General features: G+C 48.0%; 327 protein-coding genes and 4 non-coding genes across 351 annotated transcripts; 168 read left to right on the top strand and 163 right to left on the bottom strand.

The window, feature by feature from the left end:
- Positions 1 to 2,470: 2,470 nt before the first annotated feature.
- ONS95_000623 (uncharacterized protein) lies at positions 2,471 to 4,371 on the bottom strand (the record flags this gene model as incomplete). Its single annotated transcript, XM_058493787.1, has 6 exons — positions 2,471 to 2,805; positions 2,866 to 3,288; positions 3,340 to 3,741; positions 3,797 to 3,963; positions 4,019 to 4,130; positions 4,185 to 4,371. 6 exons carry the CDS (start codon positions 4,369 to 4,371, stop codon positions 2,471 to 2,473), a joined length of 1,626 nt encoding a protein of 541 aa, XP_058363989.1.
- Positions 4,372 to 6,924: 2,553 nt separating this feature from the next.
- ONS95_000622 (uncharacterized protein) lies at positions 6,925 to 7,673 on the top strand (the record flags this gene model as incomplete). Its single annotated transcript, XM_058493786.1, has 2 exons — positions 6,925 to 6,931; positions 6,982 to 7,673. The coding sequence occupies 2 exons, from the start codon at positions 6,925 to 6,927 to the stop codon at positions 7,671 to 7,673; spliced, it is 699 nt and encodes a 232-aa protein (XP_058363988.1).
- Positions 7,674 to 8,827: 1,154 nt separating this feature from the next.
- Positions 8,828 to 10,717, bottom strand: ONS95_000621 (uncharacterized protein; the record flags this gene model as incomplete). The annotated part of the gene is made up of 5 exons (XM_058493785.1): positions 8,828 to 9,714; positions 9,767 to 9,824; positions 9,873 to 10,421; positions 10,474 to 10,484; positions 10,537 to 10,717. 5 exons carry the CDS (start codon positions 10,715 to 10,717, stop codon positions 8,828 to 8,830), a joined length of 1,686 nt encoding a protein of 561 aa, XP_058363987.1.
- Positions 10,718 to 11,749: 1,032 nt separating this feature from the next.
- On the bottom strand, positions 11,750 to 12,438 carry ONS95_015014 (uncharacterized protein). Its single transcript, XM_058508693.1, has one exon. The coding sequence runs from the start codon at positions 12,302 to 12,304 to the stop codon at positions 11,945 to 11,947; it is 360 nt and encodes a 119-aa protein (XP_058363986.1). The 5' UTR covers positions 12,305 to 12,438; the 3' UTR covers positions 11,750 to 11,944.
- ONS95_000620 (uncharacterized protein) lies at positions 12,439 to 18,095 on the bottom strand. Of its 3 annotated transcripts, XM_058493782.1 has the most exons (5): positions 17,327 to 18,095; positions 17,052 to 17,228; positions 15,533 to 17,004; positions 13,540 to 15,420; positions 12,439 to 13,487 (listed from the first exon to the last, which is right to left on the bottom strand). In XM_058493782.1, the coding sequence occupies exons 3-5, from the start codon at positions 16,713 to 16,715 to the stop codon at positions 13,402 to 13,404; spliced, it is 3,150 nt and encodes a 1,049-aa protein (XP_058363983.1). In that variant the 5' UTR covers positions 16,716 to 17,004; positions 17,052 to 17,228; positions 17,327 to 18,095; the 3' UTR covers positions 12,439 to 13,401. The 3 variants fall into 3 exon arrangements, with proteins under 3 accessions (XP_058363983.1, XP_058363985.1, XP_058363984.1); XM_058493784.1 differs by having other exon boundaries at positions 15,533 to 18,095; XM_058493783.1 differs by having other exon boundaries at positions 12,439 to 15,420; positions 15,533 to 16,936; positions 17,052 to 18,095.
- Positions 18,096 to 23,009: 4,914 nt separating this feature from the next.
- Positions 23,010 to 23,321, bottom strand: ONS95_000619 (uncharacterized protein; the record flags this gene model as incomplete). Its single annotated transcript, XM_058493781.1, has 1 exon — positions 23,010 to 23,321. The coding sequence occupies one exon, from the start codon at positions 23,319 to 23,321 to the stop codon at positions 23,010 to 23,012; it is 312 nt and encodes a 103-aa protein (XP_058363982.1).
- Positions 23,322 to 26,099: 2,778 nt separating this feature from the next.
- ONS95_000618 (uncharacterized protein) lies at positions 26,100 to 28,617 on the bottom strand. Its single transcript, XM_058493780.1, has 3 exons — positions 28,246 to 28,617; positions 26,553 to 28,187; positions 26,100 to 26,499 (listed from the first exon to the last, which is right to left on the bottom strand). Exons 1-3 carry the CDS (start codon positions 28,414 to 28,416, stop codon positions 26,377 to 26,379), a joined length of 1,929 nt encoding a protein of 642 aa, XP_058363981.1. The 5' UTR covers positions 28,417 to 28,617; the 3' UTR covers positions 26,100 to 26,376.
- A 155-nt stretch (positions 28,618 to 28,772) lies between these two features.
- On the top strand, positions 28,773 to 29,739 carry MRPL10 (YmL10; the record flags this gene model as incomplete). The annotated part of the gene is made up of 2 exons (XM_058493779.1): positions 28,773 to 29,095; positions 29,151 to 29,739. The coding sequence occupies exons 1-2, from the start codon at positions 28,791 to 28,793 to the stop codon at positions 29,737 to 29,739; spliced, it is 894 nt and encodes a 297-aa protein (XP_058363980.1). The 5' UTR covers positions 28,773 to 28,790.
- A 424-nt stretch (positions 29,740 to 30,163) lies between these two features.
- On the bottom strand, positions 30,164 to 30,915 carry ONS95_000616 (uncharacterized protein; the record flags this gene model as incomplete). The annotated part of the gene is made up of 2 exons (XM_058493778.1): positions 30,164 to 30,611; positions 30,671 to 30,915. The coding sequence occupies 2 exons, from the start codon at positions 30,913 to 30,915 to the stop codon at positions 30,164 to 30,166; spliced, it is 693 nt and encodes a 230-aa protein (XP_058363979.1).
- Positions 30,916 to 32,968: 2,053 nt separating this feature from the next.
- Positions 32,969 to 35,726, top strand: ONS95_000615 (uncharacterized protein; the record flags this gene model as incomplete). The annotated part of the gene is made up of 5 exons (XM_058493777.1): positions 32,969 to 33,135; positions 33,186 to 33,248; positions 33,306 to 33,631; positions 33,791 to 34,659; positions 35,379 to 35,726. 5 exons carry the CDS (start codon positions 32,969 to 32,971, stop codon positions 35,724 to 35,726), a joined length of 1,773 nt encoding a protein of 590 aa, XP_058363978.1.
- Positions 35,727 to 35,930: 204 nt separating this feature from the next.
- On the bottom strand, positions 35,931 to 37,294 carry TRS31 (TRAPP subunit trs31). Its single transcript, XM_058493776.1, has 2 exons — positions 36,618 to 37,294; positions 35,931 to 36,512 (listed from the first exon to the last, which is right to left on the bottom strand). The coding sequence occupies exons 1-2, from the start codon at positions 36,842 to 36,844 to the stop codon at positions 36,062 to 36,064; spliced, it is 678 nt and encodes a 225-aa protein (XP_058363977.1). The 5' UTR covers positions 36,845 to 37,294; the 3' UTR covers positions 35,931 to 36,061.
- Positions 37,111 to 39,055, bottom strand: ONS95_000613 (uncharacterized protein). Its single transcript, XM_058493775.1, has 3 exons — positions 38,655 to 39,055; positions 37,699 to 38,529; positions 37,111 to 37,651 (listed from the first exon to the last, which is right to left on the bottom strand). The coding sequence occupies exons 2-3, from the start codon at positions 38,486 to 38,488 to the stop codon at positions 37,242 to 37,244; spliced, it is 1,200 nt and encodes a 399-aa protein (XP_058363976.1). The 5' UTR covers positions 38,489 to 38,529; positions 38,655 to 39,055; the 3' UTR covers positions 37,111 to 37,241.
- Positions 39,056 to 40,836: 1,781 nt separating this feature from the next.
- MAS2 (Mitochondrial-processing peptidase subunit alpha) lies at positions 40,837 to 43,520 on the bottom strand. The gene has a single exon (XM_058493774.1). The coding sequence runs from the start codon at positions 43,129 to 43,131 to the stop codon at positions 41,671 to 41,673; it is 1,461 nt and encodes a 486-aa protein (XP_058363975.1). The 5' UTR covers positions 43,132 to 43,520; the 3' UTR covers positions 40,837 to 41,670.
- A 1,589-nt stretch (positions 43,521 to 45,109) lies between these two features.
- On the top strand, positions 45,110 to 47,325 carry ONS95_000611 (uncharacterized protein; the record flags this gene model as incomplete). The annotated part of the gene is made up of 3 exons (XM_058493773.1): positions 45,110 to 46,254; positions 46,304 to 46,403; positions 46,459 to 47,325. The coding sequence occupies 3 exons, from the start codon at positions 45,110 to 45,112 to the stop codon at positions 47,323 to 47,325; spliced, it is 2,112 nt and encodes a 703-aa protein (XP_058363974.1).
- A 732-nt stretch (positions 47,326 to 48,057) lies between these two features.
- ONS95_000610 (uncharacterized protein) lies at positions 48,058 to 51,164 on the bottom strand (the record flags this gene model as incomplete). The annotated part of the gene is made up of 7 exons (XM_058493772.1): positions 48,058 to 48,309; positions 48,373 to 48,454; positions 48,548 to 49,575; positions 49,625 to 49,833; positions 49,881 to 50,377; positions 50,430 to 50,694; positions 51,026 to 51,164. The coding sequence occupies 7 exons, from the start codon at positions 51,162 to 51,164 to the stop codon at positions 48,058 to 48,060; spliced, it is 2,472 nt and encodes an 823-aa protein (XP_058363973.1).
- A 179-nt stretch (positions 51,165 to 51,343) lies between these two features.
- ONS95_000609 (uncharacterized protein) lies at positions 51,344 to 52,939 on the top strand. Its single transcript, XM_058493771.1, has 4 exons — positions 51,344 to 51,589; positions 51,636 to 52,193; positions 52,244 to 52,398; positions 52,448 to 52,939. The coding sequence occupies exons 1-4, from the start codon at positions 51,446 to 51,448 to the stop codon at positions 52,671 to 52,673; spliced, it is 1,083 nt and encodes a 360-aa protein (XP_058363972.1). The 5' UTR covers positions 51,344 to 51,445; the 3' UTR covers positions 52,674 to 52,939.
- Positions 52,940 to 53,726: 787 nt separating this feature from the next.
- GDA1 (Guanosine-diphosphatase) lies at positions 53,727 to 55,475 on the bottom strand (the record flags this gene model as incomplete). Its single annotated transcript, XM_058493770.1, has 3 exons — positions 53,727 to 53,784; positions 53,841 to 55,188; positions 55,244 to 55,475. The coding sequence occupies 3 exons, from the start codon at positions 55,473 to 55,475 to the stop codon at positions 53,727 to 53,729; spliced, it is 1,638 nt and encodes a 545-aa protein (XP_058363971.1).
- A 402-nt stretch (positions 55,476 to 55,877) lies between these two features.
- Positions 55,878 to 58,254, top strand: ONS95_000607 (uncharacterized protein). Its single transcript, XM_058493769.1, has 2 exons — positions 55,878 to 56,345; positions 56,397 to 58,254. The coding sequence occupies exons 1-2, from the start codon at positions 56,073 to 56,075 to the stop codon at positions 57,852 to 57,854; spliced, it is 1,731 nt and encodes a 576-aa protein (XP_058363970.1). The 5' UTR covers positions 55,878 to 56,072; the 3' UTR covers positions 57,855 to 58,254.
- Positions 58,255 to 59,752: 1,498 nt separating this feature from the next.
- On the top strand, positions 59,753 to 62,109 carry ONS95_000606 (uncharacterized protein). The gene is made up of 6 exons (XM_058493768.1): positions 59,753 to 59,981; positions 60,091 to 60,128; positions 60,308 to 60,343; positions 60,666 to 60,722; positions 60,797 to 61,941; positions 61,997 to 62,109. Exons 1-5 carry the CDS (start codon positions 59,794 to 59,796, stop codon positions 61,837 to 61,839), a joined length of 1,362 nt encoding a protein of 453 aa, XP_058363969.1. The 5' UTR covers positions 59,753 to 59,793; the 3' UTR covers positions 61,840 to 61,941; positions 61,997 to 62,109.
- Positions 62,110 to 64,254: 2,145 nt separating this feature from the next.
- Positions 64,255 to 67,429, top strand: KLP7 (Kinesin; the record flags this gene model as incomplete). Its single annotated transcript, XM_058493767.1, has 2 exons — positions 64,255 to 65,749; positions 65,799 to 67,429. Exons 1-2 carry the CDS (start codon positions 65,455 to 65,457, stop codon positions 67,427 to 67,429), a joined length of 1,926 nt encoding a protein of 641 aa, XP_058363968.1. The 5' UTR covers positions 64,255 to 65,454.
- Positions 67,430 to 67,790: 361 nt separating this feature from the next.
- Positions 67,791 to 70,038, bottom strand: ONS95_000604 (uncharacterized protein). Its single transcript, XM_058493766.1, has 3 exons — positions 69,812 to 70,038; positions 69,042 to 69,749; positions 67,791 to 68,908 (listed from the first exon to the last, which is right to left on the bottom strand). Exons 2-3 carry the CDS (start codon positions 69,594 to 69,596, stop codon positions 67,919 to 67,921), a joined length of 1,545 nt encoding a protein of 514 aa, XP_058363967.1. The 5' UTR covers positions 69,597 to 69,749; positions 69,812 to 70,038; the 3' UTR covers positions 67,791 to 67,918.
- A 598-nt stretch (positions 70,039 to 70,636) lies between these two features.
- On the top strand, positions 70,637 to 71,461 carry ONS95_000603 (uncharacterized protein; the record flags this gene model as incomplete). Its single annotated transcript, XM_058493765.1, has 1 exon — positions 70,637 to 71,461. The coding sequence occupies one exon, from the start codon at positions 70,637 to 70,639 to the stop codon at positions 71,459 to 71,461; it is 825 nt and encodes a 274-aa protein (XP_058363966.1).
- A 398-nt stretch (positions 71,462 to 71,859) lies between these two features.
- ONS95_000602 (uncharacterized protein) lies at positions 71,860 to 72,685 on the bottom strand. Its single transcript, XM_058493764.1, has 3 exons — positions 72,367 to 72,685; positions 72,227 to 72,300; positions 71,860 to 72,153 (listed from the first exon to the last, which is right to left on the bottom strand). Exons 1-3 carry the CDS (start codon positions 72,416 to 72,418, stop codon positions 71,929 to 71,931), a joined length of 351 nt encoding a protein of 116 aa, XP_058363965.1. The 5' UTR covers positions 72,419 to 72,685; the 3' UTR covers positions 71,860 to 71,928.
- A 230-nt stretch (positions 72,686 to 72,915) lies between these two features.
- ONS95_000601 (uncharacterized protein) lies at positions 72,916 to 74,753 on the top strand. The gene is made up of 4 exons (XM_058493763.1): positions 72,916 to 73,097; positions 73,169 to 73,502; positions 73,560 to 73,685; positions 73,749 to 74,753. Exons 2-4 carry the CDS (start codon positions 73,257 to 73,259, stop codon positions 74,580 to 74,582), a joined length of 1,206 nt encoding a protein of 401 aa, XP_058363964.1. The 5' UTR covers positions 72,916 to 73,097; positions 73,169 to 73,256; the 3' UTR covers positions 74,583 to 74,753.
- Positions 74,754 to 74,923: 170 nt separating this feature from the next.
- Positions 74,924 to 77,869, top strand: ONS95_000600 (uncharacterized protein). The gene is made up of 2 exons (XM_058493762.1): positions 74,924 to 74,997; positions 75,061 to 77,869. Exon 2 carries the CDS (start codon positions 75,202 to 75,204, stop codon positions 77,269 to 77,271), a length of 2,070 nt encoding a protein of 689 aa, XP_058363963.1. The 5' UTR covers positions 74,924 to 74,997; positions 75,061 to 75,201; the 3' UTR covers positions 77,272 to 77,869.
- Positions 77,870 to 77,999: 130 nt separating this feature from the next.
- On the bottom strand, positions 78,000 to 78,891 carry ONS95_000599 (uncharacterized protein; the record flags this gene model as incomplete). Its single annotated transcript, XM_058493761.1, has 4 exons — positions 78,000 to 78,128; positions 78,218 to 78,409; positions 78,478 to 78,627; positions 78,691 to 78,891. The coding sequence occupies 4 exons, from the start codon at positions 78,889 to 78,891 to the stop codon at positions 78,000 to 78,002; spliced, it is 672 nt and encodes a 223-aa protein (XP_058363962.1).
- A 156-nt stretch (positions 78,892 to 79,047) lies between these two features.
- On the bottom strand, positions 79,048 to 80,508 carry GLO2 (Cytoplasmic glyoxalase II; the record flags this gene model as incomplete). The annotated part of the gene is made up of 11 exons (XM_058493760.1): positions 79,048 to 79,072; positions 79,135 to 79,217; positions 79,266 to 79,292; positions 79,346 to 79,480; positions 79,528 to 79,619; positions 79,678 to 79,891; positions 79,943 to 79,976; positions 80,024 to 80,095; positions 80,150 to 80,237; positions 80,300 to 80,342; positions 80,395 to 80,508. The coding sequence occupies 11 exons, from the start codon at positions 80,506 to 80,508 to the stop codon at positions 79,048 to 79,050; spliced, it is 927 nt and encodes a 308-aa protein (XP_058363961.1).
- Positions 80,509 to 84,343: 3,835 nt separating this feature from the next.
- Positions 84,344 to 84,646, top strand: ONS95_000597 (uncharacterized protein; the record flags this gene model as incomplete). Its single annotated transcript, XM_058493759.1, has 1 exon — positions 84,344 to 84,646. The coding sequence occupies one exon, from the start codon at positions 84,344 to 84,346 to the stop codon at positions 84,644 to 84,646; it is 303 nt and encodes a 100-aa protein (XP_058363960.1).
- An 891-nt stretch (positions 84,647 to 85,537) lies between these two features.
- On the top strand, positions 85,538 to 86,572 carry ONS95_000596 (uncharacterized protein; the record flags this gene model as incomplete). The annotated part of the gene is made up of 1 exon (XM_058493758.1): positions 85,538 to 86,572. One exon carries the CDS (start codon positions 85,538 to 85,540, stop codon positions 86,570 to 86,572), a length of 1,035 nt encoding a protein of 344 aa, XP_058363959.1.
- Positions 86,573 to 87,680: 1,108 nt separating this feature from the next.
- GLD2_1 (Glycerol 2-dehydrogenase (NADP(+))) lies at positions 87,681 to 88,760 on the bottom strand (the record flags this gene model as incomplete). Its single annotated transcript, XM_058493757.1, has 3 exons — positions 87,681 to 88,241; positions 88,304 to 88,556; positions 88,606 to 88,760. The coding sequence occupies 3 exons, from the start codon at positions 88,758 to 88,760 to the stop codon at positions 87,681 to 87,683; spliced, it is 969 nt and encodes a 322-aa protein (XP_058363958.1).
- Positions 88,761 to 89,553: 793 nt separating this feature from the next.
- ONS95_000594 (uncharacterized protein) lies at positions 89,554 to 89,964 on the bottom strand (the record flags this gene model as incomplete). The annotated part of the gene is made up of 1 exon (XM_058493756.1): positions 89,554 to 89,964. One exon carries the CDS (start codon positions 89,962 to 89,964, stop codon positions 89,554 to 89,556), a length of 411 nt encoding a protein of 136 aa, XP_058363957.1.
- Positions 89,965 to 90,745: 781 nt separating this feature from the next.
- ONS95_000593 (uncharacterized protein) lies at positions 90,746 to 94,408 on the bottom strand (the record flags this gene model as incomplete). Its single annotated transcript, XM_058493755.1, has 3 exons — positions 90,746 to 93,600; positions 93,652 to 93,860; positions 93,927 to 94,408. The coding sequence occupies 3 exons, from the start codon at positions 94,406 to 94,408 to the stop codon at positions 90,746 to 90,748; spliced, it is 3,546 nt and encodes a 1,181-aa protein (XP_058363956.1).
- Positions 94,409 to 95,127: 719 nt separating this feature from the next.
- PAB1 (Protein phosphatase PP2A regulatory subunit B) lies at positions 95,128 to 98,512 on the top strand. 2 transcript variants are annotated; one of them, XM_058493753.1, is made up of 2 exons: positions 95,128 to 95,462; positions 95,574 to 98,512. In XM_058493753.1, the coding sequence occupies exon 2, from the start codon at positions 95,591 to 95,593 to the stop codon at positions 97,832 to 97,834; it is 2,244 nt and encodes a 747-aa protein (XP_058363954.1). In that variant the 5' UTR covers positions 95,128 to 95,462; positions 95,574 to 95,590; the 3' UTR covers positions 97,835 to 98,512. The 2 variants fall into 2 exon arrangements, with proteins under 2 accessions (XP_058363954.1, XP_058363955.1); XM_058493754.1 differs by having other exon boundaries at positions 95,128 to 97,830; positions 97,882 to 98,512.
- A 2,605-nt stretch (positions 98,513 to 101,117) lies between these two features.
- On the bottom strand, positions 101,118 to 102,349 carry ONS95_000591 (uncharacterized protein; the record flags this gene model as incomplete). The annotated part of the gene is made up of 3 exons (XM_058493752.1): positions 102,190 to 102,349; positions 101,305 to 102,116; positions 101,118 to 101,255 (listed from the first exon to the last, which is right to left on the bottom strand). The coding sequence occupies exons 1-3, from the start codon at positions 102,230 to 102,232 to the stop codon at positions 101,118 to 101,120; spliced, it is 993 nt and encodes a 330-aa protein (XP_058363953.1). The 5' UTR covers positions 102,233 to 102,349.
- A 2,771-nt stretch (positions 102,350 to 105,120) lies between these two features.
- On the top strand, positions 105,121 to 106,104 carry ONS95_000590 (uncharacterized protein). Its single transcript, XM_058493751.1, has 3 exons — positions 105,121 to 105,280; positions 105,329 to 105,388; positions 105,446 to 106,104. The coding sequence occupies exons 1-3, from the start codon at positions 105,226 to 105,228 to the stop codon at positions 105,619 to 105,621; spliced, it is 291 nt and encodes a 96-aa protein (XP_058363952.1). The 5' UTR covers positions 105,121 to 105,225; the 3' UTR covers positions 105,622 to 106,104.
- A 167-nt stretch (positions 106,105 to 106,271) lies between these two features.
- ONS95_000589 (uncharacterized protein) lies at positions 106,272 to 109,052 on the top strand. The gene is made up of 3 exons (XM_058493750.1): positions 106,272 to 106,530; positions 106,616 to 106,921; positions 107,028 to 109,052. Exons 1-3 carry the CDS (start codon positions 106,285 to 106,287, stop codon positions 107,472 to 107,474), a joined length of 999 nt encoding a protein of 332 aa, XP_058363951.1. The 5' UTR covers positions 106,272 to 106,284; the 3' UTR covers positions 107,475 to 109,052.
- A 76-nt stretch (positions 109,053 to 109,128) lies between these two features.
- ONS95_000588 (uncharacterized protein) lies at positions 109,129 to 113,516 on the top strand. Its single transcript, XM_058493749.1, has 3 exons — positions 109,129 to 111,255; positions 111,305 to 112,160; positions 112,236 to 113,516. The coding sequence occupies exons 1-3, from the start codon at positions 110,088 to 110,090 to the stop codon at positions 112,405 to 112,407; spliced, it is 2,196 nt and encodes a 731-aa protein (XP_058363950.1). The 5' UTR covers positions 109,129 to 110,087; the 3' UTR covers positions 112,408 to 113,516.
- Positions 113,517 to 113,522: 6 nt separating this feature from the next.
- Positions 113,523 to 118,210, bottom strand: ONS95_000587 (uncharacterized protein). 2 transcript variants are annotated; one of them, XM_058493747.1, is made up of 11 exons: positions 117,769 to 118,210; positions 115,906 to 117,700; positions 115,770 to 115,842; positions 115,665 to 115,708; positions 115,502 to 115,617; positions 115,306 to 115,399; positions 115,218 to 115,253; positions 114,779 to 115,122; positions 114,616 to 114,703; positions 114,346 to 114,523; positions 113,523 to 114,265 (listed from the first exon to the last, which is right to left on the bottom strand). In XM_058493747.1, exons 2-11 carry the CDS (start codon positions 116,280 to 116,282, stop codon positions 113,747 to 113,749), a joined length of 1,869 nt encoding a protein of 622 aa, XP_058363948.1. In that variant the 5' UTR covers positions 116,283 to 117,700; positions 117,769 to 118,210; the 3' UTR covers positions 113,523 to 113,746. The 2 variants fall into 2 exon arrangements, with proteins under 2 accessions (XP_058363948.1, XP_058363949.1); XM_058493748.1 differs by lacking the exons at positions 115,665 to 115,708; positions 115,770 to 115,842; positions 115,906 to 117,700; positions 117,769 to 118,210 and having other exon boundaries at positions 115,306 to 115,618.
- A 1,208-nt stretch (positions 118,211 to 119,418) lies between these two features.
- ONS95_000586 (uncharacterized protein) lies at positions 119,419 to 122,783 on the top strand. The gene is made up of 2 exons (XM_058493746.1): positions 119,419 to 120,723; positions 120,777 to 122,783. The coding sequence occupies exons 1-2, from the start codon at positions 119,652 to 119,654 to the stop codon at positions 122,531 to 122,533; spliced, it is 2,829 nt and encodes a 942-aa protein (XP_058363947.1). The 5' UTR covers positions 119,419 to 119,651; the 3' UTR covers positions 122,534 to 122,783.
- ONS95_000585 (uncharacterized protein) lies at positions 122,784 to 124,088 on the bottom strand. The gene has a single exon (XM_058493745.1). The coding sequence runs from the start codon at positions 123,985 to 123,987 to the stop codon at positions 123,382 to 123,384; it is 606 nt and encodes a 201-aa protein (XP_058363946.1). The 5' UTR covers positions 123,988 to 124,088; the 3' UTR covers positions 122,784 to 123,381.
- Positions 124,089 to 124,768: 680 nt separating this feature from the next.
- Positions 124,769 to 127,681, bottom strand: ONS95_000583 (uncharacterized protein). The gene is made up of 6 exons (XM_058493743.1): positions 127,239 to 127,681; positions 126,497 to 127,189; positions 126,078 to 126,416; positions 125,948 to 125,995; positions 125,595 to 125,896; positions 124,769 to 125,538 (listed from the first exon to the last, which is right to left on the bottom strand). Exons 1-6 carry the CDS (start codon positions 127,343 to 127,345, stop codon positions 125,486 to 125,488), a joined length of 1,542 nt encoding a protein of 513 aa, XP_058363944.1. The 5' UTR covers positions 127,346 to 127,681; the 3' UTR covers positions 124,769 to 125,485.
- On the top strand, positions 124,886 to 125,423 carry ONS95_000584 (uncharacterized protein; the record flags this gene model as incomplete). Its single annotated transcript, XM_058493744.1, has 2 exons — positions 124,886 to 124,972; positions 125,067 to 125,423. 2 exons carry the CDS (start codon positions 124,886 to 124,888, stop codon positions 125,421 to 125,423), a joined length of 444 nt encoding a protein of 147 aa, XP_058363945.1.
- Positions 127,682 to 127,770: 89 nt separating the features above from the next.
- On the top strand, positions 127,771 to 129,931 carry ERP38 (Protein disulfide-isomerase erp38). The gene is made up of 2 exons (XM_058493742.1): positions 127,771 to 128,468; positions 128,521 to 129,931. The coding sequence occupies exons 1-2, from the start codon at positions 127,925 to 127,927 to the stop codon at positions 129,108 to 129,110; spliced, it is 1,134 nt and encodes a 377-aa protein (XP_058363942.1). The 5' UTR covers positions 127,771 to 127,924; the 3' UTR covers positions 129,111 to 129,931.
- Positions 129,412 to 129,786, bottom strand: ONS95_000581 (uncharacterized protein; the record flags this gene model as incomplete). The annotated part of the gene is made up of 3 exons (XM_058493741.1): positions 129,412 to 129,503; positions 129,563 to 129,671; positions 129,730 to 129,786. The coding sequence occupies 3 exons, from the start codon at positions 129,784 to 129,786 to the stop codon at positions 129,412 to 129,414; spliced, it is 258 nt and encodes an 85-aa protein (XP_058363943.1).
- A 2,856-nt stretch (positions 129,932 to 132,787) lies between the features above and the next one.
- Positions 132,788 to 133,307, top strand: ONS95_000580 (uncharacterized protein; the record flags this gene model as incomplete). Its single annotated transcript, XM_058493740.1, has 2 exons — positions 132,788 to 132,948; positions 133,007 to 133,307. The coding sequence occupies 2 exons, from the start codon at positions 132,788 to 132,790 to the stop codon at positions 133,305 to 133,307; spliced, it is 462 nt and encodes a 153-aa protein (XP_058363941.1).
- Positions 133,308 to 134,421: 1,114 nt separating this feature from the next.
- Positions 134,422 to 135,252, top strand: ONS95_000579 (uncharacterized protein; the record flags this gene model as incomplete). The annotated part of the gene is made up of 1 exon (XM_058493739.1): positions 134,422 to 135,252. The coding sequence occupies one exon, from the start codon at positions 134,422 to 134,424 to the stop codon at positions 135,250 to 135,252; it is 831 nt and encodes a 276-aa protein (XP_058363940.1).
- An 869-nt stretch (positions 135,253 to 136,121) lies between these two features.
- ONS95_000578 (uncharacterized protein) lies at positions 136,122 to 136,825 on the top strand (the record flags this gene model as incomplete). Its single annotated transcript, XM_058493738.1, has 2 exons — positions 136,122 to 136,284; positions 136,344 to 136,825. 2 exons carry the CDS (start codon positions 136,122 to 136,124, stop codon positions 136,823 to 136,825), a joined length of 645 nt encoding a protein of 214 aa, XP_058363939.1.
- Positions 136,826 to 137,625: 800 nt separating this feature from the next.
- On the bottom strand, positions 137,626 to 138,472 carry ONS95_000577 (uncharacterized protein; the record flags this gene model as incomplete). The annotated part of the gene is made up of 3 exons (XM_058493737.1): positions 137,626 to 138,047; positions 138,129 to 138,228; positions 138,290 to 138,472. The coding sequence occupies 3 exons, from the start codon at positions 138,470 to 138,472 to the stop codon at positions 137,626 to 137,628; spliced, it is 705 nt and encodes a 234-aa protein (XP_058363938.1).
- A 429-nt stretch (positions 138,473 to 138,901) lies between these two features.
- ONS95_000576 (uncharacterized protein) lies at positions 138,902 to 140,602 on the top strand (the record flags this gene model as incomplete). The annotated part of the gene is made up of 1 exon (XM_058493736.1): positions 138,902 to 140,602. One exon carries the CDS (start codon positions 138,902 to 138,904, stop codon positions 140,600 to 140,602), a length of 1,701 nt encoding a protein of 566 aa, XP_058363937.1.
- Positions 140,603 to 142,267: 1,665 nt separating this feature from the next.
- On the top strand, positions 142,268 to 144,029 carry ONS95_000575 (uncharacterized protein; the record flags this gene model as incomplete). Its single annotated transcript, XM_058493735.1, has 4 exons — positions 142,268 to 142,522; positions 142,587 to 142,704; positions 142,755 to 143,293; positions 143,343 to 144,029. 4 exons carry the CDS (start codon positions 142,268 to 142,270, stop codon positions 144,027 to 144,029), a joined length of 1,599 nt encoding a protein of 532 aa, XP_058363936.1.
- A 358-nt stretch (positions 144,030 to 144,387) lies between these two features.
- On the bottom strand, positions 144,388 to 145,144 carry ONS95_000574 (uncharacterized protein; the record flags this gene model as incomplete). Its single annotated transcript, XM_058493734.1, has 3 exons — positions 145,016 to 145,144; positions 144,949 to 144,966; positions 144,388 to 144,886 (listed from the first exon to the last, which is right to left on the bottom strand). Exons 1-3 carry the CDS (start codon positions 145,108 to 145,110, stop codon positions 144,388 to 144,390), a joined length of 612 nt encoding a protein of 203 aa, XP_058363935.1. The 5' UTR covers positions 145,111 to 145,144.
- A 131-nt stretch (positions 145,145 to 145,275) lies between these two features.
- Positions 145,276 to 145,721, bottom strand: ONS95_000573 (uncharacterized protein; the record flags this gene model as incomplete). Its single annotated transcript, XM_058493733.1, has 2 exons — positions 145,276 to 145,477; positions 145,534 to 145,721. 2 exons carry the CDS (start codon positions 145,719 to 145,721, stop codon positions 145,276 to 145,278), a joined length of 390 nt encoding a protein of 129 aa, XP_058363934.1.
- Positions 145,722 to 146,783: 1,062 nt separating this feature from the next.
- ONS95_000572 (uncharacterized protein) lies at positions 146,784 to 148,579 on the top strand. The gene is made up of 3 exons (XM_058493732.1): positions 146,784 to 147,464; positions 147,516 to 148,259; positions 148,338 to 148,579. Exons 1-3 carry the CDS (start codon positions 147,197 to 147,199, stop codon positions 148,442 to 148,444), a joined length of 1,119 nt encoding a protein of 372 aa, XP_058363933.1. The 5' UTR covers positions 146,784 to 147,196; the 3' UTR covers positions 148,445 to 148,579.
- A 148-nt stretch (positions 148,580 to 148,727) lies between these two features.
- ONS95_000571 (uncharacterized protein) lies at positions 148,728 to 150,714 on the bottom strand. Its single transcript, XM_058493731.1, has 2 exons — positions 149,867 to 150,714; positions 148,728 to 149,770 (listed from the first exon to the last, which is right to left on the bottom strand). The coding sequence occupies exons 1-2, from the start codon at positions 150,140 to 150,142 to the stop codon at positions 148,979 to 148,981; spliced, it is 1,068 nt and encodes a 355-aa protein (XP_058363932.1). The 5' UTR covers positions 150,143 to 150,714; the 3' UTR covers positions 148,728 to 148,978.
- An 824-nt stretch (positions 150,715 to 151,538) lies between these two features.
- Positions 151,539 to 152,184, bottom strand: RPL32 (60S ribosomal protein L32; the record flags this gene model as incomplete). Its single annotated transcript, XM_058493730.1, has 4 exons — positions 151,539 to 151,647; positions 151,698 to 151,819; positions 151,941 to 152,065; positions 152,145 to 152,184. The coding sequence occupies 4 exons, from the start codon at positions 152,182 to 152,184 to the stop codon at positions 151,539 to 151,541; spliced, it is 396 nt and encodes a 131-aa protein (XP_058363931.1).
- A 519-nt stretch (positions 152,185 to 152,703) lies between these two features.
- On the bottom strand, positions 152,704 to 154,583 carry ONS95_000569 (uncharacterized protein). Its single transcript, XM_058493729.1, has 3 exons — positions 154,386 to 154,583; positions 153,130 to 154,336; positions 152,704 to 153,081 (listed from the first exon to the last, which is right to left on the bottom strand). The coding sequence occupies exons 2-3, from the start codon at positions 154,093 to 154,095 to the stop codon at positions 152,992 to 152,994; spliced, it is 1,056 nt and encodes a 351-aa protein (XP_058363930.1). The 5' UTR covers positions 154,096 to 154,336; positions 154,386 to 154,583; the 3' UTR covers positions 152,704 to 152,991.
- On the top strand, positions 154,584 to 158,245 carry MSE1 (Glutamate--tRNA ligase mitochondrial). Its single transcript, XM_058493728.1, has 5 exons — positions 154,584 to 155,044; positions 155,093 to 155,165; positions 155,216 to 155,253; positions 155,306 to 155,743; positions 155,794 to 158,245. Exons 1-5 carry the CDS (start codon positions 154,769 to 154,771, stop codon positions 156,838 to 156,840), a joined length of 1,872 nt encoding a protein of 623 aa, XP_058363929.1. The 5' UTR covers positions 154,584 to 154,768; the 3' UTR covers positions 156,841 to 158,245.
- On the bottom strand, positions 156,860 to 158,395 carry RRI1 (COP9 signalosome catalytic subunit rri1). Its single transcript, XM_058493727.1, has one exon. It carries the CDS (start codon positions 158,228 to 158,230, stop codon positions 157,190 to 157,192), a length of 1,041 nt encoding a protein of 346 aa, XP_058363928.1. The 5' UTR covers positions 158,231 to 158,395; the 3' UTR covers positions 156,860 to 157,189.
- A 113-nt stretch (positions 158,396 to 158,508) lies between these two features.
- On the top strand, positions 158,509 to 162,129 carry ONS95_000566 (uncharacterized protein). The gene is made up of 4 exons (XM_058493726.1): positions 158,509 to 159,028; positions 159,085 to 159,352; positions 159,404 to 160,323; positions 160,433 to 162,129. Exons 1-4 carry the CDS (start codon positions 158,915 to 158,917, stop codon positions 161,360 to 161,362), a joined length of 2,232 nt encoding a protein of 743 aa, XP_058363927.1. The 5' UTR covers positions 158,509 to 158,914; the 3' UTR covers positions 161,363 to 162,129.
- Positions 161,940 to 163,508, top strand: ONS95_000565 (uncharacterized protein). Its single transcript, XM_058493725.1, has 4 exons — positions 161,940 to 162,216; positions 162,298 to 162,442; positions 162,588 to 162,831; positions 162,962 to 163,508. The coding sequence occupies exons 1-4, from the start codon at positions 162,198 to 162,200 to the stop codon at positions 163,247 to 163,249; spliced, it is 696 nt and encodes a 231-aa protein (XP_058363926.1). The 5' UTR covers positions 161,940 to 162,197; the 3' UTR covers positions 163,250 to 163,508.
- ONS95_000564 (uncharacterized protein) lies at positions 163,509 to 168,989 on the bottom strand. The gene is made up of 8 exons (XM_058493724.1): positions 168,663 to 168,989; positions 168,039 to 168,578; positions 166,875 to 167,732; positions 165,699 to 166,825; positions 165,155 to 165,648; positions 164,457 to 165,101; positions 163,747 to 164,396; positions 163,509 to 163,687 (listed from the first exon to the last, which is right to left on the bottom strand). Exons 3-6 carry the CDS (start codon positions 167,257 to 167,259, stop codon positions 164,873 to 164,875), a joined length of 2,235 nt encoding a protein of 744 aa, XP_058363925.1. The 5' UTR covers positions 167,260 to 167,732; positions 168,039 to 168,578; positions 168,663 to 168,989; the 3' UTR covers positions 163,509 to 163,687; positions 163,747 to 164,396; positions 164,457 to 164,872.
- A 1,337-nt stretch (positions 168,990 to 170,326) lies between these two features.
- Positions 170,327 to 174,142, top strand: ONS95_000563 (uncharacterized protein). Of its 3 annotated transcripts, XM_058493721.1 has the most exons (4): positions 170,327 to 171,226; positions 171,302 to 171,578; positions 171,629 to 173,874; positions 173,930 to 174,142. In XM_058493721.1, the coding sequence occupies exons 1-3, from the start codon at positions 171,107 to 171,109 to the stop codon at positions 173,818 to 173,820; spliced, it is 2,589 nt and encodes an 862-aa protein (XP_058363922.1). In that variant the 5' UTR covers positions 170,327 to 171,106; the 3' UTR covers positions 173,821 to 173,874; positions 173,930 to 174,142. The 3 variants fall into 3 exon arrangements, with proteins under 3 accessions (XP_058363922.1, XP_058363924.1, XP_058363923.1); XM_058493723.1 differs by having other exon boundaries at positions 171,302 to 174,142; XM_058493722.1 differs by having other exon boundaries at positions 170,327 to 171,578; positions 171,629 to 174,142.
- A 705-nt stretch (positions 174,143 to 174,847) lies between these two features.
- ONS95_000562 (uncharacterized protein) lies at positions 174,848 to 175,768 on the bottom strand (the record flags this gene model as incomplete). The annotated part of the gene is made up of 2 exons (XM_058493720.1): positions 174,848 to 175,561; positions 175,643 to 175,768. 2 exons carry the CDS (start codon positions 175,766 to 175,768, stop codon positions 174,947 to 174,949), a joined length of 741 nt encoding a protein of 246 aa, XP_058363921.1. The 3' UTR covers positions 174,848 to 174,946.
- Positions 175,769 to 176,186: 418 nt separating this feature from the next.
- ONS95_000561 (uncharacterized protein) lies at positions 176,187 to 178,259 on the bottom strand. The gene is made up of 2 exons (XM_058493719.1): positions 177,497 to 178,259; positions 176,187 to 177,448 (listed from the first exon to the last, which is right to left on the bottom strand). The coding sequence occupies exons 1-2, from the start codon at positions 178,139 to 178,141 to the stop codon at positions 176,609 to 176,611; spliced, it is 1,485 nt and encodes a 494-aa protein (XP_058363920.1). The 5' UTR covers positions 178,142 to 178,259; the 3' UTR covers positions 176,187 to 176,608.
- A 347-nt stretch (positions 178,260 to 178,606) lies between these two features.
- Positions 178,607 to 181,841, top strand: ONS95_000560 (uncharacterized protein). Its single transcript, XM_058493718.1, has 5 exons — positions 178,607 to 179,369; positions 179,416 to 179,847; positions 179,900 to 180,275; positions 180,329 to 180,467; positions 180,523 to 181,841. The coding sequence occupies exons 1-5, from the start codon at positions 178,720 to 178,722 to the stop codon at positions 180,906 to 180,908; spliced, it is 1,983 nt and encodes a 660-aa protein (XP_058363919.1). The 5' UTR covers positions 178,607 to 178,719; the 3' UTR covers positions 180,909 to 181,841.
- A 1,204-nt stretch (positions 181,842 to 183,045) lies between these two features.
- Positions 183,046 to 183,896, bottom strand: ONS95_000559 (uncharacterized protein). The gene has a single exon (XM_058493717.1). The coding sequence runs from the start codon at positions 183,846 to 183,848 to the stop codon at positions 183,291 to 183,293; it is 558 nt and encodes a 185-aa protein (XP_058363918.1). The 5' UTR covers positions 183,849 to 183,896; the 3' UTR covers positions 183,046 to 183,290.
- Positions 183,897 to 185,213: 1,317 nt separating this feature from the next.
- ONS95_000558 (uncharacterized protein) lies at positions 185,214 to 188,739 on the top strand (the record flags this gene model as incomplete). The annotated part of the gene is made up of 6 exons (XM_058493716.1): positions 185,214 to 185,391; positions 185,450 to 185,857; positions 185,909 to 185,954; positions 186,005 to 186,301; positions 186,350 to 188,121; positions 188,182 to 188,739. The coding sequence occupies 6 exons, from the start codon at positions 185,214 to 185,216 to the stop codon at positions 188,478 to 188,480; spliced, it is 3,000 nt and encodes a 999-aa protein (XP_058363917.1). The 3' UTR covers positions 188,481 to 188,739.
- A 777-nt stretch (positions 188,740 to 189,516) lies between these two features.
- Positions 189,517 to 190,457, bottom strand: ONS95_000557 (uncharacterized protein; the record flags this gene model as incomplete). Its single annotated transcript, XM_058493715.1, has 2 exons — positions 189,517 to 189,765; positions 189,816 to 190,457. The coding sequence occupies 2 exons, from the start codon at positions 190,455 to 190,457 to the stop codon at positions 189,517 to 189,519; spliced, it is 891 nt and encodes a 296-aa protein (XP_058363916.1).
- Positions 190,458 to 193,257: 2,800 nt separating this feature from the next.
- Positions 193,258 to 194,596, bottom strand: GPB1 (guanine nucleotide-binding protein subunit beta 1; the record flags this gene model as incomplete). The annotated part of the gene is made up of 5 exons (XM_058493714.1): positions 193,258 to 193,278; positions 193,328 to 193,447; positions 193,514 to 193,603; positions 193,651 to 194,369; positions 194,479 to 194,596. The coding sequence occupies 5 exons, from the start codon at positions 194,594 to 194,596 to the stop codon at positions 193,258 to 193,260; spliced, it is 1,068 nt and encodes a 355-aa protein (XP_058363915.1).
- A 2,349-nt stretch (positions 194,597 to 196,945) lies between these two features.
- ONS95_000555 (uncharacterized protein) lies at positions 196,946 to 198,460 on the top strand (the record flags this gene model as incomplete). Its single annotated transcript, XM_058493713.1, has 4 exons — positions 196,946 to 197,008; positions 197,181 to 197,320; positions 197,527 to 198,190; positions 198,293 to 198,460. 4 exons carry the CDS (start codon positions 196,946 to 196,948, stop codon positions 198,458 to 198,460), a joined length of 1,035 nt encoding a protein of 344 aa, XP_058363914.1.
- Positions 198,461 to 198,520: 60 nt separating this feature from the next.
- CYP8 (Peptidyl-prolyl cis-trans isomerase cyp8) lies at positions 198,521 to 201,126 on the bottom strand. Its single transcript, XM_058493712.1, has 2 exons — positions 200,983 to 201,126; positions 198,521 to 200,919 (listed from the first exon to the last, which is right to left on the bottom strand). Exons 1-2 carry the CDS (start codon positions 200,990 to 200,992, stop codon positions 199,124 to 199,126), a joined length of 1,806 nt encoding a protein of 601 aa, XP_058363913.1. The 5' UTR covers positions 200,993 to 201,126; the 3' UTR covers positions 198,521 to 199,123.
- Positions 201,127 to 202,639: 1,513 nt separating this feature from the next.
- On the top strand, positions 202,640 to 205,063 carry ONS95_000553 (uncharacterized protein; the record flags this gene model as incomplete). Its single annotated transcript, XM_058493711.1, has 1 exon — positions 202,640 to 205,063. One exon carries the CDS (start codon positions 202,640 to 202,642, stop codon positions 204,797 to 204,799), a length of 2,160 nt encoding a protein of 719 aa, XP_058363912.1. The 3' UTR covers positions 204,800 to 205,063.
- Positions 205,064 to 205,954: 891 nt separating this feature from the next.
- On the top strand, positions 205,955 to 206,374 carry ONS95_000552 (uncharacterized protein; the record flags this gene model as incomplete). Its single annotated transcript, XM_058493710.1, has 1 exon — positions 205,955 to 206,374. One exon carries the CDS (start codon positions 205,955 to 205,957, stop codon positions 206,372 to 206,374), a length of 420 nt encoding a protein of 139 aa, XP_058363911.1.
- Positions 206,375 to 207,037: 663 nt separating this feature from the next.
- Positions 207,038 to 208,896, bottom strand: ONS95_000551 (uncharacterized protein). Its single transcript, XM_058493709.1, has 2 exons — positions 208,693 to 208,896; positions 207,038 to 208,583 (listed from the first exon to the last, which is right to left on the bottom strand). Exon 2 carries the CDS (start codon positions 208,146 to 208,148, stop codon positions 207,192 to 207,194), a length of 957 nt encoding a protein of 318 aa, XP_058363910.1. The 5' UTR covers positions 208,149 to 208,583; positions 208,693 to 208,896; the 3' UTR covers positions 207,038 to 207,191.
- Positions 208,897 to 209,067: 171 nt separating this feature from the next.
- ONS95_000550 (uncharacterized protein) lies at positions 209,068 to 211,738 on the top strand. The gene is made up of 4 exons (XM_058493708.1): positions 209,068 to 209,433; positions 209,611 to 210,039; positions 210,143 to 211,568; positions 211,622 to 211,738. The coding sequence occupies exons 1-3, from the start codon at positions 209,374 to 209,376 to the stop codon at positions 211,496 to 211,498; spliced, it is 1,845 nt and encodes a 614-aa protein (XP_058363909.1). The 5' UTR covers positions 209,068 to 209,373; the 3' UTR covers positions 211,499 to 211,568; positions 211,622 to 211,738.
- A 284-nt stretch (positions 211,739 to 212,022) lies between these two features.
- On the bottom strand, positions 212,023 to 213,840 carry ONS95_000549 (uncharacterized protein; the record flags this gene model as incomplete). The annotated part of the gene is made up of 6 exons (XM_058493707.1): positions 212,023 to 212,681; positions 212,741 to 212,983; positions 213,029 to 213,103; positions 213,153 to 213,193; positions 213,244 to 213,575; positions 213,625 to 213,840. The coding sequence occupies 6 exons, from the start codon at positions 213,838 to 213,840 to the stop codon at positions 212,023 to 212,025; spliced, it is 1,566 nt and encodes a 521-aa protein (XP_058363908.1).
- Positions 213,841 to 214,207: 367 nt separating this feature from the next.
- On the top strand, positions 214,208 to 215,398 carry NCS2 (cytoplasmic tRNA 2-thiolation protein 2; the record flags this gene model as incomplete). The annotated part of the gene is made up of 2 exons (XM_058493706.1): positions 214,208 to 214,314; positions 214,363 to 215,398. The coding sequence occupies 2 exons, from the start codon at positions 214,208 to 214,210 to the stop codon at positions 215,396 to 215,398; spliced, it is 1,143 nt and encodes a 380-aa protein (XP_058363907.1).
- A 153-nt stretch (positions 215,399 to 215,551) lies between these two features.
- OAC1_1 (Mitochondrial oxaloacetate carrier protein) lies at positions 215,552 to 216,636 on the bottom strand (the record flags this gene model as incomplete). The annotated part of the gene is made up of 4 exons (XM_058493705.1): positions 215,552 to 215,793; positions 215,843 to 216,444; positions 216,498 to 216,572; positions 216,620 to 216,636. 4 exons carry the CDS (start codon positions 216,634 to 216,636, stop codon positions 215,552 to 215,554), a joined length of 936 nt encoding a protein of 311 aa, XP_058363906.1.
- A 591-nt stretch (positions 216,637 to 217,227) lies between these two features.
- Positions 217,228 to 218,461, top strand: SWD2 (member of Set1p complex, histone methyl transferase; the record flags this gene model as incomplete). Its single annotated transcript, XM_058493704.1, has 3 exons — positions 217,228 to 217,347; positions 217,394 to 217,622; positions 217,674 to 218,461. 3 exons carry the CDS (start codon positions 217,228 to 217,230, stop codon positions 218,459 to 218,461), a joined length of 1,137 nt encoding a protein of 378 aa, XP_058363905.1.
- A 614-nt stretch (positions 218,462 to 219,075) lies between these two features.
- On the bottom strand, positions 219,076 to 221,197 carry ONS95_000545 (uncharacterized protein; the record flags this gene model as incomplete). Its single annotated transcript, XM_058493703.1, has 3 exons — positions 220,940 to 221,197; positions 220,422 to 220,887; positions 219,076 to 220,365 (listed from the first exon to the last, which is right to left on the bottom strand). The coding sequence occupies exons 2-3, from the start codon at positions 220,704 to 220,706 to the stop codon at positions 219,076 to 219,078; spliced, it is 1,575 nt and encodes a 524-aa protein (XP_058363904.1). The 5' UTR covers positions 220,707 to 220,887; positions 220,940 to 221,197.
- Positions 221,198 to 221,220: 23 nt separating this feature from the next.
- Positions 221,221 to 222,191, top strand: ONS95_000544 (uncharacterized protein). The gene is made up of 2 exons (XM_058493702.1): positions 221,221 to 221,462; positions 221,530 to 222,191. The coding sequence occupies exons 1-2, from the start codon at positions 221,391 to 221,393 to the stop codon at positions 221,947 to 221,949; spliced, it is 492 nt and encodes a 163-aa protein (XP_058363903.1). The 5' UTR covers positions 221,221 to 221,390; the 3' UTR covers positions 221,950 to 222,191.
- A 309-nt stretch (positions 222,192 to 222,500) lies between these two features.
- Positions 222,501 to 223,944, bottom strand: RNR2 (Ribonucleotide-diphosphate reductase (RNR), small subunit; the record flags this gene model as incomplete). Its single annotated transcript, XM_058493701.1, has 4 exons — positions 222,501 to 223,120; positions 223,171 to 223,504; positions 223,574 to 223,840; positions 223,915 to 223,944. 4 exons carry the CDS (start codon positions 223,942 to 223,944, stop codon positions 222,501 to 222,503), a joined length of 1,251 nt encoding a protein of 416 aa, XP_058363902.1.
- An 812-nt stretch (positions 223,945 to 224,756) lies between these two features.
- Positions 224,757 to 225,747, bottom strand: ONS95_000542 (uncharacterized protein; the record flags this gene model as incomplete). Its single annotated transcript, XM_058493700.1, has 3 exons — positions 224,757 to 225,294; positions 225,349 to 225,563; positions 225,673 to 225,747. 3 exons carry the CDS (start codon positions 225,745 to 225,747, stop codon positions 224,757 to 224,759), a joined length of 828 nt encoding a protein of 275 aa, XP_058363901.1.
- A 922-nt stretch (positions 225,748 to 226,669) lies between these two features.
- On the top strand, positions 226,670 to 229,431 carry DCP2 (mRNA-decapping enzyme subunit 2; the record flags this gene model as incomplete). The annotated part of the gene is made up of 2 exons (XM_058493699.1): positions 226,670 to 226,700; positions 226,832 to 229,431. The coding sequence occupies 2 exons, from the start codon at positions 226,670 to 226,672 to the stop codon at positions 229,429 to 229,431; spliced, it is 2,631 nt and encodes an 876-aa protein (XP_058363900.1).
- Positions 229,432 to 229,895: 464 nt separating this feature from the next.
- Positions 229,896 to 231,110, top strand: CAF17 (ccr4 associated factor; the record flags this gene model as incomplete). The annotated part of the gene is made up of 1 exon (XM_058493698.1): positions 229,896 to 231,110. One exon carries the CDS (start codon positions 229,896 to 229,898, stop codon positions 231,108 to 231,110), a length of 1,215 nt encoding a protein of 404 aa, XP_058363899.1.
- A 189-nt stretch (positions 231,111 to 231,299) lies between these two features.
- Positions 231,300 to 232,277, bottom strand: ONS95_000539 (uncharacterized protein; the record flags this gene model as incomplete). The annotated part of the gene is made up of 1 exon (XM_058493697.1): positions 231,300 to 232,277. The coding sequence occupies one exon, from the start codon at positions 232,275 to 232,277 to the stop codon at positions 231,300 to 231,302; it is 978 nt and encodes a 325-aa protein (XP_058363898.1).
- Positions 232,278 to 233,486: 1,209 nt separating this feature from the next.
- On the top strand, positions 233,487 to 234,030 carry ONS95_000538 (uncharacterized protein; the record flags this gene model as incomplete). Its single annotated transcript, XM_058493696.1, has 3 exons — positions 233,487 to 233,500; positions 233,579 to 233,748; positions 233,825 to 234,030. The coding sequence occupies 3 exons, from the start codon at positions 233,487 to 233,489 to the stop codon at positions 234,028 to 234,030; spliced, it is 390 nt and encodes a 129-aa protein (XP_058363897.1).
- Positions 234,031 to 234,449: 419 nt separating this feature from the next.
- On the top strand, positions 234,450 to 236,186 carry ONS95_000537 (uncharacterized protein; the record flags this gene model as incomplete). The annotated part of the gene is made up of 2 exons (XM_058493695.1): positions 234,450 to 235,131; positions 235,183 to 236,186. The coding sequence occupies 2 exons, from the start codon at positions 234,450 to 234,452 to the stop codon at positions 236,184 to 236,186; spliced, it is 1,686 nt and encodes a 561-aa protein (XP_058363896.1).
- A 153-nt stretch (positions 236,187 to 236,339) lies between these two features.
- On the bottom strand, positions 236,340 to 237,564 carry ONS95_000536 (uncharacterized protein; the record flags this gene model as incomplete). The annotated part of the gene is made up of 3 exons (XM_058493694.1): positions 236,340 to 237,203; positions 237,356 to 237,460; positions 237,517 to 237,564. 3 exons carry the CDS (start codon positions 237,562 to 237,564, stop codon positions 236,340 to 236,342), a joined length of 1,017 nt encoding a protein of 338 aa, XP_058363895.1.
- A 592-nt stretch (positions 237,565 to 238,156) lies between these two features.
- On the top strand, positions 238,157 to 240,459 carry ONS95_000535 (uncharacterized protein). The gene is made up of 2 exons (XM_058493693.1): positions 238,157 to 239,466; positions 239,520 to 240,459. Exon 1 carries the CDS (start codon positions 238,273 to 238,275, stop codon positions 239,368 to 239,370), a length of 1,098 nt encoding a protein of 365 aa, XP_058363894.1. The 5' UTR covers positions 238,157 to 238,272; the 3' UTR covers positions 239,371 to 239,466; positions 239,520 to 240,459.
- ONS95_000534 (uncharacterized protein) lies at positions 239,651 to 240,744 on the bottom strand (the record flags this gene model as incomplete). The annotated part of the gene is made up of 3 exons (XM_058493692.1): positions 239,651 to 239,990; positions 240,123 to 240,660; positions 240,726 to 240,744. 3 exons carry the CDS (start codon positions 240,742 to 240,744, stop codon positions 239,651 to 239,653), a joined length of 897 nt encoding a protein of 298 aa, XP_058363893.1.
- A 766-nt stretch (positions 240,745 to 241,510) lies between these two features.
- On the bottom strand, positions 241,511 to 242,781 carry ONS95_000533 (uncharacterized protein; the record flags this gene model as incomplete). Its single annotated transcript, XM_058493691.1, has 2 exons — positions 241,511 to 242,557; positions 242,635 to 242,781. The coding sequence occupies 2 exons, from the start codon at positions 242,779 to 242,781 to the stop codon at positions 241,511 to 241,513; spliced, it is 1,194 nt and encodes a 397-aa protein (XP_058363892.1).
- Positions 242,782 to 243,410: 629 nt separating this feature from the next.
- ONS95_000532 (uncharacterized protein) lies at positions 243,411 to 244,409 on the bottom strand (the record flags this gene model as incomplete). The annotated part of the gene is made up of 2 exons (XM_058493690.1): positions 243,411 to 243,890; positions 244,014 to 244,409. The coding sequence occupies 2 exons, from the start codon at positions 244,407 to 244,409 to the stop codon at positions 243,411 to 243,413; spliced, it is 876 nt and encodes a 291-aa protein (XP_058363891.1).
- Positions 244,410 to 249,875: 5,466 nt separating this feature from the next.
- On the top strand, positions 249,876 to 251,369 carry ONS95_000531 (uncharacterized protein; the record flags this gene model as incomplete). The annotated part of the gene is made up of 2 exons (XM_058493689.1): positions 249,876 to 250,395; positions 250,450 to 251,369. 2 exons carry the CDS (start codon positions 249,876 to 249,878, stop codon positions 251,367 to 251,369), a joined length of 1,440 nt encoding a protein of 479 aa, XP_058363890.1.
- A 1,963-nt stretch (positions 251,370 to 253,332) lies between these two features.
- Positions 253,333 to 254,088, top strand: ONS95_000530 (uncharacterized protein; the record flags this gene model as incomplete). Its single annotated transcript, XM_058493688.1, has 1 exon — positions 253,333 to 254,088. The coding sequence occupies one exon, from the start codon at positions 253,333 to 253,335 to the stop codon at positions 254,086 to 254,088; it is 756 nt and encodes a 251-aa protein (XP_058363889.1).
- A 1,507-nt stretch (positions 254,089 to 255,595) lies between these two features.
- Positions 255,596 to 256,492, top strand: ONS95_000529 (uncharacterized protein; the record flags this gene model as incomplete). Its single annotated transcript, XM_058493687.1, has 1 exon — positions 255,596 to 256,492. The coding sequence occupies one exon, from the start codon at positions 255,596 to 255,598 to the stop codon at positions 256,490 to 256,492; it is 897 nt and encodes a 298-aa protein (XP_058363888.1).
- A 967-nt stretch (positions 256,493 to 257,459) lies between these two features.
- Positions 257,460 to 258,730, bottom strand: ONS95_000528 (uncharacterized protein; the record flags this gene model as incomplete). The annotated part of the gene is made up of 10 exons (XM_058493686.1): positions 257,460 to 257,474; positions 257,533 to 257,661; positions 257,720 to 257,752; positions 257,811 to 257,817; positions 257,883 to 257,926; positions 257,972 to 258,057; positions 258,133 to 258,202; positions 258,267 to 258,422; positions 258,496 to 258,609; positions 258,674 to 258,730. The coding sequence occupies 10 exons, from the start codon at positions 258,728 to 258,730 to the stop codon at positions 257,460 to 257,462; spliced, it is 711 nt and encodes a 236-aa protein (XP_058363887.1).
- A 1,282-nt stretch (positions 258,731 to 260,012) lies between these two features.
- ONS95_000527 (uncharacterized protein) lies at positions 260,013 to 260,822 on the top strand (the record flags this gene model as incomplete). The annotated part of the gene is made up of 1 exon (XM_058493685.1): positions 260,013 to 260,822. One exon carries the CDS (start codon positions 260,013 to 260,015, stop codon positions 260,820 to 260,822), a length of 810 nt encoding a protein of 269 aa, XP_058363886.1.
- Positions 260,823 to 261,465: 643 nt separating this feature from the next.
- Positions 261,466 to 263,213, bottom strand: ONS95_000526 (uncharacterized protein). Of its 2 annotated transcripts, none has more exons than XM_058493684.1 (2): positions 262,312 to 263,213; positions 261,466 to 262,226 (listed from the first exon to the last, which is right to left on the bottom strand). In XM_058493684.1, the coding sequence occupies exons 1-2, from the start codon at positions 262,989 to 262,991 to the stop codon at positions 262,217 to 262,219; spliced, it is 690 nt and encodes a 229-aa protein (XP_058363885.1). In that variant the 5' UTR covers positions 262,992 to 263,213; the 3' UTR covers positions 261,466 to 262,216. The 2 variants fall into 2 exon arrangements, with proteins under 2 accessions (XP_058363885.1, XP_058363884.1); XM_058493683.1 differs by having other exon boundaries at positions 261,466 to 262,967; positions 263,038 to 263,213.
- Positions 263,214 to 263,429: 216 nt separating this feature from the next.
- RAD5 (DNA helicase rad5) lies at positions 263,430 to 269,041 on the bottom strand. The gene is made up of 2 exons (XM_058493682.1): positions 263,853 to 269,041; positions 263,430 to 263,805 (listed from the first exon to the last, which is right to left on the bottom strand). Exons 1-2 carry the CDS (start codon positions 267,230 to 267,232, stop codon positions 263,727 to 263,729), a joined length of 3,459 nt encoding a protein of 1,152 aa, XP_058363882.1. The 5' UTR covers positions 267,233 to 269,041; the 3' UTR covers positions 263,430 to 263,726.
- On the top strand, positions 267,393 to 268,995 carry ONS95_000524 (uncharacterized protein). The gene is made up of 2 exons (XM_058493681.1): positions 267,393 to 267,612; positions 267,661 to 268,995. Exons 1-2 carry the CDS (start codon positions 267,446 to 267,448, stop codon positions 268,655 to 268,657), a joined length of 1,164 nt encoding a protein of 387 aa, XP_058363883.1. The 5' UTR covers positions 267,393 to 267,445; the 3' UTR covers positions 268,658 to 268,995.
- A 5,102-nt stretch (positions 269,042 to 274,143) lies between the features above and the next one.
- ONS95_000523 (uncharacterized protein) lies at positions 274,144 to 275,142 on the bottom strand (the record flags this gene model as incomplete). The annotated part of the gene is made up of 2 exons (XM_058493680.1): positions 274,144 to 274,263; positions 274,321 to 275,142. The coding sequence occupies 2 exons, from the start codon at positions 275,140 to 275,142 to the stop codon at positions 274,144 to 274,146; spliced, it is 942 nt and encodes a 313-aa protein (XP_058363881.1).
- Positions 275,143 to 278,024: 2,882 nt separating this feature from the next.
- Positions 278,025 to 287,265, bottom strand: PRP8 (pre-mRNA-splicing factor 8). The gene is made up of 8 exons (XM_058493679.1): positions 283,109 to 287,265; positions 282,479 to 282,897; positions 282,388 to 282,423; positions 282,254 to 282,277; positions 282,138 to 282,202; positions 281,984 to 282,082; positions 281,502 to 281,926; positions 278,025 to 281,454 (listed from the first exon to the last, which is right to left on the bottom strand). Exons 1-8 carry the CDS (start codon positions 287,181 to 287,183, stop codon positions 279,500 to 279,502), a joined length of 7,098 nt encoding a protein of 2,365 aa, XP_058363880.1. The 5' UTR covers positions 287,184 to 287,265; the 3' UTR covers positions 278,025 to 279,499.
- A 230-nt stretch (positions 287,266 to 287,495) lies between these two features.
- Positions 287,496 to 288,258, top strand: RPL34 (60S ribosomal protein L34; the record flags this gene model as incomplete). The annotated part of the gene is made up of 4 exons (XM_058493678.1): positions 287,496 to 287,533; positions 287,652 to 287,727; positions 287,784 to 287,831; positions 288,076 to 288,258. The coding sequence occupies 4 exons, from the start codon at positions 287,496 to 287,498 to the stop codon at positions 288,256 to 288,258; spliced, it is 345 nt and encodes a 114-aa protein (XP_058363879.1).
- A 1,003-nt stretch (positions 288,259 to 289,261) lies between these two features.
- Positions 289,262 to 292,647, top strand: ONS95_000520 (uncharacterized protein). The gene is made up of 5 exons (XM_058493677.1): positions 289,262 to 289,775; positions 289,818 to 290,156; positions 290,206 to 290,718; positions 290,769 to 291,992; positions 292,087 to 292,647. Exons 1-4 carry the CDS (start codon positions 289,418 to 289,420, stop codon positions 291,308 to 291,310), a joined length of 1,752 nt encoding a protein of 583 aa, XP_058363878.1. The 5' UTR covers positions 289,262 to 289,417; the 3' UTR covers positions 291,311 to 291,992; positions 292,087 to 292,647.
- On the bottom strand, positions 292,648 to 294,321 carry ONS95_000519 (uncharacterized protein). Its single transcript, XM_058493676.1, has 2 exons — positions 293,180 to 294,321; positions 292,648 to 293,126 (listed from the first exon to the last, which is right to left on the bottom strand). The coding sequence occupies exons 1-2, from the start codon at positions 294,007 to 294,009 to the stop codon at positions 292,715 to 292,717; spliced, it is 1,242 nt and encodes a 413-aa protein (XP_058363877.1). The 5' UTR covers positions 294,010 to 294,321; the 3' UTR covers positions 292,648 to 292,714.
- ONS95_000518 (uncharacterized protein) lies at positions 294,322 to 296,148 on the top strand. The gene is made up of 2 exons (XM_058493675.1): positions 294,322 to 294,813; positions 294,909 to 296,148. The coding sequence occupies exons 1-2, from the start codon at positions 294,680 to 294,682 to the stop codon at positions 296,020 to 296,022; spliced, it is 1,248 nt and encodes a 415-aa protein (XP_058363876.1). The 5' UTR covers positions 294,322 to 294,679; the 3' UTR covers positions 296,023 to 296,148.
- Positions 296,149 to 296,445: 297 nt separating this feature from the next.
- Positions 296,446 to 299,239, bottom strand: ONS95_000517 (uncharacterized protein). The gene has a single exon (XM_058493674.1). The coding sequence runs from the start codon at positions 298,361 to 298,363 to the stop codon at positions 296,495 to 296,497; it is 1,869 nt and encodes a 622-aa protein (XP_058363875.1). The 5' UTR covers positions 298,364 to 299,239; the 3' UTR covers positions 296,446 to 296,494.
- Positions 299,240 to 302,223, bottom strand: ONS95_000516 (uncharacterized protein). Its single transcript, XM_058493673.1, has 2 exons — positions 301,079 to 302,223; positions 299,240 to 301,029 (listed from the first exon to the last, which is right to left on the bottom strand). The coding sequence occupies exons 1-2, from the start codon at positions 301,539 to 301,541 to the stop codon at positions 299,489 to 299,491; spliced, it is 2,004 nt and encodes a 667-aa protein (XP_058363874.1). The 5' UTR covers positions 301,542 to 302,223; the 3' UTR covers positions 299,240 to 299,488.
- An 803-nt stretch (positions 302,224 to 303,026) lies between these two features.
- On the top strand, positions 303,027 to 305,886 carry ONS95_015013 (uncharacterized protein). The gene is made up of 3 exons (XM_058508692.1): positions 303,027 to 304,172; positions 304,224 to 304,519; positions 304,572 to 305,886. The coding sequence occupies exons 1-3, from the start codon at positions 303,912 to 303,914 to the stop codon at positions 305,794 to 305,796; spliced, it is 1,782 nt and encodes a 593-aa protein (XP_058363873.1). The 5' UTR covers positions 303,027 to 303,911; the 3' UTR covers positions 305,797 to 305,886.
- Positions 305,887 to 306,135: 249 nt separating this feature from the next.
- Positions 306,136 to 307,900, bottom strand: ONS95_000515 (uncharacterized protein; the record flags this gene model as incomplete). Its single annotated transcript, XM_058493672.1, has 2 exons — positions 306,136 to 307,537; positions 307,628 to 307,900. 2 exons carry the CDS (start codon positions 307,898 to 307,900, stop codon positions 306,530 to 306,532), a joined length of 1,281 nt encoding a protein of 426 aa, XP_058363872.1. The 3' UTR covers positions 306,136 to 306,529.
- A 1,780-nt stretch (positions 307,901 to 309,680) lies between these two features.
- Positions 309,681 to 311,269, top strand: ONS95_000514 (uncharacterized protein; the record flags this gene model as incomplete). Its single annotated transcript, XM_058493671.1, has 2 exons — positions 309,681 to 309,872; positions 309,923 to 311,269. The coding sequence occupies 2 exons, from the start codon at positions 309,681 to 309,683 to the stop codon at positions 311,267 to 311,269; spliced, it is 1,539 nt and encodes a 512-aa protein (XP_058363871.1).
- Positions 311,270 to 311,488: 219 nt separating this feature from the next.
- On the bottom strand, positions 311,489 to 313,885 carry ONS95_000513 (uncharacterized protein; the record flags this gene model as incomplete). The annotated part of the gene is made up of 4 exons (XM_058493670.1): positions 313,130 to 313,885; positions 312,861 to 313,028; positions 312,394 to 312,759; positions 311,489 to 312,283 (listed from the first exon to the last, which is right to left on the bottom strand). The coding sequence occupies exons 1-4, from the start codon at positions 313,694 to 313,696 to the stop codon at positions 311,489 to 311,491; spliced, it is 1,896 nt and encodes a 631-aa protein (XP_058363870.1). The 5' UTR covers positions 313,697 to 313,885.
- Positions 313,886 to 314,628: 743 nt separating this feature from the next.
- Positions 314,629 to 316,330, top strand: ONS95_000512 (uncharacterized protein). 2 transcript variants are annotated; one of them, XM_058493668.1, is made up of 3 exons: positions 314,629 to 314,813; positions 315,023 to 315,544; positions 315,594 to 316,330. In XM_058493668.1, exons 2-3 carry the CDS (start codon positions 315,218 to 315,220, stop codon positions 315,915 to 315,917), a joined length of 651 nt encoding a protein of 216 aa, XP_058363868.1. In that variant the 5' UTR covers positions 314,629 to 314,813; positions 315,023 to 315,217; the 3' UTR covers positions 315,918 to 316,330. The 2 variants fall into 2 exon arrangements, with proteins under 2 accessions (XP_058363868.1, XP_058363869.1); XM_058493669.1 differs by having other exon boundaries at positions 314,629 to 315,210; positions 315,269 to 315,544.
- A 229-nt stretch (positions 316,331 to 316,559) lies between these two features.
- ONS95_000511 (uncharacterized protein) lies at positions 316,560 to 317,501 on the top strand (the record flags this gene model as incomplete). The annotated part of the gene is made up of 1 exon (XM_058493667.1): positions 316,560 to 317,501. One exon carries the CDS (start codon positions 316,560 to 316,562, stop codon positions 317,499 to 317,501), a length of 942 nt encoding a protein of 313 aa, XP_058363867.1.
- A 475-nt stretch (positions 317,502 to 317,976) lies between these two features.
- On the bottom strand, positions 317,977 to 319,244 carry ONS95_000510 (uncharacterized protein). The gene has a single exon (XM_058493666.1). It carries the CDS (start codon positions 319,130 to 319,132, stop codon positions 318,209 to 318,211), a length of 924 nt encoding a protein of 307 aa, XP_058363866.1. The 5' UTR covers positions 319,133 to 319,244; the 3' UTR covers positions 317,977 to 318,208.
- Positions 319,245 to 319,904: 660 nt separating this feature from the next.
- On the top strand, positions 319,905 to 321,186 carry ONS95_000509 (uncharacterized protein). Its single transcript, XM_058493665.1, has 2 exons — positions 319,905 to 320,399; positions 320,456 to 321,186. The coding sequence occupies exons 1-2, from the start codon at positions 320,020 to 320,022 to the stop codon at positions 320,964 to 320,966; spliced, it is 891 nt and encodes a 296-aa protein (XP_058363865.1). The 5' UTR covers positions 319,905 to 320,019; the 3' UTR covers positions 320,967 to 321,186.
- A 64-nt stretch (positions 321,187 to 321,250) lies between these two features.
- ONS95_000508 (uncharacterized protein) lies at positions 321,251 to 322,166 on the bottom strand. Its single transcript, XM_058493664.1, has one exon. It carries the CDS (start codon positions 322,018 to 322,020, stop codon positions 321,394 to 321,396), a length of 627 nt encoding a protein of 208 aa, XP_058363864.1. The 5' UTR covers positions 322,021 to 322,166; the 3' UTR covers positions 321,251 to 321,393.
- Positions 322,167 to 322,187: 21 nt separating this feature from the next.
- Positions 322,188 to 322,493, top strand: ONS95_000507 (uncharacterized protein; the record flags this gene model as incomplete). The annotated part of the gene is made up of 1 exon (XM_058493663.1): positions 322,188 to 322,493. One exon carries the CDS (start codon positions 322,188 to 322,190, stop codon positions 322,491 to 322,493), a length of 306 nt encoding a protein of 101 aa, XP_058363863.1.
- A 709-nt stretch (positions 322,494 to 323,202) lies between these two features.
- ONS95_000506 (uncharacterized protein) lies at positions 323,203 to 323,976 on the bottom strand. Its single transcript, XM_058493662.1, has 2 exons — positions 323,576 to 323,976; positions 323,203 to 323,523 (listed from the first exon to the last, which is right to left on the bottom strand). The coding sequence occupies exons 1-2, from the start codon at positions 323,949 to 323,951 to the stop codon at positions 323,369 to 323,371; spliced, it is 531 nt and encodes a 176-aa protein (XP_058363862.1). The 5' UTR covers positions 323,952 to 323,976; the 3' UTR covers positions 323,203 to 323,368.
- A 564-nt stretch (positions 323,977 to 324,540) lies between these two features.
- Positions 324,541 to 325,991, bottom strand: ONS95_000505 (uncharacterized protein; the record flags this gene model as incomplete). The annotated part of the gene is made up of 1 exon (XM_058493661.1): positions 324,541 to 325,991. The coding sequence occupies one exon, from the start codon at positions 325,989 to 325,991 to the stop codon at positions 324,957 to 324,959; it is 1,035 nt and encodes a 344-aa protein (XP_058363861.1). The 3' UTR covers positions 324,541 to 324,956.
- Positions 325,992 to 327,061: 1,070 nt separating this feature from the next.
- ONS95_000504 (uncharacterized protein) lies at positions 327,062 to 328,559 on the top strand. Its single transcript, XM_058493660.1, has 2 exons — positions 327,062 to 327,319; positions 327,433 to 328,559. The coding sequence occupies exons 1-2, from the start codon at positions 327,169 to 327,171 to the stop codon at positions 328,449 to 328,451; spliced, it is 1,170 nt and encodes a 389-aa protein (XP_058363860.1). The 5' UTR covers positions 327,062 to 327,168; the 3' UTR covers positions 328,452 to 328,559.
- An 85-nt stretch (positions 328,560 to 328,644) lies between these two features.
- ONS95_000503 (uncharacterized protein) lies at positions 328,645 to 329,085 on the bottom strand (the record flags this gene model as incomplete). The annotated part of the gene is made up of 1 exon (XM_058493659.1): positions 328,645 to 329,085. The coding sequence occupies one exon, from the start codon at positions 329,083 to 329,085 to the stop codon at positions 328,645 to 328,647; it is 441 nt and encodes a 146-aa protein (XP_058363859.1).
- Positions 329,086 to 329,964: 879 nt separating this feature from the next.
- On the top strand, positions 329,965 to 330,726 carry ONS95_000502 (uncharacterized protein; the record flags this gene model as incomplete). Its single annotated transcript, XM_058493658.1, has 1 exon — positions 329,965 to 330,726. One exon carries the CDS (start codon positions 329,965 to 329,967, stop codon positions 330,724 to 330,726), a length of 762 nt encoding a protein of 253 aa, XP_058363858.1.
- A 1,546-nt stretch (positions 330,727 to 332,272) lies between these two features.
- Positions 332,273 to 333,797, bottom strand: ONS95_000501 (uncharacterized protein). The gene is made up of 3 exons (XM_058493657.1): positions 333,560 to 333,797; positions 333,346 to 333,489; positions 332,273 to 333,297 (listed from the first exon to the last, which is right to left on the bottom strand). The coding sequence occupies exons 1-3, from the start codon at positions 333,620 to 333,622 to the stop codon at positions 332,431 to 332,433; spliced, it is 1,074 nt and encodes a 357-aa protein (XP_058363857.1). The 5' UTR covers positions 333,623 to 333,797; the 3' UTR covers positions 332,273 to 332,430.
- A 1,020-nt stretch (positions 333,798 to 334,817) lies between these two features.
- On the top strand, positions 334,818 to 337,826 carry ONS95_000500 (uncharacterized protein; the record flags this gene model as incomplete). Its single annotated transcript, XM_058493656.1, has 3 exons — positions 334,818 to 336,690; positions 336,753 to 337,400; positions 337,455 to 337,826. The coding sequence occupies exons 1-3, from the start codon at positions 336,655 to 336,657 to the stop codon at positions 337,824 to 337,826; spliced, it is 1,056 nt and encodes a 351-aa protein (XP_058363856.1). The 5' UTR covers positions 334,818 to 336,654.
- A 4,675-nt stretch (positions 337,827 to 342,501) lies between these two features.
- On the top strand, positions 342,502 to 345,365 carry EDC3 (enhancer of mRNA decapping). Its single transcript, XM_058493655.1, has 2 exons — positions 342,502 to 342,896; positions 342,951 to 345,365. Exons 1-2 carry the CDS (start codon positions 342,779 to 342,781, stop codon positions 344,978 to 344,980), a joined length of 2,148 nt encoding a protein of 715 aa, XP_058363855.1. The 5' UTR covers positions 342,502 to 342,778; the 3' UTR covers positions 344,981 to 345,365.
- Positions 345,366 to 345,414: 49 nt separating this feature from the next.
- On the top strand, positions 345,415 to 346,984 carry ONS95_000498 (uncharacterized protein; the record flags this gene model as incomplete). The annotated part of the gene is made up of 3 exons (XM_058493654.1): positions 345,415 to 345,979; positions 346,042 to 346,514; positions 346,588 to 346,984. Exons 1-3 carry the CDS (start codon positions 345,752 to 345,754, stop codon positions 346,982 to 346,984), a joined length of 1,098 nt encoding a protein of 365 aa, XP_058363854.1. The 5' UTR covers positions 345,415 to 345,751.
- ONS95_000497 (uncharacterized protein) lies at positions 346,963 to 348,544 on the bottom strand. The gene is made up of 4 exons (XM_058493653.1): positions 347,937 to 348,544; positions 347,503 to 347,822; positions 347,334 to 347,403; positions 346,963 to 347,266 (listed from the first exon to the last, which is right to left on the bottom strand). The coding sequence occupies exons 1-4, from the start codon at positions 348,221 to 348,223 to the stop codon at positions 347,116 to 347,118; spliced, it is 828 nt and encodes a 275-aa protein (XP_058363853.1). The 5' UTR covers positions 348,224 to 348,544; the 3' UTR covers positions 346,963 to 347,115.
- Positions 348,545 to 349,322: 778 nt separating this feature from the next.
- ONS95_000496 (uncharacterized protein) lies at positions 349,323 to 349,815 on the top strand (the record flags this gene model as incomplete). Its single annotated transcript, XM_058493652.1, has 2 exons — positions 349,323 to 349,350; positions 349,430 to 349,815. 2 exons carry the CDS (start codon positions 349,323 to 349,325, stop codon positions 349,813 to 349,815), a joined length of 414 nt encoding a protein of 137 aa, XP_058363852.1.
- A 105-nt stretch (positions 349,816 to 349,920) lies between these two features.
- ONS95_000495 (uncharacterized protein) lies at positions 349,921 to 350,727 on the top strand (the record flags this gene model as incomplete). The annotated part of the gene is made up of 1 exon (XM_058493651.1): positions 349,921 to 350,727. The coding sequence occupies one exon, from the start codon at positions 349,921 to 349,923 to the stop codon at positions 350,725 to 350,727; it is 807 nt and encodes a 268-aa protein (XP_058363851.1).
- A 261-nt stretch (positions 350,728 to 350,988) lies between these two features.
- ONS95_000494 (uncharacterized protein) lies at positions 350,989 to 351,948 on the top strand (the record flags this gene model as incomplete). Its single annotated transcript, XM_058493650.1, has 1 exon — positions 350,989 to 351,948. One exon carries the CDS (start codon positions 350,989 to 350,991, stop codon positions 351,946 to 351,948), a length of 960 nt encoding a protein of 319 aa, XP_058363850.1.
- A 160-nt stretch (positions 351,949 to 352,108) lies between these two features.
- Positions 352,109 to 353,906, bottom strand: ONS95_000493 (uncharacterized protein). Its single transcript, XM_058493649.1, has 2 exons — positions 353,357 to 353,906; positions 352,109 to 353,303 (listed from the first exon to the last, which is right to left on the bottom strand). Exons 1-2 carry the CDS (start codon positions 353,880 to 353,882, stop codon positions 352,549 to 352,551), a joined length of 1,281 nt encoding a protein of 426 aa, XP_058363849.1. The 5' UTR covers positions 353,883 to 353,906; the 3' UTR covers positions 352,109 to 352,548.
- An 89-nt stretch (positions 353,907 to 353,995) lies between these two features.
- YML6 (54S ribosomal protein, mitochondrial) lies at positions 353,996 to 356,324 on the top strand. Of its 2 annotated transcripts, XM_058493648.1 has the most exons (5): positions 353,996 to 354,124; positions 354,177 to 354,300; positions 354,348 to 355,438; positions 355,503 to 355,830; positions 355,969 to 356,324. In XM_058493648.1, exons 1-3 carry the CDS (start codon positions 354,041 to 354,043, stop codon positions 355,025 to 355,027), a joined length of 888 nt encoding a protein of 295 aa, XP_058363848.1. In that variant the 5' UTR covers positions 353,996 to 354,040; the 3' UTR covers positions 355,028 to 355,438; positions 355,503 to 355,830; positions 355,969 to 356,324. The 2 variants fall into 2 exon arrangements, with proteins under 2 accessions (XP_058363848.1, XP_058363847.1); XM_058493647.1 differs by lacking the exons at positions 355,503 to 355,830; positions 355,969 to 356,324 and having other exon boundaries at positions 354,177 to 355,128.
- ONS95_000491 (uncharacterized protein) lies at positions 356,108 to 356,452 on the bottom strand (the record flags this gene model as incomplete). The annotated part of the gene is made up of 1 exon (XM_058493646.1): positions 356,108 to 356,452. One exon carries the CDS (start codon positions 356,450 to 356,452, stop codon positions 356,108 to 356,110), a length of 345 nt encoding a protein of 114 aa, XP_058363846.1.
- Positions 356,453 to 358,000: 1,548 nt separating this feature from the next.
- Positions 358,001 to 360,244, top strand: ONS95_000490 (uncharacterized protein). The gene is made up of 4 exons (XM_058493645.1): positions 358,001 to 358,449; positions 358,514 to 358,712; positions 358,772 to 358,891; positions 359,029 to 360,244. The coding sequence occupies exons 1-4, from the start codon at positions 358,363 to 358,365 to the stop codon at positions 360,132 to 360,134; spliced, it is 1,512 nt and encodes a 503-aa protein (XP_058363845.1). The 5' UTR covers positions 358,001 to 358,362; the 3' UTR covers positions 360,135 to 360,244.
- A 4,348-nt stretch (positions 360,245 to 364,592) lies between these two features.
- Positions 364,593 to 367,905, bottom strand: ONS95_000489 (uncharacterized protein). The gene is made up of 2 exons (XM_058493644.1): positions 366,971 to 367,905; positions 364,593 to 366,886 (listed from the first exon to the last, which is right to left on the bottom strand). Exon 2 carries the CDS (start codon positions 366,441 to 366,443, stop codon positions 365,055 to 365,057), a length of 1,389 nt encoding a protein of 462 aa, XP_058363844.1. The 5' UTR covers positions 366,444 to 366,886; positions 366,971 to 367,905; the 3' UTR covers positions 364,593 to 365,054.
- A 2,191-nt stretch (positions 367,906 to 370,096) lies between these two features.
- Positions 370,097 to 370,555, top strand: ONS95_000488 (uncharacterized protein; the record flags this gene model as incomplete). Its single annotated transcript, XM_058493643.1, has 1 exon — positions 370,097 to 370,555. The coding sequence occupies one exon, from the start codon at positions 370,097 to 370,099 to the stop codon at positions 370,553 to 370,555; it is 459 nt and encodes a 152-aa protein (XP_058363843.1).
- A 1,208-nt stretch (positions 370,556 to 371,763) lies between these two features.
- On the bottom strand, positions 371,764 to 373,194 carry ONS95_000487 (uncharacterized protein). Of its 2 annotated transcripts, XM_058493642.1 has the most exons (2): positions 372,387 to 373,194; positions 371,764 to 372,226 (listed from the first exon to the last, which is right to left on the bottom strand). In XM_058493642.1, exons 1-2 carry the CDS (start codon positions 372,664 to 372,666, stop codon positions 372,117 to 372,119), a joined length of 390 nt encoding a protein of 129 aa, XP_058363842.1. In that variant the 5' UTR covers positions 372,667 to 373,194; the 3' UTR covers positions 371,764 to 372,116. The 2 variants fall into 2 exon arrangements, with proteins under 2 accessions (XP_058363842.1, XP_058363841.1); XM_058493641.1 differs by having other exon boundaries at positions 371,764 to 373,194.
- A 166-nt stretch (positions 373,195 to 373,360) lies between these two features.
- ONS95_000486 (uncharacterized protein) lies at positions 373,361 to 374,962 on the top strand (the record flags this gene model as incomplete). Its single annotated transcript, XM_058493640.1, has 2 exons — positions 373,361 to 374,214; positions 374,276 to 374,962. Exons 1-2 carry the CDS (start codon positions 373,663 to 373,665, stop codon positions 374,960 to 374,962), a joined length of 1,239 nt encoding a protein of 412 aa, XP_058363840.1. The 5' UTR covers positions 373,361 to 373,662.
- On the bottom strand, positions 373,388 to 376,385 carry RPS5 (ribosomal protein S5; the record flags this gene model as incomplete). Of its 2 annotated transcripts, XM_058493638.1 has the most annotated exons (5): positions 373,388 to 373,561; positions 373,681 to 375,750; positions 375,816 to 375,999; positions 376,140 to 376,189; positions 376,293 to 376,385. In XM_058493638.1, the coding sequence occupies 4 exons, from the start codon at positions 376,383 to 376,385 to the stop codon at positions 375,433 to 375,435; spliced, it is 645 nt and encodes a 214-aa protein (XP_058363838.1). In that variant the 3' UTR covers positions 373,388 to 373,561; positions 373,681 to 375,432. The 2 variants fall into 2 exon arrangements, with proteins under 2 accessions (XP_058363838.1, XP_058363839.1); XM_058493639.1 differs by having other exon boundaries at positions 373,388 to 375,750.
- Positions 376,386 to 376,452: 67 nt separating this feature from the next.
- On the top strand, positions 376,453 to 377,498 carry RPS25 (40S ribosomal protein S25). The gene is made up of 5 exons (XM_058493637.1): positions 376,453 to 376,639; positions 376,797 to 376,834; positions 376,941 to 376,956; positions 377,006 to 377,215; positions 377,306 to 377,498. Exons 1-5 carry the CDS (start codon positions 376,636 to 376,638, stop codon positions 377,329 to 377,331), a joined length of 294 nt encoding a protein of 97 aa, XP_058363837.1. The 5' UTR covers positions 376,453 to 376,635; the 3' UTR covers positions 377,332 to 377,498.
- Positions 377,499 to 378,106: 608 nt separating this feature from the next.
- On the top strand, positions 378,107 to 379,061 carry ONS95_000483 (uncharacterized protein; the record flags this gene model as incomplete). Its single annotated transcript, XM_058493636.1, has 3 exons — positions 378,107 to 378,361; positions 378,473 to 378,825; positions 378,911 to 379,061. The coding sequence occupies 3 exons, from the start codon at positions 378,107 to 378,109 to the stop codon at positions 379,059 to 379,061; spliced, it is 759 nt and encodes a 252-aa protein (XP_058363836.1).
- Positions 379,062 to 379,565: 504 nt separating this feature from the next.
- On the bottom strand, positions 379,566 to 379,986 carry ONS95_000482 (uncharacterized protein; the record flags this gene model as incomplete). Its single annotated transcript, XM_058493635.1, has 2 exons — positions 379,566 to 379,764; positions 379,850 to 379,986. The coding sequence occupies 2 exons, from the start codon at positions 379,984 to 379,986 to the stop codon at positions 379,566 to 379,568; spliced, it is 336 nt and encodes a 111-aa protein (XP_058363835.1).
- A 2,827-nt stretch (positions 379,987 to 382,813) lies between these two features.
- ONS95_000481 (uncharacterized protein) lies at positions 382,814 to 383,654 on the top strand (the record flags this gene model as incomplete). The annotated part of the gene is made up of 3 exons (XM_058493634.1): positions 382,814 to 382,865; positions 382,933 to 383,278; positions 383,363 to 383,654. 3 exons carry the CDS (start codon positions 382,814 to 382,816, stop codon positions 383,652 to 383,654), a joined length of 690 nt encoding a protein of 229 aa, XP_058363834.1.
- Positions 383,655 to 384,201: 547 nt separating this feature from the next.
- On the bottom strand, positions 384,202 to 385,474 carry ONS95_000480 (uncharacterized protein). Its single transcript, XM_058493633.1, has one exon. It carries the CDS (start codon positions 385,219 to 385,221, stop codon positions 384,499 to 384,501), a length of 723 nt encoding a protein of 240 aa, XP_058363833.1. The 5' UTR covers positions 385,222 to 385,474; the 3' UTR covers positions 384,202 to 384,498.
- Positions 385,475 to 385,967: 493 nt separating this feature from the next.
- On the bottom strand, positions 385,968 to 387,642 carry ONS95_000479 (uncharacterized protein; the record flags this gene model as incomplete). Its single annotated transcript, XM_058493632.1, has 2 exons — positions 385,968 to 387,227; positions 387,280 to 387,642. The coding sequence occupies 2 exons, from the start codon at positions 387,640 to 387,642 to the stop codon at positions 385,968 to 385,970; spliced, it is 1,623 nt and encodes a 540-aa protein (XP_058363832.1).
- Positions 387,643 to 389,059: 1,417 nt separating this feature from the next.
- Positions 389,060 to 391,067, top strand: ONS95_000478 (uncharacterized protein). Of its 3 annotated transcripts, none has more exons than XM_058493630.1 (3): positions 389,060 to 389,197; positions 389,459 to 390,129; positions 390,177 to 391,067. In XM_058493630.1, exons 2-3 carry the CDS (start codon positions 389,890 to 389,892, stop codon positions 390,726 to 390,728), a joined length of 792 nt encoding a protein of 263 aa, XP_058363830.1. In that variant the 5' UTR covers positions 389,060 to 389,197; positions 389,459 to 389,889; the 3' UTR covers positions 390,729 to 391,067. The 3 variants fall into 3 exon arrangements, with proteins under 3 accessions (XP_058363830.1, XP_058363831.1, XP_058363829.1); XM_058493631.1 differs by having other exon boundaries at positions 389,060 to 389,484; positions 389,605 to 390,129; XM_058493629.1 differs by having other exon boundaries at positions 389,060 to 389,681; positions 389,884 to 390,129.
- A 545-nt stretch (positions 391,068 to 391,612) lies between these two features.
- Positions 391,613 to 393,175, top strand: ONS95_000477 (uncharacterized protein; the record flags this gene model as incomplete). The annotated part of the gene is made up of 3 exons (XM_058493628.1): positions 391,613 to 392,086; positions 392,150 to 393,044; positions 393,102 to 393,175. 3 exons carry the CDS (start codon positions 391,613 to 391,615, stop codon positions 393,173 to 393,175), a joined length of 1,443 nt encoding a protein of 480 aa, XP_058363828.1.
- Positions 393,176 to 393,946: 771 nt separating this feature from the next.
- ONS95_000476 (uncharacterized protein) lies at positions 393,947 to 395,503 on the top strand (the record flags this gene model as incomplete). Its single annotated transcript, XM_058493627.1, has 1 exon — positions 393,947 to 395,503. One exon carries the CDS (start codon positions 393,947 to 393,949, stop codon positions 395,501 to 395,503), a length of 1,557 nt encoding a protein of 518 aa, XP_058363827.1.
- A 765-nt stretch (positions 395,504 to 396,268) lies between these two features.
- Positions 396,269 to 399,079, bottom strand: ONS95_000475 (uncharacterized protein). Its single transcript, XM_058493626.1, has 2 exons — positions 398,695 to 399,079; positions 396,269 to 398,426 (listed from the first exon to the last, which is right to left on the bottom strand). The coding sequence occupies exon 2, from the start codon at positions 397,801 to 397,803 to the stop codon at positions 396,457 to 396,459; it is 1,347 nt and encodes a 448-aa protein (XP_058363826.1). The 5' UTR covers positions 397,804 to 398,426; positions 398,695 to 399,079; the 3' UTR covers positions 396,269 to 396,456.
- A 407-nt stretch (positions 399,080 to 399,486) lies between these two features.
- ONS95_000474 (uncharacterized protein) lies at positions 399,487 to 402,122 on the top strand. Its single transcript, XM_058493625.1, has 5 exons — positions 399,487 to 399,960; positions 400,019 to 400,832; positions 400,884 to 401,252; positions 401,306 to 401,376; positions 401,424 to 402,122. Exons 1-5 carry the CDS (start codon positions 399,783 to 399,785, stop codon positions 401,816 to 401,818), a joined length of 1,827 nt encoding a protein of 608 aa, XP_058363825.1. The 5' UTR covers positions 399,487 to 399,782; the 3' UTR covers positions 401,819 to 402,122.
- A 667-nt stretch (positions 402,123 to 402,789) lies between these two features.
- Positions 402,790 to 409,427, bottom strand: ONS95_000472 (uncharacterized protein). The gene is made up of 9 exons (XM_058493623.1): positions 408,815 to 409,427; positions 408,643 to 408,730; positions 407,958 to 408,404; positions 407,196 to 407,910; positions 406,942 to 407,129; positions 406,540 to 406,881; positions 405,636 to 406,483; positions 405,445 to 405,585; positions 402,790 to 405,373 (listed from the first exon to the last, which is right to left on the bottom strand). The coding sequence occupies exons 2-9, from the start codon at positions 408,663 to 408,665 to the stop codon at positions 404,211 to 404,213; spliced, it is 3,867 nt and encodes a 1,288-aa protein (XP_058363823.1). The 5' UTR covers positions 408,666 to 408,730; positions 408,815 to 409,427; the 3' UTR covers positions 402,790 to 404,210.
- On the top strand, positions 402,866 to 403,810 carry ONS95_000473 (uncharacterized protein; the record flags this gene model as incomplete). Its single annotated transcript, XM_058493624.1, has 1 exon — positions 402,866 to 403,810. The coding sequence occupies one exon, from the start codon at positions 402,866 to 402,868 to the stop codon at positions 403,808 to 403,810; it is 945 nt and encodes a 314-aa protein (XP_058363824.1).
- A 2,392-nt stretch (positions 409,428 to 411,819) lies between the features above and the next one.
- Positions 411,820 to 412,194, bottom strand: ONS95_000471 (uncharacterized protein; the record flags this gene model as incomplete). Its single annotated transcript, XM_058493622.1, has 1 exon — positions 411,820 to 412,194. The coding sequence occupies one exon, from the start codon at positions 412,192 to 412,194 to the stop codon at positions 411,820 to 411,822; it is 375 nt and encodes a 124-aa protein (XP_058363822.1).
- Positions 412,195 to 413,614: 1,420 nt separating this feature from the next.
- Positions 413,615 to 418,749, top strand: ONS95_000470 (uncharacterized protein; the record flags this gene model as incomplete). The annotated part of the gene is made up of 6 exons (XM_058493621.1): positions 413,615 to 413,783; positions 413,839 to 414,336; positions 414,392 to 414,499; positions 414,562 to 415,104; positions 415,157 to 417,562; positions 417,611 to 418,749. The coding sequence occupies exons 1-6, from the start codon at positions 413,690 to 413,692 to the stop codon at positions 418,747 to 418,749; spliced, it is 4,788 nt and encodes a 1,595-aa protein (XP_058363821.1). The 5' UTR covers positions 413,615 to 413,689.
- ONS95_000469 (uncharacterized protein) lies at positions 416,115 to 421,906 on the bottom strand. The gene is made up of 4 exons (XM_058493620.1): positions 421,408 to 421,906; positions 420,619 to 421,354; positions 420,324 to 420,569; positions 416,115 to 420,236 (listed from the first exon to the last, which is right to left on the bottom strand). The coding sequence occupies exons 2-4, from the start codon at positions 421,102 to 421,104 to the stop codon at positions 419,172 to 419,174; spliced, it is 1,797 nt and encodes a 598-aa protein (XP_058363820.1). The 5' UTR covers positions 421,105 to 421,354; positions 421,408 to 421,906; the 3' UTR covers positions 416,115 to 419,171.
- A 299-nt stretch (positions 421,907 to 422,205) lies between these two features.
- On the top strand, positions 422,206 to 424,021 carry ONS95_000468 (uncharacterized protein; the record flags this gene model as incomplete). The annotated part of the gene is made up of 5 exons (XM_058493619.1): positions 422,206 to 422,237; positions 422,289 to 422,639; positions 422,690 to 422,887; positions 423,002 to 423,069; positions 423,114 to 424,021. The coding sequence occupies 5 exons, from the start codon at positions 422,206 to 422,208 to the stop codon at positions 424,019 to 424,021; spliced, it is 1,557 nt and encodes a 518-aa protein (XP_058363819.1).
- A 162-nt stretch (positions 424,022 to 424,183) lies between these two features.
- Positions 424,184 to 424,856, bottom strand: ONS95_000467 (uncharacterized protein; the record flags this gene model as incomplete). The annotated part of the gene is made up of 3 exons (XM_058493618.1): positions 424,184 to 424,336; positions 424,388 to 424,699; positions 424,761 to 424,856. 3 exons carry the CDS (start codon positions 424,854 to 424,856, stop codon positions 424,184 to 424,186), a joined length of 561 nt encoding a protein of 186 aa, XP_058363818.1.
- Positions 424,857 to 425,387: 531 nt separating this feature from the next.
- ONS95_000466 (uncharacterized protein) lies at positions 425,388 to 426,963 on the top strand (the record flags this gene model as incomplete). Its single annotated transcript, XM_058493617.1, has 3 exons — positions 425,388 to 425,757; positions 425,808 to 426,019; positions 426,070 to 426,963. The coding sequence occupies 3 exons, from the start codon at positions 425,388 to 425,390 to the stop codon at positions 426,961 to 426,963; spliced, it is 1,476 nt and encodes a 491-aa protein (XP_058363817.1).
- A 2,947-nt stretch (positions 426,964 to 429,910) lies between these two features.
- Positions 429,911 to 430,913, top strand: ONS95_000465 (uncharacterized protein; the record flags this gene model as incomplete). The annotated part of the gene is made up of 3 exons (XM_058493616.1): positions 429,911 to 430,060; positions 430,117 to 430,393; positions 430,465 to 430,913. 3 exons carry the CDS (start codon positions 429,911 to 429,913, stop codon positions 430,911 to 430,913), a joined length of 876 nt encoding a protein of 291 aa, XP_058363816.1.
- An 802-nt stretch (positions 430,914 to 431,715) lies between these two features.
- Positions 431,716 to 433,188, top strand: ONS95_000464 (uncharacterized protein; the record flags this gene model as incomplete). Its single annotated transcript, XM_058493615.1, has 4 exons — positions 431,716 to 431,722; positions 431,869 to 432,457; positions 432,511 to 433,016; positions 433,067 to 433,188. 4 exons carry the CDS (start codon positions 431,716 to 431,718, stop codon positions 433,186 to 433,188), a joined length of 1,224 nt encoding a protein of 407 aa, XP_058363815.1.
- A 55-nt stretch (positions 433,189 to 433,243) lies between these two features.
- Positions 433,244 to 434,039, top strand: ONS95_000463 (uncharacterized protein; the record flags this gene model as incomplete). Its single annotated transcript, XM_058493614.1, has 5 exons — positions 433,244 to 433,321; positions 433,369 to 433,680; positions 433,791 to 433,808; positions 433,858 to 433,938; positions 433,989 to 434,039. 5 exons carry the CDS (start codon positions 433,244 to 433,246, stop codon positions 434,037 to 434,039), a joined length of 540 nt encoding a protein of 179 aa, XP_058363814.1.
- Positions 434,040 to 434,380: 341 nt separating this feature from the next.
- On the top strand, positions 434,381 to 436,514 carry ONS95_000462 (uncharacterized protein; the record flags this gene model as incomplete). Its single annotated transcript, XM_058493613.1, has 10 exons — positions 434,381 to 434,709; positions 434,770 to 434,809; positions 434,862 to 434,943; positions 434,999 to 435,189; positions 435,236 to 435,604; positions 435,650 to 435,786; positions 435,846 to 435,869; positions 435,922 to 436,025; positions 436,076 to 436,168; positions 436,218 to 436,514. The coding sequence occupies 10 exons, from the start codon at positions 434,381 to 434,383 to the stop codon at positions 436,388 to 436,390; spliced, it is 1,542 nt and encodes a 513-aa protein (XP_058363813.1). The 3' UTR covers positions 436,391 to 436,514.
- Positions 436,515 to 437,086: 572 nt separating this feature from the next.
- Positions 437,087 to 441,524, bottom strand: ONS95_000461 (uncharacterized protein; the record flags this gene model as incomplete). The annotated part of the gene is made up of 2 exons (XM_058493612.1): positions 438,905 to 441,524; positions 437,087 to 438,853 (listed from the first exon to the last, which is right to left on the bottom strand). Exons 1-2 carry the CDS (start codon positions 439,412 to 439,414, stop codon positions 437,087 to 437,089), a joined length of 2,277 nt encoding a protein of 758 aa, XP_058363812.1. The 5' UTR covers positions 439,415 to 441,524.
- Positions 441,525 to 444,877, bottom strand: LHS1 (lumenal Hsp70 protein). The gene has a single exon (XM_058493611.1). It carries the CDS (start codon positions 444,678 to 444,680, stop codon positions 441,597 to 441,599), a length of 3,084 nt encoding a protein of 1,027 aa, XP_058363811.1. The 5' UTR covers positions 444,681 to 444,877; the 3' UTR covers positions 441,525 to 441,596.
- Positions 444,878 to 445,012: 135 nt separating this feature from the next.
- Positions 445,013 to 446,532, top strand: ONS95_000459 (uncharacterized protein). The gene is made up of 3 exons (XM_058493610.1): positions 445,013 to 445,151; positions 445,214 to 445,669; positions 445,766 to 446,532. Exons 2-3 carry the CDS (start codon positions 445,470 to 445,472, stop codon positions 446,391 to 446,393), a joined length of 828 nt encoding a protein of 275 aa, XP_058363810.1. The 5' UTR covers positions 445,013 to 445,151; positions 445,214 to 445,469; the 3' UTR covers positions 446,394 to 446,532.
- A 156-nt stretch (positions 446,533 to 446,688) lies between these two features.
- Positions 446,689 to 450,789, bottom strand: DCW1_3 (hydrolase 76 protein). The gene is made up of 4 exons (XM_058493609.1): positions 448,939 to 450,789; positions 448,489 to 448,839; positions 448,030 to 448,391; positions 446,689 to 447,955 (listed from the first exon to the last, which is right to left on the bottom strand). Exons 1-4 carry the CDS (start codon positions 449,024 to 449,026, stop codon positions 447,017 to 447,019), a joined length of 1,740 nt encoding a protein of 579 aa, XP_058363809.1. The 5' UTR covers positions 449,027 to 450,789; the 3' UTR covers positions 446,689 to 447,016.
- A 1,733-nt stretch (positions 450,790 to 452,522) lies between these two features.
- On the bottom strand, positions 452,523 to 453,894 carry ONS95_000457 (uncharacterized protein; the record flags this gene model as incomplete). Its single annotated transcript, XM_058493608.1, has 1 exon — positions 452,523 to 453,894. The coding sequence occupies exon 1, from the start codon at positions 453,684 to 453,686 to the stop codon at positions 452,523 to 452,525; it is 1,164 nt and encodes a 387-aa protein (XP_058363808.1). The 5' UTR covers positions 453,687 to 453,894.
- Positions 453,895 to 454,144: 250 nt separating this feature from the next.
- ONS95_000456 (uncharacterized protein) lies at positions 454,145 to 456,319 on the bottom strand (the record flags this gene model as incomplete). The annotated part of the gene is made up of 4 exons (XM_058493607.1): positions 454,145 to 455,104; positions 455,160 to 455,235; positions 455,289 to 456,127; positions 456,197 to 456,319. The coding sequence occupies 4 exons, from the start codon at positions 456,317 to 456,319 to the stop codon at positions 454,145 to 454,147; spliced, it is 1,998 nt and encodes a 665-aa protein (XP_058363807.1).
- A 978-nt stretch (positions 456,320 to 457,297) lies between these two features.
- ONS95_000455 (uncharacterized protein) lies at positions 457,298 to 457,690 on the bottom strand (the record flags this gene model as incomplete). The annotated part of the gene is made up of 1 exon (XM_058493606.1): positions 457,298 to 457,690. The coding sequence occupies one exon, from the start codon at positions 457,688 to 457,690 to the stop codon at positions 457,298 to 457,300; it is 393 nt and encodes a 130-aa protein (XP_058363806.1).
- A 441-nt stretch (positions 457,691 to 458,131) lies between these two features.
- ONS95_000454 (uncharacterized protein) lies at positions 458,132 to 459,007 on the top strand. The gene is made up of 2 exons (XM_058493605.1): positions 458,132 to 458,484; positions 458,654 to 459,007. The coding sequence occupies exons 1-2, from the start codon at positions 458,232 to 458,234 to the stop codon at positions 458,722 to 458,724; spliced, it is 324 nt and encodes a 107-aa protein (XP_058363805.1). The 5' UTR covers positions 458,132 to 458,231; the 3' UTR covers positions 458,725 to 459,007.
- Positions 459,008 to 459,332: 325 nt separating this feature from the next.
- ONS95_000453 (uncharacterized protein) lies at positions 459,333 to 463,598 on the bottom strand (the record flags this gene model as incomplete). Its single annotated transcript, XM_058493604.1, has 3 exons — positions 459,333 to 460,681; positions 460,734 to 463,412; positions 463,475 to 463,598. The coding sequence occupies 3 exons, from the start codon at positions 463,596 to 463,598 to the stop codon at positions 459,333 to 459,335; spliced, it is 4,152 nt and encodes a 1,383-aa protein (XP_058363804.1).
- Positions 463,599 to 464,078: 480 nt separating this feature from the next.
- On the bottom strand, positions 464,079 to 466,233 carry ONS95_000452 (uncharacterized protein). Its single transcript, XM_058493603.1, has one exon. The coding sequence runs from the start codon at positions 465,798 to 465,800 to the stop codon at positions 464,382 to 464,384; it is 1,419 nt and encodes a 472-aa protein (XP_058363803.1). The 5' UTR covers positions 465,801 to 466,233; the 3' UTR covers positions 464,079 to 464,381.
- Positions 466,234 to 466,262: 29 nt separating this feature from the next.
- On the top strand, positions 466,263 to 466,957 carry SMD2 (mRNA splicing protein; the record flags this gene model as incomplete). Its single annotated transcript, XM_058493602.1, has 4 exons — positions 466,263 to 466,282; positions 466,330 to 466,362; positions 466,465 to 466,722; positions 466,915 to 466,957. The coding sequence occupies 4 exons, from the start codon at positions 466,263 to 466,265 to the stop codon at positions 466,955 to 466,957; spliced, it is 354 nt and encodes a 117-aa protein (XP_058363802.1).
- A 475-nt stretch (positions 466,958 to 467,432) lies between these two features.
- Positions 467,433 to 469,262, bottom strand: ONS95_000450 (uncharacterized protein; the record flags this gene model as incomplete). Its single annotated transcript, XM_058493601.1, has 2 exons — positions 467,433 to 467,932; positions 467,987 to 469,262. 2 exons carry the CDS (start codon positions 469,260 to 469,262, stop codon positions 467,433 to 467,435), a joined length of 1,776 nt encoding a protein of 591 aa, XP_058363801.1.
- A 479-nt stretch (positions 469,263 to 469,741) lies between these two features.
- Positions 469,742 to 470,758, top strand: CSL4 (exosome 3'->5 exonuclease subunit ski4 (Csl4)). The gene is made up of 2 exons (XM_058493600.1): positions 469,742 to 470,245; positions 470,295 to 470,758. The coding sequence occupies exons 1-2, from the start codon at positions 469,766 to 469,768 to the stop codon at positions 470,463 to 470,465; spliced, it is 651 nt and encodes a 216-aa protein (XP_058363800.1). The 5' UTR covers positions 469,742 to 469,765; the 3' UTR covers positions 470,466 to 470,758.
- Positions 470,759 to 471,193: 435 nt separating this feature from the next.
- ONS95_000448 (uncharacterized protein) lies at positions 471,194 to 472,474 on the top strand (the record flags this gene model as incomplete). Its single annotated transcript, XM_058493599.1, has 1 exon — positions 471,194 to 472,474. The coding sequence occupies one exon, from the start codon at positions 471,194 to 471,196 to the stop codon at positions 472,472 to 472,474; it is 1,281 nt and encodes a 426-aa protein (XP_058363799.1).
- Positions 472,475 to 473,455: 981 nt separating this feature from the next.
- Positions 473,456 to 475,023, top strand: ONS95_000447 (uncharacterized protein; the record flags this gene model as incomplete). The annotated part of the gene is made up of 1 exon (XM_058493598.1): positions 473,456 to 475,023. The coding sequence occupies exon 1, from the start codon at positions 473,512 to 473,514 to the stop codon at positions 475,021 to 475,023; it is 1,512 nt and encodes a 503-aa protein (XP_058363798.1). The 5' UTR covers positions 473,456 to 473,511.
- Positions 475,024 to 475,178: 155 nt separating this feature from the next.
- Positions 475,179 to 477,408, bottom strand: ONS95_000446 (uncharacterized protein; the record flags this gene model as incomplete). The annotated part of the gene is made up of 2 exons (XM_058493597.1): positions 475,179 to 477,152; positions 477,211 to 477,408. 2 exons carry the CDS (start codon positions 477,406 to 477,408, stop codon positions 475,179 to 475,181), a joined length of 2,172 nt encoding a protein of 723 aa, XP_058363797.1.
- A 303-nt stretch (positions 477,409 to 477,711) lies between these two features.
- ONS95_000445 (uncharacterized protein) lies at positions 477,712 to 478,046 on the top strand (the record flags this gene model as incomplete). The annotated part of the gene is made up of 2 exons (XM_058493596.1): positions 477,712 to 477,745; positions 477,823 to 478,046. The coding sequence occupies 2 exons, from the start codon at positions 477,712 to 477,714 to the stop codon at positions 478,044 to 478,046; spliced, it is 258 nt and encodes an 85-aa protein (XP_058363796.1).
- Positions 478,047 to 478,337: 291 nt separating this feature from the next.
- On the bottom strand, positions 478,338 to 479,820 carry ONS95_000444 (uncharacterized protein; the record flags this gene model as incomplete). Its single annotated transcript, XM_058493595.1, has 2 exons — positions 478,338 to 479,201; positions 479,251 to 479,820. 2 exons carry the CDS (start codon positions 479,818 to 479,820, stop codon positions 478,338 to 478,340), a joined length of 1,434 nt encoding a protein of 477 aa, XP_058363795.1.
- A 1,021-nt stretch (positions 479,821 to 480,841) lies between these two features.
- On the bottom strand, positions 480,842 to 481,204 carry ONS95_000443 (uncharacterized protein; the record flags this gene model as incomplete). Its single annotated transcript, XM_058493594.1, has 2 exons — positions 480,842 to 480,944; positions 481,005 to 481,204. The coding sequence occupies 2 exons, from the start codon at positions 481,202 to 481,204 to the stop codon at positions 480,842 to 480,844; spliced, it is 303 nt and encodes a 100-aa protein (XP_058363794.1).
- Positions 481,205 to 481,716: 512 nt separating this feature from the next.
- Positions 481,717 to 483,751, top strand: ONS95_000442 (uncharacterized protein). Its single transcript, XM_058493593.1, has 5 exons — positions 481,717 to 481,731; positions 481,804 to 482,365; positions 482,426 to 482,694; positions 482,771 to 482,988; positions 483,046 to 483,751. Exons 2-5 carry the CDS (start codon positions 482,073 to 482,075, stop codon positions 483,391 to 483,393), a joined length of 1,128 nt encoding a protein of 375 aa, XP_058363793.1. The 5' UTR covers positions 481,717 to 481,731; positions 481,804 to 482,072; the 3' UTR covers positions 483,394 to 483,751.
- A 357-nt stretch (positions 483,752 to 484,108) lies between these two features.
- ONS95_000441 (uncharacterized protein) lies at positions 484,109 to 485,201 on the top strand (the record flags this gene model as incomplete). The annotated part of the gene is made up of 4 exons (XM_058493592.1): positions 484,109 to 484,313; positions 484,377 to 484,707; positions 484,764 to 484,809; positions 484,869 to 485,201. 4 exons carry the CDS (start codon positions 484,109 to 484,111, stop codon positions 485,199 to 485,201), a joined length of 915 nt encoding a protein of 304 aa, XP_058363792.1.
- Positions 485,202 to 485,505: 304 nt separating this feature from the next.
- On the bottom strand, positions 485,506 to 486,405 carry ONS95_000440 (uncharacterized protein; the record flags this gene model as incomplete). The annotated part of the gene is made up of 1 exon (XM_058493591.1): positions 485,506 to 486,405. One exon carries the CDS (start codon positions 486,403 to 486,405, stop codon positions 485,506 to 485,508), a length of 900 nt encoding a protein of 299 aa, XP_058363791.1.
- A 278-nt stretch (positions 486,406 to 486,683) lies between these two features.
- On the top strand, positions 486,684 to 487,325 carry ONS95_000439 (uncharacterized protein; the record flags this gene model as incomplete). The annotated part of the gene is made up of 2 exons (XM_058493590.1): positions 486,684 to 487,022; positions 487,158 to 487,325. The coding sequence occupies 2 exons, from the start codon at positions 486,684 to 486,686 to the stop codon at positions 487,323 to 487,325; spliced, it is 507 nt and encodes a 168-aa protein (XP_058363790.1).
- Positions 487,326 to 487,472: 147 nt separating this feature from the next.
- VAC8 (Vacuolar protein 8) lies at positions 487,473 to 490,296 on the bottom strand. The gene is made up of 7 exons (XM_058493589.1): positions 489,800 to 490,296; positions 489,659 to 489,744; positions 489,490 to 489,610; positions 489,239 to 489,352; positions 488,946 to 489,191; positions 488,149 to 488,898; positions 487,473 to 488,098 (listed from the first exon to the last, which is right to left on the bottom strand). Exons 1-7 carry the CDS (start codon positions 489,828 to 489,830, stop codon positions 487,770 to 487,772), a joined length of 1,677 nt encoding a protein of 558 aa, XP_058363789.1. The 5' UTR covers positions 489,831 to 490,296; the 3' UTR covers positions 487,473 to 487,769.
- Positions 490,297 to 491,519: 1,223 nt separating this feature from the next.
- Positions 491,520 to 492,899, top strand: SNF4 (AMP-activated serine/threonine-protein kinase regulatory subunit; the record flags this gene model as incomplete). Its single annotated transcript, XM_058493588.1, has 4 exons — positions 491,520 to 491,696; positions 491,879 to 492,002; positions 492,051 to 492,200; positions 492,253 to 492,899. 4 exons carry the CDS (start codon positions 491,520 to 491,522, stop codon positions 492,897 to 492,899), a joined length of 1,098 nt encoding a protein of 365 aa, XP_058363788.1.
- A 438-nt stretch (positions 492,900 to 493,337) lies between these two features.
- Positions 493,338 to 499,305, top strand: ONS95_000436 (uncharacterized protein; the record flags this gene model as incomplete). Its single annotated transcript, XM_058493587.1, has 5 exons — positions 493,338 to 493,691; positions 493,741 to 493,785; positions 493,834 to 494,134; positions 494,180 to 495,085; positions 495,137 to 499,305. 5 exons carry the CDS (start codon positions 493,338 to 493,340, stop codon positions 499,303 to 499,305), a joined length of 5,775 nt encoding a protein of 1,924 aa, XP_058363787.1.
- A 211-nt stretch (positions 499,306 to 499,516) lies between these two features.
- ONS95_000435 (uncharacterized protein) lies at positions 499,517 to 500,733 on the top strand (the record flags this gene model as incomplete). The annotated part of the gene is made up of 3 exons (XM_058493586.1): positions 499,517 to 499,940; positions 500,033 to 500,331; positions 500,455 to 500,733. Exons 1-3 carry the CDS (start codon positions 499,811 to 499,813, stop codon positions 500,731 to 500,733), a joined length of 708 nt encoding a protein of 235 aa, XP_058363786.1. The 5' UTR covers positions 499,517 to 499,810.
- Positions 500,734 to 501,845: 1,112 nt separating this feature from the next.
- Positions 501,846 to 502,415, top strand: ONS95_000434 (uncharacterized protein; the record flags this gene model as incomplete). The annotated part of the gene is made up of 1 exon (XM_058493585.1): positions 501,846 to 502,415. The coding sequence occupies one exon, from the start codon at positions 501,846 to 501,848 to the stop codon at positions 502,413 to 502,415; it is 570 nt and encodes a 189-aa protein (XP_058363785.1).
- Positions 502,416 to 504,216: 1,801 nt separating this feature from the next.
- Positions 504,217 to 504,755, top strand: ONS95_000433 (uncharacterized protein; the record flags this gene model as incomplete). Its single annotated transcript, XM_058493584.1, has 1 exon — positions 504,217 to 504,755. Exon 1 carries the CDS (start codon positions 504,477 to 504,479, stop codon positions 504,753 to 504,755), a length of 279 nt encoding a protein of 92 aa, XP_058363784.1. The 5' UTR covers positions 504,217 to 504,476.
- Positions 504,756 to 505,012: 257 nt separating this feature from the next.
- ONS95_000432 (uncharacterized protein) lies at positions 505,013 to 506,152 on the bottom strand (the record flags this gene model as incomplete). Its single annotated transcript, XM_058493583.1, has 3 exons — positions 505,013 to 505,524; positions 505,576 to 505,872; positions 505,930 to 506,152. 3 exons carry the CDS (start codon positions 506,150 to 506,152, stop codon positions 505,013 to 505,015), a joined length of 1,032 nt encoding a protein of 343 aa, XP_058363783.1.
- Positions 506,153 to 507,926: 1,774 nt separating this feature from the next.
- On the bottom strand, positions 507,927 to 510,200 carry ONS95_000431 (uncharacterized protein; the record flags this gene model as incomplete). Its single annotated transcript, XM_058493582.1, has 1 exon — positions 507,927 to 510,200. One exon carries the CDS (start codon positions 510,198 to 510,200, stop codon positions 507,927 to 507,929), a length of 2,274 nt encoding a protein of 757 aa, XP_058363782.1.
- Positions 510,201 to 510,320: 120 nt separating this feature from the next.
- ONS95_000430 (uncharacterized protein) lies at positions 510,321 to 510,929 on the top strand (the record flags this gene model as incomplete). Its single annotated transcript, XM_058493581.1, has 2 exons — positions 510,321 to 510,354; positions 510,409 to 510,929. 2 exons carry the CDS (start codon positions 510,321 to 510,323, stop codon positions 510,927 to 510,929), a joined length of 555 nt encoding a protein of 184 aa, XP_058363781.1.
- Positions 510,930 to 511,449: 520 nt separating this feature from the next.
- ONS95_000429 (uncharacterized protein) lies at positions 511,450 to 512,844 on the top strand (the record flags this gene model as incomplete). Its single annotated transcript, XM_058493580.1, has 1 exon — positions 511,450 to 512,844. One exon carries the CDS (start codon positions 511,450 to 511,452, stop codon positions 512,842 to 512,844), a length of 1,395 nt encoding a protein of 464 aa, XP_058363780.1.
- Positions 512,845 to 512,983: 139 nt separating this feature from the next.
- POL12 (DNA-directed DNA polymerase alpha subunit pol12) lies at positions 512,984 to 515,117 on the bottom strand (the record flags this gene model as incomplete). The annotated part of the gene is made up of 4 exons (XM_058493579.1): positions 512,984 to 513,157; positions 513,213 to 514,533; positions 514,583 to 514,750; positions 514,795 to 515,117. 4 exons carry the CDS (start codon positions 515,115 to 515,117, stop codon positions 512,984 to 512,986), a joined length of 1,986 nt encoding a protein of 661 aa, XP_058363779.1.
- A 560-nt stretch (positions 515,118 to 515,677) lies between these two features.
- On the bottom strand, positions 515,678 to 516,229 carry ONS95_000427 (uncharacterized protein; the record flags this gene model as incomplete). The annotated part of the gene is made up of 1 exon (XM_058493578.1): positions 515,678 to 516,229. The coding sequence occupies one exon, from the start codon at positions 516,227 to 516,229 to the stop codon at positions 515,678 to 515,680; it is 552 nt and encodes a 183-aa protein (XP_058363778.1).
- Positions 516,230 to 516,247: 18 nt separating this feature from the next.
- On the bottom strand, positions 516,248 to 517,150 carry ONS95_000426 (uncharacterized protein; the record flags this gene model as incomplete). The annotated part of the gene is made up of 3 exons (XM_058493577.1): positions 516,248 to 516,463; positions 516,509 to 516,719; positions 516,774 to 517,150. The coding sequence occupies 3 exons, from the start codon at positions 517,148 to 517,150 to the stop codon at positions 516,248 to 516,250; spliced, it is 804 nt and encodes a 267-aa protein (XP_058363777.1).
- Positions 517,151 to 517,903: 753 nt separating this feature from the next.
- Positions 517,904 to 519,426, bottom strand: ONS95_000425 (uncharacterized protein; the record flags this gene model as incomplete). Its single annotated transcript, XM_058493576.1, has 2 exons — positions 517,904 to 518,920; positions 519,028 to 519,426. 2 exons carry the CDS (start codon positions 519,424 to 519,426, stop codon positions 517,904 to 517,906), a joined length of 1,416 nt encoding a protein of 471 aa, XP_058363776.1.
- Positions 519,427 to 520,516: 1,090 nt separating this feature from the next.
- ONS95_000424 (uncharacterized protein) lies at positions 520,517 to 522,060 on the bottom strand. The gene is made up of 4 exons (XM_058493575.1): positions 521,652 to 522,060; positions 521,260 to 521,539; positions 520,870 to 521,190; positions 520,517 to 520,723 (listed from the first exon to the last, which is right to left on the bottom strand). Exons 1-3 carry the CDS (start codon positions 521,826 to 521,828, stop codon positions 521,054 to 521,056), a joined length of 594 nt encoding a protein of 197 aa, XP_058363775.1. The 5' UTR covers positions 521,829 to 522,060; the 3' UTR covers positions 520,517 to 520,723; positions 520,870 to 521,053.
- Positions 522,061 to 522,226: 166 nt separating this feature from the next.
- Positions 522,227 to 527,809, bottom strand: ONS95_000423 (uncharacterized protein). Its single transcript, XM_058493574.1, has 3 exons — positions 527,581 to 527,809; positions 524,528 to 527,219; positions 522,227 to 524,477 (listed from the first exon to the last, which is right to left on the bottom strand). Exons 2-3 carry the CDS (start codon positions 526,682 to 526,684, stop codon positions 523,419 to 523,421), a joined length of 3,216 nt encoding a protein of 1,071 aa, XP_058363774.1. The 5' UTR covers positions 526,685 to 527,219; positions 527,581 to 527,809; the 3' UTR covers positions 522,227 to 523,418.
- A 593-nt stretch (positions 527,810 to 528,402) lies between these two features.
- ONS95_000422 (uncharacterized protein) lies at positions 528,403 to 531,098 on the top strand (the record flags this gene model as incomplete). The annotated part of the gene is made up of 2 exons (XM_058493573.1): positions 528,403 to 528,464; positions 528,660 to 531,098. 2 exons carry the CDS (start codon positions 528,403 to 528,405, stop codon positions 530,413 to 530,415), a joined length of 1,818 nt encoding a protein of 605 aa, XP_058363773.1. The 3' UTR covers positions 530,416 to 531,098.
- Positions 531,099 to 532,677: 1,579 nt separating this feature from the next.
- ONS95_000421 (uncharacterized protein) lies at positions 532,678 to 533,634 on the top strand (the record flags this gene model as incomplete). Its single annotated transcript, XM_058493572.1, has 1 exon — positions 532,678 to 533,634. One exon carries the CDS (start codon positions 532,678 to 532,680, stop codon positions 533,632 to 533,634), a length of 957 nt encoding a protein of 318 aa, XP_058363772.1.
- A 342-nt stretch (positions 533,635 to 533,976) lies between these two features.
- On the bottom strand, positions 533,977 to 534,988 carry ONS95_000420 (uncharacterized protein). Its single transcript, XM_058493571.1, has 2 exons — positions 534,362 to 534,988; positions 533,977 to 534,103 (listed from the first exon to the last, which is right to left on the bottom strand). Exon 1 carries the CDS (start codon positions 534,930 to 534,932, stop codon positions 534,369 to 534,371), a length of 564 nt encoding a protein of 187 aa, XP_058363771.1. The 5' UTR covers positions 534,933 to 534,988; the 3' UTR covers positions 533,977 to 534,103; positions 534,362 to 534,368.
- A 1,736-nt stretch (positions 534,989 to 536,724) lies between these two features.
- ONS95_000419 (uncharacterized protein) lies at positions 536,725 to 538,965 on the bottom strand. 2 transcript variants are annotated; one of them, XM_058493569.1, is made up of 3 exons: positions 538,589 to 538,965; positions 537,337 to 538,447; positions 536,725 to 537,283 (listed from the first exon to the last, which is right to left on the bottom strand). In XM_058493569.1, exons 1-3 carry the CDS (start codon positions 538,589 to 538,591, stop codon positions 536,931 to 536,933), a joined length of 1,467 nt encoding a protein of 488 aa, XP_058363769.1. In that variant the 5' UTR covers positions 538,592 to 538,965; the 3' UTR covers positions 536,725 to 536,930. The 2 variants fall into 2 exon arrangements, with proteins under 2 accessions (XP_058363769.1, XP_058363770.1); XM_058493570.1 differs by having other exon boundaries at positions 537,337 to 538,389.
- Positions 538,966 to 540,449: 1,484 nt separating this feature from the next.
- On the bottom strand, positions 540,450 to 542,726 carry GDE1_2 (Glycerophosphocholine phosphodiesterase; the record flags this gene model as incomplete). The annotated part of the gene is made up of 5 exons (XM_058493568.1): positions 541,837 to 542,726; positions 541,414 to 541,514; positions 541,044 to 541,347; positions 540,597 to 540,997; positions 540,450 to 540,527 (listed from the first exon to the last, which is right to left on the bottom strand). Exons 1-5 carry the CDS (start codon positions 542,552 to 542,554, stop codon positions 540,450 to 540,452), a joined length of 1,602 nt encoding a protein of 533 aa, XP_058363768.1. The 5' UTR covers positions 542,555 to 542,726.
- Positions 542,727 to 542,942: 216 nt separating this feature from the next.
- Positions 542,943 to 544,179, bottom strand: GDE1_1 (Glycerophosphocholine phosphodiesterase; the record flags this gene model as incomplete). The annotated part of the gene is made up of 2 exons (XM_058493567.1): positions 542,943 to 543,970; positions 544,041 to 544,179. The coding sequence occupies 2 exons, from the start codon at positions 544,177 to 544,179 to the stop codon at positions 542,943 to 542,945; spliced, it is 1,167 nt and encodes a 388-aa protein (XP_058363767.1).
- A 1,694-nt stretch (positions 544,180 to 545,873) lies between these two features.
- On the top strand, positions 545,874 to 547,597 carry ONS95_000416 (uncharacterized protein; the record flags this gene model as incomplete). The annotated part of the gene is made up of 3 exons (XM_058493566.1): positions 545,874 to 546,289; positions 546,343 to 546,413; positions 546,475 to 547,597. Exons 1-3 carry the CDS (start codon positions 545,951 to 545,953, stop codon positions 547,595 to 547,597), a joined length of 1,533 nt encoding a protein of 510 aa, XP_058363766.1. The 5' UTR covers positions 545,874 to 545,950.
- A 624-nt stretch (positions 547,598 to 548,221) lies between these two features.
- On the bottom strand, positions 548,222 to 551,427 carry ONS95_000415 (uncharacterized protein). The gene is made up of 2 exons (XM_058493565.1): positions 548,698 to 551,427; positions 548,222 to 548,645 (listed from the first exon to the last, which is right to left on the bottom strand). Exons 1-2 carry the CDS (start codon positions 551,401 to 551,403, stop codon positions 548,463 to 548,465), a joined length of 2,889 nt encoding a protein of 962 aa, XP_058363765.1. The 5' UTR covers positions 551,404 to 551,427; the 3' UTR covers positions 548,222 to 548,462.
- A 151-nt stretch (positions 551,428 to 551,578) lies between these two features.
- ONS95_000414 (uncharacterized protein) lies at positions 551,579 to 551,946 on the top strand (the record flags this gene model as incomplete). The annotated part of the gene is made up of 2 exons (XM_058493564.1): positions 551,579 to 551,767; positions 551,824 to 551,946. 2 exons carry the CDS (start codon positions 551,579 to 551,581, stop codon positions 551,944 to 551,946), a joined length of 312 nt encoding a protein of 103 aa, XP_058363764.1.
- Positions 551,947 to 552,676: 730 nt separating this feature from the next.
- ONS95_000413 (uncharacterized protein) lies at positions 552,677 to 554,347 on the bottom strand (the record flags this gene model as incomplete). Its single annotated transcript, XM_058493563.1, has 1 exon — positions 552,677 to 554,347. Exon 1 carries the CDS (start codon positions 554,207 to 554,209, stop codon positions 552,677 to 552,679), a length of 1,533 nt encoding a protein of 510 aa, XP_058363763.1. The 5' UTR covers positions 554,210 to 554,347.
- Positions 554,348 to 555,401: 1,054 nt separating this feature from the next.
- On the bottom strand, positions 555,402 to 557,257 carry PTC1 (Protein phosphatase 2C 1; the record flags this gene model as incomplete). Its single annotated transcript, XM_058493562.1, has 2 exons — positions 555,402 to 555,908; positions 555,959 to 557,257. 2 exons carry the CDS (start codon positions 557,255 to 557,257, stop codon positions 555,402 to 555,404), a joined length of 1,806 nt encoding a protein of 601 aa, XP_058363762.1.
- Positions 557,258 to 558,843: 1,586 nt separating this feature from the next.
- DID4 (ESCRT-III subunit protein did4) lies at positions 558,844 to 559,670 on the bottom strand (the record flags this gene model as incomplete). Its single annotated transcript, XM_058493561.1, has 4 exons — positions 558,844 to 558,981; positions 559,034 to 559,291; positions 559,342 to 559,617; positions 559,665 to 559,670. 4 exons carry the CDS (start codon positions 559,668 to 559,670, stop codon positions 558,844 to 558,846), a joined length of 678 nt encoding a protein of 225 aa, XP_058363761.1.
- A 401-nt stretch (positions 559,671 to 560,071) lies between these two features.
- Positions 560,072 to 562,825, top strand: FZO1 (mitofusin; the record flags this gene model as incomplete). Its single annotated transcript, XM_058493560.1, has 1 exon — positions 560,072 to 562,825. The coding sequence occupies one exon, from the start codon at positions 560,072 to 560,074 to the stop codon at positions 562,823 to 562,825; it is 2,754 nt and encodes a 917-aa protein (XP_058363760.1).
- Positions 562,826 to 563,785: 960 nt separating this feature from the next.
- Positions 563,786 to 567,998, bottom strand: ONS95_000409 (uncharacterized protein; the record flags this gene model as incomplete). Its single annotated transcript, XM_058493559.1, has 4 exons — positions 563,786 to 564,232; positions 564,282 to 564,620; positions 564,669 to 567,705; positions 567,757 to 567,998. The coding sequence occupies 4 exons, from the start codon at positions 567,996 to 567,998 to the stop codon at positions 563,786 to 563,788; spliced, it is 4,065 nt and encodes a 1,354-aa protein (XP_058363759.1).
- A 388-nt stretch (positions 567,999 to 568,386) lies between these two features.
- Positions 568,387 to 569,623, top strand: ONS95_000408 (uncharacterized protein). The gene is made up of 4 exons (XM_058493558.1): positions 568,387 to 568,508; positions 568,560 to 568,750; positions 568,809 to 569,211; positions 569,258 to 569,623. The coding sequence occupies exons 2-4, from the start codon at positions 568,602 to 568,604 to the stop codon at positions 569,441 to 569,443; spliced, it is 738 nt and encodes a 245-aa protein (XP_058363758.1). The 5' UTR covers positions 568,387 to 568,508; positions 568,560 to 568,601; the 3' UTR covers positions 569,444 to 569,623.
- Positions 569,624 to 570,000: 377 nt separating this feature from the next.
- On the top strand, positions 570,001 to 572,667 carry ONS95_000407 (uncharacterized protein; the record flags this gene model as incomplete). Its single annotated transcript, XM_058493557.1, has 5 exons — positions 570,001 to 570,331; positions 570,449 to 570,627; positions 570,738 to 571,271; positions 571,403 to 571,838; positions 571,944 to 572,667. Exons 1-5 carry the CDS (start codon positions 570,072 to 570,074, stop codon positions 572,665 to 572,667), a joined length of 2,133 nt encoding a protein of 710 aa, XP_058363757.1. The 5' UTR covers positions 570,001 to 570,071.
- Positions 572,668 to 573,615: 948 nt separating this feature from the next.
- On the bottom strand, positions 573,616 to 574,678 carry SPG1 (septum-promoting GTP-binding protein 1; the record flags this gene model as incomplete). Its single annotated transcript, XM_058493556.1, has 3 exons — positions 573,616 to 573,714; positions 573,810 to 573,884; positions 573,938 to 574,678. The coding sequence occupies 3 exons, from the start codon at positions 574,676 to 574,678 to the stop codon at positions 573,616 to 573,618; spliced, it is 915 nt and encodes a 304-aa protein (XP_058363756.1).
- Positions 574,679 to 575,678: 1,000 nt separating this feature from the next.
- On the top strand, positions 575,679 to 576,265 carry ONS95_000405 (uncharacterized protein; the record flags this gene model as incomplete). The annotated part of the gene is made up of 2 exons (XM_058493555.1): positions 575,679 to 575,802; positions 575,868 to 576,265. 2 exons carry the CDS (start codon positions 575,679 to 575,681, stop codon positions 576,263 to 576,265), a joined length of 522 nt encoding a protein of 173 aa, XP_058363755.1.
- Positions 576,266 to 576,483: 218 nt separating this feature from the next.
- On the bottom strand, positions 576,484 to 577,539 carry HEM3 (porphobilinogen deaminase; the record flags this gene model as incomplete). The annotated part of the gene is made up of 1 exon (XM_058493554.1): positions 576,484 to 577,539. One exon carries the CDS (start codon positions 577,537 to 577,539, stop codon positions 576,484 to 576,486), a length of 1,056 nt encoding a protein of 351 aa, XP_058363754.1.
- A 1,199-nt stretch (positions 577,540 to 578,738) lies between these two features.
- ONS95_000403 (uncharacterized protein) lies at positions 578,739 to 580,856 on the top strand. Its single transcript, XM_058493553.1, has 6 exons — positions 578,739 to 578,891; positions 578,942 to 579,208; positions 579,267 to 579,456; positions 579,600 to 580,009; positions 580,135 to 580,485; positions 580,542 to 580,856. The coding sequence occupies exons 2-6, from the start codon at positions 579,015 to 579,017 to the stop codon at positions 580,834 to 580,836; spliced, it is 1,440 nt and encodes a 479-aa protein (XP_058363753.1). The 5' UTR covers positions 578,739 to 578,891; positions 578,942 to 579,014; the 3' UTR covers positions 580,837 to 580,856.
- Positions 580,857 to 581,147: 291 nt separating this feature from the next.
- Positions 581,148 to 582,750, bottom strand: ONS95_000402 (uncharacterized protein; the record flags this gene model as incomplete). Its single annotated transcript, XM_058493552.1, has 3 exons — positions 581,148 to 582,252; positions 582,379 to 582,531; positions 582,650 to 582,750. The coding sequence occupies 3 exons, from the start codon at positions 582,748 to 582,750 to the stop codon at positions 581,148 to 581,150; spliced, it is 1,359 nt and encodes a 452-aa protein (XP_058363752.1).
- A 946-nt stretch (positions 582,751 to 583,696) lies between these two features.
- Positions 583,697 to 584,039, top strand: ONS95_000401 (uncharacterized protein; the record flags this gene model as incomplete). The annotated part of the gene is made up of 2 exons (XM_058493551.1): positions 583,697 to 583,851; positions 583,904 to 584,039. The coding sequence occupies 2 exons, from the start codon at positions 583,697 to 583,699 to the stop codon at positions 584,037 to 584,039; spliced, it is 291 nt and encodes a 96-aa protein (XP_058363751.1).
- A 350-nt stretch (positions 584,040 to 584,389) lies between these two features.
- ONS95_000400 (uncharacterized protein) lies at positions 584,390 to 584,888 on the top strand (the record flags this gene model as incomplete). Its single annotated transcript, XM_058493550.1, has 2 exons — positions 584,390 to 584,464; positions 584,529 to 584,888. The coding sequence occupies 2 exons, from the start codon at positions 584,390 to 584,392 to the stop codon at positions 584,886 to 584,888; spliced, it is 435 nt and encodes a 144-aa protein (XP_058363750.1).
- A 1,287-nt stretch (positions 584,889 to 586,175) lies between these two features.
- ONS95_000399 (uncharacterized protein) lies at positions 586,176 to 589,066 on the top strand (the record flags this gene model as incomplete). Its single annotated transcript, XM_058493549.1, has 4 exons — positions 586,176 to 587,861; positions 587,911 to 588,149; positions 588,240 to 588,958; positions 589,050 to 589,066. 4 exons carry the CDS (start codon positions 586,176 to 586,178, stop codon positions 589,064 to 589,066), a joined length of 2,661 nt encoding a protein of 886 aa, XP_058363749.1.
- Positions 589,067 to 591,079: 2,013 nt separating this feature from the next.
- On the bottom strand, positions 591,080 to 591,471 carry ONS95_000398 (uncharacterized protein; the record flags this gene model as incomplete). Its single annotated transcript, XM_058493548.1, has 2 exons — positions 591,080 to 591,226; positions 591,280 to 591,471. 2 exons carry the CDS (start codon positions 591,469 to 591,471, stop codon positions 591,080 to 591,082), a joined length of 339 nt encoding a protein of 112 aa, XP_058363748.1.
- Positions 591,472 to 592,205: 734 nt separating this feature from the next.
- Positions 592,206 to 593,094, bottom strand: ONS95_000397 (uncharacterized protein; the record flags this gene model as incomplete). Its single annotated transcript, XM_058493547.1, has 2 exons — positions 592,206 to 592,688; positions 592,738 to 593,094. The coding sequence occupies 2 exons, from the start codon at positions 593,092 to 593,094 to the stop codon at positions 592,206 to 592,208; spliced, it is 840 nt and encodes a 279-aa protein (XP_058363747.1).
- Positions 593,095 to 593,286: 192 nt separating this feature from the next.
- On the top strand, positions 593,287 to 595,742 carry ONS95_000396 (uncharacterized protein; the record flags this gene model as incomplete). The annotated part of the gene is made up of 3 exons (XM_058493546.1): positions 593,287 to 593,956; positions 594,025 to 594,297; positions 594,357 to 595,742. The coding sequence occupies exons 1-3, from the start codon at positions 593,546 to 593,548 to the stop codon at positions 595,740 to 595,742; spliced, it is 2,070 nt and encodes a 689-aa protein (XP_058363746.1). The 5' UTR covers positions 593,287 to 593,545.
- Positions 595,743 to 595,935: 193 nt separating this feature from the next.
- ONS95_000395 (uncharacterized protein) lies at positions 595,936 to 596,612 on the bottom strand (the record flags this gene model as incomplete). The annotated part of the gene is made up of 2 exons (XM_058493545.1): positions 595,936 to 596,174; positions 596,231 to 596,612. 2 exons carry the CDS (start codon positions 596,610 to 596,612, stop codon positions 595,936 to 595,938), a joined length of 621 nt encoding a protein of 206 aa, XP_058363745.1.
- Positions 596,613 to 596,862: 250 nt separating this feature from the next.
- Positions 596,863 to 597,818, top strand: ONS95_000394 (uncharacterized protein; the record flags this gene model as incomplete). The annotated part of the gene is made up of 2 exons (XM_058493544.1): positions 596,863 to 596,877; positions 596,926 to 597,818. The coding sequence occupies 2 exons, from the start codon at positions 596,863 to 596,865 to the stop codon at positions 597,715 to 597,717; spliced, it is 807 nt and encodes a 268-aa protein (XP_058363744.1). The 3' UTR covers positions 597,718 to 597,818.
- Positions 597,819 to 598,042: 224 nt separating this feature from the next.
- Positions 598,043 to 599,603, bottom strand: ONS95_000393 (uncharacterized protein; the record flags this gene model as incomplete). Its single annotated transcript, XM_058493543.1, has 2 exons — positions 598,043 to 598,594; positions 598,641 to 599,603. 2 exons carry the CDS (start codon positions 599,601 to 599,603, stop codon positions 598,043 to 598,045), a joined length of 1,515 nt encoding a protein of 504 aa, XP_058363743.1.
- Positions 599,604 to 600,228: 625 nt separating this feature from the next.
- ONS95_000392 (uncharacterized protein) lies at positions 600,229 to 603,156 on the top strand (the record flags this gene model as incomplete). The annotated part of the gene is made up of 4 exons (XM_058493542.1): positions 600,229 to 600,482; positions 600,614 to 601,144; positions 601,244 to 601,968; positions 602,090 to 603,156. The coding sequence occupies 4 exons, from the start codon at positions 600,229 to 600,231 to the stop codon at positions 603,154 to 603,156; spliced, it is 2,577 nt and encodes an 858-aa protein (XP_058363742.1).
- A 426-nt stretch (positions 603,157 to 603,582) lies between these two features.
- On the bottom strand, positions 603,583 to 605,055 carry ONS95_000391 (uncharacterized protein; the record flags this gene model as incomplete). Its single annotated transcript, XM_058493541.1, has 4 exons — positions 603,583 to 603,651; positions 603,705 to 604,301; positions 604,351 to 604,584; positions 604,633 to 605,055. The coding sequence occupies 4 exons, from the start codon at positions 605,053 to 605,055 to the stop codon at positions 603,583 to 603,585; spliced, it is 1,323 nt and encodes a 440-aa protein (XP_058363741.1).
- A 2,593-nt stretch (positions 605,056 to 607,648) lies between these two features.
- On the bottom strand, positions 607,649 to 608,671 carry ONS95_000390 (uncharacterized protein; the record flags this gene model as incomplete). Its single annotated transcript, XM_058493540.1, has 2 exons — positions 607,649 to 608,460; positions 608,545 to 608,671. 2 exons carry the CDS (start codon positions 608,669 to 608,671, stop codon positions 607,649 to 607,651), a joined length of 939 nt encoding a protein of 312 aa, XP_058363740.1.
- Positions 608,672 to 609,264: 593 nt separating this feature from the next.
- On the bottom strand, positions 609,265 to 610,460 carry ONS95_000389 (uncharacterized protein). The gene is made up of 2 exons (XM_058493539.1): positions 610,208 to 610,460; positions 609,265 to 610,123 (listed from the first exon to the last, which is right to left on the bottom strand). The coding sequence occupies exons 1-2, from the start codon at positions 610,383 to 610,385 to the stop codon at positions 609,339 to 609,341; spliced, it is 963 nt and encodes a 320-aa protein (XP_058363739.1). The 5' UTR covers positions 610,386 to 610,460; the 3' UTR covers positions 609,265 to 609,338.
- Positions 610,461 to 611,204: 744 nt separating this feature from the next.
- RNY1_1 (ribonuclease T2-like) lies at positions 611,205 to 612,577 on the bottom strand (the record flags this gene model as incomplete). Its single annotated transcript, XM_058493538.1, has 5 exons — positions 611,205 to 611,339; positions 611,396 to 611,911; positions 611,965 to 612,211; positions 612,261 to 612,342; positions 612,391 to 612,577. 5 exons carry the CDS (start codon positions 612,575 to 612,577, stop codon positions 611,205 to 611,207), a joined length of 1,167 nt encoding a protein of 388 aa, XP_058363738.1.
- An 841-nt stretch (positions 612,578 to 613,418) lies between these two features.
- Positions 613,419 to 614,795, top strand: ONS95_000387 (uncharacterized protein; the record flags this gene model as incomplete). The annotated part of the gene is made up of 5 exons (XM_058493537.1): positions 613,419 to 613,460; positions 613,602 to 613,785; positions 613,921 to 614,088; positions 614,146 to 614,288; positions 614,466 to 614,795. The coding sequence occupies 5 exons, from the start codon at positions 613,419 to 613,421 to the stop codon at positions 614,793 to 614,795; spliced, it is 867 nt and encodes a 288-aa protein (XP_058363737.1).
- Positions 614,796 to 616,145: 1,350 nt separating this feature from the next.
- ONS95_000386 (uncharacterized protein) lies at positions 616,146 to 616,993 on the bottom strand (the record flags this gene model as incomplete). Its single annotated transcript, XM_058493536.1, has 2 exons — positions 616,146 to 616,315; positions 616,366 to 616,993. The coding sequence occupies 2 exons, from the start codon at positions 616,991 to 616,993 to the stop codon at positions 616,146 to 616,148; spliced, it is 798 nt and encodes a 265-aa protein (XP_058363736.1).
- Positions 616,994 to 618,816: 1,823 nt separating this feature from the next.
- Positions 618,817 to 619,758, bottom strand: ONS95_000385 (uncharacterized protein; the record flags this gene model as incomplete). Its single annotated transcript, XM_058493535.1, has 1 exon — positions 618,817 to 619,758. One exon carries the CDS (start codon positions 619,756 to 619,758, stop codon positions 618,817 to 618,819), a length of 942 nt encoding a protein of 313 aa, XP_058363735.1.
- Positions 619,759 to 623,601: 3,843 nt separating this feature from the next.
- ONS95_000384 (uncharacterized protein) lies at positions 623,602 to 626,163 on the top strand (the record flags this gene model as incomplete). Its single annotated transcript, XM_058493534.1, has 5 exons — positions 623,602 to 623,932; positions 624,030 to 625,344; positions 625,408 to 625,764; positions 625,825 to 625,977; positions 626,037 to 626,163. 5 exons carry the CDS (start codon positions 623,602 to 623,604, stop codon positions 626,161 to 626,163), a joined length of 2,283 nt encoding a protein of 760 aa, XP_058363734.1.
- Positions 626,164 to 627,553: 1,390 nt separating this feature from the next.
- On the top strand, positions 627,554 to 629,476 carry ONS95_000383 (uncharacterized protein; the record flags this gene model as incomplete). Its single annotated transcript, XM_058493533.1, has 3 exons — positions 627,554 to 627,589; positions 627,877 to 627,960; positions 628,054 to 629,476. 3 exons carry the CDS (start codon positions 627,554 to 627,556, stop codon positions 628,546 to 628,548), a joined length of 615 nt encoding a protein of 204 aa, XP_058363733.1. The 3' UTR covers positions 628,549 to 629,476.
- A 1,785-nt stretch (positions 629,477 to 631,261) lies between these two features.
- ONS95_000382 (uncharacterized protein) lies at positions 631,262 to 634,214 on the top strand (the record flags this gene model as incomplete). The annotated part of the gene is made up of 6 exons (XM_058493532.1): positions 631,262 to 631,352; positions 631,404 to 631,429; positions 631,486 to 631,813; positions 631,863 to 633,086; positions 633,136 to 633,587; positions 633,636 to 634,214. 6 exons carry the CDS (start codon positions 631,262 to 631,264, stop codon positions 634,212 to 634,214), a joined length of 2,700 nt encoding a protein of 899 aa, XP_058363732.1.
- An 847-nt stretch (positions 634,215 to 635,061) lies between these two features.
- TUF1 (translation elongation factor Tu) lies at positions 635,062 to 636,531 on the top strand (the record flags this gene model as incomplete). Its single annotated transcript, XM_058493531.1, has 3 exons — positions 635,062 to 635,245; positions 635,298 to 635,326; positions 635,398 to 636,531. The coding sequence occupies 3 exons, from the start codon at positions 635,062 to 635,064 to the stop codon at positions 636,529 to 636,531; spliced, it is 1,347 nt and encodes a 448-aa protein (XP_058363731.1).
- Positions 636,532 to 637,691: 1,160 nt separating this feature from the next.
- On the bottom strand, positions 637,692 to 640,156 carry ONS95_000380 (uncharacterized protein; the record flags this gene model as incomplete). The annotated part of the gene is made up of 8 exons (XM_058493530.1): positions 637,692 to 638,286; positions 638,420 to 638,530; positions 638,592 to 638,705; positions 638,817 to 639,433; positions 639,597 to 639,694; positions 639,747 to 639,790; positions 639,906 to 639,941; positions 640,074 to 640,156. The coding sequence occupies 8 exons, from the start codon at positions 640,154 to 640,156 to the stop codon at positions 637,692 to 637,694; spliced, it is 1,698 nt and encodes a 565-aa protein (XP_058363730.1).
- A 711-nt stretch (positions 640,157 to 640,867) lies between these two features.
- On the bottom strand, positions 640,868 to 641,428 carry TOM22 (mitochondrial import receptor protein; the record flags this gene model as incomplete). Its single annotated transcript, XM_058493529.1, has 3 exons — positions 640,868 to 640,939; positions 640,993 to 641,285; positions 641,341 to 641,428. The coding sequence occupies 3 exons, from the start codon at positions 641,426 to 641,428 to the stop codon at positions 640,868 to 640,870; spliced, it is 453 nt and encodes a 150-aa protein (XP_058363729.1).
- A 422-nt stretch (positions 641,429 to 641,850) lies between these two features.
- On the top strand, positions 641,851 to 643,491 carry ONS95_000378 (uncharacterized protein; the record flags this gene model as incomplete). The annotated part of the gene is made up of 2 exons (XM_058493528.1): positions 641,851 to 642,468; positions 642,538 to 643,491. The coding sequence occupies 2 exons, from the start codon at positions 641,851 to 641,853 to the stop codon at positions 643,489 to 643,491; spliced, it is 1,572 nt and encodes a 523-aa protein (XP_058363728.1).
- A 1,295-nt stretch (positions 643,492 to 644,786) lies between these two features.
- ONS95_000377 (uncharacterized protein) lies at positions 644,787 to 649,618 on the top strand. Its single transcript, XM_058493527.1, has 3 exons — positions 644,787 to 644,905; positions 644,968 to 645,155; positions 645,215 to 649,618. The coding sequence occupies exons 1-3, from the start codon at positions 644,832 to 644,834 to the stop codon at positions 648,775 to 648,777; spliced, it is 3,825 nt and encodes a 1,274-aa protein (XP_058363727.1). The 5' UTR covers positions 644,787 to 644,831; the 3' UTR covers positions 648,778 to 649,618.
- Positions 649,619 to 649,904: 286 nt separating this feature from the next.
- ONS95_000376 (uncharacterized protein) lies at positions 649,905 to 651,579 on the bottom strand (the record flags this gene model as incomplete). The annotated part of the gene is made up of 5 exons (XM_058493526.1): positions 651,089 to 651,579; positions 650,970 to 651,032; positions 650,864 to 650,910; positions 650,574 to 650,742; positions 649,905 to 650,525 (listed from the first exon to the last, which is right to left on the bottom strand). The coding sequence occupies exons 1-5, from the start codon at positions 651,335 to 651,337 to the stop codon at positions 649,905 to 649,907; spliced, it is 1,149 nt and encodes a 382-aa protein (XP_058363726.1). The 5' UTR covers positions 651,338 to 651,579.
- Positions 651,580 to 653,863: 2,284 nt separating this feature from the next.
- On the top strand, positions 653,864 to 653,947 carry ONS95_000375. Its single transcript has one exon. It is a non-coding gene; the product is annotated as a tRNA-Asp (tRNA).
- Positions 653,948 to 654,753: 806 nt separating this feature from the next.
- ONS95_000374 lies at positions 654,754 to 654,835 on the bottom strand. The gene has a single exon. It is a non-coding gene; the product is annotated as a tRNA-Gly (tRNA).
- Positions 654,836 to 655,237: 402 nt separating this feature from the next.
- On the bottom strand, positions 655,238 to 657,355 carry ONS95_000373 (uncharacterized protein). The gene has a single exon (XM_058493525.1). It carries the CDS (start codon positions 657,325 to 657,327, stop codon positions 655,465 to 655,467), a length of 1,863 nt encoding a protein of 620 aa, XP_058363725.1. The 5' UTR covers positions 657,328 to 657,355; the 3' UTR covers positions 655,238 to 655,464.
- An 823-nt stretch (positions 657,356 to 658,178) lies between these two features.
- On the bottom strand, positions 658,179 to 660,135 carry AAH1 (adenine deaminase; the record flags this gene model as incomplete). Its single annotated transcript, XM_058493524.1, has 2 exons — positions 658,179 to 658,839; positions 658,897 to 660,135. The coding sequence occupies one exon, from the start codon at positions 660,133 to 660,135 to the stop codon at positions 659,068 to 659,070; it is 1,068 nt and encodes a 355-aa protein (XP_058363724.1). The 3' UTR covers positions 658,179 to 658,839; positions 658,897 to 659,067.
- Positions 660,136 to 666,590: 6,455 nt separating this feature from the next.
- Positions 666,591 to 669,137, top strand: ONS95_000371 (uncharacterized protein; the record flags this gene model as incomplete). Its single annotated transcript, XM_058493523.1, has 2 exons — positions 666,591 to 667,676; positions 667,821 to 669,137. 2 exons carry the CDS (start codon positions 666,591 to 666,593, stop codon positions 669,135 to 669,137), a joined length of 2,403 nt encoding a protein of 800 aa, XP_058363723.1.
- A 4,436-nt stretch (positions 669,138 to 673,573) lies between these two features.
- ONS95_000370 (uncharacterized protein) lies at positions 673,574 to 674,502 on the bottom strand (the record flags this gene model as incomplete). Its single annotated transcript, XM_058493522.1, has 3 exons — positions 673,574 to 673,677; positions 673,844 to 673,975; positions 674,220 to 674,502. The coding sequence occupies 3 exons, from the start codon at positions 674,500 to 674,502 to the stop codon at positions 673,574 to 673,576; spliced, it is 519 nt and encodes a 172-aa protein (XP_058363722.1).
- A 1,244-nt stretch (positions 674,503 to 675,746) lies between these two features.
- ONS95_000369 (uncharacterized protein) lies at positions 675,747 to 677,167 on the top strand (the record flags this gene model as incomplete). The annotated part of the gene is made up of 3 exons (XM_058493521.1): positions 675,747 to 676,136; positions 676,339 to 676,825; positions 676,963 to 677,167. Exons 1-3 carry the CDS (start codon positions 676,091 to 676,093, stop codon positions 677,165 to 677,167), a joined length of 738 nt encoding a protein of 245 aa, XP_058363721.1. The 5' UTR covers positions 675,747 to 676,090.
- Positions 677,168 to 677,310: 143 nt separating this feature from the next.
- On the bottom strand, positions 677,311 to 678,168 carry ONS95_000368 (uncharacterized protein; the record flags this gene model as incomplete). Its single annotated transcript, XM_058493520.1, has 1 exon — positions 677,311 to 678,168. The coding sequence occupies one exon, from the start codon at positions 678,166 to 678,168 to the stop codon at positions 677,311 to 677,313; it is 858 nt and encodes a 285-aa protein (XP_058363720.1).
- A 267-nt stretch (positions 678,169 to 678,435) lies between these two features.
- On the bottom strand, positions 678,436 to 679,371 carry ONS95_000367 (uncharacterized protein; the record flags this gene model as incomplete). Its single annotated transcript, XM_058493519.1, has 1 exon — positions 678,436 to 679,371. One exon carries the CDS (start codon positions 679,369 to 679,371, stop codon positions 678,436 to 678,438), a length of 936 nt encoding a protein of 311 aa, XP_058363719.1.
- Positions 679,372 to 683,134: 3,763 nt separating this feature from the next.
- ONS95_000366 (uncharacterized protein) lies at positions 683,135 to 685,813 on the top strand. Its single transcript, XM_058493518.1, has 2 exons — positions 683,135 to 684,546; positions 684,597 to 685,813. The coding sequence occupies exons 1-2, from the start codon at positions 683,610 to 683,612 to the stop codon at positions 685,397 to 685,399; spliced, it is 1,740 nt and encodes a 579-aa protein (XP_058363718.1). The 5' UTR covers positions 683,135 to 683,609; the 3' UTR covers positions 685,400 to 685,813.
- A 1,343-nt stretch (positions 685,814 to 687,156) lies between these two features.
- Positions 687,157 to 687,562, bottom strand: ONS95_000365 (uncharacterized protein; the record flags this gene model as incomplete). Its single annotated transcript, XM_058493517.1, has 2 exons — positions 687,157 to 687,401; positions 687,475 to 687,562. 2 exons carry the CDS (start codon positions 687,560 to 687,562, stop codon positions 687,157 to 687,159), a joined length of 333 nt encoding a protein of 110 aa, XP_058363717.1.
- A 1,474-nt stretch (positions 687,563 to 689,036) lies between these two features.
- On the top strand, positions 689,037 to 689,182 carry ONS95_000364. The gene has a single exon. It is a non-coding gene; the product is annotated as a tRNA-Glu (tRNA).
- An 849-nt stretch (positions 689,183 to 690,031) lies between these two features.
- On the top strand, positions 690,032 to 690,419 carry ONS95_000363 (uncharacterized protein; the record flags this gene model as incomplete). The annotated part of the gene is made up of 2 exons (XM_058493516.1): positions 690,032 to 690,299; positions 690,373 to 690,419. The coding sequence occupies 2 exons, from the start codon at positions 690,032 to 690,034 to the stop codon at positions 690,417 to 690,419; spliced, it is 315 nt and encodes a 104-aa protein (XP_058363716.1).
- Positions 690,420 to 691,887: 1,468 nt separating this feature from the next.
- ONS95_000362 (uncharacterized protein) lies at positions 691,888 to 692,669 on the bottom strand. Its single transcript, XM_058493515.1, has 2 exons — positions 692,367 to 692,669; positions 691,888 to 692,302 (listed from the first exon to the last, which is right to left on the bottom strand). The coding sequence occupies exons 1-2, from the start codon at positions 692,388 to 692,390 to the stop codon at positions 691,934 to 691,936; spliced, it is 393 nt and encodes a 130-aa protein (XP_058363715.1). The 5' UTR covers positions 692,391 to 692,669; the 3' UTR covers positions 691,888 to 691,933.
- A 4,723-nt stretch (positions 692,670 to 697,392) lies between these two features.
- Positions 697,393 to 698,117, top strand: ONS95_000361 (uncharacterized protein; the record flags this gene model as incomplete). The annotated part of the gene is made up of 2 exons (XM_058493514.1): positions 697,393 to 697,413; positions 697,462 to 698,117. The coding sequence occupies exon 2, from the start codon at positions 697,821 to 697,823 to the stop codon at positions 698,115 to 698,117; it is 297 nt and encodes a 98-aa protein (XP_058363714.1). The 5' UTR covers positions 697,393 to 697,413; positions 697,462 to 697,820.
- ONS95_000360 (uncharacterized protein) lies at positions 697,778 to 700,443 on the bottom strand. Its single transcript, XM_058493513.1, has 2 exons — positions 698,827 to 700,443; positions 697,778 to 698,771 (listed from the first exon to the last, which is right to left on the bottom strand). Exons 1-2 carry the CDS (start codon positions 700,340 to 700,342, stop codon positions 698,614 to 698,616), a joined length of 1,674 nt encoding a protein of 557 aa, XP_058363713.1. The 5' UTR covers positions 700,343 to 700,443; the 3' UTR covers positions 697,778 to 698,613.
- Positions 700,444 to 700,582: 139 nt separating this feature from the next.
- Positions 700,583 to 703,654, bottom strand: ONS95_000359 (uncharacterized protein). Its single transcript, XM_058493512.1, has 7 exons — positions 702,003 to 703,654; positions 701,861 to 701,907; positions 701,776 to 701,811; positions 701,673 to 701,727; positions 701,485 to 701,622; positions 701,266 to 701,433; positions 700,583 to 701,214 (listed from the first exon to the last, which is right to left on the bottom strand). Exons 1-7 carry the CDS (start codon positions 702,433 to 702,435, stop codon positions 700,886 to 700,888), a joined length of 1,206 nt encoding a protein of 401 aa, XP_058363712.1. The 5' UTR covers positions 702,436 to 703,654; the 3' UTR covers positions 700,583 to 700,885.
- A 1,097-nt stretch (positions 703,655 to 704,751) lies between these two features.
- ONS95_000358 (uncharacterized protein) lies at positions 704,752 to 705,327 on the top strand (the record flags this gene model as incomplete). Its single annotated transcript, XM_058493511.1, has 2 exons — positions 704,752 to 704,861; positions 704,916 to 705,327. The coding sequence occupies 2 exons, from the start codon at positions 704,752 to 704,754 to the stop codon at positions 705,325 to 705,327; spliced, it is 522 nt and encodes a 173-aa protein (XP_058363711.1).
- Positions 705,328 to 707,218: 1,891 nt separating this feature from the next.
- Positions 707,219 to 709,588, bottom strand: SDA1 (Severe Depolymerization of Actin; the record flags this gene model as incomplete). The annotated part of the gene is made up of 3 exons (XM_058493510.1): positions 707,219 to 709,403; positions 709,457 to 709,492; positions 709,542 to 709,588. The coding sequence occupies 3 exons, from the start codon at positions 709,586 to 709,588 to the stop codon at positions 707,219 to 707,221; spliced, it is 2,268 nt and encodes a 755-aa protein (XP_058363710.1).
- A 497-nt stretch (positions 709,589 to 710,085) lies between these two features.
- On the bottom strand, positions 710,086 to 710,835 carry ONS95_000356 (uncharacterized protein; the record flags this gene model as incomplete). The annotated part of the gene is made up of 2 exons (XM_058493509.1): positions 710,086 to 710,442; positions 710,497 to 710,835. 2 exons carry the CDS (start codon positions 710,833 to 710,835, stop codon positions 710,086 to 710,088), a joined length of 696 nt encoding a protein of 231 aa, XP_058363709.1.
- Positions 710,836 to 711,470: 635 nt separating this feature from the next.
- ONS95_000355 (uncharacterized protein) lies at positions 711,471 to 712,568 on the bottom strand (the record flags this gene model as incomplete). The annotated part of the gene is made up of 1 exon (XM_058493508.1): positions 711,471 to 712,568. One exon carries the CDS (start codon positions 712,566 to 712,568, stop codon positions 711,471 to 711,473), a length of 1,098 nt encoding a protein of 365 aa, XP_058363708.1.
- Positions 712,569 to 713,112: 544 nt separating this feature from the next.
- Positions 713,113 to 713,645, bottom strand: ONS95_000354 (uncharacterized protein). Its single transcript, XM_058493507.1, has one exon. It carries the CDS (start codon positions 713,456 to 713,458, stop codon positions 713,114 to 713,116), a length of 345 nt encoding a protein of 114 aa, XP_058363707.1. The 5' UTR covers positions 713,459 to 713,645; the 3' UTR covers position 713,113.
- Positions 713,646 to 714,301: 656 nt separating this feature from the next.
- On the bottom strand, positions 714,302 to 717,966 carry ONS95_000353 (uncharacterized protein). The gene is made up of 3 exons (XM_058493506.1): positions 717,355 to 717,966; positions 716,805 to 717,300; positions 714,302 to 716,727 (listed from the first exon to the last, which is right to left on the bottom strand). Exons 1-3 carry the CDS (start codon positions 717,771 to 717,773, stop codon positions 715,468 to 715,470), a joined length of 2,175 nt encoding a protein of 724 aa, XP_058363706.1. The 5' UTR covers positions 717,774 to 717,966; the 3' UTR covers positions 714,302 to 715,467.
- Positions 717,967 to 719,111: 1,145 nt separating this feature from the next.
- On the top strand, positions 719,112 to 721,415 carry ONS95_000352 (uncharacterized protein). Its single transcript, XM_058493505.1, has 4 exons — positions 719,112 to 719,145; positions 719,196 to 719,565; positions 719,622 to 719,818; positions 719,921 to 721,415. Exons 3-4 carry the CDS (start codon positions 719,724 to 719,726, stop codon positions 721,122 to 721,124), a joined length of 1,299 nt encoding a protein of 432 aa, XP_058363705.1. The 5' UTR covers positions 719,112 to 719,145; positions 719,196 to 719,565; positions 719,622 to 719,723; the 3' UTR covers positions 721,125 to 721,415.
- Positions 721,416 to 721,655: 240 nt separating this feature from the next.
- Positions 721,656 to 722,950, bottom strand: ONS95_000351 (uncharacterized protein). Its single transcript, XM_058493504.1, has 3 exons — positions 722,259 to 722,950; positions 722,012 to 722,193; positions 721,656 to 721,949 (listed from the first exon to the last, which is right to left on the bottom strand). Exons 1-3 carry the CDS (start codon positions 722,621 to 722,623, stop codon positions 721,885 to 721,887), a joined length of 612 nt encoding a protein of 203 aa, XP_058363704.1. The 5' UTR covers positions 722,624 to 722,950; the 3' UTR covers positions 721,656 to 721,884.
- Positions 722,951 to 724,008: 1,058 nt separating this feature from the next.
- On the bottom strand, positions 724,009 to 725,063 carry ONS95_000350 (uncharacterized protein; the record flags this gene model as incomplete). The annotated part of the gene is made up of 2 exons (XM_058493503.1): positions 724,009 to 724,404; positions 724,461 to 725,063. The coding sequence occupies 2 exons, from the start codon at positions 725,061 to 725,063 to the stop codon at positions 724,009 to 724,011; spliced, it is 999 nt and encodes a 332-aa protein (XP_058363703.1).
- A 762-nt stretch (positions 725,064 to 725,825) lies between these two features.
- On the bottom strand, positions 725,826 to 728,673 carry AOX1_1 (Alternative oxidase, mitochondrial precursor). Of its 3 annotated transcripts, none has more exons than XM_058493502.1 (10): positions 728,528 to 728,673; positions 728,385 to 728,476; positions 728,085 to 728,337; positions 727,857 to 728,031; positions 727,644 to 727,805; positions 727,383 to 727,590; positions 727,083 to 727,332; positions 726,477 to 727,037; positions 726,288 to 726,426; positions 725,826 to 726,234 (listed from the first exon to the last, which is right to left on the bottom strand). In XM_058493502.1, exons 1-8 carry the CDS (start codon positions 728,596 to 728,598, stop codon positions 726,797 to 726,799), a joined length of 1,452 nt encoding a protein of 483 aa, XP_058363702.1. In that variant the 5' UTR covers positions 728,599 to 728,673; the 3' UTR covers positions 725,826 to 726,234; positions 726,288 to 726,426; positions 726,477 to 726,796. The 3 variants fall into 3 exon arrangements, with proteins under 3 accessions (XP_058363702.1, XP_058363700.1, XP_058363701.1); XM_058493500.1 differs by having other exon boundaries at positions 726,288 to 726,796; positions 726,847 to 727,037; XM_058493501.1 differs by lacking the exons at positions 728,385 to 728,476; positions 728,528 to 728,673 and having other exon boundaries at positions 726,477 to 726,796; positions 726,847 to 727,037; positions 727,383 to 727,805.
- Positions 728,674 to 732,661: 3,988 nt separating this feature from the next.
- ONS95_000348 lies at positions 732,662 to 732,751 on the top strand. The gene has a single exon. It is a non-coding gene; the product is annotated as a tRNA-Thr (tRNA).
- A 1,742-nt stretch (positions 732,752 to 734,493) lies between these two features.
- Positions 734,494 to 736,242, top strand: ONS95_000347 (uncharacterized protein; the record flags this gene model as incomplete). Its single annotated transcript, XM_058493499.1, has 1 exon — positions 734,494 to 736,242. One exon carries the CDS (start codon positions 734,494 to 734,496, stop codon positions 736,240 to 736,242), a length of 1,749 nt encoding a protein of 582 aa, XP_058363699.1.
- Positions 736,243 to 736,668: 426 nt separating this feature from the next.
- On the bottom strand, positions 736,669 to 739,918 carry ONS95_000346 (uncharacterized protein). Its single transcript, XM_058493498.1, has 4 exons — positions 738,835 to 739,918; positions 738,476 to 738,780; positions 737,845 to 738,420; positions 736,669 to 737,777 (listed from the first exon to the last, which is right to left on the bottom strand). The coding sequence occupies exons 1-4, from the start codon at positions 739,528 to 739,530 to the stop codon at positions 736,931 to 736,933; spliced, it is 2,424 nt and encodes an 807-aa protein (XP_058363698.1). The 5' UTR covers positions 739,531 to 739,918; the 3' UTR covers positions 736,669 to 736,930.
- ONS95_000345 (uncharacterized protein) lies at positions 739,919 to 743,721 on the bottom strand. The gene has a single exon (XM_058493497.1). It carries the CDS (start codon positions 743,476 to 743,478, stop codon positions 740,809 to 740,811), a length of 2,670 nt encoding a protein of 889 aa, XP_058363697.1. The 5' UTR covers positions 743,479 to 743,721; the 3' UTR covers positions 739,919 to 740,808.
- A 349-nt stretch (positions 743,722 to 744,070) lies between these two features.
- On the top strand, positions 744,071 to 748,157 carry ONS95_000344 (uncharacterized protein; the record flags this gene model as incomplete). Its single annotated transcript, XM_058493496.1, has 3 exons — positions 744,071 to 744,155; positions 744,225 to 747,346; positions 747,393 to 748,157. 3 exons carry the CDS (start codon positions 744,071 to 744,073, stop codon positions 748,155 to 748,157), a joined length of 3,972 nt encoding a protein of 1,323 aa, XP_058363696.1.
- Positions 748,158 to 749,589: 1,432 nt separating this feature from the next.
- On the top strand, positions 749,590 to 749,925 carry ONS95_000343 (uncharacterized protein; the record flags this gene model as incomplete). Its single annotated transcript, XM_058493495.1, has 1 exon — positions 749,590 to 749,925. The coding sequence occupies one exon, from the start codon at positions 749,590 to 749,592 to the stop codon at positions 749,923 to 749,925; it is 336 nt and encodes a 111-aa protein (XP_058363695.1).
- A 1,651-nt stretch (positions 749,926 to 751,576) lies between these two features.
- On the top strand, positions 751,577 to 752,736 carry MIR1 (mitochondrial phosphate carrier protein; the record flags this gene model as incomplete). Its single annotated transcript, XM_058493494.1, has 4 exons — positions 751,577 to 751,746; positions 751,822 to 752,241; positions 752,293 to 752,602; positions 752,659 to 752,736. The coding sequence occupies 4 exons, from the start codon at positions 751,577 to 751,579 to the stop codon at positions 752,734 to 752,736; spliced, it is 978 nt and encodes a 325-aa protein (XP_058363694.1).
- Positions 752,737 to 753,986: 1,250 nt separating this feature from the next.
- ONS95_000341 (uncharacterized protein) lies at positions 753,987 to 756,717 on the top strand. Its single transcript, XM_058493493.1, has 4 exons — positions 753,987 to 754,781; positions 754,889 to 754,916; positions 754,997 to 755,613; positions 755,662 to 756,717. The coding sequence occupies exons 1-4, from the start codon at positions 754,540 to 754,542 to the stop codon at positions 756,323 to 756,325; spliced, it is 1,551 nt and encodes a 516-aa protein (XP_058363693.1). The 5' UTR covers positions 753,987 to 754,539; the 3' UTR covers positions 756,326 to 756,717.
- A 2,631-nt stretch (positions 756,718 to 759,348) lies between these two features.
- Positions 759,349 to 761,690, top strand: ONS95_000340 (uncharacterized protein). The gene is made up of 3 exons (XM_058493492.1): positions 759,349 to 759,631; positions 759,681 to 760,541; positions 760,594 to 761,690. Exons 1-3 carry the CDS (start codon positions 759,418 to 759,420, stop codon positions 761,628 to 761,630), a joined length of 2,112 nt encoding a protein of 703 aa, XP_058363692.1. The 5' UTR covers positions 759,349 to 759,417; the 3' UTR covers positions 761,631 to 761,690.
- Positions 761,685 to 767,462, bottom strand: ONS95_000339 (uncharacterized protein). Its single transcript, XM_058493491.1, has 12 exons — positions 766,833 to 767,462; positions 765,266 to 766,776; positions 764,764 to 765,206; positions 764,536 to 764,706; positions 764,421 to 764,465; positions 764,303 to 764,372; positions 763,970 to 764,252; positions 763,823 to 763,922; positions 763,672 to 763,775; positions 763,250 to 763,617; positions 762,328 to 763,193; positions 761,685 to 762,275 (listed from the first exon to the last, which is right to left on the bottom strand). The coding sequence occupies exons 1-11, from the start codon at positions 767,366 to 767,368 to the stop codon at positions 762,352 to 762,354; spliced, it is 4,473 nt and encodes a 1,490-aa protein (XP_058363691.1). The 5' UTR covers positions 767,369 to 767,462; the 3' UTR covers positions 761,685 to 762,275; positions 762,328 to 762,351.
- Positions 767,463 to 767,624: 162 nt separating this feature from the next.
- On the top strand, positions 767,625 to 772,354 carry ONS95_000338 (uncharacterized protein). Of its 2 annotated transcripts, none has more exons than XM_058493490.1 (6): positions 767,625 to 768,016; positions 768,084 to 768,309; positions 768,395 to 768,754; positions 768,832 to 769,023; positions 769,091 to 769,296; positions 769,354 to 772,354. In XM_058493490.1, the coding sequence occupies exons 1-6, from the start codon at positions 767,694 to 767,696 to the stop codon at positions 770,561 to 770,563; spliced, it is 2,517 nt and encodes an 838-aa protein (XP_058363690.1). In that variant the 5' UTR covers positions 767,625 to 767,693; the 3' UTR covers positions 770,564 to 772,354. The 2 variants fall into 2 exon arrangements, with proteins under 2 accessions (XP_058363690.1, XP_058363689.1); XM_058493489.1 differs by having other exon boundaries at positions 767,625 to 768,309; positions 769,354 to 770,937; positions 770,999 to 771,067.
- On the bottom strand, positions 771,167 to 772,354 carry ONS95_000337 (uncharacterized protein; the record flags this gene model as incomplete). The annotated part of the gene is made up of 2 exons (XM_058493488.1): positions 771,964 to 772,354; positions 771,167 to 771,877 (listed from the first exon to the last, which is right to left on the bottom strand). The coding sequence occupies exons 1-2, from the start codon at positions 772,147 to 772,149 to the stop codon at positions 771,167 to 771,169; spliced, it is 897 nt and encodes a 298-aa protein (XP_058363688.1). The 5' UTR covers positions 772,150 to 772,354.
- A 371-nt stretch (positions 772,355 to 772,725) lies between these two features.
- ONS95_000336 (uncharacterized protein) lies at positions 772,726 to 777,878 on the bottom strand. The gene is made up of 5 exons (XM_058493487.1): positions 777,390 to 777,878; positions 776,826 to 777,256; positions 776,630 to 776,776; positions 775,575 to 776,575; positions 772,726 to 775,526 (listed from the first exon to the last, which is right to left on the bottom strand). The coding sequence occupies exons 1-5, from the start codon at positions 777,545 to 777,547 to the stop codon at positions 774,204 to 774,206; spliced, it is 3,060 nt and encodes a 1,019-aa protein (XP_058363687.1). The 5' UTR covers positions 777,548 to 777,878; the 3' UTR covers positions 772,726 to 774,203.
- A 677-nt stretch (positions 777,879 to 778,555) lies between these two features.
- ONS95_000335 (uncharacterized protein) lies at positions 778,556 to 780,292 on the bottom strand (the record flags this gene model as incomplete). Its single annotated transcript, XM_058493486.1, has 5 exons — positions 778,556 to 778,583; positions 778,636 to 779,147; positions 779,193 to 779,863; positions 779,916 to 780,230; positions 780,280 to 780,292. 5 exons carry the CDS (start codon positions 780,290 to 780,292, stop codon positions 778,556 to 778,558), a joined length of 1,539 nt encoding a protein of 512 aa, XP_058363686.1.
- A 1,197-nt stretch (positions 780,293 to 781,489) lies between these two features.
- ONS95_000334 (uncharacterized protein) lies at positions 781,490 to 784,270 on the top strand (the record flags this gene model as incomplete). Its single annotated transcript, XM_058493485.1, has 1 exon — positions 781,490 to 784,270. One exon carries the CDS (start codon positions 781,490 to 781,492, stop codon positions 784,268 to 784,270), a length of 2,781 nt encoding a protein of 926 aa, XP_058363685.1.
- A 559-nt stretch (positions 784,271 to 784,829) lies between these two features.
- Positions 784,830 to 786,727, top strand: ONS95_000333 (uncharacterized protein). Its single transcript, XM_058493484.1, has 2 exons — positions 784,830 to 786,052; positions 786,146 to 786,727. Exons 1-2 carry the CDS (start codon positions 785,259 to 785,261, stop codon positions 786,321 to 786,323), a joined length of 972 nt encoding a protein of 323 aa, XP_058363684.1. The 5' UTR covers positions 784,830 to 785,258; the 3' UTR covers positions 786,324 to 786,727.
- Positions 786,728 to 788,955: 2,228 nt separating this feature from the next.
- ONS95_000332 (uncharacterized protein) lies at positions 788,956 to 789,536 on the top strand (the record flags this gene model as incomplete). The annotated part of the gene is made up of 2 exons (XM_058493483.1): positions 788,956 to 789,130; positions 789,184 to 789,536. The coding sequence occupies 2 exons, from the start codon at positions 788,956 to 788,958 to the stop codon at positions 789,534 to 789,536; spliced, it is 528 nt and encodes a 175-aa protein (XP_058363683.1).
- Positions 789,537 to 790,321: 785 nt separating this feature from the next.
- On the top strand, positions 790,322 to 790,884 carry ONS95_000331 (uncharacterized protein). The gene is made up of 4 exons (XM_058493482.1): positions 790,322 to 790,394; positions 790,449 to 790,535; positions 790,581 to 790,634; positions 790,686 to 790,884. The coding sequence occupies exons 1-4, from the start codon at positions 790,374 to 790,376 to the stop codon at positions 790,764 to 790,766; spliced, it is 243 nt and encodes an 80-aa protein (XP_058363682.1). The 5' UTR covers positions 790,322 to 790,373; the 3' UTR covers positions 790,767 to 790,884.
- A 1,000-nt stretch (positions 790,885 to 791,884) lies between these two features.
- Positions 791,885 to 793,101, top strand: ONS95_000330 (uncharacterized protein; the record flags this gene model as incomplete). The annotated part of the gene is made up of 3 exons (XM_058493481.1): positions 791,885 to 791,950; positions 792,027 to 792,368; positions 792,487 to 793,101. 3 exons carry the CDS (start codon positions 791,885 to 791,887, stop codon positions 793,099 to 793,101), a joined length of 1,023 nt encoding a protein of 340 aa, XP_058363681.1.
- A 1,006-nt stretch (positions 793,102 to 794,107) lies between these two features.
- Positions 794,108 to 795,069, top strand: ONS95_000329 (uncharacterized protein; the record flags this gene model as incomplete). The annotated part of the gene is made up of 2 exons (XM_058493480.1): positions 794,108 to 794,140; positions 794,197 to 795,069. The coding sequence occupies 2 exons, from the start codon at positions 794,108 to 794,110 to the stop codon at positions 795,067 to 795,069; spliced, it is 906 nt and encodes a 301-aa protein (XP_058363680.1).
- Positions 795,070 to 796,012: 943 nt separating this feature from the next.
- Positions 796,013 to 796,618, top strand: ONS95_000328 (uncharacterized protein; the record flags this gene model as incomplete). Its single annotated transcript, XM_058493479.1, has 1 exon — positions 796,013 to 796,618. One exon carries the CDS (start codon positions 796,013 to 796,015, stop codon positions 796,616 to 796,618), a length of 606 nt encoding a protein of 201 aa, XP_058363679.1.
- Positions 796,619 to 797,481: 863 nt separating this feature from the next.
- On the bottom strand, positions 797,482 to 798,621 carry ONS95_000327 (uncharacterized protein; the record flags this gene model as incomplete). The annotated part of the gene is made up of 1 exon (XM_058493478.1): positions 797,482 to 798,621. One exon carries the CDS (start codon positions 798,619 to 798,621, stop codon positions 797,656 to 797,658), a length of 966 nt encoding a protein of 321 aa, XP_058363678.1. The 3' UTR covers positions 797,482 to 797,655.
- Positions 798,622 to 798,950: 329 nt separating this feature from the next.
- On the bottom strand, positions 798,951 to 799,284 carry ONS95_000326 (uncharacterized protein; the record flags this gene model as incomplete). Its single annotated transcript, XM_058493477.1, has 2 exons — positions 798,951 to 799,118; positions 799,165 to 799,284. The coding sequence occupies 2 exons, from the start codon at positions 799,282 to 799,284 to the stop codon at positions 798,951 to 798,953; spliced, it is 288 nt and encodes a 95-aa protein (XP_058363677.1).
- A 4,299-nt stretch (positions 799,285 to 803,583) lies between these two features.
- Positions 803,584 to 805,873, top strand: ONS95_000325 (uncharacterized protein; the record flags this gene model as incomplete). The annotated part of the gene is made up of 4 exons (XM_058493476.1): positions 803,584 to 803,993; positions 804,042 to 804,873; positions 804,924 to 805,034; positions 805,082 to 805,873. Exons 2-4 carry the CDS (start codon positions 804,217 to 804,219, stop codon positions 805,871 to 805,873), a joined length of 1,560 nt encoding a protein of 519 aa, XP_058363676.1. The 5' UTR covers positions 803,584 to 803,993; positions 804,042 to 804,216.
- Positions 805,874 to 808,987: 3,114 nt separating this feature from the next.
- On the top strand, positions 808,988 to 811,036 carry ONS95_000324 (uncharacterized protein; the record flags this gene model as incomplete). Its single annotated transcript, XM_058493475.1, has 1 exon — positions 808,988 to 811,036. One exon carries the CDS (start codon positions 808,988 to 808,990, stop codon positions 811,034 to 811,036), a length of 2,049 nt encoding a protein of 682 aa, XP_058363675.1.
- A 508-nt stretch (positions 811,037 to 811,544) lies between these two features.
- On the top strand, positions 811,545 to 812,558 carry ONS95_000323 (uncharacterized protein; the record flags this gene model as incomplete). Its single annotated transcript, XM_058493474.1, has 2 exons — positions 811,545 to 811,593; positions 811,663 to 812,558. 2 exons carry the CDS (start codon positions 811,545 to 811,547, stop codon positions 812,556 to 812,558), a joined length of 945 nt encoding a protein of 314 aa, XP_058363674.1.
- A 2,352-nt stretch (positions 812,559 to 814,910) lies between these two features.
- On the top strand, positions 814,911 to 815,303 carry ONS95_000322 (uncharacterized protein; the record flags this gene model as incomplete). The annotated part of the gene is made up of 1 exon (XM_058493473.1): positions 814,911 to 815,303. One exon carries the CDS (start codon positions 814,911 to 814,913, stop codon positions 815,301 to 815,303), a length of 393 nt encoding a protein of 130 aa, XP_058363673.1.
- A 140-nt stretch (positions 815,304 to 815,443) lies between these two features.
- ONS95_000321 (uncharacterized protein) lies at positions 815,444 to 818,243 on the top strand (the record flags this gene model as incomplete). Of its 2 annotated transcripts, XM_058493471.1 has the most annotated exons (6): positions 815,444 to 815,496; positions 815,557 to 815,703; positions 815,757 to 816,056; positions 816,102 to 816,701; positions 816,755 to 817,211; positions 817,269 to 818,243. In XM_058493471.1, the coding sequence occupies 5 exons, from the start codon at positions 815,444 to 815,446 to the stop codon at positions 816,783 to 816,785; spliced, it is 1,131 nt and encodes a 376-aa protein (XP_058363671.1). In that variant the 3' UTR covers positions 816,786 to 817,211; positions 817,269 to 818,243. The 2 variants fall into 2 exon arrangements, with proteins under 2 accessions (XP_058363671.1, XP_058363672.1); XM_058493472.1 differs by having other exon boundaries at positions 816,102 to 817,211.
- A 579-nt stretch (positions 818,244 to 818,822) lies between these two features.
- Positions 818,823 to 820,265, bottom strand: ONS95_000320 (uncharacterized protein). The gene is made up of 3 exons (XM_058493470.1): positions 819,696 to 820,265; positions 819,211 to 819,646; positions 818,823 to 819,154 (listed from the first exon to the last, which is right to left on the bottom strand). Exons 1-2 carry the CDS (start codon positions 820,008 to 820,010, stop codon positions 819,218 to 819,220), a joined length of 744 nt encoding a protein of 247 aa, XP_058363670.1. The 5' UTR covers positions 820,011 to 820,265; the 3' UTR covers positions 818,823 to 819,154; positions 819,211 to 819,217.
- A 712-nt stretch (positions 820,266 to 820,977) lies between these two features.
- On the bottom strand, positions 820,978 to 823,425 carry ONS95_000319 (uncharacterized protein). Of its 3 annotated transcripts, XM_058493467.1 has the most exons (3): positions 823,026 to 823,425; positions 822,115 to 822,980; positions 820,978 to 822,039 (listed from the first exon to the last, which is right to left on the bottom strand). In XM_058493467.1, exons 1-3 carry the CDS (start codon positions 823,294 to 823,296, stop codon positions 821,308 to 821,310), a joined length of 1,869 nt encoding a protein of 622 aa, XP_058363667.1. In that variant the 5' UTR covers positions 823,297 to 823,425; the 3' UTR covers positions 820,978 to 821,307. The 3 variants fall into 3 exon arrangements, with proteins under 3 accessions (XP_058363667.1, XP_058363668.1, XP_058363669.1); XM_058493468.1 differs by having other exon boundaries at positions 822,115 to 823,425; XM_058493469.1 differs by having other exon boundaries at positions 820,978 to 822,980.
- Positions 823,426 to 824,521: 1,096 nt separating this feature from the next.
- Positions 824,522 to 825,542, top strand: ONS95_000318 (uncharacterized protein; the record flags this gene model as incomplete). Its single annotated transcript, XM_058493466.1, has 4 exons — positions 824,522 to 824,807; positions 824,890 to 824,940; positions 825,000 to 825,430; positions 825,486 to 825,542. The coding sequence occupies 4 exons, from the start codon at positions 824,522 to 824,524 to the stop codon at positions 825,540 to 825,542; spliced, it is 825 nt and encodes a 274-aa protein (XP_058363666.1).
- Positions 825,543 to 827,544: 2,002 nt separating this feature from the next.
- ONS95_000317 (uncharacterized protein) lies at positions 827,545 to 829,843 on the bottom strand. The gene is made up of 4 exons (XM_058493465.1): positions 828,801 to 829,843; positions 828,184 to 828,747; positions 827,888 to 828,127; positions 827,545 to 827,833 (listed from the first exon to the last, which is right to left on the bottom strand). The coding sequence occupies exons 1-4, from the start codon at positions 829,089 to 829,091 to the stop codon at positions 827,768 to 827,770; spliced, it is 1,161 nt and encodes a 386-aa protein (XP_058363665.1). The 5' UTR covers positions 829,092 to 829,843; the 3' UTR covers positions 827,545 to 827,767.
- A 180-nt stretch (positions 829,844 to 830,023) lies between these two features.
- ONS95_000316 (uncharacterized protein) lies at positions 830,024 to 832,630 on the bottom strand. Its single transcript, XM_058493464.1, has 6 exons — positions 832,402 to 832,630; positions 832,276 to 832,298; positions 831,972 to 832,195; positions 831,411 to 831,919; positions 830,507 to 831,347; positions 830,024 to 830,429 (listed from the first exon to the last, which is right to left on the bottom strand). The coding sequence occupies exons 3-6, from the start codon at positions 832,092 to 832,094 to the stop codon at positions 830,070 to 830,072; spliced, it is 1,833 nt and encodes a 610-aa protein (XP_058363664.1). The 5' UTR covers positions 832,095 to 832,195; positions 832,276 to 832,298; positions 832,402 to 832,630; the 3' UTR covers positions 830,024 to 830,069.
- A 1,723-nt stretch (positions 832,631 to 834,353) lies between these two features.
- Positions 834,354 to 836,022, top strand: ONS95_000315 (uncharacterized protein; the record flags this gene model as incomplete). Its single annotated transcript, XM_058493463.1, has 3 exons — positions 834,354 to 834,505; positions 834,557 to 834,611; positions 834,667 to 836,022. The coding sequence occupies 3 exons, from the start codon at positions 834,354 to 834,356 to the stop codon at positions 836,020 to 836,022; spliced, it is 1,563 nt and encodes a 520-aa protein (XP_058363663.1).
- Positions 836,023 to 836,764: 742 nt separating this feature from the next.
- On the top strand, positions 836,765 to 838,640 carry ONS95_000314 (uncharacterized protein; the record flags this gene model as incomplete). The annotated part of the gene is made up of 3 exons (XM_058493462.1): positions 836,765 to 837,006; positions 837,087 to 837,860; positions 837,917 to 838,640. The coding sequence occupies 3 exons, from the start codon at positions 836,765 to 836,767 to the stop codon at positions 838,638 to 838,640; spliced, it is 1,740 nt and encodes a 579-aa protein (XP_058363662.1).
- A 443-nt stretch (positions 838,641 to 839,083) lies between these two features.
- ONS95_000313 (uncharacterized protein) lies at positions 839,084 to 840,124 on the top strand (the record flags this gene model as incomplete). Its single annotated transcript, XM_058493461.1, has 1 exon — positions 839,084 to 840,124. The coding sequence occupies one exon, from the start codon at positions 839,084 to 839,086 to the stop codon at positions 840,122 to 840,124; it is 1,041 nt and encodes a 346-aa protein (XP_058363661.1).
- A 719-nt stretch (positions 840,125 to 840,843) lies between these two features.
- On the top strand, positions 840,844 to 841,443 carry ONS95_000312 (uncharacterized protein; the record flags this gene model as incomplete). Its single annotated transcript, XM_058493460.1, has 1 exon — positions 840,844 to 841,443. One exon carries the CDS (start codon positions 840,844 to 840,846, stop codon positions 841,441 to 841,443), a length of 600 nt encoding a protein of 199 aa, XP_058363660.1.
- A 1,441-nt stretch (positions 841,444 to 842,884) lies between these two features.
- ONS95_000311 (uncharacterized protein) lies at positions 842,885 to 843,946 on the top strand (the record flags this gene model as incomplete). Its single annotated transcript, XM_058493459.1, has 1 exon — positions 842,885 to 843,946. The coding sequence occupies one exon, from the start codon at positions 842,885 to 842,887 to the stop codon at positions 843,944 to 843,946; it is 1,062 nt and encodes a 353-aa protein (XP_058363659.1).
- A 1,746-nt stretch (positions 843,947 to 845,692) lies between these two features.
- ONS95_000310 (uncharacterized protein) lies at positions 845,693 to 849,628 on the bottom strand (the record flags this gene model as incomplete). The annotated part of the gene is made up of 1 exon (XM_058493458.1): positions 845,693 to 849,628. One exon carries the CDS (start codon positions 849,626 to 849,628, stop codon positions 845,693 to 845,695), a length of 3,936 nt encoding a protein of 1,311 aa, XP_058363658.1.
- A 20,967-nt stretch (positions 849,629 to 870,595) lies between these two features.
- On the bottom strand, positions 870,596 to 872,209 carry ONS95_000309 (uncharacterized protein). The gene has a single exon (XM_058493457.1). The coding sequence runs from the start codon at positions 871,954 to 871,956 to the stop codon at positions 870,838 to 870,840; it is 1,119 nt and encodes a 372-aa protein (XP_058363657.1). The 5' UTR covers positions 871,957 to 872,209; the 3' UTR covers positions 870,596 to 870,837.
- A 2,002-nt stretch (positions 872,210 to 874,211) lies between these two features.
- ONS95_000308 (uncharacterized protein) lies at positions 874,212 to 875,193 on the top strand. Its single transcript, XM_058493456.1, has 4 exons — positions 874,212 to 874,498; positions 874,549 to 874,733; positions 874,805 to 874,913; positions 874,966 to 875,193. The coding sequence occupies exons 1-4, from the start codon at positions 874,349 to 874,351 to the stop codon at positions 874,969 to 874,971; spliced, it is 450 nt and encodes a 149-aa protein (XP_058363656.1). The 5' UTR covers positions 874,212 to 874,348; the 3' UTR covers positions 874,972 to 875,193.
- A 453-nt stretch (positions 875,194 to 875,646) lies between these two features.
- ONS95_000307 (uncharacterized protein) lies at positions 875,647 to 876,108 on the top strand (the record flags this gene model as incomplete). Its single annotated transcript, XM_058493455.1, has 1 exon — positions 875,647 to 876,108. The coding sequence occupies one exon, from the start codon at positions 875,647 to 875,649 to the stop codon at positions 876,106 to 876,108; it is 462 nt and encodes a 153-aa protein (XP_058363655.1).
- Positions 876,109 to 877,977: 1,869 nt separating this feature from the next.
- On the bottom strand, positions 877,978 to 883,778 carry ONS95_000306 (uncharacterized protein). Its single transcript, XM_058493454.1, has 2 exons — positions 880,761 to 883,778; positions 877,978 to 880,715 (listed from the first exon to the last, which is right to left on the bottom strand). Exons 1-2 carry the CDS (start codon positions 882,247 to 882,249, stop codon positions 879,346 to 879,348), a joined length of 2,859 nt encoding a protein of 952 aa, XP_058363654.1. The 5' UTR covers positions 882,250 to 883,778; the 3' UTR covers positions 877,978 to 879,345.
- Positions 883,206 to 886,430, top strand: ONS95_000305 (uncharacterized protein; the record flags this gene model as incomplete). Its single annotated transcript, XM_058493453.1, has 3 exons — positions 883,206 to 884,116; positions 884,281 to 884,446; positions 885,778 to 886,430. The coding sequence occupies exons 1-3, from the start codon at positions 883,994 to 883,996 to the stop codon at positions 886,428 to 886,430; spliced, it is 942 nt and encodes a 313-aa protein (XP_058363653.1). The 5' UTR covers positions 883,206 to 883,993.
- A 10-nt stretch (positions 886,431 to 886,440) lies between these two features.
- On the bottom strand, positions 886,441 to 890,560 carry ONS95_000304 (uncharacterized protein). The gene is made up of 4 exons (XM_058493452.1): positions 888,519 to 890,560; positions 888,174 to 888,457; positions 887,836 to 888,121; positions 886,441 to 887,773 (listed from the first exon to the last, which is right to left on the bottom strand). The coding sequence occupies exons 2-4, from the start codon at positions 888,201 to 888,203 to the stop codon at positions 886,983 to 886,985; spliced, it is 1,107 nt and encodes a 368-aa protein (XP_058363652.1). The 5' UTR covers positions 888,204 to 888,457; positions 888,519 to 890,560; the 3' UTR covers positions 886,441 to 886,982.
- A 74-nt stretch (positions 890,561 to 890,634) lies between these two features.
- Positions 890,635 to 892,077, top strand: ONS95_000303 (uncharacterized protein). The gene is made up of 4 exons (XM_058493451.1): positions 890,635 to 891,006; positions 891,056 to 891,142; positions 891,208 to 891,334; positions 891,401 to 892,077. The coding sequence occupies exons 1-4, from the start codon at positions 890,770 to 890,772 to the stop codon at positions 892,006 to 892,008; spliced, it is 1,059 nt and encodes a 352-aa protein (XP_058363651.1). The 5' UTR covers positions 890,635 to 890,769; the 3' UTR covers positions 892,009 to 892,077.
- Positions 892,078 to 892,361: 284 nt separating this feature from the next.
- On the top strand, positions 892,362 to 892,735 carry ONS95_000302 (uncharacterized protein; the record flags this gene model as incomplete). Its single annotated transcript, XM_058493450.1, has 3 exons — positions 892,362 to 892,461; positions 892,507 to 892,538; positions 892,616 to 892,735. 3 exons carry the CDS (start codon positions 892,362 to 892,364, stop codon positions 892,733 to 892,735), a joined length of 252 nt encoding a protein of 83 aa, XP_058363650.1.
- An 18-nt stretch (positions 892,736 to 892,753) lies between these two features.
- On the top strand, positions 892,754 to 894,626 carry ONS95_000301 (uncharacterized protein; the record flags this gene model as incomplete). The annotated part of the gene is made up of 4 exons (XM_058493449.1): positions 892,754 to 893,002; positions 893,069 to 893,242; positions 893,299 to 893,610; positions 893,664 to 894,626. The coding sequence occupies 4 exons, from the start codon at positions 892,754 to 892,756 to the stop codon at positions 894,624 to 894,626; spliced, it is 1,698 nt and encodes a 565-aa protein (XP_058363649.1).
- Positions 894,627 to 895,579: 953 nt separating this feature from the next.
- On the top strand, positions 895,580 to 897,626 carry ONS95_000300 (uncharacterized protein; the record flags this gene model as incomplete). Its single annotated transcript, XM_058493448.1, has 3 exons — positions 895,580 to 896,484; positions 896,534 to 897,181; positions 897,279 to 897,626. Exons 1-3 carry the CDS (start codon positions 895,975 to 895,977, stop codon positions 897,624 to 897,626), a joined length of 1,506 nt encoding a protein of 501 aa, XP_058363648.1. The 5' UTR covers positions 895,580 to 895,974.
- A 413-nt stretch (positions 897,627 to 898,039) lies between these two features.
- Positions 898,040 to 899,773, top strand: SMYD3 (SET and MYND domain-containing protein 3; the record flags this gene model as incomplete). The annotated part of the gene is made up of 3 exons (XM_058493447.1): positions 898,040 to 898,222; positions 898,280 to 898,738; positions 898,787 to 899,773. The coding sequence occupies 3 exons, from the start codon at positions 898,040 to 898,042 to the stop codon at positions 899,771 to 899,773; spliced, it is 1,629 nt and encodes a 542-aa protein (XP_058363647.1).
- Positions 899,774 to 900,441: 668 nt separating this feature from the next.
- Positions 900,442 to 903,234, bottom strand: ONS95_000298 (uncharacterized protein; the record flags this gene model as incomplete). Its single annotated transcript, XM_058493446.1, has 4 exons — positions 900,442 to 900,871; positions 900,923 to 901,406; positions 901,485 to 903,038; positions 903,168 to 903,234. The coding sequence occupies 4 exons, from the start codon at positions 903,232 to 903,234 to the stop codon at positions 900,442 to 900,444; spliced, it is 2,535 nt and encodes an 844-aa protein (XP_058363646.1).
- A 1,570-nt stretch (positions 903,235 to 904,804) lies between these two features.
- On the bottom strand, positions 904,805 to 905,723 carry SEC65 (signal recognition particle subunit; the record flags this gene model as incomplete). The annotated part of the gene is made up of 2 exons (XM_058493445.1): positions 904,805 to 905,190; positions 905,243 to 905,723. 2 exons carry the CDS (start codon positions 905,721 to 905,723, stop codon positions 904,805 to 904,807), a joined length of 867 nt encoding a protein of 288 aa, XP_058363645.1.
- An 851-nt stretch (positions 905,724 to 906,574) lies between these two features.
- ONS95_000296 (uncharacterized protein) lies at positions 906,575 to 907,964 on the bottom strand (the record flags this gene model as incomplete). Its single annotated transcript, XM_058493444.1, has 3 exons — positions 906,575 to 906,980; positions 907,028 to 907,221; positions 907,269 to 907,964. The coding sequence occupies 3 exons, from the start codon at positions 907,962 to 907,964 to the stop codon at positions 906,575 to 906,577; spliced, it is 1,296 nt and encodes a 431-aa protein (XP_058363644.1).
- Positions 907,965 to 908,390: 426 nt separating this feature from the next.
- ONS95_000295 (uncharacterized protein) lies at positions 908,391 to 910,369 on the top strand (the record flags this gene model as incomplete). Its single annotated transcript, XM_058493443.1, has 3 exons — positions 908,391 to 908,571; positions 908,813 to 910,165; positions 910,236 to 910,369. The coding sequence occupies 3 exons, from the start codon at positions 908,391 to 908,393 to the stop codon at positions 910,367 to 910,369; spliced, it is 1,668 nt and encodes a 555-aa protein (XP_058363643.1).
- Between the last annotated feature and the right edge of the window lie 3,823 nt (positions 910,370 to 914,192).

Below are 914,192 nucleotides of genomic sequence, written 5' to 3'. Positions count from 1 at the left end.
TGGCGACCAACTGACATAAAAGCTGTAAATTAGAGTTTTCCACACTTTCATATACCTTCTTCTCTCGGACTCTGGGGACGACGGAAGCGAGGGATAGTCCGCCAAGCCTTCCCATAAGCCGTGTGCGATTCGCACACCTGTCACCCCTTTCCACATCAGCGATGGTGTCGGTCAAGATCACTCCTTTTCGAGGCTCGCAGCTCTCTCAGCTACATCTCTCTTCACATGCTGAATCTGCGAAATGCAACAAAAATATGTCGTTCTTTTTGATTCTCGCTTTCAGCCAAGTAGTTGCTTTTTTGAGGTGGATGGAGAGGTGATTCCCGGGACAGTGCGTTGGGGGGCTTTGACTGGCTGTTGTGAGGCGTTTCGTTTCCTGTCAGATGGGGTTCTGGAACGCTAAGTGGAATTAGTGAAAGTAGGTAAGTAAGAAGGCTTTGCTTTCAGTAGGCTGAACAGCTTCTTCTTGTTATGGTTATTTTGTATGTGGCTTTTGGTGATCTCACATGTTGGAGATGAGATTCGCAACAATTATACGGGATGAGTTTCAATCATAAAAGGGGTTAGATAGGTAGAGTGGCAGAGAGCACCGATATAGTTGCGCCTTCCAGACTTTGACTTTGTCGCTGTCTTGGTGTCTTGCTCATCTGCTCCTGCTTCGTTTGAAAAGTGAACTTGCATAACATGGAAACAGGAACTTCCCGGGCGAAGGATTGATATAATTGGATCCAAATAAAGTCATCTCAGCTATGACAGAAAGCAGCTGCTGTCCTTGCAGCTACCCAAAGAACGAGATATCGAGACTTTGAACTCTGTCTTTTCCCTTGCCGTGAGGCGTAGAATACAATCCGGTCGCTGAGAGGCCTAGATTAAGCTTAATCACTTGTTGTTTCCACGAACTGGATTGGAATCCAAGATTTCCAATTATATTTCACCTGATTTTTCGTTAGTTTTCGAATCATAACTTATTACTCCTTCTGTATTGTATGGAACAGTGCATCTATGAACCCGGTCTTTGTCGAGCTGATGTGGCATGGAATACAAGATGATCACCCTGCAACGAACCCTTGATTTGGTCAATCAGGAGCGATTGTTTACAAGAACTCAATTTGATTTCAAGACACCGATTGCGTTCCTCTTGTCCTTCTGTTTCTATACTCTTGCTGAAATTGAAAATAAACCTTTCGATTGCTTCCCTGGATTGTTTTGCCATTTAACTAGACCTTGGGAGAAATTTCCAAGCGCGATTCATGTCTTCAGAAAAAAGAAATTGAAATCCTGTCATTTGCTGAATTTTTAAAGGCAATTAAAAAGAATATAACTTCCTGTTTCAGTTGGCGCACTTTCCTGTGACCTCTTCCATAAGCTAATTTTTTTTACCGATTACTATTTCCCACTGAGTAGATCTTCTTCCCATGTAAACTAGACTACTCAAAACTGACCCTACAGGGCACTGTTTAAGTTAAGTTCAAAGCGCGTCGATACTAAATCTCAAATCCCTTGCGGTTTCTTCCGGATTCCCCAGCTGTCTCGTGATTGCCCGACTTCCTCTGATATAAGTTTCAACCGTCCTTGGGTCTTCACTCTTCTGCTCCTTGTATTTCGTGAAGGAATCTGACTCCGAGCAAGGTATATTTTTTGGATGAGGCGGGTTCTTTCAAGTGACAGAGAGGTCTACGACCCTTGAGACAAGGTGATTGTTCCTGATCAGGGAAAGTTCAAAGGGAAACACGATTGGGGCCAATACCTTCCGGACGAGATGTTTTTTCGATAATATCATATTCACATAATTGACTCTAACGCCATGACGATGTCTAATTTTTGGAGAATCAGAAGGAAATAGATACTGATATACTACCTAAGTGCTTGATATTCCTTGTGTTGGTCTCAGACTGACCATATTGGAAAGCACGGATCGACTTGGCATCGTAACCTACTATTAGATTGAATTCTCGCTTCTGAGATCAACTTCATGGAACTTCTGCCCAAATACGAATATCATGCATCTTGATAGTCTCCAATCCTCATCTGTGAAATTCGAGAGAAGATTGAGCACTCTGGGAGACTTTTGCTGCTACCCAGGTGACTCTTATGATACCAAGCCGGGTATTGTTTTTATGTGAATGCGAGCGTTTTAGGCGAGGAATGGTTGAATGGTCAGCGCTCTCCACGAAGTTGCATCACACTGCTTCATTCTGCATTGATGTTGATTTTAAGTAGGGTAGATTACATGATGATGATTGCAGATTTGGGTCGCCAACTAGCTGTGGGATAGAAATCGTATTTGAGTACAAGCAAGAAGATATGTCACATCAATCCTATGACGATTAAACACTTTCCTGTGGCGAAACATAAGTTTCGAAGGAAAAAATCTGAACCCAAAGGTTGGGCTCAGCTCAGTTGGTCAACCATCATTTTCCTCTTAACTCCTCTCTTATTTCACGGATTGCCACCAACTCAAGCCCGACTCTCAATTAACCTTCGTAGCATCACTTGCTCTCACAGCATCCTCTTCCTGGCTGATCTGTCTCCCAAACTTCTCCTCCGCATCCATCTCACCTCTCTCAAGCCTTCTCGTATGAGTATCGACATGAGTCTTCCACGCCGGGGTGCCCAGATACTTGATACTACCAGGCGTATTGTCGGCGAAGATCTCTTCCACTTCCTCGAGAGGCTTCTGGGCTGTCTCGGGGAATAGGAAGAAGACGTGGATGAACATCGATACGCAGAAGACACCAAAGACGATGTAGACTTTCCAGCGGATGTTCTCGAAAGCAGGGGGGACAAAGTAAGCGAGTGCAAAGTCTGAGGTGGAACTGGTTAGCATATGTGAAGAAAAATTTCCGCGGAAGACTTTTGACTTACTGAATGCCCAGTTTGCCGATGTACAGAGCGCCACTGCTTTCCCTCGCACGCGGAGAGGATAGAGCTCGGATGGATAGATCCATGAGGCAGGTCCCCACGTGGGAGCGAACGAAGCCACAAACAGGTATGTGCAAGCAATTACAGCCTTGGCCGGTGCTCCAACGATGGAGATTGACTCGGCTTTTGAAGTGAAACCTTGCTCTGGAGTTGGCTTGGTGCCATATGTTGCGAGAAGACCAGCATTAATGAACAGCCAGAGAGCCATGAAAAAAGCTCCAACGAGCATGGTTGGTCGACGGCCCCAGCGGTCGATGAACAGGATGGCGGGGACTGTCATAATGACGTTGATGATAAACTGGATGGAAGACGGCAGCAGAACATTGCTTCCGAGGCCAGCCATCGTAAATATGTAAGTAATGTAGTCTATATCTGGTCAGTCAAAACAACAAAGTACCTGCTTCTATGAATACTTACACATCATTACGTTCATGCCGGTGAGCTGCGACCAGATTTGAGTGAAGACACCGATATGCGTTCGATTGATCATATGCGGCTTCAACAACTCGAGATAAGAGACATCTGCATTGGCACGTTCAAACTCCACAACCTCGCGAATCTCAGACATCTCCTTAGCCACGAATGGAGAGGTCTGGTCGCCTTTCGCATGGACTAGAGCAAGGACTTGTACAGACTCGTCCCAGCGATCCTTCTTAGCGAGCCATCTGGGAGATTCAGGCAAGAACATCATGGCGCAGAAAAGGAATACCGCAGGGAGCATCTGCAGACCCCATGGAATTCGGAAAGCAGATGGGCCATCCACAAACGAACAACCGTATGATATGTAGAACATGATCAGAATTCCCCAAGTAATTGCCCCTGGATGTATTTGTTAGCGTGCGATGAAGATGGCGGTCCACTAGTATGTGCTTACACTGTTGACAAGCAACAAGTCTTCCACGCTTACTTGGCGGAGCTACCTCCGTGATGTAAACGGGGACTTGGGCTGAACAGATACCGACGGACAGGCCATTAATAATCCGTCCGACGACGAGCATTGGAATATTTTGTGAAGCACAAACGAGGATAGAACCAATGCACCTGTAATGAACTCAGCGAGAGGTTTAGGAAGTAGCGACTCTTTTCTACGACTTACCAAACAATGGAGCCGATCTGAATCGCTCTTTTCCTTCCCAGTATATCTGATAGGTAGCCTGAGATCAAAGCACCAAGCCACGATCCTCCAGGCATCGCAGCTGTTATGCCTCCTACATGATCATCAGTACCAGTGTGTGTTTGTTTCACAGGAACATTTAGCATACCTTGAACATCAGGATCTGGACCAGAACACTTTCCATCAGTATCCCAATAATACGGGCCTTGGTTGAAATAACAGAGATAGGCTTTCGTAGAGATGATAGCTGACATGGAACTGATATCGAATCCAAATAAAGCGCCCCCTACCACTGCCACAGCAGCAATAACGTAAACGTTCCCAACTTGATACATCTTAAGCGTGTATTTCAACAGATGACATTGATCTCTCTAGCTTTTATTGGTGATGGCCGTCCATCCGTAAGTGTCGAAACGTAAAGAAAAGAATTTTATCGTCTGGGGATCTTGGAGAGTTTTATATTTCCCCACGTCTCCCATCGAGTATCAGAAAGGCCGACAACAATCTGCACTTAACAAGGATTTCTCCAGAGCTCGGTCAGTCACCACTCACAAGAAGCTACGCTCTAATCCACCCCGCAACGGTTATTCGGATCTCTGCAGCGGCATTTTGCAGATCTATCCCTATGGATGTACGAGTTTCAGCATGATTCGCCCTGGTGAAGTTCCAGGTAGCAGGGACTTCGGCTGCATTGGGATGTCGTTGGTTCAAATATCGGCACCAATGAACTAGAAATGTCGATCTTTGAGGTGAGCCGGAGCTTCATTGTGGACCGTTGGTAACAGCCAGGAGTTAGTGTTGTACACAGGGATGATAAAGGTGGCTATCGTTGTCCAATCTTGTTGAAGTTCCTCGTGACATGTCATTGGAAGAAGTTGCGTTGGTATTAGTCAAACGTTCCTCCTGTGGATATGTAATCGAATCCTTGATGTGAGCCACTTGAGGAAAAGGCTATGCTATAGTAAAGTCCTGCCAGACCCATAATTTCGTGTCAGTAAAGTGACTGGTCTACTGCGAGAGTCGTTGTTGAGTGAAGGGCTGGAGTCTCAAAGACTTTGGATAGAGTAATTCTGGTAAGCTTCCAGACCTCGTTACTGGACCCAGGACTCTCTTCCGCACTCAGAACGCCAAACGTCATATTGATATGCAAATTGAATCCCAGACGTGCATAGCAGCCGTGTAATATTCCATTTCCCATGGCAGATGCTGCAATAAAGCTCCGAGGTGACGCTGGCGGCGTTAGGATGTTCACGCCACACCCATGCGCGCGCGACCGCCCCTGGACATGGATCCCATCGAAAAGAAGACCTCCACAAGATTTCTTGCGTCAAGGCTTGATTTCCCAAAACACGAGAGAACCATGTTCTTTGTGACGCCATGCCCATGCCATCTCAATCCAAACACGGTCTAGGTTTTCAACGTTGGTGTGGTGAGGGGTGGACGTAAGGCTCGGGGAGAACTGGACCGAATGGAAATGGTTGGAAGTTGGAACTCGCTTCGCTGGGAATGGGGAGGGATCGGTTGTTTTGATTTGAAGGTTTCTACGTAAGATCTTGATCTTACCTTCCATCCACACACACACACACACACACACACACACACACACACATACACATACATGCTTGTGATTCAAGACAGAGCAGAATAATGAATAAGAGTTGCGACTGTTATTATTCTGCTACGTCTGTACTCTGATAGTCTCTGGGAAGCATGGGAGGGAGTATTATAGAGCGATGCGATGCGAGGCAAAGAAGTCAACAAGCGTGCTTGCGGTCTTTGTTTTCATCCGTACAGTATCAGTGTCCAAATCCCAGAAGCGAGTCTGGCGATGGCAATCGAAGCTAGAAAAGCGATCAACATCGTGCATGAACCTGTGCCAGAAAACGGTCCGAATCTCAACAGGGAAAGATGTAACGTTGCCAACTTTGGATTCCCGTCCTCGTCGTCCCTGAAGCAATTCCCTACCTACCGGGGAAGAGAGAACGAGTCACCGTCATTACGCCATACGAGTGCCATAACGTAGCGAGCTACTTATACCTAGGTATCTCTGGATGCCATGCATGGTGCATCTCCTCACGTGGAGCTCGAGCTCTCGCGTGGACGTGGGGTCGTCAAAGTCCATCTCCCGCAAGCTGGCGCTGACTTTTTGACATGCTCGACATGGCACCCATCAATTTTATATAATATCTTTATTGATATTGTTGCTTGTTGCTTGTTGCTCGTTTGATGGTGATTCTCAGATGCCCTCTTGAATGCCCTATGCCTTCTGTCGTCATTCTGCGGCTTCCAATCCGGAGACATTTCCGACCTTGGCGAAAGCTTCAGCCATCTGAAATCTCCGCAACAGCATTATAAGTACAGTATAAGTATCCAACCATTCCCATTCCCATTCCACTCCTGCCCCGTTTGTTTCCATCTCGACCGTCTTTCGTTTCGCAACAGCAACCGCAACGGCAACCGCATCTGCGAGTGCAGAGATGTTGGTTGTACTTACGGTAGGTACGGACAGAGAGACAGATAGGCAGGCAGGTCCTATCGATCTTACTTTATCGATCTTACTCTCTTACTTTCTTAGACTGCAGGCTGCGCCTCGCTCGATTTGCCAATCGCTGTCGTTTCAGCTGTGTCGCGAGCTACACTCTGTGCTCTCACTTCACTGCATTCCTCCCAAATACCTCTCTTTTCCCAGACCTTCCTCGCGGACTCGAATACGATTCGATAAAATCAAACATCATTTCGAGGTTCGCACCCTGCTATTCCTTTGAGGCTCGGTTATCGACGATTCCTTCATTTCAATATCACTCACTCGTCCGTTTCCTATTCCTCGTGAATATCTGTCCTGCTACAGGAGCTTCCTTGATCAACTCCTCTCCTCTCCCTCCTCAGCAATGTCTTGTAAGCTATACATTTCCGACTCCATCCGCAGGTTACTGATAAGAAGCAAGTCCTCACAGCAACCACCGAAGTCAATACCAAAACAACCCTCGCTCCACACATAACGAAAGCACAGGCACTCTCCCTCCTCCACAATGACACTGGCATGCTCGACCTCAACCCCTCCAAGATAACATACACGCTCCTCCCAGCTTCAACCTCGACGCAGTTCTACTCCTCCGTCCCAGCAGCCCACAAGCCCCCCACCATCCCTGGAGACATCTCCACCCTCCCCGTTTTCCACGTCACCGAGCACCAAGGCACATCTTCGAGCGACGAAAACGAGGTACAAGGCGGACACTGGAAAGGCAGCTGGATCAAGCGGTTCGTGCCCAACGAGCTTACCTACCAGACAAGCGTACAGCACACCGCGGATGGCATGATAAGTATCACGCACGCGCCGATGGGCGTCCAGAGTGTGACTACGTGGGTGGTGCGAGATCCTGCTGCGGAAGGGGAGGGCTGCGTGCTGGAGAAAACTGGGAAGGTTTGGAGTAATAGGGCACTGATGGGATTTATCAAAGGGGGGCTACAAGCAAGCTATGAGAGGCTGGCAGCGGACTATGTGAGGGCTCTGGAGAAGATGGTAGCCGAGGAAGAGGAACAGAAACGGAAGACTGCTGATACGCAGGAGTCGAAGGCTGGTGAAGAGAAGAAGGCGGGTGAGGGAGCTGCGGATGTTGAGGTTGAGACGGTGTCATAGACTGACAGGAGCAAACATTGTACTAGAATCGACTGGAGTTACTTGGCGGGGTGTACTGGGATGATTGCATGGGTCAAAGTGTTATTCGGAGGTTCTTCGCGGTCCATCTTGTTAGATGATGGCGCGGTCATGGGTTTTGGGTAGAATGAATGGCTTTCCTTGATGCTATTCCCTTGTGGGAGAGTTGCTGCGCAGAGCTTGGTAACAGACATAGATTGCATTGCATATTAGAGCTAATCCTATCAATATCTTTATTCCTTCCCCTATTTTTCAATGCGTTATCCACGCTTTCGTCATGTATGCTACGAAGAAAATCGAGAGATAGTGTCAACAAGCATGCCTCTCAAACACTTGGCCCTACAACTTTAGGAACGATTAACTCTAAATCTGCTATGTACATATGGTTCGATATAGTACTCAAAGACCAAGTTTAACTACAAGGCATTCGAACCGAGTCCTTCTGTAGCCACACTTGTCTGTTGTCGTGCCTTCGTAAAATGATTAGTACCACTTTTTCCCAGCTATCACAATATAGATTTCCTAATGACACCTCATCATCACTCACGCCCAGCTATCGATGTTTGAAATATCTTTGCTCGTGCTCCTCTAAGCTTCCTAATATCCATGGCCGAAACGGATAGTTTCATGTCGAACTCACAGTGGTAATGTTCCGGCAAGTACAGTACATCGAACCAAGGTAGTTATGGAAGCATGGATATGGCTTGACCAAAGAGGTGCCTGCTGTATGGACTCAGCTCACACTCCGCGAGACTTGTTCATTAGAAGTTGTTCACTAACTTCAGGGCGTGGTGTGTGGTACAGGGCTCAACCTACCAATTTTTCGGTCTCTGGTTGCTCAAGAGATTGGAGGTAGGGTACCTAGAATTACAAAATAATTATAGGAACAGAGATCATTGACTAAACGTTGTATAGTACGGATTGGGAACAGAGGCCATGAGTTTCCATTCAATTTCTGGGTTACATTGCCTTCCGACCCTCCCACGTCCGAGAAGCAAGAAAATCGTGTAATCGCCCACTTTCTCCTCGCTTATTTCCATTACCCCATTCTTGAGCAAACAACACAAGTTCCGGACAAGCGAATCAAGATTGGAGCAAATCTCCCCTTTCTCTCCTGACCGCACCTAACAATTTGTTTACTTCACACCCACACTCCTCTTCAACAACCTAATCTCCGTCTTCCCAAGTCCATCTTCAGGTAAATCCCCCAGCCCGTCCTTCCCCTTCCAATACACACCCGCCGCTGATCCAGCAGGATCCTTAGCAGATTTAACAACAGATGGTTCTACCAAAGTAAAGTTCTTCAACCCAGGACTGTTGTAGAATTTCGCCTCCTCAGTATTGTCAGGATGGAAGCCAGCCGCCTTCTTAATCAGCGTGAACGCCTTCTCCAAGACTGTATCGTCAGTATTTTCTTCTGGTCCTTTCCCACCTCCATCGATACGCACGCGAACGCAGCGGTGGATACACTCGCCCGTTCCTTTCAATGGAATGCTGGTCTGCTTTCCGTCTTCGGTGCTGACACGGTGGTACCGGCCTGGGGTTCTGATGATGGGTTTCATGGCTTGTGCCATCGTGATAGCGTCGGTGACCATGGATGAGTCGTAGAGTTTGCCAAAGCCCCAAGGGCGAATGGCCTCTTTTTCTTTCTCGTAGAATTTGCTGTTGAGGTCTTGGATGAAGTCGAGGTAATCGGGATTGAAGGAGAGGATGCCTCCGTCGGTGTCTTCGAGCTGGGAAATCATCCAGGCAAGGGTAATGTTAGCAATACCAGCGTCTGGGTACGAGCCCCCGACGTTGCTGTGAGGACCGGGAAACCAGCATTGCTTTAGGACCTTGAGATTGACTGTCTGGCCTGACCCCTCGTTTGGCTGCTCCCAGAGGGTTGGAGTAAAGAGGTTACGGTGCTCATCAATAGCTAGAGCGTGAAATGCATGCTGGACAGCTCGTGCAACCTTGGTGTTGACGAATGAAAAAGGCTTGACATTCTTGCTGTTCCAGGGTAGAGGGATACCGAGTGCACCTGGTTGATGATCAGCATCTTTGTTCTCTGAGTAAATGCTTTACTACCATACCAACAGTATCCCACACACCCACAGCTCTGACGGGCATTCCCCATCTCGTCAAGCCAGCCTAATAATGTCAACTTCTGCTTCAATCAAGCCATGTCACGAAACTTACATTGATCAAGGTCTCCCTGTACTCCTTGTCGGTAAACCCTATTTTCTTCCCGTTTGCAGCTTGAAACTTCTTTGCAACCTCTGGATATGTCGCCAAAAACCATTTGCTCTGCTCGCCCTCCACATCCTGCTTCATCCAATCCCCAAAGATCGCCCAAAAGCTCTCCATCCCCATCTTCGTAAGAAGCCCTACATCACTGATCAACGAAGCGATGGCTCTAGCTGTATAGGCTCCACGTGAGAAACCCAAGACCACGATTTCGTCTCGAGGCTTGGTCTCATCATCGAGATCCTTTTGCGTTTCTGGGTTGAAGTTGTTGGCGAGGAACGCATAGGCTTCTCGGATATGTTCGCCAATGTCGTTCCCCGTGAGACCACCAACGAGTTTATCTTCGAGGTTGTCGGTACCGACTCCTCGTTGATAGAAGGCGATTTGCGTAATTCCTTTCTCGTCGTGGTGGTTGAGTGCTCTGACGATACGGGTTACGTTTGTGGGGATTTGAGTCTTGGGTGGTGAGAATGGTGAGGTATCAACTCCCATGTCACTGTTCTGTTCGTTCCATAAGCTCATGTTCAACGTATTCCACAAATGAGTTGCTTACCTGCCACGTTCCTGACCATTGTTAGTCTCAAAGTCATCATGATGTGAACCGTGGGTAACTAACCATCACAAGCAATCACAAATTTCCTGCCCACCGGCCTCTTTGATGACTTGGTAGAACTCATACCGAAGAATCGACGTACTACCGGACCAGCGCTTCGATTGATGGTGGTGGACACTTGGTACTCCGAAATGCAATTGGGGTGGATGAGTCGTAGACTGATGGTAGAAACTCGAGTGAGCATTTGAAAAACCTGATTAGATAAATAGGTAGGTAAAGAATGAATAAAGTGGAAGCAAGCTGCTGACCCTCTCTCTTAAGTCATCAACCGATCTCGGCTCTTGACCAAATCCAATCGAACGAATATCAAATAAAGTAGGTGAAGCTGTCGAAGTTTGACTTTCGAGGAAGGAGCTCTTGTCGGTCTGATCTTATATCTTTGTCCGAGATACACAACGTAGATTTCGCGCTTCTTTCCTAATCCACTCGAACCTCGAGATAACAGAAGAAATAGCAATTCGACTTTTGGCTCCAAAGGGCAAGCCACTCTCTATATAGATCACCACACCACCCACCCAACCATCCTCGCCTTGAGGAAACCAATAGTAAGCCCGTCTCCTGTGAAACAAGCCTTGTTTTCGTCTTACCTCGCCGTCCATCACTTTCAGCTGAGCTTACGCCCAGCGAACATGGAAGGCTGACGAGTGATTTTGCATCAAGGTAGGTAGTGTAACACAGTACAGCATGACATTCGCCAAAGCCGACACCTTACGCAAGCCATGCCCCTCCAACATCCACTCCAAAACCCTTTGCGCACTCAGCTGCCCCTCCTTTTTGAGCCATCCAACAACACACGCAAATGAATAGCAAGAAAAGCAAAAACAAGCTTCAAAGTCCTAGCCCTACAATAAGGCACGGCCGAGCTTTAGTGCATATCAAGTAAGCTTTCCGTGAAGCTGTGAACGAATTAAATAGTGCTTGTACTGGAATATCTTCCAATGATCTCAATGCCGAAATGGAAAGAAGAGAAAAGGAGCCTTAAAATGACCCCTCATTACTCGCTAATAGCCCAGCCAGCCACAAGGCGGGAATGCAGCAGCCTCTTCAGCCTTGCTGACAGTTCACCACCTCACCACATTTTCAGCAAGCCTCAAGAATATCAAGGCAAACTCTCGTTCCTTAGATCCTATTGAAACGCTTCATTTTATCTAGTACATGCATATACACGACAAAGGTGCTCTCACAAAACATGCCAAATACCTCAAATACCTTAGGTAGTGACGATGTAGAATTACAGAACGGTACTTCAGCTGAATGCTAGACATATATTAGGCTCAAGCCGTCTTCTCCAAGCAGCCTCTTGCAGCAAGGAATGGATGCAATGCCGCTCATGCTCATGGGTACCTATGCATATGTATGAAGGTAGACTAGACATGTACTCTACACATGCAGCCAACCTTTTCGAGGGCATCTAAAGCACTCTAATAACCCACTGCCGAATGAGATCTCCAAAAAAAATATAGCAGCCCATCCCCAATGTCTCGGAACTTCCCAGACGATCAAGTTGTTGCTTCTCGAGTCTTTCGCAAGCACGACGGGTGCTACTGCAGCATTCTGCTTGCTCTCTGTGATGCAGGTGCGCGGCGCAGGTATTCCGATGCACCGAAAGGTGTGTGATGTGGCTCAAGGTATGTATGCCGCATTTCATTTCCAGGGAAGAAGGTAGGTAGGCGTGGAATAAAGGCAAGCAAGCAAGGTGCAAGCCACAGAGTGACATTCGCTGCTCGGCTGTATCCTGCAATCGAAGCTGGGGAAAAGTGACGGCTCGCATGGAAGAATAGACTGGGAACGGCACATGACTGATGGCTGTTTTGGTGTCCTTTGAATTTTAACATTAAACGCATGGACATGCAGGTTGTATGCTACAACAGGCACGAATATCAGATCAGATCAGATGATGCTGGGATGGCAAATCGCGCCTGGTTGCGTTTTCATTTATTTACTGTACTGCTTGGGCAAGCTAAGTAGATAAAGTAGACCATGGCAAAGTACCTGGGTTCTTCCGACGTAACCCGCCATGTGGCCCGCTGGCCATTCATCCCAATTCGCGTCCATTCAAACAGCAAGTCAGGCAGGCAGGTGTTGAAGTCCTTGAGCCTTCAGCACGTCGCTTGCTTGCTTGCTTATGATTCATTTCCCGTAACTCTTCCATCCTCTGCTTTTTTCCCCCCACGGATTAAAGACGCTCAGCACACCACCCCATTTTTCGCCAACCCCATCTTGTTTCGTGATCATCATGACGTAGGCAGAAGCATCAGACAGCCCCCTACACGCCGTGTCGTGCCCTAAGATCCATCCACCCAACCCAAAGCAGTAACATTCAAAACTAAAACCAACTCAATCATTTGCAAGTAGCAGAGCTCCAGTAAAACCCCCGCAAAAATCCAGTGGGAAGAAGGCAATGTCCCTAGACCAATGATTGGCTTCGTCGTTGAGAAGTGAAGAAGTCTTTTAAGATAAACGACCGGATGTATGACATGGTATATTTTATGGGTAAACTATGGCTCTGTGGCCACTGAAAAGAAATGGTTGTCAATGCGATTAGGGTCGAATTTATGCGTGCTTCTGGTCGTGCAAAAAGAAAAGCGGTGGTGTCGTATCGAGGTTTCGTAAGTATCATGAGCGAATCGTAGACCGTAAGAACCTCGAAGTAGGGCAAGAGCCGCTACAAAAAAACCATGCCAGTTCAATGAACAGCTTTCCGCCCATATGTACTGTGAGAAGAAATGTTATAGAGAGAGCTTATGTGCCTCCTCCTTCCGAATGTCGTACTTTTTACAGAAAGATACTTTTTGGGTATACTTTTCCAGTCCCGTCTTCGTTTTTGTTGTGTCGTCGCTCCATAGGAGAGATGAAGGTTTGAAGCCCCTACTCACGTTGAGATACCGATTCCTCTGCTCGCACTCTCATGTGATTGGCTTGGGTCTCCAGACTGCGTGCCATGAGATGTGTAACTGTATTACAAATTAGCGACGTCCTGCAGTGCCCAAAAATCCTTCAACTTACCAGGCCAGATGGCGGCCCTGTCTAGCATGTAGGACGTCACCTTCAAGATCTTGCCTCCGTAGCCACAGTTGTCAGCACCTGGAAGTCTTTGCGGGACCGCTCCAACACTTGCAAGCTCGTAGTTCATCTTGATCTCAGCACTGTTGAGAACTTCTTGAACTTTGGTAAGTAGCTTGCAATCCTCTTCCTCCAGCAACATAATGCCAGGGACTTGGCCAAAGTCAATGTCGTCCTTTCCTAAAATGCCTAGATAGCGCCCAACACGCTCCTGAACCGTCGCTACCCACTCGGCGAGGACCTGGGCACAGTCAAATGCACACATGGCTGATTGCAATGGGAGCTCCCTGGATGTAAAATCGGCAAAGGTCACACCAAGTTTGTCAGACATTGAGAGTGAATCAGCGGCATAAAAAGCAGCTTTTCTGAGATGGCGTTCTCGCTTCGACGATGAGACAGGCTGCGAGGTTCCATGATTGCCATTGGTAGGAAGTCCGGTAGCTTTGAACTCTGGCGAGGAGGTCGAGGTGGGAGGAGAGTCGACGAAAATGGAACTAGTGGCGGAGTTATCTGATGGTTCTGTTGACTCCGAGTTAGACGCAGGAGAGTGCTGTGCATGTTGAATGATTTCGCTTCCACGTGATAATTCCTCTGCCATTCCATCCCAATCACGCTGCCAGAACTTCTCCTTCGACCGGGACAGATTTACAAACAGTCGGACATACGCAAGATCCAGAAGAGGGATGCTATCGGCAGAAAGAGGGCCAAATCCATAAGGATTAGGCCGCTCCAGGCTGTGGTGAGGATTACTGGCCCAAGCAGCTTGCCACGCTTTGAGCGCTGGTTCGATGTGCCGGTGCATCTTCTCAGTCTCCTCATTTGTCCAGATCTTGTTGTGATGTCTTTGGCGAGTCTCCCAAATATAATTATGAAGAGCGTTGATGAGTACAAGACAACCAAAGGTACTAGGCCGAAGCTCGCTGGTGACTTCAACATATCCTTGTCCATTAGCCATTTGTTGTTGTTGCTTTTCGCTGGAACGAAGAAGTTCACCTAAGGCTTCGTGAAATCTGACTTGATTGTGATCAGCCATCCGGGCACCACCCTTGGCATAGAAACTTTGGGCAGTTTCAGCAGTCCAAAATTCCTCGTCACATGGAAGATCCAACATGATTTCCGAGTTTGTCAGAGCTGGCGTGTGATTGTAAGCAGAGACCAACAGACTTGAAAGTATGAAGACTGCATAGAGAGTTCGCTTGCGCTCTTCCATGTTCTTCCAGTTGTACCAATCTTGTTGCTCGTCAGGCATTTCACTCTTGATACCAGTATTGTTCCACTCATCTGACATGCCCTCATCGCTCATGTGGACGTCTTGTTGATTTTGGCTCTGTGCGGGATGGGGCTTGAGCAATTCAGCAGCTCGCGCGAGACTGACCAGAGCGGCACAGTGGGTGCTTGCAATATCCCCGGCCGTCTTGTCTCCACAATTATGGCCATAGACGACATTCAGTAGCATAGCTTGGACGAGCCAGACTGGTGTGTGGACAGAGTTCTCAGCAAGTCTTGGGCCGTGATCAACACCAGCTTTCCGATGATCGGCCTTCCTCACATCGGCTTTCCGTCTTTCCTCGAGGTACAGTTGAATCATTTTCTTGGCTGAGTCGAAGAGATCTTTCGATTGCACCTGCTCCATCTCGTAGAGAGCTCCAATTGCTGCCATTGACAAGATGAGACATCCGCGACCTCCTACCAATCCAGGATTTCCACGACCATCGTTCGAATAAGCCGGGACATCAAATGAAAGAGTAGGGATATGGAGAAACGGGAGATGGGGGTGGAAATAACGAATATAGGACCCGATGTAACGTTGGAGATCGTGAGTGCCTTGAAAAGTCAGCAGGCGCCAGCACAAACTGAGAACTAAGTGGAGGAATTGGAGGGAGAAGACCAAATTTTGGTCTTCATAAGAAGAAACAAGGTGGAGATTTGAACTTACTAGGCAGATTCCGGCTGGTATCACTAATGCTGTTTGATCGGCCAGGGAAATGAGGAGACAATGGTGAACTGGTAGTTGCGGAGAAGATGTACTTCCGGCCGCCAAAAGGTGCGCACTGAGCAAGTGCGGCCAGGAGAGCTTGACGAGTAGAATCCGTGATCGAAGCAAGAGGAAGTATTGAATGCATACTACCACTCATGGAGATGGGTGTTTCTGGTCCAAGGTTCATTGGTGGATGGAAGCCCTGGGCTGTGATACCTGGCATGACAGAAGGGCTAAGTGAGCTCATTGAGGGTGGTGGGGTCGAGAAGTAGGCATCATTTGGCTTTTGGGAGAGGTTGTGAGGGGACATGGGGCCACCATTCAGTAAGTCATGGAAACCTTGGTTACCAAGATCCATGGCAAATGGGTTGGGAGTCATCAAAGGAGGTGCCATCATTGACTGTTGCCACATCGCCGCTGAGGATGTTGCAGGATTGTTAGATCCGTCCAACATGACTTCGCTGATGCCGCTTTGACTAGCCGTGCTAATGGCAGATGGTGATGATCCATCAATCGCATTCTCGTTTCCCTCGTGAAATGACATTTGGTGTTGGAAACCATTCATCCAGTCAAAGTTCTCCTCCAATGTTTGGCTAGCTGACATGTCTGGAAAGGCTTGATGATATGGCGATGCACCATCAATCGCCATTGACTGTGGAGAATCACTGTAGTGGAGTGCGTTTGGATTAATTGTTGAACCTGGTCCAAACAACAGCCCTTCAAAATCAAACTCGGGGTTAAATCCACCAACAGCCGGTGCCGTTCTCAGACCACCTCCGAAATCAATATTGTTGAAGCTGTGCGTTTCCAGTTTGGGTAATCCATGATTGATGCCTCGTTGACCAAGAGCCGTAGACATTCCACCGAAGTGATAGTCATTCTGCATTGGCAGGCCAGCGAGACTGGGGTGGCGGCTATGAGACGGCGCAATTCCACCACGGGCGACATTGACATTTGCAGCGGCCATTAATTGCATATGAGCTCCGTCAACGTGGCTGATGGTATTCGCTCTTGGTCTCATAGTGGTCGGCCCATGCCCGCTGTTGGCGACAGATCCTTTTCGTACTCTTCCCGGACCTGCGGTGCTGCTCGCAGCACTTTCTCTTCGATTTCTCGGTCTTGAGGAAGGAGTCGTTGTCATATGTAGTTTCTGCTGGTGTCGTAGTAACAGATCTCGCCGGGCAAAACATCTTGCACATTCAGGGCATTCGAATGGTTTTTCTTTTGTGTGGGAACGTTCATGGCGTTTGAGATGCTCTAATCGAGCGAAGGATCGTGAACAGGTACCGCATACGTGCGGTCTGGGTTTATCGGTCTTTGGTGGGGGAAAGTTGTTGGCAGTTTTGGAGGTTCCATTACTACCTGTGGAGCGAATTAGTACTAACACTGGGTGCGTAGGACAGTAAAATGGTAATGCCCTCGTCTCGATTCTGAAAAGTAAACTGTGAGGTCGAAGTGTGCGTCCTTGATCACATACCATTTTCTCCATTATTCAGCCCACTATTGGCTCCTGCACTGGCGGATGACGTTGCGGCGGGCATGACAAGAGGCTGTTGTTCTTGAATTGTTGCTTCATTCAGCATCGTCGAGTGAGGAAGTCGCGGAGGAGAGAGAGGAGTGTGCGAGCGAGGTCCACACGTTCCGAGTTGGCATACTATGTGAAGGTCTCTCAACAACTTCTTCTGGTGTTCCTGGCGTGGAAGCAGAGCGATCGTGGCAATAGTAGGGTGAGAATGGTCGGTTCACACTTACGGCTTTCCAATGGCCAACGACAGATGGATCCGTTACTGGGAACTTGCAGGCCGGGCTTGCAGCGACGAGGTGCAGGAGGGAATCCACAAGGTCTGATGCAACCACACAATTCAGTCAATCGCCTTTGCCAGCTTTAGCCGAATCAACTCCGATGCTCTTAGAAAGGTGGGAATTCCGCTCGATCGAGTGAGGCCGGCAAGGGCTGATCTGGAGAGTGATTTCGTTTAGGGCGTGGTTCGACTTGGAGCTGCTACAACCTGAAGCCGTCACAGAGGCTCGAGAGAAATTGGCAGGTCTGGTATTGTTGTTGATGTTGACCTTTGTCCAGGACGACGAGAGGTTGCACAAGAAGGCACGGCAAGAGAAAGGGCAGAAGAAAGACCAAGCAAACAGGTGTGGCTGTGGAGTCCAGTCAAGTCACTCAGGTCGACGAGAACGTTAACTTGTTAACGCCGTCGAAATGCAGTGGCAGCTAGTTGTGGCCGAAACTGGAGAGAGAGAGAGAGACGGACAGCTGTGAGCGCGAGAGAGGTCGGAGGACAGGACCTGGCGGTGGTGGGATGGAGCGGGCATGGATGGCATGGTTGGGGAAGAGAGATGAGAGGTGAGAGGTGACAGGTGAGAGGCCGGACTGGCGAGGCGAGTGAGGGCTGCTCGCTTTCAGTGCTGGCCTGACCCTGTCCCTGACCTTGTCCCTGTCCCTGTCGAGCCGCTACAGTAGCTAGGGGCGTTTGAATTTATGGGGAAGCGTGCAGGCCATCCCAGGACGAGAAAGGCGCGCAGCCCAGGCTCAGGCCGGAGACGCTTTTCTGACCAAGATACAGACGGCAGCTATGCACATCCCTCCACCGTTCGCCTCTGATTGGCACAGAAAGAGGGCTCACCAATCCTGAGACGCTCTTGAACAGGGGCACGCCGCGCACCTTGTCTGATACGGATTAGCAAAACCAGCAGTTGTGGATCGATCTCGCGACGGTGGATGAGAATGGGATAGAGTCAAGCTACGGCTGGGAATAATATGTTGACTACCTAGAACATGTGCACTTCTCTGCTTTGCGTATCTCGTGCAGGCGGGTAGCTAGCTAGTCAATGAATGCTCCCGTCTAGCCACAGGCAGAGCAGACGCAATACTGCAGGCAAGCAGGATTCGAGAGCCTGGTATGGAACAGGTACTAATTCCCTCATATGTTCGAGTGATTGACGCAAGAAACTTCTTACAACCCAAACCTATGGAGTTAGGCTTCTTCAAGGAAGCTGCTAGGCTTTAGCTGCAATAATCAGGGCTTGTGGAAGCTAGAACAGCTACACGGACAAGTAATGTAATTTATATCCAGCCTATGTATCCGGAATGTTCTCAGCATATCAGCTGGCTACAACGAAATACAGCATATCTGCACAACGCAACCTCGACAACTCAAATCGAGGAGGCTGGTTATTTGCAATTGCAGGGCACACTGTAGGACGACGAGCGTCGCTGGCCTGACCTGCAATCAAGCTCTGCAGCAGGAGTGAGGGTCAAACCAAAATCAAACCCATCGCTGCAGCGCAGTGCAGCCCAGCCAAACCTTCCCAGATGAGACGACATCCCGAGTGAAGAGGCAATTCAGGGAAGCCTCCGTGTATGGTGGGCACTCTATTTAAGAGTCCAAGAGAGACTGCCGCTGCTAAATCGGGCCCCGGCTCGAGCATTTTTATTAATATCTATCTACCGTACGCGTCGGCCTGTCCCACGCACTATCGGGAACGCTGTAGATTACTGTCTTGTACGAACCACCCGGACTGTATGTACGATGCAGCGCAGTTATACCGAGATGAAGGCTGGAGGGTCAAGCCCCATCGACTCTGCATGCATCCTGCAGAGCGGATTGCAATTGGCAATGGTTGCCGCATTGTACTGTAAGTTATGGTTCATAGGAAAGAATAATCCATCGGTCACGCTCGTCGCTCACTCGCCATCTCCGTTGTTCCGGTCACACAACGCTACCAACGGTTGTTTCCATCCTTTTTTCTCCTGCTTTTAAGAGCCTTCCTTCCTGGTTCCTGGTCTGGCAGGTATCGCGGCATATTTGGATGTCACTCTCGGGGAGTAAATCAGATTGTGCAGACCCAGGTAGCCAGGGTAGATTCCCTTGCGATGCATTTCCTACGAGTATGCTCCGAGTGCTGTATGTGAATGCTGCAGAGGTGGATAGCCAAGTCCGGCATCTCTCTCAAACGACCTCGTCAATTGGCTACAGCTCAGCCGACACGGTGCATCTAGAGTTCTCTCAAACGCTGGCTTCTGGCAGTGCAACTCTTGTATCCACCTCTTCCTGCACCATACCATGTATGTGGAAGGGTTCCGCAGAGCCGAAGTATCGATCTCGGTCTGGACACCTGACAAAACTCGCATCGTCAAGAAGAGTCACATCACAGAAAAGACCCGTAGATATCAGCTGGAGAAGTATCCACCTAGTACGAGTATCAAGGTTTGCCTATCCGTTTGACATCTGCACTGTCTAGGCGATCCGATCCACGCGCCAGTAGCAGGTCTCCTTTATATATTGTATTATTGCAGTCACAGTCAACGGAGGTAATCTCCTTTGGTTGCCCTTCTCCTGGAACTCTATCTCCGCACTGATTGTGTATGATCGTTATCCCCCGCGTGCTACAGTATCACTATCAGAGAGCACACAGCCAGGTCGTGGTCGTGGCCCACGCTTCTCTTTCAATCTCGATAGCCATCGGGGAGGGACCAGGGGGGAGCGATAAGAGAAACCTCGGCCAGAGCAGCTGCAGCTCCCGCCAGGGTCTTACACACTTGGCAAGCTCGAGAGTCGAGGCACAGCGGTACCTTACTTTATGACGACAATGATAAGAGGCATTTCTCAGCCATGCCTTCCAATTCGCTGTGAAGCAGTTTTTCCAGAATGGCCATGCAGCTGGGAGTGGAGTGGAATCTGTGCAGCAGGACAGGACAGGGCACGCAGTGCAGCGCTTGATTCGGCGCGCGATGCTTGCCAGACTCCGTCGGATCCGTTCGTGAAGAGTTCTGCTGTTCAGGTGATGTGCATTGCAAGGGCTCGGCAGGGATCGTTGGCGCCACCAAACAAAGTCAGGACCAGCCAAGAGACTGACTGAACTGACGGAGGCATCGAGCACACCCATGTCACCTCGTCAATTTTTCTGGGCAGAGGACGAGGAAACACTGCAACAGCGATGAGGCGACGAGATGGTGAGAGGACTGCGAAGGTGAGCAGAAATTGTTCTGCAGTGGGGGTACCTGAACGTACCTACTATAAGTTGCGATTTCCTCCCGACCTTACCTTGAAGTGTGAAGCCATCGAGCGAGTAGGGCTAGGTAGGTAAGGGCTAGGTAGGTAAGGGCAAGGTAAGGTAGGAGATAGGAGTAGGACAATTTAGCTGGGGCGTAGATTCGCTAAGCTTAGGGAGGCTGGCAAGGCTGGCATACTCGACTCGAGTAGGTCTAGAGAAGACAGTACTGTACCGTACACCTAGCAAATGCAAATAGGCCTCATACTTGTATCCACACGAACTGCATCATTATTGTTCTGCGGAAAAGCCTCATGCTCATTCATGGCTCAAGCTCAAGTCAAACTGCCTTTCGGCGCCCGGCCTAGCGCCTAGCGTGGCCAAGGCCGCCTCGACAACTCGGAAATAGCTGTACTGTACCAGTAGTAGGTACGAAAGGTACGAAGTAGTACTGTAGTAGCTGGCTGCAAGTGCGGTGCCAGCCCATTTTGACCCTGTCCATCGCCGATGCAGAAAACGTTTAGAGCTGCACGCTTTCCCCTGCACGCGCAAGCCTGCGGCCCTGTCCCAATAATAATCGCCCGTTGTCGGCATGCCCAATCAGGCTCGTGGTCAGAGAGCCAGATCCCGGGCGTCTGAGCCCTGGCCCCTGGCCCCTGCGTGCATCTTCTGAGCTCCAACCCTGTCATTTCCCCAGACTTTGGCAAGCCACCGTGCTCCGTGGTCTGTCCTTGAGGCGCGGATCTTTTCCACCTGGCATGCCGTGCTGCACCACATTCTTATTAACATTAGCATGGTGAGAAGCCGATCAGACTGCGTTTGTACTGTACTGTACTGCTGCTTCTCGACATCCTCGATGTTCTCGATGACGGCGTATAGACATCGCCTTCGCCTTCGCCCTCACCCTCACCCTCACCCTCACCCTCACCCTCACTTTTCCGCCAGGGCCCAGATGCTAGAGCTAGAGCCAGACCACATACCTAGACTGCCGTCCCATCTCGTCCACAGTATCTAAAATGACGTGGTTTTCTGTCCGTAGCGACGTCCATCAACCGTCCATCAACGTCCACCTGCATCGATTGACAGGACCAGGAGCCGAAGCGATTTCTCCTCTTCGTTTCGGCTGAAGGTTCATGGATCGAGATCTCTCGATAGATCCATCACATCTAAAGACACGAATATCATTTGGCCTGGACTTGAGCCTACGGAACGTGGCCCTGCTCTAGAACCACCAAAGAATCCATGGCCATGAGATAGACTTGTCAAGTGAAGCAGTGAATTTCTCACACGCTCGTTGTTGCCTGTTGACTTAGGTAATTTAAAGACAATCTGGCGATGTTGAATCAAGCTGCCAAAACATGCCGAACTTGGTTACCAAATTATTATCAATGCTTGGCATCCACTTGCACTGGACGAAGGATCAAAATTAGTCAAGATGCCGCTCCTGCTGTTTGTTGAAAGCTTCCAATTTCATATCGTCCAAAATATTTCAGCTCTGAGCTGGCTCAACATGTCAAACACTGCTGTGGTAAAGGCAATAAAGTTTACGGTCGCCCATGCTTTCTTCATAAAGCCCGGATCTGCGTGAAGCCCAAGCCAGTCTGCGGACATTATATCGAAGCAGGTTAAAGCAACCGGATGCCGGATATCAGCCAATTTAATTAGCCTCTTACCCCAGACTTATCAGAAGCAGTGTGGAGCTAACGAGTCCTCCTGACTTCGATTGTGGAGAAAGGGTACGGCCGGCGGATGCAAACCATACTCAGAATAGTCCAATCGTAAACCAATAGTTTTCCAAATCCATCTCAGATTCCCTCGCAGACCAGCTCTCCTTGACGCCCCCTTTTTCACATATCCACTCGTTCGCAGAGGACGCTCGTCATGTACAAGAAGGACCATCAGTTCCAATTACTCTCAAGCGGCGGAAGGATCGAACCCTCTTGCTTATGGTACGGCTTAGTACTTGGGAGGTACCGGTACCAGTACCATATAACAACTTTTCCTGGATCCCGACCCTGCCGATTTGCACTTCTGTGCTTCATCCCATCGCAAGAATCCAGCATCTGGCACAAATGGGCCATGGAAAGACGGTAGGGAACAACGTTGATCAAGCTCTGGAGTCTTAACACGAGGGTGGAAGGTCGACTTTAAGGAGTTTCGGGTAAGTGTTTGACCGTGGTTTCTGGAAGGATCACACTCCATCCATGAAACATGCTTTCTATTATCATACTGTACCATCGACCCATTCCTTTCATCTACGATCCATGCCCAAATCCTTGACATGTAATACGGATGACCTGCGATAGTACACAGGCTACGCAGTCCGGACCAGAGACTACTTACCACTTGGATTTAGAGACGCAGGCTCGGCAGGATTGCAGCACATGCACAGGAAAATCCTAATTCGACACTTAAGTCGGCAGCTAAAGCATCATGCTTCAATTGACGAAAAAGCGAGCAAGCCGTTCCGTTTCTCTTCGCTACAGTACCGTGCCGATCGCCTCTGGATCTGCCCCCCTTTACCCTCGCAACTCGTTTTACCGAGCCCGAACGAGTCCAAATAACATCCGATGCTCCCAGGAGTGCAGGCGAGAGAACCAGGTTCATCCATTCCCATCCTGCTTATGAAGAAAATACTCATCATAGCCAAACTGCAAGCCACAAACGTGGTGATCGGGATGGATTTCAATTTATTTCCGGTCAACTTCTCTCTGTGCCAATCTTCGTCGTCGTCATCATCCATTATTTTTGTTCTGTATTCATCAAGCAGAAATGTTTACACCCCGCCATACCCAACTTTCCTCCCGCAATCGTCTCGATCCTTTTATTGATTATCTCTAGATTTTTTCTCTAGCTAAAAAGAAATCCCCATCCCAGACTCCTACAAAGTAAAACGCATACTCGCCTGCCCGTTGCGTCGCCCGCCACGCACATCAGCGTCTAGCTAAACTCAAATCTCGAAACCCAAGCTGCAAACAACATAGCCAGGCAAGCAAGCTCTTGTCGCACTCCAAGCCAAGCAACCGAACATTCGCAAGACAGCCAAACAGCTGAGCGATGACGGCAAGCTCACGATCTAACAGATCAGGCTGGGTCATTCGCAAGCCATTTTATTTGGCGAGGGAAAATCTAGGGGACCAAAACACGCTGGTGGTGGGGGATCGGCGGCGACGGAACATGCAGCTTTACGAAATGGCGCATTCTCCAGAGCCGTATCGACGTATCCACCAACTGGAGGATGACGAACGCTGTAAGTTCCAGCGGCAAACCTCCTGCTTATGGCATGGCACGAGAATTTGTCTACTTACCTTTTATTTTTGCCTTCCTTCTTTCCTCTTTCGTCTTCGAATGTCACTTTTTCGCCTCCCTCTTTGTTGAGACGCAGTATGAAAACTCTTCCCCGGCTTCCCCATCTCCCCCAACTCCCCCATCTTCCACTTACTCTCCCGCTTCTACTATTGCGTTCCTGGGCTGAAGTCGGATCCCATCGGTGGGTACCGGGTGGTTTGTATCCATCCATCGTTTCAGTGCTTTGATCTTGAATTCCAGCCGTTGGATCGGCCGAAGGATGGTTTGAAAGTCCAACCTCGGGATCTAACCCTTAGTGGATCGATCAAAAAAAAATGTTTCTTCCTCGTTGCGAGACTGCGAGCATGTGTACAAGCCTGAGAATAATTGGTAGTTGGTAGATTATAGTCTGAGCTAAAGCTGTGTGGCATCTTACATTCTTGAACAGCCCAAAGTCTATCTGAGAGACCGGAAAGTATCTCCGCGTGTGTATTGTGAGCTTCTATTGGTTGTTTACTCGTCACGAGTTTGGGTCCCTTGAAAATTCTATCGTGGAAGAGGCTTCTGTCGTATGCTTGGATTACTCGAGTAGTTGCATATGGAACTGGTCTGTAAATGAGGCTGTGTCCTTGCTCGTACACAGCCGCATGTACTACTAACACGAGATAGACGTAAGAGAGAAAGAGGAATCATCTGCAAGCGCTCACCAAATTGCATTTCTCTACGGTGCCTGGGCGTCGAAACTGATATTCTCCGTACTTGCAAAATCGTTCCTCTGGCTTCTTCCCTACCGCGAGCTCTTCGTTAGAAGATCTTATTTTTGTAATGTGTTTCAAGACCGTTGCAGCAGATGTTCCTTATATAAAGTCCGGAGCGGCATTCGGGTGTTAGAGGTATATCAGACAACCCCTCCAGACTTCACAAGATGCCTCGACAGGCGGCTCTATTCAGCATATGTTGCCCTCAGTATACACAAATTCTGATCGACTAGAAGTAGCAAAGTCTAGTAACTTGAAAGTATACCAACCATCTCCTTAGACCACTTTGGAGTGGGTGGCGTACGGCACGTCAATAAAAGTACTGGTAACAGAGCAATGTACGATTCTGGATATCCTCAATTGAAGTCTTCTTCATGCCTATACATGACTTGACCTGCTTCTAAATGACTTCTCCGTACAACTTTTGCTAGCCTTCAAGTCTGCCTACTTTTACTATTACGATTCCCCATTATGTTGAATACAAACACACTGTCCATTTGCACATTCGCGCCTCTTGGCTCATGGTAAGGGTATTACTCGTGTCTTAAAACTACTCTTAATCGCCTGGTAGTGCACACTTGCATTTCTAGGAGCCATGTTGTGACGTTGGAATTTTGTCCTCACCTTGCTGCCAAACAGACACTCTCGCTTAATAAAAGGGGTACACAACAAACATATAACTGGGCAAACGGAATCGTACTACAATGCTACTAGAATACAGCCATTCCTAGTTTCTGGAAAAGGTCACAACAGTTATTCGACACCTTCAATTGTCTATGAGCAGATGTACCGACAAACATTTTCCCGTGACAATGATTTTCACGACAAATGCCAAGTTTCATATTCTTGGGGTTCGTTATATCATTTTATGCTTCCATCTACAGGGTTTCATCAACCGAAAAAAGGCATTAACCAGTGAGAAATAGATCCAAATTATTGACAAGGAGAATTACCAGTTAGCGTTCTGCCAGTTAAGCCAGGCCAAGCTGTCACAATGGCGTCTCAGGCAGACTTTCGCCGCTCTAGGTCCAAGCGAGACGCTAGGGACGATACATACCCATCAATGTTGATCGAGCCTTGTGCTTCATTGTCTTTGGAAATGAGTATGGGATGCAATTCTACTAATTTTTACCTTTGCTCCCTCTAGAGTTCGACATTCCTCGAGTTTTGTGTTGACTGTTGACATCTGACACTAAGCGAATCGCAGAATAAGATTGGGCCGAGCGACTCGGAAAGCGATGCCATACAGTCCGGACTGAACAGCCAGCGTAAGCGTGAATGTACAGTTCAAAAACAGTCAGTGGTGTTCAATTTCAGGTCAACCCTGGACTTGAGCGTTAGAGTGGAAGCTCGCCATCACGTCTCATTCATTATTGATCGCCATAAGTAGATGTTGCCAGCCTCAGCCCAGTGGTTCGAGAATTTCCTGCGGTCTTAAACAGAAGAGAGAATAGTCCACTAGTGAGAGGATGTATTCTGACATTGGAATGACCATGTAGCAAATTATGCTATGTTTTTCTGACAATCAAAGACTCTAGGGGTAGTACCGGCAAGGGAGAGCCTGAATGACCCCAATCTCCAGAAATTGTTTTTGGCGCAGTATGTTATGCAAGTTTAAGACAAGTACAGGCATTGTGTGTATTCCTTGATAGACAAAGAACCATTTTTGGTCGCCCCCAATACCACATATATTGACTGAAGTATTCCCCACACCCGTGCCTCAATCTGCGAGTAAGGATTCCTGAGCAATATTCAAGTAAAGGGGTGCTTCGTGTCAAATTTATCCAATTCACTGCCATCACCCGAGTACCCTAGCGCATGTCTATTGTCATCGATGACTCGGGCGTACTCGATTAGTAGACGAAAAGTATAGATCTTGGAGGTGGTATCAGAACTCTGAATTGTAGTGCTGTGATGGGAGAACTAACCTCAATATCCTCTCGTCTCAAAACCTTTTCTGCCCATTGTCGTCCTTGACGCCCAAGCTTACGAGCCTCAAAGTCATGCCTAGGAACGTATAGGTGCCCGTCTTGGAGAGCTTCAGATACAGATCCAATGCCAATGAAATAAGCTAAGATGCTGTATAACTCCTCGTATCCATTATCAAGAGGGACAAAGTGTCTCCAAGCGAAAAGTCTCGAGTCGTGCCATTCCCTGAAAATTGTACTCTTGATTCCCAGACTTTTGCTTTTCAGGAAGGCATGCCATCTACCGGAAAAGGAGTGCCCATCGACATCAATGAGAAACTTTGACAAGAATTGTTCCGCTAATGTCGTGACGTTTTTGAAGGAAATTAGAGTGTCGTAAAATGTGCAATCTGGTATACATGCGATAGCACCTGTAAATCCAACATCCGTATGTCTTGCGGAAAAGTCGCTTATATTGAAGTGGTTGAACATATGGTAAGCGCCTTTGAGATCAGGATCTTCGCTAAGAACCCGTGCTTCCTTATTGGCCATATAGGTGCCGTTGGTGAAGAGAACAAGACGCTGGCGATGCATACTCTGCCAATTTTCGGCAGTGTTCGTACCACCAGAAGTTACTCCTCTCCACATCAGGGTGTCTTTCTTGTCATCCCAATCATAGTCGAACTTAGGGTCATACAGGTATCTTTCATCGTCCATGTAATACATATTTGCGGGGAACAAGATGTCGCTGTTGATATTGACTTTGCACTCTCCGAAAATAGGAAGAAGTTGCTTGCTGACCATCATTGAACTCGGAGCAAACAAAAGTCCATGTTTGTGTTGAATATCGGGACCAACAACACAAAGATCAGAAGAACGATTGAAGTTAGTCACGAAGCCATAGTTGTCCCGGTACCCTGCTTCTCCGAGACTCACAGTCTGGTTCCTCGCTCGAGAATCCGGTGGGCAGGCTTCTCTAATGACTGGTATGAAACTCTTCCCAGCAGCATCAAAGAATTTCGGATCCACTTGCATATTGGAAGTTTCGTTTTCCTTGAGAAATCCTGTCATATTCTTGGACCATTGAGATGTAGCTTCTGGGAAAATTTGCCTACTCGCAGCTTCAAGTGATAACAGTTCTTGCATGTTGTCCCATGGAACTACCACCCGTGGCTGGTCGAGTCGATTTATTGAAATATCCATATCTGGCAGGAATTCCACGAATTGCTTCACAATTTTTGCAAACGTCTCTACTCGCCAGTTTGCGTTTGTCAATTTCCAGATCTTGTGTTCTCGTATGTGCAGTCCTGATATTCCGTTCCTTGGATCTTCGTGCATTATTCCAGCGGCTTTTCGTAGCATTGCCGGTTCGACTCCCCAGAACGGTCTCAAATCATCCATTATCTGCCCGAAGTCGTCGATGTTATGGACTCCTCGTTCGCGGGCGAACTTGTACCATTCCTTGAATCCAGGAGGAGGATTCCTTTTATAGCTTTTCCGATAGCTTTTTACGGTCTCTCTGAAAGTTTTCGATCGTCTACTGTCGTATAGTCTCCAAGCTTCATTGGCATCTCTCATAAGAGTGGATATTGGGTGATTGTCCTGGACTCCTGCGTGGTGCTCGAAATATTCTTTATCCTGGTGCCACTCAACAGTCTAGATAGCCTCATTAGCACGAGCAGTGTATCTAAACTGTGCTGATCTGCGATTTTACCTCATACCCATGAGCACTGCTTTGCCCTGGCCATCTGCTTGGAGTGATAGGACGTAGAGCTATGCTCTGGATTGTGGTTCGCAGGTCCGACCCAGAGATGAGAAGAAAGTTTGTAATGAGAAATGCAACTCCGACAAACGTCGAAAGTAGAAGGAGATTCCGTTTGTCCATACCGAACTGCGCACAGGAATTTACCACTGCTGGTTGGCTTCCAAAGGCTGTCCTGTAGTGGATGGCATGTCCAGCATAAAACTTGGCAAATGGTCGTTGGGTCACCTTTTTGGATAGAGGTTCAGAAACTTGGAGTCTCTCAGTACCAATCCAGGGATTTTGGGAGAAATATCCTTGCTCAAAGTTTTGCTTGCTGGAAAGTCAACAAAGGTGTAACGAAGGTCGCAGCCTCGCAGCCTCGCCAAGGAAGCGACCAGGGTCCAAATGCATTCACCAATCAGATCGCTCTTGCTTAGCTGTTAGCGGCATGCTTTCTGGACCTCAACTTGAGATGATAAAAATCCCCGAGATCGAGATCAACATCGACAAATACAATGCCTCCACGATTACCTGCGCTCTCGGCGTACTGTCGGGCAGCGCCCACCTCTGCGCAGCCCTTGTCGGCGTTTCTGCTGCCGTTCATGCAGGCACGAAATGCTTCTATTCTAGGCAGCCTGTCAGACAACCAAGGAGCATACAACAAGCGTATCCGCCGTGGTCGTGGTCCATCGTCAGGGAAGGGAAAAACCTCAGGAAGAGGTCATAAGGGTCAGAAGGCGCATGGAAAGGTGCCAGCACGATTTCAGGGTGGTCAGACGCCTCAGGAGATTGTCCAAGGAATCAGGGGCTTCGAGAACAGGTTCGTATTGAATTTGAAAATGGAAACGCAAGGAATGCTAAGTCAATGAATCTAGATTCTCTGTTGAGATGTCCCCGATCAATCTCAATAAGATACAAGAATGGATAGACCAAGGCCGCCTGGACCCGACCCAGCCCATTACCTTGAAGGAACTGGTTGAAACGCGTTGTTTACACGGTATTAAGGATGGAGTGAAGCTCCTAGCGAGAGGCAAGGAGGACCTGAAGACGCCAATCAACATTTTGGTATCACGAGCTTCAGCTGCGGCTATTGAAGCTGTCGAGGCAGCCGGAGGCAAGGTCACCACGAGATATTACACCAAACCCTCCATCAAAAGGATTTTAAGGGGCGAGTCGGAATCGAGCTTCACTCCTCTTGCCATGACACCTCCTCCCACTGAGGAAGAATCTCCAATTCTCTCTGCGGTTCGGTCCTCAGCTCCATTCTCGTATCGTCTCCCTGATCCAACGAGTCGAAAAGACTTGGAATACTACAGAGATTCGAACAAAAGAGGTTATCTGAGCCATCTGGTGGAAGAGGGACATGGCCCCAGTTTATTCTTCAAGACACCGGGTACCGGAACAAAGAGGAAGGCCAAGAAGGCCGGAAAGGCAGCAGTTGGTGGAGACAATAAGTTGTGGTAGAAATAGGAGGAATTGTATAATATATTTTGTACAAGTATGGACATGTATAAAACCATCCCATCTCGTGTACTCGACTTACGAGGGTTACGAACTGCTGAGGATTTCCTCTTGGCCATTGAATCTAGGGTGACGAGAGGTTTTAAGTTAGGCTCAACACGGTTTTCCTCAACATTCCTCAGGCATGTGTCATATCTCATGTTCCATGGTGCATCTTCTTGCGAGCATACAGGATATTCAAATTTAAACGGAAGGAAGATACCAGTTGGATTTTTGTCTAGTGCCATGTGCTCTATGGAAACAGAGAGTGGAATAAACGGAAGTGGCGCGAACAGTGCTTCATCTCAGACCGTTCTTCTCCTGAGAGCCTAGACGTTCCAGCTTTCAGCATTCAGGTAGCTGGCTGTAAATCTCAGAACTTCAATTGTCAATTCCGTGCTTGCTCAACTAGTAACTTCCTCATACCCCTCCAAGTAAAGGCGGCGGGTATTTCGTCCTCCCAGAACTCCAGCAAATGATCAACACTAGGCAGTAAGTCGAACCAATCCACTGGCATAAAATCCTGCAATCGGGAACTCTGACGAGCAGCAAGGAGGACAAAAGTGCTCCTCGTAACGCTCCTAATCATACCATATGTCCCATGATGTCTATGCTTAAAGCCTGGCTGATTAATCTCATTACGATCGGCAGCGATTTGGAGTCCCTTCTTAACGTAGTCATCACTTGCCAAGTCCCGTTGACCTCCATTTATTGCATGCTTCACGAAAGGCCAGTACATTAGCTCGTAACAATTCAGAAGATGTCCTTTGAGGATGAAGTTCAAGACGTCATCTTGATATCTTTCTAACTCGTTGGGAGAAGGCAACGACTGGATCCTGAAATTACGAGGATCAGCACTCGGCTTCTCTGGTGGCAACCAAAATTCGAGGCTTACCAGTCTTGTGCTTCTTGCTCGAATTCAGCAGCACTATCATACGCGATTTGTATTCCTCGAGGGGTACTCAAGTCTAAGCTTTTGGAGATGAATGCCATGATTCGATTGGCAAGCCTCCGAAGAGCAATTTCAGCAAGGTAGAAGAACCATGATCGATCCGTGTCTGGGATAGAATTGCGTGGAGGGTCTGGGAAACTTTCGAGGATTCCACAAGTCAATGGTACGAAATCCTGGAGGGCTAACATCTCAGTGACTCTCACTTCACGAAAGTTAGCCGTTGTTAGATGCATCTGAGTGGATGTGCCTACATTTCGGACTTCAAGCACGTCCAGTAAGTACTTTCCTCTGCCACGGTCACACCGTCCAACTCATATTCGGGAGGAGAGGACGATCTCACGTCCATGCCCGCTTCGGCGAGACAGCGGAACCTTTGACAAAATGACAGCGCCTGCAAAAACATAGACCAGGCTGCCTCTGGCTGCATCATTGTAGAAAAGTAAACGCCACAATAGAAGAAGCATTGCGCCTCCAATATACCTCTCTTCCCAAGACATACTCCAAGACGCTTCTGGGATGCAGCAAAATACGGCTGCGCTTGTGCAACCCTACGCTGATCGCTTGCCTTGAGATCGCGCTCCTCTACTTGGCCGGGTGAAGTTGGTCCAAAGTCTGTGGCCAATGTACCCAGAGCAAGAATTAAAAGCTTCGAGGCTTGTCAAAAACATTTCGCAGTACATGAGCTGTAATAAATACTGACCACAAGGCATGACTGGGCATCCCAGCTAATGCCATCTAGACACACTTGCTGCATGAGCCTTCTAATGTCCTCCTTGTTCAAAATAGGATTTTTGGAATGGACCCCTCTCCAGAAATTTTCTAATAAAGCGTTGCAAATACTCATACTGAATTCATCAGATAAGCTTCCAGGTTGCTGTTGGGAGGTAACTGGAGTGCAGACCATCTTGGATGGACGACTGAGTTGACTAGTTGCTGAATGGGTTCTCATTGCAAGACGGCTTCAAGTCGGACGTCGATGAGAGAGCTTTGGACGCAACCTAACCGACTCTCAATCTCTCGTTGTGTTGGGGATGGTACCGTTACTGTCTCAGGCGAAGTTTGCTGATCGGATGGAGATGTCCTGTCTTTTGAAAAGAGCAACGCCTCCAACCGGTCGAAGCGTTCTAGTATAGCAAGACTCGCAGGATCGAATCTGCAAATAGATTAGCCATACAATGGCAGGAGCGCGCCTGAGACTCAGAATCCCCTGATACATGAGTGAATGCAAGTAATTAATGTTGTAATGTACTCGATAGACTAAATAACATGACTGAGACGAATGCTCGAACCCCGAACTCGGGCACATACTACTGAACCAAAATACACAGAGAATGAAAACCTACGATGATAGATCCTAAGGAGACCAGGTACATGTCGTTCCAGCCTTCTCACAAAATCCACATTGCGGCCGCTTGTTGTCACATTTCGTTCTTCGGGCACGACACACTTGACAAGCTTTGTTCGCACGTTTCCGAGGGTATGCAGCAGTTCCGCGAGGAGCGGGACGTTTGCGAATTCCATCAGACGGCGATGCCGACATAAGTGATAAGAAGCCCGGATTATATGAGCAATTATTGAATCAAATGGTGTACGCGGAGTGTCGTCCTTGAGGCTGGGCTCGCGTGTTGGAGAGTGGCTATCGGGGAGACGAGAACGGACATGAATTGGCGCGGAGTCTCGTTCTTTAAGCTGCACGAACAATTCCTGACTTGAAGTCGGGTCAGGAGGTCGTGATCGTATAGTAACTAGCCAGGTCTGGGCAGCTCTCCAAAGAGACCCTGGCTAATGGTACAACTTTTGAGGACACCCCACACCTCGCGGAATATCGCTCGTACATATGTCCGCTGAGCCACATTCTGCACTGAGTGGCCAGGAACCGAACTTCTAGGCTTCGTTGGGGTATGGGGTTTGGGGTGTTTGGGTCCCCCATTTTCCCAAGTGACTGGGGAGTAGACTTTTCCCCAGATCTATCCTGCAGCTGGGACCTGTCAACCAGTTCTTGTTCGAACCATAACCCCGGGTATTGTGGCGTCTTCAGAGAAGCATCGGCTCATACCAAAGCAAAAATGAATATTGATTTCACGACGTGGTAAAGTATATATAGAGATGGACTGTCCACGAAGATGAAATTCTTACCCAGGTCCTCAAGAGCATCCAGACACTGCTTAACCGGCACTACTCATCCAGCTACAACATCAAGATCGAGAAGTCAGCACCGTTGACTCAATACACATTTTCGTCATGTCCTCCATCAACGAGAAGAAGCAAGATAATGCTTCTGTTCACCATGGGTATGCTAAGACGACGTCACCTGTAGAGCCGGCCACCATCTCAATTCGAGAGACAATTCAAGGCAACGGCGCTGTGCTCTGGTGGGCTTTCTTTTTTGCCATGAGTGTAATTGGCTGGTATGTAATACATATCGAATACAAGAATACTTGCTGACTTGACTGTCCAGGGGATTTGACGCCCAAGTAAACGGAGCCATGATATCTGTCCCAGCATTCCGTAGAGATTTTGGGTATAGTTCGATTGCGAGGTTCCGTTGTGACCAGAGCGTCAACTGACGTGTGTCTAGATACCTCTTCGAAGGCCAGTATGTCATACCTGCGGACTGGCAGAGTGCCTTTAACATCATCTCGGCTGTCGGGCAATTCGTTGGAGGGTTCGTTTTTGGATGGCTGTCTGATAGGCTGGGTCGCCGAGGTTCTTTGGCAACTGGTGTCTTGATTTGCAGTGGTGGCATCATTGGACAGCTATTCGCAGCTACGAGACCAGCTTTCCTGATCAGCAAATTGATTCTTGGTGTTGGCTTGGGAGCATACCTGACTGTTGGCCCTCTCTACTGCTCAGAAGTAAGCCCCGTTTCACTTCGTGGTATCACGACTGCAGGAATCAACTTGGGTATAGTTGTCGGGCAATTACTCTCAAATGCAGCGGTCAAAGGATTTGGAGAGCGTTCAGACAGGTGGGCATGTCGCGCTCCGTTTGCCTTACAACTCTTGTTCGTCGCTAGGTGGGCCACCTCGACTTCATATTGAGTGTTTCTGATGCGTTCTAAAGTTTTCCTTTTGGGTGGACTTCCCTTCGCTCCGGAATCACCCTGGTACTTGGTCCGACAGGGCAAGCTAGAAGCAGCAGCAAAGAGCTGTGCCAGACTCTATCCTCACGAGGCCGATATTGAAGCTAAAGTTGCATCCATCAAGCAGCTCGTGGACATCGAGATACAAGAAGACAAGGGAACCTGGATGGATTGCTTCCGTGGCACAGACTTGCTCCGCACTGGCATCTCTACTGGTGTCTTTGCTTGTCAGCATCTCGTTGGTATCATCTTCGTATTGGGATTCACCGGTTACTTCTTCCAACTTGCCGGTCCCTCTGTCTCGAAATCTTTCGATATGGGTGTCGGAGTCACGGCTTGCGGAGTACTTGGAAACTTCCTCTCTTGGTTCGCCGTCAACTACGGTCGCAGGAAGGTTTTCGTTCAAGGAATGGCTGTCTTGACGACAATTTTAATGCTCATGAGAATCATGGACGTCATTCCCACAGGTGGAGCAAAGTGGGCGCAGGCTGCACTCACAGTCATCTACGCTTTCGTTCACTTTATGACCATTGGGGCCATGGCTTTCGTGCTCTTGGGAGAAGTCTCAGCCCCTAGTCTCCGAGCGAAGACAATGGGTCTCGCAGCAGTAACACAATCCGTCTTTGGTATCGCGATGAACTTCGCCATCCCATATATGGTCAACCCAGATTCCGGAAACTTGAAAGGAAAAGTTGGATTTGTATTTGAGGGACTTGGTCGGATTGCCACGATTGGAAGCTACTTCTATGTTCCTGAACTAAAGGGTAAGACATTTGCAGCGATTGACTCGTTGTTCCAGGCTAAAGTAGCTCCACGAAAAATGGGTGATGTCAAGCCTGAACAAGAAGGCGTATGAAGAGAAGCTTTGAATTGCAGGAAATCAGGAAGACTGTGGGCCAATATATTAGCAGATGAAACAGGATCCGATCAGATAGACAGTTTATATTTATATTTCTGTTCAGAATATAGATACGCGTTCTCAGCACTCGCAACTTGTGCGTCTGAGTGAGCTGGGTATAACGTCATGTTACTCATCAGGAGAAGGAAGATATGTTAAGAGATAGGATTCTTACGAAGTAGAGAATCATTCAATTGCACCAAGTCCTTGCAAGAAAGTCGCATCCACGCAAATACCCGGTCCTAATATATCTTCAAATAATTGAAGCGGCCGTGCTAAGCCTCGAGCTGTCATATGAGACACTCCATGAATATCTATTGACACATCTTGCTCTGGAGCTCTATGATATGAGTCTAATCGTCAATGTAATCCTCTAGTGCAAAATAAAATCGCTGTCGTGGAAGTGGAAAGCAATAGAGTAAGTTCGAAGTGGAAGAGAAAAATTTGAATAAGAGAAGGTTGGCCGAAGCTGAGAAAAGGAATGATCGCGCCAGAGCTCGGCTCGCGTCAACCCATGCTGAATCCACAGCTGTTTGCCAGCCCTCGAATCAACAACCCCTCCGACCAAGACGAGTGAATGCAACTCCACCAGAACAAACGACAATGGTACTGCAATCCTCTCAGTTCATCGATTTGAATCATTTAGCTTGGCACAAGCTGACAACCTCCAGTCTAAAGACTCAAGCTATACCTACGTGCACTTTAACCGTCCTCGAGACGCTGACCTCTTTGAGGACTTCTGCAAAGACAAGCTCCCAGACGACGAGATCTACGTGCCCCCTCACAACCAACCCATCAATCCAGAGGATGAAGACGATGTAGTGCCCGATCAGCACGCGGCGTTTGGCATCCAGCGTGCAACGCAGAAGACAAAGGAGGCGGCTTGGAAGGATCTGGGACTTGCGGAATTGATGAGGAAAGGACCTGGCGCGAAGGGTGGGAGTGGGAGCACTGCTGGGGACAGTGCAACGAGAGACACAGGCGTGTTCAAGCCGGGAAGCAAGAGTTTGCCGAGGTGAGGAGAGTGGGATTCACGTCATGTTGGGTTATGGTGTTAAGAATACGGTTGTACTGGTAGGGCTTTGGGACTGCATGTTGATTGATACCCTGTTTGAGTGAGAATAAGCACGGCGTATGCGTATTGGTACTGGATTGCTTGGGATTTTGGTGTTGGATTCTACGAGATTGGAGCAAAAACACTGACAGCACAAATGCATCAATTCTGCCAGATATCAAAGCTTCAAGACCTCTAAATACATGTGCCCATCCCAGGTCTCCCATACTCCACTAATGCCCAATACGCCGCCCAAATGACCTATACTCCCGCCCAGACAGTTCTTCTGCATTTATTACTCTAGTTCTTTGCAAGATATGCCTCCCTCTCTACAACCTCTGGCTGGAATTTCACCAAGAACACAGTCTTCCCAGGCCACAACTCCCCCTCCTCCCCTTTACCCACGCTATGCGCCGTGACTCTCGCCGGGAAGCCAGCTCCATCACACACACCTTCCACAATACCCGCCACAAAAGCTGCGCAGTTCAGCTGGTTCATCTCCTTGGGTACGCTGATATACTGGTTGACGACCGGCTCGTTGTCAGAGATCATATATTCTTCAGGCGTTTCTGGATTAGAGGACTTCTCGAGCGCGTCTGCAGGTCGGGAGAATAGGTGCCGCCAGAGGACGGTGGTGATAAATTGGAGGAGGGCGATGATATTGAGGGGGCGGGTTTGCGTTCGTGGTGGTTCGCGGTAAAGGAGCATGTCAAGGAGTTTGAGGCCTATGGGATGTCCTTGAACATTTAACCTGAATCAATCATTCTCAATTAGCCCTAGTTCTCCAATGTGCAGTAAGGTGTAGACTGCTGCTCTGCGCGAACACCAGCGGCGCAACTGGAAGGGCATGACAAACCTCTTCTCCAGATCCTGAATCCCAGTGACACGCTTCTGCGCATAGCTCACCATCTCCCCAAACAGATACGCAAAGCTCGCCTGGCTGAGCTCTTGCGTCCGACTGCGGTTCAGCGGACGGTGATAGATGGTCTTTCCATTGGAAGGGTAGCGGAGGCCTGGGGGTGCGCCTCGTGCTTGTGAGTTCTGGCTTGCAAGCGGTGGCTTCACTGGTTGGGAGGATGCCATTCTGCTTGGTTTGGCGAAATTGTCATATGTGACATCGGTCCAAACAGTGACTATGTCTGTTGAGGCATGTAGTGATGAGGATTCGTAGGAGGTGTTGGGGGGTGAGCTTGGAGATTGAGAGAGCTTGTCTGAAGCGAGGTTCAAGGTCCTAGGGTCTAATGTTGGAGAGTTGAAAATGTTTGTTTACGGTCGTTTTTATTAGTCTTCAGAAATCATGCAGTCTATATTAACTCTACTTATTTAAACTCAAATTTTCCCAGAATACGCTCATTTATCTCTACAATTCTAAAAGACTGCGGTTCCAAATAATTCAGATCAGGTAGAAAAGTTACCTGCCTCTTCGATACATTGGGTTATTGTTCCATATCACAGTTTATGCTTCCTCCTTGGGCTTTGTCTAAGGTTCAGCAGTCTCTACCACAGGTTCTGGAGCTGGAGCTGGAGCTGGAGCTGGAGCTGGAGCTGGAGCTGGAGCTGGAACATCCTTTTCTTTAGCAGCCTCCGCGAGCTTCGTGCCGATACTTGCAGCATTACCACCTTTGATGTAATTCTCACTTTCCCCATAGTGCTTGCCTCCCTTTACCCAACGCTCAAGCTGCTCCTTATGCTTTTCTTCACAAAGCTTCAGGAGATTTGGCCAGTAAACTTCGTGATCATACTCAAACTCCAAGTCACCATGGAACTCGTTCCACAGCTGCTGAGGTGGAACATGCTGTCTCATATCATCGTTGAACTTGAGCTTCTGGCGAGTAAGAGGATCGATAAATGGAGTGATAAGTTTGAAGAAAGCGGTGACAACCCATGGGACTTTGTGTATGTTAGAAACTGCTCAGGATAGGGATGGTGGAACTTACTGTTGATGATCAAGGCCCTGCCAAGTCTCTCGGGGTAGTGGGTTTGAAGGATATTCAAGACTTCCTTGCCTTGACCAAGGCCTGGAGCCGTATTCGACCTGGTCTTGCTAGATTTGAAATTGATCAAGAGAGCCAATGTTTCCTGACCAGGAACCATAAGATTGACCACCCGTTCAACCATGAACACCAAATGCTGAACCTGTCTTGGACTTGGCTCGGTATTCTGCCGACCTGGGTTGAGATACAGACATGGTCGTGCTTCAATATCAAATCCAAATATAATTTGTTTGCCAGTCTCGTTCTCCGGTGAAATGTGATCCCCGGTAAGGTCCCCAACACCATACTCCCGTCTCCATGTCAGCGTGCCAAGCAGCCTCTTTGCGGCTTCAGCGGTGACCCATTTTGTCGCTCGCAGATATCTCAGAAGACACTCTCTCGTCAACCACATTATCTCATCCTCTGTAATTGGCCCCTCTTTGCCTTTTGTAGATGGGATATCCTTCCATGACTTCACAATCTCCAAGAGAGCTTCGTATTTCTCTTCTTGCTCTGGAGTAAGCGCTGTGGGAGTTGTTGGGATGGCAGACTCGACAGGATCAACAATTGGAGTTTTGAGGACGCCTTCTTGCTTTTCACGTAATGTTGCTGCAATGGAGGATTCTTTCGAGGGTTCGGGAGTGGCGTAAGTAGGTGGAGGGGTTTCTGTCTTATCGGCCTCGAGCTTGACGTCTTCAAGCTTCTTCTCGAGCTCTGGTGCTTCCCCTGATACAGTCGGCGCGGCTGTGGACATATTTGCGATAAATATCTCAAGATTGGACTATTCGTGAGGATCTGATATATACGCAAGACTACTTCAGCTTTGGCGGAGCAATTCAAGGAGATTTGAACGTAGCAGAGCTATTCAGTGGAAGATCGGGAAGTCTTTCTACATAAGAAATAAAATTGTGGTGGCTTACATCTTTCGTCAGCCTTGTCTTGGCGCTCTCCAATCTAAAAAGATTGTAGTATCCATAATTTACCAGCACTTTCAAGATCATCCGAGCTGCGTTTAATCAGGGTTTTGTTTACTTCTGATCTAAAATTGGGCTCTTCAACTTACAGGTTCTACAGAAAAGCGTTATTGAATATCACAAGGACTTGAAAATTAAGCTCCATGTTTTGCCAGCCGTCATGCATACATTTATCAATGCGATCCATCCGATCAGTTTCGTTAAAGGTAAGATACAATCTCTGTCGTCTCGCTCCTCTAGGTAGTGTGCTCGTGTGCTCTCTGGGAATGACTTATCGCAAGTACGGGAAGCCAAATGAATCACTTGTGCGAAATGTCTACTTTAATGTTTCCGAACAATCTTTCTCGCAAGGCAAGTCGCACTCATCCTTAGCGGTCTCAGCACTGCCAGTGCTCTGGGCGCTTCAAAGCACACAATGGCCACATTACCTGAGTCGATTCTCTAGCGTCTTCTGAGGACAGTGCTCTTCGAGTTTTTCGAGCTCATGCGTCCAGTTGAAAGATCTGGTGGTTAAATCAAGGTCTTCTGCCTTGATTTACTAATAAAACCTTGTAATTCTTGCTGAGCCGTACGAGTACCAATGTATCGTGGGTAATCGAACCGGGTGGGCAAACATAGCCTATCAAGCAAGCATCTTTGATCTACAGGATTACAGACCTTACTTTGGTTTGTTTCTGGAATTTTTCGCCGCTGTTGTAAGAAAGGGGAGGAATTGAACTTTATTTGTGTTTGCCATTGGTGGGTACAGATTCTCGCTAAAGAGTCAACAAAGAGAGCGATCAAAATATATGACACGACAGCTTGGAATTAAGGCTAGGAGAATAGTGATGGTTGCAAGGTCCAACAAAGATATCATTCGAGACTTTGAATTGCTGGAAAATATAACCACAAAACAGTGTCTTTGAGACGAGGTTTTGGATCAAAAAAAAAAAGAAATAAATGGCTCAGTTGGCTGTAAGCAATTCCCCACTGATTCTATACATCCTCTCTGCACGTAGTAGCAGAGAGAAAAGGTTTTAGGTCAGAACTGGCTTGATCTTCAGCCAAATTGTCCTTGAAAGTCTGGCTAGTGATTTAACAATGTTTGGTTTGTGGAACACCGAGTCCCCTCTCCAGGACCAGTCACAGTTCCGATGATGCTATTGAGAGTCTGAACAACTGGCAGTTGACTATGCGAAGAAACCGGGAGGGATGTGCAGAGAGGGTGGGTGAAGTTTATTACAATAATAGAACCGGATGAGAAGCTACTTAGAATTAATACTTACAGGGCATCTGTCTTCGATCTTGTGTCGTGGTTGCGGATAGGAAGTCATAGACGACAGTCGTTCGTGATTGTCCAATTACTTTAAAGTAAAGCTTATTTAGTTCATCTTTGAAGTTCGTTAAGAGGCATTGCTGTACCTATATGGTAATTTTTCGATCAATCTTTGCGGCTAAGAGCATGCCCTTTATGTACACTGATCTTTGTGCGATTCTCATCCCTATATCTACACCACAGCATCTCCCATTCTGGCGCAACCACCAGTCCTCCTTCTTCGAACAGGCTCTGGATTCATCAAAACACTATCAAGATCACAAAAAATACCTCTCACTTCATGAATCCACGAATCCAAAACTGCCACTGCCAACCATGCCAGCACTCCTCACACTTCTCCACTTCCTGCCAATTCTGCTCTTCCTACCCCCTCTACAATTGCAACTGCCACCACAACCAAACCGTCCACGATTCATACAGCAACCGACTTTACCCAGGCGCCCTTCACAATGTCACTACAACAATCACAGCCAGATTCCAGACCAGCAACAACAAGATCACTCCAGGAACAGAGACACCAACCGAAACAGGAACAATATCAATGACGATTCTGGTCCCCTGACCCGCGACCAGAATCACAATACCTCGCCCTTTTCGAGAGCCGCCACCGTCAAAAAGTCACGAGCACCAGCTCCACTTCTAGTGCCTCTAAGATCGAGCTCGAGATTCCGGAAACCTGAGCGAGAGCGTGAGCGTGAGCGTGAGCAATGGGAGAGATTTCCTCGCAGTCAGAGAAATGATGGGAGATCGAGAGTAAGATTCGAGCGAGATGAGCAAGTGTCAAGGAAAAGAGGAGATTATAGAGATCGAAATCCGAGTCTATCTCCAAGTCCGACTCCGAGGCCCGCCAGAAGCGGGAGAAGGTGGTTTGTTCATGGTGTTATCTTGCCGCCGTGGACGAGGAAGAGGAGGAGGAGGGTTGAGAGAAGGGAGAGAGCTGAGGGTTGGGAGGGAAGGGGTAGGATTGGGAGAGGCGACGGTGATGGTCATGGTGCCAGAGATAGGAGACGAGAAAGTATGTCTTGGGAGGCTGGGATCATTTGAGGACGATGAGGGTGAAGATGGGTATGGGTTTGAGTTTGGGTTCGATGATGATAATGATGAAGTGTATGGATATGCTGAGAGAGATGGTGGGAGAGGTAGCGAGGGAGAGAGAGAAGTTATGCATCGATTGACGGGTGGGTGTGGTCGAGGGCAGGGGATGAGTTGTAGAGGGACAAGGGAACGGGAGACGGCAAGGCCAAGGAGAAACAGAGGTGTTTGGTGGAGGGTTTGGAGGATTTGACAGTCTAAGAGGTGGTAATATGAGCGGGCTGGTAGTAATGTATGGAGTGGCCATCATCAGGAAATGATCTGGGCGTTGGGGGTGAGGAACGAATTCCTTATTGATATCAGGGGTTACCTGGCTTGTTTCCACTGCGGTTCGAGCCTCGTCCTGGTGAGAGTTCCGTAACGTTGATTGATGGGGCTTGCTGGATCTTGAAATGTGCTGAGAACTGTAGTGCTTTCAATATCTACAACCCCTCTCAAATACTTTTCTTCTGTTGTACACGGGTTTCCCTTTGAAATGGGGCTGTACATTATCATACAAGATTATCCATACATGACACAACCTTACGTCTATCCCAGAAGCATCCAAGCGCCTCATTATCTCCTGCCCAGCTGCCATCGATGGATTCTGTCCTGGATCTCAGCCCACTGGAAAGGCTTGCGAGTAATACCCTCCTCTTCACCTTCCTGTAAAACCACGGTCGGTGCACCGCTTCCCTGCCCTGGATTCTGGACCAATCCACGGACTACTATCCTCGCCACTCGCCTCAAATCATTGACTGTCAACTCATCGATTTTCTTACACATCTCCCTCACGCCAACCTTACGCCCGTGAACTTGCACCTGTCGGCCCAGGTCCTCAAGCTCTACCATCCTGCTTTCCAGATTCATGAGAAGGCTTGATCGTAATTGGTTCTTCGCTCTGTTTACTTCAGCGGTTTGTAAAGATGCGTAGCCCTTGTCGAGAGTCAGAGCTTGGAGTTCACGGCACATGACATCGAGCATGTTGACAACGTTTCCGGGAGAACAGCTTGAGGAGATGCCGAAGAGTCCGGAATCTGTGTAGGAGTGGTTGAAGGCGACACATGATTCGACCCAGCCGTGCTGGTTCAGAACATTGGTGTAGAGTCGCGAGTACATGCCTTTACCTGGACCTCCTGCTGAGAATGATCCTCCTCCACCAAGGAGTGTTTGAAGCGTGGCGAGAGCATAAATGTCGTCGGATGATATTGGGAGTGCCTCAAATGCGAGGTGGATATGTGTGAGGGGCGGCAGGGAAGCATTGATTGGTGGGGGGAGAGATGGTAGGGACAAGAAGCCTCCTGTATATTTAGATGGTTGTATGATATCGCTGGGCGTCGGCGCCAGATCTGATATTGATTGCACAGATGCATTATTTGTTGCTGTGGTGGAAAGGTTTTTAAAGAAAGGAATTCGTGATAGGAGTTTCGATGGATGCTGTGTTGGAGAGGGGGGTGACGAGGATCCAGACAATGAAGAGCCGTCACTGTCGCTCGCGGCGGATTCGAAGGAGGTCTCGGATCCGGTTGGCGATGTGACGGGTATTTCTGACGCTGGCATATCTCCAAAGTATTGCTCCGTCAGTCTCAGGGCTTCATCATGTTGAACTCCTGCAAATGCTACTACCATTCGCTCCGGTTTGAAGAATGTCGATCTGTATGCCTCCACGACGCTTTTGTTGATCAGAGATAGTCTATCCTGGGGACATAATAATGGGTTGCCCAATGTGTTGTCCTTAAATGCGGCTATGTGGACCAATTCCGGCAAGATCAACTCTGGCTTCGACCAGATTTCTCCAATTTCGTATGCAGCAGTTTCTAGTTGTTGCGAGACTTCTTCCTCTGTAATCAAAGGATCTCGAATGGTCTCCGCCAAAAGAGCAAGTGTGGTTGGTACGGCGGAGTTGAAGGTTGCGGATTGGTACATGAGGGATTCCCTCGAGGATGCGCAGTGTATATTTCCACCCAAGGTCTCCAGCGACTCCAGCATCTCATCACTTGTTCGATTCTTCGTAGATTTGAATGCAAGCCGGTCCATAATATGGCTTACGCCTCTGAGGTATTCGTTTTCATATCGAGATCCTGCATCAATAAATACGCCGACCCCGGAGAAGTGCCCGGGCAGGGCTTCTGTCGCAACTCGGATGCCATTTGATAGAGTGGTTATCTGGTCAAGCTCTGCTGGATCCTATCTTCAATGAGCACTGCGCGAAATTCTGAGGTCTATTGGAGAACATACCTTCTGAATAGGTTCCACGACCGTTGCTAGGCCTCTGGACCGAAAAGAAGGAGAGATAATGCTAGGGAATATTGGCCCCTTTGGAAATGCGCGCCTCAGCGCTCTTGAAGAGGAGCATTGCAACATGATGGACAGCAGTGGTGGAACAGGATGGGCTGTGTTGTGTTGTGTTGTGTTGTGTTGTGTTGGTGGAAGCCGACGCAAGTGAAGTCTCCTTCTTCCTCTTCTCCGTCTCTTGCTCTAGATCTGCTTGACAAATTGTTCAGTCAAAAATGTCGCCTCACGTCGCCTCACGTCGCCTCGCGTCGCCTCGCCTCGCCTCGAGGACCCGCTCGGTTCTTGCCGGGCTGGCTGTCAGGCTTCACCTCAGCCTTCCCTGCAGTCTGCCCTGCAGGTGAGGTGCTCTGCTCTGCCTGGGTGGGTAGTATACTAGTGGGTACAGTAGGGTGGTCCCGGCCATCTACCTTACCTTAGATAATTTACCTAAAAGTGCGATTCGCCTGCAGAAACCCAGACCCAGACCCAGACCCAGACCCATTTCCCCAATTTACTTTACCTTGTTAACCACCCGCAGAGGAGCCTCACTCAACCATGTCCATGTCCATAAGCAAGATCATAATCCGAATCGAGAAATTGGTAAATACAGTACAGTATAGTACAGTACAGTACAGTATACAAGATTGATTTGACCGCATTGAGCCTTTTTTTTTTTTTTTTCAAACGCCTCGCTCTGCTTCTCTGTTCTGCAAGTGCTACTTAGGCAGGCTGCAGGCCTCCGACGCCGATAACATAACGTCAAGTCCGTGGGAGTTTGCCGGCGAGCCGTGTCTTTCATGGCTCTGGCGCTGGACCTGGACCTGGACCGACAGCTGCATCAACTGACTGAGCCCGCCGGTGTTCTGGGCGTCTTGGGTGGGCAGTGGTTCTTGATTTGAAGAGCAGATACCTAACTATCTCAGGTAGGAAGGGAAGGAAAGGGAAAGGAAAGGAAAGGAAAGGAAAGGAAAGGAAAGGAAAGGAAAGGATCAGAGACCGATTAATTCAAGAACCCCAACGCCAACAAATAAACACATCTAACCTTCACTTCCTCTCCTCCACTTCCCTCCACCTCCTCCATCTAGGTACAATATAAGTAAATGCACACCTGCATCCATCTGCACCACCTGCACCTGCACCACCTGCACCTGCACCGCACCTGCACGGCAAGCCCGCCACTTCGAGGATCGACTGAGAATTGGACGACCTCGAATACTCGAGAGAGGAGCAGGAGTCCAGCCCGGTTACATGTCAAGCCCACCTTGCCTCTTGCCTTGCCTCCACCTCCACCTCCACGCCCGTAAATGACTTAAGCCTCGTCGTCTCCTCTCGTCTCCCCTACGCCATTGCCATCACCGTCTGTTGACTTTCTCTTCTCTTCTCTTCCCTTTAATCAAGATATCCGCTCTTGTACTCGCTCATATTTGTTTCAAGCGGCTCTGCTACATGCACTATATTTTTCGACGGGTTGACCTGACCTGACCTTCTTGACCAGCGCAGACTGTTACCCTGTGCAACACTGACTCGTTCCTCCATACCTTTTGTTTGAATGAGATGCAAAACACCCAGATCTGAGACGCCTCTCCTCTCCTCTCCACTCCTCTCCTCTGGTAGCGAGCAGCCTGCCCGCCCACCCGCCTGTCTTCGAGTACAATAGCCAATTCCTCTTGGATCTCCAAATCCAAACTTTGGCCAAATCTTCTTTTGCTGTTTCCTCCTTCCAGCAGCCACTCACAGCAAGATGTACTCGGTGCCCAGCCCACCACCACAGCAGTGGAATCCAGGCCCAGTGCCAGCCCTCGACAGAACTCGGACAGCGTCACCCCCTACCTCGCCAACCTCTCCATCTCGCACTGGCCGATTGAGGGGTTTAAGTTATCTGCGAAGTTATACACAAACTCATATCCTGTCGCGCGACAGCCACAGTCACAACAACAGCTCAACTTCTACTCCTACTCAGCGTCCGTCAACCCTGGCCCGCGCTACAAGCTACCCATCACCGACGTCAAGGGGATCTGCAGGACCATCTGCACCCAGCTCGCCTGCACTACCAAGCATCGTTCCTCAACAGGCTTCTACACTGCAATCCCCGACTGCCCAGCGAGCCCCTTCCGACATTCCCTTCGCAAGATCGAGCAATCCGGACAGTTTGGGAGGTACAAGTGGCTGGCTCCCGACCGTTGGTGGGCAGAGTGCTGTGTCGCGCATTGCTTCCGAACCGCAGTCAGTCAATACCGGGTCATCTTCTGCTGTTTTGTCAGGAAACAGCCCATCTGACGTGACCTCCGATCTCACTGCTTCTATGGCTCGCACAAGATCTGCCACGACGGGCACCGCTCCAGATATCCTGCCCGCTCAGGGTGGGGATACACAGTCTCGAACTGATCCCACGATGGTTAATGGAAATGGGGGAAACCAAGGCATGGCACATCAACTACCTTCAATACGATTTTCTGCCCATCAGGATCCCAGAGCACAACGACCGTCACTGGTTTTCCCTCCGATGTCTCGCATTCTGCCTACTGGAAAGGAGACAATCAAGGTGGGGCGATACTCGGAAAGAGACAATAATCCTACTCAAGCTGCAAACGTGCCTTCATCTGCACCAGTTGGTTTCAAGTCGAAAGTAGTCAGCAGACGGCACTGCGAATTCTGGTGCTCTGGAGGACGCTGGTTTATCAAGGATGTAAAAAGCTCTTCCGGCACTTTTCTGAATCACATCCGACTCAGTTCACCAGGTACTGAGTCAAGACCATTTCCCGTCAATGATGGTGATATAGTGCAACTTGGAATAGATTTTAAGGGAGGGGAGGAAATGATATTCAGATGTGTGAAAATCAGGGTTGAGTTGAATAAGGGCTGGCAAAACGGGCCAAGCAGCTTTAAGTCAGTCACTTTCTTCGTCACATTTACACAATACTAACCCAGTACCTAGCGTTCAATCACATAAACGTTTACGAGAACTGAACAGTCAAGGGAAGCCACCCGCAGCTGGCTCGTCACAGGACTGCTCCATTTGTCTGGGACCTATTGCTGTAAGCACTTATATATCCCATTGTGTTGACTTTTGCTCATATGTCTACTTTTCAGCCCTGCCAGTCTTTATTCGTGGCTCCATGTTCGCATACATGGCATTACAAATGCATTCGAGTTATAATAAACGGACCGCATTGGCCTCATTTCATATGCCCGAACTGCAGAAGTGTAGCAGACCTAGAGGCTGAACTAGACGACCCATATGCGAATGGTGAATGGGAGGAAATAGAAGCTGCAGATTCCGATTCCCCAGGAGAAGTTCCACGACAAGCCGAAACCGAACTTGCAACCGCAACCGCGACCGAACCTGCAGTTGAAACGCTGCATTTACCAAATCGAAACACTATTTTATCTGAGGATACCGGAGTTCTGGTTGAAGCAGAAGATCATTCGGAACCAAACCGCAATAATCATAACAACAGCCACAGTGATGTTGAGATTGCGGAGGCCAGTGATGACTCAGGTCCTGACCAGAGTGTCCAAGCAGCAGCTTCATCTTTGGGATACTTGACTATAAATCAGAATCAGTCTCCCTCTCCTTCCGAGTCAGTGTCGGATTCAAATCCCCAAGAAGAAGACCCGCACCAAGAAGAAGACTCGCAAGCTCAGCCTGTCTCCAACGCAACCTCAGCACCGGTCAACATTGTTCGAAAGGCTGTTGGCAGCGCCGGATCACGTCTGGAACAGCCAATCTCCCATCCAGAAAGGCACTTAACACGGACACCAAGCCCCAACGGCCTGGGTACGTCTCCCGCCGGTGTCGAGGGTCCAATGACGCCCAGGAACGACATTGGACCTTTTGTGTTCGATGGGAGCGCAGGCCGCGCAGCAGAACTGGCAACACAGAACCTCAATGCTGCCGCTGTCACGTCTACACCTACCAATCCGCCACCTCCTCCCCCGACATCCAACCCTGCTTGATCGAGACGGCGCCTCTGGCATTAATACATCCATTTAGCGAGTCTTACGGCACGGCATACTGGACTAGCATCGGTGTTCTTTACAAAGTCTATATCATCCTACTTTCCTACTGTTTGCATTCCTCAACATATCTTGTACAAATACCATAATATAAGAGCGGACTGGTGAATAGCACACTTCTGTGACTTCGTGGATGAGTAAATCAAGCGAACAAAATGATACGTAGGAACAGAACGTTTGGGGATGTGCAGGCTGATTGGTGTGTTGGGGAATCGAAATGAATATGGGAGAGTTGGCTTCTACGCGATGAATCATGACAGGCGTTCGGTTGAATTACCCAGGGAATTAAGGATCGGATCGGATTGGCCTTTGGTTTGGGATGGTTGTGGCGTAGATCAAATGTTGCTCTTTGCACCTGTCTGGAGTTTATGTTTGCGGCTTTACTCTCCTTCAGAGAACGAGAGACAACTGATGTGGGAAGGGGAGGAGAGGTCGAGCCATGGACAGACGAACGAGATCTTGATGTATTTGCATTTGCGTAGCATTAATCAGCCATCTGCTTCAACGTTCCTGCTTGAGCAATCGTTCCACGATATTCTACAGTTTTTCTATATTCATATATGGGACGAGAAGAATCATCAAGAAATCTGCAAATGAAGGAGGAAAATATTAGATGCAAATGGATTCCGAATCAACAAACTGTCACGCGAGGATAACCACCTTTACACCACCTCACCTCTTCAGTCCAGCCCCTAACCTCTCAATCTCCCTCCCCTCTACAGTCCCCATACCAGCCGCGTTCCTCAAACGATCCACCGCCTCGACATCCTTGATCTTAACAGCCTCCTCTGCGGCTTTCACCCGCATCCCGCATTTCTCGTACATGGGTATCGTCTCACCACTTTGCAGAGAAGGCGCTGCTTTCGGGATGAATATACTAGCTAGTTTGGGGTTGCCGGCTGATAGGATGAGCGTAAAGAAGGGCTGGTGAAGGGAAGGGTTAGTTGAGGTGCTCGTTTTTGGCTGGGAATAGCCGAGGGGACTTACCTCCCAACCGATAGGCGATCGTCTTGCTTTCGACCATTCCTCAAGTTCATTCCAGCCTCGTTTTGCCACGAGAGCTCGAAGTCTGCAACTCATTAGCAGTATACAGAACACTCAGATACCCCTCATACTATCATGGCAGCGATAGAAGGAGAAGGGGGTGGAGGATGAAGCATACCTGAGCCATGTAGCCGTTTTCTCCGGTACCTTGAACTCGCTCTGGACTTTCTTCGCTCTACTTGCATATCCCAAGCGAATCAGCTTGAAAATCGTCTCATTAACACTCAAACCCGTGAACGACTCCGTCAAGTCCCGATCAAATGCTTCCTGCATCTTCAGCAAAGTGCTCGCCTCTTGCAGCGCCTTCAACTCCAGCGAATTATCCTTGGAATCGGAGAGCAGTTTGCCGGCTAGTGCGAGCTTGTCGATCGCGGTGCGGGAGTCAGGTTGTTTCAAAGCTTCTCGCACGAAGACGTTGGCCCCGTCTATGCGGCGGTCATCTTGATAGTAGAGGTCTTTCAGGAGCTCGGCGTCGTCGTCTTGCGCGGAGGCTTCGATGAGAGAGGTTGCTACAGGGCGAGTGTTGATTACACGGAAGAACGATGCGAGAGGCAGTTTTTTCTTTAGATGTAAAAGGACGAAGAAGACGAGGTCGGAATCGCCACTTTCGATGGCTTTGTCGAGAGCAATTTCATCTTCTTCCATATTGAGAAGGAGCGGTACTTGCTTGCCTGCTCGTGGCTCGTGGTTGAGGAGCTCGGTTGCGAGGCGCCCCCGTCCCTCATCGTAGGCCGCTCGTGCAATTTCTTCAAAGGAGATGCCACGCTTGCCAGCGAGCTTCTCAACAATGAGACTACATATCGTGTCTTCGTCTTCGGAACCTATGCGGACCTTTTGAGACGCCCAGTGCACGTAGATTCTATCAGTGGGTAGGCGCAGGTAGGAGGAGATACGGAGAGCGAGGAGATATTCTCCGCGGTTGATGAGACGCTGAACCAGCTTCTCGGGTGTGAGGCGGAGGAACTGCTCGTACGAAAGTGGCAGACCGATTTCATAATACCGGACTGCATTGAGAACTCGTAGTGTTTCACACATGTCGACGAACTCATCACTGTTGTAGATATCGAGGACTGACTTTCCGAAGGATGCCGCTTTCAATAGCTGTTTCTGCCAGTGTATGCTGAATTCTTGACCGGCTGCTTTTACCTGGTATATGTTAGCTGCTATTTGTGTTATTCAAGAGGAAGAGACATACACATGTATCTACCGCTTCTACTAGATTTGGCCTGATCAGCTGGATATTATCGTCTGCTTTTGGTGACTGATTTTCTAGCTGCTCAACTGCATCAAGTAATATTGATGCTGACGATTCCGTGCCAAAACGAAAAACTTCATCAGTAACCTCTGGTACTTTCTGTAAGAAGTCGCAGACCTCATTCGTGATGAGACGGACTCCATCATGGTCTGTATAACGTAAGCTAAGGGCAATGTTCAGCAGCAGACATTCATACCTGCGATTAAGTGGACTCGTCCGTCATAAAAATACTTTGCTGCTGCATTATTTGGTCCAATTATATGTACCTCGTCCTCCCAAGCTATTACGACAGCATCGTTACCGCACCACTGAACATCCTTCGGAGGGATCTTAGACTTTGAATCGTGCTCGCTAAGTCTATTTTGGAAATCACTCGTAATGACATATGCCTTTCCGGTTTCGGTGTAGAGGGCAACAAATCGGCCATTGGGGGAGACACTAATGTGCGTGAAAGGACCTATATCTAGCATACGATCTTCTGACTCGGTTGCATCGACAACATAGATTGTTTGACCAATACTCAAGAGGACTTCTACTGATCGGGAAAGAGTATATGCTGGAGCAATGAGCGTCCAGGAATGTACATCGCCCTCTGGAGGCACAGCGAGTTCCTTTGGCCGGGGCTCATCCAACCGCGAGACCGCTATCAGATGGTTGTTTGATAGGAGTGCTACGAAGCCAGTGCCGTAGAACCTATATGAATGTCAAGAATTGTGCAAAGCAAATGCGATGATGAAATGCAAACCTGCAAGCCGCGACGCCATATTCCTCAGACCCATGCCCAAGAGAGAACTGGGAAAAGTCTCCTTGCAGATCATAACAACGCACAGTGCCATCTGCTGTCACTACTATGAGCTTCTCTTCTTCTGACCAGCCTAAACCTTTAATAGACCCCTTGTCCCAGTTGATTCGACGGATCAATTTCCCAGCACAGCTGTAGAGGTCTATGCTAGATTTTGAAGCTTGTGATCCTCGGAAAGAGTGGAGCTTAGTCTCATCTCGATGTAGAGCTATTTTGGATTCAGAGTCAGCATGTATCGAGAAAGTCGTTGACTGATGGTCACGTGACTGATATGTAGATCGAAAGAGCTTCTGTTGTTTGGTTATTTGTGGAATAAATCTGCAAAAGCAATAATGCTCGGAGATGGCCCAAACTCTCCAGGTGGGATTGTGAAACCAAGTCGAGGTGTGCTTGCTTCCCAAATAGAACTGATACTTTGGCCCTCTGGACTAAATCAAAGTCGTCTCATGGGGAGTGGCTCGTAGCATGTCCAAAGTAGCCCCAGTTCAAAGAGAGTAAACAAGGATTTGGCTGGATAGCCATTACGTTGCTTGACATACCTATGGCGCCTCCATAAGAGCATCCTGTCACAATATAGTTCTCAAGCTCCAGGTCCTGGTCGAATACGGCTGTGTAGAGTTGAATCTTGCGGTAGAATTTGCCTCCCACTCGCTCCCATTCCGCCGTTGGATTCGCCATATTTCGTCAAAGAGTTGTCACGTCATTCCGCTCCAGAGCAATTCCTGCAAGAGAGTTGTAAATGCCTGGTCGAGGAGCTTGAGTTGCTGGAGATGATGCAGCCGAAAATAAGGTGTGGCTTAAGCTTCAGGCTAGAACTTCCTTGGCGAGTCAGTCTCAAGGACCTCCACCTCACTGTCAAGCAGCCGCAACCCAACCACTGTTTCTGAGCGAAAGACTTTCTCCTTTGAGGATATTCCTCTGGAACTGGATATGGGGAAGCGATTTATACTTGTGGCCTAATGGCAGACGAAACGCTTCTCGAGAAAGTCCATGAGCTCAGCGACTTGGAACTCGCTGCCCTGATATGCCTCGTTACGCAGGAGCATTGTATCATTGATACGGAGCCGCATGCGATAGATGATCTGGCGCAAGAACTACAATTGGTAAAGCACTCCCGCGAATGCCTTAATATTTTCTAACCGGTTTCAGGTCGCCTCAAAGGTCTTTGGTCTCTCTAATGCTGTACTTGATTGCCACGAGCATACCAGTCTTGACGACTTCGCGCATGCCATATTATCCGTGGAGCATAGTCCAACTCGCTCGAACTCGCCTGTGGCAACTCGACAAGATTCATACTTCCTCCATCTGCCAGCATTCGGATCTGCCAATAGATCACCAGCCGCCGAGACTTTCAGCGACAACAAGACCATCGCCAACGTAATTATCGCAAAGAACCTGGATGAGGCTCCGAAGCAGGTACAGATACAGGCACTGGAACTTATGAGAACAAGGAGGATATACACAAGAACCTCAGTGCAGAATGCGCCCAAACGTTTCTTGTTCATTGCCTTGCTGGGTGGTGGAGAGGGACCCAGGTTGACGAAGCATTTGAATGACTACATGTTCATTTCGCATTTCCATGATCCAGAAGATGGGTTCCCGAACTTGGAAGAAATGTACGATGATGGGAACTCCGTATCGTCTGTGGTGAAGAAGAATCCGATCCCGGATATTGAGGGGTCGTTGTGGCCAATAATATCAGCGATTGTTCGTGTCTTGAGTTTTACATATATTGCAGCTTATTAACCATTCTACAGGATGTCGAGCACTTAATACGCCTCGCCAACGATGCGGCGGTCAGTATTGAAGTTAAGCGCTACCAACAGGATATTATATCCTTTTTACGGGTACATAGAGCTGTAGCAGGTGGTATATCTGCCGCTTCATCCAAACATCTCGACAAGCTTGCAAAGTACGTTCCCCAAACCTCCCAACGCCTAGCCACATTCTTATGTAACAAGATGCCTGGCTCCACTACATGGCCTAGCTTATGCTACACCATCACTCATTGGTCTCGCGGCCAGAAAGATCTATCTTCATCGCATCCACATTGTTCAACCTGAGAAAGAACGAAGTATGCAATGGGGTAGCGACCTAGACGCCATTTCGGCTTTATTGGAAGGCATTGGACCAGAAGATGTCATCGAAGAGGTCCTTGGGACTTCGGGGGCGGAAGCCCCTTTATAGAGCTACGATACCTGATTCAGGCTTTCGAACAGTACACCAGAGTATTCCGCTCGAACCCCAAGGCTTGGATACACCCTCATGCTCATCTCCGCAAGGGGGACAACATGAGGGAATTTGGAAAGGCGAAACCACGCGAGGGGCTAGTAGTCCTCGCAGCATCTCCTAGGCAGAGAAGCAGACCGTCATGCTACTCCACAGATAATACCCAATAGAACAATGAATAACAACAGTGAGCAACGAATACTAAATAGTCAAAAATACGGTCACCCTTAATCTCTTTATCCGTGATACTCTCACTGTCAAGTTGAGCTATGTATTGGTACTACACGGGAATACGCACTCCTTCATAAGTCCTTTCAAGAGACCTTCCGGAGTAGTAAGCTGAAGGCTCCAAAATACCAAGTGAACCAGGACCTCATCCAAAGATTATGATAGTCACACGCCCTAGCAAAATAGGGCAATACCAGCTGGCCGCCTTACAGTACTTGCACCCGCAAATTCGCACCCATTCCTGGACCTCCCCTCAAATGTCTCCAGTGCCCTTTTATCCCACCCCAACTCACATTTCACAGCAAAAACCCTTTACGCAATCCGAACTCAACTCGAGATACTTCACCAGCGAAATTGATCGCGACATCCACTATTTCCAGCGCCATGTCATAGGTGTTTGCGATAAGAAGGTAAAAAGCGGGTCACTGATGGACTTTCGGGAAAGCAGAAGCATGTTTTTCATCGCAGTAAGTATTGTGCTGAGCCGGAGAGTTATGTCTCCGAAGGCGAGGAGGAGGAAGTGAATGAAAGAGTGAATGCCTTGACTGTGGCCTTGAATGAGATATTTGCAGGGATACCAATACGCGAGACGGTAATTGTTAGGCTTCCAATCGAGAAGAATATTGTTGACACCTTTTTTGGAGGGTCCCAGGAAAGGTGACTAGGTACGTTCAGAGAAGACTATATACTTGTTTTTAGAATGGAAAGTCGTTGGTGGTCTATACCCTATTAAAACAAGTCCCTACTCGTGACGCCTGCAATGCTCCTAGTCCTGAAATCTGCCTATGAAACTTCTTTGATGCGGCAGGTCCATCCTGAACCGGCGCTCAAAAGAGGAAGACTGTGAGAAAGAATTAGTAATGGCGTTTGGTGATATTAATTGTGTGGAAGACTAACCTTGCACCAAGACACCATCCAAGCTCGTTACCCTTGATCTTCTTCGCAATCTTGATCTCTCTGTCGATGGGCATTTCGTATCCGGTATGGAGAAGTGCCAACATGAAGTTAAGATCAAGGCAGTGCTCAGGGCGATCCTGAAGCTCTTTGATCGCATCTGGCACGCTCTGGAACACATCCCAGTGAGGCTCTCCACCACATACTTGCTCGGTGAGGCGGTGAAGTTCCTTGAGAGTGAAAGACTCTGGCATGCCGAGAGGATCGGTACGATCGTAAAAGTAGGAGAAAGCGTAGACATCTTCTTGGGAGAATGTCTTCTCGAGGGATGGCTGATGGATACCATTAAAAGAGCAAGGTGCAAGACTGCACTCCTTCTCCTTGTAGAGAATCTTCTCGGCAAGCTTGCGACACTGCGCTGGAGCTGGGGATGATGGGCCGGTCATGTTCACGCTAACCGAACCTCCAAGAGGGTGACCATCTGGGAGCTTGACATCAACTGGACGAACCATGCCCGGAGCAATGCAAGGGTTGATGATCGGCTTTGAGGTCCAAGCAGGATCAATGGGGTTTGTTGATTGGATGTCCTCAATAAGGGTTCTGTGGATAGCTTCGCGGGCCGACATTAGGCCATATCCAAGATGAGAGTGCTGGTACAGCTCAAAGTTCCTTCCACCGAAGGTAAGCTTGTACTTGTGATCGCCTTCGGCCATTTTCTCAGGCACAGCGCCCTTGAAAGTAGGCTCAAAAACGATTTGAGTAGATCCACCACCAAGATCGAAAACAGCGGCAGTCCCGGTAGGATCGGGGCCTCCAATCTTTCCAAGGAGATAGTTGGTTGTAATCCAAGCGTAAACACCCTCGTCCTTGCCATCCATGATAACAACGCCATTATTCTCCTTAGAAACAACGGGGAACGGGTATTTCGTCTCCAATCGATTGCGCACGGCGTCCAAAATCTTCTGGCTCATTTCTGGGCCAAGCAGACGAAGTCCAGCAGTCGCTTTTACTGCAACGGGTGTGCAGCTCTTGTAGCTGTCCGGTACAGATGCCATTGCCGTGTCCATAAGGACATCCAAACTCTGAGCAGCGCCTTCAGCATCAGTCTTGAACGAACTCAATCCTGAACCTCCGGTCTTCTTCTCTGTCATCTTGAATACCTCATCCTCAAGCTCGGGTGTAGAGCCACAGTTGTTGAACTTGTACACGTGAATTCGCGAGCCAGTGCTGCCAGCATCAATCATGAGGGCATATTGGACCAGGGGCTTCGATTTATCGCTGGACTTCAAGCACTTTGTCGTCGCAGCTTTCGGATCGGATACCGTTTGTCCACCAACACTTATAGATGATACTGCGACAGTGTTAGCTCATGGTAAATTTCTGAACTGGAACGGCACGGCACGCACCTCCGCCATCTACTCCCGAGGAGAGGTAGTAGAACAGAAAGACGATGAAGAGGAGAAGACCCCCTGTCTTCAGGTATCTGGACCGCTGACTTTGCGTCATCCAGGCGGTTTTGATATTCTCCAGCTTGGCGGCGGCGCTGTTACTTGCGCCTCTAGTACTGTATCGAGCGGCCTTCTCGTGGGGATCGTGTGCTACGTTTCTCGTCGGCAGCGAGACCGATGTTCGTCTCATAAGGGAATGACTGGAAGACCAACGCTGGTTCAGCGCACAATCGCTTAACCGGAGAGAAACAGTATGCGGACGAAATGAGGGTTGGGAGAGGAGAAGTATAAAGGGGTGGGATCTGGAGAAAGGAGTGAGAAGATGGTAGCTGGAATTTTGGTAGATCAACGCCAACGACCCCTGATGGAGTAAAGTTTAAGATGTGGCGGCAGGGCAGGGCAGTTTAAAAAAGGACAGGAGGCGAGCCCAGGCTGCATGGGGTGCTGTGGCTGGTGGTAGAAGTCCCTGGTTAGAGACTAGAGTACTGTCCTGCGTGGTGTAGAAAAGGAGGGATCTGTGTGTCGGTTCGGCGATAAGAAAGAGCCAAAGCCAAAGCTGCGGATAAGAATCGCGTCACTCATCCTGCCTGCCCGGTGCATGCGACACCCTCGTTCCCTTCCATTGTCAATAGAATAGAATAGAATTGCCTCAACGCTGCCTTATACCTTTCGCTACCTCCCAGGATGATCTCGTTACTTTTGTGACCTCTACTGTCTACACTCCACTTCTTTCTTCTCTCCAAATTGCACAAACGAAATCAACAGGCACCCTTGAGATTGCCACAGCATGAAAGTACAGTTGTACGTCTACGACCTTTCCAATGGACTGGCGCGCCAACTGTCTGCCGCATTCATCGGCATCCAGATCGATGCCATATACCACACCTCGATTGTTATGGAAGGCATAGAATATGTCTATGATGGAGGTATCAGGACCGCAGATCCAGGTCGAACCCATCTGGGAGGTCCAATGCAAATATTAGAACTCGGAACGACTAACCTTCCGATGGATGTGATAATGGAGTATCTAGAGTCGTTACGGGAGATTTACACTGAGGGGGTACTTGAATAGTCTTTTTCGGCCTGGACCTGAACACTGACCTAGATGCAGGCTTATGACCTATGGTCTCACAATTGCAACAATTTCTCCAACGACTTCTCGACCTTCTTAATCGGCCATGGGATTCCTGAGCACATTGCCAATCTTCCCCAGACTGTTCTTAACACACCGCTTGGTCGGGTGATACAACCACAAATCAACGAGATGGTACGGCGTAGACAGAATAAGAATACCAATGGTGGACTTCTCGGCATACAAGACCAAGCAAACGTTCCTCAAACCCAGCAGCAACGAGCATCGACTGTGCGCGAAGCTCCCTCAATCGTCGCGCTAGATAAAATTCTCAAAGAAGCCGAGAACTCTTGCGCTGTGGTCTTCTTTACGTCTTCATCTTGCGCACCCTGCAAGAAATTATACCCAGTCTATGATGAGATGGCAGAGGAAGCAGCTCACAAGGCTGTTCTTATCAAGGTGGACGTATCGAAGGCATTTGATGTGGGTACAAAATACAACATCAGATCTACGCCGACGTTCATGACGTTCCTTCGCGGTAAGGAAGAGTATAGGTGGTCAGGCTCTAATCCTTCCGAATTAAAAGGCAACGTCAACATGCTCATGCAGATGGCTTGGCCTTCGCATCCACACGAATCTCTATCTCTACCAGCATTGCGTGGTGCTAGCACAAAATCGGTTCTATTCAGCAAGTTGCCTCCATTGGAGAAGCTGAAAGCGAAAATGGGACCGTCAGCGCAAGACCCGGGCATTGCTGGAGTGCTACGCTTCGTGGCTGCGCGCGCAGAGGATGGAGCAGCAGAAACCACTCTTCCAGATCTTGATGCATTCAGTCACTCCTTACGCTCGGCTTCCTCAACACTGCCTCCAGAAATTATGTTTACCATTGTCGATCTTGTGCGAACTGCCCTCGTCGACCCTCGATTCAGCGGCTACTACGCAGAAGAGAAAGACCATATGACTATCGCCCCTCTCATATCATATGTCAACTCCCTGAAAGATTGCCCTTACTCTCTCCGCCTCGTTGCGTTGCAAATGTCCTGCAATCTTTTCACGAGTCCACTCTACCCAACACATATTCTCAACTGTCCTACGATGACTGGCCCAATTGTACAACTCATCACCACGAGTCTGCTAGACGACAAACACCACAATGTCCGAGTCGCAGCTGCAAGTCTCGCCTTTAATATCGCGACAGCGAACAGCAAACTCCGCAGCGAAGAACACCTAGAATCACTCCCTGAAGGAGATCAGGTGGAGCTTGGCGCATCACTATTAGAGGCCATCAGTGCAGAAGAGGACTCTCCAGAAGCCATGAAAGGCTTTCTGCTTGCATTTGGATATCTTGTTTACTGCGCCCCGAAGAATGGTGAGCTGGAAGATTTACTAAAGAGCATGGATGCGCAAGGTACTGTACTCGGGAAGCAGAAGCTGTTTCCGAATGAGTCCCTCATAAAGGATATTGGCAGCGTGTTGCTTGGAAAGGGCTTTGCTTAGACTTCTTACCATAGATTAGAAGTGATAAATGCGTTGCAGTCGATGTTTCTGTATCCTCGTTGGTGAAACAATGCTCTATTTCATGACGGGGGCGCTGACTGGAATTTGTTTTCTTCGCTTACAAATCCTCGCTTAAATAGGGGGTGTTTGCACGTACCAAAGTTCAAAATTTAGAATTATTTGAAGGAATGGCCAGCCAGTGATGGGGATTTGTATTCGGGTACGTAAGAGCATTGGTCGAAGTTATTTGTGGGTAGTTGGCAATTAATGCAGATATGACGGGCAATGTGCCATTTTTGAAGGTATTTCAAATTTGCTGGCCAACGGAAGTCTAAGAGTCGATTCACTAGCATGAGGCTGAAGGGGCACAAGAAACCAAAGAAATTTAATCACTTCTGGTACATAATCACGGCTGTGTTGAGTCCATCGCTCGCCATTTGGTATCTCTTCAGTGTGGTGCTGTGGAGCTTCAAAATGACAGGTTTGCTAGCCCCATTCTCAAGACTCCAAGGCAGAGATAGGCTCGAGTAAAGTGGGTAAGAGGAGCTTATTAACTGCTATTATAGCTGAAATCAATCATATAAGACGGTCAAATCTGTTACTTCCAGAAGAAAGTCTGTGGCGCTGGGTGATAGATGCCTATGGAATGCGAAGACTGGAAATCGTGTGCTCTGCTGGTATTCTCAGAGTGAGCCTTATCGATTGAATGATGATCTGTTAGGTGCGATTATGGTTTCGCTGGCTGGTCTCATCTGGGCCGATGTGGCTGATGCCGACCGAGATCGGATGAGAGCAATTTCCAACATTTGGCATTTTGTCAAATTTGAAAGCCTCTCTGAGTCATAAACAAGTTGTGCAATCAGATTAAATAAATCCCGTATATCAAGGATCTCTCAGGTCGTGACTCGAGCAACGAGTGGCAGCAATCCCATTAACAATTGAAAGCTCAACTTGCGTTCTACGATCAGGTTGCAAGAGCCCAGGTACTTCCATTCAAGAGGACACAATGACGAATGGTCGATCTTGATCACTCTAAATTGTGACATTGAGCTGGCACTATTGAGCAGATGTCCTGCGTTCTGCGTCTGTATCCTGTATTAGGTCTTCTAGCCTTTTCTAGCCTCCCAATGGCAACTGCAAGTCACGCATTTCACGTGAAGCTGAAGACAATACCTATGACCCTGATGAATTCACTCAAAGACTTCTTCCGACGAGAGACAGGTACAAAATTTTTGTCGCGTAATGAGCAATTCGCTTCGTTGCTATTGGCTGATTGTTGTTTACACTGGCAACATCCAACCTCTCCAGGAAGAACGATAATCATCGACGAGAGGTGAAGACTTGGTTCAAGTGCATACTGAAGTTATAGTTCTCTCAATTGAACACGTAGCATTATTCTAGTTCAAGGATGACTCGTTGAGTAGGGTCGCAGCGAGATATCTGCAGAAATCTCTTGGCATCAAACCTTGAAAGGGACGAGCTGGACGACAATCCCTCACTGCTGCAGGAAATTTGGCAAGACTGACGAGCTAGACATCTATATTGGAGTTAGGGTGTATGTCAGGCCATCCAGTGGCGTGATTATTCTGAGCAGAAGGCCTTTCAGTCCTTTCCTAGTAGATGACCGTCCAGTGACCTAGGGAGGGACTTGGAGAATGATCGGAGGTACCTGCTCGTCTGAGCCTTTTGATCTTACTCCAATCGACTGTGCTGCTATCCTTTCTATCCAAAAATTTAGAGATATTTTGGGCAGGCATAGAAAAAAGACAGTTCCCAAGCTAGACTGTTGTTGATGAAGAAGGCTTCGGTATTGACAAGGAGATTAGAGTAGCTCTGAGACTTTACGAGGGACAAATTGCAGCTGGTTAGATGCTCCAAATTGAGCAATAATGAAAACTAGCTCTTATTTATGGTGTTTGCATAGTTCAAATTGCTCTACATGACTATGTGGCGGAGAAGGCGAAGAGTTTCCGTGGCTGGTAGCTCATACCCCTGTCACTCCCTTTGTATAAAAACACCCCAAGGCTTCGCCAACTCCAAAGGTTCACCCACAAACTTTTTCCAAATACTCACGCTCCTTCAGTTCACCTACCAACGCTCCTTAAACAGTTCATTCAGTCGTCAAGAGTGAGTCCATACCTCCCCAGAGCTGTCTCCGTCGCTGTCCCGTGCTTTGAAGGCGTCCTCCGCTTCCTATTGTCTCTGGTCAACAATAGCTGACCTCTTCCCACAATAGCATCGCAACCACATCACCAAATCAATCTAGCTTCTGCAGTGAGTACTCTCCCATCGATACCTCGCAGCTGTTTGTGAGAAGACGATGCCCTTCACACAAATTTCTCTTCCCTTCATCATCACTGTAAAAGTCCCAAGACTCAACAAGCCCCAGCAAGACCACTCCAGACCAGAGTTACTACCAAATGTACTGCCTTACTGACTTCACTGGTTTTCAGTAGCAAAGCAAGCTTGCCAGCTCTCAGTCGACACACGTACGTATCCTCTTATCTTGGTTCCTCGGTCGCAAATCCCCCACACCTTCACCTCGCAGCATTGCTTCTCCTCCCAGTACCCATCACTCCAATCTTCACAATAGCACACCAAATTCTCTCTCAAAGCAAACCCTACCCTTTTCCTACGGTACACCACTGCTTTAGCATCTCTTCCAGCTCCTCGATCTCCAATTGTCATTGTTTTAGCACCAGCCTCCATTTGTTCTTCACCACCTTCCTCTCCCAGTCGTCCACATAAACTCTAGCCCACTAGTGCTCCAGTAAATCACTTGTAAGATGCCTGAGCTGACTATATTTCGAGTCGTAATTTCACCAAGTGCAATCAGCCAAGGCTTTTCTTTCCTTCAATTCTCCGAAGGTAAATATCTCTCTCTGCCGAGCAGAAATCCCACCCATTCTGCGGTCATGTTCACAGACTAACGAATTTTGTAGCTCCCTATAATACCTTCACCTGGTGCACCAAAATGCTGTACTTCGGCTCCCCACTTGAGGCTGAGATATTCATCACCGAGAAGCTCAAGTACCTTGACTTGGCTTCTGGCCTTGAATCGAATGTCACCATCGGCCCCGAGCTCAAGTCCAACAACCTTCCTCTCGCAGTTGGCCGCCTCGATCTTTCTCTGCCCACCAATACAATCCTGGTTCCTCAAGGCCAGACCATGACCTTCAACAAGACAATCCTCAAGCTCAAGGGCTTCTGTGGCAAGTTTGTTCTTTTCCCAAATCTTCCCAATGAGATCAAGAGTGAGATTTTCGATCTTTGCTCGCTCCCGCCAAGACAGATCACCTTCATCGAGATGGAGGCCAATGGTGTCCACTACATGCAGAGCATCGGAGCTTCTCGCCCAGCAATCTTCGCTGCTAGTAAGCCTGCTCTTCTCGACGCCCTTGCTCGCAAGAGATACGTTCCACTTGCCACTATCGACAACAAGCGCAAGCCATACTTGGGAGTTGGGCGTGATGTAGTTCAACTTGGATCAATGACCACCACCAGTCCCCCAATTCTCGAGCTTGCGGATGTCTTGATCAACAAGTTTGACGTCTCCTATATCCAGACCATTCACGTGAGCTTGAACGACCTTGTCATGCTCTACATCTGGTGCGCAACCAACCTCGTATTCCTTCCCAACGTCAAGGTCTTGCACCTCACCGCAACCTTCTCCGATCCTGGTCGTGCTCAGCGTGGTCTTTATACCTTGTGGTTCAGAGAGATCTGGGGTAGCCGCAATGCCTTCATGCCAATGTGCAATACCCCTGCCGGAGATGAAGTTCAATGTCAAGCCGCTCGTGACTGCTTCGACACCTACATCTGCAGCCCCTTTGAGCAAGGCCGTATCGATGAGATCAACTACCAACTCAATTGTTGCCTCAACCGGGTTCCTAACTTTCCCTTGGAAGTTGCAGTCATCGTTGAGTATCTCCCATTGCCAGGGTTTCCTTTGGCTACGAGTCAACCTCGTATCCAACAGGTATAACCAGCTTTGGCTTCGCGTTGCTTCTCGCTCGTTCCACATTGGCTTTCCCCCTTGGATCAGCCATTTGGATCACCTCAGACGATAAATATGTTGGACATTTCAGTAAGTAGTCTTCTCTTCCCTGTGTTCTTGCTCTCAATTGACCAACCGTCCCTAGCCAGGAAATCGACAACTTTGCTTCGACGACGAGATGCCCTATATTCTGTGTCTTCCTTTCTCTTTCTCATCAAACAATTGCTCAACGGGATGAGCTACGGTCGTAACGTGGGGAGTTCGGGTTCCGTCCTTTGCTGCGGATGACTGCTCGTCTGTAGGCCTCCTCGGTGAAATCTCTATCTTCAAATCTTGCTACTTGCTCAGGCGTCTTCATGTACCATCTTTTGTGCTTCTAGGTACAAGGCTCATAGCTGACAGCCAAATTGCTCCATGTCGTTAATAAATAACAACACAACTTTCCAATACTTTTCACTTACCTGCATAATTGGCGGTGAGAACACAGAGTGCAGTGCACTTGCCGCCCTATTCTCCAACACAGTCAGTTCTACGGAGTGATATTTTATTGAAGGCGACCAAAGATCAAACCACAGCAGAAGCTTTGTGTCGCTCATTCATTGATAATACTGAGAGAAGATCAGACAACGGCCATGGTAGCAGTCAAAGGAGGATTCATCAACCAGCCGAAAGGTTCGTTTCCTGTATCCACTGTCAACAAACTGCATGTCTCTGTCCACGGCTGATTTACCACACTCAATCTTCCTCAGTCTTCCTCACTTCCGTTCACGCTTCTCACACTCCTTCTCTACATTATCCAATGTATATAGCAGAGCATCTCTTGAGTAAACGAAAGTTCGGTGCGACCTCAAAATTTCTCGGTCTACATCATCTCCCAATACTCGAATTGATTAAGACGCGTCGACCCCTGATGAGTAACTCGATCTTGTCATTCTATTTCAATAGTATCTGTATGGATTAGCTCATCAATTGTCTTGGGGTCCCAGGGTTCTGTCACGGCAGTTCCGTCTGCTGGTAGTATTATCAGTAGCTACTTAGCCCCTAGGAGAGGACTCACTTACTATGGTCAACTGACGCGTCTGCCAACGCAGTCTAACAAGTTATACCATCTTGCGACCATGGTAGCAAAAGGTTAAACTGGCATTCATTCTTCTGAGCCGTGCTGTTGAGCTGGTATTGTGGTTGCGATAGGTCTCCCTCTAATCTCGGCAATGCTTGGGGCCACTTGTGCGCTGTGTTTGCGGAAGGCATCCTCAGGGGAGAACGAACAGAGGTTGTATGAAGACTAGGAATTCAGTAGTGCTGTAATCATTACATGTGTTGTGCTGATATTATGATTATCAGGAGGTGGGTTTTTTGCTGTTGTTGCTCCACGAAAGGGGAAATGCGGGAGTGACGGACGACGGAAGTGAAGAGTTCATGGACTTATCAACGTTAGTGGCTCGTTAGAAACTTCGAAGTGAACATAACACTCCTGGTAGATTCTTCACGCTACCTTCTCTTGCCTTTACAGTTATTAAAGATGGACATAGCGAGGATTATTGTCTTCCGACGCTGCAATGCTGCGAGACGAGCACGAGGAGAGAAACTTCGAAGAGGATACTGTAGGCTGGTAGCTTATGGGACTTTCGAAAGAGACATAAACTCACGGCTACAGACACTTTCTGTTCTTTTCCATTGCCAAATTAGTATATAGTAGCTACGCTTGAGGGCTGCTGTCGTTGCTTGATAGTACAGAAAACACCTGAAGTGAGGTATAACTGGGCTGCAAGCTCGTCAGCAGGTATCCCTCAAAGAGAAATCCGATCACAATTCTGGCTTCTTTGACTTCCTCTCTCTTTTTCAGACTAAAGTACCAACATGTACTATCCTAAGAGCTTCGCATACTTTATACTGTCTTTGCGAAAGCATTGAGCAATTAACCGCAAAATGCTCTGAGAACCTGAGGTCTTTGGACTCGAATTGGTGGGCAGTACTTCTCGAGACAGGTTGGAGAACTTACATGCTATGTAACAGAGAACTTCTGAGAAGTTAAGCAGCTCATTCAAATTCAGTGGATAAGTTAAGTAAATAGTCACAAAGAAATGGAGCGGCAAGGAGGGGAGTATGCGTTGGTAGTCTTAGTTATCTAGGACAGGCTCGCATAAACCTGTAGGACAATCGACACTAAATCACATCACCAACAATGCAGCTATAAACAGATATGTGATTGCAGGATCTAGCATTCAGATGATTGTTTTCATCCGGTGCCGGATATCACTGTCTCGTTTCGGCTTTAGTCTCGAGCCACGTGGATTGATGGATAAAAGATGCTTGGGGGTCCATTCAGCCATTGTTTACACGGTTTGTAGCAATAAAAAGTCATGAACAAAGGCTCAGCTAGCAAATGCGACTGCTGATCTAGGTGCAGTATTTCCATTTGTTTCGCTACGCATCTTGGGAGCCTTGTGGTTGCGAAAATTGCCGTTCAGAAGCAAGAACACGACAGCGATCGCTAAGATCCTCCGATCCTTGGCTCAAGCAAGGCTAAATGTAAGAGAAGTTACAATCAGGTTGGAAGTGGCATAAAATCATCCCCAGAGACCCATTGTCTCTAGTTTGAGGAGCATCAGAACCTTTGAAGGGGGACTCCGGGTCGAATATAAGCCCCGTCCAGCGCATAATTCGTGACTTTACAAGAACAAGACATGCTGCTTTGACTTTCAACAGCAGCTGGCCAACAGCCAGATCGTCTTCTGCTTGAGTGAAATAAAGCGAAGCCATGAAGTCGCTTTGAGAGAACGAAAGTAATTACCAGGCCAATTAGACAATGAAATACCTCCACCTATGTCTTCTTGCCGGCTTCTCGGGATGAGAGGCCTTCAAAACCAGAAAGAATGTGGAGACTCAAATCCCAACGTGCTCTCCCGGACAACCTCTAGAGGGTGTATAAGAACAGAAAACATGACGCTTATGGAACGAAAGTCTGTTTCATATGTCAGTCTGACATGGAAGGCATAAGAAGTATGTAATGTGACGGGTATCACGTGTGCTCGAGGGACTCACGGTACTCTTTTCTGCCCCTTCAAGTGCTATCAGCTGTTTTCATCTGCCAAGGGTAAAAGCGAAGCTTACTTGAAGGGACGAGCCGAATTCTAACAGTATATTCATGGCAAATTACAATTCTCAAAAAGCCAAAAAGGCCTTCGCTTGTAGGACTTATCCTCATGGCAGAGAACGTGAATTTCTACTTCCGGTCAGTGTGCAAGGTCTGCAATGTGTACTAGACTTGGTGAGCAGAGGATATGAGTCTAGACAACACTATCGACTCATCGATAGTGTTATTATGTAATTTTCTCCAGTGAAAGCAGTGAGCTTGGTTGATCAATGCTTGGATCATGTGCATCACCAAACGCGACGAGCCCAAGGAAGCGTCCGGCTTCCCGCGTTGGTGGAAAACGGACCACGTGCTGTTGATGGGTAAACGGCGCGACAGAATCAACCTACATGTTGCATCCTGCTGGACTCATTGAATTTGCCCGACGAAGCACTCTTCAAATGACGCGAGGTTAACAGGCACACAATTGACGCGTTTCACAGCACTGTAGATCCGTCGATCCTTGCATGACCTGCACGTCACCCCGCCAACGTGTCGCGGAACATAAACACACCGAAGCTTTGATGTATCAATACCTTCAACAACGATTCAGCACAACGATTCAGGATATCAACGAAACATTGATTGGCATGGCTCTGGATCCACGATTAATGCCGGGAGTGGCTGCGGAAATGCGCACTGTGAGATCCTCTGCTTCGACTCCATCATTACGATCGCGGGGAAGCGATATGACAATGGGGAGAGATGCGCCAGGTGGAAATGTTCGGGTTGTGGTCAGGGTTAGAGCATTTCTTCCTAGAGGTATAATTTATTTCCGTATGTTTTGAAGCCCTACTAAAGATCTTATCAGAAATAGAAAGAGGGGCAGAATGCCTGATTGAGATGAATCCAAATACCCAAGCAACAAGCCTTCTCGTACCCAACGATACAGATCCTGCAAATACACGATCCAAGACGAGGAAAGTAATCGAGGAGAAGTCTTTTACATTTGACAATTCTTTCTGGAGTCACGACACGAAGGATGAGCATTATGCTCATCAGGAGGATGTCTACAACAGCCTGGGCGAGGAGTTCTTGGACCACAACTTCGAAGGATACCATACCTGCATATTTGCATATGGCCAGACGGGTTCTGGGAAGAGTTATACCATGATGGGAACTCCTGATCAGCCTGGTCTCATCCCGCGGACCTGCGAGGACCTCTTCCAGCGAATCGAGGCAGCCCATAATGAAACCCCCAATATATCATACAACGTCAGAGTTTCCTATTTCGAAGTTTACAACGAGCATGTCCGCGACTTGCTTGTACCAGTACATCCCAATCAACCTCCATATTATCTCAAGATCCGAGAGTCGCCCACGGAAGGACCGTATATCAAGGATCTCACTGATGCTCCTGTACGAAATATATCAGAAATCATGAAGTTTATGAAGATGGGAGACGCAAGTCGAACAACGGCAAGCACAAAGATGAACGATACCAGTAGTAGGAGTCATTCTGTCTTTACAATAATGCTAAAGCAAATCCACCACGACATGGACACGGATGAAACCACGGAGCGCACTGCTCGAATCCGGTTGGTGGATCTGGCAGGTAGTGAGCGAGCGAAGGCAACAGAAGCAACAGGCGCACGTCTGAGAGAAGGAAGCAATATCAACAAATCTCTGACTACTCTCGGTCGCGTAATCGCTGCCTTAGCAGACCCTAAACAACAACGACCAGGCAAGAGAAGCAAGGATGTAGTCCCGTACAGAGACTCAATTCTCACGTGGCTATTGAAAGATTCGCTTGGAGGAAACAGCAAAACCGCTATGATTGCATGTATAGCACCGTCTGACTACGATGAGACACTCTCCACTCTCAGATACGCAGACCAGGCCAAGAGAATCCGTACTAGAGCAGTTGTCAACCAAGATCACGTATCAGCTGCTGAGCGCGATGCGCAGATTGCTGCTATGGCGGAAGAGATCCGTATCCTTCAAATGAGCGTATCTGATAACCGACGCCGCGAGAAGGAAGACAAGGCACAGGAGGAGAAACTGGAGGAGTATCAGAACCGAGTCGTTGCCATGCAGCGTATGATGGAGGAGAAAAGTATGGTTGCCGATGGCAAGATCCGAAGCCTTCAGACGGAGAACGATGCCCTCAGACTACATCTTAAGCTCGCGCTCGACAGCTTGAAAAACCCAATCGATGTTCGAAGCGCCAGAAGCAGTATCCATGGACCTAGTAGGAAAGGCAGCATGTTTGAGGCTAGTGAGAGAGGCGATGAAAACAAAGAGAATGATGACATGACAGAGGTTCCAGAAGAAGAGTATGGTGATGAGGATGAGGGAATCGACGTCACGGCCCACGAGGAACGAGCCAATGAGGTTCAGGCTTTCATGAAGGAGCTTCTAAATGACCTGGGCATGTTCAAACGTAAGATTGGTGATGACAAGAGTCGTTTTGTCTCTCCACTGGGGGAGAGGGTGAATTGAGTATCCGTGTACTGGTTTGGTATAGTACGGGATAGGGGCGGATCGGACAGGACTTTGTTTTGGGGGTAGCGATGGTGTTTGGAGTAACTGTACTACGTTGTACCGTATTTGTAATGAATCATGATGTTATTGGTCTGTCACCGTCGACATATCCTACAACTATTGGACTGAGTGCAAGGCTGGGAGACTCCGCAAGGAAGAGGAATACAAAAGATGGTTGCGAAATCCTAAAGCTGCCCTCACTCAGGGCCGGTTCCGACGTAATTGCACAATTTTCGAAACACTTTCAATTCGTTGCCTACTCTCTGAGGAAAGCATCAAATTACTATTAGGAAAACTCAGAAGTGCTTCTTAATGCCTGTATTTATTCTTTACACGTGCTATCTCTATCATTAAACAGTATATAGCTATGACTTTTCCTCTTCGAATGCGGCATATCACGGTTCCATGAAACCCTCGGAAACCCTGACACCACAACCAAACAACTCATCAATACATTTCATAACGCCAGCCCAGATCTACCATCTCCTGGGTCACACCTCCCTTCATGACCTTTGCGATCTGAGTAGGGTCCTTAGAATCCAAGCGCCGGTTCTCACGCAGGACGAACCAGCGGTAAAAGGTAATCATACAAGCGAACAGGAAAGCACAACCCATGAGCGTACCCATTGCTGCGAAAAACTGAGGGGGGGCATAATACAGATAAGAGGCCCAGATATTGGCTGTCCCACCGATACAGTTGACCAGAGCAGTCGCAGCCGCTCTCTTGGCTGTCGGACGTGCCAAGTGCAAGTTGATAGTCTTGTAAAGGAGGATTTGAGGTCCGACTGAGGAGAAGGGTAGGACCATCATAGAGAAGTACCGAGCGCCGATGTTTGTCGTAGCCATCGGAATAATGTACATGGTACTCGCGATCCCGATACAGCACATGATAATTGGGTACACGGTGTTCTTACGATCTGAGTAAAAGGTGAGACCATAGTACACAAAGCCAGCGAGGATATATGGTGGCGCTGTCAATAATAGCGAGACAGTTCCGCTGTATCCAAGAGATTTGACGAGGGTGGGGAAGTAGTTGGCGATTGAACCCTGAGCCTGGGACATCATGTTACAGAAGATAAGCATGAGCAGCTTAGGATCCGCAAGAGCCTGCGTGAAGGATTTCAACACGCTGACCTCGCTCTCCGTCCCCTCAGCTGCGCCTGCCTCAGATTCGATTCGCCACACAGCAAGATCTCGCTCAAATTGGTTCAGCATGCGAGCGTTGTGTGGGTATTCAGGCATGAAGAAGATGCAGATCGATCCGATTCCAACTGTGGCACAACCTTCAACGATGAAAAGCCATCGCCAGCCAGCAATACCATGTGTACCGTCGAGCTGGAAGATTGCAGCTGCAAAGAGGCCACCGAAGGCATTACCGACTTGCTGCGCAATGTAGAGGCCGGCGAGACGCTTGCCAAGTTCTCCTTTAGTGTACCACTAGAAAAAGTCGGTATTAGCATTTCTTTCGTACGAAGAGATCTTGATACGCAGATGATATAGTAATCCCAAGGGAAGGGTAAGGGTCTAATCTTAATGAAAAGACCTGGATAGGACGAAGGAAAACACTCACAGTTGACAAGAAGTATACAGCACCAGGAAAGAAGACTGCTTCCACGATTCCAAGGATGACGCGAACCGCGAGTAGTTGAGCGTAAGTCTGAACAGCTGCCGTTGCACCCGAAATACCTCCCCAAATGACTGTCGCAGTACAGATATACATTCCAGGTCGAGGGATCCTGGTGATGAGAAGATTGGACGGGATCTGAAATGGCAAATAACCAACGAAGAGGATAGAAATGGAAGTCGCGAATTGCTGGGTGCTCATGTGAAGGTCGTCGGTGATGCCTTGCAACTTGGCGGCCGACAAATTCTGACGATCAATATAGTTGAGGATATACAGAATGCCGATGATAGGCAAGATGACCAAATCCATCTTGCGGACGAGTTTCTTGTTGAGGCGGGCCAGTTCCTCGGAACTTAGCTCGCGAAGTGACGCAGGCATGCGGTTGACATCGTTCATCTCCCCAGGAACGACTGAGTTGATGACCCCGAGATCAGTTGACTTGATATCTTTCTGCTGTTCATGGCTAGTAGCCGAAGCAGAGTCGGGGCGAGAGGACTCCATGTTTGTCTTCTGTGAGATGGAGGAGGAAAAGTTCCTGTCCGCTCGAGAGGTTGCTTACTGTCTCGACAAGGAGGTGGAATTTGAGGAGTGAGGCGATGGACTTCAATGTCTGGTCATGATACACCTCATGCCACCGGGAATGTAGTTATATACCTAGGTCGCTGTTGGAGTGTCTGTTCCTCGACTCTGCTGTATAGGGTACGCATGCCACTTACAGCAAGAAGATATATGCCTGAGCTATGATTGGCCAGTCTTCTCCCAAGCCACGAACTCATACTGATAGCTGATACGAAAGCAATCAAGAGGTAGGAGGAGCCCCCTATTTTCGTTTGGCATTTTGAATCATGCTGTGGATTTAAACTTCACTAGGGTTCACTAGGGTTCAGCGGAGAGATAAGGGAGGAGGGTGAAAGTTGGGGTGACTCGGGTGAGTCCTTGTTGCCTCGCGACCGCAGGGACATGGACTGGAGGAGAAAGGGGTAGCCCCGTGTGGTTAGAGTGGGAGGAGCCCCGCGCTCGCTTGGTGTGTTGCCGCCCGGCTTTTGACGGCTGTTGACATTCCCAGCCGGGCGGCGCGCTGAGCAGCTGATCTTCTTGGTCCCACTACTCCCCCATTCTTCCACTTTTGACTCCTTGTATTCAGCAACTACCCTTTCTAGAATATGAAAAGAGTGCCCACTGTCCACATTTAATTAATGTCGGGGCTCCAAGTGTCACTCCTCCTGCTCCTCCTCAAGTCGTGGAGGGGTTGGTAACCCATTATTGACCTGTGATGGACAAGATGAGCATCCCTGCTGGCAAAGCTGCATACTAAGGAAGCTGATTCCCCAATTCCTTTTAAGTTTTCCCATTCCAACTCTATCATTTTCGTCTCGTGTACACATTTTCTCAATTTAACTCCTTCGCCTTTGTCTCAAACATCTGTCAGCCAGTTCTCAATATTCCACTAAGCGGTTGTTGAAATTATTGCTCAAATAAGCATCTTCTCTTTAGACGTTCTCATCCCGTCTTCACACATTTCACACACAAGAACCGCCAAAATGACAGCCGTCAATGGTACTTCCACTACCTACGCTACTCCACTCACAACCAAAGTCCAAAATCCCCGTCTGCGGCTGCTCAACAAACTCCGTGATGGAGAGTACCCTCTGATGACCTTCATGGCCATTCCCTCTGTCCGCCAAGCGCAAATTGTTGCTTTGACAGGCCTTGACGGTATCATTATCGACTGCGAACACGGGCATATCTCTGACGATTCCATGCACAACTCTGTAGCAGCAATCTCGGCGCTCGGCGTTTCTCCCATCATCCGCATTCGTGGACCAGCACACGACATTCTCAAGCGTGCACTGGATACGGGAGCTCACGGCGTCATGGTCCCACAAGTCAACACTGCCGAGGAGGCAGCCGCAATCGTTGCATCGAGCAAATTCCCTCCCCAGGGTATACGAGGCCAGGGTTCTGCTTTTCCAGCCATCGGCCACGGATTGACAACCCCAGAGTATATGAAAAGCGCAAACGAGACGATCATCACAATGATCCAGATTGAGACGAGAGCGGGTGTGGAGAACGTCGATGCGATTGCAGCGGTTCCTGGGGTGGACATGGTGTTTATCGGTCCAAATGACTTGGCACAAGCACTTTTGGGTTACACTCCAGCGCGAGGTGATGAGCCTGAGTTTGTGGAGGCGATAGAGAAGATCGTTGCGGCGGCGAGGAAGCATGGAAAGTGGGCAGCGCGGATGGTAAATAATGGCGTTACAGCAAAGGAGGGAAAGAAGAAGTACGACACTGTGGCCATGACTGGTGATACAAAGGCAATTCAGAACTGGTATATTTCTGAGATTGAGGTTGCCAATTCATGAAGTTTCTAGAATCTCGAGTACTTGCTTCAAAAATTAGACTAAATAGATTTACACAAATATTATTTAACTTCCCCTTGCATACAATCTCTTGAATGGCTTGCGCCGTAATCGACGCTTTTGGAACATGGCGAACATGCTGAGCTAGACGTGGTAGTACGACTCTATTGAATGCCGAAGTATGTACTGTGGATATTAAATCCTATCTCATTCTCGGATTAGGAAGTTGCAGAATTCCTGTGCTGGATTCTTCGAGAATACATGCAAGATACCTCTGAAGAACCCAACGGCGTTGGCAGCAACTTGTTTTCATTATGACCTCAGACAACGATTTAATGAGTGCACTTCAAATTGGAAATAATCACATATCACTATTGAGAATCCGATTGACAAGGCAAGTGCTGAAAGAGAAATTTCTTGTCTCAATTATGTACAACATAAATCCAAATTTTGTTTATACCCATCCCAGATCATGCCTGCGCAATGCATTCAATCTCAATAACCGTCCCATTCCCAGGTGCCACAGCCTGTAAGCACGACCGTGCAGGCATTGGCTGAGGGAGAAAATCAATGTACACTTCATTCATGGCCGCGAAATCCTTCATGTCCGCCAGATATACATTGTATTTGACGACCTGCTCGAGCGACGACCCTGCCAATTCGAGAACTTCCTTCAGGTTTTGTAGCACGGTTCTCTGTTATACAGTCGTTAGCAAAGTTGTGCCGGGAGAGGGGTCATTGTTCGCAGGATGAGGAGGGGCAACTAACAGTTGCGGCTTTGATCTCGCCGGTAGCGGTCTGTCCTGCGCAGAAGACGAGTCCGGGGACTTTGACTGCTGGGCCTGAAAGCAGAGATCTGTTAGTTTCAAGCTCGCTTTGGTCTTATGTGTTTTGGAGGGAAAACGTACAGTTGTGTGGCTTGGTTGGGAACTTCTCGCTAGAAATGAGTTGACGAGACATTTTGCGTTTTGATTTGATAGCGATATGATAGAAGTTGATTGAAGTAAGGGTTGGGCCTTTTGGGTAAGCAAGAGATGGAGTTGAATGAGTTGCGTGAAATGTAGAAATAAGTTGTGAGGAAGCAAGAGTCGAGAAGCAAAGACGTGGTGTAGAAAACTTATGAACAACTCAAGAAGCTAGTAACACTGAGTACCATGCTAAACTCCCACTTCCAATCGCTATCAGCAGGATAGCCTACCTTGCCCGCCATTCTTCTTGAAAACTTTGCCCCGCTCAGATGGAGTCGGAGGAGCTCTTCTACTGTACATTCCAGGTTCTCCTGAGCTGCACCCAGCAGCCAATCTGCGAGTGCCCGTTGATCCTTGACAGGACTTGTTTAGCCCGCCTCCCCCGCCTGGACCCTTATCTCAGGTACAGGGACAAGCGCTGTGCATAACAGCGGGGCCGGGAGGAGCTCCTGCCAAGGATCCCGCCTCTCCAGGATCCCGCTCTTTCTCCAGAATTGCAGTACCAAGGAGTGGGAGAGCAAGGAGGGAGGAGGGAGGGGGAGGAGTTGATGAGCACGGCTAGCCAAAGTAGGAACCTGGAAGATGGAGGAGAGATCTTACCAGATTCATTCACGCATGGTCTGATGGGAGAAAGTCGCATCATTCCGCAACACCGTGGTTGCAAAGTTTAGGTAGGCATCTCAGTGTATAAGAAGAGACATTGTCTCTTCTATCCCTTATCATTACTTGCTTACAAGAACAGACACATCAAACCGGAATCATCGATTCTGTCACCTTATTTTCCCCAAAACTAGCATCTTCTCCATCCCGCCTAGACACATTAACACAAAATGCCGAAAGCCACTCCATTCAACCCTCCTTCAGCAGATCTACCTGGCAAACCATTCGTGCCAGAATGGATCCCACCACCAGTTACAAAACAGACACACAATTTTGCGACTCTGAAGTCTATTGACCTGTCGTTAATGGACTCGGAAGACCCTGCTGTGGTACAGAATCTAGTGGATCAGGTCAAGACTGCCATACGAGATGACGGTTTCCTATTCTTGGAGAACTACGGCATTTCACTTGAGCAGGTGTGTAGAGATCGCTTTAGACGCTGGGCACATAGAGAGTGCTAACTTCAAGTTTAGCTGCACCGGCAATTTGCCATTGCTCAGTATCTTTACCACAACCTCAGCGAAGAGGAAAAATCGCGTCTCCTATTTGACCCTGAGACTGGAAGATGGTCCGGTTACAAGCATCCATATGGGTTCAAGGTAAGTCGAACATGTCTTTATCACCGGGTGCATTGAACGGAGACTGATATTTGCTTTTTTCAGAAAACGCGAGCTATTCCAGACGGTATTGAACAATTCAACTGGTACAAGGATGATTGGGAAGATATCAATCGCACTCCAAACTGCCTGCGTCCTTTCATCGATGAGATCGAAGCCTTCTGCAACTACCTGACTGGTTCAGTTAATCGCCGATTACTCACCCTCTTCTCGAGAGTGCTCGAACTCCCAGACGACTACCTTTGGGACAATGTCCAGTCGCATGGCGGGCCAACTGGTGAGGGGTATTTTCGTCACGCGCTCTTCCGTCCTGTTGAGAAGACCACCGAAGAAGCCTCGAAGGGTCTCCGTATGCATGGGCACACCGACTTTGGCCTTACCACCTTGTTATTCTCGGTCCCTATCTCGTGCTTGCAGATCTGGGGGCGTGATGAGCAGTGGTACTATGTGCCCTATAAGCCTGGCGCGCTCGTCATCAACATCGGCGACACTCTTGAGATTGTTTCTGGTGGTCACTTCAAAGCCACACGCCATCGGGTCTTCAAGCCTCCCGTTGATCAGCTCCAGGAGGAGCGTCTCTCACTTGTGCTCTTCAACAGCTCCGTTGGTGATTTGAGCATGGCACCTGCGGCATCATCACCTCTGATCCAGCGGGAAGGGTGTATCGAGGAGCAAGGCGTGTACAAGGAATATGCGAAGCGGATGAGTGCCGGACAACCTGTGCCCACTAATCGACAATGGCGAGAGATGCAGATCGCTACAGCTACAGACCCGACGGACACTGTTCGCAATCGTATCGGTGCTGATCAAGTTCTGATCAATGGTAAGCTCATGCATCAGCGAGAGTATATGGGCCTCAAGGTTGTTCTGCCTGTTTAGTATCGCTACTAAGGTCGCGTTGGTGGTGGAAGGATGTAGCATTTCACACAGCGAGGCAAGGATTTTTATTTTGAATTTGAAAAGGCGTTAAAATTGGTAGATCTTGGGCTTTACAAGTCTATGTATATATTCCAGGACTTTGTAGTTATTCATTTCGATTGAGAAGCATGCCAACACACTCCATCTGTTCCCTTAGTGTCGGAAAAACCTGATTGCAAGTCTCGGCTGCAGCTTGTGGCTGCGCCAGTAACAGAAATTTACGTGGGAGGTCACCTGTGCCTAACCCCCACCTTAGAGAGTTTTAGAGTTAAAATGCAAAGTTTTGCAACCGTTACATGTAGCAAACGTCGAAAATTCTCGAAGGGCAGGTTTCAAGTGACCCTGGTCCCAGATGACTGTTTACATGCCGCAACGTGTAAGCGAGCTCTCTGGTTGGCTGGCTTCGAGATAAGACATCCCGGCTTACCCCATATTCTAGATAGCCGATGCCCCGCCCACTTTCACTACCTAACGATCAACCATCTCGCTGTTCTACGACCAACGTACCAAGCTACCTAGGAGCCTGTTGCGATAGTCCACCCACTCTCGTCCTGAGCACCTCTACCTAGGTAATTGCAATATGTCTGTCTCTGTCACAAGCGCAGAGGCGGCGGCACCGTCCACGCGGCTACAGCCCTATCAGTGCCAGACCTGTGGGAGTCGCTTCACTCGTTACGAGAATCTGAAGCGACATGCTACGGTGCATTCTCGCTCTGGAAGTGAAGCATCTCTCCCCTGCGGATATTGCCAGACCACCTTCTCACGCCGAGATCTGCGTTCTCGACATATCAAGAAGAAACATCCGGAGCAGCTAGAACGACGAGCTGGCAACTGTCGCGATGAGGATTCATTCAGAGATAACTCGCGGCTCCAAGAGAGCGGCCCCTCGTCTGCGTTACCCCAAGATATACCTTTTGGGCTGCAGGGGCAGTCTCAACATTCCTTCGTGAATGTGGATTCCGCGATGGGTGATTGGGTTGAGCCAGTACTCCTTCCACATGCGCAACCGTCGCTTGTCCACTATAACCAAGATTATCTCGGTCTCTCCCACGACATTAATGCTTCGACAAGCACACAAGCGCAAAGCCACGAACCTGTCCATGGTTTAGCTCAAACACTGTCAAGAAGCAACCCAAAAGACGTCGATCAAAATGGCTTCGAGCAAAATCTATCGTTTGAGCCATCCAGCATCAACTCCGCATATCTCTTCGACTCACAATCCCATACAAATTCACCTCCGGCATCCTACATCCCAGATGGATTGTCGCCAAAAGATGTAGGATACCTTATGGATGATTGGTTCCCATCGCCATCACAGTCTGCCCGTGGATATCAGCTATACTTCAGTAATGTTTCGCAGTTTGTACCCTTCCTTCACCGCCCAACCTTCGACGCCACGGAGACACCCCGCCACCTTGGTCTCAGTATGCTTTGTTTGGCCTATCAGTACGGTGAAGATCCAGATTGTGGCGAAGAAGCCGGTTCTGGCGAAAGACTGTCTCAACGCTGCTTCCACCGAGCTCGTGTCGTTGCTGCGGAAGAGGAAGAGAGAGTGGTCGGCCTAACTCAAACAATCGTCTTGGTTCAGGCATACTGGCTGCTCCAAGTTTATGTAATGATGTATCTTTGTGGTTCAGACTCAGCTTACGGCCACAAGATGCACTCTCGAATGATATCACTCACTCGATTTGGAGGTCTGACGCAACCAATGCCAGGGGAGTCTACAACAACTGAAGACCTGGACGATCTATGGCGGGAATTTATCAAAACCGAATCGCACAAGCGAACGGTTCTTGCTGTCCATCAAATTGACGCTCTGTGGTATCAGCTCTTTTCCATCCCACGATCGCTTTCGCATCTCGAAATCAAGCACGATTTGCCATGTCCAGAAGACTGCTGGACAGCGTTCTCCTCAGCTCTATGGGCACACAGACAACTGGCCGCTAGACAGTCAACTCCACTCGTACCATACTCGGATGCTATCAAATTGTTCTTATCTCCAACTCCCGACATCGAGTCTCTCCCAAAGTTTGATCTATACGGAGCTATCAATATTGCGCAATTCCTACTTTCTAGCGCTCGCGAGGTATCAGGATGGTCTACAATGACAGGGAGGCTTAGCATGGAGAGATTTGAGCCTCTACAGACATCGCTTTTTGCACTCGAACGTTTGATACGCCCACCGACAGAAACAGTACAGTCAACACATGCAATATCATGTGAGGCTACATGGGAGATGGCTATGCTTGAACTACTCCTCTGGTCCCCCCTGCACACATCTGGAGTCGTAGGAGGAAGTGTAGATACTTTTTTGACCCAGTCTACCTATCTTGCGTCCTCATGCCAGCTCTTGCACGAGACAGTCACAAAAACCGCAGCTCATCCCCATGTTGACTGGTTCCTCAGATACCTCGAGACTACACCAACTTTCGAGTTCGAACCTCCATGGCTGATTCTTTACGCGTACAAAGCCTTTTTAATTGCCTGGCAGCTTGTACGTGAAGGATTTCCTGGCGCGATGCTGATCGTTGGGGTGAATGATAGTGATGTTCGTGGTGCGGTTTTGTGGGCAAAGAGGGTTTTCCACCGAAAGTCTCGACAACGGCTCAGCAAACTCATCGACACATGTTTAGATAGTCTGGAAGAATGAAAACACTATTCTCCCAAAAAAAAACTTTCAGGGTCATCGGATTTTAACAGCTGTTTTTGCATTCGCGACGAGAGTGATAGCCTTGCGATGCAAGGCTGAAGAGAGTCGGCAGCCAAGACACTAGCGCAGCACTAGTGTATCGGGCCTTCAAAAAGAATTCTGCTCAGTAAAATTTCTGTTCATCTTCATCGACCATCATTATCTCCATCCTCGGCCAATGGCTGCAAATAACACCACACCGCTGCTGCACTCGAGAAGGAAGTATTTTTGACCAAGGATTCTCAATTCAATGGGCTAGTACATTTCCTGTCAAGCCTTGAATCGATGGAACAAGTTGCAGCAGCCAGTGACTTGGTGAGCATGACCAAGCCGACTAAGGAGGGGACTTGACATGGAGAAAGAGGAGGAAAACACACCAGCTTCAAAATTAAATGCTAGAGCCCGCCGTATCCATTCCAAGAACGAGCGAGTGTGGACAATGAAGCAAGAGGAATATCCGATCGAGATTTTGATTCTTCGAGACCTTCCTCAGGGTACACAATCTACTGGGCCACTTCGTGGGTCTGGTGCTTGGTACTGTTTGGAGACATACATAGCATCCCATTTACATTTAAACCACTCATATTCTTCAATCTAGAACAGTGCAGAGAGTTTCATACACCGCTTTGGTGTGCTTGTTTTCATACTCTGTGCCCGTGATCGCAGATTCGCAATGCGTTCTGGGTTTACTATGTTTTCCAACATTGATCCGCATCCCCATGAACCTCCACACCTTCAATGTCGTCCCTAACTCCCTTCTTTCTACTCGTTTCAATGCCGTATCTCTCGTCTCTGTCCTTGACCGTCTCCCACGGCACCTGTATTTCGAAGCCTTGTCAGTGTCAGGTAGAGCCTGGCCCACAAATATGGACGCCGGAGGACTATTGCTGGGGTGGATGCGGCATACCTGTTCATCTTTTGTAAAGCTCATCATCAGCTCAGGCTTCCCGAGTGGTAGCGTATGACCCCTATCCACTTGCCAAAAATGATAGGTCTTGCCATACAGGCCGATAATTTCCTTCATCTCCTCAGTTTCGGCCACTTCCCAAATCGCATCGGGCACGTTGGGATTTGGCATTATTAGAATACCGCTACGGACCTATTTATTGTTAGCTGGTTGCTTCAATTGCAACACTTGTGACTCTCGTTTTGTCGCAGTAGGGTTACTCGGGTCGGACTTCCCTCGTAGTCATGCGAATGCCACAACTTCCGCTCTTCAGAATCGAGCGTCTCATAGAATCTTGGCGTGATCATATACTCTACCCCGATAAGCCGAGCTGGATTCTTTGGAGCATCGTAGATTAAGCACTGCCTGACCTGGACGCAGGTAATTAGCATGATTGGTTTAGAAAAGGACCGACATGTGAGCGATAAATATACATCAGCGCTCAAGTGTGTGCAGTAATGGTTAGCTTCCACTGAGCGAGACGGATCTGAAGCATAGACATGGAATGCATTTAGGTGGGCGCAGATAGCTTTGACTGGTTCGAAGGACTGTGTAACAGAAGCTCCTGTCTCAAGAACAGTATCTTTGGTAGTTACTGGCGGTCCCGAGGCGCCGTGGGTGGTTAGCGATGTCATAATTGAAGCTGTTTGTCTCACTCGAAGAACAGTATTGTAATGAGTTGATGTTTGAGCACGATTGAGGAGAGTGAGGGCACAATGACAGCTGACGTCATAATATTCATCAGTTCGTGATTGTGATTTGTCACCACACGTTGGACATATTGGCATTTCTCATATTTTTGACTCAATCGGTGGCCTTTTCAAGGTCAGTAAATTATTTGCTGCACAGGAGATGGAACGACTTCAATACTTACTCACTTGAAGTTATTCTTCATCTCTCGAAGTTTGGCCATAACCTCCACGGGATCTTTCTTTCCCGTAGCCTTTTGTATCTCGGGATCCTGAAATTGTTAGGTTGCCCTCCTTTGTCAGGAGTCACGTAAACGTACATCCATTCTCATGAAGACATTGTGTTTCTACCAGTCACAATCAGCAACTGATTTCAAAGTATCAACCTCAAATCACCTACCTTCTCATCACCTATCGTAAATTTGCCTTGTGTCTCCTTGTTGTTTTCTGCAAACGCATGCAACTTCTTCACTGGCTCACTCTGCAGAACCGACATTGCGAATTTCACATTGGCTTTGGTATACTCATGGCCAGGCTGTTTCTCCGTTAGCCAATTGCTCGCCAGCGAGACAGAAAGCTTACATAGACTTTCGTATCGTCTGGAACTGCCGCAAGGGTCTTGTTCAATGCGGTGTTCATTTCCTCCGGAGTACCTTCAAAAAATCTGCCACAGCCTAGTAAAGTTTATCGAGTCAGCTCTGCATTGCAAAGCATTGAGTGACATTGACTCACCACCATGGAAAAGGGTATCTCCAGTGAAAACAACCTTTCCGGTGCTATCCTCCATAAACCAGCAGATGCTATCTTGTGTATGACATGGGGTGTAGAGAGCCTTGACTGCGATGTCCCCAATCTTGAAACCTTCGCCATTCTTTGGAGTCTGTGTTACACCCTCACAATCCTTGCCGCCGATAACAGGCTTGCCCTTGAACTCAGAATGGGCCATCTTGAACGAAGTGTTATTAGCACATCAGATGAAAGCTTGAGGGCTGTTTACCAGTTTCTTGTTCCCACCAGCATGGTCCCAATGACTAACTTTGTCAGACCTCCTTTTTTCACTCTCCAAAGGTGAACATACTGATGTGTGTTGACAATTGCCGTCAAGTTGATCTTCCCAGAACTGATTTGCTCTTTCAAGACTGGTGCCACCCTATATATGCGAATCAGTTCCCGTCCTTGCGTATTTGGTCTGCTTCGGACTAACTCGTCTGGATTGGCGGGGTCAATAATGACAGCATCTTTGCTCTTGTCGTCAATTACTAGGTAGGCGTAGTTGTCATTACTACCAGTCCCTTGATTTGATATTAGTAACTCTTCTTACATGTGGCCCTTGCCGCCTTGAGGGGTAGCTCACACATCGGAATCGACTGGATATGCATTGCGCGGATCAAAACAAACTGATGGAACGTCAATGATGGCTATATAAGCAACGGAAAAGGGGAAACATACACCAGCAGTTAGTGAACTTAAAGGACGAGGGATTATAGATCTCGAGAATCTTGACAGGCTCATTTGATTGTAACGGAGAATGTGGTGGTGAAGAGTCTCCTTTGAATTCGTCATTGGAGTTGCGGTAGAAGCTTCCCATTTAACCCCACCTTATCCCCTATCTCCTATCTCCATGTGATCGTAGGTCTGACCAATCACGCAGAGATTAGGTAAGTTAAATCTTCGCTCACAATCACGTTGGAGGTTCTCAACACAAGGGAGCAACATCTCCAGTAAACATGACTGAATTAAGGCTAATGCTACTCGAGACGGCAAAGAGAGAACATTGGACATAGCAGCAGAGTAAGTTGAACATCTGGCCCCGATTACAGGTCACATGAGGCTCATTCCTTCACTAGCACGTGCTTACACTTGTCGATTTCTTCGGAGCATAAAAGTCTGAAATCGCAGATCCGTCACATCCGCAGAGTATCAAGATCCTTACGCCACGATCGGGACTACTGCCACTGTGTCGTAGTCTTAGAGCCGCTGGTGTTCACCAACCGTGGGCTGGGAGTCCATAATAGCCTCTGGCTCGCACTCCTTCCCCATGTCTGTTGTCACAGGACTAGGACTGCACAATTGATCGTGATATCATATTTTCGTCCCAGTTCTGTAGCCCAGACTTTACGGATCCCTTCAAGTGCGGTTTTGATTTCAGCGTTTACTATCTATTGCGGCATTTATACACATGCGGACACCGAAGTTATGATACCGATGTTTGTACCACTCAAATGGTGCCACCTCATCTTGGCAGTCAGGAAAATTGATGCCACAAGAAGTCAACATTGAAGTGACTTTTGAGGCATGCGCAAGAGTACCCTTGTGATTTACATCGTTTGGGCTTGACAAGAAGCTTCCGTCGTCTCCAGTTGCTACGTTGTGGACAAGCAGATCAGTGTATCCAGACTCTGAAACTGCCAGTGCAGCACCGATGATTCTTTTCAGATCCACAAACACGGCCAGGCGTGCTTGAATAATTGTCATTTTACTGCCCATTGATTTGCTATCCTTGGCAAGCTCTGCTGCTGATTCTTCTTCTCTTGCGGAATCTTAATGCACAAAAAACTGGACTTATTGTGCAAGATCTCTGGCTATTCCAGCTCCCAAATCCCTATGCTTGGGCCAGACCCTGCTAAATGAAGGGAGACGAGAGCGGAATAAGTCCGAACCTGGTAGGGCCAGCTATGTTTGCCGCAAGATTTGTTTATCTACATTGCGTGTCATATCAAAATTCAGCTGATATGCCAGTTCTGCTATCGTGATATTCGCAAGGAATAGCGTCTCTTGAAAGTGGTGTTACCTCAACCTCAATTTTTAAGCTAGTTCCCAGTGCGCGTTAACCGCCAGAACCGCAAGCAAATAATTGGCCAATGGATGCAATTTATTTTCATCAACGGAACCCTGCTCCTTACTTCCCCCCTTAGGCGTGGGGTCACAACAAACGGGTCCAAGTCCATCATAAGTAGTGCACGGCATCCTTGAGTTCGATCATAGACCTTTAATTTTCTTTTCTCCTTTCATTTCTCATCACCAGAGGCCCGGGGTCCGCTTGAATAATTACTCGCTTTTTCCTTCGAGCTCGAATAGAGCGACCAAATATCCATCAGAAGAGCACCATGGCCTCCAAGTTTACGGCTAAGCCAGGGACAAATTACAAGACGACTTCTGCGTCTCTCTCTCTACAAGGACAAGTGATGCAACGATATCGTAACAATTGGACCAAGTCCAAATCGAAATTTTCTACGTCCTAAACACCTGAGCAACGAAGTACCACGCTGCGCCTTCTTGGCTTCAAGCTATGTTTGAGCTCGATTACTCTCTCCGATTATGGGATCACAAGGAGAGTACTCTAGAGCCTGACAGACACATAGCTAATCCACATCAACATGGCAGTATGTGGCTCCTGCTCTTGTCTCCGAGAAACAGATCTTCGGGTGTGTTCTGAGGCTCATATTTGATCTGTTCTTAGCCATTCAACGACCTTGTGCTACCTGTGGACTTCATAGTTGGGGAACCAAATGGATAGACTGCTTGCGATGCTACGATGCTGCTCTCCAGTCTAGGTTCCTGTGTCGGATGACAGGAGTGGATGCCGGTTTCAGGTCTTGGTTCCTTCCGACGCAGCCCTCGACAAACTTGATGGGAAAATCACAATTCTATGCGTGTTTTTCTGCTTCTGGAAGTCAGTACGATCAACAAATTGCAGCCATTGTTGGATGTTATTCGCCCAAATTTCTACTTTCTTGACAGGTACACTATTGACAGAAGATACGTTTTCTCTTGAAATCGACGACCGCTTCCCAATTCACCGGTAACAGTCGACGATATTACTGTACCCCGCTCTAGCTACTATGCTTCAACCCTTGTGAACGTTGGTTGGATGCGCTGCATGGAAATGGAACGGATTGGTAGCATTTTGTTACTCTGAAAGAGACATGGCCATCCACAACGCACCCTGTGGCTCAGTCGATCTATCTTTGCATTTCGGACATCGCCCCGGAGGATCAGCGAATACTTTTGGAGGTCGCTTACATTGTTCTTACAGTATTTTTGTCGGTACTACCTTGGGTGTTCTTTTGCGCTCGGTTCAGAGAAATGCGTCGATTTCAAAGATGTGATCAAGCGGCAGTAGCCCGTATCCTGGGAGTATTCCAAGGATATCACAAGACTTGGTACTGATGGTAATTAATCCCATCGCTTTTGGAAGGGCTGAGACGCTATCCCCAAATGACTAGTTGTCAACTGGCTGATTGGGCAGGACGAGCAGCCGCGCGTTATCAGATATTTGTCTCAAAGACAATCTGCTTAAACCATATATGGTCTTCCCATGACCTCTGTACACCTGACTTCAAGATGCGGTCATGCTCACTTTGAGAGTTGCTATGTTGCTGGAAACCACAACTTGCAAAGCCAATGAACATGCTGACGCGCTGCACAGCCAGGTCTGGGAATATGGATTATAGGCAGATTTCTCTAGTACTAGCCGTTTCTTATTTCGAGTTGTAATGCAACTACATATCTCAAGTGAGATGATGAGGTTGACTCCTGTTCAAAGCATGCCATGCGATCTGTTTACTTTCATTGTTTACTTTGTATCTTGAAATTCCATCTGGTGTCTGGGAAAGATACGCACCTGTACCATCTATAGCGTTCATAGGTTGAGTGTGCCCTTGAACCCCAGGACCTATTTTATTTTTATTTTTGCACTGCAGGGTATTGTGTCGTGCTTGAGGAGCCTCTCGAACCTCCCATATCATACAACACGACGTGCGAACGATGGGGCAGCCAACTGCCCTTGAAACCATGCCGGCACAATTTGAGATGGATTGCGCATCTATTGCAAATTTTTTTATCTGTTTCCCCCATCTTTCTTTTACTTTTTGCAAGCGTATATTACCGACTACCTTTTCCCTAATTTTCGGTACCCAATGGACTGCGACCCAGATTAAGATCAATTGCCTCGACGCGGGTCGATTCTTAGAAGCGCAATCGGCCACCTGTCATTGTTCGGAGCTGGGTCATGCAAGCCCCAGTTCTTTACAAAGTTCAGAAGCATTAGTTTTATCAAAGTCCTTGGTAGATTGGGTCCAAAATCTCGGCGCTTAGAACGACTTTCTGTCGAACGAAGGCACGCAGACTGTTCGGACGACCGACTCAGCGAGTCCCTCATTGGCCAATCTGAAAAAAAGCCATCGCCCATGGCTGTATGTAGACGGACTTCCGACCAAACAGTCAGAGACACCCATGCAGAATACAATCCTTCTTCGTCGTTCAAAGCCCATCGCCCTACCACAATTACACAACGATTTCCGCTAAGCGCGTTCGGCGCTTCAAAGTCCATTCGCAACAAACATGAACGATTCAGGCCATCACTCGCTTGGAACGAGTCGCAAAATGGAAATGAAACATGTATACGGATGGCGATCATGGGCCTCAAAACGAGAGAAGCTCTTGCAATTTCATTGACTCGCAAGATGCGCATCTAGGAACCGCAGCTCCTCTCAGCCTGCTCTGGAATCAGGCAGTGTCAAGTGTCTTCAGGATACGCCTCATCGCGATTGTTTCCAAAGGTTCAGGTGCAGGAATTCTAATTTGGTGTAGAGGTCGACGTTGTTGGGGCACATTCAAGGATACTCCTCTGAAGGACGAATCCGAAGGTGTCAAGACTATTATGGGAGAGCAGCGTCGACCTGATGCATGCGCACATTAGCGGAATCATGTTGGCAGGGATTGGGGCTGTCAGAATTGACTCTTGTCGAAGTTTTCGGTTCTCGGTATGCAGCGAACCGTGTCATATGCGCACTTCGAGTCCTGATAGACACACGCACGGGATCAACTTCAAACATGGAGGCCCGAGCCGGCCAGTCAACCCACCTCGCTCACCCCGTTCAATCAATCAATCAACCAGTGGCGACCCACCTCGACCATGATCAGCGCAGCGTCCTTCCTGGCTCTCTACAGTCCGCCGACTCATGGCGCAACAGAGTGCTTTACCCTATCTGATTGACCCCCGACAACGTCGCAAACCCGACGACGTCGGCTCCAGAATTGAGACAGCCACTACTCTCATCCAGAGTCGCTTCACCGACAAACGGAAGTCACTAGTCACTAACCTCTCAAGGAGGGGCGGTGGATGCATAACCGTTCGTTCCATCTCATGCCACGTTCTGTTTTCTGGAAGGCCTTCTTGCAGGGGTCCCCTCGAAAACGAGCCGCTATTTCAAGCTGCCCCCTGTTGTCGGTGTCATATCTTTGAGAATCATGTAATATACCCCTTCACCGCCATAGTGGGGTTGTCCACTGAAATAGAAGCTGGTCAAGCCAAATCCTGCGAGAAACCTAGTCACAGGATTAGAGCATTGGCTTGTACGTACTTATATCTCGTCCCTCAAGGCATTTCCAAGCACCATCAAAAGCAACCATCAAAAGCATTCATCAAAAGCATTCATCAAAAGCTTTCTTCAAAAGCATTCATCAAAAGCATTCATCAAAAGCAACCATCAAAAGCAACCATTAAAAGCAAATACATTGTTTACTCCAGTCTTTCAATCGGCTTTCCAGGCTTTCTGCATCTCTAGCTCTACATCAATACTCACTCATCATGGCTCCTAGTCGCATGGATCCTCAAGACGATTACGATGTCCCCGAACCAAAAGTCGTCTATGATATCAATGTCCCCTACAAGACGTCGTCTGATGAATACCAACGCCGGATTCAGGAAAGAACCGAGTTTCCCAGTTATCTGCCTCACTGGGAGCAAGGCCAATGGTTTGACGACTTCCCCATATTCGACCATGAAGACCCGGCACTTCGAGCAGACCCAAGGAAGCCCAATCTCTTTTCCGCTGGTGTGTCGGCTCAACCGGTTACTCCCCGGATGGGAACGATCTTGACTGGCGTCAAGATGGAAACACTCTCCCAAGCCGCTAAAGACGAACTGGCTCTTCTCATTTGTGAGAGGAAGTTTGTAGTTCTTAGAGAGCAACTCGATTTCCTTCATTCCGGTCCACAATTTCAGAAAGACTTCATGTCGTACTTTGGAAAGCTCAGCCGACAACCAGTAACGGGAGCTATCAAAGGCCACCCCGAGTTCCACATCATTCATCGAGATGGAAACGAGGAGGATATCGCCCGATTTTTCAAGCACAAAATGTCTACTACAATTTGGCACCACGATGTCAGTTATGAGAGGCAGCCACCCGGATATGTCATGCTCGGTATTCTTGCTTGTCCTGATATCGGAGGCGACACGGTCATTGCGGACATGACTATGGCATACAAACGTCTCTCACCACTGTTCCAGGGTATGATCGACCAGTTGAAAGCTGTCCATACCTCTCGACATTTGATTGCACACACCAAAGCGAGCAAGCAACTTGTCCGCTGCAACCCTGTTGACTCCATTCATCCAGTCGTCCGCGTTCATCCAGTTACTGGCGAAAAAGCTATATTTTACAACATGGAATTTCCAGACGAAGTCATCGGCTTGAAGGATCAAGAAGCAGAGGCGGTTATGAAATTTTTGATGGATTTTGTGAGAAACGGTCACGATTTCCAAGCACGAGTCCACTGGGAAAAGCACTCGGTTGTCATGTTTGACAATCGGACAACACTTCGTAAGTCTGCAATACAATGACTCTGGTAGTCGTTACTGACTTTGATTAATTCAAGACACTGGTACTGTTGACTACGATACGACTGTTCAAGCTAGGCATCTGTTCCGCCTTGCAGCTATGACAGAAGTGCCCATCTCGGTTGCAGACAGCACGAAGATTCGCGGTTGATTTTGACATGGTACAGCACACATTTACATTTTACTTGGCGTTCTCTTAGCATTTCGAGCGCCTTAGCGGTTTTTTACCTGTATTTACCTCATGTACCAAGTGTATAAAGTTATGATAAAAACCTGCGATGCTCCGAATCTTCAATCGGTCTATGTGCGATACATTGGTCTTCGACTATTCAAACAATGAGATGATTTGTCACACAGCACACCAGAACGAGCCCCGCTCAAGTTTTCACAAAGGTCCAAGGCGAGATCGGATGTACTCGATCCCAAAAGAACAGTAAGGCGAGTTTGGGATACAGAGCTTTCTCCGGAAGCCTGGCAAGGCATGTCGTGTGAGGCCATGCAAGAACAAGCGAAGCCTCGTAAACGATTGGTTCTCACCTCCACGATGAAAATCAACAACAATATCTATTGGTCTTATCTACAGCACATCTACGTCATCAAAATGAGACTCAGCCGCAAAAAAAGTATTACGAGTTGGCCTGTAGTCTGCACTTGCGCACCTATTCAGTATGGCTTGCTGAGTCTATGTCCACACAATTGCAGCGATACACGTCGGAGCTGAATATGAGAACGTGCTGCAACTTATCACATGGCGCGCTGGCCAAAAGAGTTGAGACGTTTAGGCAGGTATAATTGGACGGTCTCTCACACGGGATGATTGGCAATTGTTGCGATCGGTCGATGAAGGAATGACAGGTCAAAAACTTATACGGTCGTGCCTCAAACTTGCAGCTTCGGAGCGCCATTGTCGTTAATTGCGGAATTCTGTCAGAATTTCTCAAGAAACGCGCAAGCAGCAAAGCTCTGACTAACCCAGCTTTAATGTACCACGCCGCAATCGCACTGCTTGACAGGTCCCCTAGCTAACTCCTTTGTGCTTTCCCAGGTACGGTCAAGGGAAAGCAACCCCGCACATGCAGACACTCGTTGTCCATAAGCAGAATTTCAATAGCTACACCTGATTACTCTCCTCCGGCCACACATCATATCCAAACATACCCTTTGGGTTGACGAATCGAGTATGTCTCCCCTCGGCAACTTTGTTGACGACGGCATAATCCTTGTCACTCAACTCGACTAGCTGAAAGTTGCTCTTGATGCGTGCAGCATCGGAGCTCTTGGGCAACACGGCATATCCTCTCTTTAAGCCCCACGCAATTAAGATCTGAGCCAGTGTGACGCCATTGGCTTTAGCCAGAGCATTGAGTTCTGCGTTGGTCGTTACCTTTTCGCCTGTTGACGGGACCTGATGTTGTGATCCCAAAGGCGAGTAAGCCACCGGGAGAATATCTTGGGAGATGCAGTATTGGATCAGGCTGCTGTTTGGCAGAAAGGGATGAATCTCCACTTGGTTGATGTGCGGTTTGATCTCGGCATATCTCAACATCTCTTCCAAGCCGGATATCTTCCAATTGGAAACACCAATGGCTCTGGCTTTCCCGGCTCTATATGCTTTCTCCATAGCTCTCCAGATAGGCTTCGGATTTTCAGTAAGCTCCTTTTTAAGGATATACTTTTAATGCAAGTAAGCTTCCGTTACACTTTCTAGAAACCAGGGCCCGAAGATGACATTACCTTTCCATCAGCACCGAGTTTAACCTTGTTTTCCTCGGTCTTTTCAACGGCAAACGGCCAATGAATCAAGAAGGAGTCCACGTAATCCGTCCCAAGCATCTTCAGAGAATTGTTCAAGCTCCACTCGACGTCTTCGGGCTCAACGAGATGAGGCCAGACTTTGGTCGTGATAAAGATGTCTTTGCGCTGGACTGTGGGATTCTGTGCTAGCCATTCCTGTAGAGCACTTCCAACTTCGTCTTCGTTCAAGTAGCTATCCTCATGTGAGATGAATCAATTCTTGTGTTTGATTCCACACTTACTACCAGGCGCAGTCTAGATGTCTGTAGCCAGCATTCAGCGCAGCAAGGACAGCTGCATGCGTCTCCCCTGCGATCTCCTCCTTGGCATATGTTCCAAAGCCAAGAGCTGGAATCTCAACCCCATTGCTCAACTTGAGAATCGGGACTGGTGCCATTGTTGTTCGGCTTGATGGAAGAAAATAATATTCGTGGGCTATTCTTTTGATTGAAGAACAACTGGATAAAGACTCAGCTAAAGACTCAGCTAACGACTCAGCTGAGATCGCTGGCTACCTGATCCACCTGGTCTGTAAAGTGCGAAATTGCGGTCAAGATGTTGTAATCCTTATGTTGACTAAGTCCCGAAAAGTCCAGTGTGGCCCGTGGCACCAATAGAAACTTCCCGCAACACAGCAGATTCAACGGAAGCAGTTCTTATCCAAAACTTTCAGCGGTCCGGGAGTCTGGCAACAGAGCACTGAATCGAGAGATACTCCGCATCAAACGGTGCGGCAAGAGAATCCCGTCCCAGCCAGCTGTGCACCTGCTACTGCAGGCGCAGGGATACCGCATCGGGCACGACAGGCCAATTGTGAACCCCCGTCAACCTGTAACAATCCTTAATTTCTAAACAAGAGTAAGTTAAAAAGATCGGACGGGACCCGAGGTTTCGTGTACACAGTTTCAACCGTTGTGTCTTAGTTTGTTTGATAGTACAGTACAGTACATACCTGGGGAAATTCTCCCGGGATCTCGATTACATGACTCGGCCTATGTCCCGGAGATGCCCTCCTTTGTTCTTACATGGGTCAGCCTGCCGAGCTGATTGATAGAGACACGAACCTAACACCAGGTTGGCAGAACGCTGTCCCAGGACATGCAATCAACGGAACCGTGATGCGAGTGGTGGATCAAATTTTGACATGAAGAAAACCTTCAGCACAGCCCTATAGACAACAAATGCCTCCATCACCTCCTCTTCGTCTCCTGCTGAATCACCAAGTAGATGCCTCCTCCGGCGACTGCACCACTAGTCAGTGCAACCAGACCAATCCCGGCGATATTTGGCCTGAAGAGCCCCTTCTGCAACAACTTCAGCGACCGGTAGTACCTGATCGTTCCGTACGACAGACACCCTGTCCCTGATCCGACCAGAGCCGCAGACGGAATCTTCAAGTCGCCGTGATCAGGCTTTAGAGATGGAGAGAGGGCTTCTAGAGCGTCGAGCTTCGCCAGTGCGACACCAAGGGCGACGAATCCGAGACCAGTTCGCGTCCAGGAGAGAAACGTTCTTTCGTTTGCGAGATGATCGCGTGCTACTGAGCCGGTGTTGGCTATGGGTGCTGACATGAAGTACTTTAGGTAGCGTGACATGATCATGACTGTAATTAGGAAGAAGGAAGAATTTGTAAACAGAGGGTAATGAGGTTATGAACAGATGGGCCGGATCATTCAAGGAAGATCATTCGCTGGCTGTGGAGAGGACTGATCTGGCAACCGATATTCAATAGGGGCCTTAATGTCATTCGACGAAGTGAAAAGTCGGAACGTCAAAGTGGAAAATGAGACACCGTATACTAGATTCGAGGTTCTGTGTGGAACTCGAGACGAGTAACAGCAAGGCTCTGGTGCCTCAGCTGGAAGTGCTTTTCTGGTTTGGTCTCCTGATAAAGATTTCCAATTTTCCTTAGTCAGCTAAAGCTTCCTCAACTAAGGTGCCTCCCTACCTTATTAGGTGTTGAGGGCGCTTCAGCGCATATTGCATTTACGCTGAAAGTAATAGCGAAAACAACAAATACCAAGAAAGCCACCTCTACAATACAGGTAACTGTCACATGAAACTGCGAGGGTTACAGAATGTCAAGCAATGTTTGTTTTGATGTACGTAGCTGCTCCTGGACCTGGGTGAGAGGATTGGCTCCTGATACGGACGCTTGCTTACTTGAAGAGGTCTTGAGTGGATGCTCAAGTTCAAATTGGGATTGCTGAACCTGCATTTCAAAGAAGGGCTCTGAGCCATCCTCTGCATTTTATCTATGTTTATATTGAGCCTTATCTAGTCAGACCCACTCCCTTCCATTTATCAAGCGAAGTTCTCTCCAAGTAGCGCATAATGTTAGAATCCTCATATCGTTGCATATCATTCGTTTCGTCATTCCAACTAACTGAGGTCAAATCCGGCACCCGAATTGACCGCGTAGAGCAGTTTCTGCCGCAACGTGGCCTCTGTAGAATATCTAGGCAGCTTCAACAAGTTCACGCATGTACTCGTACTAGGTAGTCTCTCCTCATCACTCCCAGCGTCCCGAATACTGAAGCGTGGATTCAGCTGCGAGAAGCCCAGAAGAGGCGCTCTGGGTGTCGACGTAACGTATTTCAGAACCTTTCTGCGATCTGCATCGTCGAGCTCTTTCAAAACTTTCCAGAATAGCTTTACAGTATCGTGCTCCTGGCCATCGTCGCCGATTTGGTAAATTCCACCATACTGAGTGTTGCGTCGTAGATCCTCGACGTCGACCTCAGATGAGTCGCCGCCGATCAGGGTCTGCAGTTCAGATTGGTTGAACATGGATAGCCAGGTTGGGTTAATGATCTCGCTTAGACCTTTGAGGAAGGCTTGTGTTTGGCGGAATGGCTGGACTTGTAGACGATGGCGAGCGACGTAAGATACGTATAGTGGCCTATTTTCATTTGTGACACTAATGTTGGCGCCGTTCGGCACGAGCTCTCTGGTGATCGTGTTTTCGTTTTCGCCATTGGAAGATATCTTATCTGTGATAGTGAAGTCAAGCGAGAAGTCTTCAACATTTCCTGGATAATTTTTGAGCTTCAGGAGACCTTGGTATAGTCCTTCGTCCAGATCGCGAAGATCGTTAATATTTGCGCGATAGCCAGATTCTGTCCCAGAAGTGGCCCACTTGAGGAGAAAGAATCCAGCAAATCCAATATCAACGAGAATGCCTTCATATAAGCATTTCCCCACAACTCTACCGAGGAACTCATAACGCTTCGCCAAATCTGCCATGGTTTCCTTCCATTCAATAGAAGTCTCTCTCAACCCAGCAGCTTTGAGCAGTTCTCGTCGTTCATCAAACGTGCTGGGATTCGGATACAACAAATTCTGATCGTTTGCGATGAAATAACGGGGGCTGGTTTCGTCTGACAGGAAGGCCCCATGCGTAATGCTTGTGAGGAATTCCTTTGTCACACCGCCTCCATCAATACCTGCCTCGATTGTGTCAAATTGATCGACGAAGGTTATTTGAATCGGCTCCTTTAGACCCTCTCCGAGATCATAGAATTGATCATATGCATCTTCAAATATCTGGTCTCTCCTAATCTTTGCATGGTGTCGACCAAGTAGCTCATGTCCTGCTGTGCGAGAGTGGTGCGGGGACATCTGTGCTTGCTGGATGACAGACATACGCCAAATATCAGGATCCACGTTGCCGCCTCTTCTACGGGTCTGATCGAGGAGAACGAACTGCCGGAAAATCTGGACCCGAGTCTCAAACGGAATAACGAAAGGCATGTTTTGTAGAACCTCTAGTCTTGGCCCCACTGCTGCGAGAACCTTTTGTCGGGCAGTTCTCTGTTGCTGTCTCCGCAAGTTCTCAATTTGTTGAGCACGTCGAGGCCGGGACATACCAACAAGCCCGGTGTATTCTCTACTACGAGAAAATTGGGAATCTTCGTCATCTGCATCGTCGTCTTCTCCTTCCTCCCGGACTTGATGCTGTCTTTCTTCTTCCATGACTACAGCTGGGATTAAACCTTCCATCTCGAACCGAGAGGTCATAAGCCAGTGATCCTTGGACAAGAAACGTCGCCTAGAATCTCGTTCATAGAGCATACGCATAACACTTGCCACAATAGTTCTCACGTAGTCAAACGTCATGCCTGCAACTCCAGCAAAGGGTCGTCTCGCAATGCTCTTGGTAACTAACTCGGGTTCTGGGAGTTGGAATCTGGAGCTTGAGGCACTTGCACCGAAATAGTTTCCTATACTTCCTTCGGTAACGGAGTGACCATCATCAGCTAGTTCACCAGCATTGTAATACATTGTGAAAGCGAGATTCTTCAAGAAAATCGTAAGTCGCTTGACATCTTCGATAGGAAGTGCACTTTGGCGGATGCGAGAAAATGGTTCACTCGTCCGCCCAAATGCTGGAACATCGCCGCTCAGAAATTCCTCGTCGTCTGTGAACCTTAGCACAAAGGTGTAGAGTTCTAGGAAGAGAAGTATGGTTCGCCATTCCCGATCTCTTCCAGCATCACTTGAAGAGGCTTGTTGGCGCTGTATCTGTATCCGCAGCAATGTCAGTGCTCCCTTCGAGTCCGCCCTGATGATAGAAAAAGTTTTGGTCTGGCTCATGGCTTGCCAGAAAAACTTCAGTGCAGGAACTTCACGTCCATCCCACATCTTCATAGAGCCCAGATACAGCCATAGTCGAATATCGTCTCCCCTATGCGGGAAGATTCTGAGAAGTGTAAGTGCATAACTGGCAAGCAAACTGGCATCTTCCCCACCGGCGACAGAGGTCGAGACGTAATCAACGTTGAATTTTGCGAGCAAGCCAGTGATACTTTGCTCGTTAACCAAAGATAGTAGCTCATCCTTGACAAAGGCAGGTAAAGGCTGGGTAATTGTACCGTCGGTCTCAGCACCATCGAGAGGTTCTTCCGTAATGTCTGGGTCTCGAGCATCCATACGACCAATGATGTCCCCAGAGGAGTGAGATAATTGCAGCGACAAAGCTCTTAGAAATTCGGGATCCTGAGAGCTTCTTCGTTGAAGTCGATTGATAGATATGAAGTGGGCAAGCAGCCACAACCTCTGTTCATCCTGCATCGAATCCATAGAGGACGAGATAAGCTCCCGAACCAGTGCAGATGATAGAAATTCAACGCTGATACCAGTAGCCAGATCTTCAAAGCCACTGAGTAATTTTGCCAAGTCCGGAGTCGTGAGAAAGTCAAAAGCAAAAGCAATATGGGAACTCATGAGTATCTCGTCTAGCAAATAGTCAGCAATTGTAGCCAAGGCAATCAATCGTTAGATCTAACCACTGTTTTCCACACCCACATGCCGCCTTAAAGGTATATCTATTGCAGACAAAAAAAGTTCTCTGTGAATCTTCGAAGACTGGCCCTTTGAGACATAATCGGAGAGGAGGGCGTAGTATGCTCGAGATATTTTGGGAATCACATCTGGTCGAATGTTCAGTATTGATACAAGCAAGTTGAACAAGCCGCCTGTGATTTCTCCTTGGGATCTAGTACAATTAGTCTGCTGTAATTCTGTAGGGAAAACAGCGAGGTGTATCAAGAACTTTACATACAATTTCAAGCCTTCCAAAGTGACTTTGGCAAGACGCGCTAAATGGGGTTGGATCTCAGGGCATGGCAGAAATGCATCGTAATGCAAAATGTTTATGCCAGAATTCAGACTTGACAACCTAGCTAGATCGTCTTGTTGTCGTGGGTTGAAGAATGCCACCAAGAGCTGCACTTGTTGAATTAACCTCAACCATCTGGTGGAAACTTCTTCGCTCGCAGCTAGTTCGTCCCAAATCCGCCGCCGTGAGTCTGCTAGGTCTTTCCTAGTTTTATGCCCCCTCCATGTTCTTTGTATCCTCTTCGAAGCATTCAGACGCTCGCGTTCTTGTTGCCGCTGTAGCCTCTCTTGTTGAGCTTGTGCAACTGTTTTCTGGGCACCTGAGGCGGTAGGAGTTCTGGAGTTCTGAGCAAATGGATTTGTATTTTGGCCAGAGAGGTTCACTTGTCGAGGACGACGAGAGTTGCCACTGAATGTCTGGAACATATCGGAGGAGTCGGTGAGCTGTTCGCCGCTGTCATGAGCGTTGGTTATGTTCGAAGAGGCATGCCGCGGACAACGTCAAGACGACTTCTGCAAATCGGGCTAGATTGGTGTTTGGATAAAATGTCCCAAAAGTCAAGCCACAGTTTTTGGGGACTGGCAGCAGTGTGTTCTATCTTCGATGTGATTCTGTGGTTGCGCAGCCTGGTCTGGGTTGAGTTGGATTGGTGATTACAATGACTGCTGCCACTGAATGTTCCAGAGCGACAGCAGAGCTCGGACTTGGCCACAGCCTTCCGAAGCCTAGGGACATGCCGCCTAAGCCTCGCCTGCCTTGTGATTCACAGCAGTAGCCGGTCACAGCTAGCTTCACGCGTGAGGAGTACATCTTGGTATGAGTGTCATATGTATAGGTACCTATACTGCTCAGGGGATATTCACTGGCAGAGTAGTATTGAGATAAATTCTCAATGACACTGCATAAAACCGATACCTTTCTTGCCTCCCTAACCAGGCTTCAAAGCAATATCAATAATATCGTGCTCCTTCCGCTTTCCGCTTTCCGCCTTCTGCTTGGACTCGCATCCACCTGCGCCAAGACCACTCCACGGCGCGTGCACGTGATAAGAAAGCCGCTGCGCTAGCCCCAGTCAGGGAAGGAGCGGCCCACAGGCTCAAAATTATGTATGTCCTTTTCTGGTCGCGATCCTGAAATCTTTCCTTCTCCAACCCAAACTACACATCACAACATCTCGATCGCGGACCAAGTACGATCTTTCGTGCTTTTTTCGTTTCTCGCCTCCTTCCTCCAGAAAACCTCTAAAGAGACACAAAAAAACTTGAAAACCCCCCAAAAAAAGATCCCCAATCCTCCATCTCCAGTCCTTGCGCGACCGACTCTGTGGACCGCCCCCGGCTTCACCTTCCCTCGTACCCGCAACCTCTACCTGCATTCCACGACTCGGCTTTGATCTTTGCACATCACACCAGAATTAGTTTCTGTACGGCTCCATCAAAGGACCTTTACCTTCACTTCAAAGACATCTCGACGTAGTAGGTAAGCGGCTTTCCCTTTGTCGAGGCATCGCGCAGCTTGCACGCCTCTCCTTTGCCCTCCATTGCCTCTGGGCGCTATCCACTCACACAAAAGTAACTGACGTGTTTCCAGTCTCGTATTTACCCAAGATGTCTGCTGCTACCGCTAACGCTGCTGTCGACCAGCTCGCTTCCGACCTCAATAATGCTTCCTTGAACGGCGGCGATGCAAACGGCGCTCCTGCCATTAATACCGATGTCACCAACACTGGTTCTGAGGATCCCGACACTGCTGGACCTACCCCAAGCTCTGCGGCTCCTCACCCACAAGCATCTGCTTCCCTCTATGTTGGTGAGCTCGAGTCTTCGGTCACCGAGGCTATGCTCTTTGAGCTGTTCTCTCAGATCGGATCTGTTGCCTCCATCCGTGTTTGCCGTGACGCTGTCACCCGCCGGTCCCTCGGATATGCCTATGTCAACTACAACACTACGATCGATGGTGAGAAGGCTTTGGAGGAATTGAACTACACTCTCATCAAGGGCCGCCCATGTCGTATTATGTGGTCCCAGCGTGACCCTGCTCTTCGCAAGACCGGCCAGGGCAATGTCTTCATCAAGAACTTGGACACTGCCATCGACAACAAGGCTCTCCACGACACATTTGCTGCCTTTGGCAACATTCTCAGCTGCAAGGTCGCTCAAGATGAGACTGGAGCCTCGAAGGGTTACGGTTTCGTTCACTACGAGACCGATGAGGCTGCCAGCCAAGCTATTAAGCACGTCAACGGTATGCTTTTGAACGAGAAGAAGGTCTTCGTTGGCCACCACATTCCCAAGAAGGACCGCCAGTCCAAGTTCGAGGAGATGAAGGCAAATTTCACCAACATTTATGTCAAGAACATTCCTATTGAAGTCACCGACGACGAGTTCCGTGACCTTTTCGAGAAGTTCGGAGACGTCACTTCTGCTTCGCTTGCCCGTGACCAGGAGACCAACAAGAGCCGTGGATTTGGTTTTGTTAACTTCATCAACCATGAACATGCTGCCAAGGCTGTCGACGAGTTGAACGGAAAGGACTTTAAGGGCCAGGACCTCTATGTTGGCCGTGCCCAGAAGAAGCATGAGCGTGAGGAGGAGCTCCGCAAGTCATACGAGGCTGCACGCATCGAGAAGGCATCCAAATATCAAGGTGTCAACCTTTACGTTAAGAATCTCGACGACGAGGTTGATGACGAGAAGCTTCGTGAACTTTTTGCTCCTTTCGGATCCATCACTTCCGCCAAGGTCATGCGCGATACCCCGGCTGAGACCGCTGAGGCTGAGGAGAAGGAGAAGAAGGAGAGTGAGAAGAACAAGGAGAATGTCAAAGAGGGCGAGGCTGAGGCTGAGAAGACTGAGAAGACTGAGACTTCCGAGGAGAAGCCAGCTGCGAAGTCTGAGAAGCGTACTCTTGGCAAGAGCAAGGGATTTGGATTCGTTTGCTTTAACAACCCCGAGGAGGCTACCAAGGCTGTCACTGATATGAACCAACGCATGGTCAACAACAAGCCCTTGTACGTTGCCCTCGCTCAACGCAAGGATGTCCGCAAGAGCCAGCTCGAGGCGAGCATCCAAGCCCGCAACCAGATCCGCATGCAACAAGCTGCTGCTGCTGCCGGTATGCCCCAGCAATATATGCAAGCCCCAATGTTCTACCCACCTGGGCAGCAACCTGGTTTCATCCCACAAGCCGGACGTGGTATGGCTTATCCTCCCCAAGCTGGTATGCCCATCCCTGCCCAAGGTGGTCGTCCAGGACAATTCCCAGGTGGCTTCCCCCCTCAACAAGGTGGACGTGGTGGACCCGGTCCTCAGCAAATGCCACCCAACATGTACGGTCTTCCAGGCCAGTTCCCTCAGGGTGCTCCATACGGTGCTCAACAGGGTAATCCACAGTTCATTGCTGCCATGCAACAGGCCCAACAAGCTGCTGCTCTCGCTGGTGGCCGTGGTGGACCAGGTCGTGGCCCAGTTCAGGGTATCCCAGGCATGCCTCCCAACATGGCTGGTATGCCAGGTCAGCCACAAATGCTCGGTGGTTTCCCTCAAGGAGCTAGACAAGGTGGCCCAGCCGGTCGTGGAGCTCAAGGTGCTCGTCCAGGTCAATACCCAGGTGGTTTCCCTCCCCAAGCTGGCCGTGGTATGCCTCCCCAGATTCCAGGTATGCCCTTGACTGGCAATGAGTTGGTCGGTGGTGCTCTAGCTCAACAACTGTCCGCCGTCCCACCCGTCCAACAGAAGCAACTCCTCGGAGAGGCTCTCTTCCCCAAGATCCAAACTCTTCAACCTGAGCTGGCTGGTAAGATCACCGGTATGCTTTTGGAGATGGAAAACCAGGAGTTGGTCAATCTGTAAGTTCAATGTTTCCAACTTCTCAAGTTCATCTACTAATTGAGCCGCAGTATTGAGGATGATGCTGCTCTCCGAGCAAAGGTTGATGAGGCTCTTACCGTATACGATGAATATGTCAAGAACAATAAGGGCGAAGAGAATGCTGCTGAGTCTGGAGACGCCAAGGAGGAGAAGACCGAAGAGAAGGCTTAATTGCCCACTCTCTGCGACTCCCGCATTCTGCATTAACGATTCTCCTTCTCCATACCATATTCATTTCCTGCGTTGTCAATGTGCAGCGGCATCGGGCTGCCGGAAAAGTTTTGCGCTCTCTGTCTCTGGCGCCACAATCTCGAATTACGGCTTCTGTGTCACTATTGGTGCGGCTGGCTTCTCTTACATTTCCTTTAATCATTGAGGTTGCTCATCATGGCGGGATGAACTCCTCAATCATGTACTCATAGATCATTTCTGCGCATGGCTTCATCAGCTTTCCGCCGCAAAGTTCACTCACATGCATGCTATGTGGGCTGGGATGGTCACACAATATTCCCCAAGGTGTCATTAAGTTGCTTCTCGGCGAAGATGGGATGGATTTGATTTGGCTTGGTGCTCTTCTGCTCCTTGGTCTGTCTAGGCGGTCTGGTCTTTGCTGAGTACGGCGTATTTTAGACGTGGAATCAACACAAAAACATTGCAAACTAAATTATTTCTTGTGTGCTTCGTGATGCCTGTTTTTATGCTTCCCTGTTGGACCTGTGAGTGCAAACATTTTTGTGGGCCGCAAAACAGTTCTCGTATCCTTCAGGACATTATGCAATTCAATTCTGCATGCGCTTTCAAAGTTCCAAATCAACCCTAGCACTTCAAATGCTGCTTTAACCGCTCTGCGCTTCTCTGAAGTTCTCATTGATAGTAACCAGGAACAACATAATCACGTCCCTCAAATCATTCAAACTCTCTCATTGGCGGGAGATCTTGGCACCGTCCCCCTTCTTCCCCGCACGAAATTTCTCCAGGTATCCCCACACGAGCTCAGCAAACCCCCACCACTTCATCTAATATCCTCGGGTTGAAGGCTCGAAGCAAGCTTTCCACTTATATCTCCTCCGAAAGCTTGACGCGTGGTTGACTTCTCATTGGGTGGCAACAGGCTTGAAGACATGAATAATTATGATAAGCCTGAGAGGGGTAAGGGACCGTTCCTGAATACTGGCATGGGAGGGGTGGGAGAGTTTTTCCGATTTTGTGGGTAATAGGATGGAATATGCCATGGTAGGATTATGCATATCAAGTCATCATTTTACTTTTTCATTTATATGGTCTATGGTTTCTCTGGCTTCCCTTTCCACACTTTGTCTTATGCTACCTTGAGTCTCTCGCGAGTATTAGAAAGTGTCTAGAGTGTTTGGCCTCAATTTGGCCTGCAAAGGGGTTTACTGCAGATCACATCCAAGATGTACCGAATCCAAATCTCAAGTTTCCTGGTACTCGTATCTGCATTTCTCACCCTGGTTTCTGCAGGCTGGGATATTGGGAGCTCGAAAGATCGTCATGCGTGTCAGGCAAAGACGAGGAATCCACTTGATGGCTGTGATACCAGGAGGACATTGTACGTGGATCCTGTGAGCAGCAGCTCCAAGTACAAGACTGTGCAGTCTGGTGTGTATTTTTCTACCTTTGTGGCCTTTGATAACAGAGGACTAACAAATGGTTGCATTAGCTATGATGGCACTTCCGAATAGTACTGGTGAGCTCCAACTTTGGAAGATTCAAAGTATGGAAGAAATTTGAGGTTGACAGACGATAGATACTTATATCATTCTCATTGCCTCTGGGAATTACACAGAACAGGTAGGAGTTTACATTTTCTTACTACCACAAGTTTAGGCCTTATGATAATTTTGCCTTCTCTGCCTTCAAGTCAATATGCCAACATTCATAGGTCAATGTCACTCGATCCGGTCCAACCTACCTCCTCGGACAGACCTCCAACCCAACAAAGCAGTCCCTCAACACAGTACGATTGATCTGGAGCGCGCGCGCTGTCACGGGTCTCGATAATGCTTTCACCAGCACCCTGACCATTGCACCGAATCTTAACGCTTCGCTGACTGGAAGCGGTCCTACTGGTTTTGCTGTGCCTGCTGATACGCCGTTTGGATGTACGGATTTCAGAACGTATAATTTGGATGTCATCAACGATTTTGCACCTTATTGTAAGTGCGATGTGTTTTTGTGTCTCTCAATTCATTGAAGAAACTGGGAATTTTGTTTTCTGTCTGTTTGTCTACTTGACTTGTTGGGATGCTGGCACCAAATGTTCGACGGAATCTGAGAGGATCGTGACTGACCAAAACCACTTGACAGCCGCGAACCCAGCTCTTGCATTGAGTATCAGCTACGCTAATGGAGGATTCTACTATACCGGCTTCTACAGCTACCAAGACACTGTACGTACCAATTCTTTCAAAAGCCTTTATCGACTCATCTCATTAACTTCGTCTTCAGGTCTACGTAGGCAAACTAGGCAACGCATACATCGCCAAGAGTGAAATTGGCGGCCAAACTGACTTTATTTATGGCTTTGGGACATGCTGGATAACCCATTCGAGCTTGTCGTTGCGATCTTGCGGTGGAGGAATCACGGCTGTAGGTGACCACGATTTGCCCCAACGTTTCGCCGTATTTGCTGCTGACTTTGGTCCAATAGTGGAAAGGAACCAATACGACATTCGTCAATAAATACGGCGTCTATGTCGTAGATTCCAACGTCCATGCAGCTAATTCCAGTTTGAGTATTGTGGGCAAATGTCCGCTAGGAAGACCTTGGGTATGTTTACTTTTCTTCGCTTGTTAGTAATAAGCGAAGATGGACTGACAATTACCGAACAGAACGCCCAACACCGATCCATCTTCGCACGCACCTACCTTGATAACAGCATCCTCAGCACGGGCTACATAGACTGGAATCCGGCACGATACAGTAACTGGACGCTGCAGGCTGAGTATAAGAATTACGGGCCGGGATATAATGTTACTGGGCGGGAGATCGCAAAGTTTGATGTCCAGTTGACGGATAAGCAGTGGAGCGTGTATAGCAGTCCCAAGAAAGTCTTTCAGACGAGGGAAGGGAAGTTTGGGAACACGGAATGGATTGATTTCGAGGTCTGAGGGGAGATGAGTATGCTGAGGTATTCATTGAGAAACTAGCCAGTAGCATCAAACATACTAGCATGGGACCTTGTACAAGTCATTGTTGAGATGGTGAATAGGTAGTTGAGGTCGTCAATTTCCTAAAGTACAATCATAGTTTACTGGATGGCACGATCAGCGCTGACGCCTTATTCAACGTATCCTCCGCCTCACGCTCGATTCTCTTGACTAACTCGTCACATGTTGGGATGTCGTGGATAAGTCCAATGACTTGACCAGCAGTCCAGACCTAGGAGGCGTGAGTATTGATGTAACAAGGAGGGTATGAGGACACTTACGCCGTAATCTGGGTCTCCATTGATGAAGACTTCTCTTCCTCGCTTGCCACTGACATAAGGAGCAACCTCCTCAAACTTGCCAGTAGTACTCTCTCGCTCAATCTTCGTCGCTGCTTGTGAGACTTTATTCTTGTACAGCCGACTAGTGTTCTTCCACCTTCTTAGCACAAGCTCTGTATCCGTCTCTTGCGCTTTAACAATCTCCTCTTTGATCTTCAAATGGATGGGCGCCTCGACCGTGCACATAAATCTAGTTCCCATATTAATACCCTCAGCGCCCAAACTCAACGCAGCGGCAAGGCCTTGTCCGTCTGCGAAACCACCAGAAGCAATGAATGGTACTTCAAGTGACTGTCTCGCCCTACTCAGCAAAATAAAGTTCGTGATATCTGTTTCGCCCACGTGTCCGGCACACTCAAAGCCATCGATGCTCAAGAAATCAACACCGAGCTTGATTGCACTCTGCGCGTGTCTGATAGTTGTACATTTGTGTAGAATGATTACTCCGACCGCTTTTAACTGCTTGATGACAGGTCCAGGCGAGTTCCCCGCTGTTTCCACAACCTTGATGCCCTCGTCGATAGCGACCTGTGCGTATGCGCCGTAGTCAGGGGTATTCATCGAAGGGAGGAGTGTGATGTTCACGCCGAAGGGCTTGTCGGTCATGGTCTTGCATTTTCGGATCTCTTTGCGTAGGTCTTCGGGGGTTGGTTGTGTGAGGGCTGTGAGAATTCCGAGGCCACCTGCGTTGGAGACGGCGGATGCTAGTTCAGCGTAGCCCACCCATTGCATACCACCTTGCACTACGGGGACTGTGGACAATGTGTTAGCAACTCACTCTGCCCTGGTGGAAAGCAACTCGAGACCAAGCTCAGTTGGACTTACTCTTGATCCCTAGAGCCCGAGTGAGTTTGGTATTGAAAGGCATTTTGGCTCGTTCTTGTCCTTGTCCTTGTTCTTATTCTTATTCTTATTCTTCTAATGTCGCAGAAAGAAGTGCTGGTGGTGCTAAGACAAAGATTGAAAAGAGGTCTATTCTATCCTTCTGGTGATCTTCTAAGACTGGAGAAATGGAAGTTGTTGATTTTGGCAGCTGACGGACAATTTAGCTCTCCCCACGTTATGGGGGCAACCGAGGCCGAGGCACACTCTGCCGAAAACAGGCTCGGATGGACCTATGAGACGTTGGATTAGTAATCTATATGGGGGTTTCACAGGCCGAAGTATGGATCTGGTCAGCGATGGCATTGATGATGCCCTTGGGATGTGTGGAAAGTGTGATTTGATTTCAAGAGGAGTTGATCCTCGGAGAAGACTCGAGTCGAAGAGACGGAAATCTTTACTCATCATTTATGATGAAGTGGCCATTCCTCTCTTCTGTCCAAATTCCTTCTTATCTAGCGTTCATATCCTAGCCTTGGATGATGGGACAAGCCAAAGACGATGAAATCGGCAAAGAACAACGAGAACGAGTTGAGAGAGGTAGCTTTCTGAGGCAAAGAGCTGGGTAAATTTTTGAGGCTGTCAGAGTGGAGAAGACTCGGGCACATTTGACCATTAGGCTAGTGTAGCTCGTGCAGTCTTGCCTCACTTGACAATCAACCAATTGATACTCGAACTGGAGCATTGACTCCATTCCCAAGACACAACGCAACACCGGTGACCACGAACACACACGCACACACACAATCACGACCACAAAATCACGTACCACAGTGAACCCCCAACTGAGTACAGCCCCTGAAGTCTGACGACTACCCCTCGATATGTTGCATATGCAGTCCCACTACAGGCTCAACTCCGGCCAGCTCGACGCAACAGAGAGGATAGGTACTGTAAACAGGTATATCGTATCACCTAACCTTCCTCTTGGGCTTCTGGGCTGGGCAGCAATGCTGAGCTGCGATGCGTTGGTCAAGCAGGCAAGGCTGTAGTGCAGCACGGCCGAGAGAACAGCGCTGAGCAAGGCTGTATAAATAATATACTTGGCCCGCTCTGGAGTCGCCACGCAACAATTCTCCTAAATAGCCTTCAACCTCCCTGCTCCCACTGGAAGCATACGATACTCTGGAGCCTTCTCTAGAAGCTGTGTACCTTTGCCATTGCCATTGCCATTGCCAGCCCTCACCCGCCCACGCCCCGGCCTCCGTCTGTGGCTTCGACACAGCATCTGGCACTCTGTCCAACTTGAGTGGCTTGGCCATGACTTTACTGTCTCTGCTTCCACTCTTCACACTCCCCACCAGAAGACAGCGGACTCAGCAACATCAGCAGCCGGAACATTCTTCACTGTTCGATGCAATACAATTGCCAATGAAGTAGCCTGCAGGCGCCAGCAATGTCAAATCATACTCCCATCCACTCATTCCATTTATCTCACGGAGCTCTGACGGGAACGGCAATGCAACGACGCACCCACGTCTGCAAGAATGGCCGGGCATTTCTGAGCTCCCTCCGGGCCCGCTCTCACATTTCTTCTTCAACCACCCCATGCTCTCAGCGTACCAGTCTGTCGGGTTATCTGGTTCGATCTAGATTGACAAGCGGTGAAGCTCAAGTCCTTGTTCACGATAGATGCGATCTACCTAAGGCAGGTCATCATCTAGAGATGCGACGCTGATCAGGAGTTATCGCAACGATGAGATGCAACTGGCAGGGCTGATACTTGAAATTTCCGGTAACTACCCTCACCGTTCGCCAGACCATGGGTCTCTCCGCATTGTACCCTCGAATCAAGGAGCTTCCAGGGACGTTACGCAAAGTTCATCGTATCAAGCTCATGTAGCCACCCGTTCCTGCAGTGCTGCTCGATCGAATTCTACCTTCGGGCTCTACAGTAGTCGGGGAATACTAGATTGAGGATAGGTACACAGCTGCGTTCCAGGTCTTCTATCGAAGGACCGGATGACACCTCTCTAGTCTTGTTCAATCAAGCAGATTGGGCGACCGAGTCCAAGCTGATAATGAATTGATCACGTACGATTGCCTTCCTCTCTTCACAGGAGAAGTTTGAGAGGCTCTTCAAGTGTCCGCATTTTGCTTTCCTTGTTCTTCACGTAAAAAGCAATTTTTCGACATCTGGAATCCTTGCGAAAAAGTGAGGCAAGATGTCTAGGTTTTCGCCCTATAATTTGAGCTGCATCCAAGGCAAAGGACCCGGTCGAGGACCGGAAGTATTGGTACTCTGGCTTGTGCAACTCCATTGGCGTCTACGTGCAGCTGACATGCTGTTCTTAAATCTTAATTGGGCTCTCGCTATGAGATCAGACTGTCGCTTCCCCCAAGTCGGCTCGTCCCTCCAATGCCCCTCCAATCCACTTCTCTCCACTCCTTGTCTACTTCTGCTCAAATATCTCTACCCAAATCTGCCCTCTTTTTCTTATTGCCCCATGATGGTACCCACGGAGCTGCAGCAAGCTGGATGAGAGTGTAGCGCTGGCCCTGCATTTCCACTAAGATGTTTTTGTGTTAAGCTAGAATTGCTTTTGCAGCTTTACCGTTGGTCATTCGGCATGGTCGTACATGAGTGTGTTATCCCACCGATGGAGACAGCACACACGGCCCTATGTTCTTTTGGGTGATCGACGTTACTTCTTTTGAATAGTTTCTTTATCTGCTCAGATGCATTATGCCGAAACATACTTGAACCTAGTTGCCGTGTCGCAGTTGCAGCACGGAAGTGCAAACGCAGCTTTTCCTCATCTTCGCTGCCACCTCACCTGCTACACACCCAACTCCTTCCCATGGGATACAATTTTGGGAATCTTAAGCACCTATAAAGAACTCCATAAAACCACCATTTCTGCAAAGCATAACGCCTTATCCGCACTCCACTGTTTCGGCTCCACATCCCCAGCTATACACACATACATTTGCACATCACCTACGTCAACTTTCAAGAAGGTCATCCTTCCTTCACCAATGTCTTATTCGAGCTATAATTCTGGAGCTGCAACTTGGCAAGAGAGACTCGAAGGTATCTGGTTGCATTCTCAAATCAATTGACCCCGCTGACCGCATGTAGAGAAGTGCCGTGAGGCCAACTACCACCCTCCGGTATTCCAAATCATGTCTGACAGACGTGGTAAGCTCCCAAAGCTCCCGCAAAGCTCAGAAGCACACAATTGACTTGTTCACAAAGGTGGTCGAACCGCTTGGTCCAGCACAGTCACTGTGCAGGGCCAGAGCATCCCCGCGAGGTTCTGGTACGATGGAGATCATGTCAACAATGCGAAGGAGGACGCTGCAGAGGTAGCTTTGAAGCACATCAGTACCTCGAACCCAGGCTCCCCTACCCAGAGTCGCTCTGGATGGTGAAATTCCATCAAAGCAACGAACACCTCAGCACACTCGCTCGAATTGGCCTGTATGATAGGATGGTAATAAACAGTCTTCAATGTGGGAACAGCATGGGCCGGCGCAACACAAGGGCTTCTGGCGTCGGATATCGTTACGGTCAACAGGACGGGCGAGCGTTTTCGGGCAGTGGAGTTGACAGAGTTTACTGGCTATGAGATTCGTTATCTTTCCCTCTTTTCGGGCATGTGGATGGAAATGTTAGACTTGGATTGGACTTCTATCTTTGTTTTAAACCCACTTAAATTCCCAGTAGATATTGTTTCAAGAATCAAACTTGCTTCTTTTTTACTTCTTCTGTCAAGGGCCGAATTGAGTTTCGTGTAGTGTTGGTTTTGGTAGCGAACCACGTTATCGAGCGAGGTAAGGGACGATGTTGATGGAAGAAGAAAGTTGAACGTTGAAGGTGTCCACGGTCATACAAGATCCCAGCATCCCGGTTGATATGAATTGAGCAACGACAGGATGTCCCCTGGAGGAACGCGGCTGCGCGGTTCTTCTCGGACTGGCTGCCTTAACTTACATTCACTATGCCTTAATATTATGGCTTAAATAACCGATGCATTTTCGAGCTCGGTCATCACTTGGATCAGATGAGGATAAAGGCAATACAACACCATCGCCATGCCTCCACGATTGAATCTGTACGGCGCAAGCCGATCACTTGCTGTCCGTTCACGACCATCAATTGCTTCATATCAATCACGAGTTTCTCCGGTCATCTCAAGGAGAGCATTCGCTGACGAGAAAACCCCTCCCACTGGCCCGAATGAAGAAACCCTTGGACATGTCAGCGAGGAAGCTGCAGATATGAGCAAAATTACCGGAGAGACTGGACCAGATTTGGGACAAGGAACACCTGTGCAGGAGGTACGGCTTACAACTGCTATTTTGGCAGCATTGGCTACGATGACATCACCCCTTTGAACGATTTTTACTGACAATTGCTGCACAGATCATTGAGCGTGACCAAGAGAGTAAAGAGAAAGCGCCTGAGATTGTCAAAGAGGAGATTGAGAAGAGTAAAACCCAAGCCGATGCCGCAGACACAACATCTTTCGCCAATTTACTGGCACTGGGTCAATTGCAAAACGTAGCGACAGGAGGACATGCATCCGACCCAGTAAACCTAGGACACAAATTCGGCCTGCCAGACTTACCACTGCCATCAAATGGGAATCTTAAGTACAGATACGATCCCGTTGTATCGCAGGTCACGACGCTTCTCATGCAGCATGGCAAATTGAGCGCTGCCCAGAGGGTAGGGCCGTCAGTTCTCTACTTTCATTCTGCGGTCATTTGCTGCGCAGATTTTCCCAGGACTTTCCTTTGAAATGCATCTTGCTAATGTCTGCTCTGTAATATAGAACATGTCCCTCATCTTAAACCATCTCCGAACCGCCCCTCCCCCGACTACCAGCTCAGCTCACCCTCTCCTGCCAGGTACAGCTCCTCCTAACCACCTCCCGTTGAATCCCGTCGGCTATCTCACCGCTGCAATTGACTCTGTCGCGCCTCTCCTTCGAATCAAGTCCATAAGGGGTGCTGCTGGTGGAGGAGCCGCCTTGCAGATCCCCAAACCCCTTGGTCTGAGACAACGGAGACGGCAAGCTGTTCAATGGATACTAGACGCAGCCAACAAAAAGAAATCGAGAAGTAGCGGAAGAGGACAATTCGCTCAGCGGTTTGCAGATGAGATTATCAGCGTGGTGGAAGGGAAGAGTTCTGTTTGGGAGAAGCGGTTGATGGTTCACAGGACGGGGACGTCGGCAAGAGCAAATCTGATGAAAAAGACTTACAGGAAGAGGATGTAGCGGAGGGGTGTTTAAGGCAACATGTCTATGCTTGGGATGTATCATAGTGTATTCTGGCGAAAAGGAATGGATGGCATAGAGAGGCAAAGGAAAAAATGCTTGTGCCAATAACACATTATCTGTGGCTGGTGGTCTTGTGAAGATTGGCGGTGAGGACGGCACCTTGACGTCTCTTTCCGTCCCAGGAACAGCAATCTTCCGGAATTATTGCCGACGATCTAACATTGGTCAAAAAGAGACTACGCACCGCTGCTCTGCACAGAAGCCTGTCGATGTGCAATGGTACAGCGGCACGTGTAGTGTGTATTGGAGATTCACCAACTGCATTGATGCAGACGCTAGCGGTAAAGCAAGTGCTGCAGCTCGCCACGGTGCTTCTATCATATATCAAACTCTCTGTTCAATCTCTGTTTGAAGTTCTTGTCTCTGCTGCCGTCTCTGGTGTTGTTGTTGACATGATCCAGATCCGGTACCCGGATGCCAAGAGCGAGGGAGACGACGATAGAGGAACATACTAGGGAGATGGCCTAGATGTCTGCTGTTTCCACGTTGTTAGGTACGGGACTTAGTCGCGTTGTCTTCCTTCCGCATTATCCTAGCTGGGCTTGGAGACTGTATCCACATTCAAAGTGGCTCCATTCAGCTTCCGGATATCTTGGGAGAGCCTGGTAAGGGATGGAGTTGCAGATGCAAACGGCTCCTCACCCCACCATTCCCCCTCACATGTAATACCCACTTCGTGATGCTTGGGTGAGTACTATCCCACGAATTGGAATCTATCGCGGAAAGGAAGAGGGTCGTTTGGCCCAGTCATACTGTATTTCAGCTGGTCTAGGTCTGGGCCAAGCAGGATCTCTCTGCATGCTGGCTTGGAAGAGAGGGTAAGCTTCTGTGTGAGGCCGATGTGCCGCGAGATGGGGCCGGGTGAGAAGTGATATTGGATATTTGGTTGGCAATTCCGAGGGGGAGATAAGGAAGGAACTTGGCGGTGGTGCTGCGCCCGTCTTGACTTGCAGTTATCGCTTGCTTTTGATGTGATGCCAAGGGAGATGTGGGCATAGGTTTATGAAGAAAGTTTCGACAGGTGGATTGGGAATGCGGGCAGAACATACGAGGTACATAGCTTGCCGTATTATTGTATGTTTCGGCCTTCGGAATAGTACAGTATGGAAAGTCTAACTGTGATTCTTGAAAATGAGCACCTCTTCGGAAGATTCTGTGTTGCACTGCTTCTACGGTGAAGAACTCATTCATCACTACGAGTATAAGTACCTTTCTCGGTACCATGTCTGTCGGCTGTGGCAGCTCAAAGACAAGACGGAACGCCGCAACTTTGTGGGGTCGGGGAGGGGCATCTCTTGGCGCATGTGGTACTCGTACATAGGTACAGAATAGGTAGCTTCCATCCAGGTTGCATTAGGGGCTACCTAAGGTAGGGACAGTATCATGAATGCGATAATTGTGCTGAAAAGATGTCTTTCAGTGCTCGTTGGAGCTGCCACTACCAGCTCAGAGACATAACTTCTATCGATCTGGCGATTGCAGTGCCGGATAGTCTGGTGCATAAGTAAATTACCAACCGTAAAATGCAGTTTTCCAGGGTATTACTGTACACTTGCAGGCTTGCTTCACTTGCTTCCAAGGGAGAGACTGGCGGATAGCCATTATTTGCCTGTTTGCTTCCTTATTGAACTGCGCAGGCCGACATTCTCTTAAAGGTAGTCTTTATTATTCAGGATCTTGCTCTGACCCTGCATCCTGATTATTCAGACCTCTCCTGTTGTTGCGATTCATTGCCATCTTGCAGCCCCCCAGAACAATCCCTATCCCTATCCCGAGCACCGCAGCCCACTCGGCTTGGGCCGCCTCTCCCCCGCCTCCAAGGGACAGCGCTAAAAGCCATCCCATTGCCATAAGGAGACGATCATCACTTGTTTAAATCAGTCAACTCCTCACTCCTCCTCACTCGACTTGCCCCCGTGCTTCATTTTCTGCGCAAGCGCCGCTTCTCCCTCCCCTTTCAACCTTCACGATACCTTTCCCTATCATAAGAAGCAAGTCCCTTCAGCTGTCACAGCACGTCCCGTCTCAGCCGCCATTAGCAACAATCTAGAACCTCCATTTTACGAAGCACCGCGGGGGCAAAACGAACCATCTAACCACCTCTGTGCCTCCTTCTACCACCTCGGGATTCTGCTCGCCACGTGGCGCACACAACTCCTCTCCTTTACCAGCAGATATACTTGCTTCTTCCTTTTTGAGCCCTCTATCTCTGGCCGTTCGAAGCGCTTGCGTTCAAGCCTTCCCTGCGGCCCAAGTTACACCGGAACTCTCTCTCGACACAGGCAGCACGGCTGTAGCAATGACCTGAGCGCAACCCTGAAAAGACTGGAGCCTTTTACCACAATGCAGTATCTCGAATTTGTCTATCGACAACCACGAAAGTTCATTAATCGATAACGTTTACCCTTCACAGCGCCACCTTGTGGTGTTCCTGCTTTGTCGCCCAATTCACGGTCTCTCCGAGTTTTCTGCTGGAGAGCAACCTTTGCCTGGGCAAGCAACAAACACTTTCGGAATAATCTGGCAAGAACAACCTGAGGTTTGGTGAGGATGGCTACGCAGGAGATGTCCTTAGAACAGATATTGGATGAAGAGAGGAAGGATGTCCTTGCCTTACTCGAAAGCCCTCCCAAAACCCGCCATCGAGGTTCCACAGGATCCATGGGATCTGCAAGGACTTCACCCTTGACCACACAGGCACAGTCTCCCATAAGAAGCATGCTGGATGTTGATGAAGGCTCAGAGTCACCTAGGAAGACTTCATTGACTGGGACCAACGGAACTGGCCTCGCAATACCTCCGCGCAAGAGCTCGTCGCAGACGACTCGAAGTATGTTGGATATGTCCCCATCACCACAAACTTCTGCAGCACCACTTCAAAGTATGCTGGAGATAGGGGAAGGTACTGCGAGCAAGAGAAGGACATCTTCCTCTGCCTCGACGCAGAGTGCAGCATCCTCGCCCAGTGATGAGAGGACTACTCAGAAAACACAGCTGGCGAATAGCCTTCCCCACAGAAGCCTGTCGGATGCAGCAAGGAAGCCAGCATCCTTTGGACCCAGAGCGGCATCTACCGGTGGGAATCCCGAATCAGCCTACCAATTTGGCGGGTATGCGCCAAGTACCCCTGGTGGACCCGTAGCCCCGAAGCGGACTACCCTGGGTGGCAGGAAAACTTCCGCCATGGCAGAAGTGGTACGAGGAGGAACCATAAGTTTATTTGGAGACAAAGACCGAGACCGAGGAAGGAATACCTCGAATGCCACCACAGGTATCTCCACGAAATCGAGATCTCCAGTCCCTCGATCAATTCTACGTTCGAATTCTCCAAGTGTCAAGGCGGAAAGTTCGAAGCTTGTCCTGAACGATGGGAGGGTGGTAGATATGAACAGCGCGTACCGCAGGTTGTCAGATGCAAATCTAGCTCGGTCTGGAGGAGGGCTGTCATCGTTGGGTGGGAAGAAGCAGCGGAGTCGGACGAATAGCGATGGTGTGCCATTCGAGAATGGAGCCAGGTTGGAGAAGGACTATGTTGACAGCGAGGATGTGATCATTGATAGCAGTGATGATGACGACAGTATTTCGGACGATGATCAGCTGCGAGGCAGGAAGCATGAGAACCGGCCAGATCGAGCAAACTCTGATTCTGCCGTGGGAGGAAGCAGACCAAAAGTGGCCAGGCAAGCTCAGAGCTTGATGGCTGCTGCCGAGGAAGAGCGTGCGTATTTCACAATGCTCCTTATTTGTTCTTATTAACAAATCTGCAGGTGATCAAATAGCTGCCGCCGAACACGACAAATACAAGATACGCTCACTGCTGGACCCAGAGATCACAGTCACCGAACCTGGTGGAGATCGATATTTGAGACATGGAAAGGCTGTCGTACATCCGAATACAAGCTTCGACGAAGGAACGTCTGGGCTGAATACTCCAGTCGACTCAGATACAGAACAAGACGTCACCGATATCAAGCATGCCCAGAAGCTCTCGGTTAACATGACGCCTATACAATCAACCCCGGCAACCAGTCGTTCTGTGCGGACAATTTACCGTGGAGACTTCCTCAAGATGCAGCAGGAAGCCAAGGATCACCAGCGCCGGGTTCGGAAGTACCTTGTTGCTACCGATCTCAGTGACGAAGCCGCTCATGCATTGGAATGGACTGTTGGGACGGTTCTTCGAGATGGGGATACTCTTCTTGCCATCTACTGCGTGGACGAGGATGTAGGAATCGCCAACAACGATAGCGAAGATGATACTAGAATGAAGGAACAGCTTGCCGCCATTCAGGCATCTGCGAATCGTTCGGGATCGACTCCGCTCATGAGCCCTACCACCAACTTCCCGAGCCCTTTAGGACCAGGCTTCAGACTAGATCCTCACAGCGCCAGTGCGAGCCCAATGGGTAGGGAGAAAGGAAAGGCCGAGTATGAACGCTACAGAGCTGTTCAGGATATAACGGATCGAGTATCGAGACTTCTCCGAAAGACGAAACTCCAGGTCAAGGTCGTGATCGAAGTTATCCATTGCAAGAGCCCGAAGCATCTCATAACAGAAGTGATAGACTTCATTTCTCCTACAATGGTTATCCTAGGAAGCAGAGGGCAGAGTCAACTTAAAGGGTATGTCATTTCAGTTCCCTGCTATGCCAAAATCTTGGAAGTGTCGGTGAAAGGTCTCAGCTGACAGAAACACAGCGTCATTCTTGGCTCTTTCTCTAACTATCTCGTCACGAAATCCTCTGTTCCCGTGATGGTTGCACGAAAACGTCTTCGGAAGCACACGAAGTACAAACGTCCAGCCATCCGACTTGCAAACAATCTTTCCAATCCTGCTGTCAAAAGCTTGGCTTCTGCGAAGATTGATTGATCTTTCACTGACGCACCCATATTCTCCTCTCATACATATTCAGTGACCATACTCTTGGACTGGCTCATACAGAGCTACGGTGTTCTCCAGGTTTGGAGCATTCTGTTTGGTCTCCACTGCCAAACAGGAAGCAATATATCATCACCTCGTCACTTTGGGGACAGCTTCATGCAAGTCCCTAGGGTCGACCAGGATTATAAGATGAGTACTTGACTCCTCGGCAATTTCTCCTCTCGTCATCCAACACACGGCACACAAAAAATTTCACTTCGATATAAATATTCATAAAAATAAAAAATGGCAATGATTGCCACGTCTCTTCCGCGAGCAAGGGAATGGGGAAGCGAAGATAATTCGGTCCGCGAGAACTTCCATCTGGCAGAAAGATAAGCATGCTTGGAAAGGTGTGCCTCTCTTGACTTGGAAGTAGCAGTTGCAACTAGCACACTTGATCACCAGGGCGATGGTGACGCGGCGTTGACTTTCGATAATGTCTGGGTTGATGGAATGGGTTTTTTTGCTCATTAGCGGGATTTTGATTGTCTTCGGCGTATGGGGATAGGACTCTTTATTGCAATAATAGGCGAATGCCTATCCACTTAAATTTGGCTGCGCATTTGGGCTTCCGAGTCTGCTACAAGCATGCCGCATTGCATTGCATTGCATTGTATTGCTTTGCGTTGCGTTGGAGGGAGAGAAGATAGGGATGTGACGGCAACACGTCTCAATAATACACTCAGTCGTTTCTGGGCTGTTGAAAGAATTCGAGGGAATCAACGCCAAATGAAGATTTGAGATATTAAAGCTGGCTGACTACTGCATTGTATGGCATACATAGCATAGCACATATACCACCACTGCCACTCTTTTGAATTGAGTCATGTGTCCCGTTCAACGTACATCTAGTGAAATCCCCATCTGAAAATTCATCCTGATGTGGCCATCTCCCCTTTGCATTGCTTTGATGAGGCGTGTGTTTCTCCATGTCTCCATGTCTCCATTCTTTTTCGATGACTCCTGTTGTCGCTTGAGTAGCCGAGATTCCGACCAGAAGTAAACAAACGCACCTATAGGTGACGAGGGCGATATAGTGCATTTTAAAAATTGATGGATGGGTATCAATATCTTGAATTCGTAAAATTCTTATTACAAGGCTTATGCTAAGATACATGTGAATGCAGTAATAATTGTGTAAAGTACTCTGGACTGAGCAGAGAGTAGATCCTTATGGTACAGTGCAATAGCCAAAACACCCAGATATCTATCCATTCCTTCTCTTTTTTTTCTTCTTTGCGTTTCCGTTCCTTCGAAAACCCTCAGTTCTAGAATTTCTGAAATCCTAGACTTTCGTCTCATCCTTCTCCCTCACTACTTCCTCATCTTTGGTATCTTCAATCTTCCCCTCCTCCCCTTTCTTCTCCACATCCTCGCCCTCAGCCTCCTTCTCCTGCCCATGCCCATCCTTCACACTCCTCCACTCCAACCCCACACAACAGAAGAACGCCACAATCGCACACGCCGCGGTGATCCAGAACGTGCCCTTCAGCCCATCCACATACGCCCTCAACACATTCTCCAGCTCGTTCTCCTGGCCCAGCTCTCTCAAAAGCTCGCGAATCTGTGTCGCGCCGCTCTTCAGGAAGAGCTGTGCGGGGAGGGTAGGCGCGTATTTCTCGATGCCGGTCAGCAGGCCGTTTTGGAAGAGGGTTTGAGCGACGGCGATGAAGAGTGCGCCGCCAAGGGTTTGGAAGAAGGAGACGCAGGCGGTGGCGACGGGGACGTCGGCGAGGGGGAGGACGGTTTGCACTACGACTATGCCGCCTTGAAAGCCGACTCCTATGCCGGCGCCGGTGATGATCTGGAGGAGGAAGAAGGGTTAGTCTTGTGGTCCTTTGGAAAGGAGGGGGAATGTGTGAGGGAAGGAGAGCGGGGACGGACCTGGTAACCGAACCATTTTGCGAAGGGGGTGTGTGTGTCGAATGTTGTGATTAGACCGGCGCCGATGGCATATAGGACCATGCAGAAGAGCATTACGGGGACGTAATACCCGATGGCCGTGATGAGACCGCCTGTTACAATGGAGGAGACGACGGTGCTGATTAGGAGGGGGAGGAGTCTGAAGAGAGGACGAGATGTTAGTTTCGAGTATGAGATCACGAGTGAAAAAAGGAGATTATTCGGAGGTAAAGTTGGGAGAAGTCTACTTACTGAATGCCGGCCTTGGTTGCGCTGGAGCCTTTTACTGATTGGAAGTAGATGGCGAGGTAGAAGATGATGGCGAAGAATCCGGCACCAACTTTAACATTGACACATTAGTGTTTGACTCTCCCAGTGCATAGAATCGAATCCTTGAATCCTCGTCTCAACTTACAGAATAGAGCAAAAGCCAATGCAAACGCCACATTCCTGTTCTTGAACAGCCGCGGAGGTAAGGTTCCCCGATCACCAAGTCGGATCTGTGTATACACGAAAATGATGGTCAACAGCCCAAACCCAACGAACAGTCCGATAATGCGAGAGTTGTTCCAAGGGTAGGTGGAACCGCCCCATTGGAGGGCAAGGAGGAGACAGATCACGGCGGGGACGAGAATGGATGCGCCAATTAGATCGAGTTTGAGGACTCGTTGTTTGATGCTGAGGTTCTCGGGGTTGTTGTCTCGGGTGATACGCAGGAAGAAGTAGATTACAACTAAGGAGACGGCGCCGATTGGAAGGCTTGGGTGGTGTGTTAGTAAGTGTCTGAATCCGAGATTTTGGATTTCGGAGTTCAGGGCTAGTTCTGTTGTGACGATGGGAATGAAGAGGCTTACTTGATATAGAAACACCATCGCCATGAGATCTTATCGCTGTATGTTGTCAATATTTTTCGGTGGAAGCGCAGAATGTGGTGGAGCATACGTGAAAACACCCCCTAGAAGCGGACCAGCTACAGATGCAATTCCCCACATACCTCCAATTAGGCCAAATGCCGCCGGTCTCTTTCTGAGCGGTACTGAGAGTGTCAGTATTGCGTGCTACAAGACGTTCTAAGCGAGAAAGATAGAGTTGGCGAACTCGTGATACCATAAACTTAGTAAACGAAATCACAACATACAGCAGTAAGCTAGAATTACGACTGCTCCTGAGAACAGTCCACCAACACCCATACCAGCTACGGCTCTTCCCACAATTAAGGCATTGCTTGATGGTGCTGTTGCGCAGACGAGAGAGCTGTGTGTGGTAAGTAGATGTTCAAACACCCGAAGGACCTCGCTAACCCAATTTCAAAGATTATTATAGCGCTCATGAAAGTGTACTTGATCTGTAGAGCTTGTCAGACCTGCTGGTGTTCTAAAGTAGACGTTGCATCTGTCTGCTCTTACATCAAAAATTGTGTATATCCGTCCAAAAGTTGGCTGTAGTGCGGTTGCCGTGAGGAGATATGATGATCCATACCTTGGTACGTCAGTAGGATATTCGAAAGAGCCAAGTGCCAGTCTTCGCTTCAGTGTCGCTTACCATCCAATATCCTGAATACTCTTAAATCTATCCGTAATCTTTGGGATGGCTGTCGAGATGATAGTCTGGTCCAGCGCCACTAGGAACACTGCCAGACACAACGCGCCCAGGATAATCCAGAGCTTCAACCCATGTGGATATTGCAGATCTTCCTCTGCATCTTTCTTGGCTTGTGCTTCCTTCTCCGTCATTACCACTTCTTCCTTCTTATCTGTTTCTGTTGGCGCGCCAGATATATCTTGAGAGGTGTTTGGGGGCTTGGTGGCCCCAGTGGCATCTGCAGCTTCTCTCTTGGTGTCTTCCATTGTGGTCTCGGTCACTGTTGTTGACCTTGACTCGCTCAATTGCGGCTGCTGCTCTACCTGGGAATGCGCCATTATATTTCTGAGCACTTTGCTTTGTTTGGGTGCTCGTTTGTACGGACAGGGTAGAAGACGAGACGAGGGCAGGACTTCGTGCTGTGTACCTAGATATGCCAGTACACTACAGCGCGCACCAAGGAATGCGGTTGCCTTCAATGTGGAAGACGCTGGTAATGAGGACGACGACGACGCGCAAGGTCTGGGCTTTCCACAAATGCGAATGAAATCCGAGCAGTTGTGACTTAAGCTTTGGACTGTGGAGAGTGCTCGAGGCTTATATTCTTACTTTCCCCAGGTCTGGACTTTCTTCGACAATGGTTCGGCCGCCTTGTTGCTATTGGTACCCTTTCAAGATCATGCAAGGAATAGCTGTGTCGGGCCATCGCTTCATTGGTGCAGCAGGCAATCTAGTGCTGCGAATGGCAGGCGGACGGACTGCGATGTGCTCCCGATGTCCGATTCTTACAGGGCATGGGGTTGGGATGGAGATTTTCTGGGCTATATTTGACGCATTAATAATTCCCATACGTAAATCTACTTAATGTAGGCACTCGTATCTGGATTAACAATTGGGGGTTTGCGGTGTCTGCGGGTTTTGAGGGGTTTGAGGGGTTTGGACCGTTGGAGTACGAGTAGTGGGGACATAAAGGTAACTGAGAGCTCAGTCCGGGGATAAGGTTATAATATGACCAAGGGATGCTGCGGTGCGCGACGTCCGGGGAATTCCCACGCCAGGATGGTCAGGATGGCATGGGATGAGATCATTGGAAGGAGACCTCCAGACACCAAGGTACAGTAAGGTATAATAAGTAAGGTGAGAGAATAGAAATCCGCACCACATGTCAACCGAAATGTTGGCGATTGAAGCAGCACTTGCTTTAGGAAGAAGTCTTGGATAGATGGGATTTCTGAAGCTGATCCCTATGTCTGCCAACCTTGGAGAGATACGAGTAAGGTAAAGGTAAAGGTAGATAGATGTGGTGTGAAGGAAGGAAGTGCAGGCACTTGCAGTGCAGCGCAAGCAGCTGAAAGGAAGACCCGTATCCAGGCCACGTCAGGATTCAACAAGGCTCTCTTTGCTGAGTACAAGGCTCACTTTCAGTCCATTCAGCAGGAGCTCCAACATTTGGCACAGAGCTCTCAATACTCGCTCGGTGAGAGTATCAAGTCAGCCATAGCCATGGAGGAGAGGAGTCTCTCTACTCTACTGGTCAACCTCAGCCTGACCGCCTAGGAGGTCGACAGCCGTATTGCATGGGTTGGAAGCAAACAACGCTCGCAGCAAACGCCTCTTTCGTTTTCTCTTGCTTTCATTTTCATGTCGCAGCCCAGTCAGAAGACATGTTGGTTTCTGATCAAAATGGTCTGCAGACACAGAGAGGGGAAAAGCAAACAGGGTCCGACTCAACTCAGCTCACCGTGGCTCCTCTCCTCTCGTCACTGCGTCAGCATACATATCAGATCGTCAATAATTTGACGTAACACAGGCCAGGCCACTCACTGGTGGGCTGCTTCAGATGCGATGCTGTTGTGCCTCGTGTGCTTACTTTCAGGTTATCTGGCAGATCCTCGGCTGAGTTTGGGCTTGGGCGTGGGCGTGGGCGTGGGCTTCTGTTCCAAGGATCTTGGGCATTATTATTCCCAGCCACCTGGTAGCAGCTTCCAGTGTGCCTGCCTGCCTGTCTGCCTGCCTCGCCTGCCTCGCCCTGCAGTGCAGTGCAGTGCAGTTCCGTGCCCTTACCGGACACGTGAGAACGCGAAGCCTGGTTGGCGTTTCTGCAGGACGCTGCCAGGATACTCGTACTACTACTGCGGGGACAGCCATGGCCATGGTCCACCGCCTTTTTTTTGGGCCGTCAACCTTGACCCTGACCCTGACCCTGACCCTGATCCTGACCCTGACTCCACGGTGACTTTTGCTGGGCTTTGACCACCTCAACCTTCTTCACTTCCGAAAAGCAAACAGAACCTTTCTCCTCCTCTCCCCCTTTCTGTCACATCAACCGTTTCATACCGGCTTTCATTGTTCTCTTGGCAGTCAGCTGAACAGGTGAGTTTCCCGTGTCATCGTGTCCGTCGCCAAACAAAAGCCATGCCGGATCGCGTTCCGACCCTTGTGCGCCATGCTGCAGGCAGGGCAGGGCAGGGCAACCACATAAGTTTGTTTGTCTCTGCTTGACCGCTTCCTTCGTCTTTCTGCCAACAACCTGGACTTGCCAAAGAGCTGACCGGGAGAATTGCATATCAGTCTGATGGCTCCTCACTTCTAGTCCAACTCGTGCTTTTGCTGGTACTCCGAATTCACATTCCATTCCATTCCATTCCAGCCAAGCTTGCCTTGCTCTCCGAACTACCCTTCGTATTCGACATCAACTGGTATCAACAACCAAGAACCATCAACCATCAACCATTCAGAGTAAGTCAATCTCCAGCAAACGCCCCTCCTCCAATTCAATCTCCATTGATTCTGCTCTACAATCAATCCATTCGCAGCTCCTGCCCTCGTTCACTCCTTCGCACCTGCCTTCATTCCTGCACAAGTACTACTTAAAGCATCTACTTCTTCCCTTTTCTCCATTTCTACGACCTAACAACAAGGTACTACAACTCTTCCTCAAGAAGGACAAGGTGCTTCGTCTCCCACCTTCACCTATCCATTCCTTTACCACATTTGCATTCAATGGCCCTGTTCCAGCCCACTTCCCTCACAACTCACCTTGCGTTACCTTCGTCTCATACTAAAACTAGTTGAAGAGCCAACGACTAACACCATTCTTCTCCACAGTATCCCATCCTATAATATCCTCTCACACTTATCCACGCTTCGTCGTACAGCAGGTTGCCTCTTCCGGCATTCCTTTGTAGTCCTCTTGCCGCAGGCGAGGCTACAACACGCATACACATACATAAACACCTGGCATACTCTCGACTTCTGAAAGTGTCAGAATTTGACTTCACCTCCACGAGAACCACCTTTGGAATCTTTCACTGTGCCGTACTAGTACTTTGGAAGTCACCTTGCCAAGTACTTGTTAATCAGATGTCTGGACAAGGATATCGTGGTGGGCGAGGCGGAGGCGGCGGTCGAGGAGATTTTGGCGGTGGTAGAGGCGGTGGTGGAGGAGGTCGAGGGGACTACGGAGGTGGTAGAGGTGGCGGAGGAGGCTATCGTGGGGATCGAGGAGGGGGCGGTCGCGGTGGAGGTGACCGAGGTGGAGGAGGCGGAGGAAGAGGAGGTTTCTCGTCCGGACCTCCTGAAGTCAAAGTCTTCAAGTAAGTCCCCTAAAACAGTGCCATAACTGCTTCACTCACAAACTGTACAGAAATCCTGGCAATGATCCTATCGCCCCGGACACCCAGGTCATTACTACCGAGGACAATTATATGAAGAACAGCAAGGGCATCAATGCTCTAGCTAACCTCTCTACTACCTCCCGATTTCCCCCACGCCCAGGTCATGGAACTATGGGGAAGAAAATCATTGTTTACGCCAATTATTTCAAAATGATTGCACCACCCAACCTCAGCCTCACACGTTACAACGTCGAGGTCTCCCCTCCTGCCACAGGCAAGAAGTTGGGTAGGATTTTTGAGCTACTTCTTGAGCTGCCCGCATTTTCTGGAGTTGCAACCGAGTGGAAATCGATGATCATTTCTACCAGAAACCTCAACCTCCCGCCCGGTTACACCATCCAGATCCCATACAGAAAAGAGGGCGAGGACGAGCCCCTTACTCGTGCCATCACGTACAATGTGAGAGTGATCACGCCACTTACATACTTGGTGTCCGATCTCATCAATTTCCTGGCATCTCAAAATCCACAGCCGCCATACCCTCAAAAAGCTGAGGTGATTCAAATGATGAACGCTGTGTTCGGCTGCTATCCTCAGGCTCACCCTGGTATTAGCTCCATTGGACAAAATCGTCACTTCTCTCTGGATCGCAGCCAGGCTAATGCGCATAACGTCCATGTTCTCGGCGGTGGATTAGAATCCCTCCGCGGCTATTTCTTGAGTGTTCGACCAGCCACTGGAGGATTGCTACTTAACATCAACATCACGCATGGTGTTTTCTTCGAACCCGACCGGCTAGATACATTGTTCCCCAAGTTAGGTACTGGGAACAAGACCACTCTGGCGAAGAAGTTGAACAAGCTTCGTGTTCGTGTTACCCATTTACCGGGCAAGAAGAACAAGAAGAACCAGGACGTTCCCCGTATCAAGACCATATGTGGGCTGGCACTGATGACCGATGGCCGCTCGGAGGAGCATCCACCTAAGATCACTGCTAACCATGGTGGCCCGACGCAAGTCAGTTTCTGGTTGTCTGATACTCCTCCCGGGACAGCCGCTGCTGCACCAAGTACCTCTGGAAAAGGTAAGAAGTCTGGCGGATCTCAACCAGGCAGCCTTCCCACGAACCAGTACATTACCGTCTACAACTACTTCCAAAAGAGTATGTGTCTCTGTCTGTTTCCTAATCTCCTGCTATACTGATACTATGAACAGAGTACCCGCTTATTCAGATCAGTGATCGTAATCCTGTGGTCAACGTTGGCAACAAGGAGCATCCTATGTACCTGCCTGCTGAAGTCTGCGTTGTCTTACCTGGTCAGCCAATTGGCCGTCGTCTCAGTCCTGCCCAGACCCAAGAAATGATCACTTTTGCTTGTCGTAAGCCCTGGGAGAATGCCAATTCCATCGTTGGAGATGGCAGAGCTGTACTTGGACTCAACCCTACGGCCAACTCGATTGCTGGCGCTTTCGGTATTCAAGTCGGATCATCTCTAGTCACTGTGGCCGCCCGTGTCTTAGCACCTCCACAGATCAAGTACAAGAACGCACGTACGAAACAGGAGACTGTCATGGTGCCAAGATTTGGTTCGTGGAACATGGCCAATGTCCAGTTCCATACCGGCAGCAACCTGGGCAGGTGGACCTACATCTATTTCCGATCCAACAGACGCGGAGACAACTTCAGTGAAACAGACCTGCAGGCAAATGTCGCCAAGTTCAGAGCATTCTTGAATGATTCTGGTATTAATGCGAACGGATACATTCAGGTCCCGCCTCCACCTACTGTTAACCTGTACGACGGTGAAAATGCTCGCAACGACAGCATCATCCGTGACATATTCCGCAGGTTCCACACGGCATCGCCCGAGGTCAAACCGCGCTTTGTTTTCTGCGTGCTCCCATACAACGACGTGGCTCTTTACAACAGCATCAAGACTGTTGGTGACACTAAAGCTGGCATCCACACTGTCTGCGTTGTCGGTTCCAAATTTATGAAGCAGAACAGACAAGAGCAGTACTTTGGCAATGTATCGCTGAAGTTCAACTTGAAGGCTGGCGGCATCAACCACACTCTCGATGCTGGAAAACTTGGCATCATCAGCGAAGGAAAGACAATGGTGGTCGGCTTAGACGTAACTCATCCTTCCCCTGGGTCCAAGGAAGGTGCTCCCAGTGTTGCAGGCATCGTGGCAAGTGTTGACAGGTGGCTCGGTCAATGGCCAGCCGATTTCAACGTTCAGACCGGAAGGAAGGAGATGGTGGAGGCATTAGAGTCGATGATGATTTCCCGCCTCAAGCTCTGGAAGAAGCGGAATAACGATGCCCTTCCCGTTAATATCATCATCTATCGGGATGGTGTTTCCGAAGGACAGTATCAGTTGGTACTAGACGAGGAGCTTCCTCTCATCCGCAATGCTTGTCGCCAGATCTACCCAGCTGAAGCAACGAAAAAAGACTTCCCAAAGATTTCAATCATTGTCTGCGGAAAGCGACATCATACTCGATTCTATCCTACCGCTGAAAAGGATGCTGATCGGTCATCCAACTGTGAACCGGGTACAATCGTTGACCGTGGTGTTACTGAAGTCGGCGCTTGGGACTTTTTTCTTCAGGCTCACTGTTGTCTGCAAGGCACAGCTCGCTCAGCTCACTATTATGTGATTCTAGATGAGATTTTCAGAGGCATCAAGCCAGTTGGTCAGCACAAGAGTGCCGCGGATGCCTTGGAGGACCTGACGCATAACATGTCTCATCTCTTTGGCCGCGCAACTAAGGCAGTCAGCTTGTGCCCCCCGGCTTACTATGCTGATCTGCTGTGCACCCGCCTCAGATGTTATTTGTCTGACCAGTTCGATCCCCAGGAAACTTCAGCCACACCCAGTGTTGCAAGTGGTTCGACTGGAACAAAGGGCAAAGACGATCCAATTGCCATTGGTGATGCGCTTAAAGACTCAATGTTCTACATCTAGGAGGTCTTGATACTGAGCACGGAACGTGCTTGAGATGCTAATGCGATTTTCCTGCCTCTTCTTCATTTTTGCATTTCTGAGATACCGCTGTGTAGCAAGGGGTGCACTACAACACTCATTCATCGATACAACGAGCGGGAACCACTCTTTTCACAAGTGGGCGCAGCGGATGCGAATCAGCCATCCTTTATTTGCAAAATTTGGTGCAGGGTCCTATCGTAGGCAACAGGGCTGTGTCGAGCAGGGGACAACTTAACTGTTTTCTTCTGCGGTCTGTCTATATTCAACATCAGACAGATATTTCCGACAGCTTCTGCGGTTTGGATTCTGGGTTTTTGGGACGTGGAGGATGCGCACACAAGCGAACAAGTGTTATTTGATTCCAACTCTCTGTCTTGACCGGTTCGTGACATGATTAATGAAAATGCATTGATGTCTTGCTTTAAAAGTGCTCGCTTTGGAGGGCTGCGCTCATCTAGCATGGAGATCCAGAGAATCATCAATTGCAAGCCTTTAGCTAAGCGAACTTGCCCTGGACTTGCCTTGAACTTGTTACCTATACATGGCAGGGTAGAACACAACTTCTCCCCCCTTGAAGGAACATTTGCAAATAAAATGATTAAAATCTTCGCATAATAATTTCAAATGTATTAGTTTGTTGGTTTCGTCTTGCAAGTAAGTATACAAGAGCAGCTGAAGAAGATCTCTAGGATTTATTTATTTATGTCCATACTTTGCGGCATGTCACTGTCTTGAATTTCCCTAACGAGGATGGGCAAGAACATACACCAGAAAAGCTGTTGAAATATAATTTGTAGAGCAATGTCGTCAGCGTCTAATCTCAATTGTCAATACCAATAATTCTTCAATAGCCTGTCCTCCTCACCACTCCACCTGGCATACGCGGCCACAACCTTAACAAGCATATTCCCAAAACCCGCAACAAGCATGAAGCCCGGCCATCTCATATCTCCCAAATCAGCTATCAAACACAAATGTACAAAGCTTCTCGGCAGCCCCTTCTCATCACACTCTCCATCCCCCGCGAGCCCATAACAAATATACAAGCTCTTCTCAAACCCCTCATGCGCGGGAACCACCTTTCCCACGAACTCCACGTCATCCGACTCAGATGCATTGAAGAACCGGTGTTTCGTACCGATGGGTATCACGGCCATTTCGCCGGGCGTGAACGTGAGTGTTTTGTTGCCGATCACGCAGCTGAGGAGTCCGTTTGTGCAGGTCAAGTGCTCATCGTAGGAGCCGTGGTAGTGGAGGGGTGTTCCTCCGCCTGGGGCAACGGTTACGCGGACTTGGGTGTAGGCGCCGTTGGTTTCGGCGGAGTACTTTTCGATGTGCGCTTCGTCTTTAATGAGGTGGTTGGTGAGTTTTCTGCGGGATGGGTTGTGCATGCCGGCTGGGAGCTGTTGGGAAGGTGTGCTGTGGGACGGCATTGTTTATTTTGGATCGTGGCGCTGTACTTTAGCGAGTTTGAGGATTGACGATAGGCGATTGGGAAATCTTCGTTACAAACAACTCAATTTTAGTAGATGAGGATCTCAAGTGCTTCAAGAAGTATAGAAAATAAAAAGTGAAGCAGGAGAGATAACAGCTAGAAAAAGGTTGATGTACTTATGAGCAGACGGAATAACTGTTCCAGTGCCAGTAAAGCAAGGATCACGGCACATTACGAGATCCAACCTAGTGTTGATGCTTCACCATAAGCCTCACCCCAAGCTGCCGCCCTCGCATCCGCCCCATGAAGCTCGCTTAGCTGTAAAAGGTCTCGGGTTCGGTCTTGGTAAGCTTTGCTCTCTTTCCACAGCGTACCAAGTCAGCATCTTCACGAATAGTATTCTCGATGGATATGGTATAATGAGACCTAATTACTGGACTCTGACTGATGAAAACATATCCACTGCGAAATAAATTGGTCAGACTTGTTGCTGCGGTCCACTATAAAAGGGGAGAAAACCGCACACTGTATATTCCACTGCCAGAATCAACTACTTTGACCAAAACATAAATCCTCATTGAACTGAGCAAAGTCACCACTCAACCCACCATGGCAGACTCCACCAGAAAGAAAATCGCCATGCTAACAGGCAGCACTCGCGCCGTCCGCATTGGACCACAAGTCACCAAGTTCGTCCGGAATACCCTCGAAGGAGAGCTTTCGTAGCAAAAAGGACTAAGTAAACGCCTTTTTAAATAACATTTATTTAAATTCTTTATGTGTGATTTATCCTACAATCTCCTGGAGCGGTCAAGTTCACGCTTTCCGAAGTCGACATCGCTTCCTTCAAGCTCCCGGTGTTTGACGAAGAGGTCATCCCAGCCACTGTTCCGTTTATGGCGCAGTTCGCTCATGAGCATAGCAAAGCTTGGAGCGCTGGGATTGCCAAGTATGATGGATATGTACTTGTAACAGCGTGCTATGTAGGGCAAAATCTAATTTCCCTTCGTTTTCTTGATTGGAAGTTCTAGCTATTGATACTCCCGTTGCACATGTGCTGATCTCTGTTCCTTCCAGAATGCCGGCGCACCAGGAGCTGTCAAGAATGCAATCGACTATCTCTACAACGAGATCAAAGGGAAACCGTTCCTGATCATAAGCTATGGAATAATGGGAGGTGACAAGGCTAGCGATAGCTTGAAGATTACCCTGGAATCGATGTATGTCCATGTTGTTGAGACACGACCAATGCTGGCGTTTGCGAAAAATGAGCCTATTACTGGTGGCATGGCATGGGATATGGTGCAAGCTAGCCAAGGGAAGCTGGGTCAAGATAGCGTGAAGGAGTGGGCTGAGAAGAAGGACGAGGTTATCAAGGGTTTTGCAGAGCTCAAGGAGTTTCTGATCCGGCCTGCGGAGAAGGTGCCGGCCTGAGTGGAGTTGCTGTGTAATACTTTGGCTTCGATAATCGCCCTGAGCGCTGTGTTTTTGCAAGATTAGCCCATTCTTGCCGCTTCTTCTGCCCCTTCAATGTCTCGCAGGTAGTTGGCTGTCGGATATCGTTAGCCGCTATGAGGGTGATGAATAATCAGACATATCACTTGCCGTATAATTTGAACCTGGGCTCGAGGCCACAAAGGTAGAACTTCATAAGGTCGAGTCCTGATTGCCAGTCATCGTCTCGTTCTCCATATTTGATATGCATCATCGCAGTATCTGGTACGAGCCGATGTGACCAGTAGGCCAATCCATGGAAGTCGATAGGAGATCCAGTGTAGCCCACTCGTGTCATGCTGATGGATGTGCGGACCATGGATTGGATTGCTAATCTTGCACGCGAGGCACCGATCGTGTCCCCTGTTTTAGAGGCAAACTCGAATTCGTGGTCGTGAAAGTAGTATGCCATACTGACGTCGTGTTAGCATATTCAAATTAAGCAGTTGTGAAGATCAACTTGCCATGTGCGGATTCCGAAAGCACCGCAGTAACTGCCTTTTGCTTCTCCACTATTATTCACAAATCAGCTCCAGTCATGCTACTTATTGTATACCAAGCAGACATGTATCGCTGAGCTCACACAGTACTTACGCAGGCGGGATTAATGCACATAAATACGACTGAAGTGCACCCTCAAGTCGGGCCGCATCATTCTTCCTCGTGGGGGCATCTCGACTGTCATCTTGAACATGGCGAACGACAAGTCCAGCAAGATACGTAGACTGAACAGTGGCAGCAAATGATCCAAATTTGGTAAAATTTCGATTGAGAGGACCACTTGTCGACCATGCCACTTCTAAATCTTGTGGTAGAATGAGGTCCTCACGGAGCCGGTCTTCACCTGTGGGAGTCAGGGGTAGGAAGTCCTCAAGTTGTGGGGGGGCAGCTGCGCATGGAAGCTCGCTTTTCTTCCAGGCACTGTTAATATTCCTATGTGAGTGTCAGACAGATATCAGTAAGAATTACCCGTCCACCAGCGAGAGCTCGACTGGTATTATCTAAGCTTGTACCTTTCAACGATGACAATGGCCCACCATATACAGCGGTCAGTCTCTAGCATAGTAGGCGAGTCTGGATCTTTCGATAGTGGCTTACGAATCGACTCTTGCAAACCCAAGATCTGCGCCATTCGAACACAAGTCCCTATCGTGATCCAGGCTTCTTGAAAGAGCGCTTGGCAATACTCAAATGAACTTATCAGAATCCCAGCTTGAATGAGCTCATGTGAAACATTGCCCGTGGACTGTAAAAGAGAGTGGATGCTTTTCAGGGTAGGATATAGATCAAATCGGTGTTCATCCGAGTTCGATTGAGAGACCATTTGAGATATGAGATACATGGCCAAGACCAGGGCAGAGAAGTGAGAATCCGATGGCAAATTCTGGAGTTGCCAGTAGAATACTTCCTTGTTGAGAATTGGTAAGGCATGATGAAACTTTCCAAAGTAAATGTTGCAGAACTTGTTGATATCTCCGCTCTTTCGAGAGATGGCGTTGAGAAGCTTATGAGCTTGCAACGACACTTGCTTATCGGTCGTGAGAGCATGGCCAGCGTTGCCATGTGGATAGTCCCACGATCCCGGGAGACTTGCTGATACCACCAGTCCCGGAATTGAGTTACTGAGTATGTGCAAAGGCGGAAGTACAGACGGACGACCTGCAGCCACGGCACCTTGTCCAGAATAGGAGCATTTTGCAAATAACCTGAATGTTACTCAGCGCATTCAAGGGGATCAGTAAAAGGAAAATTCACCTGCTACATCTCGAGCAGCTTGGTAACGCTTTATTGCAACTCTTCTTGCGTTTCTTACATGGCTCACAGACTGTGAGACTGACGCCGATTTTGACGAGACTCATCATCTTCTTGGAGTAACGTGAACAGGAGCTGTGGGGAATTTCAAGAGTAAAGGCTACTTTTGTCTTCAAACGTATGTCCTAAAGGCTTATGAAGTTCTGAATTTGTTTTGATTTGTTACGTGAAACCTGTCAGCTTCATATCGAGGGTGGATCGTCGCCCCCAATTGCTGTGCCTCCCTCCTCCCTGCTCTTATTTGGCTTCCCATTATCGCGAGAGGCAAAGATTCTACGCATGTCGGATTTGGGTTGGAATGGGGTGTTAGTTCTATTAGTATAGATTGAGACCGATAGAAGAATTCCTTCTTGATGTGCACATCGGACATGAATCGTGAACCGGCCTGTCCTCGTTTCTGTGCGGAAGCATATCACGTGATGTCAACAGGGTCGTTTCAGGAACCTAGCTCCTTTGCCGCCATGGCTAAGCTTCGCCACCGTCTAGGGAGCTCCAGCTAACAAGTGTCCATATCCGAGGATTTGAAATCCAGTCAGTCTGAATAAAACCTCGAGACACCAGCAGATTACTTTACTTTCCTCCGCAGACATACCAAAAAATACACACCTTTCAAATAATACGCATTCAGCATGGTTCTCATTAAGAGCCTTGTCCTCGCAGGACTGGCGACTTTATCTTTTGCCAAAGGACCTGGCGCCCCCCCACCAACCTTCGATAACTCTGCCGTTCTCGACCTTATTCCCAGCAATTTCGATTCGATTGTGCTCAGCGGAAAGCCTGCTCTTGTCGAGTTCTTTGCGCCATGGTGCGGACATTGCAAGAACCTTGCTCCAGTCTACGAGCAATTAGCCCAGGATTTCTCTGGGGCCAAAGACAAGATTAGCATTGCAAAGGTCGACGCCGATGCTGAGAAATCATTGGGCAAGCGTTTTGGTATCCAGGGCTTTCCAACTATCAAATATTTTAACGGAAAAGATGAGACTCCAGAAGACTACAATGGTGGTAGAGATCTGGAGAGTCTGACAGAATTCATCAACAAGAAGACTGGTGCTAAGGCGAAGAAGGCAAGAGTCGCTCCAAGCGCTGTTGAAATGTTGAACGACAAGACATTCAAGGACAAGATTGGAGCCGATCAGGACGCCATTGTTGCTTTCACCGCTCCATGGTGTGGACGTAAGTACTCTCCTCGGTTACCTTTAACAATAGGCAATACTAACTCAAACAGACTGCAAGACTCTTGCACCAATTTGGGAGAAGGTTGCACAGGACTTTGCCAGTGAGGAGGGTGTTCTCATTGCGAAGGTCGATGCCGAAGCCGACAACGCAAAGGCAACTGCCAAAGATCAAGGCGTTTCCTCCTACCCAACCATCAAGTTCTTCCCCAAGGGCTCTACGACTCCAGAGGCATACAGTGGTGGACGCACAGAGGCAGATCTTGTCGCCTTCATGAACAGCAAGGCAGGAACACACCGAGCTCCAGGAGGCGGACTTGATGCTATCGCTGGTACCATCGAAGCTCTGGATGCCCTTGTAGCTAAGTTCACTAGCGGTTCAAGCATTGCTGAAGTCGCTAGTGAAGCTACCAAGGCTGCTGCTGACTTGAAGTCACAGGCCCAATACAAGTACGCAGAGTACTATGTTAAGGTCTTTGACAAGCTCTCCAAGAATGATAACTATGCTTCAAAGGAGTTGGCTCGATTGGACGGTATTCTCAAGAAGGGAGGTCTCGCGCCGGCGAAGCTCGATGAGTTCACTAGCAAGACCAACATCCTCCGAAAGTTCATTGAGAAGGTTTCTGGCAAGTCTGAGTTGTAGATACTCGGTTTGATACGGGCGGGATGGTATGTAACATCATCAGGAAAAATGACTTGGGGAAAAATGACTTGGGAACTGGCGTTTGATAGCAATTCAGAACCTTTTATTCTTCTATGCTCCGAACAGATGGTATTAAGAACCTTTAATGCCCTGAAAATTAGTCCAGCAGTATTATGACCGTGTATAGCCCACCAAAATAACCTGGAAACTCCCCAAACTCCCCAAACTCCTCCCACCTTCCCAAGAACGCCCCAAGTTTATGCTTCCCATCTAACATTTGCAGTCGAAGCCCGCCCAAATATCACTTTGTTGGACTGGACTTTCCATCACGCCCTTCATTATTGCTTTGCAGAGTAGCTTCGAGGTTATCCAATCGTCTCGACATCTCGTCCACTTGAGGAGTCTGTTAGTCTTCCTGTCTTCTTCGAATCTCACATGCACTGAGCACCTACTCTTTGCAAAGATCTCACTCGAAACACCCGCAAACTTGTTCGACAAGGAGTTCAGAAGCTCGTCAACAACCGCAGAGAGTTCCGCAGGAGCAGTGGCATCTCCACCTAGCTAAATATTGTCTATCAGCTCAGTCCAAAGTCCAGGGCTTCCAGAATAGGGAACGAACCGAATTGACAGAATTACGATTATTGTTTGGAGAGCTGGATGACTGGTTGGACGCCATAATCGACGTTTTTAGAGCCTGAACGCTGGGAAGAGATGCAAATCAATGAGGTAGAGACTGTAGTAGCACGAAATCAAGAACGAGGAGCAAGGCTCGAGGTTCGGCGTATTGTCAGAGAGGCTTGCTGCAGGGCTGGGAGGTGGACTGAATGAGGCACCTCGGAGCCTTGTTTTGCCGAGCCGACCGTCTCGTCTCTCAACTTCCGACTTCATTTGACTTCATAAACTTTTTACAACTTCTTCTCGGGGCCCTGTCTTAAACGGAGCAATTGTGTATTCACATTTCATGTAGAAAGTATAGGATATCTGGCTGAAGCTTAGACTTCTTTTACTGGGCGTGTCACCATTCACCAGATACTCATATTGAACCGCTGCTTTCGAGCGGACAATCTCATGAACCTCTTTCTCAATCTCTTCCAAGTATTATGTTGATTGGACAAGGAAAATTCGCTTCTGCGAAATGTTGCTTGTGTTAAAAGCTCACCGCCTGTCTTCCCTTCCTTTACTTCTTCTTCTCCGTAGTGCTGCTCTCCATGCTTCCTTATCGCATGCTCTTTTCGGGGGAAGTAGTGCAGTAACATCATCAGGGATCTCAAACTGGGAGACGACTGGGTAGTCGGTGAAACCCCACCAGCTGCTTGGATCACTCATCCACCTTTATTGGTTTGAATGGCGATCTCGACATCCACGCTACGATTGGCATAACAACGAGTCCGAGGAAGAGAAGTCCTGCCAACATTGCCGATGCTTGGAGAACATTAGGATTGGCATTCTGAATGCTCTGCGGTAATATTTGGATTGCGCTCCGCAGTTTGAGATCGGGAATTTTGCTGAGCTGATTAGGTAGATCCTAGGAAAATAACCCCATTCAACTGGCCATACTTGGTCCTATGTATCGCATCTTATGTGAATACAATAGAGCATAGCCACAGTATTCTTCATCCGAATCCGCAGCGGTTGACCGCTTTACACTCGAAGACCTATTACTGGCTTGCTCTCATGGCATTGTGCGGCCTCACAGCGCAGCACGGGAGTAAGCTAGGTTTGCGTCGCTGGGCACAAAGTTGCTCAATGCCACACATAAAATTCAGGAACAAGTATATCATTGTTTTGTTTGGCCAAGAGAGATGTGCCAGTAGCCTGCTCAGATACCTCTTCACCAGTTGCCCACTTCATTCAATGGTATTCACATCCAGAAAAGCCCCCAACCGAAATCACAAGTTTCCAAAGCCCATCTCCATCTAGGGTATTTGCTGTCCCAGTCACCACCTCTATCCTCTTTTTTGTCACTATAACTACTATTGCGGCTGAAAACCTTCTTCTCTGTCATAGCCATGAACGGACATGCCCCTATACCCACGCAAGGCCCTCTGGTTGTAGTTGTGATGTGTCTGTAATCGATACAACGGGTGTAGCCGACTGAAGGATTGCGCGGACACATTTCGAGGGATGGCACACGACAGCTGCAGGATGTATATGTGGTAGTGGCCAATGTGCACATTTCGGAATTAAGTGAGGGTCGACTTTATTGTCATAAGAGCGTTTGTTGAAGAGTCGAGATGATGGGGAGCGATTGTGTATCGTCTATTTGTTGGAGTATTGCTCCGTTGAACTTCTAAATAGAGGATTTGGTGTTCTGGGTATTTCTACAGTTCGTTACTATTTCGGAGGAGGTCGGGAGGAGTGAGGTTTTTAAAGGGCGCAAGTTAACTGCTTCTTCCGTGGCTTGGACATACTACGTGAGCTGCCGGTATAATATGATCCCAGAATGCGACAAGGCGGGTGCGAGTCAACACCAAGTTATTTGATTCACCGACCCTTATTTAAGCGAGGTCGACCAGCCAGCCCTCGCTTCTAGAACTGTAAACAATGGACGAAAGGCAGCATGGAACGATTATGGCTATTTCCAGAGAACACTTGCACCTCCAACTTATACCTCTTAGCCCTTTCACACAACAAGTCAACATATCCAGAGATATCAAAAGCAACAAATTTCCGGAACGCTGCAATTGGGTGGTTGAGTGTGAGAGTCTCGACGCGACAAATTGGGGTTTTGCACAGGGAATATACTGTGTGGCAGCGATACAGACTCCAGAATCAAACTTCACTATTCTTTCAGATCTATGTGCTTTGTCAACCCCAGATCTGCAGTACTGTTCTTGAGTGCAAGGCTGTGGTGGCTCCATTCACAGGCATGAGCCAAATCGGGCCAATCGCGGAGTCAGCCAATCAATTTCCACAAAACGGCCCCCGACATCCTGCTCACAAAGCCACACTCTGCACCCACTCCTACGCTTTTTTGAAGGTGGATCGGAGATAGGTTTCATTCGTGCAGATCGCGGATGTCATACTCGAATCAAGCTTCTTGGTCGGTCATTAGGTTCACGATTGAGGCGTGGTAGTCGTAATGCAAATGCAGGCTTGCACCCTCCATTTCTCGAGCCGCCGAAAAGTATATATCTCAGCCTCCTCTCCCTTTCAGACTTTTTTATAATGAGCGGCGTCAATTTTCTTCCTCTAATTGTGCTTCAAACATCGATCATCGAAGTTGAGTATGGACACCGAGTCATTATTAAATCGGCATAGGCGATCTGTCGTTCCGACGAGCACCTTCATTCCACGAAAACCAGGTCCGTCTTTACCCAGCTATGATTCTTCAAGACGACTCCTGTCATATGAAAAGTCGCAACCAATAACGTCCCAGCCCGAGTCCTTGTTCCCACAGCTAGCAACTGGACCAAAAGACTCCCTTGGTACCTCCCATACTCAATGTGGCGAGTGGAAAATCTTCTACGAAAACACAACAGCTATACAGCCGCTTCAAACCCCATCAAAATTGGTGGAAGTACGAGATTCTCGCTGCAATCGTTTCAACACTCTCCATCGCCGCTCTTGTTGGCCTCTTGTATCATCACAACGGGACGGTCGCCCGAAGATTAGGACATGTTATCACTCTGAATGGAGTCGTCGCTGTTCTTGCCACGGTTTGTAGAACGTGCTTGATGATACCTGTGGCTTCCGGCTTGAGCCGAGGGAAATGGTTGTGGTTTTCGGTCAAGAGAACACCCGAGCGTGGACGACGACTCGAGGTTCTGGAGGTTTTGGATAATGCGTCTCGGGGATCGTTGGGCAATTTGGAGTTATTGTGGACCTTGAGGGGAAAGTAGGTTTATTTTCAGGATCTTAACATGACCCTTAATGCTGAGATATGTTCTTCGTAGGGATATGCTGTCTCTCGGAGCTGTTATTACAGCCTTAGAGCTAGCATTCGACGCTTTCACTCAACAGGTCTTGACGACCCAGTACATTAACACCTTTTCTGTGGTGTTCTTGGTTGTCATTATTCTGAAGACGAGAAGTGTCGGTATGATGCCGTGGAAAGGGAGTGCCTTGGCTTGGCTATTCTTAAGTGTGGACGAGGAGCTGAAAAATCATTCCAGAGCTGCATTAGGTAAACCTGACGGTCTCTTGAAAGCTACGAGTGAGCCTAAGGTAGCGTTGAGGGAGAAGGATGGCTTCTAGGAGTTTGAAAACTCTGGTCACTGATACTATGATGTGCGAGCTTCAGTTCCTACCATGAATATACAAGGCTACTCCGGCCACTGGTGAGACATCGCCACACCGTAATCACTTTCAATTTATTTCGGCTTTCATGTATCGGAAGAAAACGCTTCAGGTGAGTTTTATGGCTGTATACTATCCAGTCATTGTTGGGCATCCGAGATCTTCGACTATGATATTTTGAATTTCGCCAAGTTCCGAGGAAAATGGACCAATATTGGTGTCTCTCTGCTACTCCTTCGAAAGTTGACCACTTTTTTCCTTGTCAAAAATCAGTACCCGAACAAAACGCCTAATTGTATACTCACGGCCTTGACCTTCAAAAGCTTTCACCACAGAAGTGAACTGAGGCCATTCCAATGCGGCATCGGAACACCATTATGATTTCGACCTAGTATAGTGGCTTTATGAGAGATAACTTTGCCAGCTTCCCCGGATAGGAACCGAAGACTGTGCAGGTCGGCAGCAACTGTCAGGGGATTTGGAAGGAACTTTTCAAACATCCTGGAGCTTGTCCCTGGTGAATTTGATCAAGCATGAATCACTACCCTCTGCATCATCCATGGCGATGCAGACATCAACCTGAGTTTAGGCTCCCGGATTTAGTTGCATGCCTACTGCAATAGTTTGTGCATGTCGTTCCTCAGTGGTTAATATGGCTCCAATGACTTGGCATTCAAGCCTTACTATCAACATTGTGGATTATGATATTCTGAAAAATCACATTGCAAGGTGTCAGAGTGACAGATCCAAAAAGTCTATCAGAAACTCTCATTGTTTACCCCTGAGTCATTAGGCGAGACACGCCACACCCCGCCATTTATCCCTTACTTCGATCCATACATCCTGATGCTCATGACAAGACAACACCAAAACCACAGATCTTCCCTTATTTTCGGCCAAGGAACTATGTCTCAATCATGGAATGGATTTACGTTTCCCTATCTGTCGCCTTCCCTCCCTCTCGCGTCATCGTCTCTATGTGCCTTTCTCACAGTGGAATCTCCTAACGTACCAATGCCTATTATATTTTCTTACCACCTCACAAAAACGTTAAAATTCGTAATTATCAATCATGAAGCTTCAACCACTATTGTTGGCTCTGATAGCAGCGTCCCTTACTCACGCTTGCATGGAGTTCAATGGCATCCTTCCCTTCTCGCACACCTCCCCATTTGAAGCCAGCATTATCGACAACGGCGTAACAACCTGCTGGATAAGCACCACCCTCAAAGAACACAGCACCATGCAGGAAGAGCTTTACTCGCACCAGCAATCCCAGAGGTCAAAATCAAAATCAAAGCTCAAGAAACGCTCCAACGGTCGCAAGATCTCGCTCACTGATCTGCCGGCATACGAAACAGCTGCGAGATCCAGTGAGCAACATTACAAGTCCCTTCCAGGGTCACCCTCTTCGCAATCCCGAATAGATGAGCAACACGTTGACCTACATGCCATCCCTCCTCCTCGTAACGGCCAACTACCCAAGACTCCAAAAATGGAAGAGCCAGAATGGGACGACATACCCGTGTGGCAACCCTGGAAGTTCGAATGCATCAGTGGCCATAAGGCGAGAGCAAATGTTGGGTTGAGAGGCTTTACGTATGCGGCGCACGGGCAGGACTTTTATTTTGTGCCAAAGATGAAAGAGAATCTCTGGGAAGAGAAGTGGGTGTATAGCTTGAAGCTGTGGTGTGGGGAGAAGGATAAGAAGGGGAAGGTTGTGGAGAGGCCAAAGCCAAAGGAGGTAGGGCAGGGGAAGAAGGAGGATGTGAAGAAGAGCGCTGCCGCTGCTGCTGCCTCTGGTAGTGGTGTTTCTGCTGGTGATGCTGTTAAGAAGGAAAGTAATGTAGGGAAGTCGAAAACGAGTGGGGGTGGTGTAGCGAAGGGTGGATTGAACGAATAGATACCATAGGAAGTAAAGAAATGTGTCTTGGGTATCTGCTTCAGTATCACTTGTGACACGAAGTCACCAGGGTAATTAATTCTGGGAGAGAAGTCAGAGACTTCAGGCCGACTCTTCACAAATTGCGTATCAAGGGTTGAACATAGGCCACTATCTATTTCTATATTTCAAGAAAGACTCCCAAGTAACACATTAACAAAAAGCAGTGAAAATAGAAAGCGAGAATAATGCCAGTCAGTCAAGTACAATGAGCCGATTGGAAACGACGAAAGGAAACAGACTCAATGCCTGAGCACGGAGATACTCCCATTTCTCAAGGCTGAGTTTCGGTGCAAGTCGTCAGTCAACACGAGTTGTGATGCTTCAGATGCTTGATAATGCAAGAATGAAATAGTAGATCTATCAGCCCACGCTGCTTCATCGACGCACTTATGTTCATGCTGCACGCTGATTAGAGCCAATGCATTGACGAAGACCCACGAGATGACGGTTTTAGCGGTCACGCATAAATTCCAGTGGATGGATTTAGCGATCTTCAGGGATCATTTGGCACTGACTGGCGCCGGCAAAGGAGATCTTTGTGGCGCAAGGAGGCCAAGCTAACCCAATGTGAGGACAATTCCGAGGAGCAGCACAGCACGGCGCAGCGCAGCGCAGACCAAGAGATTTGAACAAAACATCTTCGTCGCCCCTCACTCCTGTACTTCGATCGCTTTACGGGTATGCTATTCTACTTGAGAGTAAAAAAGCCTACGAAGTGACCGGCGGAAGACTACCTGCGAATACAGTCAGGGGACGACTTCACGACGGACCACTGACCACATATTCCCTGTCTCATGACCACAACACACGATACCATGTCAACGACAATGACATTGACGATGTCGCAGGCGCAAGGTGCAGCGGCATCTGCGTGTCCGAACTGCGGTATCGGTCTTCCTGATCACTCGGCCATAGCATTAGACGCACAGAAGCAAATCGAGGATCTCCAAGCCCAAGTCCGACTGCTAACACAGAAGGCCACAAATGCAGGTTTGTTCTCCAATCCATCACCCTCTCAGATGTAAATTCTGAGACTAAAAAGTGGACAGTCGACAGGTGGGCAGACTACGAAGACGAGATCCAAGAACTGAAGGCACAGAACGCTCGACATTCCGAGGAAGCAGCCCGCGCAGAAGCAAGCAGTCCAAACCGTTCCTCATACCTACCAGTTCAGAACCGTCTCTCCTCCTTCTTAGCACGCAAATCGACGCCGAATCTAAAGAGCCCCGCGCCGCCGAGTACGCCTTCAGCTACGGATCTGGCCGCTGCTTTGACGAGGGAGCAGGCATTAAGACAGGCCGCAGACAAAAAACTCGATGAGGCGAGCGGAGAGCTGGAGGAACTGAGCGCACAGCTTTTCATGCAGGCTAATGAGATGGTTGCGACGGAGCGAAAGGCACGCGCGAAACTGGAAGAACGAGTTGCGGTCTTGGAGAGTAGGGATGGGGAGAAGAGGAAGCGGTTGGAGAGGCTGGAGGGAGCGGTTGCGAGGATCGAGAGGGTTCGAGGATTGCTTGCGCCGGGGAGATGAAAGGGTGCGGCGCTTTGAGACCGATACTCTTACGAGCAGGCGGTGTGGCCATCTGCAGAAGATTGTTAAGTGTGCTGTGAGGAAATATGTTAGAATGCGCACTTCTGGAGGAGTATGGAAACGTGGACGAGGAAAAGGAGATATCGATAGGGTAGATACGAGCCACGATACAGCAGATTACCGACCGTCACGATTTCGGCAGAATGAGATATCACCAACCTTCGACGAACGACCCAGCATCACTTTGGAAGTTCCCGAATTCGAGCCCTGGATCAACGAGCTCTGGCACGATTTCCTGATAGAACCGACTCCGTACTTGGTAGCTTCGGCGATATCTTACCTGGGATTCGTACTACTTGTCGTACGGTACTACCGCGCTGTTTGGCAGCTTATATACTTTCTTTTTCGATTCGTGCCCTGGGATGAGGACCTTGGTTTGGGCTAGTTTGTTTCGTTATAATGTTCTATTCTGTACGAGTATTATGCATTAGTTTTGGAGTTATTGCCCTTGTATGGATAGGTACCTGGATAGGATTGGCATTGGAGGAATAAGCTTTGGGAAGGGAATGAACTGATGGACAGACGTGATACCCGGTTCTTGTATATAATACAGCACCAGCTTCAACGAATGATAGTGCATGATTTGGAGAGAACCAAAAAACAGCACATTCAATGCTACGGTATCAAGGGTGGTCTCGCTATTGAAAATCATCTACGTCTCAACGATCTAACTTGCGCCCAGAAAATGCACCAAAACACCATCAAGAAATTATCGCACCTTCAACTCTCAGCTACTAACTTTACTTCCCAATGGTCAGGAACAATCTATCTCCCACATCGCCCAAGCCAGGTTTAATCATTCCACGGTCGGTTATCTCACTATCCACACCAGCAGCCCAGATCTCAACTCCTTCCGGCCACTCATTCGCCGCCCTTTGCAGACCCGGTAAAGCACCGAGAATGGCAATTACGATCACTCTCTTAACACCCCATTCCTTGAGCGTTTGAATAGCAGCTGCACATGTGCCTCCCGTTGCGATGACAGGATCGAGCAGAATGGCTAGCTCGGAGGCGCCAGAGTTGGGGGAGTCGGACGGAGTGTTGGCTGCAGGACGGTGGTAGGGGAGGTTGTTGTAATATTCCACTGGTTCGAGGGTTGTGGGCTCGCGGAATAGTCCTAGGTGGTGGACTGGGGCTGGGTTCGGGAGGAGGGTTTGGATTGCTAAGTGTTTTAGCTTCGCGTTCTTTCAAAGACTGGACAAGGCATCCGGAAGTGACAAGAGCAGATGGAGAACTGCCTTACCATCTAACATTCCAAGACCAGATCGTAGGATAGGTACTACGGAGATGCTTCCTGGAGATACAGTGGTCGTGGTATATTCGTATCCCAGGTGAGTTTTTGCCTAGACGGTGAGCTGTCAATACTGGATTGCGGTGGCGGGGTAAGCTTGTCTATTGACTTACAGCCTCTCCTTTTTTAGTAGTAAGACCAGCAGCTGTAGCTTCGCAAGCAACAATCAAAGCAATCTCATGAACCAGCGCCTTTGTCTCCCTAGCGTTCGTTGTGCTCTGACGAAGTTGTGAGAGCTTGGCTTGAAGACATGGATGCGTGGAGATATGGACAGTTGGGGGTAGGTCGAAAGACATGTTGGTTGAATATCCAAAATGTAAACAAATATCTAGGCTGTGTCTCTAAAGTTATTTCTTTAAATTCTTGTGAGATAAACGTCAAGAAGATTCCAGTAAGGGCAGTGGTTCCTGAAGCGACTGGTGGGATGTTGTGAGCTACAAGTAGCTAACGAAGTGGATTCAAGCTCCCCTGAATCCAAACATCCGGGGTCGGAAGCGGGCGATAACCGCTTATCGACAAGCGGTCTCTGATTGGCTTGACTTTTTCGATAGCATTGGATTGTTGACGTCGGTCCTCGTGCAAAAGGTGGAGATCATTTTCCACAGTCAGCCGTTTGAAGTAATGGGAATTCCAGGAGGCGTTATGGGGTTTCGAGACATTGTCAACACTGGCACTGAGAAGTGTGCACAGACTGCCAGGCGCATATCCTATGCAGTCCTCGTCCTATGATGGAGATCTCGACATCGGGTCAGTTCGAAGGTGGTATCGCAGTGAAGCACAGCATTGCCAGCTCGATGGAATCGAAGGACAGTGAAAAAATTGCAACACAAGGGTCGCACGACGCTGCAGACCATAGCTCAAATGGTTACGAACACCATGAGAGATCAACACACCTTTCAAATCCGAAGGCCAGCTCTACAAGTCGAAAGGGTATAGAAAGCAAGGGCGACAGGAAATCTCCGGATGAAGCAGGTTGGCGGAGTTTTGATCCATCAGCATCCCATGCATTGCGCAATCCTCCACGAAAAGCACACGATGCTACTCGCTCCAGAGTGCGGGATGATTATGATGTGCCGGACGATTATGTCAATCTTGATGAATTGGTCGTTCCGTCGCCAGTTCAAAATCCGGACGAGGGACCAGTATATCGGCACATGTCTTTGGAAGATGCACGTAGTAGGGCACATACATATCAGAAGAGCGAGGAGATCAAAGAAAGGTCATCGACAGAACGCCCCGCAGAGGTCAAGAAAACGGAAGAAAAGGAGCTACACAGAGTCTCTAAACTTGCTACCCAGCTCTACGTTATTTCATACCTAATACTGTTCTCCCTTCTCGGTACGTTGGCACGACTTGGCCTACAAGCCATTACTTTCTATCCCGGGGCTCCTGTGGTATTCAGCGAGCTGTGGGCCAACTTTGGAGGAAGTCTTTTCATGGGTTTCTTGAGTGAAGATCGGATGCTGTTCAAGGAGGAATGGGGTAAGGCCACATACCATCAACAGATACAAAAGGCGAAAAAGAAAAAGCAGGACGAAGAGAGTGGCTTAGGTTCAGACCAATGTGTTGATTTACAAGCAGCCAAGAGAGCACATGCGGCAACGAAGAAAACAATTCCTCTGTATGTCGGGCTGGCCACTGGATTCTGTGGCTGCTTCACTTCATTCTCATCCTTCATTCGAGATGTGTTCCTGGCCTTGTCAAATAATTTGCCTACTCCTCTCAATCATCCTACTGACTATGGGCCTACCGCAACGACCGTGGAGTCAACAGTTCCCAGGAATGGGGGATATTCCGTTATTGCATTATTGGCAGTCATCATCATTACAATTGCACTTTGCATATCAGCCCTGACAATTGGAGCTCATATCGCCATTGCTTTGGAACCGTTCACGCCTAGTCTACCATACAAATTCTGTCGCAAAGTACTGGATCCGATAGCAGTTTTACTAGCTTGGGGATGTTGGCTAGGAGCCATTATTCTCGCTATCTTCCCACCTGACAGGAACTCGGCTCCTCCAGAAATATGGCGTGGCCGAGCAGTCTTTGCACTGGTCTTCGCTCCTCTTGGTTGCCTAGGACGTTTTTACGCCTCACTTTACCTCAATGGCAAGATTGCTTCGTTTCCAGTTGGAACGTTCGTCGTGAATATTTTGGGCACGGTAATCTTAGGGCTGAGTTATGATGTCCAACACGTACCTCTTGGAGGCGTTATTGGCTGTCAGGTCTTACAAGGTGTCGAAGACGGATTCTGTGGGTGCTTGACAACTGTCAGCACGTGGGTTGGCGAGTTGAGTTCTTTGCGCAGGAGACATTCCTATCAATATGGCGCAGCGAGCGTCATAGTGGCGTTGTGTTTCATGATTATCATTATGGGCAGCATGCGGTGGACGATAGGCTTCTCGGAATTGCAATGTGTAAAGTAGATGTCAGGTACGTCAATAATTTTAATTTCTAATCCCTGCGTCAAAAATAATAGAAGATTGCCCAGGTGCCTTTCTGTTGCATCCATGTGACTCTTGATGCTGTGCTGTGGGATCTGTGCTCTCACTGAGCAGATATGCAGACAGCCGCATATGCTGTATCCACTCGCCCAAAGATGGGAGAATGCCTTGCTTCGAATCCTGCAACCAAGTGGACCATCTGGGACGTTTCCAATCAAGCATTTGCTGGAAGCCACTCGTTGGAAGACAACGGCAGGATTCGTTGGCTTGGATTGCCAAACAGGCATCCTGACGACAGAGAACAACACTACCGAGCAAAAACCTTTGGTGTCGAGCTCTCGCGCGTCAGTCAACAAATGGCAGGTCCCAAAGTCGTACAGGCGAGACAGGTAGTGGTGTCGTGCAAGGCGATTCCGGTTACATGTAAAAGTGGGTTTCAACACTTTGCATTCATCCGAAGTCCAGATCTGCCGATAAGTCACAATACACTAACCGCAACTCTTGAACAATTAAGCAGATATACGAGTAAGATCTACTTCGTGCCTAACGTTCGATAGGAAAACATGTGTCAGTCCTAGATCACAAATCCAACCTTACAGACGTGCATCAGGCTGCTAGTCTGTTGCTTTGTCCCGTATCGAGTTATCAACATATCAAATAACTCCTCCCATCTTCGGCAATGAACGGTTCAGGTATTCAGGTGCTTTGCTCCGCCTCCTCCCGCCTTATCCTTCCTTAGCAAGAGGATCGTCTGTTGTTATCGGAGGCAAATATCACCGGAACTACCTGGATACGGCAGCTGGTCAGTTTAAACTCCTGCCATGCAACGACGACACCCCTGCGGCGCCACTCCCTTTCGCCCAACCACACGCTATCTCGGCGGACGCCATCTCAACCCCACAATTCCTATTTCCACCTTCCTCATGCGCGAGGCGACGCCGACATTCACTAACCTACTGTGCGGGAAAGCAAAGCTTACAAGAAACCTGGTCTCTCAATTTGCGTTATATGCTTAAGCTTACAGGAAACCCAGTATTGAGCTCTCAAGTTGCTTTGAGCATATTAAATATACAGTAGAGCGACGGGACGCTAAACCCCATCCCATGCAAGTGGCCGTGCAAGACTTTCTTGCTCCGAGCAGCATAGCATGTCGAGATCCAGTGTCCAGGTAAAAAACCAACAAACGACCAGTAGAATTCTGTTTCCACGCCCTTATCCAAGAGACAATGTCCATATGCCCCTCCAATGATTTATCAATTCCTTAACTTCCCTGTCAAGCAGACGGGCCTGCGAACTATCACTGGAGGTACCTGGACGGCTCCCACTCTCCTCTTATCGACTTGCCTCCTTGCGGCAGATCTGCATACCCCGGGTGAAGGCTCCCTGCATGAGCTGTGCCAACTACGGTAGGTGCTACTTGCTCCTCAACCCAGGTAATTTACTGCTCTATTTTGCAGGCATAACATGCATATGGGGCAGAGCAGCTTGATAAGAGAAGCTCACCCCGCCACTTGTGTCTGTCTCGTCCTCTCCAACCTCTCTCTGTCTGCTCATTCATTTGTTTGGAAGAAGAACACGCATCTGGTTGCTTGATTTAGAAAGAGCTGTAGCAATCGCTGTCTACAGTTGAGATCAAATCTTTTCACCATGAGGTCTTCTCTGGTCACTGCCCTCTCGGCATTGGCTTGCCTTGTTTCGGGAAACCAGTTCAAGAACTTGGGGAGACTGCTTCCTCCTCTCGAGGACGCCGATGTCCTCGCTGCGGATATTGCTGCCGCCCCAGTCAATACTACAGGCTCCGGGTTCTTTACCCAATTGCTTGATCATGACAATCCCAGCAAGGGTACCTTCCAGCAGAAGTACTGGTGGAATTCCGAATTTTGGGCGGGGCCAGGTTCACCTGTAAGTACCTAATCAGTTCCAATGAAACCAATGAATAAAAGTAGAGCTAAATCATTTATCTCAGGTTGTCTTTTTCACTCCAGGTGAAATTGCTGCTGGTGGGTATGGTGCATACCTCACCAATGTCACCATCACTGGTCTCTATGCTCAGGAGATCAAAGGTGCTGTGGTCATGGTCGAACGTGAGAATGCCCCGAGCGACCTCTATCCAACTGTGCTGATAACATTCTAGACCGTTACTGGGGCGAATCTTCTCCATACGACACTCTCAATGCTGAGACCTTGCAACTACTGACTTTGCACCAAGCCATTCTCGATTTCACCTATTTCGCCAAGACAGTTGCTCTCCCATTCGACACCGACCATAGCTCCAACGCTGATAAAGCACCATGGGTATTCTCTGGTGGGTCTTACTCCGGCGCTTTGGCAGCTTGGACCGAGAAGCTAGCCCCAGGCACTTTCTGGGCGTACCATGCATCCTCTGCGCCTGTTGAGGCAATCTATGATTACTGGCAGTACTTTACCCCGGTTCAAGAGGGTATGCCGAAGAATTGCAGCAAAGATATCACAGCAGTAGTCGAGTATATGGATGATGTCTTCATGCATGGCAAAGAGTCTGAGAAGCTGGCACTCAAAGCACAGTTCGGTCTTGAGTCACTTGATCACTACGACGATGTGATGGGCGTTCTTGAGTATGGCCCATGGTTGTGGCAATCCAACAGCTTCTACACCAACTACTCTGGCTTCTTCCGGTTCTGCGATGCTATTGAGGTAATTTTTGCTGCCATTGTCGAAGTCTCAACATACTAATTCTATCTAGAACGTCAAGGCTGGGGCAGCAGTCACTCCAGATGCAAACGGTGTAGGACTTGCGAAAGCCCTCCCAGCTTATGCCAAATGGGTAAACGAGACATTTATCCCTGGATTCTGTCAAGGTTACGGCTATGAGGATGAGCGTGAGACCAAGTGTATGGACACCTATGACCCAACCAACATTATCTTCACCAACCGAGCAGTCGACAACGACATTGACCTGCAATGGCAATGGATGCTTTGCAATGAGCCATTCGGCTACTGGCAAGATGGCGCTCCTCGTCACGAGGTTACTATCGTTTCCCGTCTCATCAATGGTGCATATTGGCAACGTCAATGCGACCTCTTTTTCCCCACGGTTAATGGCTTCACATACGGCTCCAACATCTCTCCCGATAACAATGTCCACCAAGTGAACAAACACACCGAGGGCTGGAGGCTTGAGAAAACTACTCGCCTCATCTGGACGAATGGCCAATACGATCCATGGAAGACATCGGGCATGAGTTCTGAGTTCAGACCTGGTGGGCCATTCCCAGGTACTGCAACTGCTCCTCTGCAGATTATTCCAGGAGGATTCCACTGCTCTGATCTGAGACTCAGGAATGGAATATTTAATGCTGGGGTACAGAAGGTCATCGATAATGAGGTTGCGCAGATAGTCAAGTGGGTTGAGCAGTACCCGAAGAAATAGGAGGGGTCGAGATGTGTCACATGAAATGTAATACGATAATGATCAACATGGCGAAATAATAAAAGTCTAAGCTGTAATAATTTATGGATCGTTGCGATAGATGTGAGGATAAGTGTTATTCTTGAGCACCTGGATGTGATGTTGAGTATTGGTACCAGTATGCATTTTGATGGAAGTCGGTTGAAGTGTTGTTTGTCAAGAGATAATTTAAGCGAGCTCTTCGGCATCACCTCATAAGCTCAGGCAGAACAGCACTTATTATTTTGCTGTACGAACCAGTGAGGATAGCTATGCAGAAAAACATAACAATGATATCTCAACCCCTCGTCATCTTCCATCACATAACGACCGCCACCTCTCACTCATAAACATAACAGAACGGCCCATCAACAATGCTCATCAGATCCTTCAATTGGTAAATCTTCGAAACCAACGGCGTCAAATCCACCGTATCGGTCAACTTCTGCATCGCCCCACCTCCAAACATCGACGTCCCTCCAGCGATAACCTGCATCCGATTCGGCAGATCTTGACTCTGCCAGATCGTCCAGGTCCGATCGATCATGCCATGATGCAACCAGAACGCAGGATCGTTAGGCGACGTGTAGAAGTCACCGCCGGGGTCGGCACCGATTGTAAAGTGCCCGGCCGTGTGTACGCCAGGTGAGGCTTGCATCGTGTCTTGGAATGGCCCGATGGATTTGGCATTGTTGATTAGTTGTGCGATGAGGGCTGGTGTGGCTTGGTTCTTGCAAAGGTAGGGACCAATATCTCGCCGAAGGCATCGTGGATTTGACCCATATCCGTCCGTTCGGGGATTGCGCGGTGGTGCTGGGTCAGCCATTGGGGACACAGGACTGTGGGTGTTAGCTTTCTGCTCCATTTCACTGAATACTGAGTCTGATGAGACAGAGCTTACCCCAAGTGAACGGTCATACTATATGAAGTCAGCATCTTGCATACTTGAAGGACTTTGAGCTACACACTTAGCGAAGGGACCTTTTTGAACGCAACCTCCTCCGTTTTGAGCCGGGCCAACACTCGTTGCTTTGTGACTAATCTTCTGTCCGTTTCCGCTCATGCTGGTATCTGAGCCGTCGAAGATTGGAGAGGCTTCTGGGTCATTAGACCATCTGCCCCAATCCCAGTATGGCTGAGTTCCATTGTAGCCACACTCATTTCGTAGAGTTTGCTCGTAAGCCCATGTGTAATACCTGTGCCACGATAGGAAGTTCCCCTGAAGTAATCAGCAAGCAGATTGATTGTGAGCTGGGGACCAACAGACGGTGCCGTGAATGTTCAGAGTTTGCTGCATATGAACAACGACGAAGTCCTCATAGCGGTTGGTGGCCCCAGGAAATTTTCCAGCTGGAAGTTTTGATGGACTACTCATCAAGCATAAGACAGCTTTGATATATGCTTTTCGGTCTGCAACTGAGACATCACCCCTAAGAACATCCGGTTAGCAGTAGCGGCTGTTTTAATCTGATAATAGAATACTTACCACTCTTTACGGACCATCAACTTCGATGCGCTACATGTTGTTGACTTTGCTAGCTGAGCGTTTATCTGAGTTCTGCCTTTCGTCTGCAAGTCCCCAACAACATCACCAGAGACCGAAGTAGAAAGAAGCAAGACCAGTGGGCCAAGATAGCACAGTAGCCTGCAAAGAAGTCCAAGACTTGTCACCATATTGCTAGGCAGGAGCCTCCGAAGTCAATACCCTTTTGAGAATGAGAGACTGGTCAAGTACCTCTGAGCATACCAAGAATTTACAACCACTCTCCCCGAGATCTTATAGCAAACCCATCAAAATTTGATGAGCCCTACGAAGCTTGGCGGATATTACCCCATGGATAAAGGGCACGTATAAACGGATCAGCCGTCACACAACTTTCTAATGGAAGGAAGCTGGACCGTCGTTGACAATGTGACTCGGGGTCAGGCGATTCAGATGATACGGAACAGAGCCGTAAACATGAATGATCTCCGAGTACGCATTCCTGTCCATGTTCTCAATTTGGGACTCGACATAAAGTTGCTGCAAATTTGGTCAAAAATAATATTGGAAGAACCAGAAAAAAACAAACACTTGAGTGGACTGGGATAAACAGATCCGGGAATCTCCTCTTTTGATGTGGGGAAAGACCTTGTCAACGAGGAAATGCTTATCATTTTGCAATTTATATTGAGATTATCCGGCACCTCGTGCCATGTGTTTTCACATCAGGATCTGATTGCCAATCCATGCCATGCATATTGATCATCCAGAAGGAAGGAGACTAATACCCTTCCGGAATCCCATCGCGGCAGTTGAAATCTAGACAAGGAAAACAAAAGTTCGCTTATGATCACTCCATCACGGAAAATTTCGCCTTGCGTAAATCTAGAAATTTACTTGGTACCTCAATCTACTACAGATGCCAAAGGATCTTCAGCCTTGCAAATGAGATCTGGAAAGAGCTGGTGCAGAGATGAGTTAAACTTGGCAATGAAACATAAATATCTCGCAGGACATTACCCAGTTTGTCTCCAATGGCAACACGTTGCAAACGTACACGGCCATTCGTACACGGCCATTGGGGTAGATATAAGATACAACAGGTTAAGATAAGGTTGGGACGACCCAAACAAGAATTTTCTAGGTAGGAGGCCAAGAAGGAAACAAGGAGATGTCAGCGTGGTGGCTTAGTCAGCTTACCGTCCTTATTAACATAACAACACCCATATTGCATTCGGCTGGTGCTTTTGAAATGCAACTTTCCTGCTTGGCAGGATAAAGTCATTTCTTCCTTATCACCCCTCTTTTCTTTATGCATCCAGAATGTCTCATGGCTTTTCTTAATTAGCCCCCGGATATCCCCCTAGCCTCTTTCTAATGCCGAACTTGTGATGGCTGTTGTGTTACTCTTCACTACTTTTCTGGGGAAATCCCCCGCAGCAGGCGATCTCTGGGCTAACAGAAGAAATAGCCTGTTCGGCTCTTGAAGTGCTCATGGGATATGTTGTGTATCTGTCTTGGCGATTCGCAATGATTGAGCATGCCGGCAATGGGGCAGCTGGCAGGTTGTTTCTTACTATATGATATTTGACGGTTTATCACTCCCCAGCTTTCTTTGCCCCCAGGTGTCCCTTTCTTTATTATTCGCATCACTCAGCTTTGCAAGATGGCTGTCATTTCGAAATTTCTCGCTGTTACGGCCCTGTGCCTATCTTCTCTCATTTCCATGGCTGCGGCGCATCCAGGCGAGCACCATGATAACCTCGAAATTATTAGAGAGATCAAGGCGAGGAGTATTGAGTTTGAGAACCAGCAGAGAGAACTTCAGTCCGCTTGCGAGAACAGTGAAGAAGCACAGGCGAGGAAAGAACGTGCGTATGCTCGTCGTGCTGTCACAGTTCAGCGATTGCGGAAGGAGCGAGGTCTTGAAGATGGTGAGTTTTCGTAAGCAATTGTCTGGTAGACTACCCTAAATATTAGTATAGAGCCAATCTTGCACCGACGTACTCTTGCTCAGTTCAAAAATTGGCAGTCAAAGGGCCACGACAGGACTGCAACGCACAAGTACAACATGTCAACCCCAACTTCCGTTCTCTTTGGGTCCAACACTAGCTGTATCTTGACTCCAGATAATGCCAACGGTCCATACTACGTACTTGGCGAGCATATCCGTACAGATGTTAGAGAAAGCCAACCAGGCATCCCGCTCCACCTTGAGATGCAATTCACCGAGGTATCTAATTGCAAGCCTGCGGTGCCACTTGTTGTTGACATCTGGTCTTGTAATGCGTCTGGAATCTACAGTGGAGTTAGTGGAGCTGGTCAAGGTGGTTTGAAGACGACATTCCTACGTGGAGTTCAGGAGACCGATGCAGATGGTGTTGTGTCCTTCGACACGATCTTCCCCGGTCACTATAGCGGACGCGCAAGCCATGAGCACATTCTTACTCACTCCGGCGCAACGATATTGCCAAACAAGACGTTCAGCGGAGGTCATGTCTCTCATCTGTCACAACTCTTCTTCGACCCAGCCCTCATCGATGCAGTGGAAGCTACAGACCCGTACAATAAGAATCGAATTACAAGAACCTCCAACGACGCAGATGGCTACACTGGCTATGCAGCGACCTCCGCTTATGATCCATTCGCGGAGTACATCATGCTGGGAAGTAAACTTTCGGATGGTTTATTCATGTGGGCTGACCTTGGCATAAAATCTACGAACAACTGTAAGCGAGTCTCTGTTAGTTGCATCACCGCAAAAACACGAAGCGACGTTGTCCACTAAATGCTAATTATTATCTCAGGGGACACCTATGGTACTCATGCAGCAGTACTAGGCGCTGATGGTGGGAAGGATAACCCGAAGTTCAATATGGGCATTGTTGGCACTCCTCCAAACACACACGGATAAAATGGTTTTAACTTTAAGCCTTTTCGAAATGTACATAAGTTTTGTGCTACTGGAATCTATCTCCAACTTAGATTTCTCAAGTACGCTGTCTAAAGAGTACTATGTACATAGCTGTTGGTCTGTTCAATACACGGGTTGACTAAGTGCTGTGAGCATTCGTCCCATAAAAATCACCAATCGCTGTGCACTTGATCACGAGTCACTCCAGGCATGTGTGTATCTTGGTTATGACAGGATTTATCAACGAGATGTTGAAGTATATTGATGGAAGTGTGGTTTGGGTCAATAATGAAACTAGGTATTGCTCATGCTTGATGTTGTTATTGAATGTGCCAAGGAAATTGCGTGACATCGAAACATGTCAGAACAAGAACCATACTAAATCATCTAACAGTCTGTAAATAGGTCCAATATCCCAAAAGCCTTGTCTTATCCTCTATTCTCAATGGCGCAGCAAAGCATTCTCAATCATCGAAACCTCGCACTTTTCCATCTGCCGAGACCCGTTCAAAGGAACCATCAATCTTTTCAAAATCAAATGTCCATAGTAGGCATATCCAAGTATCTCAACAGCGCCGCATAATCGACGTCATCGTCACCCACTATGAAATTTCCGTGCCTCTCGGCCAACATATGCCCACTCTCCTCAACCTCCTGCACTGTCTGACGTCTCGGAAGTCCCAGCTCATCATCGATCATATCTAACTTAAACAGAAACTCTCCACCCCTATACGGAGTCTTACGCTTCCCATTTCCGATAACCCAAGAGACCCCGTCATCTAATACAAACAACTCTCTCTGTACAGTCTTTCCGCAATGTCTCATATCCGTCTCCATACATGTAACTGATTTACACATCGGAGCACTCATGGTCCTGGCCTTTACTTCGGAACTGAACATCCAGCGACCAAGGATGTTGTTATGTTCCACCAGGAGTGGTCTGGCGAGAAAGCGATAACCATTAAGGTCTATTTGACCGATTTTGGTCCTTGCTGATCGGATTGGTGACTGTGATTGTCGCTTGTAGCGATGGCAGTCTTTCCCGAATGGTGATTTCTGGTGAGGTAACACGCCAGTATTGTTCATGACGAAGTCTTTGCTGTTGACGGACTTGTCGCATGAAACTATTGGATTTTTACTACAGGTTGAATAGCTCGACTCGGTGTATGTGCTGTACTGGATTTCCGACTTGTGCGTGCTAGTGCGGCTTCTTGTTGAGGTAGTGCTAGAAGGACTGACAGCTCTTGGCAGTTCCGTAACTGTAACCTGAACGATAGTTTTGGCTCTTTCGTTGTATAGCTCTGTTGATTGGATATATTCGGTAGTCTACAGCGTTGTGAGTCACTCTCATCTTCTGGTACCGAGTTGAGGGTTTAGGGTTGACGGCGACGTTGATTAGATTCATGACAGGCTCGCACTTACCATTGTGTTGGAAGCAACATGTGACTTAGCGAGGTCGCGCTTGCCGCCCACTGAGTTATTTCTCGTCGTCTGAAATATGCCATCCACATCTGGTTTCCGCTTCGGTCTGATGGCGACTAGGTATCGATTTCCTTTTGAAGAGACTGCGTAGATTCCGGTAATTGGCTCTCTACCAAAATACAGATGGGGCCTGTCCGGACTCGAATTCGATTCAGATGAGCACCATTTCCAGGGGCTGACCGCCTTTTTTGCGAGGAGGAAGAGATTGGGCGCCATTTTGAGCAACCGCTTGTTGATGTTGGTTTAGGTACAGGAGTGATGAGTGGCGGCTGGGATATTGAAGAGATATTGACAGATTTCAAGAGCTTGAAGCCAGAGAGAGGTCGTGGGAAGATAAAGGTGTGTTGGGAGAGAATGACAATGAGAAGGGCATGGAGCAAGAACTTATACAGAGAGATTGCCATTTCGACTGATGAGAACTTGGTACGCTATCGTGAGGCTATTCAAGCGCGAACGATGATGGAAAAAGTAATAATTGTGCGGAAGCGCTAGATTTCTTGCGTTGATGCTCTAGCTTCAGGACTAGATGATGTTTTAGGACGGAGACGGATGTGGTAAGCTATTATGAAGCTATTCTAGAGAATTTTGATAGTCATAATGACCGAAATATGGCCTATCATGTGACACCTGGAAGTAAAAGAAGCCTACTACACCCGTGACTTCAGCGATAAGTGTAGCATACTTTTACTGTAGAAGATCCGAAAGCACTAGAAGGAAAGTGATCTCTTTCTTGAGGGAGGAGGTAATTGCATAACTACATCAGTGTAATTAGGCCGGAGCATTTGCGTCTCAGCGAACGGATCTCAAACATCAAGCTCATGACTATCTTAGGCGAAAAAAGAACACCACGCCTGTCATCTGTGACAGAAGCGAATTGCTCATGAAAGTGCCTGAGAGCGCCAGTGCCGAACGAGAAACTGGGGTGCAAGATGAAGACACATATATAGCACAGGTACTCCTCACTCGGATTAGACGAAGAAACATGTCTTAGGAAGGCACGATGAAGAGAGCTAAAACATAGGATACAAGGGGAAGGAAGCAAATGCACCTATACTCCCGGTACCCAGAAAGAAAATGTAAGAAAACTACAAACAAACCTGCTAGAACCAAAGAGATCGCGCAAAGTCGCAGAAAAGAGTGAGACAATGGGGTGACACGTTGTGGTGACAAACTGCTTAACAGCACCAAATGATGGAATTAAGGGGGGAAATAACCTTATTTGGCCTTCGACATTTCCTACCATTTGGTTAGAAAGGTTCCAGATATCAACTATGTTCAGAGGCCTGAAAGAAATTTATATATTGGCATCTAGAATCGTGGTTGGCTGAGAGATTGAAAGTGTGATTTATCGACGCTTTCTAAGTGGCATGTTGGTTTTGCGACTTGGTCTGAGGTTGATAATCCGGACGAGAAGGTGTACCACCATCATGGATGAAGGCCGTACAATCCGAATGAACGTCACTGTCACTAGAATACCGATCGACCTTGGTACAAAGTAGTTGCTGAAAATTCGTTGACGGAGGAGCATGTGCTACATTTTTGTAATGCTCGCGCTCATGATAACCCGTAATCCCGTGCCCCATGCAAAGTGCCCAAACGAAAAATCACCAACTTAAACCTCGACTGTGACTCTGGCCTTGGGGTTGGTAACCTTAACACCGAGTTCCTTCGCGCGTGCAACGATCTCAATTCTCTTTCTCGACGAAACGGCGTGCGAAATCCTGTGTCTCATTAGTCCTGCGGGCCTTGGGGCTTCATCCGGAAAACGTACTCGGCAGCGAAGGTCTTGTTGTGCATGAGGAGAAGGTCGACATCACGGACGTTGTTGACGAGGAATGCCTTGTGTCCGGATGGCATCATGTGGCGGGTCTTCTTGTTGGATCCAAAACCAATCTAATAATTTCATCAGCCCTTGTCCTTCTTGTGCTGAGCCAGAGGTTCATGGCCGTCCAGAATCTCGCCATCCCCAGGACGAGCCTGTCCGCCATGAACCTCAACTATCCCTTTCACGTACCGATGGCATAACCATTTGTCCCTTGAAGCGTCTTCGGACACGATTGTCAATACCCTTAGGCTTTCTCCAGCTGGCGTCGAGGCATTTGTAAGTGTCTGACTGGTGCCTATGAAATCTTTTTGTGCCTGTATATCTAATCGTCAGCCCATATCCTTCATCTCCAAGCTCGTCGAGGCGCAAATTTCGGTTTGAAGGTGAACATACGCTTCTTCACGATAGGAACGTGCTTGGCGGCGGAAACCATCTGGATTAAATGTCAGCGATCTGATTGAGGTCCGCGAGTGTTTGCGAGGTTTCGCAGAGTCGTGGACGTACCTTGTCGTCGGTTTCGGTGGGTGGTTGTCGATGGAGGTTGAAAAGTTCGCGATCTCCAAGTTTTCGCAATTGGGGGCTCGCTGTGTGCCTTCCGTTTTCGAAGCGAGCCAATCACGTGCTGGGCCCACAAGGCTTTGGCTGGGATGACTAAGCCGAATTATCTTTCTTTCTTAACCTCATGAAATGGATTGTCCCAATTTCTTCTGGTTATAATATCCTGGATGACGAGAGAACAAAATCCAATGTCAAAAGATTTATTTACAACATATTAGGTGGGTATGGGAGACATACTCAGTCGAATCCTGGGTATGGGGCTCCTGTATCCGGATCAATGTTTCTTTGGATGACCCAGCCTGAGGACTTTTACAGGCATTGCTCTCGCTCTCCAAATGGTTCCTCTCAATGTCACAAAGGTAACTCGAACATTCAACTCGTCTCATATTAGCCACTTCAAAAAGATCGGGATGTCTGCCCGCATTTTTTGGCACGGGCTTTCCAATGCATCTGGTCTATGTTCTAATACTAGATGATGTCCACGATAGGGAAAGGATATGTTTTGACGTGATGGGAGACATGCCATTAATTCAAATTTTACGCCTGGTCTATGTACGGTAATTATCCATAAGAACCGCGGAAGACCAACCCTGATTCTCATCTATCATCATAAAAACCCTGTGATACACCGTCATGAAAAAAGCCGCCGAGATGCAAAGACAATCGTTATCATGAAAGACAATCACTGAGGTGCACATTGTGCTTGGCCCTCCTCCTCATCATCATCTTCCCAACCACCACCAGCGCGTGGATCTCCAGAATTGGCACCAAACTGTACATGTCAGCAAGAATCCAAGAAATTCGACCTGGGAAAACATACATCGTCAATCTCAGCATCAGAGTCATACTCCACTTCATCAATTTCAGTAGCTTCAATAGCTGGCGCAGGTTTGGGTAGAACTTTGTTCAGCTCGGCAAAAGCTGAAGCATCCTCGGTCCATCCATCCTCAGGGAACTCGACTTTAACGACCAAGTAGAGATCTCCCTTGGCATCACTCTTCTTCAGTGGCATTCCCTCTCCTGCAACCTTTAATATTTGACCGGGTCTGAGAACCTTTCCTTGAGGATGATTGAGGTGGATACCACGGCCGTCCAAGTGCTTCAAGACTACTCTTGAGAATCCAGTGAGAGCTTCCGCAAGGGTAACATTCAATTCCGCTGAGAGATCATCACCAGCTCTCTGGAAGATCTCATGATCCTCCTCAACAAGTGTGAAAACGATATCCCCAGGGATCTGATCCGGTACTTGATCTGCCTCGCCTTCCAGAACTATCCGTTCGCCCTCACGCGCTCCTCTCGGGATGTAAATCTCCAGTACCTTTTTTTCCGAGGTTGTCCGCTTTCCCTTACACTTCTTGCATCTATCCTTCTCCTTGAATATTTTTCCTGTACCCGAGCAAGTATCGCAGACCATTCTCTCCTGGGTAACCAGTCCTGGACCGACAGATCGAAGCCCAACTGTGACACCATTACCCTTACATCTCTCGCAGGTTGCTGGCTTAGATTTCTCCTTTCCGCCGGTGCCTTTACAGTGACTGCAAATGATGTTCTTTGTACTGGCAAACTTGACAGTCTTTCCTTTGTAGAGTTCCTCCAAAGTAACCCGGTACTTCTGTTCCTCGTCCCGTCCTCGTCTTTGTCGTTTTGGGCCACCCTCACCACCAAATCCTGGAGGCATACCACCGCCCATACCACCTCCCATACCGAACATTTGGGCCAGTATATCATCCAGATCTACCCCGCCAGGACCTCCAGGACCTCCTCGGCTGGGATCGAAGGCGGCCATGCCATGGGTGTCGTAGAGATGTCTCTTCTCCTCATCATATAAGATTTCGTATGCTTGGCTAACTGCCTTGAACTTCAATTCAGACTCTTCTCTCAATTCCTCTGCGACTTTGTCGGGGTGATGCTGTAAGGCAGCCTAGAACTTGTCAGCGTCGTCACTGCGAGGCTGCAGACAATACGCACCTTGTGATACGCCTTTTTGACTTCAGTTTTCGTGGCAGTCTTGGAGATCCCAAGGAGTTCTACGAGGGTCAGTAGGGTTCATGAGCACAGTCAAATAATTTGACTTACCATAGAGATCGATCTCCTCGCTTTCGGCTGTGCCGTTGGACGCCATGATGGAGGGGTTTGCGGGATTGATAGATTTGAAGGAGGATTCGGAGCGGTTTTTCGGGAGACTTCAGGCACAGATTTCTTTGCAAAATATGGCCTAAATATACGCCCTCGTAGTTGTTGTATTCACAAAGAAGAGGCGCAAAAATATGCGCAGGCCTTGTCAAATGGGAAAGTTTCGAACTCAACGATTGATTACCGCTAAAAAATGTCCTGGACAAGCGGGCACGGGCCAACCCGGCTGGCAAAATGTTCTGTATGGCAAGCGTCGGGATTGGACTGAATCAAAGTACAAAGAATGACTCGATTCTTCTCGAACTGTGTTGAAACTGATCGAAGTAATGCAGCCGTTATTGTCAAGTACAAGGAGGATACCGACATTTCGATGGATTTGTCATTCTTGCCGTGGCTTTACCAAGGAGGCAAAACCTAGAGAGTACACTTCTCTATCATCAGCCTCGCATGCACTCCGCAATGAAGGTCCGGCCAGGACCAGATTCGCCCCTTCACCAACCGGATATCTGCATTTAGGGTCATTAAGGACTGCTCTCTTCAACTATCTGGTGGCAAAAGCTACAGGAGGACAATTTCTCTTGCGGATCGAGGATACTGATCAGGTGATCCCATTTGAGCTACAAAGAACAAACATGTACTGACTGAAGAAGAAAAGGACAATACCTGATGCTGAAGCAAGGCTTTTTGAAGATCTTGAATGGGCGGGCATCGAATGGGATGAAGGTTAGAATCTGATCCATTTCTGCGAAGTCTATGTTACTGATCCAGCACAGGTCCCAAAATAGGGGGCCCATTTGGGCCTTATAACCAAGCAAGTTTATTCGCACATTCCAAAGAATGCTCTTAAGCTAACTCCAGTCCAGTCTCAAAGAACAGCATTGTACCGCGAACATGCGGAGAAGTTACTGGAATCTGGCAATGCGTATCGATGTTTCTGCACACCAGAGCGATTGTTTGCCTTGGCACAGCATCGGGCTAAGCTGGGTCTCCCACCAGATTATGATAGAGCATGTACACACGTTCCCAGAGAAGAATCAGATGACCGAGCATCTAAAGGAGAATCCCATGTTATCAGGCTGAAAGTTCCGGACAAGTATCCAGTATATAATGACTTAGTTTACGGTCTTGTCCGCCAGAGAGGCGACTTCACATCCATTCCTCGATCTCAGGGCAAGGGTCTTGGAGCTTTCGGGTCATATGACGATCCCATCCTACTGAAATCGGATGGTTTCCCTACATATCACCTTGCCAATGTTGTGGATGATCATCTCATGGAGATCACCCATGTTATCAGAGGCTCTGTAAGATACATTCTCCGCCGGGACATAACTGATACTGACATTACTTACAGGAATGGATGTCATCTACCCCAAAACATCTAGCAATGTACCAAGCATTCGGATGGGAACCTCCAGCATTCGCACACGTCGGCCTACTCCTCGACAAGAACAAACAGAAGCTCAGTAAAAGAACTGGCTCCATAGATATCTCCTCCTATCGTGAGCTCGGCATCTTTCCAGAAACGCTCACCAACTTTGTAGCTCTCCTCGGCTGGTCTCATAACGTAGGTCGAGATATCATGAGTATGAAGGATCTCATCAGGAACGCCAGCATGAAATACACTCGGGGCGACTCAATCGTCGGGTTCGAAAAACTCGACTTCCTCCAGAAACGCCACGCTGCTCGCTATGCTTCCATGCCCGAGGAATCAGATAATTTTCTTCATTCCCTAAGGCACCTGGCTGTGAAACCAATCGTCAAACTGCTGGACGAGCGTCTCACCAAGCAAGATCTCCCGGTATACAGCACCTATCCTGCAGGCGAAGCTCGTGAAGACTTCATCTCATCCATCCTCCACATCGACGCCCAGAACTACACCAATCCGAGTGATTACATCGAACGCAACACACATTTCTTCATCGCACCCACCCTTTCCGAAATTAGCGTCTCGATCCCCAGTTTCAAGCTTCACAAAGTCCCAGCCGGAATCCCGTATGTTCCTGAACCAGAAACGATGATGCTATTCCAAGGTATAGTGGAGATCACAGACGATGATTGGAGAAGCGAGGTCATTCGTGACAGAATATCGTGGATTATCAAGCAGGGTGCGGAATTCAGTCTTGCGGCTTTGAACGAGGAGCGTGGTAGTGAAGCGATAGGGATGACGGAGGAGCTGGATAAGGTCATGAGTAAGGCTTGGACGAAGCTGGTGCATGGTTATTTAAGATGGGCTGTTGCTGCTGGGAAACCTGGGCCCGATGGGGCGGAGATGATGAGTATTCTGGGGAGGAGAGAGACGGTCAGCAGGTTGCAGCTTGCGGAGGGGCTGATGATGAGGCAGTTTACGAAGGAGAAGGCTGGGGAGGAGGGACAGGAGGAAACAGCGAATTGGGTGTGAGGATGTGTTGTACAAATATGTGACTAGAAAATGTAGGTATAAGCTCAAGGCAGGAGCACTTCATTTGATGTATACTAGATTAGAGACAAGCATTTCTTGCTCCTACTGGATACATCTCGTGTGGTGACTATCACGTACTCGATGTTTTCAAAAAAGTTCCACATATTCGCTGCAGCCATGCTTCATTCCCACGTCAGATCTTTGGTCTAAGCTAGAAGCCACAATCATGATTCATCATACCCGCTTCAACGCCATTTTCAGTCAGTTCATACGCCCAGAAATGCTCATCAGAATCTAAGTCATCTCCAGCCGCCACATCTGAGATCTGCAAAAAATCATTAACTGCCCTCTACGACTCAGCCGCTGCAACCTTGGTTTCTGGAGCAGGCTCAACTTTCGCAACATGACCTAGCCCGTTGAAAAGTTTCGCCTTGACCTCTCCCGCCATCAGACCCGTGACTTCCTCCCCAGCAATCTTGTTGCTATCCCTAACCACCTTCTCCAGCTGCTGGTCCGTAGCCCTGTTCGGCATCGACGTCATTTGTCGGCCAGTTCTCGAAATGGCGGCGCCTGCCTGTCTGATCTTGGAACTCAGGTCAAGCATCTGCTTACTGCTATACTCGCGGTTGGTGAAGAGCGGGCTCTGGCTTAGCGTCTGTACCCAGTACTTGTTCCATAGAAGCTCCAATAGATGGGTATCCAGCGAACTCTTGAAATGCGAAACCTCCAACGAATAATATCTGCTTGCATGAGCACCGAAGTCTTCAGCCTTTGCCAGCGGGATGGTCTGGTATCCGTCATCTGCCCCCGAGCCGATCGGCTTGTAGTTCTCTGGGTATGTTCTGAAAGCACCGATTTCGACCTTCCCAGCGGAGATAGTTCGATCGGGATCAATGACCACGGCAAGGAAAGGGTCAGAAAAGGTCTGCTGAGTGGCTTGTGTGCTAACATCAATACCCGACAGCCAGCAGCCATAACCAGGGTGACTATGATACCATCCCACAGCGTTCTCCAGCTTGCCTTGATCCCGGCAAGCTTGAAGATATCCGACCATATATTCGTTTGCTTCGTCCTGGGCGTTAACTCTTGTTTCGGTGCCTTCAACCGGTAATCTGAAAGCATCTGTGACGATGATCGTATCTCCTGCAATCTTTCCTTGCATCAAGCCCATGACTTCGATACTACCCCCAGACCGTGCATGCATCACCATCTTCAGGAGAGCCACAGCTGAGATTCGGACATTCTTGAAGTGGTGGGGGTCGGTCTTCCATGGTTTGGCATCACCTAGGGCTTTCTGCTCGGCGGAATCATAGGTATAGAGGTTATCTCGATGGGGATCGACAAGTTCGACGTTGTTATCGAGCTCCCATGTTTTGCGCGCAGTATCCATGACGTAGATCAGGCAGTATTGGTGTTGTTGGTTTGGTTGAGGGGATAGGTGGTTGAGCTAAGGTCACCAAACGAAGTGGAATGGAAGCTCGAGCTTGATCGCGAGGTTAAGCTGCAGCCTTGTCGGTCTCGGGCGGGGCTGCAGCTCCAGTGGGTGCGACAGGGGGGTAGGTTTCATGTTGTAGCTTCAAGCGGTGCTTCTGGGGTCGGTTGCTATGGTGATTGCACAGTTTACTTTCCGTTAGCCCCCTCACGATTAGAATATACCCATACTCCACGCCGAACCCGTGGGCTCCTGAACGATAATCTCTACCTACAGAAGAACAAGATTGCACGTTTGTTCGCTATTGATGAGCTGTACGGCATCATTTTCGGAGGTCTCGCTGTCGCGATCACGTCTTGAGCATTGTTGACATTGATTTTCGATTCCTTACTACACCTACACCTGTCTCTCCCACCTCGCGGTCCAAATCTCGCGGCCAATCTTCGATATCCGCCACTACGTCAATCCCGACAGACACCTCTTTCTTTGTATTACTACAATAGATTTGGGAAAAGAACGAGACCTGAGCTCGACGCGCTTTATCCCTTGCGCAACAACGACGACTGAACACAACGCTCTCGGTCATCTTCAACCAACTATCAATCCGACGAAAGACCCGTCAGTCAGAGAAAACGAACTCGCATGATGGATACCAGTTACCTCTCTTCGCAGGTCTCGACAATCATTGGCCAGCTCCACGGTCTCTTTGATGAGATAGGAGTTCCCAACCATGAACGCGAAAGTCGAGAGTCGGAGGTAAGTTGCACAGACAGAACACGATCTTAGAACAAATAGGAGCTGACTTCAGACAGTTGTTTTCTGCACTCTCCGAGACTCTGCACAACCAAGTACGGCTGGTCGCTGCCGAGAAGAATGACTTGACAGAAGAAGCCCAACGTATCATAACCACAATCAAGCAGATGGAAGCTTCCCTTGACGATAATAAATCACGGCACGAGTACGAGGCTGAAGACGCGAATCTCAAGATCACCTATCCATTATTGCGATGTGTACAAGGATTGAAGGAGAAGCACCTCACGATTTCCAAGTTACACAGAGAGAGATTCGAACAAGTGAAGAGTAGGACAACTAATCTCACCCACAAGAATATCATATGCTAAAGATCCTTAGAACTTGTCCAAGCCCTCGAATCCTACTCGTCACACCTCGAACCATCCTTCATTAAAATTACGCTTCCTCCCACCTCTCCAAACTCTACAATCCCACCAACCTTCGACCTTTCCTCGATTTACGTAACCGCCCTCGATGATGAATTCACCCGAGTCTATGAGGAATATACGCGTCGAGTTGCAACAGTGAAGGCATTATCTGAGCACATCATCCAACTTTGGGCCGAGCTTGGCACACCCCAGGCACAGACAGATGGCACGATTGTTAAATACTACCGGGATTCTCCTGAGCAATTGGGTCTTCACGAGGATGACATTGCTAGACTGCGGTCGAAAAGAGATAAGCTCGCAGACGAGAAGAAATCACGTGAAAAGCGCCTAAAGGATCTGAAAGCGACTGTGGGAGGTCTTTGGGAGCGATTAGGTGTCGAGGAGCACGAGAGAAAGAAGTTCTGCAACAGCAATCGAGGATGTGGTGTTCGACAGATCAACGAGTTTGAAGACGAATTGTCCAGGCTGAATGAGCTCAAGAGACAAAATCTTCACCTATTTGTGGAAGACGCTCGGTACAAGCTCCAAGAGCTTTGGGATGGACTGTATTTTTCAGAAGAAGAGATGTTGGAATTTACGCCGGCATTTTCAGATGTGTATAGCGATGCCTTACTCGAGGCGCATGAACAGGAGATCGGAAGACTGGAAGCTTTGAAGGAACAACGTGCTCCAACACTGGCACTCATCGATAAGCACAGATCTCTTGTTAAGGATCGTGATGACCTGCAAGCTTCGAGTCAAGATGCATCTCGATTACTGGGCCGCGGTCAAAAGGGTGAGAAGAGAGACCCAACACGTCTACTGAGGGAAGAGAAGATGAGAAAGAGAATCGCGAAGGACTTACCGAAGATTGCTGTTGATTTGAGAAAGGTAAGCGAGCCCCTTTTATGACCAAATGGAGTTTCAGACCCACAAGGCTGCATTGAATATCTACGCTCAGATGAAATGACTTGCATGTGCATGCAGCTAATTTAACCAGGTCTTGGAGAAATGGGAGGATGAATACGGTCGACCCTTCTTGGTTTGTGGGGAAAGATATTTGGAAACACTCGAAGCTTCTGAACCAAAACCTCTGCCTGGCCCACGATCGAAAACACCCGCGGGACCGCCGCCAGCTGCTCCAAAGGCGCAAAAGTCGGCACCTCCAAGTCGCGCAAACAGTGTCATGAAAGCTCCTCCACCAAGAACTGGTGCGAAGACTCCAACCGCTGGTGGAACTCTTAGACGCAACCCGATGGCAGGCACTGGCGCCAAATCCCCGTCGAAAATTCCCGCAAGAGCACCACTTTCCAATCTCAACCATGGTGGCAATTCCCCCGAGCGCCGTGCCCAAGAGACGAGTACTCTTCGAGGAAAGATGGGACCACCACCAAGTAGAGCTCCTCCACCGAAGATGCGGGATCTTTTTGTACCACCAGCACCAACTCCAACACCGAATTCACTGTATCGTTCCGAGAGCGTAACCTCGAGTATCGGTAGCGTTCGTCACGTAACACCTGAGGATGCTTTCTACGATGACGGGTACTCCAAATCTCAGCGGAATACTCGACCCCCATCGTATCATGAATTAAAATCCTCCATGCGCCAGAACGAGAGAGACACACACCCATATCCACAGGCACCCCCAAGCCGACAAATCTCCAACACATCGAACAACACAACCGTTTCTGGTTCAGAGAATTGGCAAACAATTGAGGACGACTCGGAACCTGAACAAGACGCATCAGATGCATACTACGCAAAGCTCCGAGCTGCCCATGGAAAGCGCTTCTCTCCCGAAGATTATGGGCAGGGAGGACAGCCCAAGAAGCAGAAGGGATATCCTCCTTATGAGAGTCGAGCTGGTGTCACGGAAGCTCGTATCGTATCTGGAAGTGACGCAAATTGGACGGACGAAGACGCCTTCTAGATAAATTCTGGACCCTTGGCAGTTCACGATTGACTCATTGTAGTCTACAAATCTTGGCAGTGATATTATCGCTGCTGCTCGTTCTTGCAATAGATGTCATGAAGCTCACGACGAATGCTTTCGACGACATGACGGCCTGGATATTCAGCGACGAGCCAGTTTTACCTTTGACTTTTCAACACAAAAGTCGGTTCCCTTCTTGTATTTGATGTTGAAACCGATCTCTTTCTTTTTCTGTTCGATTACGTTACTTTGGAAAAGGGCCAGCATGGTCTGGTTCCTTTGCGATTACATTACTTGGTTTTGTGTTGGAGTAAAAGGATGGCCTGCAAAGGGAGGGGATGTACCATGGCGTTTTATGAATCAGGCATTTGATTGTTTGGGGTATTTAAGGTAGAATTGAATGCAGAAGCACCAGCATAGTCGTCTCACTTCTTTTCCCAAGAGTGTCGTTGAGATATTTATGTGACAAATCAGCGTATCGCGTCACCGAGCCGACTTCCATGCCAAGCGCACTTCAGAAAGGTGCAGCAGGCATTGGGTTCATAGTCATCTTGGTTTCCACGCATTTTCTCATCGATGATCTTATTGAAAGAGCATATGCTTACGGCGTGGCATAGCATGAGCAATTTTCGCTTGTTTTCTCTTTCGCCGTTCTCCAGCATTTGACTCATTTCCATCGCGGTAGTGGACTGTTAGAACGCTCGAGTCATCGCATCTCCACGCATAAAAGTTACCAAATCTGCCCACCTCCCATTGCCATTAATTCCATATTCAAAACCTCCTGTTACAAGTCGATTGACAAGTTCGAGTGGAGTCCATAGAGCCTTTCACCATGCCACCCACAACATTGAGTGAGTTTACACGCAACCCTTTTTAAACCCCACTTTGAGAATCTTGCATTTGAGTGTCAAATTTGACCAAGTGCAATGCAGACACGTCGTTAGACCAATCAATCAGACTGGACGTTCTAGTCGGAGAATACTTCCTCACAACCTATCGTGAAGACGATCTAGATGTCCTGTTCGAAGCTTTCCAGATTGAATCCCTGATAGACGAATTGATCAATGTGCCGAAACCGTAAGTCACCATTGTCACATGTCTATCCTATATTGCTCTTCTCGCATGCCCCTTATTTCCATGGCTTGAGAACAAAAACAAAGCCACATGGCACCAAGATCTTCGCCTTATTTTCAGTGACTGAGCGGAACTAATATTTACACAGCTACACGCGCGATGATGCCAAATTCTGGCTCGACAATCAACTCACCGCAACTCGCGCTCTCCTTCCTCTTCCCACGGTCAAAGAGCGCAATGAGATGTTCTTCGATGAGAAGAGTGATATGCCGATACGGCAGGTACCTTTACAGGTTATACGGCATAGAGAGAAATTGATTGGGTGTTGCTCTATCTCGCCTCATTCTTGCAATCCCCAGGTTGGTGAGGTGGGGTATTGGCTACATCCTGATGTAAGTGGTATCTCGCTTCAGACATTTCCTATGTGTTTCTAAGCTCTGGGAGTTTTATCGGGAAGGAATGCAGGCTTCTTACCTTCAAACACCTCATTTGTAGCTAACCAAGCTGATTAACTCTGCACAGCACCATGGCAAACGCATCATGCAAGCCGCAACTCGAGCACTGCTCCGGTATGCTGCGAATGAGTTCGGTGTACGGAAAGTTATTGGCCGTGCTGAAGGAGGGAACATCGCCAGTCAGAAGATCATCGCGAGGTTGGCGGAAGAAACTGGGGGTAAAGGTGTTGTCGAGCCAAAGAAAGGGACGGAGAAATGGCCAGAGAATAAGAAGGGTGGAGAAACCAGAGATTTGCTGAGTTGGGAGTGGAGTGTGAAGCCGGATAGGGAGTTTGAAGGGGAATTGAGCGATTAAATGTGAATCTGTAGAAAATCATTTCGTCAGAGCTATGGCGAAGTAGTTGGCTTGAGAAGTTCGAGTCATAATTTCTTCTTGATCTTTAACTAAGACCTGCTTCAGACTCAAGGTAACAACCGACGAGGATCGGTGGTCAATCCTTGGATGGTATGTATTTGGAACACATAACAAATCCTATATAACCACTCGGTGGTCGAAGTATCCACAATACCTTGATTTCCCTTGGTTTATCAGAATCTGCTTGATCCAATACGAGACCAAGACTTTCTATGCCTCCCATCTCTTCAGTCCAGTTCGATAAACTCGAAGTCAATTTTTGATATATAAAACAGGGAAGTGCTCCAGTAGGGGGGTATCCCAAGGGCGGCGAAGTAACAAGCTGGATTCAGGCAAAATGGATGAACGACTCTGGAGTTGGCAGTTTCTTTGATTTCCCTGATTACACGTCAGAGTCCCTGAAAATACATCAAGTCTCAAGAACCAGGGATATGTACCCAGGACGCAAAGAGGCTAATTTCAGTCCTTGGACCATAGGTCATGGCTGTTCAACCTCAGGCCTGGCAGGCAAGTAAGTAAACAAACAGGACGACCTGCAAACGCTGCAGTTCCAGAACCAAGTTCCTGTGGGGCTCTCAATACGAGCTCATAGAACTATCTCTAGGGTACAGCGATTTCAATTTCGAATTCAAATTTTGACCAACCGCCATAAGACATGGTCCCTGACAACGCTTCCCATTTCACGTGCTTACCCATCTCTTCAACATCCCATACATTAAAATCCATTTCTCCCAGCCCTACGAAGCAAGCACCTTGACTCAGTACTCTGAAATAAGCAAGGCGGTCTGTCTAAGTCTAAGCTACTCACTAGTGTGAGGTACGCAGTCCCCTTCTTTTGAGTCGGGAAATTTTCGAATCGTGATGCCCAATCGAAGGTGGCAGGGCGGAGGCGGTGTGGTCGCGTGTGTCGTCTATGGTTGACATTTTGGACTTGGGATTTTCTTATGACTCGGAATGCGGCCGAGCAGTGGAGCTGCTGTAGCTCGCGATGGATATCGGTAGTAGGGATGAAAGTCCATGGGGAATGGGTGATGGCTGTCACGGAGTATGACTGGACTCAGCACACGACGTGACCTCTCTTTTGCCACTGATATTAGGATCAGCTCAGCTCACTAAAGGCAACACTGGTTGGAAATTTGAACAGTACAATCAATAGTCATCGGATTTCCATTCTCGCCACTTTTGTACGCTGGAATTCATATACTCATACTCCCAAACATGCATAGCATGAATCATTCATTGCCCCAACGCCAGAAATCCCATGCTGAATACCGGTATATAAAAATAACGCCACTGCCTTCCCATTTATGCATTAAACCTAAGGATTTGTCCGTCACCAGTGCATGTAAACCAATCCAACCTCATCAGAATCCAAACACCCGTTTGTCCATGCTCCTATCAAACAAAGAGTAGCTCCGTGGCCGTGAAGACGGCCACCAATTCGTTCCAATCCCGTGGTATATCTCCTGACTATCATCGTCGACGCCCGCCTTTGTTGCTATGTACAGAGCAAATGCTATTTTCGGGTTTGAGTAAGAATATTGTTGTTTCAAAGTACTTTTATTAGTGGCTGGGAAGGGTGAGGTGGGGACCTGATGCTTCCGTTGGAGTCCTGGCACCGTCGATGGCGTTATTGGCGAGGGCAGCATTCATGAAATTACGGTCGATCTCCATGCTTCTAGCCAATCTCCCGCCAGGTGTGCGAGGATTTACGATATTGACACGGCCACGACTGGTAGCTCTATTCAACCCCTCATCGTCGTCTGAATCTGCATTCTCAAAGTAACTAAGACTATCAAGAAGATCAGCATGAAATATTCACACAGCTATGAGGCTGTCACTTACCGATCGAAATAATCTGCCAGTCCATCGTGACTGGGAGTGCCCACAACGTGATCATATAGTGGCGGTGGAGTGACCATTGGCGGCGGAGCCTCTTCGGCATCAAATGGCGGAGGGTTGAAACTCGGTGCCCGAATCAAATGGATGGGCCGTTGAACGCCCGCTGCAGCATTTGTCGCCAGGTGCGCCTGAGGCGGTCTGGCGAGATCTGGCAAAGCGTTCTCATTGCCCGGGAAAGTTCCACTGCCGTTGATTGGATTTTGACTTTCCAATCCGGACATCGCTGGAGGCGTTGCCAACTCTGAGTTCGGGCATCCACAAACGTGTTGCTGACTGAGAAGACTGCTATTCCCATCAGAATATGATGGCAGGGCAAGATTGGCTTGCGTTGCCCGACAATTGAGAAGTGAAATAGGAGAATCGATGGAGATCTCAAAATGGCGTCGTTTCTTCCCTGTTGGATCATCGGCATCTAGTCTCGAGATTCGCAGGACGATCTAGCGCTGGTCAGTCTGGTTATACAAAATAGAATGGGATGAACCATTACCTTAATCCAGTGGTGCACATCAACGTTTTTCCATGTGCAATCGTGGGTCAATTTCTTCGTTCTGTCCTTCGCCATCATTTCACAAGTGGGCAGCTGAACATCAATTTCCAACTCGGTGGCACCCAAAAGACTAGGCAATCCAAGGTCGATGTCGCCAAGTAAGTTATCAGTTGGCTCAGGAAGAGGTTCAGGTTCGACATTATTGCGTTGAGCTTCAATCCGTCTTCGGTTCTGCTCATACTCTCGGTTGTGCGATCGCTCTTCTGGAGCTTGCTCGCCACCTCGTGTGATTCTGACCTCTGACGGTTGATATTCTTTAGCAAGCGGTTTCCCAGCAGATTTCTCGAAAAGAAGAATTTTCCGTTGAGTTTCTCTTCTTGTAACCTTTCGGTTCTTTGCATAGTAGTCGATATTCTCGCTGATGTAAACCTTGATCTTATGTACTTGAACTTTCGCCAAGGGCATCAATTTGAACGCGATCGGGATCCTCGAGCCCAAAGGAAAGGATTTTCCGGAAATCATAATTTCATAGTAGAGCTGGTCCTCCCAGCGCCGACTGATGGAGATGGGTTCCACCAGCTCCAATGAGTCTTCCGAAGGCGATCGAATAACCGGAATTTCCTTGAATCCTTGAAGATTCTGCTTGAAAGTTCCAGCTCGCTCAACCAAAACTTCCAGCTGCCACTTAACCGAAGCCAATACCAATTTCAAACTCTCAGGACTGTTGTTGTCAATGGGCAACTCGAAATTGTACTCGTAAATTCCAGGATAGAACGTCTTGAAACCTTTCTGTTGTGGAGATGGTCCAAAGGGTGATTCTGATTTGGTGAAACTTCGAGACTGGTTACTCTGCAGAGAAAGCCTCTTCTGCTCCTTGGCTGAAAGCAGAGTGCTAGATCTGCTAGAGCGGTTGGTGATACCCGGAAGAGAAAATCCGCTGGCAGTCTCTGTATTTTCCAAGGCTAAGTTGGTTACAGAAGAATTTGCTGATTTATCGCCTCGCAACGCGTAATTACACATGGCACCGAATCCAGATTCCGAACCCTCATACAAAGCGTTGAAGAACGGGAGTACCTGTGTCCTGAGCGAATCTTCTTCATACAAAGTAGTCTTCTCGGGCGGGATACCTAAGTAAATGTCAATGACTGTACATGACACATCGCCCGCCGTTCTTACCTTCTGGCCACTCCGTCCTAGCACGTCCCGTGAATTTCATTGTCACGGCCTTTATTTTGACATTCTTGGTGACGTTCAAAATGAGCTTTCCACGCAAAATAGAGGTCGTGTTGGATCCCGAATCGCGAGTCGTACCATCATGGTCAAGACCTGTGAGAAAAATCACAGGCTCTGCAAGATTGATGTAGCACGCCACTCCATTTCCTGAGCACACTGGCTTCTCTGTCTCGACGGAACTTGCGGCTTTGTAAGATGGTGCTGCGCTGCCACTTCTTGACCTCGGTGCTCCACCAGCACTGAAACTAGCCCGTGGCGTATTTCCTCCTCCCAAGCTGTCTCTTGGAGTCGAGCCATTTGTTGTGTCCGACAAAGATGGGCGGGGCATTGTGACGGGCGGATTTGCAGGTAAATTACCTGCCGCTGCTGCCCTCCGCGCAAATATTGTGTTCGGATCCGATGGCCCTAAGGACAGTGATGCCCTGGGTGATGGACCCCCGAGTCCTGGACTCTCAGATCTTGTAGAACTGGCCGCTGAGGACGTAGCGGTTGAGGAATTCGAGGAGAATGGAGAGAAGACCGATCCTAGCACACGCTTTGCATTCTCCCTGGAAGCCAGCTTTCTTAATTCTAGGCGGAACCTGGAGGGCTGTTTTGGAGGTTTTGGTGGTGGTGCCGGCCGTAGGTCGAATGGTACGAATCCTGCTGGCAGACGAGTGATATGTATCGAGTGTGGTCGTCGTTGTCGGGGTCGACACGGAGGCGCCGGAAGTGTTGCTGGGGAAAGCTTGTGGGCGAAGAGGTTGGCGGGGGTATAATAAATGGTCCCTCGGTGGGAATAATATGATAATGTTACCGGCTCTGACATGATGGGTGTTATTATTATGTGTCTCGAGCAATGTCTTCCCTTTGCTTTTCAAAGAGTTGGAAAGAGCGGGTGATTAGAAGGAGGTCATAAAAAGGAAAGAGGCTCTGTTTTGATCTTCCTGGATGCACATCTCGCGCTGTTACCAGAGATCGCGGAGAAATATGGCAATCGACAATTGACATCCAGTAATATCATGCAATAGATTGGAGACAGGGTGATTACCGGTACAGCGTGGGGATATAAAAGCATGTTGCTATGCATTTAGGTGCGACTGACTGGATAGTAAAGGTGATACTCACAGTGCTAGTTTAGGATGAGGTTTGTTGTCGACACGGTGTGCAGGGAAGAAGGGTCGCTCGGTGCCAGCACATGAGAACAAACAAAAGGCGGACGGGGGGAGTCGTGCCCAAAGATCCCAAAGCCGGATTGTGAAGATTATGGACAGGGAAGTACGGTGTTGACGAGAAGGAGTCCGGTGGGATCCTGGCAGATGACGACTAGCGAGCGAGCAGGCCCTGAGTCGCGGTCGAGAGACTGCTGGGCCAGGCGAGCAAGATAAGAGGGCAAAGGTACACCGACCAGCTTAGAGTCTGGAGGAAGAGTTGAAGCGCAAACAGAGGTGAAGGTATATCCTGTGGGGGCTGGGTCGAGCTGGTTTGGTGCGAGTAGGGATCGAAGCGGTTTGCATGAGCTCTGAAGAGGGGAGAGAGATGTTGTTGTGCATGTGAGCGAGCAAAGGAGGGAGAAGAGTGAGGGACGTCCGGTAAGGCGGGCGGGGTGAGGAGACGAAAGGAGACTCTCTAGCGTTTGGCGTCTGGTCTTACAGCCTGTAAATTTACCTAGGTAACGTAAGAAGAGGAGGAAGAGGAGGAGGAGGAGGAGGAAGAAGGTTTTGAGTTTGACTGAAGTCTGGGCTTCCTTACCTACAGTACTAGCTGCCCTAATACTACTACTACTTACGAAGTTACTACCTATCTACGGTACGGTGCTCCCGAGTTCTGCTCCCCTCCATTACAGTATTATTCCCTCGCCTTGGTTCCGCACCGCAGTCAATATCAAGCCACTAGCGGCCTGGACGTGGACGTGGACGTGGGCTGGTTGCTGGTGCTGCCATGGCACCGTGGCACGTCCAATGACGACAATGCTGCAGGAGCCCGTACAATGAATGGTACGGGTACAGTACGAGAGTACCTTCGTACAAGTACCCACAGCCGCATCAACTGCAGCTTCAAAGAGACCAAAATATCTTAAGTCATCAGCAAATTTTCAGTTTCTCAGCGCAGTCTTCCGCTTGTCTCTTGCCGCTCGATCACAGGTGGGGTGGATGAATACTAGTAAATACCTAGTCAGTCATTGCGAGCGAGTCTCTCCATCAGACGTGCGGCCCGTAACAACACTTATTCGTCTCGAGCGATTCCGCCCTCCAATTTGGCAGTGCGACCAAGAAATGGGATCATGGAACAAACAACACGGTCAAGACGCCAATATCAGATACCAGACCATGCCAAACCAGTCGCAGCTGCTCCAGCCCAATCCTACCCAACTAGGAAGCCTTGGACGAGACTGAACAATCTCTTTATCCCGTCCTGCCCGGTTCAAGCCTCTACATATTTGCATCTTGCACGATGTTTCGCGCATCCCATCTTACAAGGGACTTTCCTTGAGCAGACGAAGACGCATGAAGTTTCAAGATGACTGTGATGTGCCGATTCCTAGTTGCCGTGCAGCGCCTTGGCTCATACAGGGGAAGCAAGTCCAGAGTCGGCAGAAGCCTTCTCTTTCTCGGATCTCTTCTCTCCCTTTTGTCGAATTTTTACCCCATGTCCAGTTAAGATTCTTACCTCCAGGCAATGATCGTGGATTATGGCTGTTTTCCGCCCGCGATACAAGAAAATATACTTTTATGACGACATATAATTTACTCTGCTCCATGATGAAGCAGCAATCCTTCAACAGCTTTAGGAAAGCGAGAAAGACAATCAATCGTTCGTCTGACTAAATCAAACCAAGCCCAAGGCAGCTTAAACCACCGGTCATTGCTGCACTTCGGACACCGCAACCAGGGCAGCAGTACTCTACCGTAGATCAAGAGGTACGAGTCTTCCGACAGATCCACCAGGATAGCCTTGTTTAGTGGAGTCAACCTCCCCGACAACGACGATGTGGCAAACCTTATGTACGCCCCCTTTTCTCAAATCATGGAAGCTTTTGAAACATATGTGCCAGGTTTTCCAGAAGAGATGGTTTGGACGTCCAAGCCCTCCATTTTGGGAAGGGTAAAAGAGTCAGGGCCAAGTTCAAATCCCCATTCCATCATCAAAGCTACACAAGAGCGTGCCATCAGAAGCGATACCGACCATTGGGTTCAACGCCTCTGTTGCACCGGAAGGCCGGAAAGCCCACAGGATGTTTCGGTTCTCTGGACCTTAAGTCAGCCACTAGCATCATCTCACCCCACTGAATGAGTGACTCTCAAACAGCACCATTATTATTCTAGACTTTGTACTGTAAGCCTATCAAATGGCGATTCACCGCTGCTTGTTCAAGACTCTCTCTGCACCTTGATGATACACGCGACAACCAGAGCCACGAATTTTCATAACTGAATGATGCCCACGCCGCTAAGCCATGCTCGACACGTAATAATTGCAGGCTTGTACTACTGTCATCAATCATTAACTGACTGTGCTCGTCAAGCTGCAGCTGACAATGGAATGTGAGAAACTGATGAGATGTTGCCACCGCACTCCATCAAACAACTGAGAAGAAAATCCGTAGAGACTTTGAATCCGAGTCAACAACAACATGCGACCAGCTTCCAGAATTGAGGGGTCGAGTGAGATCTGGATCTGGGAGAGATCTTGGCGGGCTTGCACACCTACAGTAGCGCTGATCATTCTGCTGTGGGGGAAAGCTTCTGGTGTCCCGGATTTGTCATCACCAGGGCGGAACACTGAGGCAGTGGGACTAATACCTTATTGTACAGAGCCCTAAGGTACTTACCTAGGTACGATAGGTACGGCAGAAAACCACCTGATGACCGAAAATGCACTTGTATCAGGGACTTTCACTCAAGGCTGAGTTCCACGTCGTTGCCCAAGAAACGAATGGTGATTCATGAATTGATTGCTCCAAGGCTTGGATTCGTTGGCAAGTGAGAAAAGCAAGTTTGGCTGAAATGATCGTCCAGGTGAGGTCAGGACAATCGGCACTGCCCACCGCCAAGAGAAATCCAGAGTCTTATCGCTCATGTGCCATACGATAAGGAACAACATTCGTCGCGGGATCGTGCGCGACGACGCGTTGAGTGAGAACGGGAAATCCAAGGACTGAGCACTTGCAAACAGTTCAGGACACCTCGACGAAAATGGCGGATGACGATGAGAATGTCTCTCGCCAGACAATTCCGTTGAATGGCACTGCCGATGTCCCTGCACCATTGTACGGCTGTGTGATATGCTGTACTTCAGTGCCAGATGAGAAGCGCGTAAGTTTAATCTGAACCTTGACATTTCCCCAGGTATCTTTCTAATACATTGCTAACGAAGTATGATACGTGCAGACTCAATTGGCGGAATACGCCAAACAGATGGGCGCCGTCCACACCTATGACTTGACTCTAGATGTCACTCACCTCATCGTTGGAGAATACGATACCCCGAAGTTTCAATATGTTGCAAAAAGGAGGCTGGATGTGCTGCCGATGATGATATCATGGATCGAAGCTGTCCGGGAACTGTGGATCAATGATCAGGAAATCGATTTGCCTCTGCTCGAGCAGCAATATAGGCTGCCAACATTTCACTCCTTACGATTCAGCATGACTGGTTGTGATGATCGTAAGTGATTTTGTCAATGTGCCCACCACATGGCTAACGTGCTTCTGAAGCAACGGAAAGATTAGAAATAGCTGCGCTAGTCAAGGCAAACGGAGCAACCTATGAAGGTGACTTAACAAAATCGATCACTCATCTGATATCCTTCCGAACCGAGGGTGCCAAATACAAAGCTGCTAGGAGCTGGAAATTGAAGATTGTGTCCATTGAGTGGGTTCGGGATAGTTTGGAGAGAGGGATGATTCTTGATGAGAGACTGTATGATCCAGCACTGCCGCCAGATGAACGAGGGAAAGATGCTTGGGATAAAACTGCACCCAAAAGGACTTCCCTGGGCAAACGATCGCGAGACGAGAGCACCACCAGCTTAGATGGAGGGAAGCGGAAGCTGAGGAGGACAGCAAGCACGAAGTTGAGCACCCAGAACGAGCAAATATGGGGGGATATAGTTGGAGGAGGAGCAAGGGGTAGCGTAACTCAGGTGAACAGAAGTGGGCAATGGGGAACGAATGAGGAAGAGATTACCAAGCCTAAAGCTCAGTCGACGAGTGTGGAAGTACAGAAATCAAATCAGCCCATGCAGCCCACAATCGAAAAACCGCAGCCAGCACAAGGGATATTTAGCGGCTGTCGATTCTACACATATGGATTTTCTCCAGAAAGGACACAGATTCTTCATGGGCACCTCTTTTCAAATGGTGGCGAAGTGGTACAAACGATCGAAGACCTCGTAAAAGAGTCTGGAAAATACCAACCGAATCGACTTTTCAGGATGTTGCCTCACGATCTACCGGTTTCCGATTTTCCCACGCTACCAGAATCTCAACTGCCAATTGAGACAGTCACTTTTTGGTGGCTGGAACGATGTCTTCACCACAAAAAGTTCTTAGATCCGAATGATCACGTCGTTGGTCGGCCATTTCCTGTCTTCCCTATCGAAGGATTTTCTGGCATGACGGTCTCATCATCTGCCTTCGCGGGGATAGATCTGCTTCACTTCCAAAGAGCCGTTGAATTACTCGGTGCAACCTATAGCGAGGATTTTACGCCAAAGTCTTCTGTGCTTGTAGTCAAAACCTTAGCCGGTTTGAGGAAGGATAAATACGATCACGCACAGGAGTGGAAGACCCCCATAATAGGAGCGGACTGGATATGGGAATCGATATCAGCAGGGACAAAACTCCCACCTTCTAAATATCGGTGCAGGTCTCAAAAGAGGTCAGACTCCTTACCAAACACAGGTGTTTCAAAATCTGCTTCGCGGCACAACAGAACCGGCAGCGAAATGTCGATAACTGAACCAAAGGCAAGCGGTCATTCCTCGAAATCGTCTATGAAACCGCCGCCGCCTAATGCAGGATTTGACAATACTGCATTTTCAACTGAAGATCGTCCTTCGAAGGCATCAATGAAGCCACCACCTAGTGTAGGACTTGACAACACGGCTTTCTCGAGAGGACATCCATCCGAGGAGCCTGCGGACCTGCCTGTGAAGCCATCGCGTAGATCAAAATTGGACAAGACTGCATTTTCCGAAGAAGAACTTGTAAAGGTTCCCATAGCAAATTATCCAGAAGGGGAAACTGCGCCAAGTGATACAGCCCTCAAGGAAGAATATCATACCCAAGGTTTCCCCTCGGTGCCTGACATATCCACCGCCGACTCCGAAGAGGTGTCCCAAGACCTCGCCTACAAAACCAAACCCCTTACTGAAATCGATGGCAACTCTCCAACTAGAACCGTATCCACTGCCCCAGCACCGACCGATCATCCCGCCCCCAGACATGACGAAGGCCTCACCAGCGCCATCTCCGCCCTCCTCGCCAAGGCCAAAACTGCACCGCTCCACGCCGCCCCCGAACCTCGCAAACGCGGTCGTATCATCGGGCGCGTCCCTAGCAACATGTCTACAGGCTCAAATCGCTCACGAGACACGTCCGTCGACTCAACAGCCACGCATGGCCATCCCGTCGAGTATCCCCCTTACAACGACTCCACGCCAAATGATCGCATCCAAATGCTTCTCAATGGCGATAAATCCACTGAGGATGTCGATAGCCAGCCGCCTGCTACACAATTGCAGTATGAGGACACGGAGAGTAAGGAGGCGAGGGAAGTGTTGATGGCGAAGATGAGGGGGGAGAAGATTGATAGGAAGGGGTTAAAGGAGAGGGTTGTTACGTTGGCGGATTTTGCGGACCAGCCTAGGAGTACGAGGAGGACGGGGAGAGGGGCTTTGAGGTGAGATTTTATGGGGTGAGATATGAGGGCGGAGAATGGGATACCTGGCTTGGTTATGGTATGGTATATATGTAGGGGTGAGATGGGTGGATCAGTAGATAACTTGGACATAGTTACACAAAATGTGCACATTACCCGGCTCCTACAAAGTTTCAGAGCCGTAGACTTGATGATAGAAGTGAGTACTTTCTATGGCTTCATTGGATTGCAGTTCTTTTGTGTGAATGTGTAGTTTCATCCCTGGGTATCTTTCTTTGACACTTGTGAACTGCCTAGGTACTTAGAGTACTGCCAAGATTATCCAACTTTTGTATGTTAGTCTGAACATGATTTCGTAAAATGCTCTTACCCTAAAATATCAGATTAATATCTGTCTGGCTTACATCACCAGAATTGCTTTTCGATCTCGATGCCTTGCAAGTTTTAGATTTCCCTGCAATGCCATGCATGCCTGCTTCACATTCGGTCTCGCTTAATTGTTGATATTCAATTCACAACACTGCGACAAAGCCGAACCCACCCGCAATCTCAACTTCTCTCAAATTGCACATCAGTTTTCCACCTACTTTATAGCTTACTTATATCAGTACACACGCATGATCACATTATGAAGACGTCAAATGATTCGCAAAATCAAAGGATCAATTCCTAGTCTCGGGTCATATAGTGCCCGGAAACCTCAGACCTAAAATGCCTAGCCCAAGAAACTCCCTCCCCGCCGTCGGGTATCCTTGGAATGTAGCCAATGAATGGAATCCTAAGGCCGGCAAGTGAATACACACGCCCACGTATCTGGCGGTTTCTTTGTTCGGGGAATCGGCGTTTCGGCATCTCTGCTGCTTGACACAGCAGTCTGCCTCATTCTGGGCCTGCTTGCACGGTAAAGCAGGCATATGAATGAATTTTATGGCCCATTATTCTCCATTTACTATTTTCACACGTACAGTTACAAGCCAATTGGTTCCACCTGTGCTTTTTCACGTTTGAATTGGTTTGTGTAGAAGAAACTTTAATATCCATTCTCACCAGCTATCACGACTAATTGTGAAGAAATAGAACTGCGAAGTCAATTAGAAATATAGGGCCTTGCTCAAACGTACTGGTGGAGCAGCCCTCAGATCGGATCTTCCTCACTCCTCTTCCTCATCTTCGTCCTCACTCTCCTCTTCTCCTTCGCTCTGCTCTTCCTGGTACTCATCCGCATCCGCCCTGACTTCCTCAACGGCAGTATTCTCCTCGTGATCATCCTGTCCATCTCCCCGGCCACCATCTCTCTCCTCTTCATCATCCGAATACTTCTCCACCCTACCCCACAACACCCGTTTCTTCTTCTTGACATGTCTGGTCTCCTCCTCCTCACCACTACCATCCTTCTTTACCTCTCCAATACTCTTACCCTCAGCAAGAGCCTTCCGAACCTCCTGCCCAATCCTATCAGACGACTTAATTGCCATGTTCTTCAGACCCTCGTAGATCTGGATGGAGACGCGGAACTCGTTATCGGCCTTGTCCATGTGGAGCGTGAGTTTCTTGATCTGTTTCTTGCTCTCGGTTTCAACCTTCGTGGCGTACATCTTGCGTGTAGCCAGATTCTCGGTGGAGTAAACAGAAAGGAGGTAGCAGGCGCAGAGGAAATGGTAGAGGGTTCGGTGGTCTTCGGCGGCGTTGTAGATTTCCTTGAGATAGCTGAGAACGAGGGCTCGGTCTTCATTGGGACAGTTTGGAGACTCGAGGACGACCTTGGCCTGAAATTGAGTTAATTTTGGGATGTGTAACGAGAGAAGGGGAAAGGGGTGGGGGGAGAAAGGAGGAGAAGATTAGCTTACATCTTCAAGGGTAGCTCTGTTCTGCTCGCTGATTGGCGATATGGCCACGAGAATTGGGTCAATTTTGACCTTCTTGGCATTCTTGATGGCTCTGGTGGTTTTGATGGTCTTGAAGGAAGGACGCATTGTGAGATTGTGGTTAATAGACAAAGAGAATTGTTTGTTGTTTTGTTGTGTTTCCTGATAACTGGTTTCTGTGACAAATTCTGGCAGCTGAAGCTGTATGATAGACTGCAATGCGCTTTGTGAAACTCGGTACTGGCAGAAACTTGTATGGTAGAGCATTATTGTAGGTTAAGAGCAGTGGTGTAAAAGACATCTGTGGCTGAAAAATGCTCGAAAGTGGGCCTGTGGCCTGAATCACTTCACATTTACAGAAGCGACATAAGGCTCGAGCTAGCGCGGCGCGCAAAGCAGAGCGTCAAACAAGCTAAAATCCTTGAGTTGAACCTGTTTTAACCTAATCAGGCATTCATGTGAGCCATCGTAAGGTAATACTTGAGTAATTATGAAGTGTTGGGAAGCGAAAGTTTAGCGAGATATCCCCTGAATCAACAAACTTCATTCTTCTGTGACCACAATAGCGACTGACCGAGTATGAAGAGCACTCCTGAGTCAAAATAATACGTCCTGCCTGTTTTCAGCTCAAAGGGGCTGCGGTGCTGCATTGGGACTTCTTAAAGCCTTCCCAAGAGACTTCCATGGCCTTGATCGACCACTGCTGCGTCAAAGACTTGAATGCCTTCATTTCAACTTGCCTCCAATCGTGTCCAAGCTTTGAAGGGTTTGAAAAGCCACTATTATATCAAAAACAAACTTCGTGGAGGAAGACTCAACAGTCAATATTCATAACGAGTAAGATTCCATGTCTTAGTCCGCCTTAGTCCGCCTCCATTGCCATTTGCCAGCTCCATTTGACTAAGCATTTCGCGATCAAAAGCAAAACGAGCCCTAAATTCAGCCAAGTCATCTATGTAAAGTCCCTGATGTACTTCTGAGAACTTCCTCGAAGATCTCCAATGCGGCTTCCAGCTCTTCATCGGTAATAGTGATGGGCGGCGCAATGCGGAACACCCCTCCAAACATCTTCGAGCCCAAAATATTGGCAGAAAGTCCAAGTTCCATCATACGGTCTCCCAAAGCAGCAGCCAGATCTAATCCCTGTTCTTTAGTTTCAACATCCTTTATGATCTCGACACCTGCCATGAGACCACGACCTCTCACATCTCCAATGCATCCATATCTCTGTTGAAGCTCCAGCAGTCCGGCGTGCAACTTTAATCCAGCTACTCGCGATCGTTCTACAAGGCCGTCACGGATGACTACCTCGAGGACTTTGAGACCCACGGCAGCAGGTAGAGGGTCGTTCACATGAGTCGTGAGGAATAAATATCCGCGATCGAAGCAAGTCTGCTCGATAAGATTCGAAGTGATTACCGCAGACAGCGGGAGACCATTTCCAAGGGTCTTGCTAAGAGTCAGGATGTCTGGGGTGACACCTTCATGCTCAATTGCGAACATAGATCCACATCTTCCAATACCAGTTTGGGCTTCGTCAACAATGAGTAGCATGCCACGTTTCTCGCAGTGTGCTTTCATTGCCTTGAGATAGCCGGCCGGCAGAACATGCATACCGCCAGAACTAAGGATTGGCTCGAGAATGACTGCTGCGAGGGATCCGACGGATTGAGTGTCGACGAGATTCCATCCATAGTTGAGTTCACTCTCCCAGTCATAAGATCCGTCGGGGTGTCTGAACATAGATCGGTATGCGTTTGGTGAGGGAAGGACAAGACTTCCCGGGACCTTGAGAAGTCAGTGGGTATCCACACACTCTCTGGAGATGAGGCTTACAAATGGACCATACCCCCTACGCCCGGAATGATACGTTGATGCGCTGGCAGCTCCTGTCATGCCATGCCATGAATTACCAAGAGCAACAATCTCGAACTTTCCTGTATACAGTTTTGCCATCTTTATCGCAGCTTCGTTCGATTCAGCCCCCGTACTCAGAAACATTGCCTTGTCAAGTCCAGGTGGAAGGAGGCTTGTAAGCTTCTCAGCCAACTGTACAACTGGTGGGCTTAGCATGCCACTGAATAGATGATCGAGATGAGTAGCATGTTGAGTGATTGTTTGAACGATTTCAGGATGTCCATGTCCAATGAGGCAAGACATTTGTCCAGATGTAAAGTCCAGGATTTTTCGGCCATCTGCCGTGAAAATGTAAACACCTTTTGCTCTAGTAATCAGGTTTGGCTCGAAGTTACCGCCGTACCGAGCAAGCGTTGAAACTGCAGTCTTCATCATCGCGTCGTTATCGATATTGGTGTACAAGCATCCGCATTTCGAGTTTGCCCTCTCTGTTGGGGCATTTTCGATTTGAGAAGGCATCTTTGGCGAAAAGCCACAGCGGTCCACAATGTCAAGCCTGAGAGTCTTCAAATGTGGTAAGAGTAGTATCAAACCAAGTGGATGATGAACAGGAGCGTGCACCATGGTGACATAGCTCGCGCACGACACTTATTTATGATATGGACGATTGGGGAACGAGCACTTCGCTCCGCACTACGATGCCGCCGCAAAAAATGGTCTCCGAAAGGATACATCTAGAGCAGAAACTACTGCGATTTTTACTTTCTGTGATAAGGGAATTACGGTCCTGTCTTGGAGCAAGATTCCATGGGGGAAGCTGTCGGTGCGGGAAACTTCTCGGGAAACTGCGCAGACGGGAAACTGAGTGGGAAACTCACATGCAGCTTCGCCGCCACAATGCTTGAGAGGTTGCATGGCCAAGAAGTGGTAGTCAAGATCTATAGATAGAAGTAATCGATACGAGTATCCGGAGAATTTCCTATGGACCCATCGGGAGATGAGAGTGAAGTGTTGTTGGTCAAAATAGAAAACATTTCCTGGGTTAGTCTTTTCCGAAAGTGGGGCCGGTCATCAACTTGCCTTCGACGTCCGTCTGACTTGACCACCTTCATCCCGATCACATATTTCGATGCTTTCCGCTATGCTGGCCCAAGGAGTGATTTCCTTCCCGCACCTGTCATCCTTTGTGTTTGGTGTACACCATGGCTGACGTTACCCATACCTCCCCGCAGTTGCCCGTGTCACGCCCCTACCGCTCCCACAAAATCAGAGCTTGTGATGCTTGTCGAAAAAGGAAAGTGCGATGCGACGTCTCATCCATAGGAGAAGATTGCCAGTTATGTCGTGAGCAAGGAAAGCGGTGTCAATATTCCGTGGAGGAAAGGCCAACTCGTCGGAGAGGACTGCCGCTGGCAGAGAGATTTACAAGCGAGCTCGAACACAACAACACCCCTGTATTGAAGCGAAGACACGCATTAATCGATGATTCGGAACCCATCCCAGGTCCAGATCTCCGAGCCCAGAACTGGGAGAGGTCTCATTCACGTACTGATGAGGATGCGAACGGTGCCTCGAACAGATCGAACAATGGAAGGCAATCGTTGCACATTGTCGGACCCGCAGTCTCATCGGATGCTCATGTCTTGGAGCAATACATGTCCCCTGGCTCGCCGGAAGGGAGAACGAGCGACAACCCATATAGCGTCTACTTCTCAGATCCCTCAAAGCCGATTCTTTACAAGAAGGTGCCAAGAGGGAGAGTCGGCTTATCAATAAATGATAATGCCGGTGTAAAGCAAAGAGAAATATTTGAGCAGATATTCTACCCAAACGGAGCTCAGATTCGCCAGCTGTAAGTTTTTTCCCCTCTAGTATACATACAGTACTGATATAACCAGATACCTCGCCAAGATCCACCCCGCCTTTCCCATTCTCGATGAGAAGTTGCTCACCGAGCCTTCAACAAGCCAGAGCAAAGGAGCTGCAGCGTTGCTGTGCGATGTCTACGCCAGCTCACTTGTATATTGGAACCAATCACCAATTTCATCAGGCAGATCTCGGCCAGACCAGCGTTATGCTTGGAACCTTGCAGTCCAAGCCTTGGCGGACGACTTCCTGGGCCCTGACCTATCAACACTTCAAGCTCAAGTTGTGGAGCTAAATGGCCGACCCGTATACTCAATCATCGGAAACACAGTTGGTAACGGGCGAGCGGTAGCTTTGTCGTACAGCTTAGGAGTAAACAGAAATCCGAGTCAGTGGAACATTCCCCAGCAGGAAAAAGGGCTGCGTATTAGACTTTGGTGGGGTGTCTTGATTCACGATCGATGGTAATGCTTTCTGACTTCTGTAAATGCAAAGTGCTTACCAAGTTTATTTTAGGGGTAGTTTTGCTCATGGGACCCCATCGAATATAAGCTCCAGGCATTATGATGTGCCAATTCCAACCTTGGAAATGTTGCTACCCGAAAGCTCTGTTTCAATGGATCATCGGAGGTCTTCTGAGAGTTTCATTGCCTTGTGTAAATTGACCGAGATTTTGGGGCAAGCACTACCTCTCGTATACGACCTCGAGGGGAATTCCCCAAAAGATACATCGAAAGTCATACGACGGATAGAAGTGGATTTAGACAAATGGGAGGACTCTCTGCCAGACTATTTGTCGAGCATTTCGAGTCGAGCAGGTGTCTCAGGGTCAAGCAGTCTCCACATCTGTTATTTATCTCTCAAGATGTTGATCTGCCGAATCTCACTGCATGTAAGTTCGTAGCTAAAAGCCCCCTTGAAGCTTTCTGACATGCTGTTATGTAGGCCATTTCCCAGCAGGGATCAACCGAAGCAATTGAAGCATATCGATTTCGGCAAGTTGAGTCCAGAAATGCAGCACAAGCAATAGTTGACTTCATTACCTCACTGAAGACTTTCCACCTCGCCGAATTCTGGCTTCCTTGTAAGTGCACGGGCTATATAAAAAGCCGATGTGTTACTGATAACCTCTACAATAGACACCACTTACTACCTCACATCGACAATTACCTTGTTGCTGCGCTTTGCCGTGGAGACAACCGAAGACTTAGTTGCTGAAATCTGCGTCTCCAGCGTGAAAATGTTCACATCATGGCTGCGACATGCTAGAGAAGTGAACGACTGGGACCTAGCGGAAGACTGCCTGAACAATTGTGAAGGTATCATAGCTAGGCTGACTGAAAACGGCCGACGTCCTCAACAGAAAGCTGTGTCAGATATACCTCCTATAAATCTCTTTGGCACGGAGCCACCGAATGATTGGTTAGATGCCACGTTACCTGTCTCTTACGGCCCAATGGATGGATCTGGGCAAGTCCGAGATTTGTGGGATATGTTCGGCTTCGATGAGCAGTTTCCTGTATGAATCTGAAAACACAAGCTGGAATGGACAATCGATCGATGCAGGAGCAGGCCATCCAAAGTATCCAAAACTCTGCCGTGGCCATGATGCAATGCCACAAAATCCGGTACGACTCTTAAACAAGTGCAATACTAAAGCCCAAGCATGGAGGTCTCGTCTTACTCAATCGTGCCGGAGCCCGGGCAATCTTATCACCCAGCCAGATCTGGCTTAATTTCTTTCAACAAGATATAACCCAATAAGCAGATTCCAGCATCTTTTCTAGCTGGGCAGAGTTGTACGGCGGAGGTATCTGGTCTAACCCCATCCACCTCCTGCAAGAACTAACATTACCTAACATGCCAATGCATCACTGTCTGCTAGATATACAAGATACCAAAGAAGGAATGAGACACAACTGCTGGAACATCCATCTGCTCTGCGAGCCAGTGGGTGTTCTGGGGACTTTAGCAGCGTGAAACAGAGCGGGAGGCGGGTGTGAACCAGACGTATAACCTATGGACGGACGTTATTCTCATAGATCACTTCGAAATAAAGGCTTCAAACTTTTGCTGTGTTGAACGGATTTTTTCTTTTGCTTTCTGCCATGTTGATTTTTGGCGAGATGTGTTTTTGTGGGGCTTCGTTATGGTTTAGCGAGGCGCGTGAGGTTGAAATGTTCCTACAGTCACGAGAGGGCGTTCGCCAGGCCACCCAAGGCCATGAAATCGCCACATTATAAGTGCCAAGCTAGTATATGGAAGTAATCTCAAATAGTCTCAGACAGAGAAACACCTAAGATCGGTGCTCAATTGAGAGGAATTCGAGAGGAGTAGAGTGAAAAGCTTCTTAAGCACTACCGCACATGCGAAGCTCTCTCTCGCTCTGTGTAGTTCTCATTCCATTCCTGCGAAAATTATACTTCACCTCGAGAATTTCGGGTTCCTCAAATCATGACAATAGCATAGCTGCAGACCAATCCCCTCTCAGACTATGCCCGGGTTCCATCACATTCAAACTCCACACTCAACGGCCTCAGAATCGCAGACCTTGGAAGCGGGTAAATTATAGATACGTTCGTGTCTTGGAGAAAAGATCTGCTGACTACGATGTGTGGAGTAAGGATATACGCTCTATTGAATGATTACATGTGCTCAACATCGATGTGGCGTCCTTACCTAAGAAGATCCCATGAACCTTCCCATCAAGTACCCAATCACTAAACCTCACATTAGTGAAACACAGCTGAACAGGCTGGGAAGTGACTCGGTGACATCTCTCAATTTCTGATCTTCAACACTGGTGTGCCGCCAATTTCCCCTTCAACAAGTCTCCTAATTCTTTGGATTTTGAGAAGTAGTGATAACAGGGCTTCGATAGTAGCGAGAGTAACAGATAGGATTGCGACCACGAATTTACCACTCTCAAGAGTCATAAGAGGTGACTAGGCTTTGCGTTCGTAGTGCAAGGTGAAGAGTTTATAGAAAAAGTGTATTCCCCACGCAGGCCATCCAAACAGTGCGCATGCAAAGTATATATATGCTAAGAGTGTTTGTATTTGGGATTTATGGATTTCCTAGATGTCATTATGACACTGTTGCGAGGTATAAACATTAGCTTGGGACGCCTTGAGACAATGGAAGTGGTCGCGGGCGACGGCCTTAGCTATAACGTCCTCGTTGACCTCGAAGTGTTTCTCCTGAACGGCCATAACTTTATGAGTGGACTGGTGCTTCTGTGCTGTTTGGTAGATGATTGGATCCTGACAACAGAGGTGCTTGAATGGGACTTGCTATTCGTGATGCGGGACGAGATGCGAGGAATGTGTCGTGAATTGGAAGTGACTTTGCCGAGCACCCTCGCTCTCAACTTGGAAGGAACCCAACGAAGAGGTACGAGGCGAGGCAGATGCTCACAAGTTTCTAACTAATAGATGATGCTTAAATAGCCGTGTGGTTTGAAATTTGTGGATTAGATACCCACCTACTCAGCCTTTAAAAATGTCACCTTTACCAATGTGATGCTATCAGGGATCTAGGAGAAATACAGTTGATTGGGGGGCCTACGACTCAGTGTAAAAGATCTATACTTAAGCTCCCTAATTGTTCAGTCACACGGTCGAGTCACTCCAACATATGCACATCTGTTGGCATTAACCCAGCCCGTGAATATTCTCTGATGCGCCATGAATATCTTTATTTACATGCCGGACCTGGAATCCAGCCATCAAATCCTTGGATTTATTCGTCATTCCAGATCTAACCCCATGGTATAGATTACCCACAAAGCAAATTTGCTTTTGTAACAATTGCTCAAGAGTTAGCTGCCCTATTGCACGACACAAAAGACTAAATCCATAAGTCAAAAGCGTTTTGAGTTTATACCTGAGGAAAGGGGACTGACTACCTAGCAAGTACAATTCCAGCCCTTAGCCATGATTCTCCCCAGCACTATAGCCACCAGAGTGACAATACCCACGACAGCTCCAAGATAGAATGGAAGAAGGACGGCAAGCACCTCGGCTGCTTTTTCATTCACCGTCCGATCCCTACCCTTCACCTTCCAGAAAGCCTTCCGGACTCTGAATCCCGTTCCAAGACCAAAACACAAGATCATCAATCCCTCCGTTATCAACAATCCCATGAAGAGTTTCCGCAGCTCACTCCTGTGTAGATCGCAGAGTTTGTTGTTTGCTTTGTCTTCTTGGAGTTGGTTGTGCAAGCGGGATAGGGCGAACGCTCCGATTATGACCAGAATGGCCGTACCAGGTATGGTTTCTCGAAGGGCCTGCTTGTACAATTTCTGCTCCGAGTCTGTCGGGGACTGGCTGTTGACATTTTGTTGGGCTTGTGGCTCAGAAGAAACTTTCTCGATGGGCAGATGACTGGAAGAGGGTTTTTCTTGACCTTGGAAGTGTGCAGGATGCTTGGGGTTGAGCTTCGAGAGGTATTGGTTGGGAGGCATGGTGACGAATTTCAGTTGCCGATCTGCTGATATTTGCTGTTCAAGATCAATTTAAGATCTGTTATTGTGGCCAGGAAGGAAGGAAGGCACGAAGGGGTGGGAGCTAGCCTAGCGCCGCAGAAAGTCAACAAAGGAGCGCTCGCTTCAAAAATAGAGTTGCTTTGACCAAGAATAAAGGTGGATTCAACGGCTTTGACCAAACCTCAGACAGCAGCACGAAAGTCACATGCAGAAGATAGAAGATTGAGAATTTTCAGTCACTGGCATGTGTTGTTTAAAGATTGTTGGAAGCAAGCCATGGGGCCCATGACATGGGCATCTGACTGCGAGACAGTCGCGATTACTAAATCAGTACTTCCAAAGCGAATATGGCAAAATTGTGAATTTTAATACCGTATTTCTACTCGTGCTTGTCAAAATTGGACTGACTTACTGCTTGATGCCACGATTTGCAGATGTGCAGCCGCAAAATGAGGCCATTACTGTCTCATGGCAAGATGAATTGTGCTGGACAGAGTCACAGTCCTTATTACAACGAGCCGCTACAACTGGTATGCTTCCTTTGTTGAAGAGGAATAAAGCTGCAGATACAGTGATCCAGGAAACGCTACGGAAGACATACTTATATGCCGTGAATGTCAGAAGACCTGCTCAGCATGAGTTTATACCCGAGAACGCTTCCTGTATTCTCTCCAGCTTTCAGTAAATACTTCTTCCCTAGACGTGACTTACCTCAGTATCCCTGACAAGGAGAATTCATGACTCTTTATTAAATTATATTCCCCGTGACTTTCAACTAGCTATGGGTATGGATTCTATTTTGGGCTGTGTGTTCATCCCCCATTCCAAGGCACATACTGTACAACCTAAATGAGGGTACTGAACTTCTCAGCAATCCTTAGATCAATCAAAACTCCATTCACATACCCCAAGAAATATTTCATCCATACCTCCAAGACGTTAGAGAGCAAACCTGCTCTCTTCCGAAGCCACAATTATTCTCAGAACTTCAGCCCAGTATTTGAGTTGGGAATGGTCGATGGTACGTACTTTCAGATCGGTGATTGGTTGGTCAGCATGTGACACCAACGGTAAATGCAGCCTCACCAAAACGGGCAGGCAGGTCAGGGCAGGCTGGTAGGCATGTCTTGATAAGAAGGCGCCTTCGGATTTCGAGTTGTGTACAACATCACACTCATCAGGTCGAATCTCTCGAAAGGGATGAGAGTAGTCTAGCTCGACTGGGCCACCACACCTTTGGTCGCATCCTGACCACCTGCATCCCTCCATCCTCCCCCAGATTGACCCCGCGAATTTTAAAGACGCCAAAAGCCGACTCAAACCGACACATCATCAGGGCACAGAATGGCTTCGACTTCATATCCACAGGCTGAGAGCTCGAATGGCAGTGGCTCTCCTCAGCAATCGCAGCAGCAGCCTCCTCCTCCTCAGCATAAGCGCGTTTACCAGGCGTGCATCCCGTGTCGCAGGAGGAAGGTGAAATGCGACCTGGGAAGTGTGGACAACCCCGGCGATCCGCCTTGTAAGTCGCAACCTCAATCCAAAACAATCGCAAGACAAGCACTAACTCCGCCGTGAAGGTGTGCGATGCAGAAGAGAGAGCAAGGAGTGTTTCTTCTCTGCGACGAGAAGAAAGAGGAAGCATGAGGATGGCAGACCCGACAGTCTCGACGGCTACGAGTACCAGGACGAGTACATCGTTCGCAATGGCCGGAAAATGGTACAAGGCTCGCCCCCAGCCTCGATACGACAATCGTCAATGGGCGCTCCGACGTCTGCTAGATCAGCAGTGCCCTACGGAGATGGTGCGCCTGTCCTTACCGGACCACCCTTAACTCCTGGAGGATCAATTGGTAGAACACAACCTTTGCGCCGGCCCACCGAGAACACAAGAGATAGCTCCCACCGAGATGATCGACACTCAGATGAATCGAATACACAATTGGAAAATCTTGAGGCGCAGGAAGTTATGCGAAGGGAGGTTTATGGTAGGTGTAGTTTTCGGTGAAGCTTGATTAGCAAGGCTAATGCGCGTCCAGGGCCCCATGATGCATTGGATTTACTGTATAAGGCCGCTACAGATAGGTATGTGATCCGATGAACAAGAGATGCCATAGAAGCTCATTTTTTTTTAGCCCAGGCCACAAGAGAAGTAATAGCCAGGTCTCATCCATGGTCAACAACAGCACATCCGGACATCAACCAATGGCCTCCCCTCTACAAACGATCAATCGACCCTTCCAGACTGATATGAGACCTCCCGAGGTGCGAAGAGACACCGCAATTGATCCTGCATTATCCTCAGAGGCTATGGATAGACCAGAGAGAACGCAAGATCAGGGCTACAAGGACGCAGTAAAGGCTTGGTCTCGATTTCGATTTGTCCGAGCTGGGTGGTTTACTCCAAGCGAAGCGATTGATTACATTGACTAGCACGTATCTTCACATCCTGTAGGATTGGCTTTACTGACTGATTGTAGCTACTATGAATACTTATCTCCACTGACGCCAATTTCTCCTCCGACATTCAGAGACCCAGGAACCCATCCTACACTCCTCATCGAGGAACCTATCTTGACCGTTACGCTTCTTACGATCGCTACCAGGTATCGACGAATACCTGGCCCTGGAGGTCACTGTAGATCACATGCAATCCATGAACAACTCTGGACTTACTTACGGGGAATGATTGAAAGATGTCTGTGGGGACAAGAAGCGTTCGGCGGTGGATTCTGCGGATCGGGAGCTGAATCTGAAGCACAGACGTCTAGCACGGCACCATGGCGTGGATTACGAAAGGGCAGTTTGAGAACACTGGGCACCATTGAGAGTTTGATGATATTGACGGAGTGGCATCCTCGAGCGCTCCACTTTCCCCCAGCCGAAGCCACGGATGAGCTAATGCTTCCATCTTATGATGCTTCGGATACGTACAGTACAGACGAAGAGGGCGTCGGTCGACTCCCACGAGGTGTTGGCGGCAAGAGAATCGAAAGTTGGTTGGAACCAGCTTGGAGAAGCGATCGAATGTGCTGGATGCTGCTGAGTACTGCAATGGGCTTGTCCTATGAACTTGGTGTTTTCGACGAGATCGAAGAGTTGTTAGCCGCTGGGGGAGAAATGACTCGGCCAGAATATGAAGACGAGGCATATCGTCTACGTGCAGCACGCATAAAGAGGCTCTTGCTGATATACGTCACGCAATTGGCTGGCCGCCTTGGATGGACAAATATGGTTCCTGAGAACTTAAGGGTCAGCGATCCTGCTTTCGCCCCACGGAAACGAAGACCATCAGTCGACGGAAAGACCCCCGAGACCAACACTACTGTCACCAATAGTTTCAACTATATTCCAGACTTGGAACTGGATGATCAGATTATCCACTGCTGGGCCGGGATCAGTAATGCTATGAGGATTGGCAATGAGAAACTTTTCCGGTCAAGGCAGTACACGACGAAGATCATCAACGATTCAACTTATGTGGAGCTTCTCAAAGACTTCCAACCTATGCTAAAAGCATGGAAAACGGAGTTCGAGAGGTTCAAACTCCCACAGTACATTAGCCACATACTTTCGATCGAATACCAGTATGTTCGAATCTATGTCAATTCTCTCTCCCTACAAGCCGTTGTGGAAAGATGCAGTACAGAGGCTGGAAATCGATTCAATGCGTCTGGCCATCCTGCCAACGGAATAGTGCCTGGTGCCATGTCAACTGAGAACCAACAGACATATTTCGGAAAGCTACCTCTCGCAACCTTTGGTAGCTACACAGCTGCTGATCAAGACTACGTGAAGGAGGTTGTGGATGGAAGTCGACAGCTCTTGAAAATAGTCGTAGATGGTCTGCTACCTGGAGGCTACCTGAAGCACGCCCCAGTACGGACCTATTTCAGGATTATCAGCGGCGCCATGTTTCTACTGAAAACATTTGCCCTGGGTGCATCGAAAAGCGATGTGGAGCAGAGTATCGGTCTTATGGACAGAGCCGTCGATGCCTTACGAAATTGCGTTGTTGATGATGTCCACCTAGGTATTCGCTTCGCTGATCTCCTAGAAACCTTGACGTCTCGACTTCGGGGCCGATTCATAAGTGCTCCGGGCCCTCATCCTCACGGCGACCCTATAAGCAGAGCCCGCAGTCCAGCCATGCATCACGAGCCCGACAACAAGCGACAAAAGATGGACCAGCGCGACCAAATCCGAGAATGGAGTGCCGCAACTCCAAATTATGGCATGGGCAACGGCGCAGGTAAGTGACACAAATACTTAAGTACCTTTCTCTCATGGAACCATACTCACCTCTTAACAGATCTCAACGTATCAGCCACACCGTTTGACCTCAACCAAGGATCTTTCGTCCCTGCTCCGGGGACACCCTACAACCAAGAACCTGGCTCAAGCTATGGCAACGATTTGCAAGATCCATTTAGCGACTGGAATACCAACAATGGCTCGGATTTCTGGTATCTGCCTCCTGGCACGGCGTTCTATCAGCATCTAGGTGACCAGGGCGTAACGCAAACGGCTGAGGGTGTTAATGTTGGTGGTATGGATTTACTGGATTTCATGGCGTTGGATGGCCCAAACTTTGTTGGCGAGGGGTTTTGACCGAGATTGCGGACGGTTTTCGGGGAGTTCGGCGAGCATTGGACGCGGTAGGTAAACAGTACATGTATGGCTTTGTGATGGAACTTTCGGGGTGTCAGAGTGTTAAGAACTTCGTAGCTGGATTTAGTAGCAAGATTGCAACAGAGCAAGGATTTATTGCCCGTAGCTTTCAAAAAGTGTCGCATTTTCCTTACTTTCATACCCGCACGAAAACCCAAAATGTATATCCAATACATACTAGAGATTCGACAAGGTATCTTACAGAATGAAGGGTATCTCGAAGGTTTGGGAGATCTGGGGGGTGAAACCTACCTTGCTCCTCGTCTGTACAAGTTCTTCGATCTCGCGTCACATCAGCAGATCTTCAAAGTCTTCTTGAAATACGCAAGAAAGAAAACAAAAACAATTCGGCATATTTCTAATTCCTCAATCCTGAAACTTCATGCGCAAGAGATGGCCAGATTTATGATTTCTTTTTTGAATAAGAATCTCCATGGGTATTATTTCGCAATGTATCTATCGTATCGTTGTGCATGGTAATCCACGCCATACCAAGTAACCCCTATGTAACTAGCCCTAGACTCCCCCTCAGCCCCCCTACCCCCCAAAAAGAAAAATTAAAGCAGAATGAGAAAAAAAATCGTGCTCGTTCGGTCCCCCGCCCGATTCTAATCCCTATTGTACAAGTCTTTTATCCTGACAGTAACGCCGCAATGTTGGCTTATAAGGCCTTCTGGGGAAAAGAGAAGGCGACGGTAGTGCACAGAGTATCGGAGGTTGTTGGGTATCCTGGAGGTGCGCGTTATATGAGGAGATGTAGAGCAATGTCTGCTAAAAAGCAGAGCAGTATGATGTGAACGCCAGCGCCAGGAAAAGAGATAACTCTATTGTAGCAAGCAAGCACTGAGCCTGGGAAGTGCGACCGAGATACCAGTTATCGAGGGAGCATCCAACGGAGCGCACAGCGAAGCGAAGTCTCCAATAAACAGGAGCTACCTATGTGGTGAAGCGAAGCGAGAATGAACATCGTGACCCCTCACAGCACTTTGTGCTTCCTGAGGATAGTCTCTAGCGCCCTGGTATCGAACAACGTATCATCTGGTATCTGATCGATGATGTACGTGAGGTTTGCGAAGAGGTCTCCCTGGTTCTTGTATGCCAGAATAGCGGGTACGCCTGCATTGTCGAACTCGATGTCCTCGTAGTGTACGCGGACGAAATGGATGGAGGGATTTTGGGGGACAAGAGGGGAGAGAGCGTCAGAGATGACTTGTGAGACTGCACACTGGGGAAGTGTTAGTACATGGTAAGGTTGAGAGGGTTAGAAGAGCATACCTCAGGATCATAGACAAAGACCACCACTACCGTTTCCCTCGTAACCTTCTCAATGGCATCCAAGTAACCCAACGCATCAACCTCATCAAAGCGTCCATACCGGCGAACACTAGGGCTTGTCCTCCGATTTCGAATGTCATTGCCCTCTCTCTTGAGCTCCTCACGTCTCTGCTCTCTCCAGCGCTCCACGAACTCCTCATCCTCACTCGCACTCCCCTCTCCCTCATCTATCAAGAACGTGCTCAACCGCTTATTCTCATCATTCCCACTGCCTATCCTCGACCCGCTGCTCGCTCTCGTAATCTTAGTCCTCCACCCATCCTTCGTCATACTCCGTCTTGCCTCCTCGAAACTCCGCGCATCAGCAATGACGCCCTTGACGCCTGTGGTCCGGCCATTGTCAAAGTCTCGGTGCGGCAGGAACATGGGTCCGCCGCGGGGGTCGAGAGATGGCATGCGCATATTGTTGTCGATCTGCTTCTGTAGGTAGGCTTGCTCTTCGTCTTGATCCTCTCCGCTCTCGTGTGCCTTGTCGTTCTTGTAGTCTTCGCCGTCGTCGCGGTGGTGTGTTGCTTTGCCGGAGGAAGATGCTTTAGCTATGATGGTATCAAATTCCTCTTGTGCAGCTGTTTTGGATGCCATTTCGAAAAAGAGTGCAGGGTGCACCGGAGGTCTTATTTATGGTCGAGGGTGAGGTTTCGAGGGAAGGAGACCGGGAGGGAAGACGTCAGGGAAGAACGTGGTCCGGCAGATCAAAGAGGGCTGAACTAAAGGAGAAATCGACGAGAAGGAGGAAGGGGGAGGGGCTCGGGGGTAGTGGCTGTACTGTAAGTGCAGTGCAGGGTACTGTCTGAAATTCTTCTGGAAGACACGGTAGAAGGTGTGGCCGGCTGATCATTGGTGAAATGCGGAAAGGCTCGCAAAGTGGATGTCACAACGTGTGACTCAAACCAGCCCCGTCGTTCCAGGGACGGGGGACGGCTGGTGAGTGGTCGGATATGAGCGTGCGGAGCCCTGGGAAAAAGGAGTTGCGTGATGTTGGAGCTGTTTCAGAGTTGCTGTCGTGAGGTTTTATGGCCTGCCATGGCTTTGCGTGAGCTTCAATATAATTAGCTGCCGTGCCGGGGTTGTCCCTCGAGTGAGGGTGATCGACCAACGTCATTTTTTCAGCTTTCGGGCTATTTTGAGCGCTGCACCTGCGGAACCCCTTTCGAGGGTTTGATAGACAGGGATATACATGCTACTCTGGTGCTTCATTGGCTTCATTGGTGCTGGCATTATCACGGTGATGGGTAAAAGCTGGCTGTTCTCTATAATAGAAATGGGCTTCTCGGCTGAGATGTATCTCACCAGTAAATGTAGAGAAATTGAGTAGAAAGCATCAGTCGGGTTTGTTAATCTAGAAGTTTAGCCTTACTAAAGAATGTCAGTATCACTATGGACTATGGACCGAATACTTGCAGAAACAAGCGTGCTGTCAACTGAAAAACACTGAAACTCTGCTGATTTATGTTTCCTTTTTTCCCATAAAGTTATCTTGCGAATAATATACAAGCATGTTCCTCCCCCAATGCCCATCTTCAGACTGCCGGAAGCTTCACGAGCGTCTCGATTAAACCCACCCTGCATCACTTCACTACCACTCTACTTGTCGTACTTCTGTAGTCCAAAGCAAAAGAAAATCTTCTTGTCGAATAGCTGAACCAAATGCAATAGCGAACAGACAACTATTTGCTGAAGGATTCCAACACATATGGCATGAAGCATCACCAAGGCTGGCCAAGAAGACAAGTCAGAGAGTAGTTCCTGGCATTACAGCCTATGCGGGCTCCAAGAGGAGCTGTTTTAGCGCAGGCGTTTCATATGCAGACATGGCAGCCCAATGCGGAGTGCGAAGCCACCAGCAGTCATGCCCCAAGTTCGCATTGGCTAGCTGGTATGGAGATCATCTTTAGGCGATGTTACTACACCAGAAGCCTACGGCTCAGCTAGCAGCCGTTTGCCTTCTTTTTTGGAATAGCAGAGTAGTAATCCAAGGTTCAATAAAGCCAGCTTTAGGGGAAAGTTGGAAATGCAACAAAAGCTTTTCTTGAAACCCATTTCATCAGCGAGTAACATGAAAATACAAAAGACATGTTGACAGGGATTGCAAGAAAAATGGACTGACTGGCTTGAGAAGCTTGTCGAGCCTCGTCAAGGACTAACCGAATGGACTCCTGCCTCACCCATCAAGTAGTCAGTCCACCAGGGAGGAAAGGGGTAAACTCTCAGTGGTCCAAACAGTGGTGTGGTTGCGTATTTTGGACCATATCATACTTCTCTGTAATGTATTTGGAACACCGAGTGTCCAAGATGACTCTCACGACCGAAAGCAGAAGCCCAGACAGACAGAGTCCATTTTCTGTATTTTCTCCTTTCGTATCCAAATATTATTTCCTCCGTAGTTAGATGCTTGTTTTTGTTCTAGTTTCCTTCATTAAGATCTTCTGGCAGGATTGTCAAGGAAGCTAGGTTGAATTGAGGCCCACCGCCGCGAACGCGTACATCGGCCACGCGAATATGTTGACAAGGACCGTTGTTTTGTATGCAATTATTCGGACTAATGTACAAGCATTGATTGATTGATGGAACCGACGACGCCAAGGCAGATGGGTGTGCTAGCGACGAACCAGTAGCAGCAACAGCAACAATAGCTTGATAAGAGTCCATCCATCCCCCATTCCTCCTTCCATCATATTCCCATTCCCCGTCGCTGCTTCATTCTCACAACCACATAATATATCTACACACATACCCAAAGACCAAGGGGACAGTTGTTCAATGAAAGTCGGCCTTCTTGCGTGATTTTCAAGACCGACAGACATAGACAGACAGAGAAAGCCTTCTCCATCACCCGCCCCAAAATTCACTACAGCAGACTCTCTCCCGCCGAGACAACCCCTCGAGAGCTTTTTAGTTTTGAGAAATTGAGCACAAGGAAAAACGACATGTAGAGAAGGAAGGAAACAGGGAAGTAGGCGATATGATGGCCTGGTACCAGATGTCTCGGCAGGATATCATCGCAGCAAACAGCCTTGGGCTAAATGACGCACCAGAAAAAGAGCAAGAGTAATGCACGCAAGACCGCCCATACGAAAAGAGAATAGTGGGAAAGAGAATTATTTGGCACAGTCTCGGAGATCGCGGCCAACTGTTGGATGAGTCTTCGCAAGAGCAGATCGACAGTTCAGCAACAACTCCTACTTGCCAAGGCATGGATTTGATATCGTAACTTCGTCCATTTATACGCCAAGTTGCAGAGATTAACGAGGCGGGGTATCGTGTATCGGTTGCGAGTGATTAGAGGTATTGGGGTGGTCGGATTTCGGGGGTTGATGAGCCTCGAGCTTCTCTGCACAACTCGATTGTGGAATACCGTCCGCAGTCATCGAATTTAGATCTCTCACATAGCCCAGATTTTGAGCTAGAAGAAGTTAGCTCTGCCTCGCAAGAACAATTGGTTTTTCGCATACCAGTGAGTCCCAAGATCCAGTGCACAAGCTCATGCCATCGTTGCTAACACCCAAACAACTGACCCGGTTGTCGTGGCCGACCAGCGATCCAACCTTCTCTCCGCGAGTGATATCCCAGACCTAGACAAGAGTTTAGCATTTCACGCAATTGAAGCAATGGCAGAGCGCCGTAGGTTTGTATCTCACCTTGCACTCGAAATCATCATAACCAGCAAATAGAAGTCTTCCAGATACTGACGTAGCAACCGAGGTGATACCGCAGAGAATTGCTTCGCTCTGGAAAAAGTTAGCAGATATCTCATCCGAATTTGCGAGACACATACTCCATATTGGTTGAGTTCTCTGTCAGCCCGAATGTCGAACAATCTACAGGTTGCATCATCGGAACCAGTGACAAATGAGTGTCCATCTGGGAAGAATTGAATGGCATTGATATCCGACTCATGTCCAGCGAAAGTTTGGACAGCCTTGCCAGCACGAATATCCCATAGTTTCGCAAATGCGTCGCAGGCGCCGGAAACGAAGGTGTTCTGGTTCGTTGGATTGATGCTGATGCTCATAACATCTCCAAGATGGTCCGCGAACTCTGTAACCTTCGATCCCGTTTCTACATCCCACTTCATACATGTCATGTCGCCGGAGGAGGTGAGGATACTTCGGTCGTTGATGAACCGACAGCAGGAAAGATATCCAGAGTGACCAGAAAGTTCCCGTGCAACACGGGTTGGACCGTCCCGATTTGAGTTGAGGTTATAAATTGAACAGATATTATCGAGACCACCGCAAGCAACGTAGTTTCCGCTGGGGGCGTAAGCGCAAGTCATGACCCAAGACGAGCGCAGAGGAATAGCGTGAACTTTGTTTGTTGTATACGCATCCCAAATGATGAGCTTTCCGTCTTGTGATGCCGAGACCAAATGTCTCCTGTCGGTGGACCAATGCATAGCGTAGATCTTCGCAAGATGTCCCTTCAAGGTCTTTCGGGTCTTCATCATTGTATTCTTCGGTAAAGCTTCCTGTTGACTCCGGGCAATGCCAGAGACTGCATGATAATCGTCAGCACACGCTCATAATAGCCACAAACCAAGGACGTCGCCAATTGGATGGTTGTGGACATGGAACTGTTGAGTTCAATGGCCTCATTGACTTACGCGTGCCATCGGCCAGCTCATCCTTCTTGCGCTTTATTCTGTCCTTCAGGTTCTCTGCCTCGCGACGGGCCTGCTGGATGCGCGCCTGCATCTGATCGGGCGACACTTCGTTCGACATGATGGCGATCGTAATGTAGAGCAGGAGGAGGTCGTGGTTGTTGTGATGTTGAAGTTCGTCGAAGATGAACCTGGGACGTCGGAGATCGAGATGAGGCGAGGTAGGGGGGGTTCGGGGTTGAGCCAAAAACGGAGGATAGCTCCCCGGGGCTATTGGCTGTCGGTGTCGCTGTCAGCTTGGTGACGTGCGGAGGAGCAGGACGAGATGCTTGATGGACGATCTGGGTCGGCGCAGCTGTGCGATAGATGGTCAATTGGAGGCAGGAGAACCGACGCGATGGGTGTCGAGCAAAGAGGGATCGGGGGTGAAGTGAGAGTGAGGTGTGAGTGAGGTTGCAGTTGGGGTTGGGCAGTTGGGGCTGGGCTGGGCTGGGCTGGGCTGGGAAAGGTAGGTCGGGGTCGGCCAGTTCCGTTAGGCACTCGTAGGCTGGTAGGGAGGGAGGAGGGAGGGAGGAGGGAGGAGGGAGGTAGGAGGTAGGTTAAGGTGAGTGAGTGAGTGAGTGGAAAGAGCAGGCGTGGAGTGGAGAACTGGCTGGATTGAATGGACTGACTGGACTGACTACTGGACTGACTACTGGACTGACTACTGGACTGAACTGAACTGAACTGAACTGGTCTCCTGGTGCCGGGCCTGCTTGCTTTTCGAGCGGGTTAGGCAAGGGAGCAGGAGCAGGGAGCGCAGGGGGGAGGCTAATAGCCGAAGCCGCCATTTTCTGCTTAGCAAGACCCAAGACCCAAGACCCAAGACCCAAGACCCAACACCCAACACCCAAGACCCAGCTCGGCTGCAATTGGTGATTTCCACGGTGGGGCCCCTCAAAAGGGGCACCTAGATGAGGCAGAGGAGATGAGATACAATACAATATAATATAATATAATATACTTGGTCGTGATGTGATGTGATGTGATGGGTCTGGCAGCACCTAGGGATGGAATGGACTGGTGAATACCAGCAGGACTGTACATGCAGCAGAGAGAAGTCAATGATATTAATATTCACGCAAACAAAGACTGCACAGCTGGTGCACTATCCAGAGCAGTCATTGCCTTGGAAATGGAATGGAGCATGATACTACAGGGAAACGTATCCTGTGGTACTGTGGTAGTGTAGAGAAGAGTACAGCGTGCACAGGTTTTCTTCTGTCCTCTTTCTCTCTACTACGGGTTCTGAGCCATTTACTGTGTCGAACATATTCGGTTCTTCATGGGAAATACCAAAAATCAGTTGTCAGGCTGCGTCACTGCAAGCCATCCGCTGTACAGCATCTCGATCGCCATCACTATCACGATCCGACGACTTCCGTGGGAGTCTCTTCGTTCCTACCGCCCAATATTAATTACATGTAAATTGCGAGGCTCACAAGATTGTCAAAGCACAGACTCAACTGTATGTTGTTCGGGTGCTGGACTACTGGCTTGGCGGCTTGTTTGGCTCTGCACATCTGTTTTACTTTTGCAGTACGCTTTTCTCCCAGCTCTCCATGCGCAAACAGCTTGCAATGATTGTTGCAAGGCATTTCTACAGATATTTCCTGGTCCCAAACTCCCAGCACACAGCTGTCCGAAGAATGCAACCAGATGGGTCCTCTAATTGCTCTTTGCCTGCTTGTGCAGCAACACTGCAGGTAAGCTAGGCCAGCCAACTGCATTGCATACGATCTCCAGGGGATCGTTGCTCGGCTCCCCCATGAAACACACACTTCTAATATCACTGTCCAGCCAAATATCGCAGGACTTTTCTCTCCTGTGATGCAACGTCTTGGAGTACATATAAAGGTAGGGCAGCATCGCGGCATTGAGACCTTTCCAGTCGACTTGTGTACTCTAGCTTCATATACTGTATCTCTGAAGGTTTGAAGGTTTGCTGTCGCCATCTCAGACCCCTCCTTCTCCTGTTCCACCCACATATTAAGGTACAGAACTGGCAGCTGCGGATCAACCACTAGCCACATATCTTGGAATCTATGCCCTTTTCGAACATTTTGTTCCAGATAAGCCAATCAGATGAACCCCTCCCCACTGCTACTGTCGCCGTGACCCAAAGCCGGACATTAAATTCTGTTTTTTCCACTCTCCCCCATCTTCGACGTCAATCATATCATGCACAATATTTTTCGTTTATACGAATTCCTTATTTTGACAGTTCTCAGTCATTTTCGTCAAACCTACGGGCCCAACAAGCTTTGCAATCAAGTATTGGCTTTGACTCTGGCTCTCCGTTCCCGCGACTTCCACACTTCTCTCGTCGGAAGATAAACTCTCTTCTACCCCAGAGGAAACTTGAATCCACTTTGCCGCCATAAGCTCACCAAAGGACCGCCTAACAGTTGGTCTCAGCGCCATAATTGCTATGTCTGAGGGACCCCAATCTTCAAGTCTCGGCATGGATTTCGTTGCGTTGCCGAAAGTAGAGGTAAGTCAGTTGGTGTCATTTAAGACATGTGGTTCCCGTTTGCGAGCAGCGAGCGTTACATCGAAGATGGGGCCGCCGTCAAAGGACGGATTAGGGAACATTTAGATATTCATCTCATCTCTTTATGCTTTGGAAATGTTTCGTTTCGTGGCTGAGATTTCACTCTTCATAGTTGCATGCCCATCTCAGCGGCAGTATCAGCCGGGAATGTCTTCATGATATATGGCTCCAAAAGAAGGCTCAAGGAGAAACTACCTTGGAGGACCCCTTAGTTGAGATGCCAGCTGGTAAGTTCGATTACGATTTGGAGACGTGAGTGGCATTTCTGTGTGTTCTGGTGTTTTGTGGTTTCTGTTCACTCAAGTAACTGCTTTCTTCGAGGCGTTGTCTCGGGAAAGGAATCAACATAATGACTATTTGATATATCAAGATTGTACCACAACTCGTTATACTAAAAAATGCTTCCATGTTTTGAAATTACTGCTATCTCCATATCTCAAAATCTCACACCCCACCAGCTTCTTCCCTCTCTTCTCCAAATACATCTACGAGCTCTGCAACGACCTCCCCTCCCTGATCCAAACCACCAACTCCGTCCTCTCATCCTTCTCCTCCGACGGCGTCGCCTACCTCGAGCTCCGCACAACTCCCCGAGCAATTCCATCCGCAAAAATCACCAAGGATGACTACATCCAAACGATCCTCTCCTGCATCGCCTCATCCAACTCTTCAGACAAGAGTATGAAAATAAACCTCATCCTCTCCATCGACCGCCGCAACACCCTCGCCACAGCCCTCGAAGTCGTCGCCCTAGCGCTGAAGTACCGCTCCCAAGGCGTCGTTGCCATTGATCTCTGTGGTGACCCAGCAGTCGGCGATGTCTCGATCTTCGCACCGGCGTTCAAAATGGCTCGAGATGCAAACCTACCTATCACCATCCACTTCGCGGAATCTCCTGCTTCGTCTACGCCTGAGGAGCTCTGGTGTTTGTTGGAATACATGCCGCAGCGGATCGGTCATGTGATCAATGTGCCAGATGATGTGAAAGAGGAGATTGTGAAGAGAAAGTTGGGACTGGAGCTTTGTTTGAGTTGTAATGTGCATGCGAAGATGATTACCGGGACGTATGGTGACCATCATTTTGGGTGGTGGAGGGAGAAGGGGTGTCCGATTGCATTGAGTGTATGACTTTCCATACCGCTTTCATTTTCTTCTCCCACTTGTTTGAGAGGTTGAGGATCAATTTAGCGAGTCTCTAAGGGATGAAACTGATAAATTAAACAGACAGATGACGTCGGTGTCTTTGGCAGCAGCCTGTCAAACGAGTACAGACTAGTCGCCGAGCACTTCAATCTCGACCGTACCGAAATATGCGAGCTCGCAAGAAGCGCAATTGACACGGTATTCGGGACTGAGGAGGACAAGCAGAGATTAAGAGAAGTGATGTGGTAATGCATCCTCTCAAGACCAAATATATTAGCTATCTAGATGAAGTACAGCGAAGAACAGAATATACTTCAATTGCTTAGGCTTAGGTCAGGACACAGACGCTCCTCCACGTTCCTCTCCTGTAACTTGTGTATATGCTCAGAATCCTCCGTTTAGAGTGATGGCAGACCTCTTCGGGGTTTGATGCTGGAGACATCTACAGGATAATGCCCGTCTTCGTACTCTCTTTAGCGTCATATTATTAGTTGTGATCACGAGGAACAGGACTCGGATCAGATGAAAATGCAAGACTTCATGTGAGATTGAATGCTCTGAAGGCTATGCTAGCTAGATGCCCATCAGAAACAAACCACATCAATAACATCAACCAAAATACCCTAGACTTAGATAGGGTCATGTTTCTATTCATCTCCAGCTTCCGCCGGACGGAACCTCTTACCTTGGCCTCCTCCAAATTCAACGGCGGCGGCCTTAGCCCTTGAAGGGAGGTGGTCATGGTCAGGTGTCAGTCGAGGAAAGCAAAGTCCAGTAATGAAGGATGGTTCTCAAACCAATTGCTGGACTATCGGGCAGGCTCTCGCACCCGTCTTGCTTTTTAATTGTTGACAAGATGTGGGCTTTCTTACGCACTCTGTTGCCGGCTCTGTTGTGTAATGAGCTGGGGGCTCACCAACTGTCGAAATTTCCGAATCCTCCCATCCTCATTTTCTTCTTGACGGGTTCAGCCTCAGCCTGTTCCTCCTCGGCGGCGAATTTGCTGTTGCCAATATCCTTGGCAGCATGCAGATATTTACCCACACCACCAGCTTGCTCGCTCTGGACAACGGTCCCATCGTTCCTGATGCGCTTGCCTGTCCAAGTAGTTTTGTCGTCCTCAGTGCCCCCTTGCTTCTTGATTTCTTCCTTTTCCTTCTCCAAGTCATCTTTCTCGCGTTTCTGTTTTTGGAATTCTTCGAATGGGTCAACAAAGACCACAACATTGTCCATGACGATGTCCTCCAAAGGCCTGTTTCCATCGTCACACGGGACATTCTCGAGCTTTTGTAACACATCCATGCCTCCAACCACCCGACCAAAGATGGTATGCTTCCGGTCTAGATGCTTTGCAGCCTTGTAAGTGATGAAGAATTGGCTGGAATTCGTGTTCTTTCCCTTGTTCGCCATGCTCATGACACCCCGTGCATCATGTGTTAAAGGCCCGTCAAATTCATCCTGGAAATTCTTGCCCCAGATACTTGTGCCTCCTTTGCCTGTACCTGTGGGGTCGCCACCTTGGATCATGAAATTTCGAATGTTTCGATGGAATTTCACACCATTGTAGTAGCCTTTCTTCGCCAGCTGAACAAAGTTCCAGACCGCTCGCGGTGCAGTTTCCGTTTGTAATTCGATGTTGAGCGAGCCCTTGGAAGTTTCGATTCGAGCATATCCCTTGATCTTTACTCTTTTTGGTCGAAGCATATACTCCTCGTCTGTGAGAAGTGCTCGCTCTCCACTTGTCTCGGGCGTCAGCCCAGTCGATGTGAAACTTGCAGCAGCTTTTCCCGTAGTATATTGCGCAGCATTGTAAGCCATCTTCTTCTCTTGCACCATCGACGGTCTGGGCGCAGCATTCTGTGTCCCGGTTTTGGTCAGAGCCTTCGAACGATTGATATCACCGCCTGCTTCGCGTTCCCTTCTTGCCTTCTCTACAGCTTCCTTCGCCCTTAAGACTTTCTCTCCAACCCTTCCCAGCGCATCAATGTTCACACTCCCCTTCTTTCTATCTTCCTCTTGTTCCTTGGTCAAGACCGTCTCGCCCTCTTTCACAAAGTTGAACTTGCTCAAATCTCTGCTTTCCAAGTTCTGTGGATCCTGGAGCGTGATGATGTCTGACCTGCCAAATTCGCGATCATCCACCAAGTCATTCCACATCTTGGCCTTGATATTCAGCCTCTCGACTGTCTCCCAGGCAAAAACATTCGCCTCGCTACCGTGCCTTATCGCCACGATATGTGTATTGTCTGTGAAGACCTTGAATGTGACCGGATCCACCATCTCCCCTTTCCCGTCTCCAGAACCCATGCCGCCATCATGGGCATCTGTATCACCATTCCGCGCGAAATTCAATTTGATCAAGTCCTTGTCCTTCATGGGCTTACCCGTGACTGGATTTGTTCCATGTTTCTCGAGCCACTGGCTGATAACCTCAACATCGAATATTGTTCCCTCTGCCGTACAGACAGGGTGTTTAAAGGGTTGTAGACTCGCCGCGCAAAAGTTGAATGGGAGGCGCTTGAAGTTTGCTCCATTCGGTGCTTTGAGATTCACATTAGAGCCAGCGCTGGCTGAGTATGCATCGGAGGACGACCATTCAGAATGGGTAATCTGTTGAAGGGTCAGCACAGGCTGTCGGGGACTCGCGACGATGTGCAGAGGCGCATGGGTTGGAACAGCTCGAATACGTACGTAGAGTTTATCTGTGCCTATTACCAAAGCCAATGATTAGCACGTACTCTTTTAGGACACTTGAGCAGATTGTTACTGACCTTTTCCCATCTTACTTGTCTGTAGAAATGGTGGTTGTTCAGATCGTTCAGGCGCAGACGACACCTGCCATTTCAGTGCTGATCAAAAGCTGCAACTTTGCCAAGCGTTGATCTAATCTTATCAATATCGGCTAGGGATCCATTCAACAACAACAACCTCTGCTCATCAGCAGCATCATCATCAAACACACAAGTGTGTTTATATTTTCAACACGTTTACTTTTTCACCAATACACTGGTAAACTACTGAAACCAATGTCTCTTGAGGCCATTCGTTTGCTATTCTTGGTCCCAGAAGAGACTTCTCACGCATATTGACTTTTTATTTTCACAACTTGCAGAGCCATCCAATGTGAGTCGGTTGTATGTACCGCATCTCCCAACCACTAGGCTACCTGTGCTGGAATTATAAAGACCAAAACCATGACTAGATCTGGTGTTCAGGGCATTCATAGTCATCATTCTCTTCGAGGCTGTAAATAAGCATATTCATACTCCCAGAAATCTGAAGCCCTCGGACTCTACCTTGAACGCAAGGCTGGTTGCTGGCAATCCCTCGAGGTGTACTTTAAGTATTTAGCTATTCACGGACACTTATGTAACAGTGGTGGTGGTGATTGTAGTTTGTTATTGATTTAAGAAGTGTCCCCAACTTCCCTCAAAGTGCCGTCCTTCTGTTTAAGGCAACGCTGTCATACAAGATATGAAGTAACAATTGATTTATTAAAAGCACCAGCAGAATATATTTATCTAGCATAAGATGCGACAGACATCTATTAACGCCATCTGAAGTTGAAGTGAGAATAATCATACACGACTGATTGATGGGCTACGATGTAGGCAGTCAAAACTTACTGTCACTCTTTTTCTCTGCGGACCGGATACTTCAATGAAAACATGGTGCCTCAGTGGTGGCATAACGCTACTCATAATCCGTCAAACTGTCTCTAGATGGCTGACATGTCTGAGATTATTTTAAGGTCGGCATTTGGTTGGTGTTGCACTCATGCACTTTTCCTGAGATTGGTCCCTCTGTTCATAACTATTTTTCTTATAAATAATGAACGTGACCCCATTGAAAATGACATATACTGAGCGGGGCGGTCTAGCCTGGAGGAGAAAGTAAACATAAACATCAACATCAACGTGGCGCGTTCATACGGCGGGTTACTCAAATCCTCCACTAAGTCGCTGTGATCCCTTGAGAATTTAGCTATTGATTTTCTCGATGACATCTTCGCATGTCTCCATATCGATCTCCGACCCGTCTGATGACGAATACTCGGACAGCTGGGAGATTCAATCGAGCCCTGCAGATGATGCAAAAGGCCAAAACAATTAGAATAATCGTCTCCAAATCCAGAAAATCAAGAAAAGCTTCAAATGCGATCCCACTGGTATGACTAATTATGTGGCTCTTTGTACACATCTAACTTGTTCAAAATTCGAAGTTCTCGCTTTGAGTGTTTTCCCTCTGCCGCTTGGCCCTGATGCTCACCTTACAACCCACGAAGGAGTGAATATAAAGTGCTGTAAAAACGCTTTTCGACTTCTGTTCAACTGCCAATTTAGCGATGATGTAAATGGTCTACACGAAGCTGGTTCTCTTCTCCGAGTTCTCGCCACAGAACCATCATCCCCCAAAGATCATTCTACAATGTCTTCAATGCTCTCCGACTTCCAGCAACAAGACATCCCAAACATTGCCTACGACAAACTCAGAGACCTGAACGATCCATTTATTAGCGTTCCGGTAATTGGTGATACGACTCACAGTCTTACTATTGGTACAGATGCTCCTAGCCACAATTCAGACCAGACAAATTGCCCTCCATACTCACCAGCTGTCGCCAATACCGTCGCCGTCTATCCCTCATCATACCTTAACATGGCCGAAGATTCGATTTTCAGTCACGGCAGTAGCTTTGGTCCTCCGAACCACATACCGCCAACAAAGCGAGTGTTCAGCTCACCATACATCGGCTCCAACACCTTGGTCACTTCAGAGCTCGATCATACACCATCTCCAAAGCGCCGTGCAGGTCTTCGTAGACCAAACAATGGGATCTTACGTCAAGAGATAGGTCAAGATCAAATCGAGAATGCTGGTCCTTTGAGACATGCAATTGCGACACAAAGGCCCAGACGACCCACGACAAGCACTGTCGCGCGATCTCCGAACTATACCAATAGCACATCTAATCTTGCTAGTCCAGATGAGCCACAGGACTATAGAAAATACTATCAATTCTTGGCCGAGAAGAACAACATCAAGGCTTACCAGATGCGCAATGGAGAAGGCGTTCAATCTCAAGTTTGTGTTTCTCCGTACAGGGCCGCCAACTCTGCTACAGGTAGCAATCAACAGCAAGTCACTCACAAAACTTCAGCTCCCAATGGCATCCCCCAGTCTGCTGCCAAAAGTTTGCCTCTAGATGACCAACCTGCACGTTGTGCTCAACCAGATCAACCAATCAGCCTCCCACAGCAAAGTACAAGTCTTAGCATGCGACCACTATATAATGGCATCGAAGAAAAGGCTCGTCGGCGCACAGAAGCTATACGAGACTTACAAAGGGCAAAGCTAGAGATTATGAAACAGCGCAGAGCCAATACATCTACTATCTTGGGTCAAGGACGCGTACGGTCTCTCACTGTCACAAATTCTACACCAAAAATGTGTAGACCGCACCAACCAACACAAGAAAACGTTTATCCAGATTATACGCAGAATGCTTCAGTTCTTCAGAACCTGTGTGGCAGAAACTCAAATATGGAAAATGGTCGACAGATTGGGGAGGGGCTGGGAAGGAGCTCTCTCAATCTCGCTCCTTTGGGCTTTTCGGCAGATTACAATGGTTATACAAGAGCATGCGATAAGTCTCTGGTTCCGCAAATTAATACTGATTCGTTTGTCGGTATGTCTAAATTTTTGGCTCCTGGACAGCCGCTGGATATAAATCCGGGCTCGGGGTTGTTTGAACTTGGACCTTCCGTACAGTACAGCATCGACGAGACACAGGAGGACGGTTTCAGCTTTACTCGCCCGTCAACTGCTTCAAACACCACAACTAAGACGACAACTCAAGCCAGACCTCGGACCGATATTAACAAAATCCTTCCAGCTTTCCGTCAAGATTATCAGTCTTATGAGGAGAACCTCATGAATGGTATCCAAACGCCAACCAACCTACCCCCATGGTTGGTAGTTAGAGCTAAGAAGAAGGCTGGACTCATGCCATCTGCATTGCCCGACAGTGACTCCGAGTCTGAAGATGATTGTTGTGTAGAGTTGTCACCGAAACTCCCTGCATACCAACGCATCGTAGCTACTGCCGATACAGGACCTCTACCGAATATCAATCAGCCATATACAGGTACCCTGAACCCCTCATCACCTTACTTGGCGGCACATCTCGCAGTCAACAAAACGGCCAAGACACGAACGCCTGTTCAGACCCAAGACAAGAAGGCTCCCACATCCAAGAAGAAGAGACCCACGCCTCGCAAGTCTCGAGCCAGGAAGCCCATTCAATCTGATGGTCAGGCCGTTACTCCAGCCGCCATCAATTTGAAAGCGCCAACCTACGACTTCTCTTCGCCAATGAATGGAAACCGCATCAATAGCTCGACATTGGAAAATATGATGGCCGGTAACTTTACACAGTTCTTCGGCAGTGCAGAAGAGGAGGCCAAGTGGAAGCAGGATGCTGTTGCTGAAGCTATGGCTGAGCGAGACGCCCCATCAAAGCGCCAGTTGAAGATGGCCGAGCGGGAAAGAAAGCAGTTAGAAAAGAACGCCAAGGCCAAGCAGTGAATGATATGGGTGAGTCCTTGACCATGGTCTTTGTTGTCCACCATCTCCTCATTTGGCAGTGGGCGGCAGATAAGTTATCAATCACCCTCTGACATTTCTTGTCCTGCTGTGTTACTATTTGTAAAATTAGTTGCAAATGTCCTCTTGTGAACATGGAACACAAGAAAACTGGTGTTGCGCGCATTGGAAAAAAAAAACTATTTCTGAATCATGCAAAATAAGGGTGTTTATGGGGCCAAGTCCATGGATCAGCGCCACTCTAGGATCAGTGCCACGATGGTCGGCGTTATTCTAGAATAATGAACTGCCTTCATCTTGTATCTCGTGGTCTTTTGAGTTCTCTATTGGTGCGAATTAGCCATTTGCTAGAGGAGACCTCTTCGGTGTCTAGTAATTGCTGGACGAAGATCATGTCAAGCTCTTTAAAGCTTCCATAAGTCATGTTTCGCTTTACTTGCTTGGGGTTCTGTTGGAGCCGATGGTATTCTGACACGTATGCACCCTTAATCAAATTCGTGAATATGATAAATATTGTGGCGTAGAGAGACTTTTGTCTCGTTTCTCTTCATGGCAGATATGATTCAGAGTCTGCTTCTCATTCACATGACTCACTTATGTGTGGGCTTTACCGCCCCATCGAACACATAACATTCACACCTCATTTTCTAACGCACGTTGCGTCTACCTGTAAATCCACCTCGAATTATTCCTTTCTCTCAGACTTCAAACCAAGTTCAAGCTCAGTCTATCATCAAATTGCCGAAGACCTTTTTGAATCTACCCCATCGATGTGTGCAGACTTTCCTGGACATGCACTAGACATGTAAAATACTGATGATCATGCCGAATCTAGTATGAGCAGTGAAAGCGGGCTGAGTTGTTCATCTAGTTCGTTGCATCATTGGAACAATCGTACACCATAAGAAGTCTGGTGAGCGCTCAACCGGCTGATATTGTAGAATTTCGGCTAGGTACGTGAACAGTGTTGACTTATATGATAGGCTGTCAACCTACACAGTAACACTGTTTATAGCACTTGCTCGTCTCATCCAGGACCGTGGTATTACTGCACGCTCAGACGATGGAGAAGAACCGATAATCGGAAAGAATCTCGATATCCAGAACAGGGACTCCCCCGATCTCCCGTTATTATTCATGTACTGGTGCGAAGTTTGCACCACTGGAGCTCTTTTCAAAGAACAAGGAGAGAGAACACCGGACGATGATATACCACAAGAATTCCGTGAAGTAAGGAGGAATGGCAAACGTGCATTGAGCTTCGCCCATTTCTCAAAGATGAGAAAGTCTGGTATTGATAGTCCTTGGATGCTGTTTAGTGGCAAGCAACTCCTCGATTTACTTTCCTTTGTGATCCAAAAACTGGACACCGGAATTCCAGAGGCTTGCGAGGAGACAGAAGGACACTGCTGTATTCCTGATATTGCGACAGAGTTGACTTCGTCCAGAAGCAAGCTTTCGCTGCTGCTCGGAATTTTTCGTGTCGGTTCAGGCAAGCAAAAAGCACATTCGGCTTGGTCACTTACAGAAAGCCCAGAGGGTATTGGAGAAGGCTAAGAAAATTGTAGACGACAGGCTTGATGATGGAGATGCGACGAAGCGTCTCAATGAAATCAAGGAAATGATCGATCCAGCTTTGGAAGAACCAGGTGTAAATTTGGTGGTCGAGTCAGGGCCAAACAGTGACGAAGACAGCCAGGACACTATAATGTTGTCTTCTCATCCGGAATCCTGATCATCAGTCTCTAGTCATAGCGTAGAAAATCCAAGACCTTCTAGAGTTTCGGTTCATAGAATGTAGTTGGTCGTAAGCGCTGTAAGTATCAGAAACATCCCTGAGTGTTTAGTGATGCAAACTGGTCAATAAGCTCGAGCTTTACAGATTGAGATCCTTTTTATGGGCCAAACATTATAATCCTACCAGTCTGCTCTGAGCACGGCTCTGCGGTCTTGGGGAAGTTGAGGCAAAGACAGGATGTTGCCAAAGCTCGCTTACCTCCTTCACAGATTGTTTTTTGGTCTCTCTGAACCCATGATTTTCGGAGAGTTCTAATTAATCGCATTGTCTCAATTGCCTAAAATGTGTTTTGAGTCAGGTGAAATTCTTTGACACACGTATTTTCAGGAGCGGCAAAGAGCTTGTTGGAGCTCCGAAGACAAGGCTCTAAAGGGAAGACTCATACTCACGTAAAAAAAGAGGTCAATCGCAATTGGAAGAGGGCGAAAAGTTCGAGTCTTAATATTGTACAGTCTATGTTGCGAAAATTCAAACAATGCAAATGTTCTCTACCCCATCAACGCCAGTGCTAATACCATAATATGCCTCCAAGAACCTTTTCCATTACCTCTACCCTCCACATTCTTGCTCAAGTCCTCACTTCGCCATAGGGTAATCTTTGCTCTGCATCTCCACATCATGCTTCTCACTGGGAACAAAAGCCATCACAATCCTCCCAATAATAGTCTTCTTGGCAAGGTTCAGTGCCATATCACCTTTCCCCTTCTTTTGCAGTGGCTGAGAGCTGTTAGAGCTGCTCGTCTGGTGCGAAGCCGTCTGACGCTCAACGTATGTTACCTTCTTCAAAGTCAAGCCTATGATTTCGAATGTAATGACGACAGGAAGTTCCATCAAGTATGCCATGCAAAGCAACACCGTCTCATTACCAGCGAGGAGGTTGAATTTCGGGTTTTGGGTGAAAGTGCTGAAGCAGGAGTAGACGAGTCGGACAAGGAGGAATGGAAGTGCGAAAGCAACAGCGTAGAGGAGCCGCTTTTCGCCGGCCTGAGCATGTGGCGTTGAGAATGAGATGGCAATCGTAAAGCTAGTAAGTGCGACGTAGGCGAGGATGAATAGAGCAGTGCCGACTTTGTTCAGAGTTTCTGGACGGTAGGCTGCTGTGCTGCCAGCGTGCAAAGCTTTGACGTAGGCATCGCTCGCATCAAGACCTCCGACGATACCGAGAATCAACCCAACCACGATGATCAGTTGAACGATCCTAAGAATCGCGGGATGAAGTCTGGTGTTGTGTGTCTCGCGGATATTTTCGAGGAGTCGTCCCAGAAGTCCCAGGGCAGCAAGCATGAGAGGTGAAAGGGCGACGTTGTTTAAGATGGCGTACCCGGTATAGAGATCTGTGTTTGTAGGATCGTTGATGGTTGCCAGCTCCATTGCTGGTCCAATAATTCGTGCGAGACAGAAGATGATGAGATACATCCAGCCAGCATTTCGGCGGAAACCATGCCTCAACGCAAGGAAAATGGCAACTGCAAGACAATAGGTGTATATTATGATTTGTCCTATGGAGACACCGTTGCGATAAGTGAGAACCATGCTGATGAAAGAGATCGCAGAACTTGTGAGATGGGGTTATTGCGCGAAGTCTGTCTTTGTGGAGAAGAATGGAGTTGTATGAATGAACAATACTTCAGCGGGGAGGAAATGATGGTTTATATATGAGAAACAGGATACTTGAATCTACTCTTCCACGCACTCGTCCTCCATTAGGTCACCAGCGCACACCCTCAAGGTGTTGTATTTAGGAGACCTCTTCGCACGCTAGGCCCAATAAAGTGGGCTTGATGTTCGCTTCGCTCAGCCTCGATGTTTATGCTGCTGACTGGCGGACTGACAGCGGAAGTCGTCGTTACACAGCCAATAGAAGATGACGCTGGTAAAAGCTTAAGCCACCCAACGCGGGAAGATTGAAGCTTGAATAATGGCTTGGCAGGGGCTCCGCCTCCTGCACAGTGTTAATCCACGTGCGAGCTCTTTTATGTTAGCTGCATGTAGTCCTGAGAGGGATGATGCAAGTGCTACAAGAATTTGACAACTTTGAGCTCACTACTTCGGGTTGAATCAAAATAGTGAGGCGTACGTTTGTTAGCTGGTTTTGTTGCCTGTATGTCAACAATACTTCGGCAGGACCGAAAGGTGATGCAGATGGAATTTCCGTGACGCGGATGGATGGCGCTGGGAGCTCCCATGGCAGAGGGAAATCCATCGCAAATTGCTAGCGAGAGGTACTTGAGACCTTGGTAAAGGGAAGCTTTCTGCGCATTCTTAAGGACGAGACGTTCAATCTATGATCCTGATGAAGTTCGGAACTTTTCCCTGGTCGGAATGATCAAGAGATACTGTAGTGCTGACTCAGCTCAGCTGCCCAGAATCATGCCTGCCATTTTGCCCCCTGACGAAACAAGCGAGCTACTCCCAAAAGGGTATACATTTCGCAAGACCCGTTGTTTCCAAGCTGCAATCTTCCCCGGACATCTCCTCGCACATACTGCACGAGAAGGTAGAAGGAGAGCAAGCAATTCCAGTGGCTCGCTCGTGGGCAAGAAAGTGGCACAGCTACAAGACACGCATGTCCTCTTTTCACCCCACAAGAGTGTAAAGGAACAGAAAGACGGCTGCCTGGAAGTTTTTTTTGTAGTGAACAGCTCTCGAGTCCTGTCATTTTGATCTTAAGAGGCCGTAGTAGTTGAGTGTGGAAAAAATCCATTCTCGAATATCATTCTGAGCACCCCCGCTATCGTTAGCTTTGGATCTGTCCATTATGGTGTACTGCGGGAAACCGTCGAAGGGGTGTGCGAACTGCAGAAAGAGAAGAATTCGAGTAAGTGGGAGTCCCCTCATATATATGTCTGCATGCGTACACGGAATGCGAGTATGTCAAGCTATTTATTGGTCCCATGCGGTGCAATTCTTCATTTGTCATCCTCTCGTTCTTCTGTCGTATCAAAATATGTTGATGATAGATAGCTTTGATAGCATCGACTAATGTGGATACCAGTGCGACCAAGCTTTGCCGTCATGCGGACAGTGTACAAAGATCAAGAAAGAATGTCCCGGCTATCGGGACATGCTAGACCTCTCTTTCAGACACGAATATAGCAGTGTAATTGAAAAGGTAAATGCAAGAAATGAACGAAAGACTGTTGAACGACAAAAACCACAGTCCACTGCATGGTACCCCAAAGACAACCCAAAGTCGAACGAGAGTGCATATGATCAACCTCCATCGCCTCCCAAAGTATTTGAATGGGATACTTTCAGTTTCAGACATGACGACTTCTCAGAAATTATGTGGAAAAATGGCTCCACCTCACCTACTAGACCCATGTCTACCTTCTCAATGTTTCCAACCATCGAGGATCGCGGAGTGGCGTTTTTCGCTGCGAACTTCGTGACACCTCCTGGCGGACCCACTCATGGCTCTTTTGTAAGTTATTAAGCGGTGATTCTACTTTCCTATAATATCTTGAGATGGTTGATGGCTTCGAAGACCAATTGAAGGGGATGTCACTAATACTTTTGTTCTTCAGACTAGTCTCTATGAGATTAAACAGTTCACAGGAAGTTTGGATGACCCCCTCGTGGCTGGTATTACCGCGACAGGTCTCGCTTGCTTCGCCAATACCACGAAGTCCGACGAGGTGATGCGGCATGCACGAAGGCAATATACCGTTGCTCTTCAGCTAATCAACAAAGCGCTCGGGTCGCCTGAAGATGCCTTAAAAGACAGTACTTTGCTTGCAGTTCTCGTTCTCGCGGTATTTGAAACGACCGCTGGATCAAAAAAGTGTATGTTTTATCGTCATGCTCTCAACAGCCACGGGACTAACCATCACTATATAGTATCCTTGAAAGAATGGAGGCATCACATGAATGGAACAGCAGCACTACTCAAACTTCGAGGCCGTCCTCAGCTGTGGACACCGATCGGATTCAAGCTCTTCATGCATGCTAGCACTCACGTAATGGTAGGCTGTCTTCATCGTGAGATCGCCATGCCACCGGAGCTCCTCGAGCTTCGGCAAGAAGCATTCCAGTGCGTCAATGAAGAACCGGTATGGCAATATCTGAAAGTAGCCGATGAGTTTACTATTTTCCGTGGTGCTGTACGGAATGGCACTCTCGCGAATCCCGAGGAAATCATCAGGGCTGCCCTGATAATAGACAGGAAATTGCATCAGATATTCACAGACGTATCACCTGGGTGGATCTACGAAACGGTTGTCTGCGAAGTCGAGCAGGATATTGTTTTCCAGAACCGGTATGATATTTACCATGACCATTGTATAGCGCAAACATGGAATGGCATGCGCACTGCTCGAATAATGCTAAACGAGACCATCTGCTTCCAACTCACGCGGCTCAGCGAGTCAACTACTGGATATGAGAGCCGGTGGGAACAGTCAACTCAGATATGCATCGAAATGAGCGACGCCATCCTCCGCAGTGTCCCACAGCACTTAGGTCACATCTCCCGTCGACCGTTCCAAGGAGATGGTACAACTTCCCATGTAACAGAGCCTTTGGAAAGGGACCCCTCGTATCCGTCACTGGGAAGCTGGTTCCTCCTGTGGCCTCTGTACATCGCAGGTACAACTCGGGTAGCCACCCCGGAAATGCGTGCCTACGCAGGGACAATACTAGAATACGTCGGCGAGACAGTAGGGATCAAGCAAGGTACCAACCTCGCGTCCTTTATAAGAGAACATGCTTTCCCGGGACATGAAGCTGCGGGAGCGGGTCTGGGAATGGCTGTTGATGAGAATGGGAAGAGGATCGGCGCCTTGAGAGTGATGATGGATCGGGAGGATGCAGAGATGGAAGAAGAGGGAAGGACGCTGGTGGATGACGGGTGGAAACAGACAGTAGATCGAGACGAAGGCTAAGGCGGAATCGAGGTTCACATCGATTGAAGAATACCCGAAGGACACCATGATGGATGATCTTCATTCGCAGGTGGGGAAAATTCGACTCTGGATATCTATCCCGCCAAGAGCTGAAAGTGATAGGTCATGAGACACCTTCATCCGGCTGCATGATAAAACGTCTGGGAAGTGATGGCAACTGGAGTATACAAGGTTGCATACAGCCGCTGAAGAGACGTGACTCGGAGTGCTAAGCGACGTGCAGCTCGACGATGTATATTTCAACATAAACACTAGGAGAACAGCTGGACCATTAGTGATCTTGAGTCGAACCAAAAATGGCCAGAGTATTGGGAGTTCTCGCTCCAAGCACACAAGGAGCTGGCCGTGAGCGACGATACTAGTGATTCAGGCTCGTGGTGAGCTGTAGAGATTTAAAAGTGATAATTGTATGAATACAGGGATCTAGAGCAAGTATAATCAAAACAAAAAGTTCCGTTTATCCATCCATCTAATGTTACATACAGCTCAAGCAGAAATCAAAATCAGGTATCCTTCGGATCTTTTGTGACTAACTTGCCCCTCTCCTCAGCGTCACTCCCATCGTCTGACCACCTATCGCCGTCTTCTCCAACTGCAAATATTGTTTCTCCGTCAAGGCTTTCTCTAGTGATCGGCTTTGGCGCATTAGCCGCTGGCGCGGGATCGTATCTGGGGCCTTCCTGCCCTGGCTGTGTTCTGTCACCCCTATGCGCAGCAGCATTTTCTGGATCCTCATCATCATCCTCCTCAGCTCCAAAGTCTGCGATCTCAAAGCCCTCATCGTCTTGAGCCAATTCGTCACTCATAGCAAACCTCCTGTTGTTTGCCGTAGGTCGCCATAGGTAAGCGATAAAAACAACGTCACCGAGATAGACAAGGTTGAGCCATCCATCCAGAATAAACCAACGGGTCTTCCAGTGAAATGGAACGAAGTCCGGGTCGGATGCCGAGGCAAAAGTGAAGGAGTTGAAGAAGAAGAATCCAAATATGACCATGATCGAGCCAAGGATTGCCCACCACAGTTTGCGGTACATTGAGAATTTTTGCGTTTGTTTGCGCTCCATGAGATCCCTCATGGTCATGTTGAGAGAGTTGAGTGTCCAAACATAGAAAGCTGTAAGAGTACCCGCCAATGGCAAAATGACGAAAAGTACAAGGGGTCCTGCTTTGGGTCAGAACTCGACATTTCAGAAGGCATTCATGATATCAAAGCAGACTTACCGGCAGTTTCGGGAGTGACCGTCAAACTGGCGATCGAGTAGATCAAACCAAATACAAAGTGGCCACCTGCGAGATACCGAACATAGATCATGGTTTTGCCTAAGCTGTGTTTGACAACACCGTATCCCATACACACAATCAGTAGAAGGAAGAATGAAAACGAGTTTCGTCCTGCATTCAAGATCGCAACTACAATCATGAGCACTTTGGAGCCTATGCTAGACCCATTGCGGTTCATGTAATCTAGGATCGTCAGTTGGCTCTGGCATGTTCGACGCAACGACTTACCATAGAACAGCCATGTCATCAACATTTCAACGATTAGAAACATGATGATTGCAGTGATATAGTTTTGCACAGGCACTGTGAGTATTGTAAGTATGTTAGCAGTGGGTTGGAAGAAGAGACTTACGTATATCATGCCTGTGCTGAGCATATAAGAACGCCCAAAAGCTGCGACATATCAGTAAACGGTGAGATATGAGAACGAGGTTCAAACATACGCCCCAATGACTGCATACACAATCGTAATTCCGCCGTAGAAAGGTAGTTTGGCAATCTGAGCAGCTGGAAGCTCTCCATAGGCATTTCGAAACTCCACTGTTGCGGTGTATTGAACATCTGCTGGAGAGAAAGCCGTGGTCCCAACACAGTAATATCCGGTCTTCTTGATTGCGTAGTTTATAGGAAGACCTGGGTCCTTCAGGTGTATCGCTTTCGTAAATAGCAAATTTTTCGAGATTTCCGTCGCGTTCTCAGCCATGATGAACTCTCCAGTCTGGTTGACATTACAAAAATTATTCTGAATCGATTCCGTATCGCAGATGTACTCCTTCTGGTGGATAGTTAGTACTCGCGTCTCCAAGTAGAAGGTCATCTTATACCGTAATTGAGTCTACTGTTGGAAAGACTCCAATCAGATCGTAGTCCTTCCATTCAAATATAACCAGAGACGTAATTGGATCCGAATCCCCTTCCGTCGTGTCCTTTATGAACTTGACAAGTATATGTGGTTCCACAGCACCTCCCCAAGCATCCCGACTGTACATTCCAGCGCACAGCTGTCTGTTCTCTTCCTTCTGATCCATCCTCATTTCCATTGCACTGGCTGCCACTGCAGACATCCCCAGCAGGCAGAGGCCATGGAGCCAGCTCCTCATCATTAAATTGAGGCCTCGAGGCTGATACTTCGGTGTTTGGGGGGTTTCAGCAGCTGGATAGTCGAATTATGATGGTATCTAAGTCGCAGATCTTACATCCATCCAGAAGTGCTCCGCGGCGTCCGGTATAGCGAGAGAGGCTCGGTGAATAGGTGCAGAGGCAAGTTTGCGAATGTTGCAGCTGTCATGTCTGAGGAAACGTAAGTCCAACGGCAGGGAAGCTAGCCCGGCCCACCAACGAGGCTTGGAGCCTTGTGCTTTTTCTCCATACAACCAACTCTCCCAAAAACCAGAATAAAGCCAAAATATGGAGGACCCAAGCAGCAAAATTGCCACGAATGGCGCAAGTACCATCTGCAAAAGATGCAACGAGGAACCTGCAACCCAGCAAATTCGATCGGAGAGAGTGTGCGGGTAGGTTTCCCACTAGCATGTTTAAGACTCATTTTGACCTGGATCCAGCAAATGTTTTACGCAGTACGTCGCAACGAAGGCGATCAAGCGTATGGAAACATACCGGATGAGAGGCTCTACGATCACACCCAGAAAGCTTCTGTTTCCTCTCTCCTTCGGTCCGTCCTCTGCGGCACTGTTACAAATTTTGGACCAACATCTTCAGGGTCAATTCGACCGGATGAATCGAGCTGCGTACGAACTACATGTGGTTCATATCGATCTATACTTAGAGGCTGCGGATCGAGAAGACTCAGCCAAACTGCTGGAGAAGTACAAGGCTCGTTTCCCAAGACACGCGTACTCTTCGTCTGGTCTGGAGGACGCGCTTCTACTGGACAACATAGATTGGAAAGCGTTAGGACTTCCTATCCCCACCGAACAGGAATCTCAAAGGCCTGGAACAGAGAGATTGCAAGCGCTTGTTGGCTCCATGCCTTCAGCGACCTCACGGAAGGATATTGCTACGACTTTACTTACTCGACTCCTAGTGGATGTTGCAAAGAGAAATGGTTGCGAATGCATTTTGTTTGGAGATTCTACTACAAGACTCGCCGAGAAGACGCTTACCGAGACCGCAAAGGGCCGTGGCTTCTCACTACCGTGGCAAGTGTCTGATGGCATGTCTTCTTATGGCGTTGGATTCAACTATCCCTTACGAGATCTTCTCAAGAAAGAGCTCGTGAATTTCTCTTCACTCACAACTCCCCCACTTGCGGATCTGATCATTTGTCAGAATGCGTCTTCTCACATATCTGCTTCTTCAAAGTTGACCACCATTGACGATCTAATGGTCCAGTATTTCGAGTCGGTGGAAGAGAATTATCCCAGCATTGTAGCCAATGTGGTACGGACATCTAGCAAGCTCAAGCCAATGAGCGGCGATGCTACGACGGCCTGCGGTCTTTGTAGACTGCCTGTCTCGGAAGGCACTGATGGGATCTATGGCTGGGGTGGTGATCAGAACTCAGATTCACGGCCGATCAAGCTGGAAAGTGATCATGGTATTCTATGCTACGGTTGTTCTAGATCTATCAATGGCTGAACGCGCGACGCTTTCTAGAAACCATCCAAACAGGTCTATTCAAAAGACCTTGGCCACTTGCAAGGACCCGAACTCCCGGAGATGCATGCAGATACAATATATACAGGATGGCAAGTTTAAAGAGCTTCCAACTGCTTTTTCTGGATGTACTATTCAAACTTGGTTCGTTTCCTCGATTGCAGGGAGGATCTTGTTCTCGAATTTCCGCATCAGCTTGTTGGTTTGCTCCGCCAGACTGAGGGTCAGGATAGTATGGGGTAATATTCTTGCCAGATGGGGCAGAAACCCTTTATAGATGGCGAGTATGCCCTCGGTCTTCACCGTCTTCGCTAGACAATCAAATACACCTTGGTATAGATTGCCGTTCTGGTTGTACATGCGAGACATGATGGTGTCTTTCCTGATGTCAGCAAAATCATCACTCTAAGTTGTGAGTCCACATACCAGGTGGATGCATCACGCAGCAAACCACAAATCCACTCGCAGTACTGCTTGCCAAATGCAGTGCAGGGCCTTCCTCCATCCCCAAATGTTTGACCAGCCGCCTCTTCGCAAAAAAGTATGTTGGCAACTGGACCGAGCTTCCGAAGCCGGTCCTCACCATAGCAGCTCCAACCCCTCGGTACAGCCCAGTGATCCCTTCGCCTTTATAAATCTGCCTCATACCATCCACGGCATTTTTGTAGCTGTGTTGTGTGCCCACTGGCGCAAAAGGCGAGAAACTCTGCAATCTCGTCTTGACCAAGAAGAATGGGCTCCCCGCCGCCGCGCCCAAGATTCCAGATGACGCGCCAGAGAAGATGTTGACCCCTAGACTTTGTGTCTTCGGATCCGTGTAGATGGCAGTCGTTATTGTATTTCGTATCGGTTCGTAAAACCCCAACCGACAACCGTTGAGGATCATCTGGTAGATGTACGCAGCTCCAATTCCCCGGTATATGCCCCGAAGCCCCTCATTCCGGACGATGACTGTGACGCCATGGAAAGGCCCTTTGTACAAGCGCGGTTGCAAAGCCTTCTCTTGTAGTTCTCCTTGCAGTTGCATGCTTTGCGCCTATAGTCAGCATAGTTCTTGAGGCCTGAAGGTGGGAGGGCTTACCGGATCTTCACCGTTTCAAAGGGATGAGTCGCTGTGACTGCTCCGCAAGCTGCTATGCCACCAGCAACGAAGGCCCTGTATACATTAGCATGTACGCATTCACCTACAGCTCGAGACCGTACCCTAAAGTTGTAGCCATGTCTGGCTCCTTCCTTCTGCCCTCAGAAGGGTTCTTGACAAAGTTAATTGAGCTACTACCATGAACTTCCAGGTTAAGTATGAAGAAGAAAAGGAAGCAAGTTGCCGGCTTATGTGTACCCAGAAGATGCGCTACGTGTATTCCTGGAAATTTGACTGTGTCGCCGGCGCAACAATTGCTTGACAGTGGCTCGGATCGGGTATAAAGTTGACAAACTCTCAGGACTTTTTTTGGTGGTTATGCTGCAGGTTGACTGGGCTTGTTTGCGAGGTCGGAACGCTGAAGCGCCCTCAGGGTTCGGCTTAATATCCAGCCAATCGGAAGGAGCATGATAGATGTCTTGGCGGATAGACCACTTGCAAAGTTGCAAGGCTCGATGTTCTCGCTTAGCCTTTACTTCTGGCTTGACCTGATTCAAGAGACAATACTAACTCACAAATACGCAATGTTAATAGGAGGACGACGTTATTGAGTTGGAAGCTGATCATAAGTCTTATAGACATGTTGTACCCCAAACCTTAAAGTTCTTTATCCTCAATTACGCCACAATCTAACCACATATCGAAACTGCGATCTCAGGAATCTTTCAACATGTCGACGACTCCAATGGCGCTCGATTCCCCTATGGGCAACGGCCTCACTGGCAAGCTCAATGGCGTTCAACCAACTGCCGTGCTCTCTGAAGTGATCTCTTTGTATCGGCCAACCAAAGTAATGCCCTAATATATCAGTCTTAAGAATATGCTGACACTGATAGCACTTTCGACGCGAGAAAAGCCCATCACAGCCAACCTCCATCGTCGCGCTCGACTTCGACGATGAAGGGGCTTATCTCCTCACCTCTGAATGTGATCACACTATGCAGATGTATAGTGTGAAAGAAGGCAAGCACCACAAGCCTCTTCTCAGTCACAAGTACGGAGTCAGCCATGCGATGTTCAGTCACGCACAGGGATGCATTATTCACGCAAGTACCAAGATCAACAGTAAGCTGCTTCAATCACAATTTGTTTAACCATTACTCATACCAAAGAAAGATACCATTCGTTACCTCTCAACCCACGACAATTCGTACATGCGGTACTTCGAAGGCCATGAAGACACCGTCACGTGCCTCTCCCTCCATCCAGGACAGGACAACTTCCTCTCCTGCAGCGAAGACAACACCCTCCGCATCTGGGACTCCTCCACCAAGAACGCCTGCGGTAAGCTAAATCTCAACGGCGCGTATCTCTCCGCCTGGGACCCCTCCGGCAACGTCTTCGCCGTCGCCTCTCCAACAGCATCTTCTGTCCTCCTCTACGACTTCAGGAACTACGACAAAGCACCATTCTCCACTTTCGACATGCTTCCTCATTCTCAGGAAATGCCAAAATTAACCAGCAAAGGCTGGAATAAACTCGAGTTCTCCAACGACGGCAAGCACATCCTCCTTGGCACGACAGGCCAGGGTCATTTCCTACTTGACGCCTTCGACGGCCATCTGAAAGCATCTCTGCGTCGAGAGCGTGGAGGCGTTAAGCGTCTTTGCGGCGGCGATCATAATACCGAGGGGATCAGCTCATCTTCTAGCGAGTATCTGTACCCGTCTTCTGGAGATGCCTGTTTCACTCCTGATGGCCGGTATGTGATTAGCGGCTCGAAAGGACAGAATGTCCTCGTTTGGGATACACTTTCTGGGGCGTCGGAGAGATTCCTTGCGCCTGTTCATGAGTTGGAGTATACGGGTGACTCGGCGGTCATTGCATTTAATCCGCGCTATAACTTCTTTGCTACGGCGGACAAGGAGGTTGTGTTCTGGGTTCCGGACCAGACTTTGGCGTAGATGGGTGGATGATGGATATGATTTGGCACGAGAGAGGATCATGGAAGAGTTGGAGGATTCTGCCTTTGCAAGCTGATGGCTTTTTACTTCATGGCTGGATACCCTAAAAGTGGTTTGAGGCATGGACGAACGTGGCGTTCCTGGCGTTGGCGGTAGAGCAGGCTGCTTGTAACCAGTGCCAGCGTATGAAGCTCCTTGGGCTTGAGAAATGCAGTATTGCCAGGCTCTTTGTACTAGATCCATTCGAGATGGATTGTGGCGAGCTATTCGGGCCAGATAAAGAGGGGAAACAGAGATTACAAATGCAAAGTCTCTTCGTCACCTAATTCCTCACTCTGAGCAATTTGGCAATTTGACTTGAGGTCGGCGCAAGAGACACTCATGTATCATGACACTTAATAGTATCAATGGCCACCATTCTGATGCACCGGGTGGCTTAGAAATGGCTTTATTTGCTTTAATGATTGTCTATGTGGTTGGTTTAATTAATAGATCAGGAGCTCGGCTTTCTTAAAGCATCTACTGAGTGTTCCGAACTTCGGTGAAGGCAAGGAAGGCATCTCTAAGTAAGCTAGAACGAGCCTTGTGGAGCCATAAGTCCAAAGTATATGATCTCAGATAGCATCTCCATTACTAGACATAAACTCGCTGCCCTCTTTCTCCGAATACCCTCTCCGCTGTTTCTCTTTCCCCACCAATGACCTCGACGAAGGCGAGAGCCACACATCAGGGCCTAGTGTCTTGTCATCTGTACGGTTCGCTTCGATCACGAACTCCATTCCTTTAGCCACACTTGCGTTACTACTTAGTGTAGTCAAATCATTCGCCCAGGCATACAAGAAGACAGATGCGTTGATCGGAGTAAGAATCTTGGCGACTTTCTCAGCCACAGGAGGCAGATTTGTCATGATTTCAGGAATGTCTACGTCCACGACTTGGATTGGCAGTGCCCATTCCTGAGGGACTGTATAGTCTGTCAGGGCCTGAAACTCCGCGAGAAGTTCTTCTCTGCTGCGAGGCGAGTCGAGATTCAGTAGGAGATCTGCCCGTTTCTTCTCATTCTCTGTACCGATCGTCTCAACAATCTCCTGCATTCTGACCGCAGCGTGACGTGTGCAGACCATCGCTTTAGAGCCACAAGCTGGCCATAGACTGCTCGGTAAGAGCTGGTCTTCCGCTTCCATTTCGATCTGGCGTGAGATAGCTTTATTGTGCCAGTCTTCTGACTCAACTCTCCCGTGAGATAAATCGCTTGCAAAGGCGAGCAGAATGGTACAATCCACATTCAGGACGTCGGAGAAACTTCCGAATCTCTCGGCGGCCATATTTCGGATAGCCTCAGAAAGTGGAGGTGGCTCAGTAATCATCTCTGATGTCTGAACGACGACGCCCAGATCTCTGATTTTACTCAGGATTTGGCCCACTTCTTTCGCATCCGGAGCTGCTTTGATTCGAGGCAAGATCAGCACAATTTTTGGATGTCGATTTCTGACGACATTTGCTTTCGAGGCTTTGATGAGAGCTTCCACCTGTTTCAGCAGACCTTCCGGCTCATCATCGTCATCTATAGGATCGAGGCCATCATCGCTCTCCTCGTCGGAGTCGACCCAGCCGGCTTTGGCCAAGTCCCATATGATTCGTTTCTCAGTGACTGAAGATACTTTGATCCATTGGAGACCATCTTGGCAAACGACATCAACAAGAGCATGTTTCTTTTTCCGTGTGGAAGTCTCTGCCACAGTACGTGGCTTATCGTCTTTGCTGGCGGGCCAATAAAACTTTTTGCCCAGTGCTATCACGCTTGTACATGTTTTGGCTGTGGACCAGACGGATGAGTAGAATAACAGGTTCGAGGATCGCAGGCCGTGTTTGGTTTTCGGTACGTCGGGATCTGCTTCTGCAAGCTATGCGCTTGTTAACCCGATGCTTGTTGTCCATTCAGATATCTCTCTCTTCATACCTTGTTCAAGCACCTCAACTCTGCGTGTATGTTGTTCTTGAAGATTTTGATCTCAACTTTTGTTTCCTTCTTCAATTCTCGGAGATGTGTTTGAAACTGCTTTAATTCTTCGAGCAGCGTTTGACATCTTCTCTGCATATCAAATGCCAATTCTTTCGTACCATCTGTGACCTCAATATCGAGGTCTGCCATCTTCTCGTCCAATTCACTAGTCTGAGGGGTATCAGCCTCGTGGGACTGCGCATCAGAGCTACCATCTTGTATTGAGGTATCTGTGGAGGCCATTGTGGATGTATGGTATGGAAGAAGCGTTACTGAGAAACGCTTCTTTCTATGCTATTGATCCATAAAAGGGGAGGTGAGTTAACTTTCTTGAAGGTCGCCTGTGTTGGGTCTTTTCGATTCTATTGAGTCAGTCTTGCATCGCTCACGCCGTCAAACCCCGCCAAAGTCTACCCTGTAGCGGCTTACATAATCAGTCATATGCGGATTCAGGAACCAGAACTCTTTGAACTTACCATTACCGCTGAATAAATGTGCATTGGTGGGTACTATAATGGCCCTGAGCAAACAGTCCTATGAATTTCCACGGTAGTCAATGTGATCAAGAAGAAATGCCAAGATAACCCCCCAGTATTGTAATTCAAATAGCGGATTAACTTGATGATTAGAGAATGGAATACAGTTTAATCCTACTTATGCAAGACCCTATTTGTTTAGGTTGTCTATCATCTACTTGGAAGGTCTTGTACTTTAGCAGATAATGTAAAGTCTCGTCTGAAATCATACTGAACGTAAACTCACGCCTCGCTTGACCAACGCCAACGCCAAGCTTTAGCCTCGCAGCTCCCCCACCAAACAACTCTAAATCCCAGGTGCAGCCTTCACATCACGAAGCTCTCCACACAACTTCGCAACGACCTCCGCTCCTCCACACTCCAGCCAGATTCCGGCAATCCAACCGCCACAATGCCATACCTCGACACAGCCCAGCAATGGCTCACACAATCATCTCTCCTGCTAAAAGCACGACCTGCGACTGTATATCTCCCTACCTCCCCGCCCTACCTCCCCGCCCTCTCAAGAACTAAGAGCTAATACACTCCAGACACGCATAACAAGCAAGTACACCATCTCACTCCCCTCCTCCACATCCTCAACACAAATACCCACCACAGCCTCAGCATCCAAACCCACGCCCGACCAGCCCGCCGCCCGCGCAACCCTAACCCTCAAAACGTACGATCCTCAAAGCGGCACCACGCTCAAATACAGCACGAATAAGGGCGCGGAAGTCAGTAGATTGATTCAGATTCTGGGGCGGCTGGCGAGGGGTATGGCGGGACTGGAGGAGAAGGAAGAGGAGGAAGTGAAGGAGGAGAAAGATGAGGGTGTGCCGGTTGCTGTGGGCGGAGGTGGTGCGAATGGGAACGGGAATGGGAAGGGTGGTGTACAGACTGGTCAGGGACAGCAGCAGCAACAGCAGCAGAGTGGGAAGGGCAAGGGCAAGAAGAAGGGGAAGAAATGAGGTGACGGTGATCTAGAGCTGGCTGAGATAGGTCGTTACCTTGCAATTGGAGATGCAGGAATTCGGAGGTGGTAACTGAATGGAAAGTGCTACCAATCCAGAGAATATGAGATGGGACATTGCTGGAGAGTCTCGATGGCACCTCGAGATGTGCATAACATGGCGTTCTGGTACTGGCCGGCATAGCATAGCATCTTTGAGAGAATGAACAGAAACAAGATCACAATGAGAATTGCCGCGTCACAGTTCAAAGCTTGGAGATTGTGTAGTGTTTAGACTTTTCATTCCTACTCGTCGTCCTGGTATCCTATCCTTCCTTATCCTGCCCATCCTTCCCCATCATCCCTCATCTCATCCATGATCCTTATCCAAACTCCACTAACGCCATCAATAAAAGTGTGTATATCCGCAACCAAGAGCAACACGTCTGCACCCGGCGACCGCGCCATCTATGCAAAAAACCCGTGAGAAGAGAAGAGTATGCAATGCACCCCATGTACAGAAAATGGAAAACGCCGATAGAACCCAATATTACAGATGCATGTAGACATCTAGAAGTCCTCATCGAAGTTGAAGTCACCACCGTTTTCTGCCTTGGCTTCGGTCTGTGCCTCAGTGTCCTCGTGCTTCTTTTGTGTGCCGGCCATAACACCAGCCTTTTGATAGTCACCGACACGCTTCTCGAAGAAGTTGGTCTTTCCGGCGAGAGAGATATTCTCCATGAAGTCGAAGGGGTTGGCCGACTTGTAGTACTTCTCGTTACCGAGAGCAACAAGGAGACGATCAGCGACGAACTCGATGTATTGCTTCATCAAGGCAGAGTTCATGCCGAGAAGAGCGCAAGGAAGAGCCTCAGTAAGGAACTCTTGCTCGATCTCAACAGCCTCGGTAATGACGTCTTGAACCGCTTGCTTGCTTGGGCGGTGATTCAAGTGGGAGAAGAGCAGACAGGCAAAGTCGGTATGGAGACCCTCGTCACGGGAGATGAGCTCATTGGAGAAAGTCAGACCAGCCATAAGACCACGCTTCTTCAACCAGAAGATCGATGCGAATGAACCAGAGAAGAAAATACCCTCAACAGCGGCGAATGCGACAAGACGTTGAGCAAAAGTAGAGTCCTTGTCTTGAATCCATCGAACAGCCCAATCGGCCTTCTTCTTGATGCAGGGAACTAAAGCGTGTTAGATTGTGGATGTAGAATGATGACGCGTTGTAACTTACTCGTCTCAATGGCATTGAAGAGATGTGTGCGTTGGGCCTGCTCCTTGATATATGTGTCGATCAAAAGCGAGTATGTCTCAGAGTGGATGTTCTCCATCATGATTTGGAAGCCATAGAAGCACCGGGCCTCTGGAACTTGGACTTCACCACTAAAGCGCTCGAGGAGGTTCTCGTTGACAATTCCGTCCGATGCAGCGAAAAATGCAAGGACATGGGACACAAAGTATCGCTCGTCGTCATTGAGTCTGTTATTCCAGTCGTGAAGATCCTTGGACAGATCGATCTCTTCAGCGGTCCAGAATGAAGCCTCTGCCTTCTTGTACATCTGCCAGATCTATTGTGAAAGATCATTAGCTATGCTCAAACCACCTAACGCGTGAGTTGACGCGTCGACGCGACTAACCTCGTGGTATTTAATGGGGAAGAGCACGAATCGTTGTGCGTTCTCGCGGAGGAGTGGCTCATCAGCTTCCTCTGGCTTGAAGCCTTTCGCAACCATCGCTTGGATCTCTGCCTTCTTGACATCCTCGACGACAGGCTTCTTGACCTCCACATCTTCGAAGACGGGCGCGTCGGTGTTGAGGGGCTCGTTCTCCTTGTTGGCAGCTCCGAAGTTGAGCTTCTTCGCAGGCGAGTCACCCATCTTGAGGGATTCGATGCCAGAGGCAGCCTATAGTAAACTTGAGTTAGCAATTGGGTTGACGCGACGAGGAGGGTGGGAGTGGCAAGGGCGGGCAGGCATACAGTCTTTGAAGGAGTGACTTGGGAAGTCATGTTGTTGCGTAGATATTAGAAGGTATTGAGTAGTCGGTATGAAGGTAATTGGAAGAAGTAGTCGAAGTAGAGAGGCTGTTGGTGTTTAGCAAGATGAGAGCAAGGAGGATGGAGCGAAAGCCCTTTAGTAGTTTTTGAACCGACGCGACAGGCGACCACGTGACGAAAATAGAAACTGACGCGAATCCTTGTACTCACGAGAAAATGGCATGGCTGGGAGACATTGGCCACTCATACCCCGGCATCTAATCTTGCTCGGCCTTTGCCTGCTTTATCAGATCTTAATCCTGGTTAATTTGAGGCAGGAATCTGCTGAGCTTGAGAAGAATGAGGAATGGTTTTGTTTTGGTGGATAGCTGTAGCCATGCTAATCAGGTTTGGTCTACTATGGGTGGACGACGAAATGGAATAAGACAAGATCGAATCTCGTAGCTCAAAAATCGTTTGATCTCGAAATTGAGTGCCGTCTGCCTAGAGCATGACACTTTCAATGGGCTGTTCATTCGACGCAAACGCTGCTACACGGACCTGGTGCTTCGGGCGGTTCTCCACAGCTTGGATGACCCCAGTCTCATGTATAATAACTGACGCGTTTTGGTGGCAGTACCCATTTTTCAACATCTTTACTTCCTTTCGGAACGCGATCACCATTAAGGTTAAAAATTCTGCAAGACTGGGAACATTTATTCCGTAAATATGATTTCATTATATCTGCCAGGTATTATCAAACGAAATACCAGAAAGTCGCTACAAAAACGATGCTGAAAGTACAAACGCGTAGCATTGCTGCATGAACATCTCAACCAAAACACTCATGGTCTATTCTTCTGCAAGGTCGATTGGTTTTTGCGAGGTTCATCGTACTCATTCCTCCTCAAGTCCTGTCCACGTTCTGGATCAGCAACTCTCTGTTTTTTGTTGCCGAACCATCCGCCGCGGCTTTGCTCCTCTGGCACTCTGCTGGTCTGTGCATGGTGTTCACCATTTCTTTGTGTGCCTTGTCGAGTAGGTGGCTGAGTAGCATAATGTGGAGGAGGGTCTTCGTTGTTTATTTCCGAGTCGAAAACATCGGGATCCGTAGGGTCGATTACAGGTGAGTTGTGACCAGCAGCCTTCAGTGCTTTCTGTCCCTTCTCTCGCAAGTGATTCTCGAGAACGACGGCGTTCTTGGTATTGGCGCGGAACAGAGCATCTGCAATGTCGCCTAAGAACGGGACAAGTCCAACCGCGAAGTCGATGACGATATTGAACATCATCTTCGACTTGACATCTGCTGGAAGACCCCCTTCAACCTTTGTGCATGAACGATAGACCATCATGGCCATGAAAGCATCGATGACGTCTCCAACTCTGGAGGTTTACTTAATTAGCTGTGCTACAATGCTCACGCGAATCGTAACTTACCCAGGTATTATGCCAATAACAGAACTCCAACCGAATCTGATACCCATGCAATTGAAAAGACTCATATCCAAGCGATAGGCCCGACGCTTAACCTTCGTGAGAACCTTTGCATCGTGGGCAGAGATCCCAGGAGGAAGAGCCTTGCGTCTCTTCTTGGTCTTCGAAGATGGTCTCCCATCGAGCCTTGTTGCTGGCACTGTCTCAAAATATGGATCCTAAACGAATTGTTAGCTAGGGTCCGTCATACGAAAGTATCGTCGTGGAGCGGAAAGGCTTCAAGAGGTTGACGTGTGGTGCAGCGTTGACTAAGGAGTTAATACTTACATCTTTACCGAAGTTATTTTCTAGAGTCTCCCCCAAAATCTTCTTGCTGATGATCTTTGCGATGAAACTTGCCATGGTTGCGGATTGTGTGGTGGGTGTTGTTGTTATTGAACGGGTTGGGAAGTGCGAAAGTCGTCCTTTATAGATGATCTCACGACAGAGCAATTCCAAACAGGTCAAACAGGGGCAGTCTTAGGCTTTTGCTTGCTTGGTTGGATCGCCGTCTGGGAATTCAGCGTGACTGGTATGCGTTGCTCAGTGTGTTGACTGTTGAAACGTTGTCGCGCGTACTATTTCGGGGAAAGGACTAATAAGCGCGGAGGACAATGAAGGTCGATAATCTGGTCAAGAGGGGCCCCCGTTCTTTATGGGAATTTTCCAGCTTGGGAATTTTGACTAGTTACCACGATTTGATTCAAAGCTTGCTTGAGCTACGGTAGATCAAAGCCACTGATAGTCAGTGGTGCATTTCACATTCAAGTTTTTGCGGCATTGTCTATGAGGCCCTGCCACAACACGTCATTTTGCTCCCTGGTGCAGCAACTTGGCATGAGAATCAGAGCCAGCGGAGTCGAGCCAGCCGCTTTAGCTCGGCATGGGGTGAGTGGCTGTGCTGGGCTGTGGCTGGTGCTGGTGCTGCCGAAGCATCGTAATCGTACCGGCACTTTGACCTTCACTTCACCTGCTGGTTAGGATACCACTGACTGACTCGGCTCAACCCAACCTCTTTCATTCTCTTACCCAACCCCAACCACTTCAGACCATCCCTTGGTTTCCGATCAGCTACAGTACGACTGTTCTCACCGTCTTTTGGCACTCTTCTTAATTCATCTCTGTCTTGCGCCCCACGGATTTGCCACATCTGTTCTGGGCCTCGGAAAGTCCTCGAGTTTCAGCTTCAGCTTCCTTTGCCGCCTCACTGGCCTGACTGCGCGTCTACCTGCCCGCGCCAGAACAACTACCCGAGTCGTGGATATGCTGAGAAGATCAAAACACCATGAACGAAAGAAGAATGCAACTGGACGATTGTAAGTTCCTTTTATCAAACAGCTATCAAGGTCGTCAAACCAAACTCGGCCTCTTGTTTTTATCTTCTATACAGCTCTACAATTCCAGCCTTGTCCAGTCTGAGATGTTAGAACTAACAATACTTCCCCAGGGCTGGACGATCTCTGCGCCCGGTTCATTTTGAATCTTCCATTAGCTGATCTCGGGTCGATCGAGCGAATATGCTTTCAAGTCGAAGAAGCACAATGGTTCTACGAGGACTTTATCCGGCCCCTCGACCCTGCCCTGCCTTCCATGAACCTTCGAAATTTCTCTGAACTCATATTTGCACATTGCCCCATACTCTCGGACTTCTCTAAAGGAAAGCATATGGCTGCTTTTGAGCAGTTCATGATGTACAAGAAACGAGTTCCTGTTCGCGGTGCCATAATGCTGAATGAGGCCATGGATGCGGCGGTTCTGGTCAAAGGCTGGAAGAAGGGTGCCAACTGGAGTTTCCCAAGAGGTAAAATCAACAAGGACGAAGACGACTTAGATTGTGCGGTCCGTGAAGTCTACGAAGAGACTGGATACCATCTTGGCGATGCCGGCCTTGTCCCCCAAGACCGGAGAGTAAAAAAGATTGAGGTCAACATGCGTGATCAACAGGTTCACTTGTTTGTTTTTCGAAACGTGCCTATGGATACACATTTTGCGCCACGAACGCGCAAGGAAATTAGCAAAATCGATTGGTGGCTCCTCTCTGATCTTCCTGCGTTCCGAAAGAAAGGCCAAGAACAGCATGAGCCTAGCCAGAGTGCCAGTAAATTCTATATGGTAGCTCCATTCCTAGTACCTCTTCGGAAGTGGGTATTGGAAGAGAAGAAGAGGGACGCAAAGAGACTCTCTAGCAACCAGTATCTCTCAGCGGGAGGCATTAGCAACGATGAAATGTTTACAGAAGACGACCCAGGAGCGGAATCGGCTGGGCCAGCACAGCGTCGAGGAGATCTTAATCATGGTATTCCGGATCGTGGCAGTCTAGAAGATGCGAGCGCAGCTCTCAATCGTCTCCTACAGATTCAACAGCCGCCACAAGAGTTACAAGCTGGCCCGACTTCCATGGCTCCTCCTGGTAACAAAGTAGGTGAGGCACTGCTAGCTATACTGCACAGTCATCCGGCACCTTCGAATCAATCACTCCCTCAGAATGCTCCACCTCACACACCACTTGACCATACACTTGGGCAACCTCAAATGCCACCAACCCCTCAACATTTTCCACCTAGACCATTTGTTGCTCACAACAAGATGCCACCTCCACCCGTGTTTCAGCCCACAACTTTCTCATACCAACAACCACAGCAACAAGTACATCACCAACAGCGACAGCAGGGACCTCCACATCAACAGCCATATCAGCAAGCACCTGCACATGCTCAATACCCACAGCATATGTACCAAGGAAACCAGCAACAACAACCACCAGCGCCTAGACGGAACGAGAATCCTCACAGCCATCAATCTCAGCATCTGATTCACCCGCAACCATTGCCTCCACATGTGCAGAGAGCTGTATTTACAGGCGGCCCTGTCCATGCCCCAATGGTTCCTCCACCACAGCAGACACAGCAGCCGCAGGTAAATCCATCAATCTCCATTGCTGCTACCAATCCGCAATTTCCTGGACTGCATTCAACAATGGTTCCCCCAGAGCCAAAGCAAACACCACCAAAGCTCACCAGTCATTCTCTCGCTCTTCTGAATGCCTTCAAGAGTCGAGATCAAGCCGTGGGTGAAACTCCTACTGGTAACGATCTCCCATTACCTCAGTTCGAGCAAGATTCTGTCCAAAATCACAAACATTTGCCCCAGGAACTTCCCGCGGATCCCTCTCAACAGCAAAGAGAGCCTCATCCCCAGAGTGCACAGAATTCAACTGGCAACATGGTAGCACCCCCTCCAGCATTAGCTGGAAGACAACCTATCAGTGAAACTCAACGTTCCACATTGCTTGGTCTATTCAAAAGTCCTACGATACCTGCAGCAATTCCAGCAAGACCACTTGCTGCGACAGCCCTTCCTCCGAGTGGAACTCCCTCGGCTGTTGAGCTGTCAGCGGTTGAACCTCTTTCTACAAACGCCGCATCAACATCGGCCCTTCTCAACGATAAACGAACTCCAGATCATGCTGCAAATATCGGTACCAAGATCCATCAGCCCGCAGGTGCTCAGTTACCCTTTCGGCCAGTTGGTATCTTGGCTCGTCCTGCAGAATCAAATGAGAAGGAGGTTTCCTCACGGAACGGCCCCACGCACAAAGTCCGATCCAGTGGGAAGAAACATGCAACTCCGCGTTCGAACGACCTAGAGCCGGTGCAGCACATTGAGAAGCCTTTCCAACCCCAAATCTTGAAGCGGCCTCAACCTGGGATGTCTATGTCTCCTGAAGGAATCACTCCCACACAATCGAGCTTCCCAGTGTCCACTCAGCCTCCACGAAACTCAGTCGATCATACACAAAATTTGCTTTCTATGTTCCGCAAGGGTCCTGCAGCCGGAACTTCATTTACGCAAGGTCCAACTGGAGAGCCTCTAATATCACTGCCACCTTCGGATCCGCCATTTGGCATATCTGCAAGATCCAGAGTCGGGAGTCTTGCATCTACTGAAGGAGGCCCCCGTCGTGGAAGCCAGACTCCAATTTCTCCTGCTGACAAGGGGTTCCTATTGAGCTACTTGGACGCAGTAGCGAACGGTGCTCAGCGTTAATCTGATGTATCAAAGGGTTTAACAATGGCGTATCAGCGATGGAGTTCAGAGCTTTGAAGGAATAGATGCATTTTTAGCGTGTATGGTTATGCGCAGCGACGGATATATGCATTCGAAGGTTATTTGCTTCTATGACAGTGATAGCACAGTTTGTAGGACTGCCTAGCATGGCGAATTAGCTACCCACATATGCTCTTGAAGCATCAAAGAATTTACAGCGCAAAGCTTTGCTTTGAAATGCACACTTCTTTAAGACGCATTCGTGAAGCCCTCAACAGGTGTAATTGCCGCAGAGTTTCTTTTTTCCCCATCGTCGTTATCCTTTCTAGCCCATATTACGACCTTGCTCTACGAGCGAATCTTGGCAAGGCTGAGAAATCGTCAGCCGCGGGAAGTTTCCGCCTCGAGCTTCAATCCCCATCTCTCCGAGCTCCAATTCTCTAACAAACACCAAACCGGTCAGAATGAAGTCTCCTATTCGAGTTCCCCGGCTCTCCTCTCAATCGCCATATATCTGCAACACTTGTCTCTCTCGCGTCCTCCCCACCGCTAGACTCGCCACCCACCGCTTTTCCTCCAGCTCCAGCAATCCTCCTTCCCCTCCCTCATCAGCCTACGCATACCTCCCCTCACGTCGCCTGATAGCTCTCACTGGCCCGGACTCAACCCACTACCTCCAAGGTGTCATATCCGCGAACGTTTCACCCTCCCCTCCACGCACAAGCGGTGGTTTCTACGCTGCCTTTCTGAATGCCGCTGGCCGTCTCCTCAACGATGTCTTCATCTACCCATACACCGAGCCTGGTAAAGAAGCCGGGAAAGGTGAAGGCTGGTTGATTGAGGTGGATGCGAAGGAGGCTGTGGTGCTGGCGAAGCATATTAAGAGGTACAAGTTGAGGGCGAAGTTTGATGTTAGGGTTTTGGATGTTGGAGAGAGGGGTGTGTGGAGTGTGTGGGAGGAGGGGGGCAAAGATGGGTGGACGATGCATTCTTTGGGTGGAGAGGAGTCAGAATCTGGTACGGCTCCAACATTGAGTTCAGTGGGAGGGAAGGAGGGAGTTATCTCCTGTCCTGATAAACGTGCGCCGGGCATGGGACGACGTCTTCTCCTCCCTGGCGGCTCGAAGCCAGAGGTCGACGTTCAGGAGACAACCGAGGATGTCTACCGAGTCAGAAGATATCTCAAGGGTGTAGCTGAGGGACAGGATGAGCTAGTCAGAGAACAGGCGTTGCCGCAGGAGAGTAATGTTGATTTCATGGGTGGTATCGATTACAAGAAGGGTTGTTACGTTGGGCAGGAGTTGACAATCCGGACGCATCATAGGGGTGTTGTTCGCAAGAGGATTTTGCCTGTTATACTGTATGGGATGGAAGAGAGTGAGCCGACTACCCTGGAATATCATGCTGAGAAGGTTCTGGGTGCGGAGGGTATCCCAAGAGAGACAGGCATTGCGAGATTCGAGAAGAGGGGGAGAAGTGCGGGCAAGTTTCTAGCCGGTGTAGGAAATGTTGGACTGGGACTTTGTAGGCTGGAGACTATGACAGATGTGCAGGTTCAGGGCGAGGCAGGTGGGTACAAAGTGGGTGATGAGTTCAAGGTCGAGTGGGAGGGAGAGAGTGGTGAGGTACAGAACTTGAAGATTAAGGCGTTTGTGCCGCCGTGGCATTTGAAGCAATAGAAACGAGGTGTGTATGATACCGATGAGAGCAGGCATGTACATGACCAGAATGAACAATTGTAGAATATGAAAACTCCATTTCAATGTATCTAGATTCTATTTCGATTCTCGGGGTATAGCAAATCAATTCCTCCAACGCCAATGCTAATTCATTTGCAACCCAGGCGTAACAATGTCACACGACCAAACTCACGCAGCCTCCGATTCCTGTCTCCTAATCTCATCTTCCATCCTCTGTTTCTCCGCAGCCTTGAGTCTCGCCATCGTAGCCGCGAAATCATTTCTCTTCGGCGTAGCCATGCTAGCTGTAGGCGAGAAGGAGAATTTTGGAGATGCTGCTGAAGACTGAGACTGAGAGTCAGCTTTCAATCCTCTGAAGATATCGGGACGTTTGATGGGTGTAGAAGTAACTGCCTCCTGATCTGGACCCGCTTCTGCCTGTATATTTCCACCTGCGGGAGAATCAGACTCGAGAGGTACGAAGGTGCCGCTTTTTCTGGCTTTCTTCTCGGCTTTGCGCTTTGCTTTTGCCGCTTCTGCTTCTCGGATTCGGCGCTCGAGACGCTCAATTTCGTCATCTTCTACTGATGTTCCTTTGTTTGACTCCTGAGCCGTAGTCGTCGTTGAAATTTTGGGAGTAGGTGTAGATGTAGTCGTCGATTGTGCCTGTGCTTGTTCAGGCTTCTGTGCATGCGCCGGTGCTGGTGACGAGGAAACATTCTCTGCCATCATCGACTGCCTCGCCGCCCTCCTCTTCCTCCCCTCCTCCGCCAATCTCTTTACCTCCTTATCCATCTCGCTCTCCTCTCTGCCCCTCTTCATCCCCGCACCCACGCCGCCTCTCTCTCTCGCCTCCAGATCTTCTTTCATGGCCCTCCTCTTCCCCTCGAATATCTCATTCGCCCGCTGCCGCTGTAACTTTGCGCTCCTGTGTCCATCATACTTGGCTTTCAGTTCTGGATCGCTCAGCACGCCGTTCGCAGCTTGAAATAACTCGTACTTCTCCGGATCGTAGTCTTTGCCGGCCTTATCGGGGTGGTACTGCAAGGCGGTCTTGCGGTACGCGCGCCGTAATTCTGAGGCAGAACAGGCTTCGATACTGATTCCCAGGAGGGCGTAGAAGTCTACGTCGCTGGTCACCCATTTTTGGAGGTCACTGTTCGACATTTTCACTGTGTGTGTGTTTGGAAGTGAGGGGAGATTGGAAGCTGGAGTTTGGTTCATGCAAGTAATTTACTAGCGGCTGCTGACTAAGCCATTCGTTCTCATCAACAGCTTGCTATCATATGTCTCCTCCACACAAGGCGAAGTGTGAGAAACAAGAAGGTTGATCTCTATCTTCGTAATTAATGTTATCTTTGCCTATTTTAAATGACTCACAGGTCACTCAATCCTGCACTTCCAAGACTAAAGGCCCCAAGTTGACAGATGTGAAGTTGGCCCGATGTCATGTTCGCAATCTGAGTTCTAATAAAGGACAGTACCTCTCTCCTATCTGTAGCTATTGATGCAAGAAAACAATTACACATAGAAGTTAGTCCAAGAAGACTGGTAAATCGGAACACGACTCGCCTCGTGCACGCTTCAGATGTATCTTCTTCCACCCGCCTCGCTTAATACCGAGTAATAAAAACAAAACAAAACACCAAAAGGAATAAAACGCACATAACATTTGGAAGCAAAACTCGGAAGACACTCTTTTCAGAATATCTTCGTAGAAACTCTCTCGAGAGGTTTTTGAAGATTTGTGTCGTATACCCTGTTCCGCCGAAAGCAAGTGTCTATTTCCGGTTTCCTTGTTAGTTGGTGTGTTTTTGTGTTGTCGTTGCCTTTCGGCAAGCGGAATTCGCACATTTCGTTATTTTTCAGTGATTGTAAATCTAGCCGAGATTTGGAATTCAGTACACTAGGCTGAACCTGGGCATATTGAGAAATCTGAGACTACGTTGTTCACCTAAAATCCGGGCCAATCACGAAGCCAAAGGCGAGAGGATGGGTATTATATTTTCTGTAATCATGAGTATATGATATTCCAGGCATTTATAACATTAAAATCAGTTTGCCAAATTTCTAATGGCAAATTATCGGTGGATTTTGCTTTCGCGAGTTGACTTTCAGTGTGATTTCTTTCCCCAGCCTTTGCCCACAGCTCCTAAGATGTGTCCCAGATCAGCCACACGAACCAAAAACACACCCACACCCATAAACCCATTGCAGTGAAGCTCTCATATCAAGTCTCCGCTTCTCGCTCGACGCTTCCCCTCCTCCTCTCTATGCCAACATTGAAGGGACAGCATCAAATATCTCCTTTTCCTGTAAAGAAATTTTCATTTCCTAACTGTTCGATCCATACTTCGCGCTCGAATACTTCGAGCCATGTCGTCGCCACCGTATCTCACTGTCTGGGAAGAGGACTGCTGTGACAACACGGTCCCATAATTTACTTCTATTCATACAGCTGCCACTAGATTATCAAGCACTTCGATTACTAGCAACAGCAACAACAAGAAGAAGCGAAGTGCAAGCTCAGATCTCAAGATCGAAACCGATGCAACAGAGCCCAACACCACAGTTTCCGACAAGAAGAGATCCAAGGGATATGCAAGATTCGCATATGAAGATATCGAGAAGATGAACCGTAAGTTTCTACATTCCAATTTTTTGCCCCATTGATAGCTAACTCCTACCAACATACTGACTTCTTCATCACCCAGTGGAGTTCAGGAGCGAGGACAACTACCAGGAAACCTTGCAGTGCTTCGCCCACATCTTGCTCGCGCTCTGCAACATTCTGGAACATGGTATAGTCATGGTTGTGTTCCCAGATGTGTATATGTTGGTCTTATCATCGTCCTTCGGTATGCTTGAGCTCCAAGACTTGGCGTTGGGTCACACAAGAGGTGTTCTCAGCTTCAAATGATCGAGGGAGGCTGGTGAGTCAGCTGCGTTGAGGTAAATTGTTCTTTCAGAGACATGTCGTAACGGTTGCAGGGGCAATACTGTGACTTTCGATCAGAATTCTTCTCATACGAAAGAGGTCAAGTGTGGAGTTGGAGTTTTTCGTGGCCCAGAAGAACAAGCCTGTGACGAATACATGGGCAATGTTGAGATGGAGATCACAGCATTGGAAATTATGGATCTGGAGAGGCGTTTCTTGGAGAGATAAGGGACTGCAAGTGAGGTCAGACGCGCTTGGCAGAGATGTAGCTGTAAACTTCAGCCGTACCTGCCTTCAACAGCCTTCATCGTGACTTCCCAAACGGGAGACCACAGCGTCCCACACCCTGCATCCAAACAATACGAAATCTCGCACCAAACCTCATTCTCATTCTTCCATCCATGTCGTTCGTTTCTACAATACATCGCAATGCCGTCGCCGTCTCTAATTGTAAAGCTGCCGCTCCCGAGGTCATTGCTTCAGCGACTGGATCCATCACAACTGGCCATCAGAGAAAAGAGGACCTCGGCCTCTGCACAATCGGCACCTGCCACGAAGATAACCGATCACTTCTCACAGAGTCAATTGTCGCTCGCTCTTGTCATTTCGAAATCCAAGCCAAAGGGACTCTCTATCGCCGGTATGTTGCCACGCGCCGGGTTTTTCTGTCCAGTGTTCCTGACCAAGTTCCAGAGTATTGTCAGCAGCTGCGGAAGCATATCAAAGAAGGAACATCAGTATCATTTGAGCACTTTCAATATATCGATACTAAACAGTACTGGAAGGACGAATGTAACAGGATCCATAAAGAAAAAGTGGCACTGGAGAGCAAACTCCGGTGCTTGGAAGAGGCGCAAAGAATCTTGAAGGACAAGTTTTGCAGCAAGGAATGTCAGGAGGCAGACGAAACTATCGCTACAGGAACCGTAATTTTCCGAGAAAATGAGATACATTCTGCGTGCGCAGAAGCCGGAGTCTCGAGAAAACGGCAAGCGCCTTCTCAAGATGTCCTCGTTGACCAAGATGATGAGCATCTGCTGTCGGCTCTGCACAACGACAAACACCTGCAACTTAGCGGACAGAGTAAGCATAGCCTTCGAAGATCTTACGGGATAATTGCTGATTTGTGAGCAGTTCTGCGACTCATCCGTCAGCGCACTGAACTTCAGAAAGCTGCCCAACATTTCAGTACGTTGGACCAGATCAACATCCTTACCACGAACGTCGTTAACACCATTGGCCTTCTCGAAAACTGCTTCTTCGACTGCTGTCTGCCACTGAAAAAGTTGAAAACAAACAGTGAAGACTCAAGAAGCTTGCTCCTGCTGCAGCAACTAATGCACCAGACCGCGCTTTCCTTCCTCTCTTGCTTCAGAGCTATGAATCAACTCTTCCTCACCATACCAGGACGAACGAAGCAAAGAGAAGTTGTAAGTCGGATGGTCATGTTCTTCAGCAAGGCTGTAGACTTTCTTCAGACGGTCAGCACTCTTCAATCAGAGGATGAGCAAATTCAACAGAGTCGGAACATGAGAAACAAGAGACCAAAGTTGGAGCCAGCCGAATATGCTGTCAACAAGTACTTGGCACATGTTTTAGTTTCGATTGCAGAAAGGCTGGAGTGGAAATCTGATCAAACAGGGCATAGCGATATTCTGGAAGGAATGTTATTGGTGGTTATCCAACATACCGGGCGGGTGATTTCGGACTGCGTATTCGGGGAGCATGTCGCGGCATCTGATAGACCTGGGAACATATCGAACAGCCCTGATGCACCTGTAAATGGATTTGTGAGGCCTGAATCGAGATACATGACTCGAATTCTTCATGCCACGCTTGGTGGGTTGGACAGAAGAGAGCTAGTTATTGACGTTCTGGCTCGTAGCGCCTCTGTTGGTAAATCTTCATTGAGTGGATCGGCAACAACCGGAGATATCCTACGTAAAGCGAAGAAGCTGCTTCAGAGTACATTGCTGAAGAGCACAATTGGTGGGCTTGAGCTGGAGAGCCTGAGAGTTCCGAGACTGCCCACCGAAATCAGTCTTGTCGACGATGCGACGACCAACGTACTGAAATATGGAAAGGAGTGGTTGTTGGAGACAGTTTGGGGTTTGATAGGCTGGGATATGGTGACATGATCTTGCATGTATTCGCTGTAGCAGTATTCGACCGAGCTACGATCTACGATGAGCTTTCATTTGCTTGATGTTGCGAGAAATACTTGCATATGTAGCTTCAATGAGATGAACAAGTCAAGGCTCAGGTCAGCCCTTTTGGTATCATTCCTCCTCTCAGTAAGTAGCAGCAAGCCTCTGAACCAAATATTCTCCAGAATTGATGCCCTCATACTTCTTCGGTCCCTTATCTCCACCGTATGTTCCCTCAATAGCTTCAATCTGACTCGAGTAGTTTGGGTTACAAAAATAAGCAATACTATACCTCGCCGGGTGAACATCTCCTTCCTCCGGCCCAGGCGGTTCCACAACCCTATGCAACGTACTCTTAATCGTATCATTACTCCACCTGGCCAGCAAATCACCCGCATTGACAACCACGGATCCAGGTATAGGAGTTGCATCCACAAAAGTTCCCTTGGGACTCTTCACCTGCAATCCACCTCTCATATCCTGGAACAAAAGCGTGATGCTCCCATAATCGGTATGCTCTCCAGCCCTGACCTGCAACTTATTACTCTTAAACACACTCTTCTGCACCTCCGGATAATGCAGTAATCTCAACGTGTTGTCCCCCACATCCGTATACTTATCAAAGTACCCCTCATCGAGCCCCATCCCCACAGCAATCGCCCGCATCACATTAATGTGCAACTCCTTCGCCAGATCATGAAACTTCAACATCGTCTCCTTGAAATGCACTGCTGCGTCATCGCCTGTAGGCCAGTTGTTGGGCAGACCTTCGGCACCTTCGCGCCCGATCTCCAGAGACTCTTTGAGATCTGGGGCGGCGGCTTTTGCGGCTGCGACATCAGCTTTAGATGTTAGGATAGAGACCTTTTCGCGGCCATGGGAGACGTAGCCGCGGTTTGCTTCGGGTGTGGTCCAGCCTAGGGCTTCTTTTTCCGGTTGGGGACGCTTGAAAAACTCAGCAGAGGTGGCAAAGGTGTGGGAAACGGTGTCGAGAGGGATAGAATGGTTCTAAATGAGGTAAGTCAGCTTGGTAGGGGCAGGTAGGATTGGAGGGCTGGATGTTTGGAATGGGAATTGATAGTTGTACAGTTGATGTATAGTTCGGAGTGGGTCCTTAGGGCTTATGTATACTTGAGAAATGATTTGAAAAGCACACTTACTGTCAGATATATGAATCCAGCGGACTGAAAGCCACTGAGGATAGATTTTGCCGCTTCATTCCGTTGCTCTGGTGTGCCATTGAGGAAGAGAGAGAAGTCAATGATCTACGTATTCCATCAGTTCTAATCCCTGCTCAGAAAACTTTCACAAAGAAACTCACAGGAATGAACAAATTGTCGGTATCAACAGCGCTGGCTTGAGGTGCCATCTTAATCCTTGAAGGTGGGGTTACTGCTTCGACTCAATTTCAGATGCGATAGTACTATCAAACTCTACCCTCACTAAGCAGGAATAATAAGTGTGAGGCTTAGAACAGAGCTTTGAACGATGAGTATATAACAAAATCGAACTTGATTGACCTGACTCACGGATTGAGGCGTCCTCCGGGCCCAGCTTGAGCGAAAGAAGATGTTGTCCAAAGAGGGAGGTCGGATATGTCTTGGCGGAGGGGCAGAGAGATAAGCTCTCGGTAGGTTGCGGTGAAGGAAAAGCGGCTCTGGAAGGGTCCCCAGTAGGACAAGAGTGTTCGATGGGGATGAGGTGAAAAGATCTCAGAAAGCTCAACATAGTCGTTAATAAGCTGCAAGAAGCTGCGAAAAGCTTCACGATTTTAAATGATTACTTCCAAAGCTTCATATGACTTTGAAATTCGCAAAAGGAAAGCAAAGTGCTCCGAATGGATTTGAAGATCAAGGGATATATTCGGTGCCGCTTTTCGTATCCACCATGGCGGGGTCAGATAAGCCGCGGGGTATTCTGAAGATAATTTCCTGGAGTCACACTTGTGAGTCCTTGTGCGGCTGCAAATCAACAGGGGCAAAACCGTCCCGTTTTGAAATATTCCGATCTTCTTTTTCTGCATCAAATTTCCCAAGGAACAGAGTAGGATCAAGAGAGGGAGAAAACGAAATTCAACATGTCAACCACCAAGTCTCCCATCGTGGATATCCACACCCACGTCTACCCACCATCCTACATAGCCCTCCTCAAGTCTCGCTCTAGCATCCCCTATATTCGCTCATTTCCACCATCTTCCTCTCTCCGCCTCGTCATATTACCAGCCGAAGACACAGAAAGCACATCAAGAGGCCGGCCTGTGGGAGCAGAGTACTATGACATCCAAGAGAAGATCAAGTTCATGGACTTGCACTCCATCGATATCTCGGTCATCTCTCTCGCAAACCCATGGCTAGACTGGGTGCCTCAATCTGAAGCTGCGAAAGCCGCCCAAGAAATCAACGACGAGGTGAACGAAGAATGTGGAAAGTTTCCTGGCAGGCTATTCGCCTTCGGTACCTTGCCGTTAAGTGGGGGAAAGGAAGTCATCGTTGAGGAAATCACGAGACTGAAAGACTTGAAGTATATGAGAGGTATTATTCTGGGTACGACGGGTCTGGGAAAGGGATTAGATGATCCGGAACTCTTACCGATTTTCAAGGCGCTACAGGATGCGAAGTTACCGATTTTCCTGCATCCACATTATGGCTTGCCAGGCTCGGTATGGGGAGAGAGGGCAAGCGATTATGGACATGTTTTGCCTCTTGCACTGGGATTCCCACTTGAGACTACCATTGCGGTCACGAGGATGATCCTCTCCGGAGTCTTTGAGAAGGTACCTGATTTGGAGATGATCCTGGCGCATTCTGGTGGAACTTTACCATTCCTTGCTGGCAGGATTGAGTCCTGTATAGAGCATGACGCACACCTAAAAGCAGAAGGGAAGCTTGGCAAGAGCAGGAAAACGGTGTGGAATGTGCTAAAGAAGAACATATACTTGGATGCAGTGGTGTACAGTGAGGTTGGGTTGAAGGCTGCAATTCAGGCCAGTGGAGAAGATAGAGTTATGTTTGGGACGGATCACCCGTTCTTTCCTCCACTGGAGGAGGAGGGTGCGAAGTGGGCGAGCGTGGAAACGAATTATGAGGCTATTAAGGGAGCATTGGGAAATGCTACCGCAGAGACAAAAGGTGCACTGGGAGGAAATGCTGTTAGGGTCTTGAATTTGTCGCTGTGAATGCAGAGAGAAAACTATATAAAAGTCAGTGTAAGGCCAGTATCAGGAGATTGTAGCCAAGAGCTTACGAGTCTAAGCGGTTTCGTCATGTGTCAAGTACACATCCCTTCGTTGCCAGTCCCAACCTTTCTCTTCTAACAAATGGACAGAATCATGTCCTATCTGTGCCTTACCCTCTCTCCAAACACAGTAACTTATAAGAACGCCTCCAAGCACGAGGCTCGACGGTATATCCATAGTCCACGCCGAATGGCTGTCCTATCATTCAAGATCGACAAAGCTAACGGTCAGGAATTGTGTGGTCCAACCTTCTTGTGAACTTGAAGCCTCCTTTCTTTCCCATACCCTGCAGAACGCGATACATTGTAATATCCACCAGTTGTCTATTTGAAACCTCAAGATCGCTCAGTCCATCAAGACCCTCCGGATTCTCTGCCACTCCACTAGAAATCATGGCGACTGTCTCGAGAGCAGGGAAATGTGTCTTGAAGAACTCCTCAACTGAGAGCTCGGGGTTGAGAATGTTGCACAGACCGAATCTTGAAAGCCATGACAGATAGCAGCTACGAAGTGTGAGGCGCTTGACGTACTTGCATAGCTCTGGATAGTGATAAATCGTGCTACAGAAGATCTTGTAGTCAGTAATTCCATTTCGACAAAGAGAACAAGTGTAAAGACAATCAAAGGCTGAGTGCGGTGTCTGACTGTGTGTTATGGATTACAAGAGGAAAGAGAACTAGGAGATCACTCACTACATCAACAAATTATTCTTCCACCGGAGTGGATACGTTGCCGCACGCGCCTTGTACAGATATGTGTCGGTGCACGAAGCTGATGGGTTTGGATTTATGAACTTTCCTCGAGCGCTCAAGTCGATAGTATCCTTCTCGAAGTCGATGATTGTAACAAAAGAGGGCATATAATTGATACTCTCGTGCTTCTGTCTCGTGTAGATACCCAGACCCATCTTGCGAGACTCGTAGCAGACCTGAAGCAGCGACGGAACCTTGACAAGAGGCGGGAGGATCGCCATCCTTCGACCTTTGAGATCAGCATACGCTTGGGCCCAGATCTTAAGGCGGAGCTCAGGAGCAAGCTTTGGGAATAAGGTGAACATTGTGAGGACACTCAGGGAGTCTGAGGAAGGGGATCCGTCGGAGAGAAAAGACTCCAGGTTGAAACCTTCCCAAGTGTCGCGTCCTTCAAGAGCCGTCATCAGAAGATCGTCGATGACGTGATTGAGAGGAGCGGACCATCTGGAATCGTTGGAGTCGCTGGAATTGCTGGCTGCTGAGAGGACCTATATTGAAATCAGCCTGTTGAAGTCAAGTTCAAAGGAATAGAAGTATTCTTACGCCATTTTTGAAGAGTCATTTTGTGTACCTACTGAAGATGAAAGGCGATTCTTGATGCTTCTAGACACGTATGCCAACGAGGAACTGCTGAATATTCCCTAAAGCGACGGTACACGTATCAGAGGCCTCGGTTTCAATATCTAGGCTCAATCACGATATTGATTGAGTCGAGACTTCGGGGTGCTGTGTGGCGTCTTGGTGGACAAAGAGCTCAAGGAGTCAACGAATTTGACGAGCGAAGTTGGAGTCTCCGTTGGAAAGTGCCTATCAGGGCAGTCAGTTGGACGAAGAGATAGGGAGAGCTTTGAAGTGAATTATGGCATCGTGATGCATGTACTAGCATTTTTCAGTCATAATAGGGAAACAACGCAAGCCAACGCAGTCATCAACGAATCAAATTTGGAGACAAGCAAAGCAAGATCACCCCCACTCCAAGATTCTGTTTTGAATTCCTGTGCATTGGAAGATTGATAGGCTTTGCGCGGAATATCATACACTGAGTGCGAGAAGCGACAACTTTAATGAACAGATTCTGTGACGGCGTTGCACGATTTGTTATTTTATGCTCCCGAAACTACATTAGATGTGACCTAGCCACCATATATATTGTCGAGAAGCTGAGGAAGAACAGCCCGAAGTTGAAACCAAACCTGGGGTGACGACACGCCTTCGTATTTTCTATTTTGGAAGACAGTATCCAAATAATCATACAGCAGCAGCAGAGCTTCTACTCTTGTGCAAACCGCAGATTCTAGAAAATGACGAATAACCGGGAGGTAATCCGTCTACTTCCTTGCTTTTACTGTGGGCTTGCCGCTGAACTTGCCAGAATTGTTCTTAGCCAACTTGCCATTACCAGCCTTCTGGAGCTTCGCAGGTAGCTTTGACGTCTCAGAAGCTTTCTTGTCCTTCTTCGCCCCACCGGATGAGCCTATGCCAGCACCTTCAGATCCAGTAGCGCCGCCTTCGAGTTGTGTAACAATTTGGTCGACCTCAGATACTCCATTAACCTTCATGTTCGCCTTCTTCCATGCCTCTGCAATGACAGCCCTTTCTTTCTTACTCTTGACCTTCGGTGCACTCTCATCAATAACCACCAATCTCATCTGCAACTCCGTCACAAGACCATAGTGCTTCTTCGCCTTCTTGAAGCTACCACTGATCTCCTCAATTGCTCTTTGTTTCGGTATATCAATCATCTCTTTGTAAACTTTAGCTGTCATGATCGGCTTGAAATCGAGCAAGAGACCATTGGTTGGCAAGTTATTAACGACGACTTTGAGCTCTTTCAGGTTAGGGCACCACTTGCTGAGCATCAACCAAATGGTATTCTTGCCACGATGATCACCAGACAAGTTGCGCACCTCCTTGAGATTCATAGCGAGTGTCTCGATAAGCTCCAGGAACTCAGGATAAATCGTGTGTGTGGATTGAAGAGGGCTCTGCTGACATTTTCCGCCTAGGAGGGTGAATGGGTGGTTGAGGTAGAGAATATCCTTTCGGTAGTCGATGAAGAATCGGAAGAACTTGCAGCGTTGCTTGCTGGCGCAGTAGTAGTAGTACTTTGTGCAAGCTTCGTGCGACTCCTTCCAGGCGTGGATGAGGCCCGGATGTTCGCGGTATTGAGGCTGGATAGCGAGGATTCGGGGCGAATAATCTTTAATGGCGATGACATAGATCATGCTGCGCAGCTCGAAGGGGAGCTTTGAGAAGTATTTGAATTCGGTGAGAGGGATCCAGGCGACGTTCCTATTTGCTGGGATCGGCGCGGAGTTGGAGGCGATCGGAGCATCTGGCGTTGGCTCGCTGGTAGCAGAGAGCTTTGGACCAGACTGTACGTCGAGGATTAGCATAATCTCAGTGACCTATAATCTCGGCGAACTCAAGTGTGAGGGAGCGTTGCGCATACAGTGAGAGATTCAACCTTGTCGTCTCCAACAAGTTCGAAGGGTTTTGCAACAATTCCAGCTTCCTCAACTGATGGACCAGAGACCTCGAGCTGAAGCGGCATGTTTTCTACCTCTCCAGTAGTAGCAGCTTGCATGATTTTATCCATGATTGCTGAGAGTTGAAGTACTGCTTGCAAGTGCGCTGAGGTTCGAGTTGCCAGAATAGTTGATAATTTAACAAGAGAAATAGAATCGGGAGGAAAAGCAAGTTTAGATAGTCGAATATGGGTAGCTTGCGAGACAATAGGAAGCATTGTCCAAGAACCCGTTGTATTGACAGCAGCGCTAGCGTATAATTAAGCGAGCCTGCCCTTTTCGCCTCTGCACAGTGAATGCCAGCGCAATCGGAAGTCGCATGTGTAGAGAAGACCATCCAAAAAATCAATCACTGTTCTCTGATTAAGAAACCAATAAAGCATCTTTATATACTTCATATACCACGCTGAAGAAGAAGTGGGCTCTCAAAGCCCACGCAAGATCCAGATGATTTCCCATCCTGCTCGGTCTTTCGCGCTGAAGGCACGCAAACCCCTTGATGTCGCAAACTCCCCAATGAAGAAGAAATGAGCCCTTAAATCCCACCAATAAAAGCAAATTCCCCATTGCCTTCTTCCACTGATTAGTACGTCGCAAATGACTCAGGCAAATGTCCTTTTATAATCGCAGGTAAAATGCCCCCAAAAAAATCATCCGAGAATGTCCCATCTCTGAGATTCAAATCGATTTGTCCTCCCTCTTAGTCCACCAAATCTGCCGGAACAACATTATAGGCGTCCATGAGTCTCAAGACCATATCTTGACGCACAACTTTTCGTATCTTTGCAGAATCCAAGCCCATGCGGAACTTGGCCCACAGAACATTCCACTCACACGGTCGATGCGGCTTGGACTGAGTATTAAACATTTTGTTTCCTGTTTCAAACTTCTCATAATCTACGAGAAATAAGAGGCGAAGCTCAGGGCAATGATTTCCGAGGATGTCCCAAAGCTCAGTAGTTCGACCGCGCAAATGTGGATTTTGACCCCAGGCCCGAGGCAACAGAAACAGGGTATCCTTCAAATTCAACGCGAGTTGTTTGACTGGCTTCAACCAATCATGGTAGACCAGTGTGGCTTCGATGAGTGAAGTAACGGTTGGAATCTTTGGGTTGAGGACAAAGCGGCGATTGAGGTACAAGAGGTCTTTTTGGTAGTTGATAGACATTGAGAAGTCGGACTGCAGTAAAGTTAGCACCAAAAAATTTGATCGGAATCCAGGTGAGCTCATTTTTATTCGCTGAAGATACCCAAAATATCGGTGGCTAGGAATAAAACCGAGAAAAAGTAGGAGCCCACTTACCATGCGGCCAGCTTGACGGCTATGGAGCATAGAATATTCCTCCAAGAACACAGCACGAGCTTCATGATTGACAGCAGCATCAGCAAAGTTGAATATGGCGTAGGGTTGGATGAGGACTGTTCGTGCCGGGAGAGCCTTGACAGCCCATCTCCAAATCTTCTTGCGGATATCAGGTGGGAGGTATACAAAGATGGGAAAATCTGTCAAGGCGACTGGAAGAGTATAGCAATTGCCTGAAATGCTGCTGCCCAGAGAGCGAGGTGTGAAAGTTGTGAAATCCAGAGGGCGTCGTCTGCTTGGGGTGACTGGAGGCGTGAGGCGAATTGAAAAGTTTAGTGAGGAGAAACTGATGCCATTCTTGTTGCAAGCACCTGGGAAGAGAATAAATTTGTCCATTGACTCTGTAAATTCTACTTTTTGATTAGTATTTCCTGAAAAAGGTTGCGGAGGATTGTGATATAACTACCTGTGACCGCGCCTTCCCGTTCGAGACCTGCTTGTTGATGCACAGCTTCTTCTCGAGGTGGGAGCCGAAAAGAAATTGAAGGCCTTGTACGCCTCTCAGTATTCTTTGATATCATCATAGATTGCATATTCACAGTTAGGAGAGAAGATATTCATTTTGGACGTCGTTCGATCTACCAACTATCTTGCAGGGCTCAAGCCACTGCAAGACGCTGATGGTAGTGATTTTTTACAGAAAGAGACTTGAATCTCTTATTCAAGTAAGCGCAAATTATAAATACAGACAAGGATCGCTCTGTTTTAGTGCTTGAATTTTTGGAGATGCATTGTTAAATGTCAATGGTTGTTTTTTACGAACAATCTTGCAGTGAGGTGTCCTCCAGCTTGCCGATGGACTACAATAAATTAGCTGCCTGATCTCAAGGAAGGAAAGCTTCACCTTCGAACTTCAATATCTAGTATGAATACCTGAATTGGCTGTATTCAATTCATGCTACAGATATGCCAACTTTTCCTTGGAACTTATAGGTATTATGTTAACTTTGGCAGGAAATGCGTTAGTCCAGGAACAACTACGTCCACTACAGGCAAAGCAATGCCTGCAACGAATCATTCCCGTCCAACCAGTTCAGGTCTACTCGCCGTAAGCATCTGCATTCAATCAAAGCTTATTATAGTTCTTGTGTCTAGAAGAGCTCTTGGTATCAACTTGCAAACCATTCTTGTTTTTTCGCGCATGTTGAGTAGACGACCATGACACACAGAAGACGTAGATCCTGAGCCCGTACAGAGATTACCTCGATTTCTGGTATTAAACTCCACGTCTTTGAGAAACAAGTAATAATATCAAGGACGAAACGCTAATAGTCATCTGAGTAGGTTCATGATACATCACTCATCGTCAGATCTTTCTGGTGAAAGGTGCCAAGGGAGAACAAATCCGCTTGGAGAGACGAGTTCCACGAAGAGCATATGGAGCTAATTGAATGATAATCTTCGTTTTACACAGTTCTATTGATGTCTATCGTGGAGGTTACACTTGTGGTGAGAATTAGATGTAGATTTTGCGACACAGGGTTGTTACAGGAAGGGAGGTGTCTTGATAGAGCAGTGCGTCTGAGCTAGAGAACCTGGAAATGGATAATGAATAAACCTGCTACTATATGCACACTTTCGGTGTATAAGAGATGTGTTGCATACCAAGCAGTTATATACTCAAGTTTGGAGACAGAGTCAAACGATCTTGCAAGAGTACTCCCAGCAACTGGCAAATGACACTTGCCAATTACACCGAAATAGCTGAGAGTCATCTACCAGGTTCAACATGTAACTACTCACAACAGACGAACCGTAATTCAGTCGCATCGCTAAACGGATTGCGGAAGAAATGTACAGAAGAAAGCATCCCATGTTTTGATTTCAAATGCCAAGCACGTGTTTTGCTTCGCTTCTGGTTGAACCCAACAACAAAGCCAAGAACTGAACATCCAGTTCGAAACCAAACGACAAAGTCCACAGGGAAGTCTCGAAAGACCGCTAAGGCACCCTCCATCCAGCAACGCAAGAACCGAAAAATTCCTTCATTCGAGAGTCATATCCCGAGCCGAGCCCGGAGGTCGGCCCGGTGGCATGACATGACTGTTCTGTACGGGATCCATGGATTCCGGCAAAGCAGCAGCCTTCAAGCAGTAGTACAGCAGTCCCCAAACGGCAATAGAACCCCGTCGGCTTTCGCTTACACATGATGAACGTCAACAGTAATGCTGCTGAGCCGCCTGCCTACATGCACGATGATGCTGTTTAGACTACGAATTTGCCTTGAAGAAGTACGAGTTTTCGTACTGAGGGATCGTGGAGGGATTTATGGCTAGAAAAGAATAAATCACAGAATAGGGGACTCGCAAGATGTGAAGAGTTGGAGGTGGCCGATACGCACTTCCCTCCGTCATCAGTTTAGTTAGTACCTTGGTTGATTCAGATGAAGCTAATATTTAACGCTTCGGGGAGGACTCGCTATTGTTGGCGCCTTGCACTGGAAGCCTGAGCACCTAAAGTGAGAACTGGTCTGAAAAATATATATCCAAGAATCCATCTATACTCCCAAGATGGAAAAAGCATTTCCCGATCGCCTCACCTTGAATGCTACATCGATCGCCCACCTGCCTGCCTGCCCGCCCGCCGACGGGCGCCCGTCAGATGGCGCCTACGGGGAAGTAAACGGCGCATTCCCAGTGGGGGTCACTAACAAACTTTAAAAATATCATAACCTTGAAGTCTTGAATTAATCATCATCCCCCCAATAATCCACGCAATGCACAGATCACATTACGAGCCACTCCTTCCATCAAGTGGATATTCCGAGAAAATCTTTTTCTCCCAGCTTCGAACTCCGTTTGGCCATGGCACCAATTTCTCAATGCCGTGACCAGGGAGAATGGTTAAGAGAGCCAATCGGGATATTTACCTGCTGCCAAGATCTTTTAATGGGGACGTGTGAGAGGAGGGCGCGAGCAGGGGTTGGCTCGGGTATCCATTTCATCTCCAGCGCAGGGCTGGAGGGGCGAGGGGGCGGGCTAGAAGGTTGGAAGTTCTAGAATTTCTTCACACGTGCATATTCTGTGGGCGGAGTGGATTCTATCGAGTAATTCTCGAGTAAGAGGTGCAAGGACGTGTGTGAAGGACGACGAAGTGTTGGATGATGAGAATTTCGTGGGGTGCTGGAAGGAAAATTCGTTGAACTTAACTACCTCAGCTGGCTGTTGTGAGAGTAAGGGGAGGAAAATTTAGCCCAGGTCGGAGGTGCATCACTCTTGAGAGATACTTTGGGATGACGGAGGGTCGGCATTATGTAATGAGGCTGTAGTTGTGAATGAAACGTGCTCCTACACGAATATGAGGCCATTTATTGACAGGTCAGCTATATTGAGAATGGGAAATGGTTGGGTTTTTCTATTACGGAATCAGATGCACGATTTTGGACGCATTGAGACACAAACCATGTCGTGCTTTGCTTTGCTTTATTTCTTTGCCCGGGAGGCTGATCCCATGGTGCGAAGCTCGAGGCATGTGGCTTGAAGTTTGGTTTGGTGAGAGCAGGCACATGACCCCTTCCTTCCGAGGAGATGCAAAGTCGAGTATCAAGTATCAAAAGCTTCATGCCGCAAATTGCGGGGTGCGTCGACGACGAGGACGCGAGGACGCGAGGACGCGAGGACGCCCAGCAGTGACGATCCGGTACTCCTGGCTGATGAATACTGTAGGACGCGTGGTACTCTTCCCCGCACTTTGAAATGCTACAGTAAAGTTATGAGCTACTGGACGCCACGTAAAGCGTTCCTTGATGAATCACTCCATTATTTGCTGGTCTGCATTATTTTCATTATTGGAGCTGGATGGTGTTGGCTGACCACTTGGTGGTGATGCCATAGAGGCTCGGGGTTAGATGCCGAGACCGGAGGGGCAGTCCGACAGTGTTCAATTGTTGCTGGAAGCTGGGGAAATTATAAGGTACCTTGGCACCGCACCGTACGAAGAGACAGCCTTCTGGTGGTTTGTACGGCCATTTATTGCATCTTTGAATACCGAGAATTCTAGATCCAGATCCGATTATCCGTGCTGCAGTTCGGGATTCGAACACATGATGCTTTAAGAAAGCATGACGACCAGTCAATTGTGGTGTGATCAGTACTTTGATACTTATTGAGTCCACTGATCACAATCCGTAGAGGCGCCGCACGTCGTGGATTCTAGAACAAGTCAGATCTCCGCAATGGCGAATCGAGCCAGAGTTTGACGAAGAGTGGGTTTCTGTTTGAGGAAATTTCGAAGTCTTTTTTCTTCGAGTACCCTCACCCACCATCGTGAGATCCACTTCAAAATGATGCGACCCTTGGCGGCGGGTACTCAAAAGTCAAAGTAAAAAAGGAAGTCTCTAGTGGAACAGTGAGCTGGCATGAGGTGAAATGGAATATGATGCGTTTAACACCCAAGCAGGAGTTTGCAGCATGGAAGTGAGTTGTTGGATATATAGCCAGCCAGTTGTTATCGTTTGTACCCAACAGTCATGTTGCTGTTGTTGACTGGACAGGCAAATTGGGCAATGATGATTTGTGATACCAATCGGATACTGAACCCGAATTGCCAACACTCACTGTCATGTCAGTCAGCCCAATTTCAAGTTGTAAGCTGGATCCTGGCTAGCTAGCGTTTGACGTGCGCACAGTAAGGAATTGTGCGAGTGCGTAAGCCAGATGGAATTGAGTTAGTGATGAGCAATAGCTGCTTCCCTTCTTCTCAGCAACATGCAGCTTTCAGCAGCCATGGAAGGGAAGCGGTGGAACTTTATGTCAGGCGACCTTGACCACGTAGAGTTTCCAAGAATGTTTCGAAAGACTGCGAAAGTCTTCACTCCAAAAGCCTCAGATGTTGCTTGCGGAGGTGGCACGACCAGCACTGTTGCCAGCTCCATCACAATGCTCAATATCTCCGTACTGAGTATGGTATGAGCTGCCCTGCTTTCTTCTCCTTTCTGCTCGCCTGTTCCTGAAAACAAAAGAGACGAGATGAGTCGAGACAGCAGACAGGCAAGGAGTCGTCGTACAGTAGAACAAGACCCATGACCACCAAACGTAATCGGAACCAGGGTTGAATGCAACAAATGCACTGCACTGCACTGCACTGCACTGGCCAACTGATCCACTTCCCATACAATTTTCCACTTAGACTACGAAGTATCAGCCGTTGCCATCTGGGGACTGATGACCTGAAGCCGGCCTCCAGCTGTTACCCAATGCCGTTTAGGCCGGCGAGAGCATGACCCCAGGCCCTGGCTACTTGTACGAAAGTAAATTTACAGCGAGAAAATTCAAATCGAGCGGCGGCGGGCTTGGTGGAGTCAACAGCCCTGCCCTGCCCTGTCCTGCCCTCAGATCAGATCAGCTTCCTCATGCCTGCGCCCAAGAGCTCAGCAACGAACACCAGTTGTTTGAGCACCAAACGCGCAGGACACGTTCTTGACTCTGTACCCGGCCTAGGCCTGTGTCTTGGAGCCGTCACCGCTCCCAAATGGTGACATCGTGACACATAATTGCAAGCCCGGGCGAAAAAATATAAGGCTCTGGTGCCCCGCATCGTGAGGAATGGCTCAAGTCCCAAACATAGGTACATTGCACTTTATGTCTGCAGGACAAAGAAGCCTCTTGCCCTCATATTCCTCCCAGCCCGACACTCGAACACCACTCCCTCTCACACAGAACTCAGAAATACTTTCAACACATTTTCCGTCCTTAACAAACGCCGAAACTTCGATTTCTTGCGCCAGGAAGGACTTTCCACACTCGTCATAGCTGCAAGGGCGTTCTCTCCGCATTTTGGCGTGCGTCTCGTTCTTTCTCCAGGATGCCGCACCGGGTTACCGCTGGAGTCGCAACCTTTTTTCGCTCCCACACCAACTCTTTCGATATCTCAACAGATCTGAAGAAAGGTCCAAAATCCTCCAAGCGGTCGAGTAGCAGACCTTCACTTTCAACCCGATCTCCTTCATCCTCAGGATCCTCGCTACATTCAGAGGACAACAGCGTTAAGATGCCGACTAAACGCCTCTCTTTGGGCCTTCACTCCCCAAAGACTTCTCTTACCAAGATTCCACAACATCACAATGCCTCTCTCGATGTTCTCATCGAATCCCCTCCTTTGGTGTTCTACGGTGCTGCAGCAGCGAGTTCCGGCGCATTACTTTCCGGCCAACTACTTCTGAACATCAATGAGGACTTTGTGTCGTTGGACGACTTTAAAATGAAGCTGGCAATCGAAGTCACAAGAAAGAAGCCCTTCCACGCTCACTGCGAAGAGTGTGCACACCAGAACACCGAATTGCAAAATTGGAAGTTTATGGAGGGACCAGCGACTCTGCGACGAGGTAAGTCGCCAAGAATAAACAAATCCCCATACGACCCTTGCTAACATTTGACAGGCGAACACACATTCCCATTCAGCTTTCTTTTGCCGGGGCACTTGCCAGCGACTATGAAAGGCTCCCTCTCTATAATCGACTATGTCCTCCGAGCAACGGTCACCCCCAAGAATGGCGAGCCGATCAACCTCAAGAAATCCCTCGATGTAAAGCGCGCGATCTGCCCCGCCGAGACACCCCGCAGATCCATCCGTATCTTCCCTCCAACGAACCTCACCGCGAACTGCGAGCTCCCGTCTGTCATCCACCCAATCGGCGAGACCACTGTATCAATGCGAATCGATGGATCCGTGAAGAGGAATGCAGACACAAAGACACAGACACAATGGAAGTTAAAGAGGCTGAACTGGCGGTTAGATGAGACACAGAAGGTTATCTCGCCTGCATGCCCAAAGCACGCTCTGAAGGCCGGCAACGACGAGTCAAAGAAGGGAATCGCACACCAGGATATCCGCACAATTGGACAGGAAGAATTGAAGACAGGATGGAAGGCAGACTACAGCACGCCAGACGGGTCGATTGAGCTGGAATTCCCCATGTCGGTTCGTGGTGACGCGAAGCCAATTTGTGATTTGAAGTCCGAAGATGGCACGGAAGTATCCCACGTACTAGTCGTCGAGATGATCGTAGCGGAGGAGTTTTGTCCTACGAACAAGCCGAATCAGATTACGCCTACTGGTGCAGCAAGAGTGCTGAGGATGCATTTCAATACTACACTTACACAACGAGCCGGTATGGGTATCTCGTGGGATGAGGAACAGCCCCCCTTGTACGAGAATGTCCCTGCTAGTCCTCCTGGTTATGGTGGAATGGTCGAGGAGTACATCGGGTCTCCGATCCCGGATTACGAGGACTTGGAACCACTCGATAACACTGCTGGCTCGTCTCTTACTGAGCAATACAACTCTCTTCGCCTCTGAGCGAACCCTACAATATCTTCGGAGCAGACACAACTCAACAACGCTATTTTTCTTTCTATCATTTTGGCTTGAAGCATTGACGGGCGGGCTATCATTTGGTTTATAACGCATCAGCAATGGGATGGTTTGCATGGAGGATATACCCCTGATCACAGCATTGGAAGAATTGGTCTTTTTACGTTTCAGGATGGCGTTACTTGGGAAGGCATTGGGAAAAGCGAATTCCCTGAAGGGATTGAAATTGGTCAGGGATATTGAATTCACTACACTCTCCTCCTATGGGTGTGAATTGAGCATGGCGTTAATGGGTATAATTGGGATTCGGATTGGAACACAGCACCGCAGAGCACAGCACCTTATGCATAGGATGCGATAGGGATGGAATAGCCTTGGGTTGTATCCCTGATAGTCAGTTAATTGAAAGCAGTAGAAGGAAGAAGAATATTTTTCGAAGGCCCCCGTTGCTGTTTCTGATGCAAGTGACTTAGAAACCGGTAGAGATATCCTGTAATATGGTTATCCGCAAGGTAAAATCTGATTCCGAACATCGTAAAGAAGCTCTATTAACTACGGGGCATTGCAGATTTCGGAGCACTTGTTCCAAAATTCACAACCAGAGGGGCGCTGGAGGGGTAGAATAGCAAACAAACGACCTCAGCTGATCCCAAACAGTGGCATCTGGGAGGCTTGTTGCGCCCTCTTTGGTATTCTGTGATGGAGGAGATCTGATATTTTGTCATTTGTACTTCTTTCTGTCGAATTTACTGCTACCTATTTTCCTTGATTGCAGAAAGAGAAATTCCGGCCCATAGCCAAGCCTAATTGATGGGACTAGGATGGGTAATCTTCTTCCGTCCTTGTGCTATTGAAGCATTGATATGGGTCTCAAACTTGGAAACCTCTGTCTTGTGTTTCGCATCAAAGTCGGTTGAATGCTCGGATATGTCTGTCATGTTCCTACCACTCTTTGAAAACCGGATGGTGCTGTTTCGTCTGGATCGGTCCCAATGATCCCAAGAGGTATTCAACTTGTCGTCTCGACCCTAGGTGCTCTCTAGCTGTTTAGTGTTTCTCAAACAGTGAATCCATTCCGGTCCGGTCCGGCGCGGTGCGGTGTGGTGATCCGGTGAGAGTCGTGGCTACCCGTTCTGTCCTTCGTGGCGCTAACGCCCACAGAAGCCTGCTTCTGAGTATACCTTTGTACACCCAACTTCAGCATCACCGACTTTCAATACCAAATACCTAGGGGCTGCAATCCTCCACAGCAATCAATCCTTCCTTCCACTCGACAAGACAGAGTCTGGAATCCTTCCTTCATTAGAAAAGTGACGGGCAGTACAGAGTCGCAGGTCACTTGGCGGTTTTCCTTCGATTCTCAAAGATTGGTCCCTTTGCTGCGGAGGACGCCAGCTCCCAAGGTCAAAGTATACCACGCGTGTCGACGCGCCGCCTTTCCTTCCTCAAGAAAACACGCGTATTCACTCTTATACCTTTCCGAAAACCCTCAAGTGCTATCTCACGGTACAGCTCCTCCGCCAGTCTTCTCCCGTCTGGAAATACGCAGATACCCAAGGATTTGCCCACAATAAGGTCCATCCCGAGCCAGTGTGAAGACTTCTGGATCGTTCACAAAGACACCTGTACTTAGCGGGCTCTTACTTGACTGAAAGTTTGTTCTATCTTTTGAGACAGATGACAGAAGCTCATGGTTTCTAGGCTTATACACTCTTTTTCCAGCCTTGAAACACGTTTCCTCCAATCAGGTACAGCAACTCAACGTTCAAAAGCTATTCAGTCTGATAGACTTGCTACTCCTTCATTGTTGTCCGTCGTTTTAGACCAGACCTCTGGCACTTTGGGTAAGCTTCTAGCCGCTGCCTGCGAAGCCCTGTCATTTTTGGGGTCCAGGCTTCAAAAACCCTTAAGAATACTCTGATATTTCTTAAGTATCCTCCACGACATCATGCCACCCTCAATCTCTGAAATTTCACTGCCTGTCGAGCCCCAGCTGTCGGCCAAGTCGAAGTTGCGTTGCAGGACCGAAATCATCCTGAGAGTCAACAGTGCTACGTCCGCTAAACTCGTCCATTTGACGCAGTTCACAATCTTCCCCAAGTTGCCTGGAGAGTTGCAATTTCTGGTCTGGCAGAACGCAATTTTTCCACGTGTCGTCACCCTCAAGCCAGGAAAACCACAACTTCCTGCGCTACTGCATGCCTGTCACGATTCTCGTAGAGAGTGCATTTTGGCAGGATATCAATTTTGGATCCGGGATATGAATACGGGCTTTGTCATATCTCCTTGGCAAGATATCCTGCTTCTCGACAAGACCTCATTCGCCGACTCGATGAGCTATCACACCCACTCGATCCATACTTTGAGATGCAAATCAATCAAGCGTTCTATGTTCAAATCGATTGAAAGACTGGCCTTTAGTGTTGACGAGATCGTACGAATCTGGAAGCTAGAATGTATTCACTGCTTCTTCGTTGGCACACTTCGGGACTGGTTCCCCCAAGTCGTGGAGGTCATTATTCTTCTCCGCCTTGGTCCTCTCGGCTCCACCTACGATGACTTGTACGAGGTCACTAACAGCACATCCAAGATTCTGGATAACCACATCCGTGACATCACAAAACAGTTCAAGCATGCTCAGGATTGTGGTTTTTGCAAGGGCGTTGAGTTGAAGTTCATGAGAAACGAGAAGTGGATCACCTAAAGGTGGTGGAAGTGGTGATTAGGACGGATATTGTCTTAATATGACCAGTCTGATGCCACTGTTGGCAACAAACGAGTTTCATTCTTTCCAGCTGGACTCTTTTATGGTGGGACTTGCATTTGGTGCTGCATTGGCTTTTCCAATATCGCGTTGACTTGCGGAGGATTCATGAAGGATGCCTGTCTGATTGTGTCCGGGATATGGTAGAGCACTTAGAATTGGCTTTGCATTAGCTTTATTACTTGCATTACTTTATGGGGGAACATGACGAAGAATGCTTGTCGGATTATGTATTGATATCTGCCAGAGTATCCACCTTTGAGTGGTCTTTGTTGAGCAATTGAATTCCCTAATTATTTGCAATGGACACTATGAACTATACTAAGCACCCTTTCCAGAGACATAATACTTATTTGGCTCTTTCAATGACTTCTCTGATTCATATCTGTGACTTTGTCTTATTTTCGCTGCTTTCCATTGAGACTCCCATCTTCTGTACCGCGTATGTAGCATCTGGAGGGGCGAACACAGAGATCGACGATATCATCAGGGAGCAAATACAGCACAGAGCTCGAATCCTGCTTCATCTGAGCTCGACTTGTCTCACTAGACCTACAGGTAATACCGCATGACTAATAAATTACCTGTAGCCGGGCTAATGTAGCGTGGCTAGCTTGGCTAGCACGGCTGGTTCGATCAAAAATAAAAATATCCTGTTTCCTCTAAGGGGTAAGCTCTTGAGATTCTCAGTAAAATGGCTGTCTATAGATACCCACTTGAAAAGTATGATTGATAGCTTTAGTTGTGTTTATCAGGTGTGCGGAATTCAAGAAGATGTGCAATGTTGTTACGTAGACATAAATCAAGGTTTCAGATCTGCGTTTGTGGCTTTTGAGAGAAAATCTTATGAATATGAATCAACAATAGAATGTTTAACAAAGCCTTTAAAAAATCTAGACGTGCTTCGGTGATTGTTTCTGATCTTCGGGCTGGTAAAAAAATGCCAAGGAAATTATCCGCATGGGGTACATTAAGCGAGGTCCTCTGCAGCACAAGTAAACAAAAACAGGCAGCGTGTAGATACTGATCCACGATACCGATTTCGCTATCTGCGATACTCAACTCGGATCTGTGTGTCAGCCTCTAACTCCTGCGGCAGTCAATTCACTGGTACGCGAAGCCTAATTTCCTGACAACAGGCGCGAATCAAAGCTGAGAAAAGCCCACAACATCCCCAGCACCTAGACCAGATCTACCTGTGGGTGTTTACTGTTCATAAGAAACATCTCCTCCATCAAAGTTTTTTGTTCTTTCAATTGTTCTGAGGCCTAGAATTGTCTCCAGATACAGAGGCTCAACCCCAGCATACGCTCTTCTCCGTTTGAAAGCCATCGCAATCGAGCAATCTGCCCACGGTCAAGGTACGTGCCCCTCTATGCCCACATCACTGAAATAACGAGTCTTAACTAATAACTTCTTGTAGATGTCAACATCCACCAACTTTACAATGCCTGACCCGGACGTACCTGAGGTCAGCGACGATGACGAACTCGAGTTCATGTTCTTCCCCAAGATGCCTCTCGAGCTCCGCGACAACGTCTGGAAGCATACCATCATTCCACGACTCGTCCATTGGCGTCCTGGTGGAGGAAAGGCCCTCGGCGTCTTCTCTGCCAACAAGGAATCCCGCAAAGCAACCCGCACCAAGTACATCCTGTGCCACGTCCCCTTTCATCGCCATGGTCAATACTCGATCTTCATCAACTTCAACATCGACACCGTCTACCGTCACCAGCAAGGCCTCCCCAACATGGTCCGCCAGTACAACTTCCCGTGCGAAGCTATTGATATCCCTAGTGGCCTCAACACTTCGAAGGTTATCAAGGCTGATCTCTTCTGGAATGTCCAACCCTGGATTCCTTTCATCAAAACCCTTACCATCGACCTCGAAGCCGCAGCAATGTCCAATCGTCGCGCTCACCCTCAAGTCTACGGCGCTACTCAACCTGTTGCTGCTGGTCAAAGCATCTGGGTCAAGATCAAGTGCATGTGTCCAGATCTCGAGGAGTTGAATATCTTGGTGGGCAAGTTGTTGGATAAGGGTGTCAAGTTGGAGGATTTAGCCGTGATACGGGATTTCGCAGAGCTGGAGGAGGAGGATGACGCTTTTCATGCTCGGAGCATGCGCGCTTTTGTCAAAGCCATTCGTGAAGAGTATCAGACACTTCAGGATAAAGGAGACTTCCTTGGTCTAAAGTTGGCTTTTGTAAAACAGATTCGTAGTGGCGAGGCTAAGAAGCAGGCAGCCACAGGAATTCTTACTGCTGACGATGCTCGTCCTGGTGCTACTGTCGAAGACTGGGACAATGCTGATGAACAGTTCGATGTTTCGGCGGGCGAGTAGTAGGCCCATAGATGCTTCTCTGAGATTTTCCTTTTGCAAGCTTGTTATCACAACTGGACAATGTAACTTGACAGAGTTCATGAAGGGTGTTGTGGTTGCATTCTATTACTGGTGAAGCTTTCTTTCTAGTGTGGTCTGAGAGCTGATATGTTTGGTCTCCTTCTCAAGGTTCTTCAGCATTGGATCGAGATCAAGTACGATAGGTTCATGAATAACGAAATGAATTCTCTTCTCAGCTTTGTTACTCATTTTGGCCGAATGACATTGTTGGCACAGATAATGATGGATAGCTGTGGTGCTTCCTGCAGTCTCACGGGTACGCTAAACACATAGCGCCAGACGAGATTATACCAGATGCAGACTTCATATCCATGCCTCGAACTTGCGAACAGTCCCCCCATTGAATACCCTAGAATGGGTGTCAAGCTATCAAAAAGGGCGTGTCACGATGTCGAATGTTTCATCATAGAGTTTTCAATCACTCTATTCAGATTCCGCTTGCCCAAGCTCCAAGAGCACTTCTGAGGGCCACCTTATTCCACAACCCTGAGAACCGAGATTCGCGATGATGAGCTGAGTTTACTCCTGAAGAGTTCCAGAATCACATATCCTGATGGTTTTAAGCTGCCTCCAGTAGTGCTGGCAGAGAGTCAAAATGTGAACCAGCTCTTTATCGCTCTACAAGTCACGGGGAAATTAAAGTTACGAAAAGAATTCATTCCATTGACCCGTCTCCGTGAGGACAGACGTGTATGAAAGAATAGTTAGGCAGCATCAGCTGTAACAAAAAGCTCAAAGAGTCTGAAATGTCCCGGATGGTGTTCGCAAAACTTGTGAATTCCACCAAGGTCATATCAGGAAAGAAAACCACTGTTCCGTGTGCTCGCCAAAATTATCTACCCTTTGAGAATATCCAAGTAAAGAGTCTTCATCCAGGAAATTCTTCTTGGGGAAATCAAGGCAGCGCTTAACAGTTGGACCACTTAGTAATAATTAGCTCGGAAGATACGGATTGAAGCGTGCGCCAGCTTTGTACTTACAGCAACGACGACATTGTATGCCTTGTTACCAGCCCATTGCTGTCCCTTCACATGGGGCCAAGTTAAGTGAGGAGTAGGGCTTTCACAGTTTTCGGTGTCATTCACAATGTCTTGGGCGAAGGTTGAAATCTACTGATGAGTTAGGTCTGTCCTTGCAGAAAGTTTCAGTACCAAATGAATATCTTACCCAATTGCAAGGTGCTGATAAACGATCTTCTTGCTGTTGAAAGTTAGATTAGGCTCTCATTAGATTAGCACAGATATAAGCTAGAACGTACATCGTTACTAGAGAAAATGCTCAGTTAGTTCCTTTCATTCTATCTGGGATAAAAGAGCAAGAGGGAACTTACCACAAGGTAATACCGGCGTGCCAAGAACAGCTGATACGGACGCACTTCAACCATTAGCAGATTTTCTTGTATGTTTTGACGCAATGTACCTGGTGAGCACTGGCGGTGCAGGCTGCAGTGACCTTGTTCAAGTAGTTGATGCCTTCCTGGATTCTACGCGTCTGGCAATAATCCCCTGGAACATGTCAGTCAGTGGCTTTGCTGAAGGAGTTTCCAATACATGTCTAGCTGTCTTTCCAGGATATCTTACACTTGTCGCACAGAGGACAGGCAGGGGTGGACTCGTTCGGAGTCTTCTTTCCTCCACAGTATCTCATGCCCTGTAGTATATTTTCAGTAAAGAAATTCTTGCAGTATAGGAATGTCGGAAGAGCAGGGACTTACCTTGCCATCAGCTGGACTACCAATGATCAACTGGGTATCGCGAGCAACAACACCGGGAGAGGCAAGAGCAAAAGTATCGAGGAGTGGAACGTCGTCACGGGCAGCAAGAGACTTGGTGATACCGGGATAGAGAGTTTCGGCGTGAGCAAGGACCTCCTACCAAAGGACATCTATTAGTCGCTCACTTGAAGAAAACATCACAAAAGAAGGATGCAAAAGGATTTCGAACCTCAATAGTACCATCGTAGGTGATCTCGTGACCATCAATCTCACCATGGAAACCCATGGTACCCCATGTGTATCCAGGTGGGAGCTCGTCAGCAACGAAGAGACCCGCATGAACCTGTTGGCCGGACTTGTTAGTAAGTGGTCAACGTGGAATACATATCGTGGAAGGTATGACGCACCATAGGAGTGGTAAGTGCGACGAGCATAATGCTCAAGAGCATCGTAAGAACTTGCATGATTACAGAGGTATCGAAGGAAGTTTCTGTTTGTCTGAAGAAGATTTGTTGAAGGAGTGGTGTGGACAGTGGTAGTCTTCAACGAGGAAGAGGTTGTTGAAGAAGGAGGAATTATGAAAAAGCAGGAAGAGGAGGGGGTTTTTATAGGAAAGTAGAGGAGGAGAGCTTGGTCGTGGTCTCATTAGCCTGGCAAGATTTTGGAATGCTCATTATTCAATTTGATCAATTCATCTCCTAAAACAGGAATCAATTTGCCTCAAATTTGAATTTGCAGACGGGATGGGAAAGAATAGCCATCGTGCTGTCTAACGACTTCAAAGGGACAGTCGGCGAGCCCGCTTTAAGACAACAATCTGCGTCAGAAATTTTCTAGGCTTATCACTGGTAGTTTCAACGTAACTATCTACACAAATGAAGTTTGGAAATCGACAATTCCAGCCGGTATTTTCATGTTCTCAGTGTCAACGCTAGCCCCATTAGGCAATAACAGCAGCAAATTTCACGCGTTGCATTAACTTGACACCAGGCAGTGAGCAATATTAAATGGCAGATTAAATTAAACAGCTGATCAGTCAAGTGTCATCATGAGGAAGCATGTTGGGTTGTGCTTCTTCAAAGACTGTTGGTGTGTGAGCGAGGCAAGGAATCCAATATCTTTCTATGTGTGTCATAAAGAACAGCAATATGCCACCTCCCGATAAGCTTGTGAAACATCTAGCTGTGACAAAGACATTCGTTATAACACATACTCTTAACTTCCCTTCCCGGACAGTACTCGTGGCTTGGCACCGCATTTCAGGATCGTGCTTGCCATGCGAATCCTTGCATGTCGCATTCCACTTCACCGATAGCCAACGTACAACATTCTCTTCATTGACATGTTCTGTGGCCAACTGTATACCCAATTTCAATATTAATCGGAACTAAATTGATTTCCACCCGATTCCGGTCATCGACTCAAGCGACATATTCAACTGGTAGAACAAATTTAGCTTGAAGAGGGACAACTAATTCTTGTCAGTAGCTTCCTGGAAGCTCAGATGCCATGACAGTCGATAAATAGGGTATGAGTGTGTCATATAGAGCATTCATTCCTGTAGAAACAGCACTGGCATCCATAGAAAGGCTGTGTTTTGGAGGCGTCAGTGAGCAGTGAGTTAAGTCCCATCCTACCTTGAGCAAGCTTTCCCTATGACAGCTTTAGTTACTGACAGCTTCAAAGTTATCCCCAATAACATCAACATATTTCGCAGATGAGATCGAACAGACTTAGAGACTCAACATGGCCACTATGTCAAGCCACTCTCTCGAAGAGCCTGTTAATACATCAACCTCGGATGCCCTAGCGGCAAAGCCACGAAGCGTAACCACCCCTCCAAAGACAAGCTGCAGTTCCTGCAGTTCTCCTCAAAACTATAAAGCAATCTCGGCACACCACCTTCCCTTGAAGGGGTTCTCACAAGATGCCAATATGTTCTCTAAGTTTACTCTGTTCCCAAAACTGCCACTGGAAGTACGATTGATGATCTGGAGGTACTCGATTCCAAGATTCGTTCGACAACCAACGAAGACCCGCTCCTATCCACCTCTATTCAATACCTTGAAGGAAGCATGCCGAGTAGCCAACTCGAAGCATGAAGCTGAAACGCTACTTTCGAAGCTCAACACAATCATCCACACTGTCGACATCCCATACTTCGATCTGTTGGATTTCTTAGTTGCAGGCAAGATTCGCAAAGCAAAAGAGGAATTCTCGGTATGGATGAGCACTACTGATACTGTTGCTTTGACCATCAATATGAAAAAGTACACCGAACTCCTGTCAAGTGGAATTCGAAGACGTCGGCTGATCGGAGACTCCGTCAACTCTGTGATCAGAGCTCTTCCGCTGAACGTGAAAATAATGTTGATTATCTTGGACTACAATGCGAGTGGCACGATAGGAAAAGAATCACCAATCAGTGACATTGATTCTGCTTGCGAGCCCCATTTGAAGCCTCTCCAAGCTATGATTTCCGAAGCGCTATCACTAGGAGTATTACTTCATAGATTTGTGGTCGAGTACAAAGCGGTTGGAAAAGAGAATCAGTGATTTCGCTCTAGGAATTTTCATGTGGTAAACATCCCATGTGCCCGGAGTGAGAGATCGAGTCGCTACGCACAGATTCAATGAAGAGATAGCCATGAAAGAACATAATTTTCGAATTATACAACTATTCTGAGACTTCTAGTACAAATTGCGCGTCACTCTCAGCGAAAATTCTAGTAAAGAACCCCAGAACCCCAGATTTGACAACATTTTATGAACATATCCTTGGTCAGGCCTGGCTCACCAGAAGAAGAATGATAAGTACACGCAAAGCAATCCAAGAAACCATCATAAGTGAAGTATGAGCAGTTGTACTGCGATAATCGTGCATTGCAGCCCATACAGACAGAATTGTTCAAGTAAGTAAGAAGTCGACTCGCTTACGCGACAGATTGTTTACTTCTAGAAGAGAAAGTTATTGCACATGCTACTGAATGGAAAGATGTAAAATGTTGGCATTAAGCACTGGTGGAGTTCATAGAAGCAAGGGGAGGAATTGTTGCGGGACAATAGACTTACACATTTCAATTCACGTAGAGCCATGTGTCGCTTGGAAGAGAATAGCGCCTGTACAAATCAGCTGTTACACTTCGAGGCGCTAGCGCCGCGAGTAAGCAAGAAGGCTTGTTTCGGCGAGTTTCGCTGTCTTGAGTAACCAAATCAGAAGGATGTGCTGCTGAGACTTTCGAAGTAGATTGACTAATGTAAGTCTCTTGACCTGAGATTCATAGTACCATCAAGCTTATGAGAGCCGTGCTTTGTATTTTATGTTCAGGAATGCTGGTGTTAGGTCTTTCTCTGAGAAGGGGGTTTGATGGTTCATTCTGTGAGGGGGGCACTCCGCATCAAGGCAGTTCATTAGGCAGACTTCTGCTTGAGCCTCACGACTTTACTATTTCTTTGTAAGACCGGAAGGTTCAGTCTCGAGCTCTAAGTCGACAACGGGCAAGCCTTGGAAGGATTTACCAATTAACGTTTTTTCCTGAAATCCACAATCAGTTTATCCGCTATTTAGTTACCTTCTCAAGATTTCGCAATCCTTCTAGCAAGAATGGCACTATCTTTGGTTAAGCTCTTGAAGTCATGGGCATCAAGACATGCCTGCCGACTCATGGCAACAGCCCAAGAAGCCCGTTCCCTCATTTCTGCCTCGGTGTAACCAATAGCTTCTTTCTGAGAAATATCTCCACTTTTGACTCTAGCCAAGTAACCACACAGCAGCTGTACGTCCGTGATGCCGTGATTTGCTGCTTCTCCTCGATACATTGTCATCGCATGGGCAGCATCCCCAAGTAAAGTAACTTTCCCGTCTGAGTTTGGCCATTCCAGACAAGGCCACTCTGCGAGTTTGACTTCGGTGACTTCCGTATCTTCGGGAATATTGTGTACAGCAACTCTTAACCTCTCCTAGAAGTCGTTAGCCAAGAACTTCATCCTCTTCAGCTTCTCCTCATTTGTGGCAGGGACTTCATCAGCTGGGCTGCGGACAGACCATGATATATTGAGCTGAGCAGAATAATACTGCTCAGCTCCTTGCGATTTGTTTACTTCGGGGGTGTCCAGAGTTGCAAACCACATGTAATTACCCGTCTCCGGGTGACATCCTTGGAATAGTAGTGGATCAATGGCTCGCAGAGGCTCCATATCTTTGGCAAGCAATTTCAAAGTTACTCCCAGGAAGCGAACAGGCAATTGGCTCAATGCACCAGTGTCTGGACAAAGGGTTCTTCGCACCCTCGATGTTGCTCCATCACACCCGATAAGCAGATTTCCTTCCACCTTTGATTCATCCTCGAATTTGACTACCACGAAATTCTCCCTGACCTCGAAATCGACAAACTTCTTACTCCATCGAACATCAATGCCGTCAAGGAGTAGCTTTCTGAATTTCTCCCTGTGAATACGGAGGCGGGGAGCTGGAGGGATCTGAAAGACCGGTTCTGCATTGGCGAGGTTCAAGAATAGGAACTGGCCAGTGTCGTTTCTTCCTTGTTCTGGATCTACTTGGATCGTTTTCAAACGATCGAAGAGCTCTGCTGGCAGGCACTTCTTAAGGGCAGGCAGGGCCCAATGAATCGTGATGCCCCACCCGTGACTACGAGATTCGATGTGCTCATCTCTGTCAAAGATAAGAAATTGAATACCTTCCTGGATGAGCTTCAGCTTCGTCATGCACACGCATAGTAAAGGCAGACGTGATGTAGGTAGTCCAGCTTACTCTCTTCAGCGCCTGTGCAAGGACGAGGCCAACAACACCCGCACCCACGATGACAATCGGAAGCCTCGACATTCTTGTGAGAGTGTATTGTGGTCAATCTGGCTTCGGATGGCTAACACGCCAAAGAACGGTGATGATGAGAAGCACTTCGAATGCACCAGTAATCTGACGCTGATCTGAAAACAATTGTTGTACGTCAAGCCAAGCGTCAGCATCGCTAGGAGCACACCATAACCCGGTAGGGAAAGAGGACTCATGCAGGCTGACTGAGCGGCCGGTGGATGGAAGACTTGCCTCCAATTCCGAATGCGATCAAAAGCTAGAATCAAAATCATCTAGAAGAAAATACAATCATTTGTATTCTATCTGAAACGTTAGAAGGTAGGGAGATGCCTTGGGTATCTCGTTTCCCTTGAACAAAGCCGACATTTAGCATTTGTAAATAGTGAAATTCAGTTTATGAAATGGAATACTGAAATGCGAGAATATGCGTCGCTTGGCTTCTTCAATGTTGAGCTGAGACGCATGTGTCCTTCCATTTGGCTGCTGAAATAACCTCTATGGTGCGTGTCGCACATAACCTGTGCCATAACTTCCCAAAGCTCCGTGAAAATGCAGCACACCCAAGCCTCCCATCCATCTTATGTACAGCCCACAATCCTCCAGCATAATACAACCATGCATCTGCATCAGCTGAGAAGTTCCTTGATATCCTCGATTCGCTGTAGCTTCTTCTCTTCGTCACTCATCATGCCTAAAGAACTCGCACTGTTCTTGTTAGCTCATACGATTTATGTCGAAGTTGGGGGACTCACATGAACTTCTTCCGGTCTTGTATCTTCAGCATCTTCTCTTCGATGCTTTCTTTGACAATGAACCTGCATACTTTTACTTCATCTGTCTGGCCCATGCGATGTACTCGGTCGATAGCTTGCGCTTCAACAGCGAAACTCCACCAAGGATCCATCATGTAGACCCTTTTCGCCATGGTCAAGTTTAGTCCAACACCACCCGCTCTCAGACTCAACAGAAGTACCATTCCCTTCTTACTGGCAGTAAATTCCTCAATGACTGCTTTTCGTGTTTTCTGTGCCATGGATCCATCGAATCGGACAAATGGTATGGAGGCTCGAGTGAGGGCAGGTTCGATAAGGGACAGGAACGAAGTAAACTGGCTGAAGACGACAGATTTAGTACCGGGCAGCTCACGTCTGAGGGTTTTGAGGCTGGTCATGAGCGCCCCAATCTTTGCGGACGAATTAGACCCTAATCGCTGCAAGCTAATCTTGGGCTTGCCAGCGAAGCTGTCGGGATGACTATCGTCCTTGATAACCTCAAATATGTCTCGAGTGTTGAGAACTTCTCTACAGTTGAAGCAGCGGGGCAGTTCGCCTTTGTCGGTTTGATGAGTAATGTAATCAAGGAGGCATTTCTTACATGCTGAATGCCAGCACCCAGTGACAGTCTGCTCGATCATCGGCTCTTCTGAGCAGATCGGGCACTCATTGTCGGCCTCATCACGGATTTGCTCAAGGACGTGGGCTCCGAAGACATTTGCATCCGCCGAATCATCTGTGGCAGCTGTGAAACGCTCAATGAGAGACTGGAGGTCCATGTCATCTGCTAATCCACTCGCAGCATCCGCAAGCTCAGCCGCCTCCTCCTCGTCTGCGACTAGGTTCTGATTCCTTGTCAAAATTGGGTGGCAGCAAGTTTGACGAAGACGTAAGATCTGGGCGAAGATGCTGGTGTAGGCTTTTAAGACCGTCCCAGCCTCTACATTCGCAGCGAATGTTCGCTTCGCTCGCGTGAAGATGTGATCATAAACTTCTCTCTCAGGCGTTGACAGCTCAATATCCACTATTTCAACTGTTTTCAATGGCAGGGGCACGAGAGCCTCACCAGTTGGTGTCTTCATGTCTTTGGTACGACGCAGAACCAACGGTTCAAGCACAGTCTGAACAACATCAAGAGCACGCATAAAGTCTTTCGACTCGAAAGGCACCGTGATGAATGTTTTCCAGAACGAAAAATTACTCCAAGGCTCCACTCTTAGGAATCGGACAAGACTAAACAGATCTTCCAGTCGATTGACGATCGGCGTACCCGTAAGCACCCACCGATGCTCGGCATCGATCTCGTAACATGCCTTGGCGGTTTTACTCTGGCGGTTCTTGATATGATGTGCTTCGTCTAGAATGACGCGGAAATACTTCAGAGAAAATAGTCCTCCGTGCGAACCACGATCTCCGTTTCTAGCGGCGACTTGATTGTATTCGGACAAAACCACACCATAGCTTGTAATGATGACATTCGGCGCAGTGGCAGCGTTGGCCTCGCAGCACAAGGTCTGCAGATTTGCCGACTTCTCGGCTCCATAGTATACCATACTCTTCATCGTACCCTCTTTGGAGGCATTCTCAGCCTCGCTTTGCCATTGTGCAAGAAGAGACATTGGTGCAACCACGAGGGTCGTACATGGAGCGGCTTCCACAGCAGACGAGTTTTCAGGAAGTCGTGGCAGGGCATTGACAGAAGAGAGACCACTCCGGATTCCTTGCAGCTTCATTGCAATGTCTGACTTATGAGAATGTATCAGACTCATCATCTCGATTGTCTTACCCAGACCCATTTCGTCCGCAAGAATACCACCCAAGCAGTGTTGTTCTTGGACTGGAAAGTTCAAAGAAAGTTCTCCAGAATATGGATTGACGTAGAACTTATCTTGACTGACAACCTGGGGAAGATCCTTATCGTCCATATCCTTGACCGGCCAGGCATATTCTTCCCACAACGGATGCATAGACTCTTCCCTGTTCTCATCCTTCTCGTCCCTCTCCTTTGACATCATCCAATGCAATGCTTGCTTTTGATATTGACGTAGATCCATGGCAAAAGTCTCGGCGGGTTCAGCCGCTGGAGCGTCAAAGTCAAAAGACTGAGCCTTCTTGTAAAGAGTGTCAAGCTGATCCTGCTCTAACTCCTTGCCGTCCTCTACCTCTTCAGATGGAGGAGATGATCCTCCATTTACTACCGAGTCATCCTTCTTGGCTTTCTGGTTTTCATATTGCTCTGCAACTTCGGCAGCTTGGAGCAATCCTTCACGCTTGTGTTTGGCCGTAGCTTCTGATGTCCTCGAAGGGAGCAACTTTACTTCCTCAAATAGTTTCACCAACGATACTTGACGTAATCGAAGCTCCTTTTCTTCCGGCGATTCTTTCTGTTCAAAAAGTCCAGTCTGGCGGTTCTCAGGCGGCTTGAAACCGCCATTGTCGAAGGCTGATCGAAGCAATGAGCACCTCAACTGTAGAAATACCGTGTCGTTGGTTCTTATCCTCTCTGGTGCATAGACACAACTCCCTTCGAAACGGCACACCTTCTGGTCCAACAGCGTTGAAACCCAGTTCGCAACATCTCTTGAGAGTCTTCCTATTTCCTCACCCCTCGAGTTGGTAAAACGTACAATGACATCCACTCGTTTGGCTGCTGCACTGCCTGGCTTCGGCGCTGCTTGAACCTGAGCTAGTCTGCCTCTGCCCTTTCCAACAGGCACTTTAGGTGGCAATATCTTCTGTCTCTCAATGCGTACAACCTCTCCATGCTTGACCAAGTTTGTTCCGCTCCGCGTTGCCCATCCCTCGACTCCAAAGGCACCCACGTATCGATATTCGGGCATAGCGTTTTTTAACTCATAATTGGAAAATGTTTGCTCAATCTTGGCTGGTGGCGTTTGCTTGTCTTTCAAGCCGCTGGAGTTAGATCTTGCAAACCCATTGATCGTCATCGTCCTCATGTGGGATGCGGTACTCGATACCGGCGCAGCAGTCTTCCATGATCCATCAAAGTACATATTGACAGCTCGTTCCATATCGTCCCCGGACGCCGCCCGCAACTGCTTCAGTATCCTAGCTGGTACTTTGTCTCCCACGAAGCTTTGAAAGGTTTCCTGGTCAAAGCCGATGGGACCATCGCTTCGAGTTGACTCATTGGAAGCAGCAGTCTTCTCTTCTCGGGGTTTTGGTGTGATAAAAGCTTGGGACTGATTTCCTGGGTCTTGGGGCAAGTCTGGGGAAAACGCGTCAACCTCGTCTGGTAAAAAGGCATCGTGGGCTAATGAGCCGTCAAGGATATCGGATTTTTCTGTAAAGAATCTCCTCTTCTTCGTAGGCGGACCTTCCGAATCTGCGAAACTCATATCGATGTTGTTTGTGCTGCTTAGTACATTTGGGTGATGAAGCTGAAATTAAGAAGACGCGCCGGAGTTTCTAGGCACCGCGAGACTCTCGCGTAAATGAGCTTTCACTGACGTCCTTGAACTTTGCTGGGATTTTGTGATTTCTCTCAATATCACTGCCTTGCCGCAACAGCACTGCCTCTCCTGTACTTGTACATCAATGTCTCTGTCTTAATGTCTTATGGATGGGCAGGCGTACGACTGGGGAGTCGGACTGGATTCAGAGTTGGCGCAAAGCGGACATATGCCACAACCTCGTACAGCACTCCAGCCCCCCATCCATCTCGAATAACAGATGCAGATGTTCATGCAGCTCGAACATACTGCGCAAATCTTTTGCAGTAAGCTTTTACCTCCCCATTGATGCAAACGATTCTGACAGGTATTAGGAAATTCGATTCGCCTTCATACACCCTCCAAACTTTTGTCCCTCCCTCTGCTCGAGATGCATACCTTTCAATTCGAGCCCTCAATATCGAGCTTGCTCGAATACCAGATCTAGTCTCAAATCCTACTGTTGGAGCTTTCCGCATGCAGTTTTGGCGCGATAACATCACTCGCACATTTGCCCAGACTCCTCCGAAAGAGCCTGTTGCCATACTACTCTATTATGCACTTCAATCGCTCCAAGAACGACATCCTGGCATCAGTACAAGTGTCATGAAGGGATGGTTCATGAAAGTCATCAATGCAAGAGAGCAGTATATGGATAATAGGCCATACACGAGCATGGAAGCCCTAGAAATATATGCAGAAAACACATACTCTACCTTAATGTATTTGACCTTGGCAGCTCTACCTCTGCATTCTTTAGCGGCAGACCATGTAGCAAGCCATATCGGGAAGGCAACAGGGATTACAGCGGTGCTCAGAGGCCTGCCATTACTGGCTTTCCCACCCCCTCCGAATCATCACAACAATAGTTCTGCACTCGGTGGTGGAGTTTCAGGAGCAAGGCAAGGTTCCGTTGTTTTACCTCTGGATATTATGGCACAAGCAGGAGTTAAGGAAGAAGAGATCTTCAGGCAAGGTGCCGAAGCTCCAGGATTGAAGGATGCCATATTTACTGTGGCCACTCGAGCAAATGATCATTTGATTACTGCTAGGGAAATGGTGAAGAATTTACAGCAAGGCAAAGATGCAGGCCACGATTTCGAACACGAAGGGGAAGAAGGGCATCAGTATCATGAGACAAGCTCTAAGGGTTCATCTCAAGCCGATGAGATTGAGCATGGCTTTGGAGTGCTTATGCCCGGACTTGCAACAAGGCTGTGGCTCGAGAAGCTCGAGAAGTATGATTTCGATATCTTCCGGCCAGAGCTACGATCGCGGGAGTGGCGTCTACCCTGGAAAGGATACTGGGCGTATTCCCAGAGATCAATATAATACTTGTTCCAGCACTCCACTTCTTTCTCGAATTCCTGGGATATAAACGTGCCTTGCTCAACTAATCGCTGGTGAAACTTGCCTCGAGGTCAGCGGCACATAATTTCCGCAGGAAAAGTGCCAGAACAAACTCAAGTTGCTGACCAAAGCACATGAGGAGCTTCACTCTTACAACCTGAGGATGCGCACAGACTTGCCTGCTCCACAGACATCAATGGCTGAGTAAATGAGTCCTATGGAGTTCTTCCTCTTAAGCTTTCCATGCTTATATCTAGCGGCTCTTGTTTTCCTTCATCTAGCCGCCCTTCATACCCTCAAGCTATACTCTCTACAAAATAAAGTAGACGTGATATACCTCTCGCTGAATTCTATTTGAACTTCCCTCTTTACATGTCTTATATGATCCCTTTACGTTTTAAGCAGTGTTCGCAGATTCAAGCAACGTCAGAAGTCCCTCAGCCGGAACCTCAACAACGGCGTGCAGTCGAATTGTTTCAAAGTGAACCGAGGCGAGAGCGGAGAGTGGTGTCATGGCACCATACTGCGGGTTCCAATGGTGTGTCTTGTCTTCTGGTCATCTCAATTGTGGTATTCCCAAGGAGGACTACCATCGGATGTCATCCATCCCTTCAAATCACTCGCTTAGCACCTATCCATCGTCGATATGCTGCCAGTTCTATCACCACTCCATCAGAAGCTTCTAATGACAGGGTATATTCTATTCGGAATGAGCTGATGATACAACTATTATTAGTGATTGGCAGACGATGGCCAGAAAGGCTCCGATACGCTAAAGAACGAAGTCGAATCTCTGTGACTAGTGTTTGTATACGTAGAAAAGTTTGACGATGACTTTTTTTTTTTTTTTTTTTTGCAAGCCTGCTGCTCGAGAATATCGAAGTTCGTGGCCGTTTGCTCCCGCCATCAGTCCCCATTTCGTGTATATTTTCCTTCCTCTAGGTTGTCGATGGAATCTCCATCACTTTCAACTTTTCCGCTCGTGTAATGTCTCTTTTCTTGTTCCATGCATCATTTGTGGTATCCAGCTTGCCAACTTCCTTGGACAAGAGCACCCAGCGTTCCATACGCCGATCAGTTGTCTGACAGCCTCATGCTATCCATCATTGTTCGAGAGCAATACCGGGCCCAACATCCTATAGCCCCCTTCATTCTCTTTTTGACTGACTGCTCGAGATTCGAGGCATTCATGGTTCGTCTTGCTTTGGATTCAACGTTTCCAACTTGAGCCGGTTCGCAGAAACTGCCCATATATTTTCTCAATCTGGTACTGGCGGCCGAGATATGTACTGATGATGTAGATGTCAAAGTTACTAGGCAGCTTGGCCTTTAAATGAAAAGATTGCGTCCCCGTCGTGATCGTTGGGGCTATAAAATTCATGATATAGCTTCGCGGTGGGTACTTCAAGGGCAGTATGGGTTACCCCGCGCACATCTGAACATCATAGCGAGGAAACGATATATTATATTCTGATTTCTGATAGATCTGACTCTTAGCATATCTATATGATCAGTGCTCGCCTGAGTATCTCTTATCAGGGCTACAGTCAAAGAATATCCAAGATCGCACTTTCGACTATACAGGCACACAACAGTTGCTCGAAAACCCGACCTACCACTACTCTCAACACTTAACAGATTTGACGCCATCGCAGACCCTACACCTGATATTTCTTGAACAAGCAAATCAAAAATCATTGTAGCTTGCGATCGTTCTCATATTCGTCCTGGAATCCACGGAGCTAAATCCAAGTGGCACAGATCCTCACTCCACGCTCCATAGCTAATTCCTCTTCATCACGTAGCGCTTAGAGTCTTATCACAAGAAATTACCGCCGTCTTCGATAATCATAGCATATAACGTATCAATATCGTAGTTTTTCTAATATCCCGCCCATATTATCAGCAATTTCTCTACGCGCTCTCCTCTCCCGTATCATCCTAGATATATTCTCCCATCCAAGAACACATCTTAATGCTTCGGAGTATCATCTCTTATTTCGGAGATAAGATCATAAATTTATCGCAAGAATACTATTATAACATCATATTAGCTATCTCCCAGCCTTAATGCCATCTCTAAACATTCACACCACTCTATTTACTCAGCCTCCTTGTACCGATTCTCGCTTATGGCATCAGAACACAACACAGCCACGAAGATACAAAGAGAAGTGGAGATTAGGTGAATCTCTCATTCCCATGCTTTCTATCCTTCTGTTCTACTTGTGATTAGTTTCGAAGTACAGCCTTTCCATGCCTCAAATCAAAGAAGTTAAACTACAAGGGAGCCAACAGTTCGCCTCGCCTTTCCCGAAATACAACGGTATTTTGATTTCTCCTCTTTCATCATGTCTCACTTCACCCCTCTACTGACCTTCTCACTTCATCTAATTTATTATGGACCAACAAAAGCTACAACAATACCCACCCGTGCATCTGAACCGAGAAGCAAAACCCTCTCCGACCGCCGAGACAATCCTCCACTCTCCTCTGCTCTTTCCCGTTCACAAGTAACCAACATTTATAACCCACCCACTGATCCTCTCCTCTCCTCCATCCCGTCTCTTCGGCCAACACTGCCCGAGACGCCCCATTCAAATGGCCCCTTGCAAATCCCAGAGTTGCTCCGTACGAACAAGCATCTCCATCTACCCCTCCGCCCATCCACACCACCCACATCAAAACGAAACATTCGCAACCTCTCATCCACTCATCACTCTGCAGCCCTGTGTCACTACCCGCCTCTCCCCTCGCATGACTGACTAACCACGTCCCAACTCCTCAAAGCTACATTCCTAACACGTCCAAGCTTTTTTCAATTCCAACACTAGGTAGCAGGTCCACCTACCTGTCATCCGATCCCATGACACCTACCTACGCGACGACCCCTCAGAGCGGGAGCGCGAAAGAGAGAGGAGGGGAAAAAAAGACAGTAAAGATCTTACGAAAGAAAAACTCAATTCCCAATTCCAAATCTCCAAATCATTGTACCGAGCCGAGCAAACAAATAAAAAGAATAGTCGTTTCAATCAGCTTTTGGGTCATTGACAGCCAATGATCCGCTCGCATGAAGGTCCTAAAACGGCGCTTTTTATGCATAAATTGGTGCTTGATATGCGTGCTGTGCAGGGGGTTAGGTAAAAAGGCGTAAGCGAGGTTGTGAAACTAGAGGGGAAAGAGTGAGTGAGCGAGCGTGCGAGCTTTGCCGTGAGAGGGAGGAGGGACGGGACAGGAAAGAAGGGGAGTTAGAGGGGGACACGTAAGAAGATAGATAGATAGATAGATAGATAGATAGATAGATAGATTAAGAGGCGGGAAGTAAGTCGTGAAAGATGGTGAAGTAGTGAGGTACGTGGTGAGATGGGGAATTTGGTTAGAAATCATCAGTCAGTCTCATACCCTGCTTTATGGGAAAGGCAAAATCACGCAATGCTATTTTTAAGAGATGAGAGCGACATAGAAAGAGCATTCGTAGCACAAGGTTCCATCAGAATGGTTCAATAGACTTTCTTTGAAGCTTCAATGACCGCGCGGCTCTGCTCTTCCCGCGCACTCTTTCTGCACGGAAGATCCGACGAGAGACTTTCTCTGATCATCACGGGGAAGTTAGTAATCCTGAACGTAGCGAGAATTGGTAGCAGAAGTAGAAGCACGACAGCAGGCAGTGATGATGAGTATATTCAGATTTCGCTTGCTCATCCTCTCTATCATTTGCATTGATAAGTCAGCCGCTGTAAAACGCAAAGAAAAGAAGCCTCTCAATACCTTAGAAGTGAGAAGTGTGATAACCAGAAAACTACTCGCTGGCAACTATCTTCCTTCCTTCCTTCCTTCCTGGCATATACTTCGCAGCCGCTGAAAGTTTTCAAAGTATATACCTCGTACTCCACTAGGGTCAAGAAATCTTGTTGTTGCCCAATCCGTAAGGTTCGCACAAACCCCTCGCATCTCGCGACACATAAAGCCTCACAAAGCCTCACCAGGGCCAGCTCCAGAAGTATGCAAATAAGGAGAAACCTTATTCCTCCATCCAACATTCGCATTACTAGACATTGTAATACACTTTTGCATTATACTTTTGAGCCTCATGCGAATCATGCGGATGCTTTGCCGAGCCGTGTTGTGCCGTGCCTCCTGCGTGTCGGTCGTGTGAATTGAAAGTCTTATTTGGAGAAGTGCTTTGACGTAGGTTGGGAAGAGGAGGAAAGGCGAGAAAACATGGGAAATACTTCCAGAACCGGGATGCGTGGAAACAAAGCAGAGGGAGGAGATGAAGCAGTTGAAGAGAAGCCAAACTAAGCTCAGGGAAGGGAGGAGTCACCTTCACAATGAAAAGAAACAGTTCTCTAAACGCAGTAGATTCTTTCATCCTGTTCTCCTATTCTTCTCGCACGTCTGATCTGATCTGATGCCCAACTGCGTCTCCTGTCCATCCTTCCTCACCTACCTATCGTGGGTATATAGTTTCGTAGCATTATGATATGATTGTCCCATCCATCCCCATGTATGCCAACCCATCCGCCTGTTCCATACCAGTATCCAATTCCATACCCGTACCGATCTCACCTCTTCTTCAACTTCCACAGTCAGATGAATCAGATGACATCATATCGCACCCGCAACCGAACAGAAAATCGCATCCAGATCTATCCGTCCTGTCCCTCCCTCAAGTGCGCCTTTCAATGCCTCCTGCCTGCCATGCCATGCTTGTTCCCCTACTCCGCATCCCACCCAGCCCACGCCTACTCCGGTGTATGATATTCCCACCATCTTTTCTTCTTCCTTTCATTCATTCCAAGCCTGCCATTTTCAGACAGGGCCAACCCTATATCCAACCAGCGGAGAAGAAAGCAAGGCATATATCCGTGTGCATCTCATTACATGTGTGTACCCCTCTCTCGCTCTTTCTTTTCCTTGACATGACATGACGATCGTAGACACTGAGAACAGGAAACAAGTCTATTTGGTAACTTCGCAAAAAGAAGCAGAGGCAAAATAATCCAAGCAAGAATCAAGATGACGGAATGAAGGAAGGGAATCAGGGACATTGAAGGGAAACAAGATATAAGGAAAATAAAAGGTGTACGGTGAATGTAATGGCGCGCTCCAGTCGCGTGAAGGAGTGTATACAGTGTGTAGTGAAGGTTGAAACTTAGAGTGTGTATCGTAATTTAAAATAAAATGTTGTATATGAGTGGTGACTGGTCGCGGTCGTACTTTTGATGTGTATGTGTACTATACAATATATTGACGAGTGGTCCTCATCCGGGTTGTCGTTTGTTCGTTCGTGGATGTGTAAGAGAGGCGGGACTTAGAAGTTGTGGAAGGCGGGTTTGAAGACGGCTGTCATTGCGAGGTCAAGACAGCTGAAGACATCTGAGATATCCTTGGGCTCATGACTTGAGCTAGTATTCGGTGTCCCCAAGATCAGAAGTGTGTTCGGCTTCTGCTGGAGACGCGCCCTGCTATAACTCTCTGGCTTTTTCCTTGCAAGCAGCCGATGTGAAGCCCGTGCCGACCTTTTGTGCCACAATGCGCCACTTTTCCTGTTCGTAGTCGTGGAGGGCCGTCCGAAGCTTTTGGATCTGGAAAGTCAACATTAGATTGCTCCTTGAATATCTGACGAGATCACAGGAACTTACTGTCTCATCTGTCCATTGCGTCGTTTTGGCCTTCAACTTTGTACAGTATCGAACCTGCAATGTGCCTGAGGACCGGCCCGGGAAAAACTCCGCGATTTGTTTCCAGGTCAACGACTTGTTCTCCTTGAGATCCACCAACAGCCCATCGTCTTCGGGAGTGAACTTTAACTTGGGTCCGCGGGGTCGCGGAGCTGGTTGTGGCATGCCCTCCAACCCAACTACACTCGGTGCACCTCCACTCGTGCCAACCATTGAATCTCCCTCGCTCATTCGTGGCATCTTCGATCGGTGGCCTTGATTGGGAAGAGGATGAGTGTGATATTGTATTGGTTGTTGTGCACTGTAACCCCCCACTCCTACCATGGACTGCGGCGGCATTTGTGAAGACATACCTCCCATTTCTCCCATATGCATTTGCTGCCCGGGAAGGCCGTCCATCTCGGATTCCAAGTCATCGGGTCTCGACCTTTTGGTGCCAGTCGGTTGTTGTAGTCGAGGAGGACCGTACATCAGCCCCTGCCCACCACCAAACTGAGGGGACTGGTGGTGGGCCATGGGGTGTTCGGCGTATACTTGATGCTGTTGATGGTGATGTTGTTGCTGTTGCTGATGCTGCTGTTGTTGATGCTGCTGTTGGTGATGATGCTGTTGCGCCGCCAGGTGTTGCTCGTGTAGGGAACTGAGGCCTTGAGCGCCACCGTGCTGCTGGATATCTGGGACATGGGGAACATATACGCGCTCTTCGGGATGAGGTTCGGGATGGGCAGCATACTCGATATAAGAATCGTGGCCTTGTTCGTGGCCTGGTCGATAGCCAGACATGCATGGATTCCGCCACAGCGAGCTGCTCTCGCAGGTCGCTGGGGGCAGTAGTACTACTTGCTGGATCACTGCTAGGCTGTCGCGGCGCGTTACTCACAGGCGACGGCGTTTCCAGAAGGCTGATGAATGCTGAGTCGCTTGTTTGTTTTGAGGTCTTGCGAGACGGAGATCGTTTCGATGGGTATATGCTCTCTGTATTATAGGTGACGCTGGATCATAAAGCCGACTAGGGCATAGGGCCGGTGAGACTCCAAACAAAGCAGCAGCACAGCAGAAGCAACGTTCTTCCGTGAGGCTTCCGTTGTCTGTAGTAGTGAGGAACACTGGCTGTCCGCAGGTACGCGGTAGGTTTTGCTGTTGACCGGGAATGAACGTGTCGAGATACCGTAGGGAGCGTATGGAGGGCATGCCTTTGCATTATATCTGTCGTCTGATCTTTGGGCTATTCAGGCATTGACAGACATGTCGTAGGGCAGTAATTAAAGGCGCGGACCCGTCTGGAAAGTTGTTCAAAGCACGCCAATGATTCGCCATGGACGAGACAGAGCGTGTAAGGTGGTTGACGCATGTGGGCAGATACTTGGGACCATCGATATTCGGATTATGCCCTAGGTCATCTCGAGCCAGATTGGGAAAACCAAGCAAAGAAGATCCCGAGCCGGCAGCAGCTGGGCAGGAGCATGGGCATCCAAAGCGTGTTGACAGGCAGGGACAACGAGGAAAGACGGGTTTGGCTTGTCAGGGATGGGATGGGATGGGATGGGATGGAGGGAGTGGGTGGGTCAGCACTTCCATGCGTTGAAGCTGGATGCGATGGAAGCTTCGTGGAAGGGACTTTTTGGGGGAGATGGAAGCATCTCAAACTGCCTGTGGTAGGGGTGCGGTACAGTACTGTAGAGGGAAAGAGGTGGATTCAGGGCGAGGGGGAAGGCCCGGGCGGCACTGAAACCCTACAAGCCCTACAAACCCCTCCATGATGAAGCCTGTCGAAGCCACTTCTCTGCTTCTGGCAGAGGCACTTGTGAGCTGGGAAAGAGGCTGACAGGGCCTGCTCGGCAGGACAGGGCCAGGCAAGCAGTGGGCGTGGGCGTGGGCAAGGTTCGGTTGTGGGCGAGGGGTGTGGTAGTGGGAGTGGGAGTGGGAGTGAGAGAGTAGTGGCCTCGGTGGAGGGGGATTCCAGTCTGTGGGCACTGGGCAGCGGGCGAGGGGAGGGGAGGCGAGGCGCGAGGGGACGTCGTATTGGCAGGGATAGGGATTGCAGTGTTGTCCAGGGGCCTTGCCCACTGAATAATCCACCCTCCAGTAGTGCCTCCAGTGCCTCCAGTGCCTCCACCCACTGCCAACCCTGCCACGGCGCTGTAGCTTGGATCGCTTCCAAGCATTTGCACCAGGCGCGAGATTTGGATCTTATGCGCAAGGATCCCTATATTAAATATAGACGTGCGGACCGCAATCGATAGGGCAGACGCACTCGCGACGGAGATGACGATATAATGCAGAACCCCGAAAGCAGCGTAGGAAGAAGAAACAGAAATAAATAAACACGATCGGAAATGCAATTGCCATGCGAAATAAGTAGACAAAGAAATGTTTCGTGCAGCACTGGCCACAGAGTGCCTTCCCTGGACATAGCGAGGCAGACTACTGATGGAACAAACGGCTCCTGAGCCATACGAATGAATGCGCGCTCCTGAGATTGCTTGGTTTTGCCTGCAACAGGGTGACATGACAGCTGGCTGTTGCGCCGGGGACTGCCCAGTTCGAACGGAACAGATACCAGACAAGACTTGACAGCGCACCGTTTGAAAGGACGGACGATCAGATGGACCGCGTTCCTGTGCGGCTTTGTGAACCGGCAACAGACCGAGAGGCGACGAGGCGAGGAGGAAGCTGCAGGCAAGCAAGTATTTGCAATACTCAACAATGCGTTCACTGATCGCGATGCTTGGCGGTCGCGAGCCCCTGACACACGACACTGATGGATCCTCGCTGGCTGGCTGGGTGCCCGGATGGATCTCAGCCTGCCATGCGAGCCTCAAGACGATCTGGAGGGATGGATAGGTAGATGGATGGATGCGATGCCATCATCTTTCCCCCCATGATCGCTGGCCAGATTCTGATCATCGTAGGCATCATGTCGCCTCCGTCCCTACTGCCCAGCAAGCCCATACGATTGATTCTCCTAGAACCCTATCCATATCCATGAACCTTGTTCGTATTATTACATTGGCATGATATTGCATTCAATGCTGCTGATGCGGGTGTGGGATGGGGGATGGTAGTTTAATCCCGAAGTTGCCAGACACGTCTCTTTCGCCTTTCTCTCCGAAAGAGACGCGCACAAAGTGGAAATGGAGTGGAAAGCAGAGCGCCAAAAAGGTCACACGTACCGTTTCCAAGGCATAAAGACCGATGGAGATCCCAGGGGTCGTTGGTGCAGTGTAGCATCTCCCGGACTCTATGCTTTTGTGGTAGCAAGTCAGAAGGCAAAGCCAGGGACGCATTTCATCCGAACAGGGGAGACAGCGGCGGTACTTCTTGGAAGAGCATCATTCGTCAGGCGTTATCCAGACCATGCGGTGAGCCATTGTGTGAATGAATGAATGAATGAATGAATGATTGAATGCATTGCAGATTCCACGATGCGGCGGCTGGCAAGTTTCGTGATGTTTGATACTGAACTGTCTGAGTTGGGGACGGCCCTGATAGTGGATGTAGATGAATGTGGATATGAAGTGGATGCCGGAGCATTTGTTTAGGAAAGCGACTCTTGTAAATAATGGAGAGCAGTGGATTGCGCTCTGGAGGACAGATGGATCAGGAACGCGAGAACAGACGTGTTCGGCGGAAACAATTTCAAACTTCAAACAAAAGCATCGACGTCAGCAGGGAAGGAAACAAAAGGGGGACCAGAGGGCCCGCCGATGCTTTAAAGGCAAATTTAACCAAAATAAGGTGCTTCTTAGGTTGTTCTAGCTTGGTCTTGGAAGCGGCAGAGAGGGATAAAGATAGACAAACATAGAGTGCGTTCCTGTACGAGGGTGGAGAAAGACCTTTTAGACGGAATTGAGGGGATGTTCGTAGGGCTCGTAGGGCTCGAAGGATCCAATGGAAGGGCCGAGGGTCGAGGGGTCGAGGGGTGAGGGGTGAGGGGTGAGGTGAGGTGAGGTGAGGTGAGGTGAGGATCATGGATGTCAAATCATGATGAGTGGTAAATTAGCAAACAGACTGCCTGATTATCCTGATATGATATGATATGATTTGATGTCTTGCTTGTCCGTCGCACAGCATGCTTGCGCGGGATGTGCGAGTACCTTCGTACCTGAGGTACCCCGGTACTGACCCATACATACCTATGGAGATCATGACTACGCATCCGTCGTCAGCTGCAGCTCAAATTAGTATCAATAATCCCGACTTACATCAAGCCATTCAGACGTCACAGTATTATACTGCAGTGGACTGACTGCACCGCACTGCACTGCACGTCGCCAAATACTGTCGTTCAAATCCAATCGGCCAAAGGAGGTGGTGCGGCGGTGGACGGATGCAGCAGGTGGTTGTTGGTTCTTGGTCGTTGGCTATTCGAATCGGTTCCTGCATAAGTCCCGGACCCGGGGTCTGTAGAATCAGTCCGGACGACCTGCATGATTCCGAACCGCTGACTGAGGAAATCTGATCATCATCGGATGCAATGCAATGCACAAGCAGCCGCAGCAGGCGCTTCGAGCAAAGATCCAACAGCCGGTTCTAGGGTGCTCTGCCTAGAGTGTGGTTACCTACTTTGGTCCATGGTCAGTTGGATCAACACGCTTGGTGTTGTGCGAGGTGGTGAACAATTGGAGCCGTGTTGGTTGCATGAGCGATGAGAGACAACCTATTTCATATTGTGTTGCAACGGAGATGCATTTGGATCTCCCGGATAGAACCAGTTCCTTGCCGAATCGTCAATCGGCCAATGCTGCATGTCGCCAGATCTTTGCCTGCCAGTAATCAGCCAGTCAGCCAGTCACGGTTACCAGGTAAGCTCAGCGTGAGACGGGATGCACCAGATGTAGATCATTCAGGCAGGCACGTGAGCCAAAAAGAACTCACGGGCCTACCTAGGTAGAGAAATATCTTCTGACTCGCTTTTTAACACCATGTGTGGTGCTTGGAATTTCATGCTTGTACATATGCTACATTATAATCGACGCCGCGCCTCCGATCAAACGCCCGTTACCAAGATCCCGTATGAGCAACCACGATCACCAATGCAGATATCTATTGCCTGCCTGGCTGACCACTTTGCCTTGTCCCACCCCAAACCTAGCGGCGATCATTGGCAACCTGAAAGCCACCACCACCCCAAATACATCTATGCAAAGTTATCGTCATGATCTGCCCAGAGGTCCTCCATCTCAGCGAAATTCTGGAAATGAAGTGGTCGGTGTTGGCCACTGTAGAATGGTAGCGGAGTGTCAATCTTGACATGCACCGGCTTCTTCTCGATTCCTCCAAAGGCACTTCCCATGAAGCTATAGTTCCATGAGTTATTCTCAGGCACCAGGAAGTAACCTCGGATCTTGTCACTCAGTAGCAGCTGGCACTTTTCTCCCATGCTCGTGCTGAATCCTTGAGGCTGATCGCTGCCCATATCCTTGTTCTCGGCACCCCATTTGTACCCTTGAGGAGTGAGAGCCCACGATGAGAGAGATACACTGCCAGGAGTGAAGGACACTGTCATACTGATGGTCTTCTTGTCCCATGAGCTGTGTGCATTCATCAAGCGAGCATGTTGAGTGACATCCATTGCTGTCATGTAAGGTGGCTCGTTTCCGGATACTGTATGAATGATTCCCAGAGGCTCAAGCTTCTCAAGGTATTCATGCTGTGGAAGTTGCTGGGGTAGTTGGATGTCGCGCGTGCTTCCGATTTGCGGGACCATGACAATGCATCGGATCTCCTTAACCTGATCATTATCGGGAGGTGACGATCCGTACAGGTAACCAGCGACCTGCACGCGTAAATCAGCGATCGTGATGAAGCGTTTGAGAACGTTCTTCGGCATGATATACGTGAAGTGATCGTCCTCCTTGATGTCGTCAGATGAGATGTAAATATTGTTGGCTCGAGTGCGGAGATTTGATGTTGCGATGGCCCGGGTTCTCCACTCAGTCTTTGATGCAAATGTCTGCTGTTCGAATTGGGACGTCGTTGTAACGATGATATCCTCACCGTGGACGTTTTGGGTCTTCGTAGTAACAGCGGTGAGTTGCTGCTGCTCTTGCTGCTGCTTTTCAATTTCGGCAGCCTGTTGACGTTGCATTGACGGGGCACTGATCTCCATTCCGAGAATAATATCTCGCACTTCACTGCTCGTCAAACTTGATGTGTTGACATTGTTCTTCTTGCCATAGTCGTTCAAGATGAGATCTCGTAATTGCGTTTCAACCTTGATCCAATCCTCATCCGAAAGTGTAGGCCAGATGTGATGCTCTTGGGTAATTACTGTCTTGTCCGGTCTCAGTAGCAGCTTGGTCTTGTCCTGGTTGACATGAAGAGCACGAAGGATCAAAATGAGACGCGAAAATGCTGTGTATGATGAGATTGACTTCAGCCACTCATCGTACAAGTTGAATAGCACCATTTGAGGCTCGGTGGCTCGAAGAATCATGTCACCAAGCTTCTCGACCTTCATGGCAGCCTGGAAAGGCAGCTGTAGTTCTGACGCACGGATAGAGATGTTCGGGAAGTCGAGCAAATGGACCTCGAGAGGATCCAGAAGACCCTTTCGAGTAACAATCAGCTGCTTCGGTTGTTCTTCGACGGGCAGAGATCGGATGAGAGCAGCCACTTCTTCCGCAGTTTTCCACTTCGCCAACTGTCCGAGACGCTTTTGACCAGCCCATACACTGGTGTGAATGATCTTGAGGAAGAGTTGCCCAGTACGTGGGTTGAAAATGAAGATGGCACCGTTGATTGGCTTGGTCGTCAAGTTACCCTCGAAGGTCTTGTGAATAGTGACCCGGTAGACGTTGGTGTCGTCAATGAACAATTGGATCTGGTTGCTGAAAAGTTCCGAGTAGTTCTGAGAGTTCAAGAACTCCTGGTTACTCTCGGATGCGTACAGCTGGAGACCTTTGCGAATACGCTCTCGAAGCACATACAGCGCAGGGTTAGCCTTGATTATCTTGGCCATGGCTTGTTGGACCAGGACCTTGAGGCCGGGAAAGTATTGACCGTATGCCGAATAGAGGTTGTAGGCGAGGTCGATTCCGATCATGAGGCCCGTTGCACTTGGATATATTGACATCGAGTCCGTCGTGTAATCTAGAAAATTTAGTAGCTGTTCCGAGAAGACATCGAACAGAACATACCAAGGTACTTTGCACGGACATATCTCTCGATATCATGAGAGTCATAGTCACCATAGCGGAGCTGAACATCGATCCAGAACTTATTTGATGCAACAGCTTCAATGACATCCTTGGTGTCGAACAGAATGGATGGCCGAGTGACGTTCCACTTATGGGAGGCAAAAAGTAATATGTCCGCACATGAACTGTTCATCTTATATGACTTTCTGGGATGAATGGTCTCTTTCTGAACGGTCTCGATGCCCAGTTGCTCGAGTTCTTGATCGAACACCTGACAAAGATCCATGACCACAGATTCGTGTATCTTCTGCCATAAATGGGCACGGAAGATCTGAATCAATGAAATCTTAAGAGTAGGGATTTTGCCATGAAGGAAGATACCGGTCAAGTCGAGTTGAACCTGGAAACCGACATACACGTTTGCCCTGTTGCCTCGTTAGTATATCAAAGTCCTGAATCTGGAATGTGACATTGGGGCCTACCTATTGATCGTGGGGGACCACCAGAGGGTGAACCGACGGTTGGGAATCTGGTTTAATCCGGATCTCTGCGCGTTGGTGAGCTTCTTAAATTTCATCGACCTGAAACTGGTTAGTGAATGTTCTGACAGAATCTTGTGACATTTGGTGGCCATACTCTTCGAATCCACTGGCTTTCTCCCAAAAGAGACCCTCCCATGATGGAAACGCTGTCGCTTTAAACTTATCGATAAGTTAGCAGGTGTTAGGGGTTGTAAGATCAAGATCACAAACCAGAGTATGCTCAAGAATTGTTTCCTATTAGAGGGATGAGTTAGCACCTTGTTGACTGTAGTTTATAGTGGGTCCAATTAAATCTGGGCCTGATGGACAATTGCCCGTAAATGAAGTGGAAAATGAGTACTTACGACTCCTCCAAGTGCTTGGATAACATCCGTGCGATACTGCAATGAATAGATTAGCACTTTGTAAACTACAGTTGGAGAAATTTGTACTTACTGCATTGAGATTCCATAGCTTCCCATCATGTCTCTGTGAAGTCCACCAGAAAGGATTTGACTTCATTAGCTGATATGTTTTGAACTCAGTTCGAGCTCGAAATCCCTTGTCAAAGCTGAGAGTACTCCTATCCTTCTGGAATAGAGTGTTGATTCGTGGCAGACCGCGGTCCCAACTGTCTTCAAGGTCTTCGAGGGTAAGGCGTCTATTTTGCTGGTTGGCTTCAAGGCGCTTCTGAGAGTACTCCGTCCAGACGCGCTGAGAATCGATGAACTCTGCCTCCCAAGGGATGATGTATCTGAATATATTGGGGATGAGGGTTTCTTCGTCATGGGACATTCCTGCTCGGTAGTGCGTTACGCCAGTCTCGGTCTGACTGCTCCAGCGCTTGTCAGAAGTTGGGATCAGAATGTGAGAGCCTGTCATTGAAAAGATTAGTGAAGGTTGAAGTAAGAGTGAGGAGAGAAGTAGGGTGTAGAAGTGTGGTGAGTGGAGAGGCGACGGTGAATGGCGAGGCAAAGGTGGCGCAAGTTTGAGTGAATAGAGATGCGAAGGTGAGTGGAAATGCAAAAGTGAGTGGAGATGCAAAGGTGAGTAGAGATGCAAAGGTGAGTGGAGAATTTGACGTACCTGAGATCATTCCCAATCCACCTAATTCTTTCGGAGTGTAGAAGACAGCTGGAGGAAAACGAGATGGCATCTTCGAATTCAAACCAATCTTCACGCGAGTTTGAATTTTGGTCTCGCATTTGACAATTGTGTCGAGGAGACTAACGGTTGAGACTGCTGCCTCGCGGTAATAGGTGAAGAGCGCAATCAGGCTGGTGTTCCATTTGTTCGCAATCTTTGTAAACGTTGTTGAACCACTTGACATGAGAATTTGTCGGATTCTGTTATTGAATTTCGCAATATCTTCCTCGGTGACTTGCAGGAATGCATGTGCCGTTCTCTCCTTGCTAGTATTGTCGACCAGCGACCAAACACTGTCCTTGACAGGGAATTCATCATTCTGGTTACGAATCTTAGGTAAGATTCGGACCTCAAATCCACACATGGAGAAGAGCAAGTTAGGATTGTCTCTGCTATAGACACTGGCGAAGGTATCATCCCACTCGATTGTCGTGACAGATCTTGGTAGTCTGTTCTTCATGTCCCAAAAAACTGCGCGGCCCAGATTGACATCGTGTCGCATTAGACGCATGCGTGAATCTCTTGGCCAGCACTTCTTGTTTCGGTAGCCAATGACATTCTCGAAATTTGGATCCGGCTGCTCGGTCAGGAAGCGTTGGATCAGATCTCGGGACTCGTCTGCTGTGAATCGGAAGAACACCCATATGCGATCAATGTATCTGGTGTAGAGTCTGATCGGGTGTCTTGTCTCGGTCTCGCGGTCTCGGAACTGGAGGAAGTCGTTGGGACTTTGTGGTGGTCCCGCAATCTCGCTTGCACGTTGAAGACCCAACAACAGGAGGTCGAGGACCAGTCCGTAGTACTGGAAGACAAAAGCTGAGAATTGAAGACCACGGATCATTCCGTAGCTGTTGACGTGGTTCATGTCCTTGTAGGTAAGCTGCACGTTGTTCTTCGAAGAGATGTAATCAGCAAGATTGTGATCCATAATCAATCGCAACAGGCGATTTAGTAGAGTCAAATCAATCTTCTCGTAGACCTTGGAAAGCTGAGTCTCAATCATCACGTTACATTCGCCGTCCGCAGATTCCCACACTTTGTCCAAGTTGTTAATACCTTGAGCCCACTTGTAGGTAAGCAAAGGAGGGACCTCGGAGTCTGATGGCTTGATCCATGCAGGAAACAAGTGACGCTGGTCTGCCTGATACCAGAGGTATTGATCGAGATATGCGTCACTGATCTTCTCGACCGGCTCAATATCGTAGACAGGATTGATCGTGCTGTAGTTGTCGTTCATGTCGATTCCAACCTCCTTGAAGGCTCTTTGGGTTAGGAGGAAACGTTTGATTCGCTCCAAAGTCGTTCCGGGACTGTCGTAAGCTTGCTCGATTAAAGCTAACTCTTCACGTTGGCTTTGGTTGAGTCTACCTTTGACCGAGTACGCTTCTCGCAGGCGTTCGAGGGCGAGAATCAGAATCTTCGTGTCGTGTTTGTAGGAGACACTCGGGAACGGGATTGGTGAGAATTTTCGAGACTCCAGCCAATGAACGGTGGTTGTGTAGATAGCAACTGCTTCTTCAGAAGACACATATGGACCGTCCTTCATGTAGTTGTGCTGACGCTCTTGCTCGGCCTTCAGCCAAAGGCGAGTGAGACGTCCCAAGTTCTTCTTGGCAACAGTTTTGTCAACTGTGGCACCACGACGGATACGCTCCCTATTGTAATGTGCTACAGAGATCCACCAATCCGCCTTGCTCTTCACGTAACGAAGAATGATGTTTTCGATGGGTGCTGGAAGACCAGGCACCTTCCACGGGATATTACTCTTCCAGCATCTCCAGGCTTCTGACAAGTGCTGCAAGACGGTGTTAACTTTGTTCTGCTTGATGCCCTCAGGCATCATGTCCATAAGATCAGCCATTACGGAAGCACGAAGCTCGAGATCGAAATGTGATTCGACTCGCTGCTTGGTAACCGTCTTCGCGACTCCCTTGCTATGTCTACCCTCGAATTGACGAGAAAGGAGATTGCCAAGCCATCTTTCAAGCAGTGGGATGATTCCACGCATGAAGAATAACCAAACTCTCCACGCAGGGGCCCAGAAACCACATCCAGGACCTTTTCCGACTGGCCCAGAGTTGAATCTATAATAGATCAAGTGCTTCAAATCCTTGCAGGACCGAATCTGGTGCATGAGTTTGTATTTGTAACGGTACATTCCGGTCAATTGTCCGACGTGGTTGAAAGCATACAAGATACCATCGGCAAGCTGGAAGGCATCGATGTTGCCAAGCCGATACTGAACTTGGGCGTCAACAATCAGTTTTGTCAATTTGAGAATCTCACGCATGAGATGGAAAGCGTTGCCGAATCTGGACTTTTTCCGCTCCTTGGTGGTCAGAGTCTTAACTGGCTTGAGGTTGAAATTATAGTCAAGATGCAGATAGGTTAAGTTTTTGCGATGGATCAAAAGGTTGAGCATGTTGAATCCTTGTCGGCAGACTTGAAGGCCAGCTTCAACCCAATCGATGGTGGTCTGTTGAAAGAATTTGGTCTGCTTGAGCGACTTCATTAAGCTTTGCTTGTTCTGAGCTTTTGGTTTCTTCTTGTGCAGCTCATTCAAGACAAATGTCTTCAGCAGTTTTTGATAGGACACCCGAACCTTGACGGGCTGCCGTTGTGGGCAATGCTCCAGATACCATTGTTTCACAAGCGGTACATCTTGTGCTCTAACCATACGACCTGATCTTCGATCAAATGGGAATGGTGCCCACCAAAGAGCGATGGCAGAGGCAGTTTCGCTTGTGTAAAGTTCCTCATCGACCAGGAAGGGCTCAACATCTTCCGGAAGCTCGAAAGCGTCCTCCTCGGGCTCCTCGTTGTTGCCATGACCAAATATCTCATCCTCGTGGCTAATCGTCAAGTTTTTGGGTGCCACTGATCTGGAGGAGATAGGATTGATCACAGGGTCGAAATAGAAAGCCGGTAGACTTGGATCCTCGGCACGGACGTACACTATTTGAGGATGGGAAAACCAGGAAATTTTAACGCTGCGTGGAAGGGAGTTGTACAAGAATGGAAATGCTACCCGGTATTCTGTTCGGATTGGCGCACGGAAGATGATTCGGTCAATTGCGTTGAACTCTCCAAAATCCTCGTCATTTGGATCAACGTCTTTATACAGAGGCTCAAACCGTGGACCTCCAGGTATAGCGACGTTGAGTGCTTTGGCTGTGAGAAAACTGTTGAGCTCGAACATGTGGAAATAGTTCTTGTCAACGAGATCACTCAAGAGCTGGTGACTTAGTCGATAGAGTGTCGCCATTTGTGGTAGTGTGAGGTTCCATTCCTTGTAACTGGGACCATTGACATGTGGGGTATCGAGAAGGGGGCGATTTTCGTAAAACCACTCAAAAACTGCACCATCTTCCTGCTCGTCCAGTTCCATCTGAATGGGTTCCAGTGGCTCGACATCTTCGATATTCTCGGACCAAGAAAGAGGCGGCTCTTCGTCATCAAAAGGTGGAAATCGCATGCGCTTGAAATGTCTTCTGTCGCTCTTTTCCCTCCGCATACACACCCACATAGTAGCCCATTGTGCGTGGAAGATCGGTTCGATCACTCGAGGGGTCTCGTTGACCAGCGTCAGGCATCCATTGACGTGGTAGAGAACCTTCACCTCTCTTGCAGACTCCCAAGGCATCGGCATGTTCTCCAGCAATTTCATAACCGCATGTGGCATATATTTCAGGGCTCCAAGATAACTGCGCTTGTCGCTGCTGAATTTCTTCTGTGAAACATCTCCAATATCCTTCACGATCTTTCGCAGATGCTCCGGGGGCATATCTGCTTTCTGGGTCTCCACAAATCCTCCTTTCCTCTTCTCCCCAAACCGATTCCGCTGAGTTCGCAACCATTCCTTCTTCTTCTGGGCGAACTTCGCTGTGCGAGCGTCTGTCGGTGGTCGATATCCTGGGGGCGCTGTTTGGCCAGGTGGACCTGGAGGCGCGCCTAGCATCGAGGGAGGACCAGAACCCCATCCAGGAGGAGGAGGTGGTGGAATGGACGACGACATGTTTTTACAAGTCGCGATGCCCTGTCTCCTTTGATGTTTTGTGACTTGCGTCGAGATGTTCAATCTCAGTTGCGATGATGCTGCGAACTTGGTGGAAGAGCCTCTCAAATTTCAGTCGCGCCTCTGAGAAATCGAGCTTCTGAGTTGATGCACGCTAAGTCGTAAAACGCTTAGTGGCTAGTCCTAGCTGCCCGCTTCGCCAGCCAATGGCAGATCGGCCGATCCCACACTCTTGCCGACTTTCAGAAAACTTCACAGAAAGATATCACGACAACCCAATCGACCAGCAAACTTTCGTTGACAAACGCAACGATGGCCTCCAACAGATTGACATACAGACGCCGCAACCCGTAAGTCCCTGTCAGAGTCAAATTCCTTCCAAGGACTCGCCCGCGTCGTCACTTCTCCCACATGATCCTCGCATCCTCAACAAGATGAAGGAACTTCTCTAACCGTCCTTTCTTGCAGATACAACACCAAGTCTAACAAGGTTCGCGTTGTCAAGACTCCCGGAGGAAGCTTGAGATATCTGCACATCAAGAAGGTCAACAATTACCCATCCGCGAAGCTTTGAAGGCCCGCGACTAACTTCATTTCCAGGCCGGCACAGCACCCAAGTGTGGTGATTGCGGTATCAAGTTGCCAGGTGTAAGTGGCCCCAGAATGCGCACATTCCGAAATGACAAGGTGGAATTGAGCTGGAAGCGAATTTGGGTTCAATGGGCATGGGAGCAAGCAGGCGATCACATTTGTCAAGATGATACATTGGGGCTCCTATGCTCCCTGCATGAAGACACAACAAATTGTCGTGCGACCACTGGCAGAAGAATATCGACCTGGAGCCATGAAAGTCAGCTGGAGGATACAAGAAGCTAACACATTTCCCATATAGATCCCAGCTCTACGACCCCGCGAATACTCCCAGATCTCCCGCCCAAAGAAGACCGTCCAGCGCGCCTACGGAGGATCGAGATGTGCCAACTGCGTCCGTGATCGTATCGTCCGAGCATTCTTGATTGAGGAGCAAAAGATCGTCAAGAAGGTCCTCAAGGAGTCTCAACAAAAGAAGCGTTAAGGATGGGATACTGATGGGTTGCTTTGGGTGTTCGATTGGGCAGGCTTGCATGGAATCAGCCGGTATTAGCTGAACCTCTCTCAGGACTTCCTCGAAATGGAGACTTGATTGCACGACATACAATATTTGTCTTTTATAAAGTTGTATTGCGTGAAAGGGAAAACTTGAAGCACAGAAGTGAGATGTGAGAACAAAGGAAGGCATTCAGATGTGAAGAGCGAGCGGACTTCCAGCCTCGAATATTCAATGGATCCTCGTTTTCTTTACATGACCCAAAGGCATATAGGCTTCCTTTGCAAGAGTCGTTTACAGGCCCTTCTCCTTCTACTGATTAGTGTACCGCCTCATCACCATAAGTATGCGTATAGGCTGGATTTTCAGATATTTGTGGACTTAAGGGCAAGTGTCAGACTACATTCTTTTTCTTCTTCTTCGGAAGACTTTGTTTTGGTGGACCCAAGTTGTACTTCATTTGCCGCCCACGCATCATCTCTTCTCACTCTTTCGGATCAGGATATCGAGCAAGGGACAGGATAGATGGCATCTGTTCTATGTTCTCTCGGCATCATGCTCTATCCCCTCAACTGCCAAACGAAACACACATCCCCAGGAATTGGGTAGCTCGAACCTACAACCTGTAATTAGGCAAGGAAGGCCTGAAATACGCACGTCATGGGCAACTTCAGTGACCTGCTTCGGCGTTGCCCCGTAGAGATGTGATTTCTCATCTGGCAAATAATACTTGTCCCAATACCTAGTACACGCAACTCGGTATGAGATTTGGTGAAAACCCTGGCCTGCATGCTAAATGGATCTCCTGAGTGTCTAAAAGTAAAGCCGTTGCAATTCAAGAGTATAATAACAAAATATTGATGGATCAATACTGATCCATAAACTGTGAGACGAGAATACTCGCCCGCTAATAGGACGAGGGGGTCTGCTGCTATCAACTCGTGACACTCTTATCAGTCTCCGATAGGTACCTAGGGTTCTTGGCGGTCATCCAGTGCGACGACTTATGTCAACAATGTAATACAGCAAGACCGATTCCTATAAACCGTTCCTTTTCAAGAAGATGAACTCGCATCTTTCACGTATTTTTCATTCTTAGATTTCATTATTACAGATCTGCTTCAGACTTAGCTACCCTACGTCGACGATGGCGCCTGCCGAACCTTTGTTTGCAAATAACAGAAGAGACTCTTCACTCCACTCCGAAGAACGAGCAGCCGATGAGGACACAGCACTCCTGGTTAGCGGGCAGAAGGACTCTGGTTCTCCTTTGCGGAGAGCCTCCTTTTGGAGAGAAGTAGGACTGTTTACATGGGCTTTAGTAGCGACTGCTGCTTGTATTGTCCTCGCAGTCTTCACACAGCACCAAGGACTCTCCCATGATTCTGGGGCTGATCATAACGCCCCGTCAAAACATACTGGAAAAAGGAACTTGGTGTTTATGGTATCAGATGGCATGGGTCCTGCGAGTCTGTCCATGACCCGCAGTTTTCGCCAGCTTCGCGGTATGTGACAACTCTGGTGTTTGAATTCGACTTACATTCCAGATGGCCTTCCTATCGATGAGACCCTCGTCCTCGACCAACACCTCATCGGCTCCTCGCGAACCAGATCAACGAGCAGTCTTGTCACTGATTCTGCGGCTGGCGCAACCGCATTTTCCTGCGGACTCAAGAGCTACAACGGAGCTATATCTATGCTGCCAGATCACACACCTTGTGGAACCGTTTTGGAAGCTGCGAAGAAAGCTGGCTACATGACTGGACTTGTCGTTACGACTGATATCACAGATGCAACGCCAGCATGCTTCGCTGCTCACGTAAACGTTAGACTGGAGGAAGATCTGATTGCACAGCAAGAGGTTGGAGAGCACCCTCTTGGACGCGGTACATGAGACAAATCTAAGTTCCAGAAACTTGTGCTAACAGACCATAGTTGTTGATATCATGCTCGGTGGAGGACGATGCCATTTTTTGCCCAATACTACAGAAGGTGGATGTAGAGCAGACGACAGAGACATCACGAAACTAGCCCAAGAAAAATTTGGCTGGAACTATGTCGATAGTCGAAAAGACTTTGATAGGTTGGAGCTTGGCAAAAATGTGAAGCTCCCATTGTTGGGACTCTTTGCGGAGAGAGATATTCCATTCGAGATTGATCGACGAAACCAGAACGATGTTTACCCTTCATTAAATGAAATGGCACAGACCGCATTGAAGGCGCTCGAAGATGCAACGGCGGATAGTGATAAGGGATTCTTCCTTATGATAGAAGGAAGCAGAATCGACCACGCTGGACATGGAAATGATCCTGCTGCACAGGTCAACGAAGTACTCGCTTACGATGACGCTTTTGCGTCCGTTATCGAATTCCTCGAACGATCAGATGATGAAGGCGTTTTGGTTGCAACATCAGACCATGAGACTGGCGGTCTGTCCGTTGCCCGACGTAGGTTATGTCCTTGTCCTTCAAATTGAAGCTGTCGCTGATTCTTGCAGAACTTCATCCCATGTATCCGCAATATAAATGGTTGCCCGAAGTTCTGGTCAATGCTTCAAGCTCAGCTGAACATTTGGCCGGCCGTCTTAATAACCATGTTACCCAGAATGGAAAGGGAGACAAGCTCGGAAAGTTCATCAGCGAAGAACTTGTCCGCAAAGGCTTAGGGATAACCGATGTGACCGAGCAAGAACTTCAACTTCTTATTGGCAACCCGCCACTGAGTGTTTATACTTTTGCAGACATGATTAGTCGGCGAGCTCAGATTGGTTGGTCTACTCACGGACATAGCGCTGTGGATGTCAACATCTATGGAACGACTGGTTCCGATGCCTTGCGTGGGAACCACGAGAATATCGAAATCGGTAAATTCCTCCGCAACTATCTCGATGTGGACGTCAAGGCTATCACGGATGAGTTGGTAGAGAAACTGGATACCTTCAGCATGTCAAACATTGCTACCAAAACCTGGACTGGACGGATACCAAGCGAAGAGGACTTGGAGTTGGCTTCGAATCATTACCAGCCGCACCATGGTTAACGTCCATGGGTAAGTGACAGTCTGATTGTCTCATAGACTGCGTTGGCCACCCTCACCTGTAATTCTAGAAATACCCGCATTGGCATTGCTCTTGAGAATTGCTTGCTATCGTCTTCAGAGCGAACGGAGCTGTTTCACGTGATTCTGGTCAAACGCTTCTCCAATGGTCACACAACGGAAGATCGTTTGTGGCAAACTCCTCTTCTCTCTCTCCTGTATTCTTTCAATCCCGCGTTTAGCCGCAAGGACCTGGCGATTCAGAGGCTTTCCTAACGCTGCAAATACACAAGCTTCAATCATACACGCGGTGGCTGGTGTTTGTCAACATCGAAACGGGCTTGCAAAATCACTCCATTGAGAGTAATCACCAGCCGCGAACAGCTGCTTTTGTTTTACACCTCAGCATACCCAATTCAGCAACTTCCTGACAATCAGTTCTGCAACAATCACAGTTCCGCGTATCATAGTCCCTCCCGCTGTCATGCCATCCTCGTGGAGGCAACCTGATATGGTCACAGCATTGATGTTAGAGTTTGGGACGTAGTCAGAGATCAGATGCAATAACGAAAGCTGGCCCGAAAAGCACCAACGCAGATTCTACTCATCGTACCAGTGGCATGGAAGTTTCCGAAAGGGGACGCGTGCCACGTCCTCAAATGACACTCTACTTCTATCCTCGATGGTGAGCTGGCTCTTGTACTTAGACTAAAACCCCTCCTTGAAGCCTGAACTTGGACAGGTAGGCGCTCTTACTCACATTTCTCTTGCTGCCTAAGTCAAGTCACCGTCGCAGCGGCAAAACCTTCCAAGTGTCCATCTTCACCTCACAGCCGATTACACCTACGACCGAGAATGTGCAATTACTGGAGCATCGAATCGCCATGCGGTCACCGAACTCTCCTTGCTGGCTCAAATTGCTATCTGATCTACACTCAGCTCCAGCGCATCAACGATCCCACTCAGCAAAGTCACAGCATCTTGCCATTCGAGATACCGCCAGGATGTATGCCGAACCAAAGCAATGTTCATCACCGATACACAGCCGATTTCTGCAGCTTTGAGTGCAGGAACAATGCACTGTATGGGGAGAGGTGTGGGACCAGGGATGCAAGGTATGGACCTGGGTCTGAGAGAATTGGTGTTGGATGGAGGTACTAAGCGATTATTGTGACAAGGGAGAGACGGATTCGCTGGCTTAGAGTCGTAGATCTTGGGCTAGGAGGAATGAATGACTTTGGGCGGCTGTATTTACCATCTGTTTGCCATATAAGCGAGCTTGGGAGGAAGTCTGAACTGAATAGGTGGATATCTGAGATTCCTACAGCATTTGGAAATTATTAATTTTGGTTTGGAACCTGACACTTATTGACTTTCAACCGTACTTTCATAGGCTATGCTTGCTGACTATGCTGTGCTGTGAAGAAACGGACATTTTCCTTCTTCTGAGTTCATCTCAACTTTCAGCCTTTGCCTGTCCGCTTCCATTTTCTCCTTTCCAAAATTCCTCAACGCATTTGGGCCCAGCTCACTCGCCACAAACCCTTGTGGGAAATACTTACCTCCCTCATCACCAGGTAGGATACCTCCCTTCAACCACGTCTTCCACGCTCCAAATCCCCAGCGGTTCTTGAGTGTTGGTTTGACATACCACGGCGAGATGGTATACTTCTTTGCTAACATCCGCCCAGAAGAAGTGGCTACAGGCAGACGCTTCTTTGGCTTACGTCGAGGAAGTGACAAGTGAAGAAGGAAAAGTTTCCGGACAGCGACAAAGCGACGAATGAACGTGAAGTAGCTCTGTGGGGGCGTGGAAATTCTGTGCAAATGTTAGTCTTCTCCTCGGATCTCAAAAAGCAGTGAGAATCCTACATCATCGCCTCTCGCAGCTTGTCCTCCAAAATGGCCGCCACGATCTTCTCTCCTACAGCCTTGAACCTGGATGGTAGCTTCCACACAATGTGATACAGTGTCGCATCAGCCACTTTCTTGTTCGAGACATTTGGTATCATGTGATTTTCTTGATACTTGCAACTCCAACGACCCAGATCATCCAGCCACTCGATGCCGTCCTTCCAGCCCGTTCTGCTCCCCGGAAGCAAATCGTAAGCAACCCCCAACGCCTCACCCAGACTTTTCCACAATGTTCCGACAGCACATCTCTCCAAGTCAGACAAATCTCGCCACTCGTACTTGGCAACCCATCTGGATGGCTCTAAAGCAAAAAGTGAAAGGGTGTACAGCATATCTGGATCGGTGATCTTGCCATTAGCTCGATGAGGAGAATGTAGATAGTTGATTCGGGAGAGAGCTTCAATGGCACGGGGCGAAGCAGGGGCGTTGAGAACAGATTCCAGAAGAAGGCATCCCGTATCAGCGTATCGTTTGTCCACGGTTTCCTTGGATGAGAACTGTCCTGTCACACACAGAAGTGACGAGATGCTCGGGATTCCATAGGCTTTGAACAGAGCGAACATTGTCGCGGCTGAGAATGTAGTCGGGAACTCGTATTCGATCAGGAAGTTGTGAATCTTCCATGCATCTTCCACCGTCATCCGGCAGTAGGTAGATCTATTTGTGTAGCCGAGCTTGGCTGGGAGACTGTTTGTTCCAGAAAATCGAAGTCTTTTGACAAAGTAGAGATATAGTATTGCACCTGGGACAAGAACAAGTCCGCCCCATGGGGGCAACCAAGCTGGCATGATGGTCTTGCGCTGTACTGTACTATGACGATCGTGTTGCTGTGGAGGGAGCAAGATCTATTTGAAGATACTGGACGAGCGAACTTGTCTCCACATTGAAGTAGTACGATAGACGGGAGGCTAAGCCACTGTCAAATGTCTCATCACCTCTACAATATGCAATTTTTCACTAAAGTGCGGCTGAGAAGGGGAACCTCGAAATAGAAACAAAGAAAAAAGTTCTCCAACCAAGAGAGCAGCCCCCAACTACACGTGATATGCACAATATACTACTGCCAAGTAATCTCGCTCTGGAACTGTCATCTTGATACAGCCTGAATCGACTACCCAATGACAATCCACCGAAGTCCAACAACCATTGGCTGGGGGCTTCGGAGACTTGTCAGCCTCCAGGCGGGAAGAGTTACATTCTTATCAAATGCATGCGCTTCGCCTCGAACCCGTTACCCGAGCACACCATAACAATTGCCGGCTGAGCGATAACCAACAGGAAAGCAGCTGAAGGGACATGACTTTCAATGTTGTGTTCAAAACTCTGGTAGAATGCAGTTTCGTGGTAAAGCCGCATGCTGACGGCATTAACATCAAGTGTGGTCTTTGAAGCTCCGAGATTCATATATGTCTTCTGAGTCTCCACAATGGCAACCCAGATGCAGCAACAGATCTCCTTATGGCGCCTATCCGTGCTTCGATATCCTGTAACGAGACTATAGGGCAAGGATGGGTATCGCAGCCAAATCAGAGAGGAACTTTGGACATTTTGTGGACTTGTATATCAACACTTTTCATCTGTCTTTGGGTACAGTAAGCAAGAAATCGCCTCTCCTCGCGGAATTCCAATCTCATCCATGATATTGTCTCCAAGATCAGCATCAAATGCTGACTGTTCAATCTTCCAGGCTTCATTTAAACTTGCCTGCTAGCCACGAAGGACTTCTTCGTCAGTCTTGGCGAAGATTCAGATGGCTTCTGCTCGGAGCACTGGTTCCAGAAGCTTTTCTTCTCTCTGCCGGCGGGCAATGGGCGTCAGCCAAAAGATCTCAAGCAGCTATGAAAGCTCTGGGACTGGAGAACTGGTCACTTGCTCACGGCTTCTATGCCGACAGCGGCGGTTTCCTTATCCACTCGCAAGACGCACCAGCATTCCCGGCAAACGCAAAGCAAATACACTACCTCGTCAAAAACAAATACATCCCCATGCCGGAAATCACTCAAAAGGAGATATTTGATAAGAGCAAGGGCGACAAGTTCACCAAAACAGTTGCGTGTTTCCAGACATTATGGTTCATGACCCAATGCACCGGCCGCATCATCCAAGGCCTACCAGTATCTCCACTTGAGTACCAAACCTGCGCCATCATCATATGCACTTTAACAACTTACTATTACTGGCTTCACAAGCCTCTTGACGTGCAAACTCCTACAATAATCAGAATGAAAACCCCAATGGCCGCGATACTCATCGCCGCAGGTCCCATAGCTAAAGAACCATACCGGTACACACCACTCGACTTTGTCGAAGCCCAAGCACACATCATGAGCCTCTTTCCTCGCTTCTGCCGCGATAATGGTCCCTACCGTAAGCCGTTCCGTCGAATTCCAAACGATCGGAATCCTCAGCTGCTTGACATTCGCCAACGCGCATTCCTAGGGATCAACGTCATCCTCTTCTCGACCCTCTCCTTCGCCGAATGGTACTTCGCCTTTCCCTCAGCCATAGAAAAGACCATGTGGCGTTGCGCGTGCGTGACAGCAGAGTCGTGTCTGTTCATCCACGCGCTTGCTGATGCGGTGGGTAATCGTCAGCGGAGGAAGAAGGGTGGGGAATATCAGTACATCGAAGGGTATAAACTACGGATGCCGGTTGGACTCATATTCTTCTGGATCCCGTTCTTTACGTACCTGGGAGCGAGACTTGTGATTATTGGTCTTGCGGTTTCGAGTCTGAGGAGGTTACCGATTGAGTGCTATACGACGGTGCCGTGGGCGAGTATGCTGCCTCATATTTCGTAAAGACGGTCACGAGTGGAGGGCTGCATCTCTATTGTTACTGTTCAGTTTCTTTCCGAAAACGATACAGTTGTAAATAGCTATAATCTCGAGTATCTTGTACAACACACAAAATTGCTTTCGGGACGTTCGAGTAAGATTGAAGTTTTATTCCATCTGCGTACGTAACAACCGAGACTCTCTGATCGTGTCGCTTACCTAGCCTACCCGATAGACTAAACTTCGTCCAGCTTCTCGAAAGAGATGTAAAGTGAACTTACAAGAGTAATTTCAGTCCCTCAGGAGAAATCTCCGCGTGAGAGTTATGTTATCATTCTTCCTTCTCCATCCATATAGCGAGCTGGGATCCCAATCGCCGTCAAGAGGTCTTTTCCTACTATGCAAAAAGTGCTGGAGAAGAATGAGTTTGAGATGAGAAATCTTAGTAAGCATTATTCTATATCGTGTATGATGAAATGAAATATCGAGGCCGTTATTAATCCGAATCTTCTCCTGATGAGCAAGCATCCTCAGAGCTCTCTTCCACCGAAGTCTCTCCTCCAGAACTCTCTCCTTCGAAGCTCTCTTCGTCAGAGCTCTCCTCGCAGCTATCTTCATCAGAGTCCTCCTCCTCATCTTCCTCAGAGTCCTCCTCTTCCAATTCAATCTGGACATTTTCACACCTCGGACAACTCCAAAAATCCCTTCCCACACTACCTTTCCCCTTTACCCTCATCTCCTCCTTCACAATCTCAAATCCACCAGCCTCCTTCTCCAAACCCTCTCTCATCCTCTCAATCATCCCCACAACCTCTCCCGCCAATCCCCAAATCCTCTTCCGATTCCTCAACCCTAAACACCCTTTCTCCATAACCCTCAATTGCTTGAATACCTCCAACCAATTAGCATCCATCGCCTTTCCTTCCATCCTTTCCTTCACAAATCTCAACCACTCACTCGGCATGACTCCCTCCAGCATAGCCAGCCCCTCGCTATCAAAACCAACACCCAGATCCGCCAACTGGTCCCTAAAAGCCTCTTTGTAGGCCTCCTCAACCTCCCTCCGAATGTCATCAATCTCCCAAAACCATGGCATCTCTTCCGCAATGAACGATTTGAAGATCTGCTTGGGAAGTTGTCGGAACGAGCGTGATGAGAGCCGGATGGCAGTTATCTCGCTCGGAGACAGATCGGCGAGGATCTTATTTTTGAGTTCAGGAGGAAGGACGAAGAAAGGATCAGTGGAGTTGCGATGTCTTCTGAAGACCTTCCCACTATTTCCCATTCTCCCTTTCAATTTCAAATTCAACTTGGTCTTTCCTCCAGATCCAGCTGCAATACCATACGAATCCCTCGTCCCAAACACCCCATCCCCTCTCGCCCCCTGCCCATAAACACCCTGCATCGCCAACTCAAAACCAGGAATAACCACCGGATTAGCAGCCAAGTACTCCGTTCCGACTCTATGCACCCAGAACCTCTCTTTCAGATCCCCAATCACAGGATCATGGTTCAATCCTTGGAACCCGCACCCTCCGCACGCTTTGCGGTACCAGAGGGCTGCGAAGCCGTCGAGGTCGATGCGTCCGAGTTGTTGGAGCGAGATACGCGAGAAAATAGAGAAGCAAGTGCTGTGGATGGGTATACCAATACTGTCCGGAGCAACGCTTATGGGAGGGAAGTTCCGTGGGGTGAAAGACGTAACTCCATACCTCTCCTCGGGCAACTTGACGTAGACATTCTCGCCCTCCAGAAACGGCCCTTCAATCTCCTCTGACACAAAGAACCTACTTCCCTCCTCGCACTCCCCCTCATCACCAGATTCCTCATCGTCAACAGCCCCTCGCTTCTTCGGCAAAACAAACCTCACTCCTCTCATCCCTCTCATTTCCCGCACTCCAATCCTCCACCCTGAATACCCACCTTCAAATGTACATCCTTCACCAGCAAGGTGCTGCAACCTACTTTCGGCATGGACATCGTGCGGTTTCTCAACAATGATGTTCTGGCAGCCAGATGAGGAGGAGTCGCGACTGCAGCGGGAAGAAGAGCCGTCGCGGAGGTGGTAGGGCGAGGAGGTTGTGGCGTCGAGGGACGAGGAAAGTGGTTCGTGGATTGTGCGGACGCGGCCGATGGTGAAGGGGATGCTGCAGAGCTGGCAGCTCAGGGGCTGGGTAGTATGGGAAGGCATTTCTATGTCTCTCTCTTTTACTTCAATGCGACCTTTTGCGTGCGTTTGAGAAAGGGAAAGATAGTTAGGCCGGGAGATGGGTGGGTAGATGTACTTCCTTAAGCTTCGTTCTGAGAATTGAGAGCTGGACTCGACAGAGTTAATAAACCCCTCTTTCAAACTCTTTCCCTGCATGAAGCGAGGCTTAGTAGCTGCCTAGTCCAATGCAGTATCCTCGTAGGAATCCATCCGATCCGCACCAGCAACGTGGGGTTGAAATGCAGTGTTTCGGTCGGGGCTCGCTAAGCGTCTGACATAAATAAAGGGTCGCCGCAAGCGAGAGTGAGACTCGCTAGGTGGGTTTCGGTGGGTTTTTAGTCAACGTCGGAGGTTGCAAAACGTACCGAATATCATTTAACCTCCATAATTCCCGGAATTGAAGTATGGTAGAAGAGAACTTCCTGCATGTGAGTGTTGAAATGTACGGGAAGGAAGCGTCCGGGATTGGGGTATACGAAGGATTCTAGATCCCGAGAGTTGCTGCGGCGGGGAGGGGATGATTCGCTCGGATATGTACGTTTCTGGATGGATGATTTTTCTTCGTACATATGAATATTATGTGCCCTTGATAGTCGGATTGGACCATAAGGTGCGTATTTGAAAGTATCCTACCATTTCGGATGGTGGGTACAGTACCGAGTATTTGAGATATTCTGGTCTGGCATTCTTGGCACTGCGTTGTCCGACACGAAGCAGCGGGATGTGGATGTTCTGGCTCCATAGGCGGACCAAGCTCCTATCATTGCCCATGGATAAGATAGCTGAAATACAGACAGATAGGTTCGTTCTTAAGCTAAAATAACACTGTATCGTTGCGTCGACCTCGAGAGATGACTAAGAGTTCACTCTTTGATAGAAGGTAGATGCTGAGCAGCATTTATTTAGGACCATAAAGCGAACTTCCAAACAACTTACAAACATATGGATGGACGTTTCTAGTCGCAACAACTGGATCCTCAATGGTTTTAGCATTGTATCCCTCTTCCAAGAGCATCGGGGCGAAGGAAAGGGGCCCCATCATAAATCCTGTGCATATATTGACATCCTGTTGTCCTCTTGTGTACAACACTAAATTCTCTTTATTCCCAAAATATTACATTCCCACAACTCCAGCCATTGTGCTATTGGTATTCGTACTTCTGCCTGTGTTAACCTCATATACCCATTTTCCGTCCACATTTTATATTTCATCGAGTGCATCCAGCACACTTTCCCAGTCTCCAGAAATTCCTTCATCTTCACTCCATATATGATGGATCATCAATCCCAAGTCTCACTAAACCTGCTATTCCTCCTCTGTACCGGCGTGCTAGGGCTCCAACTTCCTCCCTCACTCGGTCCACTGGGACTACTAGCCCTTGCATCGCTCCTGTTCCTCCCCATCACACTCGCAGACCAACGATCCGTATTCGGGCTCACAATATCATCTTCCTCACCTCTCTGCCTTGGTATCGCACTTCCCTCCCCCAGTCCTCTCTCCTGAACACCCAACTCCGCCATCGGAGTCTTCGTCTTCGTCTCCTTAATAGAATTCATCTTCCCAGCTCCCATCTCCGCCCCATTGCCCCTAGATCCCATAACACCAGGTACATCCGCCTCCAGCTCCTGCGGATGCATAATCGGATTTCCCCACTTCTCGACCCTCGAATCCTTGCCCGACACTTCACTAGTAAGCGCACTCGCCTGTGCAGTATATGCGCTCGTTGTTCCTGGATCAACACGTTTCCCACTGTCGATTTCATGGACGGGGCCTCTGTTCTCTTTTTCAGCTTTGGAGGCTGCGACGCGGCGTCGGCGTTTGAGTAGGAAGAATATGAGGAAGGCGAGAATGGCGATGCCGGCTAAAGCGCCAATCACGATGCCGGCTATGACGCCGCCGCCTAGTTTGGACTTGGAGGAGGGAGAGGATGGCGAATTGGGGGAGTTTGTTTTGGTGGGCGTGGTGGATGATGGTAGAGTAGCGGGAAGGGCCACGAGGGCAGGGGAGGCGTTGTCTGAGAAGACGGCTTGAGAGACGTTGAAAGTTCGGGAGTTGTAATGTGCGGTTACGTATGCTTCTTGCAGGAAAGCACGACCTAGTATGTACAGATTTTCGTCTGTAGTTTGTTTGAGTGGGAAGTAAAGACTTGAAGTGTTAGTGAGAAGTGGTGCGGTAACGTTCAGGTCGAACGCCGCGTAAGGGAGGACGATGTCTGTTGTTTCCCCGCCTGTTTTCTGGTTCGCGAGTGTGAATGTTATGGTTGGATTTAGAGACACCAGATTCTGGTGTGTGGTATTGGAAATTAGATATCGTCCGGATGTCTGGTCGAGAGTGAGGCCAAATGCCTTCTCGAACTGTTGGCACACCGATACCGGGAGGTAGAAGTCTGGGACTGCAGAATCGATGAAAGCAAATATGGGGTCGGACATCAGAGTGGTGTTTCCACCTGAAGTCGTAGATGTAATTGAGCGAACAGTGACAACTAGATCGCGGAGGTTGTCGCTTGCCATCGAGAACCGAATGGGATTTGGTGTGAATCTCGAGGCATCGTAGCCACCAAATATCAAACTCCCGAACACGCTTTTGAGCCGATAGAATGCTCCAGCTGTGTAGCTCCAGCTCATGCTCGATATTGTTCCATTTGTGTACAGTGTGTCTGCAAAGCTTGCCTGAGGAGTCTCGTAACCCGTAAAATTCGTAGGCTGGAATCCCAAACCTAGCATGCCGAACCACCAGTCATCGGAGACAATTTCTGACACGATTTGGTTTGGAAGAGTTGGACCTGTATCACTTCGAAAGCCAAGTCCGACTGTATCAAAACCTGCGATGCGTTAATTTGAGCTCATCAAAATTATGTACAGAAAATTTACCATATTGTCCAACTCCCTCATAGCCAAGCATCTCTTCCAGTTGCAGCTGGTACTGGTCACCTTGCTTCCAAGTCGATGATTTCGCACCATCAAAGAAACCGCCTCTATCTTCCTCACAATTCGCCTTCACTCCAACACTGACGTTGCAAACCTGCGCTGCCGCTCCGTACACTACCCACGTTTCCTGCCAAGAACTCGCCGGCAGCACACGATATATTGATACAGGCGTACTGACTCGGATCGTGAAAGTACTCCACGTGCCGTCAACGCCTTCCCTGATACCAGTCATTTTTGGATAAAATTGGTCAGGACTCGATGATACATACCATACCTGACTAGAAGCTGCAACCACCGGTATCATCAGTGTCGCATTGTCCCTCTTGTTCACCAGCACACTTGTGTCGCCACTCTGAGCCAACAATGTTGTCGCACTGAAAGCCAAACATATCAATAACGAGCGCATAGCAATAAAATACTTTGAGTAGCCAAACGAGACGGCAATGTGAGACAATACTTCGGCATGGGACAGTTCTAGCCAAGTCAAACGAACGACATGATGGTATTTAACAATTCGATGGCAAAAGGGAAAGGAGGTAAACGCCGTATGAGCTCATACAGCGAAGGCAAAATAGAAAGAGCGGTAGCGACTCGCGAGAAAGCCCAAAGGAGACAGGAATTGCTACTTCACCAGGTGCCTCGAGTCCACGATAGGTCGAGCCACAGCGATCGTCAAAGGATGTGCTGTGTTTGGGTGTTGAGGTTGCATGAATATGCAGGTGTTTTCAAGGCAGTCCAGATATGACGTTGGTGTGATTGACCCCCGTCCTCGTGGCCTGCACGGGGTGAACAGAGAACACGGACAGCCAGTGATTGCTGGCTTGGTCCACTGTCCAGTAATTTAACTAACCCCTGAGACTCCAAAAAGCGGAATTTATCCAATTGACCCAGAGCTGGCAACTTTGACAGCTCTTAGCCAGTATCGGATGTGTTTGCTAGGATGGGGATGGGGAAGCTCTCTACAGCGAGACATGGATAGCCAGCTACACGAGGAGGGAACGTGATCTGATGCCCCGAATTCCATCCATGGATCAGCGTAGAATTGTTATAAAAACAGCTCCAGTGATCAAGAGCTGCAACTGGAGCAACCTCACGATCAACCATCGTACCGATCTTTCCGATACCCGAGTCATGTAGGGCAGACTGTCACCCATTGATTGAGTGCTGTCAGAAGCGAGAGATTATCCACCTAGTGAAGCTTGCAAAGCAGTGAATCTGCTGCGACTTGCAACAAGAACGCCACGCAAGACCAGAACAGCGAATCAATGGAAGCATGAACGGAAGCACCATCACGTGGTGCGCAGCCACAGAAGGTTGATTGGCGGTGGAAAAGTGAATCTGGTGAGATGTGCAACAAAAGCTTGGCTGAGGGCTGCTTGGTGGCCAATGAGGACGGTTTCTGCTCCTTTGTCTTGTTAACAAAGGCTCGATGGCCATTGTATTGCCGGGCGGTGATAGTAATTAACTGTGTAGATCCGAGGGAATCGTACTGCTCTGATTCCCATGCTGAAATTGTTTTGCTCGTTTGGCCGGGATTGGGATCTTCATCTTGAGTGCTTGAGTCCTCTTCCTAAGCGACGGCAGGGTCCTCTCATCAGGTTGTGAATAGTTGTGAAGGTGGACTGTTGTGACCATGGCTCCATGTTTTGTTTTGTCGAAAGGAGATTGCCATGGAGATAACGATTGCGACTATTCTTAGCATCTGAAGCCGCCAGCCGGACAAACACAGTAGTGTTGACGGCATGCTCTTCAAGTCGGCCAATTCGGGAACGGGCTCAGGTCAAGTAGGTACAAGTACCTTAGGGACGAAGCTGTGAACCGGTCTCGATGGTCTCACTCTCAAGCTCCCACCGATATGGAGCTCCGCTACTTTTATTTGTGAGTCTCGACTCTCATGTCGGGAAAACAACTGTTCATGCAATGCCGAGCCGATACCGAACCAAAACAGTACAGTATCGAGATTACTCGTATCTTGCTCAGCACTACTTTCGCTCTCCATTCCCCATTCAATCTTTCATTTCTGGTGATGATGCATCATGCAGCAGAGCAGACCCAACTAGCAAGCCTGAGCCCGCTCGATCCCTGTGCATCCTCATCCTGTTCCTGTCATCCTCCATCCCTGCCTCGCATGGACCGAGGCAGCGAGGCTCTTCCCCGCGATTTTAATTTCTTGACACAGGCAGACAGGCACATCACATGCACATACACAATTTTCGTGCTCTGCCTCGCGTCCCCCAAATTCCAAGCGCTACCCGCTGCTCTGTCCTGGGGAAAATGGTTTCCCCTCTCCGCAACGCTCGTATCTCATCGATTTAGTCCTCGTTCGGGCCCAAGTCCGCTGCCGCCAAAGCTTATGAGGCTGGGAGCTCCGTGCTGCTGGGGCTGGGCTAGACTGCATTCGTGTCCACGAGCGAGGTCCCACGACCTACCCGATTATTATTCCAAGGCCGGGTTTTCGATGATGAAAAGATCCCATCCCATCCCAACCCATCCCATTTGGCTGCCAATGCTTGCCTGCACACCCGCACTCGACCTGCCTGCAAGAATGTGGAGAGCTGATCAGGAAGGTGGAGACGTAAGTAATTGACTTACCAATTGAGTTGGAAGTAAGTTAGTACACGTCAGGTAGGTGACTGCAAGTACAAGTATGTAGGTACGACCGTTACTTTCCTTCACTCTTTTACCCTTTCGATCTTTTCCTTCCTCCCTCCCCTCCTCTCGCCACTTCTACCTTCCTGCCTTCTCTTCTACGCGCTCGAGATAAGACGTCGCAGCTATGAAGTTATCATTGCTTGTTACCCTCGTGGCAGGACTCTGCGCCAGCGCTTTCAGCCTCGAACGCCGCCAAGCTGCCAATTGGACTGTCGGACAGACTGTACAGACGGAAAGCGGCCCAGTCAGTGGACACGCTGCAAAGAACAATTCCGAGGTCTCGGAATACCTGGGCATTCCTTACGGACAAGCCCCGGTTGGAGATCTGAGATTTGCTGCTCCTGTCAAGTTCACAGGGAACAGCTCGATCAATGGAACGTCTTTCGTAAGTCTCTACGCGACGAGGGATCGGTACGGGTGCTAATTGAGTTTTAAGGGTCCCAATTGCCCAGTCAAGAGATCCAATAGTAGCACGCCTTCTGTTCAGGCTCTCGACAAGGCCAATGTCACATCTGCTGGCATTTCCACCTTGTCAATCCTGAGTGCTACGGGACAATACAGTGAGGATTGTTTGTTCCTGAATGTCTGGACCAAGCCTCAAACTGGTGACACGAAGAAAGCTGTTTTGGTCTGGCTCTATGGAGGTGGATTCAGCAGCGGAGCAGCTTCGGTTCCTGGATACAATGGTGCAAACATTGCTGGACAGGAAGACGTTGTGGTAGTTTCTCTCAAGTATGTTCTCCTATCCGTTATATATGATTATAAGCTAAGGCGTAATTTACAGCTACCGATTGAGCATTCTTGGCTTCCCAGGAAACCCAAACTCAACAGCCAACCTCGCTATTCTCGACCAGCGACTCGCTGTAGAATGGGTCCGAGACAACATCGAGAACTTTGGAGGCGACCCATCAAGAATAACTCTCTTTGGACAATCTGCAGGCGCAGCTTCGGTCGACATCTACTCCTACGCTTGGACAAAGGATCCAATCGTCGCAGGACTCATTCCCGAGTCTGGTAATGTCATCGGCTGGGGCCTCCCCAACTCCAAGGAATTCGGCGCCGCAGCATGGTACAACGTCAGCGGAACTCTGGGTTGCGGAAACGCTTCTTCAGACTCTACCGCCGTCTTGGACTGCATGCGCAAGCAAAACTACACCGACATCCTCAACTCCATCCCCCCAGCGAGTGGAACAGCCGCAATCCTAGGCTACTTCGGCCCAACCGAAGACGACGTCGTAGTCTTCACCAACTACAGCTCCCGCGTCCCAGCAAAGATCCCTATGCTAATCGGCAACAACGACTACGAAGCCGGCCTCTTCCGCACCCAGTTCGCCCTCAACGACCTCTTCTACCCCGACAAATTCTGGAACGCCTTCAACCTCCAGGCTTTCACCTGCCCGACCGGCATCCGCGCCAACCTATCCATCGCAAACGACATCCCGACGTGGAGATATAGATATATGGGCGTGTTCCCCAACCTAGCAGTCTCCAGCGAAGCAGGAACATGGCACACCGCCGAAGTCCCCATGCTGTTCAACACCGCGCCGGCGTCTCCCCCCGCCACCGCAGAACAAGTCAGTATTGGCAACTATATGCGCGGCGCCTGGGCCACGTTCGCTAAAGATCCGCAACAAGGCCTCACGAACTACGGATGGCCCGTGTATAACAATAGCCAGGACTCGCTGGTGCGCCTGGGCTTTGAGAACAAGACGGGCCCAAACCTGATCAATCCATATCGATATGATGCCGATTGTGTGTTTGTCAATGTGAGTAGTACGGATAGTAGTGTAGAGATTCCGGATTTGCCGGATTTGGGGGCCAGCGTGACGCCTACTGCGAATGGGACGAGTCCAACGCCTACACCGACAGCAACAGGGACTGGATCTGGAAGTGGAAGTGGGAGCGGGACCACGTCGCCTAGTCCGACGAGTACGAATGCGGCGGAGAGCTTGAGGGTTGGTGGGATGGTGGGCCTAGTGGCTGTGATGGCTGTTGCGTTGGTGTTGTAGATATTTCGGTGAAATGAGTGAGATAAGATTAAAAGATTTGATAATAATCACATACACTGCTCCAAGCAGTAGAATATGAAAAAAGTTAACTTTTGCTTACGTATGCTTCTCTCTGTGACATGTCTGGGTCAAGCCTAAGAACACGCAAGCTAAAATGACAATTTCGTGAGACATCTCCTGTCCTGTCTTGTTCTGTTCTGTTGACACCTCGGCGTCTGTTTACTTTCAAGGCTTGCTCGGATGCTCGCTTACACGCAACTTACCAACTCGCTCCAATCCTTCACAAGGCGTCACGTCACGTCACGTCACATGAAGCCCAGAATCAACACTGAATACAGTAATAAAACATATTTTCTTCTGCCTTCTCAAGTTCCCCTGAGGGCTGCCTTCATGAGTGTACTAATTACAGTTACAGAATACCCCCCCCTTTTTTTTTTCCCGCCGTCATGAGTATCGTTAGACGTTTCGTGTCATTCGTTCATTGTTGATTTTGCCGTTTCGTTACGTTAGCCAAAAGACCGTATGCATTCGCCGAGTTCTTTCTCATACTCTCTCTTCTCCTTTTTCGATCTTTCTCATCTCCAGCGCTGTTCGATAACTTTAGGTACCTGTACAGTCGTAGCCCGGCCTATTCTAGACCAGCTAGCTTATCCAAAAACACATGAGGAAGGGAGGAAGTCGGTACATGTGTGCGTGAGAACCGCACCATGACTGATCATTCGTTCATAACCGGTCATGACCGCACAACACCCCTCCCCTTCCCCTCGCCATCCTTCCTCCTCGCCAGCAAGCTCTTCAAGGCACCCAAACTAGTATCCAAACTCTCCTCACCATGAGCACAAAACTTATAGCTCTTCTCCTCCGTAATAACCTGTAAGCAATGCCTCTTCGTCCGACTCAGCGGATCAATCTCTACAGCATTAATCACATTCGCCAATTGTATAATCAGTATAGGCGAGTATTCCGAGTCGTTCTTATACAGCGCGAACGTCCGCGGCCGGATGACGGCCCAGTAGTCTTTCCACTGGCGGACTCCCCGCGCGGATTTTAGGGACAGGATATAGCCCTGCCAGACGACGCGCTCGGGGTCTGCGGCTTCGATGTTGAAGCCTGACAGTTGTGAGACGTTGCGTGCGCCGAGCATAGGCCGATTAGGTGGTATAGGTGCCTTGACAGCCATGGGGTCTTCTGAGATAGAGAGGCTGGAGCCGCCCCGACAGCGCAGATCCGTATCTGACATGTCTGAGATCTCATTACCGGAGTATTCGATTGTGTGCGAGACTCTCCGCTGCGTTGTGAGGCCTAGAGCTTCGGTTCGCTGGGTGCGTGGTATGGGGATTTGGTCGCTGGGTTCGGGGGAGGAGGAGCCGAGTCTTTCGTCGTGGAGGAGTCGCTGCTCGCGTTGTTGCTGCATTGTGCGTTCGAAGCCTGAGTATGTGCCTGTGGCATTGCCGCCTGGACTGGCCAGCAGCATCTCCTCTTCCTCCTGCTCGATGCGCGCTTCTGTGCGGATTAGATCAACCCATTCTTCTGCGTCTTGCCTCGACTTGGCTTCGAGGTGGTAGTTGCGCGAGGGAGAGAAAAGCCCGAAGACATTCTGGCGTTTGTGCTTTGGGTCTTTGAGGAAAGCGACGGCGGTGAGGTCGGAAAGGTGGATTTTATGGCGGAGTTTAGCTTCATTGGCGTCTTTGTATATTGAGAGAGAGTTGGGCCGGAGGACGAGATAGATGGATTTCCAAGCCTGTAGATAACGGGATGTTGTGTCAGTGGGAATTCTCCGTAAGCTTGTTTGCTGAGCGTGATGTAACAAAGGCTTTCAACTACCACCTACCTTGGTCTTCCTCGTCCTCTTAGAAACAAGTCCGCTCTTCAGCACGCGGTCGAACTCGAAACTGCCATTCTGATTAACGGGCGAAAAGGTGTCGAGTGCGAGATGTGAGTTCCGAATCCGACTTGCAGACATGGACGGTGGTAGAGCGACTGTTGAGGGCGGGGGGATACGGATAGCTGAACGTGGAGGGATTGGCCGAGGATTGGCTGCTGTTGCTGCTGATGCAGCGTCGTGGTCGTGCATTGGAGGAGGATTCTGAACTTCGGCCATCATTATTATTGTGGCTATTGTAGCTTCTGTTGGTCGCTGTCGTATGTTAATGTCCCGACGTCACGACATCAATGACTGGAGTGTTTCTGCTCTGGAATCGACTATTGAGAGGGAATGGAAAAGCCAGATGTTGCTTGCTCCGCAATGCAATCGAGTTAATCGGCGTGGCGTCTGTCTAAAGCTTGGTGGCAGGGCAGCAGGGCAACCAAGGCGAGGCAGGGCGTTCCTTCGTCCGTCGTTAGGTTGTTGTTCGGTGAGTTCTCCCCTTCTTCGTTCAGCCACCTGATTTCTTGAACTAAATGTACTTCGGCGCCGGCCACTTTTCCAAGTTCAACAAAAGCCAAAGCCCAGTACTTCGAGTCAACTCGAGAAATAGTGTAGCTAGCTCGCACAGTCATGCATCCGACTCAACAGAGCAACACGTCGAAGAGCAAAGATCCAGATCATTCGAATCGCAGACGTTCTGGCCCGTGGTTCACATTATGTATGGACAAACCTGTGCTGTCTGAGAGTGTAGCGTGCGTGCCGCGGTATGGCATGGACAGGGCATGGTAAGATCGACAAGAGCTTAAATGACACAAAATCTAATCCCTCGAATGGAAAGGAAAATTCTCATCGGATCAATAGGCTCCAAATGAGGAGCGCACCGCGAACTTGAAACCCAGTATCGCCTCCTATCACCAAGGATGCCGTGGGGAAAAGGGAGCTCTGAGAAGCTCTGGACCAACGAGCGACTGCCGGTCGCTGAAGCGAAGGCCCTGAAACCCCGTCTGAAATAGAACCTGGATGCTTCTTGGCCGGTGCCACATTTCATGCCTTGTGGCACGGCATGATCCATTGGTGATGGATGATCTCGGAAGAAACCCAGAACTTGGGCTGTGGAGAACACCGTACACAACAATTTGAAGAGAGGCTTCTCGCGAGGCTTTCTTATCCAAAGTTGTTGGCTTGTCAGGTGAAAGGCACGTGGAACTTACTGTGTAAGTGTAAGGTAAAGACGAACATGGCATGAGTACCTTTCATATTTGCCATATACTCTAGTTATTTCTTTTGAGTCGGCATTCTCCCACATCCATCTAAATTTCTTGATTCCGCTCTCCGTAGCAAACATGGAAGTCAACAAAATTCAATCCACAAGCGAGCCCTCACCACCATAATCCTCAAAGACAAAAGCAAGCCTTTAATTCCTCTTCTAAACCTCCATAACGCAGGCAGACAAATTATAACATAAGGTAAGAAAGCCCCATCACTGTTGCATTTACAATTTAAGAAAATGCAAGTGCTTGTGTGCATGGAAATTAGTATACAATTCTTCCATTAGCGACTAGCTATCACAACCTAGCTTCCATTTACCAAAGACTTACCATGTCTGACCGATGCAATTCAGATCCATCACTTCGCGTGGAAAACCCATTATCAAACCTTCAGGCTACTGTAGCCTTGAGACCTCCATTTCTGGATAGCCTCGTACTCTGTTGAGACGAGAGGTATCCGACCTGCCAACCCAGAGTTTGCAACTTTTGGGTCAGAATAAGAGCTATGGATTTGAGCTTACTCGCTTTATCGCCTTCATTTTTTCTCAGGAGGGTGATCTCGGCTCTGCTTGAAGTCCAACCTATCAACTTCCGGACGATTTGACGAGCAGCCGGGTCCTTACATAAATATTACCCTCTCATCTGTGATTCGATTGATACTACCAACACACCTGATCACCACAAATCACACAACGATTGCTATCCCGACATTCAGTAACAACATTTGGATTAGTTTCCATAACACGAACATGGCCTCTATGCTCTTGATACCAATCGAGCTCCTTTCACGCATTTTTGAGAGCTGCGATGACTTCCCTCAGGTCATCGCACTTGCCTCAGCGTGCAAACAGACTCATGCGGCCTGGGAGAAGCATTCGGGGACAATCGTCCGGAGCGTGGGAAGAGCCCAGATTCGGTCATTTGACGACGCTTTCATGGCGGTAAAGACATTGAATCCTCTTGGTTTTCTGGAAGCTAAACATAGACTCAGGTACGAGCGACAGCGATTGTTCTCAAAGCCTACCAAAAGAAGACTTCCCAGCCAGTGATCAAGATCAACACGTTGAGCGGGGACTATAGGCTCCCAGAAGTCGCCGAACTCAAAGAAGTCCTCAACATGCGATATCTCGTCCAGTGTCTTGAATGGAAGTATTTCAATAGCGACACATTGAGCATAGATGACCATCTTTTCCATGACGTGGGGTATTATCGTTACCCCTCATCATATCGACAATTTCCAGGAAGTCCGAATGAAGAAATCCAAGGGCCTATCTCAGCAGGCTTCGATTCCATGCAGGGTATGTTCCGCAAAGCGATGAATCGGGTGCTGCGCAGTCCAGACGCCAGACGCCCAAGGATCGAGTGCTTTCGGGATGAATTCTATAGAGCCATGTATCGATTACTTCTTGCTGGCGCGGTTCTTGCTGCACCTTACATGGCGCCGATTTTTCAAGCCAAGGAGAACGGAGGAAAGGAGGGATTCTTCGCACGTCACGGCCACGAGGAATACAAGTACTTGTACATGGACTGGGATAATGCTTCGGAAGATGGACCTACCAGACCAGAGGACATCCCCTACCTTCGGCGATTCCCTGTTTACAATTTTGATGTCGATGATTGGAGCGAGATCGGGCAATGGCGGGATCGAGAGTACGAGACTTGCTTCGGCCCTTTCGCATCCTGGATCGTCGAAGATGGAAGGAAAAGGCAGCGGCAAAAGCCTCCACACCCAAACAATCCCGAGCCGGACGGGGCGGAACACCCTGAAGATGTTGGAGCGGTCAGAGAGTTAATGCTTCTGTTAGTGGCCTACGATCACTTTGACTCGATGCTTTCAAATCCCGAGTCACAAAGAAACTATGAAGCTGCCTATAAGAAAAAGCAAGGAAATAGAACGGTCTCTATTGTGAGATTTGGGGTCTTCCAGATTGAGCAAGTGACGATGCCTGCAGCATTCGAGGATTTAACGAGTCAATATTTGCTCACAAGTTTTCACCCAGCATTGAAAGGCTCACAGGGAGAGGCCATACCATATCAGCTTGATATCAAGATGAGAATCGCATGGGCACTTGAAGGACGAAGAAGATACAGTCGTCTTCCCATTAGGGAGTATCCAGGGCCTCCTGCGATGCTCGAGTTATGGCGATTCGCACTCAAACGTTACTTAAACTTAGGGTTTGGGTCGAAGACGTTTTGGATTCCTCGCAGAAATCCGAGGGAATCGCAGATTTTGTGGTGGAATGAAGTGGGTGGGGGAGAAATATTTCTCAATCCTAGTTGGGCTCCCGTGCAGAAATACAAATTTGGGGTCAACTCGTGGGAAGTCGAGGCACCTTGAGGAAAATCAAAACAAAACCGATGTCAGTTCTTGACATTGAAATAGTTCGCTCCTATGTCTCGAGATACAAAGTGTGTCCGATTTCTGGCTCGTCAAATTTAACACCGACTTTCTATGCAATGTTCGCTTACCGAAACCAAATAGCGCCGAAAAACAAAGCCAAGCCTAGGAATCAAAACAAGTCACCCCCCCATGATGAAGCCGAAATAGGAACCAGATTCAAAATTGTGTAATGATATCCGGAACATGAAGTTCAACACTCTCCTCCGTAAGAGCCACACCGTCCTTGACATCAAGCGGTGCCCTCCCAAATTCGCCTTGGATTAGCTCGCCTGTCTCCATCGACGTGAGTGGTCTCGAAGCAGTGATCTCACCTTCCCCGACATCAGTATCAACATCCATATCAATATCAAGCGAGTACGGATCCTCTTCTTGCTCCTTTTCTGACTCTGTTCCTGTTCCAGCTATGTATTCGGATATGTGCCCAGTTTGTCTGCGCACAACTCCAAGACTGCGTGATATACCTGCCATATTTGAGGACATGTTTGAGTATTGCTCGGAAGGTGTTGGAGGTGGAAGTGGAGTGACTGTAGCGAGCGTATGGATACGTTGCGCGGACTCTGAGTTTGAGGCTGATTGGGAGTATGGGTGACGTCTGTGGGGTATCTCCGAGGACGGGAGCGAAGAGAGATTTCCGAGCTCGAAAGAGCTGAGGATTGAGGTTGTGGAACATGGGAGGTTGATACCGGTTCCAGACTCAGTTGCAGATGAGGTGTTATTGGAGGGGAATTGTGGGAGGTTTGCGAATTTAGGCGTGCTGGGTAGGAGGGGGCTTGGTGGAGTTGGAGATGTATATGTGGGTAACGTCGATGGATGGGTGGCTTCCGAGGGGACGATTCCTAGACCGAGATAGGTTGGAAGACGCTTGACCTTCTTTCTACGCTTGGGTGACACTGTTGGACTGGGAGGCAGAGATTGGCTGTCGGCTGAGTCGTCTGGTCGGGGTGGGAGGCGCTGGATAATGTTAGCTATTTTTGGTACAAAGCCCAAGCAGCAGGCCACTAGAGCAATCATATACTACACAAGCATACAAGATTGAAGGGGCGAAAGAAAGGAAAACGTACAGGAGGAGGATTTGGTCTCAATCCCAGATTCTTAACGTGCTTGACCAATGCAACCGGTCTCTTCCTCTGCAAATGGAAACCGAAACCCGTGATCGTCGTAGCTGGGATATCACCATTCGCGATACCATTCAGGGAGAGGAAACTGCGCTCTTTCATGGATGGTCGGCAGAAGTGACAGCATTTGAATTGGCACTCGCCGCCTTGAAGAGGGAACCAGGGCTTAAGAAGACCTGTGTTGCTGGTTGGCAATCCTGCGGAAATGAGCAGACCAGGTGGTTGGCTTGGATATGGTGTCGGAAGGGGACGGTTGGAGAAGAATGATTCGGGGAAGTCTGTGTAGTCTGGTTGGGAAACTGTGTCGAGAAGCTGCGTGTGATGTCAGTCCCTCATTTTTAGAACAAAGACTTTATGGCTTGGATGAGGACACGCGTTGAGACGCGGCAGTGCGACACACTCCAAGAACTTACATGCGCTCTCTGGGCAAGAACAGTCTTCAATTGGTCTGGTGTATAGTGCTTCATAGCGTCATCGCTGATTTCAGTCAAGAAGCTCAGCTTGTCGAGTCTTGCCAACGCGCTCCGGGTGCGTGGAGAGATGGACCTAGGTAGGATGTCACAGAATTTGTCTAGTTTCTCCTGCAATCAAGAATCAAGATATCAGCCTTGAGATTCGATATTCAAAAGAAAGGACGCAAATTAAATCAAAGATCTGTGCAACCTAAATGATGAATACGAACCTCGCATCCGCGTTCAATGTCCTCCTCCAACAGCAGTTCTCGGTCTTGTGTACAGCGATACAGCCATCCAAACGAACCTAGATTGAGACATTGCGCGCAGCGGAAATCTTCAGTGTAAAGACGCGTCGTTGTGATATGGGTGCATTGGCCATTACCGCCATTCTTACGTGTACGGGGCGAAATTGCTGGAAAAGTCGAGATAGTGAAGCGGCGAGGAGAGGGAGGAACTTGGTCTGTCACAGCTGCCATAGGAGGAGTGACTACCGCTATGGGACGAGGAGCCTGCGTTGCAAGATTCATGTCCATCTCGTGCAGCCAGTACTCGAAGTTGTATTGTGGGGTCGAGAATCTGAAGGGCCTGCGGAGATTGTTGATATTTACAAGCGAGCACAGCTTTTTTGACGGTCGGCGGACTGTCGCCTTGAACGTGATATCCAGAACGGCTGCCAATGTTGAAAGCGAGTGTGTGACATGAGCAAGCGAATTGAGTGAGAGCCGCCTCTGACAATAAAAATCGCCTTCCACGGCCATGTCTTGAGACCCATTATCTGGGAGTCCATAAGCCATTATCGGTTCTATTTCAGACTATTGCATGCCACGGATAGAACAGCAAATAATGCTGACAGAGACCTCATGACGTTGAGGCTTCAGAACCGAGAAGCATGTATTCATTCCAATAGAGGGAATAAGTGTGTCCCAAATTCACCTTCAGCAATTGCGCTTTGGAGATTCTATTACGTCTTCTTCGACTAATTTTCTCTGTGTATTCCTGAAAATATTGTATAAACAACCTCAAAAACATTGAAAGAATTTAAAACGAGAGAAAACCGCTAAAGGAAAAACATGCAATCTAAGGCAAGTGCAGTGCAAAAAATGAGACTTGATTCGTTGAAAGTTTTTGGTGGACTCATTTCCGTTCAGTGATTCTGTACTCCTTCTCAATGGGACCGAATGTTCACGTCAGCTGAGAAATGGTGTTTGCCAAGCAGATTGATGAAGATATACCTTTACCATCAGCACTGTACATGGCTGGATAAAGTTCTTCAATCAGTGTTGATACCAGCAACAGGGTAAATCTGCTCAAGGACCTTCTCAATCAGATATCGAGAAAGTCTTCTCGCATATTGCTTTTTTGTGACAATGTTTCACCATTTGGCGGCTCCGGCCGGATTGCCAAGCTGAATAAGAGGGTTGGTCTGAGCTGGATGCATTGAAGTAGCACGAGTATGTATCACAAAAACAGTTCGCAAGTCAGCATTTTGATTGTCCAAGGCGAATTGTGTCGATACGGTCGAGCGGATAAGATCGTCACCAAGTACAGTAGTAGTAGTGCCATTGTTGCTCGAGTAAAGGTTGCGCTGCGCGGGTGTGGGCGTGGGCGTGGGCGTGTGGTGCTGGTTGTTTATTTCCCTTGGTCGTCTCCCGGCGGACAGCTCACCAAGCCACCCAGCTTGATCCCTGCTGAGTTCAACGCAGCCAGGCAGCGCTAATCAGCTAGCACCTCTCCTCGCCTTGCTCTCTCCGCATTATAATATCATCAACCTCTCCTCTCTGCACTCACAATTGCCACGGCTATCTACTCCTGGCGATAACCACAACCTCGCTCTCTCTCTACCACCCCTCAGAGTCAGAGTCAGAGTCAGAGTCATCGGCTGCGAGGATATCTGCAGGAACATCCCCAAAGGTCAGTCACCCTCAGTCCAGCGCTCTCCTTCCGTTCACTGGCTGCACAAGAAGCCTAGTCGCATCCCAGCTTGTGTCGCGCTACCTCGGCTTCACTTCAATCAGTAAACATTGGGCTGCGAGCTACCTTTCGCGCAACTGGCGCATCGGCGCATCCTGTCAGCTTCAGCTTATCATCGTCAGAACATATAGCTGACCCTCTGCTACAAGGACATTAGAACCACCCCCTAGTACTCGGCACGATGTCAGTCAAATTCGAGAAGGATACGATCAAGCAGACCGGCGGTGCTGCCGCCGCACTGCCCACCATGAAGTCGGCAAAGCACGAATTGGCGGATGAGATCGGTACAGCGTTGACCGGAGGAAAGAGCAGCGTTGGACAGAAGGGCTATTTGGCGGTATGTGATGGATAGATGCGATAGAGTTGATGGCAACGTTGCTGATGACCACCGTCAGGCATACCTCAAGCAGCTTCAGACGAATCCCCTCCGCACAAAGATGTTGACGTCCGGCACATTGTCTGCGTTGCAAGAACTCCTCGCATCCTGGATCGCGAAGGATATCACAAAGAGTGGGGGTTACTTCTCTTCCCGAGTGCCCAAGATGGCAGCATACGGAGCTTTCATCAGTGCACCATTGGGCCATGTCCTGATTAGCATACTCCAGAAGATCTTCGCCGGCCGGACGAGTTTGAAGGCGAAGATTCTCCAGATTGTGTGCAGCAATTTGCTCGTATGTATACGAATCTCCCATCATCGAAACATTTGCTAACAGAAATAAGATTGCACCAATCCAGAACAGTGTCTACCTGATCTCAATGGCCATTATTGCCGGCGCTAAGACTTTCCACCAAGTCCATGCGACCTGGAGAGCAGGTTTCATGCCTGTCATGAAAGTCAGCTGGGTCTCATCGCCATTGGCGTTGGCCTTTGCACAGAAATTCCTTCCTGAGCACACCTGGGTTCCCTTCTTCAACATTATTTCATTCTTCATCGGCACCTATGTCAACTCTGTTACCAAGAAAAAGCGCCTTGCCGCTCTTCGCAAGAGACATTTCGACGAGAACAGAAGACCGGATGAGGGGTATGGAGGACCAAAGTACTAGGATTGGAGTAAGACTGGATGGATTTATTCGAATACGCGGCAATTTTTCCAGGCCTTCCTAATGCAGCTACCCATCGGTGATCTAGGCTTCACTTGTACGACAAAGCTTGGATCGATCACAAAATGACAGGTTTCGTCCTCGAGGACCACCATCTGTGTCCAGGTGTTCTGCTTGTCCTAGAGGGGATACAATTGACACGAATATTGGAAAGGTTGCGGTTATCCTCTTCAGTGGTTATTTATTGGTTATATCATGTTACATATGCACTTTATACGGCCGCATGTTTGCCTTGTACGCGGACACGTGAGGTTACACCCTTCCCGACGTTGAGCTGTGCGTGCGCTTCCATTTCACACGAATGCGTGCAAGTGACAGCGGAAGGGATTCAACATGGTATCATTCTAGCAACAAAGTACTACGTTGTGTAGTATGTCATAGTGACAGTGCGTTCCCGGTTCGTGGATGAGAATTTATCTGAGGGGCTCAAATAGTTTTGACCCCAGTCGTCCCCAGTTTTCGTACTCAACGTCGTAACGTCCTCTACTCCGAATTTCTCCTCTGGCCTAGTACATTGTATTGATCTTCAGTCTCATCGTTTTCGACCTCCCGAGAAATTCTCTCTTAGCCAGTCCATACATCAACATGTCTTGGTTACCACACCAGCGGCAGTCGCCACTGCGCCGAGGGAATCCCAATCTGCCATACTACCCTGGGATAGGCATGCCAGGGCAAAGTCCCCTTACAGGCATGTCAAGCATGTCCGGCATTGTCCCCAATCCCATCCAACTGCAACTTGCCCGCAACTCTGGATTCCCCAGTCCTATGTTCCCAGGGCGCGCACCCCTTCTACCTAACGCCAGCGGTCCCTTCACCACCGCCCTCCAAAGACCTGGTGCTTTCTACCCTCCCCTTAACCCAAACTTAAGCCTCTCTCCCCTCCAAGCACCCCATGACCCTTACGCCCCCTACTACCCCTACACGGATCCACGCCACTCATGCTCCTCATCGTCATCCTGCTGCGACAGCGGCACCAACAGCAACTCAAAATCTGACTTCAAATTCAAAGTCAAAGACGTGACCGTCCGCGGCAAAGCGCGCTCCGTGCGCGCCTCGTACCTCCTCGAGGCGACCAAGTTCGAGTCCGATCTGGTCAAGTACATGGATAAGAAGAAGGAGGACGATGTCCCGGACAAGGTGGTCGATATGTTGATTTCGTGGATCAACCGCGAGAACTACTCAAATAACGATCCGTTTGATGAGGTCACGCTGAATATACTTGCGAGTAATGTAGGGTGTAAGTCTGTACTTGACCACAGTCTTGGGAGGCTGAAGAAGATGGAGAAAGATATTACCGAGGAGGAGTGGGCGAAGATTATTGGGACGGTGTATGTCAGCAGTAAGGTTGATGACGGGGTCAAGAAGTGGATGTGTAAGTATCTGAAGGAGGGTCATCGGTGGGAGAGAGTGGCATACCACTACACCTACAGGACCATGGTGGAGGAGAGGCCGGAGGTCCATACTGAGTTCTTGAGAGGCCTAGGGATACTGGCGCAACCGGACGACAAAGGGCTGAGGTCGCTGTGACGACTCTCGTGTTTGGTGGATGGTCCGCCCACGTTGGATTCCTGCATCTTGGATAGTGGCGGACTGTGTGCTGAGCGAAGAGTGATGAATACGTTGTGTGTCTGTCGTTCCGTCCTGTCTCGGGAGGCACTTTGTACTTAGTTCTTGTACACCGCACTGCTGGCAGGTTTCTGAGGTGTCTATCTTTTTTGCGTCAGCATCAGACTGGGAGGTGCGATTTATACAAAAGGATCACACAGTACTTGAGTCTGCGTGCAGCTGTTTATGTTATGTCCATTAGTGAGATTATTTATGAATGAATGCCATGAACAGAATGATAAATTCAGCATACGATGAGATCGAACGACGGCCTCCGAATGAGAATTAAGTTTTTGGCGCAAGTGAAGTGCTTTCCTAGTGTTAGCACTGCGTCTGGTCGTGTGGAACCTATCTCAGACGTTTTCTTGCTTGCCGGATATCATTTCCATAGAGATTACATGGTGAAACCTTCTATTGGCTGCGATCTGACTGTTTTTGAAAGATTCCAGCATAGTCTTATGCTCTGCCAAAGTATCTCCCATACGAGATGAATTAGAGAATGGCGGATCTGTCCTCTCCGCGGGATGCTCGAGATGTTTTCACATTGCACCAAAGCAAGCACAGCTAAATAATAATCACAAAGGGTATATTCCATTTCCAAACTTGAAATCCCGGCCTCATATCATTCATCAATTGATTCCGCTCAACCTCCACGCCTCCTTCAGCTTCGCTAACCCCGCCACACTCCCAAATAATCCAACCCAGAACTGACCCACAAGCCCCTTCTCCAAACTCCAATGTATCGTCAATGGTGCGTACGCCATATTGATCAACAGCTGCCTCTTCCACCGCTTCCAAAACTCCGCTTCCGCCCTCTCTGCCTCCTCCTCCCTCCCCTTCCACTTCACCATCTTCCTCTGTTCAGTCCTCTCCCTGCCCAATCTTACAAGATCCAACATCACATGTAGGGCCCAGAACCTCGAACTCCACACCCAAGCCTTACTCTGCTTCTCCGAACTCCAGCCCCATATCCCTTTCGAGCTGAGATATGCCATGTTCTCGAGGTACTGATAGAGGATATTCGAGACGACTTGGATAGCTGCTATACCCCGTACGACTTCATCCCCACGATCCTGATTCCAGACTTGTTTCCCCCAGCTATACAGCCCCAGTAATCCCCACAACCTCGCAAATATCCTTACATCGGATATCAGGCTCGACAGCGCTTTCAGCCGCGCAGATATGATGAGGAGTTTCGAGGGCGGGATGTTCGACGTCGAGATGTAGAGGGCTGTGTTTGGGGGGAGGGAGATGGCTTTTTCGATTACGGAGAGCGCTTTTGCGCGTAGACGGGAGAGGGATATAGAGGTTAAGATGTTGGAGGTGAGGAGGGAGGTGTAGCAGATTGTTAGGAGGACGGTATCTGTTCCTGTGGGTGTGGATAGGATTTGTGAGAGACGGGCGAGAGTGCGGTCGGTCTTGGAGAGGTAGAGGGGAAGCCAGGCGCGGAAATTTCGTATAGGTGGAGGGAGTCGAGGGGGTCGTGGGTGAGGGAGGGGGAGAGCTTTGTCGGGAGATGTCTCGGATGGTGGGAGGCCGCTGATTTCGGACATGTTTGTGATCGTATATCTTGTTTATGAGAAGAAAGAGAGGAAGTGTTGAGAGAGGTCGAAGCGAAGATTAAAAACTCATAAAAGGAAATTATCCAAACTTGCATGTGAGTATTGATGCTTGCTGGAGGTCCCCTCTGGTGGGACGCGATATGACGGGCTGCCGATGCCGAACCTCCGGGCCGAGGCTTAGGTGCAACAGGTGCAAGTTTCTGATTGGTGAGGTGGCAGGCGATCATCTCGTCTCCTTGTTTACTTTGGTGTCGCTTATTCAATTGTAAATGATTCTTCATTCAGAATCTTCTCTTAAATTATTCATCCGCCTGACTCCTGTATACTAGTAAACGTGATTCAATCACTGTCAGATGGCTCTATATTGAACTCTTGTTTGATTGCATAATCATTTTCTATGAGGATGCCTTATCAACAGTGCGCAGGTATAGATCAACTAACAGGTTTAAATTTCAACAAGAATCCTCCCTTAATCCTAATGACGAGTACCGGCTCGCCCTCCCGCTCTCGGGTGTACACAAATGCTCCCAGCAGAATTCATAGGGTCCAATACTATTACAGCTTTGTGCATCCTTTAAGCATGTAGCTTCTGAAGTCCATTACTAGCTACTCAAAAGAGGGATCTGACAAAACAAAAAGATTGCTTCTTTACACGATGCAATGCTTCCATTCTGCGACAGCTCCAGCTTCTCAAAATGAAGGATGAGTTGTGGAAATGAGAACTCCGAAGCCGCACAGATTTGGCGTTCCGCGCAAGTGATCCGTATGGTATGCCCAATTCTGCGGCTGAAGGTCACAGCTGAACACGCTAACCTCGCCTTTCCAACTCAGTCCTGCTCATTATAATTATTTGTCGGCAAAGACTACGATTGTACAGCATGGCTACTGCTACCAGCCTTGTAGTCCCACCAGAAACGAATCCTACAACGACAGTTACCTGTCTAGCAACCGCGACAATCACTTCATCCACCAACCTGGGACCGCTGACCACGCCTGTGGCATTCCCATCGATTTGTTCAAACCAGTTTGATTTCCACACTACCATTCTCGGGCAGAGTTCGTGGTCGTCGCTGCTGCTGGGGGGGTGTGCCCTCAGCCAGTGCTGCCCATCATCACGGTTTTATACCTCCGACAACGCGTGGTATAGTAGCTATTTCAGTCCAGGGGTGTGTCCACAGGGATATCAGACGTGTAATGGGCCAGCAGAAGTTGAGACAATACTGCCAGCAGGAGAGAGTGTGCGGTTTTGTTGTCCGCTGTAAGCAAGACTTCCTGTATTATCTATACGAATCGCAGGTAACAAACACTCGTTAGAGGATACACTTGCCCAATGTGGCCATGCTTCTCCATATGCGCTACTTTGCGAGCGTCCGCAACTACAGCTCTCGTGGTTGACAATATCGTACACCAGTCCATATACTCGACTGAAACTCTTTCGGCGCAGACCGGTGTGAGCACGGCGTACGACTATGCCTATCCAATTCAAATTCGCTGGAAGGATTCCGACTTTGCTGTACAAACGAGCTCTAGCGCCTCACCTGCTGGGACAAGTAGCGGATTCAAAAGTGGAATAGGAAACAAGAAACTATCAACCGGCACGATTGCAGCGATTGCAGTTGTAGTGGCAGTGTTGGCGCTCGCAAGTCTGATATTGGCTGTTTGGTGGTTCAGAAAAAGGGGAAAGGCAAAGGCAGGGCCAGTAGCTACGGAGATAAATGTGGCTGTGGGTGAGAAGCCGGAGATGGATGGTAGTGGGATGGCAGCTCGTGAGCTGGATACCAATCATCCAGTCTACGAGCTTGAAACTCGGAAAGCAGTAGGATGAAGCATCGCGACAAGCTTCGACAACCTAGATTCCAGGATGCTCTGTTACTTTTCAACTGAGTTATGACTTGTTTTACTTCCGTAAATTTAACAGCAAAATAGCTCACTACCTGAGGTCTTTGTCATATCTTGATTACGAGCATATTCTCCTACTCTGGTTGGGCAAGATAATATACACAAGTAGCAACGACTTTAAACCATCAAAAGTTCATATGCTTTACAAAACACAATAACAATCCTCCAAAATATCTCGCATAAACGAGTAAGCCAATACCTTCCAAGTTACGGGCACATACTCCGACAAAACATCTCACGCAAAACCAATGCAGTCCCGCGGCACGGAACATCAGTTCTCGCCACACTTCTAGCAAACAAATATTTCTTACAATCTCCTTACGCACTGATCGATCAATCCACACCCGCGTCTGTCAATAATCCAATGTCCCCTGCACGTTACTTTCTCCGCCAGAGCCAGAGCCCGATGGAGAAGATTCACCAGTCTGTACTTCACCACCCACGGATACAGGATAGCAACCTCTCATTGCCAAATTCGGCCTGAGCGTCATTCTGAAGAACTTGCAGTCATCTTTGCACTTTAGGTCCCACTTCTCAGCCTTCATCTTGAACGGCTCGCCTCTCGCAAACCACTGAATCAAACTGATCTCCACCCAGTCCTGGTCCAAATCTGGCGGGCACACGAAGTAACGATGTGAGTAGACTGGACCGAAATCATGGCGAGAAGTGACGTGAATGACGTACGGAGTTGTTGGAGTCAGTGGATTATTTTCCAAGGCCTCGAGAGAAAAGACGGGTGCAGGCTGTGGCTGGGGGATCGTGCCAGGCGTGGAGGTTGATGATTCAGGTTCAAACCCCATAATGAGCGAGAGAAGGTCTGCAGAATTTTGACGACGTACTGCAAAAGAGAGAAAGCTCTGGAAGATGGCTTCATGGAGGTCTCGGTTGGGGTCGTTGTGAAGTTTCATGACGGATGAGTCGTGGACTGGGATAGCGGAGCCGCAGCAGAAGATGGTGCTAACTACCGACGGAGTTGACATAATGAGTTGTTTCTGCCCAGGGCTGGAACCTGTCTTTGTCTTGAACTTTATGCAGTAAGTGTGGCGCGTGCTAGGTAATACTGTATGTGTTGTTGGTGGGAGGTGGGAGCAGAGGATGGTCCTACAAGATGATATTGGAAAGTGGGTGCTGAGAAACAGAGTTGTCGATGCAGCTGCAAGACTTTATATCCAGATTTGAAGACAAAGCTGTCGTGCTGTTCGTTGCCCGTCTGAATCATGATTCTCTCTCTGTTGAATCACAGAGGAACTGGCCAAATGAATCACGGAAATGTCCGGGCGAATGTGAATTATATCGGACCGATGTCCTCATTTTCAGATCAAGAGGTTTGAGGTATTCAATGCTGCTTGTGAATTCTTCAAGGAGGGCTTCCAAAACTGTTGAGAAGAGATATGGTGCTGATTCTGGGGCTCTAAAATCTTGCTTTGAATCGTTGGGCTATGAAAGCATTTAAAACCCAACTGAAATAATCTGTTACCCTGCCAAATGTGATTAAGAGGGAAAGATAACCAGATCTTGGAACTGGCGCGCACTCCTACAGCCGTCAACGATCTTCCTGGTACCCGGCTGCGAGCACCCGGCAATTCTTGGATCATACTGAGCTTTCTGCGTTATCTTTCTCAGACAACATGGTCTGCGTTGTGATAGCAAACCAAGAATTTTGAGTTCGGATTGACTTTATTGTTATTGTTATTGCTGTATATATGGCTCAAAGTCCTCTAAGTGATGGGCACTAGGAGGAAAACAAAACCTCGCTTAGCACTGGCACTAAGAATACACCTACTTACTCTTCAACAAGGACCTTATCTGGACTAATTCTTGAAGCATCAAATCCAAGAAGAAAATTGGAAGGTAGAAGGAAAACGAAGATCAGCTGCAGAGTCCTGGAAGCCGGTGATGATGTAGCTCATTCACAGGAGTCCTCTCGGGGTGCATCAGGCTATGGGGACTTCAAATTCCTTTTCTCATCATGGCTGTCAATACCTGTCAACTCCACTTATACTGAGTGTATATTAATACTTTGAATGCCCAAGATATCTTCCAGCCTGGACAAACAAAAAGATGTTGTCGGTCTCTGACTGACGTTAAGAGCAGCAAACCAAGTAGCAAATCGCCTAGCCCCGAGCAAGTCGACACTGCTGGACTGATTGATAGAATTGTGGTCTGGATAAATCATCTCGAAGCACAAGTATCAACTGTTTTCGGATCAAGCTTTCATTTCTCACTATTGTTGCGACTTTCCATCAAGGGAAGAGGAGGAGAAGCACCCATTCCACCGTCTCAAGACAGAGTTTTCCTCCTCTTTCCGAGCATGTTTACACCGAACATCTAGTTGACCTTGGCCTGCGATAACGAAGGGATGATACTCGCGCCATCTATGAATCCTCCTGCGACCTTGGTACGGCACAGAGACTTGCCACGCTCGATGATCGCAGCATCACAAGCTAGATTTGCAGTCGCAACACAGCTGAGAGATCCTCCACCTTTGACAAGTCAGTTGGGATTCTGGTGGCAAAACTCCAAGTGGGTACTCACAAGCATTCCCACCTGGGACACAACGTCCTGCTGCTCCAGTAGCCGTGGTGCAGGTGTCTTGCTTCACACTAGTGTTTGCGACACAGCATTCACCGGTAGGAACGACACGCCCACCATTTTGACGCTCGACTATCACGGAAGCTGTGGAGAAAGCGCTGAAGGTGAGGAGAAGGGCTATGACTGAGAATTGCATTTTGGCTATCTGGGACGGACTTGGCAAATCGTGGACAATTGAGAGGAGAAATTGGAGCAGGAAAATTAAAGGAAGTCCGACCGGCGGGAATGGGTATAAAAAGATCGAGTGAGGAGAAAGGATGATGAGGAGAAGGAGTATCCAAACAGCTGAGGAGCCTATGTCTATATATCCACACAACATAAAACCTTCCTTGGTTTTGTATAAGGTTGATACAGGCGCAGTCCATTTGGTTCTCGGCAACCAGGGTAACTTTGTGGAGACTGTTATAAGACTCCGTATATGATCCACGGCTCGTATCTGCATCTGGTGCGTGGGTCGATGCCATCAGACGAGTGTGTTTCAGTGTCGTCTGAAAGTGGCGCACGATCACCAGAACGCACCGAAAACTGACATTTTTCGAAGACGAGACAGTTTTAACTTTCGCTGATTCTTATTCTTGGGTAACATTTGCCAAGTGGTCGGGTAATGATACCTCGTTAGAGAATCATCTGATACCAATTGTGGGTTGTCTCCACAACAGGCATTGAGTTCTGAAGGAGCTGTCTAGAGACCGAACTCTGCCTCGGTGATCACTCTTACCCTCTACCTGCGCATCCTTCGTGTATCTCTAGACCTCAATAAACAATTCATTCTTCTGAAAAATAGAACGACTACACTGTAGTTGCTACGTATTCCAATTTACTTTTAGCCAAGATAAGAAGACAGTTGAACTTGACTCACTCTACTTTATTATTTACAGTTCGAAAGCTCTAAAAGAACTTGGTTGATACGTCATACCAGGTGTTTATTTGTCTCTGATCTCTTCCTAATGCTGAGCTTGCAAAAAGACACGCAGCATATAGGTGCCTCTAAAGATCTGTCCTTCACCTCAAATGGCTCCACCCCTTCAAATGGTCACCCCCACGCTCGAAATAGTCAGATAGCCCTCAAGGCTGAATATGACTTGCTCATACGGGCTCGAAAGATTTCCACTTCATATTGCCACTTAACGCCCAGACCCTCCATAACGCCGCCCATACCAAATTTCAAACGCACACTTTTCAACCTTGGAACTTCACTTCTCTCCTTCCCGAATATGGGTCAGCTCAACCCGACCGCGCTCAATCACACTTTTCCTTAAACAGCCAAAATTTCCGCTCCCATAGACTTCACTTCAGCCTCAGTATCTGCATCGGTATCTTCTTCCTACAAGACTGCCACCTCAATGTGTGTTCCTTTCTCCGAATCCTTGTCTCCCTCACTCGATGTCTCACTCTCGCCGCTGACAGATCCATAGCTCTTGACAATCTTGATCTCCTCATCCAGTCGGTAGTGCTGCACTTTCCGACGCATGATATTGCGCTTCTGGCGGGCGAGCTGCTGAAACGTGAGCTGGACTGGGTATGTGCCGTATCCGATTACATGGCCAGATTCGAGGGCATCGGTTTCGAGAACGGGATGTGCTTCAGGCCAGTTGACGAGCTTGAAGCCTTCACGAATGTAAGGACCAGTCGCAAGGACAATTCTCGAAGCTTTGCGTCTTCCGACGAGAGCGCTGACTGTTGATTTGGAAACAAGTCTCTGGTTCACGCGTATTGATTCTGGTACCGAGGTTGGACTTGCGGGAATTTGCTGACCTGTGACACCTCTGTGCTGCAAGTTGGATTCAGAAGATGTCAAAATATCAAGCTTGTTCGATGAGAATGTTTGTGGCGATGGGATCGGGGTAGGAGAGCTCCAGAATCGTCTCGGACGGATGCTGCCATCTTTGCCAGGGGTTGGTGGCTCGCTTATCGACTCTGTTGTTGACACCGACGAAGAAGGTGATAGAGGAGGAGCTTCAGAGGTAGTGTTGGAGTCGACATATCCGCTGAAGCCATGACCTTCATACGGATTCGACAGCTGCGCGTAGGAAGAGGGAGGGGTCGAAGGAGGAATATGTGGGGTCGCAGCTTCCTTGATCGAGGTCATGTGACTTGGCGGCGAGTACTCTATTACAACACTTGATAGGATCGGAGCGATCTTTTCTGCTTGGAAGTTTTTGTTGGTTGTAGAGTCACTGAAAATATCTTTAGCTCCATTTTGAGCAAGTTCGGAGGTTTTGTTCGAAGTTGTCGACGAATCGTGTTGGCGACAGTAGATCGAAAGCGTGGAAAGGGGGAGATGGAAAGTTCTTGTTGGTGTCGGTGTTTGAGGGGTAGCGAGACATTCGTAGAATACTTCCTCATCTAAATCTTCCATCTTGAAGTCGCTGGAAGCTATTCGTATTGTTGTCATTGGCGTTGTGTTTCGCATTGTTCTGCCTTCGTATTGTGATGTTTGGTGGTGTTGTTGTCTTTGACGAAGATGATTTCAGATTTCAAGATAATTCAACTCAGGCAGCAATCGTACACAGGTAAGAAGGTAGAAGTGAAGTCTTAAAATGAGATTAATTCATGGTGGGTTAGAAAAATAAGGCTGCAACTTACACCATGGCCGAATCTTGATATCGGCTTGGTTGTGATTTGCTATTAGACTGCCACATTTTCCGGTGTCAACCAGCCTGCACTTTTTGGACCATCATGTGTTTTTACTGCAATAATTTGAAGAAATCTTATGTGGCGAGTACTAGTTATAAGTAGAATTGGATAAGGCAGCTTCTGATATGTCACATATCATACACGGCAGCATCAAGGGAGCAAACATCTCATCAAGCCCATCTTCAGCAAAATGCGCTAAGAAGCTTGGACAAATCTGTAAAGCAGGGGTCCGATTAAAACTACAGCTTTGTTTCATTCCAATGTCATATGTTTCCAAGGGCTCTGTCGAGTGCCAATGGTTTCTTCTGTTGAGTGAGGAGGCGATGGAGAATACATCCAGGAGTGTCTGGGCTCTACGACGATTTATCGCAGTTCCAAAAGTATATGTATTTTCTAGAGTAATGCTTGCCATCATTTAGACAGGAGCGAATCCATTAAACAGAGTGCTGCCGATTACAACTGGCATGTTACAGCCCTGGAAACCAGTGGTGGGGGAATGCTCGAGAACGGGACTGGGAGCATGGGAGCAGCATGAGCGGCGGGAAGCCTAATGACCAAAGTTGGAGATTCGTACTTTATGGAAACTCAAATAGTACTGTAACAGCCTCCAATGCAGTTTTCAAGTAGAAATGACAAATCGATACAGACCTCTGCCTTAAAACTTGGAATGTTTACTACGCCGGTCGAGAACTCGGGTACCCCTGTACTGGGGGTGTACCATGGCGGGTGCACGCAGCAGCGGAATATCCCCGCACCACGTACAGTACTGTACACAATTTAGCCGCCATCCAGCTGTGCCGTACTGAAATGAATGTCAACATTCGAAGTTGCATCCATGAGATGTCCAGCTCACACCATGCCTCTCATTTAGCACCCGGGCCTCCGACTCCCTCTCAGCCATGGCGACATTCGCTCTTTTATGCTTCGTGCTGCTCAATCCCTGTTTGATCCCTAACGTTTCCGCCAAGGAAGGATCCAAGAGTGTTGTGAGATGGGACCCAACCAGGAGCCAGGTTGGCATCGGTCTTGCGACCCCTGATTTGTTCTACTGTACGTCTCCCCAAACTTTCGGCCTCAGACGACTCATGGATCTCTCATTATTTAGCTTACCTCCGTACTTCTCTTGCTTGTTGAACTGTCGCTGACTGGACACGGGGTGGAAGGGGACCAAGACAGCAGAGTCACAACGGACTACTATGGGGCGTTCATCTTCGACCTCAGGCTCACATCTGACAACCTCACCGTCCTCCTGAATGGGGAGCCTATCTTGCCCCGCGCGCGTGCATACGTGCCAGCTCGTCTCCGCGCCCCTCAAGTCGGGTTGGTCGAGGATAGTGGTAGATACCGACCCATAAATCTGGGAAATCGGACTGTGATGGACTTGGATTATTATATCGATTCACCGGATACAAGCTCTTCAACCTCCATATATAATACGAAATACAACCCACGTATCATAATAGATATTCTCCGCGTCCGCATACCCACTTTACCGGGCTACAGCGCGCCCCTGGCCTCTAATGCGCAGGAAAATATATGGATTTGGCTCGAGGATCTCTCTGAACACCCGCCGGGTACGCCATATGCCAATATACCCTTGAAAATCAGTCGAGTACAGGTCAACAAACGCTGGTTGAACCATGACTCAGAAGGTACTGATACATACAAAAGTCTGAAGAGCCTCAGAGGATGTTATATCTGGTCGTGGCTCTGTGCCGACGTTGATGAATATCCGTACTATGAGTATGTTTATCAGGAGAACTTCGATGAGTATGGGAAGAAAGGTTCGATGAGGCACTTCTTAACTAGGAGATGGGGAAATATGGTGATCTTGCTGGGGTACTGGCGCGCGGCTGTTTTGTTGGCTGTCTGTGGGAGCATGGTATTGTCACCATTTATTTATGCTGTGTACAGGGGTGTGAAGGATGTGTTTGACATATATAAGATGAGGATGAAAGAGGTGGACGATTGGGTTGCGGATGAGGACGTTGATGGGTGGTTGGAAAGTGACAGGCTCTTCGAGGATTTTGGATATGATGAGAAAGAGGGAGGTGCTCAGAAGAAGAAAAAGGAGGCTGCCAAAGAGAAGGAAAAGGAGGGCGAAAAAACCAATGTCGAGGAATTTCTCCCTTCACCACCTCCTTATCCTGAGGTAGAGGGCAAAGATCTCCTCGTAACATGATGAGCAATTATGTTTTGCGAGATACCCATTTCATTGCTGTAATTTTATAAAAGTTCGAATAGTTTCAATCCACTTTTTGAAGCCTGATGGAGAAAGTACGAACAAGACAAATTACATTTCTATAACCCTACGCGCACCTCAAAAATCAGGCTAACCATGTCTGTCATTCGGGACATACCACCAACAACAGCTATTAAGATGGAATTGCAAATCCAGGATACAGCTCCTGCATTGTCGCATGGCTCTTGTACGTCTGAAAAGAATGTGCCACTCTATGCGTCCTACAGAAAGTCATAACATGCGAATGGAGCGTCATCCCGCTCCTCAACGCCATCCACCTATCAGTCCCAATTTCGTACCACACCCCACTGACCTGATCCACCGCAAAATAGTAATACCGCGTAGTCTTGGACCGTTTGTCCAGAGCCCAGTAGTCTCGTTGGACTTCAATAATGGTAGCTGGTGGGGGCTGTAAGACTGGGTAGCCTGGGAATTGACGCATGACGCTATTGGAGGCTCCGGAGTTGATGAGGTGGTGGGTGTCTGGGGACATATGGAAAGTCATTGATGAGAGGAGAGATAGGAGGTAAGGACGGCAGCAAAACCAGTCGTCGTGGATGTCGCCGATACACATGGTGGAAGGATAATGTGGCTTGGACTAAGCGAGGATTTGTTGACTTTGAAGTAGGCTTGCCGTGACGGATGGTCTGCCTGAGAGAAACGATTGGTGAAGAGTTGAATTGTTACTGAAGATCTGATATCATTTAGAGGTCTAAAAACTACTTTATATCCCTCAAGTTACCTTCCCTGCACACACATACAGAGGCAGAGGCAGTTTGAGATTGTCATGCTTAGTATCTAACGACAGCAAAACTTGCATCAAAACTGAGTAGTAAAGATGTGTGGTATGTCAACACAGTACTAAACATCCTTCATAGTTTGATTGCTGACACTGTGTATGGCTGTAATGATTCTCAAGTCCGAGTATAGAGCGAGCCACACCATAACTTTGGAGTGATACATCTAATGGCAAACAACAATTCATAGCAACCATTACTATTGTGACGAGCGGCTATGACAGTATGACCAGCTATTCAGAGTCACAGAAAAAATAATATGCTTAGAGCATAGGAAATTGTCACCTATGCTAACAAAACTTCCTTTCAGTGCCACCGGATCCTTCATCGCTTTCAACACGTCGATACGATCTCGCCTGCTTCGTTAGCGTGATGCAACAATGTGACCTCTTCAAAGTTGAAATTCAAAAAATCGGCAATCACAATTCACATTTAGCTCCGGTTTTGCTTCCAACTCAAACACTCATTCCTTCCAGGCTTGACTGATTCACTCTGACATATTCTCCATGATAACGCCAGTCCAATTTGAGTCATTCACCCAAACATGTACTTGCGTTGTAGAGATTAAATGATCAAAAGCGTTTCTAAATACCTTACGTAGTACTGATTCTGGGTCTTGACGAAATGAAATAATATCACCAGCGCCATCCCACAAAATGCAATCTTCTTCCCAGCATATCATCCTCCCCTTCTGCTGCCCCTCAAGCCCCATCCCACAATCCAGTCAACCTTCAAAAGAACTATCCACATTCCTCGCTGCTCTCCACGTACTTCGAGATGCTCAACCATTGACGCCTGCATTACCCAGAATCGCCGCCTCCACATCCTCTTCCTCGATAACAACATCGGCTTCTCCAACCTCCTCATCATCTACTATAAATCCTAACAACAAAACTACCACCACGACCAAACCAACTCTTCTTCCTCTCTTCTCACCCTACCCAACCACCAATCCCCTGCCTAGAACTCTCATTCTCCTCCAGACCACACATCCTTCTCCAGGTCCAAACCAACAGCGTTCCTTAACACAGCAGTATTTCGCCCAGTTATCAGGAAAGGATTACTGGGCGCTACAGATGTGGCCACAGGAAGAATCTGGGAGTGTGAGTGAGAGGAGGATGGAGGCACTTTGGGCTAAGGGCGGGAATTGGGTTGGGAGAGAGAGTTTGGGGCCGTGGGGTGGAGGGGGAAGGGATGGGGATGGGAATAAAGGCGTGTTAGGGAGTGGGAGAGACAAGGATGAAAGAGAGGAAGGAAATGGACAGGGAGGTAACGGAGATAGGGTGGGTTGGAAGTGTGAGTGTGGACGGGAGTATTGGGTTAGGGTTGTTAGGTTTGTGGAGGAGGAGAGAGGGTCGGAAGATGGGGAAAAGGGAGGGAAAAGTTTGGGTGTTGGTGACTGGGAGCTTGTTGATTAACTTGAAGAAGTGAAATAATTTGGAGTCTTGCGGCGGTATAAACTGGTGGGGGAGTAAGGCATTTGGGGGTGATGGGAAAATGTCCTGCTAAGCGGAAAATGTCGACATTCATTTTCTCGGGGAGCTTGTGACTCAATAGGTTAGAAACAATCATATTTGCATTTCTAAATCCCATGTTACAGTTCACAGAAAACATGGAACGCAGATAATATTTTAGATCGTACGCTTTGTTTATGTATTGCTGCCCTCAGAAGACGTAAGCGATGCATAGTGCCCAGACCCAATATCATGGAATTGGCTTGCAACCTCTCTACGCAACTCGGATCTGTGACCCAATGCGCTGATCATCTAAGCCTTAACCAGCTTATGACTGAATGCTCGATCAAAATCTCAACTATAATCCAGAACCCACCGGGCCCTCCTCAAGCTAAACAGCTCCCTCCCTACCCCAAACCCTGAACTCAAACCACGCCCCATGGCCCTGACACCACAACCTCTCTACACACTTCAACTCCCGCCATTCCTCATTATCACCAATCACAATCACACTCCCCGGAAATCGCAAATTATCCATCGCCTCCAGCGTTTCAGTCTCGCGGAATCCGCGGCTGAAGACACGACTTGCTGGGTCAAGAGCGGAGAACTCGTTGCATTTCTCGAAAGGGTCGAAATAGCGCTCTGATGCAATGATACTAGGATTTAGACTGGGGGAACAGGAAGGTGAGGTTTACGCAGGGTGAGAGTGGGGTTTGATTGCTAGGGCTACTGGGGGATCGTGTTGCTTGGAGGCTGAGAGGACAGACGTGAGATGTTGACGAAGAAGCGGATGCGTGTGGCGGTCTAAAATTTCCTGGTCCTATTCCCCGATTTGCGTGGTCTAAGGGATGACTTCGTTTGCCTTGGATGATGGCATGAAAATTAGGTGAGCATCCATCTGAGGTGATACCCAGTATCGGTAGAACATTGGGACTGAGGTGGACGAGAAAGCTGGTGGGGAGCAGGATGGAGCTTTTGGCCTTTGAAAGGGGGGTGTGTATTGTGTGTTTAGGGATGAGGTACGAAAGGCAGCGGAAGGTGGATAGGATAGCTGAGGTGCAGAAGAACGGTCCGGATGACATTTCTGAGAGTGTTTCTTGGTAAAGAGTCGAGACGTGTGGGTTGGCTAGGCGGATTGCGATCTGATTTGATGGAGATTGGATTGAGAAAGATTGACAAGCTTGTTTATGAAACGGGCGTACAAGACAAGAATACAAGTCGTGATCAGGGCTTCTGGAAGGCTTAGGCAGTGAGTTGAATTCGAGAATAGACATTGGCTGTATTCATTACAGCGTGACCAAGCCAATGTGAACAGTGAAAAGGTCATCGAAAACAAGAATCGGAATAAGGACAAGAGCAAGACAAGCAGCAGTACAACACTAATTGTTTCAGTTTTGAAGTAGATGACTCGGATCGGAAGATGTGGCCGACTTGAGCCTGGCAAGGAGTGAACTGAGTATATGCTGAGAAATTTGTGGATGCGACCCTGTTGACAAAAAAACATAGAAATCTGGGTAGATGAGGTATATCCTACCCCAAAACGTGTCGTCAATTTGTTTATAGATTTTGGAATAGTAAGATCATTGCTAGGAAAGATACTCAGCGTACATTCCACGAAACGCTTAGTTGTCCACAAGATACTCTACATTTCAGATACTTCGTGTTAATTCAGTTCTCCTCCAATCCAAAGAAAGCATTGTCGAACTCTCCATGCTGCAATTCACCACCCCCACTCATACCCTCATCATCTCCTCCTCCAAAGAACATATCGTCAAAGACACTATCTTCTGCTCCAGCCATTCCCATATCCAAATCTAAATCCATGCCATCGCCTCCACCCACCATCGCAAACAGGTCGTCCCCCAATTTGTTCTGGTCACCTGTGCTCTGATTCTGGTTCTGACTCTGATCTGCATTCGCATTTGTATTTGTGTCACTCTGACCAGGATTCGAATTTCCAAAATTCGACAAGTCGAAGTCGTTATTCTGGGTCTGTGAAGTGTCCTCAATTTGCGTTGTTGTATCCAGAGAGAAGTCCATATCGTCAAAATTTAGGGCAGAGTCCCCATTCTCATTATCATCTGGCATATCGAATAGGGAATCAATAGCAGAATTCTGTGCGTCTCCTCCGTCCGCAGCTGGAGTTCCCTCGGTATTTATGCCTAATCCAATTGGTTTCGTATCTTGGCTTGTATCATTTGTAGAAGCTGGAGGGGTAGGACCCTGAGGAGGAACTTTCGTGTCCTCCGGGGACTGAGTGGCGGTCTCTTTTGAAGGCTCCGGTCTTGATGGTTGTGGCGGCTCATTTGACGTTTGCTTTTCCGGGCTACTCGTCCCCTTCTCCTCTTTGATGGTAGTCAATGGAGAAGTGTATAGTTCGTCCCCAAGCACAGTCTTGCTGTCCTCGTTCGATGTGTTTGTCTCCACAGCTTTTTTCTCCACAGCTTCTTCCAGTATTGGTACGGGGTTCTCTAATGCGATTCGCTTTGCGCGCAACTCGTCTAAGTCTCTCAACAGCACCGACTTCGCTCGAAGCTTTCTGTAAGTTAGCAATTGTCCTTCAGTATTACTCGTTGCTCTTACAATGTCACACTCGAGGTCATCGAGGGCGGTATGAAAGTTTTCAACTGCACTTGGGATGATTGTCCTTAGCCTGGTATTTACTGTTGTGGGGGTCCTGCCGCTGTCCTTATTCGAAGGTCGAAGGGCTTTGCCGGTCTCTATCAGCTTTGGAAATGTCAGTACCATGTCTGCAATGTAATTTCTATGGATGTTTGTTGAAGTAGACGGAACTCACGACAGCATTGATCATACTCTGGAGGACATCCAGTGCGGGCTTTGGTCTCCCTCCTTGCGCCATTGGGCCTGACAGAAGACACGAGAGGGATAAGACGGCTATAATTGATTTGAAAATAGGAGCCGGAATACCGTAAAACTCTAGTGATGTCTAGTTGCGGCTGGAAATGGGGAAGCTTGAGACTGTGGGACTGTGGGAATGTGGAATGCGGGAAGGCTGACACAATTTCAGAGTGAAGGCTGACAAGTTGACAACAGAGTCAGGACGGGAGTGGAGAGTGAAGCCGCCGCCGCGGCCGCCTGGCCGCTTCGCTTCGCTTCGCTTGGGCGATGACGTCCGTGCTCAGGATCAGATCCGGCCTCCGGCTCCGGCTGCCCCAGCGAGCCCACTGCCCAGTGCCCAGCCCAGCCCGGCCAGACTGTTGTGAACTTGAGCTTGTCAAACACAAGTTGGGACGTTGGAGACGCTACAGTACCGTAAATTTACCATGGTGAAAGGTTAAAATGCTCCTACTACTAAGTACTGTAGCTATGTTTAAGCTTTGCAACTAGGCAAGGCAAGCTAGAGATGTTGCTAATGATGAAGGGTATTCCTCGATTTGCATGGACTACGAGTTCTCGAGATATGTACTGCCATACCTACCTACCTTAGGTCGGTAAGTTACCTAGTGCAACAATCAAGTGACTTGCTGGAGAAAGGGTACCTTACGATCTACCTTGTGGTAAAAGCTGGATGGCTTCCAACCAAGTTTCAATCAAGATGCCCTTTCCTGTTACGTCTGAAATCAGGCTTAGGATTATGTCATACTAGTTATGTTGTACCGTATTACTTATATTCAGTGACCGTCTATCTATCAATGCGAGGAGAGAATACGAGTAGGTCACTCCAACAGCGGAAAGCTCCAACCTTATCTCCAGTCTCGGTCTTTCACTCCTCCATTTCCCAGGTCCGGCTTCAAATTATAATCTCCACAGATTTTGACTATCATGCAGGTACCCCTGGAATAGTGTCTCCTTCTCGCCTCGAAGCGGTTCATCTCATCCCCCTTGAAACCCCAGATAACCGCATGATCTTCGAGCACACATTAGCTCGCCTGTCAAGCTGTGCTTTGATGATCCGATTATTGTCCCAGAGCGAGCTGAGCTGGAGCTAAGGTAAGGCTACCAGACGACTCGTTGTGTGAGGACATAGAGACCAATCATCATATATGTACTGTAACTGCTTATACCATGATAATGGGGGGAGAACATTTCCCACATACCACAGACTGAAGTGGCCAAGTACTGCACTGCACTGCATTACACTGCACTTTCTGGCATTACCTTGGGGTCGGTCTCGGCATAATCCTACGTACTGTACAGACCTGGGTACCGAAGGTATCAACTACAACGCACACTTGCCGTGCTGCAGATGCCCCCACCAGGCTATGCAGCTCCATATTGGGCTTATGTCGCTTCTAGGGAAGCTTCATGGTGCAATCAGCGAAAGCACCGGTTGGCTCTGCAGCAGAGTGAGGAGTTTTTCTTGGGGTCTTTACAGTAGAACTGAGTACGGCAGCTGGCACGTAGCTGCTGCTTTCCTTTGGGCTCGATCCTGCGTGTTGCCGAAACACATCGAGATTTTCTTGCACCGGGGGTAAAATCACACAAAAACAATAACTCGCTCGTCCATACCATACATGCTCGTGCACGATTCGCTCCTCCGCATCCCTTTGGACATCGATGTCTTGAATACTTTCTGTGTCATCAGCATCGTGGTGCAGCGCGGATGCAGCTCACCAGCAGCAGCAGCTTGGCCAAGCCCAAGCAGCCCACTTCCACTGGCGCTAATCTCGCAGGCCCTGGACACTGGATAATCAACCTTCCACTCTCTTCCTCCATCCTCCTGTCCCTTTCTCTCCTCCCCTCCCAAAACATCTAATCCAGCAAGTTTCCTCCATCGACAGACGTCTAGGTTGCGAGTGGTTTTCTTCCTCTCTCTTCCTATCGTCCCTTTCTGCGATTTCTTTCTTCCATTCAAATCAAGTCAAGTCCTCATCGTCGTCCTCTCGTCGTCGTCGCCTTCTTAACTTTCACATTGGTCTGCTGTCCTCTCGCAGAGCTTCCCTCCGCTTTGTTGTCGTATCGCTCGTCTTCATCCTTTAAGCTTCATCGCGCAGTCAAGTAATAGCGATATTTCTTCCTCTCGACATTCACCTTTCGTCTTCGGTCTTTCTGCAGAGTACCGTCTATCGATTTTCGAATCTCAGCGCCGTTCTTATCGTTCGAGTCGCACAAGCACAAGGCATTTGGCAGAGCAGCAACAGAAAGAAGCTCAGCCGCCTTTCCATATCTCTCTGCTATCGGAGTTTTGGCTTGAAAGTACGTTCTGCGAAGTCGAGTCCTTGCTCTGACGCTGTAATACCACCATCGCATATCCGGCAGCGCAATTTCGATTCGAATTTTCTCTAGCATTTGATACCTCCAGCAATGGCAGATAACGGCCCCCCTCCCTCTGGCGCTCAGTTGCCTCCTCCACCACAGACGACTGCTGGTGCGCCAGGCTATGAAAATGGCCATGGTGGCCAGGCCAATACCCACATGCCACCACCACCTCTTCCACCGGTGATAATTCCGCAGAACACGAACCCTATTCCAACAGCTATTTCATCACCAATGGGAGAGAATGGAGGAATGATGTCTCCCGACAGTTCTGGTGGATTTGTGCGCCGTGCTGCACCTGAGCCCAATAAGCGCGCTTTGTACGTTGGAGGTCTTGATCCAAGAGTTACGGAAGATGTGCTTCGCCAGATCTTTGAGACCACTGGGCATGTTCAAAATGTCAAAATCATTCCAGACAAGAATGTAGGTGCCGTACGTATCAAATTTTTAAAGTCGAACTGTTGGAAAATTGTCGCGCGTTCGGGAGCATTCTGTTGTATTGAATTATTTATCCACGGAATCGTGCAGAACCTACGCCGGTTTGGTCAAAGGATTCACTATGACATATTTTTCTTGCTACAAAAGCTCGCGCCGCTAACTTCTCTCGTACTCTAGTCAAAAGGTTTCAACTACGGTTTTGTTGAATACGACGACCCCGGAGCAGCAGAACGCGCCATGCAGACCTTGAACGGCAGACGTGTGCACCAGGCGGTATGTGCTGGAGCTATTCTCACCTCCTGTTTGTCTGCGATACTAATAGTCTTCTCTTGCAGGAAATCCGTGTGAACTGGGCATACCAATCCAACACCTCGAACAAGGAAGATACCTCCAACCACTTCCATATCTTCGTCGGCGATCTCTCAAACGAAGTCAATGATGAAGTACTCCTCCAAGCATTCTCTGCCTTTGGCTCGGTCTCCGAAGCTCGCGTTATGTGGGACATGAAAACTGGTCGCTCTCGCGGATACGGCTTCGTTGCTTTCCGTGAGCGTCAAGATGCTGAGAAGGCACTGAGCTCTATGGATGGCGAATGGTTGGGCTCTCGCGCCATTCGATGCAACTGGGCCAACCAGAAGGGCCAGCCTTCGATTTCTCAGCAACAAGCTATGTCTGCCATGGGCATGACTCCTACCACTCCGTTTGGTCATCACCACTTCCCAACCCACGGTGTCCAAAGCTACGACATGATTGTTCAACAGACCCCTGCTTGGCAAACCACTGTCTACGTTGGCAATCTCACACCATACACCACCCAGAATGACCTTATCCCTCTCTTCCAGAACTTCGGCTACGTCGTTGAGACTCGCTTCCAAGCTGATCGTGGATTCGCCTTTGTTAAGATGGATACACACGAAAACGCAGCCATGGCCATTTGTCAATTGAGTGGTTATAATGTCAATGGCCGTCCTCTCAAGTGCAGTGTAAGTGAACACCACACCTATCTTTATCTGCTTAGGTGGCTAACTTGAATCTAGTGGGGTAAGGACAAGGCACCTAGTCAACCTGGCTTGGATGGAGCTCAAGCTGCCTGGAGCCCACAAGCACCCACACCTGGTGGTTATCCAGGAACTCCTTCGCAGTACTTCCCTCAATACGGTGGAATGCCTCAACCCCAAGGTCCCCAGTCAGCTGGCCCAATGCCTACTGGTCAGACTCCTGGCCAATTTCCACCCCAAGGTGGCTACGGTGGTCCAGCCCAGTCTCCCAGTCAATATGCCAACCCTCAAATGTATGGAGGATCTGCCAGCGCTGGTGGCTATGGACGTGGTCAGCCAACACCAAATGCCCAATGGAGTGCGCCTGCTGCCCAAAATTTTGGAAATGGCTTCGGTGGCTACCAAGGCTAATTCATCCACGGCTGCCTTCACATCGATGATTTCTTTTTGATCTTTTGCTGCTTTTTCTCGTGGTGGGGGATATGAACTTGAGATTGATTTCTTGCATCTGGTCTCCTCTTTTCATGCTGCTCTGCTAGCCCCAGGCTGTTCAGTATGGAATCTGCACAAGACCTTTTTTTTCTCATTTGAAGATGCTTTTCTCAATACAAATTCCTGTGTCTTATTTTTGGGATGGTGAGATCAAGCGTCGACTAAAAGTTGTTTTTCTAGGCTATCTCGTCGATTGACTTTTGGATACTTTCGGCATTTTGATTCTTGCCTTCTCATTCGCCTCTCTCGTCCTCATGAGTCCACGAATCTACTATTAGCGACTACCCAATTCCCTACGTCTCAACTTTGCTCTTGTTGTTTGTATTGAAAGTAGGATGGTAGTTACATGAGATTTGTAGCTAATGACACTAGGATTTGAAATGGATGTGTTGAGTGTGGTTGATAATAAAATTGACGATACTGAATCTGTGAGATGTGGTAGTCGAGCTGCACTGAAATATTGAAAGAGTGGAATATGTATCTACCCGGCTGTTGGGGATTCACAAGACTCTCCGTACACAAGAGAGCCATACCACTTCCCATCACTTGTCTACCAGCCTTTGGAACAAAAGGTAGAGTGAAATACTGCCGACAAAATGCTTTCATCGCAGGACTACTTGTGATTTCTATATACAACGATACGTTTTGACTTTTGCACTTGTACTTCTCGTGACATCGATCAAGCACCAAGACAATTGGAAGGCCAGCACTCCGGAGGCTGTTGTAGGCACACGTGACTAAAATACTAGCGCGACACGTCGACCGCGCTTTCTACGCGAAGGAGGCAAGCCACTTCGACAAAGAGCAGACGACGACGACAACATCGGACCGGAACCTGATCACTTCCATTCGCATCCAGTCTCCATGGATTGAACGCCTAACTCCAGTCATACCTCGACCGATTGTATGCCGGCTGGCTTGATCCGCTTTCCGGCTCTCTCACTGGCCCGTCGAGGACTGCTTGCGAGTTGCTGGAAAGCTCGGATTGCCCCTTATCTTTCAACAACTCTCGATGCGCCTGCCACCGCCTTCCCTTACTCTTCGATTGCAGCCGCCATGCTAGGAAAGGCAGTCAGAAGCCATGAGGCTTCGAAACCCAAGACCCCTCTCGAGAAACAACTTTTTCCGTCCAGCAGCCCCGCACAAAACGGAAATATCGAGGAGCAATTCAAGAAAGCTCGCCCGTCAACACAATCCATTGGCGGCTTCACAGGCTACAAAAATACCTTCGCAAAGCCAGCCCTTCCCTCGAAGTCGTCTAATTCCTCGAACCCTTTGCGCGCGAGGTCACCAAATATCAAACAACCCTTCAGCAGAACTCCAAGTATCTCGTCGGTTCCCGGCCTCTCATCCACTGCATCTTCTTTATCTTCAGTCTTCAGCAGTAAAGACTCCTTCCGGGATATGCCAGACACAATTGATCTCACCAGCGATACCTCGATTGTTTCGAAGCCTTCCATCCTCACCCACGCGGGGGTCGATTTTGATGAGAACGACTTCGACGATGATGCAGACATCGACTTAGATATGGACTATGAACTACCTATGTCTATGGCAGCACCCCCGAAGCCACTACAGACTAAATCTCAGCCAACACCTTCTCCAAATCTAACCCGGCAAGCTCCTGGGAAAAATCCAACGAGCAGCGCGCAGACATGGTCTTCTTCGCCGCCGTCACATAGACTGACACCGCCCGGTGCGCTGAAGAGACGACAACAAGAAGAGCATGCAGCTCAGGAATCATCAGTTACTAATGAAATATTCCCTGACCCTAACCCTCGAGAGGCGAAACGGAGAACATTGCCGTGGATCAAGAAGCGTGCGGAACAAGACGAGATCGCGGAATTACGAGGAGAGCAAGAGGATGCAGCGGCGTCAGTCGCATCGTCTGGATCGCAGAGCAACATATGCTTCCGGTGTAAAGAAACTGGACATTACGCCAATGAATGCTCCAACTTGAAGAAGGGCCAAGGGACTAACTGGGACTACACGCCAAAAGAGAAACGTATGCCATGGAACAATACTGGTAGTGCAATTGCTGAGGAGAAGAAGAAGTTCAAGGACAAGCAGAAGGCAAGAAAAACAGCAGATGATATGGTCGCCGAAGGAGGACGTCGCAAAGCTGTTGTGTCGCCAATCAGTCTCAGCCAGGAGCAGCAGAAAGTTCTTGATCTAGTCGTGAATCAGAGCAAAAGTGTTTTTTTCACTGGATCAGCGGGAACGGGAAAATCGGTATTGATGAGAGCCATCATCGCAGAATTGCGCAAGAAGTACTCGCGGGAGCCAGACCGCGTTGCAGTTACCGCCTCCACAGGTCTAGCTGCTTGCAATATTGGCGGTGTTACCCTCCACAGTTTTGGGGGCATTGGACTTGGCAAGGAGGACGTACCGGCGCTTGTGAAGAAGATCAAGCGGAATCAGAAAGCGAAGAATCGATGGATCCGAACCAAGATTCTAATTGTTGACGAGATCTCTATGGTGGATGGAGACTTGTTCGACAAGCTGGAAGGTATTGCGAGACTGATGAGGAACAATGGACGACCATTTGGTGGCATTCAGCTAGTCATCACTGGCGACTTCTTCCAATTACCACCCGTACCGGATTATGATAACAAAGCAAGAGCAGTCAAGTTTGCATTTGACGCCGGTACTTGGCCAACAGCGATCCATCATACAATCGGTCTTACAGAAGTTTTCCGTCAGAAGGATCCTGGTGAGTACCGCTATCTTGAGAAATTTATTACATCTACTGACCGGCTAGTTTTTGCAAATATGCTCAACGAGATGCGCTTGGGCAAGATTACAAACGAAACCATTGCTGCATTCAAGAAATTGAGCAGACCGATTCCGCATGAAAATGGTTTAGCCTCCACCGAACTGTACGATACCTCTATTATTTCTTCCACGATACGTTCATAGCTAATTGTAGTCTAGCTTTCCAACGAGAAATGAGGTTGAAAATTCGAACGCATTTAGAATGCGGAGCTTAGTGGGTAAGAGCTACAAATACGAAGCTCGAGATACTGGCACCATCACAGACATTGCCATGCGTGACAAACTTCTGTCTAATATGATGGCCCCGAAAGTTCTTGAGCTGAAGAAAGGCGCTCAAGTGATGTTGATCAAGAATATGGATGATGGCCTAGTTAATGGCTCATTGGGCAAGGTTTCCGCCTTCATGAGCGAAAAGACGTTTGAGATGTACGACAAAAGTCCAGATTTATTTGACGACGGAATTGACGACGAAGACTTGACTGAAGATGCGAGAGAAGAACGGTCCAAAATCAGAGCGACGTTTTCGTCCGCGAAGGAGTCAACAGCGGATGCAGGCCGACTATATCCACTGGTAAAGTTCTCAGCGGCCGACGGAACTATCAGAGCAATCCTAGTCCAGCCAGAAGAATGGAAGGTGGAATTGCCCAGTGGCGAGGTGCAAGCACAACGATCTCAGCTCCCACTTATCCTTGCTTGGGCACTATCCATTCACAAAGCGCAAGGACAAACTTTAGAGCGAGTCAAGATCGACCTTAAGAAGATTTTCGAGAAGGGACAAGCATATGTTGCTCTCAGTCGGGCTACCAGCCAAGCTGGACTCGAAGTACAGAATTTCGACAAAAATAAGGTCATGGCCCATCCACGGGTTGCTCAGTTCTATGACAGCTTGTACAGCGTAAACAAGGCTCTCAAACATCCGACAGTTGCGAAGCCACCCGCCACCACGAAGAAAGCTACCAGTTACGAAGAAGAATTCATGATGGCTGAGTTGGAGCAAACGAGAGGATATGAATTCGACGATGAAGAAGAAGCAGTTTTGGCAGCATACGGCTGAGGAGCCAAGAGCATGTCTTATTCGCTGTCTGTCTTGGAGAAGTATTATCATTGCTTGGCGTTACCTCGGAGTATGGTAGAAGGATGCTGCATGGGAAGGAGTAATCTGACATGTCACAAGTTCTTGTAACCGGGTGTTGGCGAAATATCCCATGTTAGATGTGGCTTGTCGGACTGGCTGTCCAGAAACGACGTTTGGACGTTTGCTGGGCCAGCTCAGGCTATTATGGAAGGAAGCTGAAGAAGAGATTTACCCTGCCTGCAATAGCACCTGTAGCAATCTTCAATAGAAAGTTATTGAGAGGACACATTTCAGGATAGCTGGTCTGGATGAGTAAGAGGTAAGAGATGGGATTAGTCCTATCCTTCTTGAGTAACTTGCAGAGGTTCCTCTGGAGGATACAACGATTCCAAACTACCTAATACGACGAGATCAATGGGGCTTAGTACGAAGTTCCCCATTTCGTACTAGAACTATCCTGTGTCTCTGTTCTGAACTAATAATAACAAGGTTAAATATACCGCTAAGTTCCAGTTTCTCTAGCATTTTTGGACCTTGAGAATAAGGCTTTGAATAATACTGAAAAAGGCCTAAATTAGCCAGAAACAGATAATGAATGGCCAACTTATAGATATGAAACAGAACAGTAGATTCTTTTAATCAACTTGGCTAAGGTTTCAAGTCGCAGATTCCGATGTAAAGTGAGCTTATGCGATAAAGTGAAGGGATGGAAATACTAGTTCCTTATCGATAAGCTAAGTGTACCTGTCGTAGGTAAGCAATGCCCGAAAATATACTTTTGTCTCACCCACGCGACTTCCTTCAACACTCCACACTCAACGGTACTCTACGTCTCAATCCTTCTTATCTACCAGAGTGACGACAGGTCTCTAGGTAGCCTTTGTATTGCCCCCAAGCAGAGCCTACGATATATCCGCGATCAGACGATTTCCAGCCGTGGGGTCACAAAGTCGCGAGCGCCAACCAGAGAACAAAATATCGAGGTGAAGGAACGTTGGAACACAGAACGGCGCCCGGCAGGATGTCTTACAGCTTCATTGGACTCACCATGCTGGTGACGCTCAGAGAGCCACCTGGAGCGCAAGTGAGGGGTGTGGTCAAGAATATCGAGCCTGGAATGGGCTTGACTCTCATGAATGGTATATTCGCTTCCTGCCTGTGCCTTATTTTTGCTAATATAAAGTCCTGCCTAGTCATTTGTACAGGAAATGGCAAATACGTCCCAGAGCTGTCACTCAAGGTTGCAGAGATTGCCAATCTTGAGCAAGCTACAAATGAGAACGCTGTTGTTAATAAGCCTCCTCCTCCTCAAGCATATCCTGTTGCCCAATACCCTTCGCCAGCTGTTAAGCCAAAACATTTCGAAGATCCAGCTATCCTGAGCATGGGGAAGAGACCAACGCCTGTAATCAATCACACACCTGCTCTACCTACACCGCAATGGAGTGCGACATCTATGGAACGGACAGACTCCACACAGACTGCGACAGGAAGGAACTCTCGGTCAATTCGAGATATCACTCCTGCTGCGACATTAGTGGAGCCCATGGAGAGCATGCGCGTCGTCGCTGAGGGTGGAAGTCGTGCAGCGAATGGTTCCACATTGGTAGAGGAGATGGACGGAGAGGCAGAAGTCCAACCAGAGCAACCGGCAGCCAAACAGAAGAAAGCGCGAAGATCGAGGAAAGGTCGCAAAACAGGAGAGGATGGCGCCGTAGATTCATTAGCCACGACAAAAAAGGATACTACGAACTCTAAAGGATGGAGACAGACACCTCTCCTGGAGCCGACGACTTCGTTCCAGCCGTTGGCGACGCTGAAGAAAAATAGGCGAAGGAATGGGAAAATAGAGGAGAATGGGTGGCAAACCGAGGATGCTACAGACGTACAGGAGATGGGCGACTTTGACTTTGTAGGAAGTCTGGCGAAATTCGACAAGCATACCGTATTCAACCAAATACAAGCTGAAGATAGTGTCGCGGATGAGGACCGACTTGTATCCCATAATAGGCTGCCTAAGGCGAAGCCGGGAACAGCTGGTGGAAAGAACTTACATTACACTGAAAACGTCCTCGATGTTCCCACTGGCCCAGCAAAAACAACGGCTTGGAAAAGTGAGGCAGGTGACAGTGACGACGAAGAGGCAAGAGGTAGCCAGCGTGGATCAGGAAGTGGTAGACGCTCGCGCCGAACCGAACGAGCTGAGAGCAAGTTGTCGCTGAACCGAAGACCAGTTTCTCGAAAGGGAAGCGCTGGTATACATCCTGCTCGAACCCTTTCAGTAAGGTTTTCAGATCATGCCAAGGCCTCAGATACTAACTGCCAAAAGATCCCATCACCCGCTGCCAAACCATCCTTCTTCCTGGTTCCGTCGGATCGGCGTTGCGAGACAATTTCAGCGTTACAGATGCTCAATCTTGAGAATATTGCAGACAACGAACTTGGCCTTGCAGAAGATATGATGACTGAGAATGCTGGCCGAGGCATTGCCGAAGTTGCCTTGTCTGCGCTCAACACCGGTGGCGGGCGAGGTTTAACTCAAGGGAAGAACAGCATAATACCTACAGTGGTTGTTTTAGCAGGAAACAACAAAAGTGGACTACGTGCGGTAGCTGCCGGTCGACATATTAGAAATCACGGTTTAAATGTTGTCATTTGCGTTCTTGGGCTGGAGCGAGAATCAGAACTACTTGTTGGCTTAAGACGGCAAATCAAAGTGTTTCGAGGCTTCGGAGGCAGAACAGTCACCAAAATTGAGCTTCTGGAGTACGTCAAGACCCTCGATGCACCTCTTGAGCTGATTATAGATGGTCTACTTGGTCTCACTATATCATTTGAAGAGCTGCGGACAGGCGACCAAGCTACAGCTTACGAGCTGATTGCATGGGCAAATCGGAGCAAAGCTCGCGTCTTGGCCATTGACGTTCCTACTGGTATTGATCCCACTAGTGGAAAGGTCAGCATTATCGATGGTCGCCAACTGTATATCCATGCCGAGTACGTGGTCGCAATGGGCGCACCAAAGAAAGGTCTCTTGGAGGCAATGACTCTTGGTGAAGGTATAGCCGATGAAGACGGCAAGGGCAAGGACTGGCAGCTATTTGTTGCAGACATCGGTTTAGGAGCTGCAGTTTGGAAGAAAGCTGGCACGAGAGTTAGACGTGGAGTGGAGTTTGATGGTAGCTGGGTCCTAGCCATGAGATTCCAAGGAGGTGCGGAGTAGATCCTACTTCTTAATTGCCGGACAGGAAGGGGAGTGTTTATGGGATGATGATTGCAGATTTGCTTCATGGTTTTTGCATAGCTTTAGCATGGCGTTTTTTCCGCATGGTTGAGCGGATGGGGAGATGATATTGTTTCAAAAGGTACGGGCTGGTTGGTTGCATTGCTGAGGGGTTTAAAGGGCACTGGTGATCAAAAGGGAATGGGAAGACTTTGACTTGTTTCTCTTAGCTTGCTTATGGACATGATATTAATGGAAGCTCAAGAATATTCATCCCTTCACTACTCTCAGGAACTGCTTCGACAAGACCTGTACGACGTCCTACATCAATAGTATGCAGGACTAGCATCTTTTGGGCTTAGGTTGCAGGATTCTTGGCGCCTCGTTGGAATCTGTTTCCGTTCCACAGCATTAAAAATAAGTTACAAGTGTGTCTCAGTCCATGGCTGGATTCGGCAGGTATGTCCTGTTGAGACCAATGCAACCGAAAAACTCAGTCTAAAGTAGATATCTGCTTCTCAGTCTCTCCTGCATTGAGCATGCAGATTGACCCGGCGTGACTCATTCATGATTGACCTCTTCAGTCCCTCCACCGTTTAATTTTACGGATTGTCGATCCTCACTGCAGTACTTAGCCCAGGGCCACTGCTTCCCCAAGGTGCTGAGTAGATGAAGTAAACAGTCTACTCTCCAACTCGCTAAGCTCTTCGTTTCACAACAAAGCCATTTATTTCACTTGATCGCCAAGAGCCTTCCTCTTAACTCAACACCATGGCAACAGAGGTTCACGATGAGATGATGCTTAAAGTCTCAAACAGTCTGAAGGATGGTCCATATGCATGCACATCGCTCACGAAGTTATCTGGTGGAACGGCCAATTTCGTGTACCGTGGAGTACTCGCAACTCCTCTCACAGATGGCGCGACGACGGTAGTCATCAAGCACACTGAGGGTTATGTAGCTCAAAGTCCCGGGTTCAAGATAACGACTACGAGATGCGTAAGTTAATCTCAATATCAAACTTGTAGTCTATATTCTGGCACGTTCTAACCAACAAGCAGGACTACGAACAAACAGTCCTCACAGCTCTCTCCACTCTCCCACCCTCAACACACAGCAACATCACCGTCCTGACGCCAACCATGCACCTCTTCTCCCCCACCACCAACACCCAAATCTACAGCGACCTCCCCTCCTCGCTAGACCTTAAAACCTACGTCCTCAAACATGCTTCCAGTCTCACTCACCTACAGTGCCAACGTCTAGGCCACGCACTCGGTCTCTGGACGCGGAATTTCCACTCCTGGGCTCAAGCTGATGAGCAGAAGGGCTTGGTGGAAGCTATGAAGGGGAATGTGGCTATGCGTGATTTGAAATTTACTATTAATTATGACACGCTTGTTGGCACTGTGGAGAGGTTTCCTCATCTTTTAGAGAGCAGCAGGGAGGTTTTTGAGAAGGTTAGGGAGGTGAGGAGGGAGGAGATGGAGAGTGAGGGGATAGTGCTAAATCATGGGGATTTTTGGAGTGGGAAGTGAGTTGTTCTGCCTGCTTCGGGGTGTAAAATTCTGGGTTGGACTATTAGCTAGACACTGATAACTTAACAGTGTGCTCCTCCCAGACAGACCTATACCGGACGACCCATCGCCAACAATAGTCTACATCACCGACTGGGAAATGAGCCAAATTGCCTCACCGGCCTACGATCTCGGTCAGATGTTTGCAGAGCTCTTTGAGCTTAAGCATTTCAAGGACATCGATGCAGGTGTCTGGCTCATTGAAGCGTTCATGCAGGGGTACGGGAACATTGACGAGGAAATGGCGTTTAAAACTGCGGTACATGTAGGTACGCACTTGATTTGTTGGGGCTCGAGAGTTCAGGGTTGGGGAACGGAGGAACAGGTTGAGGGTGTTGTGGAGAGGGGAAGGGATTGGATTGTTAAGGCTTGGGAGGGTGATAGGGGATTCTTTGAGGGAGGACCGCTAGGTTTTCTTTTCCATTGACGTTGAATTCTAGCAAGACCCGTGAACAAAAATACATAGAAACACGGACGTAAATACGCAACACAAGCCTCTAAGCTTCCAAATCCTCGAAGACTCCACAGCTAATGCTACGCTTGGTTCCCAGACAACCTTCAGATTACTCCCCAAGCCTTGTCAATTGGTAGCGCAACACCATTGATGGCTCTTGCACCGTCGCTAGCGAGGAATAAGATCACGTTCGCTACTTCAGTGGACGTAATACTTGGTGTTTCTCCTACTGGGTTGTGCAGCTCCCATATTGGACTTGTCAAGTTGTCAGTTTTTGTTTGGAAGAGATGATTTCAATATGAGAAGGCTTTTGTTATCTTACCGGAGCGCAGCGAAGCCAGCTTCATCGAAATGGTCGCTCTTCTCGAAAGCTTTGATATTCGTTTCCATTGCTAGACACATCTCGTCAGAATTTCGTCGCTTCGGATGTCCGGTGATGCGTGGACAGAGGAGGATTTAAGGAACGGCGGACTTAAGATGATAGAACTTACTTCCAGGCAATACAGCATTGCATCTAATCCCTTCATCTCTAAACCTCCACGCCGTATGCTTCGTCACGCCAAGCAGCCCATGCTTGGAAGTCGTGTAGGCCAATCCAGCTGCAGCACCTGAGACAGCTGCTTTGGAGGCTACGTTTATGATTGAACCATTCTTCTTCGCTTTCATGAACGGGATGACTGCGCGAATCATTCGTGTTGGCACTGTTAAGTTGACGCTCATGATGCGTGACCATTCTGCATCGCTGTAGATGTCGATTGCTTCGAATGCGTCCATGACTCCTGCTACATTTGCTAGGACGTCGATTTTCGGTCTATTGATGTTAGATTTCTGCTTTTGAAAGCCACAATGATATTAAGGAAACTTTATGGAATAATATAAGTGATTTGAAGTTATTAAGACAGGTCGGTCACAACGAAAGACCTACCCAAATTTCGCAACACATATCCTAACCACCTCATCACAACCCCCTTCTTCGATCAAATCACATCTATGGAAATGAAACCTGCCCTGATCTCGCTGGTCGATCTTCGAATACTCCATATCCATGATATCGACACCGAGGACTTCGTATTGGTGGCTGAGGAAGACTTGGGCTGTGGCCAAACCGACGCCTGATGCGCAGCCGGTTACGATGGCGACTTTCCCGAAGCCCACAACGTCGATGGTACGTTGAGGGAGGATGGTTGTCCCATTAGGGTAGTTAAATGACATGCTGGCTGGTTAGGTAGTGGACTGGATTGGGTGCAATGAGTAAATGAGGAAGTGCATGAAGTGGTGAACAAAACAGCAAGATGGTTGGCGAGATGGGGTGAGTGAGTGGCAAAATGACGAGAATCTGGGGAAAGTGGAGAAAGGATATGAAAGTACTAGGATCTCTGGTGAGCGAGGAGATAGTTATAAACCTTTGCCTTAGGGAATTGGCATGCTTTTTTCCTAATATTCTCCGACTTGTTCAGGGGAGAGCAGGGAAACTGAAGCGAAACCCGGGTGAGACCGCATCGTATGACTTTTGATTATCTCGCCATATCTAAGATACAGCCGGCTGAAAGCGCGGGGTGCCTTAAATTTGTGAAGAAAGGGTTCTTCGCCCTCATATTTGGCAATTTTTATTTTTACTTGTCTTTGACTGGTCGTGGATATTTTGATTGGGGCTCAGCTCGAAGTAGCGAGTTGGTGCCGATTTTGATTCTACATCGTTATGATTCACTCCAGAATTCATTAGTTTACGAGATTTTCTGCTACAAATGTTTTGAAAGCCTCAAAATGTAACTTTCATTCTATAGAAGAGGGAAGATGGTGATGTGTATGAATGTGATTTACTCTGTTCTTCTTGCTCCGACCCACTCATGCGCTGAATACCTTGAGTTTTATACCAGCCCTAAACTGTTCCTCGTCTCGTAGTATTCTGTTTATATGTATCTCTAGTACTTTGGGGGAGGAAGAAAGACAGGTCGGAAAGGTACCTTATCTTTCAATTCACCACCTACTATCACGCCCCTGGTCACGTGTTACACGAACATCTCGCTTTACTCTAAATGAAAGTGTTTAGGTTACGTTGCCTTGACTTTTGTGTATTTTGTATCAAAGATAAATATTTGGGGCAAGTTGCTCCAAAATGACAACATACACACTCGTCAGTGGCTTGGCTCCCAGCACAGCTCAGCGATGCATGGTGGATCGATTTATCAGCGCTAGATACGCAGCCTGCCAGGTTCCAACATTACATTCTCCATGATGTCCTCTTTTCTCCATCTCACTTGAATTCCACCTTATATTCGAAATTTGGAAGGGTTGTACCGACTAGAAGATCATGCTAGACAGTGAAGATGCACTGCCGGGTGAGTCTTATCCTTAGAATCAAATTCTCCAGCACAGAAGCTCCGTCAGACTCATCTCTCAGCACTAACGCGATCTCAGCAACCCATAAGCAGGTCTTGGCAGTACCTGTGGAGTCCCCAGTGACATGGCATGTCATTCTTTGGATCCTGCTTTGTCTTGCCATCAATTCTATGGCCCAACCTTCCTCCAGAATTTGCGGGGTACCAAGTCGTTACAGGATCTACCTCTCAAGCTCCCCGATCATGACGCTGGCTGATGCGATATCTGCGCTTATCCGAATGATCAGTCCACTTATTCATCTCCAGATTAGTATCGTATGCGCGAGTCAATTGGTTGTAATGTCAAGACTGGAAGCCAGAATCAGTGGAGGCCAAGACGCATCCCAGGCAGCATCAAGTCGGACATGGCCTCGATGGCTATTCTTCGTTATGGGTCCACTTCCAGCAGCTATTAAGCTTGCCTGATTTTCTGGTCTCTGGTGGACAAAGGCTTGGGGATTAATGTTCGCTGCGTCGTTCGTAGTGGTAGAGTTGATATCAGCCCCATCACGGTTAAACAAATCACGGCTAATGCGAGCCTCTGAGCTCCCTGGACTGGGCTTGCAAACAGTGCAGAATCTGGAGAATCAGAAATCCGATATATTGGCACTAAAGCTGGACAGGGTCGACCGAGTCGCGAGTGCTAGTGCGCTTCTTGTTCACCTAGGCCTTCTCATCTGGGCAATTGAGGTCTTGTGGTTGTGGTTAGCAGGTATCAACAAAATGGCAGAATCTGCTTTGGCCCGAAATATCTTGCGGTTCACAAGAACGCTTTTGGTTTCCATTTCGCTTACTGCAACTGTATCAGCCATGATCATTGGGCTGATCTGGCTGGGCCTGAAGTACACTGGACGCTTTCCCCAGCAGGATAAGCCAACACGGGTTCTTAATCTGCAATTCAAGGCAGCAGCAATGTTTTTGTTTCTGTCTGCTCTTGTGTCGGAAGGAAGAAGCGAGAACAAAGAAGCCTGTAATGATTGTCCCAAGCCATTCATCCCCCCTCCACCATTGTGGTTGCATAGAGGCAAAATTATGGCTGTTATTTGGTACTTCATCGCAGCCATATATTCGGGATTCTGGTTCTCGCTTTTATGGATCTGTCGCCGCTGGCCAGTCGTCGCAAGCGCCTTACTCATTGAACAGCCATCTGCAGACCCGGGTGAGGGGGGTCAGCACTCCGATCCTCCGATTCCGCAGCCATCTCTCATCGACTTTGAAGCTTGGGTGTCGCTGTGCTTCTTCCTGACGAATATTGTGGTTGTTGTCTTGTGGTATGCTTTCATATACGATTCCACAGGCACAGCGAATCCACCCTGGACAGATATTTTCGGGAAGTGAAAATTGCACCACTACAGATAATTGTCAGAAGGTGGGAACGCAATGAGGACATTCGTGTGGTTGGAGGCCATGTGGAATGATTACTAGAGAGGCAAGACGATATCACAGTCACGAACAGGCAGTCACTTCGCAGTTCAATGTTCGAAAGAAAACTGCCAATGATTCAACAACACAGCCCACTGCACTATTTCCTCCACCTTTGCATCTAAATAAGTGTTTATTTCTTCCTTCGCCCTATCCGCAAACCTCGAAATCTCAAATATGTCTTCCTTAAATCTCCATACTTCTATCCAGAAGCCAAACTCGCTGAGACCTGAACGGTCGGTAAACCTCAGGAAAAATCACCATTTCCCGAGTCAACCGCGACCCATCTCTCAAGAAACAACCTACACAGATCACACCTCTAGACGAGGATCCCTCGAATCAAATCCACCACATCTATCTCCTGGTGAGAGGCCACAAATAATGATCGCAACGCCTCCGAATCTCGGACCACAAGTGCCAACACCACCACCAAGTCCCCCACTTCTTGAGAGAAAAAGTGGATTCAAGAAGTGGATTTGTTTTGTTGCCGTGGGAGCTGCGAGTCTGATGGTTATTTTGATGCTCATTACCATTGTGCTGCTTGTTGCATTCGGCACGAAGAAACATTCTTCTACGATATATGTCCAAGCGACAGTTCCGGTATCAAACGGAACAGAAACAACCCTTTCAGTCGTTCCGGCACCGAGACTTGGCAAAAGAGGAGGCTGGATGTCGACCAAAAAAACAACGACACATAAACTGGCAGATATCGTCATTCCTGATCAACATACACTTGTACCAATATCGATATTAATGGTAAGTGATGGCGTTACTATAATGGCGACGTCAGAAATAGCTACGAGGGAGGCAGACTCTATGGTAACAGGAAAAGACGGTGATATCACGACCTCCACCACAAATATGCGCAGCACAGAAGCTGCTGCTTCAACTCTTCTCATGTCCCCTGCTTCTGTTGTTACACAAACCGTCACAGCTGCACCTAAACCAGAACCTACAGCTGCTCAAACTAGCCAACTTTCCACCACGGACCCACCACCAGCTTTGATAACTGTGAAACTGCAGTTCACGATCAAGGAGTCCAGAGAAGGACAGTCGGCAGGAAAACCAGCACTCATGAATATCTTGTCTACGGCTCTTATGGCGGGAATTATCACAGTGTGCCAAAGACTTTTTTGAAGTCTCGAGGAGGTGTTGGGATAAGATAGAGGAGGTACATCGATTTGGGATGAAAACTTTGCTGCCAATCTCGTGGAGCAAACGCACAGTTAGTCACAATCACACAAATACAATTTCTTTTCCGCTCTTCGTACAAAAACTTGCGTATCAACAGCGAATTGATGAGAGTCTCCCAAATTCTCAAGCTGTATCTTTCAATGTCAAGTTGGGGTATTGCAGGGCCATTTGTTGACCCTTAAGCGAGCTTGTTCAACAAGCTGCAGAAGCGTGGTGCTTGAGACTCCGGGCATGCTTCCGACAGACATTTTCGTTCTACTTCGCACTTGAAAAGGTGAACTTGCATGTACGGATGCTCATTGACAAACAAAGGTCATTTCGACTTATGGTGACTGAATGATTCACAATGCTCAGCTTCGAGGAGCAGAATCATAGCCAGAAGAAGAATTTTCAGCGCAGTATCGAGCCGTTCTCAATAGCAAAAGCGCATGCGCCAAAAGTCGGACAAATTGAGAGTTTAAAGTCTGAATTCGACAGGATAGCAGACACTTTCTGCTTTCATGGTACAATATGGTACAATTGGTATACTCTATACAAACATCATCACCTCTGGAGCGACAAATACTTTCCACCAGAGTGACGAGCCTCCCAGCCTCTGGCCTTCTGCTTTGGCTTAATCGCAATCACCTTCTTCCTCTTGAACTCGATATCCGCTCCTTCGATACCTGCTCGGCTCATCACACCAGCCGTTCCTTCGTCCCATAAGCTGCGGAAGATGCTCATCCCAATTGGCTTGATTTGGTGCTTGTCAATAAAGCTCTTCAGGAGGAACCTATCTCGCTTGACTGAATCCTTTAAGTCATTAACGTTCAGCGTTTGGCCTGGGTTTTGTTCGATAACGAAGACTGAGTATCGGTGATATGGGGATCCCTTTTGAGCAAAAGGTGGCAGCCAAGGCAAGACTAGCTGGGAGTCCGTGGCCTTCGAAAGAGGCACTGAGTTCTCTACAGGTGAGATTTGGATGTTGGTAGCCAAGTAATGGCATCGTGATATGAAATTATCTTTCTCCACAAGCGGCACATCGGAATCCACTACAACAACAGTGACAAGTCTTGCGCCTTTGTCAAAAACCTGTACTTTCAGTCGTGCTGGGACTTCGCTGACTCGAGAATCGATAAATTCGCCAGCTTGAACGTTTCGATCTCTGAATGCCATCTTGACATCTGCAGTCGGCTCGAAGAATGGTAAGACATCGGGAACGATTGCGAGTTGATTTATACGCTGGACTATGATCTTTCGTTGATATTCGCGCCACTTCCTGTCCGCGAGGTGTCGGTAGATGGGCTTGTTCATGTCTCCTGCGAATAGCATTAGCAAGTTTCCAATATTTTGATGGCAAAATTCCACATGCCTTCTCCATCCTCGAATCGTTTCTTGATCAACGGATCATTGATGTCTGCTTGGATCTTCAAGTATTCCAAGTGCCTCCTCATACTCTCCAGCCTCTTCTGCTTTGTCGCCTCTCCTCCCCGAAGACTAGACGCATCCATAGCTACCAAGTTCGAAATTCGCAGTCGTTCCGTTGCAATCAGCTTCAATTTCTCCTCGCGGTCTGCAGCCAGCACTTTTCGAGCTTCCTGGAAACATTGATACGGCAGTTGCTCGAATGGGATGTTATCCGAAGTCTTCAGGGCTGCACGACGTCTTCTGGATCCAATTGGAATTACGCCACTCTTCATCAGCTTCTTCTCGTGCCGTGGGTTTGTAACAGTTGCTGGATCAAACTTGGCCGTTAAGGGGACTGTTTCGGTGGTTGCTTCATCGTTCGTCCGGGCAGAGCTCGTAAAATTTCGAATGACTCTTGCAGATTGGCAGGAAGGTTGGTTGGCATGGAAGCATCTTGCCAATGGCCTTACGGCCTTTTGACAGGCTGACATTTTTGCTGTGATATGATGTTGTGGTTGTTTGCTGTCAATTTTGTCGAGAAGCCGGAGCTTGCCGGGGAAATATTCTTGCGCTCCGTGAGTTTTTGCCAAACCTTGCCTGTTGACTCCTGGTTCAAGATGCCATCACAATTGATCTGATCATATCAACGATGGCGTCTAAAGGCTTGCCGAGCTTTTCAAGGAGCTTTAGGAGTATAAGGACGTTTCCAACGGGTGTTAAAGATCCCCTTACAGTAAAGTACTCTCCTCAGAATGTAGCTGTAGCTTTACCAACTGAATCAACAGCAATGCCTGGCACCACGACTCTCACGGTCAATGGCAACAGAGACATCAATGCCAGCGAACCTCACACAAGAATTTAATCCTTCCTTCCTAGAGACTGCAACGGATCCGACATATTCACTCCCAGGTACGAGGTGGTCAACCAGAAGTGAGACCCCGTTCTAATGATCGCAGACCCAACCGTCCTCACAACCATCTACAAATTTCCCACGATGGAACCCGTACGATTCGAATCCTACGACAGTAAGCATCTGCATCTTCCGCTACGTCGAGATATCCTCCACCGGGCCGTGGTCTTTGAGGGCGATGCAACTCGTCAAGGAACAGCAAGTGTGAAGACCCGTTATGAAGTCCACGGATCGCACCGCAAGATCAGACCGCAGAAAGGAAGTGGAAGGGCCCGTTTAGGTACGGCGCAATCTCCTATGCTGAGGGGTGGAGGAAAGTCATTTGGACCGCATCCTCGCGATTTCGCTACAGGACTGCCCAGGAAGATGTATGATATAGCGTGGAGAACAGCTTTGAGCTGGCGCTACAGACGAGGGGAGCTTATAATATGTGAGGATGGGATGGACATTGAGTACCCGAAGACTCTATTCATCAAGCATATATTCTCGCACAATCACTGGGGCCGAGAGGACGGAAGGACACTTTTGATCACGAATAGCTTCAGGGAGAATCTGGCCACGGCTTTGGCGCCAGCCGGTGAGGAAGGAAGGGTCCAATTAGTGGAGGATGTGGATGTGAAAGATTTACTGGAGCTCGGAAGAGTGATTATTGAGAAAGGAGCACTGGAGCAGATCTTGAGTGAGCATCAGAGCGATCTGGTGCCCAGGATCAAAAGTGTACAATAGGTTCCGTATCTGAGAGCTCCATGGGCTGTGTATATCTCTTGTACAATCAAATTTCCTCAACAGCTAACCTTTGTTGACTGAATATGAAATCTAATCGAACGTTCTCCAATCGCTCCGAATTTGAATTCAGTGTGGTTTCAAAGTTGTCTGAAGTCTAGAGTTGATTGGCTTGAGACCTTCGCCGAGCGAAGGGAGCATGGAAGAGACTGCATTTAGCGACACTGTATTGATTTGCGACCCGGAGCTTTCCCTCCGTTCCCTTGACAATATTGAGGATTTATACACAGACGACCCCCCCCCCCCCCCACACGCCTCCCCCTGGTCAGACGAATCAAAAGCTTCAGAATCTCTAGCAATTGCGAAGGTACAATAGCTCAAACAGCAATAAAATCACATATCTCCCACGCTCCGGTTAGCAAACCCCCAGAGGGGACCCCGTGCTATACTTATGCTCTAACCCTAACTAACCTACTAGTACTATCCCCCCCCCTAAACAAACGTTAAAGGTGTACTTTTGTGGGCTAAACACCTGGAAGGCGTACTCTAACTGGTAGACGACCCTGGCGATACTCAGAGCACGAGCTAAATTCTGGTCAATCGTAAAAGCAAGGGTGGCTGTAGAAGGTTCGAGATGAAGTTGAAGCAGTGTTAGTATCCTTATTGGATAGACGCCCTGGCTAGCTACCCACACGAGGTCCAGTTTTCATGAGGTTTAACGTTTGTTTAGGGGGGGGGATAGTATTAACCCTAACTAACCCTAACTAACCCTAACCTTTAGGAATACACTCGAGAGTTGTACAGGCGTAAGTACTCAAAGTGCCCCGCAAGTAGCATTGATAGTACTTCCCTATTGGTTGCAAGGGGGGGGGCGTGTGGGGGGGGGGGGGGGGTCGTCTGTGTATAAATCCTCACAATATTACTGACAAGTGAGACTCATGTAGCAGCATCCGACTGACTTCTAATGCAATCGCATGACAGCTACTGGAAATGAGCTGCTGGAAATTGTTCAATACTGCAGCTACCCGTTTTCAGGTTACGTAGCCGTAGCCGTCCAAGAGAGTGCACATCGGCGCCTTATGTTCACAATCGCAGACCCGATTTAATGATATCCGACGCCTTTTCAGCAACCGCATAAATAAGGGTCTGCGTATTTCCTTGCAGTATTAATGGGAATACAGAAGCATCAACAATCCTCAAATCCGTCACACCAGAAACTTTCAGCTCGGTAACTACAACGCCTCCTCCTTGCAGTGGCAACATAGCACATGTACCTACGGCATGATATAAGGGTTTCGCCCATTTCTTGAGATGGTCTCTTGCTGCGTGAAAGCCGCTCTCCACATCATTACTCTTTGCAAACTTTCGCTCATATCCTGCAGCATGGTTGGACATCGGTGCTGTGTGGAGGGCTTGCTCGGCGTACATGAGAGAGCGAGCAAGAATATCTCGGTCTATGGCCTGCGAGAAGAGCCTGGATATAGTGAGTCTAGTAGTTTATAGTGAAATAGAGCTGGGTAGAGAGAGTTCCCAGGGGGGTCAAAAGATTGGTCAAAAGATGGGAATGAAGGTTAGCTATATTCCTGTTCAAAGTCCAGCCAAGTTTGAGGCTGTGAAGGAGTTCCAGAGGCTATTTCGATTTAATCGAACGATTTAATCGAAAAAGAGGGTAATAGTTCGAATATACAATGTCTCGCATCTCGCGCAAGTTGGTTTCCGCTCATCGCATTTGAGTTTGTAATGTCTAGCCACACGAAGTCAGACCTGGGCAGTGGGCTGTCTTCCAGATCGTACCGGGAGAGAGTTCCTTACATGCAAGTCAGACAACCCGTTTTTGTACGCGGAACCGACTTTCGGCTCTATTTGACTTCGGGCTTGTCCTTTTCGGTCGTGCATAGAGTAGGCATGGATTACTCCCGATAAAAAGGACATTGGGATATGTTGAGGTCGGCACTCGTAATACTTGTATCATTCGCTGGGCCTGTTGAAATATGGGAACCCCTGTCCGGTTGCGAGGTCCCGCTCCTGATTTGCTGGGAAGCGCCGTGAGCCTAGATCCGCTAATATGCATCATGCTTTCGAGATTTCTGAACGCTTTGAAGGATAGGACATCGACTGAACATGGTTCTCCATCCTGCAACATTTGCATTCAGGAAGATGGACTCTGGGCTGGTTTGATCAGATGCCCACCAAGCTGAGGAGGGGCAATAACTGCCGCCCGAAGTGCCGCTTTGCTTGCGTTCAGTGTGCACAGCCCAGTATCCGCCACGCTGCCATCAGGATTACCGTGGGTCCCGGGGCGTAATAACAGTTGTTCCGGAGGAACATCAAAAAGGTTCACCGTAGTATTAACATGAAAACAACCCTTATTTCCTACTGAGAATCGTAGTTTGACGATACAGGGCTTAGTTTATAAAATTTGAGGGATATTAACAGACAGCTTTTCCTGTTCTTGAAAGTACAGCTCTTGTATTAGCTAGAATTAGCCGAAGCGCGGTCCAGGGTAATCCTGATGGCAGCGTGGCGGATAAGTAAATAGAATCAGATTTCTAGGTTTTTCATAGTAAACATACTATCCCTCCCTAAATAAACGTTGAAGTTTACGCGATAGGATCATCTAGCCAGTTAACGATTAATCAGGGGGGTTAGGGGGGGGGGGGTTTCAGTAGAGAAGGTTTTTGAATTAAATTAGCATCTAATCCTGTGTATTACTGTACTATTCTTGCATCCTCCGGTCCCGAACAACCGTTAATTAATTAGCTAGTCCTACCGCGTAAACTTTGACGTTTGTCTAGGGGGGGAGAGAAGGTGAAAGCCTCGGAATTCCAACGTGCCGTAGGTGGAGTTTATGACAGAACAGGGTTGGTTGTCCTTCGTGGATTAGGTTCTCGCTTAATTGTATAAACCCTCTAAATTCTTTTGTTTACATTTCAGTGGAAACCGTCAACTGCCTACTCGCACTTGGAATGAACGGACTGACAATTCGCTATCACCGGGAGGTAAAATTTGTGAGTAATACGGAAGTAGTCAAGACGTGTATCGAGCGCCATCCGAAGCAGAAAGATGAAGTGGTGCAATCCCGGTGATCCGAGTCCTTGACACCAGATTAGACTCAAGGTTTTTTGAGAGATTGACCCAATTTTACGCACCGCCTATCCGACAACTCTGAGTTTGACCACATCATAAGTGGAAGAAATGAGGTGTTTAAGGGCCAATCAACTATAAAGACATTCGACCCGAGTATTTTCCCCGTTTCCTTCTGCATCCCTAATTATTGTTTTTCGGGAACAGTCACTCTTTTATCCACCCAATCCTAGGATCTGTCATTTTTTGCAGATATGAGATTCAAACAGTTCACATCGCCAGCTTTGGCCTTCTTGGTCGGCTCCGTTGCTGCACAGCCAACCACTTATGAAGATGACGGGGTAAGTACTTCCAACGCTCGTGTCCAAGGAACTTCCAATCGAGGAAGTGCTAACTTCTCCGAAGTGCCCAGCGCCTCCAATTGTCCCTTCCTCAACTCCATCATCGTTGAAGCCAGCACCAACATCAGCATCAAATCAAGTTGTCCTTGACGTCGACCTTGTCGTCATTGGTGGTGGTAGCGCTGGAATCCATGCTGCAATTCAGCTCAAGGACGCCGGCGCCAAAGTCGCAGTGATTGAGAAGAAGAAGCAGATTGGTGGCCGTACGTCTAATAATTGCTTAATTTGTTGCTGCAAGCCACTGACATGTTTGAATGAGCAGATGCTGAAACTTTCTACCCACCTAACAGCGCGCCTATCAATGTCGGGGTAGTGGTCTTCGAGAATAGAACTGCTGTCACCGACTACTTTGCTCGTCTTAATGTTAGCACTGCTGCCATCGGTTAGTATACCCACCCCTTTTTTGGTGATTTTTTAGACACTGTGAAGCAATATTAAGGGATCTACGTCTCGCGACTAGATTCTGATGGATTTTGGAGTTTAGAAGGACTGAAAGAGCCAGTACTGACATGTCAATAGACGTGGCCTCAGTGACACCTGCAACCCCCAACTATGACTTCGCATTGGGCTTCCCCATTCCTGCACAAAACGCGTCGGCCACCCAAGCGCAAAACCAAGCCATCGCAGCTGCAGCTCAGAGCTATACCACTAATGTGCTGGCGAAGTACCCTTGGATTGATGCCGGCTTCCTCGTCCCTGATCCAGTTCCGGAAGAGCTTCTCTTGCCTTTTGGGGAACTTGCAAAGAAGTACAGTTTTGAGGCCCTCCTCTCAATCATTTCGAGTTTCAATTGGTACACAGGCGATATCTCAACTATACCAGCATTGTACGGTATCAAGGGACTCGGTCCCGGACTTCTCCAAAGCGTCTTCGGTAAGTTCATCGTTGCAGCTTCAGGGGACACACGAACCCTGTATGAAGCTGCTGCGAAGCACTTAGGAGATGGTATATTGTTGGATTCGACAATATTATCAGTCAGACGAACAGAAAAGACTGGAAAGCCAGTTGTCATTCTTGTCAGCCAACCAGGCCAGCCACAAAAGCTCATCCGCGCCAAGAAGCTCCTCGTTGCCATCCCCCAGACACTGAGCAACATTGGCAAATTCGACATCTCAGGAGACGAGAGAGATATCTTCTCCAAGTTCTCTCCTTTGGGATACTGGGCTGCGGTTGCCACTGTCCCAAAGCTAAACAACACCGTCCGCAACGTTGGCGTCCAGACTCCCTATAACCAGCCCGTCATTCCGGGTCCAGCAGCCATCCAGGCAACAGTCGCACCTGGCTATTTCACCACTTTAATCGGTTACAACGACCTGAACTACACTGACGCATCCAGTGAAGCTTTGATCCGTAAGAATTTGGGGACACTTGCCGCTGTTGGAGGCGTTCCTCCTGGATCCGCAGAAGCGACAAAGTTCGTTTTTACTTCGGACCATGGACCTTACGCCTTACGTGTCTCGACGAAAGATATCAAGAATGGCTTCTACAAGAAGCTTCTTGCTGCTCAGGGAAAGAGAAACACTTACTGGTCTGGTGCTGCGTTTGCTGGACACAATAGTGCTTTGGTTTGGAACTTCAATCTTGGCACGATCGTGCCGGGGCTGAAGAAAGATCTTGGACTGTAGGTTCCAGAAGAACCTCGGATTGTGAGACGATTTGGAAAACGGAATTAGCATCCCCTCACGTCAAACTAGGACATCTCGTTAGTCTATTCTTCTTCAAGCTCTAATATTAGATGTAAATTTCTGTAACCTTTATGATTTATATATGTGACCCCATATTTCACGGTAACCAAGTCGTTGAGGTTTCATAATTCCTGGTTTTACTCGAATTTCTACTAGCTCTGATGGCCATGGTGAGGGTGGACAGAAAGGGGTGGATGAGAAGCTGAGAAGCTACTTGGTGAAGATCATTGATCCTCATGTGTGCTGAAACGTTTCGTATGACACGACGAATAGTCGTGCTACCAGCAGGTGCAAGTATCTTTTCTTCTCATGTGTCTGGAACAGCTCATTTTCATTCTGCAATCTGTCAGCAATGTCAACAATGTCTAAGTCTCGCGAATTCCTGAGCAAGTTCGACTGCGACAAAGTAAATATTCGTCAGGCACCCAGGAGAAAAACTCCTTGTGCAAAGTTTCGGATGCGTGAAGGAGAAAAGTTATACAATTTAAAAGAATTCAGAATGTAGTGAGATTACCAAGCTTCGAGGGATCTAACAGAGCTCTTGCCTCAGCAACAAATTCTTGCAAAGCCCGGACAAAGAACACTTCCACTTCAAACGATGGATATCGAGAGAGCTGATACTCGTGGGGGAAAAATAGCTCGAGTGTTTCGTTCAGTTGGTGATGATAATTCTTAAAGCTGAAAGTTGACCAATCATACGCCTTACTGTAACCGCCTGTGCGCAACATTTCCCCGTGGGGATCCCAATCCCTTGAATTCCTCTGAGACTGCCAACCTTCATAGATTTGAGCTTGGCGGCTATTTCAGCTCGTATAGTAGCATATTCCACCTACAGCCTCGAGCCAGGCCTGCTGTTCCTCCACCAATGATTACGAAATCATAAGCATGAGACAGGAAAGTATCGATGTCTACAATATTGATTTTCTCTCTAATGGTGGCTCAGCTGAGTTTGCCATTGCGAGTGGATTGTGGGCGAGATTGAAGAAAAGTGTCCATCGAACTGTCTCCTTAAATTTTCCTTGAGCAGACTGGTCTTTATATACCGTACAAATCTGTCTCCTATGACCGCCTGCGATGCTATGCGCGTCCATTGACTCCAGATAATTTTGCCTCCACCATCAGCTGTGGAGAAATCTCAGTATTCTCCAGTTTACTTACTTATGATTACAGATCACATATCAGACACCGGCCCTGGGTATTTTTCAGCTCATAGATCCTTCAACGCATACAGAGCCGATGGAACATAGCAATAGCCTAATACGAGGAATACTCTACTCTATTTTGTAATGAGGCCGTTAATCAAAAGGCAATTGACTGCAGCTTAACGGAGTCCTGATTGGTCATTGCTGTCAGCGTTCAGGACCGACAAGGCCATGACTATTAAGTCCGTGTCAATCATGGTCAACTGCATCTGACTCGCTTTATCTTATTTTTTAAGTGGAAATTGTTGTTGTGACCTGGACATAATCGCCCATTCGCCAAGAGCTGTTTTCGGCTTCCGTCTCCCTCTTCAAGGTCGGGAACAGACCGGGAGGTGGAACATGAAACTATTCCAAATGTCTCTATATCAGACGCAAAAGTTTCGGGGAGCTACGGTGGGATTCAATCGGTAGTTATCTTGCAGGTTTTCTCCCTTCCTTTCATGATTTCAGTTATACCAGATTTTGACAGAGGGCCGGCAATAATGGCAGGTTCGGATCGTCCCAGTTTTGTCGTTGCGAATTTCGTCATTGATCGACGGCGAAGTGGTATCCACCGTGCCCACCGCAAGATCCCACCAGGACAGAATTCCATCAGTACAAACCGAACATGATCCTCCTGGATCGATGGATGAGCTCCTCCTCAGGATCATCCCCTCGAGCAACTCAATCACCACACTGGACTGTCACCTCTGCAGGACGGAAGCACGCATTCAGCCAGCCAGCCAGCCATCGAGCAGGTCCCGGATTCTTCGACCCTCGCGAACAATCACGGCCTCCGCTCCTCTTTCTCGACATCTTCCTTCTCATCCATTGCATAACAACAAATCGATCTATTGCATCATACAAGGCCACCGTCAACATCAATACAGGAACAGGGAGACCAGCCCTTAGTTCCAGCAAACATACAATCTGACTTCAAACCCACTAGCCCAAAAACGTGTCCATCACATTCTATGGAAAGGAATATGAGCCGGAATTTCAATCCATTCAGCAAACCAGAGCATGAGCAACTTCCTTTCACATACCTTCCACTCCATTTAGCATGACCTCCCACTTCCAAGTTAGAAAGAAGTTTGTTGCACCGGGCCTCAAATCCGTTGCTCCTCTTTCTGCACCGGAGACAAGTCTTGGCTTGATCCGTATTTATTAACAGGTATGTTCCATTTGTACGGTTCTTTCATCCGCTCTTTGGAACAACTTTCCTCGTGCAACTTTTAAGCGAGAGCAAACATCTTACATCATCGTGTACTTCACCCCTGCCATTCCCTAATTGGGACGGTTTGAAACCTATCTTATTGGGGTCACGTCACGCGGTTGTTTATTCTTACGAATGATGTAGTAGCATTTGGTAAATTCTGTGTATGTCATACATGGCTTCGCCACAAACGCAATGCTGTGATTGGGGACGTGGTCCGGCGATCTTTGTTGCAAGCCTCTTATACTGGAACGTCCCCTCTTCCCTACAGCTTCTCGGAGATATCTCCACCGGAAACACCTCCGCTCTGGTTTCTACTCTCCATGGAATTCGACTTCGGTGACATTCAAAAACGTGCTCGGTTTTGGATATGGGTCATGTTCACTCGAAATGCTAAACATCCCATAGAGAGGAATATGAGGATCTCCGATATTTTCTTTCTACGAAACCATTTTCACGATGAGGAGATACAGACCTCGCCGAGTGTCGAAATAACTTGTTGCTCAATCGGCAACACCCATCCTACTCCTGCCCTGCCTACCACATCTCGACCACTTTCAGTCTTTCTAGGTCGATGACGAGACCAGCTTCATAGACTTTTCTGCAACATATCAGCAACTTCCAAACATGGAGGAACTTCGCCTACTTCACCTGCCCGACGTAAAAGGCAGCTTCCTACTCAGATACTAGATTAGACCAGTGCCTTGCGGCAAGTGAGTGTGGTGCCAACAAATTGTCATCCAATACCAAGTCAGCATCAGTTCTTCTCTTCTTTCGCTCATGAGCAATGAAGCTGACGACACTAGAATAGAGCAAAATATCAGACTCTTGGAATCCAGACGATCCTCAGGTTCACCGTTTCCCTCCAAGAAGTGGCAGCCAGTCTTACTGATAGCCAATTCTGTTCTGGGTTCGCGGCGTGACTGCGGTCTCCTCTATCTCCCGGAGAGGCTTGTCTCCTCGTCGTTATGTTGACTCGACGGGCAAAACATACCGGCGTATGAAGATCAGAGAGCAACATCGATGAACTCATGTATCTTTCAAAAAGTCAGACAACCTTTCTTCTTCTTCTCGGCCGCCATCCCAAACAAGAGACGTCAATACAACAGCTTTTCAGAATTTGAAGGAATAGGTATTCCCAGCCTTCTTCTCTTCCACCGACAACCAGTCGCTTCAGCAAGTGAAAGCAGCAGCAATACAACAACGGTGGAGGCGCCACAACACTGAAGGTACTGGATTCTAGCATCCAAGAAGACGTATAGGATAGGAACCTGCCGCCAGCAGCCAGTTCGGTCCAGATCCGTATGAGATATTCGAAAATCCCTCCAACCAACTTCCACCGATCAGCGAACTTGAGCAGAGTTTTGTGCATCCAAAATCTCTCGGATCTAAGTCCGAGCCCCATGAATCCTCAATCTCTCCAGTCTCCATCCTCTTCAGTGGCGCTGTCGCGGCACAGATACTAGACATCAACTCCCATCAACCCAACGGTCCATCCAAGCCGTTCATTCTATTCTCGATTTCCAGCCAGTACGCAACACCCATCCAACTCCAGGCCGACAATGCCGTCAAGCAACATCACCTAGACATCAGAGCCTGGCGAAACGAAACGTCCTCAGTATTGAAGAATGACAATAGCTGTCCCACAAGCAATGGATACTAAAGTGCGAGGAACAAAGCGCAAATGTGGTCATTCACAATTCCTGGAATTGGGACTGGAACAGATCCGCGGGTTCAGGTCATGTTATGTCATGTCATGTCGTCAAGACTCCCGTCTCACGGGGCCATCCCATCACGTCACGCATTTATGCCTCTCTCCTCGAGTTCGACTTTCGCACCGCCTGCATCAACATCGAGAATCACGCCTTTTACACTGTCAACTTAATCTTCTCTGTCCAGTGGAAAAGTTGAGGCAAGTTTCCGAGACTCTTTCTTATATTGGGGGGAATATGGCGCCGTATCGCATCGGAATGAAAATATTACTACAATACGACATGTCACCACCACGTCTGGTATCGAGTCTTGTTCATATGATATATTGCTACGAGCACACACAACGCAACACAGCAACTGCAACAGCTCTTGCATCCACACCTGTGTACAATACCCCACATTCTCGCCCTCGACTATTTATTATTTGGAGAGCATTCACATCTGTGTACAATACCCACATCTGTTCTCGCCCTCGATTATTTACTATTCGGAGAAAAAAAAAACGTACATTCCTAAAAGTACTTTTTGGGAACCAAGCGAGAGCTGTTCACTAGGCTAAGTATACATGATGATCAAGACCTGATCTGCTCTTGTTTTCACAGCGGAACCTTCACAACGGGTTTTTCGCCCGTTCGATCATTCATTCGGCACTTTTTAACCAAATTGCCAGCTCATCCACTGTTGTGGATCAGGAATTATGGTGTGGTATAAAAATCCTCTCGCAAGCACCGATCGAAATGGTCAACACGACTAACTGGCCAGATCTGGACCACCAAGCTCCAATTGAGAAAGAAATGTAAAGGAAAGGTCCGCATTGGTGGTTTCGAGCGAAGGCAGTGGTTCGTCCCTGCGATATTTTGGATTTCCAATGCCGTCATCCTCAATCGACATATCCTTCTTAGCACCTCCTGCAGGGCTGTTAAAGTCGATTGCAGAGTCTGCTTGCATGATAGAACCACTCGACCCGTTCCGGGACATATTGACACTGTTTGCAAAATCGGTGTTGATTCTGTTCCCGGATTGCGATATGTCGCCAGTCATGGGCCGACTCCTGGATCCACCGGTCGGTTGGTCACCGACGCTTGAAGTGGCGTATGAGTTGGATCTTCCGTGACCTGGAAGATATGTCGAGTTTTGTGGTGACATGGCTGGACTTTGACCGTCTTGGAGGGATTCTGGACCATCTTGCAGAGAATCCTGCTGCACATAACCGCCATAAGATCTTGTCATGACAAACCCTTGGCCAACATCCGCGCGCCGTTGGTTGCACATATCGATCTGCTCCTGTAGCTTTGCAGACAGCATCACAATCTTGTCCATGCTGGTTCTGGCCTGTCCTTTATGCTCATCGGAATTACAGCGACTGTCTACATCGGAGGCGAAGGTCTGAAAGGCGTCTAGCTCCTCCTCTAAGATGGCGACTTGGCTCCAAACGAAGTGGTTGTCCTGGCGCTCCTTGATCATCTGGTCTTTCTTTTCCGCTTCCGTCAGCTTCTTTTTTTGCCGGCATTTTTGCGCCGCGTCTCGATTCCGCTGCAAATGATTCTCTCTTTTAATCGCAAGTTCTTCCGCGGTTCGAACCTTCTTCCTGGCACCTCGGCGTCTCTTTGGTTTGGGTTCGGGGGCAACATCCGGGTTGGCACTGGGTACGGATGAACTGGCTCTTTTCTGGCCGGATGATTGAGTGTTTGTATCTTCAAGTGACGGTTTTGAACTGCGCTCTTGGACCTGCGAGTTGCCTTGTTGACCGCCATCCGCAGGTGGTAGCATACTCATTGGATTGTTGTTCTGTGAGGTGATCGCCAGAGCTGTTGGAGCTAGGGTATCTGCCGGAACCATGGTATTCGCTGGAGCCACAGTACTCACTGCAGCAGACGTTGGTAGGTAAGCGCTGGTTGGAAGATTTGGGAACGGATATTCAGATCCTCCAACGTAATCACCCGGCATGTTCGATGAGGTGGGTTGCAAGTTGCCTGCCATGTTAAGCATGGCATTTTGCGAGGTACCAGCAGGAGGGGTGAAGTTGAGCATGTTGCTGAAATCATAATCCGACCCATTGAAGAAGTTCGGGGTGAGTACTTCATTGTTCGTTGCCCCGTTCCATGGATTGCCGGCATAATCGAACAGACTGTAGTCCATTTCGGCGTTTGTTGGTTGACGCAGCAGAGCTCTCGGGATATCACAAGGACGGATGGAAGGCACAATTCGCAGATGTGCGTTGATTCTGCTTCTTACGGCCACCACGAGTCTAAATTCGAGGCGGAGACGCTACCTCGGTCCCAATTCACCTGGCCTGGCCCTAAATATTTCGAAGGGGTTGTACCGCCAACCGGTAAGCAGGAGTAGGTGGTTTTCGACGTTCTGTTCGCTCCTCTTTTCCGATTCTATGGGTATTGATTCGAAGTCTGAAGATGAGATTGATCTGGTAAGAGTACACGATCCAATGCTAAAGGTTGGCGCAATGTTCGCGGGGTTTTAGTTGGGGATGCTCGGTAAGCGCAAATGAAGGCAGGTGCAATTCTCGCGCACAAGTGTCGCTGAAGAGAAAGTACGGTTGATTGTTGAGCAGTAGAAGTAGAAGACTGGTGGTGCATCGTTTAGCCATAAGGGACTGTACTTTGCGCGAAGGTCGAAGACTGCGTCATTTGATGCGGGACTTTCCTTACCTTTGCCGTTCAATTAGAATCTTGGAGCAACTAATCGCGTACCATACGTATGTAGTAAGTCTGGCTCACAGGAAGTGGCGGAAGCTTTGTTGGGCTTTTCCGGACGAATTGGCACTTGACGATGGAATGCCACAGATATTGTTGTTGTGTGTTTGTAGTCCGTAGGAGAGGGCAAGAATGCGGGCCTGAACAAACACGTCGAAGGCCGGGTAGATATGGATGGCCAGGTACCAACGAATGCTTATTGATGTCTGTGTCTGCGGAGAAAAGCACTCTTCAAGCAGATGGGAAAGTTAGAGTTTGACGGCGCAGCGTGTTGACCGGAGGGGTATCCGCTGCTATTTCCTTCCAGGCTAGTCGTCCCCGCCCGCGTTGGCTAGGTGTACGGGATCGAGATCGGGCGGAATTGATGTGAATTGAATTGAATTGAATTGATTTGATTTGGTGAGTAGAAAGGTGATTGAAGTTGCGAATGATACAGAAGGCCGCCAGTGTGTAGTGAGGCTCGAGAGATGATGAGGAGAGGTTTTCTTGTCAGATTGCCAGGACCCCTAATCCCGAACGATCGGAGGAGATGGAGGAGATGGAGGAGATGGAGGAGATGGAGGAGCTTAGATGCATCTGATAGAAGCTGGCGATGGAGCTCTCAAGGAAATATGACGCTGCTCTACCGCACCGCACACAAATCTAGGATGGACGCATATGAGGTAGTCGAGTAGGGTAGGGTAGGGTAGGGTAGTGTTGGTGGATGCAGGTGCGGATCCTGGTACTGTAGGAGAGGGGGAGGTGAGAGGGGAGGGAGGAGGGGAAGTGCTTCAGGCCCCTTCATTGGCGGTGCAGGCATCCCGATTCCCTACCCACCATGCCCTTCCTAGGTAAGGTAGGTATGGGTATGGGTATGGGTATGGGTATGGGTATGGGTATGGATACAATGGCTAGGTGTGCTCTTTGTGGCAATCCAATCGCCACTGTGTGCCCGGCAGTTCAGTGTCTCGCATCTAGACGACTAAGAAATCCACATTATTCTTGCTCTTCTGGAAGATGCTACAGTAGGATAGAGCAGGGCCAGACGCCCATCTACGCCGAACATATCGCAGGATTATGTCCGAACAGACAGAGCTCCCGAGCTGACTATTGTAGGAAGCCTAGAGACCAGGCCAGGTATCCAGGTCCCATTCTCACAAGCAAAACGTGTCTTGTCGAGCTTGTCCTCCCCGGCGCGCCCCTGTCACCTCCCACCTCCACCTGGGGAGAGCAACCCTGGCGTACTGGCGAAAAGGACCAGGATCACCGCATGGAGGGTGGGGAATGCGCAACATGGGATTCTGAAAATTCCCATCCTCCTCCGTGGCGACCCAATGACTGGTGTGGTGACCGTGCTTTAGCGTTACCCGGAGTAACTGCTCCGGGCTCAGGAAGGCTTCCAAATCCGACTTTGTCTCGAATCTTTGATGTCGCTTGCTGCTTTGATGAAGAAGATGGAATAGAACAAAACAGAGCAGAATTATGGTTCTATGCGTTACCTTGTGCCAGTGGAGAATATCAATCCTGGAGGGAGCAGCTTGGTAAGGCAGGAGAGTGGATGCAAAGGATTCTCGGTGGCGACTCGAATTGCTGAACAGAGAGAGGATTTACATCCACGCCCAGGGTGCGCGGAGGCGGGCTCTCCTCCTAGGCTGTGTGCTAGATTGTAATGTAACGACATCAAGTTTCTCAAAACACAACCTCAGCGGTCTTTTCATTTTTCCTGGTTATACAGATTCAGACTTTTGTGTCAAATCGGATTCCTGGTCAAGGGTAGTGACGGAAATGCCTGTTCTCCCGGAGGTAGGTCTATTGCAACCAACCATGGACGATAAAAATCTCGACACTGGTACCACCGTAATCGTCAACTAAATGGCAATGGTGCGTCTGGAGAACCCCAATGATCTGATAAGAACCAGTAAATTGACAACAGAATAAATGCAGAATCCCAGCCAGCCATGTTACTTTAATCGCTTCGTCAACACATCAAATCGTGCTTGCGTAGACCTCGGATCCTTCCCCACCAATAATTGACTTGGCAATCGACCTGCCAGGTATCCCAGCTGTGAACATTTACAATATAAAATCCGAATGGACGCATCGCTATTCCGAGTTCTGAGATCTACAGAAACAAGACGGCAAACAAAGAGGGGACGTCGACTTTCCAGGATTGGAAAGTGATCGTAGATGCCTAAGATTGTATAACTATATAACTTGGTTTGTGGTGTTATTTTCAGGATTCGATCTGAGATTCAGACTTCGATCAAAACATGATCTGACATTGGAAAGTGTCTCGATGCCGACTGTTTCCCGGAGCCTCAACCATCGAAAGTTCTATGTGAAGCTGTGGATCAACCGATATCCGACTTACCGAGATGCTTGTCAACGAACGCCACTTCCTGTGCTGTCACGCCGTGTTGACATTTGCTTTACCATTCTACCCCGGTTGACCACCAACACTTCCAGTCTGCATCTACCGAGTTTTCGCCGTCGATTCCTCGCTCGAGAAGGCAATACAATGAAAAACTGCATGCTCTTCAAAACTGTCCAGTTGCAAGTCTAGTGGTTAATCTACTCGCCTAGATGCCCACCCCAAGGAGGTTTTCTCGCCATCTGGGGGAAAACAATACCTCCTCGGGGACTTCCACGATACGATCCACTCCACCGTCGCAATCTACATTTTGTTTATTGCAGTCATCAAATTATCAGAGCTTGGATCTCGAACGAAAGAAAGCACTTCCACTAGGAATTCCGGGGCGAAACATGGCTGCGACACCTGTCTACTCATACCTAGAGAGACATCGACATCGATATGGTTCCTTGACAGAGCTTGAGTTCTCCGTTCACGGTCTTGAACGAAGTGTGCCCCTCACTTTCGCGATTCAATTCTGTGGGGATTCGGAATAGAGCCTCTCTCAGAGTGCAGCAGTATTTGAGGGTCTCATCGACCTGATTGTGTGCAGCTACAGCAATTAAGCATTGCGGGCTAACAGATGCTTGCAGTTACTTCGAGCCTCCTCTGCATCCGTCGGCCATAGGACATAGTGAACGCCACCAAGCGTCTGCACAGTTCCTACCCTATCCCGCTCACACTAGAGCGCTATGAGATCGCCAGTCGCCAGCACCAGGCATACCGCAAACAATAAGCCAGGTCCAGCCGTCGCCGATCTCGACCCCTTAAGCCACCGTCTGTCCCCATCACGATCCAGCACGAACGTCCACGTCGCGGGTCGCGAGAGACAATATCCGGAAGAAATTATACTCAGCATGTCTCCAATGGCGGCTACCATCGCAAGTGTTCCTGAAGCCAGACCCTTGAAAACTTTCAAGAAGTTCAACCAACCTGAGTTCCTTCCTCGGGCTGACGGGTCCGATGAAAGTAGGGGTCTACAACCCTTCAAATTCAGAACAGTCACGATCGACTTCCAGAATCCTGTTCGCCACCCTGAAATATCTGTGCTGCTACCCAGCGGCCAACTACGCACCAGTAGGAGGATCGCATATAATACCAAGACGAACCCGAGACGCAACCGTGAAGGGTCCTCTCCACCCCTCTATTGAGGCAGTCATCTGGCCCATGCTCATGCAATTGGGACAAGGAATGCGCCGAGCAAAAGCGGCGGTCTTCTCCTCTATTCCCACATAAAAACGCCTCACGATGCACGACCGCCTTGGAAAAATATACGGGGTAGGGGCACACTTTCGTCATTGAATGGATGGGGATAGAAAGAAGTCTTACTGGTCAGCTCACTAGATTGTGCTGTGCTACTGTCAGGGCTTGGTGCTCGCTTTCTTCGTGGGACTGAACGCATCCACAGTGGGTTCACGAGAGAAGCTTGGTCGGCTGTCACCGTACCATTTACCCCCGAGCAGATTCATTTCTATGAACGAATCGAGCGTGGCTTATCTACTAACCTATGTGATTTGAGGTATTCAGCATGTGCAAAAATAGGTGCGGGCTTCACCCATCTTGGAACCGGTCACAGACTGGGCGAGCTGCTCCGGATGTGGAGGGTACACAATAGTCCCAGAGAAGGGTAGGGAAGGGAAGGTGAGATGTGATGAGATGTACGCGTTCCTGCCATCAACCAGGCATCGTACGATCCTCACAGCCGGACCTTAAAGCTCGCTAATCCCGCCCATCGTGAGTCCGTTTGCGTTTGAAACAAGTATTGTTCTCCTCTATCCCCTCTCCATAATTTGTCACAACACATTATCGTCAGATCATTTCCAATTTCTCTCTCTCCAGCTCTCGATCTGTGCGACCACAGCAGGGCTTCCTCATCGTTATCAAATTTTGTAAGTTGTTTTTCCGAGGAAAACATGGACGGGCGAGCATTGGCAGAAGCGGAGTGAAAAGTCCTTCCAATCCCGCTTGCTTGGACGGTTGGCTTTTTTTCTTTCTTTTCTGAGGTGCAGTGTTGGAAGAGAAAGAGAGGGAGGGGAAGGGAAGAGAAGTCTCTGCCTCAGTATGAGGACGGACGATGGTGATGGAATGCCGCGATCTGATTGCTGGGCGCGCAAGCGAGAGTAATCACGTGAGTAAATAATGTCATTGGAATGCTTGGACCTTTTGGTTGCACGCAGGAGGATGACAAGCTCTTTTTCACCATATGACTTAGACTTCGGGACACAATGTATGCTTTGCTCTGTATTTTGCAGTATCGGTTGCTGCGCAGTGATAGGCACGTGATATAAACATCTGAGTCTCTGCCACTAGGGGGCTTAACCGAACATTGCTGAGCCAGCCCTCAGAGACATTCGTATCACAACAAGTTCCATCCTGCTCATACTGCTCATTCCAGACAATTCCTAATCACATACCACGAGGCACTCCTCAGCTGTGTCTAGTATTGTACCGGTCTTCATCACTCGCCACTTGCATGCCATCCCCTTTCTCATCCCTTCCTCACCCATTCTCCATCCCTCAGCTCCTGAAAAATATACCATACGGTTTGATTTATCCTTATCATAAGACCGACACACTTCGATAGCGAACATAAGACAACACCTAGCTCCAGAGCTGAATCCCGGTATATATCACAACTTCTCTCTATAAAGCCCATGCATCTCTTTACTCCCAGGTTTTAGATTTTCCCATTACTGCTATTTTGAACAGAGACTAGGCTTCAACTTTCACTTTTGAAGGTTCAAGTTGAGTCCCAATTTTATGATGTGAGATGTTGGCATATTGCATTGGTGTTGGAGGTAAGAGACGAAGGCGTCCTGTACCTATTTCCCGTGAGCTTTTGTTCACTTATCAAGAGGGTGGGTAAAGTGTGCCGGGAAGGACGAGGGAAGGGGAGGGGAGAACTCGTGCTGGCAAGGCGACGTGTTCGGGATTTGGATGAGGAAGAGAAGGCAAAAGGGTGTTAGAAAAGGTAGGTATCACTTGGGTGCAGGGGTGGAGTGCTGTGAGGCTTTTCGTGTTGGGGGGTAGTTGTGTGCGCAGACGTTGAATGAGAGGAGGGGAGCGAAAGGCTAGAGAAGGAGAGTGAGAGGTGTTCGGTAGGGAATGTGTGGTGTGGTATTATTCGATCTGATTCGATCTGAGTAACAGTGCGAGGAAAGTTGGTGAGCGTGTACGCACTTGGCGGAGGTTGGACTGGCGGAGTCCATAATGAAGATATAAAAAGAAGGGTACTCGAAATGGGAAAATTTTGGGGGATCATAGGCTGGCTGGTGATAGAGGAAGATGTTGCCTTGAGATGTTTGCGGCTATAAATCCTACAGGCTAATACTATAAGGATTAGATCAATGGGGAAAGCTGCACAGTCGTCTTGGGAAGCATGTTGTTTTATGCTGGGGGCATGATTGCGCTGCGTTAGTTCGAGTGGTGTGACAGAATACAAGCCAGCTTTGGAAAAAGACGAAGTGAGCAAAGGTTCATTTTATCGCGGCTAGCTTAGATTCAGTGATTGATATTCGAGCTGATTTTAGACCCATATCATGCAAGTACCATTTTGTGTCGCTCCTGTGTGGGTTTGGCCCGCGCTGCTAGTGGCGCTCGATAAAGGCGGCTTTGTGGTTTACTTCCAAGCGAAAACCTCATTTGATCAGGAATTCTTGAGGCAGCAATTCAGAGCAAGCGGTTTGGATAGTCGAAAACTTATAATCTGTTTGGTAGCAGGAGTTCCAACGATGCGATGAACTGTGGCTCTGCGAATTTAAAGTCAGAAGCACATTCCGTAATGGACTACTATTCACAAAAGTTCGAATGGTATTCGGAATCTCACTCCATCTCAAAGCAATTGAATGTAAACTTTTAAGATGTTAGATGGCTATGCCTTCTGCGGCATTTGGATGAGTCCGAAGTCACACACAATGAACTCGGCATCGGGTCCTTCGAAGCCGATATAATCACATGCGCGATATAGCTGTTGATGTGGGAGTTTGCAAGTCTCCAATGTGCACAAACGCAGGGAAATAGACAAGAATTTATGAGTGAGTCTACCGCTTAAGGTCCAATTTGAAGGATTCGGACAGTTGCTTTCAAGCACTTCTATGGATTTTATTTGAGAAGCCTTAGGTGCTTCATGTTGTGAGAGATGCTCCTTCCCTGCGTGTGTAAGTAAGCGGACCTTCCGATTGTGGGATCATACGAAACTTCTCAGAGGCAGAGAAGGTGCGGAGGAGACGTCTCAAAGTTCAAAGTTCGACAAATCCAAATGCTAACTCTCGTTCATCACACATCAATTGCTTTCAAATATAGTACACAAACAGTTTCATATCATTCAATAGGCGACATGGCATCACCCTCAACACCAGCCCACGAAGGATATGAGACCAGATCTATGCCCCATACCATTGGTGAGGAGGGAGACGATGAGAGTAACCCGATGGTTATCTCCAGCGACCCCGTCCCAGAGCCAACTGCTCATGAGACACTGGAGAAGCCCCAGAGCAGAAAATCAAGCTTGGGAGACTTAATGGTGCAGTATTTACGAGCGCGTCTGGAATTAAGTCCACCCATCGCTATTCCAGCTGCTTCTGCCTTCAACACCGCGGACGTCATTGATGCCTCTGAAACAATCGACCAGTATATTTGTGCCTTCGAAATCAGCCAAGATACATACTTCCTAGATCAAGTCAGGAAAGTGATGGACATGGTAGCGAATGGAAATCCTTATGTCAACGGCCAGCGCCTCACAGAACTGTATAAATTTGCGTATAAACATGAAATTGACGAGGAAACAGTTACAGAAGTAATTCAATCAATTGTAAGCATCGCAAATCGAGTGTTGTAGAACATAGGGCAGAAAAACACTGATTCTTAATTAGGGTAGGTCTACGAAACTACAAGCTACTGGCAACGAGGTCAGACGGCTGCATGAATTGCTTCAGGAAGCACCAGTCTACCTATCTGTCACAAAAGTAAAGGCCTATATTGAAGAGGGCTGCTCTACCTTGAGACAGCCGCAACAAACGGAGCTCAGCAGCATAAATGACTTGATCAGAAGGCTAACCAAACCAGCGCTCTCGGAGAAAGGCTTACGGGTGACTTATGAGTACTTAAAAGTACTGAGAAATTGTCAAGAGCTAGGTTTTGATACTTGGGGACCGACTAAGCAGAGACCTGGGACCCGAACGCCAAAGTCGGAGTCTGGTGAAAATCTGCAAGCGAACCAAATTAACAAAGAACTTGACGCGGCAAGGGTTGGTTTCAATACGAGTTGGGGAAGGAAACGAAAGGATAAGAGCGATGCTTGTTTTGTGAGACGACTTCACTTGATGGGCGATTCAATCAGGACAAGTACCGAGACTCACCGGTGCCTTGAGCGAAGGAATGCTTGGGAGGACTTCTGGGACCGGATGGCAAAGTCCGATCCCACCGGAGAAATGCCCTTACTGAATAACGATAGTGGATATGGCACTCCAGAACGCTCAGAAGGTCCGACAGAAAATCAACATGGATTACCGGAGACAAGCAATAATGGCAAGATGACAGCATCAGGAATGGAAGAATGAAATAGAGAAAGCTGGAGCAATGGTGTTAATGGGTAATGGTACGACTGAAGACATATGTTCTAGCCATTCAAGGCACCACAGCACTCGACTGGCCCTTCCTTGATTCAAGAATCGACCCTTTAATAGTTGACATTCTTTAAGAGGAGTCTACGGAACAAACAACATAAAGAGCCTGTTCGTCTTGCTATGCTGTAACCGTTCTCCAGACAGTTAGGCAAGCGAAACAGCGCAGATACACAAGGTATCAGAAGCTTAGGAGACTTCTCCAATGCTTGGTGCCTCCCGAAATCGTTTCACTTTGGCTCACCCGAAACCAATAATCATTCACTTTGTCCAGATCCAAGTTGATTTCATGGGTGCTTAGCATTACTCCTTGCATCTATGTGACAAAGGATGCTGCCAAGTCGTGATCCCCCCAGCCGTAAGCAAATCGAAAAACCATCCCATGCCATGCAAAACACAAAAACCCTTTACCGATTGCTTTTGGCGACACGCTCCAACTCGTCCTTCTTCTTGATGGCGTATGAGTTGCTGCTTCCCTTTGCTGCGTTGATCAACTCCTCAGCCAAGCACTCAGCGACTGACTTGACGTTACGGAAGGCGGCCTCGCGAGCACCGATTGTGAGGAGAGCGATGGCTTGGTTGACACGACGGAGAGGGGAGACATCGACGGCTTGACGACGGACGGTACCAGCTGAACCGATACGGGTAGAGTCTTCGCGGGGTCCGCAGTTGACAATGGCGTCAACAGCGACTTGGATGGGGTTCTGGTCGGTCATGATGTGGATCTGCAGGTTGAAAGTATTAGTATTCCAGCTTCCCCCGCATTGTTTCATATGGGTTCAAGACGTACGATCTCGAAGGCGTGGGCGACAATGCGGACAGCCATGAGCTTCTTTCCGTTGTTGCGACCGTTCATCATCAAGGAGTTGGTGAGACGCTCGATGATTGGGCATTGTGCCTTTCTGAATCTCTTCTGGGCATATCGACCGGCGGAGTGGGAGATGTAGACTGGGGCACGGATTTGGATGTAGTCGCTGCAGAGTACCATGTTAGCCAGAACTTCGTATGTCCCATTTCTCTCCTCTCGCAGAATCTCGCGCCGATATTCCCTCAACACGCCCAATTCCTTCTCCTGGCTGGCCTTCCATTCGATTTTGGCTCTGGGACTCCTTACGTCAAAGAGATATCTCTGATCTCAACATCCTCGTAACTCCATCGGTTGAACTGTAGTGATCGGAAAGTTAGCTATTATCCAATTCCCTTATGAAGTACTCCTGAGATGCTCATTTGCGTGAGGGGGGAGAATGGTGCGGCCCGAACAACATACCAGCTTGATTGTGCCAATCTCAGCAGTGATCTCCTTGGGCAGAACCTGGTAGCCAGAGACGGCCTCGACCTCGATTTCCTCGTTGTCAGACATGTTGGCGACGGTGGTTGTGGTGTGAAATTTGTCGGGTTGCGTGTCGTCGAGGTGGGTTTGGATTGATCTTGAATTCTTCTCGCTTACGATTTGTGAATACGCTAAGCAAATATAGCCTAGTACCGAAAAGGGTTGGAAAGCCCTGTGAAAACTAGCGGCTGGTAAGCGAAAAGCAACCTCCACCTTGGGAGATTTCACGACAATTCCACGGTATTCGCATTTCAACGTCAACTACATCGAATCAGTCAACATGGGTATGTACCTCTATGTTATGTTCTCAATTACTTCTAGCGTATCGCGATACGATTTCTGCACATTCTGCGGCTTTCGCGGGGCATCCAGCCGACCATCAACCCCTCTCCACGAACTTCACTTCAGCCAGCGAATAACCATGAACTGACTGTTTTTCAGCGCCCGCGAACACCGGAGCAAAGAAGCAGAAGAAGAAGGTACGTTCTCCAGTTATATTTTTGGCCTGGAGTTGGATGATATCGAAATTTGGACATCCTCAACTTCACACCCAAATTCAAGAAATCGTGCTAATATCCGTCACAGTGGTCCAAGGGAAAGGGTCAGTACACCTTCGACTTCGAAATACGCAAATTTTAATCAGTATACAGTTAAGGACAAGGCCCAACACGCTGTCATTCTCGACAAGGCCACCTCAGACAAGCTCTACAAGGATGTCCAATCATACCGTCTTATCACAGTTGCCACTCTCGTCGACAGACTAAAGATCAACGGATCGCTCGCACGGAGATGTTTGGCGGATTTGGAGGAGAAGGGACAGATCAAGAAGGTTGTCGGACACAGCAAGTTGCAGATCTACAGTATGTCTCCCACGGGTCGACCTGGCAGGGAGGACACAGCCTGGAACCGTTATGGCTGTAATTTGGAAATGGATGCTAACAACGGAACAGCTCGTGCGGTCGCTGCTGCGGAATAGAGGATCTCCCTTTCTGTTTCTTCGATGTCATGACCAACCACCCTTCTTTCGATAACGAACCAAACATGGGCTAGAGCGAATGGGTATGGGTTGAGCATTTGCAATGGGCATGGGATTTGATTTTACGGTGTAGCATATCAAAATCGAACTGCTTCGCAACTGCAAACTGGGAAATGAGCATTTCGTTGATGTGACAATACATTTTACTGATGAACGCGGGCCGAGGCAACCGAAATGGACTATATTCGAAATCGACTTGAGATGACGAGTTGGGAACCAACCAGGAACGCAAGCTTTTGGCAGAGCAGATTATCTGAGCTGAGTGAATGAACGAAGAGACGAGAGCAGTTGCAGACTCTGTTTGATGTTGGACAGCCAGGTGAGCCGAACGAAGCAAGACAGCGCCCAGCCTGACCAGGATGGATCTACCTCAAACACATCCGATTCCCAACCAGGATTTTTATGCGCCAATTCGCAATCCATCGTAACGCTCTATCATTCATCATATTGTCCAAAGTGTGAACAGTCAGCCAAGGCATTCCTCAGGTAGAAAACTTAGCAATTCCGCACATCCAACTGGCTCCTCTTGACTCCTCTCAACCCCACACTCCGCGAGGCTAAGTGACGAGGCCGGCCGAGGCTAATGTAAATAACACCACCTAAACCATATCCCTTTCCAGCACCAACACACTACTCCTACTTCCCCTCTCTTCCTTCTCTCTCCCCCTTATTCAATTGAACCTCGACTCCCATAATCCACATTCCATCAGCCACGATGTCTTCCGCGGAAACAGTCCGGCAGCGCAAGAAGGACGCTCCTGTTGCCAAAGCTTCCGCGAGAGTCGAGGCAAACCTCGCAGCCCGCGCCAAAGCAGAAGACAGCGCTTTCAGCTTGACGGATGTTGCGCGTACAATCGTCTTCTTGTTGCTGGCTAGTAGTGCGTTGAGTTATTTCGTGACAAGGGAGAGCTTTACGTGGGGTGTTAAGAGACCGAGTTGGGCAACCGTTGGCGGAATCAAGAGTCTGATTGTGAGCTGTCTCTCTGACTGTTATTCGTACTTCTAGTCTGGTCTAATTAGGCCAATTAACTTCATGTCACTTCCTTTAACATGTAATGCTAATTGGAGATGTTCAATCTAGGCCGGCCAACAAGCCCTCACAGACTCCGACCTCAAAGCCTTCGATGGCAGCGACCCAACCAAGCCCATCTACCTCGCCATCAACGGCACTATCTACGATGTCTCAGCCGGTGCACGACACTACGGGCCTGGAGGAAGCTACCACTTCTTCGCGGGCAAAGACGCCAGCCGAGCCTTCATCACTAACTGCTTCGAGGAAGATGGGAATCCAGATGTTAGAGGTGTCGAGGAGATGTTCATGCCGCTTGATAATAAGGAGATTGATATGCAGTATACCAGTGGCCAGTTGAAGGCGCTGAAGGAGCAGGAGCGAAGACAGGCCAAGGTTGAGGCGTATAATGCATTGAAGCACTGGTGAGTCTGTTCTTGTTCTTGATGCTCTCCAACATGGCTGGCCTTGTGTTTTGAGATGAATTTGAGACTGACTTATTGGCTCTAGGGTCGATTTCTTTGCCAATAGCCCGAAATACCCTAAGATTGGGATGGTGAAGAGAGAGCCTGGCTGGGAGAAGAAGGGGCCGGTTAAGAAGCTGTGTAAGCGTGCTCAGGAGGGTAGACAGCCACGAAAGGCGCCTGCTGGGAAGCAGTAGATCTTCTTTGAACAGATAGAATTCTAAATGCATAGACTATTATGATTTGTTAGATGTATGGAGGAAAGGAATGGAGTTGGGTAAGGTAGTCGGGATCAAAGTTGGCTGAGTGCTTGCGCTTGCTGGGGTTGGAAAGGAGCCTGTGTATACTTAGATGGTAGATAGGAAAAAGGTCGGAGCTATGGATATCACTTTGCTGGAAGCAATGGCTTGACTTGTACTGGAAGAATACTTAATCCATGAAAACTCAGCGTTGGAGCAGTCAGGTGTGTCAACAAGCACATAAGCGACCTCGATGTCATGAAACCGATTGAGGGATAATTGACTAGTTCCTTCTCTGATACCTTTTGACTACAACGAACATACATCCAGTTCCCCTGAAACCTCAGTCGCCTACAGTATTTACACAACGATACCCATTTTGCGGTCAAGCTTTACCCCATCCTTTATCCCCCTCCCCCTCCATCACTTAATATTCTCATCCCAAGCTACCAACACATACACCTAAGCAACAGCAGTCAAAGTAATCCTGCCCGTCACTGTGCTAAGCGTCGTCGTAGGATATCCAAGGCCAGGCCCACCATCTCCTGGGATACAAGTCGTGTCGAGTTTCGAGGCCGGGATGCTGCCGACGCATTTTTTCCAGGCCGGGCTTTTGCCTTCGGCGAGAACGCAGATGGCTTGATTGTCGTAGTATTGGTACCTGGGTTAGGGTTTAGCTCAAGCAAAGTTTGAGTTCGAACGAATGGGACTGGGACTGGGACTAAGAGAGGAGAGTGAAGCTGTACCAGGTGCCAGATTGATAAAAACAGCAGCCTTTGGCGTATGTGACTTGATTCGCTGGACCTCCAGCTACGCAGGCATCTGCTGAGACCAATGGGAGGAGCAGGGCCGTGATTGAGAGGAGTGTTGAGAAGAACTGCATCTTGGATGTGGGTATCTTTACTGTTGATTCTAGAGAGCTGATGTATTTTGCATGAAGTTCAAACTACTGTAGTAGTATTACTTGCTGAGATGACTTCTTTGATTTGAAAGATTGACAAGAATAACAAGGAAGAAACAGACAGAAGGGGGTCCACACCCTCTTTATGAATCAGCTTCGGAGGCAACAACTTTGAATCCGCGGAAGCATATGAACGCAGGGAGGCAGACAAATAAAAATGCAGGAATGGGATATCAGGACAGAAGCAAAACTGGACAGATAACCTTCCCCTAAACTGGCTATATGCCAGCCATCGACCTACTTGACGCCTCTCACACTTGTATCTGACTTTCAGAGAGCAACCAATGTAATCTCCACTCGTATTCTCATCAGATGGTCACCCGAATCTAGACGCACCCAGACCCAAAGAGTCCTCTCCCCGCACCTATTTTCTTTCCTTGCCATGCCCCAAACTTGCAAGACTGGGGAAGACCAGGAAGCAGAGACGGAAATAGCATACTCTTGAAAGCTTCGGGCCTTCCAAATACCACTTTGCATCGACGATGCATCGCCTGATGCGCGTTGATCTCCACAACCTCAAGCAGCGTCGCATTCACAGTGGCGATTTTTAAGCCTTCCTAAAAAGACAAGTCCACAACATCCAATTCAGACCCAAAAAAGAAGAGCTTTCGGGTAACGGCCTCATTCGCTCCGATTGCATTGACTTGTCCATTGGCCGGGAAGTAAAGACAAATATATTGAGCTTCTCAAGATTTCCGGGAAGCAGAGGAAAGCGAGGATAGAATTGGATAAACAGCGAGATGGATATTAATTAAACGTATCGGCTGATAATCAGATTACAAGCAGTGGTGCAAAGGAAACGGGATGGGAGAATGTTTAATATATATCGGCTGTGGTCCATATCAGCCGGTTGGATGTTAGGCCTGCTTTCGGAATGTAACTCGCTTCACTCCCTCCTTGAGGGGAAAGGAACCGAACCCGGCAAGTAGGGAGGCGAGGTAAATAAACGTGCATGTGCGTGAACCCAATCCAGAGATCTGGAAGGTCGGGTTACTATGAATAGAAATGTGCAGGAAAGAAAGCTTGCAAGATTGTCTTCAAGGTTAGTAGATAAAGTAGAGTGTTTTGATGTGGGTGCGTAGGCTTTCTATTGACCTGCAGCTGGCTGGAACATAAGAGAGTTTGGACGACCAGATTTGAGATCTGGGGGAGAGACTTTGAGAGAATTTGATTGGAGATGGGATGAAGGAATGTCAGAATAAAGAACAAAAGCTTCCGAGATCTGTGCAGGGACTCACTCCTCCAGTCTTACCTATGCATTCATGAGATGGATTCGGAATGCTGCTGCCGTCTGGCGGAGGATATGGAAAGGCCAAGCTTTTGGATATATTAAAACACTTTGTGATGCTGTGACTACCGTTCACAAAGCCGTAGACTCTGGGGCCGAGGCGAACGAGGGGGATGATCTGGCACTTTCGCATGTTCACAACACACGAGAGCAGGAGAGCTCCTCGTCGGCATGGGCGTTTCCGAAATTGCAAATCCTCCTCTGCCCAGATGTTTCTGCAAGATTCTCCTCATCCGCCCAGGTCTCGCTGATCTGTTCTCAATTCCTTAAGCTTAATCCCAAGACCCAACTGCAAAACCGCCTGCGACAGATCAAAAGCTTCAACATCCTCCTCGTCGCCCATAAACAACAGCGGCCAAGCCTCAGAGGTGGATCGTTAATAACCCTATTTCTAAATTGGCCCGCCTCGCGCACCTTTTGCCAAGCCGAAACTTTCTTTGGACCTCACCACGCATCCGCCAGCACAACAAGCGGCTTCAAGTCTCGTCAAAACGGGACTGGGCTTGGGTGATTTTCACCCCATTTTTGGTCTTGACTCCTCCGATGTTGGGCCTGACATAATTTCGCAAAGCTAAATAGTGCTGTCCGCTGCCATCGGATGTTACAGTCACGGGGGTTGCAGCCCCAGTCGCTGAAACTCGGAAGGTTTTGCAGGTGTCACGACTGAGACGCTTCCGTGCTTCATCGTCCTCGCTTGGCCGCATCGAGGTCGTTCCGGTCAGGTCAGTGAGCGCATGCACGGCCAGTGAAGGAAATTTTGGTGGGGAGGTGAGTGCAGTGGTGCGGAAAATAATTATCATCGACTTCAATAAATCAAGTATTCATGTGGTATTTGAGAATACAGAAGAGACGATGCGAGTGCATCTCTTGTTTGCCTGATAGGCGAGTTTTCTGTATAGCTTCACCTTTTTTTGCGCGCTTCAACGACCGCCAAGAAGTCTGTTCAACATAGCACTGAATGCCATCCAATGTTCAAGGCTATCCAGGTAAGCGCTACAGGCCGTCTTCTGTTTGAGCCACGACCAAACACGTTTCGCCAGCCAGCCCAGTCCGACATCACCAAGGCTGGGACAAGCTGGCAAGACGGCTTCGATGCCTCACTTTACTCAGTTTCCTGGCCCGAGAGCTGGAACAGCAAGGGTCAGTCCCATCGGAGATCATTCAAGCGGATTGCGGGTTCTTTATTTATGCCTTGCGATGCCCCCGTCCCCAAAAAGCTCGGTCCTTTTTCTCGAGTACTTTCTTCACCATCTACCTCATTCCGTCCGCTCTTCATTCTGTTTTATTTTATTCTCTCATCTCTATTCTTTTAAATTTTTGTATTCCACCCCCATACACTCACTATCTTTAATTGTCGGCCAGTACGACACGAGCGCTAGACGCCTTTATTTTCTTCAGATCAAAATCATCAACAAACACACATTCGTTATTCAGAGATCAGGATCTTCTTAAATCGTCAATATGCAATTCACGACTTTCGCCCTTTCCGCCCTTAGCATCGGCTCAGCCCTTGGTTAGTCTCCCAGAGAAGAATAGCAAAAATTCAACTTCCAGGTCAGATGCTTACAACATATGTTCAGCTCAAGGAAATGCCGGTGTCACCGTCCATGTCGTCCGCGTCGGATCGATGAACGGCTCCCTAGCATACTACCCCAACAACATCAAGGCTGCAGTAGGAGATATGGTTCAGTTCCAATTTGCGCCAAACAACCACACCGTCACACAATCCACTTTCGACGTACCATGCCAGCCGATCGCCGCAAACTCCAACGTCACAGGTATCTACTCCGGCTTCATGCCCGTATCAGCCAGCTCGACCACCACCCCAACATACACCATTATGGTTAGAAACCAAAACCCAATGTGGTTGTACTGCTCGCAAGGAAAGCATTGCCAGAACGGAATGACCATGGTTATCAACGAGAAGTAAGTTTTCGCTCTTTTCGCTCCTTAACATCCCACTATCCCAAATACGTGGATTTGATAGAGCCAAAACTAACACCGAACCAGCACCGCCGCAAACTCCACACGTACACTCGCCGGCTACCAAGCTCTTGCCGCGAAGTCCACCGTCAACCTCCCCGGCAGCTCCATCTCAGGAGGCTCCTCCAACACCACCACAGGCACTGGATCCGGGTCAGGAACTGGCTCTGGCTCCGGCTCTGGAACCGAGACCGGCTCTCCATCAGGCACTTCCGCACCACAGGCCACAGCCACAGGCTCAGCTGCTCAGAACGTCCGCGCTGGCGATGCTATGGGTCTTGGTGCTCTGTTCGCCGTTGCCCTCGCGCTGTTCTTGTAGATATGATATGGTATCTCTGAGTGGCTTTACGCTTAGAGACATATATTTTTCTGTTTTATCTTCGCTTGGGTTGTGGAGTTGGAAAGGAGAGAAGGGGCCGTATATATGTTTGCGGCGTCAGGCTGCGACGATGATGTCTTAATTTGAGGGTGTGTTTGAGGTTGGGCATGAATGGCTGGGATGAGGAAAATATTTATGTATAGTGAAGCGCGATTCTTGATGACGCGGATAGGCACTCGGTTCGGTTCTAGGAATGATAAGAATCCAATAGATGATTATGCATATGACTTCTTCCATTGTTGTTTTGTTGATTCTCGCTTCCAGCCGCGGCACGGTGTGACTGACCCTTGACTTGGTAAATCTGAATGCCATGTCAACTTTGCACATATCGAGCCGAGTCAGGTTTCGAAACTTGAACACCACCAGCGACAACCACTCCTAGTGACGGATCACAGCTATACCAGGTCTCCTAAGGACAACTTGAGCTTGGTCGGAATCGAAACTTCCCAGGAGATTGAATATGCCCTGAGAAGCGTTAATCCTTCTGCTGATTGCTGTGTATCCGTAGCTTTCACATGCAGTGGGACATAAAGTATGACCTTTACTGTACGTACTCGACAGGCTACCAGGCAGACTAACTCTCAACGACCGATCGCAATTGACGTTTACCCCGATTTTTTATAAGATGAAAGGCCCCCAGTACACCAAATGATAAGTTTCAAAGTCATCTCAATCAAAAGTGACATATCCGACTAGACTACAAACACCCAAATTGCTTTGAACCTAGCCCAGTACCACCTCCATAAATTTCCCACTCGTACAACTCCACATTCCCGTATCTTCGTCAAAAGTCCAAAATCAACTGCGGCGCCAACCTCTCCAAATCTTCCACTTCAAGATACGCCCCATCCCCTCCTCCCACCTCTGTGCCATCCAAATATCCATTCACACCGCCCTCCTCCCAGCCATGCTTCTTCCAATAATCCGCCCTCGTCAAACCCTCCCTAACAAAAGTCTCAATATACCTTCCTACAGCCGCATTGGCATCTTTACTCATACGCGTATTATCATGCTGGAAGAAACCGTGCAGGAGGACATTGATGAGGTCGGGTGGGATGGAGGTTTGCCGATTAGATATTAGACCTGCGCCGGCTTCTTGCTGAGAATCGCCGTTTGCTTTTGAAGAGGACTTCCGACGTGCTGAAGCCGTGGCTGGTAATGGCTGGCTTGAGAATGGATCGTCGTCGTCTTCTGCTACATCTTCTCCATCGCCCATCTCTGTATCCTCTTCCTCATCGTCCTCGTCTTCGTCACTACTGGCTACATCAAACACCGTGCTTGCATTTGAGACACGCGGTCTCCCAAAACCGCTTGTCCCTTCTCTCTCCTTCTCTTTGGTAGTTGTTTTGGATTTGGATTTCGAGGGCTTCTCAAGCGTATTCGCAGACTTGCGTTTTGTTGTTGTGGAGGGGTTGTTCGTGGAGCCCTTCGGGCGGCCACGCGGTTTTGCGCCTGGTAAGGGGGCATTGGATGTTGGTCTTGGAGGATTGAAGGGCTTAGGTGGCATTGCTGCTGCTCTGGATCGTGGCTCGTAATCCGACGAGGATGCCCCTCAGTATGTCGATTGGAGAGGTCTGAATGACGACTTCCTTATTAGAAGAAGCCCGTCACTTGTAGTAGGAATAGGTTCCTCGGTAAGACGAGCTTGACCGGTATACGTATCGTTGCGTGAAGGAATATCGGAGCGTGGAGGAGTGCGTGGCTGTCTTGAAGTTTTCAGGAGGGGTGCTTGACGCGTTGCGGAAGAGACGCGAGGTTCATGGATGATATTCCGCGTTTCCACGTGATGGAAGTAAAATGAAAGAACCATGAGTTTTGTGCGGAGACAAAAGTATATGAAGGTCAGAAAGAGGAATCAACACGGTTTATAATGCTGGGTGGATCTATTGGAGGTAGTTCAGAGGTAACGGAAAGCACGATGCTGGCACAGTTCAGCTCAAGACATAGACGGACAATAAATCAACATTCTTCCTACACCTAATTACATTGAAAGTAGCCATGAGAACCCCAAACCCAGAAAACGAATTCAAGAGACAGCTAAACACCTGGCCTGGGTACCGTCCTAGTTTTGTTGAAGCAGAAACGCCAGGTGCGATGCTATGCTCCCCGCGAAAGAAACGCAACCGCCATCGATCATTCATATCCAACCCATCATCGATCGCTCGCTCGCTCGCTCACTCGAAACGAAACAAATACACCAAAGCTCGTCTATCCTGGGTCGCTGAATGTCTGAACTGATTGAATATACACATATTATGATCGAGCCTGGCTCCTGCCTCGGACTCCACCACTTCTGATTGCCGGCGCACTAATATCTCGTCTTGATCCCACACCATCTACCATCTGTTTCCTTGGTGTCATTGTTCCCTGCGCTAAACTTCTTGCGCGACCTCTACGCTCGCGGATTTGTGCTAGAGCTTCTTCGCGGGTCATAGTTGGACTCAAGGCTGAGTTTAGAGCTGCCGGGAGGATGTTCGGAGGAGTGAGGTCTGGTGGGTTGGCGAGTGGGATGCGTGTTGTGGTACTGATTGTGTGGAAGGTAGGTACCATTGAGTGCTTGACGGGGCTCTCTTCTTGGGTCTCGGGAACATCTTGAGATATTTGAGTTATGGTTGTGTCGTTCTCACCGTCTTCGGTGTGTGATGGGCTGTGAGGTGCGTCGAAAAGGGAGAGAAGGGAGGTTCTGGTGTCGGAGATGAGAGCTGCTGCAGGTGGCTCGCAAGAAGGAGTTCGTGCAAAGGATCGGGGTTCTTCGTGTATAGGCTCGTTGAATGTTTTCTTCGCTGGGGAAATCCATGGGGACTCTTCTGGTGCAGGAGATGTATTTCTGAAAATACCTTCAACTGGGACAAATATTGTGCCTGTTTGGCTAATCTGGATCTTCTCCTGGGTAGGTAAGGACGTAAGAGTTTCCTTCTCGGCAAGTTCTTTTTGTGCAGCTTTGGATATGCAGCAGTTCATGCGGCACTCCAGCTCCAGGAATTCCACTCGGTCGTGTGCCCGATTTGCTCTTTGTTGCTCCCACTCCATAAGCATACGCAAGTTGTCCAACTCTTCCTCGCTAGCAGCAGAAGAAGTAATTGTAATCATATCCAAGGATTTCCGCGCCTTTTTCGGGCTGGCGAATTCATCATCCTCTTTTAGTGTGGGCAACGGTATTCTGCCCTCAGCGGCAATTCTGGCAATCTCCTCGTTCTGCGCAATAGTCCTGAGAGCATCACGCTCTTGCTCCACTAGCTTCAGTTGCTCCTGAACCTGCGACACTTCTTCTTGGACTCCGACAAGCTGATATCTCGCAGCGAAAGCTTCCTGTTCGCGCTTCATACTGCGCTCCTTCTCTTGTTCTAGATCCGCTTGTGCCAGCTTCATCGCATTGCGCGCCGACTTCAGTTCCTCTTGTAGCTTCACGACCGCCGATTGTGACTTGAACGACTCTTTGCGCGCTCTCCGAATCTCCTTCTCCCACAAGGTCTGCGTATGCGCGTGGGTTTCTTTGGCGCGGCCATAATTTTCCTGCGAATAATCAGCAACAGCCCACAATGCGCCGTGAGCAACATAGACTTACCATAACATTCTCCAGTCTCTCGCCCACTCTACGTTCTCTCTCCTTGCCCTCTTCCACCTGCCGCCGTAGCGCTCGTGTTTCTTCTCTGTATCTCCTCATCTCACTCTCTGCCTCCTCCCGCCCTAACATCGCTCGCTTCAATGCCGCATCGTTTGCCTTCCTCTCCAGCTGCTTCCCTTGGAATGCTAGCGAGTTAAATGCAGCTACTTTTTCATGCACGCTGCTCTCCCTCGCATGTCGGTGTGGACTGCCCGCAGGCGACTCGTCAAAAATAGTCGAAGCTCGCTGCTGGTTGACCCGTTCTGGCGATACTTGGAAGAGAGGCGTCCCTGGCGATCCAGGGAACTTGTAATTCGGATCCATATCTGTTTGTATGGATATGTAAGGGAAAGGATGGGTATTTTGGAGTTTCGTAGGTTGTAGAGACTATTGGCGGTTCGGGTGTGGATGTGGATGTGGTCACTGCGGTTGTTTACCTCCGGGCTTACTAGCGCGGTTGCTATGGCGCCTGCGCAGTATCAAGATCTCGATAACGAATTGGGAATCAAAGATTGTTGCTATTCTCACATTGCCAGAAGAATTCCAGATTTTTCTTATGTACTAGATTCTTCTACTATTGATCTGCATAGATTTCTCTTGCATCAATGTTACATATCTCCATGTGCAGTCTTGATAACCCGACTCAAGCTCTTTATGCGAACATGATTCATGCAGGCATGCGATGGTACATGCGAGTCGAGCCGCATTTATCCTGTAGTGCCTCCATTGCAACATTTCTGGACATAATTCACACAAGACAAAGAGTATCAGAAGGATATGGACTCGTCCTGTTGGGTAGACAGCTTATAGTTGATGTGCTGGTATTGATTTTACCTAAATTCTGTAATCAGCAGAAAAGTCGGATTTTTCGGCTGTAGCTCGCAAGAGATGACAATGTAGAAGAATTTCCTCCAACTTCATCTAATATTTGCAGGCAATGTAAAATTTGGCAGAGCAGGTTCTAATTATGATGAATATAATATGAAAAGGCTATCGGTGAGGATAATAGCCATATCATACTGGCATGAAGCAACAACAGCTTCATATTCATAGTACTCATTCTTCAAAGCAAACTCAGCTGGCATGCTCGGTACTCGAGAACAAGTGATCTCCTTGCAGTTGTATGTACCTACTGTTACACTGTGCAATTGTCCATATGTTGTGTATATGTTGTCCATCCAGTGAGCACTCGCATGGGGAAGCTTCCCAATTCTTCAATCGACAATATCGTAGAAGATTGAAAGTTGAATAAAGGAACAATTGAAAGCAAGAAAAGAGACTTTTGAAGCATAAATATGTGAAGTGATTATGTAGAATCACAAGTAGAGATGGAGAGAATTTTCCCGTGTTTGTTTTGAATGTTTGTTCCCCTTTTCCGCTCACCCTTTCCAGCCAGGCAGGCCGGCCGAGAGATTTGGCCCGATCCACCAGCTGCAAGGACTGGCCGAAAGCAAGAGCTGAAGCAGTGCACGGAAATCAGAAACAACGCGAACAAAACGAGACCAATTCAAGTGAAGCTCAATATGCCTGTCATCTACTTAGATAATCTTTCAAAAATTGCATAGGACAAAAGAAACTGGAGAGAGGAATGCCCTCTTAGATATTTATCAACAGCTCGCCTCGCTTCCTCAGGCAGCATCGGCAAGTTACGGGTCGCAGCCAGACTAGCCCCGTCTCGCCTCTCTAATTTTTCAAGCTCTGTCCTCCTGGAACCCTTTCCCCGAACATAAATTCTCGAAGGTCAATCCTCCATCCACTTCCATCCTCTCATACCATTCTTTCCACTCCATCCAACATCTCCCCTCAGTCCTTTGATCACTCGATCTCCAGCCGTCATCATGAGCAACCTCCCCCCAAAGAAGGAGTCCGTTATGGGCGTGTAAGTTTAATCCTGTTCTCTCTTCCCCTTCGACATCAACGCCGGGTCAATTGGAAGCGCGACCATCAACCATCGAGACATCTTCTGCCATCACCGCTCGACCTCAATAGAGCTCAATTGGTGTCGGACAGTGGTTTAATGATGTGCTGGGTGGTTTGCTGGTGCCCTGGGAGCTTCGTTGTCGCTCAATGGCCTCGAGTCAAATTTTCGATTCAACGCCAATCATCATCTACGAGCCCAAGCTGACATTTCCTTCAACAGTCCTCCCTTCGTTATCGATTTCTTGAGTACGTTCACCTCTCCGAACCGGAATCATCATTATCGCCATTAATTTGATGGCCGATAATGGATTTACATGTGCTGGGTGGAATGGCTGTCTAAGGATATCAACTAATCCGCGATAACAGTGGGTGGTGTTTCCGCCGCCGTCTCGAAGACCGCTGCTGCTCCTATCGAGCGTGTTAAGCTGTTGATCCAGAACCAGGTACGTTCGCATTTTGTTATGATCTCCCAGCGCAAATATCTACATCCTTGCCGGGCATCCGTTTTGGGACGTGCAGAGACAGCGCCAAGAAATCGAACAGCGAATATTTTGCCATCGATCTCAGGATGCCTTTCTCAGCATAACTCTGCCCATTCAGGTATTTATCATGTAGCTACAGCGGTGACTAACTCGCTCTTTACAGGATGAGATGTTGAAGACTGGCCGTCTTGACCGCAAGTACGATGGTATCGCTGAGTGCTTCAGACGTACCACTGCACAGGAAGGTGTCGCTTCTCTCTGGAGAGGAAACACTGCCAACGTCATCCGTTATTTCCCAACACAAGCCCTCAACTTCGCGTTCCGTGACACCTACAAGTCTATGTTCGCTTTCAAGAAGGAGCGTGATGGATATGCTAAGTGGATGGCCGGTAACTTGGCCTCCGGTGGTGTAAGTTCTCTGCTCTGAGAGCGCCGCACAACCCTAACATATTATAGGCTGCTGGTGCCACTTCCCTCCTCTTCGTCTACTCTCTCGATTACGCCCGTACTCGTCTTGCCAACGATAACAAGAACGCCAAGACCGGTGGTGAGCGTCAATTCAACGGCCTGGTAGATGTCTACAAGAAGACCCTCGCTTCCGACGGTATCGCCGGTCTCTACCGTGGTTTCGGTCCTTCCGTCGCTGGTATCGTCGTTTACCGTGGTCTTTACTTCGGAATGTACGATTCCATCAAGCCTGTCCTTCTCGTCGGTCCTCTTGAGGGTAACTTCCTTGCCTCTTTCCTTCTCGGATGGACTGTCACCACTGGTGCCGGTATCGCTTCTTACCCTCTCGACACCATCCGTCGTCGTATGATGATGACATCTGGTGAGGCCGTCAAGTACAAGTCTTCCCTCGATGCTGGTCGCCAAATTATCGCCAAGGAGGGTTTCAAGTCTCTCTTCAAGGGTGCTGGTGCCAACATTCTCCGTGGTGTTGCCGGTGCCGGTGTCTTGTCCATCTACGATCAAATGCAGGTCCTGATGTTCGGAAAGGCCTTCAAGTAGAGGATGAATCATGTAGTATAGACTGGTTGGGGGGTGTGGTGGCAGTTGGTAATGGAGTGGAGGTTGTTTGATGGTTGGTCGATGTGAAGATGTTGCGGCAGGTGGAAGTTGTTACAGACATCCATTGCTATGGTGTTGAGCAACTCGCGGTGATCTGGGTTGGGTTACCCTAATTACCGCTGTACTTTATTACCAAGGCAATTTCCTCTGTTTTCCTCTGACTTGCTGCTGTTCATCTTCGTTGGGATCCTTCTTTCTTCATTGGTCTTTTACGCATGCATGGTCAATAGATTCTGAAGGTGGCAGGGTGGTCAAAACCGAATGAAAACATTCACTCTATCCTATCGTTTTTAATCGCAAGTGATTGATCGCTACAAAATGTCATGGCCTAAATGCTCAAGTGAGAAACCAATGATAGTTCAATGGTTACCAAGTTATCTTTTCCATTTCTCCTTCCGCCAAGTCGCTTACATGAGCAGAAGAGTTTTGGGGCGCTCGTTCAGCCCCGCTCAGCCACCGCCCACCCAACGAAGCAGCTCACATGAACTGACCGACAAGTAGTATTGAAGCTCACCCACCTCTGGTCTACTTTATTGCTCAAACACTTTGGCAATATGTTCACATGTCTTCTTGATCCTACAATCAATCCATTTGCCTTTGGACAATAACGAAAAAGCACGCCTGATCCATGTCGCTCAGCTTTTATGGAACCAATGTCTTTACACTTATCGACGCGTTCAACTACATAACCAATTGTGAGGTTGCTATGGCCTGGTTAGCTGGTGGTAGCTGGAACTCCACGACAAGAAATGTATCAATAGCAAGTTCAGTCGACGTTGCCTTCCTTCAATCCATTCTACCCCCGGCATATCTGAATACCAGCCATGGCGAGCTGGCGAGGTTCTATGAGGAAATCTCCCATCGCAAACACAGCGGTTTGGGTTGATCCTGCTGTACAAAAGATTCGGACAGAATGTTCTGCTCCTGAACTGGCGTCGAGACTGAAGGCCGCGGATCTCGATCTCACTCGAAACTGCAAGTCTACAGCGAAGCTCTTTGCCAACACGTTTTGTGCCTACAATGACGACCGAAACACTTTCCTCTATCATAAGGATGAATATCGATGGAACTCGACAAAGAACCCACCACCCATCGATCAGTCCTCTCTACTAGCTAGCATTCGGGACTCTTTGCCACCGACCTTTGGTGACATTTCGGATGTTGTCCTACTTACCTGGGATGATATTGTTATCGATACACTCGATGATGGTCAAATTTCTAAGATCTGCAAAGAGTGCATTGACGAGTTCTGTGCTGCTGCTGCCTTTACTGGCGAGCCTGATGTAGCTGGGCAAGGTGTAAGTGGCCTTTCATTTTCAGATACAAGATTTAGGTCAGCCCTCAATCTCACAGCTATCTAGGCAATTGTGTCTTATATTGTTGGCGTCACTCTAGTCGCAACCGGTGCCCTGGGTTGGTTGCTATCTTTTACAATCAGCTTCAAGCGGACATGTATGCGACCCCTATGGACTGCAGCATATTCTACTGGCCAAGTTCTACTTAGCTGTTCTGCTGGCCTTGCCGCATCACTCACGATAGCATGCCTCTTCTCATTGAAACGGACATTCTACCAACAGGTCATGACTCAAAATGCGACATTCCTATCTTTGAATATCTTTAGACTCCTCTCATACTTCCTCTATCAACTCGCCTCACCTGAAGGCCAGAAACCTACTGCTAAATGGCCCGTGAGTTATGGTATCCTTGTGATAGTCCAGCTCTCTATTGCATATACCTACCTGCAAAGCAAACAGGATCTTTTCCAGGACTCTGGCGACGGTCCATGCTTCCGCTCTCTAATGGGCCGCTCCGCTCTGAGCAACCCTCGTTTCTACGCCGCAGCTTTCCTCGTGCCAACTGCTCTAGCTGGTCTCCTCAATGTACTGGACTTGGTTTTGCTGATACCCCGCCTAGTCAGTCGTAGCAGACGAGGATACTTTCCGCTGCAATCAGTCGCCTATCAGATAGCGTTCAGTCCTTTCGAGCCTCCTTCCCGCAGCGAGCATCGGGTAGGGACATGGCCCATCTGGGGCATTATAGAGGACTACTTTGCCAGAATATGCGATACAGCTACGCCTGCTATCCTATTCTGCTTCGCACTTCTGATGTGCCTCGAAATGAGTTACCTGCTGAGGCTGAGGGCAGCTATGCAGATTCTTGCTGGGGATTGGTGGACCGAAGGCGAGCTTGGATTTGGTCAAATACTCGCTCTCTTGCTTTGGTTGCCTGTGCTTCTCGTCTTTTTCAACACTTTGAGTAAGATCTCACCCTTTGCTGATTGACTTTGGTGTGCTGACACATGTTATTTTCTAGTTACAGAGGAATGGAAGCTCGCCAGAAAACACTTTGAGCCATATTGGATGCGGTGGATAGATAAGCACAGGTAGACCCGACTGCTTCATGAAATGGCACAGAGTCCGAGAGAGTGTATGCCACTTGACCGTCTCCCATTAATGTCACCTCTCGATCGGTGGATGTACGGTTTTTTGCAATCGTCTACCCTGGAGCAAGTGTCATTTTCTAGAGTGAACGTCAAAGTCAGCCACTAAACCATCATCGTGTATGCCAGAAGTTGCACAAAGGCGGCTAAACTTTCAGTAGGCCAGTTGTAATTCATCTACCATCGTTCCTTCCCTTGGCCTACAGTAACTTGTTTAGCGATTGAATGCTCGCGCCGTTCGTTCTCTGCGAAGTATCATAAAAGTCGATCGGCTTTGTCTGCTCGACCATAGCCGTCTTCTATTCTCAACAGGCCCATTGTTCGATATCTATCTCTTTCGTTGACGACAACCAAGGAGAGCCATCTACATCCGCTTCTCTCCTTCGGTCAGCTCGCAATCTCGCTTCTCTCAAGTCCTCGAGCTCAACAAGGCATTGTTACATTTGAGTTGGCTTCACGTTCGAAAATATCTGGCAACTCTACATAGAAGTTACTGGACAGGTCATATTTTCAGCCTCATAAAAGACCTCGAACCAGCATCTCCTCACCTTCGTCAAAAAATTGCCATTCTACCTTCAAAATACTGCTTGTCGTATCTCCCACAGCTTGTGGTAAAATTAGGTCTGTGAAGACCGATCCAGCCCCACCCCTACAGACACTTTCGTTCTGGGCAGTTATTATATCGACTTTGCAACAATTTTAGAGAATTTTATCGACCATGGCATCTCACAAGCATCCCCGCCATAGTCTGAAAGCTGCCAAACCTGCTTCACAAATCAAGAAAATAGCCGTTAATCTTAATGGCTGGGCGGTGGAAGACGGCATGAAAAACAGAGGGAAACATGAGCTCATTACCGCCCGCGCACCAATACACGCGTCCTACAACACAGTCATCTCGAACAATGTTGGCCAACGTCATATTTTCAGAGAAAGCAAAGAATTCACTGCTGCTGAACTGGACCCTCCTTCTGATGGCAATCGCAGATATCTCATAGTGGGATATGCACCTCGCTCGATCCCGCATGATGAGTACAGCACGAAGAACAAAGCCTATGGAAAACATGGCCGCAAGACGATGGGAACTACCAGACCTGAAAATGTCATTTCTTGGGACGAAGACACAATACCAGTCCTCGTTGTTGCTGGACTCGACTGTAAGCCAGGCGAGGGGGTGAAGTTTTGGGCACTGCTGTGGCAGGTTGATGGGCTCTGCACTCCGTTTGCAATCAAGAATGATAGTATCTTCTTTCGATGGGAGTATCGAACTTTGGCTGTAAATCTGAAGGCTATGAAGGCTGCTTGGATTGAGAATGTTGCGAAGACCATCGACAAACTCAATAGAGCCGGTGATCCTGATGTACATACATCATTGGACGTGTGCAAGACTGAGCCAGTGTCACCAATCGCAAAGAATAAGGCTCGGAGATCTGGGGTTGCTTCTGGAAACCCTCGTAGCAATGAATCTCAAGGTGGATATCAGTCGAAAGCACCATCATCTAATAATGATTCTTCAAGGACATTCCCGGACTCGAGATTTCACAGCCAAGTGCTTCACACTCCAGCTCTGACATTCAACATGTCACCAGACGCACAGAAAACTTCACCAAAATCTCAAATACCTCGAGCCACCCACGAGCTCAGATCCCAAGCAAATATTAACCACGACGACGAGCTTATTGCCCCCGAAACCCTCCAAGCAGCCAAGGAACTTCAGCGCATCGCCCGGCAGTCCCTTCAAGCCGAGCGCTCAAAGCTCTCAGCAGACCAAGCATCCTTCACAGTCAAACAAGCCGCCATCGACAAATGGCGCGACTCCCTAACCGAAGAGAAGCGAGTCTTCGAACAAGGCCTCTCCTTCCAAGTAGCCAGACTCACCTCGCGAGAAAGAAACCTAGAGGCTGGCGAGCAGCGAGTCTACGAGCGCGAACAGCATGTAAAAGTTCGTGAGAACGATGTGAAGGGTAGAGAGGTACGAGCTGAGAAGTGGGAGGAGAGACTGAGAGCTTGGGATGCGAATCTGAGGGAAAGGAGCAGGATTTCGCTTGAGAGGGAGAATGTTTATCAGGATGATTTGGCTCGATTGAAGGCTGGTCAGGGAGAATTGATTGAGCGTGAGGAGGCGATCGGGGACGTCAAGAGGGCGCTGGATGAGAGTGTTGAGCAGGCGATGAAGGCTCTTGGGGCTGTTCAGCAGTCTTTAGGGAAAAGAAGTGTGGAGGGTGATAGGGAGGGAAGACGGAAATCGAAAAAGCAAAGGAATAGTGTTGGATGTTGAGAATTTAGGGATGGCTAGGAGTTTCTGGTTCTGCGGTGGTGCTATTTATGACCCTTTCTTTTTCGTGCTTTGGGACTGGGATAATGCTTATTCGAGGAGATCTGGTGGGGGGGGGGGGGGGGGGGGGGGTGGCTAACGATTTTGCGCATATTACCATACTGTCTTTGGACTACGACACCAATATTGCACAACTCACCAGCACGCGAAACAAATTATTTGCATTGGAAAATTTTCAGCGCTTTGTATTTGGTGAAATAAGATATCTATCGAAGGGTCCTGAGCACTTCAGTTAGATATAATTCTATATTGAGATGATTCTTAGTGAAATAGTTTAGCTCATAGCTAATAAGTGCAGCGGAAATCGGAAAATGTGATGCTTGACGTAGGTTTTGCCTCTCCTCGCGTCTCCCTATCTTGCCCAATGCCTTGCCCAATGAGAACTTCCTTGAAGATTCAAAGCCTGGCAAGATCAAATCGACTAATTCATGCGGATTGTTGCCGCAAAGATCATTTGTGTATAACGGAAGGTCACATACACACTGCAAATGCGCAAATCGCAACTTCGTGTAGGCAAGATTTGGGTTTGGTTGTGTTAAGCGAACCCCTGAATTACCAGTGGTAAACAATCTCGCTTCTTTTTCTCAAAGCAAATAGAGACTACAACCTTTTCCATGTGATTGTAGGAGAATTATTTGAATGCATTTCCTTCTCAGATTTTCTGCAATGAACCATTGATAGAAGGCTCCTTCGCATATTGCAACGCATCCGGCTCATCCTTATCTCTGGATGCGAAGTCCTCTCTGCTGTATGATACCCCGGAGAAATGCGACGTTATGCCCCCCAATGAACAGGCGGTACCTGTAAAAATATGAAAGCTCGAGATCGGAATATGTAGCAGCGTGAATCGAATTTCAATGCGCTCCGTACCAGACACTCTCGATCGTCGAGCCCATTCAACTTTGTGCGCTTTTCTGACCACTAAAGCACAGCCTTCGCACTTTCCGCTCCAACTCATCATCTCCCTCGCGGCGCCGCTTGACTCCTTTCGTGATAGTGTCATATATGGCTGCTTTCTCTCCGTCAAGAGCAGCTTGTATCTCCTCGATCAACCGGCTTTGTCGTTGATTGAGTGCCGTCTCAGAGGCTTCCAGCTTCGAATTTCGGGTATTGAGATCACTCTCAAGATTTTCCAGCTCGACCTGTCGCTTTTCAAGAGCGGTTTTAATTTTTTGGAGCTGAACGCTTCGGACTTCGAGATTGTGCTCTTTGACAGAAAATTCGCGCTGCCGTTGCTCGAATGCCCCTATTTCTCGTACAAGTCGCTGTAACTGGCTTGTGAGGCTTCCATCTTCGAGAACAGCTCCCGACACCTGGTCTCCACTCGCGAGGCTCTGGGCTTGACCTGTGCTCGATGTTTTCTGAAGATTTGCAATCGCACTTGTCTTGGAACTGTTTGCCACCGAAGAGTTATCTGCTGTTGGATTTGGGGGGAGTCCTACAAGCTGTGGAAATCCTCTGAATCGGGGAAATATGCCTGGAGGGTTAAGAGAAAACGGGCTTCTCTTTTGCTTATTTCCAATTGTCGCTTCTTCTTTTCCCTTCGCTTCCTCAACACTTCCCTCCTCCTTCGTGTTTGTGTTTGACTTAACTTTTGGCGCTAGTCCATCGGTATTCAGCTGAATGATAGTATCCCTGATAGCACTTTTCCAAGTTGATGAACTCGAATCTATAGTGTTCTTCACAGAACGAAACTCCGAGCGTATGAAGACATTCCCCATCGCAATAACATGAGGTGTGCAAAGACCATCTCTCGGATTGATCAGTGCGTAGAGTGTGGACCTAACTCCCAGTCCGTATGTCATTGGCGCCACGACGAGGACAGGCGGGGATCGATGGTCCCACGGAATGATGTTGTTGGGTCGGACAGTGCCAGTGGCAGCTCGTTCTTCGTTGGGCAGGTAAGCGGGGTTACTGCTCAGATGTTTCCACTCCATGAACCGTTTTGCATAGCCCACTATTAAATACGCTTGTGTGGTGTCACAAGGAGGTTTGAGCTCTGCTGTGGAGAATGATGTGTCTGGCTTGAAGACTACCGATGATGATTCGTTGAAGTCGTTAAAGACCCCGAAAACTGTGTCGTACGTGATGGAGGACGGGCTTCTTGCAGTGATGACTCGAACCTCCTTGTCCCCAGCTATGCCATCCTCCATAGCCCAGCCATGGAGATTATATGCGAGGTCTCGAATCTGAGGTGCTGTAGCTGCCTTTGATCGATGTGGCGCAAAACTTGGAGAAGACATCGCATACAGGCAAACGCTATGAACCTATCTGTCGAGACGAGCGAAAGAATTTGATTTAAATATGAAGAAAGCGATTTCCAAGGTCACCCACAAACACGGCAAGTCTAGTACAAGTGCAAAGACTTGATAGCCTGTGAGATCGCAGAGCAGTTGAGAGCTGACAGTGTGGACTTCACTTTCAGAAGACTCGCAACAAGCCGTTCCTGAATGGTGAACTGTGAGAATAGCCTCACTGCCCGCTAGTCGATTTTGAGAGGAGATTGTTGAGTGTTATCAGGCTTTCGTGACTGTCTTCAATATGGCGACATTCCGCTGTCTGGGCTTTACTGGGGTTGTCTGTTGTCGTCAGGCTTATGCACAACCTGGAGCTGAAGGTGACAGCTTGAGATCGAGCGATTATTTTATGTCAGAAAGGCACAAACGTGCGCAGGTGAGCTGTTACCTTTGCTATTTGAACGTCTAATTGTAGTTCCAGAACATTCGACGACGAATTATATACTCTATCGAGCTCTGTGAAGTGGAGTCGTGAAGGTGTGAAGGAGCTTCCGCGGTGGGGAAGAACTGAAATATTGAGTGGCTCAAAGCTGAAGTTACTACTGAAGTCTGAACTAGACAGTGTTCGCCTAAATATTGAGGTGATCAGTCGCATGCCTATCATCAGTTGTTCAATCAATCATTGAGGTGTAGGGTTGGTGAAGAGCAGCGAGAAATGTGATGCCAAAGAAGACACAGGTCTGGAAGTTGGGGAGCGCTCCTTCCTAAAGTGAGCCTGACTCAGTTGTTCTATACAAGTAGATGTAGATTGATAATTCTAGGTACTTAATTGCATATGATTAAGCAACCGCAGTCGGCCCTAAGTTGAATGAAAGATTTCCTGTCTTCAGGGCTTACATCAATCAACATTATCGTCGGGGCCATAAAAGTGAACCATCCAGAGGCGAATAAAAGGAGTTGTAAGCAAGACTTTACCATCCAGGTATACAAAGTAAAGTAATACAGAAAACAGATGAGAAGATATGCTGGTCAACGGCCTAGAGAAGAATCTGTGAGTCCCATGATATAGAGCGACAACAGAGATTGTACAATCAGACAATGCAGAGATGGAGGCTCGCTTAAGCCATATGCTGCGAAATTGATGCAAGAACAATTGAACACATAAAGCCCTTAGAAAAACGTGGAATAGATTGTTCTTGCTATTCTTACACGTATTTGTGATATGCCAAATATGACTCGAAGATGGCAGGCTTGAGAAGAGAGGTCAAAGGTCTGGATCGTTGTAAAAGAGGACGAGAATGATTCCTTGGCAGAAAGATCTCACTGGCCCTTGGGAACGAGCAATTAGAAAACCAGTTCACCATCCTTCAAGGATTTCAAGCTTGATTGTGACAGGCTGAAAATGAGATGATGGCCCCCAGTTTTCCAGTTTTGACGTAAAATACCTGGAGAGATTGCACAAGCGAAACAGGGGTCGTCTTGGAACAGGGGCAGCCAGGTCTGTCAGTGGTTGGATCGTGGGCTTCGAAGCAGGCTCAGGCATTAACCTGGGACTTGGGATGGGGCTTTGCGACTTATTTTCAGAGCACGCACGGTGAGTGGAGGGAATTATTATTGGGGGGGGAAAGAGCCTCAAGGTGCATTGGCAATTTGGCGGTGCCCGAGCCGCTTCCCGCAGACAACACCACCACGGGCTGGCACTGGCTGGCGCGGGAGCTTGTCGAGCTTGTTCAACGCTGAAGATTGACAAGCATATGCCCTGAAACAGGAAGGATGCTGCAGCAGTGCGGCACAGCTTGTCAGCACCAGTCCAAGTCCCAGTCCCAGTCCCAGTCCCAGTCCCAGGTGCTTTCTCGTGCAATTCCCTTTCTCACCCTGCTGTCGCTGACCGTGTCTTGCCCTCGTTCTCGCTGTCGCAGTATTTGTCTCTTCATATCTCCATTTTGACTGTCTTTTCTTACGTCACGGGTATATACTCGCCCTTCATGAGGGGTCTACTATCGTTAGGTCTTGTGTGGGCTTCATGCATCTCAAGTGTTGCAAGCGAGAGGATCGCCCTCACTGCGGTGCGAAATGAGCAACTCAAAGATGGGAGAATCGAAGAGAGACAGCAGCCAGGCGTCGTTGCTGCCAACATCTTTCTGCGAAGAGGGTATCATTCGTGTAAGAAATCTACAACTTCCTGGATATGTCAATTCGACATAATGCTAACGATATATAGCGGTCGTCGCGGGCAATTATGTATATATAGATGGAGGAGCGTTTTCTTACTTGCAAGGAGGATCTCTCCAAATCCTCCACTCGACGACAACTTTATCGATCGACATGTCTAAATCGTGGACGAATTCCTCCGTAGTCATCAACTCATTTTCGAAGCCGAACGGTGTTCCTTATCTGGACGACGGCACACTTTGGTACAACGAGAAGGAAAGTACACTCCAGATTGGTTTCACTGGGGCTGCTGCACGGTTCAACAATCCCGAGCAAGCAGGGTACCCATTAGGAATGTGGTCTTTCAAATTAGACGGTCAAGGTGGAGGAACATGGAGTCAAGATACTGCTGCCACTGATGCCATCACGAGCGCGGGGTTGACAAGACCTTACCAAGGATTGTCAGCGTTCGGCGGAGACACTGCGATCAGTATTGGAGGCTATGAGAACTCCAGGACAGTTCCGGAGAATGCGAATGTCACCGACCAAATACCAATCCCTGGAATCGTCCAGTACAATATGACGACCGGAACTTTCACAAATTCGAGCGCTGCTGGGTACAATTTCAACGGGACTGCCGAGCGTGGCACGGTTCATTATATCCCATTTTTTGGACCGAAAGGCGTTTACATCATCCTCAGTGGGGATATTTCTCGGCGCAATTTATATTCTGCTGCAGAGAACATCCAACCGTTCAGTACGTTGACTTTGTACGATCCAGCTACCGGAACATTCTTCAATCAAACTGCCAGCGGCAATATTCCCAATGGACGAATTGAGTTCTGCGCGACTGGCGCAAATTCAACAAACGGTACATATGAGATGTGAGTACCGGTTTCTCCAGAATAACTATCGCAATACTGACAGTGAACTAGCTTTGTGTACGCTGGTTGGGCAGGCCGCTTAGGAAATCAGGCCCTACCATATGACGAAATGTATATCCTTACATTACCAGCCTTTCAATGGATCAAGGTTCCTTACGCACCAGCAAAACCGCGACACGGTCTCACCTGCGAAACTGTTGGAAAGCGACAAATGTTGGTGATCGGAGGTGTTGATACACTGCAAGATGAAGCAACCAATGCGGCACGAACTTTGGACCTGGTGACTTTCTCCACAAGAGACCAATTCACGCAAGGCCTTGCCATCTTCGACATGACAACTTTGACCTGGTCTGAGCAGTACGATGCAAATGCCGCAGCCTATGAGCAATCCGACCCCGTGAAAAACTTCTATGCCTCAAAGTAAGTTTTCACACTCATACCGATCGGCGATGGTTCGCTAATGAAATGCTCAGTCCCCGCGAGCCATCCACCTGGGCATCACCAACTCTCAAGGACCTGTTTTCTGTTACCCATTTCACTAACAGTAAGTTCACAATGTACAATAGAAGAAGTCAAACTAACAATAAGTAGCCTCATCCCCATCCTCAACATCACCCGCCAATCCCACCGGCACCGGCACACCAGACCCCGATAAGAAAAGCTCCAACATCGGCGCGATTGTCGGCGGCGTCGTCGGTGGTCTCGCAGTTCTCGCTCTCATAATCGGTGTCTTCTTGTTTTTGCGCCGCCGTAAGCGCCGTGCCGCAGCCTCTGAACTCCCCTCCAATAACACCAACTACGTCGCAGGAGGCCAAAACGACACTGCGTACCAGGGCGAGTACAGAGGCGATCACAAACCGTACGCGGCGCTGATGTCTGAAGCTCCTGGCTCGGATGTTCATGGTAGAGAGGGGTATCCGCAGGAGTTGAATTCGCAGCCGCAGCACTATGAGATGGATGCTAGGCAGCGGCATGAACTGGCTTGATTTCGACTAGTGGAAATTGTGGTGGTTGTGGTTCTGAGAATGGTGGCAGTCTCTCTTTTGAATACCCTTGGTTTACGACATTTATTTGCATTTCTGGCATTTTGGTGGTCTGGGATGACATATAGCGGGAGTTCTTGGATATCTGATCAGATGAATGAAAATACAAGGTAGCATTGTATAGTTGTATTTAAATGGACGGTTGGTTTGTGATTAGTTTAAAGGCGGAGGAGATGGTAAAATTATTAATATCAGCATCTATCTCCCATTTCTCTACTTTACGACGATCAAATGAAGTATTATCAGCCCCTGGGTATTTGTTTACCTTTGATGCTGCGAGGCGAATTGATTTGCTGTGGGGAATGGAGGGGCACGTGAACGAATAAAAACTACAGTCGATGGAGCCACCAAGTGGGTGAAAATCAAATCCCCAAGAAGAGGCTGCCGGCGCTGAGAAATAGGCTTGATTCTCCAGTGGTCTTTCGCAGGGTTGATGATTTTCATCAAAAAATTGTCTGCGTGCGGGGTGACCTGAGGACATTTATTTACTCTCGCTTCCGCCGGGAGGAGAAAGGCTGAAGGGAGCTGATTGGCAGAATTGTACGGGGGAAAGAGAAATCATACAGATATATAAACACAACGAGGGAAGTCTCACCGTCGATGTCTCAACGTCAAAGTACGAAAGGCTGAGATTGCTTCTTGCTCGTGGAAGAATAGCCGGATGAAAGTGCAATGCATATGCACGCACGACAAGGTGGAGGGCCTTCAATCGATTTTGCCCTAACAGTCTCCAGTGAGTGCTTCATTGCCTGGTTACACTGGGTGAGTTACTGCCCTTTCACGCATCAAATCAAAACAACCTCGCTAGGTAAGTCAAGAGCAAAGAAAACACACGTGACTTTGTGAGTCACGCCGAATCAGGAAGCTGAATTGCTGGACATAAGGCTCGCTTAGAGGTGGCAGATCAGAAGATAGAGCTTCATTTGGTAAGGGGTTGAGTTGCACTATCCTTATTCGTTCAAAACACAATTTTCGAGAATGCCAACCACCATGAAACTGGTCAAGATCCGGTCCGACGACGTGGACTCCGATCCAGAAGCTTACAATAGCAACTTTCACACCGAACTCGAAGCTCCCGGTCTACCAATTACCTCAGAAACACCTCAATCATTCCTGCGCTGGCTCCCGCTCATAATCCGTTCTCAAGCCATCCCACCAGCATCCATACAACACATGACTCTCACACCACCACAAACACAACTCATCCTCGACGCCTCCCAAGCCTCATTACACACCCGAGAGCTCAACCGTCTCTACGCAGAAGAGCTTGCAACCTTCAAATCCGCATTTGAGACCCTCTCTTTCCCACCCGAAGGCTTCTTCCTCCGTCTAGACGAATGCTCGCCAAAAGATGGCGTCAAAGGCACAGCACCACTGAAATCAGCAGAGCAGATCATTCTTCGTTTGACAACTAGCCATCGCGCTACGAACGCCATGATTCGACAGAAAGAGAAGAATGGTGGATTCGTTGAACTGGTTTTCTTACCGTACAACGCAAAGATGGATACTGCGAAGGAGTTCCGTGTTTTCTGCGCGCCGCCTGATGGGAGAATTACGGTTGTGTCGCAGTATAAGTGGCATAAGGCGTCTTTTCTTAGCAGTAAAGTACCAGGAGAGATTGATGGGGTAGTGGGGGTGATTATGGAGGAGAGTCTGCGGATTCATGCTGAGATTATGGCAGATGTGGAGAAAGGTGGTGGAGGGGAAATGGATAAGTTGTTGCTGGAGCAAGGGTTCACGTTCGATGTCTTGTTTGATGAGGAGAGTCGGAGTTGTCCATTGATTGAGTTGAACTCTTTTGGTGCACGATCTGGTTGTGGGTCGTGTCTTTTCCATTGGTTGCGAGATAGAGATGTTTTGTATGGGAAACAACATGAGCAAGTTGGTGGTAGCGAGGGAGGAACAGGATATGTGGAGTTTCGTATCTCCATATAGTGAAACATTCAAGGTTTGCACCTTCTGCTGCTCATCAGACTTCACTGCTGTGGGGATATTTTAGAGACTTCGAATTCTCTTGGGATCCAGTTTCGGTCACCGACATAACGCAGTAGTGCGTGACACAAAACGCATTTTGATGCGAGAAATGGCACTCAAGAGAATACACGAACTGGGACAGAACAAGGGCACGGGAAACCAGCGCCTCAGTCCGTCTTATCTACGGCAATCAATTATAGACGATGAAGTGAAATTGCCATTCAAAGGAACATATCATTTGGCTTTTGCGTATACTCATTACATTTCATAAATACCTTCCGAATCCGAGCCACAATCCCAGTACAAAATCCTCAAGGAAATAGCCAAGTAAAATCATACATGCTCCAACAGTACTAACCAATCAATAATTGGTGCTAGAATTACCCGGCGCATTCGCAACCCCCGTATCACGATCAAGATCGCTCTTTCCCTGCTGCAGAAGACGTTCTCTCTCCGCTCCGCTAGCAGGAACATGAGCTCCCTTATCATCGCCCCCCGAGTATGCTTGAGCAGCAGGGTGGCTGGATGGAGGATCCTTGTGCAATCTGTTCCTGCCGCTGAGGTCGGAAGTCTTGGAGCCTGTCAGGCCTGAAGATCCTGTGTTTGTGTCGTGATGGTACCCGCTTGAACCTTGTCCGCTTGTCTCGTGGCCAGTTTGGTATCCTGAAGACATACCGGGTTGACGGTAGTCTTGTTGACCAGTGGAGCCGAGACCGCTGGTCTCGCGGCCAGGCTGATATGCTGAAGTGGTATCATGTTGACGATAATCTTGTTGACCGCTGGATCCGAGTCCTGTTGTGTTGTGGCCAGTTTGGTATCCTGACGTGTTACCATGTTGGCGGTAATCTTGTTGACCAGTAGAAGTACCTGTTTGGTGGCCTGGGTCGAGAACACTTTGATATCCACTTGACAACTGGTTTCCAGAGAGGCCAGACTGTCCTTGCGAGCCAGTCAAGCCAGACTGATGACCAGTAGCAGTGTCGTGCTTGCGGTATTCGTGTTCTCCAACAAGACCAGCACCTCCAAGAGCCGCGGCATTACGAGTGGTATGGTGGTCAGATTGGCCATGCGATGTGGTATGGATAGGAGCATTCTTGTCCGTGTACTCAGAGTCATGCTTGGAACGACCGAGGGGGAATTCGCGGCCAGTCTGCTGTGATCCATAGCCTGCCCCAGTGGTGCCGGATCCAATTGGACGACCGTCACGGTCAGTTGTAGCTTCAGAAACCGAATGTTGATGGCCAGTGGTACCGTCACCAAAACCTGGCTGATCTGGGAACCCAGTAGCACCAGTGACGCCTCGGTTTCGCTCAACACCGTGCAACATATCGCCAATATCCTTTCCAGCAGGTTTCAGTGGAAGTGGAGTTCCATGGGTCTGGTCATCGTGATGAATGCCAGAAGTGTGACCAGCTCCGGCTAGGGCATTTTGAGTACCCTCTCCTGTCCCAATACCATGATTGCCTGGAGCAGTTGGAAGAGACTTGTTAGTGTCGGCATCATGATGTTGGCCGGCAGCATAAGCTACTCTATATCAGCACCGGATTGATTCATTGTCTTGAAAATTATTGGGCACTATGAAAAAATAAACTTACCGCCTGCTCCAGCTCCGGCGACTGCTGCACCGCCTAGAGCTGCATTTCGGCCCGTGTGGGATTGAGACGCATGATGCTCACGTTCTTGGCGATCGAATTCGGCCTCCTCTTCAGCAGAATACTTCTTACTCTTGTCACGATCTGTTTCGATTAGCTTACGGTAGAAATACTTAGAGGTTATGAGAACTTACGGAGGAATGACAAAAAGCCACCCTTTTTCTTCTCATGATGCTTATCATCCTTCTCTGCATGCTTCACGTCATGTTTATGGTCCTTCTCAGCCTCCCTTTGTGCCTTGGCAAGCTCTTTCTCTCGGCTGTGCTTGTCTGCTTCATAGGTTGCACCTCCGATACCTGCAGCACCACCAGCTACAGTAGCATCTCGACCGTAGTGATGATCTTTGGAACGATCTGTGGTAGGGTCCACTGTCGATCGCTGAGTAGAACTTGTAGAGTAAGGGTCTTGAGAAGCTGTCGAGGCGCCGTGGGCTCTGCTTGAATCCGCACTTTCGCCCTGATTGTGATGTCTGCCAGCGGCGTACGCTGCTGTACCCGCTCCTCCTGTAATTGCAGCATCCCGACCGTAATGGTGGTCTTTGGAACGGTCCGCAGTCGGATCCAATGTTGAGCGCTGGCTAGAGTAAGGATCTTGAGATGTTGCTGAAGTGCCATGTACTCGACCCGGGTCAGTGCTTTCGCCCTGATGATGTCCTACAAAAGCTGATGTGGCTCCGCCAGCAAGCCCGGCGTCCCTACCATAATTATAATCTTTCTGATTTGAAGATGATGGCTGAGCAGCATAGCCGCCAGTGGCTGCATGAGACTTGTCACTCTGACTCAACACGGACTGAGCCTGAGGATTTCCTTGGGCAACAGTTGGATTCGCAGTGATGCGAGGGTCCAACTTGTTTAACATGTCCGAGGAATGTGGTCCCGCAGTATTTGGTGCTGGTCCAGATGTCAAGCCAGACGAAGTTTGATGAGCGCCTGTGGGGTTCGATGCTCCAGCATCTGTTCCTGCTTGATGCCTCTGGTACTGGCTATAGTGGTGTTAACCAGTGATACACGGAATTACAAACTGTCGGAGATTACGTACCTGCCTGCAAGACCTCCCGCTCCTACGGCGCCTGCCCCAATTGCCGCTTCTCGTCCATAGTGATGTCCGCTTGAATCAGAGGTGGGATGAGTTCCGGTCTGAGCCTGTGACGCTTGTTCAGCCGCATTGTTAGGATTGATTCTTGGATCAGCCACGTTTTGCCAGTCTTTTGAATGAGGCCCAACAGTATGTGGTGCTGGACCTGTACTGGACTGAGATACTCCTGTTGAGGCTCCAAGTCCCGTTCCTTGCGTTGATTCAAGCCCAGCAGAATGTCCAACACCTGAGCCTCCAGTTGCACCAACGCCAGTGCCGCGATCATGCTGATGTTGACCATACTGACTACAGAAAGAAATTAGCATTGAAATAATTGTTAAAGTCTGAATTCATAATAGGACTTACTGAGCTACTCCAACTGCTGCAGCGCTCCCGATACCAGCACCGATTGCAGTGTTTCGGCCATGGTGGTGATCGGCCTCTTCCGCACCACCTCCTTGGGTTGGGGAATGGTGATGAGCATCTTCATAACCACTCGTACCTCGTGTGTTTACGGATGGATCAAGAAGGTTGGCGGTATCAGTGGAATGAGGCTTTGCAAGTCAGTATATGAACAACAATGTGTCGAAAATATTCCATGACAAATAAAGAACACTTACTCCATGAGAACCGCTGGCGTGCTGGGTGGTCGTCTGACCAGAGCCAGTGTAACCAGGGCCAGTGTAAGCAGAGTCGCGGGTGCGATCTTGATGGCTATGAATACCAGTTCCTACAGCACCTGCACCTCCGATCAGAGCAGCATCTCTACCTAAATGATTATCCGCTGAATTACTCGTCCCTTGTTGAGATCCTGCGTAATCAACACCGTGACCGGTTTGAGAACCATGGGCCAAATTAGACGAACCAGTCGTGGAGGCAAGACCGCGGTCAGTGTCTCTCTGGCTATGAATCCCCGATCCAACGGCACCTGCTGTGCCCAGGGCTGCGGTATCTCGTCCTAAGTGACTGCCTGCTCCCGTGTTGGTATCTGATGCACCTGTTCCTGCATAACGAGACGTGTCAGTCTCGTCAATCCACTCGCCAGGAATGTGCCTAGGTGTCGAGCCAGATTGTGTAGGTCCCGATTGCTCAGCAGAACCAGTCGAACCTCCAGTCAGGCTGGAAAGGGCAGACTGACCAATTGAACTGGAACCCCCGCCGATCTGTGCATTGCCCAGTCCTCCCTGGGGTGTATTAGTTTGTGGGTTAGATTGGGTGGGATATCTTGAGTTATCCGAGTCGACTCGAGGGTCTGCACGGTTGGCTAGGTCAGATGTGTGAGGACCACTGGTCGTTCCATATGCGCCATGTCCAGATTGCTGTCCATGACTGTCACTGTAGACTGATTAGATAACATGCTGACTGAGAGGAGGAATACTTACTGCGCAAGTCCAATACCGCCAGCAGTAGCTCCAGCTAACCCCGCATCTCTCCCAGCGTGGGATTGATCGGCATGGAATTGGCCAGCGTGGGACTGGCCAGTATGGGTTTGTGTTGTAGTAGTGGTTGTGACTCCTGAGGTATGAGTTGGACCGCCTGAGGTGGCACTTGCTAGGTGGCTTCCTTGACCTGATTGTTGACCCAACTGACTTGTTTGACCACTAGTGTTTCCCAAAGCGGAGCCGCTGGTAACATTTTGACTCCCTAAGCCAGTAGATGTGTTTCCAACGCCCGTGTTGTGTTGACCGCTGGTTGAAATAGGGTTCGTCGTGCTAGAAGGGTTTGTTGTGCCTCCGAGATGACTTCCCTCGCCAGTAAGACCCCCAGTATGTTTTGTTGACTGTTCCGCACCATATAGAGCCTCATCGTCGTGAGATTTCCCAGGTTTGCTATAACGAAGAATTAGGTGTTAGTAATTGTATTTTCTGTTACCCTTAAAGCAATTGCCGTTGAACCAGTACATTTTCTCCACATGAGGCACATTACTGAACCGACCCGTGAAAAGAACAGAATAGGCCAGGGGCTTACGATCCCTTCTAGCAGCTTAGGAAAGCTATGGACAGTAATACAAGCACGCCAAGATGGTACTTTGATGGAACGTGAGAGACATGGAAAAGCTGCACATACAGAATGTTCTTGATCTTCTCCATGATGATTGCTTCTTGAGGACCAACAATTTAACGAGTCAAACGTTTCTTCGTATCAATTTCGAATTCTGTGTACCTGATAAAAATGAGAAAGCAGGTATGGTGTACGAGGAAACTGCAGTGGGGAGAAGGAAACTATATGAAATGCGTACACAACATAAAGAACAAAGAGCACTAGCTCATGAGGGGTAGCGGAGCAGCTATGATGTCGTTTGTGGCGTAAGCTTGAGTGGACAGCAAGCTCTCACTCCCTGTCAGCTGTTCCCTGAACCTCAAGAGCTCTTGAGTCTTGACCAGTCGAGCTAACCACCTTGGACAGCTCGATACTAGTATTCCAACATGATGCCGTAATGTTGCAGTAGTAAATGGCGCCATTGCTGTCAGAAAACGCACACATTGGGCCATGTTGTCCCTGACACGGTAGGCGATACGCTACTCTGTCAAAAATCGTCAAATGCCAGTCCTCTGAAGATGGAATTCACATGAAGGAGGGGGAAATGCTGGTTCCGACAGTCATGGGAGCTGATTTGTGGCCAGTGAGCAGCTTTGAGCTAAGCCAAGGGGGTAGTGATGCTCGATCACAGCGCCATCCCTGGGCAGATCCTCAGATCCCGCGAAAAGATGAGGCTGTAATATCGAGATCATGACATTCCGGATTGGCAGCAGTTGTTACCCCGCACTTGTGCAGGACATTACATAGGTACTTGGTTTGTTGGTGACGATGAAATGCGAGTTGGTGTTGCACAAAATGCTCGGAACTCGGTCATGTCATTGACTTTGAGGAGGTGGAGGTGGAGGTGGAGGTGGCTTCTCCTTGTTTCCCTGATTTCTTGGCTGCGCAGCACCAGCCACATCTCGCATGTGCAGATCCCCGAGAATGGATGACGCGGGGTGATGGAGGGGTAGGTCCACTTCAATAGGCCGGAAAACTTGTACGACGTTATTTCATTTCAGTTTCAGGCTGCGCTGTGTTTTCATTTAATGATTCTCTAGCACCTCTCTTGATCCAAAGATAAGGCATAACTCAATCAATGTAAGTCTGGAGGGAAAGTTTCCCGCAGTCTCCTTTGTTTGCAGTTACACTGTCGAGAAATTATCTCCAAGAGTTTCATTATGAACTGTTCAAAGCAGCCAGAATGAACGACATTTAATGTACTTTCTGATAAATCCATTTGCATTTAAAACACGCTGTATGAGGAAATGGAATTGGCCCTGGACAATTCTGTTCTGAAGAGTTCTTTTAGAATCCTGTTTCGTTCTCATCAACGATAATCTGAACAACTTGCCACTGTTGATCCGTATTCAACGCACTTAAATCGAGTGCATGTGGACCAGTAACGCAGTTATGAGAACAAGTTCAAGCCTTGAGGAAGACAAGGCAAAAGTGGTCAAAAAGCCGTGTATTCCGTTATTTCCACTCCCATTTGGATGCATTCAGTCTATCTTTTGTGTCTCGGACCATCACTTAGTCCACTGTTTGCAAAGTTTTGCATCCTGGTCTGCCAAAGAAGAACCAGATACCCCCACCCAAAACGACAAATTCATAACCCTACTCCCGTGAAAAATCAGAATAGCATAGAAGAGGGCCGAAGATTCATGCTTGATGTACTGCTCTTTCCCATGAACTACCAACGAGGAGTGCTTTGGTGAACCACCAGCTTGACCGGCCCGCTCCTGAGAATGCCAGTCCTGTCCGGCCCAGGCTATGTTGCATCACCGACACGGGGCTTTCTCAACAACGCCTTATACTTCACTACAGGTATGTGTTCGACTTTGGACTCATCACAAACTTTCTTTCCAGAGTGATCCTTGGCGCTTGCGTCCTTCCACTTCTTCTTGAAGCCATCGATATGCTCCTTGATTTATCTGCCGTCTGATTTTCCAGAATCTTCATGCAGGTTGATGGTATCATGCATCTACAGAGGATTCTCAAATCGTGGCTCGAACAGAAAACTGAGCTCATCGATGAATGATACCACTGCTGCAAGTTCATTAAGATTTATGCGGGTCAAAATAGTAAAAGCAGGATCCGATGATGTTCAGAGCCAGTAGTCTCACTCAGCCTCAGCGCTTTGTCTCTACGAACTTGAAGATGACTTTACCCGCAACGTAAAACATAGCATCAGTCCAACGATCACCCCAAGCCATCACGCACAGTCTAACCAAGACCCAATTGATATAGATCTTTGGCGCAAACTTCAAAGAGCAATCTCTCCTCTCGAGTCTCAAATTCCAAGCCCCGGTCGAGAATGTACCGCTTCAGGGCGTCTTTCCAAGATCTTTTGTTAACATATCGAACAGAGGCATTTTAGCTGCGTGAGAGGTAGGTGTCGACCCTAAAAGAACCACTTATACCAGGCGGCATCGTATCTGTTGAGTCGGTGCTGAAGACTATGCCATGATATTGGAGACCAATATAAACGTTTCTGGGTTGGAAACAGACAATCTTCCGCTTGTTTATCACAGAAGTTAGGACTAAGATGTAGTCATTCTGCCGTAGGGGAGTTACGATAACATCTCGGAGCTCTTAAGGTAGTCAATAAAGCATGTGAAGTGATCAAGTGGCGGGTTGCCGTACTTGACTTCTGCATCAGACGGAGTTGCAAGCGAGGCATTTCTTGAAGCCCCCGATATTCGCTGTGAGCCTGTGAGTACCATATGCATGATGAAGCGGCAACTGACTATCCAAACTCAATGATGCGATCATGATTGTGGTCAAAGTTGAATTTGATCAGAAGTACCAAGATGAAGAATGGTCATATTGCATGGACTCAGCATCACCCGGGCCCAAGAAGCACGACCATCGCGGAACTGCTAGAGCATGCGAGCATGCATTCGCTTACTGCTTTGAAAGTTTACAAGGGGCAGCAACAACAACATCCCAGGGCTTTGTTGACGAGGCAAAACATGAACCTCTGCTGCATTTCTGGACTCTTTCAAGATATTTAAATTGGTACCATTTACAAGTAAGACCTGGCATCACTTGTTTCTCAAAATATAAAAAGTTAGAGACACGACAATTCCTTTGATAAGTGTTCTATCGTGACCTAACCATTGGGTGCCTACCCAAACCTCCCGACTCCATGACGTTTCCATTCCTCATGCATATGTCCGTCCACCCCAACTCTCCCAATCTCCACGCAATTCAACCAACAGCTTAAAATCCAAGCGCCGAGTTGAAAAGAGCAGCAGTCGAAGCATCCTTTGTTCCGGCAGCAGCGACCTGTGCCTGGGCATCCTCACAAAGAGCAACAGCGGCATCGTTGGCGTTGCAAACGTTGGTGAGTTGATCGCAAACACGGTTGGTGATGATGTTGGGGTTCAGGGCATCTTGTTGACCCTTGGCGACGAGAGCGTCGGTGGGCAAGAAAGTACCCTCGGTAGCCTTGCGTCCGGCACGGCCAAGTTGGAAATCGATGGTAGGAGTGCAGTCACCGAAGTCGGCACCGGCTTGTCTGGCACTGACTGGAACAGTTGCAGCGGTAGCCGTGATGGCGGTGATGGTGAAGAGGAGGAGAGCCTTGAACTGCATTTTGGCGAGTGTTTGAAAGAGTGGGTTTGATGTTTAAGTGAGGGAGTTGTTTCTTTTCGAAGGTGATAATAGATAAAGACCGGCTCGCGGTATAAATAAAGAAGTATTTAAGAGAATGGAAAAAGTTCGCAGAACTTGTTTGTAGTGATTGAATGATATGGAATGGAACGAATATTGTAAAATGGTGGAGGACGGGACCTTACTTATGGAAGGCGATAAATGGATCCAAGAATGGATGATACTGCTAAATAAATGATCAGCCATGCTGTGACAGGCGATGACCTACTTCCAAGTCATGTTTTTGTGGATGAGACGAAGTTGATTCTGCCGGATATATCAGACTACCGGGATCTGTCGTGGGCAGGCTTAAGATCGCCGAATCTGTCATCCCATGTCTTGACTTTGTGGCCAGCACTTGATGGTGTTGGGACGAACGCATTGAACCTTGTGGCAAGTCTCTAACGCCAAGAATGCTGTTGAGACGGAGGCTGTATGATGGGCCAGGGTTTCAGAACATGACTCTCAACATCACATGACATTTTAGCCGAGCCCCTTTTCCTTGAGTGCTGCTGTCACGAGCTTTAGCGTTCTCGAAGCGAGAGAAGGGTGCATAAATATTGGCATCGCCCGTGTCAGCGTCCTTGTGGAGCTGAAAGCGCATTTTGGGACTTGGCGATGCTGGTCCCTTGCCGCGAACTTTGGAGATGATCAATTCATACGTGTCGAAACCTGTCTTAGTTTTTGCACCCACAATTGGTGAGGTCTAGGCTTTCACGTACGCGCGCAATGTTCAGTTGATTTAAGAAAGCTGTCCAATATCACCGTGGCCATCTTCCTTCCGGTGGTCGTTGCGGCTTAGTTGCTCCTGTCGCGTCCCGTTCCAGACTTGCAGATGTGTACTCGCGACTTGTCTTTCGCTTCCAAAGATCGTTGATATCGCTGGTGTACTCTAATTTCATACCTGCGTCGAAAAGTTGGGTTTTCATATCTATCATTTTCTCGTGGGCTGGACCGCGAAGACAATCTCAGCCTCAGAAGCCACAGTCAGGGGGAAGCGAGGTCACACCAATTGAGGAACGAGTGCCTCAATAATTGGCCGGGCCGTGGGATCCCAATGCGCGTGGGCGAAACAATCCCATCAGTGGTGTGAATGGTCGAAAGTACGGATCATGTCTGGATGTATCCCGACTGCATGGCAGCCTTCTACTTTGAGCCACGCTGATCTTGTATTGACCCAATTGAAGTGCCTGTCAGTTTCTCGAAAAGAAGCAAACTGAACAACTCGTGGGGCCTGAAAAGCCACAACAATTATTGCATGTCGACGAATTGTTACGACGTAAGCAGGAGACAGGAGGTGTAGTTTTGTTCAAAAGTGAAGTGTGCCATGCCACCGTGATTTTTCCTTCTCCAGCTTTGCACTCTTGTCACTCTCTTTGCAAGTGCAAATGCTCGGACTTCACTCACTTTCATAGAGGATTAATTACGACCACCAGCTATGAAGTTCCCAGTTATCTTTCTGGCAGCATGGGCTGCTTGCCCATTGCTTTTTGTTTTGGCAATGCACCCAACCGATTCGCTGATGGACGGAGGTATGTAAATTGAGACAGCCAATCGCGATCTCATACTGAGATACCTTGCTTCCAGATTCAGCGCAGTCTGGCTATCTGCCGAACCACAAGATGGACCCAAATGTTGTTACCGGAGGTGGATTTGGCCAGTTGTGGCAATACAAGGCTGCAATTCCAGCGGGAAGCCCCCAAGACCAGTTCTACGCCAAACCTTTGGTTTATACTCCGCGCGGAACCAGTCGCCAAATCGTTTTGACATTCTCTAAAGCCAATAGGATCTACTCACTCGATGCAGTTAACGGCACTTTGCTGAAGACTCGAGATTTGTCCTTGGAAGGTGAGATACCTTTCAAAGTGACTGATCTCAATCAGTGCAACGACGTTGGTCAGTATGTTGGAATCATTGGGACGCCGATCATCGATCCTGAGACCGACACTGTCTACTTCTGGGCGAAGAGTTATCTCGATGGTGGCCAAACTGGATGGATAAACGGTGCCTATCGGTTTCATGCAATTGATGCTGTTACTCTTGCAGAAAAACCTGGGTTCCCCACAAACATTCAAGGGATTACAGGTACACAAACTATTCCACGATGCAACCAATACTTGCTAATATCTCTGGCATCCAGCTGATAATGACCCTACCCGCATGTTTCATGGAGGTATCCACATGCAAAGACCTGCACTCAATATGGTAAACGGTGTGATATTTGCGGGCTTTGGTTCTCATTGCGACAGTAAGTTTGCACCAAGACTGTTCGGCATGTCATTGAAAAGAATTGGATTCTAAGTCGCATAGTGTACAACTACACCGGCTGGGTCGTTGGAATGAGCACCCAAGGGAAGTTCCTTTCAGCTTATTCCACGTCCGCTGGTCCTGGTTCACGACCGCAGGATGGTACTTGGACTGGTGGTGGTGGAGCGGCAGGGATTTGGATGGGAGGTGCTGCCCTCGCCTCTGATAACTCGGGACGACTTTTCTTTGCTACAGGAAATGGCAGGGCAGGTGGTGTCAACCAAGCTCTGCCTTCGTCGGGTCGTACGTACTTAAGTACTCTCTCGGAGTGCATGGTCAACCTTGCTGTCGGAGCAAATGGCTCTCTCACTCAACAAGACTACTTCGAACCGGCGACATATCTCTCCATGGATGGCGGAGACCGTGACTTGGGCTCTGGTGGTGTGGTCCTGCCAGATCCGTCTGTATTCTCTGGAGGTGGCGTCAACAGACTTGCTATCAGCTGTGGAAAGAATGGACAATGCTTCATAGCGAACGCGGACAACCTTGGCGGCTACAAGATGGCTTCAGGCGCGGATGCACTTGTGCAGACTTTGACACCACCAGGTATGGAACTAATGTCTCAACGTTCATTTGATCAGCCTCTGACAAGAACTAGGTGGCGGTGCAATCTTTGCAAATACCGGAACCTACCCACTCGAGGGTGGCTTTCTCTACGTAACGCCCGTCGGAAATCCTACATATGTCTATTCATTAGGCTTCGATACCAATGGCCGACCAAGCTTCACTCTTGTAGCGCAAACGGACGAAAACACAGCCGGTTCGGTGGGGACTGGCCCTCCAACTATCACAACATATGACAATCAACCTGGAACAGCGATTCTGTGGATCATGGATACCAATGGGGTCCGGGCTTATTATGCAGTTCCCGTTGATGGCAAGATGATCAGAATTCCGATCTCAGCAGCATATGGAATGACGAAATTCTCGCGAGTTTCCTTCGGTAATGGGCGATATTATGTCACTGGCTTCAATGGGCAAATAATGGGTTACGGAGCACCCGTTGCAGTCCCATTAAACTGCACATCACCAGTCGAGTTCGGCTCCGTTGCGATCGGAACCACGAAAACAATGACAATTTCTTGTACTTCGCTCATCGCCATTACAAAGATACAGGGGCTCACTATCGGAAAAACTATGTATACAGCGCTAAATTCTTCGCTACCTCAAGGAGCTCTGGCAGCCGGAGCAAGATTTTCATTCCCTGTCAGCTTCAATCTGAGCAGCTACGTCTTGACCAGTGGTAGCACTAGCTCTCCCACTGTATCTCCAGGAGTCTTGTCCTCTGCTATGTTTATCTACACCAAGAACGCGATTGCTGGATACTCAAGCCAGCAGTCAATTGGTTTGACCGGAACAATCGTCAGTCCAAATCCATGGCTGTCAATCAGCCCCCTTCAAGTAACGTTCAATGGCATTGTCATTGGCTCATCTGCTTCGGAAGGAGGCTCGTCATCTACATTCATCATCCAGAACACTGGTCAAGCAGAAATGACAATTTTGGGGTACGCATTCAGTGTGGACAGCAGTAGCACAGTTTACACTAACGTTACCTTGGGGTCTCCAACGAATCTGGACGCCAAAGGTTATTTCAACGCCCAAGGCCTTCCGGCACTAGGTGCTGTTTTCAATCCGGGCGAGTCGTTGACCGTTGGGATTACTTTTGACACAACAGCTACTGGAAGCTTTTACAGTATTCTGACTGTATTCACCACTGGTGGGACTAGATACATAATTCTTGCTGGCACAGCGTCAACTGTTCCAGTTGCGCTTCTGGAGCAATCAACCAACGAGGGTGGATGGATTACCGTCCCAAACTGCCCCATCCCTTCAGAAGGTTGTACTACTCAGGTGGACATTGGAACTCTCAGCACCGCTGGTACCATTCTTCAAACTGTTCGCTTCACCAACAATGGCGGCTCCAACCTTGAGATCACGAAGTCGAAGCCGCCTGAGGGCGTTATTCTGGGAGCTGCAAATCCTAATACAGATTTCTCTGAAGGTCTTACTATAGCCCCAGGGAAGAATTTGAGTGCTGTCGTTTACTTCAAGCCAAATTCAGGAGCGCTGAATGCAGATCCGATCACTTACTCTGCAGCATGGACCCTCAACACAAATGATCTTACATGGGGTGTGCACGTCGTCAATTTTACAGGCACTCTGGCTCCTGCCCGTGTTGGTCCACTTTTACCGGATGGTAGCTCACGATTCAGGTGGTTAGGATGTTTTGTTGATAATAATGCTGCTCGCATCGAGACCAAGATGATCAACAATGCAGCTAATACCAACGGGCTTTGTCAAGAACAAGCTTTGACGGCAGGCTCTCCATTCGCTGGAACAGAGTTCAAGACGCAGTGCTGGAGTGGAGCTGTCATTCCATCTGTCTCCCTTCAAGTGGCAGATCTCAAATGTGCCAATTATGCATGCCCTGGAGATTCGTCCCAATGGTGTGGTGGTAACGGAGGGTTCCTTGCCCTGTACTACGATTCTTTGAAGTTCGATCCAGCAACACGCCAGATGATTGGGTCTACAAGTTCTGCCTCCACAGTATCCGGCAGCACAAGTTCAGCATCAAGCTCCAGGACCGTTTCGTCATCAGTTCCGTCGGCTTCTTCAACCCTCACGAGCAAGACACAAACGCCAGCTACGTTGAGTTCATCTTCAGCGACTTCTTCTCTTGTATCAACTCAAACAACGACGAGCTCGGGGACCTCCAGCAGTTCTAGCGCCTTGTCGTCCCAAAGTAGTGGAAGCGGCACCGCAACTCCTACCTCCTCATCCTCCGACATATTCTCCAAGGCATCATCAGCCATACCAGTACCTACTGGTCCCTCTATTCCAGCAGTGATTGGAAGCTACACTTATAAGGACTGTCGGTCTGATAATACAACAATCCGAACCCTTGTAGGCATGAAGAAGTCGTCAACTAAGGATATGACTTTGGAGTTTTGTATGGGAAATTGTACTGGCTATAACTATTTCGGTGTCGAGTACGGTGCAGAGTGTAAGTAAATCTCTGATTTTCAGAAGATTCTCGCTAATGGTCATCCAGGTTATTGTGGCAATGTGCTGAGTTTTGGGAGTTTCGCCGCCACAGATGGTAGGTGTAAAATGCTTTGTCCGGGAAACAAGATGGAGATATGTGGAGGAAGCAGTGGTTTGACGCTTTACCAACTCACGGCGAACGTAATTTCAAGCGTTGTATCGTCTTCTTCGACTTCTGCACAATCGACAATCTCGTCTGATAGTACAAGCATCGCGACTCAGATAAGCTCTACAACATCAGTATCAACATCCACGTCCTCGAGTATAACTGAGATCTCAAATTCGACCACAGCGCAGGCTTCAAGCAGCTCAAGCTCAAGCTCAACCTCAGCAGTGGAGACAACGTCTCAATCTTCGAGCGTTTTATCATCATCGTCAAGCTCGTCGAGTTCCCTATCGGATCCAACACCTACTTCTTCCTCGAAGGAGCCCCTTGAGACCATGACTTTCTCGAGTACCGTTCGGGAAACTACATCAAGTTCAGCGTCATTATCTTCAACATCCTCAAGTGCTCCCTCAGTATCACCGACTTCTCTTGCGCAGCCTTGGGCTTATGCCGGATGCGCGAACGATACGAGTGCTACCCGCGCTCTAACGGGCATCCTACTCTACAACAGCACAATGGATGCATCCACCTGCCAAAGATATTGCTTTCAAAAACACTACGCACTTGCAGGTCTCGAAAACGGTAACCAATGTTTCTGTGGGCTTGCTCTCAGCAACGGGGCCACCCTTGGCCGTACGGGATGCACTGTCCCATGTGTAGGAAACTCAAGCGAAATCTGCGGAGGTCCATCACGCCTATCAATTTACAACCAAACAGACTTTGACTATCCAGGGTTTGTCCAAAATTCCGGTGCTTATTCACTGCAGGGCTGTCTGGTGGATGGGACGGGCACGGGAAGAATTCTTCAAGGCTATACCACAACTCTCAATTCTGCAATGACGGTAGAGAAATGTTCCACGACGTGTGCGGCTAAAGGATATTCGAAAGCTGGTGTCGAGTTTGGAACACAGTGTTATTGCGATAACGCTGTGACGACCACAACCATAGCGCCGCTCACGGATTGCTCGAAGATATTCTGCAGTGGGAACGCGACCCAGTTTTGTGGTGCTGCGAACCGTATTTTGATTTATTCTACATAAGACGTTCTCTTTGTTTCGTAATATCATTACATTCCGTGGAGTTGGAGAAGACTTGGCAACATAGACGTGGCTGGATATCAGGAGTTTAGGAAACTAAATAGAGGGGTCTGCTTCTGACAAGGAAAACATTGGCCAGCGCATTCTTGGTCCTTGGCATAATTATTCCAATTATCCTACGCGTTCAGTCATGCATTAGTCTGAGATAATATGCTGTAGATGTTGCGTTCACCATGTGGGAGACTTACATTTTCTCTCAACTCGACCGACGATGAAAGTCTGCCAAGTCGCGGAATTTCTCCGTTAGGCAAACAGCTGACTTGAAGTATCGTAATTATTACAATACATTTAGATATGCTAGTATGATGTCTATTACCGGGTTTCATTCATGATAAGAGCCTGCATGAAGTATGTCATATCTACCTCTATTCAACATGCACTGCCGTCACCTTCTCATCGACAACTCCGACATCCTGCAGCACCGGCTTCAAAAGATCAGCCGCACTCTGCGAGAATCCTCTAGCCCCAACGCCGTGCTCGAAGAGAAGATCAAGTTCGGAATAAGTAAGACCCTTAGGCTCAGGCAAGCGGAAGAATACCCAGACCAAGAACAAAGCATCAATTCCAGCCCAGAAGAATCCAGCTTTCGCTCCCCAGTTCCACGCATTAAGTCCCATCATTTGTGGCATCAATGCATTGTTGATGAAACCACCTGCATTGTACATTGCTCGTGCGAGGGCGACAGTCTTGATACGGAGACGAGTTGATGGGATCTCAGCAACGAGAGAATAGCAAGTGGGTCCGACGGATAGCTGGAACACGAAGAGGAAGACGAGGAGGAGTGAGCCGGCTGCCCATGCCGAGCCAGCATTGGGTTTGAGGCCGCAGAATCCGATGGCCATCAAGAGCACGAACATGGCAGTCAAACCCCACACGTACAGAGTTCGGCGTCCACATTTGGTCATCAACCACCACGCAATCAGACATCCAACCAATCCAAGAGCAGTCTGACCGATGTTCATGCTGTATGCATCCTCGTTGTTGAGGCCAGCGCGAAGGTAGAATTGTGTGCTGAAGCTCATGAACGGAATACCGCAGAACGCCTGAGTGAGCCAGACCATCATAGCAATCTCTGTACGGCGGCGATCTGTTCCTCGGAAGCAGTCCCAGTAGTGTGCACCAGAGCTGGACTCGATCTCGAACCGATTCGTGACTGCCATCATGGATACTTGGGCGTCGACGTCGAATTCGACGCCGGAGTTCCGAGTGGTGAGAGTAAGAAGAGCGCTCTTGGCCTCTTCATTACGACCTTTTCGTATGAGCCACCAGGGTGACTCTGGGGCAAGGAATGTCCCTATCATGATGGGAATTGGCCAGACCCATTGTACGGCGAAGGGAATTTTGTATCCCCACTCGTCTGTACGATTGAGAAGTCCTCGAAGCATGCCGGATGAAATCAATTGACCGATGACCCAGCACATGTTAATCCACTGAATAGCAAATAGTCAGTCATTGAAGCAGTCCTGAGGGAGAGAGTATCGGGTGTGTAAATCACGTGACAGTTCATGTTTACTTACTGAAGTCATATACGCTCGAAGTGACGTTGGACAAATGTCGGCAGCATATGTCACCGCTAGGGTCTGAAAAATACCCCAGGGCAGTCCTTGGAGAATTCCGGCGGCGACAAACATCTCCAGGCTCGTGGCAAAGAATGGGATGAAAATTGTACCAATGAGAGCTACCATGGAGTAGATCATAGTCATTCTGTACCCAAAACGTTCTGAGACGATACCATTGAGGAAAAGACCAAGGATAGACCCAACCTGGAAGTTCCATTAGTGAGTCCTATGTAGTTGATCGACTAATGCATACCTGGGTAGAGTTGCCGATGATTGTCTGCCACTTTGCCGAAACCAACATTCCGCCTTCGGGATCAACTTCATCGCCGAAGCGATTCTTGAATGACGGGTAAGGGTAGAAATTACCCATGAGATTGGTGTCGTAGCCTTCCATAATGACGGCAAGGGATATGACGAAGGAGAACATGATGGCTCTTGGGTAGAGCTTGAAAGTGTCTCTCAACGAGAGATCTCGCTCGAGTTGAATGGCATGAGTCGCTTCATTTGCCTGATTACCAGTGGATTCCACACCAATGGTTGCGGGGGAAGGAATCTTTGGCTCTGAGGAAGCTGGAGGAGAAGTCGTTGAGTCCATGATTGCGGTGCACGAAAAGATGCGCGAAAAGTGTTTGAGCCACCAATGCAACTTATTGAAAAACGATGGGCGAACCGGCTCCTTATATAAGTCCCCACAAAAGGCCAGTTCGAATGTCCATCGCCAGCCAAGTTCCTTTCTCATTGAGCCAAGAGTTCTTCATTGAGCAGGTTAGCATCTGCGGGGTGTACCGCGTGGCGACGTGATGGTGGAAAACATCTCCGCCCCACGGGGCGAAAACAAGCGCTAGTATTGAACTAAAGGCGGTATGGCTTCGTGGAGTCCTTGAAAAGTCGAATGACGGCCAAGCTTTCCTAAAGCAGACTTGTTAACCGTAGAAAGCAGTCGCAACATGGTGATGGTTGGAGACCAGAGCGCTACAGCCTCTCTGGAACTGTTTCAGACGTCATGTGAACATTTGTACGATTATTTAAGTGGGAGACTGACCCACTGCTCTCAATGGGTGGGTTACATTCAAGATTGCAAGCTGCTCGTAGAGACTTGAGGATGTGGTGTCTTCACACGGAGATCTATCAAAAGGGCTGAGGAAGCATGGCGTCGGGATTGATCTTTCTTCTTGATTGGCATTGTAATTACTCATAAGCTGTAACTAAACATGAGCCGCAAATTGGATCATCCATCGACACGTGGAGCTTTTTCATCACCAAAATACCAAGATTTACCAAGACGGTGTTGTATCAAGAAAAGACTGGGAAGCGAGAATTTCAGCTGTTGGTGGAGAAAGTCCGATGTTGACCCGATTCTTGGCGAGGGGCTGTTGGGCGGAGAAAAAGGTGGCCGATCGAGGCACTCAATTCCGTGAAATAAATCGTTACACCAGATGTACTGAAATAAAACTAGGACATAGATATGTCCATTAGCTATTTCTAAAGCTTGCTTCAAAACAGTGTTCCTTAACATAGTTGTAGATATAATAATAGAGTGTTTAATCGATTGGTTTTTGTGTTCTCAAGGCCATGTAAATCTTCGTCCAACAGAGGGGGCAGCGTTCTACAGTAGCGGCGGGCTTGATTTCCGCCTTTCCCCTCATCTGTCCCCATCACCACATCCTCGGATGTTAGCACAGCAACCTAGCCTCCACACCCCAGATCACAGCTCGATGCCTGTAAACTTTGGAGTGGAAAACTGTCGGAAAACTTTTCTATGACTCGAATTGGCAGTTGAGCCCTGGTTTATGCATATCTCTCCTTCTTCAAATGACCAGGGAGTAAGTATTCCGAAGCGATGAGGAAGCCAACAGCATGTGAAGCCTGCCGGTACGAAATCTTATTTGGAATCGAGATACGCATCTGACAGTCATTATTCAGGAACCGTCGACGTAAATGTAAGATTGTTGAAGGCCAACGGGATTGCTCCCATTGCATTGCTCGGCATATCAAATGCATCCAGAAACCCCCTGTGGGAGGTTACTATCATCAGTCTGCTCTGGTATCCGAGAGCCGTCAGCTTGAGAGTCGTCTTGATGCTCAAGATGGTGCTCAAGATGCGGATAGAGCGTATCCCCAACTTGCTCTGCGGCTAGAGCTGGTGCAGTTGTATTTTGATTATATTCACAACCAGTTCCATACTTTGTTCCATCCTCCCAGCTTCCTTGCTGCGGTGGCCGAAGATCGAGTAGAGAACGTTTTGTTGTATCCAATATTTGCACTCTCGGCGAGGTCTGTTGGGATTCTCCACTGTTTCACTGTATGCATATCTGACCCTCTAGATTTTCGACCGATCCATTTTTTGGTGGGAAGCCGCCAGCTGAACGAGGATCTGCGTTTATAGCAAAAGGAGAGAGTCTTCTGCAAATCAGTAGAGCATCGCTCACAACAATCCAAGCCTGTGTGCTTCTTGGAGCGGCGTACATCGCAGATGGGGATGATGTGACGGAAAATGTGTACTATGGCATTGGTTGTCGGATGTGAGTGCTTGAGATGCCCAAGTTCGTCGATCATCTGCAAGAATCTACGCTCAGACTTTGTTTCTATTCCTCGGATTATAGTTGTGTCAAAGCTGATGTCTTTTTGTGACCCAGGGCTCAACTCTTGGACCTCCCAAATCGCGTGGCATCCAGCCAGCTTGAACATGAGATCAATATCCGCGGTTCGTAGCTTTCTCATACCAAGTTTCGTTCGCTGACCTCGCAGTGCTATCATCTCTCTGTATGGTTGACGTCTGGTCATCAACAGCCGTCAAGCTTCCTAAACTCATGCCCAATCTCGATATTCCGCTACCAACAGACGAGTTACAATATCTTTCTCTTGGGAATGACATGCCACTCGTATCACCAGGTTCTGATCGATCATCACCTATTCTTGCTGAGATGATCAAATTGAATCGGATTTTACTTGCCATCAACAACTTCAATGAGAAATGCGTACAGGAACATCTGGAAGGTGTTCAGTTGGAAGACGCTGTTGAAGAATTGAGCAAACGACTAGATGACTGGTATGAGGCACTACCAGACATTATGAGAGATACACCAGAGAACTTCGCTTGGTTCGCATCCCATGGTCTTGGACGATATTTTGCTGCGGTCTATTTGGGTTATTATCATTTCGGACAGCTTCTGTTTTATCAATTTCTTCATGTTGAGCCCTACAGCTCGATCCCATCAGCCGACCTTTACGCAGAGAAATGCAAGCATCACGCTGCCCGGCTCTGCGAAATGATCTATCGCGCCTTCGAAACTCCTAACTCTGATGTGCTTTACACGATGGTGGCACATGTACTTGTCATTGCATCGACTGTACAGATCCACACCCTCCTCTTTTCGTCTGATGAGAATCGTATCGCCGTCTCACGCGCCAGGCTCGAACGCAATTTTGGCATTCTTCTTCACTTGAAGCAATACTGGTCCACGCTGAGTAGAGCTATGAACCGACTAAGAGCTTTCCACGATACATGTCGGAAGTCTATGGACACTAGTTTCGTACTTGATCGCTGGATGTTAAGATTTCTGGTCGAGTTTGCCAAAGAGGTGGAGGAAAAAGAACCTGATGTCCAAAGTCCCCTGTGGACTTTGGCAGGTCTCACTCAGGGTTTTGATCTTTAATGTCACGAATGAACTGGAGTACATTGCATAGTCTATAATTCTTCAATTCTGTACTGAACTTTTAACTGAACGCTTTGGACGATATAATTTTGGGGCTTCTCAGAAACAAGACTAGGAGTATTTACTACCTAGTGCTTGCTCTCTTGTGCTGAGCTTCAAGCTTCACCCCACCATTACCAGGTTCACAAAGATACCCCACACCAGGCCAGCCAAATTTCCAACCAAAATGCGTTGACTCGGAGGGACCAGGATCAGGTTTGTCAATGTCACCAGAGGCCAGAATCGATACGAGGACAGAACCATGGACCAAAAACCCTGAAAAACTTTAGAATAAAGGATAACTTTGCCAGGATATGTGAAGCTTACTGTCTTCACCTCATTCTCAATCTCCAACGCCCCTTTACCCTTCAAGAAGCCAAATAGCAGGAGGAACACCAGTGTATTGATCCAGCAACCGATTGTTTGGTCAAGAAAGAACTTTGCGACGGTATTCGATTTGCTTAGCCGAACTTCGCTGCTTTCAGTCGTATCATGTTTCTTCGTCAACTCTTTTGGGATTTCCTTCTTGGAGGGGAATTTTCTCTCGAGAAAGTTCTGCCATAAGAAATTTGGTGGGGTCACAACCGCTCCGAGAACTGCACAGCGGAGTATATCGACCACATCGAAACTGAAGAGCTTCTGCAAATTTCGCTGTCAGTTTTGAATGCCAAGACTTTACATTCGAGGTTCAATGCCGTACCTGTGATTCATATGCCGAGAAAGCTTGAGCGAGGACGTTGGACAGCGATCCAAGGACGACAGCTTGTGTCGTTGCTGTGATGAGAGGATCCGACATCCTTTGTCAAAATACTGGATCTTGAAGGCCTTCTTCTGAACTGACTTGGTCCAGTGCTTTAAATGAAATAGCTGTTTGACCTTCAGACAGTGTTCAGAACAATATTTGTATATGTCAACTAAAGATGACATCGCGTCAATTTTAAACCACCCGGCAAGGCGCTCTTCAATCCCGCTCCTACAGCTTTCGGCCATGCATTCTTGAGTCAAACCCCGCAAAACCGCCAGCAATTCTCCATTTTCACGAACGCCATGCAACAAGTCAACAAAAGTGGCGCTCCAAAATCCACCTCCTCCACAATTACTAGCGGCGGAAATCTCGCGGAAATGGAAAACGAGAGGTCATTCCCTCCACTCCGAGAGCCTAATGCAGGCTAGGGGCCGAACTCTTGGCTTTCCGCCTACAGATCCAGTATCTGACTTGGCGTGGACCCGTCTCAAGCGAGTGACGATCTCGTGGATGCAAAATATAAAAGTAAGAGGAAGCTTCCGATTCTGAGGATGAGAAAAGCAAAGAAGAAGCATCGTCAATATGGTTCGCTCAGCTTATGTCCTTGCTGCCGCCGTTTCGCTCTTTCACGTGGCTCAGGCCGTAAACAATGGTCTTGCCATTACCCCTCCAATGGGATGGAACAACTGGAATTCTCTCGCTTGCAATGTTTCCGAAGACTTGCTACTCAGTACATCGAAGAAGCTGATTGACTTGGGTCTTCAAGACCTGGGCTATGATCACGTGGTTTTGGATGATTGCTGGCAAGCTCCTCGTGGCGACGATGGCTATGTCACAGCCGACAAGGAGAAGTTCCCTCGTGGTATGAAGCACGTCTCAGACGAACTCCACAGTGTTGGATTCAAGTTTGGAATGTACTCAAGTGCGGGAGAGATGACCTGTGCAAGATTTGGTTAGTATTTCAGAAGCTCGAGTTGCTGCACTTCACTGACAACTCATCAGCTGGATCACTTGATCACGAAACGAAGGATGCCGAGAACTTCGCCAACTGGGGTGTTGATTTCTTGAAGTACGACAACTGCTACCACATGGGTCGTATGGGGACTCCACAGATCTCATTCAATCGCTTCAAGGTTATGGCCGATGCGCTGAACAAGACTGGCCGAAACATCGCCTTGAGCCTCTGTAATTGGGGAGAGGACTATGTCCACACAGTAAGTTCTCCCATGTGCCTCATGACAGATCATAAACTAATTCAGGATAGTGGGGAATGTCCATTGCAAACGCATGGCGCATGTCAGGAGATATCTACGACTCCTTCACACGCCCAGATGCTCTCTGCGCCTGCGATACGAACAACCCCGCGGATCCATTCTGCATTGCTCCAGGAACTCACTGTTCCGTTCTATTCATCCTCAACAAGGTTGCTCCATTCGCCGATCGCAGTATTCCAGGCGGCTGGAGTGATCTCGACATGCTCGAGGTCGGCCAAGGAGGCATGACTGACGAAGAGTACAAAGCCCATTTCGCACTCTGGGCTGCTCTCAAGTCACCACTCATGCTGGGGAATGATCTCAGAATCATGTCACCATCTGCGCTATCTATCGTTAATAACCCGGCCATCATTGCTCTTTCTCAAGACCCCCACGGTCGGTCCGCTACCAGAGTTGCTCGCAATACCAGCGTTCCCAAGGATGAGTACGGCATTGGCGAGACGCACATCTGGAGCGGGAAGCTCGCAAACGGCGACCAAGTCGTCATTCTCCTCAACGCTGCGAACGAAGACCTCGAGATGAGCGCTTCGCTTAAAGAGATCTTCACACCTTCTGGACCAGGTGGCTCTGCGCCTCAAGTCAAGGAAGCGTGGGAGGTCTGGGACTTGTGGGCTGATCGCATGAGCGATGCTCATGCGCAGGCTATCCTTGAGGCTGAGGATGATTCGAAGAGAAGTGCAGTTCTGAAGGAACAGAACTGGTATAAAGCGAGCGAGATTTCGTATAAGGAGGGTTTGGAAAAGGGCGATGAGAGGCTGTTCGGCAAGAAGGTTGGTGTTGTGGAACCTAAGGGCCAGTGGGATGTTGTTGTTGAGAGGCATTCGGCAAAGGTTTATCGATTCAGACAAGTAAAGGGTGAGAAAGGAGACCATGATGAATTGTAGGGTGATTTCGGGATTTGAAAAGCTCTCTATCTAGCTGGATGTACGGTTTTGGGACAAGGTTTCCTGCACACTCATAGGTTGGCGCACTATAGAATTGATTATTTTTCTTGCTCTCCATCAGAATATTGCGATGAAAACAGGTTTTTGGCCAATGATTAATCGTTCGTGTCAAATGCAACATAAATTCTTAATTGATCTTTCAAAATATGTCTGTGAGTCAAGTGCGCTGGGGGCCCTTGGGGCACCAGAGGTGCTGTGGCTTCTGGCTGTGCTGGACTTCAAGACCCAAACATCATCGAGTCGTGGTCTTCGCCTGCGCTGGAAAGAGCCCTAATATTCAGAATGTTACTATTATCCCCTCAATTGCCGAAGACACACATTTCCAGGGTACAGCCGTGAAGCGAGGTGCTAGGGCTGCCTGGACGACAACAAAGTATTTCAAATTTAGTGTTCTTCGCTTAACTTCGTAATTACAGGGTCTCGCTACAGGTGTGTTTGATACGGCAGATGAGGGGATAGCATCTTACTACAAGTGTGTTTAATACAGCAGTTAAGGGGATAAGTATGACAGTGGATTAGAGAGGCTTGAGGCCAAAAGAAAGGGTCTCACGAGAGAGATATGATGGTTGGTGTTTACTAACAAGCGAGGGCCAAATACCTGGGGTTAATAAGCGAGTAGCTACTGGGATCCTTGTTTACATGAGAGCTGAGAAATCTGGCGTTGATGACTCCTTCGCATCATTAGAACTTGTGATTCCTGAGCAGAAGATTCTGAGAATCAACAATCTTGTCAAACCCTTGGATCTGAAAACTTCTTACAATATGTGTTTCATTTGAGCACTAAGTACAGTTCAAGGGATTTAACTCTCCTCTAAGGATATTTTATACAGTTGATTCCTTAGACTAGGTATATAGACATTGAACAAGCAGTTAGCTGATTCCGATTATGTTAGTAAGGACATTATGAGAGCTATCTGCAGAATTTCATCTGTGGTGGTGGCCTTTAGCGAGTCTTAGGCACTGAAGGCATTCCAATGCCAGCCACGTGACATCTGATCCAGTAACACACGTCAGTAACAGATGGTAAAGTAAGAAGCTAGCTTTTCGGATGCCAGATAAGCTTGAACCACAAGGATGCTGGACCCTGCACTATTCCGAATATCCGTGCCAAGTGAAATAGGTTTGGTACTCACCAACGATATCCAGAAAAAATTCCCAGATAGTCTGTTCCAAGGGGCCTAGACTACCAAAACGTCTTACCTGAAACCGGAGCGAGTAAGTTTTCCAGATTCTACTAACCCTATGAAGACAAGCTCAAACTGTTTTGTTGAAGGTTTTCGCAACGGTCCGCTGCCATCCATTAGAGTTTCGCAGCTGTGGAGAACTCGATGCTTGTGACCGAGTTTTTCCCAGCACGGTGGATAGAGTGGTGCGTGCAATAGAGTATCTCCCGAAGAATGACCAAGATTACATGGTTCAGGTGAGAGTTTAACTTTAAGTCAATGACTGGCGGTTATGGCTGCACGTTTTTGAAATAAATGTGGGAATAGAAGCACTCGGTGCCGAACCTAAGTGCCTTCTTTTTCTTATTTTGTATCTCTGATAGGTCCAATCATTACCAGGAAGTACTCTACTCTCAAATCTGGGAGAAATGTTCTGAGGTCTGTTTTTACTGGTAAGGATTTGAGTATATGCCGAGTCAGGTTCATGAATGCTCACCGAAGATATGCCATGGCCTCAATCCCCAGAACTCATGAGTCTGCATAACCAACCAGTATACTGGTCAGAGCACTGATAGTCTTTTATAGCTATTTTTCTGAAGATGACGGTCTTGAAACATTAAATGGCAATGGCTATGTCATAAAATGTCCGTCTGTGCCACCCGTTGGATCTTATCTTTCTCCTCTAAGCCGCGCTATCGTGCAGCACGTTTGAGCTATCGCGGATAGTGAACACCCGCTGAAACTTTGGTTCTTACCAAGATCCAATAACCCGGAAATTTAGCTCTTCCCCTGAAGTGGAGAAGAAGCTTTTCTATCTGTGGTCCTCGAGTGGCAGTATCTTGAACTGACGTGATGCCATGGCTCATCACCATGTCTTACATATTGCGCAAACTTTCGTTCGTCCTTTTATTTCTTCCTTTTCACTCCTTGTGTCGAGGCGGTCATTCTTTTAGAGAGGCCGAGGAGGTATGTGGCCAATTGTCCTGTTATGTTTCTTACTTCAATGCTGCTGCATTGAAGGCAGTTCTGCCTCGGCGTTTATCTTCGAAAGAGAAACGGTTGCAGCCGCTCCAAACTGTTCGGTGAGTGCCAGAAATCCGACTTAACATTGGATCGAATGATCAACTGACCAGTACTTTAGCTTTCTTGCCTATCGGATTACATTCCCAAATTCTGCGGTTCCCCCTCCAACACGACCTGCATATGTACCAGTGTCGATTTGACAAGTGCAGTCTCATCATGTGCCTATTCAGCATGTAGCACGATTCCAGAACTACTCCAATTACAGAGATACTCAGCTACGTCATGCGGAGTCGAAAGAGACAAGACTCGTTTGAATAACGTTCTTATGATGGACTATATCGTCCCGTTCCTTACGGCCTGTTTTATCGTAGGTCGAATAGTCGCAAGAAATCTGTTGAATCTTGGGCTGGGGGCAGACGACTGGACAATAGTAGTTGCTGGTGTAGCCTATTTTGTTGACGGTAGGTACTCCCAATGTTCTCTTCGCCTCCTAGCAATGATTTGTCACTCCGCATCCCTGTCATCTTCACCAACCATATATTTGAATGTATTTATACAAACAACACTGATGGTGACACCACTTTATAGTTGGCACTTCGCTGGGTTTAGTCCTAAATGGCTTCGCTCAACATACATACTGGCTAAGTTCTGAGCAAATTATTGCAGGGAGGAAATTCTTTTATGTTGTGGAGATATTCTACATGATTACCATCACTCTGACGAAGCTGTCATTGTTGCTATTCTTCCTCCGAATTTTCCCTGATAAACGACTTCGTCAGGCAACATGGATTAGTGGACTTTTCGTTTTCTTGTCCAACTTCTCCATCTTGATGGCACTGGCGTTCCAATGTGTAAGACCAAAACTTCCTGACATGTGGCTTTCTGGCTGATGCTTTCCTTTACATAGGTTCCACTTCGAGCGTACTGGACCAACTGGATGTATAAAGTGGCTCCTGTTCAGTGCATCAATGGCTTTGCAACATTAGAGGCTGCAGCAGTCTTCAGCATTATTCAGAGTGTCATGATTCTGCTCATTCCGGTTCCGACCGTTTGGAACCTCAAACTTGCTTGGAAGAAGAAGGCGAATCTGATGATTATGTTCTCGGTTGGATCCATTGCACTTGTTTGCAGCTTCATGCGCCTGCCATCGCTGTTGAACCTAGATCGCTCGAACGATTTGTCATGTAGGCCAATTTTCAGAGTTGAACATTGTACTTCGAACAATGGAAGAACACTGACTGATTCGCACACTTAGATGATCAAGCTCCAGTTGTTGTCTACTCGCACTTAGAGATGAGCGTCGGGATAATTTGCGCGTGCCTACCAGCTTGCCGCTCCTTGCTTGAATACTTCTTTCCCTCCCTGAAGATGACCTTCGGAGAGACAAATGTAACAGGTACGCTAGCAGTGACAAATCGAACGCCATTTTCGCTTCCAAGGAGTCGAGTGGAGAAGAATAGTTCGACGAGGAGCTTGGTTGAATTAAGCGAGCGCCAAGGTGGAAACGAGAATGGGAGTGAGAGATTGAGCACGAGGACACTATCTTTTCACGATGACTTTGGTGTAAAATCTCATGACAGTGAGGACTTGGGAATTCACACGACTGTAGACACTGGGCCAAATGTTGGACTTGCAGTTGGAACGGATAGTCATAGGGTCTACATGACAAAGTCAGTGGAAATAGTCAGCGACAGATACGAATAAAGAACATTCTAATGTCTGATATTATCTCTTGGTTGTTAGCAACTCTTCGGCTGGCTGCCTGCTTTTACAGGGTTTCTCTCTTCCTGTGTCCGAGAAGTGACAGCAGGGGATGTAGGTGCAGGTGCGTCCTCCCAATGCGAGATACGGCTTGAAAATCGATAAAATTGAGGACTTGTTTGCGCTCACAGAAGTCTAACTTTCGTTCTCGTTTTCCATCAATTTCATTGATGCCAAGTTGATCCAAGCAAAGTCAACAAACCACAAGTCACGTGCTTGTCAACTCCAAGATGTCCGTTTTTGAAGGCAAAGCTGGATTTTGGGAATAGCTAGACGTGAAATCCAAGTACTGAAAGTGTTTTAGACAATAAGCAAAGGGGACCTAGGTACCTTGACAGTGCTTAAAATTCGTTGACGGTACGCGATTAGAATTTCAGGGAAGTACCTCTCCCTTCTCCCTCCTTCAGCAAAGGCAAACATGCGTTCTCCTTTAAGGTAGGTCCTGCCTCAAGTCATTCTATTACCCCACTTAGAGACAAATCTTCGTGTTGAGCTTCTTGAAGTTCCTTTCCTTCTTGGGTTTTTCTCGTTCCGTCCTATAAAACGTTCATTCACTCCACCGACCACCTCCGCCTCATCCAACCCCATCAACGATCTCTTTGTTCCACGAACTTCACACCACCACTCTGCTGCAAGTAACTTATCTTGTCTTTGAATATATCCCTCCTTCAAGTGGTCAGTAGAATCTGGTCGTCTTCTACAACGTCTTCATTTTTTCACACAACAACGCATTTGAGGTTCAGTCATGCTCAGTATGTTCGCCCTCACCTTTACTTATTTGACTATTTGACTTTCCAACAGTGTTTGTTGTTTGTCTCCTATCTATGCTGCAACAATTGCAGCAATCAACCCAAACTCTCACCTTGCGCTTCTCCATTGCGTACTAACTTCCCTCCAGTTGATCTAGGGAAGGCACGAGCCACAATGGATATCAACACAGAATCATCGCAAGACTCACCTACACCCATTCCTGAGCAGGAAGACCAACAAGAGAGAAGTATCGCTACAGCAGATTCCCGAGACTCCGATGAAGCTCAACGGCAGACAATGGATATCAGAATTGACAATTCGAAGGGAGATGACAGCCCTGGAAGTCCGTTAAACCTGCCTACTGATGTCGTTGGCGACAGCCTAGTAACCGCCTCAGAAATGACTATAATCAAAGCGGAGGATACAGTCAATGATGCACTCATATCCAATAGAATGCCCTGTCACAAGGTAGAATCTTTCGACCACAAGATTAAGCAGGAAGAAGAGTCTTGCGGATTTTCTCCCTCAACCACATTCTCCCTCGTTGACGCTCACGTATCATCAGTAGGTGGGTGCGAGTCTGGACTTCTGCCAGTTTCACAACATGTCGGCGAAATGGTACTGTACACAAAACATACGGATGACGCAGTGGTCAAGGAGGAAGAGGAATATCCTGGCTATGCTTTGACTCGCAAAAGAAAATTCCCTGATGATGAGTCTGAGAAACCCTTCAATGAGTAGCTTCACCCCTGTGTATGATTGCGTTCTATTTACTAACACACGTGGACAGCGAATTCTGGCAAAACTATACTCACCAGAACGGGCTTCAAAACCAAGCATCAGCATGTTCTACCACCGCATATGAGCATACATCTCAGCCACCATTCAAATTCCAGATCATTGGAAGATCAGGACAAAGCAGTTACACCAGCGGGTTCCCAATGCCTGAAGCCATCAGCCGTGTATCTTCAATTCGAAATCTGAGCCACATTTTGAATCAGAATCAGTCTGGCGACCGCGGAAACGATCCCGAAAACGAGTCCAGCTTCCTCAAGATATTGAAGGGCTTTAACCCACTGAAAGTTCGAGATCGAGAAGCAGGCAAGGACAAAGCACCCGCATTGAAGTCTGTGACAAAGGCCAAGCTATTGCAGGAGATACTTCGCAGTTGTCCAAAGACTAGTGACGCCAAACGAAACAAATCAGATCTTGAGGCACTCAAGGCAGCTGTTAACGTTTTCGGCAAAAAAATAAAACCGAAGGATGGGAAATGGTTGATGAATAATATGAACAGCGGTATTTAGCAGGCTCCTAACTCTGTGTTTATTTTTACTAATTCACAACAGCTCTCCTCAATCACCAAGCTATCGGGCTTGCCTGGATGTATCATAGGGAGAGGTCCGATGACCCATCAAAAGGTGGAATGCTTTGTGATTCAATGGCAAGATTTCCTACGTTTATGGTCTAGATTTGCAGCTAACACTAGATAGGGCTTGGGTAAGACAGTTCAAACCATTGCAACCATGGTAGCAAATCCTCCAATCAAATCCGAAAGGAAGAAGGACCAACGAGGAACATTGATCATTGCGGGGTCAACACTGGTAAGAAGGGTTGTGAAATGCCAGAGAGTTTACTGATCAAGAGGTAGCTTGCTCAATGGAAGTCAGAATTACGGAAGCACGCCGCTGAAAGATTATTCAAAAACGTCACAATATACCAGGCCAAGAAGAGAGAGGACCTTGGTTTCATAGCCCGTTGTGATGTTGTATTCGCGTCTTACGGTGAGGTGACCAACAGCTGCCCTTTTCCGGGCAAAGCAAAGCTTGCGAAGTTGAAACGAAAGGAAGGTGACTGCGGCAAGGGCCAGATGGTAGAACATGATGACTGCTCCCTGATCGAAGAATGGATTTCTCGACACACTGAGCTCTACGGGGACTTGCATCAAATTGACTGGTATCGTGTACGTCCAATTCTCAAGTCCACTATCAGATCACCTCAATACATCGACCATGCACAGCGTTATCCGTTTGTATACGTTGAAGATGCTCCAAAACTAACTTCTCGTAACAGATTGTGATCGATGAGTCTGTAAGTGAATTTAACGATAATTGCTGCTTGATCTGACACTATTGTGAAGCACAAAATCAAATCGCATGAAAGTCAGCTGTCTTATGCCGTAAACGCATTGCGAGGCAAACACAGATGGACACTAAGTGGGGTAAGTCTGAGTGGAGTCTCTTCCCGAACGGCGCTACTAACTGTCCATAGACACCCATAATGAACAATCCTGAAGGTGATTACCACCGTAGCTTCTTTTGAATTGAGCTCCACATAACACTGCACAGAATTCTACGCGTACTTTCGCTTCTTCAGAGAGCCAGGCGCCCAGAACTTTCCCATGTGAGTTCAAGTCAAGCTTGTTATGACCATTAATTGATTCCAATATTAAGGTTCAAATCAAATTTTGGTTCCATCAAAAAGGTAGGTAATACACTTCGTGAACAAAGTTTGGGAAAATTCTCTGACTTCTCAAACTAAACAGAAACCAGAGAGCCTGGAAAGACTTGATAGTGTTCTCTCCAGATTAATGCTTCGGTCTTTAATATTCAACACGCGGAAACGATGAATCAGCACTGACAAGAAGCTGCTATAGTCGATCGATGGATGAAGAGTTTCTGGGTCGGCCTATTGTTTACCTCCCGAACACTCATATCCGCGACCAGGGGTTGGTCTTCAGTCCACAGGAGGAGATCATCTACCGTGCAGTTGAAGCAAAGTACATCAAAGTCATGAATGAGCAATTGGAGGAAGATGGCAAAACCAAAACCGAGGACGACGACTCCGTTCAGAGCAAAGGCGGATGTGGGCAGGACAACTCAGATGATGACGACTCATCAGAAGATCATGACGACAATAGCTTATCAGAAATGCAGGATGATGAGGAGAACAACCTTGGAATGATGCTCGTGGGATTGAACCGCCTCCGGCAGTCAGTTTCAACCTGATAACTTTGCGAGATAATCAGCTCACGTGGCTGACTTGCTACTAGGATGACCGCACATCCGCTCTTGATTGAGAATGACATTAAGGTCTATTCTATCACGTGTTGATATTGAGAGAGTCTTGCTAACTGTATTCAAGGAAATATTCAACCTCGAAGAACTAGAGGCTATCCACAAGCGGCTCGTTGATCTTCAGGAGCCCCGAGACTTGATCTGTCGCCGTAAGTTAAAGGAGCCAAGAAAATATGATTACAGCATGAAATTGACTTTCATTAGGATTTGGAATCCTCGTCAAGCACAAGAAAGGTGGAAAGGTTGAGAACAATAACCAGGACTCAGATGGTTGCATCTGCTTGTTCTGTGGCGACTTTGCTGAGGATCCCCATTTTATCCCCGGATGTAGACACAAATTCTGCAAATCTTGCATCGAGAATGATGCTCATTGCGCTGTTTCTGAAGGAGAAGATGTCAGTCTTGTATCCAACAACTTCGTATTGTACTCACATTTCCCAGCTGCCACACTGTCCAGAATGCCACCGGGCATACGAAATTACATCTCTGAAACGTGTTGCATCCGGCAAGAAGTCCTCAAGCAAGTCCAAAAAGGCGAAAAAGGAATCGTCGAAGAAGCCAATACATAATGGAGAGGATTCGCTGGGAAACCTTCCACCACAAGTCCACATGCTTTGGCTCCATGAATATGATGCCGGACGCTCGAAGATGCCCCCAAGCACCAAACTTACGGCTCTCGAAAGTCAGATACGCACATGGATGGTCGAGGCGCCTGAAGACAAGCATATTATTTTCACGCAATGGAGAGGGTTCGCTGGAGTCATTGGCCGAGTTTTGAATGAAAGAAAAGTCGGCTTTGTATATTTCACAGTATGACACATCCAACAATTGAGGTTCTCGCTTAACGTATGGTAGGGCGACATGAGCTTAACTCGTCGTGAGAAAGCAACAGAGCAATTTGCATCCGATCCGTCCATCCAAATAATGGTTGCGACACTAAAGACAGCTGGAGAGGGATTGAACCTTGAGTCTGCAAATAGGGTTATTTCTCTGTATGTTCCCAAGCAATTCTGGTACTTGTGTTCACCCTGGTCGTACTTACGCATTCTAGTGATCCATGGTGGAATTACTGCTCGTATGTAAATTTTTTGGATTTCACCACTGAAGTCCGTGCTAAGGCTCCATAGCGAACGACAGGCATTCTGCCGAGTGTACAGGATAGGCCAGCAGAAGGAGACGTACTTCACCAGACTGATTATGGCCGACTCAGTCGATCAAAGAATTCTAGAGTGTGAGTAAAAATTCCCGTGAATCCTCTCCACGTGTCTTACATTTAGTTAGTGCAAGAAGAGAAGATCGCTATGATCGATGGAATGATGAAGTCAAAAATCACAAAGCTTGAGATGGCCAAGCTGTTTGGTCGGGTCTTCACCGGTTTGTTCCTACTCTCCAAGTGTATTGATTAACAGCTGAATTATTATAGACAAGAATGGACGAACGAAGATCGAATCTGTCAACAACAAGGAGACCAAGGAAGTCGAGACCAAAGAATCAGAATCAGAGTCAGCTGCCGAGGAGCACGACGAGCAGACCGAGGAGTCTGATCCCGAAGACGATACAGACGAAGAGGATTCAGACGGCGATGATTCTGATTGAAGGACACATATTTCTATTCGCCATGGGAGGGGAGTTTAAAATTTCAAGATTCAACATCGACATGGTTACACTTCAAGATAAATATTGCTACTTTACAAACATATTTAGGTTCATGCTGCCTGGGCGAGGGATTTGGTTCCTTTGAACGGACGGTTCTCCTCTGCCCAGCATACATGGCCACACATAAAAGTTAGACCTCCAATTTAAAGTACGTACAATATCATAATCAAATGAAGCCTCTCACTTGTGACTTTTACCAAGTAAGGGCCCTCTATTTTTCGAAGCCATGGTAATATTTGAGGACTTTATAATTCTATAATTTGTTTCTGGCTGGTCAGAGTTATGGATCTTGTTGGAAGAACAAGTTGCAACAAGCCACAAGGAATCCTGTGACATTCAGGCCCACCAAAGGCGCTGAAAGTAGCGTCCACGCCCTGGAACTTAGTTAGGTGCGGGGTAGTTTGCAGCCTGAGACGGACGCTCGTACAGCGCCAGATTCCTAAACTTTAGAGCCTGAATTAAGCGAGGGCACGATTTAATGAATGAAAACATTTGATCCCAGGTGTCGAGAATTTACATTCCCCAAGACTGGCGTAGACAGCAAGACATTTGAGCAGTATTGGATAATCGTTCTTATCATTAGGGAGTATTATATTTCTCATTATCTAAACATCACAACCACTCCTCTCATTTTCTTCACAAATAAAGCTTCCTCTTATCCAACTCAATCACCATCTCCTCATTCCCAATCCCCAGCGACCCAACACTGACCGCAACCCCCGTCCCAACCTCACACCCACCCTCCACATCCCCCAAGTCCCCCAGCTTGATCCTTAAATTCTGGCACAAGCGACTCCTCTCCAACCCATCCAGGCCTACTCCCCCAGCAGGAAACGAGACATACTGAGACTCGCGGCATAGACTCGATACGCCGCTGAGATAGTCGCGGGTGAGTGTTCGGCGCGAGAAGAATTCCGAGAAGAGCGCCGCGAGGAGCATGATGAGTGTGCTGAAGAGGAAGAGGGACGTCCAGACCCAAGAAATGCTCAAGACGGATGTGAGGGTGAGGAGTTTGGATGGGACGGTGAGGGTTGGAGCTAAGGCAGAGATCTGAGCGGAGAGAAGTGTGGATGTGTTTGCCGCTATAGACGCAGGGCCCACTGATATGTCGTGTTTGAGGTAGGAAGGGGCATTGGGGAGAGTACCTTGGATGAAAGTGTTAATTATTTGGCTAAGGCGGTGGCTGATGTTTTCGAGGGTAACTGATAGGAGGCGGCTTTCAGTTTCGTTTGCATTAGTGCTATTAGTGGAAAGAGAAGCTTGCGAGACACTTGGTGTGGATTGGATATAGGCGTTTGAAAAGGGGTTGATAAGGTAATTTTGCACAATGTCGATATTGTTTGCTGCCGGTGTTGACACGGGGAGCAGTGAAGTAAGATTCAGAAAAGTCGACAACATTGCGAAAGATGTCAGTGCTGTTGGCATGTGTGGTAGCAGAGATAGCCGTTGTGCTGCGACTGCACAATCGGCCTGTTTGCTAGCGGACGATTTGTCGCAGCGAATAGCTGACTCGACGTAGACTTGTGACGGAATACAGTAGACGGATGTGACATTCTGACGACCAGTGAAGTCTTGGTATAGGAAGAGACCCGGGAGAAATGTCTTTGAAGCTAGGTCGGAGGGCAGGCTGTCGAGACTTTGGATCGATGGGTTGGGGAGGAGTGAGGTAACGTCTTCTCCGACATATCCCATTGCCCATGTAGTATTAGCTGAAATGATCTGGCTCGAATTAAATGGACCACTAGAAGAAATAAGTCCCGGATCGGTGAAGACACTAGAGCCGCGAACGACCTGAGAAGTGATGTTGGAACAGTCAAGCTGCATATAAGTCGACTCCAGGTTGAGAGTCGTGTTTCCAACGGGCAATGTTGCAATTGGAATACCAAACAGAGAAGTGTACGCCGGAGTATAGTTGTTTCTAGGAATTTGTCGCCAGCCATTCTCATCTGGCCCGATGTTCGAAAGGCTGGCGAAAAGCGGTATTCTGACATTGCCCCAGATGTCCATCGAGCTGTTCTTTAATTGGTCTGGTGTGACTAATGCTGAACTAAACATAGCAGCAAAACCCGAGAATGAGGATGCAGTGCTGGCTCGACTCGCTTGCCTAGAATTGCTGTATGAAGTTTCCGCGTCGAGGGTGCTAGTTTTTGTTGACGTAGAAAGTATTCGTAGAATGGACTGTGATCCAAGGGGCGATAATAACCACAGCAGTACCAAGACAAAGCTTACGAGGGTGATGGAGCGCAGCCTGGCTTGCGTGATTATTGTTCCACCCACGGTTCGACTTCCCACTAGTCGCTCCAGAAGTCCAAGAGACGCTCCCTTTTCCAGATTCCAAGAAGCAAACTTGACCATAGCCCTCCCAACCACAACTGAGAAACAAAGGGGAAACAACGTTGCTGCCTGTCGAAGTTAGCCTCAAGCTGCAATGCTAATATCATTCATTATGCTTACTCCTTTGATACACTGCTCCAAAATATTCTTCTTGGCAGCCTCGGCTTCCTCTCCATTGAACCAAATCAAAGTTCCAGCAAGAGCAAAGAACGGAAATGAAGCTCCAACAGCCAAAACATCGACCGTGATACTCCTCCACCATTCCATCCTACTCTTTCTCAGCGTCTGCGGTACTCCGCTCCAAGCCGGACCACCTCTCACTCTAAAGCCACCTTTGATGCCACCTGCTCCTTCAAACTTCAGTTTTTCAATTGGTCTATCGAGTCGAAGATCCTTTGCCGTCGCCGAATACTGGGATAGTTTCTTCGGACTACTTGGGAGTAGATTTTGTGATTCAGAAAGGCCTGTCGAATGTAACTTCGAGTGCGTGCGGCTCTCTTGGATAGGAGATGGGGGTGCTGGCTGTATCTCTATGACATCCATAAAGAGTTCGTCCCGGTCATGTCCTCGGGCGGTGTCCATTGTCCTGTTGACAGCTCTGTCTCGTTCTCCTTCGCCTGTGTTGTCCATATTTGTGCATATACTAGTTTTTCAAATTATGCTTGAGCTTGAGCTTAAGCTCAAGCTTGACAGTCACTTGTAGCTATAGCTTGCCATATATGAGTTTCTCTCATGGGTTAATGATACAAAAGCGGAAAAATCAAAATATGAAATAAAGGAAATAGAGAGCTGCGGTAGAAAAACTAGTGCTGCATGATGTTCACGGATAAATGCACATGCCTAGCAAGCTTATATATGAACCGTAGAACTTCTTCATAAGGAAAGCTTGCATCAGAAGGTACGAAAGCGGGTATGTTGCTGTGCAGTAGGTGCCATGCAACAGGAGAAGGAATGCGTGGGATCGATGTTGAGGCATGCCATGCCGCTTCCTGCTCAGTAGCGGTTGGGTTGTCCGTGGAGCTGAAAATAGACAAGCCGCCTGCTTTTGATTTGCTTGTAAACACCCCTGTGAGTTGCTGAGTTGGTGTGGAGTGTCTGTGCGGATGAACTGCTGGGGTGGTGGCCTCCCCTGTGGATGTGCATGAACGAGAGCAAAGCTCCGCCTCGCTAAGCTGCCTCAATCCCAAACTCACAGCACTTGCAGTGTTCGAGCGTACCGCGATAGCAGGTGCCAAAAGACTTTGAAAGCTGGTAGTGTGGGGAGAACAACTACATGGTTCGGTAGCCTGTCTTGGTGATTTGAGGCTGTGAAGGGTCGACTGCCGGCCTCTTGCACAAAGACTTGGGTTCTTGGAAGCGAAAAAGCCTTGTGGCCTTTACCAACGATAAGCCTCGCCTCCGAAATGTTTGGCAATGGGCTTATCAGCCAACAGACCGATGCTTAATGTGTACGGCTCCGGTTTCGTCTGTTACTGTCTGTGCTTAGCTGTCTTTGGTTGGCAATTCAAAGTGTCGCATTGCTTGGTTGTGTCTTGACACCTCCACCAGATCTAATGACCATCACCAACAACTCTCATTCCGCGGGCTCCCTGCAAGGCTATCACCCTGAAAACGGAAAAACGACTCAACTGGCTGAAATTCCAGGCCTGTGAAACCCCAATCGACAGCCCAATCAGATACTGTAAGCGAGGTCTGGAAAATCGTTGATGCGAGGCAATCACAATCATGCAACATCCGTCCGCAAGTACAGTTCAGCCGTCCAGTATGGCTTCTGCATTATCGATAATATATGGTGATTGGTCTTCGAAGCCTGAATCTAGCATGGAGTAAGAGCTGTCAGGCGCAGGGCTTGCAGAATTTCTGCGTAGTGGCAGATAACGTGAGCTGAGTGTGATTCGCACGTCAGGATCGTGGCGATATTATTGGCTTCTCAGTCAGCCTTGCGGTATTACTGTGCTGGTATATCAAGCCCTGATTCTCCTTCTTCGCTTTCGGGTCGTGGTTCGAATACAGTTTTATGCTTATCCCGCTTTTTCTTCAGCCCTCGAAGTCTTTCTCGTGAGCCCATAGACGGGTGACTTTCCGGGACATGATGATGTCCTCGGAAAACTATTGGGTAATCTTTGGAACATATGAGATGATCATGCGGCTCCTCTCTGCTTGATTGCCAGCTTTAGGACAGCTGAGGAAGTGATGAGATGATATAGTGGATGAGTGCGGTGATTGGATAATGGAGAGATGAATGGCTTTCCCTGCTATGCGAGTCCATATCATCGTAACTCTACCTTTCAGCTTTGCAGGCAATATCCGAACGAAACGTGAAGTCGCAGTACCATTCCTTGATTTCATTTGGTTTCCCGTACTAATGGAACATACGATTCGTAGTATTGGCTTGCCAAACAACCGCTGCAGAAATCGATACTTGGGAAGCTCCCCGTTGTGGATGAAGTCTGGAATGCATATTCCCGATTTTTGAAGAGGGGGCTCGGGTAAACAAAACATGCATGTGCGGCATGACGGCATGAACGCCCCTGCATTCTATTGCCACGGAAACTTGTTGTGCGTTGACGATGCAGAATCGATCAACGCAGAGCAGTGGATAGTTTGTCGTTTCAGTGTAATGCAACAAGAAGTCGATGGGGACAACTGTATGCACGCTGGCGATCACTCCATCTGGTCATATCTTGCGAGGAAATGAAAATGTACAACTGCAGCGCAAACGTTGGAAAGGAGGAATGCAAATCAAAGTAGTGGGAAACGAGTTGTATTGTACAACGTTCGCTGCAAATGCTAAATACTCCAAAAGTCTATATCACAACTCATCATGCACCTTTTTCTCGTCGGTGTCCTCTTTTGTGGTGCCATCGGCTGCTTCTCTAGCAGCGTTCTCGGCTTGACTCTTTTTGATGAAGTCCATAATCTCCTCCTCGCTTGGTAACTCGCCATCTTCGCCGATCTTGAACGAGGGCTGGCCCTTCTCATTGAAGTCAAGCGTCTTTTCGGCCTTCTCAGCTGACCCAGTCTTTGTTCCGCTCTTCTTGGTCTTCTTCGCTTTTGGCTTCTTCGCCTTCTTTGGAGTCGGTCGGCTTGACTTGTAGGGTTGCTTCATGCTCTTCAGGATAAGCTCCACGTGGTTATCAGTGAGTTGCTTTGCCTTCGCAGTCAAGTCTTTGGAGAGAAGAATAGGGTCATCGGTGGGGCCAAGCTTCTCCTGCTGTGGCAGCTTCTCTGCCAACCATGCAGAGATGGTATCGTAAAGATCCTGTGGAACAATCAAATCCGCTTCCCGGTATGTAGGAGGGTCCAAGGTCTCTTCTTCAATAGGAGCAGAGGTCGTTGACGTGGACTCATCATCCTCGAGGTCGGCGAAGTCGTCCGCAACTGGGGATGGAGTAACCTTCGCCGACGCTGCGGCTAACTTGGATGAGCTGAAAGCTTCGTGGTTCTTAGTATCATTAGCGATTTGCTCAGAAATACCCTTGATGACCGTCTGCGTTTGATTGAGGGCATCTTGGAGTGCTTTTAGAGCTGCTGGTCGTGCAACAGCTTCTGACTTGCGGATCTCAATTGGAGTGACAATGTCTTTCATCTCCTTGAGCTTAGCCTTGAGCTCATCGCGGCTTGCCTCTGCACCGCCAGAATAGATCCAGTCACTTGCGGCTTTGGACTTCGCCTCCAGGCTCGCTCTCTCCTCGCTAGTAGAAGCCGCAATGAATTCTTCGTCCTCAAGGAGATCACGAGCCTTGTAGGTGAAGCCTTCAAGCTGGTTAAGAGATTCCTCTCGAAGTCCACGGGACCGATCCGAATCGGCAAATGAGGCTAGGCGCTCTTTCATTCGAGTAATCTCAGACGTGGGCAATTGTGGAAGACCTCCTCGGACTTTCGTATATTTCAACGGGATAACTTCCATTCGCTTGGTGATGGTTGGTTTGGCATCCTTCGCAGATGAAGATGCCGATGCGGAAGATGACGAAGCACTTGTGGATGTACTGCTTGAAGCATCGGCGGACTCGGACACACTGGAGCTGGATTCGGCAGCTTCCTCTTCCGCAGACAGTGGAGCCTGGTCTTTCTTGCCAAAGCCGAAGAGGCCCTTGACGCTATCAACCATGCTCTCCTTTTCTTCAGCACCATTCTGAACCTCACAATCGACAATAAGCTTGAGGACTTCAAGCTCACCGTTACTGGGAGACAGGCGAGTGCTCAACTTGACATTGATATCACCATCAGTGCAGCTGAACTTTTCCTTGAGTTGCGTTACCGACTCGGTCAAGTTTTGGGTTGTAAGAGTCAAAAGGACCTTCTCCGCACTGCCAGGTGAAACATTCTCGGCGGATCCGACATGCTGGTAAAACTCGAGAGTAAAAGGGTCGTGCTGGTTCTTGAATGAGTATTGCTTGACGGCTCCTTGGAAGGATGTTGGCTGCCAAAGTCTTTGGTGTTGCGGCTTTTCGTAGATGTTGGTCCATTTTACACCGGCGGCATAGGCAGCTCCTTCAGCGGCACGGATCTCCTTGACTCTGAAAGATGGGCTCAATCCAGCACCTCTAAATCCAGCACCAAAAACGGCTGCCTCGTCTGAGTTGACATTAGTGCGGATCTTGTCTGGGTTCCCGATAAATTTCTCGAGCTCCTTCTGGACGAATGGGGTTCGGATAGCTCCACCGTGGAGAATGACCGAGTCGATATCTTGGATCTCGAGCCCGGCCATGTCCAAGGCCTTTTGCATGGTTGCGCTGACACGCGCGGCATGAGACTCGGTCAACTTCTCGAAAGCTTCGCGAGTGATCTTGTATCGGAAATCAATATCCTCATAGAGACCCTCAAATCCTGATTGGGTGTTCTGGTTTGCGCTGAGAATCTGTCTTAATCTCTCGGCTTCCTTCCACAATTTTGCTGCTGCGCGGCCATGACCTTGGACTGCCTCGACGGTTGGCGCAATGCTCTTAGCTGCTGGTGAAGCAACAAATTGTGCAATCATATCATCCACAAGAACAGCATTGAGCGCATCACCACCAAGAGTTCTATCCCATCCACTGCCCACGACCTGAACCTCCTGAATTGTCTTGTTGAACTTTCCGACGTCCTTTACTGTTCGGCCTTGAAACTTCAAGATTGATGCCTTTGTTGATCCCGCACCCATATCAAAAACCATATGGTACTCTGCCTTTCCACCCTCATTTACACTTTTAAAGGTTCGGGATGTGGCATAGTTAACACCGACCGCCAGTCCGTCACTGATCAGCTCCAACACTCTGAGACCAGCTAAATCTGCTGCCAGAATCACAGCCCTCTTCTCCTCTGCCGAAAAGAATGGAGGAACTGTAATGACCAGATCTCTGACACTGCTTCCTTTTCCTGCTAAAGCTTCAGCGTTCTTCTGTACGCTCTGGAGCTCCATAGCCAGTATTTCCTCCACCGTCCATACTTCCTCGTCTGCTGTGAATGCGCCACTTCGAAAAGCAGCTGTTCCTCTCGTCTTATCCGCCTCCAACTTCAATGCAGGATGCCTTAAAGCATATTCCTGTACCACCGAATTGTCCGTAGCAAGACCCAAGAGTCTCTTGAGATTTGGGTATACATCGCCAGGAAATCGAGCAGCTAAAGCTACGGCGTCGGATCCATAGACTCGTTCAGGGAATTCCCCGCTCTTAATGTTCTTCGCAGGCTTAAATGCCACGGCAGATGTCTCTTTCCGTCGGGAGTCTTTCGTGAGGACAATGTCTAGAGGAATTCCTGGCTTAACAAGGGCGGCCTTGATGTATTCGGTGCCCAGATCCACCCCTAATACGGCAGACGCAGCCAGTGCGGTAGAGCTGAAGAGGTAGAACAGACATAATATTGAAAGTAAAGGCGAAGAAAGCATTCTATTTGAGGAAAGTCGTAACGAAACCATGGTGTGTGGTTCGAGGGGAGGTTTGGCGTCTTAAACTGCCAAATGAGTGAGAGCAGTAAACTGCCTTGAAAGGTGGAAGACAAAGGTTATATGGAAGTTAGGATATCCACATAGATCTGTCCACAACTTCCAAGCGCCAGATCGCAAAATTATTAGGAATTGGACTGATGCCAAAGCTATCCTTGCTCGAACAAAAAGGACACTTTGCGACTTGCTCCAATCCCGTGGGCCAAAATATATGGGCGCCGGAAATACAAGGCGACACGGGAGCTATTTTTTACTGTAAGGCTGGGATCTGTGGCTTGGCGGCGAAGACACCATGGCTCGATGTGGGGTGAATGAATACATCAGCTCGCCGCTCCATCCTCTCGCAATCGACGATCGACACTATCACGACCTCCTGTCATCTGCCACGCAATGAGTCGGTAAAATAACCAAACACATTGCTGCCATAGGTACAGGCAAGTCAAGGTAAAACGGACTATATTGCTACACAAATTAACAGGTCGAAGAATAACTAACTCAACTTGAAGTCAACCACAACTTTCAACCATCTTATCTAGAGATCGTGTCCTTCTTGTCAAATCTCTTTGCAGACACACATCCGAATACTTGAACAACAAAACTTGCGGCGTTAGAATTGACGGGGTATCATAATAGTGGAAACTAGAAGATTTCGAGACTTCTTCGGTCCAAACAGCAAACGAGACAACAGAACACCAGCACCTACATATCTCCTCAAGACAACACCACACATCGTTTTCCAATCTCCAGTCAATATCTGCTAAAATGGGCACACCATTCATAACCTTCCTCGGGCCTTCCAACCTCTCCGGCTACGACTCCAAGAACCGATCCTCCTCACAACCAGACAATATCCCCAAAACCTTCCTCGATGCCATGGAAGTTCGTGAACAAGTTTTCGTAGAAGAGCAAGGTGTCCCAATAGAGAACGAATTCGATTCAGACGATCACAGAGCATGCCATTGGTACACCTTCCTTTGCACTTTCTCGCTCCTGCTCTCCTCCTCCTCGTCGTCATCCTTTCCCCATGATCAAATACAGTCTACTAATTAGATTTCCAGGGTGATATATGCCTCCATCAACACAGTCACTGATCCTGAAGTCACCGACCCATCCGGCAACATAATAACTCGCAAAAAGAGCATCACACGCTCTACCCCCATCGGCACCATCCGCCTCGTCCCCTTCCCCCATCCCCCTCACCCAACCCCCGGCTCAAAATACACCGCCGACGCCCTCGAAACCGGCCCCAATCCCTCCTCCTCCACCACCACCGACCCAACCGACCCGCCCCCCTACATCAACGACCGCTCGACCACTTTCCACAACGGCATCGAACCCTACATCAAACTCGGGCGCCTCGCCCTCCTAAAAGAATTCCGCGGCTCAGGCATAGCAAAGATGCTTGTCAACGCGGCACTGACTTGGCTTCTCGAGAACCCGACGTTTTTCAACCCTTCTATCAAAGCCATGGGCATGGATAAGATAGCTGCTGAGATCACGGGCGAGGTGCCGGTTTGGAAGGGCCTGGTGTGTGTGCATGCTCAGGTGCAGGTTGAGAGGGTGTGGGCGAAGTGGGGGTTTGAAAGGGATGAGGGGATGGGGGAGTGGGAGGAGGAAGGGATTGGGCATGTGGGGATGTTCAGGAGGTTGGAACTTGTGGAGAGGAGGGGTAGTGATGGTTCGTGATGGAGGAAGGGAGATGCTCCTCTGGAGTTCTTGAGGAGCTGATAATGAGTTACGAGAGACGAAACCCCGAATTATTGCTAAACATGATATATATCTATAATCAACTTGCGTAGGGCATTACAGCTCTCATTGACACTTTCTCTTTCTTGAAAGTCGTTTACAATTTCTGTGACATTCGCCTCAACTTTTGCTAGAAAAATGCTCTGATCCATGTGTCAAAGTGCGATTTTCCACATGTGCCAAGTCTCGAAGCTCTTCTTTTTCGGCTTGCACAGCAAGAATACACAATTGGGAATTCGTCGACATTACTTCATTACTCGGCATTATTATCTGGACTTCGTCATCTTCTAGACGTGCCAAAACTATAGAGAACCCATTCTATATCGCCAGATCCGTCTATGCAGCAAAAGCTTTCTGCAACGTATGCCTGTCCTTAACTTTCAAGAACAATATTTTGGGTGTATTTCTTAAGTATTGACGTCCTCCTGATATCAAGGGCACCAGTCTGCCTTTCTGGCTATATGCCGCCTCTCACTTCGCCCAGGCCGAAAGGTTTGAGTTAGTTATGCAAAGAGCAGGCAGCCATGAAGCTATCTCTCATCAACTCTTTGTTGCCTTCTACCTCAAGTCTTCTCATCCCCACCCCTGTAAATCGGCAAGCTCGCCTTACTCTCCGCAAACACTTTTTGCTCCATAATTGGCGACAGTATGCCTTTACTCCCCTTCTTGCTCATAGGCGTGCCCTCTACGACAGACGTCGAGCTCAAATTCGGATTACTCGTCATCGTGTTTCGGCGACTCGGACTGTCCGTCATCGTACTCCTCCTGCTTCTATTGAGGTCGAGGACTTCTGTGACCGGGTCGACTTCCTCCTTCTCCTTTCCCTTTTCCTTGCCTTTGCCTCCCTTTCCTGCCATGCCGAACCAGAATCCCGTGCTGGGATTAGTTGCAGTAGTTGCTTTTTTGCCAGCCAGCGAACTGTCGCCCCATTCACCTAAGCTCGTGCTCATGAATATCCACATGCCAAGCACAGCGATGATCATCACAGCCGTCAGGAACCACGCACCGATCTTTTCTCCCTTAGTGGCTTGTGTATGGCGTAATCCGGGTGGGACAGCACTTTGATTGAAGCCTGCGTCTGGGTTTCCCTGGCTGGTACCGCCGCCAGCTGCAGTGACAGGTGCACCAACATGGCGGATCAATACACTCTGGATGGTTTCCAAGGCGCACATCTGTTGCCCTGGCCCATCTGTACCATCCCACGTGCCGTTCAACCACCACTTAATGCCGCACAATGTGCCATTCTCTCCACCAGTACACTGCTCAGCTGCCGCCTTGGCGGATGACAAGAGAAGAGGATAAGAGGTGTTGTAAGTGAAGGGCGCCATTTTTGTTGATGCCGCCATCCAGCGTGAGAGATAGGCTTTGAAAGACTTTTGGTCTGGGTTGCACACGACATTTTCCTCACAGATTTCTTTCATGATGCCTCCAGGGAAGAAATCGGATGCCAGGGAGTTGAGAAGGCCTTCTGTACGATTCTTCCAGAGTTCGGAGCCATCAGTCTAGATGTTGTTAGCATGCGTTCTGTACTCTTGGCCCTGAATAAGAATATCTAGGAGGACGCAGGGGTACGGACATAATTAAACATAGTTGCGGCACCCATGAGCATCGTGCCCGCATTATACGTCCACTGGTTCCTATCCAGCTCTGTACAATTCAATTTCGCAGCTTCCGCGTTGTCGAAAACATCGAAACTCTTGCTAATGAGTCCAATCCTCTCCATCCAGTCCCATATCTTGACCGCCCAATCCGCATATTTCTGATCTCCGGTATACCGCGCTAATCTTGCTGCAATGTTGAACAAACAGCCGTTTGATATCGTATTCTTGAGATCGTAGCCCGTGACTTCGTAGATCTGCCACCGAAGACCACCATTGCAAAGACTCGTATCCCAACGCCCAACTTGCTCATTGAAGACTGCTTGTACAAGGGACAACCCTAGTAGCGCAGGAAAGTCAGCATTTGCTTCACCAGCCATGGCTGAGATATCATGGGACATTCCAAAGAAGAAAGAATGGGCTGCCTTAATACGTACAGCCTGGTTGCTTTGGGTCCGGCGGATCGGGGAATTTGTTTTCAGCGGCAGACATAGCAGCCATAGCCCAGAAAGCCTGATCGTCATTTCCCAAGGAAGAGCGCTGTTCTGGCGGCATGAAATCGTTGTGAGGACCAACTTGCGACTGCAGGACTTTGATGACGAAGTCATTGAACGTCGTATCACCGGTATACACCCAATAATCCTGTAGTCCACCCATCATGGCCCCGGCCTCCCACCAGTAGTATGGTCGAGGAAGGAGAAGTACACCAATGGAGCCGTCTTCCTGTTCTCCAATGAAGTAGCGGACCATATCGGTTGCCATGATTTTGGCGGCTGCTTTGATGGAGTCTAGAGCGAGATACATTAGCAGATACTACATAACATGGGTGCTCCAAGTATTTGGGGTAGTCCAGTATGTCCCAAGCAGTTCATGGAGGGGTTCTATACCTGTACTCTCCCAATCGACCTGAATAGCCATGACGAGCTGGAGAAAGCAAGGCCATACTAAGGCCAAGCCTCTGAGTAGTCGAACCATGGCGATGCTTGCTGTCTAAATTGTGGTGTCGACGCATCCGGTCTGAGTGGAAGTCGCAGGGATTCACGGTCAATATTGACAAGCAGATAAACGAGTGTACTGTAGTGTAGTAGGTCGCTGGCGATAACGAATGCCTCCTCAACCAGAGCCAGACATCGGTGGCGCACGCTCTGTAATTCACATAACACCAGGCTCACGATGAATCTCAGCTCAAGTCCAGTGTGCCTAATACAACGAGCAGCGAGCGGACGGATAAATTGACCAGCAGACGATTGAATAACACGCGGCGCAGCATGCAGAGAAAGTCGCAGCACAGCAACAGATCAATTGCTCACGATAAGGGCATCATTATGTTGCCTGAGAACGAGAGACTCGAAAACACAAAACATGAAGCAAATACGAAAGGCTGGGCTGGACCTGGAACCTTATCAACCAAACCCACCTTCGACTTAAGGTTGAGGTCGGACAGGTGCCACGAGCCGCCTTAAGTGGTTAAAAGCAGGGCAGGGCAGGGCAGGGCAGGGACGCAGAGATAACAGCGCACTGCACCTGCATGTAGATGGCACAAAACACCTCGCTCTAGCCGCAGACAGATCCTTACGGCCTGTTGCGATTCGATACGAGCACTACTACTTGGCAGAACTGACAGCATCATTGTCGACCAATCACTCGGTACAGCCGCCCGTCTGGAAATTCTCCGATTCAGCCTGTGGCGCATGGTGTTTGTGTGACGGACAATATTGAATCGTGTCCTGGGATGGATGGGAATGTGCTCAGGTCACGTTCTGGTCCTGTGTCTGCCATTGAGGAGACTTCCGGCTGAGACAGAGGACTTCTGGCTGTTCTGAATAAATGGCACAGAAGAGCGGCGGAATTTTGGATACGAACGGCCTCGTCATAGTGAGTGAGCTATTTGATGGATGTTGAAAAGGATCGAATGAGACAGTTCGGGTATTGCATGACACCCGCTGTCGGGGAAGAAAGGCCAGACCAAGCTCAGAGGATTCGATCAAGGAATCGGCGTCTTGGGACGTCACACATTCATACGATGATTTTTTGGGGCTTTGACACAGCATCATCAGCATTCATGCATCGATGTGAAGATGATGATTGAAGCTGTGGGATGCTTGATATTAGGTTGTGGCGAAGGTGTTAGTGAGGGGTCGTGAACTTTTAGCGTTATGAAGGTGGACTTTAGGGATCAGTGCGCTGAGGACACAGGGACCAAATGGGATTCTAACTTTTTGGTCTTCTCCTGGCGGGCTTTGACGAGGCCCGTTTCGGTGCAATAATGTCTCGGTATGTCTGGGGGCAGTAATATGGACTTCAATCAGGAGATCCTGTTCCTGTGATCACATACTTGGATTGTGCGAGAATCCCGGGTGGTATTACAGAATAGCAGCTGTAGGCCTGAAAAAGGTTCACAGTAGGTGACTATGAGGTGGTGATGCTGGTAATTCCTGGGGCGGCATTGCTGTGGAAACATCTCTTTTAGTCTGAAAGTCTGTTGGATGTTGGTTTTCCCATCCTATCATTTATACTGGTAGGGCTCCATACATCTGGCTCTGAAATGGACGAATCAAAGATTCAGCCCCAAAGTACAGTACTTAATTAATTCGTACATCTATCTTGGTATTTAGATACGCGCTTACCGCAGCTTGTGTAAATGAACTGCGTCTATTGGGGAGAAGTTGCTGCGACATTGAGTGCAGCAGGGACAAAAAGATCCTGGGTCTGGAGAAGTGTATGCTCCCATGGAGGAGGGACAAAATAGAAGCTGCTCTTGTAACGTTTTTCTTCACTTCTTTATTGTTAGATACAAGATTGGCAGTTCTGAATGGAGAAGATGCCCAGTTTCGTGTCCATTTGTTGCCCTGTGGTTCGTGAATGCGCCTTGACCAACGACTGTTGGGGGGGGGTCAAGTATCATTGTACACATACTACAATTACATTTTTAAACTCTAGCTCCGTGAAATACACTCCAAACTCATCCTGGACTATCCTGCGGAGCATGTATGAATTTGCAGTGATATTCTAACCTTGCTATGGTGGACACTTTATGTTCGGGTTTCCAAGTTAGGTTTGTTGATCTCGCTTAACAAAAGTATTTTCAAACTATCTGCCTGAGATATTTCCGCCAATTCCTCTCAACAACACTCTTGTGATTTGGATATTTCTAGCTCCTTCTTTTGAAGGGATTAAAAATTAATGATTTGATGCTCGTTCGTTAATTAACTTGCAGGCTTTGAAGAATCTTGGAAGTTTCGTGGGCACTAGACGCGCTGCATGTGTTTACCATCAATAAGGCTGACTCCAAAGAGACCTCACTGAAGGACTTTTAATCTACCCGAAAAAAAAACAGCTTTAAAGATTATCCAAAATATTAGCAAAGATGTGCTTCGCTGAAACTTGAGAGACTTGAGAAACTTGAGAGCCCATGAGCTGTACCCATTGTGCCTGGGTGACTGGACTTAGCGACCTGGATGTCTGTCTCAACCAGCTGACCTTAGAGAATTCTCCAATGAATGTTCAAGTATTGTTTCCTGTTAGAGGATCTCTAAAAATTGCACTAGGCAAATGCGAGTGCTTAGACTCGTTTGCACGCTAGCGTAAAATTCCGTCTTCCTGAGTGACCACCGCGCTCTCGATTGCTCACTGTCGCTAGCACAGTCAAGCTAGCATGTCTTCCTTTGACGCACTACTTCTGTTTCTAAATGGTGCATCAAACACTGCATGCCTCTTTACTTAATATAATGACATCTAAAGTACCTTCGCAAGATCCCTTTGGTGACGCAGAACTGTTCAGTACAATCAATGGCAAGACAACCTTTGGAGTTGACTTGGAATCCAAACTTTCGACAATTCCCGATGCTGGTCGTGGCATCTTTGTCAAAGAGAACGTTAAAGCAGGAGACATGATTATGTTAATGGAACAGCCATTGCTGTGCATTGTAAGTACTCCTTCATTGTCATTTTTGCAGCTTCAGTCACGGATTCGTTCAGTGGCGGCAGGAGGCTCTTCCAATGACAGCAACCTCGCAAGAGCCTACAATATTGAAACACAGCGCATCTAGACCAAAGATACAAAGAAAAAGAAATACAGCGACTATCTGAGATTCCTAGCGAAAATTTGTGATAATTGCCACGCAACGCGGCGCGACGATGGTCGTTCAGGAACAATGAACGAAGAGAAGGTGCAATTGATGCCTTGCGAGAAATGCCAGGTTGTTTACTACTGTAACGAAATATCTCATTCTCTCTCTCTCTTACAGATCAGCTCAAGATGGGGCCTGTAGCAAGACTAACCAGTTTATGAATATACAGAAATGCAAGCAAGAAGCAGTATCTCATCACCACTCTAAAGACGAATGCAAAATAAACTTCACCGAAATACCTCATCACTTTTAATAAATTCAACTCTTTCGAAATGATAAGACTGAATTCACCCCAATCATATTATGCATACATACAACACTGGCTCTCAAGATAGAATTACCTATCCATTCCATCTTCCCAAGGCGTCCATATCAAGTGTAACACCAATAGGCACATGATCACTCCCTCCTCTCTCCAAAACACTCTCCCAAATATCCGCTCCCACCAACCCACCCCTCTCCACAAGACCCCTACTCACAATCCCCAAGTCCACTCTATCACAACTCCCCCCCCACTCCTCAGCCCTCTCTCCATGATACGAATACCCCCGCCTCTCCCCATGTACCTCTCTCCACGAGTCAACCCCTCGCATCCCATCTTCACACTCAAAGAACTTCTCATTAAAGTCTTTTCTGTTATGGAAATGTTCAGCACCAAGCCTGATACCAGGATATCCATCGTTAGGTGAGCGTGCGACATTCATGTCGCCAACCAGCACTATATGCCATCCCTTTCTCTCATACCTTTTAACTTCTTCAAGCATGAGAGAATGAAATTTTCGCTTCATATCATGTCTTGTTCCTTTCAAGACGCCAGTCTCACTATCTTTCCACGCATTCATCGTCCCGTTCGGCCAATACCCATTAATAATCACCAATTTCCAGTGCTCGAAATCCGTAGCTAGAACTCGACCTTCCTGATCCCACATCACCCCTTTCGTCTTAATATGTCCATAGCTCAAGTCCTGTAAATCATCTCGCACAAGCGTACACACTCCATAGACTTTCCCTCCCCAACCTCTCGCATTATACTTGTCCCTCGGCAACTCGAAATACGCTTTGTATCTTGGCCCCTCACCCTGATTCGCCGCTTTTTCAACCGCTCTTCGAGTAATCTCGTCTTTTGGTGCGATCTTGACTTCTTGGAGACAGAGCAGGGCTGGAAGTTCATGGCGTTCTAGGAAGGTACGAAGCGGTGACTTGCTAGATGTTTTGCCCTTCGAATCGGAATCTGACTGATGGGCTTGGTGTGAAGAAGGGGCGAAGATTGATTTGATGGACTTCTGTATTGGTGGGAGTAGGTGCGATATACCGTTTATATTCCAGCTGATGATATGTAGCTCCTTTGTAAAACGCGTTGGATTTGACACATGGGATCTTGAGAATGTATTTGAAGTGACGGTGGCAGAATCTGGTTGGAGTTTGCGACGGAGTGGTGGTGGACTTATGCTCCGATCTTTTACACGCCTTCGCTTCTTGCCAGAAACCAGATCTGAGTGTGGCATGCTGGCTCTGGATCAATGTTTTCGCTGGAGGTGCTTTTTTTGAGGATGGATTTCGATGACGTCGATGAGGCTGGAGGCGAGCCGAGGAACAAACGAGCTATTTGTTTGGTTCTGTATTTTCATTCCCCCTAACTTTCGACTATATTTATAGCAATTATATGTTGATACCCAGAAAGCAGAGAAGCATTAGAGTTGTGTTTGGCATCTCATATCTTGTCACATTTAAGAAATCATATTGTGTCATGAAAATATGGGAAGCAAATTCTATTCCCTTCCTTTTTAATGCTGGAATCGTAAAGCTCTACCATCGAGATGAGAGCGGGAAGTAAAACGATACAACTGTGTTATCTTGAAAAGATGACTACCGCAAACAAATATGTCATTTTGACTCATTATTGCACTTCATCGTCATGAACTAACTCATCAAACTTTCGAACATTCCCATTCTTCAATATGCTCTATTGCTCAAGCAACTTCTTGTTCTCTCCAGCCATGACCCATTCCGCACTAGGAGACGGAAGGCTAGTGACTGATCCATGCCTCTGTGCCTTCATCTTATGCCGCTCTAATCTTGCCTTTTCTGTTGCCTCCAACTCCTTTGCCAACACTTCACGTTTCCATTCTCCTTCCAATTCTTCCTGCTCATCTTTACCTTTCATGAAAAGTGCCGAAGACTCACACATACCAACACCAGGATGGATGCAAATTTCTTGCATCTGTGTCTCGACTTTAGAGGTCTCAAAACTTCCTGGGACATTGACAGTCGGCTCGGGAAAGGTAGCGACAGCTTTGGCCGTGATGTTAGGGAAGAGAGTGAAGATCTTGGGACAGGTTAATGACAAGACTGTGCGATCATTCGACTCATAGTCCGGATCAAAAAGTGCAGAACTCCATTCGGATCGGAAGGAGTGATCGAGATCCAATGAAGCTTGGATGTCTAAGAACTCATCATTTTGGACAGAGTCCCAGAGTGAAATCGCCGCCTTTGCCAAGTTGCGTAGAGCGTCTTCGAGTTTTGCATGTTGTGCCTGGGGTATCAAGAGGGAAAGTACAGGCTTTACGGACTCGAGAAAAGCGTCAGTACGTGAAGAAGGGGCAGCTGATACTGCCTGAAGTTGATTTGATGATCGAAGACCCCGAAGAGCGAGAGATCTGAGGACAGCAGCAGCTCGCCTGTTGCCTCCAAAATGTTCGAGACCGAGGGCAGCTTCTTCGAGAAGATTGGTAGCGTTTTTTCTTTCGGCCTGGAAAGTGCTGTCTGATGAAAATGGCCTGAATATAAGGGTACTAAGAGTGGAAGAGAGGATGCGCTCTGTGTGAGCAGTTCGAAGTAATTTTGAGTCCGAGCTGTCGGAGATTGGGACTATGGCAAAGCAGGAATCTATGTCTTTCAGCTTCCCATGGATTGATGCCCAGTCCTGTTCGTTAGAGCATCAGCAGGAGGACAGCTTATTGAGGATGGTGAGATCATACGTTTGGATTCAAACCTTGGCAGAACTTTGTGGAAATAACATGGATCTGTTTAGCGATGTCGCCAAATCTCTTCTGGCTGTGCGCAGTCAGTCTTTACATTTGCCATACGCGAAGAGGAGTTTTGCTTACAAAAAATCTGGAGGGTTGCTGACCAGTCCAAACTCCTCCTTCATCATCTGTAGCTCTTTATGACTTCTTATCGCTTCTTCCTTGGACATCTTCCTCAACTGTTCCATGTCTTCAAACTTTTCCTTCTCAAGTGCCAGTGTCTTGACATAGGAATCTTCCTGATTCTTGAGATCCTTAACCTGGTTTGAAAGACGCTTGTTCTCAGCCTCGAGGTCAGTCAATTTCTTTTTATTGTCTGCCTCACGTTGCTTCAGGTCTTTCTCAAGCTTGGCTTGGCGCTCTGTGAAGTTTTTCTCAAGGTTGGCAGTGTCTTTCTTCAACTTTGATTCTGCCTGTTTTGTGATCCGCTCCTCGAGTTCTCGTGCTCTGCTCTCGTCCTTCTGCTTGGATCGAAGGAAATCGCTCTTCATCTGCTCAAACTTCTCCTTCTCTTCATCGAGATGCGCTTTGTCATCCTCCAGAGCAACCTCTTTGTCTTCACTTCTCTTCAACATAACATCAAGAGCGGTGTTACATTGTTGGATTTCAGCGTCTTTATCTCTGCAGAGTGCTTTCAATTCATCAACCCTCTCCCGATTCTCAGTTGCCTCTAGAACATCATTCGCACATTGTCGGTAGAGCTCATCAACAGAAGCTATAGCATTCTGTGCTGAGCGCGTCGCACGAAGGAAATCTCCGATGACAGAGTGGACTTCGTTATTGTCTGCACGTTCTGGAGCATTATGAGGTGTGTTTCCGTTTCTTTTGATCTTGTAGCGACCTGCTGAACCTTGGCTACTGCCCGCTGGGCTGTCGCCGTCGCTTCCATTCTTTGGCTGTGGCATGTTGAAGAAAGATCTCTGTGCCATATGTCAACTGAGATCCACGCTTTGGTTGTAGTTTTAGTTTTGTATCTGTGGACGTCTTACCTTTGTCTCCTTTGAATTCTTAGCTAGACTCAGCCGTCTGGTGAGCGAGCCAAGAGTTGATTCAAATCTAGTGATTTCACGATTCTTCTCGACCGAAAACCTGTGATTTGGAAGCCCTCCCATGAAATGATGTTCTGCCGAATGGAATGATCGAGACGACGAGAGAATTGACGTGGAAGGACTTTGCCATGGGCCTTGCTCTATATCATCAAGCCTACTCGGCCTCCCTTTCACTGCTCTGCATGCCTCCCTCTGCTTCCGAATATCCTAGTCCCGCTCCCACGGCCCACGGCATCACAGCGACCTCAAAAACGTTTCTATCACATCGAGGCTTCCACCCCACTCGAGGAATATATGCACATACCCACACCGATCAAATTCTCTTGTTCCAACATTGACTCTGCATCATCCCATCAGACACCAAGCAGACTCACTAACTTTTCAACCGAATCAGTGACGAGACTTCATCCCACATCTAAGGGACGCCGCATTCATTATCCGGTCCAGTGGTCTGAGGGACTTGACAAATATCCGCCTCGCATGCGATGTAACAATGGCATAGTCCAGTTGTGGGGGACGGGATATGCGGGGGACTAGATTTAGGAAAGTGAGGCTTTATCTTCTCATGCTTTGGGCCAATTGAGGGCTGGGATTTCGTTTGCATCTTCTCCTTCTCGCTTATTGGGCTACGGCGAAGTCGAGCTCGAGACCTGGTATTGGTCAACTCTTTGAGCTTTCTCTGTAAAATTCAAGTTCAGCATTGTCGGATAACAGTGAGATGCGAGACTGGGGAGTGTGCATAATATCGAAAAGCAGGCAAAATTGACGATCGTGATGGGGACGAGCCAACCACAAGGGTGGCATGACAGTAATTGCAATAGCACAGAAGTTCAGGACTTTTACTTTCCCATTTCCATCCCGTCCAAAAACGCCTCGCTATGTCCTGATATGTACAATGTAGAGACAATGATTGAGCCTAAGATCGTATCGCACGCAACTAAAATCCACTCTTCATGAGCAACCTGGAACCAATCAATGAATACCCGCCTCGCTTCAAACAGTCTCACTCACAAACCGCACTTTTCGCATCCTGTTCTCTCCTCACTCCATCTCCTCATCCAACTTCACGCCTCCATCCTCACTCTCATCACCTGACGCAACCTCTGCTTTAGCGGGTACTGTCTTCTTCTCACTGACAGCTGCACCGCTCTCCTTCAACATGCTTTTGACCTTTCTCGCTGCCTTTCGACGTTCATTTCGTGCTGCGTTCTTGGCGATCTTGTTGGGTGCTGCTTTGACCGTTGGTTGTTGTATCTTTGGCTTTGGTTGCGGCTTGCGAGCGTCACGGAAGGCGGCTTCTTGGGACTTCATTTTTAGATGAAAGTTTAGGCTTGAGATTCTGAAGGGGGTGTTAGTATCGTATTCCCCGTTCTGAAGATATAGGTGATTGGAATTGGAAGACTGGACCTCTGAGATTGAGACTAAGTAGGTCATAAGTCCCTAAAAGAAGTAGAGCCGCACCATTGAAGTGGAAAATACTTACTGGCTTGAAGTACTCTTGTGACTTGATGTATCTCAAAATGGGGCTGGAATGAAGTTGCGTTGTGAAGTTCTCGATGACGGCCACTTGAGGGTGTAAATTTCTGATATCAGAATTTTAGTGGCTCGCCAGAACAAACTTACAAGTAGGTTGAGTGTTCTACCGTAGGTAGCTTACAGTGTCAATTAGATGTCGAATAGTACATATTCATATTTCATGAAGGACGACAAATAATCAAATAGCCCCATTTGGTCTAACAGAAGTATATAATTCTGCAGAATTTGAGATTGAACGTGATCAGCGTCCACGTGATGACACTCCCCCACCAACTCACCTGAGCACGCGTCGACGCGTTTTCGTGTCAAGAAACTCGGCCAGCAACCGCACATCCATCTTCTAGACAATCAGTCGCATCCACCCACAACAATAACCTTACGACGTCTTCCTCCACCTCCTTTTCTCGAAGTCCTCCACACACAGCACGATCCCAGAACAATGGCAGAATCCATCTCCACGCCGCGCATAACCTCGCAATACCTCGACTCCTTCACCAATCGCACCATCCGCATCGTCGGCAAAGTAACACAGCTGCGCGGCGAGCAAGCTACGATCGATAGCGATGGCCCAGTAACAGCACATCTGAATCGCGATGCGCATCTGACGGTTGGACATGCGGTGGAAATCGTGGGCAAGGTGAATCAGGATTTGAGTGTTAAGGTGTTGATGGCTGTTGACATGGGGAGGGAGTGTGAGTTTACCTTTCTGTTCTCTCCTTTGGGTAGCAATCTGTGGTGGTGGACTAGAGTTCGTTTGATTTCTGGGATTGGACCAGGATTTGCAGATGTGCAATTTGTGACGGAGAGACGACGTTCTAAGTATTTGGTAAAGCTTGTGCTGATATGAGTTACTCTTTCTAGTTGACTTCGGTGTCTATAAAGCCGTAGTTGATGCTACTCACCGGTATAAGGAGATTTTCTACTCCACATAGGGAACAGGACTTTGGACGGACGGCAGGGTTGGAAGTTCACGATTACGGTTACTTGGTTGAGATGTTACCAATAAGGAATGGCATGATATGATATGTTATGACTGATAGGACGGGCGGAGGAAAGGTGGATGGATTGATGATATCAACGACAACATGGGACGGAACAACATGAACTACGGTGAACCATGCGGGTGGGCAGTGGAGGCCGCGTCCTGAGGAAAGACTTCGAGGGGTGAGACGAGTATTAATTGGTAAAACAGCTATGAGTTTAATTCAAAGTAACATCTTGTCACGCAAGTTCCCTTACAATCTGGCACAAGTGAAACTCAAACATTATATTCATGGTATCATGATTCTGTAGTCTCGTTTCCGATACATAAACGAGCTCTCATCTCCCTAGCTATCTAGCCTTGTAGCGACGCACACAGCCCGAGCTCAAAATGCATGCTCCCCAAATGCTGATCAATGCTCCATGACCCAATGCAATGACCCGTGTCTCTGTATCCAGACAATCGTACCCTGAACACCAGCGCTGTGCAAAAACATACAAAGAAACGAACAAGATATCGACCCAACATAGATATGAAAATGCTTCAGTTTGCAATGCTTCATTCAGCATTCTTCTCCGTAACCTCCTTCTCCTTCGCTGGTAGCTTTGTCGGAGAATTTGCTGGCTCGTCCTTGATCTTGACTTCTTCATTCGCCGCGACCTTCTCGGAGGCAAATTTACCGAAATCACTCCAGTCAAGATTGTTCATATTTTGCATGGTCGTAATCGGATCTTCGTAAATCTGGTAATTTCCCATTCTGGGCGGCGAACTTGGCATTGGGACATCAGTGGAGAAGAAGTCTTCCAGGCTGAAATTCAAATCCCCATGACTGTGCCCATCACCAAGCTGAGGTAGCTCAGGCAGATTGCCGAAGTCAAGCTCCATACCATCAGCATCCCGGATGGGCGAGGTTTGGTTATTGGCCTCAGACATCATTTGGTTCAATGTGGCGGTGAAAGGTGACTCGAATACACCATGATCGTGTCGTGGTGACAACAGCCGCCGAAGCGCTGATGCAGGAGTTCGTGAGGGAGTTGGTGCGAATGTGAGGAGTTGGCTTGGAGACTTCGCAGATCGATTCGATCTAGCTGACCGAGCTGATCTTGTCACACTTCGAGTGATGGGCCGATGGCTAGGTGTCGGACGAGTGGGGGTCTTGAATGGATTTTGGGTCGGGGAGTTCCGGACTGGTGTCGATGGTCGCTGAATTTCACCGCTTTTAGAAATCTCCGCCTCGAAAAGCTGCAGGAACTCTGCATCCACATCATCTTCCCCAATCGCAGGCGGGTGGTTCTCCTTGTTTTGGCCTTCGATTTCGATTATGCTCTCCTTCGGCGACCGGAATTCCGTGGCAATCTGGACGACATTCGTAACGACTTCTCCGAGCACCTTGGGAGAGGTGTCTTTTCTAGGTGACGGAAAGAGTAGTCGTCGGGTTGAGCCCATATCCTCTTGCTCCTCCAGCTCAATCGGACTGTGCTGCGTACCGGCCCATCTAGCAGGACTGGACTGAATCGCCCGTCTCAAAGCCGCGGAAGCGGCATCAGACGTCATGGCATTCAGACGTTTCTTGGGCTGAGCACTGGTTGATCGCTGTCGCTGAGATTGTTCGGTGGATGCAGATGCCTGCTGCATCGCAGATATGTCACCCGGCGAAATGACCTCTGGAGGAGCGGGCGCTTCAGACATTGGAAAGTTGGCTTCAGAAGCAGGGAAGTTAGCATCTGATTGTGGAAAATTAGCCTCAGAAGTCGGTGGCATGGGATTCAATTCAGGCAGCTTTCTTGGCTTAGCCATGCGTTGAGTTGTTCGCTTCTTCTCTCCTCGAGGTCTCTCTAGTGGTCCATTATTATCCCATTTGTCCTCAGGGCGTTGGGTTTTGTATTTAGACATCCAGATGCCACAAGCTACAGTTATTAGTTCCAAAATACTCAAAACATCACACATGACATAACTTACGATTGCACAAGAGGAACTCATCATAGTCCTTTTGGTCTTCCTTCGGACCAAGAAACTTCTTGATGAGTTTGTGAGAAGTAGGCTTTCCATCAGCGTCACGAGTCAAAACGATGATCGTAGTGACAGCACCTGGATCGTCAGAGTATTCGTAATACCCTGGTACACCAGGCAGATCTTGAGACCAAGCTTTGCGCCAGGTCGGAGTGTCAATTGCCCCACAGTTGGCGCAATAAGGAGGCATCTCTCCGTTAGCAATGGCAAGTTCAAGCTTGTGCTTGATTGAAGCTTTCTTTGCCGTCATTGTCCGACCGTAAGATTGAGGTGGACGACTGTAATTCATTCCGGGAGGTTGCGTCATCTGCATTTGTCCATGCATATACATAGGTGGCATAGGAGCCTCAGAAGCTGCATGAGGTGCCTCCGACCATGTTTGAGATCGCTGCAAGCTGGAAGGGGGGAGAACCGGGTCACTGGCCGGAACTTGGGGAAGAGTGAGAGAACCCATAGAAGCTGTTCGTACTTTCATTCCAGATCTAGATGTTGGTCTTGAATGAGGAGCCGTAGTAGGGGCAGGCGGAGGTAGAGATGATGGCTCCTGCGAAGGGGCAGGAGATGGAGCTTGTGCAGTAGGCTGTGAGAATGAAGGAGTGGGTGTTGGAATACTAGCTGGCACATTTGGTGGACCAGAATTCGAAGACGGGCTTGGAACACTGACTGGAGGTTGTGACAATCTGTTTTGACTTGGCTGTCTGCTTTGACTTGGCTGTCGTATCTCGAGAGGAGGCTGGGATTGGGGATGCTGTTGAGACTGCTCCTCAAGTTGAGGGGGATGTATTTGGGGGGACTTGGGGCCAAGGGAAGACTTCTGGGACTGAAATTGCGTAGGTGTGATGTCCGATTGGCTCATGGTCCTCCGAAGTGGAGGTCGTTTATTGTTCTTCAGTGGAGGGAGAATTTGGCCATCTTCAGACATCACGCTTCCAGCACGGTTGATCGCTGCTCTAGCCCTAGCCTCGACCTGTGTTGGCAATTCAATAATCGGCATTCTGCTAGGCAACAGTTCTGGTGGACCCGGAATTTGAATGATGAAATCCCAGTCGCTTCCCTGATCGGGGGGGGATTGGGCTTGTCCAGCAGCTGGTCGAGGTCCGAATTGTTGATGTGAATTAAGATTACCAGCTTCATTGTTTGGAACCATTGAGTCATCGTCCTCTCCAAAGAGATCTTCCAGTGATCCACTCATGAATCCCGAATCTGTTCTAGGCATCTGCGGTAGCACAGGGCTGGAAGGACATGGCGGACTTGAGCGAATGACAGATGGTGGTCTGGTTCTCATGACTGGAGGCGAGGAGCCAATCTCAGGAGGCGTATCTGCAGGGCTAAAGTTTCGTTCGGGGGAAGGGTGGGCCGATTCGATGGAAGTTCTGACTTGGTCTTCTGGCTTCTGTAGTGGTGGGTAGGGAGATACGTGTTGCGGAGGCAGCTGGGGTAGTTCGGTCAAGGAGTCACGTCGAAGAGAGCTCGGAGGAGCCTGGTCTCGGTGCATATGCTGGTTTGGAAGATGAGGAACAGGTGTGGGTGCTCTAGGCCCATCCTGAAGATGATTTGATTCGGGGCCCCCCGCACCTGGGTAAGCAGCAATAGGTCGAAATAGACGCAGTGATCCTGAGGTCCCAGCAGCTACACGTAGAGAGTCTGGCGTCATTCCCAAGGTCGCATTACCATTCCAGTCGGTCTTTGTAACCTTAGCACGTTTCTTTGCAGTTGGTCCATCATCTCCATCGGTACCCTCCTCATAACCAGAAGTGTTGCCTCCTACAGAAGCAGCAGTTGCCCTGGGCTTGCGAGCTCTAGGTCTTTTGACAGACACCCGTGATGAAGGCCGTGAGGTCTTCTTAGCCTTCTCTGCCGCGGCGGGCGTAGCCCTGTTCTCATTCCCGGAATGCTCTGCATTCATGTTCAAGTTGCTCTGGTGGAAAGACGATTGGTTACTGTATGAGCCCTGATTAACTTGACTGGATTGATTGAACATGTCCTGCATCGGTGGCTGTTGGAGATGTGGGTTCAATAACTGATTCATAACCTCCATACTCATTCCATCTCGGAGGTTGTTATTCATCGTCGGTGCTGGAGAGAGTTTCTTTGCCATTTGTCCAAGGTTCGGATTTGATTGCATGAAGGAATTCCATTCGTTGGTGTCAAAACCAGTTGGTAAACCTTTGCTCATCTCTCTGTACTTCTCCATAGTATTGACATACTCTCCTTGCAGCATCGTAGGAACTGGCACAAGTCTCAGCTTGACCTCTAGAGTCTCCTTCACACCATTCGTGAAGATCCCCAGAATATTTTTGCAGACCCTGCCTGTAATAAGTTGTCTAGATTGATTCGCAGGGGCGTCTGGTGTTGGGGAAGCTGTAGAGAGCGCTCTTGATAGCATTCCTTGTCCGACAAGAGGGTTGTCGTATTCGGAGTAGTCGTAAGCATAGACGGTGTAATCCTGACCAAGTCTGGCAACGAGTTCGGGGCTGCACTGCACAATGGCGTCTATACATGTCTTTAGCTCAATAACTCCAATCGATGTCGCCTCGTCCATGGCAACGGTTTGTATTTGAAGGACGTGGGGCCATCGGGCCAGGCAATTGGTCTTGTTCTGGTCATCGAAGGTGTAGAGGACTTTGACTGTGCAGTAAAAACACCATCAGTATTTGCCTCTTCCTGCATTTACAACTTGCCACACTCACGTCTCATGGGTCTGATTGACACTCCATCTTCGATCTCTGTATTATTTGGGGCGGTTGGAGGTGTCTGTGCCTGTGAAGCTTGCCATGGAGCAAAACCCGGCGGCTGCCCAGTCGGTGTAGACATCGCGAAGGCTGGGTCCTCGCAATGCCCAGGCTGGAAGGTTTCTGGGGTCTAACTGTTCCAGATTTATGTTTATCGTAGTCGAAGACGCATGGAGAAGGTATGAAGTGGTCAAAATATATCGTATCAAGGAACAATTGCGGTGGCTAGGACCATACTCGCGTCAATCTCGCGAGGTATCCACGCGTGAAAGGATGTACCAAGACCAGAGGTGAAAATTAATAAATTCCTTTTTCAAACGTGATGTCATCAATATGGATACACACTCTATTCGGCCGTAAAATATGAAGTGATTTGGAATTGTGGAAGAGTATGGATGTGGTGTCGTGGTGTTAGGTTGTTCTTGTTGATTGAAGCTTTGATGAACCAATCGACGCGGGTCGAGCTTTCAGCGCTTGTACAACTCTAAGTGATGACAAAGCTTGCCTGAGGCTGCAATTCAAGATCAGGCCGCCACAAGTTATCTCAGGGCCAAATGAAATGCAACACACCAACTGGGAAAAAACATTTTGGTTTACGAGCGGGGTAAGGCTCCCTTTTATAACTTTCCCAAAAGAAGTTCTCGGATATACCACACCTGATTAATGACTCAAGCTCCACATAAGGCTCCTAGGCACCCCTTTCATGTCACATGATACTAAACAACATTTCGTCTCAACACTGTCTGATTTTGTTGTTCGCGACCGTCATCTATCAACAGTTGCCGCTTCATCCAGTATACCTTACATCCCGCACACAGATATCATACAAGACTGACACAATCGCCTCTATTTCCAAGCTTCCTTTTCAAGCCTCTCCAGCATTAGCGAGCCAGACAGCCTTATTGTTTGCATCAAGTTCTGTTTTTCTCAGCAGCACTTCCTCCACAATCTCCTTTACACCTTGCTTCCCCTTCCTTGCTTTGACAAACTGATTGACGATAGCTTTCCTTGAGGCCAGTGTCTTCCTTACAACCTCTTCGACTTCAGCATCCTGAGGAAGGCCTAATTCCCTGTGAGGGTATTCACGAAAGTCGCGAGCATTCAACAAGCCTATCGGTTCTGCACCCTCGACCTCGAAGAATGGCTCCGCAATGTTGTCCTCAGGCTTCACGTCCTCAAGCGATGCAGGCTGCCACACTGGCTTGTTGTCTTTCCGGATAAGTAGAGCACTCACACCCTCGGTGAAATCTGGGTGGCGCATAAATTTCCCTGCCATTTGGTGTTCTCGGCGGAAGGTTTCGATGATGGACCACCTGCGCCCGAGCTGCATTTGCCGAAGTGTGACATATACACTGGTAGGCGACCGCTGCTGAATGGTGGCGAGCGTCTTCTCGGCCCACTCCTTCATCTCTCCTTTTTGCTCGGCTTGAAGCGCAGCAATGATGTCAGGAACACTGGTCTTAGTGAAGACTCGATCGATCGCATCCCTCAGCTTTCCTTGAATAAGCATCGGCTCGTCGTATGGCAGACCAGTGCAGAATTCCTCTATGGTTGAATCAATTAACGCAATTCGTTCTCTCATGCCGTCGTAGTCCTTGAACCTGAGTTCGGCCAATCGACGTTCTAGAGCATGTAAAGATGTCGAGTGGATGTAGTGTGTGGCAATTCCAGCATAGAAAGCATTAACGCCCGTTAACCTCTCACTCGTAAGAGCAAGGTATATTCCCACACCACCTGGCATACGAGGTAAGAAGAACGAAGCTCCAACATCCGGGAAGAATCCAATCGTCGTCTCTGGCATAGCGAATACTGTCCTCTCAGTAGCTATCCTGAACGGTGCGTGTATGCTCAGCCCAACTCCTCCACCCATCGTAATGCCATCCATAAATGCCACATAGGGCTTCGAGTATGTCGCAATAAGGTGATCCAGCTTATATTCTAGGGCGAAGTAATCCGTCGACCGCTGCTGTCCATCTTCTCCTTTCATGTTCTCTTCTGCAAGATGCTTCACATCTCCACCAGCACAGAAAGCTTTCGGCCCAGACCCTTTAATGACAACTACATTTGCCATATCCGACTTCGCCCATTCCTGCAGTCGGGGTACGATCTTCCTAATCATCGATCCATTGAGAGAGTGCAGAGCTTTCGGCCTGTTAAGCTCAATTGTCCGCACGCCGAAGAGAGTATCGAAAAGAACATCTTCCGGCTGGTCCCCCGGCAATTCCTTGATGACCTCTATAGCTTGCGTTTCCGGCTGTTCTTGCCGTGATGGAAAAGTTGACATCTGCTACTCATTAACGCTCAATCTCAACAAGTCCCTCATCGCATCCTAACCTGTGCTCTTCCCGCAAATGCAGGATTCGTAATCTTCGCTCGCAGAGGCATAATGATCCGTGTCGAAGCAGAGCTACAGCATGCCGCCGTCCCAGCTCCTCTAGTAAAAGACCTCGCAAACATCAAGAAAGGAAAATCGACAAGTCCAAACGGAGAATAAAGAGGCACAAAAGATAGTGTACAAACTAAAGGAATGCGGAGTCGGTACAAGCTACATGCAGCAATCAATTCGACCTCGGGTTTACTTTTCCAGCTCGGCTTTGCACCTCTCCATTCATCCACCAGAATTAAAGTTCCCGCGCTAAGCCCAATCCGCTACAAGCGCAATTTTGAATTTCGAGCTTCCAACGACAGCAGAATCGCGAGGCAGCGCAAGCCTCCAAACCGTCTTATCGCAACGGAACCACACAACATGGCGGACGCAAAGATTCAGTGAGTTTGTTACCTGGTTTTACGATACAAAGCTAATCAAAACCCAGAGAACTGCTCGCCAAGCCGCGTCAAGAACTCACGTACGTCCCTCTCCTCCGCGCATCAACAATCCCACCCCTCCCTCATCCAATCACGTCCACATACCCATACTCAACCAAGTACTAACCCCTCTCTTCCTACAGCGAGTTCGAAATCGCACAACTCGAAGAACATGAATTCACCTCCGGTCCGCTCTCGATCCTCCAAACTGCCGTACGCTCGCACACCCAAGTCCTCATCTCGTGCCGCAACAACCGCAAGCTGCTGGCGCGTGTTAAGGCATTTGATAGGCATTGCAATATGGTGCTCGAGAATGTAAAGGAGATGTGGACGGAGACGCCGAGGAACAGTAGTGGGAAGAAAGGGAGACCGGTTAACAAGGATAGGTTTATTAGTAAGATGTGAGTATGGTCCTGTGGTTCTTGGGACTCTGTATGTGGGGGTTTTGGAGTTAAGGACAAAATATTGGACTTTGACATGGTTATTGGGACGTTGTGTGGATAATTGGGCACGAGAGGAGAACGGCTGACGGTCATGGGAGGGTTGAGACGGGCGACGCGAGAAGAATCCATGCTAACAATGTGATGTCACAGGTTCTTGAGAGGCGATTCCGTAATCCTCGTTCTTCTCAGTTGAGCGTTCTTCACTATTTCACTTCTTTACGACTGGATGGGCTGGCGGCTGGGTGTATGGACGGATCAGGACTCTTTTTCAGCAAGGCAGGCAGGAATGCAATCAAGCGGTGAGCATGAAATGGCGTCGAAAAGTGGTGGCTGAATGTGCCAAAAAGGAATGGACTAGACTAGCCTGCCTTGAATTTTGCTTGGATGACGGTATGGAAATGGTAGGGTTTTCGTGGTAGACGTGAGAATTGTCTACACCAAGAACTAAGATTCGCAGAATGAGCAACTTGGACAACATCAAGCATCATCCGATTTTATCCTACAGCCTTGCTTGAAGTGATTATGTGCGTGGAAATACTGCCAAGCAGCAACTGGTGCGTGAAGTTCTGGAACAAGGACAAGAAGCTGCAAGGAGGATATATTGTACGCATGCAGCCCGCACCAAACTTAACCAGCTTACTTCCATTACACTAACCCATTGATCCCCATCAAACCATCTCATAACCCTCCTCACCACCCTTAATGCCCGCAAGCCCAAGGAAGAACTCACTCAAGCCCCAAGCTCCCGGATCAGGAACCTGCTCGAAACCCGATCCACCAATATACACAGTACGTCCAAGACTAGCCTTCATACCCTTGGTACCCTCCGCACCCTTCCTTGAAGCCTCGGCTGCCTTCTTCAGATCCCCAGACGAAGCAAGTGTCTCAATGAACGGATGCAGTGCATCGACGAGGGTCCTGTCACCCGGTTGAGCCGGGGTGTATGTCCCAAGGGACTTCGAGGCGTCTTGCAGGGCTGTAGCCCAGACTTTTTCGTTGGCGGTGCCGGAGCCTTGTTGTCGGAGGGCGTGGACGAGAGAGTTGAGGAAGATGGCATAGAGGGCTCCTGAAGTGCCGTCCATGTTTGTCTCGACGACTTGGACAATTTTTGAGAGGTCTAGAACGGGATCGCCAGATAGTTTGTTGCTGGAGATTAGCTTCAGGACGGCTGACGTATGTTAGTAAATCATGTTTTCTTGATGGAAGGAATTATTTTGCTTACCTTCCGCACCACGCTTCAATCCAATGCCACAATCGCCATCTCCAACGACAGTATCGTATTTCGTTACATCAGGCTCAGCGGAAATCAATCTGTTAAGACCTGCAGTGAGAGTTGTCTTCGTCGTCTCCGGATCGAGCCTGAGTCCACTAGGCTTGGATTCTTCCGCTTTAGCATCAGCACCTTCTCTTGTCTGTGTCGACTTCGCTTCCCAAGTTTCCTTTCGGATAGGCGCCGTCCATCCCGCAGCTTCGCAAGGAGCATCAAGCAATTGAAGCATGCTTGGTCCGCCAATATCTGTGTTGACAACATTCAAGATAGATATACTGAACCCCAGACCATTCAGACTCGTCATGTAAGTTCCGGCTAGGATACGAACAGGTTTGATGTTGTATGACTTCTCTAATTGACCAACAACTTCAGCAGTAATGCCTCCCAACTCGAGCACACTGACACTTCCGAGGTTGTTGATCAGTAAAACGATCTCGTTAGAATTGACATTGAGGAACGCCCGGTCCTTATCTTTTGAGTCCAACATCTGCGCCAGCATCCTCTTGACCAGTTCAGGAAGATCGACTTTAGCTCTCTCGCTTCCAGCTTCATTGTGGATTCCCATTCCAATCTCAACTTCTTCGGCTGCCAAATTCTCCTTCGAGTTGGGGTCTGGAGCTGCTCTTCCGGGCACATGGACATGATCCAAGCTAGCTCCAACACTGACGAGATTGTCCGAAGTCAACTTCGCGACTTTGTAGACATCCTCCAGACTTGCACCTCTCGCAGCCAGAGCACCAGAGATCTTGTGGACAAGAACCGTGCCAGCAATACCTCGCCTGCCGACCTTTCCAGCAGCAGCTCGTCCAACACCGACATCATCTCCAACGACCAACATCTTTACGTTCAATCCTGCAGCTTTGGCCTTTTCAACTCCCATTCCAAAGTTAAGGACATCTCCCGTGTAGTTCATAACCGTAACCAAGATGCCTTTCTCTCCATCTACTCTTGACATAATAGCTTTCCTAATCTGCTCTGCACTGGGCGACGCAAAGATCGTGCCCGCAACACCAGCAGATAGCAGTCCCTCTCCAACGAAGCCTCCAAAACTTGGCTCATGGCCACTGCCTCCACCTGAAATTATAGAAACCTGTGGAGCATGGCCGGGACGACGATATATGATTTTGTTTTCAGCATCGAGGGCAATAGAAGGATTCGTGAGTGTAAGAGCGTGGAGAGCTGTGTTCACTAGGTGAGTTGGATCGTTGATGAAGTGCTTGGCAGACATGATTGCGATAAGAGGGCGATTGGAGTAGGGACAGAAGTTCGATCTCTGTTGATGCCGTAAGTACGAGAGCGAGACGCAACTCGGTGCTTGTGAGGGCACAAGCCTGGCAATTTATAGTCAGCCCATAGCTCCGGACCTTTCCTCCCCTCTTCTTGTGGCCTGTACAGGTGCTCCTCTTCGAGAGCGGGGCACTCGCGGGGTACAGCTTTCAATTGGGTTTACTGGTACTGGTATCGTCCAAAGCCATGACATGGGCCGGGGAGGACTGGATTCGGACAAACAGTTCAGGCGAGTGAGGGACGGAGGTCCAGTGAGAGATCCATTACTGTTCCAATGAGGGGTAAGGTTTTCGGTGGGGATCTGGTCGTCGGGTGCATTGCATCGATGGGGCTTGTGAGCTTGGGCTGCCGTGGCTGACAGCCCCACTCGGCTTACCTGCCGAAAATGTATTTTCTAACCTCAATTCAATACTCCAGCAAACAACACCCAGCCTGATATTCGTCATGGCCCAAACAATGTCCATCGCCGTACCTGGGCAGCTCCTAGGTCCAACGAGCGAGTATCTCCCAGGCCCAGGAATACACGTCCACAACTCCAACCTCTACGCCTCAATTCTGGGTCCCATCTCGAAGACTGCCCCTCCAAAGCCAACAGGTCCCCAAAAGCGCCTGACAAAGATTACACCCGCGGCACCTGTAGCTCTCCCAACACTTTCGATTGAGAGGAATATATCTGCGGCCGCTGGAGAGGGAGCAAAGAAAGGCAAGGCGGAGATCTTACCAGAGGTCAACAGCACAGTGCTCTGCAGAGTCACCAGGATTGCGCCGAGACAAGCTACGGTTGCGATATTGGTTGTTGGAGAGACGGTTTTAGATGGAGAGTGGCAGGGAGTAATCCGGGTGCAGGATGTTAGGGCGACGGAGAAGGACAAGGCCAAGATCTTTGAGAGTTTTAGACCTGGAGATATCGTCAGAGCTATCGTGGTATGTTGACTTGCTTGCATGCTCTAAATATAAGCTAACTTGGTATCAGATCTCGTTAGGTGATCAATCGAACTATTACCTCTCGACGGCGACGAACAATCTAGGTGTCATTATGGCTACGAGTGAGGCTGGTAATGCAATGTATCCGGTGAGCTGGAAGGAATACAAGGATCCCGAGACTGGTGCAAGTGAGAGCAGGAAAGTTGCCAAACCATTTTGAAAGAGCATTCACGGTCTGAGTTTCTGCGCAAAGCATAGCAACTGGAGTTAGGGAGTTTTCGACAGGAATACCATTGCCGTGTGCTGCATCAGCAGTATATATACACCAGAGTCAATAGATGCATGACTGTAAGGAAGAAGTCAATCAGCTGATGGAATTACTGCAATATCAATAGATAAAACAGTGTCCTTTCATGTGTCAATATACCCGGCTGTCTATGGCTACCACCTCGAGGATTATGTGTTAGTTTGTGTGCTTCGCGACATGATCAATCTCTTTTTCCTTCGCTTGCCAAGACCATTATCTACTTCTCTGTCGTGCCTGAGAGATCTGTACTCATTTGTGCTTCGTGCTTGAGCTTCCAATACTCAAAAAGGAACTTTGAGAAGCAGACTATTTTCAAATGATCATGCAATAATGAGGCTTATCTGTACTACTTTTAGTATAAGGATCTTCAGATTTCCCAGAAAGTAAGATGCCTTGCAATTCAAACCTTTTGAACACCTAGACAATATGTCTAGTATCGTCGCATTGTCCTTGGTAGGACTTCAGGGCGCTGTCAACAAACTCGCTTCCACAACAGGTTTAGTGCTTGGCATTCAGTCGCTTCTGAAGCGATGACGCTTGTATCATTGACAACGACAACAACTTCTCTTGTACCCCGTCCTCGCTGCAAACCATGATCAAGAAATGAGCATGCCCCTCGAGTCTCTCAGCTTCTCACACAGATGTCCCAACCCGGCCTCAAAACAGCTTACACTACCCTCCTCACCCGCCAACGCCTCACCCCAAATCCCAGCCAATTCTCCTTGGTAACCCGCCTCAACACCCTCCAAAATGACTTGTACAAGCACCATCTTTCAAAACAAAATTCAACTTCAAATTCATATGACCAAATCCCCATTAAAGGTCTTTACATTTACGGCTCAGTCGGCACCGGCAAATCCCGCATCGCCGATCTTTTCGCCTCAACCCTCCCGCCATGCATCACCCACAGACGCATGCACTTCTACGAATTCATGATGGACATCCACTCTCGTCTCCACACCGCACGCTCTTCTCCCACTTTTTCTGGTGATCCTCTACTGCAAATCGGACGTGATGTCCGGTCTGAAAGCCAAGTTTTATGTTTTGACGAGTTTCAAGTCACGGATATAGCCGATGCATTGATTTTGAAGAGACTATTTGGCGCGATTTGGGAGGCTGGTGGTGTGATGGTTAGCACGAGTAACCGGCCTCCGGAGGATCTGTATGAGAAGGGACTAAATAGAGACTTGTTTTTGCCGTTTGTGGGGGAGTTGAGGAAGAATTGTGAAGTTTGGGAAGTGGAGGGACGGGAGGACTATAGGATGAGTGGTGGGAGTGAGGGGCGAGTGGATGTTTTCTTCACTTCTCAGAAAGACTTTGAAGCGAGTTTAAACGAGGCAATTGGAGATATGGAATTGCGAGCGAAGGTTATTCCGGTCATGATGAGTAGGAAACTGACGGTCAGGGCTACGAAGTCGAGTGACTTGAAAGGCTTGGTAGTGAGCAGCACTTTTGAGGATCTATGTGAGAACTTCTTGGGGTCAGCAGATTACTATGCGCTGTGTAAGACAACGAACGTATTGTACCTCACAGGTCTCCGGAAATTCGCTTCTGATGAGCTCGATTTTGTCCGACGCTTCATTACGCTCGTAGATCTGGCTTACGAGACTAAGACTAGGATAATATGTCTGTCAAGCGCACCACTATTTGAAATATTCTCGAACATCGTACCGAAGAAATTGTTGGTTGAGGGACAGCTGAAAGAAGAGTTGGGTCGACAGATGTCAGTGAAAGGAGAGGGGGGCAGTAGCAGTAGCATGATGAGCACTTTCATTGGAGATATGGAATGGTCTGCTACGGGCTTAAGAGAAGCTTCGTTAGCAACTGGTGGAGCCGGCGAGACAGACGTGGGCTTTGCGGTTGGCCGAGCCGTGTCGAGACTTTATGAGATGGGATCGGGAGGCTATGGTGTTTCTGATTGAAGAAAACCTTCATAGAAATCGGTATATTTAGAGACCCCGCTTCACAGCAAGGGTGTATTACTCAGGTCTATCCATGCAGTCAAATCTCAACCCGAAATAAGCAATTCAGACGTTTAAGCTATTAGACTTTCAATTTCCAGACCCATTGATATACCTGTAATTCTCCACCGAAAATATTCAGGGGATACCCATAGACAGAACATATTCTATTTAAGCTGAAAATATCATGCTGCCACCGTTATGTCTCATGAAAATAAATTTGATTCCAAGAGCAAGTGCATTGTGAGAAACCCATACACAGACGCCGCTCTTCCCACAAAGAAGTCAGATTTCATCCAGTGCGTCACATTCAATGGCCCTTTACACCATACCAAGGTCTTAATGCCATATAGATTATTGTGTTAGACATCTGGAAAAGTGGGGTGGCGCTATACTGCCTAGTCCTGTCGCGAGGCCAAGTCAGGCACATCTCCTTTCTCAGAAATGCTCACAAGATTCTGCCAGTGCGCACAAATATGTAATTAACTGAAGTCTGAACATATTTCAAACAATGATAAGCATCTAGTATATCAATCGTTTCGCCAAAGATCTAATCCCAAACAATATTTTCTGCGAATCGGTGGGGAGCACTTCTCGCTTAGAAAAGGTGGGGGTATAAACATCTAAACCAGTGGTATTTTTGAAGGGGAAGGGAACTCTATGGCTTCAGAATAAAACATTATGATGCATTGTCTCATCATTACGAGAAATTTCCATCAACTGCCTTGCTGGGTTTCTATCTTGGAGCATTTGCTGAATTTATCGCGCTGGTGTCAAGTTCGCTACCTTAACTTTGGCCTAAATACGGTACCAAACTTGCCTATCGTCAGTTCAAAACCAGACCAGTATTGGTCACATCCCGCCAGTCCAAAATGAAATACACAAGTTATAACTTCAGAAATTCATTTTCAACCCACGTTCTGTTCTTACTCAAATTCCATATCCATTTATACCATTTATTCTCACCAAACTGTACATAGCATTTCGACTAAGCAACCATGGCCCCGTCAATCAGTACCTTGCCCAAGCGAGCACTCAATCTCTTCAAGAGGCCAAAATCTTCGGAGGCCAAGGATAAAAGATCATCGTCTCCATTATCTAAGCCACAAAGCCAATCATCATCAGAAGAGGGAAGAAACATCGCATCAGTCCAGGTGTCAATACAATCCAGTCCAACAAGTTCCCTCGCTTCAAATCCTCAGCAATCGGAGAAGGAGAAACGACAAGGAAAAACCAAGACAAAAGCCAATAACATATCAGCAATACCAGAGGATCACCAAAGTCGAGACGATGCTCCTCAGCCTTTTGAAGAAGCAACTTCTAGCGAGGAAAAGCCAATCTCGCTCATAGGCATGATAAGCGAGCTGTTTCCCAGCGTCCCAGATACAGAGCCAATTATCCTCCCACACGCCGGCTCAGAGCACACACATACATGCATCTTCCTACACGACTGGAACTCACACGGCAGTGACTTGGCCATAGACTTTCTCACAAACAACAAATCCCGCACAAACCAAACCCTGACCGACATTTTCCCGACTATGCGCTTCGTCTTCCCAACTGCTCGTCTCGCTTATTCGGATAGACGAATAGAAGAATTCGTACACAGTCCTCAAGCTGGAGTACTGCAAGGACGGGAAGTCATTCCTCAATGGTTCGATCACTACGATCTCGAAAATCCAATTTCAGAGGATGAGAAAAAGATTGATCTTGCTAGACTGGAAGACACTATCTGTGATATCGTGGAGATCATACTCAACGAAGCCAGCATCGTCGGATTGAAGAATATAGTTCTCGGCGGTATTGGCCCAGGCGCTGCGATTGCATTGTTGACGTTGCTGGCTGGTGCGCAGGATGTAGGAGCTTTTGTTGGTTGGGGAGGTTGGTTACCATTTCAAAAGGAGATTGCGAATGTTGCAGGGAAGTGCTTTGATAATAGGTTGAAAATTTCAAGGCAAGTGGAGGATATTCTGCGGATGAACGGGAGCGACGATGAGGATGAGAAGGATGGAATCGAGAAAGCAAAAGGGGAAGATGGTGGCAAGGAGTGGGTGCATGATGTTTGGAATGAGTCGTTCATGGCGAAGGAAAAGTCGCACAAGCCTCTTGCGATGACACCGATATTGCTTTGCCATACAGACGACGATGAGGTGGTGCCTTATCGGAGAGGGAGAGACATGAGTCGGACGTTGAACTCTCTAGGGTTTCAAGGACAATGGAACAAGTACAAAGGGGGGTTTGGAGGTGACGAGGGAGGATGCGTTGATGATATGGCAGATTTTTTGGAGGCAATGCTGACTATTCAAGGAAGAAGTTCAGTGTGGTACGACGATGAGGCTGATGAGTTAGAGGCAAGTGGTTTGCCTAGCAATTGGGAAAAGATATTAGAGGAGCAAAGGAAGCGAAGGGAGCAGATGGCGCGTGAACAGAAACGGAGCGAAAGACGCAAAATGAGGAAGGAGGATAAGAGGGACGAGAAAGAATCAAGAGAAGGAATCAAAAGAAGTTGACTAAGTCATACACCCATACGGGTTTCGCTATTTCAAGCTAAAGATAATGCGTGGGATACAATGTTTTTTCGTCTAGTAGACCAACTCCGTGATTGTGAGTACTGATCAAGCAGCAATATCGCATATCTGAACATATCGTACACACCCAGCGGACTTTACTCCCGCCTGGAAGACTCTCGTCTGCTACCACGACTGCGGCTACGGTCACTTCGCTTCCTATCTCGATCCCTTTCCCTGCTTCTAGATCGGTCTCGTCTCCTGTCCCGATCCCTATCACGACTTCGACTTCTATCCCTTCGCTCTCGCTTCGTGTAGGGGCTTCGACTTCTGGATCTAGCCCTCGTCCTATCCCTATCTCTGTCTCTATCACGACGACGGCTTCTGCTTCTTGATCGACTTCGTCTACGAGTCTTCTCGTCCTCCCTCGGTCGACGGGAATCTCTATCCTTGTCACGTTCTCTGTCCCGACTACGACTTCTCTCTCGCTTCGCAGTACTCTCACGACGCGTGCTTCTACTTCCTGCACCAGGGACATAACGATCAATGTTGACAGGACTTGTAGATCTCTCGATGCGGCTTCCACGTCTACCAACTGGTGACCTGGACCTACTTCTAGCACGGGAACTTCGATCGCGGTCTCTTTCACGAGAGCCGTCTCTCTTTCGGGCTGAAACAGGGCTAGCAACTCGATTGTCATCAGTGCGTCTTGATGGGGAACCATCTTCTCTCTTAGAGCGATCGGACCATCCGGGAACTGGTAGGCCATTCTTCCGGGCTTCTTCCTGGGCTATCTTGTATGCCTTGGCCTGTTCTTCACGCTTCTTGGCTTCAGCAACTTTCCATTTCTCCAGGTCTGAATCTCTTGGGGGAGGGCTAGCAGGTCTTACTCGGTCACGGCTTCGGTCACGATCGCGCTTCTCACGGTTCCGGCTATCATTTCGGTAGCTGCGGCGTCTGTCAGGTGAGTAACTTCGGTCTCTGGAACGTCTCCGTCTATCCTCTCGACTATCTCGACGGCGAGGCCGGGAATCCCTGTCTCTACTATCATGGCGTCGTCGACTCCGACTCCGGCTAGATCTCCTGGATCCTCGGTCACGGCTCCGGCTCCTCCTTCTATCGTCGGATCTGTCATGAGGTAGGTGTGGCGTCTTGAATGCATCCGCTTTCGGTCCAGTCGGGGGTGCTATTGACTTCTTGACATCGGATTTAACTGGCGAGTCTCGAGAGATAGGGTTGATAGCAGAGGCTGGTGTAGCTTTCTTTGGGGGCGGTGCCAGACTTTCGTCGATATCGACTTCCAGTTGATGCCTCGAACGTTGTGACAATCTTTTGCCTTCCTTCAAGAGGTCATTCAGCGCTTCTTGCTCAAGACGATCAATCTCCTCTTTCGACAACTCTGGGTTAGCGGATGATTCCTTGACCTCCCTGGTCGAATCTCGACGAACAAGAGGTTCGTCGTGTCGCTTGTATCGATCGTCTCGGTCTCGATCTCTATCTCGTCCACGATCCCTATCTCTGTCCCTGTCTCTGTCCCTGTCCCTGTCCCTGTCCCGATCCCGATCTCTATCTCTGTCCCTATCCCGCTCGCGTTCACGTTCGCGTTCACGTTCGCGATCACGCTCTCGTTCCCTCTCCTTTTCTTCTTCCCTTTCTCTCTCAGCCTTACGCCGGGCTTCTCTCTCTGCCCGCCTCCTCTCCTGTTCAGCCTCCTCTCTCTTCTCTTGCTCCTTTCTCTTAGCCCTTTCCTCTCTCCGCTTCTCGTCGATGATAGCCAGCTCCTTCGCCCGAGCCTCCTGTCTGACCTTCTCCCTAGCGTCTCTTCTGTTCGCTGCATCCTCAGCATACTGCTCATCAGTCTTGCCACCCCTGGCATGCTCTGCAGCAGCCACTTCCTCGCCAACATCTTCTCTTCTTAGCGCTCTGATTCCCGTTTCAATGTCCTCAATATGTGCATCGATCAAAGTATCGATTCGTGCTTCTGCGGTTTGGTAGACACCTGCTCGATCAACTGCACCCTCAATCAAAGCTGCTGCTTTGCCGCGCTCTAATTTAAGAAGTTGGGATGGGTTCTTTTCGATTTCGTCTTCAGCGACCTGAAGTAAAGATTCCGTGAACTCTTTCTCAAATTCCTGTGAACACATTGTGTTAGCAGCCACCGGACCAGTTCAAAGCTAGATAGCAACCCACTGTTTTTTCCAGATCTTCCCAAACCTGCTTACGCAAGGAATCGTAGCCTCCCTTCTTCTTAAACTTGTGTGCAAGCTCATCAATCGAAAGTCGCGTCGCAGAAGATAGAGGTATGTCTGAAGTCTTGAGCTTCTTCCTCACTGGTCCCGCACTGCTACTCGCCGCAGCATCTTTGCTGTAGGCCATCGCGGTTGCCATCGCCTAATACTAGATCGAGGATCTTGCGATTGGATTCATGTCGTGGAGTTAAGGTCCAATGGATCGCGTTGGTGTTCTGGTTGCAATAGAAGTCAAGCAAGGGTCGCGCTGGTCACGTGGAGATACCCCTGCATTTGCTTGCCTTAGCGGCTCTATTCGGGAGCTTCATCTCAACCTCACGATTGGATGCGAGTACGCAATTGAGCAGACAGCAACCCATCACACAGCTCACACGCCTCGGAATTCTCTCCAGCGGCTCTCTCGCAAACCAGTCCCATAACACACGAATAGAGAGCTCTCAAAATGGTCCACAAAGTCCTCTTCTGGGCTGGCTTCGGTACAGTCTGCCCTTTACGAACCTCTCCACTACCTGCATCTAATACGAGTCAAAACTAATTGCACGATTTTAAACAGGCCTCGCGACTCGATTCTGGCAACTTGGTCTCGAAATGCGTCCATTCTTCAATAAGGAGTCGTTGTGGGCGTACCCTGCTTTCGCGGGCGTTGGAGGAAGCTTCGGATGGTGGTTGACGGGCGTTGAGCAGAGACAACAAGCTATCCTAGGAGCGAGGAGGACAAGTCTTTTGGAGAAGAGAGCGCGGAGGGCAGAGAGGGAGGCGGCTGAGTCCGAGTCGTAGGATGCAAGATAAATGCTGTTTGAGGAGTTTGGGATGGAGAACCTGTACAAAGTCAAAGATGCAGCTACTGGGCATGGCCGTTCATCAGTGCCATTTGCTGAAATATGGCTTCATAACCAATGAAACCATTGAAACCAAGCAATCTATCACTCAAATTGCAAAAAGGCCAAGTAATTGGAGTATAAGAACCCTGTCTCGAGACAGTTGAGTTACACTATCCTACACGGAACCAGCCTCCCAAAATAGGCCAGCGACTTTTAATGTCCATATAAATGCTCCGAATCTCATTTCTTAGCCCTGGCTCTCATTGCCCAGCCTATGTAGCACCGGAACTGAAGTTGGCGGCACGTTCCCTGATTCTGTGACAATCATCTGAATATACTCGGCCGGAGTGACATCGTACATCGGATTGCAGAGTTGAAGCTTCTTCATGTCTTCCCACTTCTCAAGAGCTCCACCAGGTATCACGAGCTCGTCCGCTGGAGCTATCTCGTTGTGAACAATCGAGTCCAAAGCCACTCTTTCCGTAAATTTTATGGTTTCGCAAAGAACCAATACTGGCTTGTCTGCATCATTGGCTTCCATAGCCACAAGAGCGGTTCCCACCCTCGAAAACAAGCGGCCATTGCTTAGCATCGCATGAGCTCCCAGCATCACTTTCGTCACATCCTGTATGTTGTGACTAAGCCCATTGATCAGACAGTATTTGACTTCCAGCCCCAGAGTCACCAAAGACGCTGCCAAGTGCTTTCCCTCATGTAATGGTCGTGAGTCTACTACAATAACTCTGAATTTCTTCCCAGCATTATGTGCCTCAACCAGAGATCGCTGGACGATGCTGCTTTTTGCAAATGTCATGATCACATCCCCATCTCTAATTTTGTCCGCTGCGCTGGTAGCAATAACCTGATCGGCAAACGTGACTCGCTCCTGGATAAATCTGTCAATAGCGTCGCATAAATTTTCCTTCGCCTCGGAGTCTGGAGTACTAATATCGACCTTCGATACTTCAAGCTTCAACCAACGGATCGCGTTTCCCATAGATATTGACATTGGCCGGCACGACGACAGGTACTCAATCTGAGGTGAGAGAACGTGTGATGTAAGATGTCTCGTCAAGGATGTACCTCGAGGTGTAGTGTATGATTCAATAACCTAAATAGTCAGATTATCTCGCCTGTAACATCGATAGATGGGTACTCACTCTCTTGAAAGCTTGCAGTGTCGCGACAAGCCTAGCGCAACTCCCACAAATGGTATAATTGCTCATTTGCAGTCCCAGAGCTAACACCGCAGGATGCACTTCCTTACTCGCGCCTGCAATCGTACTTGTCCTCTGCTTATACAAATGCCTGAAAAATTCGACCGTCTTGTCTTCTTTTTTGGGCTGCGCAGGAATCGCAGGAACAGCTGGTGCCCCTCTGACGGGCAGACTCCTCACATCCACTGAAGTCGAAGCGCCTCTCTTATGCTGGCCTTTGCCGCCCTTTTGTTGCTCAGCTTTCTGCTGTGGACCTGGTACTGCTGAAATCGTGACCTGAGGTGCACCGCTTTGTTTCTCTGCGAGAGCTTGCTGCCGCCGAGCAGCTTTCTCTGCCTTCGCCTGCTTCTTCAACTCTGCATTGGACATTTTTGCATCTCCCGTCGCAGGCGCATCTTGTGCGTTTACCGGCTTCGTATCTCCATTCTTCCCTTGTGGCTTCCCTTGAGCTTGCGCTGCTGGAGAGTCTGACGGAGTGGTTTCGGCAATGGTTGGAGGATCGGAAGATGGCATACTTGCGATTGTTGAAGAAATTATGGGTGTCTTTATGGGGACGTCCCAAGGTATATTGTTGGCTTGAAGTCGGCCTGGTGCTTGTTTGGTACAATCTCTGGACAAGGCGTGGTTGCTTTTTGGAATAATTGTCGAAGCGCGACGTGGGGTTTGAGATTTGACGAAGTGACTCACGCAGAGCTGAGTCGATGGTATTTGGAGTGAAGCTCAGTATTCGGGATGATGATTTGAAAATGAAAATTGTAAGAGTAGTACTTATTGCAAAACAAAGTATCCGTTCGCAAGAATGCCTTTCAGTTTCTGGTCGCAATTGGGGATGTGAGTGAGGCTGAAAGATTTCCGGGTTGGGCTTCGGCGAATGAGCCCATGTCAGAAACACGTGCAGGTGGCTTATCTGGAAGCGACCTCATTCAGGGGCAGTCCATTGTCAACAATGTTGTCACGTCAAGCGAAGATAAGAACAAATTGGAAATCTGCATCGTATGAATAGAAGGACCTAAGCTGAACAGGCACCTCTCGTACTGGCATCATTCCCTTTTAAATTTTGTGGCATCTACTGGCCCGAAAATTCTCAATTGTCAATTTTTTGTCCATCTTTCAGTACCCTGTGCAGATTTTGGCTTTACCTCGCAACCTGAGTATGATGTCGTCTGGTCCACGGATATCTGAATTGAACCTTGTTTTCGTACTTAGTTCATGAAGCTCGTTGACTCCCATGAGGTCTTTCTGTGCCGTCAATGTGATGATTCCCTTGATTTCATGGGGAGAAATTTGATAACAAGGGTCAAACAACAACGGCCCAAAATTACCCATTTGGATATTGTAGCGAACCTTCATTTCCTACCAGCTACCAAAACCGGGTAAAACCTCCAACTATTCTTGGCTCAATCCATAAATGCCTTCATGATCCATCATTCTTATGCACGGCTAAGGGCCGAAAGAGCTAAAGTTCAAACTTCAGATACCAACATTTCAACGCCACCTGTTCCACCATATTGCACATAAAGCGACCCAAAAAATCTTAAACAGAAAAATGGCGTTTTCCCACAACCTTTCCAGCCGCATTCAACTCCACTGCAGTAAAATGTGTTCGATTATCGGAGTTGCTCTTATGTGGTGTCTCTCTGCAGTAACATTAGAAATTTTGCTTCAGATGCAAGGGAATCCAATGCAGAACAACATACTGGAGCGCCACTGCTGTGGTATCGGTTCGGAAAGAATCCATGTGCTGTTGAGCAGCGGCCGCGAACTGTTTCTGGACGCCGCTATCGATGAAGCTCCGGGTCCATATGTCCGTCTTTTCCACATAGCCCACTCCCACTGTCCTGATACCATCCGAGATCGTAGAAGTGAGTTTTGTCTTGAGGACCTTGGCGATAGACATTGTGAATAGAAAGTGAATATGTGAATAGTACTGATAAGAATGTTCAAGTACACGGAGCAAGGGTGACGAAGATGGACCTATGACAAGTATGTTGAGTAGAAAGAAGATTAAGAGATGGAGGAATGATCGACAATCTGATTGCTTGAATGATTGACTGCTTTGAATATTAGACGAACACTTCTGTCGTCGTTCTCTCTCTTCTTATACAACTGTGCCTGCCCAGCCTTAAGGTATAATGCAACCTGTATCCGGGCCCCGAGGAGACACCAACTTGCCATACAACATTCTGGCTGTGTTGCAAGCGCTGGCCCTCATCAGAAACAGCACATTATCCTGGCGGTAAGTGAACCACTCAGCTAGGTAAACATAAGCAGTGTGAAAGGATCGAGCGGCCTCACTCAGGGCTCAGTGCTAGTCCTGTCCTGGGCAGGCTCATCCTCCTGGCGCCGCAGCGGGTACCTGCGCAGCCGCGCGGTACACTGGGTTATCTAGGGGCTGGTCCTACTTGCCTCCGGATGGACAAAAAGGTATGGAAGAGCCTATATGCCTTCATAGTTGTTACTGCGACACTATAGCTGATATGTTGGGGATGGAAACAGGTTGGATGTCGGGCCTGTGACCCTGCATGACTAGGTACTGTACCTATGATACTAGGCTGCAAGGTACTCCAGCGCTTGGAAGCGCGTCACCTAGTGTCTCCGCCCCACCCCCAACCGCCAGGGACTATCAATACAGCACTTCCCTTCCGTCCCTTCCTGACCTCCCCGGCAGGGAAGCAAAAAGTGAGACCCAAGGCTCGCCAGAATATATCCACAAACTCGTATGATTGGATGCTTTGTCTGGCAATATCGTTTTGACTGGTTTCAGCATGCTCTGCCTTGCACGTGTCCCTCGAAGAGCCATATCATTAATATCACGGTTGCCCAGGACGCAGCATCATCTTGACGTCCAGTATCTGCAAAGACAGGCGCCGCAACGAAAACTCTTTCTGCCCCCTTCATATCGATTTATCTCCTCAGTTTCGTCGAGAGTTGTGAGCATGGCCCACGATGAGCCTCTTGTGCCAGGCGCAACCATACAAGGTTATTCAGGACGAATCTATACTATTGAGGAGACACTTGCGGAACGACGCAGTCCTCTGCTATGTGTGTACCGTGCAAGGTATAAACCCGAATGCAGCTTATTCAAGCCTATCTGCTGTGCATTGTTGACAAGATATAGCGCTGAGGGCAAGAAATTCGTCGTCAAAAACATGATTCCCGATGACTACGAGTACCAAAAAGATCTACAAGGATCAATCGCTTCCTGCCCACATCTCCGCACCATGGTCGATGGTGTTCCGGGGCCCGATTTGTTTATTTATCCATTTTTGAAAACAAATCTTCTTCAGTTCAGCCAGAACAAACTTTCCAATGCTACTCGAAAAGATATACTAAAAAGTGCTCTTACTGGCCTCGCTGCACTCCACGAGAAAAACATAATCCACAGTGGTAATTTAGAGCCTCTTTTGTATCTCAATTTCTTGGAACCAAGGATACAACGAACTCCGCTAACCAGAAGCAATAGATATCAAGCCAGACAACATTCTATTGGACTATGAACTCAAAGATGGAGCCTTTGACGTCACACGAGTTCAGATTGCAGACTTGGAAGATTCGGTGATTCTACCTATTGGTAAACACTTGAAGAATACGATTTGTGGTAATCAATTGTGGAGGAGCCCGGAGTCCTGGGCAAAAGCAGCTCAAGGCACACCATCCGACATCTTCTCCTTTGGAATTGTGGTAAGCAAGCCTAAAATGCCCATTTACTTTATGTAAGCAAGCTCAATCCATCTCTAGTCTATCTATGTTATGCTAAATGACATGGTTCTTCGAGCCAGCAACGAAGAGTTGGCGGCGAGCGACTCATGGCGATGGGTGCTCCGCAGACAGATCTCTTTCTTTGCAAAAGAAGAGGAATTCAAGGGCTTGCTGCAATGGATTGGTGAAGAAAACCCGTTCTTTGAACGTCTCATTGCTCTCGCTGGTAGCTTTGACCATTCGGAAAATCCTCGAAAGCCGTTCGAGTATTGGGAATTTGTTGACCCCTCATTCCGCGACTTAATTGGTAAGATGACAGCTTTGGATCCAGTACAGAGGATCACAGCTCAGGATGCATTAATACATCCATGGTTTATTGCCGATTGAGGGGGCCTTAGATGTGCAGAATGCTTCAAAAAAAAAAAAAGTCCAGCTCGCAATCGCTCGTCCAGGCGTCCTACAGACGCCTAGGTTGTAACCTAGAGCTACTATCCAAAGATCTCTGTGACTCTTTGTCTATTCCTCTCAAACTGAGATTATGGGGCATAATTCTCGGGTAGATGATTGGAAAATATTTGGTCACAGTCGAAGCAGCTACAGATTAGAATCAGTTCATTGTTTCCTAAAGCAGAAGCTGCCTTGTCGTTTCAGAACATTTGGATCATATTTCTTCTCGAACAGGCACGGTTTTACATATATGTATATATACATATATATTTCAGTGTTTGGCTGTTTTGACTCTCAACATTCCACACTCAAGATGCCAGTATCATCTACCAGAGACTCTGAAGTTGTCGAACGAACTAGTACATGTAGCCTCCTTCACCCCGCATCTCGCAAATCCCCCAACCCCTCATGTACCCCACCATCTTACTACTACTAGCAATGCAACAGCATCACTCTTAGGCCGCTTGATCCTTTGTCTATCACTGCGGAAATGTTCCTAGATCAAAACATTACGGCAGTAAGTACGGTAAGATCTCTGTTCAGGAGCTATATCAGTGAGCTACTTCTGTTCTACTTTCTCCAGCTACTCACATCCCCCCGTTCATACCCACCTACATTGCATATATACTGGTACTTTAACTGTAAACGATTTGCAATGGCAGCTCAACCCCTTCAAACTCATATCCACTCATCCTCTGAGAAGGGTCTTTCAAGTGTAACGACCCTAATCGTAGGGGCCAAATCCGCCATCCTAATTGACCCTCCGTTTCTCATCCCCGACGCCAACTCAGTGGTATCCTGGATTGAGGACACAACCGACCTCCCTCTCAATGCCGTCTTCGTAACTCATCACCATCCAGGTAAGCCTACGTCCTCTTCACAGAGTTCAGAACCCTCAAAATAACACAACCCCTCCCATCCAGACCACTATTTCTCAGCCAACCCCATCCTCGCCGCCCACCCCAACGCAAAATTCTACGCCGCACCCTACGTCCGCGCAGGAATTGATCGGGAGTATGACGAGAAAGTGAAGTTCTGGCCTACCGTCTTCGGCAAAGAAAACGTGCCCGAGAATCCACGAAAGCCGGACCCGTATCCCTACAGTTTCATCCTGCTAGATGGGAACGAGAGTAGTCCTATCATGTTGTTGGGACCTGTGCAGGGAGACTCTGTGGATCATACGTTGTTTTGGTTGCCGAGTGAGAGAACGATTGTCGTGGGTGATGCATTGTATGGGAGGAGTACGCATGTTTGGTGAGTTGGCGAGTGTTGTGGTTGCTAGGACTTCCTGAGTGATTGATACTGTATAGGGCCGAAGAAATCGAAACTCCTCAGATCCTCCACGCATGGCAAAATGTAAGTCTCCCCCCTTCCCACTAATCTCCCCCATCACGCACCACTAACCTCCCATTCAGACCCTCAACCTCGTCGAAAATCTGTCCCCTTCCAAAATCATAGTTGGCCATCTTGAAGCCGGATGGGAGCTTAACGCCGCCGCGGACCTGGCTCATAACAAAAAATATCTCTCTCTTTTCCAAGAGAAGATCCAGAACGCGAACATGAAACCACAGGTGAAAGAGATCTATGATACGTTTAAGGAAGCATTTCCCCAGGCAGATAAAAATCTCGACTTCTTTCTAGGACATCTGAGTAATCAGTTTGGTGAGGGAGGGAAGGTATGGGAGGAGAATAAACATCATGACATAGGGAGTAGGACGAAGGAGGGATTGGAGGGGTTTGTACTTTGATGGATTGTACTGATAAAAGGTTACAATCGTGTACTTGACCTGATTTGAGTATTGAACTGGGGTATAAGGATGAGCTTGAACCTTTAGGGAATTCGTATGGTAATCTTTCTGAAGAAGAATATCTTGGGATTGGATCCGGACTACCGGATTTGTACTCAAAGGTGTGTATTGGTATATCTTTATGTACATATCTTCCTCGATAACTCTAAGTAACCTACAATAGTCAAGTCTGAGACTTGCTATATCTCTGCACTCCTTCCCACCTCCAGTTGACACACTGATATACATCCGGACTCTTCAATTATCAATACCCAGCAGATGCAGCTCTCTGACCTTCAGCAAGGTCCTTACTAGCATCATTATCCGCTTCCACATTCTCCCCACCAACAGCCTCTTGAACACCTTCACTATTTCCCTTCGCCTCTCCATCCACCACAGGTCCAGCAGTGTCACTCTCACCCTTCTTCCCTTTCTTCCCCTGCTGCTTTCCCTCCAAATAAATCGTCAACGTCCCCAACACTCCCCCCTCCTCAGGTTTCATCTCCCTCCCGCCCACTTCCGCAAGCAGTCCCCTAATGGTCTTTAACAGGTCCCTCGCCTCCTCCTCACTCGCCTTCTTCCCCTTCTTCTTCCCCGCAATCACTACCTCAACCCTCCACCCCTTCTCCAACCACTGCTGCAACTTCCCCATCCTATGTCCCAAGTCGCCCTTCCCAATCGCCCAGTTCAGCTCCATCGTTTTCTGCGTGACGGCCGTGCCGCGCGCGGATTTCATTTTCGCTTTCTCAGCGGCGCGCATGGCTTGCTTGTTGAGGATTTTGCAGATAGGTGGCACGCCCTGGGAGCCGGGCACAACAACGACGAGGGATTCAGTTTTCCGGTCGATGCTGGAGAGGACGGAGGAGGTGGAGCGGGGGTCTGTCAGTTTCCCGTCGGCGTCGACGAGAGTTACGGACCAGGCTTTTATTTCGTCGTCGCGGGGGAAGCGGGCTTTCTCGGCGACGTGGAGGGAAACATGTCGCTTCTGCTGTGCGGATTGTACATTACATTGTCTTTGCGACTGTAGTTGCGATCGTAGTTGTGGTGTTGAAGTTGCAATCAAGGACAGTTGGCGAACTTGGAGTTTTGACTGAAGCTCAATTGGCGCAATGAAAACGCGATGGAGAGCCGTAGCCGAACTGAATACGCATCTCGAGCTTCGCATCTTGTCGTAATTGTAGCAGTGTAGTGCCTGCTTTTCATCGATGGGCAGAATTCAAGCTGTGGTTGAGAGGATGAGGTTATGACAAGCTTGCTCGGAGCTCGCAGCCGAGAAAAACATTTCGAAGTGCAAGCCCCGGCTTTCATCCGAGCTTCCTTCAGCCTCGTCTCGTGACAATGACAACAACACAACACTTCCTCTTTGCGACCATCATAATTCAGGTCTCCGCTCTACCAGAACTTTAATTTCCTAGGGGTCGGTATCGCAAAACGCAGGATGCCATGCCCTTCTTCACAACCCTCAAAACACGCTTCGCGGGCCATCCTCTCCGTCTCCTCTCCACAACCATCAAAACGATCTTCATAGCACACGTATTCGTCTCATATGGCTTTTCACTCGTGCCCACATCCGGAGCATCCATGCTACCCACTATCGAAGTCTTAGGAGATATCGTGTTGATCGATAAGCGATTCAGACGAGGACGTGGCGTGGTGGTGGGTGATGTGGTGAGCTTCGATTCGGTAGTTCAGCCGGGGGAGAGAGTGATCAAGAGGGTCATTGGTTTAGAGGGTGATTGCGTTGTTAGGGATACGCCGGGGGTGGGGGACGGAATGGTTGTGGTATGTGGCTTCGGTTTTCGAGCTTCTTGTTTCTTACTTCTGTTTCTCATCCTGTCTCAACGTTCTTACTTTCGAGCTCGGTGTGCCTAATTTTGTTTTCCTTCTTTGATAGATCATGGCTTACGAGATCAACAGGTTCCTGAAGGCCATTGTTGGGTAGTGGGAGACAACTTACCTTATTCTCGAGATTCGAGACATTTTGGTCCAATGCCTATGGCTTTAATCAAGGGAAAGGTAATAGCTAAGGTATTCCCATGGAGGGAGAGGAAGTGGATAGAAAATGGATTAGAGGCTGTACAGTAGCTACGTGCTCGTCTAGAAGGTACACTTGGATTTACAGGTTCAGCATTTACAGGAGCATGAATGGCGTTTAGGAATGTAGGACAAGTGTAAATTGCTACGTTGGAACAGTCAAACGTTTTAGAGGCCAACATCGAATGATACATTTTGAATTCGAAGCTGTAGTGGATATCATAAAAGTCCTATCTAATTACATGGAATAAGCCCCCAAGTCCTGTATGGACCACGACAAGTAGGAGTAAAAGCTCGAATAAAACGTGTGCGAAAAGGATGGCCGGATTGCCTCATTTTCCCATCGACCTGAAAAGAGCTTCGCCCTTTCTCTCGCCTCAGCTCCGTCAATGCTCGCTACTAAAGTATGCCCTCACTAAATGCGCCAAACACCTCGCCCTTCCAGCCAAAATGCAGAACAAAGCACAAATTCTATAACGGAACATTTGGTATGGGTCAACCTTCAATATGGGACGGTTTGTTTTGCCCAAGCAATTGTAGAGATCGTTGAGCAAGTTGCACAACCTCCCCTTCGCCATCCTCTTCGGCTTCATCGTCGGATTCGATCTGAGTATCGGCAATCGTCTTGATCATCTGTACAATCTCCTCGGACTTTCCAATGAGATTAATTAGTTTCTTATCCTCAGATTCCAGCAGTTGGAGAAGAGTCCAAATTGCAATGTGTTGGAAAGTGGCATCTCCACTGGCGAGGAAACGCTTTAGGTAACCATGGATACCTCCGTTTGGCTCTGTCCAGTCCTGGATGAAAATGGAATAATCACCCACTGTAAAAATCTTTAGCTAGTGTTGACAAGGCTACATATGGATCTTATACCTTTCGACGACAAGTTTCCCAGAGCTGCAGCACTGTTACCTTGCACTTCAATGCTTTGGGAGTCGGTCAACGGAATGAGCACATCGAATACACCTAGATTCAAAAGATGTGTCTTCAGCTCGTCACTGAGAGCCAGAACAGCGATGGCGGCTGTCATCTCAGACTGCACGCTAAGAGGGACGTCGAGCACAAGTTGCTTGCACTTCTGTACAGCACCAGCTTCCAAAACGAGGGCTTTATTCCGGTCAGAACTGGCGGCCAAATTTCTTAGAGTAGAAATCGCATGGCATTGAATTTCTTCATTGTCAGTGGATCCCAGCAGGTCGACCAACGGCTTCAAGAAGCCGGCATCTATGATAGGGGACTCGTTGAGTGGATGGATCGAGATGTTTCGTATACAGGCGACGGCGGACAAAATTAGAGGTAGGTATGAAGATTGCAACAATCGGAGTAATGGCGCAAGACCTCGAGCCCGCACAATCTCGAGCTGGTATTTCTCATCCGAAGCCAAATTTCGAAGAGCCAAAGCTGCCTGGCATTGAACCTTTGGCGAAGAAGAATCCATCAAGGCTACCAAGGACTGCACGAGTCTGTTCTCGTTTTGTGCCAGCTTCTTCCTGTTGTTTGCATCAACCGCGATGTTGCTGAGAGCTGTGGTGCAGTAGTATTGAACATCGACGTCTGTAGAGGAGAGGAGTTGAACGAGCACAGGAATAGCTCCAGCATTCACCAACTGTTGTCGATTCTCATCTACGAAAATCAGTTTTGGATATGCGGGAAGATAGACTGAGACCTACCAGAATGTGTCATGTTCAACAGGGCTCCAGTAGCATTTCTCTGTACGCGCATATCCTTAGATTTTGCCAAACGGGTGAGTGGACCTAATGCTCCAGACCGGGCAATCTTTGCCTTATTGTCCTCGTGAGTTGCCAAGTTTGTGATGCATCCAACCGCATTGCATTGAACCTCGACATTCGGCGACATCATTTGGCGAATAAGAGGGGTGAGGCCACCGAGGAGTACGATAGCGACTTTGTTCTCGGCTATACAGTGTTAAATGAGAACATAAGATTCTATGAGCGCCACTCACTATTGACAGCAAGATTTCCCAACGCAGCGCTGGCGGCTCTTTGAACTTCGATATCGGGGCTCTGAAGGAGGAATAGGATTGGCTCCAGGGTATCACGGTCAACTTCACGAACATCTGCGGTGTTGTTAGTTGTTGCTCTGGTCCAATGTGAAGAGCAGTAAAAGAGCTCTTCCAATCCTATGCGCTCATTCGGAAACCAAAAGCTTATCGCGGCCAGCAACGGGCGCCTTCTTCACTTATGCTCAACGTACCTCGCTCTGTAATTTCCGCAAAGGTTAAGCTTGCGCTCCGTTGTAGGTCTACATTATCAGAGAAGACCAAAGTACTCAAAGCTCGGAGAGGTTCGCCGGAAAAGAAGTCGGTCTCGCCACGCTAGGATTATCAGCAGCCGTTCTCATCATTGATAGGAGCGCGTCGTACGTTCTCTAGATACTGTAGGAGGTCTGCCACAGCCTCTCGTTCACTCTCGGCCAGGACTGGTTCATAGAGGCCATCGCGAGATTTGCCTGTGTACCGTCAGCACAAGGTCGAAACTTCCTCCGTACATCAGGGTCTGCATACTTCCGCAGCATGAAGATCCACAGGCACCCATCTCCAAAGCTCGGTCCCGCAGGACTGGTCGTGTATCTTAGTCGAGGTCAATTGTTTTGGTGGAAAGTGAGCTGGCTAGTGGGTGGACAAAGCAAAGTCAACAGGATGTGTCAGGTCGAAAGCGTGGGCTTGGTCCGAAGGGAGGCTCAAGGGGCCATTCACACGAACAAAATAAAAGGCTCGAGAAGTGGAAGGACTGAACGAGGCGATGAAGACGACTTGGATAGGAGAGGGTCGAGCTTGCCTGGGCCAGTCAGGTCCGGTTCTGATCTAGAGAGGTTTTGATCAGGTTGGAGATAGCAAGTAGCTCATTCCCTCACTCGGGTTCAGGTCAGGGTGCTACGTCGGCGCGGCAGGCGCCAAGGAGCCAGCACGAGCGTGGACCAGGCAGGTGAGCGACAGACCCAGCCTCACTCGCCTAACTTTCGAGCTCCAACCCTCCTCCTCTTCCTGCTCGTATCCCCTGCAGCCGTTACCACGCATCACATGCAAGCTTATATGATGTGTCAGAAGACCCCATATATCTCTTGTAACGGTCAAAAGACAGTCCTTTGCAACTTTGGATCTTGTAACGGTCTGTATGGTGGTGGTGTAAAAGCCATCAGCCACTTGTACCAAGGTACCCGCTGAGCGCTGGGCTTCAGCCTAGCGAGGGTTCGGCAAAGACAGTCAGAACTTTGTAAACATTCTCTAATTCTACGATGGTAACACCACTTTCGTTTGCTGTCTCACATCGCTCAGATGTGAGTTCGGGTTGACCATAGAGGAAAAATGGTTAATTCTTACATATGCCCGTATGTTCTTTGCTCAGTTCTCAAGAGTCACAGCAGTACATTTAGGCAGTCTCCATACGTGCTTCATCCTCCCTCAATGGAACTTTTGTGCTAGGCTCCTACTAAGAAATCCGAGTAGTTATATGGGCACTGACTATTTCAAAGAATACTTGAACCATGTTCTCTAGCTCGTCTGGCAGGATCCAGAGATAGGTGTTGGGGACTGCACTGTACCGAGACAGGCCACGCTGAACCCGCTCTCTCTGATTCAAAATTTCAAAAGTCAACAAACAAATTCATACAGTCCCACATGGACTGGAGATTGATGTGGGGTGCCACCGAAATTTTACAGAGATATCCATGCTCGCGGATAAACACATCAGATAAGAAGAAGTATTTACACCACCGAGGATTTGTCACAATCACAACCCATGATGTTCATTGTAAATATGAAAGTTTGGAAAAAAGACGGAACAAATACGCTTTATGTCAGCGACTCGTGGACTTGCAACAACACCAACAACAGTAACTCAAGATAATTCACTCCTAGTCTCGAGCTCCCAGTCCCATATATCGGGTGAAATGAACAAGTCGACTCGGTATGACCTGAAGTTTTCTGATGATCTCTCGGCCCGGGAGAACATATTAACGGAGCTAAACCTCTCGAAATCCGTCGTCCCACTCTCCCACGTGAAATTCAACCCCACGTCGATCCTCTCCCTCAACCCCATCCCATCGCTGCATCTCTCCAGGAAAATACCTCGCTTTCGATAAGGTAGACTGACTACTCACAATACTCAACCTCAAGTTCCACTCATTCCTTATTTTATAGCGGCCTCAATAATCTTCTTCCAGTGTTGAGGAAGACCTTCACAGTCGCAGCTTCCCACGCTTCTAGATGTCACCCACGATTATCCATGTCTGATACGGCTGAAGACACACGGCCGGCGGCTGCGCCAACAAACGTCGCTAGAATTGGTCACGAGCCAGCGCTGATTGCTCAACCTTCGACATTTCTTCTTCCCCGAGGCCAGAATCGCGCGATGCAGGATAAGCCGGTGACCGCTGTTGATCAGGACCAGCTGAAAGGATTGGTAGGTGCCCCTGCTTCCCGTCTTGTGCCTCGTTTCGTGAGCCCCAGAGCTGCGCGCCCGCATGGGAATGGGATGGGGAATTGGAGAGTTGGCGCGGGGTTTCTCTGCTTTTGGACCTGCGTGGATGGATGAAGAAATGAGCTGCGAAAGACTCTGCGAGGCTGACAGAACTGATATTACAGAATGCAATCCGGGAGTTCCTGAAGATTCGGACGAGTTATGATGTTCTACCTCTCTCCTTTCGCCTCATCATCCTCAACACAGACCTGCTGGTCAAGAAGAGTCTAACAATCCTCCTTCAAAATGGTCAGTCCTCTCTGGTTACCAAGTCGACCTCTACTGATAAGTCGAAAGGAATTGTCTCTGCCCCCCTCTGGGATTCCCACACCTCGACCTTCGCTGGTCTCCTCACGACTTCAGACTACATAAATGTTGTTCAATACTACTGGCAGAATCCAGATGCTCTCAGCCAGATAGACCAGTTCCGACTGAGCAGCTTGAGAGGTAAGGCAACAGACACATATATGATCTAAGCATCAGGCTAACAGGATCTCAGATATCGAGAAGGCTATCGGTGTGTCTCCTCTCGAGACGCTATCCGTTCACCCTGCTCGCCCTCTCTACGAAGCATGCCGACAGATGTTAAAGACTCGAGCCAGGAGGATTCCCCTAGTTGATATCGACGATGAAACTGGCCGAGAAATGGTAGTCAGTGTGATCACACAATACAGACTTCTGAAGTTCATAGCGGTCAATGTGGTTGAAACGGAATTCCTCAAGAAGAGTGTCTCGGAAATTGGTCTCGGCACATACGGTGACTTGCAGACGGCTACCATGGATACATCCGTCATTGACGTCATCCACATGATGGTGAAATACAGCATCTCCAGTGTCCCGATTGTGGACGAGAGTAGGCGTGTTCTCAACGTATTCGAAGCGGTTGATGTGATCACCATTATCAAAGGAGGCGCATATGATGAGCTCACAACAAGTGTCGGAGAGGCGTTATTGAAGAGAGCAGAGGACTTCGCTGGAATCTATACCTGTAGCGAAGAGGACAGGCTAGATTCGATTTTCGACACCATTCGGAAATCCAGAGTCCATCGGCTGGTTGTTATCGACGATGAAAATCGTCTGAAAGGAGTTATCTCTCTTTCAGATATCTTCAAGTACGTCTTACTTTATGGGGAGAACGATGAATGAAAGGCATATGGACCAGGTTTGGCAGGATCTCTGGGGAGGGGGCATGAATGGCGTTGCATAGCGAAAAGGCGTATGGGGGGTCAGATTTGGCACATTTTGATGCAAGGTTTTACTAGATTTCCTTGGTCCCTCTCGTCCATAATACCATTTTGTTTGCTCGATTTGAGTTTCCCATCTTGTCTTCAAGGGGACATCGGTACATTGTAATGGAAAGGGGAGAGCATGAAGAAATTTAAAGATTCACATCACTACTCGACCATGTTGGACTTGAGAATGACAGTCGTGGATTAGGAAGGAATGAAGTATCCAAGCGTGTTCTTCTAAAAGCCGCAGGTGCGTTCGACAACCACGAGTACCCTTTGTTGACAAACAGAACCCATAGATTCCGCTGCACATCCAAATTTACAGCTTATCAACGCAGCTCCTTCGCACACTACAATGCAATCGAATAACGTTGGTCTTATTTCTCGCTCATCATCAGCAGCATTATCAATGGCACAACAATCTACTATCTTCGACGACATGAACATTGCAGCCAGCTTGTTGACCGAGCCCAAAGATCCAAGACACCGTTCTTCCTTCACTGGCGTGTCCTTTGTAGGTCTGGATGGTTCTGATGATCAACAGCAGCGGTCGGATGCGCATGCAGATGGACATCCTGAAGGCAGGTCGCGGAGAGCGATGCGGACAAGCAACACTTGGACTTCATCGAGCGGAGACGTTCTATCCGACCAGGATGATGTTGATGACCGGACCCTATTTGTTCAGGAATACAATCGCTTGGCGAGAAAGGTAAAGGTTCCATGAGCATGCGGAGAAGCATATGCTAACAGCGGTACAGCACGGTGTGCGACAAGTGGACCCGCAAGAGTATGATGGTTTCACTGTGGGTTGTCTCAGTACAACAATCAACCATTGCTAATATGGCTGACAGGATGATTTGACCAACCCATCTACGAAACAAGGAAGTTGGTTCTCTCGGAAGATTTTAAGGAAGACCTCCTCATCTCAAAGCGTGAGACTCAAGCCCGAAAGACACATGAAGCACAGGCGTAGCATCAGTGATTTGTCATTACGATTGAAAGCAAAAAGGGACAAGCTGAAGGACAAAGACTTACAAGAACTGGTCCGACTTTGCGGTTCTAGTCTCCTGTATTTGCCGACTGAATATGCAGCTGGAAGTTTGGCAGTGCCAACATGTTTTCGGGCGACGGCGCAGCATCTTGTTCAACATGGTAGGTTCAGTATTCACGTTGTACAACACCTGCTAAATGTTGTAGCACCTTCTACCAGAGGAGTTTTTCGGGTGTCAGGGTCCCAGAACGTCGTCGCAGCTTTGTACAATCACTATGGGTCCATGGATGAGGATGGACAGGTCGTCTCAGGAACCGTACGATGTCCCACACTACCAGATCATATTAGATGTGATGTCCACGATGTCGCATCAGCATTCAAACGGTTCCTTTCAGGCCTGCCGGGCGGGATCTTGGGTTCGTTGCATCTCTTCAGTGTCTTCATCTCAATTCAAACCCAATTGCGCGGCGACCCGGAATTGACTAGGACGAAGCAAAGCAAGGTACGAGCGAGACTTATTGCTCTTTCAATCGCCACATTGAGGTCTGAATACCGGCGTGAGTTGATATGTGCGGTGTTTGGACTCCTCAGCATGATTGGACGTGCAGCAGAGATCGCACCTAGAGAGGATGAGCGAGGCCGACCACTACCTACAGCTGACCTCATGGGCTACGGACCACTGGGAATTGTCTTCGGGCCGCTTCTTGTAGGAGACTTATTGGAAGATTACACAATGCGCATTGCCAACCCTCAAGGAGGACTGGTCTTACTTCCAATTAGTCCACCCAAATCTCGCAAAGAAAAGCACAAGAAGAGCAGGACGGGAGACGAAGGCACTGCGTTCAATACCCATGTGGACAAAATCAAGGTTGCCAACAGCATCACTGAGATGCTCATTACCCATTGGCGCGATGTAGTTCGCCACATGAAGAATCTGAGTGCTCTGAAGGTCGTTGTCACTACCAAGAGCGTGGCTGTCAGAGGACCAAGACAACCAATGCTCAGACCGTCGGCATCCGAATCTTTTGCTCTTAGGAAACCTCCAGACTGGGACCAATTCAAATCTCCAATGCGGCGATTGGAAAGAAGTGTTTCTCCTACACCAACGCGACGTAAGCCTTCTCGCTAGAACTTATATAGCGACTATGAACTGACATGAGCAGGTACACACGGTCAAAATGATACCGAAGCTGGGCATTCGGCAGCTAACCATGGTGATATGCTGATAGTCAAGAAGCAGAGGTCAAAGAACAAGCCGCTATCAAGTCATCGACTATCAGGAGGTCGATCTTTGAGCATTCTGTCTCCAACTGCCGAAGAGAAACTCAAAGAAGAACAACCAGAATCGCCGATCAAAGTTAACAGAACGATTGAAGATCAAGATCAAGATCAAGCAGCAACTATTATATCAGTTTGTCCAAATCCTCCGTGCACATCGGGGTCGCTTCGGCTCACATCAAGTCCATTGAAAGATGATATGTACAGTCCTTCGAGCTCGTCGGATGATGGTACTTTCCCACCTAATATGATTCCACTTCCCAGCCTTCGAGAAGAACTGGTGGACTCTATGTCGTTGCAAAAAGAGAATAAGAATCCTCGACCGCTCGAACCAACGATTATACGAGCAGAATCACCGATGGATGACGGTCTTTTAGGTCACGACAGCAAGCAGCAGCTACATTTCATGTCTACCCCTACCTTTTCCAATTCTAACCCACCAAAAAGCTCGCGAAAGAAGGTCAGACACTCCAAGGAATCCTCCAGCTCAACTGGGAAAGGAAAGAGCGTGCGAAGTCCTGGAGGCCACTCAAAACTACAGAAACAGTCCCCAGCTTCTATTGAAAGAGGCAAATCAAAGCACCAGAGGACATCGAAACAGGAAGAACAGCCTCATAAAGTTGAAATGTCAAAACCTCGAGATCATGATGCTGAACTCAAAGAGTTTGTATCTGAGTGGACTGCGCTTGACACCAAGAGAAAGGTTCTTCAAGCTGAAAAGAGCAAAGATGAATTGCAAAACTTTACAGCAGTACTGGATGCCGAACAAGCAAATCTGGAAGCTCGATACGAAGAGATAAAGGCGGATAAAGCAGCATTCGAAAGAAACCTGGCATTACTGGAAGCCAAACGCGAAGCCACCAAGGTAGCAAATGCGGAAATCGAGAAGGTAAAACCACCAGCGAAGTCAGCTAAACCATTCGGACAGCCAATTTCTCTGCAAGATCATTCTCGACCTCAAGCAAATTCCTCTACCACAAGCCATAAGGTCATCGCCAAGAATAAACACTTTGCTAAAGCGGATATTGACACTCTCGAAGTCGCACTAAAAAGTTCAGATCAAGAGCGAGAAAATCTACGCACGGAAAGAATACAGCTTCTCTCGGATCAGAAAGAATTGTTAGCCAAACAGGAGACACAATCAGCAGAACTGGCCACTTGGGAAGAAGACACCAAATATGAAACAGAATGGGCGAAGCTTCATGATAGAAAGGAGAGTCTCGAAGCTTGTGAACAAGCTGTGAATGCCAATTCACATGCAATTGTGGTTAGATTGAGTACACTGGATGAATCCAGCCAAAGACATCCTAACCGAGAGCAATCTGTTCAAAGGACCGGGTCTGTAGCTCAAGATATCGAATTGAAGTCTGCGAGCTCTCAAGAGAGACCTAATTTTGAAGGGCTGATTCGAGATCCGATAGAGGGGGAAGCAGATCAATGGCACCCAGCCATCGAAATACACGAATCAATTTTTACAGAGCAACAGAATCATGATGCCTGTGGGATTTCTGAAGATACACAACGCTCTCCAGAAACCCTTCGTGCAGATCTTGCAGCTTTCAGGGCCGACGTTGCAATCTGGAAAGACAAATGGAAGTCGTATAACCAAGGCAAGAAAACCATCTCAAGCTCCGAGAAGAAGTTTTACGATGAGGAGAAAGACTTGCTCAATGATCGGTGGCATAACCTAAAAGTCAGAATGGATACCCAGAAGGATGCTAAGCAGGCCAAAGAGCAAGCACAGTCGTCTCCAATGCCCTTCAAGCATCTCGTCTTCGCAGAGCCAGAGTCGCATCCTTCTGTTCCATCTTCAGCAAAACCAGAGATCACTCTGTCAAGAGCATCTCCTCATGCTCCCGAGGATCCGTCAAGAATCCCACGCCGGATGGGAGGAAGTGATCCTGGACTTCAGCCACGAGGTCCCAGTCACTCTCCGCGTCGAGTATCGAGATCACTGTACGAAGATCCTAAGCGGAAACGAAACTTGCTTGATATTTCAAAAGTATCAAGAGACCCCTTGTCAAGAGTATCGAGGGAAGAAGACGATGCTTCTTTGGCTGTACTAGCTCAGGCTTTAGATGTACATACTGCAGATGACTTGTTGGAGAAGATGCCAAAACCGAATGGTGCTGAGAATGCTTCGAGTCCTGAAGGTGTAACTCATAGGGCTGCCCCCGTTCTAGTCATGGAGACCTCTACTACAGTCAAGAAGCTGGATGAGCCTCCCCAATGCAACGACACTGACAGTAAAGCCAGCACGAGTATCGAAACTACCAGCCAGGCAACTATCTTCAAAGTACCGATGCAAGAGGAGGCAGCGGAAAAAATTATGATACAAAAAAGTGAGGTGGCGGTCCTCGAACTCCGACCGGACTTGACAGCTTCAAGTGTTGGAACGGACCCAGTGAGCCCAGAGTCCGAGAAAGCAAAACTCCCGATCGAAGTTCCAGTCTCAAGTCAAAGAATGCAAGTTCCTGTGGAAAATGCTACATACCAACTCCGCAGATCTACGGTCCCTATGATGTCCAGACACGAACGGGTGTCCGGTCGGGATACGACGAGGACAGCGGGCAGCCCTAGCAAAATATCCGCTCTTGTAGCAAAATTCAATCAAGAAACGCCGCAATCTACCGTATCCATCTCACCTGCAGTGTGCCCAACCAAATCGCCTGCAAAGACTCCTAGCCGGCCGACTGCCGCGGGACAGGTTGATTTTGGAACTGCAAAGGATAGCATAGTTTCTCCATATACTACCAACCCTGCCTCACCAACCCGATCACAAAAGTCCGACAAGACTCCCCAATCGAGCCGAACCGCCATTCCTGGAGAGTGTCGTGCTCTTTTAGATCCAAAGTCTAGTCCCGTCAGAAAACCTACCCCCAAGCGAATCCTGAGAGATTCTCTCTACGACTCAACCCCCCTACGACCTGTGGTAAGAGGCGCCAAAAGTCCTCGATCAACTCCCTCACCAATCAAACCCCCCAACCCGTACGCTATCTCTCTCCGATCAGTCCAAAAGAATACAGATTGCTCACCAACACGGCTCTCGTCCGCAACTACCAAAAAGGCCTTCCAAGACAGCTGCGAGCTCGATGGGGCAGCAATTGGCAAGCGGAAAGTACCTGCACCGCAGGACATCGCTTCGACAGCAGCGTTGCCACCTCCGCGGTTCAATATTAATACTCTCTTGAAATCAGAAACTCATGTGCAAGAGTCATCTGCATCATCCTCCAACACAGTTCGACCTGTTCGTGGATCAGTTAAGGAATTTGCTGCGACGACTGATAAGGTTAATAGCGAGTTGGATCATGTACAACTCAAGTCAGTCGACGTGTCCCATAAACAGGAAGACGCCTTTGACTTACCAATCTTCGATGGCCCTGGAGGTCCTTCTAATATTGGACGAGTATTACCTCATCCAGATCCGCTTCCTGTAGCACACCATTTGAATCTGACACGCCCACCGACAATTGTCCATTCCGACTCTGAAGACACAGGTCTCGCTTCTGTCAGTCAGGTTGTAAATCCTCCTCCAGGCCGCAGCAGCTCTTTGCTATATAACCAAGTGAGAAACCTTCAGCGCCAGCTTTCCGAGAAAGTTGAGGAGATCCAGCATCTCAGACAGCAACTCAGTGCACGTGGGAACCTTGAAATTGGTACTCTCAGCGAAGAGTTGAGAGAAACCAAGCAGGACCTTCAAGCATGGAAGACTCGAGCCGAAGTAGCTGAAAAGCAGCTCGAGATCCTCACGAAAATGCCCTCCAGAAACAATTCGCTGAAGCACACCACCAGCACGTCATCAAAGCGCTCAGATCGGCTTCAGCGGTCCAGCATAGATTCGAGGAAAGAAGAGGGGACCATGGCTGAGAGGATCAGAAAAGCTTTGCATGGAATGGATGGAGCCGAGAGCCCACAGCGATGGGCTTCTGAAGAAAGTACTGATACTGTGATTCGAGGTCTCCAAGACATTGTCACAGGGTCTGAGTATAGCATGTGGGTGGAGCAGACGATGAATGCGATTGACTCTACAGACAATGGTGAAGGAATCAGGTGACACGGATTAGTTCGGAGTAGGTATGAAAGGATACTTGGGGCCATTGGATTAGGAAAAGGAAAGGAAGTATTAGAGTTGGTATCCTTATTTTGTCGTCTGCATTCTCGTTTATGGTTGAGTTTATGTCTTTTTGAGCACGCTTAGTCTATTGTGTATCATGTGCCATTAGAGTCAACGAATGAAGCCCTGTGTTGTCACCTTCTGCCTTTAGCCGCAGCTTTCGAGCCCAATAATCGCCAAGCTAACTTTATAGATGTCGACAAGTGAATTCCATTCCCAATTGAGTCTCTTAGCTGCTCCATAATGCTCTCCTTTTCTTCGTCTTTGCGCTGAATTGCTTTGCCTTTTTCTTTGCCACTTCATTCCTCTCCGAGCAAGGTCGTCTTGGTCTTGAGCGCGCAACACCGTAGCACAGCCTATTGCGGTCCAAAGCGCGAGCAATTCCGTTTCTATTCTCATCCCTGGATACAAGACGTCAACAAGCAGACTAGGGCAAGCTACAGCTATGGCGGCTCGAAAAGTCGACCTCGATCTTGAGCATCGCAACGATGGCACGATCGGAGCTGCTGCAATGCAGACAACTACATTCAAGAAGACAAGCTTCTTCAACTTTGAGAATCCGGGTTTCTTGTTGAGTATGTGATAACATCTCCTCTCTCTTCATGTCCTCTCCATTTTCGACGTCATCCTCCATCACCACAGAACAATCCCTTAACACACCCTCTAGTCATCTACAACTTCATCTTCGCCCTCCCACTCTCCTACGCTCTCACGCTCTTCAACAAATACATCATCTCCTACGTCGGCTACGAGAAGATCATGCGTTGTCCATCTGGGATATTCTTCTCGCGCCTTCTGTTCGTAGCGGTTAATATGTGGTTGGTTGTTGCATGGGGTATACAGTTGGAGCGAGAGGCGTGGCAGAGGAAGGGAAAGAGAGTTGAGGTGCTGAGAGGTATGGTGGGCTGGTGGGAAGAGGAGGTGAAGCGGTTGGAGGATGTTAGGGAGGAGGTCGAAGAGAATGCGGTGAGTTTCTTCTGCTTCATTTTGAGAACCCATTTTTGGTCATTTATTTAAGTACTTTGGTGGAGACATATGGGGATGAGTTAAGGTTAGATTTGGTCGAGCTGAGCTGATATTTCTGAACAGCAGCGACAAGTCGAGGACCAGATCCTCAGCGAAAGTCCTATTCCGGCCGGTGAATACGAAACCATGACGCCTGGCCATTACGGCCGTGGCCGTGACAAGTCAAGATTTGCTACTCCTGCTACTCCTCATTATCGGGCAAACGCGAAAGAAGCTGATGAACATGGATGTGAGGCTGGTGATGCTGAGGACGATGAGGACGACGAAGAGAGTGAGGAGAGTGAGGAGAGCAGCGAGGAGGATGATGATGAAGAGGACAGTGACTGGAACGGAGATGACTGAGTGGGTTTTGGATGGATTAGACATCGATAATGAGAATAGAAAGTTTGGTGCTGGGCTGGAGAGAACATACTGGGAATGCAGCAAACACTGAGCTATAAGAAGCGGACTTACAACCCTTGTTCTAGCGTTCAAGAAATAATCCAAGCAAGCTCAGCAGAGTCTAATCCTACGATGAGCTCAGAAACTCTCGATCAATTTTAGTGATCGATTTTGATGCGTGCTCTAGGAGTAGTGAGGCTTTTTCCTTCCTGAACCTAACTCATTACCCACCATGTCCTGCGTGATTTGTCAGAATGAGGGATACGAGGAGGACGGCCTCGTTAGCGTCGCTTAGAGTTACATGTCAGCAGGGCAGCGAAGACCAATGAAGCATGAGCACATCAAGTCTTTGTTGTTGTCAACTATGTTCAGTGCTTTTCACTGACTGTTCGGGGGCGCTCAATGGAGTTCAAACAAAGGCGATATGCCTGTCTTTGAAGTAGAGATGCTTGGCTTCGAGCATCCTTGTAAGCTGCTTCTGTGCTTATCCTTCGTCAATAGGTAATTGGTGATTTTCATTTAAGCGGAGAGCATACTTTTGTTCTTTGTTTTTCGTGTACAGATTAAGCACTACAGTCGAGAGTACTGGCTTTGAGCGACTGGAAATCTCCCTTGATTCAGTCCGTATCTCAAGCATGAGCAGACAAAATAATCACGCGCTCATTTACTATCTTATAGCAGCATTCCTTTTGCTGCCAAATGTTTAGCACCTTGTATCACAATTGAGTTTCATTTGGAAGGTCTCACTTACCCCGTCTACTCTCAGTGGTGAAACCAGCAAAAGCTGTACATGTCAGAGGGTCATGAATTTGGCTTCTCCAGGTAGTTGTTTCGGCCCAAACAGAATGTCTTGTTGTCCCTTGCGCAAAATAGCGAATATCAGGTGGAACAGTATGCTTGGGTTAGGTATAAGAGGTAGACATGATGCTCGAAACATTCGCTTCTTTGGACTTCATATCCTCATATCTCTAAGACCTTCAGTCTATATAGTCTCTCTCTCGATCTTTACAATGTCTCGAACCTCACGACTTTCACGAAGCCACTCACTCAATCCCCTTTTCCATCTATCAAAGATGGCTGTATTTCTTGACTTCTTTCGAAAGGACAAACGTACAATCCCAGATGAGTTTTTAGGTCCACAGGATTCACAACAGCAGAAATATGAGGCCGTGCCGTTGACTTACTCGGCCCAAGGTTCGGCACACACGCCCAAATCTCAGCTACGGGCTCCTGAGAGCTCAGTTCGCAAGAAGTCCCATAGAGAGATTTTAGATCGCGAGAAATCCTTCGCTGATGAGGCGTACATGCGAAACCATGCACGGTGGCGAGTTAGGCCATATACATCGGAGACATTAAGTTCACACTACATCACAGACCGTCGTAAGCACCCGAGACCTCGCAGACCTCGAGATCTTTTGGAGACAAATAGGTTGCGTCTGCAAGCAATAGCAACAAAGCAATTGAGAGGTGGAGTTTCCCACTCTCCGTCTTGTTCGGATATTCCTGAGGGAAGAACCGCGACACCCGTTGCCCCGGATGTCCATGTCCCAAATAGATTGGCAAGTGTGAGGCGCAAGAAGGGAGTGGATAATCTGAGAGAAGTGGCAGCTTATTTTGAGACTGCTGCTCGAGAGGCTGTTTAGGAGGCTGGTGATCGTTTAGATTAGGCGAGTTTCGGATGGTGGAATTCTAGAATTATGAGTGAATTACGTCTGAGACGACCAAAGCGCGCGTCCTAGAGAGTTCCTGGGAGAATTTCTCAGTGAGCCTTGAGAGAGTACTTTCGGAAATTACCTGAACAAAATCTGACCATTGCCAGCCATGGATCCGAGACAGACTGACCTCTGGTTTCCAAATAGCATGGTGGGATGAGATAGTCTGAGGGCAATACTAGTCACGCAAAAGACAAGGCATTGCTTCTCAAGGCTGAGTTTGAGTAGAGAATAATCCGACCATGTAGTTGACAGAATCAAACCAAATTAAATACAACAAAACACTTATAACAATACGTCAAAAATCATACTTTACATTCCATTTACTTACATTGTGTAGATGGTGATTTGAGTCAATCATATATCTCTTGAAAAATCCGAAATCATGTCGCCGATTTGTTAACACGAAACTGTTCCTTCTTCCACGGATGCTAGAACCGATTAGCATCAAAATCCCCTAGATATTACTGTTCAGGTTAGAAATCAGAAGAACTTAAAAGTGTCTCTGGCCGTGGTCTGCCCCACTTCTACCTCTCTGTTTACATGTTCTCGCTTAACCAAAGCCACGGAAACTGCTAACATTAGAAAATCACTACTTTAATCCTGGATTGCGCGACTTATCGAAGCATGAATTCATATAGATGAGCACCATAAAGTGTCTAAAAGTGCATGTTGCTGAGAAGAATGTATTCCAGTAGTATTTCGGTAATCCAAGAGCTCGCTAACTCATCCTCCCGAAACTTGTGGGAGGAATGAATTACCTTCTGGTTCGGTGTGCGAGCTAGAATCCAGTTAATTCCACCACAATCTGGATAAGAACAGACACCTGAGTGGGCACTTCCAAATGTCTCTACAGAATTTCAAATCTCTATTTGTCATACCAGATTATGTTCCACGGTACACATTCATAACAACCCAAATGCAAATTGAGGAATACTTTGCGTCCCTACTTCCCAGAAATAACATCCTCGCCAGTATACTCTAATACATCACAATGTCCACATTATTCAAGCTCACCTCATATTTCATCTTTTTTTTCTGCCTAGGCTGTACGGAAGAAGATCTCGCCATGTGTCATGGTCCGCAGAAGAAAACATTCAATTCAGCATCTCATATCCCCAGCACAAGAGTCTCCGAACGAAATTCAATAATACTTGAGGGAAACAGTGCTCAAATGAGTGCAGAAGAAGATGCGTTATCCCAGATCAGAGAGGTTTACAAGAACAGTGGGATCGAGGATTTCTGTGTGCCGGGAACGAGTGAAAGTGATGTTGAAGACAGAGACTCGCTAGCCAAGCAGGTGAAGGAGGAAGTCAAAATGGTAGTTTTGGGTTAATCGAAAGCCGACGGGTGAGATGGATGATGAGAGGGAGTGAGGGACGTTGCGTGTGGTGACTTTTGAGGAGGAGATAGCGGGTGTTGTTGTGCTTATTAAATGTGTCCGGGCGAATTTTTGGACTGATATCCCCATATGCTGGCTTAGAGAGGGATAATTACTGGAAGTTTTACAGTATTTCTAATTTGTGGAATGCTTTAAAAATATTTCCTTTTAGAAGAAGGATGGTTTCAAGGTCCCTGTTGTGCCTACAGGACTTGCTGATAGCCCCGGAAGACTAGGCTCTAGCCTTGAGCCGACCAATAAGTACTTAATCATTATTGAGATATAGTCTGCGTAGTAATCTATTATAAGAAATACATAAAAGTTGAAAATTTCAAAACTTCAAATTTATCATGCATCCACACCTCGCTATTCCAACCCTCTTCGATTGGAGACTTTCAAACTATTCCACACAAGCAGCAATGGCTCCTCCCCAAAATACCAGCCAAGCAGTTATGTAATCAGGAAAAATAATCTACGAGATCGTCATCCCAAACAAGCTCCTGATATCCATCGTCGGTGCAATAATTGTTGCTTTGGTAGTATTATTCTACTTCACACGTGACCGCGGTCGAAGACAAGGGCATATCGCTCTCTGGAGAACACTAAAAGGCATGGAGGAAGAGGAGATACTCGATGAGATCCGATATCTATGCTGGGAAAATAATGTCAAACTGGGGAGATTCCCTCGAACTTACCATACCAGAGGCGTGAGCGGAGGTCGCGAATTTGAGTCTGGGTATGAAAGGGAGAGTGATACGGAGGATGGTGGAGATGGGTATGAGTATGAGTTTGAGTATGAGTATGGGTATGATGGGTATGAGCGTGTACAGGAAGATGATTATGAGATGGAGAGTGAGGTTCTACTTGGAGATTATCCTGAATACGCCTGATCAGATATCGAACTTGTGTTTCAATTCCGATTGGGTATATATTATTAACATCCCTCACACCAATTTGTTGCTCCAGGCTGGGTATCAGGGGGGTTTGCCCCTCCTACAAAGCATGCCTTCCGTCCAAAACTTAGATCAAATCACACTCCGCTCAAACCGTATGCGAGTGATGCGCCCAACGCCGTCATTCCCAACCAACTCCTACAATGCATCGTGACATATAAATACATGAACATTCATACTGAGACTCGTGGTCGTCATCGCCACTCCTCGTGACCCAGTTCCCTTGACCGACGATCCAGCCGCCTTCCTCTATCGCCTAATTCAGCTGGCCTTGGTCTCGTCGGCTCGAGCATGCCCATCTCTGACGAAGGTTTCCTCCTATCATGCAAAAACTGATCCGAGCTCTCGCTCATCGACATTCTCTCCATTGGATTCCTGTGTCTTCGGCGGTAGAAGATGACGATGCCGATGACTAGGAGGGTGAGGACAATAGAGCCAACTGCTACGCCGATTTTGGCGGCGAGGGAGATGTTGGGGTGGGAAGGCGCGGGCCGGTAGGGTTCTTCTTGCTCGTCGGGGGTTGAGGCTGCTGGGAGGTTGGGGTCGACGGCCGTCACCACTGGGAGAGTCTCGCCCAGAGCGAGGAGTCTGAAGATGTTGGAGTAGGCGATTTCGTCTGATGAGTCATCTTTGAGTTGGAAGACGTAGTCATCTGATGGGATAGTGGCTGGTGGGGTCCAGACAAAGAAAGAAGCTTGGATGTCCGCTGTACCATAGGTCAGTGGTGATCTATACCATCAAGATAAAAGGCACTTACTAGCAATAGCATCTACATCGTGGATACTGTTCTCGGTTCCGTTTTGTAGGGTCAAGGTTGTCGAACCCGTGGCACCAGACCATGTGATGTTTATTGGCGAGCCGACATTGACACCCTCGAATGAGGGCAACGTGAAATGAAGTCCAGTAGTGGAAGAGGTTTTAGTTCCAGCGGGCATCATCGTGAATTGATCAGAGACGGCCGTCTGTCCTGATGTGTCTTCAAGACGAACCACATAGGATCCCGATGGCGTGAAGGCATATGGGCTCCATTCCAGAAAGGAGTCCGAAACGTCGGCTGAGATTTATGTTAATCGAGATGAAAATGTATACGTCCAAGAGAGACACAACTTACAAGCAATAACAACTACCATTTCGAGATCATTCGCCGTTCCATTTTGGAGTGTTACCGTGGTTGTTCCGGATGCGCCACTCCATGTGAGATTATATGGGGCACCGGCAGTCAGGCCTGCCAGCGAGGGATTTGTGAACGCTAGAGCAGCAGCCGATTTCTGGAATGCGAAAATTGATAGAAGGCATGTGTGCAACAGCGCCCTCCTCCAGTCACATAGTCCCATCTTGCGAATACTGGTTTGTCGTGAGTTGCTATTGGGATACGACGGAGACACAGCAGCGCAGGATCATAATTGCCACGAGAGAAAAAAACAGAGAGAGGTGATGGGGGTTGTTATGTCTATTGGAATGCCTGGGAGCGAGCACGCTGCGGCCGGCTTGCCGTGCTGGGCTTTTGCTTGGCCCTGGATGGGTTTCATAATTAGGACCGACAGGGTCTTGTTCCCATAGGACAAGAAGAGACCAGCGTCGCTTCGATTGGACAAAGCAGCAAGGCAAGCATTGGCATTTTTGGCAGACAGTCACGTATGCCTTGGATGCGGTCAGCCTCCTTGGGGCCTTGCCCATTGCCTTGCCCATCGCCTTGCTGGAGCACAACTCGCGACGGCCTGTTCGTCTCCCAGACTCCCAACACGCCCCCCCAAGTCCTTGGACCCCGAGGCTGCGAACAATGACAAGGCCGAACACCTGTCTGCACACAGTAAGCGCCTTGCCGCCCCCTTTGTGCTGCTGCGGTGCCCAGCCGCGATGCCGGAATGCAAAGGAATAAAGAGAATATGAAGCCCCCCTTGCCCCCGCCGATGACCATCCTCGCCATCGCACTCGTAGGCCGTGGCTCTGGGCAGACTCTCAAATCAAGACATCGCAAAGGCGTATTTCTTGTATACTTGTACTACTGGCTTGTGAAGTCGTGAAGTTTTGGGTTGTGAGTGGTGACACTTTCCCTAGATCCTTGGTGTTGTCTGGGCAGAGAGGGGTTGACTTTGGTTGACGAAATTACTCTTTTCTCGCTTCCCTTGGCGCGAAATGCCCGCCGCTTTATGGTCTGCATCTGCCGCCCTTCAAAGGCAATGGATAAACCAGCCGAATTCAGATTGCCTTCAAAATTGATCCTACTACAACAACAGATTATCATATCTCACAAGTCCGAGTCTGCGTCTAGAAGGTCCAATATTTCTCTTGCAGCCACTTTCGGCTCATCACAATCTCCTAGCTTACTTTTTTCTTCAGACGTTCTCTTGGCAACTGGTCTTTTGCAAACACGGCAAACTCAAAATTTGGCTTGGCATTGTCTTGTACAGCTCGTAAGTACCTAGGTAGTCAGTTCATTCAAGGTTGACTTTTTTTACGAGTGTTGCACTTTCCAAAATGGTCACGTAGGCATCTATGCATGATCGGCTTGTATCTCGTTCTACTGTATGAAACCCCTATGAAAGTTTATGAGCCACAAGAGCGATGCATTTGGAAAGCGTGTTTGGATCCAGTGGTAGCAGCTGATTGGGCATTGAAATTGAATGTCTTCTTTCATAAGACGCTAATATCCATTTCCTACAACACAAGATATTTGCGCTGGGTGTAACGCTGCGGACGGCAAGTTTGTTTGTGCCGGATGCCCAGGTCCCGCGAAGATTGCTCGTGCACCTCAATAAGAACTAGATTCTTTGATGAAAGTATACAGCGCCGAACGGAGAAAGTTGAAACTGTCCCCGACACCAGGGTTGTAATTACTGAAGTACACAAACTTTTGGGGTCTTACTAGCTGAAAACCATAGCATTTCACGGCAGAAAAGGATATCACTCGTTATGATGTACTGATGACCTGTCTAAAGATGATAAGGGCAACAAGTCCTAGGTCAGCCAATCTTGCAGCCAATTCGACAACCACAAAAGCTCGCCAGCCGGCGGCAACCAACACCAATTACCAGAACGCCTCGCTATGCATACAATCCGTCCAGCCAAACACCATGAATTAGTCCATATGTACCATTAACCAGATGCTCAGACCATGACGAGAGAACCTCCAGGAGATAGAATCTTCTGATCTCCATTTGTGGGGCTGTCACCCGCCTTTTTGATATAAGGCGGGACCACAATTGCCTTTGCAGGCTGATAGTCCTCAAGGTCTTGACCGGAGACGTCTTCCTCATCGTACTCTGAGACGCTTGTTGCAATGCTCTCCTCTCGAGTTGTGGGAAGGGAGTCCTGATCGTCGCTTTGAGAGAGATCTTCGTCGTCTGCTTCAGGTAAAGGGATCCCAGCTGCCGCAGATAAGTCCGGCAGAATTGGCACGTCTGTGACTCTGCTGCTTGAGATGATAGTTGCTGGTACTACCACATCATGGGCGACTTCACATTTCTCTGATATGTCGACTTCCGGTGCTTTGGTGGTGCCAGGCTCAATGCAGTCGTAGAACAACATGAAAACACCTCCTTGGCCGAGAACGGCATCCTCGCTCGCTTTCGTAACATCGTCATCACTCAGTCTCCACCACTGCTCTTTGTGTGGGGATTTCTCGTCATTCTGCGTGTCCGCCAAGTCCAAGACAGGTACCTTTTTGTAGCAAACATAGTGGCCATTCTCATGTCGTCCAAAATGCGTCACTACGGCTCGGAGCTCATAAGTGGGACCGTGCAGTCTCGATGGCCTTTTGGTGCTAGCGATCATAGGCTTGTCGGGGTTCAATAGCCATTCCTCGGTCGTCACGTCGTCAGTCAATCCTGAACTCCCAAGACACCAGGGCCCTAGATCCAAGACTCGGGGAAATTTGACATGTGAGAGATTCTTTTTCAACTCGCCTGTCATTTCGTCGAAGATACTTCGATTGAAGTGAACGACGAGTGACTTTGGAGGCCGCGCGATAACTGCCTGTCGTGATTTGGTAGAAGACACTCGGTTCTTGGAAATGATGTTGAGTTTCTTTGCCAGGGTTTTTTCTTCATAGTCGTCCTCTTCCAATGCAGTCTCAATACTTGCCAGCCTATCGACAACTTGCGTGTGAGTTTTCTCGTCAGACACAGGCGGTTTCTGCTTGTCGACGAGAATCCGGAGTAGTCTTTGGTATTTAAGTAGCGTACACTTGCCACATTCAACCCCTTCGATCTGCTCGAGTTTTGTATATTCGTCCAAACATTCCGAGACATCACACTCCCATGATCTTGTCAGAGGAACTGTCAAACAGTTGAAAGGGATCATGGAGAGCCCTTCTGAATACCCACACTTCATGCATCCCACTCGTTGTGCGATCAAGCCTTCAAGCGGATTCCGAAATGTGGATATTTGTGACGGCTCCTGGGTCTGTGAACCTGATCTTGTCGAGCCATCCGACTCCAATCCTTGGGAAGTCTGCATCAACTTCGCTACATTTCCCACCTCCTTGTCTATCTCATCGAGTACCTTGGAGAAATACTCTTGTGCGTCTTGCTGTTGCCAGCTGCTCATATTCTTCAGTGTGGCGGGTGTCCATATCCGCCTTCCATTATTCGAGGGGTCGTTCAGTGTCGCAATGAGCTCTCCCAAAGCTTCTGCCATCTTCATATCCGGTTTCTCCACTCCTTCTACCGGGTCCTCAATCGTAGGGTTTGTGAGATATCCTGATAATGTGTCCAGCGACGCCAGCCCTTGGAGGACGCTGTTCTGATAACAGGAGTTATCCCAATTTCCCAAACCCGCTGGTCTTCCATCTCCATGTGCGCTCAGGTTGAGTCCTGGGAGGGTAGACAGCCTTCGCCTCCCGGCTTGCGCAACAGACTCAATTATGCCCCCCGGTCTGTCCAAGCCAAGTACACGCCGCATTGTCTCACTCTTTTCTGCATGAGTCCTCGGGATATCCTTCAACGCTGGGTTCGTAACTCGGAGTGGGTTCTGGTAAGATTCAATCGCATCAAGTAGGCGTGACGGCGTGACGTAGACCAGTATATTCCACAAGAGCTCTGGGAGAGGTAGCACGTCGTAGTCGAGGATCGAAAGTATATGATAGATGATTGGAGCACAGCAGAGTATCAAGGATATGATGACTCCTATGCGGGTAGATGTTTGAATAACGCCTTGCTTGTAGTCCTGGTGGTAATCTTCATAGAGGTCCGGATCACCGTCGAACAGGTCCTGCAGTCGCGGGTCGTATGAATTCATGATAATGCATATGGACTCGATGCGAACATAGCAAAGGGAAGGGTTATCTCGGAGTGGTGGTTCTGGATCGTTGTGATTTTGAGTTTGTGAGGGAGAAGTTGGTAGATACAAAGAAGAGGTCTTGTGGAGCATGTAGAGGGTCATTTCGCAAGCGCAAGCATGTGAGGCGGGTCAGACGGGATGTGGTCAGGTCTAAATTTTGCCGAAATCTTGAGAATTTCCAGCATCGACCCCACACTCCAGAACAATCACTCCAAACAGACAATGGCAAAGACAGCGCCACCCAAGAAGAAGGGTGGTACGTATCTCACTATCTAAGATTTATCAGCGCGAGTTTCTGACAATGTTTTAGTCACTTCGGTGCATTCGCGTGCAGCCAAACGGGCATCCTCTCCAGGCATCGACCTCGACAAATCCCTGAAGGATCTCAAGCCTCCTCCAGCGACAAAGAATCAACGGGAGTCTGTTCTATCAATCCACCAAGGCGCCGGAATTTCAAAGAAGTCTAAGAATGGTCGGAAGTCCGTCCTGAGCGCAAAAGCGAAGCGGCGGCAAGAGAAAGGACTGGATCGTGCTGAAGCGGTGATTGACAAGAAGGAAATTAAGATTGAGAAGAGCAAGGATAGAGCAAGAACTGTTCAAGAGAGAGCCAAGAATTGGGAGGAGTTAAACAAGAAAATGCTTGCAAAGAAGGCGAGAGAAGATGCGCTAGCTTTAGAGAAGGAGAATGAGGGCTGGCAGAATGCTGAGGAGATGGATGAGGACGATCATGTCAGGACCGCCGCTGCCCCGGAGCATACGATTATGGAAGATGTCGAGACTGCGAAGTCGATACCTCTGCCCGCTGACGATGAGGAGGACGAAATTCTATGAGTGATGAGGGTATAATTTGCATCTGGGCGGCGTTCTGGCTTGGGGACTTCGAATCTCAGATATTACATTCGACTTTGATACCATACATAGACTCAGGCAACAATCTGGAAGGCGTATGGGCTCATACAAGGTTGCGGTAAATTGCGATTCATTTGCAAGGCACATTAAATAGATCTGAGTGATGGCACATTCTGATGGATGGGATTAAAACTTGATACAAACTTCAATCGCTGCTGCCTCCTGCCACTTTCAAAACTTGAGAAATCTTCAGAGAATCGGAAAGCACACTTCCAGAATACCATGGTGTGAACATAAACATATTCTGAATTTCGTCCACCTGCATCTAATGGCTCCGCCTCGTCCCAAAATTATATCGAATCCCTGCAAGTGAGCGGGAAGTCTAGCCTAAAGGGTCCTAGTCCTCAGCCTTGCCATTGACCTCCAAAATTTATGCCTCTTGAGCCTCGAGCAAGCTCCGCTAAACTTCCAATTCTCCTCCAAATCTATCTCACCCGTCATCATGCCACCCAAGCGCATGACCGCAAATCCCGTCCAGGCGCCTCGCCACAGACCAGGCAAGGTAGTGGAAGAAGCCGATTCCTCAGACTCCGACGCCAGCGAGGACGAGACCACCGCACCATCCAAGATCCCCGCGCCACCTAAAGCTTCCACAGCCGGTGGAATCACCAGCAATCTCAGCAAAGTCGACCTGAATGAGCGGCGGAAGATCGCCGCCGCGAAAGAAATTGCGCGAATAGAACAGGAGAAAGCTTTAAAGGCGAAAGAGGAAGAAGGCTTCGTTACGGAAGAGGAATCGGAAGGGAGTGAGGAGGGAAGTGAAGAGGAGAGTGGCAGTGAGGATGCTGAGAGTAGTGAGGAGGAGGCACCAAGGAGGGTGCTGATGCGGCCGACGTTCATCAAGAAGGACAAGCGGAATGCGATTGCGGGGAACAAACCTGTGGATATGAGAACGGAAGATGAGATTGCAGCAGAGGAGGAGAAGAGGAAGAAAGAAGCTGCGGATGAGATTGTGGAAGAACAGATCAGGAAGGACATTGCCGCGCGAGCAGCGGGCAAGAAGAATTGGGATGATGAAGAAGCGGACGATGAGGTTGACGACGAGGATGGGCTGGATCCAGATGCGGAATACGCGGCGTGGAAATTACGAGAGTTGAAGCGAATCAAGAGAGAAAGAGAAGCGATCGAAGAGCGAGAAAAGGAATTGGAAGAGGTAGAGCGGAGGAAGAACTTGACCGAGGAAGAGAGGAAACGAGAAGATGATGAGTTCATTGCCAAACAAAAAGAGGAGAAAGATGGGAAGGGCAAAATGGGATTCATGCAGAAATACTATCACAAAGGTGCTTTCTACCAGGACGATGCCGAAGCTCAGGGTCTGGGTCAGAGAGATATCATGGGTTCGCGATTTGCAGACGACGTAAATCGAGAACTATTACCTCAAGCGCTACAGATGCGAGACATGACGAAGCTGGGAAAGAAGGGAGCTACGAAATATAAAGACTTAAAGAGTGAAGATACGGGGAGATGGGGACAGTTCGATGATAGGCCGAGGAAAGGAGGTATGGACTTCAATGGAGATGAGCGATTCATGCCCGATCGAGATCGAGAGCGAGCTGGACCAGGTGCAAGTGGTGCGAATAGCATGCCGGTTGCTGATCGCAAGAAAGTCACTGGCGCGCCAGAGGGGCCGAGAGCGCTGCGCGATGGAGGTGAGCGTGAGCGTGAGCGGCCGAGAGATGTAGATACACACGGGCCAGGGAGACAGAGATCCAGATCTAGGTCGCGATCAAGATCGCCGAGACGAGATAGGGAGGATAGATATCGCAGGAAGCGCAGTACATCTAGGGATGGTGACCGATATGAAAGCGACAAACGCAGAAGAGTAGACTCGAGGTAGCACTGATATCTAACTCAAAGCGTTATATTCGCCAAACTATGTTCATCCTGTAATGCCTATTAGCCAGTCCCTACTCCTGAGCCCAACGCCGTGTCCAGAGACATAAACCAAGTCTTTAATTACATCACATTCGTCTAAATCATATCCTGATAATATCCACACGCGCCCTTTCAAACACTTTGTGAGCAAGTACCGACGAACCCCTATCCTCATTCGACAAAGAAGCAGGCAGAATAGTCATCTTCGTGTAAGTACCTGCCGCCTTGCGCTTCGACAAATATCCGGGATTAACAACAAGAACCCCTTCCACGACCTGTAATATTTAGTCTTCGGCATAAACCTCAAATCAGGGAGAACATTGATCTTACCTTTGCGAAAGGAGGCAATGCGCTGGGTACAATCAGAATATCAGGCCGTACGTTGATCATTTCTCCCAGCTTCAGATAACTGGTATCCAACATAGCACCAGCAGGGATGCCACCCGCCGTACCGGTCTTCGGCAAACTCTCTCTGTCAACAGGAGGGAAGAGCGGGAAGAAGTTCCTCTGCTCAATAAGATACGTTGGTAGCCGAGCTAGCACAGATGATTCCTTCGGCCTGCCTCCAATCACTTCAGACGATCTGAGTTCTGTGAGGATATCCTGTGAGGAAACACCAACTGCGATCTCGTTGAGGGAGAGCGTCATTGGGTTTCCGATAATCTTGACTGATTTTGGAAGCCCGAGATCCTTCTTTGGGAAGGGCTCTTGAGGCCAGGAAACGTGTTTGTTGATCACGTCTTTGACTGAAGGGATGAGCAGGATTGTGATATGTGGATTTGCGGCTACCAGTTGGATAAACGCGGGTGAGATTAGATATTTGAACACTGTTGACATGGTAGCGGTGTCTGGCTCAGTCATGGCTTCTTCTGGGAGGTCGAAATCTCCTGTGGCGATAAGAGGATGGTCGATATCTAGGAAAGGTCCCGTCAGGATAAGTGCATCTGCATAGGAATCAGCTGCTTGGCTACACAATGCGTGTAGTGGTTCGAAATCCAGATTGTCGTCTGCTGTATATGGTCCAGCTCCTAATATGATGCTCAGTGGTGCTGGATCAGAGTCGGAATCCATGGCATCCGGACCTCCTCTCAACCTCTGAATATGTGCTTCGAGTCCTGCTGGTGTTGAAGCAGCACCAGGCAATAATGGAGCTTCAAGAACTTCCCTGACGGCAAAGTTATCTCCTGAAGCATTGATTCCTTTCATCGCTACTATCTGACCAGGGAAGAACTGGTATCCAGGCAGGGAGTCGACTTTCAGGGGTATCCTTAAACCCGCTCCCATTCTTCGAGAGGTCTCTAACACCAAAGAGGAGGCATTGAGCTTTCCTGTCAATGAGTCCGAGGCTATTCTCCCTACCGCCACTATCTCGTTAGTACTTTGGCTTGCAGCACTTCCAAATTCAGAATCGTCCAAGTTATGGTGTGCCTGGATCAATTGCATGAACTCGTCTATTTTGTCGTCCAATATCTCGGATGCTTCTGAGGACTTCATGGCCATAGGTTTGTAGGAAAGCTTCTTCATATCGGAATTTGCAATGAGTTTGATTCGCGGTTCGGAGAAGGGTGCCATTGGAGGCTCTGGAATTTTAATGTGGTCGTTGAGAACTTCGACTGCTTGTCCTGCATTCTTTCGGTCGTGGAAAGAAACTCTGTTCAGGCATTAGTTTCAATTCACATCTCAGGGCATTCGGCACATACGCAGCACCTGCATGTTCTCCTGGCTTGTAAGGCGTCTTGAACTCTGGAGGGCTGCTGGCCGGCTCTGCCTTGACTCTTGACATCGAAGGAGTTTCGAATTTCCGTTTGGCAGCACTGCTTCTATTCGCAGATCCAGTTCGCGGAGTGTTTGGTACAAGGCCATCCAAGCTATAACCATCAGTCATGTCCAAGTGCAACAGGTATATCCTCACATTCCAAATACATCGCCATTGCTCGCAGCGGTTCGAGGGGTAGCAGCAGCCCGCTTGTTCGATTGAAGATGTTGCTTCGACCGGTTGTCGCGTTCCAATCCGTCTTGCACATCTTTCTTGAGGGCTCTCGCAGTCTCGATATTCAGCTTCATGTCATCCGAACCCATCTTCATGCTGTATGATTCCCATTTGTACCACAGTTCCTCAACGTCGATCGAATGCAGGCGCATGATCGATTGTAATTCGGCCAGAACATCTTCTTCCAACTTTCCACCTGCCGATTCAAATCGCTCCTGGATCTCGACATTACTTGGCTCAGTCATACTGGAAAATTTCGAGTATTTCGTGTTGAGAAGATTGCTGTTGCTGTGATTATTGAGATGGGCAAATTCAGTGAGACGCGTTGCGCGTAGAGAGATTTCTGGCACGCGTTTTGCCAAGACTTGATCCCACCAACTCGCTAAGAGATCCGAGTCGGCAGACTCAAGTCAACAATACCTTCGTACAAATACCACGAGAAACGAGTTCACTTCAGGGTATCTCAAGCCTCAAATCAAGTGGCATTGAATTCGGAGTAGAAAAGGTGTGGCATCAACTATATGAAGATGAATTCCGATGCTCGCTATACATTTTGGACATTTCTGCTATGCTCTTTATTTTCGCGACTTCGTGCCCTCGGTAAGCTACGGGCATTCTAAACCGCTGCCAGCTTCACCATCAACTTTGGCTTTTGCACAAAACCAAACACCTTCACCTCGTTCGCCCAAAATATACTCTCCTCTGCTAGCTCGAGATCAAATTTATAAATCAGCTTCGCAAGTATGAGTTGCATTTCCAGCAGAGCCAAGTTCTTCGCGATGCAGTTGCGTGGACCGATAGAAAACTATACACAAATCAGGCTGTGGCAAATAGAAAGACTACCAGGACTTACTGGCTGCATTGCAGAGCGGTTGTCAGACTGGAACTCCTCCGGGATTTTCGAAATCCATCGTTCAGGACGAAAATCTGTGGCTTTGTTGAAGTTGTGAGTTGAGTAGTTTGCGGCGAAGATGTGAACACCGACGCTGGTGTCACCAGGGACAAACTGTCCTCCAACCATACAACCCTCTGGTGGAGTTATTCGTCGAAGATTGCCTGGTAATGGTGGAAACATACGTAAAGCTTCCTTGATCACTGCAGACAAATACTTGAGTTTCTGCACAGTGTTTCCATTGATCTCATCCGCGGACTTGAACTGCGAACGAATCTCAGCCTTGAGTATTGAATGAGCACTTGAGTTACTCAGTAGGTAATAAAACATTCCAGAGACGACAGTTGCCATTGTTTCTGCACCCCCAACAAGCATAACTCTGCAAGACTCCAGAAGTTCGGCCGAAGCTATTTTGTCGTTCAACAAGAATTGATCCACGTTGGATATTCTGTCCATGTTAGCCATTTCGAAGCCTTAGTCACCTCAGAAGTGGATGACATACAAATCTACGTGGAAGGCATTTGTTGTTCTGAGGCGCTTCTCAAGTATTTCTTGCGTCATGATACGATGAGACACTTCAGCATCTCTCATATCCTTGGGCACGAGCCACTTGACAATACTAGTCAAGGGCCACAGTTTCTGACCCATGCTAAGCAAAGCTGCTCCAGCAACCCAATTGTAGAATATTTTGATCCATGGCTAGGCATAATTAGCAGGATATGAAAATGTGACAGAGTGACTAACACGAAAATCAGGCTTGTTCAGAGAGTCGAACGATTCGCTGAACATCAATTCTCCAGTGATGTCGAAGCAGACAAAGTTAAGCCATTTGCACATGTCAAGGGAATCAGTTGCATTTTCTTGCAGTTTGATGATCAGTTGGTCGACATATTTGAGGACGGTAGCTTCTTGATCTCGTAGGCTCTTATCTGAGAAGGCGTGCGAGAATACTCGTCTAAAGCAAGTTATGGCTTTAAGTAAGATATGTATAGAAAGCAGCTCAACATACCTGAGTCTACTGTGCTCAGTATCGTCCGTCTCAAAGATGATACCGCTTATGCCAGTGGAAGGCGGAAGGAAAGTGTGCTCTTTTTGAAGTTGTGGCTTTTTGGATGGTTTTCCGTAGATATCATTCCATGCATCTGCTGTGATGAACGATAGCTCATTTGGGGCGAGGCGGACAACCGGTCCATAACGGTTGTGAAGTTCAAGAATCTTGTATGGAAGACAACCCTTGAAAAGATAGTAAGCCTGAGGAAGTTGACTGATGGCCCAGAGAGTCGGTCCAGGGAATTTGGAGAGCTTGTGATAGAACATTCGGTAGATTACGACTCTCAAAATAGAGAGGGCAGCCAGGATGACGAGAACCAGGAAGAAAACCATCATGGTGTCTCTGGCGAAAATTCAGAGAATTTAAAAATTGAGTGTCTGAAGTGTGGTTTGATGAATTTGTTCTCCGAACGAGAAGTTACAGTCTTTTCTTTGGCCTCAATTGCTCTGGGCTACGTCCAAGATCTAATTGAACTGGGGGAACGATATCGCCGATATCGCCAAGGCTGGCAATAAAATCAACAACAATAGAAATTTTTGGTCTCACGATGCAAGGCAGTCACGAAAATAAACAGTATCAATGGAAGTGATAACCGAAGCCGCCGCTTCCATTAGCTTCTCACTCAAGTCGCCAGATCCCCAAAAATGTTCGAATCGTACCGCCTTGAATATTCCACCATGCAAGGACAGAATGAGCGGCTCGACCAGGCAGCTTCACTTTGGAAGGAGGGGCTACTTATGACTTCAAGGACTAAGGAAAGCCTGTATATATGATCCATTACCAGTCTAATTCCGACTTCGGTTCCAGGTCAAAGACGGAATTAGTGGTGAACCGTTCCAATCGGGAAAGAACCATCGTCAATTCCAAGAGCTGCTTTCCATCTTTGCCACTTTCTTGGTGAAATGCGGATATTTTCAGTGTCTTGTATTCCGATTGAGGCGCATCTTGGGCAGTGGGCATCCAGCGTTTCCTGGCAAGATCAGCACGTCGAATGTCGAGGCAATGTTATCAGACGGCAGAGATTTGGACCAGAGGACACATTGAATGATTGAAGTATTAAGTTCAGACATATGATAGTGTGGTACATTTCAAATCATGCCATGGAGATTATGCTTGCGATTATTTAGCGGTCCAGGAATCGACCTTGAAGGCGTCAAACTCGGTGAGAGATATGACGCTTCTTTGCCAACATCATCCAGCTTTCTATATTCCGTCGGTAAATCTCTTGCTTCCTTCTCATGTTCAATCTCATCGAATAACGACGACAATGCCTTCTTATCATCATCGGTTGCCTCATAAGTGACTGCCGGGCCGTGCAGATGTCCATAACTATCAAAATCTAATCCTACTATTCCAAAAGGATAGTAGTTATACCACTCCTCTGCACTCCATCCATCCTCAAAAGTTGACGTGACGGAGACACTCGCAGCTGAAAACGCATCGTGCGTTTGTCTCAGAACGTAAGCCCTACTCTGCGCACTCCGCATCTGCAACTTGCTAGACATTGGATTCAACGTCTTCATCCAAACATATCGTCTTTGAATGCGCTCATAATCCACGATAACATCAGTCTGACTGTTGTAAATCCTTCTGAGTTCGGATAAATAAGCCTGTATCTTCCCATCACCATCTGCAAACCACTTGCTGAATCGACGAAGACGCATCCTCCCCGCTGTCTGACCCTGTATCGCATCTAGCTCATCTTCGAAGAGTACGAATATCGTGTCTAGATGCCGCTGAATGAGTTCGTCACTCCATAGCGCCTCGCTCTTTGGCGAAGCAAACCCCTCTAATAAGTCAGACCGTTCGAGATAGACCTGAAGATTTTTGGGAACGGTAACGGAAGCTTCGTGGACATTATGCAAGCGATAGAATGGACGGAGGATGGCTACGTAGTCATAGTCATGGCTACGGGAACTGCTCAAGCTTTCCACCCTGGATGATACCAGCTCCAATAACTTTTGAGGCACGAATGACTCATGGTACTCTTTTGTTCCGTCGAATATGATTTCTGTGCACCACGACGATTTCTTTGTATCGACGAGAGATATATGGAGACAAGGAAGGTATGATTGATTTGAGAGTATTTTGGAGAGCTCAAGTGCCTAGTATAATTGTCAGAAATCGATTGCATCAAACTTCGAACGTGCAATACATCTCTTATACTCTCGATGAGGGAAGGCGAAAGGGATCTTGAGAGGTAGTGACATACCTTGTGGAAGAGACAAATGAGTTGACCCTGATCTTTGGCCTTCGGTGCTGAAATCTCCACCTTAATCTCTCTGAACCGAGAGAAGGGTATGGAGGCGAGTGCTTCGTTACCATCCATACAGTTCCATGTGAGTCCTTGGGATACTTCTAATGTAAACCAAGCTTTGCGATTGAAAGATGCGCTAAGCGTAATAGTAAGTGTCTTGTTGTTGTAGAGCAACGCAATGATCTCATTGTGGATTTGCTTGCAGGTCCGGAAAATAGCTGTTTTGTGCAATGGCCCAAAAGTAAGCCGTTTACTGTGGAGGAGAAGTCGCCATACTTCGTTTCGCAATTCTTGTGGGAGCAATCTGAGAGCACCTATGTTTTGCAGCGGATCAGGTGTCCTTGATATATCCATGATGTTCTCCTTGATTCAGGCGACTCGGTACTTGAGGGTTGCCCTTTGCCTTGCAGATCTAAAAGATGAAGACAAGAGTCGTGAGAAATGCTGTGGGCAAGATGATCCGAAGTGGTGAGACGACTATCAATATTTAGGTCTCTCTAAGAATATTTCTCATAACTATTTGGACTGGCTGGAACGTGGCGCTAGTCATCGGTCCCAAACTGGCAAGCGGGAGCGCGACTTGTGTAGCGCATCACCAGAGCCTCAATTTCCCTTCACGCTGAATACAAGTTCCCCAGCAAAAAACAGCTGTGCGTCGGGGCCAGACCGACTATTATAGAATAATCATTTTTTGCAAAAGTCACACAGCGACAACAGATGGCAGGAAAATTACCAATCCTCGCTTAGCACCATATCGTCAATATCCACAAAAACAATCCACGCGTCCCGTCTGGCATTTTCCACTGCAGCCGACAACCAGTGAACCCAATGAAAGATTAAAGAGATAAGAAAAAAGACAAAAGAACATCCTGCACAGGGTGCAGATAGAAAGAAACCCTCTCCGAACTGAGGATTTGCTTTTCGGACGAGGGATTGGCGACAGGCGGAGGTATGCGGGATTTTATCGTCGGGCGCCGGCTGTGTGAGTGCGAGTGAACGGAATGATCGAGGAGATCAAATTCAACTTACCAAGGACGTATGCAGGGTTGACGTGCTGAGTTTTTGAGTTATTTGGATATATCAACGGGTATGTTTTTCTCGGGCGGTTGGTTTGGCTACGTGAGGGAAGAGCAAGAAGCTGAGCCAATTGTTCATGCTTTAAAACGACATGAGAACTTTGATGGCAGTACATTCCTAACTAACCATGAACTGCATGGATTTAGAAGCCTTTGTCATACCAAGTTCGTGTAATATAAGATATGACATCGATGCTTCCCTGAGGCCTCCCTATGAATATAAGGGAATGGAGAGTCCTGGCATTGAAGCAGAGATCAGAGCCGCAGAAGGAAGAGTGATGTAGCTAAGACTTTTGTTACAGATATGCTGTAAAACCATTTCGTTTCCCCTTCTGCGTTGCCCCCACGTTACTGGTGCAGCTGCAACCCTCGGGGTCTTCTAATGTGATCTTGGGTGTCGAATGAAACGTAGTGGGTAGAATGCGAGAACACAAACCCAAACGGTTGCAATGATTGAACGAGCACTTTGATACGATCCCCACGATGGAAAAACATCGACGACATGTTAATGAAGTTCGCGCATATCAATCAGAATACGGGTTGGCTCGCTTAGCACAAAGCAAACAAAAATGGAGCTGCATGAATGTTGGCTTTTCGCTCCGAGAGTAGTAAAATGAGCGTTCATGCAAAGGTTACAGAACCAACAATAACTTGCTTCAAACACATTTGGGAGGCAATTGAAAGACAAGACAACAATTAGCTCCAAACCAGAAATACATACAAGGAATTATGTAATTCTGAAAACCCCCCCAGGTCTCCAACCGCATTATATCGTCATCATAGAACATTAACTCTGCCAAATCCCCTTAACACTCCAAGTAGAACGATATTATCGCCTTAATATTTTCGGTACCCCATGCGCAACACCCCCACCTTCCCCTTTTCCCTTTGCCCCTTTCCCAAATTTACAAGGCGAAGAATGCCAGGAACAGACCAGCGAGACCTCCAGCAGAGACAAGGATAGGTCCATTAGCAGAATTCGACGTGGTTGTTGGCGCCGCAGAACCAGAAGCAGAAGCATCCGATCCAGAAGTTTGCGATCCTAAAACTCTCATCAGTTCCACTCCACCATCTCCAGCATCCTCAATGCCTCATCAGGTCAAAGACTCACCAGTTGGCTGAGCACCAGAAGTACTTTGAGCTCCCGCACCACCAGTTGTCTGGCTACCGCTTGCCCCAGTACCAGTAGTCTGCGCACTCACGCTGGCCGAGCCGGTTCCAACGGGGACGGGCCCAACAGTGCTGCCGAGATAATGGGAGGTGATGCAGTTCGCAACGCAGGTGTTGTACTGGTCTGTTTGGGACTTGCTGCCGTCGCCTTTGGGACAGCTGGTGATGCACTCGTAGGTTTGGTTGACTTGGGCTGAGTTGGGGTGGGCTCCGCCGACGCACTTTGTTGATGGTTAGTTAGTAAAAGTCCAAATGTGTGTGATATCGCTTAGGCGGGGGATGTCGAGTCCTGGTGATTACTGGGACTCATGATGAAAGAAACTTTGTACTTACTCCTGCGCGGCAATTGACATCGGTGGGATTACATGCTGCAAGACAAGTGGCTTGTGGGGAGGTATCGACGCTGGTAATTGTCGCGGCAGGAGTCGTCGTAGAGTTTGCATCTTGACGGACGACGAGCTCAGCGGACGCAATGCTCATCAGAGCAAGGAGAATAGTGGAAGTCTTCATATTGACTAATTTAAAGAGTAAAGTATCTCTATAGGTAAGAAGTAAATAATATCTGCTATACAAAAGCGACAGGACGGGTTGATTGATAGGATATGCTGAACGAGCGTGACTGACACCAAAGACAGGTAGAGGAACTGAAGAGAGAAAGCTTGGGGGAACGTGAGAGAAAGAAAAGAGAATCCTCCTCGATCGTCCCAACGTTCAGGCCCTCGTACTTATTACTTTAATTTCGGGGGCACGCCGCCAAGGTGATGCACCGCAGGGACGCGACGAGAAATAGCGCGTACTTCCCAACCGGATCGCGCCACCATCGCCTCTTGGAACCTGGAATTCCCCCGTAGTTTGTGGGGTAATTTACTTTAAATAGTGTGGGCTCAGGCGCCGACTGAGCGCTGGGGCCGGCTTGCACTGTCCTCATCAGGTATGGTGGGAACAGTCTATTTTTTCAGAAGGAATTGTTGGTCATTTCAATCCCCATGGGCAGCTTCTTGGAGTTTTTGCTTTCCCTCGATTGGTTGGAGGAGGAGAGACTCCGCGTTACAGGTTGCGCGTGGCACATTCCGCTACACAGCATGTGAAGAGAGTAGTGACACTTGGGACTGTACTCGATGCTCGCGAGAAGAGATGGTTAAAGTACAATAAGGTTACCAGTCGGTGGGAAAGAGCTGTAACCTGAGCCTAATCCTTCCAATTCCCCGTGATTACATCGACGCTTCAACGAGCATGCGGTTCCATGAGGCCTGCCTGTCGTGACCATGCTATGAACTCGCAGAACGGAATTTCACGAGGAGAAATTCATCCTCGAAAATACTTTCATACGACCTACCTCAGAGGACGATGTGACAGTAGTGCCGAGTAATTTGTGCCGCCTCCAAATAAATGGCATAGCTCAATGATCCTTGACCATCTCTACCAGTCCAGCGACAGGGGCTTGCTAAGCGCCAGCTTTCATCGTCACCAAACGTCAAGCCCGCTCTAGATTTCAGATTTTGGCCTTTCAAGAGACCATTTCATGACCGACTTCCAACTTCAAATTCACAGCTTGCCAGCACTGGAAATCCTTACTTTCGACTACACTGGCGTCTTATCATCGCCCGAGCCAATATATTAGCAACAAGGCAAGGACGAACACGCAACCGAAAATGAGCGCGAGAGGCTTTCTCTCAGACCGCTCTTAGTTCTGCATAGGCTTGTATTCTACTGCACACCGAGTAGGATAGATAGGCTCGGCTCCAAAGAGAAAGCAGAGAAGATGAGTTATTGTTTATATTGTCATTGAACTGCACTACTGTAAGCAAGTTCATGTCACCATTGAATGGACCATGAACTTGAATTATCACCAGACAAACAAATCAAGAAGATAATAGATAGGAGGATAGGAGACAATCTAGTATCGTAGCATTTGTCCAAATTATTTACAAGAATCACACCAACACCAACACAAACATGTACTGTACTACCAACACCACGCAATGCAATACTATGCCATGCCATGCCATGCTACAAAGCTCGCTCGCTCTCGCAATTCAATACCAGTTTGCTCCACTCAAATATCACCTTCAAGCCTCATCAAAGAGGTAACTCAATCACTCACTTCTTGCCCCCTCTAACCGGACTCTGCGCAAATCTGATCCCCCTACTCCTCGCCACCGGCGGCGGCACTCTGGGCGTATCATCATCATCGCTATCCTCTCCCCTCGCCGCCCCTCTATCCAGGCCCAACGCAGCCTCTCTCCTCCTCCTCTCCGCCGCCGTCTCAACCTCTCCCCTCCCATTATCCTCCTCCTCCTCCTCAACCTCCTCACCCTCCTCCTCGTCATCACGCGAACGCTCTCTCCCCCTCTGCGCCGGCGTAACAGAATCCACGCCCTTCAAAGCTTGTTCTCTTCTCCGCCTCTCCGCTTGCGTCTCACCTATATCAGCAGCATGAGAAACGCGACGAGTGGTTTGCTGCTGGCTGGGTCTGCTGCCGCCTTGATCCGCGACAGATTTCGCGCGGCGCTTCTGGTGATCGAAGTCGCTCTCGCTACCAGATTCTCTCATCTCATCGTCCTCATCGATCGCGGCTCCGCGTCTACGTGCCATCTCAGCGCCTACTGACTTGGCAGTCGCTTTGCCCGAAGCCATCTGAGTGGATTTGGCGGTGAAGAGACGGCTGCTGCCGGGGCTGTCGGCGGAGGCGTCTTTGCGAGCGAGGTCTTTCATGGCGGCGGAGGCGTCGCTGCTGTCGACGATGGCGGCACGGGCTTTGGGATCGAGGGATTGGATTTCCTTGAGGAAGTCGTCTTTGGTCAGACGGCGGCCTGCACCACCGATGGTGAAGCGGATGTGTCGGTCATCATCATCGTCTTCGTTGCTATCTTGGCGTTTGGCTTTGTCTGGTCCTTCTTCAGTGTTGGTGTTAGGACCTTTGAAGCCCCAGTTGCCTAGTCTGCCGAGGACAGATTCACCGTGTGATAGTCCGGGTCGGGAGGATTCCTCGCCCTTGTGAGCGTCGCCTGGCTTCTTGGTGATACCGGTCCATGTACCCATGCGGTTGAGCTCTTTTCGGACGACACCACCAGAACTTCCTTCTCCGCCGGTCTTGGGTTTGCTTGATGGGATCTCGTAAGTCTTAACGACTTCTCCGTCTTCATCCTCAACAATAATCTAGATTGGCAGTTAGTACCAAATTATATCAGAAGAATGGGCCAACTTACAGTGTTCCCAAATTGATATGCCAATGCTGGACCTCTCTTCTTGGGTGGTGCCTTTGCACCCTTTGGTCCACCATCTTCTTCTTCTGGCTCATCTCTGTGCCTCCAAATACCTAACTTCTTTCTCAAATTCCTGTAACCGAGTCCAGAAGACTCGATTTCTTCTTTCGTTTCTTTTACAGTCTTTTCAACAGCTTGTTGTCTTTCCTTTCGTGTATGTGACTCAATCTTGCTATCAACAACCTCGCCATCTTCATCTTCGATAATGATGTCGGAACCTTCTCGATAGATCTCTCTTCTATTTGGTTCGTTTTCTGCTCGTGATCCGTGCCGTTGTCTTGTCTCATCAGAACCTCTGGACATGATCTTTTCCATCTCGGGATCATGCTGGACCTCGCCCAGGTCACGTTCGTTCTTTTCGTTCTCGATATCCTTCTCAGTATCTGGAGAGTTTCCACCTGGGGTCAAAGTATCGGAAGTGTTCTCACTCAGATGCTCACTCTGGCTGCGTCGGACAGGGTAAATTGCCGACTGGCTAATAGGCCCACCAGGGCCCAGGCCGTCATCCCACTTCTTCTTTCGTCGGCGAGGGATGAGAGAAGACGCTCGACCATTGTTCGGCGGGTTGTCTTCTTCTTTTTGGCGACGTAAGAATTCTCGTGGCATTCCAATGGGCGGTAGCACTCCGGGTGGGAAGTCGTCCATCTTCAACTCGTCGGCATCGGTTTCAGACACTGTAGACTTTGCTTGAGATCTTGATATGGTTGCAATACGAGGAAGTCTGTTCAGCCAGCCAGGACCATCCACATCTGTTGTGTAAGACATGGTCAGATGCAGTGTATTGATGTGCTTGCCGAGAGTGAAGACTGCGATGGAGGAGCCATGGACGATAATTGACGAAATAACAAGGAAGGTAGTGATGGGCCAAACAAGCGCGACAACCATATAATTATGGGCTTCGGGGTCGGGATAGGATGCCAATGGCGTGGTCGTTGTTGTCTCTAACTCCGCTCGAGCAAGAATGGCTACGAAGATTGCCCCGACACCAATCGGTCCAAAGTGGCCAGCGAAAAGAGCTTCTCGCCAGGTCTTGATATCTGGAATAAGTGGCTTCAGTGCCAACATGATCGGAATTCTGCGGAAGAAGATGACGAAGATAGCAATGACCACCAATCTCCAAGGGGTCAGTCCCAAAGCTGCGTTATTGTACTGCTCCCAAGGAATGATGGTCCCCAAGTAGACAAAGTAAGCCAAATTGATAAGCAAATCAATAACGTTGGAAACGTGCGACTCTTCAGTCTTTTGTGTGAACCAACCATCGTTAGAAAAGCCAACCCCCGCAGCAAAGCCGACAAGGAGATCATCCACTCCCAGGATACTACCAGAGCCAGCACAAAATAGCGCGAGCACAAAATAGAACACGAGAAAGCTCTCTCTGTCGACAAGGTCATGCTTCTCAGCATACTTGATCCCATGTCTGCCAATATAACCAATCATAAACCCATAAAATGCGCCAAATACACACTCGTAGAGGATGGAGATGACGATCCAATGAAATGCCACCTCCTTGGAATTTGGTCTGTACTCGACAAGGTAGAGAGCAAGGTATATGAACGGAAATGCCATTCCATCGTTGCATCCTGACTCGGCTGAGAGGAGATCTCGCAAATGCTTTGGCACACGCTTGGCAAACTTTCCCTTGCCGACCACGGAACTGGCCAGGACAGGATCTGTTGCAGTTACACAAGCCGCGCAGACCAGAGCCTCAAGCCATGTGAGTGGTAGAACCATCCACCAAATGAACAAACTAGTTATCAACCAGCCAAATGTCATAACCGGCAGTAGCAAGAACACCACACTCCTCCAATGCTTCTCCATGTAGTATTTGGGTAGTTCGACACCGACGGCGAAACATTGGACGACGAGGACGATTCGAGAGAACTCGAGGGTGATCTGATCGGTGTTTCCCCATGTTCCAGGGTCGATCAGGTTGGCAGCATGCGGGCCAAAAATAATTCCGCAGATTGTGGCGACAGTTGCTTCACCTATGTACAGCCGTTCTTTGATGAACGACGAACACAGCATGAACAGCGACGTGAAGCCGCCGAGGATGATGTAGACCAGATGCGGTCGATTGATCGAGAGATGATCCCACGCCATGGTGAGTCAAGAGCTTGGTCTCTCTTGGTGGTGAGCTTGAATTTCTTGTCTCCCAAGAAATTTGAGGCGACGGCGATAAGGTATGCTTCTGGAAATTTTTGACAGCAGATGTGGGTAGCAGGTGCTCACGGCAGATCCTGTATTGCGTGTCTGCTTCAACCCAGCTGTATGTCCTTCCCAATTCCCCAGTCTGTCGATTCGGTCAGAAGGATTGCGTGGTGTCGGAGCATTCAGAAGCTGGTCGCGCCCAGTCGCCGCTCCAATTCAACAAGATTCTTGGTGTCTTGGCCGACTCGACGGCTCGGTGCAACGAGTGCACTGCCAATTTAAATGATCGGAAGGTCCTCGTGAGGATAAGGATACTCGTAGGTTTTCGTAGGTAGTCGTGAGGAGAGGGAATGTAGGGGTTCTGCTCGTAAAGAGCGCGGGGGAGGTGGGGAGGAAAAGAAGGTCGAGATGGTTGAATTTCTCGTAGAAGGATGTGATGCCCTCGATTGGACTTTTGGCAGGTAGTTAGGTCGGGACTAACGCAATTCTTTATGGTCAGCGGGATTGTAGGCCAAGCCTGTGAACGGGTAAAGAAAAGTCGTGAAAGCCAAGCAAGCCGCCGAGAGAAATGCCCAGCTTTGAAAGACTTCCAAGAGTTTATGACAGAATATAATTGGGGAGCGAAGGTCGAGCTGCTGGGTTCTGGTTCTCGTCTGAAGAAACGAGTGTGGGCTCTACCAATGACGGCGCGCTGCGCTATGATTATGGCAATTGACGGTGCATGCAGCTACGCTTCTTGGTGTTCTTTGCATGACCTGGGCCAACTCTTGATGTTGTTCAAGAGATGGCAAGAGATTGATATGGCGGAGGTGGAGCTGGAATGGGAGATGGGAATAGTAGAAAAGTACCTGAACCCCGTGCACGATTATGATAGCTGCCTCTTCCAATAACTTATATGTTTGTCTTTTCCTTGGCTGCTGTACCGGACCTAGGTAGGCAATATTAAGTTTCGTTCTTCTCAACCATCCCAGGATCTCAGCCCAATGGTCTTGGATCATCTCACCTCGACAAAATTTCCTCTCCCTTTATTTGTTTCTGTCTGTCTGATATCAACGATTGCCGACCCTCCGAGACTTGTATCCCTGCTTATGCCGATATGATTTGCCACTCGATTGACTTTCTGCCAAGCCACACCACCGCAGGTCCGATAAGCAGAGCCCTGCAAAGGCGGTGAGAGGGAACAAAGATAGCGAACGCTGTGCTCCTGCGAGTCCAGCGAGTCCAGCTTCAGGTTGAGCCTGGGCCTGGGCTTGGTCGGCTGCAGTGCAAGTACTGTAACGAAGTAATGTCAAGCCCCATGCACGGCTGTGGTCCAGCTCCAATAATGGCCCATCAGCCTTCAGCGGCACTTCCACCACCACCACCACCACGTAGTTCTCTTCTCATACAACGTCCAAGTCTTCTTCTCCAGACAGTTCTCGGAACCTGCGTGGGGTGCATTGCGTCTGTTAGAAGCTGAGGCTCTCCTCGGTCACCTGCCCTACGAACATTGTAGTCTTGCATGATTACATCTCGTCCCCTCAGAATCACCTCCACGTCTCTCCATACCCATGCCGGCCTTGGCCCACGTTTTTGCGCCACTGTGCCAGCTCGTTCATGTACCTCTTCTCTTTAGGAGCTTCGACTTCCCGGGGCAGTGATCTATTGATCCCGGCTGTCGGCAGTACGGGATGCTGAAGCAAGGTAAACGGAAGTCGGCTCCAAAGTCTAGGAACGGCTGTTTGACGTGCAGGTACGTGATGTCAAACCTCATCTTGTGTTGTTCCACGCTATCGCGTGCTGTATCGCCGTATGGTTGGATGTCCCGCCGTACAATGCTCCATCTTGAATGTTGAGTTCAGTTACGGCATCTTGAGTACAACTGCGGGATGTAGCTGCTATGTTATGTAGGACATCGTGTGACTGACATGGGCAAACCATATTGCAGGGCCCGGAGAGTAAAATGTGACGAACGGGTTCCGGTTTGCACGTTGTGTTCCCGTATCCAGCGACCATGTGTCTGGAAACGAACACAACCAAACTCCCGACGTCCACTTCTGCCCCAGAAAACAGATCGGCTCTGTCAGGTTCAGCCTTCGGAAAGCCTGCGCTTCGTGAACCAGGATGAAGCCCTTTACTTCCGAGCGTACCAAGAAGAAGCATGTCTAGAATTATCTAGATACAATAAGTCTTCCGCCTGGAGTTACACTCTGCTTCAGGCATGTTACCATGAACCCTTCGTACTACGAGCTTTAGTGGCAATCGGAGCTTTCAACAAATCCATCAAACAAGGTTACTTTGCCACCGCTGGTCCAGCTTCTGAGAGGAAAGCCAACATGGAAATTGCAAACAGGCACCAAACCTTTGCTTTGGCATCTTACGATCGCGCAATAGTTGGTATGCAACAGATTGTGCCCGTCCCACAAGATCCATCGTCACTGAGGAACGCTCTGCTGGCATGTCTTGTCATTTACTGTATTGAGCTACTTCTGAAATCTCCCACAACAGCGCTCAATCAAGGTCAGAATGGGTACTCGCTTCTCCAGCAATGGTCGGAAAACAAAAGCGCGCTGAGTGCGGGGCTGTCATCCCCAAATCCCAGTGTGGTTGACGAAGAGATATTCCAGGAGTACGGACGTATCGAACTCTATCATGCAATCAGGTGGGGTGTCAAGGATTTACCCCGCCATATGAAACGACGACAAGAGGGGGCAGTCACAGTGAAAAATATGCCAATTCGGTTCAGCATCATGGAAGAGGCAAGAAGATTCCAGCAACTTATTATGAGACGTACGTTTCATCTGCTGGATGAGTCGTATGCTCGCAATATCATGCTCAAGCAGGACTTGAGGCATCCTTATACAGCGGATAGTCCAGGCGAGCTGATGGACCCATGTTACGTACCCACGATGCTTGTGGAGGAACGTAATCAGTACATCAAAGACATCAGAAGATGGATCAAAGCATTCGAGCCGGTCTTCGCCAAGGCTATGAAATCTACAGATCCACCTGCGCAATCAGAAGCAGCTCTTCTCCAAATCCAAGTTTTGGACGCCGAAATATCATTAGCGGGTGCTTTCTTCACTAAACAAACCGATCATGACCAATTCCTCCCCTCTTTCGCACAGATCGTCTCACTTTCTCGACATATAAACCATTCGAACATCAAGCTTTGGAACACCAAGTCCCCAGTCTTCAACTTTCCCGACAGTATCGAGAAGCCACTCTATGACACAGCCATATTCTGCCGTGACAAATCCATCCGACAAGAAGCACTCACCATTCTCCGTACCACCGCACATCGAGATCCAACAGGGCAACAAGCCCGACTAGCCACCCGAGCTTTCTTCATCGTGGATTTGGAGGAAGCAAACCGTTTACCAGATGGGACGATACCTGAAGACGGCCGATGGACAATTATCTGGATCTTACACCATTACAAGGAATCAGAAAATGACATGACCATCGTCTGCTGTAGGAAGATAGGACACCCGATGGGAGAGCAATACCCTGCGCAAAGAGAATGGAAGCGGATGACCTTCTCAGAAGATGAGGCAGAGACGATGGCAAGTCCTGCTTGGACCGAAGACATCCACTTCTCGCCTTGGGCACCGAAACGGAATTTCTTCAAGCCAGCGTGTATTGCGTGGAGGGAGGTACACGATGAGTTACTGGGGAAGAAAGATCGTTCGAGAATTGGCTGAAGTAGTAGTTACAGTGACTGGAGATCTTTTATCCTGGCGTTCAGAGATAGCCACCAGATATATCGTTCCGGCACAAAGCCATCTGATCCGAAATGCAGAGATATACGACGGCTTGTCACAACACCCAGATACCTGTTCAGCAATCCAGGACCCGGCTCCAAAACGCACAGACTCTCATGCACGCCATGCATATGTTCTTACTTTGCCCGCTACTCGATTTGCCCGGAACACATACACCTTTCTGCAAACATTTTGGGTATCTAAGCGATTAACAAACTTTCTGGAGATACTGTACCATACGCTGGGGTGTCCAATACCCCATTCGCTGGAAACGGGGTTTCGGGAATATTCGGACAGAACTTGAGTGTGCTCTCATGATGCATGTGCAAGCTCACGTGCTCGTGTCAAATGCGAGCCTTTTTGGGAAGGAACGAGGAAGATGCGAATACGAATATACTTCTACTGGCATCAAATTGTATAATGAATATAATATGTAATCGAGTCTGAGCCCCTGGCTCCAGAAATACCTACAGGCTATTTATCCCCAAACGTCACAGCATGTCACTGGTTAGATTGCTCGACCGTGCCGTGTCGTACATACTTGCCCAAGATTAGGATCATTAGGTCATCACTTCACCAGTTCTATTTCTCACATTTAATGAAATGGATACACCAATAGACTCAGCCTATTTGACTTGCTGATTATGTATGTGAATGTACGACTCACCTCACTCTGCAAACCCGCATTCTGTATCAGGTGATGATCGATGTAACACTGCGATATATAGTGTCTCAAGAAAACAAGTTTGCACACTCCTACTAACCACCATATCACGCCAATAGTGTGTGATATCCCCTCCCCACCTCCCTCAGCCAGCAGAAGTCCTATGTCTGGATCTCAGTCCCATCCAACCAAGTTTCGTGTCTACAAATATAAATTTCCAGGTCGATGGTTTGGAAGGGGGAGTGGACGTTGAGGGAGGGCGCGAAGGCTTTGACTTGATTTGATTTGATCTGTGAGGATGATGACTTGTATTTTTGCGGAGAGAGGGAGGGTATTTGAGTTGCGCTTTAGGGAGGTTCTTTCTAGGTCAGGTCATCGGTCTTCAATTATGGAGAAGACATTCATGTGACCGTAGAATTGGTAGCTGAAGGAGCAGAGGATGAGGATGAAGATGATTGGTAAGATTATTTAATATCTTGCTGAAGTGGTTACTATATTGAGAATTCCTTGATTTTGCGAATCTGATGAGAAGTAGATCCTCTGCTATTTCTGATGCAGGAGCTTGGTCATTGGAGAGTATGGCGATTTCATCATTCCACTAAAAGGTTCTCGATGGTACTATTCACTCGGGTCTTTAATTGGACGAAGGGAGAGGTTGAGCTTTTCTTGGTCAATATATGAAAAGTGATGATAGATTTGGAGAAACATGCTTGTGGGCCATTGCAAGTGTTCATCCCATCCTTTGCGACTTTTGGATTGATTCAAGCTCGTAGACATATGACTCAGAAGCGAACATCCCCATCATAAACACACTAGAAATGTAATTCACGAAGAGAGAAAATCCTCTGATTTCAGCACTTACTTCAATATTTAGTAATCCGAAGCTCGAAAATTTCGTCTATTTTTCCGGAGAGTTCGATAAATTCCGCGCTCCGTTTGTGAAGCCCAGCGAAAAGTGCCCACTGAAAAACACGCGGCGATCGGTCTTTTCTTCCATCGAAATGCCGTTCCAAGCCTCTTTATATATTCACATAAAGGAGCACCTTTCCTCGATATTGTTGTCCAAAAGACGGAGAAGTGTTGATTTCTCTCTATCCAAATTCATTTGCTTCCTCACCTCCAAGATTTGGCAAGAAAATACGGCCTATTTTGAATCTCACCCAATCATCGGCTAGCATCCCAGCAGCTTTTCGGAGACATCGCAAGACCTCAATTAAATCCCATCCGTGTGGCTTGAGTTGTTCGGCACCAGCTTCCGAAGTGAGTGCAAAAGGTGGAGAAATGTCCCGCCGTATTACTTGACTGACCTGAATGCAGCCACCCTCCGCAAATCTACAAATGCGCTGGTTCTCCCCGCCTACTTCCCACCTCCAAACAACTCAAGCTAGCCGAAAGTTGAGTTGATTGTAAGGAGGAGTAGATAGCCAAACAATTCCAAGAACAACATCTTGCTATTAAAGCAACGGAAGATAAATTGAAACGTAAAATAACCCAACGGCCGCACAAACATCCACGCTTAACTCACCACCATCGCCAAAATGTCAACACCTCAACCCACCATCTCCAGCGAAAAGACCTTCACGTCCTACACCAAAGACCAAGGGAAATCCTACGCCCAAGTCCGCCCGTCCTACCACCCCAAACTCTACGAAACAATCCTCAAGCATCACACCTCCACCGGCGGCCAACTCACCACCCTCCTAGACGTCGGCTGCGGCCCAGGAATCACCACTCTCGCCCTCGCACCAAACTTCACTCTTTCCATGGGCCTCGATCCCTCCGAGGGCATGATAAACAATGCGCGCTCTCTGGGCGGCGGCTCAACCGCCTCATTATCTCCCATCCGCTACGAGATCTCCACCGCCGAAGACCTAGGCTGGCATCTCACTCCTCCAGTCGCAGAAGCGAGTGTTGATCTCCTCACTGCGTCTACAGCCGCGCATTGGTTCGACATGGCTGCTTTCTGGCCGCGCGCAGCTCGAGTTCTTAAACCGGGTGGGACAGTTGCGCTCTGGACGACGGGACAGTTGAGTATCCATCCCTCGGTGCCTAATTCTGAGGCGTTGAATAAAACACTTATGGATATTGAAGAGAGGGACTTGCAGCCTTTTTTTGAGCCGGGAAACTGGCTCACTCGGAACCTCTACACGGGTTTGCCTCTCCCGTGGACGCTTGACACTCCTGTCCCTGAGTTCGACGAAAGTAGTTTTGTGAGGATGGAATGGGGGACGGGGGAGAATGATCCGGAGGAGTTCTTTGCGGGGGGAGCGCTGACGATGGATCTGGATAAGATGGAGAAGATTATGGGGACGGCGAGTCCGGTACAGCGCTGGAGGGAGGCGCATAAAGAGGCTGTTGGGACGGAGGGTGATGTGGTGAAGAGGATGAGGAGGGAGATTGAAAGGTTGTTGAGGGAGGCGGGGGTCGAGGAAGGGAAGGAGATTATCAAGGGGAGTCCGAAGGGGGTCTTGTTGGTGGTGAAGAAGAAGGCTTAGATGGTGTAGAGGAGACTATGTTACTCTTGTCTTGTTCTTTGGATTTTGCGTTTCTCGACTTTTCTCTCTCTTTTCTTTGGATCTTGTTGATGGTGGTGTAAGCGAGCCCCTGAACTTTGGCGAGCACGACGCGAGTTAATAATATCATGGGCCATACAGCGAGTGCTAAGCTCGTTGTGCTCATGTATCCGAACTGTTTTAGGAATTGTCTATTTCAGCATCTTGGTCTGTCGCTCCTAATGCATCGAATTCTTTAGTACTTATCTATTTCATCATCTTCGTCTAGTTTTGGGGGTCGAACTTACCCGAAGCCCTTCAGACTCAACAACATTATTTACTCCATGATAAGACCGTGATTCGAATGTGACATAAATAGGCTTAGAATGTGAATCTCCTTTGCACTCAGAGTCGCTTGACTCGGCTCTTGAACGTGCGACGCAAGACCCAGTCCTTTAGGCCCCTGCCACGACTACTGAACCATCAGTAGAGCTCTTGACCGGCTTTCAATCCGAGATAGATCGCTATCAAATAACGGAAGGTTTACATCACAAACTATGGGAGAGGACTCTGGGTAACGAGTCAAAGCACTGGGTTGAGGTTATTGTTGTACGAAAGAGAGAGTTCCAAGATGTCATGCTCCAAATGCCTCCTTGGGTTGGAAGCCTTCTGAGGCACAGTTCGCTGGTCATATATTGTTGGGCATATGATAGCAAGGAGGAGTTCTTACATTTGCTTCAACAGTTTTCCACAATTATCTTGAAAACAGCGATCTCATATCCTTCCTCGGGGTACACACCCACAAGACTGAATCCAACCTCTTCGTAGAACTGCCGCAACTTCTCATTCCCCGCCCAGCAATCAAGGACTATGGTTCCTTCACCGTGTCTCTGACCCCACGTGTTCAAGACATCTTTGAGAAGGCGTTTACCAAGCCCATTACACTGCAATGAAGGTTCCAGCATCAAGGAATGGAGATACCATGTCCTCCCTTTGAATTCACCTATGTTCCACGAATCGCTGCCATGGCCGCTTGTGGGGTAAAAAGGAGAAATTGTCACGCTTCCAATTTGAGTTAAGTGGGCAGGCCTTTCAGGTCCAGACGAAGTAAATATGAAGATCTCTTCGTTGTGAATCGAAGCTTGAACTGTATCCAGTGTTGATGGAGTGAGTTCTTGAAGGCTGCCTGATGCGGTGAGCGCTGATTGGACACGTGCTGCAAGAGCGAGGATGTATTCCGCGTCTGATGGACTAGCTCGTTGGGTGCTATATGTTGTCCTTCGAACAGTTGATGAAGCCATCTATCGAGGGTCATGAGAGTGCGCTCGTGAAACGAAAGATGTTGCTTGAGTTGCAGTGAAGAGTCCGTTGAGAGGCAGTGCGGGGTAAGATGCTAAAAATTGTTAGCTTTGCGTTTAGCGAGGCTTTGTTTACGTTAAACAAGAACAAGACATATGCTGGTCTCATTATTCTTATGAAGGATTTGTAAACAATTTGTATGATACATGGAGATAATTTTAAGTTATCGACGTCTAAGGACGCGACAGCCTTAGTAATGGCGCAATGAAATCCCGCGTAACACGATACCCTAGAGCAAATACGTATAACAAGATAATTCAAATGAAATTAGAATTAAGTTTATATGTCAATCGTATTAGCCATATCAAATTTTGGCATAAATTTCTGCTGTACGGTTCTGTACCAAAGTGTTGTGATCTCGAGTTCAGAAGAGGAAGCTTATCAACGGAGTTCTGGCACATCCTGACTATGGTCCTATTGGCCAGAATATTTCAAGACAGCGGACCTGGCACCGTTGAAGTGCAATCGTTTGGAGAGGCTTCTGCTAGCAAGCAAAGGACCAGCACGATCCACTAAGCCGAAGGTTTCCTCCAGTAACTCTCCCGAGCCCTTCATCCAACCAAGGCAAACACTTGCAAACTACACCACGAACTATAGCTGCTTCACATCGTTCCCAAAAGCCTACCCGGCTTCCAACATTCAAGCGCTTCAACAAGAGCCAGGATATCAGTAAGGGGCTATCCCTTCAACTGCCGTGTCAAACACACCTGTAGCAAAACCCTGTAATTAAGCGAAGAACGCTGAACTTTGAATACTTTAGTGTCGTCAAGGCAGCCTCAGCGCCTTGCTTCAGTGCCGGGTCCTGGAAGAGTGTGTTTTCGGCAGTTGAGGGGATAGTCGCAAGAAATGGTTCCACTGAAGAAGAAGCCCGGCAAAGGAAAGGAGAAGATGACGCATGCAGAAGATGGCGGCAACGTGCGAGGAAACTTGGAGGAAGAGCCGTCGGGACGAATGGCGTAGGGATTTTGTGCGAGTTCCAGCTGTTGAATTTCAAAGTAGAATTTGTTACTGGATGTAATTCATTTCTCCTTCGAAAATCAATCGCTCCGGTTGTGCAGGTAAGTTGAATTTGGGGGAGGATTCGAAGTAGGTTTTGTCTCATGCCACTGCTTTCAGATCAAGAATGAGGAGCCATTCGACGTCTCAACAAAGCAGGAAGCAGCATAAGTGGGAAAAGAAGCATCTAGCAAAACTAGCAGTATTAGGTGTGGATGATACGATGACACAGAAGTAAGAGCTAAGTTTTCAATTTTATTATGATTCTGATTTTTTGCATAGGGGCACGGTAGATGGGGAGCTTGCCCTTGGCTCTTGAAGTAATCTATCTTCGCAGTTTTCCAACAGATTTCAACATCCTCTTTTCGATTTCAAAGCCCTGTCAAAGCTAACACAATACGATGTCTCATGAAAACTAACGACCCCTCATTGAGCTCGTATAATTGCTTGTATTATTAGTATACTTTTCGATCTGTGATCCCTAATTCTCTAAACTTTATCCATTGTTCCAGCGGCACCTTCCAGAAACATCGGTTCAGATGCCTACAGGCACCAGATAAGCGGAGAAGATCATAATGCATGATGCTATAATGTGGCGATGTACCATGACTAACTATGATCAGGTTTTGAATGAACTCAAAAATGTCGTAATCGTTGTATCGTCAAAGGAAACACCAAACATGGCAAGCCTAATTGCCAAGTAGTACCCTTGAATCACTGATTGAAATATGAGAGAGTGTTAGATTGGATGGGAACCAAATTGTTCCCACGTAGCTTATTGTAAATTACCCATGTACTCAAGACCTATATACAGAAATATTCCCAAAATGGGTGTCCCCAGCACTCCACATACATAGAAAAGGAATTATGGTCCACTCCGCAAGACTCCAAGCCACCAACGCCCCAAAATGAGGGACCTGCTCACTGATATTGCCCATCATAATCTAACTAGTTCGACCGTTATTGTCAATGAAGGCTTCGGTCCATGTTGTGTTGTCGAGAGAGCCCTCTGCGAGATCTCCTTCCTTAACCTGGTAGAATCGAGCTTGGTCACCCCATCCCACGGCAGTGATCGGAGCTCCGACGAAATCGGCTGGGGCCCATAGATGGTTGTGGCCCGGCTGTGCAAGCCACGAGGTATTTGTTGTTCTTGAAACGTTCGAGCCGAGGAATTCATAGATACCTGCATCGATACCAGTGTAGTAAACACGCAATTGATCATGAGTCTCTGTATATGCAGCACCAAGACCAGATCTGGGGTTCCATGAAGCAATGATTTCCGTTGAAACAACGGAAGCTGAGAATACGAGTTAGATATTGGAAAAACTATAGGTGCCAGAGGTTGCTTACGCTTGGTCCAGTCACCTGCTGTGAATTGCATCTTGAAAAGAGCTTGGGTCAATCCATCAACATAGAAGATGTTGATATTGTTCGTTGTTGAGTTGACGTTGATCGCTGCGATAGCGGATGCGTTCAAACCAGAGCCACCAATCTTTTTTCCTAGATTGAATCCCGAGTTGTCTCCCTGTAGCTCTGAAATATATCCCTCGACATCGTGGTAGTACACACGCCAATCTTGAGCCTTGTTGACATTTACTGCTGCGAGTCCTGTGAAATTGCTGGGTGCAATTTGAGTAGGGAGATAACAGTTTGCAATAGTGTTGCATTTGTCGGAATTCGGGGAGCAGGTGATAGCAGACATCGTAATGTTATTCACGCCAGACAGGTAGAAAATGTTAAGCATGACGACGCCAGTTGACGGGTCGACCTCGGTGGTAGTTGAAAGCGGTGATCCAACCCTGGGCTGGATTTGCAGCTTGACAGGCTGTGCAGGTCGAAATGTTTGGCCATCCAGACTGACCTGAAGGTTTATTCCGCCAGTAGAATTCTGCCAAATTACGTGCGTATTCCACGTAGTCCCATCGTTCAAGAATAAGCCCGAGCTGGCGACGCTGTTGAGCGTATTGTTGGTAACCGCCTTGACTACCGATACACTTGAATTGCTTTTCCGCGCTGCTTTGCTTTCCATGTGTCCGAGAGTCCCAACCACAGCACCAATCACGAGGGTTACCAGCCCTAGAATCGCAATGATCCATAACAGATGTCTCCGCCAAAATGGTCTTGGTGCTGGTCGAGATGGAAGTTCCGTGTCCGCATATCCTGGTGGAGCATGAGCCGGAACTGCTGCAGCAGCTAGAACAACTTCCGGTGCATGTGAAGGCCTTCTATTTGGTTCAATAACTTCCACTCCTCCCTGTCCCATCGGGCCTGCCATGACTATTTTCTCATCCGAGTAGACATATTCCTCCACCGGGGAGCACGGTGTCACCAAATTCCTCTGGCAATCAGTTGGAGTGTGTAACGGCGACACTATGGAGTTTGAGTACGGTCGGTCTTGATTAACTTGGACGGGATGAGCGGGTTTCAAATTATAGAAACAAGCTATGGAAAAGCGATCGTTCTGGACAACAAGACTTTAACAACGAAGCTCGCCATCTGATGAGACATCATGATGCAAAGATCGAACAGGGAGCTGAATTTGGTTGTACCAAAATCATTCTCCTGTCCATCGCGGTGGAAGAGGAAATGGGAAATGACTGACCATATTGAGGTGAATGCAACGAATTGAAGAAGGGAAGTCTGCCTGGCTCGAGTGGGATAAAGAACGTAAAGAGCAAATAGGCTCTCAAAGGTAAGTGATCAATGCTAGAACATGATTCAACAAGTAGTAAGGCGTCTCAAATGCACCTGTCAAGGAATGACGAGAAAGAGCTTAGACAAAAAGATAATGATTGTGAGAACGAATCGTCGAAGTTCCGAGGAGATCTGAGAAGACTGAGATTACCTTGGCTCCTGATGGACATGGCACGTGTCTCATTATTGAAGCGAGCAATACGCCCGTTGCATGAATCTCAGACACAACCGGATAGGCGGAGGGCTAGAAGGTTAAAGTATAGTCCCATGACATCCCAAGACCTGAAAACCCAATCTTGAGAATCCTCCGTATTTAGTGGACCCATTCACTCCTTTTTTGGCAGGCTACAAAGCAGTTGCTCGCTCCACCACCAGGAAAAGACAGTTAATTAGTGCGCCACATCTTCATGTCGTGGAGAGAGCCCATTTTTAGATTGTTGAATAAATGGAATAAGATATCCGTTGTCACACTTGTGGCACAGTTTCTCTGTAACCGTTCTGACAGCCGCTTGTCCGCCTTCACCGTAAGGTTATGATTGTGACATCCTCATGTATTGTGTCTCACGACTCGTACGAGGGTCTGACAATCTTGACATGATCTTGGCGAGGAATTACCAGAGAGCATATGGTCCTGTAGGTCGTTGACCTAGTGATCTGCCAAGCTCGGCTCGATGCAGATATTCTTGAACTCAGATTAAGGTTTGGTCTATGCCGGAATTCAGACGGTCTCACAACGTTTAAGAAGAGTGGATCCAGAATATCTTGGGGCCACCAACTTGCCCGTGCTCTTGCCCTCCAAATGAAGGAGTGTACTTTGGAGCCTCAGCCTCATTTATTCTTGCGCGTCAATGAAGCCCATGACCAGTCAATTCGGCCTGCCCGAGATATGACGGAAACACTTGCGAAGGACTTTGCTTGACTACATTTGCTCTAGACGCTGATGACAGGAGGAGAAGGTCTTGAATGCCTACCTTAAATATAGCAGTCGTCACTTATACTTCCATGCTGTAAATGCGTCAACAGGAGGTCTGATTCAAGCTGCCAAAAGGCGTTAGTGCTAGGTACAGGGAATGCGCCTGAGATTTAGGTACCCTGACTTTGGCTTTGGTATTCCTGAGCACGGTTGATTACAAGTTTTAAGTCAGTTCGAAACTTCTCGAATACGAGCCTAACTTCCCCGCCACAAATCTAGAGGGCACCCCCGCCATCCGTCTTCTTGATATTGAGATCTCTTTCGATCCTCGCATCTGTCACTCCCGATTTCATCCTTGAAACCCCCTGATACGTAGCCCGACTGTCCGGAGTAACTGATGGGGAGCCTTCGTCTTGTGAGGACGTTCTTGACAGTAGGCCCAAGCACTACTCGAACAGCACTATATAGACGGCTTCACTCGATCCGGATTTGAGGAGGAAGTCTCGAGCGAGTCGTTCTGGAACTTTATGAGCGCCCTCACCAGGGAAACCTGTTGTGAAGCCTTTGCTGTCCTTTGATATCCTTACCCAATTGCTCGCGCATGTCACGATCTAGCGCGAATTGAAAACAGAATACAGTCCTTACTTTTTATTCCTGTCTATCTAATTGGTCGGCTGCAGCCCTCAATGTGTTTTCCACCAATTTTTGGTTCCAGACGCAATATGAGGACAGTGCTGAAGTAGGACGTGACACAAACCTGCCAGACCGAGCTCAACAAAGCAGACAATGTCGAAGGTGGTAGACTGAGATATCGAGGTCTGAAGATGAGATAGATCAGAGCTTTCAAATTTACCAGCTACGAACTCATGAGAGTTTTGCTGATCAGGTTCACATTGTCAACAATGATAGCATCTAGTCCAGCTTTGGCTTGTATCTAAGTCTTGGTCAATACTTTTCGCTGAAAATTGGAAGCCTCTTGGACTTCCCACATTGGATTACGTACCTTTGCATTCCGAGGATCATCATTTAAGGCGCCGAAAGAGACACAAACAAGCCCAGCGTCATGGACAAATGGCACGAGCATTGGGCTCATGACAAACGGCTCTGAGGACATGACAACGCCCGGTAAACCCCACCGTCTGGCAAAATGTACCGCTTCTTGTAGATTACTTGCTCTAACATCGCCTGTTGGGAAGAGATTTGACTCGTTCAAGAACATGACGGGGTATTTTTGTTGTTTATGAGATGCGAGGATGCAGAGTTCAGGACTGAAAGACGTAAACACGATGGCACGATTCCCGGCGAGGGCGGAAACTTTTTCAAGAATAACATCAACAAAAAGGTTCAGTTCAACGCCGTAAAGATCCATTTGCCAGTCCTGGGCTTCCCATAGCATTGGGTACTCTGCGATCATCAGTTTCTGTGTCAAACCTAGGGTGGGTAAAATTACTCAGTTCGATGTCTATATGGACTTCTTCAGGGATGGATCGAAGTAGTTCTTCGAGAGTTGTGAAGGAGCTGTGTATGTGTTCGCCTCTCAGATTTCCCTTGAATCCCTTTCGTCTGTACTCAAATGTATGCCGCATACCATTGATGAGATTTCGATATTTATTTTCTTCCACAAGCGTATTTAGAGAGCGAGATCGTGATCTGCCCCTTTGCTTGATGGGTATGTTGGAGCGCTTAGTGATAGTGTCCTCCATAACTGCCAAGTGCGACTGTCTGGATCCCTGAAGCTCGCTAATGTACATGAACTACACGGTTGGAGTAAGTTTTTGGAGTAAAATAGTGACCGAAGATAATGAAATATATGGACTTACCTGATCGAAACTGAGATTATGTGGTGCGAGATCGGCCCCACTTTCACTCACAAGGAAGTCGTGATAGATGACAGGAACATGGTCTCTTGTCAACTGAACGTCTAAATTTTGTTAGCTCTACTCCACTTTGAGGAATGCTAAAGACCTATCCATTTACCACACTATGTTAAAATCAGCAGATATAAAGAAGGGAGAGATAAAAGTCTTCCTACCTCAATGAAAGGTACTCCAAGTTCGACCGTGGTCAAAAATGACTAGCTTCAATTAGAAATGTCTGAATTTGTGACAAAATAATAGGCGTTGTGTACCTGGATGGTATTCTCTCCAATTTGTAACCGTTTGAAGCTTGGGTTGTTTTGTCCCAGTCCTTCATTAACTCAATAAGCATCGATCTGACAATTGAAACCAAGTGTTACTACTTACCTCGATGGCCCACAACTCTTGTAACGGCACTTCTCCCGAAGACGTTCTGCGTCATAGACGTTGATAAACCTGGTGACCGGCAGGGCTTGATCAGCAGAAAATTGAAGGTTACTGTACCAATGAAATCCATAGATTCTTTGTCGATGAGAGGTACAGTGTAGTATCTGACTAGATTCTCTCGAACAGATTCCAATCCTCCTTTTAGGCTGTCAAGTAAAGCAATAGCTGTTCCTATATGCTCCAACCCACCTCCAGACTTGGTACAGTTTTTGTATACCTTGAACACGATTTGAAGGTTCCGGTAATCACGGGTGGTGAAGAAGAAAGGTTCATAGGTGGCGTCGTGTAATTGTGGAAGCTGGACAGTCCGAGACATTCCAATGGCTCCAATGGCATCGACTTCCATAGAGAAGCCAGTCTCGGGAAAGGAGCAGGCGGGATACCTTGACAAATATGGACCCATATCGAGAACACTCTTTGGCATTCGCGTGTCCAGTGTTCCCAGGTTAATGAATAGTCTATTTTCCCCTGTGACGCAGGAAGTCATCCCATTTGTGGCAGTCAAGGGAAGCTTTGGACTGCGAGGGGGGTTTTCTGAGACCGAGGGCGGCTCAAGCAGTTCAGCAATCCGCCAAAATCCTCGGAACGCGACATGATCTCTGGCTGTCCATCCAAACAAATCTGGAAGACTGCAATTCGCTCCAGCGTCGAGAAGCATCCGCACTGCGTGGAAGTGTCCCTGAACACATGCAATGATCAACGGTGTCGCGCTATATGCTGTTTCTTGCAAGTCAAGATCAATTTTGCAGCTTGAGGGGGCAGTTATAAGCAGATTTATGACCTCGTCCTGTCCTGACTGAGCTGCCAGGAAGAGAGCTGTTTCTCCAGAGGGCTGGCGAAAGTTTACAGGCGTGTGAGGATGCTGGAGTAGGAATCGGCAGATTTGTTCGGACTTTGACGAGACAGCAATGCATAAAAGGGATCCCAAGGTCTCGCCAAATGGTAGTTGTCCCGAATTTTTCCAATGAAAGGGGTCCCAACCTAGAAGAATCTTGACCACTTCACTATGACCATTAGCAACACCACAATGTAAGGGAGTGTTCCCTTCAGAATCCTCCAAGGATTTGGCTCGAGCGTATTCTTTCAGCTGCCACTTTTCCGTTAAAGTTGATAATTTGCGCGCAAACTTTATCCAAGCCATAGATTGCAGCATAATGAAGAGGCAATCTTCCAAATTTATCTTTTCGTAGTAGAATTTCGGCGTGATTTGGATTCAGATTGCTTAGTATGAGAGCCAGCAATGATTGGCATTTGATTTCCTCGTTTTGGATTGCATGGAGGACGGCTCCTTCTGGTGCGAAACGGTTGACATCTTCTCTTAGAATCGAGGATTGTCCAACACGAATGATCAAGCGGTGGAGGAAGTTGTCTTGTGATTGGAAACCATCGTTCTTCTTGAGATCGAATTGAGACAGCAAGTCAAGCATGCACTTCTTGGATCCGTACATAATTGCCAGATCGAGAAGCAGAAGTTGCATATGCGGAGAAGACAAATGCATCTTACTTGTAGCCAACGATGCTTTCCGAACCACCTCTTGTAAACCAGAAACATCATCTTGGGCAATTGGTCTCTCAAGGAACATTCCTAAATCCTGAGATAAAGTCGACTGGGTTGCAAGTCCCAAGGCTCCAACCAGGGATAGTGATGGAGCCAAGGCCGTGTAATCGGAAGCGTATGCCCACTTCCTGAAAGTAAGGATTGATTCTTCGATACTTTCGATCTTGCGCCAAGTCCGACATTGACTGACAAATTCGTATTGGCTGAGCTCTACATTCGACGGTACACGAATGTTGGGGGTCCCTTGAAGCTTACGTAACAGGCAAATAAACCCGTGTCTATTGGCTTTCCCATACCAAAGCAGCCTCTTCAAGTCAAGTCGTAGCTGTAGACAGGCAGCGAGCAAGCTCCTAGAAGTACCTGTGTCCGCATCGTTCAAAGCCGTTAGCTGCAGCACAGTTGATGTTGAGGTTAACTGCTTGAATAATAAAACACTTCTTGTTTCGATGTCGGTCAATCTGGCCATGTAGAAAGACTCGACGTTGAGAATCGCGGTGTGGAGAGGGTTCCAGAAATCTAAAGCCAAGGAATGTCAGTAAGTAGAGGGAATATGGGCAACCGGAATGGAGTACAAAACGCAATTTACTTGTGAAGTCTAGGCCATGTTTGTGTTCAGCAGCCTTTATGAAGATGCTCTTGATCTCCTGTTTTAGTTGGTTGTAATTCAGGTAGAACGAAGTCCATTCAGGTATCCGGCGCTGGTGAAGATTGCGTCCAAAGCGCATTGTGCGAGGAGCAGGCAAAGCTAGACTGAAGTGAGTCGCGATTTAGAAATTTGTGAGGAGCAGCCTCGCCCTCGAGAAGAACGAGAACCAGAGCAACTACGCCAAGAGGTCTGTTGGAGGGCGAAGGCACCCAGAAAATACAGCTCGCAGGGGGCAATTACAAGTTGGTAGTCGCTTTGTTCCTCACCGTATCACTTGAAAGGTGGAATAACGCGCCGAGCCTTACCGTGCCAAAAACGGAGCGCTTTCATGAAGTCTTTCAAAAAAAAAAAAGCTCTCGCTATAAGCATCGTAGATTCACTTATTTCAAGTATGAATTGTATATGACTTTCACTCGACCAGTCTTTGACTTTGACGGTGACGTTGGGTGAAGGATTAGGTTGCTCCTGTCACCTTTCCCTGCTGAGCTTTAGCTTTAAATTGCTACCATATCGCTACGCACGCATAATTAGCAGTGACCTAGCAGTCAATTCGATCATTAGCTTCATCGAGCAGTCAAGCAGTCAAGCAGTCAAGCAGTCAAGCAGTCAAGCAGTCAATCACCTTCTGGCCACTGGGGTTGGTGCCACTTGTGGTGAATAGCTCCAACACAAGACCATAAACAACACTTACTACTCCTACTATTATATATTTGTATATGTAATTATATACATACTATATGCAGATATACATGCATTCATCCATCCATACATAGGAAGTGACTGAGCTGCCTGCTTGGTCGCCCTCTTGTATCATCAGTTCGTCGACGCGGACAAACATACCTATTAGGTAAGGTGTCTGGTATCTTGATACAATACGCTGTCACTTCTATTCACATGAATCCTTTTCCTGTCACCGCCACTGTGATTAGCGGGGCTTGAACAACGAGATGACCGACTTCGAGGTCATCTGCTACCACGTAGCGGCCGTTTTCTCCGAGAGCAAGCGTCCTTGCCTGAGCGAGCCCGACCCATCAAGCGCGCCGAGCCATATTGAACATCTGCTTAGCCAGGCGCACAATAAGCTGTCCCAGATCAAAAGCGTCGTCGAAGGAATCACAGCCAAAATACAATCGCCCAAATCTTCAACACTTGCGGTGTCAGCCTAGAAACGAGAGCAAGATCGCCTGATAGGCTGACAAGAGGACATCAAGACCATAAAGTGCATCCTGAATATCATGGTAGGTGCATCCCAATCGTAAGTACAAGAGGCGCCCGTCCGACTCGTGTTGCATCTTAGAAAGCCATCCCCCTAGCCACACACTTCATTGTCATAAGAATTCTTTCTCTCTGTCGCTCGGGTCCTCCAATCGTTTTTCACTCCATGTCGTCGCATGGCTGATATGAAAGTGAATGATAGGCAGGACATGGCCCGAATTCACCTGGATCTTGAAACCATATCTACCGCCGCAACCCACTCTGCTAACGAGCAAAGTGGAATTTGAGACGAGTTCCTGAAAAGCCATTCTCACAGCCACGCGAGACTTCAACCATGCATCTCTCAGATTAATCAGCAAGTAGAGCAACGGCTATCGCATCTTGAGCAAATGCTCGAAGCACAATCCGATCGACTGCTGGAAAGCCAGCGCAGCCAGCTGGGACCCTCCTTTCACACCCCTGTTCGAACGCAAAGACGACTCATGGAGCGAGCGAACAGCGGTGACTCCTCAACATCTGCTCTTACCACTCAAGGAGGTGGCGTCCATGTCAGTCAATATGCACACAACTGTCGTCGTGGTTGCCTTTGTATATGCCATACAAAGAAACGAGCCACTACTCCTGCGCTATTGGAAATGGCCATTGGAAAAATGTTTGTGGGATATGCTGGCCTACCGCTCCTGAGTCCAAAGTGTAATTTGGCAGATTGCGAAAATTCACAAGCTCCAAATGTTAGCATGGAGTACTGGTTTCCTCTTGGCTTCTTTCGGTCTCAGATTGTCCGCCTTCAGGTCGCTCACTGCCAGAATGTTGGCCCACAAGTAGCACTGAGCACTCTACGCCAAGTTCCGGACTCAGCCCCGTGCGTTGACTATGCGCTCGATGGTAACATCGCAGGGTTGAAAGAGTTATTCCTTCGCGATTTAGCTTCACCCCGAGATATTAGTCGGACGCGAGGATACTCTCTGCTGAGGGTAAGCTATCATCCTTTGTTCTGATTGCAGTACAACTCTGCTGACATAGGTAGTGGGCTGTCTATGGAAAGCAGTGGGAAACTTGCAAGTTTCTTTTACACGCAGGTGCAGATCCGGACTATCGGTATGTTGTCCTTGGAATTCAACTCGACGTACCTCAGTATTAATAGAACATTCTGCGATAGGCCCATCAGTAGTCACGACAACAGTCCAAGAACTAAAGTTTTGGATTTCATTCTTCAAGGGTTTCTGTCCAAGGAAAACGAGCAGACTCTCAGCTGCTTGACAAGCGGTAATGATTGGATTGAGGACCAAAATTTTACACTCACACACAAAGTAGTCACTGGTATCTCTCTGGCAAACCTTGAAGAAACCATTCTTCTGCATCCTGAAGAGATTGACGCAATCGACGCACTGGGGCGCACACCTCTAACGTGGGCTGCCGCTAGAGGCAATGAGCATGCAGTAGGAACCCTCCTTTCTCAAGGCGCTGATCCGAATACATTAGATATTCAGTGGACTGGTCCTGTTTCTTATGCCGCAGAGAGAGGCCATGTCTTATGCGTCAGGCTCCTACTTGAAGCTGGAGCAGATCCTGACCCGGTCATTACTGGAGGTCTTAAAATTGGCAGTCCCCTCAACTGTGCAGCACGGAATTGTCCTGATACTCTTGTTCTCAAGACTCTGCTTGACTTTGGTGCAGACACCGAAGGAAGCGGAGTCGATGGACGAACACCTCTCATTCAAGTCGCGCGGACCGACAACGTCAACACTGCCATGCTACTCCTCGAGCACGGTGCTGATATCAATGCTATTTCAGTAGCAGGGGCGACTCCGCTGACAACGGCAATCACTTACAACAGCTACAACGTTCTCCGTTTGCTTCTGGGCCGATGGTCCGACTACAGTACTAGCCCAAGCCTGCAGGGTCCTCACCTTTTAGCTACCACAGCCCAATTTGCCGACCTCGAAACCATCAAAATCCTCACGGGTACTGACTACTTCAAGCTGAAGTACGATAGAGAACACCTGCTACTGGACTGCGCAGATAAACTACGTGACAGGTTCGACGTCAGCCACGAGCTTGTTACTGCCTTCCATGACCTGATATCCGTGATCAGCGATGATCCCGAAATGGCTCAGCGTACCGAGAATTTGCTGGAAGCAGGCTTTCTCCTTCCTTATCGAGATTCTTCACGAGCTAAGAGTGACTCTCTCACAAATAGTGAAGAAGGATTGGATGGGGTGTTTGAAGATGCTTTGGAGCATCCTAAACATGGTTTCATGGAGGGTACGAATATGGAGTAAATCCCTTGTGAAGCTGAACGAAACAAGATTTCTTGATACAAGGCTGGACAAGATTTCGGAGTTTAGGGTAATGGCAGTCCAGCAATTAAATGTACATATCAAGCATGGTTTGGGGAACAGGCCATCAGGGCCGTGGCCGCTGAGATATCTACGCTTCGATTGTGGTGGGTCCAGAACCAATCATACGCAACAGGAGATTTGCACGACTTAATGAAGAATCGCTGATGTCTTGTGAAACAACGGTATGGAGTCACGTTAAATAGCACAGAAAAACACTGGATAAGCTGGAATAAAGAAGTTCTATCTGAATTCCGTATTGCAGTGCCGTGCGAATCTCGGTATATCCCAAGATGGCACATCGGTGTTGTCAGTCTAGCTGGCAGGAGCTGGTATAGAATTTACTATCAGTGGATTTAAGCGGCCTTGAAGCTACTGGGGGAGATCTCTGGAGATTACGGTCTGCGATGAGTCATGCTACTGAGAGGCGGAGCTATTTGTATGTCGCTATTAGAGTTGTGTTGTTTTTCGTGCTTTGTTTTCATCGTTAGCGAGCCCCTAAAAGTCTTGCTCGCTTAGTGGGCAGCTTGGGTTTAATTCAGTGGCCACTTGCGCTAGCTAGTTTGAGCTGTACACTTGTTCTGCGTGAGCAGACACCAAATAATTTTGCATTTGACTACGCGTATATATTATTGTATATGTCAAGGAGTAAGGTTCTATCAATTATTCGTTGGCCAGATCTGTAATCTGCATTCTTTTTCGGCCACATAGCTACACTGGCGACGATGGGATCCAAAGGTACATTAAACGGCCCTAATTCACTCCAGTCAAGCCAAGATAGACCCACCTCCCTACTACATCTCCAAATCTAGAATAGAGGCTTGGACATTGGTGCAATGATGCCTTGCTTAACTAGAACCCTCGGTTTGGTGGCATCCTGGAACGTCTCCTTCGTGGACCATTGAGGTCCGATCGGGAGTCTGAGCGCTCGTTCGTACTGTTGCTGTGTTTCAAAAGTATGCGGCAGTGTCGTGGCGAGGTATTTGGAGTTCTGGAATCATCAGTTACTGGCTCAATACGAAGGTCTCACCTGGCAGACATACCTTTTTGACCCGCTTCTCATTAATGATCACCTTGTCCAATTTCGCATCCTTTCTCTTATCCGCCTTGATGCCATCGACCTTGGTTAAGAACCTCCCCTTGTTCTTGGCATTCTCTTTCTTACTTACACCTTCGCCAACCCAGCTTCCCCATCCAGGTAGAGTGTTATCAACGACTTTGTCTTCTTCATCTTCAATCGTCTGCTTCTTCTCAGCCTCAAACTCACCCACAACATCTGCACCGGCAAAAGCTCTTTTGATCAGATCTTGATCACGAAGTGCAAATGGCAGATATGGGCTACTGTCGTCCTCATTCTCCGAATTGGAGTTTGAATCAGAAAGCGCATCGTTGAGAACTGTGGACTTCTTACTCTTTTTGGAATTCTTTGCGGACTTGGGCTTGCTGGCAATAAGCGCTGCTTGGCTGAGGTCAAGCTCCTCGACATCAATTGCATCATTCTTCTTATGACGCCGGCGTTTGGCTTCTGCTTCGCTGACTACCGAGGATTTAGACGTAATCTTCGACCAGGCTCCGCCTTCTGTCTGTGGTTCCGGCTTGCTTTTCAAGATAGACTTAGATAAAGGCCGAGTCGAGGGCTTGGAAGCTGAAGAGGAGGTCTTGGTTTGAGAATTCTCTGTTCCTTGAACTTGGCCCTGGGATACAGCCTCATCATCTGATTCTAATCGTTCCTCAAACTCATCCAATTTGGCGGCCTTTTTTTCTGATGTTGCGTGGCTCCCAGGCCCAAAGGTTCTTCGGCCTATATCGCCAACTTCCTCCTCGCTTGGAGTCTCCTCACCAGCGAGTTCTCTTCGAAGTTCCTCGGCTGCAGCATCATTTTGTTTCCGCCGAGCTGCATCTGCTTTGCGCATGAAATCCATGTTCGCTAATCTTGCTCCAGGTAGGGAATCATCCATCAAGTCTGAGTCTCCTAAACCTTTCAAATTCTGCAGAAGACGCTTTCGTGTACCGGAGTCATCGTCTTCGTTGGAATCATCGTCGGAGTCGCTCAAAGATTCGTCAGAGTCATTCTCAAATTCTTTCCTCACGGCTCTTCCCTCGACTCGTTTTCTGAGCTCCTCCTCTCTACGAGCCATCTCGGTCATACCCGACCTCGCATCTTCATCCCAAGCAGCTCGACCAGTGCCCTTCATAGCTTTTGCCCATTTGCTCTCTCGGTGCTTGGCACCCATACGCTCCTCAGCACGTCTTCGATCCTGCTTTTCCATTTCATCCTCGGATGGCTCAAAGCCGCCTTCTAGTAGAGCTTCCTTTTCTAAACGATCCTGTTTTTCTCGCTGCTTGCGGTGAACTTTGCGGTAAGACTTGCTTTTGATCTTCTTGATTCGCTTCGACTTGGCTTCCTCGCGGAACATAAGCTCCCGAGCCATACGTAGCTGATCTCTTCGTTCTTTTACCTCCTCGAGGGACATCTTCTTCGTTTCGAGCTCTTCGAATTCGCGGATTTTGTCCTCATCATCCTTTCCGTCAGCTGTGGCGAGACCACTCTCTTCGAGAATGCTTTGGATTGTGGCCTCCAATTCGTTGAAAGGCTTGGAAAGATTGGCAGGCATAAGAGATTTGTTTGCATGTGCGGATGCAATCTCGTTGTCTTGTAGAGGAAACATAAGATGATCGGCCCGACGATTATGCTTAACTGTATCTGTCCATCTATCCAAAGTCTCCTTACTTTTCTCATATGCAGCACTTCGGTCAAGTCTGTCTTGTTGGCGCCTCTCTAGAGGGACCTTTGAAGGAGCAAGTTTCTTCTTGGATGTCTTAGACTCCTTGACACTTGGATCTGCCATGACCAAATCTTGCGAAACCTTCTTTTTACTCGAAGGAAGTCCGGACATAGAAATTGCATTTGAAGTTATATTGTAGTCGTTCCTCCGCTTCGCAGCAGCCTCTTTGTATTCGCCATCTTGCGGAATGCTCTCGATCATTTGATCCAGCGCAGCAATCTTCTCGGGGTTCAGGGCATCATCGTCCTCATCGCTTGAGGATTCCGAGGATTGATCTTCGTCACTCTCCTCGGTGTCGTCCTCAGATTCTGACCCAAACATATCTTCATCGGTATCCTTTTGACGGCTCTGGCCTTTGCCTTTTGCAGCTTCCCGCTCCTCAGCTTCTTCAGCATCGACCATGTCCAGATAAGTCGCCATGTCCACTGCATCGTCTCCAAGATCTCCTTCTTCGAGTTCAGAATCGGAATCCTCTTCTTCCTCCTCGTCCAGGTTCACATCTCGGCCTCTCCTCGTTTTCTTCTTCCTCTGCTTGTCTTGTCCTCCACTAAAAGCATATCCTTCAAATCTCTCCTCATCACTTTCGCCGAAAGCCTCGTCACTGTCTAGGTCACTATCATCATCACTGTCCACCTGTCCCATCTTCCACTCATTCCCTTCGCTGTCGCTTCCCTCGTCCACATCCAGTTCGTCAAATCTCCCCTTCTTGACTTTCTGCTTTTTCGTACTCAGTTCCTCTTCTTCCTCCTCGTCATCTTCATCGTCGTCATCTCGCCGCCTTTTATTCTTGTTCGGTCGTGAGCTACCACCCTCCTGCGCACCCAGTCGACTTTGGCGGACCTTCACTCTATCCGGATTTTCGTGCGAGGCAATCGCAAAGGCGTCGAGAGATCGCTTTTTGGAATTATTCTTCGCCTTAGGCTTCTTGTCCGGCGCTCGGCCATGCGATTGTCGTCCTGCCATATCTGCGTAATCCGAATTGTTGTGTTTTGATGTGGGGATATCGAGATCAAGCTCGAAATTCTTATCGGGAAACTTTTTTTGGTGTAAGCGGCCGCTAGCGCGATCCAGAAGAGCTGGAGGACTTCCGAGTTCAACCCTTCGAGGCTGGACTAACCATTGAACTCCAGCAACAATCATGAAGCCCACTCAAGCTCTCGCAAAGCGCTTACAGCGTCTTGCGCTCACAACCAAAGCGACAAACAAGGGATACTACAAGGGAACTGGATCAGGGCCAATGGGTTCGCATACGAAGCATGGAGGATATATCATTGATTGGGACAGAGTGAGGACATATGTTGTACCGGAAGACCTGAAAGACTTCAAGGTATGGGCAGTGTCTGTTGTAATCTCAGGAGTTCAAGGGCTAATTTTATACTGTAGCTCACGCCATTTGTGACGCAGAACATGCAGAAGACGACGGGGCGATATCCGGGAGATCCAAAAGGGCCAGTCAGTGGAGAGTCATATCTGAAGAAGTGGAAGGACGAGAATGGAGAAGATTAAATGGGGAACAACAGGCATTCCTGTGAAATGTAAGAGGCTCAATTCTGTCCTTGCGTACGGCTCTCAACGCTGTGCAGAGCCAAGTCGAGTGTATTACATGGGCCTGGCGTTGAAAGAATGTATACCACATCTGTACGAATATTACGTCGCAAGCAACCGGCGGGAAGTGTTCGATTATAATTCGATGCTTTAGACAAATCGCGGACGGTAGGGAGGGATGGCAGGTGTGCACCAGAGAATTGGATAGGACTCGAGTACACCAAAATAACGAAAGCAAAAGTTATACAATCAAATTGTTCCGTCGCGACTCTCCTATTCTGGCCCCAAGATATATCTTTCGAATACGAATTCTGAAACTGGGATAGTGAACAAATTCTGGATTTAATGGAACTCCCCTCTGACGGGGATCTCATCCAGGTGACGACGATGTTCCATGGTTTTTCTTGCTGCTATTATTGGGCTATGATTGTTCAATGTCCAGCTATCCGCTCGGTATTGGATTGCACTTAATGCATTTCAAATGCTTTCACCGCCAACAAATCTATTCTTCTCTTTTGGTGCGTTAGCATTTCGACAGCTGCATCTGAATTCATTTCAATTTCTCTTCTATCTGGTTGTCTTACTATTCTTGATTTCCCCAATTTATTTATCATTATGCTTGGTAACATAATCGCGTCCTCCATTTGAGCGTGACAAGTTATCTGTTATTCCAAACCCCACAATTCTTGTGTCAGTCATTCATTGTCAAGTCAATAACCACCCGGTCCACCCCTCTCCCTCCCGTCTGATCAACATCCTCAAGCAAACCCGTAATCCACTCTCCCAAGCACTCAAACATACTGCCCCTACCATCAGCCCCCCACTCCTCCACCACACCCCTACAGAATCTTTTCATAACAGACAATCTCTCTTCCTTCCACCCTTCCAGTCTCCTCTCACTCACCACGCCTTTAGCCGTCGCCCTCAGTATCTTCGCCTCATCCACAGGACAGAGATATGGCGGCTGGCTTGCATCTTCTGCTAGACCGGCACTGCCTTGCATGATACAGGCGTAGTATGTACAATGCCCTATCCCGAAGCAGTGGCCCAGTTCATGTGACGCGGTACGTGCTATGCGGGCCAGATGGAGGAGTGTGAGGGATTTGGGTGTGCTGGGTGCAATATAGACTTGCACTGCTCGGTGGAGAGGGGTCATTTTCTCCGACTGCGAAGTCGTACCAGCATCAAGATCCACCAAGTCACCTTTTGTTGTCTGCGCCTTGCCTTTTCTTGTAGTTCCCTCCTCGCCTAGGAACGTATCAAGATGCGCCTCACAATGCGATGCCGGCCACCCATGAACCCTCTCAACATTCTCCTCCTCATCAAACCCAGGCCAATATCTAGCACCACTCATAACTGAGACTCGACTACCGCCGTACGCTCTCCCACAGACAAATTCATCATCATCGTCTTCGTACAGATCGTGTTCGAGTAGCATAAGCAGCGCATATGCATCATCTGGTAGACTTGCGATTGCAAAGTCTAGAATATCGTTCAAGTTCAACTGGTTGGAGTATGGATAGTTAGGCGTCGGACGTGAGCGAACGACTGTATATTCAGTGCTGTCTTTAGAGCGAAGACCGATTTGAGGATCCTCGGGCTCAGTCTCCAGATCTATGGACCGGGATTTGGTCTTTGATCTAGACCTAGATTTCGAACTTGTCTTTGCCTTTGCCCTTCCTTCAGACTTCCCGGAGCTTTCATCTTGATCAAGTATCCACGAGAACCACCCGTCAGGCAAAACCTTGACCTCCAATCCATGATAGAAAGCCTCCACATACTTCGCAACAAGCTCATAATCAAGCCCCAAACCTCGTTTTGCGCTCTTTGTCGCCCCCTTCGGCATTGTCCACCCCTTCATGAACTTCACATCCTCACCGAACCCCGGCGGAAGGGAGATGTATATCGTTTTCCGCTCCGGCGTGATCTTATTCACACCATTGTTTTTCAGCCACGACCGGAGAGATTGGCCTTCTTCGTGGGGGTAAAGTGAAATTTCTGAGGAGGGGAGGACAAGCGGTGCTGGGTAGATTTTGCTATCCCTACTATCATCGTCATCCTGGGGAGTTCGTGAGGGGTTTAAGATTCTATTGGGGGTAGCGGCCGCGAGTCTTTTTTCGAGATTCGGACGCGAATACCCAAATTTTTGGGCATTGGATGTGCTTGTGAAGCAGAGAGATTCATGTTTGCATGTATTTGATGTTCTCGAGGACTTTGGTAGCATTGTGCCAACAAATCGAGATACGCAGAAAACGAAATGAGAGATTTGTTGAAAAGTGAGGAGTCATAGATCGACTTCAGATAAGATGCCTTTCTTTTGTTTCTGTATAGTGGGTGAGTCATGTAGGTGCCTAGATGTCTCCGTGAGAAGGAATATCTTTTGGAGTATGCTGCCTAAATGTAAATGTAAACAGTGCCACGTGACGTCAAGACTTTGAATACAGGGGTCTTCAATTCTAACTCGCTTAGCATAGAAAGGTAAACAGATATGTCGGTTCTTGCCAGCTCTGCAGCGGAACCGATGAGCTGGGCGAAGTATATGGAGCTATTTTTTGAGCATCCACGGTTTGTCAGTTCAATAGCCTTACTTACACCGCCTCTTCAGCTCCAAGTATGGTTTTCCGCCATAACAGACCAGCGAGGTTGCATCTTGCTTCCTGTGAATTCATTTGGCAAGCTGTAGAGAATTTGAATTCTCAAGGAGAGATAAGAAAAGAATAGTAACAGAGAAGGTTGGCCTAGACTGGTAGGACACATATGCCATATATATGACACTTTCTCTTCCAGCATCAGCACACCTTGGCAAGCATTTCTATCTTCACCTTGCGTGCCATGAATCACATTGGTGAGCAGAAGTTGTCAAGATCGATTTTTGGAAAGTAGCCTATGAAGTTGACTGAGTTACACGACTCTTGAGATCGGGAGGCTTATGATTATACAATGGAAGTTGTCTCATGATAAATTACCTCAGTAATTGTCAACACCTACCAAGCATACAGCCAACGAGATATCACCTGAATGGTCCACCTTGCAGTCGATGACTCCTTCCATTTTAATCATACATAAATAGAGAAGGTGCATGTATGTATCGTTTTCTCTGTTACCCGCATCCTGCCCAATCACCCCTTTCATGATTCATTCACTTCACATCACAATGCTAGACATCTCATTCTATTCCACTCCACTCCACCACACTCTCAAGACGCATACCGCGTATTACCTGACACAAATCTCTCTCACCCATCCATTCATCCCAATGGATCCAGCCCGCCGAGAAAATAAATAAAGAAGTCGTTTGCGCGTTCGCTTCGAAGAAACCATGCCGTGGGTGCCCGTTAAATAATCGATTCAAGGAAAATTTTCGCAGCCTTTACTCTCTCGCCAGTGCTGTAACACCTCGGAGAAACGTAATAGTATCATTTCGGTGCTCCTTCAGGTAACTGGAGATCTTTCCTCGTCTCAGGACTTGCTGCCTCAGCGCCCTTTGGATCCATCTCTGGTGTGTCACTCTCAACAAGACCTGGTTCCTCCTCGACAACCTTCTCCATGTTCATTCGCTTCACAGTCTCATCTGACTCCGGAATGGCCACTGGATCGTGCCCTTTTCCACTGTTGCTTCCGCTGATGCCGATACCTGGAACGCCGTCCTCCTGGACCTTTCTTCGCGCGTCACCAACAATCTTTTCTGTTTCAGAAATCCTGCCAGAGACTGAGTTAGGATCTCCTTCTACACCGATGGCGGAAGATGGCTCCTTTGTTGTGGTCAAGAGGGCTGACTTATTGAAGCGAACGATCATACAGGAGAGGTTGTCGGTGCTAAATCGTGCAAGGGCATGATCAACTAGTTGTTTAGCAGCAACCACAGGGTCTTGTTGATTGCGGACGAGGTCTACGGCTTCCTGGTCGGAACAAACGTCCCACAGCTAGATCATATTAGCAATCAGTCTCGAAAATGTTTTTATAATTGACTTACGCCATCGCAAGCAAGGATGATGAATTCATCGAGGTCTGGTTGAATGACAGTTTCGGTAGTGTAAGGATGGCCAGTCACAAGGTCCTTCATGTACGAATCTCCCAAAGCACGGGTAACAGCGAGTACACCATTGACTCGGTTGTTGAGGATAAGACCTCCAGCGTTGGCAACTCGCTTGCCTTCATTCTCGTCACTGCCCTTGTGATCATATGATAATCTCAGGGCCTTGCCGTTTCTGCATAGAACAATCCGCGCATCCCCGACATTTGCAGTGTACAAAACACGTTGACGCGAAGCAGTTGTTCGAAGTCGGGCATGGGTCGCTTCGCTGCTTCCAGGAGCAGTAGCTGCATTTGACACTGGATTGGCTTGGGGCGGAGACTTGCTCATGTCAACTCCACTATCTCCAGACTTCTCGTCGCCCTTTGAAGCATCGTTTTGGGCCTGAACTGCAGCTGCGGTCGCTGGTGCAATAGCAGTAGATCCAGTGGCGGATTGGGCGTTTGGTATCCTATCTTCCCATCGGAGAACCGCAGTGACTGCAGTACATCCGCTGTTCTTCAAAGGTAGTTTCTCCAACTGTGCGTCGACGATTGTGAAAGTCTGATCCAGGAGTTCTGGAATTGGAGTATTTGGATTCTTTCGTATTGTCTCTTCCAAAATGATGTGAAGCTTCTTTCCGCACCAATCAGCAGCAAATGTACCAGCATGACCATCGAAGATAGCGAAGTAGCCATTGTCAGTCTCCATCATCTCACTTGAAGAAGTTGTGGGTACAAGACTCGGGGTTGACTCGTTCTGAACCAACTCCTCGCTGGACTTTGACTTCGTACTGGGCGCTTCAGGACCCAAGGCTGGAGCGGGGGTATGTAAAAAGTTGTAGAGAAAAGCATGGGTGTCTTCCATAGTACGGCGGCATTTCTTGTTCTTGTCTTCCCAAACACCAACCGTAAATGTAGATCTTGGACCGGGTACGGACTCTCCAGCAGAATTATTGTGTTGACCTTGAGGAACGCTAAGCGCCGGATCTTGCTTTCCGAGCTTCTGAAGAGGCGTCTGAGTATTGGGCTCCTGACTTCGCATGAAACTGGCGGAATTGGGACTCTTGTCGAAATGTAGAGAGTTTTTCGCACTGGCTAACAGAGAGCTGGCCTTTCCCCCCACCCCACTACTCCTGCGCTTCTTCTCAACAGTCGCGCCGGTTTCTGCGGCTTGACGGCCTGGTGGGCTTCCATTACCACTGCGCTTCTCGCCAGCTGTGCTATCCTCCCCAGGCTTCTGCGCATTCGGAGAGTCCATTGTGATCGGAACGACAGTTTCTGCTTGAGTCGCTGGCACTCCACTTTCCTTTGGCGGGGACCCAGAGCTGCCAAACATTCTGTTTAGCAGACCTCCCTGGGAGGAAAAGCTCCTCCGCTTACTACCTGCCACTTTGGAGATTTCTGGAATCGCGTCTCGTACAGAGACTGAAGAGCGCGCAAGGGAAACCGAGAGGAGTTGTATGCTCGTTGGAGATGTGCAGGATAGAAGAGACTGGAAGGACCGGAACGAGATATGATTGGGTTGACGGTCTGCAAAAGCCAAACCTTACAATTATTGACTCGTCGACGCGTGCGAAGTTAAAAGGGTGTCTGGTTATTGTTTCGTGAGAAGGTGCTTGCAGGTTGAAGCAATCGGCGAGTGGGTAGGCTGGGCCGCTGGATCAGGTCGTTAGCCTCGAACCTGCCTATGACGACGTGCAATGTGGGGTACGAGTACAAACAAACCGCCTTTGTTTGCAGCACGCGCCGCGCCCACGGAATGGAAATGATAGAAAGGAGCCCACGCCTATGCTTGGTATTCTGTCGTCTGAGGCTCAACCTGGGGTCAAGATCTGATCCAGGGATCAAGAAAGTGGTTCTTGGACTTGGGAAACGGTTGAAGTTGCCGGAATGCCCGTTGGTTCACTGGCGGCACTTGTTCTCGCAGGTACGTCGCAATTGTGGCTAAGGCACGTAGATCTTGGGACAAAGCCGTTATGGATAGCTTCGTTGAAAGAGGGCGTTTGTGTCGATGCCCAAAGACTTTGGCCTGCACAAAAACACAGAGTGTTTCAGTAGATGATAGTAGCAGGGGCTGTGGACTGCTGGCTTTGGACGCAGTCTTCTATGGCAACGAGGGGTCAAGAGGCACAGCTTATCGTGTAAGAGTAGCACGGACCGGATTTAAGGGAATTTGGCGCGATGCAAATAGTCGTGAAACTTAGACAGCAGATTATCCAGCGACAGGACGAAAGGGAAGAAAAGCGAGATGTCAGCGAAGGAATAGAAGAGAAAGAGTCTGGTCTGGTCTGGTCTGTTCTGTTTGCCCTGGTGCTGTAGGCTGTGCAATGCATGCCCAATTCGGCATGATATCCAGCAAGCTTTTAGTGGAAGACTTCCCCACACTCGTCCCTTCAACGGGCAATTATTATGAGGATCGGTCTACAATACGCCGTCGGCTCCGGCACACTGGTTGGATAGAGGGGATGAAGGGGTGGGTGGGATGTTTTGGTCCGAAGGATAGCAATGATGTGGGAGTGTGCCGACATGCTGCAGGAAGCGATGAAACAGCACCAGCACTCTGATTATCATATCAATTCTCCATCGTCCAGAGTCCAGAATCCCACGAAATGGCCCAAGAGACAATGGAAGTGAGTGCCAGGTAGTTAGTTCCTGGGCCTTATGAGCACTCGAAAGTGTTTTGTGATATACCTGCAAGCACACGGAGAGGCGATATGATCGCCGCTGGACGGCATACGAAAGTCAAGAAGCAAGAAGAAGGTATTGACTATGAGAAAAATGTGAACCCCTAACTCCTACTCTCAAGACGAGGGAACGCCGGCAGTGTATCGCGCTATCATAAACTCATCTTCTCAAGCTGTCCAATCTGGCTTGGAGATCATTATCTCCTGGATCACCTCCACCAGGACCACCGCCGATAGCTTGTGCGACTCGTCCTTCTGGCACAGCGGTACTTTGAAGGCCGGAAGGAGTCTCTCCCATCTGTAAAATTTATCAGCAACTGGCTAAGTATGAAGGGTATCGCAAGACGTACAGCATTCTTGAGGTCAATTCCAATTTCTTCCAAAACTTGTTCCACTACCTCCTCTCCCTCGGCTTCATCTTCAAGGCCGGTTACATCGTCGATCGCATCGTCCATCATCTCTTGTCTCTGGTCCATGATATCGTTCTCCTTCTCGAACTCCATCGCTATCCGCTGTAAAGCCGGTAGGTTCATGCTTCGATTCATGTTGCCCAGGACACCTGTCGCACCCTTCATCGCCTGCATCATCTGCTCGTTCGTGCGGACAGTCTATTTCTAGAATTAGCATAAGCTCCTAGCAATTCCTGAGAGTCGCATACCTGGATTCTCAACGAAATAGCCTGCAGCTGTGTCCTCATGGAGTAGAACTTTTCAATGTATCTCCTCGTCCGCACCAGATCCTTTGCCTGGATCTTGCATGCTCCCATCTGCCCATTCTTCGCACTCTTCTTGATCTCCTGTATCAACTTCTTCTCCTGGTTCTCAAGCTTGACTCGTTCGCGGTCCAGTTCCCGCTGCGTCTTCTCGAGAGATCTCTGATGTTTTCTGAGCCGCTCTGCTGCGGTCATACGTTTTCCAAATGCCCATTCGACAATCTGTGAATTATTAGCTGGATCAGTTGCGCAATAGCCTGAAATCATACATTCATGGTGATCTGGATGGTAGGTTGTTTTTGGGGAACTGGTAGCTGAGGTGGGTTGTGGTGCCTATCGCTCCTTCCGTCATTGTTCTCGCTATCGCAGAAGCTTGGCTCTAAATCATGTTCCAAGCGGATTACAGTACTTCTTTCACGATGACTTAATCAAATTGTCACAGGTCTAATGCAAGACATAGCAGAGGATCTAATGATATTCAATTGACTTCAGGGAAAATATGAGCTCCGACATTTGTTTTATTCCCCAGGCATGAAGGCTGGACAAACAGCAAACCGAAAGCACAAGGATCCGCACGTTCCACGCTAAATTTGTTCGCCTCCCTGAATCATCAGACCAAACCACAACAAAGAGATATTCTACTCAACACATATGAATGGTTCAACATACCGCCACGATGAGCCAGGAATACAAAAATGGAAAGGGCAAGGCCGGCCCACAAGAGGAATCGAGTTCGAGCAACGACAGACGAAAGTCATCGAATCGGCCTCAATATATGACGGTCGGATCAGGATCCACATCAGAAAGCGCTGCACGTCTGCAGGCGCTCCTAGACAACGACTCAGGGTACGGAGGAAGCATAGCTGGGGATACCTTCAATGGAGCGCCGACTTGGAATCCAACTCTGACTGAGGATAGGCCTACGCCCATGCATTCCCCTGTGCCGAGGGGCATGGGAGAATCGGCAGATGCAGACAGAAGGGTGCAAGCGAACGCCATACATCAATTATGGTATAACCAACACCGAGTCACTCTGGCCAGGTCAATAAATCGGGTGGTAGAGTCATTGAAGTCTCTGCAGGAGATGAATGCGTCCTGGCCAGCAACCTATCCTTCCGTTCAACGTGCCCAAGCAGCACAACCTCGAGCACAAGATCCACGACCAGGTCTCGTCCATACACAAACTACAGGTCCTGGTTCTCAAGAAATAGCACCGCCTCGGCCAGGGCTGGCAAGGCGTTCGCAAACATTCGGTGCGGAGCCGGCAGACGCAGAATCAAGCAAAGAAGCAGAACAACGACCAGTGCCCGAACCAAGATTGATCACACCACAAATCGCTCAAGAGTTCTCTATATTAAAACTGGACTTGAAGTTGGGGGCTCTACATCAGACTGAGTTAGTACATTCGTTGGAGAAGAATTCGATAGCTTCATTATTGGATGGAAAGATCAGTTCAAGTATCAAGCACTTGCTGAATCTACGAGAGCGGATAGAGGACACATCGAGTAAAGTTCTGGTTACTGGGGATCTCAACGCTGGGAAGTCAACATTTTGCAACGCTCTCCTGAGGAGAAAGATCCTACCCGAAGATCAGCAACCATGTACGAGTATTTTTTGCGAAGTCTTGGATGCTAGGGAGAATGGTGGGGTGGAGGAAGTTCATGCGATCCACAAAGACATGACCTACAATCGACACGATGAGAGCACATACGATGTCTTCACCCTGTTGGACTTGGAGAAGATTGTCACTGACCACGAGACGTACACGCAGTGTAAAGTCTATGTCAGGGATGTTCGCTCAATCGACGAATCCCTGCTGAACAACGGTGTTGTGGATATCTCCATTATCGATGCGCCAGGATTGAACCTGGATACGACCAAAACGACGGCATTGTTCGCTCGACAGGAAGAAATTGATGTTGTTGTATTCGTTGTTTCAGCTGCAAATCATTTCACAATGACAGCCAAGGAGTTTATTTGGGCGGCAGCAGCAGAGAAAGCCTACATTTTCATTGTTGTCAATGGATATGACAACATCAAGGATAAAAACAGGTGCCAAAAGATGATTTTGGAGCAGGTCCACGGTCTCAGCCCACGGACATTTAAAGAGTCTGCTGAACTAGTACATTTTGTATCGAGTAACGCTATTCCAACAGCACCAACGCCACCTGGAGGAAATGGAGGAGGTGGAAGTGGAAGCTCGAGTGGAGGTGGAGATGGACCAGATTTCGACGATTCGGATCCGAAAGGCAAAGGAAAGGACAAGGAGAAGATTCAAGATTTCGAGGCTCTCGAACAGTCACTGAGACGATTTGTTCTCGAGAAGCGAGCACGTTCGAAATTAGCTCCAGCCAAAACTTACTTGCTGAATGTTCTTGGAGACGTTCAGACGCTTGCCACTGTCAACCAGGAGGTGGCACAATCAGAGCTCGATCGAGTGACCAAGGAATTGAACGACTTGGAACCACTATTGGAAGCGTCGAAGAAGGCTAAGGCCGAGGTTAGTGACGATATTGACAGAACCATCGAGGCGACTTGTAAAGACATCTATGACCACACCAGATCGACTCTCACAGCCTCGATATCGCAAGCAGCTGACGAGGACCTTGGAGTTCCATACCCTGGTCTTCTCAGTGTCTTCCAGTATGCCGATGATATCAAAGAAGCCATGCTCTCCCAGATCTCCGCCTCTGTCACAATCTGCGAAGAGCACGCCCGCCAGAAGACCGTGGAAGGTGTGAGTTCCATCAAACAACTCGGACTCCTACATCTCGGAGATGAGTACACAGACCTTAGCTTTCGCAGCGATGTCATGTTCCGCCGTAAACGTGACGTTCTAGCCCGCCAAGTTGAGATTGAGACGGAACTTTGGGACTTCTTCGATTGGCACACTATTCTGCAGCGGCAGGAGAAGGTGGCGGGCACAGGGATGGCTCTTACTGTCGCCACGGCAGTAGGAAGTCGGATGGTTGGGGGTTTCGGCTGGGTAGATGGTGCCATGGGAGCAGTCAAAGTTGTCGGAAATAATAACCTGCGTAAACTGATCATACCCGGAGTTGTCGCCACAGCCATTGCAGCAACCTACTACGTCCTTCTTCAGATCCCTCACTCGCTACCCCATCGCCTCAGTACCAAGATCAGCACTCAGCTCGCAGAGATCGACTACGTACACGCGAACTCGACACGCATCACCTCCTCCGTCCGCAAAGTCCTTCGTTTCCCAGCCGACAATCTAAGAGTTGGTCTACAGCGATCGGTTGAGCAGTTAGGTAGTAAGCGAGAAGAGACTCAGAAAATCAGGGGCGAGAGTGAGGTCGCGAGGAAGTATTTCGGAAACCTGGTCAATGAAACGGGACGCATCAGGAATACGGTCGAGGCTGTGGATTTGGAGGGACCTGCTCCTGGTGTCGCAGCAGGTTTTGATCCTTGATAGATCAATCGTCAACCTAAATCACCTTGCCAACCCTTCTTTCCACACCTCACGCAATACACGCCTAATTAATACGTCAGTCCCCTAATACGTACTCTCCACATCGCGTTCCGGATCCAATATCTTCACTTCTTCATGCAATCGTTTAATACACAGCTACATATACCCCCATACTCACAACATTCGTTCATTGATTCGGCGCTTGGAAAGGAACAAGGGAAAACACACACATACACGCACTGGCCTTTACGAGAAAACTCAAGTTTGGAATGTTCTTTGGCGTTTATGCATCGGCTGCGGGCTTTTGATTTGATTTGCTTTTGCTATGCGCGAACTGCTTTTCGATGATCCCCACTTCGTTCTATGTTAAATATTTGGAAGAGTGGAAAGTGAGGAGGAGGGGAGGGAGAAAGTGAAGGAGGCAAGGAAGTAAGAAAGGATGGAGGAGTTCAAGTATATATGTATGTGTGTAATTAGCTGAGCGAAGCCATGATGATTTTCAAACCAACTTTTCTCCGGCTACTTCTCGCATATGCAATGATGGAAAGTGTCAACAAACATGTTCGATTAGGATCTCATTTTGAAGGTGATCAGATCAATTATTTTATTCTCAAGGAGCATTAGAAAGACTAATTATAAGCACAGTTCGTCACGTGGCAAGACGCACGTAAAGAGTTCTTGATAAAGCATTTCTCATTTTCGAGTTTAGTGCCTGGCCACAGCGCTCCACACTGCAATGCGGATAGACAGCTTGGAGAAAAATTCGCTAATTATGCAACGCAAGCTATGGACGGATGGCCACCTTCACAACCCCATTCTCGCTCAACCATAAGCGAAAATTACATGCATGCTTCACTCATCCATTGGTTCGTTCATTCATATCGTCATCTATAATAAGCCCAGGATCTGGCTTCCTTTTCACTCCCCGCCATTGAGGTTGTAATCTGCTAAGCGGGTCGCTCAATACGAGGACTCCTTACCCTCTTGTCGTAAAGCCTTCAGCGAGTTCTCATAATCCTTCTCGATCCACTCCCAATAAGTGTGCCAAATTTGATGATGACCAGATTGTGGGCCGCCAACACTGCTTGCACCAGGGACAGAAGCATGAAGCAAGAGCGAGACACGTAAGCAGCTCTTGACGGCCTCTTCCTGCTTCTCGAGCTCCTGCTTGACTGCATTATCTTTAAGCTTAATGGAGATGATTTGACGGTAGCAGGTGGCGATGGCGTCGAGGCGACGGGCTGTCTCATCAGGGTCGAGGACGATGAGTTTGGTGAGCATAAGGTTGCAGAGGGAGCGGATATCGTGCTCGTCTTGGAGGCCAGCGATGATGCGGTCGTAGAAGTCTACGATGTTGAGACGGGAGAATGCGGTTTCCATGAGAGAATAGAGGGTCTCGTAAGCACTCTGTTTGAAATGTCAGTAGATAAATTTGCGAGCAGGCGGACACACGTACCTTTCGGACCTCGAGGCCGTCATCAATCTTGTGCTTGAAGGGACCCATGTTAACTTCTCGGATCAAAGCAGTGTTGATGTTTGACTCGTGCATAACAAGCGGCATAAGAACACCGAGGTTTGGAATTATTAAGTCAGGCTTGTTGTGAGCTGCAGAGTTGAGTGTCGTAAGAGCAAGTCGGCGGTTCTCAAGTTCTGTATCACGAAGCATGACAATAAGCATCTCGATCAGGACTGAGTGCAGGACGTTATCGAATATCTCATCGTTCTCGGCCAGTGTGTATCGAATAGCTTGAATAGCCATTGCTCGGACTGCTTGGGAGGAATTGCCTAGGTATGCCTAAAGCTATTAGTTCTACAGCTCATCAATAAATTTACAGGGACTTACCTTCAGTTCCGGCATATATGTTTTTGGATCGATGATAGCTACTCTTCCAATGCACTCTGCTCCAACAGCCTTGTTGTCCTCGGATTGAGATGCCTTCAATAGGCGACCCCAGATTGCCTTTGTGTAGCTGCTGATATCGAGCGAGTTTTGGCTGGCTTGCTGGAGAATCTCCTTGATAGAGTGCAGAAGTAGATACTGAGCATTTCCACCCTTATCCATTATCGCCAATATCTCCGGCAAGTAGATCGCAGTGTTCCCTGCACCTGCACGTCCTAGAGCAACCGCAGCTGCAAGTGGAACCTTATCAGATGTGGATTTGAACTGTCCTGTGAAAGTCGATGGCTGAAGTGGAGACTTTGCACCCATTCGCAACCCAGCTTCACCGAGGACGGCAAGTGCAAGGCATCTCCGAGCGTCATCAGACTCTGGATTCACGACTTCTTGCAAGAAGTTGTCGATTTTGACACCAACAGAAGGGCCACCATAGACCAGAAGAGTACCGATGACCTTTCCAACAACAGCTGGGTCTCCGTTGATGCTTACATTCTGCAGGAGTCCAGCCATGAGCTTCTCGCCAGCGCCCTTTTGACCGATGTTCGTGACTAAGGTGAGGACAGCCTCAAGAACAGCTCCACCTAATGGCGCAGTTAGTAGCTCGCAAAGACCAGCATTAAGTTGATCCGTGACAACAAGATCTGGGCTATCGGCGACTAACGCCGATAGAACAAGGAGCGCTGGACCAAGAAGATGAAGATCCGAGGTTGTAAGAAGCGGTAATAGAGCGCTGACGAGACCTTGAATTGTGGGTGCATCCAGTGCACTCCGACTGGCTGGTGCAACTACCAAGTTCTTCAGAGCCGCAAGACTGGCACCTCGTAGAGACCGATTAGCCTTTCGAAGCTGAGCGGAGAGCTCCAGTGAAACCTCTCTAATCCATTTTGGCTGTAATTGATCCTTGCTGCTAGTCAAAGCAGCAACAGTGTCAATTGCGTGCACAGCGGCAAGTCGAGTGGTTTCGTTCTTCAGTCTCTCGTTCAGAAGGTCAAGTGCAGAAGTCCGATCAGAAGCAGAGAGAAGCGCTGAGCCTTCAGGGCTTGCAGTGCGTGCAAGTAGAATACCGAGAGCTTGAATCGCGCGTTGACGGACCTCCAAATCAGCATCGTTTGCAGACACGCGACTGACGATGACCTTGTAAAGCTGTTGGAGATCTGATTGATACTTCTGGTGTGCTAGTCTTGATCGGGGCGGCGTAAGCGCCTTGACAAGCTGCTCGACAGTACCAATAGCCTCGCTGGAAATCTTGTAGTATTTGTCATTCACAGCTGATACGACACCGGGTATGATCTTGGGAAGGTATGGTTGCAAGACACTGGAAGAGTGTGTTGATGCAATGTCACCAATCAAGTGGAGCGCCGCAACTCGTAAAGTATTGGCGGTGGCCGAAGCAGCTCCACCGCTGCTGATCATGGTGGAAGAGCTTGTTGTACCTGATGTGGTCTTCACTGCGTCAATCAATGGTTCCACAATTTGGCCGAAGTATTCGGATAAGCCGCCGTTCTGGACAGAGACCACATCATCCAACAGGTTGATCAATGCTTGCTTCGTTGGAATTGAATTTCCCTTGAGTAGCTTGGTCGTTGTCTTGATCAGGACGGGGCTCAAGCGAGCTAGGTCAGCTCGAGGTCCAGACGCTGGAACAGGTTCGATAGTCGGCGAGATAAGACCAGCGGACATTGAAAGCAGACCCTTGGTGTCGAAGTTGGTCGTGCTGCTTTCTCTTCTACGCTTTCGACCTTGTGGCGGGTGGTTGACATAATCAGAACCCTCATCAACAGCAAAAGATACCAGAATTCCTTCTCCAGTCTTGCGAACTAGTGAGGCAAGTGTAGAGATGACCTCGAGACGTACATTTTCTTCTCGCTCTGTGAATCTCTGCACAAGAATGGGCGCGACCTGTGAGTACAGTGTGCCATCGTCGAGCAGATCACCACTTCCACGTGTCGATATGAGTGTATAGAGAGCCTTTGCGGCGCATCGTCGAACTTTCCAGCTGGCATCGTCGTCATCGTCATCAAATCCGGCTTCTGCTTCAAAATCATCGTCATCATCGAAATCGTCCATATCATCTTCATCTGGCTGAGTACCACCCATTTCTTCGTCGTCATCGTCATTGTAATTTGGGTCATACTTGAGAAAACGGAGAAGGGCGGATATTGTTTCCTCGGTATAAGTACGCATCTCTCCACCGCAAGAAGATAGGAAGCCATCCAGCGCAATCAGTGCTGCTTCGCGGACGTCGTCTGTTTCCGGGTCTGGTTCCCCGTCCTCAGCAGAGTTCTCCTTTTGGTCGTCTAGCTCTTGTTGGCTGAGAGCAGACAAGACAAAGGGAGCGAGAGTTTTAAGATATGGGCCGAATCTTGATGAAATAGAACGGGCCATAGATCCAAGAATTGTGATGTACAGTCGTCGTTGAACGAGTGTCAGATGTGGATTTCGCAGACTTTCAATCAGCTGAGATATAAAGCCACTCAAGCCATCGTCGGTGAGATAGATTGCCAATATGGACACTGCAACAACAGTTCTTTTTTTGACTACCGAGCTTGCTCTCTCAGCTTCCAGAATAGCGACTAGAAGAGCTTGTAGAGCCTCCACCTCGGGTTGTTGTAACATAGGCCCGTAACATCTAACAACTTCAATCAGAACATCTACTGCTTCTGCATCTATCTCTTTGTTCGATTCCAGGTCCAACATGCCAGCTGGTGCGGAGGGGAGCTTCACATTGTTCTTTGATGCTTGTTTCAAAACCACACGTCCGATGAGTCTTGGTATCAGAACTCTGCTGAGCGCCTGATAGGATTCAGTAACCTCCTTTGTAGGCGCAACACCGCTCACGGGTCGTGGTAGTGTTGTCACAACTGTTCGAAGAGCCATCGCGGGAATGGAATTGTCGACCGAGTTCTCCGTGTTGAGGAGCGATAATTTCTCAATTAGAGGTGGCAGGATACTAGCAGGAATCTTTGTGACGAGCGGACCGAGACTTTGACACGTTAGCTGTGAACAACAAACCACTGTAGATAGTACTCTATACCATTTGATTGCCAAATTCTGAACCTCTCCATTTTGGTCATCCAAAGTCTTCAGAATACCATCAACAGCTCGAGCAGCAGTATTGTAGTCATTATGGAGGAAATCCGGCTTCGCAATAGTAAGAATTTGGCAGAGATCGTTCAATGACATGAACCGGTAGTCTGGGTCGGCATCGTGGAGCTTGGGGAGCAGTTGGGCAACTGTCTGCGAGGTGGGGTTCTGGTTCACTTGGTTCGACGACATGATGGTGGTATCTAGGTTGAAGAAAGCGAAAATGTAGGCCCAAAAGGATTCTAGGTAGAGGGAGAAGAAGGGCTTGTCCCCATGTATTTGTGGTTGTTGTGTTGGAGTATGTGAATGAGGAAGGCAAGATTCTAGAATTCAAAGGTCAGTGAATGGAGCTCTCTGCCTGGAGGTGTCTCATATGCGATCAAGCTGCAGGCGCCTGCGGGAGGCCAGCTCTATTTGGGTTGTCTGAACTCACACTGCATATGCACACAGAAATTCATTCCGTAGGACTTGTGCAGGAACAAAACAAGACGTTGTTTTATCCTTCGAGGAGTTCAGGGAGCTGCTCAAAGACAAGGCGAGAACACTCCCACTTGATGTTGATACATGGTGGGGTTCGCACTTCGAGCTCCAGGGATTTGCCGGCTTCCAAGGATTTAGCAATGCCACGTGATCGATCCATCTCCGAAAGCTGCCAGTCCAGCCATCTTCTTTCGCAAGCTTCTCTCTCACCCAATTGCAAATGTACGTCCCTGACATCAATTGCATCCAAGAACGCATACTGACAATCTACAGCAATTGTATCTCTGGACTTAACTGTTCAGTCATTTCAAAGCAATGGCATTCTCAAGAGTCTCCGTACTGCGCTCCTGCTTCCGGGCTGCCAGACCAACAGCTTCCAGACCTCAAGTTTTCCGCCAAATCGCCAGACGGGGTTATGCCAGCGGAGGTCACGAATCTGCAAAGGCCGGAGGTGATGCTATCTGGTATGTGGTTTTACAATTGCAGTGTTTGAGGTGCAATTTTGGCTAACAGCATCATTAGGGCAGCCGGAGCTATTGCAGTGACCGCACCCGCCTGCTGGTGGATCTTGTCGAATAGTCCAGATACCTCTCACGGTCATGGAGATCACGGCGATCACGGCGACAAGCATGAAGAGGAGCACAAGGACGAGGCTGAAGAAGAGTCCAAGGACGAGCCTGAAGCTGAGGAGAAGTCTGATGATGTCGAGGAGAAGACAGACGACAGTGAAAAGTCTGAGGAGTCCAACAGTGAGGACGACAAGAAGGACGCCGATACCCCCGAGACATCCGATGATGAGAAGGACAGTTCAGACGAAAAGAACGTCAAGTCCTCCACCCCAGACGCGAAGGGAGACAACAAGAAGAAACTTGAAAGCAAAAAGGGTACCAAGGCTGGAGAGTCCGATTTAGAGGACGATGGCGAGGTAAGCTAACTCATAGAGGACATATGGCCCGGGCTAATAAGTTTAGGCTGCTCCATCAAAGCCTACCGGTGACAAGAACTCCCAGAGCGCAAAGCAAGAAGGGCTTTCCAATACTGATACCAAGCACTCCACCGATATTGGTAACGATTCCAGCAAAAGCAAGAAGGCAGAGGGCGGACCTGACACTGCCAAAGTCAAGGGCACTGTTGATCCAAAGCGCTCGCAAGTATGAAGCTTGATTCATTAACAGCCATTTTCAGTCTCGTCGTGCGTCGATGTTCTCATAGCTTCGCCTCTTTCAGGGAGTTTACGCTGTGCCGACAAGCTCCTAGCCGGAGAAGAAGTAGAGCTCGCAGTTTCTGCTTATAATATGGGGATTTTTTCGGATGAACGAAAATGGAATGCATGCCTGTGAGGATGTTTCTTTACTGTAAATATAATGTAAATGTCCAAAAGTGCATGTTTATGTCGATGAAGAAGTTTTATTTGCGTGCTCCTTCGACTGAACCGCCATGGTTGCGTTACTCTTTCCCTTCTGGACCTGAGTCTCTTTGTACAAGAAGTAAGTAAGTGCGATCGACCGGATGTGAACTTCTTCCTTTTCCTTCTCTCTCTTCTCTGCGTCCCCAAACATCATTGCCGACTATATTATTTTGCTTGTTCCCGGAATTACATCATTTCTACAAAGCATTGTATCGTACGTATCAAGCTCGGCATTAGCGTTTCTCTAAGCTGACCAGGTCGCAGGTCAGACGTCCAAGTCTATTTCACTCTTTCTAAAGGTAGTGCCGTCCCTTTTATTGACTTAGGATTGCTAACTGATACGCAACAGCCTTTCGATCATTAGGATCACTACCCGCATGGCTCCATTCAACAAAGACTTATCCCAGGCACCACAAGCTCAAGCAGCAACGCCAATACACCGAGACTCTGTAGTCAGTCTCGAACTCACACAAGCATCTCCAGTAAAACCATTCCCGATGGCCCATCGGCATGTTATGAGTGCTTATACTGCTACACTTCCGCGATCGGCACATCCACAAACGGATGGTGGCAATGAGGGGCTGCCTTACAATGGTTGGATGAGCCAGTTCTGTGTCGAGCCGCGAGGTGATATCAGGTGGGTGCTGCCAAAGTTCTTTGTACCATCAGGATTGTATCCAAAGACTCATGGGCGCATATCCTAAATGACCTCTGGTGCTCTAAAGGCGACATAGGTGCTGATGTTGGCATTTAGTACCTGCTGTCTGGGATTTTGGGTCCCTTGCGCCTTGTATGGAAAGACCCATTGGCGGCTGAAACAGATCGTTCGAGGCAAAGACGCATCGGACTCGACATGGAAGTCGAAGAATGGTTGTAATACTGCATGTTGGGCCTGGTGCGGCCTGGCAAGCTGTCTTTCTATGCCCATATCTGGTAAGATCGCGCTCCTCCCTGAACAGCTCTAGCAGTATTTTCTATATTCCCATTTCCAGCGGCGTTCCTATAGTGCATTCAAAGTCGCTGATACTTATGGTGACTTTCAGGGATTATCACTGGCATCCAGAGAGCGCAAATTCGGGGCACCTATGGTATCAAGGGTAATTGTGCTTCCGATATTGCCCTCGGAATGATATGTCCATCATGTACGCAGATGCAGAATGATCGAGAGATACGAGCTCGAGAAGGGGATGTGAGCATGAGATACAATCCAAAATATCTCAAAGAAGAGCCACATAGGCTTGTCAATACTCAACCAACAGCAGCTCAGCCTATGGTTTATAATAGACCTCATCTGGTTTCGGATCATACTACAGGGCAAGCCAATCAACACCTTGAAGCACCGCCGAAGCTGCGGAAGAAGACTAATCCCAACCTTGCTGGCAAAAAGTCGCATCCCGATCGACAAAAATGTAAAGTTGATGAAAAGAAGCGCCCCAGTGCGCGTGAACTAGAATCTCAACGGCAGGCGAAGAAGAAGGCACTCGTGAGAAGTGCTCCTAAGATTTTAGTCACTCAATATCAAGACGAGCCATCAATTGAGAAGCCGATTGCAAAGACAGGAAAATCGAGCAAGAAAGGTATGTTTCCAGGATCTCTCGTTTTCACTGAGATCATGCTTTGAGGTGCAAGTCCCCCTTACACTGCGGGTATCCTGAGATTACTTTGCACTACAAATGCAAAATAGCAGACTGACATCAAGTGTCCACAGGTGGAATATTTGGCAAATTCTCATCCACTAAGCAAGAGTCAACTCCTGGAGAGACTAACACTGCCCGAGAGATTCTGGAACCGCTGTCCCAGCAACATACACTCGTGGAGAGGGATGTTGTCGAAATCGAAGATGACACCAACAATCGCAAAGTTCAAATTGAGCATGCTCTCGTCGACTGTACGACAGTTGAGCATCCATCCTCAGAGCAAAGCACGTCCAGTGCGCCTCAGGAACACATGATCATAGAATGTATCACAGTAGAGGAAGAATCACCTACGAAGAAGGAAGCATCTGGACCCGCACAGCACATGATTGAAGAATGTGAAACTGTGGTTGTGAAATCCTCCTCACCTAGTGTTGCCGAAGAACATCGTCTCGAGGACTGTGATACTGTCCCTATCTCAGAGGATGAGCCTCCGGTTCAGGAACTCTCGTACGTTCATGATTTTACCGATTGCCCCGTGGACAAGGCTGTTCTTGATTACTATGAGAAAGAAGAGAAGAGGGTACAGCAGCACGAACTCACAGATCGCATTAGAACCAGTCTTCCAACTGAGCTTTTACAAGTCAATAGACCTCGTAATCAGCATACTCTAGCCGAGTGCTCCGAAGATGAGAACACGCCACCAAGCTCTCCTTCTCGACACCGAAGTACTAGTTATAACATAGATCGCAACCACAAGGGCGAAGGAAAATCAAGACAGCATCGTCTCGTCAGCTGCCCGACTCCACCAGTGCTCTCTCACCATGTTGCGGAGAATGCACTTACAATCAACAGCGAAGACAGTCAGGCAACTCAAAGACCCATCTATCATGACCAGCTTCGTACCGAGGAGATAAATAAGTCCGCAGATGGAATCAGTAGTGGCAGCGCCACTGGGAGTGGCGAGACAAATTCTGGGGGCAGCACCGAATACCCTGCCAACCCTGAAGTCGTTCGCCGGAAGAGAAGACGTCACAAGCAACACCGAAAAGCTATTGCCCAATTTCCTGTCACCGCAAACAGTGAGAATAAGCCCGTACCTGTCAGATCAGGTTCTGCTCAATATTCTCTTGAGCAGGTTCTTGCTGCGAACGGTGGCAAGCGAGAAAAGCCACAGAAGAGTGGTGAGTTGGAGAAGCCGAGCAAGCAGAAGGGTCAAGACAATGAGTCCTCTGCTGCTACTGCTGGCGGTAGTTCTGGGCAGCAATCCGAGGGCATTCGTAGTGAAGAGGATCCGCGAAGTCCGGGTGTTGTTAAACACAACGTCACAGGGCTTTGAAGCAAGCTCACAACTCCTCCAAAGGAGAAGACTGAGCAGTCGTGGTCATAGAGGCAAGGGAAACGGTGGATGATGTTTGGGACAGGGTAGGATGGTTTCATGGAGTAAGGTGTCACTTTTGGCAAGGCGAGTGTAGGGGTATAATTATCAGCCGCGCTGGATCCATGGGCTCCCACTCTGGATGTGATGCTGTAACGTGTATCATTATAGGTCATTCCTACTACCTATCTCCATGGGTTTGCACAATCACTTTTACTCTGAGCATCTGTTGAAAGCAAGCAAGATGTGAAAAAAAGGCTTGAAAGCTTGAGAGAAGAAAAGGTTTTCATACAGAGGAACTCGGCAATGATCAAAATCTCGTCTGTTTACTCCATTTCCATTCCATATCTCGCGCCATGTCTCGCCAGCCAGCCATCCTTTTCCGAAAAAAAGAGGCGCATCGCACAACAAGTACAGGAAAATGCAAAAGTCGCAATCGCAGTTGCTCGTGCAAATGGAGAAAATGCCCACCCACCCATCCATCCATCCTTGCCCACGCGCCATGCCGTGCCTGTGCTTTCCATCACGTCATACTCTCCTTCTTTCTTTCTCTCTTTAGCTTGCTCTCACTCCTGCTCTCGCGCGCGCGCTCATGCTCGTGCTCGTGAAATTCATGTGGTTGTGTTTACTCAGTCAGATGTTGCGTGCAGATGCGTAATTTCGTATGACGGGTCAAATCGACTCAGTCGAGAAAGTCAGGTAGGTTGGTTGGTGTAGGTCTCTCGTCTCATTTATTTGTTTGTATGGTGTCTTGTGTTGTGTTTTGTATTCCGTGGGGATCGTGAAGAGATTATTATGGGGTTTTGGGTTTTGGGTTTGGCTTGCGTGCCACTCGTTCGCGAAGATGTGGTGATTTCTGGAGCCGGAGTGGTGTACGTGGAGCGAAAGTGGTCGGTAAAAAGGGAAGAATTAAACTTGTTGGTAGAGCAGGAGCGGTTCGCCAACGTTCTCTATTTCTGGAATTGTGCATTTTAGGTCGAAGGCTTTGGAGAGGACGATTTTGAAGATCTGGGAAAGAGAAGGGTTAGTTGAGATATTTGCGTTGAGGTGGGGTCGAAAATGGAATAGAGGGGCAGGAAAGTGAGAGGTGCGAAGAGGTGTACCTTTTGCACGTTTATGCTGTGACTTGTACTGCTGAAGATCAGACTTGCTCGCATAGCTTTCGCGAATCTGCGGGCCTGGCAAGAGGTCAGTTATGTTGCATTTAAGGAAATGTTGTTGGAAAAAATACCTGATTTGATATCTCTTCCTGGTCTTCCCGAGGGAAGTTCACAAAATGATCATACTTTGTGCCAACCAAGAACGGAATCGCAGTCTTGTTAAAGCCTCTTCCTTGCCGGTACCACTCCTTGATACTATTCAGAGTACTCTTCCTCGTCAAGTCGAACATGAACAGAATGGCCACGGCGTCATTGCATACCAGTGGCAGCATATTCACGAACTCCCTCTGTCCACCCAGATCCCAAATGGAAAACGTAATCTCGGTATTGCGTATCGAAATCGTCTTCTCCATGAAATTAACTCCCAGCGTCTGGATGTAATCCTCGTCCCAGCTACCCTCAACGTACTTGACCATGAGCGAGGTCTTGCCAATCTGTGCATCTCCCACCATGCCAACCTTGATCACAACACTGTTCTTGTTCCGACTCTGCTCTGCCGATGTACCGCGGGCGTTCTGGTCTTGGTAGGAAGATTGCATGTTGCTGTATCCCCCATTACCAGACAGACCTGAATTGGGACGAGAGATTGAAGGTGCGAAGGACGTTGGCGGGGTGGGGTATCTGCCGTTGCCAGTGGGGTCTACGTCTGGTGTTGGAGGTCCGGAATATGTTTGCTGCTGGTGTGAGGATGGGAAGTCGGCGGATTGGGACTGGATGTGTCGTCTCGTAGGAGTATGTGATTCTTCAGTGCCGCCCATTGTGTCATCCTGGCCCTGGCCTTCCTGCCGTGGGTCGTACCCTTCTGACTCCATCTTGTCTACGGCGTCGTGGAATTGAGACGGGCTGTCCGCCGATAATGTCGAGGAATCCAGATTGTCGGTTTTGTGCAGGTACTTGAGGTGTGTTGAGTGCACGGCAGGCGGAGTTATTTAGATTGAGGCAAGGTGAGATGAGGTGAGTGGTGGTAGGAGGACAGCTGGACAGTCGTGATCAAACGTGCAGTGTTGATGGATACATAAGTAGCGTGTGAAATTCGTGAGTTGTGCAAGGTCAGACGGGAGCTGTGGAGGTGGAGCCACGACTGCAGGGCTTTGATGCACGGTTTGGGTCGAATTGAGGCGATTCGGACCTAGGTGGAGACCCCTTGACGGCGTCTTCTCGCGACTTGCCTGAAGTTGCCGGCGCTTGAGCTAACGCTACGCGTTATGGAAAGCTGACTTGACGCGATGAGTGGTCCAAGGACGAAAGACAAGGAAAATGCGTATCAAACCTTCAGCAGCAGCTTTGCTCCTTTTTGCATGTGCCGTGCATGATCGTGATTTTAAGAGAGATTGTTTGGAGGGGCGGCTCGTTGTCAAGCTCAATATCAACATCAACAAGTCAATAATATCCATGGGCGCTCCAATCCATGACCCTGGCTTGGCCTCTCATGCTTTTAAGGTGGGATGTCGGATGTCGCTACGAGTAAGGCTGCAGGTATGGGCAAAGGGCAGCCCAAACAAACAAACTTAACACAGTTGATATTATTGTCTGCCTACATTACAATTATTTGGGGGACCGAACTCCGAGATCTGCTCGATCTTAATTGAACTTAGAGAATACCTGAGACTCTTTATAGTTCATAGAAATTGTAAGGCAATTCACAATTTTGCTATTCACTTCAATCCTCTCCAAAGAGAGTCGAAGTTCAGCCCGGCTTAGTCAACTGTACAGTACCGAGCCCAGCCTTGACCCTTGTCTGTGGAAGGCGTACGGACATTTTATTGAGGCTCGCAGAGAGCGACATCACCATAGTTCCATTCTCCAGCAACAATGGCATCAATTGCACGATCCCTACGGCCGGTGGCCTTCCGTCTCTCAGCCGCATCCCGCAGCAGTGCAGCTCCATGGCGAGCCTCACAATTCCAGGCGCGAGCATTCTCCGCTTCTCCTGCTTGTAAGGGCATCTTTGGACCTCGGGAAGTGGTAGCATGGCCAAGTACTGATATGATGTCTCTATAGCACAAGCAAAGCGATACACTAAGGACCACGAATGGGTTGAGCTCTCTGAGGATGGCAAGACGGGCGTCATTGGTATCTCGGATTATGCTGCACATGCTCTCGGTGATGTCGTCTACGTCGAGCTTCCAACGACGCCAATGGAAGTCGAAGCTGGAGATGCGATCGGAGCGGTGGAGTCTGTGAAGTCGGCTTCGGACATCAATGCGCCTATTACCTGCACGATTACTGCTGTCAATGACCTACTGGAGGAGAAGCCCGGAACTATCAACAAGGGACCAGAAGATGAGTCGTCATCTGGAGGATGGGTTGCGAAGGTCGAGGTTGGCGAAGCAGGAATCAAGGGTCTGGAGGCGTTGATGGATGCGAAGGCATACAAAGAATTCACGGAAGATGCTTGATCGACCGGATAGGAATGGTTATGCACATAGAGGTCTCACTCACAGTTCAACAGTGAACAACGGCGTTGGAGCAGCACAGGGGGGCAAGCAATGGGCTGGAATTGTTGGATGGACATGAGAGAGCTAAATTTGTGCACTTTTTTCCATGCCTTACACGCCTCGCCAGCCATTCTATGTATTGTACATGAAGCTCATCGTAATTGCAACCTCTAGCCAAGCTATGCTCCACCTGCTTCCTTGATGATGGGTCGGTTGAGATTGATGTGCTCCAGGATCTTGGCAGCTCCCTTCTCGACCAGCTCTTGCGCCAGCTTCCACCCAAACTCATCTGCATCCTTCTCGTTGAGAATCTCGTCTAATCGCTCTGCAGCCACGCTCTCCTTTCCATCTAGACTAACTACAATAGCCTTCATCAAGAGCTTGCCCCTCTCGATCCACGTCGTCTCAACACCAATTGGCACACTGCATCCTCCCTCCAAGGTACGCATCAGACTTCGCTCAGCAATACCTGACAAAGTCGCAGGCTCGTTCGACAAGACCTTCAATACCTTCATGATCTTCTCATCTCCCTCCCGAACCTCAATTGCAAGTGCTCCCTGACCAACAGCATGTAACATTCCCCCACCCGGCGTCGTCGAGTCCAAGTACTGTGTAATCCTCTCTGTCCAGTCCATCCTCACCACACCAGCCACTGCCAGAATCAAGCACGAGTACTCCCCATCTTCAGCATCCAGCTTCCCCAATCTCGTTCCCAGATTGCCTCTCACATCCTTAAACTTCAAATGCGGATACGCCTTCTTGATCTGCGCGCTCCGTCTCACACTACTCGTTCCTACGACCGCACCCTCTGGTAATTCCAACAACGTCTTATACTCCAGCCCTTTCTTCATGATGACACAATCCCTGGGGTCCTCTCTCTCCATGATACACCCAATAATACACTTATTCGGTAATTGGGTCGGCATATCCTTCAAGCAGTGGACAATGAAGTCTAGGTCCCCATCCAGTAGCTGCGCCTCCAACTCATGCGTCCAGAGACTCTTCGCGCCAAACTCATGCAGAGCTGTCACTTGGTTCTTGTCGCCCATCGTAGCCATGGCGTGGATCTCATAGGTATTCTCGGGGTGCGCATCCTTGAGTGCTGCGACGACCATCTCGGCTTGGACCATGGCGAGGGCAGACCGCCGCGTGCCGATGCGGATTGGGGCATTGGTTATGGTAGGGTCAAGGGGTGCTCGAGAGGAGGTCGAGGGGAGTTGTTCGTGGGTCGCCATGTTGAAGGCGTGGTGGATGTAAGGTGGAATTGAGGGTTGATGGTGATGCAATTGTGCCTGGAGGGGTTGCTAGATTGGTTTGCCTTTTTTGATGGTGGTGTCGATGGTGGGGTTGTTCGCTGTTCGCTGCTGGCAGTTGGAGCCCCGCCATTTCAGCCGAGGCCGGCTCTTCAGATGGAATGTCAACAAAAGAAGTTTTGTTGCCAAAGTAAATTGCTATCAACAATACCAGTAATGGAATGAGCATTCTTAAGAGTATTAAAACGCCCAATTACTTTCCGGTACCTTTTGACGCATCGGACACCTCTAAATTATATTGATGCGCCATGGCCAAGCTCTGTTGTAATACAGAACAAGCGAGTCTGTAGAAGCTGTTCTATCCGTACCTGAACCTGCCTCGTCGATGCTGAAAGAGCTCGGTACATGGCACAGAAGCAATGCGATCAAAGCTTGCTTGCGGTCATCGAGCTTTAAGGGCAAGCCTCCAGTTTGGAATCCGTCTTCGCCTCAAGCCGTACAAGTTTCGCGATACTCTAAGTTCTGCCAGGAGCATTAAACAGAGTTCTAGGGGCGCTGTTGGGTGAGATTCAGCTCTGGAATGATCACTGATCAGATGAAGCAATATAAATTAAGGCTACAGTTAAGGTTTCGTGGAAGTTATTGAAAGACTGATTCCGTGTATATTTGATTCCATCTGCTGGTACGGTGCTGTGCTGAACATGCTGCATTCTCGATGGAATTAAGTCAATCGCTCATCATTTAGCTTTATTTAAGTCCTTCGTCGAGTAATTTCATTGCTCTCCAAATGAGACTGTGATGAATCCCCTGGCAAGCTTTCAAGATTCATAAAATGACTCTACACTGCAGAGCACAACATTTCCGAATCCAGCATTTGAACGAATTTTCATGACATTGCAAAACAAGTTCAAAATACGAAGTACAGTTCCGTACGGACAGGTGCAGCACAGCCCGCGTTTTCCAGTAGCGAAGGCTGTGTTGCCGTTCTGGAATGGCTGACTTCCCAAGCCACACGGCCGGCACAGCGAACCAGCCCCTGAATCCGCCTCGCTTGTGGTGGAGCTTCAGGCGGCCTGACTCTTGTGGTTGAGTCACTCACTCCGCATCGTCACTTGACGACAACTAGGTATGGACTACATATATGGTTATGAGAAAACTTGCGGACGGGAATAACCACGGAAAGTTGCAAGTCATATATCATATATGTAATTCAGAAAGAACAGTCTGGCGTATTTGCCTTCCAGTCTTATATGCTTCTTTATTGACTTCTCGACTTCTTCCTAGCTAAACGCCACACTGCTGTTCAGAATTGCCCTCAATCTTTGCAACCCCAGGTACGGACTTATTTACGATTGATTTCGAACTGCGTCTGAATTTTATTTAGATCTAAATTCCCCTATATTACTACTTCAATCAAAAGCCAACGAATCGAGTACCTACCCAGTTACCTGCGTTCCATGGCGGCTCGCCCACCCCCCTACCTGAAACTACCCAACGAGCTATGGGATATCATATTCTCATACGGATTCGTCCGGAAGGACTTCCTCATGCTCAGTACTATCAACAAAGCATTCAACAGGGCCGTCGAGCCTTCGCTATACTCCAGTTTCACCTGGGTACCCAAACCTTCTGTTGGGATGCCCTTTCTAAGGTAAGCCGTCCCAAACCATCTACCTAAACGTAATATGTCAATATAACATTAGTTCTAGTAATTTGAGAAACCATAATATTCGATCATTGACAAGGAGTAAGCGGAAACGTAGGACTGAATTACCTACAGGGTATTTTGTCCAACAGCCGCCGTATTTGCTTCTCAGATCAATTCTTGAGCAGCCGAGACGAGCTGGGTACTTGAAGAAGGTCAAGCTGCTGTCGCCTTCTCCTGATTATGGACTCTTCGTAAGTTCTCTCATATTTCTTTTCAGCTGGAGGAGAAAGAAAGTCTCATATCACTGGGTCCGTTCGTGGGCATGAAGATTTGAGAGTAATCACAATCGCAATATCTACCCAGAGAGAGCATCATCTAACGGTTGTAATCCTAGTGGGATACGTACCAAGCGCGAGAATGTGGATTCAGCGATGAATATTTTGAGGCTTGCAAGAAAAGCATTGAGCTTCTCCCCTCCGCCCAGCAAAGCTACTGGATCGATGGCCTCTACAAAGGCAGACTAGACGTCATTGTCGGTCTGCTACTCTTGAGACTATCTGGTCTAACACACATCGATATCCGGCTACGAGATACTTCTGTTATTGGGAGTACGGTATTCGAAGCGCTACGTTTGCCTTCTGTAACTGGTCCTAATTACTATCGATATCCTAATGTCCAGTGCGTTATGTTTTCTGTCGATCGTGCGGATCATTTACCCCAGCGGACAGTTCATCAGCACCATATCGAGGATATTTTTGATGCCTATCAACCTGTTCCAGACATATTGAAGTTTCAAAAGCTCGAGTAAGTTCAATACCGCATTCTTTTTGACTAGAGAGGAGAGAAGTGTCGATCGGAGATTCATAGAATTTGTGATTCGTTTCAGACTTCACTCCATATCGGTTAGAGAGCCTTACTGACTCAATCAGGTCACTATCGCTCACCTTCTGCTCACCTGGGACCTTTTGGCAGGGCAAATTTGCCGTTGCCTTAAATCTCCGAAAGCTGTCCCTAAGACATGGACACATAAACGAGCACATCTTGCAGACTTTCCTCGCCGCAACTCCTCTTCTCGAAGAACTCGATTGCGAGTTAGTCTACGATGATGGAGTACAACAGTATCTTGATTGCAATGTCCTCAAGTCCGCGCTCAGTTTAGTCAGTAAGAGTTTGAAGCGGTTGGTCATTGACATTACGACCATTTTTGGCAATGACTGGAATCCCATCCCATGGAACATTCAGAATTATATGGGAAGTTTGAAGGCTTTTGAGCAGCTCAGGTTCGTCCCGTTGTTGAATATGCTTTTCACACTTCGCTGACTGTGACATTGTATAGATATTTGGACATCCCACTTATCCTCTACACCACAGAGATATGGGAAGCGTCGCAAGCTGCGTCTTTAGTGTCTTTCGATGACAGACAGGTCGACTACTGGAGTGATCGTATGCCTGATAGCTTGGAGTGGTTTGGAATCAGGGCTTCTGGGCCGAATGGTTCGACTTATCAGCAGCAATATGAAGCTGAGAGGTGTGCTGAGGTTTATTTGAGGCTGAATCCTGCAGTGAAGAAGATCGTTAGGGTCTTTGATATGGATGATAGTGATGATGAGGACTGGCCTGAAGTGATATGATGTTCCAGGCTTCATTAAATGACAGATGAAATTGGTATACTATTCTCGCATTGTCTCTAGAGGTCTTGTGATTTTTGCTTTTACCCTCTGTCCCATTCCATTTCAAGTTGTTATACAGTTTCTCACAACTTCAATCATTCATTCTATATGAACTTCGATGATTTCATAGCACAGTAAACCGCAACTCCAGCCTCCATCCCCGCAAGTTCCCACACATAATACTCTAGCACCAAGAAACTCCGTCGATACCCAAGAACCAACTCCATCTCCACGTATCACAACGAACTCCACAAAACTCCAATCAAGATGCATTAAGAAGAACTATTCCTCCCATCCTTGTAACTATACCTATCCACCTGCTTCCCATGCCGACTCCTAACATGCCTAACCAGATTGTCAACCCTATTGAACGGTCTCCCCTTCCCCTTTGCCCGACTGCAGCTCTCTACCTCACAATAAAACTTCGACTTCGAATGAATACTTTCAACATGTCTCTTCAGATCCTTTGCCAGTGTGAAATAGCTCGGGCTGGTACAGAACGTGCAGGTATATGACAAAGTATCCGCTTCACTCGACGTCGATGTAAGCGAGAGAGGTAGCGAAAACGAGCTCTGTCCGTCCGTACGAATAGCTGAATCCGTCATATCAAAGTGAAGAAATCGTGATTGTGGTCGCGGAGTTGGAGGCTCAGGACTCGAGAATGCTGACGACGAGGAGGAGGAGGATGATCCGGATACGCTGGAAGATAAATGATCCTGTGAGAGCTGTGCATTCATCATCACGCCATGGTTAAAGATCCTTTGATTTGCAATCTGGATATTCTCTTCGAGCAAATTGCAAACAGTGTCATGAATCTCGGCTGATCCCCAGCTTCCTCGCACGGGATATCGAGACGCCTTCCAGAATCTGAGCGTGTGCGAGGAGGGACTAAGTAGTGGGTTCTGGCAGTAGTATCGGAACGGAACCAGAAATGGTGGCGTATATGGCGCGATGGCCGTTTGCTCGAAAGGAAGAGCGTTTGTTGTAGTTGCATTTCGTCGCCAGTAATACAGCAGCCACTGGATGAAATGCACCGCCGGAGCAAACAGGAAAGTATTCAGAGGCGTGTAAATCTCTGGCAGGGGAATGTCATTCAGCACATCTTCCCGAAGCCAGCTTTGCTCAAGATCATTCTTTATATCGAGGATCCAGGCGTCACAGTCTTCGAACCAGTCGAGCACCGTTTGCACTTTGTCTTGCTGGCTTTGTGCTGTACTTGGCTGGGGTTTGTTGATTTTTGACGGGAGCAGTGAGTCGATTGAGGAGTGGGGCTGCATTACTTGGGAGAGGAAATCCACCATTCGGGCCCCGATGGGGGAGAGCTCTTGGGGATCGACGTTCTGGATTTCGTCGATGATCTCGCTTGATACTAAAAGCCTGATTGTTGGGTTAGTGTTTGTTTTGAAACGAGTTTTACCGAGCTTGGGTTTATTTGTAGGTGAAATATCGCTTCTCGGCGTCTCTATACTGAAAAATAATGGTATGTAGGAAAATCAATCTCACCAGTCATTCAGAAGCTCTAGAGTCGCGGCGAGATCTTTTCCGTCAGGAGAAGGTGGCACGTATTCAGGTATCGCAGAACTGAACTCGGCTATCGACTTGAGCCGGCATAGAGCTTCGAATCGGCAGGGTTCGAGAGGATCATGAGGATCGTATCTGTAATGATTTTGGAGTCAGTAAACATTCGTGTGAAATTTTTCGGTGAAGGTAATTAGAAGGAAGTGTTGTTTGAGATGCTCAACGAAAAGACGGTGGCTTCCGTGGGAGAACGTACGCATAGGATTGGAAGAATGTTACAATGTTAACACCAGTACCAGTCGCTCGGAAGCGAAGTAGTGCCAGCTTTTGAACTGATTCGCTGGAGAGTGAAACCATGGGGACTACTGTCTGGGGGCTACGATTGCGGGGTGTCAGAGACAAAACGTGGTTGTTTGGATCGCGGACGGTAGTTGGTAGTGAGACAGCGGCAGGACTTAAGCTACACTGCAGCACTGAGCAGAGGACCTTGGCAGCCTGTAATCGCAAAGGCCTTGAGATTTCGGGCTGCTTAAATGTGGATCTTCACGTTGGGACATAGCATATTCTAGGGACCTCAGACTCAGCTGACGTTGACGCTTGTCCAGAGGCTGCTGAGTTGGCTTGATGATTAAGATCAGTTGAGGTGAGCACTCCTTAACTCCTAGGACCCCACCCTCATATAAAATAGCATGAACAACAGCCTGCGGCTGCTTACCGCAAGTGTTGAACCCAAAAGAGTTATTGTGACTACGAATCGATTTGACTGGACTGAGAAGCGCCTTCGGCTCGTCTAATATCTGCGCCCAAAATGCGGGTGTTTGGGGGCTAGATCCTCTTCTTCAGCTCCCGATATGCTTCACTATCTTAATTCCGAAGCAGGTCAGATCTATAAACTGATAATGAGCTGCTGATTGTAGCATTTTGAGTTTCAATATTTCTTGTTGGGAGGTTCCTTTCGACCGAACGAAGCTCAGCAAATCTGCCTCGCGGAAGTGAGGCCCGAATTGCAGCAGGTACCACGATTAGAATGGTGCTAGGGAGAACTGTGACATGATCCTTCCACTGTAGCTCAATTTACTTGTTGTTTCGCACGTCAGTCTCCTACGTTTGTAGTGTTGTTGGTATTTTCATGGTGTAAAGGCTATTGGAGGAGGGAATGCCGTCGGCTGTTTCCAAAGCGATGGGGCAGAGCGGTTCGCGAATGGGCCGCAAAGTGCTGCAGTCGCGGTTTCGTGGTGAATACCAGTTCTAATTATTGCGACAACTTGGGTCCCATAGATTCCTGTTGTTCGACTCTCCACTCATGCTTCTTCATCGTCTTGCTTATCACACATCTCAAAAGTCACGTACCGGCATCAGGAAGGCATCCACCATCGTAGGCCTATCTGGTCGTGTGTACATCCAGCGCGAGGTGCTTGAGGAGCGCAAAGATCCTAGACTGAACATTTTCAAAGCTGAGTACGCTATGCAAATCTACACTTGGCAACTCGCTCAATAAAAGTTGTTTTAGATCTCAAGACCAGTCCTTCGTTTTCAAGCGCCTGTCCAAATCATTCTACGACCTGTCCTTGCGCGTTGCAGCCGACTTCCCCGATCTCGTCGGCTTCGGATACATGTTGATTTCAACGAGGACGAAAACATCCTGATCTATCCGTACTACCAACATACCCTGCTTACACTTCTTCAAGAGGATTCAAATATTTCTGATGCAGCACGGAAGAAAATCTTGCGACAGACAGGAGAAGCCATACAACAACTACATAGCAAGGACTGGGTTCATTTCGGTACGACACCCGTCCGAATATGATTTCACATCACGAACGCATATTGACAGTTGATTTTGGCAGATGTCAAGCCTGACAATATACTGGTCAATTATACTTGCGACGAAGAGGGTATTAAATCAATCACCAACGTCGCTTTAGGTGACTTCGATATCTCTTTCAAGTTGGAAACAGGAGCGCTGCTTCAGACCACTCATGCAGTAGGGGATGCGATGTGGCGGAGTCCAGAAGGACACACCGGAAGAGGCTTGTTCAAGGCATCAGATGTTTACTCATTCGGGCTGGTTGTAAGTTACTCTATGCCGTTTTCATGAGTATCATGGAACAAATTCACGCTCAACGTTCGCGCAGTGCATATATGCCCTCGGAGCTGGGGAATTGCTACTCATCAACGATTATCAGGACCTCGTCAAGCTTGGCATAAGCCCAGAGCAAGAAATATTAACGCGACACTTCTCTTACTTTGGGTCAGCGAACGAAGGCCTTCTCAACCACATCGCTAGCGACAAATGGACAAAAGCTCTTAAATTAGCATCTCAAATGGCTGAGTTGGCGGTGCGAGAACAACCAGAAATGAGCTTCGAGGTGTGGGGACAGGAACTGGGCCCTGAGGCACAGAAGATGATATCCAAAAAGACGAAACCTGACCCGGCGGCTAGGTCAACGATAGATCAGATTATGGCGCATCCGTGGTGGCAGGAGGTAATTTGAAGAACAGCTGCCAGCTAGGAGCTTGTATGCGTGTGTCGTTGGAGAGATGATGCCGTCTCTGCTGTATATTTTTCTTCCATGCGAGTTCATTTTGGTCGCGTAATCGTGCTCCATCGCCTCGACGCTTCCTGTTTTGTTTTTCGAGCCTGAGCAGGCGAGTCCAGACGTCACTACACGGCACAAGCACTGTGGTGGCAAGAAGTCAAAATGCTCTCATCAGATTCTCTCCTTATTGTTTAATAGTTATTCCAATCGCATTCGGATTTCGGACTTGTCTCCGACTTCCAGGCTGCATTATCCTAAATCAGTAAAGTAAGCCACGATCGTTACATGTCTTACTGCACGACACAACATCCCAGCCCTCAAAATCCCCGAAGAAGATCTCAGAGGCTCAAGTTTCAGCTTATCTGATGTTTACCTGGTAAATCGGAACGGTTCGTTCAAAGGCCCTGGTGTTGCTGCGCAACATGACATCGGCATCCCTATCTTGGCTTAAAACAGACCTAGAGGCGCCAGTGCTAGAAGCCGAAAGAGTCTAGTTGACACCTAGGGCGGGATATTTCCCAGACAACGCGATGACCTAAGGGCACGATCCGAAGATAGCGGCAGGCTAACATCTCTGCAGCAGATCATTAATTTAGAACCTCCCGACGAGCGAGACGCGGGCGTTGTGTCCGTGATTGGGACGAGACGACGTCGGACGGGACCACGAGACGGCTACTATCTTCGAGGGAACCAAGTTCGCGACTCTGGACCCTTCAAGTTGGAGATAGCTTGAGCTCCATGCTGTATTGGGACTGTGAAGTTCCCTCAAAGACGTAAGTGAGGCGCCGCCGTAGTGATGGCGCTCACCAGCGTTCTGCAATTGCGGCCTTTCTGCTTCCAGTACAATGTTTTGACCTAAGGAACTGGCACTTCTTAAGCAAAGCATGCGAAGAAGCAATTGGAATTCTCAAACGCAAATTTCTCCGTCAATTCCTGTCTGTTGCGAAGAGGGGCCGATTTTCCAAGTCTTTCTGAATCATAATACATTCCTCATTCCTCAGTACAAAAACCTTCACCGACCGGTTCATCACTTCACTATTTCCTAGCACACAACCACGACTTTCGCTACCAAACAATTCCATCAGCTAACGCCACAGCGATAATTCTTCATCCTCTGTCACACACTCTCCGTGATAGTTGGATATCAATAACGGTGATCGGGAGAGCGTATCGGACATATTCCCATCTTTCCCCCTTGCTTCCTCACTATTTCATCATTTCCTCTTTTGCATTTCCATAAACATGAAAGCATCAGTATGGCTAACTCTATTGGAGGCGATTGCAATTACTGCAGCGCCTCCTCGCAGGAGACAGATTGATAACCGGGATACCATTATTACCATAACCGACGTCGTAACTGACACTGTAACAGTAACAGTGACAGTGACAGTTTTCCCACAAGCACCCAACACTTCTCCGTCTCTACCAGCTATCACTACAGCTCCAGAGAACCCTGTCCCTTCCGAAACCCAAAGTCTTGTTCTGGTCCCGATTACTTTGATCACAACTGGTGGAATATTCTTTGGCTCGGTCAGCACATCGACTGTGACACCCAGTGTGCCAGTCATTACAAGTTCAGCCAACTCTGGTACTGCCCAAATCCTACCGACACTGAGTACTACAAATCCGAACACATCAGGAACGATTATTACAAGCCTGAACACCACTGGAATCCCCACGTCAGCGCCTATAATCAGCACATCAATCTCGGCGCCCAGTACTACAATCTCACCAACGGTTCCAGCGACTTCTGTCACCAGCTCAGTAGAGCCCGGAATGCCTTCGCGAAACATCTTCCAGCCGGTAGCAACTGATGCGCCTCCCTCGGTCATTGGAAGAAGAGCCGCCCATCCTGTTCCGAGACTTGGTATCCAACCACAAACTGCCCCCATCGGCACCAACAAGTTCTATAGTAATTTCTTCCTCGGTAGTCAGACTGCTGCAACTTGGACTCATCCATACTCCATCGCTTGGTCTCGGGGTAATGGAGCTGCAGGAAGTTGGGGGATGGCTATCTCGCACATTGACTATGGCCAGAAAGTCTTCGGTCCTGCAAACCCCGCGAAATATTTCGTCAATCCTATTGGTATTCAGTCTCTGATATTGTCGGCAACTGAGCTCGGAGGTTCTACTGCAATCTCTATGGATTCACTTACTGCATTCTCTGCAAATGTGGATCTGTCACCAAGTCCTGGAGTAGCTCCAGTCATTACCTTCCCTCTAGTCCAAGGTATGGGTTTTGTCACAGGGATATTTAATGGCGCAACGCCTATCTTGCAGACTGGTGTCTTCTTCCGTTCTCTCACTAAATCGTCCAAGGACCCAAAGCCAGGTGTGACCAAATACACCGTTCTTCTTGAAGATGGCAAGACTTGGCTGTTGTACGCGTACTCGACAGATGGAGCCGGACTCGAGTTCACAGTTGTGAACAACGGTCTCGCACAAGCTACTTCCAATTTCAATGGCTTCATCCAGATTGCGAAGAACCCAGGAAATGCAGAATCGTTGTATGATGCTGCCTGTGGAGCTTACGCCAAGAGCGCAACCATTTCAGCAAGCACCAATGGCTCCGTGGCTGCTTACACACTGTCCTTCACGAAGGCAGGGCTAGCAAACACAACCCTCGCTATGTTTGCTCTTCCACATCACACCCAGTCCATGGCTCCTCAAACGTCCTCGAAGATGACGGATATCACACTGGCTACAACCACCAAAGGCTTCGTCACCGCCATTACCGCTGATTCATGGACTATGGAGGAGATTCTCCCTACGACTATGGGCTTTGCGCCATGGAGCCCGCAGGTTGGATTCGAGAGAACCACGTTCACATCTTCTGCTATAGCTGCTATTCGATCGACAGCTGCAAGCGAAGTTTCACAAGACATGAGTGCTCAGTCGAATCTTGACTCTATGTATTTCAGCGGAAAGGTATGCTCCCAATCTGTAACAGAGGAATGAAAACTAACATGAGAAATAGGCACTTGCAAAATTCGCTGGAATCGTGTATACCCTTCACGACCTCGTCGGCGACAAGGCCCTCGCCCAAGCTGGTCTATCCAACCTGAAAGAAGCATTTGCGAGATTCACATCCAATACCCAGGCTTTCCCTCTCGCATATGAGACTGCCTGGGGTGGTATCGTATCTACCGCATCATACGTTACCGGAGATGCAGGCGTAGATTTCGGAAATACTTACTACAACGACCACCATTTCCAGTGCGTACCCCCCTGCCTTCTCCCTCGCTTAATCCCCAAAATCCCCAAATCCGCGAAAACAAAGGAAATAAATGCTAACCCTCCACCCAGCTACGGATACTTCATCTACGCCGCCTCCATAATCGGTTACCTCGACCCAAATTGGTTACCAGCAAACAAGGCCTGGGTCAATGCCCTTGTCCGCGACATAGCCAACCCCTCCTCCTCAGACCCTTTCTTCCCCGTCTCCCGCAGTTTCGATTGGTTCCATGGCCACAGCTGGGCGAAGGGTCTATACGAATCCTTCGATGGGAAAGACCAGGAATCGTCATCGGAAGACAGCATGTCCGCGTACGCACTCAAGATGTGGGGTCGCACCATCGGCGACGCCAATCTCGAAGCTCGTGGAAACTTGCAGCTGGCCATCACGGCACGCTCTTTACAGAATTACTACCTGTACACGTCCGACAATGAGATCCAGCCTAAGAATTTCATCGGGAACAAAGTAGCTGGCATCCTCTTTGAGAATAAAATCGATCACACTACGTACTTCGGTACCAATATCGAGTTCATCCAGGGGATTCATATGTTGCCTCTCCTGCCTAGTTCGGCGTTAACACGAACGAGGACATTTGTTCAGCAGGAGTGGGATACATACTTCTCGAATGGCAGAGCGAATGCTGCTGAAGGTGGATGGAAGGGTGTCCTCTATGCAAATCTCGCTTTGATAGATCCGAAGGCGGCTTGGAGGTTTTTCAGCCAGGAGGGATTCGATGTTAGTTGGTTGGATGGTGGCGCGAGTCGGACGTGGTATTTGGCGCTTGCTGCTGGTGAGTTACCTAATTTCCTCCTCTTGCAATTGAAAGAATATAGCAAATTAAAGCTTCGACGAACATCTGTACTAACAAATCACACTTACAGGACTCGGTGGAGCTTAACTTGCTCACCCCCACCGGAATCAGCAAGCAGTGAAGAATACTAATGATAAACGCACGACGACGAATGAGCCACGAGAACATGGGAATGGAGCACATTAATGGGTAATGATTTGTTTACTAACGCGCAGCACGGGAAACGACTTCGGCACCGACGCTCTGTGAGCAATTTCGAACAGGGACAAGAATAAGGGCAGTGAGATGGTTTTACGAAAGTAGATGGAAGGTTTCGGCGTTTCGGATATTCTCTTCACTTCAAGATTTTAACCAGTTTCCTTCAAAGAGAGTGGAGTGAGTGAGTGAGGACTGGGGGTGGGAGTCATTGGATTCATTCGAGCGGGGTAGATTGGAATGTGCGTGCGTGCCGTTGCAAATTTCGCAAGCAGGATCGGGGTGTGTCGAAGGGGAATCAGTCTGTCAAGTTCTCCCACCCACAAAGCAAGAAGGCCATTATGGGCCTAGGAGAAGTGTTTCGTGACGTTTTAGATTGATTGAAACTCGACTTTGCTTCTGTATTGTCATGTCACACTCTCGCTTTCCTCGCTTGATTTGATTCTGTGTTCCCCAAGTACCTGAATAGATGGTAAGGAAATGATTGTTATTCTTAAACAAACAACAAAGGTCAATTAAATACTAAGTCCACTCTTATTCATAAGTGATAAATATAAGTAGATATACTACGGCAGCGCCACCTTATTTTAGTGTTTGTTTACCTTACCTCAAAGAAGAAGGCTGTCCTAGACACACTGTTCTATAGTGATCAGTTCAAATTTATTAGGCAACATTTACCTAGGATAATATTTACATTCCTCAAACAGTGACTTGAGTATCACCTGCGTAACAAATACAGGTATAATACTGTACTCAGTCCCGCGCTTCCCTGTAATATAGTGCGATACAAGGAGCTCACCTTGCCTGACACAGCCGGACAAGAGGACCTAGACATTTCAAACTAGTATTCCTTTAAACACACAACATTAACAACAGCACTTGGGATCATCACGGTAACTACACTCCTTAGAGAGGTTCTATTAAAATCCACCCTCCACCCTCGTCTCTGCCCTTCATCTACTAAATCCTATGCCCTAGATATATAACATCTCAAGATTTACTTAACCTACTTCTCTGTATTAAAGTACTTCTTGTGCCTTTAGTGCTATATCTCTTATTACATAGGTGTTCAGGTTTAACTTATTATAATATATCAGAAATATAAAACAAGATATCCCACGAATCTGGAACTAATATCTCGTTCACTAAGTATAGATACAGTCCAGATACCTCGATAACCAAGCCTAGATATCCTACTAATCAACTAGTAATGAAAATCAAGATATCATGTACTTCTGCAAATGTTCAAAGCCTTACTCACATAATATGAAAGATTACTGTAGCAATCAATAATCCTATACAATACCACCTGCAGTGAATAGACAAGTCCTACGTTCCCGCACAGCCCGGTATTCTTTCCCTTGGTCTTCTACAAGGTAGAAACCATAATAGCGTTTAAAGAAACAAACCAAATAGAAAATTCAGGAGTAGTTAGTAATTTGAGAAATCGTCCTTTTTATTGTATTAAACCAGACCTATCAACCACCCACACACCCCTTTTCTCCCCACGCTCGGTAATTTTCGCTTAAGGACAAATCGAACCAAACAAACCAGAACCAAAAGTTATACAAATGAAAATCCACTCTCAGGTCAGGAAACGGATAGACAACACAAACGGTATTTCTCTCCTTCTCCACATGTTCTCCTAATCATACAATATCCCAAATCCGGATCTCGGTCCCAATTCGAATTCCAAAACGCAACGGGAAAATAGCGTTCATGATAAATGGTTATTTCCACTTCCACTTCCGACTTCAAAGTACTGAATTTACTTCGGGACTCTGCCTTTCCGCCTATGTACAATGACAGACGCTGTCGGACTCAACCAGAACCACCTGGAGTTCCCCCGCAACACAGAAAGCACTCGGCATACCGTCATACTACCGGTAGTCTTCCGAGTAGCGCTTAGGAGCTTAAACCAGCTGAACTGGCTACAGCCCAGAAGGAACGGGCTACGATATTCACGTTTTCGGGGTTGCTTTGCTTGTCACCAGTTGCATCGTCGGGGTATACCAGGAACGCAAGAGCGATTATGATATATAGCCCAAGGAGCTAGAATAGTCAGCAAAGATCATATTTTCCAGAGAATCAGTTAATAAACGTACCATAGCTCCTTCAAGATAGTTCAATTTCCCATCTTGAAGGATTTCGCCGCTAGGCGAAATCCACCTACCTGGAGGAGGCCACCCATTTCTGAATATTTCTGAACGGATGGTTGCAGAATCAACCCACCTGGTTGGGGCCACTACTCGTCCACCACCACCACCATACCTACCAAGATACCTAGAGGAATCCATTCCTATTTTCTAAGTCAAAATCCATCGGAATCAACATAGCTCACTCCTGTCCTCTAACTTTTACACTAAACTACCTGGACACTTCGGACTGTCAGACGCCGTCGAAACAAGAAGGGCTCACTGAAGCCAAAAGACAGGAACTTCTTACTGACATCTGTGTCCAGAGATTGAGCACAAGTCTTAGATTATGTAAAGACAAAACTTGTAGAAGAAGCAGCGGCTCAATTCTTGTAGTGCTGGTGAGCTCCACATCTGTGCGCATTAAGAGTTCTCTAAGAACGAAGAGTAATGTTAAGAAGCAGTGAAGAGAGTTTCATATGAATTCCATTGCTTTACCTGGTAATGTGAAAGCACTTTGAAGTGCAAATGAGGCTGCTAAATACAGCGGAGGAAGCCATCCATTCATTTATCCATCCGTAACCCATGTTTGGGAAAGCGGAGAGCTGACCTGATTTGAAAAACGATAATGATAAAAGAAAAACCCGTAAGATCCATCCTTTCCTGACCCGTAACCTCAATATGCTTCCACCGTAGTCGCTACTCGAGATTCGTGGTATTGTTGTACTGGGACTGGATAGCTGGAACTATTGGTATTTTGTTGCGATTGGTCGACGCTGTGCGGAAGCTCCACCTTGCATTGTAGTGCATTCCAACCTGTGTTCGTGGGTAGCGAGAACGTGGAATGTAATGCAAAGAATTCAAGGACAGAGAGTTGCAATGCATTGCAGCCCAATCTAGTTGCGGTAGCGAGGTTTGCCAGACCGAAGATCAGGAAGATCAGGAAGATCAGGATTGGACAATGTGTCCAAGTCACCATGGTCTGAAGAATCCTCAACATCGTCCCACTCTCCTCCATCAACATCCATCGGATCACTACTATCACCAACACCTACAGTTCCTCCATTTCCGACAATGTCTGACCCGAACTCTGAGCCGGACTCACTCTCTGAGCTGCTAGATGCGGAGTATTCGGAATCGACCTCGTTGTCATCGAACTCTTGGGCAAGGAAAGCAAATGGGAAGCGTGCCTTGTATCTCATGTCCTGGTATCGCTTTTCCTCCTCCGTAATTTCGGCCTCAGCAACATCCAAGACGTATTCCTCATCGCCGCTGTCCTCGTCCTTTGCCTTTTCGGTGTAGTGCTCCTTGAGTTCTTTAGCTGAATCATCATCATCACTTTCCTCGTCGTCGGACGCACTCCCAAACTCTGCTCGGATCTAGAATTGTCAGCTCATGGGATCTGGAATGCAGCTGAGAAGAACCTACTGCAGCGTCCCGAATAGCCTCCTGCTCCAGCTTTCGAACGGTCTTGTAGTGGCGAGCAGCCGGTGAGGGGATCAAGACCTCAACCATTTTGTATGCCTTATCCCAGTCGTCGGATGTCTTTGGGGCAGGGGAATCGAGGAACTCCAAATAAAGCTCAGTGGCTGGTTTGATGGGTCGCATCATGGCGACGGGAGTTCGGCCAGTGAACGGGTTGAAGGTGAGAGTCGAGCCGTCGAACGGTGCGGGGGCTTGAGGAGTTTGGTTTTCGGTGATTGTCAGGCTCGAGAGGTGGGGGGCGGAGGGAAGGTATAGTTGAGCCTTTCTGACATCGCCTGACTCGGGAGTAGCTCGATGCATTGCTTTCAGTTGAATGTGGTATGAATTGAGTTGCTTGAAACGAAGCGAATTGGATCTGTTTGAGGAAGCAAGACCGCAAATGAGAATTGTTGAAGTTGAAGGGTTGGCAAGTTGGAGAAGAGTCAAGAATTTATCTTCCTGTTGATGGCATCATTCGCTGCTACCTAGCGTGGCTGCCTTTTTCGTTGATCTGTTCTCGTGTGAAGAAGACAGTGAATTGACACCAAAGGTGAGGCCGCTCTGCGAGTGGGCACCTCAAAACCTCTGCTAGGTTTACTCTTCACACAACACCAAATCTTGCCACTCTCAAGAGCAGAACAACTTCCAAACTTCGCATTACCATAGCGACAGTCATTTTACGGATCATTTCCTTTAAGCAAACTTCAGTAAAACAATACCACCATTACTTCAGACGCTGTCTGAAGCTTCTGGAGGTGGAATTCATATTGCGATGGCGTCGTCCTCCGCAGATAAGAAACATCCAGAGACACCTTCTTCGCAACTTCAAGCTCTCCAGGAGGTAATCGACGGCTTGAAAAGACTCTCCCACCGAGTTTCACAACCTCATCCCATCGCTATTGATAGCAACATTACTCTACTCAACTCTGTGACTGTTGGAGATGGCTTTGTCCCAGGCAAAGCACAATCCGAGGATGGTGATATCGAGAGCGATAATGAGGCTGTTGAGGATGATTCGCTCTTCTTAGGTGTGGATGAGCCGCTCCCAAAGGGAGATTCAGAATACCGAGACGAGAAAGGCTTGCAAGAAGATGATGAGGACCTTGTCGACGAGGACGATGAAGACTCTGTTCGAGACCTTTCCGAGTTGGTTGATTGGCTCAACGCTCTGAAACCTCATATTGTAAGTGGGCTATTTCTCAGACGCCGTCGGACATTCATCAGTGCAATTACTCACAGCATGTATCATAGCTGGGGCTGCACTCGGTATTGCACGGAATCTGTCCGTCACTGCGGATCCAAGCCAGAAATCACCAACTCGTAGCCTTGGGAAAGGTTGAATTCAATCGAACCACGGACTTAAAGGATACAATGATCGCAGATCCCATGGGTCTTGGGAAGACCCTTGTTGCCATTATGGCTCTCGCGAATGCAGCCCCATCCGCCAAACGGTTTTCTATGATTGTTGCAACGTCAAGTTGTATCAAGCAGTGGGAGGATGAGATTACTAAGTTCCTACAGCCTGTAAGCTGACTTGAAAGTTTCTCTATAATTTGAATGACCGATCTAATCAAGCAAAACAGAATACTCTCAAAATCCTGGTCCTTCGTGACCCCAACACCTCACCGCTAGAACTTCTCAAGTATGATGTGCTCCTGATCAGCTATCATTTTGTGATGGCGCAATATAAGAAGATGATGAAATTCTTGAAATCTGTGGAACAGATTAAGCAAGGAGTCAATGCTCTTCCAAAACGCCCAAATACGACCATTTTCTCAGACATCTTCTACTCCCAAGATACCAAATGCCCCTATCTCGTTCTAGACGAGGTCACAGCAGTGAAGAATACGAGTTCTGCAACGTTTCTTGCCACGGAAGAACTCAAATCGCTGGCGGAAAGCACCATCATGCTCACAGGCTCACCGGTCGACAATACGTGGTTCGACCTCTACGCCTACACTCAACTGATACCCTCCCACGACATACGCAGCAAGCTCGCTATGAGAACGCTCTTTGCCAGAAAAATGAAAAAAGGGAGATGGGGCCCCCCAGTTGGCAATGGATTCAGACGGCTTGTGCAATTACTCAACAGTTTTGTTGTGAGAAGACCAGAATCTGTTATTGCTCTCCCGCCACTGCAAACACGCACAGTGAAATTCTGTCTCACTTATGCTGAGGCCGCAGAATCTGAGCTTCATTATTCAAAATATATAACGATCATTAACGCAAATTCGGGGTCGGACGGCGTCGGAGAATTCTCCCCCTGGGGTAGACTGACTCTAGCACTACAAGCTGCTTGTCACCCTGCTCTGGAGAAGATTATGAACCTCGTCAAGAATCCTGACGCTGAGCTAGACGGCGATCTGGCTGCAGTAGATGCATTCTCAGAGGCAAAAGAAATCGAGCAATGGGTTCGATGGAAGGAAGAGATTGAGAAAAATGAGAACTGGCGCTCCTCGCGGATTGATGCTATCATCGACATACTCAACGAGTTCCGGGATAAGGATCCAACTTTTAAAGTGATCATTTTCGATGAATCGGTTTACTTTCTCGACATTGTCGAGGTTGCCCTTTCAAATATGTTTGAGCCAGAAGCATGTCTTCGATATGACGGGAGAACAATCGCAGAGAAGAGAGCTGTTGTGTTGGAAGAGTTTTCGAAACCAGGAGGGCCTCGTGTTTTGCTGGCTTCTAGAGGCGCAGGAGGGATCGGCCTCAATATCACAGCTGCGAACAAGGTAATACTTTGTGGTCCATGGTGGAAGACTGAACTTGAAGAACAAGCGATCAAACGGGCGCATCGGCCAGGACAGAAGAGAGCAGTGGAAGCGGTTAAATTGGAGGCCTATTGTTCAATTGAAGGATACAAAGCAGGAGTCCGAAGCTCAAAGCACAAACACAACTCAAAGATTGTGGAAAAGATTACTAGAGCTGATGGAGAGTTGCCAAACGTCTACGATGATCTATAGTACTTGCCCATTTCCCATAGATAGAAAGCAAGAGAATGGATACTAGCTCTGATTACCCGCTTTGACCTGAGCTGTGAAACTCATATTGCTAATAGATTCTCGGGACAAAAGACCGAGGCGACCTTTCCGACGACGTCTGATCAACCTATCTTACTACCGCGTAGATCGAAACTCCTTTCTCACAGATTCCTCATCAAGCATTCCCTCCGTTTCCTTGTGCGTATCCCACGACGTCCTCGTCCTCATCCGCGTCTTCCTCGTCCTCATCCACGTCTTCCTCGTCCTCATCCGCGTCTTCCTCGTCCTCATCCACGTCTTCCTCGTCCTCGCCCTTGAATATGCCCTCATACTCAGCCTCTTCCTCAGGACCGTACTCCTTGATAGCCTTCTTTTGTTGCTCCGCGACTCTTTGGCTTCTGCGAAGCAATCTGTCTAGAGGAACCTCAGTATGATCATTCTTCCCAATGTTATAAGCCTAGCCAACGTACCTGTGGTGGCAACCGCCTCATCTAATTCCTCGTTGTTTTCTTCTTCTTGTTCTTCGCCTTCGTAATCTGGGTTGAGGGCCTTGATTGCTGCCTCAACTGCACATTTCAACTCTGCTTCTGTGCTTTTGCCTTTCTGCATAACCGTATGTAATGCTCTCAAGGCTTCGACTTGAACAGCATCGAGGTCTGGCACGGCTTCCAACTTCTCCTTCTGCGAGAGAGATCCCTTAACCATTGACTTAATATCGTCGCTGAGGTTGGTCAGGGCTTGTGCCTCAGTCAATGCCGCTGTACGTGCCCCTCGAACTTTGGGCTTCCTCGCAATCTCCAGCTGGGCCAGAGTACACACCACGTTGTAGAAAGTCGAATCTTCAGAATTCATCTTGAGGCGTCTGACCTTGTCTGACCTTAGCTCAGATACTTTTTAACCTTTCGCTGGAAATTCCTGTTCGGCTTCAACGTTGAAGCTCAGTACGTAGGTGTTGCTGCAGCAGCAACGTGGTCTCAATTCACTCGCACAACTTCACCTCCGGTGTTGGCACCTTTCCAATATAAATCAAAAATCGTACTGGCAAGTTCAATCAAAAATCAAAAACCACATCTAAGAAGAAAACCCTCAAACCGATCGACTGATGGCAGAACAAATAGTCTGTAGATGCCTCACTGAAGTCGAGAAGTAAACTGACTTTGGCTAGCAACCACCCCAAAAGAAGCGCAAGCTGAATTCAACCTCTTCCATCATTCCTGAAGTACGCAACATGTTATACAAATATGCAGCATTACCAGAAGACACCGAGCCAGAGAAAAGAACATTCACTACGATCAACGATGATGGAATGATCACGGAGTCAGACGCTGCCCGAAGTTTCTTTATCGACAAAATCACTCAAGATGGCACAAGTGAGCTGTTTGCCAAGCCTATCACCAAAGTTTCCGAGCTCACAGAAGAGGTCCTTACGCTGGTCATGCCCAAGATTTTGTTTCAAGTCAGAAACCCCAAAGACCTTGAGGGATTTGTAGAGCTGTTCGCTGCCCATTTGGGTGTATGCAACTTGGTACCAGAGCTCAATCTTGAGATTGATTTTACTTGGTCTATGGAAGAGGACCACACTGCTGAATTGGGAAAGTTGGAGGAGATTACGGTTCCGCACGGCAGAGGTTTCATGAGCAAGTACGTGGAAGAGTGGTTGAGCATGCTCGCTATGTTCCCGGATTCCGAGAGTATCCAAATCCATCTCGTCTTTTCAAAGATTTGGAGAGACTTTCGAGAGCTTCGAGGACTATGCAAGAAATTTGGCATCAGCAACCGTACAGTCACGTTCCAGTTCTCCGATCAAGATGCGCACTTCTACAAAGCTCAGACTATGGCAGCAGTGAAGGACGTAGAGACCGAGGAGCAGATTAATATCAGTGTCAAAAGAAGAGAGGAACTGGTAAATCTGGGCTGTAGAGGTTTCAACCAAGTCAGACGTAGTCTGAACGCCTAAGGGGATGGAAGGGGGGTGGACTTGAGAGACGAATGGACGACAGTGACCCTAGCATGACTTCAATAGGGCTGAGAAATCAAGTCAATGGACTGGCAGTTGCGTATCCAGAGCAATAGTCAACTCTAAGCTTTCATTGTGATGTTTTAATGATGCTATGAAAATGCTCCTTGACTTGTTATCTCTGCTTCTTTCAAGAATAGTCCAGCTTCCTAAGATCCATGCACCACCATATCCCAGCCTTTATATGAGAGAAGACTTTAGAAGCCGCTAAATGCATAATATACATATATCCAAATTGAAGAAAGGGCACGCGGGGCGCTGGCAATTATCCAGATATGCTGAGAGCCTGATCCAGGAGCCCAATGCATTCCCGAAGAGCTTTGGCGCCAACGGAATTGCTCATCGCCATCTGCTCGCCATGAATAGCGAATACTTGCTCCATTAGGGACTTCAGAGCCGTCTGATCAATGACATTCCCGACCTTGTTCATGATGTCTGTAATAGAAATGTGCGTGTCAATACCGCCATGCTGCTCTCTCAGTGCCGTAGCTTGTCCCTCAAGGAGGCTTGCAATGCCTTCAAGCGATTCTTTCAGCCCCGAGATGAATTGTATCATAGATTTCTCCTCGTGGAAGACTTCCGACGCTGTCCGACAAGTGTCAACCCGATTAATAATCTTCAAATCACGCAGAACCTCTGTGACCAAGGCGTCCAGACCGTCGTTTGTCATTCCTGGAAGAGCACGAACTCTGCACAGGTCCAAGAAGCGGGCAAAATCTTGATATTGGAGTAGCCCCCCAGTTTTTGTGCGACGGAGTGCTCTCTGTAAATCCATGACCTGATCCTTGTCAAACATTGTCAGGTGGGGATATGACAGCTGCCATTCGTTAGCTCAAGAACGCTGCCACAGAAAATAGACTGACCTTCATAGAGTCAACAGCATCTTGAGCCTCCTTTTCGTTCATGTCTGCTTCGAAATCGTAGAACGCTACCACGCCTCGGTCCGTGGGCTTCATATTGAGGTCAGGCATGATGCTCTCGACAGTGGACTGCAGAGCTTTGTACGAGTCAGGGGTTTTGGTCAATGACCATAATGAGAACTGCATATTGATTATGTTTGCAGCATTCTTCTTTCTGCTGACCTGCAACTCATTCGACGTCGTCTGACCGTCCTTGGTGATTGAAGTGATAGCACGCTTGGCTGGCGTCTTGTCCTTCGCTGCAAGTAGCCTACAAGCTTCACCTAACTTTGTTTTCCTATCCTTTGCTTGAGCGACTTCTCCCACCTCGTCCCATATTTCTTGTAGGAAAAAGATAGAGTCCACGGTTATAACTCGCAAGTCGCACAACTCGTGCATTTGATGACATGCAACGTAATACTTGATGCCCCGACTTTCGATGGATTCCGTTGTTTGAACCAAGGCTCTGAGGATATTCTTCTCTGCTGGTAGGGCGCCTCTTAATTTTCTACCCTGGTCTCTTTCCTTATCTTTTGGTCTCCTTGACCCAACAGTCGAGTACTTCTTGGGATCTTCCGCCAGAACCAAACCAACGACGAGGAATTCCTTGGTCTGGGGTCTTCCTTCCAGCTCTGCAGACGTCGGAATGAATGGAATCTCAGTGGTAGCAAGGTCTAGCTTCGGATCGTACGACTTGCTCGATTTCCCGGCCTTTGAGGATCCCAACCGTACGTAAATTTTGCTGCAAATTGGTCTCCCGGTAATACCCACAACAATCATGTCTAAGCTTATGTTTTTCGCAATGTCTTTGGATCCGTCTACGATGACCCTGAGTGGCCCATCCTGATCCTCAGTCTGACGCTGTCCGACGCTTTCAGGTTCACCGGAGGGCGCTGCGATTGGCGGACTGGTTGATGTCGAAGCCATGCTGAGAGTCTGTTGGGAGAGAGTTTGATGCGTTGAACTTCGTGGAGAAGGAAGAAACCAAAGCTGATCTCTTGAGCTGAACCAAGTTGTTGTTCGATTCAGCTGTGCTGACTTGAAGGCGACTCTTGGAGGCCCGTTGTTAACAATGTAGTGCAATAAATCGAGGCGGGAAAGATCCTGCAGAGAGTCGAGCTGAGGATGTAACAATCGCGAATTTTTGTTGTAGTAATGATGAAGGCTTTGTAAAGCAATTTGAAGTGCGAAAGGAGGTGTGTTGTGGGGAATTCATTTCAAGTTGAGGTGAATCTGGAGCGAGCCTTGCTATTCACTCCTTCTGTCTTGGGAAAGCGCGCAACAAGAATCGTTGCGAGAAAGGAAGCAGCGGCTTCAGAGGATGACATTTATTCCCGCCCTCTCATTTTTCTCTTTTTCCCTTCTTCTCTTCTTCTCATTTTCTTCCTCTTCAACAGAACCTCCCCCTCCTCCGCAGCTCAGCCTGCTTTATGTCCCTCTTTGTCTAAGTACTTGTAGCATCAAATCACACCCTCAGACGCTGTCAGACGCTGTCAGACGCTGTCAGACCTACTACGAAGCCGCCTCTACCTTTCACTGCGTCTCCTCTACCATGGATGACCATCGTAATGGAGATGAGGATTTCAATAGCTCCGACATGGAGTTCGAGGAGCGACCGAACCCCTTCTGGGCCGCCGGTCTCGAGAGCATCGAAGCCATCATGGATCAAGCCCTGGAGGATAGAGTCAGCTCTAAGAAGATGTCCAAGACTTTAACTCACGCAGAAGGTTCGCCCAAGACAGAGTACATCACAGCGCTCTGGATGAACCGCTTCAAGGCTTTCCGAACACACACGCTCAAAAAGAAGTGAGTGTAGATTCATACCATCCAGCTCCTACCTTTTTGTTTCCTCTACCTCCACTCTCTTCAGTCATTCTTCCATCATCCTTCACTCGTTCTAAATTTTCAGTCCCCATTAAGCTGACCTCTGCGAATAGAGCTGAAGAAACACCGATTGGAGCTGAAATTGAAAGATTCCTTGCATCCATGATCACCAAGGTCAAGCCTGTTGGTAATGAAGTTCCCAGCCTATCTTGGATCAGAATGGGCTTCCGCCGTATCCTTATGGGCTTGCTTTTCCAGTACTCCAAGTTTACCCTCTCGGCTCATGAGCGAGTCCGAATCAAGTCCGCCTTCGAACAATTCTTGAAGGACGGCTTGATCACGCGAAAACCAAGCAGAGAGGCCCAATGGGTTGGTGCTTTTCTGGTGAGTCGACTAGTTGGCGCATTACTTCAGCAAGCCCTTGCTGAAGGAACTACCAATTGGGACAAGACCATACAAAAGGCTTTGTCCATGGTATTGATCGCAGCCCTTTCATGTCGCTGCGGAGACATCATGAAAACTCAGTCAGAAACCCACGAGCTGCCCTTTTTGTGCTACGATGACATTACCATCAAGCTGGTGGGTGGGCACGGCTTGGAGAACTTGGTTGCTACAGTGGTCATTCGCAATGAAAAGACGAAGAAGTTAGTGTGCCCCCTCATCCCCGTTCAATATAATCAGACCGCGTCTGACCAAGTGAGCGACTTTCAATTAGAGACTGACATTTGTGGTGTATGTGCCAGGTTCAATCCGCGAAAGAATCGAAAAGTACTTTTGCGCGTCCTCTCTGAGCGGCAACACAATTTTCTGTGCCCCATCAAGATGGTGCTCGTCAATGCGATGAGGCTCGGCGCTGTTCAAGGAACTATTGAACAGATTCTTGCCCGCACTGCTGCTCGAAATGACAAGACTATACAATGGGCAACTGGAAGGGGCCGCAGTCCGGTACTGTGTGGTTTCGAAACCGCCGCACATCTTGTGATCATCGACAAGCCTGCCATGGTCGACCAAGTGCGCGACACAGTGGCTCGAGCAGGTTTGCTCGCAGGAATACTGAAGCCCATAGTCCCACACGACATGCGAAGAGGAGCTGCGAAGGACACTGCAAACCTCCCAATTGACCCTACAGCACCAACAGGTCTCGCCAGCGACGTCGTTGCTGCAGAGCTGGGCCAGACAAACATCACTTTGCAGAGGGGCGTAACCCGCGACTACGTAGGCGCTGCCACGGTCAACAACTGGTCTCGAAGAGTCAGTGCCAACATTCAGGATCCATTTGGGACGGAGGTAACAGACAATTTGTACAAAAAGCAAAGAATCACTCGCGTTGAGTGGCTGAAGAAGTACAACGAAGCTGGTGTGGACCCAAATGATCGCAAGGCAACGAGACAACTGAGAGACAGTTTTCACAACCACCTCGAGAATCAATGGAGATCAGGTGGAGGAGAAGGACCAAGTTCTAGGCCAGGTAAGAGAATATTCCTTCTCCTGTCAGACGGCGTCGGTCGTTCTCCTTCCCTGCTCCACCGGCCTCGCAAATATCAAGCACGCAAGTGGCAGAACTAGCAGCTCTAACGATTTCTTCTCAGCTCTTCTCCCGCAGTCGGCAACGGACGTTAACAGCAAAGCCAACATGCGAAAGCGCCCCAAGCCAACAAATGAGCCAAAGGCACTTTCGGAGAGTAGCATGCAAAGCATTGACACCCCTGCTCACTTTCTCGGTCCAATCACTGCAACCGAAAATCTCCATGCTGCGGGTGACGATGAAGATGAGGCAGACTTCCAGTCTCGTCTCGATCCTCGACTTCGATCTGCCGCACAAAACATCACTCAACTCGTTGGAGGAGATGTGGAGGGAGAAGAAGTGTCGAATGAAGAGATGGAGGAGATTGTTTTCGATGCATTGGATGCTCCTCTTCAGACGCCGTCTGTTCTCGTGGTACCCGGAATGGATTTTGTATCCTTTCTCTCTCGAATCAATGTGGTTGCGAACAAGAGAATTGCTTCGACCAAATCAAAGGCTATCCCGAATACTTTCCGTGGGAATGGAAAGGATGAGCCAGTTTTGTTCCAGTATCGCTGCCAGAAAAACATGGGATGCGAATACACTTCGGATAATTCTTATGCTCTTCTTGTTCATGAAATCAGATGCACAGTCGAGAGAATCGCTAAAGTCAGCATTGAGAAGACTTTCATCTGTCCTGTTGAAGGATGTACCAGCAGTTTCGACAATGCCATAGCATTGAAGATGCACGATGACAATACGCATCGCTGGGTACCACGAGCTTGCAAGAACAAAGACTGCGATGCAGCCGTTTTGTATGATTCCTACAATGCTTGGACGAAGCACCGGAAAGAGGCACATCCCTCGTGGACTCCTAAGGGCTGCCCAGTGGAAGATTGTCTCTCCTCTGTTCAGTTCAAGACGGCACAAGCACTCAAAACGCATCTCCAAGTCAGCCATCAAATCACCGACAAAGATGTGCTGAAAAGCCATACGTATGTGAGAACACGAAGCTACGTTCCACAGAGCTGTTCATTCCCCAGCTGCCAACATCCTACACAGTTCAAGGAAAAAAAGGCATACATTGCCCACCTGAAGAAAGTCCATGAAGTGGAAAAGGAGGATGCCTCGCCTTATCTCACACTCGAGTAATATGACATTATACAACTGTATGCTCTCTTACCATTATCTTCAAGGTACGCAAGGGGAAGAGCGAAGGAAAGGAAGAAGGGGTTTGTTAATGAAAACAAAGTTACCTTATTTGGGCTTTTGCATGTATTTTATTGCTAGTTCTCTGGTTCGGATGGTCAGACGGCGTCTGACTCTGTGGCCATGATGGATGGAAGACGTGGATTTCGCTTGCTACAAATATGTACCTACTGGCAAATATTAACTCTACTGGTCATTTGCAATAATGAATACGTTGCATTATGAAAGCTTACTACGGAGAAAGCACTAATGGAAATTTTGTACAGGTGGTCAAAATCAACTAGACCTTCGTAACCCTTTTGTTTCCCCCAACCCAGAAATAATTTGAACATCCTCCTCCTCCCAATGCTAATCCCATAGCTTGCAACATTATTTCGGGCCCACATCGTCAGGATACACCAGAAACGCAAGAGCAATTATGACGTAAAGTCCCAGAAGCTACAAAAGGTCAACACTGCCGGTCTCTTGCAAGTACGTTAGAACAAACTTACCATGCTGCCTTCGAGCCAATTTGATTTCCCATCATTAATTACATAGGTTACGACGAGAACACTCAAGAAGAATACGACGGTCTCGAAGAGCTCGAAGTGAAGTGTCATGGGGACGTCGATAGCCCATCCGAGAAGGACCAAAGCCGGGGTGACGAGAAGGGCAATCTGCATTGAGCTACCAATTGCAACCCCCATAGCCAAGTCCATCTTGTCCTTCAAGGCGACCACAATAGCTGTGACATGCTCGGCAGCATTTCCGACAATCGGAAGGAGAATGAGTCCAATGAAGGTCTTTGAAATGTGCGCGGTCTCGACGAGAGAGTCAATGGATCCGACAAGGTACTCGGCGCATACTGCTACCGCAATGGTGACGACCAAGAGAACACCTCCAGCTGCCCAAGGGCTCAATTGTGGCTCCTCCTCTTCTCCATCTTCATCCTCTGCGGCTGTCTCTGCGTCGAAGAGGTTGGCGTGTGTGCGAAGTTGGAAAAAGAGGTACATAACGTAAAGAATGAGGAGAATAATCGATGTGCCATGGGATAGGATAATGATGTTCTTGTCGGCATTCTCCTTAGAGTTCGTCATCGCAGCATACAACTATCGATTTGTTAGCCGACCTCTATGATAACTTGGCAGATGAACTCACTGTGGCTGGAATGATGAGAGAAGCAGCTGCAACTGTCATCAATGAGGACATTGTAGATGCGACGGTTGAGTTGAAGTCTTGCTCAATACCCTGTGCTGTTCCTGTCCTAGTATTGTGAATGCCACCTGCGAGAAAGCAACATCCAAGTACAAGGAGCATATTGGAGAGGATACTTCCCAGCATACTAGATTGAACAATTCGAATCTGCCCATCCTTCAATGCCACAATACTGACCTATACTTTGGTTAGCATATGGTGGATGTGTTGCTAGGCCATACATACGATCAGCTCAACTGCATTTCCAAATGTCGCATTCAAAAGACCACCCATTGTCTGACCGAGCTTCATGGATATCTCTTCAGTCGCAAACGAGAGGACGGCGGCGAGCGGTACGATGGCAAAGAAATTGAGAATGAAAACAGTCGTGGGATTCCAGCCCATTGCGCCAGCAACTATACCCAACGGTACGAAGACCAGGAGGATATTAACGTAGTTGCTGTACAATGTCACTTTAGTAGCTTGCACTACTTGTGCAGGAATCCTCACGAACTGGTTCTCACTCTCCAATCCCGCCGTATGGTTCTTGTGCGCAAAGAACTCGAAGAAGGCCGTCAAAGAGCTCTTTCTGCGATTGGCGTCGCCATTCTCTCGTCCGCTCACCAGACCCGTGGTCTCTGTCGCCGTACCGTTCGGTGGGTTCGTCATGTCGGTGTTTGTGCGTCTATTAAAACCTCCAGACTTCGCGCGCTGCAGTTCTTTGCGGAATGTCGATGATGCTGTATATCATTGAAACACAACGTTCGAAGTCAGCCCAAGATTCTGTCCTGTCAAAGAAAGTTTTTCTGTGTGTGTCTTGGCCAATGGGCGGTGCTGGTGCAGTCTGCTTCTTGGTTCCTGTTTTTGGAGCGAACAATGACGAAAGGAATGTCGAGTGGCGGGATGGTCAATGTTTAATATAGTGTCGCCGGCATCAAGCTCTTGCGACGGATCTGACTGCACTGCAGATTATACCAGATGTTTTCTTCTCGTGAGGGGTATGAATCGAAGCAAGACGAAGCTGGGGGGAAGTGCCAGCGTATTGTATGAGATGGAGTAAATGGTGCAGGCGCAGGTGCAGTGCAGTGTAGTGTAGTGCAGTGTGGAAGAGAGGTACTGGCGGGAAAAAGAGCTTGGCCTTGTCGTGGCGGGCTAGGCGCAATTTGACCTGCCAAGGGCAATAGAGAACGTGCGATGGCCGGGTGATTGGGCTATGGAGGAGTCGGAGGGGACGGACAAGGGAAGGGGGAGCAACTTACACACCATCTTGGCGGCTCAGAAGTGGGCTCTAGGTTTGACTCGTTGCGAATGGAAGTGCTGTCGTTCGTCGTTCGTCGTGGGTGCGTGGGCACTGGGTGGGTGCCGTTGTTGTGGTGCTGCGGTGGGGAGGGGAGGTTGAGAGGTTGAATCTGATCCGGCAACCTGACGATATGAGCTGCTGCGCCTCCTTTGATAAGTGGAGTTGAGTGGGAGTGGCAGAAAATGGTCCAACCTACTGAGGGAGCGCACGACTCGGGAAGATCAAACAGGGAGTCAATTGAAACAATCGGGCCAAAAAGATCAAGAAGTAGGGAAGCGTAGGGCGTACAAGATCAAAGCTGTGTGACGGGGATGGTGAAGATGAGAGGTGAGAGATGAGATGAGATGAGATGAGATGAGAGATGTGGTGAGGACGACGAAGAGCGAATTCGGCTAGAACAGGGAAGGCGGTATGGAGTCTGGCAGAGCGATGGATGAGCTACCTTATGTTGACAATTGCCCTGACAGTAGGTAGGCGCGATGGGTCTGCTTCGGTTTGGCGGGGAGGAGTTTCTTCTTTGGTGATGGCGTTCGGTATGGATTCATACCCTCCGTATGAAATGATAAAGTTCTAAAGTCGCTTGCTTGACTTGTTGCTTAGGCGGGAGCAATTCAACCTGTCATACCAACAGTGATTGAAGGGCAATCAAGATTGAAAATGGCTGGCGTCGGTAAAGGGATACCACTGTTACTGTCGCATGCCAGACCGCTGTTACAACAGAACCAGAAATCAAGGACAGCAAGCAGTTTAGTACAGTGTGATGTGAAAAGTCAGAGGACTGGAGTGAGATATAGGAAGTTCAAGGTTCTGGTTCTGGTTCAGCTTTGCAGGCATGCCGTCAACACCAGAATTACCTTGATTTCAGCTCTTACTGCACGGGTAGCTCCAGGAGTTCTGTCTATGTTTCATGCTCTTCACCGGAGCTTACTGTCCAACAGTTACGACACCTGCATCTCATTCCTCAAGTAAATTTTGGTGAAACGTAGGGATGATCCGGGGGTTGCTATGAGCTTATCCTATTGTACAGTAACGCAGAATACCCATCTTCAATTCCTTCCTAATTAGTGTAGGAGCTCTCGACAACTCCTCATGTCCAAATAATGCCATCTCCAAGATGTACCTGAGCCATCAATGACAAGCTTCAAAGGCCACCCTGTCAAAACTCCCAGAAGCTATGGCCAACAAACACCTTCACCTGCATGCCCTCACTTCCCTGCACACTGGCATCCGGCATCCCGCTGACGTATCACCCCCGCGCTGCAGCTCAGTCCCAGTGCCAATCCTGCACAGCCACTCTTGGCCGACCACATATTGCAGTAGCGCCGACGAACCGGGGAGCTTAACCGTAGACGAACATCACGATTCAAGAACAAGAAGATCGGAAATCTGGACAAACACACACAGCCGAGATGCCCAGTTGTCGGTTCAATATGTAGGCGAGCCCTTCCTTTCAGATTAAAAGCTTCGAGACCGATAGCGAGACGATCCGGCGGTTGGAGAGAGCTTGAGAGAAATCGGGAGGCTGGGAGAGCTTGGGAGGAAAGAAAATAATAATGTCCGAGGAGGTGGAGACGTCGGGATAGAGAGTGGATTGGAATTCGAACTGCCACAGCGATCAATGTGCCCGGCGAAATCCCAGTATTTAGCTTGGCGAGAGGTTCACACTCTCAAATGCCCCGATATTTGGCTTGGCATGAGAGGACATGTGAGCTGTGCTAACAACCAAGATAGAAATGACCTTGGCCTCGGCTATGAATGATTTCTTGAGTATCCAAACAAGCGCCAGGAGGAAAACGAATGTTGCAAATTGTGAAATCGCCGAGCGTCTTCGGGATTCGAGCAATACCAGATTGGGCAGTTGATGTGTCGACGTCAATAGGATATTAAGAAGGTATTCAGAATCATATTTCATAAAATCGTGAAGTCGTCGACCGTTCCGAGCAGTCTCAGAACCGAAAAGTCTCAAATCCCCAAAGCATCATATTTACCCTTCGCCGCCTTCAGGACAGCCATTGAAGGGTACTTCTTCACTTTCGCCTGTGCCTTCAACCACTCCTCCTCCTTCGCCTTCCTCCTTTTCGCATCTTCCTCTCTCCTCACTATCTCCCTTCTCTCAGCATCCTTCCTCTTCTTCTCCTTTTCCGCATCCGCCCTCCCACCCTTCCCCTTCCGAGCGCGCCGCAATTCCTTCTCTCTCGCCATCCTACACCTCTCCTCTTCCTCCTTGCTAACAACCCACGACTTGCTCAGCACATCCCTCTTGAAAGTCATCACTTCGTTCCAACACCGCACTTCTTGATCCGTACACCGCAGCACCTCGATCTTGATGACCTCGAGTTGTATCGCATCCCACCAACTGCCAACTTTTCCCTTGATCTTCACCACAGTGCCAACATCGACTTGATCCCAAGGGACAGCAGGACTTTGGACAGAGGGGACAACCTTTCCACTTTCTTTCCCCTTCGAAGCCGCTGTTTTTTCCTTTTCCTTTTCATTATCCACTCCTCTAACTCTGTTTTTATTGTCCGCATGTTTGGAATCGTGTGTTGTCTGCACAGCCATAAGCGACGCAATCTGATTCAAATGCGACGGCAGAGTTGGCGCATCAGTCGCTGGTGGTGGTGGAGGCGCAACAGCCGTACACTCGATACACATCCCACTGCTATCATCGACTGTAAAGACTTTCTTGCCCTTAAACTCATCAACCGCGACCACGACGCCTGTGATGCGCACCCATTTCACTGGGTGGTTGTCGAAATGGTAGAGTGCTCGTTCTAAACGCCGGAGATTATCAGCACGAGTCCACAATCCTCTCTCTGGCATAGAGGAAGCTTGATAGGAGCAGTGGACAGACATACCATCACAGAACATGCCCACAGTCCTCAACCTCTGCACATCCGTCGCCAGCAACGGACACCATTTTCCGATTGTCGGCGACAGGCTGTGGCAGTAATCCGGGTAAATATTGTTGGGAACGGATGTCATGGCATGATTGATATGGATGTCGAGCTATGTGCACAATTGCCGATGGAGGTTTGGATAGTGATATCGTTGTGGTGTATTGATGTTGTCGAGGTGACGCGACGAGATTCAACGCGTGAGATTTTGGTAAACGCAAGATCACGTGGACTGCCTGTTTTGGAATGGCCGGAGTCAAGTGTTGATGTACTCGTAACGAGCCTTCAATAACAGAATTACTGATTACAGTCTTGGCAGATTTGATGTCCTAGGTAGGCTCATCATTCTCTCAATGGCCTTGAGACCGCAGTTTCTAACAAGTTGACATTTGTCATGACCAGAGGTGAAAGGACCAATATTCCAACGAGGCCAGTCCTTCGAAACTGCAGGTTCTAACAAGTTGGCATTTGACATGACCAGAGGGCAAAGGACCAATATTCTTGCAACGGTCTCGTGTGGATGATTGGTTCGAATAAGACCCATTAGTGGGTGAGCTTGGTTTCTTGCCATATCCATAGTAATGGATTCTTGTATTTAACTTGTTGCCGTGTACACATGTTCTGAATGTGTAATTGCAACTTTGGATTGGACGCCACAAATATAGAATCGTAAATTCATTATCACCTATCCTATACATACAAACGCCTACCTTGCCCATCCTGACTCCCGGTATGCAACCCAAAAGCGTTTTTATTTAACGCTTCGCACGCTTGCTTTTCCGACCTTCATTCTCTGCCTTTCCAGTCTTCAACTTCTTCGCCGCTGCCTGGAAAGCCTCCTCCGACGGTTCATCATCCTCATCCTCGCTTGGAACTCTCTTCTTTCCCTTCTTTCCCTTCGACTTCTTCTGCTTTTCCTGCGCCTTATACTTTGCCTCTAGATTATCCAGAAACGAGCTTCCAGCATTGACCTGTCTACTCTGAATCAACGCCGCCAAATCTCCCAAGCCATCTTTCTTCGCCTTCTTCTTACCCTCAATCTTCTTCGCCTCAACATCTGCCTCTTTAGCTTCCTTCTCAGCCTCAAGTCTCGCCCGCTTCATCCGCTTCTGTTTATCATTCTCGCTCTCCTCTGTGTAGATCTTGAACCCCCTAACATCACCACTTGCAATCGCGGCATCGATATAGGCTCTGAACCGGTCCTCGTCCTCCAAAGGATCACTCAGCATGACAGACTCGTAGATAATTCTCCATGAACCTCTAGACTTCTCATATGCTTTGACCACGTCATCCCTCTCCTCATCCGAGTTCTTGTATGATTTTGCAAAGCGCTCGATTGCATCCTCAGTGACTACATCGCGGAATTGCTCAGAGTAGAACTCCGACCAGCTGAAATCGCCGTCGGCGTCCACAGATTCGGAAGTGGAACCGGTCGTATCATAGCGCTTTCTGCGGATGGGATCAGAGAGGACGGCGTATGCGAAGGCGACTTCTTGGAATTTGGTGTGTGCTTCATCTTTGAGGTGAGGTGCTGCCTTGTCTGTTGGGCGAGTTAGCAATGTCGTGTATGATTATGGGACGTGTAAATCTTTAGATAGTCCATATCATTCTTATGCGAGCGTACCTGGGTGATGCTTCAAGGCTGCTTTGCGATATGCAGACTTGATCTCGTCGCCTGTGGCGCTTTTTTCGATGCCCAACACGGTATAAGGCTCGATGGAAGGTGGATCGTCTGCGAGTACTTCCTCTTCCTCTTCCTCACTCTCCTCATTGATATCTTCGTTCTTGGATTTGCGCGGCATTTTCAACGTCGTGTGTTGATTTTGCGACAGTGGGATGTTGTTTGAAGAATATGAAGCTCGGCAGGTGTTGAGTCGAAATAGCCAGTGAGACGCGTTTTGCTTGGCGGGAGTCGCGTAAAGTGGCACCTGCCTTCTAGCTCACATCATCACCTTAACCACCTCTTCTCACAGCAATGGATTTTGATTTTCACATTCGGCAGCCATTTCGATATTTTGTGAAAAATTCGGACATCTAGAAGCCCAAGTTTTCGACAAATTTCACCATTTTAAATCACATTTTGCAGTCCGTTCTCCAGGAGGATTTCACCCTTTTTACGCTCGACTGGCAGATGTTAGCTGTTCTGAGTCTCTCATGAATAACTGAAAATCTCAGGTTGGGAAAGTTGCAACTAATAGTGATCTAGTCCTCCTATGTTCTTCAGTCTAGTATCAAGGAGATATCCCCATATGCCAGCCATCTCTCACTCACAGTTTACTAACCCCTTGTCTTATCGTTCCTCAGTACATTACACGATATTAAGTAAATGATATGTATCGAAGTAGAGCCACAATGACAGTGCCTTCGGTGGGCATATGAATTACTTGGGCTTCGTAACTCTGAAGGGTGTGGTGGGGCGTATTAGGCTGAGGGGCCGTGATGCATCAGTGGTTATCATTTAAGTTTGCAATATGTGATATTTTGAGACATTCTGTATTGTGGTTTGTGAAAGTTCTCTATTGGCTCTTACTATCCTTTGCCTTCTTTGAACTTCATTCTTCTTATGCCAGCTCGTACTCGGTTTCGTTCCGCTTCTTACTTCTCGCATTTTTTTTTGGAGCCTATGCACTGGCCCATTGGAATGTCACACTTACAGCCTTCGATGTAGTGTACACAGTTTGTTGTGTAGAGCCCGAGGGTACAGCTGCAGCATAGAATGTAGTTGCTCCGTTGTACGCCAACTTTCCACCATTCGCCTATTTCCTCGTCAATAAAATTCTCGTCATCAAATTTCCCTATTCCAATTACTTACTGTAAATACCGTTGCAGTAACACCTGAAGCGCAGGTAAAAGTCGAAGACACAATACCACAGTTCCCCTTCGAAGACTTCAAAGTGAACCCAGAGCCTGAGGCGGTAGCAGTGATGGTAGCACAGGTACCGCTAGCATACCATGTTCCAGCGCTAATGATACATCCCTTTGCAGTGCCTCCGGTAACGGCATTCAGGTATCCTGTGCCAGAAAATGAACCTCCAGTCGGGGTAGATCCAGAGCCTGTCGTGGTTGGCGTGCCGGATCCAGATCCTTTTGGGAGATATTTGATGCCTGTTGAGGGACATGAACCAGTTTGGCCAACTGGAGCGGCGGGTACGAATGTGCCGGTCTGGACGGAGCCACGAACGTCATAAGAGTACCAGATCTCATCGAGAGCACCAGACGAGCATTGGATGGTTACGGTATAGCCGAATCCGGCTTTCAGCGCGGCTTGAATTGCGGCCGAGGTGTAGGTTGCTGTGGTTGATGGGACGATATTTGCATTCTTGAGGAACTGGAAAGAGTCAGTTGCGTTGTGGAATATCAAAGAACCTGAGAGCAACACACTGTGTAGCTGTCAAGCGTCTTGAAGAGATCGACTGCTTTCTGGAAGTAGTCTGCGACTTCTTGCTTGGAAGTGTAGCCTGTGTAGCAACTAGGCTCAAGTGTACTGATGCAGGTGCCATGTTTCCCCCACTCGTGCTCCCAAAAGGATTCATCGTCTCCCTGATAATCCTTCCAGTAAGTTTGCATGTACGAGAGGAGATCAGTCTTGCCAAAGCTTTGGAGGATGCCGGTGATGTCTGTATATTCTCTGTGTTGACATGAGCATAGAATAAGAATAGATCGTCACTGAAACATACCGACTAGAGTCACAGTTGGCATCAAAAGTCCCATCACAGTGGTCTGGCCATAGTCCATGAACTGTCCAGCTGGTTGTAGGTCCTTAACAGCATGAGCATAGAACACTAAGACGTTGGATCGGGTATTTACCGGTAACTGGATTTGTGTCCCAGAATTGAGTCTGAACCATTTGACCTCCAGGCGAATTGAAGCAGCACAAATCAGTAGAAGTCGAAGTTCCACAGCTCAGTTGCGGATTGGTACAGGTCTTCGGAGTCCCCAACGCTAACACTGCTGGCAGGGCTAGCAGAACCACAACCCGAATAGACATTGTCATGATGATTGTGAAATAGCAAGAAACAATTTCAAGGTACTTCTAGCCAGGAAATAAAAGGGACCGAAGCCATACTTAAGCTCATCTCACCCGTCCCTTGTTCTCCGATCATCAAAAAGCTTGGTGTAGATAAGCAGCGATCCGTTCCCTCGTGCACGACTTCGTTGGCAATCAGCTCTTCCAAACTTCCAAAGACAGAAGGCGAATAATTCACGACGGCGGGACTTGTAAGCCACTCGGCCCTTCGATTGGCTTATGGTGGGATTAAGGGACAGATCCAGAAGAGGCTAAGAAGATGCTGAATCCCTGACCTTGATCGGCAGTCGAATGGCAGACGAGTATCCAACAACGATCTCCAGGAACTCCCGCCCGGAGTTGCGAGACAGAGGACCAGGCATCCGATTTGATATTGTGCATCCTCACGGTTTCTAGCATGCACATCAAGTGCAATTCGTACGTGCCTTCTGTATCAGGTTGGTGGCCTTGAAGCACCTTCTACTTCTGGGCGATCATCCGTTAAAGAGAGTTTGGTGTGGACGCCCAAACGGGTCCTTTTTGAAGGCATCGTCGCAATTCGCCGTCGGCCTCTATCACGACGTATGTGGAGTCGAGGATACAACGACATAATCGTGTCGGCCGAAGAAATAGAGATATAAGATCGATTCGTAAATGAGCCGATGGTGGCAACGGCTCGAATATATTTCGAGGACTTGAATGGTTGCCTCGGCTGATTGGTTCCGCTTCACTCAATGTCGTCAACATGTCTAGGAACACAAAAGCTGATGTCGCACAAACATAGATATCTGAATATCACAGACGTTTGATACATATATTATTGACCGAAATGGATTCTATGGGACCAGGGTATACTGCGCTGAGAAAAGAGGTTAGTACTTCATATTTTTTTCCATGTGGAACTGCGGGGTAATATTGCCCCTCGTTTGATCAGGTTGAAGTATTTACAGCAATCCACCTAACGGGATCTCGATTACTGGTATATAATAAGCAGCAGTAACTGATAGCGTAGCTCGAAACTCTTGTCCTTGCAAATAATATCCTTCACTATCACAATGTCGTCGACGCCTACGGTCATGTTTCTCTTAGACATCCTGACAAGCCTGACGTTTTCATCATGTCTGGAGACAGAGCGCCGGCTTTAGTATCCTCTCAATCTGATCTCATCCCGTACAACGTAACTGATGCTTCTCCTGGTAAATACTATGTTTACTTATGTTGCATGCATCTGGCTAAGCCAGAAACATGCTTGCCGGGCCCATTCTCCACCACGCGCCGGTCGTCGTCCTTTGCTTGTACAAACGAATGATAGCATACTGACCCGTACCTAGTTGATTCAAATGCCAAGAAGGGCTATCAAGAACGATTCATTCACAGTGAAATCTACAAAAAGTTCCCACACATCAACAGTGTGGTCCATAGTCATTCAGATGCTGTTCTCCCCTACACCATGAGCGGTGTTCCAATAAAACCCACCTTTCACATAGCAGGCTTTCTAGGTACTTCGTACCATACCAGCTTGTAACAATTACAACATCCAGCTCATAAAATATCAGGAACGCATGTCCCAACCTTCGACATAACACCCATCTACCAGCCCGGTGACCAACAAGACATGCTCGTCAACACACAAACCTTCGGCTCCAGTCTTGCATCGGAATTCTCCAAAGAAGGTTCAGCAAGTCAGGCCCACAATGTCGTAAGTGAAAATTCAATATCCACAACGTTTCCCTTGAAGCTTCTTCTTGTTGCGAAACATCGGCTCAACTTAAATCCACACTCTCGTAGTCAGTCCGCTGCCAAAACCTTCTCTTTGCTCTAAAAGGCCGAATAATTATCTGAAGATGAGTATAAAGTTAAAAGTTGTCATAATTAGGTTCTCATGACATGTCATGGCTTCACCGCCATCGGAACTAGCATCAAACAGGCTGTTTACCGAGCGATATACACACATGTAAACGCTGGTATTCAGACAAATGCGTTGCTCATCCGGAATGCTTCGATGAATATCGGACCCGGCTCAGAAGCATCGTCGTCTCCGCTAGGAGACATGAGGTACCTGACTGAGGAACAAGTGTCTGGATCCCTGCAAATGAATGAGGCGTCGCAGGATAGACCATGGGCCTTATGGGTGAAAGAGGTGGAAGCCTGCCCGCTCTACCAAAAAGCTGGCAAGGCACTCGTGGTTGAGAAGAGGTTTTTGTAAGCCGAAACCAAACCAAACAAATTCACCAAGAATAGAAACCAACATGTTCGGATCATAAACTCTTTAGATCTTCCAAGCCGCACAAACTGCCGGAATTCTTGACCATCTCATAAATGACTCAATTGCGCACTGTTATGCCGTCGGGTAATTCCATTTTCTCTCAACTCCGACGCTGCTCCACTATCATAATTCAAATACCTCACAGACGTTCCACTTCACAAAGATGAAAATAATCTAAAGCCAAGCAAAGAAGGAACCTGACATCCGTACCCTTTCTTGGCCACTCGATCCCATACAAATGCCAAGTGCTCCCTCGTTACCGCCTATCGATCTCTCGCCACTCGGCGTACGCTTTGTCTTTTCTCCCAAGAACCAGAGTTCCGGAATCCCCACAGCCAAGCTGTACCAGCCTTCTGTTCTGTCTGTCAATCTGGATGTCTCTGAACTTCAGCCGGCCAAGTGAGTTTATCCCCATATCTCGGCAATTCGAGAGAAGCACAGTACGCAATGCCAAGTGCGAGTTCGAATGGCACGTCTGACGGGCTTTGCCTGTCCTGTCTACCTTTCTCTGCAAACTATGAACTCCTGAGAAAAGATGAGTGACATTCAATTACCTTTTCCGGATATTTCCCAGGCCGATAAGTCTATTTCATCAGGCAGCACACTTTCTGGGAGGAGCCGACGACAAATATAGACCAAAAGGTAAAGCGTTCATCGGTCCCCCACCAGCTTTTAGCACTCCTGAGCTTCACACACGCAGCACCATGGTACCGACGATGATCCACCATCAGTTTGTGCCCTTCAGACAGCTTGGCAGGTTTTCAGCTGTGTAGCGAGAAGTCTCAAACGTGTCTATCTCCCCCACCGGGTGTGTTGCCTTGACTGTGCATGAAGTGGGTGGTTTGGGCGTGCCCTGGTCACCGCCAATGAGGCTTGTTTCATCTGACAGGGCCTGGGCGTGCTGGGCGAGGCGGAGAAATAAGCGAGCGCAACGTCGCTGAAAAGGAGAAGGGAGAGGATTCGAAGAAGAGGCAAGGCGTTAGAGGTGATTGTCATGGAGGCATCTCATGGTATTCATACATCTAAGTCTAATAGTACCTGTCTCCTCTCCACCAACCGCATTACATACCAACTCAACTTGTATAATCGTGACAATAAGAAAACGCCTGAAATACACAATTGAAAAAAAGGAAAGGGGCAAAGATAAAATGCATGCTCAGAAGGTTATAGTACCGCACGATAGTAGTCGTTACAAAATATGATGTGAATATCCCCCAAAGGTCTCCTTTTAGTGAATAGTATGTCCTGGTCTTCCTATCTCATCCTCGTCACATCATTGCTTTCACTATCTCATTCCTCATCGTCTTCGTCCACTTCCCGTGTCTCAACAAAAGTCAATTCTGCCACTTGACCTTCAGCCATGTTTAGGTTGACACCGTCGATGGCTGATGGCGATGGCGCTCGCTTCTCGGCTGCTACATTTGGCTCGCGCTTCTCAATGGAGGAGTCTTCACTGCGTGCTGTATTGCTGTTAGTGAAACGCTGAGTATGGGATCTTGTCAAGAAATACCTGATGCTGGCAAAGAGCCTCCGCGAACAAACATAGTCGTGACAGTAGTCTTCATCTTGGGCGAGAACAAATCTCTATCCACCACATTGCGTCTAGCAGGTCGAGGTGTGGTAGCCGAAGGGGTTCCACCAGCCTTCTGGATAATACCAACGCCTGATCCACCCTCACCAGTACCGAGTTGAACCTCAGGACTAGTTTTTAGGGCACCTGTTGCGTAGTTCAACGCGGCGTTGAATCCTTGGAGGTCTCTTTTCGCAGCGGCTTGGTGGAGTTGAACGACACGAGGAGCGATCTCCTTGCCCATGCCCTGGAGGGAAGTGACCTGGGCGGATTGATCGAGAGGAACGGACTGGATCGTCGAGGCATCGGCGGGTTGGACGACGGCAGCCGCTGCTGGTGCTGCTTGAGCAGGAGCGGCGGCCGGTTGAGCGGCGGCGGCGGCTCCTCCTGCAACAGCGGCACCTTCGAGAGCGTTCATCAAATTTGATACATCTTGCTTACCGCCGAATGAGATCTCTCCATCACCGACTACCAAGGCAGGCGAATAGGCTCCAAGGTTGATGTTAAGAGGAAGGGCATGGAGGTGTGCCGAGAAGAAAGCAACGGCGAGAAGGTAGTTTGAATGCATGATTGCGGGTGTTGTTTGTTGATGTTGAACTAACGCCTGGATGGAGGACGAGATTAAAGGATTATGAAAGGATAGTATGATAGAGAGCGTCAAGCTTCTGATAATAACTGGGTATGAAATGAAAAGAATTGAGCGCAGCTGCAGATCAAAATGCTTGAGATGGCATGGAAGAACTCTTATAAGAAGTATGGAGAGGGCTCGGCCGGGCACTAGGCCCGAATCCAAAATCCCCGTTCTCTGCACGGCCGGACCCACCCCCAGCAATTTGCCCAGGACTGCCACGATAGGAAATATCTTGGCCTTAAACTTGTCTGTGATAAGGTTAAGGTGACTTCAGATACAGCTTAGACTGTCGGAGAAGGACCAGAATGCCAATGTTTGGGAAACGCCAAGTGACACGAACGAGAGAGAGGACGAAGACACAAAGGTGGATCATAAGTCTCAGCACTGATTTTTAAGCCTTTGATGATAGACTTGGCTGCTGAACCGAGGTCGCGCAATGTTTTGCATGGTGCAGAAAAAGCGGCTCTGTAACAGCCAAGAATATTGGCAATCCGCTATTGGCGAGAACTCCTTGAAGGGGTCTCAGCGTCGCCTCGAACTTCCTCGACAAAGCCCCCCAGTGGTGAAAACACTCGATTAATTGACCAGTCAACGAATCCCGTCGTGACGAGTGCTCCATATTTAGATATCACTCGCAAAATGGGGTGCGATTCGGAGTGTCGAGCACTGAAAAGTCCTTGCGATACGGAGGGTTTTGCCAACAGGTCCCAAGACCTGGCCACGACTTCGTACTTCGAAACGACCACTCAGAGGTCGTGAAGATCGCAATTCATATCTCGGCGATCTCAACTTCTTCTTGGATGCCTTAGTATTTGCTCAGATGTATCGCTGGGACTTTGGGGTATGAAAGCTGGGGAAATTCTGGAGAAATTGCTTGAGATCGAGTTGACCTCTCTTGGAAATGCTTCAGCAGCAGTCAAAACCACTTGGCAACAGTTTAAGACAGACGCCATGCACCATCACGTGGTGGGGCTTCAGATATCGTCGCGCAAATGTGTACCTCCACGGAATGTCGTGGCTAGAAACATTTCCCTTCATGTTTCAACTCCCAACTAGTCAGACTTTCAAGCCTGTCTTTACTGAATGAAATTTGTATTGGGATTCTTGAAGCTTGCCATCAAGATACTTTCTCTTCACGAAGTCAACAGTCAAAAGGAAGCTAAATATAAACATACATACTGACTTTGAGAATAGCAATTGATTTCAGATGGAGTATAAAATCTGGGGCAAACAGGTTTATGGACCACGAAAGGTAACCTGAGGAAAGTAATCTGGATTCGATGAAAAGGTTGATAAGGAACATGCGAGGTTTGATTCAAGAACAGGAAGAATGACTCAAACAGGGGCAATGTTGTAGAATATTAAAATAGCAACGACAACCAGTACCGCCTCAAACACTGTTGGTACGCAAGTTGAGACGGGATAAAAAGAACGCTAGGAGAAAAAGACACAACTCAAGGCCGCATATCCTCCAATCCAATGACAACAACTCCCAGCTTATCGTGCTTGACTAGCACCCTGACTACATCAAAACTGCCGTATTCGAAAAGCTTTGAAGGACAATATCCAAAGTAAAGCTCGTGTTCAGCGGAGGCTCGTCAGCCTACCACGTCCATGACGATCTGTACGACAAATCAAATAGGATCAACTATACACCTCTTTAAACAGCCACTCAGCCACATCATTATGCATCTTCTCTCTCCGCTTCATAACCCTAATTTTTTTCGCGCCAGTAGCTGGGGTAGCATCAAAGCCTAGGATCATGTTAGCAAAAATCCCCATACCCCAGATCTCCACATGCCATGTTCTTCTCCCAAGACTTTCTCCCATTTCACCCCATTCTGAACCCAGACGTTTTCTGTGCCAACTCTCTGACCAGTGCCAATTTTCGCCAATTTCTGGGCCATGACTTCAGAATCCCCACAAAGCATATCTAGTTCGCATCCAATGATGTACACCTTCGGGGGCAATTTATCTCGGGGAGCAAATGCAACACTGAGCTGGGGGTCTGCCAGATTCGTTCCTGGGGAAAGGTAGGCCCAATCGAACGCAGGTCCCATGCTAAGTAGGACATCTGGTGGTGCATCTTTTGGCCTTGTTGCGAGTTTCTGCTCAAGTGTAGTAGTCCAATTGACTGGAGGGTAATATGCCACCACACCTCCGAGCTTTTTCTGGAGCCCTTCGTCTTGACTGACAGCAAGTGAGAAGTTCGCTCCTGCACTGAACCCTCCAATCGCAACTTTCTGTCTGTCGAAGGGCAGTGCATCATCTTCCAGTATTGCTTTTACAATATCCGTCGCGGCTTGCACACCGGCGGGGTATGGATGTGCTGGCGATTTTGGATAATCTAAAGAAACAACCAAGACTTTGTTCTTGTTGGCAAACTCGGAACAGAACTTGTCGTCGCTCCAGGGGTCCATCAGAGCAAAACCGCCACCGTGGATATCGAGGTAGAGAGGTAGAAGGGCATCGTCGGGCTTGTATGATTTTGGTATAAAGACGCGATTTGTGAGGGTTGGTCGGCAAGGATATACTTTCGTGAAGGTAGGTAGGATTGAATTATCGCGGATGACAGGCAAGTTGATCACCCGAAAATATATTCTGGTAAAAGTCCTGAAGGCATGAATTCGGAGGAAGTACTGTAATCGTTGAAAGAGAGGTTTCTTCGCGTATCGTGTCAGTGAGGATTGGAGTTCTGCCATTTCGACCTGTGAGATTAGTGATGATTGTGTATGTAGCAAATTGACAGGAGACGCCTCGTGGTGATAAGGACAGCGAGCTCTCCAGAGCTGGGGAATAGTGATTCGAATAATGACGCGAGGACAGGAGGTCACCCCGCGGAGGCGTTGCTTCGATATCCTTGTCTTGATTGAAGCCCCCGGACCCCAAATCTTCCTCGGCGTTGTCGATCGGCAATGGAGGGTCTGCCAGCTGATATTGAGATGCGGGTGTACCTACGAGATCGCAGCTGGGGCTTACCTTGTGAGGCTCACCTTTGAAGAGATGGTCGAAGGCAGATGAGCTATCGTTAACCCAAGAACGTCTTCAATCTTCAGCATGTATTGAAGTCAACTTCAACCATTTCGGGCAATTTGGTGAGGGAAGTCGCTTAGTAAGGCCGCCAAATACTGTGCCCAATTGGACTGCACAGCTATAGAGGCGGGGAATTTTGAGGCAGCTCCGCTGATCAAAGCGCTGCATCGAGACGTTTACGAGTAGGCGCATGTCGGCCAGAGATATGACCCGACTTTACTTTAGGCTGCACTTGAGCTGTTGGCTTGACATCGCTATATCTTTATTTGCTAGAACCATATATGATCTGAAATCGTTCGTTTTGACCCTCGTCTTCAAAGCAAACCGAGGAGCAAGCCGAAACTTAGGACAACAATAAAAGTCCAGCACATAGGCCAATTCATGCCTGGACAACTCATCATGGACTCACAAAAATACGAGATTGTGTCCTCTAACGAGAAGGCTGGCTTTGTTGATGGAGAGGATGACCTTTCCAGCCAGCACATTCAAAATCACATTCACTGCAAGGCTCATATCAGATCGATCAGATGGCAAGGCTTTAGAAATGTGGTATACTTGCTTCTCGTCGTGTCTATGTGGGCATCATATAATCTCATCCCAAGTCCGTTCAAATGGTACGGCAGTGCTATAGTAAAGGGAACCCAGGAAAGACACTTGAGCTTCGATACGGTTCGTTATCCAATCCATGAATTGAGACTTTGATGCTGATTCCAATCAGATTACACCCAGCGAGAGGCTCGAGTGGGTGCCGTGTTTTTATGATGATATGCGCTGTGCAAGACTCACGGTGCCTATGGATTACAATCGTCCATTGAATGCTTCAGCAGACAACCCCAAGGTCCATATTGCTTTGGTCTTGGTCCCAGGAAAGCACCAAGGAGCACAACAAGCATCCACTTCCCCATTGCTTCTAAATCCAGGTGGACCTGGTGGTTCTGGTGCCCAATTTGCCTTAATGGCGGGCACAATGCTACAGAAGATTGTTGGAGAGGACCAAGACATCATTGGCTTCGATCCGCGTGGAATTGGTGCAACCACTCCTCGAGCTGATTGCTTCGCTTATCCATTGGATGGATCAAACAACGATCCATCCGAAGCCAGTAGCGAAGATTACATTCGAGGAAATTTCCATAGAACTGTGTGGCAAACTGCAGGAAGAGATATTGGAAACGTTAACTCGAGCGCAGATACTCTACAGAAGCTTGACACTAGAGCAAGGACAATAGCGAAACTTTGCGGAGAGAAAGATGCTGTGTATGGAAACAACAGCATACTTAAATATGTTCATACTCCAAGTGTAGCACATGACATGTTGAGCATAGTGGATGCTTGGGACGAGTGGAGAGCTCGCATCGGAGATTCCAACGATCTGAATGTCAACGAACTAAAAACCCACGAGGATGAACATATCGATCAGTCAACGGCCAACTTGGACACGAATGGAAAATTGGTCTATTGGGGCTTTTCTTATGGAGTTAGTTGCCTTTCCTGCATGACCTCAGATCCCCAGTACTAACTGGCTGCTACAGACACTTCTGGGAGCTACCTTTGCAGCTATGTTCCCGGACCGAGTTGGTCGTGTCATTCTGGGTACGATTCCCGGAACGATTTTCTGTGATACTTTGCTAACTCCTTATAGATGGCGTGGTAGATGCTGATCATTATGTCTCGCCTGTTTGGCGGGGAAGCATTCAAGATGCCGACAAGATTTCGACGTCGTTTTCCTACTACTGCCACAAAGCAAAAGGAGAGTGTGCATTATACAGGTCTGGCGACAAAGTCTCGGATATCGAGGACAGGTTCCAGTCCGTGATAAAGAGAATCAGGGAGTATCCGATTACGCTGATCCATCCGATCTCCAAGCAGCCAGTCATCATCACCGAGAGTCATGTCAGAATGATCTTATTTTCGGTATTATATAATCCAAATGTGGGGTTCTCGGCCGTTGCTTGGATATTTGACATGTTGTCTCACGGCGACGATGAGTTCCTAGGACAGATCATTGCCTTGCCTGAGCCAGAGCCATTCTGTGCTGCAAATCTGCCAGCGGAGCTTTTTCCTGATGAGGCCCAAATCGCTATCATGTGTAGCGACAAGAGATATCCAGTAAGCATTCTATCACATACTGAGAGCCCCGAGATATTAACCAGAACCAGTTCAATGATTCTCTCCCAGAACTCCAAGAGACCTTTGAGAGAATGGCAAATGAATCGTCCTGGGCTGATGTTTGGATGACTATTATGATCTCCTGTGATGCCTACCCCGTCAAAGCCGTTGATCCGCCCATGCGATGGGACGACCATCCTTCACACAAGGCCGATCCTATCAAAACATCATTCCCCCTTCTTTTCGTTAGTAACACCGCCGATCCTGTCACACCTCTAGCCGCAGGGGTCAAGATGGCTCGCAAATTCGTTGATGCAGGTCTCATCGAGCAACACTCTATGGGACACTGCAGCATTGCCGCTGTCTCGAAGTGTAGTATCGGTAAAATCAGAGCTTATCTGAAGGAAGGAAAAGTCCCACCTCATCCTGTTAAAGGAGGGAAAGGTCGTGAGCTTGTCGATGGAAAATGGACCAAATGTGATGCTGAAGAATATCCATTCCATCCCTACCAGGGGGACATTATGGCCGCACAGAGTGTTGAAGCAGCAATGGAGATTGAACGCATGACTGCGATGAAGAAGGTTCAAAACATCTTCAGCAAGATGAAGTCTTGGGGTCAGGATCAGCCCCTTGATCTTGATATGATCATGCCGAGGCGTTGTGGTTCGAGATCCTAAGAACTGGGGAACAGACGTGCTCAATTAGTACTGTATTGTACATCATGGTGGGAAAGCAGGATACGAAAAGTAACATGTCCGATTTTTAGGGGGAGATATTTTGTACAGACGGTCTTTACAGCTCAGAAAACCATACTCGTCTCAAGTTGGAAGATGAATACACTAAATCATACCTCTCTGACCTGTCGTCTAAGTGATAGATGCCATCGAATAGCCGGACGAGGAAATGTTTCCATAGGGTCGACTGCACAATGAACGGACAAAGAAAGATCAATTTAAATGAATCTTGTACTCATCAATCTGTATTTCACTGTAGCCCATCATTCAAATCCTTAAAGCTACATTGGCGCTTTTAATCAATCTGTGAGCTAAGTAGGTACGTCGTTCGACAGCCGCACGTGAGCCCGTGTTTGCCAATTTCCCGTCTCGCGAGCTCCCGTCACCCATCTCGCGCCTCTCCGTCCTTTCTCTTCACCACAATATTTCGCAGCGTCGTCACGCATTGTCGCACGTCATCAAAATAGATATTGATGAATACGCATCTCTGTATGCTCGTTTCCTATATCTTTGGCATTAATACGATCTGCGACCAGGAGCAAATCTAAGATTTACCCCACCATACCTTCTCCTCCAATCCTCCAATCCTCCAATCCTCAACTCGCGCCACCCTGAAGCTGGAAAGACGTTCACCTCTGCTATCATGCGACAATAGAGTTCTCTTAGATCACGATGCCTTCTAACATCGAACGCAAAGCCCGACGCAAGAAGCAAACGCGGCTCACTTTCGAACCAGTGAGTAGTTCTCCGGTACAAACAATGTCGCCCGCCCACGTACGTTACGAACCAGTTGGGAAGAGAAGTACGCCAACGTCGAGCTTGCAACAAGCTACATACGAAGAAGCGGATAGCGAGAGCCAAACTGCGGGATCTGCAGCGAAACACAAGGAGAGTCTGAAGGTGATGGCGGGGAGTGGAAAGAAGAAAAATATTGCGAAAACGCTATTCAAGACCTTACCTACGCCTGCGAAGTCTTCTCAAGTTGGAAGAGACAATTCCGTGGGTACGCTTATTTTTTTTTTACAGAGTGCAAGCTACATTACGTTTTTGATTATAGTTCTTTTTTTTGTGTCTAATTACATGCTGACCATAACAAATAGACACTCTGCAGAATGACTCCGATAGCGAAGAAGATATTCAACCTCGGAGCGTTCGGCGAAGCTCCGGATTCTTGTCCTCAGAGAAGAGGAAGCCTATCACCGGTCTGGATGAGGCAGAGTCATCCGATGGATCCTTGGTCGAAAAGCCACATTCGACGCCATCGAAGAATATAGGCCGATCTCGCGGACAGAGGAAGGAACCCGAGGTTATCACGTTGGATAGCGACAGCGAGCCGGAAGTCTACCAGCTCAAGCCTACACGGTCGCGCGGTAGGAGTAACAACAAAGAAACTTCCCAGACAGCCACGAGAACAATGCCGTTAACGAATAGTGGGCCGAGACGTGCCAGACGATCAAAGCCTGTTGAGTTGTCTGAAGATGAAATCCAGCTCCCGATGCTTAATAAGGCAAAGGAGAAGGACTTTCCAAAGTCAAAAGCCACGGCGAGACCGAAAAACGGTAAATCAGCTTTTGTCGATATTGACAGTGAAGTCGACGACGATCCTATCATATCCTCACCTAAGAGATCGCAAAGACCGCTTCATAAGCCTTCCGAGACGTCGGATTCGGATGAAGATGTCAGATCCTCTCCTGCCAAGCGACGCCAACAGAAGATGGCTGTACAAGAGGACGACGAGGAGGAGGACGATGAGCCTGTTGTATCTCCTTTGAAGCGAAATAGAGAAATCGTGTCAGATGATTCTGAAGCTATTCTTGCTTCGCCAATGAAGCGACGTCGTCCTATTACGAGATTAGATAGCAACAGCGATGATTTGCCAACAATCACTACATTATCTAGACGCAAAGGCAAAGAACGAGCAAAGTCTCCAAGTCAGCCTCCTGAGACCCCAATGCGGACTAGGCAAGCAAAGACTCGTCGACACCGGACGGCTAAAGAGAAGACTATGGAATTACTGAAACGCAGAAGAGCTGGTGAGAACATCGAGGAACTTACTGCATCAGAATCCGATGACGACGATGATGAAGATGACTTCCAAAAGCTAGATGAGTTCGACGACGAAGAGCAAAGTCCCGAGCAACTGAAGAAATTTTCCAAATCTAAGGTCAAAGTAAGACGCCAGAGGGGGGACAGTAGTGATGAGGAGGCAGGGGAATCGGATTTTGTAATTGAAGACAATGACGGGCCTCTTGGGGTTCCCGATTATGCTCAGTTGATGCCTTTGGAATTCACACAAGCTGCTCACAAGCCTCTCAAAGAGCACTTTAGGGACGTGGTCGAATGGATGGTTCAGAACAAGCTGAACCCAGGGTTTACTTGGAATGATCCTGTTTATGTTCAGGCCTTTCAGAAGCTGTAAGAAATTGCCTTTACCTAGCCTAAAGACCGAAGACTGAAGATGCTAATGTTTACTCTCAGTGATAATGAATATCTCGGCTTTGCCGACAGCAAATTCGTCTCTACACAATGGACTGCTGAGTTTAATAGAGCTGTTTACGCAAGACCAACGATCCTCATAACCAAGCTCGCCCCTGGGGAGGGCATTGATGCTCTAGGTGAAAGCAAATGCGAGCCATGTAACCACCGCAACCACCATCCGTCATTCGCTATCCAATTCACCGGCAAGGCTTATCATAAGGCAACTTTGGAAGAGATCGACAGCGAGAGTGATGATTCAGATGAAGAAGACGATGATAGTAACGACTCGGACAAAGCTTCTGTCAACAGTAAAGGCCAACCGTTGCCTAGCACGGACAAAATTTGGATGTCAGGAAGGTATGTTTAGGAAAGGGCCAGATACATACTTAAAAGCTCTGGCTAACTCGAGCTTTTTAGTGTCTGCAAGCAGAATGCCGAACAGGCACATACTTTGATCCATTGGCGCTGGCACCTCAACGACTGGGTGGTGGGCAATCTGGAGGAACAAGGTTACTTGAGACCATCCAAGTTGGCAGCTCGCGAGAAGTTGACCACAAACAAGCGTATGAAGTAAGAAAATGCATCTCTGAATCCTATAAATATAGGATACTAACCACACTTTATCATAGGCTCGCAAACGCCGTCGTTGACTCATGGGAAGCGGACAAGACCATCAAGAATCTCTATCACGACTTCAAAGTCCAGCTTGAAACTGCCAGAGAACTTAAGGCGCAAGCTCGTGGTGGCTGGAAGTGATATAGTCAGAAACGATTACATTTAACATCTCATTTGGGATCTCGGACACAGGATTTGGCTATACTTTGAGATAGACTGGCCGCTTGTTACTGGAGTTGGAAAGTGCTGTTGGAATACCCGTTTCTTTCTCATTCCAGCCTTCAATAGTGAAGACGGAGGGAGCCTCTTTCGTAAGTTTCTCGCCCCCGCAAACACCGTTGGAACGAGTCAAAACAACAATTACTGATCTACCCTCAGCACGAAACCAGAAATTGGCGGAATTGCGATACCAGCTGAGTCCTCTTCTCAGGCTGGAACCAGAGATTTAGTGGTATCGACATTTGGGTATGGCTGGAAATGATGAACGATATCACGATATCGGCTGGTATGCATTGGTATAACAGAAGGGACACCAGGTTTCTGCAAGCCAATGGACAAGAATAATAGATTCTCGTCAGTCGTAGAGCCATCAGTCGAACTTCATCATCTCTTTGCACGGCATTTAATCCGGCTAGAGCCAACCCTAGGACATTTCGTAGCAACCTCGGATCTAAATCAGACCCTTTCTCAGCCTCGTTTGCCGTTCCCAGAGCCTATACCTCACCCCACATGCATTAAATTCATGCATACCTTGAGGAATAATGTATGCAATTTTCTCCACTCAATAATGCGGTGACCCCATTCTCGCCTGTTCATCCAACCCCGCCCTCGCCTCCGAATCCAGTCACCGCGACCCTCTTTTTTCCGGACATAACCTTCTCAACATGGATAAATCTCCAGTTTCTTGGCTGCAAGCCTGCAACATGTGAGATCGGACGTCGGGGTAGGTATTTATTTTGGGAGTGGAGAGGAGATGGACGAATGAGATGAGATGGGGATTGGCATGGAGACGGACCGAGGTTGTGTGGGATGTTCCGTCTGACTGTATGGGTGTGGGTGTTGGTGTTGGAAGGGTGGGTTATTTGAACGTCTGTCTGTCTATTTGTTTGTTCTGCTCTCTTCTGTTTTGGCTTTTGCTTTTGCTTTTAAATTGATGAGAGTAAGTCGCATGCATAGCGTCGAGTGAAATTTACTATTGCTCTACGTTGCTAGGAAGTGAATCTGTGGGCTTTTTGGGCGGCTGCATTGGAGAGGTCGGTTGTATTTATTCGTGAGTGATTGAGTTGGGTGCTTTTGTTGGTGGGTGTTTAAGATTGAGGAGTTGAGGGATTGGGGGACTGATCAGCTGATGCGTGGTGTAGTGAACAGGACAGCAGAGAGCGGCGCAGTATTCGTGCGGTTAAAGTATTCTGATTGAGAAGTCGGAATTGAAGGATCTTTCTGAATTGAAGAGTCGGAATTGATTCGCCGCCACAACTAAAACTGGTTCGGATTGAAGGATTGAGACACCGGTATCAGTCAGACAGACAAGATGAAGGGCTTTGATTTGGAGAAGCAGTTGCTTTTCGTAAGTTTACTCGCTTTTTTTTTTTTTTTCCTTCTCCCTGTCTCGTCTCTTCACGCGTTCTTCCTCTTTGCTACTTGTCAGATACGGCACTGTCCTTCTGAATCAAGTGTGGATAATTTGGAGTCTGGAGAGTCTGGAGAGTCTGGAGATGCGGGGTGAACTATGGATTGAGGGGTGGATTTGAGGCTGTCATGGTATAGTGGGGTTCCGAATGACTCTGGGGTTGAGGATGAGATTGCTTTTTGGGTTCGAGGCGAGTTGATGACTTACTGACTGCTGCTTGATAGTACGGAGCATACCACCATGATCCCGTGAACGTAGGAATCCACATGGTCTGCGTACCTATCCTCCTCCTAACAGGCTTCCAATTCGTACGTCCTTCCTTTCCTCTCATAACCACCCCCTCATAACATCATGCCCTCCTCCTCCCTCTTAATCCACACAACTAACCCACGCCGACATAGGGATCCAACACGCCCTCCCTTCCCCAAACCCCCAAATTCCTCTCCCTCCGCTCCCTCCCCCTCAACCTCGCCACCCTCGCAGCAATAACATACTCCAGCCTCTACATAACCCTGGAGCCCTACGCCGGTCTAGCCGCCACGCCACTCATCCTCGGCGGCGCAGCCCTAGCCAACAAAGCGACTGCAAAATTCGGGAGCAAGGCCACCAAGGTCAGCGCTCTCGTCCATGCTGTGAGCTGGATTGCGCAGTTTGTGGGACATGGGAAGTATGAGGGGAGGGCGCCCGCCCTGCTGGATAATCTTGTGCAGGCGCTGTTTTTGGCGCCGCTGTTTGTGTGGATGGAGGTGCTTTTTAAGTTGGGGTATAGACCGGAGTTGAGGAAGAGGTTGGAGGAGGGGGTGAGGAGGGAGTTGAGGAGGTTGGAGGTGCTGAAGGAGGAGAGGAGGAGGAGGGAGTTGGAGGGGAAGGGGGAGCGGGAGGGGGAGGGGAAGTAGGGGACTATACCTGAGGAAGGAGTTTTGAGGATGGGGTGGAGGGAGATGATTCGGGGGTGGGGGGATTGTGGGTTTGAAGGTAGGAGAGGAGGATGGGATATGGTATATGGGTTGTGGGTTACTTACTTGGTATGTAAGAAAAAGAGGAAGAAGAGTTGGGTGGAGAGCATGCGTGGAAATGGAAGGAGATTTTGCTTTGTCTGTATTTGATGAGGCGTGATGCTTTTAATGAAGAGGATGAGTTGTGTGATGATTGCGAAACGTAGCTATGATAGACCTCAAGAGAAATGCCTTGTTTTCGAGATCGAGATGGGAATAATGTGATGAGTTGAGTAGTTCGAATGCAACGACATTGCAGAAGAAGGATATAGTGTAAGAAATGCCGTGTTGATATGTACCTCGATAAACCAGCATGATTCCACAGTGTCACTTCTCTGAGGACTTATCATTCTGAAGATAATAAAGTTGATTGCCATTGCAAGTGGCATATATTCCCATCATAAGCCGAATAGATGGCGAAAACCATGGAGTCTGGTCTGATACAGCGTTGTCTCTCGGACACGGGAAGGGGGGTTCGTCGTCCCTCAGTGGTGAAGAAAGGGCAGTAACAGAATTAAACATCTCCATCATGAATAGCAGAACATAAAATGCTGATCAAAGACATCAGTGAAATATTCTGGATGTTTCAAATGGCCTCTCTTGGAGCGACTGTAAAGACTGTAGAGAACTGTACAGTATCTCTGCCTGCTGCTCTGGTACTAACGAACCTGAGACACCATTAGCCACTGTCAATAGCTTCCAGTTTGTCTTTGGCAGGACAAGCTTCGAACCTCTCATTCCCTTTCCTCAAAATTCGATGCACATGACATCATCAACAAATGCTTAAACCGGGAGATTTTCATCGGAAGGAAGAGAGAGAAAATTTCCCTACCCGGGCGGTCATCTCTTTCCACCCCTTTCATTTCGGCACCGCCACAAGTGTTCTCGCTTCCCCACAAACCACTCAGGAACAGGTGGCGTATGCGACGCAGCTAAATGCGCCGCCTCGTCAACAACTCAAATAATACCACCATTATTATTGGAGGGGAGAGAGTCTAGACTCTACGCTAGATTCCTTGGTTGCTGGGTTTGGTCGCGGGTCACGATTCCCGAGGCTGCAGAGATCGTGCAGAGCTTCATGAAGTCATCATCATCGATCGAGATTGGATTTGCTCGAGATAGGGGAAGGGAGATGGAAAACTGCAGGGCAGAGAAAGATTGTCTGCCGCTGTCATAAATGTCACCTGTTTCTTGGTTGGAGATAGATGAATGGGCGTCGTGTGGTTGATGGTGATGAGCTGAAACGCGCAGATATGCCTGCCTGGCTGATAAGTAAAGTACCACAAGCCCAGGTTCAACAGATAGGTGATGTGTGCGAGGTGTGGTATGTTTGTACCCGGCAGACAACTTCTGATGTTCATAATAATGACGGCGGTTGCTGGGAGCACAGAGGAGTGGATGAGGGTGTCTCACATGCACGGATCAACACAGGGATACACAAACCGTACGTCAGAGCTCGAACTTTCATGGGAATCCCGAATGCCATGAAAAGCTCAGCAACGACACAACCACCACACCTTTCTTCCACCATCGCGCCAGAGCGAAAATTCGAAGGTAGTTGATGAAGACAACCTACAGTAGAGAGGAAGCTTGCGCCCGTTGCCCCTGAATCGTGACGTGCATGTCCCCTGTAGGCTCCCGTGACGCGGATGATCCAATATCCAGATGTAATAGCTCCTGGCTGCCCTTGTCGCTAAGCCTGGAAGGGCGGCAGCGGAAGCACGCCAGGGTCAAGCATGAAAACCGGCACTGGGGAGATTTTCACTTGGCTATGGAGACAGAGCCACAGTTGGAGGAGCTTGGGAGCTTGGGAGCTTGGGGAGCACGAATTGAATGAAGTGGCGTCTTTGAGAACGAATGAGAAGTCTGCAGCAAGGTGGGAGAGAGGGAGACCGGGGGTGTATGGAGATGGAGATGGAGATGGAGATGGAGATCAAATGCAAAACTCCTCTCGCTCGCTCGCTCCAGTTAGCTGGCTAGCTACGTTATGACGTCGACACATATTCGCGTCAGGCTAAGCTAAGCTACATTTACAAGTAAATTACCAAACGAAAGACAACACGCTACGCTACGCTACCCAAACAATCCCTGGCATGCAAACACCAGTAACCACAAAGGGAGCAGCAAGCAGGAAAACAGTGTGTCTCTGTCTCTGTCTCTGTCTCTGTCTCTGTCACAGTAACGCCACGCCCGGAAAGGGGCTGATCTCGTCTCATTTCAGTGATCTCACAAGCTTGAAGCCACCCTGGCTCCTGGCTCCTGGCTCCTGGCTCCCTCCTCTGTCTTGCCAACCAAGACAGTAAAGTAGTACTGCTCGACCAACCTGGGAAGGGAAAGCACTACTCGTACTCTACTCACCCAGCAAGCAAAACACAAAGACCTCTGCCTCCCCGCGCAGCTCCCTCTTTTCTTCCTTCCTACCAAACACACATATCAAGATACCCAACTCCCATCCATCGCATCCACCCAAACATCAATTCCCCATCCACCGAAGTTCAATCGATCTTCGAGTCTACACACACATCGTCTGAGAGCCACAATTCAGCTCCAGACTCGCTCCCATTCTATTTCTCTTTTAGTTCAGTGATACCCAGCAGTCGCATTTTCATCAATCATGTCGTCCACAGGCGTCAACAGACCAACTAATGTCAAGGCCAAGGAGGAGGATGTCAACAGAAAGCTCCAGCTGTATGGCATTGCTACCGGTAAGTTGCTCGAATGCGCAATCGCCAATTAAAAACTGACAATCTGCGAAGCCTTCCAAAATGGCAAAGTTCCATCCGTAAGTCTACAATTATTTCCAATTCTCAATTGCGCATGCTAATTTGCCTCCTACAGAATGAGCAGATCGATATCGCTCTCAACAGCTTCCTAAAGTCCCGCCCGATGGCCAACCCTTCTAAGAAGCTATCTTCCGAGGGACGCGCCTTGGTTGCTGACTTCCGCGATGTTGTGGAGCAGGCCAAATATATGATTCTCACCAAGAACGAGGGCAATGTTCTCCAGGATTTCATCTGGGAGTCTCAGAAGATCAGCGGTGGAAATGCTAAGCTTCCAGGTGCTCCAGTCGACAAGGATACTGCCAAGCAACATGGAAACGAGGCATTGGAGGGTCTCCGAACTCTCGGCACGTTGATTATCTCCAATGGTCAATTCCGCAAGCTTTGTAAGTATATGAAGTTCAAAACTAAGTTGCGAGTCCTAACAGTTCCTAGTGAACGATGCCACAATTCTCATTCGCGACATTGCTGGTGACGCAGCTTCGAATGCGGCCAACAAGATCAATCCTAACGAGGACGATCTTGCTCAAATCGACAAGCCAGCCGATGATAATACCTGGCACGATGTCCCCGACATGTCTGCTGGCAATATCAAGAAGCAGGTCAAGTCTACATACAGCAAGCAAACTCCTCTCCACCAAGAGGATTTAAAGGCCGCTGCTGGTGATGCGAGCCAAGCTGCTCACCCAGATGGCTCGCGTGACCCAGCCGACACTGCTGCTCTTGCTCAACGCGATCAGGAACAAGGTACCAACTCTGGAGTTGATGCCGGTGCTGGTCTCCAGAATGCTGCTTCCACTCTCAAGCAACGTGCGTCTGAGAACGTGCCTGAGGAGACCAAGGAGAAGGGTCGCAAGACTCGTGAGCAAACCAAGAACTACCTCAGCAAGAAGATGCCACAAGAACGCCGCGAGCAGACTATCTGGCGCCTAAAGAAGCTCGTGGTTGAATGCCAAGGTCACCCAGACTACATGCAAGCTATCGAGACTCTTCTCAATCTCGCCGAGACTTATGCTGGTCACGCCACTACTCTCGGTAACCAGGCCACTGGCACCGTCAAGGGTGCTCACGGTGACGATTCCTTGAAGAAGGCCGAAGCCGACCTACTCCTTTTGATCCAACGATGGACAAACGGTACCTCAACCGATGACCTCTTCGAGTCCATCAACAACATCTATCGTGATGCCGATAAGGACCCTGAACTTAAATCCTGGTTCAAGAACATCAACGCATATGTCCGAAAGTGCCTCAAGCAACAAGGATTCGTCTTGGAAGATGCTGCTACCGAAGAATGGAATGCCCTTTACGACCGTGGCAACTTCCTTCTCAGAGATCGTTACCGCAACCACACCGATCGTGTTGTCGATGAGGTCAAGTTCTTGGCTGATCAATTCGACAAGGACCCTGTCAACAAGCGTTTCGCCGAGTCGATTCAGAAGCTCTTCAATGACTTAGGTAACGATGAGAACGGCAAGCCAACTTTCAAGCCTCATTTGGTCAAGGATCTTACCGACGTCATCATTCCTGGTATCTTCGAGTCTGTTCGTTATGTGCCTATTCCCAGAATCGAGTACTCTGACCCTACTATGGATGCTGTTATCGAGAACTTGGTCATTGAGAGTGACAACTTGATGCCAAATGTCCTCGAGATTGCCAATGGTAAGTCGTTCAAAATCATGAAGATATACAGGCTCTAACAGTTACCTAGACAATTACATCAGATGGGGCCGAAAGAAGGTTGCTAACAAGAGCGCCCACAGCATCATGCTCTCCATCGCTGGTGTCCAGATGGATCTCCGTGATGTGTCTTTCCACATCAAGAAGAAGCAGGGTTTCCCATCCATCACCGACACTGGTGTTGCCGATATCTTCCTTGGCGGAAGTGGACTCAGCTTCAAGATGAAGATGTCCACTGCAGAGAAGAAGGATCGTCAGAACTTCTTCAAGGTTGACAAGGTCGATGTTGATGTCAAGAACTTCAATATCAAGTTGAAGCAATCCAAGCACAAGGTCTTGTTCGCTATTGTTAAGCCAATGATGCTTAAGGTTATGCGCCCAGCTCTCCAGAAGGCTTTGGAGAAGGTTATCAAGGACAAGTTCAATGAGTTTGATGCTCTGGCATACAAGGTCAAGCTTGAGGCTGATCGTGCGATTGAGGAGGTTAGTAGTTCCATCCAGTGGTTGATAGAATTTCCTAACGATGTACAGGCCAAGGAGAATCCAGAAAATGCCCCCAACATCTACCAACGTTATGTCAATGCCCTGCAGAAGCAACTTTTGCATGGAAAGCAAAAGGCGGAGGCTGTCGCCGCCGACAAGAAGGTCAACGTCGCCATGACTCAACACGACTCCATATTCCCCAACATCAAGTTGCCCGGAGGTATCTCTTCCAAGGCTACAGAGTACAAGGAGCTTGGCCAGAAGGGAGAGACATGGCATTCACCCATCTTCAAGTTGGGCTCTGCTTCCCCATCCAGCGATATTCCAAAGGCTCCAAGCGTCACTCGCAAGGATCACTCTGTCACCACAGGTGGTGTTCGTGGACCTCAAAACGTTGGCAACACTGACTCCATGACCAACAAGCTCAACGATCCATCTGCTCAAGCTGCTGGAACCACCTCCGGCACCTCTTTCGGAAACCAAGTTGACCAGGCACTCAATCCTTCTGCTAATGGTAACGGCATCAACAGCTCCGCAACCAACGGTAACGGCTATACCAATGGGAAGGTCGCCAACGGCAACACCACCCTTGGCTCCAACAACCCAGTGTTGACTGGAAGCGTCTAATCAGCTGGAGAGTGTAGGCTCTGGAACGACCGTTCTTTATTTCATGAGGATTTGATGCATTGTGATACCACTACCGCGCATACCAGTAGTACAAAGTTCTGGTCATGGGGGAAACATTTTCTTACGTCATCGGCACGCGATTGCATTTTATGAGTACCCTGTGTAATTAGTCTCTTTGGGAAATTCCCCTTTAACAGCGAGGTGCGATGGAAGGATAGGGGTTCCGGTGGTAATAAGGGTGGGAGGTGCTCAAATCGAGCAATAACAGCGAAGTTAAATAACTAATTCCCTTTGTTTGTACGAAGGATAATAGCGGCAATACAAACCTTCAGCGATGAATTGATGATTGATACTCTCGGTGTTGTGTAATGTTCTTGGTAAATGCCTTTCATCTTGTGCAGCCTGACCAGTTAATGTGACATTTCCTAGTGAAGTAAGTGTAGATGAGATTAAAGATCTGGAAGAACAGTGTTCTTGCAACATATGAAAAGCCTGGATCCGATATTGCTTCTGGAAGTCTGCCCTCAAAGGTGCAGGCACATTTCCAGCCACTGTGGATGGGCAACTTAGTAAAGCAAGAACCTCGCAATGACGAAGAAACCTTTATCATGAGCGGTTACTGAACAACCAGTGAATCGTCGCTTAATACTGAGAGCTCTGCTGATGCCTGGAACAAGCCTTCTCCTCGAGTGCCAGTCTCAAAAACACGCGATCACGTGCTGTTCACCCCTGTTAGATTGAGGTTGTGCCGACTAAAATTTATGAGCTCGCTCGACTTTGGCCCATAAACATTCCCCTTTCTGCATCTCATCTCCTCTCCTCTTTCCTTCTCTCAACACACATAATAATGCCGGCGTTTTCTCGAACACTCACTCCCTTCCTGCGGACAGCTCGGTCTGCGCTGCAGCAAGGCAATTCCGTGAGCCCGCTGCAACATGCTCTGCGACGTCGAGATGGAGGTGCTTCGGTGTTGAATGCGGCGAGATCATACGCAACTGCTTTCGAGCGGACGAAGCCTCATGTTAATATTGGTATGTCTATCATTGTTGGGCTATGCTGGTTGTCTTGTCTAATGATCTGCAGGTACAATTGGTCATGTTGATCACGGAAAGGTAGGACATCTCAGACTCGAAGGAAAGGAGGCAAATTGCATAGCGTCAACTAACCATTGGATTTCATACAGACAACTCTCACAGCTGCTATAACCAAGCGTCAAGCCGAGAAGGGTCTTGCCAGCTTTCTCGACTATGGCTCGATCGATAAAGCCCCCGAAGAGCGAAAGCGTGGTATCACCATCTCAACCGCACACATCGAGTACTCGACTGAAGCCCGCCATTACTCACACGTCGACTGTCCCGGTCACGCCGATTACATCAAGAACATGATTACAGGAGCTGCCAACATGGATGGAGCTGTTATTGTTGTAGCAGCATCAGATGGACAAATGCCGCAGACCAGAGAGCATCTCTTGCTCGCTCGCCAAGTCGGTGTTCAGAAGATCGTTGTTTTCGTTAACAAGGTCGATGCTTTGGAAGACCCTGAGATGTTGGAGCTCGTCGAGATGGAGATGCGCGAGCTTCTCAACACCTACGGTTTCGAGGGTGACGAGACCCCAATCATCCTGGGTTCCGCCCTTTGCGCACTGGATGGCCGCCGACCTGAGATTGGAGAGTCTAAGATCGATGAGCTTCTCGCAGCAGTCGACACCTGGATCCCAACTCCCCAGCGTGACCTCGACAAGCCCTTCCTCATGTCCGTCGAAGACGTCTTCTCCATCCCTGGTCGTGGAACCGTCGCATCCGGCCGTGTCGAGCGTGGAACCCTCAAGCGCGACCAGGAAGTCGAGCTCGTTGGCAAGGGAGACGTCCCAATCAAGACAAAGGTCACCGATATCGAGACCTTCAAGAAGTCCTGCGAGGAGTCCCGCGCCGGTGACAACTCCGGTCTTCTCCTCCGTGGTATCAAGCGCGAGGATGTCCGCCGTGGAATGGTCATCGTGCAGCCCGGAACTACCAAGCCACACAAGGAGTTCTTGGTTTCCATGTATGTGTTGACGAAGGAGGAGGGTGGTCGCCACACTGGTTTCCACCAGAACTACAGACCGCAGATCTTCTTGCGGACGGCGGATGAGGCGGCTGCGCTGTTCTGGCCTGAGGGAACGGGGGATGCGGACTCGAAGATGGTTATGCCTGGTGATAATGTCGAGATGAGATGCGAGCTCCATCAACCTGTCGCTGTGGAGGTCGGACAGAGATTCAATGTTCGTGAGGGTGGACGAACTGTCGCTACTGGATTGGTTACGCGGATCATCAAGTAAAGCAACTTCAACCGCTTGTAAGTCGCTAGAGTGGATGGAATGTATGATTGTGTGTGTTGGTGGTGGGATTGGACACGAAGGAAGGAAGCTTCTTTGTATAACCTTGCTTTACAGCGACTTGGGGCGGCATGGATGTATGACTGGCTGGGGTTTTATGTGGAAAGGGACAAATTTTTCCTTGCTCGCGGCATGGCTGGCGCGTGGGGATCATGTTGGGAGCTGCTCTCGAATCACTACTGCCATTTGTACATCACCCACTCACTCACCCCTCTTTCTCCTCTCTTCGGAAAAACTTATGTCTTCTTCAAAATCACTACCTATTTTGTTTGTATCATAGAAGGCGTAGGAAAACCTGTCTGTCGGAATATGGAAAGCAGTTATACAAATTTTTTTTCCCTGTGCCTCTCTTCTTAGCTGTGATACTAATAGAAACTACCTACCAAAGTTGCTCCTATAACGCACTGCTCTTTTTCTTATCTACTTTTGCCTCTGAGAATGACAATCTCGAAAACCACTCCCTACTCTCACCGTTCCTTATCTGCTCTGCTCTGCTCTTCTAGTCTGCTTCTTGAATCATCGGCGTACCTCCTACCATAACATCACGCTCAGGCCTTCAAATCGTGCAATGTCAGATATGTATCAAAAGTTTCCATTACATAAGTTAACCGTGTTTTCCATGGCTCGATATAGGTATGTCGGTATATGTATATATGTATATGTATGCTGGAGTGCTAGAAACAACAGGAAAACCAAAACCCAAAACCGGAATTAATAACAGAGATATACAACAGTTCGAGAGTAATAGAAAAAGAGTATTCCAATACCAATCCTGGTGCTGATGACTGATCGCTCGCTCGCTTGTTTTGAAATGCAAAATGCAGTCGGTTTCAAGGGATCGGTCAACCACTCGCTCGTCTGTCCACGCTATGGTATGCTATGCATGCATGCAAATCAAAGCAAACGTAAATGCAAATGAAAAAGCAAATGCAAATGCAAAGTTTCCAAGTACCTCCTCTCACTCCAAGTCGCTCACTCCTGAACTCGCCACCATTCCTCCTCCCACCCTCGACCTGCACCTTCACAAAAAGAAACAAACAACCTCACACCCCCTTATAAAAACCCATACCCCTTCTTCCCTCTCCCCTCTCCCCTCCCCATCTTCACCCTCTCCCTTCCCTAGCTTCACCCTCTCCCTCCCCCTCAGGCGTACTAGACCCCGGACTAACAGCCCTCGAAAGCCTAGACGAAGCCCTATGCTTAATCTCCACAGGCTCATCATCCGTATACGCACTGAACCCACTATCTTCCCTTCTCGTCGTCGCAGTACCTGGAGACGTACCCTGCGCTGGATTGACCAGAAACCGGACTTGGCTGCGAGAGCGGGATTCGTTGGCTGTGTCGTTCGCGTAGAATCCTCCTGCTCCTCCGGTTCCTGCACCTGCTCCCATACCAGAACCGCTGGGAGCATTACCAGGCAGAGTAGGTAAATTAGGCATAGACATAGTCAAATCCTCAGACTCGTCGACGGAGCGAGGCGTATCGAGAAAGCCGCCTACGCGGGGGCGGAAGATGGAGCCGTTGTAGTTGGTTGTGTTGGTGGAGGTGGAGGTTGAGGAGGGACCTTGGGTTTGCCAGGCTGTGAGCATGACTTCTACTTCTTTGCGGGCGTCCTCGACGATGTCGTCCATGTTGATGTCGATCTTTTCGATGCCGAAGGGGTCTTCGTAGGTTTGGGCTATGCCTTCTATGCCGTAGCTGTGAGGGGAGGAGAGAAGGTGTTAGCTTTTGGGTTGTTGGCTGGGAGTTGGGGATGGAGAGATATGTGGAGGAGGAGATATGGCGGATGGAGAGAAGGAGGGAGCTAGAAAAGACAGAAGAGAAGACTTACAGGGTGAATGCTACGAAGGCTACGAGTGGGACGGCCCACCAGTCCATTTCGGAGGCCATTGCGAAGGGGAGGATGCCGCAGAAGAGAGCGAGAGTTTGTTTGTGGTGGATTCTGATGTATCTGGATTAGGACATATTCCTTTAGTTATTGATAGGAGGGAAGATGTACTTACAGATGGGCAACTGGAATTGGAACGAGTCGGATGACTTCCATGCTTCCGTATGCGGATGTGAGAGCGTTGAGTGATGTTAGCATGGAGGCTGATGCTGCATTGTGGAACCATTCCCTGGAAAGACGTTAACATTGTATTCAACACTCCTTGTTCATAGATCCAATATCGAAAATCCGTATCTCAGTCTAATCCGAGGGCTGGACACAAGACTGCCTGAGGACTCACTTCTTAACACCAACTGCGATAAACTTCTCCACAAACGTCGCCAGCTCAAGAGTCAGTCCTAACCCACGATGCTCATATCCTTTCAGCCCCGGTGGTAACAGATCTTTATATTCATCACCCGTACTCTCCTGCCCATCAGGCCCAAGCATAGTCCCTGGGCTAAGAGCAACTCCCCATTCCGCACGCAAATGGTTCTTGATCGTGTACAACATCGCAATGAGAATCTTGACCGTCTCAATAGTCTTCATCTCATCAGCTCTTGAGAGCGTCACTGAGCCCTCAGCATTCACATCCGACCCCGTACTTCCATTCCCGGCTCCGAGTCCAAGCGAGGATTTGGATGCTGAGAAAGCGCTCTTGTCAGGAACGGCTGGGTCTTTAGATGCTCGGTGACTAGGTGGGTAGTTCCTGTGGAGGAGAGAGTCGTTGGATACGACGGAGTGGAGTTGCAGTCCGAATGTTGAAGGGGCGGGGACTAGAACGAGGATTTGGCGTGAGAGACAGCGTATAGATGTTGTTACTGTGTTGAGATGGCAGCGGCCGCCCCAGAAGCGGGAGTAGGCTGTTTGGTTACGGAAGACGAGCATGAGACCGACTACTATTGAGAGGGAGGGGATCTGATGGATTTTTAGTTTGGGAATTTTCCTAAGTTCTGGATGCATTTCCGAGCAGTTCGGACTTGAAAAAGATGAAGAAAAAATAATTTGGTTCTCTGGTTGGAGGAACGGGTTTAAAGGAGGACGAAGGAGCATCGGAGAGGAAACACATCATAGAACTTACGATACTACTCGGTAAGTTGAAATCGCTATTTATATGCTGATTCACATAGACAACGAAAGCGGCAAGGATCGAGTGAACGAAGACTGGGAAGAGGATGGCTGAATCTTTGTGTCAGAGTTGGATCAGAATCTTGACGTGGGGAAAACATACTGCCGTGGATAGAACCCTTCCAGAAACGAAGAACGAGAGGCCATCTGATAGATCGTTATTATGTTGTCGTTGTAAATCATCAATCACGAGTTTATATTTGAGATTGGAGATTTGACATATCGGGTAAGGGAAAGCTAGTAAGGGGCTGTATTTACTCACCGTCTATCCTTCTTACGGGAGCTATTCGCGAGAGGACTATTGAAATCAGCGTCAGCATTAGAGCCTCACTCTCAATTTAACGCATGCCTCATCTCTCCAACAAATTATTCCTGAAAGGGGTATATTCTTGGCCTCGTGACATCATCTGTACACTTAGGGAACACATACTAAGTAGTCGTTCTTCTCCTTGTTGAATCGGCCACAAAACTCCTGGGCAGTAACGACACGCGACGTGAGAACGATAGCGGCATCTTGAGTATATCGAACTACGGAGCTCTTATTTCCATGACTTGAGGTGAAAGATTGTGGTTGATGGGAATGGGCATGTATTTTAGAAGTGCGAAAAAGGAAGTCGTAGCCTTGCATGCCTTGGCCAGGCCTCGGAATGGGGCGCATTGGATTGGACTGGGTGTGATGAAACAGGGTCGTGCGTGACCAGAGAATTCTGTCGGGATCTTGCTTTTGGGAGATTGGATGATAGTGTTGCACAAAGTCGGAAGACAATTTATGTCACCATGGATAGAGAGGTTATGAGTTGGGACAGTACATGGTGGATTTCCTTGCACTTGGTAATACCTTCGTAGAACATCATTGTTCGTGAGGAGAGATCTATAATTACAACATAGGCTTGAAGCCTCGAAATCATACCCTCCTGATATGCAGCCTTACGTCCTTCCATCAATACACACATTGGTATACAATACAATCGTTTATCCATCCATTCGGTTCATGTCTGAGGCTTGCTGTTAGCTTGCGTACAGAGAGCAATGCAGAGAAAGTCGAGGTGGCAATTTTAGTGTGCTCAGGGAATGTGTAACAGTTGAGAAGTCGACATAGGCCGGGGCCGTCCGAAATGGAATCTCTCAAAGTTCATCATCATAGCAGGGGGCGAAGTAGTGTAGATGAAATGGATGCCTACCTAAATGGCCATGAGTTCCCGTTGATTATGACCCGTCCCATTATTACAAAGCTGGCTGTGATTGTTGCGCACCGAGCTGAGCGTTCAAGTTACCGGCAGCTGATCCGGACAGAAGCTTTCAGGTTGTCAGTATCTTGCAGTACGGTCGGATATGGACAGGCAGCTTACCCCTTCACCCGCCTCACGCATTCTCATCTCCTTCTCCATCTCGACCATCTGCTGCTCCTCTGCAAAAGCCAATGCCCACGGCACACCCAGTAATAGCGCACTTGTGCTCACAACCCACAAGGTCTTGCCGCTGAATAGAAGACCCGACTTGATCCAACTTGTGGTTGTCTCGATCTTGCCGGAGATGTATGAGCGTGTTGTAGGAGGGACTATGTCTCGAAGGGCAAGGAGTCGTTCTGCGAATGATTCTTCGTCGGCGATGTTGTCTTCGTCGTCAGATGAGATCTCGGAATCTGTATTGTATGTTAGTAGATGGCAGGCGATACAAGGAGGTTCTGGCGAACGAACCAGTATCGGTGTAGTAGTCGTCCTCGTCCGAGGGTCCAGCTTGCTTGGTCTCGAAGGACTCGTCCTCGACTTCTACTAATTCGACCATTGTGATGGATTATCTAGAGGGTATTAAGAGTATGTGAAAGGTGTCGTTGAGGCGTGAAGAGTTGATGAGTGTCAAGTTTTGATGGTCTGTACCAAATCAGATGTCCCCTTGGAGCTTGGAATTCGACGACTTTTTTGGCCCACCCCTGCTCTGCGCTAAGGACTTGGTCAACAGATTAAGTCTCGTGACCTCGCGATCGCTTTGGCACGTCCTCCTAACCTCATCCTCAGACATATTATTTCGCGACACCCTCAGTCAATTGCTTCAACGCTGGGACAAAACCTGGACGCAGCACAGATATTTGACCGGCGGCGATATCTACTGCACAACTTTTGTTTACTTCCTAGGTTTTCACAGACAATTTGCTGTATTGACAGATACCCTATCAGTTGCCATCACCCAATTAACTGGGTCCCATCACAATGGGAGATCTTCATCCAATTGTGATCCCTCCTCTGGAGCATACGTACAAGTCTGTCAAATTTACCTGTTCAGGCGAAGGTCTTTACAAGGACGGCTATCTTTACGATTCTAATGCAGAGAAGCTGATTCCACCCAAGAACCCCAAAGCTGGTGCCGCGACAAAGGAACTTGAAAAGAAACCGGTAGCCTACTGGAAAGCACAATGTGCATTCCGTGGTTTAAACCAGACAGGAGCGACTGCCGATCTCCAACTTCGATTACGAGAAGCCAAGAAGAAAATCCTACCGGAAATCAAAAGTATCGAGACGGAGTTGAACAAGGAGTTCAAGAAGAAGAATATTGCTGCCAGGAAAGACTCATGGTCTGGTCAATCCGTCGAACAGAAAGCCAAAACGAACCCGAAGAAATACTTAACTGAGGCATTTCCCAAAGGTGGTTCTGGTCGTCCTGCAAACCTGGATATCGTAGTGCTTAAAATTGGAGCCGATGAACGTCTCGCGGTGTCGGAGGCAGCGGAAACCATGGGTCTTGAATCCGTATCGGTAGATGCCCCTTGGACTGCAAAAAAGAAACCTCATCCAGATCGTTGGGTTGTTATTGGACGCACGAGAGACGCTGTTTGGAATCAGATGAGAGACATTGAGTGAGAGGCTGGGAGATCGAAACAAGTATTCTCAGCGGAGAAGAAGAAGCCCCTTGCTGGCTCCACTACCAAGAAGGAGGTTAAGTCCATCCCGAAGCCTCCAGGAGAATCGTCTTCGTCGAAGTCGAAGAAGCAGGCCAAGCCTACTCCAGCCCCCAAAACTCAGCTAGAAGTCAATCCTCCAACTCCGAAGAAAGTTATGGCAAGAATGAGATCCCCGTTGCGGATGGGACTTACACCCAGACCAGAAGGATTCATGGAGGGCATGGAGAAGGCAGCCAGGAAGAGTGCATTTCGAGATTACGATACCCCGAGTCCAACGAAGAACGAATCGGCTGCCAGAAAATCCCTCAGCAAAACTTGGGATGTTCGAGGTTCATATCATATCAGCTGTCCAGTCATCGAAGAACAATGGGGCGGCCAGTCTTTGACATTAGACATATATCTCGAGACTCACAGCGGTAGACGACAGCTGTGTGGCGCATTTGATTTCAGTTTGATAGAGGGAATCATGAGATTCGAGAGACCAATGCCAACTCCAAAGTCTGAAATGAAATCAGAGTCGTCACAGAAGCGCAAGCGAGAAGATCTCGACGAGGACAGCGACAGACAAATGCGCATGTATCCTCGATCTGCCCAAGATGATTCAGGAGACTACTCAGAAGATATTTTCTATTTAGGCTCTGATGAGAAACCAACGGCACGAAAATCAACATGGCGGTACCGATGGCGTGGAAGTGAAACTGGAGAGGGCGAGATCCAAGTGAACGCAGATTTGGCAGTACGCTCTATCACCTTCATCGAAAACGGCAATGCCCTAAATGGATACTTCAAATGCGACTACGTCAATGAATGCTATTTCGAAGGAGTCAAGGTTCGCTCCACACCACGCGATCGGCATCTTGATCCTGAAGCACAATGGGTGAACCACAGCGAGGCAGCACACGAATATGCTAGGCGTGCGAGATGGGGAGGTGGAAGTTTCGGAGGATGGTAATTCGATACGATGCATTTTCTTGCCAGCGGAGCTGTATTGAGCATGACGTGGTTTTGGAAGCTGGTCAAGGACTGTGCTTGGATTTTCCGGTAAAGGTCGATGCCGTGTGAAATGTCAATGCTTTATTAATGTCCTGGAAGCTATATTTTAGAGGTCGTCTGACGCCCAATTAATATTTTCTTTTTATTGTTCTCGATCCGTGGGTATTAGACCTACATATGCTGCATCATAAAGCTGTGACGACTACCTGCCATAGAGCAGAAGGAACGTGTACTAAACCGTGGGAGAGGCAGTTTCTGAATTGTAAGCTTGGCAAGGGTCAAGAAATCCTAAGCACTATCAATTGACTGTTCCCTGATCGTCGATAAACCGCTCAGTATTTGACTTGCACCTTTAAAAACTCCCAGAACCAGCCTTTCTTCAGAATAAAATTAATCCATTGTGTATTGTAACCAGCAAAATGTCATTTTATCAGGCAAACTGTCGGCTTGGCTGTAGAGATAACCTTCAATCTGACTAGCATGTTAAACCCCGGATTGCGCCTTGGTTTGAGATCTCAATCCTTGATGTTCTAACATACAATCTATCGTCCGAACCATGAGCTGCAACGGTACTTCTTCACATGATCTGACTGCTGCCAGTGAACAGGGTCCGAGATGAATTCGAAGTCCAGAAGCCTCAAGATGGCTCTCCTATTGGCTTGAATGGACATATGGGTGGTGAGATCTGTGCGTTTTGAAGGAATGGTGGAGGTCAAAGCGACTGACAAGGCCGGCCCGAGTGGTCCATGTTCCTAGAGCACGCTGTTGCATGATTCCGTGAAACAAACGGACTCTTATGCACAACATCAGCGAACTCACCTCAAAAGTCTTTCTGCCTTCATACAAACCACCGTTGAAATCAATGTCTTTGCGCTGGCTGTCGTGAGTGTCAACAACGGAACGAGGCGTCGTCTCCATCACATCGGCTAGCAGCCCTCCTGCAGTAATTAGAGCCCGCCCCTGGTCCTCCGGCGCGCTAACTCTGGAGACGAGTGGGTTCCTTTTTCCAGGGGAACAAAACAAAAGTGATCCGGAGTATCTTCACCGTTGAACACTGCAGCATCGCAACCAGACAGGATACGGTTGTCTCTCTACACATCATCTACGACACGACAGTTCAGCCCTTTGTTTTGGATATCTCACGTCCAGATTCTGCCGGTGGCAGAGGAGCTGGATTTGCTTCGCCGTATCAATGTTCCGGCCTCAGCTACCCCTGAAAAGCGATTCCAGAGATACTAGCGGCCTCGAGAACGAACCACAGCAACACGATATCCAACAGTAGAACAGAATTGCAGGGCAATGTCGCTGAATGGGTTGGACGATCTGAAGATCAAAGAGTCCCATGATGCGGCGGTAGCAGAACCAGGAGGATGGTGAGCTTCATTTCTGCGACGGGCGCGCGGGGCACGGCCAGATACTTACATGCCACTTATAGGTTTCTCCTCAAATATGCTTCCAGGGACGAGGTCGAATTGGCCGGGCGAGGAAATGGGGGAATAGTGGAGATTCGAAATGCGATTGCACAGTTCGAGGAACCCTCTCCATTATTCGGATTTCTGCGATATAGGAGGAGAAATGTGGTCATTAAATACGTACCGGAGGAATGCTCCAGATTGGTGCAAGGTGAGCTTCTATCTAGGGGTGAAACAAACAAGCCTTGGTCTAATTAAACATCTCCGCAGCGCGAGTTTCTGTACACTTCAATGCGGTCACAGAACGATTCTCTCCCCATGACACTGTATTCCCAATCACCACTGCGAAGGAGCTTCGAGACACGACCCTCTCTGCCGCATGCTCGTTACATACTGCGTCGGGATCCACGTCCTCGTCTACAAGCTCTTTGCGGCGGAGGCGTTTGATGGAAATAGCGGAAGATGCTGAGGAAGAAACTCGAGCGAAGAGGCAATCGACAGTACCAGAAGAACGACCCCCCACCGCCAAAACAGCAACATCTCTCTCGGGAACACAAGCACCCTTGCCAGAGTCTAGTCTGCTACCAGATCTACCAAGTGGCCTTCCGCCATCCGCGAGCTTTAACTCTATGGTGTCTGAAGCTGGGTCATATGTCTCCCCTGTGAAAGATTCGCAAGGGCACGATACCAGGCCATACTCTCCAACAGAACGACGAAAATCTTCACAGTCTATGCGACCCGATCTTTACACCTTGTCGTCGTACGGCTCGAATGGACGACCGAAAGTCAAGTTAGGGCCAAGACCATCGCTGGATGTCGGAGGAAGACCACATACATCGGGAGCAGCGTCATACTATCGTCCAGTCTCAACTCTTCCGGCGGGACTGAAACTGTTTTCCAAAGGATCTAAGAAAGACAAAGACAGAAACAAGTCGGAACATCCCACGGAACCTCCCACCATGACAATTTCTCCTCCAGTGCCAGATTCAATGCTGTCGCCGACACAGAACATACAAACAAGGCCCCACACCAGTGGTGGACGACCAAATATAGGCTCAGAATCTTTGACTTCGCCCACATTGACATCGCCAAACTCCAGTACAGGCCCTAGGCAGCCTATAATAACACCAGAAAAGGCGCGATTAATGAAAGCGATGCAATTGCGAAACAAGAAGAAAATGGAAGCCGTAAAACCCACGGAACCAGTATCTCAGGAACACTCAGAGTCTTTGGCGAGCCCAATTAGAACAGACGAGACAATGTCAAATGGAGCACCGAAGGATGTGGACGATACCTTGAACACCATGGATATGCTTGCGAAGGCGGATGATTCAGGGATTGCATTTGATGCCAATTCTACATTAAGGACAGACGAATCGGATGCAACACGATCAGATTCTTACCCAGTCTCCCCTATCGGACCTTCGGAGAAGGCCGAATCGACCAGGGCATCGTCAATATCGGAATCGACTGACGAGACCGTTCACAATAGCCTTAAACAGCCTATTCTAGAAGAGCCGCATGTAGAAACCGAGTTGGAAGAAGTCACTTCGGATAGCGAGGATACCACGCCAATTGCGAAGAGCAGCACCATCTCGACATCCTTGGAACCTGCAGAAGAAAAGCTTGAACAGCTTTCGCCTACCGTATATAATCCTTTACAGGCGTGGACTGAGACTCCAGAAGTGGTAGCACCAAGAGTAGAAGAGAAGGAGGTAGTGGAAGAGCAATCTACGCCAGTAGCTCAGCAAATACAGGAAACTCCGGAGTCCGCAATACAGCACAGTGAATCAATTGTTCCGGCATTAAGCACTCCAGGAATCGAAGTCAGCTCGCCAGTGACGTCTCCCAAGGAGGCGACACATGGTCAAGATCAAAGCGCAGTAGCGGATTCTGTTCCTCAAGACGTGGAGCCGCTCTCGCCGTCAAGAAAGATGAAGATCCCAACTTCACGATTCAATGTTCAGGAGCCTGAAGAAGAAACTGATGTGGCAAGTCGAGAACTCCCTGCGCCCGTTCTTGATGCGGAAATTACTGCGTCCGAGAAGTCGCCTGTTGGGAGCACGTTTTCCACAGGTGATGAGAGTCAAGACGTCCAGAACTCTAAGAGGCAGAGGCGAAAAGGCCTTGTCGAGCCTATTCGCACAGATCTCGAGATTGTTGGCCGAAGTCGCGCGAACTCCGATGTCAACTTCTCCTCGGACGATGATCTAATGGAAGAGCTGTCTTCAGCTGTGGTGCAAGAGGCCCAACCGATCTCTGTTTCGAAGTCGCCTGTTAGTCCTGTATTCCCAAGTCCAAAGAAGAAACAAGGAGAGTCGAGCAGATTTTCACGCGTATTCTCAACTCCTTTGCGAAAGGAAAAATCTGATACTCTGGAACTACCATCCGCTGATCGGCCACCATCGAGATCTGTGTCTGCTGGCGCAGCATATCTCAATCGTATCAGCCAACAGCCAAGCAAGCCTTTGGCTAAGAAGGTCAATCTGGGGTCCGGAATTTCGCAAAGAATCAAGGCTCTAGAGAAGTTACAAAGCCTGGCGCCTGGTGCTACGGCCACTGGAACAACCGGTCCCCCACCAGGGTCATCACCCGCTTTCTTCTCGGTCCGGAAGGCAAGCGTGCGTGGCAAATCGCCCTCTATTGCGGAGAGAGCGAACTCGTTGACAAGAAATTCGCCTTCAAACTCTCCTGATTCGTCACCAGAAACGTTCAAACCTCGAGAAAGATCTGGATCTGTGAGAAGTCGCTTAGATGTTTTCACTTCTGGGGGCGTTCCAACCACCTTACCTGCTCGGTCACGACCGGAATCCATCTCTGTAACAGCCCGGATCATACGGGACCCCTCACAGCCATTTCCCTCAAAATCAGAACTTGGGAAGGATCCCTCGGAATATGCTCCTCTGGACCTGAAACAGTCACCACTGGTGATAGATCATCAAAGAGCGGTTGTGCAACCACCAAAAGAGACAATCCAAGAACGACGACTTTCCAAGGAGAGACGCTTGTCAACATCCTCCAAGGCGACAACGACGAAAGAACGGCGGTCATCGATAACCATTATTAAAGACCTGATCAGCGACCGAAGATCGTCCTTTTCCGAGCGTCGGCAATCAGTTACTATAGAAACTGCAACATCACCATCAGGAAGATCTTCATCCCGACCACCTTCCGTGCATGCTTCTCCAGCACACCAGCGACCGATGTCCATCAGCAGTCGTCCGTCAACCTCTAGCCGAGATCCTGCACAATCTCTCTCTCCACCTCCCACAGCGGGCTCAACATCATCGACTGGCGATGAGAAGGCTGAGAAGAAGTCAAACAGAGCAAGTCGTATGATGCGACGAATGTCGTCGGGGATTTCGGCAAGCCGCAAAACTATTGCACATGCCATCTCCCCAACTGTTCGTGAAGAATCCGAGCCTCTCCACAATAATGATGCTCAGTCGATGACTTCATCATACCCCTCCAACAATTCTATGGCACCCAGTAGTGTTGATATTGGCGACGTGAACGTCCAGTTCCCAGATAGTTTACTCTGGAAACGAAGATCGATGCTCCTTGATTCGCAAGGATTTCTTATCATTTCGCCTGCGCTGAGTGCACATGGGAACGGACGAGACAAGGCCAATGCAGGTGCCACTCGTCGATTCCACTTGAGTGAGTTTAGGACACCGTCCATTCCAGATGTGGAGATGCAAGAACTGCCAAATAGTGTTGTACTGGACTTCATTGAGGGTGGCGGACTACAGCTTGCATGTGAGGACCGTGCTGGCCAGGGGAGAATCTTGAGCAGTAAGTATTCCATATGGTCTTCGTCTTCGTTTTACTAATCAGTTTGTAGTCCTGCAAGAAGCACACCGGACTTGGGCCGCTTACGGTCAATGAATTCTCAACCAACGCCCTTGCAACATCACCTACCGCTCAAACAAGCGGAGCCTGTCACATACTGATCGTTTCCTGTCCATATACCTTTTCGCCACCGGTCTTGACGCACGAGTCACGACTCACTTGGATTTGCGACTAACACTTTGCATATGTAATTGTTTGAACTTTACTGCTCTGCCGATTCCACGGAGCGGAGGCCAATACCTACCATACCCACCAAGATACCAGATCTCGTCGATCAAACAACCAAAATTTGTCCCTTTGTGTTAATAATTACTGTCCTGTCCTGTCATATCGTGTCACATGGCAGGCTCGTTTCTTCAGCAAGAGTAAGCAAGGAGGGAGGCTGTTTTTTCTTCGCAACCTTTAGCGTGCGTGTAAGAGCGAGTTAAACCATGCATCATTGCATTGGTAGGAAAGGTGTTAAGGCGGATCAATGAATGGAATGGAAATTGAGTGCTCTTAAGACATGTTTTAATATCCTTGAATAACTTTCTTGGCTTTTGATATATGACGGAGGTGATATAAGTGGATTGTGATGTAGGCTTCTCGTCCACCCTTGCGTCTCCCAAGTTGGCGAACTGTCAAATCTGGCAACATGTTTTCACGCAAGACATTTCTTCTTCCTTTAAGCTTCTTGTCCCGGTTGCATGCCTATCTAGCCACTCTTCACACCTTTGAGGTTGTTGACAGGTTATCCTGCCATGGTCTACTTCTATTAATATTTTGCGTGCTCCACCATTCCGAATCTCGTTCTTGAAGCCTTCATCCCTCCTCAGTTCTTCACCTTCTCCTCAATTTTAACTTCATCTTATAGAGAATTGTACTGGTATTGCCATCCCTTGTCAGTATATCTTTGTCATATCAAGTAATACAACGTTTCATCTGTCGAAATCGGAAAGTAAGATACATCATCATACATTCATGCTTGGATTCTAGCTACTGCACGTCAAATAGTCACATCTGGCGGAGAACAAATCCGTCACCGTTCCATATCCTCCTCGGAAAGACGCAAGCTACATATCTTCATATCTACCCCACAAAGACATCGTCATGGATGTCTCAAATCGTCCTAGTCAGTTTCTTCACTGCATTGTGCCGGGGAGGTCTCGACTGAAGCAACAGATGTCTCCAGCTTAGCGGGCAAACCAATAGAAACTGAAGTTGGAATGGACAAGACCGTCGCCAACACTGAAGAAGCTGGCGAAACCAGGGGCAATGAGGCCGTCATTGTGACCAGGGTGGTCGGCAGGACTTCAGTTGGCAACACCGAAGACAAGGCAGAAGTAACTCCATTCCAAACGGGATTGTTCCCCGGCAATTTTGCAATCGGTCCATTCAGACCGATATCTTCCTCAAACACTGCCGGCACTTGAGGCTTCAAGTCACTCTTTACACCCTGCTTTCCATCCGGCGTTCCAAACGAGTTCCATGCACAAGCATCTCCAAACCCGTTACAGTTGTCGAATGATTCTCCCAGTGCAGTTAGATTCTGCCAGCCTTGGATGAAATCGGCATGGCCTCCGTAGCCTGTCGTGTCGCCCATGGAGAAGACGAGGGTGGAGGAGTCTGTGATATCGAGAGAGCCTGTGTCGAAGCCGAATTCGGCTCCGACGTGGAGGAGTGCGATGGGGTGTGTGGAGGGACACATTCCGCCCTGGGTGTCGCCTTTTGTTGGATCGGGATAGGACATCTGGACTCATCAGTACTGCAATGCGAAGAAGGTATGGACTGCTCTTACATGGCTCTTGTGATCTGGACTGTCGAGGTTCTTGCCATCCCAGCATGATGGGAATCGAACATTCAGTTGGAGTCGTCCTTTGATCGTTTTGGGGAAGCCGTAGACTTCGCCAGTCCCCTCAGTCTCAAAGAGAATTGCTTGGTTAGATTGCTCGGAGTCATTTTGTGTTCTTAATGCGTTAGTGTTGCGCTGAATATAAATGATGGCGCTCTTGCCTTCTGAAAGGATTGCCTGCTATCATGCGAAGACCTGGTGGGAATGGTCGCGCTCCTGACAGGCGGGGACACCACATACCACCTTCTTGATAATCGCATGTATATCTCTTGTAATACATGTTCTACAAGTGGTCTGTCAATCTCTGAAGCTATACAGGTATATGGGACATGAAGGACTTACAGCTCCTGTGAAAGGAATAAGTTCAAACATGCCATTCCTCCTGTTATACAGTTGGGGACACCACTACTTGCTCGTTAGTCTTCATTCTCAACCCAAAAGTACCTTGAAATAACGCTTACGTAGTTACTGTGATCAGTGTACTTGTCGCATGTTGTTGCTTTGGCGTTCACAGCATCTTTGATCCCAGCCATACTCCTCGAGAACGCAGTGCCGCCCACAATTGCATGAACATGGCTTGATGGACGTCCTGGGCTGATGATAGGATCGGATCTCTGAACTGACAGGACACCACAGTTGACAGTCCATACATCAGCTGCCAGAACCGTGGTTATGCTACTCAGTAGCAAGAGATCAAGGGTCAAATGCATCTTGTTGAATCAAGGTTGAAGATGTGAAAGGAATGTGATGAAGAGAAGGGTAAGAAAACAGAAGAGACTGTAAGAATCGAACTTGCGCGCCAATAGGAAAGAAAAGAATGGCTGAGGAGGAAGGCTGAGAGCTGGAGGTGGAAAGAACGCCTCGAGAATGTGGCTCTGAGCAATATTTATCACCATCCCAACATTGTACCACAATACTGACAGCGTCAATCTTAAACGGCGATTCACATGCGGTCATACAGTCCACAATCTAGACATTTCTAGCCTCTATCCCTTGTGTTCAAGTGTCACTTAGTCCACCCTGCAATTCCCACTCCGTCCTATCTTCGATGTGTCACCAAGATTAAGTTCAGCAGAAGCTTTGGGATTGTTGTCTTTGGCGTGGCTCGCCCTTAACACAAGTTTAGCGAAGGCTTGAGAGATGCTCCAGGGATGCGAGGTTCAGGGGCCGTCTCGCTAGTCGATGTTGTGATTGGCGAGTCGGAAAATAGTTCGGATGAGAATTCCCGCTGTGGTACCGCCCTACTGCATCTTTAAAACGACGACTGTTCGGTCCATTGCGCCATGAGGGGTTGATAAGATAGGGTGTGGGGTTGAGGATGGAGGGGTAAGAGACGTGGTTGGGAGATGAAGAGGGCTGGAAGTGAGAGAGCGGATGATCGCTACCAGGGAAATTTCCTTAGATGGGATGAACCTGCACACCATGTGGCTGTGAGCGAAGAGAACTTCATTGGACTTTCATTGTTGAAGAAAAGCTGGGTTTGAAACTTATGCTGGTTAGTTTCCTGGCTACAATCTATTGCGTATCAAGGACACATGATTTTTGATGTGAGGGATTTCGAAGGCATCCATAGGTATAGCCAGGGTCAATACTGGACTCATGTGTTCGATTGCTGACGCCGAGGTATCAGGATCTTTTGTAGGGATGATTTTGACCAAAGCAAGGAGTATGTTGCAACGGATATGTTTCAACGCTCCAATTGTTATGCCCCAAGACTGTAGTCCACCAACAAGCCCGTCCTGCTTCAGAAACTCCTCCATCCCATCCCATCCCTCTCGCACTCAGGCAATTACGCCTTCCGCCCCGTCAGTCCGGATATCCCCAATACTCTCCACCGCACCACTCACATGCCCCATGCACCAACCGATATTTCTTGCCTCTCCCCTCACTCTCTCTTCTTACTCGTTTCCGTGCTCTCTTGCTTGGGCTGCTAGCTTCGACGCCGGAACTGAAGTCATGCTGAGGTCGATAGAGACAGTTCATACCACTTTGCTTGGCGTGCACGCATTGCTGCTCGAGTGTCACCTCCTGGCAGGTGCAGCGGGTGAAGGTGAGTGTTGCGTAGTTGCACATGTTGGTTGCTAGATCGCAGCTAGAAAAGAAGTCGGATTGCGGAGGGTGACTTTCAGACTTGTCAGGTTTGCTATGACCATCTCGAGACCGCAGGTTCGGTGTGCTAGTCAATGTATGCGTGCAGGGCTCTGGGTGCTGATGGCCAGACCGCGGAGAATGAGATATTAGTCTGGAAACACTTGAAAGGTAGAAGTGAGTGGAAGATTTATAGCTCTCGAAGATTTACTGATGCATTTCAGGCTCTCGAGGCCTATCAATTTTGTAGCCTTTAAGCTTAAATTTTCAGGCAACCCAGATCAGGCATCTTTGGAAAGTCATTCACTTTCGACATAATCGAACATTGATTTCGAAAACTTCCTTGGGTCGAGCGGCAAAGTGTGTCTATTGCGAAGTGAATATGCCGTAGGACATCGTCATCTTGATAGGCCCGCTTCTCGAATCCATCTAGGGCGTCAATACCTGGAACTTGAGGTAAGGACGTTATTTTACCCGATACATGCCGCCAGACTCAGCTTGATATGTCGTCAAAACCCAGACTCGCTCTTCTCTATTATTGGGAAGAATTATGGTAATATATCAGGGTCAGAGAGAAGAAAGAATATGTCCAGAAGCACCCTTGAGGCATTTTCTCTCTGGAGCCAAAGCAATTTACCGTGAAGCTCATCGATTGTAATACAAGATGGAGCCATGCTTTGTAATTTGAACTCTAGTCCGTGTCAAAAACACTTCTTATTACGCCTTCGGTACTGGGCCACAGTCTGAGGTCTATTTGCTTTGACGGGCTCGTTCAGGCGCAAACGATACAAGGAGCCTGGTTTTTGTTTACATTCTCGCTTAAAATCTTCCGAATTGCGGGGATCATCCTGACAACCCCACTCAAGACAGTAAGTCTTTGAAGGAGCGTGGTATGCGAGGCCATATCAATATTCAAAACAGACTTTCAGTTAGGTCCCTTTGATAAATGTGCCTGTTGTATGCGCCGATTGATCTATACCGGAATATTATAGAATAAATGCGTTGTGGGGTCAATCGTCCGTTTTCGCCTCCTTATTCACCGCCTTTTGCCCCGACTCCACTGCGATATCCAACCTCGCTTGCAAAATTCCTTGTGCTCTATATGATCAAATAAGACGTTCTCCTCCAATCAGCTTCAAACAGCTTCATCTTTGATGGTCTAACGGTCATGATTTCCGCTTGTCATCACAGACAAGTCGCGGGAGATCGGGGTTCGACTCCCCGTCAGAGAGTTTCTCTTGAGTTCATGGCCCCAGGTGTATACCTGGAGCTCCTCACCTTTTAGGGGTTTTCGTTTTTGTCACCTAAAGAATCTATTTGAGGGTAGAGAGGAAGGAGGGGTGTATTTTGCTCTAAATTTCCGAATACACTGTTTCACGAGTAGACTTTGAATTATCAATCGTAACTATAAGAGTACTTTCTTGATTCCTTTATACTTAAACGTTCTGAAATAGAGTGATTCTTAGCATATAAACCTTGACTTTTCCTCTTCGCGAAGATTTCTCTTTTTGCCTCTGGTTGCGATGCGACCCACTTTGAAAAATCTCTTCTTGAAGATTTTTTCTGCCTAGGCTAAAAGGTCATACACAAGATCGCAGTCCCCAAATACATCTAAACAATACTAATAGAATCTTTATTTTTAGTATGTAACACCCATGTATCGTTTTTTACTCATTTTGTTGTTGTCAACTTGCTCCTCACTTGCTTTGCGCTGCTTTGGCTTAGAATCCTCAGGCATACTACGAAACAACCTCAATGTTCAAGAAAAAGTCAACTACAAACTTGTGGATCAAAGTCAAATTGATTGCCCTTCAGGCCGGCCGACTCATTGGATACGAAAGGATACAAACAATGTGACTCGCTTTCAATTCCTACTATTGATCAAATAATTACAAAAAATTCAACTAAATAAAAGAAAGCTCCAGCCTGATCTGATTTGATATCTAGAAATAAAATTGTAAAAAGTAAATCGTACTTGAAAAAAGACCTCTCTCACATATAAAAACCGTTCATCCTAATCAAAATGCAAAAAGAATATTGCGTTCGCCGGGAATCGAACCCGGGGCCCATCGATGTTGTCTGTATGGCAACGATGGATTTTACCACTAAACCACAAACGCTTTGAACAGCTGACTTCTTGCTGACTTGGAGGTTAACCGCTTATCTGGATATCCATTGAAGGTAGGTATTTGGAAAATTCTGTTGTGGCTCTTGGCGGGGCCGCGGGGCAAAGATGAGTGAGAGATCCATGTTCCTACAAGGAAGAGGAGAGCTCATTTAAATTATATAATAGCAGCTACCAGAGCTTACAAGTTCTTGTAAAATTATGATTCGCTGTGTGAAGGCATTTGCTGTTGTGAAAGCCAAAATCCTATGCTACCTGATCATCTGTTTCCTCCGGCAAGGGCAAACTCAGAATTCCGAAGACGGTTTGATCTGCTCGACCCATCGCAGTGTATTGCTGTCTCTTGAATATTCTGACCAGAAATTTCGTGACACCTTTGAAATTAATTTTACTTGAAGGCAGCCGTCACGACATTTTGTCAAAGTAATCTATTAACAGTGCTAAAGTATACACGGGTCATGGCTCCCATGTATTTCCCATTCTTTCTTTCCACACCCATAGTTAATCCCATACTCGTCATGCTGCTCTAGTCATCAAACTTGAACCCTTTTCACATCAAGAACAATTCCCATCAGAGAACAGCAACGTATTAGCCCCATGACCAACATGGATCACTTCGAAATATCAGGCATAATACCCGACGGTCGCCATTCTCCTCTGTGCGTCGTACTCTTTCAATGCCCTTTCTCGATCGCATCCCCTTGCATTTGCAACCGAGAACATCCATTTCTTACTCCAGTCTAGAAAATACAAATTGTGGAAGGGGGTTCCATTAAAAGGTTTCGAGCAAGTTTGGAGATAGACTGTCCGCCAGTGCTTTCCAACGACCCATGGCTGCAAATTTTGGTTACGAGTAACTCGGTAATAGGTAGGTGTCTTCTGTATCTTAAGAAGGACATCATTGAGTCTATATTTGAGATCCGCTTCGAAATCCCAGCAGTATCTTTCACGGAACTGGTATGTCAGATTTTCCATGGAGACGGGATGCAATTTTCGAGAGTGTCTTTGCTTGCCCTCTTCAGCTTGTTTTCCTAGCCATCGAAATTCTTCTGGATCGAAAAGACGTGTCAAGCTAGGAGCGGCACGGCCTTGAATAGTGCAACTCTGGTATGTGAACTGAATGATATCTTTACCTTGCTGCCATATGTGGAATGGCATGTCGCTCATGTTGTGCTTACCACTATAGTTTGGCGCTGTTCTGAAGCGAACGGGCTCGTTGAAAACTGGAGTCAGTTCGCTCCCAGGAATGTGTGGCTCTGTATGATTTTGTGGAGCTGTCTTAATCAAAAAGCCTGCTGCAGTCTTGACAGGATGAGCAGAAAAGATATTGTGCGGAATCCGAGGCATTTCCCCGCGGGATCGTGCTGGAAAGACTTTTTGACTATCATCAGTAGAACTCGTTTCATAGGAGTTACCGATCCGGCCACCAGGACCAGGTGCCACACAGTGGGCCTTTCTTACCACTTCTAAAGCGTCGTTGAACCCCTGCTGGTAATTGTTGAAGTCCCTGGTCGAGCTCATTGGCTGTGAAGATAGAGGTTGTTCCAGAAGGCTATCTGGGAACTGTTCGGTCATATCTTGAAATTGAGTCCGAACGTTGGCAGATCCACTGTATGAGGGTCCAACATGGCTAGAACTTCCGTCAACATTCGAAGGAAAGGTGTTCAACGCAGGGTGATGAGTTTCATGGTTCAAATCCTGAAATACACTGGTTGAGTCGATACTTTCAGAGGTATCCGGGGCAGGGTGATAAGTGTCATAGTCCAGATACTGAAACACTTTGGAAAAGTCATCACTTCCAGATGTATTTGGAACATTGGTCTGACTATTCACAGGTTGCTGAGAGTTATTCCAATGATCCTCCTGGTGTATTGTGGGCTGGGGCAGTTGCATGATGTTCTGGTCCTTGAAATTATGGGTGACTGGTCCATCCTTGATTGTAACATCGCCCTGGAACATGTGATGCCCAATTTCTGTTACAGGCAAAACCACACCCCCCACGACCCCTATTGGGTTCACAGCAGGGACTTGAGTTTGAACAGGAGGCGAGGGCTGAGCAACCGGACCAAAAGTTTGATAGCTTTGTGGCGTGCTCGAATTATCTTGTCGATTGCCTTGGGATGTGAATTCATTCAGTGGAAGAGACTGGGTGTTCTGAATTGGCGGGTATGGACTCTGGTAGGTCTTGTTCGATGTGAAGATTGTTGCGATATTGCATTGCCTCTTAGCATTTCCTTGAGCTGTTTCAGTGTTTATATGCGCTTCGAGCTTTCTTTTCCACATTACTGTCATCGTTGGCTGGGCAGTAGTATCAGACAGCTCTGAAGCGCTCGAACTTTGCACCTTACTAGGAGATGTGTGATTTGAAGAGTCAGTCTTCGGACTGGGGGACCGAGTCTCGTTCAACCCTTCACAAGCCATTTCGTGAAATTCTTCCGCCGCAGCCACAGCCAACATTTCAGTAAAGTCGGTATCCGAGATCGACATTTCTTGTAACGGCTTTGAAATCTTATCGGCAATTGCTGTGAGATTTTTGGCTGCAATAGTCTGTGGTATATCCACCGCTTTGAGTGATGTTGGCGATATTGATGATTTCTCGGAGGGACTTTGAGAACCTCCAGCGTTGGTATTTCCGAGTGGACTTTCTGCAGGGTGGTGCAACTTAACTGGCGTTACTTTTGAAGGATGGCTATCTTCAGAGGTTAGTCTCAGATGTAAGGTCGAACAGTTTCCGACGGAAGAGATAATCATTTCTATAGGGCAAATTGCACGTCGTGGGTGATTGTCAGCCACCTCCCTGATTAGAGACTGACTTTTCGATTCTTGATGGCCTTTCAGCGGTGTTGTAGACTGAGAGTTGGGCTTAACTTGAGATATGGATACGATGGCGCTGTCCATTCTGGCGCGCTGTCGCTCACTGGATCGTGTGTATGAGGTACTTGAGAAGACAGATGTGGTAGGGGAACGTAGCTTCGGACCGTTAGACTCACAGGCGGCAGGGAGAAAGCTGCCACCCTCATATTGAGCCTTCTCTGCTCGTGCTTTCTTTATTCGAGCTCTCTCAAGTGGTGACAAATCCTTCCACGGCTTTTGAGTGTGGTGCGAATGAAGGACGTGAGAGTGCTCATAGGTGTGACCGACAGGCATTTTGACGATGCGAGACCAGATATCCCCTGGTGTAGATGATTTGAGGCGAGGGGATGTATTTGACGTGATATGAGTAGCGGTGATCGAAAATGATCAGGTAATTGGGATAAACGATGTATGCTTGGGGGCTCGAGATATGATATGTGTGTGTGTTGCAACGAAGTCTTGGGATTGAGAGTGAGAATATTTGTGTCTTATGCAAATTTGTACGGTGTAAGTGCGATTGGCATTTGAACTGACCTACCTGCCCTAGCGGCTTGCGATCCGAATTGGGTGTGCGACTGCCGTTGCGTAACATGACGATACACACTCGCTATTGTCCATGTTATCGAATACTTATTTTGAACTAAACCTAGATGGCTTTGAGATGTTCTAGAGAGTGTGACGAGAGTAATTACATATATTACCTAGGTATTCTAGGTCTCGCTGCACTTGATGCCCGGCAGTCTTATCGCTTTAAGACTTCCTTCCTCGCATTTGTTATGATTTTGCAGAAAAGGGTGGGGCTGAGTAAATAAGCGACAACCCCTTCGAGGAAGTCTTTTCGGGATCATGGGTGCCGTCTCAGGAGTGAATTGACAATCAAAAGAATACGAAATCCTAAATGCCAGGTGGCTGACCTGCAGGGTGGTTAACAACAATACAGTGAGTGACGTAGATCAGGTATCGTGATCGTGCCGTCCGCCCCGACTCGGCCAGGTCAGGTCGATATTAGCTTAGGAGCGTGATCTCACCCGCTAGAATTTGAGGGAAGAAATAAGAATGCCACCCGATACTTCTTGGCATTGTATCTATAAGCAGAAGCCATGGCAGTTGTGACTTGATTGGTGTATATGTGCCAACTCAATGGTCCTGTAGGAGAATGTTATTAATGATTCTGCACGCATGAACAGCATCAAGATATCTAACGAAGAACGGCTAACCAAAACCGCCAACGAGCGATCAGTCGCGTGTATTCTCTAGGTGTAGTATCTAGAGGCATTTGGGCCACTGGCATGAGTGGCAGGCGGGATATAATTCCCTAAAGTGCAGCCACCAAATGTTATAATACAGAATCGTGACCATTCTTACGTAGCAAGCTCAGAGAGTATCCTTATACGTTTCAGCCCATTGCTCAACACTTTGGTGCAAAACTGTCTTTCTTTCGTCGTCACACCAGCTTCCCTCAATAGCTCCATCCGCGATGAACCGCCATTCCTCCAGACTCAATCCGAAAGCTTCTTGTACAGCGATATAGTTGTCCAGGATATATCCACCGAAATAAGCCGGATCATCGCTGTTTATGCTGAACCTCACGCCCTCCGCCAAGAATTTTCTGATTGGCAGGTCCGCAACTTGGGTGACACACCTCAATCTGACGTTACTCAACGGGCACATCGTAACCAGAGTGTTGTCCTTTGCAACTCTCTTCAACAGCGCCTCATCATCAATCAGACGAATCCCGTGATCAATTCTCTGTGTATTGCACAAGTCCAGCGCTCGCGAGATGTATGTGGAATCACCTTCCTCGCCGGCGTGGGCGGTCCTCCGAATACCAGCTTTGCTCGCAGACTCGTAAACTTCTCTGAATATCTCTGGTGGGAATCCGACTTCACTGCTGTCGAGTCCAATACCGGCGATAATGCCGCTGGAAAAGTGGCCTAGGGCTTCCGCCGCTTGATAGGTATCTTTCGCATCGCTGGCTGGGAGATGGCGCAAGAAGCACAAAATCAGCTTTGATGTCAACCCAAAGTCTTTCTCTGCCCGTTTTTGCGCCGTGCCCAGTCCTGCCACTACAGTCTCGTATGCAATCCCTCGTGACGTATGGGCTTGGGGGTCGAAGAATATTTCGGCGTGGTGAACACCATCGTCGTGTGCCCGAGTGAAGTACTCGTAAGCAAGAGATTCGAAGTCGGCAGAAGTAATCAACACGGACATGCCAATAAAGTAGTAATGGAGGAAGTCATTCAGGGAGGTAAAGCGGGTGTATCGGTCTTCGAGGGCTTGGGGTGAGGCGAATGAGGGATCGGCTTCAGTGGATGGGAGGGATATCTTATTGGTATCTGCGAGTCGGAAAAGGAGGCTTGGTGACAGAGAGCCTTCAATATGAAGATGGTGTTCGCATTTTGGTAGGTCGTGGAGACATCTTTGAATGTTTGACTTTGTCATTTCGAGGAGGCGTGAGACTTAGGACTGAGCAGTCAAGTTCCCTGGACCAGGGATTGATGGTGAGCTGAAGATGTGATACTTGAGTAGGTGACTGGTGTATTCTTCCTTCCTCTCGGCGTCTGTTCAGATACCCCTAAAAGTGAGAAACCTTGATTACTGTACGTTGAGAAGTTGTGGTGTTGTCAAGAGAATGCTCGTGCAACCGGAGGAAAAATTGAGAAAAGTGCGCGAGTGATTGACTATAAGAAATGACTGAGAATGTAAATACCGTCGTAATGATTCGAATTGTAGTTTGCAGCGGACTGTACCCGGTGAATGGACATTGAGACACCCACTTCAAGAAATTCTCTTCGCACCAAATTTACTGATGACGACGGATTTGAAGACTATTATTCTGCCCCACGAGGCGGTGAAAGGACAACGCCGACTTCCGCCTCTGGCATCGATTCTCGTCAGTAAACATTAACTCACAGCTCAATCCAGCTCTCAACATGACAGCTCTGGAGGCTACAGGCCGCAGCTGCTGCTTTCCAATGCTTCACGTTCACGGCCATGTTCACTCCTCCAATTCGATTTCCGAGGCAGGCGATGGCAACTCGATTACATGTGAGGGGTTCTTGTGCCGTCTTCAATCCTCAGCTTCCTTTTCGGGCCCACTTCCGATGCAGCTTCAGGAATGTTTGCGAATCGGATCTACGGGAGGATCTTCGCTGTTTCGAGTGATACAATGCTGAGTTGAGTTTATTCTTGGACGTCTTGTTGCCCGGTGTTTGCGACCGAAGGATCATGGTGAACGAACCCCGTTCGAGCCCCAACTCAAGACAATCCAATATTGCTTCTGGGCTGCAATAAGGAGTGGACGACACACAGTAAAGTGGCTTTGAGGATTTATGAAGCTTTTGCTATTGGCAGGAAGGAAGCCGCTAAACCATACAACAATGAGCGCCTCGGGAGGATCATCGCAAGCTGATCAGATTGCCTCTTGACTCCTAAAGGTATTCTGGATGGAAATCTAACATTGGCCAAGATCCGTGGTATTTACTCCTCGGATATCGTCACGCTCCTTTGGTCTAGCCTTTTACAGGGTTAATGCGACCAGAACCTCAACGGGACAAATCCAGTTCAGATGTGACAAGTCAATTCGTTTCAGATATGATTTTTGGGGGTACAGGGCACTCCCGCTCCAGTCGGCGATGTGATCGACGGAAGTGGGTACCGAACCCCTGGAGATTTCCGCTGTCGAAAGTGACATTTCGCTGTGCTGGGAAGGTCCTTGCAGCATCTTTTCTTTTTCCTGCGAAGCATCAAATTTCCATATGAAAATTCCCAAGATCCGGGTTCTGTTGCTCGGCAAGCCACTTTTCACCCATGGACTAAGCCCCAAAGCTCACACAATCCCCAGAAGCCAAGATGAAAGCAACAATGCTTACGAGGAAAGATCATCGTTGGAACTATCTCCGTACTGCCCAGTCGCCTTCGGTGCATATTTCGAAGCATGTCCGGGATTATTCCAGTAGAAGCTGCTTCTTTTCTTCTACGAAAAACTCAATGTCACGCCAGACGTAGTTGCGGAGGCCAAGATTATCCACACCCCCAGGATGAGCAACTGTTCCAGGAACAAGTACGCGGCTGGTGGCGGTGGTATAAAAGGACGAAAAAACCGAGGTGTACATACCGTACCTACCGTATTATGGACCATCTACCGAAAGCTGTGGCAAAGTTTCCGAACCTACTTGGTATTTCGCAAGCGACGAATAGAGTCTGTGGCTGTCACACCCCCGTCGTGCGGATCGCACCTGACATGGGAACTGATTGTCTTCCACGTGTCTCCAGACTGCTCTGGGCCAAAACTTCTCTATCTGTGACAGCTCAGCAACTACCAGATCAGCAATCTCAACTTTTTCTATGAACCGCGCCCAACGCCGTCTACCTACATTTGAGCCGCTCCTATCACCAGTCACATCTCAACTGCATGTGTCATAGATATGTTGACAAACAAGACTTTGCACTTTCGAAGAGCCTCAACTGAATCCTGTTAACAAGTGACGATGCTTAGGCATCTTGAGCTCCCTCACTCATCTGACTCAAGTCTCAGTCAGCTTATTTCCACCCGAAAAATCATGGGTCTAACTGGAATAACGTTTCAATCAGCGTTTTGCGTCGGAGAATTCACAGGCGTCGAAAACCTTCTCGAGTTTCTGTCAGAGCCTTGCCATGATATACCAAAATACAAGAAGACCCGAACGGCACTGCGGTGGCCGTCGGAACAGGTTTGAAGGCTTGCCTCCTCGGTTGGTCGGTTCTGAAGCCCCCAGTCAAAAACGGATAAGGCCGACTTGGTATAGGTGGTTCCTGAATTGATTAGGGCATCGCTCATAGGTTCCTCAATCGGGTCACGGTGCATGGTATTGTCCGATAGCTGCAGTAGAACGAACCTTAACATGACATGGTTAGGAGTCCTTCGAGATCTGGAAAAGTTGGAAACAAGAAACGTGCTGATCTTCAAATATTGGTCTGGCTGCATAATGGCTCGCTTAATCCTAGCTATGCTGTAGCTTCGACGACAAACATCCTGGGACGATACGACCCTTCCTGCGGTCCAATGGTTACATCAAAGCCAGAGGCAAAGGCATATAATGGAGCGTTGTCAGTTATACATGTTTGGTCCTGTTCTCAGCTGCTGCAAAGCAAATAGAATAGGTACGTCCTGTTGCACTTTTACCTTGGTACTGTCTGCAGGCCCTAGACCCGAAGCCTGAAACACGGCGGCACCTCGCTGGCCTTGTGCACTTCGGTTTCATGCGTTAAATGCCCGTTATTCAAAGAATTCTCTTCTAGAAAAAACATGCACCACACGGCAGGTGTTCATCCGAGGATTCATAGCCCCCACGAGAGTAAAGAGAGGGAAATAGGCGGGAATATCGAGGTGGATTGCATCACGATTGACCCAGGGTACCGGCAATAACCGTCGGCAGCGGCGACTAAAGTACCAGATGCCAATGTTATCACCGGGACTCAACTAAGTTGGAGACACGCGTGTCGTCCCCAGATTTATTTTTTACTTTAATCGGAGAAAGTCCGAAGGGAGGAAGTCCTAGGTGGAAACATCCGTGTTGGACCACTTTCGCCATCCCCCACTGTCCCGTAGTTTATCGGCTATTGCAACCCAAAGCCCCACGAATCACGCACTAGCGAAGGAATTGCAAGGAGTTAGCAATATCAGATGAAGCTGACCTCGTGTGCTCAACAGATGTCTATTGTCAATATATAGCCCACTATGCGGCAAAATTGGGGACTTTCCACAGCCATGCGCCTGTGTTACCGTTGACACAAGAGACGACATAATATGATATGCTTCCAGGGCGCTGCATGGAAAGCATGGAAGCAACACTAGGGCACGAGGCGACCTCTGACAGGCTCGCGGCAGTCGGCTCACCGTCTGGATTGGCATCTGCAGCGTGTGCGAGGAGGCCGATCTTAGTGTGGGAGAGGGGTTGGCTTGCGACTAGCTGGCTGGTGAAAGGCGACGGTAAGTTGCTAACTAGTAGTTGGCAGGTCTGGGAGGCGACGGCAGACCAGGAAAAACACGTCGTTGCTAGTTTTTTTATTTTAAAAGGGGATGTTCTCTGCCAGCTAGCTCTGATAAGGCTAGCCATTGTTACTAGTGCTCTCCCGTTGTCTGTCTCAGAAGCCAAGAAGGAGCAAATTGTTGGCATGTTGGCCAGCTGGCTTGAGTTTGGGTGGCATTATTATTTCCTCGCCTACCTATGCAGATGCAGCTTAGTAACTGCACTGTCCAAGGATGCAGGGCACCATCGCCCCCCTCTGTCAATTTTCCGACGTCCTTATTCCTCAAGACCTACCCATCTGCCTCTCGATTCTCTAGTTTCTGTTGGCTGGCTTTCAGCGTTTCTGCATCCCTACACGCCACGCCCGGTATCCGAAGAGGTCTTTCCTGAGTATGAACCCAGGGTCCTCGCCCCCATCGCGTCTGAGCCACAGCAGCCTTCGCGTCCGCATTCCCGACCCATGCTCCATGCTCCATGCTCCTGTATGGCATCTTGCCGCATCTCATCATCCCGTGCGGAACATGCCATGGGGGCTGTTTTCTGGATGGGTCTTGAAACAAGCCGAAAAGATGCTGGTTCTTCTCCCATCTTTCCCATGGGTTCGGCAAATGACGAAATAAGGTTACGATGTCGCCGCTAAGACTTCCCAGACCTTCCTTTTGTTTTTACCTCTCTTACCATCAGTACTAGTCCTGGCTGATCCGCGTCCTCTTGGGAATGGCAATGCTAAAACACGTTTAGGGCTTCGGCCACAGGTCAAGTAGATCGCTATTCTCCACCCACAACTAGTCTAGGAAAGCAGGGCGGAAGTATAGCCCAACAGGCGTTAAATGAAAACTCAAAAACATGAAACGCCAGGAAACGTTTATCTACTTCCCTAATGGGAACAGGGATTCCTGGCCCGGCTCGGCCTGGCCGCCCCTGTCCATGACAGCCCAGACAGAACGGGGAGAGGGGATCGGATGAGACAGCCATATCTAAAACCCTTATGAGATGGATCCTGTCCCATGTCATTAACGGCTCCGCCTTGTCAGGGTCCTGCCGAAGAAAAAGAACGAAGACGCACTCCAAGCAACCTCGCGTATAATATTATTATGCATCCCAGGCATCGAGACGTCCTCCGAGGCCCCCCTGACCTGTGGTAACATCGCGTCCCAGGTTATCTAGCAGTCAACTAGGATCGCAGGTACCACCTCTTGTTCCATTTACGACCATTTCTCCGAATCCAAGAACCAGCAATCACTCCTGCAACCAGGAATCGACCACGGCATCGCCAGTTAATGTGCCTGCAGGGTAAGCTACTCTTGTCACAGAACTCCTTCGACCACGAGTGGCTCCGTACTTTCGGGATGCATATTTAATCTTCCTCGATTATATACCCAGTACTGCAATCATCAAGAAAACGACGCAGGGCTGTCCACGTGCTGATGCATATCTTGACGTACAGACGAGACGAGACATTCACGACAGAGGTCTCGTTCCAGACATCAACTTGGTCTTTCACAACATATTACTGAACTCAACAGACGCTGCACCCGAGCCGTTGAGCCCCTTTACCCTATCAACGGGCCGAAGCCGACGGTAGACTCCCTGAAGAGGTTGATTCCAGGCCTACATATGCAGTGAACATCGCAAGAGCCACCCATACGCCACTCTCCAAAAACCTGCAGGAAGTCACGAAAAGGGATTCGAGATTGGGAGCACTCTTACAGGCAAAGGAAGTTCCCTGGTACGTCTTTTAATTTATGTGGGAATTCTCCTGCTCTTCCAGCAATTCCTAGTCAGCCGTTCCTCTCAGCTACTGCTTCTTGATGTAAGAATTTCTCGAGCGATGCACACCATGTCTCGCTGTTTGGAAGAGGTCTCTGCCGACTCGGCATTCAAACTGCCAGTTGCCTTATGTCCCCTAAAAAGGAAGTTCTGATGGAGTTCCGAAGAGGCGATGTACCCCTGTCTGTGACTAAAGGGGCATTGTAACATCTTCTCGTCGCCTTCGACGCACCAGTCTCCCCTGTCAAAAATGGCGAATAATGTGCGAGTGCAAGGGTTCGCTCAGCAGCAGCGGCACCGCCGTCGCTACCTTCTGAGCAGATCGACAAGGTTGCTCAATTGTAGATAAACAGGAGTTCGGGGCTGACGACCATCTCGCAAACATCTGCTTCAAATGCTTGTAATGCTACTCTTGGCAATGGATTACTCCAGATCTCCCAATCAGCCTTAAAGCGGAGGCCAATACTTGCTGCCGTCCTATCCTCCTCCAGCCCGCGCCAGTCAGAAATGCCATTGCCTTAAATTCTTATCACTCATTGTCGGCATTTCTCTCTCACAACTTTTTTTTGCCGCGCCAACATGCTCCTCGCATCACACACCACAGACACTTCTTCCGCAATCAACGATAGCTCATTTCTAAGCACCTAGCTGACCAAGCCTATCACAGATTGACATTTCACTACGGTACGGATCAGCTGCCGATTCTGGTACCTGTGTTCTTGCGTGAGGAGAGGGGAAACCATCCGAGGCAGGCCCCGCTGCAGACCTGCGTCGGAACATAGCAGCCCTGACGTTGCACTAGACTGCAGCCCGGCGGCGTGTCTCGCAGCTATCATATCCTGGGGCAAGGAAATCAGACAATTGTCTGGTTAATGGTCCTACTTCTTTCTAACCTCAAGGTCTGCTTATCGTGCTCTCTGAGCCCTTTGAGACTCGCATTATCAAATATACGTGTGTGGCTGGTTTTGGTCTCTTCGATTCTTGTTACTACGCCTGTAGAATCTCGTAATGAGGCTGGAACCTTAAAATCAACTTCCACCTCCGCAGTCCTCTATCTCAGACCATCGACAACGGCTAGGTCCATCTGGATAAAGAACCTGACTTTGGGCGTACAAGATGGCGGGGTCAGCACAGAATACTTATTCGAGATCTCCAATACCTTCCACTACCTCTTACGACTCTTCTTCAGTCTCGTCCGCAGCATCACCACGAACTTCGGGGCCCTACGACGGAGGCCTCATGGGAGCCTCCCCACGACCTATGAGTGGGCAGAATCCACAGCAGCATATGAACTTGCCATCAGGAGCATCGATGGGCCATAGTTCGTATCAAAATCCATATCACTCAGCGACAACTTCTCCAGGACCTCCAGGACTGGATTCCATGGCTTCCACCGGATCGTCAAGTGGCACTCCGGGCGCTTCGGGCGGACAGATGTCCGCTGCGAATATGCAGGCGAAGAGAGCCTATCGTCAGAGGAGAAAAGATCCAAGCTGTGACGCATGCAGGGAACGAAAAGTCAAATGCGATGCAACAGAGACTACCAGCTGTTCGGAATGCTCAAGTCGGAATGTGAAATGCCAGTTCACAAAAGAGACAAATCGACGCATGTCATCTATCAAGCAAGTGCAGGACTTGGAGAAGCAGATTGCACAAGTCAAACGGGAAAACACGCATTTGCGGTCAATGTTGAATGTGAGAGAGGGCCAAATGGATATCGACAATGACGCTCCTCAACAACTGTCGCTCCAATTGCCAGAAATTGGGTCGAATCCGAAGCGAAAAGGGCGACCACCACCCCCTCAGGATCTGTCGCGGGTGCGTTCAAACATCCGAAACTTTGGCCGGGGTATATTCAAGCCACCTGCACCTTACCGTCAATTAGGGTCACAGGCACACTTCAATCCTCCTCGTCCGGATCTACCACCTAAGGCGATATGCGATCACTTGCTTGGTTCTTACTATGCGGCAGTACATATGCTGATTCCGATCTTGCATTGGCCCACATTCGAGCAGGAATACGAGGCTGTCTACAAAGCCGGCAGTTTGCATGGCGTACCACCAGTCTGGAGCTCCCTTTTCTTCTCAGTCCTGGCCGTTGGCGTACTATTCAGCTCGGATGTGAGCATTCATCGGCCTCACAAAGGAAAAGAGTATATTGAAATATCTCGAATGTTGATAGATACCTGGAATGACGAATATGTAAGTTCAGATTTGTGGAGTTCTCTTCCCGTCCCCCTGGTATCAAGCACTGTGGCGTGGCTATTTGTTATACTCCCCACGCAATAGAATCTTTCCCTGTACTAGACGAATCTAGTAAACTGACTTCAAATTGCTGCGATTTAGGTGATCGACCACGCAAGATCCGCTATTCTGGTGAGCATATTTCTGACCGAAATAAACCTGAAATCTGCGGCATGGACTTGGTTAGCAGCCGCGGTTCGAATTTCTCAGGATATCGGACTACACAACGAGACGGGACCGTGGCCAATGATTGAGGGCGAGATGCGACGACGAGTATGGTGGGGGATCTACGTTTGGGACAGGCACATGTCACTGGAGCTTGGAAGACCCCTCCTGATTGAAGATGCGGATTGCGATGTCAGTCTGCCAGCCGCAATTGACGATCATTATATTCACGACGCGGGCATGATGGTACCTAATGGTGTATCTCCGCTGACGAATTTCATTTTACCGATCATTCATGTTGTCCGTGCCGTTTCGCAGCTCATCAAAACGCTTAAATCGCCCATCATTTCTCCTTCGACTTTGGCGACTTTCGATACCCATTTCAGCGCTTGCATGGCGTCATTTCCTCCTGCTTGTCAAATAAGTGCGCAAGAACCTCTGGATCCGCGGATGTTAGCTCCTGTCTGCCATCTCATGAACGCACGCGTAATACTTCATCGCCACAATTTAACCACCTCTTGCCCTTCGGAAATACGAGCCAACGCTATTGAGCAATGCATACGCGCAGCGCTCGACTCTACGAATCTACTCGGCCGAGCAATGGCTTCCTCAACGTCGTCGAATCCATCAATACCGCCATTCGGACCTACCGCAAACGCTATGACTTGTACTCACATTTGGCGCTGCACCTTGTTTCTACTATACGGAGGTCACTTCGACGCAGCACTCACTTGTATCAGAGCTTCATCCAGCATCGGCACGTTAAGGGATGTCAATGTTGCGTGTGGGCGTAACCTGGCATTCTTCATTGGTGTGCTCATCGAAAAACGCCGTGGTGGATGTCTGATTGGGAGCCCAGGGTACCGGGCAGAGCGCGAAATGGACGAAGAACTCATGGCCTATGTGTCGGGCGACTTGCAAGCAGGAACAGAGAACAGCTGGGTCTGGGCTGGTAGCGAGACGGGCATGAACATTGCGGGAAGTGCAGTGGGAGGAAAAGTTGGCATCAGTCCTACACTCCTCGGTGGTCCTGAGGGTACGACAGTTTTGACGGACGTGGAAGCGAGAGATTGGGGGGGATGGGAAAGGGTGGAATATCTCGTCGGAGTGCTGGCCAGAGAACAAGGTGGATATGCACAACCTGTCTACCAACAGTCTTCGTCTGGGAGTCGTGGTGGTGGGGCGGGAGCTGGCCAGGGAAGCCAGGAGAGAAGCAGGGGTAATGAACGCATGGCCATCACGAATATTATTTGATTTCTTTTGTGGATCAACAACAAGACAAAGAGGAATTGTACACCCCTCGCATTTTCCCTTTGTATGTTTGGGGCATGACAGTTGGGCATAGATGATTTGGTGGGATGCATCTGGACGGACGGTTGGGCTCATTACAGACCTGACTGGAGACAAATCTGTACATAATGTAGCATCATGGGCAGGATAGGGAGCTAAAGGGGTGGTGGGATTAGGAAAATTGGTTGAGATATCCACGGGGGCATCAAGTTCACGAAGTCAGGGGTGGGAGAGCACAAGGAGAGGAAGCGATTTCTCCAGGCGTTGTTGGCATTGTCAGGAGAATACCAGGGGAGTGCCGGAAAACCAATAAGAAATCAAAGATTTGGTATATTAGATACAGATTCATACACATTAGGCTATGACAAACAAGCGTTGGTATCATGTTCTCGAAAATATCACTAACTTTGATCAAGTGATTCACGAGAGTCTCGAAAGAAGTCCGAACCCTAACCATTAGTCTCTCGGCTTAATCCTCCCGAAAGACAGAACTCTGTTAGTGAGCTGCTCGTCAGATCTTACAAATATTACAAAACAGCAGGGAGACCGTAAGCACAGGCAGGCAAGTGCCTAAATACCAGCCTTGGCGGATCCTCCGCTTCCAGTTCGCCAGATTCCGCATGACAGGACACCGGAATCCTGGAGTTGGTCGTCTGTGCATTGCGCAATTTATCTGCTACGTTGCAGTGTGGAGTTCAGAAACGCTTCTGTAATTTATTGACTTCATGTCTTGGGCTGGTTCAGGCAATTCAATTATTATTGTCGGGTGGGTATGTGGCAGGGTGGGGAGGCCATAGGGTGGCACAAGTTCGAAGTGTAGAGGCTGTTCTGGAGGATACCCGGTTGGGCAAAGCCCTTATGGATGATCCAGGTAAGCATGAGGGGTAGCACGCGAGAACAGACTTCTAGATTTCTTCCGCATAGAGATATGTTCGGGATGCGAAGCGAGGTAGGGCAACAGGTATGATATGAGGCTCCGAAAGTCGCAACTAGTGCTTCCATGGTATGATTTGCACACGGGTACGACCAAGTACTTGCATAAGCCTATTTGCGCTTTACCGTTAATTAGGCGCCTGGTGAGTCCGCCATCTCTTGCAATTCACCACAAGACGGCTTCCAAACTGGAATAGTTGTCGTCTCGCTGTCAAGGGTGGATCCTGTCAGTGATGAGACTGGTAAAGTTCGATTCGCAAAATGCGTTCCAATTTTTTATCATCACTTATCAATCATACTATACCTTTTTTGGCTCCATGGAGCTGATCATATTCTGCCACATATGGATAGATGTGCAAGTGTGGCGCAACACCCGATACGTGGCAATGTGGAAGAGCGTCGAAGAATTAGAGTTTGATATGGTTCAGGAATTCCACGCGACGACGCCATGCCAGGATCTGGGGTACAAGTGGGCGTGACCCCAACATCCGAGACAGGCAGCCAGGCAGCCGAGACAAACGTGTCAAAGATTTAGGGTTTAATATGACTTGGGGTCCTCGGAATGAGGCGTTTCCTTGGTAGCGACCCATTGGTCTGGCGGAGGGCGGAGGGTTGATCAGGCATCTGTGCTGAATGTCTGAGCGGCGGCAGTTGTGGCAATGGACGTGCTTTACCGTCCTTGGGGTTGTATGAATCGTGTAGCGTGGGTTAGACGCGCTACTTCGGGATCAAGAGACCAAAAACTCAAAGGAGTAACCTTGTTACAGAGATCCAATTGGGAAATTTCCAGTACTTTCGGGTCCTGTAGCGGACGAGAAACCTGTTTTCCAATGTCCCAAGCGTGCATGAACTGGATTTCCCCGTCCCTTCATGCTGACTAGATACTTCGGGAAGAAAAAGAAAAGATCAGTTGAAAGTTCTCCGGAGCCAGAGAATCTATTCCTTTTTCATCCTGGGCTCTTTTCATTCTGCATTTAGGCGCGGATGCCGAAACGACGATATTGCCTCCTTTGAGATGGTCTTGCGAGCCTGTCAGAAATTTCGGTTCCAAGCTAAAAAGCGTTATTGTGCCCAATATGATAATCTCCGAGGCTTTTTCGGTAGTTGCCATGAAAGAAAGGTTCGAGATCACTTCCCTGGGCTGAAAGATATTTCGTAAGATGTTTAAGACAGCTGATGTGAAAGCTGGGGTGAGGTGGCGGAGCAGCCTCCGGTACTGTGCCTATCCTAGCCATCGGGCAGCACAGCTCACAAGGACGCCTAAACAATATTTAAAGCGAAAGGTTTTGACACTAGCGAGTTTCCGCTTCGCATATGCAAGGAGGTCCCGGTGTAAATTACAGTCCCAGAAGGTTATTCAATTACAAAGTCGATTTGGTGCAAAACATCTCTAAGGCGCCTTATTCTTTGTCATTGTGCGGAATTACTTGATTGGACAGTTGATGTTCTCATAAGCTCCAATTTCTTTGGTTTAAATTCTCCGATGCGGCTGCAGACAATGTTGTGCAAGAGGAGTCATTCGCTTCATTCGCTTAAGCCCCTGAATCCAAGTGGGACGGGTGGACAAGAGTAAACAAAGATAGGTATTCCAATAATCTCCGAAATTCATGCCCATAGCATTATTTTTGAGAGACCTTTTTAAAGGGACTTGTCATCAGCGCTTTGAATTACATGATTATCAGCTTGGGAGTTCGCTTGTTTACCACGATCAAACCTCAAAATAGCTCATGACTGCTGGGGCAGAATTGATCGTAACAGGTGTGCTGAGTATCTTGCTTGGAAATCAATAGTATTTTGCAGCAAAATATTCTGTGAGTAAGAAAATAGATACAGAGAGTTAGATAGCCTTTACATCCCGTTGGGACGTTAACGTCAAAGGTACATCCTGATCTCTCATCTACTAGGCAGCTCAATTTTCCTTTTTTTTTTTTTTTTAGAAAATATAAGATTGGATTCACCTCGAGGATCAGATGTTCCTGAGTTCTTTCCTTAATTCCACAAGAAGAGCAATGTATTCAATTTGCTATTATCTCCTGCAGATACTTCGTGCCGACACAGGGTTGCTAGGAATAGAGACATTGATGCTCTAACGACATCACATAAATACTCTAGTCCTGAAAGCAACTCTCAAGATGTGTATTCTCAACACGTTCCATTATGAAAATAACTCTTAGATCTGAATAGCATTGTATTCAGAGGGCTATCCAATGTTACACAAGGTAGGTGCTTTTATAGCTTCGGGAGTTCCCATTCTCAACCCTGGGATGATGACCCCGCACCTGAACAACGGCACGACACTTCAGCACAACAATACCACCTCCCATAAATACAAATGAAAGGCCGAAGGTACATATTCACTGCCACGCCGCGTCCGTAGAATATCGACGGCGTTTGATAGAGAGTGGGTGTCAAAATCTAGATGGCATGTCCGCAATGCCGGTAGTTATTAACTTTACAACCTACAGCCGCATTATTTACATTGACGTGCCTATTTTCTTGTTTATCTTTCAATTTAACGCTGATGTTCTATCAGCCTTGGTCCATTGCGTCTCATATCTCATTGATGAAAGCCCATAACATCAGTCTCGCGGTTTTAAGCATCGTGTCCCAGGCACTTTTCTCAGTCTGGGCAAATCCGAAGAGGTTACAGATCACGCATGGAACAAGCGAGGAACTGGCATCGATATGTGCTTCGGACACTGACAGCTTCCGCTTCTTCGCTTCTTGCCTCTTCCCTCCGTAGAGCATTCTCTGAATGAGATCGAACATGCACTTGATGTCCTCGGTACCGGTGGATTCGCGCTTATGTCGAATGCTCAAGGCGTTTATCTTAGAGATCTGTGTCTCGATCTCGCAATGATAAACTGCACGAAAGGATAGCAATAGCTTTCTTGCATCCCACATCATGTATTATCATCGTCCCAGGTCAGTCGCCAGGAAAAGAGTAAGCGGGAGTCATCAGCGTCCGTACAGAGAGCAACGATGTAGTTCATATTCGACAGTACGCGAACAATAACCAACCTCTTCTCTGGCTCGCTCACCAAATACACAAATTCACATTCCTCATGTTTCATAGCCGACGCAATTTACCGCCATTCATCGTTTGTATCGTAGCATCGATGCCCTTGTGAATGGAACAGGTGGCGATTCGCAGAATTTCAAAGAACTCTTGCATAAGTGGGTTTACTTTGATCTTGCGGGAGGATCAATCCCGAATCAGATTTTGGTATTGACAAAGATACGTGGTGGGAGGGAGAAGACGAGTGATTTTCCCTTCATACTAGAAGCACCTGTGAAGAGTTTGGTAATGAGGATGGAGAATCGGTCTGAGGGAAGGGAAGAAACCCTTTTAGAGTGGAGGGAGAAATTTAGAAACGGAAGCTTTTGAGTGAAATCGAGGAATTTCTCAGAGCTTTCATTGAAAGAGAAGAATTATCTAAGAAAGTGAATTTCCGAGAGTTTCGATCTCATGCCGCATCACCGAATCTATACTGTGCCCAACTCAGAGGCCCCTCATGCATCGTCCATAATCTCTCTCCTTCATCTTCGGTTGCTGCTCCTGCAACGACATCTATTAAAAAGTACGATCAGCATGTCATTATCTCGCGTACTTCAACGCATCTCCAGAGCCAACATGCAAAGGTGAGAACTTCTCCCAAGATGAGTTTGCTAGTCGCGAGCAAACAATGTGTCGTTTCACCAGAAGGAGAGAGGCACAAAGTAACAGAAGAACATACATAGAGGCAAGATATGTTCGAAAGTCGGATGTGCCTTTCGGGCACCATCACGTTTGAGCAAAGCCACCAGTTTCGCCTTGCGCTTTGATGGGTGCGAGGTACTTGGTTCTTTCAGCGCCTCATCGAATATTGCTGTGTATCTGGCACGTAAAACATCAATTTTGAATGATCAATTAGACGTTACAGGAAGCTGCAAAGTTTTAGGAAAGCGAGTAGACTCCAACTCACGGCACCACCTCCTTGCTCCCACGACTTCGTCTATCCCCTTAACTGCGGCATGCACGTCTCCTTCAGTGCGTTACAGGGTGTCAACAGCGTGTGGGATAAGCCTTAGCGGCCGATCTGGCAACTCTTTAGGCATAACAGTCTCGCTTACAGGCTTTACTCTCAGGGCTTTCAGGACAGTGCATAGAAACGCAGTTAAAAGGATCATCCTGTAGATTATGGACAGCCATCCGTGCTCCAACGATGGCTATCCCCTCTTCACGAAGTGAAGCAAGAGCAGCGCCCAGATCATAGTGCATCTCTGGGTCTTCGTTGTTGTACAGCGAGAGTTGGACGATGGGGATGTTGAGTGGATTGCTTTGAGGGTGAATGCTGTGAATGAGCCATTTGTCAGTGCTGCGACTTGTGAGAGAGATAACGAGAGCCTCAATCATTTGAAAAGATGAATCATTGAAGAAGAACTCCGTACCTGCTGCAAAACCAACCCACACACCATGATCCAATCCCCGCTCCACCCCCTCCACACTCACTCCGGTGCCAGCTGCCAGCCTCTCCTCCAACATCTTCGCTACTATTTCCCCAATCTCAAGATCTCCACGGTTCGCATATTCGAACTCGTAATACCGTTATGGAAAGCCGTAGAAATCGTAGATGAGTGGTGCATTGGGTGCCGTGTTGATTTGGAGTGTGGGTTTGGAGGCAATAGTCCTAGAATCTTGCCAAGGGCGGATATCACGAGGATAGCTTTGGGGGTGGGGTTGGTGAGGGCAGTGATTCCGTGGCCGGTTATAGAGAGCTGACGAGAGGCTGGGTGGTCTATTTTAGAGGGCTCTTCGGTCAGCTCGTGTTGATATCCAAGAATTCAAACATATGTCTCTGTCATCGTGTGCCGAACTTTGGCAACCCTAAAGGTTAAATCTTAAATGGATCTAAAGAGTCCGTGTTCAAACATACCAGCATTATCTATGAAGTTCGGATCGCCAATACCGAGGAAATATATGGGCATCCTTGTGGCCTTGGAGCTGCTGCTAACGGTCCATGAAGTTGAAGTGTGAGACATTATACCTAAAGTAACTTGTAAGGTAAAATTTGTTTCCCAGAAGAAAATCTTGGATAACGAACAACTATGATACACTAAATGGATGCTCAGGCTCAGGATAGGGATGACCAAGAGGTATTGATACACATAGTGATGAAGTGCAGTGACGTGGGGGAACATTACTGTATTTTCTCATGAGATAATACTTTGAGATAAGAGAAGCCCGATGAAACTCCGTAGATGTACTATCATCTGAACGGTTCACAGCTTCAACTGTACTTCTAGCTGATAAATCAACCTCAAAAGGTACCCCGCGTCGAAGTGTCAATGTAAACACTCGGACAGGTACCGCAACCAAGTATCTCAAGATGACGCTTACCAAGACTCCTTCCCCTATCGACCAAACAGTACTTACCAACCCGGAGAATATTCCCAGCCGACAGAAATCACATTCTCGTGCTACAAACCACCTCGCGCGCGGCTTACAACCGTTTGCATCACCATCTCACCCAATCGAAAGCTGAGGGCATCCCTCGCTTAGCAACGCGCGCGGCATGTGGGTCCTTTGAATATATGTCAACTTTGCTTCATTGTGATAATCGAGTGCGAGACGCAGATATTCTGCCTATCAAATGGACTGAAAGTTGGTACGGAGGTTAGGATGTGAGGAGATCAGCGGTGATTTCAAAGCTTGTAATGAATGTCGAGCGTGGAATTATCTTTGGAGGGAAGTCAGCATCGCGAGAGTGATTGGTAAGGTAGGTATTGCTCGTGGTGAGAAATTCGACGGTGCATCCCTTTGATGTATAGGACTGCTGGTATATATAAAGGGATACATATTTGGGGCTTTGAACTTGATCAAAGAATGATACTTCGAACATATCTTTCCAGTGAGACACATCCTCAACTCCCATCCCCAGCTTCAACTTCAGCTTCGTGAAAATCATTACCGTCCCTTCTCAATTATCATCCCAACAGATAGAATGGCAACCAAACCCGTTATACTCATTCTTGGAGCTGGTCCTCGAAGTAAGCAAGCTTCTCTATGCTATTCTTCCTGCTCCTCCTCCTGCAAATCACAGCCCCCAAGCCAGTCATGGACCCTAAGCCCCCACTTCCCTTATCCATCACATCCATCTGCCTCAATCCGTCTATGTCTCTTTTCCCAACTCCTCCTCCACAAAAAGCTCACCCAGCACTCCATAACTAACATCTCTCTTCCCCACCACAGTCGGCGCCTCCCTAGCCACCCACTTCTCCACCGCCTCCTACTCCATCGCCCTCGCCTCCCGCCACGGAACCAACACGCTCCTCCCCTCCGGCCACCTCTCCCTCCTCGCCGACTTCTCCACCCCCTCTTCCATCCCAACCCTCTTCGCCACCGTCAAGAAACACTTCTCTTCTCCTCCAAACGTAGTAATCTACAACGCCGGCGCATTCACTCCCCCGCCTTGCAATGACAATGTGTTCTCGATCCCGGCTGAGGCCTTGATGGCTGATATGAACGTCAGTACGATTAGTGCGTATGTGGCTGCGCAGGAGGCGGTGAAGGCTTGGGAGGGCGAGGGGAAAGGGAGGGGGGTGTTTATATATACGGGGAATATATGTAATGTGGAGATTGTGCCGTGGCCAATGATGTTGACGGGTGGTGTGGGGAAGGCGGCGAGTGCGTATTGGATTGGGCTTGTGGATGGGTTGATGGACGAGAAGGGATATCGGTGAGTTCTTCTTTTCCTACTCTCCTCTTGTACAGATGCCAGCTTGTCACCGAGGCAGATACAGTGTCTTAGCTTATGCTGGATCGATTCGGCAGATCTGATGTTGTTTTTGACGACTGCTGACTTTAATGCCATAGGTTCTTCTACGCAGACGAGCGTACCCCTGATGGGAAGTTCAAAGGCTCTGCCGTTGATGGTGGTGCACATGGCGAGTTCTACTTGCAGTTGGCGAAGCAGGGGGGTGGCGATGCCGATGGGAAGGAGAAGATTCCGTGGCATGCTACGTTTGTGAAGGGGAAGGGGTATGTGCATTTCAAGAAGGATGCTGAAACGGCTGCGTGAGGTTTGGGTGATGTGGTAAGGGGTGAGGAGACTGAAAGTGATTTGGTTAGATATTGGAAGTTCAAGAATTCTGCAGTGGAATCGAGTACCTTTCTTTGACTTTTCGGGCGGTTGTCTGCAGTGAGCTCCATGGTGATATGGACTCAAACTAGCAAAGCCATCTCCCCTAGACCTCTAAAACAAGCAGCGAGATCACGATCCGCAGAATCACCCGAATCTCTATTCCGCCACACCTCCTCCATGATCTTGAATGCAGAGTGAACCGAGCCAAAAAGCGCTGATGGCTGCAAACCTTGCACTATCTGGCGGAAATGTGATTCTTGTGATACCTCCGCAAAATAGCCTGCTACACAAAATGGCCAAACCACGGTCCTTGCCAAAGCCGGTGGTGATAGGTTCGAAATTAAATCGATAGTTTGACTGACGTGGTACCGTGTCTCGACGTCTGAAGGCTGCCATCCGCACACGACAACGTGAAGGTATAGAAATGCGGCGTGGGCCCAGACGCGTGTTACGATGATGCTTTGTACAGTTGCCGTCGTAGACTGCGTGCCATATCCGTCCCCAAAGATATCCAATAATCCCATCGTCTCCTTCATTGGCTTGACATGTTCATTTACAAGAATTACGAGACGTTCCTCCAAAACCTCCTTGATCCTCGCCCCACGGTATACCAACTCCATCACATCCAAATCCCCCTCCTTCTTACCCCGCTGCTTCCACGCATCCAGCACGGCAATCTCACCAATTTGCATGACAACCCAATTCTGACATCCTACCACATCCTCCAGGTCAATAAGCAGCTCGTCATCACCGACCATACCGAGAAGACTTTGATGATAAGCATATAATCTCGGCTCCTCCTGCGTCGCCGTACTAGCAACAACATCATCCAAAACCAACAAACTCGCCGCAAACCTAAACGCAGCTTGCTCAGCACTCTGAACACTCCCCCAGCTCATCCCACCATGAACCCCTTTCGGCGATCCTAAATGTCTCATGATAGCGCTAAATTTCAAACCTGCTGACGTGGGGTTTACGGCGCTGGGGATCTGGCTGTCGAGGAGGTGCTTGAAGAGTGCTAAAGCGCCGTTGAGATGCGCCTGCCAGTTTGAGAAGCCCGAGAAGGTGATTTCAAAGTGTTGTACTTGCAGGATGCTACTTAGGATGCGGACGGAGCCGTGGATGTGCTCGGTACAGGATGAGTTTGAGGTAGGGGTGTCGATTACTTGGAGAGCTTCACGGAGGACGCCGAATGTGTCGGTGGTTTATGTAAGCAGCTTTTCTGGATAAGCATTGATATTTGGATCGGTGTGTGGGTTATGTGGATGTACGGATCCTGATCCTGATGTCTGTGCCAGAGAGAAGAGGTAGGAGCTGTGGGAGAGATATGCGGCTTGATGGACGGGACTGCTGAGCATCATTTCTAGGATCCAGGAGCGGCCGCCTGAGAGGGGAGAGGGGTTGTAGAAGGGGAAGAGGAAGGGGTGGGCTTGTTCGAGATAGAATGTGAAGAGGATGGTATCGGATCTGCTGAAGGGGATACTTGTTTCTTTGGGTGTGTCTTTGCGTGTGAGGACACAACTGGGTCCGCGTTGCCGTGGGCTTGTCTCAGGCTGGTTTGGAGATAGGTCTTGATCAAGATTTTCTTGAGTCTTCATTGCGACGTTGCATCTCGTTGGATCAGAGTTTCCAGTCAGCGGTCCTGCCTGACGAGTTGGCACCGCCTGAGTCCACTCATCAGTAACCACGACCTCGTTCCCTTCCTTGAAGTCAGAAACAGGACCCCAACGACGCCGCTGAGCATTCTCTTTAATCTCCCGCTTCAGCTTTCTTGACATCTCTTCCTGCTTCAACCCACCATCCATCCACTCCGGCTTCTCTTCCCCATAGTAACAAGCATGACCAATAAGGAGAGTAGAGAATACGCCGCAGATGGGTTGTTTCTCGTCACATTTCTTGCGACGGAGGCGGCAGGTCCAACACCCGTTGAAACTTTTCATTGATTGGGGTTTCTTAAGAATTGAGGATTTGTTTGGGGGTTGTGTGAAAAAGTGCATTCTGGGGACGTGATGTTGGAGGAGGAGGACGTTTGGGTGGTCACTTAGGGGTGTTTGTAAGCAGTTCGGATTTAGAGACAGAGGGATGCTCTCCAGAGAAACTTCCTCTGAGACTTTGAAAATGCGATAGGAGTTAACAGACATGTCGCGAAGTAAACAAGAATACAAAAACGAGCAATGAAAAGGCTAGAATGAGATAAAAACGAAGCATGTAAAGAAATGCTTGAAATATTGAACCAAAGATGGCGTCCCAGATCAAGTTTTGTTTTGACAAACGACTGACAGCAGAACGAGACAGCTCAGACTGTCTGTAATCGGACTGGTATTGCAGCTTCAATCTGAGAAGACATAGGGAAGGAATACTGTACACGCTGTACGGTTGTCTTATATCGAGAGTGAACACAACTCCTCTTCGTTTTACGGTCCAAGACCAAGACCCTCAGGGCGGCTTTCAAGTCACGCATAAGTCACCTGACCGTAACCACCCCACACCATTCCTCTCCTTGCTGTTTTCACGCCCCAAGAAACTCACAAGAAATCCACAAGAACCGCTCCCCTCAAACTCCAGTCCAGACCAATCGATCATCCCTCCTCCAACACACAGCCCAGACACCCAGCACCATTCCAAACTACTGTATGAGCTCTTCAATGACATCACAGCCGAGCTTTAACCACCCCTCATCCCTAACCCTCAGCAAGAGTCTAAAATAGATTTTTCTTTCTGGGTCGGTTACGCAAGGTAAGACTAGCGTAGCGTAGCGTATCCCACTTCCCGAGGACTCTCCACATCCCGAGTCTGAGTTCCATCAGGTAGGAGGCTAGGTAAGAACTTCGCATTTTTCTCGGATCTGGGAACCGCAAGTTTGGGTTTGAGGAAGGGAGGTCTACGCGTGGCTTTACTTCGGGGGTTACTAATTGTAAGGGGATAAGCTTTCTGGTGGTTCGGTTGGAATTGCTGTGGATGGTTCAGACGGTTTGTCCGCTTGAAGGTTGACTCTGTTGATATGGAGAGGCAACGTAAGGAGGACTGTTTTATTCAATTTGTGACTTTTTGAAGAGCCATTTTTCGGGGGTTTGAGATGAGACAGAGAGAGGAGGAAGAAAGTAGCTGAAAAGGATTGGGGACGCGAGATTCTCGGGTGGCGGGGGAGAATGTGTGCTGCTGGTGGGTACAGAAGAAATGATATTGTATATATTTAGAAGTCAAGACGAGGACAGTGAGGCTGTGGTAATGGATATGCCGCTATGATACTCAATTCGAGATCAACAACTGCTGAAATAGGGAATAGGTGGCGATGATCTTGGAAACTTTGATATCTGGGGTCGGTATGATTGTAGTGGATAGAATGGATGGATGCAGAGGATGGGTAAGGTGGTTCGGGTTCCGTGACCGAAGAGGTACCTTTTACTTTCCTGTGCTTTGACTTATTGGTTGGCAAACAAGAAAACGCGAAGAAGATCTCCTAGGTGGTGACATGTGATGAGAGCTGTTGATCGGAGGTCTTTGATTGATGGCCGAAGAGCTTGATGCTAGGAAACGTGTGAGAAAGTGAGAGAGTTGAGTGTGGTGATACAATAGCAACGAGAAGGCTTTCTCTGGTAACCGATTGGATTACCTTCAAGATCTAATCAATCGAAAGCTGCAGAGTGTTGGGTTGCAGAGTGGTTTGTTTGATCATAGGTGAGCTCGAATAATGCTGCAATGATATTCCTAGTCCGGAACTCGGGAGACTAAACCTACGAAGTCGAAGAGAGTTTGTCGGCACGGATGTGTCTACTAACTCTCTTTCCGCATGTCAACCGTGCTTCGTATGGTCCCTTTCTGCTCTCTCCCTGGCGACTTCTTTTGGGGTTGAATTGTTGACTTTTTGCTTGTTATCATTTGGTTCATGCCCGAGCCAAGGGGTTCGTATCCATGAGCATACTTTGATGTTGATGCTCAGGAGGAGCATCTCAGATCCAGGAGGACATATGCCAAGAAGTGTCATGACATACTGACAGATGACAGAATAAACTGCCGATACATGTTGGGAGAAGGGTAGTCACTGAAGAAAACGAAAGAAAAAGCGTTGCGTACTCAACTCACCACTATTACCAGTCTAGTCTTACATTTTGCGTCCCAGAGTACTGGAATGAAGGTGAAACACATCATAGCATGAAGAAACCAGACGCTGGCGTGCAAAGTCTTCCCCTCTATCTATTTTTGCAAGCGGGATTGCGAGTCGTAAGGCTGATTTTTCTCATGTTGTGGAGGGAGGAAGCGGCAGTGTAGCCGGTCGCCGTTGAGAGAGGCGTCCTTCAGCTATGCCGGGATAGGACTCGGAGGAGAAACTTGATGAGGCTCGGGACCGAAGTTTTGGACTTTCGGAGGCGATGATTTAGCCTGGTTTGAATAATGATGGTGAGCAGGTTGCATGATGTGGGGTGATCCGAGTAGATGAGCTTGAGGCAGGTTTATGCGTGGTTCTGGATGTTGGATCCTTGGTTTTCTGAGAAAGCAGAAAGTGGAAACGCGGAGAGGTCAGTCAAGCTTTGGAAAAGTCTGGATTCTGGAGTTGATACTGTACTGTATTATGCCTGGAGATCGGAGTGTTTCGTGAGCATCTTGCGGGAAGATCTGTCGTCTGATTTTCATGAGAGCTGGGTGTTGTGAAACAGGGAGATTCGGTTGTCGGCAGATAGATTAGGACTTCCTGTTTTGACTTTGATACGTGAGTATGATTTCCTCTCGGTACCGGTTCTAACTTCCTCCCGGCGAATTTTGAAGCTCGCAACTTCGCATGATTACAGACATCCTTTTGAGCCTCGATATACTGCAATCAAAAATGAGCCCATCTCAACAAGTACCTTCTCTGGTCCATGTTGAATCACTATCCTCAATGTCCTCTGCAAATCATCGGAGGATTTCCCTCATCAAGATGCTTGAATTATGCCATTCTCCGTGGATACAGCGCAGTCTTCATGAACGGGATTTCCCGACTCCAGAATTTCCAGAGGGAGGTTGACTTGAGGTGGCATGGCTTGAAACATGAAACAAAAAGTGGTGATGTTTATGATGCTATTTTGGTGAGCGTCCACCATGGAGATTTTCACGTCCACGTCCACCTCCACCTCCAGTCATGCTTGATGGGGGTGGGGCAAGCCGCTAGAAGGTCGACGGAGAAGGTGGGAAGACTCCCGCCACTTCCCGATGTAGGCATTCTTGGCAGGAGACTCTGCTCAGTCAGCGGCTCGATGCTTCCATTGTCCAATCATTGATACCGGAGTTGGTTGAATAATACAGTAATGTCGGGCATTGAAGGATCCGCTCCTTTGGAAGTTTCTATGATTGGCCAAGACTCGTCTTTTGATTTGTTCCCTCTGGTGTCCTGGATCTGGCTGGAAGTTCAAGTTCAAGTTCAAGTTTGGCTGGCAGAGCTAGTTCTTGCCACGCGGCCGGGCCATGTCCTTGAGAATGCGAGAGTAAGCAGCCGTGACTGGTCAGTTCGCTCCACCATTGTGCTTGTCCCTGCTTTTGCTTTTGCTTTTGCTTTTGCTTGGGGGCAGTGCTGCTGCCAGTCTCCAGTGCATGACCGAAGAGGCGTCACGAAAGTACACCCAGTCGATCCAGCCAATAGGACGTCCGCAATGGGCGGAAGCTCCGACTGTCCGACGGGGCTCAGCCAAGCCAAGCAGGGGATTCCACCCTTCAAACTTCCGCTGCCTCTTGAGTCTTGAAGCCAGCTGCTCGCACTCTTTGAATTGCCCGAATCCTCTCTCACGCACTCAACTCTAGCAACTTTCCATCAATATCAGCGATAACCAATACACAAGAAAGGAATCAGTTGATTGAGTTGCTCATCTCATATTTCATTTCATTTCATTTCATTTCATTTCATTTCAATTCATTCCATCGCATCGCATCGCATCGCATCGCATCGCATCGCATCGCTCAGCCCCTTCCTCTTCCTCGCATTCCCAAGAAGCCACTTGTTTGGAATACGAAAGCCGAGCAGCGCATCGCTCCTGTGCTGTGCTCTGCTCTGCTGCGGACGGATTCAAGAACTCGCTAAGATACCCCCGAGACCCCGTCGGCCTCTGAGCATTGGCGCTTCCGCAGGGCCACGCGTCCCTTGCTCGAGCCTGACAAGTCTGCATCAGGCACCCAAATCCCTCATCCCTCATCTCCCCCATCCCTCATCTCCCCCTCCCCCTCTACTGCCTCAATCGCCTTACTCAGTTTCTCGCTTCCCAAACATCTACACTGCACTGCACTGCACTGCACTGCACTGCACTATCCTTAACACTTCAACTCAACTCCACGCCATCGAAGAAACAATCCTCCAAAACTTACCGACTCGTCTCGGTATCTCCATCTACATCTACTACCAACACAGGCAGCAATGTCAACTCAATCACAACAGTCGACTTCGATGTCGCATAGCAATTCCCAGGTTTCTTGCCACGACCCCTTGGACTCGCTGGTGGACTTCTCCGAGTACGACAAATTGTCCTATCAATCACCATCCATCTCGCCATCAGCGAACAAGAGTCAATTCACATCCAGAGCCGTATCAAACACACCTGCCACCCTCCCATCAAGCAGTCAACCGGATCTCAGCGGTCCAAGTCATAACTATGGCATGTACAAACAACAAACCGGTATCCCTCAAGGAGCCGTAGCCAGCACCTTGGCTGTCAACCAAATGAACCAATACAACGGCTTTGCAGATGGATATCTATCGGGCTACAACGGAACCGATGAATTCGACTTTGGGACTGCACCAAACCAGACCGGGTTCGCAGATATGGATATGGACTTCGATTCGCCGAAGCAGGAACCAGCATTCTTCTATCCAGAAGCATCACCAGAGTTCATCAACCCTCAATCCACCATCGCTACTCCAGCTGTTCTACCAACCCAGACAAGCAATGTCGGTCGTCTCTGGCCTGGTATGCATCAACAACAAGCCGCTCTTGCCAAGGCTCAAGCCCAACAAAAGCAACAGCAACAAATCATCCAACAGCAACGACAAAACGCCATGGTCGGACAACAAAAGCAACCTCAGCGTGCCCGAGGATCAACTGTGACTGATCCTATTGTCGAGGAGAAGATCTCTCAATTACTCAACTCGATGAGACACAGCAGTGTCGGTAGCGACGAGACCTCGAACAATGGCAACAACATGTCTCACGTTCAACGTGCACGAAAGGATGAGGAGGATATGGATGAGGATGAGAGACTACTTGCAAGTGAGGAGGGAAAGAAGCTTAGCAGCAAGGAGCGAAGACAACTCCGAAACAAGGTCTCCGCACGCGCTTTCCGATCAAGAAGGAAGGGTAAGAACAAGTACTATCGGACATATCAAACAACTGCTAACTCTTCACAGAATACATTGGCCAACTCGAAGGCGAAATCGCTGCAAAGGTTAACGAGAACACGGATCTCCGTGCCCAGAACAGAGCTTTGATGGAGGAGAACACACGTCTTTCAGACCTTACCCGCATGCTCCTCTCATCACCATCATTCTCCGGCTTCCTCGACACTCTTGCATCAAACCCAGCCGCTGCCCAAACCGCACAGGCTGTCCAGCAACAACCCCAGCAAGTCGAGCAACAACAACCTCAACAACGCGTGCGTAAAGACATCAACCCATATGCAGCCCAACAACAACAAATGCAGCAGCAACACATCGGCATGACTATGATTCCAGAACAGCCCTTGGACTTCTCCATGCTTGATCTGAATGGCGCATACTCTTACCAGCCACAAGTCTTCTCCGTCCTCAGCCTCCCCGAGACCATCCTCGATACCGAGACCCTTTCCGGCAAGAGCTCCTCCTTCTCACCATCCACCAGCGATGCGGAGAAGGTCGAGCTTCCAAAGATCGAGCGCATTCCCGTCTCCGAGCCAGAGAAGGTCGAGGTCAATGTCGATGTGGACGAGGAATTTGATGCCGACCCAGCATTCGCTCTGTACTCTACCCCAGTCTCCGCCACCACCGCCTCAGAACCTAAGCAAGAAATGGACCTCAGCTTCCTCGCCAACCTTTCCATCAAGCCATCGCAATACGAACTCGTTACCAAGACCGATGACGCCGCCTCAAATGCAGCATTCCGGCGCGCCGAGAGACTCGCGAGAGATATGGATGCCTGTGTTGAGCGACTGACGTCCTTGACCATGCATCTGTAATTTCTTCCGTCTCCTTGTATTTGCTTTGCTTGCTGCGATTTAGCGTGGGATACTTCTAGTGCCGTCTCCAACGACGCAGCACATTGGCGTTCTGTCATCACCATCATCACACACTCTACTTGCCACTTGTGCTTGTATTCTTTTTCATTAGTTCTTGGTATGGGAGGATAGGGATTGTAAGAAAGAGGATTGAACGATATGAAAGTGTGTGTTTCTACTTCGGATGGGATTTGGGAAATGGGATAGGGAATTGGAGCGAGCGTTACAGACGGGCAACAGAAGTTAACTATCTTCGACGTCTTTTTTATTATCCATCTTGGTTTCGTTTGCGCATATATTATAGAACTTCAAACTCTCTACTTTGAGATGATTTAAAATCACAGATCAAGAACTCTGAAAATCAAAAAGGATACGAAAAAAAAAACTTGTAAATTGTCAAATTTTCCCTCCTCGCCTTTCCCAGTGACTTCGTTTTCATGTGATGTACCTAATGTTTGTTTAAGGTATCCTCAGCAGCTCATGAACAAGCATTCATGAAGTCATGAAGCATGTCAGACGGTCAAGTTTTTGAAATATTTAGCGTCATCTAGGTCTGTCTGTCTGGCCAGTCGAGCCAGTATCGAATCTACCTTTATTGCTTATGTATCATTATGATTCTATTTTAGTTTTCCTCTTAAGTAATCTAACTTTAGCGTAAATTACAATCTAATCTACAGCCCCTCCTCCCTCATCTCCGTCGCACTATGCAATAATTAAATCGATAATCAATACTCGTTTCATGCAATCAATCAATCAATCAATCAAGCAAGCAATTAGCTGTTTCCTAGGCGAGACGAAGGAGGGGAGGCGAGAAGCAGCGAGGCGAGTTAAGGTAAGGCAAGGTAAGGTAAGGTACGCCGACCTATTGGTGGACCGCCGAAAAAATGACTGACTGCCTGCCTGCCTGCCTGCCTGCCTGACAGTGGAACAGGTGGAAGCTTTTTTACTAATGGGATGGGATGGGAACAAGGTAGGTTAATTAATTTTACTGTATGTAGACTTAGGTAGAGTAGTTAATGTAATGTACTGTAGACTTGGGGTAATCAATCACCTAGGTACAGGTAATCAATCTCGAATGATCAGAAGAATAGCAGAAGCAAGGAGCAAGGAGCAAGGAGCAAGGGGGGGGAACGAGTTCTGATTGATTGGATTGAGTGGTTGAGTGGACTGATTGGATTGATTGGGATTCAGATTGATACTTGATAGGAGGTAGGTAGATTGGAAAGAATAGGTCATTGATTGATGGATGGATGGATGGATGGATGGATGGATGGATGGATTGATGGATTGATGGCGAAGATCGATGTTTTGAAAGACTCGGGAGACCTTAAGGACCGACCTCTGTTGCTTTTTGCAAGTACAGTAATCTATTATTTCTATCCGTAGGGGGGAGTTTGTTCATTTGATTTTGTATCATTCAAGACGGAGGGTTAGGTTAGGTTATGCAGGGGGTAGGTATTGACTCAGCTGGGGGAGAAGGGCTCAAAACTAGGTAGCTAAAAAGAAATGATAGATCAAGGGAGGAGTGTAGAGAAAGAGGGGTTTTGTTGCATATCGTATTCTAGGTAATCTATTTATTCTCCTTCTGCTCTGACTGTGCGGAGTAGTGGTTTGTGGATTTGTCGATTTGGGGTGTTATGGGTTGAATTTCGGTGCGGGATGGACGAAATGGCTTACAGAGGAAGAGAGGAATGGAAGAATAGAAAGAGAGGCAGGAGCTACCATTCGTTTTGAATACCATATTGAATGAAGTATAAGGGAAAATGTGCTTGGATACAAGCTCTGGTTTGTGAAAGAGACTGAGTGTGTGCACTGCTGCTTTCGAGCAGAGCTGTTTTGATATCTGCCCCCTCGTCAGAACACAAACCGGAAGAGGGATACAAAGAAGAACGGAAAGAATTCTGTTGCATATCGTATTCCAGGTAATCTATTTTCGCTATCCACAAAGATATTGATTTCTGATCTATGAGATTTGAGTTATCATTGTTCGCATAAGGGTAGGGTAGGATATAGGTTTCAAAGTGGAGAACACGTACCCGCTATCGCAATTGATGAAAACAATGCAGTGCAAGAGAGAAGATTGGAAAAAAGGAATTGAGGGGGAGAGGAAGCAGTTTGTTGCATATCGTAGGTGAGGCAATCTATTCTTCCCCCCGTCTGTGTACCTAGAGTATGGGTTTAAAGTTTCTAAAATAGGAGGAGGAAGTGGGGTAAGTAGATGATTTGGTGCCACTCCATTCATGCTTTCAAGAACAAAAGGAGCCCAAAGCGAGGAAGTAAAGGATCCGAAAAGGACAGAATGAAATCTTTGTTGCACGTCGTAGGCAAGGTAATCTATTTTACTAACCCCATTATTTGGGTTCATTCATTGCCTTTCGCTGGTCTCTCTACAAGGAGACAGGAGAAGCGAGTGGAGTCGATAGGTAATTCCCGTCGGTGTCACTCCATTCATGCTTCAAGAAGAAATGGAGCCTAAAGCGAAGAAGTCAAGATCAAAAAGCAGGACAGAATAAAATATTTGTTGCATATCGTAGGTGAGATAATCTATTTTTCCTCCCACTTTATCTGCTTCTTTATTTCTTTCGTTAGTCGGTAGCGAGTGGAGTAGAGAGTTCGATACCGCCCCTCTTTGACCGGATGGAAAGAAAGAATACTTTCATAGGAAGAAGACAGAAAAGGTCTTTGTTGCATATCGCATTCCATGCAATCTATTTCTCCCCGTCTGTGTACCTAGAAAATATTGCTTTACAATTTCCAAAGACGGAAGGAGCTCGTGAAGTGGTTTCTATTCGTTACTTACCCCTCCCTCCTTTCTCAAATAAACTCCCTCGCAAGCCACCCAATCCGTCGGGTCCTCAACATCGTCAAGGTCCAGCCTTTCCGAGAGAAATCAGGAATCGGGTGATTGGTAAATAGAGATGGAGGTACCTAATGAAGAGGGAAATGGAAAATCCTGGATCCTGTTTGGACTCGTCCCACCCTCTTCGCCGCTCACGTACATCTCGTCTCTCGTCTGCGCGCGTCGTTTGTCGCTTCGAGGTTCGCTTCCCGAATAAGAGAGACGAGTGAGAGCAGCTAGAGCTTACATCACCTCACATCACCTCACATCCACCCTGTAAGAACCTCGTATTGAGACTTAGCAAAGCTGAGGCGAATTGCACGCATTCTGTTTTGGGGAGGATTACAGTGCGATGAGCATTGCGATTGGAGTGGCAGGTTATTGTCAGTAGATGGAATGATTGGTTGTCGGTTCTCATTTGCCGGATACAGGTTCTCTCTCTCCAATCAACGCTCTGCAGCACAGAATGAGAACCTTGTCACCTGAGTTTGATGTTTTTTTCCTCTTCTTGCTGGGCAGAAGCACAATTTCATAAAATGGGAAGCACGAGCACAAGAGTCTGGTAGCATTGGCAATTGGTCAACAGCAGTGGGTTTTGCTGCCGATCTCTCACTCATGGAAAGCTGAGAAGAAAGCCCTCCTGAGTCCTCTCCACATCTACATCCTAATCACCTTCTCCCCTCAATAATGATCCACTCCCGTGTTGTTTTCTCTCCCTTCTTGATAACCCAGCTAAGACCTTTTCACGACATCAAACATGGTCGGGTGGTGTAGTTGGTTATGTATGTTCCCATTGCCTCTCAAGTGTCATGTCTATCAAATCCTAATTCTTCACAGCACATCTCGTTAACAGTTTACTGTAACAAAATCCGAGAAGGTCCTGGGATCGAGCCCCAGCCTGATCATTTTTTTTTTTTTCGTTTTTCAATAGATCTGTTTCTATCTAACGTTTGATGCTTTTGGCTCTTAGAGCAGTGGTATTATTTCATGTTCACTCCGCTCTCTTATTTTCTTGAGCCTTCAAGAAATTATTTCAGGTGTGCGGATGCCGAGCTCTAAGCGAGATTTTAACGACGGACCCCCCACCTTTGCCTTTATTTATTCCCCTATTTTAAACGAAGAAGCGATTCCATGTTACAAAGGACAAAGGCCTGGCGATTCTGCCGGCACATGCAGTGAACGTATCTCTTCGAGCTTCTGGATGATAAAGAATTCGGAGAAGATCTGTGACACTTACTTTGCAGTTTCTTCAATCCATATCAAAATACGTACATTGTGAGTACTTTATGCATTTGTGGATTACTTTTGCTTGATAAGAGCGAAGTTTAGCGCTTTGAACAATCCTATGAATCATTTAGAACAAACTTTTATTATGAGCCTCAAGTCGGCAATGAGATCGGTGGTTGAATCTGGGTGGCGCGCACAAAGGCGCCGATCGTCCTCAATATCTTCAACAACAAGATTTTGAGCCGTTATTGTGTCTTGTATACACATCTCTTTGTCGCAAAATTTCTCGCGTGTATTCTAGTGGCGTCTGTCTCTTTCTTACCTGCAAGACTCATTCAAGCCATGAAACAGAGAACAAGTAACAAAGATGTCTTCAACTATCGTCACAGTGTATATAGAGGCGATTTCCCCCTTGTAGAGTTACATCAACTACAGCACACCCAATCCAAGACCCAGCAACTCCAGTCAGCCCAGCACGTGTACATTTGTTGCAGTAACGCCGAGACCCAACCACATCTCTGTCCCACATGTCGAACCTGATCAAGGAATGCGAAGACCTCGTTGATGATGGCATTCCAAACGAGTTCAAGGAAGCAGATGCAACAATGATAGGCAAGAAACCAGAGGTACTTGTTAAATGGGGCCCTGTGACGCTCTGTGGTCAGCACACAGGCCCGGGCTACAAGAGCATCAATCTCAGACTTCCGGGCCTCAAGCAATGGCTCAGGAAGCTGGCGTCAAGCGGCATAGGACCTGCCGATGAGTATCAAGGTGTCAGGTACAAGTTCATTGACAGTAAGTGGCTAACCCCAAAAGCTCCCGATCCCAAGAGTATAAGTAAAGTACTAACTCAAGAACCCCACCCCAGACACAAGATCCGATACCGATTCCGATAGCTCGGTTTCCAACCTCTAGAAGTTCGAGGGATGATACAGAGACGACCCCCCCTTCCCCCCTCTCACATTAAATGCGGCAGAATCCTCAGAATCTACTATCTTACTTGCAATTGATCTGCCTCCTTAAGTAGCCCGAATTTTAAAGATATCCTACTAACTCTTACTTCAACACCTAATCCTATCCTTAACCTTAATCCTAGCCCTAATCCTAATGCTGCAATTACTCGTAGGCTTGTCGTTGCAAACTAACCACCTAACCAGGCTTTTGTAAATTACGCACTGGCTTGACACCCATCGCCTATGTTGTACTGATTTTCATAGCTTAGTTAAGTGGGCGGGGGGGGGGGGTCGTATTCATATCGTCAGGGGGTCGTCTCTGTATCATCCCTCCGAAGTTCACGAATAACGTGTAGAAAATATTGATGTCAGCACATTCATGATTGTTCTATTACATCACTCCGAAGCACACTTTTGATTCACGCAGGTCACCGCACATCCGCAGCTTTGCCTGAGATATCTTCTGGCATAGCTTATCGCCCTCGATAAACCCTTTTTGGGCTACACTTTCTGCGACAAATCGTGTATTACGTAGTTTATCAAGTGAAGGTCTGATCAATGATTTTGGCTATACAAAGTTCCAAGCCCAATTTCACTTCCATGAACCTCGAGTGACATAAGAAACTCATTGATTGTACATGATCGGCTTTCAAACTGTTTTATCTTTCTCAGCAATTCCAAGATCATGGTACCCCCACCACATTTAGCATAGACTCTGCCAAAGGACGGGACGGGTTGTCTTAATAAGTAGGCTTGTAGAGTAATGTACTTCTATGCTAACGTATATTATGAAGCAGGGAAAAGAGTTCCGATGACACTTCACGCGTCCTTCATCTGGGAATTATCTCATAAGTCTCAATCAACGCTCTCACGCTTGGGTGAGAAGAAGGTCGTAGCCATCCTGTAGGAACATTCGAAGTGGCATCGTGGGTATGAGTTCGAGATAGGTCAGAGAATGCGCCGACCCTTGACGTTAGTTACTGGCGATTCTGGAGAATAGGTGATTGTTGGGAGTATTGCGGAATGCGTTCACCAAGAATTAAGACATCGTGAGCAGATACCGCAATCAGAAGGATTGAGATAGGAGTCAACTGTTCGATTGACGTGTGAAGCAACATAACGGAATTTGGTAAGCGAGCAACTCATGAGTCGGTGACGTCGGGACAGCACCATTGGCAACAACGTAATTCCATGCATCTGGTTATCGTATGTGACTCAGATCTCACAGCCAGCACGATAAATATTGGAAGAGGAGAGAGAGCATAGTCTAAAATTTTTATAAGATTTAAAGTTTTCTCAGAGGCACTAATATCCCATGTGTAGGTAGAGGTAATATTTCTGGCTCAATTCAAGACGACATGAGAAATCGAGACTCTGGTGATCGCGAGAGTGCTTTCATTGTCCTCAATACTGTAGTAGGTAGTAGGTCTCCCAGCTAGCCCAGTGACCTATTCCTGTACTCTTAGAGGTTCTTGATTACAACGACGTGAGGCCAAGTGGCTCGTTTCCAGTCAGCCCTCTCTCTTTCAGCCTCTCGCTTCTCTTCGCCAGATATGCCGCATATTCTGGTTTGGGAACTCCGGTAGACTCCCAAATGTTGCCTTCAACCGCTCCCCATACCTCCAATTGCTCTTTGAAGTTCGCGTTTGGCTTGATCTTTCTCTTTCCGCCCACAAAGTCCAAGGCGGTGGCGAGGTCGTACTGATAAGTTTGCATGAGATACGAGATTATAGCCGTGGCAGACCGTGATACACCTCGGTCACAGTGGACGAGGACAGAACCAGATCCGGATTCCAGACGTTGCTTGATGAATTCGCAAATTTCTGCGAGCTCGGGCAGCAGATCCTGCGTCATACTGTCAGCACACTGCTTGTAGAGATGATTCCCTTCCAGAATGATCTCCTTGTACCAAGGCTGATTCCAATGAACCCATCTCCACACACTGATTGAGACCACGGCGGTAATGCTGTGCTCGTTGAGTATTTGGCGATCACGAGAACTCTTGCTGTCGCCGAGGTAAAGTCGGTCGGTAATCTTGGTGATTGGTGGGTTCGACATGGTGATCCTGAGGTGGGCTACGGAGACTGAGCCAGCTGTTGCTTAGCCTTGATTATGAAGTGGTGTCACTGTGGTGAAGTGGGGATTGCAGCTCCGCTTAGTGATCACAAAGATTCGTCGGGTGGTTTGACGAACAATAGAGCCAGGATGTGGAGATATGTGGAAGACGTGAGAACGAGTTCGTTGTTAAATAGGGAGAACAACAAAGAAGGTGGTTTAACTCAATACAAGACGTGGCACCGATTCACCTAGGAACAGCACATATTTGGATCACAAAGAATATGCGTTTCAGAGGATGAGTGATTGATAAAGGAGGCTTGGCACGATTCTGGTGGCGAGGGGCAGCTTTACAATAAAGGATCTCATGATGTTGACAGTTAATGAAATGATACATTTCATATTCGGAAAAGATTCACCTTGATATACTTACGCATGTCGATTAATTTACCAGAAAGGGTATTTTTCACTAACTTTTATGGAGATTGTTTTATCAAATCAAAATCTGTTGAGCCTGTGATTCTTCATCTGTTACTTGAAAATTGCCATGAAGCCATCGATCAAATTTTTTAAGATGCTTCAACAGAATAAGTGTCTAACCCACTTTACAGAAAAGTAAATAGATTCACAATATCTCTTCAACAATTTTTCTTGCCCCCAAAATGAAACCTATACATAACCAGGTCCCATCGTGCCCTTTCTCCCCGCTACGGGATACTTGAGAAAACATACTTTACACTACGATACACTACGGGATGATGATCTGATAAACATCCCGCAGTACAGCGCTGTAAAGGCTAAAGCGGAGATCCGTGAGTGGTCGAGCGCGCAACTTATTCTCCTAGCCAGCCGTGTCTTGGACTCTTGGTACGAAGAAGCTAGATCTGCTTCCTTGGCTACCAAATTTGGGACATACATAAACCTCAAGAGGGCTCGTGTGGTAAGATGGCTGGGATATTAGGTTTCTTGGACCTTTTTGGTCAGTTAAATTTAGTAGCCAAGATCGAACTCTGTCTGAGTTTTCCCTCTTCAGAGCACGGTAAATGTGAAGCAGCTCGGCCTCCTGCAGCGTCATTATTCACTATCTAAAATCCTAGGCTACTGGTTGGAGGAGCATATGCGGGGTTTCATCTGATGTCGAAGAAGTGTCTTTTGTGAAGCGGGATCTGCTTGGGTTGAGATTATGTTCCTGCTTTGGCGCTGGATGGTTTTGGGTGCTCATCATTCAACAGTGTTTGTTGTAACTCAACTCCAGTCACTGCTCGTCGTCCAACTTCCATGAATTACCATCCATCAAGTCATTACATACCTTTTTCCTTTTTGATATGTAAGTGTGCCTATTTCCCATGCCGAGTACGAAAATAGAACGAGATCCAAGCAAATATTTTGCAAGCTACCTGTGCACTGTCTGTTGGCACAGTCCGAGGACCTCGAAGTCGAGTGGATGAACTTGATTTCCTGTCCCCAAGCTTCTTTAGTCCCAATTTACGTGCATTTCTTAAACTTCTTTGGATTGTAAGTTAGGTGCCGAGCCAGAGACCCCAAAACTTAATTCTCGTGTATGCATGCTTTCGGGGGAAAGCGCTCCCTGGCAGTATGCAAGCCATGTATTCGTCTCTGATTAGCTAGTGTGCCTGAGTTGATCTTTTGACTGTCTTGTTCTGAATACTGCATCACTTAACTGGCCCATTACTTGCTCAAGCTATCCGAGTGAATTCTGCAGCACAACAATCACACCAGCCGGGATGACCAAAAAAAGACCAACCAAGTTCCGAATGTACTGCTCTTCGCATACTCACTTCAACACTAACAGTGAATTCAGGTGAACAGAATCAAGCTACGTAAGAGGCTGGAGATGCACGCGACCAGCTGTGCTCAGCAAGCCACTAACCCGCAATTCAAGATATCCAGCTCGTTATCCTAGTTAAGCTTACACACATTAATCAGATCATGTCATGTCAGGAACACTACAAATCTAAACTTAAACCTTAATCTTAAGATTGGCGTATTGGATGCGATCCTATCAAATGAAAGCGCTAAACTTATTGAACGTTAGTTCTACTAAATTCTCGCGCCCGCACGTGAGGCAGATTGAATGCCGGATTTTAGGTGGCAGAGGGGGTTAAATTTTTAACTTTTGCTAAGCGTTTTTCCTTGCTCTCTGATTGGTTAATAATGTTTTCCAATGATATAAGCAGCTACCTAACGCGATTTTATTAGGTGTAGCCTTTTGCCTTATAGCTTAAGGTATATATTAGATAAGATCTACCTTATGTCCGGCTACTTCACGTCTAGCTACCTTTAATAATAATAATAATAATAATAATAATAATAATAATAATAATAATAATAATAATAATAATAATAATAATAATAATAATAATAATAATAATAATAATAATAATAATAATAATAATAATAATAATAATAATAATAATAATAATAATAATAATAATAATAATAATAATAATAATAATAATAATAATAATAATAATAATAATAATAATAATAATAATAATAATAATAATAATAATAATAATAATAATAATAATAATAATAATAATAATAATAATAATAATAATAATAATAATAATAATAATAATAATAATAATAATAATAATAATAATAATAATAATAAAAGTGTAATTTAAGGAGAAGTTATAAAAGAAGCTATAATAGACGTTATCAAAAAGGTTATAAAAGTATTTATAAAAAGAGTTACTAATAAGTTTTAATAAGAAGTATTAAAGAAAGTATTTATAAAAAGTATTATAAAAAGTATTATAAAAAGTATTATAAAAAGTATTATAAAAAGTATTATAAAAAGTATTATAAAAAGTATTATAAAAAGTATTATAAAAAGTATTATAAGAAAAGTTATATAAGAAAAGTTATTATAAAGGATTATTAGAAGGAGCTATAGTTTATAAGGAGAGTTATAAAAAGAGTTATAAGAGTACTTATAAGAGATATTATTAAAAAGAAGTTATAAGTTATTTAAATAGTTTTTAAGATAGTTATAAGAGGAGTTATAAAAGTAATTATAAAAGGAGTTATTAGTATAAGTTATTATAATAAGTTATTAGTTATAAAAAGACTTATTAAAAGAGTTTTAAAAATTATTATAAAGAGACTAATAAAAAGCGTTATAAAAAGAGTTCTAAAAAGCAGTTTAAAGAGTATTATAAAAAGAGTTATAAAAAGAGTTATAAAAAGAGAGTTAAGAGAATTATAAAGAGAATTATAAAGAGAATTATAAAGAGAATTATAAAGAGAATTATAAAGAGAATTATAAAGAGAATTATAAAGAGAATTATAAAGAGAATTATAAAGAGAATTATAAAGAGAATTATAAAGAGAATTTATAAAGAGAATTTATAAAAGAAACTTATAAAAGAAGTAATAAAAAGATTTAAAAGAAGATATAAAGAAATATAAAAAAAGAATAATAAAAGAGGCTATAATTAAAATATAGTTAAGATCTCTTATATATTTAGTTCTATTACTTATTTCAACTAACTTTTTAATTTAATCTTTACTTAATCTTTAACTTATTATTACTTTATAGGATATTACTTAATTTCTTATTTAAATTCCTATCCTTTTTTTAAATTATCTTTTTAATCTCTTATTTAATCCCTTATTTAATCTCTTATTTAATCTCTTATTTAATCTCTTATTTAATCTCTTATATAATAATAGTTTTAACTTTTAAAATACTTTTCATTATTTCGTTTAAATAGTTAGTATAGTATTAAACCTTAATATTATATAGTATATTACGTAATTTAAGTGCCTAATAGAGATTTAGTAAGAACTAGCGTTCACTACTCCATTCAACGGTCAATGCCGCTTCGAGTGGCAGTCCTTTATACTCTCGATTTTGGGAATGGGTAACAGATCTTCCCCGCTTCCAACCTCGAGAATCGCATGATTGATGTGTAGTCTGTGCGGATAAAGTAGAGACTTTCCGCACCTCTTGCGCTAACGATATTCGAATACTCAAGAATGCCACATATAGGGTATTTTAGTTAGTCACGTTTCTTTAAGTTTAAAGATCGTCAGGTTACTACGTCAAGCTCCTGTCCAATCTATCCTAAGATATATAAGATTTGAAGATCAAAGGGATAAGCGAAGCCGATTAAGCTAGATATAGTAAACGAAAGGAGTATTATAGACGAATCTAAATATTCGTCCAAACGAACATTTCATCGTGATTTAGACCTATATATATAGCGAATATTCGTCGATCTATAGCATTGTAGTCGCAGCTATACCCTATTCTGAAATATTCGAAGACGACAGGGGCTAGCGGAAAGTCCCTAGTCTCCGTAGTCAAATTTTCGATTGGGTATTTGGAGGACGACTGGTGATGTCTTGTGGATGTTCCCCGCTCGCTTGTGCAGCTTAAGTAAAGTTGAGGCTTGCCGCCGGCATACGCCAAGATCCACACGGAGCCTCAGGGCGGGAGGGGTATTGACTTTAAATGGTCTTGGGGACGGGACGTGCCCGTTGACTTCTGCGACTGGTGTTGATGCTTAAGATCAGATGTTGGGAATGTACATTCCGGACCACGACAAAAGTTTTGTATCTGTTTACTTTTGCTAAATTTAGATTTTGAGAAGAGGATGAGGATAAACAAATGATACAGCTTTTAGAATACAGGTTTCAAGAATAGCTTTTCGAAGAAGGCAAGTCTTCAACTAAATGAGAATCAAGACTTGCTAGTTTACAAACAACTCAAAGATCTTGCTTACATACATTTAGAATATTCTGCATCCTCTTGGTTGGTGCACGGGGCAGCAAATCACTGCGCGTAGCGGATGATCATGCTCAGCTGCAGATACTCAAATTGAAAATAGTATAGACTTGGCGGACAAGACGAACATTGGCGACCAGAAGTAATCTTCATTGGATCTGCATTGGTAAGAGTAGCTGACTTGATACAGCATTGAGAAAGTGCTCGTGCCGCCGCGCTAGATTTCGCTGTGTCCTCACATGCAGCTAGATATCTCTAGTGAATCTGTAGATCCAAAGACGGCTTCAGTAACCAAATGCCATGAAAAATCAATGGTGAGTGTTGCCGACTAGGAATCGCAGATGAGAGAATATCAGATGCTCAAAGCAGGAGAAATTCTATAAAGACTCCCTCCTCTCCCACCTCAAGTCAAGTTCTAACCTCATCATCAAGATCACATCTTCCTCCTCCACAAAGCAAACCAAAACCAACCAGCACTCGCTTAGGCAACATCTCACTTCACATTCACTTCAATCAATTCTTCAACTCCCACATCCACCCCCCATCAAAATGCAGATCTCCAAACTCTTCACCGTCCTCCTCATCGCCATGGGTGTGGCCGCCGCCCCTGCCGCCAACCCTGAGCCAGCTCCAGGCGCAGCTCTTGAAGCCGGCGCTCCTGTCGAGGAGCGGAACCTCCACAAGTGCGGCAAGGGCTATACATACAGCCACAAGAAGAAGCAGTGCATCCCCAAGAACCAGTGCAAGAAGAAGTACTACAAGAAGAATGTGAGAAGGAGCCTGAAGCAGCGCACCCACCATGATAGTGACTCCGACTATTCGAGCTGCAGCGACAGTGATTATTAGATCAGGAGAGACTTTTTGGGAGAGTGAGGGTTGGCGGTGCGATGGCCAGGTTGGAGATTCGAGGATGGATATGGTGGTGCCCGAGGGGGATGGAAAGGCAAAATCAGGATGCAATCCTTCTGGACCCCATAAGAAAATTGGTGGACTTCCAGGTCTCAGTCATTACCGCGTCAGGGACTCTAGTCTCGGATTTCTTTCTTCTTGTAAATATACTACACGGCAACCAGGAAACAATGACACATAAAAGTGGCACACATAGCTCCCATCGAAAACATGTTTCTTCTCGTGTCTCTATCACCATCCCAAACAATAGTACGTATTTGTGGCATTCGCGTTCACTGTGACTGGCTTTGCTGGGATGATTTTCATTTGAAGTAAACAAATCACTAGAGCCGAGGAACATATCTTCAGGGGTCTTCTCGCTAAAGTCTCCACTGTAGCCGTAGGCCGCCCTATCAGGCAAGACAGTGCCTATCCAATTCGGTAATTGGTATTTTCACAGCTTCGCTCGAGATCCATCGACATTCTTCTGCAAAATACTGTCGATATATGCCATTGCTTGATACAGCCTCCTCTCTTGTTGCCTCGGCGCTATCACTTGCACAGAAAGCTTTGTGTTGAGGTAAACCTTCCTGTCAATGGTTTTTCCATCCCCTGGTATGATAATCAGTCTGTTGATAATGGCACTGCAAGGATGTCCGAAACTTACACAACTCCTTGTTCACCTTATCCCATGGATTTAAAGGATTGCCACCTCTGATTTCTTCATTTAAATCCTTCTCGTTAAAATCTCTCACTGGCAGAGTGCCAGCAGGATAATCCATAAGCACGAAGCTACTCGTGTATCCCAAAGAGTTCCAGCGGTCAATTGGTGGCACAGGGTGCGGGGCCACGGGACAAATCACTGCATCTACCTGCCTCCCTGTTTTCGGGTCTCGCCAAATTTTAAGCATCTCGGTCTCCAGTGCTGTTCTCTGAGCCTGAATATCCATCAAGCGGTCTGTTGGCATATGCTTTCCCCTCCTCATGCGAGTGCTCAGCCATTTGATTAATGGCTCACCTGTTGATTCGAGCAAATCGAAAGCGGTATTGCCACCTTCAACACCAAAGAACTTATTGGCGAGGGACTGCGTCTTTTGGAGCGCTGGTGCTGAAATTTCGATCACTTCAACGCCAGATGCGCGTAGTGCAGCAACGGTTTCATCGAGTACAGTTTTTATCGGAGGCAGAGGTGTCACTACACCATCTGTCCGTATGACGCCAAAAAGCGGCTTCTCTTGCATGAAGCCCTGCTCATCCCATAGGCCATAGGCAAGACTTGGGTCTCGGTCCCAGGGCTTAGCGTCAGATACAGCTTTAAGAAGGAGCTCGCAGTCTCGTATACTGACAGAGATGGGCCCAGCACTTGCACTCAAACCGATCCTGCTTGCTCCCTCTCTAGCACCACTTTCTTGACCCACGTACGGAACTCGCTGTACGCTTGGTTTGATACCATAAACCCCATTACACATTGCTGGGATGCGGATACTGCCTCCGACATCTGTACCGACTCCGAGAACGCTCCCGCGCATCCCAACCAGTGCTCCCTCGCCACCAGAACTTCCTCCAGCGGTGACCTTCCTATTGCTAGGATTCAGCACTCGTCCGAAGACGTTATTGTCCGAGTCGAGAGCTGCCAGAGTCTGGGGGACATTCGTCTTGCAATATAGAACAGCACCCAGCTCCAATAATATATCAACTAGCAAAGAGTTCTCCGCCGCGGGTTTTCCAACCAAGCTCGCAAATCCAATACAAGCATCGTAGCCTTTAACCTTGAAAGTATCTTTTAAAGATATGGGTACGCCATGGAGTGGACCAAGTGGTTTCCCTGTCCGCTTGTATTCTCCGTCAAGAAATCTTGCGCGTGCAATTGCCTCGTCAAAAAATATCTCTGTGAGGCAGTTGCAGACTTGCTGAGCTATGGCTGCACGCTTGCAGAATGCGATTGTTACTTCTTCAGCAGTGAGCGAGCGAGCTCGAATAGCTTCAGCAAGGGAGGTAGCATCATTGGAGGAGGTTATAGAGAGTTCGTGTGAGGTAAGGATGCCGCAACTTCGAGGGATCGTGCGAACATCAAGGACATCTGCAGAGGGGAGAGACTTTAGGAGCCATGAGGGAGGGATCCGGGACCGGAGTTCGGCACGTTTGCGCTGGGCTATTGCTTTCCAGGGAGCTTCCGAGGACATTGTGAATAGTTAAGAGTTTGTGACAATGCGATTGACTGACTCCCTGGTATAGAACAATAACGGATCATCGTGAGCGGACTAGGTGAAGCTGGGGAAAGTGGGGAGCGGTTGAGAGAAAGTTTGGCGGGGTAAACACTAGTTGCCGAGGCTAAAAATATTCCGTACCCGTTTCTATTTTGGATCCATACCCGAGCCCCAGCTAACCGAGCCCCTTTTGATCTTACCACAGTAAGGGTCATTCTTTTTCATGTTTGATAATTTTCCCTGATTTGAAACGTCAATACACCGGCGAAAATGATCACATGTGTGATGCATCCAATTTTGGAATCAGAAATCTGCAGAGACGCCCATTCAGGTATATTAATCACAAGCAAACCAAGAAAGGAAACGAAACTTCTGGACATCAAAGTGGTACGCTTTGATGATAATTATCGATTCCAGAATATTTTCTCTACTCAAGTTTTAACTCTCTTTCCAATCTCCTTTAAACCCAATAGATATTCACTACAAACAGAAGAACAATACAAGCAGATCTCAAGCCTTTCAGCGTCTAGGAGGTGCAACGAAACCTGGAACTGATGCTCTCCCACTCCGGAGTTGATCGATAAGAGCTTGGACATCTGTTGTCGCATTGCCTCCTGCAGCCTCCTCAGTAGCTGGTTTGGCGGCTGGCTTCTCAGCGGGCTTCGCTGCTTCAGTTTCATTCTTGTTGGCTCCACCTGCGGCGGCTTCGCCTTTACCTGCTTCGCCTTTAGCTGCCTCACCTGCGGCGGCTTCACCTTCACCCGCGGCGGCTTCTCCTTCACCTGCGGCGGCTTCTCCTTCACCTGCAGCTGCTTCACCCCCAGCAGCTGCTGCAGGTAGGAAGATACCTGTATCCAGTCAGTATTAATACAAAGCACCGAAGCTGTTCAATAACTTACCCCACTCGCCCTCAGCAGTGACATCCTTGTTGAGGTTCAAAGTAACCTCATTCTCCTCGGCTTCAAATTCAAGCTCTCCAAGAGTTTCCTCAATGACGAAAGAGCCAGTATCTGCACAGAGCTTTCCGATCTTTGCTTGTGTCAAATCCATTGCGGCAAGTGCTGCGTCTAGAGGGCTTCTGATTAGCGAGGTTAAAGGTGGTATAGAAAGTCACGTACTGGTGCCATCAAAGATGTAGTCAATCTTGGACAAAGTCAAACCGGCTCCTTTGCTTACGCCAAGCGCAACTTGGAACGAGCTGGGTTCGACAGCTACAAAGCCAGCTGGAGGTGCGGCGGGTGTCTTGTTCTCGGTGACTGGGGAGTACATTAGCGAATAGCACCGAGATATTCTATGAGTCCCTTACCGGTAAGTTCATCAGCGGCTTTTGATTGAAACTCGAATTCAAATGCACCAGTGGCCTGGAGTTCTGTTAGAATCTGTCTGCACTTTCAAGAATATTGACTTACCGATTTGGTGAAGACTGCATCTTGTTTGATATCACCCTGTGTATGTTAGCCGCTGCAATGAAGCCTCAATGAATTGCTTGCTTACTCCTTCAAGTGGAATAGCTGTGCCGAAAGCACCGACAAGTTCTTTTTCTAGGCTAAGGTCAGCCAGAATTCGAAGATGTTTTGACGTGATGTTGTCTGCCAAGCAGAGGACATTGAAGTCATTCCGTGATATAGGTACTCACCTCCTTCAAGCTTTGCTTCCTCGCCCTCGCCGGCCGCCGCCTCGCCTTCACCGGCCGCTGCCTCGCCTTCGCCGGCTGCTACCTCGCCTCCGGCCTCCTTGCCCGCCTCGACCTTTGCGGGCTCTGCGGCAACTTGTTCCTTGCCTGCTTCGCCTTTGGCTCCCTCGGCCTTTCCTGCTTCGACCTTCGCGGGTTCTGCAGCGACTTGTTCCTTGCTTGCCTCAGCTTTGGCTCCCTCAGCTTTTCCAGCAGCAGCAGAACCCTCCTTCTCCTCCTTGTTACGCTTGACTGGTACATCAATTGAAGTCCCCACGTTGCGAGAAACTACTGGGTACGAGATGGTATCGACTTGGGATCGTCTAACCGAGTGAGCAGGTAACGCAACAATGCTTGAGATCTGGACACCCAGAACGAAAACAGAGGAGAAACGCATGGTCGATGGTTGGGAGGATGAAGGTCGAGAAGTCTGGTTCCAACGTATTGAGTGGAAGATGGGAATGTATAAAAATCGGCCCAGCCGGTGGTGAATGGAACAAAAATAGTGGTAAAACGAATGGATCAACCACGAAGCGAACGAAGAGTATGGAGAAAAAAAATCATGAGAGGCTCAAGTCTGTACTTTAAAGAAACCGATGTGCAAGCATTCATGTAACATCGGCTGATATTTCATGCCAAGTTCTTGACAAGACAATATTTTTGCTTCATATCTGCCAAGTTGGGGTAAGTCTAGGCTCGAATTCCTCTGGAAACACGACTCCCACAAGCTGAACTCCATGTGTCGAAGCTTTTTGGGCTAAATGAGGGAGTGAACAACAGAAATATCTATTATTGGGTACATAACGACGAAACCAAGGTCAAAAATATCTCGAGGCGAGTTCAGATGGCAGATTGACAAGTTTCATCCCACTGACAATCCCCGTGGAGATGACTTGGCTGGCGGGAACTGGAGCAAGAAATAGCGACTTCCAAGAGAACCAAGTGATTCTCTCAGCCAAAGGTCATCTTTTTTGTGGGCGTCCCAGCATCTCGGCGGTGATAAGAAGTATTGGCGGACTCGGAAGTTGGCTTGTCCGTATGGAAAAAGGCTTGGAGTTTCAAGCCTTGCTGTGCTTTGAGCCCATACTGGATAATCCAGTTCATCGCGAAGTCAAAACTCCAACAGAGCAAGCAGAGCAAGACAGTAATTGTACAAAGACAGCAATTCGACAAGTAAATTCAGTCGATAATGATGGTAAGAGACATTTGAGACAAAGGCTTTCTTTACATACTGGCAACTTTTCATCCCTTGCTGATTTGACACTCGTTCGATCCAACTTTCAGACGGTGTCCAGGCCTGAGAGCCGGCTTGGGCTGTTTTTGTGGATCGCTAAATGAAAAGGGGCGGATGGCGGCTAGTCTTACGCCCAAGCGAGTTTCATCATGGATCCAACTGTCAGAGAAGACGATCACGTTTTGACTGTTCCACCATCGCCTCTTCCAGGATAGTACGAGATCAATACTGTGTTACATTTTGCTTGGTGCCCTCTGCTTTGGCAGGCGCTGCCGATTTTGCCTCGGCCACGTGTTGTGAATGATTCGGCAATCAGTTGTCAGCGCAATGTGTTGGTGTTGGAAGACTGTGCTCTTGAACTGCCTCCACTTTCATTTATTCATGGCAGTCAATTAAGCTCCTCAATTCATATCTGTAGGGCACTCAAGCTTTAGCTGTATATTGATTCGGATAATAACGCTCATTCTGACATCGCCTGAACATTGAGATGGCACCACAGGCTAATCGTAGGACCACAGACCCTACCCAACCGGCAAAGCTGCGCCTCTGGGTAGGGCGCACCAAAAAGCAAACGCGCATCAAAAAGCAAGATTTTTTAGGGGCTTCGCTACAGAAAGCACAGGCTTCACCAGCTTTGCCGGAGGGTCGTGGTCTCTGATCCGACAATTATAGGAATCTCGAACTTTCTTTTTCAGCAGTACCAGAGCTCTAACCAATGAAAGATTTGAAATCTGAAGTTTTGATAATGTCGTATGCAATTGCTCGCAAAGATATCTCGTTTGGAGCAGACTTCAGACGCTGCGAAACCGTGAAACCTTCTCAGCTTGGACCCTGCCATTTAAGCGAAGCATGTTTGGGTGTATTGTTGGCATATCGCGGGGTCATCCTAACCAGGTGGACGGAAAAACTACCCATCTCCTGGATGAACTCCACCGTATCGTCGTCTCAAGTGGAAAGTCTCCGCCTTAGAGAGCCGCAAACCATAGCAGACGGAGCACATAAAGAGGAGGTCATGTCGCAGCCAAGAAGGACCAAGAGATTTACAATTGCTGCCAAGTTGAGTCTTCGGATCAATTCCACCAAAATTCATGTTTGGTAAGCTTTTTTGCCTTCTTCAGCCAAAGAGAATTGGCTTCTTTCAGTCTGGTCAGACTGCGGCCAAGACCGCCTCCCCGTCTCTGAAGCTGGTAGCATTTCGGATTTGCATCGGTGAGGGTGTTTTCGATCGAGCATGGTTCGTGTTCGGCCTGGTCAGTGTTCACCCGATCATATGTGATATTTGTTTCCTATAAGATGAATCGATTCTGCCAGTTCTCACTATTCTTTTCTCTCCAGTTCAATAAGAATCATTAATCCGTTCTACTGTTCATTCTTTCTCCACACAGCTGTGCTGTTTTACTTCACCTACTCACTTTAACGTCTACATTCATTCTTTTGCCCTTTCATCTACCAATAATCTTTCAACAATACACCTTCAAAATGCAGTTCTCCGCCATTTTCGTTGCCACCTTTGCAGCTCTTACAATTGCTGCTCCTACCGGACCAAAAGCCAAGCGTGCTGCTGTTCTGGCCACTCAAACTTACGATGAGTAAGTAACAGCAGTGCCATACTTCTACAAAGTTTTCGCTAATTAAATCTCTAGGATTTCTATCTCAGGAGGCGTTGCTGGAGATGCTGAGGCCGAGGCCATCGCTGTTTTGACCAACAACGGAGCTCTGGACCTGAACGACCTGGCGAATGTTGACCCTGCCGATATCGAATTCTTGGGATCAGTCAATGACATCGCCAACGACGCCGAGACCGATGCCTTCAACGTCGCCATTGAGGCCGCTACTGGTGACGAGAAAGTCGCTCTCCAGAACGGCAAGATAAAGAACAAGGTTCTCAAGCTTGAGGCAACCGTCATTGAGCTCCAAGCAAAGGCTGCTCAAGGAGAGGACACAGCCGATAAGCTCGCTGAGGAGCAGAAGAAGTTGAACAACAACATTGCTTTGGACACGAAGGCGGCCGGACAACCCAGCACCAAGTTGAGCTTCGACGCAAGCACCGCATAAACAGACAATTGGATACCAGTACTACTACAACATTTTTCCAACTCGGACTTTGTTCTCTATCATAAAGGCTAATTTATGGGAAATGTTTTTCACCTGCCACGATGTGGACTCTCGCTGTTGGGAGAAGATGAAGGATTTTTGAGGAGGAATGGGAGATGAACCAGGGTTCGAGTCGGTGTACCGTCACTTAGTGGGTAGGCGAAGAATTGAAGCTTCGCTGGCGTTGCATTTTTGATGGAAGGAATGAGTTTCTCTGACCCTTGAATGTGAATGTTTGATTGTTTTTGTTTGTGACTAGCCAGTTCTACTGCTTCCTAACTTGAAATCTGATCGCGGGAGTGCGGGGTGATCAAAACAGTCGGTAAATCCAAACACGTCTCTTCTGGGATGCTTTCATCATGCATTACATAGATCCATGCTGCCTCAATTACTGTAGAACTTTGTAGCTTCTCCTTACAGGCCGGCTTCGGTACACCATTCTTACAGCCTTAACGTCTGGTGATCGTGGCGATCGACTTGTTTTGTTAAGCGAGTCCCCTAAATATGGAACAGCAGCAGTCCGAAACGCATGATTTTTCTTCCTGAGATCACAAACATAATCGCCACTATCTCTCTTGGCTATTCAATGCATCGGAAATATTCGCTGATACCAAACATTGTAACAAGAAAGATTCTTCCACCATTAAGGTGAAAAGCGCTCTTCTTTGATGAAGGATGCGGCAGTATGATCTAGGAAGTCCAGCAAGTCGGACAGAGATAAATTCCAACGTGATAGCAGAGTACTGAGAGTGGCGTGTACAGGTTTAAAGACAGCCCTTCTGGTTCGGCCTCGGAAAATTCAGGGTACAATTTCGGGAAAGGAATTGAAGGTTCCGACGGAAAAGTCGATGGAAAACCGGAAGCTGATCCAGTGCGAGTATTTCTGACTCCTGCAGAAGCACATCGTCGTTCACGACGCTGAGGCAAGCGTCAGAAAGGTAGAATCCCATGGGCACGTAAATTCAGCAAACAGAAGTTCCAGCGTGCCAATTTCAACTACCCTGCTCAATCCGTCAACTTCAAACCAGATCTTAATTACTCAAAACGGAATTGAAGAAAGCTTGTAAGATTTGCCGCTGATTGGATGAAAGCCTTGAAGTAAACAAAGCCAGCCACTTTTCTTGAAGTGGATGCTTAATGAGATGGAGGCTACTTTATCATGCATGCGTGGTGAAATGGTTCCACCTGCTAGATTCTATGAAAGTGTCCATCATACTGTGAAAATCCGCAACAAATGCAGGGAAGCGGAAGATTGCTATGGTGAAGAAGGCAAGCGCGGGGTGCGCCGCAAGGCATATCGCGAAGGGGAGGAAACTCGGGAAAAGGAACAAAACAAGAAATTTGAACTGCATTATACAATGACTTCCCACACAAAACGATAGAATTGGAAGCAAAAAGTAAATCTCTTTGAGCCACGCAGGGGTCGCTGGACGATTATTAGTTCAGGATCATGGAAGGTAGTGTGAGTGTGAATAGTACTTACAACCTACAATCTTTTGATTCGAAGTCAAACGCCTTGCCATTGGGCCAGTAGCCCGTGATATATATATCAAGAGATACAAAAGAAGTGTCTAAGTGGAACTCTACAGGTAAATTAAAACAATTTGCTGTGCGGTGGATACACGGTAGATACATGGTGGATACTGACCGCTAGATCGCCCGTCCCTCGGCTGCGTGGGACCAGCTGATACCTGGGATTGGTGAGTTCAAAGAGTTCGTCACTTCTGAGTTGTAACAAGAAGATCGAGATCTTATGCGGCAGAGATCCGACTAAGTGCCAGATGATAGTTGCATTTGGTGGCTGACGTAGATTTTGTTGGGTCCTGTTTGATTCTACCTTACCAGCGAATATCTACATCCCCACATTTCCTCTTTTCCCACCCCGTTTACTTCTCTCAATATGTCCTTGCAGCACTCTCTTCGTCTGTACCAAACTCCTCTTCTGCTTGTACTTGGCCTTTCCAAGCGTCATCAAGAAATTCTTCTTCCGGGCCTTTTCCTTATTTGTTGTACTCTTGCCTTCAGAATCCTTCTTCTGTCTCCTCAAAGCTTGCGTACTCTTATGTTCGCCTCTCTCGCCCTTGCCTTCTCTTGCTAAAGCAATCATCTCCTCTTTTGTGCTCTTTCGCAGCTTGGAAAAGCCTTCGATTTGATCAGCCGTCAGAGCATCGTCTGCATGTCGATCTGCAATCTCCTTCAATCGCTGGGTGTGCGATTTACTGCTCTTGCCCATAGCCTTGTCAAGACTGGCCTCCAAACGTAATTCTTGCAACTTCGCCAGATCGGCAGGAGTAAGAATCTTCGTGGTCGCAAGTTTCGAGATCTTTTTCTCGAGAGCTTTCTCCTCGTTTTCTTTCTCTTCTTCTTTGGAAACCTTGGCATCAAGCTTCGCTTTCTTGGGATTCGGCCTGTCATCCTCACTATCACTGATTTCGATCTCAGCATCACTCTCCACGTTGATCCATCCACCAGAGTCGTCGCTAGCATCGGATTCGGCATCCCAGTTCTCCCAACCTTTGCCCTCTTCCTCTTCCTCTTCATCTGAATCGTCCTCGTCCGTTCCAAGTTCAGGCAATCCGGCTTCTTCTCGTTTCCGCTTCCTCTCATTTCTCTTCCACTCTTCGAGAAGCTCGAGACCCTCGATACTACCGACTTCTTGTTCTCCAAATCTGCGCTCCTTAATAGACCCGGTTTTGATCCCCATTGTTGCCTTCTTGCCTCTATCTCTCTTCTTTAGCAGATCAGCACCAACTTCTCTGTACAGGGACAATAATCCCTTCGCAGCCATCATTGTGCCCTTGTCCTTACTTTTTCTGTACATAACCAGATCTTGTAAAAGGGTATCATTCATCGACAGCGGTTGTCGGACACAGATCTCCCGAATCGCGTTCAAGCCTGCCGATGCGACTTCCGATGCTGAAGCTTCCGACACGAATTCGTTTGCGATCTTCTGGACTAATGGCTCGAGGGCATCAGGTGGGACTAGGTCATGTGTGGCTTGGGCGAGGGAGGCAAGGAATGATGTAACCGACGGCTGTCGAGGCGTGAGGTATTTGATAAAGTAGGAATACAATGAGATGACGGTCAACTTGTGCAAGCCAACTAATCGGGAAACCAGTTGCAGAACCAGCAGCTTCTGCTCCAAGTTCAGCTTCGATTTGGAGTTCTGGAGATGTTTCGAGAAAAGAGTTTCAGCGAATCCTTGGGGATCGTGTAGCAGATGTAGCGCTGAGAAGTTGAGAGGGTGTGGTTGATGCTTCTTCTTCTCGACCTTTTTGACCTTCTTGGCTGCCTCTTCCAGATTCTTCTTCGTTTTTCGACTCTTCTTGTTGATGCCTGCTTGATGCTTCAACTTGCCCATGTCAATGGCGTTGTCATCGTCACTACTGTCATCTTCCAACGCCTCTTCTCGCTCCTTGTCTCCTCCCAGAAAGAATCTCACGCCGCCTCCAATGACTTTCTCGTTGTCTGCAAGAGCGGCCTCCTTCATGATCTCAACCGCTTTCGAGTCTGTCCATATTTGACGTTTCCATAACTCTCTTGTGATCTTGACTGCCCAAATACCCTTCTGCGATGCTCGGTCAGCTGTAAGAAGGTTGTGGAGTGCGGTTTGAATAGTTCGGTTCAACCGATGGTTGGTAGATTTCGAATTTGAGGTTCGCAGATCAGATATGATTCGCGAAAACAGTAAGCTCCGAAGAGTCTTGCTGGGAGTTGTCACCAGGATAGGAAACAACGTATTGAGCAGGTTCGCAGAATCGATTATGTCCTTCTTGCGCAACAGAACTAAGCTTCCAACAATCTTCTCCCGCAATTCGCTGTCAAGTTCCGCGTGGTGCAAGGTAAGTAAAGATTTTAGGTCCTCTGGAAATTCCTTGGTATCTTCTGGAAAGCAGTCTGCGACGTGCGCAATAAAGTCGATCAAGTCGTGAAAAGAGACGATGCCACTGGAAGCAGCTGTTGTGGGAGAGACCAGGAAGATGTCGCGCTGGGACACATATTGTTCGAATTGTTTCTGGAAGTCCTCGCGATATGATCTGAGCAGCGTTAGCATACTGCTTGACACAGAGGAAGGAGGCTCAGAGCTCACCGTGGATCTCGGCGAACTTTGTACTGCAGACTCGACCTAAAGACACTTCAGTGTAAGCCAAATTAGAATATCAGAGGTTGCTAACAGATCTGCGTCCACCTTGTCAAGCGCTCCTACCCGTTTCTTGACCATTGTGATTGTAAGAGGCGAGAAGGTGGGCGATTATGGTCAGAATGCCTTCATGTGCTCCTGCTCCCCAAAAATATTTCTGCTATCAATTATCTTAGCGTAGATGGCCCCAGCTAGCGTCTGGAGGTAGACGTCACGTGAACCCCCACCAAAGCTCACCTCCCTTCATTAGCCGAGTGCTTCTCACTTTTTGCTCTATCATCTCAAAAAGTGATAAAAACATTTGCTTGCGTCTGGGACGGCTTCAAGATCCAGATTTGGCTACATTCCACTAATCACTTGCAACAGTGAGAATTCATGGGTTGCTATCTTTGTCGTTAATATCAGCCCAAGCCATCCGTAGCACCTGCCAGGCCAGAGAACCCATCTAAAGTCATAAGTCATAAGTCATCAGTCGTACCAGAAGTATCAGGATGTCCAACAGTGCCACAAGGTAAGTAACCATAACCTGCTCTCCCAAAGAACGGATATAAAAATGCCCCACCAACCTTAAGCAAACCTTAATCGTCAACAGAATATCTAGGTTCTCCATACCTCCTCCCACTACTGTCACCATCCCTCCTGACATATACGCTCCTCACCCTTCTCGTAGTTGTCCCAGTGACCCAGCCGAATAAGCTATGACCCCACCCAGATCTTCTTCTGTTCCTCATCCAAGTACTGTCACTGCGACTTCCACTTGAGGTACTCAAGCTCGGTTTTCGCTCTCGTCTCGAGTACGTTCTGCGTGGGACTGCTACTGGGTATCCTCTGTAGTTGCGCCGATTGAAGGTATCTCCATAACGACGCCGATAAGATGAGGGAGAAGAAGAGGAAGATGATGAGGTATCGGAATCGTAATATCTGCCGGTCCAACGCTGCATAGGGGGTCAACTTCCTACTCAGATGTGAGATATAAGCCAGGAACTCACAACAGCATTGCGGTAACCATAGCAGCACTTCCAGATAAAGATCATGAGCAACAAAGCTCCGGCCAATGCTCCAATAGTAGCGCCGATAACAACGCCAGTGTTGTCACTTGGATCGCTTGAGCCGGAAGCGATAACTGGATCTGGAGTAGAGAGTGGCGTTGTAACCACTGTTGGATCCGCTTGAGTAGGAACGTTGGTCGCTCCACCGCCCAAGTTCACAATAGTCGTGAAAGTTGTTGTAGCTCGAGTGACAGTCAGGGTTATGGGTCTGAGCTGAGCATCATTCTGTCTGGCCTCTAGATGAGGCTGAACTTCGACATTGGATCGCAAAGGTGCCATTGACTCAAGATTTGGGTCGAGAACGTCTCCAGGACTTGGAGATAAAGAATAGGAGGATCATGATGATCAGGCTCTGGGATTATCCTCATCTTGTAGTCAGCTCGAGGCAATGAGATCCCGGTTAAAGTTGTGGAGTGAGACCCTCGCCCAGCTGCAATGAAGGTTGCACAATTGGCTTGTACCCGGTGTCGTCGAGCCACGGGCTGGGCGGCTTATCTTTTGACAAGGCTATATATGGGTTACTATGATGTGAGTGGAGTGACTTTCTATTTGACCAGGCTGAGAGTGGCTTGCATGAGGTGTTTCCAATGACTGCGGTTGGTCAGCATGCAGACTGGGGTCAAATTGAGTAGCTGCATTGGTGGGACGAACTCTCGCAAGTCCGGAATGATTTCCAAAAGCTTGGTCTATAAGACCTGATAGGTAAGTACGGACGCTCGATATCTTGCATTTGACCAAACTCGGCAGGTAAGCGAACAGCCCAGGTGTGGTTTCTCGGTAAGACCAGCGGCTCGAACTCAAGCGAGCCAACATGCCAACATACTCGATTCTTGGTGTGACATGAATCGCACAGCCATGAACTACGCCAGTAGAACACAATCGAAGCTGTTGTGGCGATTGATAGCAGTCACCGACTATTTTTGCTCTTCTAGTAGCCATCTCACACCCTTCACAGTGTCCTCGACGAATGTCCTGCTTATCTCTAGCTCTGGGAAATTCGTCCAGAAGTAATGACCTAATCCTTTGTATACATCCAGCTTCGTTTTGACTCCAGATTCTTCCCTCAATACCCTCTCGTATATCAACGCTTCGTCGCGGAGGGGATCCAAGCCACAGACTTGGAAGTAGACCGGAGGGAGGTCTTTGTGTCCTCGTTCCGTCCTGCCATAAAGAAAAGGCACGAACAAAGAGCTTGACATATCACCATGCATACCAGCAAATCCAAATACTCGCGCAAGAAGTTTCAGAGGTAGCAAGCCGACTATCGACCTGACAATCGGGGTAAGATACGTGCCTGAAGGTCCGAAAGCCACATTGAGAACCGGATCCTTACTCGGGGTGATAAAAGGGTGTGATAAGAACTCGGATCGATATTGATTGTCTATATGCGACGGTGGCAAGAAACACATAATAGCGGGTACTCCAAGGTACTGACCAGTAAGGGGAGGTGACAATTGTTCATCGCGAGCAAGATGGGCGAGGACAGCAGTAATATTTCCGCCGGCAGAGCCTCCACCGATGACGAAACCCTTTGATGGATCAGCTCCCAGAGTTGAAGCGTTCTGAGCACACCACTGAAGAGCATCCCAAGCATCATTGATCCATGTTGGAAAGGGATGTTCTGGCGCAAGTCGATACTCGACATTAACGCAGACAGCCTCCAGATCTCGCGAGAACAGTCGACAATTCACCTCCTCATCAGTTAGATCTCCCATTCCCCAACCACCCTCATGGAACATTACGATTAGAGGATGCCCAGCTTCGTTTTTGGTCACGGGTTGATAAACCCGAATTGTGATTTCCGAACCATCACGAACAGGAATTTGGCGATCTTCCTCTCGAACTTCTGGTATGGGGCCAGGAAGATAACGGAGATGCCATTTCTCTTTTAGCATTGCTGCTCTGTGCTGTCGGAGTGCCGAATGATCGTTTCGCCCATAATATGGGTCGGATGGCTTTGGCGGCCGTATCGCTGGTCGAGTCTCCAGAATTGCGGCTAGCGCTGGGTCCATGACCGATAACGACGAGAGCTCTTCTTTTGTACGAGGCGCCATCGTTCTACTCTTGCAGCATAGGTTGTATTAAGATTGTAATATGTTGTGAAATCTGGAGACGAACAAGAGAATTAAGTCTGGAAGAAACTCAGTCGTCAGCAAATACTGAGCGAGAAAGGCTATTAGTCAGCTCGATGGCCACACGTGACTGTACCTTTTGCGATTTGAATGGATTCGGAACCAGATCGTCATATTTTCAGCTGTTTGAAACTGTAAAGTTTGCAGGAAAGTATAATGAGTCTAGTTGTGTCTGCAACAATTTGGGAACCTCGCCTCTACCATTCTCTGTTCGTAGCCAAACGCCGGCAAACCATCACGAGCATGAAGCGAGCCTTGCAACGTAAACAATTTAATCTCAGTCAACCTCTTCCTAGAAGAAGCCCATATCAATGAACCAAGCCTTGAATCAGTTTTTTTGTGTGAAGAATTTGTATTGCTTTATGTCCATTTGTCTTGATCTCAGCGAGCAGTCCGGGTCACAAGTCGCTTATGCCCCATACACCTCACTTGCACGCCAGCTTTCCACTATCCTTAGTAAGCTGCTTCCAGTAGCAGTGACTATCTTCCTTGGCTCTCCAACCACGTCCATTGTTGCAATACTGCTTTTTGGCTGGTTCCTTGCCGATATTCTCCGCCTTGCAAGTGATGATTGTGTCGGCTGGACAGATGCCGCTAAGACGCTCATTGAATCCAATGCAAAATCTGCCTTCCTCCTCACAGATACATCGATTCTCGCGGGCTTCCAGGATGGAAGTTAAATTTGCTGGGGAGGGGTGAGCGAAAGATGGAATGCTGAGAGTGACGAGGCCCCAGAAGGAGACAATGAGGAGGGTGGTTGGGTTGAACATTCTGCTGTTGGATGTTCAAAGGTCAATTGAGTGCTTGTCTTTTTTGGTGATATTTTGTGTTAATAATCAGGATACTGAGGTGTTTTTTATTGAATATTATGATTTGCTTGAGCTGTTGGTGGTAATGTTTGGAGAGCAGAAGCACATTCTAGTCAGCACGAGCTTTTATATATGCTGAATCTCAGTCTTAGTCGATTGTTTTTAGAGATTTACAGCGATGATTCTCGAGATAGTGAAGCCATTGTCAGAGTGTTATCTTCTTTCAGCAGTTGAGAGAAAGACCGCTTTGTTGTTCTGCATTTTTTTCTCTAAGTCATATCCTAAATAAACTCGTTCCCTATCAAATCACAAAGGAACATTTATTCCGGTATCTCCTTGAATGGAAAATAAGATCTCTTGCAGTCTAAGATATATTTAGAGCTCTACAAGCAGTTGGTTGATCAATTTTGAATTCATCAATGGTTCTCTAAAAATTATGAATAAAAGGAACAAAGGGAAGTGCTTCTTTGATTAGTACAAAGCTATAAACTCTAATTAGGTATAAGGCTGAAGTAGTAAGTCGTACCTGTACGGCATATCTATTTGAAAGTATAATTAGTGTTTTCCAAGACCCAGGAAATCGCAGACGGAGTTGGAAGTTCGACATGGCGCGCTTACCCTGGCCCAGTCTTGGCTCTTGACAGGAGTAGAACAGGCGACTGACCTCACTGCTTGCTATGGCGAGGACATCCACAACACTGTTGAATCAAAAGGTTTGGTTCAAACCCGAGTGGCATATGAATTCGTTCGATAGTTTTTTGACTATTCGATAATAGAGAGATTTTCTTTGCGAAGGAAGACAGCAGGCCAAATTCAAAGACCCTCAAAATTTCTAATTTCCAACCTTCACTTCACGCATACAACGGCAAACCATACCTTTTCATAATCTTCGGGATGTTTAAACCTCTCTTACTAATCACTTGCTTCTTTCATCTCTTGACCTCGGCTCCAAAAAAAAACTCACTATCCCCTCAATTGTCAAAGCAAACAAACACACATCTTCACGGGGACGGGTGGCCTGAAGGAGTGCCCTGTAATTAAGCGAGAAACGCCTGAAATACGGAAGTGATAGGCAGCTTTTGTGACCCGCTTCAGCGCTGCCTCCTGAAAGAGAGTGTTCTAGGCAGTTGAAAGGATAACTGTAAGCTGCACTGGTGCTGCACCCCTCTGTGCACTTCAATTTCTGAACAGCACAGCACAGCATGCAGAACACATCCTTGGACAGAACCGAGACAACACTTTCAAAAAAAAAAAATCTATCATACCTCTATCCTCGAGCCCTCCGGAGACAAATTCCGCAAGAAACGGTTCCACAGCCCCCTTGCCTCTTCTATCGTCAACCACAGCACAGCTCCTATCAATGCCACCAGCTTCACTCACAACATCGCTTTCATATTCACAAGAACTACCATCTATATAGCCCTTATAATCAACCTCGCCCTCACTCGAGCCCATGAAACCACCACACCTCCTCCACCTCCTCCCACTCGGCCGCCTCCGCCACTCTCACCCACGCCAACGAGCTGCTGCATCTGCTTTACAGCAGGCCCCTTCTGCGCACCAGAGTCTACGCCCCTTCACTAATCGTCCATGGTCATTAAACTTGACCCGTCACAGATCAACCCTTATCTGGCACTGACTGTACAACAGATAAAGAAGTGTTGTTGTTGTTATTGTTGAAATGATGCAGGCGGGGGAGCCGCCGAAGTGGAAAAATGTAAGTTTATGGGACATGGGTGGAAGGTGGTTTTGGTGCAGAGCAAGGTTGGTTGAAATTCCTGTGGTAGGGCATAAGATCTTGAGGGAGATGAGTTTCTGTCACTTTTGCGTTGATTTTGTGCTGGGTCTGAAAGTCGTGCATGGGGTTTGGTACTTAGAAGTGCTCGCTTTGTCAACGATTGAACAGCTGGGAGATATCGCATTCAATTTTGCAACTTTTTGCTTCTTAAAAACTGGGATGGTAGCTTCATTCAGTTGAAGAAATTCTGCCCCTCCCCTGTATACGCAGGTAATTCTCCATCCATGAGCGTCTGCCAGTACTCCCAGTCCACAGGTGTGATCTCCGGCATATTCATATCGAAACCCAACGCATCAGGACCAGCCCATTGCATCTCCGCTGTATCTCCTGGTGCTATATTATTATATGTTAGACCTTGCGGGACATTATTCGCATAATCTGCGACGCCATTGGAGCCCATATAGTGATTCACCATCGGGAGTGGAGCAGGCAGGGCAACCTGTTCAGGGACTTCTGCAATGTTGCGTTGGGCGCGTAGCAGCGAGATGAAGCGTGGGGGAGGAATTTGGTAGTTGCCTTGTGCTTCTTCGCGCTTTTGCCAAGCTTTGAGGGCAAGGGTGCCGATGGCGACGTAGAGGCTGTTCTTTGTGTTGTTGATCATTTCCGGGCGATTTTGGAAGGACAATTCGACTTGTCGCCACGCACGATTGACAAGCTCGCCTGAGGTCCGATGGCGAAGCTCGCTGAGGAGGTAAATGAAGGGGTCGAGTTGGAAGTGTGATGCTACGTGCCAGAGGTAGCCTTGCACAGACTTGTTTGTATGGCCAAGGGAGTCGAATTCGAGCTCCTTCAGGGATTCGGTGAAGAGCATGTCTTTCTCTTTTTGAGGCATGCTTGCTCCTTTGTCTGGATATTGCCGAGGATGGTGCGCCATGATTCGCATGGTACAGATAACTGATTTGGCAACGTAGATAGTGAGAAGATGGAGTGGAATCGAGGGGTCGCAGTACCGGAGAAAATGCTCCTGGAATCTTGCTTCTAAGTCATCGATAGCTCTGTCCTTTTCAGGTATCAGCTCAGGACCGGTAGCACAGGATAGTACTGTAGCCTCTTTGCATGGGGTGCCAGGCTTCGCGCCTCGAAATGCTTGTGCAATCTCATATCTTAAGCAGCAAAATAACATCTCAGTAGCTCCCTCTTTCGACTGTGGCGGATCCGTCATGCCTGGACTCAGATCGCTGTCACTGATATTCAGCGGCACTTTTGTATCAAATTTGGCGAGCCACGCAGGAAATCCAGCCCCGGCAAGCTTTGAGGAGTGCCCGTCGAGGAAGACCACCTGCCACCATGTTCGACGTCGAATCTCTGCATCGAATGGAGATATTTGGTGGTGTCCTCCGTCATGATGGAGACCAAGACGTTGTGAGATCCGCACGGCAACACCACTCAAGATCCACAGAGAATGAGGATCATACGTTCGTCGCACACCAAGCTTCAAGAAGGAATCAGTCCAATATCCTTGTAAGGAAGAAAGTCCGTAAAATTAATCAAATCCGTTTCCAAACTTACAAGATACAGTATAAAAGCCTGTAGAGTTAAGATATTCAGCGACTTGAGAAGCCTCGAATTCGCCAAGGATTGTTGGGTTCCAGTCGAATACTTTGCCAAAAGTGTTTCCTTCGATTCATTGAACATTGACCTGCAATCTTGATCTTGAAGAGACACGACCGAGATGAAGTAAATAGAGAACATTAATGCTTCCGTATGCCGTGGCACGTTTGCAAGATCGCCGCTTGCATCCAATATCATTTGCTGGATCGTGGGTGCATGGAACAGTTTCACCATGGGGTTGACATTAACGAGGAATGTCTGCCACAATCGAAAGATGTGTACTGGTGGAGGATGGAGGTCTTTCAAATCTTGTGAAAGTCCTCCAAGCGACCCAAAAAGAAATCCTTCTAGTGTAGGATAACCACCCTGATCGGGAAAGTCATCTTCTGATGATCCTTCATGGAGAGCATCTTTTGGATCCTGTATCTCGTCTCGCAAGTTTTCCCACAACGTACTGTTTCTGTTAGCCGTGACTTGGAACACATTGGTCGGGGATATCTAGACATACTTCTCAACATAATGTGAGTTCTCCTTGTCGGCAAATAAGGCTCCCCTCTCTGCATTGCGAGCTCGTGCAACACTCATTGACAATCCATTAGACCCCGCTCCGTTGGAGCGTGACGACACGTGCGACCGCTCACCAGTTTCTGGAGGTGCCTCATCATCATGATCGAATTTCACGCCATGGGTCCGTAGAAGGTGTTCATATTTTCGGAGCCGAGCAGCGAGATCAATCTCGGTGAGCTTCCTTTTCCTTCGGCGTGGTGGAAGGGGTGCACTCGGAACACACTCAGCCCTTGCTTTAACACAGTTTGAGCAGGGCTTTTGCCTATCACATTTAACTTTGCGCTGCTGGCATAATATGCAGGAATGGCCTCTCGTGATCTTTGGCGTCGTGTTGAAGGTTTGAGATGGTGCTTGGAGCATCTTGATCCCCACAGGTGGTGGCGTTCTGTTGACTGGGCACGGGTGATAGAAATATGCGAGGGTCTCAGGTGGGTCTCAGGTGGCACAACGTCCACGTCCTTCGGGCTGGTAGAATACCCCGTCCAAGGAGTCAACTACGCCAAGCTGCAAAGATCAAGAGACGGGTGAGGTATAAGTCCCTTTTTGTTGTTTATTTGGGATATGAGAGAGGGGTACTGAAGCTTGCGAGTCGTCTCTTATGTATGGAATTCTCGGGAGCGCACTAATTATCTCGGTCCCGAACCAGAGTCCGTGTCAAACGAGCCAAGCTAGAGCACTGAATGTATCTTTCATGATGAAGATCTCGGACTTCACCACTTCTACTGTCCGTTCAACGACGTTGACGACTGCAATTTGTCAAACCAATTGTCTATGACCGCTTGTGCAATGCAAGCAATGTGTTGTAGTAACTTGCATGCAGCGCGATTCAAGCCTGCTTCGTATATAAATATGTCCTAGCCCCGGTCCTCATTCAAGCTTCCCCCCGCAACACAAGTCTCCTTGAAGTTGTCAGCGAGGTCTAAGTATCTGACCAGACAATCCTCGTTGAGTTTCCCCATACTCTCCACGACCAACATCTAGATTCATTCCTTGGCAAGAGAGATGTCGCCCACCACTGTAGAAGATCCCAAAGCCACAGCTTTGGGACGAGATATCGAGACAGCCTGTGAAAACCCGACAACAGATAGGCCAGAATGCAGAGAAGAGGACGAAGATGAGAAAGAGACATATCTACCATGGAAGAAAGTAGCTGTGATTATGATTGGGGCCTACTGTACGATGTTTATCGTGGCTCAGGTAGTGTTTCACCGGCGCACTACGCCTGTTACAGCGGCGCATGCGCAATTGATTTTTGGTGGGGGAGCCTGGCGCATGCGCCTGAACTAAGGATCTTAGCAGCGCAGGCTACCTTTACTATGCTGAAGAACGCTGAAATGCCTACAAGAGGTAGCCTAGGTATAAAAATCCTAAGACGCTGAATAGCAAATAGTTAAGTAAGAGGTAAATAAGGTAAACCTTTGTACTCTTTGTACTACCTTAAAAGTAAAAGTAGAGGTTAAAGAACAGTTTTAGGATTATATAGTAGGACTATCTTATCTTTTTGCTTAGGGTAAAGCTCTTATCCCGATATCCTTCAGCGTAACAGGGCCTTCTGGTGCGTCTTCTCTACTAATAAGGCGAGTAGAACATGCGGATTAATTGATTATCCGTACTATGCGCTGCTAAGATCCTTAGTTCAGGCGCATGCGCCAGGAGGCTCCTCCAGCAAAAATCGATTGCGCATGCGCCGCTGTAACAGGCGTAGTGCGCCGGTGAAACACTTCCTGCTCTGGTGAGGAAGGTTATTCGCTAAAATGAGTTCGAGATTGACAGTAGTCACAGGACCGCACAATATTAGGAACTGCCATTCCCGAGATAACGGATGAATTCCATTCTATCAATGATGTTGGGGTAAGCAATTTTGACAATCTATCCATGCCTCCTTTTTGTCATGTCGCAGTATTGTAGAAAAGTCCGGCTGCAGCTCGAGTCGTGCTACTTGTGTCCTGCAAGCCTTTGTATCTACCTCCAATCGTTTCGGCCACCATTCAACGTCGCGAAAATAAAAGATTGGCTGAAAGTGACATAATAGTGGTATGCAAGTTCCTATTTAATCACAAGTTCCGCCTTTCAATTGATATATGGCCGCATCTACACCTTCTACTCGACAAAATGGGGTTTACTTGGTGCAATTGGCTTATTCGAAGTTGGAGTAAGTACAAGCTCTGTCTCATAGCGCACAAACCAGAGGAAGTTGACCATTTACAGTCAGTAATTTGCGGTGCTGCGCCAAATTCAGTATCGTTTATCATTGGGAGAGCAGTGGCCGGTGTTGGCGCGGCGGGTATCTTCAGTGGCTGCGTCAATATCATGGTCCTCACTATCCCTCTCCATAAGAGACCATTGTTTCAAGGAATATTTGGAGCTGTTTTTGGGGTTGCCAATGTGGCAGAGCCTCTCATTGGGTGAGTAGCTCATTTAACCATTTCCAACCGACATCAAGCCATACCCGACCCCCTTGCCCTCGTTGATCACCACAAGTGAATTTTCACTAATCGATTGAACAGAGGCGCTTTCACGACTCACGCCACGTGGAGATGGTGTTTCTACATCAACTTACCAGTGGGCGGAGTTGTGGTCATCATCATTTTGTTTCTACTCGAAGTGGCACCCACCAAAAATACGGATACCGTCCGCCAGCAAATCAGAAAACTCGATCCTCTAGGCACACTTGTCTTCTTGCCAGGAATTGTCTATCTTCTTCTGGCTCTTCAGTGGGGAGGTGCAGATTACAATTGGCAAAATGCTAGAATTATTGTCCTGTTCATCCTGGCCGGAATCCTTCTCGGTCTATTCATCTTCGTCCAGTTCAAATCCGGAGACAATGCGACAGTCCCAGTTCGAATCGCCAGCCAACGAAGCATGTTAGCAGGCATGTACTTCCAACTTGTTACCTCTGGATCTATGATGGTCATCATTTATTACCTGTCGATCTGGCTCCAAGCCATCAAAGGCGACTCGGCCGTGACTTCTGGCATCAATACCCTTCCCCTCGTGTTGTCCCTCGTCGTAGCTAGCATCATCTCGGGGGCCATCGCCGCCAAGACTGGATACTACACCGGTCAGATGATCGTTTGTTCGATCATAATGTCTATCGGCGCTGGCCTCCTCACGATCCTGGAAGTCGGCATCTCGTCCTCAAAATGGATTGGCTACCAGGTCGTTTGCGGCTTTGGCCTTGGACTCGGTATACAGCAGGCAGCAATGGCAGCACAAGCTTGTTTAGCGAAACAAGATGTTATGATCGGCGTCTCTCTCATGCTCTTCATGCAGGGAATCGGAGGCTCGATATTCGTTTCTGTTGGACAGACGGTCTTCACCCAAAGTCTCATCTCGAAGCTTTCCAAAGTGGCAGATGTCTCCTCGGAGGTAATTGTGGAAACAGGCGCTACGGAGTTGAGAAACATTGTACCACAGCAGCATATGCGTCTAGTCCTGGTAGCGTACAATGCTGCATTGGCGGATATGTTCAGAGTCGCTGTTGGATGTTCCGCGGCTAGCATTATTGGTGCGCTGATGATGGAATGGAAGAGTGTCAAAGCTGACAAGGAAGAGAGTGAAAGAAGAGCAGCCGAAAAGCAGAAAAGGTCCAATGACGGGAAGCTTGTGACTAACCTTCCAACGGGAGTAGAGACAGAGAAGACAGTGGTCAGTATACCACCTCAGACGGCGGCTGGAAAACAAGATATTGTGCCCGAGAAAGAAATTTGAGAGACCGAGTTGGAGAGTATTTGCGCTTGTCTGGGTTCCTTTTTGTATCAGTTCCAAGGTTGCGAGAACTTCACTCTTTGTGTGGATACAGCATGGTCAAGAAGCACATACCTAGCTACTATGGTCATATGTTGCCATAGCGTCCAAGTACACTGTAAAACTCAGAAATAAATACTAGCGATTACTAATGTCGAAACACAAATATAAAAATAAACACCGCTAATAGGTATAACTAAAAAATACAAGATCGTGAAGACTCTTCTCCAAGGTGTTCAAACGGGCAGTCAACAGTCATCCTCCTTTTCATCAAAGTTCGACTCTAACCATCCCGAGGTATCATCGAGGAGAGCCGCTCTCTCGTAAATCCTATTCCCATGGTGGTGACGGAAATTTGCTTATTTGATAAGATGACCTTGACAGAATTACTATAGACGAGGTGGATAATCAGGCGAGGAGGAGGACTTCACCGAGGAGGACAATGAACTTGCTCTTTCTCAGCTGTCCAGATTCAAACTTATTTAGATCTTGGAGTGGGAAATGAAAGAATGTGACAAAAGGCTCGGGTAATAACTCGACAGAATCGGATAGGGCGATCAATTTCCAGATCGAGAGTAAGGTAAATACAACATCAGAAGCGAACCCCCTTTTTACAGTATTCTCCACTTCAGCATCATACATAGAGACTCCCACCAGTTCCGTACACAGCATCACAAGATCAACTTCCACAAGTCCAAATTATCACCTCAATCTCCGTACAATCTCACGGATTAGCAGGAGGAGGTGGCGCATCACCCGCAGCAGGAGGCGGAGCCGCCGGCGCAGGTCCTAATCACTCAATCAGCATCACTCTGCACCTTAAAACGAGCAAAAGAAAAACCAATGCATACCACCTGAACTAGCACTCGCTCTCCTAGCTCTCTTTCTCCTCCTCCTAATCCTTTTCAAATGCCTCGCTCTCAATAAATACACATAAAAGACCCCCACTAGAGCCAACACACCGAGGGAGATGCCCACGACGATGCCGACGATAGTTCCTGTTGGGATACCTGGGTCTGGAATGCGCGATCTACTAGTTCTCCGTCAGAAGTTTGGGTTTCAAGAGGATTGCTAACGGAGAGAGGGGGGGAGGAGTACGTTGTTGTTTGGCTTTGGGTAACTTGATACGAAGTCGGGAGCGTCGTGTCGCCCAGCTCAACGAGCGTCACGTACGTGCCCGAAGATCGTGTGACGGTGAGAGTGATATATCGGGTTCCGTCTCTTTCCTCAATTCCATTTCTTGATTCTGCATCTCGCGCTTCCGAAGCGGAATATTTTTCTGATCGTAATTCCAAGGAAGGATTGCTTTCCGAAGTATGTCTCGGCTCGGTAGACGTGGATAAATTGGTGGGAGACAATATCGATCCATCGCCCGACGTGTGTGTCCAAGTATCCACATCCCTATCAATGTATTCCGTATTACTCTTCCTGATCCCAAGCCCAGAGCGGGGATTCGGCGACATAGAGGGGCAGAATGAAAAATCGCAACGATAGGAGAAGCAGCTTAGCGAGCACGGGACTTCAATACTTCATTGTCGCAGGGCAGACATATCCAATGTAGTATATACGTGTACTGTGGATCCACTCAAAATCCAAAATCATACAGAAATCAGAAACTCGAAGTATATGCGATATAAAATTTACAGGAAGAGATGGAAGGAGAAAAGATGAAATCATGGAGATGGAGCGAGTGAAGATGAAGTATTCAAAATTGAAAGCCCTGTGAGAATTGATTGGCTCATATGACTTTGATGCGATGGGTGTTCGTCCGTGTGTTGCGTTGGGTTGGGCGCGCCCGCCATGCAGTTGGTGCTGCAGGTTCGGGAAATAGTGTTCGCTGGCAGTTTGCAAGGGAGTGGAACGGTTGGTATGAACAATCTTTGGGCTACAGCACGACAATATGCGTAATGACTTAGCCTAAACGTGGTGCTGAGATATGAATGTGATAAAGTAAAGCTAGTCTGCCAATCCCGCGGGATTTTTGCTTTGGACTGGGACCTGGGTTACACGATAACTTGAAGAGACTTTATGATTGGTACTTGCGTGCTGTGGGACGAGGTCTGTGGCTGTTTGATTTTGCATGTGGGGAAAACTCACACTGTAAAATATGCAAGGGAATTTACTTGTACTGTCTACTCTATTCGTCAAAATTCCTTCTTCTCGTTTTGCTCTTCAGCCTTCTATGTTTTGCCTTATCTGTCCCTAACTACTAAATACTCGTGAACAGAACAGTGCATACCACCACCCCATTCCCCGCCATATTCAGAGCGAAAGCCAAGGATTCGGACACGTCCTCAGGGACTTCTCATTCTCTTTATTCGCCTTCACAGTCACCCACGCATCAGGACCATACACCTTGGCAAATCCCCTACACCATTCCCTCCACAGCTTCCTGGCCTGAGAATGGTTACTCGAGCTTGAAGCCCTCAACGATTCCGCGTATCTTCCTTTAGCTTTGAGTGTTTCTGGATGCAGATCTCCCAGATTCCGCTGATACGACTTGTAGATTTGGCGATAGAGATCCTCAGCTTCAGCATTCGAGGACCCATCTCTTTCATTTTTGAGAAGTGCGAGGTTGGTTTTGCATTGAAGTGTGCTTTGATGCTCGGGTCCGAAGATCCAGGAAAGACCTTCGAGAGCTTGCTTGTGGAGAGTCTCGATTGTGTCGAGGGTTTGGACGCGCCCGGATTGGTAGCGGGGGAGCTGGCTTCGGATGATCACCTTTCCAGGTCATACTGAGGTAAACATCAGGATGGTCTTCACCAAGGATAACTTTTATTGATGTGAGTGCAATGTCGATTTTCTGTAATGCTGGTAGATGTTGTTTGAGGCCAGGGAGGACAATGGCTCAGTGATGAAGACTGGCAAGCTGATCGGGGGGGAGATATTGTCCAGTAAGAGTGCCGTTCGTCAGAATAGCTGTGCGGTCTGTGAATACAGCTTCGCTCAATACGTCTGCCGATTTGCATCCCTCTTTCAGTCGCAGTACTTCGGCTAGCTGATGCTTGCTTGTGAGAGTATCGGGATGTGTCGAGGCTTCGAGCCATGGTCCTTGCTCTCTGGCATTGAGGGCTTCTTGATTCATCTGCTCCGCCATTTCGTAGTTGCCGCGTGCGAGCATGATGAGTGCGAGCTTGCTTGTGCACGAAATGACAAGTGGGTGAGAGTTTGACAAGGTGAAGCCCAGCTTTTCAATGCAACTTAAAACCAGAGGTTCCGCTTCATCAAAGTCATTGACGGATACCTGCAAGTCAATCGGTTAGCATGATTTGGTTGTAAGAGGGAATGCTGTATACTTACTGCCTTGTACCGAAGAATGCTCGCCTTCACAAATCTGCTGTGCACAGTCTCCAGATGATCAGGGCCAAGAATACTCTTTCTGCCTACCAAAGCTCCCTGAATGTACCTCATAGCCTCCGCAGTCTGGCCATCTCTCTTCAGAATCTCGGCCAAGTTGTGACAGCTGGTAAGCGTATCAGAATACGAGCTCCCCAGACCGATCCTCCTCTCCGCCAGCGCTTTCCGGCACTCAGAAGCAGCATTTCGGAAACGTCCTCTGTGCATTAAAGCCACTCCGAGATCATCCATAGACAGAGCAGTCGAGGTCAGGGATTCATCGGACGTCTTTGCGGATGAAAGGACTTGATGAGACAGGTCAATGGCAGTGTCATATCGGTTTGCACAATCTGCTTGCTCGAGCTTCGCCTGCATTCTCTTCTTCCAAAGCATGCCAGGGCCTTTCTGTGGAGACACTCTCTGAAGCACTTCATGCATGGCCCGATATTTGGCGAGAGAAAACAAGAGTGTAACGCTTCCTCGAACGTTGGCGAGATGTTCGACTGGCGTGGGGTCGCTAAGTGTATGTACCGCGAGCTCGATCATCTCCAACACCTCCACGAACATGCCTTTGCGCTTGAAAAATGTCGATTCGCGGTGATATATCGTAGCAACAGCGGCTTTTAGGGAGTTCAGAGCGAGACCTTGCCACAGTCGACTCGAAAGCACGCAAATATGACTCGAAACTCGAGATTTCCGTTTCAATGTATGACCTCACTCCTAAAAACATAAAGTATAGAATCCTCAACATTGGCCAGCCACCCGCGTCGTTACATGAGTATTTCTGTGACCACGTGAGATTCAAAGTCACGAGGATCAAGCCCCCGCGACGTGCATGAAGCTGTTTCGATGTCGTGATCGATGGCGTATCATCATGTAACTTTGAGGCTTCAGGGCGAGATGATGATGTCGTATCGTTTACTGTAGTTGGGCTGTGTTGTTTTGTTTGGCGGATGTGGTGGATGTGTTGTCATTTTTGTCGAGATTGGGCGTCAAAGGGGGGTTTTCGCTTGAGGCCTGACCACCTCACCCCTTTTGCGCGTGAATCATGTGATCAAGCCGGTATCGGTAGTCGGTCTCATGGGACAGTGAGCAGCGAGATGTCGAAATTCATGAGTGGTGTGTGGAGGAATTAAACTACTTACTGCTTGTTGAATTCAAATTTCCTTTGGATTTTTGGTCAGTACAGGGACAACAAATTAGTTCAAACGATAAACCCCCCCCCTCCGTGCCCAGGCATTGGGTCAGAGGTGCCTGTTGAGGTATTCGGTCCTCTCATCTCCCAATTTTACGAGAACATCACATACATAGGTCAAGGACAATTTGAACATTACTTGCTAAAATCTCCATTGATCGAGCAAACAAGACGTCATTATCCTAGTCAAGGAGAGAAAGAGGAGCAGAACAATGAATGCGCGTTTCTTCAAGTAACATCATCCATCCTCCTCCTTCTCCTCCACCGAAGACAAGACTACCTAAAGAAGGGAAACAGTACAATCGTTTTGTCACAATCAAGACGTCATCCCCTCACCCGCTAAGCAGTAACCAATTTCCCAATCCAATTACCTTTTGCTGATACCCAGACAGAGAGATGTTTAGAGTCTCGAGGAAGCAAGACCAGACAGCTCGCCTGGAGCATGGTAGTTGGGGACCTTCATCTCCAGGGCCCTGCCGCTGTATCCGAGATCTTCAGCGGTCAGCACGGCGCACTTCTCACCGATGAGAAGGGCGGTGGAGTCTGATCGCATTAGTAAGAGTTTAGGAGTTCAGGGAAGTAGGGAAGCAGCGTACAGGTATTGCATCCGACGTTATCGGGGCAGATGGAGAGATCGGCGACCTTGAGGTTCTTGACGCCATGGACGTTCAGGCGCTCGTCCAAGACACCGTGCTTGACGATACTATTGCCCTCCTTAGGAGCCATCGAGCACGTCTATCTGAATGTTAGCGAAGTGCCGCAGGTTGAAATCCTATAATACTTACACCAAGAGAATGCCAGGTAGTCTCAACGTGACGCTTAACCCACTCCTCAATAGTCGCGATATCCTCTTTGGTGTACTTGAGGTCCTCGTACACATGTTGGCAGTTGCTGTTGAGCAGGCTTGGCTGGGGTGGCTTGCCAGCTTCAACTGGCATGGACCACGATCCGTGCTGGATACCGGCAGTAAGGTTACCTGGGAGGGCATACGCCTTGGTAGTCAGAAGATCCATATCCTTGGCACGGGCTGGCGAGTCAAAGGCATAGAATGGATGCATGTTCTGGACTTCACCGGCATAGGCCTCCATGCGGCGAGCAGTCTCTCCTACACTGATGTTAGAACTTGTTGGGGTAGGATGAAAGCGCAAGACTTGCTTGACTTGATGTAACCCCAGACCATGGGGGCCATGTCCCTCTCGTCGTTCATGAAGCCGGCATCGAAATCTGGTGCTTCATACGGGTCGGGCGAGACAATGTGGGTCTCGCCACGAGAGAATGGATATTCGAGGAAATGGAACATGGTGAAGAAGTTTCCAGGTGGCATCAGCATGTGGTCACCGAACCAACTGTTTTATGTTAGCAGTGACTTAGCAGTAGTTGGGGCAACATACCCAGCAATGACAGAGTAATGCATGACTGGCTTGTCGGGCTTGTTCTTGAAGTAGCTGTCCCATCCACTGCGGAAGTGTGGAGTTGGCCAGGAGTCCATCTCGTTAAGTTCCTCCTCGGTAGGGCGAACCTTGACACCAGCTTCGATACCATTGGTGGCGAGTGGGCCGGTGCCTTTGATGTTCCACTCATCGAATACTCTCTTCTGGACCTCTGGGTCACCACGGACGAAGTCATCAAAACTTTCAGTGCCTAAAAAATTTAACAATCAATCAAAAGGCTTGGAATGTAATTATACATACCAGGCTTGGCACGATAAACAGAGAACGTCAAGTAGTGGTCCTGGAAGTTCAGACCAACACCTGGGAGATCGACGAGAGGCTTGACGCCAGCCTTCTTCAACTTCTTGGCATCACCAATACCAGATCGCTGGAGGATCAATGGCGATGAAAGAGTACCGCCAGATACAATGATCTGCTTGCGGGCACGGAAAGTACGGGATTGTTGCTGCTTGGGGGAACTCGTATCAATACAGTTGGTCAGGGGGAGCTCTAAGAACTTACGGATGGGTGAAGAGGCTTTGTGGGGACAGTCCGAACGCCAACTGCGACGCCATTCTCCAAGATCACCTTGTCGACCTTGGTGTTGCATTGGAGATGGAGATTTTGGTGAACCGAGCGAGTGCTGTGAATATATGCGTGAGCAGAGTCGCTACGACGTCCAGTCTAGATCCTGTATTAGCAGCGAAGAACTTAAGCTAGCAGGCATTATCCTACATCTCTGTTGATCCACTTGAGCCAGTGCTCTGCACCATGGCCGGTCACAAGATCTTGAAGATCATCGGTGGTTGGGATGCCTTGAGACTCGGAGGCTCGGAGGAAGTCTTGCATGATTGGATAAGTGTAGTTTCCAAACGAAACTTTGATTGGGCCTTCGAAGCCGTGGATTTCTCTGGACCAATATTAGAGATAGTCTCTCGGGTACGTCGATGCTGATTGAATTACCTATTGTTTGAAGCACGTTGATATGTCTCATGCTTTTTCATGAGGGGGATCAGCTCCTTGGTGGTCCAGCCCTTAGCTTGGAAGTCATCATAATCAGAAGCAGAAGCCCGGGTGTACATCATGAAGTTGATGGAAGATCCTCCACCCAAGATATGAGCACAGGGAACGACTGCCTTGCGACCGCCGAGCCATTCTGAAGGTCGCGAGTAATAGAACGAGGCAGTCTTGCTGTCCAACTTCATATTACGTGGGTCTGCAGCAGTCAGTAAACAACCCGGAACGTAATTTGGCGAAGCCTACAGATTCCAGGGCGGAAGACCCATGGATTGTTCAAGTTGCTCTCTCCTCCTTCGATCAAGAGAACTTGAAGGTCATGGTCGAGGTTGGCCAAACTAGGAAACAGTCAATATCTGCCATGCATGGCAGGCATCTCTTGAACATACCGGCCCGCAACAACACATCCACAGCTGCCACCGCCACATACGATGATATCTACCTCATCAGGGACCGTCATGATGAACTCAATATGAAGATATATTCAAGGACACGTTATTTGGTTGCTGTTTGTCTAGGCTCTTCAGAAAAGCACAGCCAATGCTACTTCATCTTCCAGAGAACGCAGGAGCTCTCTCCTTTTTAAACTTGCCAACTTCCCCTCAACCCCGCACGAGAGAGTTGTCTAGGCAAGCTGGCTAATACGAACTGCGCAACTTCTGACGCGTGCTACTTCCGCTTCATCCATTCATGAAACCCAATTGGATTCCAATCTCATCCCAACTGCGTCTTTGCATTGGAAATGCACTTGGGGAACTACTTCTGACGATGTGACGGAAGCTACCCCTCATTTAGTGAGACTTGGTTTTCTGAAGAGCTTCATGAGGTGAGGATTGACGTATGGGAACCTTGTCAACATACCCTGCATGCTCGGTGTGGAGGAGAATTCATGGTGATATCTCGGGGTCTAGAGTTCAATAATCTTGATGTTTTGAAAACGAAGCCCATGCTCCATGCGTGCATGAGTGTCTCGACTGCCTGGAATATTGGCACTACCCCCACAAGCTACCCCGCAGCTAAGAAATGTGTGGGTCTTATATGCGACCCTGTTGAGAAAGAGATAATAGAAAATCGGTCTTTGACAAGAGGGTATAGAGATTGATACGGGGAAAGGTAAGAAAGAATGGAAGCCACTTGGCTGATACAGCTCTGGGCTAGGGATGATGCTCACATCATCTCGACACACCAAACCAATCCAATGACAGAATTTCAGTAAATGAAAAAGAACAGAGCCCCAAAGAAAAGAAATCGCATGCCAGCAAAACCTCATTGACCTACCGAGCTTTCCGGGTGTGCGAGCTGCCCAACCCCGCAGATCAGCAGCTGTATGCAGGCATTGAGTTGCCAATTTGCAAGGTTCTTAGCTTTCATAAGCATGGCATAAAATATACGTGGTTCGAGAGTCGTGCAGGAAGACCAAGGAAGACAGGCAAGCATTCAAATGCAAGGCCGTTTGAGCAGTCCGACCTGAAAGTGTGTTGGTTGAGGAGGGAGGATGATGCATCGAGGATGCTCTGATGTTGGGGGGCTTAGCGACTGCGGGGTATTAGTGCTTCCCTCGAGCCTCCCCATACTTGGCGGATAAAGTTTCCACCAGTTGTTTCTAAACCTCCTGGTGGCGGGGATCCCGCATTGCATCGAGTGAGTTTCGATACCCTCAACTCTCACGAGCGAATAGGTACTGTAGGCACGAATTGATGTGTGGGGCTTTGGTGGGCGTGGGGCCAACGAGGCGCTATGCGTGTCTGCATGCCAATATGTATGCATCCTAGAAGAAGGGCTCTTCCATGTGCTGTACAATTGAGTGCTATTGGTGAGCATCTGGTATGCAGCCAGAATAGAGACGCAGAGGGTGTCGGGCTTGTGGAAGCACTTGGTAGAATCAGCCCCGCTTCAAGTCTGCTCGACCTGCGATTAGAACTGGCCATCCTTGATATTCTTAGGTAGTTCCCCTCAAATAAAGCACTCATGTGGCGAAGTAGTTGGAAGCAGCGCTATGAAGGAAAGTTAAAAACAATTGCGAAAAGTATCATTTCTTATGCATCGGATGTAGGTCCGGATCCGCTAGTTTGAAAACTTGAGTAGCGCTTCCGTGTTAACGGCCACCAAATTTTGGGGGGAACGGGGAGGATGGAGTCTTGGACATAGCCGCTTCAAGCCGTCACTTGCCCAAGGATTGCCATAAACTCCAGCTCTTGACTTCGATGTTTGGGAAGATTTCAGGTATGCCCATTACGATCTCGATGTTATGTGAAAGGTTTAAGAATTGTATCAGAGTTACTTGCCCGTTGAAGCCTCGGAGAGATTGTCAGTTGCTTTTCTGTGAGCTTGAGTGAGGACATAAGAGGTGAGGCCAAGATCTCGCTACCACCGTAACTACACAGTTAGCGTGTGAGATCGTCAAAGAGTCCTTAGTTTTCTAGTAAAACGCAAATGGCAGTCCTGCGATGGTTGCACCATTAATGTATAACTGTCTTCAAAAGGATGGTGGGGGGCTTTGAATTTGAGCACTCGAAACTCAGAGTCGACCAGCTTAGATATGGCTTAGAGCTGCCTCATGTAGACAGCATAATTGTGAGGGGGCAGCCGTTTTTAACAACCCAACTCCCCTAATTGATGATGCCGAACTTTCTTAAACGATGTAACTCGGACGAGGCTCGGTGACGTGCTTGGGTGGCTTTCTTGGCTGGCCGTCTAACTAAACCAGGTAACAATACCGTCTTGTATGAAAACAACATTATGAGGCTTTGGATACTCCCCGCCTTTTGTAAAGATCTACTTCTTAGTAGAATTCCAATAATTTGAAGCAAAAGAAGCAACATATAGATGACCATAGGATATGGTCGGCCACTTATTTTCCGGACTTTTGATACGAAACAAGCGATATGTTGTATAGAAGAGATCACTTGGCCACTTGGTCAAGGTTGTGCGCAGATCTCAAACCGTACAGTGACCAAAAGGCCAGTGAGATCCCAATGACTTTGCTGGGAGGATCCAAGCTCATCTTCAACTCGAAATTTGCCGGGTCCAACCATCTTGTCTGCCACATCTGCATGCAAGTTCGCTTCAGGTTGACTGTCAACAGATCGCGATTCTCGACTCCTAGTAAGTGTGAGGCTCCATCGATCTGGTCAAGTACGAGCTGATGGTGCGATTTGAGGACGAGGAGCTTCATTATAGGTCTCGTGACACGAGCGCTGAACCACGGGATTCCATACAATACAGAACTATTTTACTGTTAAGTTGAAGATGTGTTTATCTCTCGGAAAAGGTTCAAAGGGATAGTGTGCAAAATATCAGATGCTGACCAGACTGAAGGCGATACGGCAATTGGAAATCGCATGTTCCAGGATTCAAGGCGGGGAACTTTTCCTGACAGCTCTGTCGTGTTCAGGAGCTTTCGAGGAGACCAGCTCCAGGAAAGATGCGAATCAGTCTGGAGGTATACTGATCATGCCTTGGAAGCTCAGCGTACCAGCGTACCTAAGGCTGTGAATTTGTCAGAGCCCATCCTGGAATGCAGGAACGGCAAAAGATACCAGGGTGCAAGGGCCGCAGAAGGTTTGAAGTGAAAAAGCAAAATTAGGTAATAAGTCGGCATCACGTCTGACAGCCCGACAAGGAGAAGCCATCTTGTTGTTGAACGGCCAGCTGATCAATGGCTGATTTAGAGGTGCACAGAAGTGGTCTGCAAAGCTTTAGTCCGGCATATCTCCATATCAAAAAGTTGTCAGCAGGATACGTACAGTAGAATACCCCAGTCCTGAGATGATTTTCAATGACTGTTTGATTCTATCGTGTAATTGATGATACGATGGTGCCATGGTGGTTGGAACCATTCTGGTTGCGACTGGGGTCGTAGTCAATTTGGAATTTCCTTTGTGCACTGCTTGAACCGATCTCCAAATGCTTCTTTAGTTCCTGATCTGACGCTTTCTTTGTTGACGCATTCTTTGTTGACGCATTCTTTGTTGACGCTTTCTTTGTTGACGCTTTCTTTGTCGTTGAAGTCACAAGACTCTCGTCGTTCTCATCATACCTAAGTAAGTTCTCCGTCAGTGGTTGGTGATGTGCAGGTGTGCCGCTGTTGATATTGTTGAGATTTTCATCAAAAGAAGGGGGGGTATGTGCTGTATTTATTGTCAGGTTTGTCCCGATTATCGGCTCAGGAGATTGCGGAAGGCGTGATCAACACGTGCGCCACAATTGAACTCATTAATGCTTTTCTTTCAGAATTCCCTAGGGCAGATAATAGTATTGTTTCTCTGCACGCCTTATCACTTCTATATCATGCTTTTGTCATGTCTGCGATGTTCTTGGCACGAAGGCTAATCGTCGCTTAATACTTCCAGGCCTCCACTAAGCTCAGGCCTCCACTAAGCTGAAGATTTAATTGGTATAAAATGAAATTGTGGAGAGCGCACAATTTCCGCGCACTAAAGTTGGGCAAAATGTTGTGGGTGATAATTAATCAAATAAGACTTTCTACGTCATCCCAGGTGACTACAACAGTCATTAACCGGGCCTCAATGGCACAGTGGTAATGCGTCTCACTCGTACAACGATGTGACAGCGACATGAGAAGATCCGCGGTTCGATTCCGCGTTGAGGCAAACGTTTTCTTTTGCTATCGTGATATTTTTTTATAGTCTAGAACTGTATTGAGGCTGTAGCAGCATTTATCTTATTTTTCGTAGTTGTGGGTTTTCCTTTTTTCGCATTTCTTAGGCGAGAATCAAGCCTACTTAGCGAGTTTCCCTTTGTTTGGCAGCTCTTTGTTGAAGGAAGGCCTCTTTGTTTGAATTTGCCCGCTGGACAGTGCCGCTCATTTGATTGAGTAACGTCAGTTCTTGCACTGTCCACTGCACAGATAAGCAAGTCTCTATCACGCAGTAGAGCAAACGTTTCTCTTTTTTGTGTGTCGCTGTTGTAGTGCAATAGTGAGAAAACTAGGCTTTCTCACTATGGCCTGTCGCTTAGGGTCCGACCACGAGACATGAGCTAAAATATTTTCGATATCCTCAGCGCTTCGATTAGGTTCACTGAAACAAAGCTTTGGAGTGGCCGCACTGATATGATTCTTCTGTCTTGTGTGATCTTTAGTCTCATCGCGCATCGTAAATTCTAGCATTGTTGCGGCAAGAAGCTCAGGATTACGTTGTTAAGATTTCAAAACTGTTCACTATGGCTTCGCACCATTACATTTCACGGCTACATGGTAGTTTCCTGTACTCGTGCATTCTAGTACTGTCTCATTTATTGCCTTGACCTGACCTTAGTCGCCCAATGCGTGGTTCGGTCCTGGCGTGAAGGCGCTCAAGTATGTGTAACTATTTTTTGAAGCCAGTTTACAAGCTGCTCAAACTAAGTTTAGTGGAGACATTGTCTAGAATATTGCGAGATGAAGTAATTGCCAGATGAAGTAAGAAGGAAGTCAGTATTGACTAAAGACGCTCCTAATAGTTCTAGGCAGTTGAGCTGGATAGGGAAAAAAATGCCTCAGTAGGTAACTATGTTGGCTTCCGCTTAAGAAGTTAGGCTTGAGAAGCCTGTTGTTTGAGCGTCAAGAACTGTGGAGCGTGAATACTTGTCCAGTGTCGATGACCCGACAGACTCGGAGCATTCTGAGAAAGGAACAACTGTAAAGCCCCTTTTGATCCATATGGTTCCATAGGAAATTGGGGGTTTTCGAACATTTCAATCTGATTACAATCTTCCCAGTCGACAGGCTCTTTGGGGACTGCTCGAGAGATATGGCTCGCTAGCACTTTAAGGCACACAGCATTTCAAGGACTATTAGCGCAAGAAGAGCTCCCTACTGTCGAGAATTTGAGTCTAGGGACTGTTTATTACAAGACTAGACTTGTCTAGATTCTCTGTGGGCGTTTACCTACTTTTTCTCCTTTTCTCATGCCGCATCCTCGGGCAGTTTCGGCGTCTGTAAACTCGGGCACAGTCCACCTCGACACGGCAAACAGCACCCTAAAAAGCCTCAAAAAACTGGAGAACATTCCGACTCATCACCGCACTGGCTCGCTTGATAATCCACTGCAGCCCTGTGCGGCACTCAAAAGGAAAAGGTAACTCGGCAAAACACGCTGACGGTGCAGCAATTGACATCATTTGTCTCAAACGAGGTCGCGGAGTACCTGTGTACAACGCCTTCTCAGCCTCTTGCATCTCGGCATGGTGGATTCAACTGTCGATGTTGCGGGATTGTTGAGATATTTTAATAGAATGAGAGGATTAGGAGATTTGTATATAAGGGGGCGAGAGTGGTCACGATGTGTCAATCACACACAGCCATCAATCGCCTCCAGCACTATCAGTTCCATAACTTTACGAATCCATCATCATGCGTTCAAATCTAAATTCATCCTCCCCAAATCATGAGTCCATACTCACCCATCAACAAACCAACACCCTCAGCCGCTCCGAAACTCGCCAAACCCTCACCTCCCTAGGCGTAACCGAAACAATCCCACCCCTCGATTTCAACTACCCAGATGTTGGCCGCGAAGACGACCCCGTCTTCCCAGAAGAATACACCCTCGAAACAGCAACCGGCTTCGTCCCCGAAGAAGCACTCGAGCAAATCCGCTCAAGAGCTACCACTGTCCGGTCAAGAACACATCCCCATGCACAACGACAGAAATTCTCCGCAGGGAGCGGAAATCCAAGCGAGACTTCACGTAGCGAGGGTGATTTAGAGAAAGGAAGAGAACAACATGAGTTCGTAACATTTACTTTCGCGGATCCGGAGAATCCCCAAAACTGGTCGAATACATATCGCTGGTACGTGACCATCGTAGTCTCCCTACTCGTCGTCTGCGTCGCGTACGGTTCTGCCATCGTAACTGGTGGGCTGGGCTTAATCGAGGAGAAATACGACGTCTCGCTTGAAGTCGCGATCCTCACTTGCTCGATCATGGTCTGTGGATTCGCTGTTGGTCCCCTCCTCTGGTCGCCTCTATCCGAGATCATCGGTCGACGCCCAGTGTATATCATCTCGCTCTCCCTATACACAATCTTCAACATCCCCTGCGCACTCTCACCCAACATCGGCGGCCTCCTCGTCTGCAGATTCCTCTGCGGTGTATTCTCCAGCTCGGGTCTCTCGCTAGCAGGAGGGACAATAGCAGATATTTGGAACATCGAGGAGCGCGGGACGGCAATTGCATATTTCGCCGCCGCGCCATATTGCGGTCCTGTCCTAGGTCCTATAGTCTGCGGATGGATCAATGTCGGCACCGGCCGGCTCGACCTCTTCTTCTGGGTTAACATGGCCTTCGCAGGAGTAATCCTTGTCATCGTCAGTCTCATCCCCGAGACCTACGCGCCCGTGATCCTCAAGCGCCGCGCAGCCAAACTGCGAGTCTCAATGAATAACCCAAACATCATCACCGAGCAAGAAAAAGTCAAACTCACCCTCCGAGAAATCGTCCGCACCAGTTTAATCCGCCCTATAACCATGATCCTCACTGAACCAGTCCTCGATCTGATGTGCATGTACATAGTGCTCATCTACGCCATGCTGTACGCTTTCTTCTTCGCATACCCAGTCATCTTCACCAAACTGTACCACTACAACGACGGCCAGGTCGGTCTCATGTTCATCCCGATCTTAATCGGCGCCGGTTTCGCTCTTATAGCCACGCCTTTCATAGAGAAGAACTTCCGCTCCATCTGCCACACGCGCGCTCCTACGCCTGAAGACCGCCTCATTGGGGCGCTGATCGGCTCGCCGTTCATCCCTATCTCACTGTTCATTCTAGGCGCTACGTCGTACAGGGGGATTATCTGGGTGGGACCAGCGTCGTCGGGGATTGCGTTTGGGTTTGGGATGGTGTTGTGTTATTACTCGGTTAACAATTATATCATTGATTCGTACCAGAAGTTTGCAGCGTCGGCGTTGGCGGCAAAAGTTTTTCTGAGATCGGGAGGTGGCGCAGCGTTTCCGCTGTTTACGACGCAGATGTATGATCGCTTAGGGTTGCAGTGGGCGAGTTGGTTGTTGGCGTTTATTGGGTTGGCGATGGTGTTGATTCCTTATTCGTTCTACTATTTTGGGGCGAAGTTGAGGGCGAAGATGGGGAAGAAGTAGTTGGTGGAATGGATTACTGGTGAATGATGATTGAGCAGGAGATTTGAGGAGTGTATTGTGGCGTTTACTCGCAGTTTGTTGTTACGGAAGAGTGTAAATACAGATGTCAGAGATCAGGAACTGGCTAGGCGTTGGGGCATGGCGTGGCATGGAGTGTCTAAAAATAATACATAATATTACTCTCGCTGTCACATAATTAGTTGACGACTCACTATTCGTGTACAGTTTCAAAACAACACTACTCAAATTGTTTATTTTCTCTTGCTTAGGAACCTCGTTTATTCGGGCGAAACGCAAAATTAAGCGAGTACCCCTTTCATCGAACAACAAAACATGTAGGTATATCCGTATTCTTTTCAGTTTGAGAACGTCTCAAATTATTCAAAAGGTAACTGTGCACCCTTGGGGATTTTTGGAAAATGATATCTTCTTCGCAATCTGATTCTCCTATTTTCCTATACCTTGTCCTATCCTATTATATCCTACATCAAATACCAGAATATTCGCTCTCTGTTTTGAGCTTTCCTGTTTTTACTATTTCACCGCGTATCGAAACAACAACCTCTCAAACAACGCTCTCATAAACAGGTTCGACCATCAATCATAAATCATATCATCAACAAACAGCATCATCATCATCATTCATTCACATAATAACACTCCTCCACCCGTGACACAAAGAAACATTTCACAGTCCCTCTGCCGCCTCCGTCAAAACATTGATCAAACTCGCAGCAGCGCCTCCAATGCCAGCAGCAGTCATATGTTCCTTCCAACGACTTCCCTTCTGCACAGGCGGCGGCAGCCGATCTCTCTGATGACCACGCTCACCAGTCCTTGAAGTCTTCGACGTCGATGTCGAGGGATGACGTCGCCTATCTCTATCTCTTTCTCTATCTCTCTCTCTGTCTTTCCGATCATGATCCCTCTCCCTCCGATCATGATCACGATCACGCTCCCGGTCGTGATCTCTCTCGCGATCGCGATCGCGGTCTCGGTCTCGGTGGCTTCCTCGCTCTCGAGGTTTCTCGTTTAATTCTCTATCTTTGTCGTTATGTGAAGATGGGCCGTTCCATCCATCTCTACTCCCTTGACTCCAAAGCGGACTAGGTGGAAGAGGTGATCCGTATGGATTCGGGTATCCAGAGACAGGTACGCCGGCGTTTGAACTTGCGTAACTGCGTGGTGCTTTTGGTCGTCTCTTTCCGCCCATACCCAGATCTCTTACATGATCATCAGAGTCCTCGGAGTCGGAAGGAGAGGACGACGATGGTGTGTCTCTTCCGCTTCGATTGCGGCGGTTGAAAGAGACTCGGGGAGAGGCAGAGAGCGAGGGTATGGGCATTGGGATGGGGACTGGGATGGGCAGGGTCTTGGGACGGGGTGGTTGCGGTGGTGGTTGGTTGGATGAAGAGGATTGAGGTTTGGATTGGTTTCGTTGGTGGCGGGCTTCACGGAGGGCGTAGGAGCGGGAGGCAAGGGATTCGATTTCGGCGCGGCTGAGGACGCCGAGGACAGCAACGAAATCTGGACGACTTTGGGAAGTGTTAGTCCCAACGCTCAATCTTTCACTGGTGAGTTCGAATAGGAGTGTGAACTTACGCTTCGAAACGTCTTCCATCTTGAATCAAGACCTCAGGTGACACTAATCGTCGATTGATCTTTGTCCATTTAGCGTCTGGCGAAATCTCATCCCCATGCTCATCAGGAGCGAGTTTGGCCGGAATACTGGTATTCGGTCTTGGGCTCGTGGCCAGACTATCCATTGACGTCTTTGGATTCGTATTTGGAGGGACAGGAATCATCATGGCCCCGGATCCTGACGGTGATGTACCATACTCTATCGATTTTCTCTGACGCTGCGCCATAGACCGTACGGCATCATCATCACCGAACGAGCCACGGGGGCTTCTGAAGCTGGATGGCGAGATAGGTCGAAGAGTGAGAGATTGGGTAGGGGCCATGAGGTCAGTGGTTCGTATTACGAGACCCATCTCAGGACGTTTGGAACCTCGTGAGGAAGTGTCGCTTTCAGATTCGGAATCAGAGCCGTCGGTATTGACATAATATATGTCTTTCTCGTTCTTTTCATCGGAAGAAGTAATTAGGCGGGGTACTGGGGATGGATGTCTCTGGCTGTTGCTGCTTGGTCTTCTGTTTCTTGGAACGTTGGGATCTCTGTTACGCATGAGAATTTGTTGAATCGTTGGCTTCCGGCCAGGATTTGACTTACATATTTTTTACAGCTCTACTTGACACCTCAAGCCTCGTCTCTGGCTTTGGTCTTTCCCTCTTAATAGATTGGGGAAATTTCATGTTGTCTTCTCTGATTACCATCTCTTTTGCAGTACTATCATCAGTTGCTGCACCTATCGAGCTGAACGATGGCGGCGGATCAGCAGATGATCCCGTTCGGACCGCCTCCAACCAGCGCTCTGGGTTGACTCCTGTGCCATGGGGAGGTGTGTGAGGATTTGGCGAAACATCGTCAAGTAATCCTTTCTGGTCAATCTCGCGAATGTATGCTCTCAGAACGTCCTAGATCAACGAAATCAGTCGTCGTCCAAGGTCCAGATTTCTTCGAGCACGTACCTTATGTTGCTGCAAGACATCACTCGAGAACCCTTCTTGAATGAGCTCCCTGCGAAACTGCTTCCAGACCTCCCGATCATCATCCTCATAACTCGTCAACACACTCCCTTCCCTCCTCGGCGGGGCCATTCTCTTCGCAATCCCGTCCACCTTGTCCAATATGATGTCCAGTTGACCGCCCTGATTATCCAACACTTGCGCCATCTTGCCGGACTCGTGCAATTGTATCGTATCCAAGAACAATGTCAAACTCGTCTTATGACTTATAAGTTTTACCCGGATTGCGCCTAGTGTATCCATTTCATTGCTGCCGAATTTGACCTTATCCCACAGAATGCGTGGACTGCTTGGGGAGGAGCTGGCGCTGGAGAGGCGGCCGTATCTCTGGAGGAGGCCATCGAGTTGGCGGAGCGTGAAATCGCAGTCTCCAATTATGGGAGCAAGTTGACGGCCCCATATTGAGTGATCACGGTTGAGGGGGGATTCGGGAGCTTCGACTTCGTATTTCAGGTGTCGGAGGACTGTGTGAAGACCTGTTATTGTTAGATATTGTTTGTAAGACAGTGGGGTGGCATGTTGCGACGCCAGGCGGACGCAGTTCCAACTATTTCTGAGATGTGGAAACGTTGTATTTACAAAGGGAAGAGCACATACCTCTAACCTCGCGACTGATCTCATCGTACTCTCCTCCGGCATCTCTACACTTGCGATAAAGTGCTTTGCAAAACGTAACCACAATGATAATATCCGAGGGCGATGCACCGAAACTCATCCTGACTCTACTTTCCTACTTCCAGACCTGTCGTGAATAAATATCTGCTCGTAGAACCCAAAGACAAAGTCGACTTTCTATTATACAACACTCATGATTCGCCGATGCGCTGGTTCTGTAATCCCACTTGGTTGTGAATCTGTCCGGTGATAGAGCGATGCTTCGGACCCCGCCAAATTGACCAAGAGGTGCCTTGTCCCAGGAGTGGATAAGTTAAGGTTAAGCCGGGGGGTTTGACTTGGCAGGCAAACAAGGCGGAGGAACAATCAATATTAGGAATAAGCAAATAATACACTGGAACTGTCGCGGACGATGAGAAATGGAAGGGGATGAAGAACAAAACAAGGCTGTAGAGCTGAAGAAGACTCTAGGTAGCAATGAAAAGGAGTAGTGACGTCGAGGTAGCGCGCTGGCAGTAGTAGCACGGGAGGACTTGCTGAGTGATGCAGCGGCGGGGTAAAAGTCGCAATTCGTAGCGTAGCGTAGCCCAGGGAGAAGAAGGTGGTGTGGCTCCACAGCTGGTTCGAGGTCGAGGAGGTCAAGGACAAGCCCGTACAGGGCTGGTAGTGCCCGTTAATTTTCATTGGCAGGATGTTGACCACCCTGTCGAGCCTGTGAGCCTGTCTCGCCTGTGTCACGAACCCAGTGGCGCAGCCATTACAGTATCATTTCTCTCACGCTGCGGGCTACTCGGTGGGGATAGTCTCAGCCTCACCGAGATCGTTGGGATGTTTTGATAGGTCGCTGCACCTGGAGAAAGCGATTGGGGATGGCTGCATGACACCACTGCCGATGAGGAGTCGCTAGAAGGTTTTTCTGTGGCTTGGAAGAACATCGAGAGTTGTGCATGGTTAATAATTGGGCTGTGAGAGAGTGGAGGGAGAATTTGAGAGGACGGTTCTACCCGAGAGAATCGCGACTAGAATGTCGATGGTTCCGAGCAACCGTGGACAAGCTTTTTGTTAGAGGTTGATTGACTCTGGAAGCATGCTGGGAGTGAAAATTTGGAAGGGAAAAGTTTGGTTTCTATGCGAGAACACGAGGTCGTAAATAGAGTGGCAAGAAATTGTGAAGATCTTCAGAGTGTGGTGTGATGTGGATGCAGTGGAGAGTAGGAATATGACGGCACCTTAAACACTGCGCATGGTGCCAACAAGATTTGAAAATAGGGTTTATTGTATAGTGATTTTCCACATAACCCTTTACAGGATAATTCTCTCCCGAGAGTACTTTCCGACCTTCTGACTTTTCAAGAATCCAATGTCTCGCGCTGTTCGCTTGTGCACTGCTCCTCCTGCACCAATTTTCAGAAGCGAGATCTGTTTCTCTGCCTTCAGAGAAATGGGTAATGCCCGAATATCTTGGTCGTCCGAGGGGAGGACGATAGGACCATCACTTCCCTTCTTCGAGTCTTTAGATTGTGATGGGAGGGCCCTATGGAACGAATCGGCGTATTTGACCAGTTCCGATATCACGCCTTTGAGATAGACCGCTTCCTCAATGCCTTCCAATGCTGCACTAACTTCAAGCTTCAGGCTTGCGATCAATTCCTCAGCTTCGAAAAGATCATCGTCAGCCAGCCTCGCCTCCCCAGACAACCATCCCACTGTACCAACCGCATCTATGCAATTGTTTAGTAGACTGGCGATGAGTATGATAGCATTTTCCTGGATATCGTCGTCATCTACCATTTCCAGCTGTTCGAGACTGTCCGTGTATCTGCTCGTCCATCCCCCACGTGCCAGTTCGAACCTCAACAGGTAAATCAGACAGACAATCTCTTGGCTGCTTAGTATCGTCTGAAGTGCAATTGTGACATCGTCACTTGGACAGCTGTAGAGTTTGGTAAGGGCTAAGCTCAGAGCCGCACCACGAGTGCCTGATCCTGGACCGAGTTGATACTCTGCCAGTGCAAGGTCCTTTTCGGCTTGTTCAACCTGCATCTCAACATCCACATTTGCAAGATCCACGTCGTCTTCATTGGTGAGAAGGCCTTTCGTGCCTGGGTTATCGCCTAACAAGCCGAGACTTTTCATCAAGTTCCGGATTGCATGAAGAAGCTCTGGAGCAGCTAGGTAATTTTTTGCGACCACTGCATATAAGAGATCCATGTCTGGGTCGATCTCAACCAGAGTCTTCACAAGCTGTCCTGGTGGAATTGAAGCGACTGATGTTCCGCTACTTCTCAGGGCCGCTTCGATGTTGGCAACGGTCATATAGCCATTCGAAGTCAACCACATGAACGTGTTAAGCGGGTAGAACGAGATCGACAAGCTAGGCTCTACTCCTCCTTCGCTTGCAGTCCATGTGAATATCTTGCTTAGAGCATACGATATCCATCGTCGATCAACATCTGCAGGTGGAAATTTGCGCTTGGTCGCTGGCTTCTTAATAATGTCTCCGTTGGACGAAACGTCCATCGCATTGGTTTTCTCAGTCTTCGTCATTCTTGTCTTTTCTGACCAATCTGCGCCTAGGTGCATCTCGATCTTTTCGTCGAATTTTGATTCGACGCAATCTCCTCTGGCAAACAGGTCCTCTAGTTCAGCGATGTTCTGGACCCATGGCTGACCGAGACCCATGGTGCCAGGCAGAAAAGAATCCAAGGTTACCATTCCACTCAACTTTGCCTTCTTTGAGCCAACAGCGCCATCTCGTCCTGGGCGTGACTGCTCTTTAGCTGCACAGCCGAGCGAGTCGATCAATAAGCCCGCAGTACGTGATCTCCCGTGGCGATCTTGTTGCCCTTCTATTTGAATGCCAACGAGATCATTGTCAACAATGGCCATGGCCGTAGCAAGTTTTGGAAAGTAAGATACAAATTTGCAGACATGGCTTGGTCCCTTCTCTTGCAGTTCATCCCCGGTACGTTTTCGCTTCAGAGAGTCTTCTGAAGAAATATCTAGCCCGACAGATGCCAACCGTGACTGAAACTTCGGATTATATACAGCGATGGAGTTTTTAGAGGATATCATGATGGCGGTATTCGAGAGGCGGAGGAAGGATTGGGCGTCTGTTGATGTAATCTTATTTTGTTGCTTGGGAAGCGTATCGCTAAGATCGAAAGTTGTCAAGGCGTCGCCATGAAGTTGCTGCAAGATACCAGCGGACACTTGTATGGTGAACAATGGTTTCGTAACTATGTCCGCGCTGCCGGAGGGTATCTCTACCGCCAGGAGGGACTCGACCGAGTACTTCATGCCTTTCGCAAATGCAGCCGACCTTCGGGGTAGATTGACGACGTGCAAAATTCTGCTCTTTGTCTCACTGGACCAGCTTATCATCATTAATATCTCTGGATTAAACCCGTCTTCCTCCACTTCTTGAGGAAACATTGCAAGAACGTCTTGCCGGCCCTTAAGTATTCCTTGGCTTGCTGAAAAAGCATTGGTGAGTTGTGCAAATTCAACCTTGAGGCGATTCATTGGGACTGATGCATCGCGCGAGAGAGCAGCAGCAGGTGATGACCATTTCTCCTCGAGGCTATCACCATCGTAGCATTGTACCTCGCCATCCTCCTTCACAACAAGCAAGTCCGTAGTATTTGCTGAAGAACCCGATGATCTGGTAGCTGTAATTGTTCCCAAGTAAATAATCGGCCTCTGGGAGTGTGAAATGGCAGAGGTCTTGATCGAAGAAGTGGGTGGTTCGAGACCATCTGTGGTTTCATGGAAGAGAGTCAATCCGGATTGAGATCCTCTGGTTGAGACATACGTTCGACGTTCGACTTTGGTCTTCGAGACTCGAGTTCGGAGAGAGCTTGGAGGGCAGGTAAATGAGGATTGCGGGGGTAGCGCATAGGATGTTATGAGCCTAGAAGACGAGACCTGGAGAAATTCAGATATAGACCTTGTGTCTGCCGTGTAGAACATACATCATATAGATTTACACCTTCTCCATCAATCCCCACAGCCAATTCGGATCGTTTTCTCTTTTTTGTGCCAGGTGCCCCTCCGTATACCTCAGCGACCACATACTGCCCTTTCGCGTGGTCAATGGGCTGGGGCAGAGTGGCCACCACATATGGTTTCTGTAACACAAATCGCGACGACATGGTGGAAGGTTGTGGTGAATTGGAGGTGGTGGTCAACAACAACCACAGCTTCGCCAGAGGTCTATCAAAAAAGTTTCGCGGATCAAAAAGTTCACATTTTGATTGCAGGGGTTCATGGAACTAGCTACGGTCACCGAAGCGCGCCGTCACGACAAAAGCATGAAGACGCGACTCCTTGCAACACCATTGACTTGGGCAAAGACATCCGACCTGCGTGCCACCAATTGCCCTTCTCTTGCTGGAAAGCCTACCCTATTTTATCGACCCATCGCCACTCAATGTTCTCGTCAGAATCAACTCGTTCCTAAACCGTACTGAAAGGGATCCACGTACGCTGGAGCAAGCGAGCATTTTCGATGCTGGACCACGCGTGAAGCTCGCGTTTTGCAAGTCAAATATACTGACTCCGAATGTCAGTTCTGGTTGAAAGGAGCATGGGGGAGTTGAATGAGGAGCAGAGACCTACTATGTATCCACTGTTCCAAAAAGGATCCAGTATGTTGAATTTATAACTATTGACCACATACTACTTCTTCTCTTGCTAATCACTATGGCCCAACACAGAGTCGCAACCCCAGACGAGCACCGAGCAGCCACAAGATTCTCCCTTCCTACATGAGGCTCAGGCAAATAGAGCACCTAAGAAGAAAGGTCCAGGTCGGCCGAGCAAGAGGACGATGTCAGCGGGATCAACCAGCTCTGAACAACCCAATTCAACAGTACAAACTCCGGATGATACCCATGACGCCGAGTTACTGGAGGTCGACCCGAATAGTGGTAGGAGGAAGAGGAGGAAAACCAAATCTCCTTCTGGAAAGTTGGCCTTCTCAAACGCAGATATAATAAATCAAAGCACTAGAGATGGGCTTGGCTCCGTGACGGCAGATTTTAGAGGACCACAGGATATACCAATACCTACTCACGATTTACTAGACCTGAGGTCTAAGCTACCTGAAGAGATTCCGATTTCTAATGGAAGGATTCATGGGACTAGTGGCCAGAGAATGTCGACTTCGGCGTCAGGGAAGGATGTAATCTGCATCGATGAGGACGATACAACTGTCCGGATGTTCATGCCTCCAATGAATGGGACATCAGCACAGGCAGGTGAGTTCCACGAGTTATTACATACAGTCTCCTCAGATCCACAACAAGATCCGAATGTCAACAAAACGATAATTGGACTGGCCCCTACCAAGCCAACAAAGATACTTCATTTTAATTCCAAGACGGGTACCATTGGATCTCCGCCTGCTAAGAAGATCCCCCCAGCTGCGGAAATGGACAAGCCAAGGTTAAAAACGGCTCGTGGACGTCGTCCCAAGACTATGATGTTGACAATCCGTTATGGCGACGGTCAAAACTTCCCATCAAGTCTAGGACAGAAGATCGAGCAAATCCTGAGCAGCCCGTTGAAGGTCCAGCCGCCGAAGCAAGAGCAAGAATTTGCAGCGAAACCAAAGCCTTCCAAATCTTGCCCCCCGAGACCTCCAAAACCTGTCCACCCATTATTCTTGGGAAAAGCCGCCCAGAAGAACCAGATCCCGCAAACCCCTACAGCAAGCGACAACAACATCATCGATCTCACGGGCAACCAAGACCCGGCAGCTCAATCTAGGGCAAGATTGGCTACCCAGCAGAAAGCGCCGTCTGCCAACAAACCTTCGGTAACTTTCTCTGGATTCGGAAGTATCTCAAAGCTTGTCAAATTCCCAGGTGCTGTCGAGCCTGCATGGCCATGGAAAGGCATGGTTCATGTTCGAGGAGCCGAAGCTATTCCGGAGACCATCAATACAGCCATGGCCTCCTTTCCTGTCACTTCAAGCCTCAAGAAGTCGAAGTATCAAGCTACCCGCATTTCTGGCATCGAGAATGTTATCGATAATCTGGCAGCAGACTTGTCCATCCAGAACGTGGTTCAAAGTATACAAGATATCAACCCAGACGAATATCCTGCCATTCCTCAGTGCCTCAGGATTCCTACGAAGCATTACGAATCGGGACTCGATATCCAGAAGCGAGTCCGGAAGCTGGTTCGAACACACTTGCCCCCACCACTAGCAGCACCTGTAAGTTTCAGCGAGGATGAAGTGCAGATCGACGGAGTTCACCCTGCATTGTTAAGGGTATATTCGTCTATTGCAACATCCATGTCTGCTTTCGACAAGGGCCAATGTGAAACCCAGACGTGGGCTCATAAGTACTCGCCAAAGTGTTCAGCTGAGGTCCTACAAAATGGTCGTGAGGCCGATGTCTTGAAAAACTGGCTCCAGGCATTGACGGTACAGTCTATCGAAATTGGTTCTGGTGGGAAGGCTAATTCTGGCTTGAAATCCGAGAATGCTCCAAAGCGAAAACGCAAATCAAAGAAACTTGACGACTTTGTGGTAGCGACTGACGAAGAAGACAACGACTTAGATGAAATAACGGAGCCGGAAGATGAGGTTCCCAGCAGTAACCCTCGACAGGAGAAAAGGACGGTTGTCAGAGGTAGAGATGCAGCTGCGCAAGGGACCAAAGTCGCAAACGCAGTCGTGTTGAGTGGGCCACATGGATGTGGGAAGACTGCAGCTGTTTATGCTGCGGCAAAGGAGCTTGGCTTTGAGGTCTTCGAAATCAACGCTGGTGGTCGGCGGAGCGGAAAGGACATTTTGGAGAAGGTTGGCGACATGGCACGCAATCATCAGGTACAGCGTTCAAGCGCACCAACAGAGGCCGACGGGTCCAGTGAGGACAGAGAGCGGATCGACAACGCCCTCGCTGACGACCTTAAGAGTGGTCGTCAAGGGAAGATGGACTCATTCTTCAAGTCTCAGCCTGCCAAATCGACGCCGAAACCGAAAGCCAAAGTAGCCTCCGCGACGAAAGTCGACAGTGCCAAAGGCGTGAATACTGCCAAGGTACAGATGGTCATGCCTGACATTGCAAAGAACGGCATATTCTCGAAGATGTCATCGAAGAAACAACAGCAATCGTTAATTCTTATTGAAGAAGCGGATATCTTGTACAAGGAGGACGCCCAATTTTGGACAACCATCTTGAACCTCATTGCAACATCTAAGCGACCGATTGTCATAACTTGCAACAATGAGTCAGTTATTCCAATGAATGATCTGAAATTACACGCTACCATACGCATGGCGCCTCCACCTGTCGATCTTGCTGTTGACTACCTTCTCCTAGTTGCTGCTTGCGAGGGGCATATCATCAAGCGAAAAGCAGCCAAAGAACTGTATGAGGGCCGCAATTGGGATCTTCGTGCGTCCTTGTACGAGCTCAATTTCTGGTGCCAGTTTGCTGTTGGCGATGTGAAGGGTGGCCTCGATTGGTATTATCCTCGATGGCCAGCTGGTAATGATGTTGATGAGCATGGTAATGTTATTCGAGTTTTGAGTGAAGGGACATATGAAACAGGCATGGGGTGGCTATCACAAGACTACCTCGAAAGTCACGTCCATTACCTTGACATCGAGGAGGAGACACTCCATGAGGCTTGTAATGAATGGGGTGTAGATCTTGGAGACTGGGTTGAAAACATCGGCGTTGAAAAATGGGCCAACAAGCTGCGGGATAATTCCAACGGCAAACGGGACGAGCTTGCTGCACTGAATATGTATGCTGATTTTGCTGAGTCAATGAGTGTCGCGGATCTGGTTTCTGGTGGAACATTTGCACCAGAAAATCAGGTAAAGAATCATGAATCTCGAACGGGGACTATGCTAACGATAGTAGATTGCACTCGATGTCTCTATCCCAAAGCTGTCGATGAAGGCTCGAGATGACTATACACTAGCTTTTGAGCTCAAGGAGGCTCCGGCTCTGGTGACTTACAACACTACAAGCAAGGACATCGCACTGTATATGAAGTCACGCGTACGGAATATTCTACATCTTGACCAGCATTTACAACATAATTTTGAAGTGCCTACGGAGCTTGACCGTCCTAGCGAAGCTACCATCCTGCGCCTCATCCGCGACCAAACCACTTCTCCTAGTGAGAAGCTTGACCGGTTCGACTTCAGCTCAGCTTTCGATCCCATCGCCGCAAGTGAGAAGTATGTCTGGTCAACGTCGTTGGAAGCTTCGAGCTTTGACCGCACATTCACTTTGATTGTCGAAGACTTGGCTCCATACGTTCGCTCTATCGTTGCATATGATGTTCGACTCCAGCAAGACCGTCTCAAACTCAGCAGTCTGATGAGTGAAGGCGGCAAAAGACCTGGCAAGAGAATGCGAACTACACGAGCTGCGATGTCTGCACTCGAAGGTGGAGCTAGAGTCTCTACACGACGAGACAGGTACTTCAATGCTACGTTGAACTCCAACTGGGTCCTCAGGACGGGCATGGACAGTTGGACAGAAGCTGCACTGTGTGAAATGGAAAGTGCTGAAGCCCCGACCTCGAGCAGGAGATCGAGTAAAGCTAGCTTGGAAGGCACAGAAAAAGAAGAGAGCGGCAGAGATGGATTGATGGGGCAGTCCTTGATGGTACTATAAGCTCATGATCAAATAATAAGGCGGGAACATTTTGCATAGCATTGGCGGTTGCTGGGTCGGTATACATGGACGGGTGCATATACATGGAGCTTGGAGGAGCATTGGTGCATGGCTAGCATATGAAACAATCATGGCGTTTGCATTTAATGATGTCGCTTCTGGCTGTTCACAACTTGTGATCTACACTTGTTCAAGATCTCGTGTGTAGTGCCAACCCAGATCCGCGAAACGGATCTCGATTATTATTGTACTCTACTCTTTGTACACCATCGTTGTGAAGCCTTACTCCAGTTCAGAACACAGTATAGTACTTCACGTAGCTTACCCTTGAGCATCATCGGTTTGGGACTCAATCCAATCCAGAACATCTTCTCGACAAGTGGCAATTTCATTCTCGACATTATTCTCGAGCTTCTTGTATCTCACCCACTTATCATCCCATCACATTTCCCTTCTTTCAACCCCCTACAAAGAAGAGAAGTCACACAACTACTCTACAACCTCATCCTTGCCACCGTCCACCATCTCACCACACCCTCCGCCCATTCACCAATCACCAACTAGATTCCATCCAACCGCTGATGTAGTGTATTCTGCTCTGTACTCACGATCGTCGTCGCCTCGGCCCTCGGTTCCAGGACTCGAACGAAAATGGATAGAGAGTGCAGTGCAGTGCAGGCTGTACGATATTAGAGGGTTACGACGGTCGTGTACCCGAAGTATCGGGTTACTGAGAGGTGTGAGCTGGTAGGTACCTACGTACGGACAGAACAAGTTGTACAGAAACGGGCCCTTGCAGTAGGTCAGGTACAGAGGGATGTGGTGTTACTGTACTGTATTTGTTGGCCGGGTCCAGTGCTGTTGGATGTTCAGTGGAGGAGTGTTGAGGAGAGGAGAGATGTGTTGTATTTCGTTTTGGAAGTTGAGGTTGAGCGTTCTTGGAGCTGAAAATTCTTCTTCGTTTCTTTTGTGATGGATTGGTATCGTTATGTTGGTTAGCGTTTTCCAACTGCAAAGTTAATGCTCTGCTCTGCTCTGCTCTGCTCTTCCTTAGGTGACGAGATTGTCTGATCATCGGTCGTAATTGCGTTTCGTTGTCGTACCTTCTTTATCGTCGTCCTCGGTCTTCAGCGGGGTATGTTGCAGTCGTACTGACGATCTTTGGTTTGGAGATTTGTTGGTAATGCTCGGTTGTGGTACGGTTGCGACAACAGAAACGGCTGGATGGATGAAGCAATGTTCTACACGTAAATATCTGCTATAAAGGGAGGTCTGGAGCCTTTGGTGAGTATCTTCATTTAAACAGTCATCAAATTATCTCAAATTCATCCTCCTTCCACACCTTTACCAGTACGTCTCAACCTTCCCTCCAATCTTCACCCTTCCATTACTCCCATCGCCCAACTAACTCCACCCAGACAACCCATCCAAAATGCAAATCTATTCCCTCCTCCCAATCTACATCCTCGCCGCCACGGCCTCCGCGCAGAACTGGGGCCAACCCCAGGGCGGCCCCGGCGGAAACCAATACCAACCACCGTCAAACTACCAGCCCGCTCCTCCAGGAGGCAACCAAGGCGGGAGCTGGTCCTACCAGCAGACGTATAACCCGGGACAGCCTCCGAGCCAGTTCAAGACGATCTCGCCGAATGAGGCGGATGATTGGAGGTCTTGCACGAATGGGTTTTTGCTGAGTATTGATAGGGGTGAGGATGGGAGTGGGCCGGCTTGTAATTGTACGTTCTCCATCTCATTTCCTTTTAAGTAACCTTCCAGTCTTATTTGACCGCTTTTGGTATGATCTTTGTGCGGTGGAATGGGGAGGTGAAGGAACGGTGAGATATGTGTGCTAATGTTGTTGCGTCCGATAGTCTGGGAATGCCTCCATATCCAAGCTGCGAAATGGGGACGCGGTGGTCTCTTGACTGCTGCTAGCGAGATTCTGAGCCCGATTTGCTCAGGTGCGAATGTAATTAGCAATGTTGGGTCGCATATTCCTCTCATTGGTAGTGCTGTAAGTGAAGAATCCCTTTGATTGTGATGAGTGGAACTATGCTAAAGAGTACGTTATCTTTCAGTTCAGGAGAGTTTAAACACTTGTCAGAGAATGGGAATGCTTTGGTTCTCTCAGGCGCTGTGCTTGTGGTGGATTTGGAGGAAGTGGATGGCTCGGGAATGGAAAGGGGATTCGTATACAGCCTTGTTATAGGTTTTTGTCTGTCTTGCCTTGGACAGTTTTCCCTATATCTCTATGCGAATGCAGAGGTTGATTATTTACCTGCTGATCGTCATGACTTTCGTGACCCTGTGACTGGGACTAGCCATATGCGATACTATTGCTGGCAGCTCGATGAAGCCTTGGAGCATATAGTACTTCATAAAGAGCGCAGCGGACATCAGAAGCTCATGTTGAGAAGAATCTGTACGCTTGAAACATTTTATTTGTTGACGATTTCCGTGCTTGTAAATGGCAATGAACAAGGAGAGTATCCAAAATTTCGCCTCATCGTGAGGAGCTGGCCATGAGGCATTCTTGCTTCGCAAACGGACTAGAGACTTGTTAATGACAGTATCTGGAGAACCCTTTCCTTTCGATGATCAGACCAGAATCGCTTGATCCTCGGTTTGATAGGAGCTGGAAGTTGACCATGATCTGTCTCCGCCGTATAAAATTTGCAAGAATCACGAAACTTGCGAGAGAGGACACGAAGTAATACTTTTAAAGGCACATTCTTTGCTGCAAAGAAAAACATAGCATAGCCAAGGGGCCGAGTGATATGCTTTGTAAACAAAAAAAGGTTTCCAGCCACTCCTTGGTGGAAAGAGGAAGGTGGATCTTACAGCCGTGAAAGAAACTTGGAAGCTGCCGCATAAGGTACAAAGCTGCGGCTTTGTGGAGATCCAACCGGATGTCCGGACCCCAAGTCAGGGTCAGAATGAGAAGTCATCATAATGAGAAGATGAGTCAAGTATATCTTCAAAACAGTATCTCCTTTGTCTACCTTATTTATCCCTGTTTATCCTAAAAGGAATATCTCTCGCTCGCCTCGCTGGTAAATCCGGCGAACACCGACACGTGCCGATTCCGCTGATGCGAGAGGTCAAGGTCCACAGTTGTGGTGGTGGATGGTGGTGGCCTTACCTGATGTTCCGCTGCATCCAGGCAAATCAGGCCCCGACTCTTCCCGAGCCCAGGCCGTGCAGCCGCTAGAGGCCCTTTAGCCCAGCCCCCAGCCCAAAAATTTCGAGATCAAGACAATTTGCCCATAGAGCTTCCTCCAACCTTCATTCCATCTCCATCCCATCTATCAATTCAATTGAACATCCTCCTCCCAAGAAGACATCGCATCTTCACATCTCCGCTCACTTCGTCTTCCTAATACAAGCTCTCGCTCCTCCATACACATACATATAATAAAATGGCCTCGCCCGCAACATCCACTGGCTCGACAAAGGTCGATGCCGTTGTCCAGAACATCGCAGCCAACACCCCCGAGAAGTTGAGCGGTCTTCAACTCTACTCCAGATTCGCCTTGGCTGGTGCAGTCTGCTGTTCAGTTACCCACGGTGGTCTCACACCCGTCGATGTGTAAGTTCACATGTACTTGTACTGTGTGCGCTGTTGGCGCAATTTAGAAACTTCACTGACGTATTTTTCATGTAGCGTCAAGACAAGAATTCAACTCGACCCTGCCACATACAACAAGGGTTTGATCGGAGGATTCAGACAGGTTATTGCGAAGGAGGGTGCCGGTGCTCTGTTGACTGGTTTCGGTCCAACTGCTGCCGGTTACTTCCTCCAGGGCGCATTCAAGTTTGGAGGATATGAGCTTTTCAAGCAACAATCCATCAACTTGCTCGGATACGAGACTGCCTCCAACAACCGCACAGCCGTCTACCTCGCCTCCGCAGGTCTTGCCGAGTTCTTCGCTGATATCGCCCTTTGCCCTCTCGAGGCTACCCGTATCCGTCTCGTTTCTGAGCCAACATACGCCAATGGTCTCATTGGAGGCTTCAGTAAGATGCTGAAGAACGAGGGTATCGGTGCCTTCTATGCCGGTTTCGGTCCTATCTTGCTCAAGCAGTAAGTTGCGCATATATTTTCCCCGAAGGTGGGATGCTAATAAATTTCCAGGGTCCCATACACCATGACCAAGTTCGTCGTCTACGAGAAGGTCGCCGAGGCCATCTACGGATACGTTGACAAGAGCAAAGCTTCCGACGGAATGCAGACCACCATTAACTTGGGCTCTGGTCTCGTTGCCGGTATGGCCGCAGCCGTTGTCTCGCAACCAGCCGACACCATGTTGAGCAAGATCAACAAGACCAAGGGTCTTCCTGGCCAGGGCATTACCAGCCGTCTGATCACAATCGCCAAGGAGCTTGGTCTTAAGGGTTCATTCACTGGTCTCCCTGCTCGTCTGTTCATGGTTGGAACTCTTACCGTAAGCTATCCTTCAAATACATTTTCCACGATTTCTTGCTAACTTGAAATGTTCAGGCCGGTCAATTCGCTATCTACGGTGACGTCAAGAAGGCTCTTGGAGCAACTGGAGGTGTTGAGATCGCAAAGAACTAGAAGTCTGTAATACAGGATAGAATAGGGGTAGAGAGATGCAAGACAGGCCAGGGACGACTTCGCGGACTGCTTTGGACATGGATAGAGGCATACTTCGTTTGGTTCTGGACTGGACCGGATCGCACATGCATTGTTTTGGGCTGGCCATTCGTCTTCTCTTCAGTTCGTTTTTTTCACAAGCATAGATAGATGTTCTTGCTGTTGTAGAGGAAGAAGGGTTGAGCGAGCTTGATTGTGGGTTTTTGAGTTATTGCCTTCTGCATCTTTTTGTTCCTCCCCTCTGGTTTCTGGGATGGGAGATTTGAAAAGATTGGCAGGCCGGCATATCAGGCGTCTCTGTATTATAGGTTCTGCTCTTTTCTCTTTTTCTTCTGCTGCAACGAATAGACGACATTGGGATAGTGTTTGCCTCCGGCTTGGTTTTGATACGTGCATGTATATGTGTATCTTGGATCCGAATCATACATCTCCACTACTTACAATACACTAATCTCGAAATCCACGATTGACTTGGACGACTGCAGAAGAAGCCGTGAAGCATACTTACTGACCATCAACTGATGCAAGACCCGTTAAGCTGAAAGGCGGTAATGCATCCACCTATCACAGCAGGTCACATTCCTTACCTAGGCCTGCACGAGCTGCACTGTGCATAAAACCCGATTACTGTAATCAGGAAGCCAAGGGAGGGCGACTGCCGATTAATGTCATTACACAGCACTCGCTTTTTGAAATAAGGTGCCTAGGTAAGAGGACAGCATAAATACGTAAGAAAACATGGTGATTCAAAGTAGTGAGTGAGGGTGCTCTCTTGCTGCTCTCTTGCAGACAGGCTGTGAAACGAGTTAACCATGCGGGTGTGTTGTGCTTGTGTGGGGAAAAGAAGGGATCTGATTCGGAAGCTGGGTCTTGGATTTGAAAGATTGAAGGTCGAATTGAGTTGACTTCCAGCTTATTCTTGAGTGTGGCCATGCATGCTGTTCAGACGCATATGCATATATATTCCTTTACGTGGAGAATCTTCCTTTTCCAGAATCCCCTCATTACTTACATCGCCCTTCCTCTCAGAAACGCAGTCCCAATGACGCACCATCGACCTCACAACAGAACCCCTGAAATCATACCTCCCTTTCTCTCACCCCTTCTCTGGTGAAAGTAAAGTAAGAATTCACATCCATGCGGAACCTACGGGAGGTATCCCAGATGCTTTCCTCATTACCCAATAGGAAGACATGGATGTCTCGAGATAACTGGATTACGGCCTGAAATCAAGCTTTCCTGCCAAGATCCTGGGACAGCGGAGCAGAGCAATCCACCGCGTCACTCGTCCCGTCCCACGTCCAAAGCTCAGCTCAGTGCTCACTCACCCTAAAGTTCACCCCACCATGCAATGCACCACAGCTGTGTCGAAGCTCGAACGCAGCCAATGCCACCGACACGGGGTGAATGCGAGACCAACTAAGTAAGTACAGGTAAGGTAGGTAGGTAGGTACCAGTAATGGCCTTAGCTTGAAGCTGAGGTATTTAAGAGAGGGGTACTTCCCCTGATTGACGTCTCCTTCTTTTTCCTGTCGTGATTTTGTTCTTTGAGAAGTCAGTCAATACCAACGCGATACTGTACATCATCCGAGGATTGCAGCAACAAAGCAACATACAGTGACCCCTCACTTCCTGCCAGCTCACCCCGCCATTCCAATCCCCCCTTCAAAACACCTCCAACTCAACACCACACTGCTCTCTCCCCCCTCCATTCCAACTCCACAAACCTCCCAAATCCCTCCAACACTGAATTAAACCGCAACGATGGTCCATCTAGCTTCCATTCCCCACGACGGGAAGCTCACCCAACCCCTCGTCGCCGGCCTCGAGAAACTCACCATTGCCAACAACCCCGACGAAGATAAGTATACGACCACGGTCTATGGCAGTCGGTTTGCGGCTGAGGATCTGCCGAAGCATGAGATGCCTGAGCATGAGATGCCAAAAGAGGTTGCGTATCGTATGATTAAGGATGATTTGAGTCTGGATGGGAATCCGATGTTGAAGTAGGTTGCCCTGCACACATAGGAGGAGTTAGCATGGTTCCTAGGAATGGTGCAGAGGAGAGAGGAGGGTTTGACTTAGAGGACATGTGCTAATTGCTGGTTTTTAGCTTGGCTTCATTCGTAACTACTTTCATGGTATGTATTTTCCCATAATAAACATAGAAACAGGGAAATATGGAGAGCAAGAGCATATTAGCTGACTAGGATATTTACAGGAAAAAGAAGTCGAAGACCTAATGACCGAATCCTTCTCCAAAAACTTCATCGACTACGAAGAATACCCCCAATCAGCCGACATCCAAAACCGCTGCGTCTCCATGATCGGCCGCCTCTTCAACGCCCCCACCTCCTCCGAAGACGACGCCCCCGTCGGAACCTCCACAGTCGGCTCCTCAGAAGCCATCATGCTCGGCGTCCTCGCCATGAAGAAGCGCTGGCAGAACGCCCGAAAGGCAGCCGGCAAGCCGTGGGACAAGCCGAATATCGTGATGAGCTCTGCTGTGCAGGTGTGTTGGGAGAAGGCAGCGAGGTATTTCGAGGTCGAGGAGAAATACGTGTATTGTACGCAGGATCGGTATGTGATTGATCCGGAGGAGACGGTAAATTTGGTGGATGAGAATACGATTGGTATTTGTGTTATTTTGGGGACGACGTATACTGGGGAGTACGAGGATGCGAAGGCTGTGAATGATTTACTCATTAAGAGAGGCATTGATACGGTTATCCATATTGATGCCGCTAGTGGGGGGTTCGTAGCACCATTTGTGGTGCCTGAGTTGGAGTGGGATTTCCGACTGGAGAAGGTGGTTTCGATCAACACTTCTGGTCACAAGTACGTTCCTCTTTCTCTCATTCCGTTATATCAAACTAACATCACCAGATACGGCCTCGTCTACCCCGGTGTAGGTTGGGTAGTCTGGCGGTCCCCAGAATACCTCCCCAAGGAGCTCGTTTTCAATATCAATTATCTCGGCGCAGACCAAGCCTCCTTCACTCTCAACTTCTCCAAAGGCGCCTCCCAAGTAATCGGACAATACTACCAATTGATCCGCCTCGGAAAGCACGGCTACAGAAGCATCATGTCCAACCTCACCCGCACAGCAGACTACCTCTCCGACTCCCTCTCCCAACTCGGCTTCATCATCATGTCCCAAAAGAACGGCGCCGGCCTCCCCCTCGTGGCATTCCGCCTCAACCCCAAGAACGGCCACCACTACGACGAGTTCGCACTCGCGCATCAGCTCCGCGGCCGATCCTGGGTCGTCCCAGCCTATACCATGGCGCCCAACACCAAGGCCTTGAAGATGCTGCGTGTGGTGGTGAGAGAGGATTTCAGTAAGAGTCGATGCGATCAGCTGCTTTGCGATATTAAGCTTTGTATGAGCGTCTTGGACTCCATGGATAAGGAGGAGATCAAGAGGAGCCAGAAGTATATCCTCGAGCATCAGAGTCATTCTGGGAAGAGCAGTCATAATCATTCGGCGTATAGGAAGGAGAAGCATAGTTTGCAGGGCAAGTCGGGGAAGACGCATGCGATTTGTTGAAGCGGTTTATTCAATCTTTCTTTATCCTGAGAGAGCGAAATAGCGCAGGTATGGCAGTCTGGGGGGGTTGAGAAGGTAGGGATCTAAAAAAAAAGCGCTCGTCCTTTTGTTTGTTTTGCTCTTCGGAATGGGAGAGAGGAGCTGTAATTACAAATGCAGGCAGGTTGGAGGGGTTCTAAACGATGCGAACGACTATACATGACAGCCAGAAAGACAGACAACAGACAGCAGACAACAGATAGCAGTGCATTTCTGCTTTTTGCAAAGACTTCAAAAATAACAAAAATGATTATATCCTTTCTTCTTCCCCCTCCACTACCTATTCATCCTGCTTGCGCTGCACTCTTCCTTCGTTCTCCTTCTTCTTCTTCTTCTTCTTCTTCTTCTTCTTCCTCTCAGCACGTGACGAACCATGTCGTTCGGTACCTAGGTACTTCCAACTATTCTATAGGTATTGTGTGACTGGCTAGCTTTGTGACAAAATTAACGGATCATCTTTCCGCTTTCGGGGAAGTGAGACTATGATTATAGAAGTGGGGAGGGTGATGAGAATGGGAATGAGAATGAGAAGGAACGCTGCGTATATGCGTCGAAGTAATGGATCTCATCAAGCCCGAAGGAAGTATTCATTATCACCCACCCACCCACCACGCGCTCTCAAAATCTCTTCCTTTCATTCATCCATTCATACTTATTTCCGACTTCTCTCCCCCCGTTTCCTCCCGAGTCGTGGTCCCTCAAGGAACAAACCGCAACGCCTTTTTTTTTTTTTTTTTTTTTTTTGAGAGAGAGTCGTTCGTAGAATAGAATCGAATACGAAGCGTGCGCTAACTGAATCCAAGCAGGCTTTAATTCTCAAGCTTACGATCAAATATATAATATTAGGGGGGGAGGGGGAGATATGAAAGAATTGACAGGAAAGGGCTAGGTCTATTCCCTCTGTATCTGTATTTGAATCGGGATAATTGATTTTATCTTATTTGTAGTACATAATTGGTGGTTGATGATGTGGAGGTGTTGAGTTGAAAAGATGCCTTTTTTTATTATTTATATACTTGATTTATTGGAGAGAAGGGTGGAGTAGGGAGCTGCGAGTTGGGAGATTTTTCTCGCGCGGCGCTATGGAGGTAGCTATGATTTTGCGAGTGATACTAAAACGCCGTGTTGACACTTTGCGGATTTACTCCCGTCACTTGGAGCTGAAGTTTGGGAGGTGAGGAATGAGAAATGAGAAATAAGCGGCGTATGGCATGCCCTGTGATATTTTTCCACGCCCCAATAAGACTAGGACCATGGTAGAGAATTTATAACCAATCGCAAGTCCTTGATTCAAATCTGATATACACTCCAGCTCCACACTCCAAGATCTCAAGCTCCCGCAGAATTGGGGATCAGCGCTTCAACAAGCCAAGCCCGCGCTTTTTTGCGGGTGCGTTCTTTGTTTACTTCCTCCTCGCTTAACTTAATCCTTTCCTTTCCCGTACGTACCGCCAAGCCAACATGGAACGGAACGCACACGAGGTGCGAAATACGGATGTGGATATATCAGTGGCGCCTTGTTGAGAGGACGGTAATCTCGCTGTCAATATAATTTTGATTTCCAAATTCCATTGTTAAAAAGCTGGGATGGGAGCATTGCATGGAGTTTATGGGTGGGCTTTTCAATGGGCTGGGCGGGCCAGTGTCGAGCTTGGAGTGAACACTGCTACGTTGTCCGTGCCGCCGCTTTGGAGAGAGATAGGGCGAAGCGCTGCGCAATTGACTGGAAGATGGAAATGGAAATGTAGACAGATCACTTTGAAGATGACCTCGAGTACTCGTTTGTAAGTGTTGGAGAGGAAGGTTTAGGGGAGACGCGTTCGGAAATATGTGACTCGGGCTTTGCGTGGAAAGTTTGATTTGGACAGGTGTGTAAGATTGCTGTGGAACTGTTTGCGATTCAATCGAAGGATTCGGAATTGATAGGATGGTGAATATATCATGTAGAGAATTTGTGATTTTGAGGAGAGGGGAATTGAAGCCATTGAGTTCCCCCGGCGGTGACGTTCCGGTGCCATTTACTCGTCTGTTGTCATTTCGACACACTCTTTTGCTTCAACGATCAGATGGTCTTCTGTTGAATTTGGGAATAAGCCACAGTGGATGGACGTATTCCTTTCAAGTCATACTTGTGGTTTCGCACCTTGCGTTGGGAGGCAAAGCAATTGTCAAATAAATGATAAACACAGCCGAGTTTCCATCACTTACAATCAAGCGTTGACAAAGTAGCCCGGGGAGAGAATCAAAAAAACTTCGCACAGCAGTGAGGAAGTAGTTAGAAGAGGCTGGGAGCCTTCGGAGAATTGCATGTAACCTGCCCACCTAGAACATGGAGGGTGCCAATTCACGGACTCAAGTCTTGCTCGCTCGGACATCGCTTATACTTCAAGTCGACTGTAGCCTTTTCTTGATCTTGCATATTCGTGCATTTTCGTGCAAATTCATAGTCGCTCAGGCAATTAGGCCATAGCATTGCTGCTGTGTAACCACACATGTTGACAGCCTTACCTACACTACTCTGTGCAACAAGGTGGCTGTGCTTGGCGAGCTCAAATCCCCTCCATTTGAGCTGTCGAGGTGGCACCCGTAGAGTTCTACCACGATCTAGAAATCACTCTAACACTCTATAGGTAGCTTTTGGAACTTGCCGCTCTGTGTCTGATGTCTCAGTCGAGAAAGCTCGGTGAGGTGCTCACCGAGAAGTCAACAGCCTCAGAGTTGCTTGAGCCGCGCAACTTCGCCTTCGGGCAATGCCTCTTGGCTTGACGCCACATCTGTCTGTTTCAGTTCTCACCCTATCGGAAGGGCACTATTATTAACTTCAGCCTTAGAAAAAGCAGTGTGATGTCGGAGAGAATTGCCAAGATGGCTGCAGGAGACTGACTCTGGGAAATTGAAGGCAAAAACTTGCACAAGGCTGTCGGTTGCTCGTGAGGTTTAAAAGCCAATATCCCCGACCGGCATAAGTAATTGTTTAAGTTCCAATCTAAATGCTTCAGCTCTTATATTACTGGTATTCAATGTACTGCTTGTTCACAAGGCTAGTTTGAGTCATGAAATCGGAAATAAGGCCTGAAGTTCGCCCTTCACAGGACCCCAGCGCGATACCTCTTCGAAAGCTGAGAACCCCTTCACCACAGCCTTCCCAGCAAACTGGTATCACTACATCAATCTCAGACAATCATGTGGAGCCTCCATCGCAGCAGCAAAGTGTGATCCTTGCCGTTGCTATTGAAGTTGAAAAGCCCGAGGCTAGAATCGAACCTGGTATTGCTCAATACTGTCATTTCCTAATCCTCGCTAATGATTCTTGTAGAAAATACTACCAATGTTATCTCCAGGCTCGTGCCTCTCACAGAAGAGGAAGCCCACCATCTAGGCTTACCACCACTAGAATTCAAACCGTTCATGCTGCGACCATGGTTTTTGTACTCCAGCCTTGCTTTCAACCTTCTTATCTTGGGCCTCATGATAACCCTAATCTTCAAACCGAGGTTTAAAGTTCTCAACCAATGGGGATATTTCTTCGTTCAGATATTTCCAGCTGTGATTGGCACGATAACTTCATCATTCCTGCGAGGTATCACCCTGACTTTGAGCCGATTGACCCCATTCATCCTGTGTGCCGCACCGTCTGGATCAACAGCTGGAGTATCTATCTTGAGAGAATACTTTCCAGACCCAAGTCTCAGGGACGTTGTTAAAACAAAGAACTTCACTCTGGGATTTGCATGGACTTTGTTCATTTTAGGGAACGTGATCCTTGGATTCAAAGCCAGTTTACTCAACACGAACGTCGCTGATGGTTACCGAGAGGCAATCGTTGCTACATGGGCATTATACCCTCTTATTGCTATCTATTCATTCGTTGCTGTATTCATGTTGGTGGTGATCTTCCGCATGAAAGCTGCAGGCTCAACTGGACTTCGCTGGGACCCTGTCTCGCTTGCTGATCACTTGATATTATTCCGACATTCCAACTTCTTGCGACATTTCGAAGGAACAGATATGGCTACTAGAGGGTCGATGTTCGAAGTCCTCAAAGATCTTCCTCTAAAACTTGGATACTGGAAGAGAATCGAAGGCAACACCACCAGCTATTGGCACGGATTCGGACTGCTCGAGAATGGCATCAGTGCACTTGAAGGCCAAGCTCAACCAAACCCTATCATAAAATGTGAGTTAGATGCGGAGCTCAGATATTCAACGACGATGCTAATTGCTTCCAGTGTCTCAGGAGTCGGTACAAAAGCTTCGATATCGCTCGACATATACCAACATGGAACGAGTTCCAATGTACATCTGGACAACGATCGCGTCCATTCTGTGCGGACTCTTCATCGCTGGGCTATGTACAAACATGGTGAAGGGATATAACATACCATTTTCTGCAAATTTGGCAGCGTTTCTGTTTCAATTCTCGCTCACATTTGTCGTCACGCTATTTACTTGGTTCTGGGAGGATTTGGATCTCTTCACCCGATCCACGCAACCATTCATGTACAGTGATTCACCTCAACCGGCGTCCGAGAATCTATTACTGGATTACAATTGCGCGCTACCATATATTGTCACATATACAGCATTAACGAACAATCATTGGAAAGTAGCAAGAATTTCAGCACTTGCCCCACTTCAGCGTCTACTCCCAATTCTTGTCGGCGGTAGCATCTCAGTTGTCGACAACGGAGATTACACATGTACCTGCACAGCATCTCTCCCTATCTTCATTGTCATCATAGTCTGGCTTTTCGCCTATATCATCCTCATCCCGTACGAGACCCTGGAGGCAGGATACAGACGCCATTTACCCCGCAATTACTGCTCTATCGCTGACATCCTCTCTTGGACCTATGCGAGCAAGCTTCTCAATCAAAGTGAACTATTCGATATTGATCTACTTGATGAGGAGAAGCGGGGACAATGGCATTTCCACGCAAAGCTTCAACTAGCTTGTAAGAAGTATATGTTTGGACTGTACAAATCGACTACGCGGAAGGACACATTCTGCATGGGCATCGATGATTCAACGGGTACCAAATCATTATCACCGCCTGAAGTGAAAGAGATGTCGCTATTGTCTGGGATAAGAAGGCGGAATGTGAAGGATCCCGGAGCAGAAGAAGGAGTGGATCGGCAAGGCGAATTTGATGTTGCGATAGATCCCAAGTTTACATGTATTCTAAATGTTAAGGCGGAAAGTAATATTGTGGGCATGAATGCTGTGCCGGAAGTCCAGCAGGATGGACAAGAGGAGGAAGCTTGATGCTATAGGAGCGCGTTACCAGTGATAAGCTGATTTGACTCTCTGATAAACAAGATGTTCTCGCTTCGTTTGAGAAAGATTATAGTGGAGCAAAGCAAATGTTCATCAAGTGAAGGCGGGAGAGTTGGGTCAAACTTGGCCTATACCCCCGTGCAATGTGGCAATTGGTGGTGGTTAGCTCATGTCCGAACACTAGAGGTTGTAGGATCTGAAACAGACAGCCACCACACGAAAGGATTCTACCCTCGCCAAAGATTTCCATCCTGACACCCCAGAGACTCAACTCTTGTATGTTAAGTTGTGTGATATGACAGAGTTCCCAAAGATGATTTTGCGGTTGATTTCCCTTGACATTCGAGATGATCGTGGACAGGCATAAAAACTTTTGATGAGATGTAGCATGCAAGAGTAGCAGACTTAGTCTTTGGAAGATATCAGTATTGGAGCTGACAGATACTAGAATCAGAATAGAAAAAAGAAATCGTAAGAGAACACCATGCAAAGCCCCTTCATGACAGGACCCAAATATTGGAGAAGTGGTTGGAGCCGAACACAGAAATCGCGACGTCGGTCACGGATTTGAAGCTTTAATAGGTCCGAATCGCTGCGTTGAATTTGACACTATCCAGTTACGGCCAAACAGAACTACATACTTTATGTCAGCAAGATTACCATAGCACCTTGTAGTGTTACGTACAATTGTCTGCCCCGATACGGATCATCACTCCCAAGGCGGCGCTTCAGACCATAGACATATCTTACTCCTTATTAAACGCTCCTTGATTGCGCGTAATTGACGCCAATTCTGCTCGGATTCCCAGTCCTCAAGATGATCCCAGAGGTTCACTGTAGCCATGATCTTGGCCAGAGCTGCATCGGATCTCCTCATCTTGTCTTTCACCATGTCCCTATCTCTGGGCCGGCAGTGACGTAAACTCCATATGTCTAGGTCCAGAGAATACTTTGTTCTGATTAGGTCATTGAGTTCTCTGACATCTAGTGGCGATCTTCTCTTCCCTGGTAAGAGGGTCAAAGATGCATCGTCTGGACTCGAAAGAGACTTGAATAATTCGTATGTCTTAGCAGTAGCAGAGGGGCTCCAGATCACGACTGTTTCGGAGATCGGGGGTGTCACAACCGTGTCTCTGTCTTTAGATCTCAATGACTTCAATCCTTTGAAACCCAATTTAGATTTGGTACCTCTGCTACTGTTGATTGTCGCTGAAGATGCTGATGCTTGGTCTTGTGTGACCTGTGGTCTTTGGAGAGTCGCCAAATACAGTAGCAACTGCACGGATGGCTTGCTCAAAGGCGAAAATAACGGGCTCATTTGAGACACAGGGGTTTTTGCACGATCGCCTTGTATCCCTTGAATTTTGGCCACATAAAGATTTCTGTTCTTCATGCGAAGAGATATATGTAACGAAGCAGCTGCAACCTCGAGTTCGAGCATGACTGGAATCATGTGCATAGGTGATTTTTGGCCACGGGAGGTGAACTTAGTGAACTCGTCTGGCGGTATGTTGCTCAAATCATAGTTGATAGTGTGAATGTGTGTAAGATCTATCAAAATTAATTTCAGTGCGGCAACACTCGCCACTTGAGGGAAATGCACTCACCAGACATTGAGCGAGATAGGGTTGCGGGCGGATCTTCCTCTCCGTTATAGCCATATATGGGAATTGTACCTCTACCAGAAGTCTCCCCCACAAATTGCAGAGCAAAAGGCCCCAGCTCCACTCTCCGAGGACTTTCGGGGAGGATCAAATCGTCCTTCTTCACGAACCATTCTAGCTGCGAAGTTGCGATCGTTGTATTGGTAATTGGGTCAATATTCGAGTCTGAAGGATTGTGTGAAACCTCCGAAAAAGGCACATTCACAGCTATTGCGTATCCCGTCGAGCACATTTCGGTGTGCGCCATGCTGTTTGAGAATCTTGACTTCTCGATTCCCATTATTGCGGCCCCACGTACGACAGCAGTCCATCTGAGAAGCGTTAGTAGATTTTCCTCGGGACTTTTGTAGCATATCAGAACTAACGAAGTATCAGGTAGCCGCAAAGCGATACGTCTAAGCGTGAGTGACTGGGTCAGTTCTTCTTGCAAGTACTTCGATTCTGCAAACCCGCCAACGAGAAGAAGGTTCTATACCCAAATTAGCTTCATCTTAACATTCGGATTATGAACGTTACTCGAACTCGTAGTCCCATAGTTTCGATCTGCATCAATTGCCCGGCGATCAGTTCAAACACCAAATCCACACATGGGTTAAAGAATGATTTCATATCTTCGCTATTTAAAATTAGTAGAGATCGCTAACACGGAGAACACGAGCTTACAAACTTATCGTAATCTGCCCACTGTCTACCCTACCATCAATGTGAAGATTTTCGAATGGCTCCGGCAAATCCAGATGTATGGCTCGATGGCCATGACGAAATTTTTGCTTGTATTCCTCGAAATGCCTCATCAAATATCGAATTCGCGCTCCTTCTCTTCCGTGTGACCCAATTCTTTCAAGCAAGTGGCCCCCATCCAATTGAGAATAGAGCTCAGGGCCGAGTAATCGACTCAGCCATCTCTTGAAGGCCATGTCTATGAATATCGATCCGCACCTTGCAGCTATGGAAATATCAGAAAAGACCCCGACGGGTGGAGAATATGACGCTCACCTGTCGGTAATGTTATTCTTTCCATCTCAAACATCGGCTCCAGGCTTTTCACTCTATATGCTACGACGTCCTGCAGGTGTGAAAACTGGGAATCAAACACATCGAGAAGCGCACTTACAACTGTACCGCCACCAGCATCACAGACTAAAAAGCACTCCCTTAACTAAAATCAGGGCGGACATTGTCAGACTTTGCTCATCACATTGCTGCATCGAGGTAATATTCGTGCTTACCTTCAATATATCTGTTCCGCAGGACTCTTTGAGATATCTTGCTGTATACGCGGCGGCTGCTTCAGCTTCTGAGACCAAAAGAATGTTGCTCATTCTTGGAAAATTATCCTTATTTAGACCGGCATACCTCAATGCCTGGTAATAAGAGTTCTTAGCCCGGTAACTCCAACCCTAGAAGATGTCAGCTTACCCAATTAGGCCGCAAGGACTGATAGTGACTGAACTCACAGCTGGTATCGTTGCAACAATGTCTATCGGAACGCGCAGTCTCAATTCGCCTGTGAAGCTTGGAATAGTTTGAAGCAAGTAATCCACCACCCGAGCCAAGTAATCCTGCACGATGTCTTCAGGTCCTTTTCGAGTATATGTATCACCAGCCGAGCCAGGAATATATTGATAATCGAGATCGTGTATCCCTTCCAACCTCTCCGATATCAATTCTAGCTCGGAAGCTGTATCGGTCACGTCCAGCTGGAGCTTCGTGTGTACCATTGCCAATGCTTGCAGGCTGAGATCTGCACCCCACTGCCGTTCAAGACGTTCAGTCCCTGTCGAGTACGATATTATACTTGGAATTTTTTGCTGATTCCACATCCCAGGACCCCAATCTTGAACAACATCGATCTCGTCAAGATATGCCGAAGAACCGGTTGGAGTGGCAATTGCAACTCCTAAAGCACGTCAGAAGATAGTTACGGAAAGATAATAATAGAGAACGAGAATTTCTGACCTGTGTATGTAGTCCCATAATCAATGGCAACTACCAACCGTCTTTCTTGGATGTCAAAATGGTTGCTAGCGATATCCACGTTTGAGGGAGAGTTCGTGCTGTCCGCTTCTGCGTGAAGCGAGTTTTTCCTTGCTGGCGATCGCGTACAAGATTCCAAGCTTTCCAAGATCAGTGACTTAAGCCTGACCAAGTAATGTGACTCTCCTCCCTTGAGAAGATTATAGGGTAGATCGATCTCAATTGTTGACGAAGAGTCAGGCTCAAGGCCAAGACTAGGAAGGTGTGCGAGTGTTCGAAGATTTTTCTCCATATTTTCTTTTTTCCGGACGATTTCTTTACGGTAGCTTTCAATTGAAGACATCATGGGCTTCGAAATTTGAATTTTCGAGACGTCCATGAGTAGAAGTTGTGCAAGCGTATTGTTCCAGGTGGCCCAATTGTTGGGGGACAGGGAATCTATTGCTTCTAGATTGCATACCACCTCTTCAAAGCATTGGAAAATCATTTCCCCTGAGACATGTTTAAGCAGTGGAACTAGACTTTGTAAATATGCCAGGCAGTCATAATCCGAGTTCTCGTTTCGTTGTCGTCGGTTCGCTTTCAGTAACCGAAGCAAGCACATAGCCATAGCAGTCTCGGTCGGCTTTGTATATTTCCAGATAAAGGTCAAAATCGATTTCGCCAAATCGTACTCCCCAAGCCCCAAAAAGCTGTCTGCAACTGTGATTGCAAAATTGATACCTCTCATTGACTGAGCAACGCTGCAAACATCAGTCTCCGAGTTTCCAGCTCGAGCCATTCGTCCTTCTGTCAGGTGAGCGCAGATACACGGTGCCAGGCCTTCCGCTAACACGAGCGTCTTTGCTTCATATGCCATTGAATTAGAGCAAATCATCAATTGCGTTCCAGAGACCAGACGTTCGATAGATCGCTCGCCAAAGCTCAACGTGATCTCCTCGATACAGCCTTCCAGGGTCTCTCGAGCAACATCAAAGGCGTGGTCTTGGATTGCTTGATGAGCAATTAAAACCCGGACAAAAAGCGGGAGGACGTCCCAAGACGTCTTAATGATGTCCATGACGAGTCTTGTGCCCCTCAACTCTGCATTGGCAAGGAGTTCACAAGCGGTCCAGTTTCCGGCATTGGGTGACTCCCAAAGTGAGCTAAGATCACGAGTTTGCGGCACCTCACGGTGGCACCTGGCCAAGGCCAAGTCAAGGATAGCATTAGATTCTGGATTTTGGATAGTCGATCTGAGCGATTGGAGTTTCTCAAGTTGGTTCCCTTGTTCTCCTTTATCCCAAACTGTCAAGGATAGAATATCGATCGATAATTGAAGGCTGGCAAGATTTGAAAGAGTTGATTTCCCACTATCGTCCACTAGGAGTCGGTAGATGTCTTTCAGTAGACTTTGCAGTGACGGTGGGCTGTGATCCTTAAGGAGTGTGGCAACCCGTACGATGAAAAAAGCCAGTGCCATCCAGAATGTTGGGCTATCCGAATCGTAATCTCTGCTCTCAGTCAGCTTTTTAGTGCAACAATATCTGCTGGGGTTGTTTGATGTCACTTTGATTCTAGCGATCTATATCTGACAATGTCTGAAATTTCGATGACCGCCAAAAATGGCACACATGTTGAAATGACAATGTCCCATAGCTCGGCTTCTGTTTCCTTCCAGAGAATCTCAGTGTAAGCATTCGGGAATGCCTGCACCATAGTGGCGAGTACATCGAACAGGAGTCTTTCAAGATCCAACAACAGAATCCTTTCTCGATGTTTTTGTTTCCATTCGGATGGAATACTGTACTGATCACGAAGCTGCTCAGGGGGGTCCAAGTCAACGGCCCCAGTGTGGTACAGACTTTGAATAGCTCGGCTGAATACCCCGACGTCTTGTATAGAAGACAAAAGCCATCTTGGAACTATGCTTTCACAAGGAGAGGCTTGCAAGTCCCCGCTAGACCCCCAGAACGATTTGCTTTGGACAGCCCGTGTGAAAAGAAGTCGTGGAACCACGTCGGTCTCAATGACGGAAAGAAACTGCTGCAAGTGCTCAAGAAGGTTGTCTTCTGGTGAAGGGACAGTGGCTTCCTGATGATCCATGGAGAAGGAAGCCACCTATAGTGACCGATTAGCTCCTCTATCTGTTGAGCAAGCGTTCTGGTTGAGAAAGATTTCCTGCTGAGATGTGATATCTCATCGCACAGAATGCCCCGCAGTGGGATGAGTTCAGCGTAGCTGGCAGCCTTCGCTGTAGATAGATTGATTGGTCCACTGTGCCCTCCCTAGCGCCGTGGCTGAACAACCACGCCCGATTGTAATGCTGGCTTTCAGCTCGCCCTTTCGGACGTCCAGGTTTCTGTCCCGGAGGACATTCGGTCTCACACAGAGCAGCAGAAAGTTTTGCAATTTGTCACAGCAGTTCATAATGATGCAGGCTTCCGCAACGAGGACAATCAGAGTGAAGGGGCTCCCAGTAGATCTCTCGCAGGAGGCTTTTGATAAGCTAGCAAGGGAACTGGGATCCGCGCCATCGAAGAAGAAGCGGTTCTTCCGTTCTAGAAAAGAGACAGACACAGTGGAATTTATTGCCACTTCACTCGCACCTCAATTTGGGGAGCAGATTGGCACAGTTACATTTTCTTCTGAAGTCCACAAAGAAAACGCTGTTGCTCATCGAGGTAAATGGCGGTATGATGACAACTTCAATGGCATTACAGTACTTCATTCGGGCCCTCGTCCAGATATCGAGTGAGTTCTTCAAACCCGAGAATGCTGAAAAAGGAGCTGTTCCCGAAAGCTGAATCGGCGACTGCAGTATATGTGCAGTCCATGGTCTGAATGGAAATGCTTTCGATACATGGGCAAGCGAGGCCGTGATGTGGCTTCGCGATCTGCTCCCAAAGACAAAACCGTTCGATGGCTCTCGAATATTAACCTTTGGATATAACGCCTTGCTGAAATTCTCAGATGACTTGTCCGGAATTCAAGAGTGGTCAATTGACTTGCTCAGTGGTATAAGCTCATTGAGAACTACTGAAGAGGTATGCCGAATCTAGTTGCTCACCGGAATCTACCATGTGCGAATTGAGTCTCTTGAGACTATTCTGATGTCATGATCAAATATAGGAGATTAGTCGTCCCATAATTTTCGTTTGCCATTCTCTCGGCGGTCTGGTAGTCCGACAAGCCATGATACGCTTGGATGGTTCTCCACACTTGTTTAACGGCATCAAGTCCAATCTTTGTGGGGCAGTTTTCCTCAGTACACCGCACTCAGGCTCTGGGGATGCAGACTGGAATAGATACCTGGACAGCCTTATTGAGATCACCGGAGATGTGCATGCAGATGCCACTGTCAATTCTTTACGATCGTTCAACTGCCTCTCAACCCGTGCAAATGAGGAGTTCGGAAACTTGAAAATAAACCCACCATATGAAAGCTTTTGTGAATCAAGAGAGACCAAGTCTGCTGAAGCAAGTCGTCAGGCACGTTCACTCATACGTTCCTCGCTAAGATCTTGTGTTCTGCCAACCTTCCCGTCGTACTTAGCTGACATCACTAGATTGTGACCATTGCATCGGCAACCCTAAACGGAAAGGAAGCTATGCCAATACCCGATGTGGACCATTATACCATCTGTAAATACGATTCGAAATTCCGAGAAGGGTATCAAAGAATAGTGGCAAGTCTATTAAGGATCAAAGGTCTTCTTAAGAATCCAAACATGGCAACGCTGCCGTTGCTTCAACGAACTGTGAGGGAACCCACGTCATACGTCGCTCCCTAAAATCATGAGATCCGTAACTGACTTGTTCTTTTAGCCTAATGGTGTACCACCTGTTGATGCTCGCCACTACCCATTAGCGCCTGGAAAACGATGGTATGAAGGGAGAGGTTTGTATCCGGAGCGAAGGCCAAGAGTCCTAGAGGGTCGACAGATGGAACTGCAGTTACTCAACGACTTTTTGGCTATCTGCCAAAGAAACGACTCTTCTGTAATTGCTGTGACAGGAATAGGTGGTATCGGGTATGTCTCTTATCATCCAAGTATTTGCATGGAGCTCTCCCGACTGACGCCATCCAGCAAAACCGAGATATTGTTAGAATTCGCTCGCCAGCAAATCAACAAGATGAACATTTTCTTCATCTACGCCAAAGATGAAGATTCTTTGAGAGATGCTTATCATTACGTTGCTCGCCAGCTTGGCCATCTTATGATTGTGCATGATCAAACATCCCAGTCAACCGCACTAGATATCTGGAATAACTTGAGCCAAGACGAAAAGATTGAGAGGTTTAAGCAGTGGCTGAGGCGCCCAGAAAATGCAGAGACTTTGTTCATGCTCGATGATCTCGACGGTTTAAGAAGCTACGAGCTGGTCTGGACGGCTCTTCCACACGAAGCTAAAATTATCCTATTCTCCTCAAGAAATCCGGTACTGTGCGAACAGCTAAATTGGCAGAGTCACCACCTAAGGCTACGTTCCATGGATCATGACGATGTTGTACAAATAATGGAGGGCATGTTGCAGAGAATGAGCGGGGTGGCTAGCAGGACTCTGCCTAGTCGTGAAAGACTTCAAGAAATTGCTTCAGCACTTGACGGTTACCCGATGGCATCTATGATGGCCATCCGATATATTACCAGAGTCTTAGCTCAAGAAACGCCCGATGAGCCGGAAGTACAATTTCTTCAGATTATGCAGGGGCCGGACTTCGTATCACGGAAACATTTCCTAGAATACAAGTCTGGCAACGGACCTTCTATCATGGACACCTTTCTCACTTCTAAACAGAGACTGAGAGATCCATATGGAATTTCCTGGAAGATAATGCAGTTTTCAGCCTTTTTGGAGACCAGCGATCCTAGTTTAGACTTTCGACGATTTTTCTACGCCATCAGCCGAGAATGTATACTTCAAACATCAGAATTCCCCGATCACGACGTTTTGACAGCCAATACAGTGTTGATCTCAGAAGGATTTGCCGAGATTGAAGCAGTGTCATTTGGTGAGCCAGCTATGGGATCGATACCTGCAAGGTTCCACCCTATCTGGCTGGAATGTACCTTGCAGTGCATGGGAGAAGCAAACCGCATTAGATATATGCGCCAAGTCTTGATGATCTGCCACATGATGGCATTAAATTCAGATAGCACCATGCAGCCTGAAGCGATTCAACGACATATCAACCGTTCAAGGGATATCTGCAACGCATTTAGTCTCATATTGAACCGGCTGGGCCTACCCCCAGTGGTCTTGGTGTGGCTCAGGGCTTTAGGGCGAGGGAGGTGAATCCCTACTGCCAGTCGTGCTCGACACTTCTCAATGAGAGGCCGAGTTGTACCCTGGACCTACAGCCATTGAGGCATCGTACAAAATGGTGGAGGTTCTATAGAAGCATTAATCAAATAGTGCTGGAGACTTCTTTTGCCAAGGCAATTTCTCTCAATGAAGATCGTGGTTTGAAGCCGAGGACGATAGTACGAGGGATCAGACTCCAGTGTGAGCTTCTGAAATGTTCCAATCGTTCTTCTACTCAGAAACCAAGTCATGAAATATGGTATGGGTAATCAACGCTGAAGGATTATGGTGTGCTAGGATACGGCTCCCAATATCGGACCGTTTCCACCCTTGCTCGCTTAGCCTTTAGCGACAATAACAAGGAAGTGCAGTTACCTTAATCAGTAACATTGGGTCCCCACTGACGGAGAGATGCAGTACAGAAAGCACAGATAGTCAAATCTTGATTGATCACAGTCCTGGCATATCACAGATTTCTTGAGGCGTCATTCACGAGTAAATATGAAGTGATACCCAAAAGTTTTTTTTAATGTATTTCCAACAAACGGAGGTTTCCCGAAAGCTTCTAAATTGCCCAGCTTACCCAGCAGGTACTCAAATACTGTTATAAACAGCCACATACTCGACTCTCATTGGAACCCCTGGTCTAGTCGCCTCGATCGGTGTCGTGCTTCCCTGAACATTGTTCGGGAAAGATCCACCAATCGCCAAATTCAGTAGAATGAAGTGGCCGTGGTGCACCGTAGTAGCCCAAAGCTCACTTCCCAACTGAGTCTCTGTCACAGTCTGATAAGTAGTTCCGTCGACCTCCCAGCTGAGCGTCTCAGGACTGACACTTCTATCGACCACAACGGCGAATGTGTGGAAGTTTCCCTGGCAGGGGGCGCCGCTGCCGCATGGCGATTTAGAAGAGATGCCGTTGGTTTCGTCGCATACTCCGCCGGGATTGACATCGCAGTGTAGAGTGCCAGCAACATTGTTCAACCCGTTGACGTTCTCCATGATATCAAACTCGCCAACAATAGGCCAGTTGGTGAACACTCCACGGAATTGATCGCCGAGCGTCCAGAATGCGGGCCAGTAGCCTATCGCCTCTGTGCCAGTGATGTCGGGCATGGCGACGCTGCCTTGGATGCGCATCTTGCCTCCCTCGACTGCTTGAAAGTCTGTACGTTGGGTCTCGATACGGGCTGATGTCCAGGCACCTGCTGCGTCGCGGAGGGGAGTGATAGATAGTGTGCCATTTCCGGAAAGGGCAAGGTTGTTGGGTGAGCTGGTGTATGTTTGGATTTCGCCTGTTCCGAACTGTGATTTGTTAGATATGTTCTGCCAGATGCGTGGAAAGTCTTAAAGATAGCTGGGGAAACCAATCCCGAGTAACTGAGACTCACCTGAGGAGCACCGCCTGGGTAGGAGGTACCAGTTGTGACTAGCCAATTTGCTGGATTTGGCAGACTCTTCGCAGTTCCGACAAAATCATCACTCCAAGTTATATTGAAGCCTGGAACTTGAGGGATGGCGGCGTTGATGGCAGGTGCCAGAGTGAGAAGCGTAGCGAGAAGCTTGGATGAAGGCATGTTTACGGATGAAGTAAAGGAGTGTTCAAGGAACTGTTGATAATGAAAATGACTGAAAGAGTGTTGTAAGGAGAAGGATTGGATGAAGACGAAGAGCCTGGAGAATCAAATTACTTCAGACATTGAAGGCATACTTATACAACTGAACGTCAACATCGTTTTCACCCATCCGTACGACAATCGCCGAGTATTTCGGTCTCTCGTCCCAAAATACCACCGACAACAATGCTAGGGCAGACGAACATCGTCTTGGAAACAATGGAAAAGTTAAAATGACCTTTTGCTTTCAAAGAAAGCAGTGCATTCTCACCAACGCCAATACCAAAAAATCGGATAAATGAGTACTTCTCTCAAAATACCAACTTTTCCAAACGGCCCTTCTCCACCTAGCTCATGCATTCACTTCAGACGTCGAGCCTATGACTCGCTTGAATCTCTCGCTAGAGTATTTTTGGGGTTGAGTCAATCCTGTTAGAATCCTTCGCACTGTGGAGACTCCACCTCTCCATCCGTAGGGCTGTTCCATTTGTTCCATGTTGCTGTGGGGGCTCCTCTCCTCTATGCATTCCAGTCCACGGTGAGCTAAGCGATAAAGAGACGCTGCCAGGGAGTTTGATCAGTTGCTGATCGGAGGATCACTGAACCCTGAGGTACCTCGGGAAGGAGCATTTAGGGCATATTTACGGTACCGCCGAAATTCAGGGGCTCGCTAAATTTGACAATCAAGAGAGAATCTTTGGCAGCACCTCTGACAATTAGCCAAACGACATCACATCCAAAGACTTCATTTGTCCTATGCGGTCGACACTTGACCGGAGGAAAGTAATCAACAAGTTACGAATTCCTGCTCACCCAAAATCACCTAGAAATTACGCTCATGGTAATTTTCACTCGTCTCCGGCCCCTCCAACGGCCCCTCCCCCCTTTATCACCAGAGACATACCCTCAAAATACACCAAACAAAACAACTCCTCCGCAAATCGGAAACAACGTACCACTTCAAACAACCGCATTCACACTCCCTACCAGGACAACAAAACCAAAAAGCCAAGCATAGCAACATTCGATTCTCAAACATGACAGCTCGGTTAATCATCCCATTTCCAGGCTGAGCAAAGCTTGTCCGGGGGAAAGTGAAAGCGAAAAGTCGATCTGAGATACTCCCCCTTGTTCAGACGCAAAGATATCCACTCGTCCCACTTATATTTCCGAGAATAGGGTAAGTCTTGTCCAGATAAGGTAATGCTTATCCGGTAGTCAATTCATGCCATTTTGCCCCTGTAGAAGTTGAGACGAAACGTGCAGTTCCGAACTTATCATGGGAATCCACTGAATGCGCAGCTTACTCCAAACACCAAACAGCAGCAGACCATAACCCCTTCCTCAACCCCACCGCATAAGTTGACAGCGGAGAGCCCAACCCACTTGTGCACAACCCCTCCTGTCAGGCGCCCGCTGTCAAAAAACAAAACCTTGTTTTCATCGTGGACGCGAAAACTTTGTAAGCGATGTTCCCAAGATGTGATGCACAGCATCTACCTGTTCTAGCCCCCGAATCTCGAAACAAGATGGGAAAGTCTAAATCCATCACTCCCCACCATCCCAAACAATATTAAGCGAGGCTGGCCCGGCTTGGCTTGCTGTTGTCTCGTAGCCAGCTTCGAGACAGAATTCATTGAAGACGTAAGTGCTGCTTCGGACTTTGGGAGAGCTCAAGTCCGGACAGATTCTGAGAAAGGGAGTATGGCTCAATTGACTTTTGAACCCATGGATGTTGTTAGGAAGTTGTATACATGCTGTAATATATACAGGGTATATGTTCTGTACGTAGCAAAGAGATGCACGGAAATACACCGAGTACATTCGTCTAGGGCGTATGCCAGGCCAAGACGCAGCGAAGGCCAGAATTCATGACGCTGTATTTTCGACGCCGAAATCCAATGCCTCCGAATATCCCTCTCAGGAATTCCGACCCAGCGGTATCCTGCACCTAAATATATAGCAAGGAAAATCATACCCTATACACAAGATGTCTAAACGCCGTCTCTAACTGGTCAAGCATTTCCCCCATTCCCTAGATTCATATCTACATTTCCAGTCAATCCTCCCCCAGCAGGCATTCCAACCTGAGTCGTCGCGCCGTTATCAAAGAAGTTCAGCACATCCTGCGGGAGATACTCTAGCCAAGGCATCATCTCCCCGCCCATAGATGTCATATCTATCTCTTGACTCTCCATCATCATGTCTCCCACATTTCCCGCGAGATTCGTGCCCGGGAATCCGTTGTTGCTCTGGGAGAAATCGTACGAGCCTGGATCCTGACGATTAGATGGTGATGTCATGTTCTGGTCGTAGGAATGGTGCGAAGTTGGTGTGCCGTGAGCGAAAGGTGAGCTTTGAAGGCCGAGAAGCATCTCGGCGTCTGATGTTGAGGCTGAATCGGCGGTCATAGAGGGGTATTTGGGAGCTGGTGGTGGCATTGGTTGAGGATTTTGTCGACGTGGTGCTGCGAAGGCGGCATATCGCGGGTGATAAGATGTTGATGTAGATGATGACGTCGCCTCTGGCAGACTCTGCCGAATAGGGTCGTAAATCATATTTCCTGCTGCTGGTGGAGGCGGAGGTGGCGGTTGGGGATTTTCGCCCGCCATATTTTGATACATAAATGTGAGATTTGAACTTGGAGAATTTGTGGTGCCAGTTAATGACCATCCAATTGCTTGTGAAGGATCAATAGCTGGCGATCCAGGCAGATTTTCCATTCGAGGAGACTTCAAATCAGGGAAACGGCCAGGTGTAGGCGCCGTCAATTTTCTTTGCCAACTGGGTATCATATCGTGTCTGATCTTTGTACTTTCGTACTCCTGCTCGGTGTAGGTTTCTGGGTCCCAAATGCCCTTGGCTTTCTGATCAAGTGCCACCAGGATATATCTTGTTCCAGCCCAGTACGTTTCCAGTTGTTGCAAAGCCTTGTAACATCGTTGATAATTTTGATTGGCAGCTGAAGCAAGTAATGTGTGCTTCTGTTTCTGCTCATTAGATATGCTCTTCAAAGCGGCATCCTTGACATCTGGTGCTTTATTGCCATTTCGAGGAGGACTTGCATCTCGTGAAGTGGGCTGCGATGCAGTGTGAGCAGCAGACTCCATGAGAAACGCACATGCCGCAATGTACATTGGTTGACTGGTAAATGGGTTCCCGATAAAGCTCCTAGGATCGATCAATTCCGCAAAAGCCAGAATATCAGCTATTGTCTTTGCTGAAGACATGCTGAGCTCTCGACTGTGGGGTAGCAGGGACAGAATTTGGCCTTCGAACGAATGCATCAGTGTCGGTTGGTGGAGAAGCATAATAAGAGTATGGAACCAGAAATGGACCTATACCACATTAGTGACAGGCTTGGGAAATGTTAGAATTGAACTAACCAAGATAAAATTTGTTCCCTCCCCAGACTTCACATAATGCTGAAAGTTTGCGGCGTTGAACGTCAACCTCTGGTCCAGTCTTTGGTACAGCTGAGTGAGATCTTTCTCCATCCCCTGAAGTCCGTCGATCTTTTTTGGAGTGACATCCTTGGCATCTCTGATATTGTTCAACAGATCTGATACTCTGCCGTACAGGTGTATGATCTGAATCAATGCAGGGAACGGATTCGGCCATCCACTATCGGCATTCGATGTGATCTCTGGGAACGATAACTCGAAGTCTTCATCTCTCAAAGTGACAGGTCTCCCTGTGCCGGACGAAATGACTCGATCGAGCATAAATACAGCCCAGAGGGTGTCGGTCCTCTCCTGCTCTACATCTTTCATCTCTTGGATACTGATCGCGGGAAGAACATCTGAACGTGACGAGTCATTGCTTGATCGGTGATATCCAGGGTCTTTCTGTCCTTGATGCTTGACACCATCGAGTTTCTGTAGACCCAAATCCACAGCCATTCGAATCGCGCATCCCAAATACATCCAAAGAGCACTATCTTGATTTGCCCCGAAGCCCTCGTAGGCAAGCAGTAAGCATGCTTGCACTGCTGCTACCGTTGGACATGGAAACGTATCGACCACAGCAGCTTTTGCTCTCTGCGCGAACCCATGCCCGTACTCTGATCTGGGTAATAGGTTGTCGGGATGCCCGATAAGAAGTGGGTGGTCAGAAAAGCGAGCAGCTAGACCACAGACCGCATCAACAAGGATTGGCTCTACAGATTTCTCTTCCACGCGTTGGAGAAACGACTTCTGACGGAGGAAAGGGTAGTTTGATCCCAGATGTGCAAAGAACGTCTCCACGAGATGGACGATCAGTCTGTTCACAGGTAATGGGTCGTTCTGATCATATATTGGCATGTCGATAGCAGACCTTGGCTCTGCTCCAGTTTGTGGTTGTGCGCCTCCATACACAGATCCTCCGCCACCAATACCATTTGAGCCTGGAGACACTGCAACGTTAGGACTGTACGTGTCTCCACGAAATTGGAACTTACTCGCTACTGAAGATCCGCCTGTACTCCTCCGATGTTCTCTAACAGAAACAACCATTTGTTTGAAGCCTGGAACAATCGCAGTAGGACCAAAATATCTGAAGTATGGTACTCGGTGGTTCTCGTGCGATACAGTAGGTGATCGTTCCGCTAAGAGACCAGTCAGTATCTGATCGTCCCGCAACCTTCATCAACATACCTGTTGGGCTTTGCGCTTCGTCTGAAAACACCGCACTGTCTCTATAATCCATAAACGAGCCACGTCCTTTCCCACCATCTCTCACGTCCAGTCGTTTCTGAGGGCTCGGATCATAGCTGCCATAAGTCTGCTGCTTTGAATTTGTATCTCCCCTCTTGAGGTCTGGACTTGCGCCTTGATAATTGCCCTGGGACAGTCTTTGCCTATGCCCATTTTCTCTCCTTGCTGAAGTCCCATCTGCGTCTTCGTCCTCATCATCATCGTCATCGTTATCTCTCCGTGAACCGTTATCGCTTTCCTTCCTCTCCCTCTTCATATTTCCCTCCGAACCCTCCGCATATCCCATACATTCATGCCCATTATCCGTACAAGTCGAGCACAAAGGCCGCTTGCCATCGCACCTCGTTTTACGTTTCCGACATGTTCGACACCTAAGTTAACAACCCATCAGCTCAACTTCCATTAATCCCTTCAAGGCCACAAGAAAGAGCATCGCGCGCATCAAATCAGGCGCAAGTCTGGACTCAAGACCACCACAACCACCAAAATAGAGGATAAACCTACGCAGCATTGATCCGTCTCCTCTTGGGCGGCGGTTGCCCTTCATTATTCACAAACCGGATCTGCTTGGGCGGTGGAAATTGCTGTACAGGAGATACTACCCCTGCCCCATTCAAGTTCGCAGCTGGGGTCGCGCTGCTGGTCGGGGAACTCGCACTCATCCCTAGCTGTGCTCCTCAGAGCGACACATTCGATTTCCGTATCGATCAAGGTACATCGTCCTGGGCGCGCATACTCTGCCTCGAGTATTCTGGCGTGTGGACGTGAGAGGAAGCTCTGGGGCGGTGCGAATGGAGTTGTGGAGGCGGGGAAAGGTGTGGGCGGAAGTGGATTTGTGCTGGGATGGGAGCTGGAGAGCCCTGGAGAGCTTCCTGGGCAGAGGTTAAGACTGTGGAGAAGTGCCGGGTCTGGGCTTTGAGGGAGGATACGCTAATTGTCTGCTCAATATCCGACCATTGAACCCAAACGTGATTATTATCTGTCTCTATTCGACACAAAGATATGATTTAAAAAATTATTGATGCAGCTCTTGCTTCTTTTGAAAGGACATTCTGCCCACGGGCAGGCCGAAATGCCGAGGCTCCGTGTAGCAATAGGTACCTATCTGCAGCACTTCGAATGCCAGCACGTGAACGCAGTAGCAGAAGGTGGCAGATGATATGTTGGAGATGCTTCCGAGAAAACAGTCATCAACTTTGAAATATTCTTAGATCATAGGCACTCGTATCTGTCTGAGGTATGAAGTCACCAACCGATGTAGCTTTGATCATCCACTGAACCGCGCTCGCTACCCCTTTTCCTAGCGAGCTACGTACTCGTAGTAAACATCTCTTTGTACCATCATTTCAGAAGCACACAAGTGGTAGAATTTGGTGACAGTAGACGGAGAAGAGATTCGTTACTCTACGAGGCTGTCTACTGGAGTACCGATAGATAATTTATTCGGATTAAACATGAAAATTTCAATAAAACGGAAAGGAGAATTTATTATTTCTGTTTATCTGCGGATGTCATGGTGTGACCACAACAAACATAACATGAGATGATTCATAGGGTTATAATCGAAAAGAGTCTAGCCAACATCGCTGTTTATCACTTTATCCAAACCATTGCTATCTTTCGCCAAGAAAACTATGACTGTAAGAATACCCAAATGACCTATAAGCTCATCACTTCTTCTTGTAGATATCGTCATCACTAGTATAAGGTCAGTATATCTCCTCTTGCTCAGGTAGGGACCAACACTTACAACTTCCCAAACTGATCTCTTCCCTCTGCATCCTTGTTGACCCAAACGCTGACACTCACACCAGGACAAGTGAAAACACCATATCCCTCCGCATCAATCTCGACCTCACCCTCACCCCATCCAAGAACATCAGTCCACTTCTCACCAGCATGCATCTCACCAACATGCATCCTCTTCTCGCCTGGTCCAGCATTGCTCAGCACGGTAGCACAGCCAAATCTCCTGTCCCAGGTTCCGTATCTGACCCAGCCGATACAGGTAGCGTAGTCGAAGTAATCGGCTTGCTTACCGTAGGCATAGAGTTTGCGGGCGAGGGTGAGAGATGGTAGAGCACCGCCGCAGGATGGTGGGAAGGGGTGCTCGCCTTGGATGCCGTAGAGATCGCCGTAGAAGACACAGGGGTAGCCGGTGTCGCGGAGGAGAATGAGAGCGTAGGCGAGGGGCTTGAAGAATGGCTCAATGGCGGCTTCGAGGGCTTGGTAGGGTTGAGTGTCGTGGTTCATGACCAATGTCTATCTCATTAGCATTGGAATTGTAAGAGTGGGAATGAAACATACCACAGCGTTGATCGGCTCGGTATGAACCAAGGTATCGTCAAACACCTTTCTTAAATCTCCACCCTCGGTCTTACTCAAAGTACTGAAGTTATACACAAGTGGTGCATCGAACAAGCTGAATTTCTTGCCCATGCGTTGCAAGTACGCACTCATATCCGCCAGGCTGTCCTTCCAGAACTCACCGACGAAAAACCACCCCTTACCATGCGTTTCGTCCATCTTGGTAATGAAGTCTCTCAAGAAATCCTCACTGAAATGCTTAACGGCATCAAAACGGATACCCTTTATGGTGATCTCCTTGCTCAACCAGACACCCCAATTAATCACATCAGCACTGACTTCTGGATGCGAGTAATCGAGATCAGCAAACATGAGGTAATCATAGTTGCCCTTCTCTGAATCAACATCATCTCCATCAGCCCAGCCTTTGCTCTTGTCTCCAAGAATCTTGTAGATGGCTGTCTTGTTGTTGTCGGCATTGTAATCTGTTCCGGAGAAATGATACCAGTGGTACTTCTGTTTCGAGTACTTGTCTTTTCTGCCGGGAAAGTCGAATCCCAACCAAGCATCGATCTGGTAGGGGTCTGAGATGGTCTTGTTTCGGTCGTCAGAGTCAACTTCTTGGGCCTCGCACTTCTCCTTGTGGTCTGCAGCTGCCTTGTGGTTCAGGACTGAAGATCTTATTAGTGAATGGGATGGACTTCATCCAAGAGTGCCACATACCTGCATCCCAGTAAATTCCCACGCCGACCTCATTGGCTTTCTTTACCATTGCCACAAGCTCTTCCTTTGTGCCCCATTTTGTAGCCCTTCCTCCCTTCTGGTCGAACTCGCCCAGATCATAGAGATCGTAAATATCATAGCCGTTTCCAGATGGGGAGGAAGCTTTGCATCCGGGAGGGACCCAGATGTTGTCGATTCCGGCAGCTTTGAGCTGGGGGATGTTGTCATGGAGCCGGACCCAATGCTTATGGTCGTCTGGAACATACCATTCGAAGCCTTGCATCATGGTCATATTCTCCTGGGTGGGAGTCTGCTCTGAGGACCTCGTCAGTATAATGAAAAGGGAATTGGTTGCAAACTTTACCTGAGTCTGCCATCCTGCTGTCTTTTCTTCTTGTCTATTGATATTCCGTTGCTAAGCTTCTCTAAGATGTTCCTAAGGAATGCACAAGGCGAGCGAAACGCAGAAATTAAATAGCTATTGAAAAGTCTATGAAGCAGCAAGGAAGAAATATGTAAGAGAGTAGAGAAGTAGAAAAGCAGGAAACAAATAAATAAGTCGCAATCGCAGGTAGCCAGCCCCTCCATGCACATGCAACTCAATCCCACCCCCACCAAGGAAACGATGGAAGTTCGCTTGAGCGATAAGGGTCGAGGCCCCCTGAAGATCTTAGCCCCATGACGTAGAGGGCTGCTGGTGAGATGTTTGGTTGGGAGGAAGCGGAAGAAAACCAACTGCATCCACTTGTTTTACTGAATAAAATCTGGGAAACAGCCCATGATAGATACCAGAAAAGAATTCGCATGCATGCACTTACACGTTGTTGCACCGCATATGTGCATGCAAGGCCGTTGGTGATAATGTCGGGTCACATGACCAGACCCGAATCAGCCCTGGATGTTCGCTGGCATTTGAGGAGCTCGACGAGCAGAAATATGATGCCTCATGGCATCTTCCGTCGATGATCGACAAGCATTTTTCAACTCAAATATCGCGAGCCTAGAATTGGTATCGCTACGACGCTATATCTTTAGATGTGTTGATATTGACTTGGGTGAGGATTGGCCTTCCAATCAAACGCTTCCCCACCCGAGAACAGCAGGCTTTTGGCGAAGTCAGGAATTCATGCACGCCAGTCGATGACGGCAGCTTTACCATCGAGACAGCCAGAATAGAGAATGAAAAACGTTATGAATAAAGCTCTAATCCTCGAAAACCTCAATTTTTCCAAATATCGTCGCTCCAATTTCAAGGTGCTTAAAATCTGCATCTCCTAAACGCGGTCTCGTCAGTGGGCCGATCGCGAGATTAATTCCGTTGCCATCGTGGCAACCACACATCAACAAACGCCAGCACCGACCTTCCAACCTCCAAAAAGTAAAGTTCACATGCACCAACACCACAAACTCAATACTCGATAACAGGCCTCATATAATTTCCCGATACAAGCAAACAAATTAGCATATCACATTGCGCCAAATCCCTCGAGACGCAACGGGTTGCTGCATGAACCGACTTGCCGCGTCATTATTTACTTAGGAGCAAACATCGGCCCTCGAGCTTACCCGTCGAGATGCGGAACACAACTCCCCCGAAGGACTTCGAGATTCATGTTGACCCTTCATGTCTCTCTGACGGATCGAATACCCACGATATTAAGAACGAAAAGCCTGCCGAGGAACCAAGCAAATTGCAAGGGGAGATGTCGCCAGAACGAGTCTCGAGTAACCAGACGGTGGTACACCATGATTCTTGGGGCGAAGAAGAGATAAAGGCAGAGTCACCAGGGAAGATACAAGAAGACAGCACAGTTGGATTGGAGGAGGAACACAAAGAAAATGTACCATCACCGCACGTCGAACCTCACAACGCAACTGTCGAAGATGTCCCGGAGGACGAGGAGGATTTACAACAACACTGCAAGCAGGATAAGGAGGACGAAAAAGAACGTGTAGCCAGAGAACGTCAACTCGATCGAATCGAAGCACAGATCCAGGCAGCCGCAAGAGCAGTCGTCGCGAGCATCGAACAGGACAACTACAGAGGCGGTCAAGACTCAGAACTCAGCATGCAAACGGATGAAAGTTATGACCGGGAAGGCACAGAAATGACATACGATGGCAGTGATCTGACGTATGGGATGGGAACCGAGCTTACATATGGTGACGAGACTGAAGCAACCTACGAATCTGATCACGATGACCACTCGAAGCACGAAGAGGAGGCAGATCCAACTTACGGATCCCAGACACACTCTGATCACGAAGGAGGAGACACCAGCTCTAATCATGACGGAGATATCGACGACGACGTTTTCAGCCATTCCGATCGAAGCAAACGAAGCAGCATGAACTCTGACTTACACAGTTCAGATGATAACCAGAAGATTCTTACCTCCCCAGTCGTAGGAGAAGAGGCTGGATCCGCGAATGAGATGGACACAATCTCTCGTGTCCCCAGTTCGTCCTCATATATGCAGACACCAGTAGACATGTCTTCGCGAAACCCAAGCAAGATCCTCGCCAGGCCACCATTTCGCACTCCATCTTCTGTACGCGCAATGCAAATGTCTTCACCCACACAATCCGTCTTTGGATCTCCCCGATCTGCAAAAAGACACATGCCAACCGTCTCCCGAATCGGCACACCCAATTCCCAATACTCCCCCTCAAAACGCACACCCACGCGCTTCAAGCCCAAGAAAGAGCCTCTCGTCCTCCTCCACGTCACTGTCCTCCCCTTACAATGGCCATACTCTCACCTAATGTCTTCTCCCGAAATCCCCGCATCCTTGCAAACAGTCAAAGAAAGCTGGAGACTACTCCAAGAGAAACTCGGCGACACGGTTCTTGAACGCGGGATCTTACTCCCCCATCCACAAGACTCATATGAAGTTCTCGAAGAGCGACTCCTCGAAGCTCTTGAATTGCCCGTCCGTCCTCGCGCCAAAATCCTCAAATGCGGGCACTACATGGGTCCATCCGACTCGGAAGCACCGAGTTCAGATGAAGAGGGCGATGATAACTGGGGAGGTGAGACGAGGGATGAGAGGAAATGGTGTGATATCTGCATGCGAGACGTCCGTCTTGAGACCGTAGGCGAAGTAGGGAAAGGAGAGCGACGGTTCCGCGTGAAGATATACGCGAGCAACGGACTCATGCGAGCAGGTGCTTGGGCCGCAGCGTGGAGAGAGATGGAGAGGGTGGATGTTGAGCTCGAGCCTTATGTCGAGATGCATCTCAATTCCGAGCTCGAACATCTCGCTCTCCTTACTCCTCTCGAAGAGGGCGCTGAGCAGCAAAAGGAGCTAGACGATGGATTCGAAGACGAGGAACCGGGTATCGAGCACGTGCATGATCACGAAGCTGAGAAGCGAAGAGAGGAGGAAGATAGAAGACATGATGAGCAGACACTTTTACATGACGAGGAACAGATGCGGAAACAGATGGCTATTGAGGAAGAACTTCGGCAGAAAATGGTTGAAGAAGAGGAGATGATGCAGAGGAAGGCGATGGAGGATGAAATGATGCACAGGAAAGTTGTAGAAGAAGAGCGCATGCGTGAGATTTACGGAACACCAGAACCATCTGCTTCTCGTCGTAGCTCCTCGAGGACGAGTGTGCATGATGATTCCACACTGCCTGAACTACTCCTAGCCGCTTTCAAGGTTGCCATGAGAGACTCGAAGAATGTGGCGATTGGAATTTTGAGTGTCTTAGTTCTATTCCTGGCGTTGAAGCCGAAGAGCGTACCTGAAACTGGGCGTACAGAGGCTGTGATGGAGGCGCCTTCGCCTGCGCAGGTTACTACGACGGTCTTTAAAGAGCTACTGGTCACGGATGCAGAGCCGGCTTCTATGATTGACCCGGTTGTCAAGATGGTTACGGATGCAGGAGATCAGGAATCTATTCTGCCTGTTACGACTACTGTGTTCAGAGAGCTTACAGTCACTGAGCGAATTCCAATGTCTACTTCGATCGATGCGCTCTCGGATAGCCCAGGAAAGGTCAGAGATGGAAATGATCCATGTGAGACGCCTATCAAGGAGAAATCGGTTGACGCTGAGCCGGTGGTCAATCAGAGTGACCCTATGAATCAGCATGTCGAGGTCGAGAAGGCCATTGTTCTTGAGCCGAAATTGAACGCTGAAGTCGAAACGCCTGCAGCAGACCCGCTGTCACCACCGCAAGATGATGGCTTGCAAATCGAGGAGTCACAAAACCCCCTACAAGAGCCTGCAGACAACAAAGCCGCTACACTTTCAGCCCAACCCATCACTGGTGACCTGTCTGACGAGTCTCCCATCCTCCCTGCTCCAGCATCAGCCGATCCCAAATTCTCAACTACAACTTGATTGCCTGATCAAAAATCACTTACCTCACCCCAACGCCCGAAATACCAGCTACAGCTCCCTTGAAAATACGACAGAACAAGAGGCTTATATTCCCCAGCAACTTTTCGGCCAAAGAACTTGATCTTGATTCTGAATTCCGTGATTGCGGATCTAACTGTGCATTTGAATGCAATTGAGCGAGCGAGCTAGCGTTGCTTTCTCTCTGTTTGCCATTGTTGGTGCTCTGGGTTTTCTTCTGGATACTGGTGTTAATTCGGAAAAGCTGCATTTCTAGCCTGAGTGAGCCGTTGTAAGTGGACTTACGACCATGTTTGGAGATTTTGAGGGGAAGGGAAGAAAAAAGAAAACGCTTGGATAGAATTATGATGGGGATCGATGGGTGCTTATATACATGTAATGAGATTTGGGGAGATGGAATGTTGGGTGGAATGCTATGTGGAATGTGATATGAAATGAGGTCACGGGGACGGGAGATTTGGTGATGTGGGATGTGAAGCGAGTTCTTCTGGCGGTGATACCTTGTAGCTAGTTTCTGTCTCCTGCTTTTTCTCTTGTGGGGAGATTGGAAATTGATAATTTATGAATAATTATTGAATCTTGCTATTCATCGCTTTGCCGAACGAAACATATACATACCTACCTACCTTGAACACTCTCCCTCACGTAACCACCCCACGTGATCTACAACGATCGACAATCAAGTCAATACATGGTCCTCCTATCCATATTTTACGTCTAGAAGATCGTCTAGGTATACATAACTAGTCATGCTGTAATATAAGGACCTTATCATCAGCAGTATTTCTTGGTAGAAGTTGTGACGGCAGAAGTTCGGAACCAGACACTTTACCAATACCCCACTAACCTCGCTGCTGCCTACAGTGTTGAAAGATATTCCTTAAAATTCTGCACTCTCTTCCACTTCATCTAAGATTACAACCAAGTATCTCAGGTCCAGGTCCGGAGACTCTCGACAACGTTCCCGATCATGTCTCTTCTTCTCCAGATACCTCGCGAGCTGCGTGACAAGATCCTTGAGTTCGTGATTTCGTGCACTGTCATCGCACCGCCGTCTTCCCCGAATGATCACGATGGTCGACAAAGCCTCAAAGATACCTTTTGGATGGCGAACAGTGGAGTTCTTTACCAAAAAGACACTCAAATGAGAGGCATACCGACGCTCGCTATCAACCGGCAAATTCGTACCGAAACCCTAGATGTCATGACCCTCATGCAACTCCCCAGCTTGCGATCCTACAAGCTAGACGTAATGATCGTCGAAGAATGGGAGTTATGGCCTACATGGCTATACGTCCCAACGACGACAACCCGAGTGGAAGAAGTTCGCGCCACTTTTCGAATCTTTGGCGTCACGCCGAGGCGCCGTTCTGGCTATTGTGGAGGGGACGGTGGACCTCCCTCCCTGGTCTGGACTTTTTTGAACTTGATTGGGCGCTTTCTACACGTCGGGCCTGTCAGTAAGCGGGAAAAGGTTTATGATAAACATATCAAGATACGACATCTCATCTTGGACTTCCTGACTCCAGATGGGCCGGAAGAAATGATCGCGCCGGCCATGAATCACGATAGATTCAGGTTGCTGAGGAAACGGACCGGGATCAAGTATCTGAAGAATCCGAGGAGCGTGTTGACATTTGTTAAGGATTATCTGGGGTATTTGCGTGGGGACAGTGACTTCGGTTCGAAACTATATGAGAGAGTGGGGAAGGTTACGTTGATGTTGGATGGAGTTGTGGTTCATGAAAGCACTGCCACCGAATGGTAAGAATCCCGACGATTCAATTCTCGTTATCCTTAGATTAGCGACCTTGGAGTTTTGAAAATCAATCTACTAACTGGGACTTTGTGGTCTAGCATACTGAGAGACAATGCTGACAAAGCTGTCGCGAGCCCTTCACGACTGCCTCTGGACACGCTCGAGCCCGTCTTTGAGTACTGGGAACTGAAGAGAGAAATCCAGTCAGCTGTGCCTCAGACTGAAAATGAAGCAGAAACAACTCCAGAGGCAAATGCTGTAGAAGGGTACAGCTAGTCACTCAACTAGGAACAAACCCAGTTGTAGATTTATGAGGAGAGCAACGAAAAGAGCAGGGGTGGGTTTAAGCCAGAAGAATGCATGATTGAGAATCGCATGATAGCGGGATCAATGATGCAAAATACTGCAAAATAATTCTACGTATGGATTCAGCATCAAAAAGAGATATGATTTGCAGTAGTGGGAAAGGCAAATGGTTGGCAGTAAGGACTGTGAGAAGGATAGAAGTTACGTCCAAGATGAACACAACTAGCCTTTTCATACAGCTCGTCATTTATCCTCCAATGAGGACCCTTACCAGCTGGTAATTCGATAGCAAATCAACTATGATAAATACGAAGTTAAATAACATAGAAAATTACGGTAATGCACAACGCTGCTTAACATAATTGATAGTGCAAGGTGTTATTGTCCACATACCCGATAGAGAGACGACCTTGAGCCTCCCGTAGCGTTCCCTGACTCGGAGATGCGGCAGTAGAGCTTGACGTCCCACCTGGAAGATATCATTTAATACTTGGTCTCCAGATAGATCAGGTTTCCTAGGCATGACGGCGAGGGAGTGGCAACAAGGCCAAAGGGCGTTCAACTATTTACGCGATTCTTCTGCTTGTCGACTGCGGAGAATGAAATACTTTCCTAGGTATATTGTGATCGAAGCAATGCATGGTCTTTTGCAGGTGTTTGATGAAGAATTGCAGTGCCATGTTCTGGGTGCAAGTGACTGTAGACGGTATAATCCACGTGATCAAATTCAAGTAAGAAATGGAAGTGTCTATTGGCTCGTTTATTCATGCGCCCGACCCAAAAGGGGGCCAAAAAGCAGACCAAAAGGGCAGAAACATGGCGCAGCGGCGCAGGAAGCCTCTCGCCCTCACTGACCGCGACCGACTCGTGAGTCTACTCACGCCGGGGCTGCCCCTTACCAACGAAGTATCAGCGACAACCAAGCGACAAACGCAAACAACAACCATATAGAATTCCACCAGCACCTCAGTTGCCATATGACTATTTCGCAATAATAAATCAGCACCGCACGAATTAATTGCAAACCAATTAATTATTATGGGCTTTTGTGCCGCATGCACGAACTCACCGGATCAACAGGTTGAGGTTGGAGGGCGCCAGAGCTCTCGGTTGTCGAAGCATCATCAGATGCGAGGTTGAACATGATTTGGGTTTGGAACATCGCGACGACGAGGCGAAAACGCGACAGGATAACTCCAAATTTCTTAAGCGAGATGGGGGATCTTTGGTACGATTGAGGATTTTGTTTGAGGAGGACGAGAGAGCTGCGGAAGCTGGGATGGGGGATGGGGAAGCTCTTATACCCTCAGAGAGGCATCGCTGCTTCAAGTTGCGAAGAGAGCGAGAGGGATTGTGGCAGTAGAGTGAGTGGTGAAAGCCATTCAGAACAGTTTCTGATGGAAATCTTCCAATCATTTCAGTGTCTTTCTCTCGCTGTTATAGGGAAAGGGATGAGGAAAGCAGGCGTCCAACTCATGAGTCGCGATGGGCTTCGTTTTCGGAGTTACTGTATTGGGACAGATTTCGGATTTTGGACACCCAGCCTGCCAGCGCCTGGAAATCTGCAAGAAACTTAGCCGAGTGGCCGAGTACTATCAAATGACATCCTCACTGGGTTTTTGAGGAACTCAAGTTCTGTTTCTGTTTGCTGCCCATTCGTTAAAGGTAAGAGAATGGCATTGCACTGCAACCCCAACATACGAAAGCGTGGAGGTGTACAATGGCGGGTACAGTATGCGAGAATTACAATCCACCGAGCTACATTGGTAAGTGGTTTTAAAGTGGGTTTTTGGTTTCTTGTTCATAATTGGAATTCTGCAAAGTACACATCGCTAATACCTAAAGGGACAACTGAAGTTCAATGTTTGGATGGAAGTGGGGTCCTCGCTTAAAACACGGAGAGAACTTAGCCTTGGCTTTGCGACGGCTTCCCTCCAATCTACAGATAGGCAGAGTCATTACAGTCCTAATGATTTCTGTTCCATGATCTAATGTCCTAATATGAATGGTTCTGTGCCATCCAAATGTACAGAATTCCGACGATGGAATGCACGCATTACACATTTATAGGTCCAACCCAGTTGTTCGCGGACATATATAAATCTATGTACACCCTGACTTCAATAGACCACAAACAGTCCAATAGCATAAAGACTTCGCTCCTGTCGCTCGTTCGTACCTCGTTCTCTTGGTCATCTTGTCAAAACGCGTCTGTAGGGTAGAGTCCCTGCACTTGAACCCCTGGACATCGTTCCTCCGTTGGACACCTGCCAGCGGCGGCATTAGTAACGGTGGATCTCTTGTACCTTTATGGATAACAGAAATGCTAGAAAAAGGCCTCACAGTATCACGGGCCATCTCTGCATTTTGCGTCAGTGGTATAATTGTCGCCAGTTGTTCCCAAAAACGTATGATGTGTCCCTCATCACTGATCATATCACGACGATCCTTCGGGTTTGTTTATTTATCGGGTTCCGTGAAATTTTCATGAGCTTTCGATTCTCGTTCAACTCCTTGTCGCTCAATCATTCCTCACGATCTACACAGTCCATTCTCCTGCAGTTCGGCAATATCACCACACTTCTTTCTCCAAAAACACAAAATGTCAAACTCAACCACCATTGCCGCCACTCCGAGGAACCTGTACCACTATGAGCCGAACTTAAATGCTGCTCTGGCTGCCGCCGCATTATTCGGGTTGAGTACAGTCATCCATCTTGTCATGATGATAAAGAAGCGAACCTTCTTCTACACAGCGATGACCGTCGGAGCTTTCAGTAAGTTCATCAATATCTCCCCAAGCATCAACTTGAACTGAAAAGCTGATCAGTGATGACTGGAGGCTATGCAGCTCGAAATCTATCCGCCAAATCCCCCGACAAAATCATGCTCTACGTCGCGCAGAGCCTCCTCATCCTCCTTCCGCCCTCTCTCGACGCCGCCACAATATACATGATATACGGCAGGATCGTGCTTTTCGTCAACGCACCAGATGCTTCAGTGATTCGACCAACCCGAGTGACGAAGATATTTGTGATTGGAAACATCCTTGCTTTCTTCATTCAATCGGCTGGCGGCGGCATGATGGCACAGGAGGGAAAGGCTGAACTAGGCAAGAACGTTCTGCTCATTGGCTTAGGGTACAACTCATCTTCTTCGGTTTCTTCCTCATTATCGCTGTAATCTTCGATCGTCGGATGGCGCAGTCACCTATGCGACATATCATCCCGAAGTACAACAAGCACAGCTGGCGAAAACTGCTTATGCTGCTGCTGGGTGCTGCTGTCATCAATGTCGCTCTTTGTCTCTACCGAATTGCGGAGTACGTATTAGGGACAAATGGATACTTGTTAAAGAACGAATGGTGTGCGTATGTTGGTGACGCAATCCCCATGTTGGTTGTTCAAATCGCTTTCCATTTTATTCGTGCTGGTGATGTGTTTCCGAGGCCGGGACAAGAGAAAAAACTGGATGAGAGCTACATCAGATTGACAGAGCGGGTGTAGCAAAGTGATGGGTGATAGATTTTGGGGTCCCAGGCCCCAGGTGTATTGTTGATGACCGGAAAAAATGGCTCTTCTTGGAATCAGTTGGGACGAAGCGACTTTGGATGTATTTCTGAGTGAGGCAGATGATTGATCCTCTCAGTAGAATTAGAGAGATACGGAGAAGTGGAAAAGATTTGAAAGTTACCAGGAACGTTAGGTTGTCTTCAACTGATGTCCAGAGGAACCTCTCGAAAACTCGTGTTCTCATGCCTATTTTTTAGTTTCCTTAATCTTTGGTGAGCTGGACGCGCAATCGTCTCATGAACTATATGGCCTGAAATAGCCTCTTCACCTTGATTAAGGGTAAGGCTTCCTGTCGTTGAATTACTCATGTATGTATCACGTGCTCTCATGAAACGCTTAGGTAAGCCACTTTCATTTTCTCCGGACATCAAACTCTCCGCGATTCGAGGCCCAGGTCAACGATCAAGTACTGCCAGATCACACACACGTCCCTCTTATATCATTCATCATGGCTCGCGGACTCCAGAAGGTACCTACAGAGAATCCCGCTCCCTCCACCGTAGATTGCTAATTTACCGCCTAGATCGAAGCTCAGCAAAAGGCGGCAGAAAAAGCCAAGAAGGGCGGCAATTCCACTCTCAAGAAGGACAAGGGAATGAAGTTCCAATGCGTATGATGGTTGTATCTCTACTTGGCGCTTACTGACCGCTCCTAGTCAACGTGTAAGGCAGAGATTGACAATTTGAACAACATGAAGATCCACTGGAGTGTAAGCACCTCCATGAGCACAAAGGGGACTGAGACTGACTAAGTACACCAGTCGAAACATCCAAAGCTCCCTACACCAACAGACGAGTTCGCAAGCATGGGAAAGGCTCCAGCAGAGCCAAACAAGAAGTGAACGAAATTGAACGTCATGTGAATATCACGTGAGATACCTCAACCTTTCATGGAAGGAGATGATACCTAGAGAGATACCCGGAGAAATACAGCAAATGATTTGAATGGCTTCTGAAAAATCTTTTTGTTGTCATGAAGCCATGTGAATGCCTTTGTTCATTTGGTGACAGAGTTAACCCCACCCTGGTCGAAACCGTCTGATGATATTCCCTAAGCCGCTCGTCTTCAACGTGCAGGTGGCCTTTTGCAATGCTCACTCAAGTTCTTCTATCCGGGAAATCATTCGGCGTAGGGTTCTCGCTCCATATGGAGGGCTAGAGTCAATATGCGCATCCCTTCTCCAGGAGCCCTCTAGTCCTTGGCATGAGACTCCTCGTATGAACTCCCTTCATCACCAGGAATCTCGATTAACATAGCATCTCAGCCACGAACTGCTTACTGCAATCTTTTTTTTTTCTGATTCGTACACGTAGTATAGATGCGTCCCTCTCATCTTCATGTCATGCAGTAAGACCTGCCAGGCTGGGTTGTCGCTCATCTCAATCTTGATCGAATGTTCAACCGCGACTGTGCCCAAGTGAACAGGAGCATTGAAGAGAAGCCGCGTATGCATAAAAGGCACTAAAAAACCTGTGTATTGGCAATTGTGAAGCATATTCCTTTCCCTCCCTATATTTTCATCTTCATCTTCATCTTCTCCGACAATCTGGTTGCCAATCGTTAGCTGGAAATGTCGATTGCAAACCCCAGAATCATAATGTTCGATTATCCTTTGTTTTCAGTTCAGGAAATCCTGCAACAGCATATTCAAATGGTGACAATGGCCTTCCTCAGCGGAAGACTCGCCCACAGTGTTGACATTGATCCGCGATCGGATTGGCTGCGAGGCGATTGTCTGCCCCACTGATCTTGGCGCTAGGTGCTCACTTGCATCCGGATGCATCTCCTTCCAACTTCAAGGCATCAGCAACAAACTCAATCCTTGAACTATCATATCACCGTTCATATGAGGAGTCTTGAAAAAGTAACCGACGCTTGGCTACCTCACTGTTCTTGTGCGCGAGCAAGCTACTGCTACGCCGCCAGTTCCCTCAATCTAGCTCCAAATCCTCCCACTCCATGATACGCAGAAGCCATAAGAAGTCCCGACAGGGGTGTACACATTGCAAGCGCAGTCACAAGAAAGTAAGTCCCCAATTTAATACTCCCTAGAAAATGTCTACTTATCCTGATAGAGCTGACTGTACTGGCTCCGCCATAGTGCGACGAAACCAAACCATCATGCGTCAACTGCACCATCGCCAATAAAAAATGCTCCTATATTCAGGCCGCCAGTAAACCTAGTTCAAATAGCCAGAGCCCCAATAATAATGGACCGGGAATCAGCTTCGTGGCTGAAGATCTGGCTGGCTCTTCTGATCAGAGAGTGTACAGTCACGCGACCGACCGGAATCAGTCGGGGACGCCAGTACCTGCACCCCCTCGTCCCGAACCTTATGTCAATATTCTCCATCTGGAGCTGTACCAGAATCTGATTTCAGAGAATGTTCCTACTTTCGGTGATGAGACGTCGAAGGCTGAATGGGTTGCTACCACAAAACGAGTAAGATTGCTGAATTTTTCAATATGATTCTTCATCCACTCTCAAGACTTGTGCTCGTTATCCCTGGGTGTCTCATTCTCACTTGATGAGCAACACATTATATATTGATTTTATCAAGTACACATTCGAGTACCCGTACATTATGTACGAATCCCTCGCCATGTCAGCCTTCCAACTCAGTATCAAGCACCCCTCCAAATCCGCCATCTACTTCGCCGAATCAACAGCCTTGCAAGCCAAAGCACTATCTCTCTTCAACGAATCCTGCACCACTCTCACACAAGACAACACCGTCCCAGCATTCCTTTTCGCCGCCATCCTCGGCCTACATTGCTTCTGCGATACCTTCTCGATGCCGAGTCCAGACCTCAACACCTTCCTAGACTGCTTAGTACAGTCCATCCGACTTCTGAGAGGTATCCAAGCCACGACCGGGACTTCCTGGGACTACATCAGGAATTCGGATATCAAGGTTCTGCTGGCTGACGAAGGCCAGGCTCTGGAGCACGATGACAAAATCACGTGTGCATTTGATAATCTCAAAATGATATTCTCTCAATCTCACACCCTTTCCGCATTCGAAGCCAAGGTCTACGGCGAAGCCATTGACGGCTTAATCAAGGTCTACAATACCCAGCTGCCGAATGGAGAATCGCACATTTTGCCGGACGCAAGAATCGTCATGTCCTGGCCCATCAACGTCTCAGCTGAGTACACAGAACTGCTGCATTAGAGAAAACCCGAGGCATTAGTTGTCATGGCGCATTTTTCGATCTTGTTGCACGGCAGGAGATCGTATTGGGCTGTAGGCGACGCCGGGAGTTTCTTGCTTGCTGCGATTGAAGAGTACCTTGGCGAGGAGTGGGCGCAGTGGCTTGTTATCCCCAAGGAGATAGTACCGCCACTAGACATGTAGGGCCTTGAAGGAGTGCATATGCACATGGGTTTTTGTGGATGTCATGCATGCCATTTCCAAGATACGACCCGGACTCCCGGTGTACGCAATTATCCGCACACCATACAACCGAGAACGTCGAAATCCTGTTAAAGACCCTGTTTTGATCGTCCGATTGAAAAGTCGACTACAGACCAAAAATCATAAGAATAGTGTGGTGTTATTCAAAAGAAGCAGCGCTATAATATTACAGTGTTGCTGTTTTATGTTTTATCAATATTTTTGTAATATAAAAGTAGTTCTGTGCAGCAGTCGATTTTGGTGTATGGATAATTACATCCACCGGGAGCCGGATTATTCAAGTGAAGCTTTTGTGGCGTGAGCCTCCCACAACCCACACGGAGAGTTGATTATTCAGACCAATTGGATTGAGTATCCTCTGTGCCACAGTCTGATCTAGGTTGTTCCTGTTTGGATGCTTTGGGGCTAGTCTGTTGGCAGTGCCTCGCTTCGCTGGATGGAGGGGAGGGGGAGGTGGTGGGATGCGGCGCTTCGGCAAACGGTGCGATATGGGGTGGGATGCAACTACCTTGGTCGAGCAGCAACCACAAGAAAGTTTGAGTGGATTAGGTAAGTAAGGTGATGGGGGGTCTAAACTTTGTGGCAGTCTCAGCTGAAGTGAAGAAGTACATATAAGTGCTGTGGAGCGTCTTTCTGACTTCGATCCATAAATATCAGAAAATCCCAAGTTCAAACTACAACACAATTCACAGATCCTTGAGAACTTCAAATCATCACAACTGTCGAGCTTCGTCATTCAGCAATCTCATATCAGAACACCAACATGTCTTCTATCAAGAACGTTGTTCTCGCCGGAGTAAGTCACATCCTCATCCTCAATTTCATGAAAGCAAACCCTTACCCTATTCACAGGCATCTGGTAACCTTGGACCCGCCATCCTCAAAGCACTCCTCGACTCCGGCAAGTTCAACGTCACAGTCCTCACCCGTAAAGAATCAACAGCCACCTTCCCCTCCACCGCAAAAGTAATTAAAGTCGACTACAAGTCCCTCGACTCCCTCACCTCCGCCTTCCAAGGCCAAGATGCCGTCATCTCCACCCTCGCCGCCGTCGCTCTCTCCGACCAGAAACTCCTGATAGACGCCGCCATCTCCGCCGGCGTGCAACGCTTCCTCCCCTCAGAATTCGGTTCCGATCTCGATAATCCCAAAGCCCGTACTCTCCCCGTCTACCATGGCAAGGTCGAAATCGAGGAGTATCTCGTTGAGAAGGCGAAATCGAACCCTGATTTCTCATACACGATTGTTCGTAACGGCTTTTTCCTCGATTGGGGTCTCCAAGTCGGTTTCATTATCAACCTGAAAGATTCCAAGCCTACTATTTTCGGATCCGGAGACCAGGAAATCTCGACTACGTCACTCCCTACTGTTGGCAAGGCCGTCGTGGGTGTCTTGACTCGTCCCGCTGAGACAGCGAATAAAGTCGTGTATGTTGAGGAGGCTGCGGTATCGCAGAACCAGCTGTTGGCTATGGCGAAGAAGTACACTCCTGGGAAGACTTGGGAGCCGGTTCGGGGAGATTTGGATGCTATGGTGGCTAATTCGAATGAGAGATTGAAGAAGGGGCTGTTTGATACCGAGACCTTCTTTCCTTATATCTTCATGGCTGGGTTTGGAGAAGGATATGGAGGCAAATTGGAGAAGGTTGACAATGAACTTTTGGGTGTGAAGAGAATAAGCGAGGAGGATGTAGAGGCACTAGTTAAGGGTGTTGTTCAAGGCTAGTTTTATGTGCTGAAGCAAGTTTATAGCGTCGTTTTGCTGGAAATATCACATACCAAATGAAGAAATATTTGTATCCGCAAGTACCAGGACAGATCCAAATGAAGTGACGATATTGCATGACAGCTTTCTGACGACTAAAGAGCACTTCCTGTCTCCAAGCTCAGAGATTGAAATTCATTCGATCGCCTCGTACCAGCCTCTAAACTGGGATCAGTCAATCACTGTATATCGATTATGCGATATAGCCAGTCTGGAAATGTCATTCTTCTTTTAAACACGCAGTCTAAGGATCCCCAAGGATCAACAGTCACTTCTTCTTGTCGTTGGCGGAGTGGGCCTTTGAAAACAAGCTGCCTCTACTCTCCACTCTCTACTACGCGAAGCCGCTCTTCGCTCTTGAGAGCGAACTCGGCAAAGTCTGGCGCGAAACAATTTTATAAAACTCCATGAAAGGTTTTTGGCACCAATTTATGCTTGAAGTAATAAAACATTCTATCAGCCCATTGGCCAGGAGTATCTGTCATTCGAAAGTCCAATTGGCCGAAACTTAATGGGAGCCCAAGTCAGTAGTCAGTGTCAACAAATCCTAAACCAACTCGCTTACAGTATTAGAGGTTCTGATCAAACCCACGGACATCGACCGAGGCCCACTTTTCTGATGTTCCTACTTTCATCACCTGGACAAACAACGCTCTAAATAAACATCTACACCTTCATCCCACTCTTCTATACATTATCAATCTAAATAAATATCTCAAAGTTCTCTCTTCACCATGATAGAACGACAATTCCAACGGCTAGCCCGTCGTCGATTGTATTCAGAAACCTTACCTCGAGATATCATCCCCCGCGCTTCAACCCCTTCTCTCAAAATGCCCCCCTCCTCACATCAACAATCCACATCATCTACATCTTCACCACCAAATAAACCCCCAGACGGCTCATGGGACAGCCACATCCACATCATCGACCCAACCAAACACCCCTTCCCAACCCACCTCTTCCACACCCGCACCCCCCACTCAGGCCCCCTCCCAACCGCACTGACCAACTCCTCCCGCCTCCACCTCCCCAACATGGTCTTCGTCCAAGTAAGTACCTACGCCTACGACAACAGCTGGATCCTCTCCTGCTTAGAAGAACTCGGTCCGTCGCGAAGCCGCGGCGTCGTATCCTTCGATCCAGAGACTATATCCTCTTCAACTCTCCAGCACTGGCACAATCTCGGCGTTCGCGGCGTACCCTTGAATCTCAGATCAACAGGGAGGAAATTATCTCGCAAGGAGATCCAGGATGTACTGCGCAAATATACGGAAACGTTAAGGCCGTTGAAGACGTGGTCGATAGGGTTATATGCCGATATGGCAATATTGGACCACGTGCAACCCTGGTATCAGAACTAGGCGTCAAAATCGTGCTTGAGCATATCGGGTCTCCTTCCAGCTTACCACTAAACCCAGCCAAGGAGCCAGGCTGGGAAGCGCTGCAGAAGATGATGGACGATCCGAGGGTGTATACGAAGATCTCGGCACCGTATATTTTCTCTTAGGACCCGGAGTTTAGGGATTTGGAGGCGTTGGTGAATGAGCTTTTGGGGATGAGAAACGGGGAGGGGGTGGTGTTCGCGTCAGATTGGCCGCATACGCAGGCGAGGACGGGATATGATGCGATGCCGTTCTTGGAGAAGTGTCTAGAGTGGTGTGGTGGTGATGAGGAGTTGAAGAGGAAACTGTTCCGAGATAATGCGAAGAGGCTTTGGGATGCCGATGACGGGTGATTGATGGTGGCGGGATCAGTTGGGTAGCGAGAGTTGATTGGACTTGTTCCGACTGCAGCAATGCGCTGCGAGTCACGATACAGTCACCACAGCGCCACACCCGTTGTCACTTGGGCATTGATTTTTGAAGGTCAAGCTATTTTGGTGTTCTTAGCACTTGGAAAGAGTCGTGAGTAAACGTGTTGAAGTTGCTGGCCTGATCACATAAATAGCCGCAACAAGAGTCGCATCAGTCAGGAAAAGCTGGTCCACGATCTCATACCTGCCAGACGATTATCAATCTACATATTCTTGTCTGGAGGAATGGAAATGAACATACCTAGCACTTACCTAGCACTGACCCATTTACCAGATAATCTTTCTCTTCAAATTCCGATTCGTTACCACCAACACAAAGTCTTTCAAGAACAGCCAACAAGTCCTCTCGCACATCCACCACATGTCGCAGACACAGCACCAGTTTTCCGCCTCGCTGGCCTGACGAGCTATTCTTTAGTATGCGAAATGCGAAATAAGAAAAACGAAAATTCGGGCTGCAGCCAGCAAAATTTGGAGTGGAGTAGAGAAGTGAACTCATCTTCGACAAACACGAGGCGACATTGCAAAGCGGAAATGCATACCCTGGTGACCCGCGGCTGAGAGAGAAATGTGAAGTCGTATTTGGTATCACCACACCTACAAAAAACTACAGACAAGAAATTTCCGAAGCATACCCTATTTGTGTATCCCTATATCCCACGCCCATCCATCTAAGCAAAAACTCGCTAAATTCAACATCCCAAACACAACTCACCCGCACCCCGGTTCATTTATTTCCCCCTCCCCCTCCCCCTCCGATCTCCCAAATCCCCATCCCCATCCCCATCCCCTTCCCGGTCTCTGTACGGATCCCAACCCCTCCTCCCCGCCCCAAACGTCCCCCCCTCACTCTCCAACAGCGAAATCTCCCTAAACTGCGCATTACTCATGCCACCCCCCAACGCAACAACCTCCCTCACTCCCTCAAGCCGAACCGCACTCTCTCCCGCCTCAGGAATATGGAAAAGTCCCTGCCATGGTGCCTCGCGAGGACTCGGCGTCCACTCTGGACCACGTACCGGCCCACCAGCAAGTGGCACCGGTTCGCTTCGCCTCCTGCTTACCATGCGGCCCATTCCAAGCCCTTCCAAAGCGCGGGTGAAGCTCGAGCGTCTATCGCCGTCGCGCCCGGCGTCGAGTTCGGCTAGGGCTGCACTGGAGGCCTGGCTTATTTGCGAGATATCGCTTGCGTCGCTCCAGTTCCTGCCGTGCTGGCTTGGTCGGCGACCGGTCTGAGTCTGTGGGGAGATCTGGGAGGTTTGAGAGTTGCGGTGTTCGGTCTGGATCTGGGTTTGTAGCGGGAGGTCGAAGTAGCCTGCGTTGGGGTTGTGGTGCATTGGTGGTGTGGATTCTACTGAGGGGTTTCTGAATCCACCGGAGCTGGATGAGTATTGGGACTCGGAGCTTGAGATGGGGTTGTAGCCTTTTTGGTAATGAGTATATGGCGGTGAGCGGGGAGAGAAGGGGCTTGTGAAACTGGGTGGGCTGCGTGATGTGTTGGCGTCGACTTCGAGTTCGTGGGCGTAGGTTGTTGAGGAGGGGTTTCGAGAGTGGTAGGGTCGACGAATACTGCCTGATGCTTCGGAGACAGTCATCATAAGGGGGTCGACGGACATGGCATCGATGTCTTGGTGTCCGGGAATGGAAATACGCGAACGGTAACCGCTGGATGAGGTGTGTGTATTTGAGTTTGCCATCTCAGAGACACGGATCGCGCGATTGAGGCGCTTGATTATGAGGAATGCGACAAGAAGGATTATGAGTAGGATGGCTACAGCACCGCCAATTATGCCACCTATCTGGGTACTTGTGAGGCCCGAGTCTTTGCTTCCTGATGCTTTGATTTTCACGCTTGCTATTTGCGAGGGTGTATATTTTCCGACGACGCCATTTCCCCCAACCGTTTCGGTGGGGTCTGGTGCCCCTAGAATTGTCGATGAAGTAATGGTGGTTGTAAGTGTATGCGAATTTTGATTTGCGTCCGTCGTTATCAGCGTATCTGTGTAGGTGAAGATTGAAATGCTCGTCACATAACATGAATTGAGCGCACAGCCGAGACCTGAAGAACAGCATCCATAGTTGAGGGATGCTGGGCAAAGATATGAGTTCGCACCACAAGTTCGACTATCCGTAACTCCTGCGGAGGGAATGCAGCCATTTGTTGCACACTGATATCCTCCAGGACAACATCCACCTACTGAAATTAGCCTGCGTCGAGTAATTCATGATTTGATACCCACCTCCTTCGGGAATTCCACAAGCGACGTAGCCAGACCTTCCACAAGCAGATGCCGGTGCAGCAGAACTTGGGAAACAGCTGCTTGTGCCACAGACTCGATCTTTGGGACAACATCCTCCATTCATAGACTTCGGACACAAATTGTAATCCACTGGACAAGACGCTAAGTCTCGCTTCTGTCCCTGAATTCCATTATGTATCATATCCCATCTGATCGACCCAAGCTTCCGTCTGACCAGCGAAGGCCCGTCCGTTATCTTTGGGAAGGATACGATAATCGTGGATTTGATAGTCGGAGTCGGCAAGGATATCCTCTGCTCTTGCACCACTTTCTGGACTTCAGCACCCCGCCTTTCATCGTACTCCAACCTTCCAGACTCTGGATTGCTTCCTAAAACCCGAGATCCACCAATGATCCCTAGAACAACTGCACCAGTCCAGCCTACAGAGATAAGCATCTTTGCGACGCTCGCAGCAGTCGAGCCTCGGTTCCGTGAGCACTCAGCATCAATCTGTCGATCGCTAAAGAACCCATGAACTACCGACGGTCAAAGTCGCAGAGCCAGCGTAGAGATTCCATGAATAACAGTGGCAACAACAGCAGAAAACTCTATCGTGATGTGTCGTCAGAAAAAGGCCAGCGACTGCTGGCCGTTGTCTCAGATCCAGACCGTCAATAGTACTGTGGCGGAATAAGCAGCGAAAGTAGCGGGGACGGAGGAGAATCTCGAGAGAGCCTCGTGGGCTTCAGGATCACCGATAGCCTGCTCTAGCCGGACCGATTCGACAGCAACTGGCAAGCAACAACGTCGAAATGCCGTAGGCATATGAAACACCAACAAAAGGATGCACGTAATAAACAAGGCCCGTAGTACAAGAGATTTATGTGGCAGAGAGAAGTTCATCAACAGATCGACAAGAAACCTTCCTACCTAAACCCCCCAGCTGGCTCGCTGGCCGGCCTGGGCCCGAATGATCTGCCCGCCGCCCAGCATCTCAGCAGAACCCATGCAACCCACCGACCACTGGGTCGTGGTACGAGAGCTGGGATTCGACACATCTCAGCCCCTCCCTGCGTCTATCTTTCGATGTTGGGGGCTTTTCAGAGTCGACGCACCCGGCAAGCTAATTGGTGCGCAGTGCCTTCAGTCAGCCAGGAGCTGCAGAGCTTCTCACTCAGCCAATTGGGGTGGGTGAGAGCTATCCTAGAAGTGCGACTGAGTGGCTTGTTGGAGGAGAGGAAGGCGGTGTCTGTTGCATTCTGCAGAAGTGCGTTATCATGCGGGTTGTGAGTGATTGGAGGTGCCGCTTTGGCGCTGTGAGGTGTTGGGTGACAGGATAAGGATAGGTCGGACGGCTGGCGGTGGTGATAAACGCTCGGTACGGGCAACATCTACTGGGGAGGGCTGTTGACCCGGCCTGACAGTCCCTAGAGTTCAAGTGAGACTCCGTCAACCGGGATAACATAGTGGGGGCCTTTCTGTTCTCGTGAGATCTCACTGAGGTGTGGTTACCGAGGAGGAATTCTTCCAATTAGTGAGGGATTTAGGCGCCGTGGCGGGGTGTTTCGCTAAAGTGCAATAACATACCTTCGGATAAACGGCCACCTCTCTGCAACTACCTCCAAGACCAGAACAGTTCTTTGATTGTCTATGAACCGCTCATGACTTCAAGTGCCCCTCTAACGGTGTGCAGAAGCCAGTCTATGCCTCGAAGGTAGCATCGGAGCAAGAGAAGAGAAACACAAGAGGCGATGCATCACAACAGAAACAGGAAGCGACAGGATACATTCGCCGGACGGAATCGCGAACATATCAGGTAGGAAATGTTCACATTCCTCAAAGCGCGTAAAGTCTGCAATTCCAATAATGACATCTAGCCCACCCATAATACTCATGCAGAGCTGACGCTGCTGAAATAGAAACAGAAGTCCAAAGGCCGTTCGTGATAGCCATCCATTTGAAGACGCATATCATAGACCCATGCCAGCAAAAGAAATCATTGCATCATTCCCCATATTGTAACGCCGTAGTCTAAACCCAAGCCCGGAGGATATCTTTCGCCATATTCCGTTATCGTGAAGTCCCTGGAACAAAAAAAAAAGGAAAGAGAAGAAAGACACCCAAAAAATTCGTGACATTCATCCATTTTCGACTGTGTGGGCGACGGATCCTGGGCATGTGTACAAAGACGGTGTCCGTCAATGTTGTCAGGCGAAGAGGGGACATTGAAAGTCAGTCTCCAAGCCGAGATCCAAGATGCGAAGAACATTCAAGAGGCAGGGCGATTCTTGTTGAAGTTGTTCAAGCACGCCTGGCACTGGAGAAGCTCACAGTGAGGGCACTTGAATCCAGTCGGACCCCTCTTCTGGTTGCATCCCATGCACTTATACTTCGACTTGCCCTGGTGTTTCGGCCAGAAGCTTGCATGGAGGCAAGTAGCTCGCTTTTCTTCAGCCGTGTTGGCATTATTGTCCTTCCAAATCTTCTCCTGTCGATCCTTCTCGTCGCTTGCAGTCTTCTCATTCGCCTCTTGCTTGGCAATTTCCTCCGCCTTTTTCTTTTCCTCGCGAGCTGCTTTCTCAGCTCGCTCCTTTTCCCGCTTTGCTTGTTGTTCGGCTCGACGCTGCTTCCGAACCTTCTCCTGCTCTTCCTGCTCTGCTACCTTCTTCATATGGGCGTCATATGCGGCTGCTTCTTCCTCCTCGCGGTGGCGGAAGCACGTGGAGGCGCCGGCTCTGGGGTCCTGTTCGGTGTAGAATTGGTGATACGGTTGGTATTGGGAGTGGTATTGGGCGTTGAAGAAGTTGTTCATAAATTCCTCCGCTGTAGGGAACCCGAACGAGAAGGTATATCCGTCCTCGTCTTCAGAGGTGTAGTAGCTCGAAAATCTGGAGTCTGGAGAGGAAGGACCGCTGTCATATTCGGCGCGGCGTCTGGAATCTGACAGAATCTCGTGAGCTGCGTTGATCTGGATAAAGGCGAAGTCAGTATCTGATTCTTGTGAAGTAGTATGCTGCACTGATAATCTGGTCCGAGCAGGGAGGAGGCACTTACGCGCTGCATCTTCTCTGTGGCCTCTTCATTGTCAGGATTCTTGTCTGGATGATGTTCTCTGGCAAGACGACGATAGCTACTGGTGATCTCAGTGGCAGAGGCGGCTGAGGTCAGCTCGAGAGCCTCGTAGAGGTTGAAATCCGGTCGGCTTGGCATCTTGCAAACGGGGCTGGTCGACTTCAGAGGAGGTGGGATATGTTGGGAGAAAGTAGTGAAAAACTTTTGAGGAAATAAGAGGTGATAGGCACCAGTATGAGCTTCTTTGTTGGTGCACAAACGGATGTAGGGTCGAGGGTGGTAATGGAGGAGGTAGGAAGGTTGAAGATAGGAGGACCGAAATACGTGAACTTGTAGTCGATGGGCTCTCAGGGCTCACTAAACTAAGTTTTGCATAGAGATGTGAGGACGTCAAGTTCCAAGTGAGTTCTGAATTTTGTAACAAAAGACTGGGTGCTGGAAAAGTACACTTTCAGGAAGACGTGTTTGTGTCCAAACACGGAAGCACGTGATACGAGTTTAAGTCTATCACCTCAGTCGTTTAGTGTTTTACCTCCAGTTCTCTGCCCTTCGCTTCTCTTAAGTATAAACATACCTTGGTAAGCTTAACTTTAAATATCCCTCGACATCCTGCTGATATTTTCTTCGTATTTCTCTCTTTCACATGACATGATTTCCTGAAGACTGAAACCAGTATTCACTGGAAGGAGAGTCATGCAGATCTGACAGTCGGGACTTCTGTACTCAACTCAAAGACGAGATTTTTGATGCATACTCCCGACCTTATTCTGCATTCGTAGCCAACTGTCTTATCTATTCTTAGTGTTCTTTCCGTTAGTCGCCTTTTATGTCGGCACATCTTTGTCTTATTATGCATCCAAAACATCGTTGATAGTGTTGCGTCTAGAGATTTCAGGCTTTGTTGCTTTTCTTCCCGTTCCAAGTGAAGCGTTGTTGCCAATGTTGATGTTCGGCTCTGTCAGGAGGAAAGTTCAGTGGTTTTCACGAGTCAAATGCGACCGAGGCATCTTTCTCCATGACTCGCCCATTGTGGCAGATGCCGGTACATGGATCCAGTCGCTGCTTTGACAATGATTCCCTTCACAGAACAGCTGTATGAACCATTACTTTCAACACCACCAAGACGGTACATTCCCCCACAGCCCCGATTTCGAAAGTAAGACATCTGCAGCCAATGTTCTTCGTGAATTCTAGCTTTACAACTGCATTACCGAGCGCCTGGTCTCTTAGGTTGGGTCTGCCAGGATATGCGGCAGATCACGTTGTCCCTCGTTTTCCTGGCTCCACACATTTGTCTCTCATCCGATCCGCGCCAATAATCCGTGCAGCCTTGCTCGGCCGTGTTAACCTAGGTTCCCGATCAACACCTGGGCACACCGTATCCATGCCCTACCCCGCGAATTGGCTGGCTGTGCCGGCTGGGCTGGCTGTTCTCCGCAAAATGGGGAAAATTCCCATTCGTCCTCTGCTCTTCTCCCTCTTCGTTCCTACAGGATCTGCCTCTGCCTCTCCTTCTTTTGACGTCCTGCCAATCTGCCTGTTGAACCCCTATTAATTGTCGACACTGACACTGACCCGTGTTGTACGTTATCCAGCACAGACGACGACTACAAGCCAACAACAAAATGCTCATCTACACGAAACGCGTTGCGCCCAAAGCTCCCAAAAGACGCTCACGAGCGGGTAAGTACACAGCTTCTCCATGTATATTGAGCCTTCAGCTGACGTAGGATTGGCACGAAGGGTGTATACATTGGTAAGTCTATCCTCCCTGTTGAACACTGCATCTGCTAACTTGTCCCAGCAAAGAGAAGGTACAAAAATTCTCACAACTCCCTCACCATGTGGCGCGCCGCCTCTGACATCATTCGCAGAAGAAGAAATGCAACGAAAACAGACCTCAATGCGATCGCTGCCAGGAACGTGGTCTGGACTGCGAGTATGAAGCCGTAAAGCCTCGAAAGCGACGCCGGGCGTCGATGGCCAGTTCTGCCCTGTCACGCGAAAACGATTGCGACCGCTGGCCTGGACGGTTCTCGACTGGAGATATATACTATGATGCTCAGAGTAATGGGGACGCGATCAGCAAATGGGATAACGGCTCTACATACCAATATCAGGGCTCAGAAGGCTCGGTAGACTGGGACGCGCCGTATGGGGATGATATCGAGGAAATCATACGGGCGGATCCAATGCCGATTCCTGCTTCTACAGCGGTGGTACGGTCACGGAGCCAATATCCGGATCTTGCGATGATCGCACCTTCCCCTGTGGCATCTCCGCTTCTTGAGTTCTGTGCGCCAGTCTTCGAGGAGTTTACGGACCGTACGAATCGTAGGGCTTTGGTGGACCATTTCTGCAATGTCCTGTCACATCTAATTGTGTTCAAAGAGGACACCGGAAATCCATTCCGTCAACTTGTGTTACCATTATCGCATGCGAGTTCGCCAGTTATGAATGCAATATTCGCATTGTCCAGTGCTCATCTGGAGTACAGAGGGATCGAGAATGGGGAGAAGTCCTTGGACTTCCATAACAAAGCTCTTCAGGGTCTTGCAAGCTTGATCGAGCAAAACGACATGTCGAGACGAGAGGAAGTTCTCGGAGCTATCATGCTATTGGTTTATTACGAAGTGGTGAGTGCTGAAATGTTGGGTTTCAGGAGCAGAAAACTGACAAGTCGCAGCTCGTCCAACGCGGAAATTCCAACATCGTGAACGGACACCTGAAAGGCGCCATGACGGTCATGAAATCCGGCCCTCCGATCACAACACCAACAACTTTATTTTTAGAACGAGTAAGCATTTGGACCAACTCACCGCCATAACTTTCTAACATTATTAGGCTTTCCGTTTCTACGACGTAATAGCAGCGTTGTCTCTTGGAACCGCTCCAAATGCAAGCCACGAAACGGTATCACCCCCCTTTCCTGCTTCAACAGCATCGACAGATTACATTCCCAACTCACCTCTCAGCGCAGTCGACACGCTGCTCGGCCTCTCCACAGACCTATGGCCCATCATCCACCGCCTCTCCCATCTCCTCTCCTACAAAAACTCCCTCGAAGCAGCCGTGGCGTCCGGCCAAACCTCCAAAGCCACAGTCCTGCGTACCGAGCTTGAAAGCACATCCCAAGCCATCGAGCACGCCCTCGCGACATGGAAACCCACTTTCACTTCCTCGGGCGAAGATGCTGATTGTGAGAATATCGAGACCCAGAGCACCCGGATCCAGAGTATCTTCCACAATGCCGAAGCATATCGTCATTCCGCTTTCGTCTACCTGTACAGAACGATCCGTGCCCAGCCAAGAACTCACCCCACGGTGCAGAAACACGCGCATCTCGCGTTACAAGCATGTTCAAACGTCGTCCAGCTCGCAGAACGGTGCTACGACGGACCGATGTCCGCGTTGCTCTGGCCGCTATTCGTTTCATCCTGTGAAGCGACGACGGCTGAGGATAGAGAGTTGGCGATGAATGGGTTCTGTGGTACAGAGAGGAGACAAGGGATGACTAACATCGTGAGAGCTTCGGAGGTGGTGCAGGAGGTTTGGAGGAGGGTCGATCTTGGGGAGGAAGAGGTCGATTGGAGGGGGATTTGTGAGGAGAGGAATTTTAGTATTGTTTTTGGCTAATGTTAATGAAATCGATGAGGTCGGGGGTTGGACATCACGTTGAGGAAATGTATATACTGCCTTATATGCACACTGTCCCGTGTTAGTACCTGTATTTCAACAGAAATTTCAGCGTCTCTACTGTAACGCACGTTTTCGCTTCCCTTCATCATCTACAATTTCTCGTCAGCGAGTACCGTCCTCTTCACCTTCATCCCATCTTCTGAGCAGGTCGGCCAGGTCCTGAGGTGCTTCCGTTGTTAGAGAGTCCAAGTGGGCGGGTGTGGAACAGGGGTTTGCATATGAGGTTGTACGAGCCGTATTTGAATGGATGTGGAATTGGGAATCTGGGCGATGAGGAGGATAGGGAAAGATAGCGTGTGAAAACATAGGTATTGGACAGAATAGTGATCATCTGAGAACTGTATGACGGTAATTTGGTGAAATTAGCGGCTTTTGTATAGATTACTAGCAGTTTATGGGATACAAATATCGGCTTTTGATTCTAGTCTTTAGTCGCCTTGATACCAAATACAAGTCATCTTTTTTTGTCAGCTACATTTACTCATATGTATTTTTCACAATGACCAGATATTCTTACTTGTTCTGGATGGTCCCTGGTTCGGGTTGACAGCTATTTGATTCCATCACTTCGAAGGTTCGGGAACGGTAGAGGATGTAACTCGCTGTTCGTAAATATATTCAGTACGGAAGCTGAATGAATGAAGCAGCAGCTACCGCAGAAGGAAATATTATAAGATTAATTATTTACTTGTGAATGTCTTTGAGGCGAAGAAAATGGTCGTTGCGGAAGATGTCCAAAGCCTTAGAGGATCACAGTAGTTTTCGCTTGGACCACGTGACTATCACATTCCTTGATATCCTCCTTCAAGCATAAAATCCACCATGTCTGCTCGTCAAAAATTATTGAAGCTAAAATATCGATGCATTGTCATCTACTGTCAGTACTTAGACAGTTCTTGACTGATTTAGGATATAATACTTAGCAAAGAAAGATGTACATCAAATTCCTCACAAAGTATCAAGCTCACTACTTAGAAGTACACTCCCTGGCTATCTATAGATATACAACAACGATACACAGAGAGAATATTGCCAATAGTTCTGTTTTAATCTGTATGCTATTCACAGTAAATAATCAGAATCTTGCCTCTCTCATGATCACTACGTGGCTCCGTTCTGTAAGAAACAAAAACATCCCAGGAATTCCCGTCGCTCCAAGTACTGTACCTCGAGTCAATATCGCCACGAACCACCAAACCACTCTACCCTGTCTCTTCATACACGGTAAGCAGCTGCAAGTAGCCAAACCGGTCAGTCAAATCGGTCAGGATGCTTACCATTGTTTGCGAGCAGGTATAAGAAGTAGCTGTGCTGCTCCGTCGTGGATGCTCGCTCCAGTCAACACTTCAAACTTTCTCCCCAATCTTACGACCTAAATCAATTCAAACACCTCAGACACTTACAAAGATCTCTCCACATGATGCCACTCGAGTATAACAATTGCAACAATACGAGTGAGCAAGAAGATGAAGTTCCCGTCGTCGTCATTGAGCATCCTCGCGACCCCGTACGTTTCCATCCCCCCACCTTCTTCCTCTCCAGAGCCCTCCAGCGCCATCACAGAACCCAGAATCAACTTCAATTAAATAACGAATTGTAATTCTTGTAGTTCTACGGAGTATGATGCACTTCAATCCCAAATTCATATTTAATATCAAAAGTCGAAATCAAAGTAAACAAAGCACAAAGGTCAGTTCCTAGTCCTCAAACAACCTCTCCACTTTTTCCCCCTTGGTGTACGAGTCCCGTTCCCGCCCCACCAGATTCGCGACGTAGCACACGATTCCTGAGATGGGAAAAGTGAGGTTACACAGGATAGTTAACACCGGAAAATCGACCCCCCGAGCACTTCAGTGGGTGAGTGGAGGTCTGTCAGGTCTGGTGACCGCGGCAGGCAGATTCTCTGGGGGGCATTGGAACACTTTTACCGATCAGTTTCGGTAAGAGGTAGTGCAGATGGAGGAGGATTTTGATTGGTTGGCTGAAGGGGTGGAGGGCTGGTAAGTCGGGCGAGGAATGAGATGCTCGTGCATGCGAGGTGTTGGGTGCGGTTGGGTCGCTTGAGCTTGCATGATTGCTTGGGTGTGGTGGTTGGTTGCGGAGAGGTCGAGTCTTGTTGTATTTCGTTTTGGTTTCTGGCTATTATTAAACAGTCAATCTTGTGGGTGATGTATTTTGACATCTGACCAGGCGTAGTTCAATGCAGGAGGTAGGAGCTTAGCGAGGTCTGGAGGTCTCCTGTGGATGGAGAACCGAAGTCTGGAGGGGCAATCAAAGAAAGGCTCGGAGGTCAGAATGGAAGACTGGTATTCGAATATTCAAGAGTTCATTGTACATGTGAAGCAGCGAGATGCAAATCTGGAAAGTTCAGAATGGTAACATGTTGACGATCGTGACCTTCACTTTGCAATTTCGTGACAACCCCGTGCCAAACCTAGTATACTCGTGTGTCATCTTTCCACAAGGTAGCTCCTAATACTCCTCTCATAATTATAGTCAGTCAGTAAGAGGAGAGTTATCGTCAAAGAGAGGATGTACCTTACAGGAGAAAGCAGGTTCCGACCCACCGTGGGAGGTGCACTTTCCTGAAATAACGACCTCTCGACTGCCAAAAATTTCTTATCACTATCAATTGACTGTCAATTGACAGTTACCAGAATTTTATAACAGTGATATGATTATTATTCTAGGAAAGTGCCCCTCTCACGGTGGGTCGGAACCTGCCTTTTCCTTTAAGGTATTGCACAGGTACATGGCACGTGATCTGTGCCGTCCAATGACGTAGCGGATTTAGGAGCATTCTGAATCTTGTTCCACCAAACAAAGCGACGAGAATATCCGGCGGCGTGAGAGAATCAATCACGATGAAATTCTCCCATCAATATCACCTCAGTATCATACTCGGAACCCCAGAGTACGATTTAAGCTTCTGAGTTCACCCAAAGTTCTCTACCTGCACAAGGATATCGCCACCCAAAGTCAAAACCAGGAGGACCCCGGATACTCACAGCACCGGTCCATAATAAGTCCAAGGCTTAATCCGTCCGAACTATGCAGGATCAGGGCAGACGCAAACCCCCAATAGAACGAGTCCTCAAATCACCACTCCTCTTCGCAGCTCTCACCACATTCCTCTCGGCGCTCTACTACTGGCCTCGTCGCTGGGTATTGTCCGGCGCTCCACTGCTGCAGTTCTTCGTCCTTCTCGGCGACTCAAATGGTTATCGCGTGCTACCATCTATTGCACTCTGGCCGATCTTCTCGACTTTCAATCTCGGGTATTCGATATGCTCGACTTCCTGGCTACTTTATGGGATCTTTACGGCGGTTTGTTACCCAACCATCGTCTTGATATGTCTCTTTCAATTTGAAGTCGTGGGAAATATCGCGAGGAGGGCGCTGAGAGCACTGTTGAAGCAGTTACATTTCATTGATGATAAAATTGCATTCTTCAATATCCCAGCTTTGGAAATCGATACAGATGTTGACGGGCTTCTGGTCTTGAGAGGTGTCACGTTCTCGCTCAGCAATCTAAGTTTTGTTGTTCATGGCGTGGAAGTCGGGATCAAGTTGAGTGATGATATGGAATTGGCGATACAATCGGACGAGGTTACAGTTCGCTTGTTTAGAGGTATTGATATTGGGGACTGTTATGCGAACCTGAAGGGTGGAGAGTTCGAGATGACTTTTGGTGGCTTGGAGGGGAACAGTAAGGATTCTCATGGCGACGCGGTATTTGTCGAGGGGACGCCTCTGTTGAATGCGGCTTCGAAGGACGGGGATCGGAGGAGTATTGATGGGTTGAGTGAGAAGGATGTGCCATTGAAGGAGGTCAAAATGGCTGAAGTCATGACTGATGGGAAAGTGCCGGCTGCTGTGTCGCCAGAGACTGGACTAAAGTCCATGAAGAGGTTGTCACCAGACAATGAAGCAGCAAGCGGACGATACTTCCAAATGTTGAACTTCATCAAAGATACTAGCGCTATACACGAAGCTCGAGAGCACGTCAGAAGTCTCACTGAACAGACAGTCGATGTCGAGCGTACCTTCGACCTTTCAGACGACAATGCCATCCGTGCAGCAGTCTGTTCCCAAGTTCACTCCAAGCCTTCGGTACCACACCCTCCTCAGAAGTCTATCAGGGTCTCAACGATCAAGAGCTCTTCCCCTCCATACGTCAAGCGATTCCTCCACCGTCTTCCAATGCTCTTACGCCTCCTCCTCAATCCACTAAGCTATTTCCACCCGGTTAAGGTCACCGCCATAACAACAACTGCTTCAGGACGCTGGATCGACAGCATCCTCGTGCAGAAAATATTCAAAGAATACGCCGAGCAAAACTCCGAAATCAGACATCTCCAGCAATCCATCTCATCCTGGTTATCGGACGCCAATTTCGCAGTCGAGCTTGGTGGCATCACTGGCATCGCACACGTCCCATTCATCTCAACCTACGATATAAACTGCCATCTCATGTTCAACGACGTGATGGCCTACCGTGCTCTTCCCACGCAGGTAGAACTCAAACAAGTCGTCCGTCTTGGCGGTGCGGATGCCCGTTTTGTGGTCCCATCTTTTCTCCTCCCGCACCATGAACACTTGCTACCTCCACCACCTTCTCAAAATAGAAGAAAGAATCATGAGCTCGAACAGAGCGTCGAGTCGGCGGATGGTAAACCTCAAGAGATTAACGCACAACATTCGCTTACTCAATCCCTCTCCGACGAAACAAACGTCTCGATATCAGTCCACGCCCGACTACCGGCTTGCTTCGATCAAGAACTCCTCGACTTCACAGCTGCACTGGTAAAAGCTACGAAAGTCGTGGAGATGGAGAAGGAGAGTAGTGTAATGAATGACGAGGTTGCTGGAATCAAAGATTTCGGGAAAGCGTTGAAAGGGGGATTGAAGGAGGGCATGAAGAGAGCGGTTGTAGATGGTGTAGTTAATGAGCGCTGGATTGCGAAGATGGTAGGTAAGATTACGAGGAAGCTGGAGACGGCAAGGGGTGAGGCGGGGTATAGTGGGGATATTCCTGTGAAGTTGGAGAAGTATAGGACGGGGTTGATGGAAAGTGAGGGAGAGAAGTTGTTGCCGTGAGGATGTGAGGGAAACCTTGGTGCAGAAATAGAGGTTTTGTTTAAGATAGGGTTTTGTAAGGCATAGCGAGCATACGATGATATCAAAGCATAGCGAGAATATGATGGCTTTTCTAATCTTCTTGGCCGTACTTCAAAGAACATTTCCTGCTACAAGACAATCAAGTTCTTCAAAGAGGAATGCGCCATATATCACATCACTTACGGAAATTGATTACGGAATTCACGGGAAAGTGAATGGGTGATTGCGTTCAGCGGCCAGAAGTGGAATGAGAGGGCGGAGGTTCCAGCTTTGATTTAAGCGAGACGTGTATATTTGTTCCTCTACGACCGTCCTCCCGATCCGTCCTCGACTTCTAACATCAAACACGAACTTCACGAGAAGGATTTTAGAGCTCGAGCCACTCAACTCCACCTCCCCCTCCTCGACTTTGGGTTCGACTTCGTTTTTGACTCCGTCTTCAGGCACGGCAGCGAGTCGTTTCAACACTCCATCAGAGACGCAACCCATGTTTTTCGTTGCAGCGAGTCCACAGAAAGAGTCCGCTGACACGCCTAGTAAGTTCTAACTTCCCAAAGAGTTCTTACAAGCCGGGTTTTACTCATCCATATGTCTGACCTGTCCAGCTCCTTCACTTACGATGACATCCTCCACAGCATTCTCTATTAGCATTTCAACCACTGCCGAAACTTCATCCTCTAGTCTTGCGGCTACCAATACCCCGCCTCGTTGCAATTCGGATGTCGATAATGCCAAGTATGGTCGATACAGTACATTCGTACTGTTCCCAAAGCTCCCCTTGGAATTGCGACGCATCATCTGGGTCGAGAGCTTCCCTCAGCCACGATCCGTTGATCTCTTGAGATACGAAGCGCTCCAATGTCCCAGCGAGAACTCTGAAAAGGTTGAGAATACAAGAAAAATTGCCAGCTATGAAGCTCGAGCGTACTTCCCAGTTACACTCTCAGTCAATCAAGAAAGCCGCGCCGAGACCTTACGTCACTACGTCGTTGTGGCAATTGCCGGGACCACAGACGCTCCATACTTCATGAATCCCGAGAAAGACCGCGCATATCTCCCAAACGCGTCGCTGAACATATTCCAGAACTTAACATGGGAGAAGAGCTGCTGGCTTTCTGAGCTTGGTGCAGTAAACGCTGCAAAGTGCCTGTCCAGACTCGATGCTGCTGTCGTCTACTTCCATACGTCAGGCTTGAAGCACAAACTGAAGTCATATCTACTCCGATGGCACGAGAAACACCATCATGGTTTCAGACAGGATGACATCCCATTTTGTTGTCTTTTCGAAATCCTTCCTGGGCTGAAACAAGTAGCTGTTGTACTCCATACCGCTGGTTCTAAGGACGAATCCGAGCCGTTGTTGTCTCGCAATGCTCTGAAGATGAGTCACTTTTTGTGCCAGATTCTCGAAGATCACAAGGATACCTTTAGCTCTAGACAGATCCCGAAAATCATGATTGGAACCAAGTTTGATCAGGACATCTTGAGTGGGCCAAGTTGAACATTGGAAGGCAAGAAGTCCGAGGCGGTGTTGCAGACAACGCAGGTGAATGACGGTCAGGTTAGGGTGGTGAGTATGATAGTACTGTGCGTTGAAGAAAATGCCACTAGACACAGTGATGGAGAGATGATCGAAAGGGTGAATGGTACCAGCCAACCCGCGAGGGTTTGAGAGAGGCTGGTGTCATCAAAACTCGGTGATGGCAGCCTCTTTTTGATCCCACAGCATTGCTCCACGCATCACAATCAGCAACATACTGCAATTGCGAGCTCAGAGATCAGAGAATCCAAAGAGATATTTTCCTCTAGCTTAGCACCTGCACTCCTTTTTGTGCATCCATTATCCCGCCTACGTATCTCGCCCTATTATTTGAAGAAGATGAAATGGATAAGATGAGTCACTCAAATCAATTTTTCTAATTGCTAATTGCTAAGCCGCAAAAGATGCACAAGTTGTAAAACTTGATCTGAATGAAAGATACCTAGGGAGTGCTAGCGCCAAATTAAGCTTGTTTTGTTTTTAGCGAGCCTGCCTCTGCCTATATCGGCACCTCGAGAGTAGGAATTCTTTTCTTTTGAAGAAGGCAATCCTTCCTCGCCTGATCTCAGGCTTCCTTGGGAAGAACTACCACCAACTCTTTAGCACCTAGACGACAACCCGAGCAACACGTGACCATGACTACCTCCACAGAGCAACCTTTTGTTGTCATCGTGCAAGCTGACCTCATTTTGAAGCTTGAACTAGTTTAAGTTCAAGCTTGAGCACTAATCCTGACCCCGAAGTCTCAAACATGAACTCATCTTCAAGCATTGGTAGTCTAAGAGAGGAAGTGTGCCACGGCGCTTTTGGCTGGCAAGTACCGCTTCCTGGGAACTGACCTTGAGGAGATAGTCCCCTCTTGGGTCAGGCTCGAAGTTCTAAACATCCCACAGATCAATCTGAAGATCTAGATTACCCTGCGTATCCACGCTGGAACAGTTTCAGTGGATAGGTATGGGTGTTGCCAAGTTTGATAGCATAGCGAGTTTAAAAAGCGATTTGAAAGGAGCGATAGATATTTTTCTTCGCGAACCATATAAATCCCAGTCCAGCTTGACTTACGAAGTAGAACAGGGAGCCTGACGGCACGCCAGTACCACTCGCCTGAAGTCTCTTTGCAGTGATTCCATGAGGTGGTCATTCAAAAGGCTTCGGATGGATTTCACTCAGTAGGTTAAAATACTAATCTAGCTGTGAATATCTAGCCTCCTGATATACCCCACTTAACTGTTCCATCTTGAATGTAAAGGGGGTGGACACATAATATTCATAGTCAAAGTTAAGGACAGCCACTGTTGCTCCTCTGTTGCTATGAACTAGCCCTTAAAAGTTATAATCCTCAATATCTGATTCGATGAATTGCTTCCCGGCGCCGCATCTTTGAGAGTTTGGCTAGGAATATTATGTGTCCACCCCCTTTAGGAGGAGGGAAGCGACGATTACCTGCTCCATCGCAGATTCTGGTGGGGATCATAATACCATATTGTCACGAAATACAGAAGGGTTCTGCCGTTCTTCCTTTCCTACCCCGCCAACAGCTACAGCATCACGTTCGGTCTCGAGCTACTACTGTGATTTCGAGATCTGCGATTGAGTCAACCTTCTGTCAGGACAAGGATCTCGAATACTGCGGATAGCACTTCGACAATACTCCAAACCAGGTCAGTATATACATCGGAAGCTCAACGCGACTTCTTGACCTCCTTGCGGGTGGACACTTACATCATCACAGACATCGCACAAATGAGGGGTTCCTGATGACCCCAGAAGCGCTCCATCGTCTTCATGTTCATATCAACCCCCGGAATTGTGGCGGTAACCATGCAGCAAGATGAAATCCCTCATACAATGGTCGTTCTTGCGCGATTTTTTTTTTTACCAACTGCCCGGTTTTGCCAAGACTTTGAAGATGGGGATTCGCGTGAGGGATTTTTGTAGAACAGGATTTTTTTGTTTTCTGACTGACCGCGGGTTGTGGAGTCTCCTGCTCGGCACATGCCATGTAGCTTGACATCGCTTCATATATCAACCTTGAATGCAACCTTGGCCTTTTTGACCGTGGGAGAAAATGCCGCACTATCGTTGCAGTATCATGAGAAAGTCTCGAGCCCGAACGATTACGTTGGAATACGCACAACGAATGCAAAGTTCTCAGACGAGAAGGAGACATTCAAAGAAGCTGAGAAGCTGGGAGTGGATGAGCCGATTGCAATTTTTAAGCATTTGCTAGTGAGATTGCTTGTTTGGAGCCCTGGCAGCATCCACTTTTTGTTTTCATGCGAAGAGTAAGGTTAAAGGTCCCACGAATCCCCGATGCAGCTGTTCTCCTCAGCAACATCGAGAAGTCGTGCTCATGCAGATCTTAATCCTCTCATTCAATTTAATGGCCTGGTCGGATGTGCATCCTGCAGCCAATGCCGTCGAGGCCAAGAAACAAACCAATTGTGGCGTTCGTCGTCCCGCGCGCGGGATGTTTTCAGGCAGCCGAGAGGGCATCGTCAACTCCACTACGGTGCTCGGCAGCTGCTTTTGTCCAGCTATCAAACTACGGCGGGAATTGACAAAACAAATGTCATGAAATCTCCTCAATACATTGAAGCAGCGTTGGAATCTTTCTATTTACAGCTAGAGCGAGTATCTCACTCGGCGCCACTTTTCACGTTGGAGCCGGGGGATACACTCCAGCTGTATCATCCAAAGCGGTAAGGACGTCAGCCATGGGCCCCATGCGCCCCTGATTCGGAAAGCCGCGCAACACTTGGATTTGCAACTAAAGATAGGGGCGGTCCGCACCCTGAAATTTGAGGATTTCTCGAGGGTCGTACGCTTCTGCTCTTCAATCTATCATGCCCTCGATTGCGTTGGGGGAATCATCGAATCTCGCGTCGAGTGAAATGAAGTGAGTTTTATTGCCGAAATATCGGAATTGAAAGTTCAGACTAGATGCTGATGCGAGCAGGCTATTGGTTCGAGATGCTGTGAAACAACTTGCAGGGCGTCCCGAGATCCGGGACGCTACATCTCAATTTATCCTCCATTGCCTCAATGGAGCCCTTTCGGTACTCCTGTTGATACTTGGAGGCACGTTTGCAGGCCTGACTTTGGCGTAAGTGCTGTGTGACTGAAACCCGAGATATCCGAGCTAACAGTTCGATGCAGATTCATGGGCCAAGATCAAGTTTGCCTTCAAGTCATTGCTGGATCTGGAACAGGAAAGGAACGACAGCATGCGCAAAAAGTGCTGAATGTGCTTCAACGAGGCCGTCATTGGGTTTTGGTGTCGTTATTACTAGGCAATGTGATCACCAACGAAACCTTGCCTATTATCCTCGACCAAGACGTGAAGGGCGGATTGTTTGCCATTGCAGCTTCCACGGTACTAATCGTGATCTTTGGAGAGATTATCCCTCAGAGTGTTTGCGCAAAACACGGATTGGCAATTGGAGCTTGGTCTTCGAGGTAAGCGATGTATATGCAATCAGGGAACTTTCTGACTGGTAACAGATATGTGATTTGGGTGATGTACTTGCTGTTTCCCATCGCATACCCCATCGCAAAGCTCTTGGACCGACTGCTGGGACTCAGCCACGGCATTATCTTCAATAGAGAAGGATTGAAGACACTGATCACGCTCCATGAGCGTCTGAGCTTCTCGCCTACAGAGCGATTAAATAGGGAAGAAGTGAATGTCATATCGACGATCATCGACCTAAATTCCAAACCGGTGTCCTCGATCATGACCCCTATTGGGAAGCTCTTCGCCTTGAGTTCCGACACCAGGCTCAGCGAAATGACACGTTCCAATATCATGACCTCAGGTTATAGCGGTATTCCCATCTATCTCCAGGACCGCCCTACGAGCTTCATAGGAATATTATCTGTCAAGTCTCTCGTTGCCCTCAACTTTGACGAAGACGTGACTGCGGGACAGCTTTCTTTGGAGACGCTGCATGTCGTCCGCCCAGAGGTCAGCTGTCAGCATATATTTCAGATCTTCAGGGATCGGAGCGTGCAAATGGTCTTGGTGACGGAGAGGGGGACACAACATGGAGAGCCACTTGGCATTGTGACGGCGAGGGACGTGATGGATGAGCTGATACGAGAGTAAGGTGTCCTCGCCCAGTACTCCGTTCTGCTCCGCAACTAATATCCATTAGTCCTCTGGCGTTCAAAGAGGAGGAGGGATGAGAAGATGACTCGGTGCGGAATATCTTCATTGCATACGGTTCGGCGTTGGGTGATATCATATATGGGCGGCGTCTACGTGAATACGGATCGCGATTCCGCATGTGGGTTGATTAAAGTCGCAAATTTTCTTGTAGGGAAGTCGTAGCCAGTTCAATTCGGTGAATTCAGCACTACAAGCGCTTCCACTCACTTACATTGTTTACTTCCTGTCGCATTCACGTGATGAAATGATTCACTGAACCTGACTCAACTCTTGATATTCCGTAAACGGAAATTCGCTCCACCTTCAGAAACAACTATTTATGACCAGACCGTTGAGTTCGTGAAAGCTACCATCTTGCCTTCCACACATACGAATCTGATTGTCGTCCTTCAAGGTACCAGCCTTACCTCGTATTCCAAAAAGTCGCAGAATTTCGCTCAATCGTATGTTCATACATCTGCGATAGTCCTGGATGCAATTTACTGACTTGTCTATTGCAGCCTCTCACAATGTCGAGCAACACCTCCGTCACCTTGTACGCCAACTCTGCTGTAGCTTCAACTGGTGGTATCAAAGCTGAACTTCGATCCGATACGTTCACTCTTTTTCCCAAGCTCCCTCTCGAATTGCGTGGAAGGTCTGGAGGATGACATTTGACACGACACATCATGTTCCCCTCCATTGCCGCAAAATATATGGTGAAAAGGTCCCTTGCTACCGTATTGCTTGGGAGCGTCCGGGCTGCCTGCCTGCTGCTCTGTATGTCTGCCACGAAAGCCGAGTTGAAGCCTTGATGCACCATCAGATCGTTCTTCACGATGAGTTCAATAAAAATGCTTGTTGTCAAGGGGCTAAGAGCGAGGTGACTCTTGTCCAGAAGACATTTTGGTTCAACAGCGACAAAGATAGCGTCTTTATCCATGTAGAGGGCTGGTGTGAAACAAAATATCAGTGGTACACGACCTGTCTTCGTGATTTATCTTCCAAAGGTCGTAGAGTTAGCGATACTATTGGCAGTCTCGAAATCCGGCTCTGGACCCAAAAACCACCTTGGTACCCCTTCCAAAAACTCATGGAAAGAGACGTTGATATTTTTATGAGCAACATCATGAGCAGTCAGGCGTTGCCGTTCCGAAACCTGCTTCTACTCTTTTGGCGTCTCAAAGTCCTTTGCTTGACCACCTTGCCATCACCATTACCTAACGATCAAGTACGCAACGCTACCTTCCTCAAACACATTCAAGATTGGCTCGAGAGTAACAAAGATCAATTCTTTGACGGAAAGCCACCTGCGGTATATATGGTAGAAGGCAAGAGAGGAGGCAGTTGTGAGGAGGGCATGCCACCGAAGCCTCCACTGGCATAATACTGCAATATGTACAAGCTAAATTACCCTGCGGCTCTGTCACATTGCTTACAGGACAAAACGATGCTGCTGTGGGGAAAGGCTCGATCCCGATTGCCTGCTGGCAGGCATATATCATCCTCTCTACCAATTGACATAAACCCGCAAATTCGCACTTTCTCGACTCCTTCAAAAAGCATGTTATATTCTCGTTGCTATCATTCTACAACCTTCTAGATCTCATGCGCGGTGGACTGTGATGGAGTGTTCCGCGGTCTAGGATGTCGAAACGTACTGGGTAGTACGACACGGAAGTGCCTAGCTATTTTTCGTGGCCTCGACTCTGAAGGGGAATGAGGAGACCCGGTTTACTGCACTGACAAATACACAATGCAACGATTCATAACAAAATTTGACCATCAACACGAACTTGAATTACTTTTTAGATGTACTGACGTCCTGTTCCATGGATATGAAAATGAAATTAAGTGCAATCCGCGACACAGTCAAAAAGAGGCGCTAGTATAATTTGCAGTGACTGTAGACAAAATTAGGCATCTCGCATCACTGGTAGGCGAGGAAGATCACTACCTTCAGGACCTCAAGAGCCTGCAACGGAGTACTACAGGGTTCTTTGTTAGTGGCCAAAAGCCTAGGATATTAGCGAAGCCACCTCACCAATTTGGCAATGGAATGAGAAACGTCAAAAGCTGGAAGTGATATCATGATTTATGAGAGGGTTTTTGGGCAGCAATTTTAAATCATCGTAAAAATGTTGCAGATGTACCCAGACAACATCTCAATACTGGAAAACACCTTCTGACTTTTGTCGGCACAACTCCTTATAAGTAATAGTCTCGTACTTCTGTTGCTTCGTAGAAGCCACAGGGATGTCCAATCGCTCAAGTAAAGTATCTCCTCTTGGCGTGACGAAATACGGAATGGAGAATCTTGGTTTTGTCATTCTCTGCTTGCCTTCTCCATCGTAGCTATCCTCGAGAGGTGGTAAGTGTACTCGGTGCATCGTGGACGTGAGATAATCTGACAGAAGTTCGTTCTTAGTAGGCTCTAGATTTGAGAAGGAGGAATTGACTTGCCGTTACTCTACCTCTCCAATGCGTCTCCGATGTTCATGACAACCGCCCCCTCGATAGGTGGTGCGTCAATCCACTTCCCGGTTCCAGGATGTTTGACTGTCAACCCTCCCAGAGAGTCCTGGAAGAGTAAGGTAAAAGAATCAAAGTCGGTATGAGCACCAAGTCGATCGACCTCGCCATTTCTTACTTTCTCCTCGCTGATAGGTGGATAGTGTCGGTAGCTTAGCTCATTCTCAATATCGCCGTGGAAAGCCAACAGTGACTCCTCGCTTGGGAGACCGAGACCCAGAGCAAGTGCTCGAAGTATAAGCTCGGACGCTTTCCAACATTCTGTATGAAACTTCAAAGAGAACTCTCGGAAGCCGGGGAGGGTTGACTCGTTGATCCAGACATTTGGTTGCTCGGGATTGTTGTCGCTGCCAATCCCGTAGCTTTCCTACAAGGGTAGTGAGTTATGCTTTATTCACGAGCCATATGAATCTCACAGTATAATCTGGAACCCCTTCAAGTTTCTCGCCCTCAATCGCTTGAACTACCTCATGACCCAACTTTGAGTATCCCCGATATATCATGGATCCAGGTGGATGAGCTGCTGAAGCCCTGTTTTCTTCCCTCAACGCGTAGAATTTCTTGCTCCATACGAATGCTTCTTCGACTACTGATGCGGGGATGCCGAAGTTCGTGATGTAAACAAAGCCGGTACTGTGACAGGCCTCAACTAACTCGTGGGCGACCTCCAGTCGTTTCTGTGGGGATGAGGACCCTGTCCATGATTCAAAATTGATGATGGGAATCTGCATTATGAAGTCTGGGATACTGATTAGCTGCGACGGATGGGTGTCGAAGATGAATAATTGGCCAAACAACTTGTCGAAGTGTATTATTGTCTTTGAGATAAGCCAGCAGTGACCTTATATGGATCTGATGGCAAGAGAAAAGTGTGGAGATGTATGGGAAAGCTTGTGAGGCATGAGAAGCTTATCTACAGACTGCACTGTCAGCACTACTCGTGAACCTCACGACCCCACCTATGAGCCGGACAGCTCGGTGACACAAAGCACATGAAGGCTCAAGTGATCATAGTAAATGCTGACTGGAAGAACACAAAAACTGATGTCAATCAATTTTTACAGCACAAGGCACGACGTCTAAGGCCGTATGAGGTGTCTTGTAGAGCAATTTTGTGGATGGTTTATCACGTGTCGATATACACCATTCAATGGGTACATTTGAATGATTTTGATGCCTGAAGAGACTTTGCAACGCTCAGTAGATGGAAACAAGGTTGTTAATGTTGTCTTCAGAACGACGAAATGGTAGAGTGTTGGCCGTGGCCGTGCACCGTATAGACGGATGACTGCCCGCAGCAGCTAGAAGCAAAGCTGACGTTTTGCTTGAAGCATGAATTGTCTTCCGTAGGGTTGTTGACTCCATTCCAGAAACACTCGATCCAATTCTACAAGATGACTTATATTTTTAGAGAACTTTTGACGTCGAGAGTAAGACAATGGCAGCGTGCAAGCGTTGCTGATACGAATTTAAGAAGCGAGCCATTTGTTTACACAGCGGCAGTCTCAACGTGAGGTTTTGCGTTCAGGAAATGTACTACATCTTTAAAGATACATATGTTGAGATCTACTGAGGTGAGATCAGCTCCTAGAGGTATGATCTAATGCACAGCAAAGCTCTCGGATAAGAAAAGGGAGAGCCACGTGACGCTGGATATCCCTTCAAATTTTTGTTGCATTTCGCACCCGGCCACGGTCCGCGTTGCCCGCCCATGGTCATAAGCAACTGCATGACAAAACTCGAGAGAGTGAACAAACCTTGAGCACCGAAAACCATGTCTTGTGGCAAGTGAAGCACGGAGGCGAGGAATACCACAAGAGAATAAAATCACACTCAATAGAGATTACAAAGAACAGACAGCGAGACCACAGAAGAGTCGTATTTGGTGACAAATTATCCCTTCGGTGGAGGAGCTAGATGCAGAATGAAGCAACAAGACTTTTGAATATTCTTTATAAGCACTCCTTCCATTCAAGTAGCCTCCAGCTTTGCTCGACAGAAGCTAGAGCAAAACCAGTTTCATAACAATCACAAGTCATCCTTTGCATCCACCAAATTGACTGTCTCCGGCACCGAAATCTCTTTCTCGAAAGTCTCATCCAATACTAGAACAGGCTCGTACCCATCCACAGCCTCCACGTGCCTTCCATATGCATCTATTTCTCCACTGGTAAGCGGTCCAAGGAACGAGAACCACTGCTCTGTTGCGCCAATTGTCCCTTTCGCGGGATCGATCCCTCCAGCAAATTGGTAATATGTATTGTTCCAGAAATATATACAGCTTCCGTTCTGCCTCGTTGCTAGGAGTGATGGCACTTCAAATGTCTTGGGAGAAGTAAGATATGACGATATGGGAATTGTGGATGAGACTTTAGACCGGTCGAGCCCTGCGACTAGAGTTGAGTTGACAACTGTGGGGTCGACTGGAATAACATAGTCTTGTGCAAATGATAACGGATATGAGAACGAGTTTATGATTGCTGTTGCTGCATCATCCGAACCTGAAAAAGTCGAGGTTCCGCTGGTAAGCTGATAAAGTGTTTCGTTATATCCTTTGGCTGTGAAGTTCTGGATGTTGATATATCTCAAGTTTTGAGACCAAGTGAGTTGTCGTGATCCAGCAGAAGTGGTGATCGTAGAAGTATGCGAGATGCTTCGGTCGGCGGTCAGTTCCACCCAAAGAGTGGAATTGATGCCAGTAGATGATGTTATGATAGGCGTGAACTCGAATCGTGGTCGTGGTGTCCACGATTGAATTGCCTATTCAGCATATTAGTTTACAGCAGTCTTAAAGTTCTCAAATGGTTCCTTCCGGGCCACAATTTAGCTACTTACACTTCCAGTCGTCTGGTTGCCAACACTGTCAATCCATAGGAAGACCGAGCCAGATACCCACCAATTGGATCCAACGGTTCCCAAAGTTCTCACCGAATCATAGCCCACAACCTTCAGCTCAAAAGTATGAGACTTTCCATTGCAAAGCAAGCCCAACCACGGGCTGACGTCGATTTCGAAGTTCGGTAAGTCGTAAGCATCAACTCCAACTATGGGCACCCACAAACCCGGACTGATCCCCCCAGTGAATATAGTGGGAAACGGCCAGATAGCTCCTGCCAGCTCACCATCGATGAGCAGCTGGACTTCGCGAAATGGACTGTAGCCGTAGATCGCCGTGTTGTTGAACGTTCTCTCGTACTCGGTGGGAACATTCGTGAACCAAAACTCCTCAGCTCCATTCCCAGAGGCAATAATGCTTACTACGGCTCGTTTGACATTCCTCGGGAATGTCAGTGGTACAGAAGCATTGCCATCCGGAAGTGAAATGACAGAAGTTTGATTTACTGATGACCAGTTGGCTGAGATAGGCAAGATGGTATCCGCTGGAGTGAAGATCTTGTCATCCTCGTAGTACAGTGCCGTAACCGTGACATTGAAGTTACCAGTGAACACATCGTTGTAAATGTTGTCCAGCTGCATAATTACTTTCTGCTCGGTTCGGAGTAGGGCATCAAAGACAGTGACATCTTTTAGGAAGTTGTAGAAAATTCCAGTTCGGACCGGCATGCCTGTCGTTGTACGCCAAATTTCGACATCCCCAAAGTAAAGCAGACCAAGTCGGTCGTAATTAATGCCGGCGGAAGTGATAGACATGTTGAAAATCACCGTCGTGAAGTTGCATCCATCAGGTGGGGAGTACGGCCCTGGCCATCGTCAATGCCAGGAGTCATGAAAATTTGAGAACTTACCGACATATGGTGAGCCGTAACTCGCCGTGAAATCATGTTGCAAGATTACTTGTTTGCAGCTCGCGCCATCGTAGCTTTTTCTGAGCGGGGCTTCCACCTGAAAGACCTCCAGCAATTCTTTCTTTTCGTTCCTTCCCAGCACTCGATTTAAAGCATCCCGCTCCCCCAATGTCTCACGCAGAAGTCCGACGAGTATGAGAAATGTGAACAACATTATGAGATGTTTTTTGAATGAAGAATCCAGGAAACGAGGTCGAGATGAGGGGTCCATCTGCTTCAAAAGGCTAAATTATTGCCCATAATTGTAATATTCATGGTCCAATCATGGTGTAACGTTGTACCTGGTATCTGATTAGATTCCTGGCACTTAATGATGACGATCTGGGTGGGATTGCGGAAGGTGGGATTGGGGTGCAGGTGGTGAGGGGCAAGATGCTTGACGAAGATCTCGTCTCGCGAACTCACTTCTCACGTGTCTGTATTTGATGGATATTATCTTACTAAGACTGTCGACTCCAATGATACCCCCATTACCTAATATCAGTTTCAGCCCACATGTGGTGCTGTTCAAATCGGTAATTTCTGCAAGGACTGATCCAAATAATGGCATTATGGATATGTCACGTGACCCAGAAACTCCCATTGTTCTCTAGTTCTCACTAAAGAATGCTGACCATGCACATTTACTGTACACCGGTGCATGCTCTTAAGACTTATTGTCATGTCTAAGTGAACCGTTTTGTGGATATACTAGGTAGGAGCAGTTAAAAGCTTGAGGTAAGTGACATCAAGAGTATTGTAGAACAGGCCTCGCTGCATTCTAGTAGAGGTGGAATTGACCGTAGCAATATGATTCTAATGAAAGGGTAATAAGATATCTGTGTGATTGACTATTGAGATAATCTCAAGCTCAAATGCTAGTCTATAGCTAGAAAGAGTAGAGGCACGGGTTTTCGATGAATATTCAAGCACTTCTACTCCTTTTTCTTAAGCAGGTTCTATATGACCTTCCGAATAAATTCCTTTGACTCTTAAGCTCCGAATTAATCTAATTCTCGTTCTATTTCAGTATAGTTCTATCTCAATCTCCGATAACTACTTAGAGCCTCGTGGCTTGTGGTTTGGAAATAAGCGAGCGAGGACGTGACGCTGGTAAACAAAGGGCCGCCGCACAAAGAACATTGAGGTTTTCGAAGGGGAGACTTTGAAACATCGAAATCCAGACACTCGACGTAGCAACTCTTCGAGATTTCCGGTACGCCAGACCCTTAATTGAGAGCCTCCATCTCTAGAGGATCTCGATCTGCAAAAAGCAGTACCACTCAGTAAGTTTGCGTTTCGAGTTCTCTTCGAGTTCTTCTCCCTAAACTTGAGAACTCGAAAGTTCGAGGAGGAATATAACTCCCCTAATTCAATTCTTAAGCCTACTTCATGCCTTGATTCAAGCTAAGACAGACCTGCGTCAGTCTGCCCTGTTACAACACCCTTCAGACAAGATGAATTCACGTTCGAGCTTTCAGACGTCTTCTATCGAGCAACCCTCTAAATCTACCGTCCTAGCTCCCCAATCAGCAAACACCGCTGCTCTGCTGGCTTCGTATGCTGCACAAGGTCTCGAAGTTCTTGCTGTGATTGAATCCGACCCGTCCACCTTCCTTAAGTTCTCTAACATGCCAATGGAGTTGAGACTGAAGGTTTGGCACTACAATTTTAAGGAAGCCAAGGCTGTATGCGTCGAGCATATGGTTTACAAGACGGATGTTAACGATGATTCTACTAAGGGTAAATGCTCCTCACCTTGCTTCTCGAAAATATACCCCATAGGTCTTCAGATCGAGATAAAGATTCTAACGTGCCCTGTAAGCATTCCTTCTCGAGGACAAGAGAGCTCTGCCGGTTGCACTCCACGTCAACCGTGAGAGCAGACGTGAGGCCTTGACGAATCACCTGATCATCTTTCGCAGTGAAATCCAGCTAAAGTTATGTACTGTGGTCTTCGACCTCTCTGTGCCAAGTTTTCGGACGTCTTCTGGGTCGAGTTTATCACTTTGATGAACAACACTGATGATATATACGACTGGTTATTCGCTTTGAAAAAAGCCAAGCTAGGTCTCCTCGAACTTATTACCAAGCTTGAAGTCCGTGGGACTTTCACCGAGTGGTTCTTCGTCGGTCAGTTGCTTATTAATAAGAAGGAGTGCTTGAATAGTGGTGACCCCGATCCTCTCCAAAAGATGAAATTCGCCTCACTCTCGCTTTTCCAAGCTTTGAAGGAGATAAACTTCACAGGAATAAGTGGCGATAAGGATTGGGAGACAGTTCGTGGAAAGATGAATTTGGAGCAGCTGAAGGCCTGGATCGTTATTGTCTTGGAGAAGTCTAAGCATTTCTTCAATAGCAAGACGGTAAGTTAAGCATTTACTCAAATGTTGAATGTTCCCTAACATTACTATTCCACAGGCTCCTACCGTAACCTTCCGTCCTTTCAAGACCTTTCAACAGGTTATCGATGAATAACTTCACGAATAACCTAGTTTCTGCCCTAGCTCATAACTTTGGTACCTCTCTTGTTGGCAAATCGAGAGTCTGTGGTGATATCTTTTCAGCCTGTTGCTTCGGATACATTGGGGGAATTGATTTCCAGGCTTTCGAGCGTCTATAATTGGTTTTACATACATTTGGGTTCAAGAACCGTGCAAAGCCCCACCCAAAACTCTCCACCAGCACACACACGTCCTTTTCTTGACCAAACACATGGAATGACTCTGTCTGGCATCTTGATCTGGCTCCACAGCTAGCTCAATCTTTCACGAAGAAACATGCACTCAGAAGATTTCTCGGTCCTCCGACCTAACTCAGAACCTAGCCTGGGACCCCGCCATGCTCAATTCACTATTTCCATTGCTTTTCATGTGAGGAGAAATGATTCTTCCTCTCGAGCAGCGAGATAGAATCAACCTTCCGCTCCTACCATTCCTCAAGTGAAGCAACAGTGCTTCTTCTCTGGGCGGTACGCCATGAGCAGTCGTTTCTATGCCCTGTAGACACAGCGACGGAAATCGTAGCAGTAGCCCTTTATTTCCATTTTGCAGCAATATCATGTGATAGAGCTGCTTCTCCCTTTATCGATCGCTGTTCTCGATTTGTGTCTGGCTATTCTGACATCCCTCAACTGAAGCTCCTTGAAAGTTGCGACCAAGTCGCATTCTCCCAGACCAAGCGGTCGAGGACCATTCGAGTCCAGCTCAATACACGAAGTATGCGAAGCGACACGGAACAAGAATTGACGGAGGGATTGAAGCAGATGCGGCTGGGTAGTTTTGGCCAATATATGGTACATGAACTGGCATTCCCCGGTCTTTGTACCGCGATTCGGGATATTCATGGATGAAGCAGTTGTCCACCGTGCCTCGGTACGACTCTTTGATGATATAAAGCGTGATTGAACGTGGACCTGACTTGAGAGGATGGCAGTGACAACATGGTGGCCGCGTGACATTGTTAAGTTTGAGGTCCGAGACATGCAAGGTGATGAAGTTGTGGACATTGCCGGTAACCGTGTGATCGCCACTTTGAAGATAGTTCAGAATGGTGATGTGGATCTTCTCCTCCAGGTGCTGAGAGAACACACCATAATATTCATCGTTGAGAACAAGGCGATCGTCCTTTCTGCAAAGAAGCTTGAATTCCTTCTTGCTCAAGCTCTGAGTACGGGCACAAAGCCGGGTAAGGTGGGCGAGACACGCTGCGTAGCCATGACGAATGCGACGCGGACAAGGAAAAAGGTATGGTGCCAATGCAGTGCCCGCAATCTGACCTGCTGAGCTGCTTCCTGAAGATCTATTCAGGCGGGCAGCATCTCATCATTCTCCAGCATATGGGCTGAGTGTCGGGGGCAGTCGTTCGAGGGCTGGAAGTACCACTGCGCCATGTTTAATGGAGATCACAGCCATGCTACGTCCTTCGTCAGTAACCATGTTTGGAGAAGGTCGGAGCTACTTACTTTGATCTCCTCAACATAGAAAATTCGTGCCACACGCTCGCTTTTAAGACATAACATTGATTGGAACTTGATTGCATGCAGGCGTGAAGGTTTTCGTGCGAGAATCGATGAAAGAGCGGAGCTAATCAGGCAATGCTGCAGGATCGCAAATGGTAATAGAGGATTTCGCAGTCAATATAAGCTTATTCGAGCGGTAATAAGATATGACGGGAATGGTTGGTTCACGAAAGGAAAGACGCGGCTTTGTCGTTGAGGTCTTTGACTTGATGCCTCAGAACTGATGTCAACAAAGCAGGCAAATGCTGGGAGTCGTTGGAGGCGCCCTTTGTTTGATCAGAGCAAAACCGTCGTACTATCACTTGAAGCTACTGAAGTTTCGAAATGCTTATGGGCTTTTCAAGTTTGGAAATTAGCCCTCTCGTGGCTGCCTCAAAAGGTGACTTCTTGCGAGGAAAGTGACAACCGAGCTGAGCTACGTTCACATGATCACCGGCGGTGTTGGAGAACTCTCGGTCACTTCACTAAAGATCTGTGGACGGGAAATTGAGTCTTCGCCGGTCATCAGAAGTTCATTCATCATAGGACTAAAAATCATTCAAAGCAGTTGGAACCTGTACCAAGACTCTCAATTCTTGAAACGCCTCCGCTACACGCCGTTCCCTTCTTCCAAAGCCCGTCTATCTAAAAAGTATCTTCAAGAAGAGAATATAGAGCAAACAAAAGAAAAGAGAGCTGAAATCTATTCAAACTCAATCGTAGCAAACATAGTCTGGTGCCCATCATACGTCCAACCAAGAAGAAGAGTCTGGGGAATAGTCAGTGAGATTCGCTCCAAACATGGGGCGAGAATAGGACGTACCTTTCCGGTTGGGTCGATGTCTGGGTAAGCATGTGTGCCATAGTTGTATGTCACGGAGCATTTTTCGGCGTTCGGACTGTCACCGCAGCTGAATGAATCGTATGCATTGATGGGCTCAGTCGACCAGGGACCAACAATCCATCCCGTGGTCGAGTACATGAGTCTGAAGATATTGTTTCCAACGAGCTCATCATTGAAGACTGCAATCCATGTGCCGAGGTGCTCGTTCCAGAAGATATCCTGTTCCTGTTAGCTGGATATTCAAGGTTGGCAGTGAGTGGGTTGAAGTGACTTACCCCAGTGCCAACACCATAGCCACCTTGGTTGTACTGGAAGATATTCGCAGAAGTATCTTGTGCTCCCGGTGGGTTCTTAACCCAAGTCTTGCCATTCCAAAATCTATACTTGCTCTTATCTGCGATGTCTGCCTCATCGACACGAGCAACCTTGAGACCAAGTGCACCATCTGGTGCAGCGAAAAGAAAGATATCATTCGAGCCATCCCGGGCTCGTGCCAATCCAAACTGGCCATAATTCGTCTGATATTTATACCACAACGCAACAGCCTCTCGTGTAACAACAGGACCAGCATCTCCGATTGTGATTTTGGCAAGTGTAGAGTAGAGAAACTTCTCGGCGTAAGGGGTGAAGGTGATGTCGAGGACGTCCGATACTGTATAGCCGCAAGTGCCACCGCATCCAGAGACAATGTTTGTGTTTGGCCAGATAGCGTGGCGGTGATTTGGCGAGTTCTCTTCTCCAGTCACGCCATCGATGGGTGTCTTGCTCGTTGCGAATGGCCACATTTGCTTGACCCATGTATCGTCAGAAACACCGATGTCTGTTACATGCATGCCGTCCTAGACAAAATTCATTAGCACTAGGTTGATGTATCAGCTTACTTCCGACATACCTCGCCGGCAATTGCTATCGAATTGGAAGTAAATGGTAGGAAGCCGAACTCTGCGAGAGCTTGGGTGTTGGCTGTTGTGGTATCCGCGAAGTTGATGATATGTTTGCCATTGATCGTACCCCCACCACCACCATCTCTTCGTATCGTCCACGGAAAGTTTGAAGTAATGTTTTGTACTGTAGTCGAGCCCTTGATAACTGGAGCAGGCACAGTAGCACGGTAAGCGAGTGGACCGGCCACAGCAAGCTGTGCTAAAGTGAAAAGGTAGAATGTTTGCATAATGACAGCCATCTTGGACGTTCTTGGTGAAGAAGAAGAGAAAAAAACAACAGCACACAGCGCGATAAAGGAATGTAGATATTTGGTGACGAAAAAAGAAGGTGGCAATGTAAGAGAGGTTCGACTGAAGAGCGAGTGAAGATGTCTTTATCTACATGGCTGTAGATTGCCTCGATCCGGTCACCACCAAGGACACCACTCAGCGCCACGCACACATAACGCCGACCTACATATTTAGCGCCGTCGAGACTTCGATGCCGTGATTGAAGGGAGACGGGATGGTAGGTCATGACGAGACGTTCTCATCACTACTTCACATGTCGCCGAGCTGACGGGAGAGGCTGGCGATAATTAAAGGGGACCTTTGGTGCTGGAGCTTATGTAGCGCAAGTACTCGCTGATCGTCAATAGCCTCAATTCCATCCCCTTTCAGCACAAGAATAATGTTTCGTTTCTTCCTGCCCGGACGCGCTCTTGGGCCTGGGGCAATGTACCCGACCACATCACAATGTTTCAACTGTCTAGAAACCTAGAGCAGGTACTCCTGATATCGCAAAGATGAAAGCATTGCAGATCTGGATGTCTGGGCTCGATCTGGCCCCTTGTCATGGTTGCCGGTGGCTGGCAAGCGAAACGTTCTAGTCAACACTATTTCTCGCGTCTGATGAGTTGGCGCTGAGCTAAGTGGACGCGGATACTCCCCCTCGAATGACAGCCATTCGGCTCGTAGATTTAAAGTTTGTTTGTTTCAAGCTCCCGAGGACTTTGAATGAAGGGACGAACTAGCTCGGTAGCTGCAGATGTGACCACGAATAGGGGTCAGCCTCGGTAAAATGAGAAGAGCAGAACAAAACAAGGGGCTGGTCACGTGTCGTATATTTTTCAACCCTTCGCATCGAGAACGCGCAAGCACGTAGCTTTTTCACATTTCCGTGGGCCAGATCTTTTGGAGGCGCTGGAAAAAGTGTTTGACTTTTGGAAGAATCTTAATTATCCATATTCCCTTGCCCACTCCAGCTTTAATCGACCTCGATCTCGAGTACCAGGTCGGATCTCTCTCAGTCCGAACCTTATATTTCCTTTTACCCCTTCGTAACTTTTATACATAGCCATATTCCTACCTTGCAGGCTTCGGCTCAATTCCCGCTCTGTATATGCACACAAATTATTTTCTCCAATCATCTCTTTCAATGACTCGCTGATATCCATGACCGCTCGCCAGGTCCCAAACATTCTTCCTTTTTGCAGCAATTCGCTGTGCACTGATGCGTACACGTATATGGCCCATGTACCAAGAGTCCATGCTCCACTGATGCATGAATATATGAGTAGTAGCTCATAGGAGAACCCCTATTCATACTATTAGCTTTGACCTCGGCTGCTGTGGCTTGCCTGTGAAGCGAAAGAAACATTTTGAAGGGGCCTACCCAGGTGTATATGTCTTTCGACACACATTCGTAATTGCCTTGATGCCTCAAAAATGTCTGATTCCACACTCCATATGCACCCTCGTTTATAACAGGAGCTAACGGAAACCAGAATCGACAGCTTGGATCCTCGTATATCATCAGCGGCGAGCCACCTCGAAAATACGTGTAGTGATCCGTACTGAAAAATAGAACAGACGTTGTTGTATTGATACACGAGGAGCTGAATACCTCAGATATGTTTTGTCCGTGATAATTCAAACGATATTGGCCAGAAAAATATATCATAGTCGTGTTGGAAACGAGTTCAAAGTTAGGAGTACGATTAGACGCTTTCCCAGTGAAACTATTGAAGTCCAAATAGTCAGGAGGTTGGTTGCGTTCGAGGTTTTGGTAAGCATTTGAAGTAAAGCCAGAGGAGACGTCAAGTTTCGAGCCGTCTGCTAGTTGAAGCACCGTTGCTTGTATAGCTCGATATCCCGAGAGGGCATCCACAAGTATTGGCGTCAAGGCGATGTAAACAGTCGAACCCAAGAGCCATACTAGCATCAAGCGGACCTTAGTGTTTGAGTTGAATATGATTGCTTTTGCCAAGGGACGAATACCATTCGTTCCCGTAGGAGTGAGCGAAACAGCTGCGAACAGTTCGTAAGTAACCGGGTGTCGCTCGCTAGTATACATCAGTACAGCATAAAAAAGCTTGCAGCTGATGAAAATTAGGAAAGCTTGCATCCCGCGACCAACGACTGCGTTCCATGCGAGGTCAATAGCCTTCGCTTGCGCAAATGGCATTTGCCCGAGATTCACGTCTGTCCCTCTGAGATTGAAGTCGCCAGTGTGCCTGCAGTCAAGGTTAATGGGAGGAGGCTCTTCTTCTAGATCCCGACTGAACTGAACCACTTACATGCAATCGTAGCCAGGCCGATTTCCAACTTTCTGAGTCGCCGGATAAGCATACCGCTGTATCAGACAGATCGGTAGTACGACAGCCACGAACATTGCCATGAAGATCGGAATGTGTTTTCTCAAATCTATGATGAAAGCTGGTGGCCAGATCTCGGTAAGAGGCCAGGAGTGCGATCCATCATCCTTGCTTGGAATATTGTACCAAGTCTGTTCCGGCGTCGGGAACGACTTTGGCGGGAATTTTTCCTGATATTCATCAAAATCGGGTTTTACCTGTGTTTGAAGCCTCCCAATGAGCCAGAAAATACTGCCGAGCTGAGAAGTCTGGATCTTTTGACACATATTTCGAAACCTCGAATCCGAGGTTGTTTGTAATTCTGTACTCTTTCTTGAGTTTGAATGATGCTTCCTCTTGCTGAAGATGGAGCGAACATTGAGATGACCCTTTCGTTCTTCCCGGAGGGTGCTGCTTTCTGAAGGTAACTTTTCATCTCCATGCGGAGATTCCTTCTCCAACATTAACAAACCAACTTGAACATGAATTCTGTATCATACCTACCTTTCCAGTCTGGACTAAACAGTCTTGTGAAGCATAGCTGTCTCCACGATTCAATCCCCCGAGATATCCGCTCTCAACATCGATGAACGAGCAAGTGGTCGACAACGATATCTTACGTTCCATCTTTGGTTCGGACTATTCTCCCACTTCATCCCAGCTCAACGAGAAGGGAGATTTATATGCCTGAAGAGACATTGATCGTCCACACTATCAGACGATCAAACCTAGCCGTACATATCTGATCAGCCCACCATACTCTAGAGTACCTGCGCCAATGCGTCATTATTAATGTTTCACTACATACAGTAGTAATACCAACTGGAGACTCTTGTATGGTCAATCTACATTCGGGCTATCCGTGTGTCGCAAGGAGAAAAGAAACGGTAGAGGTCCACTGGATCCCGGAGAATTGGTTGAGGAGTCAGCTTACCACCTGCAGACGCTGTCCAGTAACGGCTGGAGCCTGTGCATGCTGACAAGAGCACAAATCTTGCCACCTGGAGCAGAAGAATGCATAGAAACAAAAGGAGCCAACCATCGTCGCGGCTGTTCCCGTCTTACTGTTGAGTTCCGGCTTTTGAACTGGGCAGGGTTTATGTCATCAAAGAGCAGCTCTTGGTAGGCAGCGGGATTGTACGTGATGTTTGAGGTAACCTGCGGCCAATCCAAACGCCGACACTTCTCTGATCTTGATGCTGATGTCCCGTGATTTTTGCTGTTATTTCGGGGAGCCTGTCCAGTTGGCTGCGGTGAGTTTACAGGGCTAGAGCGGGGTAATGGAGGGGTATGGCTGGAAACGTTTCATCGTCTTTAACCCCAGTCCGTATATAAATATCCTCAAAAGAAATCTTGAAAGTAGACTAGACTTCCCTCAAGCCAATACACCACAGAAAATTCACCAGAGTAGTTATTGTTGTCGTGAACCTTCCAAGTGATCTGGGCAGCATGGTGGGTAGGCGAAGGAGAGTTTTCGGCGGGAAGTACCTGGAATTTAGCGAGTACAGGTCAAACACTACCACCATGTCTAGCGATAAAGTATCCTGCCGGAGCTCCTCCGAGCAAGCATTGACTTTGCGTTATGAAATCGAGGTATTCCGATGGAGACCTCAGATCTTTAAAGTCTCTGCTTCATTGTAAGTGGGAATTCTTCACACATTTTGGTCTTCGCTGAGCTGAGAAAACCAAGATATTTAGCTTTGTGTCACCCCTGGTCGGACCATAGAGGTGTGCATAGGTATGTTGTGTCCAAATCAAATGTTAGGCTCAACTGTCTCCTTCTGGTGCCATTCCCCCAGCTCAGCATTAGCGAGCCGTGAGTCGCCGTGTGTCTGGTAACCTTCTTAGTACTGTTCTTCCGTCCGAAATTACTTCACAAGCACCAAAGCATTCGTACTTGCAAGCAAGGCAGGTGACAATCTAGACCGCTGCATCGAATGAAGAGCCTGCTTCTGAAAGCTCCACCATACACTGGACCATCGGTCCGACTTGAACAACGCACAGCAGAAATTGCTAAGCGAGAAGAAAATATGGTATGGCCGTATGCTTGCCATCAAACATTTGACAGGTTCTACGAAGTTACTATCTATACTCAATGATAGTACTGTTAGCAGAACACAGAAGGATATGGTATACGAGGTCCCTTACCTGATTGGATGAGCTTGAACCAAGAAAAGCTATGTACCCCAGACTCTGGGCTAACCGTGTGGATCGAGATCCGTTGTCAATTTTAGATTGTTCAGGGTTCTAGAGAGCCTGTCCAGCTGGAATGCCCGACCTGACAGGCTACTACACGGTCTGTACGCTGTAAATTACTTGTGATACATTTCCCCTTGTAAATGTAAAGTTAGGTTTAAAGTCATAGACCACTACCCGGCATAGCAACTTCGGTTCCGAACCAAGAGTCAAGAGTCCTACAATTCACATCTGGAAAAACTCAACAGCACAGGCATAGAATGATCTTAGAATCACGAGATACTTTTCCGGAGGAGAAGCAAAACAGCCTTGTCCACAGAAACTGCGGTTTTGCCTGGCAGGAAGGTGGTAGGATTCGGTTGCACAATGATGTGCAGAACAGGGCCCCATATCCGGGTCTTGCATCACCCAAACCGGGTTCGGCACTGGAGTCATGCCGACTCTCGATTGGCCCAGGGCATACAGGGCGTCGCTCTACTCGCTCAACTCACCCAACTCGCTCTGCCCTACTCGGGTACAGGCGCTGCGGCTGAGTAATAGGCTAATATCCACAGCGATAGGGGTGCTGATAGGAGCGCATTGGCTGCTTCTGTAGACGAAACATCCCACTTCACGACTGCAACTTTGCTTCCTGGATGGAATGCCGCTGTTCTTGCCCCTCACCTCTTGTGTTGGCTTCAACAGTCCACAATGTCAACCAATCGTGCGAAATCGATCAGTAGCAATGAATCGCACGATTGGGACTCGATCAAGGAAATTTTCGCGACGCTGTATGTGACCGAGGATAGGCCTCTGCGTGAGGTTCGGGCAATTCTCTCCGAGAAATATGGCTTCGATGCGACGTGCGAACTACCCCACCCAAAATCCGTGCATTTGGTACTGATAAATAGCAGGGAACGCATGTATAAGAGGAGGATAAATCACTGGCAACTTGACAAGAACAATAAGGTACCCGGTGGCGTCGAATCAACCTGCTAGCGTGACTACTAACGAATGATGACAGGAGGAGGAGATGCAAATTCTAGCCCAGAAATCCGCCGAACGGGCCGCTATTGGCAAACGTTCTGCTTTCCGGGTCAGAAATCGTGAGATCACTCAAGCGACTATTGATCACTACTTCAAGAGGAAGAAAATATCAAAAGTTGGCAGCCGAAAGGGCTCATCAGGAGATGTGTCCACGCCGCCTCACATTGTGTGCTACACACCACCAGATACACCAACACCAGACACCTCTGAGAGCTCTTCTCCAGAATTTTCTCCAAGCGACACTCCAAGTACAGGCAGTGATGACCATATGTTAATAGACAGCTCTCCGACTTCATCGACACGGCAAGTAGCGCGGTATACCCCGCCAGAAGAGAAGTACTGGCTACCTGGAAGCCCGAATCAACTGGAACCTCCAGGTCGCTTTAAGTCCATGGAAATTCTACTGTCCGCTACCCAGGACTTCCTCCTGTCAACACTGGTAGCAAAAGATGGTGTCGATGCGTACCACGTCACTCAACAGGCGATATCTTGGAACATGAGGAAGTTCTACGTCCTTGCCAACTCTGTCGCAACCTATATGTCCGAGGGCTCATGGCAAGAAGCTCAAGCGGCGTACGGTCAAACACTGGAGCATGTCGGTCCTGTTCTTCGAGATCGCAATCCTATCCTCTTAGTCTGTCTGCTGCAGATATGCTGCAAGTTTCTCAAGGACGGCCAATTACCTGCATTACGGCCACTTCTCCAGCTAGTACGAGGCATGGCTGCTCATGTCCATTCGGTTTCCCATTCAATGCACATAATTTGTGGAGCATTACTGGAATCGATGGACATGCTCGCGGACATCATGACCATGGGTCTATTTCAAGCAGTCGACATTCTAAAATCTCGGCTTGGACAGGAACATCCGCAAACATGTGCCGCGGGACGAGGACTACACACCACTCTGATGGCAAGCCACAACTATGCCGGAGCATTGAAAGCGTTTCAACCAGTCGCCGACATCGAATCCAGGCTCGGCAACGCGATGCAGCTCGAGTCGCGATTTCGCATCATTGGCTCCCTCATGGCGCTGGGAAATCTCGGTCACGCAGGAATTCTGCTCGAAGAAGCACAGATCATGGTCGATGCGCTTGAGAACCCGGAACAGAAAGCACAGCTCACACTGGGTGCGCTCTCGACGAGAGGCGAGTGGCTCCGCCTGAGTCGCGATCCGAGAGCGATTGCGGTGCTTTCCGAGACCTATGAGTTTGCGAAAGCACATACGTGGTTACATAACGGATCGTGGACTCTGAATGCTCGGAGAGCACTGAGATTGGCCAAGAATTCTCACTTGTCGGATACCCCTTTGGTGCCATTTATATACTGGTTCTGAGTCTGGATGGGGAGGCGTTTCGGCTAACGGGTGAATTGGTGGGTTGCATTATACACCGTTTCAGGAATAAGGTTTCATTTGGAGTTTATTTGACATGTGCTTATTTGCTGCATTTGGAGCGTGGCGTTGGGTACTGAGCAACTTTGGGCGGAATTGAGCAAGTGCGTGGCGATAGAGATGTGTCAATTATCCGCGAGGGATTTCGGGGTTGAAACCCTCCTGGAGCTTGGAATGAGGCGCGGCTTTTTGACGTGTTCGATGTGGAGTCCTAGGTTCTATCCTACAGTATCTCGAATATCAGTCTCAAACCTTGTCAATTGTATCGCTTGATACGGAGATTGATCGCCCGTTTCCCTGCTATTATGCTTTCTTGATTGGGAGGATGTGAGGAAGATGCCGCAGGTGCCCACAACCAGAGAGAGTGAGCCAATTGGGGAGTTGGAAGGGTCAGCACTACACCGTAAACAGTGCGCGAAAGTTGACGCCGCCGGGTAAAGGAGATGTTCAGGCTATGATTGGCTCGGAGACGAGTAGCCCAAACAGGGTCAGCGTCAGCTGCACGGGCTTCTCACGACATCCATTTCTTCGAGAAATCTTTCAACAACTTCTTAACTACAGTCTTTTCATCGTTTTCTCATTTCTAGTGCACGAGAATCTTTTGCTTCGAGCGAGAGTCAACAAACTTAGTACTCGGTGATCTGACCAGATCCATATCCCACCCCGCTGTGGCTCTCAGGATAATATGTTCGATGAGATCCTCGGCCAAGGAGCGGCCGCCATTCGTTGGGACCTGAGGATCTCTGTCGCTGCTGGCATTCTATCAATCTTAATTTTGACCAGATTGATAACTTCAATTCGGTCGAAGGTTGCCCTGGGGCGTTCGGGAGATGATAAGACGCCTCCTATCCTCCCGTACTCCCTACCTGGACTAGGGAATCTAATATCATTTGCATTCGACACTAACAAGCTGCTCAGTGACATCATGTAAGAGCCTACTGCTGTTTCAAATCGAGGAAGGCGAGCAGTTCCTGAATTCATCTTGCTGACCATCCTTCCCACTGCAGTAGCAAATATGGGCCAAACATGCCAGTCCGCATCAGAGTTTTGAATACGAAGCTTCATTTCATTTCTGGCGCCGAGAGTGTCCTTGCCATTTTCAAAGGCTCTAGGGACTTGACAACAGCTCCAGCCTCGATACGGGTGCTTGAAAACGCCTTTGGAAGTCCAGCAAGTGTCCGACATGTGTATACACGAGACAATACTGGAGTATTTACCCAACCTCTCGAAGATAGCAATCCCTTGGAGCCGCACAACCGGATCTTCGCCATTACTCACAAGAGCCTACACGGTCTTCTCCAAGGTAATGGATTGAAGGAGTTAGCTGCCCGTTTTATGTACTTCCTCGAAGCAGAGCTTTCAGCACTGGACGTCGGGCACGATGAATGGACCAACATCCCGGATTTCTATGACCTGGTTAAGAAATCTGTGTTTAAAGCTTCAACCACTGCGTTGTGTGGTCCGACACTGTTCAAGCTGAATCCAGAACTCACGGATGATTTCTGGGAGTTTGACGTACACATGCCGATGCTTTTCAAGAACCTCCCGCGCTGGGTGATTCCTCGGGCTTTCGCAATAAGAGATAAACTGAAGGCTTCTATCTCGAAGTGGCATGCATATGCGGAGGAAAGATTCGACCATGAAGACGAGGCGCTGCAGAAATTGGAATGGGAAGAGCTGTTTGGTACTAGATTGATGCGGTCGCGTCATGTTGAATTCCTTGCTGTTGATGGGTTCAACGAAGACGCTGCTGCAGCTAGCGACTTGGGGATGCTATGGGGGTATATGATTCAGTCTTGGATTATTGGTGAAAGAATACATGCTGACTGTCTTTTAGTACTAATGCGAACATTATTCCCATGATTGGATGGGAAATGATCGACATACTGATTCGACCTGAACTCCTTGCTCAAGTACGAGAAGAAATCACCAGCATCACCGGCCCATCTGCCAAAGGTTCTGATATAGAATCGCACATGCCGAAGCTTCTTGCAAGCCCGCTCCTCCAGTCCATATACAGTGAGGAGCTCCGTCTCCGCAATGGTGTCCTCGTTCAGCGAGTTCCTATCGTCGACAATTTCAAACTCGGCAACTGGAAATTCCCAAAAGGTGACATGATTGTAACCTCGAATTGGCATGAGCAACGAGACAGGTCAGTCTGGAATGAGGGACCAGTCAATGGAGAGATGCATTCTGTTGATGAATTCTGGGCCGAGCGCTTCCTCGTCTATCCCAACGATCCCAACAGCGGTCCTGGGAAGCCCGGCCGAGATACCAAGTCTAAAGCTAAGGTGGCAGTGAAAGAAGGAGATAACAGCCCCGTGTTCACCACGGACTCGGTCACTGGATCGTATATTCCATATGGAGGAGGTCAGAAGATATGCCCTGGTCGCTTCTATGCCAAACAAGAAGCCATGGGTGCCCTGTCGATGTTCTTGACGATGTTTGATATCGAATTGGACAGTAATGACCAGCCTCAGCCAAATATGGGGTACTTTCCTTTTGGAGTTCTTCCGCTACTGGGAACTTTCCCAGCTCGGATGAGGAGGAGGAAGGTGTAGGATACGGCTACAGAAATTCAGAATATTAGCAACAACCCAGATTACGATTTGTATTCCTCAAATATGATCGTGGTAAACCTCGTCCCCGTTTGTTCCTCTCAGTTGGTGGCATCAACAGTCTCTGCAGGAATGTCTTGGATGACGCACCTAGCTAATAGGCTCGACAAATGGAATAGGTGAAGTCAGTACTTACCAGTTCTCCAGCTCGAACACTCCCGGTCTTTTCTAACAAAGTCAATCTGGATGCAGACATACATTTTCAAATGGTTTACATCTGGCCTTGGTTGAAGGACCTTCAGCTTTGCAGGAACGCACCTTCCTCCCGCACCAACCTGCACCAACCTCAATCATGATGGATTTTCGCCAAGCTACCTTTCTATCCAAAAGCTTCAATATCACGTAATATATTATTCCCGCCAGTGCCACTGCATATATTATCCAGAATGAACTCAGATTCTTCGATATCTCAACAGTCGGCCCGCCTCGAACAACTGTCGATCCACGAACACGACAACGCTTCAATAGAAACCGCACAGCCAGCAGAGGAATCCGACCTTCCCATACCTCGTGTACCCAATTCAGGTGGCATATCTCCTGAGCTTGCTATCCCCAACCAAGACGCCGAATGGTACGCCGACTTCAAGGCGTGGAGAGAACGAAACAGGTCGCCGCTCACTTGGCTGCACCAACGCCGTCCCGCTTACAATGCTTCTGATTTCAATCGATTTGTCTGCTACGCCCTCAACAAGCTACAAGAACCTCTGAAGCCCCTCCCTGGTCGTGAAAACGATTTCTTTCGCTCCGAGTCGCTGGAATCTATAGAAATATGCGAGGTGTACGATACGTGGGATGAAGTCGCGTTAACGTGTATCAGCATCGCGGCTTGGAAACACCGAGGGGTTTCTGGGGATGTGATTTATACTTTAGAAGCGAACGTGGTATGTTATGGTACTGACCAAGATCCGACATGGTCGCGAGATCCTATTGATGGACTGGAAGTTTCTATCATAGCAGAATGGATCAACGATGACAAGAATACTCTGTCCCAGAACGACGAGGAGAATAAATGGGATAGGCTGGACTTCAATGGGGCATTACTTCTGCTTCGGAGGGCTGCGAAGAAGAAGTTTAAGAAGAATGGGCGACGGCGGGGTGCTAGGGAAGCAGAAGCGTCGCCAACTCTGGGTGATTCAGGCTTGACGGTGTGGGGCTTGATGCCTGGTCAGCTTGAAGTGCCTCGACAAGCTCCAAAGTCTTCCGAGAAAGGGGATTTCGGTGAAAATGATATACTTCCAAAGGTTCAGAAACTTGTGGAAATAGACAAGTCTGGTTATCTCGATGTGTCAGCAAACGATCAGGGCTCTTCGTCTGCGGGAAGCTCATCCCAAGCTGAAGGCTCTTCAGCTCTACAGAATTTTATGGACACCGAAATGACTGGGTGCGATGTTCCATTGACAACTCCCAGTGTCTTCGATAATGTTTGAGAAGGCATGCGTGTCGCCTAAGATGAAGTCGGGAAATGAAAGAGAACCAACCAAGCAAATCCATTTCTCTCTCTGGTGGCTGAAAAGTGCATCTGGCGCCATCACGTCTCATCTGGGTTTGAATTCTGCAAGTTCACATGAAACTGATTTCTTTGTAACCCTTTCTACGTCAGAATAATATATCCATCTTCGTCTTTGTTGTGTTGCTTCGTCAACTTTTGTCTTTGCTGATTTTTCCCCTTTCGCTGCCTTCCAATCCTTTTAACTACAGTGCGGTTTGAGTCTCCCCGGAGCGACGTTTTCAGTCAGAATAGATATGAGTCAATGAGATATTGAGCTCATTTAGTAATCCTTCCTTGTGTTCAGGAAGTTTCGCTGCCGCTGTTTCATGCCATGCCTCTCGGTAGCGGTGTTGCCGCTTTGTGCTCACATGAGATGCAATATCAGATCCATATTTAGTTCTAGAATCTTCCAAGTGGCCTTGTTAATTTTCTCACGCCAGGTTTCTTGCTTTCAGAGTATGTGGCTTACCATGCAGGAATTCGTCTTCCTGCATACTGCTCTGATGACACTCCAAACAAAGCTTCTTTGAAATATTTCTTGAAGCAGGAGATATGGACAACGTCCTGATCACATTATAAGCTGGGTTGATCCGACCTCCGAAATTGAAATTCAGACACGACCCAGCCAACATCGATCCCCCAAATCAACCAACAGCAATGTCAACCACAATCGAGTCTGCTCCTGCACGGGCCCCACGTATCCACATCCCACTGCCAAACGCACCCTACCTCGATCGACTCGCATGCCTTCTCATGAACTATCTCCATCAAGATCTCAAGCCTCTTCCCGAATGGGAGAAAACAATCTTCAAGATGCCCGACTGCCAAGACAAGATATACTCCGAGGTCATATTGGCGGATTCGAACGAGATGAAAGCAGTCGACCTACCCGCCCTCCCCGACTTCCACCACGTCGCTTTCACGGTCGACATAAACAAGCTGCTTACACAAGATGGAATGGCAGTGAGATACGAGCTCCGGCTAAGTGCAACTTGCGAAGATGAATACAATCACCCCCTCTCCATCGGCGACGATGAGTACGAGCCCAACAAGCTAGCCCGCGATGTGACCATCGTTCTCTACAAGGTCATGGACGTATCAACAAACGCGCATTTCCTGGACCTGATGGACTGGGATGACTTGTTGAAGTTGTTGAGGAAGTACGTGTTGAGGACATATGACGAGTTTGGAAGGAAGAGGAGTTTTTCGGAGGCTGTGGAGGTGGAAGGAACTTGGTCCAGCATTTCCGGGGGTTGAGGGCTATGAGATCTCACCTGAAGTAGAGTGGACGTGGGATCTGTACTTTCACAGTCGTCGTGGTCCTTCTCCTGAGTTGTAGATTTGTGAGTGGAATGGTTGTTTTGTGTCGTCGCTTGGGGGTGGTTGGGCAGACGGCGATGGTCAAATCATGTTACGAAATATGCTGTACTGAGCTGATATTAGTATTTCTAATCTCCTTCAGATCAAATTGTTCCTCTACATTGATTTTCTGTTTTTTTTTTTTTCACGCTTTTCTTCCGCTGTAGTGGTGAGGTACTCTAGGTTACCACGTACCCAACTGGTGTGTACTCGCTTAGCTTTTAGACCCGAGTTGGTGCCAGCGGATGGTTCAACTCTGCGACATGCTTTCCAACAGCTTTCGCAACATGCCCGAATCTGGAAAATATAACATGGTTTATAAATCGATCTTCGGAAAGTCTCCACCATGCAACCCTAGGGCCGCCACCTCCTTCGCCTGACTTAATGATTGTAAAGCGCCGGAAACCTGGCCGGCTGATGGCCCCTGTTGAACGTTTTGATCCGAGATGGAAGCGTCCTACGTCGCAGGAATTCCTAGTGAAGTACTAGTACACGATGAACTGGTTCGCAATTGGTGAATGGCTATTAACGACGCAATAAGACTGGCAGCCTCCGAAATTTGTGCCGTCAATATCATATGAGTGGGACAAGATAAAGTCTTAGGGGTATGGAAGTGCTGCGATGTGAGTATCAAGCTGAACGGGCATTTCTCCGGTCTGATATATAGCACAAGTCAACTGGATTAGAGTGAAGCACCGGAAAGTTTATAACCGAAGTCACCGAATGATCTGAAGTCTGCTCAAGTAATGGAGTTAACCAGCATGGACAAGTAAGAGAGCAGCTTCAACTCGAGAAGCTCTCAACCCATAGCAATGCTTGTAGAGTAGCTTTGTACTAGAAATCAATCTGGTAGAGAAATGCGCATGTCACAAAAGATTAGCTGCAACTATTCAATTTTCAAGCAATGTTCTTGTTGATTCCAAGAATGATGGAATGCCTCCAATCTCAAGGCTCGTCTGGAGTCGAAAACTGAACCATACGGAGGAGTATGAGTCATTTTCTTTTTTATTAGGTGGTCATAAAATATTTTTGAACATTGTTGTTCATCAACATCAAATGCACTTCGTCGAAACAAAACATCACGTGTCCTTGATCGGGAAGGAGTCACAACCGGTCGATTTCTATATTCGTTTATGAAACAATAGAACGAAGCCGATGACAATGCGATAGAGCTTTTCTTTGTCATCCAAACTAGCTAGCATTAAATCCTTTAAGAAAACACCTTCGACAACCAAGTCAAAAGCCAGTTCATATTCCAAATACCAGATGCACTTCTCGAGTTTTGGAAGTCCTCACCTCGTACCATTTTAAGAGAGCGACCAAATAATCGGCCACGATAATGTCGTTCAACGCACTTCCCGGCGAGATCGTACTTCATATTGCCAGCGCCCTTCATCGAGCGCCTCTCAATGCTCTCCTCCAAGTCAACCGAAGTATCGCAGTCCTACTCACTCCAGAGCTTTACGGGCACGAGTTTCCATTCGACACCGCAGTGTCCCCAAACGATTTACCGCATCACATTGATCAGATCGACAAGAACCTGCCAGGTTTTGATCCACACGTTCGAGTCTACCAGTGTGCGATGCTATGGCAGTCGGATATCATTCTAGAGTACCTTCGCAACTTGCCCGATACTATATTCAAACGTAGTAGTCGCAAAGCCAATACCATTCTCCACCAAGTCGCAGGAGATGGAAACACAAAGCTCTTCGATATACTGATATCGAAAGGTGCCGATCACAACGCAGTGAATGTTATGCACCAAACGCCACTGCATATTGCACTTCGGCGAGAAGACACAACCATAATAAGTCGTCTAATGCAGGAAGGGGCGAATGCCACAATTTTGGACAGCCTTTCTAAGTCGGTACTAGTCTATGCAATCGATACCGGTTCTTTGTCAGTCATCAAGTGCGTGCTTCAAAGCCTCAAAACTCGTGGAGAAAGTCTCAGTTCTACCGATCGCAGCATCACTTTGGCGTTGTCCCAGCATATTGTCTACAGAAATTGGTCTATTCTAATACTCTTGTTCGAACATGGCGTAGACCTTTCCTGGGAATATTCGGATGGTCGAAGCCTGTTCGGCGATGTCGTTAACATCAGAGATGCCCGATTTTTCGACCGTTTCTTGTATCGCTGTGGGAAGGCCATTCGTTTGGCCGATTGGGAGGGCTTCCTGTTCGCGTTAAACCCACTCGTACTTTCCAAGCAAACCATCTCCCGACTAGCTGAAGGAGTTCTGGCTCTTGGTGGAAGTTTTGAAAGTCAACGAAGCTCTACAGGGGAGTCAACCTTGCATAAATTCGCGGTGACTGGAAGTGTCTCGGGCGTGGAGGTTCTGTTGAGTCTGGGAGCAAATGTGCTGGTGACTCGAGATGATGGAGCTACACCTAGCCTTTGATGGCTTTGATACTGGGAGATGGCCATTGGGGCCAAGGGAACAACAATGGAGGCAGAAACACAGAGCAGATCGCTCAAGCGTTAATGAACGCCATGAATTCCAAGGCAAAACTCGACCCAGCATGTGCTGGCGCTGTTTCAGTACCCTGTAAAGCGAGGGTATCTTCCATGGCCAGAGTCACTGCATTGCATGTTGCGGCTGAGAAAAAAAAGTATGATATCGTTCCATTGCTGATTGAGAATGGAGCAAACGTCTTCGCCCTAGATGGTTTTGGCCGAAATCCCCTTGGTCGGATCCTATCCAATGGACTTCAACTCAACTTCGATGCATATCCACAAGGCAGAGTCCCTTCAGAAGGTCTTTCGAAACTTTGTGCTTGGTTCTAGCAAGGGCCATGAGAAATCAAGGCTTCGATTTCACTTCGGAAGTACCAAACCACATCAGCGAGCCACCAATGTCCTATTTCGAGCTTGCAGCTGCTTCTCACATGACAGCCTTGTGCGACTTTCTCGAGAACAGCAAAAATGATTGCAAGAAATAACCAGTTCTTGCCTCCGTAGACACAGCAATGGAAAAGATAAATTATCTCTCCTTAGTTTTTATGACGACACTTGAAATCGTAAATAAATAACTGGAATTCTCCCAGGCTTACAAAGACCCAGCCGTGCTGAGCTCACCACACTTGGACTTTCACAAGTGGGCAAGCCCGTGAAACATGATAAACAGTTAACAAGATAACAAGAAATGCTAACCATAAAAAAATTCCGAGTGCACACCAGAAGTGATCAGAACAGATAAAAAATATCAGCAAGTAATCCATTAACCTCTGCTTGCCTCCCAATAGACCCACTTCCGAAGCTATCCCCTCAACTGCCAAACGAACACGCATTCTACAGTCTCTAGATAGCCTAAAGGATTGCCCTGTAATCAAGCGAGGAACGCCTGAAAGACGCTCGTGCCTTGTAAGATAGGCAAATTTAGTGCCCTGGTTCAGCGCTGCCCCTTGAAAAAAGTGTATTTCCAGCAGTTAACGGGATACCGAGGTAGCTTCTCCATCCTTAATTTACCCCCCCCCCCCCCCCCCCCCCCCCCTCCCCCCCCCGCCAGGATTCGACTCACATCCTCGACACTTCAATGTTAGGAAGTAAACACAACGAATTTTCAGAAGCACTCTGAATTTCCGAATGAAACGCCTACAAGAGGTGGAGTTTCATCCGTTCTTTCCAGCTAGCCTCGAAGAAAGTTCCATTATACTTCGGTTGTGCTTTTATCATTGAGCCAAGTGCACACAAGCTTGGGAAGTCTCGCGTCTCGCCACTGAGATCAAGAGTGGACTTGGACTCTTGGCTGAATGTAATTGTAGCCTTGCGTAGAGATTATCTGGGGGAAGCTAATCGAGGAGGAACATATATCTGTGAAGGTCTGCCCAGGACTCAGGTTGAGACTTTCGGCGATTCCCAGTCACGGCCTTTGGTGGGAGTCTTCCCACTGTTCAAGAACATTCCCACAGCTTCTAATCCAGCTAGGTTTGCGAATGAGAGATTTGCGAGTTTGCTGTCCAAGATATACCGTGAAATTACCAGGTCGGAGAGATGGTCTGGCACGGCAAAGTATCAAAATCCGTGGGCTTATCGTAACATTCATTTCATATTCTATTTGGACAGCCTGACCCGCATTCCTCGCAGCGAACCAGCCGAGCAATAAAGACAGACTGTGGGGTATATCATGTACTCAGTCTCCATAGCCTCAAACCTCAGTTTCAATATCACCGCCCTTTTCCTCGTGCTCAAACGCACCCTTTACCTTGCTTTTTCCATTGCGAACCTTGTCCAATGCCCAATCCGCTGTCCTCGCAGCCTTCCACTGCATTATCCCGCGATGCTTCTTATGCAGATGTTTGTGATGAGCTTTGTAGTCATTCATTTGGGCTCTTACCCCTCTCTTCCCATCATTCGAGTCGTTTTCACCGAACATATCGGATGCTCGTCCTTTGACTTTGTTGATGATACCGCCACTGTCCGTGTCCTCACCGGAACTGTCCTGGTTGGTGTGTGTTTTGAGATGCTTGCTCGTGTCCTCAGCGGAAGAGTCCGAGCCAGCATCGCTGTCCGAATCATCTTCGCTATCAGACTGGATCTCGTCGTTGACAGTGTCTAGGACTTCCATGACATTTCGCATATCTCCATTTTTGTCGCTCTGCGCATGACTCTTGTGGTAGCCTGACAGACCATGCCAGAACTTGAGCGTTATTTCGATCTCCCCAAGCGGCTTCTCGCCGTCCAGTCCCTCGTAGTCAGCACACGTTGTGGCCTTCTTGAAGTTCTCCTTTCCTCCTTGCCAAACTGTCACTTTGACTGTTTGTTCTTCGTCATCTGGAATATCTCTGAGCCATAAAACGGCAAACGCAGCCGTCGAGTCCGTCCCAATCTGAGACTTCCGGAATTCAACCACGAGGGAAGTAGCGTATCTCTTGGTACAGGCGAGAAAATTGGATTTCTTGGACCGCTTGTATTCCCATTCACCATTTTCGGACACCATTTTCAATCTAGCGATACTGGAACGTAGCTTGATCCTGTGGGAGCTGATATCGTCTGGAAGATTGATGGGCTTGATGGGTGATTTGAGCTCCAGAGTTCCAACATCCCAACCTAGTAGTTCTTGTGGCAGCTGCAACTCGACGCTTCTGAAAACCATGGATATGCGAGCCCGTCCATACCCAACTCCGCCCACAAGTGGGTAAAGATCCATTAGCTGCCCACGGTTCTGGAATACTTTGTCGAGTGGCAGATAAATGATACCGAGCAGAGCATCGTTTTCACGCTCTCTGCTGTCCCGGACACTGATCATGACTTCAGCGGTTCTCCAGTCACGGATGAATCGCTCGGTCCCAGCGTTGAAGAATGGCTTAGCATTCTTCGGTTTCGTCCGAGTCACATAAATCTTCTTGTGGTTCAAGATGATGCTGCAATAGCTGCTTGGCAGATCTGTTCCCCCCTCTTCTTCACTCTCCTTATCTTCGCCTGGTCCTTTGCCCTCTTTCTGCATAGATTCCACTTCAAGGCCGGTAATATTGTGAATCTGAATGGAAAGAATTCCGCTTGGATGACCTGGGTCCGGCGGAGCCGCACAAATCATCGCGTCTTCTTTTTCCTTGTAGTCCTGGGCTTTCTGCTGATTGATTTCTCTAGATTCGTCGTGCGCTGTAGCTTCCCGAAGTTTTCGCTCCGCCATCTCAGATACATGCTGCTTCAGCTCCTCCTTCGACTTGATTTGCTTGTCGACAGTCTGCTTGTCAAGTTGCTCAGTCGTTATTGCTATCTTCGAGAAATAGCCAACAGACCAAGACAGTGTTCCGGGGTAGTGCTCCTCGGGATCCTGCCCTCTAAGTCGGTCTTCTCTATCTGCGATTCTGTTTTTGGTCTTTGAAGAGTGCATCAATTCTTTCAAATCGACTTCCACTCTTCCAAGATCATCATCAGCAGTCCATCTGTCGCTGTCCCACAACTGAATCCGTAGCTTCTCCTCTGCATCGATCTCTTGTGGCGAAACAAGCACGTAAGCCCATTCATGCCAGCTAGGTTCCTGATCTTCTTTGATCACCCTTGTGGATGACATTGTCTTACCGAATTTTGCCCACGAACAAGTAACGTACGAGTCACTTGAGCCTTTCAGAGGACCGATACTCCCATCGCCTTCTTTGAAGCCGCTGGCTTTCTTGATAAGTATGAAAATGACACCACGGCTGACCGTGTCCTTTTTGAAGTCGTCTCCGACAAGCATATCCTTTAAATCCAGTGTCAAGCTTCTCGGCGCGACGTACTCCGCAAGAGCAGCATCGATGGAGGATTGAACGAATGATGAGATTAGAGGCACGTTCATCAAATTGGGAAGGTGTTTCGACAGAGGGACACAAGAGAGATCGGCTCGCGGCTGACCGAGGAATGTCAGTGTGCAGAGGCTGAAGAATGGTGGGTCTGGTGCGAGTTGCATCCTCAGCCGGACAGTGCCGATAATTCCTCGCAGCTCGACCCATACAGGGACGAAGATTCCACCAGGTAGGTAGAACTTGAGATACAAGTGGGCGTTTTTCATCTTACTCTTCAATGATTTGCCGGATGATCTGGCTCTGTAGGCGAAAGCTAGTTCCATATTGACGAAGTCTCCCTGCTCGGCTTCCATTCCCTCGCGAATTGCCTGCTTGTCTTCCTCTTTTTGCTTTTCATCCTGAGCCACCTGACGCTCTTCATCGGAAGGAGGCTTCTCGTCTTCAGCATTTTCTTGCTGGTCCTCGCCAGGAGTTGTACGATCATTTTTCTCCTCGTTATCTGCTTTCTTCAAGTTGCCCTCGTCGTCCACGGTTTGACCGGCGGCTCCAGTGGGCAACCATCTAATTCCAAGGATGCGGATAGCCTCGCTACCTTGCCCAATGTCATCAATACTGACCATTCTTACCACTTTTGGCAGTGAGGCTTGCATGACATCCTCTAGCATATCAACCACGCTTGTGAACAAGTCGGGGTTGATCAGTGGCCAGACAGAGCTCAGAAGGCTGTTCATCCATGCCACTGACTCTGGAAGTTTTCCACTTGAGTTATTGAGCTTGTACTCGTCTTCTCTTGCAGCATCCCAGATTTCATCTTCCCAAATCTCCTTGACTTTGTTGGCTAGCCAGCCCCGTATTCCAAGGATTGTTGCGAGACCACCTCCTACTGCAACGATGATTGAGATGGCCAAGGGCACAAAGACCCTGCGAGGACTGTCTTCTTGTCTTTCTGTCCAGCTGAAAGTCGAAGCCTTTCCAGACATGCGATGAGCAGACTCTGAAGTCAAGAACAGAACAGTCAGTACTACCGAGGAAGCAAGCAGCACAACCACACCGATGCCAACACTGAAAGCGAATTGGTACGTTCGAATCAATTCTGCATTCGTATCATTGAAAGATGGTGGCGGAAAGACCTTTTGCATGCCATCGAATCCGTCTTGTAGCTCGTCCTTTTCCAGGTTCAATTGACTTGAAGACTTCGAGGCACCACTCAATCCAGTTGCAGTCTTTTTCTGATTCCCAGGCGCTTCCACATTTTCAGGTGCGCGCTTCAGGTCCTTAGTCGTCGAATCTCGAATGATCAAGGGCAGATGCGTGACAGGGTCCGTGACTTCTCTTCCGCCATCGTCCCGCTTGTTATGCTTCATCTCCTTCCTTTTCTGCTTTGCATCTGTATGTCCGGAAGCCTTTTCAGTCGCAGACAATTCTTTGCTCTTCTTTTTATCCTTCTTATCACCCTTCTTATCCTTGTGCTTCTCGCCAGATTCATCCTGGTTCTCTTCATATGTGTCCGCAGCCCCGTCGTTATTTGATCTTGGTACAAGAGGTATGCCATCTTGCTGTTTGTGGTCGCTGACTTCCGTGTCTGTCGTATGTCTGTTTCCTGTGGGATACGGATCACCCGACGGGTTCTTCTTATCTTCGTCCTTTGCAATGGCTTTCACTGAGTTGAAGACGCGCTTCGTTCTAGAATCGTCTTCATTCGTGTGCTGTGCCTCCTCTGCATTGTTTTGCTGCCCCTCGACCTCATGGCGATGTTCTCGATATCTTTGAATTGTAGGGATTGGTCGGTCTTTGGAGTACGGAGCTTTATAGTTTCTGCGGCCAGCATCCTCGTCGAATTCTGTGGAAGAAGACATGTCGTGTTCGTCTCGAATCCTGTTCAATGACCGGGAGTACCTAACTGTAAGCCTCGCGGGAAAGCGTTTGGAAATGGCGCAGAAACAATGGACTGAACCATTGAGTAAGTTTAGATGAAGAAGAGAAAGTAGAAAGCCAGCTTTCCAATCCTACCGTTCAAGTTGTGGCGTATGTTCCCCGCATAACATGAGGGTCCTGGTGGTCCCAAGACCTCCATCGAGATCAAAACTTGGATGTGGCACACGACGTCACAACCAGGAGAGGTTGACATTTGCTTGTATTAGAAATATGGGGATTGTAGGCGTAGACTCAGTACTATAGGCCGTACTACTAAGTACGCTACCCCTTTATATAAGAGATTCTCTCTCTCTATAGTAGCTCCTTATACAACTGTAATTCTAATATAGTAGTAATTCGAATCGATTATAAAAGACTTTAAAACTTTATTTTTATTAAGATCTCTATTTTATTAACTCTTAGTATATCTGTTACTACGCTACGATATTATCCTAATTAAAAGTACTAATTCCTATTATCACTAGAGCTTTAAAAAGTAAAACTCTACTAGAGTTTAATAACTTCTTTAAATAGGAGCTTAAGATTAAATAAGAGCTAGCTAGAGCTAGAGTTCTTTATTATATTCTTATTATAGTTAGCGTACTAAATAGTATTAATTAGTAGAATACTTATACTAAGGAAAAGAAGGAAGCTTTTAAAATAGTTATTAACTTAATCTTTAAGCTCCTCTTTCCTAAGTATAAAGATATTATTAAATTAAACAACGCTAAGCCTCTCTAGGAAGCTATTTACGCTAATAAAAGTAAAGTAGTTTAAAGGAGTCTTACTTTTACTAATATAAGAGACGATTTCTTTAAGATAAGGTTTATTCTAAGGGAGGAAACACTTTAGAACTATATTATAAGGCTCTTACTCTTTAAAGTGAAGCTTAGTAGTAATAGTAAACCTCTCACTAATAAAGATATATATCTTAAGCTATTATAATCGTTACTAGCGTCCGGAGCTTAGATTACTATAGTACTTACTCTAGAATCGTAAGACTTAGATCTTAGAGATACTATATAAAAGCTTAACGAATATTAAATTTAATAGAGGGAATAGCTTTAACTTATAGCTACTAGTAATATTATAAACTACACGAATAGAGGCTATAATAGAGGGAGAGGTAGTAGAGATAGTAAAGGTCGGAGAGGTAGAGGCTACTTACGTAAGAGAAGTAATATATATAAGAATAGGAGAGGATAAGAAAGACGGAATAATAATAGTGTGATAGTATAACGAAGGTTTATTAGTAGCTATAATATAAAGTAGAAAAGATAGCGAGAGGAAGAGGTTCCTAAGGAGCCTCGAGAATAAGTAGGGAGGATATAGCTGCTAGTAAACTAAGCTAGTCCTAGGTTCGCTATATAACTCTAATCTCGTAGCCTTATAACATTAGCCTTACCTATATGACTCGCCTATCATGATTAGTTTATTATATTACCTTCCCCTCTGAGGAAGGCTTATCCCTAAGCTATGAAAAAATTTCCTACGATTTGCCTTAGATATAGTAGTATTATCTATAAGTCTATTATATATATTATTATCCTCTGCTTCTTAAGCAGTTAGCTATTTAAGGAGTAGCTTAAGCGGTCCTAGTTCTATAGGGTAAGCTTGATAAAAATCCCGAAGTTTATATAGATAAGTTATAAAGTCCCCGGTAAAGTAGAATCTAAGGTCAGGATTAAGTCCTTTCTATTTAGCTTAGTACTATAGAGTCCTATCCTATTCGAGGCGAACTTTTAAGATATCCTGGACCTCTTATTCTTATTTAATATCGACTTAAATAGGTTCTTATTCCTATAGTATTTATCTAGATAATAGGTTATTATTATACTACTGAAACTTATCCGTAGAGAATATAGGGTAGACCTTAATTAAGGCTAAGAGGTTTAAGCGGAATAAGTGGCCTTCTTTTCTAAGGACCTTAAATAGGCCTGCCTATTAATTGTCTAGCTTCTTCTTTAGGCGGTGCGTCTTCTAGTTTCTTATTATTACTTATATAGAATCGCCTATCTCTTAGTTAACTTCCTAGTGTAACTTATTTATATTACGCTACTTCTTTTCCTATTAGTCGCGGAGGAACTCTTAGGCTTTCCTCTAGACCTGTTTATAATAATAGGTAAACACTTATATATTAGCGACGTTTAGCTTCTTAGTAACTATTTATTTAACCTCTAGCTAGGGCTTATCCTAATCCTAACTAGTTTTTAGCTTATACCCGTATTTTAACTAGTATAGGGATATTCCTAGAGACTCGTGTGAGAGAGTTAGCTAAGTGTAGTCTATTATTAGTAGGAGTTTAGATTAGTTATCCTAGTAGTAGTTAATAAAAGGCTAGAGACGCTAGTCTAGGTATTAATTTATAATCTCTGTCTAACTATTTGTTTAAGCGTAGTAAGTAGTAGAGAGCTTAACCTTAATACTGAGGATATAGTAGAACTTATTCTAGAAGAAGGAGATAAACTATAAGCCTCTATCTAATACTATTGTTTCCGGGGGCCTATTAAACTTCTAGTAATTAAAGATAAATAGTTATACTAAGTTATAAGCTATATAAGTGAAGAAACAAGGGATTAATATTACTTCTTTAGAGAAATAGTTTATTATAATAAGTATAGAATCATACTTAAACTTATCTTTTAGTATACTCTTAAAGTCTATAATTAAGTGTTACTATAAGCGGTTAGGGATTAGTAAAAGGTAGAGGTACCTTAGCGTCTTATCTTGATAATAATTCGCACGATTATAAGCTAGGTAGTTTAATATGAACCTAGCTATATCCTTAAGTATACTAGGCTAGTAGTACTTAGTGTAGAGTAAGCTGAACGTCTTAGACTTCCTAGGATAAGCTATAGAGATTTAGTTGTGAATATACTAGATAAGTTATATATATAAACTATCTATATACAGGACTTATAGTCGACCTTTAAATAGGAGTAAGCTATCTTCCCAGAGGGTATATTATAAATTAGGTTCCCTTAATTCTTCCTATTAAACTATTAGAGCTTTATGTGTTTAATTAATATAAATAAGTTCTATAACTAGATTAGTTTTATTATCTAACTTAAACTTAACTAGGGCTAAGTAGTATATTGTAACGGTCCGGTATTTACTCGCTGTAAATACAGAAGGCTGCAGTTGATCTCTGATGATCGAGAGGTAGGTGTATCACGTAGACGGGAAGACAGTTACTAAGTATCAGAATACTATTTGAAGTTGAGCACGAAGCTCCTATCTAATGGCAGACGTGCCAGTCTTATATAGAACCTTCGTTCTCCTTGGATCCCACAGGTCCCTTGGGATCCTTCACGACATAGTCGTACTGGATCCCTTGGGATCCCCTGGGATCCGTCACGTGACCCGACCGCGGAAGGCCGCTGCCAGATCACCGTGACCTGCAATACTACTATAATGTAATGCTATGTGATACATGTTCCTTAGACCTTATTGGTTCCTGTGAGCTTTACTCCTAGGAGCCGTCCGACTCCCAGGAGTACGCCTGCTCTGAGGATATTTCCTCCTGGGACCCAGCGGGCTCCCAGGAGCGTCCGTAACACTATCCCCTCCCTAGCCTAGCGTGGTCCCCACGCTTAAGTATGCCAAAGGAAATATCGACGACTGCCCACGGCCGTCTTCTTCTTCCATCATGACCTCTGAGGCGACCCGCAAGAAACTTGAACGTATCGCCCTGGCCCTTCGAATCGATCGTTCCCAAGACGCAGAAGAAATGTCTCCTTGTGATTTTTGTCGGCTTCACAAGCGCCGCTGTGTGGTGGATTCCAAGGAATCCACTCGCTGTTCGGAGTGCGTTCGCAAGAAGCGCTCCTCTTGTAATTACACCTCGAAACTCCCGTCCTTGAGCGACTGGTCCTCGCTGGATCGCCAGCGCCAAAAACTTCGTGACGAGGAGGAAGAGGCGATGGCGAAAATCCTCCGCCTTCGCAAGCAACAGCGCTTCCTGGATGATCGCGAGAAAGAGATGATCCGTCGAGGCGTCGAGACGCTCGACGAACTCGACGCTGCTGAAGCTGCCGAACGCGCGGAGGCCGCTCGTCAGGAAGAAGCCGCTTCTTCCCTGGCGGAAGCCTCCCGCTTCCTCGAGGATCCTACCCTTGATCCCCAAGCCTTTTCCGGGTTGCCCGACTCCTTCTGGTTGGGGCTTTCTTTTCCTTCCCCCTCCGCCGCGGTCCCCCATGCTCCCGATGGTACCGCTGGAGGAGTCCCGAGCAGTGGAGGTTAGACTTGGGTTCCCAGGTGTTTTCCGATTGTGGGTACCCTTTCCACTTGATCAAATATTTTGCCTTGCCGTGGGAATACTGACAGTCGAGAATAGTCTCTACTTCGTACTCGGCGTTCGGGTTGATTGGTTGTATTTCGGTGACAGGAGCCGGTGGTGCTCCTGGTGGTGCTGGTTCGAGGAGGGATATATGGAATACCGGGTGGATGTTCATTGTCCTTGGAAGAGCTAGCTGGAAATTGACTGGTCCCTTGACTTTTGCAATCCTGAATGGTCCTAGCTTCTTGTGATCCAATTTGTGACTTGGTCGCTTGGTTGTGATATTCTTTCTGAGTAAGTAGACTTTATCCCCCTCCTTGAGCGTTGGTCCCATGCTACGCTTTCTGTTGTAGTAGATCGCAGATCTCTGCGCGATGAAGAGAATATCGGCTGACAATTCTTCATGGAGCTGTTTAAGCTCATCTGCCTGTAGTATGGCTTCTTGCGCGGTACCCTGACCGGCTATTGGTGGGTTGTATGCCGTGGGATTGTGCCCATAATTCGCGTAGAACGGCGATACTCCAATGGTCTCTTGGTCCGCGCTGTTATATGCAAACTGAGCGAGTGGAAGTAGTTGCACCCAGTCGTCCTGCTTGTAGTTCACATAACACCGAAGATAAGTTTCCATTATCTGGTTGATTCGTTCTGTCTGTGCATCGGTCTGAGGATGGAATGCGGTTGACATTTTCTGCTTCATTCCTAAGAGCGCGATGAGAGTTTTCCAGAACTTCGAGGTGAAGAGCTTGTCTCTGTCTGAGATGACCTCATCTGGTATTCCGTGGCTTGCGAAGATTGTTCTGAGGAATACCTGCGCCATCATGGGCGCGTCCTGTGTTCCAAGTACTGGTACCATGTACGCGTACTTTGTGAACCTATCCGTTATTACACAGATCGAGTTGTATACGATTCCTGTGACTGGGTCTTTCGAGGGTGGTAGCTCGACCACGAAATCCAAAGCGATTGATTTCCATGGGCGAGGTGGTGTTGTTGGTGACTTCATGAGCCCATACGGAGCATGGTGTGATGCCTTGTTCCGGATGCATGTGTCGCACGACGCTACCACGTCTTTGACTACCTTCCTCATACCTGGGAAGTAGTATTCCCTGGATAGCCTAGACAGTGTCTTAGCTACCCCCTGGTGTCCATGAGCGGGCAGCCCATGCCAGTGCGTGACGAATTTAATCCTGTCCCCAGTGGGTATATAGATTCGTCCTTGGTACAGAAGCGTGCCGTCTGAGGTGAAGGAGAATCCTTCGCCCAGCTGCTTCTTCTGTTCGGCTATGACCGGGTCGTTGGCATAGCCCCTCCAGATTTTCTCGGCGACCTGGCCCGTTGAGGCCAGCTGTCGGTGATTGACTATTAGCGAATCACCATCCTTCCGCAGTACGGTGTGGGATTCGTGAGTTTTGTTTGCGAGATATTCTGGTTTCCTGCTCAGAGCGTCGGCTCTGGCGTTTTCCGTTCCCTTGACATAAGAAATTCGAAGTTTAACGGTAGAGAGTGTTTCATACCATCGAACCTGGCGTCGGTTCAATTCTTTGGTCGTTGTAAAGTAAATGAGATTCTTGTGGTCCGTTAGGATCTGTACTTCGTGGGCGGCGCCCTCGAGGTAGACCTTCCATTCGCGTACTGCGTCCACAATTGCCAGCAACTCTTTGTCGTATATGTCGTAGTTGAGTTCTGCTGGTGATAGTTTCCGCGAATGGTAAGCGACTGGTTGCTATCTTCCGTCCTCGCCCGGCTGGCTGAGCACGGCTCCAATAGCGTAGTCCGAAGAATCTGTCTCTATGCGTATTTCTTTGTCGGGGGTGAAGGAAGTGAGTACTGGTTCCGCGATGAAAGCCGCTTTGAGTGCCTCAAACGCTTTTCGTGCGCTGTCGGACCAGTGGAATTCCTTGTCCTTGTGGGTCAACTCCGTGAGTGGCCCGGCGATTTTCGAGTAGTCCTTGATGAATCGCCTGTAGAAGTTGGCAAACCCGAGGAATGATTGTACTTCCTTGACATTCGTGGGCCCCGTCCACTCGATGATTGCTTTGATCTTTTTGGGATCCATAGCCAATCCTGCGGTGGTGACCACATAGCCTAGAAAGACAACCTCGTCCACGTGGAAGTTGCACTTCTCTGGTTTGAGTAACAGGCAGGCGTCCTCCAGCCTCTGGAGAATGGCTGTGACGTCCTTCACATGTTGCTCCTCTGATTTGGAGTAGACCAGTATGTCGTCCAAATAGCATATGCACGTTACGTCTAAGTAAGGCCGCAAAACATTGTTGATCAGACGCTGAAATGTGGCTGGTGCGTTAGTCAAGCCGAAGGGCATGACCGTGTACTCGTAGTGACCGAAACGGGTGCGAAATGCTGTTTTCTCTTCTTCACCCTCAGCCATCCTAACGAGGTTGTATGCTCCTCTTAGGTCAAGCTGAGTGAAGATCTTGGCTCCAACGAGTCTGTCCCGCAGCTCCTTGGCCAATGGTAGTGCATAACGATCCTTCTTTGTGGCATCGTTCAATCGACGGTAGTCGATGCACATTCGTCGTCCACCGTCTTTCTTCTCTGCGAATAAGACGTTACTCCCCCATGGAGATTTGGACTCTCGGATGAATCCCTTCGCTAGGTTTTCATCGATGTATTGCTTGATCGTCATCAAGTCTGTCGCCGAATATTCCCTAAGTGGTTGGAATATCGGTTTGGTACCTGGTTCTAACTCGATCCGATGATCGTAGTCCTGGTGTTTCGGCAAGGCCTCGATGCCTCGTTCTTCTTTGAACAGTGCCGCAAACTTCTTGTATGCTGATGGTATATCCTTCATCAGTGGACCCTTGTCTTGGTGTCCGAGCTCTTCCTTGGAGGTGGCGCTAACCTCTCGAATGCTCACTGCTTCTGTTCCCGGTGGATAACAGCAGTCTTGGCAACGACTAAACTCAAGTTTTCCTGTCTGCCAATCGACAACAGGATTATGCTTTTCCATCCATGGCAACCCCAGGATGATGTCGTGCCTTCCAATCCTGACGACGTCGAATTGGATTATTTCGGAGTGTCCGGCGATGCCCATATGGACTGGAGCGGTCTGGACCTCGATCAGTCCATCGGAGGCGACCTTGCCATCCGCCAGTACCAGATGGTATCCCTTGTCCTTTACTTCGGTTGACAGGTAGTGCTCGAGCACAACAGTAGGAGACATGAAGTTCCCTTGTGCCCCAGAGTCTACCATCGCCTGAAGCTTGACTCCCTTGATTTTAACCTCCAACGTGAGATGTTTATCCCCAATGGCGGCAAGTTGCCGCACACAGAAATATTCCCAATGTACGCTATGGTCGAGGACACCAAGACAAGGGTCCGAAACGGGTGCTCAAAGTGTAACGGTCCGGTATTTACTCGCTGTAAATACAGAAGGCTGCAGTTGATCTCTGATGATCGAGAGGTAGGTGTATCACGTAGACGGGAAGACAGTTACTAAGTATCAGAATACTATTTGAAGTTGAGCACGAAGCTCCTATCTAATGGCAGACGTGCCAGTCTTATATAGAACCTTCGTTCTCCTTGGATCCCACAGGTCCCTTGGGATCCTTCACGACATAGTCGTACTGGATCCCTTGGGATCCCCTGGGATCCGTCACGTGACCCGACCGCGGAAGGCCGCTGCCAGATCACCGTGACCTGCAATACTACTATAATGTAATGCTATGTGATACATGTTCCTTAGACCTTATTGGTTCCTGTGAGCTTTACTCCTAGGAGCCGTCCGACTCCCAGGAGTACGCCTGCTCTGAGGATATTTCCTCCTGGGACCCAGCGGGCTCCCAGGAGCGTCCGTAACATATATATCTGGAAGCTTCTCTAGTTCCTTTAGAATATATAGGTCTAGCTAGCTTAAGTAAATCAGAGTCTAAGTATGTAATTCGTCCTTTATCTTAATTTATCTATTAATATCTTATTCACTTCGTAATAGCGTATCTGCTATAGCGTTCTAGTTTCCTAGGTAGTATATAATAGTAAAGTAGAAGTCCGCTAGGATCTCCGACTAATAAGCTTATTATCCTATAAGCTTCTTAGTAGTTATAAAGTATTCTAACGCTTTATAATCTAAGAATACCTAGAAACATTAGTATCCTATTTATAATACTAGTTCTACTCTCTAGTAAGTAAGAGAATATATAATAGTAAGTATTTCCTTATTATAGATATTATAATTAAGTTCAGCAGGGTTTATTATCTTTAATAGGAATACAACTAAGTACTAACTATTGCCGTGCTTCTACGATAGTACTCCTAAGATTACCTTATCTAAAGTATTAGTCTCGATCTATATTTTATATAACGTATTATAATACTTAAAGCAGGTAGAGGATAGAATAGCCTTTTTTAAAGCTTAGAATATAGCTAGCCAAGTAAGTATTATCTTAAACAGGACTAAGGCCTTAATAAGTTCTACTAGTGGTTTAGCGACCTTACTATAATTAAGGATAAATTTCCAGTAGAAGTTATAGAACCCTAGGAATAACTAAATACCTCGGACTATTATAGAGGGTTCCTAATTATTTATATATACTATCGCCTCCGAGTTAATCTTAATTCCTTTAGTAGTAATATAGAAGCTAAGGAACTTGATCTTCTTAATATAGAATTCGCTCTTCCGAATATTAGTAAGGAGCTTATACTATTATAAGTATTATAGGACCTTCTTAATATATACTTTATATTCTAGGGGGTCGTTCGAGTAGATAATAATATTATCTAAGTACGTAGTACAGAAATTATCTAAGTAGTCGAAGAGTATATTATTTATATACCGCTAGAATATAGCTAAGCTATTTATTAGACTAAATAGTATTACCTTACACTTATAGCTCCTGTATTAAGTACGAAAGGTAGTATATTCTTTAGATATAAGGTCTATTCAGATCCGGTAGAATACGCTCTAGATATTAATCTTAGTAAAGATCTTAGCTTATCTTAACTAAGTAAATACCTTATTAATAAGGGGTAGGGGATACTTATCCTTTCAAGTGATCTTATTTAATCTTTAGTAGTTAATATAAAATCATAAGCCCCTGTTAGGCTTCTTTATAAAGAGAGTCGGATAAGTAAATAAGGCGTAGCTTAGGATAATAAAGCTTTTATCTAGATTCTCCTCTAAGTATTTCTTTATTACCTAGAGCTCCGCTTCGCTCTATTAGTACAAGGGACTATACCTATAGTCGATATCCTTTTCTAGTTCGATCTTATAGTCTAAGCCCGGGATAAGGTCTAGTAGAGAGTTAGTAGTTGTTTTTAAGAAGGCGCTAGTGAACTCTTTATACTAGTAAGGGAGTTTCTTATCTAGGATATCCTTATATAATTCCTTAAGTTTAGAGGAACTTTATAACTTAGCTTTCTAAGCTACCTAGTCGATTATCTTATTAATTTCGTTTAGTTATAATAGTCCGGTATTTACTCGCTATAAATACAGAAGGCTGCAGTTGATCTCTGATAATCGAGAGGTAAGTGTATTACGTAGATAGGAAGATAATTACTAAGTATTAGAATACTATTTAAAGTTAAGCATAAAGCTCTTATCTAATAGTAGACGTGCTAATCTTATATAGAACTTTCGTTCTCCTTAGATCCCTTGGGATACTAGATCCTTAGATCCTTAGATCCGTTTTCCTATAAGGGGATCCAGGAATCTAGGGATCTATCACGTGACTTGTTATCTATTGTGATCTAAGTAACTATTACTACTGAAGCGTGAGTGTATAGTAGTACTACTTATTATCCTGTATTATTCCCTAGTTAGTACTACCCTATCGATAGTACTGCTCCCTTATTAGTACTAATGCCCCTATAGTACTACTGATAGTATTATTAGCATATGAGTGCTAACTGAACTATAGCGCCAAGGGGTCCGTAACATTAGTATTACTATAAAGAATTCCGATCTAGGGAGCTATAGGATATAATAAAATACTATAGTATTAATCTCGGCGATATCTATTTTTAGAAGAGTCTTCCCTTTCTTAGTAGGGTACTGATAAGAGGATACTATATCCTTCGGAACCGTGGAAAGAGGTTCGTATAAAGTAAGGTCGTGTAGTTCCTTTTCTATCTGTTTAATTAAGTCCTATACCTAGCTATTATAAGTTAGAGCAGGGGACTCTTAGATAATCCTCTAATTTTCCTAGTATTATTAGTCTCGTTCCTTTTCTAACTAATAGTATTTCTTCTAGTTCTCTTATTTTATTATATAATATCTTTAGGAAGAAAGGGATAGGTATTAAGATTTAGTAGATAATACGTTTATAGGAGCGGATTCTCCTGCGTCCCCTACTATCTAGACTATTATTTAGTAGGGGAGGGGTCTTAGAGCGTTCTCTGTATCTATAGCTACATAATATTAGAATATATCTTATTAGTTAGTTGCCTATATCTGCGATAAGTCTAATAGTCATAGGGTATCCCGGGAGAAAGGAATTAAATAAGAGAGGACTACAGGGATATCCTTATTATATAGCTAAACGAGATAATAGTCTTTTATATTTAGCTAAACGTTAAAGTAAGCTATCTAAGTTTATTCTAAAATAATCTCGTAATTCCTGAGATCTAAGAGAATAAATAGGATCTCTTTCTGAATATATTAATCGATTAGAACGTTTAGAAGGATCACGTGAGAGGTAATATTATTAGTTTATCTGTCGTAGCCTTTTACTTATATAGGGTTAAGTAGAGAGGTGAGTTTTATACCGAATTTCCTTATAAGGTCTTTAGTAAAGCAAGTATTAATAAAGGCGAAACCGCCTGCTCTAGAGTTAGAAAGTGCAGGTAATATAATTCTGATACTATTATAAAATAATATATAAGAGATAGTGAAACTTTTACTACCTATTAACTAATATATATTAATCTCCTTGAGATTAAGTATCTACTTTAAAAAGGAGTTTTCTCTTAAGGTTCCGAGTTTTCCGGGTCTAAGAGAATTTCCTCTAAGTCGTTAACCTTCTTATTAGAGAAGAGACTAGTACTAAAGTACTTCTCTAGTACCTTAACTTCTGTAACTATTATTATACGAGGCTCTAGGTAATTCTTAGTAATATAGCTTATCTTCTTATAGTTATAGTATATAACTACTTTAGGAGAAGGAAGAATTGCTTTTAGAGTAGCTACTACTAGAGTCGAAGTAGTAAGGATAGGAATACTATTAGAGGGCGGAAAGGTAACTAAGCCTCTTTTTAGGAAAGTAGAGATTAAGGGGCGAACTACTAGCGTGTAGGCTTAAGTAGTTACTATAATCTACTAATATTATTCCTAAGTTCAGCGTACCTTCTTATCTAAGAAATCTACTACAGAGATAAAGTCCTAGAAACTTCCGTTAAGAGTGAACTTATAGACTACTTGATCCTTAAGAGCCGGGTATAAGGAGTTATAAAGGCGAGTAGTAAGGTTCCTAGTAAATAAGATACAGGTATCTTAAATAAGCTTTAAGAACTTCGGGTAGTACTTAGTAAATAACTTACTAGCTGCTATTTAGAGCTTATTTAAAGCTATCTTAGTATCTTATTACTTAAAGGTGTTACTATAGATACTACTAAAGTAGCTAAGCATTTCCTTAGTATTTATAAAAGGGTCTATAGTACTAACTTCAAAGCGAGGGAGTAGGTAACTCTAGGCGTTACTCTTAGTATAATTATATACTATAGCTCGTTAGGCCTTCTTACTTAGGTAGTAGTTAGTATTAATATCTAACTTACTTATTATAAAGGCGGACTAAGTATACTATTCTAGGCTATTAGGGGTACCGGAGAACTTTTTAATATATAGTTCAGGTAAGAGTCTCTTATAGCGTCTTTAGTAAGCAGGGGCAGGCTCTACTAGTACTTAAAGGGTGTTATCTTAGTTATCTCTAGACGATCTACTATTATTAGAGTTATTACTATCCCTTAGGTTAGGAGCTTACTATTAAGAGCTTAATAACTTAGACTTCTTAGACTTAGAAGTTAAGTTCTTAAGTATCTCTAGTATCTTATAAAGGCTTTTATCTTACTTCTCTTAGTACTTAGCTAGTCTCTAAAGTTCCTTAGAGCTCTTCGTAACTCTAACTATTAGTATAGGAGTAGTATATTCCTCTTAAGAGTAGTTTTATTAGTCCTAGGGATTATTCTCCTTAGGAGATATAGTATTATCACGGGAGGTTAGGAGAATAATATCGTTCTTCTCTTTACTATTACGTTTATAAGGGGTAATATATAAGGAAGAAGAGGTTAAAAGCGGATTTCTTTCCCTTAGTATTAATAAAGTAATAGGTTTAATAGTGAGAGGAACGCTATATTATATTCTATCGCTTTTCTAAAAAGGATTAAGACCACTTATAAGGAAGTATAAGTATAAAAGTAAAAGGTAAGAGATAGTACCTAAGTTATAAATATAACTTAGTTACGCTTAGAAAGTACTCGAGGAAATAATAAGGTATAAGAGGTAAAGTAGAAAAGAGAGGGCTAAAGATACAACTTAATTACGCCTAAAAGGTGCTTAAGGAATTTAGCGAAAGTAGATATTAGGACCTTTATAGGTAAAGTTAGTCTTTTCTAATATAATAGTATAACAAAGGTTTATTAGTAGCTATAATATAAAGTAGAAAAGATAGTAAGAGGAAGAGGTTCCTAAGGAGCCTCGAGAATAAGTAGAGAGGATATAGCTACTAGCGAACTAGGCTAGTCCTAGGTTCGCTGTATAACTCTAGCCTTATAGCCTTATGACGTCAGCCTTACCTACGTAACTCGCCTATCGTGATTAGTCTATCATAGATACTCTTATAAAGGCTTTACTTTCAGAATTATTTAAATAATATAAGATATATATAAGGTTACTTAGTAATAACTGATTCTCTAATAATAACTTTAAGATTAATAACAGTTAGCTAATTAATAGTAGACCTATATAAATTAAAGCTGTTTTGTGACGGACCCTTGGCGCTACGGTTCAGTTAGCACCTATATGATAATAAAACTATCAGTAGTACTATAGGGGCATTGGTACTAATAAGGGAGCGGTACTATCGATAGGGTAGCACTAGCCAGGGAATGATATAGGACAGCGAGTGGTACTACTATATACTCACGCTTCAGTAGTAATAGTTACCTAGATCACAGTAGACGATAGGTCACGTGATAGATCCCTGGATCCCTGGATCCCCTTATAAGAAAGCGGATCTAAGGATCTAAGGATCTAGTATCCTAGGGGATCTAAGGCGAACGAAGGTTCTATATAAGACTGGCACGTCTGCTATTAGATAGGAGCTTCGTGCTTAACTTTAAATAGTATTCTGATACTTAGTAACTGTCTTCCTGTCTACGTGATACACCTACCTCTCGATTATCAGAGATCAACTGTAGCCTTCTGTATTTACAGCGAGTAAATACCGGACTGTTACACTTTAAGCACCTTCTTATTAGAGGTACCGACTCACGAAGATAATATATCCTCTGTTAAAAGATTATCGAATAACTACTCGGCTCCTGCTAAAGTCTTCGACCTAAAGAATATACCTAAGATCGCCGCCCCGGATCTCTACCACGGAGACTGATCTAAGCTTAGAGTATACCTCACGCAGGTTAAGCTCTATACGGGCTTCAACGGTCACTAGTTCGCCACAGAGACTAATAAAGTCCTTTAGGCTTCGTCCTTCCTCCGGGGATCTGCTTTTAACTAGATCGAGACCTTCCTCTCGGACTATATTTAGAACCGGACTAAGGATAAGAGAGTCTCTACAGCAATAACTAAGGAATCCCAGAAGATCTTTATAACCTTCGAGGGTTTCGAGTATAGGATTAACCGCGTCTTCAGCGATATCGATTAGAACCGTACCGCTGAACGGAATATCTAGAACCTAAAGTAGGTCGGGTTAGTAACCACGTATACTACCGCTTTCTAGTAATTCACGAATCAGACCAGCTAGAATAATAACGCCCTTCGGGCATAGTACTATAAAGGATTAAAAGACGGAGTGAAAGATGAGATAGCAAGATCGAACGCGCCTACCGACTTATAAGAACTCATCGAAATAGCTATTAAGATTAATAACTGAAACTACGAGAGGGCACTTGAGAAGAAAGGCTAATACCGCTCCGGAACGCATATATACTAAGGAAGAGGGGGTAATAATAAGAAACTATTCTACCCTCGGGAAATAGAACTCGATACGACGTTCCGGAAGCTAAGTTATTAAGGAAAGTCATGTAGCGGCGGGCTATCTAAGAAAGTTATAAGCGAGCGACGAGAAAAGAAGCTATGCTTTAAGTGTGGCTTTCTTAGTCATATAGCTAGCTCTTATCGATAAAAGAAGTCATGGACAGATAAGAAATATACTAATGCAATAGGACGTAGCTCTTATAATAAACTAACACGATAACTCGCCGCGACGTATTAATATATAACTCTAGACGAGCTCGAGGAGAATCATATCTATACCTAGTTAGGCGATTCTAACGATAGTAAGCGAGATTCCGCGAGTGTCGTAGATCAGCTCAAGTAAGATATTATTAGCACGCCCCCTGAGGACTATATGTATCGAGATAACGACAGCTCTAGGCTAGACGACGATATAGAGCTAATACTGAGTGATAGCGAGGAAGAAGCCTAGGAGCTAGAGTAGACTCTGGAACTAGGGCCATCTTAACCTGAACTCTTAGGACTAAAAGTGGGTGAAACTTGGGAAGTTACCTAAAGAGAAGAGAGCCTATATCAGGTTAGCTATAACACTCGCTACTAGACTAATGTAGCTACCGGGGTTACTTATTAAGAACTAGGCCTTGTTAGCTTAGGGGGTCTACTATAGGGGGCAAGGTATGAAGTAGTCTACCGGGACTATAAGCGTATCGGATAGAGAATAGCCGGCAGCTGGGAAGGACCGACGACCTTTATGTAGCACTTACTACTCTAGAATACTGTTATTCTTAACACTAGCGCGCTATTAGAGGTAGGCGAGGAATAGGAAATTATAGCTGAGAACCGATATAATAGGACATGGGTCCACGTTAATGATAACGGCTAGTACTATTACGAGATATACAACCTAGTAATATACACCGAACTCGGAATAGGGCTCGTATATAAGGTTAGCTTAAGCTATAGCAATCGAAGGGTATAGGAAAGTATCCTTGACTATAGCGTATATTAGGAATATTTCTATATACAGTAACTTGCCGCTATTAGGGATAAATATCTCATATTAGAGGTTAAAATCAAGGGAGTTAAGCTTCAGGCGATAGTAGACTCTAGGGTATAAGGGAACTTTATATCTCCTACTATTGTGCTCGAGTACTACCTATCAACTAAAGTAAAGGACAAGGGATACTATCTAGTACTAGCGGATAGTAAGGTCGCCTCCGATAGACTGATCGAGGTCCAGACCGCTCCAGTCTATATAAGTATCGCCGGACACTCTAAAATAATCTAATTCGATATCGTTAGGATTAGAAGGCACGATATCATCCTAGGGCTGCTATAGATAGAAAGGTATAATCCTGTTATCAATTAGCAGATAGGAAAACTTGAGTTTAGTCGTTGCTAAGACTACTATTATCCACCGGGAACAGAAGCAGTGAGCATTCAAGAAGTTAGCGCTACCTCTAAGGAAGAGCTCGGACACTAAGATAAGGGTCTACTAATAAAGGATATACTATCAGTATATAAGAAGTTTGCGGCACTATTCAAAGAAGAACAAGGCATCGAGGCCTTACTAAAACACTAAGACTACGATTATCGGATTAAGTTAGAACTAGGTATTAAACTAATATTCTAACTACTTAGGGAATATTCAGCGATAGACTTAATAACAATCAAGCAATATATTAATGAAAACCTAGCGAAGGGATTTATCCGAGAGTCTAAATCTCTATAGGGGAGTAACGTCTTATTCGCAGAAAAGAAAGACAGTAGATGACGAATATATATCGACTACTATCGATTGAACGATGCTATAAAGAAGGATCGTTATACACTACTATTGGCTAAGGAGCTACAAGACAGACTTATTAGAGCCAAGATTTTCACTCAGCTTAACCTAAGAGGAGCATATAACCTTATTAGGATAGCTGAGGGTAAAGAAGAGAAAATAGTATTTCGCACTCGTTTCAGTTACTACGAGTATACAGTTATGCCCTTTAGCTTAACTAACGCACTAGCCACATTTCAGCGTCTGATTAACAATATTTTACAGCCTTACTTAGATATAATATGTATATACTATTTAGACGATATACTAGTCTACTCTAAATCAGAGGAGCAACATATGAAAAACGTTATAGCTATTCTCTAGAGGCTAGAGGACGCTTACTTATTACTTAAACTAGAGAAGTGCAACTTCCACGTGGATGAGGTTATCTTTCTAGGCTATATAGTTACTACCGTAGGATTAGCTATAGATCCTAAGAAAATCAAAGTAATTATCGAGTGGACAGGGCTCACGAGTGTTAAAGAAGTACAATTATTCCTCGGGTTTACTAACTTCTACAGGCGATTTATTAAAGACTACTCGAAGATCGCCGGGCTACTCACAGAGTTAACTCATAAGGATAAGGAATTCCACTGGTCTAATAGCGCACGAAAAGCGTTTAAGGCACTTAAAGCGGCTTTTATCGCGGAACTAGTACTTACTTCCTTTACCCCTGACAAAGAAATACGCATAGAGACAGATTCTTCGGACTACACTATTAGAGCTATGCTCAGCTAGCCGGGCGAGGACGGAAGATAGCAACTAGTCGCTTACTATTCACGGAAACTATTACTAGTAGAACTTAACTACGATATATACGACAAAGAGTTACTAGCAATTGTAGACGTAGTATATAAATAGAAGGTCTACCTCGAGGGCGCCGCCTATAAAGTATAGATCCTAACGGACTACAAGAATCTCATTTACTTTACGACTACTAAGGAACTGAACTAATAGTAGGTTTATTAGTACGAAACGCTTTCTACTGTAAAACTTCGAATTTCTTATATCAAGGGAACGGAAAACGCTAGAGCTGACGCTCTAAGTAGGAAACTAGAATATCTTGTAAATAAAACTCACGAATCCTACACTATACTATAGAAGGATAGTAATTCGCTAATAGTTAATCACTAATAGCTAGCCTCAACAGGCCAGGTCGCTGAGAAAGTCTAGAGGGGCTATACTAACGACCTAGTCATAGCTGAACAGAAGAAGCAGCTAGGCGAAGGATTCTCCTTCACCTTAGATGGCACGCTTCTGTACTAAGGACGAATCTATATACCCACTAGGGACAGGATTAAATTCGTCACGCACTAGTATAGGCTGCCTGCTTATAAACACTAGGGGGTAGCTAAGACGCTATCTAGGCTATCTAGGGAATACTACTTCCCAGGAATAAGGAAGGTAGTTAAAGATATAGTAGCGTCGTGCGATATATGTATCCGGAACAAGGTATCATACTATGCTCTGTATAAGCTTATAAAGTCACTAATAATACTACCTTACCTATAGAAATTAATCACTTTAGATTTCGTGGTTAAACTACTACCCTTGAAAGACTTAGTTATAGGAATCGTATACGACTCGATCTGTGTAATAACGGATAGGTTCATAAAGTACGCGTATATAGTACTAGTACTTAGAACATAGGACGCGCTTATAATAGCGCAGGTATTCCTCAGAATAATCTTCGTAAGCCACGGAATACTAGATAAGGTTATCTCAGATAGAGATAAGCTCTTTACCTCAAAGTTCTAGAAAACTCTTATCACGCTCTTAGGAATAAAGCAGAAAATATCAACTATATTCTATCCTTAGACTAATATACAGATAGAACGAATTAACTAGATAATAGAAACTTATCTTTAGTGTTATATGAACTATAAGTAGGACGACTAGGTGTAACTACTTCTACTCGCTCAGTTTATATATAATAGCGCGGATTAAGAGACTATTAGAGTATCACTGTTCTACGCGAATTATGGGTATAATCCTACAGCATATAACCTACTAATAGCCGGCTAGGGTACTGCGTAAGAAGCTATACTATAGGCAGATGAGCTTAAATAGCTCTATGAAGAATTATTAGCTGATATTCTCTTTATCGCGTAGAGATCTGCGATCTACTATAATAGAAAGCGTAGCATAGGACTAACGCTTAAGGAGGGGGATAAAGTCTATTTACTTAGAAAGAATATCGCAACTAAACGACTAAGTTATAAATTGGATTATAAAAAGCTAGGACTATTCAGGATTACTAAAGTTAAAGGACTAGTTAATTATTAACTAGCTCTACTAAAAACAATGAATATCTACCCGGTATTCCACATATCTCTCCTCGAACTAGTACCGCTAGGAGCACCGCCTGCTCTTATTACTAAAATACAACCGATTAATCCGAACGCTGAATACGAAGTAGAGGCTGTTCTCAACTGTTAGTATTTCTATAGTAAACTAAAATATTTAATTAAATAGAAAGGGTACCTACAATCAGAAAACACTTAGGAACCTAAATCTAACCTCTACTACCCTGGGCTTCTGCGGGAATTCTATTAAAGAAATCTAGGTTTACTTAGAAGGAAGGGGACCTAAGGTCAGGGAACGGGCCCTTGAAGAAGGACACTAGGTAGGCGTCAGGTTCGAAGGTAAGGAACTAAGAAGTAGGATCATCCTCGACGGGCTTAAGGGGAGGCGTCGGAAGACGAGTAAGGGTCACGGTTTTTCTTATCTTAAACTGATACATAGGTCGTTTAGGAGTGAACCTCTTAATATACCCCGAGGTATTATAATCGTAACGCTTTAAGCGAACATACTCGGAGTATCGTTTTAAAATAGATAAATCTAAGAAGCAGGTACAGGAAAGGCTACAGTAGAAGGAATAAGGCTTTGCGAGTTACGCGGTACGCTTAATACGGAGCGCGAGCTAGATACTCTGTTTTTTCTTTATCTAGGCGATACTCGATTTCTTTACAATATTAGATATAATAGATAAGGAAGATAGTCGTTAGCAACTATCGACGTTTCTTAAGGTTATACTTAAGCGTAGGGACCACACTAAGCTAAGAGGGAGATAGTATAACAGACCCTTGGCGCTATAGTTCAGTTAGCACCTATATGATAATAAAACTATCAGTGGTACTATAGGGGTATTAGTACTAATAAGGGAGCGGTACTATTAATAGGGTAGCACTAGCTAGGGAATAATACAGGACAGCGAGTGGTACTACTATATACTCACGCTTCAGTAGTAATAGTTACCTAGATCACGGTAGACAATAAGTCACGTGATAGATCCCTAGATCCCTAGATCCCCTTATAGGAAAGCGGATCTAAGGATCTAAGGATCTAGTATCCTAGGGGATCTAAGGCGAACAAAGGTTCTATATAAGACTAGCATATCTGCTATTAGATAGGAGCTTCGTGCTCAACTTCAAATAGTATTCTAATACTTAGTAACTATCTTCCTGTCTACGTAATACACCTACCTCTCGATTATCAGAGATCAACTGCAGCCTTCTGTATTTATAGCGAGTAAATACCGGACCGTTACATGTTTCTAGTAGTAGAATTTATAAAAATAGAATATTCTTCGCGGAAAATTAGTCTTTTAATAAATACTTTCCTTAATAATAATATATAACTATAAATTAAGTAAAATAATAATATATAACTACTATACTTAATAGTTAAGATAAATCTTATTCTATAGTTAAAGAAAAAAGAAAAGGAAATAAAACTAGAAGAGAACGACTTTTATATACTTTAGAGGCTAGAGAGAAGGCTAGTAAGGAATAAATCTTAGTAGCTATAAAAGGAAGGTATAAGGTAGCTATAAATAAGGGTAAATAAGAGTAATAGAAGTAAGAGATTATTAATAAAGAAGCGATTTAGGTATACTCTTATACTATTTTATATACCTTAATACTATAAAGTTGCTAAACTCTTAGGAAAATAGGAGACGTAGGCACTATATATACGCTAGTATATTACAGGAGTTAATAAGGTATAATCGAGGCTCCTTATATAATATAAGTTATTAGTGATACTTTAGTGATACTCTGGCGTCGCTTCGGGAATATTTAGTGTTATACTGCTTTAGAAGGCTCTATTTACTACAGATATAGAGAATAGGGGGGCTGTTAGAAATATAGGGATTGTAGGCGTAGACTTAGTACTATAGGCCGTACTACTGAGTACGCTACCCCTTTATATAGGAGATTCTCTCTCTCTGTAGTAGCTCCTTATGCAACTGTAATTCTAATAGCTTGGCATGTCAGCTGATGATCCACCCCCACATTCCCCTTGGATGCTCTACTTACTCGTAGTTTCAAAAAAAGTCCGAGCAACTCATTTACATGGGATTTTTTGCTTTCAGGGGCCTTCCGACATCTTAAAATTCGATCTTCGGCAAGGTGCGCTAGAAGGCTCACTAGCACTGATTATCAACACGGCTTAAGCAGCCAACGACATGCAGTAGCGTGGCTCGCCAGCCCTATGTTAGTTTTCGAACAGACAGAATGTGTCTTTAGTTATCTTCGAAAATCTTTCCTTCTACTCTGGCCTGAATTCATTTGAATACTTTCGAGACGTTACCGCCATGCTCCCGAAATCCGTTTCCGCCATTGCAACGGACGGTAGCTTTTGAATTCAGCGAGAACTACAAGGGTGTGGGCATTAACTGAGCACGGAAGTTTGTTGTTTGGAGGAAAACCGGTCTTCAAATTGTTTCATACAGAAGGATTACAGCGAATTTAGTTTCGTGACCGATCTAGAATACTACAAGTCCAAGGCACCCCACCCCGCCCTCTTTCCTCCAAAACAGAATTAAGCGAGATAAACACAAATTCGTCGCGGCCTTTCTCGATAGCAACTTATATTCATCTTTTGCAAGTCGTCTCTCGCCTTCAGTTTCAATAATTATCCTTCAACACAACCGAAGCTTCTGGAAACTTTTCCGGCTCCTGCCCATCCAACAGCGGGCCCCCGACCTTCCCAGCAAACACCCCATTCATCCAAGCAGTCGAATACTCCACCAGAATCGGCACCATCCGAGATGGTGGAATCGTGCCCAGAAAGTCGCCCAACGCCGCAGGATCCTGTCCACTTGCCTCAAACAGCGTAGGTCCATCCGAAAAAGTCAGATGCGTCGTATTCACAATATCAATCCACAGCTTCGGTCCCTTGAGAAATGGCCATGCTGCAAGCCAGCTTTCATCGGCATGTCCATGGCTCATGAGCAGTACTGGCTGGGACAGATTGACTGGCATTTCCAGGAATGTGCCGTCCCAATTAATGGCGCCACGAAAGCGGCAGTCTTGACCGGCGGCGATGACGGCAGATACGCCGCCTAGAGAGTGCCCGAACATAGCGATACGATCTGTTGAGAATGCCCGTGGACCGCGATGGGGGAGCAGCTCGCCTATAGCTGTGGCGTTGGTGAGTTGGTCGACGATGAAAGATGCATCAGCGGCGACTATCGGTATTTGCTTCGCGATGGTTTCGAGGTCCTGCACAGTGTCGTTATTGATGACTGTGTGGCCGTCAAGATATGTAATGATGTTTGCATTACCAGGGTGATCGATAGTGATGACTATGAAACCCTCACTTGCAATGGAAGATGCGAGATAGTTGTAATAAAGGCGAGGGATGCTGTAGCCAGGTGAGAAAAGTAGGATAGGCGTGTCTTCGTCTAAAGACGAGCAGTTTCCTGCATGGCGGTGGCCAGGACTAGGACACACTGGTAGTCGAGCTTCGAGAAACAAGGGCGAGAGATTGACAGGTAAGCCAAAGATCTGTTCAAGAAATGATCCTTGGAAATTGGCGGTCGTGTTCGGCATGTAAGGGATGGATGCAGTTGATGAGCACTTTGCAGGTTCAAATACTGATAGCATCAACTCTCGATCATTACGGGTATGATCTGTGAGTGTCCCGGTCGTTACTGTGACATTGTACTTGCCGCTTGGTGTTGGAACCAAGTACCCCACAGTCGTAGTGACTAGGAAGAGGAGATTGATGAATAATCCTCGCATGGCTGTCGCTTTTTGGGTATTGAGGCAAGACAGAATTAGAAAGAAATTCGATGCCGAAGACAATCTGATAATATGATGGAACGTTGTGAGAATGCGTGAAGGTGATGATGGATTGGTGTAACATGAGAGAGCAAACAAGAAACTATATACTACTCAGGATCTCATTTTTGCGGCACAGTTGCATCATTACCATCCCCAGTACTCTCACGGTGACGATGTTGACACTGCGGAGAGCATCGAGTCTACCTGCCAATTGTGTAGTTTCATCCCCATCGGAGCAAAGTGTCCATCCGGAGCGGGACAAAATGAAGAGGCCGCGCAACCACTTACAGGAGCACGTATCTCTTCCTCTTCATAGCTTTGCTGTGCCCTCGCTTCTTCCCGTGGTTGGCGCAGACATTACGTGAAGAGTAAACACGCCTCTGGAGTATCCAATCAAACTCTCCTATCGGCTTTGACTTGTGGGGAACGCGTCGTAAGAATAAGCTTAAGCCAGCGCGAGTTCCCTGAGCAACTGTAATTCATGGAGTTTTGATAGATAACATGCGTCGAACGTTTCTACTTGAATTGAGCGAATGTACAACATGGAGATTTTAACTTAAGACTATTTTCTTAGGATTGCCGTTAGAAGCCAAAAAGTTACAGATGCAGCATTTCAGATCCATGTTTGATATAAGAAATCCTTCTCCTGAACAATTCTGACCCGTGGATGTGGATGTTGATTTCAGCACTGCCCTGTGATTAGGTAACCCCTTGTCATGAGTACGTATGCGTCTGCAAAAAATCTGATTGGCTGTCTCGCGGTCTTTGTCAAAACTTCACAAAAGCCGTGCCAAGTATCACTCAATTGAACAAGCCAAGCCCTGCTCAATTGATTTGTTGTCGAATACTGGCTAACATGAATGTTGAGATATTGTGGACTGGAAGGATGGACTCCACGTCTTCTCTGCCCCATATCATGTGGATGCCCACTAAAATCTTACTGCATGATGGCAAACTGGAGAGGTTTCTGTGAAGTCAGAGTGCTTCATGATCGGGTATCAATGTATGACATGTAACAAACATCTCATAGACTGAATTGGGAAATAGATGGACAAAGCACAAGTTTGAGCCGATTGCCTTTCCACCCAATTCGCTCCCTGTGGAGCACTGACATCAAGTGTGTTTTCTGTAAAATTCTAAAGCTAGATTTCATTCTTGCTTAATTATCTTTCTGAGTTGAAGTTAGTAATGCTCAGGTGATGCTCAGCCATGTTGTCAGCCTCCACACCTTACGCATGCATATGCAAGCGGAAGTACCCGCATGGACCTTCTCACCCGCCAACATTCTGCAGCTATAACCTCCCTACACACCATTATTCAAGAGAGCGTTGTTTGCAATTAATAATATTTTTGAAAATCCTCACTTCTCTCCCGATCAATTTTCTGACCGTCTATTACTTTGATGTCGTCCGGAAGTACTCGGTTATCTAGAATCCGGAAGCAAGTATCCACAGGCTGAATCCCACTCTGCATGCAACCCGCTTTCTCATCAATCGACTCCAGTATGCAACAATATCAAAAGAGCGCCTCATTAATCTATCGGCCGACAAATTGTACTACCACACCAGTAAGCTTACAATTAAGCATGCTTTCGTCAAGCTTTCCCCAACCTTGGCTGTGGCGGTCTGCGCGAAGGAAGGACATTTAGCATATTCCGGGGCCTCGGCCGAAGAGCCTAATTCACCTTGGTATACATGCTGGGTGTTACACAATAGTTCGGGTAGTAAATGTCTGTCAGCTTCTGGGTATGGATGATATCACTTTTGGTTGTCGCTTCAGTAATCGAAAGTTGACCTGCAGCTGTTGTGTTACTTTGAAGCATGAATGACCTGTTTGTGTCACCACACTTTGAGCCCCTCCTACCTCGGTGTCTTCAGAAAAAACTGCATTTGAAATCAACAAGATTGTTCCCGGGGAGTGTCAGAACCATTGATCTCGCCAAGAGAATATTCTTGCTGTCTTAGAAATTGGTGGTCTTGGTATTTCGTGACAAGCTTTCAGATAGTTTTTCCGCAAAGGTTTACTCAACAACCAGTACCAAATGACCAAATTTTTCCTCGCCACGAGGGTGTCAGGCTGGAGAATCAGGTAATCGTATTGCATCGGTCGCTTGCATATAGGCTATTGCAACGAAGTCAACGCCATGTAAGCGGTTTTGTTTTCACATTGCCGATCTCCGCGATGTATTGAAGCGATGTTTACTTGACTTTTTGGCCTGCCCAACAAGTATAAATACTCTGTGTTTCCAGTGTCTATCGAAGGACAACTCAACCAGCTTAACCAACTCAGAACACTTACAACAACTTCACTTCAAAGACTTTTCAGTCCACAAATCTCCAATTCCAACATCATGATGTCCCTCAAGCTCGCTTTGATCTCTGCCCTCTTCGGCTCCGCTCTTGCAACACCAGTAGCATCTCCAGATGGAACTGTCAAGCTAGCCAAACGCAGTGAAGGAGTCCACCTCGTGAACTGTGGAAACAATTACTCTGTCGTTCTTGTAAGTCTACACGTTCCATCCTAAACAACTATAAACTAACCGCTGCCCAGTACTGTGCCAATGACAGTAACTGCAACTTCAATCCGTCTGCAGGCAATCAGTGTCTCCCCACCAATGGCGGAGTCGACACCTGGGAGGGTTCAAACCAGAAGTGCACCTTCCCTGGAACTGGAACGACCTTTACTTGGAACATCCAGAGCAATGCTCAAAGTCAGGCAAACTTCGTCCAAGTCGGGTAAGAGTTTGATCATACATGCTTTCCATGACCAAATAAGATTTAAAGCACCTATACTTACTTCTGCTCAGAACTGGGAGCAACGGTTTCCATGGATTCAACATCTTCAAGGATGACAAGCATGTCATGTATACTGACGGCAACGGAAACCAATGCAAGAGCATTTACTACTGCCTTCCGGTATGAACCCACCCAAGCTGCTCATACTGATTTCTGTGACTAATTCTCGTAGAACTAAATACTTGGGTTCTACTTGAGTAATGGAAGTGCCAGGTGATCTGGTTGGCTGGGAATTAGGACGCTCTCTCTAGTATTTCCTCGAATGAAAATCCTCACTCTCCTTAACGTCATGACTGTGACTGTCTCCATTTATATATCAGTGATCATGATGGTGGCTCATACCAAAGATTGTCATCATCTCTGTCTATCATTAATTTGTGCAACCTCGAGGGAAGGAAGCAACTCAGTCTTTGTCAACAAGCTTCTTCGCTAAAATTAGCGTACCTTGAAGCCCTCTCAGACTCCATCTTCCATTTTCACCACTCACATAAAACCTCCCCACTCGCTAAATGATAAGTGACCTTTCATTTTCATAAGCATAATTTTGCGCTTAAATCCCTCCAATAGGTTGTGCTCTCAGTCCTTCCCAGCCTATGAAGTTCAGCCTCCTCGTATTCTCTCCCTAGCGATGACCGAATAAGGGGCTGGTTACCCCTGAACACAAGTCTTGGCGCCCCGGCATTGGTGGCGAGTCCGCATCAGGAAAGGTGGGCTCGGCTCTTTACGAGAAAGACGGATCGATCCTCACTTCAACTTCTCTCTTTCATCCCCAGATTCTTTCACATACACATACATACATGCTTAAGCAGGTTTATGTTTCATACGAACAGGTCTCTATTACTATACTGCAAACATGTTCTCCAAACCCCTCCAATTCATCCTCGCACTCAGCTGCGCCACATCCCTTGTAGCAGCTCAAGCCACTGAACCTCTCACCCCAGCAATCATCACACACACATTCTCAGCCTCACCCTTCTCTCTCCCTCCATCTCTAGCAACCATCGGCACCTCACTCACACCAGCTATCATCACCAATACATTCTCCGCCTCGCCATTCACTTTGCCTCCGTCTTTAGCAACTATTGGTGTTAGTTCGAGTGCTACGGCGTCGTCGTCTCGGGTGTCTACGACGACAAGTGCGGCGCCGTCTTCAAGTGTGAGCGGGAGTGGGACTCGGACGACTTCACAGACGCCGACGGGGACGGAATCAGCGGCGACGACGAGCTCGAGTAGTGCGGCTAGGAAACTTGATCAGGGGGTTTGGCTTGGGTCGGTGATTTTGGGGGTCTCGGGGTTGTTGGGGTATTTGGTCTGAGGGGATTGTTGTCACTGTTTGGACTTGGATGTAGGAGCGCAATAATGATTTCTGTGCCCTTGAAGTACTTTATTTGTTTCTGTTTTTGTGAAATTGCACAGTGCGGTACCTTGGACTTGGTAACAGCCGCACGTGAGCAATTAGGGAAGTCTCCCAAGCACTCATACTTCCTGCTGCTCTTTCTGACTCGGAATCTTTTTCTATCACTTTTGATCAGAAGAGTGCTCAAGCGCCAGTGCTCAGTCCTAATCGCCTGCGCTTCTGACTAAAGTTACCGCACGAGACCAGTAGCCAAGAACTTAGGCGCCAGGAATCTTTGCCTCTCAGCCAATACTTCAGCCATAGGTACCGTTCTTCATCAGGATATTCTACATCACCTGATACCATTATTTCAACAACTCTAAGAACCATTGGGGGATAAATATGTCACTTCGAACCCAGGCGGATATCTCCAATCAATATGAATGAACAAGCGTTACCTGCCCACACCTATGCCCTGCACCTGTCATTCAAAACCTCAATATGCAAAGCACCTCTTGGACAACATTTTCGGCTCCTCCTCCCCATCCGACACGTTTCTTCAATAATTATGAGCTCTATCCAGTCTTATAGCTCGACAGAAGTCACTTCAGGTAACGGGTGGTGTGATGTTGACAGCCATCACAAAAATGACAGCAAAATACCCTCCCTCCCCCGCATTCCACCGTTTGTAGGCGAGAAAACATACTTTATCCCTCTGAACTATTTCCCAAATTGCTCTTTCTTCCCTCATCAACCCATCTAACATCATACTCTCGAAAAGAATACACAAGAAATTGCCACCTCCCAGACATCCGAACTCTTCTGTCCAATCTACGTATCCTTGAAGACGCAATAACTCTGACATTGAACGAGTTTGTATACTTCAAAGACTCTTGGTAAGGACGTTGATTTTCCACTTCACTTCAAGTGAAACTTCTATACTGAGTGAATTCACCCAACAGACAGACTGGAGAGTACGAGATCGATGCAAAAGGTTATCTGTTCTTCTGTCCGTAGATACAGCTATGCATTCGTATAAATACAAGCAGACCAGATTTTAATTTGAACTTCTCAATATTCAGGGACTTTAGCCTGGAAATCCTCCAACGGAGACGACGGGGCTGTTTCTTGCTGGACTCAAAGATTTAGCTTCGACTTGACTTTTAGATCTTGACTACATCCCCATCACCCGAGAGATGCGTCCGAAATCTTTCTCAGCTTATTTTGATTTCACACGATTGTTCTCTTGGACAATCGACGAAAATATGGTACGGATATGGACAGTGAGAAACGTCAAGTGACAACGACGAGTATGTGACAACGACCAGTATTTGACAACAACAAGCCCTGTATAATAACTTCTCATTTTCATCTAGGTAACCGGACGGGGTAGGACGTCCAGACATTTTTTTCGACATTCACATTTCCAGCGCCCTCCACCTTCCACCTTACACCAAGACACGCTCAAACAAAACATGAATTCAGCTCGCTCTTCAACCGAATTGTACAAACCAGAGCGACCTCCATGAATGTTTCGTACTGGTAAGGGTTTGGAGTTAACATATCTTTCTTGAGCTTGCAACAAATGCAGTGTCCTTATATACTCCCTCCCCCTTTCCCATTTTCCCCAACTCCCCAATTCTAAACTCCAAACTCCCAACTCCAACTCACTCATCCATCCATCCACCCACCCACCCTCTCACTCATCCACTCCCCCACTCCCTCACCCTCTCACCCTCTCACCCTCTCACCCTCTCACCCTCTCACCCTCTCACCCTCTCACCCTCTCACCCTCTCACCCTCTCACCCTCTCACCCTCTCACCCTCTCACCCTCTCACCCTCTCACCCTCTCACCCTCTCACCCTCTCACCCTCTCACCCTCTCACCCTCTCACCCTCTCACCCTCTCACGCCAGTCCCCACTCACTCACCAACTCACTCACCAACTCACTCCCCTCATTCCTCCCTTTAGAAACCCAAACCCAATTCCAAATCCACCTCCCCAGCCCTTTTCCAAGTTTCCAAGTGAATTACCGTGGCCTTTAATCTGACTCTTTCTTACCTTGCCTTGCCTTGACGTGCATTGGTGAATACAAAATCTACTCATGGCACTTTCCCCATGGCACTTCCACTTTCGCTTCCACTTTCGCTTCCACTTTCACTTTCGCTTCCACTTTCACTTTCGCTTCCACTTTCACTTTCGCTTCCACTTTCACTTTCGCTTCCACTTTCACTTCCACTTTCAAAGGAATTGATGGGCGCCGGAAAAGCCGGGAAAGGTATATAAATACCCTCCTCCTATCCCATAGAGAAGAAGGAATTCAAGCGACATGGAGAGATTATATATCAGACCCGCATTGGTTGCGTGAGATAAAGGTAAGGAATGGTGTGGTATGGTATGATATGGTATGGTGTGCCGCTCTCTCAATGTTCTATTTTTTTTAATCGTTTTGGTAAGAGTAAGGATATCGTTATTCCTTTACCTCTTCCACCTCCTCATATGCAGCCTATTCAACAACCCACCCCACCCCACCTCAATAAAACAAAACAAAACAAGACGCCATAACTATAAACATTGAGATTGAGAAGTATTATTGTCACTGTCCAATCTCAGTCTCAGCCTCAGTCTCGCTCTGACTCTTAATGTCATTGCCACTCTCATTGTCATTAATCAATCCCCTACCACCTGCCACCTGCCACCTGCCACCTGCTACCTGCCCTCCACCGCCTGCCTCCAATCAATCAATCAATTTACTTTCCCAAAGAAAAAAAAAAAAAAAAAAAAAAAAAAGTCCACCGTCCGCACACGCGGCGGATTCTGAGATATATATTGTTTGCCTTTACTTACACTAACCACCAACCATGTGACAAGGAAAGAAGAAAAGAGAAGATTACTAATGCTCCTGTTATATCCTGGTGCTTTTTATAATGCGGAATTTCATTCTCATTGTCTGATAATTTCTTTCGACTTTCTAAAGCCCAGTTCTCAGTATAGCCGATATCTACTCAATATTCGATATCCAAGCCTGCTCAACTATCTACTACACCAATGTATCTATTCTACACCAATGCAAACTATGCATTTTAAATCCAAAGCTGTATCCAACACATTTTTGTTCCTCCGGGTATCATCCCTCCCATCCTCCCAATTTGTACAACCATGCAAACTCAACCTCACTCACACCCTCACTCTCAACCTCACCCTCCTCCCCTATTTCAAGAAGACGATCCCCCCGGGCCTCTAAACCCTAAACTCAACCTCCTACCCCTCCCTTGCTGCTGCTGCTGCTGCTGCTGAGCACTCGACGACCCCGCATTGGGCGGCGGCGCAACCTGTTGACCAGTACCTGGTCTTTGCTGCTGACCTTGCGGCGCACTCGAAGAAGGATAAATAGGATATCCCATCCCACCACCCTGCTGTCCTTGTCCCTGTACACCATACGCACCCTGGTTCTGGCTCTGACTGGAGCCATACCCAGCACCATTATGCCCAGTCTCCAACTCGGCCTCCTCATCAACCACATCTCTCACCCCAAAACCCTGCGTATTCCTCGGACTAGGCGCCTGAACGTTCAGACTAGGCGTAGTATAGATACTCGGCGAAGGGGGCAGATGCTCGCCTGGTCTGCGTCTACCCCTCGTGCTTGCGCGCTTGAGAAGTGTTTCTTTCAGGTTATCGATATCATTGCTCCGCTTGCGCTCTAACTCCTCGGTGAACGCATCCCCCTCATCGCGTGCAGCAACCCACCCCGCACTAGGATCTTCAGTAGGTTTCCGGCGATTGAGAGCATCAGCGGCGCCTTCTTCAGTTTTGGTACCGAGACCGAGGTGGTCGACGCTGCTAGAGGAGGCGGTATCATCTGTCTTGGGGGTAGGAAAGAAGCGTTTCTCTTCCTTTGCGGCTTTGGCTTTGTCGCGCGCGGCAGCCGCCCAGTCATCTGGGACGGCGACGCTGTATCCTGGGTTTGTTGGGCCGCCGAGAGGTTCATTACCGCCACCGGGAGCGTAGATGGGGATCTTGCGAAGGGCGAGGACGAGTGCGCACATGAATTTGGAGCGGCGAGATGCGCGGACGGTTTCGTTTGCCCAGTTGGATTTGTGTCTGATTTCGACCTTGAGTTGGAGCTTGTCCATGTTACCAATTCCAGTGGCTTCGAGGATGATGTCTGGTTGGAAGTCGCGGGAATTGTCGGCGGCGCGGACGAAGGCTTCCATTTCGGCACGGAGAAGCTCGATATCTTCGAGCGTAGTGTCGAAGGAGATGAACATCTCGAGTTGTTCTTTCATGGCTTTGGAGCGTGTGACGTTTTCAATCCAGAGGTTGTTGAGGATGATGTTAGGGACTTGGACCATCTTCATGGTGTCGATTCTTTTGAAGACTGTGAAGAGGAGGGAGATTTGCTCCACAACGAGGTAAACCTTATCGATGTCTACTCTGTCGCCGACATCGTACGGGTGCTTAACGAACAGGAAGATACAAGAACCGAGGAACTCTTGGGTGGTAGCTGCAAAGACGAAAGACAGTGAGAGCAGGGTAGTACCGGCTGTTGCGAGTGTTGTGACGAAGGACGTATTTTGGAATGCAACTATTGATGGTTAGATATGCATCATTAGAAGCAGGGGTAACTTACCAAAGATGAACACGATAATGACACAGAGAATAGTGACAAGAACCGAATCCAAAACCCCAATAGCCTGTCCAACATCCCTCATACTGGCATTGATAGCCTTCCTGTCTCTTCCAATCTCAACAACCTTCATAATCATTTCTTCCAAAGAGATATCTCCATTTCCATCATTATCCAAAGCACGGAAAATCTCATCAGCCTCTTCTTTTCGTCCGGGGCCAAGGACTTCTTCAACGTCTTCAGCGAATAAGGACTCCTTTCCTTCCACAACAAAAGACATCCATAATCGCTTGGCCAGAGCTTCAGAAGAACGGGTCTTCTCCAGAGCTTCAATGATGACCGAGTGAGATGAAGTGGGGTTGAAGACTTGCTTTCCAGTAATTTCAGAAGCGATGTTTCCGAACACTGAGGTGACCTTATCTCCAACACGTCCAATATTCCCAATGATTCTCATTGGCGTAGCAGACCCAGATCGTGTGTGACTGGGTTTCTGACCTGTAGCCTTGGCCAACATAGCTTCAATACTATCATTGATGATATAGTCCTCCTCAACAAATTCAGGACAGTAGACAGGGAACAACGTCCTACTAGCATCGTACAACAGACCCAGAAGGTGAATATTTCTCTTCGAATCCTTGATCCTGCCATCGAACGACCGCTTGTGATAGTTGATACTGATCAATTGAATGAGCATCTTCTCAACCAGGAAAAGAATACTGGCAATAAGAGCTGGTGCTAGGATTTTCTTCATGACATCAATCCATCCCTTCTGTGGTCCAGGGTTGAGTTGTGTTGATGTCAAAGCCGTAAATGTGACCAGCGACGTCACAGACCATCCTACTAGCGACAGAGGAATCTCGACAGCTCGCAGAATAGTAGCATACTTTCTCGTTCCTGAGGAGACCACACCACTGAGAAACATGTATATGTTCGGTACAGCCTTCGAGACGAGTTTCGAGACCCAGATACTGAGCCAGATGATTTCAATCCACAGCCAAAAGAGCCAGACCTTGACTCCTGTGCCAGCAAACCGAGCATTCCTGTCCGTAATGGCGAAGATGACGATGGGAATCGCAATCAACGCTGCTATTGGCGCCACGTACATCAGGTATCTTGTAACCACCGAGAAGTTGACAATCTTGCTGTATACTTTTCCCAGCCCAGTAAGAGCTATCTCCTCCCCATCTGTGCCCACACGCACAGGTTTACTATCAATCTTCTTGACCTTGCGTCGTCCACCGCGGTGGAACAGTCCTTTCTTCTCGTCATCTTTGAATGTGGGTTGGTTGCTGAGATCGTTGTCGTTCATGACGCCTTCGCCCTGCTTCCTGGCTCCTGTCGAGGAAGAGCGTGTCTGGACATTGGTGAGGGGGATGCCGCCCTCGGAATCGTATGGGGTTCCCATGTTTGGGCTGGTCGTCGGGAGTGGTTGGAACCCTCGACGGGAGAAATCGGTGGGAGATCGAGGACTTCGAGGACTTCGTAATGACATGAAGGTGGATTATGTACGTAGTGTCTCTAGGAGACTTGCAGATGAATGCACCAGAACTGGGGTCTGGTTTGTATTTCGAGATTGGAGGTTGGTGCAAAGACTTTGTGAAGTCACTCTCGCCCGAGGATTGTAGGCGGGGTCGTGGAATGCCGCTTAGACAATGGCGAAGATCTTTGATCAATGGCGGTTTCGGGGTATGCAGAATCGAAGATCGATTCGCACCGTATTCGTCAGATAGAAATGGGATTCGCGTCAAGCGTATGTTTGTCGTGTGATGCTATGATTGCTCGACCGTCAAGGGCGACGAAGCTATGATGTCGTTTCTCGTATTTTCTTTCCCTTGGTCTAGTCCTGTCAAGCCAATGCACACCTGGACGATGTGCCGAAGCTAAAGAAAATCAATTCTCTCTCCTTCCAAAATCCGCAAAGTAATGCAGATGAGAGGAACGCAACTAAGAAACGAGGGTGGTGAGATGGATAGTAGAAGAAAAAGAAGATGTTGCAAGACACAAACTGGACATAGACAGTCGCCGTCGTCGTCGAATTCCTTCCCCCCTGATTTTGTTTTGCAGGGGCCCCACCTCCCCTAAGACCCCTGGGATCCCTGGGATCGGCAGGGATAAGCTGAACGGCGCCTGCAAGGTACGTCAGTCGGGGCTGAGAAGGCGAAACCCAGGCGAGCAGTGCAGCGAGCGGCGGGCCTGTGAGAGGCGGCGAAGCCGGGGGAGTTTGATCGCACGCGTTTCAGATCCAAGAGGGTCGTGAGACAGGTGGGAGGACAAGCATTGGATCGCGATGGGAGACGAGGACGAGGACGAGGACGAGGACCTGGTGAGATGAGATGATATTTGACATGCTATTAAAACGAGAAAAACAATTCGACGGCAGGTTGAAACAATGCAATCCTGGGGTGCCGGTCTGCCGACTGGATGATAGACTACTACTGTGCAATCGTGATACCGGAGGATGAACAGCGCTTTGGTCTCCAACTTCCTACCTAGGCTGTAATGGAACAATTCTGACCTCGAACCTGTCCTTGGAAGAGGCATGGCCTGGCCTGGCCAGCCAGTCCAACGTTCAACGTTCAACATTCAATAACGCAGCATCTCCAAATAACCTCAAAGACAAGGGCAAAGCGCCATTGACATCATTCCATGGCCGTGAGTTATCCACGCCGCCCTGGAATTTAGCCCAAGATACAACATCCGCAGCTTCGCTTCTTCTCAACTGCCCAACTGGGTATACTCCGAACAATTGCCACAGCCAACAAAACCTGCAGCATCCCAGTTTCTCTTTGCCATCTTTCCCAACATCCATCTGGAGTTGCAGCAGAAATAGAAAAATAGAGTAGGTCGGTAACATCCTAAGTTTTCCACCCATGCACGACGAAAAGCTTGCTCAACCTCCCTTGAAAAAACTCTGTCATTAGATGACTTAGATTGCCGACCCGAGCCTGTCCCGGTCCCGTTGCCCGTGTTTCTATTTCGATCGCACCAGATTTTCCCCTCTCTCTCCTCTCCACACCTGTATATTGCCAGCGGGAGTCCGCCGCGCCAACGCACTCAACAGTATTCCGCCCACTGCGCTCCCTATCCACCGGCATCAGTTTCCACTCCACTCCGCTGTCGAGCTCCCCACTCTCGGTTCACATCAAGATCATCATCAACCACTCAGTTGAGAGCTGCACCGTACCGCAAGGAAACAGACACACGCAAGCACCCGACATCAGCCCTTCACATCCACCATGAGCGAGCAGGCTAATACAGCAGAAACCAACATGAAGATAGACCCGGCACGCGCAAAGAGCCTCGTAGAAGCCCTTCAGAGCGTACAGAGCCGCATCACCAAAGCGAGCAACGGAAGGAATGTACGTCCATCTCTCCATCATGTGACCATTGTCCTCTCCCTCTCACCCCCAGCCAGCCATCCCTCCCTCAAATTCACAGCCCAGCTTCCAAGCCAGCCTAGAATTGAACAAATTATATCCTATAAGAATGAGGTCGAAAGACACAGCTGATGATAAGTGAACAGGTCCGCCTAGTAGCGGTCTCCAAACTAAAACCCGCATCCGATATCCAGGCCTTGTATCAAGCCGGCCAGCGACATTTCGGCGAGAACTATGCACAGGAGTTGATGGAGAAGGCGGAGATTCTGCCGAAAGATATTAAATGGCATTTCATCGGGGGGTTACAGTCTAGTGAGTTTACTTTCGTATCTCTTCGTTTCGCTCTGCTTGTTTCATCGCTGTTTGCTCTGTTCTGTGTTTCTAGGCATTAGTTTAAGCTTTGATTTTGCTGTTACTTTCTTTCAAGTTTAAATTTCCCCTACCTTAAGGTAGATATCTACATGTAAATCCCAATCACGTGGATCTTCTCACAAACCTGTCTGGAGAAGTCTCCAGCTTGATTACTATCCCTCCCCAACACCTCATTCCCCACGATGGCAAATCCCCTCCAGAAAACATCTTTTGTTGCACATCTACAATCTCGGACTTAACTCTCTACCACTTTTAATCCTCCAAATCATGCATCTTAAGAGCGACATGCATCCAGTCCAGCACCAGCTAAGGCGAAGTCTCTTGGCCGAACTTATCTCCTCATTTCGTCGGACTTAAGGCATCCAAGCTTTTTGTATGGCTGGCTGGTTAGCTGTTGTGTTTTATCTCCTAGCTCCTGCATGGTTTGGTTGATTGCTTGTGGGGTGCGGGGGATGGGATAGATGCAGGTCGGATGTGTTGCGATTCGTTTGTTGTGGTGGGTGTTTGCTGTTGGCTAGATGGCGTACGAATTGCTTCATATCGCCGTCTTGGCGATAATAATAATTGGCTTGAGGGTGTTTGTGCAGTGTTGAGATCATGGCGGCTCATCACACTGCCTGGATTTGGACAGTATTGCAGAAGTCCAAGTTGGAATTCTGTCTAGCGCTGTGTCGAGCTACATCTTTGGCCTGTGAACGATACCGTGGAAGTCACGACGATAACTCGCTTCGGTCACTCTTGACACAATCCTTCTGATCATGCTTACAGCTCCCGGCAATTACTGCGTGTCTTTTGCTCAACATAATTTTGGGTTCTGGTATCACTCCTGCAGTCAAGGGCAACTGAGCATTTCTGAGTCTACACGGGGGTGCAACGTCGTCAGTCAGGCATTGACAGCAGAGACGTTTCTGCACCTCCCAGATCTTCGGCAGCAGCTGTTGTGATGAGCAAGGGCTAGTTTATCTTTCTTACGAGATCAGAGTTTCTCCCAGACACTTTTTGCTCTTCCAATGCTGCCTACATTCTCTTCAGAGTTTGGACTCGAGTGTTGTTCCGACCCTTCCAGACAGGGCCAACCTTTTATTATCATGGTCAACCACAAAGTCCACGCTGGCCAGGGCCAGACCACTGGCTAGACCTCCTCTACCTGATCTTCCTCTACTTCTCCTGTTTTCTCTCACTTACTTTCCCCTATCCTCTCCTCTCCGCCCTCCCACCTCAAACACTCTCCACTATCCACCCACCAACTAACCTCCCCTCTCCCCCTCCAGATAAATGCAAACCCCTAACCTCCACCCTCCCCAACCTCCACCTCGTCTCCTCCGTCGACTCCGCCAAAAAAGCCACCCAGCTAAACGCCGGTCGCGCCTCCCTCTCCTCCACCCTCTCCCAAACATCCTCCTCATCCTCCCCACTCCCACCCCTCAACATCCACATCCAACTCAACACCTCCTCCGAACCCACCAAATCCGGCGTCACCCCCGGCCAGGAAACAACCCTCCTCGCAAAACACATCCTACAAACCTGTCCACACCTACACCTCCTCGGGCTCATGACTATCGGATCTATTGCGCGGAGTCAAGCTTCCGGTCAAGGTTCCGGTGAAGGAGCTGAAAATGAGGATTTCGTTTGCTTGAGAGAGGAGAGGGATAGGCTTGAGAGGGAGCTTGTGGGGGAGGGGTTGTTGAGTGTGAAGAGGAGGGGTGAGGGAGGGGCTGGGGCTGGGGCTGGTGGAGAAGGGGAGGGGGAAGGTGGATTGGAGGGAGGGTTGGAGTGTAGTATGGGGATGAGTGAGGATTTTGAGGAGGCGGTTAGGGCGGGGAGTGGGGAGGTTAGGGTGGGGAGTACGATTTTTGGGGTGAGGCCTAGTAGGGAGGAGTTTAGTGTTAAGGGGGATGTGAAGGGGGAAGAGGGGAAGTCGTGATGGGGGAGAGGGAGAGGAGATGGGGGATGGGTGGAGGGGTCGTAGTGACTAGAGGACTAGAGATATGATATGATGAGATGAATGGTGCGGTGAGTAGCTTATGATAAATGCTAGAGGATTCACTTTGCATTCATAAATGGGAGCTCGGGCAGAGAGAGATGAAGCTGAGACGGATTACTAGAATGAGTGACAATCTCTAGAAGAATAAATAGTCAACCATTAAGCGAAGCGTGGAAGTAAAGAGTATGCGGAACGCAAAGTCGCCGTACTATTTGAGGGCTTAAAGATCACAGCTTCGATCACTACATGTCCAGCAGCTAGATATATCCATCCTCTCTGTTCAATAAACAGCCAGGCCAATTATCTGAACGTACAAGAATTGCAGCCCTTATACAAATTATGCTTCCCTTCCGACACAACATATTCTCGTCCATCCCATCCCCTCTCCCAAAGCCAAAATACCATCAGCCAAATAGTTTTATAACAATTATACCCCCACCACATCATACAACGACCATCTCCCCTCCCCTTCCCCCAATTCTCAAACCCACCCTAATACTGATACTCTTTTTCCCACCTCTCCTTCCTTGGATGCTTAATCGTCGTATTGGGCGGATGATCCTCCTTCTGGAACCTACACCCAAAAGCCGTACAAACAGGCTCCTTCCCCGCCCCCGGAAACGACACACTCGGACAATGATGCCCATAAATACAAAACTCCAACTCACAATCCTGACCATTCAGGCAGGGGTTCAACCTCGTCAGGTACGCAATGGCCTTCAGATCCTCCTCGGTGGCTTTATACTGGTGCTCGAAGCAGCACTCGTCGCCCTTGGCGCAGGGCCCGCGCAGGTAGTGGTTGTTGCATAACTTGTTGTTTGTGGTGCGGCGCTTGATGCGGTCGAGGACCGCGGCGTTGACTGTTATGGGGGGGTCGAGACCGCGGGGGGTGGGCGCCCAGATGGGGACGGGCTTGGAGTGGGTGGGTGTGGGAGTGGCCTTTTTGAGGGAGATGGTGGTTGTGCTGCCACTTTTGACTGATACTGGGGACGGGGTGGGAACTGGAGGGGCGATTGATGTAACTCCTGCCCAGGTTGAAGGGACTTCATTTGTAGGCAAACGATCAATCAGTTTTTCGGCCCGAAATATGTCGTTGAGTGTCAGGATTTGGAGTCCGGTTGCTGAGAGTTCGCGGACAATGGGTGGACCTTCAATTATGGTAATTCTGCTTCGGTCGTCCTTTGTTACGACCTCGTCCAGAAATGGCGCATATCCAGCATCGTGGGAAATACCAAGAAGAATCTGTTTGCAATTATGGTTTCGTAGATGCCAGCGCATACATTCTATTGAAGTCAGTCGTGGCCAGGCCATGGGTTGCTTCTCGCAGATGTTGTGAGCTGTGTACCTTTTATTTTTGAATCTGCCCTCTCCTTCCCATGTCCAACATCAATGAAATCAAACGAAGCTTTTCCTTGTGTAAATCCTAACGTAAATTCCCTAAGATCATCCGGATTGTCTAGAGATCCATCTCGTCGCATAGCTTTGGAGAGTCCAGTAATATTCGCACAAACTTTAGCCATAACTTCGATTTGATCCGTGAGATCGTGGCAGTTATCGAGAATCGTATTTCGTAGAAGAGTTGCTGCTTGTTTTCCGCCTTCGATGCCTTGTCGAATTAGGGTTTCGTTGAACTGCAGACAAAGTCAGTGGGTGCAAGCTGGCAATGGGGCCAGAGACCCTTACAATCATGCCATCCCCATCAATCAACACCATAATGTACGGATTTCGATTCTGCAGATATCAGCAAGCATCGTGACCCCTCCGCAGATGCTTCGTACCCTCATATTATCACAATCAAAGCTAAACTGTCCCATGCGTTGTTGTGCGTGATTCAACTGCTGTTGCAAGTCTCTTCTGGAGCGCCTGGCATCCTCCAAATCCAATTGTGCATCATTCAACTCTTGTGTCAAACGAGTATTCTCTTCTCGGTATTGTGTTTCGATTCCCTCGGCGTAGAGCATGAGATCCTGTAAGTCGAAGTTAGACAGATTCCAAAGCTGTCGACAGGTTGAGCTTCATCAAACGGACCTTGATCAGCTCATCACTGCTATCTTGGTGGTCTCGCAGAACTCGATATCGTTGTACGAAATTCATAATGGTCGGAATAGGCGGCGATTGCGCCATGAGGCTCATTGTAGTCATATTGTTGAACGACTGTTTTTGTGTGGTGGTGATAAATTGGCTGGAGTGAGGTAGAGTGAAGCTTGAGCCTGAAGGCTGGAGATCAGCTGAAATTTCCCGAGCCAACAGGCTGGTGTCGCGTGTTTTTCAGCGGATCTGCGAGGGTGACGCGCCTGTGGGTCGAACCTAAAGTAGCCCTAGCCTGTAAATTGACTTCATCGAGGGTTGGGAGATGGACCTTGATGTTATCCTGCTGTTATTCTCTTCTCTTATGCTCACTTCTTTTATTGTTAGATTGTTGTTTTCATTCCCATGTTCTGTTTGCAATGTGGACCAGTGGTCTGAGGTGCGTTTGGACAGCCAACAAAAGAAAGCTCTTTCGGCTTCCGCTTCAGCTTCAGCTCCCAACTACCACCTACAGTTTTCATGCTCATGCTCATGCTCGGAGTCAGGCTGCCCGCGACTACCCATCTATCTTCTGGTGCATTCCTTCTTCTGCCCAACTATGTGCCCGGCTGCAGTACAATGCATCGCTGTGTGTGCCTCGCGGCTTCGGTTGGCAACCGCTGGCTTTTCCCCAGTCCCTGAATATCCTATCAGCTGCTCTGGCTTGTGCCCCTGCCGCCTGCTGTGTTGCTTTGCTACTCGGCAAGCAGATTTCCAGGACTCTGTGTTGTACCGCTTGAGCTTGAGCCGGGATCAGAGAAGTGATGAGGCGTACGGCTTGAGAGGCATCCATCCGTCGGTGAGCAATCAGGAAGAGTTCAGAGCCTGAATCTTCATTGGTGTTGTGATTTATCACGTGCGTTGTTTGCGTCTCGAGCTGTCTCACGCTGCGGTGTTGGGAGAATTTGGACTCTTAATCTCAGGATCAAGTCATGCCAAGCGTAGCTCCAGACTGCGGCCGGAAGTAATGTTTGTCCCTTCGTCAACTTCAAGTGATGTTTGACCAATTATTATTCCTGCAGCGCACGGCGCTCTCTGACTTATTTTCAGTACTTCTAAGCTGTCTTTCATTTTCCATAGTATAGCCCAGGAGGTGATAGAGATTTCCTTCTCATATTTCATAATTGGCCGGATAGGAATCTATTCAAGAGCTTGGTGTTGTTCGCTTTGTTACCTTATGCTCCGCATCTTGCCCCAATCCAAGGAGTGACGCAAACTGCAAACTTCCTTTCAGAAGGAAAGTTATATCCTATCCTCTAAGCTTAGCACACAGTATTCTCTGTTAGGTTTATTCGCAGCCCTCAAGCGACTCTTTGCACTTTTGACTTTCTCTAATCGCAATGCAAGGCTGACTCGGACCTCAATCAAGCTTTCTATCCACAGGATGCGAAGACACGCGTCACAGCCTGATCTTTTCGATGAGCAAAAAGCAAGTGACCAAACTTAGTCAGTTAAGGACAATGCAAAGACACTTTTGTTATGTTTGGAATAGTCGCTCAAATTTATTCGGCAGGTAAACCAAAGCCTCGTGTCATTGTGGCTGCTGTAGCTTGAAGCATCACTATTAGACGAGGACTAATTCAATTGAGTCACACCCGCCTAACTCGCCTCGACTATAGGACTGGTGTTACAAGATGTATTGGAGTATGTTCCAGCTAGCCTGTCGGGTTGGATGATGCATGCTGCACGGGAGTAGGGGTCAAGTGATACACAAAGGCGGGAGGAGCTGCTCACGGAGGTGAAAGAGTTGAGGTTGTGGAAGTATGGTGTTGACGAAGAAGGAGTTGGTAGACCACTTTGAAATATCTTACATTGGACAGTGGGGTACGTATTGATTTATCAATAAGTGAGGGACGGAAGGCTTCTTGAAGCTTGTTAAGCCTCTTTCGAGTCGAAGCCTCGGATGCTCATTATAGGCTTAGGTTCTCATGCCAGGGAAGGAATGAAATAGTACTTGGATCACACATATAATGTACATATTCAATTGAAACCACATCCTCCTGCTCAAAAAGTTAGCGAGCCCCTAACCCAACCATCAACACACGTGACATCCCTACCGGACTGTCAACCGGCTCTCGGCAAAAGCAAGCACGACATCTCCGAACCCAATTACAAATCCACACCATCACCACTCTCCATCTCATCCAAAGATGGGGCATACCACGACCTCTAATCAACACATCTCCTAACCCCAAACATCTAGGAATCAACCATGGCCCAACCAAGTGAAAGAGATACAGAAGATCAGGCGCATGTGCACGAGCAGACTGAACAATCGCCACTGCTTGGCGATCATCAGCCCGGTCAGCAGGCTAATGTAGATGATGAGGTTGAGAAGGGTGGCAGAACGACGAGTTGGTGGGTTTGGAGGGGGTTCTGGGTTCTTTTCGGGGCTCTTGTTCTGTCGGTGTTTGTTAAAGGGTGGATTGATGCTGGTGGTGATGTTGAGGTATATCTTTTTAGTTTCGGTTGATTGACCCCGCTGATTAAATATACAGTTCGATTTGAAAGGTGCACTGAAGCGGGCTCTTGGAGGGGGGTTGAGTGGTGCTGCGGCTATGGTCTTGCAAGTGCTACTTTTGATGGTATGGAGTCTTAGAGAGTCTTAGAATTATCATGTTCATATGGGTGTTGACTGACAAATTTATAGCCACTTCGCACTATCATGAATTATCAATATCGCTTTGGAACTTCATTCTCCGCTGCGACCCGGACTCTGTATGCTGATGGAGGGTTCATTCGGTATTACCAGGGCATGGGTGCTGCTCTTGTGCAAGGTAATTATTCCCCATGATATATTATATTGGGTTTGAAAGTCGTGCGAGACACTAACACATCTCCAGGTCCTGTGTCACGATTCGGAGACACAGCTGCCAATGCCGGCATCCTTGCTTTACTACAGTCAAATTCCTACTTGAAGGGTCTCCCAACACCAATCAAAACAGTATTCGCATCTCTCTGCGCCGCTTCCTTCCGCATGATCCTAACACCAATCGACACTCTCAAAACCACTCTCCAAGTCCAAGGTTCCCGAGGTACCACCCTCCTCCGTCAGCGCATCAAGTCAAACGGAGTCGGCAGTCTCTGGTGGGGTGCATTCGCAACTGCGGCCGCGACCTTCGTCGGTCATTACCCTTGGTTTGCAACTTACAACTTCCTTTTCGAAAACATTCCCGAACCTCCAAAGCACTCGATCGTCGTCTGGCTTCTGCGTCTTGCGTTTATTGGGTTCGTGGCTTCGGTTGTGTCGGATACGGTGTCGAATTCTTTGAGAGTTGTGAAGACGTATCGCCAGGTTAATGACACGCAGGTTTCGTATAGTAAGTATTGCTCCTCATGTCACCCTTTGAACTTTTCCGGGGGGGTTGGACTAATGAAATTGTACAGCCGAGGCGGCGAAATTAGTTGTCCTTCAAGATGGAGTCACGGGATTATTTGGACGAGGACTTAAGACCAGGATCCTGTGCAATGGTTTGCAAGGATTGTTGTTCAGCATTCTCTGGAAGTTATTCTTGGATCTGTGAATAATCCCTTCCGCAATTGCTGCATATGATATCTTCTATCAGATGATAGAATCAGGCTAATAGATACCGCAGATGGGAGAAGAAGACAAGTTCTTGATTCTCCGTATCAAGTGACCCCATTGAATATGAATGATGATGATAGACTTTTTGGATACACGAAGAAACGGTAGACGGTATGCTGTTGTTCGCACATAGGATCCGCCATCATGGTCACCAGAAGTTGAGTTAATCTCACGAAATAGATACCTCCGTCTCGGATCTTTTGTTATCAGGTGGAAAAATGCTAGATAACAAGAGAGCGTTCATTACAATGTATCATGGCTTGAACAAGGAGATTCAAGGCAGAGATAGAACATACACAGCATACAAGATCTTTATTTGTATGTCTTCTTGGCGTTGGTCCACTTGAAAGTCTTTCCCATCAGATCCATCACGTGTTCCCCCATTTGCTACTCAGGTAGGTATTAGTCCGGGTTCATGCTTCTCGAACCATATTCACCACATTTAACTTTCATCTTCTGACTTTGATTTTAGGCACTCGCTCGTTGGCAACAATCAGGCAGCCATGCTGTGGTGAATATCTTCTCCTCAACCGTTTTACCCCACAATTCTCGCACAAAACACCTCAACAGCACCACAAATTCAATCTCCTAGCATTCCAAGCTACCAAAAATGGCACCATCTCCACTTGATGGAACCCCTTTGGCGGGTTTGGAGCACAAGATCGGCATGCTTATATTTCAAGACGAAGACTTGAACATCACCATCCATAAGGGTCCCTTTGGGGTTACTATTCCTGACCGTATTACATGTGCTGTTGGCTTGGAGGCCATAAATTCAACATCTGGCAAGCGGCTGCTTGTCAAGGAGGCTGTCAAGAAAGGCGAACTAATCTGCTCTAGCAAGCCGCTTCTGAACATCGTAGGTCTTCCATGCTCAGCTTCACGTTCCTCATAGGGCCATAGGGGAAACTGCTGACATTTTCAGATTGATGATGATAACACGCTGAAGTACACTTGCGACAATTGCATGGTCACTCAGATCAATGAGATGTCATCTCGACACCGAACCACATCAACCACACTGCCAGAGCTTATTGCAGATGAAAATATCAAGTTCCTCGCCTGCGGTAGTTGCAAGATTTTGTACTACTGTAGCAAGGTACGTTCCCATACTCATGCATATGTCTAGAATCTATTTTAATGCGATACACTTAGAAATGCCAAAAGGAAGCTTGGAAGGACCACCACAAGTTCGAGTGCGGAACCTTCACCAAGATGCAAAAAGTCGGCGCCGGAGAAGCTTTGGGCAAGAAGAAGACTCGCTTCCTCATCCGTCTTCTGGAGTGCCGTGAGAGAGGCAGATTGTCAGAGTCAGAGTGGACCGAGGTACTCAGATTACCTACCGGTAGAAAGTCCAAGATGGCAATGAAGCCTTTCGACGATGTGGCCGTGGCCGTTGCTGAGATCGTCAAAGCCTTCGTGGAGACTAATGTCAGCGCGGACAAAATCGTCGATCTGTTTTGCATGGTACTCCAATTACCTTCAATGTCCGATCATAAGCATTGGCTAACAGTACACAGATGCATAACAACCAATGCGCAATCTCCATTCCTCTCATCAAAGGCTGCCGTATGCACGATCCCACGGTCCCAACCGAGTGCATGGTCGGAACCAGTCTCGAACCATTCCTGGCTTACATATCCCACGAGTGCATGCCATCTGCCAGAATCGTCCATGAAAGCGCCGAGCTCCGCATCAGAGCTTCACGAGATATCGCTGCCGGTGAAGAAGTTACTCTGTGCTACACCCCAGAAATCCGTGACTACCAAGCCCGCAAGTCAAACTTGAAGACCTTTGGTGAGATTGACTGCAACTGCGTTCTCTGCCAGAAGGGCGACTTCGGTCCACAGGGTCCCCTCCGGGACCAGGTCCGAGCATTGAAGGATATCGATCTGGCCACGTCCCCTAACCGTATTGGAGACGTCAAACTTGGTATCCAAGCAATGCTAGATGCTGGTTTCGGATGGGGAGCTGATCCTATGCGCGAGTTACACCAGCAGCTCCTCCGTGGCTATTTCGCCAAGATGAACGCCGTCGAGTGCCTCAAGATCGCCCTCAAGATGCGTTACCAGATCGAGCCTGCTCAATACCCACCAACATCCATGCAATCCCGCATCGAGACCCTCTACGTCCTCCAATCCTTCTTGAACTTCCCCGCTCCAGGAGCTTCTAAGCTAGGCGATCTCCCAATGAAGGTCAAGGAACTTGCTGCCCAGGTCAATTTCAATCTGAGAGACATGTTGGCTAGGGATGTTGCTCAATGCTTTGGATCTGACTCGATGGTTGCGAATTTTGAGAAGGACTTTGCGGAGAGACAGGGTATTGAGTTCAACAAACACGTCCAGAGATCTAGCAAGCGAAAGCTTTATAAGTATGTTCCTCTAGGCCAGAGTGAGGCTGCTCGTGTCAAGTTCGTCAAGAATATGAATGAGCTGCTGGAGTGGGCTGGCTTGGATGCTTTGGAGGCTAAGGATCTGCTATAGACGATTCTAGTTGATATTGAACATGGGTGGCTTTTCATTCGATCGGAGTTGTAGACAGATTATTTGTCTCATAATTGCCCCTACTCGGAAGCCACGCCTTAAAGAATGAATACCTCATGAATCATGATACTGCTCCTTTTTACCTTCTGAATGAGAAATTGAACATTGTTTAGATACAACAGCAAATTTTAGTCTGCTAAATCAAAGTCGGGACTGTTTCCTTCTATCGGTTTTATACTCAGCGTCCCTTTCAAATTGGGCTGGATTGACTTGGGTACGGGGTAAACAAACTGTCTCGCTTCCCACCGGAGTTCCTTCTCAACTTCGCGCCACAAAGAATCAATGTCTTCCACTCTGTCACAATACCATATTCCGAACAAAATGAGTTCCAGTCATGAATATTATGACAGTCTCTGGTCTGGCAACTGAAAATAACATGAAACCATATTGGAACTCAAGTAAAGAAGAAGTGCTTGAACAGGGCGGCAAGTCCAAGACAAACACAGCTTTGGGAGAGAGTCAGGCTGCGAGCAAGATAAAGAGAAGCCTGAGAGATAGATAGATCAATTCTTGGCGTGGACCAATGATCCAGCTTGAAAATGAAAAGTTTGGTTGGCATGATGAGGCATGATGTGGGTAGCCGAGACAATTCTGGGACTTGACGGGGTTTCTTTGTAAATCCATGCATCAGAACATGCATGTCGGGAAGCAGCAAACAGAACCAGTGAGAGTTTTCACATGCTTTGTATCGCCAGCAGTCTTCTGAAAATACATATAAGTCTAAAAACAAAAACTCCAGCCTCCATCCCAGAGCTGAAGCACCTTATCATACGCCGCTTCTTGAAATCAGTCGCCATGGCCGCGCCGTTTCCATCGTACAAACCTGAGTGGTTGAAGCGCCACATCGAATTGCTTGCTTCACAATCCATCCATCATCCTGCCAGAACTGGAATCTTCATGGACCGCAACATCATCAAGTTTATCGAACAAGTCAAATTATTCGAACCCAAGAGCAAGGTATTGGCAATTGTGTGTATTACCATGCTCCAGAGAAAAGTTGCAGGGACTAATGCCTTAGAGATTGGTGATGACGAGGAGAGCATTAAGAGAGCCTGCGATTTCTGCTTCAACACTAACTACAAAACCGCTGATAGCATCCAAATCACAACCTCTCTCAACTGGGTAGCACCTGCCACGCCGACAGGATCAGAAACCGCTCCGGCACAAAATCAAAGCGCTTCCCAGCTCGTCAACCTCACTCCAAAGCCGGAGAAGATTCTGAAAACGTGTGAAGGATGTGGTATGGTTTACTACTGTAATAAGATATGTTCAACTGGATGTGTACCCGATGTCTGTTGCTACAAAGAACATCCTGCTTCAGCATGTTGACATTGGGAAGGCATGCCAGAAGAAAGCTTGGCGTCAACACCATAAGCGGGAATGTACGATCTTCAAGGCTGGCAGAGAAAAGCTACGTGATATCAGAGCAGACATATGGGTAGACGATAAAGAGAGTGAAGCGAACACTAAGGAAGAGAGCAAAGAGAAGGATGGTGCCGGCGAGGGGGACACACAAGAAAAACATGTGGAAGTGGACGAGAGTGCGGACTTGGAAGACGTCTACTTTGACATCTTCGACAACTGTGTTCGAATGACCATTCGCTTCGTGATGTTATTCAAAGCAGGTCAGTCTCGAGCTTCGATGAAGGACAGCCCGTTCGACCATCTCTCCTGGAACATACAAGAGCGACAACTGTCAGCGGATGCCGAGGAAAGATACACCGAGATTGTAAAGCTTGTCAAGGAATTGACACACACTTCTTTTAATGTCGACGAGATATTTGGATGGGCTCGCATGGTATGTAGTCTTTTCTGCAGCTGTTTTTCTTGTTGACTGATCGGCGAAGCTCGATGAAAGCCGACGAAAACTCCAGTTACCGATCTTGAAGGGTCCAAACCAACCACCCCACATCGGCTCCATGGTGTCGCCAGGATGGTTCATTGACCCCATTCTTTCCATGATCCAGCACTCTTGCGAACCCAATGCCCGGCCCGTCGTCGAGGATGGTAAAATCTGGGCCCTAGCGTTGAAAGGGATTCCTGTGAACGGCGAAGTTACTTTCAATTACGTCCCTGATCACTTGCAGTACGATTATCTCCTTCGAGACGATACCTTGCAGACCGAATGGGGCATTGATTGCTGTTGCCCTCTTTGCCAAAAGGGGCGCACCAAGCTTCCAGACGAAGAATGGCACGATTTTGCTGAATTACTCTCTCAAGTGTCCCGCCACACGATGGACGATCCCCACTGTGACCCAAAGACAATCGTTCAGATCGATCTGTGGATTCCAAGACTGGAAAAACTGGGCTATGGTCTACATGGGGAGTACTTCTCGATTTATCGTCGATTGTGGTGGATTCGGCTTTGCCAATGCTACGGTAAGAAGCGGTACAAAGAAACTCTTCATGCTTGTCTGAAACTCTACGTGGAGATCGAGCTGGGACATATCGGGAACGAGGAACGAATTGACACTGTCTATGTTCTTTGCGACTTGGTGAGTTTTCCATGGTACATCGTGGGAGGGGTCTCTTCCTCCAGCTCTTCAAATTTTCGAAAGTCAAGTAATCCTTTGCTGATAGTGTTTCTCGTAGCTGGATCCTGCGGCCTACGTTCGTAGAGTCAAAGATGAAGGATGGACCGGACTGCCTCCAGATATTAAGCGCGAGTTGGTCGACCTCCACTGCTGCATTCGAATTCGTTACAATAGGATGGTGTCGCGATGCTTCGGGGATTCTGCCGACATTGTACGATTCGAAAAAGAGGCATATCAACAACATCTTGGCCAAGTAGAGGAGGAGATAGGTTCGAGACGCACCATGACTCAGGGCGATATCATGAGCTCACGGACGAACATGCATGAAGGATTCAATGAGCTGCTCGATTGTGTTGGACTTATCGTTATTGATGATCCGACTGTTCTTGATAAGCTACTTGGTTAAGCAAGTGAAGTTGCAGGGAAAGGATGCCGATTTCGGGTTGCAGATTGTCGGTTTTGCTTTCTCTCAAGAATAACTGTATGTAATTATTAATGCATTAATATTCCAATCAAACTATCCAGATCTTGAGTGTACAACATCCTGTAAATCCAATCAACAGAGGCAGGACATGGTTCTTGGTCGTCAACCTAGAATGTCAACAATCGTTAAGCGAGAACATCCGTGCGCCTCGCCTTTCGAGCCTACTCCACGAAGGCATTCATCAAGCTCCCTCAAATCAGGCCAACATGTACCCACTACCGCGTGGTTATCATCTCTAAATCATAAACTTCATCTTCGAGTTCCCTTATGTATCAACACATCTTCACGACTTCGTTACTCGCAGATTGAGGATGTCAGAGAACCCTGACACCACCATGGCAGCCGCTGCGCTTCCATCCTCAAAAACCCAATCCGAAATACCTTCTCGTGTCAAGTTTGAATTTATTCTAGAGCTCAGAGAGTCCAAGATACCTAATGGTGGTCGTGGATTATTGGTTCTGCAAGACGTCAAAGCAGGGGAGTTACTCTTCGAGGTCTCTGATGTTCTGTTCTCTACTGTAAGATGTCTCTCCATCTTTCTCCTCGAAGACTAGAGCTGACTATTAACGCTACAGATCGCCGCAGATTGTCTGAATACCACCTGTGACAATTGCTTCGCACATAAATCCCAGTATGGCAAGACGGACCCACGCCCCTATTTGAGCTTCACTCCTTGCGACACCTGCAAACTTTCCCACTACTGTAGCTCCGCGTGCAAAGAGTCAGCGTGGTTTACATACCATCAATTCGAGTGTCATATCTTGGCCAAGATGCTTTCCTCGGAGTCAGGATGGGTAGGCAATGCGAATCCTCGAGGCGAGGAGTTCCGCACTATCATTCGACTCCTCACTATCCACGGCGCTGGGGTGATGCCGAAGAAAGAGTGGGAGGAATTTGTGGGCTTGCGGCCACAGTCACCAGCGCCGGATAAAGAACCTCAGTCCATCAGGGGAATAAATGAAATGTTTGAACTGATTGTGAAGTACAAAGTCACAAAGCTTGGAATGGAGGATGTTGAGAAGATCATCCGTGCCGTGCTTTACCAAAATCTCCCTGGCGTGGTCTTCAGCTTACATGACTAGTATTTCAACAATCACTGTTTCATCCAACTTTGGACTCCAAACGAACTCCCCCTGGCCAATAGCAATCGATACCCATTCGTCGATGTCCCAGTTGGTGAATGTCTGGAGCCATTCTACAGCATGATCAACCACTGCTGCGATCCAAACAGTACTTGGCTTTCCGAAGAAGGCACTCTACAAGTCCGAGCTGAGAGAGATATCACGGTTCGTGAGGAGCTGACCATCTGCTATGGTTGTTTAGGCACCTTGGAGGATCGTCAGAAGAAGCTGTCAGGCTGGATTGGAAAGTGTACCTGCTGCCTATGTACGAATCCTCCTCGAGAGCCAACAGGCAAGCTTCGAGATTACGTCACCAAACTCATTACTGCCAGAGGCGGTGATGCCACTCCTTCTCAATCCCGCACAATATCACTTCAACATGCAATTCAAGAGATGGAAAGAGTAGGCTTGGGACTCTCTGCTTGGCCGATACGAAAGCTTCATGTACACTTGTTTCGCTGTCGTTGTGGACAGTATGATGGACCGAATATGTTGAAGACCTGGTTAAAGCTGTATTACTTCGTTGAGCCTGCCATACGTCCTCTTGAATGTCTCGCCAACCGCAACAGATCGCTCGCTGTCCTCACATACCTACTCGATCTCAACGCTCCTGGCTACGCCAATCTGGAGCCGTATCCTGACGAAGTCGTGAAGCTGGCTCCTTGGCTGCACTACCAATTGAGGGCTAGGCTGTTGCATGATATTCGTCATTGCCACAGCAAGGAGTCTTATCGTGTTAAAGTTGAGGAAGGGTTGTACGAACTTGATTTTGGTCAGTTGGAGAGAGATGCTGAGGCAATGGCTGTGAAGGGTGAGAGAGCTTATGTTCCGTACCTGAAGAGTAAGGAGTCAATATCGGCGTTTGTAAAGGACATGAACGAACTTCTGGCTTGGGCTGAACTTCCTGCGCGAACAGAGTCACAACTTCTGAGCATTCATTCTATCTGAGCAAGCAGCATGTTGAGATCTGGTTCTTAAGCTGGAGAATATGGTCATTTTGGTTTGAGGTCTCCTTCCCTGAAAATCACGAAGCAGCGTCTGGTACATGTGATGAAAATGAATTTGTTGGCGATGTAACATCAATGTCACTTTTGAGGGAGCTGCTCACGTACCTTGGCTCAGGTCGAAACATGACATCCTGATGATGTCCACGAAGTATTGTATTAAGGAAACGGCCTTTCTACTGATCGTGGAGATTAACCACGATACCCTGTACAGTCAAATAAGTAAGCACCAATCTCCAGATGTATTCATGATGCATGCTCTTGTACTGTACAATGCAGAAGTTTGCCACGACACACTTTTCGGATCCATGCACTCCTCACCTACGCTGATCCTCCACTCTCCACCGAGTAATTCATCGCAGACAAGAAATATGAAATCCCAACCCATAAAATACAAATGATTCCTAGGCAAGAATGAAGGGGGAGAAATATGAAAGAAAGCTAGGAAATCAGTAGAGCAGCTCATACTCCTCCAATCGTCGACGTAACAAGCAAACACTTCAACGTCCTGCGCCAGCCACTGCCAGTACCAACCTAAAATGCTAGCAGCACTTGCAAGAGCCCCAATCTCTCGCATTTCCCAAACAATTAAGCAAATGTCTTAGGGATATCTTAATCGATAACCTCTGCGCGTCGTTCTTGCTCAGCTGTATCAACCTTCTTGAGATGCTTGATTATGGCCTTGAACAAGATTTCGGCAATGAGAGGTGGGACAGCATTTCCAATCTGTTTCTTGATCGAAGCTCCATGGAAGACATGATGATTTGGAAATGATTGGAGCGCAGCCAGTTCTCTCTCAGTGAATCCTCGCTTCCCATCGGGATGTCCACGAGTTCCACCATTACAGGTGATCGTAGGAATGGCACATGATGCATCCCAAGCAGGTCTGTTTGTACCTCTTACGAATGCTGCTTCGAGATCGTGATTGGGGCAAACGGCTGGGATACTGTTCAAGACGCTGCGAACACTGGTGAGAGGTTTGAGGGGGCTCGTATCTTTGGAGTGGGTGTAATGAGGAACTTCAGGGAGCGTCTCGCCAGGGCTAGGATTGTTCTGTTAGTTCCGAACTATTCAGAGTTCTACTTGAACTTACCAAGCAGCAATGATAATCAAGCGACGACGAGTCTGTGCGAGACCATAGTTCTGAAACTGAACGATTTGATAGGAGACCGAATATCCATAGCTCGTGAAGATCTGAATCAAGCTATTGAAAGCAGCCTCGAACTTAGGATGCAAGATACCGAAAGTCTGCTCCAGGGTGATAATTCGTGGGCGAGAATTATGAACCAAAGCATCGCAGGCGAACAACGAGTCGAAGTTTTGTTGGTCATTCTTACCGACTCTTGTATGGACAGGCGAAAACACCTGGCAGGGAGGCGACAGGTGGAGTATATCAACGAAAAGATGTCTGTTAGCATTGATATTCGCAACAAGATCGTGCGCCCACATCTCGTAATGTGTAGCATTTGGGAAGTTCTCTTTCCATGTCTTGGAAGCGTTCTTATCGACGTCCAGTCCCCAAAGGACTTGGAGAGCCGATGAAACAGCACCTCTGGTCGTTCCTCCAGCACCGCAAACTAGAAGTGGTCAGTGGCCGAGAACAAGAACCTTAGATGAGACTGGAGTGTGGAGACTGGAAAATATTGGAGACTCACAAGCATCCCCGTATGTATACGTTGAACCATTCTTGTGCGTTCTTCCGCCATGCTGGACCCGTCTTCTGTCAGGTCTTGGCGGGTCTCTTCTGCCAGATGACTTGTGTGAAGTAAGGTCAACCTCGACGCTTCTCGTATCTTCCCGAACAAGGTGCACCTTGTTATTGTCGTTGGCTTTGTCTCCATCTAGACTTAAAATCGAGCTCAGCCTCACGCGGATATCCTCAATTTGCGCTTGAGAAGCTCTTTGTCTTCGTGGACTTGTATGGTCATCGTCGTCATCCAGAATCTCAATAATTGATGACTGGTTTCTTTGACGTTGAAAAGGTGTGGATCGGTGTCGACGAGATTGATGCTCATGGGTGCTTTGAAAGTGTTCCAATAGCCTCTCAGCTCTGCTGAAACCTTCACCACACTGGTGACATTCATAGGCGTGATCGGACAATCGTTGAACAGGAGGAGAAACTATCGGTAGCTCCATCCGTCCAGAGCCACCGATGACTGTATCGCCTCGCCATTTGTGTCTCAGCGTAGCCGGATCCATGAAACATCCAGGGGTACACTCCTTCTCCGTAAGGCCAAGCAGTAGTTTCTTGCGGATGTTAATCGGATACTTAAGAATTCTCGCGTGCTCACTGGCATTGTCGTAGTACGTAAGGCATTTCCAGCGGACAACCAATCGCTCGTAGTCTTTCACATATTCCATGTTATCTTCTTTCGTATCATAAGGAAGGCCGGTTCGAGGGAAGCCGAGATGTGGATGAGGATAGTTGGTCGAGACAACGTGCCGAATCTTCACCAAGCCCTCTAATCCAACTTGCACCATTGCTTGCTCCATGACCGGTCTTGGGTCATCAAGCTCGACTTCGAGAACAAAGCAGACCTCATTCAACTTCTTTGGCAGAAGTCCTTTCATATGGGAGCATCTCTTCATCAACCATCCTCGAAGAACAACTTCCTCCGTATATGTATTCTTTATGATCTTGGCGATCTTCAAAAAGCTCCCGTTCAAGAATTCAACTGTCTTGCCTTTCTTGAGATAGACGCCACGAACATCAAATGAATCGAGTTCTTCTAGAGGGAAGCAGATTGGAAGATTCCTAGCAGCAATTGGTTGAGCTCGCGCTTGGTTTTGAGTAGCTTCACCGTAGAATTCATTCTCAAATCGTTCTTCCAGATCATCAACATTGATAATGCCTCCCGGACCATATTTTAACTCTTCGAAACCGTCGATGTCAAACACTGTGGGTGGTTCTGGGTGATACTGGGGAGCCTCGGTAGATTTGGAGTCTGACTTGTTTGGTGTATTGCACTTAGGACGCTTCGAAGCAGGAACTTCTAGTGTCTTGCTGAATTCCATGTTTGCTGTTGGTGGATCGACGATCTGTACGTCTGGTTTGGAGCGAGCAACAGGCTTAGGCACAATAGCAGTTTCGATGATCTGAAGATCGGGTTCTGATGAATATGGAGTAGAACTCCCCAGGGTGCATGATGAAGCTATTGATTCAGCGCGTTGGCGCTTGAGTGGTGAGCTCCGCGCTGAATTGCCCAAACCTGATCATAGTGAAAGAATAGAGTATCAGTAAGGGCACAAAGTAAACAGATGACATCTACTGCAAAGATGAACTTGTCCGCAGGGTAAAAAAGCTGCGATGGCAGAGGAGAATTGGAAGTGGAACATACCATCCCGAGTGATCTCAAACTCTCCGTCGTCTTTCAAAACATAGAGAGTACCAGGTATGAATGACATGACGCCTGTCTAATAAATAGTCAGCGGCTGAGGTCGTTCGACGGTATAAAGAGAGATCGACATATGTGTAGTGCAAGATGTGTTGTAAGAACTTCACGAGAAGCGAAAGATATGCGACAAGATGTGGGCAAGCTTTGTGTGAAGGAAAATCTAGTCTAGTAGTCAAAAGGAGTGTAGAAGCGTTACAAGAAAGCAAGTGGTGAGGAAGACTGGAAGGTAGTAAATGAGGAAAGTAGAACAGAGTAATGTACGTAGAGTGCTGATTGTAGGGGAGAGTGAAAATATTCACTACGAATTCAGCCAGGGCTGAGATCGAAGAGTGAAAAGTTTCGAAGGTGAAAGAATCTAAGATCACTCTTAGATCGTTCTCGATCCGCGATGTACTCGTACCTCAAGATCAAGATTGAAACTCGTAACTAGTAGCAGAAGTGTAAGAGAAAGTCCCTAGCTAATCGTAAGTGCTGAAGTAGATAGGAAACTTACGATAGACGTTATTTCTTGATTTAGTGCTAGTTTCGGTGCGTCGAAGGAGGAAAGGAAGTTGTCGATGGAAGAAAGTTCACGCTGGCGAACAATATTATATCGTCCAGAGTAACGAACAGATTCCACTGTTTGCTCCACCTAACAACGGTCAGATACAGCGAACTAAGCAATGTGGAGGATGATTATCAAACCTGTGCATTGAACCTAGACGCTTGAGAGTCGTGAATCTGCTGACAACTGGGGAGGGTAGCAAGTAAGGATTTTTGCTAACGGCAATGGTCTTGGATTTTAAAGACCGAGGTTGCAAGTTCAGTGATCCTCAGCTTCTCGCACATCGCCATGTAGTTGTGATGTTGAAGTGAATGAAGCGCGGTTCATTAACCTTGTTGTGGTGCGGAAACCTGGTTTAATGTTAGCGAGCAAGCAAGCACCCTTGATGACCTACTTAAGATCACAAATCTTAGAGTATGTGAATGCAAACACGCTGGATATAGCGACAACTATATCAAGATAATTCTTGCCTGTCACAACCTTGCTGTAGGCTTGAAATCTCTTGCCGAAGCGCCACAGTCCAACACTGACAACAAGAACCACAGACTTCGACCAAACCCCTCTCGCAAGTTCAATCGTGTCAGTTACATCCAGCTTTCACAAGCACAAAGATAACTCTGAGATCAAATTTCACTCTGGCCTTGTAACCCTACTGCCTATCCCGAATAGTGGTAATTCTGACTTGTCGGATCTGCTGCAGCCTCGCTCGAAATCTGCAACTTCCCGTTCTGTAGCAATCATAGAACGCCTCGATCAGCACACTGCTTTTAGGACTCGAGAAAGTGTGAAAGAGAAGGAAATAGAAGAAGCTATGTGACTTGTGAGAAAGACGATCATGGAAACTTGCTGACGAGTAGAAGACAAACAAGCCGTCCTTGTAGAAAACATCTTTTGGATTAACTAGCTCAAGCCAACGCCCGCTATGCAGCTATATGAACACGACCTTCTCGCACGAGAGTTGCTCACCTGCAACTTGGATGTAACGCTCAGACAGATGCTGACTTCAGATTCTAGATCGCCCCTACGTGACGACCTTTCACTTCTTCTTTTTCTTATCCTTCTTCTTCCCCTCTATCGCCCCTTGTGGTGGCGTTGCGCTTCCACCTCCACCACCCATCATAGCCTGCATAGCAGACAGATCCGGCATGCCAGGCATTCCTCCAGCTCCTCCAGCACCTCCAGCACCTTGCATCTCCGCCATCATGTCTTTGAAAAAGTTATCACTTACTCCGCCACCTGTCAAAGCTGGCGAGTAGTGCGGCAATAGAGTATTCATTTTCCAGCGTTTGGGAACAGCAGGTTGTGGGTATTCTTTCGTAGCGTCGGGAGGTGGAACGCCTGGGACTCGAACGAGGGAGGCAGTAGCGTGAGTTGAAGGGTTGGCTTTCAGATGGGCGGAGACAAGAGTGTAGAGATGATGTTCTGGCATATATTAGCTTTTGGTTGCTCTTCTTAAGTAGAATTTCTGACGTACTGTTCTTGATACTGCTGTTCCTTCCACCCTTCAGCTTGATCTTCACTCGCCCAGGATTGGACCAATCCTTAGGATGTATTTTCGTGGGCTCGAACAGCGTCTCCAGTCCTAACCGTCCACATGCATTGACAATTTCCCGTGCAAGGGGATTCTCGACTGCCAATTCCTTGCCCACCATCCTGCCCTCGCGCCGACTCCTGCTCACGTCGAAGTACACTGGATACAGACACTCGAAGCTCGCATACTTGGACTGGTCCTCTGCTTGAACGAACTGCGTTCCATCTGGGGCGGTATGTGTTCGTGGGCCAGCCGAGGACGGAATATTCGATGGATTAATGAGAGATGGTGCAACCTGAGGTTTTGGTACTGCGGAAGGGCGAGCTCGCAGGATTTCTCGCTCGTCGAAGTCGTCCGAGACGTCAGAGATATCCCCCTCTGAGGGGTCGCTATCGGATACTTCTTCTATGCGCGCGTGCGACATTGTGATGTGCTGCCGGGTGTGAGCTGGGGGAGGAGGTCGTTGTGGTGGGGTTTGGCGGGGTTCGTGTGAAGCTGGCTGGAAAGGGCAAGCTTGAGTGTGTCACGTGATGGTGCCGATGTTCTAACAGGAGCATGCTCCACACAGCATACACGCTCCAGGGTTACAAGTCCGGAAAAAGTCGTGCAAAAATCTGCCAACCCCAGAAAAGAATCCAGAGAGCATTCAGACAAGCTCATTGTTGAGGTTTTGTCGCAAGTGCTGCTGTAAATGCTCATGTGTTGTTGAAATCAGGGATATTAGGTCAAGCGAATGGATACAAACACTTCTCAATTCAGAAAAGACTTCATAAGCTTCAGAACTGGTATTTTATATTAGATCGAGATCCATCACTGTTTGTACCTCACGTTGCACTAGATACCCCTGAGGCATTGCTGATTGCCAAGCTGTATCATGCATCTACCCAGGTACAGCAGCAACGTACCGTGAGAGGTTTGGAGTGAGAAGTACGCCTTGAAGGATCAGACACAGTGGCGAAGCTTGATAGCCGCCATGCTGATTTGGTGGACAGTGAAATTATAGGGGCAAACGACATCCGAACTGTGAGATGTATGGTCGTATGAAGCTACGTAAATTTTCTCATTAGATTTGATGGTCAGCCTTGCCTCCACAAAGTTCACTTTGAGTCTGTACCAAATGAACACAGCCTCAAAGGTAAATCGTGTCCGATGTGACTCGTGCGTAAACCGTAAGCTCATATATTCAGAGAAAGTATTGTCAACCATGCATAAAAATCATACAAGTTCACCAAGCCATCCAAAAGATTCATCATAAAACACCGGCCGAGTAATTGCCTATTCCCTATTTTCAACACGCCTAGCCCAATCATCACCAACTCTCAGACCCTCTACAACTACAACTCCCCTGCCTCTGCCGACGCGATCTTCTCTCTCCCACCAGTGTTCTTTCTTCTCCACGTGTTCCGCCTCGCTTTCGCTGTCTGCAAGTCCGCCATGACCGCCATCAGCACCAACAACCAAGACAACGTCCCTCCGTAGCCAGGTTTGTAGATGTGTGATCACTTCTCCGTTGTTTCCTGCGAGAGACTCTTGAAGATAGACAATCTCAGGACCGAGATGACGAAGAATATGGACATGCCCGCTGGCACTTGTGAATGGTAAGACCATGGTCTCCTTCTCCACAAGGGCAAGTGCTTGGGAGTAGACTGCGTTGAATGCTGGAGATACAGAGCTCGACGACCTGGCTGTGTTAGTATTGGTTATGGGTCAAAGAATGGGTTGCCCTACAATTGCTTCTCTGACTCCTCGCCAGGTGTATGTACTTGTTCATGACCAATGTTGGAGAAAGAAGAACTAAGTGATCCTGGAGGTCTGGCAGCTCCTGCATCAAGAGGGTGCTCCTTCAAGCCGGGGGCATATATGAGAACGAAAAGGCGAATCTTGGAGAAATCGGTATTACGAGGTAAGTGTGATAAGATAGACTTCAAGTGTTAGCAGTGTTCTTCCCAATGGCTCAGACTTTTCTTACAGCATGTTCATGGAATGAGTTATCATCGTCATCGAAATCGTCCGAATGTGAATCTGCAGATACAACAATGGCAACTGTCTTCCTCTTCCCGTTACTGACAGGTACTCTTTGAGAAGGCGCAACGCCAGGTATATTCTCCGACGAGCGCATATCGATTGGAGCTTGTGCGGGTATTCCTCGCGCCTCAGCCTCCTCACTCCAAGCATTATGGTCTCTGTATGCATTCTTATCTTCTTCCCTAATGCTTCCCAATGCGCTTCCAACCACCGCACCCACTGCGCCAATTCCACCGACCACGCTGCGACTGGCACTGTCGAAAACCTGCTGTGGGCTCGGTGTTCTTTTCAGCGCGCCAGACATTCGCGCCATGTAGCTCTGATTTTCTTCTGGCCTCGGCCCTGGCGCAGTACCATATGCCACCTCGCCTGGTCTGACATCCGCGTATGATGGCGGTCCAGAGATTATGCTCCCATCTGCCCTGTAGCCTGGTCGATTGTAGACGCTGTCATTGTCTCCTGGAGGTCCTGGAGGGCGGGGATATTCATCGTCGTCATCGTTGCGCTCACTCCATACCCACGCGGCCAGGCCAATGGTCGCAACAGTGACGGTAAACGCGAGAGGAAGCCAGTAAGTAAACGCGCCGCGCTGTGATGAAGATTGGGACCTGCGCCCCGAGCGATCATAAGAGTACGACATTTAGAGTTTATGGAAGGTTGAATTCGAGTTGGGTTTGCTCATTGTATTCTTGATGCTGCCGGCACTCTGGGGAGAGAGGGGCTGGAGAGTGGTGAGGGAGATAGCGCGAAGAGATAATCGTGAGGCTGGGAGATCGCATCCTCGGCTTCGACATTGTTGACTTTCACCGTTGGCGCGACAGAATTGCCCAAGCCACCCGGGGTTTGCACGTGATTCAGCCGCTCCAAAGAACAAGTGACTAAGAATATTTTTTGGTTTCGCGATACATTTATATTCCATCATCACCACACAAAAAAGAACAACAAAGTCGCAGCACCTCTCCCCAAATTTCCAAAGCCCAGAACAGCTACCACATACCGTTTCAAACACTTTCAAGTCGACACTTGCCAGGTAAACAGCATCGAAGTCCTGCATTGGCAGCCCGCAATGCCCCATGCCCTGAGCATGCCCGCCCCGGGCTTCCAGGCAATCATACTCTGTGGCCCCGGGTCTTCGTTCCCAACCTTCACAGCAAATCCAGATGAGAATCCAAAGGCTCTTATACCGATCGCAAATCGGCCCATGGTGTGGTATCCCATTGATTTCTGTTATCGTATGGGCATCACAAGTGAGTCACTTCCTGAACTATATTTACTATTAATTCTGAACTCTATTGTGTGTGTCTTTGTTTGTCTCACTCCGATGTTTCATACTCATCATATATCACGTGTGCTAGTCGTATCATGTCTCTCTTTATACAATAGCGATGTTTTAATTCTTGCTCATAACAATTGTGTCATGTCTGGCCACAAACTTAGCCTAGATACCGCGATTATTGCCGGTGTTGTACAAATACTTACGTTTCCCAGACATTACTTTGATTGCCCCACCTTCGTCGGCTCCAGCTATCATAACTGCACTTAACACAAATCCCCACCTCACCAGTCTTCCACTACCCAAGCCAGACCTGTTAGCACCTAAGGACCTCGATCAGAATACAGGAACAGCCGAGATCTTTCGCTTACCTGAAGTCCGCGCCATTGTTCAAGGCGATTTCATTGTGCTGCCATGTGACCTGATCTGTGAGCTTGGCGGAGAATCGCTACTGGAGTCATGGATGGTCAAAGAAGCTGGTCTTGGTGGTGCGACTGGTGGTGGGCAAGAGTTCACCGGTCCCAAGATGGCTATCGGAGGTGAGAAGGGAGGTCGGAGAGGTGGCCTAGGGGTTTGGTATGAGACCAAGGGAGAGACCGTTATCAAGGGCGAGGAGACTGACTTCATTGCAACCTCGCCCATAGAAGCGGGTCCTGTTCCTCCTTCGAAAAACTCTCTCCTCGATCATGTTTCCAAACTGGTGTACTCTGTCCCCACAGATACATTGAACGATATCACCGAAGACAAGAAGAGTCTGCCCATCAGACATAGTCTGATCCGGGCACATTCTCGAATTCGGATGCTGAGCTCACACCGAGATGCTCACATATACATTTTCCCTGCTTGGGTAATGGACATGATCAATAGTAATGAACACATGGACAGTATTGGAGAAGATGTCATCGGATGGTGGGCCAAAGCTGGCTGGCAAGATGGTCTCGGAGAGAAGCTCGGCCTCACCAAGATTCTCTCCCCTTCTCGTCTTGAAGTTTCTGATGACAACCTCCTCGAAAATAGCCCAGACCATGACAACATTGACTTTGCCAGCCTTAGTACAACCTGGACGTCAGCTCTCGAGTCTGGGGAACATGACAATACCAAGCAGAAGCTCGTCATTCCTCCAATTTTAGCATACATTCACCCTAAAAATACCGGCCTGATCCGACGAGTCGACACCGCCCCTCTGCTCCTATCCGTGTCCCTCCAACTGGCCAAACTTGAAGCCATCGAAGCTGTTGGCCGTGAAGCTTCCTCCCCTTTTGCACACCAGTCCAAGGTGGCATATCCCGAAGGTATCGCTTCGAGAACAACCGTCACCCGACCAGACTGTCTGCTGGCGGAAAATGTGATGGTGGAGGAGAAATGCTCGATCAAAGAATGCGTCATTGGAGCCAATTGCCAGATTAAGCAAGGTGCAAAGCTCACTAGATGCTTGCTCATGGACGGCGCGGTGGTGGGAAAGGGCTGCAAGCTCACAGGATGTATTTTGGGGAAGAGGTCAGAGATTGGGGAGGACAGCACGTTGACCGATTGTGAAGTGCAGGAGAATCTGTTGGTTGAACCAGGAAGTAGGTACCTCTTTTTTCTATTTCTGGTGTTGAGGCTTGATGAAATGATACTGATGCATGAGTGCTGTAGCCGAAGACAAAAACAACAAGCTCATGAGCTCAGAAGGGTTGGAAGCTACAGAACAGGAAATCCAGGAATCCTTTGAGAACGAGAACGATGCAGTAACAGATGAAGGAGGCTTAGATCTAGGTAGCACTGCATAGGACCGGTCAAGCATCTGCATACGTTCCAGCGTTGTCACACCGGCCGTTGAGACTCGTTTCAAGATCGGGATCACATCGGCACAAATCGATCACGGCAAGATCGGATCTCATCTACCAACATTTAGGACGGCCCGATATCTTAGGACCGACCTAAGGCTGGACAAGCTCAGGCAAGTGGCCGTATGTCAGGCATTAAGGAGCAACGTTCAAGAATTCTCCGTAATTCCACCAATAATTCGACCAATAATTCGATGAACGGAAGACACCTCCTGTCCAATGTATTGCCAGCATGGGAATCCTGCCCCCATGTCTGGCCGCAGTGGGAAACAACGTGGTGACTGCTGTTGCTCTGGTGTACCATCGGTCGAGGAAGAAACATCGCGTGCAGCATGCAATGATCCCGGATACATCCCGAGCCCCGGCATGGCACCCCTGCCTTGAAGAATGTATACAGCTTTGTCAAATATTCAACTGCAGCAGCAGCAGCAGCAGGACCAATAAACAATTCTTTTTATTTTATTTTCTTTTCTTCTCTTCTCTTCTCTACTGGTCGACACCGCTGCTATGGTCTTTACCTCCCGCTCCTTCTCCCCCTCCAATTCCATCTTTTCGCCCACATGCAATTTCATTTTACCCTTGCTCCACACATCACGCACCGAGGCCACCTCAATCTCAACCGGTTTTCCTGTGTCGCTGCAAAAATGGCTCAGAACCAGGTTGCCGGGACCATCCAACCAATCCAGTGATTGTTGGCGGCCGCAGTGCTCCGGAAATGGAAGGCGTGTGGGAGGAGTGCCCAAGTCTTTTCTCCAGGATGTCAGGCGGTCGGGGGATTAGGGGGCCGGACATGTTCAAGAGGCTTGCACTCCTCCTCCTCCTCCTCGACTGCTCCCTTAAAAATATCCGCTGGCCCTAATTCGTGGGGTAGCGTGCAATAACTAGTGTGACATGTGTTGGTGGCTTTTGTTGTACAACCTCCGGCTTGTAACCAATGGGGCTTGAAAGTTCACCCGTTGGTTTTGGGGGCGCACTTGTTATTTCTTTTAAAATTCTTATTTGTTGGGGAACGAGAAAGAAGGGCTTCTTGATTAAGGTAAGCTCCAACTTTGGTTTGTTTTAAGTTTATTTCTTTATATTCTATTCTGAAGGATCGAGCGAGCGAGCCTTGCGTTATTCGTGAAGTCGCTTGAGCGCCTCGGTGCACGACAATTTGGGGAAGCTAAGAGGCTGATCACATTGTGGAACAACGTGGGACGCGCGCTCCAACGCCATTTAAACGTCGAAGGCTCGTTAAACAGCCTACCACACAGCCTCGCCGTGCCATGACATGCCCTTCTCCTACACAGACGCGCCATGGAAACGAAGAATGGGAGGTGTGTACGACCCTCCACGATGTTGGCGTCTATTTGCGTCTCTCCCGTTGGTTTCAAGGCTTTTGCGTCACCTCACCTCTCCTCTACTCTCCTCTTTCCTCCTCTCCCTGGTCCCTACTAACCTACCTAACCTTACCAGGTAACATATTTTTAAATGGTCCGGAATACACATCCTGCTACACTCCTGCATGAGCCCCCTCCAGATGCCGGCATGGCATTCATGGCTTCACGGCACGGCATGGCATGGCATAGCATGGCAAAGCATGGCAGGCCTCTCGCCCCCCTTCCCCTCCCCCAATCCTTAGCGCTGCAGACCAGAGCCATCCAGCACCGCCATACCTCCTCTACACTAGCGGCCATGCGTGGGGTGCCGCACCACCATTGCCGTTGGCGAAGAAGAAGAGAAAGAAGAATAAAAAGAAGCTTGACAGGCAGCGGCCGCTAGCTAAATTAAGTTTACAGGCCATGGCCATGGTGGCCATGCCATGCACCGGTGGCGGCCTCGCGGGTTGCAACCGCATAGAGAAAGGCTCGGGAAGGAAAGGAAAGGAAGAAGACAAGCCTTTGAGAGGATGGCGTTTCTAGCGTCTTTTGGGGCCGTTTGGCAGTTTGAAGGTTTGGCATGATATTCAAACATGGACATGGGGATGGGGATTCGCTGTACTACGATAATTTTTTTTACGTTGCGGGATGGATGGACGGGGAAGTAGAGATCTCGATCCCCTCTGGATGTGCTGCTGCTGTGCTACCGGACTGGACTGGACAGCGGTATACTTTCGCAGTGTTCTGCCGTTTCTGTCGATGGTGGTGGTGGTGGTGGTGGTGGTGGTGCAGGACGATGGTGGCTGATGGGAGAGGAGGTGGGGGAGCAAGCAGGTGGGGAGCTGTACAGTATGGTCAGCTGTGAAGTTTGTGTTACTACCTACCTTATTGTAAAATATCAAAACGGGTTGCCGTGGCTGTGGCATCAACGGTTCAACGGCTCAACCGGTATGTGGTGGTGGTGTGTTGGATGAGGGCGCGCGCGTGTATTTCCATCCAAATTTGACTGTTGGGATCTTTTACTTGGGAATTCTGTCTCTGTCTGAAAAGAGCGAGGTGCTTGAGGGGAATTGCTGCGGATGTTGGTGGATTTGATATCCGTGCCTGCCTCCCTAGCCTGGAAAGCCAGAGGATACGAGAGACTGAGACTGGTTTTCTCCCAGTTCTTTTGCTTGCTTGCTCCTCCTCAGAAGTTAGAACATACCGTCCGTACCATGTTTGGTTTGGGGTCGAGGAGAGGGGAGGGGAGGGGAGGGAAGGGCTATCCGGCACTGTATTCCAGACTCCCAGCATTGCAGATCGCAAATCGCAAATTTTTGTGCCGAGAGTGTGAACGAACGCTGTTTGAGTTTGGAACGGAGAAATATCGGGCGAATTCCTGGAATGGCATGTGTATGTGTGTGTGGCATGTGTGATTATTGTCATTTTGGAAAGTGGCGAAGTGGAGAGAGAGAAAAGTGAGATGCCTTTATATTTATATTTTCATTACGATGAGGAGATTGAGTTACATTCCTGGTTGAGCCCCCTTTTACTTTCACTCAATTCAATTCAGTAACACGAAAAGGAAGTGTACTGTACGCATCATAGTATGAGGGAGGGGAGGTATTACAGTATTATCGTTAAAATTTAAATTCATTAATTAATCCAATTCCACCATTCATTCATTCATTCATGAATTTCATCAAAATATCACCACCACCAACAAAAGTGCCACTTGCATGCAGAGAACAGAGAACAGAAAACAGATCCAGAAAGAGGAAAAGTATCCAAATGAGAAAGACTTAAGAGGAAGAGGAAGAGGAAGAAGAAACCCGCCTCCAGCCCCCCCGGGCCCCGCATTTCACCTGCCTCACCTCACCCTCACCCTCACCTAGCCCCCATCACCGTCACACTGAGATCCTGCCATCTTGACACTTGACCCCCCCTCCCCCCCCAGCGCCGCGCTAAAAAGACGTTGTGTTACACACACCCATGACATTTTCGCACGCAGCAACGTTCGTTCGTTGGATAGGAGGAGCTTTTTTTTTTTTTTTTTTTTTTTTATCGACATGTACACTGAAGGTATGCATGCATACGCAGTAGATCGAATGGCCCGGTTTCCGATGCGTCACAGAGAGAGAAGAGAGAGACGAGACGAGACGAGACAGGCTGTGGTTGGTTGTTCGTACGTTTTTTGGGTCTACTGGTCTGGTCTGCTGGTAAAAACCGGGTAGGTGGGAAAGGAGGGAGATGCTGTGGTGAGGAGACCCTGGATGCAGATGTGGCTTTGGAGGTTTGTGTGTGTCGTGTACTGTATGTACTGAGAATGTAGCGAGCGATCTTGGTTTTGGTGATAGTGAAAGATAGATAGATATCGAGAAAGGCTTGAGAATTGAAAGAGGAGGGGGGGGGGAAAGGATTTGCTGTGT

The sequence above is a fragment of the Cadophora gregata genome (genome assembly GCF_030347475.1).
Source record: "Cadophora gregata isolate MNR1 chromosome Unknown scaffold_1, whole genome shotgun sequence".
Taxonomy (NCBI): Eukaryota; Fungi; Ascomycota; class Leotiomycetes; order Helotiales; family Ploettnerulaceae; genus Cadophora; species Cadophora gregata.
This window is presented reverse-complemented; position numbering and strand designations above follow the sequence as displayed.

Coding starts and splice junctions, on each gene's coding strand:
- VAC8 (XM_058493589.1), bottom strand. CDS start 489,830: ATGGGTGCCTGTGGATCTTCATGCTGCGGAA. Junction 489,745..489,799: donor TGGATCTTCATGCTGCGGAA/GTATGCAGACCC, acceptor GACGGTACACAG/GCAAATCTCGCGATGGCCTC. Junction 489,192..489,238: donor GGGAAATCTTGCTGTCAATA/GTGAGTGGCGCT, acceptor AACACTGTATAG/CCGAGAACAAAGTCGCTATC.
- ONS95_000535 (XM_058493693.1), top strand. CDS start 238,273: ATGTCAACCACCAAGTCTCCCATCGTGGATATCCACACCCACGTCTAC.
- ONS95_000377 (XM_058493527.1), top strand. CDS start 644,832: ATGTCGCTGAATGGGTTGGACGATCTGAAGATCAAAGAGTCCCATGAT. Junction 644,906..644,967: donor GTAGCAGAACCAGGAGGATG/GTGAGCTTCATT, acceptor TGCCACTTATAG/GTTTCTCCTCAAATATGCTT. Junction 645,156..645,214: donor ATGCTCCAGATTGGTGCAAG/GTGAGCTTCTAT, acceptor ACATCTCCGCAG/CGCGAGTTTCTGTACACTTC.
- ONS95_000306 (XM_058493454.1), bottom strand. CDS start 882,249: ATGTCATTACGAAGTCCTCGAAGTCCTCGATCTCCCACCGATTTCTCC. Junction 880,716..880,760: donor CATTATCGTGTTCATCTTTG/GTAAGTTACCCC, acceptor AACCATCAATAG/TTGCATTCCAAAATACGTCC.
- ONS95_000389 (XM_058493539.1), bottom strand. CDS start 610,385: ATGCCGCGCAAATCCAAGAACGAAGATATCAATGAGGAGAGTGAGGAA. Junction 610,124..610,207: donor AGCCTTGAAGCATCACCCAG/GTACGCTCGCAT, acceptor CTCGCCCAACAG/ACAAGGCAGCACCTCACCTC.
- ERP38 (XM_058493742.1), top strand. CDS start 127,925: ATGGTTCTCATTAAGAGCCTTGTCCTCGCAGGACTGGCGACTTTATCT. Junction 128,469..128,520: donor CACCGCTCCATGGTGTGGAC/GTAAGTACTCTC, acceptor TAACTCAAACAG/ACTGCAAGACTCTTGCACCA.
- ONS95_000408 (XM_058493558.1), top strand. CDS start 568,602: ATGGCATTCTCAAGAGTCTCCGTACTGCGCTCCTGCTTCCGGGCTGCC. Junction 568,751..568,808: donor GCCGGAGGTGATGCTATCTG/GTATGTGGTTTT, acceptor CAGCATCATTAG/GGCAGCCGGAGCTATTGCAG. Junction 569,212..569,257: donor ATTTAGAGGACGATGGCGAG/GTAAGCTAACTC, acceptor TAATAAGTTTAG/GCTGCTCCATCAAAGCCTAC.
- ONS95_000319 (XM_058493467.1), bottom strand. CDS start 823,296: ATGGACCCCTCATCTCGACCTCGTTTCCTGGATTCTTCATTCAAAAAA. Junction 822,981..823,025: donor TTACGGCTCACCATATGTCG/GTAAGTTCTCAA, acceptor GACGATGGCCAG/GGCCGTACTCCCCACCTGAT. Junction 822,040..822,114: donor GCAACCAGACGACTGGAAGT/GTAAGTAGCTAA, acceptor TATGCTGAATAG/GCAATTCAATCGTGGACACC.
- ONS95_000586 (XM_058493746.1), top strand. CDS start 119,652: ATGAAGAACAGCAAGGGCATCAATGCTCTAGCTAACCTCTCTACTACC. Junction 120,724..120,776: donor CTACAACTACTTCCAAAAGA/GTATGTGTCTCT, acceptor TACTATGAACAG/AGTACCCGCTTATTCAGATC.
- ONS95_000544 (XM_058493702.1), top strand. CDS start 221,391: ATGCCATACCTCGACACAGCCCAGCAATGGCTCACACAATCATCTCTC. Junction 221,463..221,529: donor TAAAAGCACGACCTGCGACT/GTATATCTCCCT, acceptor AATACACTCCAG/ACACGCATAACAAGCAAGTA.
- ONS95_000604 (XM_058493766.1), bottom strand. CDS start 69,596: ATGGAGTCCTCTCGCCCCGACTCTGCTTCGGCTACTAGCCATGAACAG. Junction 68,909..69,041: donor CTGTATACTTCTTGTCAACT/GTGAGTGTTTTC, acceptor GACTTTTTCTAG/TGGTACACTAAAGGAGAACT.
- ONS95_000560 (XM_058493718.1), top strand. CDS start 178,720: ATGGCTGACGTTACCCATACCTCCCCGCAGTTGCCCGTGTCACGCCCC. Junction 179,848..179,899: donor GTCTTGATTCACGATCGATG/GTAATGCTTTCT, acceptor AGTTTATTTTAG/GGGTAGTTTTGCTCATGGGA. Junction 180,276..180,328: donor TCTGCCGAATCTCACTGCAT/GTAAGTTCGTAG, acceptor GCTGTTATGTAG/GCCATTTCCCAGCAGGGATC.
- RPS25 (XM_058493637.1), top strand. Junction 377,216..377,305: donor CAGCAAGTTGCAGATCTACA/GTATGTCTCCCA, acceptor ACAACGGAACAG/CTCGTGCGGTCGCTGCTGCG.
- ONS95_000585 (XM_058493745.1), bottom strand. CDS start 123,987: ATGCCGTCCCACAGCACACCTTCCCAACAGCTCCCAGCCGGCATGCAC.
- ONS95_000346 (XM_058493498.1), bottom strand. CDS start 739,530: ATGCCGGAGGAGAGTACGATGAGATCAGTCGCGAGGTTAGAGGTATGT. Junction 738,781..738,834: donor ATGTCTTGCAGCAACATAAG/GTACGTGCTCGA, acceptor TCGTTGATCTAG/GACGTTCTGAGAGCATACAT. Junction 738,421..738,475: donor AGTAGAGCTGTAAAAAATAT/GTAAGTCAAATC, acceptor CATGCGTAACAG/AGATCCCAACGTTCCAAGAA.
- ONS95_000518 (XM_058493675.1), top strand. CDS start 294,680: ATGGCGCCTATCCGTGCTTCGATATCCTGTAACGAGACTATAGGGCAA. Junction 294,814..294,908: donor TTCATCTGTCTTTGGGTACA/GTAAGCAAGAAA, acceptor TCAATCTTCCAG/GCTTCATTTAAACTTGCCTG.
- ONS95_000336 (XM_058493487.1), bottom strand. CDS start 777,547: ATGAGTGCGAGTTCCCCGACCAGCAGCGCGACCCCAGCTGCGAACTTG. Junction 776,777..776,825: donor CGAAGCGCAAAGCCCAACAG/GTATGTTGATGA, acceptor CTGGTCTCTTAG/CGGAACGATCACCTACTGTA. Junction 775,527..775,574: donor AGGGAACAAATTTTATCTTG/GTTAGTTCAATT, acceptor AATGTGGTATAG/GTCCATTTCTGGTTCCATAC.
- ONS95_000551 (XM_058493709.1), bottom strand. CDS start 208,148: ATGGTTCTCACTTATCGCAACGGTGTCTCCATAGGACAAATCATAATA.
- TRS31 (XM_058493776.1), bottom strand. CDS start 36,844: ATGGCATCCTCCCAACCAGTGAAGCCACCGCTTGCAAGCCAGAACTCA. Junction 36,513..36,617: donor ATTCAGGATCTGGAGAAGAG/GTTTGTCATGCC, acceptor TGATTGATTCAG/GTTAAATGTTCAAGGACATC.
- ONS95_000564 (XM_058493724.1), bottom strand. CDS start 167,259: ATGCCCCGCCCATCTTTGTCGGACACAACAAATGGCTCGACTCCAAGA. Junction 165,649..165,698: donor ATGTGCACCACTGGATTAAG/GTAATGGTTCAT, acceptor GACCAGCGCTAG/ATCGTCCTGCGAATCTCGAG. Junction 165,102..165,154: donor CTGGCAGATTATTTCGATCG/GTAAGTGACAGC, acceptor TCTTCTTGATAG/TCTTAGTTACTTTGAGAATG.
- ONS95_000501 (XM_058493657.1), bottom strand. CDS start 333,622: ATGGCGCAAGGAGGGAGACCAAAGCCCGCACTGGATGTCCTCCAGAGT. Junction 333,490..333,559: donor AGAGTATGATCAATGCTGTC/GTGAGTTCCGTC, acceptor ACATTTCCAAAG/CTGATAGAGACCGGCAAAGC. Junction 333,298..333,345: donor ATGACCTCGAGTGTGACATT/GTAAGAGCAACG, acceptor ACTTACAGAAAG/CTTCGAGCGAAGTCGGTGCT.
- ONS95_000519 (XM_058493676.1), bottom strand. CDS start 294,009: ATGCCAGCTTGGTTGCCCCCATGGGGCGGACTTGTTCTTGTCCCAGGT. Junction 293,127..293,179: donor AAGCTGCGAGAGGCGATGAT/GTAGGATTCTCA, acceptor ACATTTGCACAG/AATTTCCACGCCCCCACAGA.
- ONS95_000341 (XM_058493493.1), top strand. CDS start 754,540: ATGGTCCATCTAGCTTCCATTCCCCACGACGGGAAGCTCACCCAACCC. Junction 754,782..754,888: donor GATGGGAATCCGATGTTGAA/GTAGGTTGCCCT, acceptor GCTGGTTTTTAG/CTTGGCTTCATTCGTAACTA. Junction 754,917..754,996: donor CATTCGTAACTACTTTCATG/GTATGTATTTTC, acceptor GGATATTTACAG/GAAAAAGAAGTCGAAGACCT.
- ONS95_000509 (XM_058493665.1), top strand. CDS start 320,020: ATGGCTACTGCTACCAGCCTTGTAGTCCCACCAGAAACGAATCCTACA. Junction 320,400..320,455: donor GTGCGGTTTTGTTGTCCGCT/GTAAGCAAGACT, acceptor AACACTCGTTAG/AGGATACACTTGCCCAATGT.
- ONS95_000571 (XM_058493731.1), bottom strand. CDS start 150,142: ATGGCGCCCAATCTCTTCCTCCTCGCAAAAAAGGCGGTCAGCCCCTGG. Junction 149,771..149,866: donor ATGTTGCTTCCAACACAATG/GTAAGTGCGAGC, acceptor ACAACGCTGTAG/ACTACCGAATATATCCAATC.
- ONS95_000559 (XM_058493717.1), bottom strand. CDS start 183,848: ATGCCTCCCAACCAATACCTCTCGAAGCTCAACCCCAAGCATCCTGCA.
- ONS95_000583 (XM_058493743.1), bottom strand. CDS start 127,345: ATGATGAGTCTCGTCAAAATCGGCGTCAGTCTCACAGTCTGTGAGCCA. Junction 126,417..126,496: donor GCCATTGTCATCGTTGAAAG/GTACAAGCTTAG, acceptor ACACTCACATAG/GAATATTAACAGTGCCTGGA. Junction 125,897..125,947: donor GCTTTCGGAATCCGCACATG/GCAAGTTGATCT, acceptor ACACGACGTCAG/TATGGCATACTACTTTCACG.
- ONS95_000472 (XM_058493623.1), bottom strand. CDS start 408,665: ATGGAGAAGATCAAGAACATTCT. Junction 406,484..406,539: donor GCGGGAGGTCTTGCAGGCAG/GTACGTAATCTC, acceptor ACACCACTATAG/CCAGTACCAGAGGCATCAAG. Junction 405,374..405,444: donor CGCCGGAGCTGGAGCAGGCG/GTAAGTTTATTT, acceptor GATATAGAGTAG/CTTATGCTGCCGGCCAACAT.
- ONS95_000613 (XM_058493775.1), bottom strand. CDS start 38,488: ATGTCCACAGCCGCGCCGACTGTATCAGGGGAAGCACCAGAGCTCGAG. Junction 37,652..37,698: donor CAGGGCCTTGATCATCAACA/GTAAGTTCCACC, acceptor ACATACACAAAG/TCCCATGGGTTGTCACCGCT.
- CSL4 (XM_058493600.1), top strand. CDS start 469,766: ATGGCCCAAACAATGTCCATCGCCGTACCTGGGCAGCTCCTAGGTCCA. Junction 470,246..470,294: donor ATATCGTCAGAGCTATCGTG/GTATGTTGACTT, acceptor ACTTGGTATCAG/ATCTCGTTAGGTGATCAATC.
- ONS95_000474 (XM_058493625.1), top strand. CDS start 399,783: ATGAGGGGTCTACTATCGTTAGGTCTTGTGTGGGCTTCATGCATCTCA. Junction 399,961..400,018: donor GCGAAGAGGGTATCATTCGT/GTAAGAAATCTA, acceptor AACGATATATAG/CGGTCGTCGCGGGCAATTAT. Junction 401,253..401,305: donor AAAAACTTCTATGCCTCAAA/GTAAGTTTTCAC, acceptor TGAAATGCTCAG/TCCCCGCGAGCCATCCACCT.
- ONS95_000618 (XM_058493780.1), bottom strand. CDS start 28,416: ATGGACAAACGGAATCTCCTTCTACTTTCGACGTTTGTCGGAGTTGCA. Junction 28,188..28,245: donor GCAGTGCTCATGGGTATGAG/GTAAAATCGCAG, acceptor GAGGCTATCTAG/ACTGTTGAGTGGCACCAGGA. Junction 26,500..26,552: donor TGAGACGAGAGGATATTGAG/GTTAGTTCTCCC, acceptor ACCACCTCCAAG/ATCTATACTTTTCGTCTACT.
- MAS2 (XM_058493774.1), bottom strand. CDS start 43,131: ATGGACCGGCTTGCATTCAAATCTACGAAGAATCGAACAAGTGATGAG.
- ONS95_000508 (XM_058493664.1), bottom strand. CDS start 322,020: ATGTCAACTCCGTCGGTAGTTAGCACCATCTTCTGCTGCGGCTCCGCT.
- ONS95_000590 (XM_058493751.1), top strand. CDS start 105,226: ATGTCTTATTCGAGCTATAATTCTGGAGCTGCAACTTGGCAAGAGAGA. Junction 105,281..105,328: donor TTGGCAAGAGAGACTCGAAG/GTATCTGGTTGC, acceptor GACCGCATGTAG/AGAAGTGCCGTGAGGCCAAC. Junction 105,389..105,445: donor AATCATGTCTGACAGACGTG/GTAAGCTCCCAA, acceptor TTGTTCACAAAG/GTGGTCGAACCGCTTGGTCC.
- ONS95_000423 (XM_058493574.1), bottom strand. CDS start 526,684: ATGGCGTGGGATCATCTCTCGATCAATCGACCGCATCTGGTCTACATC. Junction 524,478..524,527: donor CATATCAATTTGGGAACACT/GTAAGTTGGCCC, acceptor CTGCCAATCTAG/ATTATTGTTGAGGATGAAGA.
- ONS95_000524 (XM_058493681.1), top strand. CDS start 267,446: ATGTCTTATGGATGGGCAGGCGTACGACTGGGGAGTCGGACTGGATTC. Junction 267,613..267,660: donor TACTGCGCAAATCTTTTGCA/GTAAGCTTTTAC, acceptor GACAGGTATTAG/GAAATTCGATTCGCCTTCAT.
- ONS95_000475 (XM_058493626.1), bottom strand. CDS start 397,803: ATGTCTTCTCCAAGTTTTGCGCCACATCGATCAAAGGCAGCTACAGCA.
- LHS1 (XM_058493611.1), bottom strand. CDS start 444,680: ATGGTTTCGTTACGACTTTCCTCAAATAGAATGCTTTCTTCGCCTTTA.
- ONS95_000512 (XM_058493669.1), top strand. CDS start 315,055: ATGTCAGTCAAATTCGAGAAGGATACGATCAAGCAGACCGGCGGTGCT. Junction 315,211..315,268: donor GACAGAAGGGCTATTTGGCG/GTATGTGATGGA, acceptor GACCACCGTCAG/GCATACCTCAAGCAGCTTCA. Junction 315,545..315,593: donor TTGTGTGCAGCAATTTGCTC/GTATGTATACGA, acceptor AACAGAAATAAG/ATTGCACCAATCCAGAACAG.
- ONS95_000424 (XM_058493575.1), bottom strand. CDS start 521,828: ATGAAGACTTCCACTATTCTCCTTGCTCTGATGAGCATTGCGTCCGCT. Junction 521,540..521,651: donor ATGTCAATTGCCGCGCAGGA/GTAAGTACAAAG, acceptor CCATCAACAAAG/TGCGTCGGCGGAGCCCACCC. Junction 521,191..521,259: donor TTCTGGTGCTCAGCCAACTG/GTGAGTCTTTGA, acceptor TGAGAGTTTTAG/GATCGCAAACTTCTGGATCG.
- ONS95_000320 (XM_058493470.1), bottom strand. CDS start 820,010: ATGCAGATTCCCATCATCAATTTTGAATCATGGACAGGGTCCTCATCC. Junction 819,647..819,695: donor AAGGGGTTCCAGATTATACT/GTGAGATTCATA, acceptor CTACCCTTGTAG/GAAAGCTACGGGATTGGCAG.
- ONS95_000452 (XM_058493603.1), bottom strand. CDS start 465,800: ATGTCAACTTTTCCATCACGGCAAGAACAGCCGGAAACGCAAGCTATA.
- ONS95_000469 (XM_058493620.1), bottom strand. CDS start 421,104: ATGAGAAAGGAACTTGGCTGGCGATGGACATTCGAACTGGCCTTTTGT. Junction 420,570..420,618: donor TCATCGGCAACTCTACCCAG/GTATGCATTAGT, acceptor TGGAACTTCCAG/GTTGGGTCTATCCTTGGTCT. Junction 420,237..420,323: donor TTCGAGCGTATATGACTTCA/GTAAGTAAACAT, acceptor TTTGCTATTCAG/TGGATTAACATGTGCTGGGT.
- ONS95_000317 (XM_058493465.1), bottom strand. CDS start 829,091: ATGGCTGTCATTATGCAAACATTCTACCTTTTCACTTTAGCACAGCTT. Junction 828,748..828,800: donor CGATAGCAATTGCCGGCGAG/GTATGTCGGAAG, acceptor AATTTTGTCTAG/GACGGCATGCATGTAACAGA. Junction 827,834..827,887: donor ACATCGACCCAACCGGAAAG/GTACGTCCTATT, acceptor ACTATTCCCCAG/ACTCTTCTTCTTGGTTGGAC.
- ONS95_000360 (XM_058493513.1), bottom strand. CDS start 700,342: ATGTCCTCGGAAGCTCCCTGGAAAGCAATAGCCCAGCGCAAACGTGCC. Junction 698,772..698,826: donor TAAGGTGAACAAGGAGTTGT/GTAAGTTTCGGA, acceptor TTATCATACCAG/GGGATGGAAAAACCATTGAC.
- ONS95_000419 (XM_058493569.1), bottom strand. Junction 537,284..537,336: donor AGCAGGTGACTGGACCAAGC/GTAAGCAACCTC, acceptor TCGTATTCTCAG/CTTCCGTTGTTTCAACGGAA.
- ONS95_000316 (XM_058493464.1), bottom strand. CDS start 832,094: ATGGAACGTAAGATATCGTTGTCGACCACTTGCTCGTTCATCGATGTT. Junction 831,920..831,971: donor GTTTAGTCCAGACTGGAAAG/GTAGGTATGATA, acceptor ATGTTGGAGAAG/GAATCTCCGCATGGAGATGA. Junction 830,430..830,506: donor CGAAAGACATATACACCTGG/GTAGGCCCCTTC, acceptor TAGTATGAATAG/GGGTTCTCCTATGAGCTACT.
- ONS95_000373 (XM_058493525.1), bottom strand. CDS start 657,327: ATGTCGATCTCGGATACCGACTTTACTGAAATGTTGGCTGTGGCTGCG.
- ONS95_000602 (XM_058493764.1), bottom strand. CDS start 72,418: ATGTCTCGTCAACTCATTTCTAGCGAGAAGTTCCCAACCAAGCCACAC. Junction 72,301..72,366: donor CCCAACCAAGCCACACAACT/GTACGTTTTCCC, acceptor CTCTGCTTTCAG/GCCCAGCAGTCAAAGTCCCC. Junction 72,154..72,226: donor GCGAGATCAAAGCCGCAACT/GTTAGTTGCCCC, acceptor ACTGTATAACAG/AGAACCGTGCTACAAAACCT.
- ONS95_000359 (XM_058493512.1), bottom strand. CDS start 702,435: ATGCGTTTCTCCTCTGTTTTCGTTCTGGGTGTCCAGATCTCAAGCATT. Junction 701,812..701,860: donor CAGCTATTCCACTTGAAGGA/GTAAGCAAGCAA, acceptor TAACATACACAG/GGTGATATCAAACAAGATGC. Junction 701,728..701,775: donor ATGCAGTCTTCACCAAATCG/GTAAGTCAATAT, acceptor ACAGAACTCCAG/GCCACTGGTGCATTTGAATT.
- ONS95_000566 (XM_058493726.1), top strand. CDS start 158,915: ATGATGGATACCAGTTACCTCTCTTCGCAGGTCTCGACAATCATTGGC. Junction 159,353..159,403: donor GAGATTCGAACAAGTGAAGA/GTAGGACAACTA, acceptor AAAGATCCTTAG/AACTTGTCCAAGCCCTCGAA. Junction 160,324..160,432: donor TTGCTGTTGATTTGAGAAAG/GTAAGCGAGCCC, acceptor TAATTTAACCAG/GTCTTGGAGAAATGGGAGGA.
- RRI1 (XM_058493727.1), bottom strand. CDS start 158,230: ATGGATACTGCGCGCAAAACATGGGAGCTCGATAACAACGTCGAACTT.
- ONS95_000339 (XM_058493491.1), bottom strand. CDS start 767,368: ATGGATCATCAGGAAGCCACTGTCCCTTCACCAGAAGACAACCTTCTT. Junction 764,707..764,763: donor TTGTTGCAACGATACCAGCT/GTGAGTTCAGTC, acceptor GACATCTTCTAG/GGTTGGAGTTACCGGGCTAA. Junction 764,373..764,420: donor ATGCTGGTGGCGGTACAGTT/GTAAGTGCGCTT, acceptor TCACACCTGCAG/GACGTCGTAGCATATAGAGT.
- ONS95_000351 (XM_058493504.1), bottom strand. CDS start 722,623: ATGTCGCCGAATCCCCGCTCTGGGCTTGGGATCAGGAAGAGTAATACG. Junction 722,194..722,258: donor ACCCAAAGCCAAACAACAAC/GTACTCCTCCCC, acceptor ACGGAGAACTAG/TAGATCGCGCATTCCAGACC. Junction 721,950..722,011: donor AGCGAGTGCTAGTTCAGGTG/GTATGCATTGGT, acceptor TTGAGTGATTAG/GACCTGCGCCGGCGGCTCCG.
- YML6 (XM_058493648.1), top strand. CDS start 354,041: ATGGCGTCTAAAGGCTTGCCGAGCTTTTCAAGGAGCTTTAGGAGTATA. Junction 354,125..354,176: donor GTGTTAAAGATCCCCTTACA/GTAAAGTACTCT, acceptor CTGAATCAACAG/CAATGCCTGGCACCACGACT. Junction 354,301..354,347: donor TCCGACATATTCACTCCCAG/GTACGAGGTGGT, acceptor TAATGATCGCAG/ACCCAACCGTCCTCACAACC.
- ONS95_000565 (XM_058493725.1), top strand. Junction 162,443..162,587: donor TTGATCAATGTGCCGAAACC/GTAAGTCACCAT, acceptor ATATTTACACAG/CTACACGCGCGATGATGCCA. Junction 162,832..162,961: donor GGTATTGGCTACATCCTGAT/GTAAGTGGTATC, acceptor AACTCTGCACAG/CACCATGGCAAACGCATCAT.
- ONS95_000506 (XM_058493662.1), bottom strand. CDS start 323,951: ATGTTGTGTGGATATATAGACATAGGCTCCTCAGCTGTTTGGATACTC. Junction 323,524..323,575: donor TGTCCCAGGTGGGAATGCTT/GTGAGTACCCAC, acceptor GACTTGTCAAAG/GTGGAGGATCTCTCAGCTGT.
- ONS95_000442 (XM_058493593.1), top strand. CDS start 482,073: ATGCTCTGCCTTGCACGTGTCCCTCGAAGAGCCATATCATTAATATCA. Junction 482,366..482,425: donor CTATGTGTGTACCGTGCAAG/GTATAAACCCGA, acceptor GACAAGATATAG/CGCTGAGGGCAAGAAATTCG. Junction 482,989..483,045: donor TCTTCTCCTTTGGAATTGTG/GTAAGCAAGCCT, acceptor ATCCATCTCTAG/TCTATCTATGTTATGCTAAA.
- ONS95_000490 (XM_058493645.1), top strand. CDS start 358,363: ATGAGATTCAAACAGTTCACATCGCCAGCTTTGGCCTTCTTGGTCGGC. Junction 358,450..358,513: donor CCACTTATGAAGATGACGGG/GTAAGTACTTCC, acceptor ACTTCTCCGAAG/TGCCCAGCGCCTCCAATTGT. Junction 358,713..358,771: donor GAAGAAGCAGATTGGTGGCC/GTACGTCTAATA, acceptor TTGAATGAGCAG/ATGCTGAAACTTTCTACCCA.
- ONS95_015013 (XM_058508692.1), top strand. CDS start 303,912: ATGAAGTTATCATTGCTTGTTACCCTCGTGGCAGGACTCTGCGCCAGC. Junction 304,173..304,223: donor CGATCAATGGAACGTCTTTC/GTAAGTCTCTAC, acceptor TTGAGTTTTAAG/GGTCCCAATTGCCCAGTCAA. Junction 304,520..304,571: donor GTTGTGGTAGTTTCTCTCAA/GTATGTTCTCCT, acceptor CGTAATTTACAG/CTACCGATTGAGCATTCTTG.
- ONS95_000345 (XM_058493497.1), bottom strand. CDS start 743,478: ATGTTCTACACGGCAGACACAAGGTCTATATCTGAATTTCTCCAGGTC.
- ONS95_000600 (XM_058493762.1), top strand. CDS start 75,202: ATGTCTGTCTCTGTCACAAGCGCAGAGGCGGCGGCACCGTCCACGCGG.
- DCW1_3 (XM_058493609.1), bottom strand. CDS start 449,026: ATGGTTCGACTACTCAGAGGCTTGGCCTTAGTATGGCCTTGCTTTCTC. Junction 448,840..448,938: donor GGTCGATTGGGAGAGTACAG/GTATAGAACCCC, acceptor ATCTCGCTCTAG/ACTCCATCAAAGCAGCCGCC. Junction 447,956..448,029: donor CCGCAACTATGTTTAATTAT/GTCCGTACCCCT, acceptor AACAACATCTAG/ACTGATGGCTCCGAACTCTG.
- ONS95_000338 (XM_058493490.1), top strand. CDS start 767,694: ATGATGCAGGCTTCCGCAACGAGGACAATCAGAGTGAAGGGGCTCCCA. Junction 768,310..768,394: donor CATTGAGAACTACTGAAGAG/GTATGCCGAATC, acceptor GATCAAATATAG/GAGATTAGTCGTCCCATAAT. Junction 768,755..768,831: donor CTGCTGAAGCAAGTCGTCAG/GCACGTTCACTC, acceptor TGACATCACTAG/ATTGTGACCATTGCATCGGC.
- ONS95_000303 (XM_058493451.1), top strand. CDS start 890,770: ATGGCCCAACCAAGTGAAAGAGATACAGAAGATCAGGCGCATGTGCAC. Junction 891,143..891,207: donor TGCAAGTGCTACTTTTGATG/GTATGGAGTCTT, acceptor ACAAATTTATAG/CCACTTCGCACTATCATGAA. Junction 891,335..891,400: donor GGGTGCTGCTCTTGTGCAAG/GTAATTATTCCC, acceptor ACACATCTCCAG/GTCCTGTGTCACGATTCGGA.
- ONS95_000609 (XM_058493771.1), top strand. CDS start 51,446: ATGGCAGACGAAACGCTTCTCGAGAAAGTCCATGAGCTCAGCGACTTG. Junction 51,590..51,635: donor TGGCGCAAGAACTACAATTG/GTAAAGCACTCC, acceptor AACCGGTTTCAG/GTCGCCTCAAAGGTCTTTGG. Junction 52,194..52,243: donor GGCCAATAATATCAGCGATT/GTTCGTGTCTTG, acceptor ACCATTCTACAG/GATGTCGAGCACTTAATACG.
- MSE1 (XM_058493728.1), top strand. CDS start 154,769: ATGCAGCCGTTATTGTCAAGTACAAGGAGGATACCGACATTTCGATGG. Junction 155,166..155,215: donor GGGCATCGAATGGGATGAAG/GTTAGAATCTGA, acceptor GATCCAGCACAG/GTCCCAAAATAGGGGGCCCA. Junction 155,254..155,305: donor CATTTGGGCCTTATAACCAA/GCAAGTTTATTC, acceptor ACTCCAGTCCAG/TCTCAAAGAACAGCATTGTA.
- ONS95_000354 (XM_058493507.1), bottom strand. CDS start 713,458: ATGTTCAACCCAACCACCCTCCTCATTGTCTCCTTCTGGGGCCTCGTC.
- ONS95_000352 (XM_058493505.1), top strand. CDS start 719,724: ATGGTCCTCACTATCCCTCTCCATAAGAGACCATTGTTTCAAGGAATA. Junction 719,819..719,920: donor GTGGCAGAGCCTCTCATTGG/GTGAGTAGCTCA, acceptor TCGATTGAACAG/AGGCGCTTTCACGACTCACG.
- ONS95_000493 (XM_058493649.1), bottom strand. CDS start 353,882: ATGTCAGCCTGTCAAAAGGCCGTAAGGCCATTGGCAAGATGCTTCCAT. Junction 353,304..353,356: donor ACGATTCGAGGATGGAGAAG/GCATGTGGAATT, acceptor TGCTATTCGCAG/GAGACATGAACAAGCCCATC.
- ONS95_000489 (XM_058493644.1), bottom strand. CDS start 366,443: ATGGACTACAGTCTGTTCGATTATGCCGGCAATCCATGGAACGGGGCA.
- ONS95_000459 (XM_058493610.1), top strand. CDS start 445,470: ATGGGCACACCATTCATAACCTTCCTCGGGCCTTCCAACCTCTCCGGC. Junction 445,670..445,765: donor GATCACAGAGCATGCCATTG/GTACACCTTCCT, acceptor TTAGATTTCCAG/GGTGATATATGCCTCCATCA.
- ONS95_000420 (XM_058493571.1), bottom strand. CDS start 534,932: ATGGCTTCATCAACTGTTCGAAGGACAACATATAGCACCCAACGAGCT.
- ONS95_000588 (XM_058493749.1), top strand. CDS start 110,088: ATGGCTACGCAGGAGATGTCCTTAGAACAGATATTGGATGAAGAGAGG. Junction 111,256..111,304: donor GGCTGCTGCCGAGGAAGAGC/GTGCGTATTTCA, acceptor ACAAATCTGCAG/GTGATCAAATAGCTGCCGCC. Junction 112,161..112,235: donor GGGCAGAGTCAACTTAAAGG/GTATGTCATTTC, acceptor ACAGAAACACAG/CGTCATTCTTGGCTCTTTCT.
- ONS95_000572 (XM_058493732.1), top strand. CDS start 147,197: ATGGCTGTCATTTCGAAATTTCTCGCTGTTACGGCCCTGTGCCTATCT. Junction 147,465..147,515: donor GGAGCGAGGTCTTGAAGATG/GTGAGTTTTCGT, acceptor ATATTAGTATAG/AGCCAATCTTGCACCGACGT. Junction 148,260..148,337: donor CATAAAATCTACGAACAACT/GTAAGCGAGTCT, acceptor TTATTATCTCAG/GGGACACCTATGGTACTCAT.
- ONS95_000516 (XM_058493673.1), bottom strand. CDS start 301,541: ATGCGCTCGTTATTGATATGTTTGGCTTTCAGTGCGACAACATTGTTG. Junction 301,030..301,078: donor TGAGGGAGTTGGACAATATG/GTAAATTTTCTG, acceptor AACGCATCGCAG/GTTTTGATACAGTCGGACTT.
- ONS95_000569 (XM_058493729.1), bottom strand. CDS start 154,095: ATGGCCGCCTTCGATCCCAGCCGAGGAGGTCCTGGAGGTCCTGGCGGG. Junction 153,082..153,129: donor CTGATGCTGAGATTGACGAT/GTATGTTTTCCC, acceptor TGACATGTACAG/TTTGGTGCCAATTCTGGAGA.
- ONS95_000504 (XM_058493660.1), top strand. CDS start 327,169: ATGGCGACATTCGCTCTTTTATGCTTCGTGCTGCTCAATCCCTGTTTG. Junction 327,320..327,432: donor GACCCCTGATTTGTTCTACT/GTACGTCTCCCC, acceptor ACGGGGTGGAAG/GGGACCAAGACAGCAGAGTC.
- ONS95_000366 (XM_058493518.1), top strand. CDS start 683,610: ATGTCAACTCAATCACAACAGTCGACTTCGATGTCGCATAGCAATTCC. Junction 684,547..684,596: donor TTTCCGATCAAGAAGGAAGG/GTAAGAACAAGT, acceptor AACTCTTCACAG/AATACATTGGCCAACTCGAA.
- ONS95_000480 (XM_058493633.1), bottom strand. CDS start 385,221: ATGCCACCTAAGCCCTTCAATCCTCCAAGACCAACATCCAATGCCCCC.
- ONS95_015014 (XM_058508693.1), bottom strand. CDS start 12,304: ATGCGAGCCGTCACTTTTCCCCAGCTTCGATTGCAGGATACAGCCGAG.
- ONS95_000510 (XM_058493666.1), bottom strand. CDS start 319,132: ATGTCCGAAATCAGCGGCCTCCCACCATCCGAGACATCTCCCGACAAA.
- ONS95_000331 (XM_058493482.1), top strand. CDS start 790,374: ATGGCTCGCGGACTCCAGAAG. Junction 790,536..790,580: donor AGGGAATGAAGTTCCAATGC/GTATGATGGTTG, acceptor GACCGCTCCTAG/TCAACGTGTAAGGCAGAGAT. Junction 790,635..790,685: donor ACATGAAGATCCACTGGAGT/GTAAGCACCTCC, acceptor TAAGTACACCAG/TCGAAACATCCAAAGCTCCC.
- ONS95_000520 (XM_058493677.1), top strand. CDS start 289,418: ATGGCGCCTGCCGAACCTTTGTTTGCAAATAACAGAAGAGACTCTTCA. Junction 289,776..289,817: donor CAGTTTTCGCCAGCTTCGCG/GTATGTGACAAC, acceptor CTTACATTCCAG/ATGGCCTTCCTATCGATGAG. Junction 290,157..290,205: donor AGAGCACCCTCTTGGACGCG/GTACATGAGACA, acceptor AACAGACCATAG/TTGTTGATATCATGCTCGGT.
- ONS95_000478 (XM_058493630.1), top strand. CDS start 389,890: ATGTTGAAGACTGGCCGTCTTGACCGCAAGTACGATGGTATCGCTGAG. Junction 390,130..390,176: donor GTAACTTGGCCTCCGGTGGT/GTAAGTTCTCTG, acceptor AACATATTATAG/GCTGCTGGTGCCACTTCCCT.
- ONS95_000403 (XM_058493553.1), top strand. CDS start 579,015: ATGGCGGCTCGCCCACCCCCCTACCTGAAACTACCCAACGAGCTATGG. Junction 580,010..580,134: donor TTGAAGTTTCAAAAGCTCGA/GTAAGTTCAATA, acceptor TGACTCAATCAG/GTCACTATCGCTCACCTTCT. Junction 580,486..580,541: donor AAGGCTTTTGAGCAGCTCAG/GTTCGTCCCGTT, acceptor GACATTGTATAG/ATATTTGGACATCCCACTTA.
- ONS95_000587 (XM_058493747.1), bottom strand. CDS start 116,282: ATGGCGCATTCCCAGGTAGAGCAGCAGCCGCAATTGAGCGAGTCAAGG. Junction 115,618..115,664: donor ATAATAATCTTTGAAATTGG/GTTAGCGAGGTC, acceptor TACCACACACAG/CTCTCTCGTCTGCGCAACAG. Junction 114,266..114,345: donor CAAAATGGTTCGGTTACCAG/GTCCGTCCCCGC, acceptor TTCCTCCTCCAG/ATCATCACCGGCGCCGGCAT.
- ONS95_000309 (XM_058493457.1), bottom strand. CDS start 871,956: ATGCGAGGATTATTCATCAATCTCCTCTTCCTAGTCACTACGACTGTG.
- ONS95_000561 (XM_058493719.1), bottom strand. CDS start 178,141: ATGGTGCACGCTCCTGTTCATCATCCACTTGGTTTGATACTACTCTTA. Junction 177,449..177,496: donor GTAGGGGGTATGGTCCATTT/GTAAGCCTCATC, acceptor TGACTTCTCAAG/GTCCCGGGAAGTCTTGTCCT.
- ONS95_000601 (XM_058493763.1), top strand. CDS start 73,257: ATGCCGAAAGCCACTCCATTCAACCCTCCTTCAGCAGATCTACCTGGC. Junction 73,503..73,559: donor ACGGCATTTCACTTGAGCAG/GTGTGTAGAGAT, acceptor CTTCAAGTTTAG/CTGCACCGGCAATTTGCCAT. Junction 73,686..73,748: donor AGCATCCATATGGGTTCAAG/GTAAGTCGAACA, acceptor TGCTTTTTTCAG/AAAACGCGAGCTATTCCAGA.
- ONS95_000353 (XM_058493506.1), bottom strand. CDS start 717,773: ATGCTCCAAGCACCATCTCAAACCTTCAACACGACGCCAAAGATCACG. Junction 717,301..717,354: donor AACTCACATTATGTTGAGAA/GTATGTCTAGAT, acceptor TAACAGAAACAG/TACGTTGTGGGAAAACTTGC. Junction 716,728..716,804: donor AGGCTTTTATACTGTATCTT/GTAAGTTTGGAA, acceptor TCCTTCTTGAAG/CTTGGTGTGCGACGAACGTA.
- AOX1_1 (XM_058493500.1), bottom strand. CDS start 728,598: ATGACGGTCCCTGATGAGGTAGATATCATCGTATGTGGCGGTGGCAGC. Junction 727,333..727,382: donor TGTTTATCGTGCCAAGCCTG/GTATGTATAATT, acceptor TAAATTTTTTAG/GCACTGAAAGTTTTGATGAC. Junction 727,038..727,082: donor CATTACTCTGTCATTGCTGG/GTATGTTGCCCC, acceptor AACATAAAACAG/TTGGTTCGGTGACCACATGC.
- PRP8 (XM_058493679.1), bottom strand. CDS start 287,183: ATGTCGTCGTCCATTCCACCACCTCCTCCTCCTGGATGGGGTTCTGGT. Junction 281,927..281,983: donor TGGTCCCCCACGATCAATAG/GTAGGCCCCAAT, acceptor ACGAGGCAACAG/GGCAAACGTGTATGTCGGTT. Junction 281,455..281,501: donor TGTCCGTGCAAAGTACCTTG/GTATGTTCTGTT, acceptor TAAATTTTCTAG/ATTACACGACGGACTCGATG.
- ONS95_000606 (XM_058493768.1), top strand. CDS start 59,794: ATGACTATGTGGCGGAGAAGGCGAAGAGTTTCCGTGGCTGGTAGCTCA. Junction 60,129..60,307: donor AAATCAATCTAGCTTCTGCA/GTGAGTACTCTC, acceptor ACTGGTTTTCAG/TAGCAAAGCAAGCTTGCCAG. Junction 60,723..60,796: donor TTTCCTTCAATTCTCCGAAG/GTAAATATCTCT, acceptor CGAATTTTGTAG/CTCCCTATAATACCTTCACC.
- ONS95_000308 (XM_058493456.1), top strand. CDS start 874,349: ATGATGTCCCTCAAGCTCGCTTTGATCTCTGCCCTCTTCGGCTCCGCT. Junction 874,499..874,548: donor ACAATTACTCTGTCGTTCTT/GTAAGTCTACAC, acceptor ACCGCTGCCCAG/TACTGTGCCAATGACAGTAA. Junction 874,734..874,804: donor GCAAACTTCGTCCAAGTCGG/GTAAGAGTTTGA, acceptor ACTTCTGCTCAG/AACTGGGAGCAACGGTTTCC.
- ONS95_000550 (XM_058493708.1), top strand. CDS start 209,374: ATGGTGTACTGCGGGAAACCGTCGAAGGGGTGTGCGAACTGCAGAAAG. Junction 209,434..209,610: donor GCAGAAAGAGAAGAATTCGA/GTAAGTGGGAGT, acceptor TGTGGATACCAG/TGCGACCAAGCTTTGCCGTC. Junction 210,040..210,142: donor GACCCACTCATGGCTCTTTT/GTAAGTTATTAA, acceptor TTTGTTCTTCAG/ACTAGTCTCTATGAGATTAA.
- RAD5 (XM_058493682.1), bottom strand. CDS start 267,232: ATGAGTTTCGCAGATTCGGAAGGTCCGCCTACGAAGAAGAGGAGATTC. Junction 263,806..263,852: donor CAAGACCGGAAGAAGTTCAT/GTGAGTCCCCCA, acceptor TAACAAGAACAG/TGCGAGTTCTTTAGGCATGA.
- PAB1 (XM_058493754.1), top strand. CDS start 95,591: ATGTCTGCTGCTACCGCTAACGCTGCTGTCGACCAGCTCGCTTCCGAC. Junction 97,831..97,881: donor AACCAGGAGTTGGTCAATCT/GTAAGTTCAATG, acceptor ATTGAGCCGCAG/TATTGAGGATGATGCTGCTC.
- ONS95_000362 (XM_058493515.1), bottom strand. CDS start 692,390: ATGGGTTCATTGGAATCAGCCTTG. Junction 692,303..692,366: donor GTTCATTGGAATCAGCCTTG/GTACAAGGAGAT, acceptor AGTATGACGCAG/GATCTGCTGCCCGAGCTCGC.
- ONS95_000563 (XM_058493721.1), top strand. CDS start 171,107: ATGGCGGATGACGATGAGAATGTCTCTCGCCAGACAATTCCGTTGAAT. Junction 171,227..171,301: donor CAGTGCCAGATGAGAAGCGC/GTAAGTTTAATC, acceptor TGATACGTGCAG/ACTCAATTGGCGGAATACGC. Junction 171,579..171,628: donor CATGACTGGTTGTGATGATC/GTAAGTGATTTT, acceptor GTGCTTCTGAAG/CAACGGAAAGATTAGAAATA.
- ONS95_000607 (XM_058493769.1), top strand. CDS start 56,073: ATGAAAGTACAGTTGTACGTCTACGACCTTTCCAATGGACTGGCGCGC. Junction 56,346..56,396: donor GGGAGATTTACACTGAGGGG/GTACTTGAATAG, acceptor ACCTAGATGCAG/GCTTATGACCTATGGTCTCA.
- ONS95_000487 (XM_058493642.1), bottom strand. CDS start 372,666: ATGATCCCCCAAAATTTTCCCATTTCGAGTACCCTTCTTTTTATATCT. Junction 372,227..372,386: donor CACTCCACCCCTGCACCCAA/GTGATACCTACC, acceptor CACGGGAAATAG/GTACAGGACGCCTTCGTCTC.
- ONS95_000620 (XM_058493784.1), bottom strand. CDS start 17,063: ATGGAGAAAATGGTATGTGATCAAGGACGCACACTTCGACCTCACAGT. Junction 15,421..15,532: donor TACCAGCCGGAATCTGCCTA/GTAAGTTCAAAT, acceptor TGACTTTTCAAG/GCACTCACGATCTCCAACGT. Junction 13,488..13,539: donor CAGGGCCGCCATCTGGCCTG/GTAAGTTGAAGG, acceptor TTTGTAATACAG/TTACACATCTCATGGCACGC.
- EDC3 (XM_058493655.1), top strand. CDS start 342,779: ATGTCTTACAGCTTCATTGGACTCACCATGCTGGTGACGCTCAGAGAG. Junction 342,897..342,950: donor GGGCTTGACTCTCATGAATG/GTATATTCGCTT, acceptor AGTCCTGCCTAG/TCATTTGTACAGGAAATGGC.
- ONS95_000517 (XM_058493674.1), bottom strand. CDS start 298,363: ATGCAGGGAAAGAGTTTGAAAGAGGGGTTTATTAACTCTGTCGAGTCC.
- ONS95_000589 (XM_058493750.1), top strand. CDS start 106,285: ATGCCTCCACGATTGAATCTGTACGGCGCAAGCCGATCACTTGCTGTC. Junction 106,531..106,615: donor AAGGAACACCTGTGCAGGAG/GTACGGCTTACA, acceptor ATTGCTGCACAG/ATCATTGAGCGTGACCAAGA. Junction 106,922..107,027: donor AATTGAGCGCTGCCCAGAGG/GTAGGGCCGTCA, acceptor TCTGTAATATAG/AACATGTCCCTCATCTTAAA.
- ONS95_000333 (XM_058493484.1), top strand. CDS start 785,259: ATGTCTCTTCTTCTCCAGATACCTCGCGAGCTGCGTGACAAGATCCTT. Junction 786,053..786,145: donor GAAAGCACTGCCACCGAATG/GTAAGAATCCCG, acceptor TTTGTGGTCTAG/CATACTGAGAGACAATGCTG.
- ONS95_000304 (XM_058493452.1), bottom strand. CDS start 888,203: ATGGTGTTGATTGATGGGGATGGCATGATT. Junction 888,122..888,173: donor TTGATGGGGATGGCATGATT/GTAAGGGTCTCT, acceptor CTTTGTCTGCAG/TTCAACGAAACCCTAATTCG. Junction 887,774..887,835: donor GGCAGATTCAAAAATAAAAG/GTACACAGCTCA, acceptor TGACTTCAATAG/AATGTATGCGCTGGCATCTA.
- ONS95_000454 (XM_058493605.1), top strand. CDS start 458,232: ATGGCAGAATCCATCTCCACGCCGCGCATAACCTCGCAATACCTCGAC. Junction 458,485..458,653: donor TGTTGACATGGGGAGGGAGT/GTGAGTTTACCT, acceptor TACTCTTTCTAG/TTGACTTCGGTGTCTATAAA.
- ONS95_000340 (XM_058493492.1), top strand. CDS start 759,418: ATGAAATCGGAAATAAGGCCTGAAGTTCGCCCTTCACAGGACCCCAGC. Junction 759,632..759,680: donor CGAGGCTAGAATCGAACCTG/GTATTGCTCAAT, acceptor TGATTCTTGTAG/AAAATACTACCAATGTTATC. Junction 760,542..760,593: donor ACCAAACCCTATCATAAAAT/GTGAGTTAGATG, acceptor AATTGCTTCCAG/TGTCTCAGGAGTCGGTACAA.
- ONS95_000415 (XM_058493565.1), bottom strand. CDS start 551,403: ATGGCAGGACGACAATCGCATGGCCGAGCGCCGGACAAGAAGCCTAAG. Junction 548,646..548,697: donor ATGAGAAGCGGGTCAAAAAG/GTATGTCTGCCA, acceptor TGATGATTCCAG/AACTCCAAATACCTCGCCAC.
- ONS95_000526 (XM_058493683.1), bottom strand. CDS start 263,109: ATGTCGAGGCTTCCGATTGTCATCGTGGGTGCGGGTGTTGTTGGCCTC. Junction 262,968..263,037: donor TTGCACAGGCGCTGAAGAGA/GTAAGCTGGACT, acceptor AAGCTCATCCAG/GAAGGTATTCAATTTCTTAT.
- ONS95_000497 (XM_058493653.1), bottom strand. CDS start 348,223: ATGTCATTTAACTACCCTAATGGGACAACCATCCTCCCTCAACGTACC. Junction 347,823..347,936: donor ATATGTGTTGCGAAATTTGG/GTAGGTCTTTCG, acceptor TAACATCAATAG/ACCGAAAATCGACGTCCTAG. Junction 347,267..347,333: donor GCTGGCTTCGCTGCGCTCCG/GTAAGATAACAA, acceptor CAACTTGACAAG/TCCAATATGGGAGCTGCACA.